The 1,153,433-nt window shown below is 45.9% G+C and overlaps 1 long non-coding RNA gene across 1 annotated transcript; it reads left to right on the forward strand.

Moving 5' to 3' along the window:
- Nucleotides 1-221,114: 221,114 nt before the first annotated feature.
- On the forward strand, nucleotides 221,115-820,757 carry LOC138249185 (uncharacterized). Its single transcript, XR_011194766.1, has 5 exons — nucleotides 221,115-221,298; nucleotides 222,415-222,513; nucleotides 359,436-359,469; nucleotides 430,070-430,119; nucleotides 820,720-820,757. It is a non-coding gene; the product is annotated as an uncharacterized lncRNA (long non-coding RNA).
- The last annotated feature ends 332,676 nt before the right edge of the window (nucleotides 820,758-1,153,433 follow it).

The raw sequence follows: 1,153,433 nt of genomic DNA on the forward strand, positions 1-1,153,433 counted from the left end.
AGATGTGGAGAAGGGTTCCCCATGGGTTAGCTTAGTGGGCCCTGAGAGTATGGACAGAGGGATCCAACTGGAGTCAGGAAGGCGTAGAACTGGAACATGCCCCTGCTGTTGTGGGCCTGGGTCCTTGTTCTATCGCCCCAATCAGGGAAGTACATCAAGGTATTGATTGTTCTCCCCTGGCTTTAGGCTGGTAGGGGGTCGTGTTGGACTTTTGCTTATGCAGGGTCATCCCCAATCTTTTTTTGCCTCCTGCCTCCTATTTTTTTCTGACCTGTTGCTGTTGGCTTTTCAACTCTGAGCACTTTACCGCTGCTAACCAGTGCTAAAGTGCATATGCTCTCCTGTTTAAATTGTATGTAAGTGGTTTATCCATGATTGGCATATTTGATTTACTAGTAAGTCCCTAGTAAGGGGCACTAGAGGTGCCAGGGCCTGTAAATCAAATGCTACTAGTGGGCCTGCAGCACTGGTTGTGCCACCCACATAAGTAGCTCTGTAATCATGTCTCAGACCTGCCACTGCAGTGTCTGTATGTGTAATTTTACACTGTAAATTCGACTTGGCAAGTGTACCCACTTGCCAGGTCTAAACCTTCCCTTTCCTTACATGTAAGGCACCCCTAAGGTAGGCCCTAGGTAGCCCCAAGGGCAGGGTGCAGTGTATGGATAAGGTAGGACATATAGTAATGTGGTTTATATGTCCTAACAGTGAAATACTGCCAATTTCGTTTTCACTGTTGCAAGGTCTGTCTCTCTCATAGGATAATATGGGGGCTACCTTTAAATATGATTAAAGTGTAGATTCCCCTAGAGAGTAGATGGACATGTGGAGTTTGGGATCCCTGAACTCACAATTTAAAAATACATCTTTTAGTAAAGTTGATTTTAAGATTGTGAGTTTGGAAATGCCACTTTTAGAAAGTGAGCATTTTCTTGCTTAAACCATTCTGTGACTCTGCCTTGTTTGTGGATTCCCTGTCTGGGTCAGTTTGACAGTTGGGTTGTTTTTCACCTCACACCAGACAGTGACACAAAGGGAGCTGGGGTGTAATCTGCATTCCTGATTAGCCATCTCTGCTAGGAGGGAGGGGTGGAGTGGTCACTCTCATCTGAAAGGACTGTGCCTGCCTCTGACAATGCTGTCTCCAACCCCCTGGTGTGTGTCTGAAGCCTTGCCTGGGCAAGGCAGGATTTCACAAGAAGGTGTGAGTCCCCTTTGAAGGAAGGTGACTTCAAAGACTAAAATGGGTATAAGAAGGGCACCCAAACTTACAAACTTGAGAAACACTTCTGGAATCAAGGGGAACCTCTGCCTGGAGAAGAGCTGATCGCTGAGGAACAAGTGCTGCCCTGCCTGTGACTGTGCTTTGTGGAGCTTTCCTGCAGTGCTGCTTCTGCCAGAGTAAGAGGGCAAAGACTGGACTTTGTGTGCCTTCCATCTCGAAGAAGAAATCTCCAAGGGCTTGATGTAGAGCTTGCCTCCTGTTGTTGAAGTCTCAGGGATAGCAAAGACTTCTTCCTGCCAGCACCTGGAGTCTCTGGAGAGACCCCTACTCTGCTCTGTGGTGCCCTTCCAGTTCCTGGGACCCTGAAAGGAGAGGCTGGCAGCCCAAGGACAAAAATACACGCACCGAGCGCCGTGCGGAGAAAAGATCGACGCGAATCCGATCGCGGCTGAGAAAACGACGCGACGCCGGCTCCGCAGCTGAGAAACGACGCCGCAGGAAACGCGACCGGAGAATCGACGCCCGGAGCAGGAGAAACGACGCGCAGCATCGCTGACGAAGGCTGAGAGATCGCAACCTGCGCCGCGGGACTTTCGGACCGTCGCGTGGCTGGCTGTTTCGACGCGCATCGCCGTGCCGAGTTGTTTTCGACGCATATAACCGTGCAGGGTTATTTTCGACGCGCACAGCCCGTGCGGGGTTATTTTTGACGCAAACCAGGTACATTTACACGCTAGCAGCGCTAGTGTGTTGTTACAACTACCTAAAGACTCTTTTTATTTTAAACCTTTAAAAAATCATAACTTGACTTGTGTATGTTGGATTTTTGTCGTTTTGGTCTTGTTTTGTCTAGATAAATATTTCCTATTTTTCTAAACTGGTGTTGTGTCATTTTGTAGTGTTTTCATTAAGTTACTGTGTGTGTTGGTACAAATACTTTACGCCCAGCACTCTGAGGTTAAGCCTACTGCTCTGCCAAGCTACCAAGGGGGTAAGCAGGGGTTAGCTGAGGGTGATTCTCTTTTATCCTAACTAGAGTGAGGGTCCTTGCTTGAACAGGGGGTAACCTGACTGTCAACCAAAGACCCCATTTCTAACAGGGGGGTTTTGCCCATGAAAATCTGTTACTCATAGAAAACTCTTTAGAGTCAACTGGATGCCCCTGTAGGGCATTATGTGAAGATTATCCTAGTATGCTTGAGGACTACTCCTTGCCCGACATTGCAGTTCTCATTGAAAAAATCAAGGGAGGCTAAATTGAGTCATTCTTTCAGTGTGGGTATGGTTTGAGACACAGATTTGGAAACAGGGTTGAGATTATTGAAGCAATGTTTAACTAGTCGTCCATCTTTACTGGCCCTGTACATCAGCACACCATCTCCGAGTGTGTCCCTGCTGGATACTTCGAATACCACAATTTGTGATCTATTTGTGCCTGTTGGGGGACGTGTTACTGTGGAGTCTTCTAATTTGAAAGGAGAAGTGGAGGAGGGGGGTAAGGTATCTTCTGCCATTTCTCCTGACAGTTTTCTGTGTATTGAGAGGGTTCTGTCTTCGATTCTGGCTCTGTTGGAAAGATCAGTCAATAACTCTCACCATGTGTTGGATGTGATCTCCCCAATTGTAGGAGGCTGGCCTGGTTTGTAGCGGGTACCTTGGGTACTTACAGCTTACACCAGGTCCAGTTATCCTTTATTAGTGAAATGTAGTAGTGTTCTAGCAGCTTAGGCTGATAGAGGTTGCTGAAGCTTAGCAGCTTAGGGTGAACTCGGAGACACGCACAGCTCCTGCAATACCACTATAGTTACACAGTACTTATACACAATAAAATACAACACTCAGTGTTACCAAAAATGAAGGTTATTTAATTTAGTGACACAAGGCCAAAAATATATTAGAGGCAATACTCCTTCTAGAGCTAAGTATTATACACAATATATACACTAGACACCACAATCAGGTAAGTAAATTATCATAGGATAGTGCAAACAATAGAAAATACCATAGAAAGCAATAGGAAAAAATAGGCCTAGGGGCAACACAAACCACATTCTAAGAAAGTGGAATGTGAATCACGAATTCGCCCCTAGGCAAGTGTAGTGTGTAGAGGGGTACTGGGAGTGTAAGAAAACCATAAAGGTGAGTGAAATACCCCACCCCTGAGCCCAGGACAGTAGGAGTAATGTACTACAAGTTTCCTCAGGACACACCACAAATCATGATTAGAGTTATTGCAAGAACCAAGCAAGACTGCAAGCAACAAATGGTGGATCCCTGGACCCGAAGACCTGTAAAGAGAGGAGATGAAGTCTCAGAACATTCCAGGAAGGACAGGAGTCCCTGCCAACCTAGAAGATGGTGCAAAAGAGGATTCTCCGGTTGGAAGAAGTCTGCAGAAGAGCACCAAAGAAGATGGCTGTGGGTTCCTGCATGATGCAAAGGATGGCCCACGTGGAGATGTTGGATGCAGGCACGCTGCAGTGCTGGATTCGTCCAACAAGCCTTGGTTCAAGCAATGCAGCGGATTGCATCAAAATGGCACTGCCTCGACTCAGGAAGGACCTGGGGACCTCAACTCAGACTGAGAAGGCAAAGGGGGCTCCCAACATTGGAGGGAACCCACAGATGACCAGGCAGCACCCACAGAGATCCCAGGACACTGGGACAAAGAATGGTGCAAATTGCTGTTGCTGTAGCATTACATAAGAAGGTCCCACGTCACCGGAGAACAACCCAGCGAGTTGAGCGTCACATGATAGAGTGCTGGAGACCTTGGCCAGGCTGTGCACAAAGAATTCTTGAAAACAGTGCACAGAGGCCTCAGGAGGTGAAGATGACACAGTGCACAGGGGGACTGTTACAAACGGGGAAGGCAAGCTCTTACCTCCTCCAAAGTTGGACAGCTGGACCTTAGGCCAGTCTGTGTCGAATGGGTCCACCACCTGTGTTCCAAGGAGCTCACTCATCAGCAGGAGAGGAGTCCCAGAGAACCGGTCGTCATATTAGAAGGTGCCTGCTGGAGCAGGGAAGTGACACCGTCACTCCACAGGAGATTTCTTCAGTCCTTCTGGTGCAGGGTGAAGACAGGGAGTCCCCAGAGCGTGCACACCATGCAAACTGTTGCAGTTGCTAGCTGGAGCTGAAGTTGCAGAGTCGCAGTAGCCTTTCTGGATACTTTGTTGCAGTTACAGTGGTTCCTTGAGCAGTCTGCGGTTGGTCTATAGTCAGAGGATGAAGAGACCCTAAATAGCCCTGATAAGGGGATTGGATACCTAACCAGGTATGCACCTATCAGGAGGGGTCTCTGACATCACCTGCTGGCACTGGCCACTCAGAGATCTCCAGAGTGTTCTCACACCTTGGAAAACAAGATGGCTAATGCCAGGGGCACGCTGGAGGAGTTCTGGGCACCACCCCTGGTGTGGTGATAGACAGGGGAGTGGTCACTCCCCTTTCCTTTGTCTGGATTCACTCCAGAGCAGGGACTGGGGGCCTCTGAACTGGTGTAGACTGGCTTATGCAAGGAGGGCATCATCTGTGTCCTTCAAAGCATTTTCAGAGGCTCTGGGAGGCTACCCCTCCCAAGTCCGTCACACCAATTTCCAAAGGGAGAGGGTGTGACACCCTCCTCCCAAAGGAAATGCTTTGTTCTGCCTTCCTGGGACTGAGCTGCTCAGACCCCAGGAGGGCAGAACCCTGTCTGTGAGGTGTCAGCTGCTGTAGCTGCAGTGCAAGCCTCAAAAAGCTGGTTTGGTAGTACTGGGGTCCATGGTGGAGCCCCCAGGATGCCTGGGATTGGGCCTCCAATGCAAGATTTGGAATGGGGGGACAATTCCATGATCTTAAGCACCTTACATGGCCATATTCGGAGTTACCATTGTGAAGCTACATATAGGTATTGACCTATATGTAGTGCACATGTGTAATGGTGTCCCCGCACTCAGAAAGTCAGGGGATTAAGCCCTGGACAGTGTGCCCTCACACTTAGTAACTTTGCATCTAGCCTTCAGTAAATGAAGGTTAGACATAGCGGTGACTTATAAGTTACTTCAGCGCAGTGAAAACATCTGTGAGATAGCGTGTGCACTATTTCACAAAGGCTGCAATAGCAGTCCTGTGAAAGTGTTTGTCAGAGCTCCTTATAGGTGGCAAAAGAAATGCTGAAGCCCATAAAGCTCTCCTGGAACCCCAATGCCCTGGGTACCTAGGTACCATATACTAGGGACTTATAAGTGGGGTCCAGTGTGCCAATTGGAATTGGTAAATGAAGTCACTGAACTATAGTGACTAATTTAGAAGCAGAGACAGCATAAGCACTGAAGTTCTGGCAACACACACATTAGGTCACAAACAATGAGCACTAGGGTCCTGACAAGCAGGATCCCAGTGAGACAGGCAAAACATACTGACAGACAGATACAAATTGGGGGTAACATACCAAGAAAGATGGCATTTTCCTACTCCAATTTTACTGGGGGTGCAGCACATCACATCTCTTGATCTAGGTTCAAGGATGGATGAAATGGTCAAAGATGTAAGGTCGCAGGCCTCCCAAACTAACGTTGTGGAGAAAAGTAGAGAGAAGGAAATTGGAATTCAGGTGGGTGATCTTGGTGGAGCTGGGGCATCAACATCTGTGCAATACTGAGGCTACACAGGAGAGTTATAAGGTGCTATTTCCCTCTGTTATGCATTTGTCTGAGGAGTTGTGCCAAGAAGTTCTAATGTGATTGAATCTGTGTATCCCTGAGCTTTTTTTTTAAATCTTTAAAAAAGGGGTGCATCCCCTCCTTTTCTGGTGTTGCCCTCTCCTCAGATGATTGTGTTAGTGTTAAATTGTAGGGGGATCACACAAGTGGCGCTTCCCCTGTGGAGGGGGCTTCTCTGGGTGATCCTAGGGTAAAACACCAAAAAAAATAAAAAGGGAAGAACTAAGCGTATTATGAAAAGTAAGACTAAAAAACTTTGATTTTCAAATGTTTTGTTAGAGTATGTGCCCACGGTACAGAACTGCACAGTTAAATGAATGACAACTGTCCCATTATCTCCAGGCCCAGAGCCTGATATGCATGAAACATCTAGTATGCACCCTTTTCCAACTATATTAGAAGGGTCAAGTTTGAAATCCCAGTGGCAGGAGAAGAGGTCAGTTCCAGATCCAGGGGTGATTGCTTATAAAAATGAAGGTGCCTCGAAGGCGGATCACAAGAAAAAGAAAAATTGGCTTTGGGGTCAGACTGGGAAAATGCTGAGCATTGAAGAGGTTGAGAGTGAGGCCCAGTAAGAGGGTGGGAAGTTTCCAGAGAGATCATTATTAGAGTTCCATTGTGAGAAATTGTCCCCCCATGTTGCTCCCAGGTCAGTTGGACCTCTTCATGAGGATAACCTCTTATTCCCTTCAGCACTGCTGCCTTACTCGGGGGTTGGATCAAAAAAGTTTAGTAAATATGAGAAGGGCTATGATTCTGGTAATTCTTCTAGTACATTTTCTAATACTTTGAATTTCATTTCCCTGTTCAATAATGAACTTGGCTCTTTGAACAGAAAGTTCTTTTGTGCCTTTTTTTTCAGGAAATTGAGGCAATAAGTCTGGTAACTAGTAGAGATATTGGCTGGATCCCCATACTACTCTGCCAAGTTCTAAGGTTACATTCTGCTCTGGGACTAACACAAATATTGGACAAATATTGGACTGTGATTCCAGAGTTAAGGCTGAGTCCAATGCCATCTCTGACAAAGAGTGGACTCAGTATGTTTCACAATTATATGCTGCTAATTTTAGTATTGATGTTCAGCTGGAATGGAACACCAAGGCTGATTCTTTTAATACATTTGGTCTGCTGTCTTGCAAGGAGATAGAGGGGATGATTAAGAACTCAAGGTCCTCAGGTGTAATGGTCCCAGAGGAGCTCCCAATATTTCTTACTAAGCATGACATTTCTGCTTGGGCTCTACTTTTGTGCCCTGTTGTTAGAAATTGAGTTTCTGGATGGCTTGGGTATGCATCTAAGCCAGGCAAACCCACCTACTCTAGTCAGGCTAAGGGAGTTACACACTCAAGATAACCCCTGCTCACCCCCTTGGTAGCATAGACCAAACACGTCAGTAATACCCTGCTACCCAAGCAGTTGTCAAAACATTATACAATACTATTATGCTGCAAAATAAAACAGCAGCAGTCACATACAACATATAGGTTACTGATTAGTCTACAACAGAAGCATTAGTCAGGGAAACATTACTAAAGAAATGCATTTGTCATAAGATCATCATGAATCTCTGTGCCTGCCTGTCCACTTGATGCCCCTTCCTGTGGAGGTTCCCTGGCAGTGATAGGAGTCAAGTGTTGGCACAGTACTGTGCAAATACTTTAAGATGGACTGGCCAGTGGCCTCTGCTGATATGCATTTTCTGTTTAGTAAACCAAATAGTTGTTTTTTTGGTACACATTTGTACTGTAATTTTCTTTTTGCCTTTATGTTGTTCTAGAGTAATTGATGTTGTATGCCTATAGCTGTGTGTGTTTCAGCCTGATTGCTGATCCATTTGCAGTTGTTATGAATCTCTGAGCTGGTGGCCAGTGCTGGTGTCACTCAGGACAAGGGTGTATGTTGAATGTATAAATATGTGTTTGTTAATGCAACTGTGGTGTCATTGCATTGTGTCATGTTTGGTATGGTAAGAATTTCATCTTGTGTGGTCCAAAGTCAGCATGTATGGTGTTAGACTTGTCCTACTGAAATGGACTGTAGATTTGTCTCACGTGTGGCAGTTTGAGTTTTCTTTGTGCTACATGGAAAGTGCTCATTCATGCTACTTTTGTTTTCATTTGACTATGCATATGTCCATTTTGAAATGTGTGCCTTGCAGCTACTTCAGCTAGCTGTGTGTCCCATGCAGTTGTAGTTGTATTTTCATAGTTCATAGTTGAGATGTTTAATGAGAGTGGTGTTTGTGTTCATTGGCACATCCATACATATGTGTGTTGAATCTGACAACAGTCCTTGGCATGTGTGCAATATGAGGGCATCAGTTGTATTGGAAGATGTGATGTTGCTGTGTTGTGGTGTTGTGTGACACTATGTTGTGTACACCTCACTGTCCCTGGGTCTAAGATGTGCAGACGTGTGTTTGTGTGTAGTGTTCTGGTGCAGTGAGTGACCTGCCCAAAGGGGGCGTTTAATGGCTGTGAATGTATCCTTCATTGTGAATGACTCTGACTGTGTACACAATGACAAGTGAACTTGGTGCTCGTAGTGTGCCCCCCATATCATGTGAATAACAGTGCGACGATCTGTTACTCAGCTTATTGACACAGGTAGGTGTGTGCACTTACGATCGGTTGCTTTCATGGCAATGTAGATTTTGTGCACCTTCGATCAGCAACACCAGCGTCCTACCTGATCGTCATTTGTAAGAACGTATGTACAGAAATCACATATATTTTTGTGCACACTAGAAATTAAAATATCATAAGATTTAGAAAATGTAACTTTAAAGTTTAAATGTTTCTTCCTTGGAAACAAAAATAATCTTTGACACATCTTGTTTCTTAGTAGCAGATGTTTGTGTTTCATAAGTAAACTTGCCTAGAATCAATCTCCTGTAAATGTAATTGAATGCTAAAAAAACATATTTGTCACTAATATAAATGTCACTCACCCAACTTCTTAGTCGCTCCTGCACAATATCAGGGCGCAATACACTATTAGGCCGTGTTAGCGTCAAATATGTAGAATGAGATTTTTCATTGCACACCCTTTGCTTATGATTGGAAGGCTTTATGAAACATTTGACGGCGATTCTAGATGCAGTGCTTGAAGTTGATAACAATAACTGTAAAATACATGTTGTTGCATCCCGTAATTGCCGCCATTCATCATGCAGAACTGCATGAGTTATGCAGCAGTACGACAAATGCGCTTGGAATCAATGAAGGCTCCTGAGTAAAGTGAAAAGGCGATATTATTAAGGAATGTTTTTTATTTAAAGGCATTATTCAAGAAATTATGCAATAATGAAAACATATATTTGAAGAAATTGCATGGACAGTAATGTTAGAGTTAATATTTAGGCCCGTATTTATACTTTTTTTAGCGCCGCATTTGCGCTGCTTTTTGACGCAAAACGGCGCAAACCTACAAAATACAATGGCATTTTGCAAGTTTGCGCCGTTTTTGCGTCAAAAAAAGACGCAAATGCGGCGCAAAAAAAGTATAAATACGGGCCTTAATGATTTAGGATTTCTGCTTCCCACTCTTCATTAAATCATAATGTGCATTCAGCGAAAAAGAAACAGATTATTAGTATTATCATCATTATTATAATGACACATTCACCACTTCTACACCACACCAACAACTTCAAATCCAAATAATTTCTATTTTTATTTAATTTCTCATCATCTGACAATGAATGCATTGTTCATGGGTGAGAGAGCATTTCTTTTTATTTTATTTCTTCATTTTTTTTCTTTCTTCACTGGGTTGCTACTGTTCATTATTAAGGGCAATACGATTTTCTCTTTCGAATTGCACACAACACTTGGGTTAAATACAAGGCAGTTTTACTTTCAAAATGTTTATTTTTTTCGTATCTTCTGTTTAATGTTACTTATGATATTTTATTTCTTAATTTAATTGTTTGTTCAACAGTTTGTTTATGTTATTGTTATTTGAATACTTAACTACTATCAACAAATCTATTTTTATCTTAAAATGCTCTTAACAGATAGAGAAAATGTATGGATAAGCAAGAACATCATATGTAGATTGCAAGAAGACCTTCTCGGTCGGTCTTGTGTGCTAGCCTACACACCTGAACATGGGGAAAACAATCTCTTGATTGATTGACAAGAAACTCCTAGAACAAGAAAAGGAGGAAATATTCTATATCCTCACAGTTCAATATCTGATTAAAAAATGAGCCTAATGTAGGAAAATGATATCAGGGAAAGAGTAGTTAAAGTGACAAGGACATCTGACACAACAGCTGCTGCCCATCCTGATAGACTGACGGGCCACGCTTCCTCACTCTTTGGCCACCATAAAGAGTGTCTGTCAGGCTGAGCACAAAGTCAGCCTGACAGACTCTTTATTTTCAAATCAGGCAGCCAGGAGCTAGATATGCACTAAATTGGCAGGCTCCTGGCTGCTTGAGCTGAACTTTGCCAGGCTGAAGAAGTCAAGCTCCTGTGGGTGTGACCTCTTCAGCCCAGCAAAGCACTTCAAGGACCTCCCACTCGTGACGAAGGGAGCACCACTCTGATTGCTTCAGACCTTGGTGCTTCAAGGTCCAGGGCTGTGTGTCAATCCCTGGTGCCTTGTCACAGAGTACACTGGGGACAACAAACTCACTGACCTGATGCTACTCTGTGATGAGTGAGGGATTTCTGCCTTTCCTGATTGGCTGACCAGCTGACCTTTGGTCAGCCATTCAGGGAAGGCATCAGTCCCAGCCCTCAGGGGATCTCCAAGGTAGAGCGCTGTGTATGCAGGAAAGCATGATTTAATTTTTCATGTTTGATGCATGCATGTGTGCATGAATATTTGGGAGTGAATTTTGTGAATAGATGTGTGTGTTTGTGTGCGCCTGTGTGAATGCATGAGTGTGAGTGTTTATGTGTGCATTTGTGCCCCAACCACTCCCTCCCTTCTAAAAACGCAGGCCACCACTATAACACAGTATATGGAACAACACTGACGCAAATTGCTCTAATTTCGAAAATAGCTAGACACACCTCTTTAAAAAAAAAGGAATGACACATTAACAATGCACTTCCACTTTCAAAATCAGACACTCCTGTACTCACTTGTTTCCATTAACCCAATACTGTACTCATCTGTGATTTGGCTAGGTGTGTGCTATACAAATACCACTAAAACAAACACAAACATACATACATACATATATATTCCCATATATGCATGTAAGCCTGAATAAATCACGATGGAAATGATGGAAATCACTGCTTGCTGATCGCAGATGGATGAATACTTGCATTGAATTACCAGTTATGTTAAGAATATGGCTAGATGGCTTACATGTTTCATTTGATCTAGGAGACCTTATCACTTCTAGTCAGGTTTTACATAATTTTGCAGAGATCTCCTAGAAATGATTGCCATGTTTGTCCTAGATAGTAAAAGAGGATATTGAAAAAGATAAAAACAAGATAGTAATGTAGGATTATCTAATAGGCTTGGTAAACGCAATGATTTGACATTTCTTTATGAATCGTTGTTAAGGTGGAGTTCCTATTACTATCATTTGAAGTTGTTGTTGAGGTCTTTGTTGTTTATGCTGTCATAGGTACATGGTATGAATAATGCATAATTATTTTCACCTAGGTAACTTTACCTTAGCAAGACATTCAAAGTGTATACGTGTTTGTTGCAAATTCATCTTTCAATGCGCTGTGCTAGAATTTTTTACTGTGTAATGAACTGATTTTTGCTGGAATTGGAAGGGACTCTATTAGTTGTACTAGTGCTATTCAGTGTCCCAATGTGTATGCTTTTTCACTTATAGACATAGAAAAGTGCTTAGAAATTCAACTTTACTCTAAGCTCATGGTATGTTGCTGTAGGAGTTCTGTCATGTAGAAAAAAAGGGTTTATACATTAGCTATGTGATCCCTAAGTGTGCCCACTACAGCCACATGTGTTGAGAAAATAATGTTCAAAAGTATGACATGTTAAATATAAAGCAAAAGGATGCAACTTATAGTGAAACCCTACCAAATGCTGTTTATTACTGGGACGGTAGTGTCAGTTTCCTATAAAGAGACCTGATTTTGAATAAACGTCTATTTTTCAATTATGATGCTAGAAACATGCTTAAAGGTTCCTTTTCACTCTTATCAAAATTATGGGGGTCATTATGAACATGGCGCTAAACACCGTCGCCCGCCGTGCCGACGGTGAACATAATACAGCCATTGGCAGTGAACAGAAACCCGCCATATAAAGATGCCAAAAACAGAAATCGCATACATTTCTGTTACCACCAGCCGCCACCAGGGCCTTGTCTGTACAGCCCACCCCGCCACCACCAAGCAAACAAATCCCCCGCCCTCCAAATAATGCACAAATCACTGCGGCGGTCAGTGGATGCCGAACAACCAATGGCGGTACAGGTTGCAACGGCCAGCAAAGGGACCCAACAGCAAGAAATGCACACATTGGCAATTTTGAAACCCAAACACCTGACATACATCCACAACATTATAAAGCATGTACAGACACACCCCACAATCCTTTGCAATGCCAATAGGAGAAGCCAGACTGACAACACTACAAGCAGACGCTGAATGCAACAGCACACAAATCACACACCCAACCACACAACAGCATCCTCACCAATAACCACACAACACACCACTCACAACACACACCATGGCACCCCCTAAGCACCCACGCTTCACAGAAAGGGAGCTAAAAAGAATGGTGGACGAGATAGTCAAGGTCGAGCCACAAATATTCGGGGCACAGGTCCACGACACACCCATCGCCAGGAAGATGGAGTCATGGCAGCCAATAGTCAACAGGGTCAACACAGTGGGAAACCATCCATGCACAAGGGACGACATCCACAAGAGATGGAACAACCTGTGCGGGAAGGTGAGGTCCATGGCATCAAGGCACAACATAGCAGTCCAGAACACTGGGGGAGGACCCCCACCAACACCCTGACTACACTGACTGGGAGGAAAAGGTACTGGCCATCTTGCACTCCGAGGGCCTCACTGGACTCACTGGAGGAATAGACTAGGGTAAGTCATCTACAATTAACCCATATCAACCACACCTGTAATGCATGCACCTCCACACCCCTCCAACTACCACCAGTACCACTACCCCACCCAGGCCACAATCACTACATCCAGTCACCCTGCATGCCCACAATCCACCAACAGGCCCACATCCCTCCTCCTGTTTGCAGATATCTACCACTGCAAGGAATCACAATGGCACTACACCACCCCAATGCACCTCCACATTCTATGCTAAATACAATGGCAGCCCCACAATAGGTCCCTGCATGGCCCAACAGTGGAAATCCTGCTCACAATTGTCCTGCCCTGTGCACCCTATCTGATTCTGTAGATGTAACATATATATCCATTCCCCCCCCACAGGCACCACCATGCATGCCACCCTGACGAAAAGGACAAGGAGTGCCAGCTCCCCACATGGAGACAGAGGCACCACTCAGGACACCTGTGAGAGTACTATGGACAGTGAGAAATACCTTGGCCCATCACACAGCGCTGGACTGTCACCATCCAGCAGCCCCATCCAGGACACCACTGACACCCCTAATACCCAGCTACCAACATCACCTCTGGCCAAACGACCCCACACCAGTGTATCCAGGCCAGGGCGACCCTTGACCCTGCTTCTGGCAGGCAGGATGCTCCATACACTGCTGCCCCATCCCACCTCCACTCTGGTGCCATTGTTTTCTTTTGTTTTGTCTTGCCCCGTTTCCTGAGCGCTTCTGAGCAAGCTGCTGCGTCCCCATGGCCCCGCCCCTCCCTCCAACTCGAATTTGCTTCCCTTCCCACCGCTGAGCCCTGCTGCCCCACCCCCCCTGCTTTCCCATTAATCGATCCCTCCCTCCCTCCTCCCAGCTGCCACTCACTCCCACCTCCCCTCTTATGGCAGCTGTGGCGTGGAAGCGCACAGCGGGCATGCCGCAGACGCACCGAAGGTGCCCAAAAGGCAAGCCCGCCCGTGCCCGTCTGCTCCTGTACCGCACCCAGCGCCACTCCTCCTGGCCCGCAAGGCCCCCACACCTCCCCACACCGCTATACTGCCAGTGACCTCCACGCCCTCAATCCAGGACGCCCCTCCACCTGCTTCCAGTCATCCCCAAAGAACACTAAGGGACCTTTCTCCTGCCAAGCTTGCCGCTTCACCTGTACCCTAAAGCACCGCGACAAACCTGCCGACAACCACCTCAGCTGCATCCTACTCAACACCCACTCCATCCACAAACACGCAATTGAACTCTGGGACCTACTAACCTCAATCTCACCGGACATCGCCTTCCTCACTGAAACCTGGACAAACTCTGCCTTAGAACCCAACATAGCTATAGCCATTCCTGAAGGCTACAAAATCACCAGACGAGACCGCACCAATAAACCCGGAGGAGGACTCGCCATAGTCCACAAAAGCACCATCAAAGTCTCAAGCAGCACCCATGACACCCTCAACCTCGCCGAGCACCTCCACTTCAAAATCCACATCAACGCCAACACCACTCTCAAAGGAACTCTGATCTATAGACCCCCAGGCCCCCGTTCTCAATTCTGCGACGCCATTGCCGACATCGTCAGTGCCAATGCCTTCCACCGTTCCTGTCAGAAGCCTACAAAATCATCTGTGGCGATCCCCATGGATCATCACTCAGCTCCACGCTCTTCAATGTTTACATGGCCCCACTCGCCAACATCGCACGAACCCACCACATCAACATAGTTTCCTAGGCAGACGACACTCAGCTAATCCTCTCCCTCATGAAAGACCCTACAACTGGAAAGAACAACCTCCACAATGGACTTCACACCATCACTAGCTGGATGGACTCAAGCTGCCTCAAGTTAAACACAGACAAGACAGAGATCCTCATCTTTGGCGCCAACCCCTCACCCACCGCACCCTCACCCACAACCCACCACCCACGCACGTAACCTGAGATTCATCGTGGACTCCACACTTAGCATGACTCAGCAGGTCAATGCCATCTCCTCTTCCTGCTACAACACTCTCCGCATGCTCCGCAAAATCTTCAAGTGGATTCCCGTCTAAACCAAAAAAAATGTCCCCCACACCCTGGTAATCAGCCGATTGGACTATGCAAATGCCCTATATGCAGGAACAACAACCAAACTCCAAATAAAGCTGCAAAGAATCCAGAACGCATTTGCCGCCTCATTCTTGACGTCCCACGCCGCAACCACATCACCCCCCCACCTCAGAGACCTACACTGGCTACCAGTATCAAAGAGGATCACCTTCAAACTCCTCACCGACGCACACAAAGCCCCCCACAACAAAGATCCAGCCTATCTCAACAACAGACTCACCTTCCACACCCCGACCCGCAATCTCCGCTCCGTTAGCCTCGCCCTCGCCTCCGTCCCCGCATCCGCCGCTCAACTGCCGGAGGAAGATCCTTCTCTTACCTAGTCGCCAAGACCTGGAACTCCCTACCGCTCCACCTTCGCCAGACCCGAGTCCGCTTGACATTCAGGAAACGCCTCAAGACATGGCTTTACGACCAGTAGCTCCCCCCCAGCACCTTGAGACAGTAACAGGTGATTAGTGCGCTTTATAAATCCTTTGATTGATTCATTGATTGGAACACAAGCACAGAGGCCACAGTCACCACCTACCAACAGGCAGGATGATGAGGTCCCCAGTACAAGTGGTACCGCCAGACCTGTGCAGGGGACACAGGCACAGTGGGCTAGGCCCAGTGGGAGGGCATCAGTGGCCCTGGGGGAGGTGAAAGGATGGATGCTGCAGCCCAGGAGGTGATCACTGAGGTCCTGAGAGCATACCACCATACCCAGGACAGGATGGGCCAGATCATGGCAACCCTGGAGCAGAATCAAAGGCTGCAGATAGCACACCACCAAGAGGCCATGGAGCAGTGGAAACAGCTCAATGCCACCATGTCTGCCATTGCAGGGGTGCTGCGGCAGCACTTCACAACCCAGCCTGAGACTCCCACAAGCCAGGAAGCCCCTACCACAGACCACGATACAGACCAGCCATCAACATCATCAGCAGCAACTGGACTGGTGCCACTATCTAAGGACACACAAAAGACCAGCACCCCTAACCGTACAGTCCCTCTGGTCCAGATATGGTACTGGTACACCTACCACGACAAAGTCACCATCAAAGAAGTGACTCTGACACAAACTGTCTCTCAAGTGTGCCACTGAACCACCATCCTCACCGGCCAATAGCAACTCAACAACCTGCAAGGTACAGATGCACACATTACCTCAGCCACCAAATGCTGAGACCATGTAGCCAGTATGGACATCCACCATCAGCCCACTGCCATCACTGTAAAGAGCTCCATGGCATCCCTGACACCTATTAAAAGACATGTACACCAATGTCAATGTCCCCTGTCATAATGTTGAATCAAATTGAAGTGTGAATGTATTTGTCATTGAAATCCAATAATCAGACCTTTATTGCAGGAATGGCACCCCACGCACAACATGGCGTGGAGTAAACAAAAATGTCTAACTAGTTGTTCATCATGTCACATGGCACTTGAATACCTTGTTACAGTGTAAATGTCTACAGACCCAACTACCCATAGAGAATAATCAGACTGACAGTTTGCAGTAGACAACAACATCAGCAAACAGTAACTCTTAGTTACTGGAAGTAGAGTTGAATCAGTTGGTTCCTGGAGTGTACATCTTCCCCCTCTTCATCATCACCATCACTCTCATCCCCTCTCAGAGGAAACTGGTCTGGATATACAGCACCCTCCTCCTCCAAGAGGGGGATAGATTTCCTCACAGTGATGTTGTGCAGCATGCAGCAGGCCACCACTATTCTACACACCTTCTTAGGGCCATAGCACAGGGAACTCTCAGAGATATGGAGGCAACAGAATATAGCCTTCAGGAAACCTATAGTGCGCTCAATCACCCTCCTGGTACATCCATGGGCCTCATTATAATTCCTCTCAACATCTGTTCTAGGATTCTTCACTGGTGTCAGGAGCCAATGCATGTTGGGGTAGCCAGAATCACCTGCAAAAGTGGGAAAAACATGACTGTAACTAACTACCCTCAGTTGCAGACAGCCTGGCTATCAGCAATGTACAGTACAATTATTAGCCATACTCACCTATGATCCATCCTCTGTCCCCTTGTAGTTGTTCCATCATGTGTGGCACACTGCTGTTCAGCACAAATGAATCATGGACTGATCCAGGGAGCATGGCATTTACATGTGAGATGTACTGGTCTTCAGTACACACCAATTGGATGTTCATAGAGTGAAAGTTCTTCTTTTTTCTGTACACCTGTTTACTTACTCTTCGGGGATGAGAGCTCTGTGTGTACCATTGATGGCACCTATCAGCTGGGGAATGCTGACAAAGGCATAAAAGCCTGACTTGATGGCAGGTAGTTCAGCACTTTGGGGAAACCTCACATATGACTGCAGGTGTTATACAAATGCATCCAGGAATCTGGACAGGATGAGGCAAAACATTAGCTGTGAAAATCCTTCACCCATGCCCACAGTCACCTGAAACGAGCCTGTGGCCTGGAAATGGAGTACAGAGAGCACTTGCACTTCAGTAGGGATGGCATGCTGATTCTGATTAGCTGGCCTTAGTGCTGGATCCAGTAATGCACAAAGTGCATGAATAGTAGCACGAGTGAGTCTGTAATTGATAATGATGTGACGTTCCACCATGGTCTCCAAATCAACGAGTGGTCTGTACACAGATGGGGCCCTCCCTCGCCACATGGGTCTGTATCTAGGAGGAGTGGAGAACACATGTGAGGTACGCAAATCCATTTGCACAACATTTTGTGTATATAACACTGCTGTCAGACAAGTAGGGGACACATAAGCATTGTAGGATGTGAAACTGTAGTGACGTGTCCTAACTGATACTTCTGGACTGTTGTGGTGAGTAAATTGTCTTTGGCCATGCGTTTGAGGGCTGGGGTCCATATGGCCAGCATGGGGCCAATGACCAAATAATAACTGCGTAGTAGTTCGAAAAATGTCAGCCCCCTGTCATCCAGATATGTAGCAGTGGAAGTGACCTCATACCGCTAGCGGTTGTCGTAATGGTGTAAGGCGGTGCTCACTGCAGTGCACCCATTCATTGGTTAGCATGGTTGTCAATGGGGAATATGGGCCTATCATGATCGTCGCTGGCGGTGACGGTGCACACCGCTGCAAAGTGTACACTATTTCGTCCCCTAGGGGTCTACAACCTTCAGAGCACCCACTGCAGGAAGCAGTGGGAGGATCTGCGGTGCTGGGCGAGGAAGACCTGCGAGGCCCAGCTGGGGAAGTCCTCCCAACAAGGAAGGAGGGTCTGTCGGGCCCTGACCCCCCCAATGCACTGCATTCTGGCGGCGGCATATCCAGACTTGGATGGGCGCTTGAAGGCTGCACAGCGACACAAGGGGATGAGTACCAAGACCATTGTATGCCTCCTTGATGGACGTCTGAGGGTGCTGTAATACGTATGCTGACTAGTGGCAGGGACTCTGACTGATGTCATTTAGCATAATGGCCCCCATGGGCAGTTAGATGATAAGGGGCAGATCTGCAGTTCTTCAGGTCCTTCTGTAATGTTGGAGATGGCTGTATACCAGGGTTGTGGCCACTAGTCAGGGGCAAAGCCATGAGTTTAGCTGTAGGTGCTGCATGTTGGTATGTTGGCTGGGTGGGAGTATGTGTGAACCAGATGTGTACATCTATTTAGCTATTTATAGATTTCTCTTTTTTCCCTCCCCACTCCTGTATTCGTGTATTGTCTATGTACATCAGCATCATCTGGCGAGAGAGCGGTGGCACCGGCGAGTGGGGTGCAGTGGCCCACGGTTCCAAGGAGGCAGAGTCAAGTGACGCCAAGGGGACCACCAGTGGGTTGGAGGGTGAGGGAAGTACCACGGGAGAGGCAACTACCACTGGGTGTAGTGATTCTGATATCTCCTCTGATGGGAGCTCCCTGGCGGTGGTGGACCCTAGTGGACCCAACCATTCTTTGTCATCTTCTGCCACCCCATACCATCACCACCCTCCCAGTTGCATCCCACCCAGTTGCCCGTGCCTGCTCACTCAGAAGGTTGGGCGTCTCCTTCACCCTTGGCACCTCATCCCCTGCCCCAGTCAGCCCTGCTTCCCTCACAAAGGAGGCTGTTGACCTCCTAAGGACCATCTCTGTATGGCAGACAACCATTGTGAATGCCATCCAGGGGCTAGCACCCCAGATGCAGCAGACCAATGCATACCTGAAAGCCATTCACGGTGCCATATCTGGCCTAGAGAGATTTATTCAGGCTCTGGCCTCCTCTTTGATGGAAGCCAGTGTCCCTAGTCTTTCCGTCCCCCCTCCAACCACCTCTACCCCTTCCAGCACCCCACTCCTTTCACCCATCCCAAGCACACGGTCAGACAGCCATGCTCACACCTCAACACACAAGAAGCACACAGAGAAACACAATCACCCCACTTCACACCACAGGCATACACACAGCAAACATACAAAGGCACACACAACAACATCCACTTCCCCCACTGTGTCCACTGTGTCCACCTCTTCCGCCTCCCTGTCTGTCACCTCTACATGCACACTCACAGGCACTGCACCTTTATTCACCACTGTTTCTGGCCCCATTCTTGCAGTCACCACAGCATCGGACATCCATTCATGCACCCCAGATACCACACCAGCATCCACCATGACTCTGAGTACCACTTGCAGCACACTCACCAAACTTGAAGACACCCAGACAACATCCATTTACACTGGCAGCCTGTCTTGTCGCACTGTGTCCACCCCCCTCCCATTACACTCAGACGTTCCCAGACACCCACCCAACACACATCCACCACACCTCAGCATACTGTACAGTCACCTGCATCCACGTCACGCACACCTACACCTGTAATGACCACTCCCTCTACCTCCACTCCCGCACCTTCCTCCAGGTCCACTCCGACTGCCCCTTAGAAACTTTTCCTGTCCCGTGTAGGCCTTTTTGAACCCACTGGCCCACTTGTTCTCATCCATAAACGTGCACACCTCCTTGCCCTGTCCACTCCTCCCACGTCGTAGTCTGGCCCTGTTTGCCATTCCCATTCCCGGGCACCTTCCCCTGTGAGCAAGAGGCCCCGTGCTGGCCCAGGTACATCTGCTGCATCCCAGTCTAAGGCCGTTCCCCCACCTTCCAAGGCTAAACCCAAACCCCCTCCACTTCCCAAATGTAAGCCCAATCCCCCCTCCCAGATATTAGTCCCCACCTGTCACCCCTGCCCCTGTTCCCTGAGGTGCCTGGCTGCCTCATAGATGCCCCTTTATGGTGGAGTACCATGTGCACATGTTGGGGTCAAGTTCGGGCCATTTGGGCCCATCCGCCTTTTTGCTATGGACTGGCCATTGGCCTGATGTGGACAATCTGTTGCTCCTTTATTAAAGTTTGTGTGGCCCGTGTTGGTGTTGGCACACTCTGGATCTGTGGTTCCTCATTTTATGGGGGGGGCTTGTGGGTACTTTGGGCAGGGATGTCTTGGGATTGTGTCGGGTAAGCACCTCTTGTTCAGGTGTGTATGGCTTGTGATGTAGTGAGGGGTTGTGGGTGCTTTGCAGGGTGGATGGAGTGGGTGGGTATGTAACTGTGCCCTTTCTCCCCTTGTTTAGTAGGTTGCAGTACTTACCATCACTGTCTTCATCAGCGGTCTCGGTCGTGGAGGTATATGGCAAGGAGCAGCACTGGCATGATTTGCAACTCTCTCTCCGTGTCTGCTTCAGCGTGTTGTGTGAGCCTTCAGTGAGTGTTTCCTTTTATTAGGTTAGTTTCCACCAGGCTTTGTGTGGTTGAGGATCCCACCCCGGAACTGACGGCGGACAAGTGCTTCATTATTTGTTGGGCGGGTAGGGTCTTTCCTATGGGCAGCCTCTTCCATCATTTTCAACACTCCTCTGCTGGTGGTGGCTGTTTTTCAGGCTGCCTGTTTTTCATGTGCTTTATTATTTGGCGGCCCAGACCGCATGACTGTTTGCTGTAGTTACAGCCACGACCGGCGGTGGGGTCTTTCCCGCCCTGTTCATAATGAGGGCCTATATTTGTTTTGCAGAAGTAGAATCATGATATCAGTAGTGGAAAGGTAATTTTAAAAAGTCATTCCTTGTGCTGCCTAAGGACTAGCAGAGGTGTACCAAATCTGGCCTGCCTGCCTACCTCCATGGACAGCAATTAGCATCTCAATAACACGAAGTAGTGTGCTGCCAGGAAACAACATGTCAAATTCTGTCACAGGGTTCTGGGGAAAACTCAGTGATGAACTATTTTCATAGGGGTAACCAATCCCATGCATCACACAGGACCAGAGTAAATGTTTCAGTTTGCCCACAAAGATAGCATCATATTAGATCTGCCGGCATTCGGGTGGTCTTCCCACAAAAATTATGCCTGCTTGCCTCCATTTTGTCTGGTTTTTTGCTCTGTTTGCTTTAGGACTCTGCACTTTACCACTACTAACCAGTGCTAAAGTGCATGTGTTCACTCCCTTAAACATGGTTTGATTGACATTTACCTGGTTAACATATTTAATTTACCTGTAAGTCCCTTGTAGGATAGTATACCATTTACCCAGGGCCTGTAAATTAAATGCTACCATTGGGCCTGTAGTACCTATTGTGCCGTCCACATTGCAGCTTGAAGGCAGTGTTCCACTGCCATGTCGACTTGGCATTAAAAACCCCTTGCCAAGCCTAAACCCCCCTTTATTACATAGTCACCCCTACGGTAGGCCCAAGGTAGCGCATAGGGTAGGGTGCTGTGCAATTAAAAGGTAGGACATGTACTTTTTAGTTTTAAATGTCCTTGTTTTTTCACTACTGTGAGGCCTACCCCTCCCATAGAAAAACATTGGGGATATCTTATTAAAATTATTAAGTTGCAGCTCCTAAATCTGAGGTGGTAGATATGTCATTTATAGTATCTATGAACTTGTAATGATAAACACTCTTTAATGGTAAAGTCAGATTTATGCTTACAAGTGTGAAAATGCCACTTTTACAAAGTTGGCATTCTTCTCAACTTAGCTCTCTGTGTCTGCAGCATGCCTTAGGTCATATGACTGGGTGTAACTGACAGTTGAGACTCTGTGAAATCATTCCAAACAGTCACACAATAGTGGGATTAGCAAAGCCTGAATGGGAAGTTAACTCTCTTGATTTAAGTGTGGACCCCCACCTGCAGCAGAATAGCCTGGGCTCTGCAACCACACAATATCCAGCACAACCCTGTATTGTCAGTGCAAACAGATAGAAGCCAGGGCAGGAGAGGCAGGAAATTCTTGGAACTTTAGAGAACCCTTCTGGAAGGAACAAGGCACCAGGGTATACAAATAGAGCTCCCAGACCTGCTCCTCAGTTCACTACTGGACCTTTTTATGGACTCTCAGAGGACTAACTTCTGCTGTGACCTGCTGTGCACTCTTCCAGACCGCTTCTGCAGATGTGACTACAAAGGGCTAGTTTAGCTGGTCTATTCTGAGCCACATGGACATAACAGGCTCTCACCATTGGTTGTGTTGCTAAAGGTGCCCAGGTGGCCATTTTCTTAAACTGTGAGCTTGCTATTTCGAACATTAAACTTTTAAAAAATCACACCTCTGGTTCTACTAATTGGATTTTGATGGTTTGGGTGTCAAATAAATTATTTAAATGATCTTAATATCTCTACATTACTGTGGGATTTTTATTGGGTTGTATGTTCCCTGTGTTGTTGTGTGTGTACTGCATACATACTTAACTCCTTGCCTCAAGGTTTAACCTGACTTATTTTTGTGCCAAGCTACCCAGGGTTACGCACATGTTAAATTATTGACTTTTTGTGGTTCACCCTTGAAGGGATTGTGGTTGTAGATTGACCAGGGCTCACACCCCAGTCATCCAACAACCCTATTTCTCACACATTAGGAGGCCTAAGTTGGAGAAACCTTTTGAACTAGAGATTTCTGTCAGACGTGTGTTTAAGAGGAAAAGCTGGTCTCAGATCCACAACAGGTGGCAACTCTGAGTCTCATGATGTTAAATCTGAGTGGGGATATTGATCTCTTGAGACCGAGCATGACTTATGCCATTTTGGATAGATCCCTCTCCAAATTGTTATTATCAGGGCCGCTGGATTTATGTGATTATGCAGGTGTGGCATTTTCTGCATAATTATAAATTTGCATCACGCAATTTATAATCCATCATCATCTGAATAAATTTAACATTTTAAATAAAAATGGTTTCTATCTCAAGATGCACAAATCTCCTGTCAATTGCTGATTGCTGCATTTAGGTGTTAAACAGATGCTAATAAGATTAAACTTTTTGCTGAGAAAATATTGACATGTAAAAAGACAAACATGACTGTTGGACTTTTCATCCTTGGCGTGGTCTCTTTTAACCTTTTGCCGCTGTTTCCCAGGTTGTTGATGTGTGCTGAACTATGATGTTGTTGTTTTTGTTACTCTGGGCACTTTACCAGGGCTATCCTGTGCTAAAGTGCAAGTGCTCCTTTACAAAATGGTATGTAATTGGCTTATCCATGATTGGCATATTTGATTTATTAGTTAGTCCCTAGTACAGTGCACTAGAGGTACCCAGGGCCTGTAAATCAAATGCTACTAGTGGGCCTATAGCACTGGTTGTGCCATCCACATAAGTAGCTCTGTAATCATGTCTCAGACCTGCCACTGCAGTGTCTGTGTGTGTAGTTTTTAACTGTAAATTCGACTTGGCAAGTGTACCAACTTGCCAGGCCTAAACTTTCCCTTTTCTTACATGTAAGGCACCCCTCAGGTAGGCCCCTAAGTAGCCCCAAGGGCAGGGTGCAGTGTTTGGTTAAGGTAGGACATATAGGCCCTCATTACGACATTGGCGGTAAGTGCTGTTTACCGCCATGCTGACTCCCGCCAACATACCGCGACCGTGGCGGTATACCGCTACTGTATTATGACACACACATAGAAATCCCCCACTATACAGACACACACACAAGTCCGCCAGACCAAAGGTCAGTGATAAACTGGTGGTACCAAAACCCGCACTGTTACGCCAACAGAAATATGGCCACAGCATTATGACCCACGAATCACCACGGCGGACATTCAACTGCGGTAAACCATTTGCAGTACATACGGCCACGCTCAAAATACACACACACATACAAAACAACACCACATTGGAAAATTCAAACTACCTACACCTGACACACATACAGAAACCACTATAAAACACAAACCCACATTACCCACAACACGTCACCACTATAAAAATTTACAACTGAAAGAGACGCACGCCAGGAGTACCCACAGAACTAGAGCCACATTCCAACACATCACCCCACACACCCTCACACACACCACTCACACTACACCCATGGCACCACAAAGACACCCTAAGTTCTCAGAGGAGGAGCTAAGGGTCATGGTGGAGAAAATCATCCGGGTAGAGCCACAGCTATTTGGATCACAGGTGCAGCAGACATCCTTTGCTAGGAAGATGGAGCTATGGCAGAGAGTCGTGGACAGGGTCAAAACCGTGGGACAGCACCACAGAACAAGGGATGACATCAGGAAGAGGTGGAACGACCTACGGGGAAAGGAACGTTCTGTGGTTGGAAGACACCAGATAGCTGTTCAGACGACTGGCGGTGGATCCCCACCTCGTCCCCCACAACTAACAACATGGGAGGAGCAAGTCTTGGCACTCATGCATCCTGAGGGCCTGGCAGGAGTAGCAGGAGGACTGGACTCTGGTAAGTCAAATCTCACTACTTTCACCCCCCTACTTACATGCCATCACATACTCTCACCCCTACTTTCACCCCATCACCCCACCACCTCACATATACCCCAGAATCACAACACACCCATCCCAGTAATCAGCACTGCATGCACCACCACTGCATGGACACCACTCACAGCCCTGCATGGACACCCACCACCACATCATAACTCACACAAGCCAAAGTTGCCTTGGTAATAACAACCATAGGGGGAAACATACCCATGCACAAGATGTCACACGCAGTAACAATTACACTGCTTTCACATACCCACAGGACCCCCACACAACTTCACCGGAGAGGGGGTGCCAGCAACATCCAGTCCCCCGCGAAGAGGCCCACAGTGATGACAGAAGCTCTGCATGCCTGGATCAGGATGACCAACCTGGCCCATCAGGGACCTAAAGACAGTCGGTGACCCAGGCACAATCCCATACCACCACAGAGCCTCCCCCTCAGGAAACACCACCACAGCACCCACCCAGCGGGCCCATACCACTGTCCGAGGACATGTCAATCAGCATTGTGTCTACCACTACAGGGACCCCAGGCAACCCCACACAGGACGGTCAGGGACCAGGGTTCAGTGGCAGTGGGCACACGGTTCAAGGGACAGAGGCACAGGACAACAGGAAGCTGGAAGGACTGCTGTGCGACAGGGGGAAGACAGGCCCAGGGAACCGACTCTCCATGAGGAACTCAGCAACCTCCTGGGAGCCTACCACCATTCCCAGGAGACCATGGGCAAGGTCCTGGCCAAGTCGCAGAAGACCCAGTGGCTGCAGAAGGGACAGTACCTGGGGATCAGGGAGTACTTGAGGGACATTCACACCACCCTGGTCACCATTGCAGGGTTGCTGGCAGACATGGCCAACACCATGAGGGAGGCAGTGGCACACCAATGGGAACCTGACACTAGCCACACAGATGAACAGCCCTCAATCCGCTGACGCTAGTGGACAGGAGGCCCCACGACAAGAACAACAGGCCACCAGCACCCATCCCCCTGCAGAAAGAGAACCACCACGCAAAAAGTCCCTGCGATCCAGGCAGAAGCCAGAGAACATTGCCAAGACCTCTGCCAGGAAATACGACTCCCCTGAATATCACCCTTGTGTCCCTTCAACTGCCCTTGCCCCACTCCCTATGCCCCCTTGGACAATGCACCTGTGATACCATTAGACTGGACTATTTCGTGGACTTTTCTCCATCAGCAACCCAGCCCATTGTAATACCCCCTATACGTATTAGCACATGAATTAACACCTTTGGAACTAATAAAAGTATGGAGTCTGTCAATTGATTGAAATATGTATTTTTTTAACAAGCTGTAAACATTGCAATTGAACTGTACAGTTATACATACATAGGTATGACCTGTAGTGGGCAGCAGTAAACACACCAGGAGCCGGAGTCAGGCACAGATATCTGAAAATAGAGATGCCAAAGGATACAATGAGTGGCCATAGAATTTGGAAAATCAGGCTGCCATGTACAATGTCCAACACAAAACTGCAATGGAAGGTGAAGTTACAGTGTCTTACCTATTTGTCAATGGAGGTACTGCTGAATTATAGTTGTTCTGTTGTCCACATCCTCTTCCTCTGCCTCCTCTTTGTCACTGTTCACAGGCTCCACTGCTGCCACACGACCATCTCCAGCCTCATACTCCTGCAGAAAAGGCACCTGGCGTCTCAAGGCCAGGTTGTGCAACATGCAACATGCAACGATGATCTGGCAGACCTTCTTGGGTGAGTAGTACAGGGATCCACCTGTCAGATGGAGGCACTGGAACCTGGCCTTCAGGAGGCCAAAGTTGCGCTCAATGATCCTCCTTGTTCGCCCATGTGCCTCACTGTAACGATCCTCTGCCCTTGTCCTGGCATTCCTCACTGGGCTCAGCAGCCATGAGAGGTTGGTTTAACCAGAGTCACCTGTAAATATCGAGGGATACCTGTTAGCCAGACACTCACCCTTAGGTCTCATATACCAACATACACTGGGTGGGGACAATGGGATCACCTATTAGCCACACCCTGTGCTTCTGGAGTTGAGACATCACATATGAATTCTGCTATTCCTCAAAATAAAGGCATCATGCACAGACCCAGGGCTGACAACACTCTGGTCAGCAAGTTTGAGAACATAGGCTGTGACATCCCTGCTTCCATGGCCACTGTCGCTTGGAAGGACCCTCTTAACAAGAAATGGCGCACTGACAGGACCTGCACAAGAGGGGGTATACCAGTGGGGTTGGCGGATAGCTGAGATCAGGTCTGGTTCCAATTGGGCACACAGCTCTTGAATTGTGGCCCTATCAAGTCTCTGGGTTAGGATAATGTGCCTGTCCTCCATTGTCGCCAGGTCCACCAGGGGTCTGTACACGGGGTATGTCTCCATCTCCTATTCATCCTCAGTGGTTGAACTCTAGGGTGAAAAATGGTGAGCAGATGGTCATATTCAAAGATATTCTCAGATTAAAATGCCTTGCATTTTTTTACAGAAACAGTATGTGAATGTGTAGGTCCGTTGATGTGCCTATGTCTGCTGTGACGCAGTTAGGTGCCATGGCCGGTTCCCCCCCTGAAATGGTGGCCGCCTGACCTGTGAGGCGGGACAAGTAGAAATGAGGTAATTCCACTGAAGTTATGCACCGTTGCAGGAGGTGATCGACGACTGCCGTGCAACACCTCATTGGTTATAATAGGGGTCTAAGGGTTCCAGGTTCCAGCCGCGGACGTGACTGCCATTTTCTATCTGTTCTCTCACTTGCTACCTGACCTTTAACAGGAGAGGACCTACACTGCAAGTGCTGCTGTGACCTGTGTCTGGAAGCGACCATGGCTCGAGTGTCTGGGGAAAGGGCCCCTGCCTTCACTTCGGAGGAGTTGGATATACTAGTGAATGGGGTCCTACCCTGTACCCTTTACTTTATGGTCCTTCAGACCAACAGGTGAGTACATTGTGAGCACGATGTGCGGGGAATGAATGTATGGAGTGCTGTATGTGTAAGCCTCATATTGGGGGGAGTGAGGGGTCCTGGGCAGAGTGCTGCATGTTTGGTGGGCAATGTCTGTGCGTAAGGGGATGGGAGGGATATGGTGGGCCATGAGTGTAACAGGCTGGACGGTATGACTAATACCTTTTCTTATGTATCTTTTTCTGCAGGTCAGCGTCCATCAGAAAAAGGGCACTTGACGTGCCATCGCCAAGGAGGTGCGGACCCTGGGGGTCTTTGACAGGCAGAGCACCCACTGTCACAAACAGTGGGAGGACCTGCGCCGCTGGGCAAGGAAGACAGCGGAGGCCTAGCTGGAGCTAGCCTCCCAACGAGTAAGTGGTGCCTGTCGTACCCTGACCCCCCTGATGTTCCGCATCCTGGAGGTGGCCTATCCGGAGTTGGAGGGGTGCTTGAGGAGATAACAGCAGCCACAAGGGGGTGAGTACAGTTTCAGAATCATGAAATTGTATGTTGAGGTGTTATCTGGGTGGGGGATGTGGGTCTGTGGGTGCCCCTAGGCCAGGACGAACATGGCAGGTTAGGTTCCATGATGGGCAGGCCCAGATACACTCCAATCCCAATAATGCTAGTGGGCATGTAGTACTGGGCAGGGTCCTGTGGGTTTTAGGTGAGCTGCTATTGGCGTTAGGCATTGTACCCCATGGCCTGGTGACTAGCATTGCAACTGGTAGTGCATAGTGATGTTCCCTGTGAGTTATGTACAGCAATGGTGGTGTTGTTGCTGGCATTGACCAAGTGTATCGTCTGTCTCTTCCCCACATTTTTGTTTTGTCACCCTGTCCTGGTGTGCATTAAAATCATCTGGCGGAGGACCAGAGGCACCAGCGACAGAGGGAGCTGCATCCCACATGGCCCATGAGGCCGAATCCACCGACGATGAGGGCACCAGTGGGAAGAAGGGCGAGAGGAACACCACGGCAGATACTGGAGGGGACACCTCCTCTGATGGAAGCTCCCTGGCGGTGGCGGACACCTCTGTGCCCACCCCAACTACAGGTACATCCGCCACCCCCTTACCAGCACAGCCCTCCTAGCAGCCCCTCAGCGTGTTTCCTGTGCCCGCTCCCTCAGGAGGGTGGGCATCTCCTTCCCCCAGGCACCTCAGGCCCTGCCCCAGTCAGCCCTGCTGCCCTCAGTGAGGAGGCTATTGACTTCCTGAGATCAATCTCTGTTGGGCAGTCAACCATACTGAATGCCATCCAGGGACACCAACATCCACTGCCTCCACTGTGTCCCCCTCCTCCTCCTCGTCCTCCTCCCTCCCAGTAGCGTCTCCACTCACACCTGCATGCACTACATCCTCTTCCACTGCCTCCATCACCAGCACGCCTATCACTACACGCCCCTCACTGGCAGTCACCACCCCGACATCCATGCACACATCCCCTGTGTCCTCTCCCACTGTGTCTGTGCCCCCTCCTTCCAAAGTACACAAACGCAAGCACTCAGACACCCACCAGCCATCCACCTCACAACAGCATCCAGCCCATGCACCTGCACCCAAACACAGCAGACAGACACCTCCTCTCTTCCTCCACTCCCAAACCTTCACCCTCTTTCAGCCCCAGTGTCCCTAAAAGGCTTTTCCTCTCCACCCTTGACCTATTCCCTGCCCCTTCCCCCCTGTGTTTCACTTTGGGCCATGGTGGGCAGATCCCAGGCCAGCACCTCAGCCACCCAGTCCACGGCCACTGTAGTTTCTGCAGATACTCCAGGTGGGGGGGGGGCTCCAAGCAGGCACCCGTCAGCACTGCAGTGTGCCTGCACTACCTGCCAAGGGCAAGAAGGGGCCACCAGCTAGCAAGGGCAAGGAGGCACAACCAGCTAGCAAGAGCAAGGAGGCACCACCAGCTAGAAAGGGCAAGGAGGCACAACCAGCTAGAAAGGTCAAGGAGGCACCAGCAGCTAGCAAGTGCAAGGAAGCACCACCAGCTACCAAGGGCAAAAAGGGACAACTAGCTAGCAAGGGAAGGAAGAGAACACCAGTTGGCAGAAACAAGGAGGCACCACCAGCTGCCAAGGGTAGGAAGGGAACAGCAGCTGCTAAGGGCAATGTAAAAGGCACAGATGCCGTAGGCAGGGTGGATCTGGTGCCTAAGTCGGGAGCAGCATCTGGGCAAACAACACCAGCCATGGCACTTCAGCCATCCGAGGCTGCAGGGGAAGAGCTGGAGCCTCCCTCCACCACTGACAGCACCACCACCTGCACCGCAGCCAACACCTCCACCTGAACCACCACCTGCACCACTGCCAGCAACAGCAGCCCCAATGGGCAGCTGTCCGAGGCTGCAGGGGAAGGGCTGGAGCCTCCCCCCACCATTGACAGTGCCGCCACCTGCACCGCCACCAGCACTGCCACCTGCACTGCCACCTGCACCACTGCCAGCAGCAGCAGCCCCAGTGGGCAGCTACCCGAGGCTGCAGGGGAAGGGCTGGAGCCTCCACCCACCACTGACAGCACCGCCGCCAGCCCCGCAACTGCCACCACTGAGCAACCATCACCGCCGGCGAGCAGTGTGTAGTCGTGCCTACATGGGCTGTAGTGCGTCCTGACTCCTGGAACAACTGTAGGTGTGACACCCAGGTGAGAGACTGTGACCTTGCACCATCCAGGATCTGCCTCGCTGGGTACAAGGCCCCCTCCAGAACCAGTGGAAGAAGGCATCTATTTACTCCCTCCTTGCCAGGATGAAGCACACTGGGCACAAGGCCCCATCCAGAACCAGTGGAAGAAGGCATCCACTCACCCATCCTTGCCAGGATGAAGCACACTGGGCACAAGGCCCCCTCCAGAATAAGTGGAAGAAGGCATCCACTCACCCCCACCTTGCCAGGATGAAGCACACTGGGCACAAGGCCCCCTCCAGAACCAGTGGAAGAAGGCATCCACTTACTCCCTCCTTGCCAGGATGAAGCACACTGGGCACAAGGCCTCCTCCAGAACCAGTGGAAGAAGGCATTCACTCACCCCATCCTTGCCAGGATGAATCACACTGGGCACAAAGCTCCCTCCAGAACCAGTGGAAGAAGGCATCCACTCACCCCCTCCTTGCCTGGATGAAGCACACTGGGCACAAAGCCCCCTCCAGAACCAGTGGAGAAGCCATCCACTTGAGAGACTGTGGCTTTGCACTCCCCAGGACCAAGCAGTGGGGAAACCACCCACGTGAGAGTCTGTGTCTTTGCATTCCCCAGGACCAAGCAGTGGGCACACCACCCCCTTGAGAGACTGTGGCCATACATGTGTTTTATATGTCCTAACAGTGAAATATTGCTAAATTCATTTTTCACTGTTACAAGGCCTTTCCCTCTCATGGGGGCTACCTTTACATCTGACTAAAGTGTAGATTCCCTTTGGGAGTGGATGGACATGTGGAGTTTGGGGTCTCTGAGTTCACAATTTAAAAAGACATCTTTTAACAACGTTGATTTTAAGATTGTGTGTTTGAAAATGCCACTTTTAGAAAGTGAGCATTTTCTTGCTTATACCATTTCTGTGACTCTGCCTGTTTGTGGAATCCATGTCTGGGTCAGTTTGACAGTTGGGCTGGTTGCACCTCACACTAGACAGTGACACAAAGGGAGTTGGAATGTAGTCTGCATTTCCTGATGAGCCTTCTGTGCTAGGAGGGAGGGGAGGAGTGGCCATTCACCTGAAAGGGCTGTGCCTGCCCTCACACAAAGCAATCTCCAACCCCCTGGTGAGTGTTTGGGGCCTGGCCTGGGAAAGGCAGGATTTCACATTCTAGATAGACTTTGCTTTGAACTAGGCCTAGTTCAAAGAAGAAATTGAGTATAAGAAGGGCACCCAAAACCACAGACTTTAGAACACTTCTGAACAAATCACTTGAGTGGAGAAACAAAATACTTGAGTAGTGAAATGAGTATAAAATACCCATAGTTAGTGAATAACACAAAAACACATAGAAATCACAAGAAAAGAAGAAAAAAGAAAAAAGAAAGAACGGGGGGGGAAAGTAACAGCAAAAACACATTCCTGAACGCCTATAGGAAAAACTAACATGAAAAAAGCTCCAAAAAGAGCTATATCAACAAGAGTGAGAAAAAAAATGAAAGGATATTTCAAAGAACCTTATCCCACTACAAAAGCCACTGAAATCATGCGGAACATCATGCGATAAAAATCGTGACCCCGACAATTAAAGTCAAATTCAGTCAGCGCAAATTAACCCAATGAAGATTAAAAGTGTGAAGTACTGGTGAAAACGTGTGGAAGAAAATAATCAAAAAGCCATGCAGGAAACCACATGATGAAAAACCCACGATCTCACCAAATGTGATTAAATCAACACCAATCGAATTACCTCGTTGAAGAAATGAGTATAAAACACTTGTAAAGTCATCATCTTCCACAGTTATCCGTAACTCACCACAGACAAGGCCCGTGTCTGACTAAAAGATACATACACATGTGTAAATAATGACATCAACCAATACCAAAAATGTTCAAGCCTCAAAATTCACCACACCTTCATCACAAATAGATATTTAATCAGTCATACCTTGTTGAAAATCCTTATTAAAAGATCCAAATGCCCGTACATAAATCCCGTAGTTCTTAAAAGTGCCACCAATCCTTACCCCGATGAACTGTAAAACAAAATAACCCCAGGCAGTTCAAATTCTACAAACAAATTGCAGGGCTTATGATCATCGGAATCAATAGGTCGAAAAAAACGCTCATTAAATCCATGGCCTCAACTTACCCTCATCAATGTAACCTCTCAGGCGTTCTAGGTCCACACGCCAAACCAACCGCGAGTACGCTAGCCGCGGTAACTGAACGCGGAAGCCCCTATGAATACTATCAGCAACATGGAAACAAAGAATGGACTAACGTCATAAACATAGAAGTAGGAGCATCAACCTCGCATATCGCTGTGGCTCCTGCAACCATAACAAACATGCTACGAGTATGTAAAACTCAAGCATATTAACACATGACTTTCATCAAATAACAACTCAATCACATCAAAGACCCAATAATAACAGCAACATCCCAACAAATAACAGGGGAAAAAAACAAGGATGAAAACAGAAATAGAGAAGCAGAAAAGGAGAAAAAGGATAATAGGTCAGATCAAAAAGCATCATAGATAGATGTAAATTGAATAAATAGCTAATAAATTAAATAGAAGACCTCAATAACATTGAGATTCCAACATCTCATGAGTATAAATATATATATATATATATATCTATTCCCCCCCCCTTTCTTTCTTTTTTTTTTTTCTTCTTTTCTTGTGATTTCTATGTGTTTTTGTGTAATTCACTAACTATGGGCATTTTATGCCCATTTCATTACTCGAGTATTTTGTTTCTCCACTCAAGTGATTTGTTTGTAAAATTTTCAGCCCTAAAGAAGTCGTTAGGACTATTTTCCCGTGACGAAACACGTGTTGGCTTAGTTTTGTTTCAAAATACTGTGCGATTCTCCGATGAATGGACTTGGTGGGATTCCAGCTTCAGGAGAATTGTTCTTCAATAAATCACGAAAATTTGACTACATATTAAGGAAGGATTTTTGGATGTTCATTTTGACTGTGGATTACCTAATTGTAATATTGTGCATGTAAGTTTTCATTTCAAATAGTTTGAGTGCCTCATTTAGGTGTTTATTGTTTTTGGGTTTACTTGGTAAACGTTATGAGGGATGGGTGTGGTCCCTTGTGAGGGCACTTTATAGTTATATTGTGGCCTTTTTATCCTTGAGCGCCCTTTTTCCCCCCCCTTAAATGCACCCCTTTAGTGACTACTTTAGAACACTTCTGGAAACTAAGAGGAACCTCTGCCTGGAGAAGAGCTGAAGAGTTGAGGAAGCAGGGCTGCCCTGCCTGTGCCTTGTGGAGCTGTCCTGCAGTTGCTGCTTCTGCCAGAGTAAGAGGGCAAAGACTGGACTTTGTGTGCCTCCCATCTTGTGAAGATCTCCAAGGGCTTGATTTAGAGTTTGCCTCCTGTTGTTTGAAGTCTCAGGGACAGCAAATACTTCTCTCTGCCAGCACCTGGAGTGTCTGGAGAGACTCCTACTCTGCCCTGTGATGCCCATCCAGTTCCTGAGACCCTGAAAGGAGAAGGTGGCAGCCTAAGAGGACGAAATCCACACATAGAGCACAGTGCAGGGAAAAAAGATCTACACGACTCTGATCTGTGGGTGGTAAATCGACGTGCCGCTGGCTTCGCACCTGAAAATCAATGCTCACCTGTAACGCGACTGGAGAATTGACGCACGGAGCTGGAGAAACGACATGCAGCATAGCTGACAGAGGCTGGGAGCCCACAACTCGCGCTGCATGGTTTTCAGATCATCATGCAGCTGGATTTCCGACGCAAGTACCGCTGGGCATGTAAAAACAACGCAAGGCCTGCCTGGACCCGATAGTGCTGAGTGGACCAATGCATCGCTCTCCTGCAGAGAGAAGAAACGAAGCACCCAACCCGACAAAGGGAGAAACGACGCAAGGTATCACTCGTGAGTGAAATCGATGCATCACAAGCCCTTATTGACACACACTCTCCCGTGCAGAGTTTTTTTTTGACACATCCAATGTACATTTTCACACTAACAGTGTTAGTGTGTGTTTAAAACTACATGAAGACTCTTTTTGATTTTTAACTGATAACTTGACTTGTGTATTGTGGATTTTTGTCATTTTGGTCTTGTTTTCTTTAGATAAATATTTCCTATTTTTCTAAAACCTGTGTTGTGTCATTTTGTATTTTTTTCATTTAGTTACTGTGTGTGTTGGTACAAATACTTTATACCTAGCACTCTGAAGTTAAGTCTACCGCTCGTGCCAAGCTACCAAGGGGGTAAGCAGGGGCTAGCTGAGGGTGATTTTCCTTTACCCTGACCAGAGTGAGGGTCCTTTCTTGGACAGGTGGTAAACTGACTGCCAATCAGAGACCCCATTTCTAACAATGACAATCTATTGCCTCAAAATGTGCTGTGTTATGCTTCATATTTAACACATAATTTAGTCTCCCCTGCAACATAATTTGGTTATCATATGTCAAACATTTTCAGTGGCCCTACTTGTAGAAGAAAAGAATAGGAAGTGCTGAAAAAGATGTTTGTGTTTTCACAGGAATTCTGAAGGTACAGGATATAGAGAAGTTCTGAACGCGGAAAAATACATCTGAAGGAAGAAGAATCCTGCCTCCATGTCTGACTGCCTTTGAAGAAGCCTAAAAAGACTCATGCTGTCCAGTTTCTTCCACAAATTTGGACTGCTCTCCAAGAATCAGATGGCTCTAAACACAATCTCTGGCATGCACAGTTTCCGGCATCTGCCATCTTCAATGCTTTTCTTTCCCTTTTAGATGATCCTCAATACCCCTTACACAAATATTTTAGAAATGACAATTCAAAAAATTTGAACAAAAAAACTGGACATTTGCACAGACTAAGACAATTATTACAGGAGTTAGAAACAACCTGAACATACCACCAAACAACCTATTGAACCATTCACCAACCTTGCTGGAAGTATCCAGGCTAAATATAGATTAGGTAAACTGTGATACATTTATTCTGTATCTGTATCACCGCTGCCTGAACACCAAGCACATTTTTCTGCACTCCACTGTCACCTATGTACATGAATTTTGTTTCTTGAATTTTCTTTATGAAAACATGTTTTCAATACAATTGTTGTTTCTACTTTCATCCCTATTAAAATAGGGGCCACTATCAAAAAGGTCCTGCTGAATAATTTGAAAGGCTTCATTCCTTCTGCCTCTTTTGAAAGTCTATTTTTCTCAATTTTGGGAAAAACTACATTTGCTTTTACATTAATCTGGACAGGCTGTGTACTTTTTAATCAATCCTATCTTTTTTCCTGCAAAAACCCATATCTCTTCTTTGGCAGTATGTCTTAAATCCAGAGGCAAATTATCTGTAGTAAGAGCTGAAAATAACTGAACACATGAATCCTGTAATTAAATTTTAAACACTGAGGCCCTCATTACGAATTTGGTGGTCAGTGGACTGCCGCAGTGGAGATGGCAGTTGCACACCGCAGGACTGGTGGTATAGACTGCCATATTATGAGTACTGCCATTTTACTACTACAATGTGTACAGAGGGGGTTGACAAGGTGAGTCATGGCTGTTTAATAGTGACCTGTGCACAGCTCCGCTCCGTCCATACAGTCCTTCATGCACATAATGACTGCCACTCCCTCCTATTCCCAGGTATGGTGGAAGAATGGTGGCCCCTGGTCGATCTTGTCACCCTTGAAGAGAGGCACGTCATCCATGTTATCGGCTCAACCATCAGACCATCATGGAGCCAGATCTGCGGCCTGGAATTCATCATCACAATGCCATCACACCCACAGTACAGGTGTTGGCAGTCATCCACTTCCTTACCTCAGGGTCCTTCCAAATTATAGTGGGCTAGGCTGCCGGAATGTCCCAGTCCATGTTCACTAACGTCTTGAAGAACGTCATATGTGCCCTACTGAAACATATTGACAGCCATAGCAGGTTGCCCCAACGCGATGATCTACCCACTGTGAAATATGCATTCTATACTGTGGCACATGTGCCACATCTGATCGGAGCTATTGATGGGACCCACATTGCCCTGGTGCAACCGAGGAGGAGCAAACAGGTGCAGCATCCCACACTTAATGGTACCACTGCAAGGGATCGTGCCTGGCTCATCGGTATGTATTGTGCCATATGTGTGCCTCTGTTTTCTGCACACTATACACCACCTTCCAGATTTCCATACAGTTTTCAATATGCCTATTACCTCTGAGCACAGAGGTAACTCAGGTTATCCCAACTTGCCATGGCTACTGACACCTCTCAGGCATCCAACTACAGCAGCAAAAGACATTTCAATGAGGCCCATGGTAGGACCCAATGGGTAATCAAACACACCTTTGGAGTGCTTTAAGCCAGATTCAGGTGCCTGCACCTAACTGGAGAGGCCCTACTTTACAGACCAGCAAAAGTGTGCCAGATCATTGTAGAGTGCTGAAAATTGCACAATTTGGCTATCAGACGTCACATCCCATTACTGGATGCTGAGGAGGGTCAGCTGTGCCAGTGGCTGATGAAGGGGACATGGGGAGTGATGAGGAGGATGATGACAAGGATGCAGCTGATTCCAGAGCAGAGCTGATACAAAAATACTTCCACTGACATACAGGTATGTGTCAGAGCCATGCTATGTAACCAGTGGCATTACCTGCCATGTGCAGGGCTGCTACCAGGTTTGTGTATTCAATGTGGGTGTAGTGTGTACACATTACTTTAGATGTGGTGTTGTAAACTATATCACAGAACTTGTATATGATTGCTCTCCCTTCTGGCAGTGTCATATTATTTGCTAGGACAATGGTCATCCTGTTACATATGTGATGGCTGTACATGATGTACTCATGGCTGATAAACATGTGAACAGAAACTATGCTCAAAGGAGTTTATTTTTATGATACAAGTGCAAGAGCTGATGAGTGGTGTGTTGGCAAGTGAGATCATCAGAGTAATTAGCCCACCTATGGGGAGTTGTTGTCCAGCATGATAGCCATGTGAAAAAGGTGTTGTGACAGTGGACAGTCAACAGGGTGTTGCTGTGACACACATGGTGGTATGTTCTAAAGTGGCTCACTTGCTGGTGGTGGTCTTGGCATCAGTGGAGGCTGAATGTCTGGTTGGACGTCTTCGCTTGCATGGGGGCTCCACAGCTGTAGGGGGAAGGGTGCTGTTGTCCTGCCTTCCCTGTAGCAGGGCCTCCATTCCACTTGTTGCAGCTGACAGGGAGGGCTCAGATGTGATCTGGATTATGGTAGGGGCCTACTGTTGGGAAGTGGACGGACGCTGGATGGTGGCAAGTTCTGTCAGCACCCTTGCTATGGTGGCCTTGGTGGCATTGTGGGTCTGCCACTGCTGCATGGCCTCCTGATGGTTCTCCCTCTGTAGCCTCTGGGTCTCCTACAGGGGAGTGAGGATCTTTGCCATGGTGTTCTGGGTTTGGTGGTATGCACCCAGGACCTGGTTGAGGGCCTCCTGGCCAGCCTGATGTTGCTGCCCCCCCCCCAGGACCATAGATCCCCTCACACTAGCCCTGTCCCCCTGTGCCAGGGCCCCTGGCACAGTGTGCCCACTCCCAGTAGCATCAAGGCCTTCATTGTTTGGGGCGGCTGCCCTTGACTCAGGTCCCTGTTCTGTGAGGCACACCTCTAATTGAATGGTCCCTAAGGCACAGGTTTGGGGAGGAAGGACTAGCTGTGGTGTAGTAGCCACACAGTAGAGTGAGTCTGGGGTGTCTAGGTTGTGGCTGCTGGAGGTGGACTGGCCAGTCACCCCAGATGACCCAGGCATTTTGTCGTCCTCCAGACATCCACTGGGGCATTCGTCCTAGGGAGGGCTGTCTGACCTTGGCATCCTCTGCTGGATGGCAGTAGCAGGTTTCACTGTGGATGGAAAGGGTGACAGTTATCACATGAAAATGTCATTGTAGTATAGTGGTGTGCTGCTTGCAGTGGGTGGGTTAGTTACCCAGGGATGGCAATGACATTTTCAGAAATGCTGACACTGCATGGTGAATGGCCTTTGGGCCATGCTTGTTATGTCAATTGTAGTTGTGGGTTTGCTGTTTGACTTTGCTGTAACTGGCATTGGTAGTGAGGTAGTGTTGGCTTGCAGTCTGGGTGGGCTGTGGAATGCATGTCCATGCAGGTGCATCATTGTGAGGTATGACTGTTACTCAGATCCGGCATGCCTAGTGATGGATTGTGGGAGTGGTAGTTGAGGAGATAGTGAGGGTTTAGCATGTATTGTGTGGATGGTGGATGAGGGGTGGTGTGGCTTGCAGAGTAGGAAGGTGGAGTGATAGTGGAGGGTACATTCTTGTGGTTTGTGATATGATGGGGAGTGGTAGGTGCTTGGGAGGCATGCAGGACTGGAGTGGTTAGTACTCAGCGGGGGTGTAGGTTCCTTACCAGTATCAATCCCTCCAATGATTCCTGTAAGGCAGTCAGGATTCATGATGTCCAAGACCTTCTCCTCCCAGGTTGTCAGGTCAAGGGAGGAGGTGGGGATCCACTGCCAGTCTTGTTGAGGGCGATGTTGTTCCTGGACGCCATGGAACGGACCTTCTCCATGAGGTCGTTCCACCTCTTTCTGATGTCCTCCTTTGTGCGTGGGTAGCTGCCAACTGCATTCACCCTGTCGACGATCCTCTCCCATAGCTCAGTTTTTCTGGCCATTGACGTTTGCTGTACTTGTGCTCCCATCAGTTGTGGCTCAACTCTGACTATCTAGTCCACCATGACCCGCAACTCATTGTCGGTGAAATGTGGGTGCTTGTGGCGTGACATGTTTTGGGGGGTGTGCAACATGTGGAATATTGCTCTATGTGCAGTGGTTCGTGGGGCTTGTGGTGATATTTGCAAGGGTTTGTGGGGGTGTGAGGGGTATTATAGTGCGGTGAACAGGTGTGTGTGTGTGATATGTTTCAGGTGTGGGGTAATCGGGCTGTCCAATCTGGTGTTGCCTTCTATTGGCAGTGATTTTCTATCCTGCAGCATTGCGCACCATCACTGGTTTACCACCGTGCATGTTCCACTGTGCTGAATTGTGACTCATTATATGACAGGCCGAATGGTGTTGGTGTGACGGGCCCAGCAGACAGACACTCACTCTTTTGCCGTCAGTGGCACTGGCGGTGTTGGATTTCTGGCTGTGTTTCATCAGCTTGATGTTTGTGTCTCGTAATACGGCGGACACTGTACCGCCAAAACTGGCGGGGTGTTGGTGGGATTTTTCATGGTGGTCTTGCCCGAAGAGGGCCTGAGTCTTTATTGTGGGTTTCACTTGCAACACCATTCAAACACATCACATTCTGCTGAATATGCAAACTAAGCTCAAGGCCAAACCCATAACAAAGGCAGATATAAAACCACTGTCAACAGCTTTCTCAGATCTTCAGCTCCACTGTGTTTCTTAGAATTCTGCATAAGCCACTAATAGTAAGCTCTTCAGTAGCTCCCAGTATCTTTGCTCAGTTAATTTTTTGTCCAGCACTTTCTTCTTCAAATTCTCTATCACTGCTCTATACTTGTCAGCTACTACATCATATGGAGAATCATTAGCTGTTCCTTTAGCTGATTCCTCAGTTGGCCAAGCAGCAGTAATTTTGCAGTCAGACCATCAACCAGGAGGAACAACAATCTCAAACACAGCATCAAAATCAGTGAAAAGCATTCTTGAAATTGTTGTCAATCTACGAGCTTCCTTGTACCATCTCTAAGGTTCCTTTCACAATTTTGGGAAATTTGTTGTAAAACAATAAACATCATCTCTTGTCCAAGGCATATGAACATAATTACCTCCACGTACTTCTCTAAAAGGAAATTTTGAACTTGCCTCTACCTCTGAATTGCTAACAGCCCCCTTTGTTTCCTTTCCTATCTCTTTAGTTATTTTTTTGAAATAATGCTTTACTTTCACCTTTCTCTTTACTTCCTCAAATCTCTCCAGTTTTTATCTAGTCAACTAGATCTTTAACATGAACTCTTAAACTCACCAATCCCGTCATCTGTCATATCCATTTCGTAATTTCTGCACACATTCTTCATTCCCCCCTTAACTGATGTTGACCTCACATTCATCAGCTAGTTCTGCAAGTTTATCAAAAGCATAATTTGCATGCTTGCATGCTTCCCTGCTTGTGACATCTAGGCGGTCATTACAACCCTGGTGGTCTAATACCGCCAGGGCTGTTTTGACGGAAGCACTGCCAACAGGCTGGCGGTGCTTCCAAGCTCATTACGACGCAGCGGTTGAACCGCCAGGAAAAGGCTGGCGGTACGGGGAGTCTCAGGGCCCCCTGACAGGGCCCTGTGCAGCTTTTCACTGAAAAGCGTGACGGGTGCAACTGCACCCGTCGCATGGCTACAACACCGCCGGCTCCATTTCGAGCCGGCTCCTGTGTTGCGGCCGAGATCCCCGCTGGGCCGGCCAGGTTTCCGCCCGCCGGCCCAGCAGGGATCTCAAAATGACTGTGGGGCGGAGTGCGGTTGCATTGGCGGCCGCCCGGCGGTCGGATCGTGGCGGCAGGCTGAAGCCGCCCGCCAAGGTCATAATGAGGGCCCTAGTCTCATCCACATTATATGTCATCAACCTGTTTAAATCAATAGTCCATTGTAAAGTTTTTCCAAATTCAATTTCCAAAAGTCAACAATAGTATCTCTCTCTCTAGAAGGCTTAGCAAAAACTGAAACAAACATCTCATCTGAACCTAGAGAGCCAAAAGTAGAGTCTCTGATAGTAGTAACATTGTCTATGTGTTCTTCACATCTTGTAGATTCCTGTGCCTGTACATTTGTACCCTCTCCCGCTGTATCAATATCAGGTATCATGAAACCTTCCACCTGTCTTCCGATCACATTGGTGCATGGAGGAGATGTAGCATTAAAAAGATCATTCAGAAAGTGATCATCCTCATCTGAATTTTGCAGAGAACAAGATTTTTGCTTCTCTATATCGTCCTTATTGTCTTTACTATTGTCTATCCTTTCTATACCTATTTTAAGCAAATACTCCCACTTCGTCTACCATACCCTCTCTTCGTCATCTCTCTTGATGATCCCATTTGTCTTCCAACCACAGTCTGAACAAACACTTCTTCTGTCTCTTCATTTTCTTTTTCATCTTTTCTGTGCCCATTCAACCCAATTTACTAAGTGCTTTAAACTGTGTAGGTCCAGGTGATGGTTTACTTTCATTTATGGTCTGACTTTAGAAATCTATGGCCACGTGTAAGAAGCAATTTTCCTGTTTCAAACAGTCTAATTAACCATCTTAAAGAAATTGCACATCCTTGTCACCAGATGTGTATCCAAGTACCAGTATAAAACTCAATACTCATCATCACTTTCATATACAGGTGAACCTTCAGAAGGTTTTTTTCTTTCCCTCCATGGCAGGCACTCTAGGTGCTTTAGGCTTTTTTTAGCACAGCACCTTTGATTCTCACCCAAAATAATTCAAAGAAAATTGCATAATACAAGCTAGTTGTTAGAAATCGGGTCGTTGGTAGGCAGTCAGGTTGTTAATCTCTGTCCAAGCAAGGACCCTCACTCTAGTCAGGGTAAAGGAGAATCACACTCAGTTAACTTCCACTCAGAGAACAGGTGTATAGTATTTGTACCAACACACAAAGTAATATGTAAAAACACCACAAAATAACTCAACACAGGTTTAGACAAAATAGCCAATATTTATCTAAACAAAACAAGATTAAAACGACAAAAATCCGACATACATAGGTCAAGTTATGAATTTTTAAAGATTAAACTAAAAAATAACACTTAGAAACACAAAATGTTTCGATAAGGTGACAACACAACGTCGTGACGGAGTCGCTCCCAACAATCCGACGCCAATGGCACCGGGTACGGAGTAACACAGACCCCCAGGTACAGTACCTTAGTAAAATGTGAGAACAAAGTCAGGGATCGTGGCGTTGCTGATCCCAAGGTGGCGGCGAAGTAGCAAAGGCGTCACTAAGAGGCGTCGGGTCCTTGCTGCAGAGAAGTGGAAATGAGGCAGCGTCAATGCGAAGCGTTGAATCGATATCCAACGGTCACGACGGGGTGCGGCGACTTCCACGGAGTCACAGACTTTAGCGGGCCTTCGAGGGTCATTGCGCTCCAGTGAGGACCACGGAGTTGGTTGCAGGCGACGTCACAGGATTCGGCAGCGACGTCAGTCCAGACTTATCTGAAGTCGGTTTTCTTAGATTTTCACAAGCTTTGACGTTCAAGGGCATAGGGACTCAATAGGGCACAACTTGTCAGGGCAGGAGTCATAGCAGAAAGTTAATGTGCTGGTAGGGGAAGCCTTTTTTGGCCCTGAGACTTCAAAAAGGGAGAACGCTCAGTCCAAGCCCTTGGAGATGTTTCTCAAGCAAGAATATACCACTAAGTCCAGTCTTTGTCCCCTTTCACAGGCAGAAACAGCAACTGCAGTATAGCCCAACAAAGCACAGTCATAGGCAGGGCCAGCACTTCTACTCAGCTCTCCAGCTCTTCTCCTTGGCAGAAGTTCCTCCTGATTTCAGAAGTGATCCCCCCCCTCAGCCCAGATGGCTCATCAGGATATGCAGGCTAAACCTCAGCTCCCTTTGTGTCACTCTCTAGAGAGAGGTGCAAACAGCCCAACTGTCAAACTGACCCTGATAGGGGATCCACAAACAGGCAGAGTCACACAATGGTTTAAGCTAGAAAATGCCTACTTTCTAAAAGTGGCATTTTCAAAAACACAGCCTAAAAAACAACTTTAATAAGGGATGTATTTTTACATTGTGAGTTCAAAGACTTCAAACTCCACATGTCTATCTGCTCCCAAAGGGAATCTGAGCTTTAATAATATTTAAAGGTAGCCTCCATGTTAACCTATGAAAGAGATAGTCCTTTCAACAGTGAAAAACAAATCTGGCTGTATTTCACTGTTAGGACATGCAGAAAACATAAGTACATGTCCCCCCTTTTAAATACATTGCACCCTGCCCATGTGGCTACCCAGGGTCTACCTTAGGGGTGCCTGACATGTATAAAAAGGGAAGGTTTAGGCTTAGCAAGTGGGTATACTTGCAAAGTTATATTGGCAGTAAAAGCTGCACACACAGCACTGCAGTGGCAGGTTTGAGCCATGTTTACAGGACTACTAATGTGGTTGCACAACAACTGCTGCAGGCCCACTAGTAGCATTTCATTTATAGTCCCAGGGCATCTTTAGGGCAATGTACTAGGAACTTACTAGTAAATCAAATATGCCAATCATGGAAAGCCAATTTACACATGCATTTTATATAGGAGCACTTGCACTTTAGAACTGGATAGCAGTGGTAAAGTGCCCAGAGTGACAAAAATAGCAAAACAGAATCTAGCACACAGTAACAACCTGAAAAATGGAGGCAAAAGGTTAGGGGAGGTCACGCCAAGGATGCCAAGTCTAACAAGTGTTCCCCCAGCTGAAAGTCGGGAGCAACTACCCAACCTCATGGGAGTTCTCATCACCAAGGCAGAAGAATCTAGACAGAGCATCATCGTTGGAATGTTCTGTACCAAGGCATTGTTCCACCATAAAGTCCATCCCCTATAGGGAAATGGACCACCTCAACAGTTTTGGATTCTCACCTCTCATCTGCATTAACCACCTGAGGGGCCTGTATTCGATTTGAACCCGGAAGTGAGTCCCAAACATGTAGGGTATTAGCTTCATCAGTGCCCAGACCACAGCAAAAGCAGCTTCACGAGCAATTGCACTCCACCTACGTTCCCTGGAAAGTAACCTCCTGTTAATGAAGGCTACAGATTGATCTAGGCCCTCTTCATTAAGATGTGATAGTACTGCTCCTATACCATGCTCTGAGTTCTGTTTGCACAACAAATTCCTTGGAACAGTCAGGTGCCTTCAGTGCAGGTGCTGTCACATGGCAGCCTTCAGGGCATCAAAAGTGGTCTGGAAAGCCTCTGTCTAGATCACATTCTGTGGTTGCTTCTTGGAAGCCAACTCATTCCGGGGGGCAATGATGGTGCCATATCCATTGACACACCTCCTGTAATAGCCAGTGAGGCCTAAAAAGTATATCACCTCAGTCTGGATCTTGGGAGGCCCCCAAGCCAGAATGGTGTAAATCTTTGGCTGTAGGGGTGCCACGTGGCCACTCCCTAACTGGTGTTCCAAATACACCACTAAACCCTGCCCTATTTGGCACTTGCTTGCCTTAATAGTGAGGCCTGCCTTTTGCAGGGCATCCCAAAATCTGCACGGGTGCTGCAAGTGTTACTCCCAAGTGGAACTGAACACTGCACTATCATCAGGTATGCTGCAATGAAGTCATCCAGCCCAGTCAACACCTGGTTGACCAAGCTCTGGAATGTGGCTGGGGCATTTTTCATCCCAAATGGAATCACCTTAAACTGAAAGTGTCCATCTGGGGTAGAAAATTCAGATCTCTCATTGCCATCCTCAGTTAGAGCAATCTGCCAATACCCAGACATCAAATCAAACGTGCTGAGGTATTGGGCAGCTCCTAACCGATCTATGAACTCATCCGCTCGGGGGATGGTGTGTGCGTCAGTTTTAGTGACCACATTGAGAACCCGGTAGTCCACACAGAGCCGAAGTTCTGGGGTGGCACCAGGAGCAGCAGCCTTTGAGTCCAAGACCACAGGGCTGGCCCAAGGACTGCTAGAAAACTCAATCACCCCTAGGGTTAACATCTTAGCCACCTCATCTTTGATGCTAGCCCTGACCTTATCAGTCACCCTGTAAACTTTCTGTTTAATGGGTGGCATGTCCCCAGTGTCCATATCATGTGTACACAAGTGTGAGACCCCTGGGATCAAGGAGAATAGGGAGATGAACTGTCCCAATACCTGGTGAGAGTCCTTCTGCTGCTCTGCGGTCAGGGAGGGGGAGAGGTTCACTCCCTCCACAGACCCATCTTTCTCTGCTGCAGACAGGAGGTCAAAATGAGGCTAACTCTCTTCCTCCACCCCATCATCTGTTGCTAGGAGCATGGACAGTTCAGTTTGCCCAAAGTGGGGTTTGAGGTGTTTCAGATGCAGGACCCTTAAGGTGTTCCTGGGAGTCCGCAAGTCCACCAGGTAGGTGACTTCACTCTGGCGCTCCACCACCTCCAGCACCACCTGTCCTGGAGCACCGTAGGCTCCACTGGTGCCATCACCCACACTTTTTGCCCAGGCTGAAACTCAAATAGAGTGGCATTCTGGTCATAGCATTGTTTCATATCTGCCTGGCTGGCTTCCAGGTTCTCTTGTGCAAGAGCTTTGAAGCGGGCAGTCTGGTTTAGGAAAGCCGGCATGTAGCTAAATACAACCTGGGGAGGTTTAATGGGGGCTTTCTATAAGCCCTCCTTCACCAGATTCAAGGGTCCCCTAACAGGATGGCCATACAGCAACACAAAAGGACTAAAGCCAAGCCATTTTTGAGGCATCTTCCTGTAGGCGAACCGAAGGCATGGCAACAGGATATCCCACTTCTGCCTCAAGGGCTTTGAAAGGCCCATGGTCATACCTTTTAGGGAGCAGTTGAATCTCTCAACCAGACCATTGCTTTGGGGGGGGGTAAGGAGTTGTGAATTTATAAGTTACCCCACACTCCTGCAACAGAGATTTCATATATGTGGATATGAAATTGGTACCCCTATCATATACCACCTCTTTGGGGAACCCCATGCGTGTGAAAACCCCCATCAATGCACCACCCAACACTACTTCGGGTGGCATGGTTCACCAACACCAGGATGAACCTGTTGCCCATGCCTGTCTTGGGATCCAGAGGCCCCACAATGTCAATACCGACACGCTAGAAATTTTGAGAGAGACTACATATCCCAGACTGCTTTGAGGTCCCAGGATGTTGCCATTTTCACCAGCACCTGCATCCACTTGATCAGACCAAACAGCGCTATAAAGCACGTGGGGGCACTTCGCAGCATGCGGTGCGCTACTAACTTGAGAGAGACTACATATCCCAGACTGCTTTGAGGCCCCAGGAGGCAGCCATTTTCGCCACCACCTGCATTCACTTGATCAGACCGAGTGCTATAATGCGCGTGGGGGCACTTTGCGGCACAGGACAGGCTAGCAACTTTGAGAGAGACTACATATCCCAGACTGCTTTGAGGGCCCAGGAGGCGGCCAATTTCACCAGCACCTTCATCCAGTGGATCAGACCAAACAGCGCTATAAAGCACGTGGGGGCACTTCGCAGCAAGGGGTGCGCGACTAGAAACTTTGAGAGAGACTACATATCCCAGACTGCTTTGAGGCCCCAGGTGGCGGCCATTTTCACCAGCACCTTCATCCAGTGGATCAGACCAAACAGCGCTATAAAGCACGTGGGGGCACTTCGCAGCATGGGGTGCGCTACTAACTTGAGAGAGACTACATATCCCAGACTGCTTTGAGGCCCCAGGAGGCAGCCATTTTCGCCACCACCTGCATTCACTTGATCAGACCGAGTGCTATAATGCACGTGGGGGCACTTTGCGGCACGGGACAGGCTAGCAACTTTGAGAGAGACTACATATCCCAGACTGCTTTGAGGGCCCAGGAGGCTACCATTTTTACCAGCACCTGCATCCACTTAATCAGACCAACGAGCGCAATAAAGCATGTGGGGGCAATTCATGGCACAGGATGCGCTAGAAACTTGAGAGAGATTACACATCCCAGACTGCTTTGAGGCCCCAGGAGGCTGCCATTTTCACCAGCACCTGCATCCACTTGATCAGACCAACAAGTGCAATAAGGCACATGGGGGTACTTCGCGGCACAGGACTCGCTAGAAACTTGAGAGACACTACATATCCCAGACTGCTTTGAGGCCCCAGGAGGCAGCCATTTTTGCCACCACCTGCATCCACTTGATCAGACCAATGAGCACTATAAAGCACGTGGGGGCCCCTTTGCGTCACGGTACGCGCTAGAAACTTGAGAGACTACATATCTCAAACTGCCTCGAGGCCCCAGGAGGCGGCCATTTTCACCAGCACCTGCATCCACTTGATCAGACCAACGAGTGCTCTAAAGCGTGTGGGGAAAGTTTGTGGCACAGGTCGCGCTAATAACTTGAGAGAGACTACATATCCCAGACTGATTTGAGGCCCCAGGAGGTGGCCATTTTCACCAGCACCTGTATCCACTTCATCAGACCAATGAGCGCTCTAAAGCGTGTGGGGGCACTTCACGGTGTGGGACGTGCTCAGGCAAAGGGTTGGCCCATCCATGCCCGTGGGAGCCTGGAGGAGGCTAGGCTGGGCCACCCCCCTAACATTTAACCCCAAGCAGGCATCGTTGACTCTCATTTCCTATTATTGTATCCTCCTACATGTTGTACCATTGAACTAACTCTCCAGGACACTTATCCAACAATTACAGTCCTTTGATGGGTAAAAGGAAAGCAATAGAGGGTTGCAGGAGCGGTGTTAAAAACTAAGCGGAACAGACATAAGCATACAGCTAATAACTCTGTTATGGACAGAATTGACAACCTTCTTGGTGAATGCGAATACATTTTAACCTCTTCCCCGGATAATGGCCCCACCGAACCTGGGGGCGAGTGCTCCCCAGTCAGGAAGGGGGCGGGTCACAAGAAAATTGCTGACATATTTATAAAATGCGACCAAAAGGCCACAGCCACTACTGGGCTGGGGGAGAGTAGGAACGTCATCACCCACGCTGCTTCATCATTAGCAAGTGAGCCACCTCTAGATCCTAGTGGCTCTATTCAGTGTAGCAACAGGTTTAGCCCCTTAATAAATATCTCAGACCCACATGACGACCCCACCGTAGGCATCAGGGTGTGTGGGTCAGCAGAGGTAAATGTGTAATCAGCCAAGACAAATGCTCAGTACATCCTATGCATACAAGATTTAAAGAGGGAGGTGTCAGAACTCAAATCTATGGTTAATTCCATAATTGCAATAGTCAAGCAACTAATTTCTTTAGACGCCACTGCCAGCATGAATCATATCCGTAGCCAAGTGCCAAATCCATTAGGTACCTCGATGAAGTTGCCCAAATTGCCAGCAACCAGTTGTGCTGGCCAACCTTTAGCTGGTGCTAAGATCAAGAATTCCTCAGCCTCCCCCACACAGCAGCCTAGGTGCAGGAAAGGCATCTGATGTCTGTGCACCAAATCTCCAAATTCACGAGTGACACTGTCCCTAAACGCACTGTACAACCCGCCATTGACCGGTTTCTATCTAAAACACTGTTCTAATGGTCAAGATTCCAAAACTACACCCACTGGCACAAAGGGAAGGAGGAAATTCTATCAGAAAAAAGGCAATTCATTGGATGCGCCGCATAAGAGGTTGCTACTCTGTAATACATGAAGATATAATTGATGCAGTCAGAAGGCCTGATCCAGGCACATGCTTTGACATGTTAAAATTGACATTTAGAGACAGAAGTATGATGGATAACCTTGTGGCCCTGGATGCAAGGTCCAGTGCTCCAGGACAATCCTGTATACAGTTCAAATACCCTAGGCGACCTGTGCACTATGGAGTTCGCCCCACTCATTATCAAGCAGGTAATCTCTCTGCTCTCAGTGAGAATGATTGCCCTGATATACCATCTGAAGCACATGTTGAACTCCCGACTTACATAAAACTACTGTCCCCCGTCTGGTTGTAGTTCCCAACATTGTCACCACAAGCATACACGTTCATCTTCCTAACAGATTCCACTGGACCACCCATGACCTATTGCACAACTGTGATAAAACCGTACTCTCCCTTTCCCAGAAACATCACTTACCAATCCAAGAACAGACATCCAAGCATGAGAACACCTCACCTGGGGTTAGGCCAGCTCCCCTAGTTAGTCGCCACCAGTCAATCCAGGACCTGCTGTACAATAGTGATAATGATCCCACCCTGCTCAACCAACTCTACCTGCCAAACCAGCCTCCTGTAGCTGAACTTTCAAATATTACGTCAGTGGACAGGGCAGTCCCTCAAATCACTGGGGTATGACTTGTCTCATTATATGTGGCAGGTTTAAGATATATCCTCCCCCTTCCGTCCTTTTTCTCCTTCATTGAGGAGCACAACATATGCCTTGTCCAGGAGACATGGTCGACCAATTCACTTTTTCGAACTGGCTACTCAAATTTTTATATCCCTTCATTGCCCAGTGTCAGGGGCAGACCTTCCAGGGGTTTAACCATTTGGACTAGAACAACACTAAATGGCCATATATCACAGCTATCTATTGATTGCCCTGACCTGTTAGGTCTTCGCCTATCATTCGGGGCGGACACAGGTTTGATCATTTTTAACATCTACACTAGAGGGGTTGGGGGGTTGGGTCTTAAAAACTGTAGGAAAGTACCATCTTGGCTGGCATGTTACCCCCACTTTTACTTATGTGTCAGTTTGTTTTTACCTGTGTCACTGGGATCCTGCTAGCCAGGACCCCAGCGCTCATAGTTTATGACCTATATGTGTTCCCTGTGTGGTGCCTACCTGTGTCACTGAGGCTCTGCTAACCAGAACCTCAGTGCTTATGCTCTCTCTGCTTTTTAAAATTGTCACTGCTGGCTAGTGACCATTTTTACCAATTCTGATTGGCACACTGGAACACTCTTATAATTTCCTAGTATATGGAACCTAGGTACCCTGGGTATTGGGGTTCAAGGAGATCCCTATGGGCTGCAGCATTTATTTTGCCACCCATAGGGAGCTCAGACAATTCTTACACAGGACTGCCACTGCAGCCTGAGTGAAATAACGTCCAAGTTATTTCACATCCATTTTACACTGCACTTAAGTAACTTATAAGTCACCTATATGTCTAACCCTCACTTAGTGAAGGTTATGTGCAAAGTTACTAAGTGTGAGGGCACACTGGCACAAGCCAAGGTGCCCCCACATTGTTTAGAGCAATTTCCCCAGACCTTGTGAGTGCGGGGACACCATTACATGCGCGCGCTACACATAGATCAATACCTATATGTAGCTTCACAATGTTAACTCTGAATATGGCCATGTAACGTGTCTAAGATCATGGAATTGTCCCCCATGCCAAATCTGGTATTGGGGTGCCAATCCCATGCATCCCCGGGGCTCCAGCATGGACTGTACTGCCAAACTAGCTCTCTGGGGTTTTCTCTGCAGCTATCACTGCTGCCAACCCTCAGACAGGTTTCTGCCCTTCCCAGGAAGGCAGAACAAATTATTTTCTCTGAGAGAGGGTGATACAACCTCTCCCTTTGGAAATACGCGTGAAGGGCCCGAGAGGAGTAGCCTCTCCTGGCCTCTGGGAATGCTTTGAAGGGCACAGATGCTACCCTCCTTGCATAAACCAGTCTACACCAGTTCAGAGATCCCCCAGCCCCTGCTCTGGCGCGAAACTGGACAAAGGAAAGAGGAATGACCACTCCTCTGTCCATCACCACCCCAGGGGTGGTGCCTAGAGCTCCTCCAGTGTGTCCCAGACATCTGCCATCTTGAATGCAGAGGTGTGAGGGCACAATGGAGGCCTCTGAGTGGCCAGTGCCAGCATGTGACGTCAGTTACCCCTCCTGATAGGCTCTTACCTGGTTAGGTAGCCAATCCTCCTGTGGGTTTCTCGTCAGATAACGAATGCAAGAGCTCACCAGAGTTCCTCTGTATCTCCCTCTTTGACTTCTGCCAAGGATCGACCGCTGACTGCTACAGGACGTCTGCAAAACCGCTACAAAGTAGCAAGAAGACTCCCAGCAACATTGTAGTGCCTAATCCTGCCGGCTTTCTCAACTGTTTCGTGGTGGTGTATGCTCTGAGGGCCGTCTTCCTTCACCCTGCACTGGAAGCCAAGAATAAATCTCCCGTGGGTCGACGGAATCTTCCCCCTGCTAACACAGGCACCAAACTTCTGCATCACAGGTCCTGTTGGTCCCCTCTCATCTTGACGAGCGTGGCCCCTGGAACACAAGATCTGGATCCAAGTGACCCTGACATTCCAGTGGTCCTTCTGTCCAAATTTGGTGGAGGTAAGTCCTTGCCTCCCAATGCCAGACAGTAATCCTGTGTACTGTGTGATCTGCAACTGCTAAGGCTTCTGTGCACTCTTGCAAGGATTCCTTCGTGCACAGCATACCCCAGGTCTCCAGCACTCTGTCCTGCACTGCCCAACTCGCTGAGTTGACCACCGGCTTTGTGGGGACCCTCTTTTGTAGTGTTGAGATGACCGCCATGATCTGATATCTTCAACGCCTGTTCAAGTGCTTATGCTGGTGGTGCCTGCTTCTGCAAGGGCTCTCTGTGCTGCTGATTGTCCTCGCTGTCTCCTCCTCCAAGGGGCTACCTCCTGGTCCTTCATGGGCCCAGGCAGCACTCATTATCTTCAACTGCGACTCTTGCTGTGAGCAAGGATTGTTTGCAGTCTTTCTGCGTGGAAAGAACTCTGCATCCTCCAGCACGCCGTGGGACATCTTCTGACCAAATGAGAAGTTCCTGGCACCTTCCGTTGTTGAAGAATCTTTGGCTTCTTCCACCCAGAGGCAGCCCTTTTGCACCTTCATCTGGGGTTTAGTGGGCTCCTGCCCCCCCGGATACTTGTGTGACTCTTGGACTTGGTCCCCTTCCTTTACAGGTCCTCAGGTCCAGGAATCGGTTTTCAGTGCTTTGCAGTCAGTTGTTGCCTTTGCAGAATCCCCTATCTCGACTTTACTGTCTTTCTGGGGTAGTAGGGTAACTTTACTCCTACTTTTCAGGGTCTTGGGGTGGGGTATCTTGGACACCCTTAGTGTTTATTTTACACTCCCAGCGACCTTCTACACACTCCACTAGGCCTGGGGTCCATTCGTGGTTCGCATTCCACTTTCGGAGTATATGGTTTGTGTTCCCCCTAGGCCTATTGCATCCTATTGAATTCTACAGAGTTTGCACTACTTTTTTAACTGTTTACTTACCTCATTTTGGTTTGTGTGTACTTTTTGTGTATATTACTTACCTTCCAAGGGAGTATATCCTCTGAGATACTTTTTGCATATTGTCACTAAAATAAAGTAACTTTATTTTTAGTAACTCTAAGTATTGTGTTTTCTTATGATATAGTACTATAAGATATAAATAGTATAGTATGAACTTTGCATATCTCCTAGTTTAGCCTAAGCTGCTCTGCTATAGCTACCTCTATCAGCCTAAGCTGCTAGAACACTACTAATCTGCTAATAAGGGATAACTGGACCTGCCACAAGGTGTAAGTACCATTAGGTACCCACTATAAGCCAGGCCAGCCTCCTACAAAAACTCTCTGTGCTCTGGAGGAATTTTTGCAAAACAGTCCACAACATCATAAAATCAGTGGGGCAGGTGACTTAAATGTCACATTTGAACCTCTTGACTGGGATGATCTTGGGTCCACCCACAAGGAGTATCGGGCATGGTCCATCCCTGCCCTGGATATCCCGCCCATCAAAAGGTGGACGCAGGTTGCTGTCCAAGTAAAATCATTGATCATGGAATTTGGGTTCAGGGCCTTTAACGGCAGGACCAAATCAGACGTAAAAGGTTGTCACACATATAACAAAGAGAACCATACCAGTAGAATTGATTACTGTCTAGTTGACATAAGACTATGGCCCCTAGTCATTGACATTATAGTTATTGAGAAATCTAAAAGTGATCATAACCCTCTTTCAGTCCGTATATCAGCTTTGGGTGACCATTTGTCCACGATTAACACCTCAGTAGTAGCACCAGAGGGAATTAGTCTGGTTAATGACAAACATCACCTAAAGTGGAATAAGGTTCTGGCTGGACCCGTGCTCATCAATGCTGCTAACAACACCTTAAGGGCGACATTGATGGGCTAAGAGGCGGTCCCGTAATCCCCAATGATGAAATAAGCTTAACTCACACCTCATGCTTTAAGAGTATTGCGTCCCACTTCTCAGTAGATATAGGTCCTGCAGGCAAGAGGCTTAAGGGTAGGCATCGCTGGTTTAACATAGAGTGCCGGTCCACAAACAAGCATCTAATCCAAGCTATTAAATCTAAGAATGTAAACGCCATTCTCTCAGCTAGAAAGTTTTACAAGTCAGCTGTCTACAAAGCCAAGCATGAACAAGATGACAAGTGGTCGGCAGCACTTAGTGACGCTGCTCGAGAGAGGAAAAGTAGTGAGTTCTGGTCCCTGGCAGCACACGGCCCAGGAAACAGCAAATTGGACATCTCAAATAATATTGCACCAAAGGACTGGGTAGAACATTTTAGTGGGTTGTACTCTTATGACCATGATAGTACAGCTTCTGAACATAAGGATCCTTGCTCAAATATTACTCTAACACCCACCCCCCCAATGCTGCAACTGTTCTCCCAAGCAGAAATAACATATGCCTTAGGTGCTCTGAAGCATGGTAGGGGACCTGGCTCAGATGGTGTTCCAGCAGACCTATACTTAACCGACATTGCAATCTGGTCAAGATATATCACCATCTTAGTGAATGCAATAGCATCTGGGTGGCAATCCCTTAGTCCTGGAAGAGGGCCATTGTTTTCCTGATTTTTAGAAAGGGAGACAGAGCTCTTCCCTGTAATTATAGGCCAATTAGCTTAATAGCTTACATACAGAAAGTGTTCTATCAATGCCTCTTGGGCAAGATCCAAGACTGGATGACTGAACACAACATTCTTAGTCCCCTCCAGGCAGGTTTCCATAAAAATAATATCTACCATTGAGCAAGCCCTCAAGTTTTTGCTTTTATACTGGAAAAAACAGTTTTTATTGGCAAAATTGATCTAAAATCGGCATTCGACCTAGTACCCCGTGACAAGCTGTGGAAAGTCCTTTCCCTAATGGGTATCCCAGAGGAAATTCTTGTACCATTAATTCCGCTCCACTAGGGTAATTATGCATGTGTCAGGTGGGATGACAAGCGGCAGCTAACTGACAGAATCCAAGTGTCAAGGGGTGTTCGGCACGTGTGTTTCCTTGCACCCACCCTGTTCTCCTTGTACATTAATGATATTGTCCCCTTTCTACTTGGAGTGGAGGCTGACGCACCATCATTAGGCACACAGAAAATTCCAGTTCTGCTCTTTGCAGATGATACACTCCTGATATTCAAGACCCCAATCGGATAACGGAAACTCCTCACGTGCTTTGAGGAATTTTGTTCCACGCGGGTACTTGAAATCAATACTTCTAAAATGAAATTGATGACGCTCAATCCTCACAGATCATTCAGGGGGAAGTTTATTCTCGAGGGCACACCACTTGAAAACGTGGGCACATTTAGTTACCTAGGCGTAATGTTAACTAAAAAAATGTCTTGGAAATCACTAATTCCAAAGCAAGCACTAAAACTAAAGCAAACAACAGGAGCTCTCACATACCAAACCAACACGCCCTGCAATCCAAAAACATGAAGCCAAGGCTGTGAGCTCAGCCCTTTACGGGGCTGAACTGTGGGGATATGTCAAAGCCCAGAAAATAACTATTTCTGAAAACAATTTCCTAAGAAATATTGTGTCCCTCCCGGCAAGTACTCCACTGTTCCCCCTTTTTAAGGGCCTAGGCATGAAACATATTGGCCACAATGCTCTCCTTTGTCCCCATTTGTAATGGCGGCATCTTTGGACTACCCCAGAGCTTACCTTCTTCACTGAAGCCCTGCAGGTCACTTTAGAAGCTGACCATTCTCATAGTATCCTCTGGCTCAGACACATCAAGGGGCTCCTTTATTTGCTTGGGCATCGAGAACTCTGGGATTCTCCAACTACCATCTCCTTTTACTCAAAAAGCGACCTCAAAAATTGTATTGGCATATGGCAGACTCTGAAGATCTGGGGGCTGCACTTCACTCTGCACTTTCATGTGAATTTGCCAGCCTAAAAGAAATGTGCAAATATGAGGCTTTCTGGGACATAATCAGATTGCCAAGTGAAAGGAAGTTGTACTTCCAGTTCCGCATTGTCACCTTACCACTAAGATTATTTACCCAGTCGCTGGTCACATGAAGAAACAACCATCTGCCCAACTTTCAAAGCACCCATTGAAATCCTCCCTCACGTCTTATTTGTCTGCCCGCATACGTTGCCTCTCGTAGGAAATGGCTGGCCCCCGCTTGTAGACTGCTGGGAGTTCGCAGGTCCGACATAGCCTTCCAAATTCTCAGATTAGACACTCGCCCGAAGTTAGTAATTGCTGTTGCCAGGTTCCTTGGGGCAAGTTGGATTGATAGAGGAAAATATTTATCTGTCTAATGGTTTTAGCAAGAATGTATAATTTCACTCTGGGAGTGCATTTAATTTTATTATTTTATCTAATCACATTTATTTATTGCTGCTATGTGCTTTTATGGCTCTTGTGGCCCAAATAAAGTTCCCTTGACTCTGACTCAATACCGACCACTTCAAAGGGGGTACTAATTACAGGAAAAGGTTGGAGGGGAGCCTTACTTTTTCCCCCACTCTTGCCACTTGCCTGGCAAGTTTGGCGAGACCTACAATGAGCATCTAAGTGACTGCGCATTAGGGGCCAGTAAAAGTGGGTGACAAGCCATTCAAATGTCTTGTCCTGCCCCAAAATGTCCAGTTAAAGGCACATCATGAGCGAGACCCAGTAGGAAGGCTCTGAAGCATTGGGGTATCACCAGCACACGGGCTGACCTAGGCTCACCAACCTTAGGCTCACTATAGAGGAGGCCGGCCTCCCAATAAATCAGCTGGGATCCTGGCTCCTTGCCAGCCGCCTGGTCTGCAGCCTGCTGCCACAAACCCACTAGAGTAGGGCATGTCCTCTGTGCCTCACAGACTGCTTCTCTGGTGGATTCCCCCGCCTGCTGCCACTGTGACAGCTCAGGGACCTCCCCCAGGTCAACCACCTCTTCCCCTGTAGGCTCCCGTCATCATCCTCTGGCTCTGCCTCCTCCAGGACCAAGGGAATTTCTGGGGCCACTTTCCCACACACCCTGCCCTTCCTCTTTTTGGAGATCCCATGGGCCACTGTTTCCGGCTCCAGGGGTTCCTGACCACCCTGACGGGCCGCCATTGACCTGGTGGATAAACATACCCACCCAGGCAGACCCAAAATCTCCAAGTGAGACCTGTGTACCACCTCCTTCCAAGGGGAATCCTCCAGGTCATTGCCAAGCAAACAATCCACAGGCATGGTTGGACTCACAGCTACCTTTATAGAACCTGAGACCCCCCATTCAAAGGGAACCTGCACTACTCCGCACAGGCACTCTGAGTTGTCTAATACAACTACTTGGTGAAGTACAGGCAGATCTATCTGCTCTTCAGACACCAGGTGACTCCTCACTGTAGTCACACTGGCTCCTCTGTCTCCCAGAGCCTCCACTCTATGTCCATTAATGGTCACCCACTGCCTGTACTTTTTAGTGCTCTCAGGGATGAGCGTTCTCTGGACCATCTCACTGTTCCCTAGCGAGGCAAGGGTCATCTCAGCTGGCTCCCACCCACCTGGAACCAACTCCTCCCCAAGCGCTGCACTAGCCAAACCCTGTGATTGACCACTAGCGGGTGCCGGTGTACTCCTGGGGCATTTGGGGCCCCCCATCACATGCCCCGGCTGGTCACATGCACAATACTTACAGGGGGATCTCCTTCCACAGCTCTCCCTTTGGAGAACCATGGCTTCTTTTCACTGGGGTGCTTGGAATCCTGACCCTGGGAACTAGGTTGGGGCCCTTTAAAGAACTCCCTCTGTTTACCCTTAGCCCCTTTCTTCTGAAAGGGAACCTGCCAACCCTTGACGTGGTCTCCCCATACCTCTTCTGGACCCTGGTGCTCCCCCAGCGCTCTGCTTCCTACGCAAGCTTCCTGGGGTCAGTCAGCTTGCTGTCACTCAGGTGCCGGTGCAGCTCTTGAAAACTGTACAAGTGCTCCCAAGCAATTAGATTTCCCCTCATACGTTGTTACCTTACTGCCCTTCACCCAACCATCCAGTGACCTGCAAAAAGAATTCAACACATTCCAACCATATTTGGGATTCCTTCTTCTTATAAGACCTAAACTTGTCTTTGTACTGCTCAGGGGTGAGACCATACCTTGTGTTTAGGGCATCCATCATGATAGGGTAGGTGAGCCTCTTTGGATCTCCTAAGGATGTCAGGGTGTCACTCCTGTCTACCTCGAAGTGCTTCCACAGACCCACCCCCCAATGAGCTTCAGGGACCTGATTCATATGGAGATCAGACTCATAACCCAAGGACCACAACAGTATGTCATCCTCCCTTTTGTAATCCTTCACAAGGTCTTTAGGAATGTGCACCCTTCTCTCAGGCTGTGCTGGGTTATTGCTGCCACCAGCCCTACTGGACTTGCTCCTCTGATCCAGCTCCCTCAAGCTGAGCTTATGAGCAAACAATAACATTTTCTCTTCTATGGATGTCCTCATTTTCTCTGTGAGCCCTCTCTGCCTGTCTGTCCTGCAACTCTTCAGGAGTCAGACCATTGGATGGCACACTGCCTGCCCTGGAGACCCTACCCTAGACATAACAGGCCCACCCACTATACCATTGTGAATACTCTGCCACTCCTCCTCCTCACCCTCATCCTGGTCCTCTGTGTGCCCCTGAGCTTCCATGGCTGTCACTCACACCATCAGTGCCTTTTGCAGCTCCTCCTTCCTGGCGGTGCTCTTAATGGGACAGGCAAGATCCTTCCAGAACTGTATCAGCTGGGCAACTGTGTAACTCTCCGGTTTCCCTAAATCAAAAGCAGCTCCAGTTGATGTATCTCCAGATTGAGACAAAATGAAGAGTTAAAAGTGCAAAGTTCCAAAGGCAGAAAACAATTTCCAAAATGGAGTTCAAATGTCAATAAAGGATTACCATCGAATGCAAATAGGGTAAAATCCAAAAAAGAGAAAAATGTCAAATCACAAAGACAAGTAGTATGTGGTCACGTAATGGTCTGCACTGAAAACAGTAGTGTACACTTAATCAATGTATGTCAAGTACAAACGCAAGTCAAATCCCAACCGCTGATCATCAATGCTAGAAATAGGGTCTTTGGTTGGCAGTCAGGATACCCCCTGCCCAAGGAAGCACCCTCACTCTAGTCAGGATAAAAGAGAATCACACTCAGTTAACCCCTACTCACCCCCTTTGTAGCTTGGCCCAAGCAGGTAGGCTTAACTTCAGAGACCAGGTGTAAAGTATTTGTAGCAACACACACAGTAATATAGTAACAATACCACAAAATTACTCAACACAAATTGCGAGAAATAGCCAATATTTGTCTAAACAAAACAAGACTAAAACAACAAAATCCGACATACACAAGACAAGTTATGAATTTTTAAAGATTAAACTCGAAAATAGCGCTTAGAAACACAAAATGCTTCGATGAGGTGATAAAACGGCACCTTGAAGGAGTTGTTCCTAACAATCCGCTGCCAAGCTGGTGTACAAAGTCAGGGATTGCGGGGTCGCTGATTTCGAGGTGGCGTAGGTTCTGGTGCTGCACGGCAAAGGAGCAGAGGCGTCATGAAGAGTCATCGGGTCCTTGCTGAGGAGCGACGGAGGTGAGGCAGCGTTGGTGCGAAGCGTTGAATCCGCGCACTTCGGGCGGAGTCGATATCCGGCGGTCACAACAGGGAGTGGCAACTTCCACGGAGTCGCGGATTTCAGCGGGGGCTGCAGTGGTGTCGAGTCTGCAAGGGTCCCAGTGAGGACCACAGAGTTGTTTGCAGGAGGCGTCATGGGATTCAGCAGCGGTGTCGGTCCGGAGTGGTCCAAAGTCAGTTTTCTTGGATTTTCACCAGCTTCTCCTTTCAAGGGCCCTGGAACTGAATAGGGCGTCACTTCTCAGGGCAGGAGTCTTAGCAGAGAATCCAGGAGCTGGTAGGGGAAGTCTTTGATGGCCCTGAGACTTCAAAACAGAGGGGCAAGCTCAGTCCAAGCCCTTGGAGATTCTTCTCAAATAGGAATATACCAGTCTTTGTCCCCTTTCACAGGCAGATGCAGCAACTGCAGGATAGCCCAACAAAGCACAGTCACAGGCAGGGGTAGCACTTCTCCTCAGCTCTTCTCCTTGGCAGAGGTTCCTCTTGATTCCAGAAGTGATTGGATTTTCACGGGTTTTGTGGCTTTTCTTATACTCCTTTCTGCTTTAGAAGTAGGCCGACTTCAAAGAGAAGTCTCTGTTGTTTCCAACATCCTGCTTTACTCAGGCCAGGCTACAGACACACACCAAGGGGCTGGAGACTGCATTGTGTGAGGGCAGGCACAGCCCTTCCGGGTATAAGTGACCACTCCTCCCCTCCCTCCTAACACAGATGGCTCATCAGGATATGCAGGCTACACCCCAGCTCCCTTTGAGTCACTGTCTAAAGAGAGTTGCAAACAGCCCAACTGTCAAACAAACCCAGACAGGGAATCCACAAACAGCCAGAGTCACAGAAATGGTATAAGCAAGAAAATGCTCACTTTCTAAAAGTGGCATTTTCAAACACACAATCTTAAAATCAACTTTACTAAAAGATGTATTTTTAAATTGTGAGCTCAGAGACCCCAAACTCCACATGTCCATCCGCTCCCAAAGGGAATCTGCACTTTAATCAATTTTAAAGGTAGTCCCCATGTCAACCTATCAGAGGGACTGGCCTTGCAACAGTGAAAAACGAATTTAGCAATATTTCACTATCAGGTCATATAAAATACATTACTATGGCCCTCATTCTGACCCTGGCGGTCGGTGATAAAGCGGCGGCCAAGCCGCCAACAGGCCGGCGGTCTAAAATATGCAATTCTGACCCTGGCGGGAACCGCCAACACAGCCCGCCAACTTAACACTCCGCCCGCCACAGCGGTACAAACAAACAGCGCGGCGGTTCCCGCCAACAGCCAGGCGGCAGACAATGTACCGCCCACCCTATTACGACCCACCAATCTGCCACCTTTTCCGGGGCGGGAGCACCGCCGATAAGAACACGGCGGAAACAGACTACGAACGGGAAAACGCTCACCTCTACGCACTCCACGCGAGATTTCGGCAGCATGGAACCAGAGTTGCAGGTCATCCCCGCACTCCTATTCCTGCTCATATACCAGGAGCACACCCGGCGGCGCGGAAGACATCGGTGAGTACTGCACCTACGACACAGGGGAGGGAAAAGATTACCGCCACACACCCACCCACCCACACCCACTACAACACACACATCAATGCATTCCCACAGATCACTGTCACAACCCACAAACCACCCCCCTCCGAAATAATGCAAAGACCAAAAGAAGAGATCATAAACGGGCAGATATATTGAAATATGGACACCAGTAATCCCAATAAATAAATAAACTATATACAAAATATATACAGCTACTAAATGTAGTCCAACCACTGTCCGTGGATCACAGGGTTCCTGTGCAAAGGGGCAAGGCCCAGTCCCACGACAAGAACTCCACGGAGAGAACACTGCAGGGGCATCAGAAAGAAAATCGGACAGGCACCTCAGGGGGAAGGGAAGGGGGGGCACCTCAGCCACTTGAGTACACGACGCCAGATCCACGAGGGGACTCCATGACCACTGGGCCATCCTGGGGAGAGCAAAGCCACAGTCCAAACAGTCCATACAGTGGGTGGCCTGCCCACTGGGCCATCCTGGGGAGAGCAAAGCCACAGTCCATACAGTCCATACAGTGGGTGGCCTGCCCACTGGGCCATCCTGGGGAGAGCAAAGCCACAGTCCATACAGTCCATACAGTGGGTGGCCTGCCCACTGGGCCATCCTGGGGAGAGCAAAGCCACAGTCCATACAGTCCATACAGTGGGTGGCCTGCCCACTGGGCCATCCTGGGGAGAGCAAAGCCACAGTCCAAACAGTCCATACAGTGGGTGGCCTGCCCACTGGGCCATCCTGGGGAGAGCAAACCAACAGTCCAAACAGTCCATACAGTGGGTGGCCTGCCCACTGGGCCATCCTGGGGAGAGCAAAGCCACAGTCCATACAGTCCATAACAGACCCCACTGCCACTGGAGGAGGCAAGTTGGCCAGAGGACATCCTGCAGCCCTGCCCGAGATAGATCCTGCCCTGCCACGTCTGCCAAAGGGCCAGCGGTTCTTGCCTTGAAGGGCCCAGTTCAGCGGTTCTTGAGACGGCGGGGCCCAGTTCAGCGGTTCTTGAGACGGCGGGGCCCAGGTCAGCGCTACTTGCCTTGAAGGGCCCAGTTCAGCGGTTCTTGAGACGGCGGGGCCCAGTTCAGCGGTTCTTGAGACGGTGGGGCCCAGGTCAGCGCTACTTGCGTTGAAGGGCCCAGTTCAGCGGTTCTTGAGACGGCGGGGCCCAGTTCAGCGGTCCTTGCCCTGAAGGGCCCAGTTCAGCGGTTCTTGAGACGGCGGGGCCCAGCGGAGCGGTGCGTGAGACGGCGGGGCCCAGCGGAGCGGTTCTTGAGACGGCGGGGCCCAGCGGAGCGGTGCTTGAGACGGCGGGGCCCAGGTCAGCGGTTCTTGAGACGGCGGGGCCCAGTTCAGCGGTTCTTGAGACGGCGGGGCCCAGGTCAGCGCTACTTGCCTTGAAGGGCCCAGTTCAGCGGTTCTTGAGACGGCGGGGCCCAGTTCAGCGGTTCTTGAGACGGCGGGGCCCAGCGGAGCGGTGCTTGAGACGGCGGGGCCCAGTTCAGCGGTTCTTGAGACGGCGGGGCCCAGTTCAGCGGTTCTTGAGACGGCGGGGCCCAGGTCAGCGCTACTTGCCTTGAAGGGCCCAGTTCAGCGGTTCTTGAGACGGCGGGGCCCAGTTCAGCGGTTCTTGAGACGGTGGGGCCCAGGTCAGCGCTACTTGCCTTGAAGGGCCCAGTTCAGCGGTTCTTGAGACGGCGGGGCCCAGTTCAGCGGTCCTTGCCCTGAAGGGCCCAGTTCAGCGGTTCTTGAGACGGCGGGGCCCAGCGGAGCGGTGCGTGAGACGGCGGGGCCCAGCGGAGCGGTTCTTGAGACGGCGGGGCCCAGCGGAGCGGTGCTTGAGACGGCGGGGCCCAGCGGAGCGGTTCTTGAGACGGCGGGGCCCAGCGGAGCGGTGCTTGAGACGGCGGGGCCCAGGTCAGCGGTTCTTGAGACGGCGGGGCCCAGTTCAGCGGTTCTTGAGACGGTGGGGCCCAGGTCAGCGCTACTTGCCTTGAAGGGACCAGTTCAGCGGTTCTTGAGACGGCGGGGCCCAGTTCAGCGGTCCTTGCCCTGAAGGGCCCAGTTCAGCGATTCTTGAGACGGCGGGGCCCAGCGGAGCGGTGCGTGAGACGGCGGGGCCCAGCGGAGCGGTTCTTGAGACGGCGGGGCCCAGCGGAGCGGTGCTTGAGACGGCGGGGCCCAGGTCAGCGGTTCTTGAGACGGTGGGGCCCAGTTCAGCGGTTCTTGAGACGGCAGGGCCCAGTTCAGCGGTTCTTGAGACGGTGGGGCCCAGGTCAGCGCTACTTGCCTTGAAGGGCCCAGTTCAGCGGTTCTTGAGACGGCGGGGCCCAGTTCAGCGGTCCTTGCCCTGAAGGGCCCAGTTCAGCGGTTCTTGAGACGGCGGGGCCCAGCGGAGCGGTGCGTGAGACGGCGGGGCCCAGCGGAGCGGTTCTTGAGACGGCGGGGCCCAGCGGAGCGGTGCTTGAGACGGCGGGGCCCAGGTCAGCGGTTCTTGAGACGGCTGGGCCCAGTTCAGCGGTTCTTGAGACGGCGGGGCCCAGTTCAGCGGTTCTTGAGACGGTGGGGCCCAGGTCAGCGCTACTTGCCTTGAAGGGCCCAGTTCAGCGGTTCTTGAGACGGCGGGGCCCAGTTCAGCGGTCCTTGCCCTGAAGGGCCCAGTTCAGCGGTTCTTGAGACGGCGGGGCCCAGCGGAGCGGTGCGTGAGACGGCGGGGCCCAGCGGAGCGGTTCTTGAGACGGCGGGGCCCAGCGGAGCGGTGCTTGAGACGGCGGGGCCCAGGTCAGCGGTTCTTGAGACGGCGGGGCCCAGTTCAGCGGTTCTTGAGACGGCGGGGCCCAGTTCAGCGGTTCTTGAGACGGTGGGGCCCAGGTCAGCGCTACTTGCATTGAAGGGCCCAGTTCAGCCGTTCTTGAGACGGCGGGGCCCAGTTCAGCGGTCCTTGCCCTGAAGGGCCTAGTTCAGCGGTTCTTGAGACGGCGGGGCCCAGCGGAGCGGTGCGTGAGACGGCGGGGCCCAGCGGAGCGGTTCTTGAGACGGCGGGGCCCAGAGGAGCGGTGCTTGAGACGGCGGGGCCCAGTTCAGCGGTTCTTGAGACGGCGGGCCCAGTTCAGCGGTCCTTGCCTTGAAGGGCCCAGTTCAGCGGTTCTTGAGACGGCGGCCGGTCTATGGCCAACTGCTAATTGCCTGGTGGTGCCCTCCTGGGCAGCGGGGATGGTGCTCCTTCACTGCCCACCTGGGCTGTGGGTGGTGGGGCCCTCCTGGCCAGCTGGGCTGGGTCCTCCCTGGGCAGCGGCTATGGGGGTGGTGGGCTCTCCCGGGGCAGCTGTGCCGGTTCCTCCCGGGGCAGCGGCTATGGGGGTTGTGGGCTCCTCCTGGGCAGCAGGCCTGCTGCCTGACCTCTCCGACTTGCTGCCCTTGCCCTCCTTAGTCGTGGGCCTGTGTCCCTTTCCTCCCTTTGGAGCTGTGGCTGGTGACTGTCTCTGGGTGGTGTCCGGGGGGGATGTAGAAGGCGGGCTCCTGCGGCGCCCCTTCCGCCTTCTGCTCCTCTTCCCAGGGGGTGGGCTGGCTGTCCCCTTGCTGCTGGGCGAAGATCCAGACATGCGGGCTGGCGGGCTCCAATACCCCTGCACCCTTGTCAAGGGGGCTGCAGGGCTGGTGGTGGCTGAGGTGCTCTTCTTACCCCGACGAGAAGGAGGGGGGGGCTCAGGGTCAGGAAAGAAGTTAGTAGTGGCGAGGAAGAGCTTCTTGGGACAATGGAGAGTGGTAGGTACAGTGGGAATGGGAGTGGAGGGAGAGGATGTGGTTGTAGGTGAGTCACGTTTGCTGTCTTTGGGTGCAGGTGCAGGAGGGATAGGCTGTCGTGAGGTGGATGGCTGTTGGGTGGGTGGGTGGCTGCGTTTGTGTGGTGTGGAAGAGGGGGTGACAGACACAGTGGGAGAGGACACAGGGGACGTGTAAATGGCAGTGGGGGTGGTGACTGCACGTGTGCGGACTGGAGTGGAGGGTGTGCTGGTGATGGAAACACTGGCTGATGGTGAGGTGAATGGAGGTGTGAGTGTAGACGTCACAGGGAGGGAGGAGGGAGACGAGGAGGTGGGGGTCACAGAGGTGGTAGTGACTGTTGGCATGTCTGCATCGGAATGTTGCGTGTGTGAATGTCTGCGTGATCTGTGGTGCTTATGTTTGGATGAGCTTCTCTTGGGTGTTGAGGTGTGTGCAGGCTGGTCTGATGGTGTGGGTGGGACAGGCAGAGGAACAGGAGACTGGGAGGAGGGAGTTAGTAGAGGCAGGCAGGAGACAGGGACAATGGCTGCCGTCAGTGCTGAGGCCAGAGCCTGGAACGATCGCTGATGGGCAGCCTGACCCGAATGAATGCCCTCCAGGTACGCATTGCTGCGATGAACCTCCCTCTCCACCCCCTGGATGGCATTCAAAAGGGTAGTCTGCCCAACAATGAGCGTTCGGAGGAGGTCAATGACCTCCTCACTGAGGGCAGCGGGGGTAACAGGGGCAGGGCCTGAGGTGCCTGGGGCGAAGGAGATGCCCGGCTTCCTGGCAGAGCGGGCACGGGGCGAATGCTGAGGGGCTGCTGGGAGGGCGGAGATGGTGCGCTGGGTGGCGGCTGTACCTGTAATGGCGGGGGGCACGGATGGTGCCACCCCCGCAAGGGAGCCCCCTTCCGAGGACGTGTCCGTGTCGCTGCAGGGTCCAGTCGTCCCCGTCGTGGAGCTCCCCTCGCCCTCCGTCTCACTGGTCCAGTCTGACTCTGTGGCATGGCCCTTCTGGGCCATGTGAGATGCAGCTCCCTCCTGCCCCGATGCCACTTCTCCTCCGCCTGATGATGCTGATGCACACAAGCACAGAAAGACAAACAAAAAGGGGGGGGGGAGAGAGAAATAAAGGGATATTGAGTACATGGATCTCCGGTACAGTTAGCGGACATGACAGACACAGATGCCCCCTGCACTAAGTTGCGCACTTGGGGTCCGCTACGCATTCCGTGGAACATGCCCTACACGCCTAGAGTTGACAACTGCACCCATGGATGACACGGCCCAGGGATGGCTGTACTGACACACTACTGAGGGTGGTGGCTGGGGACACAGGGGCTTACGGGGGTGCCCAGCCTACAGATATCGCCCTGGCCTAGGGGGACCCCCAGCCATCCTCCCCCAACCAGACACCTCCACTGCGCGACAACAGAGTAGATAATGCTTGTACTCACCCCCTTGTGTCTGCTGTGCTGCCCTCACGCGCCCATCCAATTCAGGGTAGGCCACCGCCAGGATCCGGAACATCAGGGGGCTCAGTTGACGGCAGGCACCCCGCCTACGTTGGGAGGCCATCCCCAGCAGAGACTCGGCGGTCTTCTTGGTCCCGCGGCGGATGTCCTCCCACCTCTTGCGGCAGTGGGTGCCCCGTCGATGGTGGACCCCCAGGGTCCGGACTTCCTTGGCGATGGCACGCCAAATCCCGATCTTCTCATGGGCGCGGACCTATGTGACACGTACAGGGAGGGAGAAATACCACGTTCAAGTTTGTCAGCATTTTCCTTTCCAGTGGCCCAACGCCCCCCATCCCCGCCAGGCCCCCCGCCAGGCCCAACATGCCCCCCATCCCCGCCAGGCCCCCCGCCAGGCCCAACATGCCCCCCATCCCCGCCAGGCCCCCCGCCAGGCCCCCCGCCAGGCCCAACATACCCCCCATCCCCGCCATGCCCCCCGCCATGCCCCCCGCCAGGCCCAACATGCCCCCCATCCCCGCCATGCCCCCCGCCAGGCCCAACATGCCCCCCATCCCCGCCATGCCCCCCGCCAGGCCCCCCGCCAGGCCCAACATGCCCCCCATCCCCGCCATGTCCCCCGCCAGGCCCCCCGCCAGGCCCAACATGCCCCCCATCCCCGCCATGCCCCCCGCCATGCCCCCCGCCAGGCCCAACATGCCCCCCATCCCCGCCATGCCCCCCGCCAGGCCCCCCGCCAGGCCCAACATGCCCCCCATCCCCGCCATGCCCCCCGCCAGGCCCCCCGCCAGGCCCAACATGCCCCCCATCCCCGCCAGGCCCCCCGCCAGGCCCCCAAGCCAGCCAGTATCCCCAAATCCAGATTGAATTAAACTCACTTGTTGGTCTGGAGGACCGTAGAGTAGCGCATACTGGGGGAGGACCCCATCCACGAGTTTCTCCAACTCCTCTCCAGTGAAGGCAGGGGCCCTTTCCCCAGGTGCAGCAGCCATTGTCCCTTCCAGACCGAGGTCACAGCAACACTTGCAGTATAGGTCCTCTCCTGTGAAAGTTCAAGTCACAAGTGGATAATTAGATAGAAAATGGCGGTCACGTCCGCGGCGGTGCGTACCGCGGCGGTGCGTCCCGCCACCGCCGGCGCCCTTCGCCATTGGCTCCTCAAACCCATAGGCTTCAATGTTAACCAATGCGGCTTTGCGCCGCGGTCTTCGCCCGCCGCCCGCCGCGGTGTGCCACGCCAGCGCATTGACCTCACATCCCATTGTCACACTTCACAGGTCAGGCAGCCGCCATTTCCAGGGCCCACATGGCTCAAATTCAACTGCGTCACACAGGCCTAGGCCTTGCATAGCCACTCAGACACGCCATTCACTGCATAGAGAATCGTATATTGTGCTAGCTGTGAGTACGTACCTGTGGGTTGCTTGACTGTGTGCTCCATGTTGTCCTTCCTAGGCACCGTCCGCTGGGTTGGGCGAGGAGACGGATGAATCCTCCCGTGTACCGACCGCTGGTGGACCTGTCGACAATGGAAGAACGCCACATTATCCTGACCTACCGTCTTAACCGTGCCACTATCCATGAACTGTGTGCCCAGCTGGAGCCCGACCTGATGTCCCCCATCCGCCAACCCACAGGGATTCCCCCTCTGGTGCAGGTCATGTCAGTACTCCATTTCTTGGCAAGTGGGTCATTTCAGACAACCGTGGGAATTGCTTCTGGGATGTCTCAGCCCATGTTTTCGAAGGTGTTATCCAGAGTGTTGTCTGCCCTGATGAAATCCGTGAGGAGCTACATCATTTTCCCTGAGGTGGGCGAATTGGCTACAGTGAAGGGTGATTTCTACACCCTTGGACATATTCCCAACGTAATTGGTGCCATTGATGGGACCCATGTGGCTTTGGTTCCCCCAAGAGACAGGGAGCAGGTGTACAGGAACAGAAAAAGTTACCATTCAATGAACATCCAGGTGGTGTGTTTGGCTGACCAGTACATCTCGCATGTAAATGCCAAATTCCCAGGGTCAGTGCATGACGCCTACATCCTAAGGAATAGCAGCATCCCTTACGTGATGGAACAGCTACAGAGACACCGTGTATGGCTAGTGGGGGACTCTGGGTACCCCAACATGTCGTGGCTACTGACCCCAGTAAGGAATCCCCGGACCAGGGCAGAGGAACGGTACAATGAGGCCCATGGGCGTACTAGGAGGGTGATCGAACGCACCTTTGGCCTCCTAAAGGCCAGATTTAGGTGCCTGCATATGACAGGTGGATCCCTAATGTACTCACCTAAGAAGGTGTGTCACATCATCGTGGCCTGCTGCATGCTTCACAACCTGGCTTTGCGCCGCCAGGTGCCTTTCCTGCAGGAGGATGGTCGAGACGGTGGTGTTGTGGCAGCGGTGGAACCTGAGGAGAGTGACGAGGAGGAAGACGACGGGGCTGAAACAGACAACAGGGACAGAATCATTGAACAGTACTTCCAATAGGACACAGGTAACATTTCAAAGATAATTTAGTAAATGTGAACTACTCTCCAGCATCTCTGCTGCCTGTCTATTTGCCCCAGTGTATGATGACTGAGTTTTGGCTTTTCCCTCCCTATTTCAGATCTGGGGTCCCCACTACGAGTCCTGTGCTTCGTTTCCCCATGGACTACAGCTTTGTGGCAGCTGTTTGTTGACTTCACCATGCACAAGGACATATTTGCACTGTCATGTCAATTACAATCTATTGAAATCACAGCCAGACTCCAGATATTTTGGTGCAAAATAGGTGTTTATTGAAGTGCTCAAAATGGGATGGGTGGTTTCAAGTGGGTGGGGGCTATGGTGAAGGAATGTCCATGGCAGAGTCCAGAGTAACAGTCACACAGGTGCATTGTCCAGAGGCCTGTGGAGAGATGGAGCATGGGCAGTTCAAGGACGGACAGGGTGACAATGTGGGACAGTGGGATGACATCAGGTGGTATCCATTGCTGGCGGGGGTCTTGACATCCTACTCTGTCTTCTTGCGAGATCTCAGGGCCTTCTTGCGGGGTGGTTCTTCTCCTGCAGGAGGTGGGGGTCTGGTGGGCTGCTGCTGTGCGGGGGCCTCCTGTCCACTAGCGCCGGCGGAGGTGGTTGGCTGTTCTTGGTCCAGGCTAGTGGCAGGGGCCCTTGGGTGTTGTTCAGTGTCCGCCCTGGTGTTTACGAGGTCCTGCAGCAGCCCTACCATGGTAACCAGGGTGGTGTTGATGGCTCTGATGTCCTCCCTGTACCCCCGATAGTGTTCCTCCTGCAGTGCCTGGATCTCCTGGAACCGGGCCAGTACCGTCGCCATCGTCTCCTGGGAGCGGTTGTATGCTCCCATGATGGTGGTGAGGACCTCGTGGAGAGTGGGTTCCCTGGGCCTCTCCTCCCCCCCCTGTCGCACAGCTGCCCTCCGAGTTGCCCTGTTTCCCTGGGCCTCTGCCCCCTGGCCGGTGTGCCCACTACCACTGCCCCCAGGTCCCTGTTGTTGTTGGGGTGGTGGGTTATCCTGGGTGCCCTGTAGTGGTAGACACACCGCAGATTGACGCGCCCTGGAGACAGAGGCATGGGCCCGCTGGGTGGGAGCTGTGCTGGTGTTCCCAGAGGGGTTAGGGTCTGTAGTGGCCTGTGCCTGTGTGAGGGGAACCGACTGTCCAGAGGTCCCCGATGGTCCGGGCTGGTCATCGGTGTCCAGATCGACAGAGCTGCTGTCATCGCTGACGGCCTCTTGGGTGGGGGGTGTGGATAATTCTGGCCCCTCCGCCGCGGTGTGTTGACGGTCGGGTCCTGCAGGGGTATAGAGGTATGGTTATAGTTTCAATGTGTGGCATATGGGTGTATCTGTGGGTTCTCGTGTCCCCAAGTGCTGGCATTCGTGTGTGGGGGCTTTGGTGAGGGTGGCTTGTGGGGGGGATGTGTATATGCATTGGGCATGCTTTGGTGATGGGTGTCCATGCTTAGTGGACGCATGCAGGCCTAGGTTTTGGGATGTGTGGGTTGTGATGGTGAGACATTGGCGGGGAATAGGTGTGCTGGGGGTGGGGGTGAGGATGGTGGTGGGGGTGAGGATGGTGGTGGGGGTGAGGATGGTGGTGGGGGTGAGGGTGGGGGTGAGGATGGGGGTGGGGGTGAGGGTGGGGTTCGAGGATGGGGGTGAGGGTTGGGGTCTGATTTGGCATGCAGGTGGGGGGGAAGCAGTATTGAAGCTTCAACTTACCAGTATCCATTCCTCCGCCGACTCCTGCGAGGCCGTCAGGATGCAGGATGTTCAAGACTTCCTCCTCCCATGATGTGAATTGTGGGGGTTGAGGTGGGGGTCCTCCGCCAGTCTTCTGCACGGCGATGTTGTGCCTGGATACCATGGAACGCACCTTCCCCCGTAGGTCGTTCCATCGCTTCCTGATGTCTTCCCGATTTCTGGGGTGCTGTCCCACTGCGTTCACCCTGTCGACAATCCTCTGCCATAGCTCCGTCCTCCGGGCAATGCTAGTGTATTGTATCTGTGTGCCGAACAGCTGGGGCTCTACCCGAACGATTTCCTCCACCATGACCCTGAGTTCTTCGTCTGTGAAGCGGGGTTGTCTTTGGGGTGCCATGGGGTGGTGTGTATGATGTGTGGGGTGGAGTATGTGTATTTAAGTGAGTTGAGTGTGGTGGTGTGTGTTGTTTTGTGTGTGGATAGTGTGTGGGTGATGGTGTTGAGTGGCTGTGGATGTTATTTTTTGGATGCTGGTGTCTCGCTCTTGCCTTCTTTACGAATTTTTTAGCGTAGGGGTTTGTGGGTGATGTGGGTGTGTGTTTTATATTGTATTGTATGTGTGGGAGTGGTGTGTGTATGTGTATCAGGTGTGTGGGATTCAAATCGTCCAATGTGGCTGGGTTTTGTTCGTTTGTGTTTATTCTGACCGCAGCGGTGTGTCCCGCCAATGGAATACCGCGTTTGAATGACCGCCGCGTGGATTCGTGGGTCGTAATGGCATGGGCGTATTTCTGTTGGCGTGACGGTGGAGGTTTTGTCACCTCCACCTTTCCGCCGACCGCTGGTCTGGCGGTCTGTTGTGGCGGTCGGATTTTCGGAGGTTTGCCTTCTGCGGGTCAGAATGACCGTGGCGGGTTTCCGCGACCGCGGCGGGATTATGGAGGATTTCTGACCGGCGGTAGGCGCCTTTTACCGCCGAGGTCAGAATGACCACCTATATGTCCTACCTTAACCATACACTGCACCCTGCTCTTGGGGCTACCTAGGGCCTACATTAGGGGTGTCTAACATGTAAGGAAAGGGAAGGTTTAGGCCTGGCAAGTGGGTACACTCGCCAAGTCGAATTTACAGTTAAAACTGCACGCACAGACACTACAGTGGCAGGTCTGAGACATGATTACAGAGCTACTTATGTGGGTGGCACAACCAGTGCTGCAGGCCCACTAGTAGCATTTGATTTACAGGCCCTGGCACCTCTAGTGCACCTTACTAGGGACTTACTAGTAAATCAAATATGCCAATCATGGATAAACCAATCAACCATACAATTTACACAGAGAGCATATGCACTTTAGCACTGGTTAGCAGTGGTAAAGTGCTCAGAGTTCAAAAGCCAACAGCAACAGGTCAGAAAAAATAGGAGGCAGGAGGCAAAAAGATTGGGGATGACCCTGCATAAGCAAAAAAAAGTCCAATACCACTCATGTGAACTGCTGTCTGGAACGTTTCTGGGTGATCCTCCAAGAAGGGGCTGAGAAAAAATATTTGATAAATGGCGTAAGGGGTCAGGGTGGAGGTATACTGACCCCAGGGGTATGATATAGGGGCCTTTGAGGGTTAAAGTATGCCCTTAAACTAAAAACATTTCTTTTCATGCTGCGTGATGTTCGCAAATACATGGTGATGCTGAGAGTTGTCTCACCATGTAACGTCACAATGAATTCCTAAATATCAGTGAAAACATTTTTAAAAAATACTCACAGACTCATTCATGCACTAATTCATTCACTCACAGTAGCACTCAGACACATGCAGCTACTAACAGAGCTACTTAGACACACACATACCTACTAACAGGCCCACACAAGCACTCATGCACCCACTCACTCACCCACTCAGACCCTTATGCACCCACTCACAGACCCACTCAGACACTTATGCACCCACGCACAGACCCACTCAGACCCTCACATACCCACTCACAGACCCTCTCAGAAACGTATACACCCACTTGCACACCAACTCAGGCACTAACACCCACTCACAGATTCACTCAGATACTGACGCATAAACTCACTGACTGACTCAGGGTATCACACATCCACTTACAGAGTCACTCAGGCCATCATGCAACCATCCTCACACCCAGACAGACACTTTCACACCCAGGGGCACCCTCTCATGCCTATTCTCACTCCCAGAGAGACGGACCCTTTGGCTGTGCATGGCAGGAGTTGGGATGTTATTGGGAGTTGGCTGCAGGCCCTGCGGCCAACCTCCACCACAGATGACCGAATACTGCCTGTGTCACAGGGTTAGGTGGTTATAGGAGGTTGGCTGCAGGGCCTGTCCGCAAGCCAGACCCTGCAGCCAAACTGCACTATGTACAGCCTGACCATGCGCAGCAGTTGTTGGATTAATGTACAATAATAAAATGACTTAGCGTTAAATAAACAGAGAAATTCACTGAATAAAACAAAGGTTACAGGGACATTATAGTGATGTTCTGAATTTGCTCTTACAAAAGGTTAAAAATGTAAAAAATTCAGCAGTTGTAGTTATTTTTAAGTAACTATAACTTGCGCCCTAAGGTAACTATAGCTCAGGTCCTCGCCATGCACTGCTAATTACCCCCGATATTGCAGCAATTATGGCAACTTTTATAACGTCATTAAAAATATCAGTGAAGCATTAGCAGTTCAATTAATGGAGAAAAACTGTGCTTGATGAGGGTGCCAAGTTATAGTTACCTTAGGGCCGAGTTGTAGTTACTTGAAATAACTCATAAGTGCTGATAGATAGATAGATAGATAGATAGATAGATAGATAGATAGATAGATAGATAGATAGATAGATAGATAGATAGATAGATAGATATCCCAACCAGTCTAGTTTCTGTCAGCTTGCAAATACCCCAACACTTCCTAACAGTAGAGTCATGTGCAGGAGAATCATGAATAAATACATTTATTTCAATGTGTTGCAGCGCTCACTCATGAAAAGAGGAAAAAAACAAGAAACAAAGAGGAAGGAACAAGGAGCCTCAGGTGGGCACGCCATTTTGGTGCAAACCAAGGATTGCAGACCTTTGTAGACCGTAGTTTGCTAGCAAGGGTGGATGCACAGGAAATGTTATGCTCCACCCATGTAGTGCCTCCTGATGCTAACTAACGCACAGCAGCACTTTGCAGTGTTTTGTATTATTTTATTTTTTTTTAAAGTCACGCAAATCAAGCCTTGTGTGCTGTGTAAATCCCAAAATGCATTTCGTATTATGGCTGCATTGAACAAGTGGCACACCCATGACGCAAAGCGTTAGTAAATCTGTGCCTATGTAATCTATTGCAATCCTCAGAGCTCAAAATAAATGCATAGATGTTAATGTGCATCTCTGTGAAGTGAAAAAATGTATTAGTAACTTACAAAATGTTACGATTTATAAAAAACAATGTATAATTTGCTTTTGCTGTGCATACACACTATCTGTGTTCACCTAACTTCATTAAGTTTAAGTGTGTCATGTCTTTTCATTTCACATGTTACACAAAGCGGTTTATTTTTCTTCAATGAAAATAATTTTCATTGAAACTTCTCTCTTTAGTTAAATTGGGAATAGTCACCGTCTTTCTGATACTTTAGCGCACCCATTTCTCTTTAGTAAATCAGGCGTGCTTTTTATACTGTATACAGATAAATGAAAATAACTTACCGATGTTTATGATTATCTATGAAACTACGAAATTGTTTAAGAGTACCAAATTGTTTTAATAGCCTCGACTGCTCCTATGACACTCTTCTGCAAGCGTGCAGTTTTGGAGCTCTAGGGGCCTCTCGCGAATCCATAATTTACGCAAAGTAACTCCTATGCACAATGAAAATGGTAAAACTGATGTTGTAGATTTACTTCCTCACAGCAGTGCAGATTTATGACTGTATTACATTCACCAAAAATGTAAAGGTCATAGCTGGAACTCTGCAATAAATCACAGGTTCCCTGGCATATTTTAGGACTGGTTTGCTGAATACCTATATGTACATTTATATATTTCAGTTGACACAAAAAGTGGCATACAATTCTGGCGACTGAAACGTCAGTGCTTTTATTCATTGGCACAACTGTTGCCTTTTTGCGGCATGGAAAGTATTTTCCTAATTGAAAAACGCCTGCATTTATACCCAAGCAAAGTTTGAAGGTGGTCCTTTCTCATTCCCATCATGCAATGGAATTGACGCTTCCATTTTACAGGAGTAAATGATTGACCGTTTCTAGGTTTAAGGAGTGTGTGTTAGCGCGTCAGAGCCTTAATAAGTAAACTTACAAGGAGGCGCGTTTTAGGTCGACAAACCTTTGGACCACGTTCTGGGACTTCTCAGTACGAGCTATCTTCTAGACATTACCAATCAATAGATCAATAAACCAATCAATAATTACAATAACTAATCAACAAACTAATCAAAAAGAATCAATAATTTGAACACACCATGACCTTTCAGTCATGAATAACCACACCAATTTAGTTAAGTGTTAGGATATTTATTTCCCTGTTGGTTACAATCTAATATCATGTCTGTTAATCTCTATAGCAATAAACCTCATTAGAAACTTTTCTACTTATCAACTAGAACACAATTAATCAATGCATAGAAAATATTCATTCAGTATTTAGGCACATCATTAATATGAAGCAACTTAGCAGAGTTTCATTAGTACATGTCTCAACAAAGCAAGAACTCATTCATTTGTCTATTTTGCACAAAATATTTGTGAACGCCTTAACTAACCTCAAATTAGCATTAGCATGTTGGGCTTCATGCAAAATATTTTAGCAAACATGAATTTAGAAAACATCTAAACTATGGCCTCTATCAAAATAGCAGTTGGTACCTAGAAAGAAAAGGCAAATAGACAATTACAATTTGCATCAGATAGTTACCAATCCAACAGATCAGCAAACATTGTCAGTCTTCGTCCTCAGGACATCAGTCGATTCACCATCAGCAGAAATAGGACGTGGCAAAGTCTCAATATAGTATAGCTAAGGAATAGGACCCTTCCCTCATATGGAGGAGAAGTAAGTATCAGGCAAGGATGGTTCAAAGTATCAGGACAAGACGCTAGAAGAATAGCAGCTCAGTAGCTCAAAAGGGAATAATGGAACAGTGAAGTGACAAAGTGGTGAACGTCGTCTGGAAAGTGAGAGTGTGAGTGTGTGAGTGAGTCAGTTTCTTCTTGGGTCACACCGTTAACTCAAAACTGTCTAATTAGCCCTTAACTCCTCATTGGATAATAATTGGTGCATCGTTATCTCTGCCCAATAATTTTGCAAGCATCTTGCCAGAGTTTTCCACAAACCACAGTTCTCATGTCGCGGATTGGTCCATGTAATTGACGTCTTCAACGGTTGAAATGTCAGGTAGGAAAAGTTACACTTTGCGCTCCAGTCAGTGTCTCCATTGTCTTCTCTTAGTACAGTTAACCTTTCACGTGTCACAAATTACACTGTTGCATTTAGCAAGAACATCGCCTTGAGCAAGTCGGTTCTCATGAGAAAGAATTTACTACGGCTACACACACATAACTCCTGGAAAAGTACAGCTTCGTGTCTTTCAGAAGAACAGCACATTACACGTTAGAAAATGCAGTTTAATATGAGGCCAGGCAGCTAGGCCCAGACCCTTGCTAAGCTAAGGCCATCTGATTTTATAAAGCAAACTCCTACCACATAACTCTAATTATGATATACTTATACAACTTCAAAACATTATTGCATAATAATTCAGAATTAACAAGCTCTTCATTAGTCTTCGTATACATTGGTAGCCACTCCCCATGGGCACATTTCAAAGGTGTGCATTATTTTCTAAGTTAACACATCTTCTATGCAGCTTCATCACACAATATATTGCAAGCTTTTCATGTTAATATTGCTTTTAAAAGACACACTCCAACAATCCCTCCTCTGATGACTCTTGTCATCACACAAAACATTCCCCACAAATTTTACATCTTAAAATTCTGTCAGTTAAATCTCTTCCCTTATTGGCTTCCACTTTGATTTTTCCCCATACAATTTTTCCCTTTGTTCTTCTTCCCTCCTCTTATTATTATTTTGCTAGTTTTACATGACACCCACAATCCAAATAGGCAAGCTATAACAATCAATATCCCCTGTACAACTTTAGACAGTATCCCATGCCAAATGTTGCTAAGCCAATTTGCCACTGAAGCAAACCCTTTTCCAACCTTTTCCCAAACCCCTGGTTCTTTCAATTCCTTCAAGTCTGTATTATCACTAGTCAAGTTAGTAAGCATACTTCTAATCTCGTTACTATTGTCTGGTATGTAAGCACAACAATGAAGCTCATGAAGCATTCTACAAACTCCACCATTTTTCGCTAAAAGTATGTCTAAAGCAAGCCTGTTTTGAAGAGTCATAGCCCTCTCCACAGCAAGTTCAGTATCCATCAGGAGTATAGCCTCTGGAAAATTTGTCAGCATGCTATCCACAATAGTAGACAACTTTTGAATCTTTATGGAGTTCAAAATAACTCCCACTACACCAGCAGCGGTCTCTCTCTTCTGTCTAGTGCAATGTAATTCAGACAATTTCGGAAACCTTTTCAAATCATCAAGTTGATATATCTTTGGGAAAACTATCCCCAAATAACATGTCCCATACCATCCCTTTGGAAGACGGTAATAAGCATTAAGTCCACATATGTAATAGATCCTTGGGATCGGTGGATTCTGTCCATTTAACATGAACGTCCATTTAGTCTGAAACAAACACACATGCTTACATTCACTCATTCCCACAAACACATTGTCATAATATGATTTTGGCCTAGATATACAAAGCTTCCCTATGTGTAATGCATCAAAACTAGCTTTCCTTGTTCCCTAATTGCACCATAACCTTCACTACTAGCAAAAGCCTGCTGCTGCAATCCTTTTTCTAATTTACCCTTCATTGCCCTTCTTCTATCCTCCGTGTGATCTAAAAAGCTTTTCTCTACAGATGTAAGCAAGCATGTCAAATTATTGCCATGTGCATAAGATGTACTAATTGTCAATGTCGACTCAAAGAATCCTTTAACTACCTTTATACTATAGTACCTAGCTACCCCACTCAAATTCTCTATTATAGGCACATAAGAAACACTAAATCGTGATTAGAATAGAAATATTAGATTTCCTCCTAGTTATAAAATCTTGTTAGGAGCAGACTACAACATCTCCCATAAGTTAACGGCAAGCTATGATTGGTAACTCCCTCTTGTACCAAAACAGGAATCTGTGTGCACACAAAGCAATCCTTCGCATCCATTGTGTCAACATACTCACTCAGCAAGCGATAGAAAACATTAGTGGAAAGTTCCCCTTTTGAATAAGTTCCCTCATGCAAATATCTCGTATCAAGCCCAAACCTTTCCCAAGCTGTTAGTACAGTGATAGTCTCAGGAATTGTAGCATTGTTAGACCCACTTTTATCCATTAGTGTCATGCCCACCATCACAGCCATAATGAACATCACACACACAACACCTAAACCAACACTCAAATATTTACAACGACTACTCCCTCTATTATCCTGTATGGTGTTAGCCATGATCTGTAAAGAGTTAGAAAGTGGAGGATGGTCAATTCGAACAACAACAACAGAGGATAGCTAGAATAATTTTTTCTTTCCGCAGCAAAGTCAAACAATTTTTTTTTTCTTCACAGTTATTTACAGCTTTCAGTTTCACTCCCAGGATCCTTGTCAATTCAGGTTAGCAGCTTGTCAAAATCATTTTTCAAAAGTCAATTCAGGTATTCAAAAGTCTCATCCGGTAAGTTCTCAGTCTCTTTTCTCTCTTTTAATTTTTAGCTCAATCTTTATACCCATTCAGTCTCTTCAGCCAGACTCAGGTGCAAAGTATTGACCTGGGATCTCTCGATCAAAGCAAAACACCAAGAACTCTTGTTGCCATTCAGCTGTTGTTGCATACGCCTATTCACGACCTGCCTACCTTCTATTTGCTACCCTTTTTCTTTTTAACTTGCGATCATCTTGCAACTCTCCTTCACTTAGATCTTCTCTCCTTGCTGTATCAACTTCTTCCTCTATTGCATCTTCGACAACCACTTCTCCCCTCTTCACTTGCAAATCTGGCCACTTGTCTCCTTTCTTTGATCTTTCCTGTGGCAACCCTTCGCCCTCTCTTGGCTCTATGGTGTTTTCATTTGATGGACCTGCAATCTGCTCAGGAGGAGTTTGGACACTCCGGTTCTCTTCCACATCAACTCCTTCGCCTTCTGGGTCTGTCAAATGCTCTAGCTCATTCTCATAATTGTCTGCTTCTGGGAGAACCTCCCTCTGACTAGGCTCTCCTGCTCTCTCAGTTGAGATAGGCTCACCGTCACCCCTCTGGATCTCTTCTGCTTCGTCTCTTACTGGAATGACCAAGCCGTCCTCAACGGGCTCTCCTTCTGTCTCAGTTCTCCTTCGATCACTCTCCGTCCCTGACACTTCCTTTTTCTGTTGTTGGTACTTTCAACAACTCAACTTCCTCATCAGTTGGACACGTCACCTTTTTCGTGTGACTGGCATGGATCCAGTTCGGAACTCCTGCACACTTCACAGCAGTGGTAGTTGTTAGTATCACTTGATATGTTCCCTTCCAACGTGGCTCCAAACACGTCTTCCTTACGTGTTTCTTGATGATAACCCAGTCACCAGCTCTCAGCTTGTGTCCTGGATCATTAATCAGCGGCAGGGTGGTACCTTCCACCTGGTGAGAAAAAGAGCAGACCACATCAGCCAGACCCTTGCAGTAGTCCAACACCATATCATCTGTGATATTTACAAGAGCATTCACAGGCATTGCGGGCAGACTCATAGCTCGACCCATGAGAATCTCATGTGGTCCTGTTTTCTTGTTAGGTGTATTTCTCATTGACATTAACACCAAAAGTAAAGCTTCGGGCCAATTCAAATTGGTGGCTGCACACATTTTTGCCATTCTCGACTTCAGGGTACCGTTCATCTGTTCCACTAGTCCTGATGCTTCTGGGCTGTAACTACAATGCAACTTCTGCTCAATGTTCAATGCTGCACACAGTAACTTAACCACCTCTTTGTTGAAGTGACTTCCCCTATCTGATTCTAAAGAGATCGGAAAACCAAAACGTGGTATCAATTCCCTAAGCAGCAGCTTCGCTACTGTGAGGCTGTCATTCCTGCATGTAAGGTACGCTTCAATCCAATGACTAAAGATACACACAATTACCAACAAATATCTCAAACCTCCACACACAGGTATCTCAATGAAATCCAATTATATTCTGCTAAATGGACCTCCAGCTCTCCCAATGTGGCTCAAATTCACCACTGTCCCTTTCCCCGCATTCAGCTGTTGGCAGATGACACACCAATGGCAAATCGCTTCTGCAGCTTGTCTGAACTTCGGGTTAAACCAGCAAATCTTGAACAACCTGATCATGGCATCCCTCCCAATATGTGCTTGACCATGGTAATTGTGACAAAAGACTGTTCGGTAAAACCATTTTCCCTTCATCTGAAACCCACAAATCATCTGATCTTTGTACGCATTGCATCCTAACCCAAGAACGCTTTTCATCTTTGCTGGCACGACCTTGCAACAATCTCAACTCTTCTAACGTGTCAATCACTCTTAATGCGAAACATGTGCATGTCTCATTTTCTTTTTCAGGCAACAAGTCCCATTGATCCTTAAACAATATACAGTTCAATGCACAAAACCTTGTGACTTGATCCGCATATCCATTTCCCATTGAAACAAAGTCTTGTGACTTCACGTGTGTACTGCATTTCACCACGGCAATTTCATGAGGTAAATGAATCGCGTGCAAAAACTCCTTGATTCTATTACCATTTTTCACTGGCGAACCAGAAGAGGTCAAATAACCCCTCTGTGACCACAATTGGCCAAAATCATGAACAATTCTCAATCGGTATCGACTATCAGTATAGATAGTCACTCTCATTTGAGCAGAGACATGGCAAGCTCTGGTAAGAGATACCAGTTCAGCTACTTGGGCAGAATACACTTCTTGAAGCCAGGACGCTTCCAGGATACCAGAAATCGTGCGTACAGCATATCCGCCTCTCAGCACACCTACTGAGTCTCTCAAACATGAGACATCGACAAATATAATTTTGTCATTTTCTTCCAATTGGGTATCTGTAATAGCAGGCCTCGGTTTGGTGCACATTTCTGTTACCTCAAGACAATCATGCTCTACATCTTCCACATTTTCAACCTCTTCATTTTCACTTGGAAGCAAAGTTGCAGGGTTTAACACTGTACATCTTTTTAACGTTACATTTGGTGACCCCAATATAATTGTTTCATATTTGGTCAATCTTGCATTTGTCATGTGCTGCATTTTAGTACAGGTCAACAGGATTTCAAATAAGTGAGGGACCATGACAGTTATAGGATGTCCCATCACTATGCCTTCACACTGTGTGAGGCTTTGTCCAACTGCTGCTACTGCATGCAGACAACCTGGTAGGGCTGCTGCAACTAGGTCCAAAGTAGCTGAAAAATATGCTACTGGTCGGTTTACACCTACATGGACCTGTGTCAGGACAGACAAAGAACATGCATCACGTTCATGACAAAACAGAACAAAAGACTTTGTGTAATCAGGCATACCTAAAGCTGGAGTCCTGAACATGCTCTCTCTAAGCTCAGTATACGCTTTCATTTCCTTCTCTCCCAACACTATGACATCCGGCCCCTCTTTGACCGTCAGTCTCTCCAATGGCTTGGAGATGACTGAGAAATTCGGCATCCACTGACGACAGTAACCCACCATTCTTAGAAACATCCTAACATCTCTCCATGTTGTTGGGGGATTCATCTGTAACAGTGCAATTACTCTTTCCCTGGATAACTTCTCCGACCCTTTCTCAATTTGATGACCCAAGTACTTCACCTCGTTCTGGTAATATTGCAATTTCTTTGGGGACACCTTGTGCTCATTCTTTCCCAAGTGATTCAGTAAGGCGATCGAATCATACTTGCACTCATCCCTCTGTTTGGATACGATCATCAAATCATCAATGTACTGCACTAGAGTTGATTGGAAAGGCAGCTCCAATGACTCCAAATCCTTCTTCAATATCTGATTGAATATGGAAGTTGATTCTGAAACCCCTTGAGGAATTCAACACCAACTGTAAATCTTGTCCAGGAATTTAAAACTGAAGAGAAATTGGCTCTCCTCATGAAGATGCACAGAAAAGAACGCTTGGGATAGATCAATTACTGTGAACCACTCTGCATCGCATGGAATCTGAAACATAATCACAGCCGGATTTGGCACCACTGGGCAGCATTTCACCACTATGTCATTGATCTTCCTCAAATCTTGGACAATCTGAACCTTCCCACAAGGCTTTCTCAGTCCCATTATTGGTGAATTACATGGACTGCTCATCACTTCTTTCAAGACTCCCTATTTCACAAAATCTGCGATTAATTGTGCAACCTTTATAAGGACATCTTGCGCCATGTGGTACTGCAGTATCTGGGGGAACACAGCATTTGGCTACATACTAACTTTTACTAGCTCCACTCCTTTTATCAGCCCTACTTCTTTCCCTGTTAAGCCCCACACCTTCTCTTGAACTGTTCCCTGCAAGTCTGCCGGGAGATCAGCCACTGTGAACATCGGAAAGAAGTTGATCAGAGGATATTCCTCATCTGTGGTCTCAGTTTCAGGCTCTGAAACCTGTTCCTCCCCTTCATCATCGCTGTTTGTTTGGATCTCAATTCCTTCACTGGAACAGGTGATAGAACACCTCGTCTTGCACAATAAGTCTTTTCCCAGTAAGGACATGGGACTTGAATCACAAACCACAAATCTGTGCAATCCTTGGAAAGTGCCAACCTCAACCTGGTCTGAATCTGTGATCGGGTTACTTAAGAGTTGGTTTGCTACTCCCACTACCTTAACTGTCTGTCCCGAAAGGGGCAGTTTCTGAACCTCTGTGCTTCTGACTGTAGAGCGTGTAGCTCCTGTGTCAACCAGGAATGAAACCTTGTGACCCATTACCTTCCCCTGAACATAGGGTCCTTTCTGGTCTACCTCTAAGGACGCTGCAAGCCTACACTCTTCACTATCTGAACTCTCATCTGACCATACATCGTTTATTCCATTCTCACCACGCAATGGGTACTGTTGCACTGTGTGATTTTGACTCATTCTTTGACCCGTGACCTGTTGAGGAAACATCACATGTTGCTGTTCCATTGGCGCTAAGGGCACTTGCATTTTCTGTCTAGGTACCATGGGGACCTGCTCTTGCATCTGTTGTAACTGCATTAGCTATGCACGTGGCATCTGCACCTGCTGCATGGATTGAAACCCTTGCATCTGATTCACATTAGTTTGGAAATTTGGACCTCTCAATCTCGGTCCTCTCACATTTTGGAATGAACTGACATCATTGCTTTGTTGAACAACACCCTCCTGCACCATCATCAGGCACTCCCGCTTCCAATGTCCAACGTCCCCGCAAGCGTGACAAGGTAACATCTTCTTTATTCCCTGTGCATTGTTTTGAACCACTACAGTGTTCAAATCTGGACTTCGGTTCACAAAGCCTCCTCGACCTCTACCTCTCACTTGCGCCTGAAACATCCCGTTTCCTTGCGGCTGTTGCACCATCTGCTGTAGACAACCTCCCTGCATCCCTGTCTGTGCTGCCTTAATTTGCATTACCATTGCTTTCTCCTTCAACTTTCTCTGCTTTAACTCAATCTCCTCACTACAGTATTTCGCATACTGCAACACCTCATCAATCGGCTTTGCTTGCCAGCAAATCAAGTGACTCTTATATATCTGGCCAATCTCAGGTCTCAACCCTTCCACAAACCTAAACACAAGGTGATTCATGTCCTTCGCCTCAACAACCTCTGTACCGCTGTAGTGCTTAAACGCTTTCAACAACCTCTCATAATAGGCATGTATCGACTCCTTGACTTCCTGAACCGTTCAATCAATCTTTTGCCAACCAAAATTATTTGCCGAAACTCATTTGCCGAACCTCAATCACCTTATAATAATACTTCATCACCTCAGGAGACGGCGCTTCTGTGATTATGGGCCATATGTAGCAAAGGTTTTTCCCCATTCTGTGTCTATGGGAAAAAGTGTTTGTACATATGGCCCTATGTCCCTTGCCGGTTCCTCGGTCGGCCAATCCACACTCCTTTTGCACTCAAGCCACAAATCAGCTGGAACTATGATCTCAAAGAGAGTATTCAGATCTTCCCAAAGACACTTCACAAGTTTCACAAACCTGTCTGTCTGCTGATACCACTCTATTGGCTTCTCCCTTAGTCTGTGGAAATCATTTGTAAATGACAGAATATCTCCTCTAGTACACAGTAGATGGACAAGAACCCCTCCGGCAGTCTCTCTCATTGGTAACATCTTTACCGTACCTGTATCCGGTAATGCTTTTGCTGGCTGCTCTATGCATTCTTGAACCTTACTGTCTCATGGTTTCTTGAGAAGCCCTAATCGGACTCAAATCTAACAGGGATCTAGATCCTTCAAATGTCGGTTCCACTGGAGTCGTCCCTTGGGAGCTTCCTACGAACCCTCCTCTTGTCATATTTTGTGTCATTACCCCTTGATTGCATACACTAGGCCTCTCCTGCGCATACAACGGTACTGGCGGACCAAAAGTAATAGTCAAAGATATAGCGGCTGGTGTCTGTCTGTTCCCCAAAACCTGTGGAGGATTAACTCTCATATTCTGGTTCATCACTGGTGCCATGTTTGACTGTGGTCCCGTGACCGAAGTATAGTTCGGAATCATCTGCTGCTGCACCTGGGGCAGTAAAGGTGGAGTTGGGTCAGTCTGAATCAACTTAGTTCTCCCATATACTTGCTCAGTTGGCATCATCAGATTTGTGGTAGTCTCTAAAATAGGTACATCGGGGTAAAGTCTCTGAACCTGTGGCGGTTGCAGCTGAGATTGCATACCATGGGCAGTGGACACACTAAAACTACTCTGCACCTGAACTGGTGTCGAGACAGGACTAACCTGTATCGGATTTGTTGTCACCTTTTCTTGTGCCAAACCTGCGGGACATGTACTGGTACTCGGTCTATTATCATCTATTGCATATGGCGGTGGTCGATCATTTGGTAACTGATTAAGGAACTCATCATCGTCTGAGTCATCTACCTCTGACCAGGGCTTCCTTACCTCTTTGTCTTTGGAAGGACTTTTGTCAGTCTTACAAGTAGTTTTCCCCCTTTTGTCTTCACCTTCTTGTGCTATCGCTGGAAACAGCCTGACTCCATCTATTGTTTCTCTCCTCCAAACTCTCTGTGCACTATCCCACCTAGCCTCCGCTATTGTCTTTTCTGCTTTCCTCATTCTCCTCTCAAATTTCTGTTGCTATTGTCGTATTGCCATCAGTTCCCAAATTATTTAACGCTTCAAACTGTGCTGGCCTCAGAGGTGGCATTAGCTCATTTGGCACCCTCTGCAAATTCTCCAAAATCCTCAAATTGAACGTTCCGTGCTCAGGAAATGCTAAGCACCCTTCTTTCTCCGTATCTTTGCACCATTGCTTTAGCCAAAGACATGGCGCGAAACCGTTTTCCTCCATTACAGTGTAAGCCGGTGTATCCTCTGGCGGCGTAACCTCCCCTACACTCACCATAATATATACGTCTCCCCTCAATGCGCTGTTTAAAGCCTTGAAAAATTTTATCTTTACGTTTTTTATTTTGTTCACAATCAAATCAGGAAGTGACTTTATTTCCCAGAACTCTCTTCGCCTACCTTCTCAACCGATTGCCTTTCACGGACGGCGGCCAATCCGTGTGCGACTCTTCTCACTAACCAACCTATCCCAGCTCGCCCAAAGACGTCAACTCACACACACTGCGGCTGACAAAGTCTTGCAGCTTGTCTTCCCACTCTCAATTCACACAAAACTAATGTAATATATTGCGAGCACCAACCAAACACAAACTCAAAATTTGCCGGTTTACTACAGGAAAGGGTAACACAATCGCTTCAGAACTTTACAGAAATTTCGCTTAGCCTCGGCTGCTACACGCTCCTTCTCAGATCCCGCACTCGCAAGCAAAATTTGACCCGCAAACTCTACTCTCGACTTGTCCATGGATTATTGTTCTAGTGCACCTTAGAACTCACCAAATCTCCATTGAAGTTTTCATTCACTCACCTTGACTCAAACTCAATTTGTCGACTTCACCATCGACCTATTAAACCGCACAAATTTACAACATAAACCAAGTGTCTCATACACTTATCAATATACTCTGGAGTCTTAGACCATGCAGGGTCCGTACATCATCAACAACCACGTGGACAATTTTTTAGCACAAAGCGCCACACTCACATGAAGCTCGCCGACTTCCCTACTCTCATACTGCGGAGTACGCACACTCCTACTAAAACATCATCATCTGGCCTAAATCCTCACAAACTTCACAATTCACCTGCGGTATGCATAAGCTTTGCAAGAGCAAAATCTACTTCATTCACACTATCACTAGAACGCCGAAACTCCCTTCAGCAAGCTCTGAGATTCCAGGAAAGTAATTTGGGACTTAGGGACACATCCTCTCTCCAATTTGCATCATTGAAAAATTTATTTTTTCAAAACCCAAATTATTCAGTACACCTTGCTTCCTTCCAAACACAGTCAATTCCACCAAAACGTGACCTTTTGCACTGGGGCCCTAAAGGGCCAAACCATCTGCACTGCTACCAAAAACAGTTAGCGCGTCAGAGCCTTAATAAGTAAACTTACAAGGAGACGCATTTTAGGTCGACAAACCTTTATACCCCCTTTGGGGACTTCCCAATACGAAATATCTTCTTGCCATTAACAATCAATAGATCAATAAACCAATCAGTAATTACAATAACTAATCAACAAACTAATCAATAAGAATCAATAATTTGAACACACCATGACCTTTCAGTCATGAATAATCACACCAACTTAGTTAAGTGTTAGGATATTTATTTCCCTATTGGTTACAATCTAATATAATGTCTGTTAATTTCATTAGCAATAAACCTCATTAGAAACATTTCTACTTAGCAACTAGAACGCAATTAATCAATGCATAGAAAATATTCATTCAGTATTTAGGCACATCATTAATATGAAGCAACTTAGCAGAATCTCATTAGTACATGATTCAACAAAGCAAGAACTCAGTCATTTGTATATTTTGCACAAGATATTTGTGAACGCCTTAACTAACCTCAAATTAGCATTAGCATGTTGGGCTTCATGCAAAACATTTTAGCAAACATGAATTTAGAAAACATCTAAACTATGGCCTCTATCAAAATAGCAGTTGGTACCTAGAAAGAAAAGGCAAACAGACAATTACAATTTGCATCAGATAGTTACCAATCCAACAGATCAGCAAACAGCGTCAGTCTTCGTCCTCAGGACATCAGTCGATTCACCATCAGCAGATCTAGGACGGGGCAAAGTCTCAATATAGTATAGCTTAGGAATAGGACCCTTCCCTCATATAGACGAGAAGTAAGTATCAGGCAAGAATGGGTAGAGGATGGTTCAAAGTATCAGGACAAGACTCTAGAAGAATAGCAGCTCAGTAGCTCAAAAGGGAATAACGGAACAGTGAAGTGACAAAGTGGCAAACGTCCTCTAAAAAGTGAGAGTGTGAGTGTGTGAGTGAGTCCGTTTTTCTTGGATCACGCCGTTAAATCAAAACTGTCTAATTAGCCCTTAACTACTCATTGGATAATAATTGGTGCATCGTTATCTCTGTCCAATAATTTTGCAAGCATCTTGCCAGAATTTTCCACAAACCACAGTTCTCATGTCGCGGATTGGTCCATGTTATTGACGTCTTCAACGGTTGAAATGTCAGGTAGGAAAAGTTACACTTTGCGTTCCAGTGTCTCCATTGTCTTCTCCTAGTACAGTTAACCTTGCACCTGTCACAAATTACACTGTTGCATTTAGCAAGAACATTGCCTTGAGCAAGTCGGTTCTCATGAGAAAGAATTTACTACGGAAACACACACATAACTCCTTGAAAAGTACAGCTTTGTGTCCTTCAGAAGAACAGCACATTACACGTTAGAAAATGCAGTTTAATATGAGGCCAGGCAGCTAGGCCCAGACCCTCGCTAAGCTAGGGCCCTCTGATTTTATAAAGCAAACTCTTAACACATCACTCTAATTATGATATACTAATACAACTTCAAAACATTATTGCATAATAATTCAGAATTAACAAGCTTTTCATTAGTCTTCCTATACATTGGTCCCCGTGGGCACATTTCATACGTGTGCATTATTTTCTGTGTCAACACATTTTCTATGCAGCTTCATCAGACAATATATTGCAAGCTTTTCATGTTAATATTGCTTTTAAAAGACACACTCCAACATGTGCTAATACCATCAGTTTTAAATTCTTATGGGTAAATAAATTGTCAAGGCAAAACACGCCTAGGAATATCCTCATCTCATCGATTGCTTGGGATTTATTCTTGCCTATTTTTAGGGAGTCGTGGGGTGATATTAGACTAAAGTAAAAGGATTTATAAAAGGTACTGTCATGGACCTCAATTCACCAAAATGCCAGCAGTAGCGGAAGTGACATCATGCATCATTTCATCTTTACTTTTGCACAGACACACATGCGTACACAAACACACATCCACTCATACACACTTTTAACATAAGCACACTCTCACCCACAAGCTACATTTAAAATGTTTTTACTTATCTCAGCTACCAGGGAGGGTCATATTCCAGCTATTTGTACTCCATTTTTATGACACTAATAGTGAATAAGATATTATTCACTATTAGCGTGATAAAAAAAAAAATAGATTGAAAACATGGAATTGGAGCCCCAAGCAACGTTAATAAGGACGAGTTGTCTCCTTGTTCCATGTTTTGCCATCTCTGAGACCATGGGTCGTAGAGGCAGTGCCAGGGGTCGCAGTTGCGACCCATACATGACGTCCATGTGTACGGTAATCTTTTGTGATTTTTTACAATTGTAAATCCAGCAAAATGTGTTTATTTATCTGATTTATAAGCAAACATGTCGTTCCGAACCAGACTGAATTTGTGTAAATTCTATACACTTACATGACAGTTCCACTCATATATGTTAGGTGCATCTACAATTGTGAAATGCCACTAAGCCATGCACACTTACGTTGGAAATGTTCCCATTCGTCTCACTAAAACAATTAACACCTTTGGGAATTGGCACATTATATTTAAGAAGTATTTAATTAGAAAGCTCTCTAAACATTATACTGCCATTATAATGATATTTGAAGCAGTATGTTGTGTCGCCTGAGATGTGATATTTCCTGCAAGCGCTTTACAGTTTTCAATTTATGTGTCCTGTTTTTAAACTACAAAGTTCTGCATGTCCGCTTCAATATCTCCAGAAAAGCAACGTCTGTATTACAAAAGGGCTGTGACGCGCAGCACCTCCTTCAATTGCTTGGCAACGAAAGCTGACAGAACCATATCCGAGTTCGCGCTCAGCCCCATGAACTGTGGAAGTAATCTGGGGTGATAGACAGATGCTCATAGGAGCTTTCGCCGGCCGACATATTCACACGCGCACACGAGTGCATTAAAATAAAACTCACTTGCTTTATTAATATCCTGTCCAGATCTCTGTGCTTTATCACAGCCTAACTGTTTTTTTAAAGAAAATTCAGCAGCTCAGTACACAATGTTCCAACGGAGAGCCGCTAGATAGCTGAGAGCTATAATATTAGAAACCGAAGTTATTAAAATACAGCAATTGAATCGTAGCGTTGCTTGGGGTGTTGACAGTGTGTACAGAAAGGAAAACAGGGATTGAAACACAAATGTTACCTTTGATAGCAACGAGGCTCTTTTGGGGGAAAAAAAAAAACACAAAAGACAGGAACAAGCTTATGCAGCCATTATCTCTAGACTACTTTCAGCAACATTAAGGAGGTTAAAATGCATCCAGTAAAAGGGTAGGTGTTGTTCTTTTTCTGGAAATGCAAAAAGAAATAATTCATAATTAAATCCGCTAAACAAGGCGGTTAAACCTGTCTATTTTCTGTTAAAGAGGAGACTGCAATATCGGCAATACACGCTGAATCGCTGCATAGTAAAGCCCATATTTATACACTTTCAGCACCGCATTTGCGTGATTTTTTTATGCAAATGCGGCGCAAACTTACAAAATACAATTGTATTTTGTACCTTTATGCGGTTTTGCGTCAAGAAGCGGCGCAAATGCGGCGCTAAAAAAAAGTATATATATGGGCTGAAATACACTGAGCTGTTTCGTGTTTCTCGTCCTGAACTGCGCTCTCGGTACAGCAGTGCGCGTGGCAGACAGTGAAAGGTTACATTTACTATTCTGAATCCAGTCCTAGAACACTTAGGAAAATAGCAATTTTTCCCCAAATATTCCAGGAGTTTTATTTATTATTCAAACTCCAGTTCTGGAATATCATGTGCTGCATTGAGCCATGAACTTTCAATGTGAAGGTGCAACACTGGTGCATCCAAGTTCTAATGACAAGGATATGAGGATGATTTCAGCGTGCTATGTCTGTTGTGACGTAATTGTTTTTGTGTTTCCTGTTTATTTCAGGGACGGCTTCTCCGCAATGGCGGAGGAGCGTCGCTCCCCTGGCCAAGAGCCAAGAGATGACAAATAAAGCAATAGTTGACTACCAAATTTTATTTTTCATCTGCTGGCTCAGCTAGCAGCGGAGGGAGGGGCGGGACTAGTTTATGGAAGGTGGGCGGGTGAGTGCACCTAAGTGCCCATGTGTAGGCCGGCCAAACACACGTCACTTGGGATTCTCCAGCCAGGCTGTGTGAATAGCTGGGCTGGAGAAACTGCACAGACCCCAGGGCTGTGTCTGAGCGGCCGTCCCAGCTGATCAGACAAATTCTGGTGTTGCCTTTATGCTAGGTTTAGTGTATGTACTAGAGAGAGTGACCTGACTGTAACTCACAGGCGGCACTGTTTCAGCAACTCCAAACACCACAACAGTGGTCACTTGTCTAAAGACCACTGCCTGGCAACTCACAATTTAAGTTTGTGAGCTCTTAATCGAAGTAGGCTCACCTGCAATGACACAGTTTGTATAGTGTGTTCAGTTCTGGGAGGTACATGACTCCAACACCCAGGAGGCCCTGTTTCTGTAACTTCTAACAAAAGTACAGTGTTCTCTTGTCCAAAAACCCTTGTGTCTCAACTCTCTAGTGAAGTGTATCTGGGACGATGATATGTGTATGGTGTGTGTCGTACAGGGACTGACATGACTACAATTCTCAGCAGGCACTAATCCTGTAACTCCAACCACAGTGTTCTCTTGTCCAAAGACCTCTGTTTTGCACCTCACTCCTAAATTAAGTTTACTCATCTGGGGGATACCATTTGTCAAGTACTGGGGGTAGTGAGAGTGACCTGACTGCAACTCCCAGCAGGCCCAGTTCAGTAACTCTAAGCACCACCCTAGTGTTCTCTTGTCCAAAGACCATTGTTTGTCAATTCCCAAATGTAGTTTATTCACCTAGGGGGATAACATTTGTTAAGTATTTGGGAATAGTGAGAGTGACCTGACTGCAACTCCCAAAAGGCATTCTTTCTGTAACTCCAAACACCAGCCCAGTGTTCTCTTCTCCAAATACCCACGTGTCTTAACTCTCTATTGAGGGGAGGATGATATTTGTACAGTATATTGTGTGTAGAACAGGGAGTTACATGACTACTAAGGCCAAGAAGCAGTGTTTCACTAACTCATAAAACCAGTCCAGTGTAAAGTTCTACAAATACCATTCTTTTGAAACTTACAAATGAAGCGTACTCACCTGTCGGGATGACATTTATCAAGTGCCTGAAGTAGAGGGAGTTACATGAATGCTAAAACCAAGAGGGTCTGTTTCTCCAACTCCAAACAAAAGCCCAGCGTTCTCATAACTAAATACACAAGTGTCCTAACTCTCAAATGAAGTTACTCATCTGGTAGGATAACGTTTGTATGGTGGTAGTAAGTAGAGGGAGTGACCGGAATGCAAAACCAAATAGGCTCTGTGTCCCTAACTCCATCCACAAAAAACATTGTTCACTTGCCCAAATCTATCTATTTATGAACCCTCAAGTGAAGTTTGCTCACCTGGGAGGATACCATTTGTCAAGTGTGTGTAGTATAAAGAGTGACCTGACTACAACTTCCAGGAGGCACTGTTTCTGTAACTCCAAACAGTAGAACAGTGGTCACTTGTCCAAATAGCCTTGCCTGCTAACTCTCATTTGAAGTTTATTCACCTGGAGGGGACTAAGATACAGATCATGCTCAACTCAGACATGTGTCTAGTCACCAAGCTCCATCTTGACCAGCTAACCTAAGATGAAACTATAAGGACAGGAATGACACCTTACACATTGTGGAAAACAATGATCCCAAAGAACTCAAGTTGCATCACCAAAATGGTATTGGCAGCAGGCACATTTATAATGCACTGACTACATGACAAGCCCAGTCACATATGCTACAAAGTTCTGGGTCTGCCCGCATAACAATTACCTAGGCCTCAAAGTGACCAAAGACATATCTTGCCGAGCTACACTTTTGCCTGAACTGGTGAAAAGATGGCATTCTCAGGCCATCCTCCTGAGGGCTTATGAGCTGCACATTTTAGCAGATGCTTGACTTAGATGCAACTGGCATGCTTCACAAATGTCAGGTCAATACAACCAATATCATGGCTACATTCCACAATAAGATTAACTGCAAAATAACTTTGTGTAATATCTGTGCTTAACGTAACACTAAATTGTTGGAGGTAGATGTTACTATACAACCACTAATATTGTATCTTTCAGATCAATAGGTCGAGCTGCCATTGGGCACACAGAGGACATAGAAGATACTGCCACTACCCCCCTGGATGAAGCCCTCAGTGAAAATGCACTCCTGGACATCTAGACATGAAGGACAGTTCTGGCCCATCTGGGCAACCTGGTCAGACACCAACAGTGAGTCTTACTGTTGCCACATCAACACCTCCCAGCCCGGATGCCTCTACATGACAGGCAAACATTCCCCCCAACCTGTGTTCAGAGCACAGTGTCTACTATATTTTGGCCCCTACAGTCCTGGATCCCAAGGCAATAATTCCCACGATGAGGGTCCAGGACCCAGTGGGAGAGGGCACCCTGTGGCAAGGGCACAGGTCTGTGGGGGTAGAGTGCACTGGAGGGACACTGTGGGTCAGCGGGACAAGGCCACTGGGGCTGCTCCTGACCAGGACACCTCCAGCCATGTCTTGGGGGTGTATCAGGAGTCCCAAGGTGTGATGGGCCAGGTCTTGACAGAATTTTTCGGAAATAAAGCAGCTACAGAGGGACATCAATAGAGTTATGCTTGAATAGTAGGAAGCTCACAATACCAACATGGCCTCGCTAACAGGGGCGATGATTGACAGTAACACCACCCTGAGCAGAGCTCTACAACACCACTCTACCCCTTCTTTTGGTGCATCAACACCAGGCACGTCTTCATTGGTGCCAGTCAGTGAAAGGGAGGCCCTGCCAGAGAAACAAGCCCCAGACACCCCTGACTCTGTAAAAGCAGATCCCCTGAACCACGCAAGCCGGGACATCCGGCGAAGAATCCAGGAGGAGCGGATGGTAAGACACCCACCACTGCCAGCAAGTGACCTCTTCCTGAAGGAACTCCTTTGTTCCAATGGCAGGAGTACTCTGGACCTTGGACTCCAAATGGTGTGGCATCTATTCCAATGATTTAATTCACCATGACTGACACCTTCACTTTATTATTATAATTTTTTTTTTCTGTCCAAATTGTATGTACTTCATCCTCACTCTAATAAATTCACCCATCACAAACGTATTGTCTGCTTGCTTAATTTCAACATTTTACTATGTACAGATGTAAGACCATTTGATTCATATGATGAAAACATAGTTTACTTGTGCAAGGAGGGATATGTTACAGGTACACAGTGGTCTGCTCAGGATTACAACCATTACACACAAACACATGCGTACAAGTGTTTGTCACAACAAACATTTTATGCCAGTATGCAGTACACACAGCTGTCCAGGTGTTTCAACATTGCTGGGAGGACATGCTTCAACACTAAACTGAAAGTAGGTTGGGACATACCAGCAGATGGGGCACTGTATGTTGGAAGCGACCTGTGGCTAAGACATGAAATACTGACATGACTTATACAATGGATTAAATGCTGCTTGGATAAATAATAGCTGTCATCAGATCTTGCTCCAACTAATTAAATAAGTCCACTATTGTTTGCCTATTCTGACAGTAGGGTACTATGATATGGCATGCTTCCAGGGTCTGACGATTTTGCAGTGGATGGTAGACAGGGGGTTGTCACATCTGTTCTCTCCCTAGGTACCTTTGCATGACACAACATGATTTTTAACATTAGTAAGTGTGTCCACAGCAACATGCATGATGCATGTCAATGAAATTATGTGATAAGGCATTTCTGAATGGATAGACATGACAACCAATACACATCACAGCTGCAAATTACACAGGGGTCACGTGCCCCCCATGGTTTTCCACACATGTGGTCACAACATGTATATCGACCAAACTCAAAGATGTGCAGCACAATTACCCCTTGTAGTGTGACTGGATATCCCTAACACCAAAATGGTGGTGGACTGTGCCCACTGTTAAATGTCATCTGTTCCTTGAAGCATACTACAATGGTGTTTGAGTAGTAGGGCCTACATGACAAGACATGACAAGCATGTTTGTGAGGTCAAAAAAAGTTTCTTAGGTGGGACACAGTTTATATAGCCCAATACAGCATTTTAGGCTACCAAAATGGCGGCTGCCTGATCTACTTCACTGGACATTAGGAACTGCCTGCGACCGCCGGTGGAAGTCATCATGGCGGTAGGCGGTTGCAATTGCAGCGGACACAGCCATAGGCTAATGTTGTTGCCAGTTGCGGTAGTGGGTCAATGGCTGTGAACGCTGGTGTTGACAGCCACGCATGTAGTGGACGTGATCGACATGTTCTGCAGATTCACTCACTTGACTCCTGACACTGCTGCCAGCAACACCTTCATGAACTAAGCTGTTGTGTGCCGCCTCTGGGAGCAATCACGCCATGTCCAACAGGTGATATGGCCCCTGTCTGCTCTACAGAGGAGCTGGAGAGGCTAGTTAATGAGGTCCTAACCCTGTATGGAGAGCTCTATGGATCACCAGAGGAGCAGGTAAGTACCTCATGTGCACAATTTTATATGTACTTCACCATCCCTTCCCTCCTCGTAGGCTAGAATGTGCCCAGGTGTGCCAGTTAGACTAAGTGTGTGCCTGTTGTTGCAGTCTGTGTGGCATCAATGGGATGGAAAATGTACAGGTATTAGTGGCCAGTGCCATATGTTAAGTTCAGTCACATTGTGTTGTGTGAGGTTTCTGGGGTCCTAGATCCTCCTTGTGTTGGATACACATATTTACATAAGGAGACATTACTGCCATCTCTTTCCTCATGATTGTTGTAAATGTCAGACAGCATGTATGTGCATGAGGGCATGAGCTGTGTATGCATGTTGAATGAGTCATTTGAGAGTCATGTGAGCAATGTGTTTAGGGCCACAGATCTTTCAACCCACATCTGCCCTTGCTAAACTGTTGGTTGAAAGGAATATCATGAGTCACTCTGCCCTTCAGGTTGCCACTCTTACCACATGATAAATTGTTGTTGGCTACATGATGTACTGTCATGCATGGAAGTGATGGGAATGGAGTGTCATGTAGGTTCTGTCAGCTCAGCCTTCCAAGACCAGGGCCTGCCAAATGTATCTCCTGGTAACGGACCTAGGCTAGGCTGTGGAAAAGCCACTGTGTCTATGCAACTGTATCACTGTGCCCACTCCCTGTACCCCAGCAGAACCTGTCATGTGACCAATATGAGGCTTTGGTAGCAAACATGTCCTGAATGCCTCATTCCTTTGATTAGATTAGCAATGGGTTCCGAAGTAAATCATTAATCTTGTCCAGATTTATATTTAGCGCCATTGGCAATGTGTGTCTCAGACTCTTGACACTTCACTTACTCTCACAGCTCTTTTATCACTTTCAAACAGGTCATCTTTGTCCTCTACAGGAGTATTGCATAACTGACAGTACCACAGTGCAGACAGTGTGTTGATTCATGGGATGCCATGATATGTGACTCAGTAGCTTGGTTACATAGCAGAAATTGTACAATGCATGCCTTTGTTTGTAAGATACCATCTCTGTAGAATGGATATATAAGTCCAAAGGAGTGTTCAGTGGTGCAGGTACATAGCATGAAAGCCCCATCCACTAAAGTGGTGTGAGTCTGCACTTGTTAGGCCACATGCCCACCCGTGTACAAGGAAGACACTTTCTGTACCCACATGCCATTCCCTTGATTGTTACTCTTGTGCAATGTTGAAGATTGTACTCTGGCAGTTGCCTGTAGGAACTACATGCAGTGAGTCATTCTCACAGAGTGTGAATGTGTTGGTCCATTCATGCCTAAGGAGTTTACCCTTCAGAAGCCACGTAGGTGTGTAGTGTTTCATAGTGGCTCACATCACAGTGCAGGTTGCTAGAGCATGGGCTACCTGATGTCAGCAAGCTTGCTTAGTCATTGTAGTTCCTGAGCAGGGTAGTGAGTTAGTCTGCAGATGGAAATACAGTATATGTCTGTAGTCATGTTCCTGTATTCATTGGCTTGTGTGTATCATACTTGGGAAGTATTGGCAAATAGAAAAGTCCTAGCTTGATGCTACTGAAATGTATGTGACTCAACCATTTGTGATGAAACCTGTAAATATAATCTCTTGCTTTGCCTTTAGCACCCATGCAGGTCAACACCCATCAAAAGAGGGAACTAGGAGAGCCATCGCCAAGAAGGTGTGGACCCTTGGGGTCAACCTCCGGCGGAGTGCCCACTGCAGGAAAAGGTGGGAGGACCTCAGACACTGGGTCCGGAATATCACAGAGGTCCAGCTGGGGCTGTCCTTCCACGGTGGCTGGAGTGCCTATCGGACCATGACCCCCCCCCAATGGCCCTCATTCTGGCAGTGGCCTACCCAGATCTTGATGGGCATTTGAGGACAGCAGCCACAAGGGGTGGGCACAGGACATATTCACACCTTTCACATTGCCAAGTGAATGTGTTAGGTACTGACAGCTCCCCCTCACAATTAGGGAAGAGCCATGTGTAACACAGTAGATGAGTGATTGTTTGTGTAGACATGTCATGTGTTGTATACTGTTGTGCCTCGCCTATTGGCCCAACTGTGTACAGTCCACAAACAACTTGTTTTCCAGGGACGACATATGGCTGTGTAGAGTGATCAATCAAGTACTGTTTGTTGTTGTAATGTGTGTAAATTCTATGCAACAGACCACTATTCTTCAATGTTACAGGCCTAAAGAAAGGTAGTGATGGATCACTGCCTTCAGCCATGTGTCTGGGTAAATGAGTATATTGGCATTTGCACCCCAGAGGCTAGTTGTCTTCAGTGTATGATGGGTGCTGATGCCTCACTCCAGTATGTAATGTGAAGTTGGTCATAATACATGTGACAAAGCATGCATTGCACTTTGGGTGCAGCTCCAGATCAATACTTTCCTTTGGTAAGTGGGGAATGTCCATTCACATGAGTTATGTGCCATCACTGTTGCCAACATTCCTTGTGCCTACATGTCAGCATGTGACTCGTTCTCATTAGCAAAACATTTAGAAGCTGCTGTTTCATGCATGCTGTACCTGTGTCGATGAAATTATGTCTGTATTCCCTCACATATATGTGCATTGCAACCTACAATGGGGCAATTTACAATGGGGATACATTTCATGCTGTGTCACATTCAGGAGTTTTTCACCATTGTTTATTGGCTGACACATTCGCTCATGCATCATAGCATGTCATTTGGCATGTACAACTGCAGTAGCAATGAGGGACATCACAGTTAGGACTAGAGATTTGAGCCACAATGCGTATTACTATACAATTGATGTGAAAGCTTGTAGTAAAGTAAACTGTGTTGTGTAGGAGGCTGCCCTCTATATAGTGTGCAAAACACTGTGGGAGGGTCTGAGTAACCACACATTGGTTTACAGAGGTAAAAACTAGAGCACCTAATGCTCTAATTTTTACAGTACCTTTGTCTGGCAGTTGGGCTAGTCTTGGAGACGTGCAACACATTTGTTGTACTCACAGTATCAATAAATTAGACCATACACTAAAAAGAATAACTTGAAACCAATTTACAAACATACCTTAGATTGTTATGAAATTTTTAAGACCAAGAGTATCAAAATTGGGTAAGTACATTTTATGTTATGAATTTTTAAAGTTTAGAAAATGTCTCAGTTCTGTGCATAATTACTCACCATAGGAATCAATGTAGAAATACTTTAAAAATGTATACAAAATAAGGCAGTGTGTTTACCAATGCCTCTTCTTGGGAAAAGGTCGAGGTCATCAGTGGGCCCCGTGGACCAGCTGGGGAAGTTCAGGCGACTCCCAGTTATGGTGGGAGCAGCTGCAGAAATGTCTTTGGAGCTGGTGCAAGGCCACTGGGATGTACCACTTGGAAAAGCTCTACACAGGTAGACTTCAAAGTGAGTCAGTGGGTCCCCATGGAGTTTTGAGGTTGCAAGGGGTGGGTTAAACTGAGATCACAGCTGGATCTTTGGTGTAGGGCACAAGGCGGCCAGGCCCAGAATGAATTGGTGAGCCAGGAGCTGTGCGCAAAGGTGCCCATGGAAGCAGGAGGCCGGTCGCTTTGAGGGTTGTTGCAGGTCATCAGGGGTACTCTGATGGGAGGTCCTGGTATTTTCAGAAGTCCCTCAACTGGGCTTCCTCATGGTCCTTTTTCATCCTGGAGTGGACTGTCCTTATGGGTGTCCAACGTTGAGTGACGAGTAACTGGGGTTATTGCACAGTTTGTCCACTGGAAATTGCAGTGCCATGAAATTTAGCACACTGATAGATGTTGGCCTTGTGGTCCATCAGGTGAAATTTGGTCCGGCTGCGGCATCCAAATCTTTGGTCTGCCATATGTGTGACTTACCTATATTGCATGCAGTGTGTAGTGGGCAGGGCACACAGGCTATGTGCTATGTCATGTTTAAAATTTAGGATTGCAGTAGGACACTCAGCCTGCATTGGCAGTGCTGGGTGCATCTGAATGCATGGCCTTTAAGGGTGGCACAATCTCTGCTACTGCCCTTAGGGACCTATCCTTAGTATGTCATGCCCTGGGTACCTAAGTACCATTTACTAGGGACTTACAGTGGCAGCCAAAGGTGTTGCCAATTGTGCCAATGCATCACAACACTTTTGGAAAAGAGCCCAGGGAACCATGTTAGCAGGGGCCTTGGGCATTAACACCCTTGAGACAACATTAAATACCAGAGAAAAAGTGGGGGCTAACCATGACAAAGAGGCCTTTTATCACACTACAGTCCCCCAAATGAAAGAGAATGAGGCTTTCCTTTCCCTAGTGAGTCTTCATCATCTACGTGGAAGAACCTTGAAAGGCCATCTGCATTGGCATGGACAGTCCCAGGTATGTGTTCCAGATGAACCACTATTACCTGTAGAGATATAGACCACCTAAGCAGTTTGAAATATTCACCTTTCATTGGTTGTAGCCACCTGAGAGGCCTGTGGTCAGTCTGAACTGTGAGATGAGAGCCAAACAGGTATGGCCTCAGCTTCTTCAGTGCCCAAACCACATAAAAGGCTTTCCTCTCTATGGCACTCACATTTTAGTTCCTTAGGGAATAACTGGTCAAATCTTTCATTAGTTTTTCTGGGCTAGTACAGCTCCCACCGCCAGTTCTGAGGCATATGTTTGGATAATAAACTGCTTGGAGTAGTCGGGAGCTTGTAGGACTGGAGCAGAGCACATAACATTTTTCAGGGAGTCAAAAGCCTTTTGAAAACTCACTGTCCAGCTAACCTTTTTGAGCATTTTCTTGGAGGTTTACTCTGTGAGAGGGACCACCATGGTGCCATAATCCTTCACATATCTCCGATATTACCCAGTCAAGCCAAGAAATGCCCTGACCTGTGTCTGGGTTGTGGGAGCTTCTCAAGCCAGAATGGTCTAAATCTTGGTTTGAAGGGGTTGAACTTGACCTCAACCAACCAGGTGGCCCAAGTAAACAACTTTACCCTGCCGTATCTGACACCTACTGACTTTGATAGGGAAGCCTTCCACCCACAGAGCCTCAAGGACCTTTCCTAGGTAAATAAGGTGACCTGTCAGGTTGAGTTATAGACAGCTATGTCATCTAGGTAAGTTGACCTAAAGGATTCCAACCCAGCAAGGACTTGGTTCACCAACCTTTGTAAGGTGGCAGGTGCATTCTTTAGTCCAAAAGGCATAACAGTGAACTGATAATGACCACTAGGAGTGGAGAATGCTGACCTATCCTCTGCTCCTGGGGTCAGGCCAATCAGCCAGTATCCTGAGGTTAAATCATAGGTACTCAGATATTTGGCTGCCCCAGTCTGTCTATGAGTTCGTCAGCTCTTGGGATTGGGTGTGCATAATTTTTTGTCACATAATTGAGGCCCCTGTAATCTACACAAAACCTAATTTCCTTTTTCTTCTCCTTTAGAGTAAAGTTTGGGGACTAAAACTACTGGGCTAGTCCAGGGGCTCTCTCTGAGGGTTCAATGACACCCAAATCCAACATCTTTTTGACTTCTGCTTGTATGCTTTCTGTAAGAAATGGGATCTCTAGTTGGCAGTCATATTACTCCCTGTCCAAGTAGGGACCCTCACTCTACTCAGGGTAAGAGTGACACACAGCTCAGGTAACCCCTTCTCACTCCCTTGGTAGCTTGGCACAAGCAATCAGGCTTATCTCAGAGGCAATGTGTAAAGTATTTGCACAAACAAACACAGTAACAGTGAAAACACCACAAAAGGACTCCACACCTGTTTAGCCAGTTTAATAAAAAATATCCAATATTTATCATAATCAAACAAGATCAAAATGCCAAATATCCAACAAGCACAAGCAAAGATATGAAATTTTCAAAGAAAAAGAGTCTTAATCCATAGAAATCAATCTATGTGTTGCTTTAGCAGAAAGTACCTAGTATGCATCAAAAATAAAGCTGCCTGGGCAAGAATGCATCAAAAAAGCAAGCAATGTGTCTATTCCTCACTCACAAGTGAGATCATGTGTTGATTATTTCTGCATTGGGTAAATGATGAGTCGATTTCCGGACGAGCTGTCCGGGGCTCGTGCGGTGATGTTAAAGATTTTGGCATCCAGGGACGATGTGTGAAAAATCCGGATGCATGGCAGCAAAGAATCAAAGCTGAGCTTGTGATGCACCTTTTTTACCAGGGCTGCTTTGCTTTTTCAGTTGTGATGCTGGTGCTGTGTCTATTTTTGTGCTGCTCAGCTCCGGTGTGTGGATTTTCCATTTGGTTCTGCCAGCTTCTCGTTCCAGGGGCCCAGGGAATGGATGTAGCACCACTTAGGAAGTCAGGGGGTTTCAGCAAGCAAGCCCAAGTGCTAGCAGATGAAGCCTTTGATGTCACTGCGACTTCTTATCAGGAGGCAAGCTCAGTCCAAGCCCCTGGAGAAGCTTCATAAACAGGATTAAAAAAAAGTTAGCTTTTGCAGGAGGCATCTCTAAGGTGACTTCTGGGTACATTTTTGAAAATAAATCCAGTACTGGTGCCAGTTTAGATGTATTATTCTGAGTTGTTTGTTACCAAACATCCCAGGGTTCAGAGTAGCCATCATGTAGCTGTGATACTCGTACTGACCAGTGTCCAGTACATGCATGTAAAATAGCTGCTTTGTTCACTTACTATGTCCTAAGTTTGGCAAGGACACAGTAGGGTCATTTTGCTCATTCTTCTCTGCCCACACACCCAGTATAGTGTACCCTGCCTTAGGACTAGAAAAACTGCTAGAGGGGGGATTTACCTATATTGCATGAAGTGTGTAGCGGACGGGGCATACAGGCTGTGAGTTGTGTCAAGTTTGCATTTTAGGCTTCCACCAGAATACTCCTGCTGGGTGCATCTGAATGCGCAGCCCTTGAGGGTGGCATAGTCTGCTGCCCTTAGGGCCCTACCCTTAATACCCCATGTCCTGAAAACCTAAGTAACATTTACTAGGGACTTATAGTGGCAGCTAAAGGTATTGCCAATTGTGTCAATGTATCACAACAATTTAGGGAAAGAGATCTGACCCAGGGAACCTGTTTAGCAGGGGCCCAGTGCACTAACAACTTTGAAACCAGATCAAATACCAGGTGAAAATTGAGGGTTAACCAGAACAAAAGAGGCCTTTTCTCACACACTGCAGATGTGTAATGGGTAAGGTATGTAACCAGACTATTGGAATGCATGATGGAGTGACTTGCAGTTATGTTAAAATCACGTGTGGGTACACGCACTCATCCACAGACAGACATCTGGGTCGGCATGACCATAATCAAGGCAATGATGTAGCTTCCAATTGGGCAACATGTTGAGGGCCTTCAACAAGTATTTGCAAACCTCAGGGCTTCTCCAACAACACAGGGGCTAATGACTTCTACTGATACACTCACAAAGTATGTCATTGTAAGGGGTGCCAGACATTAGTGGTGATTACCCTGCGGCTTGCTGACTCATTGTGTTGTGGATTTTGGGAACATCTCTCCCTGACATATTGCACATGATGTCTAGAGTGTCCATTTTCATGCCACATGTATGGCCTATCTGGGTAACATTAGTACTACCTCTATATGTCTATTGGGACAAATATCAGTTAGTGAAGTATGCATTGTGGATCTGCCTCCAGTGTGACATAAATATTTCCATGTCACCTTCTTCAGGCTACTGTACTTTTGTCAGCAACATGGCAGAAGTTTGGAGCATTATTTATTATTGTTGGGTCATTATGTATGTGACAAATTGATGTCTGCATAACCTTGTGTGGGATATGTGGGAACGCAGTTGGCATTGGCCTATTATTCTATGTCAACAGGTAATTGGAGCAAAGCTTTAAGGTTGATCGGGTCTCCTACTAATTCAGTGGTTACTGTGATTGCACAACTTCAGCCATGCAATTGTAGTTGTCTGAGAGCATTATTTTCCTGTTGGCAACTGTTGACAGTTCAGATGACATGCACAAATATGGGATGGCACATGTATGGCCAACTAGGGGACTACTTGCCATCAGGGTAATGTTTGCTAATCAGAACTGTTGATCATGGATATGTGATAACCCTATTTCTCTTTGTATTTACAGTAGTAGCAAGCGAAAGAGACAGGGCAAAGCAGAGTGGGGACACATCTGGCCATGGGAGCTTGGGTCAAGACACGACAGACAAAGAGGGACCTAGTTGCCCAGAGGGTGAGGGAGTGCCATGGGGGAGAATGGGAAATCATCGTCATAATCAGATTCTTCCTCCAGTGGCCACCCCCTAGTAGTGGCGGACCCATTGGTGCATGACCCTGGACCATCTTTGTCCACCACCCTCCATTCTATCACCACCCTCTCTGTTGCTCCCCACCCAATTGTCTGTGCCCACTCGTCCAAGAGGGTGGGTGTCTACTTTGCCAAAGGTGCCTGCGCCCCAGGCCCTGTTACACCTGCTGCCTATAGTGAGGAGGCTATTAACCTCCTGAGAAGTATTTCTGTGTGTCAGACAGCCATTGTGAATGCCATCCAGGGATTGGCAACCCAAAGCAAGCAGACAAATGCATTCCTGAAAGGCATTCATGGTGCAATGCCAAGCCAACAGGTATATTTTCAGGCTCTGGCCTCCAAACTTATGGCAGCCAGTCACAACTCACCTTACGACCCTCCCCCTCCCTCTTCCCATTCCGAATCCTCAATTCCCCTACCTAACTGAAGCACAGAGACTAATTCACATGTACACACCTCAACAGACAGGAGCAGCACACATAGACATAAGCACCACAAACCATACCAGCATGCAAGCAAACAACAGACACCTACAGACTCAACATCAGTCACCACATTCACCACCCCCACTGGCCCACACACAACATTGAGCATACCCACAGGTATCATGATAACAGTCAGTGACAAACCCACTGTAGGAGGCTGGCCTGGCTTATAGTGGGTACCTTGTGGTACTTATACCTTCTGTCAGGTTCAGTTATCCCTTTTTAGTAGATTAGAAGTGTTCTAGCAGCTTAGGCTGATAGAGGTACCTACAGCATAGCAGCTTAGGCTGAACTAGGGGACATGCAAAGCTCCTACTATACCACTTATATCACTTAGCACTATATCATAAGAAACACAATACTCAGAGTTACTAAAAATAAAGGTACTTTATTTTAGTGACAATATGCCAAAAGTATCTCAGAGGATATACTCCCTTAGGAGGTAAGTACAATTCACAAAATATACACACAAACCAAAATCAGGTAAGTAAACAATTAGAAAAGTAGTGCAAACACTGTTGGACACAATAGAATGCAATAGGAGACAATAGGCCTAGGGGCAACACAAACCATATACTCCAAAAGTGGAATGCGAACCATGAATGTACCCCAGGCCTAGTGTATTGTGTAAAGGGTCACTGGGAGTGTAAGAAAACACTAAGGGTGTCCAAGATACCTCACCCCATGACCCTGAAAAGTAGGAGTAAAGTTACCCTACTACCCCAGAAAGACAGTAAAGTCGAGATAGGGGATTCTGCAAAGACAACAACTGACTGCAAACCACGGAAGATGGATTCCTGGACCTGAGGACCTGTAAAGGAAGGGGACCAAGTCCAAATGTCACGCAAGTGTCCAGGGGGGGCAGGAGCCCACTAAACCCCGGATGAAGGTGCAAAAGGGCTGCCTCCGGGTGGAAGAAGCCCAAAATTCTGCAACAACGTAAGGTGCAAGAAACTTCTCCTTTGGTCAGAAGATGTCCCACAGCATGTTGGAGGATGCAGAGTTGTTTCCATGCAGAAAGACTGCAAGCAAGTCTTGCTAGCTGCAAGAGTCACAGTTGAATGTTTTGGGTACCGCCAGGGCCCAGGAAGGAGGAGACAGAGGGGGCACTCAGCAACATGGAGAGCCCATGCAGAAGCTGGCAGCACTTGCAGAAGCACCTGAACTGGCATTCAGAAGACCTGAGCATGACGGTCAACTCAGCACAACAAAAGGTAGCACTTCACGCAGTACACAGGATTACTGTCTGGTGTGGGGAGGCAAGGACTTACCTCCACCATGTTTGGACAAAAGGGCCACTGGACTGTCGGGGACACTTGGATCCAGCTCCTGTGTGTCATGCTCGTCAGGATGAGAGGGGACCCAGGGGACTGGTGATGCAGAAGTTTGGTGCCACAAAGTCTGGGGAATTTGCCCTGAACAATGTGGGGGCACCTTGGTTAGTGCCAGGGTGCCCACAAACTAAGTTACTTTTCACCTAACCTTCACCACGTGAGGATTAGACATATAGGTGACTTATAAGTTACTGATGTGCAGTGAAACATGGCTGTGAAATAACGTGGATGTTATTTCACTCAGGCTGCAATGGCACTCCTGTGTAAGAATTGTCTGAGCTCCCTGTTGGTGGCAAAAGAAATGCTGCAGCCCATAGGGATCTCCTGGAAACCCAATACCCTGGGTACATAGGTACCATATACAAGGGAATTATAAGGGTGTTCCAGTGTGCCAATGACTATTGGTAAAATTCGGCACTGGCCTGCAGTGACAATTTTAAAGCAAAGACAGAGCATGAACACTGAGGTTCTGATTAGCAAAGCTTCAGTGATACAGTTAGGCACCACACAGGGAACAAAAATAGGCCACAAACCTATGAGCACTGGGGTCCTGGCTAGCATGATCCCAGCGACACATATCAAACACACTGACAACATAGGGTTTTCACTATGAGCACTGGGCCCTGGCTAGCAGGATCCAAGCGAGACAGTAAAAACACCCTGACATATACTCACAAACAGGCCAAAAGTGGGGGTAACAAGGCTAGAAAGAGGCTACCTTCCTACAACAGGGAACACATACAGGGCATACTTTATGAGCACTGGGGTCCTGGCTAGCAGGATCCCAGTGACACAGGCAAAAACGAACATGCATACAGTAAAAATGGGGGAAACATGCCAGGCAAGATGGTACTTTCCTACACCCACCACACCCAGCATACCCACAGGCACCACCCCAACAGACACACTTACATCCACCACAACCTCCATACCCACAGACACCTCCCGAACAGACACACAGACATTCACCATAACAGCATACCTGCAGACACCACCCCAACAGACACCCACACATCCACTACTCAATCCCCCAGTACCTCCACCTCCCTGCTCCAAGATACACTAACACACACATTCACCCACGCAACAGACTTCACCTAAACACAAGCACACCTCTCACACACATGCACCCATGACATCCATACCAACACAGCAGACAACCACTCCCTTGACCTCCAAATCCCCACCCCCTTCTGTTGACCGTCCTAGTGCACCTAAGTAATCATTTTTGTTTGACCATGACATTTCCCCTGTTTCCTCCACCCTATCCCAAACACCAGGGGCCCCAATTAACCTCCCAACCCATCTCTTCCATCTCCAAGTCCTCCCTGTCACATCTGCCCCTGCAAAAACTCATGCCCCTCTCCCAAGAAGAAGACCACCCCTTCCAAGAAGAAGTCCACCCCTCCCAAATCCAAGACCAAACCCACCCCTCCCAAAACTGCCCTCCCAAAAGATGATCCCTGAGGTGCCTCCCTTCCCACTTGATGACCCTTCTTGTGGAGGTTCCCTTGTAGTTAGGAGTCAAGTGACAGTGCCATGATCTACCTTTGTAGAAGCATATGGACTGGCCAATGGCCTTGGAATTTACCAAATTTGCATTTAATAAACCCAAACAGTTGTTTTCTCTGGGCATACATTTGTCCCACAATTCCTTTTCTATCTTTATTTTGTTCCTCAGTGACTTGGGTTGTCTGTCTATAGTTGTGTGTGATTGATCATGCTTGCTGACCCATTTGCTTTTGTTTTCTAGTATCTGACTTTGTGGGCAGTGCTGATGTCCCCCAAGACAGGGGTATATGTTGACTGTATGGATATGTGGGTGTAAATCAATGGTGGTGTCATGCCATTGTGTACTGTTTGTTATGGTAAGTATTTCATCTTGTGTTGTCCAATGTGAGCATGTATGGTGTTAGATCTGTCCCCCTGATTTGGATTATGGATACTTCTAATACGTGGCAGCTTGAGTTTTGTTTGTGCAGACATGGAGTGTGTTTAATTGTGCTACCTGTGTTTGCATTTGACTGTGCATGTGCCAAATTAGCTGTGAGTACCTTGTAGATGCTTCATGTAGAGGTGTGTCCCATGCTGTTGGAGTTGTATGTGCTTTGTTTGTATTTTGTATTTGTATTTTAGATTTCTTGTAAGAGCGCATTCAGACCAGTGGTATTGAAGTGCTAAAACAGGTAAGTAAGCTGAAGCTATTCCAAGGTCTAGGAAGAATATAGCCAAGTCTTGAGTTGCTTAATAAACAAAAGCAAAGATGACATTCCTCTGATCTCAATAGAAAGAGAATTCCATAACTTAGCAGCTGCTATTGAGAAAGCCCTGTCTCCCCAAATTACTTTTTTGCTCCTCAAGATCCTCACCATTTTAAGATTTAGTGATCTACGTGAGCGAATAGATGGATACCAATTGATTGCGGTTTGTAAGTATCTTGAACCCTGGGAATGAAGAGCTTCATGCACTAAACACAGCTTATTAAAGGTAATACGTTTCCTAATTGGAAGCCAGTGTAGCTTCTTCATCCTTCCTTAACGTAAGAGAACATGGATAACCTGAGCACTAGTCAGGCAGCTGAATTTTGAACAGGTGGAAGCTTGTCAAAAAGATAGTTGGGTAATATTAAGGTATAGGGTGTTACAGTAGTCCAATCTGGACACAACAAGTGCCAGGGTTACTGTCACTCTGAGTTCCTGTGGGATAAATGGTAGGACTTTCTTTAAAATTGTAATTAGCCAGGAGTATGTGTTAGTAACTTTATTTACCTGAGCTGAGTCGCAAAAAACCCTGAGACTCCAGACCCCAGGTGATTAAATAGGTAATGTCCTGCATGTCACGGGCCACCAGTTATGATTCCAAATGGTGGTATTTGCACTGAAGACTATGGTCCTCATTACAACCCTGGTGGTAAATTCCGCTTACTGCCGCGCTGAAGGCCGCCAACATACTGTGTCCGTGGCGGAAAACCACTACAGGTATTACGACCCACATCTCGTAATCTGCCACAATACAGACACCCACACAAGTCCGCCACACCAAAGGTCAGTGATAAACTGGAGATAGCAAAATCCACACTGTCTCGCCAACAAGAATACAGCCACACTATCACAACCCACGAATCAACATGGCGGTCTTTCAACTGCGGTAATCCATTGGCGGTACACACCGCTGCGCTCAGAATACACACACATTTACAAAACACAACCACATTGGACAAATCGAAATGCACACACCTGATACACATACACACACCCACACCACTATAAAACACTCACCCACATTACCCACAACCCCTTACAACAACATTTTTGTGAAGAAGCAGAGAGAGAGAATAGCAAACGCAACACCAGCATCCACAAGTACACCACACCATCACTCATACAACATCCACGCACCTCAAACAGCACACACCAACACAACATTTCACACAGCACAACAAACATCACCTCACTCATCACCCAAACCACATCATGGCACCTCAAAGACACACCAGGTTTTCTGAGGAGGAGCTCAGGGTTATGGTGGAGGAAATCCTCTGGGTAGAGCCACAGCTTTTCGGATCACAGGTGCAGCACACCTCCATTGCTAGGAAGATGGAGCTATGGTGGAGAATTGTCGATAGGGTCAACGCAGTGGGACAGCATCTAAGAACAGGGGATGACATCAGGAAGATGTGGAACGACCTACTGGGGAAGGTGCGTTCCGTGGTATTCAGAGAGGAGATTGCTGTACAGAGGACTGATGGCGGACCCCCACCTCCTCCCCCACAACTAACAACATGGGAGGAGCAAGTCTTGGCAATAATGCATCCTGAGGGCCATGCGGGAGTAGCAGGAGGACTGGACTCTGGTAAGTCATATCTTAATTACCATATCGCCCACCCCACCTGCATGCCATCACATACCCCCATCCTACCCCTCACCCCCATTACTCCAACACCTCACATATGCCCCACTATCACAACCCAGCCATCCCAATACCAAGCCCTGCATGCAACAACAAAGCATGGACACCCATTACCAAAGCATGTCCAGTGCAGATACCCACACAGACCCCAAAACACTAATCACACAATGGCAAACACAACAATGCAAGCACAGGAGTAGAGGGTAACTCACCCAATGCACAAGATGGCACACACAGATACATCAACTATGCATTTACACCCCAACAGGACCCCTGCCCAAAGTCACCTGACAGGAGGTGCCAGACATATCCAGTCCCCCCCAGAAGAGGCCCACAGTGATGACAGCAGCTCTGCTCTCCTGGATCTGGATGACCAGCCCAGCCCAACAGGGACCTCTGGACAGTCGGTTACCCTGCCACAGTCACAAACTACCACAGAGCCTCCCCCCTCAGGAGACACCACCACAGCACCCACCCAGCGGGCCCATCCCTCTGTCCCCAGGACATGTGAATCAGCACTGTGTCTACCACTACAGGGACCCCAGGCAAACCCACCAACCCAACACGACCAGGGACCTAGGGTCAGTGGCAGTGAGCACACAGTTCAGGGGACAGAGGCACAGGATAACAGGGAAGCTGGGAGGACTGCTGTGTGACGGGGGAGGACAGGCCCAGGAAATCCACTCTGCACGAGGCACTCTCCAACATCATGGGAGCATACCATCATTCCCAGGAGACCATGGGCATGGTACTGGCCAAGTTTCAGGAGACCCAGCGGCAGCAGGAGGAACACTACCTGGGGATCAGGGAGGACTTGAAGTCCATCAACATCACCCTGGTCACCATTGCAGGGGTGCTGGCAGACCTAGCCAACACCATGAGGGACACAGTGGCACAGAAATGGGCCCCTGACACTAGCCTGAACGATGAACAGCCCTCCACCTCTGCCGGTGCAAGTGGACAGGAGGCCCCGCCACAGGAACAACAGGCCACCAGCACCCCACCCCCTGCAGAAGGAGAACCACCCCGCAAATGGTCCATGAGATCCTGGTACAAGACAGAGAACATTGCCAAGACCCCCGCCAGGAAATAAGACTCTCCTGATTGTCACCCTTTTGTCCCACTTTGTCACCCTGACAACTTTGACCTGCCATCACTCCACTTCCTATGCCCCTTTGGACAATGCACCTGTGAGACCAAGAGACTGAACTTTACCATGGACATTCCTCCACCATCACCCCAGCCCATTGCACACACCCCTCCACTTATTAGCACAGAAATAAACACCCTTAAATCACGAATCAATCTGGAGTCAGTCTGTACTTTCACAAATGTGTAATTGCAACCTCTCAGAAATATAGCAATGTCAATGTTCATGTTCACATACCAATGTTACACAGGTGTTGGGCATCAGTAAACATAGCAGAGGGCACAAAGTGGGACCCAGAGCTGTAAAATGGAAAGGTAAAGTGACATGTCAGAGTCCATACACAGAGGTAAAAAGGCTGATTTATGCTATGTCCTACAGTAGTATGAGATGTTAGAAGCAGTGCCATCCTCTTACCTGTGTCTCACTGGAAGTATTGCATGATGATGTTGTGTTGGTTGTCTATATCTTCATCTTCTGCCTCTTCTTCTTCACTGTCCACAGGCTCCACAGCTGCCACAAGAGCAGCATCAGGCCCATCCCCCTGCAGAAAAGCACTTGGCATTGCAAAGCCAGGTTGTGCCAGACACAGCATGCCATGATGATCGGGCACACCTTCTTCGGTGAGTAGTACAGGGAGCCACCTGTCAGATGGAGGTACCGGAATCTGGTCTTCAGGAGGCCGAAGGTGCCCTCTATTATCCTCCTAGTTCAGCTATGTGCCTCATTGTAGTGTTCCACTGCCCTTGTCCTGGGATTCCTCACTGGGGTCAGTAGCTATGACAGGTTGGGGTAACAAGAGTCACCTGCAAATATCGAGGGACAACAGTTACACATCCTCCAACCCTTAGGGACTCTCCCACACCCAGACACCTATTTAAACTGTGTAAGGACCTTGGGCTCACCTATTAGCCACACACAGTGCCTCAGGAGTTGCCCCATCACATAAGGGATGCTGCTATTCCTCAAAATGTAAGCATCATGCACAGAGCCAGGATACTTGGCATTCACATGGGAGATGTACTGGCCTGCCAAACACACCATCTGCACATTCATAGAATGGTAGCTTTTGTGTTTTCTGTACACCTGTTCATTCCTGCGGGGGGGGGCAAATGCCACATGTGTACCATCAATGGCACCAATAATGTTGGGGATATGTCCCAGGGCATAGAAGTCACCTTTCACTGTGGGCACATCTTCCCCCTGAGGGAACACAATGCATCTGCACATGTGTTTCAGCAGGGCAGATTACACACTGGACAACACGTTAGAGAACATTGGCTGTGACATCCCTGATGCCAAGGCCACTGTTGTTTGAAAGGAACCACTGGCCAGGAAATGGAGCACTGACAGGACCTGCACTAGAGGGGGGATACCTGTGAGTTGGCGGATAGTTGACATCGTGTCTGGCTCCAATTGGGCACACAGTTCTTGGATTGTGGCACAAACAAGTCTGTAGGTGATGATGTGTCTCTCGACAGGTCCACCAGGGGTCTGTGCACCAGAGGATGCTGCCATCTCATCACCTGCTCCAGCGGACGTGCCCTATGGAGGAGAAGGGTGAGCAGAGGATCATACACCACATAGCTTTAACAAGGTTGTTTAGCACAATCGTGATCTAATCGTTGTGTGCATTTGTCTGTCCGTATTCCTGGCCAAAAGTGCTGTGACGCAGTTCGTTGGCCTGTCATGTGGCCACCTGAAATGGCGGCTGCCTGACCTGTAAGGAGGGACAAGGGGAAATGAGGTAACTGCGCTGGCATTCTGCAGCGTCGCGGTAGGCGGTCGAAGTCCGCTGTGCAATTCAGCATTGATTATCATTTGGCCTTATGGGTTCAAGGAGCCAATGACGATGTACGCCGCGATCGTGACCGCCATTTTCTACCTGTTCACTCACTTGATACCTGACCTTCAATAGGAGAGGACCTACACTGCAAGTGCTGCTGTGACCTGCGTCTGGAAGCGACAATGGCTACAGTGTCTGGGGAAAGGGCCCCTGCCTTCACTGCGGAGGAGTTGGAGAAACTGGTGGATGGGGTCCTCCCCCAGTACACGCTACTCTACGGTCTTCCAGAGACACAGGCGAGTAAACGGTGTGCATGGTGGATGGCACATGATTTTATGGAGTGTCGTGAATGGAAGAGACAGGAGGTGCACAGACCAGCATGTGAAGATGGTGAGTGTATGTTTTTTTCTTGGACAGGGTGGGAGTTTTGAGGGCAATGAGTGAGAAGAACTGGATGGGGGAGTAACATCCATTTTTACTTCACTATTCTTCTAGGTCAGCACCCACCAGAAGAAGGGTATTTGGCGTGCCATCGCTAAGGAACTGCAGACCCTGAGGGTCTACCATAGACAGGGCACCCACTGCAGGAAAAGATGGGAGGACCTGCGATGCTGGAGCAAGAAGACGGCGGAGGCACAGCTGCGGATGGCCTCCCAACGTGGAAGGGGTGCCTGTTGCACCATGACCACTCTGATGTACCAGATTCTGGTGGTGGCATATCCTGAGTTAGATGGGCGCTTGAGGACATCACAGCAGCCACAAGGGGGTGAGTACAGTCTCATTCAGCTGACTGCGCATTTTACGAGGTGTCTGGGTGGGGGAAGTGGGCTTCGGGTTCCCCTAGGCCAGGGAAGACGTGCCAAGGTACATCCATTGTTTTGCATGCTCAGTGCTACTCCAACCCCAAAGGTGGTAGTTGCCCTCTACACCTAGTCAGGCTTCTGTGGGTTCCATCTGTTCATCAAATGGGTCTACGCAGAGTCCCCCATGGGCATGTGCTTTTCCCCTGCATTGTTAGTGTATGTGCTAGTGCATAGGACTGCTCCCTTTGTGTTGTGTCAGCCAATGGTAGTGGTGTTGCAGGCATTGACCCTGTGTCTCTTCTGTCTTTCCCCCGTTTTTGTTTTGTCACCCTGTCTTTGTGCGCATTAGCATCATCTGGCAGAGGAGCATTAGCACCGGAGTAGGAGGGAGCTGCAACCCACATGGCCCTGGAGAGTGAATTAACTGAGTCTGAAGGCACCAGTGGGATGGAGGGTGAGGGGAGCTCCACGATGGGGACAGGAGCAGACACCAGCAACAGCGACTCCTCCTCCTCTGTGCCCACTGCAACAACAGGTACAGCCGCCACCTCCCCTACCAGCATCCCCCTCCCAGCAGCCACTCATTGAGTTTCCCGTGCCCACTCACCCAGGAGGGTGGGCATGCTCCTTTGCCCCAGGCACCTCAGGCCCTGCCCCAGTCCATCCTGCTGCCCTCAATGAGGAGGCTATTGACCTTCTGAGATCCCTCACTGTTGGGCAATCAACCATTTTGAATGCCATCCAGGGTGTCGAGAGGCATTTGCAGCAAACAAATGCATACCTGGAGGGCATTCATTCTGGCGTGGCAGCCCAACAGAGAGCATTCCAGGCTCTGGCCTCAGCACTGATGGCAGCCAGTCCCTGTGTCCAACCTCCACCCTCAAACCTCCACTACCCAGACACAATCCCCTGTACCTCAGCCTATCCCAAGCACACCATCAGACCAGCATGCACACTCATCAACACACAAGAGTGGACATGGCAAACATAAGCACCACACATGCCACAGGCACTCACACAAGCACCATCCCCATGCAGATACACCAACATCCACTGCCTCCACTGTGTCCCCCTCCTCCAAATTCCCCTCCTCCCTCCCTGTCTCGTCTCCACTCACACTTGCATGCACTACATCCTCAGCCACTACCTCCATCACCAGCATGCCCATCACCAGACACCGCTCACGTGCACTCACCACTCCCAATACCATGCACACGTCCCCTATGTCCTCTCCCAGTGTGTCTGGGAGCCCTCCTCCCAAAGTACACAAATGCAGGCACACACCCACCCACCAGCCATCCACCTCAGAACAGCCTCCGGCCCATGCACCTTCACCCAAATTCAGCAGACGTACACCTCCTACAACCACTACCTCTTCCTCCACTCCCAAACCCGCTCCATCTTCCCATCCCAGTGTGTCTAAAAAACTTTTCCTGGCTAACATTGACCTCTTCCCTACACCTCCCTCCCATCCTTCCCCTATGGGCAGGATGTCCAGGTCCCAGCCTAGCACCTCAGCCACCAAATCCTCCAGCACTGTGGTTTCCGAAAGTCATGTCACATCACGGGCAGCACCCATCAGGGCTGCCAGTGTGCTACCTAGCGAGGCCAAGGATCAGCCCATTCCACCACTTGCCAAGGTGAAGAAGGTGCCCACATGCCGTAGGGCAAAGCCGCACCAACTACCCAGCATGTCCTCCTCCAAGCCAAAAGGGGACAGCGCCAAGGGACCTGCAGCGACATCCAAAGTGGGGAATGGACACAAGGCTAAGGGGAAGTCAGCACAGGGCACAGAGCCTCTGGCTGAGGGACTAGAGTCACCCTTTCTGGCAACCAGAACAGCAACCTGTACGGCAGTGGACACCGCCACCTGCACCGACACTTGCACCTCTGCTGCCTCAGCAACAGTCCCCAGCATCATCCCCAGTGGGCAGCCGTCCAAGCCTGCAGGAGACGTCCTGCTGTCTCCCTCCACAGGTGCTGACACATTTATCACCGGCAGCATCTCCACCACAGACACCACCGCCACCAGCCCCGTGACATGTTCATACAGTGCCACCACAGCCGACATGGCAAACATTCCCAGTGGGCAGCTGTCCGAGGCTGCAGGAGACATCCTGCTGTCTCCATCCACAGGTGCTGACACATTCACCACCGGCAGCATCTCCGCCATAGACACCACCGCAACCACTGCCACCAGCCCTGTGACGTGCTCAGACAGTGCCACCACAGCCGACATGGCAAACATTCCCTGTGACCAGCCATCCGAGGCTGCAGGAGATGTCCTGGACCCTGCACAGCGTACATGAGGCACGACACCCAGCACTGTTAGTACCAGTAGTTGGCAGGCAAAGTCGCTGCAGGGTGGAGTGTGTCTCTGCCTCCATGGAGTATCATGCTCCCGGTTCCCAGGCAATCCTGTAGCACACACACCCAGGTGAGGGAATGGGACCTACCACACTGCATGTGCAGCACTCTGGGCACCAAGCCCCCTCCAGAACCAGTGGAGAAAAGCATCCACTACCCCAATCCTTGGCAGGATGAAGCACTCTGGGCACCAAGCCCCCTCCAGAACCAGTGGAGAAAAGCATCCACTACCCCAATCCTTGGCAGGATGAAGCACTATGGGCACCAAGCCCCCTCCAGAACCAGTGGAACATGTCAACAACTTGAGAGACTGTGGCTTTGCACTCCCCAGGACCAAACAGTGGGCAACCCACCCACTTGAAAGACTTGAGAGACTGTGGCTTTGCACTCTACAGAACCAATCAGTGGGCAAACCACCCATTTGAGAGACTTGAGAGACTGTGGCTTTGCACTCCCCAGGACCAATCACGGGGCAACCCACCCACTTGAGAGGCTTGAGAGACTGTGGCTTTGCACTCCCCAGGACCAATCAGTGGGCAAACCACCCACTTGAGAGACTTGAGAGACTGTGGCTTTGCACTCCCCAGGACCAATCAGTGGGCATGGAGCCCCCTCATGGAGCAGTGGTGTCGTCCGTTCATCTGGCTGAGATGCCCCCCTACCCTTGAGGTGCCTGTTTATTTTCGATCTGATGCCCCAGCAGTGTTCTATCCGTTTCGAGTCAGGTATCATGTGTGGGCTTCGCCCATGCATTTTGGGACCACTGGTCCAGGGACAAAGATTGCAACACTATCCGGACTTGTGTACTTGCTGTACTTATTTGTATATACTGATGATTTTAAGTTATCTTGGCCTATCTGATTTTTCAATTATTACACTTGTTACAATCATTTCATTTTGTCCTTGCGTTCTTCCAGGGGGTGATGCGGTGTAAATGTCATGTTGCTGCATGTATTTGTGTGTAATGTTGTTGTGGGTGAGGGTGGGGATGGGGTGGTGGCGCATTGCGTGTGTGTGTGTCACTCTCTCTTTCCTCCCCCTCTCCCCTGTGTGCTAGATGCAGTAATCACCGTGGTCGTCGCCGGCTTCTTTGCTTCTCCTGGTAGAAGAGGAGGTAAACCAACATGGGCAGGACCTGGAACTCAGGCTCCATGGTGTCCTGGTTCCTTGATGGTTGTCGAGAGGTGAGTGGTTTCCATTCCAAGTTCTGTTTCCGCCGTGCCTTTGACGGTGGTGCTATTGTCCCGCAAAAGGTGGCAGATAGGCCTGTTCTAATACAGTGGGCAGTACATTGTGCCCCACCTGTCTGTTGGCGGTTACCGCCGCAGTGTTTGTTTCTACCACCGTGGCGGTCGGAGTGTTAAAGTGGCAGTCTATGTTGCCGGTTTCCGCCATGGTCATGATTACATTTTTTATTACCGCCACTTTAACACCGACCGCCAGGGTTGTAATGAGGGCCTATAACTTTGGTTTTGTCCCCATTCACTTTTAACCACTTTTGGTGCCTCCACTTATTGACTTCTCTCATACAGGTTTTAAACCTGTCAGCTGTAATGTGAACGTGGTCTTGAATGGTAACAATACTTTTTGTGTTGTCTGCATATGAGGACACCTGGAAGCCAAAAGATCAAATCAGTTTAGACAGAGGGGCAACATACAAATTAAAGACAATCGAACTCAAGGACCATCCCTGGGGAACCCCACAGGGGATCTGGTAAGGGGCTAAGCGGGAGTCCCAGCACTTGACTGACAATATTCTCTCTTGGAGAAACATCTCCAGAATGCTTAAAGCCGAGCCCCTCAGGCCTGCCTGGTATTTGTTGACTTGCACTTCCACATTATGCAGATAGGCATGTCATTTGGGTCTAGTATTGTTTGTCCCAGAGATGCCTGAAGGCCCAGTTCCTGTCAACTGTTGTTTCATGGGCATGCACAAAGTGATATGTGTCCCAGTGCAGCCTCCTTTCCTGTGTATTCCTGATGGCCCATCTCAATTGTGCAGGTATTCTTTGCATAGTGATCATTGTATATTTGTCTCTCTGTCTATTGTGCAACTCATTGTCCTTCCATTGTGTTGCAATGAGGGTGATATGTGTGTCCATTGCAGGGCTGTTTACTGAGAGCGGTGTTTGTGTTCCATGCAACATCCATAAATATGTGTGTTGAATGTGATGACAGTCCATGGCATTTGTGGAATGTGAGTAGTATTTGTAGATGTGATGTTGATGTGTTGTTGCTGTTGTGTGAGACAATGCTGTGCACGCCTCACTGTACCTGTGCCTGAGTGCCTGAGTTGAGCAGACATGTTTTTGTTTAGTGTTGCAGTGCAGTGTGAATGACTTTCCCAAAGGGGGCATATTGTGATTGTGCATGTCTCCTTCATTGTGTCTAATTCCAACGTGGGACACAATGACAAGTATACTTGGTGCCCATAGCGTAACCCCGATATGATGTGGCTGTTGGGGGGACAAACAATTATTGATTGTAATGACACAGGTAAGTGTGTGTACTTACAGTCGGTTGCACCCACCGCGGCATGGATTTTGTGCTCCATTGATGATCAACAACAGCGGCATGATGTGAGTGATTGGCTTCATGATTGCACCAGGCATTTGAGGCGGCCTGCAGGAGAGTGTCTCGCTTTATACTCCCCATTTCCACCTGCTGAGATGTGGTGGTTGGAGCACCCAAGTCACATTGGCGGAATGTAACCTCATAATGTGTCTGTCAGAAACCCTTTTTCCTACAGCCTGTTTCTGTTGCCTCGTGATCGCGGCGGTCTGTGCTGCCAACACAGGAACGCGGTGGTATTTGCTCCATAGACCCGTATGACTTTTAGTACTGCGGTCTGACTGCCAACTCAATGGCGTTCGTACCGCCAACACCACCATGGCAGTCCACAGACCACCAAACTCATAATGAGGCCTTAAGTATTGAAATATACAAATATTTAAAATTAGTAGGAAAAAACTGACATTTGTGACAAAGCTTTCATTTGTAACTTTTCGTCACAATGGCTGATTTACAAAAGTCACATGCCAGTACTCCTGCTAGACCCTCCTAATTGTGAGGATATATAGGGTCTGTTGGTTTTTTTAGAACTTGAGGCACACAGAACCACTTACAGAGCTGTGCTGTGTAATGAAGTTTCATTGTGTACCCGGTTTAGAGAAATTCATAAGGTCAATTTTAAAGAGTGAAAAATAGATATCAAGGAAATCGATGTATTCCCGAAGTGGACACAAGATATGGAGTTTAGAAGTAGTGGTTATTTGCACATCTCTGATTTAGTGGGAATCCATACTCGCATGTGAATTAGAGGGCATTTCTCTTCTTTCTTACACACTTTCTTACATTTAGAAGTCACACATGCAGAGAAATACAATTGGTAATTGAACTTGTTCTACTATTCTGTGTTCCCCTGATGTAGGAGCTGGTCTGGTATGTGATGCGTAACTAAGGTACTTACAACTTAAACCAGGTCCAGGTACCCCCCCATTAGTGTAGGATAGGCAGTGTCTAGAAGCCAGGCTCTCTAGAGGTAGCTGTGGATGAGCAGCCAAGGCGTATTTAGGAGACATGCAAAGCTCATGCAAAACCACTGTAGTCACACAGCACTTACACACATGAAAGAATACACTCAGTGTTACAAAAATAAAGGTACTTTATTATGGTAACACAACACCAAAATTACGAAAGAGGCCAAACTCCCTTAGAAGGTAAGTAATACACAAGGTGTATACACTAATTGCCAAGAATAGGCATAAGAATAGTTAGAAAACAGTGCAAATAGTGTAAAACACAATAGAGAATAGTGGTCCTAGGGTAAGCAGAAACCATATACTAAAAAATGGAATGCAAGAGTGTCACCCCCACCTAGGTAAGTGGAGTGTGTAGAGGGCCACCGGGGTACGAGGAAAGCACAAAGGAGAAGTAGCACAACACCCACCAGCAAACTAGGAAAGCAGGAGTAAATTACTAGTATTTCCCTAGAACAACTACTTAGAAAAAAAAGGAAAGAATTGAACAACCCAAAGTTGAAAGCAAAAAAACAATGGAGGATTCCTGAAGGGGAAGACATGTGGAAAGAGGAGACCAAGTCCAAAAGACACAACAGAGTCCAGTGGGGGCAGGAGCCCCTACCCACCAAGCTGAGGATAGCAGGAGTTGGTTGACAGTGAGGAAGAAAAGTCAGCATTGTAGCCCTGAATTCAGAGTCGAGTTCCTGGAGGATGCAGGTGATGTCCCACACTGGAAGGAAGATTGCAGTTGGGTTTGCTTGTCTGGATCCCACCAACAAGCCTTGGCATAGACAAAACTCTCGGTTGGCGGAAAGTGGTGCTGCCAGGGACCAGCAAGGCCCAGGAGGACTCAACCAAGGAGGCGGAGTCAGAGGAAGCCTTCATCGATGCAGAGAGCCCACAGAAGCGCTGGCAGCACACACAGGAGTCCCACAGGACAGGGACACAGAAGGTGCAAATGGAGCCCACGCAACTCTACAAAAAGGAGTCCCAAGCTGCAGAAGAGCCACTCAGGGAGCTGTGCATCACAGGAAGGGGTGCTGGGGGCTAGAGCTGCACGATGTCTGAAGACTCCTTGGAGAAAGTGCCAACAAGCCTTGGCAGCTGCAAATGACGTGGTGCATGGGTATACTGTCCTGCATGGGAAGGGAAGGGTTTACCTCCATCCAAGTTGGACAGCTGATAGAGAGGTCTGTCTGGACCAATTCTAACCACCACTGTGTCACAGGATCCACACAGCCTAGCAGTAGAGGGGATCCACACAGCCGGTCGTCGTTGCTGTTGGTGCCTGCAGATGCAAGTGACTCCTTCACTACAGGGGAGATTCCTCCTTCTTTCCTGTGCAGACTGAAGACCGGCTGTGCTCAGAGGGTGCACGACCAGGGAAATATTGCAGAAGATGGAAGGAGACAGAGAAACAATGTTGCAGGTGAAGTCTTCGTCTTTGTTGCAGGTTGCCGAGTCCTGGAGGGTTCATATACAGTTTCTTTGGTCAGAAATTGAAGTAAGGAATGCAGAGGAATCCTGCTGGAATCTTACCACCCAAAGGAGAGACCCTAAATAGCCCATAAAGGGGGATTGGTCATCTAGTTGGTTGACCACCTTTTAGGAGGGGGCTCTGACGTCACCTGCCTGAACTGGCCACTCAGATGCTCCCAGAGTTCCTTGCCAATCTTGGATCCAAGATGGCAAAACCCAGGGACCTTCTGGAGAAGCTCTGGGCACCACCCCTGAGGTGGGGATGGACAGGGAAGTGGTCACTCCCCTTTTCATTGTCCAGTTTTGTTCCAGAGCAGCGACTGCTGGTCCCTGAACTGGTGTAGACTGGTTTGGGCATTGAAGGCACCAAATGTGCCCTTTAAAACATACCAGTGCCTTGGGGAGGCTATCCCTCCCAAGCCATGTAACACCTATTTCCCGAAGGAAATCCTTTGTTCTGCCTTCCTGGGCTTGAGCTGCTCAAGCAACAGGAGGGCAGAAACCATGTAACACCTATTTCCCGAAGGAAATCCTTTGTTCTGCCTTCCTGGGCTTGAGCTGCTCAAGCAACAGGAGGGCAGAAACCTGTCTGGCAGCAGATGGGGCTGCCTGGAAAACCTCAAAAGGCTGTGAAAGCAATGCTGGGTATCCTCTAAGGAACCCCCAGAGTGCATGGAATGATACAGCCAATACTTACAAAAGTATTGGGGTATGATTCCAACATGTTTGAAACCAAACATGCCTAGGTTTTGAGTTACCATTATGAAGCTAGACATAGGTAATGACCTATGTCCAGTAAACACCTAACATGCCATCCCGCACTCACAAAGTCCAAGAAAATGGGTCTGGAATTTGTGGAGGTACCTCTGATAGTGCAGGGGTGCCCTCACACACAAGTACATGCACCCTGCCCGCTGGGCTGAGAGGGCCTACCATAAGGGTGACTTAAAGTGACCTGGTGCAGTGACCTATAGTGAAAACGGGTGCATGCACCCAGTTCACGCAGACTGCAATGGAAGGAATGCAGAACCCTTTTCCTGGACTCTCTATGGGTGGCAGAATAACTGCTGCAGCCCATAGGGATCTCCTGGTACCCCAATGCCCTGGGTACCATATACTAGGTGCTTACATGGGGGCACCAGTATGCCAACTGTGGGATGAAAAAGGTTCCACCAACCAAGTTTAAAGGAGAGAGCATAATCACTGGGGTTTCGATTAGCCGGATCCCAGTGAACACAGTCAAACACACTCAGAAACAGGTCAAAAGTGGGGGAACCACGCAAGAAAGAGGCTAAGGGCTAGATGTATCAAAAATGTTTGCATTCGCAAATGGTGCGAATTGCAAAATTAGACCGTTTGCGAATGCAAAAATGCCTTTCAAGATTTATCAAAGGCATTCGCAGTGCAATTTCAAGGAATGGCTAAAATGGCGATTCCCTGAAATTGCAACTCCATTTAGGGAATTGCAAATTGCGATTCTCTAAATAGGAAATCGCAAATAGGGAATTCCAATTTGCAATTTCTAAAGCACATTATGCATTTCCTAAATGCGGATTGGGCATTCAGGAAATGCAATTACCACCAAAATCAATTTTGGCGGTAAGCATGTGCAATTTTTAAAGTGCATTATAAATGCATTTTTAAAAGTGACATTTAGTGGACACATGCCCCTAGGGCATTTGTGCGCTTCACATGTCCACAAATATTTTTGGGGGGTACATAAAAGGGGGCCTTAGGCCCCCAGCACCCTGGGCTTTGCATTACCTAATTTTCAAATTCCTAACAGGAATTCACAAATTAAGTAATGCAAAACCATTTGAACGTATGGGCCTAGAGGCCCAAAGGGATGAATGGAGTATCATTCCCTAATTGCTATTTGGTAATAGCGATTTGCGACTTTTAAAAAATCGCTATTACCGAATCGTAATTTTAATACATCCCATTTTGCAATTATTAACTAGTAATTTCTTAAAAATCGCTATTTAGGAAATGTAAACCAGGACTTTGATACATCTGGCCCTAATTTCCTACACCTATGACTACCAATACAAAGGGTGCCACACTTTTGTGGGTAGTCCCAGTGCTCACAATAAGAAATGGTCTAAAACGCATAACCACTGTTCTGTATATTTTTTATCATTACACCTTTATATATCACCAATGATCAGATCTTGTTCAAATGGTTATTTAATATGTTTAATATGCACAAAATGAAATCACATCACTTCAAGTTGATTTTTCACTCCAATGTACATATGAAATCTTTTTCACAATCCCAATGCATTTCGGGCCATTGACCTTTATCAGGGGAAACGATCCATAATCCCATTGAATCATGTATGCATTCAGACTCTCACAGAAAATACTTCAACTTGAAGAAATGGAATTTGAGTTTGTGCACACTAAACAACCATTCAAACTACGTCTGATCATTGGTGATACGTGATGTCAGAATGGTCAAAAATATACAGAACAATGGTTACAAAACATTCTACAATAAAGTCTAAAGGCGGATAAGTCTCAGGAATGAGATGTGGAAGCGGTGCACTAAGGGGATTCTGCCCAGTGTAGGAGTCCAACTTATATACTGAACTTACACCCATGGTCAGAAGATGGTACCCTTGTGCACACAAACAATAAATAAGTGGATTACACGCATTAAACACAAAGTGCACCGTCAATACATATTATTACATTAGAAAGGTTTATTTTGCCAGGTCAAAATGGCAGTTTAATCCTGCACACACAGACTAAACTGACAGGCCTGAGGCAGGTTTTGAATGGCTACTTAGTTGGGCGGTGCAGTCAGTGGTGCAGGCCCATTAGAAGCATTACATTTATAGGTCCTGGGTATGTGTAGCGCCACTCACACTTACAAGTAAATGTAATGTGCCAATTGGGTGTAGGCCAATTTTATCATGAGAGCACAAGCACTATAGCACTGGTAGCAGTGGTAAAGTGCAGAAAACGGGTTCTGAAAACAGGAGGGTGCAGTCAAAGAATTTGAGTGGTGACCCTGCAATAAATGCCAATTCCAACATAACCGCCTTCCAGACAAAACCTAGAGTAGACTAATTATTACCTTGATTGGCTTCCCTGCTTAGGCAATAGAATGTAGTTGAAGACCCTGTTAAGCAGGGATGCTTGTCAGTTCTATGCTTTTCTGAGCTCAGTTGGATCCCTCTGTCTAAACTCTCCGGAACCACTGTACTGACCCTTGGCAAACCCTTCTCCCTATTTGTGGATCCCACCTTTAAAATACCTAACCTTAACTTGCTCACAGATGGATCCCAGTAGGCAGACAGTATCACCAAGACCAACATGTTAATGTGGCCCATTCTACCCACCACTTGGATCACATTTCTGCCCCCTACCCCAGGAAACCTCTGTCCATAAGGAAAGCAAATAGCAGAGGCCACTAACAGCTGTCAATGTCACAAGCCAGGCCCGGACCATCTACTGCTATATAGAATCTCCAACTGGGGCATTAGGTATGCTTTTCTTCCAGTCTCAGGTCTGGCAAAGAGTTCCCTATGGGTTCCGGATGGTTTTCTGACCTCTGAGGTTTCTCACAGTGGGGTGCAGCAGCACATCTCCATATGCTCGGATATAGTTCATAATACTATACTACATCGTAAAATGTTAGGCAATGAAAGTATGACATAACATTTAATTTGGGATAATAAAACATGTACCTAATTACTTATATTGTATCATCTAAAGAGGAGTCGCACTAACTATGTTGAAAGTGAATTCTAGTGACATGTATACACAATAATGCATACCATCCTTGGTATTGTAATATGGATAGGTTTGTTTCTTTACAACTGCTGCCAGGAGTACCTCAATAATTAAAAGTGAGTACCTCATCTAGAGAATCTGGAGACCTTCTTGCTGCAGAAATCAGACCCAGACCCACTACTATCCGTGAGTCCGGTAAATGTGCTATAAATTGTTGTAAACTATTATTTCCCAAAGAGTTCACAATTACTAATTAATTGTGAAAGTAATTTTGCAGAAATAGCCATTTTTCTAAGCATCTAATGTTGCTGTGTGATATGCTCCCAACATAATCAGTGATGTCTGTGTTTATTTTACATGTTCACTTATTATTCAGGTAGAACATTAATTAAGGTGTCACTTATTTTCTGAAGCTGCTGGATACTACCACGATACAATCAAGGAGCGGGATTCAGCAACTGACATCACAAAGGATATCCATGCCACATACATCTGTGGCTGGAGTTGGTGAGTGTGCTTTTGCATTTCACTAAACACCTCAGTGACACAGTCAGAGCTGTCACATGTAGGTTTACACAATCCAAAATACATGTGGGACTTAGTTCAGATAGATGCAAAAAAGAATTGTTCTAACTGTTGTGTTGTAGCACATGTTATACTATGACAAATACTTAGGGGCATATTTATGACAACTGACACAACACTGCACTGCACTGCAACATCAATGCGTCAGAAAACATGGCACTGTGTGGTGGCATTTCCTTGCCTAATGAATGTACACACTGTATCGATGATACAGCACACATTGGGATAAGGAGCAAAGATGTGTCAGAAATTATAAAGCAATGGTATTCTGAATAGCACAAGTTGGCTCAATGGAAGTACTCATTACCTCACACAAAGCTGATTTCAGGGTCATAAAGCACTGTTATCTGCCACAAGATAGGAATTGTGTTATGCAGGAGTGCTTTGCATTGTGGGGATGCTGTTGAAAGTGACTCTTTCAACCAAGCAATACTTCACAATACTCACAGCAATGGAAGGAGCCTCAGAGAGGCAGACGGGTAACAAACCCAACCAAGAAGACTTGCCAGAATATCAGTTGAAGTCAAACGTCAGTGAGAAGGAGAACCAAATATTAATAAGTGAGGTGACAACAAATTAACACCTCTTTTTTGTAACCTCAACATTGGCATTATGGAAGAAGGAGGCCATTTGGCAATCCATAGTGGACATGATCAACTGTGTAGCACAAGCAAAGAGGACTATTGTGGAGTGCAAGAGGAGTTGGCATAATTAAAACTGCAGGACCAAAGAGAAACTACCCAGGAACCTTAAGACAGCCATGTGGAACAGGGGAGGGCTTAATGAGAGATCAGCCTGTCTGTGATGGCTAACCTGTTGAGGACACCCACATGCCCCCCCATGGATGATGAGACCTTCCAACACCTCCTGGACTCTGTTGATAATTCTCCTATGGAAAGGGCAAGGGTAGACAAAGGTGTTGGGACTCCAGATGAATCGAAACACACAGAACATGGGCCATCATCAGATTACATTACTGCTGAGAACCCTGAATACCCCCAAAGTTGCTTTCCAACAGTGAGTGGTGGGAGTCCAGCAGGGGAAGACTGATAATGTCTGGGTGAGGATGGAGACCATAGTGGTCGCTCTTAGGGGAATCCGTAGGTGTCTCAGCCCTAATACGGATTTGTTTAAAGCCATCACAGACACCTAGACTTGGCTCAGTGTAGTTGATTAGTTCCTACTTGATATCGCTCGTGTCATGGTGCAGGAGAAACAACAACACTAGCTTTCTACATTTGACACCAGTGAACTTGTCAGGCAGCTGAGGAGCATTAATACCTCCAATCAGTCGCTGGAGGCCAAATTAGACCCCTTCATCGCAAAATGTACTGCCTTCAACTGCAATGTTGTTGCTTTGTTGGCAAACTGGTAAACCCTTGTCAGCGCACACCAATCTGTCATACTGGAAATCACAACTGTTGTTTGGATCATGGGAGTCTCACTTTCTGCCTTTGATATGTGAGTCCCTCCTATTCAAATGCCACAAGATACAAAGGAGATTGGACCTGCTTCAGAGGAGGAATATGTTGATTTCCCCAGTTATCGAATGAAAATGTCTCAATGAACATTTGGAGTGCACTCTGGCCAGCTTTCTCATCTGCCCTGTGTTGGAAATCAAGCCACCCTCTTGTTAACCTAGGAAATAACTGTTAGTTTGTTCAGAATTATTTTTATCCACTTGGGCCCCTAAATATGAAGTGTCACCCTTATTGGAAATACCCTACACCTCACTGAAGTTATGACACAAATGTAATTCTTTTATTCCATGGGTAAAATTAATTGTAAATATCCCCAAGCATTGTCTTTTTTAACTATGTGTATGTGCTACTTTATGAGGCCAAACCTACTCAAATGATGTATTGTGATGTTGGGAACCTCTATTAAATAATACATCTGTTGTTTTTTCAGAACTATTTTGAGTGTTGTATGGTTGTGCCCCAAAGGTCTACAAACACATTGGAAAGACAAACACAGATGTGAAGTTTGTGACTCTATGGAAGATCGAGTGAAACTTATTTGGGCATAGTGCCTTGGTATGTGCACATATAAAAATTCAACCCACTGCAATATGCTGACTAGCAATGTGTACTTTTGTAATGTCATGTCAAGAATGTATCAATAAGACAGAGGTTCTTGATAGACACCCACTGTGAGCCTGATGACACACAATATTCCCACATATGCATGGGATGTGTGAGGTGTGTGAGGTTGAAACAGTGGAACTAATGTCAACAATAATGTAGCAAATGTCAATAGTACTACTTTATTTACAAACTATTAAAAATCACTGGTCTACCAGATGATATTAAACAACACCAAAGTCTTAACTGTTGTACTTATACTAGCCAGAGAGCTGTATTTGTCGTTGACATGGCTTAGCATTGAACTTGTACCACAGGAGGGTGTGCAAGGACAAAGCAATACTGTAAATGACTGTGCCAGAAACATGCAAGTAAACGTTTACTCACCTGTGTGTACTGATGAGTGTAGACCGATTCCACACAGGCTCAAATAAATGTATGATGATACTCTGCCACTGAGAGGCTTCACGTATGTTGAATGTGAGTGCATCCATATTAACATCTCAACAGGATCTCCCTGATGCTGGACATCTCATTTTCCAAATGACCAATCCTCTGTTCCATCTGTCCATTCTTTTTCACCAGGACATATTTGAGAGTGGGGCATGTATTACCATCCTTCTCCCCATGACTGGCTCGGTGGATCCACTTGACAGTTCTAGAGTTGGCTGTGAGCTCACCTGTTTCTGCCTTTCATCCTGTCTTCTGTGGCCCAGAGCTCCGCCCCATCCCAGATTCTACTCACCTCGCCTTTTCATAAGTCTGTGCCAATTTCCGGAATCCATGAACTATTTTACGGGTGTGGACATAGCATGTCTGTCGACCCTCAAATGCTTTAAGAATTTCTGCTGTCATGTTCTCTAGGGAGTAAATGTAAATACATAATAATTTAAGTTGCAAATGTATAGGACATTTTCCAAATTTAGTGTGACATGGCCATGCAATCATATGTGCCAGTCCATACCTACAACAAATCTTGATATACGTATATGTACTTTAGACCTTCAGTACAAAGACATTTCCTAATACAATATGTCAAACTGACCCAAATGAGGTAGTTGTGCAATATATCTTTGTAGTCACAGACTGCATGCATATAATCATATCAGTGATTCACACTCATTCAGATATGTCAATGGAAAATATAGACATGGTCCAGATATGTTCACCTTTGGTTTTGCTCTTACACCATGCAAGGATAAGCAAAGTCTTCTCAAAACCTACATGAGAGGTGTTAAGTCGTTAATGTAAGCTAGTCCAACTTATGTAACTCTGTATTTCATTGTTCAAGGCAGCACACATTGCTGACTTGCCTTCCTCTGCGTCAAGGAGCCACTCCATAGATGGAAGATGGGTGTCCTACTGTAATAGGACATTAATTTTGAACACCTCACCTACATAGCATAATTATTAACCTGAAAATGTGACATAATGCATCCTGTATACCAGTGTACCAACACCAGACAAAACGTTAGATATTTTCAGTACATCGATCCTCCAAGTGGTGCAATCATCAGTGCACCAAGCAAATGTCAAACCTATTTCAGGAGTGTGTGCATGCAGGCAAGAGTACTCATCTGACCAAGAACTATGCTGCCTACAATTCAGGGCCCCTTGCACCATGATGCAACGGGGCCTGCATTGGTGCCAGCCAGGGAAAAAGTACACCTGCAGTAGGGAGGCACAGTAATGAGCTGTATCCTGGCATCACTGTGCATTCCTGCATTTTTACTGTTACACAATGCAGCAACATTTCTTCACACTTTGCAATGATGAATGCATCACAGAAATGCAACATGAGTGATATACTGGCCATGAAGGTAGCATTTATATGCCAATCCAGGTGAATTAATTATTTTTTAAACGTGCAGATTATGTGTCAGATGATGGTTAATGTTGTAAATGTGTCTAATCTAAAAACATGCAAAGATCCCCACAGTCACACAACTACCTTACTCCAGTGGCCCTGCGCATATTGACACTACATTCATATGCCTCAATTCCAAAGATTATGTAGGCCTGGGCTATTGTGTTGCCAAACTGTTTGGCATTAATTGCATGGTAATGGATACCAAACCATGCGCATCACAGTGTTACAACCATCATAGATCACACACATAGGTCACCGAGCTACTACCCTGTATGCGGTACACTTACTTGTCGCATTAGGGTCCCGGAAGCTGTCCACCTTTCCCCAGGTGAAAGGCACAGGTGCACCTTCAAGACATTAATTTTGAAATTGCATTGTAAATGGTGCTACTACACACTTCAAAATCAAAGCTAATTGTAAGGGCATCCCAGTGCAATGGCACATTTCAACAGCCTTACACATATGTATATGTTGTCAAAACATGGAATGCAGATAGTTACCTTACAGGGCAGACTGGATTGTACACCATTATCAAATCATCACTGGCCCCTGGCCACCAAGACACCATTGGCACTAGGCATACAAAAGTGTTTCTCCCATGGGAAAGAACAAGACTGCGCTGTGAAGGTTGACTATAATGCATTCCTACCCTTTCAGTCTGACACAGCAGAGTGTTGTGTAGCCATTTTAGCTATAGCTCCATGCACGTTAGTATAATACACTAGGCCACTGTGCACTTTGACCTAGATATATTTTATTCGGCTTCACATTGCAATTTTTACAATAACCAGTTTTACTGTCTTGTTTTAATTTCTTCTATCTAATTGTTTTGCTTAGCCCAGCACTGTGTTCTCAAACAATACATTCTTGATCACTTTGTGCTTCACTCAAGGCTACAGTTTGGTACTTTGCTGGTGAACATGGTATAAGTTTACAACATTCGTAGAAAATACACATCTTTACGTAGGGACATTTTCTTAGAACATTAGCTGTGTTATTATAAAAACACTTCCTAGTCCCATTACACGTCAAGAGGGAGATTCCAGCCAGGGAACCATGACTGTATGCTGATTGCTGAATGCTTCGTTGCAGATGCTAACGTAGGCTACAGGCCTTTGCTCAGGTATGAGGGTCGAAGTTCTCCCGGGGGGAACCTGAAAGGCAGGATTAGAGCTTAACATGCTGTGCTCAAATTATGATTCAGATAGAAAATAGTCCATTGATTTTAGTGGCAATATGATAGCATTATTCTTATGCTTCACTCTCATCGTCACCATTTTAATATTGTCATGTTGTGTTGTTCTGGTTATTGCAGCTCACGCACTGCTATCTAAAATGCAGTTGTTTTATTAAACCAGTCTTTAAAACCTATACTGCTTTCATTGTCATTTATATATGAGACCGAATTGTGAATGAGAGAACGGGATGTGACCTGAGTGACCATGACTTCCCTGAGAAATATGAGATGGCATGCACTCAGCTGCCCAATCATCTCTACCTTTCGGGAAAGACGAGGCAGTGCTAGTTAGCCAGAGCAAAACCCGGATTTCGCGTGACATGTGTCACCCACAGTGGGTCAGACTCAGTCTCCCACACCATGGACGATCTTGCTGCTCAAAATCCAGTAGTCTCATTAGAATAATGAGAGGCTACGTGACATGGTGCCACCAACGTTTGGTCAGGCTCTAATTTTCGGTTCCTCCGGAGTATCTCTGTCTCATTATATATAATGGCACCTCAGTGCCGTATGCGGAGACGTCCGTGGTACTGAGGATTTCCACCACAGCTGTGTAGGTAATCCTACTACAACTGGTGGTTGTTCAAGCTTGAACTTGGAAAGGAAACCCCATTTTGGTGTGCCTTCTCTGAACTGATAGTGGTACTATCATGGTGAATCCTCAACACGTACAAACAGCTGTTAACATGAGACAACTTCTTACAGCACACTTACTAGCAAATGAGGGAGGTCCAGTCATACTTGTGGTGGACACCCATGCAGCTTATAGAATAGAACTTTTTTACTCTTGGGTCACATTTCCAGCAGTTGATGGGAACACTAATACATTTCATCAATATATACCTGCGAACGCACCTGGACAATACAGAGCGTATGCATATTTAGAGATACCTCTATCTTGTCAAGAACATAATAATTGGCGTGACGGCACCCTACCCCATGCAATATTACCAGTAGGGTTAGGTCCACTAAGCAATGACGGTCCTACCTGGCCTTTATTTGCCACCTAAACACCACATCCTGCGGTTGGAAATTTAGCAGTAGCTGAGGTTCGTCGCTTATACATTGAATTAACATCAATATATAGACGATTATACAATTAATGATGCAAACATTAAATGCAAACCCAGCACGTGCTGCTCCAGCACATCCACACGCCGTAACACCAGGTATAAATCATGTGACTGTACATTCGATTAGGGGTAAAGTACCCGCCAAACGAGAAGAAACTCAGTTTTGGTTAGCACATAAAATTACTATGCTGGAGGCAGTATTTCCCCATACGGGGATAAACATAGAATATTAACAATGTGCTTGCCTTTTGGGATGGTTCCTACAGTAGAAAACTGTAATACCTGGGGTACGGTATTTGCCACCCTCTTCACAACCGCACACGGTACACAGACACTTGCCAATTTACCAGAAGTGCTGAAACAAATTCAAGATGAATATGGGGCTGCCCCAGCCCTAGATGTGAGCATGCAATTGATGGGAAATTTTGCCACAGTGCCCTCCAACATTTTAAGTAACTTTAAAGGGGAAGCAGTCGCACTTGCAGTGCGCATGCGGCTTCGTGATGTACCTCAACAAGATCAAGAATGAGTGCTGCCTAAAAATAATACCAGAGACCTATTCAAGTATCGGTTGAGATAGACTAGGGGCCAGACCGCAAAAACCTCAATTTCAGGGTAAATCAAATAAAGATAACCCCAAACAAACACCTGAGGGTAATAAGAAATTCTGGGATAAAAAGCAACAAACGCCTAAAAAAGAAAGGGGAGAATCTCCGTGGACGGAGACCCACAGAATAGGTATAATCTCAGAAATAGAGATAATATCAAAACGCCTGATAGATATCAATATACTGATACATGCCAATCTCATTCCTTTCAGGACTCATCGGAAAAGAGAAATGAGAGAGGTGGGCGATCAGAGCGAAGAACAGAGTACATGAAACCGAGACAGGAATCACAATGCTCTTCGGAGGTTTCTGTTAAAAAGGAAGAGAAACCCGCCCAACAAAAAACAACAATTTAAAAAGAAAAAAGTGGCAGCAGTCGCAGTCCGACATGCCACACAGGAAGAGGGTCCTCTTGAAGCACAAGAATTGGGCTCTAGCATTGCTAGACAGCGCGGCAGAGGTCACAATAGTTCGCCGGAATCTTCTAGAGCATCTGGAGATGAAAGCAACTGATGACTTTATACAAGTAGGAACAGCGGACATGCGTGTCCCCAAGCCTGATAGGGTGTACAAAGTAACACTACAATTAGAAGGAGACATTGAACGCACAATAGACGCATTCTTTTGGGATCGCATAGTAAAAGTGTATGATGTCTTGTTGGCCGAACAAGATGGGCCACCTGACTTTGGGGGTTATTCTAACTTTGGAGGAGTGTTAATCCGTCCCAAAAGTGACGGTAAAGTGACGGATATACCACCAGCCGTATTACGAGTTCCATAGGATATAATGGACTCGTAATACGGCTGGTGGTAAATCCGTCACTTTTCCGTCACTTTTGGGACGGATTAACACCTCCTCCAAAGTTAGAATAACCCCCTTTGTCTGTTCCTGCCCGTATGAAGAAGATGTTTTTAAGCCTTCCTTCTCGCCCCTTGTTCCAGAGGAACTAGCTGAATCCTATGCCATTGAATGGGCTCTAGCACAAGCAACGGCATTATACAGAAATCACGTAGGATGGGATAAGGATTCCCCCTACCATGTAGTTCCCATTAAAAGTGAACCTCAGCCACAACTGCAGTATCCTATAAAACATGAAGCAGAAGCACCAGTGAGAGAAATACTAACGCAAATAGAGTACCAGGGTGTGATTGAAACCTGTGTCTCGCCAATGAATAACCCTTTATTCCACGTAGCTAAACCAGACCATTCATACAGAATAGTCTTAGACTACAGACATCTAAATAGTCATACACACCTATGCTATACAAAACTCACAGAGCACTGCACTAATGAGCAACATAGTGCATAAAAAATACAAAACAACACTAGACATTTCCAATGTTTTTTTCTGCCAGAATATAGCACCTGAAAGCAGAGACTTAACAAGCTTTAGTGCACTAGGCTCTCAGAAAACAATTCTGTCATTTACCTCAGGGGTATAAGAACAGCCCAGAACTGTTCACGGCTTGTGTCTCTGCCATTTTACACGAGATCCACCCTGAATCATTGTCCTATGTTGAAGATATATATGTCCCGGATGATGAATTATTACAACATTTATGACGGGTAGCCGGCATTGTTGTAGGGTTTGCCGAATTTGGCTACAAATTTAATTTAAAAAAGACAAAAATAGTCTTCCTCAGCGTCCTGTTTCTAGGATATGAGCTGGCAAGTGAAGGGAAGAGCCTAGCGCCACAATTCTTAGAAAAGTGCGCACAGTTACAACCACCGAATATGATTCAAAAACTCCAATCATTATTGGGTTTCTTACATTTTTGCAGAACCTACATTCCAGATTATGCTACGCACATAAAACCTTTATATGACCTTATACTTCCCGATTTTTCAAGTAAAATATGGACTACTGAACAAACATGCATTCTTAGAGAATTGCAGACAGACATGCTTGCAGCACAACATTTACACGCAAGGGACAACAAAACACATTTGGTCATCAGGGTAATAGCTGGGGCCATCGATTTCACCTATGTGACATTCAATGAAGGTGAGACAGTCCCAATTGCATACAAATCACATTTGTATTCAGCAGCTGAACAACGCTTTGCTCCCATAGAGATAATTCTCACTGCTGTACCGATGGCTGTCATTAAAGAAATACCTCTTGCCCAAGGAAAACGCATTATTGTTGTTTCTCCAATCCCAGCCCTAGAGGCTGTTACAAAAGCTAGCGTTCCAAACGCAGAAGCACTACATCCAGGTTGGATACAATGGGCTACGTCTCTGACAGCCACTGATGTAGACTACATTTTCGACCCAAAGTTACAAACTCAGGAATTCCTACAATATGAAGTAGAATATCAAGTTCCAGCAAATACTTTGCCTATTGATCAGTATTATAGAGTCATGTAAACCGATGGCTCTGCACAACCTGCAATTGGAACTAAACATCAATATTCTGCTGCTTGCGCAGTCGTAAGTGGCAATATGGAAGGGGATACATTTTGTCCTCTACGTACCTTTACAAAGGCCCTAGGGGATTGTACAGCACAAATGGCTGAGCTAAAAGCTCTGCTGATGACACTGGAACACACGGATCCAGCACAGCCTACGCTGATTGTTTGTGATTCATATTACTGTGTCCAGTCCTTTAATGAATACCTGCATTATTGGCGTCAGGATGGGTTCAGAGACTCCAAAGGCAACACCATTAAACACAGACTACAGTGGGGAAAAGTAGCTGATCTGAAGGAGACGCTACCGAATGTCCATGTTGTACATACACTTGGACACCAGCGCGTTGGAATACATGTTGCTGGAAACACATTGGCTGATGAAGACGCAAAGTCAGCAGTGGCAATAGCCACTGTAGCTGCAGTGACTTGCTCGAGTTCCAAACCAGACACAGACATTTGGGCTGCCGTGAAAGCTACAGCTGATGGTAAGCCCCATCCTCAAGGATTTCCTAAGAAATATCATTATCATATGGGAAGTATGCTGAACGCTGAAGTTAAGATATCAGGCACAGGCGTACGAGACATCCCTAACAAAGATGTAAGACCACAATTGATTAAAGCAGCGCATGAGGGGGTAGCATCTGCACATGCTGGTGTGGTGGCTACAACTTCAATCTTACAGGCCCGTTATTGGTGGCCAGGTCTCTATAAAGAAACTAAGCAATTTGTCCTTTGTTGTGACATCTGTCAACAAATCAAAGTTTCCACTGCGAAAGCGCCTGCCGCAGACACCCCTCTTAATTTCAAACAAACCATTACAGTGTGTGTACTTGGACCACTGCGGTCCTCTAACACCTGATAGTGCATACAAATATATTTTAGTTGCTGTTGATTCATGCTCCAGATTTATATGGGTATGGCCACAACGCTCGGCTGACACTCCGACTGTTATTAAAGATTTGCGAGTCTTTATCTGTACATATGCAGTTGCGGCCTTCCATTCGGACCAGGGCCCTGCTTTCACCTCAAGGGCATTCAGGGACACCATGGCTTCGTTGAGGGCCCAACTCCAGTACTCGTCTCCATTTCATCCCTAGGAAAATAGTATAGTGGAGCGATTAAACTACGATTTAAAGCATTCCTTAACAGCCAGAGTCTTAGGTACGGGTCGTAGTTGGCTTAATCACCTGTATGGAGTCCAGAGAGCACTAAATAACCTGCCTAGAAGGTCCCTGGGGGGTTCGTACTTCATATGAGTGCCTGTTCAGAACTCAAATGTATGTTCCGGATCTTGATGGTCCTGGCGTGGAGGCAGCAGAAGCACCTTTTGACATAAATGAACGTGTCACTGTCTTACAGGAATTGCAACAGTTCTGTGATGATAATTCTTTCAAAAGTGCCACCTCCACAGGAATTAAGGATGTGCCAGTAACATCTACCGGCTGGATTCCCAGAGTTAGGGATTTTGTACATGAAAAAGTCACAGTGAAAAAGTAACTTCGGCCCTTCTTATCGAGCACCAGTCCCTGTACTAGGGATACACCGTACCAGAACTGTTATTATTCCACCTTTGGCAGGTGCCAAAGAAAATCGTTTTGTCTGTATTGACAATGTCAAATTCCACCATGTGGCCGATCCTGCACAACTGACCAATAGGAACATCCAGAAGTTCCCGAATCCCTCTGACTACTGGCAAAGAAATTCCACTACAAGTTGTTTATACCAACACCGATACATCTCCGAGCTTGGGGAGGGTGGAAGATGATCTTCCATTAGTTCCACTAACGACAAATAACTTAGAAACATTCGACCAAGTCAATTAGACTACAAATCAAATGGATGGTGCTGTCTATAGTGTGCCACAACAGGAAATACCAACTCCACCACTGACAACGACTATGCCATTTGCACGAACTGCCTCTCGTTATTTTGCCGACTTCAACGATGATTTCTAAGACTCATTCGCCTTTCTCGACAGCTGATTTGTCAAGTACACGTAAGCTAACAAACTGGCTTAAAGAAACATATTTCGTTTTTCCATGGAACTATATATGGCTTTTTCTGACTGTCCTAGCCTTTCTACATTGAATTGGTTTTGTTATTACCTTTTTCTTATTAATACATGGTCATTTTCTTCCTGAAAGATCAACAGTTGAACATGTGGAGGGGGTTTTGAAACCACATTTTTCGTCACACAAAGTCCGAAGAGACTTATCCTTTGTGAACATTTCTGCAATGCCAATTCCTGATGGGATTGTTTGGGACAAAGTAGTGTTTGATATATATGGCCCCACGGAAATTATTCAACTACTGTATGTATTCAAATTATCAATGGAAGATATAGTGATACCTGACATTGTATCTGATGATTGGGATGTGAAAACAGTTGATTCTGTGATGACAGAATTGCAATATTATACTGTCTCTGAAAATGAAGATGTTTACCAATTAAAAGAAAATTATAGTGATATGTTTTGCTATAATTATTATGGGCACCACTTCATACATAGAGCGAGCAGTCCCAAATTGGTATTTAACTACACACAATGGGAGCATTGTCCAACTCCACCAGTTCTAAAACATATTCTGAAAAGTTTGCAGTATTTTTCTGGGGATAACCAAAAGAATGCTGAGTCGTATTACTTTAAGGTACTACCTACTAAGGATATACACATGTTATTGACTAATACGAAATTTATATAATTGGAATCCTTTGTTTCCCGGTTATCGATAGAAGGCTATGAATATTGGTCCAAATCAATTGATCTGAAAAGTTTCTGGGGAACAAAAAATTTGCAAATTAAGAGAAAAGAAACATTGTTTAGAGCATGTCTTATTCCTGTTAAAATGATCTTCTTAAATGAAACAGTGCAACAAATAAGTTGTTTAGGCTTAGCAACAATCAGGGAATTAATCACGTCCAGTATACCTGCCCCTACAAAATTTTACAAATGGCAAAAATACACAAATGCAACTAAAGATGAGCTCGATGAGTGGGTCCAGAATGGTACGTTTAATGCTTCACTGAGATGTCCAGGCAAGTGGTTATTGTGGCCAATAGATACCAATGGGTGTGATCAACGTTTTATTAACTCCTCAGGGGTTTTAGGACGAGTAGGCCAGACCCTCGCTATATATCTCCAGAACATGCAGATATCATTACAACATAAAGTGTAGGAAAATTATGCCAACAGTGGCTAAAATCATCCTCACTAAACGCGGTTAAAGAACACCTCAATCTCCTGTCTAACTACACTGACTTACAAGATTTCTTGTCAGGCCCCAGAACACCACATAGGAAGCGTTTCTTATATGCAGTATACAATGAAATATGGAAACCTTCCCAACAAGATGCTGCTGCCCGGTTAAGGCAAATAGATAAGGAAAATCTAAAAAAGGCATTAGATGTTGTGCATAATGAGATTAATACCTTGTCCGACCGGATATATACAATTAACAACATTGTCTCTTCTGCTATAGACATTGTACAATCTGATATGTCTTCTTTATACCATGGACAGAGTCAGATCAGGTCCATTATGCAGTTGGGTTTGATGCTTCAAACATTGAAGGCGGGTCGCGTTCCATGGCAGCACATCAGTGCAAGGGAGATATTTTCTTCTTTTAATCTAACGCGACAACAACTAATGGCTAAGAAAGAAGTGACTTATCTCATGCTTAAAATTGAGAAGTTCGAAAAGTTGCCATTTACCGTGGCCTAAATACCATCTGTAGAGTGGTTAATACACAGGGTTATTAATCTGCCTATTTCAACACAACAATTCACCTCCTGTTTGAAACACATTCCGGTAGGCAGATATGGAAAGCTGGGAGAATGTTACATCCATGAGGTGTGGGAGCTTCCCATCTCGTACAAATACTTCAATGGCATGAAAGAAGTCTTTCTTAGCGGCAGTGAATGCGAGACTTCAGTCAGTCTTTCGATGATTTGTAAACAGCTGTCCTTGCATGGGGCGTGTAACGCCTCAGCTGCAAACTTGGCTTGTTATCTGAAGGGAGTTCCAGTCCCCTTGATTAGACCTACGTTCCAGGTGCTTTCAAACAAAAGTTACGTCCTTCTCAATATTGAAGACTGTTGTGGCATGCGAGCCAGAATAGTTTACGTTGTTTCGGTCTCTAAGGTCGTTACATGCTGCTGGAATGTACTGTCTCCCCCCACTAAATTTAAGGAGGTAACTGATATCTGGCCTTACATTGCTACTTCAAACGTGAATTTTGACAAGTTAAGTAGACTCAAGGCTTTACTGTTTCAAAAGGATGTGGCCCTCACATCTGCACGTAAGACCTTCGCATTTCAAGTGGCCAAGTGGCAGTTCATCAGCAGAAATACAGTCCCTGTTGAATACAAACTTTCCGAGACACTTTGGTGAACTTGTGGGATGAATATTTAATGCGTCCAGCACAACTGGAATAGCACATTTTTTCAAAGCTGTGGGTTCTGGTTTTGTGCACACCTTTTCCTCCATATTCGGTTTGATAACTTCAGCTATCCACTCAATTTTCAGTAGTATCTTTGGGGGATTTCCGATAACTTTGGCTTTATTAGCTGGCATTCTGCTGTTGCTGTGCAATGGCTGACCCGCCGCAACAAGGACAAATGATGGCGCTCCCATCAGCGCAGCTGTGTTGTGATCGTATGATGCAGCATTTTGGAGCAACACTCCTGGAGCATTTGGAGTGTGACTGGTCTTTGTCATTCAGACCGGTTTTGTATTGTGTGCAGCCTGTGTTCCTGTGCCTCTGGTGCTCTTTCGAACATGCACTGGAAGTTTGTCTTTCACAGCAGCACCCCCAAGCAATAGATGCAGATCTGTTGATGTTCTCGCTGAGGGTTCATTACCAGACATGCGCACTGAGGCTGCGTTTGCTACGTGAAGCTAATTATGAGTTACCCTTCCTGGAGGAAGTTGCCACCAACTCATCAATGGGCACTCCACGTGATGCCGCCTTGGTTGACACTGGGGCTATGGAACACACTTGCTCCTCGATCATTTTTGGCGTGGACTTTCCAGTTCTGTCACCTGCCGAAGTGGAAGATCTCCTGCTTTCCATGACTCGTACTTAATTTGGAAACTTTTCTAAATTTACATTATCGTTGAATTCGGTTATAAGCCACATGCTCATGCTTTAAATTGTCAAGTAGTGTGCATGTGTGTCCTTTTAACTTGTCAAAATTAACTAGGGTTTTAAATATGTCTTAGATTGAGAAATTTTAGTTTTGGCTTGAACCACTTTCAACCAACAAGAGGAGGGTGTTGTGTAGCTATTTTAGCTATAGCTCCATGCATGTTAGTTTAATACACTAGGCCGCTGTGCACTTTGACCTAGATATATTTTATTCGGCTTTGCATTGTTATTTTTACAATAACCAGTTTTACGGTCTTGTTTCAATTTCTTCTATCTAACTGTTTTGCTTAGCCCAGCACTGTGTTCTGAAACAACACATTCTTGATCACTTTGTGCTTCAGTCAAGGCTACAGTTTAATACATTGACAGTGAACGTGGTAGAAGTTTAGTCTCCAACATTCATAGAAAATACACATCTTTATGTAGGGACATTTTCTTAGAACATTAGCTGTGTTATTATAAAAACACTTCCTAGTCCCATCACACGTCAAGAGGGAGATATCACCCAGGGAACCACGACTGTATGCTGACTGATGAATGCTTTGCTGCAGATGCTAACACAGACTACAGGCCTTTGTTCAGGCATGAGGGTCGATGTCCTGCCGGGGGAACCTGAAAGGCAGGATCAGAGCTTAACATGCTGTGCTCAAATTAGGATTCAGATAGAAAATAGTCCATTGATTTTAGTGGCAATATGATAGTGTTATTCTTATGCTTCACTCTCATCATCACCATTTTATTATTGTCATGTTGTGTCGTTCTGGTTATTGCAGCTCACGCTTCGCTATCTAAAATGCAGTCGTTTTATTAAACCAGTCTTTAAAACCTATACTGCTTTCATTGTCATTTATATATGAGACTGAATTGTGAATGAGAGAACCGGATGCAACCTGAGTGAACACGACTTCCTTGAGAAGTATGATATGTCACGCGCTCGGCTGCCCAATCATCTCTACCTTTCGGGAGAGACGAGGCACTGCTAGTTAGCCGGAGCAAAACCCGGATTTAGAGCGACAGGTGTCACCCAGAGTGGGTCAGACTCAGTCTCCCACACCGTGGACGATCTTGCAGCTCAAAATCCAGTAGTCTCATTATGATAATGAGAACCTATGCGACAAGAGAAAGGTGAGTTATATGCCATGCATTATCATGAAAAACTAGAAACCTGGTACATACATACTATCCTTGCCACACACACGTACCTTACATATTGTGCAGTGTGGATGGTGATAGGTATTTCGAATCTAACCCATAGGGGCAGTTTGTCTGACACAGTGTGGGGTATTAGCTTCAGCTGAGTCAGCCAAACAGCAATACATTATGTATACCACTACATTGACATGCCAATACATTCATCAAGACATGTTATTGGTCAACATTGACCCTCATTTGGTGAAAGTGCTGCTTGCCATTAATTGGCCCCATGACTGGTATCTCTATCTAACACCAGATGTATTCTATGCCAGTTGTGCTGCTTACTGTGATCCTACGATTTTCTACCACTTGGTATAACTCTCTCTAATTGCTTATGTGTCACAAGGCATCCACACAATGCAGATACATTTTGTGTATAAATTTTAGCATGACTAATATAGCTACATTACTAAAAGCTGATGCTACATAAATGCATACCTATGGGTCCCCCAACTTCCAAACCCAGAAGGTCCATGGCAGCCACCTCACAGGCCATGACATCCACCCAATGGTGCGGATTTGGCTGACTGTCCGGTCCTCTCCAAATACCTGGCCCATGTGCCATCGCACCCACTCCCATCTGTCCTTCCAATCCTTTGGGAGGGTATCCCTGTCTCACTCTATCTGTGGCAGGTAGCACATGATCAGTCATGTGGGTTGTCCAACCTCTCCCTCACTGTAATTCTTCCCACTACCCTTCCCAGGCATGACCCTATCTCTCCTCTGCAGACTAAAAAAATTAAATAACACCCCTTGAACTACTACCTACCCTTAATAAACACCCAACAATACAAAGACATATAGTATTACAAATTACTAGACAAAGACACAGAAAGTACACAATGAAGAGAGAACAGGGACATACCAGACACCGACTAGACCACAAACTGCCAAAAACTCCACCAAACACTCTCCAAACACCACCACCAACCATCTCACAATACCAGACTCTAATATAAAGTGAAACTAATTTCACATTTCCTAATATGCAGCCTATCACACCCAGGGTGTCATTTCCTGGGTGTAACCAGCACGTTCTTGAGAGCTGTGTCGATATTTCTCACAAATTGCTTACACAAATGTCCACTGCATGATGGATGCACTGCACAGTTGGATTAAGTGCATACACAATAATTTCAACGCAAAGGTGGCGATGCACAGGATCCAAGTCTCACATGTCCGAAACGCTGGTTCAGACTCATGCGACAGATGTGATGTGTTAGTTCAGACCCACGCAACAGGGTTGATACGTGGGTGTAGGCCCACGGAACAGAGGTGGTGGACAAGATCTACAGTAGACATGTAGAATCTGCAACTACCTTAGACACACTCCCATTGGCCTGGGACTAGGGTTGCACCACTTGCAGGTCAGAGTGAGAGACGGCAGTGCCCAGGTGCTGAAGCCGGGTGGGTAAAAGTCTTTCATGTCCCTGAGACTTCATGAGAGGAAGTCAGGCAGCTTGTCCTGGGTGTCACTTCGGCTTCAATGGATGCATGTGCAGTCACCAGGGAACAGCAGGCATCATGGCAGCACATAAAAGTTGAAATTTTGCGCTGAATACTCACACAAATGTTCATATGTGTTACCAGGGTACACACCTTGATATCTGCCATAGTCATATGTGCATATAAAGTTTGATCCTGGGGCCTATACCCCACTCCTTAAAATGTCCTTTTCAGCTCAATCATCTTCTCCCTACACCGTGTCAACATCCCCTCCTTGTGATGTACACACACTTAAGGAAGCACGTGGACAGGCTGGCTCTACCATACTCCAGTGTATGTCCCACCCAGCTTGAAAATTTGGTAGACTGTCAAACTCCATCTGGTCAAATTCATCTAAGTTTTTCTGAGGCAGCTATGTCTTACACACAAAGGAAGCCAAGGACCTTCATTTAATGTAGCAGAGCAGGCACTTCTGCACTCAGTGTACAATCACAGGGTGCTCAGTGACCAATACTGTAATCCACATGTATCATGCTACCACCAGCATGCTCACAAATAGCACACACACTCAGTCTGTGCACATTGTTTAGTTCTTTGTCCCTTTGTACTGTATTGGAGTGTGTCACGTTGAACATACACTAGCAACACACACACACATTAACCATGTGCACACTGGTCCACATTCCAACAGATTTGTTGAGTATATCTTGCACAAGCACATGCATTCTGCACATGATTGTATTATTGTATTATTTCAAATCAACCTGATGTTGGGCAGAGATGAATGAAACACAAATCAACATAACTTTAGAAGAGGTGAATGGGCCTGTAGGTGTCACTCGAGTGAACCAGGGTTGAATGTTCAAGTTCACTATTACTATTCACTAAAAATATGCTTCCACCCCCACTGTATCTCTGTCTTGCTACTTGCAAAGGCAGTAGAGTTCATTTTCATTAATTAGATGAGCTGCCCAATATTATGCCTCAATATCAGGTAGGGAGAATCCACCTGCATATTGGCTTCGTTGCAGCGTTTTGAGGGCTATTCGTGGGTGTTTCCCTTCCCATAGGAAAATTCAAATGTCTCTGTCTATGGCTCTAAATTGGCCAGGGGGAATTTGGTAATATGTATTTTGTAACGCGTATAAGAACTTTGGTAGGGAAATCATTTTAACCATTGCCACCTGCACCATCAATGCCAGGGGCAATGTTTTCATTCTATTAAAGTCATTACTACATTCTCTTACTATCCTCCCGAGGTTACGCCCATGGCATCTGTCAGCTTCATGAGTGACGTAAATGCCTAAGCATTGGAATCCCTCCCCTGTGCAATGCAGCTGCATCGGCAGCGGTGGCAAAGATACTCCCTGTTGTGGTGTGTATAAGATCGATTTTTGCTAAATTAATGCAGTATCCCGAGTGCATTCCATACTTCTCTATCAAGAGAAACAATCTCGGGAGGGTCGCCTCAGGACGCGCAATATAGAGGAGGATGTCAGCTGCGTACAGGGAGATGCGCTCCTCCTCCCCTCCTCCCGGTTTCAGTCCAAAGCCATATATGCCTGCGGAGTTTCTGATCTTGCACGCTAGAGATTCCAGAGAGAGGGCGAACAGCAGGGGGACAAAGGGCACCCCTGCCTCGTGCCTCTCTCAATGGGGAACTCTGAGGAGATGACTCAGTTTACCCTGACCGGCTCCATGGGCCTTCTATAAACCAACTGTACCCACGCAATATATTTTGGTCCAAACCCACATCACCTTAAGGTCGCCACCAGAAATGACCAGTGCACTGCATCAAAAGCCTTCTCCACATCTAGGGCAAGAAATAATTGAGGCTCTGGGTAATTCATCACTATGGCCAACCATATGTGCGTTGTGTCTTGTGGACCTTCCAGGCATAAAGCTGGTCTGATCCATGTGAACTAATGAAGAAATGACTCCTAGCATCCGGGATGCCAGCACACTGGCCAAAGCCTTGACCTCCACATTTAACAGGGATATCAGCCTGTATGAGGTGCATCTATCTTTAGGTCTTCCCTCTTTGTGTATTACTGTAATCTCAGCACTCCGTAGGTCTGGGGGGAACACCCCCTGCTCATGAGCCTCTAGATACATATTTAATAATGGGGAGCCAGGGTCTCTCTGAAGTTTTTGAAAATCTCGGCCGGGAAGACATTCGGGCCTGGGGTTTTGCCCGGTCTGAGCCGTGCCAGGGCTGCAGAGATCTCCTCCACTGTGAGCTCTCCCTCAAGATCCTCCCGGTCCTCCAAATCCAGTACAGGCATATCGATCCCGTTCAGATATTCAGTGAGAGAATCCACACCTTCTAATGGTCTCGCCCTGTAAAAGTGGCACTATTGTTTTTAAGCAGACATTGTGCAATATTGCACACACAAGCATGATTTACACACTATAGGGGGCAAGTACAATAGTATTCTGCTTGCCATGCCCAGGCAGCAAATCCAAAAATGTAGGGCCCTAAAGCTTCTCTCAACAACATTCCTTGTCAGAGCAATGTTCAATTGTTTTTCTGCCTCTGTCTGAGGATTGTTGAATGGGGACATGAGCCACGGCTGCAATCCATATCCCTGGTCACCTGACAAGTAGAAAAACCAACAGTGAATTATTTTGTACATTGTTACTTAGAAACAACTGACCATGTGTGTTATGTATGCTGGCAAACTCAAACATTTTTTTTTACTTTTGATTGAAATGTGTTTGGTACTGTTGACCATTGCTTTACACGTACCTTCAAGTTCTATGTGTCATTGAACATATTGTTCATGTCCTGAGACATAGGACACTTCTACATGTTGATCTTCATGCTTAGGCAGTAGGTTACTATGATAAGCCCTTTGGAATGTTCTTAACAGTTCTATGTTATTTGCACTAACAATGTCTGCAAAGTTGCAAACTTATGACAAGAATCTCTTGCATAAATTTGTCCCTTTATAAGTAGTAACAGAGTCAACATGTTTGAGACTCACAAGTACATTCATTCTTTTGTCACATATGACATCCCTGCTTGCCTACGTGGCATTAGGACATCCTTTGATTTGTTACTTAATTTAGCATGGCTATTTGCTTAGTACATGTAATCAATTTTCAACAAGTGACATGGATATTGATATGGGTTTTTGTCAAACAACAGCTGATGCTTTTGTGTGGCAAGGTGTTGTGCTGAATATATATTGACATATAGGTATCGCAACATAGGCCATGTTCATATTGAACACACTGATGCAAAGGTAACATTTTACTACAGACCAATACACAGCACTTTCAGATTTCACATATATGTATGTAATTTTGCTTTGTAGGTGATCCATTACCTATATGCTTTGATTATTACATTATTGATGTGACAACGGAGTTTTCAGTTCCAGATCCTGAGTACACTGTAATACCTCATCGTGGTTGCATTTCATTATATGCTATTTACTAGTGTATGATATATTTGATAGCATATTGACTGTGTCTGTTTTCCATTCATGGACTGAAATGCAGAAAATGTAGGCAATTTGAGCCACCAAAATGATCATCTATTACAAGTATGTCTATGTAGGTTCTTCTCTATGTGTATGTCTGGATCTAGAATTTAGGAATGACTGAGACACGTGTGTACTTTGTACTTTTGACACAACATATGTACCTTCAGTTGACATTTAGACATGAACTGAAGATACACTTAGAGTGCATGGCATAAATGTAATTTACAACTTCTTCCTCCTTTAGTTCTGTGGATACTTTGGTCAACATATACATTTTCTGCCATGTGTGACACATTAACATACGCACAAATTATCTGTTCAACACACATTATTTAAGTGGAACTATAACTAATTACTGAGACTAGATATATCACTGAAAATGCATACATCTCAAACTTAGCTAACATTTACCTTTTCTACTTATGTTGACTTTACTTGTGAACCACATGATTTGTGTTTTGATTTGTTAACTAGTACAGAAAATGTGTTTCTGTCCACTCATACAGTGTGAGATGACACAATACTTCTCACATTTATGTTTTTTTTTCTTTTTTTGCTACTTCCATTGCAGGATTAGTAATAACACAATGGTGCATTATTGTCTACATGTTGGAGTAAGTTATTCCCACTATGTGCACAGGACACAAGATTCATACAGAAACACACAGCTTGCTATGATGTTATATATTACAACTTCTTAATTAGCATGATGTATATAACTGCTTTCCTTACCAATGAGAAGGTGATTCCCATATCTGTCATTCTGAAACCGCTCATTGACGGTATTGTGGTGGAAGATTAAGGCATTATGTGCACTCCCATGATATTTTGCCAGCACAGTTATGAACAATCCCTGATGGTCCACTACGGCCTGGACATTGATAGAGTAGGTGTGACTGAGGTTTCTGTAAAGGTGAGATGTTGCAGCAAGTGGCACCAATTGAACATATGTTCAATCAATAGCAACAATAATACTTGGAAATCCATCCATGGTGTAGAATCCTTGCCTGGTATCCAGTTGTTGTTGTGTTGTTGTGGGAAACAGAAAGTAGTGGGTTGTGACTTTAATTATGGCATGAATAACAGAGGGGAGAAAGTCAGGAAATGCTCCCTGCCAATATGGCTGTTGTGAATTGGAAGGAACATCATGCCAGCATATGGAGGACAGCCATCAATTTGACATGTGGTAGACAGTTATTGGGCCTTGTAATTGGTGACTGGAGAATTGGCACAACCTTCTCCAGCAATTCCAGGATGGACTGCCTCTTGAGTTTGTGGAACTGTATGACCTCTTCCTACCTGAGGTCTATGATGGATGTGCACTGCTGGCAATCAAACTCCCACCTCCTTCGCTGCCTATGAGGTGGTGGTAGTGGTGGAATCCTAGCTACCCCAAGGTACAGTATGATGACCTTCATGGCATAGTTGAGCATGACAAAGTAATTTGTGATGCTGATGTTTGTATACTACAGCTACTGTGTCATTTCCTATACACGATATGTGATGCAATGCTACACCCATAAATACTAATGCAATCCCTTTGTGTTGGTTTTTGGGGGGAATGTTTACATTGCAATTATTAAATAATAGGTGACACAGCTCAATACAGTGTAGTGTTTGCCCTGTGCAATCTTTAAAAACAATGCCTTTTTGAAGATGTGTTATTTTAAATATGACTCACTGCTAGCTCTGGCCTTGCATCATACTATATGACACAAGGTCAGCACCAGATTTTCATAAATATTCCCCTTATTAGGTTGTAACCTCTGTCTTTCAGGTGCTGGGGACAATGAGTCACTTGAGCAGAACTATCCACCGGTAGAGTGATGTGGGCAATCGAAGAATACAACCAGATTCTCCTCCAAGCAGCAGTATCAGCCAGCCAGCACTGTTCAACAAGACGAGGATGCAGAGGAAGAAGATGAGCATGTGCTGGTTGCGGGGGAGGACATGGATGACGGGGACGGTATTGTTGGCCCTCTGGCCAAAACACTGAAGGCTAAATCAGGTCCTCAGCATTGCACCTCTCATTTCCCTTCTGAGGAATGCTCATTCCCAGTAGTCTGCCAACCAGCCATGGTTCACCTGTCCCAGCACAACTATCACCTCCTCACAGCCATTACATCCAAGGTTGAGGTTTTATGTCTCCTACACACTCCTCTCATGGCAGTCCATCCCAGCCCTACTCTCAAGCATCTGAAAGACATAACACCCCTGGTGAGAAGCAGGAATTCCCAAGGCATTAATCTTCTCACCACAACCTCCCACATTCCAATCTTCCCCATGCTGCTTAGATCTGACAGTCATATCAGCGGGTGGCCCATGTGGAGGGAGCCGGCAGATGCACGTTTGCCATTGGAAGGAAGATTTTTTTCTGTGAGGCAGTGCAATAAGTGCTACTCTGTCTGACGGTTCAGATTCACTACAGGAAATCCGTCAGATGATTAACAGGCAGATCGGTGCCTCAGACAGTATTGTGAAATGTGGCCAACACCTGTCAAGAATGCACAATGACCAAATAACAATGTATAGGGAAGGGAGAGTATTAGAAATTGGGTTTCTGGTTGGCTTGGGTATGTACCTATGCCAAGCAGAACCCACCACGGTAGTCACGGCGAGGGAGTTAGAAAGTCACGGTTACCCCTGCTCCCCACTTGAAAGCTTGGCACAAGCAGTCAGACTTATCCCAGAGGAAATGCGGAAAGAGTTTGCACAACACACACTGCACACTTGACATAATAAATATACCACAAAGGAGACGCTACAACAAGGTACTACCCCGGGTGAAGATGCAAAAGGGCTGCCTCTGGGTGGAAGAAGCCAAAGATTCTGCAACAACGGAAGGTGCCAGGAACTTCTGCTTTGGTCAGAAGATGTCCCACGGTGTGCTGGAGGATGCAGAGTTGTTTCCACGCAGAAAGACTGCAAACAAGCCTTGCTAGCTGCAGGAGTCGCAGTTAAAGGATTTGGGTGCTGTCAGGGCCCAGGAAGAAACAGGAGATTGCCCCATGGAGGAGGAGACAGAGGGGGCACTCAGCAACACAGAGAGCCCACACAGAAGCAGGCAGCACCCACAGAAGCACCTGAACAGGTGTTCAGAAGATCTGAGCATGATGGTAAATTCAGCACAACAAAAGAGGGTCCCACGGAGTTGGAGTCCAACTCAGTGAGTTGGGTAATGCAAGATGGAGTGCTGGGGAACTGGGCTAGGCTGTGCATGAAGGAAATCTTGCAAAAGTTTACAGAAGACCTAGCAACTGCAGTTCACCCTGTACACAGGATTACTGTCTGGAGTGGGGATACAAGGACTTACCTTCACCAAATTTGGACAGAAGGGCCACTGGACTGTTGGGGACACTAGAATCCAGATCCTGTGTTCCAGGGACCACGCTCGTCAGGATGAGTGGGGACCGAGAGGACTGGTGATGCAGAAGTTTGGTGCCTGCGTTGGCAGGGGGAAGATTCCGTCGACCCACAGGAGATTTCTTCTTGGCTTCCAGTGTAGGGTGAAGGCAGACAGCCCTCAGAGCATGCACCACCAGGAAACAGTCAAGAAAGTCGGCAATATGAGGCGCTACAATGTTGCTGGTAGTCTTCTTGCTATTTTGTTGCGGTTTTGCAGGTGTCCTGGAGCAGTCAGCGGTCGATCCTTGGCAGAAGTCAAAGAGGGACATGCAGAGGAACTCGGATGAGCTCTTGCATTTGTTGTCTGATGAGATACCCACAGGAGAGACCCTAAATAGCCCTCAGAGGAGGATTGGCTACAGATAAAGATGAGTACCTATCAGGAGGAGTCTCTGACGTCACCTGCTGGCACTGGCCACTCAGAACTGTCCATTGTGCCCTCACACCTCTGCATCCAAGATGGCAAAGGTCTGGGACACACTGGAGAAGCTCTGGGCACCTCCCATGGGAGGTGCTGGTCAGGGGAGTGGTCACTCCCCTTTCCTTTGTCCAGTTTCGTGCCAGAGCAGGGTTGGGGGGATCCCTGAGCCGGTGTAGACTGCTTATGCAAGGAGGGCACCATCTGTGCCCTTCAAAGCATTTCCAGAGGCCAGGAGAGGCTACTCCTCCCAGGCCCTTCACACCTATTTCCAAAGGGAGAGGGTTTAACACCCTCTCTCAGAGGAAATCCTTTGTTCTGCCTTCCTGGGACTGGGCTGCCTAGGCCCCAGGGGGGCAGAAACCTGGCTGAGGGTTGGCAGCAGCAGTAGCTGTAGAGAAAACCCTGGAAAGTTAGTTTGGCAGTACCCGGGCTCTATGCTGGAGCCCCAGGGATGCATGGAATTGTCCCCCAATACCAAAATGGCATTGGGGGGACAATTCCATGATTCTAGACATGTTACATAGCCATGTTCAGAGTTACCATTGTGAAGCTACATATAGGTGTTGACCTAAATGTAGTGCATGCGTGTAAAGGTGTCTCCGCACTCACAAAGTCCGGGGAAATTGCCCTGAACAATGTGGGGGCACCTTGGCTAGTGCCAGGGTGCCCACACATAAAGTAACTTTGCACCTAACCTTCACCAAGTGAGTGTTAGACATATAGGTGACTTATAAGTTACTTAAGTGCAGTGTAAAATGGCTGTGAAATAATGTGGACATTATTTCACTGAGGCTGCAGTGGCAGTCCTGTGTAAGAATTGTCTGAGCTCCCTATGGGTGGCAAAATAAATGCTGCAGCCCATAGGGATCTCCTGGAACCCCAATACCCTGGGTACCTAGGTACCATATACTAGGGAATGATAAGGGTGTTCCAGTGTGCCATTAAGAATTGGTAAAATTAGTCACTAGCCTGCAGTGACAATCTTAAAAGCAGAGAGAGCATAAACACTGAGGTTCTGATTAGCAGAGCCTCAGTGATACAGTTAGGCACCACACAGGGAACACATACAGGGTATACTTTATGAGCACTGGGGTCCTGGCTAGCAGGATCCCAGTGACACAGGCAAAAACAAACATACATACAATACAAAATGGGGGTAACATGCCAGGCAAGATGGTACTTTCCTCCACATTCCTAGCTTCATTAGCTCTGAGCCATGGACTACTGATTCTCCCAAGTTGACATTAAGTTCAAAACGTAATTAACAGTATGCAGTTTGTTACATTTTTATAATTAGTTGTCCCTAAAATGTACACTGAGTGGACATATATGATGTCATCACTGCCTGTCACCCCCATGCAACATATGTTAGTTATGACTTTGTAAAAGGTACAGTGTGCAACACAGCATGGCACGTATAGCTATGGGGAAGTCACAATTGTTTGTATTATGTTCAACCCAAAATTTAGAAAATGACACCTCTGATCTATATTTGTAATCTCATCTATTTCATATATACCTATAGGTTTCCATTTGCATCCCCACTCTATGCACAGACATGACTCACTGTGATACTTGGTGCTGACAAATTTTCAGATGTCCACTCTGTGGGGAGATCTCACACAGGAAGTGAAATGTTCTCCTTTAGGGTAATGTTTTTTTTTTTATACTTTGCCCTCAATAATTGCTATCATATGCAAGATATGTGCTGCAGGACCTATATTTTGTCTCTTGATAACAGCTGTTGTTTACATCCATTATGTATGGCTTACAGAGTTGTCTTCGGGTGGAATATATGGACAGGATGTTAAATATCAACTAATCATCATTGACAACAGACTTAGAAACCACAGAAAGGCCATAATACAACTGGTGTCTCAATAGAAAAAAGTGTTAACCAGCTGGTCACACACCTGCATACCCTGCCCTCTGTTTGCGTCAATGCCCTGGTTCCTTCGAATCAGACCTCAGTGAGGGTTTAGAGGTATGTGAAAGCCTAAATGTACTGCAGTGTTGTGCAAGACCTAACAGGCTACTATTATCTTGAACACAACTTCAGGGGATTACAGCAGCACCCACAATTATGGCCAAGACATCTGAACCGTGAGTTTAGACAACCAAAAGTGAGCTGTATGAAGGCTTGTGTATGAATGCTTGTCCTATTGTACCTATGATGAGGCACAGTGATTGCGTATCTGTATGGTGTGAGGGGATGAGGAGAGAGTGCACAAGCAGCTTCACCTGATGAGGAAATGAGGAAATATTTTTAGATGCCCCTCCTTCATCTCTGGAGTTCAGAATGTATGGAACAGTACATGCAGTGTCTGTTGGGGTCATGTTTGTGTTATGAGAATTAGTCATTTGTAATGCCAGTGGATACTCGAACAACAATTATACATATATACTTACCCAGAAGCCACATGTTTTCCAACTGCCAGACACCAGGAAAGAGGTGACCTCTGGAATATGTAGCTATCATGTGTACTGCCTGAGAACACATCATTCACATCAGTAAAGCACCCACACACCCTGCTTATTGATAGAGTGAAATCAGTGTCTGTTGCGGAAAAAATGTACATTGTGATGAGGTGGCTGCAGTGCCTCATGAGTGCAATTAATTGCACCTAGGATGCGGGGAAAGAGGTGCAAATCCCTAGCAACCCTTTGTCTTCCTGCCAGTGTATGTGGCATACCTATGTAGTGATGCACAACTTGTAATATGACAGTCTGACCACCATTCCAACGCAAATGAGACACTATTGCTGCCATGGCGGTCTGCGCACCACCAAACTCACAATGAGGCTCAAAGAAAACAACAAATAATACACAATTTTAGAACACATTACTAATTACCGCACAATAGTAATAAAAAAGTATATGTTTTTTGCTTGATGTCATCACTGATGTTATTTGAGATGTTAACAGAGATGTCATTTAACATGTCATGAATGATGTCAAACGTGAGATCATAAGCAGTGCATGGCAGGGGTACAAGTTACAGTTAGTGCTGATAACTATAACTGCTGGTATCATTGCTCTTATGAGAGCAAACTCATAAACTTCTAAATTTTATTATGATCTAGTCTAAATGGCTCTTTATTGTGTTTTCACTTACTATTTAACGCTTATGTTAAATAGCGTAGTGAATAAAAGCTGGTTGGGGTTTTCTTTATACATATTTTTTAAAGTGATGGCTATCACAATATGCTCACAGGAGAAGGACACACTATCCCCTGCATGGAGGGGGGTGTAATTCCGTTTAGCTCTTGCAACCCACTCATAAGATTGTATATTTAGAATTGAGTTAATTACAGTGGACTAGCCTCTCCTGCCCGTCCCCTCTCACAAATAATGGGTGTTCATAGTAGAGTGTATACATGGATGGCCTTCTCCTTCCAGACCTCTCTCTCAGATGAAGGGTTTGTGTAGTAGGGTTTATGGATAGAGTTTGCCTCTCCATTAAGTCCTCTCTCTCAGATCACCAGTGTACGTTTTATGATGTGTACATTGACTGGCTTCTTCCGTCAGACCTCTGTCTCGGAAGATGACAGTGTGTAGTAGGATATTTAGTTGGACTAGCCTCTCCTGTCAGACCTCTCTATCAGATCAGAGGTGTGTTTAGTAGGCTGTTTACATGATCTGGCCTCTTCTGTCATAATTCTGTCTCAAATGACAGGCGTGTATAGTAGGGTGTGTGGATATAGACTGGTCCCTCTGCTGAGACTTTCTCTTAAATGACCGGTGTGCCTAGTATGCTGTGTTCAGGGACTGTCTTTCCTGCTAACACTCCTCTCTCTGATAATGGGCAAGCACAGTAGGGTGTGCAAAGAGACTATACCCTACTCACAACTCTAAAAAAGCTGATGGGCATGAATAGCATACTCTGACAAACACTATCTCTAGTAGTACTCCTTCCTACAATAGCAAGTGTGCATAGTACAGTATAATCAAAGATCACCTACTCCTTTCTAGTGTTCACTATCCCGCAAGTTTTGCGAGATCGTACATTTTTAGAAAATAGGAATCAACATCTCCTCTTCACATTTCTTTTACACATTCTTTCTCAAAAACAATGACCACAATATGCGATCTTCTAATGGAGTGTGTTAAGAACTGATCTACCCCTTTTTACTATTCATGATCCTGCAAGAGTCACTCAAGATCATAAAAATGTGTTTAAAGCAATATACATTTATTTTTATCACAATAGTTATCCCTTAGACGCCTCTCTGAATCTAGGTGGACAGCATGCCTTTCTGCTACCTCCTCATACATGTTTTTTACTTCATTTCCATAGCACCTCAAATTTTCACAGTAAACTGTAATTGCTGTCATTTCACTACTAACATTCCAACAGGCAGCCAATCAGAGCTCTTGCTCTTGTGAGACTTGTTGAAGCCTCTTTCTCGCATGAAAGCATGAAGGTTCACAGGAAAAAACAGGCCTCTTGACAAATCACAGGGCTGCATTTCTGAGTTTTCCCTCTCATGGGAGGCCCACAGGACACTTGCAAACCTAACTGTCCAAATATACAATTATTTTTGACCCTCAATGTCTCAAAGACTACTGGACAGATTTATAACAAAAATCACAATCTGCGGACCAAGATCTAGCTTCCTGCCAAATTTGGGATAATTATGTTCAGCAGATTTTTCTGTAGCTATATCTAAAGACGTCTATGGAAAATGCATTGGCATTTTAAGAGACCCCTTTTTTTGGCTGCCCTCACTTGATAAATCACCCCAAAACTTTACAGGGAGGATCTCAGCTGGATGAACCTTTTCTTAGGAACATTTTTTGTAGATTCATCAAAGAGGACTAATGTTGTACTAGCAATTATTTCTACCATGTTAAAAATTATGCCCACATAGTGCCAATAAAAGGCATTACTACCACTTTCATCAAAGCATTTTGAGATGAATTCGAAAATTGGCATTAAATGTAGAATACTCCACAAATGCTGCAGTTTCACATGAAACAAGAAACTAATTCCCCTGGCATATGTTCCTGTAACTGAAATAACACAACACAAGTGAGCATGCTGTTAAAGAGAAACAAAAATTAACCCCTCCTAATATACTCTCTTGAATATACCGGGATTGGGAGACTGCATTGTTCAAGTCACAAATGCGATCTCAGGTAACATATACCATGGTTGAACATTTACAACAGTACCATGGCACATCAGAGAAAAACCCACAGTGCAGTGAAGGGGTCGCACATTTCCTTCAAATGATCTTTAGGACAAAGCTGTCCTATACTCCACCAATTTGTAGATTTGTAAATAAAGAACAAAACTACCAAAAACTGAGAATGAGTCACTAACTAACCCAACTAAACCATAAGGTCCCACAAGAACATATTACTAATCAAATTCCAAATCGATGTGAATAAACAAGGTCACCATGCCTAGACTCAATAGCAAGAAACTTACTCTAACCTAATGATAAAAAACACACCAAAACAATGCTAAACAAATGTACAAATGACTAAAAAAAGTAACTGTTTATTAATAGTACTGTAATATTTTACTCTTTAATCTTTTTAAATTTGTTTTATTGAAACATTTACAACCACAGCTAATAAACAATTTCAGAATACAGTTTCTGCTATTATCTTTAAAAAAAACGCTATTTCCCGGCATAGGGGGGTAACAGAACACAAAAAATATATAAGTGTACATAGCAAGGCTTGAAATAAACAAATAGATAGCTAAATAACAATAAACAAAACATTAGACCATATCCTAACTACACTTGTTTGCACATGGACATATACTGTTGAAGTTTCCTTAGGGAAGCCATCAAGAGAAGCAAAGCAACAGCCAGCAGTGGAAGTATAATGCAGTTCAATTGATTGTGGTTCCTCCTCAAAATTTCTAGTCAAGCAGGGAAGGGAGATGGATGATGAGGGGTGGTATAAAGGAAAAGGGAAAAGAGAAAGAAAAAGAGTGATAAGCCAGAACCTACCCCATATGCAGCTTTAAATTGATGCCCTGTAGTTTACACTGTCAATGTTTCTATGCCCTTCCACTCAAATGTTTTTATCACCTCACTCCAAAGATCAGCCTGTGCATTCCTTGTGTCTCCTTTTTGCATAGAGACCCTCTTCTACTCATACTCATTTACACCACATCCCTAAGCCAGCTATCATACACTATTCCCCCCTCCAGCAAGAGTGTAGCTTGGACAGTAAGATTGGAAGTTATGAGCTTCAGATTTTCCGACAATCAGGCTGGCATATTATGTTTAAATAGATTATAGGACAAGCAAGGTGCCTGAGAGGGGCATAGGAGGCAGTGGAAGGGGAGAGGAATGTAGATTGGTAGAAGAATTAAGAAAGAAAGGACAATATTTTGTAAAAGAAACAATCTTTTTGAGGACTATCAACACAGAGTTGGAGTGAGTGTGCGCACATTTCTGTCTGTTTGTATGTAAAAAGTCCTGGTGAAATCTGACAGACATCTCACCATACCTGACTGAAAGCACCTGTCTCCAATTATTTATCAGAAAATATATTTTTTAAGGGATGTAACACCCAGAGCACCCCCCCCTCAAAGCTATGCCCCTGCCCTGCAGCCTTGCAAAACATGGCCATGAGCATTTTAGCCAATATCAATGGTAAATTGAGGTATATATTGTTAGGTTTTTTAGGTTTCAGTCTAAGGAAGCCTCCAAGGAGACACACCTCCGGAGTACTGTCTAATTCTCTCTCAAAGCTTCATCTCAACTGTTGAACAAAACACACCCTAAAGAACCCAAATAATGGACATCCATGTGGAAACAATCCTCAGCTGACAGTATAAGAGACATATATTTACTGTTCCCACTCGAATGTAAACCATATTGGGAAATGTGTTGGACAGATATAAGGAGGTAGAATAGCTATTCTCAATCCAATATAACCCACATTAGGGAAAGTGTTGGAATTTGAACGGAGGAGATTTACTATTCTCACTCCAATGTAAGTTGCATCTGGGAAAATGATGAACTTTGATGGAAGTAGATTCTCTTACTAATCTAAGTCATATGAGTGAAATACCTAAAATGTTTAAAATATAAATAAAATATTTCCCATCTGAAACAAAACATATTGATAAAAAAAACTAAACTATACTATGATAAAATCACAGACTATAAATAAAACAAAAAAACCCTTGCAGTAATTAAAAATATTGAAACATAAATTAAATGGAATACAAATTAATAATGTTATGTGTTGTAAAATACCATATTTGATCCAACTGTTTATTTAAATAAAAAATGAATACATTAAAAAATGCAAAGTAAAAAAATTACCAACATCCAAAATCACAACAAATAAATAGAATTTAAGAAATATACATTATCATTTTTTTTAAAGATTAAAAAATGAAAATTCAACCAATATTCAAAATGATTCATAAAAATCATTTGAAATAAAAAATGAATCATGATATTACATTAAAACTACATTTACTAAAATCTAAATTAATTTTGAATACCAATACTTAAAATAGCAATCAATAACAAAGAAAACAAATATAAACTTCCAATTAACATATAAGCACCCAATATTTACAGAACTAGAAATACAAATATATATAATACTAAAAATATAAATTCTTAACCAATACATGATTTTTAATTAAATACCCCATATTTAACACATTATAAGTCCCTAATACATGGTATAAACTACACCAAGGAGCTGGGGCCTGCATGTTTAATGCCATAGGTAGACTGCAGTACCTATGGTGTCACCCACTACAAAAAACTTATAAAACATAGTGTCAGGTCTACCATTGTAGCCTGACTAAAGCGGTTTCTAAACTGCAATTCACCCTCTTATAATAAACCCTTTTGACAGTATAAATCTTCCTTTTAAAAATGAATAGGCCAACCATAATTGGGCCGTAATGCCCATAAGGCAGGCTGCATGGTATTTACAAGTAGAACATGTAGAAATTTGATGTCACATAGGTCCTTACAGTGAAAAAGCCCTGAACTCTATTTTCACTGTAGCAAAGCTGGCTTTTCCCAAGGGAAACAATGGGATAAAGTATTAAATGTAATAATGCTACCTCCAGCTTGAAATAAACTAGACATTTAATTCTTGTATTCTTTATAAGATGTATTAAAGCCCATGGAGAAGTTGTTTTTATTACATAGGAGAATGAACTATTAGAAAGTTGCCTTTTCTCAGCCTAGGATCTGTGTAGCATAATTTGCTTCACCCTCCAGCTGCATCCCTCTGAGTGCTTAACCCTGAATGAGGAGTGAAAACTGTTCCTAGATCAGGAGACAAAGGGGCTGATTATGAGTTTGGTGGACAGAAACCAGCACCATTACAACTGTCCCACTGGGCTGACTGGTATAAACCAAGGGTTCCACCATCAGCCCAATAGAATAGGTGCAGCAGTATTGACGCAGGCTCATAATAGAGCTGGCGGCAATGCTTCTACACACAGAGGACACCAGCACTCTTGCATAGCAGACAGTGCACATTTCAAGGCTGCTGGTCTGGGGGACGCCTACACTTGTCATCTGCCAGACTTTTGATGGCGGTGGAACCTCCATCAAAAGGCTGGTGGAGAACAAGGTTGCCACCCTAGCTGATTACATCCTGCACCACCATCAGCCCATTGGGATCTAGGATCCTGGTGGGGATGGTGGTAGGTTCACAGGTCTGCCCACAAACCTAGTAATGTGGTAGTCAGACCACCGCAGCCGCAGTGGTCTGACCACCACCATGATTCTGGCCGTCCTAGGACTGCCAGACTCATAATCGGGCCCAACGTCTTAGTTGTGGAGAGGAGTTTCTGTTCCCCTGGCAGGATAGCATCCAATTGGGCGGTGCCCAGGATCTTAATTATATTCCAAGTCACAGGGAGTTGCCAGATGAGACCTCCACAAGCCTACTCTTTTTTGCCCCATTCAGCCAGACTCTAATCACAGTGGGGAGAAAGCTTCCCCTAGAACTTGTTTGAAGTGAGGGGGTGTTCTTTTTTTGGCATTACTTCTAGAGCGCGCACATAGGCTCTGTACAAAAGGAAAAGGGATGTAGGTAATGGGGGCACTGTGGATTTGTTTCCAGAAGGGCACACAGGAAATGCTACACACATTTGTAAAGTAATCTGGGGGACACTTACCTCATTGGTTAGGGAGTAGTTACCTCCACCCTCATGCTGCTGCCAGGCATAAATATGATATCCCCAGTACCCTCCTCAGAACACCCTCTGAACTTGAGGAAGATTGAAAGAGTACTGATCCTGCTGCCTGAGATCTCGGAAGAGTCTTGAAAGACTGGACCTGCTAGCCCTCTCTCCCATGTACCCAGGACAAATAAGTAGAATTTTAGAGCCATAAGCCTGGCCTTCCGCTCAAACTGCAGAGACACAACAATCTACAAAAGGCCATTTCTTCAACTAACCAACTGATCAGTTCCAGCTGGACCTGCACTAGACTCTATGGGCAGCATCCGCTGGAGTACGTCTTAACACCCAACTCTAGGTTGCGTCACAGTGTGCTTCTCCTACCATCCTGGGAAGCCTGGGTCTTAGAGACTGTTTGGCTCCACAGACCTCCTTCGGACCAGGACCAACCTGTCAAGCTACTCCAATCAAGGTGTGTTGATGTATGGCTGGAGATTCTGGATTCCCTTTTTAAGACCTGTCGGCCTTATGGTGGTCTTCTCCTAAACATTTTGCCTGCTTCCCTCCATTTTTCTGCTGAAATTAGTTTTTGTTGGCCTTAGGTCTCTGTGCTGTTTGTCCATGCTAACCAGTGCTAAAGTGCTTCTGCTCACTCCCCTAAACATGGGTAAATTGGTTTACACTGGATTGTCATATTTAATTAACATATAAGTCCCTTGTAGAGTGGTATACCATATGCCCAGGACCTGTAAATAAATGCTACTAATTGGCATGCACAAAGAAGAAAGGGCCAGATGTACGGCCATTTCATTTTGTGAGTCTCCAATTGTGAATCATTGCGAATCACAATTAGAGGCTCGCAAAATGAAATATGCAAATGTTTTTCAGACATATTTAGCAATTCCCAATTGGGTCATGAATGACTTGCTTCATTAATATTCATGAGGTAGGTTACAATTTGCGACCCCATTGAGAACGGCTGCACTCACAGGGATGGTGGCCTGCTGCGCTCAGCAGACCACCATGTCTGTGACTGCTTTTCAATAAAGCAGTTTTTATTTTTTTAAATGTATCCTATTTTCGTTAAGCTAAAACAGGATGCATTCCAAAAAGAAAAATGAAAAGTTTTCTTTTCATTATCTCAGAGGAGGCAGTAGCCTGTGGGATCACTACCTGCTCTGAACAAAATATTTTTGTACGTATTCACAAAGGGGACGGGTTCCCATGGAGAACCATTCCTGTTTGTGAATGGGTTAACACCAATTTGAAATTGGCGTTAACTGCAATTGTTTTGAGACCGCGTTCACAGTCACAAAACAATCATGCATACCTCTGTGACTCGCAATTAGGATGGAACACCCTCGGGACACTCCTTCCTAATTGCAAGTTGCAATCTCTATTTTGTGAGCTGGTAACTGCATACCGACTCGCAAAATACGGATGGGATATTGTACCTGGCATTTTTGGAGTCACAAATGACGATTTTTGCCTTTTGCAACTGCAAAAAGGCATTGTACATTGGGCCCAAAGTCCTGGAATGATTATTTACAATTTGTTTAACACTTTGTTGGTCACACAATCTAACTATGTAATTAATCTACCAAAAAACCTGCACAAAGCCAAGGGCGTACTGTTCTCACAATTATTTTTGTATTAAAAAATTAATTATAAAAGCCATCACAGTCACAAAGCAAAAAAAAAAAAAAACACAGTACATGGAGAAAATATCAAAACAACAACACTTGGCCCACCCAAAAGATCATAAAACAATATTCAAATGGATCCAGTCCTCAGATCACTGGGATGCGTAAAGTTCTCTTAAGCTTATAGGTTTATAAATCCTCAACCAATATAGTTGTTTCTTTTTCCTACAATGATATGGACTGATGAGCAGTATGATACTGTAATTTATGTTAAGAAGGAGGAACTGTCAACATGTCGATCTCTTATGGCCACCCAGTCCATGAGGCCATCATCAGGACACAGTGTTGTGAAGGTCCAACTTGGGACACAACCTAAATATACTTTCTAATGTACCACAAAATAACTTCACAAAATGCTCGACCACCAAGGTACAGAAATAATGATTCCAATGGAGAAAGTCATGTACACCCTTGTTGTACATGTCAGCCAACTCACTGTGGAGCTACAAACTTGTATTGATTATAAAGCTCTTAACGGTGTCACAATAAAGGACAGACACCCTCTATCTATCATTTCATCTTTATTGGTTCAAGTAACAAATTCCACTATTTTTACTAAAGTTGATGTTAGAGGGGCCTATCATTTGGTACGGGTTAGAAAGGAGGACAGATGGAAGACCGATTTCTGTACTAAGGCCCTCACTGCAACATTGGTGGTCCCACCATGGGATCACCAATGCCATGGGAAGGACACCATTGTTGTTGCGGTGGTGTCCCCCCAGTTGCATTACAATGTTCCCGCCGGGTTGACACCATTGGAACATTGTATTACGATGTTTCCGCCGGTATTGGTCTTGGATCTCTTAAGGGAGCTGAGGCCAAACAGGCACACCAGTGCCCTCGGAATGAGCAAAGCAGACAGCGCACATTCTGAGAGTGCTGGGCAGGGGGGGCCCGGTACTGGCTTTACACCAGCATTTCCATGGCAGGGTGACCACCATGGAAAGACTGGCAGAAAGCTGAGTTGTAATCATCATGTCGGTACCTAGTTCAGCACTACTGTGGCTGACCACAACTCAGACTACTGTCTAACCATTGGGAACCACGTTCCTGGTGGTGGTCATTAGGTGGTCCTGTCCACCAGGGCTGTAATGTGGTGATGGGACTGCCAGGAATGCGACGCGCCACTGTGAGTGTGGTGGTCTGAAGATTCCCACACTCAAAATGAGGCCCTAAGTTTGCTTTATTTGAATATTTGGTGATACTGTTTGGGCTATGCAAAGCTCCTGCAGCCTTTCAATTCTTTATTAATGAGGTACTACATAACTACATATTGATAACATTCAGATTTTTTCAAAGTCCACTGAAGAACATGGGGGCCATGTTTAAAGCATTTTGATAAAACTAAGAGAACATCAGTTGTGTGCAAAGTTGGAAAAGTGTATTTTGCATGTGGAGGAGGTTGAGTTTCTGGGGTTCACTATTTCAGCAAAAGGGATACAATTGGACCCCACGAGGGTAGAGGCTTTTCAAGATTGGAAATTACCTCAATCTGTTAAAGATATACAAAGTTTCTGGGCCTTCACTAACTTTTATCTGAAATGTATCAGTCAGTTTTCGGCTTTGGTTTCTCCGATTACCGAGCTCCTGAAAAGCGGGTGCATTTCCATGGGACAGAAGAGGCGCAGACAGCCTTTAAAATCCTGGAAAAATGGTTAATAACTGCTCAATCCATCGGCATCCAGGTCCCTCTCAACCTTTTATTGCTGTGTCAAATGCATCAAAAACAGCTTTTGGAGGAATATTATCATAGAGAGCATACAGGTTAAGTTATGGGTTAAGTGCACATTATTACTCCGGAAATTGAGTCCAACTTAATCAAATTATAACATAGCAGATACAGAATTTAATTCATCATGTATCCTTTTGAAGAATTGAGACTATGGCCCTCATTACAAACCTGGCGGTAAATCCTGCCTACCACCATGCAGAACATCGCCAACATACTGCTGCGGCTGAGGAATTCCACTACAGCTATTACGACCCACAGCTCGGAATCCGCCATAATACAGACACCCACACAAGTCTACCACACCAAAGGTCAGTGAAAAACTGGCAATAACAAAACCAACACCCTCATGCCAACAGGAATACGCCCACACTATCACGACCCACAAATCAACACGGGGTCTTTCAACAGTGGTATTCCATTGGCGGTACACACCACTGCGCTCAAAATACACACACTTTTACAAAACACAACCACATTGGAAAAATCTAAATACACACACCTGACACACATACACACACCACACCCACACACACAATCCAATATAAAACACACACCCACATCTCCCACAAACCTTTACTACCAGAATTCTGAAACCACGCCAGAGAGAGACACCACCATAAACAACACCAGCATCCACAGACACACAACACCATCACATACACAACATACACACACCTCAAACAACACACACCAACACATCCCCTCACACATCACAACACACACCCCCTTACACATCACCCACACCACTTTATGGCACCTCAACGACACCCCAGGTTCTCTGAGGAGGAGCTCAGGGTCATGGTACAGGTAGAGTCACATCTATTTGGATCACAGGTGCAGCACACCTCCATTGCAAGGAAGATGGAGCTTTGGCGAAGAATTGTCGACAGGGTCAACGCAGTGGTATAGCATCCAAGAACTTGGGATGACATCAGGAAGAGGTGGAACGACCTACAGGGGAAGGTGCGTTCCGTGGTCTCCAGACACCAGTTTGCTGTACAGAGGACTGGACCCCCACCTCCTCCCCCACAACTAACAACATGGGAGAAGCAGGTTTTGGCAATACTGCATCCTGAGGGCCTCGCAGGAGTAGCAGGAGGACTGGACTCTGGTAAGCCAACTCTTTACTACCTTATCCCCCCACCCTACCTGCATGCCATCACCTACTCCCACCATCACCCTTACCCCATCACTCCAACACCTCACATATGCCCCACTATCACAACCCACCCATTCTAATCCCAAGCCCTGCATGCACCACCAAAGCATGGACACCCATCCCCAAAGCATGTCCACTACAGATACCCACACAGACCCCAAACCAAATATGACACAAGGACCAAGCCAAGATGCAAGCACTGGAGTACAGGGTCACTCACCCATCGCACACAATGGCACACACAGATGCAATAATCATGCCTTTACACCCCAGCAGGACTCCTACCCAACATCACCGGACAGGAGGTACCAGACATATCCAGTCCTCCCCACAGAAGAGACCCACAGTGATGACAGCAGCTCTGCACAACTGGATCAAGATGAACAGCCCGGCCCATCAGGGACCTCGGGACAGTCAGTTCCCCTGACACTGGCACAAGCCACCACAGATCCTCCCCCTCAGGAAACACCACTACAGCACCCACAGAGTGGGTCCATCCCTCTGTCCCCAGGACACGTCAATCAGCAGTGTGTCCACCACTACAGGGAACCTAGGCAAACCCACCAACCCAAGAAAATCAGGGACCTGGGGGCAGTGGCAATGGGCACACGGTTCAGGGGACAGAGGCACAAGATAACAGGGAAACCGGGAGGACTGCTGTGCGACAGGGGGAGGACAGGCCCAGGGAACCCACTCTCCTCGAGACACTCTCCAACATCATGGGAGCTGACCATAATTCTCAGGAGACGATAGCAACGGTACTGGCCAAGTTTCAGGAGAGCCAGCTGCTGCAAGAGTAACACTATCTGGGGATCAGGGAGGACCTGAAGTCCATTAACAACACCCTGGTCACCACTGCAGGGGTGCTGCAAGACATTCTCAACACCAGGAGGGACACTGTGGCACAAAAAGGGGCCCCTGACACTAGCCTGGACGATGAACAGCCCTCCACCCTCGCTGGCGCTAGTGGACAGGAGGCACCGCTACAGGAACACGACACCAGCACCCCACCCCCTGCAGATGGAGAACCACTCCGCAAACAGTCTCTGAGATCCAGGAACAAGACAGAGAACATTGCCAAGATCCCAGCCAGGAAATGAAACCCCCCTGAATTTCACCCTTCTGTCCCACTTTGTCACCCTGTCTATCCTTCAACTGCCATTGCTTCACTTCCTATGCCCCTTTGGACAATGCACCTGTGAAACAAATAGACTGGACTCTGCCAAGGACATTCCTCCACCATCCCCCCTGCCCATTTTACAACCCCCTCCACTTATTTGCACAGAAATAAACACACTTCAATTACAAAACAATCTGGAGTCAGTCTGTGCTTTCACAAACGTGTAATTGCAATAACCATGGAATATAGCAATGTCAATTTACTTGTGCACATACCGATGTAACACAGCTGTAGGCCTGGAGGAAATATAGCAGAGGGCACAGAGTGGGACCTACATCTGTGAAATGGAAAGCCAAAGTGACACGTCAGGGTCCATAGACTGAATGTAAAAGAGAGACTTATGCTAGCTCCAATAATAGTATGAGATATGGGAGGCAGTGACATCTTCTTACCTGTGTGTCACTGGAAGTATTGCATGATTATGTTGTTTCTGTTGTCGATATCCTCGTCTTCTGCCTCCTCTTCTTCACTGTCCACAGGCTCCACAGCTGTCACAAGACCACCATCTGGCCCATCCTCCTGCAGAAAAGTCACCTGGCGTCGCAAAGCTAGGTTGTGCAGCATACAGCAGGCCAGGATAATCTGGCACACCTTCTTTGGAGAGTAGTAGAGAGAACCATCTGTCATATGGAGGCACAGGAATCTGGCCTTTAGGAGGCCAAAGGTTTGTTCAATCACCCTCCTAGTTTGCCCATGTGCCGCATTGTAGCTTTCCTCTGCCCTTGTCCTGGGATTCTTCACTGGGGTCAGTAGCCATGACAGGTTGGGGTAACCAGAGTCACCTGCAAATATCGAGGGACAACTGTTAGACACACACTAACCCCTAGGGAGAACTCCATACCCAGATACCTATTCACACTGTATAGGGTCCTTGTCCTCACCTATAAGCCTCACACAGTGCCTCTGGAGTTGCCCGGTCACATAAGGGATGCTGCTATTTCTCAAAATGTAAGCGTCATGCACTGAGCCAGGAAACTTGGCATTCACATTGGAGAGGTACTGGTCTGCCAAACACACCATCTGCACATTCATAGAATGGTCGCTCTTCCACTTTCTGTACACCCGTTCACTCCTGCGTGGGGATACCAATGCAACATGTGTCCCATCAATGGCACCAATGATGTTGGGGATATGTCCCAGGGCATAGAAGTCACCTTTCACTGTGGGCAAATCCTCCACCTGAGGGAACACAATGAAGCGGCGCATGTGTTTCAGCAGGGCAGACAACACTCTGGACAACACGTTAGAGAACACTGGCTGGGACATCCCTGATGCAATGGCCACTGTTGCTTGAAAGGAACCAGTTGCCAGGAAATGGAGTACTGACAGGACCTGCACTAGAGGGGGGTATCCCTGTGAGATGGCGGAGAGCTGACATCAGGTCTGACTCCAACTGGGCACACAGTTCCTGGAATGTTGCACAATCAAGTCTGTAGGTGACTATGATGTGTCTCTCTTCCATTGTCGACAGGTCCACCAGTGGTCTGTACACCGGAGGATGCCGCCATCTCATCACCTGCCCTAGCAGACGTGCCCTATGGAGGAGAACAGCGAGCAGAGAGTCAGCCAACACTGAGGAATCACAAAATGTAATTTGCACACATTTATTAATCCGCAATGTGCCTGCAACTGTGTGTATTCAAGGCCTACATTCCGCAGTTATTATTAATACCATGTGGCCCCCTGAAATGGCGGCTGCCTGACCTGTAAGGTGGGACAAGGGGATATGAGGTAACTGCGCTGGCGTTGTACACTGTTGCGGTGGGCGGTTTAAGACCATGGCGCAATTCTGCATTGGTTAACATTGGACCCTATGGATCCGAGGAGCCAATGACAATGTATGCCGGCGGTGACGGTACGCACCGCCGTGGACATGACCGCCATATTCTGTCTGTTTACTCACTTCATACCTGACCTTCAACAGGAGAGGACCTACACTGCAAGTGCTGCTGTGACCTGTGTCTGGAAGCAACAATGGTTCATGTGTCTGGGGTAAGGGCCCCTGCCTTCACTTCGGAGGAGTTGGAGAAATTAGTGGATGGAGTGTCCCCCATTAGACACAACTGTGTGGTCCTCCAGACTAACAGGTGAGTACACTGTGAGCATGCTGCATGGGCAATGCCTCTTTGGAGTGGTGTGGATGGAAGATACATGGGGGGAGTTGAGGCTTGAATGTGCGGAAGGTGAGTGCATGTGCGTCAGGGCAAGGGTGGAAACGGGGGCAAATGAGTATGACGGTCCGGACAGGTAAAGAATTTCTTTTCCCCCTGTACCATTCCTCTAGGTCAGCGCACACCAGAAGAAGGCTATTTGGCGTGCCATCGCCAAGGATGTCCGGACCCTGGGGTTCCACCACAGACAGACTACCCACTGCCGTAAAAGATGGGACTGCGCCACTGGAGCAAGAAGATGGCGGAGGCCCAGCTGGGGATGGCCTCCCAACGTGGGAGGAGTGCCCGTCGCACCATGACCCCCCTGATGTTCCGGATCCTGGCGGTAGCGTATCCGGAGTTGGATGGGTGATTGAGGGCATCACAGCAGCCACAAGGGGGTAAGTACACTCTCATTCAGCTGACTCTGCGTGCATTACGAGGTGTCTGGGTGGGGGAGTTGGGCAGTGGGTTCCCCTAGGCCAGGGCGAGCTTGGTAGGCAAGGTACCTTGTGAGGCAGGCTATGTGGCACCCCAACCCCACTAGTGGTTAGTGCCATCTACACCTAGTCAGTCTCCTGTGACTTCCAGGTGTGCAGTAATCGGGTTTAGGCCTTGTACTCCATGGGCATGTGATTAATCTAGGAACTATAAGTGCATGGCATAGTGCAGAGGGCTGCTGTGTCTGTTGTGTCCGCCAACTGTAGTGGAATTGCATGCACTGAACATGTCTTTCTCCTGACCCCCCCGTTTTGTGGTCTTCCAGTTCTTGTGTGCAATAGCATCATCAGGCGGAGGAGCAATGGCACTGGAGCAGGAGGGAGCTGCATCCCACTGGGCCCTGGGGGTAAAACAACGGAGTCTGAAGCCACCAGTTGGACGGAGGGCGAGGGAAGCTCCACCGCAGGGACAGGAGCAGAGACCAGCTACAGCGACTCCTCCTCTGATGGGAGCTCCCTTGCGGTGGTGGGCCCCTCTGTGCCCACCCCTTCAACAGGTACAGCCGCCACCCCCCTACCAGCACCGCCCTCCCAGCAGCCCCTCAGTGTGTGTCCCGTGCCCGCTCACCCAGGAGGGTGGGCATCTCCTTTGCCCCAGGCACCTCAGGCCCTGCCCCAGTCAGCCATTCTGCCCTCAGGGAGGAGGCTATTGACCTCCTGAGATCCCTCAGTGTTGGGCAGTCTACCATTCTGAATGCCATCCAGGGTGTCGAGAGGCATTTGCAACAAACAAATGCATACCTCGAGGGCATTCATTCTGGCCGGGCAGCCCAACAGAGAGCATTTCAAGCTCTGGCCTCAGCACTGATGGCAGCCATTGTCCCTGTGTCCAGCCTCCCCCTCCAACCTCCTCCACCCAGTCCCAATCCCCCGTACCTCAGCCTATCCCAAGCACACCATCAGACCAGCATGCACACACATCAACACACAAGAGTGGCTCAGGCAAACATAAGCACCACACATCCCACAGGCACTCACACAAGCATCATACCCATGCACACATACCAACATCTACTCCCCCCACTGTGTCCTCCTCCATGTCTCCCTCCTACCTCCCAGTCTCGTCTCCACTCACACCTGCATGCACTACATCCTCAGCCACTACCTCCATCACCAGCATGCCCATCACCACACACCGCTCATGTGCAGTCACCACCCCCACTACCATACACACATCCCCGTGTCTTCTCCCAGTGTGTCTGTGAGCCCTTCTCCCAAAGTACACAAACGGAGGCACACACCCACCCAACAGCCATCCACCACACAACAGCCTCCAGGCCATGCACCTTCACACAAATTCAGCAGACGTACACCTCGCACAGCTACTACCTCTTCCTCCACTCCCAAACCCCCTCCATCTACCCGTCAAGTGTGTCTAAAAAACTTGTCCTGGCTAACATTGACCTCTTCCCTACACCTCTCCCCCGTCCTTCCCCTAGGGCCAGGCTTTCCAGGTCCCAGCCCAGCACCTCAGCCACCACATCCCCAGGCACAGTGGTGCCAGCAACTGCGGGATCATGGAGTGCGCCAACCATCAGGGCTGCCAGTGTGCCACGGAGCGAGGGCAAGGACATTCTGCCACCTGCCAAGGTTAAAAAGGTGCCCACATCCTGGAAGGAGAAGCCGAAAACACCTGCCACCAAGGGGTCAGCGAAAATTAAAGGGGATAGTGGCAAGACAACTGCACCACCATCAAAGGTGGGGAAGGGCCAAAAACAGAACTGCAGGTGAGGAGAGGGCATGGTGGCACAGACTGAGGGACCAGTGTCACACCTTCTGTCCACGTCCACGCCAAGCTGTACGGCAGAGAACACCGCCACCGCCACCTGCACCGCTACCAGCATCGCTACCTGCACCACCTCCGGCATGTCTACAGCCATTGCGACAGTCCCCAGCCTCTTCCCCGGTGGGCAGCCGTCCGAGGCTGCAGGAGACATCCTGCTTTCTCACTCAGCTGGTGCTGACACATGCTCCGCCGCCACAGACCCCGCCACCACAGACCCCGTCGCCTGCACCGCCGCCACAGACCCCGCCGCCAGCACCGCTGCCACAGACCCTGCAGCCAGCACCACCGCCACAGACCCCGCCGCAGGTACCGCCACGAGTGACACCGCTGCAAGCACCGCCACAACTGACAATGCCGCAAGCACCGCCAGAGGCCCGCGACATCCTCAGAAAGTGGCACCACCGCAGACATGGCTACCATCCCCAGTAGCCACTCGTTCGAGGCTGGTGGTGAGTTCAAGGACCCTGGGGCAGCTTCCATGAAGCATCACTGTCATCACAGTTTTCACCTGCATATGGAATGCGAAGCCGCAGCAGTGTGGGGTATGTCTCTGCATCCATGGCGTATCATGCAACATGTACCTTAGCAATCTTGTAGCACACACACCCAGGTGAGTGTATTGTTCTACCACACTGCACGTGGAGCACTCTGGGCACCATGCCCCCTCCAGAACCAGTGGAGAGATGCATCCACTACCTCAGTCCTTGGCAGGATGAAGCACTCTGGGCACAAAGCCCCCTCCAGAACCAGTGGAGAGATACATCCACTACCTCAGTCCTTGGCAGGATGAAGCACTCTGGGCACAAAGACCCCCTCCAGAACCAGTGGAGAGATACATCCACTACCTCAGTCCTTGGCAGGATGAAGCACTCTGGGCACAAACCCCCTCCAGAACCAGTGGAGACTGTTATCCACTTGAGAGACTGTGTCTTTGCACTCCCCAGGATACAGCAGTGGGCAAACCACCCACTGGAAAGACTTGAGAGACTGTGGCTTTGCACTTCCCAGGATATAGCAGTGGGCAAACCACCCACTGGAAAGACTTGAGAGACTGTGGCTTTGCACTCCCCAGGATACAGAAGTGGGCAAACCACCCACTTGAAAGACTCATGAGACTGTGGCTTTACACTCCCCAGGATAAAGCAGTGGGCAAACCACCCACTGGAGAGACTTGAGAGACTGTGGCTTTACACTCCCCAGGATAAAGCAGTGAGCAAACCACCCACTGGAAAGACTTGAGAGATTGTGGCTTTGCACTCCCCAGGACCAAACTGTGGGCATAGAGTGGGTCATGCGTTCATCAGGCTGAGGTGCCCCCCTCCCCCTACCCCTGAGGTGCCTGTATATTTTCTATCTGATGCCCCTCCAGTGTTCTCTCCGTTTGGAGTCAGGTATCATGTGTGGGCCTCGCCCGTGCATTTTGGGCCCAGTGGTCCACAGACAATGATTGGTGCACTATCCGGACTTGTGTATTTGGTGTTCATAAATGTATATACTGGATTTCGAATGTTGCAGCATGTATTTGTGTGTATGGTGTTGTGGCTGGGGGTGGGGGTGTTGCATGTTGTGTGTGTGTGTCACTCTCTTTTCCCTCCCCCCTCCCCTGTGTTGTAGGTGCAGTACTCACCGTGGTTGTCGCCGCCGTCATTGGAGCTCCTGATAGAGGAGCAGGGACACCATCGTCAGCAGTATCTGCAATTCGGGCTCCATGGTGTCCTGGTTCCTCGTGGAGTGTGGAAAGGTGAGTGTTTTCCCTTCTGTGTACTGTTTCCGCCGTGTTTTTCTTCACGTTGGTACTGCCCCGGAAAAGGTGGCGGATAGGCCGGTTGTGATAGGGTGGGCGGTGCATTCTCTTCTGCCTGTCTGTCGCCGGTGTCCGCCCCGATATTTGTTTGTACCGCCGTGGCGGTCGGAGTGTTAAAGTGGCTGACTATGTTGGCGGTTTCCGCCACGGTCGTAATCCCATTTCTTTCTCTGCCGAACTGTTTGCGGTATTACCGCCGCTTTAACACCAACCACCAGGGTTGTAATGAGGACCAATGTTTGTTGTGGGCACAACATACTGTAGTCATCCTTACAGATCATCGCAATTCCCTAGATCTGATTGAGCCTCATCCGCTCACCAGTTACGATAGACTCAATTTCTTTTAAATTATGACTTTGCAATCACCTTCCAATCCAGCACACAAAATGGAAAGGCAGACTCTCCCTCATGGTATGGTTTTGAACCACAAGAAAAACATCAGGATTCCCGCCCCTTCATACTAGCAGAGAAGATGTTAGGACTGATAACACCCTCAAATGTTTTAACAAATGGACAGCAACACAAAGGAACAGAGGAAAGTAAAAGGATAATACAAAAACATAAGAGCAAAAAGAAAGAGCAGTTATACTACATAAGCGGGTGCTATATTTACCAACTCAAGACCTACAAGATGAAGCAGGAGATTGGTGTCATAATAGTAAGGTAGCTGGTCATCAAGTGGAAACAAAAACTTTGGATTTTCTATGCAGGCATTTTGGTGGCATTTTATAATAAAAGACACACAACACTATGCTTCTGATTTAGACGGGTTACTTCATCACAACGGTGACAGATATCCCCTCTGCGGAAATCTAAATCCCAAAGAACATAATGGAATTTAGACTTCAGTGAACGGGATATCCGTCACCATTGTGATGAAGTAACCCATCCTCTGATTTCTACATCAGGCCCGTAGTCACTACTTGAGCTGCCTGGGCCCAGAATAAGCAGTGTCATGTTGCACCAGCAGGATTATTGATACCTATTACAGTTCCTCCCTGGCCATGGTATACTGCATCTCTAGACTTAGGCCCTCATTCTGACCTTGGCGGTCGGCGGAGAGGCGGCGGTCGGACCGCGAACAGACCGGCGGTCCAAAAAATGGCATTCTGACCGCGGCGGTCACCGCCGCGATCGACCGCCACTTCCCCACTCCGACCGCCACGGCGGTCATGACCGACGGGCTGGAGTTTGCGCACTCCGGCCCGGCGGTCGCCCCAAGACCGCCACCCGTATCATGACCCTGCTTACCGCCGCGGTTTCTGGCGGTCGGGAACCGCCATGCGAACCATGGTGGTAGGCACTATCGGGGCCCGGGAATTCCTTCCCTGGCACTGATAGGGGTCCCCCCCACCCCCCACTGCCCCACGAGTCCTCCCCCCACCCCCTCCACCCCCCTGCCACCCCCCAGAGGTGGTACGAACCCCCTCCCCACCCCCACCCCGAAATGCACATACACGCACCCCGACATGCACGCACCCCAACATGCACATCTGCAAACCCCCATGCACGCACACATCACACAACACCCCCCCACCCCCTCCCCTCACGGACGATCAACTTACCTTGTGCGTTGGTCCTCCGGGAGGCGACGGGAGCCATAGGGACGTGACCGCCGACAGCACACCGCCAACAGAAGACCGCCACACAGAAATGTGGGTCGTAATTCTGGGGGCGGTGTTCTGCTGGCGTGGCGGTGGAGGTTGACCAGTCTCCACTTTCCCGCCGACCGCCAGTCTGGCTGCCGGCGGTTTCCCGGCGGAACGCTCCCAGCGGTCGGAATGCGCACAGCGGCATACCGCCGCGGTCGGCGGTCTTCACCGCGGCGGTAACTCGGCGGTCTTGCGAAAAGACCGCCGAGGTCAGAATGAGGGCCTTAATGTTGAGTTACCAAGCACTCCAGAAGGACTCAATATAGTCCTACATATGGTACACCATTTGGCTAAAATGTCACCTTTCATGCCATTGAAATGTACTCCCATCAGCAAAAAAAATGGCTGAGGTTTGCACACATGGTAGTCTGCTTACATGAAGTTCATGGAGTTCCATCTGCATGTTCAGATCGAGGTTTTCAATGGAAGGCCTTGCGTGAACTTATGGGGAATGAAATACACTTGAAATCTAAACACTATCCTCAAACAGATGGTGAGACAGAAAGGATGAACCAATGTTTGAAGCAGTATCTTCAATGGCAATCATTACTTGATAGCTCACACTGGAACAAAGCAATATGGCCCTCATTATGACATTTGCAGTAACTGCCGCCTACTGCCACGACGACGCCCGCCAACATACCGCCGCCGTGGCTACCAGCCATCCACGCGTATTATGACCATTGATGGTATTCCACCAGAAGGCTGGCGGAATACCGCAGACGGTCATGGCAGCGGACAGTGGTAAGGTGGCGCTGCTGTCAGCAGTACCGCCACGCTGCAAAACACCGCCGACCGTATCATGAGCAATGATACTGTCTGGTGATGTTTTGCTGGTGGAAGCTGCTGCTGAGAGCTGCTCCGCGTCCCGTCTCCAGCCGGAGGACCCCCTGCAATCAGGTAAGTCAGGTTCTTTGACAGGAGAGGGGGTGGGGGTGTTGTGTGCATGTGTGGGGGTGTTGTGTGTGTGTGTTTTGGTATGCATGAAAGCGGGTGTGTCATGTTTAATGAGTGCGTGAATGACTGAATGTGAGTGTCCGTGTATGTTGCGTGTTGTGAATGCTGTGTGCCACATAGTATGTTGCTGTGTGTTGTGGTGTGCGGGTATGTATGTGTGCATGCATGGGTGGATGTGGGTATGCGTGTGTGCATGTGTGCATATGTGTGCGCGTGTGGGAGTGTAACTGTGCGGGGGCAGGAGAGGGAGGGGAGGGAAGAGTTTGGGGATTGGGAGGGGGGCGGGGGAGACCCCTATCAGTACCAGGGAAGGGATTCCCTGGCACTGATAGTACCTACCGCCATGGTTTTCATGGCGGTAAGATTGGCACAAAAACCATGGGGGTAGGCTGGGTCATAATCCCGAAGTCTCCAGCCCAGTGGCCGTCACCACCCTGGTGGTCGGTGTGTTAAAGTGGCTGTCTGTGTTGGTGGTTACCGCCGTGGTCATAATCCATTTTTTTTTTTTTACCACCGGACTGGTGGCAGTATTAAAGCCTCTTCAACGCCGACCACTAGAGTCATAATGAGGGCCTATGTGTCTCTGAATTTACATATAATAACACAGTAAATTAATCTTTGGGGTTTTCTGCTTTAATTTGTACTTATGGTTTTCATAAAAAAACGTTGGACTGTGAAATACAGACACCTCAGATTGTGCCAGCAGCCCATGAATTTCAAGAGCACTTAAGTAGAATACATCAAAAAGCGCAGGAAAACCCACAACATGCTAAGGATAAATATCAAACTTATGGTGATAAATACAGCACCCCTGAAAACATTAATTCCTTTTGTGATTCAGTGTGGTTGTCCACTAAATATTTGTGTTTCAAAGGGAAGAATACATTTCAGTCACAGTATGTGGGAGCATTCAAAGTCTGTAAAGTGGTTAATCCAGTAGTACTGAAGCTAGACTTACCAGCATCTATAAAGGTCCATCCTGTTTTTTATGTGTCTTTGTGAAGCCAGTGGTAGAAGGAGCTAGAGTGCCCATTGCTCCACCACCTATTGCCATTGGGAAACATTTGGAATTTGAGGTAAAAGCAATATTGGATTCTAAAATGGTAAAAAGGCAAATTTACTACCTTATCAATTGGAATGTTCGAAACTGCTGGTCATGATCATGCTCCTTAGCTGGTGAAGAGATTTCATTTGTGTTATCCTGACAACCCAAGCCAATGGGAGGACTTTTGAGAGGGGTGTACTTTAGTAGCTGTTGCCACATGTCCTGATATCAGGATTACGGCACAGCCAACATGGCCACTGAGTTGGGACATAACGAGGCGGAGGATGTGTTCTAGTGCTCCTCTGCCTCTTGTGTCAGCCCCTACTCCTTCAGGAAGACACACTACGGGCGCCCGAGTGCTGGATAAAAAGAGCACACAAAGGGCTTCTTTTGTCTGAAAATCATGAAAATACAGGATAATTGATTCTTACCTTGTTTTTTCTACTCTGACTTCTTTCTTCCCACATTTTCTGTGCTGACTTCCTATGTCTGGCTATTCTTCCTGAGGAAGAGTAATCTATGTTTGTGACAGCAACCTCTGTTCTATAAAGAGTTTTCCTGGTCACAGTCCGCCACAAAACAAGTAGGAAAGGTATTATTAATAAGAATCCATCCTGCCATTATATGGTATGACTCATGCTCCACTTCATATAAAAAAATCACTTACAATCCTGATCTTATGATGGAATTCCACACAACTCTCCATTCTTTTTTGTAGGCTCTGTTCATGTTCTAAAAGATAAGAACACATAAAGAAAAAGACTTTGGATTATGAACTTAAAATAAAAATAAAAAAATTCAAGCATTGAACTCTTATTTCCTTTTTTATTCATAAAAGACTGATATTTGTGTTAACCAGTTTTTGTCCACGTTTGTTTCTTGAAGTGTAGGAATTAAGTAATTCCTTGTGTTAAGGACCAAAATGATATCAATATTACTGGACACGGTAGGCTTGTAAAGAGGAATACTGTAATATATATGTAGATATAAATGTTTAAGGCTGTGCTTAATTTACTCTTTTGGGATCACAATTCCTAAGTATTGGATATGGAGTTTTAAGTTCATGTTGTCAGCAGGGAAAGAAGGAAGTTTTGTGAAAGAATTAATGATCATGGTATAAACATTTTTTGCAACTAATATCAGAGTGATTGGGAAGAATAACAGTTTTAATGTAGTTTTTTTCTAGACTCACTAATGCTTAAGAGGATGCAAACCCAGTCAGGATCTTAGTGAATGTCCCCTGTGTACCCTGAGACTTCCTTGGTTTGTTTTCTTTCCTCCAATTTGCCTTTACCGTGTGGTCGATCGTGACTTGAAGGGTGTATATTCCTCCAGTGATAGCAGGACTTGGAAGACATGAGACACTAACTTCTGGGTGCTCTTTTCACTCCTATAATATTTAGCGATACCATTAGTTAGTGGTGATGTTATCTGTAAAAAATACTCGAGGATATTCCATCCATGTCATTGCAGAAGTATGCAAATCACTTGAAAAAGCTGCATGTTATGAAGGACTCCCTACTCTGAACTGAAGGGAAAGCAGTATGCAATACCATCCTGTGCCAAACACTCTAATATGCTTGAAAAATTCAGCCATCTATATTACTCTACACATATAACTAGAGCCTAGACAGATGGGGATAAAGTAGATAGATTGCTTCCATGACTCATTAAGCGTTAAAATATCCACTCACCGATATTCCTTGATTTCCATATTCAAAATAGCATCTGATGTTACCATACACAATCAACATGAAATCTTCACCAGTCTTTACAAGCACTACCATATATTACATGGGGACTCTGGTCATAGATCTGACACTATGGTGATGGAATTTCTAGTTGACCTGCAATTGCACTGCATGCCCCTTGAATTAAAGGGGAAGATGAATGCACCCATAACTGCACACAAAACAGAGAAAATGTGCATGACATGGCAGTCAGCAAGATGCAGGAATCTGATAGATTCCTGCATGAATTCTATCTGACCTACTCCAAGTGATTAGTGCTAAAAATAGCCCTAGTATTTGAAGCTCCAGTCACAGCTTCTGTCCCTCAGGAAGGCTTTACTCATCACTATACCTAATCCAGCATATGGTTTTGATGGTGACCAAATTTGGATTTGGTGATCTAATAATTCAGCTGATTAAGCTACTTTATGTGGAACAGACTATTAGGGTCTGGGTTGGCAAGCACAATTTTGCTTACTCTAAATTCCATAGAGAAATAGTCTATCCATTATGCTTTTCACTCAGGCTATAGAGCTCATGGTTGTTAGCATGTGCCTTGAAGAGAACAAATGGGTTATCCTTTAGCAGTGAGAACCCATGCCATATTATGTTATGCTATCTATTACTACATGATCAATGTTAGGGATAATAATGTGTCTCATAAAGACATAACCGTTGCCTACAGATGTTTGGGAAGGCCTCAGAATTCCAAGTTAATTGAACTAAATTATTTCACTTTCATTATCACCCGCAGATGGATATGGGTGATGGAGCACTCAACTGGGAAGGCACATCTTCCTGCTACCTATGGACCACAGTATTCCACTCTAACAACAGCTGCTCATTAAGGCAGTGTAGGTTATAGAGAACCCACACACTTTTTCTAATGGGCCGCATTGCCTTGCCCAAGATGGTGATGCTAGTACTGTTCTAGCTTGCTATGTTCCAGGAATACCTTTTGAGGATTTTTTTTAGGAACTGGGTATGCTACTTAGAGTGCTTATAAGGCTTAATGGCAGACACAGAGCACTGTGATTTAGGTGTGACTCTCAGTTGATGGTGATAGGATTGGGGCTCCTAACTTTGAATACTGTTATCTGGTGCAACCCAGTTACAGAGGATATGCTACTGGTTTTTGAGACACTCCTAAAAAGACACTTGCTGAGAACAGAACCCCTTACATCTCAAATACCTTTTTAGGCTTCTTTTTTACAGTTCATTGACTTATGCCTGGTCAGCCCTGAATTGATTCCTATGCTGGTTATAAATCATCAAGCATGACAAACCAAATGCTTCCCGTCACCTTACTTCTAGGAACTTGAGACACTTGTGTCAAGTGGGCTCTGCTATACTGGGCAATCGGTGTGAGGATGGCCAGCTTCCCACCTTTGACCCACTTATAGAACAGTTTAACATTAACGGGACCAATTCTCCACATATAGAGTCATGATTAATTTTCTTCAGTCCAAATGGAACATCATTACTGAAAAGCCTCAAACACACACACGTATCCAATTCTTATTCATAATTGGTAGAAGCGAGAAGGTTTATTGGCTGGAACAATAAGCTTTAGGTGAAACATACAGGTATCCCCCACAAGTCTTACACAAGATATGTGAGATTGAGTTAACTGGAGTACTTCATAATATAGAATGGAGCAAAGCAAAAGCATATCCTCACAAAGTCTCCAACAACAATACATTAAAAAAAAAATCAGATTGACATTGCACCTGGAGCATACTTGAACCCTGATAGAATCTTCACAGTTTTCCATAAATCCCACATCTTCTGCCCAGCTGACATAATTTTGGTCTGATTGCAGAATTATAAGTTTTGATCTTAAAACGTTGTAAATAGTTGCTTGTTACTGGAACGTTAAAGAATATGCTGGCTTTGGCTGGAAATGCAGCACAATTTACAGTCATTTAAAGTGCACTGCCGAATGATGTAACAGAACACATAATGAACAACAAAAACGTAACATGTCACAAAACCACACAACAAAGCAACTAAGGTGTAATACATCACGAATATGAATATGAAATACAGCAGCCACAAAATGCAATAATGCAACACAATAACACAACCCAACAATAAGCTACCACAATATAGCAACACAACCAAAAAATATTACACAAAACAGGGAAAATCAGGGACATCTTAAGGATTTTGGAGCCCTGGGACGGACATATTCAAACACATTTTGGGGGCCCCTGCTCAGACATATATATAATGCCTTTTGAGCTTTTGCATGCCCTTTTGACATGGTCACTGACATTGCACAAGCAGACTGCCCCAAATTCTAAATCTATTTCCATCTAGTATTCAGGGAGAGTGATGCATGTTTTCACTTATTGTATTGTAATATAGTAGCAGCTCACTAATATTATTGGAAATAATCTGCCATTCCACACATGTTAGGTCCTGTTTTGATCTAAAAGGAACTTTCTATGGATGTTGTATGGTGATCAAAAACATAAACACATTTCTCTGCAAAATGTCTTTAATCCTATCACAGCTAGGCCCCTCCTCCCCTAGCTATTTAAAGTCTTTTGTGCTTAGGCCTCCATAACATTTCATCCACATAAGGTACCCGTGCCAAGTTTGCGTCCTTTTTTTCCAACATCCTGTAGATTCAAAAAGTACCCAAGGTCTGTGCATTACCCTGGAAGGGATGAATAAATTAGCCAAAATGCAGCTAAAATTTCGGTTATTTGGGAAAATGGGAAAAGGTGCTGCAGAAGAAAGTATCTGTTTTTTTCCATGCAAATGGCATCAATAAAGGATTTGTGATGCTAAAATGACCACCTTCCCAGCTTTCAGGAACAGACAGGCTTGAATCAGAAAACCAATTTTTTCAACACAGTTTTGGCGTTTTACTTGGACAGCCATTCTTTTTCTTTCCTATTTTGTGTGCTTTCAACTTCCTTCCAGTTAGTGGTAAACATGGGTGTGAAACCAATGGTAAATCCAGAGAAGCTATACATTTCAGAGTAGTAGACAGAATTTTGAATTCAGCAAGGGGTCATTTGAGTAAATCCTTCAAGGTTTTCCCAAAGAAAGTAACAGTTGAAATAAAACAAAATTGCCATTGAGTTGAACAAAAATGCCATTTGTGTCTGCATTTTCATCTGTAACTTCTTCTAACTATGACACATGTTCAAAAGTAATATACCATTACAGCCACAGGACCTTCTGGTTATGAGGATAATTAGGGCTTGTAAGTTCACCAAGAACCCGAGGTATTCAGAGTCAATAACTGAGCAGCACCTTGCAATGGTTTTTCATTGTGTATCATTAATGCAAATGCAGAGAAAGACAATTGGTAATAACACGTGTTCTGCTATTCTCTGTTCCTCCAAAGTCCCAATAAAAATGATACCTCACTTGTATGGGTAGGCTTTGTGCCCATGACAAGAAACTGCCCAAATCCCAACATGGACACCACAATTCACCATTGAAAACTGACCCTTTTTCGCAATGTGCCTAGCTGTGGATTTTGGGCACTAGCTCTGCAGACACCTAGGGAAACCGAACAAACCCGTACATTTTTAAATCTAGACACATCAGAAAATCCAGGGTATGGTGGCTTATGTGGCTCTCACCAAGTTCTGTTAACCAGAATCCATTTCAAACATCAACATTTGACTAAAAAAACATTTTCCTCACATTTCCATGATGGAAAGTTCTGGAACCTTATGATAGCCACTGACTTCTTTCCACCCAGAATTTCCCCAAGTCTCCCAATAAAAATGGTACCTCACTTATATGGGTAGGCTTAGCCCCTGTGACACAAAACAGCCCAATATGCAACATGGACACATCACATGTTTCTACTGAAAACAGATCTTTTTTTTGTAATGTGCCTTGCTGTGGATTTTGTGTCACAGATGTGAATTTTGGGTCTTAGCTCAGCGGGCACCTAGAGAAACCTACCAAACCTATGTGGTTTTGAAAACTAGACATCAACGGGAATCCAGGATGGAGTGACTTGTGTGGCTCTCACCAGGATCTATTAGTCACAATCCCTTGCAAACCTCAAAATGTATCTAAAAAATAAATTTACGTCACATTTCTGTGATGGAAAGGTCTGGAATCTGAGGGGAGTCACACATTTCCTACCACCCAGTGTTCCCACAGGCCTGCCAATAAAACTTTTACTTCACTTGTGTGGGTGGGCCAGGTGCTTGTGACAGGGAAGGGCCCAACACGTATTGACAACACATCAAAATGATCTATCACAAAAAAAACTATTTTAGCAAGGAGGCACCCCCATTTTGGGTCCCAGGCTCGGAAGCCATCAGGGGAAACCTACCAAACTCAGACATTTCTGAAAATTAGACTCCCGGGGGAATCCAAGGCGGTATGGCTTGCATGGAGCCCCCAACTATTTCTTACCCAGAATCCCCTACAAACCTCAAATTCAGCTAAAAAGAAACATATTTTCCTCACATTTCTGTGTGGAATCACCACACCTGCACATATTTCCTACCACCCAGCATTCCTCTCAATCTCCCCAAAAAAATGAAACCTCACTTGTGTAGGTGGGCCAAATGCCTGTGGCAGGAAAAGGACAAAAATGTGTAGAAGTTGAGGGGGGAACCAAAGCGGATTCAAATGGGCAGTGTTTTCATGTATTTTAGGATGAGTTTGCTTTGCACAGCCACACAAGTGGGGCAGAGTTTCAATGCTGAGTGGTAGGAGTTTTGCGGATTCCTGCGTATTCAGGAAATTTTCATCACAGAAATGTATAGAAAATGTGTGATTTCAGGCAAATTTGGAGGTTTGGAGGACATTGTGGGTAAGAAAATGGTGTGGGATGTATGTGAACCACACCACCCTGGACGCCTTGAGATCTTTAGTTTTCAGAAGTGTCTGGATCTGGAAGTTTTTCCAGGTGGCAGCGTACCAAGTTCAGAAAAGTAGAACTGCTCACCATTGCAATTGGGACAATATTGGGAGTTAGCCAAGCTCTCTTGGCCCATATGTAAAATCAAAACCCAAAAGAGTCAAATGTCCTCTTGCTTTCCATTGGGTTGAGATGCTTTAGTCCACGGGGGGAAGAGAGACTGATGCCTCCTTCAGTTGGGGTGGGGGGGGCATAACTATGCCCATGGTGGTGGACATCCTCCAGCCCTCTATTAAAAACAAAATTAAAAAAAAATCCTCCCTGGTGTCTTGTGGGCTTTCTTCCCAACCTCTGGGAGGCACAGTGGGGGTAATAATCCCCATCTGGCCCTGGTGGGGTCAAAAAGACTGTGCCCTTTTATTTTCGGAGCAGGACAAGGGGGCATTGACATGCCCATTCTGAGCAGCACCCCCTACACCACATTAAAAAAAATGCTGGCGCCTAGTGGGCTTTGTGCCCCCTTGGGGAGTGCAGATTGGAGTCTATTGCCCACTCTGTCCCCTAGGGGGGCAGAGAGACTGCTGATTTTTTTAGGGCAGGGGTGGGGCAATCCCACCCCTAAATGTTTATAAAAACAAATCCTTCATACCTAGTGGGTGTTCTGCCCTTTGTGGGTAGATTGGGGGATATTGCCCCATCTGCCCCGCAGGGGAAGGGGCAGAAAGACTTTGCTTTATTTGTTTTCTTTTTTTGGAAGGGTGGAGGGATTAGCCTTCCTATTTCCAGCAGTCCCTACCCCAAGATAATCTTTTAAAAATCACTGTTGTCTAGTGCACTTTTTGCTCCCCACAGAGCAGATTGGGGGCTACTGCTTACCTGGTTGCCATTCCCTGCAAACATGCCACTCAGTTCAACACTATAAAGACACTGGACTTGTTAATGTTGTATTACAGAGTCCCACTCCAAATCCACAGTGACAATGGGTCACATTCCAAAGGAAAAGTGGTGCACGATTATTGTTCACAACACAATATTGAGTGGATTTATCATATTCCATATTATCCACAAGCTGCAGGACTGATTGAGAGAACGTATGGCTAATTGAAAGCCCAATTACAAAAATTATCAGATGGAACTTTGAGAAACTGGAGAGAGCATTTAAATGAAGCTATCCAAATGTTGAATGGCAGAACTTTGACAAATGCAGAGACCCCTTTAATGGGAAGATTGACTTCAGCCTTACAGATACAACCCCTTACAGCGACCAACATCATCATGTATTGGGAAATAAAATCAGGAGCCTTAGCTCCTTACCGAGCCACACTAGAATCTGCAGGTCTTGATTTACAGGCTTTGAATACGTACAGACTGAAACCAAGAGATATGGCACGTCTTGAAAAAGATGTTGGAATACAGATTCCCCCGGGGCATTTTGGATTGATTGCTCCCTGACCTCCATTGGCATTCAAAGGTATCCGGGTTTTTGGGGGGAGTGATTGATGCAGACTACCAAGGAGAGCTCAAAATTATACTTTTGAACAGTGGAGACACTGACATGATAATACAACATGGAGACAGAATTGCACAGATTCAAATTATCACAGTGTATGAAGGAATAGTTAAAAAGGGGACTGCCCCAGCCCTTCTTACAGTGCATGGGGAGGGAGGTTTTGGCTCAACTGAAAAAAACCCTGATGCTAAGGTGTGGGTAGAATCCACAAATCGTCCTCATGAACCAGCAGAAGTTATAGCAAAGGGTAGGGACAACATCCTATTAGTCATGAAACCAGGGCAGGAAAAGTGGGAACATGCATCAGCTGATATTATTATTTGATTTTATTTCCAAGAATGATCATACTTGTTTCTTTTACAGATCATACTACGAGGAGTCTTTGTGCTAGTTGTTCTATATGGTCTCCCTTTGGGTGTGTATGAGTGGGATCAGGAGGGATCGAAAGCCCCCAGCTCTGAAATGATTGACCGACCAGGTCTATCAACACCTTTACTGCATTGGACTGTTTGAATCTATGTGGCACAAGAAAGCTCAACAGATCAGATTTCTGAATGACAAATATGAAGAGTATTGTTGATGTAATTTCAAAGCACTTGGTTACCATACCAAGTCCTGCCAATGATTTGCTGCAAATCTTTAATGCCACCAACAAAGATGGAGCAGCTCAAGAAAGTGATGTGTTGTCACACTTCACATTATGTGAATACTGCAGGTTTTGCCAAGAGATAACATATGAAAAATTTAATAACCTGACCCATGTGATTACTTACAATATTACTACAGGTGATGTCAGCTACAACTTAACTTGTGATACTGTCAAAATCAGAAAATGTGCTCTAATGTACCTTTAGACAACAACAGGATATCCTCAAGTGATCTCGTGGGAACGGCAAGTACTGTGTCAGCATAGAAACAATAAAACTTGTAGGAATATGAATAATAACATATATTGCAAACAGTTTGTGTCTGCTACTAGCAGCACAAAGCCAGTTAAACTACCAGTGGGATGGTTGTTCTCTTGTGGAAATACCACCTATACATACATTACTACCAATATAAGGGGTGGACCGTGTGCTTTTACACAGTTAGGACTCATGATGTTTTCATTTCACTCTGTGAATTTTTCTCTCATGATATTTTCATTTCAAATACCAGGGAAACAGTTCAATTAAGCGAAGACTGTGACTCTGAAATTCAGGTATTGTCTAAATCAGAATAAGTGAGCTTAAACATTTCTATAGTAGGAGATTCAGGATTAGCTGTTTATAATACTCGAATTATTAACAAGTTAGCATGTTTGATGGTTAAGAACATCAATCACATATCCATCACATTGACCGAATTACTCCTTGATATACGAGGCACTAGAAAAGCTGCATGGTAAAACAAGGCAGCCATTGACTACTTGCTCTTGAAGCCTGTTCATAGCTGCTCAGAGTTTGAGTGAATGTGCTGTTTCAATCTATTAGACCACACTCAATCTATCCAGTCTCATATTGACACTTTACATGAATTGGTGAAAGGAATAAAGCAAGATGTTGACAGAGGGTGCTCGGACAGGTTATTTAGCTGGTTACCTGATTTTGTGCAATTACTCAATATTTTAGGTTGAATATTCATAGAGCTTTGTATTACAATAATGTTATGTTGCTATGCACAAGGCATACCTAACCTACTTACAATGTTTAGACCAAAAAGTGTACTGGTCAAAGGGTGGAGTGTAATGCTATCTGTATCTAACCACTAACTCCATTTTGACCACTGACTCCATTTTGTGCTTAGCCCAGCTCCAGATACCTTCACATCAGAGGTATTTTCCATGCACAGCTTGTTTTCTAGACAGAACGTTTTATGCTCTTCTTACTTGAACAAGGGTACACCGTGTTGGAACAAAACATGAAGGATGTGGAAGGTACATGAAAAGAGAAAGCTTTGGCCCTGGAATGTTTCCATCAAGGAAAAGTACTACTTCTCTGTCTCAGGGATGCATATTGGGGCAGGGCCCTCTCCTTTGTATGTTTTTGATGCAGACCAAGCACAGCCAGCACTTGAATTTGATCACTTACAATAAGGGAAGAGGAGGTTGCCAGAACCTTCCTCTTGGGTTTGTTTAAGATATATGAGGTGGGGAGACTTGGCACTGAGTTAGAAGGAGTTCTCCTGAACATGGAAGCACAGTTCGGGGTAAAATATCCCATGTTGGAAAGATCTCCTAGTGCCTCAGCCATCCAGGACTCCTCGGCTTCATATTGGCAAGGATGAAAAATTCAACCACCATAGTAATGCAGTTTAATTCTTAATTATATATTTTTGCTGTATGCATAAATAAATATAATATATATATATATATATATATATATATATATATATATATATATATATATATATATATATATATATTATACCAGTTTAACACTAAGGTTAAAAATGCCGCACTCACAGGATTGTGATGAATCCACTTTTATTTTCAATAACGAAACATCCCACCACCTAACACCTACGCGTTTCGACCTTCACGGTCATTACCGTGACCAAGACCGTGAAGGTCGAAACGCGTAGGTGTTAGGTGGTGGGATGTTCCAGGAGCAACAATACTTTCAGGAGAGATGTCTTTGGAAAAGATGAACATTTGACTTTGCAACATAGTCCCCCTATTAGAAATTGGGTTGATGGTTGACGCAGGTGGGAACCTTATTCAAACGCGGCAGCTAGAGGGACCCAGTTATGAGCACTGAACAAAAGTACCTTAATCCGAGGTTACTGAGCATTGAGTGAATTTGGGTTGAAAATGCACTGCACAGTGGAGGGGAAGTGCCAGTTCTGAGACACAACGGCTTCAGTGTGAGATTCTGTTGTCGTAGATTGGACTCTTGCCATGGGCAAGACTGCTGGTTTGGGGATGACAGTACTTATGTTTGTAGGTGACTAAGCCTGTCCTACAACAAATTGCCACTGTAGCCCCAACCCTTCCGGCTCACTAGCAGCACCTCACCAACAACCCAAACAGTCGAAGGTGATTTGTGGCAGCCTTTACGCATGGACTCAGAAGTATGACATCTCAGGGAATGTCGTGGTTAAACAGAGATTACCCCTTTCTCACAGATATATTATATCTCAACCAAACACAGGCAATAACTAAGATGCAGTAATGTTTCAATAGTTTTTATTAAACATAACACAGTAAATCATATTGGCTGCAATGATTAGGATAATGAACAGTACAAGAGATAAAATTGTGAAGATGAGGGTCATGATTATGAAGACCCCACCATCTTGTAATAGCATAGGAAGACATGAAGTGTGTCATATGTATTTGTACCCTATCATAATAGGCCTAATCTTCTACCTAGAGGAGAGCTGTGTATGTTTAACCTAACTTGCCAATGCCATGTCCTTGGAAGGATCCGCCAACCCTGGTTACCTTGAATGATGTCTCGAGCTCAGACTTTCGGCAGAACATGAAGTCTGTGTCAGCGTCAAGGCGACGTACAGCATCGATAGCGGCGATGGTATCTGGTCGGAATCCCTCTGATTATCTGTCTAAAGTGTGATGTATTTGTACAGATTCAATTGGACCCTTGACGTAGGTTGTTTCAAAACAATAGATAACGCCTCATGCTTGGGATGGTAATTTCTAATGTGAGCCCACATAGTTTGTTTGTCTTTGTTGTATGAGTTGATGCCTTAGCAAGGTGACACTGATAACATAACTCTAAACTAAAGGGGCCAACTATAGACACGGCAGCCATTTTAAAAGATTTAATTAAATAAATGGTCTAAAACAGAGCAAGCTAAGTAGGTTAAAAGTCAGTAGGTGACGGGGGCACAAGTCTGCAAGTGAAAGCTAAGCTAACTCCCATTATCCCATTAAAACAAACTAGGATTCACTACACTGTCATGTCAACATCGAGAATCCTGTTGTTGGGGTTTGCAATGTGGAGACCAATAGTGAGGATGCATTGTGAAGTCAATTTGATGATTCTGTTCTGCTGAGCAGTGAAACTGTGATGCTGAGTTTTGGTGCTGTCATCGAGGTTGCCAATAAACGGGGATGCGAGGACTGTAAGCTGGGAGTAAGTGTTGTACAGTGGTGGTTCCGAAGGTATTGTGTTGGGTCCAATCCACAAAGCAGCAGTGATGCATCAGTTCTGCTTGCTCAAGGATGCGCCGCTCTGCTAAGGCAATACAACAGTTTGGCTCCGAGATGCGTCGCTCAGTACAGAATGTGTCAGTTGCACTGGAGCAAAAACATTTATGCCTACTTTCAAGGACCCAGAATTGGAGTGGCACCTCTTGTCAGGGCCAGGTTACTTAGAGCAGAGTTCAAGTGCAGAAGTGGGGTGGTTTGAAGTCTTTTATGTCTCTGCGACTTCAGGTAAGTAGCTTAGCCAGCTTTTAATTGTAGTCAATCTGGGTTTAAGTGATGCTGGTCTGGTCCTTCTCATCCAGACAGGGGAACAGCAGACAGAAGGTTAGCAAGGCATGAGTCCAACAAAGCAGCATAGCAGCAGAGAGACAGGCCTTCAGCAGTTCAGTAGTCCTTCTTTCTGGGAGAGTATTCACAGTACCTGAAGTGTACTGAAGTGGTGGTGTCAGAGGTCCAGTACCTATATCCAGTTGGGCCTTTGAAGTGATGGAGACTTCAATGACAGGCCTTGAAATGCACAGAGGTCGTCAGCTTCCTGAACTTGCTCCAGACTCACTATAAAGTGTATGCAACCCTTTGTGTGTGGATAGGACACAGCCTATTGAGGTGTAAGCGAAGCTGTTTCCAGCTCCTCCTTCCCATCCTTCTAGGATCAAGTCACATCTAAGCCACCAGTGGGTGTGGCTGTCTAGGGGAAATATACAAAGCCTGGCTGTCACCCACCTCAGACAAGTCATCATAGAAGGCAGCAGGTACCAAGTAGTTAAAGTAAGAAAATGCCAACTTTCTAAAAGTGGCATTTTCAAATTGCAATTTAAAATTCAACTTCACCATAAATTGTGATTTAAAATTGTGATTCCTGAGACACCAAACTCAAAAAGTTGATCTCTTCCAGATTGTGAGCTACACTTATAAGATATAAAAATGTAATCCCAATGTTCTCCTATAGGAGTGATAGGTCTTGCTATGGTGAAAAACAACGTTGGGAGTTTTTCACTACCAGGACATGTAAAACTTAAAAGTGCATGTACTCTCTTTCAAACATATTGCACCGTGCCTCCTGGGTTGTCCAGGGCCTAACGTAGGGGTGAATTGTATGTATAAAAAGGGAAGGTTTGGGCCTGGCAAAAGTGTCATTTTGCCAGGTCGACACAGCAGTTTAAAACTTCACACAGAGGCTGTGCATAGCAGGCCTGAGATGTGGTTGAAGAGCTACTTAAGTGAGTGGAACAATCAGTGTTGCAGGCACAGAAGTATCATTTAATTTACAGGCCCTGGGCACATGTGGTGCACTTTACTGGGGACCTATAGGTAAAGTAAATATGCCAATTGAGGGTTAAGCCAATATTACTAGCCCAAGCACTTTAGCACTGGTTAGCAGTGGTAAGGGGCACAGAGTCCTAATGCCAGCAAAAAGGAGGTTACCAAAACGGAGGAGATAGGCAAACGTAATGTAACATAACATAACATAACATAGCATACCATCTGCCTGCAGTATGATTTCTGCCCCCTTTACAAATACAGACCATGTGGCTGCCTGAACAGTGAAAGTTGTACTGGCTGCTTTAAAAATCTGATCTACCTTTCACTACTGTGAAGATTCCAGTGCAGGTGTTTGTTTGTGGCTACACTACAAACAGCACATTTACTACAGACAATGCCTCTAGAATTATGTGATTCTGAGACAGTTGCTTTTTCACATAATTAAGTATTTGCTGCATTTTCCACATAATTCATCATCTGCCACAAAATATGCAGATTTGTAACAGAAAAAAATATTTGTTTGTAGTTCAAACGAATCAAAAAATACTACAATGTGGAGATATGTGTTTGTATGTGTTGGAAGTAACTTTGCAAAGGTTAACTGGTCTTCTTTCAGTTACTTATTTATATGTGTTGCTGATAAACTGGTAAAAACGAGGATAAATATTTGCCCACACAATAGCACCATTTGTAAAAAGTATGAAAAAATGAAATAATAGAATAAATAGTGTGCCACAATATGCAGTATATTTTGACTTTTTTTGCAGCATAATTTACTCAACCCTGCTGAATAATGTGATGCTCCCCTGCTGCATAATTCCAGTATCCCAGACCGTAGAGTACACTGTCTTGGTCTGCATTAGGTGCAGCCAGTAAAAAGTGCACTGGGGCACAAACTGGTACAGTGTTACCTATATGTATTACATGCCATTCACTATTTAACTCTGCTGGCGCCCTATGCTATAATTTTACAATGGCTTCACATACTTTTATTGTCTAGTCCTTATCAATATGGGAAAGGCCTGCTACTTTGTAGGGTACTACATTTCCAACAGTGAAATGCATATTGACTGTCTATGTAGCAAAAGGCTGGAGAGTGAATAACATATTTTCCATTTAGACTTGCATTGTCTCATATGGTTAAAAAAACACAACTTGCTGTCAAGTGGCTTTTAACAAAACATTCTGTTGTTACGCTTTCAGGCTGAGTGTTTGCTGGAGTATGGTCTTGCTATCATCTCACTGTAGTCAAGTTTAAATCTATCACACACAAGGACATATTTCACTCCTAATGGAGAAGTGATATGAATTTTCAGTTGATTGACTTCTGGGTTGAGCTATTTCTTGTCTCCATGGGACAAATTAGCCAAGAATTCATGCAACGTGGTACAGCAACTAAAGATGCCATGCTGCATTGGGTGACAGGAGAGAGAGCAGAACAGCAACATATCTATTACAATGTGACACTGTTGTCCCATCTGTGCTGACAGCCATATGGCAAAGTAGCCACCCCTGCACCATGCTGAAAGGATAATTGTGTTCTCTAAAGCATAGCTTTTGATCAGGAACGGGACCCTTCCTGTGCAAAAGCTATGTTTTAAGGCTTCTTTGACTTTGTATGTGTGCAGTGCAATGCAGCACTGATAGAAAGTAGGGCCTGCCTCAAAGAGGTGTGGAATTTTGGTGCAAATACCTGTCTATGATTCTTTGTATATAAGGATTTGCATCAAAAGCCATGGGAGGTTAGATGGTAACACCTATGCACCACCCATGGAAAGCCACCCTGAAGCAAAGTGACAGAAGGCAGCACATTGTGTAACTTTCCTTTAATTTAAGAAATTATAAAATGCAAATTCAGATTTACATTGGATAGTAAATCCCACCATAACACTTTGCTTCGATTTGCATTACAAAAGTAAAGCAAACCTGATGTAAAGTGTTAGTATATCTGGAACGTTATTACTTGTTTTCCCATCCAGCAAAGATGCAACACTACAATTGCAGTTTAGGTGTTCGTTTTTAGACAGGGTCAAGGCTAATTTGTTTATGGTGTGCCCTTCTTTGTATTGGAAGAGGCAACTAAGAGGAATGAAATGATGGAATGAATTGGCATCTGTATTTGATGCATGAAGATTGCCTGAAGAGTCACCATTCTTTATTCATTATGTTTTGAGTAAGGTTACCTTTCTAATTAGCAGAAATCCTCAAGGCAAATGTAAAAGAGGAAGGCCAAGAAACACCTGATGCCAAGGCCTCAATGCTGATTGCAAGGAGATGGGTTACACCTGGAGTCAGATTGGAAGAAAAGCCCAGGGCGAAGATGGATAGAGAGTCCTGGTTGATGTCCTATACCCCAGGCAGGGTAGTAGTTTAGCAGCATCACCTAAGATATTTTTAACATCCTCTGCAATAAGACCCAATAATTGTGTAATATGTATGTTGTTGCTTTCATTTATATGTAGAGGAAAGATGGCAAAGCAGTTTGGACTTATGTTTCTTTTAGAGTTGAGTACATTTCTATTTGCATATGACTTTTCCTCTTCTGTAATTTCAAAGATAAGGAAATCAGAAAATGATTCTTCCCCAGTTTGTGTCTTTCTTCGTGAATTCCCACTCCTGAGTTTTTAAACTTTGTCTACTTAAGGTCTTACATTTGAGCTCACTGTTAAAATGAAGAAGACAGAGACATTCCGATACTGCTGTGTAATGAACCAAAATGCATTTGGACCTACTTGTGTTCCCATGCAAAGGGGGTATGGCCTATCAACTCGAAATGGACTTATATTATGGTGGCAATGCCAAAAGTGTTTTGCATTTTATAATGGCACAGCAGAACACAGAAATACAAAGGAGCTGAATACTGACTACCAAGTAATTACAGTGTCTATGGCTGATTTAAGTTTTGGCAACTATTAAACACATTTTCAAAAGCACATACGTATCTTTTTTTCACCAGTAGGTACAGAGTGAAATTCAGAACATGACATTCAAATATATCACATCACATTGCGTGAAATTGATAAAGAACAAATCATCGTGTCATTTTGTATTAGCAATCTCCTAAGCATATCCCAAGTGAAAAAATAAGCATTTGCAATTCAATAGGTCTTGCATTTTCTTGAGTTAGAACTATTGTCATTGTAAATTCATAACTGGACTTTTCTTGCCACATAAATTGGTCAACCCTGCCTCATAATTTTGTATTTTCCTGCCACATAATTCCAGTGGCCCACCATTTAACTAATGCACTTCTATGTACCTTCTTCCTTTATCTTAAAGCATATACAATTATCATATAAACCTTTATTGGAAATACACTTTTGACATTAGAGTGTAATGCTCAAAACACCTTAACAAAAATAGAATGTGGGACGGATTGGAGGCTGAAAGGAAAGATGGAGTCTGGAGTTAGATGGAGAAGATTAGTGGCATAGTAACAGTGCCAAGGGCCCTGGAGTAAGAAAGGAAAATGGTTGACTGCAATTACAGTAGGAAAATTCAGCAGTAATTAGAGTTGAGTGAGGTCCATAGGTCTCTGGGCCCTGGTGCCACTGCACCTGGTGCTTCATTGATAACAAGGCCTCAGGAGAGAAAGCGGATGAGGCAGATGAAGAGAAAGGAAAGGAATACAACAGACAAAAGGAAGAAAGAAAAGGGGTTGCAAAGAAATTAAAGAGAAAGGGGAAAGAAAGAATGAGAAAATGAAAATACAACTAAGAGAAGAAACAGAGCAAACATGTGAGAAAAAAGGAAAAAGGGAAGGAAGCTACCAAGCGAAATATGAAGAGAAATAAATAATGAAAGAAATGTAAAAAGAAAGAGAAAAATTGACATTAGAGGAAAAAGAGAGATGGTGAAAGAAACAAGCAGTGAAAGAACCTGGGCATATATGTACTGACACACTTCCCACAGACAAAAAATGGGAAAACCACTTTGACACTTCGAGTCCCAACAAGTAACTTGTGGCTTCCACACACAGGCGGGAAAAAGAGGGATTCATATTAAAACGTGAATTGAAAGAAAAAAATAAGAAAAACACTAGAGAAAGGAAGGAAGAAAGATCTAAAAAAAAAATGAAACAACGCATACCAAGTCAAGGGAAAGAGCAAATAAAAAGACAAAGAAAGAATGAAGGGGAGAGAAAAGAACTGTGAAAGAATGAACACCTGATGAAGAAAAAAGAGAGGAATGAAACAAGGAAAGAAATAACCAAGCTTTTGCAAGTTTGAAAGAGGAGATAGCAAGAGGAACAGGGAAATTAAAAAAAAAGGGAGCAGAGTAAAAATAAACAGTTGAAAGAAAGAGCCAAAACTGTTAACGCGTGGATTTTAAGAGTTGGAAAGAGAAAAGTGGGGTAGAAAGAAAACATTGAGAGTAAACAGAGTAAAGGAAAAAACGGAGTGAGATAGGTGAAACAGATCCTCCCAAATAAAGATGGCAGCTGAGAATACATGTAATTGTCTTCCCCATGTCCTCAAACAGAAGGCGGAGTGTGGAAGAGCAGGGGGCACTGCAGAACAGCAGGAGGTGCATTATCAGAGTTGTATGTAAACCTCAATACAGTAATATTTGGGTGCTTCAGATCAGTATTGGGGATATAAACAGAGCTGTGTCCCAGCCCAGTCCTTGAATAACAGAAAGTCAGCGGGTAAGGATGAGAAATGGAGCCCGTGCAATTTCTGGTATTAGAATAATGGGGTGCTGCAGGTTTCGGTTGAGGCGCACTGAGAGAGTTATATGTGGGCTCCAGTAATGGAATAGTATCAGGCACACAAGGTCAGATGTGAGGTATATTAATGACCATTCTAGTCACAGGCAATAAACTCTGCAGGGCCACACCAATTTTCTTGCCTTTTTGCACAATACTATATTTGCTGGTTGTAGTACCCTGTGAGCATTACTCCTGCTAACCACTGGTAAAGTGGCTGTGCTCCTCCTTTTTTAAACATATTAAAATTGGCATACACCCAATTGGCACATTTAATTTACTTATATGCCCGTTTCTGTCTGTACAAAGGGATAGTAAATACATTTCCACTAGTGAGCTGCAACACTCATTCTGCCACTTGCTGAAAAAGCCCTATAAGGCATGTCACTGCAGCCTGGCTGTGCAGTCTTTAAACTACAATTTTGACCTGATAAAATACACCTTTTGCCAGGTCTAAGCCTTCCTTTTTAAAACTCATAAGTCTACTCTAAAGTAGGACTTAGGGTCTCATTATGCGTCTGGCAGTCCAAGGATCGCCATGTGATGGTCAGATCACCTCACTCCAGGTGGTGTGACTGCCACATTATGACCCTAGCAGTCGGACCGCTGTCCACGCCAGGAAGAGAGTTCCCAGTGGCATGACAGTGGCTAGAGTCATGGTCAGCCACGGCAGTGTTGAGTTCAGCACCTCCTCTCTGATCAAGAGTAATGTTTCCATAGCCCTTCCATGGAGTGAATGAATGAAAAGGCACATGGAAACACAGTACAGGGGGCCAGAGGGGGGCCCCTGCACTGCCCATGACCACAATACCCCTGCTCATCACCCTCAGAATGTGCACTGCTATGCACACAGTGTGCATTGCAAGGGTACCAGAGGCCCCCTCGTTGTGACGGCAATGGTCAAAGCACCATGAGGAGCTGATGTCATTGCAACTACATGATTTGCACTAGACTGACCAGTGAAAACCTCTGATTTCAGAGGTTTCCGTCGGCCAGCCTAGTGGAAACCTTGTATTGTGCTATGCTATGGTCTCTTAGACAAAGCAATCATGATTATTACATATAATGAGGTCACCTATGAGTACTCTGATCTCATCCTTTTAAGACAGTTCTTGGACTTGATTGGTGAGCCTACAATAGACTCTTGGACTCCTTCACTCTGCTCTCCATAAACGTTGACCACAAGCATTTCTGCCACTGGTGATTCACAATACGACCACCCAATACCTGGGATCTCTACTACCAATGTTCCAACTCTTCTAAACCCTGCAGGTGAATGTCCATTCCCCTGGTGGCAGGCACACGTCTTGATCCTTGCTAAAAACCAAACACGGGCACCTCTGGCAATACCCCTTGACAGTTCTGGGGTACATACAGTGCCTCATTTCCTATGCCTTCAGACAGGGGATAGCTAGCACTCCCTGACTAAAGCTCACTAGACTGCCATTTTTGACATAATTCTACAACACTACTTCTCCTAATTCTCTCCTCTTTTGACTCTGAACTACCACAAGGTGAAGATATGAATATCTACATTACAGTTTTGCAAACTGGAAGACACTCCATCTAACTAAGTGACATTGTCTGAATGTAACCTGCAACAGGTTTGTATTCTTGCAGGAACAATGCAGCTGTTAATCCTTCTGAGATTGACACATTGAGGACCAAGGTTCATGCTATTTAGAGTGATTTAGAACGTTAACAACTCTCGTGACCAGCACTACATAAATAATGTGTTAGCATTGTCATCAGAGTTTTGAGCAGGCAACCTTTAAGTGCACCACAACAGTGCATTAGTTAAAGCTGAAACAAGGCCCAGAGAAGTCCTCTTAGTGCAAATGCTCCTGGCCTATCAAGTCTGAAGGAGTTTAATGGTTATTATCAAGGGGATTTTGCAAAGAGGTTATAAAGCACATTTTGTGCATCTGTCTTTGAAAATCTACACAGCCCTGATGAATGCCTTTTCTGCTTAAAAACAACATTTGACATACTACTTTAAGGCTTGACATCAGAGTAAAATATATTTTTTCCCAACTTTGAAAAAAAACCACTTGTGAATGGGGACTCACAAACCAGAACCTTGATGTCCTCAAGTAACACTGCAAGTTTCGCACTAAACAAAATAGGGTGGTCAAACTTATTTGGATCCAACTATGTTTTGTTTCTCAAATGCCCTGTCAACACAAAATGTTTTTCTCATATAGCCTGAAAACACTGGTTTTTCTGATATTTCTGAGGAGCAAAGTTCTGGAATCTGGGGAGATCCTATTCATTCCTACCATCCAGCATTTCCACAGTCCTGCCAATAAAAACATCATCTCCTTTGTGGTTTGATCAATTGCCCATGTACCAAAACAAAACTAGGAAACATCAGGGTTTTTCCTTTTAAACTCATTCATGTTGGCAACCCAACTGAAACCCAAGGAAAGCAACCAACCCTAGACATTTTGGAATCCTAGTGACCTAGCAGAATCCATTTGGTTACCCAAAATTCCCTGCAAAGGTCATAATTTGGCTAAAAGTACAGAGTTTACTCATATTCCTTTATATTCACAATGAGAAAGTGGATTAGCATTTTGGTGGCTGGTAGTCCACCTCAAGTAATAAGTCATCATATTATCTAGATCCAATAAGGGTTTCAATAGTTTAAACCTGAGTCTAATCCCTGGTAGCTACAGAGCAGAAAGTTTTAACTTAAGAAAATTTGTAAAATATTTAGAAGCCCAAAACAGATAAAAAATTTAAAAAAACATACTACAGTAAAATTCCACTTCAATTAATAACAGTAATAAATGATTTAATGCACAAAATAACACACAAAAATCCAACAAGTGGAGCCTTTGACTTTTGGTGGGAAAGCTAAGAGTAGGAGAAAATCAAACTCATGCTCAAGGAAGGTCTCTCAGCAGCTGGATATGTTTGGTGCCTTTGCCCAGTGAAGATTCCTATGTTCAGACTTAGTAACATTTTGAAGATTCCTATAGAAAAACAAGGCTGCAAACTATTGTTGAACAGGGTTTACTAGGCCAGATACCCTCTCCACAGTGTCCTGCTGAAACGTATTTGCTGCTATGAAAAAACTCCTAGAGGAAGCAACTTTGGCCTGGGCGACATACCTTCATCCGATTGACCTGGCAGGTTTGTCCTGGTCCTCCAGCGGTCTTTGAAGTCAAAACATTTCTAAGTCCCAGGTTTTTCAGAGTGTAAAGAGGACTGCACTTCAACACAACCAAGGGTCCCAGGACATTAATAACAGCAATTGAGGGTAAAGACTTACTCCAGCAAAAAATCCAGTAGGATCTTGTGAGGTCAAGTTGAAACTGGCCAGCCCACCTCTCCAGGAAAAGGAGCTTCTTGCAGTTTCTTATATCACTGAAGCTTAGCATGAGTTCTTCCAAATCACCCTAAAGTTCACTTCTGTGTCCAGAATACAGGTTGAAGCAGGTCTAGCCCTTCAGGTTTCCTCAAAGGCCTAAACCACAGGTGGATTCCTTCTTATATCTTCCAGAGGTCCAATAATATTCTGCAGAAGGTACCCAGTGGCACCACATTTATGCCTGCATTAGCTTGTAAGTCATAGAGACTCCCGACCCCTTCCTAGCCGAAGTTCGATGGATATTTAACACGTCCACTACCACTTGAATTGCAATTTTTTTTAATGCTGTTGGTTCTGGTTTCGTTCACACCGTCTCCTTTATATTTGGCGAAATACCTTCAGCCATCCACTCAATATGTTCCAGTTTCTGATAAGTTTGGCTATAATAGGTGGCATCTTGCTATTGCTGTTTTATATGCGCAGTGGTTGTCCCGTTACAACACACAGGACTGAAAGCACTTCCACCAGTGCAGCTGGGTTGTGAACGTATGATACAGCACTTTGGAGCACCATTCCTGGAGCGATTGGAGTGTGACTGGTCTCCGTCATTCAGAACAGTTTTGCATTATGTGCAGCCCGTGTTTCAGTGCCTCTGGTGCTCTTTTGAATGTGCACTGAAAGTTTGTCTTTATACGCAGCGCTTGCTTTCATTGGATGTTGATCTGTTGATGTTCTCCCTGAGGGCTCATTATCAGACATGCGCATTGAGGGTGCGTTTGCTATGGGAAACTGTTTATGAGCTGCCCTTTGTGGATCAAGGAGCTCTAGACTCACTGTTGGGCACACCACGGAATGCTGCTGGAGCTCAGGCTTCCTACTTTACCACCTGCCGAAGTGGAAGATTTCCTATCTTCAATTATCCCAGATTAAATTGTTGACTTTAAAATGACACTGACTATTGAAATTCGGCTTTCACAATTAACATTTTAAATTGTTATTTTAATTCATGCTCAAGTGTCTTTTAACTTGTCATTATTGACATTTACATATATATGCCTTATGATACATTTTAGTAGCTTTTACATATATATATATAATAATTAAGCTTTAAACCACCTTTGAACTGACATGGGGAAGGTGTTGTGCAGCCATTTTAGCTATAGTTTTACACACCTAGACCTGCCGCTGTGCACTTTAATGTAGATATGTTTTTTTTTTAGCTTTGTTATATTATTTTAACAGAAGCCACATTTGTGGTCTTGTTTTATTTTCTATATTTAGCTGTTCTTTGCCCAGGTCAGCCCTATATTCTTAAACAAGACATTTCTTTCACTATTTGCTTTTCTCAAGGCAGCAGTAAGATAGGTTGGCGGCACGAGCGGTACGCTTTGTCTCCAATGTTCACAGAAACCTACACACTCTTACATGGGGATCCTTTCTTGGAACATCAGCTGTTTTATTATAAAAACACTACTTTGACCCATGTACGTTACAGGGAGATTCCAGATAGATGACCATGTCTGTATACTGATTGCCAATTTCTTTGCTACTGCTGCTTATGTAGACTACAGGCCTCTTGCTCGGGTGTGAGGGATGATGTCTTCCCGGGGCATCCTGAAGGGCAGAATTACAGCTTAACATACTGTGCTCTAACATAGCCTAAGTACGAACTATCTCTACAAACTCTAGTGACAATATGATAGCATTCTTCTTGTGTTTTACTCTCCTTATCACAATTTTAATCGTATTGTACTTCATCATCCTAATTATTGCAATACATGTTGTATTATCTAAGATGTAGTTACTTCAATAAAACCTTGAACTATACTCTGGTTGTCCTTGCAAATGTGAGACTAATGTAACTGAGAGAAATGGATGAGATCTGAGCAACCATGATTCCCCTGAGGAGTCATGTATGTCATGTGCCCATTTGCCCCAATCATCCCTGCTCTTGGGTGGAGATGAGGCAATGCTAGTTAGCCAGAACAAACCCCTATTAGGCCGACAGATGCCACATGGTGTGGGATCAGACTCAGTCCCCCGCAGTACATGTGATTCTACCACCTGAATCCAGTAGTCTAATTAGGATAATGAGAACATACGTGACATGGTCCAGAAATAATCCCACACTTCATCTCTCTGTCTAAATCTAACAAAGCAAAACCTTTCTCCCTGAGTGCAGAGCTTGTGTGCCCACTCCAAAGGTGAAGCCAGGGAAATGAGGAACAATTTCCAAGTGGTCCTGTTATGTCAGTTCTGGGGTCAGCTCCTCTACCACTGAGATTTGTGCCTCTATGACTGAGGAAAAACGAATGTCCCTATCCAGGTGTCAGCTAACAGTTGCCTATGACCGGGCAACCTCTTTGAAGTTAATCAACTTTGAGGGCACAGCCAGGTGATCATCCTGCCAGAAGAACACAAACACCTCTCCAATCCAAGGTCTTTGCCCTGTTCTCAGAGCAGATTTTATACCTAATCAATGGAGCTATGCCAGTTTATAGTTGGAGCTCAGGAGAATGGGCATTCAGGAGTTTCAGGCAGGGAAAAAGTACCTTTCTAAAAGCACCATTTTCATAATAGTTCTTAAAAACTTTGGCCTACATTATGACAATGGAGGTATAAGCGGCCTACCACCACGGTGACGGCCACCAAAAGACCGTCACCGTGGCTGCCATGCGTTCGCCAGATTATGACCACAGACGGATGTCCGCCACAAGAATAGCTGAAATTGGGCTGTGGCCATACTGGTGGAGGGTGGCAAGGTGGTGCTGCTACTACCAGCAGCGGTACACCAGTAGACCGCCGCCAACCATTTCATGACACATCATACAGCCTGGTGGTGTTCTGCTGGTGGGCGCTGCTGCCGGTAGCAGCACCCCAGTCTCGTTCCCTGCCGAAAGACAGGATGCAGGTATGTTGGGCTTCCAACAGGGTAGGGGAGTGTTGTGTGTGTGTGTGTGGGTATGTGTGTGGAGGGGTTGTGTGCATGAATGTGTGAGTGTGTGCATCAATGCGACTGTGTTTAGTGTTGTTTGCGTGGGTGTATGCATGTGTGAGAATGCGGGTACAAATAGAAATGTGATAACATGTCTGCATGTCAGTGTGAATGTGTATACGGATGTGTGCGAGAATAAATGGATGAATGTGTGAATGAATGTGAATGTGTGCATGTATAGGGGGATAAGAAGGGGGAGCATGGATGGACGGAGGGTGGGGGGCATCTGGGGAGTGTTTGGGGGGGTGAGCCTCCTACCAGTGACAGGAAAGGAATTCCTTGTCACAGGTAGGGCCTACACCTCAAAAACCATGGCAGTAGGCAGGCTCAAAATTCCGCCAGCCTTACAATAGCGGCTGCTGGGCTTGAGATTGTTATCTCCGGCCTGGCAGCTGCTACTGCCATGGCAGTAGGATCAGTAAATTGTCGGGTTGGCTGCAGTGCAGCCAACTGGCCAATGTCATAATGTAGCGGTATGTACCGCCAGCCTGTTGGCGGTACTACCAACATATTATCACCTACCGCCAGGGTCATAATGACCTCCTTTATGTTATCATTAAATTGGATTTTCATTAACTATTGAAAAGAGTATATGAATTATATTTTTAGGTGTTTCCTAAACAGAATTAGCATTATTGAATGTAATACTGAAACCTTGCAATTTCTAATGGAACAGCCAGTCTTGCCACAGTAAAAAAAGCTTTTAGGGTCCTTCCACTCCAAGAACATATTTAACATTAAGGGGGTCATTATGACCCCTGCGGATAGCGGTAAAATGGAGAAAAGTACTGACAACAGGCTGCCTGTACTTTTTTCCATATTATGACATTGGCGGTTTGGCCAATGTACCACACTGTCCGCCACAGAGGTAACGACTTCAGTCTCCAGCCCCACGGCCATCACTAGGTCCCCTGCGGGATTATGACCTCGCCTACCGCCTTGGTTTTCATTGCTCCCTTACCGCCATGAAAACCATGGTGGTAGGTACTATCAGTGACAGGGAATTTCTTCCCTGTCACTGATAGTGGTATTCCCCGCTCCTCCCCCTCCTCCCTGGTTTCCCCTTCACCCACCCTCCCTCTACAGACCCCCCTTCATTCATGCACCTTCATTCACACACGGACACATGCATTCACACACTCATATTCACATTCAAGCACGCATGCTGACATCCATTCACATATACATCCACACACACTTACATACACACAGGCACCCACGCATACACACAACACAACATACAGGCACACATGCATACACACAACATAACATACACGCACTGACACATCCATATATGTACACACATACAACACGCATCACACACCCGCATTCATGCACGCACAGACACACACACACACACCCACACACAACACCCTCCAGCCCCCTTCCCTGTCAGACCACCCGACTTACCTTTTGTGAGGGGGTCCTCTGGCAAGTGACGGGACAGGGCGCTGCTGCCAGCAGCAGCTTCCACCAGCAGAACACCACCAGGCCGTATCATGTGTCATGATACGGTCTGTGGCGGTCTACTGGTGTGGTGCTGATGCTGGTATAAATGCAGAGATAAAAAAAATGAAATTATGACCATGGCGGAAACCGCCAACATAGACAGCCACTTCAACACTCCGACCGTCACGGCGGACAATGTACCGCCCACACTGTTATGACAGGCCAATCCACCACCTTTTCCGGGGTGGATTCAACGCAAACAAAAACACGTCGGAAACAGGACTTGGAAGGGGAAACACTCACCTCTACACAACCCACGAGGAACCAGGACGCCATGGAGCCTGAACTCCAAATACTCCCTGCGATGGTCTTTCTGATCCTCTACCAGGAGCACGACCGACGGCGGCGACGACCACGGTGAGTACTGCACCTATAACACAGGGGAGGGGGAGGGAAAAAAGAGTGACACACACACCCAACACACAACACCCCCACCCTCACCCACAACACACACACCAATACATGGAGCAAAATTACATTTACACCCCCAACCCCACCTGGAAGAACGCGAGGACAAAAGGAATTGATTGTAACCATTGTAATCAATAAACATCCATTAGTCCAAAATGTATATACACTATAAACAAATATGTACACCATGAATTCAAGTCCAGGTACTACACCTATATAGTCCGTAGACCACTGGGCCCAAAATGCATGGGCGAGGCCCACACAAGATACCCGATCGAAACGGAGAGAACACTGCAGGGGCATCAGATAGAAAAAAAACAGGCACCTCAGGGGGAAGGGAAGGGGGGCACCTCAGCCGGATGAGTGCATGACACCAGCACCACGAGGGGGCGCCATGCCCATTGATGTATCCTGGGGAGTGCAAAGCCACAGTCTCTCAAGCCTCTCCAGTGGGTGGTTTGCCAACTGCTTTATCCTGGGGAGTGCAAAGCCACAGTCTCTCAAGTCTCTCCAGTGGGTGGTTTGTCTAGTGCTTTATCCTGGGGAGTGCAAAGCCACAGTCTCTCAAGTCTCTCCAGTGGGTGGTTTGCCCACTGCTTTATCCTGGGGAGTGCAAAGCCACAGTCGCTCAAGTGGAGAACAGTCTCCACTGGTTCTGGAGGGGGCATTGTGCCCAGAGTGCTTCATCCTGCCAAGGACTGAGGTAGAGGATATAAATCTCCACTTGTTTTGGAGGGGGCTTTGTGCCCAGAGTGCTTCATCCTGCCAAGGACTCAGGTAGTGGATGAGATTCTCCACTGGTTCTGGAGGGGGCATTGTGCCCACAGTGCTTCATCCTGCCAAGGACTGAGGTAGTGGATGTGACAGTCCACAACATGGAAGCTGTCCAGGCCCCTGGAACTGACCACCAGCCACGGACAGATGGCCACTGGGGATGGCAGCCATGTCTGCGGTGGTGCCACTGGCTCAGTTGTCATTAGCGGCTTGTGACAGCCTCACCGACTGCGGTGCTTGTGGCTGGCTCACTGACTGCCGTGCTGGTGGCTGGCCCACTGACTGCCGTGCTGGTGGCTGGCTCACTGACCGCAGTGCTGGTGGCGGTGTCAGTAGCAGCGGAGCTGGTGGCGGGCTTAATGACTGCGGTGCTGTGGCTGGCTCACTGACCGCGGTGCTGGCGGCGGTGTCAGTAGCGGCGGTGCTCGTGGCGGGCTCACTGACTGCGGTGCTGGCGGCGGTGTCAGTAGTGGCGGTGCTGGTGGCGGGCTCACTGACTGCGGTGCTGCTCCTGAAGGGCACAGTGTCTGCGTTGCTGGTGAAGGGCTCAGTATCTGGGCTGCTAGCAGCGCTGTCCGTGGCGGCTGTGCATGTTGCAGTGCTGGTGACGGTCTTGTCCGCTGTGCAGGTTGGCGGCGACATGGACTTGCCTTTCTTCTTCATGCCCCTCCCCACCTTGGATGGTGGCGCAGCTGTCTTGCCACTCCCCACAATTGTCTTGTCTGAGCCCTTGGTGGCAGGTGTTTTGGCCTTCTCCCTCCGGGATGTGGGCAACTTTTTCTGTTTTGGAGGTGGGGGAATGTACTTGGCCTCACTCCTTGGGACACTGGCAGCCCTGTTGCTTGGCGCACTCCAAAATCCGGGTATTGTTGGCACCACTGTGCCCGGTGATGTGGTGGTTGAGGTGCTAGGTTGAGACCTGGAAAGGCGGGCCCTAGGGGACGGACGGGCGGGGGAGGTGTAGGGAAGAGGTAAACATTTAAGAGGACAGGTTTTTAGACACACTGGGACGGGTAGATGGATGGGGTTTGGGAGTGGAGGAAGAGGTAGTGGTTGTGTTCGTTTGTTGACTTTGGGTGATGGTGCATAGGTTGTAGGCTGTCGTGAGGTGGATGGCTGTTGAGTGGGTGTGTGACTGCATTTGTGTACTTTAGGAGGAGGGCTCACAGACACACTGGTAGAGGACACAGGGGATGTGTGAATGGTAGTGGGGTGGTGATCACACGTGAGCGGTGTGTGGTGATGGGCGTGCTGGTGATGGAGGTAGTGGCTGAAGATGTAGTGCATGCAGGTGTGAGTGGAGACGTGACAGGGAGGGAGGAGGGAGACATGGAGGAGGGGGACACAGTGGAGGCATTAGATGTTGGTATGTGTGCATGGGTATGATGCTTGTGTGAGTGCCTGTGGGATGTGTGGTGCTTATGTTTGCCAGAGCACCCTTGTGTATTGAGGTGTGTGCCTGCTGGTCTGATGGTGTGCTTGGGATAGGCTGAGGTCCTGGTGATTGGGTCTGGGTGGAGGACGTTGGAGGGGGAGTCTGGACACAGGGACAATGGGGCAATGGGTGCCATCAGTGCAGAGGCCAGAGCCTGAAATGCTCGCTGTAGGGCTGCCTGGCCAGAATGTATGCCCTCCAGGTATGCATTTGTCTGTTGCAACTGCCTCTCTATACCCTGGATGGCATTCAGAATGGTAGACTGCCCAACAATGAGGGATCTCAGGAGGTCAATAGCCTCCTCACTGAGGGCAGCAGGGCTGACTGGGGCAGGGCCTGAGGTGCCTGGGGCGAAGGAGGTGCCCACCCTCCTGGGTGAGCGGCCACGGGACACACGCTGGGGGGCTGCTGGTAGGGCGGTGCTGGCAGGGGGGGTGGCGGCTGTACCTATAGATGCGGTGGGCACAGATGGGCCCGCCACCCCAAGGGAGCTCCCATCAGAGGAAGAGTCGGTGTCGCTGGTCTCAGCTCCTGTCCCCGCCATGGAGCTCCCCTCGCCCTCCATCCCACTGGTGAATTCAGACTCCATTGTCTGGCCCTCCAGGGCCATGTGGGATGCAGCTCCCTCCTGCTCCGGTAGCACAGCTTCTCCGCCTGATGATGCTAATGCACACAGGAACAGGGAGACAACAAAAAGGGGGGGAAGAAAGAAGAAAGACATATTCAGTGCATACAATACCGCTACCGTCAGTGGACACTACAGACACAGCATCCCTCTGCACTACGCCATGCACTTAGAGTTCCCTAATTAATGACAGGGACATGGGGTACATGGCCTATGCCCGATTGCTGCACACATAGGAGTCACAAGAGCCTCACTAGCTGTAGATGGCTCTTACCACTGGTGGGGATGGGGTGCCACTTACCCTGCCTCACAAAGGGTCCTTGCCTACAAAGCTCGCCTTAGCCTAGGGGAACCCACTGCCAACCTCCCCCACCCAGACACCTCCAATGCGTGCAGAGTCAGCTGAATGAGAGTGTACTCACCCCCTTGTGGCTGCTGTGATGCCCTCAAGCACCCATCCAACTCCGGACACGGTCTTGCCAGGATCCGGAACATCAGGGGGGTCATGGTGCGACAGGCAGCCCTCCCACGTTGGGAGGCCATCCCCAGCTGGGCCTCTGCCGGCTTTTTGCTCCAGCGGTGAATGTCCTCCCATCTTTTCCGGCAGTGGGTGCTCCGTCTGTAGTGGACCCCCAGGGCCCGGACGTCCTTGGCGATGGCACACCAAATATCCTTCTTCTGGTGGCGTTGACCTAGAGGAATAGTACAGGGGAAAATGTAAAACTTTTACCATCCGGACCATCGCAGTCATTGTCCCACATTCCCACCCTTGCCCTGATGCACATACACTCACCGTCTGATCATGCAGGACTCATCTCTCCTCCCCTGTATCTTCCATCCACACCACTCCAAACAGGCATTGCCCATACAGCATGTTCACAGTGTATTCACCTGTTTGTCTGGGGGACCATAGAGTAGCGTGTACTGGGGGAGGACCCCATCCACTAGTTTATCCAACTCCTCCGATGTGAAGGCAGGGGCCCTTTCCCCAGACACATGAGCCATTGTCGCTTCCAGGCTGAGATTACAACAGTACTTGCAGTGTAGGTCCTCTCCTTTCGAAGATCAGGTATCAAGTGAGTGAACAGAGAGAAAATGGCGGTCACGTCCGTGGCGGTGCGTACCGTCACCGCCAGCGTACATCGTCATTGGCTCCTGGAACCCATAGGGCCCAATGTTAACCAATGCAGGATTGCGCCGCAGCCTTCGACCGCCTACAGCGATGGTGTACAACGCCAGCGCAGTTACCTCATATCCTCTTGTCCCACATTACAGGTCAGGCAGTCGCTATTTCAGGGGGCCACATGGCATCAATTTTTAATGCGTCACACATATATAGGCCTTGCATATACACAGAGACAAGCACATAGCATATTGACCAATGTGTGCAATAAAATTATTCTTTTACTACCTCAGTGTTGGCTGACTCTGTGCTCACTGTTCTCATCCATAGGGAACGTCCGCTGGGGCAGGTGAGGAGATGGCAGCATCCTCCGGTGTACAGACCGCTGGTTGACCTGTCGACAATGGAAGAGACACATGTAATAGTCACCTGCAGACTTGATCGTGCCACAATCCATGAACTGTGTGCCCAGTTGGAGCCAGACCTGATGTCAGCTATCCGCCATCCCACAGGAATCCCCCCTCTAGTGCAGGTCCTGTCAGTACTCCATTTCCTGGCAAGTGAGTCTTTTCAAACAACAGTGGCCATAGCATCAGGGATGTCCCAGCCTATGTTCTCTAACGTGTTGTCAGAGTGTTGTCTGCCCTGCTGAAACACATGCGCAGCTACATCGTATTCCCTCAGGTGGAGGATTTGCCCACAGTGAAAGGTGACTTCTATGCCCTGGGACAAATCCCAAACATCATAGGTGCCATTGATGGGACACATGTGGCCTGCTGTCAACACTGTGGGCCTCTTCCGTGGGGGGGTGGACATGTCTGGAACCTCCTGTCCGATGTCGTTGGGTAGGGGTCCTGCAGGGGTGTAAAGGCATGATTATTGCATCTGTGTGTGCCATGGTGTGCAATGGGTGGGTGACCCTGTAAACCAGTGCTTACATTCTTGTGTAGGACCTTGTGTGATAACTGTTTTGGGGTCTGTGTGGGTATGTGTAGTGGACATGCTTTGGTGATGGGTGTCCATGCTTTGTTGTTGCATGCTGGGCTTGGTGTTGGGATGTGTGGTTTGTGATAATAGGACATATGTGAGGAGTTGGAGTGATGGGGATGAGGGCGAGGGTGGGGGTATGTGTTGGCATGCAGGTAGGGTGGGGGATATGGTAGTTAAAGATTTGACTTACCAGAGTCCATTCCTCCAGCTAGGCCCTCAGGATGCAGTATAGCCAAGACCTGCTCCTCCCATGTTGTTAGTTGTGGGGGAGGAGGTGGGGGTCCCCCACCAGTCCTCTGAACTGCAATGTGGTATCTTAAGACCACGGAACGCACCTTCCCGCGTAGGTCGTTTCACCTCTTCCTGATGTCATCCCGTGTTCTTGGATGCTGTCCCACTGTGTTGACCCTGTACACGATTCTGCGCCATATCTCTGTCTTCCTAGCAATGGAGGTGTGCTGCACCTGTGAACCGAATAGCTGTAGCTCTACCCGGATGATTTCCTCCACCATGACCCTGAGCTCCTCCTCAGAAAACCTGGGGTGTCTTTGTGGTGCCATGGGATGGTGTGGGTGATGTGTGAGGTGGTGTCTGTTGTGATGTGTGGGGTGATGTTTTGGGGTGTGTGGTGTTTTGTGCATGGATGTGTATGAGTGATGGTGTTGTGTGCCTCTGTATGCTGGTGTGGTCTTTGCTTTTCTGTCTCTCTGCTTCTTCCAAATTTTTTGTTGTAAGGGTTTGTGGGTAATGTGGGTGTGTGTTTTATATTGTATTAGGTGTGGGAGTGGTGTGTGTATGTGTATCAGGTGTGTGTAATTCGAATTGTCCAATGTGGTTGTGTTTTGTAAAATTGTGTGTATTTTGAGCGCGGCGGTGTGTACCGCTAATGGTTTACCGCGACTGAAAGACAGCCACGTGGATTTGTGGGTCGTGATAGTGTGGGCGTATTCCTGTTGGCGTGACGGTGGAGGTTTTGTTATCGCCAGTTTATCACTGACCTTTGGTGTGGCGGACTTGTGTGGGTGTCTGGGTTTTGGCGGATTCCGAGCTGTGGGTCATAATAGCTGTAGCGGAATTCCACGGCCGCAGCGGTGTGTTGGTGGTCTTCTGCATGGCAGTAAGTGGGATTAACCGCCAATGTTGTAATGAGGGCCATTGTCTCACTCCCTATTCAGGGCCTCATTTCCGTTTGATAAGATGCTCTTCAAATTGGGAGACTCCTAGCTTCATTCACTTTAGAAAAGGGTGACAGGGAATTTTCTTGAAAATACCCATTAATCACCCTGTTAGATAATGGGGCTAAAATATATATGCCAGAATTCTTCAGCGTGAATTAGAAAATTGGATTGACATAAAGTAGAAAATCAGTTTTATCAAACAATGCTTAGACCAAAATGTAGTATTATTAACAATGTTGCTGCCCTGTTGCTCATAGCTTTCCAAGCCTCCCGGCATCAGGAAACACTCTCTTTGGAGGCTAAATAGATTATACCAGTCAGATATTTCGGACAGGGGTAGTTTGGAATTGAATCTCAGTTTTTGGACAAGGCTCTCCTAAAGCCACGTTATGGTGCATATTATAAGTGAAGAATGTACAAAAAAATCTAATCACTGTGCTGACTACCTTTCACCTGCAGTTTAGGAACTTGGCTTATCCATAACATGGTTAGAAAGTCCGTGATATGTTATGTTCAAAATAATTGTGAAAGGACAGTTGATGTTGACCGACCAGGCCAATGATGTCGTAGAATGTAAAAAAACTATTCAACCACATCTTCTGAAAAATAATATAAATAATATTTTTTAAATAATATAAAAATAGTATAATATATTGAAGAAAGCAGTATTATCTAATGACAGAACCGGAATCATTTGTATGCACTTACTGTTAATGCCTATTAAGGAAATAAAAACCAGCCTGCATATAAAGCGCAATGTGAGGCTGGTGGGCACGGACAATAGCGGTGGGTGGAACTCGCGGAGCTGAATTCCGTGGAATTCTGTTTATTTATATAAAAGTCTGTGAGATCCCACGGAGTTCAGACCACCCCATATAGTTTCAATGATCAAAGTCTCCCCAATTACGCCTCTTGCAGAGTGTGGAGAAAGTGAAGCTGCCAAAGCTTGAAATACTCATGTGAACTCAATGAGTTTTACATTTAATTCAAAATTAGGCAGTGGACAGCCACACGCCTTTTGGCTCCTTGGTGTAGAACACAGGCATGACGTTTAAATCTGCATAAAGCTGATACCCAGAGCTGGAACTCTACCGGCTGCTCTGTGGGACAAGGACTTTCTCATTTGTTTTTTGTCCCCCTAAGCGGTTTTCCCTGTTAATTTCAAAGACGATATAGAAAATGTTCCTCTTTCCACGTGTGCCAACCCAGACAGGACAAATCTTTTGACTACATCCTTACTTTTACATGAGCAAGTTATCTAGCATTATTTGCCATCACTTAATTGAGATAGTAGCTAATTTTCTATTTGTTGATTTCAAAACAGACCATTTCAGTGGTCATATACCTTGTGTACAAACAGTTAGCTCCAGTTAAACACATCTTGTCTTAGAAATAACCTTGAGCCTTGCTATTCTTCTTTTCCTCCTTCCACCACCGCTGCCCAGAAGTGGTGGCTGCATTCCTCTCTTGCTGTATCCTGGAGGTACCCCATCTCTCCCTCTGCCAAGCGCTTTCCGGTCACACCGATCACTTTTAGACATTCCGTGAACCCTAAAGATCCTCCGGAGCATGCAGATGTGAAATTGGTTGCCTTGGCTGCCGTGCTCTCTGTCGTGATTGGTCGAAAAGGGAGGACAGCTTCTTTTACTACAGTGCATCAGTGAGATTTAGACAAACGGCGAGAGGTCGTGAGGTAGGTAAGCATGAAGTGAGTTCAGGGCAGGGTTTTGTAAGTCTCATCCACAAGTGCCCATGTAATTTGGTATAGGGAATGGGCTCAGAATTATACGTAATACCAAACCTTTTTGAAATGTTCAGCAAGCAGTGACTACTTTAGTGTTATTCCTAAACAGAACTCTAAAACATACAAGCAACTATCCATATCACATTGGCCACTACTACTTTTACTCCGGTGTCTGTGCAAAATACATTCAAGGAGTGTTCCTTAGGAGCAAAAAGGGAGCCCTGGGCAGTAATAATATGTCTTAAAGCAATCCCCTTGCAGATGCTCATCTTTTCATATTAATTATTGTCTATTGTTTTTTGTGACATCCGTAGTTTTATAGCAATAGAACCAAAATGATCTCACTTTTAGTTTCAGCTAAAATAAGAGGTGGTTGCCGCTGCACCGGTAAACTCCGCCCTGGGGCAGTGGCGAAGTTTTCGCCAAACTTCATGCTCCAAGCAGACCGTGGAGTGGGCAAGCTCCGCTAACTTTGCTGGCGGAGCAGAGTTTACAGTCCACCTCAAGTTATTAAATTTAAAACTGTGTCTTTATAAAAACTAATCTCCTCTGTGCAAAATATTCTGTATACTAAGTAAGTAAGGTTATTTTAAGTGCATAGTTAGATAAAACTATCACACCATACAGAGTAAAAAAGATTTAAAACATATAAGTACATCCGTTACTGTGTATCCTTAAAATCATTGTAGAATTTATGTGCTACATAAAAACTGTGAGTACAACAAAAACATATATTACAACAAAGATATTTTTACAGTACCGTACAGCTAATGATTGACAAGGTACTTAGTTTTAATGTACACCAGTATTTTAAATATACTCCTTAACTATTTTGATTTCCAAGGATTTAACACCCCCCTCTAATTGTTTTGTAGGGTGTAACCCTACCATTCCACAAAAATAAAAATAAAGTGCAAGTTAAAATATTGACCTAAAAAGGCTTTGTATTCAACACATGCCAACAGCTGTACCCACCCAACTAAAATTTTCAAAGTAAAAAAGCACAATCTTTTCAAAACCACTTTTAAGAAACATTTATCAAACCCTAAAAACCTCACTCATCTGCCCCATTTGAGTGAATCTTGCTTAGACCATACATTTTTTTATGCTAAGTGTCAGAATTTTGATAATCTAGCATTCAAAATAATATCTGATGTTTTAAAACTTGCAATCACCACCTGCCTACATGATCGTATACCTCTATGATTAAAGGCAGCCTTCAACCGACTTCTGAGTTCACTTAAAAACTCTTTACAGAGACAAACCGAATGGATAACATCTTCTACCCCACATCCACATAGACTACAAGGAGAGTTTAAACCAGACTGTTCCGAGGAAACTGTATTGACTCGACCTGAGAGGTGGCCAAAATGATAACTAATAAATGAGTCCTTATCTTCTTTTGACCACCCCAACTCCAGGTATAACTGGGCTTTAGGGTTTTATGCTCATTTATTATCATCCATGAGTGGGATATATCTGCAGGGAGACCCTTATCCATAATTAAGGATTTGCTCTTTACTGTACGGTTTGTGAATTTTTTGAAGGCATCATAAGGGAGACTTTTATCTAACAATATCCAAACCCCTAAATCATCCACAGCCTGATCCAGATACTGCCGGGATAGAGTAGAGAGATTCAAATTCATCTCCTGCCAAAGTGCCTGACAAAGTTGATTCTCCATAGTTTACTGTAAGTTTTTCCAAATCTTAATATAACTATTCTTTCTTGCTATGGTTTGGTTCAAATATCCAAACTCTAATCTAATCTGAGAAACTGTAAACTTCGTACTTATATAGCGCACTACTCACCCGTTAGGGTCTCAAGGCGCTGTACACATACCACTGTGGAACCCCTCCTGGCTTTTCCCTGTGAGGTGCCCACTCCTGGGCAACCTCCAAGGTGAAGCCAGGCATCCCAACGCTGTTGGGGCCGTTGTGGAGATTAAGCAAGCTATTGCCCAGAGTTACAGAGTGGGACCCATGAATTAGATTAGGCACTGATGCGAGAATTATCAGGTCTGAGGAAATTGAGCCCAAGACCCGCTGAGGCAGGAATTGAACCCTGGTCCCGGGCCAGATTTCTGCATCAGGGTCTGCCGCTCTAACCATTGAGCCACACTTCTCCACTAATCTGAGCCTGAGACGAGTGTCCAGGAAGATGCAATGGAGACATAAAAACTTTTCTGATTATCCCATTCAAAATGCCGGTATATCTTCCAAGCAGTGCTTCGCTTCCGTAACTAATACTTGACATTAATTTTGCAGCAATTATTGTAACAGAGGCCAATAGCGAGGTCAAAGTACAGAAAGCAAACTGCAGGGAATTTCCTTTGCGCTGTAAATCTAGCTTTTGAGGTAGAAACAATCCTTATCCATCAAATAATACAGCCAGATATCTCTGAAATTTAACTTGTTTTAATTCTTGCCCTTGCAGGTACCACTTGTCAATGTCTGTATTTTTGTACTTACTTCCATAACTTTTGCTTTTTTCCTCATTTATCATTCCATCGGCCTCAGAAGATTCAGATAGACTGTTAATTCAGATAGACTGTCAATAATTCATTGTAGGTCTACTTTTGTTTGACTTACGAGGATTACATCATCTGCATGCAGCAGATTTGAGTTAAACATTTCTCCTATCTATGGAGGATGCGTATTCACCTCATTTAGCTTAACAATTAAGTCAGATAAATAGAGATTAAAAAGATATGGCACAAGTAAGTAGCCCTGCTTAAGTCCTTGTTTTGCCTCAATTTTCCTCGAAAGGAAGGAACCATCCCCTCTATTCACTCTAACCCTGGTATCGATATATAACATCAGAATGGCTTTCAATAATGGAGTAGGAATTTCCAAGGAGGCTAATGTTTCCCACAAGTGGTTATGCTGTACCAGGTCAAGAGTGGATTTAAAATCAACCAAACACAAATACAGAGGTTCATTTCTTTGCTTAAAATTGTCTATAATAATAGAAAGGGATAAGATATTAACTGCCATCCCTGCCCATTAACAAAACTTGACTGATTAGCCAGAATAATATTATTTATAGTAGCCCAGATTTGAAGGTCCTTTAAAATTAAACCTGCATAGTATTTTGCCTCAGAGCCTGTTAAGGTAATTAAATAATAATTCCCAGGACAGGAAAGATTTCCTCCTTTATATATCAGGTGAATTATCACTCCCCTCCAGGAACTTGGGATGGTTTCAAGCTCTAAAAAATTGTTAAAAATCGTAACCAACCTTTCTACCCAAAATCCCGGGTTCATTTTATATAAAGCACTGGGGACCCCATTTGGGCCAGGAGCCCCTGCCTGCCTACAACTCCTAATCTGTCCAGTAAGCTGAGCCACAGAAAATGTTGTTTCTATTACTCCCTTTTGACTGTCAGGCACCATATTTGCACCCTTTTCTGGGCAAGAGTCACCCCCATGCCTCCCATATTAAACACATTAGTTTGATTGAAATGCTAAGTTAAAAAGTAAATCCAAGTCGATCCCGAAATATTAGAACTTGCTAGGGTCAAAGGAGCTTTATTCAGACCATTTACCATTTTCCAGAACCCCTGTGAATTTCCTTTTTTACTAAAAAATAATGCCTTTGCCCAAAAGTCATATCTTTTCCGTGCCTTATGTTCCCAAATTTGGTTCTGATAGGTATTATTAATGATTTTTAGATCATTTTGTATTCGGCAATCTCTCAGTTGCTTCTTAGCAATCTTAAAATTCTGTTTAGCCTCCTCCTTTTTAACACAATGGAGTCTGAAATTTTAAGTTTTTTTGTTTCCTTTTCACGTTTCAGGCACTGACGAGCCTTTTCCATAAACATAACAGGACGCTTAAGGGGGATATCTTGCTGAAATCTCCCATTGAGGGGTCTAAGTGCAAGGAGGGCCTCCAGGGTTTTAACAAAAGAAACTGCCTAAGCACCAATAATACCTGAACCTACAGGCCCTACTGATTGCTGTGGGCCTTCCCACAAGAGATACTGCTGGCACTGGCCACTCAGAGGCCTCCACTCTGCCCTCTCACCTCTGGATTAATGATGGCAGTGGTCTGAGACATACTGGAGGAGCTCTGGGCACCACCCCTGGGGTTGTGATGGACAGGGGAGGGGTCACTCCCCTTTCCTTTGTCCAGTTTCGCGCCAGAGCAGGAACTGCGGGTTCCCTGAACCGTTGTAGACTGGCTTATGCAAGGAGGGCACCATCTGTGCCCTTCAAAGCTTTTCCAGAGGCTGGGGGAGGCTCCCCAGCCCTTAACACCTATTTCCAAAGGGAGCCCCAGGGATGCATGGGATTGGCACCCCAATACCATATTTGGCATGGGGGACAATTCCATGATCTTAGACGTATTACATGGCCATATTCTGAGTTACCATTGTGAAGCTACATATAAAAATTGACCTATATGTAGTGCACGCGTGTAATGGTATCCCCACACTCACAAAGTCTGGGGAAATTGCCCTGAACTATGTGGGGGCACCTTGGCTAGTGCCAGGGTGCCCTCACACTTAGTAACTTTGCACCTAACCTTCCCTGAGTGAGGGTTGGACATATAGGTGACTTATAAGTTACTTAAGTGCAGTGTAAAATGACTGTGAAATAACCTGTGAGTTATTTCACACAGGCTGCAGTGGCAGTCCTTTGTAAGATTTGTCTGAGCTCCCTATGGGTGGCAAAAGAAATGCTGCAGCCATAGGGATCTCCTGGAACTCCAATACCCTGGGTACCTAGGTACCATATACTAAGGAATTATAAGGGTGTTCCAGTGTGCCAATTAGAATTGGTGAAAATAGTCACTAGCCTATAGTGACAATTTTAAAGGCAGAGAGAGCATAAGCACTGAGGTTCTGGTTAGCAGAGCCTCAGTGACACAGTTAGTCACTACACAGATACACCCATTTAGGCCACAAACTATGAGCACTGGGCTCCTGGCTAGCAGGATCCCTGTGAGACAAGCAAAAACAAACTTACATACATGTGAAAAATGGAGGTAACATGTCAGGCAAGATGATACTTTCCTACAAGGTGTCTTCCATGTCACCAAAGTGGAGTCATTTATATCTTCCTTAGACACAGGTGAACATTTAATAGATTCAATGTCTGTAGTCTGAATATTTTTATGGGAGGGTATCTTGTTAGAGTTTTACTATGTGTCCACGGTGTGTCTGGGGCCAGGCCTAGGCAAGGCAGGATCTTGCCAACAACAAAGACTTTCCTTTGAAGTAGTGGACCCAAAACCCCAGACTTCTAGAACACTTCTGGATCAAGAGGAACCTCTGCCAAGGAGAAGAGCTGAAGAGCGGGAGGAGGAGTACTGGCTCTTTGCTGTGTGTGATTTGCTGGGTTAGCCTGCAGTTGCTGCTTCTGCCTGAAATAGGGCAAAGACTGGATTTTGCTGTGTATCCTGCTTGTGAGGCTCTCCAAGGGCTTGGTGTAGAGCTTGCCTCCTGTTGGATGTCTCAGGGAGATCAAATACTTCAGCTTCATCTACCTACAGCACTGTAAACTATGTTTGGTGCTGCAACAGAAGAAATACCACTGCAATGCCGTCAATGATGCCTCTGACGGCACTGTGACCTGATGACACCACACAGAGCTGTGCCCCACACCGCACTGCAACCCTGGTCTCACCGACACCACCACCTGACGCAGTCACCCAGCCACTGCTTGCACCGTGACCTCTGGGCTTCGCACTCCATATCCCCTTGCTCACACCGCAGCCTAGGCATCCCCAACATTGCCGCTCCACAATGAAACCGGCGCCGCTGCCTGCACCGTGGCCTGTGGACATCACTAGTGAGGTACATGAAGCACTGTCCTGTCCCACACCATAGCACCCTTTTGAGTGTTAAATATCAGGAACAACTTAGTGCACAAAGGGCTGCCCTTTTTATTACGATTTTGATCAGAGCTCATTCTGTTCGCATTTCCTGTGGCAGAGATATTTATAGTACACACACAGGCATCAAAAGTAACAGCTGGGGCACCCTTTATATTTTTTCTAGCTTTACGTTCTTTTTTTCCTTTGCCTTTTAGTAGTTTGATCATCTGGTTGCTTAGATTGATCATCCAGTTCTTTAATTTGTTGCAAGGGTTGGACTGGGGTCTGTTCTAAATACAGTTTTACAGTTGAAGTTGTAGTATTTTAAGCTTGCCCCTTTTCCAGTAACTCGGTACAACAGGCATCATCGCTAAATCTTCCCCAATACAGCAGACATCCTCATTAACACTTCCATATTAAATGCAAACTCTTCCCCCAGTACCATAGACATCATCATTAACACTTCCCTTATTAGTACAAACGCTAGCCTCTTGCTGTTGATTTGAATAGGTTACATTTCTACCACTTTTAACGATGTTGAGGTTAACCTTAAAATCATCCTTTAATGTGTTTAAAACCTCTGGCAGTGTAACAAGCTTATTAATTATTGGAGCACAGGTAAAGTCTGGCTTCATTGTTTCAGCATAGTTCTGTGCTCGTTTAATCAAGGCACCAAAGTCATCCAACGTTTAGTTGATCCTTGATACAGATTTAGCCATAACATACAATAAGTCCACCTGTACATCCATTTTTTGTGGGCTGGCAGGACAAAGCATCAAGAGTTAATTGTGAAGTCTTAAAGAAAATATCCCGCATAGCCCTTTGATTTAATTTGGCTAGTGGGATTTGTGAAAACTGCCTATCCTCATTTCCTCCCCCCCCGGCCAGAACAGTCAGGTATTAGAACTTGTAGTGATCCACAACTGCTCGGAATCCTCGGTCCAAGGGATATTATCTCCTCCTGTAAAACTGAAGCAGTAGCCTGCACTACTTGAGTATTAAGCTCATTGTCTATTGGATCAACATTTTTAGGCACATACTTATCAGTGCGCAAGTCAGAGGCACTCAGAGTAAGTGGACTTCCGTTAAGAAAACCTTCACTGACAAAAGCATAAGAAGTACTTTGAGACTTTTTATCACAACACATTTGTCCGTCCTCCTTTGGTTAACCCCTCGGGTGCCCAGGACAAGCTGGTCTGCGGTTGCTCGGTGCCGAGGACCAGACTAGCTTGTTCAGCTATGGGCCCTCCGGGGGAGCTCTAGCGCTCCCTTCAAGGGCCAAGCACTCCCCTCCCCTGGGCAGGGATGGAAGGGGAATCGCTTTCCCCTCCACCCCCACCCTCCAGACTTGCATTACATCTGATAGCTCGCTGACCTCATCAGAGACCTACCCCTCTGCGCTGGAAGCTCAGCTTCCAGCGTGGATCAGAAGAGAAATGCTAAAGCATTTCTTTTCCAATCACGAGGAGGGGACGAGAGAGGCATGAAATGAGAGGAAAGGCATTTCATGTTTCTCACTGCATTATCATGCCATTAGACACCAGGGAAATTGCTTTTTTTTTTATTTTTATGCATAAGGTGAGCGGTCTTTTGGGCTAGGGGTGCTCCCCAGGGGGACAAATTATTTTATGGCTATTTCTGCCCCCCTTGGGGAACTCCCTAGACATCAGGGGGATCTATTTTTTAAAAAATTATTATTTTTTTTTAATATGTGGGGAGCGATCCCTTAGGCAAGGGTCGCTCCCCTGGGGGCAAAATGAACTCTAGGCCATTTCTGCCCCCTTGGGGGCAGATCAGCTTATTTTTATTAGGCCAATCTGCCCCCAAGAGGGGCAGAAACCTATAGATGCCATGGATTTTTTTTTTCAGTTTCACATGAGGGGAGCGACCCCTTAGGCAAGGGTCGCTCCACTGGGAGGGCAAATTTGTTTTAGGCGGCACAAAGGATTTTTTTGGTGTGGCAATTTCACCCAAGGGAAGTGACCCCTTAGGCAAGGGTCACTCCCCTGAGGGGGCAAATTTATTTTAGGGCATTTTTGCCCCCCTTGGGGGCAGAAACCACTTAGGCACCAGGGATTGGGTGTGGGTGTGTGTATGTGAGTGTTTTGTTTGGTGGGGCAGCCCCTTGGCAAGGGTCACTCCCCATGGAGGCACATTACTTTTGGCCATATCTGCCCTTCCTTGGGGGCAGATTGGCCTATTTTTGGAAAGCCCATCTGCCCCCAAGGTGGGCAGAAAGCCCACGAAAGACCACAAAAGATTTTTGTTCAGAATAAGAGGATGGGGGTATGGCCATACCCCAACCCCAAATAAATGGGGCCAAAGTTGTTTGCCCACCACCAGGCAGATGGGGCTATTACCCCTGAGTCACCCCTGTGGGGGAGAAAGTCTACTAGAAGCCAGGGAATTAGAAACAAAATAGTGTGGTGATGGCTACCAACCAGTATGGGCATGCCCCCCCTTACTGAAGGGGGTCACAGTCTTTCAGCTCTCCCCCCACACACTAAAACATCTTATCCCATGGCAAGCAAGAGGACATTTGATTTGGGGTTTTGGTTTCATATTTGGGCCATGAGAGCTTGGCTAACTCTCAAAATTGTCCCACTTGGAATGGTGAGGGCTGCACTTTTTGGACTTTGGGACGCTGCCATGTAGAAAAATCCACAAGACCTAGACACATCTGAAAACTAAACATCTGGGTGAGCCCAGGGTGGTGTGCTTCACATGCAACCCACACCATTTCCTTACCCACAGTGCCCTGCAAACCTCCAGCTTCGCCAGAAATCACACATTTTTTCAAGGTTTTTCTGATGTAACCCTCTGGAATCTGCAGGAATCCACAAAAGTCCTACCACCCAGCATCGTCACATATATACCAATAAAAATTCTGCCCCACTTATCAGCCTAAAAATGTTTTTTTTTTTCAAACTACCCTTTTGGACTCGCTTTGGTTCACCCTCAATTTCAACATTTTTTGGTTCTTCCCTGTAACAGGTACTTGGCCCACCTACAGAAGTGAGGTATCATTTTACTGGGAGATTAAGGGGAACATTGGGTGGTAAGAAATTTGTCCTGGTACAGTGGTCCCACACAGAAATGTGGGAAAACTGTGATTTGTTTGTGAAATTTGAGGTTTGCTGAGGATTCTGGGTAAGAACAAACTTGGGGATCCACGCAAGTCACACCTTCCTGGATTCCCTCGGGTGTCTAGTTTTCAGACATTTTTGGGTATGGTAGGTTTCCCTATATGGCTGCTGAGTCAGGACTAAAAACGCTTGTGCCCCCGCAAAAACAGGTGGTTTAGTATTTGATAATTTTGATGTGTCCACATAGTGTTTTGTGGCATTTTCATTCGAGGGCACTAGGCCTACCAACACTAGTGAGGTACAATTTTTATTGGGAAACCTGGGGGAACGCTGGGTGGAAGGAAATGTGTGGCTCCTCTTTGGTTCCATAACTTTCTGTCACCGTAATGGGAGGAAAAAGTGTTTTTTTGGCCAAATTTTGAGGTTTGCAAAGGATTCTGGTTAACAGAACCTGGTGATAGCCCCACAAGTCACACCAGCCTGGATTCCCCTAGGTGTCTAGTTTTCAAAAATGCACAGGTTTGGTAGGTTTCCCGAGTTGCCAGCTGAGCTAAAGGCCAAAACCCACAGTTAGGCACATTCCAAAAAAGGCATCAGTTTTCAATGTAAAAATGTGATGTTACTATGGAAAAGCACACTCTTGGATAGCATGATTATTCACATGGGCTAATAGGTTTTTTCCATAGGAATTATCTCGGAATTTTCCTGGCACATCACTTTGGCTTCCTCTCACCGATGCTAACAAAACTTCACTTGTCTTCATCTTCTCTTCAGCCTTATGACATCTCTTTTTTTCTTTTCCCCAACCTTGAGAAAGCCCTGGCTTACGTGCCTATGGGGCGAAACACGTGTTGACTGGCCTAAACTCATATACTTTTGGATCTCTGCGTGTGTTATCAATTTCAGTGAGAATTAAAATATTTTCCTATAGTAAACTTAGATTTGGAACAATCATGAAATCTCCCTTACTCTTGAGATAAATGAGACATGTTTTCAGACTTTTGGATATCAAGAAAAATATAATTACCTTTAAAAAGTGGGACCTCGCTTCTTCTTTCTTGTATCATGTTTTCCCATGGAGGACTAGGGCCCAATGTCCTCCGGTGAAGTTCCCACGCACTTTAATGTCAAGGGGCATTTTCATACTGGGAGTTTTGTGGCTTTTTTGGGGCCCCCTTTTTCCTTTTTCTGGAGTATCGCCAGTAAAACCACAATAATCTTCCTCCCGGAGTCAAGCCCTGAATCTCTAAATGATTACCAAGATGTAATTGCACACAAATAGAAGGGAATCGCGCCTTTCCAAAGTGGATCAAGTATTTAACTCTTCTGGCACTGGTATCCCGAGCTCTGTATCCACTAACTCAGCCAGAAGTACTTTTTGGGCTCTGGAGAAATCCCTTAAAAAGGAGACCTCCAAATGGTGGGAGGTAGCATCTCTCAAAAAATATCTTGAGAATGATCGCATTCCTCGCGGACTTAGAATTCTCATCTTTCCACCAATCGACACCACGTCACAGGAACACCTAAAAAAATGGGAAGCAAACCTAAAACTGGCATCTACCAATATGATTAAACAATTGATCGAAATATCTCAAGATGAATAGGAAAGGCATCAACAAGAAGTGGACAAACTGACCCAAAGCATAGAGGAAGCCAACTGGGGTGATATCACCACCAAGAACTATGCCTTCCTGAATAATATTATTGATCGTTATGAGGAGGATATCATCCAAATGAAAAATCGTAAATTTAGAAGAGACCTCCATGATTATCAACAAGGGAGAGTTTACACTTTTAGTAAAACAATATGATAACATCAAAGATTCAAATCTCTCTCTGGAAACACAGAGTTGTCCTGACATCTTACCGTCCTCAGACCTTGAATCATCTGATGACACTGAAAGATGCTCTTCAACTAGACCCTTAGTAAATTTTTCCGAGGAGGCAAGGCGCTATCGATTAGGAACTCTAAAAGACATATGAACAAAACCACCAGATACGTCAATGGAAGAACCAAGTACATCCGGCATACAAACAAGAGCCCGCAGCAAAACCCCAAGGTCCTAAACTCTGACAAACAACTTACAGTCAATCTTTTGGATCATGAGCTCTCTCTACTCGATCATCAAATCCTTAACAGAGGTCTATCTTTGTCCTACTAACTATTGGAACATTACCCAAACTAAAATGGATTTTTTCAAATTCATACGTCTTCTCAAATTAAAATCTTTCTTTTCCAACTATTCGTCTCCTTCTTCTCCTTCTAGGCCTATACCTTCCCAACAAATTTCAAGTGACCTCTCAGTTCAAGACCTTGAAGACATTGGCGTCCTAAGGAACTTATCCAAAACAGATGAACCTTACTTATCTCTCTCTCTGATAGCCCAAGACCTAAACCTTGACACCAACCAATATCATCCTTCTGACCTGTGACCTAAATCGACTTTCACCCCGATTCTTCCGGCAGGAAACTCTATTGACCTTTTCTCAACAGCGTTCTTGAGGGACCTAGACCAAGAATACAAACACTATAGTGATAAACGCAAGTATCTTCATCCCAACATTACCCATACCCAAGTGCATGCTCTCAAAGCACTAAGTAAAAACAATCAAATCATTATTAAAGAGGCCGATAAGGGTGGAAATATAGTTATTTTGAACACTAAGGACTATCTACAGGAAGCCTATCGGCATCTTCAGGACAAAAACTGTTATCAACTTCTTTCACATAACCCAACAGCTGACATCCAACAAAGGCTTTGTGATCTTTTGGAACACTGGCATTCTCTCCATATTCTTTCTACTAAAGAGAAAAATGCCTTATATTTACAATTTACAACTATTCCTACCCTATATCTTTTACCAAAAATACACAAAAAAGTCACCCCCCTAAAGGAAGACCAATAATATCAGGCATAAACTCCATCTGTTCCCAATTGGGTACCTTAATTGATAAAGAATTGCAACCCTTTATGATAAACCTACCTTCATTTGTAAGAGATACCAAAGATATCCTACATAAGTTACAAAACATTGATTGGCAACCTGATTATTATATAGTCACTATTGATGTTGTCAGTCTCTATACCTCCATAAAACATAGTGACGGCTTGGCAGCCGTTAGAAGAAGCCTATCCACAAAATCAGTGAAGTACTTCAAACATAACTTAATGATTATGGAAATGTTACAATTTTGTTTAGAAAATAATTATTTTCTCTTTGATGGTAAGTTCTATTTACAACTTCAAGGTACCGCGATGGGGGCAAAATTTTCCCCACCTCATGCCTTTATATTGATGGGTGCAGTAGAAAACCATTGGTTATGGAATGACCAAACTGAACATTTCTCCGAACATATAATGTTTTGGGGCCGGTATATTGATAATATCCTGTTAATCTGGCAAGGCGAGAAGGGCCCCCTAAAACAATTCTTACAGTCATTAGTGCCTAACAAATGGGGCATTGACATTACCTATCAAATCTCTACCTCATCAGTAGAATATTTAGATTTTTTGATCTTTATACAAGAAGACAAGTTACACACCAAATTCTTTTGCAAAGCAACAGCAGCAAACTCAATTCACCATGCCACCAGTTGCCACCCTCTGAGTACCATCTGAAAGATTCCTCAGGGTGAATACAAAAGAGCTAGATTGAATTGTTCTACCACATCAGATTATGATACAGTTTCCACTCAAATGACTGAGAGATTAACGGCCAGGGGTTACAACTGTCAATCACTCAACGCAACTAAGGAAAGACTACGAGATATGGACTGTACCAAGTTACTCAACAGATCTCATACACCAAACACAAAGTCTGTTATTCGGTTCATCACTGAATTTCATAATGGCCATCATCTGATTCGGAAACTTCTTCGCAAACATTGGTATCTTCTTCAAAATAACCCCTCAATCAACCAACATATAACCGATTCCCCACAAATAGGCTTCAGACGGGCCCCCAACCTCAGAGACAAACTTTGCACCTCCTTTTTTCAAAATCAGTCTCCAACATCATTTCTACCCCCAAAACCAAAGGGTTTTTTCACATGCAGCAAATGTTCGATTTGTAAGTGGGGCCTCTCAAAAACCACAATAACTTCAATCAATGAGCAAAGAGTTTATATCAACGACTTTATAAACTGCGAAAGCACTAATGTTGTATACATAATATGGTGCCCATGCCACCAAGCCTCTATAGGCAGTACCATTTGTCCGCTTAAAATAAGAATCCAAGAACATTTTCGAAATATAGAAAAATTGGACATGAAAGCACCACTGGTTGAACATTTCACAGAATATCACCCTCATGAACGCAAATTTACATTTTGTGGTCTTCGACGTATAAAACCAACCCCTCGAGGTGGGAACATCGCACTACGTCTGCGTAAGGAGGAAAGCAGACTTATTATTCAATATGATACAGTGAATCACGGATTGAACAAAGACTACGAGTGGCACTATTGGTTATTGTAAAAGTTCGATATTCAACTATGATGTCACCAATGAGTTTTCTGCAATATGGTTCTTGTAATAATGTCACTGTAAAAATGTACTTTAGTCCCTTGCCTAAAATATCTGGCTTTTTCTCTATCTCTTTTTCTCTCTTCTTAGTTCTCCACTTTTACATTTTGTCTCTTCTTTAATATGGTTATTAGATATTTTTCCCGAACGGTGCAACCTTGCCTTTACTCTCAATATATTCTTTTCCTTAGGTGTTAGGACTACATTTATATGTATAGGAACCAACATTCCTTCGCTCATAATCCACTTTGGATATCTTACTGTTAAATTAATTACCCTCTTCTTTCAAGGAAACATTCACACATAGGGCCGTATTAATTTGAATGCACCCTGTAGCCACTTTAAGGATATTTTTCACTTGCACTGCTCCATTGTAAGATGGCCTGTCTTTCGGCTATTTCCAAAATGATGCTCTCGATACTGGAGTGCCACCAGTAATCTGGTAGCACTCTTGGTCCTTTTTCTTTTTCTTTGTCCATGCCCGATAGTTGACATCGAGGCAGGACAAACAATTCCTGTTTTCCGGCCGCATTTAAAAACGCGAGCCGATTCTTGGCGTGCCGCCCGGCAGGACAGAGATTATTTCTTTACCGGCGGCGTTTAATGACGCGAGCAAATTAAACGACGCGCCACCTGTATTTTTAATTGTTTTCTACAGGCGACGCCTGAGTTTGACATCGCACCTACAGAAAACGGGTGAGTTTCACTGTGGGGGTTTTCTTCCCCTTTCAATATTTGACTCTTACTTATAGTCATTACTTTATGGCACAAGTATGCGGATTATGTTACCAATATTTTGTGCCCCACTAACCCTAGAACATTAAAAACGGGTGGTTTCTTTATAGCTTATATTTTTCTTTAGAGTTTATAGTCCTTCATACGGCATAACCAAGGGAACTCAACTAGATTCTTTGCTATTGTTTTTCTTGAGATTCTCTATTGACATGCCTGCTGCTGCTTATTTTTCCTTTCTTATTTGTCTTTTGAGTCTAGTCTCAAACCACATTTGTGCACATCCTTTATTCAATATGGATAGTACTTTGTTTACTTATAATACTTTCTCCTTTGATATCTCTAGTTGGCAAGATTTGTCTTGACTGTTAAATCTGTGTATAAAAAATGAATCAGTTACTTGATGTTATATAGATATATTTATGTTTCAGGATATTTTGCTGTATTACGACTTTTTCTGTTGACTAATGATTTGGCCGTCTGAACCAATTACGAATTGAATTGCTATGTCTGCTCTCCCTCTTTTTTCCTTTTTTTCTTTTTTTTCCTTTTTTCCTTTTTTCCTTCCTTTTCTTTCTTTTCTTTTCTCTTTTCTTTTTCTCTTTCAGCTTGTCTTTAATTTTATTCTACTCTTTTTTTCTTTCCTCTATCTTTTCTCTTTTTCCTGCATGTATAGTAACATCTTCCGTACTCACTTATAATTTTTCTCTTAAAATAACAAGGTCACCCCTCGAAAGCACAGTTTCTCTATACTTTAGTCACCTTCGATATATAATAAAATCTATTTGTCATTATTCACAATATGTAATGTTTTTGTTCAGGCCTTTTACTTTACCTGGTATTGTTTTTTGCCACTTATTTGGCTTTTGTTCTCTTGCCTTTGATACACTTCTGGACTTGGAGAAGCACACTCTTGGATAGTATGATTATTCACATGTGCTAATAGGTTTTTTCCATAGGAATTATCTCGGAATTTTCCTGGCACATCACTTTGGCTTCCTCTCACCGATGCTAACAAAACTTCATTTGTCTTCATCTTCTCTTCAGCCGTATGACATCTCTTTTTTTTCTTTTCCCCAGCCTTGAGAAAGCCCTGGCTTACGTGCCTATGGGGCGAAACACGTGTTGGCTGGCCTAAACTCATATACTTTTGGATCTCTGCGTGTGTCATCAATTTCAGTGAGAATTCAAATATTTTCCTATAATAAACTTGGATTTGGAACAATCATGAAATCTCCCTTACTCTTGAGATAAATGCGACATGTTTTCAGACTTTTGGATATCAAGAAAAATATAATTACCTTTAAAAAGTGGGACCTTATTTCTTCTTTCTTGTACGATGTTACTATGTTGCATTTCCTGTCACAGGCATTAGGCTTAACCATGCAGGTGAGGCACCATTTTTATCGGGAGTCTCTGGGAAACAGAATAGCAGAACAAGTGTTATTGCCCCCTGTATTTTTGTACATTTTTTCCTTCCAAATGTAAGACAGTGTGTAAAAAAGATGACTATTTGAGAAATGCCCTGTAATTCACATGCTAGTATGGGGACCCCGGAATTCAGAGATGTACAAATAACCACTGATTCTCACCACCTTATCTTGTGCCCATTTTAGAAATACAAAGGTTTCCTTGATACCTATGTTTCACTCTTCATATTTCAGTAAATTAATTGCTGTATACCCGGTACACAATGAAAACCCATTGCAAGGTGCAGCTCATTTATTGGCTCTGGTCACCTAGGCTTCTTGATGAACCTACAATCCCTATATATACCCAGAACCAGTAGAGTCCAGCAGACATAGCGGTATATTGCTTTAAAAAATGTGACATCGCAGGAAAAAGTTAAAGAGTAAAACGTGGAGAAAAATGGCTGTTTTTTACCTCAATTTCAATATCTTTTTACTTCAGCTGTTATTTTCTGTAGGAAAACCTTTTAGGATCTCCACAATTGACCCCCATGCTGAATTCAGAACTCTGCCTACTGTTCAGAAATGGTTTGCTTTCTGGGATCCAACACTGGTTTCACACCCATTTCTGTCACTAACTAGAAGGAGGCTAAAAGCATAACATCACGTAAAAATGGGGTATATCCCAGTAAAATGCCAAAATTGTGTTGAAAAATTTGATTTTCTGATTCAAGTCTGCCTGTTTCTGAAAGCTGGGAATATGGTGATTGTAGCAACACAAACACTTTTTTTGATGCCATTTTTCAGGTAAACAAATCACAAGCCTTCCTTTGCAGCCCTTTTTCCCATTTAAAAAAAAAAAGAAAAAAAAAACTTGGCTGCTAATTTCTTGGTCTCCCTCCTTCTGGGGCACCCACACACTCTGGGTACTGTTGGAATCCATAGGATGTTGGAAAAAAGGACGCAAATTTGGCATGGGTAGCTTATGTGGACCAAAAGTTATGAGGGCCTAAGCGCAAACTGCCCCAAATAGCCAAAAAAACGCATGGCACCTGAGGGGGAAAAGGTCTGGCAGCGAAGAGGTTAAATAACATTGTTGAGGATTTCATACCCTTCCTAAAAATAATAGTCTCCTCTAAGGACAATGGATCACCTTTTTCCATGGACTTTCTTAAGCTAATTCCCAATTATTGGGGAAATTGGATGTGGAAGGACCACTGTATCTTCAGAGATAGCAGGAATAGCTCCAACAGGATCAAAAAGTAAAATTTATGAGGAAGTTTTAATGATTTCTCAAACATTCCCAAGATGGGAGAAATTAAGGTCTGATGCTCCTGATTCATTTTTATCTTCCAGTTCTTAGCTGAAAGCAAAGATGGTGATTTTTGTTTTCTCTTAATGAGTGGGTTGCACTTTCCTGAGCGTGTCTATTGTGTCACAGAATGTGTATATATTTAGTTCTTTTGATCACAGACCTCAGAGTATCATCCAATCACTAAGAACTAAAAAACATGCAACCACATCTCATCGGCTGAGGGGCATGAGACAACGGTAAGGAAAACTATAAAACTTGTCTCCAAGATCAAAAGTTACCTATACATCCTCTTTTCCTTTAAAATGTGTTTCAGGATTTAGTTCAACTCGCAATCAGTTCATAATCAGGAAAAGTGCACCAGGACCACAACCTTCACCTGTTTGAAATGAGCCGCTTCCACAGCCTCAGACACTCTACCCTAGAATGCTAGTCCACCCATTTGCAACACCACATCCAGTGTTATCCAATTCAAAGAAGCATCTAAGCACTTCCAATTAGCTGCATCAGTACCTCCGATAAGATTACTACACCTCCATCTGCAAACTTTGCAGCCTTCTGTGTCACTACTTAGAGTTGGACTGAAGACATCAGTGGGGCCACAAATCTGCAAATGTCTGCAAAAGTACACAATTGACCACTCTGATCCTCTCGAACTCCTCACCACACAGAAACCCACCTCACCTCACCATACGGTTTGTTCCCACCGGAATCCTTAAAATCCTGGTCCTTGGGGCCGGCAACATCCAGTGACCTCCGGTATCTGTCTCTTGGTGGGTTCAACTAAGTTGGTACATCATACCAGCGGACTGTGAGCCTATAAGGTGGGCTGTAAGGCTGAAAGGTGGGAATTTCCTACATCCAGTGCTTTAAATGGGCCGGTACTGTCCGGTACTGAGTACCGGCACTTTTTTATTTTGAGAGGGTGAGTACCGGCACATCTCAAGAAAAACGTAATACTTTTAATTGGAGAGTACCGGCACTTCTCAGAAACAAGCAGGTACTCTGGCACAGAGTACCGGCACTTTATTTTTTCCATTTCAAGCACTGCCTACATCCACAGCTTATCCCTTAGCTAGTGAGGTGATGGGGCCTATGCTCAAGGATCTTAGGGCTAAGGACTTTGGGCAAAGGTTTGGAGGGCTGATGGCTATGAGTACAGAAACATGGCAATTGAGGTAAGTAATGTAAGATGGCACCGTAACACCAGCGGCAATGCTGCACTATTATGACCGCAGTACCGCAAACCAGTGAAGAGCGGCAGCCAGCAACAACTGGTGAGCAGTGACTGGCGGCACCTCAGTAGAACCTCATTGTGGCAGCACCTCAAACGCTAGCAGAGCAGTGTGGCAACAGCTGCGATGCAGCAGCGATGCAATGCAGCAGTGCCAGCGTAAGCAGCAGCCCTGGTGTCAGTGTCTCAATACATCTCTTGGTGTCTGTATAATAGCATGAAAAGATGCAGATGAAATTCTGTTAAACACAAATAACAAATCTGAGCTAAGACAGTAATTATGTTTTAAATAGTGTCCAAAAAAATACAATACATGTGACTAGATCTTATTATGTATAATGATTACTTTAAATTTAAGTTATTATGCAGTCTAGATATTATATTTCTTTTTAGCCTGTGTTTTGACTACTATGCTTTTGAATGTTTGTATAGAGGATGCTACTTTGAAGACACACTTAGGCAAAAACATTTTTTAATCATGTATTAATTTGACTAATAAGGTTCATGCCAATCTCTTACCTGGACTAGCTAGATTGACTAACCCCCCTGATTTAATCATCTTTCCCCAGCAATCTCATTTGGTAAAGACTAGAACAATTGAATGTGTCTATGTTGTGAAATCTCCCTCTGCTGCTGACATTGGTACTGTTGTGCAGGGGGGACTGGCCCACAGGAGACATTACATCATCTTCATCACCGTTACCAGTAGTACTCCCACTGTTGGCAAAAACAGAGGGTGAATGATGAGTAAAAAAGGCGCTTCCTACTCTAACTACATATTTTACCACTAAGGTACAACAAAACGGTGCAAATGACTGGGGTCAAACCCTCTATACCCCCCTAAAACGATAACAACATGTTATCCAAAATGAAAAATAAATACATTCGCACACGTGACAGTAACGTAAAGAACCAGTATAATTTCACTAGTGCATAAAGATTCTATTATATATAAAGTCTGAGCAAAGAAAAATACAATACAAACCAATCTTCAATCATAATTTCTATCCCAAATGTAAGTTGCACAAAGAGCAATCCAAAAACTGTTTTATAATATCCTCTCCACAGTCGACAAATAATAGTCACCAGTTCCAATTGTGTGTCCCAATTTCACAGTCCAAAATATTTATCAGTTCAAGTTACATTTCTGTGAATAAATCCAAAGGTTGTCAAATCCGTCCAGCAACTCTCTCCTTTGTCCTTGTATCTAATCCCTTTGTCCTTGTCCCTTTGTCAACACGTGTTTCATCCGGGGAGTATCCCTGGATTTCATCAGGACTTCCTTCACAAAATCTTTATATATTTGAAATATCGGAGCCGGATAGAAAGCGTACTCGCGTCTATGAAGATAATTGTCAGGAATTTTCAGAATATCAGCATAACGTGTAGAGACACAAGGGAGATATATATGCACCAGTAGGACATTAGGAGAAAACAGAATAGCTCGAAAGGAAAATTTGGAACATATATATTGACTAAAGATTTTGTGAAGGAAGTCCTGATGAAATCCAGGGACTCAGACTTTATATATAATAGAATCTTTATGCACTAGTGAAATAATACTGGTTCTTTACGTTACTGTCACGTGTGCGAATGTATTTATTACTCCCACTGTTGGCCCTACTAACCTGGGGGTACGCAGTTCTCTATAGCCTCATGGAATGTTGCAGTTCTGGCTAGCAAGTGGGGTAGGAATGACTGGCATAAGGTTTGTCAACCCTCATGGGGTTTTCTGTCTCAGGAACCTGTGTTTCTAGATGGCTTTGCAACTCACTCCATGCATGCCCAACTGGGCACTGTGGGCAGGGCAAAAAGAGGTCTTATAACTTTTCTCTGTCACTCATATTGCTCAGTTCACATGGCTGAATCTTACTTCCTCACACTATCATCTCATACTACTACAATGCTTAACAGCGTAGATGCTTCCAATTAATGTGTACCACAGGTGAACAATGTGCTGGTGCTTATAGAAGACTTTAACTTGAGACTCTCACAGTTTTCCATATCCTTGGCCTGTGGGCTAGAGGCCAGTGTAGGGGATTCAATTACTCACTTTGCCCATAGTCCACTTGGGGATGAATTCAAACAAGTCATCATTAAGTATAACTTAATGTTTTTGTTTGATTAGCTGCCTTTGAAGCCCATTGTGCTACCCACTTATATAGGGGGGTGAACTGATGGAGTTGATCCTCTTTCTGTACCTCTGAGGAATTGAGTTATGGAGTATAATCTGATGGTTTCACCACTTAGTGACCATAGGCTTTTTACCCTATCTTTGCATGCCTCTTTTCTGGACAAAGCCTTCACTGTGTATACTTCTCTCCCCCTTAAATACACAAAGAATAAAAGGTTAGCCAAGAGGTGGCCCATGGTGGATGCAGCTTTTTTTATGACAAGCCTGGTAGCCTCTTCATTGCCTGACTTTCTACATTGCTTAGTGGAAGACTGCATGCTGGGGTGAAGGTAATCTAGGATCTGCAGCTTGGGGCGCAATCTGCTCCTGGTCCCATTTAAATCAGGAAAGGAGAAACCTGCCAAGTGGTTTGATGCAGATTGCACAGCAGCACAAAACTGACTGCTAGCAGCCTTAAAAGAGTCCCTGAGAGATCAAAGTAAGGGCCGGGATTATAGGGTCTACTATAGGAACACTTACATAGTAAGGAAAGCTACTATAAGAGAGGAAGCTTTTTCTTCCATTTTTCAGGCCAATGAGGTATGTGATAGCAACATTCTTGGTTACAGCTAACCATAGTTGTCCTATTAATAATAACAAATAGAGGGATTGATACAGTGATCCTGCCGGATGCCTGGGTGACCCACTTCACGACACTCCATGCAGACCCCAATGCTAGGGCCAATACTATTCCTGGGGGGGCAGCAGAAAGCTTGCTGTTGTCTCCCTTTGAGAATTTTAAGATACCCCAACAATTGGTGGTACCTCCAGCCGGTCCAGAGATTGCAATTAGTGAGGTCATGATGGCACTCCGGTCCTTATGGGATCCCTGCCAACTTTTTCAAGGCTAATACCGAGTTATGGGCTCCACTCCTGATAAATGTCCTCAATGTCTTTCTAGTCACAGGCCCGCCTACATTTTGGACCCATGCCACTACCATCCCTATATTTGAAAAAGGCTCTCAAGGGGACCCACATTCTTACTGCCCAATATTGTTGACTAATTCCACCGGCAAAGTTATGGGGAGAATTGTGTTGGAACAACTAAAACATATTGTCTGAGCTGCAGTTTAGGGCTGGGGTGGGAATGGTGAAGCAGGCCCTCAATCTCTACCTTTTTATTGGCAGGTATACTGTGGCTTGGAAAGGTAAGTTGCACATGCCATTCATGGACCTGTGATCCACGTTTGACTGGTAACAGAGTCAAGCTATGAATCATTCAGTACATAGCTAATTTTCTAAGGCAATTTCATAGCGATGTCATGGTTAGTGTGAGATATGGCCTGAGAGGGACACCACTTCAGCTTTCAGCCTTGCCAGTAGCGTGCAACAGAGCTGTGTTATGGCTCAATTTGTGTTCTCTTCATACATAAATGGCCTGGAGAAGCAGCTGGTGGATCTTGGGGCTGATTGCCCTAGTGTCTGCGGCTGCAACAACCCAGCATTAATGTATGCCAATTACATGGTTTTAATTGTTGGGACAGCTAATGGGTTGCAGCATTTATTTGTAACTGCTTCTGCAGTTACATTACAGGCGTCAATTTGAGGGTCAATCAGTCAGAACTCATGTCATGGTTTTACAACGCAAACAGACAGGAGACCCCTGTTTTAATAGTCAACAGCTATAGAGTCTGAACTGTTCTGACATTTACCTATCTAGGTGTCCTCTTTGATAAACATATTTCATGGAAACCTAAGGAGAATAGCAGGGCTGCTGTCATCTCTAAAATGGTCTTTAAAACGGTTGAGGCAGTTTTTAGTTTCACCAGCAGACTGAGGCAAAAGCCAGCTAGGGCACTCGCAGCTATCTATAAGGCCAAATGCTGTACTGTTGCATCCTCTGGGGTAAGGGGTCTGGGGCATCAGCAATCAGTGGGGATGGAAAACTAAAGAATGGCTTCTTTAAAAGGTTCTTGTCTGTTCCTATCAGCACAAGTTCCATTATTTGCCACTCAAAGGTGGTGCTAGACTATATTGAATATGGTATAAAAATGCAACCCCTGTTACTGTGACCTCATATTTGGACAAGCAGGCACGCCATTTTTAACCGGGCCATCCTTACTGATTGCCTGCAATTGAACCACCACTTGGAGATTCCTTTGATAAAGTATATGCGCTATACCTTGGGTTGCCTGGGGTTTGATGACTTCTTTAGTATCCCTGAAAGTCTAATAACTAACTTTGTTGCCACACTGAAGTGTAAAATTTTACCTCACCACGGTGACCAAAGACTGCAAAAAAAGGCTTCTAAGGACAGTATCCAAACATATGCAGAGATTCCAACTGACCCAGGCCTGGCACCATACTTAATGTGGGTGTGGAATGAACATCATAGGTTTCTATTGGTTAGGGTCAGGTTAGGCACTGTTCATTTCTTGGTGGCCTTTCCTACTCAGTGTCCCTATTTTAAGAATCTATCTGCTTGTCCCTGTGATGATTGCTTTGCCAAGAGTACTTTGCATTTTATGTTTTCTGTAAAGCGAATGGTGATCTGAGAAGATGTTAACTTTTACCATTTTAAAAGCATGTCAACATTTGTTTTACTTAAGAAGCTTTTATTTATTTACAGTCTTTGTCAAATCCACGGATCACCTATTTTTCCATACTTTATATTCAAAGGGCTATTAGGCTAAGGACCTGTGCAATTTTTTTAACATGAACCTTGCCTTCTGGGTGGTATTTGGCAAAGTTAAGATAATTAGGTAATATTTTGTTACGATGAACCTTTCTTAATAATCTGTATTTGTTTATGTTTGTTGCTGCTTCTTTTATAATCATGAATCTGGTTGAATGCGAGTTATTGTGTTGACTAATAAGTATTGTGGCTTTGTTTTGTATATATTTAACTATTTTAATTAATCATATGCAATAACATTATTTATCCAATAATTCAAATCCACAAAAGGTGAGGTTATGACTCATTAGTCTGACACACGTACTTAAATGTTGAAGTAATGAGGTAAGACTAAAATGCAATTCTCCAAATGTATGGTGGGAATTCTCATTAAATGTGCCAAAAAGAATCAGGAAAACTTAAAGAAAAATATCAAAGAAACTGATAATTAAATTACCAAAAATAATAACAAAGAAACATTTCACCACTTGAGGAAGAACAAATAAGAGACTAGGTAAATATGGAAATAGAGTAAAACAGAGAAAATATGGGGCATTTCTCAGGGGAGGGATTATCAAGGTGGTACAATATATTCATTTGCAAAACTTGTTGATGTTCTATGAACAAAACAACTTTGGATTTACCTTCAGTGGAAGAAGCAAGACCACTGGGTTATAGATCTAAGCGTGTGAGAAGACACCTCAAAATACAAAAACAACCTTTTAATAAAATCTCTTTTTTTAAAAATACATCTAATGGACATAGCTCAATGTTCTCGTGGCGACAAACACTTCAAGTATGTGAAAACTAGCTTAGTGACATAAATACAAATACAAATTTGTGAGCAAACTACAATGCAACATTAAGGAAAACAGCTTACTCAAAAACCACCTGGTGTGACAAAATCTAAATGATTTAACAAACATAACAATTTTGGATGAACTGCAATAAGGCGAACACAACTAAGAATAAAAAAAAGGCAAAGGCTGGAACATTGAATAGTGATATCAGCACACCTCAAAGCAACAGCTGAATGGTAACATTTAGCTTTTGTACAAAGTCATCCCCTGAAAACAAATTTGTTGTGTTTTTGACAAGTAGTTGTGAATGACTTTAAAAGGATATAAAGGTGAAGAATCCATAGTAGAAGGAAAACCTAACACAGTAAGAAATACTGCAAGCAGACTCATCATTTACCATAAAATGTGCTGATTGTGGCACTGAACAAAAACAATACTATTCCTGAAGCAATGAAACAGTTTTCAGACAATTAATTATGACAGGTCAGGCAAAAACTTGAATTAAGAAATGATATTGTGAACAATTGAACATGGAAAAAATGACAAATACTAGATGTCAAGGATACCAACTTATCAAAACAGATAGTCCAAGTAGTCCAACTAAATTGTTCCTTCCCAGGTTCAACAAACACAAATCCACCCCACAAGGAAGACCAATTGTGTAAGCATGCAATTCTCTCTTTAAAAGATAATCCCAATATGTTGACTATTACTTGCCTCCCATGTGAAAAATCTAAGTTATCTTTCAAGAAAGACAATTAAACTGTATCCAAGCAAACACTCTTTGGCAAATAGGGTATCAATTGGTAGAAATTCACATGGTTTCATCATTAACTTCCAAGAGAGATTATATAGGCATAAAGACATGTGAGTACTTCTTCACATAGCAAAAGTTGCATAACTATAACATACAAATATATGTTACTTAAAATAATTCAGAATTGTTTTAGGAGCAGTGTTTTTCTACGTGATCAGCAGATCTACAAACACAATTGTGGTACCTCAGCTGGCATCTCCAAGTCTCACAACCATGCCAATCTGCTGATGGGCTGGTGGAAGAAGGAGGTATCTTGGGGAAGAACTAAGCGAGGAACTTTGGAAATGTTATAACATGTTTGAGGTACAGCAACAACATATTTAAATTATTGAATGGATACCAGGATACATTTAAAAAACTATTTGGCAATGAATGAAGAAAAACATAATTTTTTGATACATAAAACTAAATAAAAAAAGAATATGCATTATTTTGCATACAAACTGCTAAAATAGTATTCAGTGTATCACAGGTTTTTTTAAATTAAAGTTTTCTGAAAAAAAAAAATCCTATTTGAAGAATTTCTATGATTGTAAATACATTGTTCGGACCACTTTGATGTTTTAAGAAACTGTAGATGCAAAGTAAAGACTAAAGGTATTCAGAAGAGGCTATTAAAAATGGTGTCCAAAGAGCAAAATTACTGATCACAATCAAGGAATGTTTGAAATTAGATTTTTCAAAAACATGGTTCAAACATATTTTAATCTTATCAAAGACATTGAAGATACTGACACTTTCTTAGAGGCATGCTCGCCAACTACACAGTAAGGCAAAGACATTTAAATGTCTACATTTTATTAGCCATTTTGAAGATCTAAAATGTGATCCAAACTAGTTAGAGATCACAAAGATGGAATTCAAAATATGTAAAAGCTATATAGTGTGTAAATTAGGATTTAAAATGAAAACCTTCCAAGTAAGTGATGAAAAAATGTGGATGATTGTCAGATCCCATTCAGGAAGCCACAGTGTAGGCAAGGGTTATTAGCCACAATCCTGAGGTTGAGGCCTTTTATCACTGCAATCCCATAGTCAGCTCCTCTATGGTTAACCAAATTGGACTGAGTACAGTCCTTTCCATACTTGACCCCCAGTAGTAGCAACGGTGACCCGTCAGAAGCTTCTTAGGAAGCTAGTGTGAGATTTAGTCAGAATCAAGAATAAATACCACCCCCCAGAAGAGCAATAAGATTGTTGTCCAGTCCAATTGTCCTCTTTACAGAGAATACTTTATTACGCATAAAACATTCAAATCCACTTCAAAATCAATAATGCAAGAATACATGGGTTACAGGTGTGAGTCATTGTGCTCTAGCCGCTTCTGCTGACTAGCTCTCTACCTACCCCTCGTGGGTGCCCCTGCTTCTGGACTGCTCCCTCTGGTTCAGTGTTTAAGATAGATCAGTAGATGTAGCTCCAACTCCCGCCCCTTTGATTTCGTTTTAGCAATCAGTCTGTCAGTCTTAGGCCCGTGAAGTATTTCACCTAGTTTGCACTACAATTGGGGGGGCTGCATTCCGGTCCTCCAGTGGCAACAGACTCTCACTGGCAGCAAAACCCTCCAGGTGGCACACATCAGTCTACTCAGGAGCCAAGTGGCAGCTGGCCAGCAGTGAATCATTCACTGAGTCACGGCAAAAGCTGATTGGGGCTCGCACTAGTACCCAATTTATAACATGGTTTACTCCAACATTCCAGTAGGTATTTCCTGCTTTTCCATGAGCTTGATTCTGTAGTGCATTGTTCGCCAGGAGCTATTTTTGACACAGTGTCCTAAGGCAAATACCTTGATTCTCTATGAGGTGCCCCACCTCACCTTGCAGGTCTCATAATCTTCCAGACTGTGTCCATATCAACCACGTACTTGGCAGTGTTGTGGTCATGCAGTCCACATGTAGGGTACACAGGTGACCAACAGGTAATTATCCCGGCTTCCATAAGGCCTAACACATGAACACATAGCTCCAGGTGCCTGTTGACAGTCGCAAGCCGGGTGCACCATGAATCCTTCCAAGCACTTTCTCAGCGAGTGTCGGTTGACCCTATGTCAGGATCAATTACAGCAGTGCCTTCCATTAGCTCTTGTCTTGGCACCCAGAATAATTAAGTAATTACTTCTTCATATTGGACCCCAGATCATATTTGGCTCCCTTGGGAGTTGGCAGTCAGTGTGACACCAACCACTGGTTCCAGAGTAGTCCCTGAGGCCTCTGCAGAGTACCCTGTCTTATGGAGAAGATATCACAATAAAGGGCACTTATGAGGCTTGTGCTTTATACTGGCCTCGTAGACGGAGAATGTGTATTCTAGGTCTGATTGCTTGGAACCAGTTTGGGTCAGTTTCTCTTTTTTGTGTCCTAAGCAAGGATGCTCTGCCCAACAGGACAGGCTCCTGGTAGAGTGCCAACAACAGAATACAAAGAGGAGAGAGACCACTGCACCCAGCCATATATGACCTGTCCTCACAGAGATCAGAAAGAGGGACAAGAATCTCTGCACATTCAAGGGCTGCTTCAACAGATGCTACAGGCTCCACCCTGAACCCACTGTATTCTAACTAATGGTAGCTGCAGTCAGAGTCATTTAAAGCCCCAGGTATCAGGAAGGGCCCTGGCAAAGCCTGTCTATTCTTTCCTCACAATAGTGTGTGGTGCCCTTATTCTTATCTAGGAGATGACGGAAATACACATTTGCTGTCCTGATAAAGCAATCTCTGCTCCATCGTGCACTTGGGTCCTGGCTGTAGAGTTCTAAAATGGAACACACAGGATTGTATCACTTATCCACAGCACACTATCATGTCTAGCACACACACGCACACACACACACACACACACACACACACATACAATATACAGGATGTACTTTTCAGGATTAAGGATTCATTTTGAGCAGCAGAATATTATATGAAAGTGAGAATGTATGCCTCACAGGAGAAGCATGTGTCTGGACATTGATGTTATTGCTCTGCTGGGGCATGCTATTTATTCTTGAGCCTGTAAGTATAATTCCACAATCATGGTACATTTCCTATACTGCTCTCCAAGCATGAAACATGCAACAAAGACAGAAGTGCATTTTTTTACCCTTCTCAGCTCATAAATAGATCCACTGAATACAGGATCCATTAACCCCCACAAAATCTGTACCAGTCCTTGGTATATCTAAGAGCACTATCCTTAACATCCACAACAGCTTGCAAATAATTACTTGCACATCAAATTAAATGCATCTGACCTCACAATATGTATATCAATAAATAACAACATCTAAATGCACATTGGTAATGTGGTTGTCCACCTTAAATTTAGATGTAGTCTGCAAGATGTGTATGTAGTATAAAATAATACAATTGTAATTATGGTTTAGCAAACAAAAATCAGAAAACCTCTAACATTTCCAGTTATTGTATGCAGTGCCATAGATCTATGTAAATATGCAGTGAGGTTATATGGAAAGCGATTTTTAAGAGATGAGAGGGGCCCAAGATTAGAGTTTGCTATTATGGCAACTGCCTGGATGGCTCACTTCACCAAGATATATTCAAATCCCAGCACAGCGTTGGTTGTGTTAGCTTCTGCTGATTAAGGCATTACCCTTAAGGCTACCCTGTACAGACTTGATAGCTTTTCATTCTCACAAGATAAGGTTAATAAAGCCCTTATGACCAGTAAAGGTGAGAAAGCATCAGACCAGGACGGAATACCCACTGATCTTTTTAAGGCAAATATCTCCCTTTGGGGTCTCTTATTGACCGTGGTGCTGGAGGCATGTTGAAGTTTTGGCGTTTTGCATACTTGGTCTGAGTCAGTAATTTTTCTCATCTATAAGGAGGGTAAACAGTCTAATCCAGTTTGTTATCGACCCATCTCATTGCTTGACTCGCTGGTGAGTTATTGGCTGTATTATACTAAATAGATTGTAAGAGTGGGATGTTAGTAATAAGATTCTTTCAAATCTCCAATATGGATTCCATAGTGGTTTATGCACTATTGAACAATGATTAAATCATAACCTTTAAGTAGAAAAGGATACCCTGGTTAATAAGAGTCAAATGTTTTTAGCTTTTATTGAGTGATCCAGCACATTTGAATTTGTTATGCATGACAAGTTGTGGCTTATCATGATGGATCCTGGTGTCGACCCTCCTTTAATATATTTTTAGGAGAGCTATACTTGGGTAGTAGGGCCACAGTACAATATGGAGTAAAGGGTGAATGTACTTGCTCATTTGGCATAGAGAGAGGAGTTAGGGTTGTGTTTCTGCCCTTTTTTCTGTTTACCTTATATATCAACAACTTGGGCAACGTTTTGGTTGAACATTGTAGGGACCTCCCACAAATTAGCCACTGAATGATCCCAACCCTTCTCTCTGCTGCTGATGCTGTGCTCATGACCTGAACTCCCATGGGTCTACAACAACTGCTTATACATTTTGATGATTATATGAAGGATTTAGATGTTTTAGTTAACATGTAAAGCATTTGTGACAAAATGCAGAAGGAGATATTTGTATTGTCGCAATCTCGCAATAGGAGGTACAAGGATCAATTTTACCTCCTCATGTTCCTATCTGGGTGTTCTGCATGAGAAGTCTAGTTCTTGGAAACAGTCCTTTACATCCAGGAAGCTACTCTTTATGAAATCCACTGCAGCTTTGACTAATTGTGCAACTATACTCACTAGGAAGCCCTTGTGTGAAATGTTAACTCTATATAGAAAAGTGTTTGATGACCGCTTTGTGTTACACAGCAGTCTGGGGTCTTAATATGTCCTTAGTTGCACAAATCCCATGGTTAAACTATACTAAGCACCTTTATATTGATCTGGGGCATGATGAATATATTAACTGTCCTGACATTTTAGAGTGTAACAGTAGGAAAGAGTTAAAGAAGGCCTATATATGCTTGTTAGAGGATCTTGGGTTGACTACTGAGCTTACTAAACCCAGTGCTGTTAAGAATCAGATGAAGCTGGTCAACTATGATATTCATCTACAACTCAGATTTATAAATCATTTTCACCATAAGTTTGTTTTAGCGTGCTTCAGTTGGATATATTTCAACGTCTGATGACCTTTCCTACCGTAAATGAGTGGTCTGAATTTATAATCAAATTCCCCTGTAATAAATTTTTCGAACCAAAGTAATCTGAAAAAAAGCTTAATTAATATTGCCTATTTTATGAGAATAAAATGTTGCCACTTTATCATTTTCTTTCACTCTGTCAAGTACCCTTGGTCTGTAATTTACAATAGGAAGTCCTTGAATACTCTGAATGACTCAGTTGCACTACGGTGCGTTTATATATTTAGCGCTATTTGCGCTGATTGATCATATTGTATCTGTGTCATGATTTTTTGCGGCCTTTCATGTTTTTAAATCTTTTATGTATGAGTTTTATTTTATTGTAATTGTAATTGAATTTAAATAGCGCTTACTTCCCCTGATATGGCGTTGAGGTGCTTTTTGGCGAGTAGAGCTCTGCTCCGGAACCCAAAAAAAAATATTGATGGATTAGTATAGGGAAACATGAGTACAGTATTAGTATTAGTAGAGGGAGGTATGAGTTATTTGAGCCAAGGACATGTGAGTGTTAGTTGATTTGAATAGAATAATGGAAGGGTAGAGGAGAGAAGAACCCAGAAGTGTTAATTGGGAGATCCTAGTAGTAAGATGAGGTTTGAAAGAAGAGGTGAAGGATGGAAGATTCTGTAGAAAGGGATTAGGGAGATCATAGTAGTTAAATGGAGTTTGGAATGAATCAAAGGAGAGACAAATGTGGGAGAATTTAGTGGGGTTGTTTGGGAGATCATAGTTCTAAACTGGGGTTTGGGGTGAGCCATGAGGAGTAGAGGAAGGAAAAGTCTTGGAAGAGTTATTTTGGAGCTCATAGTAGTAGAATGGGTTTGGGAAGAGTTAGAGAGTGGCGATAGAGGATAGCTTGATAGAGATATAGGGTAATGGATAGACAGAGCGAAGCTTTTGAGAGAGTATTTTTTTTTTCTCTTGTACAGTAGGATTAGAGTAGTAAATACATAGATACATGATTACATAATCAAGGGAATAACTGTGTAAGGAATATAATATATTGAGATTTAAAGTTGTATCATGTAAACACAGGCTTTCAGGAGTTACAGTATTTTAAGTAAATGTATTTGTTTAGTGTCACAACAGTATTTTATCTTTCCTCAATATTTCAATAGTGGAAAGCTTGTAGATAAATAGTCAGGATAATATTTACTTATGGTGATAGATAAAATAAAAACAGAGACTCATAAGCATCTAATCAAGCAACTAATAGAAACTATGCAATGACCTATGAACATGTGAAGTGTATAATAATATATATATATATACATGTGTGTATATATATATATATATATATATATATATACATAATAATGTATATACACATACATACACCTACACATACAAATATATACATATATACATTTAATTGAAGTAAAATATACAGTTGTTAATCAAGCCTAAATAGTATGTCTATATTTTAAGATAAAATAGTTATTATATGTACTTGCACAGGCTAGATACAAATAATCAAATTATAACATGTTTACATACATGGAGATATGCAGTCCATTGCTGTTTGGTATGGTCGTTATATAGGAAAGAGACAGCTCTTGAGAAGTCTTCTGAAGATAAGATAGTTATCCATGGATCTTATATTTGGGGTAATGAATTCCATAGTTTGGCTGCTTGAACAGAGAAAGGTGTACCACCTATTGTCTTTTTCTTCTATGGTGGAGTTTTGAGGCACGGTTCCAATCATGAGTGGAGGTTTCTTTGTTGAATGTATTTGGTGATTTTATTCTTGATGAAAAGCAGTCCTGTTTCATGTATGACTTTGTGGGTGATACAAAGCAGCTTGAATATGGATCTTCTGGCAACCAGTAATCAATGTAGGGCTCTCAAGGCAGGGGGGATGTGAGCTAGCGGCTTTACATGTAAGCTTTAGCCTGACAGTCGACTTCTGAATGTAATTTTTCATAGTAGACAGAGATGATCCATGGTAGAGGCCATTGGCATAATCCAGTTTAGATAGTAGAAGAGAGATAGTAGCCTGCACCTTGTGTGGAAATCTGAGGTGGGGGAATATGTTTTGTAGAGTTTTCATGGTGATGAACCTTGATCTTGCTAATTTGGCCACTTGAACACTCATTGTTAATTTGGAGTCTATGATAATTCCAAGGTTTCTTAATTCCTTAGATAGTTTACGAGATGGCCAGAGAGTGTCAGGCCAAGAGCAGAGTGGGTCATAATTTTTCCAATCTCCACATGTGAGCATTTCTGTTTTGGAAGCATTCAGTTGGAGATGGCTCCATGTCATACACTGATAAATGGCTCTGGGGCAACTGAAGATTTGTGAGTTTGCAATGTCTTTGGGGCATTCCAGCTTATGGAGTATTTGTGTGTCATCTGCATAGTTGTAGCACACAAGTTGAAATTAATTGATGATTTTAAGGACATCATGTAGATGTTGAAAAGCATGGATGAATTGATCGAGACTTGAGGGACTGCTTTTGTGAAATATGGACATTAATTCTGTTCTGAAGGTAGGGTGTGACCCAATCAAAAGCAGTCCCCTCTATGCGGGCTTCGCAGAGTCTTTGTATTAGAGTGTCATGGCCATCTGTGTCAGAGGTAGTTGAGAGGTTCAGGCAAAGTAGTGCAGCAACTCCATCATGGTCTATTGTGTTTTTAAGAGCATCCCAGGTGGTGATAAGGGCAGATTCAGTGCCTCTTCCCGGGCAGAATCCAGTTTGGTAGACTAAAAATATGGAGGTATCTTCAATGAATTGTGACATCTGGGCAAAAGCTGCTCTTTCTATCCATTTGTCCGCAAAAGGACTGTTTGTAATTGGTCTGTAATTGTTGGGGTCCTGCAGGTCCAGGTTTGATTTCTTTAATAACGGCGTATGTACACCTTTTTAAGATCTTCAGGAAAGATCCCCGTAGTTAAAGAATTATTGATAATTTTTCTTACTGGTATTTCAGTAGAGGTAGATAAAAGAATATTCTTGAAGATGTGAGGTGGACAAGGGTCAGAAGGGTTGCCGGAAGGTCTTCTTGCTTTGACCAGATCCATAAATTTGCTTTATGATGTTTGTTTGAAGGAGTGCAGAGGCTGAGTTGGTTTACTCGTGGAGGGGATTTTTTTGAAATGGGTTAGTGCTGGTGGTTCTCCTTTAGTTTAAATAGAAGTCCAACATGTCTGCATTGGTTGTGTTGGATTTGCAAGTTTGTCTGTTCCTTCCATGCATTTAGGTTTTAAAATTCATTGAGAATGTTATACTGTTTGAGCAGTACATTCTTTTAGCTTTTTTGATTGTTGATTTGTATATTCTGTTAAGTTTGCGTAGCTGAAGTTTGTCTTGAATGTTGTTTGATTTGAGCCAAGTTCATGCAGCCTTCTTATTTATTGTTTTATCTTTTAGCTTTATTGCTTGTTTTCTTTTGTCCTGTTTAGCTGTTTTAGTGGTATTAGGATATCAAAAGCCTCCTGTAACCACTTGTAAAGTTTTTGAACAGAAGTTATTGTTTCTAGATCTGTGTTGGCTGTTAGTTATGTTTCTAAGTGTTTACAATTGAGTTTTGTTCCATGGTGGATATGTGGGTGAATGTAAGGTGGTCTTAGATGTGTTGATGTGTGGTGTTTTATGTTAGAAAGTTACCAAATGGTGCTCTAACCATATCACAGGTATTATGCGTTGAAAGGTAACCAGTTCTGTGTTTGCAAAAATGACATGTAGGATGTGTCCAGCGATGTGTGTGGGATTGTGTACAATCTGTTGCAGATTCAATGTGACTAGTCCAGTGATGATAGCTTTTGGATGAGGAAAATTGGGTTTGTCAAACCAAGTGTTTCGGTCTCCAAGAATGCATAGGAGTATAGTGTTAAAATGTTTGGACCTGTGTCTAGAAATGTGTCTGGGAATGTAGGATTGCTGGGTGGTGGAATGTAAAAGAGGAAGAAGTTACAGGAGGAAGTTGGTGTAGGGTTGCATCTGGTGAGGAGCACCTCACAACCTTGTATGGTGAGATTTATTGTTTGTTTGAATATAACAGCTAGTCCACCTCCTTTTTTGCCCATACAGTTTTGTGTAATGGTTTGATAGCCTGGAGGAAGAGCTTCATGCAACACTGGGGCCATGTCATCTCTCAACCATGATTCAGTTATGAAGAATAAGTCAGGTTGTGTGTCAGTGAGTAGGTCATAGATGTGATACTTGTTTTTAGAGAGTGATCAAGCATTTATGAGTAGGTAGTCTAGAGAGTGTGCTCTGGTGGTGGTGTGATTTTGTTTTGTGGAGGAGTTACAAATATTTTTTTTAAATTGGAGCAGGTGTGTCATTAGTGTTGATATTAACTATATTTGGTTCACAATAGTGTTGTTTTTCTATATCATGCTCCTCGTCTAGCAGGCTTAGAAGGCATTTTGTTGGGTCTGCATATGTTGGTCGTGGTCATGGTAGTTAAGAGTGAGATAGTGAATTGTATTGTTTTTGTAGAGTAACCTTGTTGTGTAATAGACATGGGGATGCAAAATTGTGAAGACTGGCATGCCATATCTTTTGTTTGCGTCTTTTTATGGTGGAAGGAGTATGGTTTAGCGGAGGTGGTGGGGCATGTGGGTAATTTTGTAAGGCACTACATTATGCAATGGATGAGAGGCGGGTGAATGAATGTTGCTGAGTTGGGGTATTTGTGGTAGATGTTGATGATGAATGTAAATTTTGGAGTAAAGTTGGTTTTGGATTATTTGTGTAGTCATGAGGGTGGAGGTGGGTACGATAGAAAGTATTATGAAAGTGTATGTGAGTTTGATATGCTGGTGTGTGTTGTTTTGTTTGTGTGGTATAGTTAGAGGAGATATAGATGTAGTGTTTTTTGGGGATGGATTTGTATGTGAGTTGCTGCTGTTGAGTGGTGTTTGAAAAGTATAAGGGGTGGTAATGTGTTTTGGAGGAGATTGTATTTTGTGAGTAAGAGGGGATGGGCAAACGTTATTATTGTTTGTGTTAGATTTTTTCACTGGAAGAGGTAGTATATATGGTGGATTAGAGTGTAAAGGTTATATAGTTGTTTGTAATTGTTAAAAAGAGAAGGCAGGTGTTTGTGGATGGAGTGATGGAAGACTGAGTATAGATTTCATGATTATAAAAAGGGGTCTGTTATGAGTAAGTAGAGGAAAGAGCTGGTGTTTTGTATGAACAGGGAGTGTGTGTCTGGATGCATTATAGTATTGTATAATGTGGCTTTGTGTTGTGTTTGTAATGTGTAGATGTGTTAGCAGTATGACATAGAGTTGTATTTTGTGTGAAAGTGAAGGTGCCTAGTGTTGTAGTTGGAGTACATGGAGTGTAGGTGTGGTTTGTGCTGCTTTGCAGTAGGTATTGAGACATTGAGATCAGTGTGAGGTTTGTTTGTGGTGTATGTGTAGAATACCTTTGCTGCTATAGTGTTTGGATGTTAGAGGATGTAGATGGAATAAGATACTTTCTGAAAACTGGAAAATTGGGCAGCATTACTAGCCCTATGCCACATCTGTCCTGAACAGGCCCAAACAGGCAAATGCCCTTGTCCTCTCTGCCCTTAGCCTTGATGCCCAGATAGAGAGGTCCTGAGACCTAGGCTTAATTAGTCCTGTTGTCCAATGGACCCCTAACCCTAACCATCCAGATTCCTGACTCTAAACACTGGAGCCAATGTGAGATCTGGCCCTATTAACTAACCACAGCCTTAGCCCTAACAGGCAATAAGAACTGTAATCCTAAACCATAAGTCCAATAGGGACACTGGCCCTCCCATCCAATCAGAGCCCTAGACCTAAGAGCCAATCGGGACAGTAACCCTCAACCCTTAGCCCAATAGGAATCCTAGACCTAGTACTAATCAGAATGCAAACGCTAGACTCTTACTCCAGTAGGAAACCGTAGCCCCAGAGTCAATCAGAACACAAACCCTAAACCCTTAAGCCGATAGAAATACTAGCCCCAACAACCAATCGCAAAACCAAATGCAAAAACCAATAGAAACGTATCTAAGAGACTGGTTACCTTAAGACCAGGCCCCTGTGAAATGAAGGAGGGAGGTGCTCCTCTATTCAGAATCTCCTAGGATAAAGACAGGCACAATTCACACTTACAAACTAGCAGATTCTACTTTTCAGGTAAGGGACAATTTTGACACGACAGAAATACTGCTTGTTGCACAGTCAAATAGAATACATTTTCAAGCCAAAAACAAGAGGTGCATACACATGCCAAACGCAGTTTAAATCATAGACCAAATTAAGCAGTCTCCTAAACATTCTCTGGTTAACCACTGAGGTGTATGTAGCCTTTTATAAATCGGGGGGCAGCCTAATGCAGTCTTTGTGAAAAACTAGGAGGGAATATTCAAACTGTCATGGGTGAACAAATAGTTTACTGGCTCCGAGTTTGCAGAAATACAGGGAGCCAAATGTAAACAGACACAAGTAGGGAAAAAACACTTTTTAACAAATAACAAGAATACACAGAAAGTCTGTGGACTTACCCCCTTTAGGACTCTTGCTCAATGGGCTGTTTAGGGCACAGAGAAGCTGGGCTCACAAAATGGAGGTGGCAGACTTGCGGGTCCCTCCACAAACTTAAAGGCCTAGTGCATGTGTGAGAGGAGGGCTCAAGTTGCCTGGGAGCTAGAGAGCTTATCACCGAGCCCAGGTCTCTCTGGAATTGAGGTGCTCTTCTATTCAGAATCTCCTTGATTACAGAAAAGCACAATCCACACTTCCAAGCTAGCAGATTCTACTTTTCAGGTAAGGGACAATTTTGAAACCACTGAAATACTGCTTGTCGCACACTGAAATAGATCACTTTTTCAAGCCAAAATCAAGCGGCTCATATACCTTCCAAACATAGTTTAAACAATAGAGCAGATTATGCAAGCTCCTAAACACACTCTGGTTGGCCATTGAGGGGTATGTAGCCTTTTGTAAACTGGGGGAGTAGCTTCATGCAGTCTTTAGGAAAAACTAGTAGAGTAAATTCTAATCATTACAGGTAAAAAAGAAAACAGCAGTTTAAGGCACCACGTCTGCAGAAAAACAGAGAGCCAAATGTAAGAAGACACGGATAGGGGAAAAACACTTGTATACGAGACAAAGAATACACAGAAAGTCCGTGGTCTTACCTCCTAGGCTGTTTAGGGCACAGAGAAGCTGGCCTCACAAAATGGAGGTGGCAGTCTTGGGTTTCCCTCCACAAACTTAAGACCCAGTGCAGGTATGTGAGGAGGGCTTAGTTTGCCTGAGAGCTAGAGAGCCAATTACCAAACCCAGGCCCCTGTGGAATGGAAGAGGGAGGTGGTCCTCTATTCAGAATCTCCTTGGATACAGATAGGCACAATTCTATTTTTCAGGTAACTGACAATTATGGAACCAATGAAATACTGCTCGTCGCACACTCAAATAGATCACTTTTTCAAGCCAAAAACAAGAGGTGCATACACTTTCCAAACACAGTTTAAACCATAGAGCAGATTAAGCAGTCTCCCAAACACAGTCTGGTTAGACACTGAGGTGTATGTAGCCTTTTGTAAACCAGGGGTGTTGGCTTAATGCAATCTTTGTGCAAAACTAGGAGGGAAAATTCAAACCATCATGGGTAAAAAAAAAACAGCTGTTTAAAGGCACCTAGTTTGCAGATAAAAAGGGCGCCAAATGTAAACAGACACGGGTAGGGAAAAACAATTTTGTATAAAAAACAAGGATGCACAGAAAGTCTGTGGTCTTACCCCCTTCTAGGACTCTTGCCCACTGGGTTGTTTAGAGTGCAGGGCTCACAAAATGGAGGTCTTATATAGGTCTTTATAATGATGTAAGATAGTTTGTATGTGTTTATGATTTCAGCATACAAATGGATGGCATCTCAAATTATATCATTGATGTTGTCAGTGATGAAATCAAGGATGACATTATTCATGATGTTGCTATTAACATTGCTGTAAGAATTTGGATTCTTCTTCTTGAAGTATGTGAGTTTTTCACAAGCAGTAAGACTGCATTTGTGTTTTTACTGGGAACCAAGACCTCTGAGAACCGAATATATTTTCCAATGAGTGTGCCTTTTTAGAAAGTACTTTGATTATGCAGAAACTGTTAAATACTATGCATTAAATTACAAATATATACAATCAGGTAGAGTGGTATACTTTTGCTTATACCCTCATACCACTTCACATACCTAATACGTCCTGAACTCTACAACAATGGTTATACTACATGCAATGTCACAATTTAATGGGTGAGAGGGATAACTGAGGTTAACTGAATATGTACTTGTGTAATAGAACTCTGTAGACAAAAAAATGTGCTCTATTAGATGCTCTATAGGGATACATCCTGGTAAGTTTGCTGTGCAATAGTAGAGTTAGTCACATCTCTTCATACGCATTGTCTTTGAAAACTTGTCACAAACACGTCCCATGAAAATTGCTCATTACAACAATTTATTTAGACTGTCTCATCCAATAATACATCAAAACATATTTTGTTTCAACAATTGTTCAATCGTTGCACAGATGTGCAGTCCTTGCATTCTTATTTCAATTTCAGTTTTTTTCTTTTTCATTTTGCAAAATCATTCCAACACCTAATGGTAACAACACTTTTGCCTTTTTATTTTTTTTCTTGAATTTCATTTTTTTTAATGTATGTTGGCATTTTATTACCATATCCAACTGTAACACTGTGATTTTTTTTTTTTTATCATTTGAGTGATTTTTAGCAGTGTACAAGTGAGTATGGAGGTTTCCGGAGAGCCTGACCAGCCACCAGTTTACCTAAAATACAAAACACATACAATTCCCTGTAAAAAAGGAGTTTCATCATCTTCATAAATCTAAAAAAAGTTCACCCAATTTCAGTTATTATATTTTTGGCAATAGTGACTATGTAGTTAATAGTTAAAGTAAAGGTTTCAATAAAAAGGGACTTTTCTTTTCTAATTAACGTTCATGTTGTTCAAAAAATCTGCATAAAATGTTCCAAAGCACATTCATCCCGATAGGGTTGAGAATGGGAATTTTGCACAGATATGTCAAGAGTTAGGAATGGAGGGCATCAAAATGTTTTTGTTGCCTATGTATATTTGGGAGCTTTTTAAGTTCATAGATTCAAACATGGGTCTGTGGACACAAAAATGTGAACATTTTAAGCAAGGTAGGGATATCATTAGTAAATCAATATATATCCTATCTATCAAAAAAAATCCCTGCTGTGTAGGACTGTGTCAATTTATTTATTATGTTTCTTTGCGTAATAGGCTACAGAGATAACTTTTTGTCACTAGCCCATCAGACGAAGATGGCTCATAGTAGTCACTAGGGAGTGTCTCTGACACCTGAACACAGGGGAACACCACACAGTAAGTATATGTGGAGGAGAGAGCTGGCTTTTAACAGGGGTCATTTAAAATTGGAACCTCACCTAAATAAAGGCATCTGAAAGCTAAGTGTGCTAAAGATTTTTCAAGAGCTGAGCAGAAACATCACTAGAACACATCAAAAAGCAATGTTTGTACCACAGTGGAGGTTTAGAATGCAAATATTGTTCCTGCACAGGCATTGCAAGAAAACCAACAGTGATAAAAACCCATCACACCATTTCCTTGCACTCTGTGGTATTCAATGTGTACAAAAAATTGTTGTGGAAAAGAAAACCAAAACCTCAAGAGAAAACTTTGTGGAAAATGTCAACCATTTCCATTTATAGTTCAATACACAAAAACAGACTCATTGAAATAAGAGTTCTTTGACATATAAAACACAGACTGTTAAGAAAAAAAATAAACTTAAAAAAGAAATTAAGCTTCAAACTGCTTCTGACTGAACCACTCATTTTGGTTAAAAAGATGTTTTCTTTCTTTACTTGTCCCTTAACATTTTTTTAATTATAAATTGTCTACTTGGCCTAGACAATGCTCCATCCCACTGTGCATAGCTGAGGCTGGCCACTCGCAATGGGCTGATGATCTGTGGCAGGTTGTATATAGAGCATAAGACCACTTCTGCTAGCCTGACTCGAAGATCTAGCTGAAGTCTTGATCCTGTGGAGCATTGAATTTTGTATGAGAGTTGTTTTTTTGCAGGGCTCTCGGGTGAGTTATAGATTAAATGACTTTACCTGCAGACAGTCACTGTGGCCACACAAATGTAACGTTTCCATATTTTCCACAAGCAGGCATGTGCCAGCACTCAACTATAAAAGACATAATAGATAACTGTAAAGTGGTCCAGTATTGTCATTGAGGGTCTATAGTAACATCACAAATCATGGTGTCAAAGGCCAAGTTTTTCTAACTGTCACCAGAACTCTAGAATGACAGTATACAGTCATATTATACATTGTCACTGGTAAGTGTTTTTTATATTATATATTTGGGTTGGACATTTATTGTGAAAAAGCTATTTACAGTGCAACTAATAATTTTCACTGACTGGAGTTTGAGTGCTTAGATGCTTTGTTGGCCTTTCTTGAATACATTATTGAGAAACAATATGCAAAGGTGAGAGTCAGTGAATGTAGGAGATTTGGGGCCTGATTAAGATCTTGGTGGAGGGGAATACTCCTTCACAGACTTGACGGATATCCCATCCACTATCTTATGATCCCATTTTATCCTATAGAGATTGTAATACGGTTGATGCTAGACCCATCATGTTTGTGACGGAGTATTCCATCCACTGAGATCTAAAGCAGGCTCTCTGTGCCTGCAGCATTTACTACATATCTATGGATCTACTGCATGTACTACATAATTTAGGACATAAAATGAACAGTCTGCAAATTTTGTTTCACAATTTAATTCTTTATTGCAGGTTTAAAACAAAGAAGGGGAAGAAAATGGGGTAGGTAGAGAACATGGAGAACATGAAACATGAAGCAATCAAGCACTGCAGAATAGGTGCATCATGTGGTACATAGCATTCGGCAAACCCATCAAATCCAGTACACACAGGGGGCTCAGTAGGGACATCTCCAGGACATATGCACACTACCAAAGTGCCATTTATTATGAAGAGCTCAAAGAGAACAAGCCAGTGAGTGGACAGGGCAGGAGAAGGGTGGGGAACCCACAAGCCTTTGGGGGGGGATAGGCGGGACATTGAGAAGAGAAAAGAGCGGCAGAAGGGACGTTATGGGAGGAGACAGAGAGGGGGAGGAGAAGGGAGAGGCCTAAATGGAGAGGGAAAGAGTAGTTGGGTACCTGCAAGGGCCAAGATAAGGCTTTAAAACACAGGGCAGCCACCAGTGCACTGCCCGGCCCTCCCACTGGGGACTAATAATGTCTATTGTGCTCTGTCCTGAAGGAAAGGTGGCCAGTTGAGGAGAAAGGTCTTCAATTTGTCCTGTAGGTCATAGATGACCTGCTTATATGAGGATGACTGGTACATGGATGAGAGCCACTCGTCATGAGAGAGGGGATAGGTGAGTGCCAGTGGTGGAGGATGCAGGTCTTCGCTGTAGCAAGTGCTGTGTAAAGTAGACAGCCCTGAAGGTGTGCAATGTCTGGGGCGTCTATAAGGGTGTGTAGTACGATTAAAGGTCACAGCAGAGGTGCCATAACAGTCAGAGTCTCACTTAGGGTGGCACCAAATGCCTACCAGAAGCATTGGACCGTGGGACAGTTTCAAAGTTTATGAACAAGGTCACAGCAGTCACTATATCAGCATCAGCGGTTAGCATGGGGCAGCAGGCTTGCCAATCCAATGTCAGTCCAATATCTGTCATGTAGGCACTTAAAGAGACAAAACCTAAACTGCATCTCCCAGGCTCCATGATCGGCACCTTGAGGAGATCTTCCCAGTACTCCAGCTCTATCTGGACCCTAGTTTACAATTTGATGCAGAGACTATTCAGTAGGGGTAAAAAGGCTAATTGTCAAATCAGGAGGCTATAGAAGTCAGATATCACCCCCAAAAGGTGACCCCACGCTCTAAAGTTAGAAACTGCAGGGGAGACCTGGTGGGGCCAGGGTCTCACACCCAGGCATCAGGTAAGGTAATGACGTTTGAGCCTGAACTCCTTGCAGAGCATTGCAAAGTATTTGAGGGCACATTACTTGGACATGTGTTGGAGGGTGTGGATGCCTGCAGAACACCCCACACACCAGTTCAGTACCTTCTTGCCTATGTGGAGGTCAGAGTTATCCCACAGAGGTGTATGTTTATAGAGGAGCAGGTCCACCTCAAAATGGCGGTGGGGCGAATGCCATGATTTAGTCATCGCTTGAAATATTGGGTTCTTGGGACCCAGAATGGGTGCATCACCCTCATAGAGGGAGTGCATCCCCTTTGTGCAATATACCATGATACATTCGCCATTACACACAATGGTGGGTCATGCTTCCTGGGAAGCGTGTAGGTGACCTGGGCAAATTTAAGGGCCAGGGCATAATGCTCAACTCAGAAGATGCCCTGGACTCCACAGGATTCATGTGCCAGGAGTTTGCTACTGGCAACTTGGTGTGAGAGGATCTCAAGATGAAGGACCATATGACCTTTGCCATGTATTGCAGCAGGGAGAGGAGCATCAACAAGGGAAGCATATTGAGGACATAGTGTACAGTGGCAGAGTCACCGGGTTGACCACCTGTACTCTGGCCCACAATAAGAGACCAAGGTTGGCCCACTTCTCGAAGTCCATCCTTATGCATGCCAGCAGGGGATCAAGGTTATCCACCACTATGCAGTTCAAACCTTGGCTATTGTAGACCTCCAGGCACTTTAGGTGAATTGGTAAGGCCTTGCTTTTGTCCTAGTTGCATAGATAACCCAACAGCACAGCAAAGCCACATATGACTTCCAAGACTGCTGGGACAGAGTGGGAGAGATCTGAAATGGTAAGAAGGATGTCATTGATGTAGAGATTAATGGTCACTATCCCTCAGGAAAGGGGATATCAGTTAAACACAAGGATTGATGAAGAGACCGCAAGTGGTTCCATGGTGAGAAGAAACAGGAAGGGTGACAGTAGGCAACTTTAAAGTGTCTCTTACGAGCTAGAAATGGGTCTGAAAGAAATCCCCCAGTGTTGTACAATTGGTGAGTCATAAAACCTTTGGACCTTAGTTATAAAGTCCTCACACAGGCCAAATTTCTGGAGGGTAGCAAATCAGAACCCCCACTCAGTCCTGTTTCATGCCTTCTCAGCATCCAGGGAGAGGGAGAGTGCGTCTTTGTGTATGTTCTTGGCTGACCACATGGCATGAGCAAGTATGCAGAGGTGGTTCCTTAAGGGGCACCCGAGGAGGAAGCCCACCTGTGTATGATGTATCAGGGACAGGATCACTGCTCAGAGGTGGCCCTCAAGAATCCTGGCAAGAATCTTAATTGTCCCAGTAAGTAGGGAAACAGGTCTGTAGCTCCCACAGAGTAGGAGGTCTTTCCCTGGTTTAGGGAGCCCAGTGCCTTGAGACCCTCACGGGTGAGTGGCCGTGCTTTACAATATATATTGATTGATTGATTGAGGGATTACTGTTCTATTTAAGATGGAACCGAGAGAACTCAAGTGTACTGCCTCACACAAGGCTTCGTAGAGGGACCATCTTCTCATTTGCCCGCTTGTAAAACTCTGCAGGGAAGCCATCTTCCAAGGGGGCTTTGTGGTATGGGAGTCTAGAGGTGGCCTGCGTGATTTCCGTCTTACTGATTTTGTCCTTGAGCAGATTCCTCCCTGACTCGTTGAGGCTAGTGTGGTGCACACCGTAAAAAAAGGCCTCCAGAAGGGCAACATCGGCCACTATCTTGGGGGTATAGAGAATCTGGTAGAAGGTTGCAAACTCATTTATAGTGTCCTGTGGGCGTTTGAAGACATCCGCGGATTTGATTGGTGGAATGGACAATGCCATCTCCTACTGATGCAACTAGGCTGCCAGTAGTCTTCCTGCCTTCTCACCCTGTTCATAATGACATCCCTTCAACTACTTCAGGGCATATTCATCCTTAGAAGTGTACAATGCACTAAGGTCCATGTGGGCCTTCTCAAGGTAGTGGCAGATGGAAGTATGAGGGATTGTCAGTGTAGAGGTGGGTGAGGGATGCAATATTGCCCTCAGGGGCCTTCTATTGCATCACCATCTGGGCATTGGTGAGGGCAACGTCTCACATCATTCAGCCATGGATGGTCATTTTGCTGGCCATCCACAGGGTTTGGGGAGAAGTGATAGATCCCTTGTTGTGCTCCTGATGTTTGGAGATGTGAGACCATAGCTGAGACTTGCCCTGGGGAGGTGCAAAAATGCTAGATGTTGAGATGACAGGGTTTGTGACCAGATGAAGAGTGCCTCAAGTCCAGGGAGAGGAGAATCTGGCAGTGGTCCGAGAGTGAGCATTCCAGGATCCGGGATTCCTGGGAAAGGCCGACCAGTGGGAAGGATACCAGGAAATAGTCCAAGTGGAATACTCCAGTGAAAAGATGGTGTATTCCCAGTTCCCAGGGTGAGATGCCAGAGTTTTACAAGGCGGTTTTTCAATGTGATGATCCTAGGAGAGCCTGATTGACATTGTTTACCACCAGTGTTGTCAAGGACTGCATCCCAGGCTAGATTCCAGTACCTTGCAGTTGAGCCAGTGAGTGGCCTTGATTTCTATGAGGAGGCGGTTGAGCTAGAGCAAAAACTGGTGCTTGGGTCCCATTGCGTGCATACACTGACCCAAGCACCACTTGCTGAGTCAGAGTTTGACAAAAGCATAGGGGCTGTCAAGTTGGCCTAAATCAGGGTTCGGCAAAGTCAGCCTGGTCCATGCCAGATTTTTAGCATATCCACATTTAGAAAAAAGATATTTCAGAAATCTAAATTTTTCTAAATGTGGATATGCTAAAAATCTGGTGTGGACCCGGCTCTCTAGGACCGTCTTTGCAGAACCCTGGCCTAGATCTTGAGGAAAATAAAGGGCAGCGACTTGCTTAAGAGAATCACAATGCCACATTTCCCCGATTGCCCGGGCCATCAGTCAGTGCTGCTGGACAACCCAATCATGATGCAGATTCTGCATTTCCTAATAGGAGTCGTGGGTCTCCTGTAATAAGTCTGCTTTCACGTATCTAGACTGCAGGTAGGTCAATTCTTTTTTGCATCTAAAGAAGTGAGACAGGCCAGTAATGTTCCAGGAGATGGGTTGCAAGGACGAATGGGGTCAGGGGACACTGATGATCAATGTAGTGGTGGGATGGTGGGGGAAGTGGGGAGAAAGACAGGGAGCGGGATAAGGATTAGAAGAAGAAAGAAAAAGAGAAAGAAAGAAAGAAAGAAAGAAAGAGAGACAAAAGAAAGAAAGAAAGAAAGAGAGACGAAAGAAAGAAAGAAAGAGACAAAAGAAAGAAAGAAAGAGAGACAAAAGAAAGAAAGAAAGAAAGAAAGAGAGACAAAAGAAAGAAAGAGAGACAAAAGAAAGAAAGAAAGAAAGAAAGAGAGACAAAAGAAAGAAAGAAAGAAAGAGAGACAAAAGAAAGAAAGAAAGAGAGACAAAAGAAAGAAAGAAAGAAAGAAAGAGAGACAAAAGAAAGAAAGAAAAAAAAGAAAGAAAAATCCATCTGGTAAGCAGAAGAAATGCAAAGGGATGGTGGAAGGAGGGCCGGGGGAAAGGGCAGAAAACCAGTATAGTGGTGAAGGCCAGGCAAAGACTCAAGTGTATGGACAGGACTTGGGGAGTGAGGGTGGACAGGAGATAAGGAAAGGAGAAGATAAACCGGTGCAGATCTGGGGGCAGGAGCTCCAGTGGGAGCCAGAAACTGTGTACCACAAGTCTAAACCTCGGAGACTGTGCATGCTAGACGTACCAAGGGGAGGGGCACAGACAGCAGGAGATGAGTTGCCTGGTCGGTGGCAGAACCATGCTGCTGGAAAGAGATCCAGCCAGGTGCATAGGTTCCCAAGGATCCTGGCGGGATAAACGGCAACAGCATGGAGGTGCAATGTGTAGGGGGAGAAAGAGGCAGGGGGTAGCATGTCAGGGGTGTAAGCATATTGCCCAAGGTACACTAGGGTGATGTCAGGAGGATAGGAAGGAGGCAGGCTGAACAATACAAACAACAGGTCGGCCCCAACTTTTGAGTCACCATGACCTGCATGGTGTGGGGGGAGGTGGAACAGCGATCATGACAACAAACTGCCAAACAAAGCAAAACAGAGCACAACATAGCAAACCATGGGAAAGCAGGATGAAACACAGCATCAGACAATGTAGGAGACAGGCATTTAAGCAATAAAGGTATACTCAGCTGTCCATCCAGAGGACGCTGAATGTCCTGTAGCGCAGTGGTCAGAACAGGAGAGCAGTAGCCATGGCAGGGAGATATGTGCCTCAGTCCCTAGACAGGCCAGGTTTCAGTGGGGAATGGGATTTATCTTGCACCCTATCCTGAGTAAGGACAGTCATTGCTTAGAGGGCCATGTCCTTGCCATCCTGTGCTCAAGCTAAGTGGTCCTGCGCCCTGTCTATATGAGAGCCCCCAAAAGAGCCCTGGCTTCCAGCTGTGGGGAGGTTGTCCAACAGATGGAGTACATCAGGTGAGTCCAAAGGAGCAACGGCCATCCTGTGCTTGGAGGGGCTATCCAGGAACAAGTGCAGGACCCCAGGGTGAGGAAGTCTTTGGACCTGGTGTCCTTCCTGATACACTTATGTGCCAGGTTGAATAGTCTGAATTTGATGTCCAGCTTCTGCAGTTGGGGTCGCAGGGCCAGGATGGCTTTCCTCTTATTGTTGGTCTCTTGGGAAAAGCCAGCGGCAATGTCACACCTGCTCATGGCAAGGGAAGCATGCAATGAGAGGGTTTGTTTGCTCTGATGTGGCCAGATGGGGTGAACCTAGACAGTGGGCTCTCTGGATTTCCAAGTGGAAGAGAAGGCCAGCCCTGTGAGCAGAAGAAGAAGGTCCCTGAGGAAGCTCCAAACGTCGAAGCCTGTAGCACATTCTGAATGATGAAAAGAATATGTTGTCCCTGCAGCATCTATCATCCAGGTCTGCAAGCTTATTTTGCAGGTACCAGAGCTCCTGGTGTCATTCTAGGAGGCAATTGAAGCGCTCTTCCACTGTCAAGTGGTGGCATTCTACTCCCTTCACCCTGTCCTTCAAGCCTGCTATGTTCACCCAGATGGATTTTAATTCCGTAGTGAAGCCAGATATTTTGGAGCCCATTCCCTCCAGGGGGCTGCCGACTGCGTGATCTCTTGATGGATGCAGTACATCATGGCGTCCAGTTGTGCACAAGATGAGGTCATAGCAGCTGATGCAGTGGATATCACTGGTGGCACAACTGTGGAGCAATGGTGGGAGACGACCTCCATGAAGAGTAACTGGTGGGTGGACTTGCCAGAGGTAGGGTGTATGGCTACCAGGAGGGGTGGTTCTGGTCGTCTAAGGTTGGCAGGCAGTTCCCTTCATCTGCACTGAGGGGTAGATGTGGCATGGGAGGATCCCAGCTCTGGGGGACTATCTCCCCACAGGCCAGCTGATGCCCATTGGTCATTGTCACCTATTGCTAGGCCATGGGAAGTGCCAGGGGAGGGGCAGGAAACCCTTCCATCCAGGCCGGCAGACAGGGTGATGGTGGTGTAGCGTTTCAGCCCGTGGCATGTCATGACCATGTCAGCCACCCCAAGGCTTCTGCGCTGGATCTAGCATTGCAGCGGGCCTTTGGGGAACAGAGGATTGTCCTGACCACCGGTCCCAGTGTGCAACTGGAGGGACCATGGCCAGTTATGTCAGGGCATATGGATGGGGGAATCAGTGGGCAAACAATGCAGGCCATGGTGGAGCCATGCTGCCTGACCTAGTGTAGTTAAGCTTCTTCTGTCACTGCACCTGGCCCTCCGGTGAAGATGGGGAGCCCCTGAACATACAGCTGGCAAGCGGTCCGTTGGGCCGAAGAACACTGCAGATAAGTTGCGGGAGTGTTGGGCTAGGGCAAAGCTGGTCAAACAGAGCACCCACGGCTCTGAAAGCTTTGCCAGCATCCCAAAGATTGCTCCGGTGTGCAAAGCTCGTTTACCACGTGGCCATTGTTGTCGTGGCCATACCATGCCCCGAGAGTTTGCAGATTTCACCAAAAAAGATATTTTGTCCCAGATCAATAAAAATAATACTGACAGAGAATGAGCCGCACAAATTGCTTTTTTTGACGATAATGTAGATACCACTGCAGTATAATTTGGTACTCCATGCTACATAATCCTAGCAGCCCGACAATGTTCAAACTCTCCTGAGTGGTTTGAGGGCTGTCATTATGATGATAAAATCTATATTATTTTAAACATTTCACAGTTTCCTGTGACGTATAAGTATTTGCACCACTGCAGTTATTGCAAATAAATGCATATATATATATATATATATATATATATATATATATATATATATATATATACACACACATAGGGCCTGATTCTAACTTTGGAGGACGGTGTTAAACCGTCCCAAAAGTGGCGGATATACCACCTACCGTATTACGAGTCCATTATATCCTATGGAACTCGTAATACGGTAGGTGGTATATCCGCCACTTTTGGGACGGTTTAACACCGTCCTCCAAAGTTAGAATCAGGCCCATAGTATTTGTATTAGGAGACATTGACCCCTATTAATATTAGTGCTTCAGCATTAGCATTGAACGGGCTCATACTACAAAATAAAGAAATAGGATTGTTATGTGAAACGGTTCAGGACACTGGGTACATATTCAGTGGTATTTTTTTCATGTTATAAAAATATCTTTTAGGAACGCTGGAAGCCACTTTTTGGTGCACGTTAATATTTGTTTTTGTTTAGAGGACGAATGCCCATCTAAATAGCAATCAAACAGTGACAAAATGAGGTGGTGTCATGCTTATGAGAAAAGAAAACTGATAATTGAACAATAAAGAGATTCGCCATTGCATGGCCATGCAGGGAAGAGAGAATAGTGTTGGAATTGGAACAGAACAAACACAGCTCAATAGGATCAATGTGGGCTGTTTTTAACTAACAGTTCCATTTTATTTTACGGTTCCAATTACTTTCTGTATCTGAGCTAGCAGACTAAGGGGGTCATTCTGACCCTGGCGGTCCAAGACCACCAGGGCAAGAATGACGGAAGCACCGCCAACAGGCTGGCGGTGCTTCCCTGCCCATTCTGACCTCGGCGGTAAAGCCGCGGTCAGAAAACCGGGTCTGGCGGTTTCCCGCCGGATTTCCCCTGGCTGGGCGAATCTGCCAGGGCAGCGCTGCAAGCAGCGCTGCCCAGGGGATTCTGACCCCCTTCCCGCCAGCCTGTTTCTGGTGGTTTTCACCGCCAGGAAGAGGCTGGCTGGAACAGGTGTCCTGGAGCCCCCTAACAGGGCCCCAGCCTGCTTTTCACTGTCTGCCTAGCAGACAGTGAAAAGCGCGACGGGTGCAACTGCACCCGTTGCACACCTGCAACACCGCTGGCTCCATTCGGAGCCGGCTTCAGTATTGTAGGCCCCTTTCCCGCTGGGCCGGCGGGCGCTACCTTGGCTAGCGCCCGCTGGCCCAGTGGGAAAGTTGGAATGGCCCCAGCGGTCTTTTGACCCCGGAGCGGCCAAATGGCGGTTCCCGCCAGGCGGGCGGCGACCGCCGCCCGCCAGTGTTGGAATGAGGGCCTAAGTCTCTGCTGAGAGCATCCATCTTGTAATTTGATACCGACTCATTTGTTACTCGTTGCTTAATCAACACAACAGCAATAAACTTTGGAGTGACATATTTGCAAATATTTATATCCATGCACATATAGAGAAATAGTACATGCTATTTGCTTCTTATAAGGGAACAATGACAATGTGTAGTAAGAGGTGGGCGTGCTAGAATGTCCTTTCTAAATATAAAACCTTTATTCAATACCTTATGAATCACATGATTCATCAGTTTGGTTACTGAGATAGCTCTTTTTTGAAGAATTGTGTGCACTAAAGTCGGCCTTATTTTATTTTAGACAACAATTCAAAATCAATTCAAGTTTTTTCACAGACTCTTAATGGTAGTTCTACACACCTGAGTTGCAATGTCATGCTTGGTGCATTAGCAAGGAATGAAGCAACCAACACATAAAGATTCATGCCTTTTCCTTAGTCCTGTGACAGAAAATATTGATTTATTAATTACGGCTGATGTAAGTAAGGGGTGTCTTTCACAGGTTTCATTTTCTAAAAACAGGCTATAGGAATATTCCAAAATGGCCTTACACTATTAACACAGCATAAGTTTCTCGCTGCACATTAAACATGTTTAAAACAAATTTAAAAGTCTAAATGCATACAGAAAATGCAAGATATGTGAACAGAGTTATTGCAGTTGTACCTAGGTTGGTTTGGTCACAGGATCAAATTAAGAGACCACTCGACTATGTGTTTATGAGGAATATGTGTTTTTGACATTTCCGATTTCCTCATGGGAATCACCTATTAAAATGTTATTATGACCACGCACATTTTTAGGTCGAGCCTAGACAGCTCTTGTGCTGTCAGGTAACCTGTTGTATTCAGAATGAGGCTTGTGACTCCTCCCCTTGCTTTTGATTAGTAGTTGGGCTGGCTTGTTAAATTCTGCTCACTAGTGGTTCATTTGGGTTTGATCACCCTCCTTTTCGGAAGTTTTTTACTCCCATGTAGTATCGCCTTAAGACTTGTCGTCCTGCGCTACTTTTTATTTTACTTTGTACTTCAGAACTTTTTAAAAAGTGTTTAGAGCTTTTTTTGTGGTGCGCTTGCTATGTTTCTTCTCGCATATAATGGCGCTATTTGTTTAAATACACTTGCATATTTTAAATGATTGTTTACAGCTTGTGGACAATTTAGAGTATTTTAAGAGAAAGCTTTGAAAAGTAACACATGGGGGGTCATTCTGACCCTGGCGGTCATTGACCGCCAGGGTTAACTACCGCGGGAGCACCGCCAACAGGCTGGCGGTGCTCCCAAGGGCATTCTGACCGTGGCGATATGGCCGCGGTCAGAAACGGAAAACCGGCGGTCTCCCGCCGGTTTTCCGCTGCCCTGAGGAATCCTCCATGGCGGCGCAGCTTGCTGTGCCGCCATGGGGATTCCGACCCCCTCACCGCCATCCTGTTCCTGGCGGTTTTGACCGCCAGGAACAAGATGACAGTGAGGGGTGTCGTGGGGCCCCTGGGGGCCCCTAAAAGATTTTCAGTGCGCGACGGGTGCTACTGCACCCGTCGCACCCTTCCCACTCCGCCGGCTCCATTCGGAGCCGGCTTCCTCGTGGGAAGGGGTTTCCCGCTGGGCTGGCGGGCGGCCTTCTGGCGGTCGCCCGCCAGCCCAGCGGGAAACACAGAATAACCACGGCGGTCTTCTGACCGCGTAGCGGTATTCTGTTGGGGGAACTTTGGCGGGCGGCCTCTGCCGCCCGCCAAAGTTGTAATCACCCCCATGGTGTTTTATATTCAATGTTTTCCACTTACTGAGATTGGCACAATGGCTTCAGCTCCTTTTACAGCTTTCACTCATGTACAGATGTTTTTTAAAGCTTCTGGACAATAGTGTCTTTTAGGATAAAATCTTTATGGATATGTTAATGTTTTTCTTTTAAGTTATGAAGCACCCCGCTTTCACAACAATACTGCAAGGATTCTTCCTTTATTGCCCATTTGTGACTTCATCCTGGTACCCCCTTGTTACATAACGTGTGATTCCGTGCATTTGTTTTGAAGGGCTAAAGGTTGCCTAAAGCCTAGAAATCACACTGTAGTGCTTCGCAAACACTTGCAACAAATGGTTTTGTTTAAATTGTCATTTCAAAAGGACTTTGCTTATCAACTGTAACTGTGGAACATTTTGTATATACTTAGCTGGCCATTTTATTTTAATAAAATGTTGCAAGAATAAGTGTGCACAGCTGTTTCACTTGTTGAAGTGTTTTTTTGGGAGATAAATAGTTGGCAAACACAATTTATTTTTAGCAAACAAATATATGGTCACAACTAACATTAATGGAAATTGTGCTTTTTAAGGAATAGCGATTTTATGTTTCTGCACACGTGTCATTTGATGTGTGTGAGTTGTGGCAGAAGGGATTATATTAAAATTGCATAAGGGCTCATATTTATTTAATTCTAAAACATACATATTTTTGGATTAAAGCAGATAACAAAATATTGATTAAAGCCATACACACAGTGCCTAATTTGTAAATTAATTTGTAAATAAAAAGGTGTTGTGCCCAAAGCCCTCCTCTTAAACACATGACTGCTGCATGTAAATGTGTGAGCATGGAATACTGAGGCAGCGTAATCCTGAAGCCATCTTGGGCTCCATTAATCCATTTAAAGCCACTCCCTGCCCCTTCAGCTCACTCTTGCAGCTTCCTGTTTTCTCCCTTTGAGATGCGTTTTCGTTTTTCTCTTTCTCCGTCTTTCCAATATCTGTCTTTTGCTTCCAGTGAATGCTTGAGGCAGAAAAATAAGAGCTGTCCCTCAAGAGTAAGTGCTGATACTCTGCACCAGAAACAGCAAGCACAAATTAAGCACTAAATACACATGCATTTTTTAATGAAGAAATTAAAGGTATTTTAAGGATAGTGGATACATGCAGTTAAATAATTGTTACTGGCACTGCTCGCTGTTTTTATTTTTGTGTTCCTTGTTATTGCTGGTTATTTTTTCATCTTGGTTACAAATTATGTTTATTGCCAAAGCTTATATTCTGTACAATTATATTTTCTTATTTCCATGTAATTTTGTAGTGTACTTTATTTCAACCTTGCACTCCTTTTGCAGAAACTTATACTCACCTTTGTATCTTTCCATACTCCTTTTTTGCAGCTACATTTTAACAAACATGGGGATTTCTTTATTTTATTTGTGATGTATGTGGTGTTTTTAGAGCCAATAATTGTTTTACAATGCTTCACTGAGGGTCATTTGGTTTTAGTTATAGAAGATATTTTTTCTGTAAAAATTGTTCTAATTTTTAGGTGGCGTACATTTTTATGGTGAGTGTTTGTTGTTTTGAGGTTAAAGCTTCTATGCTTAAAACATGCTGTTTTATATCTGCTGCTTTTCACTCACTGCGGTTGGCACACTGGCTTCAGCCCCCTTTGCATTGTTTACACACCTACAGAGGTTGTTTACAGCCTGTGAACTATACTATATTTTAGGATAAGGATACACACTGCACCTCACACCAACAAAGCTTAAACATATACATGCATAAATAACATTAGAATAGAATATATCATACTAATACACAACCATAACAAAAAACAACATGCAATCACATCCAAAGGCGAGTCCTATTGGCTATGCCAATGCTTGTTACTTGTGTTGCCCACTAGTTTCTATTGCCATTCTTTCATTTCACCTGAAGATATTTTGAAAGTTTATTTAGCATGGCTCTTTTGCAGCAGACCCTCCTTTTGTGTAGGTAATTTCTGTAACTAGTTGGTTGTTTAAAGTTATTGTTTGCTATTTTTTTAAATAAAGCTAATTTGGAGTTATTGGTGTTTCTGCTTTTTGTGACAACTGTATTGGGCTCTTCTGTTCATGTGGTGCTCTTGCACCGTTCTTCCTGGGGGGTGGGCCATTCTGAAAGAATAAACTCCTTTAAAAATCCTGATCTTGTAGAAAAAACCTTCCTATAATCAGGTCATTAGACATAAGTGATTTTGTGGCTGTGGAATTTTTTGCATAATTATGAGTTTGCCCAAAAACCTCTGTCTGGTACATCATTTGCAGATTCCACCAACATAAAATTGCTTCAAGCTCAAAGGGATCAAAAGTTGCTGAGAAAAAGGGTAAAGCTGAGCTTCTGTGCAGATCTGGCCCTTTGCAAAGGTTAACTGATGATCTTTAGGGTTCTGATTACTGTATTCAGATGTTATCCTGGTAACAAGGAGGTGCAACATTATTATTTGTTGAATTGATAAAATAGTGAAATAATACTTTTACTGATTGAGCCACATTATTCTGCTAATGTTTTCCTTTTTTCACATAATTGTATCAAACTTGCCACATATTTGGTCCACCAATGTCACATAATTCCTGATGCCCTGCCTATATCCTCTTTTATGTGGCCGGAACATCATACATTTTTTTAAATAGAATCTTCATGTTTTGGCAAGTAGCCATGCCTCTGCACAGTGGAAATCTTCCCTTCGTTATCCACGCTTTTTCTGTTCGATGTACAGCTACAAAGATGCTGCCATGTTGGGGAGAGTCTTCCCAAGGCTTCTATATTGAATGTAGTCATCACAGAGACACCTGCTTTTCCCACCTGAGTGCAACATTTTAGTGCAGTGTATACTTCTCCACAACTGTACCATATAGTGAGGAGATCAAGCAAAGTGCCAAGTAGGCACAATCATGGACGTCTGTGTCCTACTCCGTCCTTGTTGTCCTCCTATGAGCAGTATTTGCTATTGTGTTGTGCAAGAGTTTTTTTTATTTTTTATGCTAGTACTAAATGTTATATCATGAGATTTTCAAATGTGTATTAAATTCTCCTTTCACCAGTGACACCTACGGTACTGGGAACAAGTGGTGGACCTTGAAGTACCCCTTTGTAAGCTCTTAATATTAGTAATATTTTCCTTTATTCAAAATTTCACACTGTAAGGGATGTGTCACTACAGTGCACCTACGATGTTCAACATTTAAGAGGCTGTTTATTGCCACTGATAGTGTAACATTGGTATTTGGCTTGTTTCCTTTTCTTGCGAGAATTTGTAATTTGCTTTCTTGAAAACACTACTGTTTTACAGTAGACTCTCTCTTGACTTGATTTGTCTCCGAGATCATGCCGTGTACTTTCTCTGATCTTTGTTGAATGCGCAGAGTCTCAGAAAAGCGCCAAAGAAGATAAAGATTACAATAATTGTCACTTCATATTGGGGCCTATCAAGTGTATGGAAGGGTATGGGTCACAATCGCTGCACATTCACACTAAGCTGAATCGACAAGTCACAAACCCGCCCATTATTCTCGTCATCCCCTCATTGCTCAACAACATAAAACCATCCACTTGCATCCATCTATTCACAATTAACAAATGATAAATCTTCACACAAAATCCCATTGCCACTTTGCAACCTCAAATCTTACTGTGATTTCCTTGCCGTCTTCTTCACTGAGACCCTGATTGTGCCTATGTCCACGTTTATTTTAGTTGTGCTAATCCCACATGGCTTCAACATGTTCCACTATTCCACCTATATACAGTATAATATTTGTGGCAGCCTTGCAATCATATGTGCGATCACCAATTCACCACTTTCACACCACCTACATACCTTGCCTGTCACCTACGAATGCCGTTCACACGTTTCTTATTTTCAGCAGTCCATCTAACACCTTATCCCATCCACCCCTTAGCAATGAAAAAAATGTCATGAAGGCTTGTTCAACCCTGTCTCCTCGTTCTTCGTCTGTAACGCTGAAAACATATACATTGGTGAACTCAGCATTTCCGAATTTATTATGCATCACATATATGAAAAAAATCACCACTAGGTCAGTTCTCCTGATTTATCTCGTCTCCCATCCATACATAAATAGAAACATGGAAACAACTTCAGCTCCATACTACCAGCTAGTCTCACACTTGCTTCCCTACCACCTCGCTGTATCAAATGGATCAATCATCTGAATTACACTTTCATATTTAATCACACAAACTTCACACAAAAAGAAACCCAAGCCTGAGTTGGTCACAATTATCAAAAAGACATATATTATAGACACTTCCCAGCAAGCGTAAGTTTTCTTTTATGCGTTCTCCAGTGTCCACACACCCATACATAACTGAAACCAAAACTCAAGATCTTGTGCACCCATCATATCACATCATGCATCTCAAAACTGCACTGTGAGCACATTTCAAAAGCACAACCAAAGGCAAAACTTTATTCAATTCAGTCAACCATTTCAAAAACACACTCACATCACCTGCAATTCCTCAGTACATTGGAAGTCCACAAAAAACTATTCCTTTGTCGAAATTACCTCACCCATTTGACACAACATTAACTTTCAATATCAGGATCATCCAAACGACCTCCAAAATATAAACCCTACCAAGCATATATTCCCATTATCCCCAGTGATGACGGTCAACAGTCTCACATCCTCAAAAATCCTGACCCAAACATAGGGCCAGATGTATGATCACGGCCCATTGCGATTCGGTAATAGCGATTTTTAAGAAATCGCTATTACTGACTCGCAAAGGGCCATGTATCACATTTGCGAATCGGTAGTAGCGATTTCTTAAAAATCGCAAATGCTATTACCGAATCGCAAATTGCGATACCTGCCCCATTCGCAGCTATGGGCCTGTTGGCCCATAGCTGCAAATTTTTTGCATTTCCAAAATTGCGATTTCTGAACCAGAAATCACAATTTTGGAAAAGCAAAAGACCAGGATGCTGGGGGCCTAAGTCCCCCCTCTCCTGCACCCCAATTTTTTTTTGTTTAACATGTAAGGTACACACATGCCAAAAGGGCATGTGTGCTTTACATGTTCAATTTAAAAATGCAGTTTTACTGCATTTTTAAATTTTGCACCAGGTTACTACCTGGTTGCAGATCATGGTATTTTGCATGTACAAAATACCATTCTGCGAAAAATCGCAATTTGCGATTTTTTGCAGCATTGCCTTGCGACCTGGATTTTGCAAATCGCATTTTGCGATTCGCAAAATCCAGGTCGCAACGCAAAAAATCAAAATTTTTGCAATTTCTAATTTGTGGTCTGCGAATGCCTTTCATGCATTGCAGACCACTATTTTGCACTCGCAAACGGCCGATTTTACCGTTTACGAGTGTAAAATATTTTCATACATCTGGCCCATAATGATTTATTTCCTTAATGGATCCCTCCTCTCTACTTCACACCTGCCTGTGCAATGGTTCTATTCCACTTATACTGAAAAGTATGTCATATTTTCTCTACAAACATCATCTACTGCATTCATACTATCACCAACTACAATCAGATGAACAACATTCTTTTCCTGGACAAGGTTCGTGAATGGAAAGCTCCCCTTCAACTCTCAGACAACACTGATGACAAATGCTGCCTATTGTTCAGTACTGGATGTCAGTGGTCAATTCAAATTTAAAACCTCATTTACAAGGCTCATGGTGCGGTGCAGTACAGTGAAGCAAGTGCCTTGCTGTTCTGCCCTGTGCAACTGGGAAAGAGCAGAAATGTGCTGGATCTACAAGATGCAGCAGATTTCTGTCCCCAACCCCTGTGCTGGCACACAAATTGATGTGATGTGCCAATGCAGGCACCCTTACACCATGGTGCAAGGGTGCCTGCATTGTGGGGATGATTGTTTTTGTGCAGGCCTGCACAAAAACAATCACAGGAGGTTTTTTCCTCTTTGTATGTGTGCTGCAGAATGCAGCACATATACACAGTGGAAAACACAGGGAGAAATATCTTTATTTCTCCCTGTTGCGTCACTCTTACACCACCCTGGAGGTGGTGCAGAAATCAGACACATTCCCAGACTTGTAAATCTGACAATGTCAGATTCCTTCAGGTTCCATGGGTGCTGCGAGGGAACACCCCAAGCAATACCCATGGAACGCCCCTTTCACACAATGTTATGCATGAAAGGGGTCCATATTTGCAAGGCAATGAAAAGCCATGCAACGTGGCTTTGCATGGCCTTGTGAATATGGGCTGGCACACTGTGCCACAGGAGCATAAAGGAAATGAGGCTCCGGTGGAGCCTTGTGCTGCTAGGGCTCCGTAAATGAGGCCCTTAGTTCAGCCATACAGAGCCTGTTCTCATAAACAATGGCTAATTTCTGCTCCAAATTGAATAATGGTTTAAAAACCTACTGCCACCTAGCTTTGCTTCTTCCTCCTTCCCCCATGGCCTGGTACCTGTTCAAAACCTTTCCACAGTCCAACGTCATTCTACAAAGACAGTCATCAATGAAGCAGCATGGCACATTCCAAACAACAGAAGTAGAACCACTAGCTCTTCCCCTATAGCTCATTAAGTTCAAAATAATTTGTGTCATTTACCACTTCATTAATATTCATAAATTGGACAAACCTGTTTACAAACTGTAAGACACTGGGTTGTTGCTTCAATGGGGTATTGAGCCTGCTTAAGCAACAGCCACAATCCCTATCAGTGTGAATCAGTAAAGTCACTAAATTAACCAATGCTTAACCTTTTGGTAGCATGGCACGAAGCAGACAGGCCTAACTTATAGGCAATATATAAAGTATGTATGCAGCATACAACAGTAAAAAAGTGAAAACAAAACACATGAGAACTGCCATGTCAACTTGGAAAAATAGACTACATTCAATAAACTATTTGACATAAAAACAACAAAAATGCAATCAGTAGAGCCAGAGTTATGAATTTTCTAAGTCTAGCATAAAAAATGCTTAAAAGATCAAAGCGCAAACCCATAGGCATCTAGTGATGTGAGACCAGTTCAAAGTTGTAAAATTTGGCCAATCATAATGAGCCTTGAGTCAGATACAAAAAGTGGCTTGGAACTTGTTGATGCTTACCTTCAAACGTAGAATACGTTTGAGAAAAAGGTTTTCTGAGAAAGTAAAGTTCAGCAGGGCAAGGCTGCAGGAAATCTCTGAGGAGTAGGAGTCATTGCGGGTGACCCACTGGTCACAGTGATGATTTCTATGTTCACACTAAGGGCCTGATTTAGATTTCATCTGACAGGTTACTCCATCACAACAGTGACAGATGTCCAGACTGCCAAAATATAAATCCCATTTTTTCCGGTGGGATTTATATTTTGACAGACGGGATATCCTTCATCGTTGTGGCGGAGTAACCCATCCACCAAAATCTAAATCAGGTTCTTAGTCTCTTTTTAGAAAATTTACAGTCTCAAGCAGGATGAGGCAGGAAGCTACAGCCACAAGAGTTTCACAAGGCCGGTTACTCCTTTGACAAAATACCCCTGAACAGGATTTGTTGCTGGATAAAAGAACAAAGCGGGAGCTGCCATGAAGTCAGGCCAACTGGTGATGCACCTTGAGCTAATAGTCAACCAGGTTGGTCCCAGTCACCTCTCGGTTCTCAGAGTAGGTTTTAGCCAATTGTTTTTTAACTCCCAATTTTGGGATTTTGGCTTTCTAGACATTTAGCACCACCACCAAGGGACATGGACTGGAAGGCCACCATTTGGGAGAGTGACAAATCACTAAGGCTGGGCCCAGGTGCGAGTTGAAGATGGTTGAAACCTTTTTTGTCTCTGAGGCTCGGATCAGAAGGCCAGAAAATGAGCCCTTTGAGTCAATAAGGTAGTCCTGGGTTCATGCAGTAGAACAGGTCTCAAGCCACAGGGGAGGGCTTTGAGGGTTTAAGGAAGGCTTGAGGCAGCAGAATAGTTCTTACAGGTGTGGAAAAGAAGCCGTCTGAAGTGCACAGCAGTCCACAAGAGCAGCCAGTCCTCTGAGAATCCTTCTGCTGTTTCAGAAAGTGAACTGAAAAGTAAGTCTGAGGATCCTAATTTCGTTTCTGATTTCATCATTGAAGTAGGAGAGGTTTCTAGAAAAATCCCTTTAAAGTGTTGGACATTTACTGCCTCCCCTGCTCTGGCTCCAATCTGTCTCCATGAACAATGTAGTGGTGACAAGCTCTTTATGTGAAGGCAAGGGGCAGCATATTCATCTGCAAGTGGTGCTGTGCTCAGCTGTGTCCCTTCTGCCTGCCAGTGATTGCCCATGAAGGCACACTTAATCCCTCTACTGTGTGGTTGTCAATCAGGAACAAATAGAGTACAATTGCCAGCTGTACCCTGTCATGTGACCCAGGAACAGGCTGCAGGTTGGAGTTGAAGATGGTTGAAACTTTTTTGCCTCTGAGGCTCTGATCAGGAGGCCAGAAAACTAGCCCTTTGAGTCACTCAGGTAGTCCTGGTTTCATGCATTAGAGCAGGGCTCATGCAGCAGGGGAGGCCTTTGAGTGTTCAAGGAAGGCTTCAGGCAACAGAATAGTTCGTCCCGGTGCAGAAAAGAAGCTCTCTGAAGTACACAACAGGCCACAAGAGCAGTAAGTCCTCTGAGAGTCTTTCTGCTGTTCCAGAAAGTGAACTGAAAAGTAAGTCTGAGGATCCTGATTTTGTTTCTTATTTCATCATTGAAGTAGAAGTTGGAAGTTTACTACCTCCCCTGCTCTGGCTCCAATCTGTCACCATGGACAATGTAGTAGTGACAAGCTTTATGTGTGAAGGCAAGGCCCAGCACATTCAGCTGCAAGTGGTGCTGTTCCCAGCTCTGTCCCTCCTTCCTGCCAGTGATGGGCCATTAAAGCACACTTAATTCCTCTACTGTTTGGTTGTCAATCGGGAACAAATAGAGTACAATTGCCAACTGCACCCTGTCATGTGACCCAGGAACAGGCTTCAGGAACCAAATAGCTATGGCCAGAAAATGCCAACTTTCTCAAAGTGGCATTTTCAAAATTGTAACTGAAAACCTGATTGCATGATTAAAGATGATTTTTAACGGCAATTCCTCAGACACCAAACATGAAAGGTTTACATGTTCCCAATCAAAAGTTAGCACTTAATAAATGGACTAAGACAAGTCAATATTATCCTGTGGGAGAGGTGTTCTTCACAGTAGTGAAAAACAAATGTAGGATTTTTTCACTAACAGGACAGGCAAACCCTAAGGGTTCATGCCCAAACTTTAAATCAAAATGCACCTTGACCTATGGGCTACACGGAACCTAACTTAGGGGTACCTTATATACAATAAAATGGAAGTGTGAAGCTTGGCAGTGGGGTCTTATTACCAAGACCAATTGTCAGTTAAAACTGCATTCAGACTACAATGGCATACCTAGGGCATGCTTTAAGGAGCTACTTACGTAGGTGGCACCATAAGTCCTGCAGGGCCACAAGTATCATTTACTTTACTGACCCAGGGGCTTACAAGTGAATTAAACATGCCAATCAGTTGTGAACCAATTTTACCTCATTATCAGAAATGAGCACAAGCCCTTCAGTAGGGTTAGCAGTGGTAAAATGTACAGAGGCCTAATGCCAGCCAAAATAAATTCTGAAAAAATAGGAGGGTAAATGCAAACGTTTGGAGAAGACCATCCCAAAATTGGCAGGTCTAACACAAACCCTTCCTTGGTGGCTGGAACTGTGCTATACAGAGGACAACACAGAGCACAACCCTGGTGAAAAAAGGATTCATAATGCTAGAAGGCAAACTTGAGGTAAACAGCCTTCATCTCTAAGTCTGCAGTTGCATCCTTTGGGAAAGAGCTGTCAATCGTTTTCTTGCTTCCAGAGCACCGTCAGGCTGTTTTGGGAATTAAGGAAGGGAAGCGCCATCATACTCCACAAAAGAAAATCTCCCTACAAATAAACATAGAATCATTGGGGTAACACAGTAATTTAAGTTGGGTGCAGATTTACTATTCAGATCTAGAAACATTTAGATACACCACTAAATTAGAAGATGAGGGGATTTACCATTGTAAGTCAAAAACCTAATATCATTGGGGTAACAAAGCATAATTGGGGGACAGCAGATTTACTATTCTAATTTCGAAACTTAAAAAATTGCAGTAACACAAAAAATTAGATGAATGCACCTTCTAACTCCACAGATTCTATTAATCAAGTAGGACTGTTTATCAGGTCAGCATAAACATCAGTATATAGGGACTCAGTCTACCTATACCATCTGGAAATGTTGACATGATTCCTAGCTAGCTCACAGTGCCCCATCTGAACCTCTAAACACATTAGTGTACCAGATGGTATTTTCATCCTTAAACATGACAACAAAAAATTCCCAAGGAAATTGAGGGAACAGATCTATCTTTTCACCGTCACTCAGTGTTAACCAAGACGAGACACAAGAAAGAAGCAACAATATCTTTTACAAAATGTATTGAAACAATTGAATTCTTCAATAAAAGAAAAGCATGATCTGGGATTATTATGCACTCAAGACAAAGCATGGTAACCATCATTATTAAAATGGTGAAAAAAATGAACTGTTCAACCATGGCACTGCATTGGTACAGTCCTAACTGTTGCTACCTACACTATCGAAAGCATGGTGGGAGCACCCTCTACCAGATTATTTGGGATAATCTAACCTCATACCTGGGTAAAATGTACTGGGAAGACAGGAAGCCTGTGTGGTGTATTGCAGGCTACTGTTCTATCCATTGTAGAGGTCTGAATCAAGATCAGAGTCAGCAAAGCTGCATCTCAGGCACTGTGTGCCATGTTCCAGGATAATACCAGCAGAAGGGCTTCTCTACAGAACATGGCACAGAGGCAGTTTTTAAAATACAAGCACTGTTTGTGTTACACTGTGTCAGAGGTGCAGGCTCCATGCTATGATATGTCTGCAAGTGTAGTACTGTCTCCATGGACAATCAGAACACTTAGGGCACAGCATTCTGTATGCTAGGCTTTGACAGAGTGTAAAGACCATACAGCATAAAAGCTTACAAGAAACAAGAAACATGCACAGTGATTTCACAGGACACTATCACTAGTGAAAAGCCATGTAAAAGGTCACCATCAGAAAAGAAAATGATAAGTTGAAATGCGTATTTCAAAATGAAGGCACCAAGCGGGCCCTATGATGCTTTACCACGCTTACAAACTCTGGGCCATCTAAATGGTGTAGAAATGATAAGGCAAGGAAAAGCAATATGGATTGGGCAGACATACTATTCTAATTCTATATCCTAATTACAATGAGGTGAAATAACACATTTAGAGGAGACTAGGGCGCTCATTACAACATTGGCGGTAAAAGACGCTTACCGCCATGCAGAAGACCGCCAACACACCGCCGCGGAATTCTGCCACAGCTATTATGACCCACAGCTCAGAATCCGCCAAAATTCAGACACCCACACAAGTCCGCCACACCAAAGGTCAGTGATAAACTGGCGAAAACAAAACGGACACTGTCACGCCAACAGAAATACGCCCACACTATCACGACACACGAATCCACGTGGCAGTCTTTCAGCCGTGGTATTCCATTGGCGGTACACAACGCCGCGCTCAAAATACACACACTCCTACAAAACACTGCCACATTGGACAATTCGAAATACACACACCTGATACACATACACACACTACTCCCACACACCCATTACAATATAAAACACACCCACATCACCCACAAACCCCCAAGACCACAAATTCCGAAAGAAGGCCAGAGAGAGACACCACCAGCAAGAACAACAGCATCCACAGGCACACAACACCATCACCCACATAACTTCCATGCACCTCACACAACACCCTACTACATATCAGCACACTTATCACCATACACATCACCTACACGACCCCATGGCACGGCAAAGACACCCCAGGTTCTCGGAGGAGGAGCTCAGGGTCATGGTGGAGGAAACCGTCTGGGTAGAGCCACAGATATTTGGAGCACAGGTGCAGCACACCTCAATTGCAAGGAAGATGGAGCTATGGTGAAGAATAATGGCCAGGGTCAATGCAGTGGGACAGCACCCAAGAAATCGGGAGGACATCAGGAAGAGGTGGAACGACCTACGGGGGAAGGTGCATTCTGTGGTCTCAAGACACCACCAGGTGGTTCAGCGGACTGGCGGCGGACCCCCACCTCCTCCCCCACAAGTAACAACATGGGAGGAGCAGGTCTTGGCGATTCTGGATTCTGAGGGCCTCACAGGAGTAGCCGGAGGAATGGACTCTGGTAAGAGAGATCTTAATTATAACATCCCCACCCTACCTGCCTGCAATCACATACCCCCACCCTCACCCTCACCCCCAGCACCCCAACTCCTCACATATGTCCCACCATCACAAACCACCCATCCCAACACCAAGCCCTGCATGCAACAACAAAGCATGGACACCCATCACTAAAGCATGCCCACAGCACATACCCATACAACCCCCTAAACCATCATCACACAAGGTCCCACACAAGAATGCAAGCACTGGGGTACACGTCACCCACCCATTGCACACCATGACACACACAGATGTAATAACCATCCTTTTATACCCCTGCAGGACCCCTACCCAACGTCACCGAACAGGAGGGTCCACACATGTCCACACCACCAACAGAAGAGGCCCACAGTGATGACAGCACCTCTGTCCAACTGGATCTAGATGACCAGCCCGGCCCATCGGGGACCTCTGGACAGTCGGTTCCCCTCACACTGGCACAGGCCACCACAGACCTTTCCCCCTCTGGAAACACCAGCACAGCACCCACCCAGGGGGCCAATACCTCCATCCCCAGGACACGCCAATCAGCTGTATGTCCACCACTACAGGGAATCCAGGATAACCAACCACCCCAACAACAACAGGGACCTGGGGGTAGTGGTAGTGGGTACACGGTCCAGGGGACGGAGGCCCAGGAACACAGGGGAACTGGGAGGGAAGCCGTGCGACAGGGGGCGGACAGGCCCAGGGAACCCACTCTCCACGAGGCCCTCTCCAACATCATGGGAGCATACCACCACTCCCAGGAGACGATGGCAACGGTACTGGCCAAGTTTCAGGAGACCCAGCGCCTGCGGGAGGAACAGTATTTGGGCTTCAGGGAGGAACTCAGATCCATCAATTCCACCCTGAGCACCATCGTAGGGGTGCTGAAGGAAGTACTCAACACCAGGAGGGACACTGTGGCACTACAAGGGGCCCCTGACACTAGCCTGGACGATGAACTGCCCACCACCTCCGCCGGCGCTAGTGGACAGGAGGCACCGCCACAGGACCACCACACCAGCACCCCACCCCATGGAGACGGAGAACCACCCCGCAAGCGGTACCTGAGATCCAGGCCAAAGACAGAGAACGATGCCAAGACCCCCACCAAGAAATGAGACCACCCTGATTGTCATCCCACTGTCCCTCTTTGTCACCTTGTCCAACCTTAAACTGCCCCAGCTTCACTTCCTATGCCCATTTGGGCAATGCACCTGTGAGACTAATAGACTGGACTCTGCCATGGACATTCCTCCGCCATCAGCCCTCACCATTTCACTACCCCCTCCAATATTGAGCACTAAAATAAACACACTTAAAGCACAAAACAATCTGGAGTCTGTCTGTGATTTCGAAATAGTGTATTATCAATTGCAGTGACAAAATGCTCTTTCAATTATAATGTCAACATACCTATGTCACACAGCTCTAGTCCAAGAGGAATCTAAGCAGATGTCACACAGTGGGACCCACATCTGTGAAATCGTAGGGGAAAGTGACAACTCAGTGACCATACACTGGGTGAAAACGACAGACAGTAGAGAGGTAGTAGTGTTAACGTACATATAGTAGGCAGGTCTGTACTCTTACCAGTGTCTCACTAGAAATATTGCTGGATCACTGAGTCCCTGTTGTTCATGTCTTCTTCCTCTGCTTCCTCGTCTTCACAGTCCACAGGCTCCACAGCTTCAACAACACCGCCATCTGGATCATCCTCCTGCAGAAAAGGCACCTGTCGTCGCAAAGCCAAGTTGTGAAGCATACAGCAGGCCACGATGATCTGGCACACCATCTTTGGGGAGTAGAATAGGGATCCACCTGTCTTATGGAGGCACCTGAACCTGGCCTTCAGGAGGCCGAAGGTCCGCTCGATCACCCTCCTAGTTCGCCCATGGGCCTCATTGTAGCATTCCTCTGCCCTTGTCCTGGGATTCCTCACTGGGGTCAGTAGCCATGACAGGTTGGGATAACCAGAGTCACCTGCAAATGGTGAGGGACAACTGTTAGACACGCTCTAACCTGGAGGGATATCCCCAGACCCAGACAACCATTCCCACTGACTTTCCTCCAGGTGCTCACCTAATAGCCACACACGGTGCCTCTGGAATTGACCCATCACATAAGGGATGCTGCTATTCCGCAGGATGTAGGCGTCATGCACTGAGCCAGGGAACTTGGCATTCACATGGGAGATGTACTGGTCTGCCAAACATACCATCTGTACATTCATAGAATGATAACTCTTCTGGTTTCTGTACACCTGTTCACTCCTGTTGGGGGGGACCAAAGCTACATGGGTTCCATCAATGGCACCTATGATGTTGGGGATGTGTCCCAGGGCATAGAAATCACCTTTCACTGTAGGCAAATCCTCCACCTGAGGGAAAACAATGTAGCTCCGCATGTGTTTCAGCAGGGCAGACAACACTCTGGACGCAGTTGGAAATGAAGCCATGTGGGCCCCTGAAATGGCGGCTGCCTGACCTGTAATGTGGGAGGAAGGGATGTGAGGTAACTGTGCTGGCGTTCTACACCGTCGTGGTAGGCAGTCGAAGACCGCGGCGCAATGCTGCATTGGTTAACATTGTACCCTATGGGTCCCAGGAGCCAATGACGATGTACGCTGGCGGTGACGGTACGCACCGCCGCAGACGTGACCGCCATTTTCTATCTGTTTAATCACTCGATACCTGATCTTCGACAGGAGAGGACCTTCACTGCAAGTGCTGCTGTGACCTCGGTCTGGAAGAGACAATGGCTCGAGTGTCTGGGGAAAGGGCCCCTGCCTTCACATCGGAGGAGTTGGAGAAGCTTGTGGATGGGGTCCTCCCCCACTACACGCTACTCTACTGTCCTCCAGACATACAGGTAAGTACACAGGGAGCATGTTGTATGGGCTATGCCTGTGTGGAGAGGGCTGGATGTCAGAAGGAAGGGGGGAGAGTGCTGCATGCATGAAAGACGGTGAATGCGAGTGCCACATGGCAAGGGTAGGGATGGGGGCCAATCACTTTGACGGTGCAGCTGGTAATAACTTCTCTTTTTTCCCCTGTACATTTCATGTAGGTCAGCGCCCACCAGAAAAAAGATATTTGGCGTGCTATCGCCAAGGACATCCGGACCCTGGGGGTCTACCACAGACGGAGCACCCACTGCCGGAAAAGATGGGAGGACATTCGCCGCTGGAGCAAGAAGGCGGCGGAGGCTCAGCTGTGGATGGCCTCCCAACGTGGGAGGGGTGCCCGTTGCACCATGACCCCCCTGATGTTCAGGATCCTGGCGGTGGTCTACCCGGAATTGGATGGGCGCTTGAGGGCATCACAGCGGCCACAAGGGGGTGAGTTTACTCTCATTCTGGTGACTTTGCGCGCATTCGACGTGTCTGGGTGGGGGAGGTGGGCTGTGGGTTTCCCTAGGCCAGTGCAAGTTCTGTAGGTAAGGCCCTTCCGTAAGGCAGGCCATGTGGCACTCCACCCCACCTCTGTAGAGTGACAAGTACACCTAGTCATGCCCCTGTGTCATCTATGTGTGCAGATGTCATCCATAGCCTTGTAGGCCATTTCCCAGAAATTGAACAGTGGAGCCCAAGAGCGTGGCGTAGTGCAGGGGGCTTCTGTGTCTGTCATGTCCGCCAACGTCAGCGGTAATGCATGCACTCAACATGTCTTTCTTCTGTCGTTCCCCCCCTTTTTGTGGTCTCCCTGTTCTTGTGTGCATTAGCATCATCAGGCGGAGGAGCAGTGGCACCGGAGCATGAGGGAGCTGCGTACTCGCGTTTCCCGCTTGATATTCAATTTCATTGAGCCGAAGACTAGCGTACTCGCCTCTCCGGTTTCTTCATAATAGATTTTGGAGCTTATTTCTGCTCATTTGGCACACGGTGAGTATCGGGGTGTGGATTCTTGAACAGGGTGATGTATTGGTTGTATGATAGAAGACCCGGATGTGGGGGTCCTTTTCGGCATTTGAATAGTTTTCACTTACGATGGATTTTGGTTGATATTTGAAGGTTTAGGGTGCCCCTAGGTACACGTAATGTCATCAGTAAATAGCTTTTGGGACATCTTGAGATCGCTTTTGATTGAACAGTATAACTACGCTCCCCTTTAGCGTGGTTTACAGACTATTAGAGGAGGAATGTTATTCACTTGCTATTGATTTTTGTTTGTTTTTTTTGTTAGATCTGGAGGCGGAATAAAGGCTACTGTATTTGATATTCCTTGATTTATGGACTAATTAGTAGCATTGATGTACAAAACCGTACACTGGAGTACAGAAATCCTGTGATGATAGGTAACTGTATTGCGAACCTTGTGGACTCAATTCCATTTGAGTTTTTCTGAAATAAGAGGTACAATGGCATTATTATTCTTGTTTTAGATAATCATCACTTACTTTTTGTTTGATATCTCGTGGATTGTGCTTGAGGATGTTTGAAGTTGGGTCAACCTTTTGAAAAATTAAGAGGTATGGTTTTTTGTAGGTTACTGCATGACAATTGACACAGTGGTGTTGTCCTTTTTGGATTGGTAGAGTTTGATCTAGTGCATGTTAGGTGATGTTTTCCTTTTAATTACATAACTGGTTTTCTAACTTTCTATACATAAAGTTTGGAATTAGAGCCAGTGCATGTTGGGAGATGTTTCCTTTCAACTATATAATCGGCTCTCTAACTTTTTACATATGGATAGTCCATTTGGGATTATCTGGGCCCTCATTTCACATTGTTTTTCTTTCTTCTTCTTCTTTCTATTTAGGGACACACATATTAGAGATAATGACACTATGCGGTTAAACACTTCGCCAATTTGTTTTGGACTCAAATTAGAATGTCCATTAAACATCTTTTTTGTTAACTTTGAGGATCAAGTTGTAGTATTTTGATTTCTAACTTAATTAATTTATTTACAATTTTAGCCCTGAAGAAGTCGTTTGGGATCGATTTGAAGTGTTCCCAAGACGAAACACGTGTTGGCTTGAATTGTACCATTTTGGAGACATGTTTATACCTATGAGGAGCAAATATTTAAAGCACTGAATGGACTTTTGAATCTGTATTAAAAGTCGATACTTGGATTTGTTGAATTTTCTACGGTTCATTCTTTATTAGTGTCTTTAGGTGTGCCGTACCATGTAATCCCACATGGCCCTGGAGGGCGAGACTATGGACTCAGAGTTCACCAGTGGGACGGAGGGCGAGGGGAGCTCCACGGCAGGGACAGGAGCTGACACCAGCAACACAGACTCGTCCTCTGATGGGAGCTCCCTTGTGGTGGCAGCAACATCTGTGCCCCCCCTCATCTACAGGTACAGCCGCCACCCACCCTTCCAGCACCGCCCTCCCAGCAGCCCCTCAGCTTTTGCCACGTGCCCGCTCACCCGGGAGGGTGGGCATCACCTTCGCCCCAGGCACCTCAGGCCCTGCCACAGTCACCCCTGCTGCCCTCAGTGAGGAGGCCATTGACCTCCTCAGGTCACTCGCTGTTGGGCAGTCTACCATTTTGAATGCCATCCAGGGTGTAAAAAGGCAGATGCAACAAACAAATGCATTCCTGGAGGGCATTCATTCTGGTCAGGCGGCCCTTCAGCAAGCTTTTCAGACTCTGGCCTCAACACTCATGGCTGCCATTGTCCCCGTCTCTAGCCTCCCCCCTCCAACTTCCTCCACCCAGACCCAATCCCCTGTATCTCAGCCTATCCCAAGCACACCTACAGACCAATATGCACACACGTCAACACACAAGGGAAGCTCAGGCAAACATAAGCACCACACATCCCACAGGCACTCACGCAGGCATCACACACATGCAGACACAACAACATCCACTGCCTCCACTGTGTCCCCCTCCTCCTCGTCTCCCTTCTCCCTCCCAGTCTCGTCTACACTCACACCTGCATGCACAACCTCTACAGCCACTACTACCATCACCAGCACACCCACCAGCACACCCCGCTCACGTGCAGTCACCACCCCCACTGCCATTCACACGTCCCCTGTGTCATCTCCCAGTGTGTCTGTGACGCCCCCTCCCAAGATACACAAACGCAGGCACACACCCACCCAACAGCCATCCACCTCACGACAGCCTCCAGCGCATGCACCTTCACCCAAAGTCAGCAAATGAACACCTTCTACAACCACAACCTCTTCCTCCACTCCCAAACCCCCTCCAGCTACCCGTCCCAGTGTCTCCAAAGAACCTTTCCTGTCCAACCTTGACCTCTTTCCCACACCTCCCCCACCCGGTCCGTCTCCTAGGTCCCAAACTAGCACCTCAGCCACAACATCTCCGGAACCAGTGGTGCCTCTGGTTGCCGGAATCTGGAGGACACCGGCCACCAGGGCAGCCAGTGTGGCATGGAGTCACAGCACAGACAGTCCCCCACCTGTCAAGCTTCAGAAGTTGGCCAGTGCCCGGCGGGAGAGGGGGATGGTTCCTGCCACCAAAGCCGCTCCCAGGGGTACAGGTGGGAGTGTGGAGTCAGCTGCGACACCTTCCAAGGTGGGGAAGGGGCACAAGAAACTCAGCAAGTCTGGGAAGACCACCATCATCCCCGCTGCCCAGGAGCCCACCGCCAGGACCAGCCCAGCTGTCCAGGAGGCCACCGCCAGCACCAGCCCTGCTGTCCAGGAGGCCACCGCCAGCACCAGCTCAGCTGCCCAGGAGGTCAGAACCAGCCCTGCTGTCCAGGAGGCCACCGCCACCAGCCTTGCTGCCCAGGAGGCCACCGCCAGCACCAGCCCTGTTGCCCAGGAGGCCACCGCCACCAGCCCAGCTGCCCAGGAGGCGAACGCCATCATCCCCGCTGGGCTAGAGAGGACCGCCAGCACAAGCCCCACTGGGCTAGAGAGGACCGCCAGCACAAGCCCCGCTGGGCTAGAGAGGACCGCCAGCACAAGCCCCGCTGGGCCAGAGAGGACCGCCAGCAGCTGAGTCACTGCAAAGCAGCCTGCGGCTCCAAGCACCACTGAACAGGGCACCACCGTCTCAAGCACCGCTGAACAGGGCACCACCATCTCAAGCACCGCTGAACAGGGCACCGCCGTCTTAAGCACCGCTAAACTGGGCACCACCGTCTCAAGCACCGCTGAACTTGGCACCGCCATCTCAAGCAACACTGGCCCATGAGCGCCAAGGGCACTGACGCTACTGAGTCCGTCACGGGCAGGATGAAGCACTCTGGGCACCATGCCCCCTCCAGAACCAGTGGAGAGATCCATCCACTACCTCTGTCCTTAGCAGGATGAAGCACTCTGGGCACCATGCTCCCTCCAGAACCAGTGGAGAGATCCATCCACTACCTCTGTCCTTAGCAGGATGAAGCACTCTGGGCACCATGCCCCCTCCAGAGCCAGTGGAGAGATCCATCCACTACCTCTGTCCTTAGCAGGATGAAGCACTCTGGGCACCATGCTCCCTCCAGAACCAGTGGAGAGATCCATCCACTACCTCTGTCCTTAGCAGGATAAAGCACTCTGGGCACCATGCCCCCTCCAGAACCAGTGGAGACTGTTATCCACTTGAGAGACTGTTGCTTTGCACTCCCCAGGATGGAACAGTGGGTCACCCACCCACTGTAGAGACTTGAGAGACTGTGGCTTTGCACTCCCCAGGATGGAACAGTGGGCAACCCTCCCACTTTAGATACTTGAGAGACTGTGGCTTTGCACTCCCCAGGATGGAACAGTGGGCAACCCACCCACTGTAGAGACTTGAGAGACTGTGGCTTTACACTCCCCAGGATTGAACAGTGGGCAACCCACCCACTGTATAGACTTGAGAGACTGTGGTTTTGCACTCCCCAGGATTGAATAGTGGGCAACCCACCCACTGTAGACACTTGAGAGACTGTGGCTTTGCACTCCCCAGGATTGAACAGTGGACATGTGACCCCCTCGTGGATTTGGCGTCGTGCACTCAACCGGCTGAGGTGCCCCCCCTTTCCCTCCCCCTGAGGTGCCTGTTTTGTTGCTCTCAGATGCCGCTGCAGTGTTCTCTCCGTCATGGTGGGGATCTTGTGTGGGCCTCGCCCATACCGTGTGAGCCCAGTGTTCCACTGACTTAATTGGAGCACTACCTGGACTACTATGCTTGGTGTATATTTTGTTAATGGTGTATATATATATTTTTGCCTACTTGCTTTTAATATATTACAATGGTTACACTCATTTTCTTTTGTCTTTGCATTCTTCCGGGGGGTTGGGGGGGTGTAACTGTGATGTATCAATATGTATTAGTGTGTGTGTTATAGTGGGTGAGGGTGGAGTTTTTTCGTGTTGCATGTGTGTGTCCTTGTTTTTTCCCTCCCACTCCCTCCCACTCCCCTGTGTAGTAGGTGCAGTACTCACCGTGGTCTTTGCCGCCGGTGTTCATACTCCTGGTAGAGGAGCAGGAAGACTATCGTAGGGAGAACTTGGAGTTCCGGATCCATGGTGTCCTCGTTCCTCGTGGGGTGTGTACAGGTGAGCGTTTTCCCTTCGGAATCCTGTTTCCGCCGCGTTTATTTCCGCGGTGAATCCACCCCGGAAAAGGTGGCGGATTGGTAGGTTGTGATACTGTGGGTGGTACTTTGTTTACTTGTTTGTTTCCGCCACGGTCGTAATTGCAAAAATTGTACCGCCGGCCTGTTGCCGGTCTTACTGCCGCTTTAACACCGTCTGCCAGGGTTGTAATGACCACCATGGTATTTTAACTCCAAGGTGCAAAAGAGTTGAGGAAACTATAATTTTAGGGGGCTTTAGATGACATATTTTAACTCCAAGACCTGTAAAAAGAGAGCTAAAAATGTTATTTGGAAGAAACTGGGTTTACTATTCTAAAATAAAAATGTACAAATACTGTTGTAACAAAGCATAATAGAAAGAGAAAAGATTTACTATTGTCTCTCCAGCACATAGAAACATTGGAGTAGCTTAATACATTAAGAGGATTATATATGTATTTTGTTATGTCCAGGGCCTACAAAAAGTTGGGCAACACAACATATTTGGAGCAGACCAGATGTACTAATTTAACTCCAAGGTATACAAGGTATACAAGGTTTCCACAAGGGAACACAATAAATTAGGACAAGTGCAAAATTACCAAAATTAGGGCCAGATGTAGCAACTTTGCAAATTGCGACTTGCAATTTGCGAGTCCAAGTAAATCACAAATTGCAACTCGCAATTTGCAATGCAGAACGGTGTCTCAGACACCGTCTGCGAGTCGCTATGGGGTCGCTAAGACCCACCTCATTAATATTAATGAGGTGGGTCGCAAATTGCGGCCCCATAGCGACTATGGGCACTCACGGGTATGGAGGCCTGCTGTAGTCAGTGTCCGTGACTGCTTTTAAAGGAAAACGAGCAGCACTTAAAAAAAAATACTGAAACCTTTAGTTTCGGATTTTTTCAGGGCAGGTAGTGGTCCCTTGGACCACTACCTGCCCTGAAAAAATAATTTGGGGTCCAGTCACAAAGGGGAAGGTGTCCCATGGGAACCCCTTCCTGTTTGCGAGTGGGTTACCATCCACTTCAAGTGGATGGTAACTGTGACTCCATTTGCGACCGCGTACGCAGTCGCAAATGGAGTTGCATACCACTGCGACTCGCAAATAGGCAGGGAACACCCCTTCCTATTTGCGACTCTGAAATGCATTTTGCGAGTCGGTTCTGACTCGCAAAATGCATTTCCGCATAGCAAACTCAGGATTGCGACTCGCAATCTGCGATTTTCGCCGTTTGCAACTCGCAAACCGTTTGCTACATCTGGCCCAAAGTCCACAAGAGTATTAATTTATACTATCATAAATAATGTGACAGAAGAATAAATGTAATATGTGAAGCATTTGTGTCCCAAACGATGACGCATAATGTGATTTAAAATAAAAATAATGCATTTACATTTTTAGTCCAAATAATACATTTACATAATATATTTAAATAATTTTTAAAGGCATTACTACAAATGTAATCTTAATTATCATGTATTTATTCAATGTTTGAATTTCTCAATGACTATTCCCCATTTTTATTAATAATAACATATATTTGTAATCTTTTTAATTGTTTTAAAATGTTAAATCACAATTTAAAAAGAGAACTCTAAATGTTTCATAAAATATTTTTATGAAGATTGTTTTAAGATGAGTAATTATGCGTTTGATATTTAGTAATTTTATTTTATTTTAATACACTCCACATCGTCTGCCCCATTAGAAATACAGTGACATATTATATAAAAAGAGAATTGCAACATTTTTAAACAAATAACAACAGAAAATAAATAGAAATATATACAAAAACAACAGTAAATGAAAATCAGTCTCCTGTAATAAAATCCACTCACCCAAATTGCCAATAATCCACAACAAACTAAACATTGTAACATTGTGTTTTAAAAATTGTGTACACATACAAATACTAAACCTTAAAATTAAATTACTTAAATGTAAATATTAAAACAATGATATTACCTGCAATTTTTTTTAAGTAAATACTATTTTCAACTTCAATATTATTTCACATGGAAAAAAGATACACTCACCAATCATATCCCCATCCTTTGTTTCGGTAGTCATGATATTACCAGCTTGATATCAAAGGCTATTTGTATTCTTATGATGATATTCAGTATCTGGACAGCTAAACATGGATTAGATGCACCCCAAACTGAATAGCATGACTTGACCTTTAGTACCTCTAGGTCTGTGTTTGAGGAGACAGGTATTTGAACATTTAATTCTTGCTTATTCACCGGTTGTGTCCCAGCCTCATTTACTATTGTTCTGAAATACCAAGGACTATGAGCATCTCAGAAGAGCTATAGTTTTCAAGCCTTGTCTGGACTGGTCATCCTGCATGATGTTCCTGACATTGAGAGTGTCTCTCTGACCTCACACAGGTGGATGCAGTTGCAAAGTTGACAACACTTGTTCATCATTAGATATCATCAAACATTCTTATCCATGGGAAGTGGGCACTGGAACTTGTACGTCTGTCAACGTTTCAGGTACGCATGCAGGAAGCTGACACCAAATTGTTATTTACTTATAATTTAGAAATTGTGTTTTTGGTTGACTGGGTATGAGTCAAACCAAACAACAACCACACTCCCTTTAAGAGAGATCCACAAAAAGTTACTAAATTAACCTATGTTTTACTCAGTACTCAGGGTAGCTTGGCACAAAAAAGCAGCCAGGCACAACTTACAGGCAATGTGTAAAGTATTTATACAGTGCAGAAACACTAATGAAGTGAATAGATAACAGAAGAATATTCCCAAACCAATTTAGAGAAATAATGCATATTTTAAATAATAATTTGACAAGAAAAACAACAAAAATCCAATCAGTAGAACCAGACATATGAATTAAAAAAATTCTAGTGAAAACTGGGACCTAAAATAATCAAAGCACCAATCATGGCCATCTAGTTGCATAAGACAAGGTTTAAGTAGAATAATATGGCCGACCATGAGGGAGCGTGGTTCGGATACAAGAAGTGGGTTGGGCTCAGTCAATTAGTATTTTCAGACTTAGAATAATTCTTGAGAAACTAATTCTTAGAAGGTAAGGTTCAGCAGGGCAAGGCTGCAGTAGGTGTCAGAGAAGGGAGCATCATCATTGGATATAATTGATAGCCTTGGGTCAATGCTGCGGTAAAGATTTCTAGTTTTGGACTTAGGGCCTGATTACAACCTCGGCTGAGAGGATTACTCGCCTCCAACTTGACGGATATCTTGTCTGCCGTAATACAAGTTCCATCTGATAAAATTGAACTTGTAATGCAACAGGCGGAATATCCGTCACATTTGTGATGGAGTAATCCCCTCTGCCAAGGTCCTAATCAGACCCTAAGTCTCTGAAATGGAAGATGAAAATTTCTAGACATAAAGCATAATACATCACTTACAGGTGTCCCAGCCAATGTCCGCGGAGAGGAGGTGACACGACTATCCAGTCCCCCAACAGAAGATGCCCCCAGTGATGACAGTAACTCTGGACTTCTAGATCTGAATCAACAACCTGGCACATCAGGGACCACTGGACTGCCAGTCACCCAAGTGCACTCACAGTCCACCACAGAGCCTTCCCCATCAGTATCCAACACCACAGCACCCACCCAGAGTACCCACACCTCTGTCCCCAGGACATGTAAGTCATCACCGTGCCAACCTGTACAAGGGCCCTCAGTGCACACTTCATACCCAAAACAATCAGGGACCTGGGGTCAGTGGCAGGTGGAACACCATTCAGGGGACAGGGGCTGAGGCCATAAGGGACACTGGGAGGACTGGTGTGCACCAAGGGGAGGAGAGGACCAGGGAACTGACTCTCCAGGAGGCACTCTTTGAGATCCTGTGTGCCAACCAACATTCCCAGGGCACGATTGGCCAGATCCTTGACAACATGCAGGAGAAAAGATGACTGCAGAAGGGACAGTATCAGGAGATCAGGGAGGACTTGCAGGCCATTAACACCACCACTGGCAGACATGACCAACATTATGAGGAAGGCAACAGCACAGCAGCGGGTCCCTACAACTAGCGAGTACATTGACCAGCCCTCCACATCTGATGCAGCTAGTGGGCAGGAGGCCCTGCCACAGGACCCACATGCCACCAGCACCCCTCCCACTGCAAATGTTCCCTGCAAACCAGATAGGAGCCAGAGACACTTGCCAACCACCAGAAAATGAGACTCTCTTGACTGTCCCCCTTGTGTCCCACACAGTCACCTTGTCCACTTTGAACTGTCTTTGCTCCCCTTCCTATGACCACTTGGACACTGGACCTATGCTACAAACTGGAACAATACCCTGGACTTCCCTCCATCATCACCCTATTCATTGCACTTTCCCCTCAATTTCTTAGCACTACAATAAACACCTTTGAACACTACTTGCCTACTAGTGTTTTATGTTTTGAAAATGTGCATTTATGGAAACAGTCACATCTAGTGCAAATGATCTGAACACAATGAGAGCATAGAAATAAGGACCTGTAGCTGTCTGTAGTCAGCATAGCAGTACACAGTTGTTATATGACCAACATCTGTAAACTGAGAAGCCATAGGTGACAGTAAGTTGAGATGCAAAGGAATTTAATGCCATCATGCTCCAGCCACACAGAATACACCAGTAGTCATAGGAATGGTCAGTTGCTCTGTCTCACCTGTGTGTCATTGGAAGTATTGATAGATAGCTGATGTTCTGTTGTCCTCATCCTCATCCTCAGCCTCTTCATACTCACTGTCCTCAGGGTCTACTGATGTCACAGGGGCATCTCCAGTATCCTTCTCCTGCAGAAAGGGTACCTGCTGTCTGAGGGCCAGGTTGTGCAACATGCAGCATGCCACTACTATCTGGCAAACCTTCTCGGAGAGTAGCACAGGTATCCACCTGTCAGATGGAGGCACCTGAACCTGGTAATCAGGAGCCCGAAGGTCCTCTTGATGATCCATCTTGTTCGCCCATGTGCCTCATTATAATGTTCCTCTGCCCCTGTCTTGGCATTCCTCACAGGGGTCAGCAGCTACAATAGGTTTGTGTAGCCAGAGTCACTTGCAAGTGTTGAGGGACCACATTTAGCCTCATAAAATGATTTGGGATGACACCTGAAGCCATACACTGACATACAGTCGGTGGGATTCAAGGCTCACCTATTAGCCACACCCTAAGCCTCTGTTGTTGGGCCATCACATTTGAGATGCTGCTATTCCTCAGAACAAAGGCATCATGCACCAACCCAGGATACTTAGCATTGACGTGGGAGATCTACTGGTCCGCCAGGCACAACATTTGCACATTGAGTGAGTGGAAACTCTTATGATTCCTGAACACCTGTTAATTCTGGTGGGGGAGGGGACAAAGGCAATGTGTGCCCCTTCAATCGCCCCAATAATATTGGGGATATGTCCCATTGCATAGAATCTGACCTTCACAGTGGCCAAATCTTCCACCCACGGGAAGAAATGTAGCTGTGCATGTGTTTTACCAGGGCAACAAGACTCTTGCCAGCATGATTGAGAACATTGGCTGTGACATTCCTGCTGCCAAGCCTACTGTCACTTGGAAAGAACCAGTTGCCAAGAAATGGAGCACTAACAGCACTTGCACAAGAGGGGGGATCCCAGTCAGATGACTGATAGCAGATATAAGATAACGCTCCAATTGGGCACACAGCTCTGTGATTGTGGCCCTGTCCATTCTATAGGTGAGGATAATGTACCTGTCCTCCAGTGTAGCTAAGTCCACAAGGGGTCTGTACACGGGGTATGTGTCCACCTCCTATTCATCTGCAGCGGTAGGTATCTAAGGGACACAAGAGTGAGTAGGCTGTCACAATTTGAACAATGGAACCACAACTTCATTATACATGGTGCATTTACGTTATGGGAAAATGGGAATGGTGAGGGGTTGCTAATCTAGTCTGTGACGCAGTTAATGTCGATATGACCCTTGTCCCACCCCTGAAATGGCAACCGCCTGTCCTGTATGTACCGACAGGTGGAAGTGAGGTAATTCCGCTGAAGTTGGGCATTGTGGCAGAAGCTGGTCTTGCACGGCAGGGCAATTGCTCATTGGATAATATGGGGCTCTGGATTACAGTGGCCAATGGGGATCTTCACCAGCGGTGATAGTGTACACTGCCGGACATGACCGCCATTTTCTATCTGATTCCTCACCTGTTTCCTGACCTTCAACAGGAGAACACCTGCACTGCGTGTGCTGCTGTGACCTGTGTCTGGAACCCACCATGGCCCGTGTGACCAGGGAAAGGGTCCATGCCTTCACTTCAGAGGAGTTGGTGTGACTGTTGGATGGGGTCCTACCCCAGTACGGACTGCTGTATTGGTGTCCAGACCAACAGGTGAGTACACATTGGGAACAATGCATATTGGAAGGATGCATGAAGATGTGTGTGCAAGCATTGTGTCATCGGGAGTGGGAAGAGGGGAATGTCTAGCGGTGGTGTGCATGGTGTGTGCCGGCCGATGTGTGTGCCAGTGGTGATGAAAATGGGATTGGTGGGCCATATGTGATAGGTTGGATACTTGTTTAATGGTGTTCTCCTATCTGTATTGTCTCCGCAGGTCAGCACCCATCAAAAGAAGGGATTATGCCTTGAGGACCCTGGGAGTCGATGGCAGGTGGAGCACCCACTGTCAGATGGTGGGAGGACCTGAGATGCTGGGCATAGAAGACCGCGGAGGCCCAATTGGGACTGGCCTCCCAACAAGGAAGGGGTGCCCATTGGAACCTGACCGCCATAACGGCCTGCATAGTGGCGGTGTCCTACCCAGAGCTGGATAGGCGATTGAGGGAATCACAGCAGCCACAAGGGGGTGAGTACAGTGGGTATTATGCTAAAAGTTGGCAGGTGGGGTGGGATCAGGTTGTTGGATGTGAGTTAGTGGGTGCCCCTAAGGCCAGGCCAGACATTGCAGCATGGGTCAACTCTAGGGTAATGGGTGTAAGGCAAATGCAGGTAACCTAGCTTGTTAGCATTCCATTTCAGGCAGGGGTTTGTGGCTACCAGGAGGGGTGCAGTTGGCGGTGTGTGACCCTCATCTTCCCTTTGCATCTAGCCAAATCACTGGCAGTGCAATGCATAGTGCTTAAGCCTGATTCCTGTGTGTGACGGTGCTGTGTATGCCAACTGTGGTGTTGGTGCAGTAATTGACCCATTGTTTCCTTTTTCTCTCTCCCCCGTTTTTGTTCTGTCATCCTGTCCGTGTGTGCATTAGCATCTTCTGGGGGAGGAGTAGGGGCACCGGCGACAGAGGGAGCTGCATTCCACAGGACCCTAGAGGCAGAGTCCACCGACTCTGAGGGAACCAGTGGATGGAGGGCGAGGGAAGCACCATGGCGCAGACAGGAGATTGAAAACACAGATTCACATACCTCCTCCAATTGGAGCTCCCTGGTGATGGCGAACACCTCTGTGACCACCCCAGCTGCAGGTACAGCCACCACCCCTGTACCAATACCAGTAGCCCCTCAGCGAGTTGCCCGTGCCTGCTTACCTAGGAGGGTGGGCATCTCCTTCCCCCCAGTCACCTCAGGACCTGCCCCAGTGCGCCCTGATACCCTGAGTGAGGAGGATATTGACAACCTGAGATCCATCTCTGTAGGGCAATCAAACATTGTGAATGCCATCCAGGGGCTGGCATCTTAGATGCAGCAATGCAATACATTCCTGGAGGGCATCCACGGTGGATTGGCAGCTCACCAGAGATCGATGCAGGCTCTTACCTCCTTTCTGATGGCAGCCATTATCCCTGTTTCTACTGTCCCCCTTCTACCTACCACTTCCCAGTCCCAGTATCCTCAACCCCAACCCATTCCATGCACACATACTGAGGAGCTTGCACACAAGACAACACCCAAGAATGGCACAGGCAAACACAGGCAACACACTTCATCCCACAAGCACTCACACAAACACCAGACAGTTACAAACACAACCACATCCACTGCCTCCACTGTCTCCCCCTCCTCCTCCTTCTCCACCTCCCTCCCTGTCATGTCCACACACACCTGCATGCACTGCAACAACATCCACCACAGCATCACCACACCTAGCAGCACACACACCTCACTAGCAGACACCTCCACAACATCCAAGCATGTGTCCCCTGTGTCCTCTCCTACCCTTTCTCCCTCCCTCCCCCCTAAAGGACACAAAATCAAGCACTCACACACCCAACAGCCATCCACCTCACATCAGCATACTGCCCATGCATCTGCACCCAAATCAAACAGGCATACACCTCTCACAACCACTCCTTCAACCACCACTCCCATCCCTCCTCCTTCTCCCCCCCACCGTCCCTAAGAAGCTTTTCCTTGCCCAACTTGACATCTTCCCCTCCCTCCGCCTATCCTGCCTGTAAGAGCAGGGTCCCAATGACCCAGCCCATCACCTCAGCCAAACAGTCCACGCGGACAGTGATGGCACCACAAAGTTGGGGTGGAAAGTCAGTGCAGGATCCCACTCCACCAGCCAAGAAGGAGGATTCCGCACCTCCAGCCAAGAAGGGGAAGGATCCCACACCTCCTGCCATGAAGGGTAAGGAGCCTGCACCTCCTTCTTTGAAGGGGAAGAAGCCCTTGACTACTGCCTGGAAGGCTAAGGAACACGTGCAACCTGCCATGAAGGGAAAGAAGCCATCAACCCCTGCCAGGAAGGGTAAGGATTCTACGACCCATGTCATGGAGAGGAAGATGCCCTTTAATCCAGCAGAGGCTGTCAGGGTGACACCTCCACCACAACACCATCAGTGGTCACAGGCCCCCCACATCCAGCTGAGGATATGCAGCCACCACCACCACCTGCAGAGGCTGCCCAGAAGGCACCTCCATCTGCCACGAACGTGCGGCCATCACCACCAGCAGAAGCTGCCCAAGAGGCACCTCCATCTGCCACCAATGTGCAGCCATCACTGCCTGCAGAGACTGCCCAGGAGGCACCTCCATCTGCCACCAAGGTGCAGCCATCACCACCAGCAGAAGCCATGTAGGCCACCCTCCAGGGGCTGCTGTATGAGGAGCCCTCAAACTGTGGGAAAGTCACCCACCTTAGAGACTGTGGCCTTGCTCACCCCAGGACAGAGAAAAGGGCATGAAGCCCCCTCCAGAACCAGTCGGCTTGTTCCCGACTTCGGCTGAGGTGCCCCCCACCCCCGATCCCCCTGAGGTGCCTACCCACTTGCAAACTAATGCCCCTGCAGAGTTCTATCCGGATGGAGTCAGGATTCGAGTTGGGCCTTGGACTATGCCCAATGGCCATGTGGGCCCTTTGAACATTGGACTGGGCAGTGTTTCATGGACAATTTGATTATTTATTAGCTGTTGATATCAATACATTCACCTTGGTGCATTCCTGTTGTCCTTGCATTATTCTGCCGTGCATCGGGTGCAAATTGTTTTTTGGGTGCAGCTGGATGTGTGTATGGTGTGTGTGTATGGTGTGTGTGTATGGTGTGTGTGTCGGGTGTGTGTCACTCTCATTTTCTTCCCTCCTTCCCTTATGTGCGAGGTGGCTGTACTCACCGTCGTTGTCTTCATCGGCGTTGGTGTTCCAGGTGGAGCATAACATAGAGGATCATTGGTAAAACTTGCAGTTCGGGTTCCATGACAGCACTGTTCTTCCCTGTGTCTCTGATGGTGAGTCTTTTCTCTTCTGTGATGCTTTTCCGCCAGGCTTTTTATAGCGTAGGAACCGTCCTGGAAAACGTGGCAGATCGTAGTGTCTTTATATGGTGGGCAGTACTTTGTCTTCCGCCTGACTGTTGAAAGCTACCGCGTGGAGAGTGTTGTTTTTGCCCTGGCGGCTAGTGTGGTACATTGCCTGTCCATGGGAGTTATCACCACCATGGTCATAATTTGACGGAATTTGCCGCCAGCCTGTTGGCAGTATTACCGCCACTTTATTACTCACCACCAGGGTCATAATGAGGGCCTAAATATTACTCCTTAGGTAGGCCCTGGACAGCCCCAGGGCAGGTTGCAGTGTATTTAAAATGTTGGACCTGTACTTTTAAGTTTCACATCCCTAGTAAGTGAAAAAATATATGTTTTTTTTTACTACTGCAAGGCTTAGCTATACCATAGGCTAACTTGGGGATTGCCTTATTACAATACATAAGTGTAACTTCCAATTAGGAAGAGATGGGGACCCTTATGTTTGGTGTCACTAGGATCACAATTTAAAATCACAGGTTATGATGAAGTCAGATTTTAAATTGTAATCCTGATAATGTCACCTCTAGCAGGTTGGCATTTTCTTACTTTAAAACATCTAGGCCCGAATTTAAGAAAAGTGGTTTTGCATGCAATGCAGTGCCTCTTATCTTGCGTCTCCTACTGTCATTATGTGTGCGCTGTATTTAATATGCAGCACACCATGGCGCAGGGTAAGGTCAATAGCGTCAACATTTTTGATGCTATTGATTCACTGTGCAGAATTAGTGCCAAAATGTTGGCGCTAATCCTGCAGAGTACATAGGGGCCAATTGAAAACAATGGTATGTGCCCTTTTAATGCCTGCTCTGTGCTCTTGTTGATGCTAATGTGGCACAAGGAGGAGTTAGTCCCTCTTACATCTGGGTCCTAGTGTCTACTGCCTGTCACTGATTACACCTCTAGGTGCATGACAACTGGGACCTTGTACATTCCCTCCAGATAGCTACACACAAAAGGGAGCCTAGGTGTGACTGATGCTCCATCAAAGTGATGATGTCCCATCCAGGGAAGGATGGGAGGGAGGAGCTGACACTTACACCTGAATGGGCTGTATCATGATCCCACACAAAGGGCTGCATAATTCAATGTAGTGAGTCTGGAGCAAGGGCAGGAAGGGCAGGGACTGTGCACTTCAAAGACCTCCCTTTGAAGTCTACCCCACTTCAAAGGCACTACTAGGCATAAGAACGGGACATCTGACCCCCCCAAATCAGTACAATTCTAGACCTAAGGAAATTATGCCAGGAAGAAGGACTGCTGTGCTGCATGAGGGACTATCACTCTGCTGGACTCTGTTGGACTTTGCTGGATTCCTGCTCTGCTGTTACTGTCCTGCTGCTCTCCTTGCCTGGGAGTAAGAAGGAAGGGACCTACATCTCTACATCCCCAGAACCAAAGTGACCCCAAGTGTTTGCTGACTTGCCTCCTGTTCTGAAGTCTCAGGGACATCAAAGATTTCTCTTCTCCCTGCAATAGCACCTGGACTGTGCTTGCTGCAGGTTTTGCCCCTCCAAATGGTGCAAATCCAGTCTTGGGCCCTTGGAAGTGGGTATAAAGTGCTGCAACTGTCGGAACCTATGCATCACCTACTTTGCACTAGTCGGAACCAACATATTTCACTTTGATTCTGACGCATTGCCACTTCCTCTGAGTATGAGGCATTGCATTGCCAGCTCGATTGTGACGCATCACCAAGTGCGTGGCTCAACAATGACACATCAGCCATGAATCCTAAGGATTGAAATTGACACATCACATCCCTACTCCACGCATCTCATCCCCGATGTTGATGCATCCTTCAATAAGGTACTTTTTCAGTGGGACACATTTGGTCCCTGTGTCAGACTGGTGCTCCTTTACGGTCAGCCTGAACCTTTGGATTTGCACCAGTCAAGCACGACCAGATGCCCCAGTTGGCACTTGATAGTTTTAAGCACTAGGGGCCAGATGTATCATCATGACCCTTTGCGATTCAGAAATAGCGCTTTTTAAGAAATAGCTATTTCCGACTCCCAAAGTGCCATGTATCACATTCGCGAATCGGTAATAGCGATTTCTTAAAAATCGCAAATGCTATTACCGAATCGCAAATTGCGATACTGGCCCCATTCGCAGCTATGGGCCTGTTGGCCCATACCTGCAAATGTTTTGCATTTCCAAAATTGCGATTTCTGAACCAGAAATCGCAATTTTGGAAATGCAAAACCCCAGGGTGCTGGGGGGGGTAAGGCCCTCTCTGCTGCACCCCAATTTTTGGGGGGAGGACATGTAAGGTGCACACATGCCAAAAGGGCATGTGTGCTTTACATGTACATTTTAAAAATGCATTAAATACATTTTTAAATTTTGCACTTGGTTACCACCAAGTTCAATTTGTTGGTAATTAGCGATTCCTAAATGCCAAAACCGCATTCAGGAATTGCTTCATACATGTGCTAAGAAATTGCAAATAAGGAATCCTTATTTGCGATTTCTAATTTAGAGAGTTGCAATTTGCGACTCTCTAAACAGGGTCGCAATTTTAAGGAATCGCTCTTTTAGCGATTCTTAAAAATTGCTTTCAGAATGTATTTCATACAGTCTGAAATGGCATTTTGCATTCGCAAACGGGCATTCACACCGTTTGCGAATGCAAAATGCTTTCATACATCTGGCCCTATATTTGCAGATAGTCTTCAAAATTCATATTTTGACTTATGAGTAATGGATTTTTGTTGTTTCGGTCGTGTTTTGTTAATTAAATTAATCTCTATTCTTCTATCCTGGTGTGGATTATGTTTGTGTGGTGTTTTCACTGTTTGACTGTATTACATGTTGCACACATATTTTACACATTGCTTCTTAAGTCAAGCCTACCTGCTCTGCACCAAGATACCAGAGGGTGAGAACAGGTTACATTATGGTGTGCAACTGACTTACCCTGACTAGGATTGTGGTCTCTACTTGGACAGGGTGCATACCTCTGCCAATTAGAGACCCAACTTCTAACAAGGCCAGACTGTAGAGAGATCTGTGGTCAGTCATATTTACTAGTATTTGACACAACACAATGTAGCAAGACCACTTGCTGGTCTGCTTCAAAGGGACAGTGCAGGAATGCACCATATCTATCTCCTGCTCTACTTCTGCGATGGCACACATGTGGCTGCCTCATACTAAAGCAGGTACATTTGGACCATGTCACAGTCAGGATTGTACACTTTACTGCACAAGAAGAATTCTCTAAGGCAGGATCCAACACACATAGAAAGAGGAAAAGCCTAGGAGAAATAAGCATACTTCTCCTCTTTACACCTCCCCTGGGAAGGCATACCCTTTTGACACATTGCCAGGTGTACTAGTGTTGATAAATCTTTAAATGAGTCAAAAAACATGAGTGGATGGCTGGTAACACCTTTGTTCCACCCATGAAACACCTTTGTAGGGCAGGTTAAAGTAAGGCAGAGATTTGTGGTGCGTTGCATTACTCCGTATTTACTATGCAATGCAGAGCCATGCACAGTGGTTCTATGTGGCATATTAGCTCTCATTCAAGGGCTTGTGTGCAATAGTGTCACCTTGCATAATGTAAGGGCAACAGAAGCCCTTGATAAATCTGGCCCCTGAGTAGACAAGGGGTTGTAAGAGTTACCAGAAGGACATTTTCCAGGAAACTGAGAAATGTTGCACTTAGGACCTGATTTAGATCGTCTGCCACTGTGACGGTCCTCCCGCCATATTTAGATGTTGGTGGTCCCATAGACGAAAGCCAACATTCTAACCTCCATCTCTGCCAAGAAATAGCACCCAGGTCAACAGCAGGAGAGGGAAAAGGGGATGCCAGCGGGAACCCAGCCACTCTTCCCACTGTGCTGATTTGGATGTGCTTTAGAGCTGAGAAAAAAGTGTCAGTCTGAGTTGGCAGATTGGAGGGTAATGGGTGATATTCTCACCTTGTTTGCACATTCAACCCTGTCTTTGACTGGACACAACTGGACAACACCTACTGTCACTGCTGCCACTGACCCACAGAGAAAACACAACCCCCTGTTGCCAAACTCAAACGTAGGGGTGCCACAGTGCCAGGGTATGTTGGGGTGGCACTGCTTGGGAGGTCGGGGAACTGCAGGCATATACAGGTCACAGTAATTTTTTTAAGTTACTATGAAATGCATGTGTCAGGGACACAAGTGGGTCAGACACGGATGGGGACACACTGGTACACAACACATACTGCACACATACACAACTATCATTATGGTGCTAATATTCGTTGGCAAATAAATGCTGGCTCCACAATGACAGTACATTCATACCTGTTAACTAGTCCATGTGTACACATTGCCAGGGGACCTGTACCTATCATATTGTGTTGGGAGTTGTGTGTGTGAGTCAGTATGTTTATTTGTGTATGTGATTTGATTGGCTGGGTGAGGCGGAGGGAGCTGGAGTGACTTCTGTTCTTGTGCCAGTACGTGTGTCATCGGCATATTACTGTGAGGTTGTTGTGTATGTTGTGTTGTGTGTTGTGTTGCTGCATGAAACATTCAGGTGAATGGTGTTGTGTGGTTGTCATATTTGTGATGTGTTCAGTTGTGCTTGTGTGTGAGCGTGTTTGTGTGGGTAAGTGTGTAATTGTGCTGGTTGTTGTGGTTGTGTTGTGTGTGGGTTCAATGCCAATGGTGAATGTATGTTGAGTCTTGGATGTCCATTAATATTTATTTGTGATATGTATGTGTTGTGTTGCAGTAAAATGGCAATGGATAATTTTGTGTATTTTGTGTGTTGTGTCATTTGCAGTGCAAGTGAGCACATATTACAAAGGAACAGTGTGAGTGTGTCACTTACCTCTATTCCACAGCCATTGTCTGCTGTCCATTGGGTCCAGGAGTTATCCTTCCTCTATCAGCGAACTGCCACCAGTCCGCCGCTTGCAGAGCTATAAAATCTAATTATGGCAGGAGGAACACAGTAGTCTTGACAGTCTTCTTGGGTCTGCTGTGATGTGGCTTAGTGGTGTGACCGCTAAGATCTAATCTGGCCCTAAGTGATTTTGTCCATCTCTTAGGGACTGGGACAAGTGAATGAGGCTAGCTTAGGGTGGCTGGAGCCAAGGGGCCCAGAAAACCAGGTTCAACCCATCTGGAGAATTTTGTTGTGGTTAAAATGATTTAAATGGGACTGTGTATCAAGGTTGTCCCATCTCCTGAATGCCTTCCCAGTTACAGTTTCTAACCATGCCTACCTGAAGGATTTTGAGAAACAAAAAGTTGGCTGTGGGCCTGACTTTAAAATAGGAAAATAAGTAATCCATCACAATCATGGTGTATATAGTGTCCAACTTATTAAACTTGTAATGAGGTTGACTTGATATCAATCATGTTTGTAATGGAGCACCTGTCCATGTAACTCTGAATCAAGCCCTATGTCTGAAGGTAAAACCTTGGACCGGGACAAAGAAGCAAATATATTCAAGTTGTCAAGAAGCCTCAGTGTTTATTAAATCCAGCTTTGTACCACTCTGAACTTTTGGCACCAAAAGCAAAGGATATAGTTGGACCTCTTTGACAACACATCCAACTTTGAGGGAATCTTTTTGGCTTCAGTCTTCAAAGTAGCCCCACTTGAGGATTTTGACTTCAAACAATTGACCAAACCCAAAGGTAAAAACTTTGCCCACAATGACCCACTTGGTTTATCTGATCTCCATCCCATAGTGGTCAGCCTGAAATAGCCCATCTCTCCTCCTCGACAATAAACTGTTGTTTTTCAATGGTGCTATGCTTTTTTTATGTGCTTTCTGGTAAATTGTGTATTCTTCTTTTAAAAATGCATATCTTTTTTTCCCTTATCTCATTTTGATGATCTTTGAGTTACTTTGTTCAGTTAATCTTTCTCTCGTTTTCAAACTTAGTTTGGTAATTTTATTTTGTTGTGTTCTTTACTATAAATTTATTGGTATTGCTTTAATATAATACTCGCTTGTATGCGAAATTGACTACTGCTTTTGCCATAGCTAGTAGGAGTTGAGCAGAGGTTCTCTAAACCTTGTTTTAAGTCTGAACCAGGGTGTTTTTACTAAGCGGGTAAGGGACCCCCATTCTTACATTAATAAGCCACTTTGTAACACAAAATGTGCACTCATAGTACCTCTCAATAGCACTGGCCTAATAGTCACTCCCTATCATTTACTCCCCACTCACCTGCATCATCAAACTCTCCTCACAGCATCATTCAGTCACCCACTTGCCACTTTTGCTATTCATCTACAGTCAATCATAAAATAACTCAGCACCGTCACTCACCCACATCAGCACTTACTCATGCATAAGCTAAATACTTACTCTATTCAATGACCATTATTATATTTTAAAAGCCTCCACTGTAAGCACCAATCTCATTCCGCACAATAATAATTGCCATATTACAAATTCACCCACTCATAAATATGCAACACATTTTCGCCCTTTAACGCACAACACATCTATCAACATGCTTACATCATTTATATAGGGTTAGCTCAGAGTGTTCTGTGCTGCTTTGTGGTTGGTTCTGCTGTTTTGAACTAAGCCTGTGTTTTCTGTAAGAGTGGAGTGTAAAATGTGAAGTCGAATTGACACCAGCAAGATATGTGCACCCTGGAGAGTTTGAAGTTAAGCCAAGAGGAACTGTTTTACCACATTACACTCTCTGTGTCATGGGAACAGTTAGCTGTGCAAGGTCCTGGGATGTGGTACCACAATATTCTAGCATAAACTCCGTCTGACCAAAATATTGTGCCATACATATTGCTTACCAATGTATTACCTCATTTGAGGTAATAACAGAAAATCAATACCCAAGGGTGTTTTATAAACAATATTTAGGAAATGATACTTTTTGAGATAATATTTTGATAATGATTTTTGACACATAAGATCCACAGTGCTTGGCAGATATCAAAACCTGTGGAACATATGAGACATAGCTGCCCTAACAGTCCATGAGAATGCTTTTCAACTTACTGTATTGCCTCAAATTCAATGTCGATGTATTCCAAAGGCCCTGCTGCACCTTTGTAAAATAGCTGTATGAGGTAACTCCCAACAATCAGTTACTTTGACAAAGTATTGGGTGGCATGCATAAGTGAGTCAATATCATGATAATTGTATGCAAATGTGTTTTGTTTCTTAGCATTAAAGACTGTTAAGTCCTGATTTATGGTTTGGCGGACCATACTTAGTTTGCCAGGGCGGTGGAGGACATTACCTACTCCATCCTGATGGACTATCTCCTTCAAATTTAGAGATGATCATTCTAGTGGTCCTCTCTATACATTGAAAAAAAAGCTGTTGTCAAGGTGGTGCCTTTGAGTGTACAAAAGGCTTGGTGGAGCGACCTTTGACCCTGTCACCAGGCAGGTCGCTCCCCCCATCTGCCACGCAGCCCCCTGTGGGTTAAACCTCCGTTGCCGTTTTTTCATTCTGTGCCCCTGTGTTTTGCTTTCTGTACCCATGTCCTCTTGTCCCTCTCCCGCTGTCTTTTCCCGCAGTTTTTTCCCTGGGTTATTCCCTCGCCGCTGAGCCCCTGCTGGCCCGCCCCCTTCACTCCCATTGGCCGCCCCGCTCCCACCTCCCAGCTGCTCCTCCCTCCCTCTGCTCTGATATGGAGGCCGCGATGTGGGCGCGCCGCGAAGTGGGCGCGCCGCTGGCGCACCGAAGGCGCGCCTAAGGCAAGCCCGTCTGCGCCCGTCCACGCCTGGACCACACCCAGCACCAGAACTCCTGGAACCCGCACCCCCCACAATGCCAGACTGCACTACGACGCAAGCAACCTCCATGCACTCAACACCAGACAAGACCACCCCTGCTACCGGGCCACCCCGAAATGCACCCAGGGGCCTTTCACCTGCCGGAACTGCAGATTCCCCAGCATCCAACCCTCCACACCACCAGCCAGAGAACCCAACCACCTCCGCTGCATCCTCCTCAACACCCGCTCCGCTCGCAAGCACGCCATCGAACTTTGGGATCTCCTAGACTCCACCGCCACAGACGTCGCCTTCCTGACGGAGACCTGGCTGAACGCCACCTCAGCACCAGACATCGCCATAGCCTACCCACAGGGCTACAAGATCTCCTGCAGAGACCGCACCAACGGAATGGGAAGAGGAATCATCATCATCCACAAAGACTCTATCAAAATCTCAACGAACACCGATGAAACCCTCACCACCGTCGAGCACATGCACTTCCAGATCCACACCGACCCCAACACCACCCTCAGAGGAACTCTCATCTACAGACCTCCCGGACCCCGCCCACAGTTCAGTGACACCATCGCCGACCTTATCAGCACCCACGCCCTTGCTTCCATGGACTACATCCTCCTCGGGGACCTGAACTTCCACCTCGAGAACAACAACGACGCCAACTCCACCGCCCTGATCGACAACCTCGCCAACCTCGGACTCAAACAGCTCACCGCGACCAACCTCACACAGTGGATCAACGACTGCGCCAACACCCTCGCCCCTCTCAAGACCTCTACAACCAACCACACCAACATAAAAGCCGCCTGGTTGACCGAGTACCTCCGGATCTCCAAGCACACCTGTCGAAAGCTGGAGAAGAAATGGCTCCACGACTGAACACCAGACAATCACACAGCCCTCAAGAGTGCCACCCACAAACACCACCAACTCATCAGGACCGCCAAGAAGACCGCCTTCAAGGACCGCCTAGACAACAACGCACACAACACCAAAGAGCTCTTCAGCATCGTGAAAGAACTTTCCAACATAAGCTCCATCACCAACGACATCCTGCCATCTCAAGACCTGCGCGACTACCTGGCCACCTTCTTCCACCGCAAGAAAACCGACATCCACGACAGCTTCAACCCCGACCCCCCCGCACCCACCACAGAGTCCACCACCCCTGCGACTACCACTCGCACCAGTCACCTGACCGTCTGGTCTAGCGTCAGCGACGAAAACAACATCAAAACCATGAACTCCATCCACTCCGGATCCCCATCGGACCCCTGCCCTCACCACTTCTTCAACAAAGCCAGCGCAGCCATCGCGCTCCACCTCCGGAAAACAATCAACTGTTCCTTCGAGACAGCAACCTTCCCAGAAAGCTGGAAGCATGCCGAGATCAACGCCCTTCTGAAGAAGCCCAAGGCGGGCCCCAAAGACCTCAAGAACTTCCGGCCCATCTCCCTTCTCCCTTTCGCAGCAAAAGTGACAGAGAAGATTGTCAACAAACAGCTGACCTGCTACCTCGAAGTCAACAACATCCTGGACCCTTTCCAATCCGGTTTTCGCAGTAACCACAGCACCGAGACCGCCCTCATCGCCGCCACTGACGACATCCGGACCCTGATGGACAAAGGAGAAACAGCCGCACTCATCCTCCTGGACCTATCAGCAGCCTTTGACATGGTCTGCTACCGCACCCTATCAGCACGCCTCCATGACGCCGGTATCCAAGAGAAGTCCCTGGCCTGGACCACATCCTTCCTCTCCGGCAGAACCCAGAGCGTCCGCCTCCCACCCTTACGCTCCAAAACCACCGAGATCATCTGTGGCGTCCCACAGGGATCCTCCCTCAGCCTGGCACTGTTCAATATCTACATGGCCCCCCTCGCCCACGTCGCACGACAACACAACCTCAACATCATCTCCTACGCCGACGACACCCAGCTGATCATATCCCTCACCGAAGATCCCCACACCACCAAAGCTAACCTCCACCGAGGAATGAAGGCTGTAGCCGACTGGATGAAGGACAGCAGACTGAAGCTGAACTCAGACAAGACAGAGGTCCTCATTCTCGGACCCACCCCATCAGCCTGGGACGAATCTTGGTGGCCCACGTCACTAGGCACAGCCCTGGAACCCACGGACCACGCACGCAACCTGGGGGTCATCCTCTACTCCACTCTCTCCATGACCAGGCAAGTCAATGCCGTCTCCACGTCCTGTTTCAACACCCTCCGTATGCTCCACAGGATCTTCAAATGGATCCCCCTCAACATGAGAAAAACCGTTACCCAGGCCCTCATCACCAACAGACTCGACTACGGGAACGCCCTCTACTCAGGAACTACAAACAAGCTCCTGAGACGACTCCAACGCATCCAGAACGCCTCAGCCCGACTCATCCTTGATGTCCCCCGCCGCAGCCACATCACACTCCACCTGAGAGGCCTGCACTGGCTCCCCGTCAACAAAAGGATCACCTTCAAGCTCCTGATCCACGCACACAAAGCACTGCAGAACACTAGACCCACCTACCTCAACAACCGACAAAGCTTCCACACCTCCACCCGATGCCTCCGCTCAGCCAACCTCGCCCTCACCACAGTCCCCGGCATCCGAAAAACCACCGCCGGCAGCAGATCCTTCTCCTACCTCGCTGCCAAGACCTGGAACACTCTCCCCACCATCCTATGACAGACCCAGGACCTGCTGGCCTTCAGAAGACTCCTCAAGACCTGGCTCTTCGACCAGGAGCACCCCCCCCTCCCCAGCGCCTTGAGACCCTCACGGGTATGTAGAGCGCTTTACAAATGCAGTGATTGATTGATTGATTGACAGCCACAATTGTTCTTGAAGGCTTTTCATCAAACTAATTAAAATTTCCACTTTTGAGAAACAACTTCTCAGAGTGGAAGTTTGTTTCTGAAAACAAATAAAGGCCACCACTCACTTCCAGTTTTCTCCTAAGGTATGGCGGAGGACAATACTTATTTTCTTTCTCTCACCACCACGTTTTTCCTGGTGGTGATAGACATAAACAAATTATATCATCCACCCTAAATAGGATGCATAGTGTCATGTCCTTCCTCCAAATGCCCCTACTCCATCAGGCTGCATAAGGAGTTTTCTGTTGACAGCCCACCGGGATCTCTATCAACAGAAAACCTATTGTTCCTCTATCTGTAAATGAGGTGAACGGACCATTGGTCTGGCAAACAGGGTATCCTGTTCACCCAACTAAATTAGGCCCTTCATTTTCTGGTTAGAAGTTAGACCGTTTATAACATTGCACAACATATGAGATTAATCCCTGTATTAAGGTTTGCATCAACTACTATTCAGGGTGTAGCTTTATTGGGTGTTTGGAGTATCTCACAACCCGAATAAATGCAGTCTTGTCTTAGAAGTAGAGTCTGGAATCCCTGAGTCGGGTCTGCTATCTCCTTGTTGTTTTTTTTCTCCTGAGCCAAGCATTAAAGACAAACAGTGACCTTTGATGTACATGGGAGAGAAAGAGAGGAGAGAGATGTCCATCAGGTGACTAATGTTCAGAATGTGAGCCAGATAAACTAGAATTAATGTCAGCTTTCCTAATTGTCCAAATTGTGTGATCGTAGGCAAATATTTATTTTCACAGAGCTACCTTTTTCTTTGTTATCACATGAGTGCACATTTAAATTCTTGATACAGGATGTGCACTACACAAGTACCTCTTATGTTTTAAATAGTAGACTATAATATTGCTCCAGGTATAATCAGAATCTGGACCATGTTCATGGTTTACATCACTACTGACTTGCTTCTTAATTTGATAATGTATTTTTTGCTTAGGGGCAAGCCATGAATATTTCTTTAAATTATTTTAATAAATGTCTGTTTATACAGTAATTTAATCTGCACTACTAAGGTGAAGCAATTCTGCCTGTTAAAGAAATAAATGTTTTTAGTTATAAAGGGATTGTGTCATATTTTTACATTGTGATTGTTGCATTATGTTGGACCATATAGATGCCAAATGTTTTCATAGCCTAGCTTGTGCACTGCCTGTTAAATTCAAACCAGGCCCATTGTTCGGCTCTTCCTCAGGCTGGCCTAATAATTTTCCTGCACGTCCTCCTCTATTTGTGACTCAGGCTTATTACATGGTGTTGTCACTCTCTTTATAAAATTATTTGTAAACGGTGAGGCATAGAAACATGGAGCCCGACACAAGCACTAGTTTGACAACTCTGTCATCAAGGTTTCTTGTAACAGAGACATAGAAGAGTGCATGAAGTGAATTGCAGTAAAAATAAGTGATCACAGGGCAAGGATTACACTAGTTATGAGTTCTGGGGAGAACTACCCGGACCAGGTGAAACAGGCATCGGTTTAACTTCAGTGGGATGTTTTGGGTGAAACACCTCTCAAATGCATTCTTCGTTTACTAGAGACATCTGAGAGCCTTGAGACCGGCCTGCTATGTATGTGTAATTTTTTCGTCACTATCACTTCACCAAGAGGTTTTAATCTGTTCATTTTTTAGATAAGGATTTTAAATGTATATAGTGACTTGTTTACCAAAAAGCAGTACATTCGCGCCCATAGTAGTACTCCTTGAATGGGTGCAAACTTACTACTTTTTGGAATTCACAGACATTGCCAGTAGTGGGCTGGGAAAGCTGTGCCAGTCTCAGGTTTTCCAACATGCTACTGGTATCAGACACTAAAAAAGTTGATTGGAAAATGTTGTGCAAAGCCAGTGGCTGTCGCGTGGGGTAACATTCAAACCAATTGCCAATGCTACTATTCACTTTCATTATCCAGATACCATCCTCTCCAGAATGATTTTTCCTTACATCAACACCTCTGCATTAGCAAATCCTTGTGAGACCTCCTACTACAGTACATTACGTTAATTTAATAATCGTTATTATGCCTCAGCTCCCCCCCCCCAAACGGGTATCCTGGCACACAAGTGATTCTGCGTCAAGCACTTTGAAAAGATACATATTTGTTAATCATTGTACAAGCACAGGATGACAAAGTATCTTTGTAGAAGCATTTAACAGATGTACACCCACCAAATCACCATTGCTTGAATCCACACTTTGCCTATACCAACCATTTTGACAATAACCCGTCATGCAAATACAGTGACGGGATGGGAGACTTTCCCTCTGTACAATATATTTCTATTGGACTATTACAAAGTTGATTGCTAACATTGGTATCATCAGTTTTTTCGTTGAATGAGCGCAACAGTGAAGAAAGCAAATGCATAGAGCTGAAGAGTACAAAATGTAGATTGTAGAAAAAATATTTAAATTGGTAAAGAAGTATTTACTGATAAGAACTGTAATACAGGCAGTTGTTTTTGGTTAAACAAAAATAAGCAAACGTTTCAGCAAATTTATAGGAAATAAATTTCACCCAGTACAGTTGATTGTTCTTCGTTAGACTAAATTGCACATAAAGTGCAGGACTGCTTTAAAAAAGTTAATTCACACTATTCTTCCTATCTGCTAGCAGCATGCACCTGTTCTGGATCAATTAGACTTCTTAATCGTCAATAGCAATGAATGTTTCACAAGCGTGGCCCATTAATTAAAATACTATCAGGTCTTTCCAAATCCATCTCTAATGAATGTTACCTTTCTAAATACAGCCTCCTACCACTAGCTAATAACTTTAGCGACACCGGAGACCAAGAAAAAACACATTTTACTGCATGAACAAAAACAAAATGCAAGAATAATAACACTATTAAGAGTTACGTCGACGTGCTAAAAGGTGTTCTGTTTCTCCCAAGACACTACTTTGTAGTGGCACGAAAGGGATTGTTATAAATGAAAGGCTTTCTTTAAATACCTCGCGCAACATGAATTATAATAAAAGCCACTGCGAAGAGACTGAATGATTACACTAATCATTAAAGCAACAATTAATTGTATGCTACGTGGATTAATGTTACCGACGGGACACTTATTATGTCATTCATGAAAGAAAATCTCAATCCCTACGGAACTTGAATATGTGCAAAGCATATTTGCCCCTCCCACAACCAGTCTAAAGCCACTATCAACCCACCGTGTGATGTACTTCATGATAAGACAAAGTTCTATGTCAGTGGGACCATTCTCATTTGAGGGGGTCATGAACAAAAATAGATCAAAAGCCACAATTTTTACGAATGTAGGACAGTTCCTTAAATATACAGTACCAATAGATTATTTTTTTGGTGACATAAATGTCAGTAGTCCACTTACAACATGTGCTAAGCAGTGTCCGTTCACTGGTTTACTTGAATGCACGCCTCATTTAATGGGGACCGCCAATGTCTAGGCGCACAAACAGACATCCATCTCCTGGGCTGTGTGCATGGGTATTGGCAAAAATATGCTGTTTACAGAGTGTGCACTCATTTTCATAGTTGGTGTATATGCTATAAATAACACAGTACAGACACAATTCAGCAGCATTGTTTGTCTCTGGAAATAAACCTGACCCATCCGAGGGCCACGAAGTACTCCACACGGGTGGATACAGTCAGATATTTTCTATAGGAACGTACGTGTCCATCCAAATAAAACAGCAAGCACACAGGCACATTTAACTATGAACACAGAAAGAACAGCGGAAGACACCCCCATGCACATAGAGGCGGCACTCATACAAACAGCATGAATACATTATCTTGTAAAATAAAAGCCTAGGATTGGAAACATGCTTTGCTGATAATGAGCGAGGAGGAAACTATCTGCATCTTGTGTATATGCACCCTTTAAAAAAAGATCTACAGATATAAGTATGGAAACCATGATACATATGCATGCACATACACACACAAGAAGAGGTTCAGTGTACAATGAACTGTGTGGACATACAACGCATACAGGCATACTAGCATGTATGCCCTCTCTTCATTGCTATTTTCGTGGTTCAAGGCAAACAATACTATTTGCTGCTCTATGTGGGAGTGATATTGGGCAGTAATTGTTAGGCATTTTAATGATTTTCTGGAACTTTATACCGAAAAAACATTGTGAGATTGCACCGATTTAGAGTTAAACATTTGCCAATCTCAGAAAGCTTGTGGCCCCAGATTTCCACATCTTGTAAGAACAAGTCAGCTGCATTGTTTTCCACACGTATACTTGCTCTTTTTTTGACGAAGGGCTGCTTTTGGTGCATTAAACTAGTAACAGTTTAATTCTCTGGAAGGTGTGGGTTTGAACTAAGGTCGTGAAGAAAATATTTTATTAACAGTTAACAATAACAGGTTCGCAAACGTAAGATACACTAGTCCACTAGTTGATCTACACTAGTGGAATTCCAGTGCAGTCCTCCGTCTGACATGCTTGCTTTACTTCACCAGCACTCTTAAATATCTTGGAATATCTATTATACTTCATTCTTTGAGAGAAGATGTCTCAGTCTTTGGTGGTGGTCAAAGACATACTCTGTTGTATGCATATCATGTTACAGTACTCATAGTGGTGTGCATAGCTGAAATTCAGCTGATTATGTTATGGAAAACAAAGTTGGGAAATTTCGATTGTGGGTGAAAAATTTCACCAAAACATTTTTTGCGGGAGATGATTCCAGCAAAAGCATTGGTGAGAGAGGATTCTCTTCAGAAAGTTGATAAGACTTAATAAACAAAAATCTCCATAAAAGTTCATGCAGTCAGTTTCACAACTTACCTACACCATTGCTTAGTTAGCCTACTCAGAAAATTGACAATGTATTATTTTGCAGATTGGCAAAGCAGTTGAATGCAAAGTGATGTCACTGAAACTAAGAAGAGGGCCACTTGAAAGTTCCTACTGGGGGTTACCATCGTGAAAATATTGCCTCAATAAATATATATTTTCCTCATGTTTTGCAGGGCAGAGCTGGTTTGTAAAGAGTAGATAGCATCCTAGCTCAATCACCACCTCCAATAATAGACTCAGAGATAAATTCAATGAGTAATGCCCAGGGAATGTTGATGATGTTCAAAGTAGCTGAGGTGCCTTCCAGGAAATGGCACTTTGAGACACTCAAATATGTCAGCTCTCCTGCCTTTGCAACACGACGTTGCAAGAGGATTGTATATTTAAGACAATTGACCACAATGGATGTGCAGGAGGCATCATCATGGGCCAAAAACATTGCATGTCTCACACCATTTAAACAATTCACCAAGGCAATTATTCATCTTAATTTGATGACACTGGTGTGTTTGCTGTCTTGCTATATCCCCATCTCGCTTTTGATCCTACATCAGATCGAAATTCTTTAATTTAGATGGTTACAATATTTTTTGGAAACTCCAAACTCCCCACAAGAACCATCACCAAGTGCTAAAACAAGCATTTGCAATGCAACGGGTCTCGCATTTCTCCGAGTTACAGCTATTAGCAGTTGTACACGCCCAACCGGACTTTACTTGCCACATTAAACCGAAAAAAAGAGCGCGATTGCGCTGCTACAGTTCACTCGTAGTGAAACCTATCGGTAAAAGTGCAATTATCTACGTAACCGTCAAAAGTACAATTAACTATGTAACAGGGTCGATGTCATGGAAAGCGCTCAACTTCTGCCAAGCGAGATAACGCTGCGAACAAAGATAAAAAGTAGTCCATAAACCAGACGGAAAACAGCGAGCCTTGCATGTTTTCAGTGCTTGGTCGCTGCGCTCGAGGAGGGCTAATCATCCGAAAAGACATGACGCATGCATGCCTTCCACTAATGAAAGCAAGCAGATTTTAACAGGCAAGCCCGCGAACCAGTGAAAGACACTGACGTGACATGGACGGGGCTCTGAGCCCTTTTCTAACTCCTAAAGCGTCTTGCAAGCAAAACGCATGCGCAAGCGCATACGATGCAGACTTGACCCTAAAAAGTGGGATCTTTGTGGCCCGATGGAGTTAAGCCTCTGTCCTGAATCCGCCCCACTGCAGCAGGTGCAAGTAGCAAGTAGGCTCTATAAACAGATGAGCTACCTTACCTTTGAGCAGACACAATGAAGTACTGAGATAGAGGCAAACTGTGATAATACATATGTGCATATGTTCTGCTCCTACTGTATATCAGTTTCCTATAATGGTAAAATGCACAACTGTCTCTCACTTTCAATTAATATATTTTCCCTGAAAATTACAGACTTGGTAGACTCCTCTGTGAAACGCAGCTGAAGCACATTTTCGAGTGTATCACAATTTTGAATAATTGGACAAGTAATGGACGTCAGCAGAATAAAGAGACTATGGGCCAGATGTAGCAAAATAAAAAATTGCGACTTGCAAATTGCGAGTCATACTGACTCGCAATTTGCAACTCGCAAAAGTGCATGCAGAAAGGTGTCTCAGACACCTTCTGCGACTCGCTATGGGGTCGCAAAGACCCACCTCATGAATATTAATGAGGTGGGTCGCATTTTGCGACCCCAAAGCGAGTACATGCACTCACAGGGATGGTGGCCTGCTGAAGCCACAGACCTCCATGTCTGTGACTGCTTTTTTAATTAAGCATTTTTTTTTTTCTTTTTGCAGCCCGTTTTCCTTAAAGGAAAACGAGTTGCAAAAAGAAAAACTTCCGAAACCATTTGGTTTTGTTTTTTTCAGAGTAGGCAGTGGTCCATAGGACCGCTGCCTGCTCTGAAAAATCATTTTTTTTGGCATTCACAAAGGGGAAGGGGTCCCATGTGGACCCCTTCCCTTTTCCGAATGATTTGCCACCCACTTCAAGTGGGTGGTAACTGCGAGTTGGTTTGCGACCGCATTCGCGGTCACAAAGCAACTCAGCATGGCGATGCGGTCACAAATAGGAAGGGAACACCCCTTCCTATTTGCGAGTCGCAGCCTAAAATTGCGAGTCGGTGCCAACTCGCAATTTTAGGTTGTGCATCGCGTTAGGCCTTTTGCTTGCCGCAAACTGCATTTTTCGCAGTTTGCGACATGCAAAAGGCTTCCTACATCTGGCCCAAAGTGTTTTTATTCGTAATCTGCAAATTTGCGAAACACCCCTTAAAAGCATGGAAATCAAAAACACTTATATAACTATGGGCCCTGTTAATGCTTGTTGAAAACAAAAAATTTGCCCTGTGACAATGGCAAGAATGCCTTGATTTACTGCAAAAACGAATCAATATATTTTGATCCTTCAAAAAGAATTATAGTTTCAAAAGAGAAAGAAGATATTGGATTTCCCAATTAAGCCACGAGTAAAACGCCCTTAAGTTGCAACTTAGTAACAACAAAAAACAGTGTTCAGCGTGATTTGCAGTTCATGAAAAAAAAACATTTGCTCAACTATTGGTTTGTTTGACCTTTTATTTTGAGCAGTACAGCAGCGATTACAGTACAGCCAGCCAGTGTAAAATCAGCATCAACCTACAATTCCATATCAATTTATAGAAGTGCCCCCTTCACTATGCAGATTTCACATCTAGAATTCTGCGTTTGATGGACGTACAAGACTCGCGCTGGTTAACAGCAGAAGCCGAGCAATTATCTACATAACCAGCAAAAGTACAATTAACTATGTAACGGGGTCGATGTCACAGAGAGCACTCAAATTTTGCCAAGCGAGATCGCTCTGCGAACAAAGTTAAAAAGTAGTCCACAAACCGGAAGGAAAACAGTGAGGCTTGCATGTTTTCAGTACTTGGTCCCTGCGCTCGAGGAGGGCTAACCACTGGAAAAGGCATGACATATGCTCCGAGCCCTTTTCTAACTCCTAAAGCGTCTCACAAGTGAAAGACATGAGCAAACGCATGCGACGCAGGCTCGACCCTAAGAAGGTATCGGCCTTTGGCAAATATTTCCAATTCCTAAATGGCTGGTTTAATTGATGTGAAAAGGTGATATTGACTGCAAGGAAACAATTTAGAGAGAAGCCTCTTTGGACTGCTGGACACCATTCTTAAGCCTATTCATGCTATCCAGAATTGCAGACCCTTCCTCAGTGCTTTGAACCTTCAACTTCACAACTGAATATCTCTGGCTTCTGTACGTGGAAGGGTGTACTTGTAACAGTGACCCATTTTCATTTACTCACCCTCTTTACTAAGACCTGGGGAATAAATGCATTATTTAAATGGTGAAACAGTTCTTCATTTGCTCAATAAGAAAGGATAGCTTTGAATGGGGGAACAGTGTGGCTGGCAAGAGGCAGGTCACAAACACACTCTGTGACGGAGATGAATTTGCTTGTTACAGTGCAACGGTAAAGGTTTACTTGAGGAGATGATGGGAAAGAAATGAAGATGCTGATACAGTGGATAGTAAGGGATCCTTTTCTCTATTTACCAAGTTCAGTGTGCGGTCTTTAGATGCCATCTGTCTCGACTCCTGAACTGAGCGCAACCAGGGCAGACTCTGTGGTCACGAGATGCCCAATGTGGAGCACTGGTCGAGATCTGCTCTCGAGCTACACAGCAAGTGGAAGCTTTTAGTGATCATCCACTTCAGGGGGAAAGGATACAGAGGCAGCAGGAGCACCCACAGTGGCACATCTGTGCACACTGGTGAGCGAAAGTCAGAAATCGGTCATCTACTGGAGGTTTAGGCGACCACAGACCCGGTATCCAGGCTGAGCAGGGAAGGTGCAGGGATAAGGAGGCAAGGGGTTAATTAAATAACTGGTCTAAATATTAAGAATGCAGAGCAGAAGAATAGCAGCAGAGTTCAGGGAAAGAAGGCTAGATAGACTTTTAGGAGTACCTGCAAAGAAAGTGTCACAAATAGCTAGGAAGTCGCTACGTGGTAAACTGCAGAGACTGACAATAAGGGAAAGTCAGTAACAGAGCAAAGCCTCCTTATGGTTTTGTTCATTGAAAAAAGCCTGTGCCCATAGAAAAGAGTAACTTAAGAAAGGGTAGACCCACTAGGATTAAAGAATCAATACAAAAAGTGACGGTCACCCTCTCACTTTGGACTTATTTTAAGATACTTCCAAAGACACTTGTTCTTAGCGAGTCAATAAGTGTAGAAGCAAGAGTAGCGGATCAGCTCTTGAGATGCGGGGGGCTATGATTAAACCACAGTTTTGATAACCTGGCATCCAGTGGGATCTCAAACTGACTAGTTCAAATTGGTACCAGGTCCTAGGGGAAGAAGAGATGGGAGAGGTAAATGGCATCGAAAAGGAGGTTTTAGTGGCAGCAGAGCAACCTTTGCTATCTAGTGATGAGTCAGACACTGTGAAATCCCCAACTGACAAGCAGGCTTCCAGGGGAAGCAGATGATGCACACATAAGAGAGGGATCTGCGAGTACTGCAGTGGAATCTATGATACATGCTCGTACCACGGAAATTAGAAATAGGTTTGAGGTCACCGAAATGAATCACAAGGAGATATGAGGGGTATGTGAGAATTTGGAGAAGAAATTAGACTAATTGGCTCAATGGACCATTATTCTCAAGAATACTTTAAAAGAACTGAAAGCTGCAGTGGAGTAAAACAAAGACGAAATCCGCCTCTTGAAAGTGAGTGAAGGGTAGTGTCAGGAGAAGCTAGAGGGCATGGAAAACAACTTAAGGACAAACAACCTGAGATTATTGAATGGACAGAGGGCAGTGACTTGAAAAGATATGTGGTGAAGTTAACTAAAGCAGAGGTTCAAATAGAGGAGTCAGAGCAAGATATTCCCAAAGAAATTCAAAGGGCATACCACAACCCCTTTAGTAAGAACTCAAATAGAAGTAATCTTCGAAAGATCCTAGTAATTTTCCACACGTATGCTTTAAAGGGGTGAATTCTTCTAAATACCCTTAAAATAAAATTGCAGAAAGAGGATGGGGTCCCTTTTGTGGATTACCTTAAACAGGCAGAGGCAGTGGGAGCTGAGAAAGTGGCTAGCCTCTTTAAGGAAGCTAGAGGCCACTGCTGAGGTAAAATTTACTGCTACCCTTAGTCATGCATAATATTAAAATGTATAATTTTAGATGGTGAAGGAGGTTGATAACTTGATTAACACCATTTTCAAGAATAGTGGTACTAAAGAGTAAGGAGGGCTGATGGAAAAAGTGGAATAAATGGTAGTTGATGATAATTGGAAGGATGTTCCTTCTTACTTTCTAACTCCCTTTATCCCTCTTCTTCCTAGATTAGGTTCTGTAGTTCCTTGAAAGACGATGGCCCTCATTATGACATTGTCAGTAAGTCCCGCTTACTGCCATGCCGACTGCCGCCAACATACTGCTGCTGCGGCCGTTTACCGCTACCCATATTATGACACACACAATCCGTCACTATACAGACACACACGGAAGTCAGCCAGCCCAAAGGTCAGTGATAAATTGGTGGTAGCAAAACCCACACCGTTTCACCAACAGAACTACACCCACAGCATTATGATCCACGAATCACAGTGGCGGACATTAAACCGCGGTAAACCATTAGCGGTACATACTGCCGCCTCAAAATAGACACACACATACAAAACTACACCACATTGGACAATTCAAACTACACACCCTTACACACACCACACCCACACACCCACACCACTTTAAAACACACACCCACACTACCCACAACCCTTTACGACTAACAAAAAGTGCACCAAAGAGAGATACGGCAAGAGAACCCACACAACCAGAGCCACAGAACACCATCAGCTATGCACCATCCAAGCACCTCACAGCACACACCCCAACACATCACCCCACACACCCTCACACACACCACTCACACTACGCCCATGGCACCTCAAAGACACCACAGGTTCTCAGAGGAGGAGTTAAGTGTCATGGTGGAGGAAATCATCTGGGTAGAGCCACAGCTATTTGGATCACAGGTGCAGCAGACATCCATTGCTAGGAAGATGGGGCTATGGCGGAGAATCATGGACAGGGTCAACGCTGTGGGACAGCACCCCAGAACAAGAGATGACATCAGGAAGAGGTGGAACGACCTACGGGCGAAAGTGCGTTCCGTTGCAACAAGACACTAAATAGCTGTACAGATGACTGGCAGTGGACCCCCACCTCCTCCCCCACAACTAACAACATGGGAGGAGCAAGTCTTGACAATCATGCATCCTGAGGGCCTGGCAGGAGTAGCAGGAGGACTGGACTCTGGTAAGTCAAATATCTATTACTATCATCCCCACCTACCTGCATGCCATCACATACCCTCACCCCCATCACTCCACCACCTCACATACACCCCACCAACACAACCCACCCCTCCCACTACCAAGCCCTGCATGCAACACCAATACATGGACACCACTCACAGACCTGCATGGACACCCATCACCAAAGAATGCACACTTGAGACAATCACCTATTCAACCAAATCACCACTCCTACAAGCCTGAGCTGCCAGGTCAATCACAACCATACAGGGAAATACACCCATGCACAACATGTCACACGCAGAAACAATAACACTGCATTTACATCCCCACAGGTCCCCCACACAACGTCACCAGAGAGGAGGTGCCAACAACATCCAGTACCCCCACAGAAGGGGCCCACAATGATGACAGCAGCTCTGGAAGCCTGGATCTGGATGACCAACCTGGCCCATCAGGGACCTCCAGACAGTCGGTTACCCAGGCACAGTCCCATACCACCACAGAGCCTCCCCCCTCAGGAAACACCACCACAGCACCCACCCTGCTGGCCCATACCTCTGTCCCCAGGACACGTCAATCAGCAGTGTGTCCACCACTACAGGGTCCCCAGGCCACACCACAAACACAGGATGATCAGGGACCTGGGGTAAGTGGTAGTGGGCACACAGTTCAGGGAACAGAGACACAGGACAACAGGGAAGCTGGGAAGACTGCTGTGCATCTGGGCTAGGACAGGCCCAGGGAACGGACTCTCCACGAGGCACTCACCAACCTCCTGGGAGCATACCACCATTCCGACGAGACGATGGACCAGATACCGGACAAGTTGCAGGAGACCCAGCGGCTTCACGATTAATAGGGAGGACCTGAGGGACATCCACACCACCCTGGTCACCATTGCAAGGGGTGCTGGCAGACATGGCCAACACCATGAGGGAGGCAGTGGCACACCAATGGGCCTCTGACATTAGCCACACCGATGAACAGCTCTCCACCTCCGCTGATGATAGTGGACAGGAGGCCCGCCACAGAAACAACAGGCCACCAGCACCCCACCCCCTGCAGAAGGAGAACCAAACCGCAAATGGTCCCTGCGATCCAGGCAGAAGCCAGAGAACATTGCCAAGACCCCCGCCAGGCAATAAGACTCTCCTGATTGTCACCCTTGTGTCCCACTCTGTCACCCTGTCCACCTTGAACTGCCATTTCTCCACTTCCTATGCCCCCTTGGGCAATGCACCTGTGATACAAATAGACTGGAACTCTTACCTGGACTCTCCTCCACCACCCCCAGCCTATAGCAATACCCCATCCACTTATTAGCACATAAATAAACATCCTTGTAAAAAAAAACAAGTATTGAGTCTGTCAAGTGGTGGAATTATGTATTCGTTTAACAATCTGTAGACATTGCAATTCAACTGTACAGTAATGTATACATAGGTATGTCCTGTAGTTTGCTGCAGACAATACACCAGGAGCCAAAGTGGGGCACATATATATGTAACTAGACTTGTCAAAGGGTACAGTAAGTGGACATAGTAGTGTGAATATCAGCCTGCCAGTGACAATTTCCAATACAAAACTACAATGGAAGGTGAAATTACAGTGTCTTACCTGTGTGTCACTGGAAGTACTGTCACATGATTGATGTTCTGTTGTCCATATCCTCATCCTCTGCCTCCTCTTTGTCACTGTCCACAGGCTCCACCACTGCCACACACCAATCCCCAGCCTAATTCTCCTGCAGAAAAGTCACCTGGCGATGTAAGGAAAGGTTGTGCAACATGCAACATGCCACAATAATCTGGCAGACCTTCTTGGGTGGGTAGCACAGGGAACCACCTGTTAGATGGAGGCACCAAAACCTGGCCTTCAGGAGGCTAAAGGTTTGCTCTAAAATTCTTCTTGTTTACATATGTGCCTCATGTTTTTTTTAAAGATATATTTATTGACAGTTTTCTAGTAAATGAAGTATTAGGATTAACAAGGTATGTTACAGAGCATCCAGATCTCAATGCATTTATATCAAAATTCACTGCATTATATATGCAACACAGGTCATCTCTTAATAGGTTAGTATACTTAATTTACGCATCGTAATAACTCTCCTGTCTTCTGCTGTAACAGTTCTCATCATATTCCCCCTTTATGAGTCTTCCCACTCTGCAACATGGTATCAGCATGTCTGATATATCATTGTAACTAGTAAATTTAGCTTTGCACTGGTAAGACAGTTCTGATGCTGACTTGGGGTCAAGGGTAAACAGGGCTCCTGCCCAGGAATAGGGTCCCATCCATCACTGCCCCTCCCCCAGACGCCTTTACTGGGATTTCATCACAATATACAACTGCTGGTTTTTCAAGAATGTCATACAGTGGGTTCAAAATGCTCTCTACTTAGTATCACATTATTCTCTTTTAGAGTCTTCTCTTATAGGGACCATCCTCTCTTTTCCCCATAGTCCACTTCAGTCCTATATATTGTCCGTACTGGGTCCCATGTGGGCTGCGTCTACCGCTTCCTCTCTATTCTCTGAGCAATTTCCTCCCTCTAATATCAGTGCCTCCCAGGTTTCCAGCAATTCAGCCCAGAGTAGGGCGATTGGGCGCTGACGGACTCCCCAGGCCTCGTTTCGCCGCAGTACCTGCAATTCTGCTTGCGCCCAGTTTGACTCATCACGTGTCCAGACCACCACTGAAGGGCTGCTAGGGGACTTCCAATACATAGCAATTCAGCAGCTAAATAGCACCAGCGCCAGATCCAGGAGGCCGATCCCGGGCTCAGAACCAGTAGACAAACAGAGAGGTCCATCTGCACACTCACTCCCAACACCCCTTTCATGTCACTCAAGACACACCGCCAGCCTTTCTGTATCTCAGAACAGTGCCCCAACATGTGATCTATGTCCGCATCTGCAGCCCCGCATCTGGGACATGCCGGTGAACAAGCTGATGTCGTTCCCATGCGTCTCAGACACCTCCTCCAGCAGGAGGAGGCCACTGTCAACAGAACATTCCCCGCAGGCAACAGTACCTGGTTATTAAGCATTCAAGCCAATATCAGGTCCCCCCTAATCTCTCCATCGGAAGTTACCCAGTCAAGTCGTCCTTCCCCTGTAAACCATCTAGCCATCCATTGTAATTGGCACGATAAATAATAGAGCTCGAAGTCCGGAACCCCAAGCCTGCCCTCTTCAACAGGTCGACACAAGACATACAAGGTGGTTCGCCTACGGCCCTCATCCCATATAAGTTCTCGAAGCAATATATTCAAATCCCTGAACCAACTCACCGGGATCGTTACCGGGATATTGGAAAAATGGTATAGAAGACGGGGCAACATGATCATTTTTGACAGTGATATTGTCACCATTGTGGATAATTTGAAAGAGCGCCAAAATGCCACTGAGGACCTCAAGGATCACAGAGCCCTGCCCAGGTTACCGTCCTGAAGGTCCCCTAAGTCATGGAACACTTGTACCCCCAGATATTTAAAAGTACTGGGCGCCCATCCAATATCTTCCGGGCAGGATAGCGGCCGCGGCTCGCCCGCCCCCCACTGGAACTCTATTGAGTCTAAGAACTGGGTGACTGCCGAACTCCTCCAGCAATGCAAGTGCCCATGGGATCCCAGAGTCACCCTACCTCAGTTATATTAATATGTCATCCCCATAGAGTGCAATTTTATGCTCCATATGACCCCATATCACCCCTCTGCCCCGCCCCTCTGACTGAAACCCAGCTGCTAAGGGCTCGACAGCCAGTGCAAACAGCAGAGGAGACAACGGACATCCCTGTCTGGTGAAGAAAGGATAGGCGGGCGATACCATTCGGCCCGTCCTCACCGCTCCATTGGTCCACTGTACAGTAGGTCAACCCACAGCACCCACCCCTCACCCAGGTCCATCCGAAGCATCACCACTCTAAGACACAGCTCCAGGCGGTCTCCCAGTGCTCAGCATATGTAGGAGGGCAAACAAACGCCTGAGATTGAGGGATGTGGATCGTGCCAGTATAAAACCATTTTGGTCCTCATGGACTAGGAAAGGGATATGTTCCACCAGTCTAGGAGCCAGAATCTTACTTAGTATCTTAAAGTCGCAGTTAAGCATAGAAAGTGGTTTTTAATGGCAGTCACTGGTGCCTCACGCGCCTCTGTCTTGGGCAAGGGAACTACCAGGGCCTCTCTTGTTGTCTAAGGGAGCGGATCCAACCGCAGCGCCTCTGCGTAGAGCTCAACTAACATGGGCGACTGGATATCCGAGTGCGTCTTGTAAAACTCCATAGGGAGTTCATCCGTGCCCGGTGTCTTTCCCGCTGCCACCTGTGTGATGGCTGTTTTAACTTCCTCTAGTGTCACCGGGCTCCCCATTGGAACCCTGTCCTCCAGTGCCAGGGTGCGCAGGGGCAACGAGCCTAAGTGGGCTCCCAACTCCTCAGGCAGGTCCGTCCCTGGGTTTCTGTACAGAGTCTTATAGTAATCCATAAATGCATTATTAATTTCAGCTGGCCCATGCACACGGACCCCTGTTGTGTCACATACACTCGTTATTGGCGCACCTCCCCCCTGAGGCCTCACCAGCCATGCCAGCATCCTACCTGATATGCCCTCTTCCGCATGTATGGCTGCTTGATACCTCCGGTAACTGTGATGTCTCAACTGATTTTCGGCTAAATTGTATGATGCTATCGCCTCAAGGAGCCTATTCCGTGCTGCCAGGTCCCTGCCCTCCATGTTCTCAACTTTGTGTATTATCCTTTCTAGACTGACAAGCTCGAACTCCAGAGTCCGTGTAATCCCCACTGTTTGTCCCATGCAATGTCCCGGGGTCACTACTTTAAGGGTTTCCCATTCCACACACCTGGTAGCAGTGGATCCTTCATTGACATGAATATGCTTCAGTAGGTGAGCTCTAAGTGCTTCCCTATAGGGAGGATCCTCTAAAGCCCCTGCCTAAGTCTCCACATTGGGATAGGTGATCTAAGCTCCGCGCAGCGCCAGGTAAGAAGTAGCGGGCTGTGGTCTGAGATGGTGCATCCCAGGTACTCTGAGTGCGTTATTTTGAGTACTAAATCCTCAGTGCGCACCACTCTATCTATTCTGGTTTGCACTTGATGCAAACCCGAGTAGTAGGAGTAATCCCTCTCCCCTGGGTGCTGGTTTCGCCACACATCCTCCAGATCCGAGTGAGTCATCCCATCCCTCAACCCCCTAGTCACTTTAAATGTTAGTGCCCCAGATAGTGGAGGAAGAGACTGGTCTAGCTCAGTGTCAAGGACACAATTAAAATCCCCTCCAACCACTAATTGTCCCCCCAGCTGCCTGATTAGTCCTCCCAAGAGACGCTGGTCCTGATTAGGGACATATATATCACAAACCTACCCTCTTGGTCAATGTCAACAGACGTAGCCTCGAACGGGACCCCTGCTCTCATCCACACTAGTGCACCTCGTGCAAAGGTTGAGTACGTAGTGGCAAATACCTGTCCCCTCCATCTACATTGAAATTTGTCAACTTCACTGGAGTTTAGATGGGTCTCCTACAGTAGTGCAATGTGCACTACTCTCCTCTTCAAATATGTTAAGACCTTCTGGTCAGCGTCCCCATCCCCCTAATGTTCCAAGTTAACAGATTGTAGTATGTTAGTTTATATGGATTGTGTTAGGAGAGGTCTCCCACCCCTCCATACATCCGCTACCACAGGCTTCTGCCTCCCCCTCCCCAGTCACCAGCATCTGCTTCAGGACAAAAAAGTTCAGTCTCCCACGCTCAACCCATAACATGAAACTACAAACCCCAACTCCCCTTCCCCAGGGCGCCGCTCCAACAGTAGGCTGCCCAGTTAACGGTGCAAATACACAACTAAAACAATATGTCATTCTGCATTCTCGCTGTTCACGCCTCAGCGACTGAGAATCCAGAGGTGGGGTTCTGCAACCAACAATTCAATTCAATGCCCCCATCACGGGGCTGGGTAGCCTAAACAAAATCAGCCCAATTATTGGCAGTTTGGGGGATCAGTTTGGGAGCCCCATCAGGGCTGCAAGAGTCCTCCTTTGATGTTTCTGATGCTCAGTCGGAATCCCTTCCACTGGCCTCCACTGATGAATCTCTGCACTGTAACGAAGCCACTGCCTCTAGCACTGCCTTCTTCACTGATTCCTTTTGAGCCTGGGTTGGCCCCACTCTCAATCCAGGCTTGCTTCGCTGTCTCCTCTGCCCCCTGTGGCCCCGGCACCCTACACGCTCTGCTCTGTCAGTGGTACTCCCCCCAGCCCTATGCATCTCCAACGATTGCCACACCTCATCTGGAGTCTGAAAAAAGTTGGTGCGATCCTCAGAGACCACCCTTAGCCTAGCTGGAAACAGGAGGGAGTATTGGATCCCTTCTTCCCGGAGTGCACTCTTCACTGCTATGTAAGAGGCTCGTTTGTTTTGTACGCCCGCTGCAAAATCCAGGAATAATGTTACATTTTAATTTGCAACCCAGAAGGGTCTGGCCTCTCTCGCTCGCCACAGCAGCACATCTCTATCCCGGTAATGCAGTAACTTGGCCACAACCACCGGGGGGGGTCTTCCTGGGGCCAATGCCCTTGCCGGCACTCAGTGCGCATGCTTCAGTGCAAAAAAGGGGGTAAGTAACTCCGGGGCCACATCTGTCCTTAGCCATCCTTCCAAAAAAGCCACCATGTCTGCTTCCTCAGCACCTTCCGGAAGGCCTATGATTCGCACATTGTTTCTGTGATTGCGACTTTCGGTGTCCTCTGCTTTGCGTTCAAGCCGCTGTACACGTTCCGTGAGCCAGAGAAATGTGGCCCCAAGCTCCCACTGTGTCGGCGAGAGCTCTGTTAGAGCCATCACAGCCTCCTCGACCCTGTCAGCCAATTTCTAGGGGTCTGCCCTGAGCAAACTCACCTCCACCGAGACCTGGCCAATGTCCCGTTGGAGCGTCACCTTGGTGTCCTCTATTGCCCCCAGGATCTTTTCCAGCATTGCCTGCAGGTGCGGCACCACCGGGTCTACCATGGCTCCCCCAGTCAAATCTCTCACACACTTAAGGGCTTGCACTTTACTTCTTTTCCTGCCCTTGGAGGTCATCCAGTATGTTGGAGTGGCTAATTAACGACCCCCCTGCTTTTACAGGTATGTTCTGAACTCACAGTTCAGCCAGTTATCCTCTTGGCCGTGCCCTCTTCCCCTCTCTTCTCGCTGAACCAAAACAATTGGCCACCTATTCAGACCTCTGTCCCACAGTGCTCACCTGGGGTCCCAGAGACCCGTCGTCTTTTTCTTCATCTCATTTGTATAGGTAGCACATGTGTCCCTGTTGTTTGACTCACCAAAAGAGGTCTTGTGGTCTCCGGTCCGTGCCAGGACCCGTCTCCAAGCCACTACCTCTGTTGCCATTTCTGCTGCTGTGTGGCTCACCCTGGCTCCTATCGTCAGGTAAGCTCTGTCCCTGAGGTGCCTCCCGTTATGTGCCACCAAAATCTGCCAGCTCCAATCTATCGGCCAGGCCTCTCAACTTGCTGCCAGCTCTCTCCTCTATGCTGCTTCACAAAGGGCTCCCCACTCACCCAGCCGCAAGCTCCCCCGGTCACGGGGGAATCAGCCGCTTCATACCTCTTTGTCAGGGTTGGTTCTCTCGAGGCTCACTCTCAGCCTCCGGCACACTTCACCCACAGGCAGCAGCCAATTCAGGCTCTTCCGACTGCCGGGCCCCGCCTCCACAGGCCTGTTCCCATCGCGTCCTGCATGTTATTTTCTCCTCATGGGGTACCACACCCCCTCAGTGGCTAGGGTGCTCCTGCCACCGCCACTCTGCTCACTTAGACCCCAGGCCCTTTCTCGCCTGCAATCCGCCACCCAGAGCGGCATTTCACAGCTGTCAGCCACTCCACTCCCGGTCCATTAAACTTCTCTTGTGCCATGCGCCGCACACAGCCTGGCTTCAGAGAGCCCAAAAACAGCCTTGGTCTCCTGCTCAAGGGGCCCCCATCGTCCCCACACCTTCATAGGCCACCTCCAGCTCCCAGAAGGTCAGGGATATTAAGGATAAATTATAGGCCCTAGCAGAGTCTCGCTCTCACGTGTCCGCCATCTTGACCTTCCAGGCCACACCCCCAAGACCCCATGTGCCTCATTGTAATGTTCCTCTGCCCTTGTCCTGGGATTCTTCACTGGGGTCAGTAGCCATGAGAGGTTGGGGTAACCAGAGTCACCTGCAAATATCAAGGGATACATGTTAGCCAGACACTAACCCTTAGGGCCAACCCCATACACACAACATATACTGGGTGGGGACCATGGGCTCACCTAAAAGCCAAACCCGGTGCCTCTGGAGTTGAGCCATCACATATGGGAAGCTGCTATTCCTCAGGATAAAGGCATTTTGCACAGACCCACTTTGCATTGACATGGGAGATGTACTGGTCCGCCAGGCACACTATCTGCACATTCATGAAGTGAAAGCTCCTTCGATTTCTGAACACCTGTTCATTTCTCCGGGGGGGGGCAAATGAAATATGTGTATGTTAGAAATTAGGTCTTTGGTTGACAGCCAGGGTACCCCCTGCTCAAGCAAGGACCCTCACTCTAGTCAGGGTAAAGGAGAATCATCCTTAGCTAACCCCGGCTTACCCCCTTGGTAGCTTGGCAGAGCAGTAGGCTTAACTTCAGAGTGCTAGGTGTAAAGTATTTGTACCAACACACACAGTAACTTAATGAAAACACTACAAAATGACACAACACCAGTTTAGAAAGATAGAACATATTTATCAAAACAAAACAAGACCAAAACAACAAAAATCCACAATAAACAAGTCAAGTTATCAATTAAAAAGCAAAAAGAGTCTTTATGTAGTTTAAAACACACACTAACACTGTTAGCATGAAAATGTACCTTGGGTGCGTCAAAAATAACCCCGCACGGGTGAGTGCGTCAAAAAGGGCTTGTGATGTGTAGATTTCACTCATGAGCAAGAACTTGAGTTGTTTCTTCTTTTGTCGGGTCAGGACGTCATTTCTTCTCTCTACAGGAGAGCGATGCATCGATCTGGTCAGCACTCCCCGGTCCAGGCAGGCAGGCCTTGTGTTGTTTTCACACACCCAGCGGTACTTGCGTCGAAATACTAGCCGCACGATGATCCGAAAGCCATGCAGTGCGGGTTGCGATCTCCCTGCCTCCGTCAGCGATGCACCACGTTGTTTCTCCAGCTCCGTCTGTCGATTCTTCAGTCGCGTTTCCGGCGAGCATCGATTTTCAGCCACGAAGATGGTAGCGCATTGTTTTTTCAGCCGCAGATCGGAGCAGCATCGATTTTTTTCCCCGCGCAGCACTCTGTGTGTGAATGTCCTCCTATTAGGCTGCCAGCTTCTCCTTTCTGGGTCCCAGGAACTGGATGGGCACCACAGGGCAGAGTAGGATTCTCTCTAGAGACTCCAGGTGGTGGCAGAGAGAAGTCTTTGCTGTCCCTGAGTTTTCAAACAACAGGAGGCATGCTCTAAATCAAGCCCTTGGAGAACTTCACAAGATGGAAGGCACACAAAGTCCAGTCTTGCCCTCTTACTCTGGCAGAAGCAGCAACTGCAGGATAGCTCCACTGTTACAGGCAGGGCAGCTCTTTTTCCTCAGCTCTTCAGCTTTTCTCCAAGCGGAGGTGCCTCTTGGTTTCCAGAAGTGTTCTAAAGTCTGTGGTTTTGGGTGCCCTTCTTATACCCAATTTCTCCTTTGAAGTAGGGCTACGTCAAAGTAAAGTCTCTTTTAAATGTGAAATCCTGCCTTGCCCAGGACAGGCCCCACACATTCACCAGGGGGTTGGAGACTGCATTGTGTGAGTGACTACTCCTCCCCTCCCTCCTAGCAAAGATGGCTCATCAGGAAATGCAGACTACACCCCAGCTCCCTTTGTGTCACTGTCTAGTGTGAAGTGCAACCAGCCCAACTGCCAAACTGATGCAGGCAGGGAATCCACAAACAGGCAAAGTCACAGAAATGATATAAGGAAGAAAATGCTCACTTTCTAAAAGTGGCATTTTCAAACACACAATCTTAAAATCAACTATAGTAAAAGAAGTATTTTTAAATTGTGAGCTCAGAGACCCCAAACTCCACATGTCCATCCGTTCCCAAAGGGATTCTACACTTTAATCAGATTTAAAGGTAGTCCCCATGTTAACCTCTGAGAGAGACAGGCTTTGGAACAGTGAAAAACGAATTCAACAATATTCCACTGGCAAGACATATAAAACACATTACTATGGCCCTGGCGGTCGGTGTTAAAGCGGCGGTAACACTGCCAACCGGCCGGTGGTAAAAAAAATGGAATCATGACCACGGTGGAAAACGCCAACACAGACAGCCACTTTCACACTCCAACTGCCATGGCGGTAGCAAAAACACTGCAGTAGTAACTGCCAACAGACAGGCAGAAGACCAGGTTCTGCCCACAGTATTACAAGAGGCCTATCTGCCACGTTTTCTGGGGCGGTACCAATGCCAACAAAAGCACAGTGGAAACAGTGTTCTGAAGGGAAACGACTCACCTCTCGACACTCAAGGAAGTACCAGGATGCCATGGAGCCCAAGCTACAGGTCTTCCCCATGCTGGTGTATCTGCTCATGCACCAGGAGCACCAACACCAGCGACGATGACCACAGTGAGTACTGCACCTACCACACAAGGGAGGGGGGAGGAAAAAGGAGTGACACACACACACACGCAACACGCAATACCCCCACCCCCACCCTCACCCCCAACACCATACACACATGCAACAAAATTACATATACACCCCATAACCCTCAGGAACAACGCAAGGACAAAAGGAGTGGAGTCAAATTAGAAATACTTAGAAAAACATTCAGAAATCAAAAACAGTATTTACAATATTTACAATATATAAAAAAGGCAGGGGAATGCCCACTCAAAATGTCCGTGGCCCACTGGCCCAAAACAGATAGGCCAAGCCCACACTTGACTCCTGCCTCAATACGGAGAGAACACTGCAGGGGCATCAGGTCGAAAACACACAGGCACCTCAGGGGGATGGGGAAGGTGCCACCTCAGCCGGAAGATAGAACAACACCACTGCTCCTGGAGGGGGCTCCACGCCCACTGCTTGGTCCTGGGGAGTGCAAGGCCACAGTCTCTCAAGTGGGTGGTTTGCCCACTGCTTGGTCCTGGGGAGTGCAAGGCCACAGTCTCTCAAGTGGTTGGTTTGCCCACTGCTTGGTCCTGAGGACTGCAATGCCAAAGTCTCTCTAGTGGATGCCTTCTTCCACTTGTTCTGGAGGGGGATTTGTGCCCAGTGTGCTTCATCCTGGCATGGAGGGGGTGAGTGGATGCCTTCTTCCACTGGTTCTGGAGGGGGGGGTTGTGCCCTGTGTGCTTCATCCTGCCAAGGAGGGTGTGATTGGATGCCTTCTTCCACTGGTTCTGGAGGGGGCTTTGTGCCCTGTATGCCTCATCCAGCCAAGGAGGGGGTGAGTGGATGCCTTCTTCCCCTGGTTCTGGAGGGGGCAACATGCCCTGTGATGCAGATGTTTTTGAGTGCAAGGTCACAGTCTCTCACTTGGGTGTACCAACAACAGCTTTTGCAGGGGCCAGGACTCACTGCAGGCCATGTAGTCACCACTACACACTGCTCTCTGCCGGTGACGACTGCTCATTCAATCGCAGTTGCGCTGCAGGTTACGGTGCTGGCAGTGGTGGTAGCCTCCAGACCTTCACCTGCAGCCTCAGATGACTGCCCACTGGGGCTGCTGGCAGTGGTGCTGCTTGCGGCGGTGCAGGTGGCAGTCATTGCGGTGGTGCAGGTGGCAGTGCTGGCCACGGTGCAGGTGGTGGTGTTGGCGGTTGTGGTGGTAGCCTCCAGGCCTTCACCTGCAGCCTTGGATGGCTGAAGTGCCCTGGCTGGTGGTCTGTGCCCCTTCCTGCCCTTGGCGGATGGTGGTGCCTCTTTGCTTCTGGCAACTGGAGTCTTTGACTTGGCCTTGCTGGCTGGTTGTGCCTCCTTCTTGCTGGATGCTGCCCCCCTCTTGCCCTTGCCAGGTGGTGGAACCTTCTTGGCCTTGGCAGGTGTTGGTCGCACACTGGCTGGGCTGACAGGCGCCTCCTTGGAGTCTCTCACAGCTGCAGAAACCACAGCGGACCTTCCATCGGAGGAGGAGTCACTTTCTGTAGTGTCCCCTCCTGTCTCCGTCGTGGTGCTCCCCTCGCCGTCTGTTGCATGTTGTGCAACCTGGCCTTGAGATGCCAGGTGCCTTTTCTGCAGGAGAATGAGCCTGGAGATGGTCTTGGACAGTGACGAAGATGAGGCAGAGAAAAAAGATGTGGACAACAGAAGTTCACTCATTCAACAGTACTTCCACTTTCCATTGCAGTTTTGTGTTAGACATTGAACATGGCAGCCTGATTTCCATATGTCTATGGCCACTTACTGTACCCTTTGGCATCTCTATTTTCAGATCTCTCTGCCCCACTCTGGCTCCTGGTGTGTTTACTGCTGCCCACTACAAGTCATACCTATGTATATATAACTGTACATTTGAATTGCAATGTTTACAGCTTGTTAAACTAATACATATTTCAATAATTTGACAGAGTCCATACTTGTATTTGTTCCAAGGGTGTTTACTTATCTGTTAATAAGTGGAAGGAATATTGCAATGGGCTCGGTTGCTGGTGGAGGAAAGTCCAAGTTAGTGTCCAGTCTATTTGTATCACAGGTGCATTGTCCAAGGGGGCATAGGAAGGGGAGCAATGGCAGTACAGGTTGTACGGGGTGACAGAGTGGGACACAAGGGTGACATTCAGGGGAGTCTTATTTCCTGGTGGGGGTCTTGGCAATGTTCTCTGGTTTCCGCCTGGATCACAGGGACCGCTGTGGGGTGGTTCTTCTTCTGCAGAGGGTGGGGTGCTGGTGGCCTGTTGGTCCTGTGGCGGGGCCTCCTGGCCACTAGCGCTGGAGGAGGTAGAGGGCTGTTCTTCAGTGTGGCTAGTGTCAGGGGCCCATTGTTGTGCCACTGCCTCCCTCCTGGTGTAGGCCATGTCTGTCGGCACCCCTGAGCTGGTGACCAGGGTGGTGTGGATGTCTTTCAGGCCCCCCCCTGATCCCCAGGTACTGTACCTCCTGCAGCCGCTGGGTCTTCTGCAACCTGTACAGTATCTGGCCCATGGTCTCCTGGGAATGGTGGTATGCTCCCAGGATCCCTGCAAGTGTCTCGTGGAGAGTGGGTTCCCTGGGCCTGTCCTCCCTCTGTCGCACAGGAGTCCTCCCAGCTTCCCTGTTGCCCTGTGCTCTGTCCCTTGAACCGGGTGCCCACTGCCACGGACCTCAGGTCCCTGATTTTCTTGGGTTTGTGGGGTTGCCTGGGATCCCTCTAGTGGTGGACACACTGCTGATTGATGTGTCCTGGGGACAGTGGCATGGGCCCGCTGGGTGGGTGCTGTGCTGCTGTTTCCTGAGGGGGGAGGCTCTGTGGTGGGTTTGGACTGTGGGCAGGGTAATCGACTGTCCAGAGGTCCCTGATGGGCCAGGTTGGTCATCGTGATCCAGGCGTGCAGAGCTGCTGTCATCACTGTGGACTCTTCTGGGTGGGGGTACTGGATGTTGCTGTCAACTCCTCTCCGGTGACGTTGAGTAGGGGTCCTGTGGGGATGCAAATGCAGTGTTATTGTATCTGCATGTGTCATCTTGTGCATGGGTGTGTTTCCCTGTATGGTTGTGATTGCCCTGTCAGCTTTGCCTTGTGTGAGTGGTGATTTTGTGGCTAGGTGATTCTCTTTAATGGGTATGCTGTGGTGATGGGTGTCCATGTAGGTCTGTGATGGGGTTCCATGTATTGGTGTGGCCTGCAGGGTTTAGTATTGGGATGGGTGGGTTGTGATAGTGGGGTATATTTGAGGTGGTGGAGTGATGGGGTGAGGGTAGGGGTAGGAGCTTGTGATGGCATGCAGGTAGAGTGGGGGATATAATAGTAAAGATTTGACTTACCAGAGTCTAGTCCTCCTGCTACTCCTGTGAGGCCCTCAGGATGCATTATTGCCAAGACTTGCTCCTCCCATGTTGTTAGTTGTGGGGGAGGAGGTGGTGGTCCACCGCCAGCCCTCTGTACAGCTATATGGTGTCTTGCAACCACGGAATGCACCTTCCTCTGTAGGTCGTTCTACCTCTTCCTGATGTCATCCCTTGTTCTGGGGTGCTGTGCCACGGCGTTGACCCTGTCCACGATTCTCCGCCATAGATCCATCTTCCTTGCAATGGACGTCTGCTGCACCTGTAAACCGAATAGCTGTGGCTCTACCCGGATGATTTACTCCACCATAACCCTTAGCTCCTCCTCTGTAAACCTGGGGTGTCTTTGGGGTGCCATGGATGTGGTGTTAGTGATATGTGTGGGATGTGTGGGGTGATGTTTTGGGGTGTGTGCTGTGAGGTGCTTGGATGGTGTATGGGTGATGGTGTTCTGTGGCTCAGATTGAGTGGGTGCTACTGGCTTGTCTCTCTCTTTCTGTTGGCAATCTTTTTTTTCATTGAAGGGGTTGTGGTTACTGTGGTTGTGTGTTTTATAGTGGTTTGAATGTGTGGGTGTGGTGTGTGCATGTATGTCAGGTGTGTGTAGTTTGAACTGTCCAATGTGATGTAGTTTTGTTAGTGTGTGTGTATTTTTAGACAATGGTTTACTGTGGTTGAACGACCACCACAGTGATTCATGGGTCCTGATACTGTGGGCGTATTTCTGTTGGCGTAACGGTGTGGGTTTTGGTACCGCCAGTTTATCACTGACCTTTGGTGTGGCGGACATGTGTGGGTGTCTGTATATTGGCGGATTTCTCTGTGTTGATCATAATACCCGTAGCGGTATACCGCCGCGGTCACGGTATGTTGGCAGCCGTCAGCACGGCGGTATGCAGCATTTACCACCAGGGTTGTAATGAGGGCCTATATGTCCTACCTTAACCATACACTGCACCCTGCCCTTGGGCTACCTAGGGCCTACCTTAGGGGTGTCTGAAATGTAAAAAAAGGGAAGGTTTACGCCTGGCAAGTGGGTATACTTGCCAAGTCGAATTTACAGTTAAAACTGCACAGACAGACACTGCAATGGCAGGTCTTAGACATGATTATAGAGCTACTTATGTGGGTTGCACAACCAGTGCTGCAGGCCCACTAGTAGCATTTGATTTACAGGCCCTGGCACCTTTAGTGCACTTTACTAGGGATTTACTAGTGAATCAAATAGGCCAATCGCAGATAAGTGATACACATTTTGTAAAAGGAGCACTTGCACTTTAGCACTGGTTAGCAGTGGTAAAGTGCCCAGAGTAACAAAAACAGTAAAATCAGAGTCAAGCACACATCAGCAACCGAGGGAACAGGGGCTAAAAGTTAAGGGAGACCACGCCAAGGATGAAAAGTCTAATAGTGTACCATCAATTGCCCCAATGAAGTTGGGGGTATGTCCCATTGCGTAGAAGTCAGCTTTCACTATGGCCAAGTCCTCCACCTGGGGAAAAACAATGTAGCTGTGCATGTGTTTCATCAGGGCAAACAACCCTCTTGTTAGCACTATTGAGAACATTGGCTGTGACATTCTGACTGCCGAGCCTACTGTCACTTGGAAAGACCCAGTTGCCAAGAAATGGAGCACAGATAGGACTTGCACAAAAGGGGGATCCCAGTGGGGTGACGGATAGCAGAGATCAGGTCTGGCTCCAATTGGGCACATAGCTCTTGGATTGTGGCCCTGTCAAGTCTGTAGGTGAGGATAATGTGCCTGTTCTCCATTGTTGCCAAGTCCACCAGGGGCCTGTATACAGGGGATGTCTCAATGTCCTATTCATCTTCAGTGGTTGTAATCTTGGGGGATAAGCGATGAGCATCTGGTCAGTATTCAACATTTCCAAAATGTACAGTGCATTGCATGTTGTGACTGAAATTGTATGTTGTTGTAGAGGCCCAAATTGTGCCTACATGTGCAGTTAGGTGCCATGGCCTGCCCACCCCCTGAAATGGCTTCTGCCTGTTCTGTGTGGATGGACATGTGGAAATGAGGTAATGCCGCCGAAGTTGTGCACCGTGCCGGGAGGCGTTTGTGTACAGCAGTGCAACTCCTCATTGGTTGTCATCGGGCCCTACGTCTTACAGTAGCCAATGGTGATGTACGCCGGAGGTAAAAGTATGTACCGCCGCGGACGTGACTGCCATTTTCTATCTGTTTACTCACTTGCTATCTGACCTTCAATAGGAGAGGAGCTACACTGAATGTGCTGCTGTGACCTGTGTCTGGATTCAACCATGGCTCGTGTCACTGGGGAAAGGGCCCCTGCCTTCAGCGCTACAGAGTTGGAGAGACTGGTGGATGGGGTACTACCCCAGTACTAAAAACTGTATGGGCCTCAAGACCAACAGGTGAGTACACTGTGAGTACACTGTGAGCACGATGCATGGGGCATGAATGCATGGAGTGCTGCATGTGAGGGCCTCGTGTAAGGGGGGAATGGTTGAGGGGTCTTGGGCAGCGTGCTGCATGTATGGCGGGCAATGTATGTGCGTAAGGGGATGGGAGGGATATGGTGGGCCATTAGTGTAACAGGCCGGACGGTATGACTGATACTTTTTTTCTATGTGTATTTCTCTGCAGGTCAGCGCCCATCAGAAAAAGGGTATATGGCATGCCTTTGCCAAGGATGTGTGGACCCTGGGGGTCTACGGCAGGCGGAGCACCCACTGTCACAAACGGTGGGAGGACCTGAGATGCTGGGCAAGGAAGACGGTGGAGGCCCAGCTGGGGATGTCCTCCCAACGAGGAAGGGGTGTCCGTAGAACCCTGCCCCCCCCCGATGTTCCGCATCCTGGTGGTTGCCTATCCGTAGATGGATGTGCACTTGAGGGCATCACAGCAGCCACAAGGGGGTGAGTACAGTTTCACATTATACCAATTGTGCGTGGTGGAGTGGCCTTCGGGTGGGGGGTGTGGGCCTGTTGGTGCCCCTAGGCCAGGCCAGACATTGCAGGGTAGGTTCCATGTTGGGCAGGTGCTGATGAACTCCACCTCCAACAGATCTAGTGGGCATCCACTACTGGCAGGGCTCTGTGGGTCTCAGGTATGCTGCAATTGGCGTTAGGTTTTACTGTCCATGGCATGGTGACTAGCATTGTGACTGGTAGTGTATTACCAAGTGCCTAGGGAGGTTCACTGTGTGTGTGTGTCGAATACGCCAACGGTGGTGTTGTTACTGCCATTGAACAAGTGTATCCTCTGCCTTTTCCCACCGTTTTTGTTTTGTCATCCTGTCCATATGTGCATTAGCATTATCTGGCGGAGGAGCAAAGGCACCAGCAATGGAGGGAGCTGCATCCCACAGGGCCCATGAGGCTGAACCCACTGACTGTGAGGGCACCAGTGAGACGGCGGGGGAGGGGAGCACTATGGCGGAGACAGGAGGGGACAGTTCGGAAATTGATTCCTTCTCCGGTGGAAGCTCTCTAGTGGTGGCAGACAGCTCTGTGCCCACCCCAACTACAGGTACAGATGCCACCCCCGTACCAGCAACGCCCTCCCAGCAGCCCCTCAGCGAGTTTCACGTGCCTGCTTACCCAGGAGGGTGGGCATCTCCTTCGCCCCAGGCACCTCAAGCCCTGCCCCAGTTAGCACTACTGCCCTGAGTGGGGAGGATATTGATCTCCTGCGATCCATCTCTGTTGGGCAGTCAACCATAGTGAATTCCATCCAGGGGCTGGCAGGGAATTTGCAACAAACAAATGCATTCCTGGAGGGTATTCACTCTGGCATGGCGGCCCAACAGAGATCAATCCAGGCTCTGGCCTCCTCCCTGATGGCAGCCATTGTTCCTGGCTCTAGCCTCCCCCCTCCAACTTCCGCTACCCAGTCCCATTCCCCTCAACCCCAACCTATCCCAAGCACACATTCAGACCAGCATTCACCCAAGACAAAACACAGGAGTGGCTCAGGCAAACACAAGCACCATACATCATCCCACAGGTACTCACACAAACACCATCTAGATGCAGACACACCAACATCCACTGCCTCTACTGTGTCCCTCTGCTCTTTGTCGTCCGCCTCCCTCCCAGTGGCATCTCCACTCACACCTGCATGCTCTACATCCACATCCACTGCCTCCATCACGCCTATCACTCGGCAACTGTAGTTTTGGCAGCTACTGCAGGTGTGAGAGGCTCCAAGGAAACACCAATCAGCACTAATAGTGTGCTTGCACCAGCTGCCAAGGGGAAGGGCAAGGATGCACCACCAGCTGGCAAGAGCAAGGAGGCACCACCAGTTTACAAGGGGAAGGGCAAGGAAGCACCACCAGATGGCAAGGGCAAGGAGGCACCACCAGATGGCAGAGGCAAGGGCAAGGAGGCACCACCAGATGGCAAGGGGAAGGGCAAAGGGTCTGCCCCTCCAGGCAGGAAGGACAGGAGGCCTGGTGCTGGGACTGATTCTGAGCCCCCAACACCAACCATGGTGCTTCAGCCATCCAGCAGCGGCAGCTCCAGTGGGCAGCCATCTGAGGCTGCAGGGGAAGGGCTGGAGCCTCCCCCACCACTGGCAGAACCAACACCAGCACCGCCATCAGCACCGGCACCTGCACCGCCACCTGCTCTGCCACCTGCACCACCACCAGCACCACCGCCAGCAGCCCCAGTGGGTAGCCATCCAAGGCTTCAGGGGAAGGGCAGGAGCCCCCCCAACACTGGCAGCACCGACACCAGCACTGGCACTGCCACCACTGAGCACACGTCACCGCCGGCGGGCAGTGTGTAGTCCTGCCTCCATGGACTGTAATGCATCCTGACCACTGCAAATCATGTGGGTTTGACAACCAGGTGAGTGACTGTGACCTTGCACTCCCCAAAATCTGCATCACAGGGCACAATGCCCCCTCCAGAAAGAGTGTAAGAAGGCATCCACTCACCCCCTCCTTGCCAGGATGAAGCACACTGGGCACAAATCCCCCTCCAGAACCAGTGGAAGAAGGCATCCACTCACCTCCTCCTTGCCAGGATAAAGCAAACTGGGAACAAAGCCCCCTCCAGAACCAGTGGAAGAAGGCATCCGCTCACCCCCTCCTTGCCAGGATGAAGCACACTGGGTGCAAAGCCCCCTCCAGAACCAGTGGAGAAGCCAACCACTTGAGAGGCTGTGGCTTTGCACTCCCCAGCACCAAGAAGTGGACAAAGCACCCACTATAGAGACTGTGGTTTTGCACTCCCCAGGAACAAGCAGTTGGAAATTCCACCCACTAGAGAGACTATGGCTTTGCACTCCCCAGGACTAGGCAGTGGGCAAACCACTCACTAGAGAGTCTGTGGCTTTGCATTCCCCAGACTAAGCAGTGGGCAAACCACCCACTTGAGAGACTGTGGCTTTGCCCTCCCTAGGACCAAGCAGTGGGCAAACCACCCACTATAGAGACTGTGGCTTTGCACTCCCTAGGACCAAGCAGTGGGCAAACCACCCACTATAGAGACTGTGGCTTTGCACTCCCTAGGTCCAAGCAGTAGGCAAACCACCCACTTGAGAAGCTGTGGCTTTGCACTCCCCAGTACCAAGCAGTGGGCAAACCCCCCAATAGAGAGACTGTGGCTTTGCACTCCCCAGGACCAAGCAGTGGGCAAACCACCCACTTGAGAGACGTTGGCTTTGCACTCCCCAGGACCAAGCACAGGGCATGTTGCCCCCTCTAGGACAAGTGGTGTTGTACCATCTTCAGGCTGAGGTGCCCCTCCGTCCTCCACCCCCCTGAGGTGCCAGTGTATTTTTGACCTGATGCCCCTGCAGTGTTCTCTCCATGTTGATGCAGGAGTCAAGTGAAGCCTTGGCCTATGTGATGTGGCCCTGTGGCCCATGAACATTATGGACTGGGCAGTGTCCCACCATTTGTATATATGTAAATACTGTTTTGATTTTTGAGGATGTATTTCTAGTATTTTATATTATTACTCTCACTTCAATCACTTCCTTTTGTCCTTGCATTATTCCTGGGGGATAAGGGCTGGATGTGTAATGTGGTCATGGACATGGTCGCCTTCGCCAGCGTTGGTATTCCTGGTGTAGGAGGAAGTAGACCAGTATGGGGAACATCTGCAGTCCGGGCTCCATGACGATGTGGTACTTCCCTGAGTGTCCAGTGGTGAGTCCTTTGACTTCTGTGTTCTGTTTCTGACGTGCTTTTGATGTCGTTGGTACCGCCTCGGAAAAGGTTGCGGATAGGCCTCTTGTAATACTGTGGGCGATACATTGTCTTCCGCTGGCTGTTGGCGGTTACCGCCACGGTGCTTGTTGCTACGGCCGTGGCAGTTGGTGTGTTAAAGTGGCTGTCTGTGTTGGCGGTTTCCGCCATGGTCATAATTCCATGTTTTTTTACCGCCGGCTTGTTGGCGGTATTACCGCCGCTTTATCGCTGAACACCAGGATTGTAATGAGAGCCTATGTGTTTTTTTGTTTGACGTATGTTTGTACTCCAGTATGACGTATCTAAAGGCACAAGGCCATGAGAAAGTCAGGGAGGCTACTCTATAGGAGAGGTGGGGGGGGAGGGGCAGAGGACAGGGCACATGGCGGGGGAACGTTTGGAGAAAAAAAAAAAAATGACCTCAGGCATCTTAGTATTTGATATGTATGATTTATGTTTGTGGAATCCTCATCTAATATTGGGATAGAAGGCAGAGATATAGTATCCCCCATCAAAATATTATCACAGATCATAAAAGGCGTACCAGTAAAAGGGAGGTGAGAAAGATTGCTCTAGTATTTGAGAAACTCTCCTGCACATATCATCATCTTGCAAGAGAAACACCTGATCAGGGAAAAGTGTATATATTTTTTTCAATATAGAAAGTTGATTCAGCAGGTGGTTTGTAACAACCAGAATGTCAGCACTAAAGAGGTGGCAATTCTGATAAAGAAACATCCAAATGTGTCCATCAGGGAAAGCACCATAGATAAAGTAGGAAGATGGGTTATCTCTTAGCTGATAGTATATGATCAAAACTATACTTAAGTGGGATACTATGGCCCAATGTAGATGATACAGAGCCTCTAAGGGAAAAAATCCCAAATTCGTTGGACTTTTTTCCCCCCTTTATAATGACAGGAGACATTAATGTAGCTCTTGATAATGAGTTAGATAGATCGTCACAAATATAGTTTGGTGACATAAACAAAGATGTTATCATTAATGAAAAATATGATGAGGCAAATGGCGTTATTTGACGTATGGAAGGAGAGGGCTGGGATAAGATGAGGTTATACATTTAACAATAAAAAATATGCCCACCAATCAAGAATCAACTTTTTGCTAATACATCTGAGCATAAGGGAGCAGTTTCAGGAGATAAAGCAAACAGCAGTGCACTTGTCAGACCATTTGGCTATACTACTTGAGTTTAAGCCAGTCATTAGAGCAGAAATAAGGAGAAGGACATTAGATCACATGATATTGCAGGACAAGGAGGGTGTGAATATACTCTGCTCTGAGATAGAGGAATTCTTTTCAACCGACCTAGCTTCAGCCTCGCTAGGTATAGTGTGGGACTCTTTTAATTGAGGAGGAAAATTATTAGCATACTATCTTTTAAGAGGAAAGTTTAAAATAATGATGCTAACAATCTGAAGTCTGAAAGAAGGAAGGTGGAGGTAAAATTGACTCACCAGATGCCAACCCCTAGTGAAATAGAAGCTCTGCAATAGACGCTACAAGCCATTAAAAACGTTTGATGCCATATTGGAGGATAGAGTTAGAAAGTAGTGGGGAGCCAGTAGAATTGCTCATTTTGAATATGGGGATAATTGTGTGACACTGCTTGCTTGGAAAACTAAATTACACCTAGCAAGAAATTTAATGAAGAAATAAATTGTAGCAATTCTGGGGGCATACCAAGAAGTAGCAATGAGACTGAAACTGCTTTCTGAAAAAAGGTTTTGAAGATTTATACACAGAAAGCCTAGTGACCGAAGAGAATATGGTGAAGGACTTGGTTGCAGAAAAGGAATTAGGCAAACTTAGTGAGAGTAATAAGACCCAACTTAACAGCAGTATTAAACTCTGTGAAGTCAAACAGGCATCTGGCAAAATAGGAAAGGCAGGAGGTCCTGATGGTTTGCCACTTGAGTTATATAAGGCTCTGGTTGACATAATGGTGCCTGTAATGGCAATTTCGGGTGCTCTTCAAGAGAGGGTCACCTTTACCCCTCACTTGGAATGAGACTGCTGTAATTTTACTTCTGAAGCCTGGAAAAAGCTCCAATAGTTGTGAGTGATATAGACTCATATCACTCCTTAACTGTGTTTACAAAATTTTCTCTAAAGTCTTATCTGAGAGGTTAAATGGAGTGATTGGGGACCTCTTCCATGAGGCTTAAAAAGTGTTCCTTAACGGGGAGAGTATTGCACAAGTTGACCTATGGCTGCATGGACACTATAGATTTGGCCACTGTGCATGAGGACCCGCTGGCGGTGGTAACCTTGGATGCTACAAAAGCATTTGATAAAGTAAATTGTACCTATTAGCAAACTATGCTCAATTATTAAAAAGTTTTGGATGAAATTTCAGCAGGACACTACATTTGATCTATCCAAACCCCTCCACAGATTATTGGTAAATGGTAATCTCACCACTGCTTTCAAAGTATCCAGGGGAATGAAGCAAGGATGCCCACTATTGCCCTTATTATTCAACTTGTTTATCAAACCATTGGCATGCAAAATTAGAAAGGAAAACTCTATCCCCAATTTTATGTAAAATGATTGGATAAAAGGTCTTTCTGTATGCAGACAACCTCATGGGCTATACGTCGGATCTGCAGACTGCTTTATTGATCATTGAGCAGTTGACCCTAGGCTTTGGCCAGGTGGCGGGGTATTCTGTTAATAACACTAAGATAGAAATAATGGTTTGGTGCACGCAGAGGGGTATTGACCTAATAAAGGATGAAATGACATAATTAGGCTTAAAAATGACACTTGATATTAGGAAACTCCCAGAAGCCAAATTTATAAATGTTATGATGGAGTTGTGTAAAATGATGAAGGGTTGGGCGTCTTTACCGCTTACTATTTTTGGATGAACTGACTTGGCCAAGATGAGTATATTGCCCAAATGCGCATTCTAATTTAAATCAGTTCCTTTGGGCTTTAAGATGGAGTGCTTAGATAGACTACAAGGTACGAGTAATACTTTTATTTAGATCTCAAAAGGAACACAAATAGCCTGGAAGAAACTTCGGAGGAGAAGAGATAAAGTAGATACATGGACATTTCAACTAAAGAATGGGAGAATGTTACTAATTAGCCTGGACAACTCTGACAAGGCCATGCTGAAGGACGCCAGGGGTGGGGAGACCCATTTTCCTTATAAATTAGAGGACCCTAAATACTATAAGAATGTGAGGCATATGGTACTACAAGCAATTGCTCAACTTTGGAATTATGTTAGGAAGGCTACCAGGCTCCTCTATTAGGGTGAATGTGCCCCTAACGGGGACTTTCGGGGATCCCCAGAATGTGTTAAGGACAGACTGTCACTTCCCTTAAAAGAAGCAGGTATCCAGAGATGAAGCAAACTGATTCAGGATGGCAAGATGGTACCATAAGACAAGCTTTATGTGATGGCGGATAGGAATATATCTAAGTTTAAGTACTTAAAACTAAAAAGTTGGTCCCAGGGCTGAGCTGTTGAGATGCAGGGCACAAATGAACTGGAAGAAGTGTTAATACACACAACTCAAAGAGGAAGAAACCTTTGAGATGGTACTGTTTATCGATGGATATGGCAGATGGAGAGTTCACACTGCTGGTGGGACTGTCAGGAGGATACATGCCATGGATGCAGTTGAAAGAGCTATGCCAAGTTTCAATGACATTAGTATATAGTACTGGTAAACTCACTAGTTTAAGGTGGAACTATCTCTTTTCTCCCCCACAAAACATAGTGGATGCCATACAAAATATTGAAGATGGAAAAAGAAGGAGCAGCAAAATGCACGATTTGTGGCCTAGAGTAGACAAATGATGTTCATTATTTTGTGGAATGCCCCAAGATCTACAGCTTCTGAATAAATGTGGGTAAGGGTCTGAGTATCATTCTCAGTATAGACCTCAAGATAATCCTCTCCCTAATTATTTTTGGGACGTTGGAAGGTCAGGCGAATTTGAGACCAGGTGACTGCAACTTTTGGGTCGGGTTGTGGCCAGCCAATCACTGCATTTCTGTTGGCGTACACATTTAAGAATACACTGTGTTCGCCGTGAAAATCTCATGATGGATCCGCAGCTATATATATAGAAATATATTTGTCACGACTCACGTGCTGCTTGCGCCTGGAATTTGCAGATCTGGTGGCGTGAATCTTCAATGTTCGGCTTTGGCCCAAAAAGGGGCGACTCTTTCTGGTAGCCACGGTGCTGTAGGCAATGGAGACACCAAGAACAGACCGTGCCCTTCAGAAAGTAGCGCCAGAGGGAAAAAAACCCTTAAAAAGGGGAAAAAACCTCCAAACAGGAAGACTCCTGGAGAAAAACAAGAACAAACAAACAGGAATCCAAAAGGAGCAAAAATCAGAAAACACAGAATGCTGAATCCAAAACCAAAAGGCAAGGAAATCAGGAGCGAAGACACTAACTGAGCAGAAAGTGTTGCAGCGCAAAGAAAGAGGAAAAACACAGCCCTTATATACCAAAAAACAGGAAGTGACCCACAGGAAGTAAAAGGACACCATCTTAGATAGGGAAACAATACATAGAACTGAATAGTAGAGGAACCATAGAGAATAGGGAACAAGGAATGCTGGGAAAGCACAGGAATCTGGGAAGGAGGAAAAAACATAAAGAAAGGCACACAACAGACTGCAAAAAGAAGAAAGGACAAAGAAACGAAGAAAAACAGGTAAGAGGGTTCAGAGACCCCTGGGACAGTGAAAGGCAGAAGGAAGAACGAGGCCCCAAGCAAATCTGGGGCCTCGAAACGCGCAGGAGAGGCTGGGGGCGCGCCGCGTCTTAATAACGCGGTGCGCGGCCCGAGCCGAACGCCCGGCAGAAGTCGAGCTCTCGGCTCGCGCCGCGCGGTGCGGCGCGACAGTAGGTCCCCCTCCCGAAGGCCCAGGTTTAAGAGGGAATAAACAGTGAAAGCGTTGAATCAGGAGAGGAGCGTGAACGGAAGAGGCATCTTCCCATGAACATTCACTGAGAGGATAACCCTTCCAATGAATCAGATACTGAAGTCGTTTATGAAAAAGACGAGAGTCACAAATTTCCTGCACTTCATATTCAGGAACATCATCCACAAGGACAGGAGGTGGACAAGGAAACTGACGTGAGTAAGGATCAGGCACATAAGGTTTAAGCTGAGAAACATGAAAAACCGGATGGATCTTCCATGTATGGGGTAAGTGAAGACGGACAGTGACAGGATTGACCAACTGGAGAATACGGAAAGGCCCATAGTAACGAGGTGTGAACTTGTTTTGAGAGAGACGTGAGGGCAAGAATTTGGAGGAGAGCCAGACTTTATCTTGCAGATGATAATTTGGATTGGTTGTACGTCTCTTGTCTGCAGCCTTCTTCATATACCTCTTGGTATGTAACAAATTAGATCGAATTAGTTTATGGAGTTGGAGAAGGCGTTTGGAGAAATAGGTAATAGCAGGTAGAGGAGAGTTGGATTGAGGAGAAGTAGGGAAAGAGGTAGGATGAAAACCATAGGAACAGAAAAAGGGAGTGACCTTGGAGGCACTATGGACTGAGTTATTGTAGGAAAATTCAGCTAAAGAGAGGTAAGTGCTCCAGTTACTTTGGGTAGAATTGCAAAAGCATCGAAGATATTGCTCTAGTCCTTGGTTCAGACGCTCAGTCTGTCCGTTGGTCTGAGGATGGAACCCTGAAGACAGGGCTCTATTTATATTCAGTGCTTTACAAAAATGCTTCCAAAATCGGGAGATGTACTGAGGTCCTCTATCAGATATTATGGTATGTGGAAGTCCATGGAGACGGAAGACATGATCTATGAATATTTGACTTAGTTCTTCAGAAGTAGGCAGCTTTTTTAGGCCAGTGAAATGAGCCATCTTTGTGAAAGAATCCACTGTGACCATGATAACCCGGTTTCCTGCTGATGGTGGGAGTGAACACATAAAATCAGTAGAGATAATATGCCATGGGGCCGATGGAACAGGCAAAGGCTGTAGTAATCCTGCCGGTCTGGTGTGAGGTATTTTGACTTGGGCACATATGGGACAGGTCTGAACGTATTTTTCCACATCCAGTTTCCAGGTAGGCCACCAGAAAAATCGTGAAAGTAGTTCTTGTGTGGCTTTGATGCGTCTATGACCAGCTACAGGGGAATCATGGCACATTTGTAATGCTTTCTTTTGCACCTTGTTTGTAGGGAGGAATATCAGGTCTTGGTAATAAAAATATCCTTGTTTCTTGTACAATAATGGTCTTAGTTCTTCTATGTCATGGTCCGATAGGTTGGCGTATTCTTGTTGTACTTCTTCCAGGAAAGACTGAGCCACTCCAATAATCTTACTGGGTTCTAGAAGATACTGGGATGAGGAAGGAGAACACTCTGGATATCGGCGAGACAGAGCATCAGCCAGAATGTTTTGAGATCCTGGAATATATGTAATATAAAAATCGTACTGACTGAAGAAAAAGGCCCAGCGGGCCTGACGACTATTCTGGCATACAAAATTTCTTAAACATTGTAAATTACGGTGGTCTGTCCTCACCTCAAATGGTTCCTTGGAACCCATCAGAAACTGTCTCCACTCAAGGCAGGCTGTTTTCAGAGCCAATAATTCCCTTTCAAGTACGGAATAATGTTGTTCAGCTGTGGAAAGGATATGAGACAAATAGAAAACAGGATGTTCTAGGCCATCATCCTCTTGTCGTTGGAGTAAGACAGCTCCAATGGCTCTCTCAGAAGCATCAGTTACTACTATAAATTGTTTGGTGGTATCTGGATGTCTTAAGATGGGGGCTTGGGTGATGGCTCTCTTTAAGCTTTGAAAGGCTGCTTCAGCAGCCTCAGTCCAGACAAACCCCTTCTTTAAATTGTCCTTCTTTAAGGTGTGAGTTATGTGGCTAGTCTGACTGGCAAAGTCTAGAATGAATTGTCGATAGAAGTTTGCTAAACCTAGGAAACATTGTGTTTCTTTTATGGTAGAAGGAGAAGGCCACTCTAGGATAGCTTGTACCTTTTCTTGATCCATAGCTATGCCGGTGGGACTTAAATGATAGCCCAGATATTTGACTTCTGTCATGTCGAACTCACATTTCTCTGGTTTGCAAAATAGTTGATGATCACGAAGTCTTTGAAGAACTTGTTTCACATGGGAAGTATGGAGTTCAGGATTTCTAGAATAAATAAGAATATCATCTAGGTAGATCACGACTGTCTGATTCAGTAGGTCTGAAAACACTGAGTCCATAAATCTCTGGAAGATTGCGGGGGCGTTAGTAAGACCAAACGGCATAACCCTATATTCAAAATGGCCAAATGGGGTCCTGAATGCTGTCTTCCATTCGTCGCCTTCTCTTATGCGTAAAAGGTGGTAGGCTCCTCGTAAATCCAATTTAGTAAAACGTTGGGCCCCTCTGATTGCTTCCAGTATGTCCCTGATGAGAGGCAAAGGATAACGATCTTTAATGGTAATTTTATTCAGACCTCGAAAATCCAGGCACGGACGAAGATCCTTAGTCTTCTTGGGCACAAAAAAGAGAGGGGCCCCAGCCGGAGACGACGATGGAACAATAAGACCACTCTGTATATTTTCGTCCAGATACTCCTTTAGAACTTCCTTTTCGGGTTCCGTGAGGGAGTACATCCTCCCAAAAGGAACAATTGTGCCGGGTTCCAATGGAATTGCACAATCATATTCTCGATGTGGAGGTAGCACAGGTTTTGACGGTTTTTGGAAAACATCCTGAAACTCCAAATAGTGGTCTGGGACCCCTTGGACCGTATTAATAGACATACCAGTGGCACCTTCAGTAGCTAAGGATCTTTTCGGAGACCAATACTTGTCGGAAGTAAAACAGTTCTCATGACAAAATTGCGAAGACAAAGAGACTGTCCGGGTAACCCAATTTATATATGGGTTATGTCTGATGAACCACGGAATTCCAAGAATGATGGTATGGTTAGGGGATGTAATAAGATCGAAGGAGATGTGTTCTTGATGGTTTCCCACCTGTAGACTTAACATCAGGGTAGTGGTGTCTACAGGACCAGAGGATATCAAAGATCCATCCACAGTGTGTACCTGTTCGGGTACTTCTTTTGCTTGAGTAGGAACTAGGTTAGCAGCAGCCCACGTCTTGTCCATGTATATACCACTAGCACCACAATCTAGTAATGCCATAGTCTTTTCTTGACGACCGTCAGGAAGTTGTAACAGGACAGGAAAGATGAACAAGGCAGTTGTATTGTCATTAAAGGAGCTGATGGAAGGTATAGCTGTAGATCCCGTCCCCTCCCTTCTTACAGAGGACGGGAGGTGGCGTTTCCCGAAGGCCTGGACGGACGTACTGGACAGGTACGGAGCATGTGACCAGCAGAACCACAATACAGGCACAACCCTCTCTTGCGTCTGTCTTCTCGTTCACTAGCAGAGAGCGGACCTCGGGTAGTATCCACCTGCATGGGTTCCCCTTCGATGTCTCTAGCAGAAGTGCGAGGTTCCTCGGAACGCTGCAGGTATGCACGTGAGCTACTTGGCTGGGCAAACCCTCTACTCCTTTTCTTTTCTGATCTCCGTTCCTGAAGACGATATTCGATGGACAGTGCTTGATCCATCAGGCCACGAAGATCTTCCGCTCTGGTAGAATGCACTAGTTCATCCTTTATTTCTTCTTTGAGTCCTCTACGAAATAATGTTACCAGAGTACGTTCCACCCAAGTGGTCTCTGCCGCCAGCTGACGAAAACGGGTTATATATTGCAGGACGTCTTGGGAGCCTTGTTGGATGTCGCACAAGGCTTCTTCAGCGGAGGCTTCCAATCCAGGACGGCTAAACATCTGTTTGAAGCGACTCACAAAGGCGGAATAGTCTGACAATACAGGGTCGTTGGAGGACACCATCGGGGTTGCCCAGGCCAAGGCTGGACCGGATAAGGCACTGATAAGATAACCCACCTTGGTCCTGTCGTGGGAGAATTGAGTAGGTCGGAAGGCGAAATACACCGTTAAAGCATCCAAGAACTCACGAAGCTTGGTTGGTTCACCAGAGAAACAAGGGGTAGAAGCGGAGATTGTCGGAACATCACTGGTGCGGAGGGCCAAAGCCTGTCGTAACGCAGCATTTTCATTACGTAGTTGTTGCAATTCCTGGGCTTGTTGCTGAATCGTGGTCAACAGAGATTGCTCCGGATCTGCAGCAGCCGCCACTGTATTATCCATGGTGTTTGAGGACGTCGGAATGGTTAGGCGCTGCAATCTGTCACGACTCACGTGCTGCTTGCGCCTGGAATTTGCAGATCTGGTGGCGTGAATCTTCAATGTTCGGCTTTGGCCCAAAAAGGGGCGACTCTTTCTGGTAGCCACGGTGCTGTAGGCAATGGAGACACCAAGAACAGACCGTGCCCTTCAGAAAGTAGCGCCAGAGGGAAAAAACCCCTTAAAAAGGGGAAAAAACCTCCAAACAGGAAGACTCCTGGAGAAAAACAAGAACAAACAAACAGGAATCCAAAAGGAGCAAAAATCAGAAAACACAGAATGCTGAATCCAAAACCAAAAGGCAAGGAAATCAGGAGCGAAGACACTAACTGAGCAGAAAGTGTTGCAGCGCAAAGAAAGAGGAAAAACACAGCCCTTATATACCAAAAAACAGGAAGTGACCCACAGGAAGTAAAAGGACACCATCTTAGATAGGGAAACAATACATAGAACTGAATAGTAGAGGAACCATAGAGAATAGGGAACAAGGAATGCTGGGAAAGCACAGGAATCTGGGAAGGAGGAAAAAACATAAAGAAAGGCACACAACAGACTGCAAAAAGAAGAAAGGACAAAGAAACGAAGAAAAACAGGTAAGAGGGTTCAGAGACCCCTGGGACAGTGAAAGGCAGAAGGAAGAACGAGGCCCCAAGCAAATCTGGGGCCTCGAAACGCGCAGGAGAGGCTGGGGGCGCGCCGCGTCTTAATAACGCGGTGCGCGGCCCGAGCCGAACGCCCGGCAGAAGTCGAGCTCTCGGCTCGCGCCGCGCGACAATATTTCCCCTTTCATTTCTTGATAACTACTGAACAGATTTACACCAAAATAAAATGTGTAATCAGTGTACCGAAGCCTACCTTTCTGTCAAATTTGGTGTAATTCCGTCTAGCCGTTCGGGCTGTAGTCATGTTCAATACTCCTATGGGAATAAACATGGGAAATGCATGTTTTTTGACACAGACCCCTTTTCATTGGCCCCAACCTGATGGATCACCCAGAAACTTTCCATGTGCAGCAAGAATCCCTGGCACACTTTTTGGGGAAATGTTTTGAAGATCCATCAAACAGCACCAAAGACATAGCCAAGTCAAAAAATGTGTTTTCTATGGAAACATGTTCTTAACTATAACTGTATTCTGGTGATCGCCAGTAGGATATATATGTAAGCTCGCTTATCATCTGAGCCCTGACATGGCAGGCCTTGGCAGGGTTGAGAACCCCAAAAATCAATACCTTGCTTCTCCACTTAGAGACATACGTAATCACCAGTCCTCAAGGAATAAAACTGCCACTGCCTCAATCGTCTTGGGTCAAACAAATGATTTATTCTTATGGATGTTGTCATAAGAATAAATAATTGGTTTGATCCAAGATGATTGTGGCTACAGCAGTTTTCTTCCTCGAGAACTGGTGATTACGTATGTCTCCAAGTAGATATATATATACATATATATGTGTATATATATATATATATATATATATATATATGTAAAAAAAAGGGTTACAGGGATGTTATAGTTAGGGTCAAATTCTAATTGTACCAAGTCACACAGTCACTCACACAGCCACTTACACACCCACACCTAGGCAGTGATACTGTGATAGAAATGGCAATGTGTTGTTGTTTTAGCACTGAATGTGTGCATTTGTTTAGGACCAGATCCATTGATCCGCTGTGCATCATCCTGGATTATAACCAGCAGACCACTTATTTGTCCGAGGATTCAGAACGGATCCACAGATCCACAAAATGTATTAAAAAAAGAAAGGACGTACAATGTGCAGAGCAGCCAAGCAGCCCTGCTGTGTAGCCATTTTAGTCATAGCTCGATTGCATGTTATTATAGCATTCTAGGCCTGCTGCTGTGCACTTTAATCTAGATATATTTTATTTGGCGTTATTTTATTATTGTTATAATAGCTATTTTTACGGTCTTGTTTTATTTATTTCTGTCTAACTGTTTTTGCCTAGGCCAGCACTATGTTCTCAAACAAGACATTCTTGCTCACTCTGTGCTTCTTTCAAGGCTGCAGTAAGATAGGTTGCCGATGAACATGGTAAAATGTTTGTCTCTGACATTCATAGAAAAACACACATCCTTATGTAGGGACATTTTCTCAGAACATCAGCTGTTTTATTATAAAAACACTTCCCTGTCCCTTACACGTTAGAGGGAGATTCCAGCCAGAGAACCACAACTGTATGCTGATTGCAGAATGCTTTGCTACAACTGCTCATGCAGACTTCAGGACTTTGCTCAGGTATGGGGGATGATGTTTTCCCAGGGGAACTTGAAGGGCAGAATTAGAGTATAACATGCTGTGCTCTATTAGGGCCAAAGTAGGAATTAGTCTATTGACTGGAGTGACAATATAGTTGTGTTATTTCTATGCTTTACTCTCCTTGTCACAATTTTAATCTTGTCATGTCATGTCATTTCGTCCTTGTTATTACATCACATGTTTTGCTATCTAAGATGCAGTTGCTTCATTAAAATCGTATTGAAGCATATACTGCCTCTCTTTGTCATTGTGTTTGTGAGACCAATGTAACCAAGAGAAAAGGATGAGACCTGAGTAACCACGGTTTCCCTGAGAAATCAATTATGTCATGCGCTCGGCTGACCTGTCATCTCTGCCCTTGGGTAGATATGAGGAACTGCTAGTTAGCCAGAGCAAAAACTGGATTAGGGTGACAGGTGTCACCTATAGTGAATCAGACTCAGGCCCATATTTATACTTTTTTAGCGCTGCATTTGCGTCATTGTTTGGCGCAAAAACAGTGCAAACTTGCAAAATACAATTGCATTTTGTAAGTTTGTGCTGTTTTTGCGCCAAAAAGCGGCGCAAATGAGGCGCTACAAAAAATATAAATATGGGCCTCAGTCTCCCACACCGCAGGTGATTCTGCCATCAAAATACAGCAGTATCATTAGAATAAAGAGAGCCTACAGAAAAGGTCCACTTTGGTATCCAAAGGTTAAATAGCAGACCAAGTAATGCTCTGTGTTTGTGGTAGTATGGGCGAGCAGTTAGGCTTATTTTGGAGAAGTGCTAAGCATTTGTTGTACTCACACTCTAAAAAATAACTTGAGAACCAATTTACAAAAATCTTTCCAATTTATATAAAAACTTTTTAAGACCCAGATCATCAAAATCGGGTAAAGTACTTTTCAAAGTTTAGCAAATAAAGTATTTTTGTGCCTAATTACTCACCATAAGAATGAATAGGAGAAATCGTTAGAAATACATATAAAATTAGGCAATGCTCTCACAAGTGTCACCTTCTGTTTTTAGGTTGAGGACATTGAAATGTCCTGTGGGCCAGCTAGAGAAGTTCAGGTGGTTCCCGGTTCAAGCGGAAGCAGCGGTTGAAAGTCTTGGAGCTGGTGCAGAATGGAAAAGGGGACCACATGGAAATTCCAGATGGTCCCCTTGGAGTGTAGAGGTCGCAAGGGGTTAGGGACCCCTAGATCATAGATATTTTTCTGATGCAGGGACTAAGGAGGCCGGGTACAGTGCAGATAGGTCAGCCAAGGGTCGTGCATCAAGTAGTTCTTTGGAGCCAGGTGCAGGTCACTTTGTGGGTGGCTTGCAGGTCAGCAAGGCAACTCTGGGGAGATCTTGGGTGTCCTGAAGTCCTGAATGGTGCTTGCTTCTGGTCTTTGGAGCGTTCTGTGTGGACTTTTCTTTAGGATGTCTGACTTTTAGGGTCCAGGACAATGGGCCATGGCACATCTCATCCCACTGGAGGTTGCAGTGCCACCAAACTTACACACAGGCAGGTTTTGTCCTCTGGGTCAGTCGGGTAGAATTTGGTCTGGCTGCTCAGTCAGGTTCATTAGTCATTAGCCGGTCAGTGAACTCGTCTTCACTGGTGTCTTGCCTGCAGGGTGCAGGGAGTTATGCCTTCAATCAGAGGGAGGTTCTTGGCGATTTTCAGAAGGCTGGATGTCCTCTGGGGTTTCTTAGATTCTGCTCGCTGTCCAGTCAACCCCTTGGAGGTGTCCTAGGTGCAGAAGGCAGGGCTTGGCACCTTTTCCTTCTTGCTGCAGGCCTTCTGTTCTTCATTCTTGGATCTTCTTTGTCACTGGTATTCTTGTGTCCATTGAATTGAATCTGCAGGTCTGGGGATGCTTTTTAAAGGCTGCATTTAGTGGGCATTAAGGGGCGTATCTGGTAGTGGCTGATGGGCCAATGGGCCAGCTACCTTAGGGTGGCCTTACCCATTATGTTACCACTTTTTGTGGGAAGACTTCCCATCCCTAATCCTGATTGGCTATTTCACTGCCATCCAAGATAGAGGAAAATGAAATGGAGTGGTCACCTTGCCTGTTACACCTGGGGGCTGAGTCTGAGGTCAGATTTTAAAAGCAGTAAAGCCTTTGAAGCTGACCACTGGGCCTTTCTGCCTCGGGGAAAAGGAGTAACACTGCTACCCAGGATAGGCTTTGTATTCTGGCTCCTGAGAGCAGAGGCTCTCACCCTAAGAGTCCAGATCTCCATCTGGTGGTGGCAGGCTGGTAAAAACTAGTCATGAACCATGCCAGACTTATTAGGTTTTGCAGGGGGCACCTCAAAGGTACTCCCCTGGGTACATAGTATAAAAATACAACACTATCATCAGGGAGACCATCATGTAGCAGGGGAACTTGTAATGACCAATGACAAGCACATGCATTTGCTTTGGCTTCCCTGTACACTTACTATGTCTTAATGTTCTGTAAAGACACAGTAAGGCCAGATTTGCTCAGGCAAATATATGCCCCCACCTACATTATAGTGTGCCCTGCCTTAGGGCTGAAAGTCCTGTCAAAGGGGTGTCTTACTTATAGTGCATGCAGTGTCAGTGAACAAGGCACTTTTGGGCAGTGTCATGTTGAGTTTGCAAATTTTAAATACACCTTGTCTTGCACTTGCAATGGCAGTCTGCATGAGGCTGGTGTGGGGCTCTCAGGGTGCCAAAGTGGTGCTGCAGCTATTTGGCTGCCCTCTTCAGTACCTATGACTGGGTGCCAGGGGTACCATTTACTTGGACTTACAAGGGTGGCTGCAATGCCAATACATAGTTCTGTTTTGAGGGGCTTTAGGAACCTATTTAGCAGGGGGCCCAGGGCACTTACAGTTCAAAACCACATCAGGTTCAAGGGCAAATGTGGGTGTGTTCTTCAACCAAACCCCAGCTTCCCACAGAAGTCTAACCTTACAGGTTAGTCTATTGCACACCAAAACAACATCATTGGTCATCCTGGAAAGAGGTTTCATTGCAGATGTCAGTTTTACTAAAAGTACTGCAACATACACCCAGTAGAGAGGACTTAGCAGACTGGTCACTGTGTCACATACCACTAGTAACAGTATTTTTTCTCTGGAGAAAGGTACCAGCAGAGAGGTTAGTCTGGTGCAAGAAACTACTACACTAAGCCATAACCCTAGAGAGAGGTCTTAGTAAACAGCTGAATGTAGTGCAAACTACTACTATGCACATTCATTACAAAGGGAATAGTTGTAAGCAAAATAGTCAGTATGTCGTAAATCACAACTATACTCAGCGATCACTGTGGAGTGAAGTCTCAATGAACAGCTTTGACAGTCATAAAGCACTACCATATACATACGTTGGCAAGGGACATGTGTCAGCAAAGAGGCTAGTTCACTCATAAGTAGTACAGTCACTTTAAAAGGGGAGTATAGTTCAGATGATATATGCTAGAAATACTAACACCCAGTAGTATAGAAAGAATAGCAATTTAACTTATGATGTAGCTATGTATATATCTTTCAATGGCAGTAACTTTTAGCACTCACACTCATTTGATTATGTCATCTGTGATGCCATTGTGTCATTGACAAGGTCATGGGTGAGGTAGCCCAGGTAACTATAACTGCTCAATTTCTACATTACTATGTTCTCTATGGCTATGTGTGTGTGCAATATGAACCTAACTATAGCCTCCCTGGTACTTTTCTTCTCAGTGAAAAAAAAAAATATATATATATATATACATATGTATATATGTATTAACTGAAAAAAAAACAAAGGTTACAGGGACGTTAGAGTTAGTAAGTAGATTTTATAAAACACATAGAAATTCACTAAAATTCACAAATTCACTAAAAAAACAAAGTTCCATCACTTCTGTTGTTGAACTGTTATCAGCCAATTAGAACTCTGCACAAGACCGGGAGGGGTTGCAAATCCTTCGCTTCTCTATATATAAAAATTTGGATTTGGATTGAACTTCAGCTTGTATTGATCTGGGGTCAGACCAAACTTCCTGGTTCAGCATGTCTTCATACTATGATAGGAATCTGTTTCCTCTCCCCCTAGGGACAGGAGCCTATCCCTCTCAGAAATTGGGATCAACTCCCATAGGAGTAAACCCCAATAGTGGGGCTTCACCCTTCTCATCTGGAGAGCCCTTTCAAAGATCTCCAGCCACTTGTCTGTATCATACCCCCCCTGGTAAACAGGGGCCACCCCCTTGGGTAACCTGGGACAAAATCCACCACCCCTGGACATCTCAAAATCTTCTTTGCTGCCACTGTCTCTTTATTCTGCTTTTGTCCACTTTTTCTTATCTAGGGACAGCTTTTCTGCCTCCAAAGCTATAGAGGCCAGCTAGGCTTCCAGCTCTCTCTCCGTGAGGAACAGGTTCACTCCTTCTGAAGGGACCTCCCTCCCCCAACTAGCTTTAAGCATGGGCCTAGTGACTGTCTGGAGTGAGGACCTGTCTTCCTCCTCCTCACTGAGGTTCAGGGGCCCTCTATTAGAAATGTGGTCTCTGGTTGGCAGTCAGTTCCCACTCTGTCCAAGCAGGGACACTCACACTAGTCATGGAGATTCACAGTTAGATAACCCCTGCTCACCCTCTTGGTTACTTGGCACAAGCAGTCAGGCTCATCTCAATGGCAATGTGTAAAGTATTTGTACCAACACACACAGTAATACAGTGAAAACACTACAAAATGGACACCAGTTTAGAAAAATAGGGAATATTTATTTAAATCAAACAAGATCAAAATGACAAAAATCCAACATACACAAGTCAAGATATGAATTTTCAAAAGAATAAGAGTCTTACTCTGTAGAAAACAATGGAAAAGTTGATTTTATACAAAGTACCTGGTTTGCGTAAAAAAATAAAGCCTCATGGGCGTCAGAAAAGTCAGCGATGAGTTGATTCCTTACTCGCAAGTGAGACTGTGCGCCATTTATTCTCCGGTCAGGTCATAATGTGTTGTTTTCCTCTCCCGTTAGAGAGCGATGTGTTGTTTTCTGGACAGTACCTCAGGTCCATGCCGGCCTGCATTGAATTTTTATGCCCAGCAATGATGCGTGAGAAATCCGGTCACATGGTATTGGAAAACAACGCCCTGTGGTGTTTGAGTCGTTATCAGCATCCACAAGTGGGTGTTCCGTCATTTCTCCGGCCGTGATTCATCGATCTTCCAGCTACAATGCAGGAGGAGTGTTGATTTTAGCAGCGAAGAGGGTAGTGCATCATTTTTCAGCCGCATTTCAGGTGGTGCGTTGAAATTTTCCCCACACAGTGTTCTGTGTGTGGATTTCAGGCCTTGTTCTGCCAACTTTGCCTCTCAAGGGGCCAGGGACTGGATAGGGCACCACTTGGCAGGGCAGGATTCTTGGCAGAAAGTCCAGGTGTTGGCAGAGGACATCTTTGATGGCCCTGAGACTTCAAAACAGGAGGCAAACTCAATCTAGGACTTCTGGAGAGTCTTTACAAGCAGGAATATTTCACAAAGTCCAGTCTTTGTCCTCTCTCAGGCAGAATCAGGAACTACAGGCCAACCCAGCAAAGCACAGTCACAGGCAAAGGGGCAGTACTCCTCCTCCAGCTCCTCTTCTTGGCAGAGGTTCCCCCTGATTCCAGAAATGTTTTTTTATTTGTTCTACTTAAAACTGTAGTGTGATACTGATCACAAGTACTGGATCCTACCACTGCACACCAAAAATGTTGAAAAGTTGATTATTGGTAAAGGCAGGTAAGTATCTACACTTAGCAATAGGACACTACCCTTCACTAGGTCCTGATAGGTCTCAATAATTTAACCCCAGCTCAGAACTTGGTAGCTTGGCAACGAGAAAACAAAGCTTATCTTAGGAGACAAAGACCCTCATTACGAGGCGGTCCTACCACCGCAGAGTCTGCAGTAAGGTCTGCCACATTACGAGACGCCAAGCTTCCACAACTCTGGCTGACCCACCGGTGCGGTCACGCTGCCACGACCATCGGTGAGCACCTCCAATCTGGAGGCAGGCCCCAGCCTGCCGTCCAAGTTACGAGGCTGCAACCCGTTAGGCTTTCCATGGAAAACACTGGTGGTCACACACCTGATGACAGAAATGGGGGTGTCTGTGTTACGTCCGTGGCACCTCAGTTTGGGGGGCAGCCCCTTGGGGAAGGGTCGCTCCCCATGGTTCACATTACCGTCGGACTATTTTTTTTAAAATGTTGAGAAAAATGACTTTTTTTTACCTCAATTTCAATATTGTTTTATTTCATCTGCTATTTTCTACAGGGAAACCTTATAGGATCTTCACAAATTACCCCTTTCTGAATTCAGAATGTTGTCTGCTTTGCAGAAATGTTTAGCTGTCTGGGATTCAGCATTGGTTTTAGACCCATTTCTGTCACTAACTGGAAGGAGGCTGAAAGCACTTTTTTTTTTTTAAATGGGGTATGTCCAAGTAAAATGCCACATTTGTGTTGAGAAATGGGGTTTTCTGATTCAAGTCTACCTGTTCCTGAAAGCCGGGGAGCTGGTGATTTTAGCTCCACAAATCCTTTGTTGTTGCCATTTGTAGGGAAAAAAATCGCAAGCCTTCTTCTGCAGCCCTTTTTCCAATTTTTTTGAAAAAAAAACGAAATGTTTGCTGTTTTTGGCTAATTTCTTGGTCTCCTTCAGGGGAACCCACAAAGTCTGGATACCTTAGAATCTCTATGAAGTTGGTAAAAAAGGACGCAAATTTGGCGTGGGTAGCTTCTGTGGACAAAAAGGTATGAGGGCCTAAGCGCAAACTGTCCCAAATGGCCAAAAAAAGGCTTGGCACCTGAGCGGGAAAAGGCCTGGCAGCGAAGGGGTTAAGAACTCTAATGCTCCTCACTTAGGCCATTGTCCAGTTTATGAAAAATTGATATTCTGCCCCAAGCAGAAGATTACAAAAAATCTACGGACCTTCAAGAAAAGAAAGGACAGACAGGCAATACAAACAGTACATAGAAGAGGAAAGTGGAAAATGATGATGAAATTAATTGTAGGTTACCAATTGGAAAACTGTACAGGTGTCAACAACTATGTGAATGCTGTTCTCAATGTACTGTTTCATTTATCCCATGTAGTGAACCAAATTGAACAAGAGTCAGATAATAGAATGTGTTCTGCACTATATAATTTGTCACAACATTTAGTAACTGACAGAAGTGTAGTACATTCAGCTTCAGGGATCTGACACTTTTTAATGTGTGTAAATTGGATCAATAGTGTTTAATCTAAACACTCAACAAGATGCACAAAAATTCACTTTGGTCATGCTTGGAGTTTTAGAAGAGGAACAAGATAATATTGATTATCTTTTAGGACTGAATTACAAATGGACCCATGACTGTGAAGACTGTTCTTTTACATTGTGCACTGAAATCAACTCTGAGTGATTTCTGTGCTAATTTTACCTGATTGTAAAAGTGTACCTGTTGAGAAACAGTACAGAAACAATAACCAAAATATGACTTGCCCAAACTGCATATCTCAACCTTCTTTCTACAAAGAATAGGAAAGTATATCATGGAAATGCTACAAGGCTGCAGGCCACATGGTATCAAATTGGAAACACAAATTATAAACTTTAAAGATAGCAAACTATCACTTTCATAAATAACTTTTACTACTTAGGCTATCATCTTTCAAGAAGGAGTTACTACCACCTCAAGACACTACACTGTATATTTAAAAAGTAAAACCGGATGGACAGAATGCAACAACATCAACCTCAAATGTAAACAAAAACTTCCCTTTAAACTACCAAACTCATATCTTCTCTTTCTTCAATCAAGTTTCTAAGGAAATATTATGGTTAAAAAACTGGTATACCATGTGTGAGCGCAGACTTGACATGAAATAATTATTTTATTTATTCCCACTGATACACTAACATGACAAATGCTTCAAATGAAAATAATAAATACATGTTAACATGGAAAGTGTGCTTGTTTAGTGTCCGCCTTCAGAGTGAAAGGCCTGCACATATTTTTTTAAATGTGTTAACTTAGTGATGACAAATAAAATATATTCTGTCTCTTTAAGAACATGTGCTTTGGAAAATAATGTTAGAATAAATGTAAGTAATTCTGGCGTATTCTGCACTGCGTTCGGCAGAACAAGGCTAGAGCTGATGTTGAATGTCTGCCAATGTTCCTTAAATGTTATGCTAGTAGAATGATTTCATGCCCAATGTATAACACACTCTTTGTTTGATTCTCAGACTTGTGTAAAACTTTTATTAATTAAATGTATTTCTTTCAACAAGTGTTCTCTGCTGTGTCTCAAGAAAGCAAGGTCATCAAGTGTAGTTATCTGTCTGCCAATCCAAGCTAAAGTGTCAAATGTTTACATAGAATTACAAGCTTTCTTTGTTTGAATTATGAGTTTAATCTGTTTTTGTACTAATGGAATGTGTTTCTCTTGAAGAGAAAAGAACTGATTTGAAAGTTTTAACATATCTTCCTGACTATCTTCCAACAGCAAGTGCATTCTGGAATGTGTTGAACAAAAGACCTTCACAAAACAGTACAGAGAAGACTGCAGGAAATAATAAATAATATTGTTTGTGCTTACACAAAAAGGAAGAGACAAAAGAATACAGAGGGGCATATTTATACTCCGTTTGCGCCAAAATTGCGTCGTTTTTTTTTTACGCAATTCCGACGCAAAACTAACTCCATATTTATACTTTGGCGTTAGACGCGTCTAGCGCCAAAGTCCATGGAGTTTGTGTCATTTTTTTGCGTGGACACCTACTTTGCGTTAATGAGATGCAAGGTAGGCGTTCCCGTCTAAAAAATTGACTACGAGGCATGTGCGCCGTGTTTACACTCCCGGGCAAAAATCACGCCTGGGAGTGGGTGGGTCAAAAAAAATGACGTACGCCGCTTTTGCGCCGTTTTTTAGCACCTGGAAAAGGCAGGCGTTAAGGGACCTGTGCGCTCTGAATGAGCCCAGAGGTGCCCTCCCATGCCCCCAGGGACACCCCCTGTCACCCTTGCCCACCCCAGGAGGACACCCAAGGCTGGAGGGACCCATCCCAGGGACATTAAGGTAAGTTCAGGTAAGTCATTTTTCTTTTTTTTTTTTGTGGCATAGGGGGGCCTGATTTGTGCCCCCCTACATGCCACTATGCCCAATGACCATGCCCAGGGGACAGAAGTCCCCTGGGCATGGCCATTGGGCAAGGGGGCATGACTCCTGTCTTTGCTAAGACAGGAGTCATTTCTATGGGGGTTGGGAGTCGGAAAAAATGGCGCAAATCGGGTTGAGGTGAAAAATTTGCCTCAGCCTGACTTGCCCCATTTTTTGACGCCCAAGCTCCATATCCCCCTACGCCGGCGCTGCCTGGTGTGCGTCGTTTTTTTCCACGCACACCAGGCAGCGCCGGCGGCTAACGCTGGCTAACGGCATTGATTAAATACGGCGCCCGCATGACGCTTCAGAATGGCGTTAGCCGGCGCTAATTTTTTTGACGCAAAACTGCGTTAGCGCAGTTTTGCGTCAAAAAGTATAAATATGGCCCAGAATATTTAAGTTAATAGTGGAATATTTTCTGGTGTGCTGATGTTTTGGGATTGGATGATTTATGCACACATGCATTTTTCATCCAATCACAGAAGTTTAACAAGTTTAATTTAATGTTTGTGAATCAGACATTGGGGTGTGCATTATTTTCCCTGGTTTCCATAGGCTTCACTTCTCATTCTTATGATCTGTCACTTTGACATTTCATGTTTTACCAGTCGGTCCACTGACATTCTGGTTCTTTATTATTTTGAATTATTTTCTAGGCTCCGTGCAAACATGCTGGTGCCTATTTTAGCTCCTAGGGGCATATTTATACTCTGATTGAACTGAATTAGCATCATTCTTTTTACGCTAATTCAGTGCAAACTCAAGGCGATATTTATATTTTAACGCAAGACCCGTCCAGCATCAAAATATTGGTGTTAACGTAATTTTGTGGATGCCTTAAACCTCCTTGCTTCAATGAGATGCAAGGTAGGTGTTCCTATCCAAAATATGACTCTAACCCCATGTTTATCCACCCAGGCAAAAAAGACTCATGGGAGGGGCACCCAAAAAATGACGTTAACTCAGATTTGCATCAAAATTTAATGCCTGGGTAAGGGCAGGCGGTAAAATGAGGCAAACTCATCACTACTTTTGGAAAACACACAGAAGCAACATTACCAACCCACAGGAGAAGATGAAGGTGATAATGATCTAGCTTGCGAATGCAGAGGACAGCAACAACTACAGCAATCATCACCACCACAACGTGGCCCACAAAGGAAACGCAGAAGGCAGGAGAGGGTCTTCAGAAACAGGACAACCTCCTTGGCCTCAGGGACCAGGACATCATAACGACCTACAGACTGAACCGGCTTCACCAAATTCAGCCACAAATCACAGCCAGCCTGCAGACCCCACACAACATACCACCTGTGATGAAGCTTCTAGCTGTCCTGCACATGCTGGCAATGGGCTCATTCCAAACAACAGGTGCCCTGGTTGCTGGTGTCTCACAGCCGTTATTCTCTGCGTTCCTCCCTAAGGTGTTAGACGCTATAATCTCCCTGATGCCCCATCACACAACTTCCCTAGCACCCAGCAAAAGCAGCAGGAAACAACACATGGGTTCTAGCAAATCCATGGCTTCCTGCATGTGCTTGGTGCAATTGACTGCACCCATGTCCGACTCGCACCACCTGCAGCAACTGAGCACTTATACCGGAATCACAAGCACACACATTCCATTAATGTACAGGGCATAGTTGACCTCCTGTGACTATTCATAAATATTTTGGCCAAGTATCCTGTGAGTGTCCATGACGCCTTCATATTCTGGCACAGCAGGATCAATGAAGAATTCCTGGATGGACAATATAGAAATGGCCTTCTTCTGGGTAAGTCAACAAACCTAGCAATTTACACACAACACACCAACACTGTAGAACACAAAACCTACATCACTACATTAACACATGGCAAGGGTAACACAGATCTGCATGTAACAACACATATGCACCATGCTGTAGTACAGTACATTCAGTGCATACCACAAACATACACCCACATGTACATAACACACCAACTACTTGGCAGGCAGACCACATGAAGGACAGGTACAGATATGCATCCTTTGCTAACAGAAGAACTGCACAGACCACTACAAGTGCCCACAGGTTGCCTACTAAGCACACTTCACACACATTACACCAAACAAAGAATAGCACAGCCATGTTGATGGCATACACCATCCTCATGTTACATAAGTCTCATATAGGCACAGATCCCTCAAAACAGGCAGTGCAATTCACTGCCAGACCAAACATCAAATGCCAGACAACTGCTTCATTTAACAACTACATCTCATCAACACATACCTGACTTGCCTGTAGTGTGCATAGACATCTGCCTGATGCATTGGCTCACCCACATAGAATACAAGATCAATGCCAATCACATACCATGTGCCAGTTGTGTGATACGTGGCACCATACCTACTGTAATGCCACTTCACATTCACCACTTACTGACCCACAACACAATAATGTCTGTAGCATAAACAATAAATGGCCCACCATGGGGCAGAGTCACTGTCAGACAGTGCAGATCATGGATGCCATAGTGGGACCCTGTAGGAGGATACAGGACATCACTGACCTCACACGCACTGTGCCAAGGGATACATTTGCTAAGTAGATGAACTCCATCCCATAGCCTGCAATGTGCATGTCAGGAGTTGGTGGTGTGATTTTCCTGCATTTTGTATTTTGTGGTGTCCCTCCTGTCGCGTTTTTACAATTTTCGGCTGTACTTTGTCCTGGTGTCTCTAAATGTGTGTATTTTTTGTGTACAATTTTACTTGTACTGTGGAGTGTCTGTCTGGGATAGTTGTTAAGTTGGGTTAGTTAGGTTTAGTTATTGGGCCTTAGGTTTCCTTATTATTCTTTTCAATTATTTTTACTTTAATACTTTTGGTCAACCTGTACTTGGTTAATGTGTCTGGTTACGGGAGGTTGACAAGGATGGGAGATGAGGAGTTGGGTGGCTTTGTGTGACTGGTAGACCACTACCTGCAATTGATGTTGGAGATGGGGGGGCCGTGTAATTCAAGGTTACCGGACCGATGTGAGGCGGCTGTTGTGGGGCAAGGTGCCACTTGAAGAGGATATTTTGGAGCACCCGGAATGAGCATCAGCTGAAGCTTCGCTGGGCAGATCTGGTGGCCAGGGAGCAGGATCTGCTTCATCATCTTGGTGTGGTGAGCGGTGGCCCTTGTTGGTGAGTCTCCCATTGGCATACTATTTACTGTTCACCACTCTTGAATGATAAAAGCAGATGTGTTGGAGTGCTGCATGCAATGCTTGTGGACAGGTTGCATGCAACCAGAATGAAGTGTAACTGCGCCAGTCTAGACAAGGAGTTCACATGTCCTACCATTATACCAATGCTGGTCAGATGTCTGGTGAGTCATGCACAACCATCATTTAGTCACACATTTCAGGGGCCATGGCGACACTTGTGCCCTGGCATAGTGTCATGTAAGATACGCCAAGACACCACCAGCCTACCATATTTAACTGGATTGTGTAAACAAAGTAGGGCAATACATGTATAACACTACATTGTCATCATTTCACACATTATCCCTGCCATAATGTTAGCAAAGGGGGATTACCTGCCTTAGGGGGCAATCTAAATGGGGCATTTGATACCATCAGACAACTTTGCCACATCAGCCATGGATTACTCAATGCATGATCACCGCAGACTAATAATTGAGCCCCATGTCCATCACAAAGTGGCACTGGGTGCCTTGCAGGACAATCCAGAATACCTGAGTCAATTGTCTTGCCAAGCACAAGGATAGTGTCATGTATTTGTCACCCAGCTCCCCTCATAGTATGGAGTTCCATCTTCTATAAATTGGCCACATATGGTTGTTGTAGGGGGTACCACTACATGAGTCTCAGGCCCATTGTAATTGTGCAGATGTGTGGCTCTTGCTCACCTGAGTGTCAGTGTCATTGTGAGTTTGCAGGATAACTTGGGCACTCCTCTAAAATAGTACACACTGCTATATGTTGTCCACTAGTAGTGACAGTGATATGACACTGAGCATGGTTTTCCATCAATATCTTACAGGTGGACAAGCCCTCTACACCATCAGCAAAGTGGCAAATTTTGAGGACCCAGATGTATCCAGTAAGCGGGATAATGTGTGTCCTGTGAAGTTATCCAGGGTTTGGTGTGAGTGGGTCATGTGTGTTGCGCACAATGCCAGATGTGATAAGCTGTCAAAGTAGGCTGGATGGTGACATTGTGTCTCATTTAAAGGTTCCCCATGCACGAGCAGAGAGTCATATCTTGTGAGGCTTGTAGTGCTGAATGGGCAGCATCATGTAAACAAGGTGATGACAAGCCAATTTTGGGCCTTATTTATGTGAAGTCGACCCTGCCTTTGCATTATTACACATGGCACAAAATCAATGCACTCCTAATTTGGTTTGTTTCCTAATCTTGTTGTGCATTGCTTTGGTGTCACTGAAATGATGCTAAGGCAGCATTGTCATTGCATTTATCAGGTCCATTGTCTTTTCCAGAATGTGAACTGGAGTGCACGTGCTATTAGTTTTAGAGTGTAAGCTAATAATCTGTACATACTCAACACAGTGCTGACACAATGCTGACACTGATGGTTACCTGCCACAATTTAACAGCTGCCAACACGAACAATGAGTAACTGTGAGCATTCCAGAAGAGGGCAGTCTGCTGTAGACACATACTTGCAGTGTAATCTGGGTTCTGGAGGATGGCACGCTGCTATCGCAGAGAGAGAGATCCACCAGGGAATGGAGGGCATTCACCCAAGGGGGTCCCACACAGGCAATGGGCACACAGAGGAGACCAAACTCCACAGCTGTGCATCGGGACACAGCTGCCACCACCACTACGTCCCCAACTACAAAACCGTCCACATCTGTACCACAGCCCACACCACCTGCTGGCATCGACCAGAAACTGATCCAAGATCTACAGAGGGATGTGACACTGCCAGCTGATGATATTGCCCGAGAACTGTTTCACAGCCATTCCTGCCATATGTAGTGGGTGAAGCATAAATTTGTTCTACATTCTTTACATACTGAGTAAATTGCTTGTAGTGGCAAGTTACCAATGTGACAGGTCCAGCCTGCTATTTCCCCAGTGCCTGTTCAATTTATAATTCTCTGCCCCCAGGGAGCATCCTGACTGTATGATGGAGTGGCGGCTGCCTTACGTGGATGTGTTGTCAATGTGCAGGGTGGTGGTGCTACTGTCACATGTCTATGTACTGTTGGGACCATTGTAATGACTTGTATGCTGTGAGATGCAGCACACATGTTTGGGCAATGAGGCAAGGCAGTTGCAAAGTGTTACTGCAAGGGACACCACCATGACGTTACTCCAGGAATGGTATTGATTGACTACCTAGTCTCTGAAATCTTGGTCATGTTGGTAGGGTTGAAATGACTATATACAAGGGGTGTTGCGATGACACAACCAGAGGTTCAGTGATTATAAATGACATCCATCCCGTGTGCAGCATATGCACATGTAGGTATTTAGGCCTGGTGACGACATATGTCAAGGTTGTGTATGTGTTATGGTGCATGGCACAACCAAGGCGTAGGTACATGTGTAGCTTACATCAGCATCCTGCAACTTGATTAATGTGCACTGTGTCCCTCTGCACTCCTTTGACATGCATTGAGTGAGTCCTATGTGCCTCCCACTTCTTACACTTGATATTTCAGCATGAATTTCCCCCATGCAACTTACCCTGCATTTGTGGTGTTTCCTGGTAGTCTGCACTGTCCTGTCCTGCGATTCCTGTGACAGGTTCCTACGGGATGACTGTTGCAACCACTGCCACAACCTCGTCCAGGTCCTCTTGTGGTGCTGGACTCCCACCTCCAGTTTGCAGTGCTGCCTTCCTGTTCCTAGCCATTTTTTCCTTTGTCCTTCACTTGCAATCAAGCCAGCGTTTCTTGCACTCTGTTACAGTTCTCTTGACCTCTGTCACACTGTTAATGCTGTCTGCTATCTGCTGTCAAATTGCCTCTCTCCTTCCAATTGGCAATTTTGAGGTGATGAAGAGTTGATGTTGATGCTCTGTCACCTCTCTCACCAGTATTTCATACTCCTCCGCACTGAAACAACACTTTCCCTTTTTCTTCTCCCTCCCTTGGGTCTTGTCTTTGCCCTCCTGGCTAGTTCCTGGTTGATTGGTGTCTCCCTGGGGTCTCTCCTGGCTTTCTGGGTCCATTTTGCCTCTCATTTGCACTGTTTTCTCCATTAGCGTCTGTATTTGATGCTGATGCGGGCAAAAATTGTGTATTTCCGTATTGCGAGATGTTTACGGTTTGTAAAACGGGTTAGAGTCATTTTTCCGGCGTTAATGTCATTTTGCCTTACGACAAGGTGCAATGGTTTAGCATCTAGTAAATTCACTCTAAACACATTTTTGCGCCACCCAGCGTCATAGTATAAATATGGCACCCGGGTGGCGTTAAATGATAGTACTAGTCAGCACTAAACTTTTTGACGCAAAAGTGCCTCAGCGCAGTTTTGAGTCAAAAAGTATAAATCAGGGCCTTAGTGCTTAGAGCTTATAGTGCTATGCTGCCTGCCTTAAATAATTAGTTTGATGGTTCAGAAAATTTGGAGTCCAAAGTTTTGAATTGTCACCCCTTTGCAGTGGCCCAGTCCTGATGCTGAGGCCCCTCTGATGAATCTGTAACCTGACTGCTTTTCACCTTAAGGAGAGGTAAATGTATGAATTCAGTGAATTTGTTTTTGTCGTTTTGTGTTGTGGGATACCAGCTGCTCCTGTTTAAAATTCTACTGCTATTTGTGACAGTTCCATAACTAGATGTTTTCTAAATGTATGTTACTAAAGTTTGCCTGATGCCCAACATGCTAATGCTAATTTGAGGTTAGTGAGATGTGTTCTCTATGTTTATGACTTGACATTGTTTATTACTGAATCAAATGTATTTTATCTCTCTTGCACAGATACACTTTATTGATTTGTGTTCTAACTATTGAGTGTATTGTTTTATTTTCTCTATTTAAACTAAGATTTTTCAGAGCGATTCTCCAGCCTGTGATGCTACTTTATTTGTACCATTTGATGTTGAGAATAATTTTTGTGACTTTAGTATTGTTAATACAGGGAAATAAATATTTTAATTCAGACTAAAAGGTGTGGTTATTCATGGCCAAATGGGTCATGGTGCATCATATATTGATTCTTTGGTGAATATTATTATTGTTTAATGTTGTTGTATGTGTCAATAATCAATGTGTCAATCAATGTGGTAATCAATATAATACACACGAGTCAAAAGGTTCATAGACCTTAAGGCAGCGTCCAATCACTCACTATTATAAAATACTAAGATGAGACAAGGATCTGCACTGCAACATATGTTTCCTCAACATGCTTCCTCTCTGGTTTAGACATTATTTGGCCTAATAAGGGTAATGTCTTTAAAAAAACATTGTCGTGTGTCAAGAGTCCTTTTAAGATTCTACAAAAAAGTTAATTTATCAAATCTATACCCCACTATCCAAATAAACTGTAAAAATGGAAGAACATACTGACATTACAGCAACTACAAGTTGAAACAATAATATTTCTTCAATACTTTACATCCTAATTGAGGAGAAAAACTATTGAGTGAGTATTTGATTACATGCATTATCAACATGTTAGATAACATTTGACCTACAAGGGGTGACTGCTAAAACAGAATACTTCTTTACATTTATTTCTGATATTGTGTCAGATATAATTATTCAAGAAAAATATTAAAATCTAGTTGTTTAAATTACTGCAGTAACTAGGGAGAAAGTCACTAATTAAAGAATTGTAGTGAGTGCAATGCATACTGTCACTTATTTATAGAGACCTGCTGTACAGCTTTTTTTTTTTTTTTTTACAATCCATTGTTTGTTTTTCCCCCACTGTTCAAAGATGATGCTTCATAAAAACCATTGTTATACGGTGAAGAAGTATAAAAGCGGAGAGCAGTGAAAAAATAAATAAATGTTTAAAAATAGTGCAATGACTATTATTATGTTTGTGTAACTGTGAAGATTAATTACTAACATATATTTTTTCTTTTGTTTTTTTCTAATAGTTGCTGTAGTTCGACAATATTAGGTACGTCAAAGGTAAATATTTTTGAAGCACATAGATATTGGTGACAGGTACCATAAAGACTAGTTTTAAGATAAACATAATCTGCTTACACCTTTGTATTACTTTTTTATCCTATTTCACAATAACAATTTTTGTTTAATGGAAGCATCATTGAGGTAAGTATACAACGCTTTAATAAATAAGTCAACTAATACCTCATAGAAACAGTCACAGTCTGAGTATTAACTCATACACTACTCGTACACCCACTTACTCACGGAAACATCAACCATGCACTAATTCAGGTGCTCATACACCACTCATACAATCACTCACTAACTCATACATGTACTCATTCACTCAGTCAGTCACCTACACATGCACTCAGTTAATCCTACATACACACACTCACCAATTACTCAATTATCCATACATTCTCTTATACACTCAGTCACCTATGCACTACATAAGCACTCACTCACTCACCCATACATGCACTCGAACACTCATTGAGTCACCCATGTTCCACTCTCAGACTCAATCACCATATATGCATTCAAACACTCAATCAGTAGACCACTTTTGCTTTCACTTATTAACAGATGCATGCACTCACACACTCACTGAATTACTTATATATGCAAGCAAGACTCAGTCACTCACCCATAGATGAAGTGATGCACTCAGCCAATGTCCCATTCACCCCGCATCCATTCACTCACTACCGATACACATATTGAAATACTCATTGACTCAGACATTTCTACCCTGTCACTCACTCACTCACACAACACTCATTCATTCACTCACCGATACAGAACTCATGCGATCACTTACTCACCATATACCATTCATACACTCACTCACTCATCCACATGTGACTCATACCCTCACTCACAAACTCATACATGCACTCATCCACTCAATCTCCCATACATGCACTCAATCACCGATACACATACTCAGCACTCACTCAGCCATAAATTCTCTCATGCACTCCATCACACACCTATGCACCACTTATCCACTCACAAACTTACCCATTCACACACTTAAAAACAAATTAACTCATTGATGCACTACTTTTTACCATCACTTACTCGTACACCACTCATGCATTAATTCACTCACCCATACAACACACATGCGATCACTCACTCATTCATACATACACTCATACACACGTTGAGCCATTGATGCACCTTTCGTACCCTCATTCACTCATCCATACACCACTCATCAATTTCAGTGACACACTGATACAGCACTCATGTACTCAGTCAGTCACTCACTCACCCATACAGCACTCATGCATTAATTCAGTCACGCATACAGCACTCATGGACTCACTCACACATGCACCACTAACACAGTCACTCATATACACACTCATACACTCACTCACTCACTCATACATGCACTCATACAATCTTCTAGTCAACCATGCAGCAATCACACACTCAGTCACTCACCCATACCCCAATCATACACTTACTCAGTCACAAGTTTTTTTTTTTTTTTTTTAATTTGTTTTGTACTTTTGAAACATTTTATATTTTTTTTCTCCCTGCTAACTAAGTGGCATCATGGGTACAAAGACTTGAACAAGCAGCAAAACAAAGTTACAAAAACTGAGATTCCAAATTAGAATAAACACTTATGCTCATACATCGCTCATACATGGAGTACTTGAACTGACTGTTCTCCAGTAGAGATCACCTTGCTGCAGTCCATACAATACATGGTCATCCGGCAAAATTCTAGTGCAATGTCTCCAACTTGACTCTGTGCTACTACAGACACTTTCTGTCCTGGTGTGGATGGTGTTGCTTATGCTCTAGATGTTCCACCAGCTTTTCTCTCCCTTCTAGCTCTTTTTAATTGGTTTGAATGATAGCTTTTCATATGACATAGCATGGATGTTGTACCACATGAGTACTTTTTATTTGATCCTCTTGAGACTGTCTTCTGACAGAGAGACCACAAAATTAGCCACTGTTTTTGACTCAAGCTTGGAATTGTGAAAAAAATTACATGCAACACTGGTTTTTCGCAATCAAGACCTTCATTTGCAGACTCTTCATTGTCCTGGTGTTCAGTATCTTCCTTGTGTTCTGACTATGGCACCCAATCTTGTTGGCTGCCTCCTGTTGTCATTTTTGTGGGTCTGAAAAACTCCAAACACAAATATGTAGAGTCACTGCCTCTGTAGTTGGAGACAGACCTCTAGAGAATGGTAAACAAACAAAAGGAAGCTTCATTAGCAGAGAAATTGGTCTGGTCCCTATGAAAATGCTTCAAAACTCTCTTGTCCAATCATATTGTTTTCTTTCTTGGTCACTGATTATATCGGGCAAGCTATTACCACTAGTGTTGCCATTCACCACCATGTGCAGCTGTGTTCCACTGGGTTCTTTAATGTTGTACCGTCCTCACTAAAAGACATGCACTTTGACAGGATGCATTTGTTCAATGACAAGGCTGACTCCGACCATGAGAGGTTTTATAGAGAGCAAGGGTACAGCCAGTTCCTTGGGTCTTTCCGCCGTCTTCTCCAACTGTTTCAGTGTTCCTTCCATGGTTTTGTGTGAAGCACCTCTTACTGCTAGCCTGTCAACATCCTCATGGGCCCTGCAAATCTGCGGTCGCATCCAAGATGCCTATCGCACACGCACCAAGGTCAGCATGCTGCCCAGTCCACAATGTCTCTGCAGCCCCACCTGAAAAATCTCTTTAGCATGTCCTCGATGGAGCATGGCCGCACAGTGGATGGCAGAATCAAATAGGCTGCCAGTAGACAACATTGGACAGTTGCATCCTGCAGATAGTTTGTATGGGGTATGCTCCCCCATTCCTTTCTTCCCCTTCGCACCTTCCACTGTCCCCCCAGTGAATGAAAGAGGACCATCTCTCCATTTTATGGCAAGCAGTGCAAGACCTTCTGGGAAAGGGATTATTGAGAGGGTACCAGCACCAGAAGCAGGTCATGGATGTGATTCCATTACTTTCTGATATCCAAAAAGGATGGAAACATCTGGCCTATATTAGCTCTCCACCCTCTCAACGTCTTCATCTGAAAAGAGGTATTCAAGATATTCACAATGGCTTCGGTCTTGTCTGCCCTCAACCCTGGAAATCAGATGGTGGTTTTGAACCTAAACAACACCTACTTTTACAGTCCCATGCTGCCAACCTATAGCCACTACCTGGGGTTTATGGTGGGACAGGAATATTTCCAGTATGATGTGCTCCCCTGTGGTCACACCAGTGCCCCACGGCTGTATATGCAAGAGATAGTGGTGGTGAAAGCTTATCTTCGGAAGTCTTGGGCTCCAGCCTTCCACTACCTTATTTACTGGCTGTTGAAGATGGACCCACCTCAGGCAGTCATTGGCCACCTCCAGCCTATGGGGTACACAGTCCACAGGCCAAAGTCATATCTCACTCCTCAGATGCTCCCCTTCATTGAAGCCATCGTGGCCAGGGTTCAGTTTTGTGCCTTTCACCCAGGAAAGAGAGTCCAGGATGTTCAGGCTATCATCTTAGCCCTTCAGGCTTATTCCTGGATATCATTGAGGTTGACTCTGAGGCTGCAGGGAGTGATGGCCTCCTCCGTCCTGCTGGTCGACCACACCAGGTGGCCTATGTGGGTTCCTCAGTGGGATCTGAAGTCTGAGTGGGCCCAACATCAAGGAGACTACTCTGACCACGTTCATAATTCAGAGGAGATTGCAAAAGATCTGTTGTGATGGTTGTTGAATTGCAATTGCAATTTGATCAGCGATAGACCCCTCACCCTTCCCCACCTAGAGCTAACAGTGGTGGTTGATGCATTATTTCTGTGTTATGGTAGTGACCTGTAAGAGGTGAAGATCAGAGGCCTCTAGTGTCCAGCAAAGTCCTTGCTCCACATATGTCTTCTGGAGCTGAGGGCAATCTGCTGAGGGCTTAAAACCTTTTAGTCATTCATGAAAGGGAGGATGGAACAGGTGCTCACAAATAACACCACCCCCCTGTGGTACATCAACAAAGGGTGGGGTCACAGACTTTATGCCAGTTGGCCTTGCACCTCTGGAAATGACTGAATCACCAAGACATTTTCCTGGTGGTGAACCATGTGACAGGATCATTGAATGTACTGCTTTAGTATCTTTTCCATAATGGAAATGCTCATGTCCTGAATTATCTGATGTGCACTCCATTCAAACCACTTCACAGCTGTCCCTTATGACTCCTTACTATGAAGACTGTGCTCCTCAATGTCATCACCTTGGCATGGTGAGTGAGTGAGTGAGCTTCCGGCTCTTTGTGTTAATTCACCTTACACTACTTTCTTCCCAGACAAACTGGATCATGCTCTGCAGACTCTTCATTGTCCTGGTGTTCAGTATCTTCCTCGTGTTCTGACTATGGCACCCAATCTTGTTGGCTGCCTCCTGTTGTCATTTTTGTGGGTCTGAAAAACTCCAAACACAAATATGTAGAGTCACTGCCTCTGTAGTTGGAGACAGACCTCTAGAGAATGGTAAACAAACAAAAGGAAGCTTCATTAGCAGAGAAATTGGTCTGGTCCCTATGAAAATGCTTCAAAACTCTCTTGTCCAATCATATTGTTTTCTTTCTTGGTCACTGATTATATCGGGCAAGCTATTACCACTAGTGTTGCCATTCACCACCATGTGCAGCTGTGTTCCACTGGGTTCTTCAATGTTGTACCGTCCTCACTAAAAGACATGCACTTTGACAGGATGCATTTGTTCAATGACAAGGCTGACTCCGACCATGAGAGGTTTTATAGAGAGCAAGGGTACAGCCAGTTCCTTGGATCTTTCCGCCATCTTCTCCAACTGTTTCAGTGTTCCTTCCATGGTTTTGTATGAAGCACCTCTTACTGCTAGATTGTCAACATCCTCATGGGCCCTGCAAATCTGCGGTCGCATCCAAGGTGCCTATCACACACGCACCAAGGTCAGCATGCCGCCCAGTCCACAATGTCTCTGCAGCCCCACCTCTAAAATCTCTTTAGCATGTCCTCGATGGAGCATGGCCGCACAGTGGATGGCAGAATCAAATAGGCTGCCAGTAGACAACATTGGACAGTTGCATCCTGCAGATAGTTCGTATGGGGTATGCTCTCCCATTCCTTTCTTCCCCTCCGCACCTTCCACTGTCCCCCCAGTGAATGAAAGAGGACCATCTCTCCATTTTATGGCAAGCAGTTTAAGACCTTCTGGGAAAGGGAATATTGAGAGGGTTCCAGCACCAGAAGCAGGTCATGGATGTGATTCCCATTACTTTCTGATATCCAAAAAGGATGGAAACATCTGGCCTATATTAGCTCTCCACCCTCTCAATGTCTTCATCTGAAAAGAGGTATTCAAGATATTCACAATTGCTTCGGTCTTGTCTGCCCTCAACCCTGGAAATCAGATGGTGGTTTTGAACCTAAACAACACCTATTTTTACAGTCCCATGCTGCCAACCTATAGCCACTACCTGGGGTTCGTGATGGGACAGGAATATTTCCAGTATGATGTGCTCCCCTGTGGTCACACCAGTGCCCCACGGCTGTATATGCAAGCGATAGTGGTGGTGAAAGCTTATCTTCGGAAGTCTGGGGCTCCAACCTTCCACTACCTTATTTACTGGCTGTTGAAGATGGACCCACCTCAGGCAGTCATTGGCCACCTCCAGCCTATGGGGTACACAGTCCACAGGCCAAAGTCATATCTCACTCCTCAGATGCTCCTCTTCATTGAAGCCATCCTGGCCAGGGTTCAGTTTTGTGCCTTTCACCCAGGAAAGAGAGTCCAGGACGTTCAGGCTATCATCTTAGCCCTTCAGGCTTATTCCTGGATATCATTGAGGTTGACTCTGAGGCTGCAGGGAGTGATGGCCTCCTCCGTCCTGCTGGTCGACCAAACCAGGTGGCCTATGTGGGTTCCTCAGTGGGATCTGATGTCTGAGTGGGCCCAACATCAAGGAGACTACTCTGACCACGTTCATAATTCAGAGGAGATTGCAAAAGATCTGTTGTGATGGTTGTTGAATTGCAATTGCAATTTGATCAGCGACAGACCCCTCACCCTTCCCCACCCAGAGCTAACAGTGGTGGTTGATGCATTATTTCTGTGTTATGGTAGTGACCTGTAAGAGATGAAGATCAGAGGCCTCTAGTGTCCTGCAAAGTCCTGGCTCCACATCTGTCTTCTGGAGCTGAGGGCAATCTGCTGAGGGCTTAAAACCTTTTAGTCATCTATGAAAGGGAGGATGGAACAGGTGCTCACAAATAACACCACCCCCCTGTGGTACATCAACAAAGGGTGGGGTCACAGACTTTATGCCAGTTGGCCTTGCACCTCTGGAAATGACTGAATCACCAAGACATTTTCCTGGTGGTGAACCATGTGACAGGATCATTGAATGTTCTGCTTTAGTATCTTTTCCATAATGGAAATGCTCATGTCCTGAATTATCTGATGTGCACTCCATTCAAACCACTTCACAGCTGTCCCTTATGACACCTTACTATGAAGACTGTGCTCCTCAATGTCATCACCTTGGCATGGTGAGTGAGTGAGTGAGCTTCTGGCTCTTTGTGTTAATTCACCTTACACTACTTTCTTCCCAGACAAACTGGATCATACTCTGCATAAATATCTTCCATGCTCAACCTAAAAAGCACCATCCAGAAGGACTGCATGCTGCCCATTCTGCCAGGGTCAAAGCTACTACTATTGTGCTAGAATGCAGAGTTCCTGTTCTAGACATCTGTCAGGCACCTACATGGGTGTCCCTTCATAAATTCATGAAGAAGTATTGTCTGGACAAAAAACTGAGGGAGTGTGGACTTCTTGGGTGTGTGCAAGTGTGAGGTATGCTTATGTTTGGGTGATGTTGGTTGCATGTGTGAGTGTGGGTGTTTGCATGTCGTGGGGTGCTGAGAGGTAGAGGTGCTGGGTGAAGGAGTGATAGAAGTGTGTGTGTCTATTTGGGTGGTGTCTGCGCATTTGCTTGTAGTGGTAGATGTGTGTGCATCTGTTGAGGTGGTGTCTGCAATTATGGTGGATGTATGTGTGTCTGTTTGGGGTGGTGTCTGCAGGTATGGTGGGTGTGGTGGGTGTGTCACTGACTATTGTGGTGGAGGCTGTCGGTATGCTTGATGTGGTATGTGGTATGGTGAGGGTGGTGAAGGGACCCTGGGTTAATAGTGGCTGATGTGTGTGTGGGTGACTATTGAGTGCATGCACACAAGTGTGTTTTTTGGTGATTGTGTTCATATATGGTGCTTTTGCGTGTTGAGATGGGTCAATGTGGAACGGTCTGTGTGCTTGGGATAGGTAGAGGAGTGGGGATTTGAATTGGGAAGAGAGCGGTGGAGGGGAGATGGAAGATGGGAGGTGACTTGCTGCCATCAGTGAGGAGGCCAAAGCCCAAGCAGATCTCTGTAGGCCAGACATTGCACTAAAATGCCTTCCAGGAATGCATTTGTCTGATGGAGTTGGGTGGACAACCCCTGGATATAATTCACAATGGCTGTCTGACCTACAGACATACTCCTCAGGATTTCAATAGCCTCATCACTGAGAGCAGCAGAGGTAACAGGGGCTGTGTAGAGCTGGCTGCGGCAAAGGAGATGCCCACATCCTGGGCGAGTGGACATGGCCAACTGGGTGGGGAGCAACAGGGAGGGTGGTGATAGAACTAGGGGTGGCAGACAAAGATGGTACAAGGGTACATTCCATTGGGTCCTCCACCATTAGGGAGTGGCCACTGGAGGAAAAATCCAATTATGATAAGGATGTAGATTTGGTGTCTCCCATGGGACTCTCAACCTCCGGGCCACTGGGTCCCTCTGTGTCGGTTGTCCCATCGCCAGATGCTTTCCTGCTCAGCGGTGCCCTGTCCCCTTCACTTCCCTGGGTTTATACTGCAAATACAAAGAGAAATAGGGTCATCACATGTCCATGATCACACTTGAGCAACTGCTCTGATTAGCAAACATTACCATGATGTCAAGAAGGGCCCAGCAACAAACTCCACCTAAGTGTTCCATACATGTACCATACCGTATGCATGCATGCCACCTGAACTGTCAACAGTTGCCCACAGGAAAATCAGAATCTCAGAAAACTACAATTGCATGGCTGAAATTGTATAACCACAGTAACCATTGGACAAGTAGGAGACAACATCACCCTCAGTGCTTTGCCCAAGGGAGTATACCTCAGTTACCTGTTGTCATACAAAAGTAGGCCAGTGCCAAGTCCATTCCCACAGATCCCACACAAGGTCATGCAGACATCTATTTGTAACAAACATAATAACACAACAATAAGAAATGATGCTCCCAAAACATGCCATGTTGTTGACAACTGTAGAATAGCCTGGAGAAGGTGACATGGAAATACCTGTGTTCCACTAGAAACAGATCCACAAGTCACACTTCACTGTGGAAAAACTGGGCTATTTTCAGAAGCCCCTAACATTTTGTCCCCATTTTTCACTTTTTCCTGGTGTGTCTGGCTCTGATAGTGCCATGGGCACTGCTAAACAGTCCCAGGGCCTGTGTTCTGAGTAAAATGATTAGGCAAATTATGCTAATTATAATTGCTATGTCAGCCTACCTATAAGTCCCTGGTACATGGTAGGGCATGAAGGTTTAGGGACCCCAGTATAGGTAGTACACCCATAGCTACACTGCTGAGGTGCCCAGTGTCATTTTAAAGGCATGCCTGTGTTGCTGGCTGCTTTTCAACTAAAGTTACATGCGAATACGATGTTGGAATTAAAAGTACTTCCAAAGTCTTAATCTAACTTATTTTTATATATGTCACCCTAAGGTGTACCCTAGGTGCCCCAAGCCTGGGTGCTGTGTAACTATATGCAGGAACAGAGGGCCAGATGTATCAAAAATAAAAATTGCGACTCGCATTTTGCGAGTTGATGCGACTCGCAAAATGCGAGTCGCAAAGTGGAATGCCAGAAAAAAAAGCGATCCGATTTTGCGACTCGCAGCTGGACTCGCAACGCTGTGTGCGAGTCCGCAGTTTGCGAGGTCGCTGTTTGCGAGTGTGCAAAAACGAACTCGCAATTAGCGAGTGGGTGTCGCAAATTGCGAATACCTTCAAAATTGCTTGCAGATGCAGCAGAACACTCCAGAAAGCATACCAGAACACCCTGGAAACACTTCCTGGCACATGATGATGACATCACAGCCAGGAAGTTAACAAATACACCTGGGAGGAGGGCTCAACAGTGAGCAGTGTCTCTGCCACTCACAGTAGCGTGCTGAGGAGTGGTAGGCACAGCACCATGGACGCAGCAGGGACCAGCCAGGCTGGCAGGAGGGGCAGGAGATCATAGATAACAGCCAGGACAGATTCATGTGGCACATGGCGTTAATGTGCCACATGACTGGTTGGCATTTTCCTGCCCATGGACAATTTCAACTTGTATATAGTTTCTTCATGACATTAATAAAACAGTTATTTTTGTTCCACTTAACAAATGGTTAATAGGTGAGTATGGTGGGAGTTGACACGTACCGTCCAGAATATTGCGTTGCAATGTGGTCCCGTCTCAGTCTGCCTTGATTAGCTAGACTCCTATCCCCATGATGGCGATGTGGTTGTTCTTGCTCTTCATCATCAGGATCTGGGTCTGCAGGGGTGAGAGGTAGCCCACGTCGGGTGGCTATGTTGTGGAGGATGGCGCATGCAACCACAATTTTGAAAGCGGTAATGGGGGTGTTTTGGAGGGCGCCTCCGCTGCGGTGGAGGCATCGGAATCTTGCCTTCAGGAGTCCGAAGGTGCGCTCTATGAGGTTCCTGGTCCTCTTATGCGCACTGTTGTATTGCCTCTCTGAATCATTGCTGGGTGTTAAAAATGGAGTCATGATCCATGGCCTTAGAGCATATGCACTGTCACCTGTTGGGCACAAAAGTACACTGTTAGGAAGTCCAGATAGTCGTGCACAGTGACCTGTGTGTATGTCTGCAAGGTGTATGCAGCTCTACCTAGGAGGTATCCGTCTCCAAACTCCCCACGTTCCAGGCGTTGATGTATCCCACTATGTCTAAAAATGTATGAGTCATGGGTACTGCCTGGAAACTTAGCTACGATGTCCGTGATGACGTAATGGGCATCACAAACAACCTGTATGTTGAGTGAGTGGGTACACTTTCTGTTGCGGAAAATATGTTCCAGATTAGCGGGGGGCATATTTGAATGTGTGTCCCATCTACACATCCAATGACATGGGGGAAGTGGGCAATGCAGTAAAAGTCCAGCTTCGTGCTGTTAATTTCTGCCTCATTCCTTGGTAAGTATATGAACTGAGACCTGTGCGCTACTAAGGCATCTAGGAATGCCCTGAGGAACCTTGACACTGCACTTTGGGATACCCCACCTGCCACGGCAATGACCCCCTGATAGCTCCCTGAGGCCAAGAGGTGCAGTGCGCATAGTACTTGCACATGCGTAGGGATGGCGCAGCCACGCAGAGTCTTGTGTTCTAGCTGTGGTTTTAGTAAATCTATTAATTCTAGAATGGCAGCGCTGCTAAGGCGGTATTTATCATAGATCTCCTCTTCAGTTTGCTGGAAAAGGGTCTGCCTTGTTCTATATATCTTCTCCTGTCTGTGGCCCCTCCTCCTCCTCTGCTGGGCTGCGTAGACTCTCCTCCTCACTGCTATCAGGTATATGTCCGCCATCTTGAGTGACCCAGATGCCTTCTGGGTCTCCTTTTATACTTTGGTAATGGTTACCACCTGCTCTGAGTTAGTGGTAAATGCGACTTGCAAACTGGGCTTTTTGCGACTAGTCACAATTTGCGAGTTGCAATTGCATAAGGTTTGCGACTCGCAAATTGCGACTTGCAATTTGCGGGTCGTAAAATGGGGTCGCAACGGATGCGACTCGCAAACGGGTCCCATCGCTTTTTGCGAGTAGGAAATGGGCTTTTTGCATCCCATTTCCGATTTTGCACTGTCGCAAATTGCGAATCGGCCCGTTTGCGAGTCGCAAACGTTTGCTTCATCTGGCCCCTAATGTTTTATTAAACCCTGGTGAGGAAAGATAGCCAAATTTGTTTTTCCCTCATTGTAGCAAATAAACTCCATAGCCTAAAATGGGGAGACTTTAGTATTATTTAATTATTGTTAATATGACATAGGATGGGGAGAGCAGCCAAACTGGTCTACATAAGAGGGAAGCAAATTGGGAGCAGTTCAAGAACTCCTCCATTTCCTGCAAACCCAGAAAACCATGTGCCCCCTGATTAGATTAAGAAAGGGCTGGAGAGGGGTGTGTTAAGGGAACCTAGCCACACCACTGGGTGGACTCAGCCAGACCTATCCTCAGATGCTGCCATTTTTTATTTTTAAAGAATGTTGATCCCTGGGTTTGATTTTTGCCACACTTCCCAGGAAGTGGAAATCGAAGAGGGTGGTGGTCTGCCTGTGATTGGGCAGCTGCCCCACCCCCTGCTTTCCATCCCAGGAGCAAGGATAAATATGGCAAAACTGCACCCACATCTCAGGTCCAGGAGCAACAACAGAAGCAACAACAGAAGAAGAAGGACTGCCCTGCTGACCTATTGACCTGCACCTGTACACTGCACTCTGAAGGACTGCACCAGCTGCACACTTGGGCTTCACCACAAAACAGGACTTTGCCTTGCTTCAACTGGTTCAAGAAGAGACTGTCTGTTTGCTACAGGTAACAATAGATGACCAGAGTCCCCTGCATCAAATCCTGAAGGAACTGACTAGCTGACTACTGTCCAGTTGTCATTTTGGAGTTTGAGCAAGGTGCCTACTGGGAGTTGGAGTCCTAGCCCTCAAGGAGTAACTCAAAGCTTCTGAAACCTTAGGGTGAGCTGTGGACTCCTAAAGAACCTTCAAAGACCTTCTGGAAGAAGATCCAGAAGGTGAGTCAAGCCAGCTTACCTCAACCGCAACCTGGCCTGACTTGCAGGTTCATCCCGCTAAAAAGCTCCAGAGCCCCAGACTTACAGCATTTCACTGGGGGCTCCTTGAAAGGTACTCTGACGACCATGCTTTGAAATTGGTTTGCTGTTGTTGGATGGAAAGAGCTCCAAAAAAGTAGCAAAGTCCAAACATAAAAAGTTGACCCCGACTTCATGCGCAGCATATCTGAGGAGGGCTCCAGAGACGTTGGCTCCAGATTCAACTTCAGCCCGAATTAAGATTTATGTCTTGCAAGTAGACTAAGCCTGAAGGCAGAATTCTTCCCAGAAATCTTCTGTGATCCGTGTCTGAAGATGACTCCAGAGTGGTCGGATTAGATTGGTGACTTCGTCCTTCTGAGAAACATTTTCAAGAAAAGACAATCTTTTGTCCCTGGCCTCCCGCTCGGTGCAGTTAGTCAGGGTTCCATCTCGGTCGGCCTTAAATTTTGACTTTGCCCCAGTCAAGGAGCGACCAGATTTCCCGAGTGGTACTTTTAGTTTCTATGTGCTAAAAACCACTAATTAAAAAAATATATATTATCTCTTCTTCCACTTATCTGATTTTATTCATTTTGGAGCCAAATTATAGATAAAAATATTTAATATTTTTATAAATTGGTTTGGGATTTTTAAACCTCTTCTTGTGCTTTATTTTATTACTGTTTTGTGATATTTGAATGCTTTACACTCTCTGGCCCTCATCATGACATTGGCGGTAAGTGATAAATTGGCAGAAATACCGCCAACAGGCCGGCGGTAATTACCGCTAAATTATAACCATGGCGGTGAGAACTCCCATGGACAGCCAATGTACCACATCATCCACCAGGACGTTAACGCCACGCACCACAGCAGTTGCCATCAACAGCCCGGCAGAAGACAAAGTACCGCCCACCATATTATGACACAGCAAACCACCAGGATTTCTGCGGCGGTACCAACAGCATCAAAAGCCTGGCAGAAACAGAACGCAGAAAACAAAAGACTCACCAGCAAGTACACAGAGGACTCCGCTGCTGCAATGGAACCGGAAGTCTTCCCGATGCTCTTCTACGCCATGCTCCACATGGAACACCAACGCCAACGACGACGGTGAGTACAGCCGCCTACCACACAAGGGAGGGATGGAGGAAAACAAGAGTGACACACACACACACACACACACTACACACACCAGACACACATACACCATACACACAACCAACGGCAGACATAAACCATTGGCACACAACACACGGCACAATAACACAAGGACCATATTTCGGAAGTACTGAAAATGTATTAGCAAGGGATAAGCCACCAGATGAACCAGATATGTACAATTGCCCACAAAGAGCCAATGCCCAGTCCAAAGTACAAAGGGCCCACATGGCCACAGGGCACAGTCCAAGGCCCAACTTGTCTCCTGACATAATCTGCACAGAACTCTGCAGGGGCATCATTTTGCAACTGGGCAGGCACCTCAGGGGGATTGGGGTGGGGGGCACCTCAGCCGAATTTGCGAACTTTCCCTCTGGTTCCGGAGGGGGCTCCATGCCCATTTCTCTTTGCTGGGGAATGCAAGGCCACAGCCTTTCAGGTGGGTGACTTTCCCACTGGTTCTGGAGGGGGCTACATGCCCGTTTGTCTTTGCTGGGGAGTGCAAGGCCACAGTCCCTCAGGTGGCTGACTTTCCCACTGGTTCTGTAGGGGGCTCAATGCCCATCTCTCTGTGCTGGGGAGTGCAAGGCCACAGTCTCTCAGGTGGGTGACTTTCCCACTGGTTCTGAAGGGGGCTCCTTGTACAGCAGTCCCAGGAGGGTAGCCTGCATGCCCTCTGCTGGATGTGAGGGCTGCACTGTCTCATCTGGAGGTGAGGGTTGCACTATGTCAGCAGGTGAAGGTGCCTCCTAGGAAGCCTCTGCTAGAGGTGAGGGCTGCACTGTCTCAGCAGGTGAAGGTGCAGCCACTCCAGGAGGAGTGGGCTGCACTGCCTCAGCTAGAAGTGAGGGCTCTGTGACCACTGGTGGAGGTGTCACCCTGCCAGCCTCTGCTGGAGGTGTATCAGCAGGTAAAAGTGCCTCCTGGGCAGCCTCTGCTGGTGGTGAGGGCTGCACAGTCTCAGCAGGTGAAGGTGCAGCCTCTGCAGGAGGAATGGGATGCACTGCCTCAGCTGGAGGTGAGGGGTCAGTGACCACTGGTGGTGGTGGTGTCATCCTGCCAGACTCTACTCGCAGAAGTTGAGGGCTTGTTCCTCTTCATGGCAAGAGGTGTAACTTCCTTCCCCTTCATGGCAGGAGTTGAGGGCTGCTTCCCCTTAATGGTAGAAGATGCGGTCTCCTTCCCCTTCATGGAGGGCAGTGTGGCCTTCTTCCCCTTCATGGCATGAGTCGAGGGCTTCTTCTCCTTCATGGCGGTGGCTGTGGGATCCTTACCCTTCCTGGCTGGTGGAGTGGGATCCATCACTGTCTTGCCTCCGCGACTAGGAGGTATCTCCACTGTCCACGTGGACTGTTTGGCTGAGGTGCTGGGCTGGGTCATTGGGACCCTGCTCTTATGGGCAGGACGTGGGGGAGGGAAGAGGTCAAGTTGGGCAAGGAAAAGCTTTTTAGGGACGGCGGGGGAGGGAGGAGGGATGGGAGTGGAGGTTGAGGGGGCGGTTGTTGGAGGAGTACGTCTGCTGGATTAGGTGCAGATGCATGGGGAGTGTGCTCCTGTGAGGTGGATATCTGTTGGGTGTCTTGCGTTTGTGACCTTTAAGGGGGGGCAGACAGGGTTGGAAAGGACACAGGGGACGCATGCATGGATGTTGTGGAGGTGTCTGCTAGTGAGGTGTGTGTGCTGCTCTGTGTGGTGATGCTGGTGATGGACGCTGTAGCAGTGCATACAGGTGTGAGTGTGGACGTGACTGTGAGAGAGCTGGAGAAGGAGGAGAGGGAGGCAGTGGAGGCAGTGGATATGGTTGTGTCTACAACTGTCTGGTGTTTGCGTGAGTGCTTGTGTGTTAAAGTGTGGTGCCTGTGTTTGACTGTGCCACTCTTGATTGTTGTCTTGTGTGCATACTCATCTGTATGTGTACATGGGATGGGGTGGGGGTGGAGGAGACTGGCACTGAGAAGTGGTAGTTGAAGGGGGTACGGTAGGGACAGGGACAATGGCTGCCATCAGAGAGGAGGCCAGAGCCTGAATCGATCTCTGTTGGGCCGCCAATCTATTGTGGATGCTCTCCAGGAATGCATTGCATTGCATTGCTGCATCTGTGCTGCCTGCCCCTGGATACCATTCGCAATGGTTGACTGCACTACAAAGATGGATCTCAGGAGGTCAATGGCCTCCTCACTCAGGGCCGCAGGGCACACTGGTGCAGGGCCTGAGGTGCCTGGTGCGAATATGGTGAAGGAGATGCCCACCCTTGTGGGTGAGTGGGCACGGTCAACTCGCTGAGGGGCTACTGGGAGGGTGGTGCTGGTACGGTGGTGGCAGCTGTATCTACAGCTAGGGTGGTCACAGAGGTGTCAGCCACCACCTCTGCTTTCATTGGAGGAGGTATATGAGTCTGTGTTGTTACCTCCTGTTTCCGCCGTGGTGCTCCCCTCACCCTCTGTCCCACTGGTTCCCTCAGCATTGGTGGACTCTGCCTCCTGGGTCATGTGGAATGCAGCTCCCTCTGTCGCCAGTGCCCATGCTCCTCCGCCAGATGATGCTAATGCACATATGGACAAGATAAAAGAAGAAAAAGGGGGGGAGAGAGAGAAAGGAAACACTGGGTCAATTACTACACCAAAACCACAGTTCGCAGACACAGCACCGTCACACACAGGGATCAGGATTGAGCACCATGCATTGCACTGCCATTGATCTGGGTAGATGCCACAGCACAATGAGGGCCAAACACTGCAAACTGCACACCTCCTGGGACCCACTTAGCCCTGTCTGACATGGAATGCAAACTCGCTAGGTTACCTTGTTTTCCCTTTCAACCATTACCCTGGAGCTGGATCACGCTGCAATGTCTGGCCTGGCATTAAGGGGCACCCACTAACTGACACGCACCACCCGGATCCTATGCAACCTACAAATTATTGTTGTAACGACCACTGTACTCACACCCTTGTGGCTGCTGTGATGCCCTCAAGCGCCCATCCAGCTCTGGGTAGGCCACTGCCAGTATGCAGACCATCGGGGGGTTCAGGTTACGATGGACACCCCTTCCTCATTGGGAGGCCATCCCCAGCTGGGCCTCCATGATCTTACGTGCCCTGAGTCTCATTTCCCCCCACCGTTTCTGACAGTGGGTGCTCCACCTGCCATCGACCCCCATCGTCTGCACCTCCTTGGCGATGGCACGCCATAATCCCTTTTTTTGATGGGCGCTGACCTGCAGAGGCGATACAGATGGGAGGAAGACATTACACATACAATCCAGCCTGTCACACATATGGCCCACCAATGCTGTTTCCTTCACCATTGGCACACTCATCGCCCAACACACAACATGTACACCACCACATAACATCACCCCACCGATGATTTGATGCTTGCACATACATCTACATGCATCCTTCCCACATTCATTGTGCTCAAGATGTACTCACCTGTTGATCTCGAGGCCCATACAGCAGTCCGTACTGTGGCAGGACGCCATCCACCAATTGCTCCAACTCCTCCGAAGTGAAGGCAGGGGCCCTTTCCCCGGTCACATGGGCCATGGTAGGTTTCAGACACAGGTCACAGCAGCACACAGAGTGTAGGTGTTCTCCTGTTGAAGGTCAGACAACAAGTGAGGAATCAGATAGAAAATGGTGGTCACATCCGCGGCGGTGTACACCGTCACTGCTGGAGCAGATCCACATTGGCCACTGTACTCCACAGAGCCCAATATTTTCCAATGAGGAATTGCACAGCGGTGCAAGACCACCTTCTGCAACGGCGCCCAATGTCAGTGGAGTTACCTCACTTCCACCTGTCCCTACATACAGGACAGGCGTTTGCCATGTCATGGTGATGCAGAATGATCAGATTAACCTTTACTGCGTCACTAGATTTGCACATACCTTGCCATTCCTACTGTCCCATTACATTAATGCAACATGTACACTGAGGTTTGTGGTTCGATTGTTCAAACTGTGACAGCCTACTCACTCTTGTGTATCTTATATACCTGCAGCTGTGGATTAATGAGAGGAGAAGAAAAACCCCTGTGTACAGACCCCTTGTGGACTTGACTGCACGGGAGGACAGGCAAGTTATACTGACTTATAGACTGGACAGGGCCACAATCACAGAGCTGTGTGCCCAATTGGAGCCTGACCTGATATCAGCTATCCGTCATCCCACTGAGATCCCCCCTCTTGTGCAAGTGCTATCAGTGCTCCATTTCATGGCAACTGGTTCTTTCCAAGTGACAGTGGGCTTGGCAGCTGGAATGTCACACCCAATGTTTTCTGTTGTGCTGGCAAGGGTCTTGTCTGCCCTGATGAAACACATGTGCAGCTACATTGCTTTCCCCAGGTGGAAGATTTGTCTACTGTGAAAGCAGAATTCTATGCAATAGGCCATATCCCCAATATAATTGGGGTGATTAATAGTACACATATTACGTTACTCCCCCCGCCAGAATGAACAGGTGCTCAGGAATCGTAAAAGTTTCCACTCACTGAATGTGCAAATGGTGTGCCTGGCAGACTAGTACATCTCCCATGGCTAATAGGTGAGCCACATCCCCCACCCACTGAATGTCAGTGCATGCCTTCAGGTGTTCTCCCCATAGGACTCTGTAAGGTTAAATGTTGTCCCTCAATACTTGCAGGTGGCTCTGACTACCCAAACCTATCATGGCTGCTGAGCCCTGTGAGGAATGTTATGACAGGGGCTGAGGACCGTTATAATGAGGCACATGGGCGAACCAGAAGAATAATCGAGCAGACCTTTGGCCTCCTGAAGGCCAAGCTCAGGTGCCTCCTTCTGACAGGTGAAAGTAGTGCTACTCACCTCTAAAGATCTGCCAGATAGCAGTAGCATGCTGCATGTTGCACAGCCAGGCCCTCAGACGACAAGTGCCTTTTCTGGAGGAGGAGGGGGCTGGAGATGACCCTGTGGCAGCAGTGGACCCTGAGGACAGTGATGATGAGGAGGCAGAGGATGAGGATGAGGATAACAGAACATCAGTTATATGACAATACTTCCAATGGCACATAGGTGACACAGTGGAACCAACCATTACTCTGACTATTGATTTATCTGTGTGCCTGTAGCATGATGGCATTCAATTCCTTTGCATCTCAACTTACTGTCACCAATGGCTTCTCATTTTCCAGATGTTGGTGATATGACAACATTGTCCTGATTTGAGCACTACAGACAGTTGTTACTGGTCATTATTTATTTGCCATCACAGTGTTCAGATCATCTGCACTCAATGTGACTGTTCCCACAAATGCACATTTAAGACACATAAAACAGTGTTACTCAAATTGTCTTCAAGGGTGTTTATTGTAGTGGTATAAAATTGAGGGTAAAGTGCAATGGAATGGGGTGATGGTGGAGGAAAGTCCAGGGTATTGTTCCAGTCTGTTTGTAGCACAGGTCCAGTGCCCAAGGGGCCATGGGAAGGGGAGCAAAGGCAGTTCAAAGTGGACAAGGTGACAGGGTGGAACACAAGGGGAACACTCAGGAGAGTCTTATTTCCTGGCGGTGGTCTTGGTCTTGGCAAGTGTCTGTGGCTATTGTCTGGTTTGCAGGGAATGTTTGTGGGGTGGTTCAACTTATGCAGTGAGAGGGATGCTGGTGGCCTATGTGTCCTGTGGCGGGGCCTCCTGTCCACTAGCTGTAGCGGATGTGGTGGGCTGGTCAATAGACTGGCTAGTGGTAGGGGCCCACTACTGTGCAGTCCATTACCTCATGATGTTGGCCATGTCTGCCAGCACCCCTGCTGTGGAGATCATGGTGGTGTTGAGGGCCTTCAAGTCCTCCCTGATCTCCTGATGTGTTCCTCCTGCAGCCACTTGTTCTTCTGCCTGTTGTTCAGGATCTGGCCCATCGTGGCCTGGGATGTTGGTAGGCACCCACAACATTAGTGAGTGCCTCCTGGGGAGTCGGTTCTCTGGGCCTGTCCTCCCCCTGGTGCACAGCGGTCCTCCAAGTGTCCCTGTTTCCCTGTTTCCCTGTTCCCCTGCCCCCTGAATGGTGTGCCCACTGCCACTGACCCCAGGTCCCTGATTGTCTTGGGTATGAGGTGTGGACTGGGTCCCATTACAAGTGGGCATACTGCTGATTGATGTGTCCTGGGGACAGAGGTGTGGGGATGCTGGGTGGGTGCTGTGGTGTCAGTAACTGATGGGGGAGGCTCTGTGGTGGACTGGGAGTAGGCTAGGGTGACTGACTGACCAGTGGTCCCTGAAGGGCCAGGTTGTTGATCCAGATCCTGGAGTCCAGAGTTACTGTCATCACTGGGGGCATCTTCTAATGGGGGTCTGGATAGTCGTGGCACCTCCTTTTCAATGAGATTGGCTTGGGCCCCTGTGGGGATGTAAGTGCTGTATTATGCTCCGTGCCTGTGACATGTTGTATATCCATATCTTCCCCTCTATCATTGCTGTTGCCCTCCAACCTTTGTTTGTGTATGGTGGTGTATTGTGTGCTTGTTTGTTCTCCATGCTGTGCATGATTTCGTGATGGGTGTCCATGCAGGGCTGGGAGGGCTGTCCATGCAATGGAATGGCATGCAGTGCTTGGCATTTGGGTTAGTCATATGTGTATATGCAGTGTGTGGGATGGAGTGGAGTGATGGGAGTGAAGGGGAGGGTGTGAGATAGCATGCAGGTATGGGGGTGATAAGTGGTAAATGTTGACTTATCAGTGTCAAATACCCTGGCTACTCTAGCGAGTCCCTCAGGATGCAGTAATGCCAAGACTTGCCCCTCCCATGCTGTGAGTTGTGGGAGAGGAGGTGGGGGTCCACGTCCTCTGTACCGCGATGTGGTGTCTGGAGACCACGGAACGCACCTTCCCCCGTAGGTCGTTCCACCTCTTCCTGATGTCCTCCCTATTTCTTGGGTGCTGTCCCACTGTGTTGACCCTGTCCACGATTCTTCGCCATAGCTCCATCTTCCTAGCTATGGAGGTGTGGTGCACAATAGCTGTGGCTCTACCCGGGTGATTTCCTCCACCATGACCCTGAGCTCCTCCTCATAGAACCTGGGGTGTCTTTGCCGTGCCATGGGGTGGTGTAGGTGATGTGTGGGGTGGTGTGTGTTGTGATGGGTGGGGTGATATTTAGTGGTGTGTTGTGTGAGGTGCGTGGATGTTATGTGGGTGATGGTGTTGAGTGCCTGTGGATACTCGTTTGTAGATGGTGGTATCTCTCTGTAGCCTTCAGTCGCAATTCTGGTCGTAAGGGTTTGTGGGTGATGTGGGTGTGTGTTTTTTATTGTATTGGGTGTGTGGGAGTGGTGTGTTTAAGTGTATCAGGTGTGTGTATCTGGAATTGTCCAATGTAGTTGTGTTTTGTATATGTGTGTGTATTTTGAGCGCGGCGGTGTCTACCGCCAATGGAATACTGCGGTTGAAAGACCGCCACGTGGATTTGTGGGTCATGATGGTGTGGGCGTATTCCTGTTGGCGTGACGGTGGAGGATTTGTTATCGCCAGTTCATCACTGACCTTTGGTGTGGCGGACGTGTGTGGGTGTCTAGATTTTGGCAGATTCCGGGCTTTGGGTCGTAATGACCGTGGTGGAATTCCGTGGCCGTGGCGGTGTGTTGGCGGTCTTCTGCACAGCGGTAAGCTGCTTTTACCTCCAATGTTGTAATGACCCCCAAAATTTTGATTGTCTTACTGTTCTCAGCTGTTATACTCCTTCATCTTAAACAATGCTTTGTATAAAGCATCATCTTCAAACAGTGGAGAAAAAAACAATCAAATGGATTGTGAAAAAAAAAACTGCACTGTGGAAAACCACAAATAAGTTATACTATGCTGCACACTCACTACATTGGATTAGTTACTATTTTTTGCTCTAGTTACTATAGTAATCTACACAAGCTGTTTTTAACATTGTTCTTCTGTTATTATATCTGGTACAATATTTGTAAATAATATGAAGTACATTTCAATTTAATTGATGCTCTTGAAAACATCATCCATGCTAGGTCAAATAATGTCTATAGTGCTCATAATCCACGTTGACAAAAACGTATACAGTACTATTTTTCCACAACTATAATGTCGACATTTGTTTGGAGTAACAATGACAGACTTTTTCTTTAGTTTTTTTTAGTTAGGAATTAATTCTATTCTTTCAGCTTCAGGCAGTTGTAATTGGAGTGTGTCTTTCCAATTTCAATCTTTAATTTGATACTTTCTCATTAAGTTGTTATACTGACTTCTTTGTGGAATATTGAAAGGTCTCTTGATATTTAAACATCTTTCTGAAAAATGTACCCTTAAGAGGCAGAATAATATCTCAGAACGAGATAAGCAATGTACATGAAACACTTTGTTCACTTCTTTAATCATAAGTTTTCATTAGAACACTGGTTGAAGAAAAAGAACATATGAATGTGGTAATTTGACAGGAAGATTTTGTTTGTATTTTAGGTTGATGTCATTGCATTCTGTCCATCCACCTTTTCTTTTCAAATACACAGTATAATGTCCAGAGGTTATATTAACCCCTTTCATGAAAGATGATGGTCAAAGTAGTAAAAGTTCTTCCTGAAAACGATATTTGACTAGCTTTGAAGTTTGTAAAATCAGTTTCCGATTTGGAACCATCTGCTTTGCATTGTTGCAACATTATAATAAGGTATTTTCCTGTTCTTCATAGAAATAATGTAGAAGAAAGGTCAGATCTGCAGTTTGGGCAGGTCAAATTTTGCTAAGCATTTCTATACAATTTGTCAAAAAGGCGCACTTTTACATTCTGGTAACGTTTAGTAAATAAATTACTCAGAGTTGATGCCAGTGGTAGATGTGTAAGAGCAGTCTTGACACTCATGGGTCCATTTGTAACTCGGGCCAAAAAGATCATTAATATTTACTTATTTTTGTTCTAAGACTCCAAGCATCACCACCATTAATTCATGTGCATCTTGCCAAACATTCAGAATAAATATTATACATCTAATACATATATCTAAAAGATCTCGGATCCCTGAAGCAAAATGTGTTATAGTTCTCTCATTCTTTAAATGTTGTAGCAAACTATATAGAGCAGAACACATTCTCCTATCTGACTTTTGTTCAATTTGGTTTACTACATGGGTTAATTAGAGTAGTACACTGAGACGGACATTGGCATAGGGGTTGACAGCTGAACTGTTTTCTTACTGGTATCCAACAATTTCACTATCATTTTCCAGTTTTCTCTTCTTAGAACTCTCTGTCGTGTCTTTTTGTCTTTTCTTTTCTTGAGGGTCTGTGGACTGTTTTATAATCTTCTGCTTTGGACATAGTATACATTTATCATAAACAGGATACGGGCCCAAATGACAAGCAGAAAGACTTATTAACCAATTATACTCTTGTACACAGCACTAAACTTGCTTTCATCAAAGTCAATTAGGAACAAGCCAGAAAAAAATCTAATTCGTGACAATGCTACATATGACATTCCTTCTTTGAAATTAGAGCTTCCATTGTTAACCAAAGCTGCATCTAGGCTTATACCTTCCAATTTATGGATTGGTAATGCATATGCTAAAGAGAGAGGAAACTCTTGTCTTTGAACGTAGAAGTATTTTACAAGCAACAAGCGTACAGCACAGCGAGCAGCCAATCTTCTTAAAATCATTTAACTGACCAAGGGGTTTATTACAACTTTGGAGGAGGTGTTAATCCGTCCCAAAAGTGACGGATATACCACCAGCCATATTACGAGTTCCATAGGATATAATGGACTCGTAATACGGCTGGTGGTATATCCGTCACTTTACCGTCACTTTTGGGACGGATTAACACCTCCTCCAAAGTTGTAATAACTCCCCAAGTGTTATAGCTAAGTATTCCACCTCATTTCTATTTGGAAAATTAATGAAATTAACAATTTTACCCATTGCACCATTTACTAAGTCTTGCTCAACATTTAAATTGCGTTGTAAAGTAACTGAACAGTTTTTGCAGACACAGAAAAACTTTTCTAGTCTTGCTGTTTTTGATACTGATTTTTCCAAATAATCCAATTTTGTTTGTAGTTCATCTGACAGTAATATTGTAACTCCTTGATGTTCCATTTTATTAAAAGCTATAATTTCCAAAATTTCTTCTTTCTCCAGTTGAAGTAACTTTTCATTAAAGTTTGAGCATTCTTCAAGTGTTAGCAATTAACAAACTATATATTTTTGTTCTTTGATGAAATTGAACATTAGTTCTGCTGCACTTATGGTAGATGAGAAGAGAGTCTTGATAAGGCGACTTTCCAAAACACGTTTCCCCTGTTTTGGAAAGACTCCTTCTCTAATGTCTTTCTGTATGTCTCCATATTCTCTATCAGATGCTTGACACATATTCTTAACTAATCCTTTGTACTCAAAGTTTAACCAAATGTTTACATTCCCAGTACTTCCTAGCTAATTTCTTGATTCATTATGCAGAAGAGTTTTGAAAATTGGTTGTCCCTTTACAGGAGTAAGTAAGAGTACGTCACCAAAGACACTTAGATGTTTTCTTCCAAACAGTACATCATAGTATTTTGTTAAAACTAGCTGCATGCTTAAATGTATAAAAGCAAGCATTATGTTTGATACCATGCTTACTTCACCAATGATGAGAAGGGTCATCTTTCTAGAATCTTCAAGTGTCATGAGATAACTTCTGATACTCAAGTTTATTGTCATGTTCTACAGGTAGCGTTAAAAGTGGATGTAGAGCAATTCCTTTAGCATTATGAGCAGCTAATCATGTTCGTGCTGTTCCAAAACATGGTCAATTTGTTTCAGTAGTCTTTTGTAAGTAACTGATGAGAACTTTAGTTAGGAAACTTTTCCAGTATTAGCTTGTCCAGTGATTGGTTCATATGTAGAACAGTTACATGTTTTGTTGTTGTGAATAAGTCCATGTTCTATTTTTGTTTTTACTTCATTGCAAATTGCTGTCTATTCATTGTTCAGTTAATCCACAAACTGTTCTAAATCCACACTTTCCTCTCTTGCATGCTGCTTTGCAATCTCCACTTCATTCATTGCTTTAGCTGCCTCATTTTGAATTACTGGTTCTCCAAGAGGATCTTGACTTGCTGGTGCAGAACTTTGATTGCTCTGTGAACTCTCTCTGGCTATTCCAGCCACAATAGTTTCTTCTTGTTCAACCTCATCTTTCAACATCTGTTAGTATGTTGGAAAGACAGAACACTAAATAGTATATTTTGCAGTGTTGAATAAATCTTCATAACTGTCATACTGTCCAATTACATCTGATTCAGCTCGCCTTGGTTTGAAAAGTTGCAATAGTGCAGAAAAATTATTTTCTATCTGGATTTTGGAAACTCAGCTTTCTGTGATTAATTAGACTTGGTTTGTTGTGTCTTACCAGACAACCATCAGATCTAGTAACTGCAAAATTTCCTTCTTCAATGTTTTATGTTACATTAGTTCTATATGTGTATTGCTGTAGTATTTCATAAAGTCACACATTTTCAAAATAGGCGCTTCTATTTGACTATTATGTATCCATCTTGTTAGCTTTCAGACTATTTCTACTCTCTTCATCCACTTCTGCAAGATACTCTATTTTTGTGAAATATTTTAATACTCTATAACAACTGCTTGCAAGGCCCAGGCGTACCCACACAATTCCTCTAGTCTACGAGAACAAACTTGCTGACCTCAAACTATCTGCACGTTCATAAGATCAGATTTTTCTATGTGAAAGCATGTTCAAGCTAAAACTGTACAATTTTTGGTGCAACTCTTTTCTGTTGAAATCTCTTTCCACATCTCTTTCATTTCTGTGTTTTCTGCCTTTGCATTGTAAGAAGTGACAAAGCGAGCTACAGCAATAGAACTATTGAACAGCACATTATGGGGCTCATTATGACCCTGGCGGAAGGCGGAGAAGCGGCGGTAAGACCGCCAACAGGCTGGCAGTCTTTTTTTGGGAATTATGGCCATGGCGGTTACCGCCATGGTCACCCGGCGGTTCTCCGTTCCGCCCGCCAGGGCGGAGACGACCGCCGGGCTGGAGACCTGGGTCTCCAGCCCGGCGGCCGTCACTATACCGCCGTCGGTATTTGGACCCGGCTGACCGCCATGGATTTCATGCGGTTTGAAACCGCCATGAAATCCATGGCGGTAAGCACTGTCAGTGCCAGGGAATTCCTTCCCTGGCACTGATAGGGGTCTCCCCCACTCCCCACCCCCACCCGACTCCCTCCCTTACACCCCCCACCACCCCTGCCACCCCCCAAAGGTGGGAGGGCCCCCTTCCCCACCCGACCCCCAACATCACATCACTCACTCACACAGGCACCACCAACACACATACACGCACACACACCGACATACATGCCAACATCCACAAACACAGTCAGACATGCACACCCACATTCAAACATACACACACACATCCATACAGACATACCCACAGACATACAGTCACTCATTCCCAAACACGCAACACCCCTGCAAGCATACACGCACTCACACAACCCCTCTACATACACACACGCACACCCCCATGCACGCACACAACACACAACACCCCCCTCCCCTAACGGACGATCGACTTACATGGTCCGTCGATTCTCTGGGAGGGGACGGGAGCCATGGGGCTTCTCCGCCGACACCACACCGCCAACAGAACACCGCCACGCCGAATCACAGGACGTGATTCGGTGGGCGGTGTTCTGTTGGCGTGGCGGTGGAGGTGGAGCAACCTCCACTTCCCCGCCGCCCACCAGTATGGCTGTTGGTGGCTCTCCGTCCGAAAAAGGACAGAGAGCTGCCAACAGTCATAATAGGCCGAGCGGAAAACCGCCACCACTGGCGGTCTTCAGCACGGCGGTCCCTCGGCGGTCTTTTAAAAAGACCGCTGGGGTCATAATGACCTCCATTATGTCTATTTTTGCATTCCACATCTTTGGAACATCAGAGTTGTAGCCATTTCTATATTTCAAAGCTTCTGCTCTTCTGAGGTAGGTATTTTTGGTGATTTTCTGTCAAAGTGTGTCTAACTGCAGTCAAAAAGCTATTCACTCTTCCTTCTGAGATAACAGGACATGGAAATCCAAAGCAACAAGGTGTATAAAATGTTGCTTTTGATTTGTATGTCCAATGACAATATTTGCCACACCTATGATTTTGAAATCATAGTACTTGGTGTCTCAATCCGTTGTCAGCATTTTCATTCAGAATGCCACATGTCACATACTGCTCTATGAAAGACAAAACAGATTCATCACTCTTTGTTCCAAACTTTGTGCACCCTTTGCCCAAAATAGCATATGAATGTATGGAGTACATCTAGATTGGTACTCTTTGTGCCAAAAGAAATCAGGGACTTCACAAAGAGATGGTTTATTTTTGTTATAGATGAAAGCCATCATTGCTTGAAATCAGAGGTTAAAATATCTCCAAACGTTTGCAAGATCCAACAAACAGAATCTTCCTGCTGTTTTAAAATGGATAGCTGTTATATTTGAGTTTGCTTCACACAAAAAATCAAGAAGGTCATCCTATGCATATTCAGAACAACTAAGTATCATAAACCAAGTAGGATGTCCTAGATACATTAACATGCATTTTAAATCACCATGATGTCAATACCAATATTAATTTATACCATGTTGACAACCGCTGTATTCCATTGGCGGTACACACCACTGCGCTCAAAATACACACACATTTAAAAAACACTACCACATTGGACAATTCGAAATACACACACCTGATACACATACACACACACCCAATACAATATAAAACACACACCCACATCACCCACAAACCCTTACGACCATAATTGCGACTGGAGGCCAGAGAGAGACACCACCATCTACAAACTAGCATTAACAGGTACTCAACACCATCACTCACACAACATCCACACACAAAACACCACACACCCCTAAACATCACCCCACACATCACAACACACACCACCCCACACATCACCCACACCACTTCATGGCACCACAAAGACACCACAGGTTCTCTGAGGAGGAGCTGAGGGTCATGGTGGAGGAAATCATCCAGGTAGAGCCACAGCTATAAGGATCACAGGTGCAGCACACCACCATAGCTAGGAAGATGGAGCTATGGTGCAGAATCGTGGACAGGGTCAACACAGTGGGACAGCACCCAAGGACACTGGATGACATCAGGAAGAGGTGGAACGACCTACGGGGGAAGGTGCATTCTGTGGTCTCAAGACACCAGATTGCAGTTCAGAGGACTGGCGGCGGACCCCCACCTCCTCCTCCAGAACTAACAACATGGGAGGAGCAGGTTTTGGCTATACTGCATCCTGAGGGCCTCACAGGAGTAGCTGGAGGAATGGACTCTGGTAAGGCAAATCTTTCACTACTTCATCCCCCACCCTACCTGCATGCTATCACATACCCCAACCCTCGCCCTCACCCCATCACTCCAACTCCTCACATATGTCCCACTATCACAAACCACACATCCCAACACCAGGCCCTACATGCAACAGTAAAGCATGGACACCCATCATCAATGCATGACCACTGCACATACCCACACACACCCCTAAACATTTAGCACAGAAGGTCCTACACAAGAATGCAAGCACTGAGGTACAGGGTCACCCACCCATTGCACACCATGGCACACACAGATGCAATAATCATTCCTTTACACCCCTGCAGGACCCCTACCCAACGTCACCGGACAGGAGGTTCCAGACATGTCCACTCCACCCACGGAAGAGGCCCACAGTGATGACAGCAGCTCTGTCCAACTGGATCTAGATGACCAGCCCGGCCCATCTGGGACCTCGGGACAGTCGGTTCCCCTCACAGTGGCACAAGTCACAACAGAGCCTCCCCCCTCTGGAAACACCAGCACAGCACCCACTCAGAGGGCCCATACCTCTGTCCCCAGGACACGTCAAACAGCAGTGTGTCCACCACTACAGGGAACCCAGGCTAACCCATCACCCCAACAACACCAAGGACCTGGGGGCAGATGAGAGGTAGAACAAGGGTATCAGATGTAGCAAGTAGTGATGTCTTCTCACCTGTGTCTCACTGGAAGTATTGATGAATTACGGTGTTTCTGTAGTCGATATCCTCTTTTTCTGCTTCCTCATCTTCACTGTCCACAGGCTCCACAGGTGCCACAACACCTCCATCTAGACCATCCTCCTGCAGAAAAGGCACGTGTTTTCGCAAAGCCAAGTTGTGAAGCATACAGCAGGCCACGATGATCTGGCACACCTTCTTTGGTGAGTAGAGTAGGGACCCACCTGTCACAAGGAGGCACCGGAACCTGGCCTTCAAGAGGCCGAAGGTCCTCTCTATAACCCTCCTAGTTCTCCCATGGGACGCATTGTAGCGTTCCTCTGCCCTTGTCCTGGGATTCCTCACTGAGGTCAGTAGCCATGACAGGTTCGGGTAACCAGAGTCACCTGCAAATGTCGAGGAACAACTGTTAGACACACACTAACTCTTAGGGAGATCCCCAGACCCAGACAACTAGTCACACTCTATAGGGCCATGTCCTCATCTAATAGCCACACACTGTGCCTCTGGAGTTTCACCATCACATAAGGGATGCTGCTTTTCCTCAGAATGTAAGCGTCATGCACTGAGCCAGGAAACTTGGCATTCACATGGGAGATGTACTGGTCGGCCAAACACACCATCTGCACATTCATCGAATGTTAACTCTTCTGGTTTCTGTACACCTGTTCACTCCTGCGGGGGGACCAAGGCCACAAGAAAGGCTATGCCAGCATCTAGTGGACTGTAAGCTGACCAACCCCAGAGATCTGGGGGAGACAGGTGATACGTGGCTGAGAACCAGGGTGGTTGTCAAGCCCCAGGGGGAGACTTCAAGAAAGGGGGTTCAGGTCCCCAAAAACCTAAGGAGGGAAGAGGTAAGCCCACCACAGAGATGCCTTCTGTAACCCAGAACTCTAATAAGGAGGGGAATAAATCCCACTCCCTCTCTGACAAGCAGAGGCAGGGAGACCCAGGGTTGAAACAGCTCTTGGACAGTAAGGCTTGCTTTGATTGTCAGCAGACATGCCACTTCAGAGGGGATACATCCTGTCCAAGGAAGGTGGCTAGCACCGGCCTGTCCAGTGTAGCCATGGAGGAGGACTCCTCAGATGATGAGGTCCTCATAGCATTGGGCTGGGTGACAGGACCAGATGGTAAACTAGTGATCCCTGATGGTGGGAGTAGGCACTTTCACCCCATTCAGGTGAATGAGATCCCTACCACTTACCTGAGATACACCTGTGCCAGTCACACCATAGTGAGTGACCATTTGGTGACTCTAGACTTGTTTGACCCAGGAGAGACAAGGAGAGTCAGGATAGCCACAGGGGAGGACACCTCCAAACCTGTGGACATAGTGCCCCTAGAGAGGGAGGGTATCCTTGATTGGTTTAGGGTGGTAGTCAGTGCTGATCTCCCCCTGGATTGTATCTTGGGCAATGACCTCCCAGAGGTGAGTCTGGTCCCAGATGGGGCAGTCACCCAGGGAACCTACCCAACCCAAAGTCCTGGGAGCCAGTCACTACAGTTAGGAGACAGGGGTCCCCAAGAAAAGGAAACAAGAAAAGGAAGGGTAGGCCACTCTTAAAGAGAGTTCCAGGGAGCCAAAAGCCTCCTGACCCAGTAGGGGGAGAGCGACCACTGACCCTCGGGTAGGTCGCTCCCCTGCTCACGCAGCGCCACCAGTCCCTGACTGCCTTCCTCTCCTGTGAGTGTGCTCCCCCCTTCTTGCCCGTGTACCCCGAGTGCTTGAGCTTGTGCTGGTGCTGACTGAAATCCCTTTTCTCTCCTTGTATCCCATGCGTGTGCCCCCGAGTGACTGAAATTCCCCTTTTCTCTCCTTGTATCCCGTGCGTGTGCCCCCGAGTGCCGTGCGCCGTCCTCCCCTCTCAGCCCCTCCTTTTTAGTTGATTTAGTAGGCTCTTGTTCCCTTTTCGCCGTCTTGCCGCTTTTCCCGCCGCTCCTACCGCGCTTTTCCCGCCGTTTTTTGCCGCTCTTTTTTGCCGCTCTTTTTTGCCGCTTCCAGCTCCCCTGCCCGCCCACCTCCCGCCTCCCAGCTGACCCCGCCTCCCCACCTACCCCTTAAATGGCGGCCGCTGCGAGGCCGCGCCGCTGGCGCGCCGAAGGCGCGCCTAAGGCAAGCCCGTCTGCGCCCGTCCGCGCCTGGACCGCGCCTAGTGCCCGAACCCCTGGCCCCCGCGCCCCCCGCTTGACCTATGACTCCGCCACCCTCGCCAACCTCAACCCCGGCCGCGCGCCGGGCTGCTACCGCGCCACCCCCAAACGTACCCACGGACCCTTCACCTGCAGCAACTGCCGCTTCACCTGCCTACGGACCCACACCGCCACCACCAAGAGCGACGCCCCCGGAAGCAACCTCGAATGCATCCTGGTCAACACCCGCTCCGTCCACAGGCACGCCATCGAACTGTGGAACCTCATCAACTCAACGAACCCAGACATCGCCTTCCTCACCGAGACCTGGATGAACCCCTCCTCGGCACCCGACATCGCCATAGCCATCCCCGACGGCTACAAAATCATCCGGAGAGACCTGCAGCAACTGCCGCTTCACCTGCCTACGGACCCACACCGCCACCACCAAGAGCGACGCCCCCGGAAGCAACCTCGAATGCATCCTGGTCAACACCCGCTCCGTCCACAGGCACGCCATCGAACTGTGGAACCTCATCAACTCAACGAACCCAGACATCGCCTTCCTCACCGAGACCTGGATGAACCCCTCCTCGGCACCCGACATCGCCATAGCCATCCCCGACGGCTACAAAATCATCCGGAGAGACCGCTTCAACCGCACCGGAGGAGACATCGCCATCGCACACAAAAGCTCCATCAGCATCTCGACCCACACCGACAACTCACTCCCCGACGCCGAACACCTCCACTTCGCGATCCACATCGACCCCAAGGCAACCCTAAGAGGCACCCTCATGTACAGACCACCAGGACCCCGCACCAAGTTCAGCGAAGACATCGCAGACTTCGTCAACCCCCACGCACTCTCATCCACCGACTACATCCTCCTAGGAGACCTCAACTTTCACCTGGAGAACCACACCGACAACAACACCACCGCCGTTCTAGACAACCTCGCCAACCTGGGACTGAAACAACTGGTCAACACCCCCACCCACTACGCCGGACACACGCTCGACCCCATCTTCTCCTCAAGCAAACACATCACCTTCAGCCACACCACCGAACTCACATGGTCGGACCACAGCTGCGTCCACTTCAGCTTCAAGAAAACCACCGTGCATCACCACACCCGGCAACCACCAAAAAGATACTGGAACCGAAACACCACAGAACAACTCGCAGCAACGTTCTCCCTGAACCAACCCACCAGCACCAGCAACCCCAACGAGGCCGCCAACAACCTCACCAACTGGATCTCCGACTGCGCCAACCTCCTGGCCCCTCTGAAGACCCAAACCAACACCAACAACCACAAGAAAAACTCCTGGTTCACCACCGAACTCAAAAACTCCAAGAAAGAATGCCGCCTCCGCGAGAAGACATGGCGCCTCAACCCGACAGAGGAAAACCTGACAGCTCTCAAGGACACCACCCGCCAACACCACCAACGCCTCCGCACCGCACGAAAAACAGCCTACCAGAACAGACTTGACAACAACGCCCACAACAGCAAGGAACTATTTGGCATCGTCAAAGAGCTCTCCAACCCGGACGCAGAAACCAACCCCATCCCTCCCTCACAGGACCTCTGCGACTCCCTCGCGACCTTCTTCCACCGTAAGATTGCCGACATCTACAACAGCTTCACGACCACCAACATGAACCCGCCCCCGGAAGCCGCGAACGACATCTCCACCATCCTCGCCTGGAACCCTACCACCACCGAGGAAACCACCCGCGTCATGAACTCGATCCACTCGGGATCACCCTCCGACCCCTGTCCTCACCACATTTACAACAAGGCCGACAACATCATCGCACCCCACCTCCGAGACGTCATCAACGCCTCCCTCACCACTGCTACCTTCCCTGAAAGCTGGAAACACGCAGAACTCAACGCCCTCTTAAAGAAACCTACAGCAGACCCCACCGAACTCAAAAACTTCCGGCCTATCTCCCTCCTACCGTTCCCCGCCAAAGTGATTGAGAAAATCGTCAACGCTCAACTCACCGCCGCCCTGGAAACCTCCGACTCCCTCGACTCCACTCAGTTCGGATTCAGGGCCAACCACAGCACCGAAACCGCCCTCATCGCAGCCACGGACGACATCCGAGCCCTGACCGACAAGGGTGAAACCGTGGCCCTCATTCTCCTGGATCTCTCTGCAGCCTTCGACACGGTCTGCCACCGCACCCTGATAGACCGCCTCTGCTGCGCCGGCATCAGAGGCAAGGCCCTGGAATGGGTCATCTCCTTCCTCTCCGGAAGCACCCAGAGAGTCCGCCTCCCCCCCTTCAGATCCGCAGCCACGGAGATCATCTGCGGCGTACCCCAAGGATCCTCCCTCAGCCCCACCCTATTCAACGTCTACATGACCCCCCTGGCAAACATCGCACGCAAACACGGACTCGACATCATATCCTACGCCGACGACACCCAGCTCATCTTATCCCTCACCAACAACCCCACATCAGCAAGGACCAGACTGCACGACGGCATGAAGGAAGTAGCGACCTGGATGACAGACAGCCGACTGAAACTGAACACAGATAAAACGGAGGTCCTCATCCTCGGCCCTACCCCCTCCGCATGGGACGACTCCTGGTGGCCCCCCGCCCTAGGCAGCACTCCCCAACCGACCAACCACGCACGCAACCTCGGCTTCATCCTGGACTCCTCCCTCTCGATGACCAGACAGGTCAACTCGGTGACCTCAGCGTGCTTCAACACCCTCCGCATGCTCCGCAAGATCTTCCGCTGGATCCCCATCGACACCAGGAAGACCGTCACCCACGCCCTCGTCACCAGCCGCCTGGACTACGGGAACACTCTGTACGCCGGCATCACCACCAAGCTGCAGAGGAAACTTCAACGGATCCAGAACGCCGCTGCACGACTCATCCTGGACATACCTCGCCACCACCACATCTCCGGACACCTGAGAAAACTCCACTGGCTCCCGGTCAACAAGAGGATCACCTTCAGACTCCTCACCCACGCACACAAAGCCCTCTACAACCTCGGACCCAAACTCATCAACTCCCGCGTCTCCTTCTACACCCCTCCGCGCACTCTGCGCTCCACCGGTCAGGCCTTGGCAGCCGTTCCCCACATCCACAAAACCACCGCCGGAGGAAAATCCTTCTCTTTTCTGGCAGCGAAGACCTGGAACTCCCTGCCCAGTCACCTTCGCGCCATACCCGAACACCTCCCCTTCAGAAGGCAGCTCAAGACCTGGCTCTTCGAGCACTGACCCCCTCCCCCCCAGCGCCTTGAGACCCTTATGGGTGAGTAGCGCGCTTTATAAATGTGATTGATTGATTGATAATTAGCAATGGTGAGGCCTCACTTGACCCCGTGGAAGTCCTGAGTAGTGAAGCAGCTGTCCAGATACAGGTTGTTGCCCCTGCACTGACAGAAGGGAGAGTGAAAGTAGGGTGTCTGCTACAGGATGTGGCAGCACCCCACTCTAAACAGCAAGAGGGTTTCCAGGACCCCACAGTTGCCCCTGAAGTAGCTCATCAATCTGTCAGTGGAGAGCTTAAGGTGTGGTTATGGGTGCTGCCAGCTGCCAGTACACTCTGCTGGGTGATGGCCTTATTGGCGGAACTGCACTTGGCCTGGGAAGCTGACCCCAGGGCCAAAAGCAAAGTAGGCCACCCGACACTGTTGGTCATGATGGGGTTGCTCAAGTGGTGGGTGACCTCTTTGGGTAAGTTAGGTGTTGCCCTAGCAAAGTTAGGGATAGACGAGGTGGACACCTCACTATCCAAGTCGGCAGAGAGAGAGGAGGAAGACCCCTCCAGAGGGAAGATTCATTTTGAGATGGGTCCTTTCACTGTGAGGATGTGTTCACTACCCAGAGGTAGTGGCCATGACAGGAGGATGTAAGGTAGAGTAGGCCCTGCAAAGGGACAGCCAGTTTTCTTCACTGTCTTCCTCACCTGACAAACCAGGAAGACTTTCCCAGGGTTCAGCTGAGTCTGGGTTGGTGGGGCTTGTGGGAGAAAACAGGGCTCATTGTAGAGGCCGCCTTACTTTGTACCGTCGTTTTGTCAGGGAGACCAGATCCTCAGGGCCTGCACACGTTCCCAACATGTCCACCACCAGACAGCTCCAAAGCTCCGATAGAAATAGCACAGAGCCTGAGAGTTTCCAAGTGGGGGAAAAGGGGATTAGGTAGGGAACAGCTGGGAAGGAGACCTGTAGGAAGCAAGAGGTTAAACAACACAAGGTCAAGATACAATCACATTGACTTTCAATAGACTATGGTTCTAAGAGTTCCTATGCTGTAATCATGGATAACCTAAGAAATGACTATATCTAGCCCTCAAGAAATCTAGGTACCTGAAAAAAATCAAGAATGGGTTATTACAATGTTTCATATGAGCTTTTCATGGAATATCACATACTGTCTAGAATACAAGAACCTTTTAGAATAATCTTTCAGAACAAACATTGCATTTTTACATGAGGACAAAGGCTATCTGAAACATTCCCTGGAAACAATAGGAATTGTACTAGGGACTTAATATGCACAAAGAATGTCGCACTTTGAATTAAGCATCTTCACAGAAAATCCACAAGCTCAGGATAAATGTGTGCACCTCAACAAACACAACACACCAAAGTTTTCAATGCCATGAAATGATCGCGCACACTGTTGCCGATCTGAACGTCAAGGTTTACATGCTGGGAATGAATCGCGCTCATTGCCGATTCGAACAAGAATATGCAAATGCCATGAAATGATCACGCACACTGTTGCCGATCTCAATGTCAAGGTTTACATGAGAGCAACGAATCGCGCACTCTGCCGATTCAAACAAGAATATGCAAATGCCATGAAATGATCGCGCACACTGTTGCCGATCTGAATGCCAAGGTTTACATGAGAGCAATGAATCATGCACTCTGCCGCTTCGAACAAGAATGTGCTAATGCCATAAAATGATTGCACACACTGTTGCCGATCTGAATGCCAAGGTTTACATGAGAGCAATGAATAGCGCACTCCACCAATTCGAACAAGAAAATGCAAATGCCATTAAATGATCGCGCACACTGCTGCCGATCTGAATGCCAAGTTTTACATGAGAGCAATGAATCACGCACTCTGCCGATTCGAACAAGAATATGCAAATGCCATGAAATGATTGCGCACACTGTTGCCGATATGAATGCCAAGGTTTAAATGAGAGCAATGAATAGCGCACTCTGCCGATTCGAACAAGAAAATGCAAATGCCATGAAATGATCGCGCACACTGTTGCCGATCTGAATGCCAAGGTTTACATGAGAGCAATGAATCACGCACTCTGCCGATTCGAACAAGAATATGCAAATGCCATGAAACAATTGTGCACTCTGAAAGTTTCACAAGTAGGCCCAAAACTCGAAAGTCTTTGAGAACGGGGTCGGGGGCCCAGCCCGACCTCCACCTTACCGCCTTGCTCAATGATCACCAATATGATAAGGGGCAGGCCTGGAACATCAAGGTAGGCCTCCGGAACAGGAGCTCAGGAAGTTACTGCTGCTCTGCACCGGGACCTCTGAATAGTGAGCACGTGGAGCTGGGCTGGCTCCCTTATGTAGAGTCTGGCCCAGCCCACAAACCACACCCAGTCTTGCTGCAGGGAAAGCTTCTAGAAGGTCCTATAAAAGGACCACACCCTAACACACTCAGTAAGCCTGCAGCAATACCTTGCAAATGAACAGTTATTGCAAACATCATTAATAGTGTTTCTCAAGGTTAAACTCTGCAATGCAAAACGTTAACATACTGCATATAAACACAATGCATGAAATATGCTCTTGCATAAAGACTGGGTTTTTGAATTTTTGTCGCCCGTAGAGCACGCACTGTCCTGTTGACAGTACTCCCCTCTCTCAAAAACGCTCTAGGGCCTTGTTTGCCTGGGTTAAGACGATGAAAATGTCTCACTAGACGTGGAGCATGAATGTCAGATGAGGAGACCCATGAGTTGCTTTCAGGACCGTAACCTTTCCAAGAGATCAGATACCACAGGTTGCGACCTCTAAGTTTGGAATTCTACACTTGTTTAACTTCGTATTCCAATTCCCCCTGTACTAGAACTGGAGCTGTTTGGGAGGGTACCTTCTGGACTGCTTTTTTCAGGAGGGAAGTATGGAACACCAGATGAATACGTAGTGACCAGGGCAACTGCAGTTTGTAGGTCACTGGATACATTTGCTGGAGGACAGTGTAAGGACCAATGAATTTGGGATTAAATATGTACTTTTTCTTGAAGTCAATGTGTCTTGTAGAACGCCACACTTTATCACCTGGTTGATGCTGAGGTCCTTCACAATGTTTCTTGTCATAGTGCTTTTTATATTTTTGCTTACCTTTTTCTAGATGCTGTTGAATCAGTTTCTGGGTTTGGTAGAGTTGTTAAATGGTTTTTGACACCGCTGGTGCAAGAGAACTTTCTTGAGGAATCGTGATGGGCAAAGTATCAGGATGGTAGCCAAGCAAGCCAAAAAAGGGTGTGACACCAGTGGAGGTGTGAAACGAGTTATTGTAGGCTAGTTCAGCTAACCAGAGCATTGATGTTCAGGAATGAAGTGCTTTCTCAGCGTAAGCACGCAGGTATTGTTTCAATGTCTGATTCAGTCTCTCAGTTTGGCCATCTGTTTGAGGATGATGGCTAGTAGATAGGATGGATGTAACTTGAAGCATTTTGCACCACATTTTCCAGAAGTTGGTGGCAAATTGCGATCCGCGATCGGAGAGAATAATTCTCGGCAGCCCGTAATAACGGACCACTCTATTCAGTAGGATGGTTCCCAGTTCACTGGAGGTGGCCAATTTCTTACAGGCAATGAAATGTCCATAGTTCGTGAGTCTATCGACTACCACAAGGATTACTGAGTGCTGTTGAACAACTGGTAGACCTGTAATGAAGTCTAACGAGATGTGTTCCCAAAGTCGGCGTGGAATTGGGAGCGGATTCAACAAGCCTTTCGTTTTGAATGACTTGTCTTGATGCGAGCTCAGACTTTGCAGTTAGTGACCATAGTTTTAACGTCTTTTGTCAGAGTAGGCCACCAAAAGTAGCGTTGGATTAATTCAAGAGTTTTAGGAGTGCCTGGGTGACCTGCCGTAGGTATAACATGCAACCAATGAAATACTAACTTGCGAAGCTTGGTAGCAGGCACGAACAAACGTGCCTCATGGAAAGGTAGTCCTTGCTTGATTGATCTTTTGGGATCTGCCTGAGCCCATGCCTGCCATTTCTCAATGGTGAAGGAATTACGGATGTCTTCAAAGAAGTCTTCGGTCCTTATGATGCAGAGGACCTTGTCTGGAGCAATGATAGCTCTGGAAGGCTAGATTGTAGGTAACGTGGTAGACTCTTGGTGGGACAAGGTGTCTGCTTTGCGATTATCTTTACTAGGGCGAAAAGTTACCACAAATCGAACTCGGCAAAAAACAGCATCCAACGTAATTGCTGAGGAGTCAAAAGTCTAACAGAAATCATGAACTGGAGATTGCGATGATAATTATATACTGTGATAGTGTACTTGGCACCTAACAAATTATGGGGGTCATTCCGACCGTGGCGGTCATGGGCAATTCTGACCACGGCGGTAAAGCCGCGGTCAGAAAAGGGAAACCGGTGGTTTCCCGCCGGTTTTCCCCTGCCCCAGGGAATCCTCCCCCAGGGATTCCGACCCCCTTACCGCCATCCAACCGCCAGGAACAGGATGGTGGTAACGGGTGTCGTGGGGCCCCTGGGGGCCCCTGCACTGCCCATGCCACTGGCATGGGCAGTGCAGGGGCCCCCTAACAGGGCCCCATAAAGATTTTCAGTGTCTGCTTTGCAGATACTGAAAATCGCGACGGGTGCCACTGCACCCGTCGCACCCCTTCGACCCCGCCGGCTCCATTCGGAGCCGGCATCCTCGTAGAAGGGGGTTTCCCGCTGGGCCGGCGGGCGGCCTTCTGGCGGTCGCCCGCCGGCCCAGCAGGAAAGCCAGAATGGCCGCCGCTGTCTTTTGACCGCGGTGCGGTCATTCGGCGGTTCCCGCTTGGTGGGCGGTGACCGTCGCCCGCCAATGTAGGAATGACCCCCTATGTCTCCACTCTTTAAAGGCATCACAGATCGCCAGAAGCTCTTTCTCAGCAATGACATAGTTCTGTTTGGCTTCGTTCAGTTTTTGAGACATGTAAGCTACAGGATGAAGTTGGCCAGTGTCTTTACTTCATTGTGACAAGACTACACCAATTGCCACATCTGAGGCATCTGCTTCAACTATGAATGGACAATCCACAGCAGGGTGAGTCAAGACTGGGGAAGTGGAAGAAGCTTCTTTCAAAGTTGAAAAGGCTCTGTCAGATTCTGGAGACCACACAAATTTTCTTTCTTTCTCAATAACTTGGTGATTGGCACCACTGTCTGAGAGAAATGGTTTATAAACCTGTGATAAAAGTTTGCAAAACCCAGGAAGCACTGTACATCTCAAACAGTCTTTGGAGTGGGCTAATCGGATACAGCTTGTACTTTCTTTTCTGCCATGACCATACCTTAAGGGGTAAGGATAACCCCTAAAAACTCAACTGTGGTAACATGAAACTCACACTTGGTTAGTTTGCAATATAAATGATGCTTTCGAAGAGCTGTGAGAATCTTCTTGACATCGATATAGACTATTGCAAATATGTCTAGATACTCTCTAAGGAGGTCATTCAGAAAAAATTGAAATGCTGCTGGAGCATTGCACAGTCCAAAGGGCATGACGGTGTATTCATAGAGACCATATCTTGTCTTGAACGCAGTTTTCCATTTGTCACCTTCTCTCATTCTAACTAAATGGGAAGCACCTCGTAGATCGAGCTTAGTGTAAATTTTAGCTTTTTTCACTTGATCCAACAAGACAGGAATCAGAGGCAAGAGGTATTTGTTCTTGACTGTGACCTTGTTCAAATCCCTATAGTCAATATAGCTTTGAAGGTCCCCATTAGCCTTGGGGACAAAAAACAAAGGAGAGGCTGCAGGAGACTTGGAAGGGCGGATGAAGCCATTCTCTAAGAATTGATCTAGGTACTTTCGTAAGTGTTGATTTTCATGTTCTGACAAGGCGTACACACGACAGCTAGGGAGTATCTCACCTGGAGTTAGATCCATTTGGCATTCATAAGGTCTATGAGGAGGCAAGGTTTCTGCTTCTCTTTCATCTAACACATCTTCATAGGAAGAATACTGCCTGGGCAACTTTACTTTTTTCTCCACTGCAGTGGCTATGTGAGAGTTGCAATTGTTGGCGACTCGAAACGTCTGGAGACATTTCTCATTACATAAGGCGGAAGAGAACACGACTTTCCGTTCTGCCCAGTTAATCGCAGGATTGTGATGAGTTAACCATGGTAAGCCAAGGATAATTCCATACTGAGGAGCATGGATAACGTCAAAGATGAGCTTCTCTTCATGTTTGGTTCTTTGATCTCTCCCATCACAGAACACTGACAAGGGGACAGTCTGAAGAGTTACTGGCCTCCAGTCAAGAGTTTTCCGTCTACTGCTTGTATTATCTCTGGAGTCTTTTTCTTGGTGCATGGGATCCCCCATGTGTGAACCAATTGGGCATCTACAAAGTTCCCGGAAGCCCCAGAATCTACGAGGGCGTTCTTGAAATAGTTCTTTTTTTCACTTGAACTTTAATGCCCAACTTGAGATGCCTAGACTGTGAAGGGTCCACGGTGACACCCAAGAGCAACCCTTCTTTACATCTTGGGTGATCTAGTTATCTGGCTCAACTTATACATTGGATGCAATTTTCTGGACAGGACCTCGTTTGCTCTTTGGTTTGATTGGACAATCTTTGGTGAAGTTACCCTTGCGCCCGCAATAAAGACATTGTCCGTTCTTTCTACGTCAATCCTTTTAGTCTTTAGTCAAAGGTCTCCTGATAGTTCTAATTTCCATGGGGTCTATAGTTCTCTCTTTCTGAGTTCTTGATTCCCTATGATCGTGAACATGCCAGGAATATTTCTCAGTCTTTTTGCGTGTTCCCCTTCGCTCTGCAAGACAACGATCTAGTCTCAAAACAAGGTTTATTAGATCTTGACAATCTGTAGGATGCGGATCTATCTGGGCAAGGATGTCCTTTAACTCATCCTTGAGTCCTTTGTAAAACAAGACTGCTTGCTTTTCTTCAGGCCAGGATGTCTCTGCTACCAGCTGATTAAAACTAGCTAAGTAGGAAACTAGGGCCCTCATTACAACCCTGGTGGTCGGTGTTAAATCAGCGGTAATACCACCAACAGGCCGGCGGAAAAAAAAAGGGATTACGACCATGGAGAAAACCGCCAGCATAGACAGCCACTTTAACACTCCGACCGCCACAGAGGGACAAACAAACAGCACAGCGGTAACCACCAACAGACAGGCAGAAGACAATGTACCGCCCACCCTATCAAAAGATGCCAATCAGCCACCTTTTCTGGGGCGGGACCAACGTGATCAAAAACTCGGTGGAAACAGTACACAGAAGGGGAAATCACTCACCTCTCCACACCCCATGAGGAACCAGCATGCCATGGAGCCAGAACTTCACATTCTGCTGGCGATTGTCTTCCTGCTACTCTCTTAGGAGCTTCAGAGACGGTGGCGACGACCACGGTAAGTACTGCACCTACAACACAGGGGAGGGCGGAGGGAAAAGAGAGTGACACACACACACAAAACACAACACCCCCACCCTCACCCACAACACAAATACATGCTGCAACATCACATATACACCCCCCACCCACCTGCAATAACGCAATGACAAAAGGAATTGATTTGAACGATTGTAATCCATAAAAATCCAGTACTCAAATCTCTAAATACAGTATATACAATTATGTACACCAACTACACAAGTCCGGATAGTGCACCAATCATTGTCCGTGGACCACTGGGCCAGAAATGCATGGGCGAGGCCCACACTGGATACCTGGCTCCAAACGGAGAGAACACTGGAGGGGTATCAGATGGAAAAATAAACAGGCACCTCAGGGGGAGGGGGGCACCTCAGCCTGATGAAAGCACAATGCCACTGCTCCACAAGGGGGCTCCATGCCCATTGCTGTATCCTGGGGACTGCAAAGCCAAAGTCTCTCAAGTCTTTTGCAGTGGGTGGGTTGCCCACTGCTTTATCCAGGGGAGTACAAAGCCACAGCCTCTCAAGTCTTTCCAGTGGGTGGTTTGCCCGCTGCTTTATCCTGGGGAGTGCAAAGCCACAGTCTCTCAAGTCTTACCATTGGGTGGTTTGCCCACTGCTCTATCCTGGGGAGTGCAAAGCCACAGTCTCTCAATTATTTTCAGTGTGTGGTTTGCCCACTGCTCTATCCTGGGGAATGCAAAACCAAAGTTTCTCAAGTCTTTTCAGTGGGTGGTTTGCCAACTGCACTATCCTGGGTAGTGCAAAGCCACAGTCTCTCAAGTCTTTCCAGTGGGTGGTTTGCCCACTGCTTTATCCTGGGGAGTGCAAAGCCACAGTCTCTCAAGTCTTACCAGTGGGTGGTTTGCCCACTGCTCTATCCTGGGGAGTGCAAAGCCACAGTCTCTCAAGTCTTTTCAGTGGGTGGTTTGTCCACTGCACTATCCTGGGGAGTGCAAAGCCACAGTCTCTCTAGTCTTTCCAGTGGGTAGTTTGCCCACTGCTTTATCCTGGGGAGTGCAAAGCCACAGTTTCCCAAGTCTTTCCAGTGGGTGGTTTGCCCACTGCTCTATCCTGGGGAGTGCAAAGCCACAGTCTCTCAAGTGGATGAGAATCTCCACTGGTTCTAGAGGGGGCCTGGTTCCCAGAGTGCTTCATCCTGCCAAGGACAGAGGTAGTGGATGTATCTCTCCACTGGTTCTGGAGGGGGCTTTGTGCCCAGAGTGCTTTATCCTGCCAAGGAAAGAGGTAGTGTATGTATCTCTACACTGGTTACGTAGGGGGCTTTGTGCCCAGAGTGCTTCATCCTGCCAAGGACAGAGGTAGTGGATGTATCTCTCCACTGCTTCTGGAGGGGGCGTTGTGCCCAGAGTGCTTCATCCTGCCAAGGACAGAGGTAGTGGATGTATCTCTCTACTGAAAGTGAAGCATCATTGAAGCTGCCCAGGCTCCTGGAACACACCACCAGCCTCGGACGACTAACCACTGGGGATGGAAACCATGTCTGCGGTGGTACCACTGGCTCAGGATGTCACGGGGCCGCTGGCGGTGCTTGCGGCAGTGTCAGTCATGGCGGTGCTTGCGACGGGCTTTGTGGCAGCGGTGCTGGCGGCAGGCTCTTTGGCGGCAATGCTGGCTGCGGGCTCTGTGGCAGTGGTGCTGGTGGCGGGCTTTGTGGCGGTGGTGCTGGTGCTGGTGGCGGGCTCAGTGACTGCGGTGCTGGTGGCGGGCTCAGTAACTGCGGTGCTGGTGGTGGGCTCAATGACAGCGGTGCTGGTGACAGGCTCTGTGGCGGTGCAGATGGCGGTGCAGGTGGCGGTCTTCTCCGCCGTACAGGTTGGCATCAACATGGATAGAAGGTGTGACAATGAGCCCTCAGTCGGTGCCACCATGCCCTCTCCTGACCTGCCCTTCAGTTTCTGGCCCATCCCCACCTTGGATGGTGGCGCTGCTGTCTTGCCACTATCCCCTTTCGTTTTCCCTGAGCCCTTGGTGGCAGGTGATTTTCGCTTCTCCCTCTGGAATGTGGGCAACTTTTTAAGTTTTGCAGGTGGCAGAATGTCCTTGCCCAAGCTCCGAGGCACACTGGCAGCCCTGATGGTTGGTGCACTCCAATAGCCTGCAGTTGCTGGCACCACTGTGCCTGGTGATGTGGTGGCTGAGGTGCTGGATTGGGACCTGGAATGCCTGGCCCTAGGGGACGGGCAGGGGGGAGGTGTAGGGAAGAGGTCACTATTAGCCAGGAAAAGTTTTTTAGACACACTGGGACGGGTAGATGGAGGGGGTTTGGGAGTGGAGGAAGAGGTAATGGTTGTAGTAGGTGTACGTCTGCTGAATTTGAGTGAAGGTGCATGGGCTGGAGGCTGTTTTGAGGTGGATGGCTGTTGGGTGGGTGTGTGCCTGCATTTGTGTACTTTGGGAGGAGGGCTCACAGACAGAATGGAAGAGGACACAGGGGATGTGTGAATGGTAGCGGGGGTGGTGAGTGCACGTGAGCGGTGTGTGGTGATGGGCGTGCTGGTGATGGAGGTAGTGGCTGAAGATGGAGTGCATGCAGGTGTGAGTTGAGACAAGACTGGGCGGGAGGAGGGAGATGTGGAGCAGGGGGACACAGTGGAGGCAGTGGATGTTGGTATGTCTGCATGGGTATGATGCTTGTGTGAGTGCCTGTGGGATGTGTGGTGTTTATGTTTGCCTGAGCCACTTTTGTGTGTTGAGGTGTGTTCATGCTGGTCTGATGGTGTGCTTGGGATAGGCAGAGGTATAGGGGATTGGGTCTGGGTGGAGGACGTTGGAAGGGGGAGGCTGGACACAGGGACAATGGCTGCCATCAGTGCTGATGCCAGAGCCTGAAGTGCTCTCTGTTGGGCTGCCTGGACAGAATGAATGCCCTCCAGGTATGCATTTGTTTGTTGCAAATGCCTCTCAACACCTTGGATGGCATTCAGAATGGTAGACTTCCCAACAGTGAGGGATCTCAGGAGGTCAATAGCCTCCTTAATGAGGGCAGCAGGGCTGACTGGGGCAGGGCCTGAGGTGCCTGGGGCGATGGAGATGCCCACCCTCCTGGGTGAGCGGGCACGGGACACACACTGAGGGGATGCTGGGAGGGTGGTGCTGGTAGGGGGGGTGGCAACTGCTTCCCTTGGATGTGGGGGCACAGAGGGGCCCGCCCCCGCAAGGGAGCTCCCATCAGAGGAGGAGTCGCTGTCGCTGCTGTCACCTCCTGTCCCCGCCGTGGAGCTCCCCTCGCCCTCCGTCCCACTGGTGGCTTCAGACTCCGTTGTTTCGCCCTCCAGGGCCAAGTGGGATGCCGCTCCCTCCTGCTCTGGTGCCACTGCTCCTCTGCCAAATGATGCCATTGCACACAAGAAAAGGAAGACCACAAAAAGGGGGTGAAAACAGAAGAAAGACATGTTCAGTGCATGCAATACCACTATCGTTGGTGGACACTACATACACAGCAGACCTCTGCACTACGCCATGCACTAACAGTTCCTAGATTATTCACAAGGCCATGGGGTACAAGGCCTATGCCCAATTGCTGCACACATGGAAGCCACAGGATCCTGAGTAGGTGTTGATGGCTCTTACCACTGGGGGCATTGGGGTGCCACATAGCCTGCCTCACAAGGGACCTTGCCTACCAACTTCGCCTTGGCCTAGGGGAACCCACTGCCCACCTCCCCCACCCAGACACCTCGTAATGCGCGCAGAGTCAGATGAATGTGTCTGTACTCACCCCCTTGTGGCTGCTGTGATACCCTCAAGCGCCCATCCAACTCCGGATACGCCACCGCCAGGATCCGGAACATCAGGAAGGTCATGGTGTGACGGGCACCCCCCCCCACGTTGGGAGGCCATCCCCAGCGGGGCCTCCGCCGTCTTCTTGCTCCAGTGGCGAATGTCCGCCCATCTTTTACGGCAGTGGGTGCTCCGTCTGTGGTGGACCCACAGGGTCTGAACTTCCTTGGTGATGGCACGCCAAATATCCTTCTTTTGGTGGGCACTGACCTAGAGGAATAGTACAGGGGAAAAGGTAAATCTTTCACTGTCCAGACCGTCATAGTCATTGGCCCACGTTCCCACCCTTGACCTGACGCACAGGCACTAACCGTCCGCTCATGCAGGGCTCATTCCCCCCCCCATGTATCTTCCATCCACACCACTTCAAACAGCCATTGCCCATGCAGCATGCTCACAGTGTACTCACCTGTTTATCTGGAGGACCGTAAAGTAGCTTGTAGTGGGGGAGGACCCCATCCACTAACTTTTCCAACTCCTCCGAAGTGAAGGCAAGGGCCCTTTCCCAAGACACATGAGCCATCGTAGCTTCCAGACTGAGGTAACAGCAGCACTTGCAGTGTAGGTCCTCTCCTGTTGAAGGTCAGGTTTCAAGTGAGTGAACAGAGAGAAAATGGCAGTCACGTCCACAGCGGTGCGTACCGTCACTACCGGTGTACATCATCATTGGCTCCTCGGACCCATAGCGTCCAATGTTAACCAATGCAGGATTGCGCTGCGGTCTTCTACCGCCTACAGCAACAGTGTAGGACGCCAGCGCAGTTACCTCACATCCCCTTGTTCCACCTTACAGGTCAGGCACCTGCCATTTCAGGGGGCCACATGGCAATAGTATTAACTGTGTCACACCTATGTAGGCCTTGCATACACACAGTAACAGGCACATTGCGAATTAATAAATGTGTGCTAATGACAATTTGTGATACCTCAGTGTTGGCTGACTCTCTGCTCGCTGTTTTGGTCCATAGGGCACGTCCGCTGGGGCAGGTGAGGAGATGGCGGCATCCTCCGGTGTACAGACCGCTGGTGGACCTGTCGACAATGGAAAAGAGACACGTAATACTCACCTACAGACTTGATCTTGCAACAATCCATGAACTGTGTGCCCAGTTGGAGCCAGACCTGCTGTCAGCTATCCGCCATCCCTCTGGGATGCCCCCTCTAGTGCAGGTCCTGTCAGTACTCCATTTCCTGGCAAGTGCGTCTTTTCAAACAACAGTGGCCATTGCATCAGGGCTGTCCCAGCCAATGTTCTCCACTGTGTTGTCCAGAGTGTTGCCTGCCCTGCTGAAACACATGCGCAGCTACATCGTTTTCCCTGAGGTGGAGGATTTGCCTACAGTGAAAGGTGACTTCTATGCCCTGGGACATATCCCCAACATCATAGGTTTCACTGATGGGACACATGTGGCCTTGGTACCCCCCAGGAGGAGTGACAGGGGTACAGAAACAGGAAGAGCTACCATTCAATGAATGTGCAGATGGTGTGTTTGGCAGACCAGTACATCTCCCATGTAAATGCCAAGTTTCCTGGCTCAGTGCATGATGCTTACATTCTGAGGAATAGCTGCATCCCTTTTGTGATGGGGCAACTCCAGATACACCGTGTGTGGCTAATAGGTGAGGACAAGGGCCCTATAACCTGTGAATAGTTGTCTGGGTCTGGGGTTGTCTGTATGGGTTAGTGTGTGTCTAACAGTTGTCCACCGACATTTGCAGGTGACTCTGGGTACCCCAACCTGTCATGGCTACTCACCCCAGTGAGAAATCCCAGGACAAGGGCAGAGGAACGCTACAATGAGGCACATGGGTGAACTAGGAGGATTATAGAAAGAACCTTCGACCTCCTGAAGCCCAGGTTCTGGTGCCTCCATGTGACAGGTGGTTCTCTCTACTACTCACCAAAGAAGGTGTGCCAGTCCATCGTGGCCTGCTGTATGCTGCACAGCCTGGCTTTGCGACGGCAGGTGCCTTTTCTGCAGGAGGATGGTCCAGCTGAAGATCTTGTGGCAGCTGTGGAGCCTGTGGACAGTGAAGAAGAGGAGGCAGAAGAGGATATCGACAACAGAAACAACGTTATCCAGCAATACTTCCAGTGAGACACATGTAAGAAGATATAACTGCCTAACACATCCCATACTATTGTTTGAACTATTGTGTCTGGCACTTTCACCCAGTGTATGGACCCTGACTTGTCACTTTGGCTTTCCATTTCACAGATTTGGGTCCCACTGTGTGACCTCTGCTATATTTCCTCATGGACTAGAGCTGTGTTACATCGGTATGTTGACAATAAAATTTGCATTGCTATATTCAATAGTTATTGTAAATACACATTTGTGAAAGCACAGACTGACTCCAGATTTTTTGTGATTGATGTGTGTTTATTTTTTAGCAAATAAGTGGAGGGGATTGTATAATGGTCAGGGGTGATGGTGGAGGAATGTCCATGGCAGAGTCCAGTCTATTTGTTTCACAGGTGCATTGTCCAAAGGGGCATAGGAAGTGGAGCTACAGCAGTTTATGGATGGACATGGTGACTCAGTGGGACAGAAGGGTGACATTCAGGGGGGTCTCATTTTCTGGCGGAGGTATTGGCAATGTTCTCTGTCTTGTTCCTGGATCTCCGTGACCATTTGCGGAGTGGCTCTCCATCTGCAGGGGGTGGGGTCCTGGTGTCGTTGCCATGTGGCGGTGCCTCCTGTCCACTAGCACCGGTGGAGGTGGAGGGCTGTTCATCATCCAGGCTAGTGTCAGGTGCCCCTTTTTGTGCCACAGTGTCCCTCCTGGTGTTGACAAGGTCCTGTACCACCCCTACAATGGTGACCAGGGTGGTGTTGATGGACTTGAGTTCCTCCCTGATCCCCAGACAGTGTTCCTCCTACAGCAGCTGTGTCTCCTGATAGTTGGCCAGTACCGTTGCCATTGTCTCCTGGGAATGATGGTACGCTCCCATGATGTTGGAGAGGGCCTCATGGAGAGTGGGTTCCCTGGGCCTGACCTTCCCCTGTCGCACAGCAGTCCTCCCAGTTCCCCTGTTTTCCTGTGCCTCTGTCCCCTGAACCGTGTGCCCACTGCCACTGCCCCCAGGTCCCTGATTTTCTTGGGTTGGTGGGTTTGCCTGGGTTCCCTGTAGTGGTGGACACACTCACACTGCTGCTAGACATGTCCCGGGGACAGAGGGATGGGCCCTCTGGGTGGGTGCTGTGCTGGTGTTTCCTGAGGGGGGAGGCTCTGTGGTGGCTTGTGCCAGTGTCAGGAGAACCAACTGTCCCAAGGTCCCAGATGGACCGGGCTGGTCATCTTGATCCAGTTGTACAGAGCTGATGTAATCACTGTGGGCCTCTTCTGTGGGGGGAGTGGACATGTCTGGAACCTCCTGTCCAGTGACGTTGGGTAGGGGTCCTGCAGGGGAATAAATGCATGATTATTGCATCTGTGTGTGCCATTGTGTGCAATGGGTGAGTGACCCTGTACTCCAGTGCTTGAATTCTTGTCTAGGTCCTTGTGTGATATTTGGTTTGGGTTCTGTGTGGGTGTCTGTAGTGGACATGCCTTGGTGATGGGTGTCCATGCTTTGGTGTTGCATGCGGGGCTTGGTGTTGGGATGGGTGGTTTGTGATAGTGGGACATATGTGAGGTGTTGGAGTGATGGGGCGAGGGTTGGGGTATGTGATGGCATGCAGGTAGGGTGGGGGATGGAATAGTTATGAGTTGACTTACCAGAGTCCATTCCTCCTACTAGTCCTGCGAGGCCCTCAGGATGCAGTATTGCCAAGACTTGCTCCTCCCATGGTGTTAGTTGTGGGGGACGAGGTGGGGGTCCACCGCCAGTCCTCTGTACTGCAATCGGGTGTCTTGATACCACGGAACGCACCTTCCCCCGTAGGTCGTTCCACCTCTTCCTGATGTCATCCCTACTTCTTGGATGCTGTCCCACTGCGTTGACCCTGTCGACGATTCTGCGCCATAGCTCCATCTTCCTAGCAATGGAGGTGTGCTGCACCTGTGATCCGCATAGCTGTGACTCTATCTGGACGATTTCCTCCACATGACCCTGAGCTCCTCCTCAGAGAACCTGGGGTGACGTTGAGGTGCCATGATGTGGTGTGGGTGATGTGTGGAGTGGTGTGTGTTGTGATGTGTGATGGGATGTGTTTGTGTGTGTTGTCTGAGGTGCGTGGATGTTGTGTGATTGATGATCTTGTGTGTCTGTGGATGCTACTGTTGTTTCTGGTGGTGTCTCTCTCTGGCCTTCTTTCGCAATTTTGGTAGTAAGGGTTTTGTGGGTGATGTGGGTGTATGTTTTATATTGGATTGGGTGTGTGGGAGTGGTGTGTGCATGTGTATCAGGTGTGTGTATTTTGATTTGTCCAATGTGGTTGTGTTTTGTAAATGTGTGTGTATTTTGGGTGCGGCGGTGTGTACCGCCAATGGAATACCGCGGTTGTAAGACCGCCGCGTGGATTAGTGGTTCATGATAGTGTGGGCGTGACGGTGTCGGTTTTATTGCCAGTTTATCACTGACCTTTGGTGTGGCGGACTTGTGTGGGTGTCTGGATTTTGGCGGATTCCGAGTTGTGGGTCGTAATAGCTGTAGCGGAATTCCACCGCCGCAGCGGTGTGTTCGCGGTCTTCTGCGCGGCGGTAAGTGAGATTTACCCCCAATGTTGTAATGAAGGCCTAGATCTTGTTTACCTTGTTGCAAGACTAATAGTTCATGATCTGTCACTGTTCTTCGAACAAACACTTGTTCAAACTCACTAACAAAATTTCTCCAATTGTAAAGCAGGGGATTCTCTTTACGCACGAGAGGGATTGCCCAGGTGGCTGCGTCCCCAGTCAGGTAAGATAACAAGAAGGCCACCCGGGATTGGGCATCAGGGAAAGTGTTTGGTTGGCAGGTAAAGTGTAATTCCACTTGAAACAAGAAAGATTGCGCTTTTAGGGGATCGCCTGAAAAACGTTCTGGAGGAGCGAGGGGGATAGCTGATGGAACGTTGAGGGAAATGTTCGTAGGAGGATTACCTCCAGAAGCTTTAGAAGGAGGACCAGGCCAAGACACACCCAAAGGACTTTGTTCCTTCTTTTCTACCCTTTCCGGCAACTGACTCACTCTCTCAGCTATGCTGGCTGCTATATCCTTTGATGACACAACCTCTGCTTGGAGTTGCGTGATAACTTTGACTAGCTCATCCAATGTGGCCATGCTGAGAACACACGCAAACCCGGAGGATATTAAATTTGTGGGCTCACTATTCTGTCAGGGAGACAAGATCCTCGGGGCCTGCGCACGTTCCCAACATGTCCACCACCAGACAGCTCCAAAGCTCCGATAGAAATACCACAGAGCCTGTGAGAGTCCAAGTGGGGGAAAAGGGGATTAGGTAGGGAACAGCTGGGAAGGAGACCTATAGGAAGCAAGAGGTTAAACAACACAATGTCAAGATATAATCACATTGACTTTCAATAGACTGTGGTTCTAAGAGTTATTATACTGTAATCATGGATAACCTAAGAAATGACTATATCTAGACCTCAGGAAATCTAGGTACCTGGAAAAAATCAAGAATGGGTTAATACAACGTTTCATATGAACTTCTCATGAAATATCACATACTGTCAAGAATACAAGAACCTTCTAGAATAATGTTTCAGAACAAACATTGCATTTTTACATAAGAACAAAGGCTATCAATCAATCAATCAATCAAACGTATTTATACAGCACGCTACTCACCCGTGAGGGTCTCAAGGCGCTGGGGGGGGGTCACTGCTGCTCGAAGAGCTAGGTCTTGAGATGCCTCCGGAAGGTGAGGTGGTCCTGGGTGGTCCTGAGGTGGGCGGGGAGGGAATTCCACGTCTTGGCTGCAAGGTAGGAGAAGGATTTCCCCCCTGCATTGGTTTGGCGGATGCGAGGGACGGCGGCGAGAGTGAGGCTTGAGGAGCGAAGTTGACGGGTGGGCGTGTAGAAGGTGAGGCGACGGTTGAGGTATTCGGGGCCCTTGTTGTGGAGGGCTTTGTGTGCATGGGTGAGGAGCCTGAAGGTGATCCTTTTGTTAACGGGTAGCCAGTGCAGGTGTCTCAGGTGGGCGGAGATGTGGCTGTGGTAGGGTACGTCGAGGATGAGACATGCAGAGGCTTTTTGTATGCGCTGCAGATGTTTCTGAAGTTTTGCGGTGGTTCCTGCATATAGGGTGCTTCCGTAGTCCAGGTGGCTTGTGACGAGGGCGTGGGTCACAGTTTTTCTGGTGTCGGTGGGGATCCAGCGGAAGATCTTTCGGAGCATGCGAAGTGTGAGGAAGCAAGAAGACGAGACGGCGTTGACTTGCTTGGTCATGGTGAGAAAGGGGTCCAGGATGAATCCAAGGTTGCGTGCGTGGTCTGAGGTGGTCGGTGCGGTGCCCAGGGCCGTGGGCCACCAGGAATCGTCCCAGGCGGACGGGGAGTTTCCGAGGATGAGGACTACTGTCTTGTCTGAGTTCAGCTTCAGACGGCTGAGTTTCATCCATTCTGCGACGTCTTTCATTCCATCCTGTATGTTGGTTTTGGCGGTGGCTGGGTCTTTGGTGAGGGAGAGTATCAGCTGGGTGTCGTCGGCATAGGAGATGATGTTGATGTTGTGTTTGCGTGCGATGTCGGCGAGGGGGCTCATGTAGACATTGAAGAGAGTAGGGCTGAGCGAGGAGCCTTGTGGGACGCCGCAGATGATCTTGGTGGGATCCGAGCGGAAAGGTGGGAGGTAGACTCTTTGGGAACGGTGAGAGAGAAAAGAGATGATCCAGTCCAGGGCCTGTCCTTGGATACCGGTGGAGCGGAGGCGGGTTATTAGGGTGCGGTGGCAGACGGTGTCGAAGGCAGCCGAGAGGTCGAGGAGGATGAGGGCGGCTGTTTCTCCGTTGTCTAGTAGGGTTCGGATGTCGTCGGTGACTGCGATGAGGGCGGTTTCCGTGCTGTGGTTGGCCTGAAATTCGGACTCCGGACTATCTGAAACATTCCCTGGAAACAATAGAAATTGTACTAGGGACTTAATATGCACAAAGAATGTCACACTTTGAATTAAGCATCTTCACAGAAAATCCAAAAGCTTGGGATAAATGTGTGCACCTCAACAAACACAACACACCAAAGTTTTCAATGTCATGAAATGATCGCGCACACTGACGAACTAAGAGCCAAGCGCTTTATGCCAGGGTTGAATCGTGCACACTGTTGCCGATTCAAACAAGAATATGTAAATACGAGGAAATGATTGTGCACACTGTTGCCGATCTGAACGTCAAGGTTTACATGCTGGGAATGAATCGCGCACACTGCTGATTCGAACAAGAATATGCAAATGCCATGATATGATCGTGCACACTGTTGCCAATCTGAATGTCAAAGTTTACATGAGAGCAATGAATTGCACACTCTGCCGATTCGAACAAGAATATGCAAATTCCATGAAATGGTGGCGCACACTGTTGCAGATCTGAATGCCAAGGTTTACATGAGAGCAATGAATCATGCACTCTGCCGATTCGAACAAGAATATGCAAATGCCATGAAATGATCGCGCACACTGTTGCCGATCTGAACGCCAAGGTTTACATGAGACCAATGAATCACGCACTCTGCTGATTCGAACAAGAATATGCAAAAGCCATGAAACGATCACACACTCTGAAAGTTTCACAAGTAGGCCCAAAATTCGAAAGTCTTTAAGAACGGGGTCGGTGGCCCAGCACGACCCCGCCTTACCGCCCTGCTCAAGGATCACCAATATAATGAGGGGTAGGCCTGCAACATCAAGGTAGGTCTCCGGAACAGAACACAGGATGTTGCTGCTGCTCTGCAACGGGACCTCTGAATAGTGAGCATGTGGAGCTGGGCTGGCTCCCTTATATAGAGTCTGGCCCAGCCCACAAACCACACCCAGTCATGCTGCAGGGAAAGCTTCTAGAAGGTCCTAGAAAGGGACCACACCCCAACACACTCAGTAAGCCTGAAGCAATACCTTGCAAATGAACAGTTTTTTGGAAACATCATTAATAGTGTTTTTCAAGGTTAAACTCTGCAATGCAAAAGGTTAACATACTGCATATAAATACAATGCATAAATTATGCTCTTGCATAAAGACTGGGTTTTTGCATTTTTGTCGCCCGTAGAGCACGCACTGTCCTGGCACATGTTTCATTTTTTGCTCGTGTTTTCCTGACTCTGATTGTGTCCTAGGTACTGGTAACCAGTCCCAGGGCCTGTGCTCTGTATAAAATAAGTATGCAAATTAGGCTAATTATAATTGGCTATGTCTACCTACCTATGAGTCCCTAGTTTATGGTAGAGCATGTAGGTTTGGGGACCCCAGCATAGGTAGTGCACCCATAGGTGCACTGCTGAGGTGCCCAGGATCATTTTAAAGGCAGGCCTTCCTTGCTGGCTGCTTTTAAATTAAATTTACATGCAAATTCGACTTTGGCATGAAAAATACTTTCAAAGTCTTAACCCCTTCGCTGCCAGGCCTTTTCCCTCTCAGGTGCCAGGCCTTTTTTTGGCTATTTGAGGCAGGGAGCGCTTAGGCCCTCATAACTTTTTGTGCACATGAGCTACCCATGCCAAATCGGCATCCTTTTTTTCCAACATCCTAGGGATTCTAGAGGTACCCAGACTATGTTGGTTCCCCTAAAGGAGACGAAGAAATTAGCAAAATACAGTACATTTTTTTTTCCAAACAAATTGGAAAAAAGGGCTAGAGAAGAAGGCTTGTGGTTTCTTTCCTGAAAATGGCATCAACAAAGAGTTTGCAGTGCTAAAATTACCTGCTTCCCAGCTTTCAGGAACTACGAGACTTGATACAGAAAACCCAATTTTTCAACACAATTTTGGCATTTGACTGGGACATGCCCCATTTTTATGATTTTATTTGTGCTTTCATCCTCCTTCCAGTCAGTGACAGAAATGGGTGTGAAACCACTGCTGGATCCCAGGAACCTAAACATTTTCGTAAAGTAAACAAAATTCTGAATTCAGCAATGGGTAATTTTTGCAGATCCTACAAGGGTTTCCTACAGAAAATAACAGCTGAAATAAAAAAATATTGAAATTGAGGTAAAAAAACAGCCATTTTTCTCTAAGTTGTACTCTGTAACTTTTTCCTGCTCTGTCAGATTTTTTAAAGCAATATACAGTTACATCTGCGGGACTCTTCTGATTGCGGAGATAAATAGAGCTTGTAGGTTCATCAAGAGCTCTAGGTACCCAGAGCCAATAAATGAGCTGCACCTTGCAGTGGGTTTTCATTCTATACCAGGTATTACAGCAATTCATTTGCTGAAATATAAAGAGTGAAAAATAGGTATCAAGAAAACCTTTATATTTCCAAAATGGGCACAAGATAAGGTGTTGAGGAGCAGTGGTTATTTGCACACCTCTGAATTCCGGAGTGCCAACACTAGCATGCGAATTACAGGGCATTTCTCAAACAGACGTCTTTTTTACACACTGTCTTATATTTGGAAGGAAAAAATATAGAGAAAGACAAGGGGCAATAACACTTGTTTTGCTATTCTATGTTCCCCTAAGTCTCCCGATAAAAATGATACCTCACTTGTGTGGGTAGGCCTAGTGCCCGGGACAAGAAATGCCCCATAACACAACGTGGACACATCACATTTTTCCAAAGAAAACAGAGGTGTTTTTTGCAAAGTGCCTACCTGTGGATTTTGGCCTCTATGTCAGTCGGCACCTAGGGAAGCCCACCAAACCTGTGCATTTTTGCAAACAAAGACCTAGGGGAATACAAGATGGGGTGACTTGTGGGGCTGTCAACAGGTTCTGTTGCCCAGAATCCTTTGCAAACCTCAAAATGTGGCTAAAAAAACACTTTTTCCGCACATTTCGGTGACAGAAAGTTCTGGAATTCGAGAGGATCCAGAGATTTTCTTCCACCTAGCATTCCCCCAAGTCTCTCAATAAAAATTATACCTCACTTGTGTGGGTAGGCCTAGTGCCCGCGACAGGAAGTGCCCCAAAACACAACATCGACACATCACATTTTTCCAAAGAAAACAAAGGTGTTTTTTGCAAAATGCCTACCTGTGGATTTTGGCCTCTAGCTCAGTCATCACCTAAGGAAACCTACCAAACCTGTACATTTTTGAAAACTAGAGACATAGGGGAATCCAAGATGGGGTGTCTTGTGGGGCTCTCACCAGGTTCTGTTACCCAGAATCCTTTGCAAACCTCAATATTTGGCAAAAAAAAAACACTTTCTCCTCACATTTCGGTAACAGAAAGTTCTGGAATCTGAGAGGAGTCACACATTTCCTTCCACGTGGCGTTCCCCTAAGTCTCCTGATAAAAATGATACCTCACTTGTGTGGGTAAGCCTTGTGCTCGCGACAGGAAATGCCCCAAAACACTATCTGGACACATCAAAATTATCAAATACAAAACTACCTGTTTTTGCGGGGGCACATGCGTTTTTGGTCCTGGACTCAGCAGCCTTCTAGGGAAACTTACCAAACTCAGACATTTCTGAAAACTAGACAACTTAGGGAGTCCAGGGAGGTGTGACTTGCGCGGATCCCCCAATGTTTTCTTACCCAGAATCCTCAGCAAACCTCAAATGTAGCTAAAAAAACACTTTTTTCCCACATTTCTGTATGGGATCACCACACCGGGACAAATTTCTTACCACCCAATGTTTCCCTCAGTCTCCCGGTAAAAATGATACCTCACTTGTGCAGGTGGGCCAAGTGCTTGTGACAGGGAAGAGCCAAAAACATGTTGAAACGGAGAGGGAACCAAAGTGGGTCCAAAAGGGCAGTTTGAAAAAAAACATTTTTAGGCTGACAATTGCAGCAGAATTTTGTATTGGTATAGATGAGACAATGCTGGGTGGTAGGAATTTTGTGGATTTCTGCAGGTTCTGGAAGGTTCCATCACAAAAATGTGGGAAAAATGTGTGCTTTCCAGCAAAGTTGAAGGTTTGCAGGGCATTGTGGGCAAGAAGATGGTGTGGGGTGCATGTGAAGCACACCACCGTGGACTCACGCAAATGTTTAGTTTTCAGATGTGTCTAGGTCTTGTGGATTTTTCTACATGGCAGTTTCTCAAAGTCCAAAAAGTGCAGCCCTCACCATTCCAAATGGGATGATTTTGAGAATTAGCCAACCTCTCATGGCCCAAATGTGAAACCAAAACCCCAAATAATCAAATGTCCACTTCCTTGCCGTGGGATAAGATGTTTTAGTATGCGGGGGGAGCTGAAAGCCTGTTACCCCTTTCAGTTGGGGTGGGGGCATAACCATGCCCATACTGGTTGGTAGCCACCACCACACTACTTTATTTTTTTTTTAATCTCTGGCATTTTGTAGACTTTCTGCCCCCCCCCAGGTTGTGGACTGGGGGTAATTGCCCCATCTGCCCACTGGTGGGCAGAACAACTTTAGCCCCAGTTATTTGGGGTGGGGGTATGGCCATACTCCTACCCTCTTATTTTGAAAAACAAATCTTCCCTGGTCTCTGGTGGGCTTTCTGCCTCACTTGGGGACAGATGGGCCTCCCAAAAATAGGCTGATTTGCCTCCAAGGGGGGCAAATATGGCCAACAGTAATGTCTCACGTGGGGAGCGACCGTTGCCCAATGGGCTGCCCCCCAAACAAAACACACACATACACACCCACCAATCCCTGGTGCCTAAGTGGTTTCTGCCACCTGCCTAAAATAAATTTGCCCCCCAAGGGGAGTGACCCTTGCTTAAGGGGTCGCTCCCCTTTTGTGAATTTGGTGCAAAAAATAAATCCCTTGTGCCTAGCGGTTTCTGCCCACTTTGGGGGCAGATTGACCAAATAAAAATAGGCTGATCTGCCCCCAATGGGGGCAGAAATGGCCTAAAATAATATTTTCCCCCAAGGGAATGACCCTTGCCTAAGGGGTCACTCCCCTTGAATGAAATTGACACAAACAAATAAAAATCCCAGGTGTCTAGTGGGTTCTGCCCCCCTTGGGGGCAGATTGGCCTAATATAAAAAGGCCGATCTGCCCCCAAGGGGGGCAGAAATGGCCTAAAGATAATTTTGCACCGAGGGGAGTGACCATTGCCTAAGGGGTCGCTCCCCACATATAAAAATAAACAAAAACAAACACAAAAAAATCCCTGCTGTCTAGGAGTTTCTGCCCCCCCTGGGGGCAGATCGGCCTAATTATAATAGACTGATCTGCCTCCAGGGTGGCAAAAATAGCCTAAAAATAAATTGCCCCCCTGGGGAGTGGCCCTTGCCCATGGGGCCACTCCCCTAATGGTATAAACAAAAAAAAAACACAAATTCCCTGGTGTCTAGTGGCATTTCTGCTGCCCGATCGCATCCTCTCCTCTCCTTTTATGCCTCTCTGCCCCCTCGAACGGCACTGGAAGCTGAGCTTACAGTGCGGAGAAGAAGGCCTCTGATGAGGTCAGCGCGTGATAGGGCTGTCATTAGACACCACAGGGGGTTGGGAAGGTGGGGGTGGAAGGGGAAGTGATTTCCCTTCCATCCCTGCCCACTAGAGGGGGGTTCCTTGCTATGGGGTGAGCACTAGCGCTCCCCCCGGGGGCCCATAGCAGGACAAGCTGGTCTCATCCTCGGCACCGGGCAACCGTTGCCGAGAACGAGACCAGCTCCTCCTGAGCACCGTAGGGGTTAAACTACCTTATTTATATATAAATCACCCCTAAGGCGTGCCTTATGTGGCCGTGGGATTGGGTGTCATGTAACTATAAGCAGGGATCTTGTAAAAATAGATTTATAAGCCCTGTTGAGGTAAAACAGCTAAATTCATTTTTCCCTCACTGTAGTGAATGGCCTCCATAGGCTAAAATGGGGAAACTTTATTTTATTTAACAAAGTCCCCTTAAGTGTCAGATGCCTAGAGTTTGGTATCAAATTAATTGTTATAATAGATCCCACAACTTACAATTGTTGGATTTAATATAACTAATTCAGGTAAAGAATTGATAACTCTACTTAAAACATTGCCATCTTCAACTGTGTAGTGCCCTTCTCTGATTGGCAAGCCTCTGGCAGCCTGGCCAGGCTGCTTGATGAGGGGTGAATACAAAGGATGTGCCTGGGAGAGGAGAAGTACCTCAGCAGATAGGGAAGAAGGAAGGGGGAAGGGCTGCCAAACTGATCTTCAAAGGCAGAGAAGGATATTTGGAGCAACCTAGCACCTCCCTCACATCCTGTAACCCCAGAAAATTAGGTGACCTCTTGATTAGATTAGGAGAGGGCAGGAGAGGGCCTTGGATTTTTAGCCACACTAGTGGGTGGGCTTAGCCAGATGTGACCTCCAAAAAACAGTTTCAGCCATAATGCATTTTTGAAGAATGTTGTTCCCTGGGATTGATTTTTGCCACACTTCCCAGGAAGTGGTCATAACAAGGGGAAGGACCCTGCATCTGATCGGAGAACCAGAACCGCCCTGTTTTTCACCCAGGAGCAAGGATATATATGGTAGAGCTGCACCCACACCTCAGATCCCTACCAGATCCCTAGAAGGAAGAACATCAAAAGAAGAAGGACGTTGACCTGTTGGACCCCGGACCTGCACCTGGAAACTGCACTCTGAAGGATTGCACCAGCTGCAACCTTGGGCTTCAACACAAGAAGGACTTTGCCTCTCTTCAACTAGTTCAATGAGGGACTCCCTGTTTGCTACAGGTGGAAAATTGCCAGCTAGAGTCCTCTGCATCAAATCCTGAAGAAATTGACCAGCTGACTACTCTCCAGTGGCCAATTTAGAGTTTGAACCATGTGCATTCTGGGAGTAGTATTCTGCACCCTCAAGAAGCAACTCAAAGCTTCTGGAACTTTGGGTTGAGCTGTGTACTCATAAAAAACCTTAAAAGACCTTCTGGAAGAAATAAAGACGTTTGGAGAAGTTTGGTTAACTTTCTGGAAAAAGCTCCGTAGAGGGACAGGCCTGCCACAGCAACTCTAGCCGGCTTATCTCAACCGCGAACTGGCCTGACTTGCAGGTTCATCCCACAGAAGGAAATCACAGAAAAAGTGACTAAATCTGAATGTAGAAAGTTGACCGGGACCTCCAAAGAGGACTCCAGGAATGTTGGATCAAGATTGAAGTTCGCCTTGGTCAAAAGATTTTCTTCTCAAAGAGACCGAACGTAGAAATCTTCACCGTGGGTTCCCACAATGTGAATCCGAGGAAGGGCTCCAGGGAGGTTTGATTGGACTGGCAACTTTGTCCCGCTGAAGAAAATCTTCAAGAAAACAACTAAGTCAGAAGGTAAACTTTTTACCAAGGGACACATCTTCTCTGTGTTCTCTGTGTGTCATTATTTTTGACTCTGTAGGAAAGTGCCATCTTATCTGGCATGTTACCCCCATTTTTACTGTATGTATGTTTGTTTTTGCCTATGTGGCACTGGGATCCTGCTAGCCAGGACCCTGTTGCTCATAAAGTGTGCCCTGTATGTGTTCCCTGTGTGGTGCCTAACTGTATCACTGAGGCTCTGCTAACCAGAACCTCAGTGTTTATGCTCTCTCTGCTTTTAAAATTGTCACTGCAGGCTAGTGACTAGTTTTACCAATTCTGATTGGCACACTGGAACACCCTTATAATTTCCTAGTATACGGTACCTAGGTACCCAGGGTATTGGGGTTCCAGGAGATCTCTATGGGCTGCAGCATTTCTTTTCCACCCATAGGGAGCTCAGACAATTCTTACACAGGACTGCCACAGCAGCCTGAGTGAAATAATGTCCACGTTATTTCACAGAAAATTTTACACTGCACTTAAGTAACTTATAAATCACCTATATCTCTAACCCTCACTTAGTGAAGGTTAGGTGGAAAGTTACTTAGGGGGTTATTACAACTTTGGAGGAGGTGTTGATCCGTCCCAAATGTGCCGGATATACCACCAGCCGTATTACGAGTTCCATAGGATATAATGGACTCGTAAGACGGCTGGTGGAAAATCCGTCACTTTACCGTCACTTTTGGGACAGATTAACACCTCCTCCAAAGTTGTAATAACCCCCCCTAGTGTGAGGGCACCCTGGCACTAGCCAAGGTGCCCCCACATCGTCCAGGGCAATTTCCCCAGACTTTGTGAGTGAGGGGACACCAGTACACGCGTGCACTATTTATAGGTCAATACCTATATGTAGCATCACCATGGTAACTCTGAACATGGCCATGTAACATGTCTACTATCATGGAATTGTCACCTCAATACCATTCTGGTATGGGGGGACAATTCCATGCATCCCCGGGGCTCCAGCATAGAGCCCGGGTAATGCCAAATTAACTTTCCGGGGTTTTCTCTGCAGCTACCGCTGCTGCCGACCCTCAGACAGGTTTCTGCCCGCCTGGGGCCTGGGCAGCCCACTCCGAGGAAGGCAGAACAAAGTATTTCCTCTGAGAGAGGGTTTTACACCCTCTCCCTTTGGAAATAGGTGTGAAGGGCCTGAGAGAAGTAGCCTCTCCTGGCCTCTGGAAAAGCTTTGAAGGGAACAGATGGTGCCCTACTTGCATAAGCCAGTCTACACCGGTTCAGGGATCACCCCAGCCCTGCTCTGGCGTGAAACTGGACAAAGGAAAGGGGAGTGACCATTCCCCTGACCAGCATATCCCAGGGGAGGTGCCCAGAGCTCCTCCAGTGTGTCCCAGACCTCTGCCATCTTGGATGCAGAGGTGTGAGGGCACAATGGACAGCTCTGAGTGGCCAGTGCCAGCAGGTGACGTCAGAGACCCCTCCTGATAGGTGCTTACCTTTCTCTGTAGCCAATTGTCCTCTGAGGGCTATTTAGGGTCTCTTCTGTGGGTATCTCAACAGATAATGAATGCAAGAGCTCACCAGAGTTCCTCTGCACTTCCCTCTTCAAGTTCTGCCAAGGGTCGACCGCTGACTGCTCCAGGGTGCCTTCAAAACTGCAACAAAGTAGCAAGAAGACTACCAGCAACATTGTAGTGCTTCATCCTGCCTGCTTTCTCGACTGTTTCTTGGTGGTGCATGCTCTGAGGGCTGTCTGCCTTCACCCTGCACTGGAAGCCAAGAAGAAATCTCCCGTGGGTCGACGGAATCTTCCCTCTGCCAACGCAGGCACCAAACTTCTGTCCTCTGGGTCTCCTCTCATCTTGACGAGCGTGATCCCTGGAACACAGGAGCTGGATTCAAGTGTCCCCGACAGTCAAGTGGCCCTTCTGTCCAAATTTGGTGGAGGTAAGTCCTTGCCTCCCCACGCCAATCAGTAACCCTGTATACTGTGTGAACTGCAGCTGCTAGTGCTTCTGTGCACTTTTGCAAGACTTCCTTTGTGCACAGCTTAGCCCAGATCCCCAGCACTCCGTCCTTCCGTGCCCACCTCGCTGAGTTGGACTCCGACTTCGTGGGACCCTCTTTTGTTGTGCTGAGTCGACCGTCATGCTCAGATCTTCTGAATGCCTGTTCAGGTGTTTCTGCAGGTGCTGCCTGCATCTGCGTGGGATCTCCGTGTTGCTGAGCGCCCCTCTGTCTCCTCCTCCAAGGGGAGACCTCCTGGTCCTTCCTGGGCCCTGGCAGCACCCAAAACCTTTAACCGTGACTCTTGAAGCTAGCAAGGCTTGTTTGCGGTCTTTCGGCATGGAAACAACTCTGCATCCTCCAGCACGATGTGGGACATCTTCTGACCAAAGGAGAAGTTCCTGGCACCTTCCATTGTTGCAGAATCTTTGGCTTCTTCCACTCGGAGGCAGCCCTTTTGCACCTTCATCCGGGGTCTAGTGGGCTCCTGCCCACCCTGGACACTTGCATGACTCTTGGACTTGGTCCTCTTCCTTTACAGGTCCTCAGGTCCAGGGATCCGTCTTCAGTGCTTTGCAGTCAGTTGTTGTCTTTGCAGAATCCCCTATCTCCTTTAGTATGTTTCTGGGGTAGTAGGGTAACTTTACTCCTACTTTTCAGGGTCTTGGGGTGGGGTATCTTGGACACCCTTAGTGTTTTCTTACACTCCCAGTGACCCTCTACACACTACACTAGGCCTGTGGTCCATTCATGGTTCACATTCCACATTTGGAGTATGTGGTTTGTGTTGCCCCTAGGCCTATTTTCTCCTATTGCATTCTATTGTGTTCTACAGTGTTTGCACTACTTTTCTAAGTGTTTTACTTACCTGATTTTGGTTTGTGTGTATATTTTGTGTATATTTCTTACCTCCTAAGGGAGTATACCCTGTGAGATACTTTTGGCATATTGTCACTAAAATAAAGTACCTTTATTTTTAGTAACTCTGAGTATTGTGTTTTCTTTTGATATAGTACTAAGTGATATAAGTGGTATAGTAGGAGCTTTGAATGTCTCCTAGTTCAGCCTAAGCTGCTCTGCTATAGCTACCTCTATCAGCCTAAGCTGCTAGAACACTTCTAATCTACTAATAAGAGATAACTGGACCTGGCACAAGGTGTAAGTACCACAAGGTACCCACTATAAGAAAGGCCAGCCTCCTACAAACTCATGCCAGGTACTATGGTGATCATTACAACCCTGGTGGTCGGTGTTAAAGCGGCGGTAATACCACCAACAGGCCGACGGTAAAAAAATGAAATCATGACTACGGCGGAAACCACCAACACATACAGCCACTTTAACACTCCGACAGCAAAGGTGGTAGCAACAAACACCGCAGCGGTAACCGCCAACAGACAGGCGGAAGACAATGTGCCACCCACAGAATTACAACGCGCCGATCCACCAGTTTTTCAGGGGTGGTACCAACACCATCAAAAGCACAGCAGAAACAGTACATGGAAGGGAAACCACTCACCTCTCGACACACAAGGAAGAACCAGGACGCCATGGAGCCCGAGCTGCAGATCCTGCCCATGCTGGTCTATCTTCTCATACATCAGGAGTACCAACGGCGGTGACGATGACCATGGCGAGTACAGCACCTAGCAGACAGGGGAGGGGGGAACACACATGCAACAAGCAACATCCCCACCCCACCCTCACCCCCAACACCATGCACACAAACACATGCAACAACATTACATATAAACCCCGGAACCCTCAGGAATAACGCAAGGACAAAAGGAATTTTGTCAAATTGTGTAATATTAGGATTTCGAGAAATACGTTCATAAATAAATAAACAGTATGTACAAAATATACAATGTATACAAAATGAGGGACAATGTCCACACAAAAATAGTCGGTGGCCCACAGGGCCAAAACACATAGGCCAAGCCCACACTTGTCTCCTGCCTCAAAACGGAGAGAACACTGCAGGGGCATCAGGTCGAAAACACACAGGCACCTCAGAGGACAGGGAAGGGAGGGACACCTCAGCCGGAAGATGGTACTAATCCACTGCTCCTGGAGGGGGCTCCATGCCCACAGTGATGTCCCGGGGAGTGCAAAGCCACAGTCTCTTAAGTCTCTCCAGTGGGTGGTTTGCCCACTGCTCGGTCCTGGGGAGTGCAAGGCCACAGTCTTACCAGTGGGTGGTTTGCCCACTGCCTGGTCCTGGGGAGTGCAAGGCCACAGTCTCTCCAATGGGTGGTTTGCCCACTGCCTGGTCCTGGGGCGTGCAAGCCCACAGTCTCTCAAGTGGTTGGTTTGCCCACTGCCTGGTCCTAGGGAGTGCAAGGCCACAGTCTCGCAAGTGGGTGGTTTGCCTACTGCCTGGTCCTGGGAAGTACAAGGCCACATCTCTCAAGTGGGTGGCTTCTCCACTGGTTCTGGAGGGGGCTTTGTGCCCAGTGTGTTTCATCCTGCCAAGGATAGGGTGAGTGGATGCCTTTCTCCACTGGTTCTGGAGGGGGCTTGGTGCCCAGTGTGCTTCATCCTGTCAAGGATAGGGTGAGTGGCTGCCAGTTGTGCCCAGTGTGCTTCATCCTGCCAAGGATAGGGTGAGTGGATGCCTTTCTCCACTGGTTCTGGAGGGGGCTTTGTGCCCAGTGTGCTTCATCCTGCCAAGGATAGGGTGAGTGGATGCCTTTCTCCACTGATTCTGGAGAGGGCTGTGTGCCCAGTGATTCAGCAATTGGGGGGTGGCAGGTCACAGTGCCTCACCTGGGTGTCAGAGCCACGAGATTTGCAGTGGTCAGGATGCATGATAGTCCATGGAGGCAGGGCTACAGTCCATCTGCAGGTGGCTACGGCTGCACAGTGGTGTACTGCCGGTGCTGGTGCTGCCAGTGGTGGGGTGAGACTCCAGCCCTTCTCCTGCAGCCTCGGACGGCTGCCTACTGGAGCTGCTGCTGCTGCCAGTGGTGCTACGGTCAGCGGTGTAGGTGGTGGTGCTTGCTGCGGTGCAGGTGGCGGTGCTGGCTTCGGTGGAGGTGCTAGTGCTGCCAGAGGTGGGGGGAGGCTCCAGTCCTTCCCCTGCAGCCTCAGACGGCTGCCCACTGGGGCTGCTGCTACTGACAGTAGTGGTGCTTGCAGTGGTGCAGGTGGAGGTGCAGGTGGCAGTGCATGTGGCAGTGCTCATTGCAGGACTGGCCGCAGTGCAGGTGGCGGTGCTGGCTGTTCTGCTGGTAGCCACCCAGCCTTCACCTGCAGGCTTGGATGGCTGATGTGCTGTGCCTGATGTTTTCTGCCCCTTCCTGCCCTTGGCAGATGGTGGTGTCACCTTGGGTCTGGCAGCAGGAGTCTTTGACCTTGCTCTGTGGTTGCGGCTCCTTCCCCTTCACATTCAGGGATGGAATATGTAAGGTGGGCATCAGGGTGGAACCAATGGTATGTATATTAAAGTTGTGCCACCAAATAGTACAGTTGAAAGTGTGGAACCCAACACCACCACGCTCATACGGAAGCATGAGAACCTCCCAGTAAATGCGTGGGTGTCTGTTCACCCATATCAATCGAGTAAACAGGCCACAGAGTGTTGCAAAAAATGAGTTGTGTAGCGGAATCAGAATGTTAATTAAAGGATACAAAAATTTCAGACGAACCACCATTTTATTGAGGGCTATCTGACCCACCATGGAAAGCAGCAGCTTTACCCATCTGTCCACTTGAGCCGTGAGCCTCTCGATTGTGGGACCTTAATTTAATCATATTACCTGTTCTTTGTCTCTATGGCTGTGGATGCCGAGGTACTTAGCTGAGTCATGACACCAGCGCAGTGAAAACACCACCACAGGTGGATGAGTGACATCAGTTAGTAGGAAAAGTTCCGATTTGTTCCAATTTATATGCAAGCCAGAAAAGTCGCCAAAGCGATTTACCTCATCCAATGATGGAGTGAGATTGATATCTGCATGGTGAATGAAAAGTAAAATGTCATCAGTGTACAGTGACACTAGGAGAAGTCCACTAGTAAGTTGCAGTCATCTGTGCATGTTTGCCCATCTCAAATGCTGCACTAAAGGGATCCATCACCAGTATGAAAAGTATTGGGGACAGTGGACACCCATGCACGCTCTACGCACAACAGGGAAGAAGGGGACAAAATGACATAGAGTCAGATAGCCACAGTGGGTTGTGAATATAGCAGAGATATCAACTTGGTATAACTGCGAGGGAACCCAAGCTTGCCTAGTACAGTGTATAGGAATGGCCATTCGAGGGAATCAAAAGCCTTTTCGGCATCTAATAGAGCACTACCTCTGGAGATATTCTATTTAGCACCGAGAATACTGTGCACAGATTGACGCTGGTGGAGCGGTGTGGCACAAATCCAGCGTGAGCGGAAGAGATAATCTCATTCAGTAAGAGGGAGAGGAGGATGGCGATCATCTTGGCCAATATTTTATTGTCAAAGTTTAATAGAGAAAGGGGTCGGTATGACCCACAGTGTAAGGGGCCTTTACCAGGTTTAGGTAAGAGTGTAAATGCTGCCTCTCAAATGGTTGCAGGAAGAACCCCCGATTTGATCGCTTCAGCGCTAACTGATATGAGATGCAGATCATATCCTTATACTTGTTGTAGAATTCCCCTGTGAACCCATCTAGACCTGGAGCGTACATTCCCGCAAGCGAGTCTATGGCCTGTATCACCTTCTCGACAGAAAAGGGTTTGCTGAGAAATTGTTGCTGTGGCATAGTCAGCCAGACCGTGGAGATTTCATTGAGGTATGCCTGCAATGCCGGCCCGGCAGTATCAGCTGTGCTGTATACAGCCTGGAGGAGTGGGTGTAAAGTTCTGCCTGAACCGCGGAGGTGCCAACTGCCATGCGGCAATCTGATCTTTTAATTTCTAGAATGTGGGATGCAGAATAAGATTGTCTGATCAGCCTGGCCATCAGCCCCCTGGATCTATCCCCTTCACCATATCTATGGGCCTTGGCGTATCAGCCCTTGTACTGCATTTTCCTGTTTGCCAGGGAGTCAAACTTAATAAGCAAGAGTTTCCAATGGTATAATAGAGGGGCGCTCTAAGCATGCTCCATCTCATGGTTAGCCTCAAAGAGCTGCATCTCCACCGATTCCTGTTCTCAGCGTATTTCTCTAAGGATACTTACGTGTATAGTGATGCAAACGCCATTGGCATATGCCTTAAAGGCGTTCCATAGTATCACCCAAGTGTTCACAGAGCCCTCATTTAACTCAAAAAGCCTACTATTGCCTTCCTTAGAGCAGTGTAAAATGGGGCGTTTAGAAATGCCATATATGGAAATCTCCAGAATTTCCTGGCATCGTGGATATCAGGGATATTAGCCATAATAGGTACTGGTGAATGGTCAGACAGTGTGCCGGGCAGGTGTTCAATTGCTGTGACCCAGTATGCAATAGTTCGGGTGATAAGCCAGTAGTCAATACGTGACGAGGTGCCATGAGGTACTGAATGAAAATTAAAAGCCAGGCCACCACCATCGGGCAAGCACCATGGGTTGTGAAGTGTCAGAGTGTTGCAAAGGTCCCCAAGCACCAGCAAAGAGCAGGGTTTAAAGCTTGGAGCATGCAAAGTAGTGTCAAGTGTGGGGTCTCTTGCTAAGCTAACATCCCCACCCCTCAAGACATGCATGACATCAAAGCACTCTATGGGGGTCATTCTGACCCTGGCGGTCATGGACCGCCAGGGCCAACGACCGCGGGAGGACCGCCAACAGGCTGGCGGTGCTCCCATGGGCATTCTGACCGCGGCGGTACAGCCGCGGTCAGAAACGGAAAACCGGCGGTGTCCCGCCGGTTTCCCGCTGCCCTGGGGAATCCTCCATGGCGGCGCTGCAGGCAGCGCCGCCATGGGGATTCCGACCCCCTTACCGCCAGCCTGGCTCTGGCGGTCTTGACCGCCAGTACCTGGCTGGCGGTAACGGGTGTCGCAGGGCCCCTGGGGGCCCCTGCAGTGCCCATGCCACTGGCATGGGCACTGCAGGGGCCCCCTAACAGGGCCCCACCAAGATTTTCAGTGTCTGCCAAGCAGACACTGAAAATCGCGACGGGTGCAACTGCACCCGTCGCACCCCTTCCACTCCGCCGGCTCCATTCGGAGCCGGCATCCTCATGGAAGGGGGTTTCCCGCTGGGCTGGCGGGCAGCCTTCAGGCGGTCGCCCGCCAGCCCAGCGGGAAACTCAGAATAACCGCGGCGGTCTTTTGACCGCGCATCGGTATTCTGGCGGTTCCGGCTTGGCGGGTGGCTCCCGCCACCCGTCAAGCTCAGAATGACCCCCTATGTGTGCATATAGATCTTGATGAAAATCTGGAGTGTCCATGTTGTGTGCATAGACGTTTACTAGTTGGAGCTTACAATTATCCATTAGCCCCATTATCATCATATATCTGCCATAACTATCCACCCATGTCGATAGGGGCTTAAACAGCACAGTTTTATGCACCAATATGCACACCCCCAGGAGGACGTGCTGTTTACAATTTACCTCAATTCTCAGCCGGGCTTGGTAGAGCATGCCATATCGTACATCTGCAGAGCGGAGTACAGCCTTTACCTCTGAAATTTTCCACCTAGCTTCGTGTACAGTGGGTGTAAAGTCAGGAATGAGGGAAATCACTGCCCCTTGATATTGTAGGGGGCCCTTCTCTCGAGCCAATCGGAGGGCGGTATCACGGTTCCTATAATTCAGGAGTCTTGCGGTGATTAGGTGAGATGGCACTCCTGCAGGGGTATGGGGACCAAAGGTATGCTGTGTCCACTCCACTACGAACGTTGATGTAAAACTTTGTTGCCCCAGCAGCTCCGTCAATAGATTCTCAACAGAAAAGTCCAGTTGGACAGGGTTGGTAGATTCTGCGATACCAGGTATGGGCAAGTTGTTGGAGCACCCCTATGCCTCTAAATCCTCGTTTTTGATAGCCAAATTTTAAAGCCTCCCCTTCATTTCTCAATAGGCTTCTTCAATGCAGCTGTCTCGTCTTCAGCGGCAGATATGTGACCCTCCGCACCCTCCAGGCGTGATTGCTGTTTGCCCAATCTGTTTTCCATGTTATTCAATCTGGAGGTGAGTGAGTCGAATCTGGTGTCAATGGCACGGAACCTAGACTGTAGCAACATATTCTCCGCTCCAATCCCATGGTCTCGAACCAAGTCATCCCGGGCTGCGTCAGCATCTCACGTGGGGGTGGAAGCCATGTCTAACTGTCTTCTCTTTTTGAAGGGGAGCTTGTGCTGTTTGGGGTCTTCTCAATCCAGAGCATCACAGGGCCACACCACCGTACTTTTGAGCAGCCTGCCAGGGCCTAGAGCGCCAGCAGATCATGCACTCCAGCACTCGCAGCCAAGGGGCCATAGCAAGAGTCACAACCCAGCTTCCCAAACAACTCAGTCGGGGACCACCGTGATAACAATATGTGGCTGTTGCAGGTTATGGTCACAAATCAGACCCAAGTCTGCAATATTTAACCGGGAATCACTGCACATGGACGACCCCTAGGGTGGGTCCGGCCCACAGCTGCTGCATATTCACTCCAAATGCTTCAACAGCACAGTTTGGGAAGTTGAATATCCATCCCACTGCTGCCACATGTCCCCTATAATAGCGGCATGGCTGGGGCCCAGGGGAGCGGGCCCGCCACTGGTCCCATGTCACGGACACTGTGGCATCACACGGTGATGCAGCACTAGGCCGAGCTGCCCAGAAAGTATCACTGTGTGGGCCCAGCAACACCAACCTTCTCCCCTGTGGTCCTGCTCTGGTTTTGGGGAGGGGAGTGCTAGCCCCTGGTGACCACTACAGGCAGCACCGCCTGCGGTGCTGTGCCTCAGGCTCGCCAGAAGCCCCTATCGCCTCAGGGCCTCCGAGGCGTGTGGGCCGATGGGTGCGGGCCTAGATGTCAGCCACACCCAATAGTTTGGCTGCCGTGGCACACCCCGCGCACCCTCAACCCCTGCTCCTCACCACTCCACTCCTGCCGTGGGCCTCAGTATGTAGTGAATGCCGATCTCTGCTGATTATTGGGAACCACCGCTGGAGATTCACTGCTGAGCGGCCATCTTGGTCAGTAGTGTGGCCACGCCCCCCTTTTAAATCGCACATTCTTAGTTTAGAAAAGGGATGTACAGGCAAATTTCAGTCACTAGTGAGAGAGCACAGAGAAACCTTTCAGTAATAGGCCTGATCCATGATTGAAGCAGTTTTTCTCTCCATATGTGAGTAGGTTGCATTAGTAATAGTCTATATTTTTGAGTGAATAAATCCATGCAGCTCTATTAGCACTATGAGACATTTTAATATATCTTCTGGTATGTGAGTAATTGTTTTAGTACCTGTGTCACTCTGTTACTATCTCTCCATAACATCACTACCTGTGTTAGAGAATACTGGGCTATGTGACCATGTGTCCAATTACCTTTGATCTTTCTGATTTCTAAGTATGTCACTAAATGCAAAAGAGTCTCTGTTTCTGTTTAAGTGCTGAATTCACAGCATGCATGCTTTGAAAACATGAATGTCATAGGGTATGTAGTGCTTTACTCAGAAGTGTGAAAGTCCTCAACTAACCTTGTAAAAATAAAAAGTATGTAAATTACTGAAGTATAATGCACCTTGCTAAATGACATACCTACAACATATGACAGAAAAACGTATTTCCAATTTAATGTGAGTTTGACGGTTGAGGCAGAGGTTTTACAAGACACATTCAGTTACCAGTGTCAAATGCCAGACAAAGTGTGGACTAATACGCCTCATGCACGATTGAAGCACCATTTCTCTGCATACCTGAGTGGATCATATGAGTACTTGGCTATATTGCTGGGTGAATGCAGCTGTTTACCTCTACTGGCACAATGAGATATTTTAGTGCATTTTCCAGCCTGTGACTGCCTTACCTGGTTGATATGTTGTAGCCATGTAGGTTTCTGTTTCTTCGTCAGTGCCTGAACTACAGCATCCATGCTCTGGAAACATGAATCTCAGTTCCTTGGTGAGTGGTATACTCTATGTAGTGATTGGGTTGGAGCTGTGAAAGTGCAAGAGTAAGTCTGTAAAACTGAAAAGCATATTTCCTAATCACTTAAGCACATTGCAGCATGCTTGATGGAATACCTACAGCTCATGAGAGAGCTGAGACATTTGCACTAAAAGATGAGTTTGTGACTTGGCAAAGCAGTTTTACAGGCCGACTTCAGTGGCCAGTGAGATAGCAGACACAAGGTCTGCAGTAGTAGGCCTCACCCTTCAGAAAAGCACTATTTGTCTGTATACATGAAAATATTCTGTCAGTACTTGTCTATGTATCTTAATGAACGTAGCTGTGTTTCTCTAGTAGAGCAATCACATATTTTAGTATTTCTGCCAGAATGCGACTCTCTACTTTAGTTCCTGTATGACTATCTAAATCTGTATGTAACTGGCTCAACATATAGCTCAGTGTCTTTGTTAGGGAATATAAGGTAATGTTAGTGTGTCTGCAATTGCCTTTCTTATTGTTGCTTATTTAAGTGCTTTGTGAGTATGTAAATAACTGTAGAAGTCTTTCTGTTTCCCTGTCAGTGGCTGAAACACAGAAACCATGGTGTGGAAACATGAATCTCAGTTCCTTGGTAAGTGGTATGCTGTATGTAATGCTTGGTTAACAGCTATGAAAATGCAAGAGTAACTCTTTAAAACTGTAAACTACAGTTTCTAAACACCTAAGGGCACTGTAGCTTGTTTGATGGAATATCTACAATATGGGGAGAGCTAGGCAGTAAAACCTGAAATTGAGACTTGACAAATCATTATTACAGGCCAACTGGCCACTGAGATAGCACACACAGGGTGGGCGCTACTAGGCCTCACCCTTTGGAAAAGCATTATTTACATGGATACATTAAAATATTCTGTCAGTACTTGTCTTTATATGTCAGTGAATATAGCTATCTACCCCTAGAAGTGCAATGACATATTTCAGTACATCTGCCAGTATGTAATTGGCTCTTTTAGTTAATGTATGACTCTCAAAATCTGTACATAACTGCCTAAACATATACCTCAGGGCCTCTGTTGGGGAATACAAGGGTAGGTGGGTATCTCTGCAACTGTCTTTCTTATTGCTCCTCATATGAGTGCATTCTGAATATGTGAGTGACAGTACAAGTGTTTTGGTTTCCCTATCAGTGGCTTAAACACAGCATCCATGATCTGGAAACATGAACCTCAGTAACTTGATGAGCGCTATAGTCTATGAAGTGCTTGACTCGGCTATAAAAGTGCAAAAGTAAGTCTGTGAAACTGAAAAGTACTTTTACCATCACATAAGCACATTGCAGCATGATGGAATCATTCAGCATGTCAGAGAGCTGAGACATTTCCAGTAAAACATGCGTCTAAGACTTCACAAAGCAGTTTTATAGGAAAACTTCACTGGCAAGTGGGATATCATTCACAGGGTCTGCAGTAGTAGGTCTCACCGCTCGGCAGTATTTTTCAGTACATGCTTATATATTTCAGTGAATGTAGCTGTCTATCTCTAGTAGCGCAATTAGTTTTTAAATTCAATTGCAAGTATATGACTGCCTGCTTCATTTCCTCTATGACTATCTATGTCTGTACGTAACTGACTGAACATATAGCTCAGTGCCTCTGTTAGGGAAAAGAAGAGTTTGTTTGCAATTGTCTTTCCTAATTCTGCTTATATAAATGCTTTTCTGAGTATGTGAGTGACTGTAGAAATGTCTCTGGTTTTCTGTCACTGCCTGAAACATATCATCAATGGTATGGAAACATGAATCTCAGTTCCTTGGTGAGTAGCATACTCTGCACAGTGCTTGGCTACGGGCTGTAAAAGTGCAAGAGTAAGGCTTTAACTGCTTTCCATGCAGGTGGCTGAATCTGTATGTCAGTTACTTTCTGGGTGGCTTGCTCAATGTATTACTTCCCATTGGACCCTACAACTAAATGAAAAACGTATTCACCTCAAATGGATATCTACCATGTTTTCAGAACAAAGTACTATACTTTATGACATACCTGCAGAATATCTCGGAGATGACTAATATTTACTAAAACATATGACTCCTACTTTACTAATAGCTTGTATATGCCATGAGACGGGGACAGTGGTATACCTAGTCTGCACTAGGAAACCTGACCTATATTCAAACACTACTCATTTAACTAAATCAAGCACTCTATTACTAGACATCTAACTGAGTATTACATTAAACAAGACATTTTTTAATCTATTCACATACAAAACCTGACACTCATAGATCATTTTAGGTAGTTTCGATACTTTTCTATATACTTTACACTCAGTTTCATTAATCTAAAAATATATATATTTTATAAAAAAAAATTCACATTACATACAATTCACATACCTGAAATTAAGTATGTTGGTGAAATGGTTTTCTTCTAACCTATATGATAGTTTCAATACTCTCAGCAATTGTCAAAACTAAGCATAAAGACGGGTCAGAACTCTCACACTTTTCAACTTTGCACTGTGTGATAATGAAGATGAGAGCAAATAAAAGAATACCTATCATTTTTTTAATTTATTTTCACAAGCCCACGTCTATATGGTTACTATGTGTGAACCCTTTCATCTACTTTTATATACAAGCCCACTTCTAAATGGTTACTTTGTATTAACCCTTAACTTTGTATTAACCGGATAACCACAATGAATTCGCACAAAAAAACAGGAGTCTAAAGACACATTTAGTTTGGTGGTTTTATCACTTCAAGGGTATAGTTTACATTATCAGCAATGCCCCATTAGGAAAATAAATATTTTTCATTAAATAATCAGTACAAACTGTGTCTTTAACCCCTTCGCTGCCAGGCCTTTTCCCCTCCTGTGCGGAGCCATTTTTTGGATATTTGGGGCAGTTTGAACTTAAGCCCTCATAACTTTTTGTTCACATAAGTTACCCACGCCAAATTTGCGTTCTTTTTTCCCAACATCCTAGGGATTCTAGAGGTACCCAGACTTTGTGGGTTTCCCTGAAGGAGCCAAATACAGTGAACATTTTTTATTTTTTTTAAATGGGAAAAAAGGGCCACAGAAGGCTGCTCGTGGTTTTTTCCCTGAAAATAGCATCAACAAAAGGTTTGCAGTGGCAAGATCACCATCTTCCCAGCTTTCAGGAACGGGCAGACTTGAATTAGAAAACCCCATTTTCCAATACAATTTTGACATTTTACTGGGACATACCCCATTTTTACTATTTTTTGTGCTTTCAGCCTCCTTCCAGTTAGTGACCAAAATGGGTGAGAAACCAATGCTGGATCCCAGAAAGCTGAACATTTCTGAAACGTAGACAAAATTCTGAATTCAGCAAGGGGTCAGTTGTGTAGATCCTATTAGTGTTTCCTACAAAACCAGCCATTTTTCTCCACGTTTTACTATGTAACATTTTCATATTTTTGAAAGCAATATACCGATACGTCAGCTGGACTCTTCTGGTTGCAGGGATATATAGGGCTTGTAGGTTCATCAAGAACCCTAGGTACCCAGAGCCAATAAATGAGCTGCACTTTGCAATGGGTTTTTATTCTATACCGGGTATACAGCAATTCATTTGCTGAAATATAAAAAGTGAAAAATAGGTATCAAGAAAACCTTTGTATTTCCTAAATAGCCACAAGATAAGGTGTTGAGAAGCAGTGGTTATTTGCACATCTCTGAATTTCGGGGTGCCCATACAAGCATGCGAATTACAGGGCATTTCTCAAATAGATGTCTTTTTTACACACTGTGTTACATTTGGAAGGAAAAAATGTAGAGAAATGTAGAGAAAGACAAGGGGCAATAACACTTGTTTTGCTATTCTGTGTTCCCCCACGTCTCCCGATAAAAATGGTACCTCACTTGCGTGGATAGGCCTAGCACCCGCGACAGGAAAAGCCCCAGAACACACCGTGGACACATCACATTTTCACAAATAAAACAGAGCTGTTTTTTGCAAAGTGCATAGCTGTGGATTTTGGCCTCTAGCTCAGCCGGCACCTTGGGAAACCCAGCAAACCAGTGCAGTTTTGAAAACTAGACACGTATGGGAATCCAAGATGGAGTGTCTTGTGGGGCTCTGACCAGGTTCTGTTACCCAGAATCCTTTGCAAACCTCAAGCTTTGGCCAAAAAACATGTTTTCCTCTCATTTAGGTGACAGAAAGTTCTGGAATCTGAGAGGAGCCACAAATTTCCTTCCACCCAGCGTTCCCCCAGGCCTCCCAATAAAAATGGTACCTCACTTGTGGGGGTAGGCCTATCGCCCGCAAAAGAAAAATGCCCCAAAACACAACGTGGACACATCACATTTTTCCACAGAAAACAGATGTGTTTTTTACAAACTGCCTACCTGTGGATTTTGGCCTCTAGCTCAGCAGGCATCTGGGGAAACCTTGAAAACCAGCGCATTTTTGAAAACTAGACACCTAGGGGAATCCAAGATGGGGTGACTTGTGGGGCTCTGACCAGGTTCTGTTACCCAGAATCCTTTGCAAACCTCCAAATTTGGCCAAAAACCCCCACTTTTTCCTCTCATTTTGGTGACAGAAAGTTCTGGAATCTGAGAGGAGCCACAAATGTCCATCCACTCAGCGTTCCCTCTAGTCTCCTGATAAAAATGGTACCTTACTTGTGGGGGTAGGCCTAGCACCCGCAACAGGAAAAGCCCCAAAACACAATGTGGACACATCACATTTTCACAAAGAAAACAGAGCTGTTTTTTGCAAAGTGCCTAGCTGTGGATTTTGGCCTCTAGCTCAGCCGGCACCTAGGGAAACCTAGCAATCCTGCGCAGTTCTGAAAATTAGACAACTAGGGAAATCCAAGATGGGGTGACTTGTGGGGCTCTGACCAGGTTCTGTTTCCCAGAATCCTTTGCAAACCTCAACATTTGGCCCAAAAAACACTTTTTCCTCTCATTTTGGTGACAGAATGTTCTGGAATCTGAGAGGAGCCACAAAAAAGGCCCAAAACTTGTAGAGATTGAGGGGACATATTTTACTTTTATATATCTTTTAGGCTGACTCTGCTTTGGGGTCCCATGCAAGTGAGGTATCATTTTACTTGGGGGACTGAGGGGAATGCTGGGTGGTAGGAAATTTGTGCCGCAGCGGTGATCCTACAAAGTAAAGTGAGGAAAATAAGATTTTTGTATGAAAATTTTAAGGTTTGCCGAGGAGTCTGGGTAAGAAAATGTTGGGGGATCCAGGCAAGCCACACCTCCTTGGACTCCTTGGGGTGTCTATTTTTAAAACATCTCTAGGTTTGGTAGGTTTCCTAGATGAAGGCCGCTCCCGGGACCAAAACCATAGGTGCCCCCCCCAAACACAGGTAGTTTTGCAATAGATCATTTTGATGTTCCAAATACTAAGATTGTGAAAAGAAATGCACTTAGGTTATGTTAAAAAGACCCCTGAGACAACTAAGTTGGTGGCATGCTTCATCATCGGGGTCCCACACAAGGCACCTAGCGTGTCATAGGTGTGCTGCGACACCTGATTACAGCAGAGCAGGTTTTGTAATTTTTACCACACATACTGGTTGGATTTGGCACGAGGGTGAGTGATGGTTCAGTGGATAAAATTTTCTTAACAAGAGATTTCACAAAAATTAAATGCACTGTTAATAACAAAGTCCAAAAAACTGAACCAATGACTCACAGCTCGTGAGCTGTAAAGCCACGGCAAGGCACCAACTGCTTTACAGTCCATTCACACACCAGCCACGGGCCCAGCACATTACAGTACTCGCATCGACAGACAGCGACACTCAAGGGCCCATCACTTACATACGCCCACATGCCTGATACAGCAATCACTCCAGCTGATGGGAGTGTGTGGACTGGTGTTTGGCTGGCAGTGTGTTGCAGTAGCCAACAGCAAGTCAATATGTACACTATGTACACTCTCAGCCAAGCGCCACTCCACACACAATGGCATCACTTCTTTTTTTTAAACAAAGAAACCACTAACTAATTAGAAATAATTACAAAACTACAAACACAAAAGCTCTAACTAAGTACATGACAGAAATGCCAACCATGAAACTGAACACATGAAAATACAAAACAGGCAGTTTACACTCATGGTTGTTCCCAGTAATTCTTCTGGGTGTGGTAATTCTTAAAATAACCACCCACACACAGCCCAGGCTTTGAAGGACAATCTGGGCAGTACATTCGAGTCTCCGTCCGGATACCTCTTCGAAAACACACTCTACATTTCTTATCTGGAAATTCTTTTTTGGGTGTGGGAGGAAAGTGCTCAGCAAAGTGGCGATCTTTCAATCTAGCCACATCCTCCACCACTGCTTCTCTAGGAACTCTGGACTGTTCCACCACAATAAGGCTCTCTATCACTGACTCCTGAAATTTCACAAATGTCATCTTTGACTCTGGAGACCTATCCTTAAACACAATAAAAGCAGTAAAAGTTGCTAAGTGGAAGAGGTGAATTGCTAACTTCCTTTACCAGACATAAGACTTATGAATAGCAGTATAAGGTTCCAACCTTTGATCAACTCTATCTACACCTCCCATGCGCTTATTATAATCTAAAATGCATATAGGTTTGCGCACTTCAGCAACCTGACCCCAAACAGTCACAGGGGAAGTACTCTCATCATGGATGGTACTTAGCATGTAGACATCCCTCCTGTCTGAAAATTTAAAAGCTAGCAGCTCATCAATCCGCAAGGCACTGCACTGTCCGCTCTCAAGTTTTTTACAGACAAAGCTCCCTTGGATAGCATTTCCGGTTACAACGAATTGTGCCACAAGCAACAGTGTCCACTCTAAACAATTCATTGAACGACTGCACTACAGTGTGGAAGTTATCTACATACAAATGGTGACCTTTGTTGAACAGTCGTTTACCAAGTTCCCACACAATTTTCTCAGCAACTCCAAAAGTGGGAGGACAAGCAGGGGGGTCAATACTGGAATCCCTACCAGTGTAGACACGGAAATTATACACATATCCTGAACTACTTTCAGACAGCATATACAATTTAATTCCATATCATGCCCTCTTGCTAGGAATGTACTGCCTAAAAACCAAACGAACCCTGAAGAGGTCCACAGCTATTTTTTTGCCTGGAACATAGATCTCTGAAAACCAATCTACAAAATTATCAAGGACAGAACTAATCTTAAAAAGACGGTCAGAATCAGGGTGATCTCGTGGCAAGGCTAATGCATTGTCAATAAAATGCAGCATCCTAAGAAGAAGCAAATACCGATTATGACTCATGGTTGCAGGAAATATAGCTGTTGCCATCAAGGGACTAGTAGATCAATAAGAAGTCAGTGACGGCTTCCTTATCAACCCCATCAAAAGAGTCAAACCCAAAAACCTTTTCATCTCCTCCAAATTTGTGGGAATCCATTGGGTAGCTCTAGAGTGTGGCCTAAGTCTAGCAGCGTTGTCACTCAAATGCTGCTCTGCATACAAATTAGTCTGCTCAACAATCTCTTCCAAAAACACATCATCCACAAATAACTCAAAGAAATTGACAGGCAAAATGTTCTCTGTATTGACTCTACGCCCGGGAGACCAGTAAAGGCAGGTAACTCTGGCTGCTCCATGTTTGGGGCAACCCAGAGTTCAGGTCTTCTAACGGGAAACCTTTCAGCCCCAGGTTGCTGCACTAATGGCACATCAGTGTCCTCCTCTAAAACAGGCCCTTCATCTGCACTGAATGTGGCTTCCACATTAGAAGATTCCTCTGTGACAGAAACTTCACTGCCAGAATCTCTCACTTCCTCCTCTGCCTCAGATGCAGAGTCCATCTCATAATCATGATCAGACAATGACTCAAAAAGCATACCAACCACCTGCTGAGCGGTCATCCTGCGGCTACCATGATCTTTCCTACGAAAATTAACTGGACAAATGCACCACCAACAACCAGCACTGTGTAAGATAAGTAATAAAGTGTAGCTTTATTAGTAAGAGTTGTAAACTCAAAAACTATACCGCTCACTTGATGAAAAAGCTTGAATCACCAGCAACTACTCTGCACAGACACAGCAATCACCAATGATATCCCACTAAAAAGAAAGAAAGAAAAGCAAATTAGAAATAAGACAACACAAATATCATTGTGCACAAATCTAAGGACAATTTCACACAAACCTGCATTTAGTACACCACCTACAAACATGTCATTCATGCATGGCAACAATACTCCTTTGGAGTAAATTGTTTTTGCTTACCTAAAACATGCAACTATGTAAACCATTGGTTAGCCCCCGCCAAAACCGCAAGGAGCCACAACAAAGAAAGCAAAAGCAATGAACTAGAACAAAAAGGAGGAAAAAGAATTATCACAAATGCAAGTACTTTGTCAATTGACAAACATCCCACCATCAAGCATTTAGAAATTGGTGCCTAAGTGGATTCTGCCAGAGGGGCAGATGGGCCTACTAAAAAATAGGCCTATCTGCCCCAAGGAGGGCAGAAAATACCTTTAGTAGTGTGTCCCCACGGGGAGCGACCCTTGCCCAAGGGGTCACCCTCAAGCAAACCAAAAAAAAAAAAACACACACTATCCCTGGTGCCTAAGTGGCTTCTGCCCCCTTGGGGACAATGGGCCTAAAAAAAAAAAATAGGCCCATCTGCCCCCAACTGGGGCAGCAATGGCCCTGGTACACGTGCCCCCAAAAGGGGGCGACCCTTGCCCAAGGGGCCAACCCCCCCTCCACTAACACACACTATCCCTGGAGTCTAAGTGGCTTCTGTCCGGCCTAAAATAAATAGGCCCATCTGCCCCCCTTGGGGGCAGAAATGCCCAACAGTTCAATGCCACCTTGGGGGAGTGCCCCTTGCCCAAGGGGACGCCCCCCACATAAATAAACATATTTTAAAAAATCCCTGGCGTTCTAGTGGTTTCTGCCCCCCCTTGGGGGCAGATCCGCCTAAAAATAATAGGCTGATCAGTCCCCAAGGGGGGCAGAAATGGCCTTGGTATACTTGCCCCCAAAGGGGGGTGACCCTTGCCCATGGGGCCGCCCCCCTCCACTAACACATACACACACTATCCCTGGTGTCTAAGTGGCTTCTGCGCCCCTTGGGGGTAGATGGACCTAAAAAAAATAGGCCCATCGGCCCCCAAGGGGGGCAGAAATGGCCAACAGTTCAACGCCCCCCACAAAAATAAACATATAAAAAAATCCTGGAAACATGTTATTAAATCTGTTTCTGCATTGCTCAGGGACAATAACATTGGCTGTACATACAACAACAACCTGCACTTTCACATGAATGGTAGATACAGAAGTGATGGTGTGCACTTCACAGACAAAGACAACAGAGTTTTTCCTCCAAATATGAAACTTTGCATCCAGTCTTACATGTAACTATAAGATAATAACATTGAACACAATTTTCACGGCCACTCGATTGCCCAAAATACTTGTTTATTTCCTCTATGATTATTTTTTTTTTTTTTACATTGACGTGATGGCAATGCAATATTCGCGAAAATTCCGCAAACATGCTAAAGCAAAATCAGGATTTCAATAACACTAAACCTTTCCAAATGTAGAAGTATGTTCATAACCACTTTTGATTATCAGACACCAAATATTGCTTTTGAAAGACGTCAACAAACATATGTATGAGATTGTCACTCCATATGTACAGGTTTGAAACAGTGGTCTATCAATGGGTATATGACGGTCTGAGTGGGTCTGCAAATGGGGGCATAAGGATGTGAGTGGGTCTGCGAATGGGTGTATCAGGTTCTGACTTGCTATGTCCCTGAGTGTAACAGTTTCTTAGTAGGTGTGTGAATAGGTGCATCAGGGAGTAATTGGGACTGTGAATGGGTGTATGATGGGCTGACTGAGTCTGTGAAGGTGTGTGTCAGGGTGTAAGTGGGTCTGCAAATGGGTTCATCAAAGTATAACTTAATCTGCAAGTGTGTGCATCAGATTGTGACTAGGACTGTGAATGGCTGATGAGGCTCTGACTGGGTCTGCGAATGGGTGCATCAAGCTATTAGTAGTTCTGCGAATGGCGAATGAGGGTGTAAATGGGTCTGTGAATGGGTTCTTGAGGATGTAATTGGGTTTTCAAATGGGTGCATGAGAGCGTGAGTATTCTGTAAATGGGAGCATGAGAGTGTAACTGTTTCTGAATGGGTACATGAGGGAGTGATTAGGTCTGCGAATGGGTGTGTGAGTATGACTGAGTCTGTAAATGGGTGTCTCATAGTGTCAGTGGATTTGCAAACAGGTGCATCAAGGTATAAGTGGATCTGCAAATGGGTTGATCAGAGTATAACTTTGCAAGTGTGTGTGTCAGATTCTGACTAGGTCTGTGAATGAGTGATGAGGCTCTGCCTTGGTCTGCAAATGGGTGCATCAAGCTGTGAGTGGTTCTGCGAATGGGGTGCATGGGTCTGTGAATGAGTGCATGATTATGTGATTGGGTTTCCGAATGGATGCATGAGAGTGTGAGTGGTTCTGCGAATGGGAGGTTGAGAGTGCAACTGGGTCTGTGAATGGCTGCAAGAGGGTGGGATTTGGTCTGCAAGTGGGTGAATGAGAGTGCAACTGGGTCTGTAAATGAGTGCATCAGGGTGTCAGTGGATCTGTGAACGGATGCGTCAGGGTATGACTCAGTGTGCAACTGCTGTAGGAGGCTTGCCTGGCTTATAGTGGGTACCAATGGTACTTACACCTTGTGCCAGGTACAGTTATCCCTTATGAGTAGTTTAGTAGTGTTCTAGCAGCTTAGGCTGATAGAGGTAGCCATAGCAGAGCAGCTTAGGCTGAACTAGGAGACATGCAAAGCTCCTACTATACCACTTATATCATATAGGTACTATATCATAAGAAAGACAATACAGAGTTGCTAAAAATAAAGGTACTTTATTTTAGTGACAATGTGCCACAAATATCTCAGAGGATATACTCCCTTAGGAGGTAAAAAAAATACACAAAATATACACACAAACCAAAATAAAGTAAGTAAAACAGTCAGAAAGTAATGCAAACACTGTAGAATACAATAGGATGCAATAGGCCTAGGGGCAACACAAAACATATACTAAGAAAGTGGAATGCGAACCACGAATGGACCCCTAGGCTAGTGTAGTGTGTAGAGGGTCACAGGGAGTGTAAGAACGCACTAAGGGTGTCCAAGATACCCCACCGCAAGACCCTGGAAAGTAGGAGTAAAGTACTACTATTTCCCCAGAAACAAACTAAAGTCGTGATAGAGGATTTTGCAAAGATCACAACAGACTGCAAAGCATTGAAGACACATTCCTGGACCTGAGGACCTGCAAAGGAAGGGAAACGACCAAGAGTCGCAAAAGTGTCCAGGGGGGCAGGAGCCCACTAAACCCCGAATGAAGGAGCAAAATGTCTGCCTCTGGGTGGAAGAAGCTGAAGATTCTGCAACAACAAAAGGTGTTAGGAACTTCTCCTTTGTACAGAAGATGTCCCAAAGTGCTGGAGGATGCAGAGTTGTTTCCTTGGAAAAATACTGCAAGCAAGCCTTGCTAGCTGCAAGAGTCACAGTTAAAGAAAAAGGGTGTTGCCCGGGCCCAGGAAGGACCAGGATGTCGCCACTGGGGAGAAGAGACAAAGGGGGCCCTCAGCAACGCGGAGAGCCCATGCACAAGAAGGTAGCACCCACAGAAGTCCTTGAACATGGGTTCAAGAAGTCTGAACATGGTGGTTGTCTCAACACTGCAGAAGAGGGTCCCACGACACCGGAGATCAACTCAGGAAGCTGAGCATCACAGGATAGAGTGCTGTGGACCTAGGCTTGGCTGTGCATGCAGGATTATGTGGAAATGTGGACAGAAGCCCTTGTAGCTGCAGTTCACGTGGTGAGGAGGACTACTGTCTGGAGAGGGGAGGCAAGGACTTACCTCCTCCAAATTTGGACAGTTGGAACACTGGACAGTCTGGGTCATTTGGGTCCACCACCTTTGTTCCAGGGGCCATGCTCGTCAGGATGAGAGGGTTCCCAGAGTACCAGTGACGCTGAAGTTTGGTGCCTGCTGAAGCAGGGGGAAGATTCCGTCGACCCACGGGAGATATCTTCATGGCTTCCAGTGCAGGATCAAGGCAGGCAGCCCCCAAAGCATGCACCACCAGGAAACAGTCAAGAAAGCTGGCAAGATTAGGCGCTACAGTGTCACTGGTAGTCTTCTTGCTACTTTATTGCCTTTTAGAGGCGTCCTGGAGCATTCAGCGCTCAATCGTTAGCAGAAGTTGAAGATAGAGGTGCAGAGGAACTCTGGTGAATTCTTGCAAGTTGTTATCTGTGGAAAAGCCCAGTGGAAAGACCCTAAATAGCCCTCTGAGGAAGATCGGCCACCTAGTCAGATACGCACCTATCAGGAGGGGTCACTGACGTCACCTGCTGGCACTGGCCACTCAGAGGCCTCCGAGAGGCCCTCACACCTCTGTATCCAAGATGGCAGAGGTCTCGGACACACTGGAGGAGCTCTGGGCACCACCCCTGGGATGGTGATGGACAGGTGAGTGGTCACTCCCCTTTCATTTGTCCAGTTTCGTGCCAGAGCAGGGCCTGGGGGTTCCCTGAACCGGTGTAGAGAGGCTGGGGGAGGCTACCCCTCCCTGGCCCCTAACACCTGGGCTGCCCAGTCCCAGTAGGGCAGAACCCTGTCTGTGGGGTGGCAGTAGCGGTAGCTGCAGAGAAAACCCTAGAGAGCTGGGTTGGCAGTACCCAGGATCCATAGGGGAGCCCCGGAGGTGCATGGAATTGGCTCCCCAATACCGGATTTGGAATGGGGGACAATTCCATGATCTTAGACATGTTACATGGCCATATTTGGAGTTACCATTGTGAAGCTACATATAGGTATTGACCTATATGTAGTGCATGCGGAAGATGGTGTCCCCGCACTCACAAAGTCTGGGGAAATGGCCCTGAACTATGTGGGGGCACCTTTGCTAGTGCAAGGGTGCCCTAACACTTACTAACTTTGCAACTAACCTTCAGCAAATGAAGGTTAGACATATAGGTGACTTATAAGTTACATAAGTGCAGTGAAAATGGCTGTGAAATAACGTGCGTTATTTCACTCAGGCTGCAGTGGCAGTCCTGTGTAAAGGTTTGTCTGAGCTTCCTATGGTTGGCAAAAGAAATGCTGCAGCCCATAGGGATCTCCTGGAACCTCAATATCCTGGGTACCCAGGTACCATTTACGAGGGAATTATAATGGTGTTCCAGTGTGCCAATTGAAATTGGTAAAAGTGGTCACTAGCTTATAGTGACAAATTTAAAGGCAGAGAGAGCATAAGCACTGAGGTTCTGTTTAGCAGAGCCTCAGTGACATACTTAGGGCCTGATTACAACTTTGGAGGAGGTGTTAATCCGTCCCAAAAGTGACTGTAAAGTGACGGATATACCACCAGCCGTATTACGAGTCCATTATATCCTATGGAACTCGTAATACGGCTGGTGGTATTTCCGTCACTTTTGGGATGGATTAACACCTCCTCCAAAGTTGTAATCAGGCCCTTAGTCACTACACAGGTACACACATTCAGGACACAAACTATGAGCACAGGGGTCCTGGCTAGTAGGATCCCAGTGAGACAGGCAAAAACAAACTTACATACATGTAAAAATGGGGATAACATGCCAGGCAAGATGGTATTTTCCTACAACTGCGTGCATCAGTGTCTAAGTAGGTGTTTGAATATGTACATCAGGAAGTAACTGGGTCTGTGAATAGATGCAAAAGGTCCTGAATAAGTGTGTGAATGGGTGTGTCAGGGTGTAAGTGGCTCTTCAAATGGGTTCATCGGAGTATGACTTCATCTGTGAGTGTGTGCTTCATATTGTGACTAGGTCTGTGAATGGGTGCATGAGACTTTGACTGGGTCTGCAAATGGGTGCATCAATCTGTGAGTGGTCTTTGAATGGGAGCATGAGGGTGTGACCGGGTCTACGAATGGGTCCATGAGGATGTGAGTGGGTTTGCAAATGGATGCATGAGGATGTGAGTGGATCTGCGAATTAGTGCATGAGAGTGTAACTGGGTCTACGAATGGGTGCATGAGGGTGTGATTAGGTCTGCAAATGTGTGTGTGAGAATATGACTAGGTTGAGATTGGCTCTGTGAATGTATGGGTGCAAGAGGGTGTGTCTGGATCTATGAATGGGTGCATGGGCCTGTTACAGAGTCTCTGAAAAAGTGCATGAGTGTCTACGTAGAACTCTAAATTGGTGCAGAAGGGTCTCAGTGTATATGTGAATGGGTGCATGAGAGTATGAGTAGGTCTGCAAGTGGATCCATCAGGCTATGAACGGATCTGTGAATGGCTGTTTGGGGGAGTGAATGGATCTGTGAATGGGTGTATGAGAGTGGAACTGGGTCTGTGAATGGGTACATCAAGGTGTGAGTGGGCACATAAGAGTCTTGCTGGGTCTACATGTGAATGCATAAGTATATCATTGTGACTGTCACAGGGTGCATGAGTTTCTCAGTGCTACCATCTCTGAATGAATTAGTGAATAACTAACTCAACTTTTTTTTATTGTTGCACATATTCGTGAATGTGTTGCAACATTACACAGAGGGCCACCATGAGCATCATGACTTGTTCACGAATATCACTAGTTGTGAAAAAAAAAACATTGTAAGGTCATATTATGTTTTACACACACTTTTACATGACACCCCTAGGGTCAGCATAACTCTACCTTGACCTCTAATGCCACTTTTCATAATAATTGTCAGCTCGTGGGACCGTGCCCGTTTCTTAAAATGATGGCCACAACTTTCTAGTCAGGTTGCAGCCAGCCAATCACAGCATTCCTGTTGTCTCGGGCATTCACGACTATGCCACGGTCATTGTGAATAGTCAAAACCAGAGATATACACATTTGTTTTCCCTTAAATTTCTCAAAAGCTACTAAATGGATCTACACCAAATAAGTGAAAGCACAATCTGCATACCAACAGGTAGCTTTCTGCCAAATTTCGTGTAATGTTCAGTGGTTCAGGCTGTAGCCTTGTTCAAAATTTCAATGGAAATTAACATGGGAAATCTAATTTTTTAACACCCCTTTTTCTCGGACACCGTTTGAGGGATCAACCTCAAAACTTTCCATTCACATTAAGATTTGTGGGAGCACATTTTTTTTAGACTTTTGTGAAGATTTGACAAATGGTGCAAAAGACATAGGCAAGCCCAAAAAATTTTTTTCTATGGAATCATGGTCCTAACTATAACTATTCCAACGTGAACGCCAAAGAGAAAACACTTCTCTCCTAGCAGTGCAGGTTCCCACAACGGCTGCAGCTCTGTCTATAATTTCTCACACCTGTTTGATCCTTCAATAATCTTTGGGAAATGCAGCACACCAACTCATGGAACTCCAGCCCTTGATTTATTACAAAAACACAAAAAGTGTGTCAAGTGAATGTTACATGTTCCACATACCATACTAATAGAAAACTAAATTCATAGATCTAAACAATATATTGCCATTCACCCTGTCCACCTGGTGCATTGCCCAATATCCATATCGTGCTGACTTTTCATTAGCAAAATCATGTTTTTATCCTGAGCAAATATGCAAATGTAAATATCAAATATTGGGTGCCTTTATTAATAGAATCTGTAATATGAAGGACAAAGGAAACATACTACATAGTCCTTTATGATACTGTAATTAGTTCAAATGTATATGAGGCCATTATTCAGAGATTCTCATATAAAGCAAGTGTAATTCATTATTAATCGCTATCTTAGAAACAATCCACTATGAGAGCAAGCAAAAAATGAAAAGCAATTAGAACCCTCTTTATATATAGAAGAGTTACTATGTGATCCAGCCTGCAGAACAAATCCCCATTACTCAAAATCATATCTTGGGCTTGGAGCGGGTAATTTATGTCAAATAAACTAATAGGATGCACAAACTATCACAACATTTATCAGAAATATGTTATCAAAAATATTTTTCAAAAAATATTTTATAGGGGCAAAAAACAAATCTATGTCAACACCTCTTTGTGCTTTAAAAAAATAAACCCAATCCTCATGTAATCGGAAATGTGAATAGTGTGATATTAAAAATGGGAGGAGGTTTATCACTTGTATAGATGCCATATTAGAACATTATATTAATGACCTATATTTGATTTAAGTCGGTCCAAAATAACATATTGAGTAATTGATGAAATCAGGAAGCCCAACAGATTTTCTCCCAATCAAGGGGGAGTCAATTGAAAACAATCAAGGTTCTAATAATATACATGATAACACAGCTCAATTCTTGTTTCCTCCCTTTCAATCAAAAATCCAATTCTAATAGGAATTCTACCATGCAGTGTTCCACATAACCATTTACTTCACATATCTCAAATACAGATAATCTTCACATATATGCAATAAGATTATGGAAGTGTAATGTTGATCACCTAATCAGAACAGTAATTTCCATCATTCAATCTTGTGAGACACTTTTAGCAGGTTTAAACCCAAATCACTAAGTGTAAAAAAAAATTAAAACCTGAAATGTTAATAAAACAAGTTTAAAGGGATGAACACAAGTGAGTAGAAGATAGGAAGATCAATGTAATCCTCATCCGAGGCCCTATTGTACTTCCTTAGATTTACCAGAGCGCACAGGAAAACCAAGATACACCCAGTTCCCTGTGCTCCAATATGCCCTGCTAATTCCTTGTCACTATTTAACCCATATGGAAATTTTGTATTTAGTTAAATAATATTTGTAGACTCCAAAAGTCTCAATTCTTTTTCTTGGTTTCCCCCTTACACATTTCTAGGGATCCTGTCTATACCAACACATTTCATTAATGTGTAATTCCCCTAATGTTTCAAGTCAAAGTTTCGGACCACAGGGTAATTAGAGTCATTGTTCTTTACTGCATGTTGATGTTCTAAAATATGTCTTTTGACTGGCAGTTTAGTACTACCCACATACTTCAAATTGCATCGACATTCCAACAGACGAACCACAAAATCTGAAGTACAGGTGATTAATTTGGAAATCTTTTTCATTTTAACTGTGGGTAATCTGTAGGAATCTCTGTTTATGCTAAATTTGCATGCTTCGCATGACCCACGTTTTACAAATCCCTTTGGCAGCTTTACCCATGTGGAAGCCCTGACAGTACCTATCAAAGGATTATAAAAACTGCGAACAATAGTATCACTAATAGATTCGGGTTTTCTATAGGTTATAGATGGATATTGTTCTGCTTCCTTCCCTAGGCCAGGATCGGATATCACTGGGGTTCAATGTTTCTTCAAATTATTTGCTGTTAAATGTAGTTATATATCTGATGGGTTCTCCCATCTTCATTTACAAATAACGATTCTGTTTATTTTTATTCTGAAGTATCTTTTTTGCTTTCTCCCTGAACAAAACCACTTCATGTTTCAAATTTTCAATATTTGTCTCAGCCTTGAATACTATCCTATGTGGGTACCCCCTTGCCTTAAATCTTTTAATAATGTCATTTTTTACTGTTCCAAAGTATTTACTTTTGTTACAGTTACAGCGTGCTTATGGGAGCTCCCCGTAGGTGATATTTCATTTAAGAGAACCGGGATGGAAACTTTTGGCATGCAGTAAGCTATTTCCTTCAGTTTATTTTCTGTGAAGGGATGTCATACTACTATTGTCCTCTATGTTCAGAGAGATGTCTAGAAACTCACTCCTCATTTGACTAATTTGAAACATGAAAGCTAAATTCAAGCTGTTTCTCTGCAATGAATCAATAAACTAACAGGCCAAGGAGCTGTCCCCATCCCATATTGTATTGTATTGTAATAGTTTTTATATAGCGCTTACTAACCCTGATGAAGCGTTGGAGAGCCTTTTGGCGAGTTGTACACTATTCCGAAACCCAAGAGGAATTAGTGGTAGATTAGGATAGGGAAATATGAGTTCAGTTTTAGTATTTTTATGAATTAATTTGAGCAGAGGATATTTGAGTTTATTAGTTGGATTGACTAGAGTAATGGCGGGATAGAGGAGTGAAGAATCCGGAACTGTTATTTGGGAGTTTATAGTAATAGGATGAGGCTTGGGATGAGTACATGAGAGATGGCGGAGGGAAGAGTCTGTGGAAGGGTTAGGGAGATCACAGTAGCAGAAGGGGTTTTGGATGAGTCAAAGGTGAGATAATTGAGGGAGAATTTAATAGGGTTGCTTGGGAGATCGTGGTAGTAAATTGAGGTTTGGGTGAGCTAGATGTAGAAGAGGAGATAAGAGCTTAGGCATGGTTAATTTTGGAGATGAAAGTAGTAGAATGGATTTGGGATGTGTCAGAGTGATACAAGTATATACCCATCATATGGTGATGGGTATACAAAGTAAAGCTTACAAGAGAGTACATTTATATTATGTTTTATTTATTATCATTTTATATATACATATATATATATATATATATATATATATATATATGTATATATATATATATATATATATATATATATCAACAACATTCATGAAATACTTCACGAACGACCGCACTCCTGGATCTCTTGTTTCACAAATTTCATTTATTCAGGCTCAGTTAACTTCGTCTACAGCTCAACAATCACCTGCCCTACGCGTTTCGGTCTGAGAGACCTTGATCACAGGCATTTCCGGTAGGGGGTTTCTGTTTCCACATTTATATCTACAGATAACAATTCATTAAGACTCAACATATTTCTAAATGCACTTAGAAAATACTACTTTCTGCTTGTTAAGTTTAATAACTGCGGTCTACACAACTAAAACTCTCCCATAATTTCCAAATAAATCCAATTATTAACTGGTGCACTATAAATTTATAATGCTGCATTCTGGGAGTTGTAGTTACCGCAAAACAAAACCAATTTAACCAATCTGTTGATACACCTCATAAATGTGCATATGTGACATACTGTCCATGTCTCCCCCCATAATAAAAAAACTAAAATATTAACCAAACTGAATATTAGCTGCAAGTGCTGCAGAATAGAAAATAGAAAATAGAAAAAACTGTGTTTTATGATTATTTGCAATGGCTGCCATGTAAAATTACAAATGTACAAATAACTCCTCATCCTGATTCATCCCCATAGGGGTCAAGGTTCGAATCTCCAAGATGTGTTTAGACTCCAATTGTCGTAGTCTCTACGCCAGTGTACCGCCGCCCCATTGAATCCTCCACGGCGGCGCAGCTTGCTGCGCCGCCGAGGGGATTCCGACCCCCCCTACCGCCGTCCAGATCCCGGCGGTCCGACCGCCGGGATCCGGATGGCGGTAGGGGGGGTCGCGGGGCCCCTGGGGGCCCCTGCAGTGCCCATGCCACTGGCATGGGCATTGCAGGGGCCCCCGTAAGAGGGCCCCTAAATGTATTTCACTGTCTGCTGCGCAGACAGTGAAATACGCGACGGGTGCAACTGCACCCGTCGCACAGCTTCCACTCTGCCGGCTCGATTCCGAGCCGGCTTCATCGTGGAAGCCTCTTTCCCGCTGGGCTGGCGGGCGGCCTGAAGGCGACCGCCCGCCAGCCCAGCGGGAAAGTCAGAATTACCGCCGCGGTCTTTCGACCGCGGAACGGTAAGCTGACGGCGGGACTTTGGCCAGAATGAGGGCCAAAGTGTTCATCCCATTATCCACAACAGCTAATGCCTTTTTAAAATTTTCCTGGTCTATTTGCCTTAACCGGGCAGCAGCATCTTGTTGGGAAAGTTTCCAAATCTCATTGTATACTGCATATAAAAAACACTTCTTACATGGTGTTCTAGGGCCTGACAAGAAATCTTGTAAGTCAGTGGAGTTAGACAGGAGATTGAGGTGTTCTCTAACCGCGTTCAGTGAGGATCATTTTAGCCACTGTTGGCATAATTTTCCCAGACTATATGTTGTAATTATATCTGCATACTCTGGTGATATATAGCGAGGGTCTGGCCTACTCATCCTAAAATCCCCAGAGGAGTTAGTAAAACAATGACACCCATTGGTATCTATTGGCCACAATAACCACCCGCCTGGACGTGTCAGTGAAGCATTAAACGTACCATTCTGGACCCACTCATCGAGCTCATCTTCAGTGGCATTCGTGTATTTTTGCCATTTGTAAAATTTTGCGTGGGCAGGTGTACTGGGCATGTTTAATTCCCTGATTGTTGCTAAGCCTAAACAACCCGTTTGTTGCACTGTTTCATTTAAAAAGATCATTTGTACAGGAATGAAGCATGCTCTAAACAATGTTTATTTTTCCTATATTTACCAATTTTTTGTTCCCCAGACACTTTTCAGATCAATTGATTCAAACCAATATTCATAGCCTTCTATCGATAACCGGGAAACAAAGGATTCCGAATATATAAATTTCATATTGGTCAATAACATGTGTATATCCTTAGTGGATGGAACCTTAAAATAATATGACTCAGCATTCTTTTGATTGTGCCCAGAAAAATATGCAAACTTTTCAGAATGTGTTTTGGAACTCCCGCGTGGTGGAGTTGGGCAATGTTCCCACTGCGTGTAATTAAATACAGTTTTGGGACTGCTCGCTCTGTGAATGAAATGGTGGCCATCAAACAATCAACTGTTTTCACATCCCAATCATCAGAAACAATGCCTGGTATCACTATATCATTCATTGATAATTTGAACACATACGGTATTTGAATAACTTCCATGGGACCATATATATCAAACATTACTTTGTCCCAAACAATCCCATCAGGAACTGGCACTGCGGAAATGTTCACAAAGGATAAGTCTCTACGGACTTTATGTGAAGAAAAATGTGATTTCAAAACCTCGTCCACCAGTTCAACTGTCGATCTTTCAGATAAAAAATGACCATGTATTAACAAGAAAAAGGTAATGACAAAACCAATCCAAAGTAGAAAGGCTAGGACAGTCAAAGAGAGCCATAGATGATTCCATGGAAAAATAATATACGTTTCTTTAAGCCAGTTTGTTAGGTTACGTATACTTGACAAATCAGCTGTCAAAGAGGCGAATGAGTCTGAGAAATCATCGTTGAAGTCGGCAAAATAACCAGAGGCAGTTTGTGCAAATGGCGGAGCCGTTGTCAGTGGTGGAGTTGGTGTTTCCTGTGGTGGCATACTATAGACAGGACCATCCGTTTGGCTTGAAGTCGAGTTGACTTGGTCAAATGTTTCTAAATTAGTTGACGTTAGTGGAACTAATGCAAGTTCATCTTCCACCCTCCCCATGCTCGGAGAGGTATCGGTGTTGCTGTAAACAACTTGTAGAGGAACTTTTTCGCCAGTTGTGAGAGGGATTTGGGAACTACTGGATATTCCTCTTGGTCAGCTGTGCAGGATCGGCCCCATGGTGTAGTTTGAAATTGTCAATAGAGACAAAATGATTTTCTTTGGCACCTGCCAACGGTGGTAGACTAACTGTTCTGGTACCGTGTATCCTTAGTACAGGGACTGGTGCTCGATAAGAAGGGCAAAATTCCTTTTTTACTGTGACTTTTTCATGTACAAGATCCCCAACTCTGGGAATCCAGCCAGTAGATGTTACAGGCACATTCTTAATTCCTGTGGAGGCGTCACTTTTGGAAGAATTATCATCATGGAACTGTTGCAATTCCTGCGACCTCCAAACCTGCTTTGAGCAGGTAGGGCGCTCCCTTTGCTCCTTGCTGCTGCCAGCTGCCTCCATTTGCTGCCAGACTCCTGGTATTTAATTTTTTTTGGCTTCTCTCCCATCCCGCAGCTGCTTTGTCCCCGCAGCCCCGCCCTCCTCCCTGCTCATAGCCTTGCCTTCCCGCCCTTGCTCCTCTACTGGCCCACCCCGCCCTGCCATTGGTTACCGCCACCCCACCTTCCAGCTGACACACCCTCCCTGCTCCCCTCTTATGCTGGCCACAGCGCAGCGAGGACAGCGGCCTCCGACCCTGCTTTGAGCAGGTAGGGCGCTCCTTTCACTCCTCGCTGCTGCCAGCTGCCTCCATTTGCTGCCAGACTCCTGGTATATTTTTCTTTTGGGCTTCTCTCCCATCCTGCAGCTGCTTCATCCCCGCGGCCCCGCCCCCTCCCTCCTCTTAGCCTTGCCTTCCCGCCCTTGCTCCTCTGCTGGCCCCCCCCCTCCGACCTGCCATTGGTTACTGCCACCCCACCTCCCAGCTGACACACCCTCCCTCCTCCCCTCTTATGCTGGCCAAAGGCAAGCCCGTCTGCGCCAGTCCGCGCCAAGACCGTGCCTAGCGCCAGACTCCCTGGCCAACATGCCCCCTGCACAAGCTTTCAACATTATACCACCGACGAACTCCACGTCCTAAACCCAGGTCGTTCCTCCACCTGCTGCGAGTCCACACCAACTCGCACCAGAGGACCCTTCTTTTGCAATGCCTGCAACTTCACCTGCAAGCCAACCCCCGAACACCATACCAAAACAACAGACTGCCACCTAAAATGCATCCTGCTGAACACCCGCTCCATCCATAAACACGCAATTGAACTCTGGGACTTACTGACCACTCACTCTCCGGACATCGCATTCCTCACCGAAACATAGATGAACCCTGCCTCGGAACCAGACATAGCAATAGCTATTCCAGATAATTACAAAATCACCAGAAGAGACCCCAACAACAAACCAGGAGGAGGAATCGCCATAGTCCATAAAAACACCGTAAAAAGCTCCACCAACTCCGACGCCATCATCAAGTCCGCCGAGCACCTCCACTTCACAATCTACGTAAACGCCAACAACACACTCAGAGGAACACTGGTCTACGGACCCCCCGGCAAGAGACCACAGTTCTGTGAGGATATCGCCGACACCATCAGCTCCCAAGCCCTCGCCTCAACGGAATACATCCTCCTAGGCGACCTGAACTTCCACCTGGAAAATAACAACGATACCAACACCACCACCCTAATCGACAACCTCGCCAACCTCGGCCTCAAGCAACTTGTCACCTCACTAACCCACTCATCAGGCCACACACTCGATCCCATCGTCACAACCAGCAACCACGTCGCCTTCAGCCACACCACGGAACTCTACTGGACAGACCAATGCTGCATCAATTTTTCCTACCAGAAACCAGTAACTCACCACCACCGCACACAGCCACCCCGACGCAACTGGAGCAAAATATCCATGGACTAACTGATCACCAGACCCCAACACAGCCACCACCAACCTGCACCACTGGTTAGAAGACTGCGCCAACACCCTCGCACAGCTCAAAAACACCCAAACACCCTGCGCAGAATCAAGGCCAGCTGGTTCACACCAGATTTACAGGAATCCAAACGACGCTGCCGCAGAATGGAAAAAAACTGGCGCCATGACCCCACCACCTCCAATCGCTTCGCCTTCAAGGAGGCCCTACGCAGACATCACCAATTGATACGCACCACCAAAAGGACCCACTTCAAAAACCGCATAGACACCAATGCTCACAACATCAAAGAACTCTTCGGCATCATCCAAGATCTATTCACCCAGAAGGCATGCTCCAACGAACCCCCGCCATCACAAGAGCTCTGCAACTCACTCGTATCCCACTTCCGTCGAAAGATAGAAGAAATCCACAACAGCTTCAACTCCAAATCCCACCAGCTAACTACAAACACCCTCAAACCCTACGCTTCAAGAAACACCCACCTCCTCCATACCTGGACCCCTGTCAACACAGAAGACACCGCAAACACCATGGCCACCATCCACTCCGGATCTCCGTCGGACCCCTGTCCACACCACATCTTCAACAAAGCCAACACCATCATCGCCCCCCATCTCTGCCACACCATCAACAGTACCTTCGAATCAGCCACCTTCCCAGAGAGATGGAAGCACACAGAAATCAACGCCTTGCTAAAGAAACCTAAGGCAGACCCTGACGACCCCAAGAACTACCGACTGATCTCCCTTCTCCCCTTCCCAGCCAAGGTCATCGAAAAATTGTGAACAATCAACTATCCCGGTTCCTGGAAGACAACAAGGCACTCAACACCTCCCAATCCGGATTCCGCAAAAACCACAGTGCCGAGACCGCACACATTGCTGCAACAGGCGGCATCAGGACCATGCTAGACAAAGGAGAAACAGCTGCACTCATTCTCCTGGACCTATCCGCAGCTTTCGAAATGGTATGCCATCACACTCTCCGCACACGCCTCCACAACGCTGGAATCCATGACAAAGCCCTGGACTGGATCTCGTAATTTCTCACGGACAGGACCCAAAGAGTTCGCCTCCCGCCTTTCCTATCAGAAGCCTCCAATATCACCTGTGGCATCCCTCAAGGATCTTCACTCAGCCCCAGACTTTTCAACGTATACATGGCCCCCCTCTGCAACATCGCACGAACACACCACATCAACATAATCTCCTATGCCGACGAAACTCAGCTCATCATCTCCCTCATGAAAGATCCCACCACTGCAAAGGACAACCTCCACAATGGACTCCACGCCATAGCCAGCTGGATGGAATCAAGCCATCACAGGCTAAACACAGACAAGACAGAACTACTCATCTTCGGCACCAAACCCTCAGCCTGGAACGACCCCTGGTGGCCCACCTCCCTCACCCACCACCCACGCACGCAACTTGGGCTTCATCTTGGATTCCACACTCAGCATGACTCAGCAGGTAAATGCCATCTCCTCTTCCTGCTACATCACCCTCCGCCTGCTCTGCAGAATCTTCAAATGGATACCCATCGAAACCAGGAAAACCGTCACCCACGCCTTGGTCGGTAGCCGATTGGATTACGGAAATGCCCTATATGCAGAAATAACAAACAAACTCCAAACAAAACTGCAAAGAATCCAGATCGCATCCGCGCGCCTCATTCTGGACATCCCACATTGCGACCACATCTCACCCCACCTCAGAGACCTACACTGGCTAACAGTATCAAAGAGGATCACCTTCAAAATCCTCATCCACGCACACAAGGCCCTCCACAACACAGGTCCCACATACCTCAACGACAGACTCACCTTTCACACCCCCACCCACAACCTTCGCTCCGCCAACCACGCCCTCGTCTATGTTCCTCGCATCCGCCGCACGACCACCGGAGGAAGATAATTCTCCCACCTTGCCGCAAAGACCTGGAACTCCCTACCACTCCACCTCCTTCTGACCAATGACCTTCCATCTTTCAGGAAACACCTCAAGACTTGACTTTTCGACCAGTAGCTCCCCCCCCCCAGCACCTTGAGACCCACCGGGTGAGCAGTGCGCTTTACAAATCCCTGATTGATTGATTGATTGACGGTGACATGTTCTTTTATGTCAAAAGGTGTTTCTGCTGCCTCCACACCAGGACCATCAAGATCCAGGACATACATTCAAGTTCTGAACAGGCACTCATATGTAGTACGACCCCCCAGGGACCTTCCAGGCAGGTTAGCTAGTGCTCTCTGGACTCCATACAGGTGATTAAGCCAACTACGACCCGTACCTAAGACTCTGGCTGATTTAAAGGATTGCTTTAAATCACGGTTTAATTGCTCCACTACACTATTTCCCTCGGGATGAAATGGAGATGAGTACTGGAGTTGGACCCCCAACAAAGCCATGGTGTCCCTGAATGCGCTTGAGGCAAAAGCAGGGCCCTGGTCCGAATGGAAGGCCGCAACTGCATATGTACTGATAAAGATTTGCAAATCGTTAATAACAGTCCGAGTGTCAGCCGAGCGTTGGGGCCACACCCGTACAAATCTGGAGCATGAATCAACAGCAACTTAAATATATTTGTATGCACTATCAGGTGTTAAGGGACCACAGTGGTCCAAGTAGACACATTGTAATGGCTTGTTTCAAATAAAGAGGGGTGTCTTTGGCGGGCGCTTGGCAGTGGAAACTTTAATTTGTTGACAGATGTCACAACAATAGACATACTGCTTAGTCTCTTTGTAGAGACCTGGCCACCAATAACAGGCCTGCAAGATTGAAATTATAGCTGCCACACCAGCATGGGCAGACACCACCCCCTCATGCGCTGCTTTAATCAATTGTGAACCTATGTCTTTGTTTGGTATGTCTCGTACACCTACGTATGGTATCTTAAACTCAGCGTTCAGCATACCTCCCATACGATAGTGATATTTGTTAGGAAATCCATTAGGATAGGGCGTACCATCAGCCGTAGCTGTCACAGCAGCCCAGATGTCTGCGTCCGGTTTTGATCTCACACGAGTCACTGCAGCTACAGCGGCCACAGCCACTGCTGACTTTGTGGCTTCATCAGCCAGTGTATTTCCAGCAACGTGTATTCCAACGTGCTGGTGTCCAAGTGTGTATATAAAATGGACATTCGGTAGCGTCTCTTTCAGGTCAGCTACTTTCCCCCACAGTAGTCTGTGCTTAATAGTGTTGCCTTTGGAATCTCTGAACCCATTCTGACACCAATTATGCAGGTGTTCATTAAAGGACTAGACACAGTAATATGAATCATAAACAATCAATGTAGGCTGTGTTGGATCTGTGTGTTCCAGTGCCATCAGCAGAGCTTTTAGCTCAGCCAATTTTGCTGTACAATCCCCTAGGGTCTGTGTAAAGGTATGTAGAGGGCATAATTTATCGCCCTCCATATAGCCACTTACGACTGCGCAAGCAGCAGAATATTGATGTTTAGTTCCAATTGTAGGTTGTGCAGAGCCATCGGTGTTCATGACTCTATGATACTGATCAATAGGCAAAGTATTTGCTGGAACTGGATATTCTATTTCATATTGTAGAAAGTCCTGAGCTTGTAGCTTTGGGTCAAAAATTTAGTCTACATCAGTGGCTGTCAAAGACGTAGCCCATTGTATCCAACGTGGATGTAACGCTTTTGCGTTTGGAACGCTAGCTTTTGTAACAGCCTCTAGGGCTGGGATCGCAGAAACAACAATAATGTGTTTTCCTTGGGCAAGAGGTCTTTCTTTAATGACAGCCATCTGTACAGCAGTGAGAATGTTCTCTGTGGGAAAGCGTTGTTTTGCTGCTGAGTACAAATGCGATTTATATGCAATTGGGACTGTCTCACCTTCATTAAATGTCACATAGGTGAAACCGATGGCACCAGCAATTACTCTGATGACCAAATGTGTTTTGCTGTCTCTTGTGTGTAAATGTTGTGCTGCAAGCATATCTGTCTGCAACTCTCGAAGAATGCATGTATGTTCCATTGTGAATTTACTTGAGAAATCGGGATGTATTAAGTAACATAAAGGTTTTATGCTTGTAGCATAATCTGGAATGTAAGTTCTGCCAAAATTTAAGAAACCTAATAATGATTGGAGTTTTTTTATTGTATTCGGTGGTTGTGACTGTGCGCACTTCTCTAAGAATTGTGGTGCTCGGCTCTTCCCTTCACTTGACAGCTCATATCCTAGGAACAGGACACTGAGGAAGGCTATTTTTGTTTTTTTTAAGTTAAATTTGTAGGCAAATTCGGCAAACCCTACAACAATGCGGGCTACCTGTCTTAAATGTTGTAGTAGTTCATCATCGGTGAGGTATATATCATCTACATAGGATAATGCTTCAGGGTCAATCTTGTGCAATATAGCAATGACACGAGCTGCTAACAGTCCTGGGCTGTTCTTTTACCCCTGAGGTAAACATCAGAATTTTTTCTGGGAGCCTACTGCGCTGAAACTTGTTAAGTCTCTACTCTCAGGCGCTATATTCTATCAGAAAAACCCATTGGAAATGTCTACTGTAGTTTTGTATATATTAAGCACTATGTTGCTCATTAGTGCTGTGCTATGCTAATTTTGGATAGCATAGGTGAGTGTATGACTGTTTAAATGTATGAATGGTCTGGTTTAGCTACTGGGAATAATGGGTTATTCATTGGTGAGACACAGGGTTCAATCACACCCTGGTACTCTAATTGCGTTAGTATTTGTCTCACTGGTGCTTTTGCTTCATGTTTTATAGGATACTGCGGTTGAGGTTTGTTTTTAATTGGAATTACATGGAAGGGGGATTCTTTATCCCATCCCACGTGATTTCTGTATAATGCAGGTGCTTGTGCCAAAGCCCATTCAATGGAATAGGATTCAGCGAGTTCCTCTGGAACAAGGGGAGAGAAAGAAGGCTTAATGACATCTTCTCCATATGGGAAGGTACGGACAAAGTCAGGCGGCCAATCTTGTTCGGCCAACAAGACATCATGTACTTTTACTATGCGATCCCAAAAGATTGCGTCTATTGTGTGTTCAATGTCTCCTTCTAACTGTAGCGTTACTTTGTTCACCCTATCAGGCGTGGAGACACGCATTTCTGCAGTTTCTACTTGTGTAAAGTCATCAGCTGCTTTCACCTCCAGATGCTCTAGAAGATTCCGGCGAACTATTGTGACCTCTGCTGCACTGTCTAGCAAGGCTAGAGCCCAATTCCTGTTCTTAAACAGGACCCTCTTCCTGGGTGGCATGTCGGACTGTGACTGCTGACACTTTTTTCTTTTTAAATTATTGTTTTTGTTGGGCAGGTTTCTCTTCCTTTTTAACAGAAACCTCTGAAGAGCGTTGTGATTCCTGTCTCGGTTTCACATACTCTATTCTTCGCTCTGATTGCCCACCTCTATCATTTCTTTTTTCTGCTGAGTCCTGAAAGGAACGAGATTGGCGTGTATCAGTATATTGATATATATCAGGCATTTTTATATTATCTCTGTTTCTGAGATTATATCTATTTTGTGAGGTCTCCATACGCGGAGATTCTCCCCTCTCTTTCTTAGAAGTTTGTTGCATTTTATCACAGCATTTCTTATTACCCTCAGGTGCTTGCTTGGGGGTATCTTTGTTTGATTTACCCTGAAATTGAGTTTTTTGTGGTCTGGCGCCTAAGCTATCTTGACTTATACTTGAATAGGTCTCCGCTATTATTTTAGGCAGCTCTCGTTTTTGATCCTGCTGTGGAACGTCACTAAGCTGCATGCGCACTGCAAGTGCGACAGCTTCCCCTTTAAGGTTACTTAAAATGATTGAGGACAATGTGGCAAAATTGCTCATCAATTGCATCCCCAAATCTAGGGCCGGGGCAACCCCATATTCATCTTGAATTTGTTTCAGCACTTCTGGTACATTGGCAAGTGTCGGTGTACCGTGTGCGGTTGTGTAGAGTGCGGCAAATACCGTGCCCCAAGTATTATAGTTTTCTACTGTAGGGACCATCCCAAAGGACAAGCAGATCATCAATATTCTATGTTTATCCTGAGGTCCCGTATAGGGAAACACTGCCTCCAGCGTATTCATTTTCTGTGCTAACCAAAACGGAGTTTCCTCTCGTTTGGCGGGTACTTTACCCATAATCGAATGTACAGTCGCAGGATTTATACCTGGCGTTACTGCATGTGGATGTGCTGGAGCAGCACATGCTGGGTTTGTATTTAGTGTTTGCATCACAAATTGTACTAATCGTCTATATATTGCTATTAATTCAATAAAGAAGCAACAAACCTCAGCTACTGCTAAATTAGCAACCGCAGGATGTGGTGTATCAGTGGCCAATAAAGGCCAGGTAGGACCGTCATTACTTAGTGGACCTAACCTTACTGGTAATATTGTGTGGGTTATGTTCTTGATAAGATAGAGGTATCTCTAAATATGTGTATGCTCTGTATTGTCCAGGCGCATTCACAGGTGTAAATTGGTGAAATGTATTTGTGTTCCCATCAACTGCTGGAAATGTGACCCAAGAGTAAAAAAGTTCTGTTCTATAAGCTGCATGGGCGTCCACCGCGAATGTGACTGGACCTCTCTGGGCCGTTAGGCCATTTGCTAGTAAGTGTGCTGTTAGTGGTTGTCTCGTATCAACAGCTATTTGTACCTGTTGGAGATTCGCCATGATAGTAACACTATGAGTTGAGAGAAGGCACACCAAAATGGGGTTTCCTTTTAAAGTTCAAGCTCGAGCAACCACCAGTTGTAGTAGGATTATCTACACAGCTGTGGTGGAAATCTTCTGCACCACGGACATGTCCGTATACGCCATTGAGGCGTCATATATAATGAGACAGAGATACTCTGGAGGACTCAAAAATAAGAGCCTGACCAAACGTTGGCGGCGCCATATCGCGTAGGCTCTCATTATTCTAATGAGACTACTGGATTTTGGGCAGCAAGATCGTCCACGGTGTGGGAGACTGATTCTGACCCACTGTGGGTGACACATGTCGCCCTAAATCCGGGTTTTGTTCTGGCTAACTAGCAGTTCCTCATTTTTACCAGCAGATAGGGATGATTGGGCAGCCGAGCGCATGACATATTAGGCTTCTCAGGGAAGTCGTGGACACTCAGGTCTCATCCAGTTCTCTCATTCACACTTCGGTCTCATATATAAATGACAATAAGAAGCAGTATAAGTTTTAATGACTGGTTTAATAAAACAACTGCATTTTAGATAGCAAAGCGTGAGCTGCAATAACCAGGACAACACAACATGACAATATTAAAATGGTGACAAGAAGAGTGAAGCATAAGAATAACGCTATCATATTCTCACTAAGACTGATGGACTATTTACCTATCTAAGTCATAATCTGAGCACATCATGTAAAGCTCTAATTCTGCCTTTCAGGTTCCCCTGGGAGGACATCAAGCCTCATACCTGAGCAAAGGCCTGTAGTCTGCATTAGCATCTGCAGCGAAGCATTCAACAATCGGCATACAGTTGTGGTTCCCTGGCTGGAATCTCCCTCTTAACGTGTAATAGGACTAGGACTTTTTTTATAATAGCACAGCTGATGTTCTAAGAAAATGTCCCTATGTAAGGCTGTGTATTTTCTACGAATGTTGGAGACTAAACTTCTACCATGTTCACTGGCAATGTACCAAACTGTAGCCTTGACTGAAGCACAAAGTGATCACGAATGTCTTGTTTGAGAACACAGTGCTGGGCTAAGCAAAAACAGTTAGATAGATGAAAATAAAACAAGACCATAAAACTGGTTATTGTAAAATAACAATGCGAAGCTGAATAAAATATATTTAGGTCAAAGTGCACAGTGGCCTAGTGTGTTAAGCTAACGTGCATGGAGCCATAACTAAAATTGCTACACAACAAAAGTATCTGGGCCCCTATAAAAGAGCCTCTGGGTTTATCACATACCTTTGCCAGGAAAGAAGGGCACAACAATGACAGACAAAAACATACATAACATAGATCATCATGCAGTGATCAAACAAGAGCAAGTGCCTGTGTTTTAAAAGAAAATGTATTCACTTATCAATTTGGCAGTTTAATATAGCCTCAATTGAATGGCAGAAGAAAACACTCATATATGCGTAATGTCTGAAATTAAAGACAAACCGAAAAGAAACCAAATTTTGCTCATAATATCAAATGCAAGGTATGCAGCATAAGGCTCGCCTCATACGTCAAAAAGCAATTGCTCACAGGTATTCAGGAGCACATCCTTTCTGAGACCTACTCTGTCCTCTGCCTTTGCCAGAGTGAAAATGCAATTCGGCGTGTGTTTTTTAAGAGGAACGCGGACTAATGCCAAAAAGGTGGGTCATGGACGTGCCTCGAAAGGCTGGGCTGTAACCTTGATATTTAGATGGCGGCCATCTTAAAGAGGCCCATCATCTCTGAGCTACTTCTATTTCTAGGGTTTGCAGAGGTCATATTAGATGAGGAACAACATACTCAGGCCCCATTAACCATACAGAACTTCTCAGGGGTCATCTTAAAAGTGGACAACACATATCATAACACAATTCTTATGGTACAAAAATCATAAATGATGCTTCAAGTTGTGAGTTCAGTCCAGGGAATGTCATCATTTATCCCTGAATTATGAGTAGAAAGGCGGAAAGTCCACCTCTGCTCCTTTTGAACAAAGGTTTCTTTGTGCGTTTGTGGGTATGCCTCCAGGACTGTCCAATATATGTCCTGTTGCATGTGATGGGTATCAAGGAAGTGTGTACTTATTCTGGTGTTTTTTTCGCACAACCTAACCCACTATTATGTTCCATGATTCTGATTTTTACTGCCCTGATCTATGGGTGCACTGCCTATGCTGGGGTATCTAATTCTACATGCCCTACCATAGACTAGGGACTAACATAGCCAATTATAATTAACCTAATTTGCAAACTCATTTTAATTAGAGCACAGGCCCTGGGACTGTTTAGCAGTACCCATGGCACCATCAGGGTCAGTAGAACACTAGCAAAAAGTGAAAAATGGGGGCAAAAAGCCAAGGGCTTCTGCAATCAGCCCAGTTCTCTCACAGAAACCTCCTCATCCCACATGCCCAAGAGACTCAGCCCAACCCTGGGAGAGTCTTCCAGGCCTGTCAGGCGAGAAAGACAGAGAGGAAAACTGGCTATCCTTTTGCAGGGCCTACTCTGCCTTACATCCTCCTGTCATGGACCCTCCCTTTGGGTAGTGAACCCATCCCTACAGTAAAATGACCCATTTTAAACTGTAACTTCCCTCTAGGGAGTTCTTCCACCTCTCCCTGTCAACTTTGGTAGTGAGGTGCCCACCACCCCTGTCTCTAACTTAGCTAGGGCAATACCTATCTTACCCAAAGAAGTCACCCAACACTTGAGCCACCACACTGTTTGACCTGACAGCCTTAGGGTGGTCATCCCCCAACTTTTTGCCTGACTCCCTCCACATTTCTGACACTGTTTTTGCTGGTGTTAGTACTCTGCACACTTTCATACTGCTAACCAGTGCTAAAGTGCATATGCTCTCTCCCTTAAACATGGTAACATTGGTTCATTTCCAATTGGCATATTTGATTTATTTGTAAGTCCCTAGTAAAGTGCACTACATGTGCCATGGCCTGTAAATTGAATGCTAATAGTGGGCCTGCCGCACTGGTTGTGCCACCCACATAAGTAGCCCCTTAACCATGTCTCAAGCCTGCCATTGCAAGGCCTGTGTGTGCAGTTTCACTGCCATTTTGACTTGCCATTTAAAAATACTTGCCAGCACTAAACTCCCCTTTTTCCACATGTACCTCACCCCTAAGGCAGGCCCTAGGTAACTCATAGGGTAGGGAGGTATGTAGGTAAAACTCAGGACAAGTACATGTGTGTTTTGTATATCCTGGTAGTAGAAAACTCCTAAATTTGTTTTCCACTACTGTGAGGCCTGCTCCTGTCATAGGATAGCATTAGGAGTACCCTCATATACTGTTTGAGTGGTAGATTCTTATTAGAAAGGGGTAACCAGGTCATTTTTAGTATGGCCAGAATAGTAATAGAAAATCCTGCTTATTGGTGTGGTTGGATTTTATATTACTATTTTAGAAATGTTACTTTTAGAAAGTGAGCATTTCTCTGCACTTAAAATCCATCTGTGCCTTATAGCCTGTCTCCTATCAACGTCTGGGCTGGTTGACAGCTCCCTTGTGCATTTCACCCAGACATCCAAAATCACAGGACACTCGGTCACACCTGCACTCATCTGCATACTGAATGGGTCTTCCTGGGCTGGAAGGCTGGAGGGCCTGAAACTTACATTTCAAATGCTAGAGGATTGCCCTCACACAATGGACTACCAAACCCCATACTGGGGCCCTGGCAGACAGACCTGTACTGAAAGGGGAACTTGTGCACATCAAAACCACTCTTTGAAGTCTCTCCCACTTCAAAATCATTTTTGGGTATGTAAACTGGGTCCCTGACCCCACCAACGCAGATACTTCTGGACCTGAACCTGCAAATTGTCAGGAGGAACAACCTGGCTGCCCAAACAACTCATCTAATCTACTTTGCTGAGAAGTATTGCTGCCCTGCTGTTGCCCTACTGCCCTCTGACCTTGCTGAGAAGTGCTCTCCAAGGGCTTGGATTGAGCTTGCCTCCTGTTTTCCAAAGTCTCAAGGCCAAAAAGACTTCAGCTCTTCAGGAAACTCAGTGGGTGCCAAACATTTACACACAGCCTGCCGGAAACAACACACAGCTGTTTTGCAACCGAGAAATCGCCGCACAGCCAAGCTACGCAGCCCAACTTCTTAGGTGATGATTCGGTGTAGCTCCTGCCTTGAGATCGGAAATTTGACGAACAGCCCTACTGGATTGACACACACCCGAACCAGAACGATGCAGCCGATTTCCTGATTGGAAAATCGATGCATCACCTACAGTGCAACAGAAAACTTGATGTATCACCTCACTGGATCAATGCAATGCTTGTGATTTCCTCCCGCAAACCCAGGATTTCCCCACATCGTCCATGGGCAGCAAAAAGATCCCTTTCAAGTAAAGTTCTAAAACTCTTTCCCTGAACTAGTTGTATTTGAAATCCAACAAAGTTGTTGCATTTATTATAAAAAATCAGTTTGAGACCAAACGTAACATATCCAGCTCTTTTGAAGACTTAAGTAATTTAAATAAAGTCTCCCCAGTTTATCCTATGGAGCCTACTCACTATATTGAGGGAAAAATGAATTTGCCCATTTTTCCTCACCAGGGCTTATAAAACATATTTTATAAGGTTCCTGATTATCCGCACCCAACCCTGGAGGCACCTAGGGCACACCATAGGGTTGACTTATAAGTAAAAATAAGCTAGTTTAAGACTTTGGAAGCACTTTCAGTTCCAAAGTCGAATTTGCAAACTGGCTTCTGCAATCAGCCCAGATTTCTCACAACTAGGGATTTTATCCTGAAGAATTGCCCTAATCCTTGTGGATATTTAATAGGCAAGAAACATGTTGTCCTCCCTCCTGATTACATATTTTTAGAGCCAGTACGATCATTGTACCCAACTCTGCCCAATTTTTAATCAGAACAAGCGTTCCAGGATAATAAATAAATTAGGGGCAATTCTTAGATAATTTTAACCTCACTTGTAAAAATCTACTTACCCTTACCCTTCACATCGGCAATGAAAAAGATCTCTGGCAAAGAGCCCCCTCATGGGGCCCGCTGGGCATTGCAGCACCGGTCGAACAAGGAGCTTCCTGATGATGAAGGATGACACTCTACGAAGTGTGTGAGTGCTTTTGCTCCTGAATTGGCAGACCTCTTGGTTTGCTAGCTTGGGAATAGCTTGACCAGGTTAGAATCTCATTTTCTTTTTCTAATAGAGACTGCATTATTATGCAGGTCGTTGATCTGCCCTCGGTCCCTCCTTAGTTATATGCTTAACTGTTGATAGCCACAATATCAGCAATATCCTATAAAGCAAGATCACAGGTATTAGTTTCTGTGGTACACTCTATATAGGGAATTCTTCTATCAATATGATCATTCATTTGAAATAATTTCAGGAGTTTTAACTTTCTGATAAAGAGAAATACATTTATTCTGGTGGTTGTGTAGTCAAAATGAACTACAGGGCAGAAGAATAGATCTAATTGCAGAGCAGTTTCCTTTTCTGAGGGAAGTGGTCTTAGAGACAAGTTTACCACCGATTTGTTATCAATATTTCTTAAATTTGATAATCCTATTTCCCTATCCCTTCCACTTCTCCTCGTTGGCCTCTTCCTCTTCTTCTGATGTGGCCTCTGTCCCTTCTCCTTCCTCTTTGTTTGCTTTCCTGGGGTATGTCTGGTTAGCTCTTTAGAATTTGAATCTCCTGATATAAGGTCAGAGGGCAAGGACCTAAAGGGATTGCATGTGTTGCACTCTCTAAATCACTGCTGACACCTGAGCTAGAGCCGGTTAAGAGTAATTCTTATTGTCCCTGTTGATGTGCTATTCTTAAATCACGTTGAAGTCCATCCAAATGTTAAGCAAAAGTATGTATTCTACCATCGGCATAATCTTTTTTCTCTCTCAAAAACTTACATCACTTCTTTGCCTTTATCGCCTCTTTGTATTTGTTAAATTATTCTTCAAGTGATTTCAGAAAGTCAACAACTGCTGACTACTTTTGGTATTACTTTATGGCCTTATATATTTTGTCAATTCTTTTCTTGTCTCGTCCAAATCAATTTTGACATATTTATTACCATTTCCAGCAGGCATATATGACGACCATTCTTTCCGAAATTCTGGGTTCGGATTCTGATATGTTGGAACACTTGATATCCTGAGCCCTCTCGGGACCTGACCGACTTCCACATAATTTGTTAATGAAGTCATTTTCCACCATTTATTCAATTATTTTTTTCAGTTCTTCCAAAGATATCAAGTTTTGTTTTAATGAGGCTTCTGCTGATGTTTTTTCCACACTTGTATTAAAATATTTCAATGTCCATGTTTTCATTAAGCAGTGATTTAGCGATTACTTGTCTGGTTTGCTCCCAAAAAGCAGCAAGGAACATGAAGTATCCACATTGGGTTACTAATGCCCAAAATACTATTTGAGCCTGTAGCAGCATCCGGTTCCTGTTCAAAATATATGAGATGCATGTGGGTCTAGCGCCCAGGAAGATCGCAGCAATCTGTGGGCTAAAGATCACTCTGCTCATGCACCCTAGACAAGATCAAAGAACAGTGTAGGCAAGCGAGAGATGTATGAGGCATCATGGAGATATTCCCATCCTGGGAGTCCTCTGACCATCTGCCCGATGCAGCCCTCAACCATGGCACCCTACTGTTCACTTCCGAGGTCTTAAAGATGTTAGTCGACTTTAAAATGGTTTCAAGGAGTGTGAATAGCATGTAGATAAATTACAAAGCAAACATCAAGGAGAAAATGCTCCTTTCCTAGTGATGTCGGTGCCCACAATAGCAGTGGTTCCATGTACAATGTCTCAAAGCAGTTCCATCCTCCAATAATCTCTGGGTCAAAAAGAAAATGTTGCACACCAACTTGTGGAACTCCAGTTCTTTATTTGCTACAAAAACACACAACGCGTATCGGCCTGAAGGCCTTTGTCTAATGAATGTTACATGCCCCACACACCACAGAAATAGAAAACGAAATTCATAGACATAAACAATAAATCTTCATTAACCCCATCCTTCCGGTGCTTCATCTAATGTTCATATTGTGTTGATTTTTCATAAGCAAAATTGAGTTTTTATCCTGAGCAAATACTCAAATGTAAATAGAAAATATCAAGTGCCTTTAGTAATAGAATCCCTAGTATGAAGGACATAGAAAACACACTACATACCTCTTTACGGTACCGTAATTACTATAAATGTATATCAAACCTTTATTTGCTGCTTCTCATATAAAGCAAGGGACATTCATTATTAATCACAATCTAAGAGACAATGTACATGAAATCAGTCAAAAAATGAAAACCAATTAGAACCCTCTTTAGACATAGAAGGGCTACTATGCAATCCAGCCTGCAGAACAAATCCCCATTTCTTAAAATCATATCTCAGGCTTAGACTGGGTAATTTATGTATGCAAATTATCACAAAATTCATCAGAAATAATTTATCTCCAACACTACTGTTCACAACCACATCAGGATCCTCGTGCTACATTGACGACTGTCCATGATGCTTCCCTGCTCCTCACACCCCATTCCACCCCAAATGTGCTTGACTGAGAGGGTAAAACTTCAGCAGGACTAACCTTTCCCCTGTAACTGACCTGCACTCCATCATGGTTGAACTTAATTTGTGACTTTCTCCCAGCCTTGCACGATCAGATAGTCTCAAGTGGCACTTTGGCCTTTTCGGTGCTATTCTCACTTAAATCTTTAAAATTGCACATCTCAGGTTCTACTGATTGGAATTTTGTTGTTTAGGTCTTTCTTTATTCAAAGTTTTGCTCTATTGTTCAAAATTGGTGGGGGATTATTCTTTTGTTGTATTTTCACTTTATTAATGTTTGAGGTGCTGCATAACTACTTTATGCATTGGATCTAAGTTAAGCACCACTGCTCTTTGCCAACCTACCAGAGGGTTAAGCACAGGTTAATTTGGGGTTTGTCTGTGCCTCACCCTGACAAGGGTTGTGGTTGCTGCTTCAATAGGGTTTCACACTCTTTAAGCAGTGTCAGTTCATTCGAAAGGTCATCTTGTTTTTCATCATTTTAGAACTTAAATATTGGAAGTGTGTTGCTTATTCATCCTTGGCTCTTCATAGCCTCTTTACAGATCATCTGTGCTCAATAGGTTGACTTTTCTTCACTTAGATATGTCATTCTGTATATATTTCAAACCCTACTTAAAGAGATTTTGCTGTGAGTCATATGAGAAATGTTCTACTAAGGCACCCCTGAATTTCCACAAAGAAACCACACCTACGCATGCAACAGGTTTTGTTAAATGGGCTATTTTGTATCACACTTCAAATCTATTTCAGGTGAGATTTGTAGTTGCGAGGCCATCCTTTCCTCCTTATTCCCCTCACCAACTTAAATTAAAGTTCTGGAAACATCATCATACTTGACAAAGAAAAGAATGAAAAAAAAATCCCACCCAGCAGCTTTCTCTTTTTGTGTAACGCTGCTATGCCCACAAAAAAGAGTACAGAAAAATACACCTTTGTGTCAGGAACTTCTATTTTTCCCTGCTGTGCAATGCTCAGAGCACAACATGAGTGTTCATTTAATTGTGCAGCATCGCAATTTAGCAATTTTTTAAGCAAGCATATTGTTAGAAATGGGGTCTTTGGTTGGCAGTCAGGTTACCCCATGTCCAAGCAAGGGCCCTCTCACTAGTCAGGGTAAATGAGAATCACACTCAGTCAACCCCTGCTCACTCCCTTGGTAGCTTGGTACGAGCAGGCAGGCTTAACTTCGGAAGCCATGTGCAAAGTATTTGCACCAACACACACAGTAACTCAGTGAAAACATTACAAAATGATACAACACAGGTTTGGACGAATAGCCACTATTTATCTGAGCAAAACAAGACCAAAATGACAGAAATACAATGTACACAAGTCAGGTAATGTATTTTTTTACATTAAGCTAAAAAATAGCGGTTAGAAACACAAAATGCTTTGGTGAAGTGATAACACGACATCGTGACTGAGTCGGTCCCAACAATCTGACACCAATGGTGCTGGTCACGGAGTCACGCAGACCTCCAGTTACAGTACCTTAGTGAAATGTAAAAACAAGCTGGTGCATAAAGTCGGGAATCGTGGTGTCGCTGGATCTGATGCGGCGTCGGTTCCGGTACTGCGGGGCGAAAGAGTAGAGGCATCACAAAGAGGCGTCTGGTCCTTTCTGTGGAGCAGTAGAGGTAAGGTGGCATTGATGTGAAGCATTGATCCTGCACACTTCGGGCAGAGTCGCTATTCAGCAGTCACGATGTTGTGCATCGACTTCCACAGAGTCGCGGACTTCGGCAGGGCTGCAGCGGTGTCGGGCCTGCGAGGGTTGTCGCACTCCATCGAGGACCACGGCTTCAGTTGCAGACTGCATCATGGGATTTGGCAGCGGCGGTGGTCCAGAGTGATCCGAAGTCAGTTTCCTTGGTTTTTCACCAGCTTCTCCTTTCAAGGGCCCAGGGACTGAATGGGGCACTACTTGGCAGGGCATGAGTCTCAGCAGAGAGTCCAGGTGCTGGTAGAGGAACTCTTTATTGGCCCAGAGACTTCAGAACATGGGGTAAGCTCAGTCCAAGCCCTTGGAGATTCTTCTTCAGCAGGAATATACCACAAAGACCCGTCTTTGTCACCTTTCACAGGCAGAAGCAGCAACTGCAGGATAGCTCAACAAAGCACATTCACAGGCAGGGGCAGCACTTCTCCTCAGCTTTTCTCCTTGACAGAGGTTCCTCTTGAATCCAGAAGTGATCTAATCTTCAGGGGTTTTGGGTCCACTACTTATACTCCTTTCTGCCTTTGAAGTAAGCAAACTTCAAAGGAAAGTTTCTATTGTTTGTAAAATTCTGCCTTGCCCAGGCCAGGCCCCAGACTCACACCAGGAGGTTGGAGACTGCATTGTGTAAGGGAAGGCACAGCCCTTTCAGGTGTGAGTGACCACTCCTCCCCTCCCTCCCAGCACAGACGGCTCATCAGGATATGCAGTCTACATCCCAGCTCCCTTTGTGTCACTGTCTAGAGAGAGGTGTAAACAGTCCATTTGGTAAATGGATCAAGACAGGGAATCCACAAACAAGCAGAGTCACAGAATGGTTTAAGCAAGAAAATGCCTACTTTGTAAAAGTGGCATTTTCAAACACATAATCTAAAAACAAACTTTACTAAAAGATGTATTTTTACATTTTGAGTTCAGTAAGCCTAAACTCCATATTTCTATCTGCTCCCAAAGGGACTCTACACTTTAATAATATTTAAAGGCAGCCCCCAATGTTAACCTATGAGAGAGATAGGCCTTCCACGGTGAAAACTGAATTTGGCAGTATTTTACTGTCAGGACATACAAAACACCTTAGTATATGCCCTACCTTAAACATACACTGCACTCTGCCCATGGGGCTACCTAGGGCTTACCTTAGGGGTGCCTTACATATAAAAAAGGAAAGGTTTAGGCCTGGCAAGTGGGTACACTTGCCAAGTTGAATTGGCAGTTTAAAACTGCACACACAGACACTGCAGTGGCAGGTCTGAGCAATGTTTACAGGGCTATTTATGTGGGTGGAACAACCAGTGCTGCAGGCCCTCTAGTAGCGTTTGATCTACAGGCCTTGGGCACCTCTAGTGCACTGTAATAGGGACTGAATAGTAAATCAAATATGCCAACCAGGGAAAGCTAATTACACATACATTTTACATAGGAACGCTTGCACTTCAGAACTGGAGAGCAGTGGTAGAGTGCTTAGAGTATTAAAAACCGCAAAAACAGAGTTCAGCACACATCATCAACTTGGGAAACAGAGGCAAAATGTTAGGGGAGACCACACCAAGGATGCCAAGTCTAACACATATACATTACATCATTTCCCAAATATAAATACTGCCTAGATAGAATAAGGAAGAGCCATCCAAATTAAAATTAATGCTTTTCAGAAAATGTCCTTCTCCTCTCCGAATGAAGTCAAAATATAAATACTGCATAGATAGAATAAGGAGGCATCCAAATTAAAATTAATGCTTTTCAGAAAGTGTCCTTTTCCTCTCTCAATTAAGTGCACTTTCTGATAAATCAAGTTGCTAAAGCCCATAAGAAGCAAAACGTTATTTAAATTCGTTTTTTTTTCCAGAAATTATTTTGAATGCACGAATGTAACTGTCATTTCAATTAATATTGTATTGTATAGAATGTCCTCACAACAGAATTTGCATGTTCCAGTGTTAGGTGAAAAATGTAAACATTTTACCCTTTATATCACGTGAGGAACTGAACTATGTAAATGATGTAGAAGCACGTTTTCAAAAACAGAGGCGCCCATGTAATGGGTGCTATATGTAGTGTGGTGTCTTCTTTGTGATAAATTTATCCATGAAGTGTAAGCACTTTTCTGAGTTAAACTTATTTGGAATTGGATGGCTGACAGCCAGCTACATCTGCTGCGTCTCCACTAATGATGTAAATTTGCTCTATTTGTTCTCTAAATGTGAAGAAACAGCAGCTAGTGCCAGATTGTTGAACGTTTTATGATCTCTTAGTGACATTTGAACTCTCAGTGGTATAGTGCGGAATGTTAAAATGTTTGTTTTGACTGAAAACATGCTGATAATTACAGGAAGGCAGCCTAGAGCAAACCCTTACTGCGGTAAATCAACTGCAGTCATGAACAATTTTTCAAATTATTCAAACTACAATTCCGTTTAATGAGCCATGAAAATATTTAAGTTTATTATACGTGTTTAATGTTACATGTAGTGCATTATGAAAAATCCATCATCATATATTACATTTTTTAAAGTAATTTTCACGGATTTTCAGGGATCAAAATTTCAGCAAACACATCTTAACTTTAAAGCAGGGACGTCACATACGATACAGTTTTAAAACACAAACTATCGACATTCACTCACTTCCCTGCAGACCGCATGACACTAAACATTGGTGCACATAATTCCAATTCCAAATACATTTCAAAATGATATAAAAAAACAGACAACATTGAAATTATGTATTATGTACGAGCAAATGTGACTTATAAGGTACCGGAGAGTCGTAGACCCCATCAAGAAAGGCATCATATCGCCAAGAAGTGACATTAAAATCAACACATTCAAGTAAATAGGATGAGACATATGCCACGGGACACAGGTTAGGCTGACAAGAACTTGGGTAAAGCAAACATAATCAGCATTGATGAAAATTGTCAAAATGCAAACGCCAAGTACTACCAAAACAGCTTGCAAGCCATTCTAGGCCGAGCAGGTGGAATCTTTTGCCTCGGACACCATATAACTGATCAATTAGTACATTTTTAATATTGCTGCGATATGTCTTACAGAATCTACGCTGTGTGTGTCTGGCGCTCTGACCCAGTTAACATGGTGTAAAGCATTGTATATACGCAGCAAGGAAATTTTGCGGTGCCTCTCTTTGATTTCTGATATAACGAGTAACTTGCAGTTAATAAACGTACCCGGGGAAGGGGGAAATACAATATTTTGTTCCACCTAGTGGTTTGCTTTGTCAACTGCATCAGAAAACAACGCATCAGGACTGTTCTTTCGGTAATCTCTCTATGGGCTTGTAATCACGCCCATGTGTTCTCTTGGTATGTGGACTTGCCTTTTAGAATTTGCTTGCTTTCATTAGTGGAAGGCATGCATATGAAGCCTTTTCCTGTGTTTAGCCCTCCTCGAGCGCAACGGCCAACTACTGAAAACATACGAGGCTCCGGGTTTTCCGTACGGTTTCTGGACTACTTTTTTCTATTTTTTTCCTACACAGCATGATCTTGCTGGGCAGTAGTCAAGTGCTTTGCATCACATTGACCCTGTTACATGGATAATTGAATTGTTGCCGATAATACGTTTGACTACGAGCAAACTTCTGTTTTACTTTTTATTTTCAATTTATGCGCCAAGAAATGTCCAGTTCGAAATTACCAACGTAAATAGCTCTTACTCGAGCAAACGTGAGACCAATTGTATTGCAAATGCTTGTTTATTATTAGGTGTAGCGTCAGACATGACCTTTTGAATTTACCAAAATTATATGTATAATATATTTACTTTTAGGGGCATTCAGCCACCTCTCTTCATCCTTTGGTCTGTTGTTGTGTTATTCACATTTTGCTTCGGCCCACTACATTTTACAGAATGAAGCAATAGGTCAGTCTACTTCTGCCACTGGTTAACTGTAGATTGAGTGACAGCATTTTGTTCTTTTACAATGAGCACAAGGTAGTCCTTCAGTGCCATTGTTCTGTTTTTACTTTATAGTTACTTTAGTGTTGCCTATGCTTTTAGAGCCTTAGGTGAAAGCAGAGCTTTCTACCAGATGGAAGCATAGGCCACATTTCACACTTTATCAGTTCCTGTCTCCTATCAGTGCTGTTGTGAAATCATTTTGAAGTGCCCTTTTTTCACGAATGCTTGTATTTTAGAGCGTAACAGATTTGAAACTGCTCTGTATTAGGAAAGAGGAGTCTATCAGTGATTGTTTGGATGCTATTCTATGCCACACTATGTGCTGCCACAGAGAGCGAGGAGGTCACAGGAGAGCCGAGAAAAACATTGCAGAAGAACACTGATGTGAATGCAAACGTTCTTCACCTCCTAGCTTCTCGGGGTGTATCAAGCAGTTGGGTTTTTGGCCACATCTAGTTATCTTGACATCCTGACATCCGGACATCCTGCGTGCTGATCCTTCCTTACTCACCTTACTAAGTTGCTGTGGCAAGTGGGATTTGGACCTCAGAGGCCTCAGAGGCATAGTGGCAGGGGTGGGGCAGTGGGGGCTGTTGATTAAGCCCGCTATTAACTGTTGTGGTTACGCCAAGGTTACCGCCATGCACCTGCTCTTAAAAGGCTCTTTAAAAGGTAGCTGGCCCCATAGTTGGTTGAAGATCCCTAACACTGGCAATTGACACCTTTTACCAAGGATGCTTTACATTTTTGCCCTCAGTAGGCTCAAACCACTGCCCACCTTTTGATACAGCATGCTAGTGCACCTCCCCTGTATTTAATTGAATATTTTTCTGCAGGGAAGGAGAGGTGGCACTGACGGAGTACTGGTAATTAAAGGAAGAGAAGAGATCAAAAGTAAAGAGAACCACCACAACCCTTTGAGGATATAATAATTGCCCAGTTTAGTTTAAGACAGAACTTCCAGCTTGCAGCTGACAGCCTCCAGTTGCTAGCTGCTAGTCCTAGTCTGCCCCCTGGAGCTAGCAGGGTAAGAAGGAAATATTACTCAGTCCATATAAACAGATAGCACAGAAGGAATGTTTGAAGGTACGCTGAAATGAGCACTATCAAGAGGGATATACAACTTAATTCAGTTTTCAATTTCAGACGGTGTGATGCAGCATTAGACTTTGTTGTCTAGGGTTGAGCCGGGATTGGTGCGGAAGCGGTCTGACTAGGTTCAGGTACTGCTTGCACCTCCTGAGAAGCTCCACTGTCTTGATCCCAGTTTCTTCTAGTTGTATACCTTTTCACTCACCTGTTCTTGAAAGACATCCTGTGCTGCTGAACCTAAATTCTTAAGTACAACATGCTGAAATTCGGAATGAGATCAGGAAAGGCTCTTGGGGTACTGAACCCCTAGGCAAATACAAAACAGGTGTGAAGAAGAAGCCAATGCATAACTTTAGTTCATCAGCCCCAGCTACATCTCCTGACAAAAGTGATCTGCAGAGAGAACTGTCCATCCACAACAAAAGAATATGTTCTAAGCTACTGACAGCTATGAAAAAGTCAAAACACCAGACTTTTTAATCACTATTCACAAAACAGACAGCTCAGCCGTACATGAAGATAAAGGGTCTGATTGTTACAACTAATTAATTGTAGTGAAGGAGCAATCCACACTTAAAGGCAAAGAGAAACAGCAAGTACAGCTAACAACATGCTCAGCAGGGGATGTAGAAACTCCAGTAAAGAGCTCAGAGATGACTTCTTCTTTAATACAACATATGGGGGGTCATTCTAACCCTGGCGGTCCAAGACCGCCAGGGCTAAAATGACGGGGGCACCGCCAACAGGCTGGCGGTGCCCCGCTGGGCATTCTGACCGTGGTGGTTTGACCGCGGTCAGAAGTGGAAAATCGGCGGTCTCCCGCCGGTTTTCCGCTGCCCATTTGAATCCTCCATGGCGGCGCAGCTCGCTGCGCCGCCATGGGGATTCTGACAGCCCATACCGCCATCCTGTTCCTGGCGGTTCGCCCGCCAGGAACAGGATAGCGGTATGGGTTGTCGTGGGGCCCCTGGGGGCCCCTGCAGTGCCCATGCCAATGCCAATGGCATGGGCACTGCAGGGGCCCCCGTAAGAGGGCCCCACAAAGAATTTCACTGTCTGCATTGCAGACAGTGAAATTAGCGACGGGTGCCACTGCACCCGTCGCACCTTCCCAATCCGCCGACTCCATTCGGAGCCGGCGTCCTCGTGGGAAGGTAGTTTTGCACTGGGCTGGCGGGCGGCCTTTTGCCGGTCGCCCGCCAGCCCAGTGCAAAACCCAGAATACCCTCAGCGGTCTTCCGACCGCGGAGCGGTATTTTGGAGGGGGAAGTCTGGCGGGCGGCCTCCGCCTCCCGCCAGACTTAGAATCACCCCCATGGTGACTAAAATGACACAACCCAGTAGCCATGCCGGGGTCTAGCTTCTGGTGGAGGTCTTAGCGCACAGGCAAATCAATGCCCTCACAGTCCGAGCTCTCTGATGGCCAATTCGACTAATGGGATCAGGGGCACCAACAAGGTGAGGGTTTAACTCACATCAACCCCCAGCATGCGGACCAGCATTCATCTGGGATACCCTGCTTAAATCAGTCTCATAACGGTTAAAACAATGAAGTTATGAGTGCAAAAATGAAGACTCCTCAGTTTTGGTGTGAGATGCACTTAGGCCCTTTGTTAGAAATGGGGTCTTTGGTTGGCAGTCAGGTTACCCCTGTCCAAGCAAGGGCCCTCACTCAAGTCAGGGTAAGTCATACACAATCCAAATTATCCTGTGCCCACCCTCTGGTACCTTGGCACTGAGCAGTCAGACTTAACTTAGAAGGCAATGTGTAAAGTATTTGTGCAATAAATCATACAATAACACAATATAGCACTACAAAAATACACCACACACCGTTAAGAGAAGTATATAATATTTAGCTGGATAAATGCATGTCAAAATGATTAAAGATGCAATAAGTAAATGTTGGGATATCACTGGAAAGTGATATATAGGCCCTCATTACAACCTCTTTTGAGAAGACCGCCGAGGCTGCGGGTGCCAGAATACCGCCAGTGCTGGTGGTAGTTCTGGCTCCCTATTTTGACTTTTCTGCTGGGCCAGCAGACGGTAACAGTGTTACCATCCACTGGCCCAGTGGAAAAGCCACATCAACATTGCTGCCAGCTCGTAATAGAGCGAGTGATGTGCAGTGGGTCCAGTAGCACCTGTAGCGCATTTCACTGCCTGAAATTCTGGCAGTGAAATGGGCAATGGGGCAATGCCTGGGGGCCACTGCACAGCCATACCAAGTGCATGGGCAGTGCAGGGGCCCTCAGGGGCACCCTGGAGCCCCCTTACTGCCAGCCTGTCCATGGTGGTGTCTACCGCCATGGACAGGCTGGCGGTAAGGGGAGTCGAAATCCCAAGGGCAGCGCTGCTTGCAGCACTGCCCTGGTGGATTATGACCGCCGGGAACGCCATGGTGGTGTACCGCGGTCAAAATGAGGCAGGCAGTACCGCCAGCCTGTTGGCAGTACTACCGCCCCAGTAGCTCTGGTGGTCACTGACCGCCAGAGTTATAATGAGGGCCAAAGTGTCTTAAGTCTTTTAAAAGCAAACAAAGTCTCTTTCAAGCACAAAGTACCTGGTTCGCGTGAAACATCTCCACAAGGAACAGCAGAGGAGAAGAAGCGTGGAAACAAAGGGGTGTGCGTATATTTCTCGGGCCACACATGGCCATGCGTTGTTTAGTTTTCACGCAGGGACGGCTGTGCGTCGATTTCCAGTGCTCAGTTGAGGATCCTCGTTGGGTTGCGGGGTTTTCAGACACCCCGGGGATGATGCGTGGATTTCCTGCACTGACAGGACGAAGTCACAGGAGCTGCGTCGATCCGGTGCGTGTTGCGTCATATTTTCTACTGCATGGCAGGACCTGCGTCGATTCCTTTCTGGAAGTCGGGCTGAGTCGTTCCGGCTCAGATGTGCATCAATCCAGTGAGCCGTGCGGCGAATTTCCAGTCGCTATGCTGGCGCTGCATTGATCATCTTGTTGCGAAGTCGGGCTGCGTCATTCCAATTCGGGGTGCGGTCGAATTGTCACTGCGGTGCAGGATGTGTGTCATTTCTGGCAGGCTGTGCATCAACTTTCGCCGCACAAGGAGTCCTTCTTGTAGAGATTAAGGGGGTCATTCCAACCCTGGCGGTCGGTGTTAAAGCGGCGGCCAACCCGCAAACAGGCAGGCGGCCAAAAAAATGTAATTCTGACCCTGGCGGGAACCGCCAACACAGACCGCCACTTTAACACTCTGACCGCCACGGCGGTACAGACAAGCAGCGCGGCGGTCACCGCCAACAGACAGGTGGCAGACAATGTACCGCCCACCCTATCACAACTCACCAATCCGCGACCTTTTCCGGGGCGGGAGCCCCGCTGATAAAAACACGGCGGAAACAGACTACGAACGGGAAAACCCTCACCCTACACACTCCACGAGGAATCTGGACAGCATGGAACCAGAACTACACATCCTACCAGCAATTGTCTACCTGCTCCTCTACTAGGAGCACGAACGCCAGCGCAGAAGACAACAGTGAGTACTGCACCTACGACACAGGGGAGGGGGGAGGAGAAAAGAATACGGGCACACACATACGCAACACACACCCCCCCCAACTACCTACACACCAATGCAGAGCAACAACTCAGAGTGACACCCCCCAAACCCCCCAGAAGAATGCAAAGACAAAATAATATGTTATTGGAATTCAAATATATTGTAAGGCTAAGTAAATAAGTAAGTCGAACATCCCATAACTATATACACATATGTAAATTGTCCCGTCAAAATTGGCTTTCTGTCATTGTACGTGGGCCAATGGTCCTCAACACATGGGCAAAGCCCACACATGAGACCCGAATCCATTGGAGAGAACACTGCAGGGGCATCAGATAGGAAAACTACAGGCACCTCAGGGGGAAGGGAAGGGGGGGCACCTCAGCCACATGAGTCCACAATGCCAGATCCACGAGGGGCCTCCACGGCCACTGTTCAATCCTGGGGAGTGCAAAGCCACAGTCTCACAAGTCTCTACAGTGGGTGGATTGCCCACTGTGCCATTCTGGGGAGTGCAAAGCCACAGTCTCTCAAGTCTCTACTGTGGGTGGCTTGCCCACTGTGCCATCCTGGGGAGTGCAAAGCCACAGTCTCTCAAGTCTCTACAGTGGGTGGATTGCCCACTGTGCCATCCTGGGGACTGCAAAGCCACAGTCTCTCAAGTCTCTACAGTGGGTGGCTTGCCCACTGTGCCATCCTGGGGAGTGCATAGCCACAGTCTCTCAAGTCTCTACAGTGGGTGGCTTGCCCACTGTGCCATCCTGGGGAGTGCATAGCCACAGTCTCTCAAGTCTCTACAGTGGGTGGCTTGCCCACTGTGCCATCCTGGGGAGTGCAAAGCCACAGTCTCTGAAGTGGATGACAGACTCCAGCGGTACTGGAGGACTCTTGGTGCCCAGAGTGTATTGTGCAGCCCTGTCCGACACTGATCCGGGCCTGCCCCTTCTGCCAATGTGTCAGCGGTGCTTGAGTTGAAGGGCCCAGCGGAGCGGTGCTAGAGTTGAAGTGCCCAGCGGAGCGGTGCAGAGACGGCGGTGCCCAGCGGAGCGGTGCTTGAGATGAAGGGCCCAGCGGAGCGGTGCAAGAGTTGAAGGGCCCAGCGGAGCGGTGCAGAGACGGCGGTGCCCAGCGGAGCGGTGCTTGAGATGAAGGGCCCAGCGGAGCGGTGCTAGAGTTGAAGGGCCCAGCGGAGCGGTGCTAGAGTTGAAGGGCCCAGCGGAGCGGTGCAGAGACGGCGGTGCCCAGCGGAGCGGTGCTTGAGATGAAGGGCCCAGCGGAGCGGTGCAAGAGTTGAAGGGCCCAGCGGAGAGGTGCAGGGACGGCGGTGCCCAGCGGAGCGGTGCTTGAGATGAAGGGCCCAGCGGAGCGGTGCAAGAGTTGAAGGGCCCAGCGGAGTGGTGCAGAGACGGCGGTGCCCAGCGGAGCGGTGCTTGAGATGAAGGGCCCAGCGGAGCGGTGCTTGAGATGAAGGGCCCAGCGGAGCGGTGCTAGAGTTGAAGTGCCCAGCGGAGCGGTGCTAGAGTTGAAGGGCCCAACAGAGCGGTGCTAGAGTTGAAGGGCCCAGCGGAGCGGTGCTAGAGTTGAAGGGCCCAGCAGAGCGGTGCTAGAGTTGAAGGGCCCAGCGGAGCGGTGCAGAGACGGCGGTGCCCAGCGGAGCGCTGCTTGAGATGAAGGGCCCAGCGGAGCGGTGCAAGAGTTGAAGGGCCCAGCGGAGCGGTGCAGAGACGGCGGTGCCCAGCGGAGCGGTGCTTGAGATGAAGGGCCCAGCGGAGCGGTGCAAGAGTTGAAGGGCCCAGCGGAGCGGTGCAGAGACGGCGGTGCCCAGCGGAGCGGTGCTTGAGATGAAGGGCCCAGCGGAGCGGTGCAAGAGTTGAAGGGCCCAGCACAGAAGTGCAGAGACGGCGGTGCCCAGCGGAGTGATGCTTGAGATGAAGGGCCCAGCGGAGCGGTGCTTGAGAGGAAGTGCCCAGCGGAGCGGTCTTTGAGAGGAAGTGCCCAGCAGAGCGGTGCTTGTCTTGAAGGGCCCTGTTCAGCGGTGCTTGTCTTGAAGGGCCCTGTTCAGCGGTTCTTGAGACGGCGGTGCCCTGTTCAGCGGTTCTTCACATGTGTCACCAGGGCACCAGATCCGGCCAATATATGGTGTTCACTCGCCATCCAACTTATCGCTTGCGGGGCCCTCCTGTGCTGGTGTCCCGTGCCCGTGGGTGTCCTCCTTCACCCCCGGAATGGGGCTGGTGGGGCCCTCCTGGGCAGCTTGCCTGCTGCCGGACTTGTCGGCCGTGCTGCCCTTGCCATCCTTGCCTGATCCTCTGTGGCCCTTGCCTCCCTTTGGAGATGTGCCAGGTGGCACCCCACTCCCTGACGGTGCCAGGGTGGTGCCTGTGGAGGCTGCCGTCTCTGTCCTCTTGCGCCGGCCCTTGCCTTTTTTGGATTTTTTCCCAGGGGGTGGGCTGGCTGTCCCTTTGCTGCTGGCCGATGAAGCTGCCCTCGAAGGTGGTGGACTCCAATATCCCTGGACTATGGTCCTTGTAGGTCCAGGGGTTGTGGTGGATGAGGTGCAGATTGGACTTTTACGAGATGGAGGGGGTGGGTCAGGTGATGGAAAGAGGTTAATTTTGGAGAGGAAAAACATTTTAGGAGCAATGGGAAGGGTAGGTGCAGTGGGTATGGGAGTGGAGGAAGAGGATGTGGTTGTAGGAGAGTCAAGTGTGCTGTCTTTGGGTGCAGGTGCTTGTGACGGAGGCTGTCGTGAGGTGGATGGCTGTTGGGTGGGTGGCTGCCTGCGTTTGTGTGGTTTGGAAGAGGGGGTGACAGACACACTGGGAGAGGACACAGGGGACGTGTAAATGGCAGTGGGGGTGGTGACTGCCCGTGTGCGGAGTGTTCTGGTGGGTGTGCTGGTGATGGACGTAGTGGCTTATGAAGTGGTGCATGCAAGTGTGAGTGGAGACGTCGCAGGGAGGGAGGAGGGAGACGAGGAGGAGGGGGACACAGAGGAGGCAGTGGCTGATGGCATGTCTGCATGTGGATGTTGCTTGTGTGAATGCTTGTGGGATGTGTGGTGCTTATGTTTGGATGAGCTGACCTTGGGTGTTGAGGTGTGTGCAGGCTGGTCTGTAGGTGTGTCTGGGATAGGCAGAGGAACAGGGGAGTGGGACTGGGTGGAGGGAGTTGGAGGAGGGAGGCAGGAGACAGGGACAATGGCTGCCGTCAGTGCTGAGGCCAGAGCGTTGAACGATCGCTGATGGGCAGCCTGACCCGAATGAATGCCCTCCAGGTATGCATTGCTCCGATGCACCTCCCTTTCCACCCCCTGGATGGCATTCAAAAGGGTAGACTGCCCAACAATGAGTGTCCGGAGGAGGTCAATGACCTCCTCACTGAGGGCAGCAGGGGTAACTGGGGCAGGGCCTGAGGTGCCTGGGGCGAAGGAGATGCCCGCCTTGGTGTGCGAGCGGGCACGGGGCGAATGCTGAGGGGCTGCTTGGAGGGCGGAGCTGGTGCGCTGGGTGGCGGCTGTACCTGTTGTTGCGGATGTTGCCGCCACCACAAGGGAGCTCCCTTCCGAGGACGTGTCGGTGTCACTGATGTCTCCACGTGTCCCCGTTGTGGAGCCCCTCTCGCCTTCCGTCTCACTGGTGAAATCAGAGTCCGTTGCATGGCCCTCTGGGGCCATGTGAGATGCAGCTCCCTCGTGCTCCAATGTCACTTCTCCTCCACCAGATGATGCTAATGCACACATGAACAGGAAGAGCAGACAAAAAAAAGGGGGGGGAGAAATAAAGACATGTTGAGTGCATGCATTGGCAACACAGTTGGCGGAGAGGACAGACACAGAAGCCCCCTGCACTACGCCGCGCACTTGGGGTACACTACTCTGTCAGTGAGACTTGGCCTACAAGCCAATGGACGACATCTGCACACATAGGTGACACAAGGCCATGGATAGCTGTACTTGGCACCCTACAGAGGTGGAGGGCGGGGGCACAGGGCCATGCCTTACGGAGGGGACTAGCCTACAGAAATCGCCCTGGCCTAGGGATACCCACATCCCTCCTCCCCCACCCAGACACCTCCACTGCGCGCTAAGATAGCAGAATGTGCTTGTACTCACCCCCTTGTGTCTGCTGTGATGTCCTCACGCGCCCATCCAAATCTGGGTAGGCCACCGCCAGGATCTGAGACATCAGGGGGGTCAATTGACGAGTGGCACCCCTCCAATGTTGGGAGGCCATCCCCAGCAGAGCCTCTGCGGTCTTTCTGCTCCCGCGGCGGATGTCCTCCCACCTCTTGCGGCAGTGGGTGCCCCGTCTGTTGTGGACCTCCAGGGTCCGAACGTCCTTGGCGATGGCACGCCAAATGTCGACTTTCCGATGGGCGCTGACCTATGTGACACGTACAGGGAGAGAAAATAAAATATCAACATTTTCTGCATGCTCGATGTGAGTGTCCCCCCCATCCCCACCCTTGCCATGTGGCACATGCTCTCATCTGTCGTTTGATGCATGCCTCATACGCTCCCCTCCGCACCTTCGTTCATTCACCCCACTCAACCCAGGCATTGCCCACAAAGCATGGTCCCAGTGTACTAACCTGCTGGTCTGGAGGACCGTAGAGTAGCGCATACTGGGGGAGGACCCCATCCATGAGTTTCTCTAATTCTTCAGAAGTGAAGGCAGGGGCCCTTTCCCCAGTCGCAGCAGCCATTGTCTCTTCCAGACCGAGGTCACAGCAGCACTTGCAGTATAGGTCCTCTCCTGTGGATGATCAGGTCTCGAGTGATTAAGCTGATAGAAAATGGCGGTAACGCCCGCGGCGGTGCTTACCGTGGCGGTGCGTACCGCGACCGCCGGCACACTTCGTCATTGGCTCCTGAAACCCATAGGGTTCTATGTTAACCAATGCGGCTTTGCACCGCGGTCTTCGACCGCCTACCGCCACGGAGTGCCACGCCAGCGCATTGACCTCACATCCCATTGTCACACTTCACAGATCAGGCAGCCGCCATTTCAAGGGCCCACATGGCTTAATTTCTACTGCGTCACACAGGCCTAGGCCTTGCACTGCCACTCATACAAGCCATTCAATGCATAGCGAATCGTGTAGTGTGCAAGCTGTGGGAACGTACCTGTGGTTTGCTTGACTCTGTGCTCCATGTTGTCCTTCCTAGTCACCGTCCGCTGGGACTTGCGAGGAGATGGAGGAATCTTCCCGTGTACAGACCGCTGGTGGACCTGTCGACAATGGAAGAAAGACATGTCATACTGACATACAGGCTTGACCGAGCCACTATACAGGAACTGTGTGCCCAGCTGGAGCCAGACCTGATGTCACCCATTCGCCAACCCACAGGGATTCCCCCTCTGGTGCAGGTTCTGTCAGTACTCCATTTTTTGGCAAGTGGATCATTCCAAACAACAGTGGCCATTTCATCAGGGATGTCTCAGCCTATGTTTTCTAAGGTTTTGTCCAGAGTGTTGTCTGCCCTGATGAAATACATGCAGAGCTACATTGTTTTCCCTGAGGTGGGCGATTTGGCTACAGTGAAGGGTGATTTCTATGCCCTTGGACATATTCCCAACATCATTGGTGCCATTGATGGGACCCATGTGGCTTTGGTTCCCCCCAGTGAAAGTGAACAGGTGTACAGGAACAGAAAAAGTTATCATTCTATGAATGTCCAGGTGGTCTGTTTAGCTGACCAGTACATCTCCCATGTAAATGCCAAGTTCCCTGGGTCAGTGCATGACGCGTACATCATGCGAGATAGCAGCATCCCTTATGTGATGAAACAGCTACAGAGACACCGTATGTGGCTAATTGGGCACTCTGGTTACCTCAACCTGTCGTGGCTACTGACCCCAGTGAGGAATCCCCAGACCAGGGCAGAGGAACGGTACAATGAGGCCCATGGGCGGACTAGAAGGGTGATCGAGCGGACCTTCGGCCTCCTGAAGACCAGGTTTAGGTGCATGCATATGACAGGTGGATCCCTAATGTACTCACCGAAGAAGGTGTGCCAGATCATCGTGGCCTGCTGTATGCTTCACAACCTGGCTTTGCGACGCCAGGTGCCTTTCCTGCAGGAGGATGGTCCAGAGGTTGGTGTTGTGGCAGCTGTGGAGCCTGTGGAGAGTGAAGAGGAGGAAGACGACGGGGACGACACAGACAACAGGGACACAGTGATACAACAGTATTTTCAATAACACACAGGTACGAATCAACACCTCCATTTCACATGTACTTACAGTCTCCTGCCTCTCTACTGTCTGAGTTTCCCCCCAGTTTATGTTAACTGAGTTGTGACTTTCCCTTCCGTTTTCAGAGATGTGGGCCCCACTGCGTGACGTCTGCTTTGTTTGCCCATGGACTACAGCTGTGTGACAGTGGTATGTTGTCATCACAATGTAACTGAACATTTTTGCACCGTTATGTCTAATACATTTGTTCAAAAGACAAGCAGACTCCAGATAATTTTAGTGCATTAAGTGATTTTATTTAAGTGCTAAATTTAGGAAAATGCTAGAAAATCGGTGATGGGTGATGGTGGAGTAATGTTCATGGCAGAGTCCAGATTTTCAGTCTCACAGGTGCATTGTCCATATGCCTGTGGAAGGATGGAGCAGGGGCAGTTCAAGGTTGGACAGGGTGACAATGTGGGACAGTGGGATGACATCAGGGGGTATCCTTTGCTGGTGGGGGTCTTGGCATCCTACTCTGTCTTCTTCCTAGATCTCAGGTACCGCTTGCGGGGTGGTTCTTCTTCTGCAGGAGGTTGGGTTCTGGTGGCCTGTTGTTGTGTGGGGGCCTCCTGTCCACTAGCACCGGCGGAGGTGGTGGCCTGTTCTTGGTCCATGCTATTGACAGGGGCCCTTTGTGGTGCCACATGGTCCCGCAATGTGGTGACAATCTGGTTAAGAGCCACGACGATGGTCCCCATTGCAGAACTAATGGCTCGGAGTTCTTCCCTGAACCCCATGTACTGTTCCTCCTGCAGTACCTGGATCTCCTGGAACCTGGCCAGTACCGTAGCCATCGTCTCCTGGGAGTGGTGGTATGCTCCCATGATGGAGGAGAGGGCCTTGTGGAGAGTGGGTTCCCTGGGCCTGTCCCCCCCCTGTCACACAGCAGCCCTCCCAGTTCCCCTGTTTCCCTGGGCCTCTGTCCCCTGGACCGTGTGCCCGCTACCACTGCCCCCAGGTCCCTGCTTTTGTTGGGGTGGTGGGTCAACCTGGGTGCCCTGTAGTGGTGGACACACCGCTGATTGACGTGTCCTGGAGACAGAGGCATGGGCCCGCTGGGTGGGAGCTGTGCTGGTGTTCCCAGAGGGGGGTAGGTCTGCTGTGGCCTGTTGCTGTGTGAGGGGACCCGACTGTCCCGAGGTCCCCGATGGGCCGGGCTGGTCATCAGGGTCCAGGGAGACAGAGCTGCTGTCATCACTGGGGGCCTCTTCTGGGGGTGGGATGGACATTTCTGGACCCTCCTGGGCGGTGTGGTGGCGTTCGGGTCCTGCAGGGGTATAAGAGTATGGTTATTGCTTCTGTGTGTGCCATAGTGTGCAATGGGTGGGTGGCCGTGTACCCCAGTGCTGGCATTCCCTTGTGGGGGCTGTTGTGACGGTGGCTTGTGGGGGAGATGGGTATGTGCAGTGGGCATGCTTTGGTGATGGGTGTCCATGCTTTGTGGACGCATGCAGGGCTAGGTGTTGGGATGGGTGGGTTGTGATGGTGAGCCATTTGCAAGGAGTTGGTGTGATGGGGGTGGGGGTGAGGGTGGGGGTATGATTTGGCATGCAGGTGGGGTGGGGGGAATGAAGTAGTGAAGATTTGACTTACCAGAGTCCATTCCTCCGCCTACTCCAGCGAGGCCCTCAGGATGCAGGATGTTCAAGACTTGCTCCTCCCATGCTGTCAATTCTGGGGGAGTAGGTGGGGGTCCGCCGCCAGTCTTCTGCACCGCGATGTTGTGCCTTGATACCATGGAACGCACCTTCCCCCGTAGGTCTTTCCACCACTTCCTGATATCGTCCCGATTTCGTGGATGCTGTCCCTCTGCGTTGACCCTGTCCACTATTCTTTGCCATAGCTCCATCTTCCTGGCAATGGTGGTGTGCAGCACCTGTGTCCCGAAGAGCTGGGGATCTACCCGAACTATTTCCTCCACCATGACCCTGAGTTCTGCGTCAGAAAACCTGGGGTGTCTTTGGGGTGCCATGGGGTGGTGTGGATGAGGTGTGGGGTGGGGTATGTGTTGTAGAGTGTTGTGAGTGTGGTGGTGTGTGGTGTTTTGTGCATGGATATTGTGTGGGTGATGTTGTGATTTGCCTCTGTGTGATGGTGTACTCTATTCTGTGCTGTCTCTCTCTGGCCTTCAGTCGCAATTGTGGTCGTAAGGGTTTGTGGGTGATGTGGGTGTGTTTTTTATATTGTATTGGGTTTGTGGGAGTGTTGTGTGTATGTGTCTCAGGTGTGTGTATTTTGAATTGTCCAATGTGGCTGTGTTTTGTAAAGGTGTGTGTATTTTGACCGCGGCGGTGTGTACCGCCAATGGAATACCGCGGTTGAAAGACCGCTGCGGGGATTTGTGGGTCGGAATGGAATGGGCGTATTTCTGTTGGCGTGACGGTGGAGGTTTGGTGATCGCCAGTTTTTCGCTGGCCGTTGGTGTGGCGGACTTTTGTTGATGTCGGGTTTTTGGCGGTTTGCCAGTTGCGGGTCAGAATGACTGTGGCGGTTTACCGCGACCGCGGCGGTGTTATGGCGGTCTTCTGACCGGCGGTAAGCGCCTTTTACCGCTGAGGTCAGAATGACCCCCTAAGTCTTTTTGGTCCTGAGACTTCAGGGAACAGTAGGCAAGCTCCGTCCAAGCCCTTGGAGAGCACTCCTTCACCACAGGCAGAGATCAGCAAGGCAGCAGGGCAACAGCAAGTCAGCAGTCCTTCACAAAAAATAGACAGGTGAGTCCTTTGAGCAGCCAGGCAGTTCTTCTTGGCAGGATGCAGGTTCTGGTTCAAGTTTCTTCTCCAGGAAGTGTCTAAGTTGGTAGGGGCAGAGGGCCTGTTTACATACCCAAATGTGCTTTTGAAGTGGGGGAGACTTCAAAGAGTGGCTTAGAAGTGCACCAGGTCCCATTTCAGTTTAATCCTGTCTGCCAGGTTCCCAGTAGGGGGTGTGACAGTCCTTTGTGTGATGGTAGGCCCTCCACCCTCCCAGTCCAGGAAGACGCATTCAAAATGCAGATGTATGCAAGTGTGGCTGAGTATCCTGTGTTTGGGGTGTGTCTGAGTGAATGCACAAGGAGCTGTCAACTAAACCCAGCCAGACGTGGATTGTAAGGCACAGAAAGATTTAAGTGCAAAGAAATGCTCACTCTCTAAAAGTGACATTTCTAAAATAGTAATATCAAATCCAACATCACCAGTCAGCAGGATTTTGTATCACTGTTCTGGCCGTACTAAATACGACCTTCCCACTTGTTTCAGATCAGCAGCTACCACTCGAACAATGTATGAGGGCAGCCCCAATGTTAGCCTATGAAGGGAGCAGGCCTCACAGCAGTGTAAAAACAAATTTAGGAGATTAACACTCACAGGGCATGTAAACTACATGGGTACATGTCCTGCCTTTTGCCTACACAGCACCCTGCCCTATGGGTTATTTAGGGCGTACCTTAGGGGTATCTTATATGTAGAAAAAGGGGAGTTTTAGGCTTGGCAAGTACTTTTAAATACAAAGTTGAATTGTCAGTGAAACTGCACAAACAGGCCTTGCAATGGCAGGCCTGCGACAAGGAAAAGGGGCTACTTAAGTGGGTGGCACAATCAGTGCTGCAGTCCCACTAGTAGCAATTAATATACAGGCTCTGGGCACATATAGTGCACTGTACTAGGGACTTATAAGTAAATTAAATAGTCCAGTTGGGTATGATCCAATGTTACCGTGTTTAAAGGGAGAGAGCATATGCACTTTAGCACTGGTCAGCAGTGGTAAAGTGCACACCGTCTAAAAAACAGCAAAAACTGTATCTAAAAAGTGGAGGGAGGCAGGCAAAAGGTTAGGGGTGACCACCCTAAGGCTGTCAGGTCTAACATGGTCCCCCCCAGCTGAAAGTGGGGAGACCTACCGAACCTCCTGGGAGCTCTCATCGCTAGGACGGAAGTATCTAGAGAGATCATCAGCGTTGGCGTGGTCGATCCCCGGGCGATGCTCCAGCGTAAATGCCATCCCCTGTAGGGAAATGGACCACCTCAAGAGTTTAGGATTCTCACCACTGATCTACATGAGCCATCTGAGGGGCCTGTGGTGTGTCTGAACCCGGAAGTGAGTCCCAAACAGGTATGGTCTCAGCTTCTTCAGTGCCTAGACCACAGCAAATGCTTCTCTCTCAATAGTACTCCACCTCTGTTCCTGTGGTAATATTCTTCTGCTAATAAAGAGTACTGGTTGGTTTGAGCCCTCCTCAGTTAGCTGTGCTAGAACAACCCCTATGCCATGCTCTGAAGCATCTGTCTGCACAATAAATTCCTGGGAGTAGACAGTGGCTTGAGAATGGGAGCCGTGAACCTGGCTTCCTTCAGAGAATCAAAGGCTTCCTGACAAGCCTCTGTCCAATTCACCAACCTAGGTTGCTTTTTGGAAGTAAGCTCTGTCAAGTGTGACACAATGGTACCATAGTCCTTGACAAGTCTGTGGTAGTATCAAGTGAGGCCTAAAAAGGCTCACACTTCAGTCTGTGTTCTAGGTGGTTGCGAGGCCTTGATAGTTTCAATCTTGTCCTGGAGTGGCTGCACCTTGCCACCACCTACTAGGTGTCCCAGGTTCACCACAGAACCCTGTCCAATCCGGCACTTACTAGCCTTGATGGTCAGGCCTGCCTGTTGCAGAGCTTGAAGCACCTCACTGAGGAGGAGCAGGTGTTCCTCCCAGTTGGAGCTGTAGACAGCTATGTCATCTAGATAGGCTGGGCAGTAGGCATCCTTGCCAGCTAGGACCGCGTTAACCAACCTTTGGAAGGTAGCGGAGGCATTTTTCAACCCAAAGGGCATCACCCGGAACTGGTAATGGCCATCAAGTGTGGAAAATGCAGATCTCTCTTTAGCCCCCTCAGTCAGGGTGATCTGCCAGCACCCTGATGTAAGATCAAACTTACTCAGGAACTTGGCAGCGCCTAGTCTGTCAACAAGCTCATAAGCTTGGGGGATGGGGTGAGCGTTGTAGGAGGCTGGCCTGGCTTATAGTGGGTACCTGATGGTACGTACACCTTGTGCCAGGTCCAGTTATCCCTTATTAGTAGATTAGTAGTGTTCTAGCAGCTTAGGCTGATAGAGGTAGCTATAGCAGAGCAGCTTAGGCTGAACTAGGGGACATGCAAAGCTCCTACTATACCACTTATATCATATGGCACTATATCACAAGAAACACAATACTCAGAGTTACTAAACCTAAAGGTACTTTATTTTAGTGATAATGTGCCAAAAATATCTAAGAGGATATACTCCCTTAGGAGGTAAGTATAATACACAAAATATACACACAAACCAAAATCAGGTAAGTAAACAGTTAGAAAAGTAGTACAAACACTGTAGAAAACAAGAGGATGCAATAGGCCTAGGGGCAACACAAACCATATACTCTAAAAGTGGAATGTGAACCACGAATGGACCCCAGGCCTAGTGTAGTGTGTAGAGGTTCACTGGGAGTGTAAGAAAACACTAAGGGTGTCCAAGATACCCCAACCCAGGACCCTGAAAAGTAGAATTAAAGTTACCCTACCTCCCCAGAAGCACACTAAACTTGTGATAGGAGATTCTGCAAAGACAACAACTGACTGCAAAGCACTGAAGGTGGATTCCTGGATCAGACAACCTGTAAAGGAAGGGGATTAAGTCCAAGAGTCACGCAAGTGTTTGTGGGGGCAGGAGCCCACTAAACCCCGGATGAAGGTGCAAACGGGCTGCCTCTTGGTGGAAGAAGCTGAAGATTCTGTAATAAAAGATGCCAGGAACCTTTCCATTGCACAGAAGATGTCCCACAGTGTGCTGGAGGATGCAGAGTTGTTTTCCTGTAGAAAGATCACAAACAAGCCTTGCTAGCTACAAGAGTCGTGGTTGAAGAAAATGGGTGCTGGCCGGACCCAGGAAGGACCAGGAGGTCGCCCCTTGGAGGAGGAGACAGAGGGGGCACTCAGCAACACAGATAGCCCATGCAGAAGCAGGCGGCACCCACAGAAGATCTTGAACAGGCATTCGAGAAATCTGAGCATGGCAGTCATCTCAACACTACAAAGGAGGGTCCACGAAGCCGGTGGCCAACTCAGCAAGTTGAGCAATGCAGGACGGAGTGCTGGGGACCTGTGCTATGCTGTGCACAAAGGATTCCTTGCAAAAGTGCACAGAAGTCCTAGCAGCTGCAGATCACATGGTGCACAGGATGACTGTATGGAGAGGGGAGGCAAGGACTTATCTCCTCCAAATTTGGATAGTTGGGCCACTGGACAGTCTGGGTCACTTGGATCCATCACCTTTGTTCAAGGGGCCACACTCGTCAGAATGAGAGGGGTCCCAGAGTACTGGTGATGCAGAAGTTTGGTGCCTGCATTAGCAGGGGGAAGATTCTGTCGACCCACTGGAGATTTCTTCTTGGCTTCCAGTGCAGGGTGAAGGCAGACAGCCCTCAGAGCATGCACCACCAGGAAACAGTTGAGGAAGCCGGCAGGATTAGGTGCTACAATGTTGCTTGTAGTCGTCTTGCTACTTTGATGCGGTTTGGCAGGCATCCTGGAGCAGTCAGTGGTTGATCCTTAGCAGAAGTTGAATAGAAAGATGCAGAGGAACTCTGGTGAGCTCTTGCGTTCATTATCTTGCAAGAAACCCACAGGGGAGACCCTAAATAGCCCTCAGAGGAGGATTGGCCACCTAATCAAGCTAAGCACCTATCAGGAGGGGTCTCTGACGTCACCTGCTGGCACTGGCCATTCAGAGGCCTCCATTGTGCTCTCACACCTCTGCATTCAAGATGGCAGAGGTCTGGGACACACTGGAGGAGCTCTGGGCACCAGCCCTGGGGTGGTGATGGACAGGGGAGTGGTCACTCCCCTTTCCTTTGTCCAGTTTCATGCCAGAGCAGGGGCTGGGAGATCCCTGAACCAGTGTAGACTGACATATGCAAGGAGGGCACCACCTGTGCCCTTCAAAGCATTTTCAGAGGCTGGGGGAGGCTACTCCTCCCCAGCCCTTAACACCTATTTCCGAAGGGAGAGGGTGTAACACCTTCTCTCAGAGGAAATCCTTTGTTCTGCCTTCCTGGGACTGGGCTGCCCAGACCCCAGGAGGGCAGAAGCCTGTCTGGGGGTTTGCAGCATCGGTAGCTGCAGTGAAAACCCTAGAGTGCTATTTTGGCATTACCCGGGGTCCATGCTGGAGCCCCGGGGGTGCACGGGATTGGCACCCCAATACCAGATTTGGCATGGGGGAACAATTCCATGATCTTAGACATTTTACATGGCCATATTCGGGGTTACCATTGTGAAGCTACATATAGGTATTGACCTATATGTAGTGCACGCGTGTAATGGTGTCCCCGCACTCACAAAGTTCGAGTAAATTGCCCTGAACAATGTGGGAGCACCTTGGCTAGTGCCAGGGTGCCCTCACACTTAGTAACTTTGCACCTAACCTTCACTAAGTGAGGGTTAGACATATAGGTGACTTAAAAGTTACTTAAGTGCAGTGTAAAATGGCTGTGAAATAACGTGGACGCTATCTCACTCAGGCTGCAGTGGCAGTCCTGTGTAAGAATTGTCTGAGCTCCCCATGGGTGGCAAAAGAAATACTGCAGCCGATAGGGATCTCCTGGAACCCCAATACCATGGGTACCTAGGTACCATATACTAGGGAATTATAAGGGTGTTCTAGTGTGCCAATCAGAATTGGTAAAAATGGTCACTAGCCTGCGGTGACAATTTTAAAAGCAGAGAGAGCATAAGCACTGAGATTCTGGTTAGCAGAGTCTCAGTGGCACAGTTAGGCACCACACAGGGAACACATATAGGCCACAAACTATGAGCACTGGGGTCCTGGCTAGCAGGATCCCAGTGAAACAGGCAAAAACAAACTGATACACAAGTACAACTGGGGGTAACATGCCAGGCAAGATGGTAATTACCTACAGTGGTTATAGGAGGTGTCTGTCTGCTGATTTTGGGTGCAGGTGCATGGGCTGGATGTTGTTGTGAGGTGAATGGCTTTTCGGTGTCCGAGTGCTTGCATTTGTGTACCTTGGGAGGGGGGACACACACAGTGGGAAAGGACACAGGGGACGTGTGCATGGATGTTGTGGAGGTGTATACCAGTGAGGTATGTGTTCTGCTAGGTGTGGTGGTGATGCTGCTAGTGGATGGTAGTGTAGTGAATGCAGGAGTGAGGGTAGACGCAACTGGGAGGGAGGTAGAGGAGGAGGAGGAGGGAGGCACAGTGGAAATTGTGGATTTTTGTGTACCTGCATCTGGATGGTGTTTGTGGAATGATGTGTGGTGCTTGTGTTTGCCTGAACCACTCTTGTGTGTTGTCTTTTGTGCATTCTCGTCTGCCTGTGTGCTTGGGATAGGATGGGGTTGAGGAGAATGGAATTGGGAAGAGGAAATTGGAGGGGGGAGGTTCGAAACAGGGACAATGACTGCCATCAGAGAGGAGGCCAGAGCCTGGAATAATCTCTGTTGGGCCGCCAAGCCCGTGTAAATGCCCTCCAGGAATGCTTTAGTCTGTTACATCTGGGCTGCCAGCCCCTGGATGGCATTCACAATGGTTCACTGCCCTACAGAGATGGATCTCAGGAGGCCAATAGCCACCTTCCTCAGGGCTGCAAGGCTCACTGGGGCAGGGCCGGAGGTGCTTAAGGAGAAGGAGATGCCCACCCTCCTGGGTGAGTGGGCACAGGAAACTCAATGAGGGGCTGCTGGGAGGGCGGTGCTGGTACAGGGGTGGTGGCTGTACCTGTAGCTGGGGTGGTCACAGAGGTGTCCCCCACCACCAGGGAGCTTCCATCGGAGGAGGTATCTGTGTCAGAACTGTTCCCTCCAGTCTCTGCCATGTGCTCCCTCGCCTTCCGTCCCACTGGTCCTGTGGGATGCAGCTCCCTCCGTCGCTGGTGCCTCTGCTCCTCCGCCAGATGATGCTAATGCACATTAGGACAGGGTGACAAAACAAGAAGAGGGTGATAGACAAAGGATACTCTTGATCAATGGCTGCACCAACACCACCGTTGGTGTACATAGCACCCTCACACACAGGGAACAGGCCTACGCACTATGCATTGTACTACCAGTGATATTGCTTGCCACCAAGGCAAGGGGAGGGGCACACACCAGCAAATCTAGCACACCTGGGACCCACGCAACCCTGACCAATAGAGGATGCCAACGAGCTAGGTAGCAGGACTATCCCTTCAAAACCCTAGCCACTAGAGGACCCAGGCTACCATGTCAGGCGTGGCCTAGGGGCACCCACTGACACACATCCACCACCTGGATACCACCCCACCAAGCGTTAATAGTAATGATGGGCACTGTACTCACCCCCCTTGTGGCTGCTGTGATGCCCTCAAGCACCCATCCAGCTCTGGATAGGCCACCACCAGTATGCGGGCCATCAGGGGGGTCAGGGTTCAACGGGCACCCCTTCCTCGTTGGGAGGCCATCGCCAGCTGGGCCTCCACCGTCTTCCATGCCCAGCGTCTCAGGTCCTCCCACCGTTTCCGACAGCGGGTGCTCCGCCTGCCATAGACCCCCAGGGTCGGCACGTCCTTGGCTACGGCACGCCATATACCCTTCTTTTAATGGGTGCTGACCTGCAGAAAAAATACACACAGGAAAATATTATTAGTCAGACAGTCCTGCCTGTTACACTTATGGCCCACCATACCCCTTCACATCACCATTTGCACACACATGGCCCAGCACACAACCAAGAAGCCTCCCAGAGGACATCCACCTACCCCCTTACATGCAGCCTTCACACACACCACTCCATGCATCCATGCCACATGCATCGTGTCCACAGTGTACTCACATGTTGGTCTTGAGGCCCATACAGCAGTCCATACTGGGGTAGGACCCCATCCACCAGTCTCTCCAACTCCGGAAAAGTGAAGGCAGGGGACCTTTCCCCAGTCACACGGGCCCTGGTAGGTTTCAGACACAGGTCACAGCAGCGCATGCAGTGTAGGTCCACTCCTGTTGAAGATCAGGTAGCAAGTGAGGAATATGATAGACAATGGCAGTCACATCTGCGGCAGTGCATACCATCACCGCCGGCCTAGATCACCATTGGCCACTGTACCCCATAGGGCCCAATGTTAGCCAATGAGGAGTTGCAGGGCAGTTCCCACAACGTCAGCGGAATTACCTCATTTCCACCTGTCCCTCCACACAGGACAGGCGGATGCCATTTCAAGGGTAGGGCGAAAGCCCTGGATAATTGCTGTGTCACTGTTTAAATTTGGACATACTGGACAATTCACACTGGCCCATTAAATTAACAGCATGCAATGTTCTGTTGTAGCCCGTTTGTGACCTGCTCCTCACTCTTTTGCCCCATAGATTGCTACTGCTACGGATGAATAGGAGACGGAGACATACCCCTGTGTACAGACCCCTGGTGGACTTGGCAACAATGGAGGACAGGCACATAATACTCACCTCCAGACTTGATAGGGCCACAATCACAGAGCTGTGTGCCCAATTGGAGCCTGACCTGATACCTGCTATCCATCACCCAAATGGGATCCCCCCTCTTGTGCAAGTTCTATCTGTGCTCCATTTCCTGCCAACGGGTTCTTTCCAAGTAACAGTGGGCTTCACAGCAGGAATGTCATAGCCAATGTTCTCAATAGTCCTGACAAGAGTGTTGTCTGCCCTGATTAAACACATATGCAGCTACATTGTATTTCCACAGGTGGAAGATTTGGCCACAGTGAAGGCCGAGTTCTATGCAATGAGAGATATCCCCAGCATAATAGGGGCGACTGATGGAACACATATTCCATTTGTCCCCACCGTCAAAATGAGCAGGTGTATAGAAATCTTAGGAGTTTCCACTCTATGCATGTACAAATGGTGTGCTTGGCGGACCAGTAAATCTCCCACGTCAATGCTAGGTATCCTGGCTCAGTGCATGATGCCTTTGTCCTGAGGAATATCAGCATTCCAAATGTGATGGGCCAACTACAGCGGCACTGGGTGTGGCTGATAGGTGAGCCTTGGTCCCCACCCAGTATATGTTGGTGTATGGGTATGCTGTGGGCCGTATGGGATAGTGTATGGCTAAATGTTGTCCCTCAACATTTCCAGGTGACTCTGGTTACCCCAACCTATCTTCGCTGCTGACCCCTGTTAGGAATGCCAGGACAAGGAAAGAAGAACGTTACAATGAGGCACATGGGTGAACCAGAAGGATCATTGAAAGGACCTTTGGCCTCTTGAAGGCCAGGTTCTGGTGCCTCCATCTAACAGGTATCCACCTGTGCTACTCATCCGCCAGGTAATAGTGGCATGCTGCATGTTGCCCAACCTTGTCTTGAGATGCCATGTGCCTTTTCTGCAGGAGGAGGAGGCTGGAGATGCCCTTGTGGCAGCAGTGGACCCTGTGGACAGTGAGGATGAGGAGGCGGAGGATGAGGATGAGGACAACAGGACAGTAGTCATCAGACAGTACTTCCAATGACACACAGGTAAGACAGTGTTACTTCACATTTCATTGTAATTATTTTTAATTTCTGTTGCACTGGAATTCTGTTGTTTCCCAGTTCTATGCCCACTTACTGTACCCTTGGGCAATTCATTTTTCAGATGTTGGTACCTCACAATAGTTCCTGGTGTGATCACTGCAGCCAGCTACAGGTCATTAACATATGCTTGTTTACTGTACAGTTGAATTACATTGTTTGAATCTGGTTAAATGAATACATATTTGAAAGATTTGACATACTCCATATGTCTATTTTTTCCAAGGGTGTTTATTGAAGTGCTAAGAAAATGAGGGGCAAGAGCAATGAGATGGGGTGATGATGAGGGAATGTCCAGGGTAATGTTCCAGTCTATTTTTAGCACAGATGCATTCTTCAAGGGGATATAGGAAGGGGAGCAATGGCAGTTCAAGGTGGACAGGGTGACAGAGTGGGACACAAGGGTGACAATCAGGAGAGTCTAATTTCCTGGTGGGGTCTTGGCAAGTGTCTCTGGCTTCCCTCTGGATCGCAGGGAACTTTTGCGGGGTGGTTCTCATTCTGCAGGAGGAGGGGTGCTGGTGGCCTGTTGGTCCTGTGAGGGACCTCCTGTTCACTAGCAGCAGCGGAGGTGGAAGGCAGTTCAGATGTCTGGCAAGTGGCAGGGGCCCCGTGTAGTGAGACTGCCTCCCTCATAATATTGTCCATGTCTACCAGCACCCGTGCTATGGAGACCAGGGTGCTGTTGATAGCCTGCACATCCACCCTGATCACCTGGTACTGTCCCTCCTGCAGCCACTTGTTCTCCTGCACATTGTCCAGGATCTGGCCCATTGTGTCCTGGGAATGTTTATATGCTCCCAGGATCTCTGAAAGTGCCTCCTGGAGAGTTGGTTCCCTGGCCCTGTCCTCCCCCTGGTGCACAGCACTCCTCCCAGTTTCCCTGTTGTCCTGTGCCTCTCTCCCCTGAACCATGTACCCACTGCCACTGACCCCATGACCCTGATTGTCTGGGGTATGAGGTGTGGCCTGGGGTCCCTGTAGAGGTGGAAACACTGCTGATTGATGTGTCCTGGGGACAGACGTGTGGATATGCTGGGTGAGTGCTGTGGTGGTATTTCCTGATGGGGGAGGCTCTGTGGTGGTGTGTGACTGGGCCTGGGTAGCCTGCTGTCCAGAGGTCCCTAATGGGACAGGTTGGTCAAACCGATCCTGACGTCCAGAGTTGCTGTCATCACTGTGGGCCTCTTCTGTGGGGGGCTGGATATTGCGGGCACCTCCTCTCCGATGACATTGGCTGGGGTACCTGTGGGGATTTAAATGACGTGTTATGTTTCTTTGTCTGACATATTGTGCATCCGTGGCTTGCCTTCCTTGGTTGTATTTGACCTGGCAGCTTTCACTTGTGTAAGTTGGTATATGATGGTTTAGCTGATTCTCTCTAGTGTGCATGCTTTAGTGATAGGTGTCCATGCAGGGCTGCGAGTGGTGTCCATGCATTGGTGGAGCATGCAGGACTTGGCATTGGGATGAGTGAGATGTGATGGTGGGGTGTGAGGGATGGAGTGATGGGAGTGAGGGTGAGGGTATGTGATGGCACGCAGGTAGGGGGTACTAGCAATAGAGAGTTGACTTACCAGAGTCCAGTCCTCCTCCTACTCCGGCCAGGCCCTCAGGATTCACAATTGCCAAGACTTGCTCCTCCCATGTTGTTAGTTGTGGGGAGGAGTGGGGGTGCACAACCAGTCCTCTGTACAGCGAGTTGGTGTCTTGCTGCAATGGAACATACCTTCCCCTGTAGGTCGTTCCACCTCTTCCTGATGTCATCACTAGTTCTTGGGTGCTGTCCTACGGATTTGACCCTGTCAACGATTCTCCGCCAAAGCTCCATCTTCCTAGCCATCGACATGTGCTTCACCTGTGCTCCAAATAGCTGTGGCTCTTCCATGATGATTTCCTCCACCATGACCCTTAGCTCCTCCTCTGAGAACCGGGGGTGTCTTTGTGGTGCCATGGGTGTTGTTTGAGGTGTGCATGTGAGGGTGTGTAGGGTGATGTGTTGGGGTGAGTGATGTGGGGTGCGTGGGTGATGTATAGGTGTAGGTAGTGTTTGGCTCTGGTTTTGTCTGTGGTCGTGGTGTCTGTCTAGTGCCATTGGTTTGTAATGGTAAAGGGCTGTGGGTAATCTGGATGTGTGTTTTATAGTGGTGTGGGTGTGTGGGTGTGGTGTGTGTACGGGTGTCAGGTGTGTGTTGTTTGAATTGTCCAATGTGGTGTTGTTTTGTTTGTGTGTGTGTATTTTGTGTGTGGCGGTATGTACCACCAATGGTTTACCCCCATTGAATGTCCACCGTGGTGATTAGTGGGTCATAATTTGGTGGGCGTTGTTCTGTTGGTGTAACGGTGTGGGGTTTGATACCACCACTTTATCACTGACCTTTGTACTGCTGAATTGTGTATGTGGCTGAATAGTGACGGATTGGTGTGTGTGTGTCATAATATGGTGGGCGGATATCAGTGCTGGAAAGTTCTGGATTCTGCAGGTAGCCAAAAACGTCCTTCCACCTGGCATATCCCCAAGTCGCCTGATAAAAATGGTACCTCACTTGTGTGGTTAGGGTCCGTGACACGAAAAGGCCCAAAACACAACATGGACACATCACATTTTTCCACTGTAAACTGACCCTTTTTTCAATATAGGTAACTCTAGCCTTAGCTAAGCCAGCAACTAAGGAAACCTAGCCAACCTGTGCATGTCTTAAAATGAGACACCTAGGAGTATCCAGGGTGGGCTTACTTGCATGGCTCTGACCAAGTTTTTACATACATAATCATTGCAAACCACAATCTTTGACTAAAAACCACATTTTCATCACATTTTCCTGATGAAAATTCTAAAATCTTTGGGGAGACACAAACTTCCTTTCACCAGGGATTCCTCCAAATTTCCCGATAAAAATGGCATTTCACTTGTGGAGGTAGACCTACTGCCCGTGACAGGAAATGGCGCAAAACACAACATGGGAACATAACATTTTTCTATTGAAAACTGACCATTTTAAATGTGGGTAACTCTAGATTTTGGATCCTAGCTATATTGGTACCAAGAAACCCTAGACAACCTGAACTAGTGGCATCCAGGATGGGCTACCATAAGTGGCTCTCGGCATGTTTTTTACCCATAATACCCTCCAAACCTCAAACTTTGAACAATACAACCACAGCACTCAGTTAGCAACAAAGTCATAAGATCGTGTGTATCTCAGACCAGTCCAAATTGTGCTTCAAAATCTTCTTTTATTACGAAATGTCAATCTGTTTCTTATTCCAATATAATTCTTCGTGTTCAATGTATTCACACCTGACAGACAATACGCACTTCATCACCAATGACTTTATCAAGGCGTAAAGTACAAAGATGTACACATGTACATAGACCTAAAATGATCAACCTTGTATCATGTTATTTCCACCATGGTGAATGCCTACACCATGTGCAATCATATAATTATATTGCAGCAGAATTAGTACAATGTTTACACCATGTGCATTAATATCATAATAATAAATATAGCTTGAATAAAGACAAATAGGAAACACCCATGGTGCCAGCTGAAGCAAAAGAACTGTGACAACAATCAAAGTAGAAAGAGTACCTTAATGTACCAGATACCCGTGATATGATGTAGAGAAAAGGTGTTGATCCAAATAACTGACCGGTATTTTTTTTAAATACCTAATATCAAATGACCAAATCCAATGTGTCACTCTGCTATGCGTCAATATACGCGTAAAATCTGTAATTTCCTCAAAAAAACAAGGCCAACCATTTAATTCTAATATTTTGCCATCAGAGAAACAGTGTAGTGTATCCAGAGTTTTGATGCAATGGCCATGATAAGCCCAGGAATCTGTCAATATAAATATTGCTAGCTACCATTTTCCATACTCACACGAGTCAATGCGTGAATTGGTGTGAATCAGCCTAAATTTCAGCTGATTGTATCTCGCCCTTCACGTAAGATGCACCCATAGTAATGTGCACTGCAAGTCAATTGAAAGGCCAAACATGATGCTTACAGAACCATCTCATACATTATTTGTAAAAAACTTAGTTTTATTCAATAGTAACGCGCAATATTACTAAAATAGTGGTGCATTGCCATTCAAAACATCATGTCTTACCATGGTGAGTTTGCTACTCAAGTTTCACTGCATTTCTCGGGAACCATTACATACCTGGTTCCCATATCGTGTTTAAATAGACTTGTACATGTGCAAGGGAAAGAGGACAACCGATCTAATTTGAAATGGCAGCCATCTTAGAGTGGGGGACTTACACCGTACAGACACAGAAGTAACGTAAATCTGCCCCCGACCGAGTACAAGTGATTTGTATTCTGAATATACTGCAATTTTTTATGAATCTAGTTAGGAACCATTACAGACCAAGTCCCTGAGAAGGATTGAGTGAACATTGTACAAGAAGAGGAAAAAATAGGATTAGTAATTGCATTTCAATTGTGGCCATTATGAGATGGGAACATAGTATAAGGCATGCTCACAAACTGCATATAGCTAACCTAACCGGGTGATTACCATTGAATGTGTGCAGCAGGCAGTATGTCACTGTTGTGTTATTAGTCAAATATGATGTAATACATTCTGATGAAATCCCAAGAGCACTGTATAGCATGTATATATTGATCTAGAAAACTTCACACATGTTCTAATTAGTATACATCAAGAACTAGGGGGGAGGGGAGAAAGGTTACATTGGCATGATGATATAAGCATGATTTAGGAGAGAGGTATTGTGGAACCTTTTGCATGTTCCCATTAGCTTCTATTATTATATAGAAATAAAGACATAAACATAATCCACTATTACTACAAAGTCATATATCCAGAACATGAGGTTACAAACTTAACTCAAGAAAACTTTGTCTATCCATATGTAAAAAAACATTCTTCATTTATAGATTCCATTATTCCAGAAATATGTGCAGTTCCCTGTCCACATTTAACCCATGGTCCACAGCCCGTAATTTGGTGATCCAGTTGATTGACACATAGTGGAGTGATACTTTGGATTTGATTATTTGATAGTAGATATTTTGAAAAAATGCTGGTTAGTGATTTGGATCAACATCTTTTCTCTGCATCATATCATGGGTGTCGGGTACACTAAGGTACTCTTTCTACTTTGGTTGTTGTCACAATTCTTTTGTTTCAGCTGGCACCATAGGTGTTTCCTATTTGTCTTTATGCGAGCTATAAATACTATGATGATATTAATGCATGCACATAGTGTAAACATTGTACTAATTCCGCTGCTAAATAGTAGATGATTGCACTTGGTGTAGGAATTCACCATGATGGTAATACCATGATACAAGGTTGATAACTTCAGGTTTGTGTACATATGTTCATCTTTCTATTTTACAGCCTTGATAAAGTCACTTGTGACAAAACGTGTTGGCTGGCAGGTGTAAATAAATAGAACACAAAGAATTGTATTGGAATAAGAAACAGATTGACATTTTGCAATAAAAGAAGATTTTGAAGCACAGCACAGATTGGTCTGAGATATGCATGATCTTATGATTGTTTGTTGCTAACTAAGTGCTGTGGTTGTATTGTTCATATTTATCATGTGTTTGTGAATACATGTTTCTGCCTTTGGGTAGCTTGGTAGCCGACTACATAGCACCATTAGTAGACATACCAAAATAAGTTTGTTCTACCCCATACTGCTGGACACTTATGAGATGTGCATTTTGTGTTACCATTGCTACCTTTTATTGAAAGACGTTTGCATTAAACCTCAAATTTTGACTTATAAAACACATTTTCCTCAGATTTCCTTTTACTCGGCATTCCCCCAACTTGTGTGGGTAAGCATAGTGCCTGTGACATAAATGGATCAAACTAACGTCAGTGGGGGACCCCTTCCAAGAACTTCCCATCACAGAAATGGAAGGTAAATTAGTGATTTCAATCAGAGTTTGAATTTTGTAGAGCACTGTGGGTAAGAAAACCTTGTGAAATCTATGCCAGGCACACCCCTGTACTCCCTCAGTGGTGTAGCTTACAAATATGTAAGTGGTTTGAAGGTTTGCATAGGTGGCACCACAGCATGGCCCTAAATACCACACTTACCCTTATTGCTTATGTCCCAACATAATGATTTAGGGCCTTTTTTATACCCTTTTCACTTGGGCTATCCACACAAGTGGGATACCGTTCTTATCGGGGGATGGAATGGAACTGCTGGGTAGAGGAAACCTGTGGCTCCATGCAGATTCCATATCGCTTTGTAACTGAAATGTGACAAAAGTGTATGTTTCTTATCAAAGTTTGACATCTGCAAGGGCTTTTGGGTAAGGTTCCCTGATGTGAGACACGCAAGCCATGCTCCAGTAGACTTACTTGACTGCCTAGTTTTAAAAAAATGTGCAGGTTTGCCTAGATGCCAGCTGACCTAGGGCCCAAAATCCACTGCTACCCACAATAAGGAAAAAAAGTAGTTCTTAGTAAGAGCCATTTTACTGTCACAGGTATTAATCTGGTATTAATTTCATAAAGTTAATCCACCTGTTACACTAGTTGGTTTTAACACCTCCAGAAATGAATGGTTCAAAGCACAAAGTATCTGAATACTGAAACCAAGTCTTCTAATTTCTTAAAGTCAGCCACCAAGTGCAGCATGTGGTACGGAAGGAAAAAAACCCTGTTTTGGCGTACCTGATACTTTGCTCACGGCAGGTATGCCGAAACACATAGGGTGTTTTTGCTTCTACACCTCATGAGCTAGAGAAGAAAAATTGAGCAAGGGTAGAAGAGAAAGGAAATGGTGGCAGCAACAACAAAGGTACTGAAATAGCCAGGGGAGGTCGGTTTCATTCCAGGCTTCTCAAGGGGATTTTTCCCATGTACACTGAGGGACAATACATTTACAAATGGTAGACTGCATTTGAGAGGGCCCTTGCGATGAAAGGGGTCCACTCTAAGTACTGGGGTTCACTCCTTTGGGAATTGATCCTAGTAGCTGGGAAGGATGGGCTCCTATTTCTACAGGGGGATTAGGCAACATCGTACTCTCACATGAAGCAATGTTTAGTCAAGAAATGTGGTCTAACTTTAGAACTGTATAGGGTGAAGTTCAGGGACAATCAGAAGTTGAGAATACAATACTGGTTGGACTTTGTAGATATCTCATTGCCGGCACTAGAGGGTTGAATTAAGGGTAACCAAGTGAGTATCTATGAGAGGCTGTACAATTTAATTCTTAAAGAGCACATCCTGACTCATTATGTCTCATTATATATTCTCAGGAGAAGTTACATCAGTATCTAGTGGACTAAAACCTGTCTGGTCCCTGGGAACTGGGGAAGATATCTGATGAGTAGGTAAGAAGCCGGATTTCTAAACAACGCCAGAGAGGTGAACAAAAGAAAGGAGGACAGTTCCCCTCCCAGGGGAAAGCCCAGGTGAAGGAAGGTCAAAACCTAAAAGAGTCCTCACAAAGCCCATAAAAAGCTGCACAGGAGGGAGGGACCCTTAGCCATGGCACTTTCTAGAAGAAGGGGTATTTGGGGAAGAACTTTGTTCCTACATAGACAGGAAATTTTGTGAACTAATGAAGACCGTATCATGAGTGACGTAATGTGAGGTCATAAGCAGTGCATTCCGGGAGCAGCAGTTATAGTTAGCTGAGGCACCTATAACTGCTGAATTTTTATTGTTTTGTACAAATTAATTCAGAACCTAACTATAACGTCCATGTAACCTTTGTTTTTTTTCAGTGAATTTCTAAGGTTTGTTTAATTCTATTCCCTAACTGTAACGTCCCTGTAACTTTTGTTTCAGCAAATTTCTATGGTATTTTTAACATATTGTAATTTTAATTACTATACCTTAATCCAATCACTGCAGCACAAGGGCTTTGACTGTGCACTGTGGCGGTTAGCCACAGGGACCAATCCCTTATAAGCACCTTAGCACATCCTTCACCCATACAGAGTATGTTGCCCGTAAGACCTGGCCTGCAGCCAGACCCTGCAGCCAATACTCCCCAACCACCCAAACCCACAGCCCTTTCTGCATGCATGGCAAGAGTTAGCCTCAGCTTCTCTGGGTGTGAGAATAGATGTGAGATGGTGGATCTTGGAGTGAGTGGCTGTCTGGGCGAGAGAATGTGTACATCAGTGTTTTAGTGGGTGCAGGTCTCTGAGTGGCTGCATGAGGGTGTCAGTTGGTCTGTGAGTAGGTGCGTGAGTGTCTGAGTGCATCTGTGAGTGGGTACCTAAGTGTCTAAGTGGGTTTGTGAGAAATTGATGAGAAATTGATTGAAAGAGAAACAAAAAGAGAGAAAGAAGATATTTTTTTTAGGCTTTAATATCTCATATACTTAGAATGAGATATTTTTGTGAGATTTAAGAAAACAATGGGGGTCATTACAACATTGGCGGTAAAAGCCGCTTACCGCCGTGCAGAAGACTGCCAACACACTGCCACGGCTACGGAATTCCGCCACGGTCATTATGACCCAAAGCCCTGAATCCACCAAAATCTAGACACCCACACAAGTCCGCCACACCAAAGGTCAGTGATGAACTGGCGATAACAAAACTTCCACTGTCACGCCAACAGGAATACGCCCACACTATCACGACCCACGAATCCACGTGGCGGTCTTTCAACCGCGGTAATCCATTGGCGGTACACACTGCCGCGCTCAAAATACACACACACTTACAAAACACTACCACATTAGACAATTCGAAATACACACACCAGATACACATACACACACCACTCCCACACACCCAATACAATCTAAAACACACACCCACATGACCCACAATCCCCTACGACCATAATTGCGACATAAGGCCAGAGAGAGACACCACCATCTACAAACTCGCATCCACAGGTACTCAACACCATCACCCACATAACATCCTCTAAATATCACCCCACACATCACAACACACACCACCCCACACATCGCCCACACCAACCCATGGCACCCCAAAGACCCCCAGGTTCTCTGAGGAGGAGCTCAGGGTCATGGTGGAGGAAATCATCCTGGTAGAGCCACAGCTACTCTGATCACATGTGCAGCACACCTCAATAGCTAGGAAGATGGAGCTATGGCGAAGAATCGTGGACATGGTCAACGCAGTTGGACAGCACCCAAGAACTGGGGATGACATCAGGAAGAGGTGGAAAGACCTACGGGGAAGTGTGTTCCGTGGTCTCGAGACACCACATCGCGGTACAGAGGACTGCCGGCGGACCCCCACCTCCTCCCCCACAACTAACAACATGGGAGGAGCAGGTCTTGGCTATACTGCATCCTGAGGGCCTCGCAGGAGTAGCTGGAGGAATGGACTCTGGTAAGACAAATCTTTACTACTTCATCCCCCACCCTACCTGCATGCCATCACATACCCCCACCCTCGCCCTCACCCCATCACTCCAACTCCTCACACATGTCGCAATATCACAAACCACACATCCCAAAACCAAGCCCTGCATGCAACACCAAAGCATGGACACCCATCACCAAAGCATGGCCACTGCACATACCCATACACCCCCTAAACCATTATCACACATAGTCCTACACAGGAATGCAAGCACTGGGGTACACGGTCATCCACCCATTGCACACCATGGCACACACAGATGCAATAATCATGCTTTTTACACCCCTGTAGGACCCCTTCCCAACGTCACCAGACAGGAGGGTCCAGATATGTCCACTCCACCCACAGAAGAGGACCACAGTGATGACAGCAGCTCTGTCCAACTGGATCTAGATGACCAGCCTGGCCCATCTGGGACCTCGGGACAGTTGGTTCCCCTCACACTGGCACCAGCCACAACAGACCTTACCCCCTCTGGAAACACCAGCACAGCACCCACCCAGCGGGCCCATATCCCTGTCACAGGACACGTCAAGCATCAGTGTGTCCACCACTACGGGGAACCCAGGCTAACCCACTACCCCAACAACATCAGGGACCAGGGATCAGTGGCAGTGGGCACACGGTTCAGGGGACAGAGGCACAGGAACACAGGGGAACTGGGAAGGCTGCTGTGCAATGGGGGGAGGACAGGCCCAGGGAACCCACTCTCCACGAGGCCCTCTCCAACATCATGGGAGCCTACCACCATTCCCAGGAGACGATGGCAACGGTACTGGCCAAGTTTCAGGAGACCCAATGGCTGCAGGAGGAACAATATTTGGGCTTCAGGGAGGAACTCAAATCCATCAATTCCACCCTGGGCACCATTGTAGGGGTGCAGAAGGAACTTGTCAACACCAGGAGGGACACTGTGGCACTACAAGGGGCCCCTGACACTAGCCTGGACGATGAACTGCCCACCACCTCCGCCGGCGCTAGTGGACAGGAGGCACCGCCACAGGACCACCACACCAGCACCCCACCCCCTGCAGAGGGAGAACCACCCCGCAAACGGTCCCTGAGATTCAGGACAAAGACAGAGAACGATGTCAAGACCTCCGCCAAGAAATGAGACCACCCTGATTGTCATCCTTTTGTCCCACTTTGTCACCCTGTCCATTCTTAAACTGCCCCAGCTCCACTTCCTATGCCCCTTTGGACAATGTACCTGTGAGATTAATAGACTGGACTCTGCCATGGACATTCCTCCACCAACACCCCTCACCATTTTACTACCCCCTCCAATATTGAGCACTTAAATAAACACCCTTAAAGCACAAAACAATCAGGAGTCTGTCTGTGATTTGGAAATAGTGTATTAGCAATTACAGTGGCAAAATGCTCATTCAAATGTAATGTCAACATACCTATGTCGCACACCTATAATCCATGAGGAAACAAAGCAGATGTCACACAGTGGGACCGACATCTGTGAAATCGTAAGGAAGTGTGACAACTCAGTGACCATACACTGGGTGAAAATGACAGACAGTAGAGAGGTAGTACATTTAAATCGAATGTAGCAGGCAGTGTTGTCTTCTTACCTGTGTCTCACTGGAAGTATTGCAGGATCACTGTGTTCCTGTTGTCGATGTCCTCTTCTTCTGCTTCCTCGTCTTCACTGTCCACAGGGTCCACAGCTGCCACAAGACCTCCATCCGGACCATCCTCCTGCAAAAAAGGCACCTGTAGTCGCAAAGCCAAGTTGTGAAGCATACAGCAGGCCACGATGATCTGACATACCTTCTTTGGTGAGTAGAATAGGGAACCACCTGTCGTATGAAGGCACTGGAACCTGGCCTTCAAGATGCCCAAGGTCCGCTCTGTATTCCTCCTAGTCTGCCCATGGGCCTCATTGTAGCGTTTCTCTGCCCTTGTCCTGGGATTCCTCACTGGGGTCAGTAGCCATGACAGGTTGGGGTAACCAGAGTCACCTGCAAATGGCGAGGAACAACTGTTAGACACACACAAACTCACAGGGACATGTGCTCACCTAATAGCCACACCCAGTGCCTCTGGAGTTGCCCCATCACATAAGGGATGCTGCTATTCCACAGGATGTAAGCGTCATGCACTGAGCCAGGGAATTTGGCATTAACATGGGAGATGTACTGGTCTGCCAAACACACCACCTGCCCATTCATGGAATGGTAACTCTTCCGGTTTCTGTACACCTGTTCACTCCTGTGGGGGGTACCAAAGCCACATGTGTCTCATCAATGGCACCTATGATGTTGGGCATATGTCCCAGGGCCTAGAAATCACCTTTCACTGTAGGCAAATCCTCCACCTGAGGGAAAAGCGATGTAGCTCCGCATGTGTTTCAGCAGGGCAGACAACACTCTGGACAACACGCTGGAAAACATAGGCTGGGACATCCCTGATGCTATGGCCACTGTAGTTTGAAAAGTCCCACTTGCTAGGAAATGGAGTACTGACAGCACCTGCACTTGAGGGGGGATTCCTGAGGGATGGCGGATAGCTGACATCAGGTCTGGCTCCAACTGGGCACACAGTTCATGGATTGTGGCACGATCAAGCCTGTAGGTGATGATCACATGTCGCTCCTCCATTGTCGGCAGGTACACCAGGGGTGTGTACACCGGAGGATGCTGCCATCTCCTCACATGCCCCAGCAGATGGTGCCTATGGAGGAGAACAGCGTGCAGAGAGTCAACCAACTCTGAGGTACGTAAACACAGCTTACTCTGAAAATATTAGCAATTCGAAATTAGCCTGTATGAGTGTTTAGGCAAGGCCTACATATGTGTGACGCAGTCAAAAATAATGCCATGTGGGCCCATGAAATGGTGGCTGCCTGACCTGTAAAATGGGATAAGGGGATATGAGGTAACAGCGCTGACGTTGTACACCGTCACGGTAGGCGGTCGAAGACCCTGGCGCAATCCTGCATTGGTAAACATTGGACCCAAGGGGTCCCAGGAGCCAATGACGATGTACGCCAGTGGTGACGGTACTCACCGCTGTGGACGTGACCGCCATTTTCTCTTTGTTTAATCACTTGATACCTGTTCTTCGACAGGAGAGGATCTACACTGCAAGTGCTGCTGTGACCTCAGTCTGGAAGAGAAAATGGCTCATGTGTCTGGGGAAAGGGCCCCTGCCTTCAGCACGGAGGAGTTGGAGAAACTCGTGGATGGGGTCCTCCCCCAGTACACGCTACTCTATGGTGCTCCAGACAAACAGGTAAGTACACTGTGAGCATGCTGTATGGGCAACGCCAGTGTGGAGTGGGGTGGATGAAAGATGGGGAGGTGAGAATGAGGCATGCATGAAAAGACGGTGAGTGCATGTGCGTCATGGCAAGGGTAGGGATGCGGGCCAATGACTGTGACGGTGCGGGCAGTAATATCTTCTCCTTTTCCCCTGTACTATTCCTGTAGGTCAGTGCCCACCAGAAGGACATTTGGCGTGCCATCGCCAAGGAAGTCCGGACACCATGACCCCCCTGATGTTCAGGATCCTGGCGGTGGCGTACCCGGAGTTGGATGGGCACTTGAGGGCATCACAGCAACAACAAGGGAGTGAGTACATGCTCATTCTGCTGATTCAGCGCGCATTGTAGGTGTCTGGGTGGGGGAGGTGGGCTGTGGGTTCCACTAGGTCAGGGCGAGTTTAGTAGGCAAGGACCCTGCTTAAGGCAGGCCCTGTGGCACCCCACCCCACCTGTGTACAGTGCCAACTACACCTAGTCAGGCTCCTGTGACATCCATGTGTGCAAAAATCGGCCATAGCCTTGTAACCCATGTACCTGGGATTGAATAGTGGACTCCAAGTGCGCAGCATAGTGCAGGGGGCTTCTGTGTCTGTCGTGTCCGCCAACGGTAGCGGTATTGCATGCACTCAACATGTCTTCGTTCTGTCTCGCCCCCCCTTTTTGTGGTCTCACTGTTCTTGTGTGCATTAGCATCATCAGGTGGAGGAGCAGTGGCACCGGAGCAGGAGGGAGCTGCATCCCACATGGCCCTGGAGGGCGAAACTACGGAGTCTGAATTCACCAGTGAGACGGAGGGCGAGGGGAGCTCCACGGCGGGGACAGGATCTGACACCAGCGATACGGACTCCTCCTCTGATGGGAGCTCCCTTGCGGTGGCGGGCCCATCTTTGCCCCCCGCATCTACAGGTACAGCCGTAACCCCCCTACCAGCACCGCCCTCCCAGCAGCCCCTCAGCTTTTGCCCCGTGCCCGCTCACCCAGGAGGGTGGGCATCACCTTCACCCCAGGCACCTCAGGCCCTGTCCCAGTCACCCCTGCTGCCCTCAGTGAGGAGGCCATTGACCTCCTCAGGTCCCTCACTGTTGGGCGGTCTACCATTTTGAATGCCATCCAGGGTGTAGAGAGGCAGTTGCAACAAACCAATGCATACCTGGAGGGCATTCACTCTGGTAAGGCAGCCCTTTAGCGAGCATTTCAGACTCTGGCCTCAGCACTGATGGCAGCCATTGTCCCTGTCTCTAGCCTCCCCCTCCACCTTCCTCCACCTAGACCCACACCCCTGTACCTCAGCCTATCCCAAGCACACCATCAGACCAGCCTGCACACACCTCAACACACAAGGGAAGCTCAGGCAAACATAAGCACCACACATCCCACAGGCACTCACGCAATCATCATACACATGCAGACATACCAACATCCACTGCCTCCACTGTGTCCCCCTCCTCCTCGTCTCCCTCCTCCCTCCCTGTCTCGTCTCCACTCACACCTGCATGCACTACATCCTCAGCCACTACGTCCATCACCAGCACTCCCACCACCACACCCCGCTCCCGTGCAGTCACCACCCCCACTACCATTCACACGTCCCCTGTGTCCTCTCCCAGTTTGTCTGTGAGGCCACCTCCCAAGGTACACAAACGCAGCCACACACCCACCCAACAGCCATCCACCTCACTACAGCCTCCAGCCCATGCACCTTCACCCAAAGTCAGCAAACGTACACCTCCTACAACCACTACCTCTTCCTCCACTCCCAAACGCCCTCCAGCTACCCGTCCCAGTGTTCCGAAAAAACCTTTCCCGGCCAACCTTGACCTCTTTCCCTTACCTCCCCCACCCCTTCAGTCTCCTAGGGCCCGACTCTCCAGGTCCCAACCTAGCACATCAGCCACAACATCAGCGGGACCAGTGGTGCTAGTAGTCACCGGATTATGGAGTGCACCAGGCAGCAGGGCAGCCAGTGTGGCAAGGAGCCAGAGTACGGACAGTCCCCCACCCCTCAAGCATAAACAGTTGGCCAGTGCCCGGCGGGAGAGGGGAAAGAAATCAGCCACAAAAGCCGCTCCTATGGGTACAGTTGGGAGTGTGGAGACAGCTGCGACACCATCCAAGCTGGGGAAGGGGCACATTAAAACCGGCAAGTCTGGGAAGATCAGCACAGCGGACAAGACTGCCAGCAGAAGCCCCTCTGCCCAAGACAGGACCACCAGCAGCAGCCCCGCTGCCCAAGACAAGACCGCCAGCAGCCCCGCTGCCCAAGACAAGACTGCCAGCAGAAGCCCCGCTGCCCAGGACAAGACAGCAAGCAGCCCCGCTGCCCAAGACAAGACCGCCAGCAGCAGCCCTGCTGCCCAGGACAAGACCACCAGCAGAAGCCCAGCTGCCCAAGACAAGACTGCCAGCAGAAGCCCCGCTGCCCAAGACAAGACCGTCAGCAGAAGCCCTGCTGCCCAGGACAAGACCGCCAGCAGCATCCCCGCTGCCTAAGACAAGACCACCAGCAGCAGCCCCGCTGCCCAAGACAAGACCGCCAGCAGCAGCCCCGTTGCCCAAGACAGGACCGCCAGCAGCAGCTCCGCTGCCCAGGACAAGACCGCCAGCAGCCCCACTGCCCAGGACAAGCCTGCCAGCAGCAGCCCCGCTGCCCAAGACAAGACCACCAGCAGCAGCCCCACTGCCCAAGACAGGACCGCCAGCAGCAGCTCCGCTGCCCAGGACAAGACCGCCAGCAGCCCCACTGCCCAGGACAAGACCACCAGCAGCAGCCCCGCTGCCCAAGACAAGACCGCCAGCAGCAGCCCCGCTGCCCAAGACAGGACCGCCAGCAGCAGCTCCGCTGCCCAGGACAAAACCGCCAGCAGCCCCGCTGCCCAGGACAAGACCGCCAGCAGCCCCGCTGCCCAAGACAGGACCGCCAGCAGCAGCCCTGCTGCCCAGGACAACACCGCCAGCACCACCGCAGGACAGAGAGTGCCAATGATTACTACGCTACTGAGGCCACCACGGGCAGGATGAAGAACTCTGGGCACCAAGCCCCCTCCAGAACCAGTGGAGAGTTACATCCACTACCTCTGTCCTTGCCAGGATGAAGCACTCTGGGCACCAAGCCCCATCCAGAACCAGTGGAGACTGTTATCCAATTTAGGGACTGTGGCTTTGCACTCCCCAGGATTGAACAGTGGGCAACCCACCCACTGTAGAGACTTGAGAGACTGTGGCTTTGCACTCCCCAGGATTGAACAGTGGGCAACCCACCCACTGTTATCGACTTGAGAGACTGTGGCTTTGCACTCCCCAGGATTGAACAGTGGGCAACCCACCCACTGGTATCGAATTGAGAGACTGTGGCTTTACGCTCCTAGGATACATCAATGGGCATGGAGCCCCCTCGTGGAGCTGGTGTCGTGCACTTATCAGACTGAAGTGCCCCCCTTTCTCTTCCCCCTGAGGTGCCTGTTTTATTTCGATCTGATGCCCCTACAGTGTTCTCTCCGTCTTGTTCGGGTATTGAGTGTGGGCCTCGCCCATGCCTTTTGGGCCCAGTGGTCCACGGACTATGATGGTGGAATCCCTTGGACTTCTGTTCTTGGTGCATATAATTGTTCATAGTGTAAATGTGTATATATGTAAATATTTTTGATTACTGTCTTTTAATATATTACAATCATTCAACTCATTTCATTTTGTCCTTGCTTTCTTCCGGGGGGGGGTTGGGGGGTGTAACTGTGATATATCAATATGTATTGGTGTGTGTGTGTTGACGTGGGTGAGGGTGGGGGTGGGGGTGTTGCGTTTTGCGTGTGTGTGTCACTGTTTTTTCCCTCCCCTGTGTCGTAGGTGCAGTACTCACCGCGGTCTTCGCCGCCGGCGTTCGTGCTCCTGGTAGAGGAGCAGGAAGATAAGGGCTGGGAGTATCAGAAGTTCTGGTTCCATGGCGTCCTGGTTCCTCGTGGGGTGTGTAGAGGTGAGCGTTTTCCCTTCGAAGTCCTGTTTCCGCCGTGTTTTTGTTTGCAGTGAATCTGCCCCGGAAAAGGTGGCGGATTGGACTGTTGTAATTCTGTGGGTGGTACATTGTCTTCCACCTGTCTGTTGGTGGTTACCGCCGTGGTGTTTGTTTGTACAGCCGTGGCGGTCGGAGTGTTAAAGTGGCTGTCTATGTTGGCAGTTTCTGCCACGGACGTAATTCCATTTTTTTTTACCGCCGGCCTATTGGCGGTTTTACGGCCGCTTTAACACCGACCGCCAGGGTTGTAATGACCACCAATGTATTTAATATATTTAAAAAAGTAATTTTTTTTCTTTTAAAAAGGGAAATTATTCCAGCTGGACTTGAACCCCCATAGTTCAGTGTAAAGGTCTGCAACCCCCGGGTGGTGGAACCCAGGGCTTGGGGGTCCCATAGGGACCCCCTTTATTTTTTAAAACATTTGCCCCGGGGGATGGTGCTCCCCGGGGCAGCAGTGGAGGTCACGCAGCCCCCCCCACTCCAACTACAGTCTTGCCCCGGGGGGTGATGGTCCTCGGGACACCAAAACACACAAAAATCATTCCATGGCTCTGTATCAGCCTGTCAGGTGGAATGTAATGTGCCCTATTAGGACTTAGTAGGCTGTCATTTGTTTAGTTGTTGTAACTATGCTCTCTGTGATTATCAGTGGATGTGTCACGTGTGCTAGGTAAGCTACTGTAGCTGAACATGCATTTATGGTGTGATATGGAATATTTGTGAATAGTGACTGCATCTATTCCTCTTAGATTTTGTATATGTAGTGACATATAGTAACTCCAGACATGGCATGTAAAAAATGTGATGGCACCTGTATGGGACTGCCACATGTTGTGTCTTCATCAAAGATTGTAATCATTGTGTCCTATATGTATGGTGGAATCATCTAAGCATGTAATTGTAATGGTAGGTGCTGTGTCATTTACTTGCATGGAACATGACTTATGGACATAGACATGGACTGGTCAATTGAAGATTCAGAATACGTGTGATATGGTGTGATCAATCAAAAACATTTCCTAAAGGTGATATGATTATGGATAGTTATGACCTGTATTAGGACGATCTATCAGCTTTAGCCAGGGCATGATGAGCATACTGACATAGGTGTACAGGTGATTTGATGGGGTGCTCCAGTTTTGCTACCTTACATGGATCATGATGTCGGTGGGAGAGATGACAAATGGGATAGATAAAAGTGACATATTTTGACATGATGTATGATCTGTGGGTTTCAATATGGGAGTTCATAGCCAGGAGATATATATCTACGGTTGTGCACATTGTAATGAGTGTATATGAAGAATTTGATGACCCTCTCTCTCCCTCTCTATGTCTCCCTCTCTCTATCTCTGTTTCTGTCTATCAGCATCAGCAGGTGAAGGAGACGGGGCAGAGGCAAGTGGGGATGCTGCCGGCCACGGGACCTGGAGTGCTGATACCACTGACAGTGAGGGACCCAGTGGGCCGGAGGGTGAGGGGAGTGTCTTCGGAATCTTCCTCCAGTGGACATTCCCTGGCAGTAGCGGACCCATCTGGGACCACCCCAGCACCATCTTTGTCTGCCACACCCCTTTCTACCACCGCCCTCTCTGTAGCTCCCCACCTATTTGTCCCTGCCGACTTACCCAATAGGGTGGGCATTTACTCTGCCACAGGCACCTCTGCCCCTGTCACCCTGCCTACCCTCAGTGAGGAGGCTATTGACCTCCTGAGGTTGATCTCTATGGGTCATTCGACTATCGTGAATGCCATCCAGGGACTGGCAACTCAGATACAACAGAGTAATGCATTCCTAGAGGGCATTCATGGTGCACTAGCTGGCCTACAGAGATCATGTCAGGCTCTGGCCTCCACACTGACAGAAGTCAGTCACCCTTTGTCTTCTGTCCCCCCTCCACCTTCCTTTTCCCAAACCTCTCTTTCCCGACCCAGCCACAGCACACAAATAGACAGGCATGCATCCACCTCAGCATCCAAGTGTAGCGCTGACAAACACAAGCACCACAATATCCACCACAGGCATGTCTCCAAGCAACATACTCCTGCAGGCACATCAACAGTTCTTACCTGCCCTGACAACCCCACCACACCCAGCATCACATACACAACACATGACACAGCTGCAGTCACCACACCAACATTCACCGATACTGCCACACCACTTATCCTACCCACAATATGCACAATAGCAGAACACAAGACATTCATCCCAGTCATCACATCTGCAGGCACCACAACCACTGACATGCCTACATGCAGCATATCCCACCATGCCTGCAGTTACCACTCCAACAGACAGTAACCCATCCACCACAGCATCCCCAGCACCTCCACCCCCACTCCTCCCAAGACAGAAAAAATGCCCACACTCACACACCCAACAGACTCCCAGCACCCACAAGCATACTTCAAACACACATGCACCCAAGACATCCCCAAAACACCTCAAACAACCACTCCCCCTCCCTCCAAACCCAAACCCTTTTCCAATGACCATCCCTGTGTGTCAAAGAGAGCTTACTTCTGGGAGTTGAACCTTTTCCCTACTCCTCTCCCACTATGTATGACTCCCAAGCCCAGCCCTTCCATCTCTAACACCTTACCTGCCCCCCTGTAAGTACCTATGCCCCTCCCCACCAAGATGTCTGCCCCTCCCAAGAGTTCCCAACGCTCCCCTAAGCCTTGACCTAATCCCCTCCCTTCCAAACCCAAGCCCAAATATCTTCCTCTCAAACCTAATCCCAAACCTCCCTCTCCCCAATCCCTGTTACCGGCTTGTGTACGGTAGTGTCCTATGGCCTTCATCTTTGTATAAATATATATATATATATATATATATATATATATACATATATATATATATATATATATATATATATATTTATATACTTTTTTTTTTACAATTTATATATATCACCGCCAACCAAATTGTTGGTTCATAGGGTATATCTTTGTCCTGCTTTTATTTTCTCTGGGGAGTTTTGGTCTTGGCTGAATTTGTTTGTGTGAGTAGGTTTTGTGTGAGTGGTAGGTGTGCTACCAGTAGTGTCTGGGATGCATGTGTGGTTCTGTGGATAGCATTGGTCCCCCAGTGATGGGTGTGTATTGTATGATGGGCATGTGTATGTTGGGGACATCTTGTTGTACTGGTATTGTTTGGTGTTTGTGTTGACAGGTGATATTTGCAGTGTTATGTACCTTTTGTAATTGTACTGTGTGCGTGAGTGTGTGTGGAGAGTGGTATTTCAGATCTGTTGTGATTTGTGTTTGTGGGGTTTGACATATGCCTCGTTGTTTGGATGTGTGAGTTGTATGTTCGTTCTCTGGTGTTGTTATGTTGTGCTGTATGTATGATTTGTCAAGTGGTGGTGTGTATTGTGGGTGCTTGACAATGCGTCGGTGGTGTTGTGGTGTAGTTGTGTCTTTTGGTGGTGTTGTGTGTGACTGTGCCGGTGCCGTGTATCTGGGGGTTGTTGTGTGCTTCAGTCATGTGTGTGTATATGTGTGTATGTTGGCTGTAGTATAGGTACTAAGTATGTGCATATGGGTATGTGGCTGTGTGTGAGATTGCGTGTCGTTGTGAGGTTATGTGTGTGTCACCCTCGCCACCCGTTCCCGATTGGTATGTTCTGTGTGTGTAGGTACTTTGCCATTTTACAACAGTGATAGGTAAGTGTGTGTACTCACGCTTGCTGTTGTTGTCGTCGTCTCTAGTTTCAAAGTCATTGGGTGAGCAGAAGCAGTAGGAAGACATGTAGTTCTGGTTCCATGGCCGTTCCGGACGGGTATGTCTTCCCGAAGGTGACTGGCTCCTTTTATTCTGTTGATTTCCACCAAGGTTTCCATGGTAGTCTGACTGCGGTGGAAACATTGGTGGTGTGCAACCTCATAATATGTCCTGCAGGAACAAGGTCTCTGATCTGCATGTGGCTACCGTCGATTATGGCAGCCAGGCCGCACTGGTGGTGCTAGCAGAGGGTTGGTTGTATTCTGTTGGGAATGCCGCTATGGTCATAATTTTGTGGTGTTCTCCACCAGCCTGTTGGCAGTACAACCGTCACTACCAACATGGCGGTCTTGAGTCCACCAAATTCATAATGACTCACTTATTGTCCATTGAAAAATAGTTTCCAGACTTGCCTATGTTTTTGGTACTGTTTGATGGATCTTCACAACATTTTCCAAAAAAGTACTCCCTAGAAACTTGTTTTGCATGGAAAGTTTTGTGTTGATCCGTCAAGCGGGGGCTGAGAAAAATGGGAGTCAAAAAAGTGCATTTCTGATTTTATTTGCCATAGAGATTTTTAGACATGACTACAGCCCGAACCGCTGGACAGAATAACATCAAGAATGCTTCTTGTTATTTGGTGTAAATCTATTCAGTAGTTTTCAAGATAGTTAAAGAAAAACAAATTTGCATATCTGAGGTTACAATGAATTTTATGAATACCGATTATCTCCTGCAGAGACCTGACTGGCTGCCAACACTTCAATCGGAAGCGTTGGCAGCCATTTTGAGATTCAGATAGATCTCAATAATATATGTAAGAAAAAGGAAAAGGGGCACTGTACCTTTACCCTACCCCACTAGCCTTGGTGAAGGGGTCCCCAAGCGAACCCCCCAGTCTTGAAAACCATTTAAAGGAAAAAAAAGTGGCCAAAATTGTAACAACTTGAAAATGTTGCTACAATAAAAACAAACAAAAAAAAAAGCAAGTGCTGTTTCTGTGCTTGCTTTTATTTTTGCCACTGTGTGAGCCAGGTCCCGGGGACATTTTGATTAAGGTTGTAGACATGAAACAGGAAGTATTTCTTTTACATCTAGTGATTTATAACTATATAATGAGCAATCAAAAAAGTGCAATGTTTGGATTGAGAAAGGCTGTGAGTTTCAACCAAAACACCTCTCCTATTAGTATACATAAATGTATTTAGATTGTATCGCCAAGAGATTCTTTCTGTGGAGTCTTGTGCAATGAAAGGATTTGGAATGTTTACATCTTTGAGTGCAGACTTTCTTTTTGAACAGAGAAGGCATTGTTGGATGTTAAAAGTGCTTGTAGTAGCGCTAATACTTGCACCACCTGCAATTTGGTAGCAAATCAGGATCTGCAATTGTGCAACTTTGGATGTCAAATATTGGCTATCCCCCAGACACGGACTGGAGCAGGAGAGGGGGTTGGAACAGGGAGAGGTTCAGCTCGGAGAGTCATTTGGATTTCTTGGCGGGGACTGTTTCTTTGTCTGTGAGAACTCTGTCTTTGTTCCTGATTGACCGATGTTGGAAAGTGGGTTACTCACTAGGTCTAATCAAGGTCTCAGTAAATTAATCCTTGCTCAACCCTTGGTAGCTTGGCACACAAGCAGTTAGGCTTAACTTAGAAGACAGGTGTGTAAAGCATTAAAAAATCAACAAAACAGTAAATAAGTGAAACTCAACACACAGTAAAAATCCAATTTATAAAAGTAGGAAATATTTGTATTGTTAAAGTGACACCTAAATGACAAAATTCCAAAGTAGGGTGCCAGAGATATGAATTTTTAAAGATAAAAGTAAATATAGTGCTTAGGAGCAAATAGCACTCAAAAGGTTAATAAAGGTCGCATTAGACAGGGAAAAAGTCCAGAGTTCATGCCAGCCGTTAGATAACACTGTCATACGAATACTTTCAGACTTGTTTCTTGATTCAGGGAAGTGGTAAACGGCAACAGCAAAGGGTTTAGAAGCTCTGATTTGTCTCTTGAGGGTCTGGGACTACAACTCCCACAATGCACCTCTTCAACTTGTGGAGCATTTTACAACAGTTGCTCCAAACTTCTCCAGACTTCTATATCTTCTTCCAGAAATCCTTTTTTCGTCCCTGAAGTGTCCACAAACTTGATCCAAGGTTTCAGAAGCTCTGAGTTGCTCCTTGGAAGTTGGGACTACATTTACCAGAATGCACCTGGTCAAAATCCTCAAATGGCTACTGGACGCTGGTCAGCTGGGCTCTTCTTGCAGGACTATATGCAAGGGACTCTGGTGAGCTCCCTTGTACATGTAGCTTACAGGGAATCCACTCATGGAGTTGGAGAAGCAAGGCAAAGTCCTTTTCTTGGTGACGTCCAAAGTGTGCAGCTGGTGCAGTCCTTGTGAGTGCATTTCTTCAGGTGCATACCAGGGGTTCAGCAAGGCAGTCCTTCTTCTCCAGTATCTTCTTCCAACAGGGTTCTATATTGTGGAGCAAGTCTGCCATATTTATCCTTGCTCCTGGCTGTGTGCAACAGGTGGTGCCTATGCCAATGGGGTGCAGGCCAATACCCTCTGGCGTTCCCACTTCCTGTGAAGTGTGGCAAATATCAATCTCATGAAGCAATATTCTTTAAAAATCCAACATGGAGGAAATCTCTTCTTGATGGTTACATCTGGCTGAGCCCACCCACTGATGTGGTAAATTTTCCCTAACACACCTCCTCCAGCTCCTTTCCTAATCTAAACAGTAGGGCTAAATGGGGGGCAGTTTCTGTCCCAGGTGCATTTCTCTCCTTTGAAAACCAGTTTGGGCACTTTCCTCCCATCCTGCTCTTCCATCTGCTGCAGCAGTTCCCTGCCCACCAGATACTTCCTTTGTCCCAGCCCAGGCCACCTCATTGGGGTAGCCTGGCTCAGACTGCCAGAGGCTGACCAGTCAGGAAAAGGCACTACAGGGCTGAATTTCGTAACTTTCAGAAAGTTAACTCTTTCCCTGGGTTAGTTATATTACATTCAACATTAGCAAGTTGTTGAATTTATTATAACATTTCATTTGGTATAAAGCTTGCTACATTTAGCTCAACTCTATGGAAAATAAGATTTTTTTTTTAAATAAGGTCTCCCAATGTTCGCCTATTGAGCCCAATGGCTGCAAGGGGAAAAGCGAGTTTGGCTGTTTTTCCCTCACCAGGGCTAAAACATCTTTTATAAGTTCCCTACTTATATTTACATTGCACCCACTCCTGGGGGAACCTGGGGTGGACCCTAGGGATGATTTATATGCAAAAATAAGGTAGTTTGAAACTTTGGAAGTACTTTTAATTTCAAAGTCAAATTTGGGGGTCATTTTAACTTAAAAGCAGCCATGAAGGCAGGTCTGCATTTACAATGATACCAGGGACCACAGCAGTGTACCCATGGGAGAGCTAACTATATTGGGGTACCTAAACCTACACGCCCTACATATTCTAGGGGCTTAAAGGTAGCTTGCCAGAGCCAATTACAATTATGCCTAATTTGCATGTTATCATTTTAAACAGATCACTGGTCTTAGGACTGGTTAGTAGTGGCCACAGCACAGTCTAAAAACACCAGTATCAGCTAAAAATGGGGGGCAAAAAGTTACCGAACTGTAAGAAGGGAAACCAATATTGCTTTTGGAAGACAAACAGCACAAAGTGTATGGTATGAGCTGACTGGCGGCACAGCCTTCATTTGAACAAGCCACTTTGGTTTGCTTGTGCATGGAAATGATCAGGATTGACAGCTGCTGCAAAGTTGACAACTGAATATTACAAAAATGGTTGCTGTATCGACCGCTGGAGAACTTCAGTTACTTACCTATTAGACGTTTTAAATTAAATGGATTGGTGTAATATGCACACAAAATTAAGTATTCATGAAAACTAATTATAACCAATTGATGAAGGTTGAAGACATGAAACGGGAAGTATTGTTTTTTACATCTAGCTATTAATGACTATATAAGGATTAATCATAGCAGCACAATATTTGGATTGAGAAAGGCTGTGAGTTTCAGCTGAAATAAAAAAACATGCAATCTACTCTTGAATATGTTTACAATTGGAAACAGTCAACCATACCCACTGCAGTTGAGTTGCAGATTAATGTGCAGTTTCAACAATGTATTGTGAACTTCTGACGTACTGGTTTTACTGGGTTGTTATGGAAACTCTACTGAGGGAGTGGGGGAGGCTACTAAAGTGACAGCACTATGGGGGTCATTCTGACCCCGCCGCCGCCCGCCTGGAGGGAACCGCCGAATGACCGCGGTCAAAAGACCGCGGCGGCCATTCTGGCTTTCCCGCTGGGCCGGCGGGTGACCGCCAGAAGGCCGCCCGCCGGCCCAGCGGGAAACCCCCCCTCAACAATGAAGCCGGCTCTGAATGGAGCCGGCGGAGTTGTAGGGGTGCGACGGGTGCAGTGGCACCCGTCGCGATTTTCAGTGTCTGCAAAGCAGACACTGAAAATCTTTATGGGGCCCTGTTAGGGGGCCCCACGACACCCGTTCACGCCATCCTGTTCCTGGCGGTAAAAACCACCAGGAACAGGATGGCGGGAAGGGGGTTGGAATCCCCATGGCGGCGCTGCAAGCAGCGCCGCCATGGAGGATTCCCTGGGCCAGGGGTAAACCGGCGGGAAAACGCCGGTTGCCCTTTTCTGACCGCGGCTTTACCGCCGCGGTCAGAATGGCCCAGGAAGCACCGCCAGCCTGTTGGCGGTGCTTCCGCAGTCGTTGGCCCTGGCGGTCGGTGACCGCCAGGGTCAGAATGACCCCCTATGTTTTATTAAAATTCCAGTTCTTTAGTTATATCATTGAATAATGACAGTGTGCTTTCCTAATGAGGAGTTGCTTTTGAAGTGTAGTGTACTTTTAAAGTATTACAAATTATAAGGTAAATAGATGTTTGAACCCACGTAGATTTTCGCTAATCTATCTCAACATTTCACAATGGATTTGCAAATACATGCAAACCACAATTATATTGGGCTTCTTCACAGGAATGCAAGAAAGAGTTAACACAAAATAATCATTGATAAGTGTAGTAGGAAAAGAAAAATGTGAATTACGTGTTTTGATTTGCTGGCTTCAGCAGTATCAGTAACTGCAAAGTTGAAAAGGTTACCATTTATGGTTGTCTTGTATGAGAGTGATGTGCCATTCTATGCTCAGTTTAATCAGCAAACTCAATTTTAAGGCTTGTTTGAATAGAGTGTACTTTAAAACAAATTGAGATTGAAATGGTATATATTTATGTGAAATTGATAATAGTGGGTATAATATGTGCAAAAGTATTCAAACTCTATATGGGGATCTGTGAATGGGTGTCTGAGTGTTTCTGAATTTTATGAATGGTTGAGTAAGTATGTTTGTAGGTGTGTGTGTAAATATAAGAGTGTGTGTCTGAGGTGAGAGTAGTTGTTTGAGAGATTAATTAGCAATATGCTACCCTGAATTTGTAGACTGTACAATAATTGCTATTTTCCATGGTGCACTTGAACTAAAAATTGCTTGCTGTGCTCTAAACTATCAGCAGCCAAACAAATTTGCCGAGCTCCGTACATTAAATATTACTCCAGACCAATGCTTTTCTTTTAATTCTTAGAGTAATAGTTTTCTCTTTTCATTATAATAGAAAATTACAAGTCCCAGAATTCAAAGAAACAGTACTTGATTGTAGCAGTGCATCATGCGTGAAGCTTTGAAACTCACCACATATGAAGTAGGTAGCTTTTAGGTATAGTATAGGTAAGTTATATGGTAGCCTAGTAAGATATACTTTTTTAAGTGAACCTCAGTCACATTTGTTTTGAGACCCTGAGTTATACTTGTGTACAGTTTTAGTGAAAACTAGAATTGGAATTACAAAACGCTTGTGCCAAGCCTTAAACCGTTGTTATACTACACATAAGTCACTTCTCAGCTAGGCTGTAGGTAGGCAATAGACCAGGGTGGTGTGTGCTTAAAACTGGAGACATGTGCTTTTCAGGTTCACTCAGTTACAAGTGCAATTGCAGACCTAGACATCCAGTAAAAGATTCAGGGGGTCATTCTGACTCCCGCCGGCGGCGGTTAACCGCACGCCTGGCGGGAGCCGCCGAATGACCGCACCGCGGTCAAATGACCGCAGCGGTCATTCTGAGTTTCCCACTGGGCTGGCGGGCGACCGCCAGAAGGCCGCCCGCCCGCCCAGCGGGAAACCCCCTTCCACGAGGATGCCGGCTCCGAATGGAGCCGGCGGAGTGGAAGGGGTGCGATGGGTGCATCGCGATTTTCAGTGTCTGCCACGCAGACACTGAAAATCTATGTGGGGCCCTGTTAGGGGCCCCCTGCAGTGCCCATGCCAAGGGCATGGGCAATGCAGGGCCCCCCAGGGGCCCCACGACACCCGTTCCCGCCAGCCAGGTTCGGAATCCCATGGTGGCGCTGCTTGCAGCGCCGCCGTGGAGGATTCCCTGGGGCAGCGGGAAACCGGCGGGACACCGCCGGTTTCCCGTTTCTGACCGCGGCTGTACCGCCACGTTCAGAATGCCCATGGAAGCACCGCCAGCCTGTTGGCGGTGCTTCCGCGGTCGTTGGCCTGACCCCCTCAGTCTCTCACAAATACTGCACGTCACATATCTATTTAAAAAAGCACACACACACTGATATACTCAGGCAGTAAAAGAGGCAGTGATACATGTCTTGCATACCCACACACCAGTGATATCTCTCACACTAGCAGAGAAAGTTGCACACACAGTTGCATAACTCTGTACTCAGCAAGCCAGCCAGTGAGCTTCTTATAAAGGCACTCAAATATACATTTGGAGAGCTGTGGGCTCACTAAAAGAGCCACTGAAATACTGGCATACTTATTGCAATACCTGGCGGTACCCACATGGAGGGACTGATGCAGTCACTGAGATGTTTTGTCAAATAGCAAAACTATCAAGTTTCCCATTCAGACAAGAATTACTTTAAACATGGCTCATGCCTACCACTGCGGAGCCTGTGTGTGCAGTTCAGGTGTCAGTTGCAATTTGTATTACAAAACCCCTATGCCAAGTCTTAAACTACACATAGGTCACTGCTCAGCTAGGCTGTAGCGAGGCCATAGAAAAGGGTAGTTTCTGTTTAAAATGAGAGACATTTGCTTTTTAAGTTTGCTCGGTTACAGGTACAATTGTAAACCTCTATGTGCTATAAAATATCCAGTCTCCCACCCATAGTGCAAGTCACATATCTATTTCAGAAAGCATTCAGCCACTGATACACTCAGTTAGGCAGAAAAAAGGCAGTTATGATTACGTCACATAATAACACAACAGTAATATGTCCAGCACTACCAGAGTCAGTTGCACACACAGTTATATAACTCTACTCAGCAACACAGCCAGTGAGCTACATATATTGGCAGTCACATACATATTTAGAGAACTGTGGACTCACTAAAAGAGCTACTGATATATTGCCATACTTATTTCAACACCTGGTGCCATACCCATACATATTAGCACCTCGATGTTTTGCAATGGATTTGCAAATACATGAAAACCCTGTACTATATTGGGCCTCCACTACTAATGCAGAGCCTGTGTGCGTAGTTTTACTTCTATCTTGAGTTACCATAAAAAACATGCTGTTTACTATTAGTAACTGAGCTCCTATCTAGACTGTAGGTAGGCCATTGGGCAAGGTACATAGGGCCACATGTACGTACGTTTTGCGACTCGCAAATCGGTCGTAGCGCTATTTGAGACCATGCAAAACACGAAATGGTATGTAAAAATGTAATTTCGGAGTCCCAAATAGCGATGCAACCAATTACCGAATCGCAAACATTGGTGACTGGATTTTGTGACTCACAAATAAGAAATTGCAATTTGCGACTTGCAAACCGAATGTACAAGGCAGTAGCAAATTGCGATTAGCCGCAAATAGGCCATTTTGCACACCCAGAAGAGCACTGATTCCAAATAGGTGGTAATCACAACCAAAGTATAAAAGCAGACCAAGAAGGCATCTGGGTTTTTCTAAGTAGCTGAACTCTACGTGATTGCAAGGAGGAGGTAAGTCCAGGCTGCCCAGCAGAGGAGGAGGAGGAGGCAGAGACAGGAGATGATATACAGAACCAGGCAGACCATATTTCAACAAACTGAGGAGGAAATATATGAGAAATATAGACTGAGCAGCACAGTCATCTTAGAGATCATTGAACTGCTGACACCTCAGCTAGAAAGCCGAACCCTGTGCAGCTGTGGGTAGCTACCAGGGGGTGATTGCTGTTGCTGGTGGGGTGTCCCAAAGTGCCCTGTCACGATTCTTTAGACAGTTCTTAGATGCCATACTCGCACACATGTCCAGATACATTTACCTTCCTAGGAATGCGGAGGAAATACACAACATCAAATTGGACTTCTACAGAATTGCAAACTTTCCCCATGTAATAGGATGTGTGGGCGGGACACATGTACCCATATGCCCTCCCGCAAATCTGGAATATGTGTACAGCAATAGGAAATGTATTCACTCACTCAACAGCCAGGTGGTATGTGATGCCCATAATGTCATAACTGATATAGTGCAACATTTCTAGGGATCACACATGATTCATACATATACAGGCACAGTGGGATACAGCAACACCTAGAACATGGGGAGTTTGATGAAGGATATTTATTAGGTGCTGTGTAGTACACACCAATGTTATAAACACGTGTCACTGCATAACTATGTGAAGCCTTACTCATATCTGCTGTTTTGTTACAGGTGACAGTGCATATGCCTCTCATAAGAATGAGAGGCGCTACAACATTGGACATCTGCACACCAGAAACATCATTAAAAGAACCTTTGGCATGGTGAAGTCACGTTTTAGATACCTGCCCAAAAGTGGAGGTGCACTCCTGTATGCCCCAGAGACTGTATGCAAGATTGTGGCCACATGTGTAATCCTACACAACATAATAACCAGGTGTGGGCTTCATCTCACCCTAGATGACACAGATTTAGAGGATGAGGTGCAGGAGCCACCACAACAACAGCCTGGAGATGGTAGCATCACAATTGAGGGCAGCCGGAGATGGGATCACACAGCAACTCATTACTTTGGCAGGTAAGTGCCAACTGTAACAGCGCTCACAAATGTAAGACACAGATAGCCAGGTTGTGCAAAACAAAAATATCCTTTAATGTCAGGAGTGCATAATATAAATGGTGGCGTATAGCAAGCAGTAAACAAGTCTTATGTAACATTCCACTCATGGGCCTTAGGCTAAACCTAGTGAGAAAACATCATACCATCCTACGGCTACGACCACCATGGCCTGTGCCTGGTTGGTCCACAGCTGTCTGGCGGGCACTGCTACTACACAGGATGTGGGCATCTGAGGCAGAAACGCTTCTTACACTTGATAAGTCCTCACTGTCCTGAGGGGTGTCCCCAGTACCTCTTACTACCTGGGAGGTATGAATAAGGTCCACAGCAGCAGTAATGCGCCCTAGTCCCCTTACCAGATCTCCAGCAAAATGCCCTAGTTCAACCTGGAGCGTGACAGTGCGTCTTGACAGGCATAGGTGTGGTGGCTAGGCGGCCAATGGACTGACTGAGCTGGTCCAACCGTGCAGCTGTGTTGCGCTCTTTGCGCCTTACATGGGCCCGATCTGCCACCGTTTCCCTACATAGTTAAGTGATGACAGTGGTGAGGTTGACCAGGTTGGTGTCCATGGTGGATAATTGCCTTTCAACATTCCCAAATCCCTGTGTGAGGATCTGTTGCATTCGATGGAGATTCTGGTTCATCAACCGCATGTGTTTGTTTTGCAGGTGGTGAGTAGGGATGCCTTCAGTCTAAGGAATTGTTTTGTACTGGCATCCTCCTCACCTGCATCATGTGTCAGACGACGCCTTCTATGCCCAGACCCTGCTATTCTCAGTGACCGACTCTCACCCATCTGTGGCCCGGGAGTCAGGTTTACTGCCTCATTGTCCACATCTCTGTCCATTGTTATTTCATGTACATGGGGAACAAATGGTGTTGTGCTGTACTCCTCTACAGAAATGCTAACTGCCTCATTTGCCGCCATGGTGGCATTGTCTTCTCCCTCCACACTGGGGTCATCAGTGGATTCCTGAGGGAGACCTGTGGGACACAGGGGATACATTGTCATTGTTTCTCAGATGTGTGGCTTATCAAAAAAAATATTCCTCAAATATTGGACTACTGTACTACATTACCCATAATGCACTGAACTTAAGGTGGGCATTTAGGCATGTAACTATTTGGATGATGCATGCTTTTGTGAATTGTGGTTGTGTGCGTGGTGCCTTGAATGGTGTAAATAAGTGAGATTTGCTACTTACTTTTGGAGGTTCCAGGTGCTGATCTGCCCAGGTTCCAATTCCAGCAACAGCCTCTGGCTCCAGTGTGGTCTCCACCATGCTCTCTATTGCTGTGGGTGGTGGTACTGTGGATGCTCCCCCACCTGTTCCATGCGCCTCCTTCATCTCCTCTGCAGCCCTTTCCTTGGTTCTTGACCTGCGGTCATACCAACTTTTCCGCACTTCCTCAATGGAGCAGTGACTGACTCCAATGGCATTGATCTTACTTTGTATGTTGAGACAGATTTTCTTTTTTTGTGAGTCAGGGACACTTACCACTGCCTTCTCAAACATGACCTCATGGTGTAAGAAGCACTCCTCAATGAGGACCTCCAACTCTTTGTCAAATAATTTAAGCTTTATCTTCCTCCCTGCAGTGTTTGCCTCCTTAGTTTGGCTTGCCATGGCTGCAGTTGCTCCTCTCAGCTGGGTGTGCCTCTGCTGTCTGTCCTGCCTAGGCTCCTCCCACTTCCATGGGAGGTACTTCCTGGTTATGAGGTCATCATCCAGCACAAGGAAGTGTAATTTCTCTTTTCTCTTGCACCTGTTCGCTAATTGCGACTCAGTTGCGCCACTTTGTAAATCTGGTGTGGCAATTATAGACATGTTGGGACACCTTAGCATAAAAAATAATGATGCTACTATGGTGCAAAGAGGTGCTAGGGGCTCCTAAATCAGCCCCTTCATTCCCAAACTGCTGTGAAAAGGGAGTTTTTCTATTTGACACTTCAACAACTGTTCACATCTATGAAGATTGCATCAACGCTGCAAAAGACAGCATTGAGTGTTGAGTCTTTCCACACTACTTGCAAATGTTGAAAGATGAGATTGAACAGGAAGAACCTATTGCAGTTGAGATAGGTAAGGAGAGTTCACAAAGCAGTAAAAGTTCTAGACCACTAGGTCAATATCCACTTGGAGAACCAGTTTTTCAAAATGAAGCAGCTATAGCTATGAATGAGGTGGAGAATGCAAGCAATGAAATTGTTGCTTTTGAACAGTTAGGACAAGAGCCATACAACTAACAGAAAGAAATCTATATTGAAGTCAAGGGTACTATAGAACATGGATTTCTGCATGAAAGGAAACAATGTGCATGTTCTTCCTTTAAACCACTACTACCAACAAGACCGAAATCCTCATCCTGGGACCTTCATCCTCATCCTGGGATTACTCCTGGTAGCCCTTAACACTCTGCATGCCCTCCACCCCCACAGAACACACACGAAACCTCAGCATCATCCTCAACTCAATGCTCACCATAGCCAGACAGGTCAACTCTATCCCCTCTACCTGCTTCCACACCACAGATGGATACCAACCGACTGCCCGAACAATGTGCACAAGCAGGCTTGACTATGGCAACACCCTCTATGCCGAAACCTCCAAGAAGAACCTGATCAAGCTGCAACAAATTCATAACGCTACCACCAGACTCATCTTGAAAATCCCCTGCAGAGAACACATCACAGAACACCTGAAAGACACTTCACTGGCTCACCGCAGAGAACAAGATCAACTTCAAATTCCTTGCACATGCCTACAGAGACCTCCACAACATGGGACCCAACTACCTCAACCACGGCATCACATGGTACTCCCCTTCCAGTCCTCACTCATCATCCCAGCAGTCGCTTGGCAAAGTACCTTGCATAAAGAAGTCCTCGGCAGGAGAAAGATCTTTCACCTACCTGCAGCAAAAGGTTTGAACACCTTAATTCTTCACCTTAGACAGTTGCCATTGCTGCCTCAGTTTAATAAGCACCTCAAGACCTGGCTCTTCAACTGAACTCTGAGGACACACCTCTCAGCGCTTTTTTGACCCTATGGGTGAGTAATGCGCTCTAAAAATATCTGATTGATTGATACATCAGTGGTCAAGTTGGAACTGAGAAAATCTTTCTTATTAAAATGTTCACTGCTAATCTACAGAAGACTACAGAACTGAATTTATCATGTGCATTAACAATACTAACAGGACTAGCTGCCGACAACATTAAAGGAAGTACTTTACATAGGCTACTTATGATTTCTTTTGAACATGATAACAAACTAGAATATCATAAGTTATCTGGTTAGGCTTGTCATACCTTTTCCAGAGTTTTGAAGAACCTCAAGCTTTTAATTATCAATGAGTAGAACATGATGTCAATCATAGTGCTTTCCTTCATACGCTTAAGAATGTAGCAAATTTAAAAAACAGAGTATGACGTACTCTTCGGAGAAAAACATTTAATTGTTTTTGTGCTGCAACTCACCCCCATGAAACAACAACCTGTGCTCAAGACATTTCTTCATAATGAAACAAGAAATTCTTTAGGAAGTATTGGGGAGGTAAATATTTGGTTAAACTTTAAATACAAGTATTTAGTGAAGAATGTGCGTCAAGCATCCAACATAGAATATTGAAATATCCTGAAAGACATTAGAGTTTGACAACGGTCTTGTCAACAAATTATTTTCATCAGAGTACAGCAGCACAGCTAATGTATACATTTATTAAAGAAATTAAGTCTGTACTCTGTTTAATGCCAACCCTTCAAGAGTGTTTGAACTTAAATGATCAATTACTGAAACTGGAGAAAGAAGATATTTTGAAAATTACACCCATTGATGAAATGGAACATCCGGGAGTCACAATACTACTAACTGAAAAACTACAAGCAAAATTAGATTCTTTGGAGAATCTGTGTTAAAAACTGCAGCATTAGAAAGATGTTTAAGCGTGTGCAAAAATGGTCATTCTGTGTTGTAATTTAAATGTTGAGGAAATGTTAGTAAATGGTGCAATGGGCAAAGTTAATGATTTTATTCATTTTCAAAAAAGAGATGAGGTTGACTATATGAATTAAAAATGTGATCAGATTGATGGTGTGAAGCAGATTGGTGATGTATTGTAAGTTTTTTGCATTTCTGTTCTCTGTAGCACATGCTGTAAATAACCATAGATCACTAGGTTTAAGTCTAGATACAGTTTTTATTATTATAGGATGTATAGTATTTAAAGCAGGTATGACATATGTAGCATTATTGCATGTTAGAACATTGTCCTGTTTGTTTTTGTCTGAATTTGATGAACACAAAGTTAGTGCTGATGTAAGCTGTGTGAGAGAGTTTAATCATTTAAGAAGTTTATACACTCCTCACTTAGGGGAATATCCTATTTATGAGAAAAGGACGAACAGTCCGAAGTGAAAGCTTCCAAAAGACTCAACTGATGATGAAGAGAAGAAGAAAAAGAAGGACAATCTAGAAAGTGCTCAGAAGAAGAAATTGGAAAATAAGGGCTTTATTAGTATTAGAAGAAGAAGAAAAAGTAACTATTAATGAGTTATTTGTACTCAGTTACAAATGGAACATGACTGTGAAGATTGTTCTTTCACATCCTGTAGTCAAATAAATTGGAAGCAATATCTGTACTTGACACTATCGGATTGCAGAACTGTGTCTTTTAAAAGATTAAAAATGTAAACCAAACTATGACCTGCTAAATTGTAGATCAGATGTTATGTCTACATTGTATCTATTATAAAGAACTGGAAAATGCCTAATGCTAATGTTAGAATGATGCAGAGCAGATGGATCTAAATTGGATAACAAAATTAAAAACTTCAACGCTGGACAAATTTAAATTTTTGGAAAAACCAATACAACTCATCTAATATTTTCCATGAATTAGTTCATATAATATCTGGACACTATATTGTCTTTCTAAAGACTGACATTGGATGGACAGAATACCATGAAAACAACTTTATATCTAAATCAAAAGTACCTTTTATAATACAAAATTCTTACCTTCTCTTTCCTCAACCAACATTCTAACATGTATTTGTGGAAAAAAGTAACATACAATATTTCTTCTACTACGATTCTCAATTTTTTAAACATCATTCGGCCTACAAGGAGTGATGTCTTTAAAACGTTATGTAAGTAACTTTGCATATTCCCAAAGAAGTTAATACAGATAATATGGACACTACATACAGTCAAGTAGAGATTACCATATAAACTACCAAAATCTTACCTTCTCTTTCTTGAACCAAAATTTGATGGAGGATTGCTACTAAAAAAAAGGAATACTTCACTTCTGGGACTTTGTAATCCAGTAAATTAAGACATCATACAGACTACCAAGGGCGATTTCTTCATAAGGGATTCCAAATATTGAAATGGACTTAGCCCTGGAACAAAACAATAGACATGCCACTAAACTGAAAAAACAGATCAGAAACTAAAAACCAATACAAGCACCTATTTTATATAGAAACAAAACCTTATAAAGATATCAAAATTAAACATATTATTGGATAGTCAACTATTTTTAGAAAGTACAAATGGATGGTCAGAATACCATTAGAAGATCGTCACAATCAAAGAGATGTTTGAAAAACAACTGTGAAATTGTAAAAAATAATTCAAATTATAACACTGACTTACTTTACTTCCTGTTAATGGATTACCAGATTCTACAACATCATGTGGCCTACCAAAGGTGATGTTTTCATAAGGCTTTTTATCTACTGATATTCTTCATATATATCAATTGTATTATAATACTCTTATTATAGAAAATACTTCTTTTAAGCTTATATCTATTACACTGCTTAAAAAGTGTAGGTAAGCCAAATAGTTAAATATGTGTAGTGAGTATGACACATAGTAATGTTAATTTTGAATAATGCACTATGTACTTTTTTGCAGTCTATATGATTGTGTGTCCCCCACTGTTCAGTGATGAGTATCTAATCATTTATGGTGTAAAAGTATGAAAGCTAAGTACAGTGAAAAAAGAGAAAATGAGATGCTTAAACAATATGTATAATTGTTATAGAAGGATATAAATGTATTTTGTTTTATTATTAACAATTTATTTTTATTGTAGATTGTGAAACTTCAATAGACAAATGTGTAATATGAAACTTTAACTTTGATTTATGTTTTCTTTCCTTTTACATAGATTAACAGACCTATTTATTGTGGTAATGTAGGCAACTAATCACATATTTCTCCATTCATACACCATCCATAAATATACCCAACGAAACATAAGTAATTATGGTGTTACACCAATACACACTAATAAAAACACTGACATATCCACATGTATACTTGTACGTAGACTAACTCACCAAGAGATATACTAATCCATACACTGACACACACAGCCACACACTGATGCAGGCACTCACAAACTGATACACACACTTATGCACACACTAAGGTACCCAGGTAGACACTGACACATACACTAAGACTCCCAGACACACACTGATGCATATACTAATACAGCCAGGCACACACTGATATATATGCTGACACATCCAGGCACACACTAATACATACAGTACCACACCCAGGCACACACTCATGCATACACGGATATATCCAGGCACACACTTATGCATACGTTAACACACCCAGGCAAACACTGATGCATAAACTAACAGACCCAGACACACACTTATGCATAGCATGACAAACCCAGGCACTCACTTATTCACTAACTGAAATATCCGTTCACACACTGACATATATGCTGACACACCCAAGCACACACTGGTGTATACACTGATATACCAAGGCAGACACTGATCCATCCACTGACAGAGCCAGGAACATACTGATGCATACACTGGCACACCCAGACATATACTAATGCATACGCTGACACTCCCAGGTACACACTCATCTATACACTGATTCATCCAGTCACATACTGATGCATACACAAACACACAGAAGCAGACACTGATGCATACACTAACATACAGGCACACACTGACACATACACTAACACACCCAGGCACATGCTGATATATACACTAATACATCTAGGAACACACTGACACATATGCTGACACACCCAGGTGCACACTGTTACATACACTAATACACCCAGTCACACACTGAAACATATGCTGACACACCCAGGCATACACTGATGCATACACTTCCACATCTGAGCACACATTAATGCATAAACTGAGAAACTCATCCCTAGACTGATATATCCAGACACAGATAGATGCACAGACTGATGCATACACTAACACACCCAGGCAGATACTGACACATACACTAAGATATCCAGGCACACACTGATACATACACAAATACAGCAAGGAACACACTGACACATATGCTGACACACCCAGTCACACACTGATGCATATGCTGACACAGAGTGCTTCTTAGTTCTTGAGGGGAGCCATTTGTTTAGGATTTTTACATGCTTGCCACTTGCACGAGAGGAGGCACCCGTCATAAAGGAGTTCAGCAGTTGAAGTGGTGTTTGGAGGATTATTTATATATACTGCCAGAACCGCCGTAACCTGCAAAGCATTGTTTATCTTCCAACTATTGGGATGTGACTGCACTGTTATGCTTAAATCACCTGATGAGTGCCTTCAATTAATTGGGAGCTACCCTTTGGCACTATACGGAGACAAAAGGGAGGTGAAACTAAAAAACTTTGTTAATACATGACACTCCAAAACAAAGGGAACATTGTAAAATGGTTTGCAAATGAGCACACAACAAATGCAAAGATTCACTGAGATTGAAATAATGGCTACTTAAGTCACGATATGTAAATAAAAGCAGCATACTATGATGGCAGCACTCTAATCAAATGAAAATATGGAAAGACTAAAGTCTGGTCTCACTGATGACTATACAACTAATACTATACTGATCAGTCTACAACTAATTGTTGAGTAAACTACTTATGGATGTGTGTTATGACATTGTAGCAGTGTCATTTTGCATCCAGCATTTGAGAAAGGCAATTTCCGAAACACGTCATGCCTGGTGATTTGCATTAAATATTGAAACCAAACCCAAAGAGTGCTCCTTGGTTCTTGAGGGGAGCCAGTTGTTTTGGATATATTACGTGCTTGCCATTTTCATGACAAGAGGCGCCCGTCATAAAGTAGTTTGGCAGTTGAAGTGGTGTTTGAGGATTAATTATACATATATATATAACAAGCCCCAGGTGGAACACACCAGAGAACTATAAATCCCAGAATGCACCAGCAATAATAAACATGTCCCAGAATGCTTCGCGCATATACAAGCTGTGATTGCGCTAACAATGTGAATGCAGACGAGATACCACTTGAGGAAGACGATAGTCGAAACGCGTTGTGGGGTCTGATTTCATGCTTTTTGGAAGAAATAAATGGTTACCACATAGAGAAACCTCCGGGAGTGCAGCGCCCTTTTTTTGTGCTTGAATTTAACAAGGGTGGTGGTCTTCACCCTCACGTGTGCACCAGCAGCCAGAGTGCTCCACTTTGAAGACCGCTTTGTTGTGGATATATATATATATCTATATATATATAGATATATATATATATATATATATATAGTGATTGTGAGTATTTCCATAAAGTTTAGGAGTGTTAAACATATACACACACACACACACACACACTAACACACCACTGGAAATATCAACAACAGACAGAAAGGATGTGGACATTCTACTGGAAAATCAATGGTGGCTGGAGTCGGGAAAAAGTGGCGGATCAGGGGGAAGGGAAACAAAATAAGACACACAACTCCCCCCCAACAAAAATTTACCTGCCGCATCGCCGGCAGTTTGCCGACTTCTGTGTCTCTCGCTGAAGGCACAGGCTCCCACCCTGCCTTGTGGCCAATCCTAACACTGCTCCCATGCTGCTGGCAGCATGAGAGCAGCATTAATTGGCCTGAGTGCTCTGGATTTGTGCTCCCAGGCAGACTGGGAGTCTCTTCCTGTTCTCTCCAACCCGGCAACAGAGTGCCGGGTTGGAGTCAGCTCAGTGCACATGTGTGTTTGGCCGTCCTGAGATAGCTGGACAAACACATGTGCACTGAGGGGAGTGCACCAACCACTCCCCCTGGTGTTTTGCATCCACATGCACCCACTCAAAAAAATAAAACAAAAAGAAACATAGTTTATTATCATTTTATTTTTCAAGTTTGCAGCTGCTTTTGCTGGTGGGGGGTGACACTCCACCAACATAGGAGAGGAGCCGCCACTCTGGAAAATGCATAGCCAGATTTTATTCATGATCTAGAGACGATGAGACTGTCGTTTAAGAAACTAGTACTCAAGACAGTAATTCAGGGCTTGAAGGAATATGACTAATTACATAAAAACAAGTCCTGCCCACCCCCCCCAAGATTACCCTACATCCCTGGATATAGATATGAGCCCTGTTTCATCTTCCTCCATGTTGGACATAATGGTAGTGATGCAAAAGACTCTGCAAGGTATTTTTGTGGCTTTAGTTTTAAATACAGATATTCTGAACTCACATAAAACTTATTGACATTCTATAGTCGTGGAACTGCAACAAATAAATACCTGCATGCCTTTTCATGTTAGACCAGTGAAAGGAGTGAAGGAAGTCACTTGTCAGGTGAAAAAGGGGGTGGGCTGCTTCATCTGAAGAAGGTCCATCCAATGTGCATATCTCAAATACCTTATGTTAGTAAAAAGGCTGGGATACTCTTCAGTTCTTCAGAACATTATTTCAGTGTGACTGAGGCAAAGAAGAGAACAAAAATGGTGGAGCGGAAAAGGGTGGAAAGGAAATGTATGGGAAAGAAAAGTAAGAGAAGTTACATGCCATCAAAAGTCCTCTGCAAGAATGTCAAATCTAAAGGGGAAAGAAGTAAAATGATTATATCAGAAAGAAACTTCTACTTTATAGGACAAGCCCAGAAAACAGTACAAATAAAAAACTAACAGAAAACCTTTATTAAAGTAAGAACCAACTTGCTCTATGAGGGATAAGACAAGAGGTGGCATAGTGAACCAATCTGGAAGTTGGTTTGTAAATAGTAAAATAATAAGAGATCCCCTGAATGTTGGGTTTAGTGAGACAGAATCTGGAAAAAATGAGACATTTGAAGCCCCTCCCTCAATAAAAACATGCAAGGTAAAGCTTGTATGGCTGTGACTATAAAAAGCAGTCTTGAAAGGTTTTAAACTCAAGGAGGCAATAAAGAAGACTCACTAGGAAAGGGAATTACAGAAGCAATGAGTAAGGGTGGGAAAAATGTGTGCATTTTTGTGGCACCCAACCAAAATGGTATGCATGATAATAGGCAAAGGAAGCTAAAGCCGTTAAATAGATCCATGTTGCTTGAGATACTTTTAAAATGCCCAAGTCTCTCCCTAATCTTCTCTAACGATATTAAGCAAGTAGGCTTTGTTGAAAGTAATTCCGAGAACAAGGTGACAAAGATTTCACTAATCTGTGGGCTTGTAAGAGATACCCTTTAAAAACCTGAAAGTGAACTGCTTAACTAAGGAATAAGGTTATAGAAGAAGGAAAACTCCCTTGTAGTAGGGCCCCAGGGAACTGTATATCACAATGTCATGCAGGACATAGAATAAATCAAACTGGTACATCCCAGATGAGCAACAGTGCACTAGGTATACAGGAAATGGGAGGGAAGGCACTCTGAGGATCACATTCCCCTTGGAAGGTTGTAGCAATGAGAAACCCACGTGATTTGGCCATAATTGGTATGCTCATTTGAGTACTGAGCAAGTAGATTAAGGATATCTGGATTTATTAAGTGATGTGGATTAGGGATGAGAGTTAGTGCGTAGTATTACCATGTTCTTGTGGAATGTTCATGTAACAGAGAATTCAAAGAAAAAATAGATGTTTTAATATATAGTTAATTCATATGAGATCCTGTTTCTCCAGGAGGCTTGGCTGTGTGCAGATCATCCTCTGATAAATGGTTCCCAGCAGGTTTCTCAGACAGCTTTAAAATATCTCAGGTCATTCCTCTGGTGGCCTCTAAATGCTAATATTGACCAAGGAGGCTACTAAGGTATGGAAAACTAGCACAAAGAGTAAGTGGATATCATCATGTGGTATACAATTGTGTAATCTGAAGAAAACTCCCAAGGGTATAATTGTGATGATATTTATGTACAATTTGGAGATTTCGCTTATTACAGTTCTTAAAAGTAGACTTTTAGGGAAAGTCTGATTTAAATGTCTTTGAGGTACCCAAGGCATTTAACTGTTCTTTCTGGAAATACCAATCATACATTAGTTCCCTGCAAGAAAGAGTTATTAGTCAAGGAAATGGGGTAAGCCTATAACATTTGTTTCACCTTATTCCAAAAAAGGTATGTCTCTTTGAGGGGCTCTTTGTTAATTAACATCCTCTTGACAAATGGTTTACTTTGTCTGAATGTTGTATGCTCCTGGATACCACAGCCAGGAAAACATTTACATATGGAAAACAGAATTGGCCTATTTATTATGCAAGGTTGTACGCTATTGTACGTTTGCGACCATAAGTAAATAGAGCAATCTGAGGTCTTGCAAATGGGAGGCAGTGATCATCTTTCCTTGCATATAGGTTTAAACATGGGAACCCAGCAAAGGAAGAAGTGCTCCCACTAAAATGGATTCATACGTCCCTAACAAGAAGAATAACCGAGAAGCATTTGGCTCTGCTAATAGATTTTCAACAAAATTATAGGGTGATCTGTGAGGATGAAATCCTGAAATTGTTGTTCATTGGTATGAGGAAATATTCTAACAATGTGTACCTTACTTTTCTAGCCAGAGAAAATACCAACGAAAAGGGGAAACTACTTGAAAGGTTATATGGAAATGTGTGGTTTGATAAAAATGGAGTAATCTAAAAAAGGCAATATGAAAATTGGAAAAATGTGTAAGAAATGTGTGAGACTGTCCTAGAACAACAAGTCTAAAGCTCACCTTGTAGACCTCAGAAGTGAATTCAGTGGCTTAATTGGTAATAAGAAAAGGGACCCATCCAGAAAAATGTTGGAAAATCATGTTCAACATAATCACAGTTAAAAACATTAAGCAAGTTTGGGACCTGGTCCAAAATTGGCATGGTAAGAAAGAGACAAAGCTGAAATGCTTAGTGGGAGATGATACTTAGACACCATTTCACAGTTCTATGGTGCTGGGTTGATGAATAGTCTTTACCCAGCCAAATTTCATGTAGAAAAACATATATGGGGGCAGATGTCAGCAAGGATACTTAAAGAAGCAATCTAAGCACAATAAATTACTACAGCTGATGGCCTTGATGGTGTTAATCATTAAAACATATAGATTGGTGGTCCAGTTCACTTTATCTGTTGTTTCAAAGAATCTTAAACACAGGAATGTTCTCAACTAGCTGGAAGGGAGATGTGATGGAACCCATATGCAAAAAGGCAGATGCCTCAGCTCCCCAAAACTACAGTCAAATGAACCTCTTAGATGCTGGGGAGATAATACTGTCAATAATTATCTTTGAAATGTTGAAAGAATGAGCAGAAACATATAATTCCCTTTGACCAAGGTAGGTTTAGGGAAGGACACTCAACTGCATGCCACTGTTTCAGTTTTAGGACCATACCGCGAAGATCAATAGAGCAAAGAGGAGGCCTATACTGTATCTTCATGGATTTCTGATCCACTTTCAATATGGTTGATCAAGAAATATTATGGGATTCTCAGGAAGTATGAAGTTTCTAGGGGTTTACTACTAATTCTTTAAGGACTTCAAAGAGGCAACTGGGCAAAGTTGAACTTGACATGCAAGGCTCATTGAAACAGAAAATATATTTTGAAGAATCGCCGCAGAAAAGGTTATGTGTTGACTCATTATTTTTAGCTGATTAATCCAAAACACAAGTACTTAACAATAGTTTCAGCACAAAGTTTAATGGTACCCATATAAGCTGTCCTCTGTATGCAGACGATCTGGTCATATTGACATGACAGAAATTGGTTTCCAGAGAAAACTAAGGGCCTGCCTCTTTCGTGGTGCCAGTCCCACCGCCACATCCTTGGCAGTCCACCCACCAGATTATGATGCTGGCAGTCAGACTGCTGCAACACTGCTGTCACCCCCAGGAACATATATCTCACAGTGCCAGTGGTACAGAAAGCTGTGGTCAAGCATGGTGGTGCACATTGTAGCATTACCATGCTAATCACAACTTTCCATTCTACCAGCCTTTTTATTGCAGTGTCACCACCATGAAAAGGATGGCAGAAAGGCATGGTTGAGGGCCAAAGGGGGGCCCTGCACTGCCCATTACCATGTTGTGGGCAGTGTGGGGGCCCCCTCTGTGGGCACTCGGACTGCGCACTGTCTGCTATGGCAGATAGCGTGCATTCCAAGTGTGCTGTGTGCTGCAGCATTAGCCTCGGCTCTCTCTGAGAGGCAAAGCCAATGCCATCCCACTATTTTCCCTAGCCAGCCTGTGGGAAACATCATAATATGGCAGTGGGAAGGCCACCGGCTTTGCAGCGCCTCCTCACCATTGTACTGGTGGTCCGGCAGTTGGACTTCCTAAGTGGTAATGAGGCCCTAAATGTTTTTCAACTTACTGTAAAAAGACAAAAGTCATAAATCTGGACAAAACCAAAGTGTTTCCAGTTCGGAAAAAAAACCTCAAGTTCAAAGGGTTCCCTTTATGATACAGACTTAGAGACGGTTAATAAATTTACAAAGCTGGGAATGTGGTTTGTTAATTAACATGGAAAGACCACCTCAAAGAATTACAAGCAGGAACCCTTTCAACCGTAAGTGGCCTTGATAATTGTGGTAAAACATACAGAGGGCCTTCTCTAAGACCTGTATGAGCAGATTAACAATCAATGATACAGCCCCCGTTTCAATATGGAGCTGAAGCACTTTGTCTAAGTGGAAAAATCAATTTGGATATTTCCGGATGGAGACTGGCCTATCGGTTTGGAACAACTTAGCTGATGCAAGTGTGATTAGATTCTGGAATAGAGTAGATCAGGGTTATTTAATGAAATGTTCAACTTTATGCCTACTGGAGATCAAAAAGAGTGTGTTAAAATGGGCAATGGCCGTTAGGCATAGGTGCAAAGATATGCAAAAGTTGAGCAAAAAAATATATTCGACAAAAAACAGTAGAAAGTAGAAAAAGTGAGCTTGGAAGGCTGAGAGAAACCATGGCAAGCAAAGATGATTTGTAATACTTAGAAGAAAAAAAATCTGTATGTCAGATGAGAAGATCCTGGATGAAAGCATCAACATTTCAGTATTTAGAATACTCTCCTAACTAATACCTAATCCTGGAGTTGTTAAGACTTAGATGTGGTCTTAATAGAGTTCCTTTCTCACCTGCTAAGAGGTATTTTTTAGAAGTTAATAAAATATGTATGTGTGGTCTACTTTAGATTGCTTTTGTTTTTTGACCCAGAGAAAGTCTTTGCTGAGAACTATTTTAAGGACATGTGATGTTAGGGATAGGAGCCAAGCATTAAGCCATCTAACTGACAAGAGGTTTTTAGATGTAGCATGTTTGCTGGTGAGGTATATAATATCTGTAAAGGAACTGTTAGTGAGGTACCTGGAAGTGTTTTACGTGGTATGTTAGTGTAGGAGGCTGGCATGGTTTGTAGAGGGTACCTTGGGTACTTCCACCTTACACCAGGTCCAGTTATTCCTTATTACTGAAATGTAGTGGTATTCTAGCAGCTCAGGCTGATAGAGGTAGCTATAGCAAAGCAGCTTAGGCTGAACTAGGAGACATGCAAAGCTCCTGCAATACCACTTATAGTTACACAGTACTTATACACAAGCAAAGACAATACTCAGTGTTACCAAAAATAAAGGTAGTTTATTTGGGTGACACAAGGCCAAAAGTATATTAGAGGCAAAACTCCTTCTGGAGGTAAGTATTATACACAATATGTACACTAGACAGCAAAATAAAGTAAGTAATTAGACATAGGATAGTGCAAACAATAGGAAATGCTATAGAATGCAATGGGAGAAAATAGGTCTAGGGGTGACACAAACCATATAGTAAGGAAGTGGAATGTGAACCACAAATTCCCCTCTAGACAAGTGTAGTGTATAGAGAATTGCTGGGGCAGTAAGAATACAGCAAAGGTAATTTAAATACCACACCCAGAGCCCAGAAAAGCAGGAGTAAAGTACTGCAAGTTTCCTTAGGATACACTACAAGTCGTGATTAGAGTTATTGCAAGAATCTACCAAGACTGCAAACAACAAAGGGTGGATTCCTGGTTCTGAAGACCTGCAAAGGAAGGAGACCAAGTCCAGAAGTCGAAATAGGTTCCAGGAAGGACAGGAGCCACTGTCAACCCAGAAGAGGGTGCAAAAGAAGAGTCCTGTTGGATGAAGACTGCAGAAATGCACCCAAGGAAAATGTCAGCAGGTTCCTGCATGATGCACTGGATGTCCCTCGAAGAGATGTTGGATGCAGGCGAGTTTTGGCACTGGATTCCTCCAACAAGCCTTGGATCCAGCAAAGTTGTGTTTTGTGTCAAAGTGGTGCTATCTGGACCCAGGGGGGACCTGGGGGCCTCAACTCTGTGTGAGGAAGAAGAGGGTGCTCTCAGCACTTCAGAGAGCCCTCAGAAGATCAGACAGCTCCCACAGGAGTCCCAGGACACAGGGACAAAGGAGGTGCAAAATGCAGTTGTTGCAGCACTACAAAGGATGGTCCCATGCCACCAGAGGTCAACTCAGCAAGTTGAGCGTCACAGGACAGAGTGCTGGGGACCTGGGCCAGGCTGTGCACGAAGGAATCCTGCAAATAGTGCACCGAGGCCTCAGGAGGTGAAGAAGACATGTTGCACAGGGTACTGTCGTTCTCGGGGAAGGCAAGGTCATACTTCCTTCAAATTGGGACAGCAGGACCTCAGGACAGTCTGTGTCAAAGGAGTCCACCCTCTGTGTTCCAAGGAGCACGTTCATCACCAGGAGAGGAGTCCCAGAGAACCAGTTTTTGTCATAGAAGATGCCTGCTTGAGCAGGGGAGTGACTCCGTCACTCCACGGGAGATTTCTTAATTCCTTCAGGTGCAGGGTCAAGACAGGGAGTTCCCAGAGCGTGCACACCGTGGAAACTGTTGCTGGTTGGAGCAGAAGTTGCAGAGGAAAAGTAGCCCTTCTGGATTCTTTGATGCTGTTACAGCAGTTCCTGGAGTAGTCTGCGGTTGATCCAAGGTCAGAGGATGAAGTAGTAGTTGCAGAGGCTTCCTGCTGGAAACTTGCAAGTAGAATAAGTAGCCCTTAGAGGGGGATTGGCTACCTTATCAGGAGGGGTCTCTGACATCACCTGCTGTTACTGGCCACTCAGAGGCCTCCAGAGTGTCCCCACGCCTTGGAAAACAAGATGGCTGAAGGCTGGGACACATTGGAGGAGCTCTAGGTACCACCCATGGGGTGGTGATGGACAGGGGAGTGGTCACTCCCCTTTCCATTGTCCAATTTTCTGCCAGGGACTGGGGGTCCCTGAACAAGTAGACTGGCTTATGCAAGGAGGGCATCATCTTTGCCCTTCAAATCATTTCCAGAGGCTGGGGGAGGCTACCCCTCCCCAGCCTGTAACATCCATTTCCAAAGGGAGAGGGTGTAACACCCTGCTCCCAAAGGAAATGCTTTGTTCTGCCTTTCTGAGACTGAGCTGCTCAGGCCCCAGGAGGGCAGAACCCTGTCTGTGATGTGGCAGCAGCTATAACTGCATTGCAAGCCTCAGAGATCTTGTTTGGCAGTACTGGGGGTCAATGGTGGAGCTCCCTGGATACATGGAATTGGCTCCCCAATACCATATTTGGATTGGGGGACAATTCCATGATCTTAGACACCTTACATGGCCATATTCGGAGTTACCATTGTGAAGCTACATATAGGTATTGACCTATGTGTAGTGCATGTGTGTAATGGCATCCCCACGCTCACAAAGTCCGGGGAATAGGCCCTGAACTATGTGGGGTACCTTTGCTAGTGCAAGGGTGCCCTCACACTTAGTAACTTTGCACTTAACCTTCAGTAAATGAAGGTTAGAAATATAGGTGACTTATAAGTTGCTTAAGTGCTGTGAAAATGGCTGTGAAATAGTGTGTGCACTATTTCACGCAGGCTGCAATGGCAGGCCTGTGGAAGGGTTTGTCTGAGCTCCTTATGGGTGGCAAAAGAAATGCTGCAGCCCATAAGGATCTCCTAGAAAACCCAATGCCTTGGGTACCTAGGTACCATATATTAGGGACTTATAAGGGGGGGTCCAGTGTGCCAATTGAAATTGGTAAACAAAGTCACTAGCCTATAGTGACAAATTTGAAAGCAGAGAGAGCATAAGCACTGAGGTTCTGATTACCAGAGCCTCAGTGACACAGTTAAGCACTATACACACACACACATTAGGCCATAAACTATGAGCACTGGGGTCCTGACCAGCAGGATCCCAATAAGACAGGCAAAAACATACTGATATACATGTAAAACTGGAGGTAACATGACAAGAAAGATGGTACTTTCCTACAGTTAGTGTTTATTATTTTATTATTGATTGAGTACTTATTATAAACTGTTTTTATCATGTAACTTTTTAAAGACCAAGGTCTGAATAAGCACATTTTTGACTGACTGACTACCACTAGAATTCTGCAATTCTGCACGAAGGGCTTTTCTGCATAAATATGGATTTTCTGCATTTACCACACAGTCAATCACCTCACCTCCTGCATATTCTTCGTATATTAACAAAAAAAATGTTTACAGCCCAAATGGACCAAAAATTGCCAAAGTACAGCAGCAAGTGTTCCCTTTTAGTGGAAGGACATTTGTTAAGTTTAACTGGTCACCTTTTAGTAGCTTATTTCTGTATTTGGTTGTTAAAATGGTGCTAGTGGGTGAAACATTTCACAAGGCAGTGTTACTATGTGTAAAAATTACAAAATAGTACTTAAAAATGTGCTACATTTTGCCATACAATTTACTTTTTCTTGCTGCATAAATTAGTCAATGTGCCACATAATTAGGGGTTTTCCTACCACATAATTCCAGTTCCCCTGACTATGAGCTACAACTTGCACCACAAATATGATCCATAAGTCAATGGACTTATAAAGATGGTGTACTGTTTAAAATACGACTTACAGATTTGGCTTTTCAAGTAAGTATTCTTAAATCATTAGATGTTCATTTTTTATTTTTGTTTTTTTAACGAGTTATTAATTTCTATCCATGAACCTGAAATAAACTTGCTCGGATGGTGATATCATTTCGTGTTGCACCGAGAATCAAAAAACCTACTATATAAGTATTCTGTTTGATACTTCCCCAAACCATGGAGCTTCATTTTTCTGTCACAGAAGCCCCTTTTGCCCAAATGTTTCAGCATAAGAACATTAAAAAGTCCAAAAAAGTTGAATTACAGAATATATTTTAGGCAGGGAATATATTTTCAACTCCAGATGCCTTTCTAAATATCAAAAAATATTTGCATGTTATACAAGATTGTGCTAACACCTGCAGTGTTCCAGTTAGGGCCCTGATGTGTGAACCCCTGTTCACTTGTCAGCTAAAGCAAATTTCATACCAACTTGCTTGTGGCCACAGATGAAATTTGAGAGGAGACATATGTACTCATAGCTAGTCACATAGATTGCAAAATGACCTGACTATTAACTAGGCAGATCACAATTTGCAAACGCCTGCAATTGGCTGCATATGCAGGGATGGTGGCCACAAGCTACAGCAGACCCTGTGTTTGCCTTCCCAAACTGGAAACATTTTCTAAAGTAGATACTACTTAAAAAAATGTTTTCATCTGAGAAGTGGTCCCCTTAGCTTTTGCCTTCTTCCCCTGAAGCAGTCCGACATGATTCTAAAAGAGGAAGCTGCCTCGTGGTGCTATCTTCACATTTGCAAACCACTTACCACAGGGACTTGGGAGCTGGTAATTGACGATGGTTTGTGACTCTTTGAACATTCACACATTACTCATTCTTTTGATTGCAAATCCCAAAGAGAAGTTGCATCCTTTTCACATTCCACTCAGTTGTTATTAGGAATGAAAAACTAAATCTATTTAAGAAATCTAATAAATAATATTTCTTACTTGTAAGGTTTCTTTAGTAGATTTCGAATCGCTGCATTGTGGTTGCAAAGCCTGTGATCTTGCCACTCTAAGGCTTTGCAACCACAAAAGAGTGTCATACTTCCAGCCCATTGGGCCTAAGTTGCCTAGATTTCAAGAGTAATTTAACTTTATTGAAACTGGTTTGCTCTTATGGTCTTCCAGTTTTGGCTCTGCAGTAGATCAATTCCCACTCAGAATTAGATTATTATGTTGAAAGTTGTCAAAAGGTCAAAGGTGCTATGAAGCCATAATAGTGAAAGAATGCCCACTCCATGAATGTCAGTATAAATGTTCTTTCTTGTAGCCTGCAATGAAGACACCCTACAACTTTTACTTCACCAGATGTATTGCACACCCCACTATTAGAAGATACCCCACTGTCAGATAAGCGAGAGAATGTAAACAAAATCCTTTATTTCTCATAGCAGCCCATTCTCCTGACTGACTGTAAAAGTCAACTTTATTTTCTCTGACATCCCAATATTTTGCTCCCTCAGTGTTTTTTAGCACACCCTAAAGTCAAAACTTATTTTCATTTTTCAACATCTCACTCTTCACAGAGTTAATTTAATTGTTTTCTATACTGCTTCATCTTTTTTAGTGGTTTAGGTGAACTTCCCCCAACCTGAGAACACTGTGACCCTCCTTTTTCAGTAAAACAGGTTTCTTGTTTTCTGCCCATTTCCAGATTGTTAATCACTTGCGTGCTGGATGAATCCACATAGCACTGTCAAGTGCATAGCAGAGGTACAGCATCTCTAAAAGCTACTGCAACTTTTTATGTAAACAAGGGAATTTGCAAAAACAGCCAAACGCTCCTTTACAAAATAATCTCATGAACCCCAAACACAACCCATGCTTGAACTTGCAATCGGGATATCTTCTTTTGTTCATAATGTGGTCCAACATGTTTGAGTTATACATAAAGCCTTTTTTTAGAGTGGTGAGCATGGGGGACGTGGCTTCTGCACCGATTAAGATAGAGTTGGACTGCTGAGCTCCATCTCAACACAGAGCTTTTGTTTTATTTTAAAAGCCCTAAAGCTTGTGCAATACTTTCATGAGAACGTTTCTCATGCCTCGTTTTGATGTGGCCTCATTTTGACCACGCTAGGTGGCTTTTCTGAGTTTGCTTTTACTATGGAAAATCAGCTGTGAATTCCTGTGAGATGCTATGGTTGCCATTTTGTGTTCTGCTCATGATTACTTTTTCTATTGTTTTTATTACTACTGCACTTGACATAACCCAGTGACCTTATACTTAGGTGCTGTTGTGAAGCAGACATCTACTCAGGTGCTGCTTTATTTCGGTGATATTTTCAGTTATGTGGTGGCCTTTCTAAGCCCATTCTTCACCCTGGAAATGATGCAGTGAGCTCCTGTCAGACGTTTGGGATTGATAATACTTTCATGCACTGCCTGTATCTCGTTTCTTTCAATTTCATCAATATTAAGAGTGGTTGTAATTCATACTGAAGCAGTGAATGAGTCTATTTACGTTGTCAGTCAAATAATAAGCCACTAAATGTGTTTTAATAGGAGGTGACTCTTTCGTCCTACACACTTCCATTGCGCTGCACAAGTACCTCATCTATTTCCTTTGTGTGGACGTGCATAGTTTCTCTCTGATACTTTCCTCTACTGTACTACTCGTTTCCCTGGCCTAAATACTATTGTTTCACCATATACTTTCAAATATGATTACATAGTGTATGGACAGAACCAGGCATCTTCAGAAGGTTTCAAAGCATTTCCTGCAATCCATCACAACGTATCTTCTTCAAAGCCTTCTGCATTTGGAGTGATATCTAAAAGGGCCAAAAACGACCCCCCCATCACCCATCATGTCCTCTCACAACACTGTTCTGGATACGATACTGGATGACGTGAGGGGCCTTAAACCTTTTATGTCTGCAAACAATGAAAAATTACAACAAACTGAGGATTGTTGGATTACTATGGAAAGTAAGATGTTTGAGATGGAGAAACAAGTTAGTGATCTTCAAGATGAGGTTCTTAAGATTTCAGTTCTTGAGCAAGAAATTCAAAAACTTAAAATCCACACTGAAGAGCTTGAAAATAGAAACAGAAGAATAATCTTCGCCTGAAAATCTTGAAGGCCTAGATCTTTTTGCTTTTTTGAAAAAATTCTTACCGGACTTGCTAGGTATCCAGGATTCCAGGATTCTCTACCTTTGAATATTCAACGAACACACCGTCTTGGACACTTTCAACCTCACTCATCTAAACCAAGAGGCATCATAATGCTATTCCTGACATTCACTGACCTCTTGCGTGTTTTGAAAGCTGCTAAAGAAAAACGCCATCTTATCTGGTCTGGGCATAACATTTTCATTTCTCAAGATCTATTGAATGCAACAAATGCCAGAAGGAAAGACTTTCTTGCTCAATGAGACAATAAAATATATGTTACGGTATTCTACACCCATGTACATGTAAAATTACTTACAAGGGCATCTCAAGATCTTTCGATGATGCTGTGAAACTCAAGTCATTTCTTCAAAGTATTTTGTCGTGTACTTTAAATGCCAATACCTAATATTATAATCATTATTATTTTATGTTGCACATATATATTGACAGTTGTTCCTTATTACTCTAATGGCTTTCTTTTATAAATATGTTTTTATTTTTCTCTCTCTCTCTGCTGTTTCTCTTGTTCAGGTGCTGACACGTCTCATGTCCATTTTTTATATTCTCTACCTCAGATCTGGATCTTTATCATTGACCTGTTCTTTCATCGTTCTATCTGTGTTCGATCCCTCCTTTTCCCTCCCTCTTTTTTCTTCATGTAGTTATATAAACTTTTTTTATTATGTATTTTTCCTATGTGTCCATATCAAAATTGTATTGTCTGTATGTTTTCCTTTTATCATAAATAGTGTCTTTCGTTTTATTTTCTGTTTTTTGCAGCTTTTCATCCATATTCCAGTCCCACTTATCCCCTTACATCCCAGTATTTCCTAGTGTAGGACATCCAATTAAGTGACAGAAGGTACTTTATCACTTGTCTAAATTCACCCCTCATGTTACATTTTTACAAGCAACCCATTGTAATGATGTTGAGTCAATTAAGTTAAAAAGATAATTGGTAGGCCAAACCATTTTTTCTCCTGCCATTAATCGTAAGTGTGGTATTGCTCTCCTATTCCATAAATCTTTAAATGTACAGGTTGTATCATTGCAATGTGATAATGATGGACAATGGGTACTGCCCAACATTATTATTTTTAATAAACAAATATCTCTCCTAAAAAATTATGGCCCAGTCAAATCTGATCCTGCATTTTGGACCTCCATTAAAATACGATTGACTATTATTGAAAATCCCGACATCGTTATCGCTGGGACTTTTAACCAATGGCTTGATCCTTTTACTGATAGGAAATCCAAATGTAAATGTAATCCTGATAAATCCCACAAAGCATTTCAGTCGGCCATTGCCTTTCATCCATTATTCAATGTCTGGAGTATTTGTAACCCTGATGCTTCTGAATTTATGTTTTTTTCTAATGTTCACCATAGTATGTCAAGGATTGATTATATTTTAGTTACTAAATCCTTATTACCTTCTATTCAATCCTCAGAGCTAGCCTAAATTTTTATTTCTGACCACGCACCTCTTTTATCATCTTTTGATTATCTTTAAATGTCTCTAAATCTGGGCGATGGAGGTTTAAGAATTCTTTTTTATTAGTCACAAATTTCATTACAGAAGCCAAAGCTTTTATCTCAGAATTTTTTCAATTTAATCAGCCTGAAGATACCTCTATTTCAAATAATTGGGATGTTTTTAAAGCATCTTTCCATGCTTTTACTATTGCATTTTCTGCTAAGCGGAAATATAATATAAATTCTCAATATCTTACATTTCTTCAACAAATTAAAGTACTCAAACATTCTTATTAAACTTCTAAATCCTCATCTACTTTACATGAATTAATTGCGGCAAATCTTCCCTTAATAAACTTGCCACTATGAATGCCTGTAATACCCTATTTAAAGTTAAATCGAAGTATCAGAGCTGGTAAAATGCTAGCGAGTTATTTAAAGATTAAATCTGAACGCAAAAACATTGGACCTGTTGGAAATGAACTCACCAATACAATGGCAGTCTCTGATTCTGAAATCTCTAATATTTTTTAAAACTACTATAAATCCTTATATACCGAAGACACCAATCCCTCTGAACATGACATAAACATTTTTAGTGACCTTCCCAAACCTTCTTCTATATCTGATCATTTTGACACTCTTGAAGCTGACATAACTCTCCAGGAAATTTTCGATGCCATTAAATACTTTAAAAAAGCTAAAGGCCCTGGCCCAGATAGTTTTTCTATTGAAATAATTCCCTCTTTTACTCCAATTTTCGGTCCCAAACTCCTTGAACTTTTTAATTCCTTTAGTTCTAATTCAAAATCTAGTGTTTCTTTATTGGAAGCACTAATTCTGCTTATTCCTAAACCAGAAAAAGATCATACAATTTGCACAAATTATCATCCCATTTCTTTAATTAATTATGATTGCAAAATCTTCGCTAAGATTTTAGCATCACGCCTTGAAAACCTCATTCCCTATCTTGTAAAATCTGATCAGTCTGGCTTTGTTGGGGCAGGCTTACTACTGATGATGCCAGATTATTTTCTAAAATTTTGCAATCAGCTAAGAATTGTAAATCCCCTCTTGTAGCCTTGTCTTTGGATGTCGAAAAGGCTTTTGATCATATTAATTGGCTGTTAGAAATTGGGTTTTTGGTTGGCAGTCAGGTTACCCTCTGTCCAAGCAAGAACCCTCACTCAAGTCAGGGTACCTCACACACAATCCAAAATTAGCCTATGCCCAACCTCTGGTAGCTTGGCACGAGCAGTCAGGCTTAACTTAGAAGGTAATGTGCAAAGCATTTGTGCAATAAGTCATACAATACCATAATAAAAATACACCAAACAGTGTTTAGAAAAATATATAATATTTATCTGGGTATTTGCAGGTCAAAACGATCAAAGATGCAATATGAATTTGTAAAGATATCACTGAAAAGTGATATAAAGTGTCTTAAGTCTTTAAAAAGCAAACAAAGTCTCTTTCAAGCACAAAGTACCTGGTATCTGGTGGAAAATTTCCGCAAAGGGCCGCAGAAGAAGAGATACGTGGAAAAATGGTGTGTGCGTCGATTTCTCCCCTGCACACACGGACTTGCGTCGTTATTTTTCACGTGGGGAAGTCGGGCATCGTTTTCCGGCACGCGGACAGTCTCTTTCTGTGGTCGCGGGGATTACCAGATGTCCCGGGGTCTGTGCGTGGATTCTCCTGCTTGTTTCCCGGCTGCGCGTTGTTCCGCGGGGCTGTGCGTGGAAGTTTTGCTCTCACGGCAGGCGTCACGTCGATTTCCCCTCTGGAAGTCGGGCGGCGTTGTTCTTGCGAGGCCGTGCGTCGATGTTCCGGTCCCCCCGCAGGGGTCGCGTCGATCAGTGTCAGTGTGCGGCGTTTTTCTCGCCGCAGAACAAGCTGTGCGTCGAAATGTTCGGTGCACGAAGAGTCCAAATGAAAAAGAGAAGTCTTTTTGGTCCTGAGACTTCAGGGAACAGGAGGCAAGCTATATCCAAGCCCTTGGAGAGCACTTTTACAGCCAGACAAGAGTTCAGCACGGCAGCAGGCCAACAGCAAGGCAGCAGTCCTTTGCAGAAAGCAGACAGGTGAGTCCTTTGAGCAGCCAGGCAGTTCTTCTTGGCAGGATGTAGTTTCTGGTTCAGGTTTCTTCTCCAGCAAGTGGCCCTGTTTTATACTAAATTGTGCCTTTGAAGTGGGGGTGAATTCAAAGAGTGTCTAAGAAATGCACCAGGTTCGCTTTCAGTTCAATCCTGTCTGCCAGGGACCCAGTAGGGGGTGTGGAGTCCTTTGTGTGAGGGTAGGCCTTCCACCCTCCCAGCCCAGGAAGACCCATTTAAAATGCAGATGTATGTAAGTGAGGCTGAGTACCCTGTGTTTGGGGTGTGTCTGAGTGAATGCACAAGGAGCTGTCAACCAAGCCCAGCCAGACGTGGATTGTAAGGCACAGAAAGATTTAAGTGCAAAGAAATGCTCACTTTCTAAAAGTGGCATTTCTAGAATAGTAATATCAAATCCAACTTCACCAGTCAGCAGGGTTTGGTATTACCATTCTGGCCATACTAAATATGACCTTCCTACTCCTTTCAGATCAGCAGCTACCACTTCAATACTGTATGAGGGTAGCCCCAATGTTAGCCTATGAAGGGAGCAGGCCTCACAGTAGTGCAAAAATGAATTTAGGAGTTTTACCCTACCAGGGCATGTAAACTACACAGGTACATGCCCTGCCTTTCACCCACACAGCACCCTGCTCTAGTGGTTACCTAGGGCACACATTAGAGGTGGCTTACATGTGGAGAAAGGGGAGGTTTAGGCTTGGCAAGTACTTTTAAATGCCACGTTGAGGTGACAGTGAAACTGCACACACAGGCCTTGCAATGGCAGGCCTGAGACAAGGTGAAGGGGCTACTGAACTGGATGGCACTACCAGTGCTGCGGGCCCACTAGTAGCATTTAATCTACAGGCGCTAGGCACATATAGTGCACTCTACTAGGGACTTACAAGTAAATTAAATAGCCAATCATGGATAAACCAATCAATAGTACAATTTACACAGAGAGCATATGCACTTTAGCACTGGTTAGCAGTGGTAAAGTGCCCAGAGGTCAAAAGCCAACAACAACAGGTCAGAAGAAATAGGAGGAAGGAGGCAAAAAGTTTGGGGATGACCCTGTCAAAAAGCCAGGTCCAACATTGGCAATTTATGTTTACTAATCTTCAGTGGTTTGGTTTTGGCCCTCATTTTATTTCATTTATTAAACTATTATACTCCAATCCCGATGCCAGCATTTTTGTTAATGGATGTTTCTCCCCATATTTCACTCTACACAGAGGTACCAGACAAGGTTGCCCTCTCTCTCCTTTGCTTTTCGTCCTCTGCTTATATCCTTTTCTGGAGCATATTTGCACAAATAAGCTTTTTTCTGGGTTTACCCATAATTCCCTTGAAATTAAATTATTGGCTTATGCTGATGATGTTTTAGTATATATGTCTAATCCCCAATCCTCCATATCACCCTTTTTAAATGAAATTAAACTATATTCTGGCATATCTGGCTATAAACAAAATTTCTCTAAAACAGAAGTCTTATCTTTGAATTCTCTGTGCTAGTAATACATGTTCACTAATACTAATTTTACTTGGTGTTCCTCCAAAATTAAATATTTAGGTGTTTGGTTTTCTCCTGATATTTCTAATATAATCAGTCATACTTTTAATATTTTAAAAAGTAAAATTCAAAAATTGCTCTTCTCCTGGGCTCCTCTTCACTTATAATGGTGGGTATGACTGGATACCCTCAAAATGATGATTGTACCTCATGTTCAGTCAGTCAGTCAGTCAAAATAACTTTATTTGGCATATTGCCATAAAAGTACACATACATACATATAAATCATTGTACAGTACTTATTACATAATTCAAATACAAGTCTCTTTGGTTTGCAAATCTATAAAATCTAAGTTTACCACTTAAGCCTACTTATCAATATAAAATAATAAATACTTATAAGATCATATACAACAGTAAAACGATATCTAAATTCCCTTAATAAATAGTCACATTACTAATTCATATCGGTTCCTAATGGTGATAGCGGATTTAATAAAACTTAAAATAGAGCTGCACATTTGTTTGGATGAAAGGCTTTGAATGCCAATTAATCCTTCTTTATAAGAAAGGGTGTGCAAATTATGCAAAATAGGTAATATAAAGGTTTCCCTAGGAGCTGAGTAGAGTGCAAAAAATAAAATAAAATGACAAGTACTTTGTTTTGAAAAATTATCACAAGGGCATGGTGTGTCAAAGCCTAGCTCACCTGAGTCCTTGTTCAGTTCTGATGGAGGTTGAAGACAATCCGACCCCACCCTGAAACTGCTTGTTCCAGCACACTAGTTTTTTAAAACAGTGCACTAAGAACAGAAGCTCAAGGGAAGGGGGGAAGTGGATAAAATAAAATAAAGAGACAACACCGTTCTTGCGTTTCCACTGTTGAAGTGCTGCACAAATCTGCGGCCCTCTCTGACTTTTGTAGAAACTGGTGCCTAATGAAACATAAACAAAGATCAGATAAGTACAACCTATTCCTAACTGGGTTCCTGACTATCCCTTTATTTATTAGAAATTTTCTTCTAAAAGTACCTCTTGGATCCTGGTCTCTAGTTTCCAGGTTTGGAATGTGTTACTGCTCTGGGATGTGCTTTCTATTACTCTAAAGCTTCTAAAACATTAAACAAATACCGTTATCAGAATTACCAATATCAAACATTCATCTTAATATAACTAAAGCCTAAATTCCCAATAGCAGACTCACTTTTCCCATATTTCCAGAATCTTTTATAAAACAAATACTGTACTTTTACGTCAAAATACAGCATGTAATTTGTGCAAGTCCTTGATTTACTGTTTGCCTTGCTGTTAATGGTTTCCACGGTTCGATTCTTAAAAGTTCCATAAAAAAAAAAAATGTTTGCTTCACAAAGTTCCGCAAAGTATTCTTGTAACAAAGAGTTTGAATCACAATGTTCGTGGAAGGTATCTTGTTTCAAATTGCCTATACACGAATCCAGAAATTGTTGTCAAAGTTCTTTCAGGTAATAAAATTTTGCACTTACTTGTTGCTGGCAAGAGATACTGATCAGTCTAACCTTGTCTTCTTTCTCTTTTGCAGGTTGCTTGTAGGAGAGAGGCTAAGGCAAGGAGGAACCGGAAACCGGAAGAAGGAAGAGCCAGCAGCTGCGCCCATTGAAGCCAATGAAAGTCTGTAGAGAGCAGGAGTGCCAGCGCCGAGGGATCTGTCCTCAGGTAAGTGGGAGGTAGACGAGCACAAGCACTGGGTGAGGCTCGGGGGCTGCCTTTTATAGACAGGGCTGGGTGTGGTCCTCACATGCTGCACATGTTCTTGAAAGGTGTGCAGAGCTGGGTGTGGTTTGAAGAGCTGGGTGTGGTCCTCACATGCTGCACATGTTCTTGAAAGGTGTGCAGAGTTTCAGTTATTATGCAAATGAGTTAAATTAACACATGGCCTAGAGAGGAGTGTTTTAAAGAAGCCTTGGTCAAAGCAAGGCCCAATGTGTAAACAAAACAGCACATTAAACAACATACATAGAAGCCTGGGGGGGGGGGGGAGGTGAGATAACAAGAAAGGCTTTCAATAGTAAGTTTAAAAGGGAGCTATTACAGAACCCACTAGTGCAGTGAGAGGGGACATGCTCTTTGCTGTGCACAAACCCTAACAGTTGCCCCCCTCAAAGGCCCTCCTACAGGACGGGGTTTTCCTGGATTTTTTAAATAAAACCGTCTAATCAGCTGTGGGGCATGTACATATGATGCTGGTTCCCACGAATTCTCAGATTCATCATATCCTTTCCATTCTACTAAATAAAACAGACGTCCACTAATTCTTTTTGAGTCTTTTATGCTTTTCACTTCATATTCTAGATTTCCCTTAATTGGTATGGGTGGAGGTGGTGGTTCAGGTCGGGTTTTTGGATTGTACGGCTTAAGCAAGGACACATGGAATGTAGTATGTACAGGATATCCTTTTGGTAAATCTAATTTTACTGTTACCGGGTTTACTATGGCAGTTATACTAAAGGGTCCAATGAAACGTGGTTGCAGCTTTCGGGATCCCTCTATGTTTAGGTTCTTTGTGGAGAGCCATACCTTGTCACCGATTTTATACATTGGTGCCTCAGATCTGTGTTTGTCTCCTTGTATTTTCATGCTTTCCTTGTACTTTAATAAATGTTTCCTGGCTTTGTCTTGTATGTCACCTAACATCGTTAGTCTATCCGTTACTGTAGGTAACAGAGAATCTTCTAACAAAATGGGTATAGCTCTTGGATGATACCCCTGCAAGAAATAGAATGGTGAGCAAAGTAGAGCTGAATGCTCAGTATTATTATAAACAAACTCCGCTACAGGGAGAGCTTCCAACCATTCACTAGAATAATCAGCCAATAAACAACGTAGCGTTTGAAGTAAGGTTTGGTTCAGTCGTTCAGTCTGTCCATCTGTCTCTGGGTGGAAAGCAGTGGATAATGCCACATCTATTTTCAGTTTTTTACATAATTTTTTCCAAAATTTAGAGTTGAACTGGCTCCCTCGGTCTGACACCACTTTGCTTGGCAAACCATGTAAACGCACAATTTCCCTTATAAAAATATCGGCAAATTCTGCCGCCGTGGGTAATTTCCGTAATGGTACAAAATGTGCCATTTTAGATAAAAAATCCACTATAACCAACACTGTTGTGAAAGATTTTACAGGTGGTAAACCTACAATAAAGTCTACACTCACAGTGTGCCAAGGTTGTTTGGGTGTTGGCATTGGTATTAACAAACCGTCAGGGGCCTTATGAGAAGATTTATGTCTTGCACAAATTGGACAGGTAGTGACAAATTGCTTAATGTCCTTTCTTATAGTGTCCCACCAAAAGTGTTTTTGCACATTTTCCAGGGTTTTTACCCAACCAGGATGACCTGCCAACGGTGAGGCGTGATGTCAAATTATCACCTGTGTTTGTAATTCAGAGGTGGGCACTAACAGCATGTTGTCGTGATACAATAAACCTCGTTGTATTGTGTTATGGGAATCCTTTAACCAATCCTGAAGTGCTATTTGCATGTGTGCATTATATAGATCTGTGATGAAATCCTTCTGTTGTACTGGTGCCAAAAACTTTTGGGGAGGAATAATGGGTTCTCCTATTTTATCTTGTTTCATGTCTGAAGTATGTCCGTATCTAGATAACACATCAGATTTAATTTGTTGTGCACCTCGTCTATAGGTTATTACAAAGTCAAATGTGCTAAAAATATTTAACCAGCGCATCTGACGTGGTGTTAGTGCTTTAAGTGATCCAAAAAACTGTAGGTTCCTATGGTCAGAAAAGATTGTAACTGGGTACTTGGCTCCCATTAAATGGTGCCTCCATTCTGAAAAGGCTACTTTGATAGCTAGTAGTTCCCTTTCAGCCACAGTGTAATTTTGTTCAGCTGGTAATAACTTTTTGGAATAGAAGGCTATAGGATGTAACTGGCCATCTACTGCATCTCGTTGAGAGAGAACTCCTCCTAAAGCTACTTGTGAAGCATCCGCTTCAACAAAAAAAGGCAAGTCAGGATCAGGATGTTTCAGAATTGGGGCTGAAGTGAACTTTTGTTTTAGGAGTTAAAAGGCGTGTGCCGCCTCATCAGTCCAAAGAAATCGTTGCCCTTTCCGCAACAAGGTAGTTATTGGGGCCGCAATGTCTGCAAAATGTGCAATAAACCTCCTATAAAAATTGGCGAAACCCAGAAATTTCTGAATATCTTTTACAGAGGATGGTTCTGGCCAATCAGCAATAACACTGATTTTCTTTACATCCATAGTTATTCCTTGAGGTGACAGGCAGTATCCTAAAAAGTCCACCTTGCTGACATTAAAAGTACACTTTTCTAACTTAGCAAAAAGATGATTTTCTTTTAACTTTGATAATACTGCACAAACATGTTGGGTATGTTCTTCTGAGTTCTTAGAGTAAATGAGGATGTCGTCTATGTATAGTATGACACAAACGTCCAGGAATTCGTGTAGGACCTCATTTATAAAGAACTGAAAGGCCGCAGGGGCATTACATAACCCAAAGGGCATTACTGTGTACTCAAATAAACCAAACTTTGTCTTGAAAGCTGTCTTCCACTCATCCCCCTCTTTTACTCGGACCAGGTGGTAAGCTCCCCGCAGATCTAGTTTAGTGTATACAGTAGAATGTCTTAATTGATCCAACAACACAGGTATTAGAGGAAGAGGATATTTATTCTTTATTGTAGCCTTATTTAGTCCTCTATAATCGATACACGCGTGCAGGGATTTATCCGGCTTCGGGATAAAAAAGAGTGGAGATGACACCGGAGATGTGGAATGACGGATGAACCCAGACTGTAGTAGGTCATCTAGGTAGGTTCTTAAGTATTTGGTTTCTTCGTCAGTCAAAGCATATACTCTGTTATTAGGTAAAGGGGCCCCTGGGATAAGATCTATACGACAGTCATAAGACCTATGTGGGGGCAGCACACTAGCCTTTACTGGATCAAAGACGTCTTTAAAGTCAGAATATTCAGGAGGGAGACTTGGTTCATCTTGTGTAACACTAGCACAGTGTAATACTGTGCTCTGTTCTGTACCTGCTTCTTGATAGCAATTGGTTCTACAGAAAGAGGAATCCAAAGCAACAGTTCTATTCACCCAATCAATTTTTGGGTTATGAGTTGTTAACCAGGGTACCCCGAGAATCAAACCAAAATTAGGAGTATCTATCAGATCAAAGCTAATCACCCCTGTGTGCCCATTCTGCCAGACCATAACAAGTGGACTTGTTTGTTTTGTGATTAATCCAGAGGTCAATTCTGACCCATCCACTGCACATACTGCTTCTGGACAAGGCTTTAGGCACATAGGAAGTCCTAAGTTTTCAGCTAACTTATTATCCACAAAATTTCCTGTCGCGCCTGAGTCCAGTAGGACAGGGAGAGAATGCCTCACTTGGGTAGTAACAATTAAAACGACCTGAATTATGAAATGTCTAGGTATGTGCGGTACCATAAAGGCTGCAGCATTATAGATTTGATTAAGATGTTTTCTCGAACAAGTAACCTCTCCCCTTCTCGAGCTTAATCGTTTCCCGATTCAGTTGAGGAGGTGGAGGAAACAGCACCCTTTCGTGGATTTTTAGGCTTTACTGGACATTCTCTGGCAAAGTGACCTGCCCTTCCACAATATAAACATAATTAAAGTTTTCTCCTTCTTTCTTTTTCCTCTGATGTGAGTGGACCTCTGAGTGTCCCTATTTGCATAGGCTCAGGTTCAGGGAGTTTATTATCTGGGTCTTTCTTCTCGTGTCTAATAAAAGTTAACCGTGATTCCAGTTTGTATTTATCTCCCTTTCTTTCTCCTAGTCTATGTTCTAATTTCACAACTAAATCTACAAAGTCCGAATAGTCTTCTGGCAAATCAACGATTTGAGCCAGCTCGTCTTTTAACTCATCTCTCAAACCTTTATAGAAAAGGGAGACATGCTTTTCTTCTGGCCACTGTGTCTCGGTGAGTAAACGATTAAAACTAGTGAGATAGGTCAATAAATCCTTGTTACCTTGTTTAAGATTTAAAAGCTCATTATCACTTGCCTGCATGAAAGTGTGTTTTGCAAAAAGGCTGGTCATGGTACGTTTAAATTGATTCCAATTATGGAGGATGGGATCATCTCTCTCCACGAAAGGAATTGACCAATTGGCTGCTTTGCCACCCAAATAAGACAAGACGAATGCCACTTTCGTAGCATCAGTAGGGAACTGTTGTGGCTTACAAACGAAGTGTAATTGACATTGATTGATAAAAACATGGAATTTGTTACTATCTCCATGAAAACGTTCAGGTGCTGCTAAGGGCACAGCATTAGGAACATTAACAGTGACCTCAACTGGGGGAGGCAAAGTTGTATGTTTTGATGGCGCCCCTGTCTCTGAGGAGGTTTTAAACAAAGGCATAAAAGCTGTGTTCCACTGAGATACCCTAAATTTATACTTGCTTAAATCCTGTTTTAAAGAGATATTCTCCATCTTTAATCTCTCTATTTCCTCTTGCATATGTTGCAAGATGCCAGACACTGATTCATTATGAGCCAAGTCCTCATTTAGGGCCTGCGCCATATCCGTGACGTCAATGCCCTCTATTTATTCCCCGATATTCATCGTCCACCAGAACTGAATTTTTTTTTTTTTTTTTTTAAGGCTTGTGCTACTGTCAAAGCCCAGCTCACCTGAGTCCTTGTTCAGTTCTGATGGAGGTTGAAGACTATCCGACCCCACCCTGAAACTGCTTGTTCCAGCACACTAGTTTTTTAAAACAGTGCACTAAGAACAGAAGCTCAAGGGAAGGGGGGAAGTGGATAAAATAAAATAAAGAGACAACACCGTTCTTGCGTTTCCACTGTTGAAGTGCTGCACAAATCTGCGGCCCTCTCTGACTTTTGTAGAAACTGGTGCCTAATGAAACATAAACAAAGAACAGATAAGTACAACCTATTCCTAACTGGGTTCCTGACTATCCCTTTATTTATAAGAAATTTTCTTCTAAAAGTACCTCTTGGATCCTGGTCTCTAGTTTCCAGGTTTGGGATGTGTTACTGCTCTGGGATGTGCTTTCTATTACTCTAAAGCTTCTAAAACATTAAACAAATACCGTTATCAGAATTACCAATATCAAACATTCATCTTAATATAACTAAAGCCTAAATTCCCAATAGCAGACTCACTTTTCCCATATTTCCAGAATCTTTTATAAAACAAATACTGTACTTTTACGTCAAAATACAGCATGTAATTTGTGCAAGTCCTTGATTTACTGTTTGCCTTGCTGTTAATGGTTTCCACGGTTCGATTCTTAAAAGTTCCATAAAAAAAAAAAAATGTTTGCTTCACAAAGTTCCGCAAAGTATTCTTGTAACAAAGAGTTTGAATCACAATGTTCGTGGAAGGTATCTTGTTTCAAATTGTCTATACACGAATCCAGAAATTGTTGTCAAAGTTCTTTCAGGTAATAAAAGTTTTGCACTTACTTGTTGCTGGCAAGAGATACTGATCAGTCTAACCTTGTCTTCTTTCTCTTTTGCAGGTTGCTTGTAGGAGAGAGGCTAAGGCAAGGAGGAACCGGAAACCGGAAGAAGGAAGAGCCAGCAGCTGCGCCCATTGAAGCCAATGAAAGTCTGTAGAGAGCAGGAGTGCCAGCGCCGAGGGATCTGTCCTCAGGTAAGCGGGAGGTAGACGAGCACAAGCACTGGGTGAGGCTCGGGGGCTGCCTTTTATAGACATGGCTGGGTGTGGTCCTCACATGCTGCACATGTTCTTGAAAGGTGTGCAGAGCTGGGTGTGGTTTGAAGAGCTGGGTGTGGTCCTCACATGCTGCACATGTTCTTGAAAGGTGTGCAGAGTTTCAGTTATTATGCAAATGAGTTAAAGTAACACATGGCCTAGAGAGGAGTGTTTTAAAGAAGCCTTGGTAAAAGCAAGGCCCAATGTGTAAACAAAACAGCACATTAAACAACATACACAGAAGCCTGGGGGGGGGGGGAGGTGAGATAACAAGAAAGGCTTTCAATAGTAAGTTTAAAAGGGAGCTATTACAGAACCCACTAGTGCAGTGAGAGGGGACATGCTCTTTGCTGTGCACAAACCCTAACATGGTGGTAATATTTTTTCCCACACGCATTTTATCGGAAACGCCACTCTAAAATGGATCAAGTTAAATCTAAAAAGTGTTAGTAAAGAATATAGAGAAGGGATCGGGAACCAAACAAAATAAGGTTCTAATGAATCTGAAGATGAAATTTGTACATATGAATAAAAGGAACTCAATTTCTCTGCCACTTGATATCTAAGGTTCATAACATGCTTTTTGTATCGGAATTTAACAATTTCTTTCGCATTGGCGGGCAAGAGCTCTGGTTTAAAATACATAAACTCCAAATCCAAGTTTCGAAAGCCATTGTGAACAGAATTTAACCATGGGATTTTGTTAAAATTTGCTAACGAAATACAGTCTTTTATACAATCATGTGTTAGAATAGCCGCCGGATTTAACCATACATTTATCCATAACAGAAGTGGGGCAATATCTATCAAGTCTGTAATGTAACGGGTTCCCAACTCCTCATGGCATATAATATTTGCTACGTTCTTGAGCACCATTAGTAGCCGATGGAGAAATTTATTCTCTGCCAGTTGTAATACACTTGAGCTGGTATATCCCCAGAGGCCACTCCCATAAATCGCCGCCGAAACACATTTGGATTTATAGAGCGTGATGATCTGGTGAACCGGTCTATGCCCTAATCTACGGGCAAAGCGGAAAATTGCTTCAACATTTCTTTCCAGTTGTTGGAGCTTAAAATTCAAATGAAATTTCCATGATAGAGTGGTACTTAAGTACAGACCTAGATAACAAAAATCTTTTACCTTTGTTGAAGCATTTCCCCCCATTATAAAACATTTAGTACGTGTGTTTTTAGGGCCGCAAACCATAACATGTGATTTTTTTTAATTAACTTTCAAATCAAGCTCTTGTGTATGCGTTAGAAAGAGATCCAAAAGGGTCTGTAGGCCATTGGCCGTGCGAGCAATTAAAACGGCGTCGTCGGCATATAATAAAATCGGCAATTGTCTAAAACTCATCCTTGGGAAATCCTTACCATTTTGGGCTAAATAGCTATACAAGCCATTTATGTATAACAGAAATAAAAAAGGTGCCAGAGTGCAGCCCTGTCTAACACCACGATTGGATGCAAGGGGATGGGATCTTTCGCCATGCTGTCCAAACTGAATTATAATAGTAAGGTCAGAGTATAAGCGTTTAATCAAATCCAACAAATCTTGCTCGATCCCCATTGTATCCATTATTTCCCACAATTTTGCTCTGTTCACCATATAAAATGCACTGGACAGATCTATAAAGGCTAAGTGGATAGATTCCATTTTTGCAATGACATATTTGCTAAGAATAAGATGTAAATTTAGGGCCTGATCCACTGTGCCTAATCCAGGCCTAAACCCTTATTGAATTGGCGATAGAATGTTTGTCCTTGCAACCCACTCCTCAAGCCTGGTCAAAATGATGGTCCCCAGAATCTTTGCCGTGGAGTCAATGAGAGAGATGGGTCTATAGCAAAATGGGTCAAGCCTATTACCCTTTTTAAATATCGGGACAAGTATTGCCGTTAACCATGAGGAAGAAATAGCACTTTGAATAGCACTATTCAAAACATTTGTGATTAGTGGGACCCACAAATCAGGTAGAGATTTAAATAAGTCCACTGGAACCCCATCGGGGCCAGGGGCTTTCCTTATTTTCATTTTATTTATTGCTGCACTGATCTCATATGCCTCAAGTAAAATACCACTCTTGATTGGAATGGGAGTGGCCAAACGTGGCAGGGCACATGCCACCACACCATAATTAGGATTGTTTACGGACTGAAATACAGTTGAGAAATGTTCTACCCAGACCCCCTCTGGTATCAGGCAGTCATCCTCCCTATTTACCTGCCCTGAGAAATATGGATGATTAACCACCTTCCAAAATTGAGTGGGGTCCCGCAATTCTGTGGCTGCCATGAGATCTTCCCAAGCGCTAGTGCGTATTTCATGCTTTCTTTCCTCAAGAACTGACTTATATAGGCCCCTGGCCTGTTTAACTAAATCGCGGCTGAATGGAATAGTTTTAATAGCTGTCTTTAGATCTCTATAGGCAGCCGTTCAGGCCAAATTAAACCACTGTTGAGGTTTTATACCTTTGGGATGTTGGGCGCACTTCAGTGCCTCAGAAATAGCACAGCTTAAAGACTCAAAAGCAGTTATAAGATGGTCGCAAGTGGATTGCAGGGACAAACAAGTATTAATGTGGACCTTATTTTGAATTATGAGGACCTCGTGAAAAGTGTTTGGGTTTACTCTCTCCCATCTCATACGGGGCCAGAATTTATTTTAGAAACCTCTTTACCTTTATGTACTATCCTAGGTAAGGTTTCCCTAGTTTTAAGAGCGAATTTTATGCTCAGGGGATTATGGTCACTGGCGCAATGAGATTTAGGGCCTGATTACAACTTTGGAGGACGGTGTTAAACCGTCCCAAAAGTGACGGATATACCACCTACCGTATTACGAGTTCCATAGGAAATAATGGACTCGTAATACGGTAGGTGGTATATCCGCCACTTTTGGGACGGTTTAACACCGTCCTCCAAAGTTGTAATCAGGCCCATTATTTTGAAGTCCACCACTGAGCGTGAAAATGAAGGACAATTAAGGATAAAATCGATAATGCTGCCATTCGTGCTCCCTGTTTAGGTGGGTATTTCCCTTGTCCGACTGTTTGTCATATCCCTTGCAAAAGCGAGACCAAATTTATAAATAAGGGTATTCAAGGCATTACCTGAATTAGAGTGGATAAAGTGAGTGAGTGACTCTCTGACTTCTGTGGAAACACCACACAGATGAGGTAATTCATGATTACACAATTGAACATTAAAATCTCCAACCCAAATCATATCAAATTCCCTGTCCTGGAGTTTCCCAGCAGAGTCTAACAAATCTGTAAGCTCTTCAAGGCTTCCTGGCAGGGCGGTACTCGGAATATTATTATAAAAATTCAAGAGTAAGATATCTTTCCTCCCGGTCATTTATAATAAAACCACCAAGAAAAAAGCAGAGGACCAGATCAAAGATACCTCGATTTTTTGAAGTAATAATGACACGAGTACCAGAAGCCCGCCACTTGCTCTGCCCGCTCTAGATGGAAGAGCTGGCTGAGACACAGAATAGTAGTCATCTAAATAAAAGGGTGCCGTATGCCAAGTTTCTTGAAGACAAATGATATCAAATGTGGATACAAACTCCAGCCATTCTAAGTTTTCAGCTTTAGAACGTAGCCCAGCAATATTCCAACTGATTAAGGATAAAAGTTCATTACTTTGCTGGGACATTATCCCGGGCCCCTTAATTATGGCCGTATCTGTTAGATTCTGTGATAAGCTAACTGGCTCATCAGACCCTGTAGGCAATTCCAAAAGTATATGCCCTCCAACCAACTCGTTTTCCTGTATAGTATCATTTAGAGACCCCAACCCCTCCATTTGTCAATCAATTGCATCAAGGGAGGACTGATTTTGGTTGCCCTCAGGATCAATGGTGGGGTTCCATGAAGGTACCTTTGGCAGAGCTATATTTTGGCCGTGGGAAACCTTCATAGAAGGAAGTGATAGAGTGGTCGGCCCATAAAAAAAGTTTAATGAATAAATTTTGATCCCACTATCCCCTTTCGCACACAATGGTAGAGTCGCCAGCAAATAGTTAACAAAGTGAGAATTTGCAAAATTGATCACTATACAATCACCTTCATGCACTTTTTTAGACAAACCTACCCACTTCACCCTTCTTGCCGTAATTATTCTATTATTTAGATCATCTTGATATCTAAGTTTTCGGCTCATCCAGTGTGCACACTTCCTTATTAGAGCGTGAGTATCTTCCTTCTGGGTACGATCAAGAGGGGGCACATTAGCTAGAACTAAAACATAAGGCAAGCTATCCGGTGGAAGCTGTAGAACCTCCTTTGTACCGAGAGAAGATCTAGGCTTGAAAACTGTATCAGGCTTCAATAAGGCATGTCACACCACCAGTCAAAGTGGGCAAGGGATCGTTTAATGAATCATCATGAGAGCCACAAGTGGATATGCAGTAAGACGAGAGTTGATTGTGATTCGTTGAGCAATTAGCCTGCTGTGAGGGTTTGGGATCAGATGCCAATTTCTGAGTAGAAGAAGTAGAAGAAGTGGAATTTGTACCCGTTTTTATAATAGACTGCTGAGACAAAAATTTAAAAACAGATTATTGTAGCTGCTCAAATTTAGAATTAATTAATAATGTTAATTTCTCCTCTAAAGCCACAAAGAGGGGTTTGAGGAATGAGTCCAAATTAGTCAAATGGTTATCTCTTAGATTCCTACAATCTGAGCCAAATTCGCCAAATGATAAATTTGTCTTAGAAAGAAGTTCAGCCGGAGCGACCAGTGACGGAGAAATAAGTCCCTTAGCCTTCGATGATTGTTTTAACAGCTTAGTACATTTGCGGTGTCCCCCAGCTTTCCTTTTTTTGGGGGGAGAGGGAATGTCAGCTAAATGTTCAGTGTTAACTACATTAGAGGACTGTAAGGAGTGCAAGACATTAACATTGATTTCAGACAGAAGAATCAGAATTATGGGGGGCAATTAAAGAGTTTGCAGACTGTATATAAGTCGTAGGTTCTAAAGAGGCTCTTTGAGTCAAATTATTAGCCACCCCAATCCTTTCTTCTACTTGAACAATGTCCGTTTCAATGGCCCCAATAACTGAAGATAAATAGCTAGTTATTGACGATTGAACAGGCACAGCATGTGTTCCTTCAGCCCCAAGTGTAGTGTTCTTCCCTTTACCCATAGTCTTTCGAATAATAATGGGTCAAGGTGCCAAAATTTGGTCCAATCCTGTCCGATAAGAGTAGTACACACACAGAATATGGCAGTATAAAATATATAAATAAAAATTGCTTGGTTAAGAAGTCTTACTTGGGTACCGGTTACTCAGGGTCCTCCTGAACCGTGGAACTCAGAGGGGGGGCCGGGCAAGTTTCCTGTGGTAGGCACTCCTCTTGCTGCCCGGTTCCGGTCACAGCTGCCCCACAGTATCTTCAGGCAGCCAAACGCCTATGGGTTGCCTAATCCAAAGTCTATAGAGGGATATCAGGGGGGGGGCCTGCCCTGCCTCTTCCTGGCAATGATGGGCAAGGACGGGCCCGCCCTTGGCCCGGGCGCGTCCCATGAGCAGGAACGCAGTTGTTAAATTTAAAGGGCTCCCGGCCCTGAGTCAGCCCCTCCTCCTTTGCAGCGGCAGCGGCAGCAGCGTTGTGCTCATGTTCATTTTACACTTTCCATGACACCTTTTGAAATACCAAATTTTTATTTTTCCCTGATGAACACTATTTGTACCAAATTCCTATGGAATAATAAACATGCTCGTATAGCTTTGTCCAAGCTTAAATGCCCTAAGAATGAAGGTGGCGTTCGCTTTCCTGATACTAAATTGTACCACTCTGCATTTTTAATCTGACAATTTAATGCCTTAATTGATACCTCTCATATTTCCCTATATCATGTTGGATTGTACTTGAAAGATTACCACTCAAATATTTATCTTTCAAAGATGTTTTTTTTATGTCTAATTGTGCTTACATTTCAAAATATCCAATGTTGAAGTATCCCCAACACTTACTCCATACAATATTTTCAGAAGGATTAGATTTTCATCAACAGTTTCTCTCCTCATCCATTTGGTATAATAAATTCATTAAATTTCGTCGCAAATCATTTTATTTCAAACACTGGAAAGAAAAGGTTATTTTGTTATTCATCAATTGATAAGTCAGAATTCTGTTATACCTTTTACTCAATTGAAAACAGAGAACAATTCACCAAACTCTTTTCTTCAAGAATATAAGCATGTATCTTCTGTTCTTCAATCTGTTTTAATTACCAATATTTTCCTGACATCTCTTACACCAATTACAAATTCAACACCTCTATTTAACATTGGCCATGATTCTATCCCTAAAGCTGCATTCATTTATAAACTTTTACTATCCCCAAACGTTTCATGCTAAAAACCCCTCACTGAACTACTTTGGGAAAAGGACCTCTCTGTATCACTTACTACCCAGCTGTGGGATAGATTTTGGCTAAAACTATTCAGTACCTCTAGGGCTGCTCGTATTACACAATCTTTATTTTTTATTTACAATAGAGCTGTTATGACTCCTGAAAGTATCGCTAAATTTGATTGAAATTCCTCATCATTATGTTGGTCTTGTTCTATCTCTAATGGCACTTTAATTCGTTTACTATATTATTGCCCACATGTCTTCATTTTTTGGAAATATATTTGGATTAAATGCACACACATATTCAAACACAATGTCCAATTATTTATTCAAAATGTTTTCTTGGGCACTATGTCTGCTGATTTTATGCATCTTTCTCCTAAACCTAAATTGTTTAATCTCTTTATTGCTATTGCATTTAAGGTTATACTTTCATGCTGGAAAGACACTTTCAAATTACCAGTTTCAACATGGTGGAATTTTATTTGTGAATAAACATAGACAATATCCAATGTATCTTCATTGACTACTTACCAAAATAGAAAATCTGACCTTTACTGGTTTTCTTTCACTGCCTATTTATCTTCCACTTTCTCCGTACTCTAATCTTTCCACATTCTTCTTCTTCTATCTTCTTTTTTGCTATTCCTCACTTTTCTTTTCTTTCCTTTTTGATATATAAAAATGCATGACATGATTTTGCTTATTATTAATGTGTTGACTTTTTTGGACTTCCATATTCCTAATTACCGGTTTTAATGCTACACGTTTTTAATCTGTACTTTATATTTCTTCTAAATAAGCATTTTATAATTCATTGTTGAATTTCCAATAACCAATATTTAACTAGAGAGTGGTTAGCATGGAAAACGAGGTCAGAGGTTTGGTTTTTAACCATAATATATACCCCTTCTGATGGCTGGTATAGAAGGATATGTACTAGTAAGATATAGTTGGTTCTTTTGGCTTTATATGTATGTATGTAGTGCCACATTGCCAACTCTAATCCACGGATTGATTCTGTGCTTAGGTGTTTTCAAACCTAGTTTCGCTCTAGCCAAATTTTGAGCTTTAAATGCTGGAGTTAGAATAGTAAATCTATACTTCCTTATGCACACTCACTGTGATTATCGAGTTTTAGTCAACATTTTGGAGTCATCATATGTGCTAGTCGATTTTTCTACAGTCAATGTTTGCATTTTTTGGTTGCCGTTTTATATAGCACAAACTGTTATTGGGGCACTTTACACGAGTAACTTGGCAGGGGACAATTAAGTTATTTCCCAGAATTAGAGGATGTTGAACTGATGCAAGACTTGAATCTGGTTCCCCGGTTCCAAGGTCAGCAGCACTGCAGGTTCTCCCACAAACTCTCCCCGATGTTCTGACGTTCAAGCCAGCTAGATAGGTCCTCATTGCAATCAGCCGGGCAATTAGTATAAAAAAAATTGCATGTGATAAAATATGACTCCGCAAAGATTGAATTTTTCATGCATGAAAAATACCAAATTGTGAGTTTCGGGAAATAAAGTGGAATTTGGTGCTCACCGCAACAAAATCGCCATGGTCCAAAGCATAGAGGACATTTTTCCCACCTAAACTATCAGCAGGTTTAGCATGCAGGATTTATAACGAACCTCATAATTGTGATATGTGCCATTACAGGAGGTATCACTGATGACTGGCAATGCTACTCTTCTAATGTTGATTTTAGCAAAAACATGAGTGTACAGTTTTCAGTTTATTTTTGGTTATGACCTCTTTTTTCCGACAAATAAACACAAGGAAACAACGAAGAGTAGTAGAGAGAACTGTGATTTTAATCTGGCTCTACATGGGTACATTACTTTAGCGCTCGACCTATTTTGTCAAAGCAGAGTGATACAGCGCATTAAAGGAAACGTGCATGCACAGCGCTAAAGCAATGAACACTAAAAACAGATTATCCTCAAAGCAAACACCCAGAATCTGCAACTACACACAGACAAGCAGATGCGGGTTTCTGCTGCTTCTACGGCCGCACAATACACCCACTGTCAGTAAATACTGCAAACCAACCATACAAGCCTCCATTAAACAACTTGAATTAGGCATCCAAGGCGGTGCACTGTGATATCTAATATTACTGCATGACTACTTTAAACTGGTGCACGGTGTAAAATGCAAGACACAGGCTCGTCGGGTCTGCGGATTTACATTAGCGGACAATGTTTGTTTGCATGTTCATATACTCATTTGTTGACGGTACTTTCACAATACTAGAAACAGAGAGCTGAGACTGTCTCTATTAACATCTCATGAACAAAGGCGCAGTGTTTATATAACATAGTTTCCGACTTAGATTAGAGTAACAGAGACCAGTCATTAGAAGAAGAAAAACACATTTGACGCTATCTGTCGTGATGCACAAAGCCCTCATTATGCATTTCTAATTCTGCAAAGTGAACCGTATAATCGCTTCACTAGTGTACTGTAACGTCTCATACTGGCATAATTGTGTCTGCTATTGGATAGCGTCGTTTGTGAGTTTTTTTTTTTTTTTTTTTTTTTTGCTGGGCATGTTGCATTACATGGGCTCTGACTCAGGACTGTAACACCAACACTGCTAGCTGGCACTTGCAATGACCATCCGCGTTCTTAAGCAAACATATTCATAATTTGTATTGCAGAACGTCAATTTGCATTTTTTTTTATTTTTTTTATTCATTTGGGACATTTATATCCAACGCACGTGTCTATGAGAGATTAGTAGTTTTGTACATAGGATTGGGAAGCAGATAATTTAAGGGGAATCTTGAGAGATACATATTGAATACCTGCGAGGATGACTCGTCATCATCTGCCAATGTGTATCCTTTGGGTGTTCACAAACATATTGAGCATAATAACTCTTGCAATATTGATCGCAATTATTAGAACGTGTGTATACAATAAATGTCTCACAAACTCTGCGCTGCTCTCATTAGCATGCAACCGGTATCTATTTAAAGCATGTTTTTCTAAGAACGATGGCTGAAAGATGGAGGGTGGAAGCTGACCATATAAATCATATATCCTGCGCTTCTTTTGCCATCGGTTTTGAAAAAAAAGGCTTGAAATTCACTTCTCTTGTTTCTGCATACTGAACATTGTTTATTGGCATTTAGGAAACTGTTAAAAGCACCAGTTTACTTGTTCCTAGCATTATTTCTTCCCCCTAGTGTGTGTTTTAATACCAGGACAGCTTTTTTCCAAAGTAATTATGCACTACCTAAATATCAAAGCAATCAATTCACCAGCAAGTCAACCAATAAATCGAGGCATTGGCTAGACTCCCCTGAGACAATAAATGCATCTTTATGAATCTGAGACACAGTCCAGTTCTTCCTCATGTTATTATGTACACTGTCAACAGTAGCCAATAAAAATGCTTTGTGTGTGCATTGTTTCAAGTGTTCATGAACTCTAGGGCTGCAAAAGTAAAGATTACTGACACAGACATATAACTCGTTTTGGCAGAAGTATTGTGACTTAATTTTTCTGGCGGCTGATCATCATTAGCTAGCTGTGAAGATTGCTTAACTTTACCAAATGCTCCATTCTTCGCTTTCAAACTGTTTTTCCGATGCTTATGAATGCCATTTAATACTCCAAATGAACTGCCAAGGGCACTTGCCTTTGCTAGTACACAGTTTTACATTTTTCTTTGATTGCAAATAATACTTCGTATACAAGCGCTTCAGCTCCCCACACAGGAATAGTAAACGCTATAAATTTTATGACAAGACCGGAGGCTCCTATTATGCGTTTCTTCTCTTGCTTTATTTATACAGCAGCAGTCAAGAAGAACAACAAATCCCATGAGGCTTAAAACAAACAGCCAATGGGATTGAAAAAGTAGTATGCTAATATAACAACCAATAGGAACGACCCTATACCATTATGACGTCACTTGACTGCAAGCAGCCCTCTTTTCTTGCTGCTGCAGTCAAGATAAGTTCATACCAATGTTTCTCTCATGACTTTATGATAGTTTAACATGTTTATCTGTATTTCTTAAGGTAATTGTTTTCCGATATCATATTTTGTTGACGGCATGTTGCCGCATTGATTCTAGCGCGTTGCTGTGCGCTCGCGTCCTCTTCCCGGTTCCAGGGTGCAACGTCGTGCTGCTCCCGGGCCGCGAAACCTAACGTTTTCTCTGCGCCTCGCGCGCAACGTTCCGGAGGAGTTTCCCTCGCGTCTGGGAAGTGACCGTTATTCTGGTTTCTCCCCTGACGCGAGGAATACTTCTGAGACACCGCTCTTACCTGTCGAGTTGTTCAGACGACTCCTGCTCTTCACCAGCTTCACGCAGCCTCATACGGCTTGTCACTCGGTCCCGCCCTGAAGTAGGAGGAGTTTTTCGGCTCCAAGTCAACTTAGTTTTCTATTAACCCCCGGTTGCCTGGGTGTTAACCCTTTGTGATTATTTACATTTTCCCTTTATATTTCATTGACATTTGTTCTTTAACAATTTAATACTATATTTTCCTTTATAATGGAACCCAATTCCTCACCAACGGAACATAGTGCTTCCAGTGTAGAGGAAATAAGGAATGAACTGCGCAATTTTATTAAAACTTCTGTTAAACAGGCAATGCAGTCATCCATTCAAAAACTATCAAAGAACTTGGAATCAAATTTTGCCAACTTATTGTCTAAATCTTCGGCCCAGACTGCAGGGGAATGCAGTCAACGCCTGCCTGTCAACCCCTCGGGTTCAACTCAAACGGAGAGTGAGTTTAACTCACACATGACAGAGGACGCGGTTCCTCCCACGGCTCCTGCCAAGGAGTATAATAATATGGCTTCCAGACCATTTTTAAAGAGAAAGTCCAAACAACATAATATTCCCCCTTCTATTCCTACGACCTCTGCTCCAGACACTGATGAGGATTTGCCTGACGCTGATTCAGACTACTACGTTTCAGATAAGGATCATGATGATTCTTTCAATCCTCCCCCTCCAAAGAAACCCAAAGTTTCCTCGGTTCCCCCCCTCTTGGATGCAGAAGGCTTACCTATGTTCGATCCCTCCCACATTTTACACCCCAACTCTACAGAATGGTTCCCAGCTGAACATGTGGGGGATTATGTGGCGCAAAAGTTATTTTCCCCCCTTGATAAGCAAATTAGAAACAAACTAAAATCGGAATGTCCACGTCCGGTGCTTCCACACAGGGCAACAACTACCCCTGTTATCGACCAACAGATGTTAACCTTCTTTACAAAGCAAGGCAAGGACCCCCGCAAAGGGGTAGACAAAGCGTGGTCGTCCTGCCAGGACAAACTCCTCGATACAATTGGCCCATTAACGAGAATTTTTGATATGGTGGAGTCGGCCAGACTGGAGGGAACCTTTTTGGACCCGGAAGAGCTTTCATTGTGGGTTCAACGTTCTATTTGTCTTTTAGGAAATGCGAATTCCGCTTTCATTCATGAGAGACGTAAAGGTCTTCTGATCAAATTGGACCCTAAATTAATTAATTTGGCGACTGTACATCCTCAGATCCATACTGAGGGACAACTGTTCGGGGATTCCTTCATAAAGGACCTCGGCAAGTATGTAGCCACTTTTACCTCGCTGGACAAAGCCCAACAATCTATGAGGAAGATGTTTAATCAACGGGTTTTTGCCAGGGCCGGTAGAGGCAGGGGTCGCTTTACCGGCCGTGGTTTCTCCAATCAAGGCTCCAGAGCGTATTATAATACCTACCAACAAGACTTCAGACCTCAATTCTACCCCCAACGTGGCAGAGGTTATCGTGCCAGGTCCTTCAGACATACTAGAACCTCCAACCCTACAGGTAAACCCTCAAGTTGCTCTCCTTCCAACTGGGGGTCGTATTTCCCATTTTCTTTCAAATTGGTTAGCAATTACAGCAGATGTATGGGTTCTAAACACAGTCCAAGGTTACAACATAGAGCTTTACTCTACTCCGGTGCAAACATTTCTCCCCCCTTTTCCTCATTTCTCTGCGGAAATGAAAGACTTGATATCTACCGAGGTAAACGCACTCTTACAAAAACAAGCGATTTCAATCACTCGTCCTCATCCTTTGGGATTTATCAGCCCAATTTTCCTGGTTCAAAAGAAAAACAAAAAGATGCGTCCGGTCATCAATTTAAAACATTTCAATCAATTTGTGGTGTACCGACATTTCAAAATGGAGACAATTCTTCATCTCAGAGATATACTTCTCCAATACGATTGGATGGTCAGACTGGACCTTCAGGACGCTTACCTAGTGGTTCCCGTACATCCAGAGTCAAAGAAATTTCTACAATTCCTATGGTTAGATCAAACGTATCACTTTACCTCTCTACCCTTCGGTCTATCGTCTGCCCCTTGGTGTTTTACCAAGCTTCTCAAGCCCGTAGTTGCTCATCTAAGGGCTCAGGGTATAAGGCTCCTAATCTACTTAGACGACATCCTCATCATGAATCAGTCTCCCCAAACTCTACTACTCCATTTGCAGATCACTTGTTCTCTCTTAGAGGACCTCGGTTTCATAATAAACAGAGAAAAATCTCTCCTAACTCCCTCCCAAGTTCTAGAATTTCTGGGTTTCCAAATAAATTCCATTTCCGCTACTCTTCTTCTTCCTACAACGAAAATAAAATCCATAAAGTCGGAAATTCTTCAGATTCTTCGCACTTCACTCATATCTCTCAGAACTTTAGCACGAATAGTAGGTCTGCTTTCCTCTTCCATCCAAGCGATATTTCCAGGTCCCCTCCATTACCGATCACTCCAAAGGCTAAAGATCCAGCACTTAAGGAAAGGGCTGTCTTATTCCGACCTCGTACCCTTAGATCTCGAATCTCGCACAGAGCTTCAGTGGTGGATAGACCATTTAGATGCTTGGAACGGGAAAAGTATATTTCCGTCAGCCCCAGATCTTGTATTAGACTCCGATGCAAGCCATCTAGGCTGGGGGGCCCGTTGTGGTCCCATCTCGACTGGGGGTACATGGTCTATCGAGGAGTCCAAATTGCACATCAATTGTTTAGAGATGCTTGCCGGCTCCTTTGCAATCAGAAGCCTGGCAAAACACAAGGTACATTGTGCAATCCTTCTCAGAATGGACAATGTATCCGCAGTCAGGTACATAAATCATCTCGGAGGTACAAGGTCCAAACCTCTGGCGGATTTGGCCAAGAGTTTTTGGGAATTTTGCCTTACAAACCATCTTTCGGTTCATGCAGAATATCTTCCAGGAGCCCTGAATTCAGTGGCAGACTGGAATTCTCGTCATCTTCGAGACTCCAGCGATTGGAAACTCCATCCTTCAGTGTTCCACAGGATACAATCCTTATGGGGTCCGCTCTCCATAGACCTTTTTGCATCCCGTCTCAACACACAGCTTCCTCGATTTTACAGTTGGCGTCCAGATCCATTAGCCTTAGCATCAGATGCTTTCTTGCAAGATTGGTCTCATGCGCTCAATTACGCCTTTCCCCCTTTTATCATGATCAACAGAGTCTTAGCACAAGCCAGACGTCAACAGGCCTCTCTTATTCTCATAGTTCCGTTTTGGCAATCCCAGGTATGGTACCCTACCTTACTGGAATTTTCAGTGGATTTTCCCCTGTTGATACAACCCTTCCCAGACTTACTCCTAGACCCTCTGCATTGTCCTCACCCCCTCATTTCGGACAATCTCCTTGTTCTATCCGCCTGGAAGATTTCAGGAATTCCCAAACTATCCCTTTCATTTCGTCAGAAGCTTCTCAATACATCGCAAATTCCTGGGCACCTGGTACCAAGAAAGCATACAAGGCAGCCTGGTCTTTATGGAGCGGCTGGTGTTTGGGAAGGCACATTAATCCCTTTTCAACAGATATAATATTTATAGTAAATTTCCTAGCGGCAGAAGCCAGCAAAGGCAAAGCTTTCCGTACTATCAACCTTTACAGATCAGCTATTTCCTCTAACCATACACACGTCAATGGGAAACCGGTCGGCGAACACCCGCTGGTATGCAGATTACTAAAGGGAGTAAAATTTTCCAAACCTCCTCTACCAAAGTACAATAACTTGTGGGATGTTAATGTTGTTCTAAAGTATTTGAACTCTTTACCAGACAACTCAATTTTATCACAAAAAATGTTATCTGCCAAACTTACAATGTTATTATGTTTAATTTCTATTAAACGTCTTTCGGATGTCAAGGCATTGGACGTCTCCAACCGCCAATTCACTCCTTCGGGGGTGTTGTTCTCGGTTGTCCGACGTACCAAAACCAATTTATCGTCAGTTTTCTATCCTTATTTCCCTCAACATCCGAAGTTATGTGTGGGCCAATGTCTCAAAGTTTATGAACAAAGAACTGCAGAGTTGAGAACATCCTCTTCCCAACTTCTTATTTCTTTCAGGAAACCTCATAACCCGGTTTCATCAGCTACCTTAGCACGTTGGGTTAGATTGATCATGTCCTTAGCGGGCATAGATATTTCCACTTTTGGAGCTCACTCTGCCAGAGGGGCTATGGCTTCCAAGGCCTTCTGGGCAGGTTCTCGTTTGGAGGATATTCTCAAGTCTGCAGACTGGTCCAATGATAATACCTTTAGACTTTTCTATTGCAAACCTGTTGATAATATGTCGTTAAATGTAGTTAATATGCTTTAAACTCGCATAATAGGAGCCTCCGGTCTTGTCATAAAATGTAGATTTTCCTAGTTTATGACGGAAAGTCTTAATTTTATTAAAGACACGGAGGCGAGTATTATCCCACCTCTGGATTAACTTGGTGTTTTTTCCCTCCCTTCTTTCCAGCACCTGCTACAACTACGCAACCTACATCCTAATTGGACCTCCTGGCATCACGTGGAAATCCCACTCACGTCAAGTCTGGAATCATATCCCTCGGACTTCAGGAAACATCCCTATCTCTACAGAATTCTGGACTTTTGTTCTGATGTTTTTGCTTTTCTCATGGCATTGTTTATCCTTTGTTCTCTATTTCCATTATTTTTCAATGATTAACTATTCGCAAGAAAAGAGGGCTGCTTGCAGTCAAGTGACGTCATAATGGTATAGGGTCGTTCCTATTGGTTGTTATATTAGCATACTACTTTTTCAATCCCATTGGCTGTTTGTTTTAAGCCTCATGGGATTTGTTGTTCTTCTTGACTGCTGCTGTATAAATAAAGCAAGAGAAGAAACGCATAATACTCGCCTCCGTGTCTTTAATAAAATTAAGACTTTCCGTCATAAACTAGGAAAATCTACATTCTGCAATACAATACAATACTTTGCACCATTTGAATTCTATTTTATGCTACATACTGCAGTTATTTTTAAAGTGTTGTTTATTCACAACCCATGACACAACATTGACATCTTAGTTCTTAGGCTCTGCCTGCATGTTTGCAACTATCTGAAAATCATCAAAATGCCCACTAACCAGTTCCTTGTTTAGTGGTTACCTACTTGATTACTAGTATCCGGACCTCTGCAGTACTTGGTGGCCATAGAATAGTGTGCACTTATAAAAGTCTGGCATTCACATATAGAAGGAAGAAAGGAGAATTACAATGGTATATGAAATAAACCATTGTGAAGCTTGTGATACATAGGAGCGCAGGTGCCATGTGTACTGAAGAAGCTGGACCTTGGACAATGACCCTGCTAGAGTGCCTGGTCCTTGCCATGTAGTGACCAGTGCTACTAAGATGCACTATAACCAATCATTAATCACTAAGAGAATCACTAGTCTTTAGACAATTAGATCAACATTTCCATGAATGACCACAACTCAATATACGTTTAACAATTTTTATTTCCTTATTAGTTACAATTCGAATGCATCAGTTAATTCAAACTTTATGTAATCAGCTCAGAATTAATTCATTAGTGACCACCAATAACATAATCTAATCAAAACTTGAGAAAACATACGCTCTAATGCTTCAGCATAAGCTAACAAAGATTAATATATTAACATTAATAGCTGAGTTCAACAATCAGTTTGTCAATCATTTGTCACTGTCAAGTCACCCACAGGAACCTACCTAACCCAAATTAGCATCAGCATGTGGGACTTCATGCAAAAACAATTTAGAACGTGAATTTGGAAAACATCTATATAAGAGAAATACCTCATTAACAGCGCAGATGGTACCCAGAAGAAAAGGCACAGATTTAATCAGTCACATTGTCATACCTACCTATCCACGGAATGGATGAGCAACAAAGTCAGTTTTTGTCTTCAGGCCATCAATCGATCAGCAATGCATCAGGCTCTCAGAGCATGAGCCCAATGACAGAACCTCGAATTGCATCTTCTGACATCATTAATTCTCCCCTCACATCTGAAGTTTTAGCCCCTTGTCATGACTTTTTATTAGAGTTTTTCAGTCCATCCCCCTCATTCCTAATTGGTCAATTAATCACCAGTTATGACTCTACCCAATAATAATATTTTTGCAAATCTATGAATTCTAATATTACACCGTTCTCAGTTCATTGATTGGTTCACTGCACAATGCCACATCATCCGGCTCATCAGGTATCGAAAATGTTGCAGCTGTCTCTCCAGTCAGTGTCTCTAATGTTCGAGTCCTGGGAAAGTACATTGAGTCTGTCTTACACCAAAATTGTTACATATCGTCTCCTGTCCATTGGTGCATTGCAGAAAACTCTAGCAAATCAGATTTTATTAACACAAGTGGTCAAGGTTAGGTCAACATGTTTGCTTTTCTCCAGTGCTCTAATTATTCAGCTTCTGCATGAGGCCTGGCAACTGGGCCACAACTTTGGCTAAGTTAACTCTGCAAAATAATGGAAAACATAGGGTATACATCTTAATATGACATATTACTACATTAATATTACATATTTTCAATATTTCACACATTTTTATTCATTTTAGTACAATTTCTCATAAACTGACTGTCACTCTCCATGGGCACATTTTCAAACGTGCACATTCATTTCTCTACGGTTAATTTTTCTATGAACTTCTTGTTAACCAAAACACATAAACATTCATTAATAATTTCTAATTAGCATATTTGCTTCAACAGTCCCTCCTCTGATGACTAAATATGTCATCACACCTTTCTTCACTATAATTTCAGAAATTCAGTTTCTTCTGTATTTTGTCTCCTCTTCAAATCTTCCCGATAAATTATTTCCCTATTTCGTTCTTCCCTCCTCTGATTATTTTAGATCTCCTCAATTTTATCTTTTGACATAATGTACATGAACCCCATATTCCTAATATGCAAGCAATCACAATTAAAATTTCCTGTATGATGTTTAATTATACCCCATTCCAAATTTGACTAAGCCGATTTCCCACTGATGCAAATCCTTTTCCAACTTTCTCAAAAACATCTGTTTTTTTCAATTCTTTTAAATCCTTACTTGAGTTAGTCCGATAAGTGAGTAAGGGCCAGATATATGAAGCCTTTTTGCATTCGCAAACGGTGCGAATGCCCGTTTGCGAATGTAAAAATACCTGTCAGTATTTATGAAAGGCAATCGCAACGCAAAATTAAGGAATCGCTAAAATAGCAATTCCTTAAATTTGCGAGCCCGTTTAGAGAATCGCAAATTGCGATTCTCTAAATAAGAAATCACAAATAAGGAATCCTTATTTGTGATTTCTAAACCACATGTATCAAGCAATTCCTTAATGCGCATTTGGCATTAAGAAATTGCAATTACCACCAAGTACATGTGCAAATTTTAAAAATGCATTAAAAATGCACTTTTAAAATTGACATGTAACTCACACATGCACCTTTCCCATGTGTGCACCTTACTTGTCCAAAAAACCTTTTTGGGGTGCAGCCTTATGCCCTCAGCGCCTTGGAGATTTGCATTTCAAAAATTGCGAATTCCAGTTAGGAATTTGTTATTTGGCAAATGCAAAAAAATCGCAAATATGGGCCTACAGGCCCATAGGTGCCAATGGTATCTGTATCGCTATTTGCGTTTCGGTAATAGCATTTGCAATTTTTAACAAATCGCTATTACCGAATCGCAAATATGATACATAGCATTTTGCGAATCAGAAATAGCGAGTTCTTAAAATTCGCTATTACCGATTCGCAAAAGGCTTTTTTGATACATCTGGCCCTAAGTCTCCTATCTCCCTACCATTGTCTGGAATATTTGAACAACAATGCCTAGAATTAATCATCTTACAAACTCTGCCATCTTTTGCTAAAAGAATGTCTAAAGCAAGCCTATTTTGAAGTGTCATAGCTCTATCCACGATTAATTCAGTATTTATAAGGAGTATTGCCCCGGTAAAGTTTGTCAACATGTTATCCACAATAGTAGACAACCTTCGTATCTTGATTGAATTCAGAATGACTCCCACTGATGGAATCACTGCACCAAAGATATCTCCCACAACTGCAGAAGAGGTTTCCCTCCTCTGTCACTTATGATGTAATTCAGTCAATTACGGAAACTTCTTTAACTCATACATCTGGTAAATCTTTGCGAAAACTATCCCCAAAAACCTTGTCCCATACCATCCTCTTGGAAGACGGTAATAAGCATTTAGTCCACAAATATAATAAATCTCAGGAATCGCTGAGTCCTGACCATTCAACATAAAAGCCCTCTTACTCTGAAACAAAAACACATGCCTACATTCACTCGCTCCCACAAATGTCAGTGATTGATTTTGGCCTATATATACAAAGCTTCCCTACGTGTAATGCAGCTAAGGCTAATTCCCCTTGCGTTTTAATAGCAGTATAAGCATAATAATTCTTGTAAGTCCTTTTCTCTAAACCCTTTTCTAATTTTCCTTTAAAGGCTTTTCTCCTATCATCAGTATGCCGTACTCTTCTCTAACGGTGTAATCAAGTGTGTTAGGTTATTCTTATGAGCGTAGGCTGTTCCAAATGTTAATGTAGGCTTAAAGAATCCTCTAACTAGTACTATATCATGTTCTCTAGCTATTTTACTCTAATAATAGGAACAAATGAAAACACAACATCATGGTTTGAATAAAAATAATATATGTACTCTTGGTCATAGAACATTGTTAGTAGCAAGCTACAGCTTATTCCATAGGTTAAGGTTAAGCTATGGTATGTAATTCGTTCCTCTACTGACAAAGGAATTTGCATATACACAAGACAATTTCTCACATCCATCGTTTCAACATACTCATTCAACAAGCGATCAAAGACATTAGAAGAAAGCTCTCCTTGGCCATTAGTATAGTCATGCAAGTACTTCTCATCTAATTTAAAACTCTCTAAAGCTGTTAGGGTAGTAGTTTCAGGAGCGAAATTAACAGTAGCTCCTTCCATATCATGAACAGACATTCCCACAATCATCACAGTAAACAAGATCCCACACATAATTGCCAATCCAATACTCATGAATCTACAGCCCCTAGCATTTCTATCTTGAATATTTAGCTCAGCCATGATCTGTAAAGAATCAGAAAGCAGAAGTAACTCTTATATAAAGCGCAGTAAAAATTAAAAAGAAAAAAAAACCTTTCTTCTTACACAGTTCGGTTTCACATCCAGAAACCCTTTTCCTTGTCAAAATCGATTAGCAGCTTGTCACATCTGGTTTTCAGTGTCAAATCAGGTTATCAGTGTCTTTTTCAGTTTTATTTTCAACAGTCTCTTTGAAGTTTTTTTTCAGATTAGTTCAACAATTCAGCTCTCTGATCATCTTCAGGTTACATCAAAGTACTGACTCAGAACTTCTCTATTGAAATAAAAAGACATAAACTCGTGTTCCATTCATTGGTAGTTGCATACACCCATTCAGGACCTGCGTTGGGTCGACTTGCTATTTCTCTTTCTTTTCAACTTTCGGTCACCACTTAGTTCTCCTTCACTCAGATCTTCTTTTCTCGTAGTATCCACTTCTTCCTCCATTGTTTCGTTTATGACCAATTCCTTTTTCTTCCTTATCTGTGATACAGCCCAATCATCTCCTTTTCTTGATCTTTATGTCAATATTCTTCTCAGAATTGGACTCTTCTCTTTCTCTTTCTCTATGGTGTTTTCTCTTGATTGACCTGCAACAGACTCAGGAGGAGTCGGATCACCCTGACTTTGATCCGTCTCAACTCTTTCCCCCTCTTGGTCTGGTACTTGCTCTGTCTACTTTTCAGTACCATCTGCTTCTGGGAGAACCTCTGCTGTGCTAGGCTCGCCTGCTGTATCCATTGAGATAGATTCTTCCACACCCTCCTGTAATTCTTCACTCTCATCTCTTACAGGGGTTATAGAACCATCTTCCACAAGCTCTGGTTCAACTTCAGGCTCTATTGGCTCCTGATAAGGACCCCTCAAATGTGGCCCCAAACAGGGCTTGCGAACATGCTTTCTGACAACGACCCAGTCAACGGTTCTCATATTGTGCCCTGCATCGTGGATGGGTGGCAGGGAAGTAGCCTGCATCTGCTGAGAGAAAGAGCAAATCACATCAGCCAGACCCTTGCAGTAGTCCAACACCATATCATCTGTAATGTTTCCAAGTGCATTGTCTGTAAATGCTGGTAATCTCATTGCTCTACCTATGAAGATTTCACTGGGAGACAGCCCTGTCTTCCTGTCAGGTGTGTTTCTCATCGACATCAACACCAAAGGCAATGCATCTGGCCATTTCAGATTTGCAGCTGCACACATTTTTGCAATTCTCGATCTCAAGGTAACATTCATCTGTTCCACCAGTCCTGATGCTTCAGGGCAATAACTACAATGCAGCTTTTGCTCGATGTTTAGTGCTGCACATAAGAGTTTAATCACCTTGTTGTTGAACTGAGTTCCCCTATCTGATTCTAAAGAGATCGAAAACCCCAAACATGTTATCAACTCCCTAAGTAACAACTTTGCTACTGTGAGACTGTCATTCCTCCTTGTAGGGTGTGCTTCAATCCAGTGACTAAAGACGCACACAATCACCAACATGTACTTCAAACCACCGCACGCAGGCATTTCAATGAAATCCAATTGCATTCTGCTGAATGGACCTCCTGCTCTTCTAATGTGGCTCAAATTCACCACTGTCCCTTTTCCCATGTTTAGCTGCTGACAAATTACACAGCGATGACATACTGCCTGTGCTGCCTGCCTGAACTTGGGGTTAACCCAGTCAATTTTGAACAACCTAACCATGGCATCTCTCCCAATGTGTGCCTGACCATGGTAGTAACTGGCTATTTGCGATAATAAACTATTGGGCAGGACCATCTGACCCTCCTCAGAAACCCAATTCTCATCTGGACGTTGGACACATTTCAATTTGGACCAGAGTTGTTTCTCTTCTTTGTCAACATTACTTTGCAATGTTTTTAACTCTTACAAAGTATTGATAATTTTCAATGCAAAACTTGTACATGTATTATCATCTTCTGACATCAATTGCCACTTGTTTTTGAATGATATACAGTTCAATGCACAAAACCGTGTGACTTGATCCGCATATCCATTTCCCAGTGAGATGTAGACTTGTGTCTTTTGATGTGCACTGCATTTTACCACGGCAATTTTTTCAGGTAACTGTATTGCATAAAGCAATTATTTTATTTTGGTCACCTTTTCTTACTGGTGAGCCAGTATGAGAGGTCAGGAAACCTCTCTGCACCCACAATTGACCCAAAATCATGCATAATTCCAAATCCATATTGGCTGTCAGTATAGATTGTGACTCTCAGTCTTGCAGAAACATGGCACGCTCTCGTAAGAGCTACCAATTCTGCTACTTGTGCAGAATATACACCTCGAAGCTAAGAAGCATCTAATGTCCCTGTGATTGTGCATACAGCATATCCTGCTCTCAATGTCCCTGTACTATCTCTGAGACATGAACCATCAACAAAGACAATTTGGTCATTCTCTTCCAATCATGTATCTCTGATATCAGGTCTTGGTTTTGTGAACAATTCAGTTACCTCAAGACAATCATGCTCAGTATCTTCCTCTTTTTCAATTTCAACAGTATCACTTTGAAGTAATGTTGCCGGATTCAGCATCGCACATCTTTTCAATGTTACATTTGGAGCACCTAATATGCTCGTCTCATACCTTGTCAGTCTTGCACCAGTCAAATACTGTGTTTTTGTCCTTGTCAGTAAAATCTCAACAGAGTAAGGAACCATTACCGTTAAAGGATATCCCATCACTTCTCCCTCACATTGTCAAAGGCTTTGACCAACTGTTGCAACTGTACACAGACAACCTAGTAAACCTGCTGCAACTGGGTCCAAGGTAGCTGAAAAATAGGCTACTGGGTGATAAGCACCTCCATGGACCTGTATCAAAACAGACAAAGAACAAGCATCACATTCATGGCAAAACAATGTGAATGGCTTTGTGTAATCAGCTATTCCTATTGCTGGAGCTCTGCACAAACTCTCTCTCAACTCAGTTAATGCTTTCATCTGATCCCCATCTAAGGTTATGGGGTCAGTAACCTCCTTATGTGTCAGCTGCTGCAATGGTTTGGCAACCTCAGCAAAATTTGGAATCCACTGGTGACAATAACCTACCATTCCCAGAAACATTCTGACATTTCTCTGTGAAGTCGGAGGACTTCTCTGCAATATTATTGTAATCCTCTCTCTGGAGATTATCCTCAACCCTTTCTCAATCTGGTGTCCCAAGTATTTCACTGACTTCTGACAGTACTGTAATTTTAAAGGTGACACCTTATGTCCAAATGTTCCCAAATGATTCAACAGGGCAATCAAGTCGTACTTACACTTGTCCTGGACGCAATAAGCAAATCAGCAATGTACTGCATTAGAGCCGATTGGTATGGTAGTTCCAATGAGTCCAAGTTCTTTTTCAAAATCTGAATGAACAGAGATGGTGATTCTGTGTACCCGTGTGGAAGCCTTCACCAGCTGTAGACGCTGTCTAGGAATTTGAAACTAAAAAGAAAATGACTATCCTCATGAAGAGGCACAGAAAAGAAGGCCTGTGACAAGTCAACCACTGTGAACCACTCTGCATCGCATGGAGTCTGAAACAATATTACTGCTGGGTTCAACACTACAGGACAACACTTGACCACCATGTCATTCACTTTCTGCAAGTCCTGCACAATGCGCATTTACCCACACAGCTTCTTTAAGCCCATTATCAGTCATTTACATAGGCTGCTCAATACTTCTTTTAAAACCCCTTGTTTCAGAAAGTCTCCAGTTATCTGCACCACTTTCATCAGAACATCTTGTGCCATGTTATATTGTGGAAGCTAAGGAAACACTACATTCGGCTTCAGAGTAATCTTAATCGGCTCCACTCCCTTGACAAAGCCCTCTTCTTTACCTGTCAGATCCTACACATTTGTCTGTACTGTTTCCTGCAAGTCGGCATGAAACTCTTTCTCTAAACATCAGGAAAAACTCAATCAATGGATACTCTTTGTTAATGTTTTCATTCTCAGTTTCAGGTACCTGTTCTTCCTCATCATCCTTATTAGTCTGAACCTCTATATCAGCAGTCGAACAACTAATGGAACATTTGGCCTTGCATAACAAGTCCCTTCCCATAGAGATACTGGACTCAAGTCACAAACTACAAACTTATGCAGTCCCTGAAAGTTGCCAATCTCAACCTGTACGTGATCTGTAATCAGATTTGTCAACTGTCTGTTTTCTACCCCCACAACCTGAACTGTTCTGCCTGAAAGAGGTAAGTTCATCACTTCTGCACTCCTTACTGTAGAGCGTGTAGCTCCTGTGTCCACTAAGAATGAAACCCTGTGACCCATCACTTTTCCTTTCACAAAGGGTCCTCGTTGATCTACTTCTAACGATGCTGCAATCATACGTGGCTCTTCATCTGAACTAATACTCATCGTTTGTTTCATTCTCACTATGTAACGGGAATTGGTGCACTGTGTCATTACTTCTGTTTTGTCCCTGACCTGTGACCTGCTGAGTAAGCATCTTCTGTTGCTGTTCCATCGGGGCTTCAGGTATCTGCATTTGCTGTCTAGGTACCATAGGAACCTGCTGCTGCATTGGTTGCAACTGTGTCACTTGTGCACGCGGCACTTGCACCTGCTGCATGGGTTGAACATTCTGCACTTGATTCTGAAGGTTTGGATTAATTCCTCTCATTCTAGGGACTTTCACAGCTTGAAATGTATTGACATCACCACTTTGCTGAACAACACCATCCTGCACCATCAACGGACACTCCCGCTTCCAGTGTCCCACGTTTCGGCACAGATGACACAGTAACATATTTTTCATCCCTTGCACATCATTCTGAACCACTGCAGTATTCAAATCTGGCCCACGATTCAAATTGACTCCACGACCTCTACCTCTCACCTGGGGTTGGAACATGACAGTTCCCTGCTGCTTCGGTATCTGTTGTTCTAAAGCTCCATGCACTCCTGTTTGAGCCGCCTTAATTTGCATCACCATCACTTTCTCCTTCACCTTTTTCTACTTCAATTCAATCTCATCACTACAGTATTTTGCATTCTGCAACACCTCATCAATCGGTTTTGCTTGCCAACAGATCAAATGGTTCTTAATCATCTGTCCTACTTCAGGTCTCAATTCTTCGACAAACCTAAACACACAAAGTGTAACACATCCTTTAGCTCAATTGCTTCTTTATCACTGTACTCCTTGAACACCTTCAACAATCTCTCATAATAGGTATTTATCGACTCCTTCACTTCCTGCACTGTCCTGTCAATTCTCTGCCACTCAAAATGTTTATGCAAAATTCTCGTCTTCAGGAACTCAATCACCTTATAATAATGTTTCATCACTTGGTAATGGTGCACCTGTAACTCTATCCCTTTCCAGTTCACTTGTCGACCAATCCACTGCTCTCTTGCACTCAACCCACAAGTCAGCTGGAACCACTATCTCCAACAAAGTATTCAAGTCTTTCCACAGACATTTAGAAAGTTTCACAAATCTATCTGCCTGCTGGTACCTCTCAACTGGTTTCTCTCTCAGTTTTGGAAAATCATTTGTGAATGACAGAATATCACTCCTGTGCCATGGAACATGCACAAACTGCACTCCAGGAATTTCCCTCGTTGGTAAACTTTTTACTGGATCCTTTTCTTTCTGAACACCTTCAGACCTTTCCTGTGAATCTCGTTTCTGTTTATCCTTGTTCATTGACCATCTGCCTTCCCACTTCTCTAATGCTTCCCAAATCTGAGCACTCTGCAATAGTTCTTTGAGATGCGCTTTCATCCCTGCTGACCTCATGTGTTCAAAATCCTTTGCTTCAAAATCTAACCTGTAACTCTTTTTCAAATGCTTTGTTTTCTCAATCTCTATGTCATGTTTGTCTGCCAAATCTGCCAATTTCTGATGTATATTGCCCACTTCTCATGTAATCCTCGGACATAAGTACCTCAGCTCTTCTTCTGTATAGGATTCTAACCTATTCACTCCCATTGATCCCTCGACTAGTTCACTTATTTCTGTAGCTAGCCTTGCATGATCAATCTGCTATTCACTCTTGGATACATTTCCAGGGGTATTCAAACTATCCAACCATTCATTCAATTGTTGTGCTGTCAGTCCCTGCAACAAGATGTTACTTGCATTCGACATTGGTATCTGTTGTACTATTGCACCTGGACTCTGCGGTGTCAAAAGCTTCAAGCTCTGACTTACACTCAGACCATTTACCACATCTGGAAGTGCAACAAGTGGACTAAGGTCGATTAACGGCCTAGATCAATCAAAGGTCTGACCCATAGACAATATCACCTGCAGATGATCTCTCAACCCCCTTCTCACGAGGCTCTCTGACATTTCACCCTGTTCTCCTGCAATTGACTTCTTTTGTGCAAATAATGGTGCCGCTGGATCAACAGTAATCAGTAGCGATATTGCATCTGATGCTGCTCTGGCACTTGCACTTTGTGGAAGGGCTACTCCCATGCTCTGCTTCATTACTGGTGTCACAGCTGACTGTGTCCCTGTCATTGGTGTGAACTTCAACAAACCCTGTTCACTCTGATGTCACACTCACACACTGCAGCCGAAAAAGTCTTATGGCTTGTCCTCCTAAACTCCAGTTCACACAGAACTAATGCAAAATTATTGTGAGCACTAACCAAAACTATGAACCAAAAACAAATCAGCTGGTTTACTACAGGAAGGTACACAATCGCTTCAGAGACCATACGGATTTTCACTGATGGCTCTTTCGCTCATGCAGCTATTCCTCTTTCTCAGTTTTCCACATTTGCAAGCAAAATTCAACTCACAAATTTCACTCTCAACTGATCAATGAGTCTGTCCTGGTGCACACAGGACTCGCCAAATCTCAGTTGAAAATTTCTCTTACTCACTTAGCTTGCACACCGACTTGTTGATTACGCCCGATCAACCTAGTAAACCAGACAGATTACAACATATAATCAAGTGTCTCCTACACTTGTCAATATACTCCGGAGTGTTAGACCACACAGGAGCCGTACATCACCAACAACCATGTGGACAATTTTTGAGCACAAAGCGCAACACACGTATGAAGTTCAATGACTTCCCTACTTTCATACTGTGGAGTACACACATGCCTACTAAACCTCAACTGGAGTACACAGGCTCCCTACTTCACCTCATATACGTCACAATTCCCCTGCATAAGCCTTTATAAACCTTGCTAAGTGGTACAAGTGCAACCTACCACTTTCACACTATCACAAATATGCCGAGAACATACCCAACTTTACCAGTGGGATCTAGGATCTGGAAAAGTCATTTCTGGGCTTTATGGGGACATCATCTTTGCTTCAACTGCCATTTCGAAAAACAAAAATTCAAACCTCATAAAATGAACAACTAACCCTAACTTAAACTACCACCATAACCACTAATCACCAAAAAACTAGTTTTCCAAGGAAACAAACCATGAAGCTGTTACCAAAAACTGCTGGTCTGCCTGGTCCTTAGTAAGTAAACTTACAAGGGGGCATGTATAGGCTAATGAACCTTTTAGATCGCATGGAGGATCCTAGCCATGTAGTGACCAGTGCTACTAAGATGCACTATAACCAATCATTAATCACCGAGAGAATCATTAGTCATTAGACAATTAGACCAACATTTCCATGAATGACCACAACTCAATATACGTTTAACAACTTTTATTTCCCTATTAGTTACAATTCTAATGCATCGGTTAATTCAAACTTTATTTAATCAGCTCTGAATTTCTTAATTAGTGACCACCAATAACATAATCTAATCAAAACGTGAGAAAACATACACTCTAATACTTCAGCATAAGCTAACAAAGATTAATATATTGACATTAATAGCAGAGTTAACAATCAGTTTGTCAATCATTTGTCACTGTCAAGTCACCCACAGGAACCTACCTAACCCAAATTAGCATCAGCATGTGGGACTTCATGCAAAAACAATTCAGAACATGAATTTGGGAAACATCTATCTAAGAGAAAAACTATATAAACAGCGCAGTTGGTACCTAGAAGAAAAGGCACAAAGTTAATTAGTCACATTGTCATAGCTACCTATCCACGGAATGGATGAGCAACAAAGTCAGTCTTCGTCTTCAGGTCATCAATCGATCAGCAATGCATTGGGCTCTCAGAGCATGAGCCCAATGACAGAATCTCGAATTGCATATTCTGACATCATCAATTCTCCCCTCACATCTGACGTTTTAGCCCCTTGTCATGACTTTTTATTAGAGTTTTTCAGTCCATCCCCCTAATTCCTAATTGGTCAATTAATCACCAGCTATGACTCTACCCAGTAATATTATTTTTGCAAATCTATGAATTCTAATATTACACCGTTCTCAGTTCCTTGATTGGTTCACTGCACAATGCCACATCATCCGGCTCATCAGGTATCGAAAATGTTGCAGCTTTCTCTCCAGTCAGTGTCTCTAATGTTCGAGTCCTGGGAAAGTACATCAAGTCTGTCTTACACCATAATTGTTACATATCATCTCCTGTCCATCGGTACATTGCAGAAAACTCAAGCAAATAAGATTTTATTAACACAGGTTCTGCATGAGGCCTGGCAACTAGGCCACAGCTTTGGTTAAGTTAACTCTACAATATAATTGAAAACATAGGTTATACACCTTAATTTGACATATTACTACATTATTAACACATATTTTCTTTATTTCACGCATTTTTTATCATTTTAGTACAATTTCACATAAACTGGCTGTCACTTTCCGTGGGCACATTTTCAAACGTGCACATTAATTTCTCGACAATAAATTTTTCTATGAACTTCTTGTTAATCAAACCACATAAACATTTATTAATAATTTCTAATTAGGATATCTGCTTCAACAACCCCAATGTTAGTCCTTGCCAGAGCAAGTTGCAGTCAGTGTTACTGTTAATAACTCCTGGCAACTGGCTCAGTTACCGGCAGTTAATAACGTCTCAGTCTCTATCAGTAATTGCTATGTTACCCAGCAATTCTGCAGCAGTGTCAGTCTGGCATTGTCTGGATTTTATGGACCCTAATGCTTCCAGCAAATCCCTCTTCAAGAACAGCTCTCTTTCAGTGACTGTCAGTAGTGGCAAACACACAAAACACTTTCCCTACTTTGTGACAGCAAGGCAATAACACTCACGGTCACAGGAAACTCAGGGATTGCAACTGCAATTGCAATCGAAGTGTGTACTCTTAGTAGAGAATTTACAATTTTCTAATCTGCCATATGAGACTCCCCAAATGTTTTAGGTGAGGACAAGCAATAAAAATCTAGGGGAGAACTCACTTTTTATTGGTCGTGCAGCCCCTAATTGGTCTCTGTTTCCAGAAAATGCAGATTGTGAAGAACCTTAGACAAGCTCCTCTCTAAATGCCTATTTGGTTGAGATTAGACGCGATTGCAGGAGAAATTATCAGTACTAGCATCAATCTTAATCTTTGTCAATATGATTCTATGTCAAAATATGCCTCCAACTGCCTGAATATGCTACTTAGTTTGCCTACTTCTTTTTACTTATTTTGAGAATTTATTGATTTGAAAATGTAGCACAAACATTTGTTATAGGGGTGAAGATACTTTTGTGGTGCTTCTTTATAGTGACACTTAGCTGTAATTAAGGGGATTCTAACCCATTAAAGCCATCAACTGTTTTCGCTCATAGACCTCTGCTTTTTGGAATTTTGCTGTGAGCTAGATAAATCCGCAGTAGGTTGAGATGGATCTGAAATGTAACTTCCATTGCCTACCTTTTAAAATAAAGTCCACTGTTGCACAGCTCGGGTAAGAGGCTCTGTGAAGGCTCTACATCATATGTAGGCTAAGTAAGATAGTCTATTTTAGCCTGACAGGTGCATGATCAAATGAAAACCAAAATATAAATGTCCCCGTTCCTTTAGGTTAAAGTTTACATCTGAAGTATTTAAACTGGTGTGCACTTTGGGATAAGTTTGCCTAACATATAGTCTGTTTTTTCTGATGAGGTAAAATGATCAATTCCCATTCACATGGCCTTTCCTTAACAATCCCAAGATCATACATTATGTCCGGAGTCAGCCGTATGCTCTATGAGTTTGAGTTCTTTCTAGTACTTAGAAAATCATGTATTTTTCATGAGCCAGTGTGGGACCTGGCCCTTGTGGCAGGTTCATCCCCTGACTTTTTGCCTAATTCCTCCTAATTTTCTGTCCTCTTGCTGTTGGCTCTAGGACTCTGAGAACTTTATCACTGCTGATCAGTGCTAAAGTGCAGGTGCTCTCCCATCTAAAGTTGGTATGATTGGCTGATACCTAATTGGCATATTTCATATACCTATAAGTCCCTTTTACAGTGGTATCTCTATACCCAGGGCCTGTAAATGAAAAGCTACTAGTGGACCTGCAGCCTTGCTTGCACCACCCACTGAAGTAGTCTTTCAGCCTTGTCTCAGGCCTGCTAGCGCAGGGCCTGTGTCCGCAGTTTTCTGCCACAGGGACCTGGCATCTAAATTTACTTGCCAGGCCCAGAACTTCCCTTTTACTACATGTAAGTCAACCCTAAGGTAGGCCTTAACTAGCCCTATGGGCAGGGTGCCATGTATGTAGAAGGCAGGACATGTGCCAGTTTGCGTGGACTGTCCTGGTAGTGACAAACAGCCTAACTTGGTGTCTCACTGTTGTGAGTGCTGCTGTCTCATAGGATTGCATTAGAAATGCCCTACCATATGTGTAAGGGGTATTGTCTGATTTATGAGTGGTAGCGTAGGAATGTTTGATATGGTTGTAATGGTGCTAAGAAATGCTGCTTACTGGTGTAGGTGTATTTCTTATCACTATTACAGAAATGCCACTTCTAGAAAGTGCTCATTTCTCTGTGCTTATGACTCTGGTGTTTTTCAGCTTGACTCCAATCCACCTCTGGGTAGAGTGATAGTTGGGTCTTCATGCATACTTTTCAGATGGCCTGTACACAGGGAGGGTGGAGGTGTCACAGAGGTGCATCTGCATACTGAATACTCTTCCTGGGCTGAGAGAAGGGAGAGGCAGGGCACACCTACATTTGTAAAGGCTGTGCCCTGGCCTCACAAACTAGGGTTGTTTGCACCCAACTTATGTTTAGAGCCTGTTCTGGAGAAGAGAGGGGGCACTCCCAGAACCAGTTGTAACTGGTTGGAACCTCCCCTCCCCTTCCATTGTAAAACACTGTAAAAACTGAGTATAAGTACAGGGGAGATTTCCCCACAATTTGGAGACTCTTGGAGACATCTTGGAACTGGACACAGAAATGCTGGAAAGATTCCCCAGGGACCGCCATGGACTGCTGCTGCTGTGATGACCTGTGACCTGCTTGGTCATTGTGAGGACTTGCCATTTGCTTGCATCCTGTTTGTGCTGGCCTGTTGCTGGGCCTCTTCCCCTGTGGGCCTTTTTCCATGAACTCTGCTCCCCAGGGGCAGGGTGCTGTGGCCCCTGACCCCTGCAACCAGGTGAAGCACAAGGAGTGCTTTACGTCTTGAAAAAAATAGTGCTTTTCTGTCAACCACCATCATGCTTTCTACCCAGAATTCTGGGCAAGGTTTGGACAGACAGGATGTTGATCCCGGCAAGCACCAGTTAGTGGTATAGCGGTAGTGTGACATCAATGGGATGGCTAGGGGACTCAGTGTTACATGACTCATCCACCAACAATTTTAAACACTTTAACTGGGAACAAGAGATAAGAAAGAAAGTGTGCAGAAGAGGACAATGAACTAGCAAGCTGATGTGACCTTGTCTGAAATCAGACTTGCTGGTGATCATTAAGGAAGAGGGTTTCCTTAAACTCGTCGTGGAGAGCTTTGCAAACGTGGATTAGGAGTTTGAAGATGATCCTTTTGTTGACGGGTAGCCAGTGGAGGTCTCTGAGGTTGGCTGAGATGTGTTTGTGGCGAGGGAGGTTGCGGATGAGTCGTGCTGAGGCATTCTGGATGTGCCGGAGTTTCTTCTGGAGCTTGGCCGTTGTTCCCACGTTGTTCTTGCCATAGTCCAGTCTGCTGCTGACGAGGGCATGGGTGACAGTTCTCTGAAGGTCTTGCGGAGCATTCGAAGGGTGTTGAAGCAGGAGGACTAGATGGCGTTGACTTGCTGGGTCACAGAGACCAAAGAGTCCAGTATGAAGCTGAGGTTGCGTGCGTGGGTGGTGGGCGTTGGGGCCAACCCCAGAGTGGCAGGCCACCAGGAGTCATCCCATGCTGCTCTGGTGGGGCCCAAGATGTTGATCTCGGTCTTCTACGAATTCAGCTTGAGGCGCTTTGGTTTCATCCAGTTGGCGATGGCGTGGAGTCCGATGTGGAAGTTGTTCTTACCGGTTGAGGGGTCTTTTGTGAGAGAGAGGATGAACTGAGTGTCATCTGCGTAGGAGACGATGTTGAGGTCATTGGATCAGACGATGTGGCGAGCGGAGCCATGTAGACATTAAAGAGGGTGAGGCTGAGTGATGATCCCTGGGGAACTCCGCAAATGGTCTTGGTGGCCTTAGACAGGAACGGGGGTGGCAGACTCTTTGGGTTCTTCCAGAGAGGAAGGAGGTGAGCCAGTCCTGGGCTCTGTGGTGAATTCTGGCATCGAAGAGGCGCGTGCGAAGGGTGTGGTGACAGACGGTGTTGAAGGCTGCGGAAAGGTCAAGGAGGATTAGGGCAACGGCTTCACCTTTGTCGAGCCAAGGCTTGAATGCTTGGAGGGTGCAAACAGAGAGTGTAATATGCCTGAAGACCTTGAGGTGATGCTGCCAGGATATTATTATATCAGGAGATCATGGGATTTGGGCAAGACAACAGGTCAGTGCCCCTAATGGCCTTAGAAGAGGGAGAATTAGAACTACCAGAAACAAGAAAGCAACAATGGCAGAGACTGTGGCAAGGCAACAACAAACAACATGAAATCTTGAAATTTTGAGAATCAGGAGGCCAAAAAGAGCACTCCTGATGACTGGAACACTTTGCCAAGGGTACAGATAGGAAACCTATATGTGAATAACCCAATTGGGCAGGAAGTAATCATAGAGGCAACAGGTGCTCATTTTTAGTGCTGAAAGTACTGCAGAGGATGACATGAATTTGGGGGCACCCACTGCAAGGAAAAAATCCCAAGTGGAACATGGATTTCACCCTGTGAAGACTATAATGCTTTGGGTCCCCTTAGGAATGAGAAGTACAGCTGACCTATCTTTCTTAAGATGAACCTCCCCCTGACAAGAGGTCGGGCCTGCAACATATCTGTTCCATCTGGTGAGCCTCAAAGCTTGTGGTGAATGGTCCTGTGTAACGGGGTACCTGAGATACCAATATGCCAACTGCACACCAGTCACTGCTCTCCCGTGCTCAGAACAGCTGTGTGTTAGAAAGTGGTCTTCCTGACAGTCCTCTGTGCTGGGTGGAGGTGAATGTCATATAATCACACAGCCCTGGGGTACACTAAGTAGTCAGTTGTAACAGGAGTGGGTGACTGAGGATGGGGCAAGTGCACCCATTTTGAAAAAGAAAAATCACCACCAGTAGGCAAATCAAAACTTTGTCAGGAAAGAAGAAGCAGAAAGTAAACATTTCCTGGCTACATTGCAATCTAACGAAAGTAGAACATTTTGGAGGAAAGGAACATCTCATACGCTGCTGGGGCTTTTGAAATTACATACTGGTGGTTGTCGTGCCTTCTGAATGATGTTGACACCACAGAAAGTGTATTCACTGATTCTGGGGTCTGTCTTGAACAACAGATGCACTCAATAAGCCCCTAAGCAGGAAGATAGCTGCAGCCCCAAGTGCTCTGAGAAAAACATTAGTAATCTTGGGAGTATGTACAATTAGTTTTCCCAGTGCTGCCAGGACCCTGATATTGTTGTTGTAGCTAATATATACATATATTTGAAATAAGTATCAATCACAGAATAAGAATTTGAAAATAATACTATACTAGTTAATATATATGGCACACAAATACAGGTTTTGGGGTGATCCATCCAGAAGGGAGAGGGCATCCCAAAATGCAAAATAATCATGCATTTTCAATAGACTTCTTTGGACAAGGCCTGTAGACTCCTGCTAAACAAAATCCCTAAAGTAGACTTTTTAGCCATTGAATCCATTCTTTTATTGTAAAATTGAAGAGCCTTGACTCTATTGTGCACACTGCAACTTGAGCTGGGCTTAATTACTTTATTATATCTTCCCAAACAGCAACTGAAAGAAACTAGATACTTATTTGAGGTGGCTGTTTGCCCACCTCAAGGTATATTAGGTATATTAACATTAAATTGCCAGGGCTATCCTAGAATCAGTAGGTTAACCTGAGCTCAACCATCTCATTGCTATAGCACAGAGCAGAAAGGCATAACTTAGGGTATTGTGTAAAATACGTATGTGGTACCATAAGAGTAATAACATTAAAGAAAACTGAATTTAAACACTCCAAACCAATTTATAAAAATTAAGTAACATTTAATCAACAAAATGTCACCAAAACAACTAAGGCACAATAAGGTGGACTAGAGATATTAATTTGTATAGTTTGGCCCTGAAGTCGCACTGGAGTTTTTGCACTTTGCTTCTTCTTGGTTTCACCAGAACTCACTTCCAAGAGACCAGGAACTGGATTTGGCACCACTTGGCAAGTCAGGACTCTCAACAAGAAAGCCCAGGTGCTGGAAGATGAAATCTTTGATATCTCTGAGACTTCTAACAGGAGGTAAGATCAGTTCAATCCTTTGGAGAAGCCTGGAAAGCAGGATGTTGAATGTAAATTCCAATCCTTTCACTCCCAGGAAAGATGCAGCAAGCTGCAGGCTAGCAGAGCAAAGCAACCAGCAGAGTGGCAGTCCCTCCTAGGGCAACTAGCTCTTCTTCCTGGCAAAGTGTCATCCGTCCAGAAGTGTTCTAAATGCCCGTGGTTTTGAGTCCAGTACTTATATTCATGTATGCCTTTGAAGTAGACACACTTCAAAGGAAAGTCTTTGTAGTGCACAAGACCCTGCCTTTCCTGTCCCAGTCCCAGGGGGTTGAAAGCTGCATTGTGTGAGGACATGCACAGCACCATTCAGGTGCAAGTGTCAACTCCTCTCAACACTCTAGCCCAGGAAGACTCATTAGTATATGCAGAGCACACCTCAGCTCTCTTTATGTGAATTCACAAACAGCCCAACTGTCATCCTGACCCAGACATGTATTCCACAGGCAAGCAGAAGCACAGAATGGTTAAACAAGAAAATGCCCACTTTCTAAAAGTGGTATTTTCATACTTACAATCTAAAAACCAACTTCACCAAAAGATGTATTTTCAAGTTGTGAGTTCATAGACCCCAAACTCCAGAGCTCCATCTGCTCCTAATGAGAAAATACACTTAAAATATATTTCAAGGCAATCCACATGTTAACCTTTGAGAGAGATACACTTGCAACAGTGAACCCTGAATTAAGCAGTATTTAGCTATCAGGACATGTAAACACAGCAGTACATGTCCTACCTTTTTAATGCACTGCACCCTGCACATGGGGCAGCCTTGGGCCTATATTAGGGGTGACGTATGTGAAGTAAAATGGACAGGTTGGGCCTGGCAAGTGGGTACACTTGCCAGGTCAAACTGGCAGTTCCAAACTATCCACACAGTCACTGCAGTAGCAGGTCTGAGATATGTTTACAGGGCTGCTCACATAGGAGTACATTCAGTGCTGCAGGCCCACTAGTAGCATTTAATCGACAGGCCCTTAGCACATCTGGTGCACTTTACTAGGGACTTACTAGTAAATCAAATGTGCCAATCATGGATAAACCAATCAAGAATACAACTTAGACAGAGAGCACTTGCACTTTACCACTGGTCAGCAGTGGTGAAGTGTCCAGAGTCCTAAAGCCAACAAAAACTGGTCAGAAAAAAAGGAGGAAGGAGGCAAAAAGTTTGGGGATGACCCTGCAAAAAGGGCCAGGTCCAACAATGGTTTTACAAGTGAGCATGTCAACTGATGTGTCAAAACCTCTGTGCCATATTTATTTGAGTGTCTCCTACTCGCAAGCGTTATTTCCCTGCTTCTCATGTTAAGACTTGTAGGATCTTTGCATAGAATCTTTCATGTAACTTATTTACTCCACATTTCTTGTCTTTAAAACTCCCTTTGGTTGCAGCCTTGAGAATGTCCTGGTGACAAAAAAACATATGTTGCCTCTAGAATACTCAGTTTAGCATCCACCTAACAACAAAAAATATGTGTTGTCTTAATGATAATCAGCACTAAACATTCATCTAAGAGCATGCAGATTAACAATTAATTTCCCTGTTTATAGGAGCCAAGGCCGTTTACTCCAAATGATTTTTATTTATTCCTAGGTAGCAAAATGTATGTCTTTCCTGGTAGCACCAATCTCCTATTATGTTAAATTGCAATAATTACTTACCTGGTTTTCTGATATGTACATGTGCAGTGTTTGTTGAACAACAGCCACCGTGAATTTTATGCTTAAAACTTGTAGGCTGAAAGTTTCATCTTTGCTCCATTGTCACATTGTCAATCGTTAGACCTAGATGTAAATAGTTGGTGACGTCTTTTAAGGTCATGGAGACAATGTTCCAAGCATAACCAGTTTTATATTTCCAGTACTCATAACATTAGCTGTTCTTACATTTATGACAATGGTACTTAATGTCTTGTATAGCTTTAATTGATACACATTGCACAGTCCTGTCTGGGTCAGAGAGAGAACTGTAAGCTTATTGGCATAAGCTGAACTGTTTAGTCTTTTTCATCCCAGTTTTGAAGCTAGGCTATCACAGTGAGTCAATAATTCTGTAAAATCTGCTATGTACAGTGAAAATAAAGAAGGAGCTAAGATGGAGCCCTCTTTCAGGCCATTGAATGTACTGTTTTTTTGGGGAAGAGCGTTCCACCTTAGAAAGTGTTATTCACACCAAAGTGTTTATGTGGAATTCTATTAGAATGTGCAAGAAGGAATTGCTATCCTCTAACAATGCAGATCTAGCCACAGGCAGGTTAACTCTACTTTGCTGAATTCTGAAGAGTAATTGACAAAGCAGATAAAGAGTTTGCCCATTCCTGGTAGAAAACTGCAAATATTTAATATGTGTAATGCCATGATTGATTGTGGTGCAGCCAAGTACAAAAGCTAGCCTGGATCGGTTCTTATGGCCATTCAGAAAGTTTTATAAGTAAAAGGTTTGCAGACAATGTGTGACAAAATCCAGTAGAGAAAGTAACTATAATATTTTGGATCAGGTTGTTCACACCTTTTATAGAGTACTTGTAGCATAGACCCTTTCCAAGATCTTGAGATTAGCCAAAGCTGTACATTTTTGTACATAAGGCTCCTAATATACAGCTGCGTAGTACTAGGTTGGCGTTAGGAACAATAATTGGTATACTGTTCTTGTCAGGGACCTGACAGATGACTGAGCTTTATTAATGGCGACACTTTGTTGTTGTAAATCAGTGCCTAATTGTTTGTCCATGGGACAATGTTGCTGGTCTGAGACACTGAGTAGAGTTTTGGTATAAAAGGTTGCTACATCTCAAATGTGATATTGTATGTATAGTGTTCAGGCAAGAGTTCATCCAAGAACAGAGTAAAAGTGAGAGTTTGGGATCTCTGTTTTTCCTTTTTTTCTGTTTGAAGATGCTTTATTGAAAATTTAAGCATGAAGTGGTAACATTATGAACGAAGCAGTGAATGACAGAAACAAATACATATGAACTTGTATTCATAATGTATTGGTAGTACAATAATAAATAAAAGTAAATCAACTGTAGGTACAGTATTATTTCAATAAAGCATAACATGTAGGGTCGAAAGAAAGAAGAGGAGGTGGGAAGGGAGACTCATAAAATTAAATATATACATTTTCAGATAATTAGAAAAAAGTAATAATAAAAAAGCTGTAAGCATCAAAGTAAGCATTACAAGTGAAAAATATCATACAGAACAAAGAAAAAGATTTGAATGTATATTCAAGGAGTTTGAAACCTCTTCAGCAATAATATTAGGTCTTTAATCACAGTCACTAGAATGATCCAGAAATAAAGTTAAAGGTGTCCATATACATTCCTGTTTGGAGGTTAATGTGAGGATGACATCGGCCCTATCTGATCTATCATTTATACCAATAAGTTTTGTAAGAAACATTTATATTAGTCAGCCAGTTTAAGGTTATCTGGTGAGAAGCAACACCAATTCAGAGACCTAATAAATGAGGTCTGGGTCGATATTGCTCCCATTCAGGGGAAAAGCTACCCAAGGAATAAACTTTTTGTAGAGTAAGAAACAGTAATTTTAAAAACTACAGTAATCTGATGGCAAACCTGTAGCCAGAAATCATTATTACAAGATCAAACAAACAACATGAGTGTTTGAGTGTTAAGTCACAATGAGGTGCTTACATGACCAGCAAGTATCATGCAAGAAAAGTACCATTTCAATAAGGAAATTGAAGTGATAATTCGCTATTATGTATAAAATGTAACAGCTGTGCCGTAATAGCAGTGCTCAATGCTTTATGAAGTTTTGTCCATATCTTATCTCAACAACTACTCGACTAATCAGTTCGTAAATTGTGCTTGTATTGTATTTCAATTTAAGGTTTTTGGCGAGAGGGATAGGCAAGATGTTTATAAATAGCAGATGCCTTAGGGCAGGTATTTAATAAAGAAATGAAACTGACTTCATAAGTACAATGTAGTCATCTGGCAATTTCAATACAAATTCATTAATTTGCTGGATGAGTATTATAAATTTGTTAGCAAGGGAATGTGGTAAATGGAATAGTGATTGGCTGTAGGAAATGAGATCGGTCCATGGTTGTCAATTAAGTGAGAAATCAAATTGAGCCCTTAGCTTTCCAAGTTCTTCAAAATAAAGTTTGATTTTTAATTGTGAGATGTTTATAATACCATATAGAAAAGTGTATAAAGTTAGTTTTAAGTAAATGTTCAGGGAAGAGGAGTTGTCTCAAAATATTATAGAATTTTGCAATAGAGGGGTCAGAGAGAAAGGTAATATTGGTGGAGAAAGACAAAAATTCAGTGGAAAAGAGTGAAACACAATTGTTCAAGAAACAGACAAAATGGCGTGAATGAAACAGTGTCAGCATTAAGCCAATTATTAGCTTATTTGAGGCAAAAGGCATCATGAGATTTTTGGAAATTGGGAAATTTAACACCACCATGTTGTTTTATGAAGTTTCAAATGAGAGGGAGCAATTTGAGGAGGTTTATTGTTCCACAGAAAATGTGTAAGGAATTTCTTTTTTAAGAAATGAAGGGAAAGGTGGACAGAAATCATGAAGTTTAAATACATCATATGGGGGAGTGCACCATTATAATCAAATGCAATCTCCCCCACCAGGATAGAAATAGATGATTCTATTTGGAGCAAAAGTAGTCTAGGTTCCTCAAGAGATCTTCAAAGTTCAGTTTAATACTATATTTATAGGGATTGCTGAACCATAACCATAGATATTTAATCTTAATTGAATTACAAAAGAATCATCATTCTTTAAAATCATCCTGTCTGCAAATTTTGTAATGGTAATATTTCAGATTTGAAATGCTTAATTTATATCCAGAGACAAGGGCAAGATTGTAAACCTCTGCCTGAAGAGCAGGGATGGACTTAGTTGAGTTAGATAGGTATAATGAATGTCATCAACAAAGGCAGGTAATTCTATCTCCATATGGCAAATCAGAAATGTATATATTTTGTGTGATCCTGGTTAAAAAGGGTACTAAAGTAAGAATACATAAAAGAGGGGACAAAGGACATCCCTGTTACACTCCTCTATGGAGTGAAGAATCAGAAATCATACAGTTGAACAAAATAGCTGCTTGAGGAGACAAATAAAGCGGGGAAATATGATTTAGGATTTTAGGTCCAAACCCAAACCATTTCAATGATTCAAACATAAATTGCCATCCAATATGATCAAACACCTTTTCAGCATCTAAAGCAATAGCAACAATTTCTTGAAGGAGTTTAGCAGCTCTACGAGGGACATTTAAAGCCACTGAGTATTATCAGAAGCAAAGTGACCTTTTATAAATACAATTTGTTCAGGATCAATTATCTGAGATAGTAAGGGCTTGATGTGAAGTGCTACAATTTTGGCATACATTTTGGTTTTCCTTGGGGATTTAACAAAAAAGCCCCTGTTTGTTTCATGGGAAAGAATGAAATATTGATAGAGTTTAAGAAGTCAAGGAAATGAAATTGCAGCAAAATAGTTACAAAATCAAGATGTAAATCTGTCAGGTCCTCATGTTTTATTGTTTTTTAATTGTTTGATGGTGTTTCTAATCTCAGTGTGGGCTATATCATGTTCTAGTTGTGAAACATTTACATGTTCTAAACTAGGTTTTGGGGTGGAGTTCACATAAACATTAATTTGTTGGATAGAGGGATTATGTTCAGTGGTATATAAGGATTTGTAAAAAGTGATGAATTCATTTCAAATGTCTGCATCCTTAATAACCAGTAACCCCTGAGAATCTGTAATAGATTCTATTTTCTTTTGTTCATGTCTGAATTTTAAATAATTGTACATATGTTTTCCTGTTTTGTTCTGGCCTCCAGAATATCTAGCATTTTGTTTTAAAATGAAAGAAGAACCCTATTGAGTGGCTATTTGATTAAAATGTAATTTTGCTTTGTATCGGTCGTGAAAGGACTTTTGGGACTTAGATGTATAAAAAGTGTGTTGCGTGGTTTTGATTCCTGTTACTAATGTGTTGGATTGTTAGTAAACTCATCTTTTTACATTTAACAAAATCCTCTTCCTGATGTTTAAAAGCATCCCACAAATAGATAAAGAAGTGTCTTATAGGGGTATGTAATGTGAAAAATACTTTCACAAAAGTCTTGAATTGTGTATTTAGGGAGGGTTCTAAAAGTAAAAAATAATATTAGATCTCCATCTTCTTGGGAGGGATGGAATGGGCAATAAACCAAAATCTGCAATAGAGGAGGTGTGGTCAGAAAGTAAGATAGTGCCAATTCCTGCATTGAGAACATTTTGGGTCAGAGATTTAGATGCAAACAAATAATACATTCTGGATTGGGTATGGTGTGGTGGGGAGTATAAATCATATACTTGTGTATTTGGATTCGCGATTCACCACTTGTCTATTAATAGTCTTTGGGAAATAGCAGAGCAATGACTTATGAATCTTTCTGGGGAGAAATCTATAATGAGATGCTCTATCTAGAATTAGATCAAGTACCTGCTTGCAATCTCTTTATATTATCAAGTGTTCTCCAGTAATGTTCAAAATGTGGTGAGTGATATCAGACCAAACAAATTAGTGACTTTTATAGGAGGCAGACCTGGTTTATAGTGGGTACCTCATTAGTGAAATGTAGTCAGTGTCTAGAAGCCAGGCTGTCTAGAGGTAGCTGTAGGCAGAGCAGCCAAGGCTGAACTAGGAGACATGCAAAGCTCTTGTAATACCACTGTAGTCACACAGTACTTACACACAAGAAAGACAATACTCAGTGTTACCAAAAATAATGGTACTTTATTTTAGTGACACAAGACCAAAAATATCTTAGAGGCTGTACTCCCTTAGGAGGTAAGTATTATACATAAAATATACACTAGTAACCAAAATTAGGTAAGTAAACAGTCATAAAATAGTGAAAATGGTGAAAATGACAATAGGTTACAATGGCCTAGGGAGAACACAAACCATATACTAAAATAATGGAATGAGGATGTCGGTTTCCCACCTAGGTAAGAGTAGTGTGTAGAGGGGTGCTGGGAGTGGAGGAAAACACCAAATGTAACTAAGGTACCCCACCCCAGATCCCAGGAAAGCAGGAGTAAAGTACAGTAAGTTTCCTAAAAAAACACTAGAAGTCGTGATAAAGAAATATGTAAAAACCAAGCAAGACTGCAAGACACCTGCGGAGAGAGGAGACCAAGTCCAAGAACAGCTGAAGAGTCCAGGAGTAACAGGAGCCCCTGCTAACCAGGATGAAGGAGCAAAAGTGGATTCTCTCATTAGAAGAAAAAGTTGGAAATCTACCAAAGAAGACAGCTGTGGTTTCCTGCTTGGTGCACGAGATGTCCCACGTTGAGTAAATGTATGCAGGTTGAATTCCTCCAACAAGCCTTGGCTCACGCAAAATATGCTTTTGGCAAGAAAAGGAGCTACCTGAGACCAGGACAGACCTGCGGGTCTCAACTTGGACTTAGGAGACAGAGGGGGGTCTCAGCACTTCAGAGAGCCCTCAGAAGACCAGGCAGCACCCATAGGAGTCCCAGGACATGGGGACAAAGGAGTTGCAAATCACAGTCATTGCAGCACTACATAAACAGATCCCACACCACCAGAGAACAACTCAGGGAGCTGAGCGTCAGAGGATAGAGTCCCGGATGACCTGGGCTACGATTTGCATGAAGCATTTCTTTGAGAGGGGCAAAGAAGCCCTAGGAGCTGCAAAACACATTGTGCTCAGGGGTACTGTCTGGCCCGGGGAGGAAAGCTCTTACCTCCACCCGATTTGGACAGTTGGACCTTTAGAAAGTCAGGGTCACTTTGGTCCACCACCTGTGTTCCAGGATCCACGCTCTTCATCAGGAGAGAGGACCCAGTGTACGGGTCATCGCTGCAGTGAGGTGCCTGCTGAAGCAGGGAAGTGACTCTATCACTCCACAGGAGATTCCTTCAATTCTTCTGATGCAGGCTGAATACAGGCAGTCCTCAGAGCATTCATGACTTGGAAACTGTTGCAGTTGGTTGCAGGAGCTGAAGTTACAGAGTTGCAGTAGGCGCCTTGGATACTTTGTTGCAAATTGTAGAGTTCCTGGAGCGGTTCTGCAGTTGATCTGATGGTAGAAGGTGAAGCAATGGATGCAGAGGAGTCCTACTGGAGTCTTGCAATCTGAAGCTGGGGAAACACCCAGAGGAGAGACCCTAAATAGCCCTGAGAGGGGGATTGGTCACCTAACCAGGTAAGCACCTATCAGGAGGGGTCTCTGAGGTCACTTGCTGGCATTGGCCACTCCCGGAGTTCCCTGACCAAACTGAAAACAGGATGGCGGAACCCAGTTTCACTCCAGAGCAGGGACTGGGGGTCCCTGAACGGGTATAGACTGGATTATGCAAGGAGGGCACCATTGTGCCCCTCAAAGCACTTCTGAGGTTTTGGGAGGATATCCTTCACATGCCTGCAACACCTATTTTCAAAGGGAGGTGGTTTAGCACCCCTCTCCTAAAGGAAATGCATTGTTCTGCCTTTCTTGGATTGAGCTGCTCAAGCCCCAGGAGGACAGAAGCCTGTCTGTGAGGTGGCATCAGCAGGGGCTGCAGTGGAAACCTCAAAGAGCTGGTTTGGCAGTACTGGGGGTCTATGGTGAGCCCCCAGGGTGCATGGAATTGCCCTCCCCAATAACAGAATCATACTGGGGGTACAATTTCCAGTTCCTAGACACCTCAAATGGCCATATTCAGGGTTACCATTGTGAAGTTACATATATTTATTGACTTATATGTAGTGCACACTTATAAAGGCATCCCTGCACTCACGAAGTCTGGGAAAATAGGCCTGGATGACATGGGAGCACCTCTGCTAGTACTACGCACCTATCCTTCAGGATCTGAATGTTAGACATATAGGTGACTTATACGTGACCTGGTGCAGTGAAAATGGCTGTGAAGCAGTGCTTACACTATTTCACTCAGGCTGAAATGGCAGTCCTGAAGAAATGTTTGTATGGGTGGCAAATGAAATGCTGCAGCCCATAAGGATCTCCTGAAACCCCAATGCCCTGGGTACCTAGGTACCATATACTCAGGACTTATAAGGGAGGTCCAGTATACCAATTTGGAGTGGAATACTGGGTTACCAGTATGTAAGTACACATTTGGAACCAGAAAGACCATAAGAACCTGAGTTCTGATTAGCAGGACTCCAGTGACACAGTCAAGCATACTGACAAACACATTAAAACATACTGACATGTAGGCCATATACTATGAGCACCGGGGTCCTGACTAGCAGGATCCCAGTGACACAGTACAACACACTGACAAACACTGACAAACAGACCAAAAATGGGGACAACCATGCTAGAAAGAGTCTACTTTCTCACACTGTGGTGGTGTCATACACATTAAACATTTTAATGGATTTTATCTATTAAAAGATCCACTGTAACCCTTCTACCCTCGCTATCAAGGGACTGTGATAATTTTATGAAATGTAGGTGTTTATGCATTAGTATTACAGTACCATTTTTCTTCTGTAGAGCAGGAGAGAAATAAACATAACCCATCCAATTCATTGTCCATTTAGAGCCTCTGAATTCCAGTTAAATCAATTTCCTGGAAAAAGTGTCATATTTTAATGCAATTTCAAAAGATGTGAGAGATCTCTTTGTCTTTTGATTGGACTATTCAATCCTTTAACATTCCTCTATTCATGCTGATTTAAGAAGCAGTAAAATACATGGAGCAAGAGAATCCTTTCAATAATATGAATATCATATTGCTGAATAAAAAAATAGTGAAGTGAGAAACAATACATATATATATATATACAGTATATATGTATATATATATATACATATATACATATATATATATATTTATATATATATATATATATATATATATATATATATATATCCCCTTCGCTGCCAGGCCTTTTCCCCCTCCTGTGCCGAGCCTTTTTTTGGCTATTTGGGGCTATTTGCGCTTAGGCCCTCATAACTTTTTGTTCACATAAGCTACCCACGCCAAATTTGCATCCTTTTTTTCCAACATCCTAGGGATTCTAGAGGTACCCAGACTTTGTGGGTTCCCCAGAAGAAGGCCAATAAATTAGCCAAAATACAGTGAAAATTTTTTTTTTTTCAAAAACATGGGAAAAAGGGGCTTCAGAAGAAGGCTTGTGGTTTTTTACCTGAAAATGGCATCAACAAAGGGTTTGCGGTTCTAAAATCACCAGCTTCCCAGATTTCAGGAACAGGCAGACTTGAATCAGAAAACCCAATTTTTCAACACAATTTTGGCATTTTACTGGGACACACCCCATTTTTACGATTTTTGTGCTTTCAGCGTCCTTCCAGTCAGTGACAGAAATGGGCATGAAACCAATGCTGGATCCCCGAAACCGAAACATTTCTGAAAAGTAGACACAATTCTAAATTCAGCAAGGGATAATTTGTGTAGATCCTACAAGGGTTTCCTACAGAAAATAACAACTGAAAAAAAAACATATTGAAATTGAGGTGAAAAAATCTGCAATTTTTCTCTATGTTTTACTCTGTAACTTTTTCTTGCAATGTCAGATTTTTTAAAGCAATATACCGTTACGTCTGCTGGACTCTTCTGGTTGCGGGAATATATAGAGCTTGTAGGTTCATCAAGAACTCTATGTACCCAGAGCCAATAAATGACCTGCACCCTGCAGTGAGTTTTCATTCTATACCGGGTATACAGCAATTCATTTGCTGAAATATAAAGAGTAAAAAATAGCTATCAAGAAAACCTTTGTATTTCCAAAATGGGCACAAGATAAGGTGTTGAAGAGCAGTGGTTATTTGCACATCTCTGAATTCTGGGGTGCCTATACTAGCATGTGAATTACAGGGCATTTCTCAAATAGACGTCTTTTTTACACACTCTCTTATATTTGGAAGGAAAAAATTTAGAGAAAGACAAGGGGCAATAACACTTGTTTTGCTATTCTATTTTACCCCAAGTCTCCCGATAAAAATGATACCTCACTTGTGTGGGTAGGCCTAGCGCCCGCGACAGGAAATGCCCCAAAACACAACGTGGACACATCCCATTTTTTGACAGAAAACAGAGGTGCCTACCTGTAGATTTTGACCTCTAGCTCAGCCGGCACCTAGGGAAATCTACCAAACCTGTGCATTTTTTTAAACTAAATACCTAGGGGAATCCAAGATGGGGTGACTTGTGGGGCTCTGACCAGGTTCTGTTACCCAGAATCCTTTGCAAACCTCAAAATGTGTCTAAAAAAAAACATTTTCCTCACATTTAGGTGACAGAAAGTTTTGGAATCTGTGAGGAGCCACAAATTTCCTTCCACCCAGCGTTTTCCCAAGTCTCCCGATAAAAATGGTATGTGGGTAGGCCTAGCGCCCACGAAAGGAAATGGCCCAAAACACAACGTGGACACATCCCATTTTTTTACAGAAAACAGAGGTGTTTTTTGCAAAGTGCCTACCTTTAGATTTTGGTCCCTAGCTCAGCCGGCACCTAGGGAAACCTACCAAACCTGTGCATTTTTTAAAACTAGAGACGTAGGGGAATCCAAGATGGGGTGACTTGTGGGGCTCTGACCAGGTTCTGTTACCCAGAATCCTTTGCAAACCTCAAAATGTGGTTAAAAAAACACATTTTCCTCACATTTCGGTGACAGAAAGTTCTGGAATCTGAGAGGAGCCACAAATTTCCTTCCACCCAGCGTTCCCACAAGTCTGCCAATAAAAATGGTACCTCACTTGTGTGGGTAGGCCTAGTGCCCACTAAAGGAAATGGCCCAAAACACAACGTGGACACATCCCATTTTGTTTTACAGAAAACAGAGGTGTTTTTTGCAAAGTGCCTACCTGTAGATTTTGGCCCCTATCTCAGCCGGCACCTAGAGAAACCTACAAATCCTGTGCATTTTTTAAAACTAGAGACCCAGGGGAATCCAAGATGGGGTGACTTGTGGGGCTCTGACCAGGTTCTGTTACCCAGAATCCTTTGCAAACCTCAAAGTTTGGCTAAAAAAACAAATTTTCCTCACATTAAGGTGACAGAAAGTTCTGGAAGATGAGAGGAGCCACAAATTTCCTTCCACCCAGCGTTCCCCCAAGTCTCCCGATAAAAATTATACCTCACTTGTGTGGGAAGGCCTAGCGCCCACAACAGGAAATGCCCCAAAACACAACGTGGAGACATTACATTTTTTGACAGAAAACAGAGGTGTTTTTTGCAAAGTGCCTACCTGTAGATTTTGGCCTCTAGCTCAGCCGGCACCTGGGGAAACCTAGCAAACCAGCACATTTCTGAAAACTAGACACCTAGGGGAATCCAAGATGGGGTGTCTTGTGGGGCTCTGACCAGGTTCTGTTACCCAGAATCCTTTGCAAACCTCAAAATGTGGCCAAAAAAACACTTTTTCCTCTCATTTCGGTGACAGATAGTTCTGGAATCTGAGAGGAGCCACAAATGTCCTTCCACCCAGCGTTCCCCCAATTCTCCTGATAAAAATGGTACCTCACTTGTGTGGGTGGGCCTAGCGCCCACGAAAGGAAATGGCCCAAAACACAACATGGACATATCACATTTTTTCAAAGAAAACAGAGGTGTTTTTTGCAAAGTGCCTATCTGTGGATTTTGGCCTCTAGCTCAGCCGGCCCCAGGGAGGCCAGAAATGGCCTAAAATAAATTTGACCCCCCCCGGGGAGCAACCCTTGCCTACGGGGTCGCTCCCCTTGCCAGACGGCGCAAAAAAAAAGATCCCCAGTGCCTAGTGGTTTCCTAAAATCGGCCGATTTGCCCCTAAGGGGGACTGAAATGGTCTAAATACAATTTGCCCCTCCAGGGGAGCGACCCTTGCCTAAGGGGTCGCTCCCCATCTCTAAAAAAACAAACATAAAAAAAAAATAGCCCTGGCGCCTAGAGGTTTCTGCCCCCCTCTGGGGGCAGATCGCCTAATAACAATAGGCCGATCTTCCCCCAGGGGGGGCAGAAATGGCCTAAAATAAATTTGTCCCCCCAATCCGTCCCTGGGAGCGCCCCTTGCCTACGGGGTCGCTCCCCTTGCGTGAAGGCGCAAAAAAAAAGATCCCTGGTGCCTAGTGGTTTCTGCCCCCCTTGGGGGCAGATTGACCTAAAATCGACCTATCTGCCCCGAAAGCGGGCAGAAATGGCCTAAATACAATTTGCCCCTCAAGGGGAGCGACCCTTGCCTAAGGGGTCGCTCCCCATCTCTAAAAAAACATACAAACAAACAAAAAAAATTGCCCTGGCGTCTAGAGGTTTCTGCCCACCATGGGGCAGATCGGCCTAATTAAAATAGGCTGATCTGCCCCCCTGTGGGGCAGCAATGGCCTAAAATAAATTTGTCCCCCAGGGGAACGACCCTTGCCTAAGGGGTCGCTCCCCTTACGTGAAATTCACGAAAAAAAAAAACTCCCTGGTGTCTAGTGGTTCCTGTCCCCCTTGGGGGCAGATTGGCCTCATAAAAATAGGCCAATCTGCCCCCAAGGGGGGCAGAAATGGTCTAAATATAATTTGTCCCCTATGGGAGCGACCCTTGCCTAAAGGGTGGCTCCCCACCTCTAAAACAAAAAACTAAACAAAACAAACATTTTCTTTATCCCTGGTGCCTAGAGGTTTCAAAGGCCTTCCAAAAAAATGCCTCCCCCCGGGAGCAACCCTTTCTTAAGGGGTCGCTCCCTAATGTCAATTTCATTTTTTAAATAAAATCCCTGGTGTCTAGTGGGCGTTTTGACAGCCGGATTGCTTTCAATCCAGCTGCCAAAACGCAGAGAGAGACTTCAAAGGGAAGGAAATAACTTTCCTTCCCTTTGAAGCCTCTCTCGGCCTCCCCCACGTGATCGGAGAGAAATGCAAAGCATTTCTCTTCCGATCGCGCTGGAAGCTGAGCTTCCAGTGCGATGGGAGGAGGCTCTGTGACAATCAGCGCCCGTGGGGGGGTCGGGGGTGGAAGGGGAAGGGCTTCCCCTTCCATCCCTACCTTGGGGAGGTGGGGGTTAGCTAGCGCTCCCTCTGGGCTGTGTGCCCAGGACGTAATGGTTACGTCCTGGGCACAGCAGCACTGTGCCTCAGGACGTAACCATTACGTCTGCGGCACAGAAGGGAATATATATATATATAAAGAACATGAATAGAGGTCAAAGGAAACATAGAATAAGAAAGAGCAAAACGGTTGGAAGTAGAAGAAGGGCAGAAATTAGAAAGAAAATGATAAACATGAAGACGAAGACACTACAAGTCATACAAAAAATGACTGGAAGAGAAACCTAGGGAAAGGGAATCATTTACGACACAGGGAGTGGGGAAAACCAGGATACTCTGGAGAAACATAACATCTAGGGAACACAACGCTACTTGGAGAGTCAGCTGTAAAGAAAAAATAAAATTAGTCAAAATGTATATGATTGAAATTAAGCATAGCCAAAATATTACACAAAGCATAACATAAGGAATCCAAAGCAGTAGACACAAGTCTTGGACGAGTGGGTCACGGGCTGTGGAGAGGCCCACTTTCGATGACAGTGATCTGGGGCAGTAGACATGTTAGAAATGGGGTCTTTAGTTGGCAGAGGTATTCACTTTTGTTCATTATCCTGTGCCTACCCTCTGGTAGCTTGGTACTAAGCAGTCAGGCTTAACTTAGAAGGCAATGTGTAAAGTATTTGTGTAATAAATCAGACAGTAGCAGTGAGAACACCACAAAAATACACCACACAGGTTAAGAAAAATATAAGATATTTTTCTGGTTAAATTAAGGTCAAAACAATTAAGATTCAATAAGCACAAGTTGAGATATCATGTTTGCAAGTTTAAAAATAGTCTTACATTTTAGAAATCAACAATTGTCTCTTGCTTGCACAAAGTACCTGACTTACCGTGAAATTACCACGCACGGAGACCAAAGAGGAGATGCGTGGAAAATAAGGTGTGCAGATTTTCCAACGCGGCACAGACGATGAGTCGTTTCTTTCCACGGTGCAAGGGATTTGTGTCGATTTCCAGAACACAGTCTTGGGCCCTCACTGCGATGCAGGGATCTTTTGAAACCCAGGAACAATGCGAGAAAAATTCTGGGCGTGCACGAAGAAGTCACAGATATGGTGCAATCCAAAGGGCAATGCATTGAAGTTTCTGTCACACAGCAGTCATTGTGTCAATTCTTCACTCAGGAAGTCAGGCTGCGTCGTTCTGGCTCGGCTGTGCATTAGTACGGTATGGCCTTGTGTCGAATTTCCTTTTGCAACACATCTATCTATCTTCGCTCGGGAAGTTGGGCTGCGTCATTCCAATTCGGTTATTCTGCACTTTTCTCCTCGCCGAGAACTTCTCAGCAAAGTCAGAGGGCAGCAGGGCAACAGCAGTGCAGCAGTCTAGATGAGTCCTTTGAGCAGCCAAGCAGCTCCTCTTGACATGTTGCAAGTTTAGGTCCAGAAGTGTCTGAGCTGGTGGGGTCAGAGGCCTAGTTGAAGTGAGGAGACGTCAAAGAGTGGTTTTGAAGTGCACAAGTTCCCCTTTCAGTACAGGTCTGTCTGCCAGGGTCCCAGTAGGGGATTTGGCAGTCCGTTGTGTGAGGGCAGGCCACTAGCCTTTGAAATGTATGTGTCAGGCCCTCCACCCTCCCAGTCCAGGAAGACCCATTCAGTATGCAGATGAGTTCAGGTGTGACTGGGTATCCTGTGTTTGTGGTTGTCTGGGTGAAATGTACAAGGGAGCTGTCAACCAGCTCAGCCCAGACGGGGATTCGAGACAGGCTGCAAGGCACAGATGGATCTTAATTGCAGAGAAATCTCACTTTCTAAAAGCAGCATTTCTAAAATAGAAATATAAAATCCAACCTCACCAATAAGCAGGATTTTCTATTGCCATTCTTGCCATACTAAATATGACCTGGTCACCCATTTCCGATCGGAATCTACCACTCAAACAGTTTATGAGGGTATCCCTAATGCTACCCTATGAAAGGAACAGGCCGCACAGTAGTAGAAAATGAATTTAGTAGTTTTCCACCACCAGGACATATCGAACACACATGTCCTGCCTTTTACCTATATAGCACCCGGCCCTAGGGGTTACCTAGTGCCTACTTTAGTGGTGACTTATATTTAGAAAAAGGTGGGTTTAAGGCTTGGCTAGTACTTTTAAAAGCCAAGTCAAAGTGGCAGGCCTGAGACATGGTTAAGGGGCTACATATGTGGGTGGCACAACCAGTGCTACAGGCCCACTAGTAGCATTCTATTTACAGGCCCTGGGAACATGAAGTACACTTTACTAGGGACTTACAAGTAAATCAAATATGCCAATTGGGAATGAACCAATGTTTCCATGTTTAAGGGAGAAAGCATATGCACTTTAGCACTGGTTAGCAGTGGTAAAGTGCGCAGAGTTGTAAAACCAACAAAACCAGTGTCAGAAATGTAGAGGAAGGCAGGCAAAAGGTTGGGGGATAACCAGTTCCAACAAGGCACAAGTTTGGATGAGAGGCAATGGACAAAAGAGAGGCTCCACACTCACTAAAAATGAGCTGTGGCAACAGGCACAGTTTCAGTGGGGTCTGCAGAGAAGTACCACACTCACTAGACAATTCCAGGACCACAAGCACGACTTCAGAGGAGCGGCAGAGAAGCACCATGCATGCTAGTGATAATCAGTGACAAAGTTCCACCTGCTCAGACTGGCGCTGGGTCTGATGAAGCACCATTTGTGAGGTCTTTGATGTCCAGGAAACCTCTGGGAAAAACAGGGGGCAAAGCCAGTAAGCACTTGGAGATCACTTCTGCTAAAAAGGCAGAGTTCCTCTTACAGTTTTCGAGAGCAACAGGCAGCAGGGAAACAAGCAGCAGAGCACAGAGCAGTCCTTCCATGAAAGCAGTCCAGTTGACTCCTTTGGGCAGCCCAGTCGTTCTTCTGACAGGGTCATAGTTTATGATCCAGTAGTGTCTGATTTGGCGGGGTCAGAGCCACTTTACTTATACCCAAATGTGCCTTTGAATTGGGAGAGAATTCAAAGAGTGGTTTTGAAGTGCACCAGTTTCCTTTCTGTCCAATCCTGTCTGCCAGGTTATTTGTGGAGGTCACCAGTCACTTGTGTACGGGTCAGGCCACTACCCTTTGAAATATAAGTGTGAGTCCCCCCACCCTTCTTGCCCAGGAAGACCTATCAGTATGCAGATGAATGCAGATGCAACTGAGTGTCCTGTGTTTATGGGTGTCTGGATGGAATACACAAGGGGAGCTGATACCCAGCACAGACCAGACTTGGATTGGAGACAGGCTGTAAGGCATATAGAGCACTAAGAGCAGAAAAATGCCTACTTTCTAAAAGTGGCATTTCTAATATAGTAATGTCAAATCAAAATTGACCAATAAAGAGGATTCATCATTCCTATGCCAATGATATGAAACAAGAGGTTGCCACTTGTGGTGATGATGTAATGGAATATAAGTAAGTCACGGAATGCATCATGGTCCTCAGAGGCTGCATTCCATGCAGGGAAGTTAACCTTGTGCACCCCTGCTAAGAAGATGTAATGTGACTCCTGTAATAAATTACATATTCTCCTTCAAATCTACAGCATAATTTCACTCTTGAAATTTGGAGATGAGCGGAACAGAAGGCATTCTTCAAGCAACATGGTGTAAGCAGGGCCACAAGATACAAGACTCAATTCTTATACTCAGAGGTTGAAACAGGACCTTTCGGCCCCCTTGATGTGAAGAAGGTGAGAGACGCCATTTAAGTGTATGATTTATTAAGAGAAATGTCTCTTCAAGAAATAGACTTTATTTTTTGTGACTCTGCCATACTTATAGCTTCAACAGCTACTGGCAATCAATTGGTAGCGAGCAAGCCTTTTAGGTCTGATGTGCGAGCAAACTTTTCATGTCAGACACGCACTTGGAAACAATCGCAAGTGATTCTCTTGTGTGTCAATCCACATGTGTATTACAACTGCTTTGCAACAGCCACCGCATCTGAACTGCTCTCTTGGGGCTGTTGAATTTAGAGTCTAAATAAAAATCAAAAAAGTAGAGTCTAAAGCAGAGATAAACTTACCTGGATTTCCAGCTCTCTCCTGCCTTCCAGCAAGACCCTTCCAGTGGTGCTCCCGGTGTTATGTCGAATGGAAAAGAAATAGAAATAGAACTACTTGTGTTGCAGGAATTGGGCATAGAAACAGAAAAGACACTCACTCCACAGACAGGGAACTGTACATTTTCCTCAACTAAGGATTGTTGTATTTGAAATAAATACTGTCTTGAATGATTTGCACGCTTAACATAGCAAATGATCCAAAACAGTTGTACTGTGCAACTCAGCAGCGATTTGTACACTTGGAAAAATAATAGTCTCCAGTGTTGTGTAAATCAGCAGCGATATGCAGGCCTGAAAAACAGTCACAGTTCAATGGATACATATTTGTTTTAACATCAGAGATTTGCATGCTTGAACAACAGTGGTACAATTTTAGCATAACATTAATCTCCATTTCAGTGTTTTCCCTTCTACCAAATTTTGACCTCCACTGCAAAAATGCTAAATATACCACCTCTGTCTTCTTGTCTGCAAGAACCCAGTGAGCCACCATTAGTGTGGAACTTATGGTTAGGATCCTTGAAAGCATACTTATGTGCAATTGAAGCACAAAATTTCAGACCTGAATGTAAAAAAAAAGATTAAAGTGCTATTTTAGGTGTGTTGAAGGTCAGAACGTGTTTGACCATTTACCTGAATACAAACCCACAGGAGAGGATGACCTTGATGGGTATGACACAGCTGTTGCTCAATTGGACAGATATTTTTCAAAAATGAAAAATGTATTTGTACACAGGTTTACATTTTTCTTTAGAGAGCAAAAACCAGATGACCGCAGTGATGCTTACATCACTAGTTTGAACATTTTAGCTCACAAATGTAAATTCGATAATTTTATATCACAGTTAATCAGAGACCAGCTAGTGGTAGGATCATCTTTTAACGTGCAAAATCCTTCCTTCAATAAAGCTATAGACAAAGTTAAAAGCATTGAAGGGTCTTGTAAGGACACAAAAGTCCTTACAAGTCCTTGGAAGAATCCACGACCAAAGTCACAATTTCAAGAGCTGTAGTCCGTACATCATCTTCTAATACCCCTGTAGAGGATAGATGGTTTAGAGTGATGACTAGACCTAACAGGCAATCACAACAGTTACAAAAAGTAACTTACTACGCATGTGGTTCACCAGCACATGTTTCGTCTTTCAAAAACTGCACCACACAAGGTCAACAATGTAAGAAGTAGATAATTTTTTCAGGGTGTGTAGGGGAGCAAAGCACAGTGGTGTTCACTGTGTAATCAGTGAAGAGAGTAAGGGCACTGAAGATGACAAACACAAAAGATGTGAGGAATTATTATTTGGAGTGAGAAGTGAAAGAGTTGAAAGAGGAAAACACTTAGCTGATTCTGATTGAGAGGTTAGTATTGAAGGAAAAGAAATTAAACATTTAGTCGAAACAGGTGCTCGTGTCACAAACGTGTCCCAAGAGAAATTTGATAACTTGTGTCTAGATAAAACTTTGTGCCCACCAGATATTTTAACAGTGGCATTTGAAGGTTTGTAAGTAAGTAGAGTGGGTTTAATGCAGTATTTTTGGGTCGCCATTGAAACTTTTGGAGAATCCATTAAGCAAGAGGTGTGAGTAGCAAAAAAGATATCAATGTTTTGGGATGGGTACATCAGGCTGAGTTTAAGTTAACAATTAGACCTGGGTTAGACAAACCAATTACCACTCAGAGAGACAAAGGGCCATATTTATACTTTTTGACGCAAAACTGCGCTAATGCAGTTTTGCGTCAAAAAAATTAGTGCCGGCTAACGCCATTCTGAAGCGCCATGCGGGTGCCGTATTTATTCAATGACGTTAGCCGGCGTTAGCCGCCGGCGCTGCCTGGTGTGCGTGAAAAAAAATGACGTACACCAGGCAGCGCCGGCGTAGGGGAATATGGAGCTTGGGCGCCAAAAAATGGGGCAAGTCAGGCTGAGGCAAAAATATCGCCTCAACCCGATTAGCGCCATTTTTTTCGACTCCCAACCCCCAATCAAATGACTCCTGTCTTAGCAAAGACAGGAGTCATGCCCCCTTGCCCAATGGCCATGCCCAGGGGACTTCTGTCCCCTGGGCATGGTCATTGGGCATAGTGGCATGTAGGGGGGCACAAATCAGGCCTCCCTATGCCACAATTTTTTTTAAAAAAAATACTTACCTGAACTTACCCTAATGTCCCTGGGATGGGTCCCTCCATCCTTGGGTGTCCTCCTGGGGTGAGCAAGGGTGGCAGGGGGTGTCCCTGGGGGGCATGGTAGGGCACCTATGGGCTCCTTCCGAGCCCACAGGTCCCTTAACGCCTGCCTTGTCCAGGCGCTAAAAAACGGCACAAAAGCGGCTGGACATCATTTTTTTTGACCCGCCCACTCCCGGGCGAGATTTTTGCCCGGGAGTGTAAATACGGCGCACATGCCTCAGAGTCAATTTTTTAGACAGGAACGCCTACCTTGCATATCATTAACGCAAAGTAGGTGTCCACGCTAAAAAGTGACGCAAACTCCATGGACTTTGGCGTTAGACACGTCTAACGCCAAAGTATAAAATTGGAGTTAGTTTTGCGTCAGAATTGCGTAAAAAAAAACGATGCAATTCCGGCGCAAACAGAGTATAAATATGCCCCAAAGTTTGGTCAATGTGTGACAAAGAAAACTTTTGGCAGGAAAAATGTAGTACGATATTTCAGTAGAAATTGGGCAAAATAACAGATTTCATTTATACTCTTAAGGTCAGACAAAGAGGGTCACCAGTAAAGTACAAGTTATGGAACATTCCTCTAGGCATAAGGAAAGACCTTTCTGACATTCTCAATGGCATGTGTGTGCAAGGAATTATTGAAAAGGTTGAAGCAAAACTATGGTTGTCTCTGACTGTGTTAACAAAAAAGAAATCTAGTCAACTTCAATTGTGTGTAGACTTAAGAAGTGTCTATTTAGTGATTTGGGTGGACAACTTCCCGTTAACAAGAACTGAAGACTTAATTACAAAAATAGGATATTCCAGTTGGTTCACCAAGCTGGACTTTAGGGCTGCTTACCATCAGGTGAAACTTGATAAAGATTCCATATACTTCACAGTATTTGTTAGCTCAGATGGTAGCACTCCAATTCTGTAGAATGCAATTTGGCATAGCTTCCGCTACAGCATTTTTTCAAAGACTAATGTCCAGTATGCTAATCGATGTTCCACATGTTGCAGTCTTTCAGAATGATACTTTAATAATCTTGGACAGTGAATTTGAACATGATACTGTATTGAATGATGCCTTGAGTGTGTTAGAGAAAAGAGGAGTCACACTTAGGAAAGACAAATGCATTTTTGAGAAAAGAGAAATTGAATATTTAGGGCTTGTTTTTTCTGGACAAGGGGTAAAGTTCAAACTGAAGGAGACATTACAATCCTTCCTAGAGCTCGGTGAATTCTACGGTAAGTTTTTAAAAAACTTTGCAAAGGTGGCTGAATGTTTCAGAGCATTGCTAAAAAGAGAGCTGGGTTTGCATGGTCTGAAAAGTGTGAAAGTACATTCCGGAGAATTAAAGTGGAGCATATTAAAACACCTGCATTACAACCCTTTTTAGAAGGAATGAGAACAATCATCACAGTAGATGCATGTGAGTATAGACTAGAGCAGTATTGTCGCAGTAGGAAGGGAAATATGAAACAACTCTAGGTTTCACTTCTAGGACACTGCGATGAACAGAAAACAAATACTCAGTAATTGAGAAAGAATTACTGGTGTGTGTATGGAGTGTAGATACATTTAGACAGTATCTTTGGGGAAGACCATTTGTACTGAAGACTGATTATCAACCTCTAGTAGACATTTTGTCAGGGAAAAATTGTAACGTTCAAATGCTAGAATAGCCAGGCTGAATTGTTAGAGTTCTCATTCACTGTGGAATATATTCCAGGAGAGAAAAATTCTACAGATGACTGTCTCTTGCAACTACCCATTGAAGATTCTGAGGACTACGATTGGGAATCTGAAATAGAGTGTTTTATAGCTCACATTTGAGATGAGCGTATTTGTAAGACTGAAGAAGACTGAGTAAAAGCCATCCATGAGGATAAAATAGTGGAAAAAGAAATCTCATTTGCAGAGTAAGGCTGTCCAAAAGAGAAAAATCTATCTGATACGTTGCAAATGTTCTGGATGGTATAGAATTAATTATCCGTGGAAGATGGGAAGTTAGTGCATGGAAGCAAACTAGTTCCACCTTTGTGTTTCTGCCAAAGTATTATTGAACAAGCACACTCAGTGCTCATAGGATCAACTGTAACCAATAAAAAAGTAAGAGATTTCTGGTGACCTCGAATGGATGGTGAAATTGAGAATTTTGTGAGAAACTGTGTTAAATGTAGAGTGAGTGATAAAGTTGAGGCAACTGTGGGCACAGTTGAGAAAGTCATGTTATGTTTTTGGTGGCATCACGCAGGTGTAGATTTTATGGTCCCAAAACAGATTTTACCTAATCATTTGAAATATTTCACTCTCATGATCGCTCACCTGTCAAGATTGGTCAAAGTTGAACCAGTAAGTGAAGCTACCACAAGAAGTGTAATTGATTGTTTTCAAAAGGTTTTTCCTAGAGATTCCAGGTGAAATAATGACAGATAATAAGGTTCAATTTACGTCTGTGGAAATGATGTCATTTTTAGACAAATTTGCCATAAAGCACATTAGAACGCCATTAAATCACCTCCAAAGAATTACTGGAAAATTAGAATGTTTCAACAAAGTTTTAATTGAGTGTGTACAATACAGATTAACATGGATGTGGGAAAAACAGCCAGGTGCTTGCATGTCAAATCGCACTACTCCACATAGTGTCACTGAGAAAATAATTTTTGAATTATTGAGAGTGAGAAAAGCAGCAACAGATCTGTGGCCTTTTTGGGTGGTGAAACTGTTTTCAAAGGGGGGAGATGTAGATGGTTGGCGGAGGCTTGCCCGAAGGAAATCCAACATGGTTAATGTGGAAAAGATGGGGGTGGAGAAAAGAAAGAAAAAGGTGAATATATTGGAAAAGGGAGAGTCGGTGCACATTAAAAAAGCCCCATTTAGTTGCAAAAGTTTCTTCTTAGTTCATAGAGGCAGCACAAATAGTTGAGATATGAAAACACTTAGTGAAAGTGTTGAATGGTAATTGGTGGAGAACATCTCATGTTGCTTTGGACCCCAGTGTAAACAAGGAATGTAAAGACAACTGCAGCAGAGTAGGTGATGAATTATGCAATAAAAAGTGAACCAATGGTATAAGACGTTCCTGTTGTGAATACACCTAAAAAAATGGGAATATTTTGTCAAAATGTGAAAGAAAATATAGAAGAAATAGGTATATGTTGCGGTTTTACTTTCTTTAAAAAAAAACAGAACAAGTGCATCTTACAGTATCTTACTTTATATTATTCTTACTACTAGGTAAATGATTGGCTGGTATGCCAAGGTGTAGGTTAAGGAGCAGTTAGTGTTCCCTGTGTTAAAAGGGGAGAAGTGTGGTGATGATGTAATGGAAGTAATGGAAAGTAAGTAGGTCTTGGAATGCAGTGTGGTCATCAGAGGCTACATTTAATGCAGGGCAGTTATCACTGTGTGCCCCTGCAATGAAGATGTAATGACACTCCTGCAATAAAGTACATCTTCTCCTTCAAATCTATGACATGGTTTCATTTTATAGAAAAGCCCTCTTTTTTGCCCTAGTCACCCACAAACTTTTTGGACAGACACTGATGGTGACTGACTCTTGACCGTACCCTGGGTACTGCTAACCAGGCCCAGGGCCAGTCCTGTGTGTAAATTGATTATGCAAATTAGGCTAATTATAATTGGCTGTATCAACCTACCTATAAGTCCCTAGTATATGGTAGGGCATGTAGGTTTAGGGACCCCAGCATAGGTAGGACACCCATTGGTGCACTGCTGGGGGGCCCATGGTCATTTTGAAGGCAGGCTTGCCTTGCTGGCTGTCTTTAAGTTAAAGTTAACCCAAAATTTGACTTTGGAATTAAAAGTAGTTTCAAAGTCCAAAGCTACCTTATAGTTACATATACCGCATCCGTAAGGTGTGCCATAGGTGACCCTAAGGTTGGGTGCAGTATACCTGTAAGCAAGGACTTTATAAAAGATGTTTTATGAGCCCTGGTGAGAGAAAATTAGCTCCATTTGCTTTCCACCACTATAGTGAAAAACCTGCAAACCCACACAGTCAGGTGCCCCCCAGCTAAATTAAGAGAGGGCTGGAAAGAGGTGTGCCAAGGAAAACGTAGACACACCAGTGGGTGGGCTCAGCCAGACCTAACCTCTGGGATTGAATTTTTGCCATCTTCGAATTTTGGAGAATGTAGTTCCCTGGGATTTATTTTTGCCACACTTCCCAGGAAGTGGTCACTCAAGAGGGTGGTGGCCTGCACATGATTGAACAGAGGCCCTTCCTGCTTTCCACCTCAAGGAGCAAGGATAAAACTGGCAGACCTGCACCCCTCCTCAAACCCCTACAAGGAGTAAGACAAGAAGAAGAAGGACTGCCCTGCTGGACCCCTGACCTGCACCTGGACACTGCACTCTGAAGGGGTGCACCAGCTGCACACTTGGGCTTCACCACTAGAAGGACTTTGCCTGTCTTCTACTGCTTCAAGAAGAGACTTCCTGTTTGATACAGGTAGAAACTATCTGACCAGAATCCCCTGTATCAAGCCTTATAGAAAGTAACCAGCTGACCAGTGACCAGTGGTCATTTTTGGATTTGAGCCAGGTGCATTCTGGGAGTTTGAGTACTATCTCTCAAGGAGCAACGCAGAGCTTCTGGAACCTTGAGGTGAGTTGTAGACTAGAAAAAGATCCAGACATTTGGAGAAGTTTGGAGTAATTTTGGAAAAAGGCTCCAGAAGTGGACCGACCTGAAGTTGTGAGTCAACTGCGACCAAACTTGAATTGCCGGTTCATCTTGCTGAAAAGCTCCAGAGCCCAAGACTTCCAGGATTTCACCGGGGCTCATGGAAAGGCAATCCGTCAATGTTGACTTGAAATCTCCTTGCGCTGGAGAGTCATTTGAAATCAGAGAGAAAAAACTCCAAGAAAGTTTCTAAATCCAAAAGTAAAAAGTTGACTTGGCCTTCTTGTGCAACGTATCCAAAGCAAGCTCCAGGAAGGTCAGCTTCAATTTCAAAGTTGTCCTGGAAGCAGATTCCCATCATGAAAAATCATCTAACTCCGAATGTAGAATCCTTCACCGAGGTCTCCTGCGACGCTTATCCAAAGAGGGCTCCAGGGAGGTTGGATCTGAGTTGTGGCTTCGTTCCAGTGAAGAAAATCTTCAAGAAAAAGACTCTTCCGAAGGTAAAACTTTGAACGAGGCCTCCCACTCACTGTAACAGAGCAGGGCTCCATCTCAGTCTGCCTCATATATTGACTTTGCCACGGTCGAGTGCGACCAGATGTTCAGATCGTCACTTTTAGTGTCTATACTCTAAAAACATTTTTTCTTAAAAATTCACATCTCTGGATCCCTTTATTATATTTATGTCATTTTTGTGTTGTTTTGAAGGTACAAATATAATCTATTTGTTTATAAATTGGTGTTTGAATTGTATTGTGTTTTACTTATTTACTGTTTTATGATTTTTAAATGCTTTACACACCTGTCTCCTAAGCTAAGCCTAACTGCTCATTGCCAAGCTACCAAGGTTTGAGCTGGAATTAATATATTGAGACCTCAATAGACCTATTGGGGGTTAGTGGCCTATTGTCAAGTGTAGGTACTTACTAATAATCCACTTTCCAACACATTTCTACACCACTCCTCCTGATCAGGAATGACAGCTCAAACGTATTTTCAAGCAACCCCCAATAATGGCCTATAGGGAGAACAGGCTTCCCAATACATGAAAAACAACTTTGAACGTTTTTTTCACTACAAGGGCATTTAAAATGTAATATTTAATGTCTTGCCTTTCACATATACTGCACCCTGTCCTGTGGGTCACATACAGCCTCCGTTAGGGGTGTCTTATATTTAATAAAATGGGATTTTAAGTCTTGGCATAAGGTTTTACATGCCAAGTCGAGGTAGCAGAGAACTGTCCGCACACACCTTACAATGACCTAAGACATGGCTAAGGGGCTATCTATCTGTGTGGCACTATCAGTGTCCGTGGCCCACTAGTAGGATTTAAGTTAAAGGCCCTGGGTACATTTAGTGATCCTTACTAGGGACTTATAGGTAAATAAAATATGTCAATTGGGTGGAAGCCAATGTTCCCATGTTTAGGAGAGAGCTCACAAGCACTTTATCACTGGTCAGCAGTGGCAAAGTGTGCAGAGTCCTAAAAAAACAGCAAAAGCAAGATCAGAAAAATGGAGGGGGGCAAGAAAAAAGTTCGGGGAAGACCGCCCTAAGGCTGTCAGATCTAACACATAACAGGTAAGTTAAAAAAATAATCTATTCTTGGGCTCTGTTGGCATTGATGAAGAATGTTTTTTAAGTTTTGGAGGATCATCGAATGTCACAGTTTTATCTCTGTAGGTCACTTTAAAATGGTAAGGATGAATGAGACCAAACCTTACATGTATGTTCCATACCTATGATCGTAGTTCTAGAAATTGCTTATGTCTGTCAGCTGTCACTTTTGCCACATTTTGAGAGAAATATAGTTTGTGAGTAGATCTTATTTTATTAGCATTAAGAACTGCGAGGAGACCAATATGTCTCCAAAGGGGGATAATAACTCCTCTGGGTCTAGAAGCAGTTCCAGGTCCTAATCTGTGTGCACTGTGCATCTTAAATGTTAAGAGAAGTAGAGGGAGGAAGGTCCAAATCTATTGCCAGAAATGTTTTGAAGAACTGAATAGGGTCAGTGCCCTTCACATTTTCTAGAAAATCATAAACTCTTAAATTATTTCTACAGTTTCTGTTCTCAAAGTCCTCTGTGTGTCTCTTTAGGTTATCTATTTCTGATTGCATTTGGTGTAATGTGGATGCAGTATCCTTAATATCACTCACACGTTGTTCTAAATCTGAAACACATTTGTCCATATGAGACCATTTCTCCTCCTGTAGTGTTTTTGTAGTGTCTTTCATAAAGGGTTTCAGAGCCCATAGTTCCCCCAGTATCAGTTCAATGGAGATAGGAAAAGGAGATTTAACTGGAAAAGGAGTGTCTCTTACTGGTTGTTTATTTGTTGAAGTTAATGTAGACTTGACTGTGGTATGAGATTTAGAAATGACCACAGAAGGGGAATCAACTTGTGCTTCTGCCATTAGGATAGATGATGTATTATGCACAAGTGTAGCAATATGAGAACAATGCAGAAGACCGGGTGAAATATTTTGAGGTTATTATTCTCCCCACAGAATAATAACTACCTGGGAGGAGATCCATCCACATTGTGGCAAAGCTCATTAGAGCCCAAGCTGAGTCTCCATTTTAGATTGCACATTTTATCTTGCCATCTTTTTCTAATGTGACTTTTTACATGTTTTTAAACTTATAGAATAATATATTGAGAAAATATTGCACATGCAGCTTATTCCTAGTAAGCATCGCTGCCATATATTTTGTACACTCTATCCAAGGCTGCTGTACTGTCATCAAAGTAGAGGAACAGCTTTTTCTGACTATTGCTGACTCAGTTGTGCTCATTTTTAAACAACTTTCTTCTTTGTGCACTTGTTCGCCTGTTGCATCCTCCAAAAGTAAAATTTGGGGGCCAGCAGACCTAACAGAATGTGATGCCCTTGCATTTTGAATGTTTGTTGAAGACAGCTCTGGGGTTTGAAATAAATCATTGCCTCAGCTCTGTACCTTTGACCCAGTGTGATATGAACATGTGCTATGTATTCCCACTATGCTCTTGATAGTATAGGAAGTAACAGATTGGAGTATAACAGCGTAGTAAAATTATCATGGTTGAATTGTTTATCTTTTTTACAATTCCTATAATGCTGGTTACCATGCTTTATCTTGTCTGCCTGATAATTGCAGCTCATGCTTTCTATGCAAGAATATGATTGTTTCAATAAATGTTTGAAAAAACAATTTCATATTTTTCCTTTTTCTTTCCTTGGGCATGCACAGTAACAATAAAAGGGTACATCTGTTACCACGATTTCCTTGGGAATCGGAGTGATAATATTTGAAGTGCTGATACTATCTGGTACTCTGGTAATGTTAGGGGTTCAGATTGAGCACTGTGAGTTAGCTAAGAATTGTTTCAACATTTCCTTACGGTATATATGGACAAAGTCCCTAGATCCTGAAGGTTATGTTGCTCTGAAACACAGTCCTACTTAATTTATAGGAACCATATAGCAATATAGTAATGGGATGAGAAAGTATGGCACAACAAAATCTCCAACAAGATTTAAAGAACAATTGTGGGAGAAATAACATCAGCACAAAATGAGGAGAAAAGGGTCCAATATGAAAGAAATATGTCAGGAAATATATAGAACAAAGTACCTGAAGACGTGGTTAGAAATCCACTAAGCAAAATCATGTTCAGAAGAATAGAAGACATAATGGTGGCTCCTGTGATTGTGAGGCTGAGGAACTACAAAAATGACAAGGCCGTGCTGAGAAACTTGAAATTGTTAGTGTAGAGGGTTCCATTTATAAGGAAATAGTACTTCCATGTGGTAGCAGTAAAAGTTCAAAACATTGTTGAGACTGCCGACATCCAAAATAGTAGCCACTGTCGATGCATTGAAATACGGTGTTATGACTGAAAAGTAAGCAGGAAAAACATCAAAGTGCCCAGAAAATGCATGGTTAGAAGGTTATGCCATTTTGCTGTGGAGAAGGTAATGTCTCCGATGAAAGAAGGGGCAAGAGTGAGATAGCACAGAGCTGCTCAATACAGAGGCCATCTTGCTTGGAGCCGAGCCACGTCTCTCTGTTTTTTATATTCAAGTCAATTGTGTTCAGAGATATTTGTGCATGGGTGCCTTGATAGTCTATATTGTTTATATGTCATAATACTTTCTTCATTCAAGTGTCTCAGTTTATTAAAGTAAGTAGAAGGACATGCACATCTCTGGTTCCAGCCACAAGAGGGATTTTGTTGATGCTTTGAAAAGGAAGAAACAAGAAAAGAGTGGACACAGCCTAACTCAAGGATGAGACATGCTACAGTGTCATTCTCAACTGCCATTTTGCTTCCTTCCCAGCATGCTACACCAGTGGTTGGACATCTATTGGGCTAATTCCTGAAAGTGCCAGTTAGGGGTGGGGAGCTGATTTAGTATCTCAGGATGGGGTGTACAACTCCAAGTTTCTACAACTCTACAGTTCCATTTTTTTAAATCTGCTAACACGGAAAAGAGCTGAGAGGAGTGGGAGTAGAGGAAAGATTGCAGATAAACTTATGTTGTGGAGTGAGTGGACTCTAAACTTATACAGTTGGGATATATGTGGACACTGTTAAAAATTGGGTCTCTAGTTGACAAAAGTATGCACCCTATACAAGTAAGGACCACTATCCTAGTCAGAGTAAGTCAGATACACACCCTAAATTAACATGTGCTCACCCTCTTGTAGCTTGGCACAAAGCAGTCAGGTTTAACTTAAGAGGCAATATGCAAACTATTTGTGGAGCACTTAATTACAGAAACACAGTGGAAAGACACCATAAAAGACTCCACATCAGATTAGAAAAATTGAGAATATTTCTCTGAGAAATACAAGACCAAAATAACAAAATAACAAAAATTCAATAAGTACAAGTCGGGATTTGAATTTTTAAACATTAACTTGCTTACAGATGCATCGCAGTTGGCAGACAGTACCACCTTGGACAACAAAGTAATGTGACCCTTTCCACCCCTGGTGTCTGACTTTTCTTCCAAACCTAAGAAAAACTGTGTCCACAAGAACAACAACAGAACCCACTGATAGCCGTCAGAGTCAACAACCAGGTCCCAGGCCATCTAGGAGTCTCTGACCTCTGAGGTTTCTCAGAGTGGAGGCAGTAACTCCAGATGCCTTACACCCATTTTAAACTCTACCTCCTTCCAGTTCATGGGTGGTATCCTGAAACTGGCCACCCAGCTGATGGCCTGTACCTGGAAGCTGAACAGGAGATAGGGGCAGGCGGGCCCTCTCACACCCTGTTCCTCCATTTAGGGTCCTGTAATCGCCACTTGGCAGTGGTACCTCCAGAAAACGAAAATGTTAGAGTGCTTATGGCAGACACCCCACCCAGTTGCCCTAACACCAGGGGCAACTCTTTCTCCGGGAAGTAGTCTATGGGCATCTGGGGACTAACTATGACCCTCCTTGGGGTCACCTCCCCACCCTACTTTAGGTATACCAGGGCCATAGGATGGTAGACGTCCTGCCCATGGGCTGGTGTCATCCTACACACCTGGCAGTGTGCTGCTCTGGAGAAACTAGCCTTTTCACTATCATGGAATGGCTAGTCCTGGTGTCCCTCAGATCAGTGATTGGGACCTCATTCACTATCACCTGGTAGAAGTGATGACTCTCAAGATTAGGGATCAACAACTCACCCTCTGAGTCTGCCTCCCAACTAAGGGAGATCGTGGCATGGTGTATGACCTGCACCTAGGAACTACTTACCTCTAAAGCCACATTGCCCACTCCTGTCGAGTTCTCACCAGTGGGTGTTTTCAATGGACAGACTGAATCCCCCTGCTTGTGTCCTAGCTGAGAACAATCAAAGCAGCAGGGTTTGAAATGGGTGTCCAGGTCCACCGCCCACCAGAACCCCCCTTCTTCTCAGAAGTGACATGGGAACCTTTCCTTTTCCCTTACCCTGGGATATGTCTGGGTCTCCCTGGACCTCCCACTCACTCTGCTGGGGGGGCATGAACCACCCTTCTTGAGGTCACTCCCAGGTACCATTTTATGAACCTGGGTGTTAACCCAGCGGTCCGCCTCCTCAGAAAGCTCTCTAGGGTCAGTGAGCTTACTGTCAACAATGTATTGGTGCATGTTAGACTTTTCATCCTTGGCGTGGTCTCCCTTAACTTTTTGCCTCTGTTCCCCAGGTTGTTGATGTGTGCTGGACTCTGATTTTGCTGTTTTTTTATTACTCTGGGCACTTTACTACTGCTCACCAGTGCTAAAGTGCAAGTGCTCCTGTTTAAAATGTGTACGTAATTGATTCTCCATGATTGGCATATTTGTTTTACTGTTAAGTCCCTAGTAAAGTGCACTAGAGGTGCCCAGGGCCTGTAAATCAAATGTTACTAGTGGACCTGCAGCATTGGTTGTGCCACCCACACAAGTAACCCTGTAATCATGTCTCAGACCTGTCACTGCAGTGTCTGTGTGTGTATTTTTACACTGTAAATTCGACTTGGTAAGTGTACCCACTTGCCAGGCCTAAACCTTCCCTTTTCTTACATGTATGGCACCCCTAAGGTAGGCCCTAGGTAGCCCTAAGGGCAGGGTGCAGTGTATGGATAAGGTAGGACATATAGTAATGTGGTTTATATGTCCTGACAGTGAAATACGGCCAACTTCGTTTTCCACTGTTGCAAGGCCTGTCTCTCTCCTAGGATAATATGGGGGCTACCTTTAAATATGATTAAAGTGTAGATTCCCCTAGAGAGTAGATGGACATGTGGAGTTTGGGGTCCCTGAACTCACAATTTAAAAATACATCTTTTAGTAAAGTTGATTTTAAGATTGTGCGTTTGAAAATGCCACTTTTAGAGACTGAGCATTTTCTTGCTTAAACCATTCCGTGACTCTGCCTTGTTTGTGGATTACCTGTCTGGGTCAGTTTGAGAGTTGGGTTGTTTTTCACCTCACACTAGACAGTGACACAAAAGGAGCTGGGGTGTAACCTGCATTTTCTGATTAGCCATCTCTGCTAGGAGGGAGGGGTGGAGTGGTCACTCTCATCTGAAAGGACTGTGCCTGCCTCTGACAATGCAGGCTCCAACCCCCTGGTGTGTGTCTGAGGCCTTGCCTGGGCAAGGCAGGATTTCACAAGTAGGTGTGAGTCCCCTTTGAAGAAAGGTGACTTCAAAGACTAAAATGGGTATAAGAAGGGCACCCAAATCTACAGACTTTAGAAACACTTCTGGAACCAAGAGGAACCTCTGCCTGGAGAAGAGCTGATAGCTGAGGAAGAAGTGCTGTCCTACCTGTGACTGTGCTTTGTGGAGCTTTCCTGCAGTGCTGCTTCTGCCAGAGTAAAAGGGCAAAGACTGGACTTTGTGTGCCTTCCATCTTGTGAAGAAATCTCCAAGGGCTTGAGTTAGAGCTTGCCTCCTGTTCTTTGAAGTCTCAGGGACAGCAAAGACTTCTCTCTGCCAGCACCTGGAGTCTCTGGAGAGACTCCTGCTCTGACAAGTGGTGCCCTATCCAGTCCCTGGGCCCTTGAAAGGAAAGCTATTAGAAATCCAAGGAAATCGACTTCGGACGACTCCGGACCGACGCCGCTGCTGAATCCGGTGACGCCGCCTGCACTCGACGCCGTAACCTTCACTGGAACGCGACGCTCTTCGCAGGCCCGAAGCCGCCGCAGCCCCGCTGAAGTCCGCGACTCTGTGGAAGTCGCCGCACCACGTCGTGACCGATGCCTCTCGAAGTGCGTGGACTCAACGTTTCGCACAGACGCCGCGATCCCCGACTTCGCGCATCGGCTTGTTTTCACTCTTCACCAAAGGTACTGTACTTGGGGGTCTACACGACTCCGTGTCCGGCGCCGCTGGTGTCAGCTTGTTGGGAACGACTCCGTCACAACGCCGTGTTAACATCTCATCGAAGCATTTTTGTTTCTAAACGCTATTTTTGAGTTTAATCTTAAAAAATTCATAACTTGACTTGTGTATGTCGGATTTTTGTCATTTTGGTCTTGTTTTGTTTAGATAAATATTTCCTATATTTCTAAACCTGTGTTGTGTCATTTTGTAGTGTTTCCATTAAGATACTGTGTGTGTTGGTACAAATACTTTACACCTAGCACTCTGAGGTTAAGCCTACTGCTCTGCCAAGCTACCAAGGGGGTAAGCAGGGGTTAGCTGAGGGTGATTCTCTTTTACCCTGACTAGAGTGAGGGTGCTTGCTTGAACAGGGGGTAACCTGACTGTCAACCAAAGACCCCATTTCTAACATTGGTGATCAGAGGTTGGGATTTGGACTTGTATTTGTACTTGTCATACAGTAATTAAGTGTACACTACTGTTTCAGTTCAGACCACTACGTGACCTCATACTACTAGTCTTGTGATTTTTGTTTTTTTTCTACTTGGACTGTTTTTAGTCTGCATTCAGTTTCTTTTTTCACTGATCCTGTGATTTACTTTTCTGGAACTTCATTTGGGAACTTGTTTCTGCATTTGGAACTTTGCACTCTTTTAACCTTTCATCATGTCTCTACTTGGAGATGCACCAGTTGAAGCTGTTTTTGACCTGAAGCAATTGGATAGTTATAACAAGGCTCAGCTAAAGCAGTTTTGTAAAAATGTTGGTTGCCCCATTAAGAGCTCTTCCAAGAAGGATGAGCTGAAAAAGGCGCTGAGGGCCTGGGTGACAACCAGAAGCACAGGAGGGCACACTGAGGATGAGGAGGATGAGGATGAAGAGGGAGGGCAATCAGTACATAATAGTATAGTGGGGGGACCTGTTATTCCCAGGGAGAGAGTCTCCAGGGCAAGTAGCAGTGTGTCCTCCAAGGGTCTGACACCTGAAGAGTTACAGGACAGACAGGTAAAGAGGGAGTACCAATTGGAGCTGAAAAAGCTCAGTCTAAAGATGGAACAGAGAAGGCTGGCCATTGAAGAAAGGAAGTTAGCAATGGCTCATGAGCTCAGTTTAAAAGAGATAGATCAGAGGAGTCAGTGCAGTAGGGATGGTGGCAGCAATCCTACAGTGCAGCCTGAGAGAAGGGTACACATCCCAAAAGACCTTGTGAGGGATTATAAGAGGAGGATGATATCTACTTGTGGTTCAAGGGTTATGAGTCAGCTCTCCACATGAACCTGGTCCCTGAAGCTCATTGGGGGGCAGCCCTGTGGAAGCATTTTGAGGCAGAGGGGAGGGACACACTGACAGCCTTAGGGGATGCTCAGGATCTCACAAACCCTGTCATGAAGGAGGCCTTACTCACCAGGTATGGTCTCACCCCTGAGCAATACAAGGAGAAGTTTAGATCCTACAAGAGAAAGGAATCCCAAACATGGCTGGAATGTGTTGATACTTTTTGCAGGTCACTGGATGGTTGGGTGAAGGGCAGTAAGGTAAACACGTATGAGGGGCTTTACAATTTAATTACTTGGGAGCACTTGTACAGTTTATGTTTTTCAGAGCTGCGCCAGCACCTCATTGACAGCAAGCTGACTGACCCCAGGAAGCTTGCACAGGAAGCGGACCGCTGGGAGAGCACCAGGGTCCAAAAGAGGTATGGGGAGACCATGCCAAGGATGGGCAGGGTCCCTCTCAGAAGAAAGGGGGGGGGTAAGGGCACACAGGGGGAGTTCTCTAAAGGGCCCCAAACTGATTCCCAGGTTAAGGATTCCCAACCCCCCAGTGAAAAGAAGCCATGGTTGTCCAAAGGGAGGCCAGTGGCAGGTGGTCCCCCACGTAAGTGCTATGCATGTGACCAGGTGGGTCATGTGAGGGGGGACCCCAAATGCCCCAAAAGTACACCGGCACCCACTGGTGCACCGTCCCAGGGTTTGTCCAGTGTAGCGCTTGGGGAGGAGTTGGTTTCAGGTGGGTTGTAACCAGCAGAAATGACCCTTGTCTCACTAGGGGACAGTGAGATGGTCCAGAGAAACTTAGTGCCTGATAACACTAAGAAGTACAGGCAATGGGTGACCATCAATGGACAGAGGGTGGAGGCTCTGAGAGACACAGGAGCCAGTGTGACTACAGTAAGGGTCACCTTGTGTCTGAAGAGCAGATTGATCCCCGGGTACTTCACCAAGTAGTTGCAGTAGACAACTCTGAGAGCCTCTGCAGAGTGGCGCAGGTTCCCTTTGAATGGGGGGGGTCTCAGGTTCCTGGAAAGTAGCTGTGAGTCCAACCATGCCTTTTGATTGTTTGCTAGGTAACGACCTGGAGGATTCCCCTTGGAAGGAGGTGGAACACAGGTCTCACTTGGAGATGTTGGGTCTGCCTGGGTGGGTATGCGTATCCACCTGGTCTATGGCAGCCAATCAGGGTAGTCAAGACCCCCTGGAGACTGAAACAGTGGCTCAGGGGACCGCCAAGAAGAGGAAGGGCAGGGGGCGCGGGAAACCGGCCCCGGAGGTTCCTACGGTCCAGTAGGAGGCGGAGCCTGAGGGTGACGCCCCAGAACCTACAGGGGAGCAGGTGGCTGAACTGGGGGAGGTCCCTGAGCTGTCGCAGTGACAGCAGGAAGGGGGACCCACCAGGGAAGCATTCTGCACAGCGCAGAAGGAGTGCCCTACTCTTGAGGGGCTGCGGCAGCAGGCTGCAGCCCAGGCGGCTGGTGAGGCGCCAGGTACTCACCTGATATATTGGGAGGATGGCCTCCTGTATAGTGAACCTAAGGTTCCTGAGCCTGGGTCAGCTTGTATGCTGGTGGTATCCCAGTGCTTCAGGGCCTTCCTACTGGGTTTGGCTCATGATGTTGGCAGGACATCTAGGGCAGGACAAGACCTATGAGAGGCTTTTCTCCCACTTTTACTGGCCCTTGATGCACAAGCAGTCAGCTGCTTATTGTAGGTCTTGTCAGACTTGTCAGGCAAATGGCAAGAGTGGGAGGAAAATCCAAAGCTCCCCTCCAACCTTTACCAGTACTCCCTTTGAAAGGGTAGGAATTGACATTGTGGGGCCTCTGGATCCCAAGACAGCCATGTGCAACAGGTTCATCCTGGTCTTGGTGGACCATGCCACACGGTACCCAGAAGCCATTCCTCTAAGGACGGTCACTGCCCCCGTGGTGGGACGTGCCTTGATGGGAGTTTTTACCCACATGGGGTTCCCCAAGGAAGTGGTATCTGATAGAGGTACCAACTTCATATCCACTTATATGAAGTCTCTGTGGAAGGTGTGTGGGGTAGCCTACAAGTTCACCACCCCTTACCACCCCCAAAGTAATGGTCTGGTTGAGAGATTCAACTGCACCTTGAAAGGCCTGATTCAGGGCCTGTCAGAGCTCTTGAGGCGTAAGTGGGACGTCCTCTTGCCATGCCTTCTGTTTGCTTACAGGGAGGTGCCTCAAAAGGGACTTGGCCTTAGCCCCTTTGAGCTCATCTATGGCCAACCTGTGAGGGGACCGCTCAGTCTGGTGAAGGAGGCTTTGGAGAAAGCTCCTAGTAAACCACCCCAGGATGTATTTAGCTACATGCTGGCACTAAGAAACCAGACTGCCCGCTTCAGGAGCCTCGCTCAGGAGAACCTGGAAGCAAGCCAGGAGGATATGAAACGGTGGTACGACCAGAATGCCACTCTGGTTGAGTTTCATCCTGGACAAAAAGTGTAGGTCATGGCACCAGTGGAGCCTAGGGCTCTCCAAGATAAGTGGACTGGGCCTTTTGAGGTGGTGGAAAGAAAGATCGAGGTCACCTATCTGGTAGACTTGCAATCCCCCAGGAACCCTTTGAGGGTCCTACATGTCAACCGCCTCAAACCACAGTTTAAGCGAACTGAGCTATCCATGCTCCTAGCGACAGATGACGGGGTGGAGGAAGAGAGTGAGCCTCTTCCTGACTTCCTGTCTGCAGGAGAGAAAGATGGGTCTGTGGAGGGAGTGATCCTCTCCCCCTCCCTGACTGAGGAACAGCAGAGGGACTGTTGCCACGTGTTGGGACAGTTCGCCTCGCTGTTTTCCCTGATCCCAGGAGTCACACACCTGTGCACACATGATGTGGACACTGGGGACAGAACACCTGTTAAACATAAGGTTTACAGGGTGACTGACAGGGTCAGGGCTTGCATTAAGGAGGAAGGCTCCAAAATGTTAACCCTAGGGGTTATTGAGCACTCCAGCAGTCCTTGGGCCAGCCCAGTGGTATTGGTCCCAAAGGCTGCTGCTCCTGGTGCCACTCCGGAACTTAGGTTCTGTGTGAACTACTGGGGTCTCAATGCGGTCAGCAAGACTGATGCACACCCCGTCCCCCGAGCTGATGAGCTCATTGATCGGTTAGGAGCTGCCAAGTACCTCAGTACGTTTGATTTAACATCTTAGTGCTAGCAGATTGCCTTAACTGAGGAGGCAAAGGAGAGGTCAGCATTCTCTACCCCAGATGGGCACTTCCACTTCAATGTGATGCCCTTTGGGATGAAGAATGCCCCTGCCACCTTTCAGAGGTTGGTCAACCAGGTGTTGGCAGGACTGGATGAGTTCAGTGCCGCCTACCTGGATGACGTTGCTGTGTTTAGTTCCACATGGGAGGAACACCTGCAACACCTCTGGAGAGTGTTAGAGGCCCTGCAGAAGGCAGGCCTCACTATTAAGGCGAGCAAGTGCCAAATAGGACAGGGTTCTGTGGTGTACTTAGGTCACCAGGAGGGGAGTGGTCAGGTAGCACCCCTACAGCCTAAGATTGACACGATTCTGGCTTGGGAGCCTCCCAAGACCCAGACTGAAGTGAGAGCCTTTTTAGGTCTCACAGGATATTACAGGGGGTTTGTTAAGGGATATGGTACCATTGTCACCCCCTTAACTGAGTTGACTTCTAAGAAGCAACCCAAGAAAGTGATCTGGACAGAGGCTTGCCAGAACGCCTTTGGTGCCCTGAAGGCTGCCATGTGCACAGCACCTGTGCTGAAGACACCTGACTACTCCAAGGAGTTTGTTGTGCAAACAGACGCCTCAGAGCATGGTATTGGAGCAGTACTCTCACAGCTTAATGAAGAGGGCCTAGATCAACCCTTAGCCTTCATTAGCAGGAGGTTACTACCCAGGGAACGTAGGTGGAGTGCCATAGAACGTGAAGCGTTTGATGTGGTTTGGGCACTGAAGAAGCTAAGACCCTACTTGTTTGGGACTCACTTCTGAGTTCAGACCGACCACAGGCCCCTCAGATGGTTAATGCAGATGAGGGGTGAGAATCCAAAACTGTTGAGGTGGTCCATTTCCCTACAGGGGATGGACTTTACGGTGGAACACCATCCTGGTACAGAGCACGCCAATGCTGATGGTCTGTCCAGGTTCTTCCGCCTTAGTGATGAGAACCCCCATGAGGTTTGGTAGTTGTTCCCCACTTTTAGCTGGGGGGGACACGTGTTAGACTTTTCATCCTTGGCGTGGTCTCCCTTAACTTTTTGCCTCTGTTCCCCAGGTTGTTGATGTGTGCTGGACTCTGATTTTACTGTTTTTTTATTACTCTGGGCACTTTACCACTGCTCACCAGTGCTAAAGTGCAAGTGCTCCTGTTTAAAATGTGTACGTAATTGGTTCTCCATGATTGGCATATTTGTTTTACTGTTAAGTCCCTAGTAAAGTGCACTAGAGGTGCCCAGGGCCTGTAAATCAAATGTTACTAGTGGGCCTGCAGCACTGGTTGTGCCACCCACACAAGTAACCCTGTAATCATGTCTCAGACCTGTCACTGCAGTGTCTGTGTGTGTATTTTTACACTGTAAATTCGACTTGGCAAGTGTACCCACTTTCCAGGCCTAAACCTTCCCTTTTCTTGCATGCAAGGCACCCCTAAGGTAGGCCCTAGGTAGCCCCAAGGGCAGGGTGCAGTGTATGGATAAGGTAGGACATATAGTAATGTGGTTTATATGTCCTGACTGAAATACTGCCAACTTTGTTTTTTCACTGTTGCAAGGCCTGTCTCTCTCATAGGATAATATGGGAGCTACCTTTAAATATGATTAAAGTGTAGATTCCCCTAGAGAGTAGATGGACATGTGGAGTTAGGGGTCCCTGAACTCACAATTTAAAAATACATCTTTCAGTAAAGTTGATTTTAAGATTGTGCGTTTGAAAATGCCACTTTTAGAAAGTGAGCATTTTCTTGCTGAAACCATTCCGTGACTCTGCCTTATTTGTGGATTACCTGTCTGGGTCAGTTGGACAGTTGGGTTATTTTTCACCTCACACTAGACAGTGACACACAGGGAGCTGGGGTGTAACCTGCATTTCCTGATTAGCCTTCTCTGCTAGGAGGGACGGGTGGAGTGGTCACTCTCATCCTAAAGGACTGTGCCTGCCTCTGACAATGCAGGCTCCAACCCCCTGGTGTGTTTCTTAGGCCTTGCCTGGGCAAGGCAGGATTTCACAAGTAGGTGTGAGTCCACTTTGAAGAAAGGTGACTTCAAAGACTAAAATGGGTATAAGAAGGGCACCCAAATCCACAGACTTTAGAAACACTTCTGGAACCAAGAGGAACCTCTGCCTGGAGAAGAGCTGATAGCTGAGGAAGAAGTGCTGCCCTGCCTGTGACTGTGCTTTGTGGAGCTTTTCTGCAGTGCTGCTTCTGCCAGAGTAAGAGGGCAAAGACTGGACTTTGTGTGCCTTCCATCTTGTGAAGACATCTTCAAGGGCTTGAGTTAGAGCTTGCCTCCTGTTGTTTGAAGTCTCAGGGACAGCAAAGACTTCTCTCTGCCAGCACCTGGAGTCTCTGGAGAGACTCCTGCTCTGACAAGTGGTGCCCTATCCAGTCCCTGGGCCCTTGAAAGGAAAGCTGGTAGAAATCCAAGGAAATCGACTTCGGACGACTCCGGACCGACGCCGCTGCTGAATCCGGTGACACCGCCTGCACCCGATGCCGTAACCTTCTCTGGAACGCAACGCTCTTCGCAGGCCCAACGCCGCCGCAGCCCCGCTGAAGTCCGCTTCTCCGTGGAAGTCGCCGCACCACGTCGTGACCGACGCCGCTCGAAGTGCGGGGACTCAACGTTTCGCACAGACGCCGCGATCCCCGACTTCACGCATCGGCTTGTTTTCACTCTTCACCAAAGGTACTGTACTTGGGGGTCTACACGACTCCGTGTCCGGCACCGCTGGTGCCGGCTTGTTGGGAACGACTCCGTCCTGACGCCATGTTAACATCTCATCTAAGCATTTTTGTTTCTAAACGCTATTTTTGAGTTTAATCTTTAAAAATTCATAACTTGACTTGTGTATGTTGGATTTTTGTTGTTTTGGTCTTGTTTTGTTTAGATAAATATTTCCTATTTTTCTAAACCTGTGTTGTGTCATTTTGTAGTGTTTCCATTAAGATACTGTGTGTGTTGGTACGAATACTTTACACCTAGCACTCTGAGGTTAAGCCTACTGCTCTGCCAAGCTACCAAGGGGGTAAGCAGGCGTTAGCTGAGGGTGATTCTCTTTTACCCTGACTAGAGTGAGGGTCCTTGCTTGAACAGGGGGTAACCTGACTATCAACCAAAGACCCCATTTCTAACAGTTCAGATCTAGAAAACAAAGACTAAACAGGTGCACTGTTGCAAACAAATTATGCAACCCTGGTAATCTTTTACCTTACTGCACCTCACCCAACCATCTAGTGCCTTTGTAAAAAGTATCCACACAATACACCCATGTCTTTTGGGAAACCTTTTGACTATCGCTGAATTTCTCCCTATGCTTCTCTGGGGTCAGACCAAACTTCCTGATTAGGACCTCCTTCACTGGGGAATACCTCGTCTTGCAACTCCCTACTAAGGCCAAGACAGCATCCCTCCCCTCACTAGGGACATGTCTCCACAAACAAACTCCCCGCATCTGCTTCAGGGACCTTGTGTATTTGCAGGGCAATTTGTAGGCCTCAAACCATCTGTTTATGTGGTCCCCCACTACAAAATCAGACACCAGACCCTTGAGTTTGTGGACCCCCCTGTTAGAGACATCCAAACTCCATCACTGCATCACAGTAACCTCAATGTTACCCTGTGGGAGCGATAGGTTTTGCAGTAGTGAAAAACGAATTTAATAGTTTTTCACTACCAGGACATGTTAAACTTGATAGTACAAGGTCAACTTTTTATATAAACTGTACCCTGCCCTTGAGGCTAACTAGGGCCTACCTTAGGGGTGGCATGTGTAATAAAATGAAGGTTTGGGCCTGGCAAGTGGGTACACCTGCCAGTTCAAAATGGCAGTTTAAAACTGTACACACAGGCCCTGCAGTGGCAGGCCTGAGGCATGTTTCAAAGGCTACTCCAGTGGGTGGCACAATCAGTACTGCTCACCCACTAGTAGCATTGAATTTACAGGCCCTTGGCACATATAGTGCACTTTACTATGGACTTACAAGTAAAGTAATATTGCCAATTATGGATGATCCAATGTTACGATGTTTAGAATACAGACCACATGCACTTTAGCAGCACTGGTAAGCAGTGGTAAAGTGCCCATAACCCTGAAAACCAGTCGCAAACATTAGGTCAGAAAAGAAGGAGAATGAAGGCAAAGAGTCTGGGGATGACCCTGCAGAAAGGGCCATTTGTAGTGGTCACTTTCACTAATGTAAGTGACACTCATTCCCTGACACCTTCTGAGTAGCTGTAGATGGTGGAAATGCCCCGGACACTGAAAAAGGGAGTCCTTTTGGGCTCCTCCTGTACAGACATGTATCTTTTAAATTACTTAAGACCTCAGTGCTTGGGAAGTCCACACAAGCAAGAAGATTCCAGAGCAAGAGACCCATGTACAACATCTAAGGGTTAACAGGGGTCGCAGCTGATACCCCTGGTTTGCCTCTGGTGTCCCCTGGCACTGCCTTAGTGACTCTGGTCTCAGGGGTGGCAAAATCAGTGCCAAGAACATATAGAAGCTCCACATTCCTTGTTGTCTCCCTGTTTTTCATTATAGTGATAGAGAAGGATATTCTATTATTCACTTTTAGTGTAATAAGAACTGAAACACACTTAAGTCAGCTGTGTTAAGTAAAAATGGTTTTATATGTATGTTTTATGTGTGCTTGCAGGTGAAAGAATGTGTATGTGACAGAGAGCATGTGTATGTGTGAGAAAGTGTTACTATTTGTGTAAGTAGGTGTGTGTGAGTGAAAGTGAATGAGAGTCAAGTGTCATGGAGTGAGGGAGATTGAGGCACAAATGTATTACTCTTTGATACAAGACAACACTGCACCAAAGTTTCTGTGCTCTCTCCCGTCAAGGGGGGGGAGAAAAAATGTGCCTTATCTAAACAGATATGGTGCATTGTTTCTCTCCCTGTGTGCTGGTGCACTTTTGACAGCTATGTAGCAACACACATCCCCTTGTGCCAGAGTGCATGGTGTGTTCATTCTCTGAAGCATAGGTTTTGTACTGGAAAGGGAACTCTCCAGTACAAAAACTATACATTAAGGTGTTTGCCACTTTGTATGTGTGCTGTACAATACAGCACATATGCAAAAATGGAAAAAAGAAAAAAAATGAAAAAAGTTCTGCTTGTTACGCTTTACTTGATGCATAAGATATTGGTACAAATTCCTGCCTACCAGTGTATGTAGCTAAGAGTTTGCTTCAAAGCCAATGGCTGCTTGCACATGCATAATATTTCAAAGCAGATCATAAGTGCAATTGTGCATTACTTTGTGTGATAATATCCAACGAATCTCCACAATTGTTGTGATGTTAAGTAATGTTACATGCCTTACTGGAAAAGATCAGGGTCAATGGTCATATGATGTCACTCCCTGTGATGTCATTGAGGTCAAAGGGTATTTGATGTTGCTTCCACTACCTCTAGTATTTTGGTAAATTAATGTCTATGAAGAGACCACCAGCGCTAGACAAAAGGGCAGGCTAAGCCCCCTGCAGTCATGATACTGAGGAAGAGGAAAATGAAGCAGCAGAGCCAAAAGCTCTACCGAGGCACCAACCAAATCACTTTGAAATGTTGAAGGTCTGAAAGCCCCAAAAGATCACTCGTAGAGGATGCATCAAGCCACCAAGGGTACAAAGGAAAACTTTGTTTCAAAATTAACTCAATGGAGTCAGCAATAGTCAGAAAAAGCTGCACCTTTACCTCAATGATAGAACAGCAGCTGGAGCCCTGAGCATTAGGGGAGGCCAACTACGATAAGAATAACCAAAACAAGATTTGTTTTTGGTACTAAGCATATGATATCAAATAAATGATAATGGTTCTGATGACAAATAATGACTAAGTTGGCAGGAGCAAATTCAATTCCAGTAGGTGCCCAAATGTCGAACACATGAAAACAAAGACAAACGAGATCATTGGAACACCAGCACAAAGCCAAAATTGGCTGAAGAACGTGTATAAAGTGGATGACCTCAGCCTGCCTAGGAGACACAACGCCACCATTGCCCCGGTGCCAGAACATCTTTGTTGTTCCGGTTTCACTTGTTTTCCTGTACTAAAGTGACCACAACCAGGAGGCAGTCACCCCTGGTGTAGTTTCTGATTCTGCTAGGTGTATAAGACCCCCTTATTCCAGAATCATTGGGATTATCTTTCTAGCCCTTATGATGCCAGAGGCCTTAATTTCCAGTCATAGGTATGAACCAGATCATGATGATCTTTGCTGGACTAGTGAGTCCTATAGGTGTCTCCGGGTCTTTGGGTGACCCACCACTAGAACATATTGATGCTGACTGGTAGTTTCTGAGGTACAAACCCCTCAAGAAAGAAGGAAACCTATGATCAACCTGGCGAATACTGCCATACACCAGATTCTAACTAAACCTGAACTACCAGTTGAGTCCATAACCAGGTGTTGTCGTCTAAAGCTCGTGCATTAACACAAACATGTTCCAGCTTAAAATATTTGCTGTAAACAGGGCAATTCTAGGAACATCAAATACACAAACCACGCATGCATCTGTCCTCCTCACTTAGCTGCATCCGAGCCCATATAATGATAACATTTAACGTTGAGCGCACATCCATGATGAACCAGGTTTTTGCTTTCTTGCAATCGCATTCTGCATACATTAACTCAAAAAGATATCACGTTAGTGCTTTAGCTGTAGACAGCATAGCTCAGACGCACACTTCACTGGGTTTATCTTGAGCAGTTCAGATCAGAATTGAATGTGTTTATGCCCTTGCAAAACAGCACTCCTTTAACAAAAACTTTCTCTAAGTTAGTTTATGAATTTCAGACAGCACAATTTAGAAACAGAAAGAGACAAGCACAGCTCATTGATTTCAAGTTAAATGAATGCACTTTAGACGGTGAAAGAGCATAAAGATGGATGCTCGGTTCCCCTACTGATCCATCTCAAATCTTTAGGATACAACCCTTGGTTCGCTTCTCCATGTTCCCGAGTCTGTAGCTTCCGCATTACCTCGCAAAACTGCCATGTTTCCCAGGACCACGCGTGATGCGCTTCTCCAGTCCAGGTATTTTTTTTGTTTGAATTCAGAGATGTATGGCCTTCTTTATTCCATTATAAAACAGTCCCAGAATTCAAAGTAAAAAAACCCGGACTGGAGCAGGGCATCGCGCACGGGCCTGAGAAACTTGGCAGGTACGTCAGAGATGTTTCAGAGGTCATGTACATAGATTTTTTTTTTTTTTAGAAAAAACAAACGGACAGCCCCTTTCTGCAATTGCACTCAAAGGCATCATGATGCAGGCCCAGATGCACATAAATCAAAATTGGAGCTCAGGTGTGACTACGTCTTGCAAATGTCCTTAATTTCAGGCTGATACCGCGCTCTGCAAAGATACTTAATTATTCCAAACATGACAAAGTGCCGTCAAAAACAATGAACAATTGAATCCCAAAAAAGACTGCGTTGCCATAACTTACATATTCTTAATGCTATCTGTCAAGTTTCCCAGTGAGATGTAAAACAATTAGAACATGAAATATTACCAAATTAAAGGAAAATAGAAGCCACCCCCAGGTCTCCCTTCCATTAGTCACTGTAGCTGACAACATGCCAGGTCGTTGACGAGCCATTTCTGTTTAATGACAGGTAAAGTTTTTACTGCACTTTCTTCCTGCAGAATATTGGCTTTATTTTGCCTTGTGCTTATACAAAATAACTGTATTTAAAGGGAATATTTTCCAGTGCTCTTCGTGTAACGTGTGATACAGTGCGATTTTATTGAAATATATATTAATATAATCCGGGGCAATTACCTGTTCTTGAGAGCATCTCCCAGCACCTTTAAAACGGCGGATGGAGCAACTGCTACGAGAAGATGCCATTATCTGGAACTAGCTACTTGTCGTCCTTTCCTAATGTGCATTTGTTCGAACGCGATACATTTGCCATATCTTACAAACAGACCTATATGGCATCTTGATTACCCTCACACTCAAATGCCATAAATAGTAAAGGTACGCTATTCTCGCGATAGAATCTCAAGACAGTTTCATTGCTCAATGTCAAAAAACGGGTTTACTCGTGTCCAGAAAACTCGCCGTTCCAAGTTCCCTCTGAGATCCTGAGTCTGGCAGAGCCCCTGCTGCGCAACTGATACAAAATGCGAGGCAAGAAGCGTCTAAAATAAATTAGCAGCTATCTGATTGCTAATTAAAAGCTCTTTGCTTTCTCTCCACATGGTTAGTACATATGGTCCACTTCCTCTCACTGGTCGGGAAACACATAAACTCCGCGACAATATTGTGAGCAGCACCTGGCACTTGCAGCACCTGCCATGATGGGCCAATATTTCATTCTGTCAGTACATTAACATTCTCCAGGGCCGAAACGGCTGGATGTTTCTCTTTCAGGTTATTCTATTGTTCCCCTGCGGAAAAGGGACAGTTGTCTGCCTCCGTTTTTGATACTAAATATATCATATTTGTGTTTGCTTCACTGGTGCAGACACCTGCCTCCTGTTGTAAAAGCCGTGTTTCAGCTCTGAAAGATTTCCCCGGGGCCCCACATCCAGGTATTGGCTTGTAACTAGGCCTTAATATCGTGTCAAGATCTCTTAAGGAAGATACACTGTGTCATGTCACTTCAGGATTGAAGCTCCATCTACTGAAATTCTAAAAAATGTCCCCCGAGTGTATGAAGCAAGAGCAGACAAATAAAAGGCTAGCAAGTAATTTGTAAATATAGCAGCAAATAGTATGGATCTTCCGCTTTCCATTAAATGTTGATGAAAAAGAGTGAGAGGGCAACTTGTCTTACTTACATATAAATCTAACAGTGGAAGCCACAAATGTTTATTTTTTTCTCCAGGAAAGGAACAAATAAACATAGTGGAATAGCGAGTCATCCAGCAATACATTCCGCACAATGGTAAATGGCTAGTTGCTGGTTCTATACATATTTGCACATATGGAAAGTAAAAGATGTGATTGGAAACGTATAGAGACACAAAACTCACCTAGGATCGTTTGGTGGCCTGAAGCTTCATCTGACATGCAGCATTATTTTATTTCTCTAGTAGTTCTATAGCACATCTGTTGGTGAAATAGTCACTTGTCATTTATGTGTGGTAGCAGTGTACATTAGTAATGTTGTTCTTGAGCACATATTACTGCAAGTATCTTGCTGTTGGAAAATGCTGTACAAGCTCTAGGAGCAGACCAAATTAAGTGAACGGGTAAGACAGGTTTGGGCCAAAATAGTGCACCTTCCTGAAGCTGGCATAACCAGGAGGATTACTTGTATTTCTCCTTGTCGTTTATAAATTTGCTGAATTCTGTAGCAAACATGTAAAGAGGAAATAGCCTCCAAGGATGTCTTTTGCGTAAGTAGGAACTCCTTCCTGCGCAAAAACTATCCTGACTATAATGCAGATTCCATTGCATTATTAAGCAAGAACACCTACGTTGGTGCCAGGCAGCCCAAAGTTCACCAACAAAGGCAGAGAGCTCGGCTGCGCCATTTCGTTTAAAACTTAATGCAGTTCTTTTCTCTCCTTTTCACGTAATGCAGTGCAGTAACTTCACTTAATGGCATCAAAGAAACCATTATCCCTAATTCATATAATATTAAGACAAGAACATACAGCCGTGCACACCTAACAAAAAACACCCTATTTGATTTTCTTCTGATCAAAACGTTTCTCAAATATATTGTTAACCTCTACGTTGGACTACGTTTTTGACAGCCACTCTTCATATGCTAACATTTAGTAAATATGCATTTATTATCACATCAAAACTGTGTGCAGGCGCGGTGAGGAGACAGCATTTCGCCTCGTACTTTTAGACTATGAATGTAAAGATGTGTCCTAAAAAAGCGTAGTTGTAATTCAGCATGTTCTGCCAAGCCACTATAACAAACAGTCATTTAAAACAGCACTTTGTGGACAGCGGGTTGCATGGAAGAATAATATTCCAGTCTGCTGGACAATCTGTTCATGAATTCTGCGATGACTCTTGTGGCTCATCTTAATCTCTTTTTGCTTGAAATAACTCGATTTCTCCCCGGACAAAAGGGAGCTCGAAGCTTACTATTCCTCTAGACCTAAAGCAAGTGCGTTTTCAGAGAACGTTCCTATGCCCCACTTTTAATCAATTCATCATGTGTTGATTTTAAGAGACTCTTGAGCAAGAGTTTTTAAACTTACCTTCCACTGATTTGCTAGCTGGGCCTCATGCCAAAACATTCTTCACTGGCGCAAATTCATGCCCTCGAACTTGTACCACCATATTATAAAACCCGATTTCTGGGGGTGGTAATGTGTGACAAGTATGTTTGTACTGCATTATAGCTATGGGATGTGTAGTTCTGAAGTTTTGTTCCATTCTGTTTTTCATTTGTAGATGTAGGGTTCTCTGTTCTTTTTGAATTGTGTTATGTTGCTTGGTCTCAATCAATCAATTGATGAAAGAAATTTGTAAAGCACGCTACTCACCTGTGAGGGTCTCAAGGCACTGGGGTGGAGGGGTGGAGGGGGGAGGTTGGACGATCACTGTTCGAATAGCCATGTCTTGAGGTTTTTTCTGAAGAGAAGGAGGTCCTGGGTCTGGCAGAGGTTGATGGGGAGGGAGTTCCAGGCCTTTGGAGCGAGATATGAGAAGGATCTGCCCCCTGTGGTGGTGTGTTGGATGCGTGGGATTGTGGCGAGTGCAAAGTTGGTGGATCGGAGGTGGCGGGTGGGGGTGTGGAAGTTTATTCTATCGTTGAGGTAGGATGGGCCGGTGTTGTGGAGGGATTTGTGTGCGTGAACGAGGATTTTGAAGGTGATCCTTTTGTCTATGGGGAGGGGAGCCAGTGAAGGGATTTGAGGTGTGGTGAGATGTGTTTGTGGTGGAGGAGGTTCGTGATGAGTCGTGCGGCTGTGTTCTGGATTCTCTTGAGTTTGCGCTTGTGTTTGAGTGTGGTGCTGGCATATAGGGCGTTGCCGTAGTCTAGCCTGCTACTAATTATTGGGTGAGTGACGTTTTTTCTGGTCTCTGTAGGAATCCATTTGAAGGTTTTTTTCAGCATGCGCAGTGTGTTGAAACAGGAGGAGGTGACGGCGTTGATTTGCTGGGTCATGGTCGAGGATGATGCCAAGGTTGCGTGCGTGGGGTGCAGGGGTAGGTGCGGGGGCTAGGGCGGTGGGCCACCAGGAGGTGTCCAATATGGATTTGTGGGGGCCAAAAATTATGATCTTGGTCTTGTTGGAGTTAAGCTTGAGGTGGTTGGCTGTCATCCAGTGGCAGTGTTGAGGAGTGCAGTGTGGAGGTTGCTTTTGGCGGTATTGGGGTTGCAGGAGAGGGAGAAGATGAGTTGGTTGTCGTCTACGTAGGAGAGGATGGTGATGCCGTATGGTTGGATGATGTTGGCTAATGGGATCATGTAGATGTTGAAAAGGGTGGGGCTGAGGGATGAGCCTTGGGGGACTCTGCAGATGATTTTGGTGGCAGTGGATTGGAAGGGTGGGAGGCGGACTTTTTGGGTTCTGTTGGTGAGGAAGGAGGAGATCCAGTCCAGGGCTTTGTGTTGAATCCAATAGCTGTGGAGGCGTGTACGAAGTGTTTGGTGGCAGACAGTGTCACAGGCTGCAGAGAGGTCCAGGAGAATGAGTGCATCAGTCTCGCCCCTGTCGACTTTGGTTCTGACGTCGTCATTGCATGCAATGAGGGCGGTTTCCATGCTATGGTTTTTGCGGAACCCAGATTGGGAGGGGTCGAGTGTGTGGTTTTCCTCGAGGAAGTGGGATAGGCGGGCATTCACTAGTTTTTCAGTGATCTTTTGGGGGGAAGGGGAGGAGAGAGATGGGGCAGTAGTTGGAGAGGTCGTCTGGGTCAGCTTTGGGTTTCTTTAGCAGGGCAGTAACTTCTGCATGCTTCCAGGGGTCTGGGAAGGTGGCGGTGTTGAATGAGCTGTTGATTATGTCTCGAAGTATGGGGGCAATGGTTGGGCTGGCTTTGTTGTAGATCCGATGGGGGCAGGGGTCGGAGGGTGATCTAGAGTGGATGGAGTTCATTGTTTTTTTAATTTCTTCCTTGGTGGTAGGGGCCCAGGTGGTAAGTAGACTGGGGTGAGTGTGAGGGGGGTCTGTGTGGAATGAAGCTGTTGTGTATGTCCAGGATTTTGCAGTGGAAGTGGTTTGAGAGGGCGTTGCAGAGAGTCTGTGTGTGTGTGGGGTCTAGGTTGCTGGCTTTGGGTTTGGAGAGCTCTTTGATGATGGTACAGAGTTCTTTGCTGTTTTGGGAGTTGTTGTCGATGCGTTCCTTGTAGTGTGCTCTTTTGGTGGTGCGTATGAGTTGGTGGTGGTTGCGGTGTAGGTTTTGAGGGTGGAGAAGTTTGTAGTGGAGGGTTCTTGTCGCCAGGCTTTCTATGCTTTGCGGCATTTGCGCTTGGAGTCTTGGGCCCTTATTTATACTTTTTTAGCGCCGCATTTGTGCCGCTTTTTGACCCAAAAACGGTGCAAACTTGCAAAATACAATTGTATTTTGCAAGTTTGCGCCGTTTCTACGTCAAAAAATGACGCAAATGTGGCGCTAAAAAAGTATAAATATGGGCCTTGGAGTTCTGCGGTGAACCATGGGGCGTTCTTGAAGTTGCAGGTGGTACTGTTTTTTCTGAGGGGGGCGAGTGAGTCTGCGCAGATGGTGATCCATTTTGTGAGGTTGTGTGCCGCAGTGTTGGGGTCGTTGGTGTTAGGGGGAGGTTCTTTGCCAGTTGGGAGTTCAGGCGTTCTGTGGGGATCTTGTCCCACATGCAGTAAGAGGTGGTGGGTTGGTGGTGGTGTGTGGGGGGTTTGGTGAAGGAGAAATGGACGCAGTGGTGGTCGGTCCAGTGGAGTTCGGTGGTGTGGGTGTAGATTATGTGTTGGCTTGAAGTGAAGATTGCGTCGAGAGTGTGTCCTGCTGAGTGCGTGGGTGCTGTGACCAGTTGCTTGAGTCCGAGGTTGGAGAGATTGTCTAGGAGGGAGGAGGAGTTGTGGTTATGGGGGTTCTCTAGATGAAAGTTGAAATCGCCGAGGAGGATGTAATCTGTGGAGATGAGGACGTGCAGGTTGATGTTGTCAGTGATGGTGTCACAGAAGGAGGGGCGTGGTCCTGGGGGTCTGTTTCCAGTGTGCCTCTGAGGGTGAGGCTGTGATGTTGTTGTTTATGCGGATAAGGAAGTGCATGTGTTCTGCATTGTTGAGGGTGTCGTGTGTGTTGGTGGTGACATTGATGGTGTCTTTGTGCAGGATGGCGATGCCACCTCCTGGCTTGTTGAGGCGGTCTTTGCGTTGGAGTTTGTATCCCATGGGGGTGACTATGGCTATGTCGGGCTCTGACGAGTGGTTCGTCCAGGTTTCCGTGAGGAAGACGATGTCAGGTGAGTGTGATGAGGTTCCAGAGTTCTATGGCATGTTTGTGTAGGGAGCGGGTGTTTAGGAGCAGGCAGTTGAGGTGATTGTTGGGGGTGTTATTGTTGTGTTGTGTGCTGGTGTTGGTGCTCGTGGTGTTGCTGTGGGTCTTGGTGGTGTTGGCGTGCGGTGAGTTTAGGTTGTGGGGTTTTTGTGGTGGGGCGGTTGGTGTGTGCTGTGGCTGTGCGGTGGTTGGTTGTGTTGTTGTATTTGGTGTTGGGTGCTGGGTTTTGGGTGGGGCGTGTGGGTGTTTGGGGGGTGAGAGGTGGAGCAGGAGAATCGGCAGGCGAAGCAGGTGAAGGGGCCCTGTGTGTGTGAGGGGCTGGTTTGGGTGCAGGCGGGGCGTGGACCTGGGTTGAGGGAGTTGAGAGTACGTGAGAAGTAGTGGTGTTTGGGGGGGTCTTGGCTGGGGGGGCCAGGGGGACTGCTGCTGGGCGCGGTCCAGGTGTGGACGGGCGCAGACGGGCTTGCCTCTAGTGCGCCTCCGGCACAAACCCACCCAACAGCCATCCGCCTCACAACAGCCTCCAGCCCATGCACTTTCATTAAGAGGGGGAGGTGGGAGGGAGGAGCAGCTGGGAGGCAGGAGGGAAAAGCAAATGGGGGTGCAGGGGAGGCGGGGCAGCAGGGACGCAGCGGCGGGGAAAAATACACAGACTGGGCAGAGTGGGCACAATCAGAAAACAAGGCAACAAATTTGAAAACGGTGAAGGCGGCAAGGAAAAGAGCAAGGCACAGCAATAGAGAGCAGGAAAGCAAGGCACAATTAAAATGATAAAGGCAGCAAGGAAAAGAGCAAGGCACAGTGAAAGAGCAATAGAGAGGAGGAAAGCAAGGCACAATTAAAACGAGCAATGCAGGGCAGTGGAGGCAGTGTACAACAAGTGGGTGGGAAAAAAACAGACATGCTGGGGAAAAACATACACGCTGGTACAGAAGGGTCTAGTACTGCTTACCAGAAGCCCACTAGATGCCAGAGATGAGGCGCAGTCTGGTGCCTGCGGGTGGAGGAGGGCCTCAAACATGCAATCAGCAGTGTGGGTGAGGTTCAGGGGACACGGTGCAGTAAGATGGTGCTGCAGGCGCAGGGGAGTGATCTCCGGCCAAAAACAGGTCAGGTCACTCACCCGCGTCGCGCAGCGACCGCCATTAAGAGGGGGAGGTGGGAGGGAGGAGCAGCTGGGAGGTGGGAGGCAGGATGGAAAATCGAATGGGGGTGCGGGGGGCGGGGACGGAGGGACACAGAGGCGGGGAAAAATACGCAGACTGGGCAGAGTCGGCACAATCAGAAAACAAGGCAACTAATTTGAAAACAGTGAAGGCAGCAAGGAAAAGAGCTAGTCACAGTGAAAGAGCAATGGAGAGTAGGAATGTAAGGCATAGTTAAAACCATAAAGGTTGCAAGGAAAAGAGCAAGGCACAGTGAAAGAGCAATAGAGAGCAGGAAAGCAAGGCACAATTAAAACAAGCAATACAGGGCAGTGGAGACAGTGCACACCAAGTGGGTGGGAAAAAAACCGACACGCTGGGGAAAAACCGACACGCTGGTACAGAAGTGTCTAGTAATGCTTACCAGAAGCCCACTAGATGCCAGGGATGAGGTGAGGGTGGAGGAGGGCCTCGAACACGCGATCGGCCGCGCGGGCGGGGGTCAGGGGACACGGTGCAGCAAGGTGGTGCTGCAGGCGCGGGGGAGCAATCTCCGGCCAAAAACAGGTCAGGTCTGTGTCATAGTGTTATGGTCTGTTGTTTACTGTAATATGACAAAAATGATGCTATATCTCAAGCCAAAAGGAGCATTGCCCCTTTAAAGTTCATGTGTCATAAAACTATTTACCACTATCAAAGTGGTAAACTAGTGCTGCTCCAGCTTTTCAAATACTTAAAGACACAAGTCAGTCCATATCTGTGACAGAGAGATGTCTTAAATTGACATTTTCAATGGTCACTTTATGTGATGATGCCCCAACATCCACGTGAAAGTTAAAGGAAGGCAATTGCCATTTCATGACATCATAGTTTTACTGCAATACGATTTTTCAACGTATTGTATTTCTTCACCCCATATACTTGGGTTGCATAAAACACTGGCGGTTGTTTAAACATCTGCATATCTTTTAATCCAGAATGCCTATGGCATTTGTTCAAGTATGAACATTTTGCTAACAAGAAGGATATTTTTAGTCAGGTGACGGCTACATTATAGAAAACATTTTAAATTATAGAAATAATTGCTCAAGTATGGAAAACACAATTATTTTATCTGAAGTGGTGCACTGAGAAATATGGAGGGAGAAAAAGAAATGATTGGAGGCAGGGTGAGTATATGCTGTAAAGCAGGCCCTTCTGTTTTGTCAAGGGGTGTATGTGTAAGAGAGAAAAAGAGAGAGACAGATCGAGGAACCATATTGGGTAACAGTATAATTTGGCCCAGAATTCCTACCACTCTTCTGGAGTGCAAGAACCGGTCACTTGCACCAAGAATAGACAAAACGAGGGACCATGTGAAGACAACATTCACTTGATATGGACACCGTTTTCACTTGCTCCAGTTGAGTACTATAGGCCCACCCCACAAGAAGAGTATTCTTCATATCAGGAGATGAGAGGGAATTCTGGGTGATAGAAAATGGATGGATCTGCACAGATCCTGGATATTTTTCTCACAGAAACGTCAGAAAAATGCATGAGTTTTGACAAAGTTTGTCAGGCATTCTGATTAACGAAATGTTGTGAGCCGTAAGCCAACCACAGCACAGCATCCTAGAGAGCTCTGAGGGAATAGCTTTCAGAAGCATTTGGGTTTGGTTGGTTTCATTTGGTGGTGGCTGATTCTGGACCCAATTTCAGCCACTACTCGCAACGCAAGAGTGAGTTATTTTTTAAAGAAAAAAAGTTGATGTCAACACATTGATTTTTTTAGACCTTTTTTGTTGTGACTGGTAGGCTCACTCACACATGTGGACTACTGTTTTTATTGGGAGAAGTGTGGGAAAGCTGAAGCTGGGTGGTAGTATTGTGTAGATCCCCACAGATTCTGTAACTCTTCTTACAAAAAATATAAGAATAATGTGCGATTTTGTCCAAAGTTTGACATATGCTGGACATTCTGTGTAAGAAAATGTAGTTGAATCCATACAGTTCACACCATATTAGACTCTCTAGTGTGTCTAGATTTCAGAAATGTCTGAGTTTTGTAAGCATAGCTGCAAGGTGGCGAATGTCAGGCCCAAATTCTGCAGCTACCAAAGTCACCAAATTGGGTCATTTTCATGACCAACATTTATTTGATATCTGCATACTATATTTGGTGCCTTTTCTGTTGTGGGTGGTAGGCCCAGCTACAAAATGGGGTACCATTTTTTAAAGGAATAATTGGACAATAGGACATTTGTTGATCCCCAAAAATTCCCGAACTTTTCCTCATAGAAATGTGGGGAAAATATGTGAATTTAGCCAATGTTTGATGTTTGCAGCTATTAGTACAAGAAAATGTAGTAGGGTACACACAAACTACATCACCTTGGATCCTCCTGGTTATCTAGGGCCAGATGTAGGAAAGCATTTGCGAGTCGCAAACGGCACAAATTGCCGTTTGCGACTCGCAAATCGCATTTTCCTATTCAGAAATGCATATTGCGAGTCGGGACCGACTCGCAAAATGCATTTCAGAATCGCAAATAGGAAGGGGTGTTCCCTTCCTATTTGTGATTCGGAGTGGTATGCAATACCATTTGCGACCGCATATGCAGTCGCAAATGGTGTCGCAGTTACCATCCACTTGAAGTGGATGGTAACCCACTCGCAAATTGGAAGGGGTCCCCATGGGACCCCTTCCTCTTTGTGAATGGACCCAAAACTATTTTTTCAGGGCAGGTAGTGGTCCAAGGGACCACTACCTGCCCTGAAAAAATACCGAAACTAAAGGTTTCGTTTTTTTTTTAAGTGCAGCTCGTTTTCCTTTAAGGAAAACGGGCTACACTTTAAAAAAAAAATGAAACTTCTTTATTTAAAAGCAGTCACGAATATGGAGGTCTGCTGACTACAGCAGGCCTCCGTGTTTGCGAGTGCCTATAGTCGGTATGGGGCCGCAATTTGCGACCCACCTCATTAATAATAATGATGTGGGTCTCTGCGACCCCATACCGACTCGCAGACGGTGTCTGAGACACCATTCTGCATTGCAAATTGCGACTTGCAATTTGCGAGTCGGAAGGACTCGCAAATTGCAAGTCGCAATTTGCAATTTTCCTACATCTGGCCCTAAGTTCTTAAAAATATTTGGAATTGATAGGTTTCATCCGTAGTGGCTGTATTGGGCCCAAATTCCACAGCTACTCACATTACAAGAATGGGTAATTTTTTATGATTACAATTTGAAGCCTCCCCATTGCATTTTGAAGCATTTGGTGTCACAAGTGATTGTCCCACCCACACAACTGAGATAATGTTTTGATGTTGAGAAGTGTTGGAGCTATATAATAACAGAACATTTGTTTTTATCAATTCACTTTCTCTCCATTGTTGGCTTTGTAATAAAAGTTATTGTGCAGGAAACAACACAACAAATTTTGCAGAATATTCTAATAATATTGTGAGTGTTTTTGTACAACCTACAAATAATACGTATCCCTCTGCCCAGAAGTTTATGATGGATGTAGTGGTATATTACTTTTGTAAATCACCAGTTGAAATAATATAGTGAAAACAGCTATTTCTTTTTTTTTCTTCTATTTTTTAATTGAATCTCCGATTGCAACAATCGACTCCTTTGGGAAAGTCACAAGCAATCTACATAAATGATCCCTTGCTAAATTTAGAATTTTAATTACCTTTCTGGAAATTATGGGGGTCATTCTGACCCCGGCGGTCAAGGACCGCCGGGGCCAGGGTTGGCGGGAGCACCGCCAACAGGCTGGCGGTGCCCCGCAGGGCATTCTGACCGCGGCGGTTTGGCCACGGTCAGATGCGGAAAACCGGCGGTCTCCCGCCAGTTTTCCGCTGCCCATTAGAATCCTCCATGGCGGCGCAGCTCGCTGCGCCGCCATGGGGGATTCTGACAGCCCATACCGCCATCCTGTTCCTGGCGGTTTTCCCGCCAGGAACAGGATGGCGGTATGGGTTGTCGTGGGGCCCCTGGGGGCCCCTGCAGTGCCCATGCCAATGGCATGGGCACTGCAGGGGCCCCAGTAAGAGGGCCCCACTTTGTATTTCAGTGTCTGCTTTGCAGACACTGAAATACGTGACGGGTGCCAATGCACCCGTCGCACCTTCCCACTCCGCACCGGCGTCCTCGTGGGGAGGGTCTTTTGCACTGGGCTGGCGGGCGGCCTTTTGGCGGTCGCCCGCCAGCCCAGTGCAAAAGCCAAAATACCCTCAGCGGTCTTTCGACCACGGAGCGGTATTTTGGAGGGGGAACTCTGGCGGGCGGCCTCCGCCGCCCGCCAGGTTGAGAATCACCCCCTATATCTTTCCAGGTTCACTTATGGGTTTCATACCTGTAGGGTGCAATATCAAAAATAGACTACATTTAAGAAAGATACAAAAAACTGTAGTAAAGAACACTGCTTGTTCTTGAAATCTGGGAAGATGATGATCTTAGTACAGCAAATCATTTTTAGTGATATTTTAGGCATACACAAATAGAAACACAGCATTTTCTCAGTTCTCTCTAGATGAATACATAAACATTAAGCACCTTTAGAGTACCAAGCAGGTGGGAAGAATGTGTCTTGAATTTTGTGCACAAAAAAAACTATGAAGGTGCAAATGTGAAATGCCAAAAACATCAAAAAGGCCTCAGCACTTGGAGGGAGTGGGATGTAGCAGAAAGCATTAGCATTAAGGGGTTAAAAATGCAGGCCTAGCATCCCTTGTTCCTTTTGTTTATTGGGGACCAGAGAGTGATCCCCTCTTAAGTCAAAACTGAGAAAAAGCCAGCCAGTGCTTCTTTGACATCTACTTTGGGCTTGTCAACTGAAGTTGGACCCCCTCTTGGGTTCACTAACTGTAGCTCAGTATCAGAGAACCCGCACAGGTTTGTGGGTCCTTGGTGGACTGCCCACAACAGGTTCAAAATATGTCAAGGAGTCTGTGTGGGTTTGCCAGCACAGACTGGGACCTATGAAGATAAAAAAGAAATAAAATCAAGAAAGGAAAGGTTGAGGCGGGCCTCTGCCTGGCTACAAAAAATGATGTATGCAGAGCTGCGTGCTACCTGCAGCAGGCAGGGAAAAGTAACTGGCGAAAGACAAGGCCTTGCAAGCCACCCATGCTAGGTTGGGCATAGGGGCTGGCCATAGCTCAACCCCTGTGTTTAACCCCTACTGCTCATGACTGAGGCAATACAAATAAAAGTGTATTCCCACACACTCTACATAAAAATGTTTTGCACACCACTTCTTTGCCTATCAATCAGAAATAGATTTGAAAGTGATGTTGTAACATGGAATGTTGTAGGCGACAAGGTCTTATAGAGGATGAAAGAATGAAGAATGTGCAAGGTACAAATGTAAAAAGAAATCTTGCTACTATTCGTAAGTTTAAAATTATTAAATAGTCTTGTGAGACTATTAATTCTTAAACGTAATGGGAAAAGTGTTTTTGTCCTAAGTCAAAGATATTTTCCTAAAGCCGCTCTGATTTCTCAGTGTTCTCTTATATTTCCTATTTTAATACAAATATACACAATTTCAGATAAACAGCTCAGTATATTTTGCAACATTGTAGTTGTGGGCAATATTCGCCCCCAATGTCTGTGATCCTGAATATTAGGGCCCTCATTACGAGTTTGGCGGGTGACCTCAACTCGTACCGCCATCAGGCCACCTGTGTGGCCAAAACGCCACTGGCCCTATTAGGAATTCACCGTAAGGCCGGCAGGCAGAAACAGCATTTCCACCCACCAGCACTATGGTGAATAGGGCCTTAACATTGACGCCAGCTTGTAATCGATCCAACACCAATGTGGCGATGCGGTGGGAGCAGCAGCACCCATCGCGCTTTCCACTGCCGTAATTTTGGCATTGAAAAGTGTGACAGGCTGTCCTTGGGGGCCCCCGCACTGCCCAGGCCCAGTGCATGGGCAGTGCAGGGGCCCCCATAGGGCCCGGCACCCTTTTTCCCCCAGCCTTTGCATGGCGGGTCTACCGGTGGAAAGGGGACTCATAATCCATAGGGCAGTGCTGCTGGATTACAACCACTGACACCGCCAGACTGTTGACTTGTGGCAACCTGGCAGTGCCAGTGGACCATCGCCACCATCAGATGGTCTCTGTCTGACTGCCACCTTGGGTGCGGTCCGACCATGACCGTGACCCTGGCAGTCTGGTAACCACCATGGCCCTAATGAGGCCCAAGATGTTATGTTTCATTTAACACATTGAACTTGGGATCTGTGCCATGCTATGCTATGCCATGCTATGCACAGTGGAGTGGCACTCACAATGGGGCCACATTTGGCCTTGTGGTGTTAGTTGTTTTCTCAGTTTGATGTGTTTTTGGATCCTTTAAGGTACCAGAATCTATTGAATGTTTATGAAATAAGACATTACATTACTTCTAGCTAGGAGCCTTTCTCTGCCTTCCTGAATGACTGTCTAACTACATCTTGTTAGAAATGGTGTCTCTAATTGGCAGTTGGTTTACATCCTGTCCAAGTAGGGACCCTCACTCTAGCCGGGGCAAGGAAGATACTCATCTCAGGTAACCCCTGTTCACGCCCTTGGTAGATTGGCAGGAGCAGTCAGGCTTATCTCAGAAGGAATGTGTAAAGAATTTGCCCATAACACACAGCAATACAGTGTAAACACTGCAAAAGAACACCACACAAAGTTTTAGAAAAATAGCCAATACTTATCTATGTAAAACAAGACCAAAACTAGAAACATGACAATTACAATAATAAAGAAATAAATGTTGCAAGAATTCACTCAAAAATACAGATCTTTGAAGTTGATAGCTCTGTCTGGGGCTATCACAGCGTCGTGAATAACAAATCCAACAGTTCATCCTCAGTGTCGCGGACCAGCTACGATATCAGGAAGACCCGCAAGCAGTACCTTGGAAATGCAGTGAGTCGTGATGCTCGCAATGAGATTCAGAGTGCGGCGTCCCTGGTGCTGCAGGAATTGATTCTGAAGGTCTTGCGTATGTCGGTGGGCCGTTGAAGTCACACACGATGCAGATTGAACTCCAGGCTGTTGTTGGCGTCGGGGCTACGGTGTGAAGCGGGATGGTGCAACATGAGGTGCCCACAGGTCAGGGTGCAGGCAGTGGCTCTGTGACTGTATCCTGTGGTGTCAGTGAGACTAGGGCTGTAGAGTGAAGTGGGGCAATGTGACGTGCAGTGCCCATAGGTGATGGTGCAGGCGGTGGGTTTGTGACTTCATCCTGAGGTGTCAGTGAGACCAAGGCTGCGATGTGAAGTGAGACGGTGCAACGTGCGGTGTCTCCAGGCCACGGTGAAGGAAGCATCATCATCATTAATTAAGTGCTGTCATTGGTAGGCCTAAGGCGGCAGTGCAGAACGGGGCAGCACCCACGGGTCATGGTGCAGAGAGGGTAGTTTGTTGACGCTGGTGTTGATAGCACTGGCATCAGTGGAATGGGGCTGTGGTGCGGGACATGACGGTGCATCGTGTACCTCACAAGCGGTGTCCTTAGGCCACTGTGCAGACAGCAGCACCGGTGTCAGCCTGAAGTGTGAAGCATTGTCATTGGGGATGCCAAGGTTGAAGTGTGAGCAAGGCGATGGGGAGTACAGGGCCCATGGGTCACGGTGCAAGCAGAGGCTCGGTGATGGCGTCATGTGGTGGCATCAGAGACCAGGTTTGCAGTGCCAAGCAGGGCACATCAACGTGCGATGTCTTCAGGTCACGGTGCAGGCAGTGGTAGCGTTGAAGGTGTGGTGGTGGTTTTTGTTCTGTTGCAGCACAAAACACACAGTACCCAGTTCTGTAGGCAGCTGAACCTGAAGCCTTTGATATCCCTGGGACTTCCAACTGGAGGCAAGCTCTACTTCAAAGCTTAGGTGAAACTTCACAAGCAGGATACACAGCAAAGTCCAGTCTTTGTTGTCTTTAAGACTGAAGCAGCAACTGCAGGCCAACCCAGCAAAGCACACAGAAAAAGGGTAGCACTTCTCCTCTAGCTCTTCAGCTCTTCCCCATGGCAGAGGTTCCTCTTGATCCAGAAGTGTTCGAAACGTTTGGGATTTTGGGTTCACTACTTATACTGGTTCTGGTCTTTGAAGTACACTAACTTTAAAGGAACATCTCTATTGTTCACAAGATCCTGCCTTACACAGGTCTGGCTTCAGACACTTTCATGGGGCCAAAGAGTGCATTGTGTGAGGACAGGCACAGCCCTTTCAGGTGCAGGTATCAGCTCCTCCCTCCCCACTCCAGCCCAGTAGACTCATCAGGATATACTTCAACGCCCTTTGTGTCACTGTCTAGAGGAAATTCATGAACAGCCCAACTGTCAGTCTGACCCAGACATAGATTCCACGGGCAGGCAGAGGCACAGAATGGTCAAGCAAGAAAATGCCCACTTTCTAAAAGTGGCATTTTCAAACAGACAATCTAACAACCAACTCTACCAAAAGATATTCTTTTAAATTGTGAGTCCAGAGACCTCAAACTCCCTATCTCTATCTGCTTCCAATGGGAAACTGCACTTAAAAGATACTTAAACAAAGTCCAGCATACCATAAAAACAGGAGGTCAGAAGGTAAAAAGACAGAGGAAACACAGCAAAATATGCCAGGTCTAACACATGTTCCCGTCCAACTGAGAGTAGGGGGAACTACCCAACCCATTGTGAGTTTTCCTCACTAAGGTGGAAAAACATGGACAGACCATCAGCGTTGGCGTGTTCTGTGCCAGGACAGTGTTCCACCATAAAGTCCATCTCTTGTAGGGAAATGGACCACTTCCACAGTTTTATGTTTTCACCCCTCATCTGCATTAACAATCTGAGGGGCCTGTGGTCGGTCTGAACCCAGAAGTGAGAACCAAACAAGTAGGGTCTTAGCTTCTTCAGTGCCTAGAGCACAGCAAAAGCTTCCCTTTCAATTACACTCCACTTCTGTTCCATGGGGAGTAGCCTCCTGTTAAGGAACACTACAGGCTGGTCTAGGCCCAATTTGTTCAGCTGTAAAAGTACCACTCTCAGACCATGGTCCAGCGCATCTGCCTGTACCACTACCTGGAGAAGTTAGGGGCCAGCTGCATGGACGCCATGCACATGGTCTCTGTGAGACCTGACAGCCTTAGGATGGTCACCCTCGAACTTATTGCCTGCCTCCCTCCACTTTTCTGACATTGTTTTTGGTGGTTGTAGGACTTGTAACATTGGTTCATACCCAATACTTGCAAGTCCCTAGTAAAGTGCACTACATGTGCCCAGGGCCTGTAGATTGAGTGCTACTAGTGGGCCTGTAGCACCGGTTGTGCCATCCCAATGAGCAGCCCCTTAGCCATGTCTCAGTTCTGCTGTTGCAAGGCCTGTGTGTGCAGTTTCACTGCCACTTCGACTTGGCATTTAAAAGTACTTGCCAAGCTTTAAACTCCCCTTTCTCTACATAGAAGTCATGCCAAAGGTAGGCCCTACGTAATCCATAGGGCAGGGTGCTATGTAGACAAACGGCAAGACATGTACATGTGTGTCTGATATGTCCTGGTAGTGGAAAACTCCTAAATTCGATTTCCACTACTCTGAGGCCTGCTCCTTTCATAAGGAGGGAGGAGCATCAAAAAGTGCTGAGGGCCTGGGCAGAAGCCCGTTAACAAGAGGAAGTTGAGGTGGAGGGGCCAGACGATGGCTCCACAGAAGATATGCCAATAGCAGTGGGGGTGACACCCCTGGACTTTTGCCCCCTGATAAACAGGTGGCAGTGTCTAAAGTCATGGCCTGACTGCAGAGGAAAGGAGGGAGGAGAGAGAATTTCAACTGCAATTGGCAAGGTTAAATATGAAGGAAGAGGATAGGAAGACTGAGAGGGCCTTGGCAGAAACAACACTACTTCTGGCTCATGAACTGAGTCTAAAAGAGCTGGATCTCAAGTCTAAGCAGCCTGAGTCCAGAAGTGATGCTGGCAGCATACAAACAGGACATGCTGGAGACAAAAAGGGTTGCATACCCAGAGATGTGGTGCCAAGTTATGTGGTGGTAAATGACATTGACAAATGGTTTGATGCCTATGAAGTTGCAGTAATGGTGTATGGGGTTCCTGAAGAGCAATGGGGAGCCGGCTTGTGAAAACATGTACAAGTAATGGGGTGGGGCACACTTCTCACATTAGAACCAGAGGACTGTAACACATACCCGCTCATGAAAAACATTCTAATTGCCAAGTTTGGACTGACCCCCGAAAAGTATCGCCACAGATTCAGGGACAGTACCAAAATCTCCACACACACTTGGGTAGACTTTCATGATTTATTTAGAAAGGCACTGAATGGATGGGTGTGGGGCAGTAAAGTAAATGATTATGTGGGGATATACAATTTAATCCCGAGAGAGCATGTGCTCAGCATTTGCTTTACAGAGTTGCATCAACACCTGATTGACAGTAAGCTGACTGATCCCCGGAAGCTTGCTGAGGAGGCAGACCTTTGGGCTAGCACCATTGTGTCCAAAAAGGTATCGGGGGGACACCCACAAAGGTGGTCAGGGTTTCCACCAGAAGAAAGAGGGGGGAGAAAAACTTAAAAATAAGGAGTTCTCGAAAGGGCCCAAAATAATTCCCAAGGGAGTAGTGGTAACCAGTCCCAGTCTGATTCTAAAAATAAATGTTTTGTTGACCATAAGACAGGGAGGTTTGTACCCCAATGTCCAGAGTGCTCCAAGTATGATCCATCTAAGGGCAACTCAAAGTGTCCCACGACGGCATAGCCCCCCACTGCAGGGGAGACACCTGGGTTGGCTAGTGTAGAGATTGGGAAGGACATAGTCCCAGTTAGCTTTGGAGAACAGATAGAGGTGACCCTAGTGTCCCTGGTAGAGGAGGAAATTTTGCCAAAAGCCCACATACCTGCTAATACTTCCAAGTATAGGCAGTGGGTCACCCTTAATGGGTAAAGGGTGGAGGCTCTGCGTGGCACAGGAGCCCGTGTGACTACTGTCAGGGGTCAGCTGGTGTCAGCAGAGCACGTCATCCCTAATACATTCCACCAGGTCATAGTCGCTGATAATTGCGAGAGCCAACTACGGGAGTTCTGGTTCCCTTTGAGTGGGGGGGGGTCTCTGGTACTCTGAAAGTAGCTGTGAGTCCTGCTATGCCTGTAGATTGTCTGCTAGGCAATGACCTTGAACATACTACCTGGAAGAAGGTAGATCTAAGGTCTCACCTGGAGATGTTAGGTTTGCCTGAGTGGGTCTGCAAGACAACAAGGTTCATGGCTGCCCGGGAAGGGAGACAAGGGCGTCTGAAGCCTGGATCAGTGGCCCAGACAGCTGCCAAGGAGAGGGGCAAGTGGTGCGGGAAACTGGTCCCCGAAGTTACCACGGTGGTTGACAGGATCCCTGAGGAGGAGGCTCCTGAGCCAACTGGGGAGGACATTACTGCCCTGGGTAACCTACCTGAGCTTGCTGGCTGGCAAGTTGAGGGTGGGCCAACCAGGGAGGAATTCTGCCAAGCGCAGAAGTAATACCGCACTCTTGAGGGTCTGAGGCAACAGGCCTCAGCTCATGCAGCAGGTAAAGCCTCTGGCGATCACCATATATATTGGGAGAATGATCTCCTCTACAGTGAGCCTAAGGTGCCAGAGGCTGGGGCAGCATGTTTGCTGGTGGTCCCCCAGTGCTACCCGGCCTTCCTACTTGGTCTGGCTCATGACATCCTCCTGGCAGGACATTTGGGGAAAGACAAGACCTTCGCCAGGCTTTTCACCCACTTTTATTGGCCCCGAATGTGGGTGGCCTCAGATGCATTCTGTCGGTCATGCCCAAACTGCCAGGCTAGTGGGATGACAGGGGAAAGACTGAAGGCCCCCCTGATCCTTCTCCCCGTTTTTGGCACCCCCTTTGAAAGGGTGGTCATCAACGTCATTGGTCCCATGGACCCCGAGACTGCATTAGGCAACAGGTTTATCATGGTTTTGGTGGACCATGCCACACGCTATCCAGAGACATTTCCTCTGAGGACAGTGACTGCAGCAGTGTAACCAGAGCTCTGATGGTGTCTGACAAAGGCACAAACCTCATGTCTGCATACATGATGTCTATGTGGGATGTGTGTGGGGGGGCCTACCAGTTTACCACCTCTTACCATCCTCAATCCAGTGGTCTTGGGAAGAGATTCAACAAGACCTTGAAAGGCATGATCACAGGCCTCCCTGAGGCCATGAGGCATAAGTGGGATGTCCTATTGCCATGCCTTCTTTTTGCTTACAGAGAGGTGCCCCAGAAAGGGGTGGGGTTCAGCCCCTTTGAACTTCTTTATAGGTACCCTGTCAGGGGACCGCTAAGCATGGTAAAACAGGGGTGGGAGAACGCCGGCAGGAACCCTCCACAGGATGTGGTCAGTTACATGCTGTCCCTCCGCAACCAAATGCAGTGCTTCTGGAAGAAGGCCAAGAGCAACCTCAAGGCCAGTCAAGAGGTTATGAAACAAGGGTATGACCAGAAGGCCACCCTGGTAGAGTTTCAACCTGGCGACAAAGCATGGGTGATAGAGCCAGTTGAGCCTAGGACCCTTCAGGACCGCTGGACTGGCCCATTCGAAATCAAGGCGTGTAAGGGCGAGGCAACTTGCTTAGTGGACCTCAAGTCCCCTAGAATCCCCCTAACAGTGCTCCATCAGAAACGACTGAAGCCTCAACATTTTTTGTCCGAGGTCAGCATGCTTCTGGTGACAGATGAGGGTGTGGAAGAGGAGAGTGAACCTCTCCCCGACCTCCTCTCTGCCAAAGAAGGTGATGGGTCAGTGGAGGGCGTCAATATGTCGGACTCCCTGACCCTGGATCAGAGAAGGGACGGCTACCAGTTACTGGAATAGTACTCCTCCCTGTTTTCCCTCACCACTGGACTCACACCCTTGTGTGTCCATGACATTGACACAGGAGACAATCCCCCAGTAAAGAACAACATTTACAGGTTGTCAGACACGGTGAAGGCCATCATTAAGGAGGATGTCGACAATATGCTGGCTCTTGGGGTAATTGAGAAATCCAGCAGTCCCGGGTTCAGACCTGTGGTGCTGGTTCCTAAGGCTGCCGCCCCTGGTACCAAGCCGGAACTTAGGTGCTGCATGGACTACCAGGGTCTCAACACTGTCAGGAAGACAGATGCTCACCCCATCCCCCAAGCCGATGAGCTCATAGACAAGCTAGGTGCTGTCAAATTCCTCAGTACCTTTAATCTCACATTAGGTTACTGGCAGATCAGCTTGACTGAGGGGGCTAAAGAGAGATCTGCTTTTTCTACTCCTGAGGACATTTCCAGTTCAGAATAATGCCCTTTGGATTGAAAAATGCCCCTGCTACCTTCCAACGGCTGTTTAACGGGACCTTAGCTGGCAAGGATGCATTCGGTGCAGCCCACCTAGACAACTTTGTTGTCTACAGTTCCGGTTGGGAGGAACACCTGCTCCACCTCAAAGAGGTGCTTCAGACTCTGCAACAGGCAGGCCTGACCATCAGGTGCTAGACTGGGCAGGGTTCTTCAGTGTACTTGGGACACCTAGTAGGTGGTGCCAAGGTGCATCCCCTCCAGGCCAAGATTGAGACAATCATGGCCTGGCAACCACCTAGGACCCAAACTGAGGTGAGAGCCTTCCTGGGTCTCACCGTGTACTACCGCAGATTTGTTAAGGACTATGGCATCCTAGTGGCCACCTTCAAAGGACTCACATATAAGAAACAACCTAAGTTGGTGAACTGGACAGAGGCTTGTCAGAAAGCCTTTGACTCCCTGGAGGACGTCATGTACACGGCACCCGTGCTTTGGGCCCCTGACTACTCCAAGGAGTAAATTGTACAGACAGACGCTTTAGAGCATGGCATGGGGCGGTTCAAGCACAGCTGAATGTGGAGGGTCTAGACCAACCAGTAGTCTTTATTAGCAGAAGACCATTACCACAGGAACAGAGGTGGTGGAGCATTGTCCGGGGACTGACCACACCAATGCTGATGGTCTCTCCAGATATTTCCACCTTAGCGATGAGAGCTCCCAATGGGTTGGGTAGCTCTCCCCACTTTCAGCTGTGGGGGGGACACATGTTAGACCTGACAGCCTTAGGGTGGTAACCCCCCAACTTTTTGCCTGCCTCCCTCCACTTTTCAGACACTGTTTCTGCTGGTTTTCTGCTACCAGTGCTAAAGTGCATATGCTCTCTCCCTTAAACACGGTAACAGTGGCTTATACCCAATTGGCATATTTGAACTACTTCTAAGTCCATAGTAAAGTGCTCTACCTTGTGCCCAGGGTCTGTAGAGTGACATCTACTAGTGGGTGTGCCGCACTGGATGTGCCACCCACATAAGTAGCCCCTTAACCATGTCTCACGCCTGCCATTGCAAGGCCTGTGTGTGCAGTGTCACTGCCACTTTGACTTGGCATTTTAAGTACTTGCCAAGCCTTAAACTCCCCTTTTTCTAAATATGAGTAAATAGGTCCTAGGTAACCCATAGGGCTGGGTGCTATGTAGACAAAAGGCAGGACATGTACCTGTGTGTTTTATATGTCCTGGTAGTGGAAAACTCCTAAATTTGTTGCCACTACTGTGAGGCCTGCTCCTTTCATAGGATAGCATTAGGGCTACCCTCATATCCTGTTTGAGTGGACGACTCTGATCAGAAAGGGCTAACCAGGTCATATTTAGTATGGCCAAAATGGTAATAGAAATCCCTGCTTATTGGCGAGGTTGGATTTTATATTACTATATTAGAAATACCACTTTTAGAAAGTGAGCATTTCTCTGCACTTGAAATCCATATGTGCCTTACAGCCTGCCTCCAATCAATGTCTGGGCTGGGCTAGTTGACAGCCTCCTTGTGCATTTCACTCAGACAACCACAAACACAGGAAGCTCAGTCACACCTGCACTCATCTGCATACTGCATTGGTCTTCCTAGGCTGGTAGGGTGGAGGGCTGACACTTACATTTTAAAGGCTAGTGGCCTGCCCCCAAACAGTGGATTCCCAAACCCCCTAATGGGACCCTGGCAGACAGAACTGTACTGAATGGGAAACTCGTGCACTTCAAAACCACTCTTTGAAGTCTCCCCAACTTCAAAGGCATTTTTGTGTATGTGAACTGGGTCCCTGACCCCACCAAATCAGACACATTTGACCCTAACCTGCAACCTGTCAAGAGGAACTGCCTGGCTTCCCAAAGGACTCACCTGGACTGCTTTGCTGTGAAGGACTGCTGCTCTGCTGTAATCCTGCTGCCTTGCTGGCCTATGACTTTGCTGAGAGGTACTCTCCAAGGGCTTGGATTGAGCTTGCCTCCTGTTTTCTGAAGTCACAGGTCCAAAAATACTTCATCTCTTCAAGGGAATTCATTGTGCCCCGAACATCGATACGCAGACTGCCAGAAACAATGCACAGCCTGCCTTGTAACGAGAAAATCACCACACAGCTGGACCGTAATGACGCATCCCGACTTCCCGAGTAAAGATCGACCCAGCGTCTGTGTTGTGACCAGAAATTTGATGCAAAGCCCTACCAGATCGACACACAGCCAAGCTGGAACAACGCAGCCCGACTTCTCGAGTGAAGAATGGATGCAGAGCTTGCCCTGCGACAGAAAGTCCGACGCATCGCCTACCGGATCGACACAACAGCTATGACTTTGTCCTGCATGCCCAGGATTTCCACGCATTGTACCTAGACGTCAAACGATCCCCACATCGGAGTGAGGAACCAAAATTACATGCTGGAAATCGACGCAAAGCCCCTTGCAACGTGGATAGAAACAACGCATTGTCAGTGCCGCGTCAGAAAATCTGACTCACACCCTATTTTTTCATGCATCTCCTCCTCTGCGGTCTTTGTGCACTATAATTTTGACGCAAACCAGGTACCTTGTGCACACAAGAAACAACTGTTGATTTCTAAGATTTAAGACTTTTTTAAATCTTGCAAAAGTGATATTTCAACTTGTGCTTATTGAGTCTTTATCATTTTGACCTTCAATTAACCAGATAAATATCTTATATTTTTCTAAACCTGTGTGGTGTATTTTTGTGGTGTTTTCACTGTGTTTGCACTGTTATTGCACAAATACTTTACACATCTCCTTCTAAGTTAAACCTGACTGCTCAGTGCCAAGCTACCAGAGTGTGGGCACAGGATAATTTGGTCTGTGTGTGACTTACCCTGACTAGGACTGTAGTCCCTATTTGGGCATGGGTGTATACCTCTGCCAAATAGAAACCCCATTTCTAACAGACTCCTTCAGAATGTCAACTGCAGTTTGGTACGCCTCAGTCAAGATCACCTCTCAAGGCTGATTCTTGGAAATCAGCTCTGTCAAGGGGCAACAATGGTGCCATAGCCTTGACACATTTCCTGTAGTACCTGGTGAGGCTTAAGAAGGCTTTCACCTTTGCCTGAGGGAGTGCCCAATCATGAATGTCATCAATCTTGGGTTGTAGGCATGCCACCAGGCCACTTCCTACCTGGTTTCCCAAGTACAGCACTGACCCCTGCCCTATCTGGACTTACTGGCCTTGATCGTTAGGCATGTGGCTTGCAGCTCTTTCAACACTTCCCAGAGGTGGTGCAAGTGGTCCTCCCAACTGGAGCTGAAAACAGCAATCTTGTCAAAGTAGGTGCACTGAAGTTTTCAAGCCCAGCCAGGCTCTGATTGACCAACCTCTGGAAGGTGGCAGGGGAAATCTTCAACCCAAAGAGCATGACCCAGAGCTGGAAGTGCCCCTCTGGTGTTGAGAATGCCAACCTCTCCTTGCCTCCATCAGTTAAGGCAAACTGCCAGTACCCAGACATTAAATCAAATGTGCTGAGGAATTTGGTAGCCCCAACCAATCAATGAGCTCATCAGCTCAGGGGATGAAGTGGGTGTCAGCCTTGGTGACAGCACTGACCCCTTGGTAGTCCACACAGAACCAAAGTTTGGTATGGAACCAGGCATAGCAGCGTTAGGTACCAAACCCACTGGGCTGGAGCAGGGACTGCTGGAGTGCTCAATCACCCCTAAAGCTAACATCTTAGATAGCTCATCCTTGATGCTGGCCTGCACTCTGTCAGATAACCTGTAAACTTTGTGTTTCACATCAGGCTGTCCCTTGTGTCCACATCATGCATGCATAGATTGGTGACACCTGGAGTGAGGAAGAAGAGAGTTGAAAATTGTCACAGTCACTCTGCCGCTCTAGAGTCAGAAAAGGGGAGAGAACCAGACCTTCTACTGACCCATCCTGCTCCCCGGCATACAGGAGGACAGGGAGAGGTTCCCTCTCATCTTCCATCCCATCATCTGTAGCCAGAAGCATGGTTAACTCAGATCTCTCAAAGTGGGGTTTGAGGCGGTTCACATGTAGAACCCTCAAGGGGTTCCTTGGAGTCTGGAAGTCCACCAAGTAGGTGGCATCACTCTTGCTCTCCTTTACCTAAAGTGGCCTTGTCCGCTTGTTCTATAGAACACAAGGCTCCGAGGGCCATGGCCCACACTTTCTGGCCAGGCTGAAACTCAGCCAGAGTGGTATTCTGGTCATAGCAGTGTTTCATGTCCTCCTGGCTTGCCTCTAGGTTGTCTTTATCAAGCTTCCTGAAACGGGCAGTTTGGTTTCTGAAGGCCAGCATGTATCTAAATAAACCTGGTGCAACTTTCTAGGAGCTTGCTCCCAGCCCTCTTTCATCAAACTTGATGAGGTCCTGTGACCGGTGCCCATACAACCACTCAAAGAGGCTAAAACCAACCTCCTTCTTTGGTAAATCCCTTATGTAAAGAAAAGTCATGGCAAGAGGACATCCCACTTATGCCTCATACAGTCTGACAGACCCTCAATCATTTATTTCAGAGTTTGGTTGAATCTCTCAACCAACCTGTTACTTAGAGGGTGGAAAGGAGTGGTGAACTTGTAGTTGACTCCAGACTCCTTCCACATGGCCTTTATGTACATGGGCATAAAGTTGGTACTCCAGTCAGATACCACCTCCTTGGGGAAACTTACTCAGGTAGATCCCCATCAGCACCTGGGCCACAATAGGTGCTGTCCTCAGAGGAACAGCTTCAGGGTACCGGGTGGCATGGTCCACCAAGACAAGGATGAACCTGTTGCCCATGGCTATCTTGGGGTCCAGAGGCCCTGCTATGTCAATGCACACCTGCTCAACAGGGTTGCTCATGACAGGGAAGGGTTGGAGCGGAGCTCTACATTTCTCTCCACTTTTTCCTTTTGCTTGTCAAGTCTGGTAGGACTTACATAAAGCATCAGTATGTTTTCTCATTTGGTGGCCAATAGAAGTGAGTGACAAGCCTGTCAAAGGTCTTGTCCTGTCCTAAACATCTTGCCAGAGGCACATCGTGAGCCTAACCCAGTAGGGAGGCTCTGAAGCACTAGGATACAACCAGCACATGAGCTGCGCCAGGCTCAGCAGCCTTAGGCTCGCTATACAGGAGACAATTCTCCCAATAGATCAGGTAAGTCTTGGGCTCAGCGCCAGCTGCCTGTTCCTCGGCCTGCTGCCTAAGACCCACAAGAGTAGGGCACACCTTCTTCTCTGCACAGAACTCCTCCCTGGTGGGACCCCCTTCTTGCTGCCAATGGCTCAGCTCAGGTAGGTCTCCCAGTTCAGCCACTTGTTTCCCTGTAAGTGCCCATGTGTCCCCCTTGGCGTCAGCCTCCTCCTGGGCTGTGGGAACTTCAAGGCTGGGATTCCCGTGCCCCTTGCCTCTTCTCTTGGCAGGCACCTGGGCCAGTGTTTCAGGCTCCAGGTCCTTCTGATCACGCTGACCGAGTGGTCACACACGCTCACTCTGGCAACCCCAACATCCAAGTGTGGTCTGAGCTCAACCTCCTTCCAGGCGGAAGCCTCCAAGTCGTTACCCAGGAGACAGTCAACAGGCATGGTGGGACTCACAGCTACCCTCAAGGAACCTGAGACACAGCCCCACTCAAAGGAAACCTGTGCCACCTTACTCTGGTGTTCTGTGTTGTCCACTGCAACTACAAAGTGGAATACACCAGGGACTATCTGCTCTTCAGACACCAGGTGTCACCGGACTGTGGTCACACTGGTCCCAGTATCTCTGAGAGCATCTACCCTCTGCCCATTGACAGTCAGTCACTGCCTTTTATTTTAAGTGTTATCAGGCATTAGGTTTCTCTGGACCATTTCACTGTCTCCTAGTGAGACAGGGATTATCTCATTTGGCTCCCCACACCCACCTGGGATCAACTCCTCTCCAAGTGCTACATTGGCCAACCCCCTGGTCTTCCCATCAGTGGGTGGCTGTGTCCTCTTGGGACATTTAGGATCCCCCTTCATGTGACCCCCCGGTCACAAGCAAAGCATTTACGGGGTCCCGCCTTTGCAGGTTTTTCTGAAGAGTCCCATGATTTTTTATCTCCCAGGGGCAGGAATTCTTCCCCTGAGTACTAGATTTGGGCCCTTTGGAGAACACATTTTGTTGACCCTTGTTCCTCCGCTCCGTTGCTAGGGACCCTGCCCACCTTTGGCAGAGTCTCCCCCATATACCTTCTTGTGGACCCTGGTACTCACCCAGCGGTCGGCCTCCATAGCAAGCTTACTGGGGTCAATCAGCTTACTATCAGTCAGGTGCTGCTGCAGCTCTGAAAAACACAGACTAGACAAGTGCTCCCATGCAATTCAGTTATACAGCCCCTGAACATCTGTGACACTACTGCCCTTCATCCAACAATCCAGTGACCTACAAAGAGAATCCACACATTCAAACCAGGTCTGTGAATCAGTTTTCTTACTCCCCCTAAATTGATTCCTCTACTTGTCATGAGTGAGATCATACTTGGGAAGAAGGGCCTCCTTCATGTCAGAATAGGTGACCTACTCTCTGAAGTGGTTCCACAATCCTGGTCCCCAATTCTTCTCAGGGACCCTATTCATGTCGATATCATGCCTCATATCCCTGAAACCACCTCTGGATATCATCTCCCTTCTTGTACTCCCTTCCTACATTCTTGGGAATGTGAACTATCCAATCTGAGGGCACAGAGGTGTTGCTGCCCTCATTGCTGCTGGATCTATTCCGATGATCCTTTACTCTGAGCTCATGGTCACTCCAACTCTCTGATGTCTCCTGGCTTCTCTCCTCTTTTCAAGCTCTTTTAGAATCATGCCTTTTGAACTACCACTGCTTCCTGGCCCTGAGGGTACCTCTTCCCTTGGCCGCTCCTGCACCCTAGCACATCATCCCTTGGATTTGGCTCCACAATCTCACCAGTTGGATCTTCAGAATGCCCATTGGCATTTCTGTCTGCTCTGCAGGCCCTTAGCACCTTTTGTAGCCCCTCCTTCCTGGTGAGGACTCTCTCTTGAACTTTGAGGCTTTCGCAAACTGACTTCATTTCCTTCACGGTGTAGGTTTCCAACCTATCCTCCGCAAAACAAATCCAGGGATGTAACTGATGTTGCTCTTGACTGAGACATGATGTAGTAGGAAGTTTTACTTGAACTCAAGACCAAAAATAGTCGAATTGGCAGTTTAAAACAGCACACACAGACACTGCAGTGGCAGGTCTGAGCCATGTTTACAGGGCAACTAAGGTGGGTGGCACAACCAGTGCTGCAGGCTAACTAGTAGCATTTGATTTAAAGGCCCTGCACACCTCTAGTGCACTTTACTAGGAACTTACTAGTAAATCAAGGCCCAGATTTATACTCTGCTTGCACTGAATTGGTGTACATTTTTACACTAATTAAGCGCAAACTTAACTACATATTTATATTTTGGCGCTAGACTAGTCTAGCGCCCAAATATTGGAGTTTAAGTCATTTTTTGCTAGTGTGAACCTACCTTGCATCAATGAGATGCCAGGTACGTGTTCCTGAACAAATAATGACTCTAAGGGCCAGGCAACTTATTTATCCTCCTGTGCAAAAATGGTGCACGGGAGGGAATCGGGCCTGAATAATGGTGCTAGGCTTGCTGAGCGCCATTATTTAATGCCTGGTTCAGGGCAGGCATTAGGGGACCTGTGGTGCCCTCCCCATGCCCCAAGGACACCCCCAACCACACCAGAGGGACACCAGGGGAAACTGGCCCCATCCCTGGTAAGTATAGGTAAGAAGAGGTAAATGTTTTTGAGTTTTTTTTAAATTCCAATGGAGGCCCTAAATTCGGCCCCCATATGTGGCACTGGGTGCGATGGCCATGCCCAGGGGACCCTTGTTCCCTGTGCTGGCCTTTGGGGTGGTGGGCATTACTCCTGTCTTTTATAAGACAGAAGTCATGTGGTATAGTAGGTTTAGCATGAAGAAATGACGCTAGGCTGATTAGAGTCATCTTTTTTTATTTTAACCAGCTTAACGTCATGTTTTGGTGCAAAACCCCTTCTCCCATACCACCACCCCCACCAGGCTAACATCATTTTCCATGACGTTAGCACACCCTTTGCACCAGAATACGCCATTCCATAAATAAGACGCCCAACCGGCATCTTGGAATAGCGCTAGCTGGCAGTAATCTTTTTCACGCAAAACTGTGTGAAAAAGTATAAATATGAGCCCAAATATGGCAATCATGGAAAAGCCAATTATACATACACTTTACAAAGGAGCACTTGCACTTTAGCATTGAGCAGAAGTGGTAAAGTGCCCAGAGTACCAAAAACAGAAAAAACAGATTCCAGCACACAGTCAAACATGGGAAGCTGAGGCAAGAAAAACAGGGGCGACCACGTCAAGGATGCCAGGTCTAACAGCAGCTTTCACTTCAGGACTCCGCGGGTCATGGAACTCCACCTCCATGGAATTCCATGGAGTTATTTTTTCAACTCTGCAGAATTCCATGGAGTCAGACTCTGTGAACTCCGCCCAGGACTACTACAGAGTAGTTTGTCTCATTTAGGTTATGTGTGCAATTGAGCTTTTGATGGCATATCTGAAAGCGATGAGGCCCTTCTTTGTCCTTAAGGTCATCTTCATATTTCTGTCCAGTAGAACCAGTTATTGATTTCCTCGTTCATAAACTGGCCCAACGCCACTGCCCACTGTCCAAGCTACCATATGACAATGTGCATGTGGTTACCTCAGGAGTCTAATTTTTTAAAAAAAAGGAAATGCTCAGATGTTGTTTTCCATCTTCCAATACTTGCTTTTGGTTTTTTCTTTCGCTTAAACTCTTTTCTGCTGGGGATAGAGGTGTGTCCCCCCTTAGCCATCAGAACTTGCCATCAGACCATTTATTCCCTGATTGCATTTTAAGTAGGTGGTCATTATCCGCTCAGGTTTCTAAATCTGGGTCTGCCAGCTACTAATGTGTTGATTGCAGCAAACTCCAACCTTAGCTTGGAAAGCCTTGCATTCCATTAAGTGGACAGGGGACTGAAAGTGATTTATCTTTTTCAACATTCATTTACATTTAGGGCTCAGGACATCTTTGGGGATGTCTGACAATTCCATATTTTTATATATTATTCAATATCCTACTCTTTGAAAAAATCGATTTGTGAAACAGACCTTAAGAAAAAGCCGACATGACTTCTAGTCCTGTAGCGACCACGTACCACCCGAAAGCTCCCTCTCCCAATATCAAACTTCTTTCAAAAGGAAGAGTGTTGGGGAACGAGAGAGGAACGATTACGCCATCTTAGTTGCATATACGCGGCAACCGTTGGAAAAGATACTTAAAAGATGTTTGCTCAATTTTCAATGTAAGCAATACAGGTCCTATGTTACTTATGTTCCCGTGCTTCATTTATAAAACACATGTTGGATTTTCGAGTTCTTCTCGAAGAGAGAAGGTTTTAATCGCTAGCAAAACATCAACCTTTTCAGAAAGATCTAATTAAACAAATATTCCAAATGCTTGTAGGCACGGTTTGTTTGTTTTATGATTTACATAGCACAAAAACGGCAGTACCATACTGCTTGCTTCAAAGAGCAAAATTAAAATGCATTACTCGTGTAATAAGCAAAGAAACTAATAATAATTTGCATGGCATACATGCGTTTGACAGCGAAAATCGAATCATATGTTATCATACTAGGCAACCCCAAAGCGCTCTTCTCTTTGGTTTGGCTATAACTGTTTACTGCCATGGTATAATATGAGGCCTAATGCCAAGGGGTACATTCAAGGATTTGGGAATTTCTGTTGCCATGTCTAGAAGTAACACACACATGACTACACAAATACGTTATTGTACCATTTAAGTATTAAAGGAAGTCGCATTGCAGAAACTATGTTCAAGAATAAAATGACACAAACTTGAATAACTATCTTTTTTGATGGTCGAGTAGTGTCCAATGTAAAGTTAATCACGTAAGAGATATAGGTTTATCTTAAGTATTTCAGAAGTGTGTCTTGTAACATTTTCAAACATTAGTAAAGAAAGACAACACATCATTAGTGACGGCGTAAAAGACCCTCTGTCCCACTGTTTTTGTCTAATTACCTGAACAGAGATTGAGAACATCTGGTCAAATGAATCAACACTCTGCAAAAGCGAGCCTGATGACCCCGCTGAGGATTCCATAAGATGTAAATTGCAGTTCTAAGCTGAAATAAGAATGGTTTTAAGGAAAACAGATGTGCTTGTTTCATGGCATTTCAGCACCCAGGCAGTTGGTTTTAGTGCCTCCAGCAGCCCCGGCGTAAGGATGACGCTGGCTATTTGCCATCATCTCATTATTCTCACCCCAATGAGTATGGAATGCTGCATTGTTTAACCTTCCTGTAGATCACTAGTTTTGTCAGGTGCAGAGATTCAGCGGGGCATCAAACTGCAAAAATGACAATTTGGTTGAGCCCTATGTTTCCATCATGAGGTACAACAGATACTGACATTTTATTGAAATAATAGCGTAAGAATTTAATAGAAGCATGCATGTTACCGGGTCTGCTGGATAACTGCTGCTAAATATTTCCACTGTAAAATGTGTTAAACTTCATGTTTTAGTATGTACTGTGTTGCATGTTTACTTCTTTAGACACAAAGGCCCTCATTCTGACTTTGGCGGGCGGCGGAGGCCGCCCGCCAAAGTACCGCAGTCAGAATACCGCTGCGCGGTCAAAAGACCGCCGCGGTTATTTTGAGTTTCCCGCTGGGCTGGCGGGCGACTGCCAGAAGGCCGCCCGCCAGCCCAGCGGGAAACCCCCTTCCATGAGGATGCCGGCTCCGAATGGAGCCGGCGGAGTGGAAGGGGTGCGACGGGTACAGTTGCACCCATCGCGATTTTCAGTGTCTGCTTGGCAGACACTGAAAATCATAGTGGGGCCCTGTTAGGGGGCCCCTGCAGTGCCCATGCCATTGGCATGGGCACTGCAGGGGCCCCCAAGGGCCCCACAACACCCGTTACCGCCATCCGGTTCCTGGCGGCGAATACCGCCAGGAACAGGATGGCGGTAAGGGGGTCGGAATCCCCATGGCGGCGCTGCTAGCAGTGCCGCCATGGAGGATTCCCCAGGGCAGCGGGAAACCGGCGGGACACCGCCAGTTTCCCGTTTCTGACCACGGCTGTACCGCCGCGGTCAGAATGCCACGGAAGCACCGCCAGCCTGTTGGCGGTGCTCCCGCGGTCGTTGGCCCTGGCGGTCTATGACCGCCAGGGTCAGAATGACCCCCAAAGTCTAGCTAAGCAAGAGGTGCTGTCCTCTTAATATGAAGCTTTGGGGATTTTTTCCACCCTATTTGCAAGTACTAGTTCCATAGGATGGACACCGAATGACCCAGCTCTGGCAACATCCACATCCACAGCGCGTACCATGAATTTGGGAAAAGAAATAAAATCTGTAGTTCTGGTTTAAGTGTTATTTTAAGTCATAAAATCCCAACAATACTCTGTTCCTGTGACTCAGGATATAACAACGGCACAAGTAAATGCTCTTTTGTGCTCCACCAAGTCACTTAAGAGCACAAATCCATCTGTGATTCGAAACCAACATGACTATCACACAAACGTTAACCGTTTTTTTAGTAAATAATCTTCATCAAAATGGTACAGGTAAAGGAGTAAAAATCTGCCATTTCATACATATGCCAGTATATCTGATAGTCGAAGGGTGAAAAAATTACGCCACAGGATAAAACAGTCTTTAAACCTGTTTGAATGGACAATAACATCATTTTGACTCATGATCCTTCCTGGCATAACAGCATAAGAGAAAATAATTTCTGGCTTAATTCACACAGCTTTTGCGTTAACTTACTCTTGTAGTACTCTTGACTTACTTCTGAATTACAATAGTAAGTGAGGAGTACGGCAAGACTGAGTTACAATTATTCGCTGCAAAGCAAAGGTTTTGTCAATCACATTCTTTATATTCTTTTTACCCATAATGTAATAGTTCATATATAAAGATAAACTGGTATCTTATCAATTAAATGTCCAACTTAATTTAGCCGCACATGGATTGCAATCACTGAGTCACAATACCAAGTTGTCAAAAATCATGAATATTACTAGTTAGCTTCCATAGACATTAGTACAGTTTTTTCCAATTTTCCAATTCAAGTCTGTGATATTCTACTGAAGTATGAAATTAAGATAATCAATTCATTCTTTGCATCAGTTACGAATTTGTTTTGGCCACTGCTACTCATGACTGCCATAAAATATCGAAATATTTCTGACTCTTCAAACTCAGTTCATATCTCTCTCTATGGGAAAATATTTTCCTTATGATTAACCAGAAAAGCAACTCCAACTGAACTTGGCCATCACATTTATTCATGCAAAAATGGTCACTTGCTATATTTATGCATGTGAAAAAGTTTTGAAAGGAGAACAACTTGGAATTCACAAAGAAATGTAGAACACTTTTCTGTGAAATTATGTCTATTTGATCTTCTCGGAAGTAGACCTAGAATCGTTTGTGGATGCCATAATATAAATGTATTTCAAATGTAGTCTTAACACCGGGAGGAGTAGATCATGACCTTCATATAATCACAGTCAAAGCCAAAATAGATATGTGCCAAAACATAAGAACCAACTACCAAATTTCTGTGTCAGTGTGCAAGTGCTGTATGCACAGAGGTCGATCAAAAGATCCATACAGATGCTAGTGAGATAAATATGGTGCTTTTTATTGTTGCTTATTATTTAGTAATAAATACAATGCACATCACAGCATACACTCAGAAACCAATCATATCGACGTCAGTAGGCAGTCCCACAGTGCATCAAGTACATCAATACAGCACGATGTACAGACTCGGCCAACACAAAATATAAATGATGCCAATCACAAACATTGTTATTGACTATTAACTGTGGTCATCAATAATAGGCAGAGTACCTAGCATCATGAATAGCGCATATTGATTTAAAGAGTGAGATCTGGAAATGGCGCAGATCAATCATCAGTTGCATCTTTTTTGTATTGTGTCAGTTACATTCTCAGAAGTGTATCGACAGACTGCATATTTGCCAACAGTTCACTTTTAGTATTACCAGGCAATAACACTACTGTGACAGCTTTGTCTGTGGAGGGCGGCCCTTTCATGCAGTGGAGGACCTCCGTTTTGTTCAGCAACAGAAGTAGTGTCACAAGGTGGAAAATAGATTTAGGAGTTTTAGCAACATATTCTATTACTGCAATATCCGGATATCACATTCAACATTGTCCGCCTATAGTTAACAATAAACTAGCACTCCCCTACAAGAAATCAGCCCGGGACTGCTGACATCAAGGAACTTATGAGACAGAGGGGGTTATTCTAACTTTGGAGGAGGTGTTAATCCGTCCCAAAAGTGACGGAAAAGTGACGGATTTACCACCAGCCGTATTACGAGTCCATTATATCCAATGGAACTCGTAATACGGCTGGTGGTATATCCGTCACTTTACCGTCACTTTTGGGACGGATTAACACTGCTCCAAAGTTAGAATAACCCCCAGAATGTTGTCCATCCTATGCAGCTTGGCAGGAGTGTAATACAATCTGTGCAGAAACAAAGGGGCTTATTTACAAGCCCCTTGCACCACCGTATCGTCACTATTTTGTGATACTGCAGCAGTGCAAGCAGTCCCCTACACTGCACCACATTTACAAACTGGTGCAATGGGACCATTGCACCAGTTTGTAAAGCCCTGTGCCCTATTATACCCATGCCAGGTATAATGTATGCAGGGCTGGTGTACCAATGTTAAAAGTCATGCAGAACTGGCATAGTGAAATTTACTACATTTCACTGTGCCATTCTGTGCCTTCACAGTGTAATTTTTTTAAACGCCTGCTCAGGGCAGACGTTAAAGTGATGTGGGGGGTTTTTAACTTTGGACCCTCCTAGCATTGCTGGAGTAGCATCAGATTACCGATGCTACTCCTGCATTGCGCATCTTTTATGCCAACAGATGTGACAGAGTTTTTGGTGCATCTGTGGAACCGTACGCCATAGAAAGCTGTATCATAAATACAGTACTACCACAGCATTATTAAGGAGTGGGGCTGGTGCTACAAAACTGGTGCATTGCTGCCGATGCACCAGTTACTAGTAAATGAGGCCCTTAATGTGCGTTAATTTGTCTTTATAATTCTTGGAAACTGCATCCAATTTAGACAGAATGGCAAGACCATTTACGAACATTCAATAGACCGTTCATATCCCTGTCCCATAGAGTCAATGCCAGTATGCATCCTATCAGGTGGTCAGCTTGTATGTTTGTGAAACACACCCTCTTGAGGACTTAAAGTCAAGAAGCCTTCTAATAGGAATAAATTCCTGAGGCTCCTGCAGAAACCAAGAAAAGGCATCTTTCAAAGCATGGCACAGTCTTTGCTACGTAACTTTGCCCAGTACACTAATCTAAATCATATCCTTGAATGGCTCATACTTTATGAATGTGCTGTCTTGGTTCATATGCCCCATTTCAGTCATACCATGTTTCAGTGGCAGCAGGTAAGTTTAGGAGAAAGGGGGTCGGGCAGGACACATAGGCACACGTGCACACTCTCACTCATTCATTCACACACATACGCATACACCCATCAATTCACAACACTCATTATCAAATATTCAAACATACATGCATGCATGCACCAAACATTCATTAAAAAAACACACACACTTCCCAGGAGGGTTGGGACTGCTGCCTTCCCTCACTCACTAAACTTAGGTCACCCAATGAGGGAAGAAAGCAGTCCCAACTCGTCACATAGTGGGATGGGGTCATTGAGAATGCTGAACCCATCCCACTCTGTGACGAGGTTTCACTGGATTGACATTCAGCCCTGGGAGCTTCAGGGCTTAAAACTGAAGCGCCCAGTTTCGTAGCAATCAGCAGTGTTCCCCCTCGTCATGAGGGGGAGAGCCTCGGGTCACCTTTGGTAGGCTGAAGCGGCCATGTCCACAGGCATCTGACTTCTTCAGCCCAGCAAAGTTCATCTCAGGCAGTTGGGAGCCTGCACAAATAGCACATGTCTAGCTCCTGGCTGCCTGACAGGAAAATGAAGAGTGTCTGTCAGGCTGACCTTTTCTCAGCCTGACAGACACTCTTCTTCAGCAGCCAAAAGTGGGGATGGGGGAGTGGCCCACCAGCCCCAAAGGATGGGCTGCAGCTGCCATGTTTAATAACAAGACTTGCACAACTTTTTCAGTGGGGACAGGCAGTGGTGGTTTATCCAGCAGGGTGAAATTGGGTGAATACGGCTTCTAATGTCCTAATACTGTGCCCCATCTATGCCAAGCATTATTGGTAGCCACCAATATATTTATGACAGGTCTAGTTTTGTTTAAAAAGGCAAGTGAAAAGTACACCTGGGGCTACAGTTTCTGTTTCAATGAGCAGTTGTGGCAACAATGGCTGAGAGGGGTACCAGTAAAATGTTCAGTTCTTCCTTCGATATAATTGGGTACTCCATTGTGAAAGCTCAGGCAGAGGGTGTCAATTGTTATATATGTAATTTGCTCCAGTTAATCATAATATCACAGAATGTGACAAAGACAGTAATCTCACTGAGTGTAGGTGTCAGGTTGTGCTCGGGATATCTTATAAAAATCACATTATTGTCTTCAAACTTTAGTGTATTTAAATGCCTTAGTGGAAATGCCAACCCCTTTTGTTAATGATGTTAATGCAACTTATATGCAAATGACCCCATCTCAATGATGAACAAGAGGGAGACAGGGGAAACCCATGCCTCGTGTCTCTTCTAAGTGCCAGAGGAGCTGATGGCATTTTATTTATTTGAACTTGTGCTGTCAGTAATATATGCAGTATTGAAATCATGCAGATCATTTGGACACCCGATACCATCCTCCATAGGACAACATGTGGAAAGGGCCATTAAAGTGAATCAGAGGCATTTTCAACATCCAAAAGACACAGAAAACAGCCAATGCTCCCTCTAATTGTTTTCCACTGTGTGCAGCAGTGTAAGGTCTCTGTGCGCTGCAGCCAGGGATATGTGCGCCAAGATATTGACCATTCATGCAAGTGCAGCGCATAACTGCCAAGATCTTTGGCATTTGCCTCTCCATAGCTTTGTTTTACCACTAAAGCAAAAAAGGGATATTTGTATAAACATTGCTCAATGTAATAGGGCATTAAGGCATTTTTGTGACCTGGTTGCACTCCCCAAGGAAATGACCTGTTGAGTGCCACCTGCACCCCAGTTAGAGAAAACAGAAATCAGGAGGTTGAACCATTATGAAACTTTAATGAATACTCTCAGTGTGCTACAGAGGACCATGCACATCAAATAGAGCAAGTTGTACAATTAGTTTACATTTATCATTTGATGAACACACTACTGATAAATGCCATGTGGCTCCTGCCAAGAGACAGGCAGAGAAATGTTTTTATCCAAGCCACACATGGACTGTAGGAGCCGCATCAGAGTTTAGACAAGTCAGGTGCCAACATTAGATGTGTGACATGTTTGTTTCTCTCGCCGTCCTTGGCATTCTTCCAGTGCTGATAAACTCGGTGTAAGTCAACCTTCCCATTTGAGAGGTAGGCCTTTGTCCTCATCAGCATATCTAGGTGACTCTCCTCGAGTCTGTTTCTTAATTTGGACTTGATTGCATTCATAAGGCTGAATCCTTGTTCACAGTCTGCACTTCAAGCCTGGAAAGTTGCACAGGCATCAACAAGCTGAGATACAAAACTATACTGTGCAGCATTCTGCAGAGTGAAATTCACCATGTCTTGAAAGGTCCTAAACAATCCACTTTTTATGTGTTCTGCCACCACATATTTATAATCTCTGTATTGCTGAACAACATCATCAGGGGTGTCACCATCACCCAGGACCAAGACCTTCTTATAACTTTCAACAAGTCTTTGTACATTCTCAGTCCCAAAAATCAAACTGTGATTGTGTTGTTACTGCATGGAAATCAAAGCTTGTCCATTCCTTCAATTCATCTTCTGGGAACCTTCTTTCCATGTGCTCACAAAGAAGTGTAATGAAATATAACGTCGGCTCACTATCATATTCCCAGTCCTCTCTGTACAAAGCCATCAGATCTCTTACTGTGTTGCTCCAAAAGACAGTGTCGCCCAAGTACTGTTCCTTTATTTGACCAATTTTCGCTCTTTCATATTGTACAGCTTCAACAGCAGTCAAAGAGCTTTTCTGAAACAACTTGCACAAAGATGCAAGTTCACCCAGAATGTCATTCAGTGCTGCACAGGAAATATGGTAGTTGGCGTCAGATAGTTTTTTGTAGCACTATTTAACAATTGGGTCATTCTCCTCAACTCTTTCATGATCAAAGTATTGAAGAGTAACCTCATAATTACCCAAGAGTGCACCAACAGCAAAATGCCTTGAAAGCCACTGCGCTTCATTAAGTGGCTGAAAGGAGACTGCTTCACATTCAGTGACCAAAGTCATTTCGTTCAGCTTGGACTTCTTTACAGGTGAGCGGGAAAACACAGTGTAGACAGTCCTCAGTAATGTTTAAATTTCCCTGATCATCAGGACTTTTTTCCAGGCATCATCAACTCCCCATCTTCTCTGTGCGCAACACAGTGCTGCTTAACTAGATGTGGAATGGATTGTTTGAGGCGGGAGCATCACCATTGTTCTTGCCCAGGATCGCTGATGCACCATCTGATGTAAACATGACCATTTAATAAGGTCCAGCTTATTGGCAGTGTAGAAGTCTTTTACAGCTATAGTGATAGCCTTCGCAATGCATGTTCTCAGAGTTACAATTCCCCCAAACACTGTTTTGAGCTCTGTTGATGTTACAGATCGGAATTTGAAGTAGATGGTGAGCAATTTTGTAACTGAAATATCTGTGCTCTCATCAATTCTCAATGTGTGATAGCGAGCACTGCACATTTCTGCCATGAAGTCAGAGCCTATAACGCTGCATCCAAAAACTCAAAGGCATAGATCTTACTCCTCCAGCTGTCTGGTATCTTGACATACAATGTGAGGTGGTCATGGATGTCTTGAACAGATAACATTGAAGTGTTCATTTTGACTGCTAGCAACACATTGTTGATGAAAATCTTTATCTCCTCAAACAGAGATCTTTGCCGTTCAACCACTTCTAGTCTGTTTGCTCTGTCACTGGCGGTTTCCGTCAGCATTGTGCACACTCCAAAACCCAGCCTGGCAGCTGCACTTTTATTTCTTAGGGTCACCAAAGCAGATTCATGAACTTTACTACATAGATGGCGTTTCAAGTAGTCCAGCTTCCAGCCATCACTCCATTTCTTCCCAGTAGAAAGGTCCCCTGCGATCTTTGCTTCTGCACATACTTTGCAAATCAGGCCTGTTGGAAATGGCCCTTCTGCGGGGTCATCCCCAGACTTTTTGCCTTCCTCCTTCTCTTTTTCTGACCTCATTTTTGCTGGTTTTTAGACTCTGCACACTTTACCACTGCTAACCAGTGCTAAAGTGCATATGCTCTCTCGTTTTAAACATGGTAACATTGGATCATACCCAAATGGACTATTTAATTTACCTTTAAGTCCTTAGTAAGGTGCACTGTGTGTGCCCAGGGCCTGTAGATTAAATGCTACTAGTGGGCATGCAGCACTGGTTGTGCCATCCACTTAAGTAGCCCCTCCACCTTGTCTCAGGCCTGCCATTGCAAGGCCTGTGTGTGCAGTTTCACTGCCACTTCGACTTGGCATTTAAAAGTACTTGCCACGCCTAAAACTCCCCTTTTTCTACATATAAGTCACCCCTAAGGTGTGCCCTAGGTAACCCCTAGAGCAGGGTGCTGTGTGGGTAAAAGGCAGGACATGTACCTGTGTAGTTTACATGTACTGGTAGTATAAAACTCCTAAATTAGTTTGTACACTACTGTGAGGCCTGCTCCCTTCATAGGCGAGCATTGGGGCTGCCCTCATGCATGGATGAAGTGGTAGCTGCTGATCTGAAAGGAGTAGGAAGGTCATATTTAGTATGGCCAGAATGATAATACAAAATCCTGCTGACTGGTGAAGTTGGATTTAATATTATTATTTTAAAAATGCCACTTTGAGAAAGTGAACATTTCTCTGCACTTAAATCTTTCTGTGCCTTACAATCCACGTCTGGCTGGGTTTTGTTGACAGCTCCTTGTGCATTCACTCAGACACACCCCAAACACAGGGTACTCAGCCTCACTTGCATACATCTGCATTTTGAATGGGTCTTCCTGGACTGGGAGGGTGGAAGGCCTGCTCTCACACAAAGGACTGCCACACCCCCTACTGGGACCCTGGCAGACAGGATTGAACTGAAAGGTGACCTGGTGCACTTCTAAACCACTCTTTGAAGTCTCCCTCACTTCAAAGGCACATTTGGGAATAAAACAGGGCCTCTGCTCTACCACCTCAGACACTTCCTGGAGAAGAAACCTGAACCAGAACCTGCACCCTGACAAGAAGAACTGCCTGGCTGCCTAAACGACTCACCTGACTGCTTTCTACAAAGGAATACTGCCTTGCTGTTGCCCCGCTGTCTTGCAGCTCCCTTGCCTTGCTGTAGAAGTGCTCTCTATGGGCTTGGATAGAGCTTGCCTCCTGTTCCCTGAAGTCTCAGGACCAAAAAGACTTCTCTCTTGCAACTGGACTCCTTGTGCGGCGAAAAATTCGACGCACAGCTTGTTCCGTGGTGAAAAATTCACCGCACATCAGACCGGAAAGACGCCACTCGACTTCGTGAGGAAAAGATCAACGCGGCGCCTGCAGTGCCACCATAACTTCGACGCACGGCCTGCCTGGACAACGGACACCCCATGCACAGACCCCCGGGAGTCTGAAAACCCCGCGACCCACAGAGGAGACCTGTCTGCACGCCAATAAGCGACACAACATCTTCCCCGTGTGAAAAATAACGACGCAAGTCCGTGTGTGAAGGGACGAAACCGACGCACACACCATTTCCCACGCATCTCCTCCTCTGCGGCCCTTTGCGGAGATTTTTCACTCCAAACCAGGTACTTTGTGCTTGAAAGAAACTTTGTTTGCTTTTTAAAGACTTAAGACATTCTGACCCCGGCGGGCGGCGGTCGTCGCCCGCCTGGCGGGGACCGCCATTCGGGCGCCTGCGGTCAAAAGACCGCTGGGGCCATTCCGACCTTCCCGCTGAGCCGGCGGGCGCTAACATTGTTAGCGCCCGCCCGCCCAGTGGGAAGGTGGCCTGCAACACTGAAGCCGGCTCCGAATGGAGCCGGCGGTGTTGCAGGTGTGCGAAGGGTGCAGTTGCACCCGTCGCGCTTTTCACTGTCTGCTAGGCAGACAGTGAAAAGCAGGCTGGGGCCCTGTTAGGGGGCCCCTGCACTGCCCATGGCATGCCACTGCCAGTGGCATGGGCAGTGCAGGGGCCCCCAGGGGCCCCAGGACACCCGTTCCCGCCAACCTCTTCCTGGCGGTGTAAACCGCCAGAAACAGGCTGGCGGGAAGGGGGTCGGAATCCCCAGGGCAGCGCTGCTTGCAGCGCTGCCCTGGAGGATTCTCCCAGCCGGGGGAAATCCGACGGAAAACCGCCGGACCCGGCTGGACGACCGCGGCTTTAACGCCGCGGTCAGAATGACGTATGAAGCACCGCCAGCCTGTTGGCGGTGCTTCCGTCATTCGCGACCCTGGCGGTCTATGACCGCCAGGGTCGGAATGAGGGCCTTTATATCACTTTCCAGTGATATCTTTACATTTTCATATTGCATCTTTTATCGTTTTGATCCAGATAAATATCATATATTTTTCTAAACACTGTGTGGTCTATTTTTGTGGTGCTATACTGTGTTATTGTATGATTTATTGCACAAATACTTTACACATTGCCTTCTAAGTTAAGCCTGTCTGCTCAGTGCCAAGCTACTAGAGGGTGGGCACAGGATAATTTGGATTGTGTGTGACTTACCCTGGCTAGAGTGAGGGTCCTTTCTTGGACAGGGGGTAACCTGACTGCCAAACAAAGACCCCATTTCTAACAAGGCCTACTTCTAGATTGTATAGAAATAGCTCTCCCAGTTGTACGCAAACCTTGCTTCGTGACTTCTGTGTCTCAGTCTTCACAAGACAGCATTTCTTACTTTGTGGTGAAGCACTGCTCTCTGCAGAAGTCACAGCTTTGCGCTTGAACATTTTGGTAGCCGTCTGAGCCTACTATGCCGCAAAGCCTGCAAAAAAACGAAGAACATTATTTAAAGTTGGTTCTTATGCTATTGAATGCAGTCTACCAGACAAGTCTGAGCTATCTCTTGGAAAATGTAGCAAGTAATTACCTGGGCCTTTCTGTTTGTTCTTACACCTCCCTGTAGATATAAAATTGTCTCCGATGTCTGCAATAGAAGAAAAAAATGGTTACAGCACATGCTTATGTTCCAATGTTTCAGATGTACAAGGAAAAACTACTAAATAATCATCTGGTCTGTCTGCTTGTAGTCAATTCTGCCTTTTCTAATCTATGATTAGCACTGTCTAAGAAGCTTGCAAAAGAGCAAAAAAAGATGTTGAAGAATGTTGTTATATGATAATGTACTGGGTGCTTCACAAGCAAAATCTACTAAATAATTACCTTGTCTTTCTGCTTCTACTCACATGTGCCTTTTGTAATCTATGAGTAGTGCTGTCGGAGATGCCTGCAAGAGAAGAAAAGGTGATTAAAGTAGGTTGTCATATTCCACTCTACTAGGTGCACCACAATGGAAATCTGCAAAATTATTACCTTGTCTTTCTCCTTCTACTCACGTGTGCCTGTTATAATGTATGTGTAGCAGGGTCTAAGATGCCTGTAAAAGAGGAAAAATTTATTAAAGCACCTGATCGTTTCAATTTCTCATATTCGCCAGAAGAAAAAACTAGCAAAAAATAACCTGATCTTTCTGCTGCTACTCCGGTCTGCCGGTCCTCCTTTATGACCAGTACTGTCTGAGATAACTGCAACAAAAGAAAAGATGGTTAACAGTTGGTTTCAGCAAGTTGCCATAGTATAATGTGCCAGGTGACCCATATGGGGGACCTACCAAATAATTACATGGTCCTTATGCTCCTACGCATGTAGGCGCATTCAAATCTATAACTATGTTAGTCCGACAAACCTGTAATAGAAGCAAAGGTGTGGATCATGAACGTGATTTGTCTAGAGACCCTTAATCCCACGTGGAACATCTACAGAATTACCTGGTCATCCTTGGTACTCACGCCTGATCGTTCAAATCCAAATGTTGACTGTCTGTAATTGGAAAGAAGATATTTAGCATAGGTTATTGGAGTTACAAAAACATTATGCATGACAGTTCCAGAGCAATTGAACAGTTACCTGGTGTTTCAGTTGAAACCAATAAGATACTCCTTTTCATGCCTTCTCTGAGCAGGCATTAAAAGTCCTGGGAAAAAAATTACGCACAGAAATATGTTAGATTTCTTTGTGTCATTTTTACGACCGCCCTAACAGGGGGACGCTCCCTTTGCAGACCCTGAACATCACCAGCCGAGCTGAGCACTGGCTGAAATACCAGTCAAAGGATCAGCCTGGGTGTATTGTTAGAGCAGTGTGTGCTGACCACTAGGCTGGAAGAGTCCTGGATCCATCATGTCAGATATGGGGTTGACTGGCATAGATGTGTGAGGATTCTCAATACCACAGCAGCAGGGGGCAGTGCGGATCTGGATTGAGTTGCACTGGTAGAGCTGTTGTGAAGTGGCTGCAGTACTAGAATGAAGCCTTGAAGTGTACTGGTAGAGCTTTGTGCGCGGTTCACAGTAATAGTCAAGTGTTTGTATATACATATATATGTAAATATATATATATATATATATATATATATATACATATATATATATATATATATATATATATATATATATATATATATATATGTGTGTGTGTGTGTGCATATATATATATGTATTTGTGTGTGTATCTTTTTTTGGTAGTCATTCCTTTCCTTGGCAGTGTCAGCTCAGACTACACCATCCGTCACTTCTACCTTACATTTGAGGAGGGCGTTTCAGGCTATATTCTCAGATTGTTTTTTTCTTCCCCTACGTGTGAGCACTGTCGAGGGGACACAATCTTTGGTTGGAGACGAGCTTTGTGGGTCACCCTTTCTGCACCATGGCAAGTGGTATACCTATTTTTCTTCCAAAGTTTAAGTATTTTCTGTCCTAATGTGTCAGTACTAGTCACATTACATCCAATCATTTGAACCAATGGCAGGCAGTGGCATGTGCCATTCTTTACTGTGCTGGTGTTTCACAGAGAACCAGCGTGGGGTTGCCTCACTTTGGCATGGTCTGACGTTTTCATCCAGTCAGTCAGGACAAGACCCTAAAAACAGAGGGTGCCCACAAACCAGTGGCCTGATTTAGAATTTGGCAGACAGGTTTATCCGTCACAAGGGTGATGGATATCCTGTTGCCCCAAATCTCAACCGTGCTGGATATAATGGGATCTAGATTTCAACAGATGGGATTTCAATCACTGATGTGATGGAATTACCTGTCCGCAAAGTTCTACATCAGGCCCTAAGTCCAATAACAAGAGATAGTGGCAAATACAACAGGCCATAGGCTGGCCAGACCCAAAATGGCTAATTGAAATTGCCCAAAACCCAGCAAAGCAGCATCCAGAGTGCAGATGAAGATGGCAAAAACAGGCATGGGAGAAACAAACAGGGTCACCAAGGAGTACTTCCAACACAGCACTTGCGTGAGGAAAATGACTAAGAGAGAACCATAGAAGCCCTGGGCGATTGAGCACAAATCAACAGGACCAATCCAAGGAAAACATGTGCACCTTCAAAGGAGCAAATAAGGAAGCTAACAGTCATTCATACAAGGCCTGGAAACCCGGAACAGTTCTCCAATGAAGAGCCAACCCCAACAAATGCACAAGCCTTCCAGCGGAAAAGTACTCCATCCCAGAAACAGGCGATCAAGGAGAAACAAAAAAGTGGAAATGAACAAATTGAATTAAATGGACACATTGACATACAGCAATTAATGCATGACAATGTTCCCGAGTTGTAGTGTTTGGGATGCAGGCAGGACTGCGGGAATTAGGAATGCGGTGGTGCTGCAGCACCTCCAGAATAACCTTGCACGTGTTTACAAGGAGAATGATCAGTGAAGAGGACTTTCGTTATGTTGTTTTCTTGGTTCTTTTGCTGTGCATTTAAAGATTGTGTGGCCACATGCAGAGAAATTAAATGTCAATGTTACTGTTTGTGCACCATATAGGTTTCGCAGAGTTCGTAAATGTAATGGCCATTTTAAGAGGACATTTCAATGGAAAATGTGCTCTCAGTAAATTGCACTATCCTAGTTCCATGTTTACTTCTATATTTAGGACAATGTACTGCAAAATGTACCACTGGATTCATACTACAACACTATCATTCTTCCGCTAAAAGGACGAGGCTCATGCGCTACACTTGTCCAACCATGCAGCTGTTTGTGTTTTTTACCAACCCTGTGACTTCAGTGATGCGAAAATGATTGTGCCACCCTACTCGGAAAGTTATTCTACCACCACTCTGTACAGGTGACTGAGAATAGAATGACAACAGTTCAAAGTAGAAACTGCGCATGCATACCATTTGTTAACCATGCCCGAGATGGCCTCAGGATTACGCCGTCTCAGTATTCTGTGTTCGCACACTTAATTGCAGCAGCTGCCTGTTTAAAAGGAGAGCTTTGAGCGCAGACACGTTTTTATTTACAAATTAAGCACTGAGAGGCAGAGAGAGAGAAGGAGGGCGATTGAAAAGGGAGAAGAGGAGGAGGAAATGGGAGCAAGATGAGGGAGAGAATGAGAGATGATGGAAAAAAATAATCGGAAAAGAAAGGGAGAGAGTGAGAGGTGGAGGAGAAGGTAATGATGGAGAGAAATAGGAGAGCAGAGGAAAAGAAAGGTGGAGAGATGAAGAAGAATGAGAGACAAAGAGTGAAGAAAATGAAAGGAGAGCAGAGAAGAGGCCCTCTAAGCACACTTATCTGCTTTTATTTGGTGCTCTCCATGTGCAGGGAGTTCACCTCGGGTTGCTGCAGTGCCATCCTGCTCTGCTGCGAAGAGAGTGACCATGTTTTCGCGCTGTTTCTATTTTTAAATGTAGCGCTTACGTACGGTTTCACTCTCTCGTGTGAGGCACCGACGTGTGATGCAGGCACTGTGACGTTACGAACACAGTGCATGCTTGGCAGAGAGGCCTGCACGGTGAGGGAAGGAAGGGGGTGCGCGTGTCCGCACGTGCACTTTACAGGGAATATTGATCCCAGCTATTTCTGGGTGTATCTGATAAATTAATGCAAAGAGCAAGCATGTACAGTGGATCTAACAGGGATAAACCCTGTCTGGCATAAGAGTACCCACCCCTTAATTACACATCAGCCTATTGGCAAAGATCCTTCCAAGTATTTTGCTATCTATACTGAGAAGTGATAATGGACAATAGGACTAGAAATGGTCCCTAATGTTGATTTATAAAGATCCACATTAGAAGTGTGGTGTCTGATCTGAAGGCATTTTTTTTACATCAGGGAGCCTACATTTGCTATTCTAATTTTGTCAGAACATATAAGGTGGATAAACATGCCCATTATCAAGGTCTGGGGAACGATCCTTAATGACACAATTGAATATTTTACAGAGTGAGACTATATATCACAGGGAGCCCCAAAAAAGAAATACGTTCATTCATGGAGTCTGTACCATGCGCTAATGGAGAGAATTTGATGAAGTAATTGCCAGGCATCAATGATATCGCAGTCCCCCGTGACATCAGAATAGAGGGTCCTGTCATTAGTATGACTCTTGTCTAGTGGAGCTGCCCTATATACAATGGAACTAATGGCTAGATATTCCAGCAATCATTTATTACATTGAACATTGCATCAAATGCATCAAATACCACAGACAATTAAAGACAAAATCACACTTGCAATTATTGGATGTGATAATAACAGGGGGTGTTAGTTGCAACAATTCTAATCATGTAATATCACAAAATACATATATAAATCAAATACATATATCAACAATGACAGTGACCAAGAAATTGCAAAAACAAATGTTTAATGTTTCATTCATCTGAATTAATGGTCAGTGCTCATGTGATCACAGAGTGAAAAATAAAATGCATTTGCTGAACATATATATAAAATTCGCAATGGACTACGTAGAGTCAGTAGTAATGGTATGAATACCTAGCCAGTACTTCAATTTTAATGGCTGGAGTAATAATGATGGTTCAAGTGTCAAGGTAATCAATGAAATTTAAGCCTGGAATGATTATCAGGTCATCATCAAGGCTAACAACATTAGGAGCCCACACTATCTGTCAATATAGAAAAATCCATTTAAAAGAGGAAATATGTTTATGGCCATGACAAAGAGACACAGAATGTATTTATAAGATCAATACAAAGGGATCCATAGGTATCTGTAAAACAATACCTGCCGAGAACTATGTGATTAATAAATCCCTACTAGGGGGTACGCCTACCACCAGTAATGTACATAGTTACTTAATGATGTTATAACTTTTACCTGGGAAAACAAATTGATACGGATTCAAATGCTGGAGTGACTGGAGAAATTAATATGAGACGCCGAGCCAAAAAGGGGACAGGATTGCTCGAAAAAAGAATGCCATTTGGACAAGGAAGGGATATTTACCATTAACTGTCACAATCAAATGGGCCAGTCAAGGGTCCAGTGAATGTATTTTAATGTTACCCTCCTTGCAAAGCTAATGCATAAATTAACACTGCAGCCAAAGCAGAGCGCTACCCCAATAAGAGAAACTGAAAGTGCTGTAAAGCTGGTGCTCGTCCACATTCCTTAGGAGGGGCCTTTGAGAATGGAAGAAGGTCAGGGCTATTCCTCCTATAACACAGAGGGCCTATATTGTACATGGCTGAAAAACTAGTATTGACAATAATCAGTATCAGTTTTAGAAACCAAGCAGACAAGGGAACTAGAAGAAAGAGTATTCACAACAAGTATCTAATTAATTACAGGTAATAAATATATCCACATAGAAAAATATAATGCAATTTTCAATACATTTCAAAGGATAAAATGTTCATTGTTTAAAATTCTAATCCTTAACACAGTCGTAAATAACAACCCAAAGGTTGATATTAGAAATGGGATCTTTGGTTGGCAGTCAGGTTACCTCCTGTCCAAGTAAAGGACCTTTACTCTAGTCAGGGTAAAGGAGAATCACCCTCAGTTAACCCCTGCTCATCACCTTGGTAGCTTGGCATGAGCAGGCAGGCTTAACTGCAGAGACAATGTGTTAAGTATTTGTAGAAACACACATAGTAATACAGTGGAACACTACAAAATGACACAACACAGGTTTAGAAAAATAGTAAATATTTTATCTAAATAAACAAGACCCAATACAATACAAATCCATAATATACAGTTAGAAATAGGAATTTAGCAATTAAAAGCAAGAAAACAGTGCCTTAAGGAACAAATACTGCAAATTGGTATTGTGCGGCATTGTGACAGAGTAATTTCCTACAATGCAACGTTACTGGCGCCGTTTGTGGAGTCGTTCAACCTCCAGACAGAGTATCTTAAGAAACAAGTGGAAAACAGGCTGGTGCACGGAGTCGGGGAAAGCAGCTTCGCTGGATACGATGTGGCATCAGTTCCAGTGCCACGGGGCAGAAGGATGGCGGCGTTGGGTCCTCAATATAGGGTGGTGGAGATGAAGCAGCATCAGATGCGAAGTCGGTCTCTTGGTTCCCGCAGATGCAAAGTACGATGGAGTCAAGATGCTGTGGGCGACCTCATGGTGTTGCGATGATGTCACAGGTCTGCAGGTGCTGTGATGACATCGGGTTGTTGCGGATGTTGGGCTTACGACACTCCGGTGTCAGCGAAGTCAGGTGGGGTCAGCGGCTGCAGCAACATGAGGCCTACAGGGTCATTGCACTTCTACAAGGTCCACGGCCTCGGGGCAAGCAGCGTCGCAGTCTGCGTAGTGACATCAGCTCACAGGGTCGTCGGATTCATTGCATTCAGCGAGGTCCATGGCCTCGGGCAAACGGCGTCATGGTTCTGGACAGCGGTGTCCTTTGCGAAGTTGCACAGCATTGTCTGGCATTGTTAGACTGGTTTTCCACCAGGGATTCACTTCCAGGGGTCCAGGAACTGGAATGGCATCCTCTGGCAAGCTAGAGTCCAGAGCAAGTAGACTCAGGTCTGGTTGGTGAAGCCTTTGCTGTCCCAGAGACTTCAAAACAGGAGGCAAGCTCTACTCCAAGTCCTTGGAGTCACTTATCAAGCAGGAATGCAACAAATTCCAGTCTGTGTCCCCTTGCACAGGCAGAAGCAGCAACTGCAGGATAGCCCAACATAGCACAGTCACAGGCCAGGGCAGCACTTCTCCACAGCTCTTCAGCTTTTCTCCAGGCAGAGGCTCCTCTTTAGCCCTTGAAGTAATCTAAAGTCTGGGGTTTTGGGTCCAATACTTATACCCCTTTCTGCCTTTGACGTTGGCAAACTTCAAAGTAAAGTCTCAAGTGTTTGTAAGATCCTTCCTTGTCCAGGCCGGGCCCCTGCCATGCACCAGGGGGTTGGAGACTGCATTGTGTGAGGGCAGGCACAGCCCATTCAGGTGTGAGTGACCACTCCACTCATCCCTTCCACCACAGGTAGCTCATCAGGACATACGGGCTACACACCAGCCCCCTTTGTGTCACTGTGTAGAGAGAAGGGCAAACTGACCTAGACATGGAATCCACAAACAGGCAGAGTCACAGAATGGTTTAATCAAGAAAATGCCTACTTTCTAAAAGTAGCAACACAAAAGATTGATGGGTGGAGGGTTGAACAATGCAAACACTCACCCCCAGTCACAGATCTGGGTTTAATTCATTGTTCTTTTGTTCACCATGCCACCCCAGTTTGGACCCAGCCATATGCAAATCAGCCTTGACCCTGTTCATCATGGGAACAGTCCAGTACGAACTGCCAAGCTAGGTCCTCTCTGGACCGGAAACAAGCATCCTGGGACCGGTTTCAGTTTATCACCCTTCATTAGCCAGGCTGACTTGAATCCAGTGGCACTGATGGATTAAGCCCAGATATGTGACTGGGGGTAAATGCTTGATTTGCTCTGCATTCCATCCACCATCTGTTGTTTTTCCACTTTCTAAAAGTGCCATTTTCAAACACACAATCTAAAACCCAGCTTTACTCAAAGATGTATTTTTTAAATTGTGAGCTCAGAGACCCTAAACTCCATATTTCTATATGCTCCCAAAGGGAATATGTGCTTTAATAACATTTAAAGGCAGCCCCCATGTTAACCTGTGAGAGAGATAGGCCTTGCAACACTGAAACCTGAATTTGGCAGTATTTCACTGTCAGGACATGTAAAACACATAAGTACATGTACCCCCTTTAACATACACTACACCCTGCCCATGGGACTATCTAGGGCCTACCTTAGGGGTGCCTTACTTGTATAAAAAGGGAAGGTTTAGGCCTGGCAAGTGGGTACACTTGCCAAGTCGAATTAGCAGTGCCAGACTGCACACACAGACACTCACGTGGCAGGTCTGAGACATGTTTACAGGGCTACCTATGTGGGTGGCACAATCAGTGCTGCAGGCACACTAGTAGCATTTGATTTACTAGCCCTTGGCACCTCTACTGCACTGTACTAGAGACTTACTAGTAAAACAAATATGCCAATCATGAAAATCCAATTACACATACATTTTACATAGGAGCACTTGCACTTTAAAACTAAACTGGATAGCAATGGTAAAGTGCCCAGAGTAACAAAACAGCAAAAAAAGAGTCCAGCACACATCAACAACCTGGGAAACAGAGGCAAAAAGTTATGGGAGACCACACCAAGGATGCCAAGCATATGTGCAGCAGAAATGCAAAGGTCTACGAAAAAATGGTGCAGTTTGTAGGTAATGTAAGCAGCCAGTCACACCCACAGCATAATTCCACAAACTTTATCATTTTATCGACTTTGAGTAGAACAACAGGACATGAGAAATATTCAGAGGTGACAAACAACCAGTGGTAAAGATTTTATGAAAAATATGTAGCTGTCAAGTGCTTCAACTATCTCAAGGAGGCCCTTAATATTAAAATGCCTTTGGGTCATTTTGTGAGCAGAGGGTGACCCTGCTTTTCTGACACATGAAGAGGTAAATATGTGTTGCTTTTGGTCATCAATATTAAATCAAGACAGTCTGAAAATGCTTCTTATCTATGGGTTTGTAGTATGCTGCTGTTCTTTTCTACATAATATTTATTCTAGAAGCTGGTTCCAAGAGGCCATATTTAAAGTTCTGTTGTGTCAGTCAATGTCATTAAGATTGGTGTTGTACGAGTGGGTCGCAAATATATAGATGGACTGACCTTCTAAAAAGAAGGTGTCTTTTTTTTCTTTTTTTCACCTTGGAATATTATTTGCCTGCCTTAATGCCACATTGGGCAAGCAAAGAAGCTCATAGATAACTTGGGCTGGTCTAAATTCAAGGACATAACGGAAGAGCCATTTGGCATTAAAACAGTTCTGATAATTGTAGATTAAGAACGCAAGTGATGATTGTAGAAAAAACCTATAATGTTATCCCTTTCAGCTTTCGACAGCTTTCTGTAGAAATTGTCAGTTGTCCTGTCTAGAATGATATAAGTCTAGAAATTAGATCTGAGTTGTCACATCGCCTGGCCCTAGGCAGGACATTTATTGAGCCCATGCTCGAGATCTTCAGCTCTCTTCTCTGCTGATTCCAAGAGTTTGTGGAATGAGTTAAGTTCCATATACATTGATTTAATCTCCAAATACATTGCCATCATCTTAGATCTCATTGTGTCCATTATGAATCCAATCACAGTAATTTCTTGTATAATTTTTTGAGTTTGACATAAGGTGTCTTTTAAGAGATTAATCAACATGTTTCTTTCTTCTATTGTTTCAAAGATGAGCAACTGCTCAACTGCTGTGCTTCCTTCAATGAAGACGTCAGGTTCAATTTAATTAAAGATGTTGCATGGCGTGACTAAACATCTTTTAATGAAGCATGTCACCGGAAGTGTATAGTCAGGGTTGATATAGACAAATCAGTTTTGGCCACAAAGTATGAGGGGTGAAATACATAAACACAACATGTCCTGTCAGCAACAACTGACAAAAATGGTAGGACTCAGAAAGTATTCAGTCAATGGAGTTTCTTGGGTCAAAATCTTTGAAACTGCCATACCAAGTTGCGATGATATAGCCCATCATGCTAGCCCAGGATGTTGCAACAGACCCAATTTTAGAGTGTTTCAATAAACATGCACATTCTGTTTGAGGATGACTTCTGAGAAAGACACTAGTGAGATCCATGATGTTCTCATAACATGATTGACTCTTACTGGCCTCGAACATAAACAAAGCGCATATTCCTCTGTGTCCTCTCTGAGGAGGCAATGTTTTCTGCTTTATACTGTTGAGCCTCTTGTGAAAGCCTACTTTTATAATAGAATTTGCATTTTCACTGAATATATTCTGTTGAAATAAGTTTAATTTATATATAGAAAATCCAACGCACTACGTGTAAGTAAAGAGAGTGTTAGTGTCCGTGTCTCAAGTATCCAAACATCTTTTTCTTATTGCAAAAACCAAATAGTCAATAACCAACAGCTTGAGTCCAATTTCTTATTTATTGTCTCTGAAATGTTCCCCTTGACCGAAGTCCAAACCACAGCCAACACTTGTTTCGTCAAGCGAAGAATATTGTCATCAACTAATTGTAGCGTACACGCCGCAGGACGGAGTGGGAGTTTAACTCCTGAATTATAAATCTTGTCTAGTTTGGCGATATCGGTTAAGCATGATTGGTGCTTTTGGTATTCGTTTAAAGCGGTTTTGAGCAGCTTTTCACATGTCCGTATAGGTACTTTTAATGTATTGAACTTTAAGAGATTTTCAAGGAATTAAGTTACAAGCCCAAGAAGTTGATGCCAATATTCGTCGCTTGACAAAACACGTGTTGGCTGTGATTTGGAGGCTGGTGATTTGGACTTCGGTCAAGGGGAACATTTCAGAGACAACAAATAAAAAATTGGGCTCAAGCTGTTGGTTATTGACTTTTGTTTTTTGCAATAAGAAAAAGATGTTTGGATACTTGAGACACGGACACTAACACTTTTTTTAATTACACGTAGTGCCTTGGATTTTCTATATGTTCTATGTCATTCTCCTTGGAGAATTTTGGAGGAGTTAGGAGGACCCTCCTTCAAGAGCACTGTGATAATTATTGATTGCCTAATGACTAATTAATGGTGTGGTTCTCGTGAGCGCCATCCCTATATATCTTTTCCCCCCTCTTTTTTTTGGGGAATTAAGTTTAATTTATATGCAACTGATTTTCTCTTCCCTCCTTTTCTTATGATCTTGCAAGACACTTGCAGGATCGTGAAAAATACTTTAGAGGAACAATTTACATTTTCCTTCATTATAATACTTACCTCTTACATTTGCCACTACTAGACTATGGGGAGATGTTGCCCTCTCCACTGCGACTTTGCATGAAGATTACTGGTGTGTAGAGTAGGATGGAAAGAGACACTACCTCTCCATTCACACCTTTCCCAGGCCAAGTAGTTTGCTACTTCTCCACAGGAAAATAACAATCATTTTTAGTATGTGGGGAATGGATTCCCTGCCCACTCAGAGCTCTCTCCAGCCTGTCAGATATATACAGTAGTATGTAGGGAAGCTTTGCTTTCTGCACTAACACCTATCTGCACAACAACTTCGATGTACAGTACAGTGTAGATATCAGTATTCATACCTCTCCTTAGAACAACAGCAAAATATAGTGCTGGTTAAAAAGTAATCTAACTGCTAACACATCTTACCAGAGTAAGGGCTGTCTCTGGTAGGGGTGGAGAGAAATGTAGCTTTAATACCTCTTCTGATGGTGACAGGTATGCTTAGCAGGCTGTGGGGAAAAACTGCCCTGTTCCTTGAGAAAAGTCTCCCACATGATCATTTTGCCTAGTATTGTGTATAGAGAGACTAGCCTCTCTCCTGTGATGTGCCTCTTGGATAATGCGTGTGCAAATTAGGGTGTGAAAAGTGGCTTACCTGTGTGGTCACACCTCTCCCCATTATGAAAGAAGCAAAAGTACAGTATGCGGATGAAACTCCCTTTATGCTCATGAGTATATCTTGCATAACAATATAGAGACTATGATTTGAAAACACAGTGCCCTCTCAGCTGAGGCCTCACCCCAGAGTAATACTTGTGCAAAATCCAATGTGGGTCGAGACTGTGGTCTCTGCTCCTCTCTCTCTTCATGATAATGAATGTCATTTATAGAGTTTAAAATGGAGTATCCTCTCTGTTGACAACTTTGGGGGTTATTACAACTTTGGAAGAGGTATTAATCCGTCCCAAAAGTGACAGTAAAGTGACGGATATACCACCAGCCGTATTACGAGTCCATTATATCCTATGGAACTCGTAATACGGCTGGTGGTATATCCGTCACATTTGGGACGGATTAACACCTCCTCCAAAGTTGTAATAACCCCCTTTGTCTTGTACAACTAGTGTGCACATTTGAATGTTATAACACACTCATCTCTCTCAGACATCTCCTTATGGGGACAGACATGTGTACAGTGTATAAAAAAGACAGAGCTCTATGCTGAAATTTCTCTCTAGAGTGACAAGCATATATACTGAGATGTGCAAAAGAACAGCTTTCTCCACCATCAGACAGCAGTGCATAGTATACTATAAGCATGCATTGGCCTCTGTGCCAAATCATTTGTCTCAAATAAAAATCTTTATTCTACAGTGGGAAGAAGCATTAATCTTTCTATAGTACCTTAAACATACATATATATGCAGGGGAGCAGCTATAGTTCTTTAAGAATGAACAACCACTTTAAGTCAATATTTAGAAGATTGTATTAATTTACACATCTTTAAAGGATATGAAGGAAAGAAATCAGAAGTAGTTTCAAACAGTTTATTTCAGAAAACAATTTTGCAATATAGCAACCAATAGCAATATCAATAAACTGCAACACTGACAGTAAAAACAGCAAACTTTACAAATCATTGTTCATCTTTGCTGATTTATAAAATAGACAAAAAGAGATTCAGCAGCGGTAGCAAGAACAAATGATACAGTATGAGTACCACTGGGATGTGGTGAGATATGAGGGCTATGCACCCTTAATGCATTTCTTGGGCTGAGTTAGCCTGTGATGCAGAACTTAATTGATCCTCAGGGACATCCACATCTTGTGAACCTGGTAACATTGTTCCTGCCCAGGTACGTAAGCAGATAACAATCATCCTCACATGAGTAGAGTAGAGCTACACAGACCAATCTTCTCTAAGGGTATAAAAGTCACTGCAGGCAATAAGTAGGCAAAAAGTACAATAATTTTATTTTCTGACTTTCCACACTTACTGTTCCATCTTTCCTCCAAAGTAAACAATTTTTGTTTTACTCCTACATAACTTGTGTGACATGGTATTTCTGTTTCTCAGGGCTTTTTTCTCCATAAAAAAGACAACACGCTCAAAAAAAGTTACATACTGATCAGTAACTGATACTTGTTAGATATTGGGTCTCTAGTTGGCAGAGGTATGCACCCTGTCTATGTAGGGACCACAATCCTAGTCAGGGTAAGTCACAACACAACCCAAATTATCCAGTGCACACCTTCTGGTTGCTTGGCACAGAGCAGGAAGTCAATGTGTAAACTATTTGTGCAATAACTCATACAATAACACAGTGAAAACACAATAAAAATACACCACACAGGTTTAGACAAATAAATAATATTTATCTGAACAAAATAAGATAAAAACAACAAAGATCCAATAAGCACAAGTTTAAATATCAATTTTTAAAGGTTCCAAAGAGTCTCAGTTCTTAAGAAACAGTGGTTGTAGCCTTGTAACACATAGTACCTGGGATGCATCAAAAATAATGACGCATGGGAGCTGCAGACAAGGACATGCATTGAAATATAAGGTGCTCCATTGGATTTTCAGGCGCGGCACAGACAATGCTTAGTTTCTTTCACGCTGCAAGTGATGCATCGATTTCTAGAATTTCAGCCTTGGTTCCTCACTCCATGCGGGGATATTTTGACTCCAAGGGGTGATGCAGTGAAAATCCTTGATGCACTGATAAAAGGAGCAGGCACTGCAGCGATCCAGTAGGCAATGCAGGCAAATTTCAGCCGTGAGACAGGTGCTGCACCGATTTCTGCAGGTGTTGCGTCGTTTTTCCAGCGCAAAAGGATTTTCTGAAGGGGTGAAGTCTTTGTTGGCCCTGAAACTTAAGAAACAGGAGGCAAGCTCAATCCAAGCCTTTGGAGAGCACTTTAGGAGAAAGGTAGAGTCCTTCCAGCAGGGTCAGGAGCACCAGGCAGCAGTGCAGCAAGCAGGAAAGTCCTTCACCAAAGCAGTCCAGATGAGTCCTTTGGGCAGCCAGGCAGTCTCCCTGACAGAGTCCAGGTGTATGTAAAACAATGTCTGATTTGGTGGAGTCAGAGACTCTATTTATATACACAAAAATGGGGGAATCTTCAAAGAGTGGTTTTGAAGTGTACAAGTTCTCTTTTCAGCCCGGTCCTGTCTGCCAGGATCCCTGTGGGGAGTTATCATTCCTTTGTGTGAGGGCAGGCCACTGGTCTTTAAAGTGTAAGAGAGAGCCCCTTCACCCTACTTGCCCAAGGAGACCCATTCAGTATTCAGATGAAGGCAGATGTGACTGGATGTCCTATGTTTATGGTTGTCTGGATTGGATACACAACGGAACTGTCAAGCCGCACAAATCAGATGTGGATTGGATACAGGGCTATAAGGCACAGATGGCAGTAAGTGCAGAGAAATGGCCACTTTCTAAAATAGGCATTTCTAAAATAGTAATATTAAATCCAACTTCATCAGCAAGCAAGATTTTCTATTACCATTCTGGCAATACTAAACATGACAGAGCTACTCCTTTCAAATCGGAATCTACCACTTGAAAGTGAGTGAGGGCAATTCTAATGCTTGTCTATGAGATGAGCAGGCCTCACAGTAGTGGAAAATGAATTGGTGAGTTTTTCACTACCAGGACATGTAAAACACATAAGTATATGTCCTGCCTTTTACTTACATAGCTCCCTGCCCTACGGGTTCCCTAGGGCCTACCTTAGGGGTGATTTATGTATAGGAAAAGGGGAGTTTATGTCTTGACAAGTATGTTTCAATGCCAAGTCAAAGTGGTAGTGAAACTGCCCACTCAGGCCTTGCAATGGCAGGCCTGAGACACAATGAAGGGACTACTCATGTGGGTGGCAAAATCTGCACTGCAGGCCACTAGTAGCCTTTAATTTACAGGCCCTGGGCACAGGTAGTGCACTTTACTAGGGACTTACACGTAAATTAAATATGCCAATTGGGTAGGACCTAATGTCAATATGTTTAGGGGAGAGTGCACATGCACTTTAGCACTGGTCAGTAGTTGTTAAGTGTGTTAATTCCAAAAACCAACAAAAACAGGGTTAGAGAAATGGAGGGAGGCAGGCACAAAGTCGGAGGATGACTATCCTAAGGCTTTCAGGTCTAACTATAACAATTATATATCACTACATGCACCCACAATCACTTATTTATATGAAGTGCACCAATAACTTCATGTTCCTTTCTGAAAAAAAAAGCACAGCCTCAAACACTGCATTTTGTATCCACAATTAGACTATAACATGCCTTCAAACATGGCTCCATAACAATTTGTACAGTAAGGTTTCCTAACAGTGAGCACAGTGTTTTACTCTAGAAGTGGCAATATCTCCACTCAAACATTTCATAGGGGCAAAATATATGCACAGTAAGGTTCATAAAACACTAGGGGGGTGATTCTGAGTCCGGCGGGCGGCGGAGGCCGCCCGCCAGACTTCCCCCACCAAGATACCGCTCCGCGGTCGAAAGACCGCTGAGGGTATTTTGGGATTTGCCCTGGGCTGGCGGGCGACCGCCAAAAGGCCGCCCGCCAGCCCAGGGCAAATCAACCTTCCCACGAGGACGCCGGCTCAGAATTGAGCCGGCGTAGTGGGAAGGTGCGACGGGTGCAGTGGCACCCGTCGCGTATTTCAGTGTCTGCAAAGCAGACACTGAAATACAAAGTGGGGCCCTCTTACAGGGGCCCCTGCAGTGCCCATGCCATTGGCATGGGCACTGCAGGGGCCCCGCGGCACCCCCTACCGCCATCCTGTTCCTGGCGGGAGAACCACCAGGAACAGGATGGCGGTAGGGGGTGTCAGAATCCCCATGGCGGCGGAGCGCGCTCCGCCGCCATGGAGGATTCTGTAGGGCAGCGGAAAACCGGCGGGAGACCGCCGGTTTTCCTAGTCTGACCGCGGCCGAACTGCCGCGGTCAGAATGCCCTGCGGGGCACCGCCGGTCTGTCGGCGGTGCTCCCGCCGACCCTGGCCCCGGCGGTCTGAGACCGCCGGGGTCAGAATGACCCCCTAGGCCTTTTATTAATAGATCGCAGATGTTTGTGTTATAATTTCAGAAACACTGCCTCTTTAAGTTACATCTACATAAAGATTGAACATTTCATTTTTAGCACAAGATCCAATACTTGGTGATATCTTTACAGATTTTAAACTCTCCCTCTCAAAACCTACTTTAAAAACATGCACCTCTATAAACAGCTTTTGATTCACAAAACCTTGTACAGAATAAAGAGACGGCCTCTCCATTAAGTTCTCTCTCTCAGATCCAGGGTGTAAATTTTAGGGTGTGTACATTGACTGTCTTCTTTTATTAGACCTCTGTCTCTGATGATGGCTGTGCGCAGTTGGGTGTGTACATGGACTACCTTCTCCTTCCAGACCTCTTTCTCAGATGAAGGATGTGTGAAGTAGGCTGTATGGAGAAAGACTGGCCTCTCCAGTGAGACCTCTGTCTCAGATGATGTGTGTGCTTAGTAGCTGTATACATGGGCTAGCCTCTTCTGTCACACCTCTGACTCAGTTGACGGGTGTGCGTAGTAGGGCGTATAGATGGACTAGCCTCACTTGTAAAACCTCTCACTTAGATGGCAGGTGTGTGTATTAATCTGTGTACATGGACTGGCATCTTCTGTCTCAACTCTGTCTCAGATGACGAGTGTGCATCGTAGGATGCATTAAGAGAGACTAGTCTCTCCGCTCGGACTTCTCTCATGTATAACAGGTGTACATAGTATACTATGTCCAAGGACTGTCTGCTCTGGTAACACCACTTTCTCTTATAATGGATATGCATTGTAGGGTGTGAGAAGAGACTATTCCCTATGTACAACTCTTACAAAGTCAAAGGGTGTAAATAGCACACTTTGACAAACACCACCTCCAGTAATACTCTTTCCTAAAGTAGCAACTGTGCATTCTACTGTCTACTCATAGATCATCCACTCCTTTCTACTGTTCATCATCCTGCAAGAGTCTTGTAAGATTGTAACATTTTTACTGAAAATAGGAATTAACCATTTACTCTTCACAGTACTTATGTCTCACACACTCCCTCAAAAACAATGATCACAATATGTATTCCTACTAGTGGGAAGTTACAGAACTGATCGACCCCTTTTGACTTTTCATGATTATGAGAGTCCCTCAAGATTGTAAAAATGTGTTAAATATAAAGCAAATTTATTACATTTTAGATGCATTTATTTTCTTCACATTATTTATTCCTTAAACACCTCTTCTCTAAATGTAGGGGGACAGTATGCCCTTCAGCAGCCCTCTTATGTATCTTTATAATTTCATTTCCACACTTTGAATTTTCACAGTAAATAGTAATGGCTCCCATTTCATTTATAACATTTCCAATAGGTAGACAATCAGAGCGCTCAATCTCATGAAACTCGCAGGAGCCTCTTACTCCTGTGAGAGCATTAAGGGTCACGGGAAAAATTGGCTTCTTGACCAATTAAATGTGTGTCCTGCTGGACTGTTCTGAGCCCAACTATTTAAATACACAATTATATATGATTGGTAATTATTGAACAGATTTACACCAAATAAAAAAAATCACAATCTGCCAACAAAGATCTAGCCTGCTGCCAAAGGTTACATTTTGTTCAGCAGTTTTGGCTGGAAAATGCATTGGTATTGTTCATTTTGAGCCCCCCTTTTTATGGCAGGCCCTTCTTGATGGATCACCTTGAAACTTTCCAGGAAGGAGCTGAGAAGTATGAACTTTTTTTGTGAAGATTCATCAAATGGGGCCAAAGTCAACAAACTAAAAAACACTACATCTATGCAAAAGCGGACCTAACTGAAACTACCTACTAGGGACCAATAGGTAATACATATATATAAGAATCTTTAAGCTAAGATCTTTGCAACAATTCTCATGGACACGTGTCCTCTGTTGCAAAAAGGGCATGCTATTTAGGAGCATGTTACTATTCTCTGGCAAGTGGCATTTAATCTTAGTGTGTGCCACTCACATTGGTAAAAGCACTTCTAGCATCCGAGTGTGCTAACGGTTGTGCCCAGTGTCTTCCTTATGAAAGTACTAGGCATGCAATGTAATACACCAGGGTTTAAATTAGGGCTGGGTGCAAAACGTTTGCAGAATTCAGCAAGTTCCGCAGAGAACAAGGAGTTACCAATAGACTCTGCAAGGTAGTGGAGTTTTTTTTATGTTTTTCCCCTATTGGCACGCTTACTGTTATTTCACGCAAGCAAGTAGTGAGACTTCCGGTCTCTCAGCACAAATAAGATTTTTTACCCGCTCACAAGAGTTAGCACCGTGCTAGTGACTTCCAGCACATCTTTTGTGATGTAGGCTCGTGAGCGTGATCGACTGCTGCTGCAACCTGGTGAAGTTGAAGCAACTCAAATCCACAACTTCGAGTGAAAAATCTTCTCTAATTGACCGTTCACATTGATATTGTTGTGTGAGAAGTACGTTCTTTTTTGTCAACCACAGAAAGTGCCCTAGGGACTCCAACTTCCTGTTCCTGTCCCGAAGGCTCCTCCCACTACTTTGTCCATCCCCTGGTCACTTTTCACTGGAACGATCACTTTTGTGTCTCCTGGATATATCATTGGATTTAAGGACTTTGTTGTATTTAAGATTTCAAAAGTAAGTTGAAACAGTTGTATAAGGGTGTAATACAATTTGTTTGTTTGATAGAGGGAATGCACCAGGATTTATCTGTACTTTTATTAGATTTTTTAAATTTATTGTGGTGGGTGTCCTGCATTTGGGGCCTATTTGTAATTTTGGTTCTACAAAGGAAAATGTTTTACAGTTTACTAAATTTTCTCCATGTTTTGTTTTGTAAATTTGCAATATTCATTAAATTCACTATGTTAATGTTAAATGACTTAGCCTGCAAATGGAATAGGCATTCCAGCTGTAGGCCCTGGACTAGTTATGGGTGCATGATGAAAAAACTGTGTCTGTGGAACTGAAACAACATGATGGCATTGGACCAAAGATAACAAAAAGTTGTTTGGTGGTATTTCAAATTTTTTCAGCAAAAAGTGTATGATGAGATTATGGTACTTAATTCCTTTGTATGATGTGTGTTATTGTTGTAAAACGTTTGGTCCCTTTAATTTTAGTTTCTGGAATTACTAGATTAATGCTGTTTTTTGCCTGTACCAATTGCCTCTTTGTCTGACTAGTGTGTGAGGCCCCCGTTTGTCTTTGTTTGCCATGCCATGTGTCCAGGGGCCCTTTTTGTATAGGCAATTATAATCTTATACCTATATGCGTTTTTTGTTTTCTGTTCATTCTTCTTACTGTTTGACAATGTGACTGTTGGCCATTTTGTGTAGGCAGGCAGTAGTCCTGCATGCATTCTTCTTTGTTGTGGTGGCCATGCCTCCTTGCTGGTTGTTTTTTGACCATGTGGCTGGTGGCCATTTTGTGTACGCCAGTGTGCTTTAGGCCTGCATGTGTTACTCTTTGTTGTGGTGGCCATGCCTCCTTTCTGGGTGTTGTTTGACCATGTGGCTAGTGGCTATTTTGTGTGTTATCCAGGCCTAGTACGTCAATACTTATTAGTGAGTGTACTGTATGAGCATTTTGTTTCTATTTTATTATATACTGTTTTTGCATTTTTCACCTCCACCACTCCTTCAAATCTCAGGTTTTGTGGTAGTCCCCTTCCTCTAGTACATCAGCAACTGAAATCTATTTTTTGTTAATGTTTTCTTTTTTCTAATTTGTTTCACAAACTTTATTTTATATCATCTTATAATATCAGTATAATAATAATAATAATAATAATAATAATATTTAAGTATTTTTTTCTTTGTTTTCAAATAGTTAAAAAAAATATATTATTATTTTCCCTATTTTCCCGTTAGCCCCATGCCTTGCCATAGATGTACAGTTACAATACATCACATTATTCAAGAAGTATTCCATTTGTCACCAGCACCCCCCTGAGTGCCACATGCCAACCTGATGCAGACAATAAAACTAACAGTTACATTCTGTATGCCGTAGTTGTTGTTTTTTCTTATCCTTCACGACTGTTCATGATAATGATAGTTAAAGTTGGTGTGGTTTTGCAAATGGATACACTGTATTCTTAATTCTTTATAGGTTTAGTTAAGTACCATTAAATGATATTGTTTCTACTACTAATGCAACTGCAACAACTCCACGTTTCACGTTGCATGTTTGCTTTTAGGTGCACGAAAAGAAAGAGACATCACTCACAGTCCTGCCAGACAGTAGGCCTGTGCACAACGTGACACATGACCACACTCACGACCACAGAGACATCACTTCAGCTTGTGAAGCTAACTGGTACTGCCAACTGACAGCTTCCAGATGGCCCCAAAGAAAGCTGCTACCAAGAAAGCAGCCAGTGATAAGAAGGAGCTTCCCATCACTGGCTTGTTGCTCCAGACCTTTTTTAGGCAAAAACATATGCCCACTGCACTAGCCTCCAGTGAGCAAGTTGGGAGCAGCACTCCTGGATCAGCGGCCCCATTCCAAACTAGGCCCAAGCTCATGTCTGGCACAGAGGCAGCCTCTCAAATCACAGGAACGCTGACAAGCAGTGACATTGAATTGGATAAATCTTTCTCAAAGTAGTACCCAAACATTGCTGGAAACTCACGCCAGTGGACAACAACAGCCTCAGCTAGCAACAGCAGTTCCTCCTGAAGGAGGAGCACATCAGGATGTCGAGCTTCATGCAGAGGAAGCCCCTCTTTCACAAGATCCACTGTCTTCCAGATCTCCACCATCTTCTTCAAGCTCCCCTTCTGATGATGAAGTGTCCACTTGGATGCCACCTCAGTCTGAGACAGGCCAGGAGAGGCAAGGAGTGAAAAGGTAGGTTCCTAAAAGCCTCAAAGTTATGGATGAAGAAGAGGAAGATGACGAGTCTGGTAACGAGGCAGTCATCATGGATTTTAGCCCAGCCCCAGTGGAGTCAAACATTAACCCATCTTCTCAACCTGCTCTGAAGGATGTGGCACAGATCCCTCACCTCCACCTCCACCAACTTCCATATTTACAAGGCTCCAGTTGCGACCTACATACACAGCCAGTGCAGAAGAAGAAGGCACAGCAGAGAGGCAAACGTCATCAAAACAACATCCACCTACTGCCACTTCTTCAGACATTTGCAGTGGCCCTAATGTTACAAAGTTAACCTTCCCAGTTTATGACTTCTTTGCAGTGAAAAGGAGCCAAACATTGCCATATTCTCCATTTGCTGAGCAGGTGTTAGTCAGGGTACGCTTGGTACAAACTATGGAACCAGAGGCCAAACAAACCTATTTGAGAAAACACCATGCAATCCGAAGGGAGGCGCACCTTAGCAGCCAAAAGCCTGCAAGTGGTGTTATTGAAGGTGTTGAAGCAGGGAATCTGATCCAATCATGGTGGAAGATGAAGATAAAGAAGAGGGTGATAGTTGTGTTACACAAATCAGCCCTGTCCCAGCAGTGTAGTGGTATCGTCGCCCACATCAGCAACATCGCAATGGTGCAGGAAGACTCAGGGTTACGTCAAAACACCAAGGAAATAACATACAGTGGCTGCCTCACAGAAACTCACATTGAGCCTACCACCACCTTCCAAGTCTCCTGCATAAGTGGAACCTGCAAAGAAAAAAATCCAGGCTATTACTGCCATGTTTAGGCTGGGGGGGGCAATAGGAACTAAACCATGCAGCTGCATGTTTGTACACTAGGAAGCTGGCTAAAATGTTAGTGTTCGGCCTCCTCTCTTTTTCTTTTGTGCAAGGATTGGGTTTCTAAATTTTGATGCAGCTATCTGCCTGAAATGGAAGGTTCCCAGTTTCACCAGAGTTGCTGTTACAGAGTTGCTGTTACAGCACCACATCACAATGTAATGGAATTGGTTTGCTGGAGTGCTGTCCACACAATCTGCCTGATGACAGACATGTGGACCAGTTGCCAAGCCACTGATTACATGTGCATCACTGCACACTGGATCTCTTTTGTGGGGGTTACAGAAATTATATCTGCAAATTTTAGTGGTGCTCAGAAGCATGCAACACTACATAAGTTCACAGTGGAGAAATCACAAACGGCTGCAAACATCTTGGATGACTTTAACAAAGTCTTTGAATGCCTGTGCCACAGAGGGCTTGACATTGGATTTGTTGCCACAGACAAGGGCAGTTTGTAGGAGGCTGGCCTGGCTTATAGTGGGTACCTTGTGGTACTTACACCTTGAGCCAGGTCCAGCTATCCCTTATTAGTAGAATAGAGGTGTTCGAACAGCTTAGGCTGATAGAGGTAGCTATAGCAGAGCAGTTTAGGCTGAACTAGGAGACATGCAAAGCTCCTACTGTACCACTTATATCATATAGCACTACATCAGAAGAAAACACAATACTTAGAGTTACTAAAAATAAAGGTACTTTATTTTAGTGACAATATGCAAAAAGTAGCTCAGAGGATATACTCCCTTAGGTGGTAAGTAATATACACAAATTATATGCACACAAACCGAAATCAGAAAAGTAGTGCAAACAATGTAGAATCACAATAGAATGCAATAGGGAGAAATAAGCCTCGAGGCAACACAAACCATATACTCCAAAAGTGGAATGCGAACCACGAATGGACCCTAGGCCTAGTGTAGTGTGTAGAGGGTCACTGGGAGTATAAGAAAAGACTAAGAGTGTCCAAGATACCCCACCCCAAGACCCAGAAAAGTAAGAGTAAATTTACCCTACTACCCCAGAAAGACAGTAACGTCGAGATAGGGGATTCTGCAAGGACAACAACTGACTGCAAAACACTGAAGACGGATTCCTGGACCTGAGGACCTGTAAAGGAAGGGGACCAAGTCCAAAAGTCACGCAAGTGTCCAGGGGGGGCAGGAGCCCACTAAACCCCAGATGAAGGTGCAAAAGGGCTGCCTCTGGGTGGAAGAAGCTGAAGATCCTGCAACAACGGAAGGTGTCAGGAACTTCTCCTTTGGTCAGAAGATGTCCCACGGTGTACTGGAGGATGCAGAGTTGTTTCCATGCACAAAGACTGCAAACAAGCCTTGTTAGCTGAAAGAGCCCCGGTTGAGGATTTTGGGTACTGTCAAGGCCCAGGAAGGACCAAAACATCACCCCTTGGACGACGAGACAGGGGAGGCACTCAGTAACACAGAGAGCCCTCACAGAAGCAGGAAGGACCCACAGAAGCACCTGAACAGGCACTTAGAAGATCTGAGCACAGCGGTTGACTCAGAGTCACAAAGGAGGGTCCCACAATGTCGGAGTCCAACTCAGCGAGTTGGGAAATGCAGGACAAAGTGCTGGGGACCTGGGCTAGGCTGTGCTTGAAGGAAGTCTTGTAAAAGTGCACAGAAGCCCCAGCAGCTGCAGTTCACGCAGTACACGAGATTACTGTCTGGCGTGGTGAGGAAAGGACTTACTTCCACCAAATGTGGACAGAAGGGCCACTGGACTATCGAAGACACGTAGACCCAGCTCCTGTGTTCCAGGGTCCACGCTCGTCAGGATGAGAGGGGACCCAGAGGACCTGTGATGCAGAGGTTTGGTGCCTACGTTAGCAGGGGGAAGATTCTGTCAACCCACAGGAGATTTCTTCTTGGCTTCCAGTGCAGGGTGAAGGCAGACAGCCCTCTGAGCATGCGCCACCAGGAAACAGTCGAGAAAGCCGGCAGGATAAGGCGCTACAATGTTGCTGGTAGTCTTCTTGCTACTTTGTTGCGGTTATGCAAGCGTCCTGGAGCTGTCGAAGAGGGAAATGCAGAGGAACTCTGGTGAGCTCTTGCAATCGTTATCTGGTGAGATGCCCACAGGAGAGAACCTAAATAACCCACAGAGGAGGATTGGCTACTGAGAAAGGTAAACCCCTAGCAGAAGGGGTATCTGATGTCACCTGCTGGCACTGGCCACTCAGAGCTGTTCATTGTGCCCTCACACCTCTGCATCCAAGATGTCAGAGGTCTGGGACACACTGGAGGAGCTCCGGGCACCTCCCCTGGGAGGTGCTGGTCAGGGGAGTGGTCACTCCCCTTTCCTTGGTCCAGTTTTGCACCAGAGCAGGGCTGGGGGGATCCCTGAACTGGTGTAGACTGGCTTATGAAGAGAGGGCACCATCTGTGCCCTTCAAAGAATTTCCAGAGGCCAGGAGAGGCTACTCCTTCTAGGCCCTTCACACCTATTTCCAAAGGGAGAAGGTGTAACACCCTCTCTCAGAGGAAATCCTTTGTTCTGCCTTCCTGGGACCAGGCTGCCCAGGCTCCAGGGGGCAGAAACCTGTCTGAGGGGTTGGCAGCAGCAGTAGCTGCAGTGGAGACCCCAGAAAGTTAGTTTGGCAGTACCCGGGCTCTGTGCTGGAGACCCGGGGATGCATGGAATTGTCCCCCCAACACCAGAATGGTATTGGCGTGACAACTCCATGATCCTAGACATGTTACATGGCCATGTTCAGAGTTACCATTGTGACGCTGCATATAGGTATTGACCTATATGTAGTGCACGCATGTAATGGTGTCCCTACACTCACAAAGTCTGGGGAATTTGCCCTGAACAATGTGGGGGCACATTGGCTAGTGCCAGGGAGCCCACACACTAAGTAACTTTGAACTTAACCATCATCAAGTGAGGGTTAGACATATAGGTGACTTATAAGGTACTTAAGTACAGTGTAAAATGGCTGTGAAATAACGTGGACACTATTTCACTCAGGATGAAGTGGCAGTCCTGTGTAAGAATTGTCTGAGCTCCCTATGGGTGGCAAAAGAAATGCTGCAGCCCATAGGAATCTCCTGGAACCCCAATACCCTGGGGACCTAGGTACCACATACAAGGGAATTATAAGGGTGTTCCAGTGTGCCAATCAGAATTGGTGTAATTAGTCACTAGCCTGTAGTGACGAATTTAAAAAGCAGAGAGAGCATAAACACTGAGGTTCTGGTTAGCAGAGCCTCAGTGATACAGTTAGGCATCACACAGGGAACACATATAGGCCACAAACTTATGAGCACTGGGGTCCTGGCTAGCAGGATCCCAGTGACACATATCAAACACACTGACAACATAGGGTTTCCACCATGAGCACTGGGGCCCTGGCAAGCAGGATCCCAGTGAGACAGTAAAAACACTACATATACTCACAAACAGGCCAAAAGTGGGGGTAACAAGGCTAGAAAGAGGCTACCTTCCTACACAGTTGTATAGTTAAGGCCAGGTCAGATGGTGGCTATTTCAGGGTCTTGTGTTTGGCACACTGTAGAAACATCATGTACAGTACTTCCTCAAAAAAGAACCCTGAGTCAGCAACTTACTGCCCAAATACAGAAGAATCTGCACTCATTTTAGCCATTCTTTTGAAGCCCGCAAGCTGTTGATAATTGTCCAGCATGATTATAGAATGCCATGTAGAGCCCTCAAAGAGGACATGCCAACATGGTGGAATTCAAATTATTACATGTCTCAACATCTGTTTGAGCAGTACAGACTGATCAATGAATATGACATGCATAGAGGGGATGCAACAGTGAAAGGCTTGACCATTGAGATGGGCTGATGGGACCTGATCAAATGCCTGACAGAGATGCTGCTTCCATTTGACATTTTCACACAGGAAGTCAGCAAGGAGAACTGTATCATGGCCAAGCTCTCCCATTGATGCATATGCTACAGAAACATCTAAAGGGCGTGTCTGAAACATACGCAGGTGTGGATGAAAAAACAGATGCTCAGGAGTTGTAAGAGAGCTTAATCCTTGGCTTATCTGTTAATACAGTGCTGCAAAGTAACATTGTGTTATCCAAATTTGACATCTGTGCCACAATTCTGGACCCTGGTACAAACAATTACTGCCCACTTTCATTCCTTTTTCTGATGGGGATGTTTCAACCTACAAGACAGGGATTGCTGAGCAAGCCAGTGACCTAGATTAAGAACGGCTGGAAATTAGAGGCCCACTCATGGGCAGAATTTGTGTGGTGCAACAGTGTTGTTAGCTCACAGCAGCCAAAATCAACACTATCAACAACAATAGGAGCAGTATCCCCAAAATCAGTATTTGATTGGTTTCTAAAGGCAGGGCTTAAGTCCACTGCTGAGGTGAAGGCAAAAGAGTTCGAACAAGGTGGAGCGCCAATTACTATTGAGAAGATATTCCAGGCCTACCTGGAAGACCCAACAGAGGTCTATCTGGACAAAAACCCATTGGTGTATTTGTATGGGGCGAGGAGCCAATGGCCAGTGCCAGCAGGCTGGCAATAAAGTATATGGCTTGCCGTGCAGCCAGTGTGTCTGCTAAGCATGTATTCAGTGCAGCTGGTGCGGTTGTCACAGTGAGAAGGACCAGTCTCTCACTTCAAAAAGTCGAGAGATTAACCATGATCAAAATGAATCAGCACTTTATACAACCAAATTAAAACATACTTGAAGTATAACAGGAGGTGGATGAGGGTGATGATTGGTTGGACTCAGGTCATGGTAGTGTGTTAGCTGACCAACCTCTGGGTAAACCATCAGAGTGTGAGGATGAACTCTACTTCCCTGACTAGTCCTGTGGCACCATAGAACTTTCTACTTTTATACTGATGAACTGCTTTGAGGAAAAAAATAGCTAGCTCGTGGAACCTTATTATTTTATTTTGTTTGTTTCTGTTTAAAAGACTAATGAGACACAACAGTAACAGGCACATGTATGGCCGAATTGGAGTTGCACCAGTGCACATTGAAGAAACCCCCAAGCCCGCCAAAATCACTTCAAGGAGATTTGAGAGACAATGCCTGCCTCATTCTGTGCCTATCCTTCCTTTTTGTCCACTAGGAGGACTGCCCAAGACATCTGATTTACAACTAACTGGCCAATGTGTGTTTCATTTCCTGAATTGAAGAGGATCAGCCACTATGCTTGATTGGAACAGGTAAGTAATGCTGTATACCTCAACTATTGATATGAGGAATACTCGTTTCAATTTTGAGAATTGAGATGGTTCGTTTGACTCATGTCTAGTGGCGGCAGATAGTGAAAGTGGGTGTTTATATTGATTAAATATATCACACTAGCTAGTGTTTGTGTTTTGATCGATTTACAATGTTGATGGCATAAAAATAATAATGATTGGTACATTTTTCCTGAAGGTGATTTTTTTCCCTTCCACTTTGACAAATAGTAAAATTTGTTTGCCGGTGTTTTCACAATACTCTGTTTTCTGCTGCTTTGCTTTCTGCTTCACATTTGTCAAAGAAGACCCAGGCAGTCCATTTAGCTACCAAACAAAATTCTAGTCCAGAAAATAAACTACTCAATGTTTCTCTTGTTGTTAAACAGTTACAGGTCGCAATATCTCAATTGGGTCAAGAAACTGTGACTCTCGGAAGTAGTTAGTATGGACTTGACATAATAATCTTTAATCAGAGTCTTGGGGATGATGGAAAAAATCAGAGCCTGAATTGGCAACTTAAACAACTGCCAGAAGAAGGAAGCTATCAACTTCATGGAAATCAACATGAATGATGTGAGGATGAGTCTATGAGGCCCACTCAAATATGTGGACTGGTGGCGAGAGGTGCATCTATTACTTGATTTGGGAAATGCAATGCTGCTCTGTGTGTCTGCTGGCTGGCTTAAACTTGAAATTATGTTGCTGGGTGTGGGGTCTGTTGCAGGAAACTGGAGAAGACAGACGCGATGGATGATGTTAGAAATGGGGTCTTTGGTTGGCAGTCAGGTTACCCCCTGTCCAATCAAGGACCCTCACTCTAGTCAGGGTAAAAGAGAATCACCCTCAGCTAACCCCGCTCACCCACTTGGTAGCTTGGCACAAGCAGGCTGGCTTAACTTCAGAGCGCTAGGTGTAAAGTATTTGTACCAACACACATAGGGCCAGATGAATGACATTTTTTTGCACTCGCAAATGGTGTGAATCGCAAAATTCGGCCGTTTGCGGGTGCAAAAAAGTGGTGTGCGATGCATGAAAGGCATTCGCAGACCACAAATAAGAAATCGCTAAAATTGCGATTTCTTGCGTTGCGACCTGGTTTTGCGAGTCGCAACTTGCGATTCGCAAAATCCACATCGCAAGGCGATGCTGCAAAAAATCGCAAATTGCTATTTTTCGCAGAACGGCATTTGGCACATGCAAAATACCATGAAATGAAACCAGGTGGTAACCTGGTGCAAAATTTAAAAATGCATTTAAAATGCATTTTTAAATTGAACATGTAAAGCACATGGCATGTGTGCACCTTACATGTCCCCCGAGACATTTTTGGGGTGCAGCAGAGGGGGCCTTAGGCCCCCAGCACCCTGGGCTTTTGCATTTCTTAAAAATCGCTATTCCGACTCGCAAAGGGCCGTGATGATACATCTGGCCCATAGTAACTTTATGAAAATACTACAAAATAACACAACACAGATTTAGAAAAATAGGAAAGATATATATAAACAAAACAAGACCCAAACAACAAAAATCCACATACACAAGTCAAGTTATTAATTAAAAAGCAAAAATAATCTTAAATCCTTTGGGAAACAGATAAAACACTGTTAGCATTGAAAAGTACCTGGGTTGAGTCAAAATAACTCACACGGGAGAGTGTGCTTCGAAAAAGGTAAGCAGTGCGTCGATTTCTCACACGCAAGTGAGCTTGTGCGTTATTTCTCCTTCTCCGGTCGGGCCGGCGTGTGTTGTTTTTCCACCCTGCATGGGAGCGATACATCGATCCAGGCAGCACTTGGGTCCGGGCAGGCGTTGTGTTGTTTTTTCCGTGCCCAGCGAGGTTTGCGTCAAAAATCCTGCTGCACGTTGATAGCAAAACAGCGCTGTGTGGGTTGCGATGTTAGCAGCCTCCGTCAACTGTGTGGTGCGTTGTTTCTCCAGCTGCATGCGTCGATCTCACAGCCGCACTGCAATCAATGCATTGATTTCAGCCACGGAGCCAGCGGCGCGTCAGTTCTTCAGACACTCTGAGGTTGCATCGGAAATTTCCCTGCATAGCAGTCTGTGCGTGGATTTTCAATCTTGGTCTGCCAGCTTCACCTGTCAAGGTCCCAGGAACTGGATAGGACACCACTTGGCAGGGCAGGAGTCTCAGCAGAGAGTTGATGTGCTGGCAGGGGAAGTCTTTGATGGCCCGGAGACTTCAACAACAGGAGGCAAGCTGAGGACAAGCCCTTGGAGATTTCTCAATGCACAACAAAGTCCAGTATTTGTCCCTTTTCACCAGGCAGAAGCAGAAACTTCAGGATAGCTCCACAAAGCACAGTCACATGCAGGGCAGCAATTCTCCTCAGCTCTATATCTCTTCTCCAGACAGAGGTTCCTCTTGATGTCCAAAAGTGATCTAAAGTCCGTGGGTTTGGGTGCCCTTCTTATGCCCATTTTGCCTTTTGAATTAGGCTTACTTCAAAGAAAAGTCTCTCTTGTTTGTGAAATCCTACCTTGCCCAGGTCAGGACCCAGACACACACCAGGGGGTTGGAGACTGCACTGTGTGAGGACAGGCACAGCCCTTTCAGGTATGAGTGACCACTGATCCCCTCCCTCCTAGCACGGATGTCTCATCAGCATATGCAGGCTACACCCCATTTCCCTTTGAGCCACTGTCTAGAGAGAGGTGCAAACAGTCCAACTGTCAAACTTACCCAGACAGGAAATCCACAAACAGGCAGAGTCACGGAATGGTTTAAGCAAGAAAATGCTCACTTTCTAAAAGTGGCATTTTCAAACACACAATCTTAAAATCAACTTTACTAAAAGATGTATTTTTAAATTGTGAGCTCAGAGACCCCAAACTCCACATGTCTATCCGCTCCCAAAGGGAATCTATGGTTTAATCATATTTAAAGGTAGCCCCCATGTTAACCTATGAGAGGGATAGGCTTTGCAGCACTGAAAAACAAATTTGGCAGTATTTCACTGTTGGACATATCAAACACATTAGTATATGTCCTACCTTAACCATACACTGCACCCTGCCCATGGGGCTACCTAGGACCTACCTTAGGGGTGTCTTACATGTGAGAAAGGGAAGGTGTAGGCCTGGCAATTGGGTACACTTGCCAAATCGAATTGGGAGTTTAAAAACTGCACACACAGACACTGCAGTGGCAGGTCTGAGGCATGATTACAGGGCTAATAATGTGGGTGGCACAACCAGTGCTGCAGGCCCACTAGTAGAATTTGATTTACAGGCCCTGAGCACCTCTAGTGCACTGTACTAGGGATTTACCAGTAAATCAAATATGCCAATCATGGATGAACCAATTACATACACATTTTGTTTAGGAGCACTTGACCTTTAGCACTGGATAGCAGTGATAAAGTGCCCAGAGTAACAAAAACAGCAGCAACAGAGTCCAGCACACATCAGCAACTTGGGAAACAGAGACAAAAAGTTAGGGAAGACCACGCCAAGGATGCCAAGTCTAACACGTGCCCCCCCCCCCAGCTGAAATTGGAGAGCAACTACCCAACCTCATGGGAGTTCTCATCACTAAGGCAGAAGAATCTGAACAGACCATTAGCATTGGTGTGTTCTTTACCAGGGCGGTGTTCCACCGTAAAGTCCATCCCCTGTAGGGAAATGGACCACATCAACAGTTTTGGATTCTCACCCCTCATCTGCATTAACTATCTGAGGGGCCTTTGGTCTATCTGAAGCTGGAAGTGAGTCCCAGACAAGTCAGTTTTAGCTTCTTCGGTGCCCAGACCACAGCAAACGCTCCATGTTCTATGGCACTCCACCTACATTCCCTGGGAAGTAACCTCCTGCTAATGAAGGCTACAGGTTTATCTAGGCCCTCTTCATTAAGCTGTGAGAGTACTGCTCCAATACCATGCTCCGAGGCGTCTATTTGCACAACAAACTCCTTGGAGTAGTCAGGTGCCCTCAGCACAGGTGCTGTGCACATGGCAGCTTTCAGGGCATCAAAAGTGGTCTGGCAAGCCTCTGTCCAGATCACCTTTTTGGGTTGGTTCTTAGAAGTCAACTTAGTCATGGGGGTAACAATGGAACCATACCCCTTGACAAACCTCCTGAAGTAGCCAGTAAGGCCTAAAAAGGCTCTCATCTCAGTCTGGGTTTTGGGTGGCTCCCAAGCCAGAATGGTGTCAATTTGTGGCTATAGGGGTGCCACCTGGCCACTCCCTACCTGGTGTCCCAAATACACCACAGAACCCTGCCCTATTTTGCACAACAAACTCCTTGGAGTAGTCAGGTGCCCTCAGCACAGGTGCTGTGCACATGGCAGCTTTCAGGGCATCAAAAGTGGTCTGGCAAGCCTCTGTCCAGATCACCTTTTTGGGTTGGTTCTTAGAAGTCAACTTAGTCATGGGGGTAACAATGGAACCATACCCCTTGACAAACCTCCTGAAGTAGCCAGTAAGGCCTAAAAAGCCTCTCATCTCAGTCTGGGTTTTGGGTGGCTCCCAAGCCAGAATGGTGTCAATTTGTGGCTATAGGGGTGCCACCTGGCCACTCCCTACCTGGTGTCCCAAATACACCACAGAACCCTGCCCTATTTGGCACTTGCTTGCCATAATAGTGAGGCCTGCCTTCTGCAGGGCTTCTTACACTCTGCAGAGGTGTTGCAGATGTTCCTCCCATGTGGAACTAAAGACAGCAATTTCATCCGGGTAGGCGGCACTGAACTCATCCATCCCATCCAACACCTGGTTGACCAACCTCTGAAATATGGCAGGGGTATTATTCATCCCAAATGGCATCACTTTAAATTGAAAGTGCCCATGCGGGTAGAAAATGCAGACCTCTCCTTGGCCCCCTCAGTCAAGGCAATCTGCCACTACCCAGACGTTAAGTCAAACGTGCTGAGGTAGGTGGCAGCTCCCAACGATCAATGAGCTCATCAGCTAAGGGGATGGGGTGTGCATCAGTCTTGCTGACTGCATTGAGTCCCCCGTACTCCACACAGAACCTGAGTTCTGGAGTGGCACAAGGTGCACCGGCCTTTGGGACCAATATCACTGGGCTGACCCAAGGACTGCTGGAATGCTCAATAACCCCTAGGGTTAACATCTTGGAGACCTCATCCTTAATGCTAGCCCTGACCCTGTTAGTCACCTTGCAAACTTTCTGTTTAATGGGTGGACTGTCCCCAGTGTCCACATCATGTGTGCACAAGTGTGTGAGCCCGGGATCAGGGAAAATAGTTAGGTGAACTGTCCCAACTCATGGCAACAGTCCCCCTGCTGCTCTGCAGTCAGGGAGAGGGGAGGATCACTCCCTCCACAGACCCATCTTTTTCTCCTGCAGACAGGAGGCCAGGAAGAGGCTCAATTTCCGCTTCCACTCCATCATCTGTTGCAAGGAGCATGGACAGTTCAGTCCGCTCAAAGTTTGGTTTGAGGCACGCAGGACCCTCAAAGGGTTCCTGGGAGTCTGTAAGTCCACCAGATAGGTGACTTCACTCTTGCGCTCCACCACCTCAAAAGGCCCAGTCCACTTGTCTTGGAGCACCCTAGGCTCCACTGGTGCCATCACCCACACTTTTTGACCAGGTTGAAAATCAAAAAAGTGGCATTCCGGTCATACCACTGTTTCACATCCTTCTGGCTTGCTTCCAGGATCTCCTACGCGAGACTTCTGAAGTGGGCAGTCTGGTTTCTCAGAGCCAGCATGTAGCTAAATACATCCTGGGGGGATTTACTAGGAGCTTTTTCCAAAGCCTCCTTCACCAGCCTTAAAGGTCCCCTCACAGAGTGGCCATAGATCAGCTCAAAGGGACTAAACCCGAGTCCTTTTTGAGGCACCTCCCTGTAAGCAAAAAGAAGGCATGGCAAGAGGACGTCCCACTTCCGCCTCAAGGGCTCTGACAGGCCCATAATCATGCCTTTCAAGGTGCGGTTCAATCTCTCAACCAGACCATTGCTTTGGGGGTGATAAGGGGTGGTGAACTTGTAGGTTACCCCACACTCCTTCCACAGAGACTTCATATAGGTAGATATGAAGTTGGACCCCTATCAGATACCACTTTCTTGGGGAACCCCATGCGGGTGAAAACCCCCATCAAAGTACAACCCACCACAGGAGAAGTAATTGACCACAGAGGAATGGCTTCTGGGTACCGGGTGGCATGGTCCACCAAGACCAGGATGAACCTGTTGCCCATGGCTGTCTTGGGATCCAGAGGCCCCATAATGTCAATACCAACCCTTTAAAAGGGGATACTAACAACAGGAAAAGTTTGGAGGGGATCCTTACATTTCCCCCCACTCTTGCCACTTGCCTGACAAGTTTGGCAAGACCTACAATGTGCATATGAGTGCCTGCGCATTAGGGGCCAGTAAAAGTGGGTGTCAAGCCTCTCAAAGGTCTTGTCCTGGCCCAAATGTCCAGATAAAGGCACATCATGACCCAACCCCAGTAGGAAGGCCCTGAAGCACTGGGGTACCACCAGCACATGTGCTGACCCAGGCTCAGGAACCTTAGGCTCAGTGTACAGGAGGTTGTCCTCCCAGTAGATTAGGTGAGATCCTGGTTCCTTGCCAGCCGCCTGGCCTGCAGACTGCTGCTGCAAACCCTCCAGAGTAGGGCATGTCTTCTGAGCTGCACAGAATGCTTACCTGGTGGGCCCCCCTTCCTGCTGCCACTACGACAGCTCAGGGACCTCCCCCAGTTCAGCCACCTATTCCCCTATAGGCTCCGGGGCATCACCCTCAGGCTCCGTCTCCTCCTGGACCGTGGAAACTTATGGGGCTGGTTTCCCATGCCCCCTGCCCGTACTCTTTTTGGCAGTCCCCTGGGCCACTGTTTTAGGCTCCAGGGGCTCTTGACCACCCTGAAGGGCTGCCATTGACCTGGTGGATAAACATAGCCACCCAAGCAGACCCAACATCTCCAAGTGTGACCTGTGTTCCTCCTCCTTCCAAGGGGAATCCTCCAGGTCATTGCCAAGAAAACAATCTACAGGCATGGTTGGACTCACAGCTACCTTCAAGGAAGCTGATACCCCCCCCCCCTTTCAAAGGGAATCTGCACCACTCTACACAGGTGCCACTGCAACTACTTGGTGAAGTACACGGGGATCAATCTGCTCTTCAGACACCAGGTGACTCCTCACTGTAGTCACACTGGCTCGTGTGTCTCTCAGAGCCTCCACCCTCTGTCCACTGATGGTCACCCACTGCCTATACTTCTTAGTGTTCTCAGGCATGATGGTTCTCTGGACCATCTCACTGTCCCCTAGTGAGACCAGGGTCATCTCAGTTGGCTCCCACCCACCTGGAACCAAATTCTCCCCAAGTGCTACACTAACCAAACCCTGGAACTGCACACCAGTGGGTGTCGGTGTACTCTTGGGGCATTTGGGCTCCCCCTCGCATGACCCACTTGGTCACATGCATAGCACTTACTTGGGGGACTTCCTGCCACTGGCTTCTCTTCTGAGAACCATGGCTTCTTCTCACTGGGGGGCTGGAATCTTTACCCTGGGAATAATTTTGGGGCCTTTTAGAGAACTCACCCTGTTTACACTTATCCCCCCTTTGTTCTGAGAGGGACCCTGCACACCCTTGGAGTGGTCTCCCCCATACCTCTTTAGGACCTTGGTGCTCTCCCAGTGGTCTGCTTCCTTTGCTGGCTTCCTGGGATCAGTCGGCTTGCTTTCAATTAGGTGCTGGCACAGCTCTGGAAAACATAAACTGTACAAGTGCTCCCAAGCAATCAAATTGTAAAGCCCCTCATACGTTGTTACCTTACTGCCATTCACCTAACCATCCAGTGACCTGCAGAATGAATCAACACACTCCAACCATGTTTGGGAATCCTTCTTATAGGACCTAAACTTGTCCTTATACTGCTCAGGGGTGAGACCATATTTTTGAGTAGGAAATTCTTCATGATAGAGTAAGTGAAACCCTAAGAATCCCCTAAGGATATCAGAGTATCCCTCCCCGCTACCTCAAAGTGCTTTCACAGACCCTCCCCCCAATGAGCTTCAGGGACTAGATTCATGTGGAGAGCAGACTCATACCCCTTGAATTTATATGTCTTCCTCCCTCCTGTAATTCTTCACTAGATCTTTTAGAATGTGTACCCTTCTCTCAGGTTGCACTGTGCTGTTGCTGCCAACATCTCCACTGGACTGGCTCCTATGATGTAACTCCTTCAAGCTAAGCTCATGAGCCAGCAGCATCTTCCTTTCCTAAATGGCCATCCTCCTCTCTTCCATCTCTAGACTGAGCTTCTTCAGCTCCAATTGGTATTCTCTCTCTGCCTGTCTGTCCTGTAACTCTTCAGGTGTCAGACCTTTGGAGGACACACTGCTACCTGCCCTGGAGACCCTCTCCTTGGACATAACAGGCCCACCCACTACATCATTGTGAGTGACTTGCACCACCTCCTCCCCTTCTTGCTCCTCCTCTGTGTGCCCCTCAGCTTCTTTGGCTGTCACTCAGGCCGTCAGCACCTTTTGCAGCTCCTCCTTCTTGGTTGAGCTCTTAATGGGACAGGCACGATCTTAACAGAACTGCTTCAACTGAGCCACTGTATAGCTCTCTAATTGTTTTAGGTCAAAAGCAGCTGCAACTGATGCATCTCCAGATTGAGACATGATAAATAGTTAAAAGTGCAAAGTTACAAAGGCAGAAAACATGTTCACAAATGAAGTTCAAGAAAAAGTCAATCAAGGGATCAGCAAGAAGTAGAACAAAAGAAGTCCCAAAGAGAAAAGCAAAAATCACAAGACAAGTGATATGTTGTCACGTAGTGGTCTGCACTGAAAACAGTAGCGTACACTTAATCACTGTATGTCAAGTACAAATACAAGTCCAATCCCACTGCTGCCACCAATGTTAGAAATGGGTTTTTTGATCGGCAGTCAGGTTACCCCCTGTACAAGCAAGGACCCTCATGTAGGAGGCTGGCCTGGTTTGTAGTGGGTACCTTGGCTAGTTACACCTTACACCAGGTCCAGTTATCTCTTGTTAGTGAATGTAGTAGTGTTCTAGCAGCTTATGCTGATAGAGGTAGCTATAGCAGAGCAGCTTAGACTGAACTAGGAGACATGCAAAGCTCATGCAATACCAATTATAGTTACACAGTACTTATGCACAAGTAAAGACAATACTCAGTGTTACCAAAAATAAAGTTATTTATTTGGGTGACACAGTACCAAAAATATCTTGGAGACAATACTCCTTCTGGAGGTAAGTATTATACACAATATATACACTAAATACCAAAATTAGACAAGTAAATAGTCATAGAACAATGCAAGCAGTCGGAAATCCTATTGAAAGCAATAGGAGAAAATAGGTCTAGGGGCAACACAAACCATATACTAAAAAAGTGGAATATGAATCACAAATTCCCCCCTAGACAAGTGTAGTGTGTGCAGAATCGCTGGGAGAGTAAGAATACAGTAAAGGTAAGTAAATTACCCCACCCAAGAGCCCAGAAAATCAGGAGTAAAGTACTGCAAGTTTCCTTAGGACACACTACACCTCGTGTTTGGGATTTTGCAGCAGCCAACCAAGTCTGCAAAGAACTGGTGGATTATTGAACCTGAAGACCTGAAAAGGAAGGGGATCAAGTCCACAAGTCGAAAGAAGTTACAGGAAGGACAGGAGCCCCTGCCAACCCAGAGGAGGGTGCAAAAGAAGAGACCCTGGTAGTCAAAGACTGCAGAAATGCACCCTAGGAAGATGCCAGTGGGTTCCTGCATGATGCAAAAGATGTCCCATGGCATGAAGATCGTTGCAGATGAGATTTCATGTTGGAAGGCGCCAACAAGCCTTGGCTATTGCATTTTTCATTAAAATGGCGCTGGATGGACCCAGGAGGGACCTAGGGGCCTCAACTCTATGTGAGGAGGAAGCACTTCAGAGAGCCCTCAGGATGCCAGCCAGCACCCCCTGAAGCCACAGGATCCAGGTTCAAAGGAGGTACAAAATGCAGTTGATGCAGCAGAACAAAAGAAGGTCCCACACTGCCAGAGAACAACTCAGTGAGTTGAGCATTGCTGGGTGGAGCGCTGGGGACCTGGGCCAGGCTGTGCATGAAGGAATTTTGCAAAGAGTGCACAGAGGTCTGAGGAAGCAAAGAAGACACAAATCACGGGGATGCTGTCGTTCTCGGGGAAGGCAAGATCTTACTTCCTCCAAATTGCATCAGCAGGACCTTAGGATAGTCAATGTTGATGATGTCCACCATCTGTTTTCGTAGGAGCAAGCTCGTCACCATGGGACGAGTCCCAGGGTACCGGTCGTCACCTTGGAAGGTGGCTGCTTGAAGCAGGGGAGTGACTCCGTCACTCTATGGGAGATTTCTTCGGTCATTCTGGTGCAGGATGAAGACAGGGAGTCTCCAGAGCATGCACACTGTAGAAACTGTTGCAGTTGCTGACTTGGAGCTGAGGTTGCTGAAGAAAAGTGTCTCTTGCAGACACTTTGTTGCAGTTACAGCATTTGTTGGAGCAGGCTAAGGTTGATTCGAGGTCAGGGGATGCTGAAGTTGTTGCAGTGGATTCCTGAAGGAAACTTGCAAGCAGAATCTGAAGAGAACCCACAGGAGAGACCCTAAAGAGCCCTGAGAGGGGGATTGGCTACCTTATCTGATATGGACCTATCAGGATGGGTCTCTGACATCACCTGCTGGCATTGGCCAATCAGAGCCCTCCAGAATGCCCCCACACCTTGCAAAGCAAGATGGCTGAAGTCTGGGACACACTGGAGGAGCTCTGGGCACCACCCCTAGGGTGGTGATGGACAGGGGAATAGTCACTCCCCTTTCCTTCATCCAGTTTCCTGTCAGAGCAGGGGAGAAGGGGTCCCTGAACCAGTGTACACTGGTTTATGCAAGGAGGGCACCATCTGTGCCCTTCAAAGCATTTCCAGAGGCTGGGGAGGCTACCCCTCCCCAGCCTGTAACACCTATTTCCAAAGGAAGAGGGTGTAACACCCTGCTCTAAGAGGAAATGCTTTGTTCTGCCTTCCTGGAACTGGGTTTCCCAGACCCCAGGAGGGCAGAACCCTGTCTGTGGGGCGGCAGCAGCTGTAGCTGCAGAGAAAACTCCAGAGAGCTGGTTTGGCAGTACTGGGGGTCCATAGTGGAGCCCCCATAATGCATGGAAATGGCTCCCCAATACCAGATTTGGAATGAGATGACAATTCCATGATCTTAGACATGTTACATGGCCATATTTGGAGTTACCATTGTGAAGCTAAATATAGATTTTAACCTATATGTAGAGCACGCATGTAATGGCGTCTCCGCACTCACAAAGTCCCGGGAAATGGCCCTGAACTGTGTGGGGGCACCTTTGCTAGTGCAAGGGTGTCCTCACACTTAGTAACTTTGCACCTAACCTTTAGAAGTGAAGGTTAGACATATAGGTGACTTATAAGTTACTTACGTGCAGTGAAAATGGCTGTAAAATAGTGTGTGCACTATTTGAGGCAGGCTGCAATGGCAGTCCTGTGTAAGGGTTTGTCTGAGCTCCCTATCGGTGGCAAAAGAAATGCTGCCGCCCATATGGATCTCCTGGAACCCCAATGACCTGGTTACCTAGGTACCATATACTAGGGACTTGTAAGAGGGGTCTAGTGTGCCAATTGAAATTGGTAAATTAAGTCATTGGCCTACAGTGACAAATTTAAAAGCAGAGAGAGCATAAGCACTGAGGTTCTGATTAGCGGAGCCCCAGTGACAAAGTTAGGCACTAGACAGTCACACACATTAGGCCAGAAACTATGAGCACTGGGGACCTGGCTAATTGGATCCCTGTGAGACAAGCAAAACACACTGAAATATAGGTTTTTATCTATGAGCACTGTGGTCCTGGCTAGCAGGATCCCAGTGACACAGTAAAAACACACTGACACACACTCACAAACAGGCCAAAAATGGGGGTAACAATGCTAGAAAGAGGCTATTTTCCTACACCTCACTCTAGTCAGGGTAAAGGAGAATCACCCTCACCTAACCCCTGCACACCCCCTTGGTAGCTTGGCACGAGCAGGGGGGCTTAACCTCAAAGTGCTAGGTGTAAAGTATTTGTACCAAGACACAAAGTAACTTAATGAAAACATTACAAAATGACACAACACAGGTTTAGAAAAATAGGAAACAAGACCAAAATGACAAAAATCCAACATACACAAGGCAAGTTATTAATTAAACAGCAGAAAGAGTCTTAAATCTTCTGGTAAACAGATAAAATACTGTTAGCGTTAAAAAGTACCTGGGTCACATCAAAATAGCACGCACGGGCAAGTGTGCGTCAAAAAAGGTAAGCGGTGCGTCGATTTCTCACCAGCAAGCAAGCTTGTGCGTCGTTTCTCCTTCTCCAGTCGGGCCGGCGTGTGTTGTTTTTCCTCCCCAGAGGGGAGCAATGCGTCGATCTGGGCAGCATTCAGGTCTGGGCAGGCGTTGTATCATTTTTCTGCACCCAGCAAGATTTGCATCCAAAATCCTGCCGCACAGTGATAGCGAAACCGTGCTGTGTGGTTTGCAACGTTACCAGCCTCCGTCAGCGACGCGGCGTGTCGTTTCTCCAACCGTGTGCATTGATCTCCCAGCCCGCTGCTAGCGCTGCGTTGATTTCAGCTGCGGAGCCAGTGGCGCGTCATTTCTTCAGCCACTCTCGGAGCTTGCATCAGAAACTTTCCCGCACGGCTGTCTGTGCATGGATTTTCAGGCTTGGTCTGCCAGCTTTACTTGGCAAAGCCCCAGGAACTGGATAGGGCACCACTTTGCAGGGCAGGAGTCTCAGCAGAGAGTCCAAGTGTTGACAGGGGAAGTCTTTGCTGGCCCTTAGACTTAAACAACAGGAGCAAGCTCAGGACAAGCCCTTGAAGATTTCTTCACAAGCAGAAATGCACAACAAAGTCCAGTCTTTGTCCCCTTTCACCAGGCAGAAGCAGCAACAGCAGGATAGCTCCAGAAAGCACAGTCACAGGCAGGGCAGCACTTCTCCTCAGCTCTTCAGCTCTTCTCCAGGCAGAGGTTCCTCTTGCTGTCCAGAAGTGATCTAAAGTCTGTGGTTTTGGGTGCCCTTCTTATACCCATTTTGCCCTTTGAAGTAGGTTTACTTCAAAGAAAAGTCTCTCTTGTTTGTGAAATCATGCCTTGCCCAGGCCAGGACCAGACACACACAAGGGGGTTGGAGACTGCATTGTGTGAGGACAGGCACAGCCCTTTCAGGTGTGAGTGACCACTCCTCCCCTCCCTCCTAGCACAAATGGCTCATCAAGATATGCAGGCTACACCCCAGCTCCCTTTGTGTCACTGTCTAGAGAGATGTGCAAACAGCCCAACTCTCAAACTAACCCAGACATGGAATCCACAAACAGGCAGAGTCACAGAATGGTTTAGCAAGAAAATCTCACTTTCTAAAAGTGGCATTTTCAAACACACAATCTTAAAATCAAATCTACTAAAAGAGGTTTTTTTAAATTGTGAGCTCAGAGACCCCAAACTCCACATGTCTATCTGCCCCCAAAGGGAGTCTATGCTTTAATCATATTTAAAGGCAACCCCCATGTAGTGAATCCTAGTTAATTTTTAATGGGATAACAGGAGTTTGCTTAGCCTCTGGCTTGCAGACTCGTGCCCCCGTCACCTAGTGACTTTTAACCTACTTAGCTTGCTCTGTTTTAGCCCATTTAATTATACAATTCTTCTAAGATGGCTGCCTTGTTTTCAGTTAAGCCACTTGTTATGAGTTACATTATCAGTGTCACCGCGCTAAAGCGTCAAGATCAAGCAAGAAAGGCAAACAAACAGTAGGTGTTCACACTTAGGGATTTTCCCTCTCTATACTTTCGAGGGATTGTTTATATTAATTGCTGTCCCAAGCATGTCTGTTATCTATTGTTTGGGAACACACCTATGTCAGGGGTCCTTGTAGATCTGTATAAATACATTGCACTTTTAGACAGATAATCAAAGGGATTCTGACAAGAGGGCATCGCCACCATCGTTGATATCGATGATGCACGTCGTCTTGACGCTGACCCAGTCTTCGTGTCCCTGCGGAGTCTGAGATAGAGACCTCATTCCGAGGTAATGAGGGTTGGGGGCTCCTCTCATGGACATGGCATTCGCAGATTAGGTTTAACAAACCCAGCTCTTCTTTAGGTAGGAGGTTAGGCCTTGCACATTAGGGCATAGTACATCTCGTATGTCTTTCCTATGCATTGCAAGATGGTGGGGGTCTTTGTAATAATGACTCTCGTCTTCACAATTCTGTTTCTTGCATTATTCATTATCCTGATCATTGCAGCCCATGCATCTTATCGCAAATTGCAGTTATGCTGAATAAAAACTATTTAAATGTTACTGCATCTTTGTCATTGCCTGTGTTTGTATGAGACATGATATATCTGTGAGAAAGGGGTAATCTCTGTTTAACCACGACACTCCCTGAGATGTCTTATTCTCGAGTCCATGCGTAAAGGCCGCCACAAATCACCTTTTACTATTGTGTTTCTGGTGAGGGGCTGCTAGTGAGCTAGTAAGGTTGGGACAACAGTTGCGACTTCTTGTAGGAAAGGCTTAGTCGCCTAGAAGCATAAGTACTGTCATCCTTTAACCAGCAGTCTTGCCCAGAGCAAGAGTCCAAACTACGACACCCATGTTAACCTATGAGCGGGATAGGCCTTGCAACAGTGAAAAACAAATTTGGCAGTATTTCACTGTTAGGACATATAAAACACATTAGTATATGTTCTACCTTAAACATACACTGCACCCTGCCCATGGGGCTACCTTTGGCTTACCTTAGGGGTGTCTTACATGTAAGAAAAGGGAAGGTTTAGGCATGGCAAGTTGGTACACTTGCCAGGCCGAATTGGTCGTTTAAAAACTGCACACACAGACACTGCAGTGGCAGGTCTAAGGCATGATTTCAGGGCTACTAATGGGGGTGGCACAACCAGTGGTGCAGGCCCACTAGTAGCATTTGATTTACAGGCCCTGGGCACCTCTAGTGCACTGTACTAGGGACTTACCAGTAATTCAAATATGCCAAACATGGATGAACCAATTACACACACATTTTGTGTAGGAGCACTTGTACTTTACCAGTGGATGGCGTTGGTAAAGTGCCAAGGGTAACAAAAGCAGCAAAAACAGAGTCCAGCTTACATCAAGAACCTAGGAAACAGAAGCAAAAAGTTAGGGGAGACCACACCAAGGATGCTAAGTCTAACAGATGATAATGTCACGTTATGCAGTATGCAGTGCTCTAGGCTAAATGTTATGATGAGTGTTGGACTTTTTCTCTTTTGCACGGTCATCCCCAATCTTTTTGCCTCCTTCCTCCTAAGTTTTCTGGCCTGTTTTTGATGACTTTAGGACTCTGAGCACTTTACCACTGCTAACCAGTGCTAAAGTGCATATGCTTTCTTTGTAAATTGGATTGTGATTGGCTTATACATGACTGGCATATCTGATTTACCAGTAAATCCCTAGTATAGTTCACTAGAGGTGCCCAGGACCTGTAAATCAAATGCTACTAGTGGGCCTGCACCACTGGTTGTGCCACCCACATTAGTAGCCCTGTAAACATGGTTCAGACCTGCCACTGTAGTGTTTGTGTGTGCAGTTTTAAACTGCCAATTTGACCTGGCAAGTATACCCACTTGCCAGGCCTAAACCTTCCATTTTTATACATGTAAGGCACCCCTAAGGTAGGCCCTAGGGAGCCCCATGGACAGGGTGCAGTGTATGTTAAAGGTGGGACATGTACTTATGTGTTTTACATGCCCTGATAGTGAAATACTACCAAATCTGGTTTTAACTGTTGCAATGCCTATCCCTCTCATAGGTTAACATGAGGGCTGCCTTTCAATATGATTAAAGGGCAGATTCCCTTTGGGAGCAGATAGGTATGTGGAGTTTGGGGTCTCTGAACTCACAATTTAAAAATACATCTTTTGATGACGTTGGTTTTTATGTTGTATGTTTGAAAATGCCACTTTTGGAAAGTAGGCATTTTCTTGCTTTTAAACCATTCTGTGACTCTACCTGTTTGTGGATTCCCTGCCTGGGTCAGTTTGACAGTTGGGCTGTTTGCACATCTCTTTAGACAGTGACACAAAGGGAGCTGGGGTGTAGCCTGCATATCCTGATGAGCCATCTGTGCTAGGAGGGAGTGGAGGAGTGGTCACTCACACCTGAAAGGGCTGTGCTTGTCCTCACACAATGCAGTCTCCAACTTCCTGGTGTGTGTCTAGGGCCTGGCCTGAGTATGGCAGGATCTCACAAACAAGAGAGACTTTCCTTTGATGTAGGCCTACTTCAAAGGCAGAAAGGGGTATAAGAACCCCTGAAAATTAGATCACTTCTAGATACAAGCGGAACCTCTGCCTGGAGAAGAACTGAAGAGCCGAGGAGAAGTGCTGCCCTCACTGTGACTGTGCTTTGTGGAGCTATCCTGCAGTTGCTGCTTCTGCCTGTGAAAGGGGACAAAGACTGGACATTGTTGTGCATTCCTGCTTGTTAAGAATCTCCAAGGGCTTGAACTGAGCTTGCCTCCTGTTGTTGAAGTCTCACGCCCATCAAAGACTTCCCCTGCCAGGAACTGGACTCTCTGTTGAGACTTCTGCCCTGCCCATGCGGTGCCCTATCTAGTTCCTGGGCCCTTCAAAGTGGAAGCTGGCAGACAAAGATTGAAAATCCACAAACAGACCGGCATGCGGGAACATTTTCGACTCACCTTTCGTGACGCAGCTGATAAATGACGTGCCGCCGGCTTCACGGCGAAAATCAGTGCTCCAAGCCTCATTGCGGCTGGAACATTGACTTAACACAGCTGGAGAAACGACACGCAACACCCGTTAACTGAGGCTGATAATGACGCAAACCCCATGCAGCACGGTTTTGTGATACTGTGCGACCAGATTTTCAATGCAACATCGTTGGGCACAGAAAAAGAACACAAAGCTTGTTGGAATTTGAGGTGCCTGTCTGGATTGACGCATTGCTCTCTTGCAGGAGAGGAGAAATGATGCACGCCGACCCGACCGGAGGAGGAATGACGCACAGTCTTGTTTGCAAGTGAGAAATTGACACATCGCTGGCCTGTTTCGATGCACACTAGACTGTGCAGGTTTATTTGAATGCTACCAAGGTACTTTTGTGAAATAATAGCATTCTCACTGTTTCCTAAAGGATTTAAGACTCTTATTCTTTGAAAATTCATAACTTGACTTGTGTATGTTGGATTTTTGTCGTTCTGGTCTTGTTTTCTTTGGATAAATATTCCCTATTCCATTAAACCCGTTCTGTGTCATTTTGTAGTTTTACACTGAGTTACTGTTAGTGTTGGTACAAATGCTTTAGACCTTGCTTCTGAAGCTAAGCCTGCCTGCTCTTGCCAAGCTATCAAGGGGGTGAGCGGGGCTTAATGGAGGGTGATTCAACTTTACCCTGACTAGAGTGAGGGTCCTTGCTTGGACAGTGGGTAACCTGACTGCCAACCAAAGTCCCCATTTCCAACAATGAGGTATGACAGTTGTGAGTTTGATCATCCTTATGCAAGCTGACACTTGTCTATGATTGTTGGTGAATGATCACAAAGATATTTGCTCTTGCTCTGCCACCTCTGAATCTTCTTGGTACTATTCCTCATGTAGCTTACCTTCCATTCCATCCTTCTTGATTCTACAATATTGTGATAATCATTTCTGTTTTACAATCTGCAGGCCTTCTCTTCTCTTCCACCATAACACTCCTGCTTACCTTATTGGACTACTTCAGGTAGGCTCCCAAGAGGATGGACGGACAATCCAAGAAGATTGCACATGCACCACCAAATCTGGCAATACAGACTATCATAATTTTTCTTTCAATGTTCTTTTTTTAAGAACTGTGCGTGTTAGCTTCACCCTAATATTAATTATATGCACTATTTTGTGAACGTAGGTGACCGAACATTTTTAGATATATACAACTTGGTTCTGACTGGGGTTGACAGAATGTAAAGTTATCTGTGTCATACATATTCATGTTTTTCTGTTCACCCCACAACAGGCCGCTGATCATTTCCCAGATGGATATTGTGTTTGTGTAATGCTTGTCTTTTTGTCACACCTTTCCCAAAATCCCTTTCCCATCCATTCATCAAATCCCTAACCCTCTTCCCCCGAGCTGTGTGATTTATTGAGGTGTTAGGTAATAATTTACACCATTGATTAATCACACACTTGGTGTGGCAGCTGTAGTAGAAGCAACCTCAATTCAGTGTGCAGGATCTTCATTTGAGTTCACCTATGAGGAGTGGGATCTCGCTTTTGATGCCTTCACTGTTAGTGCGCTAGCATGCTGCTACTACACCACCAAGGTACCTTGAGAAACCATGCAGCCCTTGCTTCATCCATTCAGGTAAGAGAATTATGGAGCATTTTGTACTTTTAGTTCTCAATATACAGTAATTGGCAATGGAAAATCTCTCCGCCCCACTCCGATGGGTCAAATTTTGCAGAATGCACTGTAGATACCATGAGATTTTTAGGACAAGGATACCTAACTGCATCAATAATTATTGTACACTATCAGCAGATTTGTAAAACATGCTGCGCTAAAAGGAAAACACTATCAGCAGATTTTGAAAACATGCTGTGTAAAGGCAGCTGTGTGAAGTAAAACAACCTAAAAAAGATTTTAGGCATAAAGAACTGTAAATAACTATTTATTTTACCCCATCCCTAAAAAAAAGAATTAATACCTATCCCTTCCACCCACAACTGGCCCCCCATACCCTAACAAATGTCCCTTTCCCCAATCAATGTTCCAAAAAAAACTGTCCATTTGTTCATGTTGAAGAATATAAAAAAAAAGTCCAGCAAAAAACGATTCTCACTCCCTCCACCAACAACAAGTGCCACCCACCAAAATAAAAGGTTTAAAAAGGGGCAGAGGAGGGCACTAAAGGTGGGCCAGGATTCTTCTGAGGAGCCCCTTCACATGTGCCTGACGGGCTTCTAACTGCTCCAGGATCTAAAGGACGTGGCGTTGGAACACGGTCTCCAGGGGGGAGAGTAGCAGGGATGATTCAATAGCGGGCAGCTACCCTGGCACTGCTTTGGAGGTGTTGCTGGGCTGAAGGAGCTAGGGCCTGGCTGGGACTCTGAGTACTGGCAGCAACTGCTGCCGCCTCATCCTCCTCTTCTTCAAATATCACTAGCCACTGGAACTCAGCCCGTAAAGCCTCCAGCTTTGTCCACCGCAGCTGGGTTGCTATTTCCAGCCATGATGGAGGACTAGCAGGAATAGCTATATCAAGAAAGAAGAAAGAGAAATTGTAAACAATGCTCTGAGTAAAACACTTGTTTAAAGTCATGTAGAGTAGTGGCACAGTGGCAGTACATTTGGTGGTCACCCCAGGACATTCAATTTTAAGGTGATAACTGTAACAGCCATAATATGCACTATGGAGTACAAGTATTCTCCTCTCTCCTACTGTGCTAAATTAATGGTAGCATTGCTAGCTCAGTTGGTGCCCTAGTCGTACTTGTTATTGTCTGCAGCTTCGGCAGCTGTACTAGAAAATTATTTTATTCCATGGACCTGTTCTTCTTTGTACATGGACTACAAGGCCCTTAATAAGTCCCTAGTATATGGTACCTATGTACCCAGAGCATTGGGGTTCTAGTTGATCCCTATGCGCTGCAGCATTACGTTTGCCACCCATAGGGAGCCCATTCAAAGGCTTCTGCAGGAATTCCATTGCAGCCTATCTGAAAAAGTGCATGCACTTTTCACTGCCATTTACACTGCACCAGGCCACTTATAAGTCACCCCTATAGCAGGCCCTCCAGCCCTGAGGGCAGGGTGCAGAGTAACTGTGTGTGAGGGAACCCCTGCACTAACAGAGGTGCCCCCACAACCTCCAGGACCATTTTCCCAGACTTTGTGAGTGCGGGGACGCCATTTTACACGTGTACTGGACATAGGTCACTACCTATGTTCAGTTACATAATGGTAACTCTGAAAATAGACATGTTTGGTATCAAACATGTTGGAATCATACCCCAAGGCTGTTGCAAGCATTGGTTGTATGATTCCATGCACTCTGGGGGCTCCTTAGAGGACCCCCAGTACTGCCATTCCAGCTTTCTGAGGTTTTCCAGGCAGCCCCAGCTGCTGCCACCTCTCAGACAGGTTTCTGCCCCCCTGTTGCTTGAGCAGCTCAAGCCTAGGAAGGCAGAACAAAGGATTTATTTTGGATGAATGGTGTTAAACCCTCTCCCTTTAGAAATATGTGTTACAGGCTTGGGAGAGGTAGCCCCCCCAAGCCTCTGGAAATGCTTTGAAGGGCACAGATGGTGGCCTCCTTGCATAATCCAGTCTACATCAGTTCAGGGACCCCCAGTCCCTGCTCTGGCATGACACTGGACAAAGGAAATGGGAGTGACCACTGCCATGTCCATCACCACCCCAGTGTGGTGCTCAGAGCTTCTCCAGAGGGTCCCTGGATTTTTCCATCTTGGATTCCAAGTTGGCAGGGAACTCTGGGAGCATCTGAGTGGCCAGTGCCAGCAGGTGATGTCAGAGCGCTCTCCTGATAGACGCCTACCTGTTTAGCTGACCAATCCACCTTTCAGGGCTATTTAGGGTCTCCTTCTTGGGTGGTTATTCAGATTTGGACTGCGAGACTTCAGCAGGAATACTCTGTATCTTTTACTTCACCTTCTCACCAGATAAACTGCATCTGGACCCTCCAGGAACTTTCCAAACTGCAAAAAAGAAACAAAGATGACTACTGCAACAATGAATCTTCAGGTCCTTACAGCCACGGGAACTGTTTTCCGATTGTGCATCCTCAGAGGACAGCTTGTCTTCAGCCTGCACCAGAAGAAAATAGGAATCTCCCTTGGAGTGAAGGAGTATCTTCTCTGCTTCAGCAGGTACCTCTGTCCAATGACGGCCAGTAGTGTTGGACCCCTGTCCTGATAAGATGCATGGATCCTGTATCACTGGGTGTGGACTGAAGTAATCCCAATGGTCCTGACGTCCAACTGTCCAACCTTGGTGGGGGTAAGAGCTGTCCTCACCACTCAAGACAGTACTCCCATGCACTGCGTGTTTTGCAGTTGACAAGGCTTGTTGGCATCCTCCCACAAAGTTCTTCATGCACTGTGCAGCTCTGGCCCCAGCACCCCTTCCTGCGATGCACAGCTTCCTGCATGGTTCTCTGGCGACAAGGGACCCTTTGTTGTAGTGCTGCAAGGGATATCCTTCTGCAACTTCTTTGTCCCTATGATGTGGGACTCCTGTGCACGCTGCCTGACCTTCTGAAGGGCTCTCTGAGTTGCTGAGAGTCCCCTCTGACTCCCCTCCTGGGTAGAGTTCACCTGGTCCCTCCTAGTCCCGAGCAGCACCATTTTCCGCTAACCGCGAACTTTGCGTGTGCCAAGACTTGTTGGCAGAATCCAGCGACGCAAACCAGACTGCATTCATTCTTTCGGCGTGGGACATCATCTGCACCAAACCAGCAACCCACATCCGTCTTCTTGGGTGCAGTACTGACTGTTGTTCTTTATCGGTGGTTCTTCTTTTGTACCTTCATCCGGGTTAGCAGGGGCTCTTGTTCTCCCTGGATAGTTCTGTGCTTCTTAGACTTGGTCCCCTTCTTCCACAGGTCTTCAGGTCCAGGAATCCATCATTGGTGTCTTGCAGTCTCTTCTGGTTCTTGCATAATCTTCTTTCTCGTGTTCTATGAAAGTTACTGTGATTTACTTCTTCTTTCCTGGGCTCTGGGGTGGGTTCTATTACTTACCTTTGGTGTTTTCTAATACTCCCAGCGCCCTTCTACACACTACATTTCCCTAGGTGGGAAGCCGACATTTGTATTCCACTTTCTTAGTATATGGTTTGTATTCTCCCTAGGCCCATTTCTAACTATTGTGATTTTCACTATTTGCAGTGTTTTCTAACTGGTTTTACAGCTCTTTCTGCATACCAGTGTATTTAATTTGTGTATTACTTACCTCCTAAAGGAATCTAGTCTCTATGGTATTTTTGGCATTTGTTTCACGAAAATAAAGCACCTTTATTTTTGTAACACTGAGTATTTTCTTTCATGTGTGTGAGTACTGTGTGACTACAGTGGTATTGCATGAGCTTTGAATGTCTCCTAGATAAGCTTTGGTTGCACAGCTACAGCTACCCCTAGAGAGTCTGGCTTCTAGACTGCACTTAAAATTTCACTAATAAGGGATAACTGAATCTGGTATAAGGTGTAAGTACAGTAGGTACCCACTGCAAACCAGGCGAGCCTCCTAGAGTAGTGTAACTCATTGTGGTTGTCAAATGTTGAAAGTGAAAAATGAGAACTGAAGTAAAGCCATTAGGGAAGCCATAATGAATTATATTTATCACTTGGCTTGAAAAATGTGGCGCCAGCAAAGATTGGATTTGTCAAGTTATTCAGAAGTCTGGGACAGAACTTAAGAAAGATTAAAGGACTGGAATGCTAGGAAGTGATTGACACAGTGGGTCCTGGGAGGAAAGGGAAACATACCTTGTTTTTGCATTGGCATACATTGAAATTTGACACATTCATTTAACTTAAGCTGGCAGGTGCACATTGCACAGCCAACATTGCAGTGCTGATGCTGCCAAATTGAACCATGCAACTGCTAGGTCATCATGGGTGGCACTGGTGAAAGGCCAAAGCGAGGGAGGGAGGGGATGGGAAATGGATGCTGGGGTACATATTACCTGCCTCATTCAAGGGAATATTCTGAAATACCATCCAAACCTTTGCATCAAACCTTTCCAAGGAACTAAAGTAGTTGAGAAGAATGCCTCTATCCAGAAGAGCTCTCTTGTTTCTTCATTCCAAGCATTTCTCTCTTCATCATTGGAAATGTGTTCTAGTACTCTTGTTCGTCACCTTTGGCTTTGATACACATCATTTTAGCTAAGGTTTACATTCTCCCATTCAGTCCTTCATCATTTAAACCATTGAAATTGCAAACATGGCTTTCTACTAACCTTTCACCAACATCTATTTACCCAATAACCATCCATGGATCCTTTCACTCATTTACCCATCCAAGCGATCTAACCCACCCGAGGAGTCCGTTTACCCATCTCAGCATGGAATCCTTTCACCCATGCCATTTCAGCCACCTGGGCTGGCATCAATCACCTGTATACCTTTTCATCCATCCTTCACCCACCCATGCATGTTATCATTGTCCTCATCACCCACCTATATGATTATTATGCACCCTTTCATCCACACACATCCTTTCATGCATATTACATTTCACCCATCCATTCTACTTACATCCTTTCAATTTCCCAAAACACATCATAGTTCAAGTTCATTTTATAAACCTTAGCTTGGTGAGTTGCAGACAGAAGAGGCTATTAATACTTACTTAACTCCAGCTGCATCTGCTAAAGCAGGGTGTTGACAAATGAGTCAACAACAATAGTACACCCTTGTAGTGTCTATGGGCCAGATGTAGGAAATAAAATTTTTGCGACTCGCAATTTGCGAGTAAGTGCGACTCGCAAATTGCGAGTCGTAAATTGAAATGCAGGTACAATGTCAGTGTTGAAATAGCGACTCGCACCCGGAGTCGCAACGCAGAGAGCGAATCCGCTGATTGTGAGGTCGCTTTTTGCGACCGTGCAAAAAACGAACTCGCAATTTGCAAGTGGGTGTCGCAAATTGCGAGTACCTTGTAAATTGCTTACAGGTGCTGAAGAACACTCCAGAAACCACTCCAGAACACTCTGGAAACACTTCCTGGCACATGATGATGACATCACAGCCAGGAAGTTTACAAATACACCTAGGAGGAGGGAGGACCACACCCTTTTTAACTGCTGAACTGCACACAGGAGAAACAGCAGCTGCAATGGAAGGAACTCGTAGGAAGAGAAAACTTAAATTCTCAGAGAAGGAGCTGGAGGTGCTGACAGATGAATGCTGTCAGCACTATGACAAATTATTTGGGAAGGCAGCCCTCAATGTGCCAGAAGCCACCAAAAGACAACTGTGGCAGGACATCCAGGAGAAAATCAACTCCCTGGGGGTGAGCCACAGGAGTGTTGATGAAATAAATAAAAGGTGGTATGATCTCCGCTCCTGGACCAAGGAGAGGGTGGCTGAAAGGCTCCGGGAGATGAGAGGCACAGGAGGGGGACCATCTTCAGTACCACCACCCACACCCCTGGAAGAAAGGGCGGAGGAGACCCTGGAGCAGGAGGCAGTATCAGGATTTGGAGACCTGGACACCTCAGAGCCCACCACATCAACCGGTGAGTACCATGTGATATGCCTGTACCCCTATCAATGCCATACCCCCACCCACCATGTAGACAGGGGCATGCTCAACCAAGATAGCTCCATTTCAGGGTAGCAAACACCAGAATGATGCATTATGGGAAATGTAGTCAAGTAGGCAGTTCATAGGCAATTGTTTATTAGGAAGTGTGCAACAGATAGTAGACACTGACAGTCTGTTCCCCATGTCCCACAGGTCTCCCACAAGACACCACCACAACCCACAGCAGCCAGCCCCATGAGGACAGCTCAGGAGCCGCCAGCACTCCCACCTGCACGGCCAACATCATCCCTGAAATGTCCACACCTGCTGCAACTGTGTCCCAGGAGGCTGCGCCAGCAACAGGCAGGAGTGATACAGTTGAACACACAGGGCAGCCACCGCTGCACAGGTGACGCAGGTACAGGAGATCAGGGCTGCAGGCTGCGTCCGGCCGTCAACCTCCCAGCAACAGTGAGGCACAGCTGCTGCGTGGTCAGCGCCTGCAAAATAACATATTAGGGAGGATTAGTGGTGTGCTGCACCGCTTTGTCCGCAATAACGAGGCCAGCATGCAGCATCTTAACTCCAGAATCGACATGATTGCCACAAACACTGGGGACCTTGCCCTGTCCATGAGGGATCTGGCGGCAGGACTACTGGCCCAGGCCGAGGGTGGGCGGCGCAGGGACCGTCAGCTCCTACAAAGACTAGATAGGATGGCCACATCCATCGGCAGACTGGCTGTGAACACCACAGGCCTGTCGAGAAGGACAGTTGGCCTCCAGGTCAAAATGGGCCATTTTGCTGGAGATGTGGCTAGGGGCCTGGGACGTATCACACACGTGATAGACTTAATGGAGGCACGGCATCTGTCCAGGGGCACAGGGGAAACACCCCAGGACAGTGAGAAGGGCTCTACAGTGAGCAGTGTCTCTGCCACTGACACTAGGGTGCTCCGGTGTACCAGGCAGAGCACAGCAGAAGCACCAGGGACCAGCCAGGCTGGCAGGAGCCGCAGAAGGACATAGACATTACCCTGGCCCTGTTGATGTGGCACATGACATCAATGTGCTGCATGCATGGTTTGCATTTACATGTCCATGAACAGTCATTATTTGTAAATAGTTCTATTTCTGCACAAATTAAATAGTTTTTTTTTTCCACTTAACAAATGGAGTTTTTGGTCAATAGGTGAGTATGGTTGGAGTTGACACGTACCTTCCAAAGTATTGTGTTGCGATGTGTTCCCGTCTCAGTCTGCCTTGATTAGCTATACTCCGATCCCCATGATGGCGATGTGGTTGCTCTTGCTCTTCATCATCAGGATCTGGGTCTGCAGGGGTGAGAGGTAGCCCACGTCGGGTGGCTAAGTTGTGGAGGATGGCGCATGCGACCACAATTTTGAATGCTGTAATGGGGGTATACTGGAGGGCACCTCCACTGCGGTGGAGGCATCTGAATCTTGCTTTCAGGAGTCCAAAGGTGCGTTCGATAAGTCATAATCCATGGCCTTAGAGCATATGCACTGTCACCTGTTGGGCACAAACATTACACTGTTAGAAAGTTCTGGTTGGTGTGCACAGTGACCTGTCTGTATGTCTGCAAGGTGTATGCAGCTCTACCTAGGAGGTATCTGTCTCCAAACTCCCCACGTTCCAGGCATTGATGTATCCCACTGTGCCTAAAAATGTAGGAGTCATGGGTACTGCCTGGAAACTTAGCTACAATGTCAGTGATGACATAATGGGCGTCACAAACAACCTGTATATTCAGTGAGTGGGTACACTTTCTGTTGCGGAAAAGATGTTCCAGGTTTGCAGGGGGGCATATTTGAATATGTGTCCCATCTACACATCCTATGACATGGGGAAAGTTGGCAATGCGGTAAAAGTCCAGCTTGGTGCTGTTAATTTCTGCCTTATTCCTTGGTAGGTATATGAAGTGAGACATGTGTGTGAGTAAGGCATCTAGGAAGGCCCTGAGGAACCTTAACACTGCACTTTGAGATACCCCACCTGCCACAGCAATGACCCCCTGATAGCTCCCTGAGGCCAAGAGGTGCAGTGAGCATAGCACTTGCACATGCGTAGGGATGGCGCAGCCACGCAGAGTCTGGTGTTCTAGCTGTGGTTTCAGTAAATCAATAAATTCTAGTATGGCAGCGCTGCTAAGGCGATATTTGTCATAGATCTCTTCCTCAGTTTGCTGAAAAAGAGTCTGCCTTGTTCTATATATCTTCTCCTGTCTGTGGCCCCTCCTCCTCCTCAGCTGGGCGGCGTGGACTCTCCTCCTCACTGCTATCAGGTATATCTCCGCCACCTTGACTAACCCAGATGCCTTCTGGGTCTCCTTTTATCCTTTGGTTATGGTTACCACCTGCTCTGAGTTAGTGGTAAATTGCAAGTGCAAACTGGGCTTTTTGCGACTAGTCGCAATTTGCAAGTTGCAATTGCATAAGGTTTGCGACTCGCAAATTGCGACTTGCTATTTGCGGGTCGCAAAATGGGGTCGCAAATTTTGCGAGTCGCTAACGGCTCACATCGCTTTTTGCAAGTTGGAAATGGGGTTTTTGCATCCCATTTCCGATTTTGCACAGTCGCAAATAGCAATTCGGGCCATTTGCGACTCGCAAAACTTTGCTACATCTGGCCCCTTATTACTACTTGTCAATAAGCAAGCAAGAGGCCTTTCCACCGCCTGCCACTACAGCTGCAGAGACTTGCCTCCCATACGTTCCCATGTCTGCGCTGGCACTGCTGACCCTGGTACTTGGGGTGGCTAGAAAAAAACATTAAACAATTTAGATGCCACATACACCGCCCCCTATTGTTTTTTGTGCAAAATACAACCTCAATACATCACTATATTTTGGTTACAGATTCTCTTCTATCAGAATATCAGGGGGGCATTTTGTTGGTTGCCATTTTTTTAAAAGTCAGGTACTCAAGTAAAAAAAAATTTTTAATGGAGAGGCAGAAATAGCTATTGATGTATCTGAGTCATTCAAGAGGAATAAAAGGGTGCAATAATTGGTCGATGAAGGACATATGGTGTTGGTTGGCTAATGCAGTTTGGCCATCCTCCTCATACTTCCAACCATGGTGCACGGTCATCAACTGCTAATATACTAATAATACATACACAACATTGTAGGGTACAAACAATTACATGTTCAAAAAAACTTTTTTCCCTTTTTTTAATGATTGAGCTGGAACCTGGAGCAAGAAAAAGAAAACCATTTCACGAAACATGTGTAGAATATCTTACATGGGCATGCAGTCTTCAGTACATGTGTTCTCTGAGCCTTATCATCACTCCTCAAGATAAGATACATAAAGGGAGAGGGAAAGCTCAGTAACAAAGCAGAAGAAAGGAAGTTACAGACAGCCTAGTGCAGCCAGCCGATTTGAAGTAAAGAAACTTGAAATATTGAAAATAAGTAAATAGGGAAATGCAGGGATAAGAAGAATGTATGAAACTGAAAAATCGATATGGAGTTGGACAAAAATGAGGAGACAGGCACAGTAAAAAAGGTAGAAAATAATAAAGTGTAGAGTGGTAAAAGTTAGGGAAATAAATATTAATATTAACGACAACAGGACGACTTACTGGGGCCAGCAGAGCCATCTGTCCCAACACTTGTGAAAGGGCCACCTTCATCAGATTCACCCACCACATCACCACCAGCCCTCTTCCTGCCCCTGGATGCTGGATGTTGTTAAAAATAAATTAGAAAAGATTAGTGCCACTGTTAATAAATAAAAGGCAAATGCAGTAACATTTATACATCAGAGGTTTGTAGCGCCTGTATAATAATACTACTAGTATCATGGACTATCTTATTCCAAATTTCTTAACCCAATTCCAAATTTATTCAACTACACTTTGGAATTACTAATAAATTGCAATGACCGATTTTTACAGTTCTCATCCCATTCTCAGTCTCTCAATGCATAGACCGGATGCATGCAAAACTACTACACATCACTGGGAAAGTGTTTGACAGTTTGCACTGTACTAGCTACAAAAAATAAAGGCACAGAGAAGTGAGAGAACATGCAAACTTACTAAAACTAATATTAACGAATACTATCTTTGAAAGGGCAGAGGAGGCATCTCTGTATTACTTCTTAATCAGCCCAAGCAAGTGCCAAAAACAAGTACAATTAGGTTGCCCCGAGCACCTGTCCAGATGACAGTCACATAATATTATATTTGTAACATAAAGTTAACTTACCTGGGTGTGAGCAGCACACTTTCTATTGAGAATAAACTATTAGCATAGAACACAACAAATAATTATTACTCACCCAGCCCCGCAACCTTGATGCCTAGGAGGTCGAGCAGGTCTGTCACCCGGTGCTTCAGCTGTTGCTGGGTGTGCCGGACACCAGAGTTGCAGCACAAAGCCCGGCACACCCTCTTCCAGCATATCTGGCTCTCCCGGAGACCACACCCAGACCCAGGCCTGCCGCCTGCTGCCAAGGTGAAGGGAGGTGGCACTGCACATTGAACACCAAGGCAGCCACCTCTACCTCGTAAAATATGGAGTGGGGCTGCACCCCTTGGCGGCGGCGTCGCATGCAAGAAAGCCAGCTAACGCTTGTGGTTGGGGGCCTGGCACTGCTGTTCCTCTCATGTGCCATGGTGCTGGGGACTTGTGGGGGAAGGAAAGATTAGGAATAAGGAAGAAAAAAAAAAGTAAAGCAAATAAAGAAGAAGTAGAAAAGTCACAAAAGAACACAAAAAAATTTGGAGAAAAGTTAAAATATAAAAAGAGGGAGAGAAAAGGTAATATAATGAAAAAAAAACTAGGGCACAATAGGTTTTAAAACTGAAGATTGGGAGGGATATAGAGGGATAGAAAAGTAAGCATCAGAACCATAACAAGAAAAAAAAACAAGATGGCCGTGTCCATGCGGTGCTGTTTGTGCTAGAATTCCAATGCAAAGTTGTACTTTGCATTGCCAGTTATGTTAAATTTCACGCAGACTGGTGCAGCAATAAACTCTGCCCTCTAGCGGAACTCTGCATAGCATGATAGAGGTTTTTTTCCGACTGCATTGAGTTCCACGTACTTTAGCTACGCAAACTCCGCTCAGGCCTAGTTTAAATATACACTTTGCTGAGTGCATCTAAGCCAAGAGATATCAAAATTTCATGCAGCGAAGGGCAGCAAGACAACTTGCTGCACTACATCAAATAAAAAGTGCATGAATGTGACATATTTATAAATTTATCACAATAAGAAAAAGTGAATGAATGTGACATATTTATTAATTTATCACGATATGTCACATGTCTGGTGTGCCCACCAATGCAGGCACATTTGCACCATGGTGCAAGGGTGCCACATTACACACCACTCTGGATTGTTTTTATGCAGGAAAGATGTACATCCCTGCCTAAAAAACAACCCTTAGAGGCAAGGACAACAAAAACCCTCAATAATTCTGGGCCGAGGAATAGTGGTGCATGTGGAGGGAATTATGCTACCTGGATTCTGTTCCAGCATGAGCTAGCCAGGTGGTTTTATATATATATATATATATATATATATATATATATATATATATATATATATATACACTTTCCCCCTTCTTCTACAAAGAGGATCAGCACTCCAAGGTGAATGTTGAATGTAGTTTATTCAGCAATTTCCACAGGAACGCGTTTCGGCATCTCTGCCTTCATTGGCCTGTTGGATGCCATGTTTGTTTACATTTTACACCTATCACATGATCGTATCATTGAGCATTTACAATCAAACAACATTTTCTATTTCAATTTCAATTGAAATTGGCGACATTTGATTACATTTCTCATTGTTAATATGAGATGTGTGTTATTTTCAATTTTATCAAAGTTAAAGAATCATCGCTTGTAACTACGTCTGAAAAGATCAAACTGACACTGATAGCTACACAATACAAACAGAACGAACAACCACTCATATGTGCAAATGTACTCGTTATTCATTTGTCAAAATTTGTCGATAAAAAGATGCTCACTTGCAACCACTTCTGGGAAGATCATAGTGATGCTGATACCTTCACACTGTAGCTAACAGCTAATTTATACCAGTATGCCTCATTATTCATTCATTTTATCTGAAACAGATATGAATATACTCATAATCTGAAGAGTTCCTACTCTTTACTTAATTAAACACACTAAGACTCATCAAATGGTGCCAAAGATATAGGCAAGTCAAAAAACGTGTTTTCTATGGAAACTAGGTGCTAACGATAACTACCACAATGTGGTAAATATGATCATAACAATTGCATCTCTAAGTGCTTCACTATAGAAATATTGGGGACAATATAACATAGGAAATTAATGGTTATAAGTATAATTAAGTACCAGATCAAACAAAACACATTTGCTAAAAATAATATTAAAAATACATAAATAAATTAGCTTTCTTTATAGCAATACTTTAAATGCAGAATTTCTATCCATTTACCTATAAATATACATTTGGGACTTTATATAATACAACTATGGGTGTCATTACAACCCTGACGGATGGTGTTAAAGCGGCGGTAAAACCGCAAACAGTCCGGCGGAAAAAAAAGGGAAATAAGGCCGTGGCGGAAAGCGCCAACAAAGACAGCTACTTTAACACTCCGACCGCCCCGGCGGTACAGACAAACAGCGCGGTGGTTACCGCCAACAGACAGGCGGGAGACAATGTACCGCCCACACTATTACAACCCGCCAATCCGCCACCTTTTCCGGGGCGGATTCACCGCGGATAAAAACACGGCGGAAACAGCTTTTGCTATGGGAAAACGCTCACCTGAACACATCCCACGAGGAACGAGGACACCATGGAGCCAGAACTCCAAATACTCCCTGCGCTTGTTTTTCTGCTCCTTTGCGACCAACAGTTACGTAGGCGCAGAAGATACCGGTGAGTACTGCACCTATGACACGGGGGAGAGGGAAGGCAAAAGTTAGGGGGACACCCACCAAACACCCACACCCCCACCCTTGCATATCTCAACATACACACCAATGCAGTCACAAAAATCACAGTAACAATCCACAATCCCCCCGGAAGAATGAAAAGACAATGCGAAATTCAGGCAAACATTGTAATGTGCCAATATACATGTCATTCAAAAACTATACAGATATAAATATCTCAAAATCACTCTTATTTACACATACAATCCGAGAAGTAGTGCAGATATGTACACAACAATGTCCGTGCACCAACAGTCCAAAAATGCATGGGCGAGGCCCACAAAAGATACCTGACCAAAATCGGAGAGAACACTGCCGGGGCATCAGATAGAAAGAAAACAGGCACCTCGGGGGGAAGGGAAGGGGGGGCAACGCAGCCAGATGCATGCGAAGCCAGATCCACGACGGGGCTCCATGCCCATTGATGTATCCTGGGGAGTGCACAGCCACAGTCTCTCAAGTCTCTACAGTGGGTGGGTTGCCCACCGTGCCATCCTGGGGAGTGAAAAGCCACAGTCTCTCAAGTCTCTACAGTGGGTGGGTTGCCCACTGTGCCATCCTGGGGAGTGCAAAGCCACAGTCTCTCAAGTCTCTACAGTGTGTGGCTTGCCCACTGGGCCATCCTGGGGAGTGCAAAGCCACAGTCTCTCAAGTACATACAGTGGGTGGTTTGCCCACTGCTGTATCCTGGGGAGTGCAAAGCCACAGTCTCTCAAGTCTCTACAGTGGGTGGGTTGCCCACTGTGCCATCCTGGGGAGTGCAAAGCCACAGTCTCTCAAGTCCATACAGTGGGTGGTTTGCCCACTGCTGTATCCTGGGGAGTGCAAAGCCACAGTCTCTCAAGTGGATAACAGTCTCCACTGGTTCTGGAGGGGGACTGGTGCCCAGACTGGATGAGTCTCCACGTGAAAGTACCTGTCCTGTCACTGTCCCAGCTGCACATGGGATAAGGATGCCTGATGTGGTGGTCCATTCATTCCTACACGGTGCATGCCCTGTTCAGCCGTGCTTTGCCATGGCGGTCTTTGCCCTGTTCAGCGGTGCTTTGACATGGCGGTTCAGGACAGTTCAGCAGTGCTTTGCCATGGTGGTCTTTGCCCTGTTCAGCGGTGCTTTGACATGGCGGTCTTTGCCCTGTTCAGCGGTGCTTTGCCATGGCGGTTCAGGACAGTTCAGCGGTGCTTTGCCATGGCGGTCTTTGCCCTGTTCAGCGGTGCTTTGACATGGCGGTCTTTGCCCTGTTCAGCGGTGCTTTGCCATGGCGGTCTTTGCCTTTGTTCAGCGGTGCTTTGACATGGCGGTCTTTGCCCTGTTCAGCGGTGCTTTGACATGGCGGTTCTGGACTGTTCAGCGGTGCTTTGCCATGGCGGTCTTTGCCCTGTTCAGCGGTGCTTTGACATTGCGGTTCAGGACAGTTCAGCGGTGCTTTGCCATGGCGGTCTTTGCCCTGTTCAGCGGTGCTTTGACATGGCGGTTCTGGACTGTTCAGCGGTGCTTTGCCATGGCGGTCTTTGCCCTGTTCAGCGGTGCTTTGACATGGCGGTTCAGGACAGTTCAGCGGTGCTTTGCCATGGCGGTTCAGGACAGTTCAGCGATGCTTTGCCATGGCGGTCTTTGCCCTGTTCAGCTGTGCTTTGACATGGCTGTCTTAGCCCTGTTCAGCGGTGCTTTGACATGGCGGTTCTGATACAGACATTGGTGTGTGCATGGCGATCTCCACACTGGACATTGGTGTGTGGCATGACGATCTCTACACTGGACATTGGTGTGTGGCATGACGATCACACTGGACATTTGTGTGGCATGACGATCTCCACACTGGACATTGGTGTGTGGCATGACGATCTCCACACTGGACATTGGTGTGTGGCATGACGATCTCTACACTGGACATTGGTGTGTGGCATGACGTTCCATCATTGCCCAGCGGGGCTGTGGCATCCTGGCCCCTCCTGGCCTGTGACTCCGGCGGTGGTCTCCGGACCAGTGACGATACTTGTGCCCTTCTGGGCTGTGACTCCGGCAGTGGTCTCTGGACCAGTGACGATACTTGTGTCCTCCTGAGCTGTGACTCCGGCGGTGGTCTCTGGACCAGTGATGATACTTGTGCCCTCCTGGGCTGTGACTCCGGCGGTGGTCTCTGGACCAGTGACGATACTTGTGCCCTCCTGGGCTGTGACTCTGGCGGTGGTCTCTGGACCAGTGACGACAGTGCTGGCGGTTGTGTCTGGACCGCCGGAAATGATGGCGCACTTCTCCGCCGTGACACTCACAACAGGCTGGGCAGACTTCCTCTGGACCTCCCCCACCTTTGTTGGAGTTACAGCTGACTCACCAATCCCCTTCGATCCCATGTCACTTGTTGTCCCACCAGGGGTCTTAAGACGGTCCCGTCGTCCACTCTCCATTTTCAGAGCCTTTACAGGGGGTGGGCTGCCAGTGCCTTGGCTCCGGGTCCTACTGCCTGCCCTGGTGGACGGTGCACTACAAAAACCTGGAACACGCACCACTGGTACTGGAGGCTTTTTGGCTGAGGCGCTACGACGGGACTGATGAATTGGAGGGGGGGTGGGGGTAAAAAGGTCAATTTGACAGAGGGACAGTTTCTGACGAACACTGGGATGGGTAGCTGGAGGGGGTCTGGGAGTGGAGGAAGAGGAGGTGGTTGTAGGAGGTGTCACTTTAGCTGTTTTGGGTGCAGGTGCAGGTACTGGAGGATGTTGTGAGGTGGATGGATGTTGGGTGAGTGATTGCCGGCGTTTTTGTACTTTGGGAGGGGGCGTCACAGACACACTGGGAGAGGACACAAGGGACGTGTAAATGGCAGTGGAGGTGGTGAGTGCAGGTGAGCGGCTTGTGGTGCTGGGTGTCCTGGTGTCCTGGTGCGAGTCCTAGTGCCTGTAGATGTGGTGCATGCAGGTGTGTGTGTAGACGAGACTGGGAGGGAGGAGGGAGAAGAGGAGGAGGGGGACACAGTGGAGACAGTGGATGTTGCTGTGTCTGTATGTGGGTGAGGCTTGCGTGAGTGCCTGTGATGTGTGTGGTGCATATGTTTGCTTGAGCTACTTGTGTGTGTTGACTTGTGTGCATGCTGGTCTGTGGGTGTGCTTGGGATGGGCTGGGGTACAGGGGATTGGTCTCGGTGGAGGAAGTTGGAGGGGGGAGGCTGGACACAGGGACAATGGCTGCCATCAGTGCTGAGGCCAGAGATTGCAGGGTTCGCTGAAGGGCAACCTGACCAGAATGAATGCCCTCCAGGAATGCATTACCATTTTGCAACTCTTGTTCTACACCCTGGATGGCATTCACAATGGTAGACTGCCCAACAGTGAGTGACCTGAGGAGGTCAATGGCCTCCTCACTGAGGGCAGCAGGGGTGACTGGGGCAGGGCCTGAGATGCCTGGGGCGAAGGTGATGCCCACCCTCCTGGGTGAGCGGGCACGGGGCGAACGCTGAGGGGCTGCTGGGAGGGCGGTGCTGGAAGGGGGGGGTGACGGCTGTACCTGTAGACGTGGGGCGCACAGGTGGTGTCGCCACCACAGGGGAGCTCCCATCGGCGGACGAGTCCGTGTCGCTGGTTGGTGATCCAGTGGCCGCCGTGAAGCTCCCCTCGCCCTCCGTCCCACTGGTGCATTCAGAGTCTGTGGTGTGGCCCTCCATGGCCACGTGGGATGCAGCTCCCTCGTGCTCCGGTGCCACTGTACCTCCGCCTGATGATGCTGATGTACAAAAGGACAGACAGAGCAGGAAAAGGGGGGGAGACATAAGAAAGAGAGTTTTAGTGCATGGCATGCCACTACCGTTGGCGGACAACACATACACAGCAGCCCCCTGCATTACGCCGTGCTCCTGACCTCTGCACATGCAATTTCTGGGACATGGCCTACATGGCAATGGTGGAAATCTGCGCATATGGCTGCCACAACTATACCTCAACCTGGCACTCTGCTGAGGTGGGGTTGATTGCCACAAGGCCTACATTACGGAGGGGCCTTGCCTACCTAACTCGCCCTAGCCTAGGGACACCCACAGCCCACCTCCCCCACCCAGACCCTCCACTGCACGCAAAGTCAGCAGAATGACATTGTACTCACCCCCTTGTGTCTGCTGTGATGTCCTCAAGCGCCCATCGAACTCCGGGTAGGCCACCGCCAGGATCCGGAACATCAGAGGGGTCATGGTGCGACGGGCACCCCTCCAACGTTGGGAGGCCATCCCCAGCTGAGCCTCCGCCGTTTTCTTGCTGCAGCAGCGAATGTCCTCCCATCTCTCACAGCAGTGGGTGCCCCGTCTCTGGTGGGCCCCGGTTCCGGACCTCCTTGGCGATGGCACGCCAAATGTCCCTCTTCTGGTGGGAGCTGACCTACATGACATGCACAAGGGAAGAGGAACCATTACCAACTGCACCGTCAATGTGAGTGGCCCGCTCCCTACTCTGGCCATGTGGCCCATTCATTCCCATTCATAACTGATCTATGAACTCTGCCCCCTTCCCTCTTCCACCCAGGCCTAGCCCATAGAACGTGCTCCCTGTGTACTAACCTGTTGGTCTGGAGGACCATAGAGTAGCGTGTACTGGGGGAGGACCCCATCCACAAGTTTCTCCAACTCCTGTGCAGTGAATGCAGGGGCCCTTTCCCCAGACGCAGTAGCCATGGTTGCTTCCAGACCGAGGTCACAGCAACACTAGCAGTGTAGGTCCTCTCCTGTCGAAGGTCAGGTATCTAGTGAGTGAACAGATAGAAAATGGCGGTGACGTCTGCGGCGGTGCGCATCATCACCGCCGGCGCACCTGTTCATTGGCTACTGGGACCCATAGGGTCCAATGTTAAGCAATGCAGCATTGCGCCGTGGTCTACGACCGCCTACCGCGACGGTGTGCTATGCCAGCGCAGTTACCCCACAATCCCATTGTCCCAGTTTAGAGGTCAGGCAGCCGCCATTTCAGGGGCCCACATGGCTTCATTTCCTACTGCATCACGCTTAGCTAGGCCTATACTCAACACACATACAGGAAGGCTTTTTTGTCTGGTGTAGTCTTGTGTGTAACAGAGGGTACATACCTGGAGGAATAGTGATTGGTTCTTCGCTGTTGTCCTTCTTAGGCACCGTCAGCTGGGACATGTGAGAAGATGGCAGAATCCTCCAGTGTACCGACCGCTGGTGGACCTGTTGACAATGGAAGAAAGACATATCATCGTCACCTACCGGTTTGACCGTGCCACAATCCAGGAACTATGTACCCAGTTGGAGCCTGACCTGATGTCACCAATCCGCAATCCGACTGGAATCCCCCTGACGTGCAGGTGCTGTCAGTGCTCCATTTCCTTGCAAGTGGGTCATTTCAGACAACAGTGGCCATGGCATCAGGGATGTCCCAGTCTATGTTTTCCAACGTGTTGTCCAGAGTTTTGTCTGCCCTCCTGAAACACGTAAGGAGATACATCATTTTCCCAGAGGGGGCGGATTTGCCTACACTGAAAGGTGACTTCTATGCCCTTGGACATATCCTGAACGCCATAGGTGCTATTGATGGTACCCATGTAGTTCTGGTCCCCCCCTCGCAGGAGTGAACAGGTGTACAGGAACAGGAAGAATTATCATTCTATGAATGTCCAGATGGTCTGTTTGGCAGACCAGTACATCTTGCAGGTAAATGCAATGTTCCCTGGCTCTGTGCATGACGTCTACATCCTGCGGAATAGCAGCATCCCTGATATGATGGGTCAACTCCAGAGGCACAGTGTATGGCTATTGGGGGACTCTGGTTACCCCAACCTTTTGTGGCTATTGACCCCAGTGAGGAATCCCAGGGCAGAGGAACGGTACAATGATGCTCATGGGCGGACTAGGAGGGTTATCGAACGCACCTTCGGCCTTCTTAAGGCCAGGTTCAGGTGCCTCCATATGACAGGTGGATCCCTATTCTACTCACCGAAGAAGGTGTGCGACATCATCATCGCCTGCTCCATAATTTAGCATTGCAACGCCAGGTGCCTTTTCTGCAGGAGGATGATCCAGATGACGGTATTGTGGCAACTGTGGAGCCTGTGGAGCGAGTGGACAGTGATGAGGATAAAGCTGAGGATGAAGAAAACGACAACAGGGAGTCAGTCATACAGCAATATTTCCAGTGACACACAGGTGAGAACATTTTCTGGTTTAACATTACATTAACTTTCACACGTCTACCTCTATCCTGTACCTACATTTCACTCACTATTTGTTAATTGAGTTGTACCCTTCCATTTCAGTTTCACAGGTGTGGTAACCTACGTGTCAACTGCTTGCATCCTTGAAGGGCTTGTGATGTGTGACATTGGTGTGTTAGCCTTACAGTGGGTAACCCATTATGACACTGTCATTGATAATACAAAGTTCCAAATCATAGACTGACTCCAGATTTTTTGGACTTTCAAGGGTGTTTATTTAAGTGCAAAAAAAATCAAGGAAGGTTGTAAAATGGGTATGGGTGATGGTGGAGGAATGTCCATTGCAGAGTCCAGTCTATTAGTCTCACAGGTGCACTGCCCATCTGGGCATTGGAAGTGGAGCTGGGGCAGTTTAAGTATGGACAGGGTGAGAATGTGGGACAGTGGGGGGACAATCAGGGTGGTCTCATTTCCTGGCGGTGGTCTTGCAATCTTGCTCTGTCCTGTTCCTGTATCTCAGGGCCCACTTGCGTGGTGGTTGTCCGTCTGCAGGGGGTGGGGTGCTGGTGTGTTGGTCCTTTGGCGGGGCGTCCAGTCCACTAGCGCCGGCGGAGGTGGTGGGCAGTTCGTCGTCCTGGCTAGTGTCAGGGGCCCCTTGGAGTGCCACGGTGTCCCTCAGGGTCTTTTGTATGTCCGTCAGCACCCCTACGATGGTGCCCAGGGCGGAGCTGATGGTCCTGAGCTCCTCCCTGAACCCCAAATACAGTTCGTCCTGCAGACGCAGGGTCTCCTGCAACTTGTCCAGGACCGTGGCCATCGTCTCCTGGGAGTGGTGGTATGCTCCCATGATGGAGGATAGGGCCTCGTGGAGAGTTGGTTCCCTTGGCCTGTCCTCCCTCTTTCGCACAGCAGCCCTGCCAGTTCCCCTGTGTTCCTGTGCCTCCGTCCCCTGGACCGTGTGCCCACTACCACTGCCCCAAGGTCCCTGTTGTTGTTGGGGTGGTGGGTTAGCCTGGGTGCCCTGTAGTGGTGGACACACCGCTGATTGACCTGTCCTGGGTAGGGAGGTTTGGGCCCGCTGGGTGGGTGCTGTGCTGGTGTTACCAGAGGGTGGCAGCTCGGTGTTGGGCTGTGGCTGGGCAAGGGGAACCGACTGTCCTGAGGCCCACGATGATCCAGGCTGGTCATCAGGATCCCGTGGGGCAGAGCTGCTGTCGTCACTGTGGGCCTCTTCTGGGGGTGGAGTGGTGTTGCCTGGACCCTCTGGTGTGGTGACGGTCCTTCGGGTTCCTGCAGGGGTATAGGAACATGATTATTGCATCTGTGTGTGTCATGGTGTGCAATGGGTGGGTCAGCGTGTACCCCAGTGCAAGCATTCCTGTGTGGGGGTTGGGTGATGATGGTTGGGGGGGGTGTTCTGGGTATGTGCAGTGGGCATGCTTTAGTGAGGGGTGCCCATGCTTAGTTTTGTCATGCAGGGCTGGGTGTTGGGATGGGTGGTTGGTGTCATGGGTAGATTAGTGAGGATTTGGGGTGATAGGGGAGGGTGTGAGGGTGGGGGTGTGTGATAGCATGCAGGTAGGGTGGGGATGTGATAGTTAAGATATGACTTACCAGTGTCCCATCCTCCACCGACTCCTCCGAGGCCCTCAGGATGCAAGATGGTCAAGACTTGCTCCTCCCATGTTGTTAGTTGTGGGGGAGGAGGTGGGGGTCCGTCGCCAGTCCGCTGCACCGCGATGTTGTGCCTGGAGACCGTGGAATGCACTTTCCCCCGTAGGTCGTTCCACCTCTTCCTGATGTCCTCCCTATTTCTTGGGTGCTGTCCCACGGCGTTCACCCTGTCGACTATTCTGCGCCATAGCTCCATCTTCCTGGCTATTGATGTGTGCTGTACCTGTGAGCCAAATAGCTGTGGCTCTACCCGTACGATTTCCTCCACCATGACCCTGAGCTCCTCCTCAGAGAAGCGGGGTGTCTTTGGCGTGACATGGGGTGGTGTGTGTGATGTATGGGGTGGTGTATGTGTTGATGAGTGTGGTGAATGTAGTGGTATGTGGTGTTTTATGCGTGGATGTAGTGTGGGTGATGGTGTTGTGTGCCTCTGTGTGATGGGGTTGTCAATAGCTGTGCTGTCTCTCTGGCCTTCTCTCAGAAATTCTGGTCGTAGGGGTTTGTGGGTGATGTGGGTGTGTGTTTTATATTGTGTTGGGTGTGTGGGAGTGTTGTTTGTATGTGTATCAGGTGTGTGTATTTGTCATTGTCCAATGTGGCAGTGTTTTGGAGATGTGTGTGTATTTTGAGTGCGGCGGTGTGTACCGCCAATGGAATACCGCGGTTGAAAGACCGCTGCGTGGATTCGTTGGTCGTAATAGCATGGGCGTGCTTCTGTTGGCGTGGAGGTCGAGGATGTGTTTCCGCCAGTTTATCGCTGACCTTTGGTGTGGCGGTGTTGTGTGGGTGTCTGAATTTTGGCGGATTCCGTGATGTGTGTCATGATAGCTGTGGCGGTCTACCGCGGCCGCGGCGGTGTATTGCCGGTCTTCTACACGTCGGTAAGCGCCTTATACCGCCAATGTTGTAATGACCCCCTATATATCTCTTTGTTATTTTTCATGTAGCTATACATTTATTACTATATTCCTACTGCAAAAAAACAAAACTTTCATTCTCTTCGATTCACTACTGGAGTCTCAGCATATACCTCTTATACCTCAATATATCCTCTAGCTCCACTGTCGACTTACATAGGCACCCAAGGGCAAGAGGGCATAAGAGGGACAAGTTGCTGCTGCAGCACTAGATGTGGTAGATCCACCCACAGTTGTGCTAACTGTAGGTGGGACTACCACATATAGTGCTGAGGCCATGGTAGATGGTTCTACTTGCCCTAGCAAGTCATGTTTATTATTATTTCTTACTTTAGCTCTCCCCATTGGTAACATTAACGTCTTGTTAATTTATACTGTCACCTTTTATTGTGGTCATGGGCCCCCAATGTTGTCTTATTTATACAGTAAACTAGCAGTTTCCACAAGAGTGCGGCATTCAAAAAGAATGAGTTTCAATTTCCAGCAAATATAATATGCCATTCTTTGACCATTCCCTTTCACCCTCATCATCCTATTGTAGCCTTATTCTTCCATTAAGAAACAAAGGTTTTTGGCTGCTTTGACTAGCTGGATTTTTTACCATGTTGTCAACCAACAATCCTCTCAAAGTGATAGTTTCAATAGTCAATACAATTAACCTTACTGAAGTGAAGTATTGTTGTACTTTGTGTAAAATCATTATTTATATGGCTAATCTGGGATCTAAAATGGGTGCACTATGTTTTGTTTTTTCTAGGCACACAGATAACAAGTGCTGCAGCCAGTGCCATCAGCCAGCAGGGACAGAGGAGGTCCAGGGGATAAAAGGGGAAGAAGTTACAACAGTGGCAGCAACAACTGGCTAGTGACCATGGATTCTTATTGACAGAACTGTGGGGGTCATTCTGACCCTGGCGGTAATTACCGCCATGGCGGAGGTTGGCGGTAGTACCGCCAACAGGCTGGCGGTGCTGCGCCGGGCATTCTGACCGCGGCGGTACAGCCGCGGCCAGAAGCGGAAAGCCGGCGGTGTACCGCCGATTTTCCGCTGCCCATGGGAATCCGCCATGGCGGCGCAGCTTGCTGCGCCGCCATGGGGATTCTGACAGCCCATACCGCCATCCTGTTCCTGGCGGTTCACCCGCCATGAACAGGATGGCGGTATGGGGTGTCGTGGGGCCCCTGGGGGCCCCACAAAGAATTTCAGTGTCTGCTTTGCAGACACTGAAATTCGCGACAGGTGCAACTGCACCCGTCGCACCTTCCCACTCCGCCGGCTCCATTCTGAGCCGGCTTCCTCGTGGGAAGGGTGTTTCCCGCTGGGCTGGCGGGCGGACTTTCGGCGGTCGCCCGCCAGCCCAGTGGGAAAGCCAGAATGACCGCCGCGGTCTTTTGACCGCGGAGCGGTCTTTCGGCGGGAACCGCTTGGCGGGCGGCGACCGCCGTCCACCGCGGTCAGAATCACCCCCTGTATTTGTTAAGTAATACAGATATCCTAACTATTACTTTCGTGCCCACAGCAGTTTGCCCCCTAAACATGTAGCATGGACTAATTCAGCAGTGCTGTGTAGGCAGTGAAATGTGCATCTGCATTTTTTTACATCGCTGGTTTATGACTTTTGCAATGCATGGAAAATAAACACAAAGGGCCTGATTCACAAAGGTACACTTAACCCAAATGTCTAAGTTTACAGCTTTCTGTATTCACAAAGGTAAATTATGAGTAGTCTCTTTCTGTCCGCACTCCTGTTGGAATCTCTGAGGGCAGATTTTCCATCCACCTCCAGAGTAGAATCTCTATTCCCAGAGTAAAATATCTGCACTCGGGGTGGAATCTCTACACTCTGGGTGGATCTCCATCCAGAGTGTGGGGATTTCACCCCAAATGGGAAGATTGTGTCCCCAGTGAAGAAGTAAAGATATTACTCGTAACTTACCTTTTGTGAATACGGAAAGTAGTAAAGTTAGAAATCTAATTTTACCTTTGTGAATTTGGCCTAAGGTGTTTCCCAGTTTCCACTCAGTCACCTAGTGCTTCACTTCATTGATCTTTCCTTCTTTCACAGCCTAAATAAATTGGAAATTGCATCTCCACATGTGCCACATTTGTTTGCCCAGTGACTTATGTTATGTGGCTTCCATGATGTATTGTGCCCTTTCCAATGTCTTCCTTCCTTGCTTAATCCCTCCAACTGACCTTCCTGTAGATTAACTTCCCTTACTGCCAAGTGAAGGTATTTGTTGAAAATAATTATTGTGGAGGCCCAGGTATAATGTGGACTAAGTGCCTGAAATAGGGTTCGGTGAATGAGATACACAGTGACAAATGTTCCAAAGGAACTTTTTCCCATTCGCTGACCCACAGTGCATCTTTCATAATCTGTGCACTGTACTTATAATGGACAGAACATCCTTTATACATCTGATATATGAGATGGAGTATCTAATATGCCCCCAAGTTTGTAGTCAGGAGAGAATTAAAGAGGCAGTAGGAGAGGAGCAGGGCCACTGGAATTAATTATAAGTTAATTAATTATCATACCATTACAGGTGCCTTAAAACATAATAATACAGGATTCACGGACCCAGGTAGGTTCCTTGACGGTCTCGGCAGCATTCCAAACTTAAACTGCGCCTGTCCATTGGTCTACGTGGAACCTGAAATAGGGTTCGGTGAATGAGATACTCAGTGACAAATGTTCCAAATGAACTTTTTCCCATTCGCTGACCCACAGTGCATCTTTCATAATCTGTGCACTGTACTTATAATGGACAGAACATCCTTTATACATCTGATATATGAGATGGGGTATCTAATATGCCCCCAAGTTTGTAGTCAGGAGAGAATTAAAGAGGCAGTAGGAGAGGAGCAGGGCCACTGGAATTAATTATAAGTTAATTAATTATCATACCATTACAGGTGCCTTAAAACATAATAATACAGGATTCACGGACCCAGGTAGGTTCCTTGACGGTCTCGGCAGCATTCCAAACTTAAACTGCGCCTGACCATTGGTCTACGTGGTCCTATGGAGCGCACTCCCCTAATGGGGTTGGGCCATAGTTAGGAATCATATGTTCCCGACTGATGTAAGTGATTGGATATTTTTCTCACAACTCTTTGGTTATCCGTAACCCCTGTACTTCGATTAAGAAGGCACACTTGTCCTCTATGATTAGGAGATATATATATTCAACTAGATCCTGACGAAGCATCAATGGACCCGTATGGGCCACTAGAATGCGAACCATGTTGACCCATGAAAGGGTTGGTTTGAAAACTGTCCGACCACCCTCCCATTCATTTTTCTATAGAGTGATTGATCATTATCTCTGTTTCACTCTCTTGACTACATCTTTTTTGATCTTGGTCCCTACCTTCCATCTGGTTTAATAAATCATTTACCCGTTGGAGGTTTTGAGAGCCAATTTTAATCATTTTCTGTTTTGATCTCCTTCTTTTCCCTACTCAATCCTGGGGTCATGGCACCATCATTGTAAAAGATCTCCGGCAAAGAGCCCCCCCATTTGGGGTGGTGCCCGTTAGACATTGCAGTGCCGGTCTGACGAGGAGCTGTACCGATGATGAAGCATGACATCCTCTTGGATGTGTGAGGTTATTTGCTCCTAAATTTTAGGACTCCCACATGTGTTCCCTTCTTTCTAATTGGAACAGTGTATTATATATTTTTCATAGCCTTGTTGGGAGGATATACACTGGACCATAACCCCTCCCGATCCCTCTTTTTTGAGCCTTAAAACATTATGCATAGCAGCAGACAAGCCCACATACATCCATTAATGTTGCACATATGCTATAGTTGTGTTTTATTAATTGTGCATCACATACACCTTGCTCATTAATGAGAGGTATTTAATAATGCACAAAATGCCTGTTCAGTTCACTGTGAAATCCTTTAAATGAAAATCACTTTTTGATTATGTTGGTATTCTGGATTAATTTCTTGCAGTCATTGTTGTTGTGTAATGTGATTCATGTGCAGAAAAATCTTGGCCTGTGACTAATCACATACGAATTCCAATGACCCTAGGGGACCAGCAATGTTCTGCTCCTGTGCCACAATATTAGTGTTTGGACTGAGTATTACAATATATGTGTTTTTTGTTTTTTTCCTGATATAGCTAGTCCTTCCCCTGGAGATTACATATTCTGGCAGGAGATAGCTGTCCAGCTGTGGTACCAGAGACTGGAGGCCATGGTGGCCAAATACTGTTGGTTGGTGGCCTTGGAGGAGGATGAGAAGGAGGCACATACCTCTGGTTCTTTGGGACTCTATCCTGGTCCCCCTCCATGCCTGCCTCAGCCATATCAATTCCGGATATGCCCACAGTCGGGGTTTGCTGCTAGCCAGCATAACACAAACCCCCTCTCATTATCAACAGACCACCTCCTCCTCCACTCCATAGGCAAACTGGCAGGACTTTGGCATGGGCACCAGAACCTGGCCCAGAGCGTGGTTTGCCTAAAATCTAAAATGTATGCGTTCAAGGCCCTTTTTAATTAACTTTTTTGGTGGGAGCGACTGTGTTGTTAGCACAGGGTGGGAACTCGGTAGGTAAATTAGAGAAAGGATCAAAGTCAGGACATTTGGATGCTTTTGCTTGAGTAGGGGGGTGGCCGTTTGTGTGGAGAAAGGGTTATTCTCCTAATTTAGAAAAGGAATGACATTTTGATGCATATCACTTGCTAGCTGTCTTTTCTCTTTGCGTTGCTAGTTAGTGTAGCATTGTGCTTTATTGATGAGATCCAGATGAGAAGCTCTCCTCTATATTTGTCATGTATTTTACTGTACATTGAATATTCCCTCTAGACTTTCCCCTCCAGAAGTCCTGTGCCATATATTTATTCTTCAGTGGGTTACTTTATGTACCTCACACTACAGTCCAGTATACCCCACTTACCAGAGTGGGAATAGACTAGTTCTGTTAGAACTATTGCTTTATGAGATTATGCAGCACCCAACCACCTATCAAAGTTTTCATTAGTTAGTTAGTGACCTTGTCCTACCTTCCGTGTGTATTGACCACTAGGTTGGTATGGCAACGGCGTACAAAAAAATCTTACTCCTACTTATCTATCTCTGCTTCCTGAGAACAACTTCAGTGATAAGTTCTTAACTCACTTCTGAGCTCTTACCTGAATAGATTAAGCAATGGCTACTAACACTATCAATCTTTCTAATCCTTATTACAGGTTTTCCCAAAGGTCCTTCTTAATGCTGGTTTATAGTGGGCTAGCGCTAACAGAGAAGACATTTGCAAAGCAAGGTCCTTCTCCTAGGCATTCCGAATGATGACTGCAAGGTGAATTTCAGTTGGAGTATTATTCAGATTGATTATCCATCACAGGCAACTAGACTGAAAGAAAATGCAGAGAAAGTCAAGACTGAGAGACCACCATTACAAAGACATCATACAAACAACATCTATCAGTGGTACTTCAAGCAATCCGGGGAGCTAGTAGCTATTTCATGTATTTTAAAAAGTCAAACTAAAATTACAAAAACCTTGAGTCAGGAGTCAGGATTCAGGAGATGGTTTCTGATTGTTGTGTCATTTGTGTAAGCAACACAAATCCTAATTCACAAAGGTAAAGTAAGTTACACTTTTAGTGTTACATTAGTCATGCAATATAAATGTACACCTAATAACATTTCCATCAGTAACTTAACTTTATGAATAGTAACTGTGTGAGTAGTACACAACTCTTATCATTTAAAAAAAGATTGACTGTTCCTATTAGTAGTTACAACTACTCACAAAGTTACTGCCTGGTAGTAGTAGAGTTACACTGCAAGAGTACACTTACAGCAAATGCGTAACTTTCCCTTTGTGAATCATCCCATAGTTCACACTACTACCACCTGGGACATATATTGTTTTAAGTATGACTCTACACTATGATGATGATGTCCCTTTTTTATTACCTGGGTTGGAGTAATAGGGTGGCATGGGCTAGTATTGTTCAGAAGATCCTGTAATAGTGAGTTGATAACACATTCACAACATCCTCCCTACCAAGTGTAAATTATTAAATCACACCTCAGTAGATCACACAGGCTGGGACAAACGGGTTAGAGGTTTGTTCGATGGATAAGAAGGGCAAGTTGGGTAAAGGTGAGACAAAGACAATGTCCATGATAACACATCCAATTTTTAGAGCTCTGGGTCTAAGCCATTCAAACACCTTGCTGTTACATTATTTCAAGATATTAGCAGCTGTATGGGATTTCTCCATGGCAAACATTGCTATTGTTGCATGCCTTACAATGCCCATCAAACTTTCCTCAGTGTGAAGAACTGCAGATAGCTGTTGCTAAATATCAACAAAATAGATCCAGTGTGCAGTGATAAACATGTAGTCAGTTGCTTGACAACTGGGCCATATACCTGCTATCAGATGGGTAGTGTGAGCAACGCTCAGCTACATTGCTTGGCCAACCAATTTCAGCACATCATGATAGAGCACTGGAAAACCAACTCTAGCAAAATAGGCCGAACTGGGAACCTTTCATTTTGGGCAAATAGTTGCCACAAATTCTAAAGATGCCACTCATTGAACAAAAAGAAAAGGAGGAAAGTCCAGCACTAACATTTTAGCCAATTTCTCACTGTGCATATATGCTGTTCGGAGGTTGTGTTTGTAGGGCCTCTCCTGCCTAAACATATCTGCAATAGTAGCTTGAATCTGTTTCTTGTGTTGTGCCACTGACACTGGCCACTTCTGGAGAGAACCACATGGTGCTGCTCATTGTGCATCTTCAAAGAATCACAGTATTTTGCAATGGTGTCTACATCTGAATCTTGTACCACTTGTAGGTTACTGATGCAGGTCATGCTGGCACAATACAGGGGATAGGGCCACTTTGTGTAACATGTCGTCCTCTTCTTCCTCATGACTACCCTCTTCTTCTGTCAATGGGCACTCAAATACTTTCCCTCTCTCTTCATCACCACCACTAACAGCTTTCCTTTCAAGGTGTTCCTCCCACTGGATTGTGCAATATTGTTTTCTGGTGGAGCACTTGGCCTCCAGTAACATAGTATGAGCCTTTCTTGCCTCAACAAACACAGGTATAGCAAATAGTGCATATTGAATATCCTCCTGCTTCCTGATAATAAAGAAGCCCCAAACTGGGGAAGAGATATATTTTACTCTGCCACTTTCAATACCTAAATAACTAGAGGTTGGTGGCTGCTGTTTGCCTCTCTGTAGGATGTACTTCGACTGTGGTAGTTCTGGATGCATGTCTTGACATGGATCATATTAATATAAAAGCCCACAGAGGTAGTGATGGAACCCCATCCCTTTGAGTAAGTTGAATAGGAGGGTCATTTTGGTGTCAACTGAACCACTCTCCATACTGACAATTAGTGGCTCATCCTCATCACTGTAACTTTCCATAATTCTAATAATTCTAGGGCTTTCAGGAACTTTCCTTTTTCCATGTGTCTTTTGTTACTAAGCAAAAGCATAGTTCAGATTATCAGAAGTGAAGATGATGGAGTACCCTTTATTTTCTTGCTTGAGATCTTGAAGCCAAAGATTGAAGAGCAACATCTTGCTCAACAGAAATCTCATCTCCCTATTCTGCTTCTACTTCAGGAAGAACTGTCACTGGCTGCAATTCCTGTTATCCACTTTCCTGCAATGATTTAGTAGTTGTTTCCAGCTGAGACAAATCCAGTTCAGATTAACTGCTCACCATAATAACTGCAGTGGTTGCATTGATGAGTAAAAAGAGCTAGGGGTGTAGCCTTAGGTTGGAGAGGTGCTGTTAATGATGCAGGGGTGCTGCTCCCAAGCTTTCGCTGCCCGCAGGAGGTTGCAGCAAGTGCACCACATTACCTAAAAAAGGTGAAAGCCAGAATGCAGGTGGTAGTAACATCCTTCCTCTACCCCTTACTTGCCACATTCTTGGCAGAAACACACTTCTTTTTGGCCATCTTCAAGTTTTTTCTTAGCTCAACCAGCTGCCACTTATCTTCACAAGCTGAAGCAGGGGGAGAAACAGCTGCTTTGCATCGCTGACAGCTTTATGTCTACCTGCACTGTGTGTGTGGTGATTTATTTTGTGCACCTAAAAGCAAATAAAAACATCAGTGACACTTGGCATTTGCAGTTATAGTGTATCCATTCTGAACCACAATATAATATTACAATTACATAAACATTGAAAAGTTCACTTTATGTGCCTCTAAGGTCTAGGAGATGCCCGTGGCAGACAGGGGGTGCAGTGTAAAAATGGAATAATCTAAAAAAAAAATATGGGTGTGTGCCTACAGTCTGTGGTGGAAGGTGACAGGTGCAAGTCTGGTCAAGGGAAAATGGAATAATGATCCTTAAAAAATATTGCTAGTGTGCACCTATGGCAGGCAGCAGTTGCAGGGCAGACCAGGGCAAAATGGAATAATGGTCCTTAAAAAATGACTGCTGGTGTGCCCCTATAGCCTGTGGCGGGCAGCAGGTGCAGGGTAGGCTAAGGGGAAATGGAATAAGTATTGTTGCACAAATTATTACTTGTTGTGTGCCTATGACTTATGGCAGGTGGTGTGTACAGGGCAGGGCAGGCCAGGGGGAAATGAGATAATCCTTATACAAATATTGCAGATGTGCATGTATGGCCTATGGCAGGCAGCAGTTGCAGGGATGGCCATGGGAAAATGGAATAATGATACTTAAAAAACAACTGCTGGTGTGCCCCTGTAGCCTGTCGCAGGCAATGGGTGCAGGGCAGGCTAAGGGGAAATGGAATAATGATTGCTACAAAAATTATTACTGTTGTTTGCCTATGGCCTATGGCAGGTGGTGGGGGCAGGGCATTGGAAGATGGAATAATCCTTACAAAATCATTTCTGGTGTGCGCCTCTGACCTCTGGAAGGTGGCGGGTGCAAGGCTGGCCAGGGCAAAATGGAATAGTGATCCTTAAAAAATATTGCTGCTGTGCACCTTTGGCCTATGGCAGGTGGCAGGTGCAGGCCAGGTAAGACCAGGAGAAAATGGAATAATCCTTTAAAAAATGACTGCTGATGTGTGCCCACAGACCGATGAGAGGGAGCCAGTCCAAGCCAGGCAAAAATGGAACAATCTTTAAAAATGTATTGTTGGTGTGAGCCTATGGCAGACAGGAAGTGCAGAAAAAAATCAAATAATTTTAAACAAATGATCTTCTAGAGACTATGAGAAATCCTACGGGTGGAAAGGAGATGTGGGGCAAATGGAAAAAATGCATTAAAAATCATTGTACATACATACTAAAATCATCCTGAAGCACATTAAATGCACATCAGGGAAAAAACATTCACAAAACACAAAAAGGCATAGGCCTTTTCTATCAATGTCGCTAGAAACTGGCTGTGAAATCTGGAAGAAATGTATTTACACAATGGCTACACAAAATGGCCACCAGCCACATATTCATAAAAACAAGCATGAAGGTATGGGCAACAAGGAGCACATGCTGGCCTGTGGCAAAAACAAAGCACACCTACTAATAAATGGCCTCTGGCCACATGGCAACAAAGGACAAGGAATACATTCAGGCCTATGGCAAAAGCAAAGCACACTGCCAACAGGATACCTGCCAGCCGCATGGTCACCAAGGGCAAAGTCGTGAGTAACAAAGAAAACATGCAGACCTATATCAAAAGCATCCTGATTACACAAAACCTCCATCAGGCACATGGCCACAAAGGGCAAAGACATGGACAATGAAGAACACATGTAGGCCAATAGCAAAAGCAAAGCACACTGACTACAAAATATCTGCTGGCCACATAGCCACCAAGGGCAAAGTCATGGACAACAATGAACACATGCAGGCATGCCTTTAAAGCATGCTGACTGCAAAAAATGTCCACCAGTCACATGGCCACCAAGGGCGAAGCCAAGTACAACAAAGAATGCATGCAGGCCAACGGCAAAATCAAAGCATACTGACTACACAAAACAAAATCACCTACCTGCCACATAGTATGGAGGACAAAGACAAAATGGAGGCCTATAGCAAACAGACGCACATAGGCAGCACTCAAAAAATTGCCCCTTGTCCAGCAATAAAAGAAAGCATGGTAAGAGAAAACTACCATTAAATCAGCAATGCCAAAAAAGAAAATAAATTATCTCTAAACTTTACAAATTCACCAACCACAAACATCTCCCAAAAGCATCAATAATCATACCCACAAAATACTATCACACTTTGCAGAAAAATGTAAAATACAAAAAAATGACATTTCACATTTAATCCAAGGCCATCCCTAAATCAATAAATGTTGAAAAAAATACCACATATACAAAGATTTATTAATAGATATAATCAATGCCTAATAACAATAGATGTCTGGCCGTAGCCCGTGGCGTGGGCAGACTAAGCATCACAGGCTAAAATTAGGCTAAATAATAGTGCAAATTCTTAAACAACACTCAAGAAAATGCAGAAAAGTTAATTAAAAGTTTTAAAACCAGGCCTCCAGCCCTCCCAAGCCTGTGCAAAGCTTTCCCCCTGGAAAAAATTAAAAATTATGTTGCGAAATAGGCCCCCACTCAATCTTCTGGCCGCCCACATTCAAATTTCAAAATGAAGACAAAACACAAAAGAGAATCAAAAAAATATGCATGGCTTCCATCAAACACCCAAATTATGCAAAGATTCTTACTTTATTCCTAAAAAGAAAATCCCTTGAAAATCCAAAGGTGTATGCAGCATGGATTGCAGACAAGAAATCTGAATGAAAAGTGACAAAGGGAGGGACACAGCACCAGGAACTGCTTTCTGGACAGGAAGAGGAAGTTTGAACCTCTCAAACCTGAACTGTTCATTCAAGTAGAAAAGTTACTCAAAGATCCACTTTTGAGTTGACTTTTCTGCTTCATGATGAGAAATCTACTTGAGAATCAGCCCTCTGAATGCAATCACTCACACACCGTCTATCTTAGTAAATGGTCCCATAAGGCTTCCTATTGACCAGAAATCGCACCATGAGACACTCACCTGCTAGCCTGCTTTCTGGAGCCTCACATTTGGCCAGATGTATCATCACGGCCCTTTGCGAGTCGGAAATAGCGATTTTCAAGAAATCGCTATTTCCGACTCGCAAAGTACCATGTATCACATTTGCGATTCGGTAATAGCGATTTCTTAAAAATCGCAAATGCTATTACCGAATCGCAAATGCGATAACGGCCCCATTCGCACCTACGGGCCTGTTGGCCCATAGCTGTGAATGATTTGCATTTCCAAAATTGAGATTTCTGAACCAGAAATCACATTTTTGGAAATGGAAAAGCCCAGGGTGCTGGGGGCCTAAGGCCCCCACTGCTGCACCCCAAAAATGTATTGGGGGACATGTAAGGTGCACACATGCCAAAAGGGCATGTGTGCTTTACATGTTCAATTTAAAAATGCATTTTAAAATTTCGCACTTCTGTTTCATTTCATGGTATTTTGCATGTGCAAAATGCCATTCTGTGAAAAATCGCAATTCGTGATTTTTTGCAGCATCGCCTTGCAATGTGGATTTTGCAAATCACAAATTGCGACTCGCAAAACCAGGTCGCAATGCAAGAAATTGCAGTTTTAGTGATTTCTTATTTGTGGTCTGCGAATGCCTTTCATGCATCGCAGACCAGTTTTTTGCACTCGCAAGTGGCCGAATTTTGCGATTCGCACTGTTTGCGAGTGCAAACATTTTTCATACATCTGGCCCATTGTTCCTGTTGTTATTGTGTTGCTCGAACAGTAGCTAAATTCTACCACATGGCGATTGGTGGAATTTGGGCAGAACTCAGCATCAAAGAGTAATCAGAGTGACAATATTGGCCCAATTTCGCAAGCAGAATGAAATATTTCGACCACCCTGATAGAAATGGAGTTTCTAGTTGGGAATGGTTTGCACCCTGTCCAAGTAGGGACCCTCACTCTAGTCAGGGTAAGGGGTCACACAGTTAAGGGAACCCCTGCTCACCCCTTGGTAGCTTGGCATGAGCAGTCTGGCTTACCTGAGAGGCAATGTGTAAAGTGTTTGCACAAACACACACACCATAACACAGTGAAACGACCACAAAAAGACTTCACAGCAGTTTAGGAAAATGGCCAAAATTGATCTGAGTAAAACAAGCCCAAAGCAACAAACATCCAATATACACAAGTCAAAATATCTCTTTTCAAATGTTTAAGCAAGTTTTAATCCATTAGAATCGATGGATGTATCTCTATAGCACAAAGTAACTGGGATGTCCCACAAACAAAGATGTTGTGGGCCACAAGGGAGGTGAGGTGTTGGAAAAGCAAAGTGATGCATTGGTTCCTTAGTGTGCAGGGGAGGGGAGGTGATGTGTCGATTATTTCCTCGTAGGTGAGAGGAAGCGTTAGTTCCTTACCCATAGGGCAGCTGATGTGTTGATTCTTTCCTCACAGGAAAGGTAATTCATAGATTTCCCGACAACCGGCCTCAGTTCCTTAATGCGGTGTGGGGTTGATGAAAATTTAGCACCCAGGTGCAATGCATGGGGAATCCAGATGTGTTCAGTTGATGTGACCACAGTGAAACAGAAGCTGCATTGATTCTACAGCTACAAGACAGGTGCTGCGTATCTTCTCCAGGCTTGGGACAGACGCTGTATCAATTCATCAGGTGCTGCGTCAATTCTTCCACTATGGTGCAATGATGCATGGATTTTCTCCCTCAGTTCACCAGCTTGCACTTCCAACGGCCCAATGACTGGAGTTGGCACCACTTGGCAAATGAGGTCTCTCAGCAGAAGAGCCCAGGTACTGACAGATAAAGTCTAAGCCCTTGGAGAACATTTGGAAGCAGGATGTAGAAAACCAAAATCAGCCCTTTCTCTCTAGGTCAGAAGAAGAAGTAGAATAGCAGTCCCTCCTACAGCATCCAGTTCTTCTTCCTCGCAGAATTCCCTCAGTCCAGAAGGATTCTAACTATGTGAGTTAAGAGGTCCAGTAGTTATACCCATTTCTCTCTTTGAAGTAGGCAAACGTCAAAGAGAAGTCTTTGTAGTGCACAAGACTTTGTAGTGTCTTTCCTTGCCCTGGCCCCAGACACACTCCAATGGTTTGGATACTGCTTTGTATGAGGGCAGACACAGCCCTAGTCGTGTTTCCACTCCTCCCACCACCCTAGATCAAGAAGACCAATTAGCCTGTTGATGGGCCAACAGGATATACAGGGCACACCTGAGGTCCCTTTGTGTGACTATCTAGAGTGAATAGACAAACAGCCCAACTGTCATCCTGACCCAGATGTGTATTTTTAAAGACAGGAAGACAAGAGGCACAGAATAGTTAAGCAAGAACATGCCCAATTTCTAAAAGTGGCATTTTCAAACTTCCAATTCAAAAACTAACCACCAAAAGTTGTATTTTTAAAGTGTGAGTTCAGAGACCCCAAACTCCACAACTCCATCTGCTCCCAATGGAAAATTTCACTTAAGCTACATTTCAAGACAATCCTTATGTTACCCTTTGGGAAAGATAGTCCTTGCAATAGTGAAAAATTAATTTATCAGTATTTCACTATTAAGACATGTAAAACACACCAGTACATGTCTTACCTTTTAAATACACTGCACACTGCTCATGGGGCTGCCTTGGGCCCACTTTAGGGGTCACGTACATGTAGGCAAAGGGAAGGTTTGGGCCTAGCAAGTTGGTGAACTTGCCAAGTAGAAATGGCAGTTTACAATTGCACACACAGACACTGCAGTGGCATGTCTGAGACATGTTTACAGGGCTGCTCATGTTTGTGGCACTGCCAGTGCTGTAGACCCACTAGTAGCATTTGAATTGTAGTTCCTGGGCACACATAGTGCACTTTACAAGGTACTTGCTAGTAAATAAAATATGCCAATCATGGGGAAACCATTCAGCAATACAATTTATGCAGGAAGCACTTGCACTTTAGCACTGGTCAGCAGTGGTAAAGTGCCCAGAGTCCTAAAACCAGAACAAAAAAGTGAAATGCAGCACATAGTCAAAAATGGGAGCTCAACTGCAAAATGTTTTGGGGATATCCCTTCAGAAATGGCCATTTCCAAAACACCCTTGCTGTTCAGTAGGCTTTCTTCACTATGGTCACTGAGTTCACTAGAAGAAACAGAACAGAATAGTACCTCCACTTATTTTCCCTTTGTCAATGGTTGGAAACTGATGTCCAGATTTACTAATTTTTCAAAAATTACAATGCAGCAAGGCAAGTTGCTGCATTGAATGGAGTGGGAGAGCTGTGTTACGTCATATTTACAAAGGTATATCTCTGTTCAGTTCTCTCCCTGGACTGGTCTACTTGTTGATGCCTAGTACCAACACAGACAGCTTTGAAACATGGGGAAAGGATGTCAGCAATATGGACAGGATTATTTTTGCGCAGGAAAGGTTAACTTCATGCACAAAAGAAAACCTTAGGAGTATTTCAGTTTGTATGTGTGCTGAAGTATGCATCACGCATGCAAAGAGGAACTAATGAGGAGAAAGACAAATATTTCTTCTTGTTAGACCGAGGTTGGGTATGTGGATCATTTTGTCATAAACTCATGTTTATTAACTTTGGTAAATCTGCATGTAAATCAAAATACATCGATAGATGCGCTGGTACACCCATGCACCACCCAAGTAACATCTCTCAGAAACAGGTTAACGCAGTGCAAGACACTGCATTGCTTTGCAGGTGACAAGAGATGCAAGGTCATACAAATATTGATATGCATGGCTTTGTATATGGCACTAAAGCACTTGTTTTGACTTGCATCGACTTGCATGATGCAAGGACAATGCAAGTGCTTAGTAAATCTCGGCTCAGTCTTTACTAAAGGTATGTCAGAACTCTTCAGTATATGTGGTTCTTGTATCTGCTCTGCTGTGATGTGACAAACAGAACATTTGATTCCTTCATGTATAAAGGTCTTCCTAGTTCCAAATAAATGTATGTAGCCCACACTATTGTCTCTACTGAGCATACAATGTGATTATTAATAAACTGATAGCCTTGGATTGTCAGTCCCTTTGTGATGTAAAATGACATGCCACCCAATGGATAGGTGCAGTGTAACTATTTTGTTTTCAACTTGGTCCTCTAGCTCGCTTGATTCTGAAGTATGGTTTTACCTTTATGAACTATGCAGATGCCACCCACTTTTTTATTTCTTCAGGATAATCTGGGGTTTATTAGGTCCTCCACTTATTGCAGTAATCAGAGTCAAAATCTTAGCTTATGATTGGACATCTCCCTCACTTTCAAAGCTCAGGTTAAGAAGGATGCTTTCTTAATCAAAAGATACTAACGAACGTCTTCTGTTCTCTTTTTCATGTCCTAATTTTATCATAAGAAATTATATATTTTGATGATCAAATATACATTACTGTTTGCTGCAGTTAAGTAAAAAATCAGATGATATCCAACAGTGGTGAATGTGTGGGACTTTGAGGGAAGTGAGGGGGAATGTATTATTCTCACTCCACACAGCACAACAGTAAGGAAAGTGTTGGACTTTGGAGGGTTAGAAGTGGAAATCAATTGTCTTTAGAAGAGTTAGATTTACTATTCCCACTCCAGTTTATGCAACATCAGGGAAAATGTTGGACTTTGGAGGGGTTAAAAATACTATTCCCACTTCATTCTAAACAACAGTAGGGAAAGCAGTAGATTTTGGATGGGTTACATTTACAATTCCCACTCCAAACAGCACAACAATAGGGAAAGTGTTGGACTTCAGAGAGGTTAGATTTATTACTCCCACTCCAAACAGCACAACAGTAGGAAATGTGTTGGACTTCAGAGGGGTAATAGTTACTATTCCTACTCCAGCATGAGCAACGGTAGGGAACGTTTTGGTCTTCAGATGGTTAAGATTGACTATTAGTAGCCAAAGTTTAAAGTTTGCAAGGTATTATGGTAAGTAGCAGTAGTGACATCCCTGTCATTCACACCATAATGAACTTCACTTGGTGTTCATTTTTTTAAAATATCTAAGTTTAGTAGATATCCTTGGGTGCTGTCAGGGCATGGGCCCAAAGTCTGCGGCTACCCACATTTCCATAAGGAGTATTTTTTTTCTCCTGAAAATGCAATGTCACCTTGTTGTGTTGTGGTACCTTTTCATGTTAGGCCCAGCTATGCAAGTAGGGCCATTTTTATCCTGAGAAATATGGATCCTGCAGGTTCTGGAACTTTTTATCAGAGAAATATGCAAAATATGTGTCTTTCCAGACAATATTGGTGGTTTGCAAGGCATTATTGGTAGTAATATGTAGTAGACTCCAGGCAAGTGACATCCTCAGGAAGTTTGGAATAGAGAAGTCAGACTTAACTCAGGGGCAATGTTTACAGTATCTGTGCAACACTTCAAAGAGTAACACAGTGAAAACCCACCACAAAAGAAGTCCACAGTAGTGTTAGAATAATAGAGTGATTTTTAATAAATAAAACAAAACAAAAATGACAAGACCCAATTAGTAAAATAGGAGATATTGAATTTTAAAGTTTTAAGAGAAAACAGCGACAAAAAGGCATAAAGTGCTAACTCTGGATATCTAGTCGCCCTGAACTGGGGAAAAAAGTCACAAGTTCAGGCCCACCATAATGGAGCATGGGCTGGCTACAGGGACCCAGTTAGCCCAGCTGAATAAAAAGTACCTTAAATCCTGGTTTGTGTCGCATTGTGTGGATCCGAGTCAAAGATGCATCGCCCTGCCAAAGTGATGTATCAGCTCTTAGATGTGGTGAGGCTATAGTGCGAGGTCCTCTTGCGTCAACATCAAAAATCTATTAATTGAGGGCTTGTGATGAAAGGTCTGAAGTCGGAGATGCGTCACGCAGTTGAGAGATTCGTCGGTTCCAAAGTGCTGCGAGGCTGGGAAGTGGAGTCCGGCATTGTCTTTGAGGTTGCTGTTGACAAGAGATGAGAGGCCCATGCAGAGGTGGTTCTGAACATGATGTGGCTGAGGAGGAGTTCTGAGTCTTTGCGACTAGACCAATCCATGTAGCAGTAGAGATGCGTTGGTTCTGCTCAAGGTTGAGCCATGCAGCAGAGGAGATACGTTGATTCATCTGGATCCACATAGGTTGGCAAAACACGGTAAATCCCACTTCCAAGGGTCCAGTACTAGAATGGCACCACTTTGCAGGGCATACTCACAGATGGCAGAGTACAGGTGCATAGGCAAGGATGTAGGAAGGTTGTGTCCCTGAAGCTTCAAATCAGGAGGCCAGTGAACTAGCTCTTGGAGTTTCTCTGGGTTCTGGGTTCAAGAGACACAGGTTGTGTCCTTCTCACCCAGGCAAGAGTGCAGCAGGCAGCAAGTCAGTACAGCAGGAATCCAGAGTAGTGCAGTCCAGGAGGGTGGCAGTCCTTCAGCAGCACAGCAGTCATTCTTCCTTGCAGAGTCCCCACAGGTCCAGAGGTATACTGAATACTTAGGCCCATATTTATACTTTTTTTTAGCACCGCATTTGCCCCATTTTTTTACGCAAAAGCGGCGCAAACTTGCAAAATACAATTGTATTTTGTAAGTGTGCGCCGTTTTTGCTTCAAAACGCAGCGCAAATGTGGTGCTAAAAAAGTATAAATATGGGCCTTAGTGTGTGATGCCAGTATGTATACCCAGCTGTGCCTTTAAAGTGGGGGAGAAGCTCTTAGAGGTTTCCCTTTGAAGTCTCCAGGCATCTTGCCCTCCATCCCCTTTCTTCAGACTAGCTACAGCGGGTATGCAACTCTTTGTGTAGAAGTAGGACACAAACCTTTCAGGTATAAGTAGGGATTTGTCCAGCTCCTCCCTCCCACCCTGCCAGTAAACGCCCATCCAGACACATAAACTTTTTATTGTGTGTAGCTGTCTAAAAGAAATGTGCAAAACTCAACTGTCAGCTACACCCTGCTGTGACTGGGACAGGTTACATGCACTAAATGGCTAAGGCAAGAAAATGCCAACTTTCAAAAGAATTTTACGTTGAAATACAACTTCACTATAAGTGAGGATTTGACGTTGTGATTCTAGAGACACCAGACATGAACTGGCTATCCCTTCCTATTTGGAAATTACAATTATAAAATGTAATAAGGCAACTTCAAGATTATCATTTGGGGGAGGTAGGCCTTCCAGTAAAGAAAAAACTCATTTGGTATTTTTTCTCCAACAGGATACATAACACGAAGCCGGGTTGGAGGCAGGAGGCACAGGCTCTCATTCTCTGTGAGACAGCAAAGCCAGGTCACTCAGGACAATTCCAATGCTTCTCTCATGCTGCCAGCAGCACAACAGCAGCATCTGGATTGGCCGCAGGGGAGTTTGGGAGCCTGTGCTTCAGTAGAGAGGAGCAGAAGAGTGTTGCTAGAGCAGGTATATTCTTTTATGCTTTGTTTGTGTTTGTCCGTTTGATGTGTTTTTTATGTATGTGTCATCCAACCGTTCCCCGTCACACCACTCTGCCCTGACACCAGCTGCTACTTTATTACAATGTGTAAATGCAGCCATCTACTAAAAATACAGTTAGTATGAGAGAATACAATGATTATTGTGCAGTTATATATGTGGCTCTTACTACATGTAAATGCAGCCATCTACTGTTAATTAATTTGATGAAAAAAGGATTAACATTGTTATGGCATAATAAGTAAATATGATGCACAAGTGCATGAAATGCTAAATTTTACTCCACCACTGCCAATGCAAAATTGCAGCCTCGTGGTATGATTCAAATATTAACAGCTGTGATAAGCAATATACCTATAAGAAGTTTATTACTATTTCACACATTTGATTTATGTGTCTGTGCACAGGGTAACACACCTAAGATGTGCTAAATTTCTTTATGTTTCACGTACTTCCCCTCAGTGGCAAATTCATTAGGTGAGGCGACACAGCCTAATAACTGCAGTGTTCTGAGCATATTTCTCTACCCGTTTTATTGCCATCCATTTCTCACTGCTTTCACAAAACTTCAGAGAAAGCCATTTATGCCTTTTCATAGAAAACCGATTTCCAGAATACCCCTTTCTATTATGTTTCTGCCAAGACTACTATAAAACAATGCATTAGAGCAAACTACTCTAAGTTAACAAATTGATCCATTTTTACAAACAAAACAAACAACAGTTCTAAGCAGTATTTGTTGTTTTTTCCATAAATCCTAGCATTTCATTTCCCCACACGTCTACTAAATTCTTGCACTGTGCAATAAAGGCGCTCAAATCTCAAAATGTATTTTTAAAAAGCAATAATGCCTGTGCAGATATAAAATAAATGTACCTCTTAGGTGGACAACGGAATGAACTAGTTCTATTTTCATCTAATGGAACTATTATTTTTTTATTTTTTTATTTCAAAATGGCATCAGCGACTGACCCTTTAAGGAGTGTATTTTTTCCAAATAGGACATTAATAGAAGCAGGAAGCTACTTTTGTTTTCTGGTAGAAATATATACTTTGAGATTAATTTCAATAAACATATATGGAGTAGTGTAGCATGGTCCTCTTGCGCCCTAATACAAAAAAGGAACATGAACCCCTATTCCCCGGTTGGGTAGTAAAATGCAAAGACAATTGGGGCAGATTGAAGAGAACTGGCTCTGCATCCAATACAGCACCACTTTTCTTGTGCTCCTTGCTCTCCTAATGCCACCATGTGTGCACCATATTTAAGATATGGTGCACCATGGTGGTTGTTAGGGAACTAGCATCAACTTTTTAATTGCTAGTTTGCTGCTTTGTATAATTAGGGTAAAAAGCACATTGAGGCCCATTATAAATTATGGTGTGCCTCATTTTAATGCCTGCTCTGTGCAGGCATTAAAAATGCCACAAAAAATGGCGCCAAGAAAGCTTTTAGATTTCTTTACACCATATTTTCGGCCCCCCTAACGGGGGAACGCCCCCCTTCGCATACATTATGCGTGTAAGTGCCTAGTAAATGTGTGGTTGTGGTAAATGAATTGTGATTTGTGAAGCCTGCAAACAGCAGCAGCTACATTGACAACATCAACAGTAGCATGGGCGTTAAATGTTGGTAGCCAAGCAGAGCAATTGCTCATCCTGGGATGCCTTTTGCTGTACTGGCACTTCACTTGCCACCTTTGGTTTCAGTGGTTTTGAGATAATCCGCAACAGAAAGTAAACAATGCTTTCTAAACGTTTTTTACTTCCAGTTCCTTTTCCTGACATCCTTGTTGGAAATAAAACCGGATGATATTCCTGTTGATTTCAGTTAATAGTTGTTTTTTTATCTGCATATATATTTTATAATAATACAATACTGTAGATTGATTCATTATAACCCACCTGCAACTGCATTTTCCTCAATGATTACAACTAGAACATAGAAATGCTTTGGGTCATATCTAAATCAGGCAAAATGGTAGAAGTTGTTTCTAGGAATTCCAATTGTTTATTTTCTTATCTTTATGTTCTTTTTCATTTGATGAAGTGTTGCAAACCCAGGTCAAAGTAAATAATTGCTGTGCTGTTGTGGTCAATAATTGGAGATATTCCACACAGTTGGGATTTTAACCAATTTCTAATAGTGTGGAGCTCGTCATTATCTATTGAACTCAGGGGGTTGGAATTCAATAAAATATCTACTTGTCCATGGGACAAGTTGTTTCTTACATCTACTTATCCTGTAAAATAATATATTTGCCCCATTGGTGCCATGTGGTCCTGTGACAAATTATGGCAGCGATCTCATAAGTAATATCAGCCTCCCAGCCTCCCTGCTTATGCCATGGCTAGTACGATAGTAGATCTTGATTACTAGCATTTTCAAGCCCTACTGTGGCAATTACCTTATATTGTCGCCTTTACACAGATCTACATACTGGGTCTGGAAGAAGCAGTAAGTAATAGTTGCAGGGCTGTAATGCCTTTGAGTCTCTGCAAACCTGCTAACTTGTATGTTTGAAGGATTTTCACGAGCTCCTCTCTAATCTTTTCCCATACTGAGGAAGGATGGAAATGTATTCCTGACAAAGACAGAAGTCGAAGTTCCTCCAGGGTTGGGGAAAAAGGAGGGAAAGTGAACTTGTAAGCGCCCAATACATTTTCACATGCATATTTGGTCGTGCTATAATACAGTTCACAAATATTTTCCAGGGGTACGATTTTCTGGTCCACTTCTGTACATTCTTGTGAATTCATGCAATCCACTATTGGAAAGACATATACCAATATACCAGGGGTTCACTTCGTCACTTTTTAAAAGAATTGGGCAAATAATTAGGTCTGGCAATTACCAAGCCATCTTGTTTTTATTAAAATTCTATTTCTCTCTCTATCCATCATTCTGCTCTTCTACAAGGAACATATTGGCACACAATGTAGTTTTGTTCTGTGCCAGGACCTACTGTGGCAATGTGTGCTTTTTGAGACCCAAAAACTTTGTTTGCTTTTGCCAATGTTTGTTACAATGACAAGGGCCTGTCAGCGTGCTCAATCATAAAGTGTTACAAAGCCACATCAAAACAAGACACACATTGACAAAACCAAAAGACTGACAACCATTGTCAGAACATTTGGCTTTATCGGTGCTTGTTTATTTTCGTGTTTCCCATAATCTTGTTGAAAATGGTTACATTGATTTCCCATTATGAATATTTTTTGGAATACTAGCATGCATCAACACATTTGACTAAATGATACTTAAAAGGAACAGTACTTCACATTTCACAGTAATTTAGCCAAACTTTTTTTTTTCTACTTGCATTTTTTTCTGAACATTTTATTTTGAAAGCAAAGAAACATCAATCGTGCTTACAAGCTTCTTCAAACATTTGCATCTAGTCAGAGAGCATTCTGGGTGCATTATACAATGCCTCATATTGTTTAACTTTTCAAATGTGTGTACACTTTTTGTTACTGGAACCACACTGTCAGTAGTGCAGTGTGACCTTACAAAGTTTATATGGAGCACTCACCCTAACAATAAATGCTTTGAACCCCAAGTACAAGTTCAAACAGCATTAATATACAGGCACAAACATTACCTCAACTGCAGACAGTTCCCTTACCTGGAAACAGGCAGCCAAATGGTTTGTACTGCCAGGGGTTTGGGCCTACTTGTCCAAAGGACAAAATAAACAGGAAAACCTGTTGTCCTTGACCCCGAATAAGAAGTCCTGGGAGTTGGGCTACAGAAATTCAACACCCCTGGGGTTATTTTCTTATGCCACTTTGTTGCTCATGTTTGATACAATGTTCTGTAGATTCATACCAGTCTAGGTTTATGAAACCTGTTCCCCAGGAATCTAGGAGCAATAGCAAAGTTATACAGTGCAGTTCTACAGTAGGCGGAGGCAGCCTGTGAAATTGGTTGTCAGACCATAATATAACATATTTCCTTATTTGATTTTAACATCAACAGTAGACTGCATACCAGAGTAGAATATCCATTTGATAATAAAGACCATGAAAGGTTTAATGAAAATAAAAATGTAGATAAATGTTCTACCTTGGTCTGTGGAGGCAGGCCTATTCTGCTAAGGTGGTATAGTGGAAGGGGAGTAGCTTCCATTGGTAAAGCCATTCCCTTCATTGCCCTAGGGCCCACGCCGCACTGGCTACACCACTAAATAGTGGCCCTATTGTCATTTTTTTCTTTTCCAAAAACAGATGTCCTCTAAATTGCACATGGGGAGGGTCTTTCATCTGAAAAAAATAAAGTTATTGGTGTACTGGGAGTTTTCAGAACTGTAACAGAGTACATGGCAAACTTTGACAGAAAGAAAATGGGAAAAGCATTGAATGGACAGCCCTAAACAGGAGAAACCTTCCAATGTAATTTCCGCCAATGGCTCTTCTGTTCTAGGGTCCACTCAAGGGCAAAACCAATTGTCGCTCTCAGTCAGGGACACCCCCCGTACTGCAAATGAGGGAAATATTGCAAAAGGTGGGTAATGGCCTTGCACTAATTATTTTATGACTAAGTCATGTCTCACATGTCCCCTCACCGGCAAATCAGGCTCCCAATTTTTGTTAACACTTTGTTAACTTTTTCCACAGCCAGGTATTCATTTTGTCAGTGTTCTATATTGCCTAGCATTCCCTCTTCAACTACTGTGTTTTTCTGAATTAGTCATGCTCAATGGAAGTATATTGAGAGTTACATCCTTATAGACTAAACACTATCTGCAAGTTTTAGTATATTATTTTCACCTACACAGCACTGGAGCTGCCTACTTCAACCATTACCTTCACTTCTACCAACCCACCAGACAACTGTGATCTACATCTTTCGCTCTCTTTCTCTTTCTCTCTTTCACCCACATATCCCATGCATCCATAGAAGCAAAGTTGGAGGTTGTGCATTTTCCTACATTTCTGGCAAGACATGGAACAACATCCCACAGCACATCAGAACCTCTTCTTCACTACTCGACTTCCACAAAATACTTCTGCAGTACTATTTTACATACTTTGATTTTGTGTTCCAATGCTGCCTTCTACATTCTAGCCACTTTACAAATTATGTCCACAAAGATCTTGTGAATTAGGTGTACAACATTGAAGAGAGATCTACAAACATCAGTTTTTATGATATCATCCAATGTGTCTAGGAGAGGAACTTTGTTGCCCATTTTGAGTTAATCAAAAACCACATACTTCAAGATAATCATCCATTTTAGCAAATACAGATTGACAAACCTAGCTCAGATTTCCCATAAAAATGATGTGGTATCCATTGCTCCAAAAAGGATAACATGGAATGTGGGAGTGGAACACACAGGGCCTCATTACGACCCTTGTGGACAATGACCGCCAGGGTCGTGGTGGCATATGGACCTCCGCCAATGCGGCTGTCCGAGCACCATATTATGACCGGGGTGGTAGCTCCATGGTCAGACTGCCAACACCGCCTTTTATGACTTAACGTTGGCCTGACAGTGCTGGCAGTCCTAATCTGCCAGAGCAGCGCTGCAAGCAGTTCTGTCCTGGGGATTATGACCCCCTTCTCCGTCAGAGATTTCATGCTGATAACCCCAACATGAAAAGACTGGTCGGGACGGGGTATAGGGTGCCCCAGGGGGGCCCATGCACTGCCCATGCACTTGGTATGGGCAGTGAAGGGCCCCCCCTGGATAGCCCCATCGCAATGTTCACTGTCTGCTTTGCAGACAGTGAACATTGCAACGGGTGCTGATGCACCCTATGCACTACAGCATTGCTGCAGGCACTATTATGGGCCAGAGACAAAGCTGTAGGCTGTTTCCCACTGGGCCAGTGAGCAGAAACTGTGTTTCTGCTCACTGACCCAGTGGGAAACTCAGAATGGGCCCGGTGGGGAGGTTGCCACACTGGCAGCAACCTACCCGTCTTTTCCATCCGCCAAAGTCATAATAAGCCCCAGAGTCTTGAAATAAAGGCAGCTATATGGAGAGGTTTGCATATGGTGGGTCAACCTCCCTGCTGCACTCTATATTTATCATCCTACTTGAAAATACAGTAACTGCACTCTCTTTCACAATAGTAATTAGTACATTTTTGGCACAGGCCTCTTGGGGATAGTAATGCCCTTTTTAACGCATTTACTATAGAAAAACAATGATTGTTTGTATAAGCCTCAGAGGAATAGGCAGCATTTCTTATTTCCTGCCAAGAATCCTGCACAGCTGAATAATCATTGATGGATTAGGATAATGTTAGTGCTAGAAGGTAATAATACTTATTTGACTCCCAGGCTCAGAGCGACCTTTGTTGTAGTGTATAGCCTGAAGCTTTATATTTGGAGCCTGAAAACTGAACGTGCTAGCCGATAGCCAAATGGCACTGCAAGCAGAGAAACCATCAGTTCTGCTAGATAGGAAAAGTATGCACATGAAGCTTGTGATGGACTTCTGAGCAGCTGGTTTTGACCAAGGAGAGGTTTATATGTTAAACCCAGTTCTGAGTCCTGCTAAGAGATAGTTTGTTTTCTTTATATCATTAGGCCTAAATATTAGTTCTAAAGTACATTTTCTTTTGGCTTATTATTACACCCATACCACAAACAAAACATGGCAGCCTCAAAAAGCCACTCAAAAGTACTTAAAAGAGTACTGCTTCAGTAATCTTTTACATACTCTTTCATTTCTAGACACAAATGCATGCAAGAGTACTTAAAAGATTTAATTCAGTAGTAATTTATGTACTCTTGCATGACTTTGTGAACTGGCATGAAATAGCGAAAAAAAGGAACAAAGCAGAAATAAAAAAAGAATATTTATATAAAGCAGTGCAAATTTGAAGGACACAGCCTTTTCTAATAGAGCTGAATGTTTCAGGGCCGATTCACAAAGGCACATATGACTATACACAATAAAGTACGTCTGTGGTCCTACTTTCCGTTTATGTCTCTAGGGGTTGTTTCTGCGTGTGAGAATCCTGGAATTTCTCACACTTACCATCTTGCCACTGTGGGTCAAATTGGCTGGAACTTATGATAGCTAGGTTACTGGTTGCGTGGAGCCTGTGACATTGCTTCCCAATAAACTAATATTTTGATTCCCTTCAATACGTGAGTGTGTATGAATGTTTTCACATTTTGGAAGGACCCGTTTTTTAGAATTACCTGGCTAAATATCTTGATGCAAGGTGACTGAAAGACAAGAAACAAACATTTAAGCCACTGTTCCTGCTAAATATTGTTTAAGCAATCTAATATTTCTCCAAGCTCGATCTCGATGTTACCGAAATTATTACGATTTTTTATTGAACTAGCATGTTTTCAGGTATCTTTAATGTTACGTAAAGACATAGAGTAGCGATTTAACATTCAGTGTTTTATTTCATCATTATTACATTGAACATATCGATTTTTGACGCTCGTGCACTTGTTTTTCGATTCCACTGTACTGTTGTTTAGCCATTTTAGAAATAGCTCCATGCACACTAGTTTGACACATTAAGCGGCTGTGCACTTTAACCTAGATATATTTTATTCTGCTTCGCATTGTTATTTTTACAATAGCCAGTTATACGGTCTTGTTTTATTTTCATCTATCTAACTGTTTTTGCTTAATTCAGCACTATTTTCTCAAACAAGACATTCTTGATCACTTTGTGCTTAAGTCAAGGCTAAAGTTTGGTACATTGCCGGTGAACGTGGTAGAAGTTTAGTCTCCAACATTCGTAAAAAATACACATCAGCTGTGTTATTATAAAAACACTTCCTAGTCCCGTTACACGTAAAGAGGGAGATTCCAGCCAGGGAACAACGACTGTATGCTGATTGCTGAATGCTTCGCTACAGATGCTAACGCAGACTACAGGCCTTTGCTCAGGTATGAGGATTAATGTCCTCCCAGGGGAACCTGAAAGGCAGAATTAGAGCTTAACATGCTGTGCTCAGATTATAACTTAGAAAGGAAATAGTCCATCAGTCCTACTGACAATATGATAGCGTTATTCTTATGCTTCTTATGCTTATGCTTTGCTATCTAAGATTTAGTCTTTTTATTAAACCTATCATTGAAACATATACTGCTTCTGTCTATCATTTGTATATGAGACTGTATTGTGAATGAGAGAACCGGATGTGACCTGAGTGACCACGACTTCCCTGAGAAGCCTAATATGTCATGCGCTCGGCTGCCCAATCATCCCTATCTTCTGGTAGAGATGAGGCACTGCAAGTTAGCCGGAGCAAAACCCTGATTTAGAGCGACAGGTGTCACTCACTGTGGGTTAGACTCAGTCTCCCACACTGTGGACGATCTTGCTGCTCAAAATCCAGTAGTCTCATTAGAATAATGAGAGCCTACAGGACAGTACTGTAGATGTGTACAATGAATAAGAATGCCCTTTTAATAACATAAACACCGATTTTGACCAAGTTTTAAAATTTAGAGTGTTAGCAAAATAAAAAACGTTGCTTATTTTTACATATTCTAGCCGGGAAATTATATTTTGATTTGACAGGTATATTCTTTATATAACCATATGTTATACTCCCCATATCACCATGTGGTAAATTGGATCCAAAAAATGTACGTTTAGGTAGTAGTAAACTGAATTTAGAACGAAAAAAATAAGAATATTCCGCTTGGTGAATTAAGAAGGAAACTTTTAAAATGTGCATCTTAGAACTAATAGAAACGACTCATTACCTAGAACCAGTTTAAATTAAGTTTTTATTTCAAAGGAGATTGCCCTCTCACACAAGGATCATTGAGAGCAACAAGTAAACATGATCATTCAGCAATGAATAAAAGAATTAAAGGCATAATCCCCTGACAAACACTACAGCACAGAAGCAATAAAATACACACCTAAATGGAATTCTGAACATCTCGCAAGCCTTGGGGATATTAGTTGGCACGCGCAGAGGACAAAAGAGACTGTGCGAAATAAGGTGGCAGGTTTAGACAGGGATCAGCCACTTGAATGAGAGAAACGTTTTAGTGTCTGATACAAATATTGTCCGGCTTCCATAAAGTGGAATATCTTCCGCACGTCATGTGTGGCACGTGTAGCTCTTTAGTAGCTTAACTGGCTTCCTGGTGTTATGCTTTTAGTTTTCCTCTTCGCTACTGAGCTGCGAAATGCACGGATGACCTACTGCAACCCTTTTCTGTGAATCTGCAGTCCCACATGAAATGGAACCTCGAATGATCTGAAGCGAATCTTCCTCCATTAGTGTAAATGCCGAGGGATATGATGCTTTGTTGTTTACATACTTTTTTTTTCACATTAGCTCTAATATTGGATCCCAGATCCCCTGTTTTTGTTCTTGGCGTCATGAGTTTTATGATAACTTTATTTATTTAGATTTACAGAAAAAACACGTTGCCAGCAAAATGTTATCTGTTAATACACCTAGACAATACATACATTATTCCACTAGAGGATCAATCTGTATTATCAACCGTGCACTCAATTAAATAAATACATACATAAATGTATTATTCTCATAGACGACAAACTTGTATTATCATTCATTCATATACATTTTCAGTCCTACCACACAATTATTTCCCACCTTTTGCATTGATTATTGTTGTTTAGATGACAATAAGTCATGTCGGAGGGGGACCTCGACTAGCTTCAGCGTATAATTGGTACCATTTACATGTGCTTCTTCTCATTTCATATAACCCTTGAAAGGCTGCCCAACTCTTTCAAATTTGTGAGATCTATCGTGTACTAGAGCTCACAGTTTTTCCATAGTGTATATTGTTAGAAATGGGGTCTTTGGTTGGCAGTCAGGTTAGCCCTGTCCAAGCAAGGACCCTCACTCTAGTCAGGGTAAGTCACACACAATCCAAATTATCCTGTGCCCATCCTTTGGTAGCTTGGCACTGAGCAGCCAGGCTTAACTTAGAAGGCAATGTGTAAAGTGTGCAATAAATCATACCATAAATACCATATAGCACCACAAAAATACACCACACAATGTTTAGAAAAATATATAATATTTATCTGATAAGGTGCAGGTCAAAACGATTAAAGATGCCATAAGAAAATGTTGAGATATGACAAAAAAGTGATATAAAGTGTCTTAAGTCTTTTAAAACCAAACAAAGTCTCTTTCAAGCACAAAGTACTTGGTTCATGGGAAAAGACTCTGCAAATAACCGCAGAGGAGGAGGTGTGTGGAAACAAAGGGGTGTATGTCGATTTCTCGGGCTGCACACGGAGATGCTTCATTTTGTTTTCATGCAGGGATGGCTGTGCATCGATTTCCGGAACTTGGTCGTGGATCCTTCTTGGGTGCAGGGTTTTCAGATGCCCCGGGAATGGTGCGTGGATTTCCTGCACTGGCAGAATGAAGTCACAGGAGCTGAGTCGATCCGGTGGGTGTTACGTAGAATTTTCTACCACATGGTAGGTGCTGCTCGATTCCTCTTTGGAAATCGGGCTGCGTCGTTCCGGCTCGGCTGTGAGTCAATTCGGTGAGCTGTGCATCAAATATCCGGTCTCTACGCTGGCGCTGCATTGATCTGCTCGTTGCGAAGTTGGGCCGCATCGTTTCGGTTCGGTGTGCGGTGAAATTTCCACCGTGGTGCAGGCTGTGTATCGATTCTGGCATGCTGTGTGTCGAACTTCGCCGCACAAGGAGTCCTTCTTGAAGAGATGAAGTCTTTTTGGTCCTGAGACTTCAGGGAACAGGAGGCAAGCTCTATCCAAGCCCTGGGAGAGCACTTCTTCACCACAGCCAGAGGGCAGCAAGGCACCAGGGCAGCAGCAAGGCAGTCCTTCACAGAAATCAGACAGGTGAGTTCTTTGGGCAGCCGGGCAGTTCTTCTTGGCAAGATGCAGGCTCAAGTTTCTTCTCCAGGAAGTGTCTAAGTTGCTAGGGGCAGAGGCCCTGTTTATATACCCAAATGTACCTTTGAAGTGGGGGAGACTTCAAAGAGTGGCTTAGAAGTGTAAAAGGTTCCTTCTCAGTTCAATCCTTTCTGCAAGGGTCCCAGTAGGGGGTGTGGCAGTCCTTTGTGTGAGGGCAGGCTTCTGTCCTTTGACATGCAAGTGTCAGGCCCTCCACCCTCCCAGCCCAGGAAGATCCATTCAAAATGCAGATGTATGCAAGTGAGGCTGAGTATCCTGTGTTTGGAGTTTGTCTGAGTAAATGCACAAGAAGTTGTCAACTAAACCCAGCCAGACGTGGATTTTAAGGCACAGAAATATTTAAGTGCAGAGAAATGTTCACTTTCTGAAAGTGGCATTTCTAAAATAATAATATGAAATCCAACTTCACCAGTCATCAGGATTTTATATCACCATTCTGGCCATAATAGATATGACCTTCCCACTCCTTTCAGATCAGCAGCCACCACTCAAACAATGTATGAGGGCAGCCCCAATGTTAGCCTATGAAGGGAGCAGGCCTCACAGCAGTGTAAAAAACAATTTAGGTGTTTTACACTACCAGGACATGTAAACCACACAGGTACATGTCCTGCCTTTTCCCACACAGCACCCTGCCCTATGGGTTATCTAGGGCATACCTTAGGGGTGTCTTATATGTAGAAAAGGGGGAGTTTTAGGCTTGGCAAGTAATTTTAAATGCCAAGTAGAACTGGCAGTGAAACTGTACACCCAGGCCTTGCAATGGCAGGCCTGAGAGAAGGTTAAGGGGCTACTTAAGTGGTTGGCACAATCAGTGCTGCAGGCCAACTAGTAGCATTTAATTTACAGGCCCTGGGCACACATAGTGCACTCTACTGGGGATTTATAAGTAATTAAATAGTCCAATTGGTTAAGATCCAATGTTACCATGCTTAAAGGGACAGAGCATATGCACTTTAGCACAGGTTGCAGTGGTAAAGTGCGCAGAGTCCTAAAACCAGCAAAAACAGTATCGAAAAGTGGAGGGAGGCAGGCAGAAAGTTAGGGGTGACCACCCCAAGGCTGTCAGGTCTAACATATATGTTCACTAGATGATTGCGATTTCGATAGACAGCATATCCTGTGTGTTCTTCAGTATAGAAGAGTCCAGGGAAAGCTAGATATGCCTGGTGTCCTTTATACGTAAATCTAATGTAAAGTATAGCGACTTATGTCAAGATTGTTCAAAGATAGAATGCAGATGGATGTTTTATATATATCTTCCTCATTGCAACGTGTCTGTAGCATGCATAACTTAATTTACATTAGAATACTATGTGTGACAACCTGGGTTGTTGGTTGACTGGGGTGTGAGCTCTGGACAAGCAGCCACCACAATTCTTATCAGGGAAAGACTACCACAAACCCCAAAGTAACCTGTGCTCACTGTCTAGTAACTTGCCACAGAGCAGTCTTAACTTGAAGGCAATGTTTTAAGTATTTGTACAACACTTCAAACAGTAAAAGAAGTAAAAGCACCACACAAAAACGATCCCCCACCAGGTGAAAAACAGAGAACTTAATTTAATGAATAAAACCAGACCAAAACAACAAAAATCCAACAGGCAGAACTTGAGTTTTATATTTTTGCTATAGTACAATTAAAAGCAAAAAGCGACAACGGGGGATATCTGGTTACGCAGGATGGGACAATGTCAAAAGTTCAAGCCGGCTTGATGTAGGCCACTGAACAAAGTAGCTTAAATTCTGGTTGTAGTGTGTTGCATAGATCCAAGCTGAAGATGAGTAGCGCAGCCGTCGTGATGCAATGGTTTTGAGCTGCAGTGAGGCTGAGGTGCAAAGTCTGTTTGGATCAAGATCGAGAATCTCTTTGACGAGGACAATGTGAAGTCAGGAGTGGGGAACCATTGCGCAGTCGGGGAGATGTGTTGTTTCCAAGGAGCTGTGAGGCTGCAGTCCGAGTTCAGCAATGCGATCAAGTCTGCCGTCATTGAGATATGAGAGGGCCTGCAACAATGATGCATTACGCTACAGCGGTTTCAAAGACGATGCAGGCTGCCACAAAGATGTGAGTCTTTGCAACAGCTTCAATCCATGGAGCAGCAGAAATGCATCTGTTCTGCTCAGAGTTGAGCCTCACAGGAGGAGAGGAGATGTTTTGGTACTGCTGAATCCACAGAGGCTGGCAAGGTACCATAAAACTCACTTCCAAGGGTCCAGGACTACAATGGCACCAGTTGGTGTGGTATAATTACAGACAATAGAGTCCAGGTGTAGTGGCAAGGTTGTTGGAAGCTTGTTATGTCCCTGAGGTTTTAGATCAGGAGCCCCATAAGCTTGCCCTTGGGGCAATCTGGATTCTAGGTTCAAGAGATGCAGATCTAGTCCTTCTCACCCAGGCAAGAGAGCAGCAGGCAGCAGGTCAGCACAGCAAAGCTGGAGTCCAGCAGAGTGACAGTGATTCAGAAGCACAGCAGTCCTTCTTCATGGCAGAGTATCCACAGGTCCAGAAGTGTACTGAAGAGTTGGTGTCTCAGGTCGAGTACAGACAAGCAGTTAGAAGCGCTGAACAAAGTACCGAGTCAATGAAGTCTTTATTCGATATTTCATCATAAAAGACAAGCTATACGTCATAATACTTATAAAATTATCAGTGCTAACGATTAAAACAATAAATACAATATTTCATAAAAGCTACTAATGCTTCATTTGTTAAATATTTTAACATATTAAAAAAGGAAGTACATTACTTTAAAAACTCAGTTCTAAAGTTCAAGATAATTTACTTATCTAAAACATGTAACTGTTTTAGTAGTTCAGAACGAATTATCCATGCCCACCCCAGGAATTTGGCCACCCCTATTGCTATAGTAGGTGAAAGATCAGTTTTAAGGATCCTACAAGCAGTCTCGGCCGATTGTGTGCCCAGACTTTTGCATAAGGGTACCAACCACTTCTTCCTTGGGGCAGCATATAATGGACAGACAAAGAACAAATGACTCACATTTTCCCGCATTTCAGTACACAATGGGCATTTATCTGGGCCTCCAGTGCTCCAGGTTGAGGTTAAACACCTTAATGGTATTGAGCCCACTCTAACTTGGTGATATAATTTGCGGTCCATAGGTTTTGTAATAACATTCCAATACATTTCAATTGCAGAGACATCTTTCACGTGTACAAATGTTGTTGTAAGGGAACTACCTATAAGGGATGAGTGTCTTATGCCTACCACCCATTCCCAATATAGTCGTTTCAGCTCTTTTTTTGAAGGAAAAGTAGCTGAATCTGGGTTGTGCCAAAGGGCACCTAGACCCATGTCACAAAGGGTGGTTCTAACACCCTTAAACCAACCAATCTTATCGGATCCTAGGGTGTCCCTTACCTCGAGGCATGCTTTCGCATATAATAACAGCTCTGGGGTAGACCACAACCTCCGCCAGAAGGCCAAGGGCCGAAATCTGGTTTGATCTTCCACCGGTTGGAGCCCAAGATCATAAAGGAGCGGAATACATGGGGATGACCTCGGAAGACCAACCGCCCCTCTTGTAAATCTGTTTTGGGCCAGCATCAGTCGTTCCAGATTGCTATAACCCCAAAGCTCTGCCCCATACAAGACTGAGGGAAGAATTTTTGACCCATGGATTTCCATAAGTGGGGACATCGGGCGGGTAAATGATCTTTTATATTCCTTAAGAAGGGCGCCGCCTAATTGAACATGTTTAAGTGCTTGGATATCAATCTGGGGTTTCCAACTAAAATTATCACTAAAATGCACACCCAGATATGTAAATACATTAGTTTGCTCAAGAATAGCACCACCCATTTTAACCCTTGCCACAGTTTGTGTTCGACCTCTTAGTACCATGAATTTTGTTTTAGAAACATTTACTTCTAGCTCATGCTCGTCACAAAATAACTCAAATCTGAGTAGGGCCTGCTGGAGCCCTTGCCTTGTCTTTGATAATAACAAGGTATCATCCGCGAACATGAGCAGTGGTACTTTCATTCCCGCTATCTGGGGAGCATTCGTGGGATGTGTTGCAAAATATTTGGTAACCCCGTTAATAAACAGGAAAAACAAAGTGGGAGCCAGGACACATCCTTGTCTAACACCTTTCAAAACATGGAACCTGTCCGTAACCTCACCAGGCTTACCCCAGCGAACTTGGGCATAAGTGTATGCATGAAGATTCATTAAGAGTCGCACTAGAGCCCTGGGCATTCCCTGTCCCAGTATGCAATCCCATAATTTAGTCCTAGTGACCAAGTCGAATGCAGATCTTAGATCCACAAAAGCTGCATACAACTTGCCCTTACCCAAAAAAACTGTTTTCCAATATAAAAGGGCAAAACGAAAGGCTTGATCAAGGGTGCTTACATGAGGTCTAAAACCCGCCTGCAACGGAGTCAAAATATCTGAGTCTGTTATCCATTCCTGTATCCTCCCTAAAATGAGGCACGCTATGATTTTTTGGATCGCATCAATAAGGCTGATAGGCCGGTAATTTGAGGGTACTGAGCGATCGCCTTTCTTGTATATAGGAAGGATTTCTGCCCCATACCATGAGTCAGGAATTTTAGCGCCTGCTGCAACTGCATTCACCAGGTGGAGTATATAAGGTACCCACAGGTCCTGGTCTTTCAAAAAAATGTCCGCTGGAATACCATCTGGGCCAGGGGCCCTCCCTTTGGGAATGTTTTGCAGGCAACTGATAACTTCTGTAACTGAGAATATTAACGGCTCGACGGGCTCAAGACAGTAGGGTATAGTCACTTCTACTGTATGACACTTAAACTGATCCTCAAATTTTTTTACCCACTGATGATTAGAGACAGATGCTGGGCTATAGTGGGCGTCCTGCGAGATGCCCCATTTTATGAGGTACCAAAACTGTTGCATATTGCGTTTACCACAGGCTTCTGACAGCATAAGCCAGCGTTCCTCGTCCCACTTTTGTTTTGCTTTGCGTTTTGCCTCATTATAGAGTTTTCTACAAGATCTAATCTGGCTATGATTTTTGTTTTTAATAGCCTCAAAGAGAACTCTTTTTGTCTTGCTACACTCTTTATCAAACCAGGTAGTGGATGAGTATTTCTTGGTCCTAGGTTGTTTAGGGATAAATTTGATGAACAACTTTTTAAGTTCCTGAAACAAGTCAGAATGGGTACGTATAAGTTCGCTATTAATCTCGTCCTGTGAGCCACAATTGTTTAAAAGTTCCACAGAACTAGACACTAAGGTTCTTATCGCCCTGCGGGCCCCTGCGTCCACAGCTATTTTGGGCCAGCGTACCCTGCGTATATCATTGCTCACAATGACCTCTTTTTCTGTTATATTAGGACCACTGCCCTCAGACCTCTGGAAGCTGGAATCCCTTAAGGTCAAAACCAGCGGGTCATGATCGCTCTCTGGGCGTTCCGTAACTAGCATATCTACAACTGCAAACCACTGCCTCACATCGACCAAAATATAGTCGATACGACTACTGTGTCTGCCGTTGTTGAACGTATGCCTGCCCTTCCTATCTGACTTGACCCATCCGTTAACAGCTCTTAGACCCATATCCAGGCATAGCCCCTTGATATAGGTGGCTGAGCTCGACCACTTAGCAATCGGAGGTATCTCGAGTTGGGGAATACCCCAGGATAGATTCTCATCCTCGGTGAGCGGGCCGTCCTCAATACCCAAAGGCTCAAAACAAGTATTAAAATCCCCCATCACAATCTTGTGGCCATCGGTCGTTGTTCCTGATAGAATGTCATCCAACAGGAGGAGGGTCGGAGAGACCCTTCCTCCCTGGAGGCCCCTGACATAAATATTGACCAACAGGATGTTTATACCTTGGTTGGACTTTATCTTTAAGGCAATTATGTCTGGACTATCAATTGACACCTCTTCAACTCTTACACCCGCACTTTGGCGGACCCAAATTGTAAGACCTCCAACAGGACGCCCTTTCTGGCCTCTAATTGCTGGCTTGCTAAAGTTCAGATACCCCACCCGAAATATCGGTGTGATAGCCCATGTTTCCTGGAATGCAATTATATCGCCCTGATCTATGAAGTCCCTCCAATCAGGAATACACTGGCTGGACTCCAGACCGGCTATATTCCAGGATATATACCTTGATAACATATCAACAGGCTCAGCTAAAGCAGAGGGTGAGTCCGTACTAAAATTGGGTAATGCAGACTATGTACCAACAGGGGTAGTATCAGGATTATTACTTTGATCTGTGGCAATAGCCTTCCAACTTAACCTTAAATCCTGGTTACGGAGTATGGCATGAATCCGAGGCAAAGATGCACCACGCAGCCAAAACAATGCATTGGTGATCAAGTCTGTGGTGTGAGGTCCTGATGCATTGATATCAAAGTTCTTTTTCATGGGATTTTCAATGAGAAGGCCAGTATAGGGGATGCATTGCTCATTAGAGGGGATGATTTGGTTCCAATGAGCAGTGAGGCTGGGATGCAGAGCTTTGGCGGTGTCATCAAGGCTGCGGCCAATGAGGAATGGGAGGACCTACTCCAGGGAAGATTCAATCAGCAGCAGTTTGGAAAGTGATGCGTCGAACCAAAGATACGGGATGCAGTGACAGTGAGAGTCTTCTGTGCCAGGTCCAAACCAATAGACAGGGGTTATGCATTGGTTCTGCTTGAGGATGCACCTCTCAGGTGAGGTGATGCATTGGTTCTGCTCATGAATGCTTGGCTCAGCATAGTGTATGTGTTGGTTCCAGTGGGAAGCACCTTCGGCCCACTTCCAAGGGTCCAAGACAGGGGTGTATCTTTTGGCAGGGTAGACTCACAGATGACAGAGTCCTGGTGCAGAAGTAGAGTGGTTAGAAGTCTTTTATGTCCCTGAGACTTCAGATCAGGAGGCCAACCAACTATCCCTTGGAGTCACTCTGAGTTCCGGATTGGAGAAATGTCGGTCCAGTCCTTCTCATTTCCAGGCAAGAGAGCAGCAAGCAGGAAGGTCAGCACAGAAAAGCAGGGGTTTAATAGAGTGGAGTCCAGCAGAGTGCAGTCATTTATCAACACAGCAGTCCTTTTTTCCTGGGAGATTAGCCACAGGTCCAGAAGTGGTATTGTGTGAGGTACAGTTCTTATATCCAGTGGTGCCTCTGAAGCGGGGGAGACTTCAAAGATGTCTTTAAAGTTTACTGATGCTCTGCCCTCCCTGTCTAGGCTCCTGACTAACTAAAGGTGGTAGGCAGGCAATCTTACACGGGATGGTTCATCAGGTCACACCTAAGTTTCAATTGTGTGTGGGTGTCTAGGAGGAAAGAACATAGCCTAACTGTCAGTTACACCCAGTCATTTCATCAGAGACAGACTGCAGGCACCAAATGGCTAGGGCAAGAACATGTCAACTTTTTAAAAGAGGCATTTTCAGAATTGCAATTTAAAATTCAACTTCACCATGATTTAGGAATATAAATTGTGATTCCAGAGAACCCAAACTTAAAGAGGTTTACTTTTCCCATTTGGAAATTGTTCTTATAAAGTGTAATAAGGTAATTTTTATGTTAACCTATGGAAGAGCTAGGCCTTGCAGTGGTGAAAAAAGAATTTATAAGTGTTTCACCACCAGGACTTGTAAAACTAAAAAATACATGCCCTACGTTTTAAACACTTTGCACCCTGCCTCTGGTCTGTCCTGTGCCTACTGTAGGGGTGACTTATATCTATTAAAAAGGAAGGTTTGGGCTTGGCAAAAACTTCATTTTGCCAGGTCAAAATGACAGTTCAAGACTGCACACACAGGCTTTGCAATGGCAGGCTTGAGACAAGTTTAAAGGGCTATTTAAGTGGGTACACAAGCAGTGCTGCAAGCCCAGTCGAACATTTAATTTACAGGCCCTGGGCACATGTAGTGCACTAGGGATGTCTTAGTAATTTAAATATATCAATCAGGTTTAAGCACATTTTACTCTTTTAAGGAAAGAGCACAAGCACTTTAGCACTGGTGACCAGTGGTAAAGTGTACAGAATCCTAAGACCAGCAAAAATGAAGTGAGTGAAAATAGGAGGTCTAAAGAGAAAACCATAGGGGAAAACTACACAAAGGATGCCAAATCTAACACTATGCATGATAGAAAGCAACTTAAATCCACTGCTCAGGCTTTTGTAGTAAAATTTCACTACCATCTTTTCAGGGCTCACTTGTAGATTTTATATTGCAGAAGTAAACATGTTTGTTTCTTAGTCTGCAATAGTGATTGCACATACCTTACGAGATCGACTACCTCAAATTTATTTGAGAAGGGAGGCATCTTTGCCTCAAGAACGCATCTCTCTATCCTAGCGTTTCTAATTTTGATCTTTGCTTTGATACTGCTTTGTGTTGTCGTCCAGCACCCCACTGGCAAAAAAGCCATTCAAGTCCATCATGCAATGTACTAACCCATGCTAACCTGTGCATTCCTGTGGGTGTACCCCCTTCACTGTGGCCAGGGCTTGCCAGTAATAACACACACAAACTTTAAATCACTGTCCAGTTCCTTAGCAGTTACCAGGTGTCATGGATCTGAAATTGCAGTTGTGTGTTATATGTGCAAGTTTGGTCTTTGTGAACTTCTAATGTAATCAGCCCTTAAATGATATTACTTACTACAATTTTGACAGAAGATTGTAGGCTCACATTTTTACCATATCTATATGTTCCATGTGTTTTTTGAGAAAATCAAGCAATTCAAAATAATTACCATTGTATAATCTCAGGACATAAAAAATAGGATCCTAGTTTTATTATTATTTTAATTCATTTTGAGTTATTTAATCAAGGGCACGTGTCAATGCTGTAAAGTGCTAGTACTATCTGGTTTATGTGATTTTTACAGACAATTTCCCTTCTCCTTGTTCCATTATCAGTTTCATTGTGTGATTACTGTCTTACATGTCTGTATTCCTCTTGTTTGCTTTCTATTTTCTCATTTCTATCTATACTGTAAATATAAATAACACATTACGATATTTTATCAAAAGTGTTGCGTAACACAGAACCCTGGCTATACATTCGTACTTTATTACACATAATATAATTTGTTTGAGCTGTACCTAGACACATCCCATACCGGCTTGAGACTGTTATTGATGGCCCATTCACGGCTTTGCAGGGAGCAAAGGAAGATTAGTGATGTTTACTTCCTGCTGCAGAACCTGGTTTTGGAGTACTGGTTGCTATGACGTTCGTCATCCTCCCTTTTAGAGTCTTAGGGGCATATTTATACTCTGTTTGCACCAAATTAGCGTCATTTTTTTTCTCTAATTCGGTGCGAAATGAACACCATATTTATACTTTGGTGCTAGACCCGTCTAGTGCCACATTTATGGAGTTAAAGTCATTTTTTGGACGTGGAAACCTACCTTGCCTTAATGAGATGCAAGGTAGGCGTTCCCGTGCAAAAAATTACTCTATGGCCTGAGCGCCATATTTATACTCTGGTGCAAAAATGGTGCACGGGAGGGAGGAGAGGTCATTTTTTAATGCCTGGGTCAGGGCAGGCGTTAGGGGACCTGTGTGCCTAGTTCCATGGTGGAACACAGTTGAATAAGCCCACAGGTGCTCTCCCCAGGCCCCATGGGACACCTCCACCCACACCAGAGGGACAGCGGAGGATGGGGGACCCTATCCCAGGTAAGTGCATGTAAGTATTTTATTTTATGTTTTAAATTGCCATAGGTGGCACTGAAATGGGCCCCCATTCATGGCAAAGGGTGCAGTGGCCAGGGGACCCTGGTCCTCTGTGCTGGCCATTGAGGTGGTGGGCATGACTCCTATCTTTTCTAAGACAGGTGTCATGTGGGATGGATGGTTTTGCATCAGAAAATGACTCTAGGCAGGTTAGAGTCATTTTTTTTTACTCTAACCTGCCTAACGTAATTTTTTGGTGCAAAACCCCCTTCTTCCATACCGCCAGCCCCACCCGACTAATACAATTTTTTTTACACTAGCCTACTTTTTCACCGGTTTGCACCATTCCATAAATATGGTGCCCAGCTGGTCCACAGAAATGGTTTAAGCCGGTGCTAAACCTTTAGGTGCAAATCTAGGTTAGTGCAGTTTTGCCCCAAAAAGTATGAATCAGGGCCTTAGTGTTCCCAGCAAATGCCTGCCACCGTGACCAATTCTGATAGTTTACAATTCAGGGGTAAATGCTGTATTAAAAGTTAGAAATAGATCATAAGCATGGGAAAAATTCAACTAATATCCGCTGTGTCACTTGATTTCTTTGCTGGGAAAAATTAAGAAGTCTGCTTTTCCGATGTTTTTATTTTTTTGTAAAAGTCTGCTTTTCTGTTGCAATGCTGGTAAGATTGCGAATGTACCTACATATCTCTGAGTTGAATAATGCAAATGAGGTTTTGCACTTGCATCACAATGTGATATTTAGATTTGTAATCAAATTAGTCAGGGCATAGTTATGAAATGTAAGACCCTCTCATGTAAATTGCATCGAGCTCAAAAATAAGAAAAATATATTTTGTTTCTATTTGTTTATCTAGTGTCATTGTTGACACTAGAACACCTGAGACATGCCTCATCTTCCATATCAAATAAAAAAGGCTCGATCGTAAAATCGTATGGGGCCAACTGCCCAAAGACTATGGTCTCCATAATGCATTCTAAGTAGATGACAGAAGCTGCATTTCTCAGAAGCTCCTCTGAGTCAGGAAACTCGGTTCCAATATGGTACTCTACAGTCAAATGGCTCGGAATTAGAAATATAAGCTGGAGTTGCACTTTCTATCCTAAATAATACCTTCTATAAGACTGACCTGCATGGACCCTACTGCAATAGACCTTCCATAAGCTGTGTACTGCCCATTTATTGTTGGATGTGAGCAAGCCTGGAGGTCCTGAGGGAGTTTGTCTTGTTTGCCCTGTTGCTGCTAACATTGATTGTGCAGACCCCGAGACAACACCGTGAGTTCAGCAATGAGGACTAAGCAACAGGATGTCCTCTCTGTTCCTCTCCAGAGATCAAATAAAGTCTGACTTAAGAAAGTGCTGGTACAATTGCAGGTGAACAAATTGCCTCCATGTTTGTACTGACCTTTGCTATTTTTCTTAAAATATGGTGCCTTTTTTGTGTGCATTGTTCCAGGAACTACCAGTGCTGCATTAAAGGTGGTTTGTGATGAGGTTCAGTGTGTAAGCTCTTTGCGCCTCTGAAATTGCACAATTATGTAATTTTGGGTTAGGTTGTCATTTGCTACAGCTCCTGATGTTCAACTAAATTAATTTGCTTCTACATTGACTTCACAGTATTTACTATCAGCATATTTTGTACTTCTCTATATTTGCATACCTTGAAAATACCTTACCATCATTATTTTACAGTCATTATTAGGAGCAAGCGCAAAGCGATCCGTTGCCTGTTGTGATCTCTCTTTGGGCTTCTAACCACACCCATATCACGTCAGTCACTTTCATTGATTCGTGGACTTGCCTTTTAAAATCCGCTTGCTTTCGTTATTGAAAGGCATGCATATGTCATGCCTTTTCCGGTGTGTAGCCCTCCTCGAGCGCATCGACCAACTACTGAAAACTTAGGAGACTTGATGTTTTCCGTCTGGTTTCTGGACTACTTTTTCTCTTTATTTCACAGGCAGCGTGATCTTGCTGGGCAGTAGTCAAGCACCTTGCATCACATTGATCCTGTTACATAGGTAATTGCACTTTTGCCGGTTATATAGATCATTGCACTTTTGCCGGTTACATAGATAATTGCACCTTTGCTGATAGGTTTCACTGCCAGCTAACTTTTATTTCCCTTTGTGTGTCTGCTTTGCGCTGATGGCCTCCTTTGGCTCGCTTATGTGAAACCTTTACTTTTTCAGTTTATATGGTAAGAAAAGTCAGGTTATTTATGTGAAACTGTTTTACTTTTCATTTTCAATTTATGTGACAAGAAGAGTTTACAATGCTAATAGCTCTAGCTTGAGCAAATGTGAGACCCATTGCATTGCAAATGCTTGTTTTTGTATTTTGTTATAATTGCCCTCAACAGTATAACTTTGGGAATATTGGATTATTAGTGGGGGGTCTGGTGTGGCTTTAAATACCTTTAAATACCTGCTGCATCTGGCCGCACCCTGTCTGAGTCACCTGGCCACACCCAGTCTGAGTCATGAGACTGCTGTACCTGGCCACACGCAGTCTGAGTCATGAGGCTGCCACAAGCTCAGGCAACAAGTTGAGACATGTCCCAGATTCCTAAACAAGTTCTAAAACAAGCATTGGCTCAAGTAAACTTCTCTCAAAGGCAACAACAATCATTGGCACATGTAACTGTACGTGATTTGCTTAGAATCACACTTTACTAAACACTAGATGTGGGTTCTGGAGCATATTCAGGTTTGGAGGCTCGACAGTGAGTCTGTTCCTCTACATCATCCCAGAGAGTTGAGGCTTTGGAGGAACATTTTCAATTGCAAGCAAAGAAGCCAGTCTTCTGATTAGTGGGGAATAGGAACACTGTCACCGTAGCTTTGCTTTATTGTCCTTATTACTACAAGGACTAAGGGACAATGCCTAACAAGTGGGCTATGATATTCTATTGCACTCTTTTTTAAACCACTTTTTATTGAGTTGATACAAGACACACAAGAATAACAAATCAGTGAGACATACTAGTCCCCCCCAAACATCACCACAGTCTGTGCATCTGCATCTTGGTGTTTGATGGAAAAGCTTACTGCCTACCCTGCAAGTGTCCATTGGTTTTCGCCTACAGAAGTGCCTCAGAGTCCATCTTGCTCCCAAGAGCCCCTCCATGTTAGGCAGATCATAGGGTTCCATGTTGTCCACTGCCCCCATTGTTCACAGGCTTTCTCAAATGTCACAGGCAGCCCCTAACCCGGTAAACCAGGTTCTCAGCCCTCATGCACCAATACAGATTTGTTTCCCAATTGTGTACTGGTAAGTTTTTGCTCTGACCAAAACCAGGATAAACCTGTTGCCTAAGGCAGTTTGGGGGTCGAAGGGACCAATCATGTTAAAGTCCACCCTTTCAAAAGGGGTGCCAATGATGGGGAGTGAGATCAGGTGTGCCTTGAGCCTTTTCCCTGTCTTCTCACTAGCCTTGCAGGTTGGGAAGGACCTACAGAATAGATCTGAGGTCACCCTTATTTGGGGCCAATAAAAGTGGGTGACAAGCCTGGTGAAGGTCTTTTCTTGCCCCAAACTGGAACAGCGCAGCCCGACTTCCAAGTGAAGAATTGACGCAGCGCCTGCCATTCAACAGAACATTTGACACATCGCCATACTGGATCAACCCAATGCAATGTAACGCAATGCAACGCAATGCAACGCTTGTGAATTCGTCCTGCACGCCATGGATTTCCACTTATCATCCCTGGACATCAAAAAGATCCCTGCATCGCGGTGAGGAACCAAGACTGCTTGCTGGAAATTGACGCAAAGTCCCTTGCAGTGTGGAAAGAAACAACGCATTGTCTGTGCCGCACCAGAAATTCTGTTGCACACCCTATTTTTCCATGCATTTCCTCCTCTGCAGTCTCTGTGCATTTTATTTTTGATGCAAACCAGGTACTTTGTGCAAACAAGAGACAACTGTTGATTTCTAAGATTTAAGACTCTTTTTAATCTTGCAAAAGTGAAATTGCCACAACTCCTGGTGGGGTGGTAGAAAATGCACAATTGCTGATATTTAAAATATTAGCCCCTCTGTCAACTCATACGGCTCCTGTAGTTCAGAGAATGGTATCATCTGTTCTCCACTCCATACATCCCTCACCTTTGAAATATTCAGCATATCACATTTGTTGTAGCCCTCAGAATCTGTAGCATCTCATAGTCTCACAATGTCTGACACCAATAAAACAGCTGAGCCCATGACCCAGTAACATTATGCCTGTCATCAAGTCAATTTGCAAAGATTGTACCATGTCACTCTATTGGGGGATAAAGTCTGATTGGTCTGAGGCCACCAAAGTATTTACCACCTGCAGCAAGCAGTTTGCTGGGACCTTGGCCAGCATTTTGGTCTCCATGTTGAGGCATGAGATCGGCCAACATGAGGCGCAGTCATCTAGTGGCTTTCCCTTCTTATAAATCATGACTCTCAATCCCCAACATAGGTATTGGGCATAGTGGACCCACAACACAGGACTTGATACACTTCAGGATTCATGCCATTGGGAACTGAAGATTTGTCATTTTTAACTATGGCAGTGCATCAGTGATCTCTCGATTCGTGAGGTCTTCGTCTAGGGTGCGGCTCACTTGTTCCTAAGCCGAACAGTCAGGTTTTCCACAATAATGTTCTCTAAGTGATACTGGTATCTCTCATTCAGTGCTCAATATAGGCCAGACAGGCGGGCCGCCCACCCCTGGGCCACCTCCACTGGGGTCTCTGACCCCCGGGCTCCTGCATCTAGTTTGGGAATCTACCTATGTCCCTCTTCTTTCTACGTCAGCCACACTAGTAATTTACCTGCCTTGTCTCCCATCTCATAGAGTCTGCCTTCACTTGCCCTGAATTGCACCCTGGTCTCATGCTGCACCAGACAACTCCAGTCTTCCCTCATACCCTCAATCATGAGCACCATCCCCAGGGTGAGGGCTTCGACATAATCCGCTTTCTGCCTGAGCAGATGCACATCCAGCTCACTTTTCTCACTGTCTCTCTCTGTTCATTTCCCAGGCACATAGCAATTATTTGTCCTCTTATGACTGCCTCGTGTGCTCCCATAACACTATTTCTGAGTTCACTATGTCCCGATTTTCCTTAAGATAGATTTCACTGGTGTCCTGAATCAGCTTTCTTGTTCCCCTATTTGTTAGCTCCCATGGGTCTAGCAACCAACACCCTCTTGTCCTCGTGGTAGTGCTGGTCAGTTGCATTGTCAGTGGTGTGTGCTTTGAGATGCCACAGAGTAAGATTGTTGTGTGGGTAGATGTATGTAATAGGTGCGGGGCTTCAAGAGGTATTCTAATTTGAACATGAACAACATTAGGTTTGCAGCATACATGTATTGTCTAATTCCTGTGTGCTCCTCCCTCCGGAAATCTATCATCTTCCTGGGAAGTCTAAGAAGGAGGTTAACCATGTGCCTGGCCTAGGTTTATCCTCAGACTGAGATGCCCTGTCCAAGTCAATGTGCAGGGTCACATTCAAGCCCTCCTGATCAGGGGCAGCACCTCCGGTGTCTCTGCCACCACCTTTCCATTTTGTCCAATCCCTCGGTCTGCAGTCCTGGGGCAAAGCATTGGGAGGCGAGCAGCAGGCTTTCCACATTTCAGCATCTGGTCACTGCCCTCGGGCCGGCTGTGTATCCACCCATGTCTGAGTCACCTGTAAAGGGTGGGTGTTCCAGGCATCTATACCCACTTCCTGTGTCCTCATTGAGAAGCCTGCAAAGTCAAGTAGAGTATATCTGTTATGGATAAATCATCTGCAGGTATTGCCTGCAGGTGTGTTTCCTGTAGTTGTATGATGCCTGGGTTGTGGTGCCCCGGGTACTTCAACATGATTCCCCACTTCAGTTTACTGCCAAGGACATTCACCTTCCAGGACAACACAATAAGCACTAGCCCCCGGATGGTGTAATGTGCTAAATATGTTGGCATGGATGCGTGGCTCTGTGGGCTAGTGATGAATATGAGATGCTCCTCCACATGCCTTTAAGTATCCCCGTCATGCTGCGGGCCTAAAACTACTAACCACTCCAATGCCCTAGGTGTCTGCTGCCTCAATATAACAAACTGAAATCTCATTGACCACAGCTGTGGAGTTCTACTCAAGTAGTGGAGAGGGCTCGGCCATGTGGACCTGTTGCAGCCCTGACAATCATGGCAGGTCTAGAACGTGTTTGTGCCTAGGTCAAGGCTCCTGTGGTTCTGACCCTCACTAGTCCCTCTAAATGATAGTGTTTACTGTCACTGGGGTGACAACTGGCAATGCTGCGTCTTCCCTATCCTCCTGGGGATCTTCTAAGTTGCCGGAACCCTTGTCTGAGTCTTTGAGAAAGCCACCCATTTATTATTTGTGTCAAGAGAGTGGTATTTTTAAATATTAGTAAACGTTGTGTAGGAGGCTGGCCTGGTGTGTGGTGGGTACCTGTGGTACTTACATCTTATACCATTTCCAGTTATCCCATATTAGTGTAGTGTAGGCAGTGTCTAGAAGCCAGGTTCTCTAGAGGTAGCTGTGAATGAGCAGCCAAGGCTTATCTAGCAGACATGCAAAGCTCATGCAATACCACTGTAGTCACACAGTACTCTCATGCATCAAAGAAAATAATCAGTGTTACAAAAATAAAGGTACTTTATTTTGGTGACACAAATACCAAAAAAAAACATAGAGACTACACTCCCTCAAGAGGTAAGTAATTCACAAATTATATACACTAGTATGCAGAAACAGGTGTAAAAACTGTTAGAAAATAGAGCAATTAGTGAAAATCACAATAGTTAGAAATGGACCTGGGGCAGCACACACCATATACTAAGAAAGTGGAATTCAAAAGTCTAGGGACATGTAGTGTGTAGAGGGGAGCTGGGAGTATTAGAAAAGACCAAAGGTAAGTACCACAACCCAAGCCAGTGACCATGAAAACAGGAGTAAATCACAGTAAATTTCCCAGATCACACACAAAGACAAGAAGACGAATTATGCAAAACCTAGAAGAGACTGCAAGACACCAACAGTGGATTCCTAGACGGGGAACTCTGGGAGCATCTGAGTGGCCAGTGCCAGCAGGTAATGTCAGAGCTCTCCTCTGATAGGTAACCAACCCCCCTTTCAGAGCTATTTAGGGTCTCTCCCCTGGGTGGTTTCTCAGATTAGGATTGCAAGACTCCATCAGGAATCCTCTGCATCTTTCACTTCGACTTCTCACTAAATAAACTGCATCTGGACCCTCCAGGAGTCTACAAGTTGCAACAAAGTAAAATGCCTCCTGCAACATTGTATCTCCAGCTCCTGCCAGCAACTGCAACATTTTCCGGCCGTGCATGCTCTGAAGACAGCCCGTCTTCAGCCTGCATCAGAAGGAGGAAGGAGTCTCGTTGGGGTGAAGGAGTCACTCCCCTGCTTCTGCATGGATCCCCTCTCCTGCTGAGTTATATGGATCCTGCATCACCTGTGGTGGACTCAAGTAATACCGACAATCCTGTCTTCCAGGTGTCCCACTATGGTGGAGGTAAGACCTTCCCTCCCCATGCAGGACAGTACCCCATGCCCTGCATCTTTTGCAACTGCCAAGGCTTGTTGGCTTCCTTCCTCTAAGTCCTTCATGCTTTTTGTAGCTACAGCCCCCAGAACTCTATCCTGAGATGCACAGTTTCCTGAGTGGTTCTCCAGCAGCATTGTAGTGCTGCATGGGCCTCTTCTGCAACCTTCTTGTCCCCACCCTTTGGCACTCCTGTGTGTGCTGCCTGGTGTTCTATGGGCTCTCTGTGTCGCTGAGGGCCCTCACTGACTCCCCTTCTTGGGTAGAGTCCACCTGGTCCCCGGCAGCACCATTTTCTGCTAACCGCAAGCTTTGTGTGTACCAAGGATTTTTGGCGGACTCCGATGATGCAAACCTGACTATAATCCTCCATCCAGCGTGGGACATCACTTGCACCCTCCAGGAACCTGACTTCATCTTCTTGGGTGTAGTACTGACTTTTCTTCTCCACCGGTGGTTCTTCTTTTGCACCTTCATTCGGGTTAGCAGGGGCTCCTGTTCTCCCTGGACTTTTTAGTGCTTCATGGACTGGGTCCCCTTCTTCTACAGGTCTTCAGGTCCAGGAATCCATTGTTGGTGTCTTGCAGTCTCTTCTAGTTCTTGCTTTCTCCTCTATCACAACTTCTAGTGTGTTTTAGGAACCTTGCTGTGTTTTACTCCTGCTTTCCTGGGCTCTGGCATGGGGTATTTTACTTACCTTTGGCATTTTCCTACACTCCCAGCACCCCTCTACACATTACAATTGCCTAGGTGGGGAACTGACTTTCGCATTCCACTATTTTAGTATATGGTTTGTGCTCATACAGGGGGTGACAAAGAAAAGAAGAAAGATGTTGAAAAAGCTCAGCATAAGCATGGGGGAAAACATAAACATAAAGATTCCTCTTCAGGTCCACAACACTCTTCTGGGGGTGGGCATAAAGCATCTTCTTCCTCTACTACACAAAATAAAAAGCCTTGGTGCTATGTATGCAGAGTAAAAGGCCAAAGGCCAAGGGATAAGTCCAGTCCAGGTAAAGCCCCTGAGCCTACCACCACTAATACATTCACTTCATTTTCTAGTGCCCCTAATAGTAGTAGTAGTAAAAGTGTTGAGACTAATGGCAATAGTCAAACTAAAGGTGTAGTTGGATTCACGTTTGGGTCTGTTATAAAAACTGGGGTAGGTGTAGCAACCCCCAAGACAGTTTCTATCTCACCTGGTGGAATGGGCCTTCCCACCTTGGCTGCTTGTCCCCTTAACATGGATAAGTACAAGAAGTCAATTGAAATAAATGGTGTTAAGGCCCGACCTACAGGTAAAGAGGTGCCAGTATCACTTTGGTGACTGAAAACCTAGTGTACCCTGCACAACACCTCCTTGGACAGACGTACCAGGTTACTGATGTCAACATCACTCAGTCTCTCCCCTTAGCTATAGTGTTACTTAGTTGGGGTGGAATTACTGGCCCAAAGCAGGTAGTGGTGTCACCTAGCTTGTCTGTAGACTGTCGCTTAGGTAATGACCTAGATGCCTCAGGCTGGGTTGAGGTAGAGTTTATGTCCCATGCATCTATGCTGGGATTCCCTGAGGAATTGCTTCCTCTCATTTCAAGTGAAATGAAAAAGCAAAGAAGGTAAGGAGCCCTGAAGCCTCCGGATTCTTCTCGCCCCACAAGTAAAAAGGGTATCAAAGTATCCCTTCCCCACCCTACCGTTAAGGATACCATTTCTGTGATGGAAGAGACCTCTCCTGGGGTGCATCAAGGGAGCCCACAGCTGCCACAGCTAAACTTCCAAAGGTTGAAGTCCCTTTCTGTGAAACCACTAAAACAAATAAGCAGAACCGCATTGTTTTAGCAAATTTGGAGCAACTGTCCAGTCCTCCTAGAGAAACTTTAGTGCAGCAGCCCTGCTATCTAAGAGCTTGCCTCCCCACGCAAGACTGTACCCCGTGCACCACGTGGCTTGCAGTTTCCAAGGCTTGTGTGCGACCTTCAAAGAAGATCTTCATGCACAGCACAGCTTAGGCCCCCAGTACTCCATTCTGTGACACACAGCTTCCTGAGTGGGTCTATGGTGGAGTGGGAGTCCAGGGGGCCTCCATTTGCATCTTCTTTGTCCCCGTGCTGTGGGACTCCTGTGTATGATGCCTGGTCTTCTGTGGGCTCCCTAAATTGCTGAGAGCTCCCTCTGTCTCCCCCTCCTGAGTAGAGGCTACCAGTTCCCTTCTGGTCCTGGGCAGTGCCATTTTCTGCTAACCACAAGCTTTGCGTGTGCCAATTCTTGTTGATGGAATCCAGCGATGCAAACCAGACTGCATTCATGCATCTGGCGTGGGACATCTTCTGCACCAATAAGGAACCTGCATCTGTCTTCTTTGGTGCAATACTGACTCTGTCTTCTCACCGTTGGTTCTTCTTTTGCACCTTCATCTGGGTTAGCAGGGACTCCTGTTCCTGGACTCTTCAGTGCTTCTTGAACTTGGTCCCCTTCTTCCACATGTCTTCAGGTCCAGGAATCCATCATTGGTGTCTTGCAGTCTCTTCTAGTTCTTGCATTATCGACTTCTAGAGTGTTTTAGGAAACTTGCTGTGTTTTATTCCTGCTTTCCTGGACTCTTGGGTGTGGTATTTTACTTACCTTTTGTGTTTTTTTTACATTCCCAGCACCCCTCAACACACTACACTTGCCTAGGAGGGAAACTGACTTTCACATTCCACTATTTTAGTAGATGGTTTGTGTTCCCCCTAGTCCCAATGCAACCTATTGTGATTTTCACTGTTTGCATTATTTTCTGACTATTTACCTGTTTTTGCTTACTAGTGTATATATTGTGTAATTTACTTTCACTTCTAAGGGAGTATAGTCTCCAAAATAATTTTGTTGTTGTTATTGAATGACTAAAATAAAGTACCTTTATATTTTTAACACTGAGTATTGTCTTTCATGTATGTGAGTACTGTGTGACTACAGTGGCATTGCAAGAGCTTTGCTTCTAGACACTGACTACATTTCCATCATAAGGGATAACTGGACCTGGTATACGGTTTAAGTACCTTTGGTACCCACTACAAACCAGGCCAGCCTCCTATAGTGAAGTGGCAGCAGCTGTGCTATCTGGAAAACCTCAGAAGGCTGAATAACCTGTGCTCGACCCTCTGGTAGCTAGGCACAGAAAGTCAGGCTTAACATAAAGGCAATGTGTAAAGTATTTCTGTGGGACTTCAAACAGTAATAGAGTGAAAATGAAACACAAAAAATCCTACATCAATGTAGAAAAATAGAGTAAATAACAAAAATCTAATCAGTAGAACAAGAGATGCAATTTTTAAGATTTGAGTGAAAATAGCTCCAAAAAGCAAGCAATGCCAATTGCAGATATCTGCCATGCTAGACCGGGACAAAGTCACAAGTTCAGGCCGATTGTGACGGAGTGCTGGCTGGCTGCATTGTCCTAGTTAGGCCCACCTGACATGAGTACCATAAATCCTAGTTGTGGAGCGATTCAAGGTCCTGTGTTGAGAATTTATGGCAAAGCCAAGGAGATGCATCATACAGCAGCAGTTCTGAGAGGCTGTGCAGATGTGATACAATGGACTGCATCACCATCCAGGAGGCCTTCAATGAGGTGGCTTGTGACATGAAGTCCTGTGTTGAAGATGCATCACGCAGTGGCTGGTCTGAAAGAAGCTGCAGAGCTTGCAATGCGGAGTCCTGTGTCATCATCAAGGCTGCTGTCGACAAGGGGCTTGTGATGCGAAGGTCTGCATCACGCAGTGGTGGTTCCAATGAGGCTGTGGGCTGTGAAGGCGATGCAAATTCCTTGCACTTGGAAAGTCCACGCAGCAGAGAGGATGCATGGGTTCTGCTTAGGGTTGCTCTGAGCAGCAGAGAAGTGGCATTGGTTCTCCTAGGTTCACTGATGGCTTGGCAAAGCACTTCAGGTCCACTTCCAAGGGTCCAAGACAGGGGTGGCACCACTTTGCATGGGAATACTCACAGGTGGCAGAGTTCAGGTGCTGGGGTAAGGCTGTTGGGAGCCTGTTATTTCCATGATGCCTTCGATCAATAAGCCAGATAACTAGCAATTAGAGTCACTACGGGGTCCTGGGATTAGAGATCCAGGTATATTCCTTTTTACCCAGCAAGAAGGCAGCAGGACTGAAGATCAGCACAGCAGGGCAGTGGTCCTTCATAGCAGCAGTCCAACCGAGTGGTAGTCCTTTCAGCAGCACAGCAGTCTTGTTTCCTGGCAGAGTCCACAGGTCCACCAATGTACTGAAGAGTTGGTGTCTGCTATCCAATATTTATAGCCGGCACCCTCTTTGAAGTGGGAGAAGCTTTCAGAGGATTCCATCCCCCCAGAGGTGTTTGGAATTTCCTCCCTCAGATTATCTGGGATCACAATAGACTAGTGTCAAACCCCTTTGAGAGAGTGCTCAAGCAAGGTCTTTGTAATTTGGATGTGTGGTAGGTGACACTCCTCTCCCTGGTTAACTCAAAGTAGCCTATCATGCCAACACCTAGCTTCACTTTTCCTCATTGTCTGGGAAACCAACTGACAGCTACAACTTGTACTGTGACCCAGGATAGAGGCAGCAGATGTCAAATGGTTAGGACAAGAAAATGTAATCTTTCTAAAAGTGCTATTTTAGAATTGTGATTAAAAATCCGACTTCACTAATAAAGAGGTCTTTCAGTGACAATTGTTTAGATACCAAACCTTGCCTGTTAACCTCTTCTAATTGGAAGTTAAAGCTCACTAAATGTATAAAGGTAACCACAATGTTATCCAATGGGAGACGTAGGCTTTGCACTAATAAAAAATGAAGTCATGTTTTTTTTTCACGAGCAGGACATGTAAAACCTAAAAGTACATATCCCACTCCTTACATTCACTGTATCCTGCTCTCTAGGATTTTCATGGTCAACCGAAGAGGTGACTCATATGTATTAAAAAAGAAGATGTGGGCCTGGCAAAAAGTGTATTTCGCCAGATGGAAATTGCAGTTTAAACCTGTACACATAGGCTGCAAAGGCAGGCCTGAGACGTGTTTATAGACATGAGTAGTCCAGACAATTCTTGGGACATACCTTCTCTCTCCTTACCCACTATGCCTTATGGTATTAATTGATAATTTTTGCTTTGGGAAACTTAAGAAACTCCTTAGGGGTTGGGCTAAATCCTCCTCATAAATTGGTTTGTATTGTGCTTTTCTTTACCACAAAAGCACTGTCTGGGATATCCAGTTGTTGAAAAGATCCACTTCCATATAATTGTTAGCTGAGTCCATAGTATTTGCAGAGTGGTCTGCGTTTTATTCATACTAGGTCTCAATAGCCATTTTATACATACTAAGTTTGAATAGCTTGACCATGTTCGAACATGTTTAGAGATACGTTTAGCTACTGAAGTGGGTGCACAGTCAATGTTGCAGGCTCACTTTACCATTTAATTTACAGACCCTGGGTCACATGGCACCTCTCTACCAGGGTCTTACAAATAGTTTACATTTTCCAGTTGAGTATAAGCCAATTTCACCATGCGTAAGGTGAGAGCACAAGCATGGAAGCCCTGGTTAGTAGAGGTAAAATGTGCAGAGTCTCAAGGCCAGAAAAACAAAATTAGGAAAAGGCAAAAAATTTGGGGGAAGGCCACCATAAGACAGACAGGTCTAACAGGCTTTACACTTTTTATGTACATTATTAAGTGCAGGCTATTGAGGGGAGTTGCCCATTTTTGGGCAGTCACAAATGGCAATAGATCTTCTCACCATCCAGTCCACTTTTTCCAATGCCCCTGACTCCTTAGGTCCGATTTGTGTGGATCCATCCTAGGACCTATTTTGAGATTACATCTGGAGAGTATGGTGTCAAAGCAGACCTTGATGTTGCAGTCCACAGGTATTTTAGTAATTACTTTAGGACCTCTGTACATTTTTAGGAATACAGTGAAGTTTAGAGAATATTTAAATTCTCTTACAGTGCATTTTGCTTTTTCACCTGGTACATTTTAGTCAACATCAAGCAAAAGTGAGTTACTTAATTGTTTTCATTTAGCAACAAATTCAAGGGCATTTCTGGAGAGATATGATGGTTTTCATCTACTGTTTAGGATCATGTTTGAATATTATGACTTGGAGTTTTCAGCTAGGGAATACATGCCACATTTCACAAGGTGCAATGTATTGTTTGACTTACATCACTCATTTAAATCAATTTGTAGGTGAACCTACTTTGGTGGAAAGAAGTGTGATAATTCTTTTTTTACATGGCTTGAGAGATGAAATTAAGGCTATGATGGTGTATTCACAACTGAACTAATTTAAAATATATCACAAGAGAGATAAAAAGAAAATTGAACAGTTGTTCTATTATGCCCAGAAGCGCTTCAACTACTAACAAAGACGTTCCAGTGGAACCATTGCTCCAATAAAAAGCATTGCCATTTGTGGCAGTTCAAACACCCCTTACTGAAAAGGAAAAGGAATGCTAGTAAATGGCTGAATAGTGTTCCATTGAGGTAATGGCTATCATATGATTTAGACTTGTATCAAACCGCCTTTAAAATATGTAGTAGGAACTGAATCATCACCTAAGAATTAAGACAATAGAACATTGACAGCCCTAATGTTTGGCTTCTTTGAATAATACTTGTAATCATTTGTTCTTTCTACAAATTGTGATAAGGGCAGAAGAGAACACATTTGTTAATACTTCTGCATTATTAGAAAGTGGTGCCTAAGGAATATTTGTTGATCAGGAATACACTATCAAGAATATTGGGGCAGATGTAGCAAATTCCGAGTTTGTGACTCTCAAATTACGAGTTTGAGCAACTTGCAATTTGCGAGTCGCAAACCCGGATGCAGGTTGGTGTCCCTGAAACCATCTGCGAATCGCAAGGGGGTCGCAAAGACCTACCTCATTAATATTAATAAGGTGGGTCGCAATTTGCGACCCCCTTCCAATTCGCAGCACTCACCGGGATGGTGGCCTGCTGGAGACAGCAGACCACCATGTCTGTGACTGCTTTTAAATAAAGCTTTTTTGTTTCATTTTTTCAGAGCAGGCAGTGGTCCATAGGAGGACCACTGCCTGCTCTAAAAAATATGTTTTCAGGGCCATTCACAAAGGGGAAGGGGTCCCATGGGGACCCCTTCCCTTTTGCGAATGGGTTACCACCAGTGTGACACTGGTGGTAACTGAGAATTGCTTTGCGACCACGTTCGCGGTCACAAAGCAATTCTACATCACGATGCCAATCCCAAATAGGAAGGGGAACACCCCTTCCTATTTGCGAGTTGCATTCCCATTTTGCGAGTCAGTAACTAGTTTACCGACTCGCAAAATGGGAATGAGCATCGCGATGTGCTTTATGCATGTCGCAAACAGCAAAATTCGCTGTTTGCGCCATGCAAAACGTTTTCTACATCTGGCCCATTGTTCCTAAAAGACTTAACAAATCATCTGAAATAAGTTAAACTGTATATGGTTTGGTACTAATTTCCAGTGTGATATGTGAAGAAGATTTCCATTTCAAGCTTCTTCTTTAGATCATTCTAGTGTTATCTTTTGACATGATAACTTTGAGGAAATAGGCAGTAAATTCTGAAATCACTTGGCAAAAGGAGGATAATTGTTAAGTCAGCTGTTCTGCTCTAACTTTATTTCTGCCAACATGGTTTTGTCAGCACTATTTGTATGCTTAAGGAAGTAATTAGTCAACTGTTGGAAAGTGGATTATTGGTAAGGGCAGGTGAGTACCTACACCTAGCAATAGGCCACTAACCTCCACTTAGGTCCAGTTAGGTCTAAATAAATTAAACCCAGCTGAACTCTGGGTGGCTTGGCAATGAGCGACAAGGCTTAACTTAGAGGCAAGTGTGTAAAGCATATAAAAATCACAAAACAGTAAATAAGTAAAACACAAAACACAATAAAAATCCAACACCAATTTATAACATTAGATTATATTTTTATCTTTAAAATTACACCAAAACGATTACAATAGGATAAGGGGAACCAGATATATGAATTGTCAAAGAATTAATGTTTTCTAGCACATAGAAACTAAAAGCGCTCAAAGGATTAAAAAAGGTCTCACTGGACAGGGACAAAGTCCAGAGTTCATGCCATCCATGAGGTAACACTGTTATACGTATTTTCACAAGTGTTTCTTGATTCAGAAAAGTGGTCCACAGCACCAGTCAATGGTTCAGAGGCTCTTGTTTGCCTCTTGGGGCCTGGGACTACAACTCCCACATTGCACCTTGACAACCTATGGGGTTACACCAAACATTTCCAAACTTTTGGATGTCTTCTAGATGTCCATTTTGGGTCATTAAAGTGCCCACAACTTGATCCAAGGTTCCAGAAGCTCTGAGTTGCTCCTTGGGAGTTGGGACTACAGTTCTCCGAATGCACATGGTCAGAATCCTCAAATGGCCACTGGATACTAGTCAACAGGGCTCTTCTTGCAGGACGTTATGCAGGGTACTCTGGCAGCTCCTTTGTATCTGTAGCAAACAGGGAGTCCCTTCTTGAAGCAGTAGACAAAGTCCTTTTATTGGTGAAGCCCAAGTGTGCAGCTGGTGTAGTCCTCCAGAGTGTAGTGTCTAGGATGCAGGTCAGCGGACCAGTCCTTCTTCTTCTTTGTCTTATTCCTTGTAGCTATCTGAGGTGTGGGTGCAGTTCTGACATATTTAGCCTTGCTCCTGGTTGAAAAGCAGCTGGGTCCTGATTGTCCAATCACAGGCAGTCTCCTTCCCCCTTTGATGACCACTTCTTGGGAAGTGTAGCAAAAATCAATTTGAGAGAGCAACATTCTTCAAAAATCTAACATGGCTGAAAGTGGTTTTTGGAGATGAGATCTAGCTGAGCCTACCCACTGGTGTGACTAAAAGTCCAAAACACACCCCTCTCCTGCCCTCTCCTATTCTAATCAAGAGGGCACCTAATTGTCTGAGTTTGCAACAAGTGGGGGAGGTCCTGAGCTGCTCCAAATGTCCTTCTATGCCTTTGAAGACCAGTTTAGCTTCTCCCCCCCATCCTGTTTCACCATCTGCTGAGGCAGATCTCCTCCCCTAGGCACATCCTTTGTGTTCAGCCCAGACCACTTCACACCTCATCAAGGCAGCCTAGCCAGGCTACCAACGACTGGCCAATCAGAGAAGGACATTACAGACCTGAAGTTGGCAACTTTACCTGAACTAGCTATAGTAAATCCAACAATTGTAAGTTGTGGGATTTATTATAACAATTACTTCTATACCAAACGCAAGGTATCTGGCACTTATGGGGACTTTGTTAATTAAAATTAAAATAAAGTCTCCCAATTTTAGCATATGGAGGCCATTCACTACAGTGAGGGAAAACAAATTTGCCTATTTTACATCACCAGGGCTTATAAAACAATGTTATAAGGTTCCTAGTTATAGTTACATCACACCCAACCCTAGGGGCACATAGGGCACACCTTAGGAGTGGCGTATATGTAATAAATAAGGTAGTTTAAGACTTTGGAAGTACGGTTAATTCCAAGGTCGCATTTGCATATAACTTTAATTTAAAAGCAGCCAGCAAGGCAGGCCTGCCTTTACAATGACTCTGGGCACCTCAGTAGTGAACCAATGGGTGCGCTACCTATGCTGGGGTCCGTAAACCTACATGCCCTACCATATACCAGATACTTATAGGTAGGTTGACATAGCCAATTTTAATTAGCCTAATTTGCATACTCATTTTACACAGAGCACAGGCCCTGGAACTGGTTAGAAGTAACCATGGCCCCATCAGAGTTAGGAAAAGCAAAAAGTGAAAAATGGGCACCAAAAAGTTAGGGGTCCTCTGCAATCAGCCCTGTTTTCTCACTTCACCCATTAATGAGATCAAGGATATCTACATCCAATTTAGTGATGTCTAACCTCTTGACAGTGTTTCTGCAGTACGATGCTTATCCTTCAGTTTTTTTGTAAAGTTAGATTTTCTCACGTTCCCTCTTAAAGGTTATATGATTACTGTGTATTAACTGAACCTGATGCCATTGTTCCTTTAGTAATTATTTACTAGGGTCTTGAGAAATCTGTGTATTTTGGTTTTGCATAATTATATGAAATTCCTACAAAATTACACAACATTCAAGCCTCTCATTTCACAATCTATTTTAGCATGCCAAGCATCATCATGTCAATTTTAGACATGAAGATGCATTTTAACCTAGAAAATTATGCAAAAACACACAAAAGCACCACAAACAGTGAATGGCACATATTTTCTTGAGGTGGAGTTTTGTCTAAGAGCCTTTACGCTAGACTTCATCAATTATGCTAATTATGGTGGCTTAGTTACTTTTTTCAGGCCTTCTACCTACTTGTTGGAAATTGTAAGTTGGGATCTTGCGTGGCTATGTGTGACTTAGTAAATCTTAAGTAATGCCAGGGATTGTAAATCATTTTCGTTAATCTGTGCTGGGAAGGCATTCCATGGGTGGAGTTTGGGGGTTCTCATGCATCCACCCAAGGATTTGGAGCATCCCCAGATTTACTAACACCATTAAACTTGGGGATGTGTCAACATGCTATGCCTTCCCAGGTGAGGAATAACAAAGAGAAATGTTTTTCTTCATTATTTCCTCTTTCTATGTGTTCTGCATTTTTCAATCCAGCCTGTTACGCAGGTACACTTTCACCTCGGTGCAAAGGTGGCTGTTTCGGTACTTGAAAGCCAAAAGTGCACCAGAAGAGACGGAGAGGAGGAATGGGCCATATGTTAGTAAGTATGGTCAATTCCTTCCCACTCTATTTGATGCAGTGTAGCAAGGTGCCTTGCTGCATTGCATCACTCTAAATGTTAGTAATTCTGGCCTCTGGTGTCTAACTTTGTTGTGTGGGATGACATTGGCAAGCAGTTTGAGGCTTATGAGGTTGCCTTGGAGATGCACAAGGTTGCTGAATTATATTGGGGAGCCACTCTTTGGGGATACATTTCCAATGAATGGAGGGATGCAATGCTGATCCTAGGTAAAGGGGACATGAATTTATGTCTCACCCCTGAGAAATATAGATAGACGTTTAGGGACCACCAGAAGCTGCACTATAATCCTGGGTTGATTTTGTGGATCACATTTGGATAGCACTGGATGGTTGAGTAAAGTGTAGTCATGTGTGTGATTACAAGGAGCTGTACAATCAGATTGTCTGAGAGAAGATGTTTGATAGTTGATTTACAGAGCTGCACAAACATCTAGTGAATAGCAAGCTCACTGACCCAAGGGCTTAGCACCATGATCCATAATAAGGTGTTTGGGAGTGACCCCAAGAAGGGAGGTTCAGGTTCCCCTTGCAGAGTGAGGAAGAGATCCAGAGAGATGCATTCGGGACCCAGAATTAGGTGGGGAGATGGTAGAACATACTCTGGTCTCTCTTAGTTGGGGGAAGACACAGAAAGTGAGCTTGTGATCCTTGAAGGTGGGAGTAGTCACATCCACCAGTAACAGTGAATTTGAATGGGATTCCAGTCACTGCTCTGGTGGATCCTGGTGCCAGCAGACCATGGTAGTGGAAAGACTAGCTTCCTCAAATTAGTATAGTGGACATGTGTGTAGGGTGACTCAGTCACATGGGCAAGACTTCTTCCACTCTATGGCCTTATGGCCCTGCTATCCCTGGGATGGGGAATGGAGGTAACCCATAGTCAGTCCTTAGATGCCCATTGACTGCAGAAAGTGTTGGAAGTGGTGACCACCCAGGGAGAACTGAAAACTCATGTTTCTCAGAAAATTACCCCCAAATGGAGGGCATGGGACCCATTAGAGGGGCAAGTGGTTAAAAGGTTAATCCCTGTACCCGGTACTGCCCCTGGGAGCGATGGAGAGAGGAAGTAGAGTGCCTAACACCTAGTGCAGTTGCAACCCCACTCTGATAATCGTCAGAGGTCTGAGAATGCTCAAAAACAACTAGGGAACTCCTTGCCAGCCCCCAAGTCTGGAAGTAAGGCCTAATCAAGGCCCCTAATTGAAACCTGCACCTGACCACGGGCCTGGCTTTTGAAACTGACAGCTGTTGGTGGCATCTGCTGGTCTTTTACCTTAGGGGCAGAGTTATCCTTGAGTTGGGGACAGAAGCCTGATTGAAGGGGCGGAATGGGTCAAATCACATTGTTGGCCATAGTGATACTGTCCGCACACCGGCATGCTTCTTTGAGCAAATTAAGGTTAGATGCTTCACAGAAAAAGTCTATTGGAAAGGAGAATGGTTCCCCATTGGTCAGTCTAGTGACTCAGGAGAGTGGTGACAGATAGATCCAAGTAGGTTCAATGGGGCATAGAGCTGATAGGTGCCACTGCAGAAAAGGCCCATTGTCCATGTTCTATCACCTAAGCAAGGAAGCCTACAAGGATACTAATTAGTCCACCCTGTCTTTTGGCTGGGGTCATATTGGACTTTGCCCTCTCTGCAGGCTCACTCCATACTTTTTGTCTTCACTCTACCTGTTTTCTGAATTTAGTTTTGGTGGCATTAGGACTCTCTCTATGCTGTTTACCACTGCTTACCAGAGCTAAAGTAGTTGAGCTCTCCTTAAAAAAAAGGTATATCGGCTTACTCCTAATTAGCATACTTAGTCTACTTATAACTCCCCAGTATGTGGTATTGCATTTTAATTATCAGTTTTATAGAGTGTCCAATTACCCAAGGGTTCCCTGGCACTAACAAGCTAATACACTCTGTACATCAGTTCTCATACTCAATTGTTCCAGATGAAGCTTATATGAGTAAGTACATTTTCAAAAGCCGTGCACATTTTTTAAATATTTGGCTCTAAGCATAGGTCAGGTGATAGTTTGTTCCATGCTTGGGCTGTGAGCATAGAGAAAACCTGTTTTCCCAATCTTGCTCCCTGATATTTTAGTATGCAATCAAACAAGCAGAGGTTGAATGAAGAGGTATTAGAGTGTAATAAATGGTGCTGTTGTTTGACTGGGGTGTTAACCCTACTTAAGCAACATCACTAAACCTGTAAGGGTCAACCACATAAGTCACTAAGTTAACCTATACTTAACCGTCCAAAAGCTTGGCATAAAAGCAGTCAGGCTGAACTTATCCAATCCAATTAACAGAACTGGAGTTATGCATTTTTAAAGTTTAAGGTAAAAAATAGTGCCTAAAGATCAAAGCTCCAAATTCAAAGTAAAAAATATGGCCAACCATGATAGAGCACGAGTCGAATACAAAAAGTGGATTAGACCCACTCAGCACTTACCTTTGGACTTAGAAGAAATTTAAAAAATTCTCTGAAGGGTAGAAGTTCAGGTAAGTGAGGTAAGGCTGCAGGCGGTGTCCGAGAAGGAAGCGTAAATTAAATCACAGGAAAGATTTCCACATTCAGACTTAGTCCCTTTTTTGGAAGTCAAAAACCTCTATTGGGACAAAGCTACAGCTGCTGAGGGCTCCACAAAGCTGGATACCCCTTCTATGAAAGACCATTAAATTGGATTTGCTGCTGGAGAGAAGAATGTAGTAGGAGTTGTCGCTAAGTCAGGTCAACTGGCAATACACCTTAGGTTTATAGTCAAAAAGGTTGGCCCTGGTCTCCTTTTGGTTCTCGGAGCAGTTTTTAGGCAAAACTTTCTAAGTCCCAAGTTTTGAAATTTGGCTATCTTGGCACATTTGGCACTACGTCAAAAGGTCCCGGACTGGGGAGACACCACTTGGAGGGTTAGGACTCATTTAGCCTGAGTGTAGGTACAGGCTTAAGATACAGGAAGCCTTTTGTTTGTCCCTGTGGATCTGATCAGAAGGTGAGCCAATTAGCCCTTGAAGTCACTCTGGTTGTACTGGGTTCAAGAGGTGGAACAGGGTTCATGCAGCAGGACAGGCCTCTGAGGATTCCTAGCATGTTTCAGGCAGTAGCACACTCCTTCCAAGTACAGCGAAGAAGTCTTCTCAACTATACATCAAGCCATAGCAGCAGACAGTCCTCTGAGAGTCCTCCTGAATTGTGGGTGTGAGTATCCCATTTTAAATATCTGGCCCCTTCTTTGAAATCGTAGAAGTTTCTAGAAATGTTGTTTTATTTGCAGTGCTTGAAGTTTCCTGCCTCCAGGCATAATGTGCTGGTGTCAAGCTCTTTGTTTGAAGGCATGGCACAGCCTATTGATTTGCATGTGTCCAGCTCCACCCCACCCTCCTGCCAGTGATCCCTCAATCAGGTACACATAATTCCTCTATTATGTGGCTGTCTGGTAGGACTATACCAAGTCCAACTGCCAACTACACCCAGTCAATCAAAGCTTCATTCAGTCATTTAGTATGCCATCCAAGCATACACATAAAAAACATTAGATTGAATCAATAAAAATACATAAATGAATGAAAACAAGCAAGCAGTTAAACAAGATAGCCATACCACTTGACTAAACCAGTTCGTACTTCCTGCAATCACTTTACATTTGGGGATCTTATATTGCAGGTTAAAATGGTCAAGCCCAAACTTTTCAGCTCTAGAAAATACAAATCTAGATAATGAATAAAGTAAGCACCTAAAATAATTATCAAATCTGGGTATGAGCCATGGTCGAAAAGGAAAACGTACATAAAGGAGTAAAGAGATTAGATCCAAGAAAGGCTTGAAATAAGAAGTCAATTTAAGCTCAAGGAACTGATTGGAGAGGCCCCCATTCAAAATACTAGCAGCATAAGTTTCACAGATGTGTGCTCAATAGCAAGATTTCACATTATTAACCTGCAATTTACTGATTCTACTAAAATTATCCCAGTAGCCACAGGGAGACAAATTTCAGCCATAGGACTGTGGATACATTTTGTCTGCCCCATAGGTCCCTGAGAGAGTCTCTGTATTCACTAAGTACATGAATAGCCCAGAGACGAACCCAATATATCAATGGTACCAGGGCTACCAAATTGTGAATCCGGTTTAAGCCTAGATTAAAGCAAATTAGGATTAGAGAGGTACTGGCTGGAAATGGAAGTAAAGATCTAGCAAAAAGTATTTTCCGCTACATTTAGTCTTTGTACATTAGCATAACCCCACACCTCTGCTCCGAAGGTAGTGGACTCTGCACTTTTGCTTCATAGAGCTCAAGGGCAGGGGATACCACCCTCAGCTAGTGCCCCTTCAAAAGCGCAGAATACCATTAGCCCTATGCTGGATGAGAAAGGAACTTTTGAGGTTTTGGTTTTCCCAATGAAATCTATCAGAAACCCTAACACCTAGGTAGTCTACAGAATGGACTCTTTCCAAAGGTGCATTATCCACTGTAATTGTACAACTGTCACAGACTGAAAACCAAAAACTTGGTTTTGGAATGATTCAAGTCCAAATCTCTTGACTTGCAGAACATCTAACATCTGTAAGGGTTTGGAGACCCATTGGAGTCTTTAAAAACAAGAAAGGATCATTGGCATAAAGCAGTACGGGGATCATTTTGCTGTTTAACGTTGGCACATCGTTCTGGCATGCAAGCATCAATTGGACTACCTCATTTATATACAATGTAAACAAAGTAGGTGCCAGAACGCATCCTTGCCTGATGCCTCAGTGGATCAAAAGGTGATTGGTTAGTTTCCCTAGACTGCCCCACTGAACCTGAGTGTAAGTAAACTCATGCAACCATGTTATTTAAGAGACCAGGTTTCTAGGAATACCCATACTACATGAGGCCTCCCAAAGTTTTCCCCTGGGAACCAAATCAAGTCGGCCCTTAAATCGACAAAGGCCACATACAATTTTTGTTTGGCAAGCAATACAAACTTCCAATACAGAAGGACCAGAAGAAGTTCTTGATCAGATGTATTACTTTTTGCTGTAAGACAGGCTTGAAGGAAAGACACTGCACAATTCGTTTCAACCCATAACAACAACCTTTTGAGAACCTGTTTAGCAAAAATGTGTTGCAGATTGTGAATAAAGCTGATTGGCCTGTAGTTTGAGGGGGTATTTCGGTCGCCCTTTTTGGGTACTGGTATAATTTTAGCCTCTCTCCATGTGTCTGGTATGGTACCCCCAGCTGCTACAGATCAAATTGCTGTAACTGACCCATTTTAATTGTTCGGATTTATACCGATGTCCTGGAATTTTGTTGGGCCACAAGCTTTGGCTGGTTTTAGCAATGCTATAGCTTTGCTTGTTTCATCTATAGAAAAGTGCACTAAATTCCTAGTATCTCCTGCTTCTACATTCTCATCCTTACTCATAGGATGTTTTGGGATCATAAGCATAGGGGATTCATCAGCACTACGGTTGACAGCGGGTGGAGCATATAGGTTGGTAAAATGGGTAACCCATCTCTCTGGTTGTATATAATGGTGATAAGATCTCACATTATCACAGTTGCCATATAAGAGAATCTTCCAGAAAGACCCATTGTCATTTTGCTTTATTGTTGTAAGTAGATCCTGCCAGTTATTATCCTTCCAAGTCCTCTTGTCCTGGGCAAGAGTGCTTCTATACTTCACTCTAGCCTCTCTTATCTCAACCAATAAACACTTCCTGAGAGCTGTTTTCAAAAGCAATTTGGCCACAGCGCAATCTGCATTATACCGGTACTTTTTATTTACTACAGCTGGCTCTGTAGGAGTTCACCCTTTTGTAGAAAATACCTTGTAATTTAGTAAAAAATGTCTAATGAGTGGTAAGAATCAGAATATCTAAAGTATCATGATTTACATACTAGGTTGCCACAAACAAATCTTAAATTTCCTTGCACAAGTGTGGGTTAGACATTATGGATCTCATTACGAGGTTGGAGACTGCCAGTCTCACCGTGGCGGTCTTACCACCACGGACCCAGCGGTAAACACCTCCACATAACGAGTTGTGGTGCTTGGTAGATGCCAAGACATCACAGTGGCGTCTGACCCGCCGGTGCGGTCACACTGCCGCGGCCAGCGGTGAGCACCTCCAACCCGGCGACATGCCTCAGCCTGCTGGCCGAATTACAAGGCTGCAGACCACCAAGCTTTCCGCGGCAGTCACCCCTCCACAAAAACCCCGGCGGAAACGCAGCTGGTGACGGGAATCCCCATTCCCGTCACTGGCACATGCAACCCCGCACATCCATACACATGCACACTCCCCCTACCCGTTCACTCACTTACAAACACCTACCCCACGTCTTCACGCACGTATGCATTCACATACACACCCCTTGGCATATGGATACATCCACACAGACACCCACACTTACTCGCAAACATGCAGACAGACCCCCACTTGCTCGTGCACACGCACTCAGAATCTCCCATACATTTGCAGATACAAGCACACAAACATTCACATTAAATCACATACATGCAAGCATTCACCACTCTCTTGGCCCCTCAGCATACACGCACTCACACTACACCCCCCTCAGCATAGACGCACACAAACCCCCACATACACATACACCCCCCCCCTTTTGATTAACCACTTACCTTTTCCGTCAAGAAGGTAATCTGGGAGGGGATGGGTCCTGGCAGTCTTGCACTGCCAGCACCAACATGACAGGAGGATTCCACCAAGCCATATTATGGCTTGTAAATCGACGGGTGGAGTCTTGCTGGCATGCCGGTGCTGGTGATGCAACAGCCTCTTCAGAGTCAGAGCTCCACCCATAAATGGGTGCAATGTGTGTCAAAGGCAAGATCCTTCCTGGAAATAACACAAGATAAACCTTTAGGAGGTAAAAGTTTCAATCATACATCAGTTTGCAGTGTGATCCCAAGGTTACAGGAACACAGTTAAAAATCAAGGTTAATAACTAACAAATTGTCCTTCAGTAGTAAAGAAATAAAGACATGGTCAGATCCTTCTGGGGTTTATCTTCTTGCATATTCAATGTCATATTTAATGACTGAAAGGCAATTCTGCTTTGTTCTCAGCCACTGTATAACCTTATTGATAAAAGAATCCATGCTTTCATGAGACCTGAAAGTAACTTAGGCACCTTAACCATATAAATAGTTCTTCCCCAGCTTCCAATAGCTTGCAGGTGCAGATTGGGGTCTGAAGATCCTTCACCATAAGTGCAAGGTTGAAATTCAGATTCATTGTCTGGAACACTGGAACACCCAAAAGTTGAATTATGCAAATGATCCAGTTTTAGAGCTCCCACTGAAGAAATAGTGTGTTGTAGCTTTGGATTAAATGACTCTTGAGGGCCAGCACCCCAAGGCTGAGATTGTGGCACTCTAGGGCTCATATTTATACTTTTTGACGCAAAACTGCGCTAACGCAGTTTTGCGTCAAAAAAATTAGCTCCGGCTAACGCCATTCTGAAGCACCATGCGGGTGCCGTATTTATTGAATGACGTTAGCCGACGTTAGCCGCCGGCGCCGTCTGGTGTGCGTTAAAAAAAACGACGTACACCAGGCAGCGCTGGCGTAGGGGAAAATGGAGCTTGGGCATCAAGAAATGGGGCAAGTCAGGTTGAGGCAATTTTTGCGCCTCAACCCGATTTGCGCCATTTTTTTTTCACTCCCAACCCCCATAGAAATGACTCCTGTCTTAGCAAAGACAGGAGTCATGCCCCCTTGCCCAATGGCCATGCCCAGGGGACTTCTGTCCCCTGGGCATGGTCATTGGGCATAGTGGCATGTAGGGGGGCACAAATCAGGCCCCCCTATGCCACAAAACAAAATAAAAAAAATACTTACCTGAACTTACCTTAATGTCCCTGGGATGGGTCCCTCCAGCCTTGGGTGTCCTCCTGGGGTGGGCAAGGGTGACGGGGGGGTCCCTGGGGGCATGGGAGGGCACCTCTGGGCTCCTTCAGAGCCCACAGGTCCCTTAACGCCTGCCTTTTGCAGGCGCTAAATAACGGCGCAAAAGCGGCCGTACGTCATTTTTTTTGACCCGCCCACTCCCGGGCGTGATTTTTGCCCGGGAGTATAAATCCGACACACATGCCTCGGAGTCGATTTTTTAGACGGGAACGCCTACCTTGCATCTCATTAACGCAAAGTAGGTGTCCACGCTAAAAAATGACGCTAACTCCATGGACTTTGGCTCTAGACGCGTCTAACGCCAAAGTATAAATATGGAGTTAGTTTTGCGTCGAAATTGCGTTAAAAAAAACGACGCAATGCCGGCGCAAACGGAGTATAAATATGCCCCTAGGTTTGGGCTGTTGGTGCTCGCTAAACTGAAATGCTTCTGGTAGCCAAGCTGAAAGAATTAGTGGCTTTACTAGAAATATTATTCCCTGAGGGTAGTGCAGGAGAGGCCTGCTGAGATTTCTCTATTCCAATAGGAATTATACCCATTCTGCAAATACATGGATGAGTCTCTAGCCCCACCACACAGACTTGCACTCGCTTGATTTGCCCTGGCTCTCAGTAATTTTCCCAAGAAGTGAAATCAATAGTCTTTTATTATCATCCATAATCATTCATAATTTGTTGCAATGATGTCAGATCAACACTAAGTGGGGGCATCCGTGAGTTTATATCAAACTCTTTAGTGGTCAAAAGCTCACATGGGGCAGGTAATTCATCAGGAGTTATAGAAGTTGTGTCCGATAGCTCTAGTGGCCCAAATCTCATAGAGCAAGGAATAGTAAGCATCATGTTACTTCCAGGTCTAAGAGGGTATCTAGAAGCCTCTGCATCATTTACAATGCATTCTCCTGTAGAATATTGAAAAGAAGTTGTTTCTGGAGAACACTGAGGCCCCGAAAAGCATTGAACATTATTGGTGGTTGATGGTTTATCCAAAATGTGTTTACTAATTGAAGACAGGTCTTTTCTCAAAGGCAATTCCTTTTTCCTGAACCTGGCAGGTATTTTGTTTGATTTAAGCCCACTAGCAGTGGTAGATACCTGTTAAGAATTGCCTCAACCTCCTCGATTAAACTATCAATATCCTTTAGAGTGTTGTTAGTACTTTGAGCAGAGGGTAGGTCAATTTTACCTTCAAAAGCTTTCCTCGACTTTTTAACACCCTTCAAAGGCATAGAAACCTCCATGGCCTTCCGCTTGCCTATTATAGTAAAAATTCCACAAACATGAGTTTAAAAGTGAGAGCAGATCAAATGTCAAGGAACAACCATACAAAATAAGTAAATAGAAACATCTTGATCAGCTTACCACTAGTGGTACCACAGCTCACTTCGAAGAGGGGTGGCTCATCCCAGCCTCTTCCGGGTGATGACAGGCAAACATGGGCCTGTCTTGGACTGGTCTTTGCCCGGGAGCATCCGGCACATGTCCCATGCAGCGGGATGCTTGGTGGCGATTTAAACTCCAGTGGCTCCTCCCACTTCCCATTGACTGAAGTACACTGGGGGACGTAGTCCCACCACAGAGTTAGCACCAAAGTATCAGCAAGCGTGGTGAGAAATCACCATCAAATGAAATGGACCCATGCTGTGGGATGCTTGGCAGGGATTTAAACTCCAAAGGCTTCTATCACCTCCTCTTGCCTTAGGTACACTGGGGTTCGTAGTCCCACCACACCGTTAGCAGCACAGTACAAGCATGTGTGGCCAGAAACTGCCATACGATGAAACAGACCAGCATTGTGGGATACTTGGAGGGGATTTAAACTCCAGATGGTCCTCCTACCTCCCCTCGCCTCAGCTACAATGGAGGACAAAGTCCCACCTCAGTATTAGGAATGTTAGCACCACAGTACCAGCAAGTATGGCCAGAAGTCACCGTAAGATGAAATGGACCTATGCTGCAGGATGGTTGGTGGTGATTTCAACTCCAGAGGCTCCTCCCACCTCCTCTCACCTCAGGTACACTGAGGGACAAAGTCCCACCCCAGTGTTAGCAGCACAATACCAGCAGTGTGGCCAGGAGTCACCATAAGATTAAATGACCTCTCGCCTCAGGTACACTGGGGGAGGAAGTCCCACCGCACCGTTAGCAGCACAGTACCAGCAAGTGAGCCAGAAATTGCCATAAGATGAAACAGACCAGCATTGTGGGATACTTGGAGGGGATTTAAACTTCAGAGGCTCCTCCCACCTCTTCTTGCCTCAGGTACACTGGTGGACGTAGACCCACCTCAGTGTTGGCAGTACAGTACCGGCAAGCGTGGTCAGAAATGGCTGTAAGATGAAATGGACTCACGCTGCGAGATGCTTAGTGGGGATTTCACATCCGGAAGATACTCCTACCTCCTCTTACCTCAGATACACTGGGGGATGTAGTCCCACTCCCAGGTTTGCAGCACAGTACCAGCAAGTGTGCTCAGGAATCGTTGTAAGATTAAATGGATTTTCAGTCATGTGACCCGGGAATAGGCTGCAGGCACCAAATAGTTAGGGCATTTTCAAAACTGTAACTAAAAATTCAACTTTACATTAAAATGACAATTTCTCAGACATCAATCATGAAATCATAACTTGTTCCCATCAAACATTAGCACTTACTAAAAGTAGTAGGGTAACCCAATATTATCCTATGGGAGAGGTAGGTCTCACAGTAGTGAAAAATGAATTTAGGAGTTTTTTACTACCATTACATATAAAACCTAAAACTACACGTCCATCATCTGTCCCCTGAAATGCACCCTGCTCTAAGGCCTACCTAGAGCCTACCTTACAGATGACCTATATGCAATAAAAGGGGAGTTTAGGGCTTTGCAAGGGGGTTATATTGCCAAGTTGAATTGACAGTTTAAAACTGCATACATGCTGCAATGGCAAGCCAGGGCACATTTTAATAGGCTACCTAAGTGGGTGGCACGATGAGAGCTGGAAACCCAGTAGTAGCATTTGATTTACAGACCCTTGGTATATGACATATCATTGTACTAGGGACTTAAAAGTAAATTAAATATGTCCGTCAGGTGTAACCAATTTTACCATGTTTTGGGGAGTGAGCACAGGCACTTTAGCAATGGTTAGCAGTAGTAAAATGTACAGATTCCTGAAACAAACAAAAACAAATTCAGAAAAATGTTTGGGAGTAACCCTGCAGAAAGAACAAAGTCAAACAAGGAGTAATGTATTATTTAAACATGTCTGAGAGATATGAGGACTTTTCTCCTGGATAGAAAGCCCCACTGGCCATGCAAAGGGCTGTGAACTGCACATTTTATTGACAGGATTCTAGTGTAGGTGTCCAAATAGCGACAAGGTGCTGTCCAACTTACAGCCTTCCAAACATCAACATGGCCATCGTATTCTGTATAAATTGTAACCTCTTTATGAAATAATCCAGAAGTCCAACATAAAAAACAACACAAAAGACCAATCTGCCTAAATGAAGGCTTCCACCAGAGGCTGTTGAGTATATTGTGGAATAAAAGTGATGATCTTCTATAATTGTTTTGTGAGCAGGAAGCATGTGGACATCAACTTATTATTTAATGGTCAAATCAAAGTTTGTTATCAAATACATTCCTAAAATATGAGCAGTGGGTGTTTGTTCCAGGCATTCTCCAAATGACTGGGGCCACCAAATAGAGGATCACATCTAAGGATTAACAAAAATCAAAACCTCTGTTTTATCTAAATGCAGCTGGAGAGATGTTGCATTCATACAGCAAGCTACCTTAATCAAACAGCCTTTAACTTTCTCCTGGAGATGGTAGATGGTGGCCTCCACAAGGACGATTATTTGGTTAACATTCACATATCCATAAAACTGAAAGCCAAACGAGACAATCAGTTCAACCAGGGGAGCCATGTATATTTTGAAAAGTGTGGTGTGGAATGCAGCCCCTGAGGTAACATATCTAAAATCACAGTTGAAAGTTAACATCTAGACTGCCTGTAGTCCTTTTGCCAGAAAGGATTCAAACCATCTAATTGTCTGTCTCTCAGACTAATAGTAAATAATTTTTTCAGTAGACTAGCATAATAAACTATATTGAAGGAGACTGCCAAGTTGAGTAGGATAAGTGCTGCCAGATTTCCTGCATCCAATATCATAAAAATGTCATTAGCAATAAATATGGTTTCACTGCTAAAACATGACCTGAGTCTGAATTGGCACTTGTTAGAAACATCATTTTCGTCATTGAAAGAGGCTAGCTAAACATGTACCCAGCATTTCAGTATTTTCAAGAAAAGTGGAATGAGAGAGTATCTCACCCTTCTCTAAGGAGTTGTAATGCAGCTTAGGACTCTACAAAGAAAGCAAGGAAGCTAGCTCTTTAAAGATTCTACTGGGATGTAGGAAGGTCTGCAAAGATGGGAAAGGGAAGTCAGCTGAGAATATATGCTCCTCAATACTTGAGGTTGTCAAGTAACAAGGAGTGACCTTATTATTTACTGATTGTGCCAGATTAAGGAACTCCATTGAAGCATCTCCTTAATGTACTGACTCTACCTATGAGTGCACCAGTGATTGAGGAAACAAATCTACTGAAAATTGTAAACGGGCAGCCTTGTGCGCTCTTTTGGCTGAAACTGAGATTTGTGAGTTGCTGTACCAGTTCCTCAAGAATGGTTTTCCTATGTACCTGGCACAATATACACGACAGTGGATTGGTGAAGATTCACTACCTCTCTCCTGGCTAGAAGGAGGAAATAAATTGTCTACAGTAAATCCCTCTCCTCTGTCTTCTCCATATCCCACTACCTTTTCTCAATAATGTTGCCTGGACATACTGAGAGGAATCTACTGTCACTAAATTTTATTGCTCTGCTACTGATACCACAGAAAATACCCTGTCTTCCTTCGACAGAGGAACACTTTGTTTCTCAGGCTATCATGTATGCTGTTTAGTACCCACACAAGATGTTCTCGAAAACTTCAACGTTACTTGCACGTGTTTCATTGTGTGAGTGACTGGCCCGAAGTGAGCGAGAGAAATGTTCATTGTAAGATTTGAGAGGGATGCCAAACTGGTTAACTTTATGAGGTGAGTTATGGTGATTACCCACTGCTACCAACCTCTGTCATCAGATAAGGGAAAGAAAGGAAAGAGAACCTCATTGGGCAGTGTTTGAGATAATAAAGGAGAACGAATGGTTCAAAACTGAAATCACTGAATTCTAAAAACAAGAGTCATAAAGAGCATATGAAGAGGACAGTGTGCTAAATGTAATGTAATACACTTAATGTAATATTGAATAGGTGCACAGCAAAGATGACTGTTCTTGCCAAACTTCTGTGCCCCACACAAAATGTTGACTGTGGCACTGGCCACACTTAAAATGCATTACTAACATGAGAACCTCCCAGACCAGCTCACTCTTACCCTGCAGACCATAGGCTGACATATGCCGCTGCAACAACTGAGAGGACTCCATGAAGGGTGAGGTCGGGATGTACTACTGCACCTCAAGGGGAAGAAACAAGGTGTGCCTTGAAAAGGATGCAGGTGTCAGGAGCTAACTTGTGATCTAAAGAGACAGCTGGAAGGTTAATTATATTAACATGGATTTCTCAGCAATCAGGTTGCACGTAGTTTTTCTTCTTTTAGGGATTTTGAAATGGTCAGAAAAGCCCCATCATGCAGTAAGCATATTCAGGGCTTCTATATTCATGACACTGGACAAGTACATTGTTAAGAAGCCTGTTCTGGTGGGAAACCCTGGGCATTCCCCTAAAAAAAGACTTGTAGTTAAAATAAAACAAAAGGGGAACAGATGATGACTAGAGACAGCCTGTCCTTATTTTTGGGACCCCTTGGCTCTTCAACTTGCACTAAATACTTCATATATAAAAGATGTGTGCAATCACTGGAGGTTAACTCAAATGACTCATGATCTAAAGGTGATTAGAATCAATTGCAACCCAAAAGGATGATAGAAGGGTCCCTTACTCGCTGAACCACTGGATTCAAGCTAGCCTGGCTGATGATGGGTGATACCCTAAATCCGGTCCCAGGATGCTTCTTTCCAGTCCAGGGAGGGCCTGGTTTGGCAGTTTGGGCTGGACTGTTCCCATGGGGAGCAGGGTCAAGACTGATTTGCATATGGCTGGGTCCAAAGTGAAGTGACGTGACAAGCAAAATAACCATAGATTAAACCTAGATCTGTGACTGGTGGTGAGCGTTTAAAAAAAAGAAATAAAAAAAATTAAAGACTCCGTCCATCTTTTCATTTTTGTTTTGCTATGTGTGCCCTAAGTGGCAAGGGTATGCCCCGAAGTGGGTCCATTGCTTGCTGCACCACTGGATTCAAGCTAGCCTGGCTGGTGAGGGGCGATACATGGAAACCGGTCTCGTGCTGTTTTTTTTCCGGTCCACCTGGCTTGTCAGTTCAGGCTGCATTGTTTACACAGAGCGCAAAGTCATGACTGATTTGCACAATGCTGGATCCAAACGGGGGTGAGATGGTGAGCAAAATAACGATGGATTAAACCCAGATCTGTGACTGGGGTTGAGTGTTTGAAAAATACCAACACTCCGTTCATCATTGTATTTTGGTTTTGATTAGAATCAAGCTTCAGCTCGTACCTGCTCTGATGTTCACAGTAATGACTATCAAACCATTGCACATAAGGCTCGTGACCATCCTCTATTTGCTACAGGCCATTGTACTTTATTTCAACGTGTGGTCAGTATCGTAATGTAGCTGCTGTTCTCCATAAACTATAAAAACTGTCTCTAATTAGTAGTTCAACACTATATGGAAACCAATTTAATATCCCCCAGAGTTTGCATCAGTAAACTCCAATCATGTTTATAAAGTGCTTCAAAAGCAATAAAAGCAGGTTAGAACACAAAACTTCAAAAATTGAAAAGCTAAAACAAAATTGTTTTCAATGTTTTCCTGAAATGATGGCGCATATCCTAAAGCCCGAACAAAACAGGCATTTTGATAGATACCTTGTGAACAGGGGATCAACCAAGTGTTTTTCAAAAATGGGAAATGCAGTGGTAGCCTCCAAGACAAGGGAAGTGTGTTTTGGCTAGATCAGCTGCATTGATAGCCAAGAACTGTTTGCCTCACAGTCGTAAGTTTCAGGTAATAAATCATTGAATTATAGGTAACATTTTTAAGTGTATGTTCTGCAACATATTTGTAATTTTACCCTACTCTGCTTGCTTGGTAAAACACTGTGTTTTTAAAAAGTGTGAATACAGTTAGGCATTTTCTTTTTCAAGTTCAAGTAGTTTGTAATTCATCCAGTCTTCCTGATCTACAACACCTGACTTAGTGCTTGTTTAATTGCTTAGGTTGATTGCAGTCAGAAAGTGCTGATATTTATAATGCATGATTAATTAAATCTGCAGGAACTGAATCTGCCGAATTAATTACTGTCTGCAAAGGTGATTTATTCCCATGGCCAGCAGCAATTATCAGCCTATTTCCATCCAGACTTAGCCATTACAAGTACAGCCACTAGGAAAAAATTCCAGAGTTTAAAATTGTAAAATAATTTGAGATGCCATTTGAAAATGCATCCCTGCTGAAGTATACTGTTAGCACATGCATTTGTGTAATTAAGTAACCTACACTGATTGCGATTTTGTGACAGACTCAAGAAACGTGTTCTTTCTGTAAATTGTAGCACACCAAAATGTTTCTTATGACTAGTCGAAAAAGAAATCTTAATTTGCAAAACCTGATGTGCTAAACAGTTGGAAGTGCAAACGACATTTAAGGTTGGCGTTAACTAAATTCAGTATTCCCATGACTTGATGGAATGTCATTTTTTTAGAGTTAATTACAGGCCACTCAAGGATGTCGGACACCACTATTAACAACTACAATTCAGGATGTAAGTTTGTTTCACAATTGCGCCAGAACTGTTAGAATGTTTCTATACTTCAAGGCACAGAACAGTGAAAAACGGAGCGTGTAATTTAGGACAGTGGTGTAAAGTGAAAAAGAAGAAGAGAAGGAAAAGAATAACACAAAAGATCTGCTGGTCCAATTTCTGGCAGCAGCTCTGAAAATGAACCAGCAGCTTTGACAAGGAGTCTAAAAAAACCTACCACCACGATCGCTTAATCACTATATCAGTAGCATCCAAGTATTACTGCCTTATGTGTTCCTCCTCTAACTCCCAGTTTCAGGGAAAGGTAAGATGTTGTCACTTGAGAGGTATGAACGTACATTTGTTCTGATTTTAAGAGCAGATTTGCGGTCTCGTTGTCGATGATCGGTTTGTATTTGCAAAGAGTGATGCAGTGTAGTAGTATTGATAGTGAGAGAGCGTAGTTTATATAATCTATAATAACATGAAACAATTTTATATTAATGTGTAATGATGCCGCATAGAAACTATAATAGTAGCGATTTTGCTTAAACGTTCACCTGAATTGTGACCACGGTGGCCATCAATGTATACGCAAACTAATAATAATGAATAAAATGTTATGTTATGCTCAATTAAGCTTAGATTAACATTTGCATTACTGAATCTGTATTGAAAATCCTCATAGGCCTTAAGTTAGCGTGAGCTGTGGGTTTTAGCTGCCCAGCTCTCATATTAAATGCATTTTTCTGTTTTTCCAGTGTGCTGACTCGCAAAGGGCCACCTCCGAAGACGTCAATTATGGAGACCAATCAAAGTGCTATGAATTAATGTGGGGTGACAATTGGGATTACCTAATATTAAATTTGATATGTTAAAGATAGTGGGGTATAGTAAATGTCCAATAGAATTTTGGGGGAATGTACTTCGAAAAAGGGATAAAAACCCATGTCACAGAAGGGTCATTAGAACTAGGTAGGGAATGCTATTGATTTTATCCAGAAACTCTGTCACTCTGTTTGGTGACTTTGAGACTTATTAAACCATCCTCACCCATAGACTGCCCATTTTACACTCCTCCTCCTTATGAGGGAAGTGTCCCCTATGCCTTTTAGTTGAGCTTAGACTGATGGCGTTTTGACTGATGTCCTGAAGACAAAGACTGATCCTGTGTGCTGTCTTAATCTTTGGAGGGTAATTATGACAATGCAATTTGTAATTTCTCTGTTTGCTTTTCCTTTCTAGGTACCAACTGCTTAATTTTTATAGAGACCATAGTCAGATGTTTTCCAAATTGGTGTTCTAAATTGTTTTGCATGAAGCCCAACATGCTAATGCTAATCAGTGGTTAGGACAGGGGTTCACTTAAACTGACGCAAATAGACAAACGACTGACATTATGCTATGTTGAATTGACGTGTGTTCAGCATTCTGTATCTCAATCTATGTTTACACAGTGTTATGTTCTAATATTTGTGATTCTCGCGTTAATGAAGCCACATCGTGACTATGCTATTATGCTTCTTGGTATTGAGATTAACCCTTTTGCTCGTAGATTGTAACTAATAGGGAATAAAATTCATAAAATTCTATTAAAAGGTGTGGTTATTCATGGCTGAAAGGTCATGGTTGTGTCACCAATTCGAATAATGTCTTTGACCAAAGTGAAGTGTATTGTTGTGATAAATATTGATGACATTATTGATATATTGATTGACATATTGATCAGCTATCTCGTCCTACGGTGTCTCTAAACTGGGTCACAAGATTCATTGGCCTAAAACGAGTCCTAATGTGTAATAAATTAACATAAAAGGACGCGTTAACAGTTCTGGTAGCAGAGCGACGGTTTTAGCCCCTTGGGGCCCTAGGACGGAGAATCATTGTTTAAATTGTTTTTCTGTGATAATGCAAATTGGAGGTATGATGGGTTTCTAAATTCACCATGACTTTCCCGGGATCTTGGAGCCTGCCTAATTGAGTTGGGAATGTTCTTGGCGTCATAATGTGTGTGGTATAGGGTTTTTTGCGCTTGTTCAGCTTATGCCTTTTGCAGGTGATTGTGAAATCTGCGTGTATCTAGGACAGGTAAATGTTGTTTTAGTAGCAGTGGGCATACTCCGCAGTATGAGAGTAGGGAAGTCAGCGTACTTCATGTGAGTGTGGCGCTTTGTGCTCAAAATTATCCACGTGGTTGGTTGTTCATGTACGGACCCATCGTGGTCTAAGACTCCGGAGTATATTGACAAGTGTAGGAGACACTTGAGTCTATGTTGTAATTTGTGCGGTTTAATAGGTCAATCGGGCGTGGTTGACAAGTCAAGTTTTGAGTCGAAATGTATGTATGAAACCTTCAATGGCGATTTGGCAAGTTCTAAAGTGCACTAGGACGAACCATTGACAAGTCGAGAGTAGAGTTTGCGGGTCGAATTCTGCTTGCGTATGCGGGAGCTGAGAAGGAGAAAGTAGCGGCTGAGGCTTCAAGTGAAATCTCTGTAAAGTTCTGAAGAGAATGTGTTACCCTTCCTGTAGTAAACCGGCAGATTTGTGTTGTGATTGAAGGTGCTCGCAATAATTTTGCATTAGTTTGCGTGGATTCAGTGAGAGGCGGACAAGCCGCAAGACTTTGTCAGCTGCAGTGTGTGAGTGTGACGTCAGTGGTGCCGCGCTGAGAGAGGTCAGTTGTCGAGAGGGGTCTCGCACGGATTCGCTGCCGTCTGTGAGAGGCAATAGGTTGAGAAAGTGTCCTGGGAACTAAGTCACTTTCTGATTGAATACAAATAAAAGAAATTCGCAAAATGAATTTTGTCAAAGCATTTAAGAGCGCTCTGAAAGGAGATGCATATATTATGGCAACTGATGGGGAGCCTACACCGCCCGAGGATACTCCAGCTTACATGGTTATGGAAGAGAAGGGTGTTGCGCCTTGTTTATGGATGAAACAGTTGCGCAAATTAACAGAGAAAGAGGGATGCTTAGCATTCCCAGGACATGGGGCGTTCAATCCAAAGGTGCTAGAGAACTTAAGGTGGATGTTAAGTACACAAAAAACACCTCCGAGGCCAGCTCAACATGAGGCTTTAGCGATTTGGGATCTGATGGCTCTTAAACATAGACAAGAAAGGTTTCAGAGAAGGCTAAAAAGGGCAGAAAAATCATATGCAGAAGATAGGTGGGATAACGAGAACAAAATGTGGAGACGGGGAATTGTTGACGGATTAAAATTGTTCCCAGCAATAGCACAGGGTGAAGAGACACAGGGAAAGAAAGCCTCCTGTAAAACAGATAAAGACTCTAATAAATCTAAAGAGAATAGAAGACCTTGGGAAGAGGAAGATGATTTAGACGATGAGGAATTCATGGACAGATTTTTACATGATCGCCCGCCACCTTATGCGGTGAGCGATAGTGCTCCAAGCACTAGTATGGATCCTGGGAACCAGACGCTGGAGAAGGGAGTTGCTGATACGGTACAGACTAGTGATACGACCTCGATACAGAATGGTGTCAGTGTACCCACTGCACCAGACATGCAGATACAGTTGCAACCTCCACCGCAGATACAGAGAATCTACCCAGACGTTCCAGTACTTGAGACTACTACGAATCTGATAGTGCTGCCAGACCCGATATATATGAAATCAAGGTTGGTGCAGATTGAGTCAACTCTGAAATTGCTGTCCCAGCCGCAACCACAACTGATACCAGGGTACAACCCAGTAGCTGGTCCTCCATTAGTGCCTGTCTCGGGTACTTTGGAACAGACCTATGGAGTTACTGCTCCACGGAGTTTGGGACCAGGTAAAACACCTGCTGCCATATTGTTACCTATTACTGTCGGTCCACCAGTGCCATTGTATGCACAAGGCAAATCTGGCGTATGTGATCAGGGAGTAATAGACCCAAGATGCGATAAGAGGAGGGTCTATAGGAACTCCCCAGATAATGGCCCCAGGAGAACAAGCCGTTGAAAAGCCGAGGTCCTTGATAGACCTTAGCCCAGTAGAAGCACCCTTGGAAGCAACGCGTCAGGCAGGGTTAGGGGTTTTAACTCCACAAACAATGAGTATGAACGCCTCACAGTCACCAATGATACATGCAGGGAACATTTCACTGCAGGGTTTTACAGTACAACAGCTGTACAGATGGCTAGAAAAGACTTAGGGGGTCATTACAACATTGGCGGTATAAGGCGCTTACCGCCGTGCAGAAGACCGCCAATACACCGTCGCGGTAGACCGCCACAGCTATTATGACACACATCACGGAATCCGGCGAAATTCAGACACCCACATAACACCGCCACACCAAAGGTCAGCGATAAACTGGCGGAAACACATCCTCCACCTCCACGCCAACAGAAACACGCCCATGCTATTACGACCCACAAATCCACGCGGCAGTCTCTCAACCGCGGTATTCCATTGGCGGTACACACCGCCGCGCTCAAAATATACACACATATACAAAACACCACCACATTGGACAATTCCAAATACACACACCTGATACACATACAAACAACACTCCCACACACCCAACACAATATAAAACACACACCCACATCACCCACAAACCCCTACAACCAGAAATTCTGAGAGAAGGCCAGAGAGGCAGCACAGCTATTGACAACCCCATCACACAGAGGCACACAACACCATCACCCACACTACATCCACGCACAAAACACCACATACCACTACATTCACCACACTCATCAACACATACACCACCCCACACATCACACACACCACCCCATGTCACGCCAAAGACACCCCCGCTTCTCCGAGGAGGAGCTCAGGGTCATGGTGGAGGAAATCGTACGGGTAGAGCCACAGCTATTTGGCTCACAGGTACAGCACACATCAATAGCCAGGAAGATGGAGCTATGGCACAGAATGGTCGACAGGGTGAACGCCGTGGGACAGCATCCAAGAAATAGGGAGGACATCAGGAAGAGGTGGAACGACCTATGGGGGAAGGTGCATTCCACGGTCTCCCGGCACAACATCGCGGTGCAGCGGACTGGAGACAGACCCCCACCTCCTCCCCCACAACTAACAACATGGGAGGAGCAAGTCTCGACCATCTTGCATCCTGAGGGCCTCGGAGGAGTCGGTGGAGGATGGGACACTGGTAAGTCATATCTTAACTATCACATCCCCCACCCTACCTGCATGCTATCACACACCCCCACCCTCACACCCTCCCCTATCACCCCAAATCCTCACTAATCTATCCATGACACCAACCTCCCATCCCAACACCAAGCCCTGCATGACAAAACTAAGCATGAGCACCCCTGACTAAAGCATGCCCACTGCACATACCCAGAACATCCCCCCAACCATCATCACCCAACCCCCACACAGGAATGCTTGCACTGGGGTACACACTCACCCACCCATTGCACACCATGACACACACAGATGCAATAATCCTGTTCCTATACCCCTGCAGGAACCCGAAGGACCGTCACCACACCAGAGGGTCCAGCCAACACCACTCCACCCCCAAAAGAGACCCACAGTGACGACAGCAGTTCTGCCCCACTGGATCCTGATGACCAGCCCGGACCATCGTGGGCCTCAGGACAGTCAGTTCCCCTTGCCCAGCCACAGCCCAACACTGAGCTGCCACCCTCTGGTAACACCAGCACAGCACCCACCCAGCGGGCCCAAACCTCCCTACCCAGGACAGGTCAATCAGCGGTGTATCCACCACTACAGGGCACCCAGGCTAACCCACCACCCCAACAACAGGGACCTGGGGGAAGTGGTAGTGGGCACACGATCCAGGGGACGGAGGCACAGGAACACCAGGAAACTGACAGAGGGAGGACAGGCCAAGGGAACCAACTCTCCACGAGGCCCTATCCTCCATCATGGGAGCATACCACCACTCCCAGGAGACGATGGCCACGGTCCTGGACAAGTTGCAGGAGACCCTGCGTCTGCAGGACGAACTGTATTTGGGGTTCAGGGAGGAGCTCAGGACCATCAGCTCCGCCCTGGGTACCATCATAGGGGTGCTGACGGACATACAAAAGACCCTGAGGGACACCGTGGCACTCCAAGTGGCCCCTGACACTAGCCAGGACGACGAACTGCCCACCACCTCCGCCGGCGCTAGTGGACAGGACGCCCCGCCACAGGACCACCACACCAGCACCCCACCCCCTGCAGACGGAGAACCACCACGCAAGCGGGCCCTGAGAACCAGGAACAGGACAGAGCAAAATGCCAAGACCCCCGCCAGGAAATAAGACCACCCTGATTGTCCCCCCACTGTCCCACTTTGTCACCCTGTCCATATTGGAACTGCCCCAGCTCCACTTCCAATGCCCAGATGGGCAGTGCACCTGTGAGACTAATAGACTGGACTCTGCCATGGACATTCCTCCACCATCACCCATCCCCATTTTACAACCTCTCTTCATTTCTTGAGCACTTAAATAAACACCCTTGAAACACAAAAAAATCTGGAGTCAGTCTATGATTTGGAACTTTGTATTATCAATTACAGTGTCATAATGGGTTACCCATTGTAAGGCTAACATACCAATGTCACACATCACAAGCCCTTCAAGGATGCAAGCAGTTGACACGTAGGCTACCACACTTGTGAAACTGAAATGGAAGGGTACAACTCAATTAACAAATAGTGAGTGAAATGTAGGGACAGGATAGAGTTAGACGTGTGAAAGTTAATGTAATGTTAAACCAGAAAATGTTCTCACCTGTGTGTCACTGGAAATATTGCTGTATGACTGACTCCCTGTTGTCGTTTTCTTCATCCTCAGCTTCATCCTCATCACTGTCCACTCGCTCCACAGGCTCCACAGCTGCCACAACACCGTCATCTGGATCATCCTCCTGCAGAAAAGGCACCTGGCGTCGCAATGCTAAATTATGAAGCATGGAGCAGGCGATGATGATGTCGCACACCTTCTTCAGTGAGTAGAATAGGGATCCACCTGTCATATGGAGGCACCTGAACCTGGCCTTAAGAAGGCCGACGGTGCGTTCGATAACCCTCCTAGTCCGCCCATGAGCATCATTGTACCGTTCCTCTGCCCTGGTCCTGGGATTCCTCACTGGGGTCAATAGCCAGGAAAGTTTGGGGTAACCAGAGTCCCTAAATAGCCATACACGGTGCCTCTGGAGTTGACCCATCATATCAGGGATGCTGCTATTCCGCAGTATGTAGGCATCATGCACAGAGCCAGGGAACATAGCATTTACCTGGGAGATGTACTGGTCTGCCAAACAGACCATCTGGACATTCATCGAATGATAATTCTTCCTGTTCCTGTACACCTGTTCACTCCTGCAGGGGGGACCAGAGCTACATGGGTCCCATCAATAGCACCTATGACGTTCGGGATATGTCCAAGGGCATAGAAGTCACCTTTCACTGTAGGCAAATCCGCCACCTCAGGGAAAATGATGTATCTCCTTACGTGTTTCAGCAGGGCAGACAACACTCTGGCCAACACGTTGGAAAACATAGGCTGGGACATCCCTGACGCCAATGCCACTGTTGTCTGAAATGACCCACTTGCAAGGAAATGGAGCACTGACAGCACCTGCACGTCAGGGAGGATTCCAGTCAGATGGTGGATTGGTGACATCAGGTCAGGCTCCAACTGGGTACATAGTTCCTGGATTGTGGCACGGTCAAACCGGTAGGTGACGATGATATGTCTTTCTTCCACTGTCAACAGGTCCACCAGCGGTCGGTACACCGGAGGATTCCGCCATCTTCTCACATGTCCCAGCTGATGGTGCCTAAGAAGGACAACAACGAAGAACCAGTCAATATTCATCCAGGTATGTACCCACTGTTACACACAAGACTACACCAGACAAAAAAGCCTTCCTGTATGTGTGTTGAGTATAGGCCTAGCTAAGCGTGACGCAGTAGGAAATTAACCCATGTGGGCCCCTGAAATGGCGGCAGCCTGACCTCTAAACTGGTACAATGGAATTGTGGGGTAACTGTGCCAGGACAAGTATCGTTACTGGTCCAGAGACCACCGCCAGAGTCACAGCCCAGGAGGGCCCAAGTATCGTCACTGGTCCATAAACTACCGCCAGAGTCACAGGCCAGGAGGGGCCAGGATGCCACAGCCCCGCTGGGCAATGATGGAACGTCATGCCACACACCAATGCCCAGTGTAGAGATCGTCATGCCACACACCAATGCCCAGTGTAGAGATCGTCATGCCACACACCAATGTCCAATGTGGAGATCGTCATGCCACACACCAATGTCCAGTGTGGAGATCGTCATGCCACACACCAATGTCCGTATCAGAACCGCCATGTCAAAGCACCGCTGAACAGGGCAAAGACCGCCATGGCAAAGCACTGCTGAACTGTCCTGAACCGCCATGTCAAAGCATCACTGAACAGGGCAAAGACCGCCATGGCAAAGCACCGCTGAACAGAGCAATGACCGCGATGGCAAAGCACCGCTGAACTGTCCTGAACCGCCATGTCAAAGCACCGCTGAACAGGGCAAAGACCGCCATGGCAAAGCACCGCTGAACTGTCCTGAACCGCCATGTCAAAGCACCGCTGAACAGGGCAAAGACCGCCATGGCAAAGCACCGCTGAACTGTCCTGAACCGCCATGTCAAAGCACCGCTGAACAGGGCAAAGACCGCCATGGCAAAGCACCGCTGAACTGTCCTGAACCGCCATGTCAAAGCACCGCTGAACAGGACAAAGACCGCCATGTCAAAGCACCGCTGAACAGGGCAAAGACCGCCATGGCAAAGCACCGCTGAACTGTCCTGAACTGCCATGTCAAAGCACTGCTGAACAGGGCAAAGACCGCCATGGCAAAGCACCGCTGAAAAGGGCAAAGACTGCCATGGCAAAGCACCGCTGAACTGTCCTGAACCGCCATGGCAAAGCACCGCTGAACAGGGCATGCACCGTGTAGGAATGAATGGACCGCCACATCAGGCATCCTTATCCCATGTGCAGCTGGGACAGTGACAGGACATGTACTTTCACGTGGAGACTCATCCAGTCTGGGCACCAGTCCCCCTCCAGAACCAGTGGAGACTGTTATCCACTTGAGAGACTGTGGCTTTGCACTCCCCAGGATACAGCAGTGGGCAACCCACCCACTGTATAGACTTGAGAGACTGGCTTTGCACTCCCCAGGATGGCGCAGTGGGCAAACCACCCACTGTATAGACTTGAGAGACTGTGGCTTTGCACTCCCCAGGATGGCACAGTGGGCAAGCCACCCACTCTAGAGACTTGAGAGACTGTGGCTTTGCACTCCCCAGGATACATCAATGGGCATGGAGCCCCGTTGTGGATCAGGCTTTGCATTCATCTGTAACATTTGTTTTTTTGTTTCCACTGTAGTGGTTGCTTTTTAGAGCTTCCTGAGCCCACGATGCTGTACTGTCAGTTGGGCATCACTCAGCAAGAGTGGAAAGCTGATGTTTATCTGATGTTGAGTTCAGAGGCTTCTGGTTGGGAGGCAGCTGACATCCTGCATCGGCAGACCTGAAACCTTCTGTCACTCCATGCAGCCCTGCTCACAGTTCTCGGAAGTTAATAGGATACCCAGTAGGGTCGTATCTCCTTAGCCACGAGGTCCACCAGCCTGGAAAGCATGGCCACTAGGATGACTGACTGAGATTAGGAGAGGTGTAGATGAGTTTCACTGAGCCTGCTATTGTGATGATTGCATTACTCAGGTCAAGAGAGTTTGGTTTCTTGTGTAATTTCCATCTTAACTATTCCTCACCTTTGCTTGGGTTCTTCCCTTGACTCTAATTGTGTTGGTGATATTTTGCTGATTTACTCTTTGAAATTAACCTTTGTGAGTGCATGTCATAGGCAACAACATAGTAGTAGTACTGAACCATATGGTCGGGTCTGTCCTCCCAAAAACATAAAAAAGACTATCAGCTTCAGTTTTCTGATTGGGACTAAAACATGTAAGCAGCGATCTCATCAAAGGCCCTAAACACCAATCTATGACAGTGGAATTTGTAAATGCTGTTTTCTATTAATCCATAACGCTACCATGTAGAAGTTAAATAAACTTAAGGTCCAAATACTCTTCTACTTGTTTGGTTTGATGTGTCTTTGTTCTGGCTGGTTAAACGGTTGACAGGTATTATTCAAAAAGAACATGAAGACAAGCCTCCAAATCTTGGGCCAAATTTATGAGAGGCTTGTACTGCTGTTGCATCACTTTTTGTACTCAGTTGTGGTGCGAACCTGCCAGCCATATCTGTGAGGCCACTCAAAGCCACTATGCATGTCTTTTAATGGTCTCATAAATCTGGAGGAAGGCAAGGCAGTACATTCGCAGTGTTGCCTTACTCTGCATCAGGGAGGCGTTCCAAGGTTTTTTCCCATAAAACACCCATGGATTTTGAGGCTGCCTCAGATATACAAAATCACATAAACCTCGGAAAGTGCTAAAACCTCACGCCTCCTGAGGTGAGGCACAATGAGGAGAAATATTCTCATTTCTCTTTGTTTTTTCCTCTTTTCATGAAAGAGGAATGTGCCTCTCGGTATTGTTTTTGTGCAGGAAGACGAGAAAGTGTCTGCTTCTAGACATCTTTGAGAACGTCTTGTTTTTACATTAGTGCTGGACTACTTGGCGAGACTAACAGTGATCCTGAAGGAAGCCAAAAAAGCTGCAGAGACTGATGCAAAACTTGACAATGAAAAAAAAAATTATGGAACCAACACGTAAGGATACAGAGGCAGGGGTATCAGAGGTGCAGCAGCACTCTTTATCTCTAACTTGCATTACTAATGGTAGAATAATGATCCAAGCAACTAATGAAGAACTTTTTCCATGTGATTTTTCCTTTAATTCTTTATGGATGTTGCCTCCAATCACATTTCTCATTTTTTTCCAGTCATTCCAAATTTTGGATGCCCCAATTTTTTTTCTTTGAGTGCCTTCTTACCACAGCCTCCCATTCCCCGCTTAATATATGGCTATTGGGAGGAGGTATACCATTACTTCCCGGCCATGGGGGAGGAGGTTTGATTAGATTTCCATGTAAAGATAACACACCCATACACTTCTTTTTCTATGGTATCTAACTCTAATTCTAACTGACCTTCTTCCCTAGTCATGGATCTGCTGCCCACTTCCTTAGGTCTAGCACAAGTCAAATCAGAATCTGAAGACGCTGTTCCTAATTCTACTTCATCAGCACTTTACCTTCGTAACCACCTTCACCTCTGAGCTGTAGCTTTCTGCCTACACTTTACAACTTTTCTCCAATCTCTTTTTCTAATCCTCTTGAAAAATCTACCCTGAACACTTGTTCTTCAACCGAAGTTTTAGAATAATCACTTTGCTCCAGATTTTCCCACCTGGTTCATATTGGGAATAGCCTGTTTGGGGCACTTCAACTTAACCTAATACATAAGTAAAATTAAGATGAATAATTGGGTGTGTTTTAAGATCAACACAAATTCTACAGTGCATTAATCAGAGGATAAGTCACAAACCATTGACATTCTTAATAGCTGTGGTTTTACTGAACACCACAAAATATCCAGTGTTCAACTGATTACCTTGTGCATAGGAATAATCATGACCCTTGTCCTGCAACAGCAAAGTCCTACTTCACAAATGGTGAACTGTTTTACCCTTCCTTAAAGTATGTGTCCTCTGTTCAAAACATGTTCCTCACAGTTTACTCATTCTTACAATCACCGATAACAGACCACAAGCTATTCAGCAGCCAAAAAAATCAGAAGAAACTAAGCCTATGCAGATTGGCACACAATCATTAATTATACTCTGCAAATAGGAATGAAGGTGTGGTGGAGGAGAAGTGATGATACATAAGAAGTCTATTCAGTGCAAAATGCCATCTTCTAAGCACTATACTCCTTCTAATTAGTACTTTAGGAAGTTTTCTTACAAAATGTTTCAACAATTATATTTAATATTCTCTATCACCCTCTTGGTGATAATATTACCTCCTTCCCTGAGGACTCTATGGAGCATATTATGTATCAATGTATTATATATGTGTTGGAACAGGAGTGTCCCCTGCACGATAATCAGGTGTGTGCCCCTATCCTGAACAACCCAGCTGCATGTGAAAGTAGGATTGTTAGACTTGACAGCCTTAGGGTGGTCCCCCCAATTATTTTTACCTGCCTCCCTCCATGATAAAACACTTGTGCTCTCTACCCAAAAACATGGTAATGTTGGCTCATAATAAAATGGCATTTTTAATTTACTTATAAGTCCCTCATAAAGTACACTAGATGTGTCTAGGGGCTGTAAATTATGGACTAGTAATGGTCCTGAAGCTCTGACTCTGCCACCCACCTAAGCAGCCCCTTACCCATGCCTCAGTCCTGCCATTTCAGAGCCTGTGTGTGCAGTTTTAAACTGTCATGTCCACCTGGCAAGTTAAACATCTGGCCAGACCTAAACCTTCCATTTTTATACATATGTCACCCCATAAGGTAGGCCCTATATGTCCCACCTGGCATGGTGCAATGTGTGTCAAAGCAGAACATGTACTTTTACATTTAACATGCTTGAGTGGTGAAACACTCCCAAATTCGTTTTTCACCACTGCAACACCTATCACTCCCATATGATAAAAGTGGGATTAACGTATTACCTCTTATAAGTGTAATTCAAAATTGGAAGAAATACATTTGGCAAGTTCGGTTTCTCTGAAATCACAATTTAAAATCACAACTTATGGTAAATTTAGATTTTGAATTGCAGTTCTGAAAATGCCACTTTTAGAAAGTTGGCATTAATATACCTTTGCCATGTGGGACCAACTGTCTGTCTTCAATACATGTATGAGGTGGGGGTGAGGTGACAGCTGGGCTTGTGCATTCCCTCAAGACAGCCACACACAAAGGGAGCTTGGGGGTAATGGATTTGCCATCAACATCCTGATGGGCCATCCTGGCCAGGATAGATGCGATGGACTAACACTTACACCTGAAAGGGAAGTGTTCTGCCACTCACAAAGATCTGCATACCCCCTGTAGTGAGTCTGGAGCCAGGGCAGGAAGGGAGGTCCTCTGTGCACTTCAAAGGCATTTCTTTGAAGTCTCTCCCACCTCAAAGGCACAACAGGGTATAAGTACTGGACCCCTGACCCCACAACTCAGTTCACTTCTGGACCTGTGGATACTCTGCCAGAAAGGACTGGTGTAGTGCTACAAAGAGTGCCACTCTGCTGAGCTGCTGCTCTGCTGGGCTCCTGCTTCACTAAGCTGGCCTGCTGCCTGGTGCTTGCTGCCTGGGAGTGAGAAGTATTGGACATGCATTTCTCATCCCAGACCCAAAGTGATTTCAAAGGCTTGCTGGCTTTCCTTATATTTGTCGAAGTCTAAGGAACACAAAAAACTTCCAACACTTCGGCTACAGCTCCTGGACACATCTTCAGCCAGCTCCTGATACACGAGAGGCACCCCTCCAGTCTCGGGCCCTTAAAAGGGGTTTTGCGAATCCTGAAATCAAACTTATGGGATCTTTGTGACCGTGAATGGGCCCGCTCACAGCTTAACAGTGCTGCTCGAACAAAGAATCAGCACAAGCCGCCGCAAGTTTGTCTCTGCACAGCAAGCATCGCCCCTCGTGACCACGAGGCTCCAGTCTGCCCATCCACGATGCCCAGCCAGCTCTTCTCAAACATAGACCACCACCATTGAAACTCTCCTTGCTTCCCTGTAAAAAGGACTCTTGTCTCAATTCTTCAAAAGGTAAACCTTCAGTGGGTCTTACCTGGGACTGTGTAAGACCCGCGCTCCATCGTGGTTGACCTGCACTTTTGGATTTCATCTGGTCTAGTGCGACCAGATAAACCCGGTTGGGGCCTTATACTTTTAGGCACTATATTGCATTTCAATCTTTAAAAATTCATAACTCGGCTTCTGCTTATTGGATTTTGTCATTTTGATCATGTTTTACTCATAAAAGTAAGCTCTATTTTTCTAACCATGTGTGGTGTCTTTTTGTGTGGTGTTTTCACTGTTTTACTGTTTGAAGTGTTGCATAAATACTTTCACACATTACCTCTTAAGTTAAGCCTGACTGCTTTGTGCCAAGCTAAAAAAGGGTGAGCACAGAGTACTTTATGGTGTGTATCAGACATACCCTGATTAGGTTTGTGGTTCCTGCTTAGTCAGGGTGCATACCTTTAACAACCAAAAACTCAATTTATAACAAGGATCCTGACTTTTTCTTTGGCCTGTCCATGATGATTCTAAAGTCTAGAACCCATTCAATGATAGAAGTACAATACACATCTCCTCTATGCTGACATGTGACTAGTGTCTATGTTTTGTGTTGTTGATATAAAGCTGTGGTAACAGCAGAAATGTTGTTGCATTTTATAATACTTGTTGGAAAAGGCCTTTCTGCGGAGTCACCCCCAAACCTTTTGCCTTCATCCTTCTCTTTTTCTGACCTTATTTATGCAGGCTTTTCGACTCTGCACACTTTACCACTGCTAATCAGTGCTAATCGGTGCTCTCTCCTTAAAACATTGTGACATTGGCTCATACCCAATTGGCTTATTAAATTTACTTGTAAGTCCCTAATTAAGTGCACTACATGTGCCCAGGGCCTGTAAATTAAATGCTACTAGTGGGATGCATCACTGGTTGTGCCACCCACATAAGTAGCCCCCTAACCATGTCTCAGACCTGCCTCTGCAGTGCCTGTGTGTGCAGTCTCACTGCCACTTCGTCTTGGCATTTAAAAGCATTTGACAAGCCTTAAACACCCCTTTTTCTACATGTAGGTCACCCCTAAGGTAGGCCCTAGGTAGCCCACAGGGCATGGTGCTATGTAGGTCAAAGGCAGGACATGAACATGTGTGCTCTGTATGTCCTGGTAGTGTAAAACTCCTAAATTCATTTTACACTACTGTGAGGCCTGCCCTTTCATAGGATAGCACTAGGTATACCCTCATATACTGGTTGAGTGGTAGATCCTGATCTGAAAGGAGTAGCCAGGTCGTATTTAGTATGGCCAGAATGGTGATACAAAATCCGGCTAAATGGCGAAGTTGGATTATATATTACTATTTTAGAAATAGTACTTCTATAAAGTGAGCATATCTCTACACTTAAATCCTTCTGTTTCTTCCAATCCACATCTGGCTAGGTTTAGTTGACAGCTCCCTTGTACATTCACTCAGACAAACCTAAACACAGGATGCTCAGTCACACTTGCACACATCTGCATTTTGAATGGGTCTTCCTGGGCTGGGAGGGTGGAGGGCCTGACACTTACGTGTCAAAGAACAGTAGCCTGCCCTCACACAAAGGACTGCCACACCCCCTTCTGGGACCCTGGCAGACAGGATGGAACGGAAAGGGTAACTTGTGCACTTCCAAGCCACTCTTTGAAGTCCCCCCTACTTCAAAAGCACATTTGGGTATTTAAGTAGGGTCTCTGACCCTATCAACTCAGACACTCTGAGGTAGATACTCTACTTCATCAAGACACTTCCTGGAGAGGAAACCCTGAACCAGAACAGGCAACCTTTTGTTTATTGTTCATGCAGGGAAAGCTTTGCATTGATTTCTGGCACTCGCACTTGGATCCTCTTAGGGTTGTGGGGTTCTCGGATGCCCTGGGGGCAATGCATTGAAATCCAGCACTTGCAGTACGAAGTAACAGGGGCTGTGTCGATCCTGGGGGCATTGCGTGGAAATTTCTACTGCATGGCAGACGCTGCGTCGATATCTCTCAGGAAGTCAGGCTGCGTTGTTCCAGCTCAGCTGTGCGTCGATCCAGTGGGTCCTCCATTGAATTTCCGGTTGCTACGCTGGCGCCACGTCAATCTTCTCCTTGCGAAGTCAGGCTGCGTCGTTCGAGTTCGCCGTGCAGTGAATTTTTCACCGTGATGCATGTTGTCCATTGTTTTCTGCCGGCTGTGCGTCGGTTTCCACTGCACAGGGAGTTCTTCTTGCAGGAATTAAGTCTTTTTGGTTCTGAGAATTCAGGGAACAGGAGGCAAGCTCTATCCAAGCCCCTGGAGAGCACTTCTCAGGACAGCCAGAAAGCAGCAAGGCAGCAGGGCAACAGCAAGGCAGCAGTCCATCTCAGAAAGCAGTCAGGTGAGTCCTTTAGGCAGCCAGGCAGTTGTTCTTGCGTTGTTGCAGTTCTGGTTCAGGTTCTCTTCTCTAGGAAGTGTCTGTGACAAGAGTTTCTTGTCAAGAAGTGTCTAAGTTGGTAGGGTCTGAGACCCTGCTTAAAAACACAAATGTGGCTTTGAAGTGGGGAGACTTCAAAGAGTGGCTTAGAAGTTCACATTTTAGTTCATTCCTGTCTGCCAGGGTTCCAGTAGGGGGGGGTGACAGTCCTTTGTGTGAGGGCAGGCTACTGTCCTTTGACATGCAAGTGGAAGTCCCTCCACCCTCCCAGCCCAGGAAGAGCCATTCAATATGCAGATGTATGCAAGTGTGGCTGAGCATCCTGTGTTTGGGGTTTGTCTAAGTGAATGCACAAGGGAGCTGCCAACTGAACCTAGCCAGATGTGGATTGTAAGGCACAGAAGGATTGAAGTGCAGAGAAATGCTCACTTTCTAAAAGTGGCATTTCTAAAATACTAATATTAAATCCAACTTCACCAGTCAGCATGATTTTGTATTACCATTCTGACCATGCTAAATATCATCTTCCTACCCCTATTAGATCAGCAGCTACAAACAGTACACAAGGGTAGCCCTAATGTTAGCCTATGCAAGGAACAGGTTAGCAGTGGTAAAGTGTGCAGAGTCCTAAAAACAGCAAAAATATTGTCCAAAATGTGGAGGGAGGCAGGCAAAAAGTTAGGGGTGACCACCCTAAGGCTGTCAGTTCTAACAGTGATCATGTCCACTCCAGATATCACTGGCACTGGTGATGCTCCTGTTACACTTTGTGTGCAATGCTCGTGGCATAACGACAGTAGTGCAACTATAGCACAAACTGATTCTAACTAAAATGATTTACTTTCTTTGAAACAATATGTGATCTCATTTTATGTCAAAACAGGAAGCCAGCATTAAGAATGAAGCATAATCTTTTATTTACTACTTCTGAGCAGCATCTTTAAAAGTTTCCAGCATAGAAGTTTAAAACATCACAATTAACTAGAACCTTAAGTCCGATAAGTGCTGCTTGCCCTCCATCTTCTTCCTCTTTTGTGTGGTGCTTCTGAGCAGCTAAGTATTACTCTTCAATATGTTGCTTTAGATTATTTGAGATATTTTATAAGTGTTGTTTAAGAATGTTTAGATATTTGAAGATGTATGGATACATGTTAGAAATGGGGTTTTTGGTTGGCAGTCAGGTTACCCTCTGTCCAAGCAAGAACCCTCACTCTAGTCAGGGTAAGTCACAAACAATCCAAAATTATCCTGTGCCCACCCTCTGGTAGCTTGGCACGAGCAGTCAGACTTAACTTAGAAGGCAATGTGTAAAGTATTTGTGCAATAAAACATACAATAACACAATATAGCACCACAGAAATACACCACACAGTGTTTAGAAAAATATATAGTATTTATCGTGATACTTGTAGGTCAAAACGAATTAAGATGCAATGTGAAATTGTAGAGATATCACTGAAAAGTGATATAAAGTGTCTTAAGTCTTTAAATAAAGCAAACAAAGTCTCTTTCAAGCACAAAGTACCTGGTTTAAAGTGGAAAATGCCGCAAAGGGCCGCAGAAGCAGAGATACGTGGAAAAATAGTCTGTGCGTCTATTTCTCCAATACACACACGGACTTGCGTCGTTATTTTTCATGCGGGGAAGTCGTGCGTCATTTTCCGGCGCACGGACAGTCTCTTTCTGTGGGTTACGGGATTACCAGATGCACCGGGGTCTGTGCGTGGATTCTTCGGCTTGTTTTCCGGCTGCGCTTCGTTCCGGGAGGCTGTGCGTGGAATTCTCGTTCTCACGGCAGGCGTTGCGTCGATTTCCCTTCTGGAAGTCGGGCGACGTTGTCCTTGCGAGGCTGTGCGTCTAAGTTCCGGTCGCCCAGAAGGTGTTGTGTCGATCAGCGTCGGTGTGCGGCGATTTCCTCACCATGTAGCAAGCTGTGCACGAAGGGTCCAAATGAAAAAGAGAAGTCTTTTTGGTCCTGAGACTTCAGGGAACAGGAGGTAAGCTCAATCCAAGCCCTTGGAGAGCACTTTTACAGCCAGACAAGAGTTCAGCAAGGCAGCAGTCCTTTGTAGAAAGCTGTCAGGTGACTCCTTTAGGCAGCCAGGCAGTTCTTCTTGGCAGGATGCAAGTTCTGGTTCAGGTTTCTTCTCCAGCAAGTGTCTGATGAGGTAGGACAGAGGCCCTGTTTAGTACCCAAATGTTCCTTTGAAGTGGGGGAGACTTCAAAGAGTGGCTAAGAAGTGCACCAGGTCCCCTTTCAGTTCAATCATGTCTGCCAGGGTCCCAGTAGGGGGTGTGGTAGTCCTTTGTGTGAGAGCAGGCCCTCCACCCTACCAGCCCAGGAAGACCCATTCAAAATGCAGATGTATGCAAGTGAGGCTGAGTACCCTGTGTTTGGGGTGTGTTTGAGTGAATGCACAAGGAGCTGTCAACCAAGCCCAGCCAGACATGGATTGTAAGGCACAGAAAGATTTAAGTGCAAAGAAATGCTCACTTTCTAAAAGTGGCATTTCTAGAATAGTAATATTAAATCCAACTTCACCAGTCAGCAGGATTTGGTATTACCATTCTGGCCATGCTAAATATGACCTTCCTACTCCTTTCAGATCAGCAGCTACCACTTCAATACTGTATGAGGGCATCCCCAATTTTAGCCTATGAAGGGAGCAGGCCTCACAGTAGTGCAAAAACGAATTTAGGAGTTTTACACTACCAGGCCATGTATACTACACAAGTACATGTCCTGCCTTTCACCCACACAGCACCCTGCTCTTGGGGTTACCTAGGGCACACATTAGAGGTGACTTATATGTGGAGAAAGGGGAGGTTTAGGCTTGGCAAGTACTTTTAAATGCCAAGTCGAGGTGACAGTGAAACTGCACACACAGGCCTTGCAGTGGCAGGTCTGAGACAAGGTAAAGGGGCTACTTAAGTGGGTGGCACAACCAGTGCTGCAAGCCCACTAGTAGCATTTAATCTACAGGCCCTAGGCACATATAGTGCACCTTACTAGGGACTTACAAGTAAATTAAACAGTCCAATCAGGTATGATCCAAGGTTACCATGTTTAAAGGGAGAGAGCATATGCACTTTAGCACTGGTTAGCAGTGATAAAGTGTGCAGAGTCTAAAAGCCAGAAAAAACAGTGTCCAAAATGTGGAGGGAGGCAGGCAAAAAGTTAGAGGTGACCACCCTAATGCTGTCAGGTCTAAAAATACGTATAAACACAATTTATGGATGTACCATTTCATTCTTAGTAGTTATTAATTTGTGTTCACTAGAGTCAATAAGCCTGTTGTGTTTTAATGGGTGGTTAGGTTTTTACTATATACTTCTTTACTGGGTAAAACTTGTTGAGAATATTTATTTATTTAGTAGATTACGAGCCACATCCAAAATTTATACATTTTTGATTAGGAGGTTAGGACTGATTCAGCGTACTCTTTTCGGCTTTAGTCTAAATGCAAGCAGTAATTAAAAGAAGCCTGCTTTGTATTTCTAAACTGTTGGGCAGAGACTGTGCATGTTAGAACACCGCGATTACCTGTGTTTTAGCGCCTATGACCATAATAAGTAAACTTACAAGGGGACTTGAATAGGTCGATGAACCTTTTGACTTGCAATGAAGACGTTCTTACCATAGATCCAGTACATAATCAAAAACCAATGCACAATAATCAATAATCATTAGTAATCAATTAAAAACAATAATCAATGGAGTCACAAATTGTCATGCCCCATGACCTTTCAGCCATGAATAACCACACCTTTAGTAAAATTTTGAATATTTATTTCCCTATATTAACAATGCTAAGGTCATGTATATTCATCTCAAAATCAAATGAAACACATACATACACAATACTGGGCTGTCCAAAGTGGTGGAAGAAACGTAATCTAATCAAAGCTTGAACTACAACGCATTCTAAAGTTATGGTACAGATCAATAGCAAAGTTAACTGTGTCAATGTGATAACATACATGAAGTTTAGCAGAGAAATTCACCGAGCATTAGTCCCTGTTATCATAATTCATTAGTGAGGATCCTTAACTAACAGCCGATTAGCATCAGCATGGTCGGCTTCATGCAAACACAAATTTGGAAAAACATCTAGCTATGATGGAGCCATAGACAAAACAGCGCAGTTAGTACCTGGAAAGAAAAAGCAAATGTACATAATAATCGCAGTCTGGATATACCTAGCATCAGAGTGGATCAGCAAAGAAAAATCAGTCTCTGTCCTCCGGACATCCGTCGATCAGCAAGGCTTCAGGATTCAGCATTAGAGTTTAAAAAGGCAAAGTTTTTAAGAATTAAAGTAAGCACGTCTCTTGTCAAGACGCATGGAAAATAGTAACCTCTCAGTCAGGAAGAAAATGGGCAAAATGACTGTCTCCTCGCCGTGTAGTAGCGTTAAGTCAAAGTTACCTAAACTACCCCCCAAATCCATATTGGCCAGTTAATCATGTGTCCACACTTTCTCCAATAAAACTAACATCCTAAATCCATGAATTATAATATTACTCCGTTCACATATCGTTGATTGGTTCGTCTTGGGATGTCCTCATCATCTGGCTTGTCAGGTAACAATATTGTTGCAGATTCCACTCTAGTCAGTATCTTCATTGTTTTTGTCCTGGGAAAGTCAGTCTCACACACATTCCACATAAAATGTTGCATTAGTAGGAAAATCATCTCCTAGCAGTCGATTCACATGAGAAGCTTCTGTTATGAGCACATTTAAACAGTACAATAGAAATTCACAGTTTAACTTTATTGGTCAGGTATTTTATTAAACACTAAGAAATACAGCTTTTACATGAAGCCTGGCAAGTAGGCCAAGACATAAGCTAAGTTAAGGCCTACAATTAATAAAGCTAAAGCTTACTGCATAACCCTTAATATGACATATTACTGCATTAGTCTAACATATTCAACATTTCATAACTAATAAATCATTGATTAGCACACTTGTTTAACATTGGTGGACATTCTTGGTAATCACATTTTCAAATGTGTGCATTATTTTTCTACGTTATTTTCTTTTCTACATAAACATATTATTCAAAATACTTAAACACTCATTAATAATTGTTATTACAACACCTGCGCTAGCAATCCCTCCTCTGATGACTAAATGTGGCATCACACTATCTATTACCAACAAACTTTTACATCAGCTAAAATTCTGACAATTCAATCTCTTCATAGTTTTGTTTTCCCTTTGACTTTTCCTTGTAAAGTTTTTCCTTTTCTTTTCTTCCCTCCTCTGATTATTCTTTGGCCTTTTCATTTTAATTATTTGGCATAATTCACACAATCCCCATATTCCAATTAGACAAACCACAACAATTCAACAATTAATATTCCATGTAATGTTTCAATAGAATCCCATTCCAAATGTTGCTGAGTCAATTTCCCACCGAAGCAAACCCTTTGCTAACCTTTCCCCAACCACCTGGTTCTTTCAGTTCTTTCAAATCAGCACTTGCATTAGTCAGATTAGTAAGTAAGTCTCTTATCTCTTTACTACTATCATTTATATACGAACAACAATGCCTAGAATTAATAATTCTACAGACTCCACCATCCTTCACTAAAAGAAAGTCTAAAGCAAGATGATTTTGAAGAGTCATAGCTCTACCAGCAGCTAATTCAGTATCTATCAGGAGCATTGTGAGAAAGTAGCCTCTTTCTATCTTTCTATAATGGTTACCCACACATTTAGCCTGTTTGTGAGTGTGTGTCAGTGTGTTTTTACTGTGTCACTGGGATCCTGCTAGCCAGGACCCCAGTGTTCATAGATAAAAACCTATATGTCAGTATGTTTTAGCCTGTCTCACTGGGATCCTGCTGGTCAGGACCCCAGTGCTCATACTTTATGGCCTAATGTTTGTGTCTGTATATTGCTTGACTATGTCACTGAAGCTCTGCTAATCAGAACATCAGTGCTTATGCTCTCTCTGCTTTTAAATTTGTCACTGTAGGCTAGTGACTTCATTTACCAATTTCAATTGACACACTGGACCCCCCTTATAAGTCCCTAGTATATAGTACCTAGGTAACCAGGACATTGGGGTTCCAGGAGATCCATATGGGCTGCAGCATTTCTTTTGCCACCCATAGGGAGCTCGGACAAACCCTTGCACAGGCCTGCCATTGCAGCCGGTGTGACATAACGCACACGTTATTTCACAGCCATTTTCACAGCACTTAAGTAACTTATAGGTCACCTATATGTATAAGCTTCACTTGCTGAAGGTTAGGTGCAAAGCTACTAAGTGGGAGGGCACCCTTACATTAGCAAAGGTGCCCCCACATAGTTCAGGTCCATTTCCCGGGCCTTTGTGAGTGCGGGGACGCCATTACACACGTGCACTACATATATGTAGCTTCCAATGGTAACTCTGAATATAGCCATGTAACATGTCGAAGATCATGGAATTGTCACCCCATTCCAAATCTGGTATTGGGGAGCTAACTCCATGCATCCTGGGGGCTCCACTATGGACCACCAGTACTGCCAAACCAGCTCTCTGAGGCTTGCACTGCAGCTACAGCTGCTGCCACCTCACAGACAGGGTTCTGCCCTCCTGGGGTCTGAGCAACTCAGTCACAGGAAGGCAGAACAAAGCATTTCCACTGAGAGCAGGGTGTTACACCCTCTTCCTTTGGAAATAGGTGTTACAGGCTGGGGAGGGGTAGCCTCCCCAGCCTCTGGAAATGCTTTGAAGGGCACAGATGGTGTCCTTCTTGCATAAGCCAGTCTACACCAGTTCAGGGACCCCTTGTCCCCTGCTCTGGTGCCAAACTGGACAAAGGAAAGAGAATTTACCACTCCCCTGTCTGTCAACACCCAGGTGGTGCCCAGAGCTGCTCCAGTGTGTCCCAGACTTCAGCCATTATGCTTTGCAAGGTGTGGGGCACTCTGGAGGGCTCTGAGTGGCCAGTGCCAGCAGGTGACGTCAGAGACCCCTCCTTATAGGTCCTTATCTAATAAGGTAGACAATCTCCCTCTCAGGGCTACTTAGGGTCTCTCCTGAGGGTTCTCTTCAGATTCTGCTTCCAAATTTCCTTCAGGAATCCTCAGCAGCTACTACTTCATCCTCTGACCTCAGATCAGCCTCTGCCTGCTCCAGGAACCGCTGGAACAGCAACAAAGTATCCACAAGGGATACTTTTCCTCTTCAACTTCAGCTCCAGTCAGCAACTGCAACAGTTTCCATGGTGTGCACACTCTGAGGACTCCCTGTCTTCATGCTGCACCAGAAGGACCAAAGAAATCTCCCATGGGGTGACAGAGTTACTCCCCTGCTCACGCAGACACCTTCCAAGATGACGACCAGTACCTTTGTACTCCTCTCACAGCAACTAGCATGCTCCTAAGGACACAGCAGGTGGACCCCATCGACCAAGGCTGTCCTGAGGTCCTGCTGATGCAATTTGGAGGAGGTAAGACCTTGCCTTCCCTGAGAGTGTGTACTGTGTCTTCTTCACCTCCTGAGACCTCTGTACACTATTTGCAAAATTCCCTTATGCACAGCCTGGACCAGGTCCCCAGCACTCTATCCTGCGATGCTCAACTCGCTGAGTTATTCTCTGGCGGCATGGGACCTTCCTTTGTTGTGCTGCACCAACTGGGTTTTGCTCCTCCTTTGTCCCCGTGTCCTGGAACTCCTGTGTGTGCTGCCTGGCATCCTGAGGGCTGTCTAAAGTGCTGAGTGACTCCTCTTCCTCCTCACACAGAGTTGAGGCCCCCAAGTCCCTCCTGGGTCCAGCCAGCACCATTTTGATGCAAAACACACTTTTGTCGTAACCAAGGCTTGCTGGGGACTTCCAACATGAAATCACATCTGCATCCATCTTCACGTCATGGGACATCCTTTGCATCATGCAGGAACCTGCTGGCATCTTCCTAGGGTGCATTACTGCAGTCTTTGTCCAACCAGAGACTCTTCTTTTGCACCCTCTTCTGCGTTGTCAGGGGCTCCTGCCCTTCCTGGAACTTCTTTCTACTCTGGACTTGGTCCCCTTCTTTTGCAGGTCTTCAGGTCCAGGAATCCAGAAGTTGTTATTTGCAGACTTAGTTGGTTACTGCAAAATCGCAATCACAAGGTGTAGTGTGTCCTAAGAAAATTTGCAGTACTTTACTCTTGGTTTTCTGGGCTCTGGAGTGGGGTAATTTACTTACCTTTACTGTATTCTTACTCTCCCAGCGATCTGCACACACTACTCTTGTCTAGGGGGGAATTTGTGATTCGCATTCCACTTTCTTAGTATATGGTTTGTGTTGCCCCTAGAGCTATTTTCTCCCATTGCATGCTATAGAATTTCCTATTGTTTGCACTATCCTACATCTAATTACTATCCTTGTTTTGGTGTCTAGTGAGTATTTTGTGTATAATACTTACCCCCAGAAGGAGTATTGCCTCTAAAATATTTTTGGTACTGTGTCACCCAAATAAACTACTTTATTTCTGGTAACACTGAGGGGGTCATTCCGACCCTGGCGGTCAAAGACCGCCAGGGCCGCGAATGACGGAAGCACCGCCAACAGGCTGGCGGTGCTTCCTTGCCCATTCTGACCGCAGCGGTAAAGCCGCGGTCAGAAAACCGGGGCCGGCGGTTTCCCGCCGGTTTACCGCCGGCTGAGCGAATCCGCCATGGCGGCGCTGCAAGCAGCGCCGCCATGGGGATTCTGACCCCCTTACCGCCAGCCTGTTTCTGGCGGTTGTCACCGCCAGGAAGAGGCTGGCGGTAACGGGTGTCTAGGGGCCCCTGGGGGCCCCTGCACTGCCCATGCCACTGGCATGGGCAGTGCAGGGGCCCCCTAACAGGGCCCCATTAAGCTTTTCACTGTCTGCTTAGCAGACAGTGAAAAGCGCAACAGGTGCAACTGCACCCGTCGCACCCCCGCAACACCGCCGGCTCCATTCGGAGCCGGCTTCTGTGTTGCAGGGCTCCTTCCCGCTGGGCCGGCGGGCGCTACCTTGGGTAGCGCCCGCCGGCCTAGCGGGAAGGTCAGAATGGCACCAGCGGTCTTTTGACCGTGGTGCGGCCAAATGGCGTTCCCGCCAGGCGGGCGGCAACCGCCGCCCGCCGGGGTCAGAATGACCCCCTGAGTATTGTCTTTACTTATGTATAAATACTGTGTAACTATAAGTGGCATTCCATGTGCTTTGCATGTTTCCTAATTCAGCCGAAGCTGCTCTGCTATGGCTCCCTCCATCAGCCTAAGCTGCTAGAACACTACTACTTCACTAATAAGGGATAACTGGAGCTGGTATAAGGTGTAAGTACCCAAGGTACCCACTACAAACCAGGCCAGACTCCTACATTGGTGGTGCAGCGGTGGGATAAGTACTTGCAATTGCTTTACCACTTTGTTACCTGTGCTTTTCAGAAGAAAAGCTTGTTCCAATACTCAGAGCACATATAATATATACTTAGAAGTAATTTCCTAACTTTCTAAAAGTTCTGTTTAACTTTGCAAAAGTTTCACAAAGTTCAGAAAAGTTTTCTCCTTTTCTCTAAAAAGTTAGCTCTGTTATTCTACAAACTTTTTACTCACTTTTCCAAACTTTTTTTTCTCTTTCAATATGTCTTCTGTAGAAGCTAGCCCTAGAGTTGTGAAAACAACATATGAAAATTATAACTTTAAATGTTTGAGGAGTCTCTGTATTGAAAGAAGTTTGGGGATTGGGAAGAACCCCAATAAGGAGTTCCTCTTAAATCTTCTCCTCCAAGATGACCAGGGACTCAGCACTGGTCCAGATCAGACAGGGGAAGAGGTAGAGCATGATTACAACCAGGAAGGCTCAGAGGAGCACACTGATAATCCTGGGGAGGTTCCTTCCACAGATTTATCTGTCAATAAGCCACCTAGTATACCTGGTAGTGGGAGGGGCTCACATGCAAGTAGGGCTCCCTTCACCCCTATTGGCCAGGTCGCTAGAGTGGCCACTGTTAGAGACAGATCTACCTCTGTACACTCTCATATTACCTCTGTTTCAGAGGCATCCCGCAATTCTAACCCTGAGGACCAGCCCCTAGATAGGTAACTCAGACATCTGAGGTTAGAGGAGGCCAGACTGAGGCTAATGCAGCAACAGTTGGCTCTAGACAGGGAATCCCTGGCTGTGGAGAAAGAGAGGCAGGTTTTGGGGTTAGTTCCCCATGGTGTCAGCAGCAGTTTAAGAAATTCAAATGTTAGAGAACCTTCATTTGATTCCAGAAATCTGCACAAAGTTGTCTCTCCTTACAAGGATGGTGATGAGATCTACAAGTGGTTTGCTGCACTTAAGAGGGCCTGTAAAAGTTCACTGGGTCCCTCATGTACAGTGGGCTGCTATCCTTTCGATATCCTTCTCTGGCAAGGGGAGAGACAGACTTCTTATTGTCAGAGAGGATGATGTAGATAACTATCAAATTCTTAAAGATGCACTCTTGGATGGTCTGGGCTTAACCACTGAACAGTACAGACTTAAGTTCAGAGAGACGAGAAAGTAGTCATCACAGAACTGGACATACTTTGTAGACTGTTCTGTGAAGGCCATAGAAGGTAAGTTAAATGACAGTAAGGTGACTGACTATGAAAGCCTATATAACTTGATTCTGAGAGAGCGTATTTTGAAGAATTGTGTGTCTGACTTGTTTATCAGTATCATATGGACGCAGATCTGACCTTTCCCTAAGACTTGGGAAGGAAGGCAGACAAATCGGCCAGAACAAGGGTGGGCAGAAAAGCTCATACAGGGGGTGGCAAAGACAGCAAAAAGAAAAATGGTGAAAAATCTCAGGACAAGCATGGGGATAAAAGTAAGCACAAAGATCCTTCTTCAGATCCAAAACACTCCTCTGGGGGTGGGGATAAAACGTCTCCATCTTCTTCAAACTCTTCACACAATCAGAAAAAGCCTTGGTGCTATGTGTGTAGAGGTAAGGGCCATTGGTCAGGGGATTATTCCTGCACAGGTAAAGCCCCTGAGCCTACCACCACTAAGACATCAGACTATAGTGCCCCTAGCAGTAGTGGTAATAGTGGTGGTACTACTAGCAACAGTCAAACTAAAGGGGTAGTTGGGTTCACTTTTGGGACCACTATAGAAACTGAGGTAGACAGTCCAAAGACAGTTTCGGTCACACCTGGTGGAATTGGCCTTGCCACCTTGGCTGCTTGTCCCCTCAACATGGATAATTGCAGGCAGTCAGTCTTAATAAATGGTGTTGAGGCCCAGGCCTACAGGGACACAGGTGCCAGTATCACTTTGGTGACTGAAAACTTGATGTCACCTGCACAACACCTCCTTGGACAGAAGTACCAGGTTACTGATGTTAATAACTCCACTCAGTCTCTCCCCTTAGGTGTAGTTCAATTTAGTTGGGGTGGAGTTACTGGCCCTAAGCAGGTGGTGGTATCACCTAGCTTACCTGTAGATTGTCTCTTAGGGAATGACCTAGAGGCCTCAGGTTGGGCCGAGATAGAGTTTAGGACCCATGCATCCATGCTGGCAATCCCTGAGGAATTGCTTCCTCTCATTTCTGGTGAAATGAAAAAGCAAAAATGAGACAAAAGGCCTGAAATCTCAGGATTCCTCTCCACCAACAGGTAAGAAGGGTATCAAAGTATCCCTTCCCACCCTGCCACTACGGATACCATTCCTGTTGGGGGAGAAACCTCTACTGGGGTGGAACCTGTACCAAGGGAGCCATCAGCTGCCACAGCTGGACTCCCAGAGGTAAATGTACCTCTCTGTAGAAGTACTATTCCAGATGTGGAAAATTGCACCATTTTAGTAACTATGGAGCATCCCTCCAGCACTCCCAGAGAAACTTTAGTGCAACAGCCCTGCACTGCCTCTAAACACTTAGGACAGCAACCCTGTCCTAGTGTGGAGCTTATAGTACAGCAGCTCTGCCCTGCTCCAACTCAAGGGAACAACAACCCTGTTCTCTCTTATAGCCAGATGGACAAAGTTTTTGCCCAGCTATGGCTTTATTAAGACAGCATCCCTGTCTAGCATTTCCTACATTTGACATAGGCTAAGTGGACCAATCCCACTGCCCAACTTTAAAACATATTCACAGGAACTCTGAGAATTTACACTCACACTGTTGGTTAGGTAAAAATCTCCAAACAGGGTGGTTTACAAACCCACAGGGAAGTAACCATATGGTGGATGATAATGGAAGTAACCAATCTACTGCAGATCTACTCTCCACTTATCACCACTTAGACAATAAAATCTCAACAGGCCAAGGTTAGCCTTATTGTCCTTCGTTTGGGGGGGGGGGTTGTGTGAGAAAGTAGACTCTTTCTAGCATGGTTACCCCCACTTTTGGCCTGTTTGTGAGTGTGTGTCAGTGTGTTTTTACTGTGTCACTGGGATCCTGCTAGCCAGGACCCCAGTGGTCATAGATAAAAACCTATAAGTATGGTTTTGCATGTCTCATTGATTTCCTGCTAATCAGGACCACAGTGCTCATAGTTTATGGCCTAACGTGTGTGTCTGTATAGTGCTTGACTGTGTCACCGAGGCTCTGAAAATCAGAACCTTAGTGGTATATGATATGAGTGGTATAGTAGGAGCTTTGCATGTCTCCTAGTTCAGCCTAAGCTGCTCTGCTATAGCTACCACTATCAGCCTAAACTGCTAGAACACTTCTAATCTACTAATAACTGGACTTGGCACAAGGTGTAAGTACCACAAGGTACCCACTATAAGCCAGGCTAGCCTCCTACAAGTGCTCATAGATAAAAACCTATATGTCAGTGTGTTTTGCCTGTCTCACTGGGATCCTGCTAGCCAGGACCCCAGTGCTCATAGGTTGTGCACTAATGTGTATGCCTGTGTAATGCCTAACTGTGTCACTGAGGATCTGCTAATCAGAACCTCAGTGCGTATGCGCTCTCTACTTTTAAATTTGTCACTGTAGGCCAGTGACATCATTTACCAATTTCAATTGGCACACTGGACCCCCCTTATAAGTTCCTAGTATATGGTACCTAGGTACCCAGGGCTTTGGGGTTCCAGGAGATCCATATGGGCTGCAGCATTTCTTTTGCCACCCATAGGGAGCTCAGACAAACCCTTACACAGGCCTGCCATGGCAGCCTGCGTGAAATAACACACATGTTATTTCACAGCCATTTTCACTGCACTTAAGTAACTTATATGTCACCTATATCTCTAACCTGCACTTACTGAAGGTTAGGTGCAAAGTTACTAAGTGAGAGGGCACCCTTGCACTAGCAAAGGTGCCCCCACATAGTTCAGGGCCATTTCCCAGGTCTTTGTGAGTGCGGGATGCCATTACACGTGTGCATTACATATAGGTCAATACCTATATGTAGCTTCACAATGGTAACTCCGAATATGGGCATGTAAAATGTCTAAGATCATGAAATTGTCGCCCCATTCCAAATCTCGAATTGGGGAGCCAATTCCATGCATCCTGGGAGGTCCACTAGGGACCCCCAGTACTGCCAAATCAGCTCTCTGAGGATTGCACGGCAGCTGCAGCTGCTGCCATCTCACAGACAGGGTTCTGCCCTCCTGGGGTCTGAGCAGCTCAGTCCCAGGTAGGCAGAACAAAGCATTTCCTCTGAGAGCAGGTTGTTACACCCTCTCCCTTTGAAAATAGGTGTGACAGGCTAGGGAGGGGTAGCCTCCCCCAGCCTCTGGAAATGCTTTGAAGGGCACAGATGGTGCCCTCCTTGCATAAGGCAGTCTACACAGGTTCAGGGACCCCTTGTCTTCTGCTCTGGTGTGAAACTGGACAAAGGAAAGGGGAGTGATCACTCCCCTGTCCTTCACCACCCAAGTTGTGGTGCCCAGAGCTCCTCCATCGTGTCCCAGACTTCAGCCATCTTGCTTTGCAAGACATGGGGACACTCTGGAGGGCTCTGAGTGGCCAGTGCCAGCTGGCCATCAGGACCTCCTGATAGATCCTTACCTAATAAGGTAGCCAAACCCCTTCCCAGGGCTATTTAGGGTCTCTCATGTGGGTTCTCTTCAGATTCTGCTTGCAAGTTCCCTTCAGGAATCCTCTGCAACTACTACTTCCTCCTCTGACCTCGGATCAACTGAAGCCTGCTCCAGTAACTGCTGTAACAGCAACAAAGTATCCACAAGGGATACTTTTCCTCTGAAACGTCAGCTCCAGCCTGCAACTACAACAGTTTCCACAGTGTGCATGCTCTGAGAACTCCCTGTCTTCATCTTGCACCAGAAGTATTGAAGAAATCTCTTGTGGGGTGATGGAGTCACTCCCCTGCTCATGCAGGCACCTTGCAAGACAACAACCGGTACCCTTGGACTCCTCTCTCAACGTGCTCCTAAGGACACAGAGGGTGAACCCCATCAACATTGACTGTCCTGAGCTCCTGCTGACGCAATATGGAGGAAGTAAGACCTTTCCTTTCCTGAGAGTGATGGTGCTTCTGTGTACTGTGTCTTCTTCACCTCCTGAGGCCTCTGTGCACTATTTGCAAAATTCCTTCGTGCACTGCCTGGCCCAGGTCCCCAGCATTCCATCCTGCCACACTCCATTTGCTGAGTTGTTCTCCAGCGGTGTGGGACCTTCCTTTGTTGTGCTGCACCAGCTTCGTTTTGCACCTTCTTTGTCCCCATGTCCTGGGACTCCCATGGGTGCCCTCTGGCATCCTGAGTGCTCTCTAAAGTGCTGAGAGACCCCTCTTCCTACTCACAGAGTTGAGGCTCCCAGGTCCCTCCTGGGTCCAGCTAAAGCCATTTTGACAAAAAACGCACTTTTGTCGTAACAAAGGTTTGTTGGCGACTTCCAACACAAAATCACATCTGCATCTATCTTCCCGTCGTGGGACATCCTTTGCATCACCCAAGAACCTGCTGGCATCTTCCTAGGGTCCATTCCTGCAGTCTTCGTCCAACTGTGGACTCTCCTTTTGTACCCTCTTCTGGGTTGGCAGGCTTTCCTGCCCTTCCTGGAACTTCTTTCGACTTATGGACTTGGTTCACTTCTTTTGGAGGTCTTCAGAACAAGGAATCCAGCAGTTGTTGTTTGCAGACTTGGTTGATTACTGCAAAATCCCAATCACGAGGAGTAGTGTGTCCTATGGAATCTTGCAGTACTTTACTCCTGTTTTTCTGGGCTCAGGGTGGGATAATTTCCTTACCTTTACTGTATTCCTACTCTCCCAGCGATTCTGCACACACTACCCTTGTCTAGGGGGGAATTTGTGACTCGCATTCCACTTTCTTAGTATATGGTTTGTGTTGCCGCTAGACCTATTTTCTCCCATTGCATTCTATAGCCTTTCCTATTGTTTGCACTATCCTATGTCTAATTACTTACCTTATTTTGGTGTCTAGTGTATATATTGTGTATAATACTTACCTCCAGAAGGAGTATTGCCTCTAAGATATTTTTGGTACTATGGCACCCAAATAAACAACCTTTTGTTTTGGTAACACTGAGTATTGTCTTTACTTGTGTATAAGTACTGTCTAACTATAAGTGGTATTGCATGAGCTTTGCATGTCTCCTAGTTCATCCTAAGTTGCTCTGCTGTAGCTACCTCTATCAGCCTAAGCTGCTAGAACACTACTACTTCACTAATAAGGGATAACTGGAGCTGGTATAAGGTGTAAGTACCCAAGGTACCCACTACAAACAAGACCAGCCTCCTACATTGGTAGTGCAGCGGTGGGATAAGTACTTGCAATTGCTTTACCACTTTGTTACCTGTGCTTTTCACAAGAAAAGCTTGTTCCAATACCTGGTATAAGGTGTAAGTACCCAAGGTACCCACTAGAAACCAGGCCAGCCTCCTAAAAGTATGGCCCCTGAAAGCTTTGTCATCATGTTATCCACAACATTAGACAACTTTTGAATCTTTATCAAATTCAGAATGACCCCCACCGAAGGAATCACTGCTCCAAATATATCTCCCACTATACCAGAAGAGGACTTCCTCCTCTGTCTCTTATGATGTAATTCAGTCACTTTCGGAAACTTTTTCAGATCCTCCATTTGATAAATCTTTGGGAAAACTATCCTCAAATAACATGTTCCATACCATCCTCTTGGAAGACGGTGAGGGAGCGTAGCTCTTATACTAAAAATTAACATGAAATATGTTTATGAACTAATGCATAATAATGCTGCATAGAAAATGTATTAATGTGTTATTACTAAACATGCACTTGAAATATGCCCACGGGGAGTGGCCGCCAATGTGTACAATGATTAATGAATCTGACTACTAATGAAATAATGATACGTTAATGTATGATTTTACACTAATATTAAGAGTTTTATGTTAAGGATTTGCTAATAAATCATTAGGCCTTAGTTAGCATGAGTTGAGGCCTAGCAGCCCGGCTTCATATTAAATGTGTTTTTCTAGCCTGCAGTGTGCTGACTTGCTGAAGGACATGTACTCGTACTTTTCCAAAGCTAAAAGATGAGTGTAACCATAGTAGATCCATTCTCATGAAATTCGACTTGCTGAAGGAAACATTTTTTGCTGAAAAAGCAACAGTGTAGATTCATTACAGGTACAAGGTCGCCTAAACCGGTACAGACAATGGACCTACTGACTGAGGATGGGAGGGGACCACGAGAGTCTGAAATCATACTGGACATTCTACCCACTGGAGACGTCAATCACAAGAACCAACAAACTACGTGAGAACTGTTATGGGGTGACAAATTTGATAGTACCACTGAAAACCCACTGGATGGAGATAGTGGGCTGCCAACCCTACCCAATTAGAAATTAGGGGACTGTACAACAGAAAAGGGATAGCAACCTCTGACACGAGAAGCCATTAGGAGATGCCATTGCAAACTTTTGCTATGACCCAGACACTTTGTCACTCTGCCTAGAGAATTTGTTGTTTGGTTCTTCAAACCATCCTCGCCCTTATCTTGCCCGTTCTATACTTCTCCTCCTTATGGGGGAAGTGTCCCTTGTTACCCATCTTGCTGAATTCCCTGGCTTTTGGCAAATCAACTGATGTCCTGAGGACGAAGACTGACTCTGTTTGCTGACCGATTACGGATGGTAACTATATGTTGATGAAATTGTAATTGTCTGTTTGCCTTTCCTTTCTAGGTACCAACTGCTTCTTTTGACAGAGACCATAGTTAGATGGTTTTCTAAATTTGTGTTACCAAATTGTTTTACATGAAGCCCACCATGCTAATGCTAATTCGAGGTTAGTTAAGGAGGTTCACTAAACGGACGCAAATAGACAAATGACTGAATCAATGCTTTGTTGAATGATGCACTAATGATACTCTGCTAAGGTTAATTCATGTATACATTGTGTTATGTTCTAATGTTCGTGATCTTTGCTCTAATGAAATCTTATTCGAGTTGCCATATTATGACAATACTGATGTGTTACATGGTTTTGAGAATAAAAACTTACTAGTAGATTTGTAATCAATAGGGAATAAACATCACAAAATCGTACTAAACTGGTGTCGTTATTCAGGACTGAGACGTCACAGTGGTTTCCGAGTTTTATTGATATAGTTATTGGCTTGTTGATTGACATGTTGATTAGTTATCTCCTCCTAAGGTGTCTTCAATTAGGGTCAAAAGATTCATTGTCCTAAAACGAGTCCCAGAGAGAGTAAATTAACTAGATTGGGACGAGTTAACAGTTCTGGTAGCAGAGCGACGGTTTGGCCCTTTGGGGGCCCTAGGACGTGGGACCATTGTTTAAAAGCATTTTTCGAAATAATGCAAATTGGAGGTATGATGTGTCTCTAAATTCCCTATGACTTTCCCGGAATCTCAGAGCTTGCCTTAGTGAGTTGGGTATGTTCTCGGCATTCTTGTATGTGTGAAATAGAATTTGCGCTTGCTCAGCTTATGCATATTGCAGGTGATTTGTGAAGTTTGTATGAATTTAGGCCAGGTAATGTTGTTTTAGTAGGAGTGGGCGTACTCCGCAGTGTGAGAGTATGAACCCTTCGACGGAGATTTGGCAAGTTCTAAAGTGCACTAGAACGAACCATTGACAAGTCGAGAGTAGGATTTGCGGGTCGAATTCTGCTTGCGAGTGCGGGAGCTGAGAAAGAGAGAGCAGCGGCCGAGGCTTCAAGTGAAATCTCTGTAAAGTTCTGAAACGATTGTGTTACACTTCCTGTAGTAAACCAGCAATTTTTTTTTTTTTTTTATTAAAGGTGCTCGCAATATATTGCATTTGTTTTGTGTGAGGATGAGAAGTCGCAAGACTTTGTCAGCTGCAGTATGTGAGTGTGACGTCATTAGAGTCGCGCTGGGTTAGGTCAGTTGCCGAGAGGGGTCGCACACGGATTGGCAGCCATCCGTGAGAGGCAATTGTTTGAGAAGGTAGGCGAAGAGTGTTCTGGGAGTTAAAGTCACTTCCTGATTAGATTCTAGACAAAATAAAAGACGCAAAAATGAAGTTTTTCAAGGCTCTAAAGTGTGCTTTGAGGGGTGATACATACATTACAGTAAGTGTGAGGGAGCCTACACCGCCAGAGGATACTCCGGCCTATATCCTAATGGAGGAGAAGGGACTTGCGCCATGTCTTTAGCTAAAGCAGTGGTGCAAGATAACAGAAAAAGAGGGATGTTTGGCGTTTCCGGAGTACCGAATGTTTAATATAAGGATTTTGGAAAATTTGCGAAGGGTGCTAAGTGAGCAAAAACCGCCCGAGACCAGCTCAGTATGAGGCATTATCGGTCTGGGATGAAGAATTTCTTAATCAGTTGTTACATGATCGCCCGCCACCATATGCCAGAAATGATAATGGACAGAGTACTAATGCGGGTCCTGAAGATCTGGCACAAAATAAGGGAATCACGAATACAGTGCAGACAAGTGATACAGTTTCGATACAGAATCGTGTCAGTGTACCAGACACGCAGATACAGTTGCAGCCACCACATATTCAGAGGCTCTATCCTGATGTTCCAGTAATAGAGACTACTATGAATTTGATGGTGCCGCCTGATCCAGTATACACAAGAACAAAGTTAGTGCAGATTGAGCCAACTCCACAATTGGTTCCCCAGCCGCAGCAACAGGTGGTTCCGAGTTATACTTCTGTCACAGGACCGCAGTCGGTAGCTACAGCACCCATGATGAATCAAGCTATGGGAGTTAATGCTCCACAGGGTTTGGGAATTGGACAGTCACCAACTGCTATATCATTGCCAGTTACTGTTGGTCCACCAATACCGCTGTATGCGCAAGCTAAGCCTGGCGTATGTGATCAGGTAGTAATGACCCAAGAGGCAATAAGAGGAGGATCTTCCAGAAACTTGCAGGGAATGACACAGGGAGGACAGCCAGCCGAAAGGACTAGATCCTTGTTGGACTTTAGTCCGATTGGGGTTCCTTTGGAGACAATGAGGCAAGCAAGGTTGGAAACACTAACCCCACAGGTGATGAGTACAAATACGACACAAACACCAATGATGCAGTCTGGAAATGTCTTCTTGCAAGGCTTAACAGCACAACAATTGAACGAGTGGTTAGATAAGCTCAACACTCGGCAGACTACTTCAGTGACCACAGAGAGGTCAGAAAGATAAGAATATCTGAATTTTGTGAGACTGGGTGTAGAAGCCACAGAACTAGTAGAAAGAACAATGGGGTGAACAGATTAGAGTCATACACAGAAGCAGAATTGAGATATCTGTGTCCCAAATACACAAAGAAGCGAGCAGGCTGCATCAGAGGTTGGCAAACCTAGCAGACAAATATGGCAGAGACATTGAAAATACTAAGCATTTGAAGAGAAGCTATAGGTTAGACTTTGAGCCTAAAGATTTCGATCATATGAGACATACCAGAATGAAGGCTGATCTTAAAGAGATACTGCAGAGTGCTCAAATTTGAGGAGCATTAGAGAAGTGGGAAGGCAGGTGGGCAAAGAAGAGAGATAAAGAGAAAGGTGACGGCCCGGAACCAAAGCAGGCGAAAGCTGTACCAGTCATGGGGACAATAAAGATGTTACCAATGAGAGAGACAGCTTGAGGGGTTTTAGTCCATGTACCGTGGTCCAGGGGTGACACTCTGTCATTCACAAATGACTATCCTAGGTTGAGGGAGAAGCAATAGAGTGGTACCAGCAGACGGACAGGTTTGTGAAGCTTGCAAAATGTCTCTGGGAAGACTTGAATACCCTGTTTGAGATCATAGTCCCAGCTGACTTATGCCTTGAGTGCAAGAGGGGTGTGAATTGGCCGACAGAGGAACCGGCAAGGGACAAGATTACTGGAGCACCGTCTTCTGAAGTGATGAGGTATTATCATAAGGTGATTGAGTTTTTGAAGCAGAAGGTGTCACCGAAAGTGACTGATTGGCAGAAAATTGATTGAATGTCACAGGAAGGCAAAGAGTCGATACATGCTTACTATTAGAGGTTTCTGAAGGCATTCAAACACTATAGTGACACTGGGGTCATAGAGCCAAAAGACATGAATCACCTTGTGTTCAGGTTTGTTGAAGGGCTGAGACCAGAGATTAGCCAGATGATTAAGAATCATTTTATCTGTTGGCAAGCAAAGCCGATTGATGAGGTGTTACAGTATGCAAAATACTGTGGTGACGAGATTGCACTGAAACAGAGAAAGTTGAAGGAGAAAGTGATGGTGATGCAAATTAAGGCAGCGCAAGCAGGGATGCAGGGAAATGGAATACAGCAGATGGTACAGCAGCAGCCGCAGGGAAATGGAATGTTTCAGGCACAACCAAGAGGATGATGTTGAGGAGGTTTTGTGAACCTTGGTTCAGATATGAATACCGTTGTGGTTCAAAATGATGTGCAGGGGATGAAAAAGGTGTCACGCATGCGGGGGCGTGGGGCACTGGAAACAGGAGTGCCCAATGGTGGTGCAGGATGGTGTTGCTCAACAAAGCAATGATATCGGTACATTTCAAAATGTGAGGGGTCCAAAAGTGAGGGGTCAAAATCCGAACTTCCAGAATAACATGGTGCAGATGCAGGGTCTCCAACCCATGCAACAAATGCAAATGCCACCTGTTCAACCAGCACAGATGCAGCAGGTACAGCAGCAGATTCCCATGGTACCTAGACAGCAAATGCAGATAGCATTAGCTCCAATGGGACAGCAACAGGTGATGCTTTCTCAACAGGTCACAGGTCAAACAATGAGTCAAAATAATACAGTACAGCAGTTCCCATTGTGTGGTGAGGATGGAAAAAACGATGAATGGTCGGATGGTTGTTCAGATAGTGAGGAGTGCAGGCTTGCCGCTTCCCTAAAAGTAGATCAGAGAGGTCCTTATGTAGAAGCAAAGGTGATGGGTCATAAGGTTTCGTTCCTAGTTGATACAGGAGCTACACGCTCTACAGTCAGAAGTGCAGAGGTATCGAAATTGCCACTTTCGGGGCGTACCATAAGGGTGGTAGGAGTAGCAAATCAGTTCCTGACAAATCTGAATACAGATCCGGTTCAAATTGAGATTGGTACCTTCCAGGGATTACATAGATTTGTATTCTGTGACTCGAGTCCCGTATCCCTACTGGGAAGAGACTTACTGTGTAAGACAAGGTGTTTCATTACCTGTTCTAATGAAGGGATTGAGGTGCAGACAAACAGTGATGATGAAGGGGATGATGGTCAGATCTCAGAGCCAGAGACGAAGACCGCAAATGAGGAGTACCTTTTTATAACCTTATTCCCGATGTTCACAGTGACTGACTTACCAGCCGAATTACAGGGGACAGTGACAGAAAAGGTGTGGGACCTGACAGCAAAAGAAGTGGGACTAATAAAAGGAGTAGAATCGGTCAAAGTAGAGGTAAAGACGAATGCAGTGTTTCCCCAGGAACCGTAGTACCACATGGCACAAGATGTCCTTATACAGGTGACACAGATAATTGCAGACTTTATAAAGCAAGGGGTCCTAAAAGAAGTAATGAGCAGCCCGTGTAATTCACCAATAATGGGTCTGAAAAAGCCTTGTGGGAAAGTTCGAATTGTTCAAGACTTGAGAAAAATTAATGAGATTGTGGTAAAATGTTGCCCCATAGTGCCAAATCCATCAGTGATCATGTTTCAGGTTCCGTGTGATGCAGAGTGGTTCACAGTGGTGGACCTGTCTCAAGCATTCTTTTCGGTGCCTCTTCATGAGGATAGCCAATTTCTTTTCAGTTTCAAATTCTTGGACAAGGTTTACAGTTGGTGTCGAATTCCTCAAGGGTTTTCTGAATCACCTTCCATCTTCAATCAGATATTGAAAAAGGACTTGGAATCATTAGAATTGCCTTTCAGTTCGACTCGAGTACAGTACATTGATGATTTGTTGATTGCGTCCAAAACAAAAGATGACTGCAGGTACAATACAATTGCCTTACTAAATCATTTGGGAAAGAACGGACATAAAGGGGGTCATTACAACATTGGCGGTAAAAGCCGCTTACCGCCGTGCAGAAGACCGCCAACACACCGCCGCGGCCGCGGAATTCCGCCACAGCTATTATGACCCACATCTCGGAATCCGCCAAAATTCAGACACCCACACAAGTCCGCCACACCAAAGGTCAGTGATAAACTGGCGAAAACAAAACCGACACCGTCACGCCAACAGAAATAGGCCCACACTATCATGACACACGAATCCACGTGGCGATCTTTCAACCGCGGTATTCCATTGGCGGTACACACTGCTGCGCTCAAAATACACACACTCTTAAAAAACACAGCCACATTGGACAATTTGAAATACACACACCTGATACACATACACACACCACTCTCACACACCCAATACAATATAAAACACACACCCACATCACCCACAAACCCCTACAACCACAATTCATGACCGAAGGCCAGAGAGTGACACCACCATCAACAAACTAGCATCCACAGGCACACAACACCATCACCCACACAACTTCCACGCACCTCACACAACATACCACTACATATCACCACACTTATCACCATACACACCACCCCACACATCACCCACACCACCCCATGGCACGGCAAAGACAGCCCAGGTTCTCGGAGGAGGAGCTCAGGGTCAAGGTGGAGGAAATCGTCCGGGTAGAGCCACAGCTATTTGGATCCCAGGTGCAGCACACCTCAATTGCAAGGAAGATGGAGCTATGGCGAAGAATAGTCGACAGGGTCAACGCAGTGGGACAACACCCAAGAAATTGGGAGGACATCAGGAAAAGGTGGAACGACCTACGGGGGAAAGTGCGTTCCGTGGTCTCAAGACACCACCAGGCGGTTCAGCGGACTGGCGGTGGACCCCCACCTCCCCACCCACAACTAACAACATGGGAGGAGCAGGTCTTGGCGATTCTGCATCCTGAGGGCCTTGCAGGAGTCGGTGGAGGAATGGACACTGGTAAGTCAAATCTTAACTATTACATCCCCCACCCTACCTGCATGCCATCACATACCCCCACCCTCGCCCTAACCTCTATCACTCCAACTCCTCACAAATGTACCAATATCACAAACCACACATCACAACACCAAGCCCTACATGCAACAACAACGCATGGATACCCATCACTAAAGCATGCCCACTGCACATACCCATACACCCCCCTAAACCATCATCACACAAGCTCACACACAGGAATGCCAGCACTGGGGTACACGGTCACCCACCCATTGCACACCCTGCCACACACAGATGCAATAATCATGCCTTTCCACCCCTGCAGGACCACTACCCAATGTCACCAGACAGGAGGGTCCAGACATGTCCACTCAACCCACAGAAGAGGCCCACAGTGATGACAGCACCTCTGTCCAACTGGATCTAGATGACCAGCCCGGACCATCGGGTGCCTCGGGACAGTCGGTTCCCCTCACACAGGCACAGGCCACCACAGACCTTCCCCTCTCTGGAAACACCAGCACCCACCCAGCGGGCCCATACCTCCATCCCCAGGACACGTCATTCAGCTGTGTGTCCACCACTACAGGGAACCCAGGATAACCCACCACCCCAACAACAACAGGGACCTGGGGGCAGTGGGCACATGGTCCAGGGGACGGAGGCACAGGAACACAGGGGAACTGGGAGGGCTGCTGTGCGACAGGGGGCGGACAGGCCAAGGTAACCCACTCTCCACAAGGCCCTCTCCTCCATCATGGGAGCCTACCACCAGTCCCAGGAGAGGATGGTATCGGTACTGGCCAAGTTTCAGGAGACCCAGCGGATGCAGGAGGAACAGTATTTGGGCTTCAGGGAGGAACTCAGAACCATCAACTCCACCCTGGGCACCATCGGAGGGGTGCTGAAGGAAGTACTCAACACCAGGAGGGACACTGTGGCACTACAAGGGGCCCCTGACACTAGCATGGACGATGAACTGCCCACCACATCCGCCGGCTCTAGTGGACAGGAGGCACTGCCACAGGACCACCACACCAGCACCCCACCCCCTGCAGATGGAGAAACACCCCGCAAATGGTCGCTGAGATCCAGGAACAAGACAGAGCACGATGCCAGGACTCCCACCAAGAAATGAGACCACCCTGATTGTCATCCCACTGTCCCACTTTGTCACCCTGTCCATATTTAAACTGCCCCAGCTCCACTTCCTATGCCCATATGGGCAATGCACCTGTGAGACTAATAGACTGGACTCTGCCATGGACACTCATCCGCCATCACCCCTCACCATTTAACTTCCCCCTCCAATATTTTGTATTTAAATAAACACACCTAAAGCACCAAAAGATCTGGAGTCTGTCTGTGATTTCGAAATAGTGTATTTGCAACTACAGTGACAAAATGTTCTTGAAATAGTAATGTCAACATACCTATGTCACACAGCTCTAGTCCATGAGGAATCTAAGCAGATGACACATGTTGGGACCCACACCTGTGAAACCGTACGGGAAAGTGACAACTCAGTGACCATACACTGGGTGAAAACGACAGACAGGATAGAGGTAGTAGTGTAAAAGTACATGTAGTAGGCAGGAATGTATTCTCACCTGTGTTTCACTGGAAATATTGCTGGATCACTGAGTCCCTGTTCTGCATGTCTTCTTCCTCTGCTTCATCCTCATCACTGTCCACAGGCTCCAGAGCTGCCATAACACCGCCATCTGGACCATCCTCCTGCAGAAATGGCACCTGGCATCACAAAGCCAAGTTGTGAAGCATACAGCAGGCCACGATGATCTGGCACACCTTCTTTGGTGAGTAGAATAGGGATCCACCTGTCATATGCAGACACCTGAACATGGCCTTCAGGAGGCCGAAGGTCCGCTCGATCACCCTCCTAGTTCGCCCATGGGCCTCATTGTAGCGTTCCTCTGCCCTGGTCCTGGGATTCCTCACTGGGGTCAGTAGCCATGACAGGTTGGGGTACCCGGAGTCACCTGCAAATGGCGAGGGACAACTGTTAGACACACACCAACCTGTAGGGATAAACCCAGACAGCCATTCCCACTATCTTGCTTCCAGAGGCTCATCTAATAGCCACACACTGTGCCTCTGGAGTCGACCCATCACATAAGGGATGCTGCTATTCCGCAGGATGTAGGCGTCATGCACTGAGCCAGTGAACATGGCATTCACCTGGGAGATGTAAAGGTCTACCAAACATACCATCTGTACATTCATGGAATGATAACTCTTCCAGTTTCTGTACACCTGTTCACTCCTGTGGGGGCGGACCAAAGCCACATGGGTCCCATCAATGGCACCTATGATGTTGGGGATATGTCCAAGGGCATAGAAGTCACCCTTCACTGTAGGCAAATCCTCCACCTGAGGGAAAACGATGTAGCTCCGCATGTGTTTCAGCACGGCAGACAACACTCTGGACAATACGTTGGAAAACATAGGCTGGGACATCCCTGATGACATGGCCACAGTTGTTTGAAAAGACCCACTTGCAAGGAAATGGAGCACTGATAGCACCTGCACTTGAGGGGGGATTCCTGTGGGATGGTGGATTGCTGACATCAGGTCTGGCTCCAACTGGGTACACAGTTCCTGGATTGTGGCACGATCAAACCTGTAGGTGATAATCAAATGTCGCTCCTCCATTGTTAACAGGTCCACCAGCGGTCGGTACACCAGAGGATTCCACCATCTCCTGAAAGGTCCCAGCTGACGGTGCCTAAGAAGGACAACAGCAACCACAGTGTCAGCAAAATCTGAGGTATGTACCCACAGCTACACAGAACACGATACCAAATACAAAACTCTTCCTGTATGTGTGTTGAGTGTAGGCCTAGGTATGTGTGACGCAGTAGTAAATGAATCCATGTGGGCCCCTGAAATGACGGCTGCCTGACCTCTAAACTGGGACAATGGGATGTGAGGTAACTGCGATGGCGTTGTACACCGTTGCGGTAGGTGGTCGTAGACCGCGGCGCAATGCTGCATTGGTTAACATTGGACCCTATGAGTCCCAGGAGCCAATGATGAAGTGCGCCGGCGGTTTTGATAGGCACCGCCGCGGACGTCACTGCAGAAGTCATCTGTCACAGGTGCATCATCTGTCAACAGATGAATGCGGGGAAAGGGACCGTGGTGAATTTGAGCCCCATTGGGAGAGCAGGAGGTCCATTTAGCAGTATGCAGATTGATTTATTTGAGATGCCTGTGTGTGGAGGCTTGAGGTATGTGTTGGTGATTGTGTGCATTTTCAGTCATTGGATTGAAGCTTACCCTACACGTGGAAATGACAGTCTCACAGTAGCGAAGCTGCTGCTTAGGGAGTTAAGACCACGTTTCGGGTTTCCGATCTCTTTAGAATCAGATAGGGGAAGACACTTCAACAATGAGGTGATTAAGCTCTTGTGTGCTACATTGAACATTGAACAGAAGTTGCACTGTAGCTCTCGCCCTGAAGCATCAGGACTAGTGGAGCAGATGAATGGTACCTTGAAGTCAATAATAGCAAAATGTGCGCAGCTACCAATTTGAAATGGCCAGATGCATTGCCCTTATTGCTGATGTCAATGAGAAACACTCCGACAAGAAAACAGGACTGTCTCCTCATGAGAATCTTATGGGCTGAGCTATGAGATTGCCCGCAGTGCCTTCAAATTTTCTTGTGAATATCACGGATGATATGGTGTTGGACCACTGCAAGGGTCTGGCTGACGTTGTCCGCTCTTTCTCTCACCAGGTGGAAGCTACCACATTGCCACTGATAAGTGATCCAGGTCACACCCTTAAAGCCGGTGACTGGGTTGTTGTCAAGAAACACGTGAGGAAGTCGTGTTTGGGGCCACATTAGAAGGGGCCGTATCAAGTAATACTGACAACTACTACTGCTGTGAAGTGTGCAGGACTTCCAAGCTGGATCCATGCCAGTCACACAAAGAAGGTGACATGTCTAACTGATGAGGAACTTGAATTGTCAAAAACACCAGCTGCAGAAAAGGAAGTCTCAGGGCCGGAGAGTAATCAAAGGGGAACTGAGACTGAAGGAGAGCCCGTTGAGGACGGCTTAGTCACTCAAACAGCAAACGAGATCCAGAGGAGTGACAGTGAGCCTATCTCAGCTGAGGCATCAGGGGAACCGACGCAAAGTCAGAAAACCTCTCAGTGACCACAACCGACCAAAATCATGGACTATTGCAAATCCATACTGGCTATCCATATGGACTGTAACTTCCAGCTGAGCATAAACATGGCATGCTCTAGTAAGGGCTACCAGGTCCGCTACTTGAGTAGAATATACTCTTTGAAGCCAAGAAGCTCCAAAGGTACCTGTAATTGTGCACAAAGCATATCCTCCTCTCAGTGTCCCTGTACTGTCTCTCAGACAAAAACCATTGACAAAGATAATTTGGTCATTTTCTTCCAAACGGGTATCTCTAATGTCAGGTCTTGGTTTTGTGCACAAGTCAGTTACTTTAAGACAATCATGCTCAACATCTTCCTCTTTTTCAATTTCAGCATTTTCACTTGGAAGTGAGGATGCCAGGTTCAGCACTGTACATTTTTTCAGTGATATATTTGGTGACCCTAGAATACACGTTTCATTTCTTGTCAACCTCGCACCAGTCAATTATTGGGGTTTTGTCCTTGTCAGTAGAATTTCAATAGGGTGGGGGACCATTACAGTCAGGGGATGTTCCATCACAATGCCTTCACATTATGTAAGGCTCTGACAAAATGCGGCAACTGCGTGCAAACAACCCGCTAACACTGCTGCGACTGGGTCCCAAGTAACTGAAAAAAGTGCTTTTGGGCGGTTTACACCTCCATGGACCTGTGTCAAGACAGACAAAGAACATGCATCATGCTCATGACAAAACAATGTGAAAGGTTTCTTGTAGTCATGCATACCCAATGCTGGAGCCCTGCACAAACTCTCTCTCAATTCAGTGAACACTTTCATCCTGGTCTTTCATTATGGGATCAGTGACTTCTTTATAAATCAGCTTCTGATAACTGAAAAATAACCGAAAAATAACTGAAAAATGTGGAATCCATTGGAGACAATAACCTACCATTCCCAAAAACATCCTGACATCTCACTGAGTCACCGGGTGATTTATCTGCAATATGGTTGTAATCCTGTCTGTGGATATCTTTCTTGAACCCTTCTCAATCTGGTTACCCAAATATTTCACTACTTTCTGACAATACTGTAATATAAGTGGTGACACTTTGTGTCCATTCTTTCCCAAATGGTTCAACAGGGCAATTGTATCATACTTACACTTGTCCCTTGTTTTGAACGCAATCAGTAAGTCATCAATATACTGCACCAAGGTTGATTGGAAAGGCAATTCCAACAACTTTAAATTCTTTTTCAAGATCTGATTGAATATGAAAGGTGACTCTGAAAACCCTTGAGGAATTCTGCAATAGCAATAAACTCGATCCAGGAATTTGAAACAAAAGAGAAATTGACTATCCTCATGGATAGGCACAGAAAAGAATGCCTCTGACAAATTGAAGACAGTGAACCACTTGGCATCACATAGAATATGGAACATTTTCACAGCTGGATTTGGCACCACAGGACAACATTTGACCACAATCTCATTTATTTTTCTCAAATCCTGAACTATCTGAACTTTCCCACAGGGCTTCTTTAAACCCATTATCGGTGATTTACAGGGACTGCTCAATACTTCCTTCAGAACCACTTGCTTTACAAAGTCTGCAATTATCTGAGCTACTTTCATCAGGACATCTTGCGGCATGTGGTAGTGCAGAAGTTGAGGAAAAACTGCATTTGGCTTCACAGTAACTTTAACTGGTTCCATTCCCTTTATCAAACCTACTTCTTTTCCTGTCAAATCCCACAGATTCTCCTTTACCATTTCCAGCAAATCAGGATGAAGCACTTTCACAGTAAACATCAGGAAAAATTCAATCAAAGAGTACTCCTCATTTGTAGTTTCACACTCTATCTCTGGGGTTTGCTCTTCTTCATCATCACTATTCGGCTGAATCTCAATTCCATCATTTGAGCAAGTAATCAAACACCTTGTTTTACACAACAAGTATCTTCCCAGTAAGGGTACTAGACGTGAATCGCAGACTACAAATTTATGCAATCCCTAAAATTGCCAATCTCCACTTGAACTGGATCTGTAATCGGGTTTGTCAAATACTGGGTCGCTACTCCCACAACCTGCACTGTTCTACCTGAAAGGGGCAAATTCGGAACTTCTGCTCTTCCCACTGTAGAGCGTGTAGCTCCTGTGTTAACCAAGAATAAAACCTTGTGACCCATAGCCTTTCCCTTCACATAGGGTCCTCTTTGATCTACCTCTAGGGAAGTTGCAAGCACACATGGCTCCTCATCCGAACTGTCACTCGTCCACTCATCATTTATTCCATTCTCACTGTGTAACGGGAATTGGTGCACTGTGTTATTATTTCTGTTATGCCTCTGACTTGTGACCTGTTAAGAAAGCATCCTCTGTTGCTGCTCCATCGGGACTTGAGGTATTTGAATTTGCTGTCTAGGTACCATGGGAACCTGTTGTTGAATCAGCTACAACTGTGACATTTGTGCACAGGGCATTTGACTTACCTCATTCTGAAAATTTGGATTGGTCCCTTTTACTCTCAGTCCTCTCACCTTCTGGAATGAATTGATGTAATTACTCTGCTGAACAACACCTTCCTGCACCATCATTGGACACTCCTGTTTCCAATGTCCAAGGCTCCACAAATGTGACATAACAATAGCTTTTTCATTCCCTGTACTTCATTCTGAACCACTACAGTATTCAAGTCTGGACCACGATTCATATTGACTCCATGCCCTCTACCTCTCAACTGAGGCTGAAACATCATGTTTCCCTGCTGCTGCTGTGGTAACTGCTGCAAAAGACTTCCTTGCACTCCTGTTTGAGCGGCTTTAATTTGCATCACCATTGCCTTCTCTTTCAACTTTTTCTGCTTCAACTCAATCTCATCACTACAGTATTTTGCATACTGCAACACCTCATAAATCAGCTTTGCTTGCCAGCAAATCAAATGACTCTCAATCACCTGGCTAATTTCAGGTCTCAATCCTTCCACAAATCTGAACACAAAATGAAGCATGTCTTTTGCCTCAATTGTCTCTGTACCACTGTAATGCTTGAATACCTGCAACAATCTCTCATAATACTCATGTAACAACTCCTTTGCTTCCTAAGCTGTCCTGTCAATCCTCTGCCGGTCAATATTTGTGAGCAAAATTCTTGATTTCAGAAACTCAATCACATTATAATAACATTTCATTACTTCAGGAGACGGTGCACCTGTATTCTTGTCTCTCTCTGGTTCACTTGTTGGCCAATCCACACTCCTCTTACACTCTATCCACAGATCAGCTCGAACCACTATCTCTAATAATGTGTTCAAGTACTCCACAAGCACTTTGCAAGTTTCACAAATCTGTCTGTCTGCTGATACCATTCTACTGTCTTTTCTCTAAATTTTGGATACTCGTTTGGAAATGATAGAATGTCACTTCTGCTTCAAGGGACGTGAACAAAATTCTCCCCTGGAATCTCTCTCATTGGTAGAATCTTTACTTGCCTTCAGGAAACTTTTCAAGTCCTGGCTGTTCGAGCAGTAGCAGCACATCCCCCTCTCCTCTCCTCAACGCCTTGAGACCCTCACGCATGAATAGTGCACTTTACAAATTCCTGATTGATTGATTGACTGGATCTTTATGCTGCTGCACATTTTCAGTCAGCTCCAAAGAATCCCTTTTTCTCTTGTATCTTTTCTTTGCCCATCTGCCTACCCATTTGTCTAATGCTCCTCAGGTCTGAGCACTTTGGAGAAAGTCTTTAAGGTGTGCCTTCATTCCGGCAGATCTCATGTGTTCAAAATCTTTTGTCTAAAAATCTAATCTGGAACTCTTTTTCAAGTGCTTCGTTTTCTCTATTTCTGTGCCATTTTTCTCTGCCAAGTCTGGTAATCTCTGATGCACATTGCTCACTTCTCTCGTAATCTTTGGGCACAAATATCTCAACTCTGCCTCTGTGTAGGATTCTAACCTATTCACCCCCATCATCCCCTCAATAAGTTCACCGACTTCCATGTCTAACCTAGTATAATTCAAATGCTCCTTTCCTGTAGGGGCACTCTGTGGGGTATTCAGCTTGTCTAACCATTCAGTCAACTGCTAAGCTGGCGCGACACCCTTCTCTTCCATTACAATGTGAGCTGGTGTACCTTCTGGCGGTGTAGCCTTGCCTACACTCATTGTAATATAGGTATCTACCCCTAAGGCACTTTTTAATGCATTGAAAAACTTCATCTTTTTTAACTTTTATTATTCAAAATCAAATCAGGAAGGGACTTTTATTCCCAAGATTCCTTTCACCTATGTTCTCAACTAATTGCCTCTCTTGGATGGCTGCCAATCCGTGTGTGACCCTTCTCAATAACCAACCTATCCCAGTGCAACTCCAATGATGGCACACTCACACGTACTGCGGCTGACAAAGTCTTGAGGCTTGTCCTCCTAAACTCCAATTCACACAAAACTAATGCAAATATTGCAAGCACTAATCAAAAAATAAAAACAAATCTGCTCGTTTACTACAGGAAAGGTAACACAATCGCTTCAGAGACCTTATGGATTTTTCACTGATGGCTCTTCCCGCACTTACAGCTTCTCCTTCATTCTCGGTCTCCCAGATTCGCAAGCAAAATTGGACCCGCAAGTTTTACTCTCAACTGATCAATGGGTGTGTCCTGGTGCATATAGGAGTCGCCAAATCTCAGTCAAAATTTTCTTTCACTCACTTTAATTCACACACTCACTTATCGACCAGGCCCGATCAACCTACTAAACTAGACAGATTACAACATATAACCAAGTATCTCATACACTTTTCAAAATACTCCGGAGTCTTAGTCCACGCAGGGTCCATACAGCAACAACCATGTAGACAATTTTTTAGCACAAAGTGACACACACATATGAAGTTCGACGACTTCCCTACTCTTACACTGCAGAGTGTGCACACTCCTACTATTACTTCATTTGGAGTATGCAGACTCCCTAAAACCCTCACCACCTTCACAATTCGCATGCGATTTGCATAAGCAGTGCAAGCGCAATGTATTTCATTCACACTGTCCATGGAGGTGTAAACCACCCACAAGCATTTTTTTCAGCTACTTTGGACCCAGTCGCAGCAGTGTTAGCGGCTAGAATGCTGGGAACATCCTCAAATAACTGTTAGCAGGATCCAGGATCTGGGAAAGTCATTTCTGGAACATCATTTTCTCTCCAATTATCACCATTGAAAAACAAAATCCAAATCTCAATAATAATAGTTTCTGCAACCACCTGTGGGACCTTCAACCCTGCTATTATCTCTGTTAACACCTGTCAGTCTGTACTGGTCATATATGGCAAGCTCTTAAGGAGACAAAGCATTTGTCTCTCTTACCATCTCTGTTTGTCTATTATTCTATGTCGGACGTCTATGATAAGCTCTTAAGGAAACCAACCATCAGTCTGCTACCATCTCTGGTAGCACCTCTTACCTTAATAAGTAAAATTACAAGGGGACGTGAATAGGTAGATGAACCTTTTGACTCACAATTAAGATGTTCTTACCATAGATCCAGTACATAACCAATACACAATAATCAATAATCATTAGTAAACATTTAAAAAAAAAAAAAAATTCATTTATTTTTTCCATAAAGAAATACAATATATGATTAGACCTTCTTCTTCAATTGGAGAGCGACATTTCCCCCGTTTATCACCCATAAAGGAAGCATCGACTTAATACATCAATCATTAGCCATGAGCCAGTTCTGAAATTGTCCCCAGATAACATTCCCTTTCCTCGTAGCCAATCTCCCCTTCCGTTCATACAGGGAGATCTCCATATGGTACACTGATATTAACCTGCCCAACCACTGCTGCCATGATGGTGGTTGCATACTCAACCATACGGAGGAGATACATAATCGATATACCGCCATGGCAAGAAAAATAAACGCCCTCTGTCATCCCCTTGTTTGTTCAGCAACCCTGATTTCTGGGGTGAGGACCACGTCATACCCCAAAATTTCTTTTATCACAAGTTGCATACCATCTCTCAGTGTTGTTAATTCTCTGCACGTAACAAACATATGGATTACATCTGTTCCATGGTCCCGCACCTTGGACAATTAATTCCGCGTGACCCCCCCCCACTTGGCAAGGTGGGCCGGTGTATAATACAAGTCAAACACAGTTTTATAATGTTGTGCCTGTAGAGACGAAGAGAGTAACATAGTATGACCTAACTCGAGTGAATTAAGAAAGTTAACACTTCCATCCACCAGTTTACCGCTCCACCGTTCACTATGCTTCCCCAAGTCATCGGGTTGCTCTGCCATAAATAAGGAGTAGATTACTTTGATAGTCATGTTAGATTCTCCCAGAATATTTTTTAGCAATTGGTTGCTTTTAAACCCCTGTGGCCCACCCGTTTTCTTGCTCAAAAAGGCTTGTACTTGTAAAATTTTTTTTAAATCCCTTTGTTCTAAGCCATACCGTTCTTGAAGACTTGTAAAATTCTTTACTCCAGCGTCATCAAAAAAGTCTCCTAGCCTCGCTATACCTTTGGAGGTCCATTTTACCATATAGTTATCCTTAAATATTTCCGGGAGCGATGGATTATTCTTAATTAGGGTATAGTAGTTGAATCTTCCGAGCCCATTCTTTGTACGCCATGGCCGCCAACATTTATAGGCCGCCTCTAATACCTTGTACCGGGTTTTCTTATAATACCCTGGTTCATGGAAAGTTAACAAGCACCCCTTAGAGGCAGAGCCCACAAGCAGTTCGTAGATATTAGGGATATTGAGGATACCTTCCACCCTGTTCTCCCCTGGTCTTTCCCCCCATAATGGGCGCATATATTGGAATGCAGCTGCCAGTTGATATAACTTCAAATTAGGCAAGGCCCACCCCCCCTTTTCGCGAGGTAGAGACATAAGCTTGGCCGATCTTCTACACTTGTCATATGCCCAAATAAATCTCATAATTATCCCTTCCATATCTTCAAACCGACATTTTGTAAATTCAAGGGTATGGTTTGGAATAGATGCAATAATTTGGGGAGAAGAATCATTTTGACCATATTACATCTCCCTATTATAGTCATCTGGAAATTATTCCATCTATACATATCATTTTTAGCCTTTGCCAATATTGGATCTAAGTTCAGACTGATGATTTCTCCTACTCTTGGTGAGATACTGATGCCCAGGTATACTGCATGCTCCACCCTCCGATTGTCCTGTGAGTTCGTATCTTGATTAACCAATAGCTGAGTTTTAGTTCTATTTAACAAATACCCAGAAAATGTCCCGAACTTGGTTGTGAGGTTATAATGGCAATATCATCCGCATAAGCCAGGACTTTTGTATCCCAACCATATCTTCGTACTGGGATAATCTGCTTGTTCCCTTCAAGCTGTCTGAGCAAAGGATCTATATATAAGGCGAACAATAACGGAGAGCATGGGCCTCCCTGCCTAGTGCCTCTCCCCACTTGGATGCATCCAGATTGCCCTCCCATTAATTGTATTCTTACTCCCGGGGACTTATACATGGCTTTTATTGCCACGATAAACTTTTCTTGAAAGCCATATTTCTCCATAACCTTCCAGAGATATTTCTAGCTAACTCGGTCAAATGCTTTCTCAGCGTCTAACAGGGCAACAGCCATGGGCTCCTCCACCACTTCTGTTGCATCAAACAGCGTAATGACTCTTTGAATATGTTCTGCCATATTTCTACCGGGGACAAACCCGTGTTGTCGGGGTATTACCAACTTCCTGATTACCACGGATAAGCGGGCAGCGAATATTTTAGAATACACTTTAGCATCACTATTAATTAATGTTATTGGCCGATATGAGCCGGAGTCTGCGGGGCCTTCCCTTTCTTTAGAAAAACTACTATATTAGCCATTCCCCATGAAGGCGGGGTCTTTCCACCATTCTGTACCTGAACAAACAGCTCAAGCATCAGTGGACGTAACTCAATTTTAAAGGTTTTGTAGAACTCTAACGGAATTGCATCAGGGCTAGAAGCTTTGCCGGCGGCCAGTTCACTTAATGCCTTGTCTATTTCTAAACTACCAATCTGACCCTCCAGTTGTGGGTAATCCTCATCTGAAACTGTGTTAAACCTGATGGGGCTAAGAAATTCCTGCATCTCTATTAATGAGAATCCAGATGTATCGTTATAGAGGTCAGTATAAAATCCCTGGAACACCTTCCTAATACCATCAGTATCTGTCACTATTTGTCCCTGTTGGTCTTGAATCTCTCTGATGACCCCCGCTGCAGCTTTATGGCTTGCCCTTACCGCCAACAGGTGACCAGTTCTTTCACCAAACTCATACCTTTCAGAGCATTGCACAAGGTATTTTCCAGCTACTCTTTCTGCGTTAACCTCATTTATTGCTGCCCTTGCTATAGCAATCCACTCCTGGATGTTCTTTGTATCTTCCCCCGTTTCTATGGCTGTAATCAAATGTATTTTAAATCTCTGAGCTTCAAATGCAAGTCTCTTATTTTCCTATGGGCCTTTTTTTGTTTACTCAGGCTAAAGCTTAAAGTTGCTCTCCATACCCCTGCCTTCAGAGTATCCCAGACTATCTCTATAGGAGCAGACCCTACGTTAATCTCTAAGAATTCCACTATCCAATTCCTCATATAATCTAGGTATTCAAAATCACTGAGAAGCCCCCTTTCGAAAGTCCATCTCCTGGTTTTATGTTCTAGACCATCTAATTCCAAGTCCAATACCAGTGGATTATGATCAGACATAATCCGTGGGTATAATTATATGCTAGCCTGTGATAACAGTTCAGGAGATGTCAAAAAGAAATCTAGTCGGGCCAGTTTCACATGAGGGGCAGAGAAATAAGTGGACCCAGAATCTGAATCGCACAGCTTGACCCAAGCATCCACCAAACCTAACTCTTTCTGCAGTCCTACAATTGCCTTGAATACTCTAGGCTTCCGCCCCTGATATTTCTTCGCTACGGGCGCTAAGAGATCCTGCAAACCATCCCAGGAGCTGTTAAAATTAAAGTCCCCGCATAAAATATACGGGGCCGGCTAGCCAGTTAATTCTACAGCCCTAGTATCCAATACAATTGGATCATCCGATACTGCCCCATATATAGAGCACAGCGTAAAGCTACCTTCCCCATATAAGCATTCTACAATTACCCATCTCCCATTCCTATCAACCTTCTGCCTGGCAAATTTCACTTTGTTGCCCCGATCCAATATCGCCACCCCTTTAGTTTTCACCTCTTGTTTTGAGCATACTATCACTCTCATGCCAAGCGACCCTAAGATCCCCCCGTTCCCATATTCCACATGAGTTTCTTGCAAGCAATAAATATCTGCCCTGAGGGTTTTTAGATCTTCCATAACTTTCCTTCTTTTTCGGGGATCATTTAGGCCACAGATGTTAATAGAAGCTATTCGGAGTCTGGTCATTTTTATCTCTCTTTTCCCCTCCCCCCTCCTTCACCGCCTCCCCATCTTTTTTTTTTGTTTGGCTTTTCATCCCGGCTCTATGCAATCTTACATAGACTTTGCTTCCTCTCTCCTTCTCTGGTCCTTTTGTTCTGTTCCATTCTCTTTATCCCTTCCTTCCCCTTCCCTCCTCTTCCCCCCCTCTTTCCCCCTCCCGGCCCACCCCCTCCCCACAGCACACCCATCCACCTCCCTCCCTCCCCACAAGGGCTGGTTGGGGACCCCTCCTCTCAGCCAGCCCCCCCTTCTTGTAGAGCAATCGAGCCCCCTTTGGCCCGAATGTTGGCGTAACGTAGATACAGGGTGCCCCGCCCACAACCAAAATCCTTGATAGCTAAAAATACAGCATTATTCCAGCCCCATCAAATATTCTTTTGCTTGAATCTCTGACATAAACCATCTCACTTTCCCATTCACAACCGTTTTTAGACGAGCAGGGGAAATCAAATACGCTTCTGCTTCCTTATCGAAAAAAGGTTTGATCAGCTGTCGGAGCCGCCATCTGCGCTCCACAGTTGTATTACAGAAGTCTGGTCGCGTAAAAAAGTTACCCCTTCCATATGCCGCGGGGCGTTAGAGCGTGATTTATCAAAAATAGCCTGGCGCAGCAAATAATTCCCAAAAAACACCAAAATAGCTCTAGGGTATTTTGAAGCAGCTGAATGTACCCCCTCCCTCCTGGTCAGGGGAAATCTATGAACACGCTGAATCTTGTTATTCCAATCCCACTGGTTCAGTTCGGGAAATGCCCCCTGCAATACCTTAATCATGTAGCTCCGGATGTCGTTCCCTTCCAGCCCTTCTTCTATAACCAAAAAAGTAAATTGTTCCTTCTCTGACGGTTCTGAAAGTCTTCCAATTTCCACATTATGTCAGTCATTTGGCTCTCCTGCGTGGCGTTCTGCTGCTTCAGCGTGTCGACATCCTCTTCGACTGCTACTATCCTCTCGTCCATTGTGCACAACTTAGCTTCTATCTCGGTACATGATTTTGCAACCTAGCGCACTGTTCCTTGCAGCCGTTTTGTAGCTACCCTGGCTCGACGACTTTCAATCAGGGTTTCCGTTTGGAATTCTTTAATTGAGTTAAATATTGATTGTAGCATCCCAGAGTCAGTGCTTGCAGCGCATAGATCGCTCTTCGCGCCCCCATTGTTTTCTTCCTTGTCATTATTCACCAACTGCTGACCTCCCATAGTTGACATATCTGTTGTGCGAGTTACATCTGTTAGATTAATACTGGAGTAGTCCCATTTCAAACTCCCGCTAGATGCGGAAAATTCGGTACCCTCCTGTGATCCAGACCTTGTTTTAGTGCACTTGCGCTGGCGCCGCCTCTGTCGTACTGTCAGTTCGTTATTTGATGAAGCATTCCCCCCCTTGGAGGATATGCTGCTACCAGAGTCACTAGGACTGTGCTCATCAGCACTACTGGAGTCCGAGTCCTCTGTCAATGAGTAGAATTTATCCCCAGTGTCTTTCACCCAGTCCAAGATCTTCATCTCTTTTTCATTGCCCTTATCACCTCCTCCTAAGCTCTGCGAAATGCTTTGCTCCTCTGCGCTACCTTGTGTATGTTTTATATTACTTAAGTCTCCTCCTTGTATTGCGGTCGCGTATTGCTGTGCCGGGGGACACTCCTGACTGATGGGAGGATCCTGTTCCTTCCTTCTTACCGTCGTGCAGCTGTCTGACCCTACTGATCCAGGTTGGGGTGCTATTTCCTTAAAAGTCTTTTCACTGGAGGCCCCCCCACGTGAGCTTTCTGTAGCAGTCTAATCTCCTCCCGAAGTGGGAGTTAAAAGTGTAGTTCTGCTCTCTTGTGTCCCTCCTCCAAGGAAAGAGGTGATAGTAGCCTGGGTTTTGCTTTTCCCCCTGTTTTCCGGAAGGGGGATTATATTATCATCCAATTTTAAGTCTTTGCCTTGGCCGATTATGTTTCTCCCAGGTTGCCTACCCACTGTTGAAGCAGGCCGTCTGTTTGCTCCGATCAAGTCCCCTTTCTCCTTTCCTGACCGCAATATTTTGGTGCTGTCAGTCTTGTCTCCAGAATTCCGAGCCATTTTTGGCGCCATCCTTATTTTCAATAAATGGGGGAATGTTTTCTCAAGGCCGACTAGCCCTGCTATTGCTACTATCACATTGTGTATTGCATCGTATATCACACTTTTAATAATGCCCTTTGTAGACCAGGGATGAGTAAAAGAGCGGTCAGTACTTGCCTCCGTAAACAATAACATTGGGGGCACCCAGATTTTGTTAATCTTGCGCACCGTAAACCCTCTACTCTTTCCGTTTTTGTTTAGAAATCAGATACTCACAAAGATCAATAGGGTGGGTGCCCTCAGAATCTGCACAACTTGTGTTAATATTTTAAAAAGTCTAGTGAAGTTTTTTATATTGAAAAGGTGAAGAAGAGAACAAATCTTTGCTAGCGTGCTTTCAAGAGTCTAGATCAATCATTCAGGCCCCTTTCCCCCTTTTCTGCTTACTTGAAGTTGATGTTCCTCCTTCTTGCAGAGTCCAAAGTTAAAAGTGCAGAGCAGGGCAGGAGTAGGGGGCTGCATTTCTTTCTTGAAGATTCTTTTCCTCTTCTCCTCTCTTTCGTGAGGTCAAGCATAAAAATGCAGGGTAGGTTTAGCGTGGGGGTAACCTCCGAGCTACTTCTGCCTTATCTCCCATGCTTTGTTTCCCAAAATTTCCAAAAATGAGAGGGAGGCCTATGCTTCCCCCCTCATAGCTGTCGCTGGCGCTCAGTGCGTGTTTTAGTGCCAGAAAATGAAACCAGAGCCAGAAAACGGAGCGTTCTCCAGCTCCGGGTTATGCCCAAGGGGCCGCCCCTGGCGCATTCCTCCTGGCCGCCTTAGGTTGCGGCATAGCTCCAGGTTTCATGGAGGGGAGAGCTTCCCCTCTCGCTGCTTTCCCCGTCCGTGTTCTCTGTGGTTCTCCGGCGCCGGCATCCAAGATCGGGGTGGGTGTGGCCGCAAGGCAGCGCTCTCTCTATGCGTCCGCCATATTGCTATCTTAATAATCATTAGTAATCAATAAAGAAATAATCAATGGAGTCACAAATTGTCACGCACCATGATCTTTCAATCATGAATAACCACGCCTTTAACCCCTTCTGTACCCAGAACATAATGGTTACATCCTGAGGCACAATGCTTGTGAGCCCAGAGGGAGCGCAAGAGCTCCCTCTTAGGGGTTCCCCTCACCCCCCTAAGGCAGGGATGGAAGGGGAAGTCCTTCACCTTCCACCCCGACCCCCACACTCCCCCGTGACATCAGTGCGTGATCGTGCTGACTATCACAGAGGTCTCCTCGCAATCGGAAGAGAACTGCTTTGCATTTCTCTTCAAGGAGGCCAGAGAGGCTTCAAAGGGAAGGAAATGAATTTCCTTCCCTTTGCAGTCTCTTTGAGCGTCTTAGCAGCCAGATTGCAAGCAATCCGGCTGCTAAAACGCCCACTAGATACCAGGTTTTTTTTTTATTTTAGGGAATTGGCAGGGGGGGGGCATTTTTTTTAAGGCCTTTTCTGCCCCCAGTGGGGGCAGAAACCTCTAGGCACCAGGGATCATTTTTTTTGTTTTTGTTTTTTGGGGTGGGGAGCGACCCCTTAGGCAAGGGTCGCTCCCATAGGGGGCAAATTATATTTAGGGCATTTCTGCCCCCCTTGGGGGCAGATTGGCCTTTTTTTATGAGACCAATCTGCCCCCAAGGGGGACAGAAACCACTAGACACCAGGAGTTTTTTTTTTTTTTTTGTGAATTTCACGCAAGTGGGGCGAACCCTTAGGCAAGTGTCATTTCCCTGGCGGGGCAAATTTATTTTAGGCCATTTCTGCCCCCTTTTGGGGCAGATCAGCCTATTTGAATTAGGCCTATCTGCCCCCAAGGGGGGCAGAAACCACTAGGCACCGGGGATTTTTGTTGTTGTTGTTGTTGTTTTACAGATGGTGAGCGACCCCTTAGGCAAGGGTCACTCCCCTGGAGGGGCAAACTGTATTTAGGCCATTTCTGCCCCCTTTGGGGGCAGATCGGCTAATTTTAGGTCAATCTGTCCCCAAGAGAGGCAGAAACCACTAGGAAAAAGTGGGGATCTTTTTTTTTGAGCCAATGTCACGCAAGGGTTGCCACCCCGTAGGCAAGGGTTGCTCCCCAGGTGGGGTGTGGGGGTCGGGAGACAAATTTATTTTAGACCATTTCTGCCCCCCAGGGCTAATTTTTTTTGTGTGTTTTTATTTTTTGTATGTTTATTTTTTAGAGATGTGGAGTGACAAATTAGGTAAGGGTCGCTCCCCTTGGGGGGCAAATTGTATTTAGACCATTTCTGCCCCCCTTGGGGGCAGATCAGCTGATTTTTGTTACGCCAATCTGCACCCAAGGGGGCAGAAACCACTTAGGCACCAGGGATTGGTGTGTGTGTATGCGTGTGTTTTCTTTAGGGGGCAGCCCCTTGGGTAAGGGTCGCTCCCCATGGGCGCACATTACTGTTGGCCATATCTGCCCCCCATTGGGGGCAGATGGGTCTATTTTTGGAAGGCCCATTTGCCCCCAAGGGGGGGCAGAAATCCCACCAGAGGCCAGGGACGTTTTTGTTTTTTAAAAAAAGAGGGTGGGAGTATGGCCATACCCCCACCCCAAATAAATGGGGCCAAAGTTGTTCTGCCCACCAGGGGGCAGATGGGGCAATTACCCCTGGTCGACACCCCGGGGGGCAGAAAGTCCACTAGATGCCAAGGAATGTTAAAAAAACTAAAAATATTGGGGTGGTGGCTACCAACCAGTATGTGCCTGGTTACGCCCCCACCTCAACTGAAGGGGGTAACAGTCTTTCAGATCCCCCCCGCACTCTAAAACATCTTATCCCACAGCAAGCAAGAAGACATTTGATTATTTTGAGTTTGAGTTTTACGTTTGGGCCATGAGAACTTGGATTACTCCCAAAATTGTCCCACTTGGAATGGTGAGGGATGCACTTTATGGGCTTTGGGACGCTGCCATGTAGAAAAAACCACAAGACCTAAACACATCTGAAAACTAAACATCTGGGTGATTCCAGGGTGGTGTGCACCATTTTTGTACCCACAATCCCATGCAAACCTCCAACTTTGCTGGAAATCACACATTTTTCCCATGTTTTTGTGATGGAACCTTCCAGAATCTGCAGGAATCCACAAAATTCCTACCACCCAGCATTGTCATCTATACCGGTATGAAATGGGTCGCGGTGATCCCACACAGAAATGTGTGAAAAATTTGATTTTTTAGCTAAATTTGAGGTTTGCTGAGTATTCTGGGTAAGAAAACATTGGGGGATCCACGCAAGTGACACCTCACTGGAATCCCTTGGGTGTCTAGTTTTCAGAAATGTCTGGATTTGGTAGGTTTCCCTAGAAGGCTGCTGAGCACAGGACCAAAAACGCAGGTGCCCCCCTGCAAAAACAGGTAGTTTTGTATTTGATAATTTTGATGTGTTCAGATAGTGTTTTGGGGCATTTCCTTTCGTGGGCGCTAGGCCTACCCACACAAGTCAGGTACCATTGTTATTGGGAGTCTTGGGGGAACGCTGGGAGGAAATTTGTGGCTTCTCTCAGATTCCAGAAGTTTCTGTCACCGGAATGAGAGGAAAAAGTGTTTTTTTGGTCAACTGTTGAGGTTTGCAAAGGATTCTGGGTAACAGAACCTGGTCAGAGCCCCACAAGTCACCCCATCTTGGATTCCCCTAGGTGTCTAGTTTTCACAAATGCACTGGTTTGCTAGGTTTCCCCAGGTGGCGGCTGAGCTAGAAGCCAAAATCCACAGGTAGGCACTTTGTAAGAAACACCTCTGTTTTCTGTGAAAAAATTTGATGTATCCACATTGTGTTTAGGGCCATTGCCTTTCGTGGGCACTAGGCCTACCCACACAAGTGAGGTACCATTTTTATCGGGAGACTTGGGGGAACACAGAATAGCAAAACAAGTTTTATTGCCCCTTGTCTTTCTCTACATTTTTTCCTTCCAAATGTAAGGCAGTGTGTAAAAAAGACATCTATTTGAGAAATGCCCTGTAATTCACATGCTAGTATGGGCACCCCGGAATTCAGAGATGTGCAAATAATCACTGCTTCTCAACACCTTATATTGTGGCCATTTTGGAAATACAAAGGTTTTCTTGATACCTATTTTTCACTTTTTATATTTCAGCAAATGAATTGCTGTATACCCGGTATAGAATAAAAACCCATTGCAAGGTGCAGCTCATTTATTAGGCTCTCAGTACCTAGAGGTCTTGATGAACTTACAAGCCCTATATATCCCCGCAACCAGAAGAGTCCAGCTGATGTAACGGTTTATTGCTTTCAAAAATCTGACATTGCAGGAAAAAGTTACAGAGTAAAACGTGGAGAAAAATTGTTGTTGTTTTTTACCTCAATTTCAATATTTTTTTATTTCAGCTGTTATTTTCTGTAGGAAACACTTGTAGGATCTACACAAATGACCCCTTCCTGAATTCATAATTTTGTCTACTTTTCAGAAATGTTTAGCTGTCTGGGATCCGGTATTGGTTTCTCACCCATTTTGGTCACTAACTGGAAGGAGGCTGAAAGCACAAAAAATAGTAAAAATGGGGAATGTCCCAGTAAAATGTCAAAATTGTATTGAAAAATTGGATTTTCCAATTCAAGTCTGCCTGTTCCTGAAAGCTGGGAAAATGGTGCTTTTGCCACCGCAAACCCTTTGTTGATGACATTGTCAGAGAAAAAACCACAAGCTGCCTTCTGCAGCCCTTTTTTCACATTAAAAAATAAAATAAAAAAATGTTCACTGTATTTTGTCTAATTTCTTGGTCTCCTTCAGGGGAACCCACAAAGTCTGGGTACTTCTAGAATTCCTACGATGTTGGAAAAAAAGGACGCAAATTTGGCGTGGGTAGCTTCTGTGAACAAAAAGTTATGAGGGACTAAGCGCGAACTGCCCCAAATAGCAAAAAAAAGGCTCGGCACAGGAGGGGAAAAGGCCTGGCAGTGAAGGGGTTAGTAAAGTTTAGAATATTTATTTCCCTATATTAACAATGCTAAGGTCATGTATATTGATCTCAAAATCAAATGAAACACATACAGAAACAATACTGGCTGTCCAAAGCAGCAGAAGAAACATAATCTAATCAAAGCTTGAACTATAACACAATCTAAAGTTATGGTGCAAAGCAATCACAAAGTCAACTGCGTCAATGTGATAACATACATGAAGTTTAGCAGAGAAATTCACCAAGCATTAGTCCCTGTTATCATAATTCTTTAGTGAGGATCCTTAACTAACATCTGATTAGCATCAGCATGTTGGGCTTAATGCAAAACAATTTAGTAAGACAAATTTGGAAAAACATCTAACTATGATAGAGCCATACACAAAACAGCACAGTTGGTACCTAGAACAAAAAAGCAAATATGCATAATAATCACAATCTGGACATACCTATCCTCAGGGTGAATCAGCAATGCAAAATCAGTCTTCTTCTTCAGGACATCAGTCGATCAGCAAGGCTTCAGGATTCAGCATAAGATTTTAAACAGGCAAAGTCTTTAAGCATTAAAGTTAAGCACGTCTCTTGTCAAGACGCATAGGAAATAGTAACCTCTCGGTCAGAAAAAAATGGGCAAAATGACTGTTGTTAAGTCAAAGTTACCTAAACTACCCCCCAAATCCCTATTTGTCAGTTAATCGTATGTACACACTTCGTCCAATGAAACTAAAATCCCAAATCTATGAATTCTAATATTACTCTTTTTGACATCTCGTTGATTCGTTTGTCTTGTGATAGCCTCATCATCCGGCTTGTCAGGTAACAATATTGTTGCAGCTTCTACTCTAGTCAGTATCTTCATTGTTCTTGTCCTGGGAAAGTCAGTCTCACACACATTACATATAAAATGTTGCATTAGCAGGAACATCATCTCCTAGCAGTCAGTTCACACGAGAAGCTTCCGTTATGAGCACATTTAAACAGTACAATAGAAATTCACAGTTTAATTTTCTTGGTCAGCTATTTTATTAAACACTGAGAAATACAGCTTTCACATGAGGCCTGGCAAGTGGCCCAAGACACTCGCTAATTTAAGGCCTAGAATTGATAAAGCTAAAGCTTACTGCATAGCCCTTAATATGACATATTACTGCATTAGTCTAACATATATTCAACATTTCATAAGTAATAAATTATTGATTAGTACAGTTTGTTAACATTAATGGGCATTCTTCGTAATCAAATTTTCAAACATGTGTATTATTTTTCTACGTTGTTTTTTTTCTACATAAACTTATTATTAAAAATACATAAGCACTCATTCATAATTTTTATTAAAACACCTGCACTTGCAGGTGTTGACAAGGCATCGAGAAGGCCAGTTTCTTAATAGAACAGAGTTTGAGTCATCCAACATGCATTCCTCAGTGCAAGCTTGTTGCTGAGGCATTGCCTAGTAAGTCAAGGCCATCTGTAGCGTATGCCTTCAGCGTAAGCTTGTTACGCAGGGGTTTTACTAGTAACAAACACACTTCAAGTGTTTTTTATGGGTGGTTGAGCATGCTTTGTGCATTTAGGATATTTTTTTAAAGGAGAGAGGTTTGTGGAGTGTGTTTAGGTTAGCATTGTGTTGTTCTAAGGATCGCTCTTGTGAGGAAAAGATGGTTGATACATAAATTGGAACATAAGGAGTTAGGGGAAAGCATTTATCTGTGATAACTTTGCTTATTATAGATTATTTTGCCAAATAATTTTATAATTTTTTTTATAAAAGAAGGAGAAAGGAAGGTTACAGAATATCCAAGAGAGTTTAATAAGGAAAATGTTTTCACAGGAATTGCATATTGTGATCCAAGATTCTATAAAGCTGGTTTTATTTAAAAAAAAAAGTTAAAATACACTTTTAGATGAGAAGAATACAATTTATCTCAGAAGATGATGTAAGGTAACGAGACGCTGGTGGAAAATGTATGAGGAAAAAAAACATATGGAGATTACATCCAATAAGAAATGGTTCCTTTGTGGCTCGCGAGGTGAAGGTGTCCGAAACGGCACACAGAAACAGCAGTTAAGCACTGTAAGTGAGACAATTAAGAGAACAAACATCCAGTATAGATGAATACATTTGATTTGAATTAAATGATAATATTGACAATGAATTTAGATAAATGTTGGATGAGAGATCCAAAAAGAAATTGACAGAACCCATGGGAGAGAGTTTGTTTGACCTACTTGATATTAGACATCATACAGGAAAGGATTGGTGGCCTTTAGAACATGTGTCTGCATACATTCAACACTGGATAGTGGGATGAGCATAATATCATGCGAGCTGAGTGTTCTCAACAATTTATAGAAGACAAAAAGTGACAAGGAGTCCAAACCGAGATCTGGAACTGATCACTTACTTATTTCAAATGGGGAGAAATGCCAGGAAGGGATTAGAAAAGTCCCTTAAACAATGCCAATTTAAGCTTTTAGACATTCGAGGACCATTGGCAAGAATGTTTGATCTAGTAGAAGATGCATATTTTCAAAGTATAGACATGAATATAAATCTCCTAATGGGTTGGAGTCAACACATAATCTGTTTCCTGGGCAGTGCCAATGCGAGTCTCATGGAGGAGAGACGGAGATCTCCTTAATGCGCATAAACCCAAATTTAGGTGATATGGCCAAAAGGGAAATGACTGATGATGCCAAAGGCCTTTTATTTGACAAGGGCATGGTGAAGTCTTTGAAGAAATATGTTCAGACATTTACGAGTTTGGATAAAGCCCAAATCAATATGAATTGAGTCTTCCATAGAAGCAGTTATTCCGAATGGGCTGGAAGGAGAAGGCAACCTTTCAGCCACACAAATTCTAAGAGCCAATATTCTGGATATCAGATAAATGGATAATATGGAGACACCAGAGGTAACTAAAGAACTTTCTATCCACAAAGGGAAACATGAGGAAGGTTTTAAGCAAGTAAAGGTCAAGGACAATCATCCAATTCAGGACAAGGTGAGTATGAGGACAAATACTTGTTTTATCCCATCAAACGTGGGAGGAAGATTGCAATTGTTCCAAGACCACTGGAAAGAGATAACAAAAGTTGCCTACATTTTAGAAATTGCAAAAGGATACCAAATAGAGTTTACAACTAAACCTTACCAAATAAGAGATCCAAACAAATTGGTGTTCAACACAGATTTGGAAGGCATTGTGAGGGAAGTGATAAAACAGATGTTAGCAAATGGAGCTATAAGAGAGGTGCCAAATTGGAGAGAAAAGGTTTTGTGAGTACGCTTTTTCTTGTAGAGAAAAATCACAAGGCATGGAGACCAATAATAAATTTGAGGAACTTAAATCAGTTTGTGACTTATAGACATTTCAAGATGCAAAGAATTCATCTATTATGAAACAAGCTCCAAGAAAACAATGGTAGATCTGTTTGTTTCCAGGTTGACAAATCAGTTAATGAATTACGTAAGTTGGAGACCAGATCGAGGTGCATTAGAGACAGATGCATTTGCACTCATATTGGAGGAATCTGAAGGGCTGTGAGTTCCCTCCTTTTTCAATGATACAGAGGGTGTTAGTTAATGTGAGGAGACAGGGGTGTCAGTTAGTTCTGTTTACTCAGTTTCTGAAAACTTGGGTTCAAACTTTGTTAGAGATGGCAGTCAAAATTCAATATTTGATTCTGTTCTGCAAAAGATTTTTGAAGGGAGCAGAGGAAGAGGAATACCCTCAAGTTTCAGAGGGTTTACTCACACTTATAGTATGGAAAATACTAGGCCAATGTGTTTTGGGCCTCCAGTACCAGGATGAGATACAGAGGGACATGGTCAGTCGGGATACATTGATGAATGAAAAGGGATTTGGATCCCCTCCAGGCAGATAAAATAGAAGTGGCTAATTTTTTTTGCAGAACTTCTCCATAAATGTTTATCATACAGGAGTGTTAATTGCTATACATCAGCAGTAGCAGCAGGACATTGCTTGATTGAAGGGATTTCTACTGGCTGAAGCCCCTTAGTGCGCAGAGTTATGAAAGGAGTGAGACTGAGGAGGCCACTGAAAGCTAAATATCAGACTTTGTGGGATACTGATGTAGTATTACACCTATTTCAAAACTGGCCAGGAAACATGTACCTGGGGATAGTGGAAATAACTTGGAACTTAATGAGATTGCTATGTCTGATTTCTTTCAGGAGAGTATCTGATGTTAAATCTGTAGAAATTACTAGTAGATTTTACCAACCAAATGGGGTAATTTTGAAATCTGGAAAAGAATAAAGAGTATGGCCCTCAATATGACAGTAGATATCCATTCACCATATTATGACACATACACACCAAATCCGTCACTATTCAGCAACATACACAATTCCGCCACACCAAAGGTCAGTGATAAACTGGCAGTTTCAAAACCCACACCGTCACGCCAAGAAAACTATGCCCAACACATTATGACCCACGAATCACCATGGCAGACATTCAATGGCGGTAAACCATTGGCTGTACATACTGCTGTGCTCAAAATATACACACACACAAACAAAACAACACCACATTGGACAATTCAAACAATACACACTGGACACCAATAACAATACCACACCCACACACCCACACCACTATAAAACACACACCCACATTACCCACAACCGTTTACGACTACAAAGCATTGGCACAAGACAGATACCACACCCAGAGACAAAACCAGAGTCACACTATACCTACACTTATATACCACCCACGTACCCCACATCACACACCCCAACACATCAACCTATACACCCTCACCTACACAACTCACACAACACCCATGGCACCACAAAGACACCCCTGATTCACAGAGCTAAGGGTCATGGTGGAGGAAATCATCAGGGTAGAGCCACAGCTATTTGGAGCACAGGTGCAACAGATATCGATAGCTAGGAAGGCGGAGCTATGGCGGAGAATCGTGGACAGGGTCAACATCATGGGACAGCACCCAAAAACCAGGGATGACATCAGGAAGAGGTGGAACGACCTACAGGGGAAGGTACGGTCCATAGCAGCAAGACACCACCTCGCTGTAAAGAGGACTGGTGGTAGACCCCCACCTCCTCCCCCACAACTAACAACATGGGAGGAGAAAGTCTTGGCAACCATGCATCCTGAGGGCCTGGCCGGAGTCGGAGGGGTACTGGACTCTGGTAAGTCACGGATGTCCAATATGTTAGACACAGAAACCATAACACAGCATTTACATCCCCACAGGTACCCCAGCCAATGTCAGTGGAGAGGAGGTGCCAGCAACTTCCAGTCCCCAAACAGAAGAGGTCCACTTGGATGACAGCAACTCTGGTCTTCAGGATCTAGATGACCAACCTGGCCCATCAGGGACCTCTGGACAGCCAGATAACCAGACCCAGTCACACAGCACCACAGAGCTTCCTCCATCAGGAAACACTACCACAGCACCCACCCAGCGTACCCACACCTCTGTCCCCAGGACATGTCAATCAGCAGTGTATTCACCTCTACAGAGACCCCAGGCCACACCTTATACTCAAGAGACTCAAGGACCTGGGGTCAGTGGGATTGGGAACACGGTTCAGTGGACAGAGGCACAGGTCATCAGAGACACTGGGAGGACTGCTGTGCACCAGGGGGAGAACAGGCCCAGGGAACCAACTCTCCAGGAGGCACTTGCAGAGATCCTGGGAGCATATCAACATTCCCAGGATACTATGGGCCAGATGACAATGTGCAGGAGAACAGGCTGCTGCAGGAAGGACAGTACGAGAGGATCAGGGAGGACTTGCAGGCCATCAACAACATCCTGATCTTCATAGCAGGGGTGCTGGCAGACATTGCCAATATTATGAGGGAGGCAGTCACTCAACAGCGGGCCCCTGCCACGAGCCAGACATCTGAACAGCCTTCAACCTCCGCTGCCGCTTGTGGCCAGGAGGCCCCACCACAGGACTCACAGGCCACCAGCACCCCTCCCCCTGCAGAAGGAGAACCACCCCCAAACGTTCCCTGCGATCCAGATAGAAGCCAGAGATACTTGCTAAGACCCCTGCCAGGAAATGAGACTCTCCTGATTGTCACTCTTGTGTCCCACTCTGTCACCCTGTCCACCTTGAACTGCCATTGCTCCCCTTCCTATGTCCCCTTGGACAATGCACCTGTGCTACAAACAGACTAGAACAAACCCTGGACTTTCCTCCATCATTGCCCCATCCCCTTGCACTTGCCCCTCAATATTTTAGCACTTCAATAAACACCCTTGGAAAAAAAAGAAGTTTGAAGTATGTCAAATGTTTCAAGTATGTATTCATTTAAACAGGTACAACCATTGCAATTCAACTTTACAGAAAATGAACATAGATCAATGACCTGTATCTGGCTGCAGTGATCACACCAGGAGTATATGTGAGTATATGTGAGGTCACCAACATCTGCAAAATGAATTGCCTGGTGGAACAGTAAGTGGGCATAGAGGTGAGAAATAACAGCATGCCAGTGCCACAGATATAAAAAATAATTACAATGAAATGTGAAGTAACATTGTCTTACCTCTGTGTCATTGGAAGTACTGTCTGATGGCTGCTATTCGGTTGTCCTCATCCTCTGCCTCCTCATCCTCACTGTCCACTGGGTCCACTTCTGCCACACGGGAATCTCCAGCCTCCTCCTCCTGCAGAAAAGGCACCTGGTGTCTCAGAGCAAGGTTGTGCAGCATTCAGCATGTCACTATTATTTAGCAGACCTTCTTGGGTGAGTAGCACAGGGATCTACCTGTTAGATGGAGCTACCAGACCCCGGCTTTTTCAGGAGGCCAAAGGTATGTTCTATAATTCTTCTGGTTCACCCATGTGCTTCATTGTAACATTCTTCTGCCCTTGTCCTGGCATTCCACACAGGGGTCAGTAGCAGAGATAGGTTGGGGTAACCAGAGACACTTGCAAATATTGAGGGACAATATTTAGCCACACACTTTCCCACATGGCCCACACCATACCCATACACCAACATATACTGGATGGGGACCAGGGCTCACCTATAAGCCACACCAGGTGCCTCTGTAGGTGGCCCATCACATTTGGAATGCTGTTATTCCTCAGGACAAAGGAATCATGCACCAAACCAGGATAATTAGCACTGACATGGGAGATGTACTGGTCCGCAAAGCACACAATCTGTACATTCATAGAGTGGAAACTCTAATGATTTCTGTACACCTGTGTATTTTTTGACGGGGGAAATGCAATATGTGTACCATCAATCGCCCCTATCATGTTCGGGATGTGTCCCATTGCATAGAACTCGGCCTTCACTGTGGCCAAATCTTCTACCTGGGGGAATAAAATGTAACTGCACATGTGTTTAATCAGGGCTGCCAACACACTTGTCAGCACAATTGAGACCATTCGCTGTGACATTCCAGCTTCCAAGCCCACAGTCACTTGGAAAGAATCAATGCCATGAAATGGAGCACAGATAGAACTTGCACAAGAGGGGGTATCCCAGTGGGGTGATGGATAGCAGGTCAGGCTCCAATTGGGCACACAGCTATGTGATTGTGGCCCTGTCCAGTCTATAGGTGAGGATAATGTGTCTGTCCTCCAGTGTTGCCAAGTCCACCAGGGGTTTTTACACTGGGTATGTCTCTATCTCCTATTCATCCGCAGCGGTAGCAACCTATGGGTCAAAAGAGTGAGGAGCCGGTCACAAACTGAACAATCGGGCTACAACAGAACATTGCATGCTGTTCATTTGTAATGTGTCAGTGCGAATTGTCCATTATGTCCAAATTTAGACAGTGATGCAGCAAATATCCAGAGCTTGCCCTCCTTCCCCTGAAATAGCATCCGCCTGTCCTGTGTGGAGGGACAGGTGGAAGTGAGGTAATTCCCCTGACGGTGGGCGCCGTTGTGGGAGGCGGTCGGAAACTACAGTGCAACGCCTCATTGGGTAACATTGGGCCCTATGGGTTACAGTGGCCAATGGTGATCTACGCCGACGGTATGCACCGCCACAGACGTGCCACCATTTTCTATCTGATTCCTCATTTGCTACCTCACCTTCAACAGGAGAGGACCTACACTGCATGTGCTACTGTGACCTGTGTCTGGAACCTACCATGGCCCATGTGACTGGGGAAAGGGCCACTGCCTTCATTTCGGAGGAGTTGGAGAGATTGGTATGGGGTCCTACCCCAGTACGAACTGCTGTATGGGCCTCCAGACCAACAGGTGAGTACACTGTGAGCACGATGCATGTGGCATGAAAGCATGGGGTGGTGTGTGCGAAGGCCTCGTGTAAGGGGGGTGGGTGGATGTCCTTTGGGGGGTGTATTGGTTGTGTGCTGGGCCATGTGTGTGGAAATGGTGATGTAAAGGGGTATGGTTGGCCATAAGTGTAACAGACAGGACTGTATGACTAGTACTATTTTCCTGTGTGTATTGCCTCTGCAGGTCAGCGCCCAACAAAAGAAAGGTATATGGCGTGCCATCACCAAGGAGGTGCAGACTCTGGGGGTCTATGGCAGGTGGAGCACCCACTGTCGGAAATGGTTGGAGGACTTGAAAAGCTGGGCATAGAAAACGCCGGAGGCTCAGCTGGGGATTGCCTCCCAACGAGGAAGGGGTGCCCATTGAACCCTGACCCCCCTGATGGCCCGCAAACTGGCGGTGGTCTATCCTGCGCTGGATGGGTGCTTGAGGGCATTACAGCAACCACAAGGGGGTGAGCACAGTGTCCATCATTACTACTAATGCCTGGTGGGGAGGTATCTGGGTGGTGGTTGTGTGTCAGTTTGTGCCCCTTGGCCAGGCCTGACATTGCAGTGTAGGTCCCCTGGTGGCTAGCGTGCAGAACGGCAAATTTAGCAACCTAGCTCATAGGCATCCACAAATGATCAGGGCAGTGTGTGTACCAGGTGAGCTGCATTTGGCAGTGTGTGCCGCTCACCATACCTTGGTGGCTAGCAAAATCACTGGTAGTGCAATGCATAGTACATAGGGCTGTTCCCTGTGTGTGAGGGTGCTCTGTACGCCAAAGGTGGTGTTGGTGCAGCCATTGACCAAGTGTATTCTTTGTTTTTTTCCCCCAACTTATTTTTTTTGTCACCCTGTCCTTATGTGCATTAGCACCATCTGGCGGAGGAGCAGAGGCACCAGTGACGGAGGGAGCTGCATCCCACAGGACCCAGGAGGCAGAGTCCACCGACGCTGAGGGCACCAGTGGGACGGAGGGTGAGGGGAGCACCATTGCAGAGACTGGAGGGGACAGTTCAGACACAGATACCCCCTCCGATGGTGGTGGTGAACACCTCAGTGAGCACCCCAGCTACAGGTCCAGCTGCCACCCCCATACCAGCACTGCCCTCCCAGCAGCCCCTTATCGAAATGCCTGTGCCCACTCACCCAGGAGGGTGGGCATTTCCTTCGCCCCAGGCACCTCAGGCCCTGCCCAAGAAGTCCTGCTGAAAATGAGTGAGGAGGCTATTGACCTCCTGAGATCTATCTCTGTAGAGCAGTCAACCATTGTGAATGCCATCCAGGGGCTAGCAGCCCAGATGCAACAGACTAATGCATTCCTGGAGGGCATTCACACTGGATTGGCGGCCCAACAGAGATCAAGCCAGGCTCTGGCCTCCTCTCTGATGGCAGCCATTGTCCCTGTTTCCACCCTCCTCCCTTCAACTTAATCTTCCCAGTCCCATACTCCTCAACTCCAACCTGTCCCAGGCACACAGGCAGATGAGCATGCATATAAGACAACTCACAAGTGGTTCAGGCAAACACAAGCACCACACTTCATCCCACAGGCACTCACACAACACCATCCAGATGCAGACATACCAACATCCACAATTTCCACTGTGTCCTCCTCCTCCTCCACCTCCCTCCCAGTTCCGTCTACACTCACACCTGCATGCACTACACCATCATCCACTACCAGCATCACCATTACACCTAGCATAACACATACCTCACAGGCCCTCCTCAACAGTGATGCACATGTCCCCTGTGTCCTCTCCCACTGTGTCTGTCCCGCCTCCTAAGGTACACAAACACAAGCACTTAAACACCCAACAGTCATCCACCTCTCAACAGCATACAGCCCATGCACCTGCACCCGAAAGCAGCAGACAGAGACCTCCAACAACCACTCCCTCTTCCTCCAATTCCAGTACGTCACCCTCTTCCCTTCCCAATGTCTCTAAAAAGCTTTTCCTTGCCCAACTTGACCTTTTCCCTACCCCTCCCCCACATCCTGCATGTCTGGCCAGAGTGGCAAAAACCCAGCCAAGCATCTCAGCCACCCAGTCCATGGGCCCAGTCATTACGATACCCATTCATGGTAGGAAAGGATCCAGGGCACATGTCCTGAGGGTTAAGGAGCCTGCACCAGGTAGCCTCAAGGAAAAAGAGCCTGCCCCAGCTGCTGTCATGAGGCCTAAGTAGCCTGCCCCAACTGCTGCCAGGAAGACTAAGGAGCCTGCCCCAGCTGCTGCCCGGAAGACTAAGGAGTCTGCCCAAGCTGCCAGGCAGAGCAAGGAGCCAGCACCATCAGGTAGAAAGGGCAAGGGGCTTGGGGCAGGAACTGTCACGGGCCCCCACTACCAACCATGGTTGTGCAGCCATCCAAGGCTGCAGGGGATGGGCAGGAGCCTTGCCCCACCAACAGCACCAGCGCAGCCACCTCCAGTGGGCAGCCATCCGAGGCTGCAGGAGCCTCCCCCCACCATCAGCAACAGCACCGCCACCTCCAGTGAGCAGCCGTCCCCGCCGCCGGATGGTATGTAATCCTGCCTCCATGGGATGCTGTGCTGCCTGCCCCCTGCAAATCCAGTGGGCATGACACCCACCTGTGAGACTGTGACCTTGCACTCCCCAGGATCAAGAGCACAGGGTACGATGCCCCCTCCAGAACCAGTGGGCACATCACCGACCCAAGAGACTGTGGCCTTGCACTCCCCAGGACCAAGCACAGGGCATGTTGCCCTGTCCAGAGAATTTGGGAAAGTCACCCACTTGAGAGACTGTGGCCTTGCACTCCCCAGGACTATTGCCCCCTCCAGAACCAGTGGTCTTGTTTCATCCCCCGGCTGAGGTGCCCCCCCACCCTCCTGAGGTGCCTGCCTATTTCCAAACTGATGCCCCTGCAGTGTTCTCTCCATGTAATGCAGGTGACAAGTTGGGCCTTGGAGACTGGCCTGTGGCCATGTGGCTCACGCATACTGAGACTGGGCAGTGTCCCTTGAACTGTACAATTGTAGATATCTGTTACATTGGCTAAATTATTATTTATACTGTGTTGATATTATTGCACTCACTTTAGTAAATTTGTGTTGTCTTTGCATTATTCAGCCAATTTAGGGGGACTAACTTGTTTTCTTGTGCATCTGCTTGTGTGTATGGGGTGTGTATGTCGGGTGTGTCTGGTGCGTGTGTGTGTCACTGTGGTTTTCCTCTCTCTCTCCCTTGTGTGCTAGACGGCTGCACTCACCGTCATCATCTTCACCATCATTGGTGTTTGCAGTGGAGCAGCATGTAGAAGGGCATGGGGAGACATGCAGATCGAGCTCCATGGCGGCGTGGTTGTTCCCTGTGTCTCCAATGGTGAGTCCTTTCACTTCTGTGTAATGTTTCCGCCAGGCTTTTGATGTCGTTGGTACCACCCCAGAAAAGGTGGCAGATTGGCCTGTCTTTATATGGTGGGAGGAACATTGACTTCCGCCTGGCTGCAGGTGGCTACCGCCGTGGTGGCAGTTGTTTCTGCCCTGGCAGTCGGTGTGGTAAAGTGGCTGTCTTTTGGAGATCTGTCCGCCATGGTCATAATTTGGCGGTAATTACCGCCAGCCTGTTAGGGGTATTACTGCCAGTTTTACACCAACCACCAGGGTTGTAATGATGGCCTATGTCAAGTTCACTATTTTACACAAATGTTTACAATATTCCACAACTGTGTGTGGTGAGGTGTTTGAAAGAGCATGAATGTAGAGTGTTAGAAAAAAGCTGTGCACGAAAAGATAATTTACTAATTGCAGGAGGCTGACCTGGTTTGTAGTGGGTACCTTGGGTACTTACACCTTACACCAGGTCCAGTTATCCCTTGTTAGTGAATGTAGTAGTGTTCTAGCAGCTTAGGCTGATAGAGGTAGCAAAGCAAAGCAGCTTAGGCTGAACTAGTAGACATGCAAAGCTCATGCAATACCACTTATAGTTACACAGTACTTATACACAAGTAAATACAATACTTAGTTTTACCAAAAATAAAGGTATTTATTTGGGTGACAGAGTACCAAAAATATCTTAGAGATAATACTCCTTCTGGGGGTAAGTATTATACACAATATATACACTAGATACCAAAATTAGACAAGTAAATAGTCATAGAACAATGCAAACAGTAGGAAATCATATAGAAAGCAATGGGAGAAAATAGGTCTAGGGGCAACACAAACCATATACTAAAAAAGTGGAATGTGAATCACAAATTCCCCCCTGGACAAATGTAGTGTGTGCATACTCACTGGGAGAGTACGAATAGAGTAAAGGTAAGTAAATTACCCCACCCCAGAGCCCAAAAAAGCAGGAGGAAAGTACTGCAAGTTTCCTTAGGACACACTACACCTCAATTTTGGGATTTTGCAGCAGCCAACCAAGTCTACAAAGAACAACTGCTGGATTATTGGACATGAAGACCTGTAAAGGAAGGGGACCAAGTCCAGAAGTCGAAAGAAGTACCAGGAAGGACAAGAGCCCCTGCCAACCCAGAAGAGGGTGCACAAGAAGAAATGACCCTAGGAAGATGCCAGCGGATTCCTGCATGATGAAAAAGATGCCCCACGGCGTGAAGATTGTTGCAGGAAAGATTTTGTGTTGGAAGGCGCCAACAAGCCTTGGTTACAGCAAAAGTGAATTTTTCATCAAAATGGCGCTCAATGGACCCACGAGGGACCTGGGGGCGTCAACTAGGTGTGAGAAGGACGAGGGGGCACTCAGCACTTTAGAGAGCCCTCAGGATGCCAGCCATCACCCCCAGAAAGCACAGGATCTGGGTTCAAAGGAGGTGCAAAATGTGGTTGATGCAGCACAACAAAAGAAGTTCCCACACCGCCGAAGAACTGCTCAGTGAGTTGAGCATCTTAGAGTGAAGTGCTGGGGATCTGGGCCAGGCTGTGCATGAAGGAATTTTGCAAAGAGTGCACAGAGGCCTCTGAAGGCAAAGAAGACACAAAACACAGGGGTACCGTCGTTCTTAGTGAAGGCAAGGTCTTACCTCCTCCAAATTGCGTCAGCAGGACCTCAGGACAGTCTATATCAATGATGTCCACCCTCTGTGTCCTTAGGAGCACACTCATCACCATGAGGAGAGTACCAGAGTACAGCTCATCGCCTTGGAAGGTGCCTTCTTGGAGCAGGGGAGTGACTCCATCACTCCACAGGAGATTTCTTCAGTCCGTCTGGTGCAGGATGAAGACAGGGTGTCCCAGAGCATGCACACCATGGACACTGTTGCAGTTGCTGACTTGGAGCTGAGGTTGCTGAAGAAAAGTGTCTCTTGTAGACACTTTGTTGCAGTTACAGTGTTTGTTGGAGCAGGCTGCGGTTGATCCGAGGTCAGAGGATGCTGAAGTTGTTGCAGAGGACTCCTGAAGGAAACCTGCAAGCAGAATCTGAAGAGAACCCACAGGAAAGACCCTAAATAGCCCTGAGAGGGGGATTGGCTATCTTATCAGGTATGGACCAATCAGAAGGGGTCTCTGATGTCACCTGCTGGCACTGGCCACTCAGAGCTCTCCAGAGTGCCCCCACACCTTGCAAATCAAGATGGCTGAAGTCTGTGACACACTGGAGGAGCTCTGGGCACCACCCCTGGTGTGGTGATGGACAGGGAAGTGGTCACTCCCCTTTCCTTTGTCCAGTTTCCCGCCAGAGCAGGGAAGAATGGGTCCCTGAACCAGTGTAGACTGGTTTATGCAAGGAGGGCACCATCTGTGCCCTTCAAAGCATTCCCAGAGGCTGAGGGAGGCTACCCCTCCACAGCCTGTGACAACTATTTCCAAAGGGAGAGGATGTAACACCCTGCTCTCAGATGGAATGCTTTGATCTGCCTTTCTGGGACTGGGCTACCCATACTCCAGGAGGGCAGAACCCTGCCTGTGAGGTGGCAGAAGCTGTAGCTGCAGTGCAAGCCACAGAGAGCTGGTTTGGCAGTACTGGGGGTCCATGGTGGAGCCCGCAGGATGCATGGAATTGGCTCCCCAATACCAGATTTGGAATGGGGGAACAATTCCATGATCTTAGACATGTTACATGGCCATATTTGGATTTACCATTGTGAAGCTATATATAGGTATTGACTTTTATGTAGTGCACGCGTGTAATGGTGTCCCCACACTCACAAAGTCTGGGGAAATGGCCCTGAACTATGTGGGGGCACCTTTGCTAGTGTAAGGATGCCCTCACACTTGGTAACTTTGCACCAAACCTAAGAAATGCTGCAACCCATATGGATCTCCTGGAACCCCAATGCCCTGGGTACCTAGGTACCATATACTAGGGACTTATAAGAGGGGTCTAGTATGCCAATTGAAATTGGTAAATGAAGTCACTGGCCTACAGTGACAAATTAAAAGGCAGAGAGAGCATAAGCACTGAGGTTCTGGTTAGCAGAGCCTCAGAGACACAGTTAGGCATTATACAGGCATACACATTAGGCCATAAACTATGAGCCCTGGCTAGCAGGGTCCCAGTGAGACAGGCAAAACATACTGACATATAGGTTTTTATCTATGAGCACTGGAGTCCTGGCTAGCAGGATCCCAGTGACACAGTAAAAACACACTGATACACACTCACAAACAGGCCAAAAGTGGGAGTAACCATGCTAGAAAGAGGCTACTTTCTTACATTAATCTTCTGTGATAAACCATTTAAGGGTGTAACAAATGCTACAATTTCTAGATGGGTGAAATCGGTGATAAAAGATGCAAGTGTAGATTTATCTAAAATACTAGCTCATTCGAGCCAGAGGAGCCATGACAAGTAAAGTATTTATCTTGGGGTGAGGCTTAAAAGACTTGCTGAAAGTAGTAGATTGGTCTAATGCAGATACTTTTCAAAAGTTTTATTTCAAAGCTGTAGAACATGTTTCAAGTTGTGCCTTGAAGAGTTTTGAACATGCTTTTTGCTAGCCTACTGTCTTGACATAAAATTGCGATTCCTAAAGGTTAACTGTATAAAGAATCGAGATTTTGTTAAAGTCAAGGAGGTTAGCCTTATATGTATATAGGAAGTTTCTGGTGGGTTGGGAAATTAGATAATCAAGAATGTTTTGAATTATTTACCAAAATGGAGGAAATTAATTGTTTAGATGTAGCTTGGCGAATTAAGGATGAATAAACATGGATAAAAATGTTTTCCTTGAATTACATTTTTTTGCAGATATCTAGGATGGATATCAGATATGAGGTGGAAGAGTAAAGAGTATAGTTTTGCTGGAAACATTCAAACAAAAGAGGTAGAAGATGAGGACAAGCAGTATTTATGGGACTGAAAGTTCTACTTAATTGTGATGTTTCAAAGTTCTACGTTGAAATCTTTTAAAGATGCTGCTCAGAAGGAGTAAAGAAACGATTGTGCTTAATGCTAGCCTCCTTGTCTTTAATAAAGTCTTGATACTTTATAACGTGAACATTAAAGAATCACAATTCTTGTACAATATTAGTTGTCTACTCACTTTTGTACCTGTGTGAATCCAGAGTTGGTAAAATAATACACTTGTAACATGTTCTACTGTCATGTGAACCCAGAAGACCAGTAAAGGATAAACATTTATTTTATTAGAGTAGCATACTGGTAATCAGAAGCTCACTCATGAGTGTTCCTGCCTAGGCAGGCTCAGAGAAACAACAACCATATTTCAACATCTTGCAACATTTATTGGCTAGAGGCCCTGCTGTGGCACATATGTCAGTGGATAAAGGTGCACATACCTCTATCTCAGGCAGGCAATCAATGGATTTGTCATTTGACAATTATCTGTTGATATCCCATCTTGCAACCCGTAAATGATCAGCTGACTTTTGACCATAAACATGAGTATGAATTGGAAATTGCTTTGTTGTCTTAAGTCCAGAATGCGGGATATGTCATTCAGCACCTTCAAAGTTGTTCTTTTCATGCTAAGGTCTGGTCTAAATCCTTGTTGGTAGTTGGCCTGGAGTTGTTCTTTAATTCTTTTGGCCACTATATTTTATAAGACTTACTAAGCCGTCTCAGATTTAATATTGGGTCCTAATTTAATGCTTGTGTAGCGTCAAATATAGGCTTTTTGATTACGGGGTGAACTAGCTGATCATCAGATGAGTCAGAAACATACTGTGGTCAAGTGAGACATTAAGCAGATTGGTCCACGTATTCTGGTAGAAGCTAATGATATTAGCAGGTATGGTATTGAGGGAGCAATTGGTATATCTTCGCAATATTATGACTAGAATCAGGTCCTGTAAAGTAATGGATGAGAAAGAGTTCCAGGTTCCATAATATCGTGGAGGTGCAGGAGTGGTTGGGGCATTGTGTCAAAGTTATTTCAAATCATGTATGTCTTCCTCTTCTTGTATTTATGCCTTCCCTGGTGCATAGCTTCTTTACAACCCATTTCATCAGATGATGTATACGCTTCCAGTGCTTACATTCAGACTACTACATTTTTCATTACTCTTAGCGCTCCTTAGAAGTACATGTGATATTTTGCTTGCACTCCTCTATGCTGCTTTCCTATAACATTCTTGTTCCCTGCACACTGTTTGTTGCACTCCTGCTCTTGAGCTCGTTCTTCTTTCCCTCCACATCCTGCTTGTTAGATTTAGTTCTTCACTTCTCCACACCACTGCTTTTCCAAATGATGAGCTGCTCATCTATCTGTAGATGTTGAGATGTCAGAGGCATTTGCGGTCATGTTGGTGGTAAAACTTTGTGGATTTCCCTTCCATTTCTATGGCCTGTTGGGAAACACACAACCCTAGCCTTTGATCTGCAAAGCTGCTGCCTGCAGCCTTCCAAATCTTTCTTTCAGATGAAAAACAGGATAGTAACTGGTGTGGCTTGTGAGTAAAGTGTATGCATGTGAGGCTGTATAAATCATGCCTGATCCTGGCCATACTGAAAAATAACAATCAGGATATATATTTATGCAATACACTCTCCCCTCCCCTAAATCTGATTACAGAGAACCCCACTTGGAAGGTTTGGCATACCAAATTAAAATTTATAGAAACAGTGAAACAAAGCTTAGGGTGTTAGTTTGATGCTGGAAAAGTGTGCACATTCCCTGTGGGCCAACACAATTCTTTTGGGCAATTCTATTGATATTTAAGGCAACACTAGCAGGCATGGCTATGGCAGTAAGTTTTAAGTATATGATACAAATTCCCTATTGGTGTATACTTGAGTATCACAACCTTACATGAGCCATGAAATATAAGCATCAGCCAATATTTAGTCAAAAAGCACGAAGTGCCTACACCAGCCTGCTAGTCAGTGTTAGGGTGAACGGGACATTCTCCTCAATATTCAAACTCCAATAAATGCTCCAAAAAATGCACCAGGCAGAGATGTCCTGTATCTCCAATGATCTTCACTCTGGCACTAGAGCCACTAGCCTGGTGGATATGCCAGGACCCATTATTCAGGTTCTGGAGTGGGGTGAGCCTGATGGGCTAAAATATTGCTACACATGGATGACGTGCTACTCTGTGTCACAGACCCTGAACTTACAGTAGCTAGAATAAGGCAGATAATCACAAATGTTGGTAAATAGTCTTCATACATTATGAATTGGTCACTAATATGTCCGCTGTGGGGCCACGTTCTGTGACTACTGCATGACTGTGAGGCAACAGTTGCTCAGAGTGGATTCTGCTATCTAGGCATATACATAATATCTGATGCTGAAGTTTTTTGTGAGCGGAACCTGACCCTGCTGTTCCACAGATTAAAAGGGGATGTGGGGCACTGGTAAGCACTTTCACTCTTTTTAATCTGACTGGGCCTATATACCACAAAACAAAGCAGCAGTCTGAATAGATAGGCATTTGACGGGGATAGGGATACCCAAATGTCCTGTATGGTGGGAGGAAATTGGCTGACAACATATGGGGTATGGTTGGCCATAAGTGTAACAGACAGGACTGTATGACTAGTACTATTTTCCTGTGTGTATTGCCTCTGCAGGTCAGCGCCCAACAAAAGAAAGGTATATGGCGTGCCATCACCAAGGAGGTGCAGACTCTGGGGGTCTATGGCAGGTGGAGCACCCACTGTCGGAAATGGTTGGAGGACCTGAAAAGCTGGGCATAGAAAACGGCGGATGGAGAAACATTATCATGAAGTCCACCCCACTCTGGGGCATGGAGATGCTGGGAACCCCATGGAGACGAAAGTGAATTGCCAGGTGGGATTTAACTGGTACCTCCACAGAAGGGACATGCAAATTAAGGGTGATACTCTCACTCTGCTTGATTTAATGAGAGAGCATCAACTGGTGGTCTCTGAGGCCTTCAGCTGCATGTAACTGAGGCATGTGTTGCAGGTTGTGCTGTAGAAGGGCACAGAGTTAGTAGAATCCACCCACCAGAAGGAGAGACTATTGGGAGACCCCTTTCCCAAGAATTCTAAGTCCCTGACATATAAAGATTGTGAGCCACACCGCCAATACCCTACAACAAATAAGGGAGCAAAATAAAACGATTGTAAATCACACCCCTGATTTACTACAACAAATTAGGGAGAGGTGGGAAAGAGATGTGACATGCCTCAAAGATAGGGAATGGGAGGAGGCCTTTGGTGCTCCTAGGGAGGTTGTCATAAAATTAGGATTCAGACTGATAGAAACACAGATTCTGAACCACTCTTATGACTCCCAAACTGCCCTGTTTAAAATGGGTACAGATGCCTCAGATCTATGATTACAAGGTTGAGGCCAGACCGGATCCTTCTTTCACATTCTTTGGAGCTGCCCTGTAATTCCAATAATCTGGATAACAAATGTGGAGTATCTGAGATGGGTTGGAGGAGGGGGACCGAAGAGCTCCACAAAATGTTGTATACTCAATATATGGGAGACACAGATGCACCCAGGTCTCATGGATGCCCCTGAGTCTAATGGTATGTAAAAAGAAATATTACAAAAGATTGGTGTGCTGGATTGCCACCAGATCTAGAGACTATGAACTAAGACATAGAATGGTGCATGTTAGCAGAAAAAGTGGCTTATGAAGGCAGAGGCTATCCCCAAAAATTGGGGAAAAGTTGAAGCCACTGGAACTCCTGTAGAGGGATGATCCATATGGAACATGAACTACAGATGTCAAGCAATTGTGGTACTGTACCCATATGAGCAGCAGATCGGGATGGGATAATATGATGAGGGGAGAAGTCGGGTGGGCTTAGAAGTCTGAGACTATTCATGAATGTAATATGGCATACACAACAATGCAAGCTGTATCTGTTATTGGTTTGTTTTTAAAAGATCAAATAAACAGATGTTTAGAAAAAAATACAAAGTGCAAGATGCCACCTCTGCTAAGGCAAAGACAGCCTCTCTGGTGTAAAAAAGGAGATGGAACTATTCACAAATAGAGCATAACAATGCATTGACATGGGTTTTCTTTATCTCTGAATACCACATGGGTGGCTGGGGTGATGAAATGTTCACACAGACTCAGTACACTTAAAAATCAGAAACCTAAAAAACGAAACTGTTTCTAGACACTGACTGCAAGTGATAGTATTACCTAACTCAATTGTTATCATGTTGTTAAATGCACAAAAAAAAAAAAATCTGTTGACTCATTCTCCAGTCTACTAAAAGCAAATCTCAGCAGTTGGCACCGAGCTTCCATGAGTAATGCTTGCCATCAATTAATCAATCAAACAGCATTTCTATAGTGCAGCTCTGCCATCCCTAGGGGTATCCAGGCACTGAGGCTGTCATGTATCCATTAAAAAAACCAGACCTTGACCTTCTTTCTGAAGTCTGCCAGGAAAGGTGCGGTTCAGAAGTAGAGGGGCAGGTTATTCCAGGACTTGGTGGTGATGTAGGAGAAGGGGCAGACCTCACTGTATCTGCAGCAGATGCAAAGTGTGTGTGCAAGGGCGAGTGAACTAGATCACAGGTGTCTTGTGGCAGAGGAAAATTCAATCGATGGTTGATGCAGGATGGTCCCTGCTTGTGTAGAACCTTGTATGCGTACGTAAGGATCTTGAACTGGCATCAGTTCTGGATGGGGAGCCAGTGAAGGTGTCTGAGGTGGGGGGTGATGTGGGTCAATTTTGGGAGCTCCTGTATGTATGGAGTTTTCTAAGGTACTTGGTAGAAATTATAACGTTGCTGTTGTCGAGGCGGCTGGTGATAAGGACCTGATGTTTGGTGTTGATTGAGATCCATCTGAATATTTTGTGAAGCATGCAGAGGATGTGGAAGCAGGAGGAGGCGACTGAGTTGACTTGCAGTTTCATGGTCAGTTGGCTGTTGAAGATGATGCCCAGGTTGCATGCATGGTCTGTCAGTGTGGGAGTTTATTCCAAGTTCTGCTGGTACCAGCTGTGGTTCCATATGGAGGTTTTCTTCATGAGGATCAGTACCTCTGTTTTGTCGGAGTTGAGTTTGAGGCAGTTGTCTCTCATCCAACTGGCTACGTTGGTCATGGTGTTTCAGAAGATGGTTTTCGTGTTGGCAGGCCGTTGGTCAGAGAGAGGATGACTTGAGTGTCATCTGCATAGGAGATTAAGTTTAGTCAATGGGATCTGACAACATCTGCTAGGGGGTTCATGCAGGTGTTGAACAAAGTGGTGCTGAGGAATGATTCTTGAGGTACGCCACATATGATGTTCCTGGATGAAGAGGTGAAGGGGGCAGTGGAATGCTCTGTGTGCATGCTATAAGAAAAGATGCCATCTAAGTAAGGGTATTGTGCTGTATGCCGATGTTGGAGAGTCTGTCATTGAGGGTGTGATAGGAGTCAGTGTGGAATGTGGCAGTGAGGTCAAGAAGGATCAGGGCCACAGTTTCTTTACAATTGAGGAGTGTTCTGATTTGGTCAGTTGTGGCAATCAGTGCTGTCTCAATGCTGTGGTTGGCCCGGAATTCAGTTTGAGAGGTGTCAAGTGGGGGAGTTTAGTTCCAGGTATTCGGTGAGCTGTTTGTGGCCTCCTCAAGTACTTTGGCTAGGTAGTGGAGCAGGGAGATTGGTCAATAACTTTTGTGGTCGCTGATGTCGGCTGAATGTTTCTTTATGAGGTATCTGACTTCTGGGTGTTCCTATCTGTCTGGGAAAGTAGTTGTGGAAATGTAGGGCATGAGGATACTGGTGAATTCTGTGCTGATAGGATTGGTTCGGAGTTTATAAGATGGTTGGGGCAGGGCTCGGTGGGTGCTCCAGAGTGGATAGAAGACATGATGGCTGTGGTCATCTGCATTTTGAGTGGAGACCAGGTGGTAATCATATGGCTGGGTTCACTGGTTGGTAGGGGATGTTGAGGCTGGTAGTGGGTTATGGGTTGACGTTGTTGTAGATGGTGGCAATCTTGCTGTGGAAGTGGTCTGAGTGAGTCATGCAGAGTTCTGTGGGCGTGGACCATAATTTCTGTGGCTATTGAGTTGGAGACTTCCTTAGCTATTTTGAAGAGTTCCTTCTTCTGGTTGGATGCAGAGTCGATGCGAGCAGTGAAGGTTGATTTTTTAGCTCTTCTGATGCGCAGGTGGTAGTTGCAGAGGGCTGTTTTCTGGCCAGCTCTGAAGCTCTGTTGGAGAGGTCCTTGGTGATGCGCCAATACTTCTTGAGTCTCTTATTAGTTGCACTTGGTAGATCTGAGCTCTGTGGCTTGTCCTGAGGTTTTGAGGGCTTTTGCTTGATTCAGTGCGGTGACTCTGTTGGAGCACTTGGATATCCAGGCCATGAAGTTCTGGACAGACGTGGTAAGGCCCACTGAAGTTTTGAGTTGTGTGGTACTGAGGCATGTGTCCATTGTGTCTTTGTTATCTTGTTCCAGTTGTGGTGGGTAATGTTGTGGTGTTTGGTGACGGTAAGGTGGTCGTCAAGGATGGTGATTTGAACGATGCCATGGTCAGTATAGCTGAGTTATGTGACGTGGGAGAATTCGATTCTGTCACTGGAGCTGAAGATAGCATTGAGTGTGTGTCCGGCTTTGTGCTTGGGTTTGGTAAACTAGTTGGGTGAGGCCAAACTTGTTCAGGTGTTCCTAGAGGGTGATGGAGTTGGCATCATTAGTGTCTCAATGTGGAAGTTGAAGTTGTCAAGAAGGACGTAGATGTGGGATTCAATGGCTAGGGAGTCGGTAATATTGAGGATGGCATCACAGAAGGCTGATCAGGGCACTGGGGTTCTCTAGGCAAGGGTACCTCTTATCATGGTCTTCATGTTAGTCTGTAGTCAGAAGTTGAGTTGTTCCATGAGATGCACAGATTTGATGTTCGTGGCAGTACATCGGATGGTTTCCACCACCATGTTTGTTGGAGCAGTCAGGGTGTATCATTTGTAGATGTGGGCAGTGGTGGTGGTGATATTGGGGCTGGAGTTAGGTGATGAAGGCCACTCTAGGGCAGAGGGAGGTGATGGTGTCCCTGATTTCCATGGCATGTTTGCAGAGGGAGTGAACATTGCTCAGGATGCACTGGAGCAGTTGGAGTGGTTCCAGGTTGTTTGTGGTCACTTGAGCACGAATGGTGTGTAATTCGTCACTGGCTGTGTCACAGGAGAACCAGTAGTGGCGGCAGGTGAAGGGACTTTTGGATGATCATGGGCAGGAAGTGCAGAAACTATTGCTTTGGTGTCCAGGGTCCATGGTCCAGGTCCAGGAGCTCTTTGGCGGTGTAGCAGTGGAGGGAGGGAGGACTAGGGGGCCTGGTGCTGGGCGCATTCAGTGTAGATGGGCTTGCCTTAGCTGGATGGATGAGGCTAAAATAGGAGGCAGATGTCACCTGGGACCGAACCGGCATCCTTGAGGCTGGGAACGAGGTGTTAATAGCATGAGGATGGGTGGCAAAGAGTGAAAGAAGAGTGGCGCAACGGACCAGAAAGTCTGAGCTTGCTCACTGGGGCCATGCAGTGGCCTCCATTTGTAGTCCTGGGAGGTAGGAGGAGGTAGCAGAAAGGCATGAGGGCGGGGATCGGGACTGATGGGAAAAAACAGCAGGAAAAAACAGCAACAGAAACCTTAGTAGAAAGGAGCCCACCCCACTTAGATCAAACCACTCCCAAAGTGTGTTAAAATAATGTCAAGAAGAAACCGGCATCTTTGAGGCTGGGGGCAAGGTGCCAATAGCACAAAGATGGGCAGTAAGGAGTGTCAGGAGAGCAGAGCAATGGACCAGGAGGTCTGGGGCTGCATCTATTTATAATCAAAAAGGCATGTTCCTGTCTTCAGTGAGCCACAAATGGTCAATTCTTTTCAGAGGTGTATTTTCAGTTGTCTTTCAAAATATTGCATTTATCTATCATTCACAAGCAAATTGATGTTGAGCTCTTTTATAGCTCATGTCACAAACTGCATTGCCTCTTGACCCCTATGCAATAGATGATTAGCCAGGACTCAAACCTGTTCCTGTTGCATGTGCACAGTTGGTCATTAACTTCTGGCTCCATCCTCAAGGCTGTAGTTAGAGGGGATGAATGAAAAAGGCCTTCTTTTCAAACTGGCTTCATTTTCAGGCAGTGCAACTCAAGAGAAAAATTTCCCAACAAACTAATCTGTACACAGGAAGTGTTTATAGAAACATTCAAATACATTTGTTAACTCATTGCAACAGGTACTATGTCATTATTTTGTGTGCATTGCCATATTTACACGGGTCTAGCATCAAAATAATCGAGTCATTTTTTCGGAGCCCCAACTAACCTTGCATCGTATTGCGTCATTGATATGCAAGATGGGCGTTCCCTGTAAAAAATGACGCTAGCCCTTCAGCGCCATATTTCCCTACTGAAAAAATGCGTAACATGTTAAGGCCTGGTCAGACCAGGCATTAAAAAGAGGCCCACACACCACCACTTAAGGATACACCCAGAAGAAGCATTGGCAACCTCATGAAAAACATGGAAGTGCTACTGCTCACGCTTGGCACATGCTGCAGACGTCAGTAACAAAAACAGGTCCCTCCAGCACCACCGCAGCAACCCCAAACACCACCACAGCAGCCACAAAGGCATTGCAGGAGGTGGGAGAGAATCTTTTGACAGAGTACAACCATCCGTGGGCTCAGGAAACAAGATGTCACTAGTAATTATTGTCAGTTGTACACTTGCTGCACCACATTGCGCCAGACATCACTGTAAGGGTGGCAACTCCAAGAAACATACCACCCATGACCAAACTCCTCACTGTCCTTCATATGCTGTTGTCAGGATCTATTCAGACAATGGGCACACAAGTGGCTGCTATCTTCCAGCCATCCTTCTCTGTCTTCCTGCCAAAGGAACTGGACACAATCATACGCCTCACACCTCACCACATCTGCTTCCCAAAACCCAGCAACTTCAGCAGGAGACCCAGCTAAAGTTTCTATCTAATTGCTGGGTTCCCACATGTGCTGGGTGCAATGGACTGCACCCATGTCCAACTGGTGTCACCTGCAACAACGGAACACCTATATAGGAACCGCAAGCACACCCATTCCATAAATGTTCAGGCCATTGTGGAACACCATGGTGTCTTCTCAAACATCCTTGCCAAAGACACCAGCAGCATCCATGATGCCTACATATTCTGCCATTCCACCTTCAACGAGCGGTTCCAGGATGGCCAATATGGCAATGGCCTACTCATAGATAAGCCACCATACCAAACAGTACACAGACAACACACCTACCATGTAGAGCAAACAAGACATACACCAAACTAAACACACATAGGCAGGGAACACAGATGCACAGGCAACAATACATATGCCACATGACACACTACGCTGCAATCATTGCACATCACAAACACATATATACCCAAATGTACATAATACAGCCGCAACCTGACTGGCACACAGCATGAGGACTATGGGGGTCATTCTGACTTTGGCGGGCGGCGGAGGCCGCCCGCCAAAGTCCCGCCGTCAGAATACCGGGGCGCAAGAAACAGCCTGCAGCGCCGCCATGGAGGATTCCCTAGGGCAGCGGGAAACCGGCGGGACACCGCCGGTTTCCCGTTTCTGACCGCAGCTGTACCGCCGCAGTCAGAATGCCCATGGATGCACTGCCAGCCTGTTGGCGGTGCATCCGCGGTCCCCGGCCCTGGCGGTAGTCAACCGCCAGGGTCAGAATGACCACCTATGTCCCCTTTTGCATATAGAAGCTGGGTACAAATCACTACAAGTGTCCACTGGTGGAAAACTAAATAGACCATGTCAATGTAAAGAAAGTGAAGCATAGGCACAGCCCTACATCAGTCACGGGGTTCAAGCAGCTGGCAGCATCAATATCAAATGCCACTCAAGTGCTGCCATGACCAACTAAACATCACCTACACATACCTGACATAACTGTAGTGTGCACATTCACCTCTCATTGTGTCACACACATAAGAATACAACATTACCTGCCATGAAAGACCAATGGCAGAATGATGTGAAGTCGTGCAGCACCTAGTCCAGTGCCACCTCACACGTGCCCCTTAGTGCCCGCTAATACCACCATGCATGTGCCATATACTATAAACGGTCCACCATGGCACAGAGTTTGTGTAATACTGTAAGGATCGTGGATGCTATTGTGGGACTCTGTAGGAGTATAGAGGACATACCTGACCTTTCATTCCCATGTATAGGGACCCATGTAAAATAATGGTGTGCCCCCTCCCAACGCCAGCATTGTGCATGTGTTTAAATTGTCTGTGATAAATCAAGTGTAGAAACTTTTTAGATTCCACTGTACCAACTTTTGATCATCCTACAAATGTGTGATTCACACCTTAGTACACTTGATGGCTGGCACAGCCACCACCTGCCACAAAGGGTCACTATGTGTTGCACTGCATGCATAGTGGCACATGGTAACATGGAAGCCAGAGTTTGGCTTTGTAGGGCTACCATAGTATCTCTACATATGACACCACTGTGGTGCAAGGGGGTGGAAGGTTCCACCAATAATAGCACAAACATGTACAACACCACACATATTTGCAAGGGCTGGAACATCTGTTTGGAATGAATATTACAGTTCCCAGGTCCCTGAGCCACATCCTAAGATTGTCATGGTTATCAACACAGACCTATGAAACCATTTCACAAAAACAGGAACATACTGTACACCATAAGCAAGTCTGAGTCACCACTCCACCTAAAACTAACAACTGCCAAGGTACATACCAAACTACTATCAAGCATTACCAACACATCTTCTCTCATTCTTTTGTAGCCGACCAAGGTTGCGGCATACAGCCATGGGTCATGACTCCATTTGGCAATCCCACAATGGTGGAAGAGCCTGCATACAACAAAGGGCACAGATACACACAATGTGGTGGAGAGGACATTTGGGCTTCTGAAGTCAAGGTTCAGGTGCCTGGCCCTGACAGGAGGAAGCATGTGTATGCTCCACCACTGACATGTAAGATGATACTGGTATGTGCAGTCCTGCATAATATACATACACGGACCAATGTTACCTGGAATGAATAGGTAAATGCCCCCAACGAGGAGGAGGTTGACAATGGTGCAGCACATTTGGAGGGGGAACTACAAACACTGCTACAGGAGTTTGTAGGAGACTACAAATTGTACAGAACTTGTACACATAGTCACAGTATGTTAGACCTGACAGCCGTAGGGTGGTCACCCCCAAATATTTGCCTGCCTCCCTCCACTTTTTGACAGTTTTTGCTGGTTTCGGGACTCTGTGCACTTTACCACTGCTAACCAGTGCTAAGGTGCAAATGCTCTCTCGCTTAAAACATGGTAACATTAGGTCCTACTCAATTGGCATATTTAATTTACTTTTAAGTCCCTAGTAAAGTGCACTGAATGTGCCTAGGGCCTGTAAATTAAATGCTACTAGTGGGCCTGCAGCACTGATGTGCCATCCACATAAGTAGCCCCTTAACCATGTATCAGGCCTGCCATTACAAGGCCTGTGTGTGCAGTTTCCATGCCACTTGACTTTCCATTTAAAAATACTTTCCAAGCCTTAAACTCCCCTCTTTCTACATATAAGTCACCCTAAGGTAGGCCCTAGGTAACCCAGAGGGTAGGGTGTTGTGTAGGTAAAAGGTAGGACATATATCTATGTGTTTTATATGTCCTGATAGTGGAAAACTTCTTAATTCGTTTTCCACTGCTGTGAGGCCTGCACCATTCATAGGCTAACATTTGGGCTACTCTCATATACTGTTGAGTAGTAGATTCTGATCGGAAAGGGGTACACAGGTCATATTTAGTATGGCCAGAATGGCAATACAAAATCCTGCTGACCGGTGAGATTGGAATTTATATTACTATTTTAGAAATGCCACTTTTAGAAAGTACGCATTTCTCTGCACTTAATATCCTTTTGGCCCTTACCGCCTGTCTCCAATCCACGTCTGGGCTGGGCTGGTTGACGACTCCCTTGTGCATTTCACACAGACAACCACAAACACAGGATGCTCAGTCAAACCTGCACACATCTACATATTGAATGGGTCTTATTGGGCTGGAAGGGTGGAGGGCCTGACACTTACATTGCAAAGGACAGTGGCCTGCCCTCACACAATGGACTGCCAAACCCCCTACTAGGACCCTGGAAGACAGGGTTCAATTAAAAAGGGACCTTGTGCACTTCAAAATCACTCTTTGAAGTCTCTCCCACATCAAAGGAACTTTGGGAATATAAAATGGATCCCTGACCCTACCAACTTAGACACTTCCTGCGACAGATACTCTGAACCGGACCCTACAGCCTGCCAAGAGGAGCTGCCTGGCTGACAAAAGGACTCACCTGGACTGCTTTGCTGTGAAGGACTGCTGCCTTGCTGTTGCCCTGCTGCCTTGGTGGTCTCTGGCTCTGCTGAGAAGTACTCTCCAAGGGCTTGGATTGAGCTAACTTTTGACCTTAATTCACCCACATAAATATCTTATATTATTCTAAACCTGTGTGGTGTATATTTGTGTTGTTTTCACTGTGTTATTGCATGATGTATTGCACAAATACTTTACACATTGCCTTCTAAGTTAAGATTGACTGCTCAGTGCCAAGTTACCAGAGGGTGGGCACAGGATAATTTGGATTGTGTATGACTTACGCTGACTAGGATTGTGGTCCCTACTTGGCCAAGGGTGTATACCTCTGCCAACCAAAGACCCCATTTCTAACACAGTACAAATATAATCACTTTGTAAATATCAATATTAAATTACTTTTCATCCAAATCTCCTTGATCTACTCATTCTGCACTACATATATCATTGGAATGTAACTTATACCTCAGAGAACAGGAAAGAAACACAACAGTTACAAGTATGGTAGCTACATAGTTTGTGATGTAAGAGGGACTAGTGCCTCCATGTCACACATCAGTGTCGCGTAACTCACAGGCATGTAGCTCTTGAAGGCCTAGATTCATGCACCACAACATTTAACGTGCCGTTGAGTGGGCAATGTTCAGATTCCTAGCCCTTTCCTCACATCATCACCACGCTTGGCGTGATGTATGCGAGGGGCATACATAAGGTAGGGGCTGTTATCAAATGGTGTTTCAGTAATGTATGAACTGAACAGTGTCATATCTCAGGTGGATTGCTGCTTTGCCAACACTGTGCATGTGTGACAAGAGGGGACATCATTGGTAACAATGGACCTTTAGTTACTGTACAGGGTTTGTAACCAAAGTAATAGGCAGAGTCAGCACTGTGTATCCATGGGCTTATGTCCTGGCACTACCTTTGAGCACAACCCTGACACATTGTGCACTTTACCTCACTTATAGAACACACGCGCTGGCTGTGGAGTGCGCTATGGGCTGTCAGACAAATGAAGCAGTAATGGGTGCTGGACCACTAGCCAAACATATAGCCCACTGTCAGGATCTAAGAATAAAATGAGTACAATGTATCGCCTAATTATTGTCTAAGCAGAATGTAAGCAGAGTGTGTACATTCTCTACACACTTATCAACCAAATCTGCTGTCTTGACAAATGCCTACAGCAAATCCAGATATACATGTGAAGACTGGTGTACGGGTGTATAGCCTAGGTAGCAAAGGGTTTGTAAGTACCAACAATGGTTGACATGTGTCAGCAAGGTAACCTAGTATAGTCTGTATTACACCATCACACAGCACATAACAATACATACCACTCATTGACACTCACAAGCCAGATCCAGAGAAAGGTACCAACAGTGACAAAATCCCCTAATATGTTTTGGTCTCCAACATTCCAATCAGGTGTGGGATGTCCAAGTATGTCCTCAATGTCCAAACATATCACAGACCCATTCAAAATGAATGGGAGAAGTAGACAAATATGTTGCATGTGGCTAATGAAAAAAGCAGCACTGAGATGATTTCACACATCAACATCATACAGTCTTGGTAAGAGTGACATAGTTTGTGGAATGCAGGAATAAATGCATAGTCATGTTCAACGAAGGTTGTTGATAGACAGCAATGAGATACCCACAGATACTTGCAAATACAACACGTGGAGATGACACAAGTGCTGTGGCAGGTGTAATATCAAGTGTGTGTGGTAGTCATTAAATCTCAGAAAGCCAGGCAATGGGATGATAACTATTATGTAGCCAGTAGTAGAAGATGTGTACATCTACAATTTACACAAGTCACACATCACATCCTGTCCACGTATGAATGGAGAAAGTTGCTGTCGAAGATGTGTACAAAGTGTGAGCAGCCTAAATGTTGGCAGCAATGTAGGACACAAATTAGTCCTATCAAATAAGGTGGTAAAAAGTGGAAAAGGAACACACATAGACCAGTACTGACTGTGTAACACATCAATGTCTACATGTGATCACCCAACATATATACAGAAAGGGTGGCTAGGTCAGTACATTACCCACTCATGTTTGCCACTACTATGACCTGGTGGTGGCCCATTGCATGCCAACATGACAGGAGGCAGTGACAGATAACACCATCTGTCCCCTGACATGTCTCCACAATAGAAGTCACAACAGAGATACAACCCCTAACCAAGCTGTCCATGGAAATTACAAAGGGCATCAAATCATGTCTGTCAGGCCATGCTAAATGATGAGACATGCCCTACAAGTGCTAGTAGCCAATCCTCAGTACATGATAGGGTAAGGCTGACATCAAGTACCCTAGAGGAAAAATTGATATCCCAGTCTGTTTGATCACAATTGTGCATGTGTCTGTCTGCAGGGGACTGTGCATTGTTCTCCTGAATAGCAATCATGAAAAGGCTAGATCCCCGCCCAAAGCAACATAACACCACTGCTCTGGCTACATAGACTATTGACATTGTCAGGTTCCTGATAGATGTCTACCCTGGACTGAGTAGTCTGGAGCTCCATACACCTGCACCTTCACATGCAACCATAAATCTGTGTTGGCATCACAACTCCCACAGTAGTGATGAAGAAAAGGTTGCCGTATGTGCGAGACTGCAACGCTGCTACACAGTTGTATGCCATTGTATGTGACACTCATAACAAACATGATGTGGTCGATTGTGAGTACCTAGTTGGTGTCATGCACACATATGCCAGATATCTCAGCACACATGTACCACATAAATGGCACAGGCCTGGTAATTTGTGTTGGAGTCTGAACAAAAGGCAACTTACCACAAATGAAAGTGCATATGTATCACAAGATCAGTGACAGAAATAAATGACCTTCACATGTGTTCCAACATACGGAAACATATGTGGTACTGATATGACAATACAGGCATTTGTCAAAGTTAAAGTCCAACATGTGTCCATGCAGGAAGATAGATATGTGAGATTTCATATCCCATGGACACATTGCTTCGGTCAGATGTTATTGAAATGAGACTACACACATCTTTACACACACACAGCACATAGCAACCTTCATTGACACACGTGTGTACACCATCTCCTGCAACTAAGATGAATGGGGAACTATATGTTACACATGTAGCAGAGCATTATGAAGGCTGTTACACTTTTTCATCCTTGGCATCGTGTCCCTTAACTTTTTGCCTCTGTTCCCCAGGTTGTTAATGTGTGCTGGACTCTGATTTTCTTGTTTCTGTTACTCTGGGCACCTTACCGCTACTAACCAGTGCTAAAGTGCAAGTGCTCCGTTACAAAATGTGTATGTAATTGGTTTGTCCATGATTGGCATATTTCATTTCTAGTAAGTCCCTAATAAAGTGCACTAGAGGTGCCACGGCCTGTAAATCAAATGGTACTAGAGGGCCTGCAGCACTGGTTGTGCCATCCACATAAGTAGATCTGTAATCGTGTCTCAGACCTGCCACTGCAGTGTCTGTGTGTGCAGTTTTAACTGTAAATTCGACTTGGCAAGTGTACCCACTTGACAGACCTAACCCTTCCCTTTTCTTACATGTAAGACACCCCTAAGGTAGGCCCTAGGTAGCCCCAAGGGCAGGGTGCAGTGTATGGTCAAGGTAGGACATATAGGCCCTCATAATGAACAAGGTGGTTGAAACCGCCTTATTAATGCTGGCAGTCTTTCTAGCAACCTCCAGTTCCCCCTAAACCCCACCAGCCGTATTGTGAACATTCCTCTGGGCCAGTGGCGGAAACATGGTTTCCGCCTGCCAGCCCAGAGGAATGCCTGGCTGGGACATTGACAACGGCTCCACAAGGAGCCGCCACCAATGCCTCTGTGCGGCGGGTGCAGCTGCACCCATCGCGCAGATCACTGCCCGTAAATCAGTCAGTGACCTGCGCAATGGGGCACTGCATAGAGGCCCCTGCACTGCCCATGCCAAGTGCATGGGCAGTGTAGGGGCCCCAGGGGTGCACTTCGCCAGGGAAAGGCTGAAGGCTATGGGATCATTATCTGAGAGGCAGCACTGCTGCCCTGTCGTATAATGATACCGACCGCAGCCAGGCGGTGATGGGTACATTATGTGGCCGAGTGGCCCGCCATGCCGGCTGGCGGATTTTCCCTCCACCGCCGGCATGGCGGGCCACACTGCCATGTTCATAAGGACCACCATAGTAATGTGTTTTATATGTCCGGACAGTGAAATATTGCTAAATTAGTTTTTCACTGTTGAAAGGCCTGTCCCTCTCATAGGTTAACATGAGGGCTACTGATTAAAGTGTAGATTCCCTTTGGGAGCGGATGGACATGAGGAGTTTGGGGTCTCTGAGCTCACAATTTAAAAATACATCCTTTAGTAAAGGTGATTTTAAGATGGTGTTTGAAAATGCCACTTTTAGAAAGTGAGCATTTTCTTGCATATACCATTTCTGTGACTCTGCCTGTTTGTGGATTCCCTGTCTGGGTCAGTTTAACAGTTGGGCTGGTTGCACCTCACACTAGACAGTGACACAAAGGGAGCTGGGGTGTAGCCTGCATATCCTGATGAGCCATCTGTGCTAGGAGGGAGGGGAGAAGTAGTCACTTATACCTGAAAGTGCTGTGCCTGCCCTCACACAATGTAGTCTCCAACCCTGTGGTGAGCGTCTGGGGCCTGGCCTGGGCAAGGCAGGATTTCACATTCAAAAGAGACTTTACTTTGAAGTAGGCCTACTTCAAAGGAGAAATTGGGTTTAAGAAGGGCACCCAAAATCACAGACTTTAGAACACTTCTGGAAACAAGAGGAACCTCTGCCTTGAGAAGAGCTGAGGAAGAAGAGCTGCCCTGTGTGTGACTGTGCTTTGTGGAGCTATCCTGCAGTTGCTGCTTCTGCCAGAGTAAGAGGGCAAAAACTGGACTTTGTGTGCCTTCCATCTTGTGAAGAAGTCTCCAAGGGCTTGATTTAAAGTTTGCCTCCTGTTGTTTGAAATCTCAGGGACAGCAAAGACTTCTCTCTGTCAGCACCTGGAGTCTCTGGAGAGACTCCTACTCTGACAAGTGGTGCCCTATCCAGTTCCTGGGCCCTTGAAAGGAAAAGCTGGTGAAAATCCAAGGAAATCGACTTCGGGCGACTCCGGACCAAAGCCGCTGCTGAATCCGGTGACGCCGCCTGCTCCGTAATCTTTGCTGGAATGCGACGAACTTCGCAGGCCGACAGCGCTGCAGCCCCGCCGCAGTTTGCTGCTCCATGGAAGTCGCCGCACCACGTCGTGACCGACGCCGCTCGAAGTGCGCGGATTCAACGTTCCGCACAGACGCCGCAATCCCCGACTTCGCACATCAGCTTGTTTTCACTCTTCACCAAAGGTACTGCACCTGGGGTCTACGCGACTCCGTGTCCGGCGCCGCTGGTGTTGGATTGTTGAGAATGACTCTGTCATGACGCTGTGTTAACACCTCATCAAAGCATTTTGTGTTTCTAAGTGCTATTTTTTAGTTTAATCTTTAAAAAAATCATAACTTGACTTGTGTATGTTGGATGTTTGTCTTTTTGGTCTTGTTTTGTTTAGATAAATATGTCCTATTGTTCTAAACTGGTGTTGTGTCATTTTGTAATGTTTTCATTGAATTTCTGTGTGTGTTGGTACAAATACTTTACACCTAGCACTCTGAAGGTAAGCCTACTGCTCTGCCAAGCTACCAAGGGGTTAAGCAGGGATTAGCAGAGGGTGATTCTCTTTTACCATGACTAAATTGAGGGTCCTTGCTTGAACTGGGGGTAACCTTACTGTCAACAAATGACCCCATTTCTAACAAAGGCTAAATCAACAACATACCACAGAGTGGACATGCATGCACACACATTGCCAGGATTAAAGTGATTTCACCCCAGTCGTAGTCCACTGCATTCTATGAGTACAATTTGTCATGGATGACACATGTCTTATCATGTATTGGACATAGCCCATCATATCTATTGTGTTGTTGGTATGAGTACATTTAAATATCAGACATAACAATGTGGCACACCCACAAATATGTGTTAGAACACATATGTACACTCATTATACACAAGTACTAACATGTATGTGGACACAGTCAAGCTACACATACACATGTGCACACGGCATCAGTCATCACATGCATCACACACATAAACAAACATATAGGTCAAACATACCAATGTCACCATCAAGATATGAATGGGCATTGACACATATGTAGCCATACCATACTGACAACATAATTGCATAGTCCCTGTGACATGTTATGTGAATCTTGGAGCACTGTGAACCTTCCTAATGAATTTCCACACATTCCCATCATGTGCCAAAAAATGTTGATGCAAATGGGTAAATTCCACACTCCGCAAGCCCAGGAAAATTACGCCTGGCCCCTGAGCATCAATCGCACTGCCACAGGCCTTGTCAGCCTGTATGGGAAGGAATACCACGGATGACCGTCATGCTTCAAAAATGTTTACGCAAACGCCTAAATGTCATACTTTCCTATGCAGAAAAAATACACCTGGCCCCAGAGTGGCAATCGCAAGTCCACAGGCCTTGTCAGGCACAATGGTAAAAAATTAACAAATGACCGTCAAAAAAAACCCTGCATAACTGAAAACTTGATGCACAGGCACAGGAAATGATGAAACAGTACATCAAGCCTACATACATTGTACAGTGTGTTCACTTTCACTTTCACCCGACAGTCTTATTGTCTGTGACTGTGTGAGCGTGTGTGGAGCTGGTGTTGTTGCTGGATCAGAGTTTTTTGGAGTGTTTTTGTGCTTTTGCCTGTTGCGTCTTATTTGTCTTCTAATCAGTCTTTTGTGGTGTATTTGCACTGTATCTGTCACTGTATTGTGGGGTGTTTCACTAGGGGTAGGATAGTTTGTTGGGTATTTGGGGTGGTTGGGGTAGTTTTATCTTTATATTTTTTTCCTGCAATTACATTTGCAGTATACAAACACTGCATGATGTCTGGGAAAGGGAGGATGTCGAAGATGATGGCTGAAGAGCTGGGGGCTTTATATGGCTTGTGCAGCATTACCTGCCAATGATGCTGGTATTGGGTGGCTATGTTATCTAGGGCTACCCCACAGAAGCCAGGAAGCTGTGGTGGGGCAATGTGCTCCAAAACCTAACAAGAATATTTGGAGCTCAATGCAATGACCACCAACTTAAACACCATTGGGCTGACCTGATTTCAAGGGAGAAAGACCTACTTGAACACCTGGGGATTGAGATTGGTAGAGCAGTTGGTAAGCATCCCATTTGCATAGTAAAACCCCATTATTTGCATGTGCATGAGAGATGGTGATAAGATTGAGTGCAGCATGTTTTGTCAAGGATATGGCCATGAATTATTGTACCTGTATTAGCATCCCCAGCACAACATTAGGGCTGCCATTGTAATTAATATTTCTGAAGCAGAGCCAGGGCAGAAGTGTCATATTCCCATGACAAAGTGGTGTGATGCATGCATAGCATCATATATCGGATTTGGGCCCTACACCTGTTTGGGGGACACCATGTAACACCATTTAAGGGAGTTTGACTATGCACTGGGTCCAGACTACTAGCACTTTCCTCTTCTTGTGCATTGTGTATCACAAATACCCCAAAATGTGTCTATTACCCCACACACTTGTGCTGAATTTGTTCAGGGGGCCTCTGTGGGTCTGACCCCCTCCACATCAGCTGCACCTGCACAAGACAGGCACCCGTACAGCAGCCTGCTGTAGCCATCAAATCTAACTTTGAAAGAGACATGAGATGAGACATGGCCGCCATGATAGCCAGATTGGAACATTTAGAGAAGGAGAGTGCTAAAAACCATAAGTTTTTAAAGTACATTAAGAGGAAATTGAAGGAAATGTGAAGTGGCAGTGCCATAACCTCCCAGTTCCTTCCCTTTCCCTTTCCCTTTTACAATTGATAGTTATTTATATTGGGTTTTAGATGGATAGTGTTAGGTTAGTGAAATAGTGCAGGGTAGGCCTAGGTAATAGTATGTACAGTTGGGGGGTGGGTTTTAGTACTTTTTTTATTTAGGGGGATGGGCGGGGTTATGTTGGGGTTCATATGTATAAAAAAATGAAAAATAAAAACAACAATTTTCTTTTTTTTTAAACGTACAATAAATTATATATTTGTTTAGGCCATACGTTAAGTTAATACAAGTGTAGCCTGAGTTTATATTGTCCTACATGTATCTTGTTTCTTAAGGAGGTGGGGGAACAATATTTAGAGTGTGTCCGGGCATGTGCAAGATTAAGGTGTATTTGTAAGTAAAGTTAAGTTAGTTTAGGTTAGTTTAGTATGAGGTAATTTTTAGGATAGATTTAGGTATGAAATTTTAAATAATTTTAAATAAATCCTTTTTGTATTAGAGTATGTTTTCTCCACGTTGATTGAGTGTCTGGGCATTATCATGTGTGCACTGGCCAAATAGGTGGAATGGCTTACGGTATGCTTACTGTATTCATTTTCATTGATTACCATATCCAAGAAGCTAGCAGATTGGCTGCTAAATTACATTAACTAGTCCATACTAGTCCATACATTTGTCATCCACTGTTGCAGCCATTCTCACTGTGTATATATACACGTTATCTTGGACCGGTAAGTATGGAACTTCAACAGCCATTGGTGGGGTCTTTCAGTATCATTGTTGTCAAGTGTGGCACAAAAGACAAAACAGCCAATTTTGGGACTGTGTCCTGCAACATTGACAGGTGCCCCTCACTGATTAGGTTAGCCTCTTCTGTACCACACATATTAGTTGTACTGGTATCCCCATTTGGGTAAATAACAATTGACTTGGTTCTGAACCATACATGCCTTATGTCTTCTTCCAATGATTTCTGTTCAATACTTTGAACACTCTGTAAGTTGGTTGTAGCCCACAACACCATTATTCACCTTTCTCATGTTAGGATCCTGGTGTGTTGCCTTGTGTCAGTAATGGACTTATGTAACAATGCTCTGTATTCATTGTCATGGATTCACATAATGCAATCATTTTGCTGAGTTGATGGATCACAGAAAACATGTGAAAGTTGCCTGTGAATAAGGTGGTTTATTTACAATTGTAAGTGTAATTTCAAATGCTACACAATGTCCAGTTCACAGACCCCATTTGTACTACAATCAGAGTCCAGGGGTGAGGGACATGTAATGAGACATGGTTATGAGAAGTGTGCGTTAGTGAGGAGGTGTCAAAATTGCCAATAGGTAAGAATTTAGACAATGACAGAATATAGCAGACAAGTCAACAGTGGTTGATTGAAGAGGGCACATTCCCTGCTGTCACAACACTGGCATGATCTTAAGCCCATAACTAAGGAGATACTGTCCAAGTGTCACAGACTGGTGCTACCGGGTGGTTTTCCTTGTGAATGTTGTTCCTTCCACATCTTCATTCCGTGATATGTGTGGTGCCTCCTGTGCCATGGGTGGTGCTGTTATTGAGGTTGAGGGGGCCACACACATATCAGGAGATAGAGATGTGGAGTTAAAGGTCTGGACCGCTGCCATTTGTGGGAACACATCAGGTATCACCGCAGCAAGGAGGAACTGCTGATTTCTCAACACAGCAGCAGCTTCACAGTGGTAGGCAGCCATGTTTTTCCTGAGGGAGACACTTCCCTGAGGGAGAACACATCCCGCTGTATGGGCAGGGTATTCTGTATAAGCCCCAGCCTGAGGTTTTACATGCTGCTGCCACTTTGGAAGGGCAATTGTTGAAGCCTCTTTCTCATAACCGCAGCAATGTTGGCCAGGGACTGTTGGAGTCAATGTAGTGGGGAGTGAGTGCCTTTGATGGCAACTGATTTGTCCTTAATTGGACTGGACTAAAGCACCTCTGCACCCCCCTCTAGTCTGCCTGCTATGGCCTCCATCCCCACCCGCACCATCTTGGCCACCCCCTGCCGGACTCCTACCACTGTCCTCTGGAAGGTGATGTCTGTGTCATCTGAGTCCAGGGCTGTGTCATCACTGGCTGCTGCTGTGTGGCTCATGTGGAGACCCCACAATGCTGTGTGTCCTCCCTCCCTGAGACTTGAAGTGGTGTATTGAGGGAACCTAGGACATTCTGGAGAGTCTCTTCATTGTTGGTCATCAGCTGCTCATCCATTTCATCGGTAAAATCCAGGACAGAAGGTAAGGCATCATCCTCTGCAATGAGATAGTGAATTGTCAATCTTGGATTGTGATGGCTGTTGACATGGCACATCATTTACTTGCTACTGGAGGCTCAGTGACTTGTGACAGACCCAAAGTTGTAGTTGTATATTATGTGTAGTGTTAGGCCTGTCATCCTTGGCGTGGTCTCCCCTGTCCTTTTTGCCTCTGCTTCTCATGTTTTTACTGTGTGCTGGACTCTGTTTATGCTGTTTTTGGTATTCTGGGCATCTTAGCACTGCTGACCAGTGCAAAAGTGCAAGTGCTCCCTGTGTAAATTGTATGTGTAATTGGTTTATCCATGATTGCCATATTTTATTTACTAGTAAGTCCCTAGTACAGTGCACTAGAGGTTCCCAGGACCTTAAATCAAATGATACTAGTGGGCCTGCAGCACTGGTTGTGCCGCCCACCTGAGTAACCCTGTAAACATGGGTCAGACCTGCCACTGCAGTGTCTGTGCATGTAGTTTTATACTGCCAATTTGACCTGGCAAGTGTACCCACTTTACAGGCCCAGACCTTCCTTTTTTATACATGTAAGGCACCCCAATGTAATCCCTAGGTAGCCCCATGGGCAGGGTACAGTGTATGTTAAAGGTGGGACATGTACTGATGTGTTTTACATGTCCTAACTGTGAAGTACTGCCAATTTCAGTTTTCCCTGTTGCAAGGCCTATATCTCTTGTAGGTTCAGTTGGGGGCTGCCTTTCAGTATCCTTCAAAGTGCAGTTTCCTTTTGAGAGCAGATAGAAAGTGGGGGTTTGGTGTCTCTGAACTCATAATTTAAAAATACATCTTTTAGTAAAGTTGTTTTTTTAATTGTCTGTTTGAAAATCCACTTTTAGAAAGTGGGCATTTTCTTGCTTAAATCATTCTATGACTCTGCATACTTGTGTATTCCCTGTCTGGGTCAGACTGACAGTTGGGCTGTTTGTGAATCCCTCTTGACAGTGACACAAAGGGAGCTGCTGTGTAGCCTTCATACCCTGATGAGCCATCTGTGCTAGAGTGGAGGGAGGAATGGTCACTTACTCTTAAATGGGCTGTGCCTACCCTCTCACAATGCAGTCTCCAACCCCCTTGTGTGTGTCGGGGGCGAGGTCTCGACAAGGCAGGATCTTGTGAACAACAGAGACTTCCCTTTGGAGTTTTCCTACTTCAAAGGGAGAAAGGGGTATAGGTAGTGGCCCTAAAATCCCCAGACTTTAGATTACTTCTGGAACCAAGAGGAATCTCTGCCAAGGAGAAGAGCTGGAAGAGGAGTACTTCACCTTTGTCTGTGACTGTGCTTTGCTGGGTTGGCTTGCAGTTGCTGATTCTGTCTGAAAGAGGACAAAATCTGGCCTTTGTGGTATATTCCTGCTTGTGAAGAATCTCCAAGGGCTTGGATTGAGCTTGCCTCCTGTTTTGAAATATCAAGGCCATCAAAGACTTCCTCTTCCAGCACCCGGACCCTCTGCTGAGAATCCTGCTCTGCCAATTGGTGCCATATCCAGTTCCTGGGCCCTTGAGAAGTGAAGATGGCTGAACAAGGACTGAAATCTATGCACAGAACACCGTGCAGGAAATATTTAAACTCACCATCTGCAATGTGGCATAAAAACGGCATGCCGCCTGCTTCGTTGACACTCCACATGCATTGCGGCTGGGAGATCGATGCATTGTGGCTTGAGAAACAACGGAATACCCGCTTGCAGCTGCTGATAACAATGAAAATCCTACACAGCACAATTTTCCAACACGTGCAGCCGGATTCCCCACGCTTTATCGCTGGGCATAAAAAATCAACGCAAGCCTGCATGGATCTGAGGTGCCCCGTCCGGTAATTGATGCATCTCTCACTTGCATGAGAGAAAAATTACGCGTTGTCTACCCGACTGAAGAAGAAACAACGCACGGCCTCACTTGCCAGTAAGGAATCAACGCATCACTGACTTTTTCGACACGCGCTTGCCCGTGGCGCTTTATTTTCTACGCAAACCACGTACTTTGTTTGACAACAACATTTCCATTGTTTTCTATGGAGTAAGACTCTTAGGGTCTGATTACAATTTTGGTGGAGGGGGTTAATCCATCCCAAATGTGACGGATATCCCGCCCGCCATGTTTCGAGACAATTATATCCTATGGAACTCGTGATACGGTGGGCGGGATATCCGTCACATTTGGGACAGACTAACCCCCTCCGCCAAAGTTGTAATCAGGCCCTTATTCTTTTGAAAATTCATATCTTGATTTATGTTGGATTTTTGTTGTTTTGGTCTTGTTTGATGTAGATAAATATTAGCTATTTTTCTAAACTGATGTGCTGTCCATTTTGTGGTGTTTTCGCCATTTTACTGTGTGTGTTGGTATAAATACTTTACACTTTGCCTTTGAGATAAGCCTGCCTGCTTGTGACAAGCTACCAAGGGGGTGAGCAGAGGTTGACTTAGGAGAGTAACTTCCTTACCCTGATTGGAGTGAGGGTCCCTGCTTGAACAGAGTGAAAACTAACTGCCAATCAGAGACACCATTTCTAACATGTATCATTGTGCATCACACATGGGTCAAGCTCAAGGTATTTTGGGGCATATTTAGATGCTCCTAGCACCACCTGAGCATTACTTTTCATGACACTCGGGTGGCGCAATGCCCTGTGATGGTTTTAGAAGGTGGTGCTAAATGCCTTACTGTGGCTTAGGGTCATCTTGTAGATAGGGCCCCTTCACGCGCAGCACCTTGCGTGGTACGGGTGTGCAATGGGTGTTACTGTGAGCATGGCTTTGCAACACTCATTGCATTTTAACAGTGCCTCAGATTAACAAGTTTTTGTAAACCAGGGTCCTTGCCAAAATATTATACCACCCCAGGGGTGGCATTGAAATGTCACAATTAAGTTATATGGCATCTTTTTGACCCGGCTAGGAGACAAGGAGGAAGGGAAGCATTTTGGCCTGTTGCACTATTCTGACGCCATCCCTGGGGTGGAATTGACTTCAGTCCTAGTCTCTGATGTGCAAGTTGTGTTGGATCAGGGGCTATTTCAATATGCAATGGGTGTTGTCATGACGCAGCCACAGCTACACTAATTAAACATCACTTCAAGGCAATGTACTGCATATTTACATGGTGGACTATAGCCAGAGTAACCAAGCTCTCATGGCCCAAATGTAAAACCAAAATAATCAAATGTCCTCTTGCTTGCCGTGGGATAGGATGTTTTAGTGTGTGGGGGGAGAGCTGAAAGACTGTTACCCCTTCATTTGGGGTGGGGGCATGACCAGGCCCAGACTGGTTGGTAGCCAACATCCCATTATTTTTTTTAAATTCCATGGCATCTAGTAGACTTTCTGCCCCCGGGGTGTGGATCAAGAATAATTGCCCCATCTGCCCACTGGTGGGCAGAACAACTTTGGCCTGAATTATTTGGGGTGGGGGTATGCCATACCTCCACTCTCTTATTTTGAAAAAAAAATCTTCCCTGGTCTCTGGTGGACTTTCTGCGCAAGGCCTTAAAAAAATATGCTGATCTGAGCAGAAAAGGCCTAAAAATATTTTGCCCCCCACCCGGGGAGCCGTCCTTGCCCACAGGCCACAACCCTGATGCGTTAGTATATAAAAAAAAATCCATGGTGTCTAGTGACTTCTGCCCCCAAGAGGGGCAGAAATGGCCTAAAAATAATTTCCCCCCCCCCGGGGAGCGACCCTTGCCTAAGGGGTCGCTCCCCACATATAAAAAAAATAATGTATCCCTAGTGCCCTAGTGCCTAGGGATTTTCTGCCTGAAATGGCCTAAAAATATTTTGCCCCCCCGTGAGAAGCCCTTACCCAAGGAGTCGCTCCCCTTATGCATAAGTAGAAAAAAACAAAATCCCTGGTGGCTAGTGGTTTGTGCCCACTCCGGGGGCAGATCAGCCTGATTAAATTAGGCCAATCTGCCCCGGGGGGCATAAATGGCCTAAAAATAATTTAGACCACCAGGGAGCAACCCTTGCCTAAGGGGTCCCTCCCCACATACAAAAAAAATAACAAAAAAATGGTATCCCTTTAAGCCTAAAAATGATTTGGCCCCCTGGGGAGTGGCCCTTGCCGAAAGGGCTGCTCCCCTCATGTCCAATTAAAAAAAATTAAAACTCCTTGGTGCCTAGTGGGCATTTATGCTGCTGTATCGCATTGCAATCGGGCAGCAGAAATGCTTGCAGAGACATGAAAGGAAAGGAAACGCCTTTCCATTCCTTTCATGTCTCTGCTGGCCCCCTCTTCCCGAACAGAAGAGAAATGCTTTTGCATTTCTCTTCCGTATTGCACTGGAAGCATGAGAGGTTACCTCTGATGAGGTCAGCGTGCTGACATCATCAGACGTCACTGGGGGGGTCGGGAGGGTCTGGGGTGGAAGGGGAAGCGAGTCACCTCCAGCCTTGACCTGGGGAGGATGGGGGGGTGGCCCTCGGGGGTGAGCACTAGCGCTTCCCCTAGGGCTGGTAAACAGACGTAATGGTAATAGTCCGTGGCACCTGAGAGGCACAGCCATGGACGTAACCATTACGTCCATGGCCCTCAAGTGGGGGTGGAGTTTGTGGGAATGTGAAAAGGGATAGGCAGCTGGGCAAACCCTCAATAAAAGAGATAAAAGAGCAGATAGTGACAATCTTTTCTCACACTAGATCCACAAATTTTGGAATTCAGCCGGTAGATGTTACTTGTGCATCCCTTAGTCCCAGGGTGGCGTACAGGCAGACGCTTTTTTGTCATAGAAATGTATTTCCTGCAAGACAGTGACATATTAATTTATGTCAAAGGGCATGTCTGCCACCTCCGCACCCGAGCCATCAAGATCTGGAACATACATTTGTGTACCAACCAGCACCTCATATGGGGTGCGCCCTCCCAAGGACCTTCTGGATAGATTATTGAGTGTTCTCCTGATTCCATGCAGGTGCCTAAGCCAGCTACAACCCGTGCCTAATAATCTCACTGTTAAGGATTGTTTTAGGTCCTAATTCTTCCGCTCCACTACACTGTTACTCTCAGAATGGTAGGTAGAAGAGAAATGTTGTTGGGTCCCCAACAAAGCCATGGTGTCCCTGAATGCCCTTGAGGAGAAAGAATGGCCCTGGTCAGAGTGGAAAGCACAACTGACAATGTACTGATAAAGACCTGCAAATCTCTAGTAACAGTCTGAGCATCAGCTGACCATTGTGGCCAGAGCCATAGAAATCTGGAGCATGAGTCAACAGTGATAACATTGTATTTTTATCAGGGTACCACAATGGTCCAGGAAAACACATTATAGTGATTTGTTTGAAATTAAAAGGGGTTTCTGCAGTGGGCATTTAACAGTGGACCCTATTATTTGCTGACAGATGTCACAGCAAAGCACATATTGTTTTGATGTTATATAGACCTAGCCACCAATAGTGTTTTTGAAGTAAAGAAATAGTCACTGTCACATCTGCATGGGCAGAAGCAACTTCCTCATGTACAGCTTTTATCAACTCAAATCTATGATCTTGGTTGGGGATCACACCATCACCCATGCTAGGTACTGTTACCAAGGCAGAATTGAGGCTTGTTATGCAGTAGGACTGTTTGGCAGGCTAAGGGGGTCATTCCGACCCCGGCAGGTGGCGGAAGCCGCCCGCCTGGCGATAACCGCCAAAAGACCGTACCGCGGTCAAATGACCGTGGCGGTCATTCTGACTTTCCCGCTGGGCCGGCGGCGACCGCCAGAAGGCCTCCCGCCGGCCCAGCGGGAAAGCCCCTTCAACAATGAAGCCGGCGGAGTTGAAGGGGTGCGACGGGTGCAGTGGCACCCGTCCCGATTTTCAGTGTCTGCACAGCAGACACTGAAAATCTTTATGGGGCCCTGTTAGGGGGCCCCTGCACTGCCCATGCCAGTGGCATGGGCCATGCAGGGGCCCCCAGGGGCCCCATGACACCCATTCCCTCCATCCTGTTCCTGGCGGTAAGAACCGCCAGGAACAGGATGGCGGGAAGGGGGTCGGAATCCCAATGGCGGCGCTGCAAGCAGTGCCACCATGGAGGATTCCTTTGGCCAGGGGAAAACCGGCGGGAAACCGCCGGTTTCCCTTTTCTGACCGCGGCTTTACCGCCGCGGTCAGAATTGGCCAGGAAGCACCGCCAGCCTGCTGGCGGTGCTTCCGCGGTCGTTGGCCCTGGCGGTCGATGACCGCCAGGGTCAGAATGACCCCCTAAGTCTTTGGTAATGGCTTGCCATCAGCCAAAGCTTTCACAGCAGTCAGTGTTTCATCGTCCAACCTCGTTCGTTAACGAGTTATTGCAGGAACAGAAGCAGTAGCTACTGCTGACTTGGCTGCTTCATCAGACAAGGTATTGCCTGCAATGTGTACTCCTACATGTTGATGTCCCCGTGTATGAACTACATGGCATTTGGTAGTGTTTTCCTCAGATCCATTACCTTTCCACACAGTAAACTATTTTTGATGGTGTTCCCATTTGATTCTCTGAACCCGTTCTGATGCCAGTAATCCGGATATTCATTGAGGGATTGGACACAGTAGTATGAATCACAGACGGTCAGCGTTAGCTATTCTGGATCATTGTGTTCAAGTGCCATGACCATTGTCTTGAGCTCTGCTAGTTGTGCAGTGCAGTCCCAGAAGGTCTGTGTGTAAGTGTTCTGTTGATGGAATTCACCATCTTTCATGTAGCCACTGATAGCCGCGCAAGCGGCGGTGTATTGATGTTTTTTGCCTATTGCTGGTTGGGCTGGTTTATTAGTATAAATAAATGTTTGATATTGATCAATTGGCAACATGTTTGCCGGGATTGGATATTCCATTTCGTATTGAAGGAGTTCTTGAGTTTGTAATTTTGAGCTAAAAATGTAGTGAACATCAGTGGCTGTGAGAGACATTGCCCTCTCGATCCAGGGTGGGTGTAATGCTTTCGCGTTTGGAACTCTGGCCTTTATGACAGCCTCAAGGCCTTTGATTGGAGACACAACAACAATGCATTTCCCCTGTGTGAGAAAGTAGCCTCTTTCTAGCCTTGTTACCCCCACTTTTGGCCTGTTTGTGAGTGTATGTCAGGGTGTTTTCACTGTCTCACTGGGATCCTGCCAGCCAGGGCCCAGTTCTCATAGTGAAAACCCTATGTTTTCAGTATGTTTGTTATGTGTCACTGGGACCCTGCTAGCCAGGACCCCAGTGCTCATAAGTTTGTAACCTATATGTGTGTGTTCCCTGTGTGGTGCCTAACTGTCTCACTGAGGCTCTGCTAACCAGAACCTCAGTGGTTATACTCTCTCTGTACAAATTGTCACTAACAGGCTAGTGACCAATTTCACCAATCCATATTGGCATACTGGAACACCCTTATAATTCCCTAGTATATGGTACTGAGGTACCCAGGGTATTGGGGTTCCAGGAGATCCCTATGGGCTGCAGCATTTCTATTGCCACCCATAGGGAGCTCTGACAATTCTTACACAGGCCTGCCACTGCAGCCTGAGTGAAATAACGTCCACGTTATTCCACAGCCATTTACCACTGCACTTAAGTAACTTATAAGTCACCTATATGTCTAACCTTTACCTGGTAAAGGTTGGGTGCTAAGTTACTTAGTGTGTGGGCACCCTGGCACTAGCCAAGGTGCCCCCACATGGTTCAGGGCAAATTCCCCGGACTTTGTGAGTGCGGGGACACCATTACACGCGTGCACTACATATAGATCACTACCTATGTGTAGCTTCACAATGGTAACTCCGAATATGGCCATGTAACATGTCTAAGATCATGGAATTGCCCCCTCTATGCCATCCTGGCATTGTTGGCACAATCCCATGATCCCACGGGTCTCTAGCACAGACCCGGGTACTGCCAAACTGCCTTTTCAGGGGTTTCACTGCAGCTGCTGCTGCTGCCAACCCCTCAGACAGGTTTCTGCCCTCCTGGGGTCCAGCCAGGCTTGGCCCAGGAAGGCAGAACAAAGGACTTCTTCAGAGAGAGGGTGTTACACCCTCACCCTTTGGAAAAAGGTGTTAAGGCAGGGGAGGAGTAGCCTCCCCCAGCCTCTGGAAATGCTTTCATGGGCACAGATGGTGCCCATTTCTGCATAAGCCAGTCTACACCGGTTCAGGGTCCCCTCAGCCCTGCTCTGGCGCGAAACTGGACAAAGGAAAGGGGAGTGACCACTCCCCTGACCTGCACCTCCCCTGGGAGGTGCCCAGAGCTCCTCCAGTGTGCTCCAGACCTCTGCCATCTTGGAAACAGAGGTGCTGCTGGCACACTGGACTGCTCTGAGTGGCCAGGGCCAGCAAGTGACATCAGAGACTCCTTCTGATAGGCTCCTTCAGGTGTTGCTAGCATTTCCTCTCTCCTAAGTAGCCAAACCCTCTTTTCTGGCTATTTAGGGTCTCTGCTTTGGGGAATTCATCAGAGTTCCTCTGCATCTCTCTCTTCACCTTCTGCCAAGGAATCGACTGCTGACCGCGCTGGAGGCCTGCAAAACTGCAACAAAGTAGCAAAGACGACTACTGCAACTCTGTAACGCTGATCCTGCCACCTTCTCGACTGTTTTCCTGGTGGTGCATGCTGTGCGGTTAGTCTGCCTCCTCTCTGCACTAGAAGCTCCGAAGAAATCTCCCCTGGGTCGACGGAATCTTCCCCCTGCTACCGCAGGCACCAAAGAACTGCATCACCGGTCCCCTGGGTCTCCTCTCAGCACAACGAGCGAGGTCCCTTGAATCCAGCAACTCTGTCCAAGTGACTACCACAGTCCAGTGACTCTTCAGTCCAAGTTTGGTGGAGGTAAGTCCTTGCCTCCCCACGCCAGACTGCATTGCTGGGAATCGCGTCTTTTGCAGCTACTCCAGCCTCTGTGCACTTCCGGCGGAAATCCTTTGTGCACAGCTAAACCTGGGTCCACGGCACTCTAACCTGCGTTGCATGACCTCCTGAGTTGTCCTCCGGCGGGGTGGGACTCCTTTGTGCAACTTCGGGTGAGCACCGTTTCACTCCTCTTCATAGTGCCTGTTCCAGCACTTCTGCGGGTGCTGCCTGCTTTTGAGAGGGCTCCTCATCCTGCTGGGTGCCCCCTTTTTCCCCTGATGCAATTGGCGACATCCTGGTCCCTCCTGGGCCACAGCAGCATCCAAAAACCCTAACCACACGACTTGCAGCTAGCAAGGCTTGTTTGCGGTCTTTCTTCAGGAAAACTCTTCTGCACAACTCTCCATGGCGTGGGACATCCATCCTCCAAAGGGGAAGTTTCTAGCCCTTGTCGTTCCTGCAGAATCCTGAGCTTCTACTGCCTAGTAGCAGCTTCTTTGCACCCACAGCTGGCATTTCCTGGGCATCTGCCCACTCTCGACTTGGTCGTGACATTTGGACTTGGTCCCCTTGTTCCACAGGTACCCTCGTCTGGAAATCCATCGTTGTTGCATTGCTGGTTTTGGTCTTTCCTGCAGAATTCCCCTGTCATGACTTCTGTGCTCTTTGGGGAACTTTAGTGCACTTTGCACTCACTTTTCAGGGTCTTGGGGTGGGCTATTTTTCTAACCCTCACTGTTTTCTTACAGTCCCAGCGACCCTCTACAAGGTCACATAGGTTTGGGGTCCATTCGTGGTTTGCATTCCACTTTTGGAGTATATGGTTTGTGCTGCCCCTATCCCTATGTGTCCCCATTGCATCCTACTGTAACTATACATTGTTTGCACTGTTTTCTAATACTATACTGCATATTTTTGTTATTGTATACATATATCTTGTGTATATTTGCTATCCTCATACTGAGGGTACTCACTGAGATACTTTTGGCCTATTGTCATAAAAATAAAGTACCTTTATTTTTAGTATATCTGTGTATTGTGTTTTCTTATGATATTGTGCATATGACACTAGTGGTACTGTAGGAGCTTCACTCGTCTCCTAGTTCAGCCTAAGCTGCTCTGCTAAGCTACTATTATCTATCAGCCTAAGCTGCTAGACACCCTATACACTAATAAGGGATACCTGGGCCTGGTGCAAGGTGTAAGTACCCCTTGGTACTCACTACAAGCCAGTCCAGCCTCCTACACCCTGAGCCAGAGGTCTCTCTTTCATGACAGCCATCTGAACAGCAGTCAGGATCTTTTCTGTGGGAGTAAAATATTGTTCAGCTGTGGAGTGCAGTGTGATTTTTGTGCAAAAGGGGCAGTATCACCCTCATTAAATGTTAAGGTGAAACTGATGGCACCAGCAATTGCTTTAATAACCAAATGTGTCTTGTTGTCCCTTGTGTGTAAATGTTTTGCTGCAAACATGTCTTGTTGTAATGCTATGAGAATACGCGTGTGTTCAACTGTCTAAAATTTGCTTTAAAAGTTGGGGCTTTTAAAATCATATAATGGTTTAATGAGTTATCCATAATCTGGAATGTAAATTCTACCAAAATTTAAAAATCCCAACACATACTGAAGCTTTTTATGGTATTTGGTGGTTGAAGTTAGTTGAGCACATTTTTCTACAAAGTGAGGGGCTGGGCCCTTGCTTTCATCTGATAACTCATATCCCAAAAATATGACACTGAGAAAGGAAATTTTTATTTTCTTGAAATTGAATTAATAGCTGAATTCAGCAAATTCCACAACAATGTTTCAGATGGTAAGTGAGATCATCATCTGTTAGGTAGGTGTCATTAACTTAGGACAATACCTCAGACTCAATGTTGTATAAAATGGATGCTGCACGTGTTGAAAACAGCCCAAGACTCTTTTTATACCGCTGTGGGAGCCTAAAAACTTTTCTGCAAGCCAACAGGGCTAAATGTTAATAAATCCCTGCTTTCAGGTGCTATAAATTTGGCAGAAGAAGCCACAGGAAATATCTAACATAGTTTTGTATTTTTTGTGCAATATATTGTTAATGAGTGTCGTGCCATGTGCATTTTGAATAGCAAATGTACGTGTATGACTGTTTAAATATCTGTAATCTGAGACTATTTTATATGAATGGTACGGTTTAGCAACAGGAATTGGAAGATTATTCATTGGTGAGAAACAGGGTTCAATTACACCCTGGTATTTTAATTGTGTGAGAATTTCTCTCACAGATGTTTTAGTCTCATGCTTAATAGGATTTGTGGTTGAGACCTAATTGGTATTATGTGGTAGGAAGAATCTTTATCCCAACCAACATGATTGCGATACAGAGCGGGGGCCTGTACCAATGCCAATCAAATGAGTATGACTCTATTAATTCTGTAGGAAGCAGGGGCGAGAAGGAAGGCTTAATGATCTCTTCCGCCGTGGGACATCATGGACAAATTCTGGTGGCCAATCTTTTTTGGCCAACAAAATGTCATAACTGCCAGTTAATCAATTTCAAAATATAATAACAATTGCATGCTTGATGTCTCCCTCTAACTGTATTTTTGTTTCTTATTGAACGGGGGGAGACGTGCATGTCTACAGTCTCGACTTCTATGAAGTCCTCAGTTGCTTTCACCACCAGATGCTCTTGAAGGTTCCAGTGAACTATTGTGACCTCTGCTGTGCTATCTAACAGAGCCAATGCTCAGTTCCTGTTTTCAATAAAACTCTTTTCTTGTGTGGCATTTTATACAGAAATAGCTACCACCTTTTTCTTTTTGAATTGGGGGTTTTGTTGTGGAAGTTTCTCTTCTTTTTAATTGAAACCTCTGCTGAGTGTTGTGAATCTTTTTTCGGTTTTACATACTCTGTTCGTTGTTCTTATCACCCTCCTCTCTCACTACATTTATTGACTGAGTCCTGAAATTAACCAGATCGGTGTTCATCGGTATACTCATATCTATCAGGAATTTTTATATTATCCCTATTTCTTAAGTTATAACATTTCTCAGGGGTCTCCGAATGTGGAGATTCTCCCCTGTCTTTTTTAAGTGTTTGTTTTTGTTTATCCCAACATTTTTTTAAACCCTCAACTGCTTGCTTGGTAGGATCCTTATTGGATTTACTTTGTAATTGTGATTTACTAGGTCTGGCTCCCAAACTATTCCAACCTATACTTGAATAGGTTTCGGCTAGAATTTTAGGCAGATCACGTTCCTGATCTTGTGCAGGAACATCCAATATCTGAATATGCACTGCTAGTGCTTCTCTTGCTCTTTAAGGTTACTTAATAGTATTGTAGAAACTGTAGCAACATTGTCGATTTATTGGATCCTCAAATCTAGGGTGGGGTCAGTCATCAATCTGTTTCAACACCTCTGAAAAATTGGCAAGTGTTGGTGTACTCTGTGCAGTAGTGTGGAGCATGGCAAATACCATGCCCCAAGTGTTGCAGTTATCCATTGCTGGAATCATCTCAAATGGCAAGCACATAGTAAAAGTTCTGTGTGTATCTTGAGGTCCCTTATGGAGAAACACAGCTTCCAGCTCATGTTTTCTGAGCTAACCAAAACACAATTTCTTCATGTTTGGCGGGTACTTTTCCCATGATCGAATGCACTGCTACATGGTTAATGCCTGGTGTACCTGCATATGGTTGTGCTGATGGGGCACATGCTGGGTTTGTATTTAATGTTTACATTACAAATTGCATGAATAGTCTATGTATTGCTACAAGCTCAATGTAGAAGCGATGAACCTCTGCTATCACCAAGGTGCCTGCATCAGAATTTGTTGTGTATGTGGCCAATTGAGTTCAGATAGGTCTGCCACTACCCAGGGTACCTAGCCTAAAGTGTAGTGTTGAAATATATGTCGCGCTCACCAAAGGACTACGTGCAGATCAAGGGGGTGGGGCCAAGTCCCCCTTTAAAACCGGCATAGCACGCCCGCTTCGCGGGTCGCGCTCACCGAAGGACTACGTGCAGATCAAGGAGGCGGGGCCAACTCCCCATTTAAAACCGGCATAGCAGGCCCGCTTCACGGGTCACGCTTACCAAAGGACTACGTGCACATCAAGGAGGCGGGGCCAAGTCCCCCTTTAAAACCGGCATAGCGCGCCCGCTTCGCGGGACGCGCCCAGGCCAAGCCCGGGAAAAGGGCGGGCCCGTCCTTTGCCCGTCAGTGCCCGGAAGAGGCTGGGCTGGGCCATAGCCCTTAAATTTTGTTTTTTGTGCTGTTAGTGGTGTTGACTGAGCCTCTTTCTTTTTCTCAGTATGGGAAAGCGTAAGGTACGCTCCAGCCCTGACCCAGCCCAGACCCAGCCCCAATTAAGTCCAAATCTTCAAAACCTAACAGAGCAACCCAAATCCATTCTAACTGTGTTTCTAGAGAAATAAATAACCTAATTGAGGAAGTGGAATCCATTCTTAAGGGGAAAGAGGGCAATGCCCGCAAGAGACTGAAACCAGGATCTCTACTCCTGTTTTTAACAACAGGTCCTACTAACTCCACCGATGCACAGCCTTTGAAAACCTCAGCCCTCGTCCCTGCTGCCTGCAGCTCGACTTGCTTGGCTAACCCTCTGTCTTCTAGTTCCTGTTTCATTCTGGATGTAACCTCTTCCGATCTCATCCTCAATGGAATTCCTTGTGTAAACTGGTTTTCTGTTTTGGATCAACCAGAACTGGCGGGTGTTGAACAGTCTTTGCCTCCTGTGGTTCCTAACTCCAATTGTGACCCTCCCAGCGAAGACGTTTCAACAATGGTCTCTAGTCTGAAACGTGAAGTTGGGGAACTGAAGAGCTTACTGTTTGAAATCTTAAAACTTCTTCAAAAACCTGACTTAACCTCTCAGTGCACTTTGCCTCCAGCGTTAGCACAAGCTCCTTGCCTTTCGGCTCCTGCTGCCCGCCAGTAGTTTCTCCACTGTTACGGGAAGCTGACAGGGGTCCTAGTTATAGACCTCGTTACAGAAACCATTCGTCCTTATCCCCAGCTTCTCTTAACCTCGATTACCCTAGGGCCCACTCTATCCATGTGTCTAAACAAAATTGTATTGACATGTGCAATGTACCCCGACTTACACCTCATATGAGGGAAGATACTTCCTCCCTTATCAATAAGGTGTCGTATTGGATTTGCCACACCAGGGGCTGCGGCTCTATCATTCATGCTGACATTGTTTTTGCTTTACGTGTCCATGGTTGCCCTGGTGGGCGGGACACCATCAAACTCAATCTTGCCAGCTCTGCTTTAGTTAAGGGGCTCCTGCAGATGGAAGCTCGCAATCCTCCAAGATCGGACTCTGACATATTTTTTAGAGAAAGCTTGCCTGCTATGGGTCATAAGAACTTGTCCTTTTGTCCACCTAGGGCTATGCCAATTCCTCGTAATGTTCCTGTTTCTGTTGTCCCTCCTGGGTTGCTGCCTCTCCCCGGTGATGGGGCTGCTATGGTTTGTAACATCAAAGGTGTTAACATTCGAGATCCTGTTTGTCCAGGGGACACATCAGATGTGGATTGACTACGCCACTTTATCTTTGACAAACACAGTGTTTCATGCCAACAGGAAGTGCCACTTCCAAGCTCTCCTTTTGGCATGGGTGCTAACACTGCAGGGGCCCCACCTTGCTTTACTAATGTGACCCCCAACCCAGTTCTTGATGCTGCCTTGCCCAAGCCAGATTGTAGTACCACACCAGGGAAATTATTGTCTTGGAACGTGGCTGGCATTAAGAGCAAATTATCTGATCTGGAGTGGGGATCTTTTGTTGATTCTTTTTCCATATGCATGTTTCAGGAAACCTGGTCTAAGGACTGTGTGTATAGGCAAGGTTTTTGCTGTTTCACTAAATAGGCAATCCAGTCCACTAGGGGAAGGGCGATTGGGGGTTTATGCACTTGGGTCAAGTTGATTGAGGTGGGCAGGGTAAAGGAAATTGCTGTTGACTCTTGCGATATTCTAGCAATAGCAATATGGCCAAGCTCAGGTGTTCCTGTGTTATGCATTAACATCTATAACAGACCAGGTCCCTCTAATCTTCAGTCTGACACTATCCACCTGCTGCACAACCTCTTATCTGAACTTCAATTTAAATATCATGTTATCATCGTAGGCGATTTTAACGCCCAAATTGAATTTGACTCAGCCTTCGCTGAATCCATTCAGCCCGAAGATGAAGTGTGGAATATTCCCCCACTTTTAATTCAACCTGTATTACGTATTCCTTCCTCTAGGGCACTGCAGATAATAGATCTTGCAGTAACATATGGCCTCCGCTTTGGAAATGGTCGATTTCCAAATGACATTCCTGCCAAACCTACCTTTTTTAGAGGTTCATACAGTAGTATCCTGGATTACGCTATTTTTGACCTACGAGTCTGGCACTCTATAATTAATGTAGAGGTGGGTTCTCGGAGTACTAGCGCCCATGCCCCTCTACAAATTGTATACAATGCAACTCTTTTTAAAGGGCACGCTCTACCTCATGCTTTGGATGCTTCCAAAGATCTGCTGGAACTATCCAGCAATAGGCGTGTGGTGAGATGGTCTTCGTTTTTGAAATCCAATCTGCTTAATGATAACCTTCGCGCCTTAGTTTCCTGACACCAGCTCTTCGATGAATCTATTGCATTTTCTCCCTCAGAAGTCATGTCCTCTCATGTGGCTCTTTTTGCAGATCTTAAGGAGCTTTTTTCTAAATCTCTTACAGCTCATAAGAAATCTCCTGCACTCAATTGTAAATGGTTTGACAAGTAGTGTCAGGAAGCTAAGAGCCTTCTGTCCAAAGCTCTAAAGCTAAAGATCCGGGATGCCATTGTACAGGCGAGACAAAACTATGTTTCTACTTGCAAGTCATCTAAACTTAAATATGAGCAAAACCTATGGTGTTTGGCAGAGGCGGCCAGTGCCCGCGATGTCAAATTATTTTGGTCTCTGGTTTTACGTAGAGATCCTGCCCTTTCTTCTATTCCTGAGTGCCACATTGATGCAGAAACCTGGCTTTCTCACTTTGGGGATCAGTATGGATCTTGCCCGGATCTGGACAACACTCCTACTGATTCTTTTTCGTGTCTTTCTGCTGTCCCGCCTTTTACATTAAAAGAAACAGAACTGGCAATTTGTGCCCAAATAATAGGGAAGGCTCCTGGTTCAGACGGCATCCCTTCGGATTTGTATAAATCGGACTCATCCGTATGGACTCGTTACATCAATAGGGTATCAAATAGTGTTTTGACACCTCGATCTTACCCGGACTCGTGGAAGGTGGCAATCATTGTCCCCATCCACAAAAAAGGAGATAAGAACTCCCCAGGGAATGATAGACCTATTAGTCTATTAGACAACTTGCAACAAATATTTTCCTTCCAGCTTTTATCCAGATTATATAACTGGATAATGAAAAACCAGGTCTTAAGTCATCTCCAGGCTGGATTTAGGGACAAGGTCAGTACCATCGATCAGGTCTTCCGATTTATTACCATCAAGTGGAAGATCGTAGATGCAGATCGAGGCCACTTATTTGTGGCCTTTGTTGATCTGAAATCTGCGTTCGACCTTGTCCCGCGTCCTAAGCTCTGGGAGGTGCTGAGTATCACCGGGGTTCCGGGTTCTATGATCAACATTATTAAAGATCTTTATTCTGATAATTATGCTAGAGTTCATTGGGGTTCGGCTGGCAGTTTGTCTGCTGATTTCCCTACAGCCTGTGGTGTGAGGCAGGGGTGTGTTCTTGCGCCTACCTTATTTTTATTGTTCATCAATTCATGTATTCCATACCTTTTAGATTCCCACGGTGATGATCCAAGTTTGGGTGGGCAAAAGTTCCCCTGCCTCCTGTTTGCGGACGACACTCTGCTCCTCTCACGAACTGCCATGGGCCTCTCAAGATTGCTCTCTCCATTTACGGAGTTCTGCAAGGACCATGGGTTGGAAATCAACTCAGTAAAAACTAAATATATGGTCTTTGGGGACAATGGGTGCAATATGAAGAGGCCGGTATACCTAGAAGGTGTTCCCCTGGAAAGAGTGAACACCTTTGATTATTTGGGTATCAAATTGGAAGACTCGCACCTTTGGCATGCCCACTGCCAGAAATCTTTACTGTGCTTGAAGCAAAGGGCGGGTGGCATCGAATGATTTGCCTCTAGATCTCCCAAATTTGCAATGTCTCCCACCCTCGAAATATACAAATCTCAAGCCGGGGGGGGGGGGGGCCTTTATGGTGCTGAACTTGGGGCCATTGTAATCTGGTGAACTTGGCAAGGGCAGAAAACCAATTTGTTGCTAAAAGTTCCATCCAGTACTCCATCTTTGCCCATCCGAATGGATCTAAACCTTTTTTCTATTTTGCAGATTGCTGCTTTAAGGCCCTTGTTATTCTGGATCCGGCTTTGGTTAACAGACGCCCTCTCTCCATTTCGTTGTGGGCTTCTTAATTCGATGGGCCATAATATTATCACCAAAACCAAATGGTGTTATTTATGTCGAACAGTCTTTAACTCATCTCGGCCTAGGGTCCTATTGGCTGGACCCTTCTTCCATTCCTAAAAATGCTGTACAGATACTGAAGGATGCTTTTTGGCACAATGTTCAGACTATGCAATTTGCAAAGATTATCCCACTGTCGATGTCCGACAGTTATTTATCAGCCAAATGTCATTATGAATTTGAGCCCTTCATGGACATCGCATTATCTCCATTTGCACGAGCTCTTTTCGTTAGACTTAGATGAGGGTCTCTCCCTTTATGCTCTCTAAGGCACAAATGGCCTAGTTCAACTAACAGATCCAAGCTTTGCCCGATGGGTTGTAAAAGTGAAAAGTCTGTCTCACATGTTCTTTTTTTTGCCACACATACCATAAACAAAAAGCCCTTTGGATCACTCCGCTTTGTAAATCTATAGGTGTTAGGTCTTATTTTCATGCTGAGAGAATTTTAAAATCTGATTCATCTGTCCAGGTAGTTTTACCAGTGGCAACATTTCTCGAAGCAATTTGGCGTTCTAGATTAGTCATTTTAAAGAATAAGAATGAGTAGTTAATTTTTAGATTTATTTATGTATATTTATTGACTTTTGATGATTGATCTTAACACTCTTGCTTTTAGCACAAAGACATTGTCTATTTATACTATTGAGTATTTATGGACCCTGGGAATTGGTCCCTTGTTGAGGGGCCACCTTTATTGTTAAGAGACTCACCCTTTGATACTTTGTTTGGATCTTAATCTTTTTTTTATTTTACTTTTTAATCTTTTATTGCGTATGCATTTTTAGTGTTTCCTATTCTTAAATGCTATTGTGTGTATTGTACTTTTATGGTATGTTTTTACTTACCGAAATAAAGTTAAATGAATGAATGAAATGTATTACTGTTCTCATCAACTACTGGAAAATTGACCCAAGAGTAGAAAAATCCTGTTCTATAAGGTGGATGAGTCTCAACCACAAATGCAACATCACCGCCTTGGGCTGTAAGGCCATTATTTAATAAATGATTAGTGAGGGGGGCCTAATGTTTAATGCAATTTCACAGTTGCAGGTTTGCCATGGTAAATATACTGGTTCAGAGATAAGGACACAAATTGGGGATTAATCGTTTTAAGGTTAAAGCTTGAACAACCTTCAGTCTATAATAGGTGCTACCTATATAGCTGAGGAGGACCTCCTAAATACCACTGACATCTCTGTATTATGTATTGGGGTTCCTTTAGCACGTAGTGAGACAAAGATACTTAAGACAATCCATAATTTAGTGCCTGACCACACATTGGTGGGGCAATGTCATGTTAGCTCTCATTATATGAATGAGACTGCTGGATACAGGCAGCAGCACCAACAGGTTGTGGAGAACTGAGTCCAATTCCTTATCATGTGACATTTGTCTGCCTAATCCTTCTGGCCAGCTACCAGTACCTTCCCAACACCTGAAAGTGGCGGTGATTTGTGAGAGCTGTGTGCATGACAAACTGAATTCTCACGGAAATTGTGATGTAAAAGGTCATCCTTTTCTCTCAGTTACAATCGCTCAGATATGCAAAGACAAACAGAAGCGGAAGTTGGTTCAGTATATTTTATTCAATCAACTGCACAGATAAAATGGCACGTACTGCAATGATTAGGATAATAAAACATAATAATAGCAATGCGGTGACAAAGAAAGTGAAACATAAGTCTCACCATAGAGTCAGAATGCTAAGTGTTAGAATTCCTACTTATACAACTAAAGCACTACTAGAGCACATTAGCATTAACCCTAATCCACCCTTCCGGATCCCCAAGAAGACACCATCCCCCATACCTCAATGTGGTAGTAGAGAAGAGGTCTGTTAGTCAACTAAGGATCCTCTCTTCTGTAGGTGACATCAAATCTCAGCAGACAGCTTTAATGAAGTAACAACATGCAGTGGAAATTTTCTGGCTGGAACATTCTCTCTAACATATAGGGGGCAAAAAGATGTTTCCTAATAAAACAGATGGTGTTCTGAGAAAACTGCCCTAATGTAAGTGCATGCATGTTTACTGTGAAGTGGCAGAGATTGCGGTGTTCCATTTTGTACTGGAACAATACTGGTTATAGCGTAGATCAAAGTATAGAGTGATAATGTGAGGCTAAAAGGAATGAAAGCAGTTTTTAGGTTGAAAGTGTATGAGATAAAAGAAATAAATAATCACCGCAGAATGAAGCTTCTGTGCAGAAAATAAAATGAATAACAATAAATTGTTACCAAGCTAAAGGGCACAAACTGCAGGCCTGTGGCTAAAATAACATTTTCCCTGAAATTTAGGTTAATGTTGCTGAATTATTATTTTTTGGTAGGGGGCTCCTGTGACTTCTTCAGCCCCCCACAACACTTATTTAAGTTGTTGGTGGTGTCCAAGCCATCTTTGGAACACCACGTACATAAATACCTGTTCAAAATTATCCCTTGATGCAGCATTATGGGGTGCTCCCTGCTGTGAGCAGTGAATATGTAATGAGCAGTTGCTCCGTCCGCTCCAGTACCAGTATAGCCTCACAAAATATCTTTATTTTTTAATATTTTTTGGGGTGCCTTGGTCAACCCCGTGCACCCAACAACTTAAGGGCTTTTTGGGAGCTGTGAGGGGATCTCTAAAGACCTCACAACCTCAACTGACTCCAGCTCGCTCATGCACCCTTCCTGGTGTAAATGTAGAAGCTGGGATTTGTTTTAAATTCCCCAGCATTATGCATGCCTCTCTTCCCAATTTTAGCATAAATACTTCTATTTGTGGTCTTAGAGGATTGGGTCATTGGGATTAAGGTTGGCTTAGGAGTTGGTGAGTCACATGTGCCACTGTCCCCATTTTTATAAATGTATCATCACAGTAATCCCCAGGTTCTCTCCCACCCTGGGGGATTTTGAAAAAATTGGCTCACACCCACTCTTCAAAAAATATATTTCATCATTGTCCTGGCCGCAGTGAGTCCTACAGTACTCAAGCAGGACCACAGTTTAGGGAAAACCTGGTTTTCTTCATTTTAGGCCAGGGTATGTGTCTGGGACCCAACCTCAAGGGCCAGTGGGTTAGGGTATCCCTATCACAACCCCAAAATTATTTTTCTTTATTTCAGGACACGAGGAATCTTTGTTTATGATGAGAGCATCAGTCAGATCATTATCTTTTGGTCTTCCAGTTCTGCTCATTTTTCGGGATGCATCTGTGAAAACGTAATCAGATAAAATGAGTAATTTATGCGGTTTGTTGTATAAATAAAACTGATCAAATCCAATACAAGGGGATATTTGAGCTTCTGCATACACTTCCCCTATGTTTTCATTCCATTTCATTAGTTTTTCTAATAGGAATACAGTTGACACAGGGCTTCGAGGGTGGTAGTGGATTCCTAATTAACTGCTTACCTCTGTATTCTGCCGTGGGACGTTCCAAGCACCAGACAAACAATTCATTTTGTAGCTCAGGAGGAGGCATTAGAACTTTGGATTAGGAAAATATTAATGATTGTGCACCAGTCGCAATACTGGCATTGACTAGAAAATAGAACACATTAATACGTTGTTGTGACTTTTATTTATGAACGAACTGATCACCTGAAGAAGTTGACCAGATAGACTTTCTCTAGGTGTCTTTACAGCATCAATTCAGAGAACCTTGACCCTTACTTTCAGCCCCGCCACACTCCAGGAAGTTTTCCAGAAATTAGTTAATTATCTGCAGCTGAAGCTGTGGTAGCAGCACTACAACTGCAAGTATTTTGAATATTTCAAACTTCATTCATCAGACTCTTTTTGGTCGGCTCTCCTGTAAATCCAGCCATGGTTCATCCGCCTACTTCACCAATGTGACAGTGCCCAATCATCCATGTTTCGCCGCTAAATCTGCCACACTTACTGTTGTCACTAAGAAAGAATTCCACCTTAACCACAGGTAAATAACCAATGGTATTTTGGAGTATGGTGCATCATTGAGTCAAAAGGTGACTGAAACTAAATATTCAAACAAATACATTATAAGGGGCATTGTTAGACGACGGGTAATAAAATCAAACAGCCAAAATTCTTGCTCTCTGTCTATAGCATTCGTCCAACCCAGCTTGGAGGGTAAGTGTTGCTCAAAGGCAATGCCTCACTATGCTGTGCTATGTCTGATTCAAGATGGGCTTCTATCTCTTCATGCAACAACTCATCAGTAAAAACTCTAACAGCAACCACCTGGCTGCCTAGTGCCAATGCTGGTAGCCTGCAAGGGTGTCTGCCTTGTGACCAGGATTGTTTTGTACAGGAAGGGGCACCTTCCAGCACACAAAAAACAATCCAGGGAGGCTTTTTCCTCTTTATATGTGTGCTGCAGAATGCAACACACACAGAAAGAGGAACAAATGAGGAGAAATTAAGAAATTTCTCCTTGTTAAGCCTCCCCTGGGGAGGCGTAAGGTTTTGACGCATCACCAGATTTACAGGCTCTCGTAAAACTGGGCATGTGTTAAAATCCATGGGTGTTGAGTGGAAAAACCCGCTGCAACACCCATGGAACGCCTCCCTGATGCAGATCAAGGCAACATAACGACTTGCGCTGCCTTGCCTTATTCCATATGTATGAGGGCATTCAAAGCCGTACAAAGTGACTTTGCATGGCCTCATAGATATGGTTGAGAAACTTGTGCTGCCACTGTATCACTAAAATTGAGGCAATAGCAGAGCAAACGCCTCATAAATATGCTACTAGGTGTCTCTTTAAGTATTCCAAATAGATGCCATTCTTCTTGGATATTATTCCAGTCTACATGGCATTGAGGTGTGGTCCTTTGAGCTAAACTACATGAAGAAAACTAACATTGTTCCAGACAATGAACAAAAATCGGATAGCCAAAGGAGATTCAATTCTTTGCACCCTCTTAAACAGAGCAAACTAAAATACATGGAAAGAAATGAAAGAATGGGATTATGCTAGATTCTAAATCTGTCTTTTTCTCACAGTCAAGGAAAGTAAGAAGATGAAAGTCATTATTATGGATTTTAAATGTTTTGGCAGCATTTATAGAGCTATTAGCCGTTTCTTTGATAGAAGTCATCCTCATAGTGAAAAGGTTGTCATAAGGAAGAGGGGGGAAAGTGGTGATGGGATGGATTGTATGTCAGACGATCAAGCACAAAAATATTGCGCTACGAATATATCTTAGCCAAAATATTGTGAAGGCAAATATATAAAGGTAAGTATAGATTTACAATTCTTAACTTCAAGTTCACGTATCTATAAGGTAAATATATTGTTAAAGTGAATATATATGGTCACAACTATAATAAACCTACACTTAACTCTTTACACACAGATTGGCAATATTGTTATAGCTGATATTTTGGTTAAGACACTTTTGTAGCACAGTATTTCATACTCGATACTAAGGTAGTGTGCCCATAATCTAAAATCAAATGTCTTAGCAATTTATTGGGCAAACAGGGGCACATTTACTAAACATTCACACAACAAAGAGCAGCAAGCAAAGCTGCTGCTCTTCCATGCTTTGCATTGCGGGAAAAGGAGTCAGCAGAAATGCTTCACATTTATAGAGATATAGAGCCTTTCTGCTCCCATGTTTGCAAAGATATGGAGCATTTCTGCTCTCTCCTTGAGCTGGCACACTATGTGGAGCCTAGCACTAATGCAGTTACCTTGAACCATTGTCCAGGGGTGCCTGTGTTACAGGCAGGATTGATTTGTGCAGGAAGGGATATCTTCCTGCATAAGAACATACTTAGAGGCATTTTCCTATGTGGAAATAGGAAATAACAAGGAGAAATAAATATGTTGCTCCTTGTCACACCTCCTTTAGTGAGGAGTAGCATTTTGACACATCCCCAGGTTTACAAGTCTTTGTAAATCTGGGAATGCACCAAAATCCATAAGTAGATGCATGGAAAAAGTCCATGCTTCAACCATGGAAGGCCTCCCAAATTGAAATGTAACATAACACAACACAAGCAACTGCCCTAAGTAACATTTGTTTACAAAGCCACACAAAGCCTGGCAAATCAAGCATTACATGGCTTTGTAAATATTAGTGAAGCCTTTGCATTGTATTTCATAAATATGCACCACAGTTTCAGAAAATTTTGAATTATTGGTGAAGCAAAAATGCAAAGCATTTTTTCTCCCTCATAGTTGGGTGTGCACGGTTCAGAAAGGCATAGACATAATTTAACAAGAAAAACATGATTTCGTCTAATACTTCTTTTCCTGTCACCTCATTGGTTCTCATACATGGTGCCTGTCACCTACCCTGAACTCCCACTTCTCACATCCTTCAGACCCACCTCTCACTTCTCACATCCATCCGGCACCACCTTTACCCTGAGCAGCCTGTAACTTCCTTCACTGTCATTCTATTCATACTGTCTGCCTGTCTGTTTCTGTGATGGCGCCTGGAGCCAGAGCTGCCAGGCTTCTGTTAAAGATAAAGGATGGTCATCCAAAGGTTTCTCAGACTGATGGGTCTTTGGAGACTCGTTCCGAAACTCCTGCAGCTGTTAAGTTTTAAAGAAATAAACAAATTGGAATCATTTGGATGAGCCTGTTTTGAAAACATCCATGGAATGAATAAACAGTCCCGGAAGGATTTTGCATACCAAATGCTGCACCGATATAATTGTGTGCCCATGCTGATCCAAAGCTCTTAATCGTTGTTTGTAAGTTACCCAGCATGTACCAAACACCATCTCAGCATTTACTCCAGAGTTTAAGATGACATCAAGCAGGAAGGAAAATCGGATGATTGCCATTCAGAGGAGACTTGTGTTTTTTTTTATTTATTTGTTACTAATGCTTCAGTGAAACGGACACTAACATAAGTGAAGCATTGTAAACAGCTACTAAAAAACACAGAAACTCGGTGGAATATTTTGAGCTGTCTGTACATATATTTGCTGCATTGACTCAAATATGCAGCCATATCACTTCAATATATTATAGTAGTGTTGCCCACACCTAAAGCATTGAATTAGGTGCAGCCCTCTAACAACAATGATCAAACGTAAACAATACTATGTAAGTAAATTTACCCACATTTCCGTTGGACCCTCCTACAACTCATGGGAAGTTGCAACGTGGGTAGGTGGAGGTAGGTAGTTTTTCAAGGTCAAGCATAGCAGCCGCAAGAGCTGCTTTTCCGATGCGTTAGTATGTACCTGGGCTTTTAAACACGCCCACCGCATACACATCACTATCGCTTGCCTTTCAAAAATCCTTTGTTTTCATTGGTAACTGCTTTACGTTTGTCCCTCCTTTGGGTGGTTTTGTTACTGCTCTGGCCATCGATCCTGTTACATGAATAATTGCACTTTTGAGGATAACTTTGACTGCGAGCAAACTTCTTTTTCTTTTTCATTTTGTCTCTCACCTTCGCGCTCACTATGGCACTTGAATGGGCTTGCTTATGTCAACTGTTTTACTTATTATTTTCAGGTTGTGGGACAAGAAAAGTCCAGTTAGCAATTTACAACACTAATAGTTCTAACTCGTCTTTCAACTGGTCTATTTTATTTGTGAATATTTGTTTTCACTGGAACTGCATACATAAATCCATCCCAGACCCAGCACAGCGGCAGTTGTGCAGCGCACTCCTGGCAGGGCTGTAACTGTACACAGGCAGTATATATGCAGCACCCACTTTTGGCAGGGTTGTAACTGTACACAGGCAGCAGTTAAAGCCGTGTGTATTCTTCGCAGGGCTCTGTACGCAGGCAGTAGTTATATTACGCACACTCTTGGCAGGACTATAACTGTACACATGCAGTAGTTATGCGCCAAGCAGTCTTGGCAGGCCTCTAACTGTGCACTGGCAGTAGTTATGCACACTCCTCGTAGGACTGTGGGCTCTAGGTTTTTAGCTAAGTTCAGGAAAGGGAAGTACTGTTGAAAACTGTGTTATACTTGGCCTGCTCGGGACGAGGTTTGCTCTGCCACTGCCTCCATATGTGTTCCTCTATCCAACATCTCCATGTGCATGTGTCCACAGAAGTCAAATACGAGGTTTTTGCATAACACCCTTTTTCAAGTGAGCACTACTGATGGCCTCCATAAGGATTTTGGGGTGGATGTGAGAGATCGACCTTGGAATAACTATCCCAATACTTTCTATTTCGATATCTGTCACAGTCCATGGCGTACAGAAAACTTTGGGGATTCATAAGTGTGCTATAGACATGTGCACATTAATTCTTCAAGAACATAAGTTATGATTTTCCAGGTGTGAACAACCATTAAAACCGGAGGTGGGGTGTGTATATGATGTGGGGGGATGGGGGGGTGGGGGTGAGGTGACTGACAGGAGGAGGGCTTTGAGGGTCTGTCCAAGTGGGTGAAGGGCTTACATCCAGTAAGAGAAGGAAGCTTGCCCCACCTGTGTTTTTTTCAAATCTGACTTTAACTTGCGCTGTACACAGTTTCACTCTTTTTAGGTTGAGCATAACAGTGTGCAAGTGCTGCTTTTCCAATGTTTTGGTATGTATCTGGGCTTTTAACCATGCCCACCGAATGGCCATCACTATCACTCGTTCATGGGCTTGTTTTCGTATGTTTGCCATCTGAGGTCCTTGGTATATTGTGCCATGACGTCACTGCTGTATTTACAGATCAGCCACGTGCCTGCCACCATCTGCCAATTTAGGCCAGGCACAGATAGGGCGTGAGAGGGTTGCTGGGAGCAATGAGATGACTTTCCCTTTCACAGATCCCAATTTTCCTGTTGTAAAGAAACTTCAGATACATTTCTTATCGGTACAGGAATCCGGATGGCTGGATAGCTGCAGCTTGTCAGTAGAGGGGGAGAGAGGGAGGGACTGAAAAAAGGGGGACTGTTCACTGAGGGTACAATGCATGGGTGCAGAATACGGCACTTGTGTGTGTTAAACCCCTGGAAGTCCTCTCCAATAGAGCCTCATTGAAGTATAATTACCTTTCTATAGCCATGCTCCAAATACAGAATCACCTCCAGTGAAGGAAATGACACAAGAGTAGACCGTGAGCTAGGAAACAGGATTAATAGGGACAGGTGGGCTATGGACATAGAAGAAGGCTTTGTGACAGTTGCATGGGGGTTTCACCGCCACCTCCCCGTATATTGCTAAAACTTTATGTTGCCTTCATGTAATGGTGACCTTGGCTTGCAACTAACAAATGTTCCCTCTTTTTTACTACTATTAAATTACTCCTCCGACTACCTTCCATCCTATGTATGTCTGACTCTTCCTGTGCCTACTCTACTGCTCTGAGTCACACGCCCCTTGGCCTTTATATCTTGGTTTGTATCACTGCTAATCGCCTAGACTTCATTCCACAGATGATACTTTCTCTCTTTAATCACAGTAACACCTGAGCTCCTTTGCCCTCTATTTCTCCCACAAATCATTTGCATGATGCCAGCAAGCCACTACTAATGGTGTCCTCTAACTTCCATTAACCCCTTCGCTTCCAGGCCATTTCCCCCTCCTGTGCCAGGCCTTTTTTTGGCTATTTGGGGCAGTTTGCGCACAGGCCCTCATAACTTTTTGTCAACATAAGCTAGCCAAGCCAAATTTGTGTCCTTTTTTCCCAACATCCTAGGGATTCTAGAGGTACCCAGACTTTGTGGGCACCCCTCAAGGAGGCCAAGAAATTAGCCAAAACACAGTGAAAATTTTGTTTTTTTCAAAAAAATGGGAAAAAGTGGCTGCAGAAGAAGGCTTGTGTTTTTTCCCCTGAGAATGGCATCAACAAGGGGTTTGCAGTGCAAAAATCACCAGCTTCCCAGCTTTCAGGAACAGGCAGACTTAAATCAGAAAACCCAATTTTTCAACACAAATTTGGCATTTTACTGGGACATACTCCATTTTTATGATTTTTTGTGCTTTCAGCCTCCTTACAGTCAGTGACAGAAATGGGCATGAAACCAATGCTGGATCCCAGACAACTAAACATTTCTGAAAAGTAGACAAAATTCTGAATTCAGCAAGGGGTCATTTGTGTAGATCCTACAAGGGTTTCCTACAGAAAATAACAACTGAAAAAGAAAAATATTGAAATTGAGGTGAAAAAAACAGTAATTTTTCTCTATGTTTTACTCTGTAACTTTTTCCTGCAATGTCAGATTTTTTAAAGCAATATACTGTTACATCTGCAGGACTCTTCTTATTGTGGGGATATTTGGGCTTGTAGGTTCATCAAGAACCCTAGGTACCCAGAGCCAATAAATCAGCTGTACCCTGCAGTGCATTTTCATTCTATACCGGGTATACCGCAATTAATTTGCTGAAATATAAAGAGTGAAAAATAGCTATCAAGAAAAATTTTGTATTTCCAAAATGGGCACAAGATAAGGTGTTGAGGAGCAGTGGTTATTTGCACATCTCTGAATTCCGGGGTGACCATACTAGCATGTGAATTACAGGGCATTTCTCAAATAGACATCTTTTTTACACACTCTCTTATATTTGGAAGGAAAAAATGTACAGAAAGACATGGGGCAATAACACTTGTTTTGCTATTCTATGTTCCCCCAAGTCTCCCCATAAAAATGATACCTCACTTGTGTGGGTAGGCCTAGCGCCCGCGACAGGAAATGCCCCAAAACACAGGGTGGACACATCACAATTTTTGACAGAAAACAGAGGTGTTTTTTGCAAAGTGTCTACCTGAAGATTTTGGCCTCTAGCTCAGCCGGCACCTAGGGGAAACCTACCAAACCTGTGCATTTCTTAAAACTAGAGACCTAGGGGAATCCAAGATGGGGTAACTTGTGGGGCTCTGACCAGGTTCTGTTACCCAGAATCCTCTGCAAACCTCAAAATTTGGCTAAAAAAACACGTTTTCCTCACATTTTGGTGACAGAAAGTTCTGGAATCTGAGAGGAGCCACAAATTTCCTTCCACCCAGCGTTCCCCCAAGTCTCCCGATAAAAATGATACCTCACTTGTGTGGGTAGGCCTAGCGCCCGCGACAGGAAATGCCCCAAAACGCAACGTGGACACATCACATTTTTTGAAAGAAAACAGAGGTGTTTTTTACAAAGTGCCTACCTGTAGATTTTGGCCCTAGCTCAGCCGGCACCTAGGGAAACCTTCCAAAACTGTGCATTTTTTAAAACTAGACACCTAGGGGAATCCAGGATGGGGTGACTTGTGGGGCTCTGACCAGGTTCTGTTACCCAGAATCCTTTGCAAACCTCAAAATTTGGCTAAAAAAACACGTTTTCCTCATATTTTGGTGACAGAAAGTTCTGGAATCTGAGAGGAGCCACTAATTTCCATCCACCGAGTGTTCCCCCAAGTCTCCCGATAAAAATTATACCTCACTTCTGTCGGTAGGACTAGCGCCCACGACAGGAAATGCCCCAAAACGCAACGTGGGCACATCACAATTTTTGACAGAAAACAGAGGTGTTTTTTGCAAAGTGCCTACCTGTAGATTTTGGCCTCTAGCTCAGCCGGCAGCTAGGGAAACCTACCAAACCTGTGCATTTCTGAAAACTAGAGACCTAGGGGAATCCAAGATGGGGTGACTTGTGGGGCTCTGACCAGGTTCTGTTACCCAGAATCCTTTGCACACCTCAACATTTTGCTAAAAAAACACGTTATCCTCACATTTCGGTGACAGAAAGTTCTTGAATTTGAGAGAAGCCACAAATTTCCTTCCACACAGCGTTCCCCCAAGTCTCCCTATAAAAAATATACCTCACTTGTGTCGGTAGGACTAGCGCCCCCGGCAGGAAATGCCCCAAAACGCAACGTGGACACATCACAATTTTTGACAGAAAACAGAGGTGTTTTTTGCAAAGGGCCTACCTGTAGATTTTGGCCTCTAGCTCAGCCGGCAGCTAGGGAAACCTACCAAACCTGTGCATTTGTGAAAACTAGAGACCTAGGGGAATCCAAGATGGGGTGACTTGTGGGGCTTTGACCAGGTTCTGTTACCCAGAATCCTTTGCAAACCTCAAAATTTGGCTAAAAAAACACATTTTCCTCACATTTTGGTGACAGAAAGTTCTGGAATCTGAGAGGAGCCACAAATTTCTTTCCACCCAGCGTTCCCCCAAGTCTCCCGAAAATAATGATACCTCAGTTGTGTGGGTAGGCCTAGCGCCCGCGACAGGAAATGCCCCAAAACACAACGTGGACACATCACATTTTTTAAAAGAAAACAGAGGTGTTTTTTGCAAAGTGCCTACCTGCAGATTTTGGCCTCTAGCTCAGCCGGCACCTAAGGAAACCTACCAATCCTGTGCATTTGTGAAAACTAGAGACCTAGGGGAATCCAAGATGGGGTGACTTGTGGGGCTCTGACCAGGTTCTGTTACCCAGAATCCTTCGCAAATCTCAAAATTTGGCTAAAAAAACAAGTTTTCCTCACATTTCGGTGACAGAAAGTTCTGGAATCTGAGAGGAGCCACAAATTTCCTTCCACCCAGTGTTCCCCCAAGTCTCACTATAAAAATGACACCTCACTTGTGTGGGTAGGCCTAGCGCCCGCGACAAGAAATACCCCAAAACACAATGTGGACACATCACATTTTTTTAAAGAAAACAGAGGTGTTTTTTTCAAAGTGCCTACCTGTAGATTTTGGCCTCTAGCTCTGCCGGCACCTGGGGAAACTTACCAGACCAGTACATTTTTGAAAACTAGAGACCTAGGGGAATCCAAGATAGGGTGACTTGTGGGGCTCTGACCAGGTTCTGTTACCGAGAATCCTTTGCAAACTTCAAAATTTGGCTAAAAAAACTAGTTTTCCTCACATTTCAGTGACAGAAAGTTCTGGATTCTGAGAGGAGCCACAAATTTCCTTCCACCCAGCGTTCCCCCAAGTCTCCCGATAAAAATGATACCTCACTTGTGTGGGTGGGCCAGGTGCCTGCAACAGAATAAGGCCAAAAACTTGTAGAGATAGAGGGTATAGCACAGCGAGTTGATAAGGACATATTCTTCTTTTATACATCTTTAGGCTGACTCTGCTTTGGGGACCCACACAAGTGAGGTTTCATTTTACTTGGGAGACTGAGGGGAACGCTGGGGAGTAGGAATTTTGTGCTGGAGCGGTGATCATACAAACGAAAGTCAGGAAAATATGCTTTTTTAAGCAACTTTTGAGGTTTGCAGAGGAGTCTGGGTAAGAAAATGATGGGGGATCCAGGCAAGCCACATCTCCCTGGACTCCTTGGGGTGTCTAGTTTAAAAAAATGACTGGGATTGGTAGGTTTCCCTAGATGAAGGCTGCACCCAGGACCAAAAACATAGGTGGCCCCTTCCTCCGCAAACACAGTTAGTTTTGTAATATATCATTTTGATGTGTCCACATACATCTGTGATGTGCCAAACACTAAAATTGTGAAAAGAAACGCACTTAGGTTATGTGAAAAAGACCCCTCACCCACCAACCAAGTTGGTGGCATGCCTCATCATCGGGGTCCCACCTGAGACACCTAGCGTGTCTCAAGTGTGCTGCGACGCCTGATTACAGCGGAGCAGATTTTGTCATTTGTACCACACATACTGGTTGGATTTGGCATGAGGGTGAGTGATGGTTCAGTAGATCAAATTTTATTAACAAGAGATTTCACAAAAGCTCGTGAGCTGTAAAGCCACAGCAAGGCACCAACTGCTTTACAGTCCATTCACACACCTTTCATACATGACATGCACAAGACCATTCACGCCGCCAGCCACGGGCCCAGCACATTACAACACTCGCATCGACAGACAGCGCCAGTCAAGGGCCCATCACTTTCATACGCCCACATGCCTGAAACAGCAATCACACCAGCTGATGAGTGTGTGGACTGGCGTTTGGCTTGCACCACTAGCCAAGCGCCACCCCAAGTACACCGCCAGCCAAGCGTCACCCCACTCATACCGCCAGCCAAGTGCCACTCCAAGCACTCCGCCAGCCAAGCGCCACCCCAAGCACACCGCCAGCCAAGCGCCACCCCACCCATACCGTCAGCCAAGCGCAACCCCACCCACACCGCCAGCCAAGCACCACCCCAAGCACATCGCCAGCCAAGCGCCACCCCACGCACACCGCCATCACTTTTTTTTGTTTATAAACAACAAAGAAACCACTAACTAATTATAAAATAAGTACAAAACCACAAACACAAAAGCTCTAACTAAATACATGACAGTGATGCCAACCGTGAAACTCAACATATGAAAATATAAAACAGGCAGTTTACGCTCACGGTATTTCCCAAAAGTTTTTCCTTGTTTGGTAACTTCTAAAACAGATGGGCACACACAGCCCAGGCTTTGAAGGGCATTCGGGGCAGTACATCCGGCTCTCCCTCCGGATTGATCTCCGGGCACATACTCTACATTTCTTTGTGGGCAAATCTATTTTGGGAGTGGGAGGAATGTGATCTGGAAAGTGCCGATCTTTCAATCTAGCCACATCCTCCACCACTTCTACTCTAGGAACTCTTGCCTGTTCCACCACAAAAAGGCTTTCTATCACTGACTCCTGAAATTTAACAAATGTCATCCTTGACTCAGGTGAACAATCCTTGAACACAATAAAAGCATAAAAAGTTGCCAAATGAAATAAATGTAGGGCCAACTTGTTATACCACACGTAAGACTTACGAAGAGCAGTGTAAGGTTCCAACCTCTGATCTACTCTATCAACACCACCCATGTGCCTATTGTAGTCCAAAATGCACGCAGGTTTGCACACTTCCGCAACCTGACCCCAAGCAGTCACAGGGGAAGTACTCTCATCATGGATGGTAGACAGCATGTACACATCCCTCCTGTCTGAAACTTTTAGAGCTAGCAGCTCATTATTCCGCAAGGCACTGCACTGTCCCCTCTCAAGTTTTTTACAGACAAGCTCCCTTGGATAGCCTTTCTGGTTAGAACGGATTGCGCCACAAGCAACAGTGTCCACTCTAAACAACTCCTTGAACAACTGCACTCTAGTGTAGAAATTATATACGTACAAATGGTGACCTTTGTTAAACAGTCGTCTACCAAGTTCCCACACAATTTTTTCGCTAACTCCAAAAGTGGCCGGACAACCAGGAGGGACAATACTCGAATCCCTACCAGTGCAGACCCGGAAATTATACACATATCCTGTACTGCTTTCTGACAGCATATACAATTTAATCCCATACCGTGCCCTCTTACTAGGAATGTACTTCTTAAAAACTAAACGCCCCTTGAAAAGGACCAAAGACTCGTCCACACTTATCTCTTTGCCTGGAACATAGACCTCTGAAAACCGATCTACAAAATGATCAAGGACAGGCCTAATCTTAAAAAGACGGTCACAATCAGGGTGATCTTGTGGCAAGGCTAAAGCATTGTCTACAAAATGCAGCATACGAAGAAGAAGCAAATAGCGATTACATATCATAGTTGCAGGAAATATAGCCGTTGCCATCAAGGGACTAGTAGACCAATAAGAAGCCAGTGACGGCTTCCTGATCAACCCCATCAAAAATGTCAAACCTATAAACTTTTTCATCTCTTCCAGATATGTGGGAACCCACTGAGTAGCTCTAGACTGAGGCTTAAGTTTGGCAGCGTTGTCCCTCAAATATTGCTCTGCGTACAAATTAGTCTGCTCCACAATCTCTTCCAAAAATACATCGTACATAAACAAGTGAAAGAAATGGACAAGCAAAAAGTTTTCCGTATTGACTCTACACCCTGGGAGACGAGTAAATGCAGGTAACTGTGGCTGCTCCATGTTTGGGGCAATCCAGGTGTCAGGTCTTCTAATGGGAAACCCTTCAGCCCCAGGCTGGTGCACTCTTGGCACATCAATGTCTTCCTCTACAACAGGCCCTTCATCTGCACTGAGAGTAGCTTCAGAAGAATACTCTGGGACAGAAAACTCACTGCCAGAATCTCTCATTTCCTCCTCTGCCTCAGATGCAGAGTCAGTCTCATAATCATGGTCTGAAGACGACTCAAAGAGCATGCCAACAAACTGCTGAGCGGTCACTCTGCGGCTACCCATGATCCTCACTAACAACAAATGGATTGCCAACAACAACTAGCACTAAAATAAGTAATAGACAAAGTGTAGCTTTATCACAAAGAGTTATGTACTAAAAAACTATACCACTCACTTGCCTGAAAAAGCTACTCACCAGCAACTACTCTGTACACACACAGCAATCACCAATGATATCCCACTAAAAAGAAAAAAGAAAAAAGCAAATTAGACATATGGTAACACAAATATCATTGTGCTCAAATCTAAGGACAATTTCACACACAATACTGCATTATGTACACCACCTACAAACATGTCATTCATGCATGTCAACAATACTCCTCTGGAGTAAATTGCTTTCACTTACCTAAAACATGCAACTATGCAAACCGCAGGACAACTACTGCCAAAACCGCAAGGATCCACAGCAAAGGAAGCAAAAGCTTCGAACTAGAACAAAAAGAAGAAATAAACTGTTATAATCACAAATACAAATACTTCGCCAGTTGACAAACACCCCACCACCAAGAACTTAGAAATTGTCCCCGGTGCCTAAGTGGATTCTGCCCCCCTTGGGGGCAGATGGGCGTAAAATAAATTGGCCGATCTGCTTCCAAGGGGGGCAGAAATGGGCAAGAGCTCTGTGCCCCCTTTAGGGGGCGACCCTTCCCAAAGGGGGCACCCCCAGCACAAAACAAAAAAAGAGGAAAAAAAATCCCTTGCGTATTGGTGGTTTCTGCCCTCCCTGGAGGCAAATGGGCCTACAAAAATAGGCCCATCTGCCCCCTAAGGGGGCAGAGATGGCCAATACGAAATTTCCCCACTTTGGGGGGGTGACCCTTGCCCAAGGGGTGCCCCCAAACACACACACACACACACACCCCACTCAATTCCTGGGGCCTAATGTGTTTTGACCCCGCAGGGGGCCAGATCGTCCAAAAACATGGCTGATCTGCCCTCGGGGGGGCCGAAACAAAAGAAAAAAAAATAGCCCCCCAGGGGAGCGACCCTTGCCTAAGGGGTCACCGCCAAAATAAACTTATAAAAGTAAATCCCTGGTATCTAGTAGGTTTCGCCCCCCGGGGGCAGATCAGCTGAAAAATTGATGATCTGCCCCCAGGGGGGACGAAATATCAAATAAAATAGCCCCCCAGGGGAGCGACCCTTGCCCAAGGGGTCGCCCCCAAAATAAACTTACAAAACTAAATCCCTGGTGTCTAGTGGATTTTGCCCCCTCCCCCCATCCCCCCCCCCCCCCCCCCCTGGGGGCAGGTCGGATGAAAATTCGGCCGATCTGCCAGGGGAGCGACCCTTGTCCAAGGGGTCGCTCCCAAAAACTGGTAAAATCAAAAATCCCTGGTGTCTAGTGGAGATTCCTGCTCCACGATCGCGGGCAGGGGGAAAGGAAAAACCCTTTTCTTTCCCCCATGTCTGTTCCCCCCCCCAAACCCCCAAAAAGGGAAGGACTTACCAAAAGGAAGTCCTCTTCCCTCGATGCGCTGGAAGCAAATGGCTTCCAGCGCGTCCCAGCAATACTTGATGACGTCGGCGCGCTGTGAGCGAGCTCATGTCATCAGACTGCCGGGGGGGTCGGGGGTGGAAGGGGAAGGGCTTCCATCCCTGCCTTGGGGGGGTGTGTGGGGTGCACATTGGGGAGCGCTAGCGCTCCCCCCAGTTCCCGGATGTAGGACGAGGTGATCTCGTCCAAGGCACCCGGGAACCGGTGCCTTAGACGAGATCACCTCATCCAAGGCACCCTAGGGGTTAAGTGTGCATAAAACATGAAACAAAGGCAAATGCATAATTGGTCAACCTGAGAGCACAAGACTAAACATAATAACTGATTGAACATTGGATTTAACCACTACCCTTGGTTTGCTGAAAACCATGTGTGTTACATGCTGTGAAGCGCTTCACCACCTCATGAGGGGCAGTAAGCACCTTATAAATGCATTCACAATGCAATAAGAGAATGGGTAGTTTCTGAGAGTTGATGAGTGGAGAAGAGACAGAACTCATTCACATTTATTCACCAAAATGTCTGTAGAAGATGAGTAACACTATACACCCCTTGACCTTCAATGACATCACAGGTTTGACCCTTGCACCATCGTATTTGCTTCTTCTGGAAGGGCAGGAAATGCAGAAAGGAGACAGGTCTTCATGACTCATGAAACTTTTAGCAGCGCTACCTTCCTGACCCCTGAGACCAGTGAATAGCAGGGGTATTGCCAGGGCAAAACTGTGGTTGCAAGTGCTACCCCTAAAATCCACAACTGATATGGAAAAAGAAGGAGATTGAAGAGGAAAAGGATAAAAAAGGATTGTGTATCTGAGAAAAACACTTGGCTGAAAATATAGAAGGCAAGAACTAGCACAGGTCAAGAGGTTGTTGTGTGGGGAGTAAGTAAATGCTCCCTTGAGTTTGAAAGGGAGAGGCTTTGACAAAAACAAGGTGAATACAACAAAGTACACAAGGTGAGAAAAGGGACCTGCCCATTTTGGGACCTCTCCCTGAAATACAGGTTCTTTCTGACCATGCCTGTTCCATTGGAAGCTGTGGGGGCCACTTCATTTTGTAATGTTATGCAGTTACCCTATTTGGTGCAAGGCACAAACAGTTCATTCAAATGTTTGTCCTACTGCAGAGCTCTAAATAGGCCCCTTTGCTAGTATTTGGTGTGCATACATCCACCTGTCAGCTGTTGAGCACTTTCTACACCTGAACAAGCATATCTAACCTTTTGACCAAGCCAAAGCCATCCAGGATCTTCAGGCAGCAGGATTTCTAAGCTCAGATCTCCCAAATACACTTAATATTGAAAAGGTGCATTCTTAGAATTACTTTTATTTAGTATCAAAGAGACGCCTGCATATAATTAGCTCTATATTCACATTCATCCTCAAATGAAAACCGAAAATATTTTGCCATAAATGTGAGTAACTTAGAATTTTTTTTAACAGGCGCCATAACTGGGGAGGCAAACTAGTCTGGGCCCAACACCTTCCAGTGGTCCAAGACCAAAGGTGGTGTGGGCTTCTAAGGAGTCTGGATGGCTGCTCATTTCAGTAAATAAATTGTCCAGACCCCACAATCCTCCGAGCCCACCACCGTCCAGTCATAGGACAGCCCCAGTGGGTGCACAGACATGGGGAAACCAGCCAACTTCATGATACAACTGTTGTGGTGTACAATAATTCAGACAGAGAATACCTTGAATTCTTCAAGGTGGTCCTGTCCTTACTTAATATGGTCGGCACCTGTCATTTCGTCTCTGTGCATGTCTCCCATCTATTGTGGACCATGTATCATGACAATTTCAGTCCCCCTTTAATGTTTCAGCTCATTTTGCAAGTTCAACACAATTATTTTCACTTCGGCAGTTGATGTCGCCCTGTGTGTGTTCAACAACTCTATAGGAGTCCCCTAGACATTGGAGGATAATAATGAAGATTACAGAACTAGCCCAGAAGGCAGGGCACAGCGCAAGTGAGAGGAGGCGGAATCTATGAAATATATAAATGTAGATTGAAGTAGGAGGATGCATACTCCAATGCCCAACATGCATCTACTGAATGACCAAATGTAATAAGAGAGAATTCACTTTTTGACATAGACAGAGTGATTGCAATTTGCCTACTGCAGAGCGATGCACTGGCAGATGTGTAGGAAATATTTTCTCAGATGGACTATGGTTTGAGGACCAGCCCCTGCCATAACATTATGTTAGGTCTGAGCGTCACACAGGTTTATCTTATTGACAGCCTCATGTAATAAAAACAGCAGAAGTAAGTGCATGCATAAATGCATGCATAGAGGCATTTTAGGCTTCTTCATCCACTGGTTGTTCAGCTTTCATTCACATTATTGTTCTTTTGACCACAGCATGCATCATAGGTATTGAACGAGCTCTCTTCTGCAATTGGCTCTCTTGCCCTGTAAGTGATGGCATCTTGCCTGCTCAAATGCTCATTTCTATCTAAAAGTCAGTTCTCACTGACTGTGCTACACAGCTGGGCTGGAGAAAATGCACAGGCTCCAGTGTGCTGTCTGAGTGGCAGACCAAGCTGCTCAGGCCAATCGTGGCACTGCTTTCACCCTAGGTTTAGCATGGGAGCAGCACCGGGATTGCTTGGGAGCCTGTGGTGATGTCCAGGATATGCTGGGACTCCAGAATTAAAGAGTAGATGAGGGAGGCGGCAGTGTCAGCAAACAATACTTTTTTAAATCATTTATATTCCCCATCGTCCATCCCCCCGCACAATGCTTGCGATTTGTGCCGCTGCCGCTGGTATCTTCCTGCAAAGATCCCAGGTGAAATCTGACAGACACCTCACCTTACCTCAATGAAAGCACCTGTACCCAACTATTCATCAGAAATTTAATTTATTAGGGGGGTGCAACATCCCACACTCCCCTTATGAAGCTATGCATCTGCTATGTACTGGGATGTCCACCCCCGGGACATAATTATTTGCTTTGTTTTGGGAGGAGCTGACCACTTTCTGCAAGTGAGATGTGTCAAACTGCTTTCACTTGTAGAAAAATTTAGTTTTCATCTTGCATATATGCATGCAGGGAAGACAGATGAAAACATTGCTCCAACAAGCAGGGAGCTGCTATTAAAATCAGCTCCCTGCTTGAGTGAGCAGTGCCAGCTACCTCAGAATGCAGGGAGCGGGCTAGGTCCATGGAGGCCTTCAGCCTCCTCCACAGTCCTGTCATTCTCTGTCTCTCTCTTCCATCCCATAGTGGGTTGAAAGAGAGAGAGAGAGAGTCATTGCAATAGTCTCTCCAGGCAATGACTTTAAATAGTAAGACCAGTAAGATGCTTGTGATGTATGTTATAGGTATGTTTGGATGCAAAGTAGAACTGAGGCCCTCATTACAACATTGGCGGTAAAAGCCGCTTACCGCCGTGCAGAAGACCGCCAACACACCGAAGCGGCAGTGGAATTCCACCACGGTCATTATGACCCACAGCTCGGAATCTGCCCAAATTTAGACACCCACACAAGTCCGCCACACCAGAGGTCAGTGATAAACTGGTGAAAACAAAACCTCCACCGTCACGCCAACAGAAATACGCCCACACTATCATGACCCACGAATCCACGTGGCGTTCTTTCAACCACAGTATTCCATTGGCGGTACACACCACGGCGCTCAAAATAAACACACATTTACAAAACACTACCATATTGGACAATTCAAAATACACACACCTGATACACATACACAAACCTCTTGCACACACCCAATACAATATAAAATACACACCCACATCACCCACAAACCCCTACGACCACAATTGTGACAGAAGGCAAAAGAGAGACACCACAATCTACAACCAAGCATCCACAGGCACACAGTACCATCACCCACTTAACATCCATGCACCTCACACAACACACCACTAAATATCATCCCACACATCACAACACACACCACCCCACACACCACCCACACCACCCCATGGCACGGCAAAGACATCCCAGGTTCTTTGAGGAGGAGCTCAGGTTCATGGTGGAGGAAATCATCCGGGTAGAGCCACAGCTATTCGGATCACAGGTGCAGCACACCTCCATAGCTAGGAAGATGGAGCTATGGCGAAGAATAGTGGACAGGGTCAACGCAGTGGGACAGCACCCAAGAAATAGGGATGACATCAGGAAGAGGTGGAACGACCTACGGGGGAAGGTGCGTTCTGTGGTCTCAAGACACCACCTTGCGGTTCAGAGGACTGGCGGCGGACCCCCAACTTCTCCCCCAAAACTAACAACATGGGAGGAGCACGTCTTGGCTATTCTGCATCCTGAGGGCCTCGCAGGAGTAGATGGAGGAATGGACTCTGGTAAGTCAAATCTTTACTACTATATCCCCCACCCTACCTGCATGCCTCACATACCCCCACCTTCGCCCTCACCCCCATCACTCCAACTCCTCACAAATGTCCCAATATCACAAACCACACAACCCAACACCAAGCCCTGCATGCAACAACAAAGCATGGACACCCATCACCAATGCATGGCCACTGCACATACCCATACACCCCCCTAAACCATCATCACACAAGGTCCCACCCAGGAATGCAAGCACTGGGCTACAGCGTCACCCACCCACTGCACACCATGGCACACAGAGATGCAATAATCATGCTTTTACACCCCTGCAGGACCCCTACCCAACGTCACTGCACAGGAAGGTCCAGACAAGTCCACACCACCAACAGAAGAGGCACACAGTGATGACAGCAGCTCTGTCCAACTGGATCTAGACGACCAGCCCGGCCCATCTGGGACCTCAGGACAGTCGGTTCCCCTGACACAGTCACAGTCCACCACAGAGCTTCCCCCCTCTGGAAACACCAGCACAGCACCCACCCAGCGGGCCCATACCTCTGTCCCCAGGACACGTCAAGCAGCAGTGTGTCCACCACTACAGGGAACCCAGGCTAACCCACCACTGCAACAACACCAGGGACCTGGGGGCAGTGGCAGTGGGCACACCGTTCAGGGGACAGAGGCCCAGGGAAACAGGGGAACTGGGAGGGCTGCTGTGCGACAGGGGGAGGAGAGGCCCAGGGAACCCACTCTCCACAAGGCCCTCTCCACCATCATGGGAGCGTACCATAATTCCCAGGAGACAATGGCAACAGTACTGGCCAAATTTCAGGAGACCCAGCGGCTGCAGGAGGAACAGTATTTGGGGTTCAGGGAGGAACTCAGATCAATCAATTCCACCCTGGGCACCATCATAGGGGTGCTGAAAGAAGTCCTCAACACCAGGAGGGACACTGTGGCACAACAAGGGGCCCCTGACACTAGCCTGGACGATGAACTGCCCACCACCTCCGCCGGCACTAGTGTACAGGAGGCACCACCACAAGACCACCACACCAGCACCCCACCCCCTGCAATGGGAGAACCACCCCGCAAACGATCCCTGAGATCCAGGACAAAGACAGAGAACGATACCAAGACCCCCCGCCAAGAAATGAGACCACTCTGAATGTTATCCTTTTGTCCCACCTTGTCACCCTGTCCATCCTCAAACTGCCCCAACTCCACTTACTATGCCCCTTTGGACAATGCCATGGGCATTCCTCCACCGACACACCTCACCTTTTTACAACCCCCTCCAATATTGAGCGCTTAAATAAACACCCTTAAAGCACAAAACAATCTGGAGTCTGTCTGTAATTTCGAAAATGTGTATTAGCAATTACAGTGACAAAATGCTCTTTCAATTGTAATGTCCACATACCTATGTCACACAGTTCTAGTCCATGAGGAAACAAAGCAGATGTCACACAGTGGGACAGACATCTGTGAAATCGTAAGGGAAAGTGACAACTCATATGGGACATGCACTGGGTAAAAAGGACAGACAGTAGAGAGGTAGTAGTGTTAAAGTACATGTAGTAGGCAGGCTTGTCTTCTTACCTGTGTCTCAGTGGAAGTATTGCAGGATCACACAGTTCCTGTTGTCGATGTCCCCTTCTTCTGCTTCCTCGTCTTCGCTGTCCACAAGCTCGACAGCTGCCACAACACCTCCATCTGGACCATCCTCCTGCAGAAAAGGCACCTGTCATCGCAAAGCCAAGTTGTGAAGCATACAGCAGGCCACAATGATCTGGCACACTTTCTTTGGTGAGTAGAATAGGGAACCACCTGTCATAAGGAGGCACCTGAACCTGGCCTTCAGGAGGCCGAATGTCCGCTCTATAATCCTCATAGTTCGCCCATGGGTCTCATTGTAGCGTTCCTCTGCCCTTGTCCTGGGATTCCTCACTGGGGTTAATAGCCATGACAGATTGGGGTAGTCAGAGTCACCTGCAAATGGTAATGGACAACTGTTAGACACACACTAACTCAGGTATATCCACAGACCCAGACAACTATTCCCACTGATTTGGTTCCAGGTGCTCACCTAATAGCCACACACGGTGCCTCTGGAGTTGCCCCATCACATAAGGGATGCTGCTATTCCGCAGGATGTAAGTGTCATGCACTGAGCCAGGGAATCTGGCATTAACATGGGAGATGTACTGGTCTGCCAAACACACCATCTGCACATTCATCGAATGGTAACTCTTCCGGTTTCTGTACACCTGTTCACTCCTGCGTGGGGGGACCAAGGCCACATGTGTCCCATCAATGGCACTTATGAAGTTGGGGATATGTCCCAGGGCATAGAAGTCACTTTTCACTGTAGGCAAATCCTCCACCTGAGGGAAAACGATGTAGCTCCGCATGTGTTTCAACAGGGCAGACAACACTCTGGACAACATGTTGGAAAACATAGGCTGGGACATCCCTGATTCTATGGCTACTGTTGTTTGAAAAGACCCACTTGCAAGGAAATGGAGTACTGACAGCACCTGCACTTGAGGGGGGATTCCTATGGGATGGCGGATAGCTGACATCAGGTCTGGCTCCAGCTGGGCACACAGTTCCAGGATTGTGGCACCATCAAGCCTGTAGGTGATGATTACATGTTTTTACTCCATTGTTGACAGGTCCACCAGTGATCTGTACACTGGAGGATGCCGCCATCTCCTCACATGTCCCAGCGGACAGTGCCTATGGAGGACAACAGCGAGCACAGAGTCAACCAACTCAGAGGTATATAAACACAGCTTACTCATAAAACAATTCATAATACGATTTTTGCATGTATGAGTGTTGAGGCAAGGCCTAGGTATGTGTGATGCAATTAAAAATAAAGCCATGTGGGCCCCTGAAATGGCGGATGCCTGACCTGTAAAGTGGGACAATGGGAAGTGAGGTAACTGCGCTGGCGTTGTACACCGTCGCTGTAGGTGGTCGAAGACCGCTGCGCAATTCTGCATTGGTTAACATTGGACCCTATGGGTCCCAGGAGCCAATGACGATGTACGCCGGCGGTGACGGTACGCACTGCCACGGACGTGACCGCCATTTTCTATCTGTTCAATCACTCGATACCTGATCTTCGACAGGAGAGGACCTACACTACAAGTTCTGCTGTGACCTCAGTCTGGAAGGGACAAAGGCTCGTGCGTCTGGGGAAAGGGCCCCTGCCTTCAGCACGGAGGAGTTGGAGAAACTCGTGGATGGGGTCCTCCCCAGTACACGCTACTCTACGGTCCTCCAGACAAACAGGTAAGTACACTGTGAGAATGCTGTATGGGCAATGCCTGTGTGGAGTGGTGTGGATGAAAGATAGGGGGGGAGAATGATGCGTGCATGAAACTACGGTGAGTGCATGTGCCACATGGCAAGGGTAGGAATGTGAGCCAATGACTGTGACGGTGCAGTTGGTAATAACTTCTCTTTTTCCCCTGTACAATTCATGTAGGTCAGCGCCCACAAGAAGAAGGATATTTGGCGTGCCATCGCCAAGGACGTCCGGACCCTGGGGGTCTATCACAGACAGAGCACCCACTGCAGTAAGAGAAGGGAGGACATTCGCCTCTGGATCAAGAAGACGGCAGAGGCCAGCTGGGGATGGCCTCCCAACATGGGAGGGGTGCCCGTCGCACCATGACCCCCCTGATGTTCAGGATCCTGGCAGTGGCGTATCCGGACTTGGATGGGCACATGAGGGCATCACAGCAGCAACAAGGGGGTGAGTACACTCTCATTCTGCTGATTCAGCGCGCAGTGGAGGTGTCTGGGTGGGGGAGGTGGGCTGTGGGTTTCCCTAGGCCAGGGCGAGTGTGCTAGTTAAGTCCCCTTTTTCAGGCAGACCCTGTGGCACCCCACCCCACCTGTGTACAGTGCCAACTACACCTAGTCAGGCTTCTGCAACATCCATGTGTGCAGATATCGGCCATAGCCTTGCAGGCCATATCCCAGGGATTGAATAGTGGACCCCAAATGCGCTGCGTAGTGCAGGGGACTCTTGTGTCTGTCGTGTCCGCCAACGGTAGCGGTAATGCATGGACTCAACATGTCTTTCTTCTGTCTCTCTCCCCCTCTTTTTGTGGTCTCCCTGTACATGTGTGCATTAGCATCATCAGGCGGAGGAGCAGTGGCAACGGAGCAGGAGGGAGCTGCATCCCACATGGCCCTGGAGGGCGACACTACGGAGTCTGATTTCACCAGTGGGACAGAGGGCGAGGGGAGCTCCACTTCAGGGACAGGAGCTGACACCAGTGATACAGACTCGTCCTCTGATGGGAGCTCCCTTGTGGTGGTGGGCCAATCTGTGCCCCCTGCATCTACAGGTACAGCCACCACCCCCCTTCCAGCACCGCCTTCCCTGCAGCCCCTCAGCCTTTGCCCTGTGCCCGCTCACCCAGGAGGGTGGGCATCTCCTTTGCCCCAGGCACCTCAGGCCCTGCCCCAGTCACCCCTGCTGCCCTCAGTGAGGAGGCCATTGACCTCCTCAGGTCCCTCACTGTTGGGCAGTCTACCATTTTGAATGCCATCCAGGGTGTAGAGAGGCAGTTGCAACAAACCAATGCATTCCTGGAGGGCATTCATTCTGGTCAGTGAGCCCTTCAGCGAGCTTTTCAGACTCTGGCCTCAGCACTGATGGCAGCCATTGTCCCTGTCTCTAGCCTCCCCCCTCCAACTTCCTCCACCCAGACCCAATCCCCTGTACCTCAGCCCATCCCAAGCACACCATCAGACCAGCATGCACACACCTCAACACACAAAAGAAGCTCAGCCAAACATAAGCACCACACATCCCACAGGCACTCACGCAAGCATCACACACATGCAGACATAGCAACGTCAAAGTCCACTGCCTCCACTGTGTCACCCTCCTCCTCGTCTCCCTCCTCCCTCCCAGTCTCGTCTCCACTCACACCTGCATGCACTACATCTACAGCCACTACTTCCATCACCAGCACACCCACCACCACACCCCGCTCACGTGCACTCACCGCCCCCGCTATCATTCACACATCCCCTGTGTCCTCTCCCAGTGTGTCTGTGACGCCACCTCCCAAGGTACACAAATGCAGCCACACACCCACCCAACAGCCATCCACCTCACGACAGCCTCCAGCTCCGTTTGGTGACTTTCACCCAAAGTCACCAAACGGACACCTCCTACAACCACAACCTCTTCCTCCACTCCCAAACACCCTCCCAGTCCCAGTATTCCTAAGAAACTTTTCCTGGCCAACCTTGACCTCTTTTCCTCACCTTCCCCACCCCATCAGTCTTCTAGGGCCCGACTCTCCAGGTCCCAACCTAGCACCTCAGCCACAACATCGGCAGGAACAGTGGTGCCAGTAGTCACTGGATTCTGGAGTGCAGCAGGGCAGCCAGTGTGGCAAGGAGCCACAGCACGGACAGTCCCCCACCTGTCAAGCATCAAAAGTTGGCCAGTGCCTGGTGGGAGAGGGGGAAGACAACAGCCACCAAAGCCGCTCCCAGGGGCACAGGTGGGAGTGTGGAGTCCGTTGCGACACCTTCCAAGGTGGGGAAGGGGCACAAGAAACCTGGCAAGTCTGGGAATATCAGCACGGCGGAAAAGACCACCATCAGCCCCGCTGCCCAGGAGGCGACCGCCAGCAGCCCCACTGCCCCAGACAGGACCGCCGGCAGCAGCCCCGCCGACCAGGAGGTGACTGCCAGCAGCCCCGCTGCCCCAGACAGGACCGCAAGCAGCAGCCCCGCTGCCCAAGACAGGACCGCCAGCAGCTGAAGCGCTGCCAAAGCCACAAGCCCCGCTGCCAAGGACACCGCCGCCACAAGCACCGTTGCCAAAGACACCGCCGCCACAAGCACCGCTGCCAATTACACCGCCGCCACAAGCACCGCTGCCAAAGACACTGCCGCCACAAGCACCGCTGCCAAGGACACCGCCGCCACAAGCATCGCAGCCAAAGACACCACCGCCACAAGCACCGCAGGCCCATGAGTGGCAAAGGCACTGACGCAACTGAGGCCGCCACGAGCAGGATGAAGCACTCTGGGCATAACGCCCTCTCCAGAACCAGTGGAGAATGACATCCACTACCTCAGTCCTGGGCACAAACCCCCCTCCAGAACCAGTGGAGATTCACATCCACTATCTTTGTCCTTGGCAGGATGAAGCACTCTTGGCACAAAGCCCCCTCCAGAACCAGTGGAGATTCACATCCACTACCTCAGTCCTTGGCAGGATGAAGCACTCTGGGTACAAATACCCCTCCAGAACCAGTGGAGATTCACATCCACTACCTCAGTCCTTGGCAGGATGAAGCACTCTTGGCACAAAGCCCCCTCCAGAACCAGTGGAGATTCACATCCACTACCTCAGTCCTTGGCAGGATGAAGCACTCGGGGCACAAAGCCCCCTCCAGAACCAGTGGGGATTCACATCCACTACCTCAGTCCTTGGCAGGATGAAGCACTCTGGGCACAAAGCCCCCTACAGAACCAGTGGAGAAAGACATCCACTACCACTGTCCTTGGCAGGATGAAGCACTCTGGGCACAAGGCCCCCTCCAGAACCAGTGGAGAAATACATCTACTACATCAGTCCTTGGCAGGATGAAGCACTCTGGGCACAAAGCCCCCTCCAGAACCAGTGGAGAAAGAAATCCACTACCTCTGTCCTTGGCAGGATGAAGCACTCTGGGCACAAAGCCCCCTCCTGAACCCAGTGGAGAATGTTATCCACTTGAGAGACTGTGGCTTTGCACTCCCCAGGATTGAACAGTGGGCAAACCACCCACTGTAGAGACTTGCAAGACTGTGGCTTTGCACTCCCTAGGATTGAACAGTGGCAAACCACCCACTATAGAGACTTGTGAGACCGTGGCTTTGCACTCCCCAGGATTGTACAGTGGGCAAACCACCCACTGTAGAGACTAGAGAGACCGTGGCTTTGCACTCCCCAGGATTGTACAGTGGGCAAACCACCCACTGTAGAGACTAGAGAGACTGTGGCTTTGCACTCCCCAGGATTGAACAGTGGGCATGGGGCCCCCTCGTGTATTTGGCATTGTGCACTCAACCGGCTGAGGTGCCCACCCTTTCCCTTCCCCCTGAGGTGCCTGTTTTATTTCTATCCGATGCCCCTGCAGTGTTCTCTCTGTCTTGCACGGGTATCTTGTGTGGGCCTCGCCCATGCAGTGTGGGCCCAGTGGTCCACGGACTTTAAGGGTGGAATACCTTGGACTAATATTCTTGGTGAATATATTTGTAAATAGTGTATGTATATTAATTGACTACTGAATTTTAATATATTTCAATCGTTCACCTCATTTCCTTTTGTCTTTCCATTCTCACAGGGGTTTGGGGGGCGTAACTGTAATGTATCATGATATATTAGTGTGTGTGTTGTCGTGGGTGAGGGTGGGGCTGTAGCGTGTTGCATGTGAGTGTCACTGTTTTTTCCCCTCCCCCCTCCCCTGTGTTGGAGGTGCAGTACTCACCATGGTCTTCACTTTGTTCGTGGTGAATTCACCCCGGAAAAGGTGGTGGATTGGTAGGTTGTGATACTGTGGGCGGTATATTGTCCTCCGCCTGTCTGTTGGCGGTCACCGCCAAGCTGTTTGTTTGTACCGCCGTGGCTACCGCCACGGTCGTGATTCAATTTTTTGCCGCTGGCCTGTTGGCGGTCTTACAACCGACCGCCAGGGTTGTAATGACCACCTGAGTCACTTCTGGGCTAATGGTCGAGGTCTTGTGCTATCACTCAGTTGGCTGAAGGTTCAAATCCTAGCACCATTTGGCAGAATGTTTGTTTCTTTACTGGTGTATCGACGGAACATTCATATTTCTTTCTAATCACATGTGTGGGTTTGACTATCATAGGTATGTCTGGAAGCATCACAATAAGGAGTCACCTATGGCCTAAAGGTGACAGTCACAGACCCTCACACTGACAGTTAAGGATTCTATTCCAGGTGTGCCCATGGTCGTTTTCTTTCTTTAATTTTTTTTAAACTTCAAAAACCTAGGGTTCATACTGAAAGGTGATCTCACTCTTTTTAATTGACAAATATGTTTCTCTTTTCAATTTCAACTCTATCTCTCTCCCTCTTTCTCTCTCTCTCTCTTTTTTCAATCTCTTTCTCCCACTCACATACCCACTCAGACCTGTATGCACCCACTCACAGACCCACTCAGACACTTATGCACCCACTCACAGACCCACTCAGACCTTCAAGTACCCACTCAAAGCCCTACTCAGCCCATCACGCACCTACTCACAGGCCCATTCAAACTCTCACACACCCACTCACAGATGAATTAAAACCCTAAGGAATACACTCAGAAACATGCACAGCCACTGACACACCCACTAAGACACTGATGCATGCACTCCCACACCCAGACATAGACTCTCATAGCAACTCTTACCCCCAGATACAACCTCTCACACCTATTCTCACACCTAGAGTGAAAGGCTGCAGCCAACTCCTGTTGTGTATGGTCAAAGGGGTGTGCACAGGGTGGGGTTGAGTAGTTATAGGGAAGGAAAGTCCTCCTTTTTCTCCTGGTCGTCCCCTAAATATTTTGAGAGACACTGGTGGTTACTGACTCTTGGCTGTGCCCTGGGCACTGCTTACTAGTCCCAGGGCCAGTGCTCCGTGCAAAATGGATGTGCAAATTAGGCTAATTAAAATTATCATTATCAACCTACCTAAAAGTCCCTGGTTTATGGGGCATGTAGGTTTAGGGATCCCAACACAGATAGTGCACCCATAGGTGCACTGCTGAGGTACCCAGTGTCATTTTAAAGGCAGCCTTGCCTTGCTGATGGCTGCTTCTAAATCAAAGGTATATGCAAATTTGACTTTGGAACTAAAAGTACTTCCAAAGTCTTAAACTACCTTATTTCTACATATAAGTCACCCCTTAGGTGTGCCCTAAGTGCCCCTATGGCTGGGTGCCATGTCACTATAAGCAGGGACCTTATAAGATTTGTTTTATAAACCCTGGTGAGGTAAAATAGCCAAATTAGTTTTCACTCACTGTAAGGAAAGGGCTCAAATGGCTAAAATGGGAAATCTTTAATTCTCTATAGGAGCCAAATATTTCAAGTTACTTATAAAAATAATTGTCATAATAAATCCCATAACTTGTCATTGTTGGATTTAATATTTAACTAGTTCAGGGAAAGAGTTTTAGAACTATACTTGAAAGTTGCCAACTTCTGCTCTGTAGTGCCCTTCTCTGATTAGCCAGCCTCTGGCAGCCTGGCCAGGCTGCCTTGATGAGGTGTGAAGTGGCCTGAGTTGAACACAAAGGAAGTGTCTGGGGGAGGAGATCTGCCTCAGAAGATGGTGAAACAGGATGGCGGGAGAGCAGCCAAATTGGTCTTCCAAGGGGGGAAGTACATTTGGAGCAGTTCAGGACCTCCCCAATTTCCAGCAAACCCAGACAACGATGTGCCCTCTTGATTAGATTAGGAGAGGGCTGTTTTAAGGATGTTTAGCCACACCAGTGGGTGGGCTCTGTCACGCATAACCTCCAACATTCAGTTTCAGCCATTTTGGATTTTTAAAGAATGTTGCTCCCTGGGATGGATAGTGGCCTGCCTGTAATTGGACAGTTGGCCCCCACTGCTTTTCACCCCAGAAGCAAGGATAAATGTGGCAGAGCTGCACTCATACCTCAGATCCATGAAAGATAAGGAACAACACCAGAAGAAGAAGAACTGCCCTGCTGGACCCCTGACCTGCACCTGGACACTGAACTCTGAAGGACTGCACCAGCTGCACACTTGGTTTTCACCACAAGGACTTTGCCTGGCTTCAAATGGTTCAAGAAGGGGCTCTCTGTTTGCTACAGCTGAAAATTAGCTAACCATAGTCCTCTGCATCAAAACCGACCAGCTGACCACTATCAGGTGGTCATTTTGGAGTTTGAGCCAGGTGCATTCTGGGATTTGGAGTCCTAGCCCTCAAGGAGAAGCTCTGAGATTCTGGAACCTTGGGGTGAGCTCCAGCCTCCTAAAGGACCTTCAAAGACCTTCTGAAGAAGATCCAGAAGTTTGGAGAAGATTGGAGAACGTTTCGTATAAAGCACCATAAATCGACCAACCCGCCATCAGGAGTCAAGCCGGCTTACGCTGACCGTGACCCAGCCAGCCTGACTTGCTGGTTCATCCTGCTGAAAAGCTCCGGAGCCACAGACTTGCAGGATTTCACTGTGGGCTCCTGGAAAGGCAATCCGACGACGTACACTCAAAATTGTCTGGCTATGGAGGGTTGTCCGACATCGGAGAGAAAAAGCTAAAAAAAAATGCCAAAGTCGGGACGTGAAAAGTTGACAGGGACTTCCCCTGCAGCACATCCATGGAGGGTTCCACAGACGTCAGATCAAGATTCAGCATTGGTCTGGACAAAGATTTCCGTCATGAAAAATCAACTAAGTTCGAAGGTAGAATTCTTCATAGATGCCTCCTGCAACACTTACCCGAAGAAAGCTCTAGGAAGGTCTGATCAGACTGGTGATTTTTTCCCTCTGAAGAAAATCTTCTAGAAAAAGACTAAGGCCCTCTTTACAAGTTTGGCGGTATTCAGGCAAGACCGCCATGTGAAATGGTGCCACCTTACTGGCAGTGGTGGCCGCCAGATTATGAGTCACAAAACAAAAACCACCATAATACAGACACAAAACCAACACTGCCAGGGCAACCCCAGGCGAATGAGTGACTGATCAATCTCCAGGCCCACCATGCCAACACCATTCCGACTGTCATATCATGAATCAACCTCTAGCACAGCAGAACGTGCACTCCTGACACTGTAGGCAATTCGCACCGAGGAGGACAAAAAGGCACCGCGCAAAGTAGCTAACACCACATTGGCTTGTTCAAAAATATCCCACACGTGATAACCATACACAGACCACGCACACCTGACCACACCACCATATAACCCCCGAACAAGCTATTGTGACAAATACAAGCAGCCACAGCAACACCCGAGACTAAGCACACACTAAACACAGCAAACAAAGATCACACAGCATACATTGCACAAATCAACACTAGAGCTCACCAGCACACACAGCCAAACACCCCTACATCACCACACATGTACTCCACCCGAAATGCAAAACACATTCCCACCCCACAACATGTCACGCCAGAAGCACCCATGGATCATGGTGGACAAGATCATCAGAGTCGAGCCACAGCTCATGGGTGTCCAGGTACATCAATAGCCAAAAAGAATGAGTTATGGCAGAGGATCGTCAACAGGGTCATAGTAGTCGGCACATACACATGCACAAGGGAGGACATCAGAAAGAGGTGGAACGACCTCAGGGGGAAGGTCCGTACCATGGCTTCCAGGCAGAGGCTAGCCAGTAATAAGACCGGCGGTGGCCCCCACCTCTTCCCATCCAGCTGACAACGTGGGAGGAGAAGGTCCTGGACATCATGTATCCTGATGGCCTGATTGGCATCAGCAGAGGGCTCGACACTGGTAAGTCAGCAATACACCCCAAGCACCAACCACCCATGCCCAGCATGCCACCCCACCACTCTCCAACCAACTACAACTGCAACCCACCCTACTTACCCCGTCCCAAACACCCCACTCCCCTCCTCTGCATGTCACATCACCCCACTCCCCCGTCTCTATCCCTACTAACACACTCCGAATGCACAGATGTCAACCACAATATCATAGCTATCATTGGCAAATAGGTTGAGCCACTTCATGCTTTCACAACAGGGACACAACAACAACAGTCATACAACTAACATCGACTGTATCCATCCACAGGTACCCCTGCCACTGACACCCTGCAGAGAACTCCAGGATTAGACAACACTCCCTTGTATGAAGACCCCACTGGATGTCTGGATGAGGACGACTTGCCTGGGCCATCTGGGGCCACTGGACAGTCCACCAATGGCACACCCACCCTGGACACACCGGAAGACCCTACCCATGTGTCAACAACACCACAGCCAGAACTAGAACCCCAAACCTCTGTCCCAGGGACCCATCAATCAGAGTGGTGCCCTGTAATACAGCAGCCATAGTCATACAATGAGGGTCCTGCTGCTACTTGGAGTGGGCACCCTGTGCCAGGGGCACAGACACAGGGGGACAGGGGTAGTGGGAGGGGAACCGTAACCTAAAGGTCGGGACAACCACACCAACTGACTGCCCAGGAGGGCATCAACCCAGTCCTGGGTGTGTATCAACACACCCAGGACACACTGACCCACAACCTTGCCACCATGCAGGAGATCCAGCGGCTAAAGAGGCAATACCATCAAGAGGCCATGCAAAAGTGGCAGGCCCTCAATATCACCATGGCCTCCATTGTAGCGGTGCTCAACCACTGTCATGCGTGAGTCCACCAGCAGGCCCCTACCACTGGCCACATCCCATCACATCCCTCCACGTCAGCGGCAGCCAGTGCCATGGCAGCCCCACCACAGGACTCGCAGGACACCAGCACCCCTACCCTTGTAGCTGAGGGACCCTCACGCAAGCAGGGACGTCCAAGTAGACATCCAGTCGGACATGATGTCCAGACCATGACCACCACCAGAAAGTGATCCTCTCCTGAACATTCTCCCTTGTGTGTGACACCCTGTTGACTGTCCACTCCCAAATCTCTGCCCATGGCCAGCAGACTGGACCTGGACTACCTACAGCTGGCCTTACCATTCTGATGATCTCCTCCACCATGACCCCAATCATCACCCCTCACACTTGTACATCACAAATAAACTTCAAATGAGCACAGTCTATGTCTATGTGTTTATTTGCCTTGCATATGTATGGAACTGCCTGTACGTGTACAAGTGCCAAGCCATTTCACAGCAGATTCATGGGAGGGTGACAATGGGGGGAGCAAAATGGCAGGAGGTCGATCATGGAGCAGGCAGTGGCTGGACATATGTGTCAATGGAGGCAACAGCCCAGGCAGGGAGCACAGAACACCAGAACATTGACCTGAAAGGAAAGCAAGACAGGGACAATCATCAATGTGTGAGTCACAGATGCCAACTCCACACAAATGCACTGTAGGAACAGGTATCCAGGGCAGATATGCCAGGCAGGTCCACAACCATATGGCCAGTACCAACACACATACACAACACATACCAACCCAATGGTCCCATCCTCACATCGCCCAGCACCAAGCCTGGCCCCCTACCCACTACCACCAATAACAATGTTGCACTGCCACCCAATGTCAACTCCCAGGATGGATGCTGCACTGATGCAACAATTCTGTGTGGCACACACATTGCACTTGAACTGGCAACTCAGGAAACATTCCACATAGACATTGATGACACTAGCACAACACATGCCTAACCATAGGCCTGGCTTGTACACTGTGACTACCTCAGACATGGGCACATGTGACACCCCCCCAACCCACCCAGAGTCAGAGCTGCAACCATTACTATTAGTGGTCACATACAACAGGTGGCATCAGGGACAGGGCAAATAGTTGTGGAGGACACATACCACACAGTTTGCACATACCTGCATCCCAGCCGAAGTAATGTTGAATCAGCTCAGCTGTGGATTCAGCTGCATCATCGTCCTCCTCCTCTTCATCACTCCACATGTCCCCTTCATTAACCACTGGCATAGCTACCTCCTCCTCTGCATCCAGCAATGGGATATGACACCTCAGGGCCGGATTGTGCAGCATGCAGCAGGCCACAATGATCTGACACACCTTCTGTGGGTTGTACAGCAGGACACCCACAGAGACATGCAAACACCAGAACCTGGCCTTCAGCAGACCAAAGCATCTCTCAATGACCAGTCTGGTACGCCCATGGGCCTCATTGTAACTGTCTTCTGCAGCTGAGGTTGGACATCTCATGGGTGGCCGGAGCCAGGGCAGGTTGGGATAGCCAGAGTCACCTGTGTGCATAGAGGGAAGAGGCATATCAGGACCAGGAGGACCAGGAGGACCAGGAGGACAATAGGGCAGAAACACAAGGGTGCAGTGAGCTGAGGGGCACACATCTGCAGGGGTACATACCGATGAGCCAGGCCCGGTCCCTCTGGAGTGGTGCCATCATGTGTGGGACGCTGCTGTTCCACAGGATGTAGGAACCATGCACAGATCCTCAGCACTTGGCAGTCACCTGGGAGATGTAGAGGTCCCCGAGACAAACCACCTGCAAATTGACCGAATTAAAGTTTCTGTGATTTCTGTATACCTGTTCATTCCTCCTGGGGAGAATGTGGGTGCCATCAATGGCACCAATGGCATGTAGGATGTGTGACACAGTGTAGAACACAGCCTTGACAGTGGGCAAATCTGCATGTCAGGGGAACCAGATGAATCTGGCCATATGTTTTATCAGGGCATACAGTACATCACTTAGGACGTTGCTGAACATGGGCTGTGACATCCCCTTGTGAGGCCCACTGTTACCTGGAAGTAGCCTGAGGCAAGGTAGTGGAGGAATGACAGCACCTGCACTGTGGGAGGGATGGCATTGGGATTGCCTATGGCAGGCAACAGATCTGGCTCCAACTGGGCCACAAGTTCCATTATGGTCACACGGTTCAGGTGATAGGTATGGAGGATGTAACACTCTTCCAGGGTGGCAAGGTCTACTAGGGGCCTGTACATAGGTGCATTTCTCATCCTCAACTGTGCATAGTACCTGGGAACAGGGGAGAGTAATTAACTTGTCGTGCAGCATAGGCGTATGACGCACCAAATTCCACACACATCATACATTCTAAATGTGAAATGGTTTCCGCCTGTCTGCATACATGGGACAGGTGCAAATGAGATCATCCTGTTGGCTTAACGCGTCATGGCAGTAGGCGGTCACGACTGCCGTGCAACTCACCATTGGCTCACACTATTGCCAATGGGAGGCACGAGCCCATGGTGATCACCACCGGCAGTGACGTTAATGTCCATGGTGGCCGTGAACACCATTTCATGTGCTCATGCTCACCTGACTCCTGAACACCGTGCACTGAAGACCTCTACTACGTGTGCTGCTGTGTACTGACTCTGGTAGACAAGATGCCGCATCCAGCAGGAGACAGGGCCCCAGCTATCACCCAGGAGGATTTGGAGTGGCTCGTGGACAGGGGCCAGGCCCTGTATGGACAGTTGAAAGGGGCACGAGAGCAGCAGGTGAGTCCATTGTTATTGTCCTGTATGTGAGTTGTGTGCATGGGGATGGGGACCTTGCTACGTGGCAGTGTGAATGGAGCATGGACATGGGTGAGAGGCCGAGGGCTACGTTGGCAGACTTTGAGTGGGTGTGGATGTGCTGTCCACTACTTTCCTAGGAATGCCATCCTACATGACTGTGTTCTTCTGTCTGTGTCTCCCATGCAGGTCAGCACCCATCAGAAGAAGGGGATTTGGCGTGCCATCGCCAAGCAAGTGCGGACCCTGGGGGTCCATGCCTGGCAGAGGACCTACTGCAGAAAGCGGTGGGAGGACCTGAGACGCTGGGCCAAGAAGATTGCGGAGGCGCAGCTGGGGATGTCCTCTCAATGAGGGAAAGGTGCCCATCGGACCCTGACCCCCCTGACGGCCCACATATTGGCCGTGGCCTACCCTGAGTTGGATGGGCGCTTGAAGACAGCACAGCAGCCACATGGGGTTGAGTGCTCTCTCTCACTTGTCACATGTGTTGACATGGTGGCTCTTGGTGGGCACCATTGGGTAGCTGTAGCCTGGATGCTCAGTACACTAATGTCCACTATGGGTTGTGTCCATCTGAGCAGTACTGACATCACAGGTGAAAGTAATGCCATACAGTCAGTGGTAGTGGGGCAGACTCTGTCAATGAAAAACTGTGAAGCCACCTACTTGCTAGATCTTCTTGCCAGCACATGGATCTTTAGAGCTGGGGTGTCAGGGCATTGTGATTGATTCTGACCATCCACTGTGCCAGGGGTGTATCCATGACCTCAATCAGCTGGCAGGCACTGCATGTATGGTGGGGTGGGACCACAAAGTGGTGACAGTGCTTCTTGACAATAACCAAGGGGGCCTGCCAACTAGCTGTGCAGGATCCTCTTGGGTGTCCAGTCCTTTGCATGCTTGTCTCAACGGCTATGGGTAGTGGGCAGGTACTGGACAGGTGTGGCGGGTATAACACTCCTCATGTAGAAATATGCCTCAGTCAGACCATCAGTGGTTAACATGTGCATTGTTGCAGTTTCCCCCATGGTGTCACCAAGTAGTAGGATATTCAGAGGTGGGCGTAATGTATAATGGCATGGCATCAAATGCTCTTGTTCTACCTTGTGTGACGGTTATGCTGGCATTGACCAATCACACCCTGTCTCTCTTTCTCTCCCTCTCTGTCCTCCTCTGTCTTTGTGTGCATCAGCATCATTTGGTGAAGGAGAAGGGGCACAGGCGAGTGGGGAAGCTGCAGCCCACGGGCCCCAGAAGGCTGACACTAGCGGAGTGGAGGGGATCAGTGGGACAGAGGGTGACGGAAGTGCCATGGGGGAGAGCAGACCGACCACTACCTCTTCAGATTTCTCTTCCGATGGCGGCTCCCTGGCAATGGTGGACCCATCTGGGACTAACCCAGCACCATCCTTGTCTGCCACTCCATACCAGCACCGCGTCCCTGTAGCTCCCCACCCAATCGCCTGTTTCTGCTCACCCAAGAGGGTGGTGATCTCCTTTGCCACATGCACCTCTGCCCCTGCCCCAGTCAGCCCTGCTACCCTCAACAGGAGGCTATTGACCTCATGAGGTCCATCTCTGTGGGGCAGACAACTGTTGTGAATGCCATCCAGGGACTTGCATCCCAGATGCAAGTGCAATGCATTCCTGGAATGCATTCACTGTGCCTTGTCTGGCCTAAAGAGATCATTTCAGGCTCTGGCATCCACGATGACGGCAGCAAGTGTCCCTTCTTCTTCCGTCCCCCCTCCAGCTACCTGTTCCCAATCCCATATTCCTCTCCCCTCACCCATCCAAGGCACACCTACTGATCCACATGCATCCACATCAATGTATTTCCAGTTACCTCCCATGTGTTCCCAAAAACAATTTTCCTCCTAGAGATTTCCTTGTTCCCCACCACTGACCCAGTCCCTGTTCCCCCCAAATGCCATGCTACCCTTCCTCTGCCACAGCCTACGCATCCCAGTCTGCCACTGCCCCTCCACAACCTGCCACTTCCACCTTGTCATGTCCACTTCTCCTGCTGCCAAACCCAAACCCAAGCCCACTCCCTCCTCTTCCCATGCCAAGCCCATTCCTTCCACTTCCAAGGCCATGCCCATACCCACCCCCCTTGCTAAGCCCCCCATCTAAGGGCAAGCCCAACCCCCGTTTGCTAAGCCCCCTATCCAAAGGCAAGCCCAACCCCCTTGCTAAGTCCCCCCATCCAAGGGCAAGCCCAGGGTCCCCCCATCTATGGGCACCCCTAACGCCCCCCCCTCCAGGCACAGACAGAAGGACACCATTCTAAGTACAAGTACCCTCCACTGCTCCTACCCCTTCACCCCTGAGGTGCCTGCATTCCCCTTTGATGCCCCTGCCCTGTGGAGGGCTGCACTTTGCAGTCAGGAGTCACGTCGGGGCATCATCTTGTGCCCTGTGTGCTCGGGGCACAATGGATTTTGGACTGGCTCTTGGGCCTGTATGTACATTTGTTGTTGCACATTTTTGCAGTATATGGTTATCATGCAACACTGCACTGTAGGTGTTGTTTTGACCTACCTAGTTCTGGCTTCATTCGCCATCTATGTGTGGTGGTGGTGTGTATTGGTGTGTGTGTTGTTACGAGTGTTTGTTTGCGTGTGTATGTGGGCATGGCTTCCCGTGTCGTGTGTGTTTTGTGTGTGTGTGTTCTAACATTGTTCCCTCCAGTGTGTGCTAGGATGGTGTACTTACGGTTGGTGTCTCAGTCATCATCGTTGGTCTGGGAGTTGCAGGGCCAGGTAGCAGATTAGGAGTTGGAATTTGCATGTCATGGCACCTACGGATGCGCCTGTGTTCCTGAAAGCTTTTGCTGGTGGTAGTTCCCTGGTGGTGTGCAATCTACTAATATGGTCGTGGGATGCTGCCTGACCACCAGGCTGGATATGGCTGCTGCCTGGCACACCAGTACTTCCTCTGTGGCAGGCCGAACGGTGACTTGACTGTGTTCTGCAGGTACCTTTCCAGGACTTGTAATATGGCGGTCTTTATTGCCGCGCCCGCGGTGGTTCAGCTGCCAACTCCACCGCTGTTGTACACTGACCACCAACTTGTAATGAGGGCCTAAGTCTGAAGTTAAACTTTTAACCAATGTCTCTCACTTGCTGTAGCCGAGCAGGGCTCCTTCTCGGTCCGCCTTAAACTTTGCCTTTTCCCTGGTCGAGGTGCGACCAGATCTCCAGAGTGTCGCTTTTAGTTTCTAAGCTCTAAAATGCATTAAGGTCCTCATTATGACCATGGTGGTCCAAAGACCGCCAGGGCCACAGTGGCGGTTTCACCACAGATGGGCCAGAGGTGAAGACTACCACATTATGAGTGTGTTGGGTTGGCCTCTGACAACCCATCACATCCCCGCCTGTACCACCAGGTTGTAATACGGCTGGTGGAGTAGAACCACCCATGCGCCTCCAACCACCAGCACGACTACTGTAGGATTTCTGCCCAAAATGTGGCAGAAATCCCTCAGTATTCGTAATACGGTGGTCGGAAGACCGCCAGCACTGGCTGTCTTCTGGCACCTGTAGCTTCAGCGGTCTTCTGAGCAAACCGCCAAAGTCATAATGAGGGCCATTGTCTCCTAAGTTAAGTGTTTTTGCTCATTGCAAAGCTCCCAAGGGTTGAGCTGGGGTTAATTTTTTTAGACCTAAGTGAACCTAGTGGGTACTTACCTGCCCTTAACAATAATCTACTTTCCAACAGCTGCAAGGTCTGGCTGCAGGCAACCCCTTCCATGCAATGGCAAAGGTTATGCATGGCACAAGGTTGGTGCTTATAGTATTTCGTCCTGTGACAAACTACCATCATGCACGTCCTTTGCAATTGAAAATTACTATACAATGAAAAAACATAGAAATTCACTGAAAAAAACAAAGGTATAGGGACGTCATAGTCAGGAAATAGAATTTTTTAAAAACACTGAAATTCACTGAAAAAACTAAAGGCTACATGGTTGGTATAGTTAGGCTTACATTTTAAATGTACAAAGCCATAGAAATTAACCTGTTATAGTTAGAATTATCTCCACTCGTCCCAGCAGTCGCTCACCAATGTAATTTCCATAAAGAAGTCCTCAGCTGGAGGAAGATCATTTTCATACATGGCAGCTAAATGTTGGAACACCTTACCACTGTACCTCAGACAGTCACAATCGCTGCCTCAGTTCACGGAGGACCTTAAGACCTGGCTCTTCAACTGATCTCTGAGGACACCCTCTAGCACCTTAAGAGCCTATGGGTGAAAAGTGCACTCTAGAAATCATTGATTGATTGATTGATTTAACTATAACTCGTGCCCTAAGATAACAACAACTGGGCCCTCGCTATGCACTGCTAATACCCCACATCCCTGATAATATCAATGTAATATTTGCACTCATCCCAGCAGTCACTCCCCAATGTACTCTCCATAAAGAAGTCCTCAGCTGGAGAAAGATAATTTTCATACATGGCAGCTAAAGGTTGGAACACCTTACCACTGCACCTCAGACAGTCACCATCACTGCCTCAGTTCAAGAAGGCCCGTATGACCTGGCTCTTCAACTGATCTCTGAGGATACCCTCTAGCACCTTAAGAGCCTATGGGTGAATAGTGCACTCTAGAAATTATTGATTGATTGATTTAACTATAACTCGTGCCCTAAGATAACAAAAACTGTGCCCTCGCTATGCACTGCTAATACCCCACATCACTGATAATGTCAATGTAATATTTGCAGTAAATATTTTCACAAAATACTGTGTATGGCGGGGGTGCCAGTTATAGTTACCTTAGGGCAACAAGTGAAGTGTTATGGTTTTGTACAGTTAAAATGTGAGCTTAAATATAATGTCTCTGTTACCTTTGTTTTTTTTGTGAATTAATATATATATATTCTTTTTTTTTCACAGAAGAAAGCCAAAGGTTTTTACAGGGATGTTATCAGTGAAGAAAAAGAATTTAAAAAAACCTTAGAAATTCACTGAAAAAAAACAACAGTTAATTTGATGTTACATTTAGGCTCACATTTTGAATGTACAAAACCATAAAAATTCACCTGTTATAGTTAGAGTTGGGGGCGTGTCCAACATGGCGACCGGGTCGGACGCATAAGCCATAGCTCTGATCCCGGCCCTAAACAAATATCCTCTTCCAGGCGCCTGCACATACCGGAAAGGCAGGCGCTGAAGATTCTTCAAGGTGGGGAGCTGGTGTTACGCGAGGCGTCCTGCCGGGAGCCGCTGGGAGCGGTGTGAAGACCTGTCCGCCTGCGGTGCTGTCCGGCCGCGCAGTAAGTGTTGCAGCATACACGGAATCGGCGCCGGCCCGAGTAGCTCCTGCGCCGTGCACAGAAAGCCGGCTTGAGCCATCAGCGCGTACCCCGTGCCGTGATTGCGGTCGGGGATGCGGGCGTGAAGCTGCGTTTCCGCGTCGGCTCCGTGACCCTGGGCCGTGGAAATCGCGTCTGCTGGGGGGAAGACCGGAGCCCCGGTGCGGCGCGCGAGCGCCCTGTTGGCTGACCACTCCCTGCCGCGAATCATTGAACTTGAGGCGGCCGCCGTGGGGGCCATTAAGAATCCTGGAATACTCCCATGGCTCCGTGGGGGCCTAAATACATAACTAAGCGCTGGAACACATCGTGCCCTTTTCGTCTGCAGGCAGCCAATACAGATATAAAGCAGCATTCAGACAACTGCAAACAGGAACACACACAACGCGCTTAACGGGCGACACAAAGCGAGTCGCAGCGCATAGACATGAAATTCTCCTTTAATGAACACAAAAGCATGCAGTAAAGCAAACTTCTGCTGATAGCAACTCTCCCAAAGCAATTTGAAAACAAACGCCCGTAAAATTGAAGTTGGCAGTTTACCAATACAAGCTAACCACAACAATACACAAAGGTGGAATGTGTTGGAAGAAGGGAAGTAAGAGAGGAGAAAGAAGGTGAAAAAAGAAAGTAACATAAACACCTTGTGTAACACGCATTACACAATTAATAGGCTGTCCCAACACACATTTATTGTCCAGTACCGACTGCCCAAAAGGCTTAAACAGTTGCACAGCACCCAAGGAAACCGTATACCGAATTTATAAAGTCTGAGTACCTATTATAATAATTAAACCAATCATTCACTGCACCCGAAGACCTGAACACTCTAAAACTTTATTGCACCATCCTAAACAAGGTGCCAACATAATAACAGCAAGTTATTGCAGCACCAATCAATCAGCACAGCATAAAATCCAGCTATCAACAACAATACTACATAACGGCCAACAAATGGGCAAACCAAAGCCGCTACGTGGGCCCCCAGGAGACATGGACTCAGGTGCTTCGCCCCCGCCTGCGGAGGCTTCTGACACATTCCAGGCTCTGCAAAAAATGGATGCAACTCTACAAACACATACAATACAATTTGAAAAAGTACTGCAAGCCATACTAGACTCTAAAACTACCTTGGAAGCAAAAATAGGCTCAGTAATTGAAGATGTTAACCTGCTACGCGCAGATCAACAAGCGCTGGCTGAAAAGGTTGCAGGACTGGAAAAGGACACATCACACCTCACGCCATCTATACTCGAACTCAAATCACGGATGGGAGCTGTAACAATGGAGGTGGAAGCACTAAAACGTAGAGCCGAAGACGCAGAGGGCAGGTCTCGCCGCAACAACATCCGCTTTGTAGGTTTTCCCGAGCGGGCCGAGGGCCCGAGCGCAGAATTGTTCATCGAACAATGGCTAACTGAAACAGTCTTAAAGAGCAATGTCCCAAAGTTCTTCTCCATAGAACGCGCCCATAGGGTCCCTGGTAGGCCCTTACCACCGGGTGCTCAGCCTCGGCCCCTAATAGCAAGACTCCTTAACTATCGGGACAGAGATCTCATATTACAGCTATTCCGAAAGGCAGGCCCAATACGCTTTGAAAGCACCGTAATTTCGGCCTATCCAGACTTCACGGTGGAGGTACAGAAGAAGCGCAATTCATTCTATCGAGTCAAAGAGCGTCTAAGAGACCATAACATCAAATATTCCCTGTTGTTCCCCGCTAAACTCAGAATACAAGATAACACCCGCACTCTCTTTTTTACTACTCCGGAAGACGCGTGGACGTGGCTTCACGCAAAAGGCCTTGCTGACCCGATATCCGCGAGTAACCCCACAGTCAAAAGTCCTCCACCAATGGATAAACGGAGAACCCGCAGAAAGCAAGACACCAGACCTACCCCTGAGCAGTCTCGTGAAGAACGCTCACTACTACTACAAACCACATCGCGCTTTGCTTCGACATCACCAACATCCATGTCTGCGCAGTCGGAAGCAGACCCTGAACCAGAAGTATACTCTGACTCTGCGGACTCGGCCCGTGGCCCCAACCTCACTCCACGGACAGCGGACGATATCTGTTAGCTCCCTCCCAATTCCTTTTTTTTTTCTTTTTTTTTTTTCGCTCTGACATACCACTGTGTCACCATCTTTCCCAGCTATATTATTTTGTTGACTGTGGCTCCCGGACAGCAGCTACACCACCAAGTGTAAAATGGGCCGGAATCAACGCTGTCTTGCACCCATCAACCTAAAGCACCCCCGCTCCATATGGACCGTTACAGCAGGTTGGCAAGTTCCGCACCAACCTTGTGCTCGTCACACTTACAGTTAAAGTTAACTACGGTAAAAGTTATTGTTAAAACCAAATGGGACGTTTCCCGGTTACATGAGTTAATCAATGTCAATACCAAGATGGTCTACCACAATGTAAACATAAAAAACATGCTAGGTAAACCTAAGGCACAATGGCTGAGCTCAATAGGCACAAAGTACATCATCAACATATGGGACGTTAGGCATGCGAAATCACTATGCGCTCGAGTAAAACCACATACACACCATGGCTTTTCAAAATCAACGACATATCCCACATTATAAAATACTCACATGGAATATAAGAGGCATGGCATCCATTAGTAAACGACAACGGATCTATGCATATCTCAGAAGACACCAAATACAAATTGCCATGCTCCAAGAAACACATCTGGATGCACCCCTGCTTGCAAGCATAAAAACAAAATGGAGGGGACAACTATATGGCACCGCCTTTTCAACATATGCACGAGGAGTGGCAATCTGGATTGCCCCCGGGGTCCCATATATTGTGTCCCAAGCTCAAAGTGACCCAAATGGTCGGTACGTGATCTTAGAAGATGTATTAGACGGTAACCCTATAGCACTGATAGCAATGTACACTCCCAATGTAAATCAACGGGAATTCCTCTGGTCACTTAACAACAGTAGGCTCGGAGACCCTGCGGTAGATGCAGTATGGGGAGGCGACTTTAATTGTGTCTTAGACACCCAAAAAGATCGCTCCATCCCCCCATTACCCAGTGCCCCAACTAAACGTGCATCACTCGACTTGACAGAATGGGCCTCTAACAATGGGTTAAGCGAAGTCTGGAGAACTGGCCACCCTACATTGCGCGAGTACTCTTTCTATTCACCAGTACACAAAATTTACACTAGAATAGATACGTTTTTCGCATCACCCAACATAATCTCAAAAATAAGAACATCCGGCTATCTAGCCCGCACCATATCAGACCACAACCCACACTACGCAACCTTGCTATGGGGCTACACAAATACCCGCATCCCTACATGGCGCATACAACCAGACGCCCTAACTGATCCTCCCTTTAATGCTGAAATAACTAACTGGCTATCGGACTATTTCTCCCTAAACAGAAATTCAACACTAACACGCGCTACGGAATGGGATGCCCATAAGGTCGTAATCAGGGGACAATGCTTGGCAGCCTCCGGGGGGGTCAAAAAAACGCTCACTAGGGAACTACTAACGCTGGAAGCCAAAATACATAGAGCAGAGATTGAAGCCTCAACAAGCAACACCCCATCAGTAACACTAAATCTACTGAAGGCGAAATACAGAGAAACCGATGATAGACTTGGTAGGCATGACTATAGACACTTTAAAATGAGACAGCACGCAGAAGGAGACAGATCAGGAAGATTGTTAGCATGGCTGGTACGACAACCGTCGCAATCTCTGCCAATAGGAGCGGTTAGGTTACAATCAGGTGATATGGTCAACACTCAGGTGGACATAAACAGAGCCTTCTATATGTACTACCGTTCTTTATATCAACCTACTACCCCTCCAAAAGACCAACAATTGACTGAGCTATTGGCACAGATTCCCCAAAATTCAAATATCACCAGTAGCGCAGTTATACTTAACGGTCCCATTACCATTGAGGAACTTCGCTTGGCTCTCTCTCAAATGGCACGCGGCAAGACCCCTGGCTCAGATGGCCTGCCAGTAGAATACTATAACTCACAAGCCACTCACCTTCTACAACCTCTGCTTGAGGTGTTTAACGAAGCACGCAATAGAAAACAGCTACCAGACTCCATGCGCGAAGCATTAATAGTAGTCCTGCCAAAACCAGGCCGTGACCCACAAGACGTCAGATCCTACAGACCACTCTCCCTTCTGAACTCCGACTGCAAACTGTTAGGGAAGATCCTGGCAAACAGATTGCTCCCTCATCTATCGCACCTCATAAACTCAGACCAATCGGGATTTATCCCGGGTAGGAACACCTTCTTAAACATCAGACGGTTAATTCGCATCATGCATAATACTACAGAACCAGAAACGGTGGCTGTGTCGTTAGATATAGAAAAGGCATTTGACACGCTCGGTTGGGATTACCTCTTCCGCACTCTTAAAGCGTTTGGTTTCTAGAGCGGCTTCATTAGCTGGATCGCAACATTATACTCCAAACCAATAGCTCGTGTCAAAACCGGTCAAGTAATATCGGAAGCATTCCCCATCGGTAGAGGCACTAGACAGGGATGCCCGCTCTCTCCGTTATTATTTGCAATAGCCATGGAACCACTGGCAATTAAGCTTCGCAGCTATGCACAAAAATAGGGCATCCAGGAATTTAAAACATACCACATAATATCCCTATACGCAGATGATGCCCTGATATATTTACGCAATTATTCTACCTCTCTATCTAGGGTTATGCAAATATTGGATACTTTTGCTCTTGTCTCTGGCCTACGTGTCAATTGGACTAAATCATGTATTTTCCCCCTCACTCGTATACCCACCGAGCAGCAAACGACAATCCCTAGTCACCAGTTACCATGGGCTTACCAGACCTTCAAATACTTGGGCGTTCAGATATACCACTCTTTGACAGACCTACGTGAAGGCAACCTAGATCGTTTACTCCGATCCACCCGGGGCTCCCTGTCATTTTGGAGCTCGCTGCCCTTATCACCAATGGGCAGGACGGCCATAGCCAAGATGCTAGTGCTACCGAGATTCCTATATTACTTTACCGCGCTTCCGATACCCTTGCCACGCTCGTTTTTTCGCAAAATACACTCACTACTAACTGACTTACTCTGGGGCAAGGACAGGCGCAGGGTAGCACTAGCCGTTACGCAATACCCACAAGAAGAAGGTGGGCTTGGCATGCCGAATCTAGAATTATATTACGTAGCAGCCCAACTGCAATGGGTCAAAATGTGGATCAACGAACCGACCATTCCGGAGAGCATAGCGATAGCTGCTCACACAGCACCACAAGCGATACTGACCTCTTTGCTGGCAGGACCCCCCTACCCAGCAAAGTATTCACCTCTATGGAACACGGCCAGGCACTGTTGGCAGAGATACGTACAAGGCAAGGCACTGTCCCCCCCCTACTCCCCCTTGCTTCCACTGTCGCAGGTACCGGGCATACAAGCTCTTTCATCCTATCACGATATACGCGTGACCAATACCTTGAACCTGGGAGACCTCTACTCGAGCTCCAAAGCAAGAACGTTTGCAGAATTGGTAGCGGCATATATAATACAACCTGGGGCTTTCTTGACACACAGCGCCATCGCTAATCTTTTACACAACCTATGGGGACGTAGCCCCAACGAACCTAATGAATCCCTTCTACTCACTTTAGTACTTTCAATGGGCAACGCAAAAGGTTCCATTACCAAATTATATCAAACGCTTCTAGCAAGCAACTGTACCGCCTTAAGTCAGGCTAAATACCGATGGGATTCAGTCCTCAATACACCAACCACTCAGGAATCCTGGGAAGCAGCCCTCACCTCTATTAAGTCCGTATCTCGTAATACTAGGCTAAGATATACGCAATTTAATTACATACATCAATCATATCTTTCCCCGGCTCGTATCCATAAAATATACCCAAATTCTAAACCAATATGTCCAAGGTGCGCCACCTCCGCAGCTAACTTCTATCATATGGTTTGGGAATGTCACTCTATAAATACTGGTTGGTGTCACATTATTGAAACCACGGCAGACATAGTGGACCACGCGTTAACACCCACTCCGGAATCATGCCTGCTTGGTATACGACACCGCGCTAAAGGAGATAAATACACCCACAAGTTTGTGGACCTGGCATTTGTGATATACAAGCGCCTGATCGCCACCCACTGGAAGGCCCCAAATGCCCCTCCTCACTCCACCTGGCTGAGAGATTTACATAGTTGCGCAATAGCAGAGGCTCAAACACTTAGACAACTGCAACTTAAGGGACAGATACAGGAAGGCGCTGCAAGCTGGGATATGTTCGTAGTAAAAATAGAGTCCAGAGAAGACAAGTACCCTCCCTGAGACGCCCAAAGTAATGTACGTCCGTTAGTGGACCCCCTGCCCGATACTCAGCAAACACAATACCTGCCTCCTCACCCCTCTCCCTTCCTTTCGCTATGCACTAATAGGCTGACAGGATATCATCACATTCAACCAAAGCATAAAGGACACGGAGCCGAATCCTAAGGCATACTGCAACACCACGCTCGCGCACCACTAATCTTCTGGCCCTGATCCGATACCACTAACTATCCACGCCAAGCAAACACAAAAGATAGTTACCTTTTGCACCTATACTGCCTAACGTAAACATCATTACCTCTGACACTGACATATAGACCTACGCATATTGTTTGTCAAGACTAGTATTGAAAGTTACACAATGTTAAGTTATACGCCAGTACGCTAAAAAGAACCTGTATTATACACAAACTACTAATACGCACGGATATACATGAGTAGAAAAGTTGTGTATTCTCTCGCCAAGTTAAGTGGAATGTACTGCAGCTCTTGTATTATGTTTTGAATAACGTTGAATAAACAGATTTAAAAAAATAAATAAAATAGTTAGAGTTATCTCAGGTAACTATAACTTGTGCCCTAAGGTATCTATAACACACACCCCACCATGCACTGCTAATTACCCCACAAATCACAGCACTCATGACATCTTTGATAGCATCACTGACAATATCAGTGTAATATTTCAGAAACATTTTTCACAAAAAACTGTGCATGGTGGGGGTGCGAGTTATAGTTACTTGAGATAACTGTAACAATATAACAGTTGATTTTTTATGATTTTGTATGGTTAAAATGTGAGCCTAATTACAACATCCATGTAACCTTAGTTTTTTTTTTCAGTAAATATATATACAGAATATACATCCACCTGCCGGTATTTATATTTAGGACCTAGTTTCTATAGAAAAAGTTCTTTTTGATTTTGCTCATAACATTGGCGCCGTTGAAATTTTTAAAATGTATTCTTTGCTAAGTTCAGCTACTGTCTGGAAAGTGTTGAGGTTATCTGTCAAGTGGGGGCCAAGAAACAAGGGGTGGTCCCATCATGCATTTTCCCCCATTCATTCATCCATAAGACATATAGACAGACCTTCAGCCCGAACCACTAAACGGATTTACACCAAATTAGGCACAAAGATAGATTCTGTTCTACAGATCACACTTTTCATGATTTGGTGCTAATCCATTTAGCAGTTTCAGAGAAATTTAAGGCCAAAATATATAACTATAGAGGGGCCTGATTCCTCTGCGGATCCACCAAGGATTGATCCGTGGATCCACGTACCACAGAAAGAATCTGATTGGCTGCCTGCAACTTGAGAGAAATTTTGTGGCCTCCATTTTTTTTCTCTATAAATGGTCCCCGGGGTTTAAATGTCAGAGGCAATTGAGTTGATGGGGTCAGGGTACAGGTTCCTTGACCCCATGAGGGTGATAAAGCTGTGGTGATGGGACAAATAATGCCTTTGAAATGTGAAACATAATTTTTTTTGATGCTTCACAAGATTTGCGGATTCACCCACAGAGCCCAGTTCAGCCCCAGGTGTGGATCTGTGGGTGGATCCACAGAGCCCAGGAAAGTTAAAAAAAAAAAAAAGAAAAAAATACTAAATTCCAAAAGAGGCATGTTAGATTCACTATTACACACAGAGAGACACTCTCACACCCAGTGTGACATGCAGGCAGAAGACACTGTCACACCCTGTCTCACACCTACAGAGATGTTGTTACATCCAGTGTCACTTCTACACAGACAGTCTCACTCATTCTCACACTCAGAGAGACACTCTCACACCTACAGTTGCATCCAGGCAGACACTGTCACACTCCCTCTCATGCCCAGACACAGACTCTCATGCTCAGTGCCACACTAACATAGAGCCTCCCACATGTAATGTCAAACCCAAAGACGCACTCTGACACTCATCCTCACACCCAAAGAGGTACTCTTACGCTGAGTCTGACATCCTGGCAGACACAATCGCACCCACTCTCACACCTACGGAGATGTTGTTACATCCAGTGTCACATCTACACAGACAGTCTCACTCACTCTCACACTCAGAGACACACTCTCACACCCACCCTCAGATTAAAAAAAGTGTTTTTTTCCTTTTATGAGATCCACGGAGCTATTTGTGGATCTGAGCGAGATTTGAAAAAAAAATAAGTATATAAAAAGAAATATACATGTATATGGGTAATAGATTTACTCTGAAAAGAGCCTTTGTGTTTACGATGTGTAGGTGATTACTACACATGATAGAGGATACAGTCTCTCAAGTTATGCAGGAAAGGTTTGTTGCCTTTCTCTGTCAGGTGAACTCTGTCATTTCTGTGCATACCCTACACATCAATTCGTAAGTTGTCATGGCATACAGAAATCATGTTATTGACCCTGAGGACTGCAGAAACAATATTTATTGACATGTTTCCTGGATTTATCTATTTGTGGGCAGAACTGAGTTGACCAGTTCCACTTCTGCCATTGGTAAATGTTTCAAAAAAACAAAGGCGGTGCGTGGAAAGAGTATCATTAATTTGTTCAACGTTTTCTTCCATTAAGATTTCCAAACCAACTACTGTTACTACACCTACATCATTGTCACCACAGGGTACAATCATAAGGTCTGGATGTTGGCAATCCTTAATAGTTTCAACCAAAGGAAGTAATTTATGCCACTTCAACCCTCTCTGGCCAGTCCAAGTAATATCCATATTAGACAAACCTAGGTCCCTGTCAATATCACTTATTTTTGTGCTTTCTCAAAGCTTTGACCCACAATCCACACTCTCAGATCTTGGAGGTAGTCAGGAGAAGCACACAGGAGATTGCTGCCGTTGAATGAGGCTGGTATAAATTGAAAATCAGTTGAAATGGATGGTAGTAGGTACAGTTTGGAGGAAATGATTTCATTGGCTGTTGTATGTATTTTGGGGGTTAAGGTAGGTAGTGGGGTTATGTGAATTGGAAGTATGTGTTGGACTGGGTTTAGACAAATTGGAAAACAATAACATTAGCAGTGATATGTTTACTCTGAAAGACTCAACCCCATTTGCTAAATGTGGCTTGACACTAAGCATGCTCTAGTCAGAAACTGTTATAACCATATGACCTGGTGCAACAGAATGTTGCAGACTCTGTAACCATATTAACAGAGCTAGAGGAGCATGAAGGGGAAGAGAAGAGAGAAAAAAAAACCTAGAATGTGACTTTGTTTTATCAGATATGTAGAGATGGTAATGATTCCTAAGGATTAATTAATGCTATAATTTGGTTTGAAGATCTAAGTGTTTCCAGGACGAGTTTTTTTTATAAGATCAAAAAATAATTTCCGAACTTCCCTGTGGATCTGCAGATCCACCCGTGAATTTACACAGGTGGCTGTGCTGCGTTGGATTCACAGGTCCGGTGAAACTCACATCCTATTGGCTAACTTTTCAGGAGCACTGCAAAGGGTTAACTACACAAACCAGTGAGAAGTTGTAGAACATTGTATTAACATGAAAGGGAGATTGTGATTGGTTTACTGACTCAGTAACCTTGGACGGAGAGTTGAAGAGGTTGCCATTACTGGTTGCCTACTATCAGAGTGGACTTACATTCTTTTGGTTGGTTTTCTGAGCTTTGTTCAGTGAAAAGAAATTCTGATACTGAAAGAGAAAAATAGAGCACAAGGCAGAAAATATTCAGGTATGTGTAGTGCAATGTACTTTATTTTAGAACGTGTTAGTATTTGAATAAATAATATTAGGCTGAAGAAATTGAGCAGTGTGTTCCCAAAATGCTATAAAAGATATAAATATGATTTATGTAAAGCAAATAAACACGTCATTCATCAAATAAGAAAGTTATCTAGCTGAACTTGAATAAGGGGTTTCATGAATGTTTCCGATTGGTATCGGTATATTAAAGTGATCCCTCATGTATGCTGAAGCTAGTATGGCAAATGCACTAATAAGTAATTTAATGGTTAGAAATGTTCTAGTGAGTTCTAGAACCCTAATGTGTTTGTCTATACAGAAATGGATATGTATAAAAGCAATGTTGTATTGATGCAGACAGTCACTCGTATTGAGAGATGATAGCGGTTATTACACTGAATCGGACATTGATATGAGTGAAGTATAGTCCTTGAAAAGGTAAGAAAAAGGATTGGGTGAAAGCAGGGTTAATTGCTTTTTGCTGTAGAAGGTGAAAGGTTCAGATATACTATATGTAGGCTGAAGAGGAGGTTGCGGTTTCTATAGAAGAGAAAAAAAGTGTTTTTAATTTGTATTGTGTTAAAAGTGCACTCACTATGTTAAGGTATATGTATACTGTTTAATGTATACTGTTATGGAGATAGAAAATAAAGCAAATATAAAGGAAGCCATATACTCATTTAGACACATTAACAGACACTTGTATATCGATGTAGACATACAGAATTTAAGTACATAGGCTGCAGTAATAGATGCATTTAGGTTGTAATATACTGAACCCAATACTTAATTTTGTATATTGTTAATGTAGATTTGTATTTATATACATTGTGGCCTAACTATGGTGTAGGGTACTAACAATGAGCATAGGTGCACAGTTTTATTTTTAAGTACACTTGACATTAGAAAATGTGTTTATGTAGGTTTGTACTGTGTGTTGTAAGAAAAATCACCATTTAAGTGAGGTGCATGTAGACTATAGAAGAGAGTGTATTTTTATTAATAGATGAAACATGTTGTTCTAAGTTTTAGTAACTGACATGAAGGGTTGTAGAGGCCTCTGCCCAGTAATATATGTACTCTACTAAAACACATGGTACTTATATAGCTAATAAGAAAAAGTTGGTCAGTCTTTGTATCTAGTGAAATGGTCATAAAGTGGCTTGTGTATTCACCAATGCAAATACTAATATACCAAACCATACAACAGAGATTACACATATAGATTCAATAACACAATCAGGGACACACCTTTGGATACACTGACACACCTAGGCACACACTGATCTGTACACTGACACACCTATGCACACTGTGATATATAGACTAACATCCCCAGGTGTGTACTAATGAGTAGACTAACACACTGGCATGCACAGCTGCATGCAGTGAGACAACCAGGTGGAACTGATGGATTGACTGAGACACACAGGTCCACTGTAAAGCATACACTATAGTACATATAATAATGCCTTGTAATAGGTGACAGTGATGTGTATACTGAAATTTCCAGGGATACATTGACATATACACTGAGACACTTAGGTATGCAGTAATACATGTAGTGAGGCACAGAGATGCACTCTTATCTATAGACGGAAAGAGGCAGACACAAACTGATGTATGCAATGATACATCCAGGCACACTCTCGTACATATACTGTTACATCCAGTGATGTAATTATGCATCTACTGACAGATCCAGGCACATATTTGTGCATGCAGTGATGCAGCCAAGTGGACACTGATGTATTCAGAGAATCATTCAGATGTACAGTTATGTATACACTGAGACACTCAGGGAGCGAAAGATGGATAGAGTGACACTCACAGACCTAGGAATACACTGATGTATAAACTACCACACGCAAGCCAAGCAAGCGCTGATGCATACTCTGACATAGCCAGGCAGAAATTCATGCATACACTAACACAGACATGTTCAAACGTATGCAATCACTGATACAACCATACAGATACTACTGCGTACACTGACACACCCAAATGCAAAATGATTCATGCACTGACAAACTCAGGCCCAGATGATTGTATACAGTGACACACTCAAATGCACACTGATGTATACCTTAATACATCCAGAGACATATTAATACATAGGCTAACACACCCAGATACACACTGATGCATACACTGAGAAACCTAGGCAGACACTAATGCAGAAACTAACAAAGCCAATTATATAGTAATGCTTTTATTCAAACTTACAGGTAGGCACTATCAAATACCTTGACATACCCAGGATCAGATGTATACAAACATTAACAAACCCAGGGGCACAATTATGGATAGATTAAGACACTTAGACAAAAACTGATTAATAATTGTATACATGGAAAAGAAAGGTTATATATGCACACACAAAGAGGAATGGAAATACTGATAAGTAATAAAGAGTCAAACAAAGTTATTTCTTTGATTCAGTGGTGGTTCTGACTAAAAACAGTTGTTTGTAGTTTTTAGTAGAACAAGTTTATCTTTTAAAATGTTTTTTTTTTCTTCCTGAAAATCTGTTTGAAACTTAGGAAAAACATAAATGCAATACTTTTGCATTATGAAAGCCCACCAGTCTACAATAACAGCTAGTTTGAAGAAAATCATTGTGAAAAAAATTAGCAATTAAGGTTTTTAACCTGCAAAAAGAAATCATTTAATTTTTTTTACTTTTGCAATCACAAAATTTCGGCAGATGCTGCAGGATGTTAATTTGAACTACTTTGCTGCATGTGGGTGGCATACTGATATTCCGAGCAGTAGCTTGACTAGATGATGAAATACCCATTTCTGTATCGGAATATGTAAGTTCTTTTTCTCTCATCATTTGTCAGTATGCCCATTCATGGACTATGAGCAGATATAATACAGTGGCAATATTTCTTTGATGTACCACAAGAGAGATTTTTTTCATACAGGATGTATTTCACAGTTCTTGCACTGGCTTTATTCCCCACTAGGCATGGCAAAGAATTTCCATGCATCACTCTCTTTTCTAGATGAAGAAGGCACCTGTTGAGGATCATCTTCTTCAGGAATTTGTTCAGACTTTCCAGGTGGTGGTGGAGCACTCCCTTCACCCATTCTGGAAAGGTCTGTGCAGGAGAATCATAGCTGAGGTGCTTCTCCCTCAAGAGCTAGCAGAATAATAACTGTTTTAAGGAATGGTCTTACCCAAAAGTAGGTGTGGTTCAAAAATAACCAGTAAAAAGCCAGATTGTTCTTTACACACTGAGCACCTCTGCAGTTCTGAACTGGAATCTCAGCTCCACAAAATTTGTAGTATATGTCTTGTGTTCTATTGTAAATAAATTAAATATGTTTATGAGTTGTAAATAAGTTCAGTCTTCTGTTTGTATGGGAAAGAATGGGGTGCATGTTGTAAATATTTTTTGGGAAAAAAATGTATTGCAAATCGGCTGATCCAAACCGCATATTCATTTCAGTCACATATCGTTTTAGAAGTGCCATAAAAATACAAAAGGTTAAAGGGACATTAAAGTTGGAAAACAGAATAAAAAAACCTTAGAAATTCACTGAAAAAAAAACAAAGGTTACAGCGACACTATAGTTAGGAACTAGAATTTTAATTTTTTTTTAAATTCACTGAAAAAGCCAAAGGTGACATGGATGTTATGGTTATGTTCTGAATTTACTAGTACAAAATCATAGAAATTCAGCAGTTATAGTTACCTGACCTAACTTTGGGGGTCATTACAACCCTGGCGGACGGTGTAAAAGGTGGGGTAATACCGCAAACAGGCCGGCGAAAAAAAAAAGGGAATTACGACCCTGGCGGTAACCGCCAACAAAGACAGCCACTTTAACACATCGCCCGCCACGGCGGTACAGACAAACAGTGTGGCGGTCACCGCCAACAGACAGGCGGGAGACAAAGTACCGCCCACACTATTACAACACACCAATCCGCCTCCTTTTCCGGGGCGGATTCACCGTGGATAAAAACACGGCGGAAACAGCCTTTGCTATGGGAAAACGCTCACCTCAACACACTCCACGAGGAACGACGACTCCATGGAGCCGAAACTCCAAATCCTACCTGCCCTTGTCTTTCTGCTCCTGTACGAACAACAGCGACGTAGGCGCAGAACATACCGGTGAGTACTGCATCTACGACACGGGGAGGCGGGAGGCAAAAGTTAGGGGGACACCCACCAAACACCCCCACCCTCGCATATTACAACATACACACCAATGCAGTCAAAAATATCACATTACCAACCCACAATCCCCCCGGAAGAATGCAAAGACAAAGCGAGATCCATTCAAATATTGTAATGTGCCAATATACATGTCATATAAAATATACTGAATCATATCTAGAACTCTGTCATATTTACATATACAATACAAGAAGTAGTGCAGATATGTACACAACAATGTCCGTGCACCAACAGTCCAAAAATGCATGGGTAAGGCCCACAATAGATACCTGACCAAAATCCGAGAGAACACTGCCGGGGCATCAGATTGAAACACTACAGGCACCTCAGGGGGAAGGGAAGGGGGGGCACCTCAGCCGGATGACAGCAAAGCCAGATCCACAACGGGGCTCCATGCCCATTGATGTATGCTGGGGAGTGCAAAGCCACAGTCTCTCAAGTCTCTACAGTGGGTGGGTTGCCCACTGTTCAATCCTGGGGAGTGCAAAGCCACAGTCTCTCAAGTCTCTACAGTGGGTGGCTTGCCCACTGTTCAATCCTGGGGAGTGCAAAGCCACAGTCTCTCAAGTCTTTACAGTGGGTAGTTTGCCCACTGTTCAATCCTGGGGAGTGCAAAGCCACAGTCTCTTAAGTCTCTACAGTGGGTAGTCCTGGGCACTGGCTCCGGCGGTGGTCTCCTGACCAGTAACGATACGTGGGCCCTCCTGAACAATGACTCTGGCGGTGGTCTCCTGACCAGTAACGATACTTGGGCCCTCCTGGGCAATGACTCTGGCGGTGGTCTCCTGACCAGTAACAACAGTGCTGGCGGCTGTGTCTGGACCGCCGGAAATGATGGCGCACTTCTCCGCCGTGACACTCACAACAGGCTGGGCAGACTTCCTCGGAACCTTCCCCACCTTCTTTGGAGTGACAGCTGACTCACCAATCGCCTTGGATCCCATTTCACTTGTTGTCCCACCAGGAGTCTTGACACGGTCCCGTCATCCACTCTCCAATTTCGGTGCCTTTACAGGGGGTGGGCTGACAGTGCCTTGGCTCCGGGTCCTACTGCCTGCCCTGGTGGACGGTGCACTCCAAAAACCTGGAACACGCACCACTGGTACTGGAGGCTTTTTGGCTGAGGCGCTACGACGGGACTGATGAACTGGAGGGGGGGGTGGGGGCAAACTGACGGACACTGGGATGGGTAGTTGGAGGGGGTCTGGGAGTGGAGGTAGAGGAGGTGGTTGTAGGAGGTGTCACTTTAGGTGTTTTGGGTGCAGGTGCAGGTACTGGAGGCTGTCGTGAGGTGGATGGATGTTGGGTGAGTGATTGCCGGCGTTTGTGTACTTTGGGAGGGGTCGTCACAGACACACTGGGAGAGGACACAGGGGACGTGTAAATGGCAGTGGAGGTGGTGAGTGCAGGTGAGCGGCTTGTGGTGCTGGGTGTCCTGGTGCGAGTCCTAGTGCCTGTAGATGTGGCGCATGCAGGTGTGTGTGTAGACAAGACTGGGAGGGAGTAGGGAGAAGAGGAGGAGGGGGACATAGTGGAGACAGTGGATGTTGCTGTGTCTGTATGGGTGTGATGCTTGTGTGAGTGCCTCTGGTGTGTGTGGTGCCTATGTTTGCTTGAGCTACTTGTGTGTGTTGACTTGTGTGCCTGCTGGTCTGTAGGTGTGCTTGGGATGGGCTGGGGTACAGGGGATTGGGTCTGGGTGGAGGAGGTAGGAGGGGGAGGCTGGACACAGGGACAATGGCTGCCATCAGTGCTGAAGCCAGAGATTGCAGGGTTCGCTGAAGGACAGCCTGACCAGAATGAATGCCTTCCAGGAATGCATTACCGTGTTTCAACTCTCATTCTACACCATGGATGGCATTCACAATGGTAGACTGCCCAACAGTGAGTGACCTGAGGAGGTCAATGGCCTCCTCAATGAGGGCAGCAGGGGTGACTGGGGCAGGGCCTGAGGTGCCTGGGGCGAAGGTGATGCCCACCCTCCTGGGTGAGCGGGCACGGGACACACGCTGAGGGGCTGCTAGGAGGGCAGTGCTGGTAGGGGAGGTGGCGGCTGTACCTGTAGAAGTGAGGCGCACAGATGGTGCCGCCACCACAGGGGAGCTCCCATCGGCGGACGAGTCTGTGTCGCTGGATGGTGATCTGGTGGCCGACGTGAAGCTCCCCTCGCCCTCCGTCCCACTGGTGTGGTGTGGCCCTCCATGGCCATGTGGGATGCAGCTCCGGTGCCACTGTACCTCCGCCTGTTGATGCTGATGGACAAAAGGACAAGGAGAGCAGGAAAAGGGGGGAGACAGAAGAAAGAGAGTTTTAGTGCATGGCATACCGCTACCGTTGGCGGACAAGACAGACGCAGCAGCCCCATGCATTACGCCGTGCTCCTGACCTCTGCACATGCTATTTCTGGGAAATGGCCTACATGGCAATGGTAGTAATCTGCCCACATGGATGGCAAAGGGGCAACTATACATCAACTTCCCTCTGTTTTGAGCTGGGGTAGAGATGCCACATGGCCTACATAACGGAGGGGCCTTGCCGCCCTAACTCGCCCTGGCCTAGGGACACCCACAACCCACCACCCCCACCCAGACACCTCCACTGCACGCAAAGTCCATATGATGAGGTAGAACTCACCCCCTTGTGTCTGCTGTGATGTCCTTAAGCGCCCATCCAACTCCGGGTAGGCCACCGCCAGGATCCGGAACATCAGGGGGGTCATGGTGCGACGGGCACCCCTCCCACGTTGGGAGGCCATCCCCAGCTGAGCCTCCGCTGTCTTCTTGCTGCAGCGGCGAATGTCCTCCCATCTCTGACGGCAGTGGGTGCCCCGTCTCTGGTGGGCCCCCAGGGTCCGGACTTCCTTGGCGATGGCACGCCAAATGTCCCTCTTCTGGTGGGCGCTGACCTACATGACATGCACAAGGAAAGAGGACAGTCATTACCTACTGCACCGTCGTTGTGATTGGCCCCCTCCCAACTCTATCCCTCTGGCCCATTCATCCCCATGCATAACTGTTCTATGTACTCTGCCCCCTTCCCTAATCCATCCAGCCCTCTCCACCCAAGCCTAGCCCATCCAACGTGCTCCCTGTGTACTAACCTGTTGGTCTTGAGGACCGTAGAGTAGCGTGTACTGGGGGAGGACCCCATCCACAAGTTTCTCCAACTCCTGTGCAGTGAAGGCAGGGGCCCTTTCCCCAGACGCAGCAGCCATTGTCGCTTCCAGACCGAGGTCACAGCAGCACTAGCAGTGTAGGTCCTCTCCTGTGGAAGGTCAGGTATCTAGTGATTGAAGAGATAGAAAATGGTGGTGACGTCCGCAGCGGTGACGTCCGTGGCGGTGTGCATCATCACCGGCGGCGCACCTGTTCATTGGCTCCTGGGACCCATAGGGTCCAATGTTAACCAATGCAGCATTGCGCCGCGCTCTACGACCGCCTACCGCGACGGTGTCCAACGCCAGCGCAGTTACCCCACAATCCCATTGTCCCAGTTTAGAGGTCAGGCAGCTGCCATTTCAGGGGCCCACATCGCTTCAATTACTACCGCATCACACATACCGAGGCCTACACTCAAAACCTTTCCCGGATGGGTTAATTGTCTGTTGTAGTCTTGTGTGTGACGTTGGGTACATACCTGGAGGAATGCTGACAGTTTCTTCGCTGTTGTCCTTCTTAGGCACCGTCAGTTGGGACATATTGGAAGATGGCGGAATCCGCCGGTGTACCGACCGCTGGTGGACCTGTTGACAAAGGAAGAGCGACATGTCATCGTGACCTACCACAATCCAGGAACTATGTACCCAATTGGAGCCAGACCTGATGTCACCAATCCACCATCCGACTGGAATCCCCCCTGACGTTCAGGTGCTGTCAGTGCTGCATTTCCTTGCAAGTGGGTCTTTTCAGACAACAGTGGCCATGGCATCAGGGATGTCCCAGCCTATGTTTTCCAACGTGTTGTCCAGTGTTGTCTGCCCTGCTGAACGTAAGGAGATACATCATTTTCCCTGAGGTGGAGGATTTGCCTACAGTGAAAGGTGATTTCTATGCCCTTGGACATATACCCAACGTCATAGGTGCCATTGATGGGACCCATGTAGCTCTGGTCCCCCCCGCAGGAATGAACAGGTGTACAGGAACAGGAAGAGTTATCATTCTATGAATGTCCAGATGGTCTGTTTGGCAGACCAGTACATCTCGCAGGTAAATGCAATGTTCCCTGGCTCTGTGCATGACGCCTACATCCTGCGGAATAGCAGCATCCCTGATATGATGGGTCAACTCCAGAGGCACCGGGTATGGCTATTGGGGGACTCTGGTTACCCCAACCTGTCCTGGCTATTGACCCCAGTGAGGAATCCCCGGACCAGGGCAGAGGAACGGTACAATGATGCCCATGGGTGGACTAGGAGGGTAATCGAACGCACCTTCGGCCTTCTTAAGGCCAGGTTCAGGTGCCTCCATATGACTGGTGGATCCCTATTCTACTCACCGAAGAAGGTGTGCGACATCATCATCGCCTGCTCCATGCTCCATAACTTGGCATTGCGACGCCAGGTGCCTTTTCTGCAGGAGGATGAGCCAGATGACGGTGTTGTTGCAGCGGGGGAGCCTGTGGAGCCTGTGGACAGTGATGAGGAGTAAGCTGATGAAGATGAAAACGACAACAGGGAGTCAGTCATACAGCAATATTTTCAGTGAGACACAGGTGAGTACATTTTCATGTTTCACATATTATTAACTTTCACACGTCTTCCTCTATCCTGTACCTACATTTCACTCCCTATTTGTTAACTGAGTTGTCCCCTTCCATTTCAGTTTCAGTATTGTGGTAACCTACGTGTCAACAGCTTGCACCCTTGAAAGACTTGTGATGTGTGACATTGGTATGTTGGCCTTCCAATGGGTAAGCTTTTTTAACACTGTAATTGACAATACAAAGTTCACAATCATTGACTGACTCCAGTTTTATTAGTGTTTCAAGGGTGTTTATTTAAGTGCATAACAATGAAGGGGGGTTGTGAAATGGGTGATGGTGGAGGAATGTCCATTCTATTAGTCTCACAGGTACATTGCACATCTGGCCATTGGAAGTGGAGCTGGGGCAGTTCCGATTTGGGCACGGTAACAAAGTGGGACAGTGGGAGGACGATCAGGGTGGTCTTATTTCCTGGCGGGGGTCTTGCCATCTTGCTCTGTCCTGTTCCTGGATCTCAGGGCCTGCTTGCATGGTGGTGGTCCGTCTGCAGGGGATGGGGTGCTGGTGTGTTGGTCCTGTGGCGGTGCCTCCTGTCCACTAGAGCCGGCGGAGGTGGTTGGCATTTCATCGTCGTGGCTAGTGTCAGGGGCCCCTGGGAGTGCCACGTGGTCCCTCAAGGTCTTTTGAATGTCCGTCAGCACCCCTACAATGGTGCCCAGGGCGGAGCCGATGGTCCTGAGCTCCTCCCTGAACCCCAAATACTGTTCCTCCTGCAGACGCAGGGTCTCCTGCAACTTGTCCAGTACCGTTGCCATCGTCTCCTGGGAGTGGTGGTATGCTCCCATGATGGAGGAGAGGGCCTTGTTGAGAGTAGGTTCCCTTGGCCTGTCCTCCCTCTGTCGCACAGCAGCCCTCCCAGTTCCCCTGTGTTCCTGTGCCTCCGTCCCCTGGACCGTGTGCTCACTACCACTGCCCCCAGGTCCCTGTTGTTGGGGTGGTGGGTTAGCCTGGGTGCCCTGTAGTGGTGGACACACCGCTGATTGACCTGTCCTGGGTAGGGAGGTTTGGGCCCGCTGGGTGGGTGCTGTGCTGGTGTTCCCAGAGGGTGGCAGTTTGGTGTTGGGCTGTGGCTGGGCAAGGGGAACCGACTGTCCTGAGGCCCACGATGGTCCGGGCTGGTCATCAAGATCCAGTGGGGCAGAGCTGCTGTCGTCACTGTGGGCCTCTTCTGGGGGTTGGGTGGTGTTGTCTGGACCCTCTGGTGTGGTGACGTTCCTTCGGGTTCCTGCGGGGGTATGAGTACATGATTATTGCATGTGTGTGTTTCATGATGTGCAATGTTTGGGTGTGCGTGCACCCCAGTGCAGGCATTCCTGTGTGAGGGCTTGTGTGGTGATAGTTGGGGGGTGTTTTGGGTCTGTGCAGTGGACATGCTTTAGTGATGGGTATCCATGCTTAGTTAGGTCATGCAGGTTTTGTGGTTGGGATGGGTGGTTGGTGTCATGGGTAGATAGGTGAGGATTTGGAGTGATAGGGGAGGGTGTGAGGGTGGGGGTGTGTGATAGTATGCAGGTAGGGTGGGGGATATGATAGTTGAAATTTGACTTACCAGAGGCCGTTCCTCCAACGACTCCTGCGAGGCCCTCAGGATGCAAGGTGGACAAGACTTGCTCCTCCCATGTTGTTAGTTGTGGGGGAGGAGGTGGGGGTCCTCCGCCAGTCCGCTGTGCCGCGAGGTTGTGCCTGGATACCGTTGAACGCACCTTCCCCCGTAGGTCGTTCCACCTCTTCCTGATGTCCTCCCTATTTCTTGGGTGCTGTCCCACAGCGTTGACCCTGTCGACTATTCTTTGCCATAACTCCATCTTCCTGGCTATTGATGTGTGCTGTACCTGTGAGCCAAATAGCTGTGGCTCTACCCGGACGATTTCCTCGACCATGACCCTGAGCTCCTCCTCGGAGAAGCGGGGGTGTCTTTGGCGTGCCATGGGGTGGTGTGTGTGATGTGTGGGGTGGTGTATGTGTTGATGAGTGTTGTGAGTGTAGTGGTATGTGGTGTTTTGTGCGTGGGTGCTGTGTGGGTGATGGTGTGGTGTGCCTCTGTGTGATGGGGTTCTCTATTCTGTGCTGTCTCTCTCTGGCCTTCTCTCAGAAATTGTGGTTGTAAGGGTTTGTGTGTGATGTGGGTGTGTGTTTTTCATTGTATTGGGTGTGTGGGAGTGTTGTTTGTATGTGTATCAGGTGTGTGTATTTGTAATTGTCCAATGTGGCGGTGTTTTGGAGATGTGTGTGTATTTGGAGCACGGCGGTGTGTACCGCCAATGGAATACCACGGTTGAAAGACCGCCGCGTGGATTCGTGGGTTGTAATAGCATGGGCGTGTTTCTGTTGGCGAGGAAGTGGAGGATTTGTTTCCGCATGTTTATCGCTGACCTTTGGTGTGGCGGTGTTGTGTGGGTGTCTGAATTTCGGCGGATTCCGAGATGTGTGTCATAATAGCTGTGGCGGTCTACCGCGGCCGCGGCGGTGTTTTGGCAGTCTTCTGCACGGCGGTAAGCGCCTTATACCGCCAAGGTCGTAATGACCACCTATATCTTGTGCTCCCTTAATGCACTGCTCATGATCTCACATATTACATCACTCATGACAGTCAGTGACTTCATTGATGACAATGAGATCTGTGCTTAGGCTCTGCCTACATAATCACATTTTTTTTTACCTTTAATATCTCTAAATCTACTGCACAGACTTTAAACCAAATAACAAAAAGCTTACTTTCAGGACCAAGAGCTAAATTTATGTCAAATTTGGTGAAATTCCGTTCAGTGATTTGGGCTGCAGTCGTGTCTAAAATCTGTATGGGAATTGACATGGGAAACACACTTTTTTTGGCCCCCTTTTTTCACTGTCCCTACTTAACGGATCACCCCAAAACTTTCCATGAACAACAAGTGACAATAAGATACTTTAAAAAAAAAAATGTAATGAAGATTCGTCAAACGGCCCCAACAGTTCGTCAAACAGCACCAACAATATAACTAATTCTATGGAAACTAGGTCCTAACTGTAACTCCAAAAAACAAAGGTGAAAGATTTCATTGACGTTATATTTAGGTAACAATGTCAGTGAAACATACTACTTTAAAGAAACAATAATACTAAGATTCACCAGTTATAGTTATCTCAAGAAACCATAACACATGCTGTAAATAATTTACGTGGCACCCCTACCATGCACAGTTTTGTCAGCAATTATGTAATTTCGGATGTTGCACTAATTTTTTCAATAATGACATAGAACATTCATAAGTCATGTAAAATGTGGGGTAATTAGCAGTGCATGGTGAGGATATGAGTAATAGTTACTTTAGAGCTTGAATTATAATTATGTGAGATAACTGGTGTATTTCATTGATTTTGTTTGTTTACAATGGTATGTTTTAACTTAAATTTTCATCTAACTATAATGTCTCTCTTACCTTTGTTATTTTCGGTGAATTTCTAGGGTTTTCAAAATGTAATATATTATTACAGTTCTTAACTATAACATCAGATTAATCTTTTTTCAGTGATTTCTTTATGTTTTTTAATGTAAAGTAAAATATCAACTACTATATGCTTCATTTGGTTGGGTTCTGCAGCCAAACCCCCTCCCCCTGCACCACCCTACTGCTGATGTGAATTACCTTTGCTTTGGCGTGTGTAGAGTGGGATTGGATCAAAGGCCTGGAGCTGTGAATAATACATGAGCAGCTCTTGCCAAATATTTATTATTATTTATTTTAATATTTTGTTGGTGTTCTGGTGCCCACCTAGGACATGCTCATCTGTGATTGTTTTTAGGGGCTGCAGGTGGAGGGCAAATGCTCCTATGGCCCCACCAGCTCCCTGCAAGTGACTCCATGGACTGGGGAGGCATTGATAACATTGTTTTCTATTTTTATTTTTTAAATTGTGGTACCGCAGTGCCCACCCTGGACACCCCACGGCATTATTCACATTGAGGGCTGTGTGGGAAGCCCCAAATCCCCTGCTTTTCCACCAGCACCCATAGTGGGTGCGGCTGAGTCAGCATTGCTCCCACCTCAGGGGAGCAGTTTTCTTTTGCTCCTCTCAGAGGGAAATTGTTCTAGGTTTTTCCTTGGCCATGAGAGAAAGGGCAAGGACAAACATTTGTGCTCCCACCCAGTGGGTGCAGCTTTCTGCTTCTGCAAGGTGGGAACACATTAAAATTACCATCTCTGCTCTCACAGGGGTTGTGGTCACCGGGAAACTGCAACAGAGCCACCCTCAATCTTTCAAACATAGATGTGTAGAACACGGCTAATCACCGATAGGATCTTAAGGCACTATTTCTGGGCTTGCTGCTAAATCAAAGAGCCATGTCTTAAGGTCCTTCCTGAACTACTTCAGTGACGTGGGCTGCCTGAGCTTGAGAGGTGGAGTGTTCCTTGTCTGGGCTGCCCGATAGGCAGAAGGATCTTCCTCCTGCTGTGCTTTTCCAGATCTTGGGGACAGCTGCAAGGTCAAACTGGGAGGTATGGAGATATCTGTTGAGTATGTAGAAGGTGAGGCATTAGTTGAGGTATGCCGGTCCAAGGTTGAGCAGTGCCTTGTAGATGTGGGTCAGGAGTTTGTATCTGATACGCTTGTTGACTGGGAGCCAGTGTAGGTCTCTGAGGTGGGGGAGTTGAAGCTCTGCCGGGGGATGTCCAGGATGAGTCTGGCTGCTGCATTCTTGACTTTTTGTAGTCTTGATTGAAGTTTCTTGGTGATGCCGGCATAGAGTGTGGTTCGTTAGTCCAACTTGCCTCAAGAGATCGCCCTCTAAAGGGGGGGGGGCACACTCTCACTCCCATTTTAGTTTTTTTTTATATTTGATACATTTTGCTGTAAACTATAGTAGATTACAACACTACAATAAAATACATGGTAGTAGGTAAACAACTGTATAAGAACATTCAAAATGTGGTCCTACACAATACAGATAGTCTACTTGAGTGTCAGAACTTTACCCATTTAAGATTAAAGATCTTGCCAATAGGTAGTCTAACTTGACTATCTAGAACAAATGCGAAGAACAATGTTCAATCTGTCTCCACGGAATGAAAAACAAAGGGTTCTAAGCAATTGATTATCACATAGATAGTCATGAGGAAACGTCAGCTGTAGAAGTATGTTTCTGGTGTTTAGACTGGACACTCAAATTATAATACAGAGTCTGGAGAGGATGATTGCCGCTATGGTGGTGATCAGGTGTGGTGTTTGTAAGTCCACATTGCTAGGAGGTAAAGGAAATAGAACAACATAGTTCAGAAAGATACCCCAGATATTATTTAAAAAATCCTTGTGATTGTTGAGTTTATACATCACCCTCTCATGAACGCCATATCCATCATGTCTATCATCTACTCCTCCATAGTGAGTGGTGTAGAAACTTCCAGTATCTCAGAAAACAAAATGTGGCCACAGCTAAGGAGAGCTGAGCCAACATTTTTGATTAGTGGAGATGCTTTCCATATTATATGCAGGAGTGACAGTTAATGTGATGGCTGTAGAGACAGATCAGTAGCATTTTGGACAACAAGCTAGGCTGACTCCTAGTAAGACAGATTATTGGGCACCCCAAAAGTTAATTTTGCCTTGTGGAGTTTGAAGGGTGGCTAGTGCCAGTCATGGGGAATCTTAAAATAGCTAATTTTCAGACTAGGTTCCCACAGAATTTTATCATGTAAATAAAGAGGCAGAATGATGGGGCTTCCATTGATTGTACAGGAACCTCAAAGGGTGTTTCAATATAAGTGATCAATAAGGTGTATGGAATGTGTGGAATGTGAGGATTAGGATTTTTTGTAGGTCCTGATGACTCACCAACAGATCTTTAGATGACCAGAGCGGGGAACATGTTCACCAGACATTTAGGGTAGGTAGTAGAGGAAATACCCACACACAACCTCTCTTTTTGCTAGTACCTAGAACAGGGGTACAGGACATAAAATAGATCAACCCGGAGGGGAATTAGATCATTACATCCAGCTTCCCCTACTTTTTCTTCTGTTTTTATCTTGACAGGGGCTCCATTTAGTAATAAAGGTCTGTCCTTAGGATTCCCCTAGTCAATTTTAATATCCTTATTGGTTCCACTCCCACACTCTTGCATACATCTCCGGCAAATATATCAAAAAGATCTCCCATCAGTCATTGCAGTGCCAGCCTGACAAGGAGCATGGCCCAGTGATGAAGCATGTCACCGTATGGTGAGTGAGGGCCCTTGTTCCAAGTACAGAGTGTTGCAAAGGCCTAGTGACTCCTTCCCAATCGATAGTGAGGAACCCTCTTGCTTTTGGAACTGTGCATGCTAGAGATGCACAGGACCATATAAATCTCCCAGATAATTTGCCCCCCTCTTTTTCCTTTGTTGTGATCTATAAATGCTGCCATTTTATGAAGTCTCTCTGCATTTGAACAGTGGGAACCTTGACATTGTCAGTCACCATTTGATTAGGGTTGGCATTGATCAGAATGCCCAGGTACTTCATCCTGAAGCAATCTGAATCTGAACTGCCAATCACAATATTTTATCATTGTGACTGATGTGATAAGCAGCCCTTTAATTTTTGAACAGCTTTTTGAGAAAGTATTGTGGTTTTGTGAAGATTTGTCAAGCGCCGCCAAAGTTATGAGCCGCACAAAAAATGCTTTTCCAATGGAAACACGGACATAGATTTATATGTATAAAAATGTATATATGTGTGTGGTTACAGGGTTGTTATAGTTAGGTTCAAAATGTACTTGCACAAAACCATAAAAAATCAGCAGTTGAAGTTAGAGTTATTTCATGTAACTATAACTCATGACCTAGAGTAACTATAATGTGTACCCCCATGCACAGTTTTCAGATGAAGGTCCTGCTGCCAACCCTCTATAACAACCCATCCACACGCTACGCACAGCCTTTGGCCGTGCATGGCGAGGGTTTGCTTCAGAGCATGGCTGCAGGTCAGGCCCTGAAACCACCCCCCTATAATCACCCAACCTCACACCACTTAGAATGAGCAATGTTCTGATAAATTGAAAACAAAATGTAGTTGAAAAATTCAAAGAGTGAGATCATCTTTCTGTACGTAACTTAAATATTTGAAGTTCAAAAGAGCTTAAAGCTGAGAAATGATAACTGACACACCTAGACCAGAACCCTCAATATTTTGTTTAAGGGTCTTAACTTAACCACTAGGAACTACTGATGGCCCTGGGGACTGCCAACCCCCAGGGCCAGCTCCTGCTATGCCCCATGGTGCGCACACCTATTTGCTGTGGCTTGGCTGCAGCTTTCAAGCTACAGCCAAGCCCATGAAAAACTCTGGTTTCTGAAAGTGGGACCTGTCAAGCAGGTCCTGCTGCCAGAAAGTGGAGCTTTCATCTCTATTCCCTGCATGAAGATATGCGTGCAAGCAACAGAGATGAAAGGTTTGCCTCAGCAACCATGGAGCTGCTGTTAAAAGCAGCTCCTTGGTTGCTGAAGCAATTGGACTGCGGGGGAGGCCTTGAGGCTTCCTCCACAGTTCTAGATAGTCCATAAAGGGGAGCTTATAAGTTATTAAGAAAAATTTAGAGACCGCGGGGAGCACTTGAGGGTTCCCCACTGGTCCCGGATAGCCCAAAAAGTTCTAGAAACTGGAAAAGAAGCAAGAATAGCTCAGTGTGAAAATCACCTTCAAACTGTGGATTGAGGGTTTGACTCCAGCTGGACTTGTTTCCCTCTCTTTTTTTTTAAGTACAAATGTTTTAGAGTCAAATGAAAGGTGATTTTACTTTTTTAAATGACAAATACATTTTTCATTTTAAACTGTACAGACATTTCTCATTCTGAGTATACCATACATCTAAGCCTAAAACAACTATCTCCTTCTCTCTCACTCTCTTTTTCTCTCTTTCTATATCTATCTCTTTCTCCCACTCACAAACCCACTCAGACACCCACACACCCACTCATCCACTCCATTGTGCACCCACTCATAGCCCCGGTTAGACCCTAATGGAGCCACTCATAGACCTAGACTACAAGTTATGCGCCCACTCAGACTCTCATATAACCACTCACAGACCCACTGACACCTTCATACACCCACTCACAGATCCTCACACACACTGATGGAAAGCAATAGGGAGGGGTCATTACCATGCACATGACAACAGAGAGACAACAGTGAGTGAATACGAAGCAGGCAAGGGCATAAAGCTGACCATACTAGACAGAGAAGAGGGACAGTGTCAGCACAACGGACCCTGAAGAGCAGGAGAGATGGGGCAGGTTTAGGGCAATGAACCAAACAAGGCAGCAGGGAGCAGATAGGGGCCTGCAAATGTAAAACGGAGGATAGGGGGAAGGGGCAGGGCAAGAGCAGCAACCTGACCATATAATGCAACAGTGAGGCTATAATGGCATACACAGAGACAACAGAGGGAAGTGGGGGTCCAAGGGCAGCATACTGACCACACATGGCAGGTGGGAGGGCTTGTGACATTATAGAAGACCATGTATGACAAGCAAGAGTTTTAGTTGCAGCACAAATGTTGTAATGTGTAAGAGGGAGGAGGCAGAGGATTGCATAAAGGACTATGGAGGACAAAAGGGAGGGGTAGGGGCGAGACACATATAAGAGAGGACAGGGTAAGGAGATCCACAAAAGACCATGCAGGGCATGGAGGCGGACAAGTTGCAGCACAAAAGGGCATCAAGAGCAGAAACAAATAGCAGAAAAAATGGGCCATGGAGGACAGGAGGGAGAGGGTAGGTGCATGGAACTAGGAGAGGCAGTGTGGAGGTGGCAGAGACAGGAAGCAGCCATCTGACCATGCTAGATAGGTGAGAGGGGCAGTGACAGCTCAACAGAACACTCAGGGTAGAAAGGATAGGCAGTGGCTGGTTCATGGAACATGATGTGGAAAAAGGAGGGAGCAGGGGCATGCACACAGGCATTGGAGGGCAGGGGGAAGGAGGGGAGGGGCAGCAAGCTAAGCACACAGGCTAAGCAGGAGGGCACTGATGAAGCATAGAATTGGGCAACATAGGGGGAGAGGCAGGAGGAGAGGGTAAGGACATCAAGCTCAATATAGGGCACTGGCAGCATATCTGACCATGCAGGGCAGGAGGGAGTGGGCTGGCGCATGGATTCGGACAACAGAGGGTAGGGAGGAGGTGTACGGGGCAGCAAGCTACTTATTGATGGCAGTCAGGAAGGACAGTGGCATAGCAGTGGCCACACACGCTGTAATGAGGGAGAAGGGACATGTACTTGGACAATCGATGGCAAGGAGAAGGGGGGATAGAGCAGGCCCCACATTCAACCCCCCCCACCATTCAGTGCTATGGTCTTCTTACTTAACGTAAAAAAAATACTAGAAATTCACTTCAAAAAGCAAAGTTTACAGGGACCTTTTAGTAAGGAAAGAGAATTAAAAAAGCTTAGAAATTCTCTAAAAAACCAAGGTTACAGAGAAGGTGGAGTTAAGTTCAGATTTTACATGCACACAACCACAGAAATTCAGCTGTTACAGGTCAAGTTACTTCAAGTAACTATAACTTGTGCCCTAAGGTAACTATAAATCACGCCCTCCCCATGCACTGCTAACTACCCCGGATATTACTCACTCATGACATCTCCTATGACATCATTGATAATATTACTGTAACATTTGTATTAAAACTATTGATGAGAAAATTGTGCATTACGAGGGAATTGATTATAGTTACTTTAGGCCATGTGTTATAGTTACTCACAAAAATTACTGTAATTAGTGAGGGGCCCCATGCCCTAGGACTGGCTCTGTAGCTACGTCATGGGGAGCTTATCCGTGGGACAGACTGCTTTCCTTGTTCACATGCCTAGGCAGTGAAACCTGTGTTCCCTCCCACTTGGCATGAGCATTTTTTAATTTCCCGCGTAGTGGAAGCAAACACCAAGTCTGCTGCCAGCAGGCACAAGCAATAAAAATGTTCCCACCCACTGGGAGCAAACTTTTCATCTGTTCCCCTGCCTGCACCAATAGGCAGGAAAACAGATACAAAAATATTTCTCCCATCCAGAAGGAACAGCATTAGGAGCGGCTCCTTCCGGGCCGGAGCAATGTCAGCTCCTATTGCATGTGAGGAGCCAGCTGGAGGCGTCTCCCCCTGAGACCGCCCACTGACTAAATTGTGGGTACCCTGCAAGGGCACCAGTGTTCTCACCTTTTAGAAATGTACCCCTAGTGGATGAGATTCCCCTCCCTGGTTTAGTATAGGCCTTGGGGGATAGGGCATAAAGGGGCCCAGGGTTGGGAGGGCACTCCCCCTACCCTTTTTCCCAGTAATGGCCATGTGGGATGGGGTCCCTAGGGCCTACAAATGTTCGTGGAGGGGGCCACATGCCCCCTCTGCTTATTTTCTTTTTGCTTGGGGATGGGGTCCTCAGGGTAGAATAACACTCGGAAGGAGGGGCCACGTCCCCACCTCACTTTAATCAATATAAATAGCTCTGTGGGATAGGATGTCCATTACCTCATAAGGTGAGGAAGTGGGGCCACACAGGACTATAATATTTAATGAAAATAAAACCTCTGGTGGAGGGGGTCCCCAGGGCCTAATAAGGCTCCAGGTGGGTGCCACAGGCACACTCTTTCTTAAAAAACGTCCTAGGTGATGGAATCCCCCGGGCCTAATAAGCTCAGGAAAGGGACATGTACCCTACCCCTCGAATTTAATTAAAAAAAAAGGCCTTGGCCCTCTCCTCTTATAAAATAAAGGACCTGTGGATGGGATACTCTGGGTAAAGCCCTATGTCCCACCCCTTGCTGCACTCATCAATAGGCCATGTATAGCGTGGGTTTGGATGCACGCAGGGGGTTGGCAGCAGCGCTGTGCCCAATCCACTGCCATGGATGACAGAAGACCCTGCGAAGTGTGGGCGTGCCTGTAACTGATGGTTGGGTACATCAGTAATATCATCAGTGATGTCATTAATGATGTCATTAGGAATGCCGTCTGTGATGTCAGACATGATGTCATAGAACATGCCATCAGTGATGTAACATGTGAGGTCATAAGAATTGCATGATGGGGGTGTTTGCTCTGGTAAATACAACTGGTGAATTCCTGTTTTTTTTTTTTATTAAAAGTGTTAATGTTATAACTGGTAAACTCAACTAACTATAACATTACTTAAACCTTTGGAGACATATTTACAAGAAAATGGCACATCAGCTCTGATGAGCCACTTTTCTTGCATCACCATGGAGCATGTTAGCACAATCGCATCATTAATTATGACTTTAGTGTGATGCTTTGCTGAATTAGCGCCATATATTATGGTCCAGCAAAGCACAAGGAGGCCCATAGATTATTATGGGAGAGTCAGTTCAATGCTTGCCCTGGGCAGACATTAGAAATGATGGAAAAAATTATGCATTGAAATCTTGTAAATTTCCCTATGCCGTTTTTGGGGCCTCCCTTTATGGGAGCATCCCCAATTGCATACATTTTACCTGGTGTAGGTACATTGTGGCGCAAGGAGTTACAAAGTGACACAATGCTTGCATTGCACCACTTTGTAAATCTTGCACGGGGAAAAGGCCTCCTTGACGCCACCTTAGAGCAAAAAGAAATTACGCAAGGGTGACACAAGGAGCCATAAGGGGCTTTTATATATGCCCCTTGGTTTTTTCAGTGAATTTCTAGGGTTTTTTAAAAAAACAAAAAAGTATTTTTATCACACCTATCAATAATGTTTTTTTCAGTTTTGTAGCTATAGTTACTATGGTCCATAAGAGGCTCGCATGAGGGTTGTGGGAGTGCCAATTAAAAAAAAAAGCATTCTGATTGGCCCAGAAAGCTTTTTTCTAACTGGCTTCCAGCAACATGAGAAAAATGTTGGTGCAGCCATTATAGGTCTCAGGTACTTATTCTCTTGTTCTGAACTTTAAAAAAACACATACATTGTCAGGGTATGGATACCCTGATTCCCTAAGAACCAGAAAGAACCACCCCAGGGCTAAAATTGAAAAGAACAGCAATTTTTGTGGTGATCGCACATGACTCCTGAAGAATTAAAATAAATAAAAAATGGTGCCCTGGGCTGCATTCTTTAATGAAGGGGAGAAAGGAACACAACCACTCTCCCTAGGCTGTTTCTAGCCCTGGGGATCCCATTCCCCATGCATAATTCAGTTAGTTAGGAGAGAGTGGTGTGCAGCCCCCTTCCTTGAGTTGTTTTCTGGCCCTGGGGATGCCGTCCTTGGGGGTAAAAGTATTTCTTTAGGGGAACAGTTAAAAGGCCCAGGGGACCTGTTGGAAAATGGGTTATTGGTAAGGGCAGGTAAGTACCTACACTTAGCCACAGGCCACTAACCTCCACGTGGGTCCAGTTAGGTGTCAGTAAATTAAACGCAGCTCAACCCTTGGTTGCTTGGCAACAAGCGACAAGGCTTAACTTAGGAGACAAAGCATAAAGCATTTAAATATCACAAACCAGTAATTAAATAAAACACAGGAAACAGTTTAAAAATCCAAACTCAATTTATGAAAAATAGATTACATTTTTATCTTTAAAATGACACCAAAACAAATAAAATCGGATAAGGGGAACCGGAGATAAGAATTTCTAAAGAATTAATGCTTTCTAGTGCATAGAAGCAACTAGCGCTCAAAGAGTTAATTAAAAAAAAGTCACACTGGAAAGGAACAAAGTCCAGAGTTCAGGCTACCCACAAGGTAACAATGTCACACTTACTTTCAGAAGTGTTTGATTCAGGAAAGTGGTCCACAGCACCAGCCAAGTGTTCAGAGGCTCTGGTGTGCCTCTTGGGGCCTGGGTCTACGACTCCCACAATGCACCTCTTCAATTTATGGAGTTGCTCCAAATGTCTCCAAACTTCTGGACCTTCTTCCAGAGGTCCTCTTTGTGTCTTTGAAGTGTCCACAACTTGATCCAAGGTTCCAGAAGCTCTGAGTTGCTCCTTGGGAGTTGGGACTACAATTCCCAGAATGCACCTGGTCAGAATCCTCAAATGGCCACTGGACGCTGGTCAGCTGGGCTCTGCTTGCAGGACTTGATGCAGGGGACTCTGGGCAGCTCCTGTGTACCTGTAGCAAACAGGGAGTCTCTTCTTGAAGCAGTAGAGGACAGGTAAAGTCCTTTTAGTGGTGAAGCCCAAGTGTGCAGCTGGTGCAGTCCTCCAGAGTGCAGTGTCCAGGTGCAGGTCAGGGGTCCAGCAGGGCAGTCCTTCTTCTTCTGTAGTTCTTCCTTGTTGGAATCTGATGGGGATAGGGAACTGAGGTGTGGGTGCAGGTCTGCCAGTTTTCTCCTTGCTCCTGGGTGAAAAACAGGGGGATCCTGGTTCTACAATCAGGGGCAGGGTCCTTCCCCCTTTGATGACCACTTCCTGGGAAGTGTGGAAAAAATCAATCCCAGAGAGCAACATTCCTCAAAAATCCATCATGGCTGAAAGTGATTTTTGGAGGTCACATCTGGCTGAGCCCACCCACTAGTGTGTGGCTAAAAATCCTAAACACACCGCTCTCCTGCCCTCTCCTAATCTAATCAAGAGGGCACCTAATTTTCTGGGTTTACGGGATGTGAGGGTGTTGATGGGTTGCTCCAAATGTCCTTCTCTGCCTTTTAAGACCAGTTAGGCAGCCCTCCCCTTCCCGCTTCACCATCTGATGAGGGGAGATATCCTCCCCCAGGCACATCTCTTTGTGTGGAGGCAGGCCACTTCACACTTCATCAAGGCAGCCTGGCCAGGCTGCCAGAGGCTGGCCAATCAGAGCACAGCAGCAAAAACACTGCAGGGCTGAAGTTAGCAACATTTAAGGTAAAGTCTAAAACCCTTCACCTGAACAAGTTATATTAAATCCAACAACTGGAAGTTGTGGGATTTATTATGACAATTAATTTGATACCAAACTTCTGGTATCTATTACATAAGGGGGATTTTAAAATTAAAATAAAGTCTCCCCTTTCTAGGCTATGGAGGCCATTCACTGCAATGAGGGAAAAACAAATTTGTCTGTTTTACCTCACCAGGGCTTATAAAACTATTTTTATGAGGTCCCTGCTTATAGTTACATGGAACCCAGCCCTAGGGGCACATAGGGCACACCTTAGGGGTGACGTATATGTAAAAATATGGTAGTTTAAGACTTTGGAACTACTTTTAATTCCAAAGTCGAATTTGCATGTAACTCTAATTTAAAAGCAGCCAGCAAGGCAGGCCTGCCTTTAAAATGACACTGGGCACCTCTGCAGTGAACCTATGGGTGCACTACCTATGCTAGGGTCCCTAAACCTCCATGCCCTACCATATACTAGGGACTTATAGGTAGGTTGACTTAGCCAATTATAATTAGCCTAATTTGCATACTGATTTTACACAGAGCACAGGACCTGGGACTGGTTAGCAGTACCCAGGGCACCATCAGAGTCAGGAAAACACCAGCAAAAAGTGGAAAATGGGGGCAAAAACTTAGGGGGGCTGTTCTCTCACAGGACCACATTCCCAAGGTCTGTGACTAAAATTAAAAGAGTGGGAGGCCACATGCCCCCCTTTTTGAGCCTTTATTGCCCCCTGGGACCCATATCTGGGGCCAGCTCACTTACTCTGTACTGTGGAGCCCACACCAGGACACAGTGCTTTCCCTACCCACACCAGCATGGGCAGGGAAAATGTATTTGCTCCCATCGGAAGGAGCATTTTTTAATCTCCTGCCAAACAGGAACAAACATAAAGGCCCTCATTACGAGTTTGGTGGTAATTACCGCCAACAGCCGTGCAGTCTGCTGGCAAAAGAACGCCGTGGATGCGGGAAACTTACTGCCATATTACAACACCAAATGGGAAAACCACCAGTAAAGACCAATCTTTCCGGCCCCGCCAGGATGAATGACGGCAGGAAACAGGCAGCACTGAATCCGCCACCACCATGGCAAAAATAAACCGCCGTTTCAATTACGATTCACAAATCATCACAGAGGTCGTGGAACAGTGGTACGCCATTGGCAGTACGGACCGCCGTGGCCCCAAATAAGACTCACTAACAACAGCACCCCACACTGACCAGTTTCTGAACCCCACACCTGAGACACATACAGTTACTTCAAACACCCACACAAACCACTATAAAACACACACCCATGACACCCACAATCCGTAGCTACCTGCTGCCACACAACTCCCAGCCAACTGGAAAGAGACACCATGAACACAAGTCATACTTTTGCACACCCCACATGCCACATACAACTCACAAACACATATCCCACAACTGCCCCTTCAAATATCACTACACCTGTCACCAACTCACTCACACACTCCACTACCCCAAACAACACCACCACATCACAGCACACATCTCCCCACACAACTCACTATGGCACTGCCTAAGAACCCCTGTTTCACTAACAGGGTGTTGCAGACCATGGTGGGCAAAATAATCAGGGTAGAGCTGCAGCTGTTCGGTGCAAGGGACCAGCAGACATCCATTGCCAGGAAGATGGAGCTATAGCAGAGGATCATCAACAAGTGAATGCAGTGGGAAACCATCCACGCACAAGGGACGATATCAGGAAGAGGTGGAACGACCTGCAGGGGAAGGTGCAGGTCTTGGCTATCCTGCATTCAGAGGGCCTCACTGGAGTCACTGGGGGACTGGACTCTGGTAAGTCAATGATACACCCCTCCCACCACTTGCACCTAAAATGCATGCCAACCCCCGCACCTAACCCAAAACACCCTATCCTACATCCATCTCACCCCATCAACCACCCACACCCATCCCCTGCATGTTCATGCACCCCACTAACACCTACCCAAACAATGTGCACACAACCACTAGTCCCTGCATATAACACTTGAAACACTACAGGTCCAACAATGCATCACCCATCCCACTAATATCTGTGCACTGCGCCCATCACAATGGGAGTCCTGCATGCAGATATATTGGGATGTAAGCACAAGAAACAGGTGGCAGATGCTGACAGGGACATGGCCATGACAGAGGACAGACATAGAAGGAAGCACATGCCACTGCTAATGTGTGAAAGCAGTGCACATGTGCAATGTCCACCATTGACAACTAATTGACTGTCAATGTCATATCCCCTGAAGCTGTTGAACATTACTGCCACCTAGTGGTAGCTGTTGTATAGCTATTTTAGCCATGTTGTAGACACGTTGTTTTATGCTAACTAGGCCTGCCGTTGTGCACTTTAACCCTGTTATATTTTATTCAGCATTGCTTTATTTTTCTAGCAATAGCAACAATTGCGGTGCTGTTTTTTTTTTTCTTTATTTCATTGTACTTTCGCCTAGGAAAGCATTAGGGGCCAGATGTATGAAATTGTTTTGCACTCGCAAACGGTGTGAATCGCATAATTCGGCCGCTTGCGAGTACAAAACAGTGGTCTGCAATGCATGAAAGGCATTCGCAGACCACAAAGCAGAAATCGCTAAAATTGCGATTTCTTGCATTGTGACCTGGATTTTGCGAATCGAAATTGGCGATTCGCAAAATCCAGGTCACAAGGCGATGCTGCAAAAAATTGCAAAATGCGATTTTTTGCAGAATGGCATTTTGCACATGGAAAATACCATGCTATGCAACCTGGTGGTAACCTGGTGCAAAATTTAAAAATGCAGTTAAGCTGCATTTTTAAATTGAACATGTAAAGCACACATGCCCTTTTGCCATGTGTGTACCTTACATGTTGCAAAAAATGATTTTGGGGTGCAGCAGAGGGGGCCTTAGGCCCCCAGCACCCTGGGCTTTTGCATTTCCAAAATTGCGATTTCTGGTTCAGAAATCGCAATTTTGGAAATGCAAAAAATTTGCAGTTATGGGCTAACAGGCACATAGCTGCGAATGGGGCCGGTATCGCAATTTGCGATTCGGTAATAGCATTTGCGATTTTTAAGAAATCGCTATTACCGAATCGCAAATGTGATACATGGGACTTTGCGAGTCGGAAATAGCGATTTCTTAAAAATCGCTATTTCCGACTCTCAAAGGGCCGAGATGATACATCTGGCCCTAGGTTCTTATCTCAATCTGTGCTTTCTGCAAGGCTACAGTCTGATAGGGTTGCTGACAAATGTGGTGTCTCCAACATTCGCAGAAAAACACACACTCATGCGTGGGGACCATTTCTTAGAATGGCAACTGTTTTATTATAAAACCACCCCTTTGTCCGAGATGCGTTAGAGGGAGATTCCAGCCAGATGACCACAACTGTATGCTGATTGACGATTGCTTTGCAGCAGCTACTTGCCTAGACAGCCGGACCCCTGATTCACATGGGGACGGTGTTTCTCTAGACTACAGGCTTCTTCCTCCAGGTATGAGGGTTAGTGTACCCCCAGGGGGAAACCCAAATAGCAGATTAGGCTTATTACGCTGTGCTCAGACATAGTTTAGGTAGGAGAAATAAATACATTGCTCATAGTGACAGTATGGTGGGACTATTCTTGTATTTTACTCTGTTAGTCACCTGCTTGCTTTTATTGTGTTTTCTCATCCTAGTTATTGCAATACATGCCTTTTTATCCAAGATGCAGTTACTTCAATTCTTATTGAACTATATTCTGCCTCTGTTGTGTTTGCCTGCATGAGACTTTTTGGTAACTGAGAGAAAGGGATGAGTTGCCACAATCATCTTGGCTAGAGATAAGGCGCTGGTAGTTAGCCGGAGAACCGGGATTAGGCCGACAGGCGTCATGTGGTGTGGTATTTTACTTAGTAGCAACAATCCATTTGACCCTGTCTCCCAAATCCAGTACCCTTATTAGCATAATAAGAACCTATTTGACAAGGTACTGCTGCTCATGGCAGCTTCCAGGCGGCACCAGGAAGTGCAAGTCCCCCAGCAGAAGACGGCCCCAGTGATGACAGTCCAGCGGGATGTCTGGATCTGGAAGACCATCCTGGCCCATCAGGAACCTCTGGTCAGTCATCCTCTAGAAGCCCCACTCAGCCCACCAGACAGACCCCCACATCTCAGCCACCGCCAACAGCTGTGGCTCAATGCCCCCAAACCAATTTCCCAGGGTCAACCACTGTGTACCCACTTGTACAGGGACCGGAGTCACCACCTGTCACCAGGCAAGACGATGAAGGTCCTGTTGCATGTGGGAGTGGGCACACTGTGATGGGGTCACAGGCACATAGGACCCAGACCAGTGGGAGGGCATCTGCAGGACAAGGGGGAGGCAAACCAGTGAAGCACCTGGCCAGGAGGCCATTTCCCAAGTCCTGGAAGCATACCAACGCTTCAGGACAGGATGGGCCAGATCGTGCCCGCTTTGCAGTAGATTCAGAGGCTTCAGAGTGAACACCATCAGGAAACCATGAAGCAATGGCATGCCCACAATGCCACCATTGCCTCCATCAGAGGGGTGCTGCAGGACATGCCTGCAGGCCTGTGTGAGATTTCCACCCACATGCAGGCCCCTTCCACAAACCACGACACACCCAGCCCCCCATACCTGCTGTTGGTAGGGGACTGGTGGCCCTGCCAGGGGACTCACAGGACACTAGCACCCCTTCCTCTGTAGCCCATGAACCCCCGTGCAAACATGGCCAGTGAGCCAGACATCGCTCAGAGACTGTAGCCAAGACCAAACCACTGCCAGGAAGTTATCCTCTCCTGGACTGTCTCCCTTGTGTGCCACTAACACACCTTGTTGACTTTCTACTGTCAGTGCTCCATTTTCCAATAGCCTCATGGACTCTGAGCCTGTGCTACCGACAACTGTGAACACCAAACTGAATATTTCCCCACCATCTGTCTACTCCCATGTGTTTCCCCATCCCTTATTTTGATTCACTTAATAAACCCTGCACAATCACACCCACAGTATTTGTGCTTTATTCAGAATGAATGCATATGATGAACAACTTTGTCAATGTAAAATGTTGAAACAGTACCAGAAATTGCCTAAGCTGAAAGTTTGCAACATTCCAAATCTGTGAAATGGGTTTCTAACACTTGCACCAGGAATGTTCTAATCCTCCTTCTGTAGCATACATTTAGGTACAGTTTGTTCAATGACACATGTACCTGTTTTGTGTCCAACATTGGACATCATTGCCAGAGTACCATCACTTCTTGACTGACCAGTATTACCATTTGTCAGTTGCAAGACACACCAGTAATGAACTCAAATATGCAGCATTGCAGATCAGTACAACTGTAGGGCCAACTAAAACAGCTGAGGTGACCTCCAACCACACTGTGAGGGACAGTAGGTTGGTGTGCAAGTACTGAGAAGATGTGGTGTCACAAGTATTGTCAGCAAAACTGGCCCACACCCTCTATCCATGCAGCATGTCCAAACAGTCCATACATGTGAAGGCAGGAAACATATCCAGAAAAACAAAACTTCTGTGTGTGAACTACCTTTTGGAGTCATCAATCACATGAAGGAGTAAGGGGTATGTGACAGTACACACATCGCACCACACACACAGTGCTGCATCCCCAGCAATAGTTATACAATCTGTCAATTGTACACAAATCTATGTAGGCAATGTTGTGTGAAACAGTAGGCATATTGTGCCTTCAACTCATTGGAAGTACAGCTAAATAAGCTGAGTTCTGGAGTCAACATCATCCTCCTAGTTAGAAATGGGGTCTTTGGTTGACATTCAGGTTACCCCCTGTCCAAGCAAGGACCCTCACTGTAGTCAGGGAAAGTCAAACACAATCCGAATTATCCTGTGCCTACACTCTGGTAGCTTGGCATTGAGCAGTCAGGGTTAACTTAGGTCATGTGTAAAGTATTTGTGCAATAAATCATTCAATAACACAGTATAGCAACACAAAATACACCACACAGTGTTTAGAAAAATATATCATATTTATCTGATAAGATGCAGGTCAAAACGATTAAATGGCATTAAGTATATGTTGAGCTATCACTGTAAAAGTGATATAAAGTGTATTTAGTCTTTAAAAGCCATAAATCTCTCTTTCAAGAACAAAGTACCTGGATTGTGTTCACAATCTCCGCAAAGAACAGCACAGGAGGAGATGCGTGGAAAACAAGGGGGTGTGCATCGATTTCTCAGGACACTCACGGTGATGCGTCGTTTAGTTTTCATGCAGGGTTCGTTGTGTGTCAATTTCTGGTGCTCGGTTGTGGTTCCTGTTTGGGTTGCGGGGTTTTCAGATGCCCCAGGGGCGATGCGTGGATTTCCAGCACTGACAGGATGAAATCACAGGTGCTGCGTTGATCCGGTGGGTGTTGTGTGGAAATTTCTACTGCACGGCAGGTGCTGCGTTGATTCCTCTCTGGAAGTTGGACTGCGTTGTTCTGGCTCGACCACTGGGCTGTGCATTGAATTTCTGCAATGCTACGCTGGCACTGCGTCGATATTCTCTTTGCAAAGTCAGGCTGCGTCATTCTGGTTCAGCGCGCAGTGAATTTTTTACTGCACAAGGAGTCCTTCTTGTAGAGATGGACTCCTTTTGGTCCTGAGACTTCAGGGAACAGGAGGCAAGCTCTATCCAAGCCCTTGGAGAGCACTTCTCACCACAGCCAGAGAGCAGCAAGGCAGCTTGGCGACAGCAAGGCAGCAGTCCTTCACACAAAGCAGACAGGTGAGTCCTTTGGGCAGTCAGGCAGTTCTTCTAGGCAGGATGCAGGTTTTGGTTCAGGTTCTCTTCTCCAGGAAGTGTCTGAGTTCGTAGGAGCAGAGGCCCTCTTTAAATACCCAAATGCACCTTTGAAGTGGGGGGACTTCAAAGAGTGGCTTAGAAGTGCACAAGGTCCCCCTTCAGTTCAATCCTGCCTGCCAGGGTCCCAGTAGAGGGTGTGGCAGTCCTTTGTGTGAGGGCAGGCTACTGTCCTTTGACATGTAAGTGTCAACCCCTCCACCCTCCCAGCCCAGGAAGAGCCATTCAAAATGCAGATTTATGCAAGTGAGGCTGAGTATCCTGTGTTTGGGGTGTGTCAGAGTGAATGCACAAGGGAGCTGTTCACTAAACCCATCCAGGTGTGGATTGTATGACACCGAAGGATCTAAGTGCAGAGAAATGCTCACTTTCTAAAAGTGGCATTTCTAAGATAGTAATATTAAATCAAACTTCGTCAGCAGGTTTTTGTATCACCATTCTGGCCATACTAAATATGACCTTCCTACTCCTTTCAGATCAGCAGCTACCACTCAAACAATATACAAGGATAGCCCCAATGTTAGCCTATGAAGGGAGCAGGCCCCACAGCAGTGTAAAACCGAATTTAGGAGATTTACACTACCAGGACATGTATACTACACAGGTACATGTCCTTCTTTTTGCCTACACAGCACCCTGCCCTACAGGATGTAGGAGAGTAGCCTCTTTTTAGCATGGTTACACGCACTTTCGGCCTGTTTGTGAGTGTGAGTCAGTGTGTTTTGACTGTGTCACTGGGATTCTGCAAGCCAGGACCCCAGTGCTATAGGAAAGTACCATCTTGCCTAGCATGTTACCCCCATTTTTACTTATATGTATGTTTGTTTTTGCCTGTGTCACTGTGATCCTGCTAGCCAGGACCCCAGTGCTCATAAAGTGTGCCCTGTATGCGTTCCCTGTGTGGTGCCTAACTGTATCACTAAGGATCTGCTAACCAGAACCTCAGTGTTTATGCTCTCTCTGCTTTTAAAATTGTCACTGCAGGCTAGTGACTAATTTTACCAATTCTGATTGGCACACTGGGACACCCTTATAATTCCCTAGTATATGGTACCTAGGTACCCAGGGTGTTAGGGTTCCAGGAGATCCCTATGGGCTGCAGCATTTCTTTTACCACCCATAGGGAGCTCAGACAATTCTTACACAGAACTGCCACTGCAGCCGGAGTGAAATAACGTCCACATTATTTCACAGCCATTTTACACTGCACTTAAGTAACTTATAAGTCACCTATATGTCTAACCCTCACTTAGTGAAGGCTAGGTGCAAAGTTAGTAAGTTAGAGAGCACCCTGGCACTAGCCAAGGTGCCCCCACATGGTTCAGGGCAAATTCCCCGGACTTTGTGAGTGCGGGGACACCATTACAAGTGTGAACTACATATAGGTCAATACCTATGTGTAGCTTCACAATGGTAACTCTGAACATGTATACATGTAATTGTCACCCCAATACCAGACAATTCCATGCATCCCAGGGGCTCCAGCATGGACCCCGGGTACTGCCAAACTAGCTCTCTGGGGTTTTCTCTGCAGCTACCGCTGCTGCCAACCCTCAGACAGGCTTCTGCCCTCCTGGGGTCTGGCCAGCCCAGACCTCCTCCAGTGTGTCCCAGACCTCTGCCATCTTGAATGCAGAGGTGTGAGGGCACAATGGAGACCTCTGAGTGGCCAGTGCCAGCATGTGACGTCAGAGACCCCTCCTGATAGGCTCTTACCTAGTTAGGTAGCCAATCCTCCTCTGAGGGTTATTTAGGGTCTCTCCTGTGGGGTTCTCGTCAGATAACGAAAGCAAGAGCTCACCAGAGTTCCTCTGCACTTCCCTCTTCGACTTTTGCCAAGGATCGACTGCTGACTTGTCAGGACACCTGCAAAACAACAGCAAAGGAGCAAGAAGACTACCAGTCTCACCCTGCCAGCTTTCTTGACTGTTTCCTGGTGGTGCATGCTCTGAAGCCAAGAAGAAATCTCCCGTGGGTCGACAGAATCTTCCCCCTGCCAACGCAGGCACCAAACTTCTGGATCACCGGTCCTCTGGGTCCCCTCTCATCTTGACGAGCGTGGTCCCTGGAACACAGGAGGTGGATCCAAGTGACCCCGACAGTCCAGTGGTCCTTCTGTCCAAATATGATGGAGGTAAGTCCTTGCCTCCCCACGCCAGACATTAATCCTATGTACTGTGTGAACTGCTGCTGCTAGGGCTTCTGTGCATTTTTGCATGACTTCCTTCATGCACAGCACAGCTCAGGTCCCCAGCAATCCATCCTGCATTGCCCAACTCGCTGAGTTGACCTCCAACTTCGTGGAACTGTCTTTTGTTGTGCTGAGACGACCGCTGTACTCAGATCTTCTGAATGCCTTTTCAGGTGCTTCTGCGAGTGCTGCCTGCTTCTGCATGGGCTCTCACTGTTTCTGAGCACCCCTCTGTCTCCTCCTCCAAGGGGCGACCTCCTGGTCCTTCCTGGGCCCTGGCAGCACCCAAAATCCTCAAACGCGACTCTTGCGGCTAGCAAGGCTTGTTTGCGGTCTTTCTGCGTGGAAACAACTCTGCATCCTCCAGCACGCCGTGGTACATCTTCTGACCAAAGGAGAAGTTCCTGGCACCTTCTGTTGTTGCAGAATCTTCAGCTTCTTCCACCCGGAGGCAGCCGTTTTGCACCTTAATCCGGGGTTTAGTGGACTCCTGTCCCCCTGGACACATGCGTGACTCTTGGACTTGGTCCCCTTCCTTTGCAGGTCCTCAGGTCTAAGAATCCGTCTTCAGTGCTTTGCAATCAGTTGTTGTCTTTGCAGAATCCTCCATGTCGACTGTCTTTCTGGGGTAGTAGGGTAACTTCACTGCTACATTTCAGGGTCTTGGACACCCTTAGTGTGTTCTTCCACTCCCAGTGACCCTCTACACACTACACTAGGCCTGGAGTCCCTTTGTGGTTCGCATTCCACTTTGGAGTATATGGTTTGGGTTGCCCCAGGCCTATTGTCTCCTATTGCATCCTATTGTGTCCTACAGTGTTTGCACTACTTTTCTAAGTGTTTTACTTACCTGATTTTGGTTTGTGTGTATATTTTGTGTATTTTACTTACCTCCTAAGGGAGTATATCCTCTGAGATACTTTTGGCATATTGTCACTAAAATAAAGTACCTTTATTTTTAGTAACTCTGAGTATTGTGTTTTCTTGTGAAATAGTGCTATGTGATACAAGTGGTATAGTAGAAGCTTTGCATGTCTTCTAGTTTAGCATAAGCTGCTCTTCCATAGCTACCTCTATCAGCCTAAGCTGCTAGAACACTTCTAATCTCCTAATAAGGGACAACTGGACCTGGCACAAGGTGTAAGTACCACAAGGTACCCACTATAAGCCAGGCCAGCCTCCTACAAGTACTCATAGATGAAAACCTATATGTCAGTGTGTTTTGCCTGTCTCACTGGGATCCTGCTAGCCAGGACCCCAATGCTCATAGTTTGTGCACTAATGTGTAGGCCTGTGTAATGCCTAAATGTGTCGCTGAGGCTCTGCTAATCAGATCCTCAGTGCTTATGCTCTCTCTACTATTAACTTTGTCACTGTAGGCCAGTGACATAATTTACCAATTTCAATTGGCACACTGGACCCCCCTTATAAGTACCTAGTATATGGTACTTAGGTACACAGGGCATTGGGGTTCCAGGAGATCTATATGGGCTGCAGCATTTCTTTTGCCAATGATAGGGAGCTCATACAAACCCTTACACAGGACTGCCATTGCACCCTGCGTGAAATAGTGCGCACACTATTTCACAGCCATTTTCACTGCACTTAAATAACTTATAAGTCACCTATATGTCTACCCTTCACTTGCTGAAGGTTAGGCGCAAAGTTACTAAGTGTGAGGGCACCCTTGCACCAGCAAAGGTGCTCCCACATGGTTGAGGGCCATTTCACCGGACTTTGTGAGTGCGGGGATGCCATTACACGTGTGCACTACATATGGGTCAATACCTATATGTAGCTTCACAATGGTAACTCCAAATATGACCATGTAACATGTCTAAGATCATGGAATTGTCCCCCCAGTCCAAATCTGGTATTGGGGAGACAATTCCAGGCATCCTGGGGGCTCCACCATGGACCCCCAGTACTGCCAAACTAGCTGTCTGAGGCTTGCCCTTCAGCTACAGCTGCTGCCACCTCACAGACTGGGTTCTGCCCTTCTGGGCTCCGGGAAGCCCAGTCCCAGGATGGCAGAACAAAGCATTATCTCTGAGAGCAGGGTGTTACACCCTCTCCCTTTGGAAATAGGTGTTACATGCTGGGAAGGGGTAGCCTGCCCCAGCCTCTGAAAATGCTTCGAAGGTCACAGATGGTGCCCTCCTTGCATAAACCAGTCTACACCAGTTCATGGACCCCTTCTCCCTTGCTCTGGAAGAAAACTGGACAAAGGAAAAGGGAATGACCACTCCCCTGTCAATCACCACTCCAGTGGTGGTGCCCAGAGCTCCTCCAGTGTGTCTCAGACTTCAGCCATCTTGCTTTGCAAGGTGTGGGGGCACTCTGGGGGCTCTGAGTGGCCAGTGCCAGCAGGTGACGTCAGAGACCCCTCCTGATAGGTCCATAACTGATAAGGTAGCCAATCCCCCTCTCAGGGCTATTTAGGGTCTCTCCTGTGGGTTATCTTCAGATTCTGCTTGCAAGTTTCCTTCAGGAATCCTCTGCAACAACTTCAGACTCTTCTGAACTCGGATCAACCGCAGCCAGCTCCAAGAAACACTAAAACTGCAACAAAGTGTCTACAAGAGACACTTTTCTTCAGCAACCTCAGCTCCAAGTCAGCAACTGAAACAGTTTCCATGGTGTGCACGCTCTGGGGACTGCCTGTCTTCATCCTGCACCAGAAGGACTGAAGAAATCTCCCACAGAGTGATGGAGTCCCTCCCCTGCTCCAAGCAGGCACCTTCCAAGGTGATGACAAGTACCCTGGGACTCCTCTCACAGTGACAAGTGTATTCCTAAGTACACAGATGCTGAACATCATCAACATAGACTGTCCTGAGGTCCTGCTGATGCAATTTGAATGCGGTAAGACCGTGTCTTTCCTGAGAACAATGGTACCCCTGTGTATTGTGTCTTCTTCGCTTCCTGAGGCCTCTGTCCACTCTTTGGAAATTTCCTTCATGCACAGCCTGGCCCAGGTCCCCAGCACTTCACCCTACATTGCTCAACTGGCTGAGTTTTTCTCCGGCGGCGTGGGACCTTCTTTTGTTGTGCTGCATAAACTGCATTTTGTACCTCCTTTGATCCCAGATTCTGCGGCTCCTGGGGGTGCTGGCTGGCTTCCTGTGGGCTTTCTAAAGTGCTGAGAGCCCCCTCTTCCAGGTCCTTTCTGGATCAATCCAGTGCCATTTTGATTAAAAATGCACTTTTGCCGTAGTCAAGGCTTGTTGTCACCTTCCAACAAAAAATCTCATCTGCAACAATCTTCACGCCGTGGGACATTTTTTGAATTATGCAAGAACCCACTGGCGTCTTCCTAGGGTGCATTTTTGCAGTCTTTGACTAACTGGGGACTCTTCGTTTGCACTCTTTTCTGGGTTGGCAGGGGCTCCTGCCCTTCCTGGAACTTCTTTTGACTTCTGGACTTGGTCCTCTTCCTTTACTGGGCTTCAGGTCCAATAAACCAGCAGTTGTTCTTTGCAGTCTTGGTTGGCTGCTGCAAAATCCCCAAAACGAGGTGATGTGTGTCCTACTGAAACTTGCAGTACTTTACTTTTGCTTTTCTGGGCTCTGGGGTGGGGTAATTTACTTACCTTTATTGTATTCTTACTCTCCCAGCGATTCTGCACACACTACACTTGTCTAGGGTGGAATTTGTGATTCACATTCCACTTTTTTAGTATATGCTTTGTGTTGCCCCTAGACCTATTTTCTCCCATTGCATTCTATAGGATCTCCTACTGTTTGCATTGTTCTGTGACTATTTACTTGTATAATTCTGGTGTCTAGTGTATATTTTGTGTATAATACTTACCTCCAGAAGGAGTATTGTCTCTAAGATATTTTTTGTACTGTGTCACCCAAATAAATACCTTTATTTTTGGTAACACTGAGTATTGTCTTTACCTGTGTATACGTACTGTGTAACTATAAGTCGTATTGCATGAGCTGTGCATGTCTCCTAGTTCAGCCTAAGCAGCTCTGCTATAGCTACCTCTGTCAGTCTAAGCTGCTAGAACACTACTGCTTTCACTAACAAGGGATAACTGGACCTGGTGTAAGGTGTAAGTACCCAAGGTACCCACTACAAACCTGGCGAGCCTCCTACATAGGTTACCTAGGACATACCTGAGGGGTGACTGATATGTAGAAAAAGGAGAGTTGTATGCTTGGCAAGCACTTTTAACTGCCAAGTCGAATTGGCAGTGAAACTGCACACAGAGGCCTTCCAATGGCAGGCCTGAGACAAGGTTAAGGAGCTACTTAAGTGGGTGGCACAATCAGTGCTGCAGGCCCACTAGTAGCATTTAATCTACGGGCCCAGAGCACATACAGTGCTCTTTACTAGGGATTAAATAATCCTATTGGGTCTGATCCAATGTTATCATGTTTAAAGGGAGAAAGCATATGCACTTTAGCACTGGGTAGCAGTGGTAAAGTGGCAGAGTCTTAAAACTAGCAAAAACAGTATCTAAAAAGTGGAGGGAGGCAGGCAAAAAGTTAGGGGTGACCACCCTAGGCTGTCAGATCTAACACTCCCCTTCTTCATCGCTGTCCTCTGTCCACTCAGCTGCCACTGGTGCATAAGGTTGTTCTCCTCTTCCTTTAGGGGTACATGTCTTCTCAGTGCCAAGTTATGCAGCATACAGCAGACCACGATGATCTGCCAAACCTTGTTTGGGTAGTAGCACAGGAATCTGCCTGACAAATGCAGGCACCAGAATCTTGCCTTCAGTGGTCCGAAGGTTCTCTCTATGACTCTTCTTGTCCTGCCATGTGCCTCATTGTATCGAATGTCACCCCGACCTGGGATACCTCTCTGATGTCAACAGCCATGACAGGTTTGGATAGCAAGAATCACCTGGGAAGAGTGGAAATACATAACATATGTCACCATTGTGGAGAGGGTAAAGAGTAAGAAAGGCAGGTTGCTAGCTACTGCTCTCTCACATCTCACTGCCAGGCTCTCGCTCTTTGTAGCTGTGCCATCAGGTGTGGGACACTGCTGTTCCTCAAAACTTAAGAGTCATGCACAGATCCAGGGAATTTTGCAATCACTTGTGAGATCTACTGACCTGCGAGACACCAACTGTACATTGATGGAGTGATAGCTTTTCCTACTCCTGTACACTTGTTCATTTACCCTGGGAGGTTTGGGTCCCATCTATGGCCCAAATCACATGTGGAATGTGTGTAATGGCATAGAAATCGGATTTCACAGTGGGCAAGTCAGCAGTTTGCGGAAATTTGATGTTGCTGTGGAGGTGTTTCAGCAGGGCAATGAGGACATCCCTTAAGATGTTACTGAACATTGGCTGTGACACACCAGCTGTCAAGCCCACTGTAGCCTGAAATAACCCACTGGCCAAAATATGTAGCACAGATAGTACCTGCAGGGTAGGGGGAATAGCATAGGGATTAGGTAGAGCTGGCAGTAGATCTGGCTCCAATTGTGCACACAGTTCACAAATGGTCATATGGTTCAGTAGGTAGGTCAGTATGATGTGTTGTTCCTCTGTGGTTGCCAGCTCAAAGGGGCCAATACAATGGTGCATTTCTAAGTCTCAGCATGTGTCTGTACCTAGGTAGGGCCAACAACATATGTCACCACACCAACACATTACGGATAATAGCTTCACACACACAACTGCACAAACGTAGCCTTCAAATCATAGAAGGGTTAAATACAGCTAACATTGTGACAATCGATGAGTGATCACGGTGCTATACAACCTACAAATGCAGCTAACCTATGCCACACATCACATATGGGATGTAGAGCTGTGTATGACTGATGTACCTAACATGTACAAGAGGATATGACAGCATGGACTGCAAGTAGAGATTGCACTCTAATAGATTTTCCAAAACAAATGGTAGTCGCCTGTCCTACATGCAGAGGACAGATAGAAGTGACAAGACTCGGCTGGCGTAAGTCGTCATGGCGTTAGGCAGTCTGTACCAACATGCAATGCCTCATTGGTTAACATAGGTGTAACTCGAGCCAATCATGATAGCCAGCGGCAGTGACAGTGGGAACCGCTGCAGTCGTCACCTCCATTTTGATTTTCCCTTGCCACTTGACTCAAGCACTCAACATGACCACTACTCTACTGCGTCTGCTGCTGTATTCTGCGTCTGGTCATGGAAGTGCATGTGCAACAGGGGAGAGGGCCCCATCCTTCACCGAGGAGATGCTGACCAGGCTTGTGGACGGGGTCCTACCCCTGTATGCAAAACTGTATGGGCGACCAGAGAAGGAGGTGAGTGGATTAACAGTGTCCTATCAGTGAGTGTGATTGCGTGGGTGGACGTGTGTGTGAATGTGGATTACCAATTGTATAGGAGTAGTGGAGTAGACCATCAATGTGAACTTGTAGGAAGATGATGGAATGCTGTCAATACGATTGTACCCTATGTCACCATGTGTGTGGTAAGTCTACATTAATGTGTGTTCCTATGTGTCTCCCATGCACGTCAGCACCCATCAGAAGAAGGGGTTGTGGCGAGCCATCACCAAGGACGTGCGGACCCTGGGGGCCTATAGCCTGTAGAGCACCCACTTGCAGGAAACTGTGGGAGGACCTGAGATGCTGGGCTCAGAAGACTGTGGAGGGCCAGCTGGGGATGGACTCCCAATGAGGGTGGGTTGCACGTCAGACCCTGACCCCCTAATGGCCCACATACTGGTGGTGGCCAACTCAGCGGTTGGATGGGCGCTTGAAGGCATCACAGCAGCCACAAGGGGTGAGTTCTCACACTGTTCTGCATGCCAACTGTATTGGGGGGTGGTTGGCAAGGTGGAAAAAGGGAGCTGTTACAGTGATTCTTAGGTGTCAGGTTATGCAGGTGTTCAGCTTCTTGACCGGGTTACTTTAATTTGTTGTGTAGGTTCCATGTGTACCCAGGTAAGTTGGAAATTGGGTAGAACAGTCAGTCAGGTAGTGTTCCTGTTGTCTTGCAAAGAGACGTAGTGGTACTCAAAACATCTGAGCATTAAATGGATACCTCAGTTTAAGTTACAGGGCACGTACAGTGAATCTGTAGGGCACCACTGTCAGTGTAGTCTACTCCAAGGAGGCAGATGTAATCCTTATCAGTGTAACATTATTGTAGTGTAAAGGCTATGAAAAGGTGAGGCCTGAGACTGAAGTGTACTGCATGTGTGCCTTCCTGTATCATTGTTGAGTTGCTCACAGCCTGCATCCCCTTTTTTGACTCCCTCCCTCCCTCTCTGTTTTCTTGTGTCCTTGTGTGCATCAGCATTATCAGGCAAAGGAGCAGAGGCACCGGCAAGTGAGGATGCTATAGCCGATGGGATCCAGGAGGCACAGTCCACTGACACCGAAGGAACCAGTGAATTGGAGGGCGAGGAGAATACCACGGGGAGCCCACTAAAACTGACACCTGACTCAGATTCCTCCTCTGATGCAAGCTCCCTAGTGGTGGCAGACCCCTCTGGGACCACCCAAAAGACTTCTTTGTCCGCCACCCCCTACCAGCACCGCTCTCCCAGTATCTCCCCACCGAGTTGCCCGTGCCCGCTCACCCTGGAGGGTGGGAGTCTCCTTCGTCGCAGGCACCTCAGCCCTTCTCCCAGTTAGTCGTGCTGCCCTCAATGAGGAAGCTATTGACCTCGTATGAACCATCTCTGTGGGACAGACAACAATCGTGAATGCCATCCAGGGGCTGGCATCACAAATGCAGCAAACCAATGCCTACCTGGAATGCATTCATGGTGCCTTGTCTGGCCTACAAAGATCGTTTCAGGCTCTGGCCTCTTCCAACCAGTGTCTCTAGTACCTCCGTCCCCCCTCCAACCACCTGTGCCCCATCCAGCACCCCTCTCCCCTCACCCATCTCAAGCACACAAGTCAAACAGCATGCACACAGGACAACACATAAGGCACATAGGACACACAGAGACACCACAAGTCTCACCACAGCCATAAAAACACTCAACAGACAATAGCCACATCCTCCACTGTCTCCCCTACCCTGTCCTCCCTTGCAGTGACCTCACCAAACACACCAACAAGCACTACATCCTTACTCCCAGATCCTGCCCACATTGACACAATCACCACAAAAGCAGTCACCCAGACATGCACCCCAGACACCACACCCTCACTCACCACAACTACCATTACAGTAGTTCTCCCCACTTAAAGCTGGGACACGTGTTAGACCTGGCATCCTTAGCAGAGTCCCCCTTGCCGTTTTGCCTCAGCTTCCTGTGTTTTGACTGTGTGCTGGACTTTGATTTTGCTGTTTTTGGTACTCTGCACACTTTATTACTGCTGACCGGTGCTAAAGTGCAAGTGCTCTCTGTGTAAATTGTATGTGTAATTGGCTTTTCCATGATTGGCATATTTGATTTACTAGTAAGTCCCTAGTAAAGTGCACTAGAGGTGCCAGGGCCTGTAAATGTAATGCTACTAGAGGGCCTGCAGCAATGATTGTGCAACCCACATGAGTGTAAACATGACCGAGACCTGTCACTGCAGTGTTTTTGTTTACAGTTTTATATTCAACCTGGAAAGTGTACCCATTTGCCAGGCCCAAACTTTCCCTTTTTGTACATGTAAGGCACCCCTAAGGTAGGCCTTAGGTAGCCCCATGGACAGTGTGCAGTGTATGTTTAAGGTAGGATATGTACTGATGTGTTTTACATGTACTGACAGTGAAATACTGCTAAGTTCATGTGTCACTGTTGCAAAGCCTATCTCTCTCATACGTTAACATGAGGACGGCCTTTAAATATCTTTTAAGTGTAGCCTCCCTTTGAGGGCAGCTAGAGACTTGTAGAAAGTGAAAAATGTCTTGCTTAATCATTCTGTGCATCTGCCTGCTTGTGTATTCCATGTCTGGGCTAGAGTGGAGGAAGGAGTGGTCACTTATATCTGAAAGGGATGTGCCTGCCCTCAAACAATGCAGTCTCCAACCCCTGGTGTTTGTCTGGGGCCAGTCCTGGGCAAGGCATGATCTTGTCAACAACAGAGATTTCTTTTGAAATGTGCCTACTTCAAAGGCAGAAAGGGGTGTAAGTGGTGGGCCCAAAACCCTAGATTTTCAGATTACTTCTGGAACCAAGAGGAACCTCTGCCAAGGAGAAGAGTTGAAGTGCTGAAGAGCTGGAGAGTTGGAGGAGGAGTACTGCTTCTTTGCCTGTGACTGTGCTTTGGTGGGCTGGCCTGCAGTTGCTGCTTCTGCCAGAAAGAGGACAAAGACTGTACTTTGTGGTATATTCAGGAGACACAATCAATTGAATGCCTTATCCCAGAAGATGAGAGGACACAGCATTTTTCAGGGGGGTTTCAGGCAGATAAGGAACAATTGCAATCAGTAAATGAAATATAAAGTAAATCCTATTTGGAACCAGTTCCAGGGGCTTTCGATACCCCTATTGACTTACATGAGGTAGTTTTGGCAATAAATCAATCTATTTTAGGGTAAGCACCAGGGCCCAATGGTGTCCCTGTTGATCTATTCAAATCAACATGCAGTTTTGGGGGCCATTAATTACAAATACCCTGTGGAGTCGAGAGTGTTATTCAATCATCCTGGAAACTGTCTACAATTGTCCCAATTTTTAAAAGAGGTGACCAGCAAAATCCATTTTGTTATAGGCCAATTTCTCTTATTGACTCAACTACAAACATTTTAGGATGCATGATCCTGTCACGCCTAGAGGATTGAGTGGCAGAGAGAAGGAAGCTTTAAATTTGCATGTAATTAACAGTAAATAGTTGTTTAGCAAAAAAAGGAGACATCCATATGACCTTTATTGTCCTCTCAAGGGCGTTTGACCTGGTAAACAGGAGAAGCTCTGCGATATAATGGAGTCACTGCATGTTGACTTAAAACTATTGAACTTAACGAGAAGGGAAATCTATCAGTGTTGTGTGCTAGATTAAACAAATTATGAGTACCTATACCGATGAAGACCCCAAAAAGAAGTTAAAAAAGAGTGCCACTCAATCATGGATACATGTCTGCTGCCCTCAAATTCAACAAGCTTTAATGGGCTGGCATATCTTTAGATGAAATCCTCAAGCTCACCAGGTTGCATTAACTGTTCTATGACTGGCCTAAACCTACAACTAAGCCCTGCGTATGTGAAGCACAACCCGTTAAGATAGAAGACGTGACCGTCACCTCATGAGGCAGAGAGCCATATGCCCTACTGGGATCCTAGTCAGCTGACACACCTCTTTGCAAACAATGTAGATATTGTGGATTCTCACCTCACTCACTCACTCGAAGACTGCCCAGCCAAGGACAAGACAGACGCCAACTGTCAGCACACCAACACTTTGCTAGGGTATGCAGAGATGGCCGTCAATTGAATCTGCCACTAAGGAAGGATCTAATGCAACCCCAGAACAGATAAGCACTAACAGAGGCCTGCTTTTACAATATGAGACCCTCTTGTCAATGGCAATGCTGAAAATGACACAAAGAAATATCCTCATCCCCTGCACTGGCAAAGATTTGGATCATGCTAAGCGATCATAAGTAACATCCTGAATACAAATGATAATTGCGACCATAGTCGCCCTCCTAGAGACAAGTGTGTTTGTTAATGTAGTCAGCAAATGGCAATTCTAAGCCATACCAGCAACAATCAAGCTACGACCAACCCATGTCAAGATATACACATATGAGGAGGCCACCCCCTCTTCTTCAAAGATATATTTGAGTGCTCAGTAACACATGTGGAAACAACATGTACAGTCACATTATTTGTTGCTACAGAAGGAATAGAGACCCTCTTCAGCTATGCCACTTTTGAAGAACTTCATCTCATTTACTTTCCATGGCCATACAGCCCAGGAGCATTGAAGACAGATCCTGCAGTTCCACTACCTCTTCACAGGGCTAGTTAAAGTAAAGGGACACCATGTTTCTCTCCACATCAACACTACAATTAAGCAGGTTGCCCTCAAGTACTGCGGACTCCCATTTCATCACTGCTCAGCCGTTGATGAAGATTTGCAAACTTGAAGATCCCAGTGTTATTGAAAAAAATCACAAGTCCTAACCTGTAAGTTTCATCCATGATTGTAGCCAGTAAACCCAGGCTATTATTGGACATGCAACGATATGTGACTTCCCAATAATGTGATCAAAAGAGAGCTGCATACTCACCCAACTCAAGAATTCTTCCTCAATGATTCAAATGGCTTCTGCTCCAAACTTGTTTAGCATTCCAGCCGCTGCTCAATATACTTATTTTTCACACCGTTATAAAACAGCGTTGCGGATAGATTTTTTTCTACTTTCTCATACACTGAAGGAGTTTGGCTCACGCATACAGGCAAATGCTTTTTCTGACCATTCTGCAGTCATGGTGTCGACAAAGCTAGGGGCAGCTAGCAAGGAGAGGCCCAGATGTCAGTTCGATAGATCTTTACTTAGTAATCAAGAGTGGGTCACAGATATGAGAAAATTCATACAAAAGTTCTTTCAATTTAATCAGAATTCCACCCCCTTGTTCAACATATGGGAGGCATTCAAGGTTACAGTCAGGGGCCAGATTATTTTCTTCAAATCATCACAGATTCAACAGCGAGAGTTTGAAATTAAAAAACTCCAGATGGCTATATATAAGGCTACAGAATATCATATGAAAGCAGGGGGACAGGAAGCAGCAAGGGGTAATTTCAATCAAACAAAAACAAATCTAGGAGATGTAGTGAATCCTAGTTCGTTTTAATGGGATAACAGGAGTTAGCTTAGCCTCTGGCTTGTAGACTCGTGCCCCCGTCACCTAGTGACTTTTAACCTAATTAGCTTGCTTTTGTCTTAGCCCATTTAATTATTTATTTCTTCTAAGATGGCTGCCTTGTTTATAGTTAGGCCACTTGTTTTGAGTTACATTATCAGTGTCACCGCGCCAAGGCGTCAAGATCAAGCACCAAAGACAAACAAACAGTAGGTGTTCACACTTAGGGGTTTTCCCTCTCTATACTTTCGAGGGATTGTTGATATTAATTGCCGTCCCAAGCATGCCTGTTATCTAATACACCTACATCAGGGGACCTTGTAGATCTGTATAAATACATCACACTTTAGACAGATAATCAGAGGGATTCCGACCAGAGGACATCGCCACCATCGATAATACCGATGCTGAAGTCGTCTTGACGCTGACCTAGTCTTCGTGTCCCTGCGGAGTCTGAGATAGAGACCTCATTCCAAGGTAACGAGGGTTGGGGGGCTACTCTCATGGACATGGCATTGACAGATTAGGTTTAACAAACCCAGCTCTCCTTTAGGTTGGAGGTTAGGCCTTTTTTACATTAGGGCATCTTACATCTCATATATCTTTTCGATGTATTGCAAAATGGTGGGGTCTTCGTAACAATGACTCTCATCTTCACAATACTGTTACTTGCTTTATTCATTATCCTAATCATTGCAGTCCATTCAACTTATCGCAAATTGCAGTTATGTTAAATAAAAAAGCTATTATAACTTTACTGCATCTGTGTCATTGCCTGTGTTTGTATGAGATATAATATATCTGTGAAAGAAGGGTAATCTCCGTTTAACCACGACACTCCCTGAGATATCTCATTTTTGAGTCCATGCGTAAACGGCTGCCATAAATCACCTTTTACTATTGTGCTTCTGGTGAGGTGCTGCTAGTGAGCCGCTAACGTTGGGGTAACAGTTGCAACTTGTTGTAGGAAAGACGCAGTCACTTACAAACAAAAGTACTGTCATCCTTAAACCAGCAGTCTTGCTCAGAGCAAGAGTCCAAACTACGACAGAGATTTCTTTATTTCTGAGGAAGTAGCTAGTTCAAGGGCCCACCTGCAGCAGGTTTATGAAGAAAGCAAACAAATAGGTACATGCCTGGCTTGGACCACCCATATAAAACAAGAAAGGCAGGTAATAAATCAAATTCAGGATCCTGAGACAAGTGCAATAGTTAATCACAAGAAGGATATTGCCCAGGTATTTATGTTGCATTACTCTAGAGTTTATGAGAACAATTATGCAGTTTTGCCTCCATAGATAGACCAGTATTATAAGCAAATCATGTTACCAAACATGTCATTAAACATTCAGAACAACATAGCACAGAAGATTGTGCCCTCTGAAATTAAGGGAGCTATCCAGAAAATGCCAAGTGCAAAAGCGTGTAGTGGACACGACTTTCCAATAGAATTCTATAAAACCTTCTGTGAGGAGCTAGTCCAATTCCTAATAGATCTATACAATGCAATATATGAGGGCGTAGAAATACCTTCAACATTCAATGAATCAACAATAGTCAGTTTCCTAAAAAAATACAAAAATCCACTGAACACAGATGCATATTGCCCAAACAGTCTGCTTAATGCAGATTATAAAATTTTAACAAAGGTTTGGGCTACTAGAATTACACTGGTTGAGCAACAATTTATACACAAAGAACAAAAAAGATTTGTAGCCAGTAGAGTGATGACATCTAATACAAATGTTTTAAAACAGGCAGTCAAGTTTTTTCTCGGTTAATGCAATCCCTGTGGCAATGATAATGTTATAAGCAGAAAAAGCTTTTAACCTAGTGAACTGGGAAGCCTTGCTATACAGCCGGACCAAATTTGTTATTTCCTCGCAATTTACATCAGTGATACGGCAATTGTATCAGGGTACTTATGCCAGAATTGTTATCAACTCAAAGGTCAGAGGTACAAATCAGATTAAAAGAGGTACTAGAGAGGGCTGTCCTCTATCCCCTTTATTGTTTGCCTTTTTTATTGAACCTCTGGCACAAATAATATGCAGCTTGAGTGAAATTATGTCACCAATAGCAGCTATGCCAAACATAAAGCTCTGTGCAGATAATATTATATTATATTTAAAACCAGAGACCAACAACACACAAAGGGTCCTAGATAGAATTAATGAGTTTACTCAAATAGGGGGTTATAAAATTAATGAAAAGAAAATATTTAACACAGTAACGGAGAATCTTCCCTCTGGCTTACAACAGCAGGCTAATTCATCTGAACGTATTAGGTATTTGGGAATATATGTCACATAGAACTATGGCCACTTATGTGAGAAAATAGCCTCTTTCTAGCATGGTAACCCCCCTTTTTGGCCTGTTTGTCAGTGGTTGTCAGTGTGTTTTAATTGTGTCACTGGTATCCTACTAACCAGGACCCCAGTGTTCATGGTTTGTGGCCTACTTGGCAGTCTGTTTCACTGTTTTTGTCAGTATGCTTAACTGTGTCACTGGAGTCCTGCTAAGCAGAACTCCAGTGCTTATGCTCTCTTTGGCTCAAAATTTGCACTTGCATACTGGTAACCCAGTATTTCACTCAACATTGGGATACTGGACCCCTCTTATAATTCCATAGTATATGGAACCTAAGTACCCATGGTCATTTGGGTTCCAGGGGATCCCTATAGGCTGCAGCATTTCTTTTGCCACCCATAAGGAGCCCATACAGAAGCTTCTACAGGACTGCAATTGCACCTGTGTGAAATAGTGCATGCACTTGTTCACATCCCTTTTCACTGCACCAGGTCACTTATAAGTCACCTATGTGTCAGGCCTTCATACCCTGAAGGCTGGGTGCAAGGAACCTATGTGTGAGGGCACCCCTGCCCTAGCAGAGGTGCCCTCATGTTGGCAGGCCTATTTTCACCGACTTCATGAGTGCAGGGTCACCATTTTAAGAATGCACCGTACATAGGTCAATACCTATGCACAGCTTCACAAAGGTAACTCCGAATATGGCCATATAAGGTGTCTCACAACTGGGAATTGTACCCCAATACTGATTCCAGCATTGGTTACACAATTCCATACACTCTCGGGGCTCCACAGTGGACTCCCCGTACTGCCATACCAGCCTTCTGAGATTTTCCAGGCAGCCCCAGCTGCTGCCACCTCACAGACAGGCTTCTGCCCTCCTGGGGTTTGAGCAGCTCAAATCCAGGAAAGCAGAACAATGCATTTCCTTTAGGAGAGGGGTGTTACACCCTCTCCCTTTTGAAATAGGTGTTAGAGGCATGGGAGGGGTATAGCCTCTGGAAATGCTTTGAAGTCCACAGATGTTGCATAATCCAGTCTACACCGGTTCAGGGACCTCCAGTCCCTGTTCTATTGTGAAAGTGGACAAAGGAGAGGGGAGTGACCACTCCCCTGTCCATCACCACCCCAGGGGTAGTGCCCGGAGCTCCTCCAGAGTGTCACTGGGTTCTGCCATCTTGTTTTCAAGATGGTCAGAAAACTCTGGGAGCATCTGAGCGCCAGTGCCAGCAGGTGACGTCAGAGACCCCTCCTGATAGGTGCTTACCTGGTTAGGTGACCAATCCCCCTCTCAGGGCTATTTAGGGTCTCTCCTCTGGTAGGTTTTTCAGATTCGAATTGCGAGATTCCAGCAGGAATCCTCTGCATCCTTTACTTCATCTTTTACCAGCGGAGCAACCACTGACCGCTCCAGGGACTCTACAAAACTGCAGCAAAGAAGCTAAGACCACTTCTGCAACCTTGTATCTTCAGTTCCTGCCAGCAACTGCAACAGTCTCCAGGTCGTGCATCCTCCGAGGACTGCGTGTCTTCAGCCTCTACACGTGGAGTGACAGAGTCACTTCCCTGCTTCAACATGCACCTCTCTGCAGCAATGACTGGTGGCTTGAGTCCCCTCTCCTAATGACAGGCATGTATCCAGTGACACGGGTGGTGGACTAAAGTGACTTGGACAGTCCCAACGTCCAACTGTCCAAATTTGGTGGAGGTGAGAGTTTGCTTTCCCACGCAAGACAGCACCCCCATGCACCACATAACTTGCAGTGCCAAAGCTTGTGTGCAACCTTCCAAGAAGTTCTTCAAGTGCAATACAGCTTGGGCCCCCTGCTCTCCAGCCTGTGACACACAGCTTCCGGCGGCGTGGGATTCCTTTGTGTTGTGGTGCTTGGGCCTCCTTTTGCACCTTCTTTGTCCACATCCTGTGGGACTCCTGTGCATGCTGTCTGGTCTTCTGGGGGCTCTCTGAGTTGCTGAGAGCCCCCTCTGTCTGCCCCTCCTGGGTAGAGGCCACCAGGTCCCTCCTGGTCCAAGGCAGTGCCATTTTCAGCTAACCACGAGCTTTGTATGTGCCAAGGCTTGTTGGCGGAATCCAGCAAAGCAAACCAGATTCCATTCATCCATCCGGCGTGGGGCATCTTCTGCACCAATCAGGGCCCTGCATCTGTCTTCTTTGGTGCAATACTGACTTTGTCTTCTCACCCGTGGTTCTTCTTTTGCACCTTCATCCAGGTTTGGAGGGGCTCCTGTTCCCCCTGGTCTCTTCAGTGCTTCTTGGACTTGATCCCCTTCTTCCACAGGTCTCCAGGTCCAGGAATCTATTGTTGGTGTCTTGCAGTCCCTTCTGGTTCTTGCATTATCTTCTGTCACAAATTCTAGTGTGTTTTAAGAAACTTGCTATGTTTTACTCCTGCTTTCCCAGGCTCTGGGGTATGATATTTTACGTATATTTGGTGTTTTCTTATACTCCCAGCAGTGCTCCTCTACACACTACACTTGCCTAGGTAGGAAAACAACTTTCGCCTTCCACTGTTTTAGTATATGGTTTGTGTTCCCCCTAGGCCCGTTGCAATCTATTGTGATTTTCACTGTTTGCACTATTTTCTGACTATTTACTTACCTGTTTTTGATTACTAGAGTATATATTGTGTAATTTACTTACCTCCTAAGGGAGTATAGTCTCAAAATTATTTTTGGCATTGTGTGACTAAAATAAAGTACCTTTATTTTTGGTAATACTGAGTATTGTATTTCATGAGTGTGAGTACTGTGTGACTACAGTGGTATTGCAAGAGCTTTGCATGTCTCCTAATTCAGCCTTGGCTCCTCTGCCTACAGCTACCTCTAGACAGCCTGGCTTCTAGACACTGACTACATTTCACTAATAAGGGATAACTGGACCTCGTACAACGTGTAAGTACCTTTGGTGCCCACTACAAAACCAGGCCAGCCTCCAACTTATTTAACATAAATTACACTAGGATGCTTGAAAAAGTTCAAGCACTTTTGGACAGATGGATGGTTCTCCCATTGACTCTGGTAGGGAGAGTCTCTTTAATTAAGATATCAATTCTTTGCTTTTTCTTTTTTTATTCAATAATGTGTGAATAAGAATAAATAGCTCCTATTTTCAGGAATTGGATTCCACGAAATGAACTTTTATATGGAAGAAAAAAAAAACAAGGGTGAGGCTCTCAGTAGTGCAGCTCAACATAAGCCAAGGGGGGTTGCCACTTCCTAATTTTCAAGTTTATTATCAGGCCTCATTGTAGGACATATCGGCACAATGTTTGGATAGCAGAGAAACCCTGGAAACATTCTTGGTCGATAGGATGATCGCAGAATCAGCAATAAGTCTCCCAGCATTTACCAAAACTACTAAACTTGAAAAAAAAAACACGATACAAGTATATACGCAATCTTAGTAAAAGAGCAGAGATTTTAAGGAAAACCCATAAAATTCCATCAGGTTTTACTTATTTGGAACTACAGGAGTGGAAATATTTTGTCCTAAACCTTCCAGAAACAGTGATAGCCACATCTCCGCACACCTGAGACACCTGCATTGGCTCCCAGTCAGCAAAAGGATCACCTTCCGACTTCTCACCCACGCACACAAAGCCCTCCACAACAAGGGACCGGAATACCTCAACCGTCACCTCAGCTTCTACGCCCCCACCCGTCTCCTCCGTTCCTCTGGCCTCGCGCTCGCTGCCGTCCCTCGCATCTGCCGCTCCACGGCGGGTGGGAGGTCCTTCTCCTTCCTGGCAGCCAAGACCTGGAACACCCTCCCCACAAGCCTCAGGACCACCCAGGACCACTCCGCATTCCGGAGACTCCGCAAGACCTGGCTTTTCGAGCAGCAGTAACTCCCCCTTCCCCCTAGCACCTTGAGACCCGCACGGGTGAGTAGCGCGCTTTATAAATGTTAGAATAGCAAAGGGTTTAAGGAAATTAGGGACTTTTTTCTGGGAGGCAGATACAATACATGGGGGGTGGTAATAAGGCTGGGGAGTATGGCATCTAGACTCTTTTTGGCAAAATACCGAAGAACACCTGATAGGGAGGGCTCTAATTAAGAGTAAAGTAGCTGGGACAGGAAATTGGTACAGATTATTAGTCGATCAATCCATCTCTGAATTAATCACAGAATTCAGGAACAACATTTTCACAACAACACAATGTGTAATTTCAAGCGAAGATTGGAGAATTATTTCGGAAGTCAGCTACAAACCTCTTCAAGGGCTGCCAATTATAAAATAATGTCTTTTCTCTCCAGATGGATGGCTTACTGTACCCCTGAGATGATCCATAAAATGTTTCCAGCAATTCCTGATCAATGTTTTCGGATCCATCAGGAGGGGCAGGGGAATAGGCTACATATCTTCTTGGACTGCCCCAAATAACTCTCTTTTGGTTGAAGATAAATGAGGAAATAAATTGCAGCTCGAACTTTAGGATTGAACTACAGCCAAGCTCAGTTCTGTTTGGAGTATCTGAGAAGACACGCCAGCTAGCTAAATATCAACAATACTTTATTGTGATTGTTTTTGCAGTAGTTAGATCATTGACATTACAGTTTTGGCTGACTAAAAATATTCCTACACTGAAGAACTAGAGGGATAAGATGAAAAGAACCAAGAAATATGAGGAAGTGTACTCAAAACGTGTTGGGAGTATAAAAAGGCTTATATCTACATGGCAGAGTTTAGTGGAACAGCAAGCCAAGCAGGGCTATGTAGCCGTAGTATTAGGTTCACTATATACAAAATGATTGAAATCTGGAGGTGTTTATATATAGTGAAGGGAATAAATTGATGTTCTGAGTGTTTTGTTGATTCTACAGTCAGGTTATTTATTTATTTATTTATTTTTACAAATACTTCCGATCCACCAAGATGATGGGATTAGAGGAGATTATAGTGATGTGAACAGCCAAAGAAAATGTTGTATTAATGTCAAATGCTACTTATGTATTCTTCCTGCTTTATTTTTGTAATATTTATACCTGAAATGAAAATAAAATGGTGAAAAGAAATAGTGTTCCGGCTACTGCCAACTAGAACTATAAAAAGAACACTGCTACATAATGATGTGTTCAACCCATGTGGGACTTCAAAGATACTAACTACTCAAATTTAGTATCTCAATGGTGGCAGAAGTCGTTCAAAACACAATGCGTGAAATGCTCATAGGGCTGCAGTTGGCTCCATCTTTAGCTGCAACATTCTGATTTATGCCCCATCAATGCAATTCAACAGGAACAACCGTTCCAGAGGATCAGCGTCATGAGGTTCACCCTTAACAAATCAAAGTGCCTGTTTCTTCAGAAGGAGGAAGAATTTCATGGAATTTTACAGATATACCATCTCAGGCAAAGGCACCAGGGTCAATTCAGCAAAAGGCATCAGCATCAAAGATTCTGAGCCTCCACATACCCACTAGAGGTGAGGAGCTTCCGGAAGTAGCCACATATTGTGGTAGATTCATACCTAATGTATCTGTGCTAATTTAGCCCCTCTAAGAGTTCCCCAAATATCATCACCTTGGAAATGAGGGAAGGAAGAAGCATGTGCTTTCCCTGGAATAAAAGATGCCCTGCGCAGGACACACCACTAACATGTATTTGCCCCAACCATGTTGACAGCAGCCTGATCAGTGTCAGTCTTGATACAGCACACTTGATCAATGGATGTCAGTCACCTTTCTCAGTAGGGCTCTCACAGCCGCAGGACAACAATATATCCATTTTAAAAAGGAGGCTCACAGGATCAAATTAGTGTGCACCCATTTTCACTTATACCTTTACAGAAAGATCTTCAATTTCACAACTGTCCAAAAAACACTAATTTTGATTTTCAAAGGACTGCAGTACACCCTGTCTCAAGATTAGAGAAAGACCTGAAAGGATATCAGTGTACTCTGGAGTACAAACCAGGAAATATGTATTTATTTATTTACCTATTTATTCACTTATTCTTTTATTCATTTTTATTTTGAGAGTTTTATGAAGAGTGAACATAACTCAAAGGTATCAGAGAGCTGAACAGAGCAAAGACAGTTGACGTTACATACATCTTCGAAAAACAACAGGAGTACCTTATTGACGTGAAAGCTAACTTTGTCTGCCCACACCTTTTCGGGAGTATGTTGCATGAACACTACTAGGATCATGCCCTCATGGTCGGATCATAACCCATCTACGATGATATGCAGGCATGTGGTGTGGAGAACCAAGGCCCAAATTTACAGACGATGCACGTAATGCAGTATAAAAAGGCTTTGCTGCGTTGTGTGACAGGGAGAGAACAGGAGAGCACCATGGCTACAAAGATATTGCACTCTCCTCCCCTCTCCCTAGCCCCTGCATTGAGCTCAGCTGCCATTCACCACGCACACTCCAGCATAGGTTTTGTACTAGAAGGGTGCCCTTCCAGTACAAAATGATGTGCTAAGACACACTTTAAAACTTGTCCTACTTTATTTCCGGCACAAAACAAGATTTGCACTGGAAAATAATGAGGAAAAAAATATTTTGTTTGGGTTAGCATCACTTTTGTGATATCAACTCAGGCAAAATGTTTGCAAATCTCACTAGAATTGTTGTAGTGTGGTTACATTGCTGACTCATAGTCAATTTAGTCTAGGGGGAATCTAGTTAATAAATAATTTGACCTACCTTTTGAAATCCATGGTCAATAGCTTTAGCAGTGTCTCCGGTGGTACAGAGTTCCATATGTTGCAGTCAGAACCTGAAAAACCACAAGCTTGTTTCAGTGATTTCCTAAATAAATATCACTGGTTCTAGTAGGAGGGAACTCACACTTCCAAAAGAGCAACTACATCCTGATAAAGTCAGGATGTGGGTTAGGTACTCAGGAGTACCATAGTACAGTGCTTTGTGCATCAGGCAGGCTATCTTGAGGATGATCCCAGCTTCAACTGAAAGTCACTATAGGGACTTTGGTAATGTTTTGCTGCCGTCTTTAGTGTTGCGTTTGGTGGTGCGAATCATGACTTGGGAATTCAAGACAGTGTCAATCAATCAAACAAACAAGATTTTTAAAGCACACTAATTACCCATAAGGGTATCCAGGTGCTGAGATCCAAGCTGCTCAGGTGGCATCTTTTCAAAGCCAGGTCTTGAGTCTCCTTCTGGACTCCTGAAGAGAGGGTAAGGTCTGGAGAAGGAGGAGGTGCTGTTTTAGGAGTTCATGGTGAAGTAGGAGAAAGAGCCTCCTCCACTGTTGCTTTGGTGGGTGCCGGAGGAATGAGCAAAGGAGAGGGAGGTGGATTGCAGGAATCTGGAGGGTTGTTGGAAGCTCAGATGGTGGTTGATGTATGTTGGTCCTTGGTTGTGCAGGGCTTTGTGGGTGTGAGTCAGAATCCTGAATTGGCATCTCTTGTGTAGGGGGAGCCAGTGGAGTTTCTTAAGGTAAGGAATTATGGCCCTCATTTCAACCTTGGCGGACGCACTCCCGCGGGGTCTATTTGGAGATCCCCGCTGGGCCGGCAGGGATCTCAGCCGCAACACGGGAGCTGGCTCCAAATGGAGCCAACGGTGTTGCGGCTTTGCGATGGGTGCAGTTGCTATGCAGACATTGAAAAGCATGCATGGGGCCATGGCAGGAGGCCCGCGACTCCCATTTCCGCCAGCCTTTTCATGGCAGTTCAAACCTCCATGAAAAGGCTGGTAGGAGGGGGACTCATAATCGCCTAGGCAGCACTGCAAGCAGCGCTGCCTGGGGGATTTAAACTGCCGGGACAAAAGTGGTGGGAAACCACTTCCGCCGTGGTCGTTATTCCCAGGGAAGCACCGCCAGCCAGCTTCAGACAAAACAGCCCTGGCGGTCAAAGACCGCCAGGGTTGTAATGAGGGCCTATGTGGGTCCATCTGGGGAGGTCGAGGATGAGTCTGGCTCCTGAGTTGTGACAAGTCTGCAGTCTTTTCACGAGGTGTGAAGTAATTTCTGCAGAGAGCAGCTGATGACTAGTGCTTGAGAGAAAGTGTGTCTGGTGGAGACTGGGAGCCATTTGAAGATATTTTGGAACATGCAAAGAATGGGGAAGCAGGTGGGGGAGACTTAGTTGATCTAATTCTTCATGGGGAGTTTGCTACCCAAAATGATGCAGAGGTTCTAGGCATGTTCTGTGCGGATTGGAGAGAGTCCCATTCAGCAGGCCACCATGATGATGTCGGCCAGGGGTCACATGAGCATTGATCAGAGTGGGGGCCGAGGGGTGAACCTTGAGGGTTGCTGCAGATAATCTTCTTGGGCTCCGAGGTGAATAGTGGAAGGCGGATTCTCTTTCTTTTTCTGTGAGGAAGGATGTGATCCATTTGAAGGCGTCCTCTTGGATTACGATCCGATGCACCCAGAAGATCATTGTTCTCAAGGTATTCCATGAGTTGGTAGTTGATGGCTTTGTCGAGGACATTGATGGGAAAGTGTAGAAGGGAGATGAGCTCTTTGGGGTCAGCATATGGTTCCTTTAGGAGGAGTTTGACTTCATTGTGTTTTCAATCATCTTGTAAGGGCCGAGGTGATGGATGTATTGAAGATGACTGTGAGATTGTTACTGATTGTCTTGTTGCTGAGGTTCAACACGTGGTGGGGACAGGGGTCCATGGGCGCTTTTGAGTGGATGGAGGGCATGATGTTAGCAGTGGCCCATGTGGTGAACTGATCCCAAGAGGTGATCCAATAGTCAGAGGTAGTGACTGTGGAAGTGAAGAGGCGAAGGATATTGGCAGCAGCCGGTTAGGGTTCTACGTTTATGTAGATGGTGGAGATCTTTTTGTGGAATAAGTCTGCCATGGTATCACAGAGTTCTTGGGAGGGAGTGATGAAGTTTTCAGTCAGTGAGGGATGGTAGAAATCTTTGAGGATACTGAAGAGTTATTTGCTGTGGTTGGAGCTGTCTTCGATGTGGTTGGCTAAGGTGTTCCTTCTTGCCTCTATCAGAAGTCAGTAGTAGTGGGTGAGTAATGTCATGAAGGTGGTCCGGTGGGTGGGCTCCAGTTTCATAGTCAGGTCTAGATAAAACCAAATATTGCATTCCTATTTTGAGGCTATAAACTTTCATGAATGATTTCATTTTCTTCAGGGGTCTAAAATGTAGGAGAGCACTCAGTGTGGATGTGCTAATATGAGCTTGCATATTGAGATTTTTGTTGAGTGTTATGTGAAGGGATTTAGGCCCTCATTATAATATTGGCGGTAAAAACCACCTACCGCTGCTGCGACAGCCGGCAAAAGACCATCGCCATGGCTACCATTCATCAGCCGTATCATGACCACAGTTGGATTTCTGCCACAAGATTGGCAGAAATCTGGCTGTGGCCATGCCGATGGATGGCGGTAAGCTGGTGCTGCTGCCACCAGCAGCGCCACACCAGTAGACCGCCACTGGCCGTATTATGACCCATAATATGGCCTGGCAGTGTTCTGCTGGTGGACGCTGCTGGTGGCAGCAGCTCCCTGTCTCATCTCCTGCCTCAGGACCTCCTTAACCCAGGTAAGTGGATAGGAGGGTAGGAGGGGGTATGTGTGAATGTTTGTGCATGTGTGTATGCGGGTGTGTGTTTGGTGTTGAATGTGTGTGCATGTATGAATGTGTGAGTGCGTGTATGTTGTGTTCTGTGAATGCGTGTCTGCGTGCATGTATGAAAGTGTGAGTGCGTGTATGTTGTGTTCTGTGAATGCGTGTCTGCGTGCATGTATGAAAGTGTGTGCAGATGTGTCTGTGAATGGATGTATGCATGTGTGGATGCATGTGGGAATGGGTGTGTGAATGTGTGTGTGTGAAGGGGATGTGAATGTAGGGGGCTTTGGAGAGGAAAGCGAGATGGGGGAGTATCTGGAGATGGGGTGAGGGTGGATAGACCTCTGTCAGTGACAGAGAAGGGATTCCCTGTCACTGATAGTGCCTACCAACATGGTTTTTGTGGCGGAAAGGAAGCCACAGGAGCCATGGCGGTAGGTGGGGTCATTATCCTGCAGGCAGTACAGTGACGGCCGCCAGGCTGGAGATTGATATCTCCAGCCCGGCAGCTGTTACTGCTGTGGCAGTCGGTGTGGTACATTTGGGGTTTGGCTTCAGCCAAACCGCCAATGTCATAATATGGTGAAAAGTACCGCCAGCCTGTTGGCAGTAGTTTCCACCACATTAACGTCAACCACCAGGGTCATAATGAGGGCCTTTGTAGATTCAATGATTGTGGATGAATGAGCCATTCTTGTAGGGGAGGGGTGCTGTGAGAGGGAGAGATGAACAGATATTTGGTCTTTAAAGAATTGGGTTTGAGGTGATGTAGCACTAGCTATGTTAGGGTTAGCCACGGTGTATCATTGAGACATACAATGTCTTCCAGAGAGAAGATCTTTATGTAAATTTGAGTTTCATCAGTGTATGTGGGGTAGGAGATGTGTGCTTGATTCAGGATCTCTGTTAGTGGTTCCATGTACAGGTTTGAAAGTCTTTGGAAGATAGTGGAGCCTGGTAGTACTCTCATTTGGACCAGAGACAGGTTGGAGAATGAGCGTCTCAATTTGATAAGTTGTGAATGGTTTTGTAGACAGTAGGAGAACCATTTTAGAATGTTTCTGGATAGCTCTAGTCTATCTTCAAAAAGTTTGAGGAGTTTGTTTGTGATTTACGTGTTGAATGTTGAGGAAAGATAAAGAAGGATGAGCAGACAGGAGTTATTGTGGTCCAGGATTTTGAGTGTATTATCAATGATATTTGTTATGGTTGTTTCAATACTGTGACCTAGTCTAAAACCAGATTGGATCTTGTAGAAAAGGTTGAAGTTTTTCATATGTTGTCACAGTTGGTTGTGTACAAATTTCTCCAGTAACTTTGCTAGAAAAGGGATGTTTGTGGCTGGTCAGAAGTTATTAGGATCAGCCGGGACAGTGCCTTGTTTTTTCAGTAGGGGTATCACCTGGCTGATTTCCAGGAAGTTTGGGAAGATTCATTGAGTTAACTATAAATTTACAATCCTCAGGGGGTGCAAAAAGATGGCAGAGATCCTTTCTGAGCAATGATGGCAACACATCACAGAAATGTGAGGTTGGTTTCATCAAGGCTATAAATTGTAGCACCTCAAACTCATTATAGGTTATGAACTCACACCTGGTAGTTTCATTTTTGGATCTTTCAGGTCAGGGATTCGTTTGGGCAGGGTTGAGAAACGTGGTGTTTCCTGCAGTTAGGAATGAACCTGGTCCTCTTTCAATGATTGGCGTTGAGTCAACAATAATTGATTTCTCAATTTTGCTTATTTTTCATCAAAGAACGGAGAGAATGCCTTCCAGTCCTCAACCTAGGAGTTGTGAATGGTTGTGGAGGTCTTCACTCTGGACTGTTGTTTCACTCTTTCAAAGAGTTTGTCTGGCTGTTTTTTGCATTATCTAGTTGTGGCCTAAAGTGTGATGCATTGGTATTCCAGGTTTCTTTTTGTATTTGTTTTTAGGGTGCTGTAGCACCCATAAATGTGTTATTGAAGGTTCCTGTCTTCTGCGTCTTTCTCCTCATCTCAATTTCCTCCTTTCATCATTTAGGTCCTGTTTGAACAATAGATGGAATTATTTGTTTCTGACATAGTGGTGCTACCACATCTATTATGTCTAACATTGTCTGGTTGTAGTGATCCATAAGTTCATTAATATCCTGTACTTCTTGTAAAGGGATGAGATTTCTCTGACATAAGGCTAGACAGTGTTTGTTTATATTAATGTACTAACCTGGAAGATTACGTCTCTCAAAACTTGCGGCTTCCAGAACCTGTGGTGCCAACTGGCATTACAGGAGCAGATAATTACATAGATTAATCGGCCCCAACAAACTCTGCCTGAATCAGCAAGCTGTCTGCCACTCCTGAGGCCATGAGGAGGGATATCTGCCCTCAGAAGGCCTACCCTGCAGTGCTGAACCAGTGAAAATCCTTTCTGATAGGTGTGGGCAGTTGTGATGAGGACAGCAATGTGCATGGCAAATTGAATACCACCATTGAGGGCATTTCCAGGATCATCATTCCATCAGCACTATGACAATATATGGTCCCCTAATGCATTAAGGACACCAGGGTGCATCCAACACAAATGCATGGTCGCAAAAGAAAGTATGAATTCCCTCTCTCGCTATGGGTGAAACAGTTGCTTATTGTCATTGGTGCCAGGTGATCAGTGCACCCGACTGCCTTGCCATATAATGACTGAAAACACAAAGCACCAAACCATGGCAAGACATCAGTGCATACTTTGGGTCATTATCTGACAGGTGTCAAATACTGGCAGCAAATGACGCATAATCTAAATCTCCTGTTGTAAAAATAGTGATGAGTAACAGTTTTGAGCAAACAAGCAGAAGACTGGACAAAATATATGCAATGTTTTGTATCGGGCAAAGAGTAAAGACTGACAATTGCCTGCCATTTTGTATGTGAATTCAAAGAATATTTAGATGTGCTGAGCATTGCCCATCAGAAAGCAATGCCTTGATGACCCGAGATGATTGGACAAGCTGAAATAATGATGAAAAGACTCAACAATGTAGTCCTTAGATACCTCTAGGAGGACACCCCACAGCAATATCCAGTGCTCCCTAGCAGGCATCTTGTTTGCACGTGTATTACAAGACATGATTACCCATGCTTAACTCTGTCACCCACTGCACTCAATGAAATGTCCAGCCAACAAGTCCTTATACAATCAATCAATCAATCAAATCATTTGTAAAGTGCACTACTCACCTGTGAGGGTCTCAAGGTGCTGATGGGGGGGATAACTTCACACATATGAATCTGACATTGCTGAAGCTGACTGGTGGTTGATCCATAATATGGTCACTGGTAGGGAGTTTTGCCTTCAATTTGAATGTCATCCTTTCCTGGTCACTAAGAGGCAAAGAGCTATGATAACTGTGATAAGCAGAATGGACCAGGCCACAAGAAACCAGGGAAAAGCAGTAGAGTGGGCACAACGTGCAAGTCTCCACCATCACCTTTACAATCCCCTGCTGAAGGTGCTCAGTAAAGAAAACATTATTCTTGTGGTTCACCCAGAGTGTAACCTATACACACAAAAAAACAGTGAAGCTTTGTTCAGTGATGAAGATAACATAGCATTAAAGGATGCAACAAGAAACAACAAGACTCCAGAAAATAAAAATCCAATTCCACATTTAAGACACTTTACGTTGCATTGTCATAAGTTCTGCTAAATGCATTGTGCCAGAAGGCTGAAAACATTATATATCTCAAATGCCCTCTCCTTGGGCATCCATGCTCTATTTGAGAAGAACTCATTTGGATGGCAGACCTTAGGAAGACATCAACACATCCATCCCATCCATCCCAGGGGAGTACCATGCTAGCTCATACCCAGGGCACTGCATAGTGCACTGGCCCTCTGAGGTAGCTGTCAATATGTGAAGCCCTCAAACGTTACAATCAGACATCGCAGGGCAGGGCAGGAGGGTTCAGGACCACCAGTAGGTCAGTCCCCTCTCCTGCCAGCCCAGTGCCACAAAATAAAACCCGCCCAAGGGTCAGTCCAGTCACTGAGTACATTTCTTGGGTATCCACCATTATTCTGCTGCCAGGGACACTGCCACAGGGCTAGCATATCACTGGTGAACTTGCCCCCCCTTGCCATCACTGGAAGAGTTCAGCAATGGCACCCAAGATCATCTGGATGATGAGCTCCATGACCCCTGAAGGACAAGTGAATCCCTTCTCTATGGAGAAACTCAACCCTGAATAACTGAAATAAACTGTGCCGTATTGTTCCTATAGAGGAGACTGCCACGATTTTTTACACAGTGTGGTTAAGCTATTTTGTAACAGGTGCATCCTCGGTCCAGACTGACAGTGGTATGACCTTGGATGACAGGACTTCTACCTGCGTCAAGCGCTTTCTTACTTTATAAAGAGCTGAAAATAACTCCTTGTGTACCCCCCACCTCCGCAGCGGGACAATATCACTGCCCCCTGCAAGGATGAAGAGAATATCAAGTGTGGGCAGGTCACCATACTTGAGTACCTTCTGGAGGTGTCCAAAATGGTTCTCCATTCTGAGTCCCCCAAGACCCACCTGGTGGCGCTTGGCAAAGCATACAGTTGGGTCTTTTTAAGTCTGGATCGGCACAACTGATAAGTTGCTCTGTAAATAAAATAATGACTACACCAGCACACATTTACCAGCCACCACTCACAGGCTGTGTAAAAAGACAACAGAACTGTGTTACCTGAAGATCGCAGTCCCAGGCAAGCTACTGCCCGAACCACGAGGGGAGGTGGGGCTTAGTATAGCGCTCAATGCATGATGACCTCTATCTACTGAACCCTTTCATGGCCTCAGAGGATAGGCCCAAAGCTTCTGATGTAGTGGCTGCACTGATGCGGAAAGAGTGGGAGCTAAACTCTACACCTCTTCACCCCGCAAGGCCAAAGAGCATTTGCATATCCATGTAAATTGAAAAAAGTGTAAATGGGGCGCATCTGCATATGGGGCAAACTTGAAGAAAGTCATGCTTCTAGGCCACACAACAATATGGAGTCCCTGGAGCTGTGCCGAGGCACACCCATGTCCCTTTCCCTAAAGTTTATGTCCTTAACCTCCTTACCCTCACTCATATGGAACCCCCCTGATAACATTATATCACCAACATCAACACCAGAACTCTATCCCACCCTGGAAGATGCTACCAACTTGGAAATCTTGAAGGCCCCAAAGAAAGCAAGGGTGTAGGTGACACTAAACACCATATTTCGTACTGGGACATGCAGACCTGGTGCAAAATACCCAAAATATGTGACAGTCTACGTCAATAGGCCTCCCGCTGTCCTAATCCACTGGGACAGGGCACTCCGATCACTCCCATCCCTTGATGACCCTCCAAATCCTGGAGTCCTTAGTCAGATCCCTAACATCCCTCGGACCTACAAAAAAGGCAATTGCTGACATCTGCCTCCATGCTAGTGGTATCGACTTACCACAGTACCTCTAGTTATCCAGGAAATGCAACACACCCTTCAGGGTAAACCACTCTGAAATGCCCGTTGAGCTAAAGGATTCACTGTACATTCACCAAGCGGGCTCATATGTATGTTTTGTCCCATAGTCCAGGGATGCTGCAATTATGTATAGGATAAAATGGCACAAGCTTCCACAATTCATTGGGGAAGTCCGTCATCAACTAATCTGCCTGCTGCCACAATGCTCTGAACTTAGAACGGGATAAGGTATCAGCTACTGTATATCTACCCTGAGGTCTTGTTTGGCTGAGAAATACACATTATACAGGTGGCAGCTGCGGATGGGATCCTTGAGCAGACTCAACAATTAAAGGGCATCTAGCGCTTTGGTTGTTCCACGCCATTACTGCTGACAGGCTTTCTGAACTGAAGATGATCCTGCTCTTTGCTAGGCAGGCACCTCAAATTTGTAAAGCCAGGACACTAGAGAACAGTTCCAGAAAAGTAATGTTGTGGGTGAGTCCCAAAGACACCCAATCTACAGGCCAATGCTGCATGCACTACTTGTTGCCGAACACTGCTGTGAAACCTATGCTGCCCGCAGCATTTGTGTGTAGGGCCACATCTGAGTTGGACTGTGCTGGTGGGCCCCATAAGACCTTCCCATTAAATTTTGCAAGGAAGTCCCTCCATATGTGTAGATCCTCTTGGACCTCAAGTGAAAGTCTGTTGTGGTGGTGTTTGGTCAGGAGGCCGGCCAAGGCCCTGTTGATATTCTTAGAAAACATCCTCTTCATTGGGATCAGCCTGAGATCAGGGTTAAGTTCATCCACCAGAACCTGGAAATGATGCAGCTTGACTTTTTTGACTGCCAAGCGTGACTCAATGGAGACTATGAAGACTGACTGCTTTGAGGTATCCTACATGTCCCTGCTACTGAATCTATCTTTATGTCCAGGAAGGAGATATAAGTCTTAGGGTCCTCTGTCTTTTCCTATGCTAACAGGACCCTAAGTGTTTGTGCCAGCTTGCAGAAACTCAGCAGGGCCTTCTGGCATACCAGGGGGCCCGGAGGCCCCATGAACAAAAAGTCATCTAAGTAATGCACCACATCAGTTGAGGCCACTAGGTCTCTGACTGCCCACCCCAAAACCTACTAAAGGTCTCAAATAAGGAGCAAACAATGGAACAGCCCATGGGCATCCATAGGTCAATAAAGAATTGCCCTTCAAAAGTGAAACCCAGCAGGTGGGTGTTCTCTGGGTGAACTGGCTAAAGGCAAAAAGCTGCTTCTATAGCAGATTTGGCAATCAACTCTCCTCACCCCAGCTTCTGCTGCTTGGAGATCGCGTCATCAAAGGTAGTGTACTGAACTGTGCATAAAACCTGTTCCAGACCATTGTTAACAGAGGACCATGGTGTAAAGGCTAAGATGTGGATCAGGCAAAACTTGTCTTGCTCTTTCTTCGGGACCTGTCCTAAAGGTCAGCAGGGAGCCATATTGAACTCAGATTGCCAATTGTTAATCTCCCTCTGATCCCGTGGGTTCTCAGTCCTGACTGCTTTCATTTAATTAAATTTGATGTCATATTGCAACCAGACAGAACCCTAAATTCATATACTTCACTATGTATTACGGACATATAACCAAAGAATTAGGGTGCCAAAGCAGGGAACTTTTCTATCCGGATAGCTGAGTAAATAAAAAAAACCTGGATACAAATTCTTGAGGGACCACTCCACCCAAACCTTCTTTGGCTTCTGTTCACCCTCCTTTCTGACCCTGCTTTTCCCCTGAACTAATCCTGCATCTAGTCAAATAGATCACAGTATTCATCTTTATGGATCTTTTCTTTAGTTTCAGCTGGGACATGCCAGACAAAGGCTGAAGGAGGGGCCAAGGTATATGACGTTGAGCCAAAGAGCTTGGGACTGATGGAGAGTGGTGACTGTGCCGTGTTTCCCACTGAAGGGAAGGGGAGGCCCCTGGTTGTACCCAGACCTGTGCAGGTGCGCCACCATACCCACTCGCTGGGACTACCTGACTAAGGGCCTGATTCAGACCCTGGCGGCCGGTGACCGCCAGGGTCACCGGCCACGGGAGCACCGCCGACAGACCGGCGGTGCTCCAAAGGGCATTCTGACCGCGGCGTTTCTGCCGCGGCCAGAAAGGGTAAACCGGCGGTCTCCCGCCGGTTTACCGCTGCCCTTGGAATCCCCCATGGCGGCGCAGCTTGCTGCGCCGCCATGGGGGATTCTGACACCCCCTACCGCCATCCTGTTCCTGGCAGTTCGCCCGCCAGGAACAGGATGGCGGTAGGGGGTGCCGCGGGGCCCCTGGGGGCCCCTGCCGTGCCCATGCCAATGGCATGGGCACGGCAGGGGCCCCCGTAAGAGGGCCCCACTGTGTATTTCAGTGTCTGCCTAGCAGACACTGAAATACGCGACGGGTGCAAACTGCACCCGTCGCACATGCCCACTCCGCCGGCTCCATTCGGAGCTGGCTTCCTCGTGGGGAGGGGTTTCCCGCTGGGCTGGCGGGCGGCATTCTGGCGGTCGCCCGCCAGCCCAGCGGGAAAGCCAGAATGGCCTCCGCGGTCTTTCGACCGCGGAGTGGCCATATGGCGGTTCCCTCCAGGCGGGCGGCGACCGCTGCCCGCCGGGGTCAAAATGACCCCCCAAGTGTGGGAACTGCCCCCCATTGGCACAGTTGATACCAAGAGCATGCTAGTTGTAGTGACTGAAGGTGAAGGTGAAGGTGAGATGTGTGGGGAAGGGGTCACTGCTGCCACCTGCGCCAGCATACAGGCTAACCCTGCCAGGGGGAAACCATTACTCTGGAGTGCATGGAAGATGGTCACCTTGCCCTGACCCACCACTCCCATGCTAGCCCTAAAAACAGGCCCCAATAAGGGCCTGACCCCTGGTGTGGAATGTGGGCATTTATCTTACTGACTCACCCTCCTATGTAGGCGTGCTCTGCAGCTGAGAACTTGTCTCACATCATTGCGTAGGGAGGGTGTCTTTGTAGCATGTTAGTACTTTCCTATCGCTTGGGGAGAGATGAAGAAAGAAAAGGCGAGTGAGGTGTAACCAACCAAGGCCTAAAAGCAGGAAGCACTGACCTTCCTAGAACCCTGCATTCCAATGACAGAGAAGCAGTGCAACACCCATGGTTGGTGTCTGCCCCCCCAGAAGAGTACCAGGACATTTGCCCCCTTGCTCCTACCTGCAATTCCAGTAAACCAATGGGGTACAGTGAGGAACACAAACTAGTATAGCATCAATGAATACTATGCTGGGGCTAGAAGCATGAGCACATTAGTATTGACATGAAACAAACAACTTAAAGTGAAGAGCACTGGCCAGGAGCAAAACCTGTGGCCTTCTGGTCACACACCAATCTCAAAAGTAAGCACTTACCTGCTTTGAGTGTGGAAAATAGCTGCAATACCCTTCACTGGTGCAATATACTTCCTCTAATTACACAACACCAACAATATCACTGAAAGAAAAATACAGGCAGGTATTCCACCTCCAAATATCCGCACAGTACAGTGCCTACTACAACAACAAGGTAAAACTATTAACAAAGCCTAGGTTAATTAATCTTACCATGAAGAGTGTAAAATTAGCTCAATACCATCAATGTATATGCAGGTGAGCGGCAAAGGAAAAAGGTATAGTTTGATTTCTTTTATACCATTTATATACCAATAAAATGTAATAACATTGTACATTGGACCCGGTCAAAAATTGGATAAATACCAAAAATACCATTGAGAGAATTGTGGCAGTGGGTGTGGCGATAATAAGGACTAGGATGCTTGAGTGGGTGAGAATCAGTGACTTTATTAAAAGTTCTTTAAGGATTTGTGAATTTTTCAAGAATATATGGGTGGTGTGCTCTTCATAACAGAATGCCTCTTCTCTCTTTTCCAGGTTCCCTCTTGACTGGCGAAGATGTTCTTCTCGGGCTCCCTGACGGACCGGAAATAAGAGGAATGGTGATATGGGTAAGTCAGGATGGTATAGAAGTGGAAGTCCTATTAATAGTACAGTAGAGAGTGAGAGAGAGAGAGATAGAGAGATAGAGAGAGATAGAGAGAGATAGACCCCTTCGGCAAGTGTGTTGAGTTTAAAATCAGCCTGTGCAGAAAACAATCACCTCTTAGTGTCTTCTTAGAACTAGGTTTCTATCCCTGGGTGCTCTTTAAGTCTTGATGAGTAGTGTTCTTTGGTTCTGTATTTTGGCTCTTTCTCTTATTGTTGTCTTATTTCTTCAGACTCTTCTTTCATCTTATTACTGCCCCTTTTCTCCCGCTCCCTCTCCAGATTTCCCCCTCCCGTCTCTGCACTCTCCCTCTCCTCCCCTCTCCCGCCGTCACTCTCCCCTTTCTGATAGAGCTTGTCCTTTATAAAGGACCGTACCTTGGTTAGCCACGTCCCTCCTGGGACGTGGCGGAGTTCGCGTCCTTCGGCTCTCCTCTTGGTCCGAGCTTGGTTGCTTGCCTCCGGGTTGTCCCCGCTGTTCTGGTTTCTCCTGTGGTCTTCCGCTCGTTCGTTCCCTCTTCGTTCATCTCCGTAGGCGTTTCCTCCTTGCTTTTTGCGCCACACGCGGAGTCCGTCTTCTTTTTCTATCCTCTCAGGAACCCGGATATCCGGGTTCCCTAGGAGTTTTCCGGCGTCACCGTTGTCATGGCATCCGGGCATGGCGTCGTCTCCGCAGCAAAATTGGGACACCGTTCATGATTCTGGGACGCCAGGAGCCGGGATATCTGATAGCCAGCTACACACCCCATCCCAAGATCGGGACTGATACAGTTCCGAAGAACCCGGAAAGCGAGACAGGTAGTCAGCAGGCCCCTGGAGAGTACCCGAAATATGACGGACCTGAAAAGAGAAGGGCTGAAGTTCCATAAACCACCGAAGTATTCGGGAGTTGGAATCCTTATTGGAAGCTAACCAAGTCAAGGGAGCATGGTCTGTAAACAGCACGAAAGGGCGGCCCAGGAGATAATATCTCAGATTTTCCACAGCCCACTTGATAGCCAAACACTCACGTTCAATAATCAGATAATTACATTCTCTGGGCAGTAATTTCCTACTAATGTAAACAATGGGGTGGTCCTACCCATCGTCGCTGGGTTGTGAGAGCACTGCCCCTAAACCAACACCTGAGGCATCTGTATGGAGATGGAAAACCTTAGAAAAGTCAGGACATCGTAAGACTGGTTCTGTAGTGAGGCATGCTTTCAAGTGGTGAAAACTAGTCAATTGTTTGTCAGATAGGGAAGCTATTTTTGAAGGGAGGTTTTTCTTGAGGAGATCAGTGAGGGGGGCGGCTAAGGTAGAATACTGAGGCATAAAACAACAATAATACCCAATTAACCCCAGGAAGGAGTGAAGTTCCCGCTTAGTAGTGGGTGTAGGAACTTGCTGGATGGCCTCGATCTTGCTTTTCTGAGGTCGAAGCTGGCCCTTCCCTATAAAATACCCCAGGTATGCAATGTGGTCATATACCAGATTGCATTTCTTTGGGTTGGCTGTGAGACCGGCCATATGTAGTGCTCGGCATATTTCATGGAGGTGGGTAAGGTGGTCTTCCCAGGTGTTGCTGAAAACCACAATATCATCTAAATATGCTGCAGCATATTTTTGAAAAGGTCTCGAAAGGTGGTCCATTAGTCTTTGGAATATGGCTGGGGCCCCGTGAAGCCCAAATGGAAGCACCGTAAAATGATAGAGCCCTGACTGAGTGGAGAAAGCAGTTTTTTCTTTATCAGCCGGTGCGAGGGGTATTTGCCAGTACCCCTTTGTCAAATCTAGGGTTGACATATAACGGGCTTTTCACAACTTTTCCAGTAAGTCATCCACTCTGGGTATTGGATATGTATCGAATAGGGAAATTTCATTTAGTCGGCGGAAGTCAATACAGAATCTTACTGAACCGTCAGGCTTTGGGACAATAACAACAGGGGAACACCAAGGGCTTGTCGATGGTTCTATTACTTTCAATTTTAACATAGCCTGTACTTCTTCTTCAATTAAATGTCGGCGTGCTTCGGAAATACGGTAGGGTCGTAACCTTATTAATTTTCCCTCAGGGGTTCTTATATGATGTTGGATTAGATGGGTTTTCCCCGGAATTCCCGAGAAAAATTGTCTATGCTGTTTTAACAAGTTCTTTAGTTGGTTCATCTGTTCTCCTGTGAGGTCGGTATTGATATGGGGAGTCTCTATTTTATCCTTGGTGTTTGTAGGATACAACTCTATGTCTAGTGGTTCCTCAGGTGTTACTAGGAAACCTGTAGCTGACTGGTTTGGTGCTGTTGTGGGTTCTTCCCATTTTTTTGACAGGTTAACATGGTAAATCTGAGTTCTTTTGGGGTGTTTGGATAATTCTATCAGGTAAGTAACAGGGGATATGACTTTTAAGATAGTGTATGGAACCTGCCACCTAGCTAGGAGTTTATTATCGGAGCAAGGCCTTAATATAAGAACCTTATCATTCGGTTGGAAATATCGGGGTTTTGTTCCTTTATCATAATACTTCTTTTGGATACTTTGAGACTTTTCTAGATGTTTACACACATCTTCCCATACGGATTGTAGGTGATTTTTAAGTTTATGTATGTATTCTAATAGAGGTTTTTCCTCCTCTCCCTCTTCTTCCCATAATTCCGCTGCCATGTATAACAGACTACGGGGTTGTCGCCCGAAGACCAGCTCGAAGGGGCTGTGTCCTGTTGAAGCCTGTTCATGTGTTCTTATGGCATATAGGACTAAAGGGAGCTTTTGATCCTAATCCCATCCCGATTCAGAGACTGTTTTCCGTAACAGCGTTTTTATAGTATGGTTATACCGCTCAACCAAACCATCTGTCTGGGGGTGATAAACTGAGGTCTTGATTTGCTTGATCCCAAGGATCTTACAGATATTATTCATTAGTGAAGACATAAAGGGTGTTCCCTGATCAGTCAGGATTTCCAGAGGAAACCCGACTCTAGAAAAGAAAGTGATCATAGCTTGTGCTACAGTTTTAGAGGTCATGCTAGAGAGGGATATAGCCTCAGGATACTTTGTAGCATAATCCACTAACACAAGAATATATGTGTGTCCTTTTGTAGAGGGCAAGAGAGGAACTACCAAATCCATACCGATCCGAGAGAAAGGGACTTCAATGATAGGAAGGGATTGAAGGGGTGCTTTTCTTTGGAGTCCCGGATCAATTAGTTGGCACCGCGGACACTGGGCACAGTATTGTCGAAGTTGTGCATAAACTCCGGGCCAATAAAATAAAATCTCCTCAGTAAATATTCTTTGGTCTTTTCCCTACCATAGTGTCCTCCTCCCGGTTGGTTGTGGGCCAAAAAGAGCACCTGTAAGCGATAGTGTTCAGGTACCTCTAATTGTCGTTTCTCGATGTTGTTATGTTTTACGACCTGATAAAGGAGATATTATTTTGGACAATGAAGTAGGACCCACCTCATTAGTAGACTCAGATTTTGCTGTTCTCCAAGAATTACATAGCGATGGATCTTCTCGTTGGCTGACTCGGAAGGAAGGAGGAGGGACTGTAATGTTGGCCACTACCTTCTCTATATTCTTTCCCTTTTCAGAAGTCCAATATTGTTGTTTTATTTGTCTCTTTTCACGTCTAGTGGGTTTAGGACAACATGGTTTGTCTTCAATTTAACTATCGTAAAACGGGGCTTCCGCCCACCAGGCCTCTGAAGTAGTTTGTGATCTTACTCTTTTTAACAGCTCGGGGAACCGTATATAGACCGTTCCCAATATACAGTCCTCCACTAAGCGGTCCATAATCCCTACTGGTAGTAAGTCATGGTTATCTTCCCACTCTATGCTTACAAGGGAAAGAGGGTAGTTGTTTTTTTCCCCGTGTATACAGCAGATCGATACCCATTGGTCGGAGTTTTGCTCTGAGAGGTTCAGTACATCAGCTCTTACCACAGATTGGCTACATCCGGAGTCTATAAGGGCCAGAAGCACCTTTCCGTTTACTTTAACTTTTTGTTTGTATCTGGGGTCACCCCCACCTGTACACAAGACTCTTCCTCTAGTAACCCCGATCTCCATGGGTTCAGGTTTTTCCCCTGTCCGGGGACATAGTCGAGCTATATGCCCCCACTCGCCACAGCTATAACACTGTGGCTGCTGCATAGGTGGGTTTTCCCCGAGTCTGTGAGGTCCTGTTTCTTCTAGGGGTTTCCGGGAAAAAATTCTTAAAGGTACGGCTGTGGGTCTAGGTGATGTCTTAGAGTTTAGGTTCTTGAAATCGATTGATCGGTGGTAAGCACAAGCTAAATCCACGGCGATATCAGTATTGACGTTTGGGTGCTGTCGTATCCAACTCCGGGTGGACGGGGGAAGGGATTCTAAATATTGTTCTAAGATCACGCCCTTTATAATGTCCTCCCTCTCTGTCCCTATAGGCCCCAGCCATTTCAATCCCAGGTCCTTGACTTTATAATAAAATGTCCGGGGATCCTCGGCCTGCCCCCATTTGATCTTCCTGAATCGCAGGCGGTAGTACTCGGAATCGTGACCTACTCTCTCCAATATGCTCCTTTTAATGTCTTTGTAGGGTGTGGTACCATCCAGATTAGCGGCCTGATAAGCTGTTTGTAGGATACCTGTCAATAAGGGCGCTATATATTGGCCCCAGCGTTCTTCTGGCCATTGGGCAGAGGAGGACACCCTTTCAAAGTTAGTAAAGAAAGCATCGGGATCCTCTTCGTCCTGGTATTTCTGGAGAACTGAGCTAGGTACATTGGGGTGGACCTTGCTAGCTGCGATGGTATCCGTGAGCTTTTGGAGGGCCGTCTCATGCACTAATTGATTAATAGCCATGATGGTGGCTTGGCTTTTTAACGCACTCTGTAGTGCCTCTCGGTCCTCCTTAGCCTCTCTCTGATGGGCCTCCCATACTAGCTGAAGGTGTTGTTGTCCTTCAGCTAGCTACTGTATCATGTCCTCCAAAGTGGGTTTGTCCCCCATTGTTCCCCTTTTCTAATTTGTCCTTTTATCGCACCTTTCACAATCCCACTTCTGACACCATTGTGGCAGTGGGTGTGGCGATAATAAGGACTAGGATGCTTGAGTGGGTGAGAATCAGTAACTTTATTAAAAGGTCTTTAAAGATATGTGAATTTCCTCCTTGCTTTTTGCGCCGCACGCGGAGTCCGTCTTCTTTTTCTATCCTCTCGGGAACCCGGATATCCGGGTTCCCTAGGAGTTTTCCGGCGTCACCGTTGTCATGGCATCCGGGTGTGGCGTCGTCTCCGCAGCAGAATCGGGACACCGTTTCTGATTCTGGGACGCCAGGAGCCGGGATATCTGATAGCCGGCTACAAGAATACTCCCTTAGGGGGTAAGTAATGAACAAAATATATACACTAATATGCAGAAATAGGCATAAAAACAGTTAGAAAACAGTGCAATTGGTGAAATCATAATAGTTAGAAATGGGCCTGGGGGAAACCAAACCATATACTAAGAAAGTGGAATGCAAATGTCGGTTTCCCACCTACAGACGTGTAGGGGAACTGGGAGTACTAGAAAAACCTAAAGGTAAGTATTAGTACCCACTCCAGTGCCCAGAAAAGCAGGAGTAAAACACAGCAACTTTCTCAGAACACACAAAAACGAAAAGAAGAATCACACAAGAACCAGAAGAGACTGTGAGACACTAACAGGTGAATCCTGGACCTGAGGACCTGTGAAAGAAGGGGACTAAGGCCCTCATTACAACATTGGTGGTAAATGCCGCTTACCATCATGCAGAAGACTGCCAACACACCACTGAGGCGGCGGAAATCCGCTACAGCTATCAGGACCCACATCTTGGAATCTGCCATAATACAGACATCCACATAAATCCGCCACACCAAAGGTCAGTGATAAACTGGCGAAAACAAAACCTCCACCATCACACCAACAGGAATACGCCCACACTATCACAACCCACTAATCCACATGGCGGTCTTTCAACCGCGGTATTCCTTTGGCGGTAAACACCGCCGTGCTCAATATGCACACACATTTACAAAACACAATCACATTGGACAAATCGAAATGCACACACCTGATACACATACACACACCACTCCCACACACCCAATCCAATATAAAACACACACCCACATCACCCACAAACCCATAATACCAAAAACTCTGAAAGAAGGCCAGAGAGAGACACCACCAGAAACAACACTAGCATCCACAGACACACAACATCATCACTCACACAAAACATCCACACAACTCAAACACACAACAACACATCACCTCACACATCACAACACACACCACCTCACACATCATCCTCACCACATCATGGCACCACAACAACACCCCAGGTTCTCTGAGGAGGAGCTCAGGGTCATGGTGGAGGAAATCGTCCGGGTAGAGCCACAGCTATTCGGATCAGAGGTGCAGCACACCTCCATTGCTAGGAAGATGGAGCTATGGCGCAGAATCGTCGAAAGGGTCAGCGCAGTGGGACAGCATCCAAGAACACAGGAAAACATCAGGAAGAGGTGGAACGACCTACGGGGAAGGTGCGTTCCGTGGCCTCAAGACACCAGATTGCAGTACAGAGGACTGGCCTTGGACCCCCACCTCCTCCCTCATAACTAACAACATGGGAGAAGCAAGTATTGGCAATACTGCATCCTGAGGGCCTCGCAGGAGTAGCAGGAGGAATGGACTCTGGTAAGTCAACTCTTAACTATTATATCCCCCACCCTACCTGCATGCCATCACATACCCCCACCCTCACCCTCACCCCCATCACTCCAACACCTCACATATGTCCCACTATCACAACCCACCCATCCCAACACCAAGCCCTGCATGCAACACCAAAGCAGGGACACCCACCACCAAAGCATGTCCACTACAGATACCCACACAGACCCCAAACCAAATATCACACAAGGACCTAGACAAGAATGCAAGCACTGGAGTACAGGGTCACTCACTCTTTGCACATGATGGCACACACAGATGCAATAATCATGCCTTTACACCCCTGCAGGATCCCTACCCAACGTCACCGGACAGGAGGTTCCAGACATATCCAGTCCCCCCACAGAAGAGGCCCACAGTGATGACAGCATCTCTGCACAACTGGATTAAGATGACCAGCCCGGCCCATCTGGGACCCCGGGACAGACGGTTCCCCTGACACTGGCACAAGCCACCACAGAGCCTCCCCCCTCAGGAACACCAGCACAGCACCCACCCAGCGGGCCCATCCCTCTGTCCCCAGGACAAGTCAAGCAGCAGTGTGTTCACCACTACAGGGAACCCAGGCAAACCCACCACCCCAAGAAAATCAGGGACCTGGGAGCAGTGGAAGTGGGCACACGGTTCAGGGGACAGAGGAACAGGAAAACAGGGTAACTGGGAGGACAGCTGTGCGAGAGGGGGAGGACAGGCCCAGGGAACCCACTCTCCACGAGGCCCTCTCCAACATCTTGGGAGCGCCCCATCATTCCCAGGAGACGATGGCAACGGTACTGGCCAACTTTCAGGAGACCCAGCAGCTGCAGGAGGAACACTATCTGGGGATCAGGGAGGAACTGAAGTCTATTAACACCACTCTGGTCACCATTGTAGGGGTGCTGAAGGACCTTGTCAACACCAGGAGGGACACTATGGCACAACAAGGTGCCCCTGACACTAGCCTGGATGATGAACAGCCCTCCACCTCCGCCAGCGCTAGTGGACAGGAGGCACCGCCACAGGACCACGACACCAGCACTCCACCCCCTGCAGATGTAGAGCCACCCCGCAAATGGTCCCTGAGATCCAGGAAAAAGACTGAGATCATTGCCAAGACCCCCGCCAGGATATGAGACCCCCCCGAAGGTCACCCTTCTGTCCCACTTTGTCACCCTGTCCATCTTTCAACTGCCCTTGCTCCAGTTCCTATGCCCCTTTGGACAATGAACTTGTGAAACAAATAGACTGGACTCTGACATGGACATTCCTCCACCACCACCCCTGCCCATTTTACAACCCCCTCCACTTATTTGCACAGAAATAAACACACATTAATCACAAAACACTCTGGAGTCAGTCTGTGCTTTCACTGTGTCCCCCTCCTCCACGTCTCCCTCCTCCCTCCCAGCACACCCATCACCACACACCGCTCACGTGCACTCACCACCCCCACTATCATTCACACATCCCCTGTGTCCTCTCCCAGTGTGTCAGTGAGCCCTCCTCCCAAAGTACACAAATGGAGGCACACACCCACCCAACAGCCATCCACCTCACAACAGCCTCCAGCCCATGCACCTTCACCCAAATTTAGCAGACGTACACCTCCTACAACCACTACCTCTTCCTCCTCTCCCAAACCCCCTCCATCTACCCGTCCCAGTGTGTCTAAAAAACATTTCCTGGCTAATATTGACCTCTTCCCTACACCCTCCCCCCCGTCCGTCCCCTAGGGCCAGGCTTTCCAGGTCCCAACCCAGCACCTCAGCCACCACATCCCCAGGCACAGTGGTGCCAGCAATTGTGGGCTATTGGAGTGCGCCAACCATCAGGGCTGCCAGTGTGCCAAGGAGCGAGGGCAAGGACATTCCACCACCTGCCAAGCTAAAAAAATTGCCCACATCCTGGAGGGAGAAGCAGAAAACACCTGCCACCAAGGGGTCAGGGCAAACGAAAGGGGTTAGTGGCAAGACAGCTGCGCCATCATCAAAGGTGGGGAAGGGCCAGAAACTGAAGGGCAGGTCAGGAGAGGGCATGGTGGCACCGACTGAGGGACCAGTGTCACACCTTCTTTCCACGTCGACGCCAACCTGTATGGCGGAGAAGACCGCCACCTGCACCGCCACCTGCACTGCCTCCAGCACCACTGCTACAGAGCCGGCGCCAACACCGCTGCCACAGTGCCCGCCGCCAGCACCGCTGCCACAGAGCCCGCAACCAGCACTGCCGCCACAGAGCACGCAACCAGCATCGCCGCCACAGAGCCCACAACCCGCGCCGCCTCCACAGAGCCCGCAACGAGCACCGCTGCCACAGAGCCCACAACCAGCACCGCCGCCACAGAGCCCGCCGCCAGCACCGCTGCCACAGAGCCTGCCGCAAGCACCACCCTGACTGACCCCGCCGCAAGCACCGCCGTGACTGACACCGCCGCAAGCACCTCCAGCAGCCCGCGACATCCTGAGCCAGTGGCACCACCACAGACATGGCTGTCATCCCCAGTGATCAGTCGTCCGAGGGTGGTGGTAAGCTCCAGGAGCCTGGGCCGCTTCAATGAAGAATCACATTCAGTGGAGAAAAGCATCCACTACCTCAGTCCTTGGCAGGATGAAGCACTCTGGGCACAAAGCCCCCTCCAGAACCAGTAGAGTATCATATCCTTTACCTCTGTCCTTGGCAGGATGAAGCACTCTGAGCACAAAGCCCCCACCAGAACCAGTGGAGACTGTTATCCACTTGAGAGACTGCACTCCCTAGGATAAAGCAGTGGGCAACCCACCCACTTGAGAGTCTGTGACTTTGCACACCCCAGGATAAAGCAGTGGGCAACCCACCCACTGGAGAGACTTGAGAGGCTGTGGCTTTGCACTCCCCAGGATAATGCAGTGGGCAACCCACCCACTGGAGAAACTTGAGAGACTGTGGCTTTGCACTCCCCAGGATAAAGCAGTGGGCAACCCACCCACTGGAGAGACTTGAGAGACTGTGGCTTTGCACTCCCAAGGATAAAGCAGTTGGCAACCCACCCACTGGAGAGACTTGAGAGACTGTGGCTTTGCACTCCCCAGGACAATGCAGGGGCAACCCACCCACTGGAGAGACTTGAGAGACTGTGGCTTTGCACTCCCCAGGATAAAGCAGTGGGCAACCCACCCACTGGAGAGACTTGAGCGACTGTGGCTTTGCACTCCCCCAGATAATGCAGTGGGCAACCCACCCACTGAAAAGACTTGAGAGAATGTGGCTTTGCCCCCTCCAGGCTAAGGGAGTGGGCAACCCACCACTGGAGAGACTTGAGAGACTGAGGCTTTGAGAGAATACATCAATGGGCATGGAGCCCCCTCGTGGAGCAGTGGCATTGTGCGTTCATCAGGCTGAGGTGCCCCCCTCCCCCTGAGGTGCCTGTATATTTTCGGTCTGATGCCCCAGCAGTGTTCTCTCCATTTGGAGTCAGGTATCTAGTGTGGGCCTCGCACATGCATTTTGGGCCCAGTGGTCCAAGGACAATGATTGGTGCACTATCCAGACTTGTGTAGTTGGTGCACATAAATGTATATACTGGATTTGGAGTTTTGACTATTTTTATTGATTACAATCATTCAAATCATTTCCTTTTGTCCTTGCATTCTTCCAGGGGGTGGGGGGAGTGTATATGTAATGTTGCAGCATGTATTTGTGTGTATGGTGTTGAGGGTGAAGGTGGGGGTGTTGTGTGTGTGTGTCACTCTATTTTCCCTCCCCTCTCCCCAGTGATGTAGGTGCCGTACTCACCGTGGTTGTCGCCACCATCATTGGAGCTCCTGATAGAGGAGCAGGAAGACCATCGCCGTCAGGATCTGCAATTCTGGCTCCATGGTGTCCTGGTTCCTCGTGGGGTGTGGAGAGGTGAGTGATTTTCCCTTTTGTGTACTGTTTCCGCCATGTTTTTATTCGCGTTGGTTCCGCCCTGGAAAAGGTTGTGGATTGCCGGGTTGCGATAGGGTGGGTGGTAGATTGTCTTCCGCCTGTCTGTTGGCGGTTACCTCCGCGCTCTTTGTTTGTACCGCCGTGGCAGTCAGAGTGTTAAAGTGGCTGTCTATGTTGGCGGTTTCCGCCGTGGTCATGATTCAATTTTGTTTTCCGCTGGCCTGTTGGCGGTATTACCGCGGCTTTAACACCGACCGCCAGGGTTGTAATGAGGGCCTAAGTCTACAAAGCACAGAAGAGTTCAGGAAAAACAGGAGCCTCTGTTAACCCGAATGAAGGCGCAAAAGAAGAACCACCAGTGAAGAAGAGCAGTCAGTATTGCAACCAAGAAGATGGAGTTGGGTTCCTGGTTGGTGCAAGTGAAATCCCTCACGGAATGGAGGATTACAGTCTGGTTTGCGTTGCTGGAGTCCGCCAACAAGCCTTGGCACACGCAAAGCTTGCGGTTAGCGTAAAACGGCACTGCCCAGGACCAGCAAGACCAGGTGGACTCTACCCAGGAGGAGGAGACAGAGGAGGCTCTCAGAGAGCCCGCAGAAGACCAGGCAGCATGCACAGGAGTCCCACAGCACAGCGACAAAGAAGGTGCAAGAAGAGGCCCATGCAACACCATCACAAAGGCTCCCACGCCGCCGGTGAATCACTCAGGAAGATGTGTGTCATAGGATAGAGTGCTTGGGGCTGGAGCTGCAAGATGCATAAAGAACTTTGTGAAAGGATGCCATCAAGCCTTGGCAACTGCAAAACATGCAGTGCACATGGGTACTGTGCACAGGGGTACTGTCTTGCGGGTGGAGGCAAGCTCTTACTTCCACTAAAGTTGGACAGTGGGATGTCAGGACGGTCGGAACCACGTCAGACAGCCAAGCATGATGCAGAATCCACACAGCTCAGCAGGAGAGGGGATCCACGCAGCTTGTCGTTGTTGCAGTATGTGCCTGCTAAAGCAGGGGAGTGACTCCTTCACCCCAAGGGAGATTCCTTCGCTCTTCTGGTGCAGGCTGAAGACGGGCTGTCCTCAGAGGATGCACGACGGGAAACAGTTGCAGTTGCAGCAGGAGCTGAAGAAACAATGTTGCAGAAGGAGTCTTGCTTCTTTGTTGCAATTTGTAGAGTTCATAAGGGGTCCAGATGCAGTTTCCTCAGTGGGAAGTCCAAGTGGAGGATGCAGAGAATTACGACTGGAGTCTTGCAATCTGAATCCAAAGAACCACCAAACAAGAGATCCTGAATAGCCCTGAAAGGAGGATTGGTCACCTAACCAGGTAAGCACCAACCAGGGGCGGGCTCTGATGTCATCTGCTGGCACTGGTCACTGAGATGCTCCCAGAGTTTCCTCCCAGCTTGGAATCCAAGATGGCAAAACCCAGGGACCCTCTGGAGGAGCTCTGACCACCACCCATGATGTGGTGATGGACAGGGGAGTGGTCACTCCCCTTTCCTTTGTCCAATTGTGCATCAGAGCAGGGACTGGGGGTCCCTGAACTGGTTTAGACAGGATTATGCAAGGAGGGCCCCAAATATGCCCTTCAAAGCATTTCCAGTGGCTTTAAGGAGGCTAACCCTCCCATGCCTGTAACACCTATTTCCAAAGGGAGAGGGTGTAACACCTCTCTCCCTAAGGCAATCCTGCAGAAGCCTTTTCATGGGATTCCTAAGGGTGACCAAATATATGCTGGAGCCCATAGGGATCCCTTGGAACTGCAATGCCCTGGTACTGATGTACCATATACTAGGGACTTATCAGAGGGCACCAGTATGCCAATTGTGGGTGAAATACTGAGTTAACAGTATCCTGCAACCAATTCCAGAAGGAGAGAGCATAGCTACTTGGGTCCTGATTAGCAGGATCCCAGTAGACACAGTCAAGCACACTGACACCAGGCAGAAAATGGGGATAACCATGCCAAGAAAGAGGGTACTTTCCTACAGATGTAAACTATCCGAGGCTTTTCGAGAAGCTAACAGAGAGGTTACTAAGCTGGACAATAGACCCCTTCATGGTGAGATAGCCTGAGATGTCCTGTTGGCTGCCAAAACGTGCCAGGATAATCTGGTGGAGTGCCTCTGCTACTGTAACGTTAAGGAATACTCTGTCTGAATCCACTGATTAGGGGACAACCCTGGCCAGCTACTGGTGTGGTTGGCCTAATAGGATTTGCAAGCCCAATGATAAAAATAACCATTCTAACGGGCCAGACACTACGCTCGCAATCCGCATTCTTCAGGCCTTCAGTATGTATTACTGTGACCTATACAGTCAACCGCCTGCCCCTATAATAGCCACTGCCTATTCCACGTAATGGATCAAGCTTCCCTACTATATCTTTGTGTGGCTTGTCTGATACTCAATATTTAAAAAGTTTTTAATTCCTTCTCTTGGGAGTACCTGTTCGTGGCCATGCACCTAACTAATACACACAAACCACTCTTCCACTGTCCGAGGGGGCCGCCTAACCTTTCCCGCCTTTTCGGTGAGTCGTGGCACACTAGTGTTGTCCCCTCTCTCCAAGTCCAGTACCAAGCACGTGACAAATGGCCTCTGACTGGAGAATGCTGCATTACCCTTGTGCAGATGGTGTATATTTAAAGTGGTGGTGGACCTCTTGGTGTGCACGGGATGTGGCATGTTCCTACAGCCTGCCCACTATAACCTTGCTCAGCATTTTATAATCAAGCCCAAACAAAGAAAAAAGGCACTAAGAGGGACGCTCCATGGTGGCTTTCCCAAGCTTGGGAAGGGATGCTAATAGAGATTTGCTGAGGGTGGACAGAAGTCGATCCTCTGTTTGTGTCTCTTGTAAATGTTTGAGGAGTTTCAGTGCTAAAAGGTGTTCTTAGATTTGTAGAATTTGATTGGGAATACATCCATCCCCGGTGTTTTATGAGTTGCTGTACCCCGTATGGCCCTTCCTATCTCATGTAATGAGAGGGTTGAGTTCAGGTGTTCAATGTCTATTGGACTAAGGACTACTAAATTCACGAAGGCAAGAAAGTGACATATGGAAATCTGCCAGGCCATAATGGGAGGGTTATACAGGGAGTGTTAATGCATAGCAAATGTGAATCTCTGCGTGATTTGTGGTGACCAGTGTTGGGGAAGCCCTGATCATCATCATCGATGTAGACAGGTTTGCACTGCACAGTAGCTGGGTCAATAATCATCTGCATACATCTTTGCTTGGTGCATACAGAAGAAGCGGCGTCGTATTGCTCAGTCAATTGAGCATGCCTATCCTGTGCCTCCATCAGTGCACCTATCATTGTGCAGTCAGTTTGGGCCATAGCTTCCAGGGCACCCAGGGATGTCTGAATGCAGGACAGATCCCTCCATAGGTCTGCCCTCATGCCTACAACCGCACGGATGCCGTGACCTCAGAGGATAACTTTCATCGCTTCCCAGCCTAACTTGGACGTAGCACTTCCCCATTCGTCGGATAGACATTGGTGGAGTGTCTCAGCTGTTGTGTTGTGGAATACCTGATCTTCAGCAACCTGTGACAGTGGGGCACCCGACTCAAACTGTACCTGAAGGATTATGGTCAGAAAATGTCTTCCCCAGATAATCCACCCCTGATGCCAATTGCCCAGTAGATGGGTCACAGAGTATCCAATCTAAATTGATATGCAAATCATGTGGGATAAGAATGGTAGGAGAATTCCCTAGAGTCTGAGTATAGTGATCTCCAGCAGTCCACCAAGTTCTAGTCTTCAAGCCACTGAAAGAAGTGTCCACTGGAGAGTGTAGGAGTGGTGGGTGGGATTGATCAAGCTGTGGGTTAACCACACAGTAAATGTCCCCAATAATGATCCAGGGGATGTGGGCTCATTTAATGAGTAATGAGGACAGATGTGAGAAGTAGGCCTTCTGAGCTAAACTGGGGGCATAAATGCTTCCTAACCAGACTGCTTTCCCATCTAGTTGCCCCTCAACAAGTATGTGACTGCCCTCTGGGTCAATTTCGGTTCTTGAGAGTCTGAAGGGACTCTCTGGCCTAACCGAGATTAGGGATCAAGAGTAGTCTGTTCACTGATGTGTAGTGCAGCCTCCGATGCACCGGCAGTGCTAAGTGAGGTGCTAAATGAGGTCACCTATGCCCCAGACTCCACTGGTATCGGCCCCCACTGGCATCAAGGGTTATGAGGTGGAGTGGGAGGATGACAGGAAGGAAGCAATTGACTCAGTTGGTTAGTGTGATGTTAGCACGCTCTGATTCCCATATATTTCAGTTCTTGCATAGGAGTCCATATTATTCCACGGCGGATGCGGCAAGAATCCCCCACTACTATTCCACACTGTCAGCAGAGGGAAGATGTGGAGTGGTATATGGTGGAGCGGTATGCAGGTGCATAATACCATTGAAACATGATCTCATAAGCCATTTCCCTGTCGGTTAAGATTTGTTAAGTTTTAGGTATGTAGCCTACTAGAGAGTTTGATATGTTTGGGTTTGAGGGGGTGTGGAGTGTTGACTAGTCCAGTATGTATTGGTAATTAGTCCTTTAGACCTGTCCTACCCTCTCACCAATTTTTTGTCAGGGAGTATAGGATTTGGTAGCCCTAGAATAATTGGAGGTGTTCAACGCCAAGAAACGCAGCTGGCAGTATTGTAGCCTCAGTGTTTCTCTGAGATGGTAATCAACCTAAAACTGTTCTAAGAATTTTATTTAGACTCCCACACGGAGGTCTCTTAATTTCCCACAGTCATCGGCCTCCCATCTAGGAAATGATTACAGCAGTAGAGCAAGAGTGACATCAGATTTGTGGGCAATTGGAATGTTGGAGGAGAGGAAGGTTGCAAGCCCCCTTCCCGATTCCCAATCTGTCTTATATGTTGTAGGAAAGTCCTTTTTTTTGCCTGATCACCCCCACTCTTTCTGGATAGGTACTGGTGGTTACTGACTCTTGGCTGTGCCCTGGGTACTGCTTACCAGTCCCAGGGCCAGTGCTCTGTGTAAAATGGATATGCAAATTAGGCTAATTATAATTGGCTAAGTTAACCTACCTATAAGTCCCTAGTATATGGTAGGGCATGTAGGTTTAGGGACCACAGCATAGGTGGTGCACACCTAGGTGCATTGCTGAGGTGCCCAGTGTCATTTTAAAAGCAAGCCTGCCTTGCTGGCTGCTTTTAAATTAAAGTCATATGCAAATTCGACTTTGGAATTAAAGGTACTTCCAAAGTTTTAAACTACCTTATTTTTACATATAAGTCACCCCTAAGGTGTGCCCTATGTGCCCCTAGGGCTGGGTGCCATGTAACTATAAGCAGGGACTTTATAAAAATAGATTTATAAGCCCTGGTGAGGTAAAAACAGCCAAATTCGTTTTTCCCTCATTGAAGTAAATGGCCTTCATAGGCTAGAATGGGCAGACTTTATTTTTAATTTTAAAGTCTCCTTAAATGTTACATACCAAGAATTTGGTATCAAATTGATTGTTATAATAAATCCCACAACTTCCAGTTGTTGGATTTAATATAACTAGTGCAGGTAAAAAGTTTAGACTTTACCTAAAAAGTTGCCAATTTCAGCTCTGCATTGTTTTTGCTGCTGTGCTCTGATTGGCCAGCCTGCAGCAGCTTCTGCCAGGCCACTTTTATGAGGTGTGAAGTGGCCTGGCTTTACACAAAGGAATGTGCTTGGGGGAGAGAATCTCCCCTCAGCAGATGGGGAAGCAGGAAGGGGGAGGGCTGCCAAACTGGTCTTCAAAGGCAGGGAAGGACATCTGGAGCACCCAGCAACACCCCCACATCCTGCAACCCCAGACAGCTAGGTGCCCCCTTGATTAGATTAGGAGAGGGCAGGAGAGGGGTGTGTTTATGATTTTTAGCCACACCAGTGGGTGGGCTCAGCCAGATCTCTCCTCTAAAAATCAGATTCATCCATTTTGGATTTTTAGAGACTGTTGCCTTCTGGGATGGATTTTTGCCACACTTCCCAGGAAGTGGTCATCACAGGGGGACGACCCTGTCCCTGATTGGAGGACCAGGGCCCCCCTGCTTTTCACCCAGGAGCAAGGATAAAACTGGCAGACCTGCACCCACGCCTGAGATCCCCACCAAATTTCAAGAAGAAGGAACTACAAGGAGAAGAAGGACTGCCCTGCTGGACCCCTGGCCTGCACCTGGACCCTGCACTCAGAAAGACTGCACCAGCTGCACACTTGGGCTTCACCACAAGAAGGACTTTGCCTGGCTTCCACTGGTTCAAGGAGGGACTCCCTGTTTGCTACAGGTGAAAAATTGCTAACCAGAGTCCCCTGCACCAACTCCTGAAAAAGTGACCAGCTGACCACTGCCCAGTGGCCAAAAAGGAGTTTGCGCCAGGTGCACTCTGGGAGTTGAAGTCCGCACTTCCCAAGGACCATCACAGAACTTCTGGACCCTTGGGGTGAGCTGTGGACCCCAAAAGAACCTTAAAAGAACATCTGGGTGAAGCCCCAGAAGTTTGGAAAAGATTGGAGAAATTTTAGAAAAAAGCTCCATAAAGTGACCGACTCGACGCGGAAATTCTAGCCGGCTTGCCTCAACCGCGACCCGGCCTGACTTCGTGGTTCGTCCCGGTCAAGAAAAACATCCGAAAAAAAGACTAAGTCCGAACGTAAAAAGTTGACCGGGACCTTCCAGCCATCGTATCCGAGAAGGGCTCCACGGACGTCGGATCAAGATCCAGGTTTACCCCGGTCGAAGGATTTTCATCTCGAAAAAACGACTAAGTCCGAAGGTAGAAATCACCACCGAGGAAACCGACTTCGCGTATCCGGACAAGGGCTCCAGGAGGTCGGATCCAACTGGCAGGTTCGTCCCGGTGAAGAAAAACTTCAAAATAAAGACTAAGTCAGAAGGTAACTTTTTAACCGAGGCTTCCCGCGACCTGTATCCGAGCAGGGCTCCATCGCGGTCGGCCTGAAAGTTTGACTTTGTCCCGGTCCTGGTGCAACCAGATGACCCGATTGGCGCTTTTCGTTTCTGAGCGCTAGAAAATAATAATACTTTAAAAATTCATATCTCCGGTTCCCCTGAACCGATTTTAATCGTTTTTGTGTCATTTTAAAGATAAAAATATAAGCTATTTTTATAAATTGGTTTTGGATTTTTAAACTGTTTCCTGTGTTTTATTTAATTACTGTTTTGTGATATTTGAATGCTTTACACTTTGTCTCCTAAGTTAAGCCTTGACGCTCGATGCTAAGCTACCAAGGGTAGAGCTGGGATTAATTTACTGAGACCTAACTGTACTTTTGTGGAGGTTTGTGGCTTGTTGCTAGGTGTAGGTACCTACCTGCCCTACCAATAACCCATTTTCCAACATAATTGGAAGCAGCGACGGGATCCTGTACTTGTGTTCAATATCACGTTACAGTTTTAGATAAAACAAATTAAAAATCCTCTAAATTGTCCTAGTGCAAAAATTGTTTTTAATTTTTAATTTAAAATTTTTTTTTAAAATTAATTTGGATTAATTTCAATTATTGAATTTTTGTAATTTTCCTAAATTCTTGTTTCCAATTTTTGCAAAAAGTTTTTGTTGACACAAAACTAGGGAACCATGGAGCTTGATCTGGCTAGCCTACCCACACTGACAGTAGTCCAGCTTAGGGGGTTGTGTATTGAGAGGGGGTTGCCTGCAACCACTAATCTCAGGAAGGAAATCCTGATTAAATCCCTGACAGCATGGGCTGAGGCCCAAGAGGTAGAGACAGAGGAAGCTCCAGAGGAGGAACCAAAAGAAGATGATGCTAACTCTAACCATTCAGGGGAGGAAAGGCATCAGACCCCAAGTGAGGAAGAGGAGGAACGGTCCTCACTGGACACAGTCACTAGGGGCAGACCCAAAGCTAGTGGTAGGAAGAGGGTCCTTTCAGGAGGAGAGAACCCCTCCATCAGGGAGAGAGAGCTGGAAGCCCAGCTAGCCTACATAGCTTTGGAGGCAGATAAGCTTGCCCTAGAAAAAAAGAAGTGGGCAAGCAAAGAAAAAAAAGATGGAAGCAGCGAGAAAGAAACTGAGGTGTCCCTGGGTGGGGGTTTTGCCCCCAGATTACCCAAAGGGGTGGTTCCTGCCTATGTAGAGGGGGATGACATCGATAAGTGGCTGGGGGCCTTTGAGAGGGCCCTCCAGATGAGGAAAGTCAAGCCTCAGTACTGGGGTTCACTCCTTTGGGAGTTAGTTCCCAACTCTGGGAGGGATAGGCTCCTAACCATGAGTGGGGAGGATGCAGACTCATACCCCAGTATGAAGAGATGCTTGACTAAAAAGTTTGGTCTAACCCCAGAGCAGTATAGGCTTAAGTTTAGGGACACCCAAAAGACAAGCACCCAGTCCTGGGTGGACTTTGTGGACATTTCAGTGAAAGCACTGGAGGGCTGGATACAGGGCAACAGGGTAAGTACCTTTGAGGGGCTGTACAATTTGATTATGAGGGAGCACCTTCTAACTAATTGTGTCCAAGAGAGGCTCCGCCAGTATCTAGTAGACTCTAGGATGACCAACCCCAGAGAGCTGGGGGAGGCAGCAGATGACTGGTTAAGAACTAGGGTTAACCAGAGACCCCCAGGGGGTGATCAGAAAAAGGGAGGACATGGTTCTTCTCAGGGGAAGAACCAGGGGAAAGATGACAAAAAACCCAAAGAGTCCTCACAAGAGTCCCCAAAAACTTCTCAGGGAGGGGGAGCCCCGAGCCAATTCACTTCTAAAGGGAAAGGGTATCAGGGGAAGAATTTTGATCCTGCTAAAGCAGGAAGGTTTCAGGAGCTTGCTAAGGCCGGCAAGTGTTTTGACTGTTATCAGCCAGGACATAAAAGAGGAGATGCTATCTGCACCAAGAAGCCCCCCACTGGTGGGCAATCCCAGGGGATTGCTAGTGTAGGGTTGGGGGTGGAAGTTGGCCCAGGGGTGGAATCAGGGTACACTGAAGTCACCTTAGTATCCGTGGGTGGGGTGGACATTGCAACTATGGCCACCTTACCTCCCATCATGCAGAGGTATAGGCAGAGGCCTAAAGTCAATGGGACTGAAGTGGAAGCTCTGAGAGATACAGGAGCCAGTGTGACAATGGTCACAGAAAAGCTGGTTTCTCCAGAGCAGGTCTTACCTGGTGTCTTCCACCAGGTGACTTATGCAGATAGCAGAACCAAACTCCATCCCATGGCTATGGTGAGTCTGGAATGGGGAGGTGTGACTGGCCCAAAAAAAGTAGCTGTAGCTCCTGCCCTCCCAGTAGAGTGTCTGCTGGGAAATGATCTCGAAGCATCTGAATGGTCAGAAGTGGAGAGAAGGGTCCATGCAAAGATGCTGGATCTCCCTGAATGGGTGTGTGCTGTGACCAGGTCACAGGCAGCACAACAGGGAAATGCTGGACACTTGGACCCTGGAACAATGGGCCAAGCCTCCAAGAAGAAGAGAAAGGGCACTGGGTCTGGCTTGCCAGCCCCAACAAGTACAGAGGGTCAGGAAGAATCCAACCCTGAGGGGGAGGATCTGAACTCTGAAGGAGGGACACCTTCCCTGCAAACTCTGCCTGACTTGGCAGAACTGCAAGGGGCAGGTGGGCCCACCAGAGAAGATTTGTGCCAGGGACAAAGAGAGTGTCCCACTCTTGAGGGCCTGAGGCAGACTGCTGCCAGGCAAGAACAAGGGGATACCAGTGGTACCCACAAGGTTTACTGGGAGGATGGAGTTCTCTACACTGAGGCTAGAACCCTCAAAGAAGGGGCTACTAGGAGAGTAGTGGTCCCCCAAAAGTATAGAGAATTCCTCCTTACCTTAAGCCATGATATCCCCTTAGCTGGTCATTTGGGACAGACCAAGACCTGGAACAGGCTGGTCAACCATTTTTTTTGGCCAGAAATGTCAGAAAAAGTCAGGGAGTTTTGCAGCTCCTGTGTCACCTGTCAAGCCAGTGGCAAGACAGGGGGCAAGCCAAAGGCTCCCTTAATTCCACTGCCAGTGGTTGGGACTCCCTTTGAGAGGGTGGGGATTGACATTGTTGGTCCCCTAGACCCACCAACTGCTTCAGGTAACAGGTACATTGTGGTGGTAGTGGACCATGCCACCAGGTACCCTGAGGCAATACCCCTCCGGACAATCACTGCACCCACAGTGGCTAGGGCCCTACTTGGTGTGTTCACCAGAGTGGGATTCCCAAAGGAGGTGGTCTCAGATAGGGGCACAAACTTTATGTCAGCCTATCTGAAAGCCATGTGGGAGGAGTGTGGTGTTACTTATAAGTTCAGCACACCCTACCATCCACAGACCAATGGTCTGGTGGAAAGATTCAATAAGACCCTGAAGGGCATGATCATGGGTTTGTCTGACAAACTCAGGAGGAGATGGGATGTCCTCCTCCCATGCCTGCTGTTTGCCTACAGGGAGGTGCCACAGAAGGGGGTTGGATTCAGCCCCTTTGAGTTACTGTTTGGGCACCCTGTAAGAGGCCCATTGTGCTTGGTGAGAGAGTCTTGGGAAAAGCCTCTCAAGGAAGCCAAGGAGAATGTACTAGGCCTGCGGTCTCGCATGGCTGAGTATATGAAGAAGGCAAGCAGGAACCTGGAGGCCAGTCAGGAGCTCATGAAGCTCTGGCATGATCAGAAGGCTACCATGCCTGAGTATCACCCAGGACAGCTGGTGTGGGTTTTGGAGCCCATGGCTCCTAGGGCACTACAGGCCAAATGGACTGGGCCCTATCCAATCCTAGAGAAAAAAGGTGAGGTCACCTACTTGGTGGACCTTGGCACCCCCAGGAATCCTCACAGGATCCTGCATGTTAATAGGATGAAACCCCACCAGGACAGGGCAGACATGACCATGCTGATGGTCACTGATGAAGGGAAGGAGGAGGAGGGTGAACCTCTGCCAGACCTCCTGTCCTCAAAAGAAAAAGATGGGTCAGTGGAGGGAGTGGTACTCTCTCCCAAACTGACAGATCAGCAACAACAAGACTGTAAGCAAGTCTTGGGACAGTTTGCTAGTCTGTTCTCCCTGACCCCTGGACTCACCAATTGGTGTGTCCATGATGTTGACACTGGTGACAGCTTGCCTGTCAAGAACAAGCTGTACAGGCTGTCTGACCAGGTCAAGGCCAACATCAAAGCTGAAGTGGCTAAGATGTTGGATCTGAAGGTAATTGAGCACTCTGATAGTCCTTGGTCCAGTCCAGTGGTACTGGTGCCCAAAGCTAGTCCCCAAGGTGGGAAGAAAGAATTAAGATTCTGTGTGGACTACAGAGGTCTAAATGCAGTCACTAGGACTGATGCTCACCCCATACCTAAAGCTGATGAGCTCATTGACAGGTTGGGGGCTGCCAAATTCCTGAGCACATTTGATCTGACCTCAGGATATTGGCAGATTGCCTTAAGTCCAAGAGCTAAGGAGAGGTCAGCATTTTCCACACCAGAGGGCCACTTTCAGTTCAAGGTGATGCCCTTTGGGATGAAAAATGCTCCTGCCACCTTCCAACGGTTGGTGAATAGAGTCCTATCTGGGTTGGAATCTTTTAGTGCAGCTTATCTGGATGATATAGCTGTATTTAGTTCCACCTGGAGGGACCACCTGGTCCACCTGAAGGAAGTGCTTCAGGCCCTGCTTCAAGCAGGCCTGACTATCAAGGCAAGCAAGTGCCAGATAGGGCAAAGTTCTGTTGTGTACCTGGGCCACCTTGTTGGTGGAGGCCATGTACAACCTCTCCAGCCCAAGATCCAGACTATCCTGGATTGGGAGGCTCCAAAAACCCAGACTCAGGTCAGGGCCTTTCTTGGCCTGACTGGGTATTACAGGAGGTTTGTTCAGAATTTTGGGACCATAGTGGCCCCTCTGACTGAGCTTACCTCCAAGAAACAACCCAAGAAGGTCATTTGGACCCCAGAGTGTCAAAAAGCTTTTGACACCCTAAAACAGGCTATGTGTTCAGCACCAGTGTTACTGGCCCCTGACTATAGCAAGGAGTTTGTAGTGCAAACAGATGCTTCAGAGGAAGGGATTGGGGCAGTGTTAGCACAAGTTAATGAAGAGGGCCATGATCACCCAGTTGCCTTCATCAGCAGGCGACTACTCCCCAGAGAGAAGAAATGGAGTGCCATTGAGAGGGAGGCCTTTGCTGTGGTTTGGTCCCTGAAGAAGTTGAGGCCTTACTTGTTTGGCACTCACTTCCGTGTACAAACTGACCACAGACCTCTCAGATGGTTGATGCAGATGAGGGGGGAGAACCCAAAACTGTTAAGGTGGTCCATTTCCCTACAGGGGATGGACTTCACAGTGGAGCACAGACCTGGGACTGCTCATGCCAATGCAGATGGCCTTTCCAGGTTTTTCCACCTAGCTGATGAGGACTACCAGGGTGTAGGTTAGTACCCATCACCTTTCATCTGGGGGGGGGCAGTGTAGGAAAGTCCTTTTTTTTGCCTGATCACCCCCACTCTTTCTGGATAGGTACTGGTGGTTACTGACTCTTGGCTGTGCCCTGGGTACTGCTTACCAGTCCCAGGGCCAGTGCTCTGTGTAAAATGGATATGCAAATTAGGCTAATTATAATTGGCTAAGTTAACCTACCTATAAGTCCCTAGTATATGGTAGGGCATGTAGGTTTAGGGACCACAGCATAGGTGGTGCACACCTAGGTGCATTGCTGAGGTGCCCAGTGTCATTTTAAAAGCAAACCTGCCTTGCTGGCTGCTTTTAAATTAAAGTCATATGCAAATTCGACTTTGGAATTAAAGGTACTTCCAAAGTTTTAAACTACCTTATTTTTACATATAAGTCACCCCTAAGGTGTGCCCTATGTGCCCCTAGGGCTGGGTGCCATGTAACTATAAGCAGGGACTTTATAAAAATAGATTTATAAGCCCTGGTGAGGTAAAAACAGCCAAATTCGTTTTTCCCTCATTGAAGTAAATGGCCTTCATAGGCTAGAATGGGCAGACTTTATTTTTAATTTTAAAGTCTCCTTAAATGTTACATACCAAGAATTTGGTATCAAATTGATTGTTATAATAAATCCCACAACTTCCAGTTGTTGGATTTAATATAACTAGTGCAGGTAAAAAGTTTAGACTTTACCTAAAAAGTTGCCAATTTCAGCTCTGCATTGTTTTTGCTGCTGTGCTCTGATTGGCCAGCCTGCAGCAGCTTCTGCCAGGCCACTTTTATGAGGTGTGAAGTGGCCTGGCTTTACACAAAGGAATGTGCTTGGGGGAGAGAATCTCCCCTCAGCAGATGGGGAAGCAGGAAGGGGGAGGGCTGCCAAACTGGTCTTCAAAGGCAGGGAAGGACATCTGGAGCACCCAGCAACACCCCCACATCCTGCAACCCCAGACAGCTAGGTGCCCCCTTGATTAGATTAGGAGAGGGCAGGAGAGGGGTGTGTTTATGATTTTTAGCCACACCAGTGGGTGGGCTCAGCCAGATCTCTCCTCTAAAAATCAGATTCATCCATTTTGGATTTTTAGAGACTGTTGCCTTCTGGGATGGATTTTTGCCACACTTCCCAGGAAGTGGTCATCACAGGGGGACGACCCTGTCCCTGATTGGAGGACCAGGGCCCCCCTGCTTTTCACCCAGGAGCAAGGATAAAACTGGCAGACCTGCACCCACGCCTGAGATCCCCACCAAATTTCAAGAAGAAGGAACTACAAGGAGAAGAAGGACTGCCCTGCTGGACCCCTGGCCTGCACCTGGACCCTGCACTCAGAAAGACTGCACCAGCTGCACACTTGGGCTTCACCACAAGAAGGACTTTGCCTGGCTTCCACTGGTTCAAGGAGGGACTCCCTGTTTGCTACAGGTGAAAAATTGCTAACCAGAGTCCCCTGCACCAACTCCTGAAAAAGTGACCAGCTGACCACTGCCCAGTGGCCAAAAAGGAGTTTGCGCCAGGTGCACTCTGGGAGTTGAAGTCCGCACTTCCCAAGGACCATCACAGAACTTCTGGACCCTTGGGGTGAGCTGTGGACCCCAAAAGAACCTTAAAAGAACATCTGGGTGAAGCCCCAGAAGTTTGGAAAAGATTGGAGAAATTTTAGAAAAAAGCTCCATAAAGTGACCGACTCGACCCGGAAATTCTAGCCGGCTTGCCTCAACCGCGACCCGGCCTGACTTCGTGGTTCGTCCCGGTCAAGAAAAACATCCGAAAAAAAGACTAAGTCCGAACGTAAAAAGTTGACCGGGACCTTCCAGCCATCGTATCCGAGAAGGGCTCCACGGACGTCGGATCAAGATCCAGGTTTACCCCGGTCGAAGGATTTTCATCTCGAAAAAACGACTAAGTCCGAAGGTACAAATCACCACCGAGGAAACCGACTTCGCGTATCCGGACAAGGGCTCCAGGAGGTCGGATCCAACTGGCAGGTTCGTCCCGGTGAAGAAAAACTTCAAAATAAAGACTAAGTCAGAAGGTAACTTTTTAACCGAGGCTTCCCGCGACCTGTATCCGAGCAGGGCTCCATCGCGGTCGGCCTGAAAGTTTGACTTTGTCCCGGTCCTGGTGCAACCAGATGACCCGATTGGCGCTTTTCGTTTCTGAGCGCTAGAAAATAATAATACTTTAAAAATTCATATCTCCGGTTCCCCTGAACCGATTTTAATCGTTTTTGTGTCATTTTAAAGATAAAAATATAAGCTATTTTTATAAATTGGTTTTGGATTTTTAAACTGTTTCCTGTGTTTTATTTAATTACTGTTTTGTGATATTTGAATGCTTTACACTTTGTCTCCTAAGTTAAGCCTTGACGCTCGATGCTAAGCTACCAAGGGTAGAGCTGGGATTAATTTACTGAGACCTAACTGTACTTTTGTGGAGGTTTGTGGCTTGTTGCTAGGTGTAGGTACCTACCTGCCCTACCAATAACCCATTTTCCAACATATGTCAAGTACCATCCTAATGGGGGTAGCTACATAGGTGCTGCTCAGTCGAGCATGCATGTGTAGCCATGCTAGAACCAAGATGGGCTGAAAGGCCACTGACTGATCCATATGGAACCAGTCTCACTTTTGCGGACCACCCGCTCAGAGATGTATGATAAGTGGGTGGCCCAATAGTACTTGAGGATATTAGGGCAGGCCACACCACCTCTTTCTCAAGGCTGCATCAGTAAAGAGTTACAGATCCTCTGTTGCTTACCATTCTTGATTAAAGAGCAAAAGTCCCGCTGTAAGCGAGTGATATCATCTTGAGGAGCCCGGCTCTGGCCAAGAAAAGCATTATGGTAAAAACAGGGCTGTGTCTTAAGCTGACAAAAATGAGCAGAAGCAAACTAGTCTCTAATGGGCCATCACTAAGACTTTTTGTTATTTATATTCAAACTTTGCAGTGTGTGTCAAAAGAGAAGGGACTACAAATAAAGGATGACAATAAAGACCCATCCCCACTTCTAATAATCATACTGTGGATACTTTTACAACTTTATGTCTGCCAGCCCAGAATAGTATGATTGGAATCATGTCTTTGATTGCAGTTTTTAAAACAGTAACAGAAGTTATCTGCAATGAGGAAAAAAGTTGATACAAATTTAAAGTAGCCAATGTAATATAATAATTGTGAAAAATTCAGATGGGGGGCACAATTATGTTTTCTCCCACTGTGGGGGAGGGAGTGTGCTGGCATGTGAAAAGTTGAGGACTAGTGGTGTAGTGTGTAGTGGCTTGGTGCTGGTGGAATGGAGTTGGTGTTGTGTGGTGAGGTATGGAGAAGGGTCAAATTTTGTGGCATGGGTTGGCATTGTATGGCTTGGAGTGCAGTGGTATAGAATGGAGTCATATGATCTGGTGTGAAGTGAGGTGTGGAGTACTGTGGCATTGAGTACTGTGGGGTGGCATTGTCTGGCTTGCAGTTGCATTTAGTGGAACATGCAGATATACATAAGGATGGCATTATGAGAAAATCAAAAATAGCAATATTCTGGTCATGGTAATAGAGAAGCACACCTTTTAAGAACAAGCATTTGCAATGCAATGGCTCTCACATTTGCTGGAGTTAGAGCTATTAGCGTTGTTAACTCCTAACCAGACTTTTCTTACCACATAAATTGAACATAAAAAGACATTTTTCACATTTGTTAGCTGATTCTGAGTACCACACCGTGAGCAGGAGCGAGACACATAAAAGGAAAAAGAAGTTCGCTCACAGTCAAAAGTATCAGCAAAAATACAAGTAGCCATGTAACATGGTCGATGCCCAAGGCGGTAACCAACCCGCTACATGGCGGGACAAATGTAAAGCATTTCCCCATGGTAACAAAGGATTTTTAAAGGGCAAGCCCAAGAATGAGCGACAGTGATTAGTGTGAGGTGAATGTGGCTACAAGCTCAAATAGATAACAACACATCGGAAAAGCAGTACTTGTGCGCTGATATGCTCGACCTAAAAGGGACTACATGTTAGAACTTGAAGAGGACACTATTATGCAGTAGCAGCAGGCGATAAAAAAAATGCTGACCAAAAGGTGAAGAGTGTGAAAGAAAAACACCCACCCACCAGCCAAGATATAACCAACAACAAGCGCCAAATGATGATGCCAAGGGGCCGAATTGAGCTATGAAAAGGGCAACTATTGCCAAAAAGCTGTGCTAGGAAACAGCAGGGAAGAGAAAGAGCCCTGTTAAACAACAACAAATAACAAGACATCAAATCAACCAGCAAGAATAACCAAGGCCACGCAACAAAGGACAAAAAGAGGCATTTCTCCCTGTGTGAAGACTATTACATAAATGAAAACACAGAAACAGAGCCAGGCTTGGCTAATACTGAAACCCCACCAGGGTAACTGCAAGAAATATATCCTCCTAAGGGTGATCCATGTAATAATGAAATATACTATCATGTGGTGTGAATGGACTGTCATACAGCCGGAGCATTTTGTAGGTTAGAGAGGAGAAGAGAGGGGAATATAGTTGAGTGGACTATATTGCAGTGAAGAATCATCTGCAAACCACAAGATTTGTCATTTCAGTGATGCAAATTTCTGAAATCTGAGGCGAGCCACAAACTTCCTTCCACCCACCATTCCCCGAAGTCTCCTGATGAAAATGATACCTCACTTGTGTGGGTAGGCCAGAAGCCTGCAACAGGGAAGGGCACAAAACATACTGTGGCAATAAAGATAATTGAGGTGAATGTATGAATTAAGCCTGGGATCTGGAACCCTTTATGAACACCTACAAAACCCAGAAGGTTCTGAAAAAAAGACACCTAGTGGAGTGCATAGAGGTGTGGCTTTGTGTTTCCACAAACGTATTTTAACACAGAATACCCTGCAAATGTGAAACATTGAATAAAAACATCTTTTCAGTGCAAATACTGTGAAGTAAACTACAGAAATATGCATAGATCCACCAACATCTTACCACCTAGCGTTCCCCAAGTTGCACTCATAAAAATGCTATCCCGCTGGTGTGCCTGGGCCTAGAGACCCTGACAGGAATGTGTCACACAAAAGAAAATGGTAGTCCTCGCATGAGGGCTGCTGTTGAGCCTGGAGTTATCCATTCCTGACACTGGAGCTAGGCAAAGGCAAACAAGAGGGGTTGTGTTTTTATCAGGACAATTGGAGAAAGAAAGGGTGGTAGGATTTTTCTGGATCCCTGCACATTCTTGTAGTTTACATAACAGAGAAGAAAGGAAAAATAGTGTTTGTAATAAATGTTTCACTTTTGCAAGGTATTGTGGGTAAGCAAAATTTGTGGAATCCACACATGCCACACCTCCACAGACTGCCCCGGGTGTCTAATTTTCAGGAATGTCTGGATTTGGTAGGTTCCCCTATATGGCAATAGAGCCGGGACCAAAGACACAGGTGACTGTCTTACAAAACCAGCCTGTTTTGTGATACGTAATTTTGATGTCAGCAATATATTGTGGGCCCTCCCATGTCATGATCACTTGCCTACCCAAACAGGAGAGGAAACATTTTTCTCAGAGGAATGCTAGGTGGTAGAAAATTTGTGGCTGCCTGCAAATTCCTGGACTTTCCCCAACAGAAATCCAACTAATTACTGCACTCACAACAATTTACTGCCATCAGACAAGGGCCCATCACATTTATACACCACAGGACACTACATTCTACCCACCTGTCACAGAGTGTATGGAGTAGGTAGCCAGGAGGAGGGGGAAGTGAACCCCAAGAGGTAAGTACCTAACAGACCACCCAGCGACCAGGAGAGGTGACATAAGTTAACTGGTCGTCCCATTGACTACCAGGGAAAACTCCTGCAGGGGTGCCCTCACACACAGGGACCTGCACCATGCCCTTTGGTCTGAAAGTGCCCACCATAGGAGTGACTTTAAGTGACCTAGTGTGGTGACAAGCAGTAAAATCGTGCATACGCCATTTAACACAGATTGTAATGGCAGACCTACAGAGAGCCCATCAGTGGCATAATAATTGCTGCAGCACATGGGAGACCCTTCGTGTACCAATGCCCTGACTACCTGACTACTATCTACCAGGAACATAGTGGGTTGCAACACTATGCCAATAGTGGGGCACATGAAATACCACAGCAACAAAAGTTGGTGGAGAGAGCACAGTGAAAACAGTACAAGCACACTGGCATCAGCCAAAAGTAGAGGTAACCATGCCAGAAAAAGAGTGCTTTCCTACAAGCGCACTGGATCACCCCCAATCACCTCCCCTATTGCTTTTACAAGCCCCAGGGAGCACCAAGATGGAGGAGACATAGTAGCAACAATAAACCTTCAAAAAAGGAGGAGGTTTACACAAGATGTAAACTGAAATCCAGAAAAACAATATAACTGCTAAAGGTGTGCACACACAGAACACACCTGCAAGGACCTCATAGACCGAAAGCACAATTCTACTGTAAATGCACCTGAAAGGAGCTCTAGAAGAGGAAGAGGGCCTGACATTAAGTCCCACTATGAGCATCTTTGAGGCTGCGTAAAGCCAAATCGGCATGCGTGCTGAAAAGGGACTTGCCAACAAAGGGCATATCAAGCAACGAATCTCGTACAGGATTTGAAAAATTATGTGATCATAGCCATGCCTTTTACTGTAGCGCTACCAATGAAGCCATAATCCACCCAACAGAATTGGTGGCATCCGTACTACAGCAAACACTAAGCTTGGCAGCCTGCTGACCATCCTGTATTAATGGCATAGGAGCCCTTGTCAGGCAGAGAAAGCAAAATAAGCTCCACTAAATCCCACAGAACGTGGGAGAAGCAAGCAAGTATACAAGAGGCGTTAGTGGAACACAAAGCTAAACTAGATGAGGCAGACATCCTACAACCAGAAGCGTCCAGCTGCCTGGCTTCTCGCTCTGCTGAAACAGGAGGAATCTGCAGAGGACTATGTGCAACCAAACCAGTTTGCACTAAAAAACTTTAAATTGTTGGGTGACAGCAAAGACATAACAGATCCTCCAGGGCTAGCCTGTGTCTGTAGGAGATAATACACTCCACAGAGGGACCAGAAACTGGCTCTTTCAAAACACCAAAGAGAATATCAGAGAGAGCCTCACAATAAGGAAGGACCAGCTCTACATAAGACTAGTCAGGATGTAGAATGTCAAGTAACTGATCCATGGACAATTGCACAGTAGGAACCTGTATGTGCAACTCTGAAATCCGTTTCAACATATCTGCAAAAGCAGACCGAGCTTCAGTAACCAAACCAAGGGATGAAAAGAGGATGGATGCCTGTGAGGAATCAAGACTGCTCACATTGACCAAATCATCAAACACTCTGAACGTGAAAGCAGAATGGTGCCTGGAAGAGGAGACTGAGGATGTCCAGGTCCCTCCAATAGAGGAACAATAGGCTCATTCATTGAAGGAAGATCCGATTATAGCAGCCCGTTGTTGGTGAAGACGTTGATTGACGCCGGGAGGTGCGGATGCGGTGTCTTCTAACTTCAGAGAACGAATAATAGGGGCATTGAGTGAAGTCATATGCGCCTCAACTGCCGAAGACAGTGTCGAAAGAGATGAATCAAGTACAGTCAATGAGACCCACAAGAGATCATGCATAGGTGCCGATCCGACTCTGGAGTAGAAGTCGAGGGTCTCAATAGGCATTCAGGATGAAGCTGCCAGTGAAGACCCTTTGGAGCACCCGCCACCTCCTTAGGGCCTGAAGGCGATCCAGAGGGAAGGGAAGACCCAAACATATCATGCAAGGATGAATAATAGTCCTGCACTTGAGTCAGAGTCATCCCGATGCCAGGATAAGGCAGAAGGGATGTGATTGACTCTTGCACAGACTCTTCCTAGAAGATCTGGGTGAGTCGTCTGGGCGCGGTAAAGCCAGAGGAAGATGTGACTTCACCCAAGAACAACGCTTAGCTGGAGATGTCAGCAAAACCGGAGATGTAGAGGGAGCCACACGCAATCTAGTCCTAGAGCGGTCTCTGCGACATGAAGAAGAAGATGGACTACAACACCTTTGAGAGTCCTGCAAAAATTGCGACATCCACACCTCCAGGCGCTTCATCCGCTTCTTTCACAATGTCTTAGCCTTCAGTTGATGACAGGGGTCACAATCATCAGCGTTGTGGTGGGTGCCAAGGCACCACATGCATACATAGTTGGGGTCCGTGACTGAAATATGCCGAGCACATGACCCACAGGGTTTTAAGCCAGTAGGCATATACACTGTTCCAATGTCACAAAAAAATACTGTGAAAAAACGTGAAGGCAAAAAATGGCCCGAGGAACTGCTTTTCTGGTTCCACGTTGCTGCACAAAAAAGAAAACTATATGGGCTCCATCTACGTCAAATCCGGAGATGACATTGCTACCGATTCGCACAATGCCCTCTAACAATGCACAGAGGTACTGCAGAGTAAAACGTACTGGATTCAGTCTGACGCCTTGGGGGGAGGGAATTCTAAGATAAAGAATATGTGGCTAGTTGTCTCTATCAGATACATTTTATTTTTCCAAATCATTATATATTATTATATCATTATGGATTATTATATATGTCATATTAATATTACATATATATGTAATAATATGTATTATATATTAAATATATGTGATTCTAAATCTTATTTTCTATCATATAGTTATTGTAAACAAAATAATACTTTACACCCAGGGATCCTTGAAAATCCACAGTTTCCTTTCACTGCTGTAAATCTTGTCAAACTATAATGTCCTATAACCTGTGATTGCAAAGGGAATTATTATATTATTCAATAATATATATATATATATATATATATATATATATATATATATATATATATATATGTTAATGTATATATATATATATATATATATATATATATATATATATATATATTCATATATTATTACTCAAACAAACATAAGAATGCTTAATGCAATATTACTGTGTATACAAATGCATTTAAACTTACTGCTTGAAAGAATATTGATGTAACTCCACGCATTGCGTAACATCGTGTTCGGGGAGAAACAGACACAGACAGAGAGGGGAGGCACAAACATGCACGCACCAGCCGTATGGCTGTCTCTCCCACTGACATTGGGGGGACTCACACAGGTGGGGAGACACACACAGTTAGAACACCGGCATAGCAATGACATAACAGGCAAAGGACACAATGGCGGTCATTACAACATTGGCAGTAAAAGCCACTTAACGCCATGCAAAAGACGGCCACCACACCGCCGTGGCCGCGGAATTCCACCACAGCTATTATGACCCACAGCTTGGAATCCGCCAAAAGTCAGACATCCACACAAGTCCGCCACACCAAAGGTCAGTGATAAACTGGCGATAACAAAACCGACACCGTCATGCCAACAGAAATACGCCCACACTATCACGACACACGAATCGACGTGGCGATCTTTCAACCGCGTTATTCCATTGGCGTTACACACCGTCGCACTCAAAATACACTTTTACAAAACACAGCCTCATTGGACAATTCAAAATACACACACCTGATACACATACACACACCACTCCCACACACCCAATACAATATAAAACACACACCCACATCACCCACAAACCCCTACGACCAAAAATTCAGAAAGAAGGCCAGAGAGAGACAGCACCAGCAAGAACAACAGCATCCACAGGCACACAACACCATCACCCACACAACTTCCACGCACCTCAGACAAAACACCACTACATATCAGCACACTTATCACCACACACTCCACCCCTCACATCACCTACACCACCCCATGGCACGGCAAAGACACCCCAGGATCTCGGAGGAAGAGCTGAGGGTCATGGTGGAGGAAATCGTCCGGGTAGAGCCACAGCTATTCGGATCACAGGTGCAGCACACCTCAATTGCAAGGAAGATGGAGCTATGGAGAAGAATAGTGGACAGGGTCAACGCAGTGGGATAACACCCAAGAAATTGGGAGGACATCAGGAAGAGGTGGAATGACCTACGGGGGAAGGTGCGTTCCGTGGTCTCAAGACACCACCTGGCGGTTCAGCGGACTGGCGGCGGACCCCCATCTCCTCCCCCACAACTAACAACATGGGAGAAGCAGGTCTTGGCGATTCTGCATCCTGAGGGCCTCGCAGGAGTAGGTGGAGGAATGGACTCTGGTAAGTCAAATCTTAACTATTAAATCCCCCACCCTACCTGCATGCCATCACATACCCCCACCCTCACCCTCACCCCCATCAATCCAACTCCTCAAAAATGTCCCAACATCACAAACCACCCATCCCAACAACAAGCCCTGCATGCAACAACAAAGCATGGACACCCATCACCAAAGCATGCCCACTGCACATAACCATACACCCCCGTGAACCATCATCACACAAGCTCCCACACAGTAATGCTAGCACTGGGGTACACAGTCACCCACCCATTGCACACCATTACACACACAGATTTAATAAACATCCTTTTATACCCCTGCAGGACCCCTACCCAACATCACCGGACAGGAGGGTCCACACATATCCACACCACCAACAGAAGAGGCCCACAGTGATGACAGCACCACTGTCCAACTGGATCTAGATGACCAGCCCGGACCATCGGGGACCTCTGGACAGTCGGTTCTCCTCACCCAGTCACAGGCCACCACAGACCTTTCCCCCTCTTTAACCCCTTCCCCGCCACAGACGTAATGGTTACGTCCATGGCAGCGCCCGTGTGGCGCCATGGACGTAACCATTACGTCCTGAATGCTTCCCTCGGGAGAAGCGCTAGCGCTCCTCCCGAGGGACGCCCCCCCACCCCCCCAGGTCAGGGCTGACCGGGGAATCCCTTCCCCTTCCACCCCCGACCCCCCCCACCCCCCCCTGTGACGTCAGCGCGCGAGCGCGCGCTGATTTGTCACAGGGGCCTCCCTAGTCGCGCTGGAAGCTCTGCTTCCAGCGCGATTGAAAAAGAAATGCAAAAGCATTTCTTTTTCAATCACTTGGGAGGCCCGGAGGGGCTTCAAAGGGAAGGAAAAGTATTTCCTTCCCTTTGAAGTCCCTCCGAGGGTTTCAAAAGCCGGATTGCTTGCAATCCGGCTTTTGAAACCCCACTAGACACCAGGGATTTTTTTTTTTTTCATTGAAATTGACCAAAGGGAGCGACCCCTTGGGCAAGGGTCGCTCCCAGGGGGGGAATTTTTTTGAAAAGGCCTTTTCTGCCCCCCCTGGGGGCAGATCGGCCTTACTAGGCCGATCTGCCCCCAGGGGGGGCAGAAACCTCTAGGCACCAGGGACCATTTTTTTTTTTTGTTTCATTTTTTTTTTTTTTGGTGGGGAGCGACCCCTTAGGCAAGGGTCGCTCCCCTTGGGGGAAAATTATATTTTGGCCATTTCTGCCTCCCTTGGGGGCAGATTGGCCTATTTTGATGAGGCCAATCTGCCCCCAAGGGGGGTAGAAACCACTAGACACCAGGGAGTTTTTTCTTTGCGTGAATTTCACGCAAAGGGAGCGACCCCTTAGGCAAGGGTCGCTCCCTGGGGGGGAGGGCAATTTATTTTAGGCCATTTCTGCCCCCCCTGGGGGCAGATCGGCCTATTATTAGGCCGATCTGCCCCCAGGGGGGGACGAAACCTCTAGGCGCCAGGGCAATTTTTTTTTGTGTGTTTTTTTTTTTTGTTCTTTCTTTTTTTTAGAGATGGGGAGCGACCCATCAGGCAAGGGTCGCTCCCCTGGGGGGCAAATTGTATTTAGACCATTTCTGCCCCCCTGGGGGCAGATTGGCCGATTTTAGGTCAATCTGCCCCCAAGGGGGCAGAAACCACTAGGCACCGGGGATTTGTTTTTTGGCGCCAATGTCACGCAGGGGGAGCGACCCCGTAGGCAAGGGTCGCTCCCGGGGGGCGGGGGGTGGGGGTTGGGGGGGCAAATTTATTTTAGGCCATTTCTGCCCCCCCGGGGGACAGATCAGCCTATTATTAGGCCGAACTGCCCCCGGGGGGGGGGCAGAACACTCTAGGCGCCAGGGCAATTATTTTTTTGTGTGTTTTTTTTTTGTTGTTTCTTTTTTTTAGAGATGGGGAGCGACCCATCAGGCAAGGGTCGCTCCCCTGGGGGGGCAAATTGTATTTAGACCATTTCTGCCCCCCTGGGGGCAGATTGGCCAATTTTAGGTCAATCTGCCCCCAAGGGGGCAGAAACCACTAGGCACCGGGGATTTGTTTTTTGGCACCAATGTCACGCAGGGGGAGCGACCCCGTAGGCAAGGGTCGCTCCCGGGGGGGGGGGGAGTTGGGGGTTGGGGGGCAAATTTATTTTAGGCCATTTCTGCCCCCCCGGGGGACAGATCAGCCTATTATTAGGCCGAACTGCCCCCGGGGGGGGGGCAGAACACTCTAGGCGCCAGGGCAATTTTTTTTTTGTGTGTTTTTTTTTTGTTGTTTCTTTTTTTTAGAGATGGGGAGCGACCCATCAGGCAAGGGTCGCTCCCCTGGGGGGGCAAATTGTATTTAGACCATTTCTGCCCCCCTGGGGGCAGATTGGCCAATTTTAGGTCAATCTGCCCCCAAGGGGGCAGAAACCACTAGGCACCGGGGATTTGTTTTTTGGCACCAATGTCACGCAGGGGGAGCGACCCCGTAGGCAAGGGTCGCTCCCGGGGGGGGGGGGGTTGGGGTTGGGGGGGCAAATTTATTTTAGGCCATTTCTGCCCCCCCGGGGGACAGATCGGCCTATTATTAGGCCGAACTGCCCCCGGGGGGGGGGCAGAACACTCTAGGCGCCAGGGCAATTTTTTTTTTGTGTGTTTTTTTTTTGTTGTTTCTTTTTTTAGAGATGGGGAGCGACCCATCAGGCAAGGGTCGCTCCCCTGGGGGGGCAAATTGTATTTAGACCATTTCTGCCCCCCTGGGGGCAGATTGGCCAATTTTAGGTCAATCTGCCCCCAAGGGGGCAGAAACCACTAGGCACTGGGGATTTGTTTTTTGGCGCCAATGTGACGCAGGGGGAGCGACCCCGTAGGCAAGGGTCGCTCCCGGGGGGGGGGTGGGTGTTGGGGGGGCAAATTTATTTTAGGCCATTTCTGCCACCCCGGGGGGCAGATCGGCCTATTATTAGGCCGATCTGCCCCCGGGGGGGGGGGGGCAGAAACCTCTAGGCGCCAGGGGAATTTTGCTTTTTTTTCTTTTTTTTTTTTTTTTTAGAGATGGGGAGCGACCCATCAGGAAAAAGTCGCTCCCCTGGGGGACAAATTGTATTTAGGCCATTTCTGCCCCCCTTGGGGGCAGATTGGCTGAGTTTAGGTCAATCTGCCCCCAAGGGGGCAGAAACCACTAGGCACCGGGGATTTGTTTTTTGGTGCCAATGTCACGCAGGGGGAGCGACCCCGTAGGCAAGGGTCGCTCCCGGCGGGGGAGGGTGGGGGTTGGGGGGGCAAATTTATTTTAGGCCATTTCTGCCCCCCCCCCTGGGGCCGGCTGAGCTACAGGCCAAACACCACAGGTAGGCACCTTGCAAAAAACACCTCTGTTTTCTGTGAAAAAATATGTTGTGTCCACGTTGTGTTTTAGGCCATTTCCTTTTGTGGGCGCTAGGCCTACCCACAGAAGTGATGTACCATTTTTATCGAGAGACTTAGGGGAACGCTGGGTGGAAGGAAATTTGTGGCTCCTCTCAGATTCCAGAACTTTCTGTCACCGAAATGAGAGGAAAAAGTGTTTTTTGGGCCAAATTTTGATGTTTGCAAAGGATTCTGGGTAACATAACCTGGTCTGAGCCCCGCAAGTCACCCCATCTTGGATTCCCCTGGGTTTCTAGTTTTGAAAAATGCACTGGTTTGCTAGGTTTCCTCAGGTGTCGGCTGAGCTACAGGCCAAAATCCACAGGTAGGCACTGCTTTTTATAAAAAAATGTGATGTGTCCACGTTGTGTTTTGGGCCCTTTCCTTTCGTGGGCGCTAGTCCTACCCACACAAGTGATGTATCATTTTTATCGGGAGACTTGGGGGAACGCTGTGTAGAAGGAAATTTGTGGCTCCTCTCAGATTCCAGAACTTTCTGCCACAGAAATGTGAGTAACATGTGTATTTTTAGCCAAATTTTGAGGTTTGCAAAGGATTCTGGGTAACAGAACCTGGTCCGAGCCCCGCAAGTCACCCCTCCTTGGATTCCCCTAGGTCTCTAGTTTTCAGAAATGCACAGGTTTGGTAGGTTTCCCTAGGTGCCGGCTAAGCTAGAGGCCAAAATCTACAGGTAGGCACTTCGCAAAAAACACCTCTGTTTTTTTCCAAAATTTAGGATGTGTCCACGTTGCGCTTTGGGGTGTTTCCTGTCGCCGGCGCTAGGCCTACCCACGCAAGTGAGGTATCATTTTTATCGGGAGACTTGGGGGAACGCTGGGTGGAAGGAAATTTGTAGCTCCTCTCAGATTCCAGAACTTTCTGCCACAGAAATGTGAGTAACATGTGTATTTTTAGCCAAATTTTGAGGTTTGCAAAGGATTCTGGGTAACAGAACCTGGTCCGAGCCACACAAGTCACCCCTCCTTAGATTCCACTAGGTCTCTAGTTTTCAGAAATGCATAGGTTTGGTAGGTTTCCCTAGGTGGCGGCTGAGCTAGAGGCCAAAATCTACAGGTAGTCACTTTGCTAAAAACAGCTCTGTTTTCTGTGATATGTCCACGTTGTGTTTTGGGGCATATCCTGTCGCGGGCGCTAGGCCTACCCACACAAGTGAGGTATCATTTTTATCGGGAGACGTGGGGGAACGCTGGGTGGAAGGAAATTTGTGGCTCCTCTCAGATTCCAGAACTTTCTGCCACAGAAATTTGAGGAACATGTGTTTTTTTAGCCAAATTTTGAGTTTTGCAAAGGATTCTGGGTAACAGAACCTGGTCCGAGCCCCGCAAGTCACCCCTCCTTGGATCCCCCTAGGTCTCTAGTTTTCAGAAATGCATAGGTTTGGTAGGTTTCCCTAGGTGGCGGCTGAGCTAGAGGCCAAAATCTACAGGTAGTCACTTTGCTAAAAACAGCTCTGTTTTCTGTGATGTGTCCAGGTTGTGTTTTGGGGCATATCCTGTCGCGGGCGCTAGGCCTACCCACACAAGTGAGGTATCATTTTTATCGGGAGACGTGGGGGAACGCTGGGTGGAAGGAAATTTGTGGCTCCTCTCAGATTCCAGAACTTTCTGCCAGAGAAATTTGAGGAACATGTGTTTTTTTAGCCAAATTTTTAGGTTTGCAAAGGATTCTGGGTAACAGAACCTGGTCCGAGCCCCGCAAGTCACCCCTCCTTGGATCCCCCTAGGTCTCTAGTTTTCAGAAATGCACAGGTTTGGTATGTTTCCCTAGGTGGCGGCTGAGCTAGAGGCCAAAATCTACAGGTAGTCACTTTGCTAAAAACAGCTCTGTTTTCTGTGATATGTCCACGTTGTGTTTTGGGGCATATCCTGTCGCGGGCGCTAGGCCTACCCACACAAGTGAGGTATCATTTTTATCGGGAGACGTGGGGGAACGCTAGGTGGAAGGAAATTTGTGGCTCCTCTCAGATTCCAGAACTTTCTGCCACAGAAATGTGAGGAACATGTCTTTTTTTAGCCAAATTTTTAGGTTTGCAAAGGATTCTGGGTAACAGAACCTGGTCCGAGCCACACAAGTCACCCCTCCTTGGATTACCCTAGGTCTCTAGTTTTCAGAAATGCACAGGTTTGGTAGGTTTCCCTAGGTGGCGGCTGAGCTAGAGGCCAAAATCTACAGGTAGTCACTTTGCTAAAAACAGCTCTGTTTTCTGTGATGTGTCCAGGTTGTGTTTTGGGGCATATCCTGTCGCGGGCGCTAGGCCTACCCACACAAGTGAGGTATCATTTTTATCGGGAGACGTGGGGGAATGCTGGGTGGAAGGAAATTTGTCGCTCCTCTCAGATTCCAGAACTTTCTGCCACAGAAATGTGAGGAACATGTGTTTTTTTAGCCAAATTTTGAGGTTTGCAAAGGATTCTGGGTAACAGAACCTGGTCCGAGCCACACAAGTCACCCCTCCTTGGATTCCCCTAGGTCTCTAGTTTTCAGAAATGCACAGGTTTGGTAGGTTTCCCTAGGTGGCGGCTGAGCTAGAGGCCAAAATCTACAGGTAGTCACTTTGCTAAAAACAGCTCTGTTTTCTGTGATGTGTCCACGTTGTGTTTTGGGGCATATCCTGTCGCGGGCGCTAGGCCTACCCAAACAAGTGAGGTATCATTTTTATCGGGAGACTTGGGGGAACATAGAATGGCAAAACAAGTGTTATTGCCCCTTGTCTTTCTCTACATTTATTCCTTCCAAATATAGGGGTGTGTGTAAAAAAGACATCTATTTGAGAAATTCCATGTAATTCACGTGCTACTATGGTCACCCCGGAATTCAGAGATGTGCAAATAACCACTGCTCCTCAACACCTTATCTTGTGCCCTTTTTGGAAATGCAAAGGTTTTCTTGATAGCTATTTTTTACTCCTTATATTTCAGCAAATGAATTACTGTATACCCGGTATAGAATGAAAACGCACTGCAGGGTGCAGCTCATTTATTGGCTCTGGGTTCCTCGGGTTCTTGATGAACCTACAAACCCTATATATCCCCACAACCAGAGGAGTCCAGCAGACGTAACGGTATATTGCTTTCGATAATCTGACATTGCAGGGAAAAGTTACAGAGTAAAAAGTACAGAAAAATTGATGTTTTTTTACCTCAATTTCAATATTTTTCTTTTTCAGCTGTTATTTTCTGTAGGAAACCCTTGTAGGATCTACACAAATGACCCCTTGCTGAATTCAGAATTTTGTCTACTTTTCAGAAATGTTTAGGTTTCTGGGATCCAGCATTGGTTTCATGACCATTCCTGTCACTGACTGGAAGGAGGCTGAAAGCACAAAAAATTGCACAAATGGGGTATGCCCCAGTAAAATGCCATAATTGTGTTGATAAATTGGGTTTTCGGATTCAAGTCTGCCTGTTCCTGAAAGCTGGGAAGCTGCTGAGTTTAGCACCGCAAACCCTTTGTTGATGCCATTTTTAGGGGAAAAACCACAAGCCTTCTTCTGCAGCCACTTTTTCCAATTTTTTTGAAAAAAACAAAATTTTCCCTGTATTTTGGCCAATTTCTTGGCCTCTTTCAGGGGAACCCACAAAGTCTGGGTACCTCCAGAATCCCTAGGATGTTGGAAAAAAAGGACGCAAATTTGGCTTGGTTAGCTTATGTGGACAAAAAGTTATGCGGGCCTAAGCGCGAACTGCCCCAAATAGGCAAAAAAAGGCCTGGCACAGGAGGGGGAAAAGGCCTGGCAGCGAAGTGGTTAAACACCAGCACAGCACCCACCCAGCGGGCCCATACCTCAGTCCCCAGGACACGTCAATCAGCTGTGTGTCCACCACTACAGGGAACCCAGGATAACCCACCACCCCAACAACAACAGGGACCTGGGGACAGTGGTAGTGGGCACACGGTCCAGGGGACGGAGGCCCAGGAACACAGGGGAACTGGGAGGGCTGCTGTGTGACAGGGGGCGGGCAGGCCAAGAGAACCCACTCTCCACGAGGCCCTCTCCTCCATCATGGGAGCATACCACCACTCCCAGGAGACGATGGCAACGGTACTGGCCAAGTTTCAGGAGACCCAGCGCCTGCAGGAGGAACAGTATATGGGCTTCAGGGAGGAACTCAGAACCATCAGCTCCATCCTGGGCACCATCGTAGGGGTGCTGAAGGAAGTACTCAACACCAGGAGGGACACTGTGGCACTACAAGGGGCCCCTGACACTAGCATGGACGATGAACTGCCTACCACCTCCGCCGGCGCTAGTAGACAGGAGGCCCCGCTACAGGACCACCACACCAGCACCCCACCCCCTGCAGAGGAAGAACCACCCTGCAAACGGTCCCTGAGATCCAGGACAAAGACAGATCACGATGCCAAGACCCCCGCCAAGAAATGAGACCACCCTGATTGTCATCCTACTGTCCCACTTTGTGACCCTGTCCATAATTAAACTGCCCCAGCTCCACTTCCTATGCCCATATGGGCAATGCACCTGTGAGACTAATATACTGGACTCTGCCATGGACACTCCTCCTCCATCACCCCTCACCATTTCACTACCCCCTCAAATATTGAGCATTTGAATAAACAAACCTAAAGCACAAAATGATCTGGAGTCTGTCTGTGATTTCGAAATAGTGTATTAACAATTACAGTGCTAAAATGTTTTTTAAATAGTAATGTCAACATACCTATGTCACACAGCTCTAGTCCATGAGGAATCTAAGCAGATGTCACACAGTGGGACCCACATCTGTGAAATCGTAAGGGAAAGTGACAACTCAGTGACCATACACTGGGTGAAAACGACAGACAGGAGAGAGGTAGTAGTGTCAAAGTACATGTAGTAGGCATGTTTGTATTCCTACCTGTGTCTCACTGGAAATATTGCAGGATCACTGAGTCCCTGTTCTGCATGTCTTCTTCCTCTGCTTCCTCCTCATCAGTGTCCACAGGCTCCACAGCTGCAACAACACCGCCATCTGGACCATCCACCTGCAGAAAAGGCACCTGGTGTCGCAAAGCCAAGTTGTGAAGCATACAGCAGGCCACAATGATCTGGCACACCTTCTTTGGTGAGTAGAATAGGGATCCACCTGTCATATGGAGGCACCGGAACCTGGCCTTCAGGAGGCCGAAGGTCCGCTCGATCACCCTCCTAGTTCGCCCATGGGCATCATTGTAGCGTTCCTCTGCCTTTGTCCTGGGATTCCTCACTGGGGTCAGTAGCCATGACAGGTTGGGGTAACCAGACACACACTAACCTGGAGGGATAACCCCAGACCCAGACAACCATTCCCACTGACTAGCTTCCAGGTGCTCACCTAATAGCCACACACGGTGCCTCTGGAGTTGACCCATCACATAAGGGATGCTGCTATTCCGCAGGATGTAGGCGTCATGCTCTGAGCCAGGGAACATGGCATTCACATGGTAGATGTACTGGTCTGCCAAACATACCATCTGTACATTCATAGAATGATAACTCTTCCGGTTTCTGTACACCTGTTCACTCCTGTGGGGAGGGGACCAAAGCCTCATGGGTCCCATCAATGGCACCTATAATGTTGGGGATATGTCCCAGGGCATAGAAATCACCTTTCACTGTAGGCAAATCCTCCACCTTTAGGCTTAATGGTGAACAGGGTCCGTGAGTCTCCCTGGTGTCAATGAATGTTATAGGATTTCGACCAGTGAGTAACATATTGTAAATATTGTATATATAGGCACTGTCTGTGATGTCCTAAGGAGGCCAGAAGTAGAAAGGACGAAATGCGTCAACTACAATCTTTGGAGGAATGTTTGTTGTAATTTTGGAATAAATGGGACTATGAAAATAGGAGTGTATCGCGTATAAACATCAGAAAGAAAGGACTTTTCAATGGAAGATACAAAAGTTACATTACCTCATATTACAATACTGTTTGATGCAAAAAAGGCTTAGCAGCTTATATATTGAAAGACTTCAGTGCAAAAAGGATTTTTTTCAAATATTGTTTTTTAACATCACATATTGGATGTGTTTTTCTTTGGGTTGTATGGGTAATCGTTTTTATATATAGTACACCTATATTGTGTTATTGCTATATGTTAAGTGTTGTATATAGTTCATGAGAGCGAGGCACAAAAGACAAATAAAGAGATAGAATTTGTTAAGAAAGAAACTATTTTAATTTTTTTCACTTATGAGAGATATATTTACATATTTATCCCCCTGTACACTTTTTTGCGTATAAAAATGACGCAAATGCGGCACTAAAAAAGTATAAATATGGGCCTAAGTACATGGCGTTTGAGTTGGTTTTTAGGCAAACAGGGTTCCTGAACGCTTTAGTGCTTGTGTAAATCCAAGTTGCCATCTTCTGCTTTGATTGATTTTTGTTTTATACAGGAACTCAAATGGAAAATGTGCTTTTAGGCAGAACCTTGGCAATAGTTCAAAATGTAAAGAAGCTACATAAACAAACGATAGAAGAAGCTAGCAGCACAAAACAAAAATGCCATAACAGAACATATAAAATCAACCAACATACCAAATGAAAACTGCAATTTAACATCAGAAGAACATAAACAAGTATTTGCAATGCAGTGGGAATCGCATTTGTTAGACTGTGAGAAAGTAGCCTCTTTCTAGCATGGTTACCCACTCTTTTGGCCTGTTTGTGAGTGTATGTCAATGTATTTTTACTGTCTCACTGGGATCCTGCTAGCCAGGACCCCATTGCTCATAGTTAAAACCATATATGTCAGTGTGTTATGCCTGTCTCACTGGGATCCTGCTAACCAGGTCCCCAGTGCTCATAGTTTGTGGCCTATGTGTGTGTTGTCAGTATGCTTAACTGTGTCACTGAAGTTCTGCTAACCAGAACTCCAGTGCTTATGCTCTCTCTACTCCCCAAATTAGTCACTATAGTTTAGTGACTTCATAGTCCAATTCCAATTGGCACACTGCACCCCCCACTTATAGGTCCCTAGTATATGGGACCTAGGTAACCAGGGCATTTGGTTTCCAGGAGACCCTTATGGGTTGAAGTATTTCTTTTCCCACCCATAAGGAGCTCAGACAAACCTTTCTTCAGGACTGCCACTGCAGCCTGAGTGAAATAGTGCACACACTATTTCACAGCCATTTTCACTGCACTTAAGTAACTTATACGTCACCTCTATGTCTAACCTTCATTTACTGAAGGCTAGGTGCAAAGTTACTAAGTGTGAGGGAACCCTTGCAAGAGCACAGGTGCCCCCACTCTGTCCAGGACCAATTCCCCGGGCTTCATGAGTGCGGGGATACTATTACACGCATGCACTACATATATGTCAATACCTATATGTAGCTTCACAATGGTAACTCCGAATATGGCCATGTGAGGCGTCTAAGATCATGGAATTGACCCCCAATCCACATCTGGTATTGGGGGGCCAATCCCATGCATCCTGGGGGCTCCACCATGGACCCTCATTACTACCAAACCAGCTCTCTGAGGTTTCCACTGCAGCCCCAACTGCTGCCACCTCACAGATGGGTTTCTGCCCTCCTTGAGCCTGAGCAGCTCAGTCCTAGGAAGGCAGAACAATGCATTTCCTTTGTGAGGAGGAGGGTGTTACACTCTATCCCTTTGGAAATAGATGTTACAGGCATGTGAGGGGTAGCCTCCCAGAGCCTCTGGAAATACTTTGAAGGCCACAGATGGTACCCTCCTTCCCTTCCCGGTTGGCGACAGTGCCCCTGCGCACCGTGTCATCTCCCGCTCCTAGGGCTTCTATGCACTTCTTCCAAGAATCCTTCATGCACAGTGTAGCCCAGGTCCCCAGCACTCCATCCTGAGACACACAACTCGCTGAGTTGTTCTCCGGTGGCGTGGGAACTTTCTTTGTTCTGCTGCACCAACTGCACTTTGCATCTTCTTTGTCCCCGAGTCCTGGGACTCCTGTGGGTGTTGCCTGGTCTTCTGTGGGCTCTCTCCAGTGCTGAGCGTTCCCTCTGTGTGCATGTGTGCTTGGCTAGCCGTCTCTGTCCACTGAGCTATCTCCAACCCGGCACTGTGTTGCCGGGTTGGGGAGAGCAGGCACAGGCTCCCAGTCAGCCTGGGAGCACCAAGTCATATTGCTTCGGCCAGTCCTAGAGCTGCTCTCATTCTTGCAGCAGCATAAGAGCAGCATTAGGATTGGACACAGGGCAGGCTGGGAGATTGCGCCTGCAGTACAGCTTGAAAACCGGCGATACAGCGGGGACTCGGGAGTCAGGTAAGTTTATTATTTAATTTTATTTTTTATTTTTTTTATTTTGTTGCTCCCCCTTCACCGCATGGTGCCTCATCCCTTCACAGCGAGCGAGGCGCAACTTGATTTGTTTGCAAATTTGTGTAGTGTTTTTGCTTAGTATATTGTAAGTTGCTGTTGTTTTGTCATTTCTCTTATGCTGGCCTGGTATTTAGTATTTAGATGTTGTTGTTTTATTGCTGTTTGGAAGTTACCTGGTCTCTGATGTCTGTTTCTGTGTAGGGGAGGTGGTTAATATGCTTTATCACAATTTAGAGTTTATACTTTCTGCGCATATATAAGTATGAAGAAGTTGCACGGTAAGCTTCCTCCAAAATAATGTAATCATATTATGAAACATCATTAAAAAACATTGTGGTAATGCATTTCTGGCGATGGGATCAAGGCATTATGATTGTTGGTAATGGGCTTTACTATTTCCACATAGATTCACACATACAGGTGCAATGGAAATGTTTTATTCTTTAAAATATGCCTCGTAGACATTTTTGGGACACATCTTTGTGCTGGTCTCGGATAAGTCAGAGCCTAGCGCTGACGCTACATTGCAGACACTTGATCGATTGCATCAGCTATATGAGCTGATTGATGTTGATCCATTGCAGACACCTTGAATATCTACCATCCATCATGTGTCTGAAAGGTGCTATGTTGCTAAGTGGCTAATATTTTGTGTCCTAAGCTTAGCAACTTCTTTTTGGAGTTCAACGTTTTCTTTGTTTTTGAAAAGTTTAGCAAAGTGCTTGTTTGCTGTCAGATTGAGTTGAAAAAAAACAAAATCAGATGCATCCTTCCTTCATGTAGCAAGCTGTTTGTTATCATAGTAGCTGAAAAAATTTAAGCCAACATGTTATAGAATATAAAAATTTCTTCATCTTTTCGAAGAAAGATGTAGCCCTTTTCAAAATAGTACATATCCAACTACATGACATTTGGCAAAAGGAATAATCTGTTGAATAACACGTATCACTGAAGCACAGGGTATTGGTTTAAAGATGCAGCCAGTGAGGGCTGCTGGCAACAGAAAGTGGTGGAGCAGCATGGTTGGGGAAACAATAATTAAAAATAAACACTTATCTTCCACTGCCTGTCCCTTTGCCAGTCACCTCAGTGCTCCTCTGCTTCCGACAGCCACACAGCACAGGCTCCCAGACTCCCCCACCCAATCCAGATGCTGCTCTCATGCTATGACATGACCCAGCATGAAAGCAGAGCCGAGATTGCCCTGAGAAGGCTGGTTTACCACTCGCTCAGGGACAGGGAGCCTGTGCCTTTTCTCCACCCTGCTGTACAACACAACTGGTTTGGAGAAATGTAAATGCACATGTCAGTTTGACCATCCTTAGATGGCTCTCCAAACAAACATGCAAACTTATAGAGGCCAGCACTCCTCCTCTCTGCCATGGCCTGGCCCTGACATTCCCTACACTTGCATGTCTCAGTCAGGGAATGAAAAACCAATGGATAATAACATTGTTTTATTATTGTTTCATTTTTCATTTGCTGGTGCTGAACAGAGGAGTAATCCTCCTTTGTCATTACGAAGGAGCTGGCGCTGGATACAGAGCATCTGTAGGAGGATGGCCTGGCTTATAGTGGGTACCTGATGGTACTTACACCTTGTGCCAGGTCCAGTTATCCCTTATGAGTAGATTAGTAGTGTTATAGCAGCTTAGGCTGATAAAGGTTGCTATAGCAGAGCAGCTTAGGCTGAACTAGGAGACATGCAAAGCTCCTACTATACCACTTATATCATATAGCACTATATCATAAGAAACACAATACTCAGAGTTACCAAAAATAAAGGTAATTTATTTTAGTGACAATATGCCAAAAGTATCTCAGAGGATATACTCCCTTAGGAGGTAAGTAAAATACACAAAATATACACACAAACCTTGGCTAGTGCCAGGGTGCCCTCACACTAAGTAACTTTGCACCAAACCTTTACTAAGTGAGGGTTAGACATATAGGTGGCTTATAAGTTACTTAAGTGTAGTGTAAAATGGCTGTGAATAACGTGGACGTTATTTCACTCAGGCTGCAGTGGCAGTCCTGTGTGAGAATCGTCTGAGCTCCCTATGGGTGGCAAAAGAATGCTGCAGCCCATAGGGATCTCCTGGAACCCCAATACCCTGGGTACCTAGGTACCATATACTAGGGAATTATAAGGGTGTTCCATTGTTCCAATAAGAATTTGTAAAGTTAGTCACTAGCCTGCAGTGACAATTTTAAAAGCAGAGAGAGCATAAACACTGAGGTTCTGGTTAGCAGAGCCTCAGTGATACAGTTAGGCACCACACAGGGTACACTTATAGCCCACAAACCTATGAGCACTGGGGTCCTGGCTAGCAGGATCCCAGTGACACATATCAAACACACTGGCACCATAGGGTTTTCACTGTGAACACTGGGTCCTGGCTAGCAGGATCCCAGTGACACAGTAAAAACACCCTGACATATACTCACAAACAGGCCAAAAAGTGGGGGTAACAAGGCTAGAAAGAGGCTACCTTCCTACACTTTGCACTCCCCAGGACATCGCTGTGGGCATGTTGCCCCCTCCAGGAGCAGTGGCGTAGTACTATCTTCGTCTGGGGTTCCCCCCTTCCTCTTACCCCTGAGGTGCCTGTGTGCTTACCACCTGATGCCCCTGCAGTGTTCTCTCCGTATTGAGGCAGGAGTCAAGTGTGGGCTTCGCCCATGATTTTTTGGCCCAGTGGGCCATGGACATTTCTAAGGGACAGTGTACGGCCTTCTGTACATATTGTAAATATTTACATGTACTGTTTACAAATTGTTAACTTTATCTGCATAATTCAAAATATCACTGTTTGAACTTAATTCCTTTTGTCCTTGCGTTCTTCCAGGGAGTAACGGGGTGTAGATGTACTGTTGAAGCATGTGTTTGTGTGTATGGTGTGGTGGGTGTGGTGAGGTGGAGGTGTTGCGTGCTGCCTGTCTGTGTCATTCTCTTTCTCCTCCCTCCTCCCCTCTGTGCTAGGTGCAGTATTCACAGTGGCCGTCGCCGCCGCCTCCTATGATATTCCTCGTGTATGAGGAGGCAGACCATCATGGGCAGAACGTGCAGCTCGGGTGCCATGATGTCCTAGTTCTTCGTTGAGTGTCGAGCGGTGAGCGGTTTCCCTTCCAAGTCCTGTTTCTGCTGTGCTTTTGATGGCGTTGGTACTGCCCCGGAAAAGCTAGCGGATTGGGGTGTTGTTATAGGGTGGGAGGTGTTAAAATAGCTGTCTATGTTGGCGGTTTCAGCCGTGGTCGTGATCCCATTTTTTTTACCACCAACCTGTTGGCGGTATTACCGCTGTTTAATCACCGAGCGCCAGGGTTGTAATGAGGGCCTTACTGCCAATGTCATAATGAGGGCCTTAGTCCCTTGACCACACATTCTCTAATGCACTCAGACACTCACACATCCATACACTCTCCTATACACTCACACATTTATTCTCATATGTATACAGCCACTAACACATCCATTGACTAACTCACTGTTCCAGTCACTCACAGATACAGTCACAAACACACTCCTTCACTAAACAATACAAAAAGAAGCACACAATCACCTGTAGGGCCACTCACACACCCACTCGCTAAATAAATACACCCAGTCACAAACAAACTCATCCACCTATGCACCAACTTACATATCTGCTCACTCTCACAAATAGATACTAACTCAACAACTCACTCGTAGACCCACTTACACAACCACTCACATGATGATGTTGTCAATGATGTCATCAGTTATGTCACTCAGAATGTCATCAGTGATCTAATATGTGAGGTGATAAGTAGTGCCTTGTGTGAGGGCACCCTGGCACTAGCCAAGGTGCCCCCACATTATTCAGGGCAATTTCCCCGGATTTTGTGAGTGCGGGAACACCATTACACGTGTGCACTACATATAGGTCAATACCTATATGTAGTGTCACCATGGTAACTCCGAACATGGCCATGTAACATGTCTAGAATCATGGAATTGTCACCCAAATACCATTCTGGTATTGGGGGACAATTCCTTGCATCCCAGGGTCTCCAGCATAGAGCCAGGGTACTGCCAAACTAACTTTCCGGTGTTTTCTCTGCAGCCTATGCTGCTGCCAACCCTCAGACAGGTTTCTGCCCACCTGGGGCCTGGGCAGCCCAGTCCCAGGAAGGCACCCTCTCCTTTTGGAAATAGGTGTGAAAGGCCTGAGAGGAGTAGCCTCTCCTGGCCTCTGGAAATGCTTTGAAGGGCACAGATGGTGCCCTCCTTGCGTAAACCAGTCTACACCGGTTCAGGGATCCCTCCAGCCCTGCTCTGGCCTGAAACTGGAGAAAGGAAAGGGGAGGTGCCCAGAGCTCCTCCAGTGTTTCCTAGACGTCTGCCAACTTGGATGCAGAGGTGTGAGGGCACAATGGGCAGCTCGGAGTGGACAGTGCCAGCAGGTGACGTCAGAGACCCCTCCTGATAGGTGCTTACCTTTCACTGTAGCCAATCCTCCTCTGTGGGCTATTTAGGGTCTCTCCTGTGGGTATCTCACCAGATAACGAATGCAAGAGCTCACCAGAGTTCCTCTGCACTTCCCTCCTCGACTTCTGCCAAGGATCGACCGCTGACTGCTCCAGGACACTTGCAAAACCCTAACAAAGTAGCAAGAAGACTACCAGCAACATTGTAGCGTCACATCCTGCCGGCTTTCCCGACTGTTTCCTGGTGGTGCATGCTCTGAGGGCTGTCTGCCTTCACCCTGTACTGGAAGCCAAGAAGAAATTTCCCGTGGGTCGACAGAATCTTCCCCCTGCCAACGCAGGCACCAAACTTCTGCATCACCGGTCCTCTGGGTCCCCTCTCATCTTGACGAGCATGGTCCCTGGAACACAGGAGCCAGATCCAAGTGTCCCTGATAGTTCAGTGACCCTTCTGTCCAAATTTGGTGGAGGTAAGTCCTTGCCTCCCCACGCCAGACAGTAATCCTGTGTACTGTGTGAACTGCAGCTGCTAGGGCTTCTGTGCACTTTTGCAAGACTTCCTTTGTGCACAGCCTAGCCCAGGTTACCAGCACTCCATCCTGCATTGCCCAACTCGCTGAGTTGGACTCTGACATCGTGGGACCCTCTTTTGTTGTTCTGAGTCAACCGTCATCCTCAGATCTTCTGAGCGCCTGTTCAGATGCTTCTGCGGATGCTGCCTGCTTCTGCACAGGCTCTCTATGTTGCTTAGCGCACCCTCTGTCTCCTCCTCCAAGAAGCGACCTCCTGGTCCTTCGTGGGCCCTGGCAACACCCAAAATCCTCAACTGCGACTCTTGCAGCTAGCAAGACTTGTTTGCATTCTTTCTGCGTGAAGCAACTCTGCATCCTCCAGCACGCTGTGGGACATCTTCTGACCAAAGGAGAAGTTCCTGGCACCTTCTGTTGTTGCAGATTCTTTGCATTCTTCCACCCTGAGGCAACCATCTTTCACCTTCATCCGGGGTTTAGTGGGCTCCTGCCCCACTGGACACTTGCATGACTCTTGGACTTGGTCCCCTTCCTTCACAGGTCCTCAGGTCCAGGAATCAGTCTTCAGTGTTTTGCAGTCAGTTGTTGTCCTTGCAGAATCACCTATCTCAACTGTACTGTCTTTCTGGGGTTGTAGGGTAACTTTACTCCTACTTTTCATGTTCTTGGGGTGGGGTATCTTGGTGTTTTCTTACACTCCCAGCGACCCTCTACACACTACACTAGGCCTGGGGTCCATTCGTGGTTTGCATTCCACTTTTGGAGTATATGGTTTGTGTTGCCCCTAGGCCTATTTTTCCCTATTGCATTCTATTGTTTTCTACAGTGTTTGCACTACTTTTCTAACTGTTTACTTACCTGATTTGGTTTGTGTGTGTATATTTTGTGTATATTACTTACCTCCTAAGGGAGTATATCCTCTGAGATACTTTTGGCATATTGTCACTAAAATAAAGTACCTTTATTTTTAGTAACTTTGGGCCAGATGTAGCAAAAATTTGCGAGTCGCAAATGGCCCGAATCGCAATTTGCGGCTCTGCAAAATCAGAAATGGGATGCAAAAATCCAATTTCCGAATCACAAATTGCGACGTGGGTCATTACCGACTCGCAAATTTTGCAACCCCATTGTGCGACCCGCAAATAGGAAGACGCAATTAGCGAGTCACAAACCATATGAAAAAGCTACTCGCAAATTGCGACTAGTCGCAAAAAGCCCATTTTGCACACCCAAATTATCACTAACTCAGAGCAGGTGGTAACCATAACCAAAGTATAAAAAGAGACCCAGAAGGCATCTGGTTTACTCAAAGTGGCTGAAATATATGTGATAGCAAGGAGGAGGAGAGTCCATGCCGCACAGCAGAGGAGGAGGAGGAGCCAGAGACAGGAGAGGATATACAGAACCAGGCAGACACTTTTCCAGCAAACTGAGGAGGAGATCTATGATAAATACAGACTCAGCAGTGCAGCAATATTAGAATTAATTGATCTACTCAATCCGCAGCTTCAACAACAGACTGTGCGCGGCAGCGCCATCCCCACATGTGTGCAAGTGCTATGCTCACTGCACCTCTTGGCCGCGGGTCGCTATTAGGGGGTGATTGCAGTGGCAGGTGGGGTATCCCAAAGTGCACTCTCATGGTTCTTCAGATGTTTCCTAGATGCCATACTCACACACATGTCCAGATACATATACCTACCCAGGAATGAGGCAGAAATCAACAATACCAAGTTGGAATTCTACAGAATTGCCAACTTCCCACATGTAATAGGGTGTGTGGACCGGACACATATACAAATATGCCCTCCTGCAAATCTGGAATATCTGTTCCGCAACCAGAAGTGTACCCACTCACTGAACATCCAGGTGGTATGTGACGCCCATTAAGTCATCACTGACATGCTAGCCAAATATCCAGGGAGTACACATGACTCTTACATTTTCAGGCACAGTGGGATACACCAACGCCTAGACCGTGGGGAGTTTGGAGATGGATATCTATTAGGTATTGCTGCAGACACCCTGAAGCCATACACACAGGTCACTGTAGAAACCATCCATGCCCTGCTAACACTGTTAATTTTTGCCACACAGGTTACAGTGCATATGTGCTACGACCATGGATACTTACCCCATACCTAACACCCAGCAATGAGAATGAGTGGCGATATAACAGTGCACATAGGAGGACCAGAAATGTCATAGAGAGGACCTTTGGACTGTTAAAGGCAAGATTCTGATGCCTCCACAGAAGTGGAGGTGCGCTCCAATATGCCCCAATAACAGCTTTCAAGATAGTGGGTGCATGCGCTATCCTGCACAACATTGCCACCAGACGTGGGCTACATCTCACCCCTGAAGACCCTGATTCGGAGGATTACGAGCAAGAGCTACCACATCACCAGCCTGGGGATAGAAGCATTGCAAATCAAGGCAGACAGAGATGGGACCACATTGCAAACCAATATTTTGGAAGGTAAGTGGTAACTGTCACCACACACACTAATGTCACACACAAAGAGCCCAGTTGTGAGGTGGATCAAACAATACTTTTTAATAAGTGAACCTAATAACGAAATAACTGAACTTTTGTTAAGGGGTTGTAAATGTCCACCCTCAATGAGGACACATTCACTCCATGTGCCTCATGTGTACTGCAGTGCTTGGGCCTAACACCTACGCCTGGAATGCCCAGCATGGCTTGTGCTAGGTGGGTCAGCAGACCCCTGACGTGCACTGCCACTCTGCAAGACACGTGTGTCTGTGGCAGATGCGCTGATGATGGTGGACCCCTCCTCACTGTCCAGAGGTGTCAAAGCCGTGCCCCTAGCCACCTGTCTAGCCTCCAGCATGTCCACAGCGTGGCTAATGTGACCCAGTCCCTGAGCTACATCCCCTGCAAAGTGGCCCAAGTCCACCTGCAAGCTCACAGTATGTCGTGACATCCCTGTGGTGTTCACTGCGAGACGGACGATGGATTCAGCCATGCGGTCCAATCTCTGTACCAGTTGGCGCTCACGGCGCCTTGCACTCTGTCACTCGGACACCAGTTCCATCACCAGTTGCCATATGGATAGTGCAAGGTCACTGACATTGTCGTTCAAACGTGTGAACTGTGTGTTCACTTCTGCAAGCCCATTTGTAAAATTGTGCTCCATCCGTTGCATTGCCCCAGAAATGATTCCCAACTGCCTTGTTTGCAGGCGTTGACCAGATATGAGGGATGCCTCAGCTGCAGATATGGATGCATCACCTATATCCTCCTGGGACACTGCTTGAACATGGAGTCTGCGTCTGCGACGCAGTGGTGCTTCGGGGTCCTGCTGTCTCACACTGTGGCTGGGACCAGGTGCTGTGTCTCTTTCCACCATGTCCACTTGTTCAGCTGGAGGGAACTGTGGTGGTGTGGTGCTGGGCCCTGTAGTGGCTGCTGCAGCCTCCTGCCCTGCCTGTGGGCTGCTTTCTTCACCCTGGACGGTGTGGCTGGTGCGGGTGTCTTGTGGGAGACTTGTGGGACATAGGGAGCACACTGTCAGTATCTAACATCTGTTGTATGCCTCCTAATAAACAGTTGCATTTAAGCTGACTACTGTACTACATTGCCCATAATGCACCATTCTGGTGGTTGCTAGTCTGGAATGGAGCTAGTTTGGTTGTGCATGCTGCTGTGTACTGGGTGGGTGGGGGTATAGCATTTATGGGTGTACATGCATGTTTCATAGTACTCACTTTTTGATGTCCCTGGCGCTGACGTGTCCAGTACTCCCATTCCTGACACTGCCTCAGGCTCCAGGGTCTGGTCAACCAGTTCCTCCATGGCTGTGGGTGGTGGGATGGTGGATGGGCCTCCTCCTGTGCCCCTCATCTCCCTGAGGCGCTCTGCCACTCTCTCCTTTGTCCTGGAGTGCAGGTCATACCACAGTTTTTTGATTTCCTCTATGCTTCTGTGGCTCACCCCTATGGCGTTGACCCTCTCCTGGATGTCTTGCCAGATTCTCCTCTTTTCAGTGTCTGGAACACTCAGGGCAGCCTTTCCAAACAGCTGGTCATGGTGCTGGCAGCATTCCTCTGTCAGCACCTCAAGTTCCTTTTCAGAGAATTTCAATTTTCTCTTCCTGCCTGCAATGCCTGAATCTTCCATTGTTGCAGCTTTTCCTCCAGGTGGTTGCTCAGCAGTTAGAAAAGGTTGTGGTCCTCCCTCCTCCCAGGTGTATTTGATGTCTTACTGGCTCTGATGTCATCAGCAAGAGCCAGGAAGTGTTTTTCAGACTGTTTTGCTGCACCTGCATGCAATTTGCGGCACAGTCGCAATTTGCGATACCCACTCGCAATTTGCGAGTTCGTTTTTAACAGCGGACTTGCAATCTGCGGTGCGACTTCATTTGCGAGTCGCAAAATGAAGTCGCTTTTTTTTGTTGGATCCCATTTTGTGAGTCGGAAATTGCGAGTCGCAATGACTCGCAATTTCCGACGTGCAATTTTTTGGCTTCCTACATCTGGCCCTTTGAGTATTGTGCTTTCCTATGATATAGTGCTAAGTGATATAAGTGGTATAGTGGGAGCTTTGCATGTCTCCTAGTTCAGCCTAAGCTGCTCTGCTATAGCTACCTCTATCAGCCAAAGCTGCTAGAACACCTCTAATCTACTAATAAGGGATAACTGGACCTGGCACAAGGTTTAAGTACCACAAGGTACCCACTATAAGCCAGGCCAGCCTCCTACACAAAGCCACAGTCTCTCAAGTCTCTCCAGTGGGTGGTTTGCCCACTGCTTGGTCCTGGGGAGTGCAAAGCCACCGTCTCTCAAGTCTCTCAAGTGGGTGGTTTGCCCACTGTTTGGTCCTGGGGAGTGCAAAGCCACTGTCTCTCAAGTCTCTCAAGTGGGTGGTTTGACCACTGCTTGGTTCTGGGGAGTGCAAGGCCACAGTCTCTCAAGTCTCTCAAGTAGATGGCTTCTCCACTGGTTCTGGAGGGGGCCTTGTGCCAAGTCTGCTTCATCCTGCCAAGGATAGTGATAGTGGATGCATTTTTCCATCGGTTCTGGAGGGGACATTGTGCTCAGTGATGCTGCACTTGGGGTGTGGCAGTTCACATTGCTTCACCTGGGTGTCTGAGGCATAAGATTTGCAGGTAACAGGTAGCATAATACTCCATGGAGGCAGGGCCAGACTCCTTCCTGCGGTGGCTAAGGCTGCAAACAGGTGGTAGTGCTGGTGGATGTGCTTCAAGTGGTGGTGGGAGACACCAGGCCATCTCCTGTAGCCTCAGACAGCTGCCCACTGGGGATGCTGCTACTGACAGTTGTTATGGCAGCGGTGCAGGTGGCAGTGCAGATGGCGCTGTATGTGGCAGTGCTTGTGGCGGTGCATGTGGCGGTGCCTGCGGTGGTGCTTGCCGCAGTACAGGTTGCGGGGCTGTCAGTACTGATGGTGGGCACCAGATCCTCACCTAGAGCCTCCAAGGCTTGAAGAGCCTTGCCTTGGGTTTTCTTCCCCTTCCCCACCTTGGCAGATGCTACTGGGACCTTGGCACTGGCAACCTGAGTTTTGGAGGAGTCCTTTCTTGGTAGGTCATGCTTCTTGGCCGTGCTGCATGCTGGCCACTTCTTCACCATGGCAGGTGGCGGAATGGGTTGGTCCATTGCAAGTGCCGATGGCACATTGGCTGCCCTGATGGGTGTCCCCTTTGATCCTCTGGGACTTGCAGGTACCATAGCATCCGCCGACTTGGTGGCTGAGGTGCTGGCCTGGGATCTGGACACCCTGACCCAAGGGGAAGGATGGGGGGAGGGGCAGGGAACAGGTCAGTGTTTGCCAGGAAACATTTTTAGACACACTGGGAAGGGAAGATGGAGAAGGGTTTGGGAGTAGAGGAAGAGGGAGTGGTTGTAGGAGGTGTACATCTTCTGAGTTTGGGTGAAGGTGCATGGGCTGGATGCTGTTGTGACGTGGATGGCTGTTGGGTGGGTGGGTGCTTGTGTTTGTGTACTTTGGGAGAAGGGGTCACAGACACACTGGGAGAGGACTCAGGGGATGTGTGCATGGTTGTGGAGGGGGTGACTGCTCATGAGGGTTGTGTTGTGATGGGCGTGCTGGTGATGGAGGTAGCAGATGAAGATGTAGTGCATGCAGGTGTGAGTGTAGACGCTACTGGGAGGGAGGTGGACGAGGAGGAGGAGGGGAAAACGGTGGAGGCAGTGGATGTTGGTGTGTTTGCATGGGCATGGTGCTTGTGTGAGTAGCTGTGAGATGAAGTGTGGTGCTTAGGTTTGCCTGAGACACTTTTGTGTGGTGATTTGGGTGCATGCTGGTCCGAAGGTGTGCTTGGGATAGGCTGAGGTAGAGGGGATTGGTTCTGGGTAGAGGAAGTTGGAGGGGGGAGGCTAGATACAGGGACAATGGCTGCCATCAGTGCTGAGGCTAGAGCCTGAAATGCTCTCTGCTGGGCCGCCACACCAGAGTGAATGCCCTCCAGGTATGCATTTGTTTGTTGTAAATGACTCTCCACACCCTGGATGGCATTCAGTATGATTGACTGCCCAACAGAGAGGGCAGAAGGGGTGACTGGGGCAGGGCCTGAGGTGCCTGGGTCGAAGGAGATGCCCACCCTCCTGGGTGAGCGGGCACGGGAAACACGCTGAGGGGCTGCTGGGAGGGCGGTGCTGGTAGGGGGGGTGGCGACTGTACCTGTTGTTGGGGTGGGCACAGATGTATCTGCCACTGCCAGAGAGCTTCCATTGGAGGAGGAGTCGCTGTCAGTGGTCTCCCCGCCTGTCCCCGTCGTGGAGCTCCCATCGCCCTCCATCTCACTGGTGCCTTCACCCTCGGTGGATTCAGCCTCCAGGCCCATGTGGGATGCAGCTCCCTCCATCGCCGTTGCCTCTGCCCCTCCGCCAAATGATGCTAATGCACACAAGGACAGGGCTACAAAACAAAAAGGTGGGGAAGAGACAGAGGATACCCTTGGTCAATGCCAGAAACCTCACTACCGTTGGCGTACACAACACACAGGGAGCCGCCCTATGCACTAGGCCATGCCCAACCATTTACTGAGACAGTCACCATCCCATGGGGTACAATGCCTAACGTCAGCAATTGCACAACTGAAACCGACAGGACCCTGCACAGTAGTAGATGGGCACTTACACCATTGGGGTAGGAGTGCGCCAGAGCCTGCCCAACAAGGGACCTACCCTGCTATCTTCGCCTTGGCCTAGGGGCACCCACTGCCCTCATCCCCCACCCAGCTACCACCTAAAGCGTGCAAAGTCAGCTTTCGAAATCTGTACTCGCCCCCTTGTGGCTACTGTGATGCCCTCAAGCCCCATCCAACTCCGGATATCCCACCGCCAGGATGCAGAACATCATGGAGGTCATGGGGCGACAGGCACCCCTTTCACGTTGGGAGGCCAGCCCTAGCTGGGCCTCCACCGTTTTCTTGGTCCAGTGGCGCAGGTCCTCCCATCTCTTGCGGCAGTAGGTGCTCCGCCTGTGTTAGACCCCCAGGGTCCGCACCTCCTTGGCGATGGCATGACAAATACCCTTTTTCTGGTGGGCGCTGACCTGGAGGGAATAGACAGTATAAAAGGAATGTACTCATCCATACCAGCATACTCATTGCCCACCAGTTCCCACCCATCCCCTTACGCACATACACTGACCACCTCTCATGCAGCACTCAGGCCAGGGCACCTCAGCACCTCCCAACATGTGGCTTACATCCACACAACTCCAAACATGCATTGCCCACACACCATGCTCACAGTGTACCGATCTGTTTGTCTGGAGGACCATAGAGTAATGTGTACTGGGGTAGGACCCCATCCACCAGTTTCTCCAACTCCTCCGCAGTGAAGCCAGGGGCCCTTTCCCCAGACACATGAGCCATTGTCGCTTCCAGGCACAGGTCACAGCAGCACTTGCAGTGTAGGTCCTCTCCTGTTGAAGGTCAGGTCGCAAGTGAGTGAATAGGTAGAAAATGGCGGTGACGTCCGCGACGGTGCGCACTGTCACCGCTGGTGTACATCGCCATTGGCTCCTGTTACACATAGGGCTTAATAATAACCAATTCACATCTGCGCAGCGGTCAGCGACCGCCTACCGCGAAGGCGTACAACGCCAGCGCACTTACCTCATTTCCACTTGTCCCTCCTCACAGGTTAGGTATCTGCCATTTCAGGGGGGCACAGGGCATGGCACCTAACTGCGTCACGGCAGACATTGGCACATCAACTGACTCTCGAGTTCACATACTGTTTCTGTAAAGTAAACAAATCAACATTAGTGCAATATATGTGGAAATACGACCCTCTGCTCACCGTTCTCTTTCATAGGCTTTAACCACCGAGGCAGCATATGAGATGGCGGTATCCTCCGGTATACAGACACCTGGTGGACCTGTCGACAATGGAGGACAGACACATTATCATCACATACAGACTTGATCGTGCCACAATCCGAGAACTGTGTGCACAATTGGAGCCAGACCTGATGTCAGCTATCTGCCAGCCCACAGGTATCCCCCCTCTAGTGCAGGTCCTGTCAGTGCTCCATTTCCTGGCAAATGGTTTCTTTCAGACTACAGTGGCCATGGCATCGGGGATGTCTCAGTCAATGTTCTCCAACGTGCTGACCAGAGTGTTGTCTGTCCTGCTGAATCACATGTGCAGCTACATCATGTTCCCCCAGGTGGATGATTTGGCCACAGTGAAGGCTGACTTTTATGCCCTGCGAAATATCCCCAACATCATTGGTGCCATTGATGGTACACATGTGGCATTTGTCCCCCCCCTGGAGAAATGAACAGGTTTACAGGAATAGAAAAAGCTATCACTCGATGAATGTGCAGATGGTGTGTTTGGCGGACCAGTACATCTCCCATGTGAATGCCAAATATCCTGGCTCTGTGCATGATGCCTTTATCTTGAAGAATAACAGTATCCCATATGTGATGGGCCAAATCCAGACGCACCGGGTGTGGCTAATAGTGAGCCATAGGTCCCCACCAAGTATCAGTTGGTATCAGGGTATGGGATTGCCCCTAAGGGTTAGGTTGTATCTAACAGTTGTCACCCTATATTTGCAGGTGACTCTGGTTACCCCAACCTCTCATGGCTACTGACCCCAATGAGGAATGCCAGGAAAAGGGCAGAGGAATGTTACAATGAGTCACATGGGCGTACAAGGAGGATAATTGAGAGAACCTTCGGCCTCCTGAAGGCCAGGTTCCGGTGCATTCATCTGATAGGTGGCTCCCTGTACTACTCACCCAAGAAGGTGTGCCAGATCATCGTTGCATGTTGCATGTTGCACAACCTTGCCTTGAGACGCCAGGTACCTTTTCTGCAGGAGGATGTGCCTGGAGATGGTCTTGTGGCAGCGGTAGATGTTGTGGACAGTGATGAAGAGGAAACGGAGGAAGAAGATGTTGACAACAGAACAAATATAATACAGCAGTACTTCCAGTGGCACACAGGTAAGACATTGTAACTTCACTTAACATTTCAGTAATCTGTTGGACATTGTACATGGCAGCCTCTTACCCTATGTCTATGGCCACTGACTGTTCCCTTTAAATTCTCTATTTTCAGATCTGTGTGCCCCAGTCTGGCTCCTGCTATATGTACTGGTGCCCATCAAAGGTCATCCTGTAGTATATTTCACGGTACATATACGTTGCAATGCTTTGGAAATGTTGTACCAATACATTTGAGATTCATTACACTGACTCCAGTATGGTATTCGATTTAAGGGTGTTTATTTATGTGCCAATAAGTATAGGTGTATGTGCAAGGGGCTGGGGTGATGATGGAGGGATGGCCAGGGTAGAACCAGTATCTTGGTATGACAGGTGCATTGTCCAAGGGGACACAGGAAGTGGAGCAGTGGCAGTTCAAGGTAGACAGGGTAACAGAGTGGGACAGAAGGGTGACTATCAGGAGAATCCTATTTCCTGGCAGGGGTCTTGGCAATGTTCTCTGTCTTCTGCCTGGATCACAGGGACAGTTTGTGTGGTGGTTCTCCTTCTGCAGGGGGTGGGGTGCTGATGGCCTGTTGTTTCTGTGGTGGTGCCTCCTGTCCACTAGCGCTGGCGGAGGTGGAAGGCTGGGTCAGGGGCACTATGTTGTGCCACTGCCTCCCTCATGGTCTTGCCCATGTCAGCCAGCACCCCTGCAGTGGTGACCAGGATGGTGTAGATTTTTGTTAGGTCCTCCCTGATCCCCAGGTACTGTCCCTCCTGCAGACACTGGGCCTCCTGCAACTTGGCCAATACCTGGGAATGGTGGTATGCTCCCAGGATGTTGGAGAGTGCCTTGTGGAGAGTGGGTTCCCTGGGCCTCTCCTCCCCCTGTCGCACAGCAGTCCTCCAGCTTCCCTGTTGTCCTGTGCCTCTGTCCCCTGAACCATCTGCCCACTGCCACAGACCGCAGGTCCCTGATCGTCCTGGGTTTGTGGGGTTGCTGGGGCCCCTTTAGAGGTGGACACACTGCTGATTGATGTGTCCTTGGGACAGTGCATGGGCCCGCTGGGTGTGTACTGTGCTGGTGTTTCCTAAGGGGGGAGACTCTGTGGTGGGTTGGGACTGTGGCATGGGAACCGACTGTCCAGAGGCCTCTGATGGTCCAGGTTGGTCATCCTGATCCAGGCATGCAGAGCTGCTGCTGTCACTGTGGGCCCCTTCAGGGGGGGGGACTGGATGTAGCTGGCACCTCCTCTCCGGGGACTTTGAGTAGGGGTCCTGTTGGGATGCAAATGCATTGTTAATGTATCTGCAAGAGCCATCTTGTACATGGATGTGTTTCCCTGTATGATTGTGCTTTCTCTGTTAGCTTGTCCTTGTGTGGGTGGTGAATTTGTGGGCTGGCTGAGTCTCCCTACTGGGCATGCTTTGGTGATGGGTGTCCATTCAGGTCTGTGGGTGGTGTCCATGCATTTTTGTTGCTTGCAGGGCTTGGTATTGGGATGGATGGGTTGTGATTGTGGGGTATATGTGAGGTGATGGAGTGATGGGAGTGAGGGTAAGGGTGGGAATATGTAATGACATACAGGTAAGGTGGGGGATGTAGTATTAAAAATTTGACTTACCAGAGTCCAGTCCACCTGCTACTCCTGCGAGGCCCTCAGGATCCATTATTGCCCAGACTTGCTCCTCCCATGTTGTTAGTTGTGGGGGAGGAGGTGGGGGTCCACCGCCAGTCCTCTGTACAGCAATCTGGTGACTTGCAACGATGGAATGCACCTTCCCCGTGGGTCGTTCCACCTCTTCCTGATGTCATCTCTAGTTCTGGGGTGCTGTCAAACGGCGTTGATCCTGTCCACGATTCTCTGCCATAGCTCCATCTTCCTTGCAATGGACGTCTGCTGCACCTGTGATCCGAATAGCTGTGGCCCTACCCTTATGATTTCCCCCACCATGACCCTTAGCTCCTCCTTTGAAAACCTGGGGTGTCTTTTGGGTGCCATGGATGGGGTGTGAGTGATATGTGTGAGGATGTGTAAGGATGGTGTTTTGGGGTGATGTGTTTTGGTGTATGCTGTGATGTGCGTGAATGGTGTATGGGTGAGGGTGTTCTCTGCCTCTGATTGAGTGGGTGCTCTTGCTTGTCTCTCTGTGCTTGGTCTCTTTTTTTTCACAGGAAGGGGTTGTGGGTAATGTGGATGTGTGTTTTATAGTGATGTGAGTGTGTGTGTGTGGTGTGTGAATGAGTGTCAGGTGTGTGTAGTTTAAATTGTCCAATGTGGTGTGGTTTTGTAGTTGTGTGTGTATTTTGAGTGCAGCGGTGTGTACCTCCAATGGTTTACAGAGGTTGATAGACCGCTGCGGTGATTCGTGGGTCGTGATACAGTGGGCGAATTCCTGTTGGCGTAATGGTGTGGGTTTTGGTACCGCCAGTTTATCACTGACCTTTGGTGTGGCTAACTTGTGTGGGTAACTGTATTGTGGCAGATTTCTCAGTGTGAGTCATAATACCCATAGCAGAATACCGCCGCGGTCATGGTATGTTGGCGGCCGTCAGCATGGCGGTAGGCAGCATTTACCGCCAGGGTTGTAATGAGGGCCTAAATGTCGCTTATTGCCATGCTGACGGCCGGCAACTTACTGCCGCGCTGGCGAATATCCGTTCACCATATTATGACACACAGATACCAATCGTACCGAATACAGCCACATACACAAAACCGCCAGACCAAAGGTCAATGCAAAAGTGGTGGTCCCAAAATCCACACCGTTACCACGGCGGACATTCAACAGCGGTAAACCATTGGCGCTACATACCGCCGCACTCACAATGGACACCCACAGAAAAAACAACACCACATTGGCCAATTCAAACAACACCCACCTAACACCCATACACCTGCCACACCCATACCACTATAAAACACACACATACATTACCTACACCCCTTCATGAACACAATTCATTGCCACGAGTTTGACAACAAGACCACTGTGACAACTGTACACACATGCCACTCACACCCATATACCCCCATGCACTCCACATCACACACCCCAACAGATTACCGAACACACCCTCACCAACACACATCACATAATACCCATGGCACCACTAAGGCACCCCCGTTTCATTAAGAAGGAGTGAAGGGTCATGGTGGAGGAAATCGTCAGGGTAGAGCCACCGCTATTTGGAGCACAGGTGCAGCAGATATCAATAGCAAGGAAGATGGAGCTATGGCGGAGAATCGTGGACAGGGTCAACACTGTGGGGCAGCAACCATTATCAAGGGATGACATCAGGAAGAGGTGGAACGACCTATGAGGGAATATACGTTCCATTGCAGCAAGACACAAACTCGCTATACAGAGGAGGTGGGGGCCCCCGCAGGTCCTCTGTATAGCAAGTTTGTGTCTTGCTGCCCCCACCTCATCCCCCACAACTCACAGCATGGGAGGAGCAAGTCTTGGCAATACTGCATCCTGAGGGCCTGGCTGGAGATGGAGGAGGACTGGAAACTGGTAAGTCAACTTATAACAATTATCACCCCCATAACTGCATGCCATCACACACCCACACCCTCACTCCCATCACTCCACTCAATCCCACACACTCCACCATCACATCACACTAATCCCAATGCCAAGTCCTGCATGCTGTACCAATGCATGGACACCGATCCCAGCCCTGCATGGACGCTCATCACCAAAGCATGCACAGCATAGGGAAACTAGCAGAACCACTATACACCAACATACACGAGCAAAAGCTGGCAGGGGAACAACAACCATAGAGGTGAATCTACAGAAGTACAAATGTCATACACCTGAAGTATAATACATCCTTTACGTCCCCACAGATACCCTAGCCAATGTCACTGGAGAGGAGGTGCCACCACTATTCAGTACCCCAACAGAAGAGGTCTACAGTGATGACAGTAACTCTGGACTTCAGGATCTGGACGATCTACCTGGCCCATCAGGGACCACTGGACAGTCGGTGACCCAAGCCCAGTCACAGACCACCACAGAGTCTCCCCCATCAGGAACCAACACCACAGCACCCACCCAGCGTCCCCAAACCTCTGTCCCTAGGACATGTCAATCAGCAGTGTGCCCACCTGTACAGGGACCCCAGACCACACCTCACACACAAGACAATCAAGGACCTGGGGTCAGTGGGCACATGCTTAAGGGGACAGAGGCACAGGCGAACAGGGACACTGGGACAACTGCTGTGTGCCAGGGGGAGGACAGGACCAGGGAACCGACTCTCAGGAGGCACTCTCTGAGATGCTGGAAGCCTACCAACATTCCTAGGACACGATGGTCCAGATCCTAAACAACGTGAAGGAGAAAAGGCGGCTGTAGGAGGGACAGTATCAGGGGGTCAGGGAGGACTCGCAGGCCATTAACAACACCCTGGTCTCCATAGCAGGGGTGCTGGCAGACATGGCCAACATTATGAGGGAGGCAGTGTCACACCAGTGGGCCCCTACCACTAGCCAGTCATCTGAACAGCCCACCACCTCTGCTGCCGGTAGTGGTCATGAGACCGCCCCACAACACCAATAGGCCACCAGAACCCCTCTCCTGCAGAAGGTGAACCACCCCACAAACGTTCCCTGCAATCCATACAGAAGCCAGATACACTTGCCAAGACCACCGCCAGGAAATGAGACTCTTCTGATTGTCCCCCTTGTGTCCTACTCAGTCACCTTGTCCACCTTGAACTGCCATTGCTCCCCTTCCGATGTCCCCATGGACAATGCACATGGGCTACAAACAGACTGTAACAATACCCTGGACTTAATGACCTGTAGCTGGCTGTTGTGATCACACCAGGAGAATGCGTCATATCACCAACATCTGCAAAATGAATATCCGGAGGTAACAGTAAGTAGGGCAAAAAAGTGGGTAATGCCAGCATGGTAATGCCACACAGAATACAACAATAGTCATTGAAATGTAAAGTTGCACTGTCTCACCTGTGTATCCTTGGAAGTACGAACTTATCACAGATGTTATGTTGTCCACATCCTCATCCTCTGCCTCCTCATCCTCACTGTCCTCAGGGTCCACTGCTGCCACAGGGACATCTCCAGTTTCTTCCTCCTGCAGAAAAGGTATATTGTGTCTGAGGGCCAAGTTGTGCAACATGCAGCATGCCACTACTATCTGGCAGACCTTCTTGGATGAATAGCACAGGGATCCCCCTGTTAGATGGAGGCACCTGAACCTGGCCTTCAGGAGGCCAAAGGTACTTTCAATGATCCTTCTTAATTGCCCATGTGCCTCATTATAACGTTCTTCTGCCCTTGTCCTGGCATTCCTCACAGGGGTCAGCAGCCATGATAGGGTTGGATAGCCAGAGTCACCTGCAAATATTTAGGGACAACATTTAGTCACACGCTATCCTATAATGCTTACACCATAGGCATACACCGTCATATACTGGGTGTGAATCAGGGCTCACCTATTAGCCATACCCTGTGTCTCTGTAGTTGGGCCATCACATTTGGGATGCAGCTATTCCTCAGGACAAAGGCATCATACACCGACCCAGAATACTTAGCATTAATGTGGAAGATGTACTGGTCTGCCAAGCACACCATCTGCACATTCATGGAGTGGAAACTCTTCCGATTCCTGAACACCTGTTCATTCTGGCACGGGGGACAAATGCAATATGTGTTCCATCAATCGCCCCAATTATGATGGGGATATGTCACATTGCATAGAACTCAGCCTTCACTTTGGCTAAATCTTCAACCTCGGTGAAAACAATGTAGCTGCACATGTGTTTAATCAGGGCAGACAACACTCTTGTCAGCACTATTGAGAACATTGGCTGTCACATTCCTGCTGCTAAGCCCACTGTCACCTGGCAAGAACCAGTTGCCAGGAAATGGAGCACTGATAGCACTTGCCCAAGAGGGGGGCATCCCAGTGGGGTGACCGATACCAGATATCAGGGGAGGCTCCAATTGGGCACACAGCTCTGTGATTGTGGCCCGTGACTAGTATGTGCATGTCCTCCAGTGTAGCCAAGTCCACCAGGGGTCTGTACATGACGGTATATCTCCATCTCCTATTCATCCACAGCAGTAGGTATCTAAGGGACCCAAGAGTGAGTAGGCTGTCACAAACTAAACAATGGAGCCACAACAGCAGTCCGCAATGTGCAAACACGTTATAGGACAGTGTAATTAGTGAAGTATCTGCCTATTTATCCAGTGATAGAGCAATAATCGATAGACCTGCTCACCCCCCTGAAATGGTGACTGCCTGTCCTGTGTGTAGGGATAGGTGGAAGTGAGGTAATGCCACTGACAATGTGCACTGTGGCAGTAGGCGGTCGTGAACCCCTGTGCAATTCATCATTGCTTAATATTGGGCCCTATGGGGTACAGTGGCCAATGGCGATCTCCGCCGGCAGTGATGGTATGCACCGACGTGGATGTGACTGCCATTTTCTATCTGATTCCTCACTTGTTTCCTGACCTTCCATAGGAGAGGAACTACACTGCATGTGCTGCTGTGACCTGAGTCTGGAACCTACCATGGCCCGTGTGACCAGGGAAAGGTCCCCAGCCTTCACTTCTGAGAAGTTGGAGTGACTGGTGGATGGGGTCCTACCCAACTACAGACTGCTGTATGGGCCTCCAGATCAACAGGTGAGTACGCCTTGGGCACAATGCATGTGGCATGAATGCATGGAGTTTTGTGTGAAGCCCTCGTGTAAGGGGATGGGTGGATGTCCTCTTGGCGGTGTACATGTTGTGGGCTTGGCTACGTGTGTGTCAATGGTGATTCAAACGGGTATGGTGGGCCATTTGTGTGACAGGCTGGACTGTTTGTCTAATGGTGTTCTCCTATCTGTATTCCCTCTGCAGGTCAGCGCCCATCAAAAGAAGGGAAATGGCGTGCCATCGCCAAGGACTTGAGGACCCTGACGTCTATGGCAGGCGGAGCACCCACTGTCGCAAACGGTGGGAGGACCTGAGACGCTGGGCATGAAAGACCGTGGAGTCCTAGATGAGGATGGCCTCCCAACGAGGAAGGAGTGCCTGTCGGACCCTGACCCTCCTAATGATCATTACAACTTATGGCTGATGGGATGGTATCCAGGTGGTGGTTGTGTGTCCTTGGGTGCCCCTAGGCCAGGCCAGACATAGCAGCGTAGGTTCCCTGGTGACTAAGGGTTTGAATGGGAAATACTGCTTACCTAGTATTCATTTCTGGGCAGGGTTGTGTGGGTCCCAGGTGTGTTGCAGTTGGCAGTGTGTGCCCCTCCTCATTCCTTGATCACTAGCCATTTCACAGGTAGTGTCATGCATAGTGCGTGGGCAGGTTCCCTGTGTATGATGGTGCTGTGTCCGCCAATGGTTGTGTTGGTGCAGTCATTGACCTAGTGTATCCTTTGTCTCTCTCACCCCTTTCTTGTTTTGTCATCCTGTCCTTATGTGCATTAGCATCATCTGGTGGAGGAGCAGAGGCACCGGTGACAGAGGGAGCTGCATCCCACAGGACCCTGGAGGCAGAGACCACCGACGCTGAGGGCACAAGTGGGACGGAGGGTGAGGGGAGGGCACAACACAGACTCTGATAACTCCTCCGATGGGAGCTCCTTGGTGGTGACGTACACCTCTGTGACCACCCCAGCTACAGGTACAGCCGCCACCCCTGTACCAGCACCGCCCTCCCAGTAGCCCCTCAGTGAGTTGCTTGTGCCTGCTCACCCAGGATGGTGGGCATCTCCTTTGCCCCAGGCACCTCAGGCCCTGCCCCAGTGAGCCTTGCTGCCCTGAGTGAGGAGGCTATTGACCTCCTGAGATCCGTGTCTGTAGGGCAAACAACCATTGTGAATGCCATCCAGGGGCTGGCAGCCCAAATGCAGCAATCTAATGCATTCCTGGAGGGCATTCACAGTGGATTGGCGGCCCAACATAGATCCATTCAGGCTCTGGCTTCCTCTCTAATGGCAGTCATTGTCCCTGTTTCTAACATCCCCCCTCCAACTTCCACTTCCCAGTCCCATTCTCCTCCACCCCAACCCATCCCAAGCACACAGGGAGACGAGCATGCACACAAGACAACACCCAAGACTGTCACAGGCAAACACAAGCACCACTCTTCATCCCACAGGCCCTCACACAAACACCATTCAGTTGCAGACACAACAACATCCACTATCTCCACTGTCTCCCCTCCTCTTCCTCCACCTCCCACCCAGTTGCGTCTACATTCACACCTGCATGCACTGCATCAATGTCCATTACCAGCATCATCACCACACCAAGCAGAACACATACCTCACTGGCAGACACCTCCACAACATCCATGCATACGTCCCCTGTGCCCTCTCCCACCTTGTCTGTCCCCCCAAAATTACACAAACGCAAGAACTCAGACACCCAACAGCCATCCACCTCACAACAGCATACAGCCCATGCACCTGAACCCAAATCCAGCAGACAAACACTTCCAACAACCACTCCCTCATCCTCCACTCCCATTACTCCTCCCTCCTCCCACCCCAACATCCGTAAAAAAGCTTTTCCTTTCCACGATTGACCCCTTCCCTACCCCTCTGCCCTGTCCTGCACATATGACCAGGGTAGCAAGGACCCAGCCCAGCACCTCAGCCAAAGAGTCCACGGGCCCAGTGGTAGCACCACCTACTAGTGGTGGTAGGGATTCCAGGGCACCAATTCTGAAGGGGTAGGAGCCTGCACCAGCTGCTAAGAGGGGGAAGGAGCCTGCACCAGCTGCTGAGAGGGGGAAGAAGCCTGCACCCGTTGCTGAGAAAGGAAAGGAGCCTGCACCAGCTGGAAAGAAGGGGAAGAAGCCTGCACCTGCTGCAAAGAAGGGGAAGGAGCCTGCACCAGCAGGCAGAGGGGGAGGAGCCCATCTTCCAGTGCCAGGAAGGGTGAGGGATCCCCAACCCATGAGTAGGAGGAGAGGAGGCAATCTACGCCAGCGGAAGCTGCCAGCCAAACACCGCCACCACCAGCAGCTGTCACAGGGCCCCCACCGCAGCTGTGGTTGTGCAGCCATCAGAGGGTGCAGGAGCTGAGCAGAAGCCTCCCCCAACTGCCACCACAGTGCAGCCATCAAAAGGTGCAGGGGCTGAGCAATAGCCTCCCCTACCCACCACCACAGTGCAGCCATCAGAGGGTGCAGGGACTGAGCAAGAGCCTCCCCCAATCATCACCACAGTGTAGCCATCAGAGGGTGTAGGGGCCAACCAGGAGCCTCCCACAACCCCCACCACAGTGCAGCCATCACCGCCGGCTGATGCTATGTAGTCCAGCCTCCAATGGCTGCTGTGCGGCCTGCCCCTACCAGAACCAATGGTCAAGTTACCCACTCCAGAGACTGTGGCCTTGCTCTCCCTAGGATAGAGCAATGGGCATGTAGCCCCCTCCAGAACCAGTGGGAAAGTCACCCACTCCGGAGAGTGTAGCCTTACACTCCCCAGGACAGAGCAATGGGCATGGAGCCCCCTCCAGAACCAGTGGGAAAGTCACCCACTCCAGAGACTGTGGCCTTACAATCCCCAGGACAGAGCAATGGGCATGGAGCCCCCTCCAGAACCAGTGGGCAAGTCACCCACTCCAGAGACTGTGGACTTGCACTCCCAAGAAAAAGCAATGGGCATGTTTCCCCTCCAGAATCAGTAGGAAAGTCACCTACTCCAGAGACAGTGGCCATGCACTCCCCAGGACAGAGCAATGGGCATGGAGCCCCCTCCAGAACCAGTGGGCAAGTCACCCACTCCAGAGACTGTGGCCTTGCACTCCCAAGAAAGAGCAATGGGCATCTTGCCTCCTCCAGAACCAGTGGGCAAGTCACCCACTCGAGAGACTGTGGCCTTGCACTCCCCAGGACAGAGCAATGGCATGGAGCCCCCCTCCAGAACCAGTGGGCAAGTCTCCCACTCCAGAGACTGTGGCCTTGCACTCCCCAGGACAGAGCAATGGGCATGGAGCCCCCCCTAGAACCTATGAGAAAGTCACCCACTCCATAGACTGTTGTCTTGTACTCCCCAAGACAGAGCAATGGGCATGGAGCCCCCCAGAACCTGTGAGAAAGTCACCCACTCCAGAGACTGTGGCCTTGCACGCCTCAGGACAGAGTAATGGGCATGTTGCCCCCTCCAGAACCAGTGGGCAAGTCACCCACTCCAGAGACTGTGGTCTTGCACTCCTCAGGACAGAGCAATGGGCATGTTGCCCCCTCCAGAACCAGAGGGCAAGTTACCCACTCCAGTGACTGTCATCTTGTACTCCCCAGTACAGAGCAATGGGCATGGAGCCCCCTCCAGAACCAGTGGGCATGTCACCCACTCCAGAGACTGTGGCCTTGCACTCCCCCGGACAGAGCAATGGGCATGGAGCCCCATCCAGAACCAGTGGGCTTGTTCCCGCATCCGGCTGAGGTGCCCCCCTCCCCTTGAGGTGTCTGCCTATTTGGCAACTGATTCCCCTGCAGGGTTCTATCCGGATTGGTGCAGGATTCGAGTGGGGCCTTGGACTGTGCCCTGTGATCATGTGGGCCCATTGAACTCTGAACTGGGTAGTGCCCCTTTTTTATACAAGTGTACAGATCTGTTTCATGGCCAAATCGGAATGTTGATTTTATTGTTGGACTGATTACAATCATTTTTGTAAATTCCTGTTGCCTTTGCATTATTCTGCAGATTTTCATGGTCAAATTGTTTTTGTAATGTATCTGGTTATGTGTGTGGCATGTGTGTGGGGTATGTGCTGTGCGTGTGTGTGTGTCACTCTCGTTTTCCTCCGACCCTCCCTTGTATGCTAGGCGGCTGTACTCACCGTCGTCGTCTTCACTGGCGTTGGTGTTCAAGGTGGAGAATTATGTAGATGATCATTGGAAAGACTCACAGTTTGGGTAACCTGATGGCCTGGTTCTTCCCTGCGACTCCAATGATGAGTCGTTTCACTTCTGTGATGTGTTTCCGCCATGCTTTTGATGGCGTTGGTACCGACCCGGAAAAGGTGGATGTTTGCAGGGTCATAGTATGGTGGGCAGAACTTCGTCTTCTGCCTGGCTGTAGGTGGCTACCATCGTGGTGACTGTTGTTTCTGTGATTGCAGTCAGTGTGGTGCATTTGCTGTCAATCTGAGATATCACCGCCATGGTCATAATTTGGTGGTACTTACCATCAGCCTGTTGGCGGTATTACCGCCACTTTATCACCGACAGCCAGGGTTGTAATGTGCACCGAAGTGTGACTTACTGAGTAAATGGGTGTGTGAGTGAGTGCATGAGTTAGTCAGTGTCTGAGTGGCTCTATGGGTGAGTCAGTGGGTGTGTGAATGCTTGTTTGTTTAAGTGAATGTATGTGTCAGTAACTGTATTGGTAATTGAGTGTCTGAGGCAGTGACTGTATGGGTGAGTGGGTGTGTGAGTGGTTGTATTTATATGTGAGTGGATGTTGTAGTTAATGCCTAGGAGAGTAAGTAGATGTGTGAGTAGCTGTATGAATGAGTGATTGAGCAAATAAGTGGAGTATGTCTGAGTGAGTCGGTGTATGAGTGCCTCTACAGGTGAGCGAATGGGTGTGTGATTTGTTGTCTTCTGTATTAGTGGATGTGTCAGTGGCGGAATGGCTATGTGAGTGTGTTGGACTTTTTTGCTTATGCAGGGTCATCCCCAGTCTTTTTGCCTCCTGCCTCCTATTTTTTCTGACCTGTTGCTGCTGGCTTTTGAACTCTGAGCCCTTTACCACTGCTAACCAGTGCTAAAGTACAAATGCTCTCTGTATAAATTGTAATGTTGATTGGTTTATCCATGATTGGCATATTTGATTTACTAGTAAGTCCCTAGTAAGGTGCACTAGAGGTGCAAGCAGCACTGCCCTGGGGATTATGACCCCCCTACCGCCAGCCTGTTTCTGACGGTTTGCACCGCCAGGAAGAGGCTGGCGGTAAGGGGTGTCCTGGGGCCCCTGGGGGCCCCTGCACTGCCCATGCCACTGGCATGGGCAGTGCAGGGGCCCCCTAACAGGGCCCCGGGCAGCTTTTCACTGTCTGCATAGCAGACAGTGAAAAGCGCGACGGGTGCTACTGCACCCGTCGCACGGCCGCAACACCGCCGGCTCCGTTAGGAGCCGGCTCCTATTTTGCGGCCTCATCCCCGCTGGGCCGGCGGGCGTAAACTTGGTTTGCGTCCGCCGGCCCAGCGGGGATGTCGTAATGGGGTCCGTGGGAGTGCGGCCGCATTGGCGGCCGCCAAGCCTGTAATGACCCCCATAGTAATGTGTTTTATATGTCCTGAAAGAGAAATATTGCTAAATTCGTTTTTCACTGTTGCAAGGCCTGTCACTCTCATAGGTTAACATGGGGGCTACCTTTAAATCTGATTAAAGTGTAGATTCCCTTTGGGAGCGGATGGACATGTGGAGTTTGGGGTCTCTGAGCTCACAATTTAAAACTACATCTTTTAGTAAAGTTGATTTTAAGATTGTGTGTTTGAAAATGCCACTTTTAGAAAGTGAGCATTTTCTTGCTTATACCATTTCTGTGACTCTTCCTGTTTGTGGATTCCCTGTCTGGGTCAGTTTGACATTTGGGCTGGTTGCACCTCACACTAGACAGTGACACAAAGGGAGCTGGGGTATAGCCTGCATATCCTGATGAGCCATCTGTGCTAGGAGGGAGGGGAGGAGTGGTCACTCACACCTGAAAGGGCTGTGCCTGCCCTCACACAATGCAGTCTCCAACCCCCTGTTGAGTGTCTGGGGTCTGGCCTAGGCAAGGCAGGATTTCACATTCCAAAGAGACTTTACTTTGAAGTATGCCTACTTCAAAGGAGAAATTGGGTATGAAAAGGGCACCCAAAACCACAGACTTTAGAAACACTTCTGGAACCAAGTGGAACCTCTGCCTGGGGAAGAGCTGAAAAGCCGAGGAAGAAGAGCTGCCCTGCCTGTGACTGTGCTTTGTGGAGCTATCCTGCAGTTGCTGCTTCTGCCAGAGTAAGAGGGCAAATACTGGACTTTGTGTGCCTTCCATCTTGAGAAGAAATCTCTAAGGGCTTGATCTAGAGCTTGCCTCCTGTTGCAGCAAAGACTTCTCTCTGCCAGCACCTGGAGTCTCTGCAGAGACTCCTACTCTGCCCTGTGGTGCCCATCCAGTTCCTGTGACCCTGAAAGGAGAAGCTGGTAGCTAAAGACAAGAAAATCTACGCACAGAGCGCCGTACGGGGAAAAGATTGACGTGAATCCGATCTGCGGCTGAAAACACGACGCACCGCTGGCTCCGCAGCTGAGAAACGATGCTCACAGGAAATGTGACTGAAGAATCGACACACGGAGCAGGAGAAATGACGCGCAGCATCGCTGACGGAGGCTGGGAGATCACAACCTGCGCTTCGGGATTTTCGGATTATCGTGTGGCTGGATTTTCGACTCACGTACCGCCGTGCAGAGTTATTTTTGATGCACACCTGCCCGTGTGGGGTTATTTTTGAAGCGCTCCAGGTACATTTTCACTCTAGCAGCGCTAGTGTGTGTTTAAAACTACTTAAAGACTCTTTTTGCAGTTTTATTGATAACTTGACTTGTGTATGGTGGATTTTTGTCATTTTTGTCTTGTTTTGTTTAGATAAATATTTCCTGTTTTTCTAAACCTGTGTTATGTCATTTTGTAGTGTTTTCATTAAGTTACTGTGTGTGTTGGTACACATAATTTACACCTAGCACTCTGAAGTTAAGCCCACTGCTCTGCCAAGCTACCAAGGGGGTAAGCAGGGGTTAGCTGAGGGTGATTCTCCTTTACCCTGACTAGAGTGAGGGTCCTTGCTTGATCAGGGGGTAACCTGGCTGTCAACCAAAGACCCCATTTCTAACATTGGCGGCAGCGGTGGGATTTGGACTTGTATTTGTACTTGACATACAGTGATTAAGTGTACACTACTGTTTTGAGTTCAGACCACTACTTGACCACATACTACTTGTCTTGTGATTCTGCTTTTTTGTTCTCTGATGTCCTCCTGGAAATGTTGCTAATATTTTTGGACTTTGGTTTTTGGTTGTGAAGCCTTTGCAGAATGGAAGTCAGGGACTGGCTGTGAACAAGAAATCCCATTGCTAACAGAGTGTATTAATAATTAGCTGTAATAGTGTGTGAATAGCTGAGTTACTAACATATTAGTGAGTGAGTGTTTGTGTGAGTGTCTGTCTGAGTGAGTACCTGTGTGTTAGTAGTTTTAAGGGTATGTGAATGGCTCTTCGAATAGCTAAGTGTGTGTACATGTGTGTGTGTGTGTGTGTGTGTGAATGTACAAGTGTGTGTATGGGGTATGAGTTGAAGTGTGAATGTTTACATTGATGATGTCATCTGGGATGTCATTTGCGATGTCATCAGTGATGTCATCAGTGATGTCATTTGAGATGTCATCAGTGATGTCATCAGTGATGCCAGTGACAATCTCATTAATGATGTAATATGTGAGTTCCTAAGCAGTCCTTTACGGGAGCACAAGTTATAGATAGCTGAGGTAACTATAACTGCAGAATTATGGGAACTTTTGTCACTTTACGAGTAGCAAGTTTTGTGTAAAAAATTGTTGCTGTCCAGATAGATGAGGTGTACACATTTGTGGTAAGGCAATGGGGAAACATATTACTTCTGTGTAATTGACAATGGTAACCTGTACTGAGCATCATGTTATCAAATCATGGCATGCATTGTCATAGTATCTCAAAAACATGCATTATGGATGTTGCAAGAAATTAGTTGGATGATGGCTATACATATTACGTGTCCTATATAGATACCTAGTGTCATGTAGGCTCTCATTATTCTAATTCAACTACTTGAGGGGAAGTCTGTTTCAACTACGCCCATGGAAGAACATGGCATGCCCCCGAGCGGGCTCTTGGGCTCCTGAAAGCCAGATTTAGGAGCATAGACAGGACTGGTAGAGCCCTTCTACTCACCCAAAAAAGTATGTATGGTCATTGTGGCCTGCTGCATGCTCCACAACATTGCCCTGAGGAGCAACGTCCCATATATACCAGATGAGGTGGAGCTAGCAGTGCCACTGTGTGCCAAGTGAGGATGACAGTGATGAGGAGGAAGGTGAAGACTTGCGTGCAGATCTCATCAATACTTTGCCTGAGTGTAAGTGTGTGATAATATGTGATTCCTGTGATTATATGGGAAACTGTAGTTGACAGGATGGGCATGTTTTACACAAAGGACAGGGGGTCTCATGCTATGCAGTGTACAGCCAAGGTGTAATAGCAAATTTATACTGAAGAAAGCTAATTCATTCATTATCGTCCTTGTTTGTGTCAGTATCATGTAAATGGGTATGGATCTACTGAACTCTGCTGTAAGGTTTTGGTCATATGTACGTGTTTATCCTGCCTTCATCCTCATATGGGAATTTCAGAGTTGTGACATTGGCATGTAGCTGTTGCTGTCCTGACAAATGAAGTGGACATGAATTGCTCCAGGTAATGTTGGACACAAATTTGGGGTGTAAAAGTCATTTGCGAAAAGCAGCTAGGCGAGTGGATGGGAGGAATTCTGAAGAACACAATGCACTTGTTTGATGTGGTGTATTGATCCAATTGTCTCATGTGTGTGATCACATGGCCTTGATATATGTTTTCATCCAAATCAATCCATGCATTCTCCCTTCACATTATGTTGACAATGGTCTATATGATCTGTGTGTCAAAGTGTTACCTCATTGCAGGCCACTGTGCTGTGCCACAACTCTGACAAAGGTTAGTATAATACCACCAGATGCTTGTTCATTGTAATGGGGTGGACCTATGATTAGGGACTGTTGTACTGCCCACTGTCTGTGCCATGGCATATGTTAAGTTGGTAGACCTGGTTTTGGTATCTGATGAAGTTCAAACTGGTGACAACATCCACCAGTCTGTTAGCCTATTCTACGGGTTAAGTTCTGACATGCCCTTTGTTCTGTGGTCTGGGGGACGGTCCCTTGAGATGCCTAGCCTGACTCACCATAGTTCTGCCATTCTTTCCTATGGCAGTCCAGATTTTTTCACAGTCCTGTACAGTACAATACAATGTTTGGTGTCACTAGTCTCTGGTGTCATTGTTTTGGTAATAATCCTCTGCATTCCATTACCTGTAATATTTCCCTTCATCCATTCCCATATTATGTATTCATTCTTTGCATCACATGGATTTCACATTCAACATTTCAAAATGAAGAAAAGTCAGTGGTAGGCATTGTTTTAGTGTTAGGTGTGTTTATTCATATGTGCACAGAAAATTAAGGTTATACTCCAAAAGAAGAAATTGAAAGTGAATGAATCAGTCATAGTGGATGTAATCATTAGACTAGATACCACAACATTTGGAGTCCAAAGCCCATTGTCCTACTAGCACAGAGAATTGTATGTGGTTGGAGAATAGTCACCAGCGTGAATCAGTGCTTGGATGGATGCCCCTGCGTGCGGGGAGGTTCTTCAGCTACAGAGATCAGTGTGTCCTAGGCAGGTCCTTCCCCTGGCAGGGCCTCCCTTCCAGTGGCTGCCACAGATATAGAAGAGGCTGGAATTGACTGCCAATGGAAGGGCTCTGGTGTTGTTGACAAACCCTGTTCAGGGTGGCATTGATGTCTCTCAGCACCCCTGTTAGAGAGGCCATGTTGGTATTGTGTGCCTCCCACTGTTCATGGATTTCTGGATGGAAGTCCCTTTGTAGCTCCTTGATATCCCTGATTTCAGCAAGGTCCTGGTTCATCACACCTAAGGATTGATGGAATGCTCCAAAGACTTGACTGATGGTGTCCTGACCAGAGCCAATCCCAGCAGCCACATGCTGCTGGCCCACACATTCGCTTCCATGCACCCTACCCCCAGGTGCCTGTACCCTTGGCGCAGCTTGACCCCTGCTACTGGTTCCAGGACTATCATTGTCAGAGCGGTCTCGCTGTGACTCAGGATCCTGGACTGGTGGGGCACAAGATTGTTGTCACTGTCTTTGGGGCAAATGGTTGGCTGGGGTATTGATGCCACAGGGCTGGGAGGAGTAGATGTGATCACAGTGAGGCTGACATGTGTCATCTGACCAGGTTGCCCGGATAGGCCAAAACCCTTATCAACGTCCACATGACCAGGCGTGTTGTCCTCAGAGAGAGCTTTACCATGGGGGTAGTGGTAGTCCTTTGAGTGATCTGTGTGTTCCAAGAGGCAGGTAGACCTTTTGAAATGAGAAACAGAATGTTACAGGTTGTATTGTAACATCTACCTCTAATTGTTGACACTGACATTTGACTAAGGCCATTCACACATTGGATTTGCCAATTTGACTTATGTGAGAGGTACACAGGCTATCAACTTTGTCGACCTGACATTTGAGTAACATACCAATTCCAATGATAGTCAACTAGCTTCAGGATGTCTACGTTTATTGGCACTTGTAGGGCTGGTCATTTATGTATATCTTGCCAGCAGTGCAGTGAAAACAATGGCTGGGCAGTATTTAGTTTTGGTCATCTTAAGACCTAGTTGACTGTCATGCAGGCAGATCCAGAATCTTGTTGTATATGTGACAGTTGTTGTCATGTGGTCAGTGCTTTGGGAATCTGCCGCCAGTAAAATTCATATGATGCATTTTGCTGCCTTTGATCTGTCTTTGATCTTTTTGACACACATTTTGAGATGTTCTTCCTTTCTACAATTTTTACATCTAGGCATAACCGCTCAGGATGGATCTAGGTGGTTAGCCACATCACAAAACATGTGATCTGTATCTTGGTCCCTCCCAGGTGGGTAAACCACATCTTTGAGTTCACAGACAGATGTACATTATCATATTGGCACTGACCTGGTTTTTGGAGTTACAGGGACAGGCCCTCCGTGGACATACAGTCATGGTGTTTCAAGATACACACACAATATACATAGGTCATTCCCTCAGGTGAGTACAGTTTACTGGTTGAGTAGAGGGAGAAGAGTCATAGTGGCAGGGTACAGTGTTGTGGCTGAATAGAGTGAGAATAGCAGGGCCTCCTGGCCTTAGCCTTGCTGTCAGTGTCTTTCCTACCCACAAACTGTATAGCTGCCATCCCCTCAGGTGAGTATAGTTTACTGGTTGAGCAGAAGGGTCTTAGTGGCAGAGGACAGTGTTGTGGCTAAGTAGAGTGAGAGTATCGGGACCTCCAGTTCTCAGCATTGCTGTTGGTGCTTCTCCTACCCACATACTATACAGATGCCATCCCCACAGGTGAGTACAGTTTACTGGTTGAGTAGAGGGAGATGGGTCATGGTGGCAGAGGACAGTGTTGTGGCTGTGTAGAGTGAGAGTAGCAGTGGCTCCTGGTCTTAGCATTGCTGTCAGTGCTTCTCACTTCCCACAGACTGTGCAGATGCCATCCACAGGAGGAGATCAGTTTACTGGTTGATTAGAGGGAGAAGGGTCATAGTCGTAGAGGTCAGTATTGTAGCTGAGCAGAGTGAGAGTAACAGGTCCTCCTGGCCTTAGCATTGCTATCAGTGCCTGTCCTACATACAGGCTGTACAGATGCCTTCTTTTCTGGTGAGTACACTCCATATTGGAGTTTGTAATAAATGTTAATTTGGAGTATACAACACTGTTCTGGTTTTAGTCATGTTGGGACAGTGCCTGTTGGGATCTGTAGTGCTGTCAATCCTTATGCTACAAAACCTATACTGAGATGTAAGTCCCCCCAGGTGGGTCTAATTCACATGTTGGTGGCCAGACAAGGGGTCTGTGGACAGATGGACACTGGAATGTTGAGTGGTGCAACAGTGAGGGTAGCAAAGGTTGAGCAGTGAGCATACATACCAATACATTTTGGTGCCATTTTTCTTTTTGTGATTTACCCAACTCCACTCCAAGTATTCCTGTCAAGCCCTCCAGATGCATGATGGCCAAGACCTTCTCTTCCCATTATGTGAGTTGTAAGGGAGGAGGTGGGGGCCCAATGCCAGTCTTCTGGACATGCTGCTGGTACTTGGATGCCATGGAACCTAACCTACCCCCTGAGGTCATTCCACCTCTTCCTGATGTTGCCCCGTGTACGCGGGTTGGGGCCTACAGAATTCACTCTATTAATTATTCTTTGCCACATTTCCATTTTCCTTGTGAGAGTAGTGTGCTGGACTTAGGCTCCAAATAGATGTGGCTCTACTCTAATTATTTCTTCCACCATGACTCTTAACTCATCTTCATTGAAACAGTTGATTTTTCTGGGGTGACATGGTGGTGAAATAAAATAATCAGAAATAAAGATAGGTGAGGGTGTTGTTAGTTGGCTGGGCTTTGGCGGTCCTGGCTGTGTAACTTATAATTCTGCGGTCTGTATTACAGGCAACAGGGCAGTCTTTTGGCAGCTGCCACTATGGCGCTCTGGCAGTCCAACAGTCAAAGTTGTAATGAGGCCCTTAGTGCACCTTATGTTGACCACTCCACAGCAATGAACAGCTGACCCCAAAGGGCAATGGATTACAGACCCAACTGCCAAGCCGACAAAGGTATCCCAGGTCACCGTGGCCCTCAATATTTGGTAGGGAGATGTCCTTCTCTTAGGTGAGCTGTCTCATCCTGCCACTGTTGCTCAGTAAAGTTGGCCATCCCAACATAAGTGGGGCCCAGGCACTTGCCTTCCTCTTCTAAGCCGGGTCCACCTGGAGGGGGGCACCAAACTCACAGGCAGCTGTCAATGGCCTCCTCACCTCATCTCACATGTGAGAAGACAGCCCCTCACATATTCAGTGCAGCCGGACCCTGCCCATTCCAGGGACCGACAAATGGCCCCACCACAAAGATCCCCATTAAACAGGACTAGCCATGTCATCAAGTTAACCTCAATGTTGGTCTTCTCAGCATTGTGCAGACCTTAGCTCGGAGCAAGCAGTTGAAACCAATCTGGCTCACAGGGCCTCTGGGAGGCCAGAATTATGCTGCTCTGTTCCAAACAGCCTCCCTAGTGCAATACATTCTGGGTCCAATGTGGGTGTTTGGACACCACCTCCTGCAGTCTCTCAAAGTCTCAGTCACCACTAGGAGGCCTAGAATTGCTTGGCTGTGGCCCATCGCACTATCTTGAGAAGGGAAGCTTGGCACTGGTAAGGGTCTCTCCTGCTCTGCGCAATCCTGTCCTTATTTAGCGGAGGAGCAAGGATCACAGGTGTTCGTCCATTTTCCTGCAATTACTGTCACTGCAGCATTCCTGGTGCTGTGATTCCACTGAGGCAGCCAGGGTCAGTTACTGTACTCAGCAGCACCGCTCCCATCTTGGATCTTGTGGCTCTACCATGAACTCCAGCATCAAAATCTGGTCCGGCAGCTTAAGTCCCTACAGTCCACACCCCAAATGTTGCACTGATGCCATTAGGGAACAGTTCCCGCCCTTTAAGCTCCAGGATGTTCATCTGTGGTGGGCAGGAGCTCAGAAGTGTGTGGTCATCTTGTGCGCTGCTCTGCCATGCCCCCCAGATAGTAGGAGTTGAACAAATAATGAAGAGTTACAGGCACAGAGCTTAGCCATGTAATGATGGATCAGCTAAAGGTATGCTAAAGTTATGCCAAAATTACGTCAAATGAGGAATTGCAATTGAATAAAAGGATCTTTATTGTTCAGGAAAATTGAGAAAGAATTCTCTAAGTCACCTGGATTAGTACATAATGAGCAGGGGAGTGGTCAAGATGATAAAGAAAGTGACTTAGCATGGTTGAAATGGGATAAGGGCCCTGACTTTGCTCTGGAAATAAATGCTGCTAAACCAGCACTTAATTTAAGCCTGTGGTTGGAGGTGTGGCCTACATTCCTTGCAGCCCTCCACAAAATTCAAAACCAAATGCAGGGTAGCGCCCCGGCCCCTTGTAGGGACATCACTAAGTTAATAAAAATGTTAATAGCCCTCAAAATCGTTATGGGTCCCTCCTTCATGGAGCAGCAAATAATACATTTTGGTCTCGGGATGCTCATTTATTACTCCTTTTCTCCTTTCTCAATACTTTTGTGGGAGTCCCAGTGTGCACCCTGGACACCTCCCAATGGCATCATCCCTGATCCCAACCCCCTAAGTAGTAAGGGCCTTATTTAGATGTTGCTGGTAACAGTCCCTCTTCAGTTTTCTGACTGAAAACTCTTTTGCTGCCATGACGGTCTGCCCTCCAGATTTAGATAATAGTGATCCCATAGGCAATAACCTGCCTGAGTCCCACAGACTGAGGAAATTTGGATGTGCCTTACTGTCAAGCGAAACGTGGTAGTTCGCCCTTTACTTCGGAATTGTCAGATTAAGTGGGAAAGAGTGTGAAAACTCACATTTTCTCCCTATTCAACTTCCATTTCCAGCTGGACAAGACTGGTTAGGACCCTTCATCGCTGCTGCCACAGGAACACGTAAAAAACATGAACCCCATCACTGGACATGAAGGTAGGAAAAGCATTGGCTGTATATGTTAGGGTGTCACTGCACATCGGCTCGGGCCACAAATCCATGTCACTGTAATTTTGTTTTAAATCACTGTGACATGCATTTGTCTGGGACAAGGGTGGGTCACACATGGACAGGGACACACTGGTACACAACATATATTGCACACATTCACAACTGTCATCATGGTGTCAGTATTCATTAGCAAATGAATACTGGCACCACATGCACCACAATGATAGTACATTCACACTTGTCAACTGTGGCAGTGTGAACATTGCAAGGTGACCTGTACCTATCATGTTGTGCTTTGAGTTGTGTGTGTGAGTCAGTACATGTGTGTGTGTGATGTGATTGGTTGGGTGAGGTGGAGGGAGGTGTATTGGGTGATGTTGAATCACTATGCGTGCAATTTGCATAAGGCATGTGTAGTATTCTGGAATCTAGATTCTGGAATAGTGGGGTAGAACGCCGCTGGGTTGTGGGTTGGGTCACGGACAGTTGGTGGTGAAAGCTTCGTGGTAAGAGCCATGCGGAGTGTTGTGGGCGGTTGGGCCGTATTCGTCGAACCTGACTATTAAAGAAATTACAACCACCTACCTGATTATCTTGCATTTAACAGTATGGATGTTGTTGTGTATGTTGTGTTTGTGTTGTGTTGCTGGATGTAGAAATTGGATGATTGTTGATACATGGCGGCTGCTGCCATCATGTGTGTAGTTCTGCATGTATGTGCATGTGTTTGTGTAGATGAGTGTGTTGTGCTGGGTGTGTCATGTGTGATGCAGGGGGATGCGTATGTGAAGGGTGGAGTGAGTGTGTGTGTGATTTACTTCTATTCCATAGTCACTGCTATTATCTGATGTCCATTGTGTCCACTAAAGTGCTACCTCCGTTAACAAACTGCCGGCAGTACACCGCCTGTCCAACTGTACTATCTAAATATGGGTGGCGCAAACCCAACTAGCTGATGGCTATGAAGAGCACTATGTTGGGCGGTCTTCGGCTCAGCTGCAAAACATCTAAATAAAGCGGGCGGAACACTGCCAATTTGACGGTCTTCACGAGTCCGCCACCTACGCAGCTTGGCATTAACACCGCCAATATCTAAATCAGGCTCTAAATCTCCTTCTTTTCCAACCCACTTCCCTTTGCCCTTCCCACTTTTACTACTGATAATTATACCTACATGTGCAGTAACTATGCAGTGGGGTGAAGAACTCCACACACATAAGGATTGGCAAAACTTACATTTCGTAGTAAATTGCATACTACAAAGCGTATTTTAAGAATCAGGCCTGGAGTTTGTGAGTACCGAAAAGTAGTAAATGTACTCAAAAGTATAAGTTACCATTGTGAATCATGCCCAAAGTGTATGTATATGACTTTCGTCCCATGTTTGTGTAATATGTTTACATTAATTGGATCTCTGTAACATTCTTGTAAAATTACCAGGAGCAGCTGTTCTCACTAACCATGGTTCAGTGATGGCGATCAAATTAAAGGGGTAGAGAGTGAGTCAAAGCAGTCAGCGATAAAAGTAGAAATATTGAATACTGATAATGTGCTCCAGAAGCAGAGGGAGAACTAGTCAATTAATGATTTCAGGTGAATATTAAATAGTAGTGAGGCTAGGGAAGAAAGTTTATCATCAATAGTAAGAGAATTACGAGTACTTGAAACATTAATATATTCACAGTGCATACTCAATGCATATTATCTAAGGCAACACTGAAGACTTTGGCTAAGGCAGTTTTTTTCCCATTATCCCTGTGTCGGTATACATAAACAGCAGGGATGTTTTTTTAGGTTTCTACTTTTCTCACAATAAGTGCGGATATTAATAATAAAAGCATCATTTAGTCTTGACCAAAGTAACACTCGATAATAGCATACGTCTTATTCTGGAACAAGGCCAGCCAACAAAACGGCTGTGCTGAAATGGTAACCCTAAGGTCCTTCTATTTAGACGGGGTACTAGCTCACCGGTTGCGTTTACATTCCCTTAAAATATATTTTGAATATTTTCCAACAAAAGCAAAATAAATATTCATGTACAGTGCACTGAAGCATAAACAGACTTATAATTGCATATAGCCTTCCGCTAATCTATGTGCAGATGCTGTTGAACTCCTATTGCCACCCACAATAGAAGAGAACAGTGTTTTTAATTTGAATTATTGCCTTGGAAGCAGTTTCTTTTTGACAGGTAACTATTATTTATAAGGTGATGATGTATCACTTCCAGTTCTCCTGCCAGTCTTTGTGTACTCTTCTTTACCCAAGACAGTTGCAATTTAATAGTGCATTAAAATACCATGTGCTGTCCCATTTGTCATGTGCACTGTTGGTATTACCTATCTTACAGATTCTTATTTGGATCTTAATTAATCTAGGAACCACCTCATTAACTTTTAAAAACCTCGGCGGTCTCCTAAGGTTAATTATTTAGCTGCTGCACATAAACATGTTTCCCGTGACTGTAAATATTTTGTGAGATGTATTCCGCAAAATGTTTGAGAAAAAAACACAACTGCAAACTTCACGATAGAACGCCGATTTAACATGTGTGTATAAATCGGTAAAGTAAAGATAAAGCTGGTCAGGTTACAGAGTAAACGTTAACTCAACTATATTTCAAAGTAAATCACCGCCATTTGAGAGAATTTTGGGCTTAAATGAAAATGATTTAACTGAAACAAATATTGCAATAAAAAAAAAAAAGTTCCCCCCCCCCCCAAAGCACCATTAAAAACACAAAACAAAGACCATAATCATTCATGAATACTGCTATGATGCTGAAAAGATGCCTCCGCTTTTTGCTGCTTTACCAAATTTGTTGGGCTGCTGTGGCCGTGTAAGCGATGTATAACACAGCTGAGTAATGAACGTTTTGAAAAAAAGAGAACACTTTCATTTATTAACCATTATTTCTTGGCCTCAAAGACCTGTTTCGCAAAGTAAGCCTGTGCTTTTAAAGAAGAGTTTTGAATTAGGTAAAGTCACAATATTGAAAAGAAGGCACGTGTGGGGCACAGTTTGTGCGTGCTGCCTGGCTCTGTGGCCGTCATGACTGGTTATCAGTTTTTAGAGTTGAAGTGAAGATGCACGTGGCAATTAGCGCATGGCTCTGTCACATAAGACGAATCCTCATTCTCTGCATCATGGCTGCAGGAGGGATAATAGCTCAGCTCGGCACCCTTTAGAGATGAAAGTCAAGAGAAAAATTAGTGAGTGTGCTGTTATTATCATTTGTGGTTTTTAGATGCTTGGCGCAGATAGGGTCTCTCTTGACTTAATTGTTTTTGAGTGGCTATAACGGGTGATATTTCCAAAGGTAAACCTATACATGAGTACATCTACATATGTAACTTTACTCTTATATTTTGCAGTACACTTAGTACATTTGGCAATTCACCATTTAGAAGTATACATTTACTATGGTGGGTGTGACGAGACAGGGCAAGATGTCTGTAGGTTTTTAGGATCGCTCCATTGGAGGCCCAAGATGTGTCATAACGCTCCATCATCTCTGCCTGGGAAAGCCCTGTGTAGGTTTTCCCTGAGAGAGAAATTGCTGCAGTAAGTTCTGGACCTGTTTTTGCACCTCCTGTGGGCCTGTGTTACATGCTGCATGGTCTTGGAGCCTGGGGAGGGAATTCCGACTGTCATGATGAGACCTTATTGATGCCGGACCAGCTCCGCCACTCTGCCACACTGCCGGGCCTCCTGCGCCCTGTTTCAACATCTGTGCCTGGTGCTGGGTCAGAGTGTATGATGTAGACTGAGGGGAGTGGCACACTAGCACAGGGGAAAGGAATCTCTGGTGGCGATGGAACGATAGTATGAGCACCAGGGGAGGAGTAGCCTGCAATATAATCGGAGGCTGTTCCACTGTCTATCACCCTCAGATCTCTTCCTGCTCTCCCCCGCCCTGATTCCTTCCTGCTTGATTAACTCAGTGATGCAGGTCAAGTGTCTGCTGGTGTGAGACTGGGACTGCTGGGAGAGAACCAAAATGAGACTGACACCCCCCCTCGAGTGGGAAGATTACTGACCAAAAGTGCAGCACAGGAATGACCGAGCAATAACGCAGGCCTTCGAGTCTTATCGCAGTATTAGGACTCGCAGCCTCAACACCTACATGTCTCCGTACCTTGCTTTGCATCTGTGCTATAGGAGGGGGAGTGAGTCAATGGAGGGAGTGGAGGATTAAGGTGCAGCCCATGACTAAGAAACCCGGCCAACACAGGATACTGGAGAAGCAAGCTCAGGAGCACCGCTGAGCTGGAGATTTGTGTCCCACTGAAAGCCCCCAGAGAGCCCATCTGAGGAGCGGAGATTAATGTCTGAGATACAGGGGGAGCCCTTATCCCACGGACGTCTTGTAAATGTCTTACACTACGAGTATGATGCTGGGACTGCTCGTGTCCTCCTAGAGGGTGAGGTAGGTCTGGTGACTCATATTGATGGCCACTGCTGTGGGACTACTGCCTGCTCTGAAAAAATATTTTTGCATCCATTCACAAAGGGGCAGGGGTCCCCTAGGGACCGCTTCCGATTTGCGAATGGATTAGCACCAGTTTGAAATTGGTGGTAACTTTAATTGTTTTGCGACCGCAATTGCGGTTACAAAACAATTATGCATACCCCTGCGACTCGCAATGAGGAAGGGTCGCCCTCAGGATGCCCCTGCCTAATTGCGAGTGGCAAATCCCTATTTTGAGAGTTGGTAATTGGATGGTACATGATACCAGCCCATTCTTTAATTCAAAGGTAATTTGCACTGTTTGTGACTATGTTAGGCCGTTGTACACTGGACCTAAATCTGTATGATTTCTACAACTTCCCTGTGTTGGCAACTTGGACATACCTATCTGTTACTCTAATTTTTGTCTATTTTGATGTTTATTTGATGGCTTACTATTGATCAGTAAATGCAAACCATTATACAAATTTTCAATGACTGTCTTATGTTGTTTACACAGTTATGACTAGGGACCAACTGTAGTAATATGCAATTCCAGCCTAAAGATGTTCCAAGGATGAAACGTGGTCAAAGGTGGCTGCATTTTCCACATCTTCCTTTGTTAAGGGGCTCTCAAAGTCATCAGTACGTTAACAGCACTTTCACAGTTAAAATAATTGAAAGAGCTTATATTATGTTCATCATGTAATCTTCTCTGTAACTGATTATTGCCTTCCATTTTAATGATAAGTCTTTCTAATTTTCCATTCACACCTCCATCTCTCTCAGATGTTTGACTAACACTTTGATTTACATTTGCAGAGATGTCAGTGGCCTGGGCAGAGAACTCCCCACATATAAGAAAGGAGAGGTGTTAACGGAGACCTCTGAACATAGGTTAGTGAATAGCATTTTGCAGTATGTTAGTGGAACTATTGCAGTGCTACTATATGTACTATAAAATGCAGTTTATGAACAGACACTAATGTTCTCAAACATGCCACACAGTCATTGCTAACATAGGCCTTCATGAGCAATTGAAAAAAGTGCCGGAAATGCTTCCTGAAAACAACTGCACTTGTCAGCGGTATTACCTTTTGCTGATTGTAAACAATTACTTTAATTTCAGAATATGTTTTTCAAGATGAAAGTGCAAATCCCATGCACACATACAAACAAGCATGCACACAAAACAACACCCAAGAGTGGCACAGGCAAACACATGCACCACACTTCATCCCACAAGCCCTCATGCAAACAGTTGCAGACACAACCACATCCACTGCCTCCACTGTCTCCCCCTCCTCCTCTTCCTCCTCCTCCACCTCCCTCCCAGTCAGGTCCACACTCACACCTCCATGTACTACACCAACTTCTACCACCAGCATCACCACACCAAGCAGCACCCACCTCACTAGCAGACACTTCCACAACATCCATGTACGCTTCCCCTGTGTCCTCTCCCACCCTGTCTTACCCCTGCCTCCTAAAGGACACAAATGCAAGCACTCACACACCCAACAGCCATCCACCTCACATCAGCATACTGCCCATACACCGGCACCCAAATACAGCAGATATACACCTCCTACAACCACTCCCTCAACCTCCACTCCCACCCCACCGTCCCTAAGAAGCTTTTCCTTGCCCAACTTGACCTCTTCCCTCCCCCCACCCTGCCCGTAGGAGCAGGATCCCAATGATCCAGCCCAGCAGCTCAACCAAACAGTCCACGAGGACAGTGATGGCAGCACCTAGTCGTGGTGGCTAGTTAGTGAGGCACCTCCATCGGCCACCACAGTGCAGCCGTCACCACCAGCAGAGGCTGCTCAGGAGGCACGTCCATCTGCCACAACAGTGCAGCCCTCCCCACCAGCAGAGGCTGCCCAGGAGGCAACTCCATCTGCCACTACAGTGCAGCCATTACCATCAGAGGAAGCCATGTAGGCCACCCTCCAAGGTCTGCTGTATGAGGGGCCCCTCCAGAACCAGTGGGAAGGCACCCACCTGAGAGACGGTGGTACTGCCCTCCCCAGGACAGAGAAATGGGCATGGAGCCCCCTCCAGAACCAGTGGGAATGTCATCCACCTGAGACACTGTGGCCTTACAATTCCCAGGACAGAGGAATGGGCATGGAGCCCTCTCCAGAGCCAATGGGAAAGTCACCCACTTGAGAGATTGTGGCCTTGCACTCTCCAGGACAGAGAAATGGGCATGGAGCCCCCTCCAAAACCAGTGGACTTTTTCATGTATTCGGCTGAGGTACCCCCTGAGGTGCCTGCCCACTTGCAAACTGATGCCACTGCAGAGTTCTATCCGGATGAAGTCAGGATTCGAGTTAGGCCTTGGACTGTGCCCTGTGGTCACGTGGGCCCTTAGTACATTGGACTGGGGAGTGGCCCTTTGTGTACATTTGTACATATCTGTTTCACGTACAATTGGATTAGTTATTAGCTGTTGATATCAATACAATGTTCTTAGTGCATTCTTGTTGTCCTTGAATTATTCTGCCGTGTATTGTGTGCCATTGTTTTTAATGTGCAGATAGACGTGTGTATGGTGTGTGTGTAGCGTGTGTGTCATGCGTGTGCGTCACTCTCGTTTTCCTCCCTCCCTCCCTTGTGTGCTAGGCGGCTGTACTCACTATCGTCGTCTTCGTCGACATTGGTGTTCTAGGTGGAGCATGACGTAGAAGAGCATAGGAAAAACTTTCAGTTCGGGTTCCTGGCGGCTTTGTTCTTTCCTGTGTCTCCGATGGTGAGTCCTTTCTCTTTTGTGCTGCGCTTCCGGCAGGCTTTTGATGGCATAGGTACTGCCCCGGAAAAGTGGTGGCTTGATGTGTCACAATATGATGGGCAGTAATTTGTCTTTCGCTTGGCTGTAGGTGACTACCACCGTGATGAGTGTTGTTTCCGCCGTGGCAGGTGGTGTGGTACATTGGCTGTCTATGGGAGTTATCACCCACATGGTCATAATTTGGCATAAATACTGCCAGTCTGTTGGCGGTATTACAGCCACTTTATCACTCACCACCAGGGTCATAATGAGGGCCTAAATGTTTAATGTTGATTAATTATTGGATAAATGTTTGGAATGTACCTAGACCGGGTTATTCTCTTATTGGCTGTGTATCTTTGTGCAAAATGCGCTGTGACCGATAAAACCCCATGGAAACTTCTGTATTCTGAGTTAGTCCCGAATGCCACTGTGCTCCATTTTATTGCATTATAGAAAACTAAACTTTGAAAACTTACTGCCAGTATGTTTTACTAAATATTAGGTCTCTGCGGTTCTATCCTATGGTGCTGCCTGGCCTGTGTGGAAGTCTTAATCCAGCCTACAAGACGGAGAGAAAAACAGCACCTTGAAACATGTTACATGTCTCAAAACATGATTCATGGCAAATGATGAGCTCCGTCAGCACTTTCAGCAAACAAGGAGAGGGGCTGAGAGATAGACTACCAATCACAAACAAGAGACAACTGGTGACTCTAATTAGTGCACTTCTACTGCACCTGCTTTTCTTGTTTTGGTGTTTTCAATGTGACACTGCAGTATGCCCCTTTGTATGGGGTTACAATGTACTTTTCATTTGTGTATAGTAAACAACATGAACTCTCAGGCACTTTCCACTTCCATTGTATGTACCATACAAACTGTAACTTGAATTACTGTTGTATATTCTTTGCACTCTAGGGGTCAGACGTACTAAGGTTACCTTTTTAAAAAACAGTTGCAAAATGTCTAAGAGTGTTCTGCAAATTGACTCGGATTTTTAAAACCAGCCTATTTACTAATAGGTTGGTTCATAAAATAGGGACTCGCAAGGGTCACAGAATAACCTACCTAATTATTATTGATTTGACAACTTCAAATTTGTGACTCATTACAATTAGCTACAACTATAGTAATACTGACTTGCAAGAGGTCAGGCCTCAATTCCTGTAATGGCATTGCTAGAAAAGATTTCTTTACAATCATCCCAAGTTCCTTAAAGGAATGCAAACTGTTTTAAACAAAGGATTTCCACTTTTGGTAAATATCAGTGAGAGTAGGCAGTCATCCATTGGTCACTGCTTACTAACCATGAAGCTACCACCTCAATTCCCAAAGGGAAAGATGTCCAAAGGGGGCTGTTCCCCTTTTCAAATTAGTTACAACACCAACCGGGGCACTGATTGTTACTGTCCTTAGTATGCTATGTTCTGGGGTGGATAGTGACCTCTAATGACCAGCCCCAGAGATAAATCTTAACAAAACGTCTTGATGTGCAATGGAGTCATTATCATAACCATGTGCATGCAACCGAGGTGCATAGGTTTATGCACTGCTCTGCCTCCTGTAGCTCCACCTGTAAGTAGAGTTCTCATTCCTGTGAAATGCTGCCCCTGTCAGGAGTTCAAGGCCCTCCTCCACCTGCAGGCTTCTGCCTGCGCCTCATCTCTGGTGTCTAGTGGGAGAGCTCTGCTTTCCTACTAGGCTGCCCTCTGCCTCTCTCCTTCTTTTCTCTGCTTCACTCTCTGTGTGCTCTCTCTTCTGTGTCTGCCCTCGCTGTGTCCCTTTTGCCGTTCACTCTCCACAGTGCTCCTTTTCTGACTATTCATCTTTGACATTTTCTTTGCTTTTCCCTCCACTCCGCTCTCTCTCTCACTCTCCCCCCCCCCCCCCTCTCTTTCCCCCCTGTTGGGGGGTTGTTCTGGGTATGTGCAGTGAGCATGCTTTAGTGAGGGGTGTCCATGCTTAGTTGTGTCATGCAGGGCTTGGTGTTGGGATGGGTGGTTTGTGTTATTAGTACATTAGTGAGGATTTTGAGTGATAGGGGAGAGTGTGAGGGTAGGGGTGTGTGATAGCATGCAGGTAGGGTGGGGGATATGATAGTTGAGATTTGACTTACCAGTGTCCCATCCTCCACTGACTCCTCCGAGGCCCTCAGGATGCAAGATGGTCAAGACTTGCTCCTCCCATGTTGTTAGTTGTGGGGGAGGAGGTGGGGGTCCGCCACCAGTCCGCTGCACCGCAATGTTGTGCCTGGAGACCGTGGAACGCACCTTCCCCCGTAGGTCGTTCCACCTCTTCCTGATGTCCTCCCTATTTCTTGGGTGCTGTCCCACGGTGTTCACACTGTCCACTATTCTGCGCCATAACTCCATCTTCCTGTCTATTGATGTGTGCTGTACCTATGATCCGAATAGCTGTGGCTCTACCCGGACGATTTCCTCCACCATGACCCTGAGCTCCTCCTCGGAGAAGCGGGGGTGTCTTTGGCGTGCCATGGGGTGGTGTGGGTGAGGTGTGGGGTGGTGTATGTGGTGATGAGTGTGGTGAGTGTAGTGGTTTGTGGTGTTTTGTGCGTGGATGTTGTGTGGGTGATGGTGTTGTGTGCCTCTGTATGATGGGGTTGTCAATTGCTGGGCTGTCTCTCTGGTCTTCTTTCAGAATTTCTGGTCATAGGGGTTTGTGGGTGATGTGGGTGTGCATGTTATATTGTGTTGGGTGTGTGGGAGTGTTGTTTGTATGTGTATCAGGTGTGTGTATTTGTAATTGTCCAATGTGGCGGTGTTTTGTAGATGTGTGTGTATTTTGAGCGCGTCGGTGTGTACCGCCAATGGAATACCGCGGTTGAAAGACCGCCGCGTGGATTCGTGGGTTGTAATAGCATGGGCGTGTTTCTGTTGGCGTGGAGGTGGAGGATTTGTTTCCACCAGTTTATCACTGACCTTTGGTGTGGCGGTGTTGTGTGGGTGTCTGAATTTCGGCGGATTTCGAGATGTGTGTCATAATAGCTGTGGCGGTCTACCGTGGCCGCGGTGGTGTTTTGGCGGTCTTCTGCACGGCGGTAAGCGCCTTTTACCGCCAGTGTTGTAATGACCCCCTATATGTGTCCAGGGCTTGTAGATTAAATGCTACTAGTGGGCCTGCAGCACTGATTGTGCCACCCACTTAAGTAGCCCCTTAACCTTGTCTCAGGCCTGCTATTGCAAAGCCTGTGTGTGCAGTTTCACTGCCAATTGGACTTGGCATTTAAAAGTGCTTGCCAAGCCTAAAACTCCCCTTTTTCTACATATAAGTCACCTCTAAGGTGTGCCCTAGGTAACTCCTAGGGCAGGGTGCTGTGTGGGTAAAAGGCAGGACATGTACCTGTGTAGTCTCCATGTCCTGGTAGTGTGAAACTCCTAAATTCATTTTTACACTACTGTGAGGCCTGCTCCCTTCATAGGCTAACATTGGGGCTGCCCTCATACATTGTTGGAGTGGCAGCTGCTGATCTGAAAGGAGTAGGAAGGTCATATTTAGTATGGCCAGGATGGTAATACAAAATCCTGCTGACTGGTGAAGTTGAATTTAATTTTACTATTTTAGAAATGCCACTTTTAGAAAGTGAGCATTTCTTTGCACTTAAATCTTTCTGTGCCTTACAATCCACGTCTGGCTGGGTTTAGTTGACAGCTCCTTGTGCATTCATTCAGACACACCCCAAACACAGGATACTCAGCCTCACTTGCATACATCTGCATTTTGAATGGGTCTTCCTGGGCTGGGAGGGTGGAGGGCCTGCTCTCACACAAAGGACTGCCACACCCTCTACTGGGACCCTGGCATACAGGATTGAACTGAAAGGGGACCTGGTGCACTTATAAGCCACTCTTTGAAGTCTCCCCCACTTCAAAGGCACATTTGGGTATAAAAACAGGGCCTCTGCCCTACCACCTCAGACACTTCCTGGAGAAGAAACTTGTAACCAGAACCTGCATCCTGCCAAGAAGAACTGCCTGGCTGCCCAAAGGGCTCACCTAACTGCTTTCTGTGAAGGACTGCTGCCTTGCTGTTGCCCTGCTGCCTTGCTGCTCCCTGGCTGTGGTGAAGAAGTGCTCTCCAAGGGCTTGGATAGAGCTTGCCTCCTGTTCCCTGAAGTCTATTCGATGCACAGCTTGCTAAAAACGATGCACAGCCTGTCCCGCGGTGAGAAATTCACTGCATGCCGAACCGGAACAATGCAGCTCGACTTCGCAAGGAAAACATTGACGCAGTGCCTGCGGTGCACCCGGAACCTCGACGCACGGCCCACCAGATGGACACACAGCTGACCTGGGATGATACAGCCCGACTTCCAGAGGGGAAATTGACGCAGCGCCTGCTGTGGGGGAGGAATTTCCCCACAACGTCAACCGGAACGACGCAGGGCTTGTCACAAGCCCAGGATTCCACGCACAGACCTGGGGCATCGAAAAACCCTGCAACCTGAAGAGGAACCACGACGAGTGATGGAAATCGATGCACAGCTGTCCCTGCGTGAAAACTAAACAACGCATCAACCGCGTGAGGCCCGCAAAATCGGCGCATCTCCCTTTGTTTCCACGCTTCTCCTCATCTGCAGCCCTTTGCGGAGATTTTTCACGCGAACTAGGTACTTTGTGGTTGAAAGAGACTTTGTTTTCTTTTAAAAGACTTAAGACACTTGGGTGGTCATTACAACTCTGGCGGTCGGTGTTGAAGCGGCGGTAAGACCGCCAACAGGCAGGCGGTAAAAAATGTGCAATTATGACCGTGGCGGAAACTGCCAACAAAGACAGCCACTTTAACACTCAGACCGCCACGACAGTACAAACAAACAACGCGTCGGTCACCGCCAACAGACAGGCGGGAGACAATGTACCGCCCACACTATTATGACAGGCCAATCCGCCACCTTTTCTGGGGCGGATTCACCACGGATAAAAACACGGCGGAAACAGGAATCCAGAAGGGAAAACGCTCACCTCTACACACCCCATGACGAACGAGGGCGCCATGGACCCGGAACTCCAAATTCTACCTGCTATTTTCTTCCTGCTCCTCTACCAGGAGCACCAACGCCGGCGGCGAAGACCACGGTGAGTACTGCACCTATAACACAGGGGAGGGGGGAGGCAAAAAACAGGGACACACACACGCAACACCCCCACCCTCACCCACTACAACACACACACTAATGCATATCAATACATCACAGTTACACCCCCAAGCCCCCCGGAAGAATGCAAAGACAATAGAAAATGAGTGTAACCTTGTAATATATTAAAAGCAAGTAGGCAGAAATATATATATACACCATGTACATAATATATACCAAGCATAGTAGTCCAGGTAGAGCTCTCAGAAAATCCGTGGAACACTGGGACCACACGGTATGGGCGAGGCCCACACAAGATCCCCGACCATGATGGAGAGAACACTGCAGGGGCATCAGACAGCAACTAAACAGGCACCTCAGGGGGACGGAAAGGGGGGGCACCTCAGCCGAATGAGTGCAAGAAGACAAATCCACGAGGGGGCCACATGCCCACTGTTCCATCCTGGGGCGTGCAAAGCCACAGTCTCTCAAGTCTCACAAGTGGGTGGTTTGCCCACTGTTCAATCCTGGGGAGGGCAAAGCCACAGTCTCTCAAGTCTATACAGTGGGTGGGTTGCCCACTGCTTCATCCTGGGGAGTGCAAAGCCACAGTATCTCAATTCTATACAGTGGGAGGGTTGCCCACTGCTTCATCCTGGGGAGTGCAAACCCACAGTCTCTCAAGTCTATACAGTGGGTGGGTTGCCCACTGCTTCATCCTGGGGAGTGCAGAGCCACAGTCTCTCAAGTCTATACAGTGGGTGGGTTGCCCACTGCTTCATCCTGGGGAGTGCAAAGCCACAGTCTCTGAAGTCTATACAGTGGGTGGGTTGCCCACTGTTCCATCCTGGGGAGTGCAAAGCCACAGTCTCTCAAGTCTATACAGTGGGTGGGTTGCCCACTGCCATATCCTGGGGAGTGCAAAGCCACAGTCTCTCAAGTCTCTACAGTGGATGGGTTGCCCACTGCCCTATCCTGGGGAGTGCAAAGCCACAGTCTCACAAGTGGATAACAGTATCCACTGGTTCTGGAGGGAGCATGGTGCCCAGAGTGCTTCATCCTGCTAAGGACAGAGGTAGTGGATGCTTTTCTCCACTGGTTATGGAGGGGGCATGGTGCCCAGAGTGCTTCATCCTGCTAAGGACAAAGGTAGTGGATGATTTTCTCCACTGGTACTGGAGGGGGCATGGTGCCCAGAGTGCTTCATCCTGCTAAGGACAGAGGTAGTGGATGCTCTTCTCCACTGGTTCTGGAGGGGGCATGGTGCCCAGAGTGCTTCATCCTGCTAAGGACAGAGGTAGTGGATGCTCTTCTCCACTGATTCTGGAGGGGGCATGGTGCCCAGAGTGCTTCATCCTGCTAAGGACAGAGGTAGTGGATGCTTTTCTCCACTGGTACTGGAGGGGGCATGGTGCCCAGAGTGCTTCATCCTGCTAAGGACAGAGGTAGTGGATGCTCTTCTCCACTGGTTCTGGAGCGGGCATGGTGCCCGGACAGAGGTAGTGGTTGCTCTTCTCCACTGGCTCTGGAGGGGGCATGGTTCCCAGAGTGCATTATTCACCCCATGACGGACTCAGTTGTGTCAGTGGCCTTGGCGCTCATGGGCCAGCGGTGCTTGAGTTGGCAGTGCCCTGTTCAGCGGTGCTTGAGTTGCCGGTGCCCTGTGCAGCGGTGCTTGAGACGGCGGTGCCCTGTTCAGCGGTGCTTGAGTTGGCGGTGCCCTGTTCAGCGGTGCTTGAGTTGGCGGTGCCCTGTGAAGCGGTGCTTGAGATGGCGGTGCCCTGTTCAGTGGTGCTTGAGTTGGCGGTGCCCTGTGCAGCGGTGCTTGAGATGGCGGTCTCCATTGCAGGGTCTCAGCTCCTGGCTTTCCTTCATGGCCCAGCAGGGATGGTGCTGGCCGTCCTTCATGGCCCAGCGGGGCTTGTGCTGGCGGTCCTTTATGGTCCAGCGGGGCTTTTGCTGGTGGTCATTCATGGCCCAGCTGGGCTAGTGCTGGCGGTGGTGGTCCTGTGGCGGGGGGTCCTGTCCACTAGCACCGGTGGAGGTGGTGGGCAGTTCATTGTTCATGCTAGTGTCAGGGGCCCCTTGTAGTGCCACAGTGTCCCTCCTGGTGTTGATTACTTCCTTCAGCACCCCTACGATGGTGCCCAGGTTGGAGCTGATGGTTCTGAGTTCCTCCCTGAAGCCCATATACTGTTCCTCCTGCAGGCGCTGGGTCTCCTGAAACTTGGCCAGTACTGTTGCCATTGTCTCCTGGGAGTGGTAATAGGCTCCCATGATGGAGGAGAGGGCCTCGTGGAGAGTGGGTTCCCTTGGCCTGTAAGCCCCCTGTCGCACAGCAGCCCTCCCAGTTCCCCTGTAATCCTGGGCCTCCGTCCCCTGGACCGTGTGCCCACTGCCACTGCCCCCAGGTCCCTGTTGTTGTTGGGGTGGTGGGTTATCCTGGGTTCCCTGTAGTGGTGGACACACAGCTGATTGACGTGTCCTGGGGACGGAGGTATGGGCCCGCTGGGTGGGTGCTGTGCTGGTGTTTCCAGAGGGGGGAAGGTCTGTGGTGGCCTGTGACTGGGTGAGGGGAACCGACTGTCCTGAGGTCCCCGATGGGCCGGGCTGGTCATCTTGATCCAGTTGGACAGAGCTGCTGTAATCACTGTGGGCCTCTTCTGTTGGTGGTGTGGACATGTGTGGACCCTCCCGTCCGGTGACGTTGGGTATGAGTCCTGCAGGGGTATAAAAGGATGGGTATTACATCTGTGTGTGGCATGGTGTGCAATGGGTGGGTGACCGTGTACCCCAGTGCTTGCATTCCTGTGTGGGACCTTGTGTGATGATGGTTTAGGGGGTTGTATGGGTATGTGCAGTGGGCATGCTTTAGTGATTGGTGTCCATGCTTTGTTGTTGCATGCAGGGCTTGGTATTGGGTTGGAAGGGTTTGTGATGTTGGACCATATGTGAGGAGTTGGGGTGCTGGGGGTGAGGGTGGGGATATGTGATGGCATGCAGGTAGGGTGGGGGATGCAATAATTAAGATTTGTCTTACCAGAGTCCATTCCTCCACCTACTCCTGCGAGGCCCTCAGGATGCAGAATCGCCAAGACCTGTTCCTCCCATGTTGTTAGTTGTGGGGGAGGAGGTGGGGGTCCGCCGGCAGTCCGCTGAACCGCCTGGTGGTGTCTTGAGACCACGGAATGCACCTTCCCCCGTAGGTCGTTCCACCTCTTCCTGATGTCCTCCCGATTTCTTGGGTGCTGTCCCACTGCGTTGACCCTGTCCACTATTCTTTGCCATAGCTCCATCTTCCTTGCAATGGAGGTGTGCTGCACCTGTGCTCCGAATAGCTGTGACTCTACCCGGACGATTTCCTCCACCATGACCCTGAGCTCGTCCTCCGAGAACCTGGGGTGTCTTTGCCGTGCCATGGGGTGGTGTAGGTGATGTGTGGTGTGGAGTGTGTGGTGATAAGTGTGCTGATATGTAGTGGTTAGTTGTGTGAGGTGCGTGGAAGTTCTGTGGGTGATGGTGTTGTGTGCCTGTGGATGCTGTTGTTCTTGCTGGTGCTGTCTCTCCCTGGCCTTCTTTCTGAGTTTTTTGTCTTAGGGGTTTGTGGATGATGTGGGTGTGTGTTTTATATTGTATTGGGTGTGTGGGAGTGGTGTGTGCATGTGTATCAGGTGTGTGTATTTGTAATTGTCCAATGTGGCTGTGTTTTGTAAGAGTGTGTGTATTTTTACCCCAGCGGTGTGTACCGCCAATGGAATACCGCGGTTGAAAGACCGCCGGGTGGATTTGTGGGTCGTGATAGTGTGGGCGTATTTCTGTTGGCGTGACGGTGGAGGTTTTGTTTTCGCCAGTTTATCACTGACCTTTGGTGTGGCGGACTTGTGTGGGTGTCTGAATATTGGCGGATTTCGAAATGTGGGTCATAATAGCTGTGGCGGAATACCGCGGCGGTGTGTTGGCGGTCTTCTGCACGGCGGTAAGCGGCTTTTACCGCCAATGTTGTAATGACCGCCTTGATATCACTTTTCAGTGATATCTCTACATTTACTTATTGCATCTTTGATTGTTTTGACCTACAAAAATCCAGATAAATATTATATATTTTTCTAAACACTGTGTGGTGTATTTTTGTAGTGCTATAGGGGGTCATTTTGACCCCGGCGGGCGGCGGGCGCCGCCCGCCTGGAGGGAACCGCCATATGGCTGCTCCGCGGTCGAAAGACCGCGGAGGCCATTCTGGCTTTCCCGCTGGGCTGGCGGGCGACCGCCAGGAGGCCGCCAGCCAGCCCAGTGGGAAACCCCTCCCCACGAGGAAGCCGGCTCCGAATGGAGCCGGCGGAGTGGGCATGTGCGACGGGTGCAGTTTGCACCCGTCGCGTATTTCAGTGTCTGCTAGGCAGACACTGAAATACCCAGTGGGGCCCTATTACGGGGACCCCGCGGCACCCCCTACCGCCATCCTGTTCCTGGCGGGCGAACCGCCAGGAACAGGATGGCGGTAGGGGGTGTCAGAATCCCCCATGGCGGCGCAGCAAGCTGCGCCACCATGGGGGATTCCCAGGGCAGCGGAAAACCGGCGGGAGACCGCCGGTTTTCCCTTTCTGACCGCGGCCAAACCGCCGCGGTCAGAATGCCCTGCGGGGCACCGCCAGCCTGTTTGCGGTGCTCCCGCCGACCCTGGCCCCGGCGGTACTGAACCGCCGGGGTCAGAATCACCCCCATAGTGTGTTATTGTATGATTTATTGCGCACATACTTTACACATTGCCTTCTAAGTTAAGCCTGACTGCTCAGTGCCATGCTACCAGAGGGTGGGCACAGGATAATTTGGATTGTGTGTGACTTACCCTGACTAGAGTGAGGGTCCTTGCTTGGACAGGGGGTAACCTGAATGCCAACCAAAGACCCCATTCTAACAGGTGCCAAGATCAGACACCGGACAACCACAGAGCCTTCAAGAATGCCCACTGCAGACACCACCAACTCATCCAAAATGCCAAGAGAACCGCCTTCAGAGAATGCACACAGCTACAAGGAGCTCTTCAGCATTGTAAAGTAGCTCTCCAACCCAGGCTCCAACATCAACAACATCCCACCTTCGCAAGACCTCTGCGACTCCCTAGCCACCTTCTTCAAGATTGCAGACATCCTTCACAACTTCAGCACTCAGACCCCGCCAACCCGCGACACCACAGACTCACCACTCACCAGTCTCCTACTCTCCTGGACCCACGACAATTACACCATCAAAATCATGAACACCATCCACTCCAGCTCACCATCCGACCCCTGCCCTCACCACATCTTCAACAAAGCAAGCTCCGTCATCGCACCCCAACTCCGGAAGATCATCAACAGTTCCTTCAAGACCGCCGCCTTCCCGGAGGGCTAGAAATACGCCGAGATCAACGCCCTCCTCAAGAAACCCAAGGCAGACCCAAAGGACCTCAAGAACTTCCGACCCATCTCCCTGCTCCCCTTCCAGGCAAGAGTCATAGAGAAAATTGTCAACAAACAACTGACCCGTTTCCTCGAGGTGAACAACACTCTGGACCCGTCCCAATCTGGACTCCGCAGCAACAATAGTGCTGAAACCACCCTCAGCGCCGCCACCGATGACCTCAGGACAATACTTGACAATGGCGAAGCCTCATCCCTCATCCTCCAGGACCTCTCAGCCGTGTTCAACACTTTCTGGCACCACACCCTATACACATGCCTCAACGATGCAGGAATCCGTAACAGAGCCTTGGACTGGATCACCTCCTTCCTCACCGAGTCTGCCTCCCTCCATTCTGCTCTGTAGCCACCAAATTAATCTGCAACATACCCCAGGTATCATTCCTCAGCCAGACCCTCTTTAACATCTACATGGCTTTGTTCGCCAACATCATCTGATCCCACAACCTCAACATCGTTTCATACGCCAATGACACCCAGCTGATCCTCACCCTCACCAACGACCCGACCATATCCAAGACCAACCTCCACGAAGGAATGAAGGCCATCGCCGAATGGATGAAGAACAGCTTCCTGAAACTGAATTCCGACAAGACTGAGATCCTCATCTTCGGCTCCACCCCTTCCACATGGGATGACTCCTGGTAGCCTGCCACACTGGGAACCACACCAACACCCACTGACCACGCACACAACCTCGTATTCATCCTGGACTCCTCACTATCAATGACCCAGCAAGTCAACGCAATCTCCTCCTCCTGCTTCAACACCTTCCCCAGGCTTCGTACAAATGAATCCCCACTGACACCAGAAGGACTGCCACACAAGCCCTCGTAAGCAGCAAATTGAACTAAGGCAATGCCCTCTACGCAGAAACCACGGGTAAGCTCCAGAAAAGACTGCAGCATATACAGAATTCATCCTGGACATCCCCCTCCACTGCCACATCACAGCCCACCTGAGAGACCTACACTGGCTCCCATCAAGAAGAGAATCACGTTCAAACTCCTCACCCACGCTCACAAGGCACTGCACAACCCCGGACCAGAATACCTTAACAGATGGCTCTCCTTCTACACTCTGACCCGACAGCTTTGTTCCGTCGACCTTGCCCTCATCACCCTCACACGCATCAACAGAACGACCGCCGGGGGCAGATTGTTCTCCCATCTCACTGCCATAACGTTGAAAACACTTCCCACCCACCTGCGTCAGACGCAGGACCTACTTACCTTCAGGAGACATCTCAAGACATGGCTGTTCGAGCAGGAGCAGGCTCCTCCCCCCCTCAGTGCCTTGATACCCTCACAGGTTGTCGCGTAGGCTCTCATTATTATTATGAGACTACTGGATTTTGAGCAGCAAGATAGTCCACAGTGTGGGAGACTGAGTCCGACCCACGGTGGGTGACACCTGTCACTCTAAATCCGGGTTTTGCTCCGGCTAACTAGCAGTGCCTCATCTGTACCAGAAGATAGGGATGATTGGGCAGCCGAGCGCATGACATATTAGGCTTCTCAGGGAAGTCATGGTCACTCAGGCCACATTCGGTTCTCTCATTCACAATACAGTCTCATATAGAAATGATAGACAGAAGCGGTATATGTTTCAATAATAGGTTTAATAAAACGACTGCACCTTAGACAGCAAAGCGTGAGCTGCAATAACCAGGACAACACAACATGACAATATTAAAATGGTGACTTGGAGAGTGAAGCATACGAATAACGCTATCATATTTTCACTAGAATTTATGGACTATTGCCTATCCAAGTCATAATCTGAGCACAGCATGTTAAGCTTGAAGTCTGCCTTTCAGGTTCCCCCGGGAGTACATCAACCCTCATACCTGAGCAAAGGCCTGTAGTCTGCGTTAGCATCTGCAGCGAAGCATTCAGCAATCAGCATACAGTCGTGGTTCCTTGGCTGGAATCTCCCTCTTAACGTGTAATGGGACTAAGAAATGATTTTATAATAACAA

Source organism: Pleurodeles waltl, chromosome 8, assembly GCF_031143425.1.
Source record: "Pleurodeles waltl isolate 20211129_DDA chromosome 8, aPleWal1.hap1.20221129, whole genome shotgun sequence".
Taxonomy (NCBI): Eukaryota; Metazoa; Chordata; class Amphibia; order Caudata; family Salamandridae; genus Pleurodeles; species Pleurodeles waltl.